General features: G+C 42.4%; 2 protein-coding genes, 4 long non-coding RNA genes and 1 pseudogene across 14 annotated transcripts; 3 read left to right on the plus strand and 4 right to left on the minus strand.

The window, feature by feature from the left end:
- The first annotated feature begins 250,157 nt into the window (after positions 1–250,157).
- On the plus strand, positions 250,158–777,959 carry CELF2 (CUGBP Elav-like family member 2). 7 transcript variants are annotated; one of them, XM_060160102.1, is made up of 14 exons: positions 250,158–250,234; positions 378,949–378,984; positions 610,511–610,707; positions 661,516–661,598; positions 694,572–694,620; positions 702,858–702,992; positions 711,662–711,741; positions 715,817–715,975; positions 720,207–720,270; positions 731,598–731,732; positions 758,289–758,408; positions 764,296–764,475; positions 769,310–769,453; positions 772,564–772,920. In XM_060160102.1, exons 1-14 carry the CDS (start codon positions 250,182–250,184, stop codon positions 772,689–772,691), a joined length of 1,563 nt encoding a protein of 520 aa, XP_060016085.1. In that variant the 5' UTR covers positions 250,158–250,181; the 3' UTR covers positions 772,692–772,920. The 7 variants fall into 7 exon arrangements, with proteins under 7 accessions (XP_060016085.1, XP_060016100.1, XP_060016109.1 ...); XM_060160117.1 differs by lacking the exons at positions 250,158–250,234; positions 378,949–378,984 and adding an exon at positions 460,740–460,853; XM_060160126.1 differs by lacking the exons at positions 250,158–250,234; positions 378,949–378,984 and adding an exon at positions 468,573–468,679.
- Positions 777,960–794,058: 16,099 nt separating this feature from the next.
- LOC132505040 (U4 spliceosomal RNA) lies at positions 794,059–794,186 on the plus strand (annotated as a pseudogene).
- Positions 794,187–843,301: 49,115 nt separating this feature from the next.
- On the minus strand, positions 843,302–851,244 carry LOC132504052 (uncharacterized). Its single transcript, XR_009534711.1, has 3 exons — positions 850,975–851,244; positions 847,435–847,613; positions 843,302–843,673 (listed from the first exon to the last, which is right to left on the minus strand). It is a non-coding gene; the product is annotated as an uncharacterized LOC132504052 (long non-coding RNA).
- A 2,806-nt stretch (positions 851,245–854,050) lies between these two features.
- On the minus strand, positions 854,051–857,489 carry LOC132504057 (uncharacterized). The gene is made up of 3 exons (XR_009534714.1): positions 857,227–857,489; positions 855,022–855,094; positions 854,051–854,455 (listed from the first exon to the last, which is right to left on the minus strand). It is a non-coding gene; the product is annotated as an uncharacterized LOC132504057 (long non-coding RNA).
- A 10,129-nt stretch (positions 857,490–867,618) lies between these two features.
- On the minus strand, positions 867,619–872,546 carry LOC132504064 (uncharacterized). The gene is made up of 2 exons (XR_009534718.1): positions 871,823–872,546; positions 867,619–871,593 (listed from the first exon to the last, which is right to left on the minus strand). It is a non-coding gene; the product is annotated as an uncharacterized LOC132504064 (long non-coding RNA).
- Positions 872,547–879,172: 6,626 nt separating this feature from the next.
- Positions 879,173–1,022,947, minus strand: USP6NL (USP6 N-terminal like). 3 transcript variants are annotated; one of them, XM_060160149.1, is made up of 16 exons: positions 1,022,812–1,022,947; positions 1,006,074–1,006,160; positions 947,084–947,233; positions 941,948–942,015; positions 939,219–939,301; positions 930,736–930,775; positions 919,600–919,680; positions 911,544–911,651; positions 902,706–902,815; positions 900,500–900,548; positions 898,780–898,900; positions 895,764–895,858; positions 895,041–895,106; positions 894,849–894,948; positions 892,206–892,358; positions 879,173–882,665 (listed from the first exon to the last, which is right to left on the minus strand). In XM_060160149.1, the coding sequence occupies exons 3-16, from the start codon at positions 947,136–947,138 to the stop codon at positions 881,248–881,250; spliced, it is 2,547 nt and encodes an 848-aa protein (XP_060016132.1). In that variant the 5' UTR covers positions 947,139–947,233; positions 1,006,074–1,006,160; positions 1,022,812–1,022,947; the 3' UTR covers positions 879,173–881,247. The 3 variants fall into 3 exon arrangements, with proteins under 3 accessions (XP_060016132.1, XP_060016141.1, XP_060016152.1); XM_060160158.1 differs by lacking the exon at positions 1,022,812–1,022,947 and adding an exon at positions 1,022,127–1,022,162; XM_060160169.1 differs by lacking the exon at positions 947,084–947,233 and having other exon boundaries at positions 879,174–882,665.
- Positions 1,022,948–1,089,758: 66,811 nt separating this feature from the next.
- Positions 1,089,759–1,090,911, plus strand: LOC132504069 (uncharacterized). Its single transcript, XR_009534719.1, has 3 exons — positions 1,089,759–1,089,835; positions 1,090,408–1,090,560; positions 1,090,743–1,090,911. It is a non-coding gene; the product is annotated as an uncharacterized LOC132504069 (long non-coding RNA).
- Positions 1,090,912–1,116,179: the final 25,268 nt, after the last annotated feature.

Here is a 1,116,179-nt window from a genome sequence, read left to right on the forward strand (position 1 = left end):
TTACCTCTCCATTAATCTACCAGGCTGTCAACGTTTCCACCCTTTGACAGAACTCTTGATCTTATACACCACTCTCGCTCACGGTTTAATGCTAAAACGACTGGGAGAAATGCATGGACACATTCATGAATTAATTAAAGTGTGAATTAATTAATATCTTCCCATGAAACAAAGACCAACAACATAATATCTAACATTTATTGAAAGTTGCCGCTCTGCCCTCCAAGCCTCACAATCACTGGGTCACAGGTAGGCATTACTGGGAGTATTCTTAATTCAGTGGCTGAATTTTGGTACAGCTTGAGGAGAATCGCACTTAGATTCAGGCATCCCAGGCTGAGTGGTAAGTAACTAGCCTGGAGGAGTAGGACACGGAGCCAGTTTTATCCAAACACAGGCTGACTGATCCTTGAGCCCACGCTTTTAGCCAACTGACTCATTTTTGCATTCCTGGTATAAGAATTCTGGGCATGGAGGAGGGAAGGAGAGTCTCGTAAGAAAAACAGGAAGGCTGTCAAGGCTTCTCCATCCTGACCTCGGTCAGCTCAGCTTGTATACTAAGAAATATGAGATTGTGATATGTGACACTCTCCTGGAGTTCACGCTGACACTCTGAGTCTGTATTTTACGTCTGAAACCTGGGTCCCTTCCTCAGCTGCATTGAAGGCGTCAGCAAGTGTTCATGTCAGCTTGGTCTCATGAAATTAGCCCAGTTTTAGGAAGCAATTTGGATTGGCAGCATTAAAAAGAAAATAGGTGGAAAGAGAAGCGTTGAGGGCGTGGTCTCGCTGGGTGCTGAAACGCTCAACAAGAGCTTTGAGGCTTTTCCAAAAGCGACCCCACTATGGCAATTATGGGGGAGAGGTCTGCACTGTGCCCAGAGCTCGCGATCCTGCTGAGGAATTATGCAGTTAATGTGCTAGAAAATCCTTTATGAAACAGCATTTCCTTTACCAGCTTCCCAGCCACCCACACCTGGGGTGCGTCCGTTTCTTGTGTGAATGCAACGACCTCCCTGGCACTATTGTATTTCATTTCCATTGCAAAGGTAACAAACTGTGTCATAACCACCCACTATCTCCTTGAAACCCACCCAGCAATCCAGACACCCCATCACACCTAGCATCTCTTTCATGTCACTAATAGACTAGGTAGGCTCTCAGCGACAGCACCCAGACCAACTGCTACCTTCTGCCCAAAAATGATGCTTCACCTTGTTGTAGCTTCTTTATCTTTCTCTCTAATCTAATTGAAACTGTTGTGAGCAGTTGTGAGAATGTGATTCTTTCCCCTAGGCCCAGCTCTATAGCTAGAAATGGTCCTAAAACAAATATTGGGCTTTCTCCAGCCCAGGTTTCACATGGACATGTGTGCACATTATTTGTGTGTGACTTTACTATGATAAAAGGAAAATACAATAGAAGGCAGAATGGTACATTTCCATTTTTGGGGTCTGCCACTGTGTGACCTCAGAGAAGTTACTTAACCTCTCTGGGTTCTGGTCTCCTCCTGAATATTGAGAGAGAATCGTACTGGAGAATGTTTATGGGCTCTTTTAGTATAATGATTCTATAACTCCAAACATTACAAGAGTAGGAATTCTCTCTTATTATCTTGAGCTACAAAGTATTAACTGAGACTCAGTAAAACTATTAATTAAATACTAAGTGGTGATGCACAGAATCTAAAAGAAGCTGAATGCTTGCACCTGGTGTTTCATGGATGTTTATCTGGTGGACCTCAGAGTAGATAGAGCACGCCACAAAAAGGTAAGAGACAAACAGTGCTGTACTCAAAAGAGAAGAAGCCACTTTTAAGGACCATCCTATTAGTGACCCCAACTCCAAAGGTGCAGAAGAGGACAGTTTGGCTGAGAGGCTACCATCAAAGAAAATCAATTTCTCCATGTGGGTGGAGAAGCACCTTGCTGGCAGCCGGGCCCCAGAGATAAGCCCATCAGAGCTTTCCAAGTAAACAAAAATTTGTCAGGAGTTCAAACCAAAAAGAGTCAGGAAAGGGATGACTGAGAGCCAAGTTTTAGAAAAAATAAGCAGAATTCCAGGGGGCTTCCCTGGTGGCACAGTGGTTTAGAGTCCGCCTGCCGATGCAGGGGACACAGGTTCGTGCCCCGGTCCGGGAGGATCCCACATGCCACGGAGCGTTGGGCCCGTGATTCCAGGAAACCCATCAAGAAATAAAATAACATAAAATAGGGTGATCTGAGGCTTCATATGAATAGCCATCTGAGGGCAGCCTGGCGTGGATCTGGGGGAGTCAGGACAAGCAGCAAACAAGGAACGCAGTTTAGCAAAATGGGATTTGCTAGAGTGTCAGGAAAGGAGTTGGGAAAGTTATTTGGCTCTTTTGGGGCAGGTTTTATGTGTTCATGAAGCAGGGCCTCTACTGGTCTCTGAAGACAATTGCCTTTTAAAGGGTCAGGCTCAGGAAGTCCCATTCAAATAGGGACAAATGAATACTTTGAATAAATATTCTATAAAATTAAGATAGCCTAGTATTAGGCTAAATTTTTTTTTAAAAAAGAATTCAGACCATGAGTGAATAAGTTGGAATTTTAATAAATGAAATGGCCCACCGCATTACTTTTGACAGTCTTTGTTCTGGTGTGTGAGATGTGTCTGCATTATTACCATTTAGGATAACTGTAGAAGCTTTGAAACCTCACAAGTCAACACCTAATTTAAGTTCTTAGTCGTAGAAGAAAAAAAGAAGAATAATCCTGACAGACGTATCCCATGAAAGCCAAGTGCTGAAAATTAAAGAATGCCTGCAATGTTCCTGTCAGGTCCCATTCTCCTCAGGAAAGCCTTTTCATAGGTGAACAATTTCAGATTTTTCCATTGGTGAAAACCACTTCCCAGATGCTGAGCTAGGCCACACCACAAGGCCAGTCCCAGCTTGAAAGATAAGTGAGAATGGTGAGTTGGACCCAGTTGGGTTACTTTCACTTCTGCTTACAATTAAGCCAGCAAACACTCAGTTCAAGAGATGCACATGAGGTAGGTGAGGGGGTGAGGCTCTCCTGCCCTGGTGACTCCAGAGGGTTAGAGGTGGTCTCTACAGAGCAAGGGATATAAGGAGTCCTTCAGTGTAGATAAGCCCAGAACCTCTGGCTCCTTAATACAGGTAAGAAGGTAAAGCAGGAGAGGGCCCTTCTTATCACCAGCTGAGGAAGTCTGCACCCCAGTTACTGTTTTCCACTTTATAATTGGGTCATCGAAACGGTTTAGTGGACCAGGCCAGGCAACGGGCCACCAAAGTTTTGAGCCCACTTCACATTTTTAAAACAGCATGATAACATTGAACTGTCCCCGACTTGGTAAGCATTTGTTTAAAGACCTAGAGAGAAACCTGAAATTTCTGCCAATTTTCATAGGAGCAGGAAATGGCAAGAAGAACCAGTATCTAAGCCCCTTTCATGCCCGACGCCTGGTCCAACTTTCACTGAAGTCAACCAAGGCTACCACTGACTATCGTAGAATCCCCAGACCATGACATAACCTCATGGCAAGCTTTCCAGCCTGCTGGGTAGGGGTAGGTCGACTTTCCAGAACATACTGGGATATTTTAGATTTGGTGTTGAGCGCTAGCTACCATAGAGCCAAATATTCCTATTTTCCAGTGCTTAAGAGCTTGTCCTGAAGCTTTCACTCAGCCAGTGATTGTATGGAAGGCAAAACCCACGCTGGGTTTTAAGCTGCCGGGATAAAATGACATGCAGGGGAAAATGAAGGCACTCTGCTGAAGGCAAGGGGAAGGGAACAGGGTGTGTGTAATATGGGAACAGCAGCCGGAAAGCCAGAGCATGAGATGAGATGCAACCAGCAAGAGAAACAAAGGGCAGCCAGACAATATTTCACAAATACATTAGGAGCAAGACAAAGGAGAATGTAGACCCGCTAATTAGTTGGGAGGGAAAACAAATAGCAGATGCATCAGAAGGCCTGAGCTTTTAATACCTATTATGCTCTACTACGCTTCACAAAAATGGTTAGTTCTCACCAGAAGCTGAATATAAACCACAGTAATGAGCACGTGGCAGGGAAAGGGAAGTTTAAATGGAAACCAAACAGATTAGTAACTACTTAGTCAAGCTGGATGGTTTCAAATCAGACCCTGACAAGAGCCACAGTGCTAGGGTAACAAAACTAGCTTCTGAAATGCAAGTTCATATGAAAAAATTCTATCGAAGGAGTGAGGATATTTCAGGTGGCTGAGTCTGAGGCAAATGCAGGGTCAGCATTGAGCAAGAGGAAATAAGAAGTGGCTGGAAAGGAGGAGAGGAACACAGGTATCCCCACTGTGTGATGGTCAAGGTGAGTTAAAGAGATAGAGTCATCCTCCCAGATCAAGCGCAGAGGGAAAGGAAACTCAACCAGCAGGGGAGCTTGGGATGAGGCCCTGGAAGTTCATGTTCCAAAACAGACCTTCCATGTCTGCAGAAGATGGCAGGCACTTGATCAAAGAAAGCAAAAGTCGAAGCCTAGGATGGACCTGGGAAGCTGCAGACAGAGAGTATAACATGGAAGGCAAAGGCCTGGGAAGCCAAGTTAAGGTTCAGTGCCTTTAATTTTTGAACTCATAATAGGTAAAAGAGGTGGCATCCCTATCCTGTACTATGCACTGTGCTATGTAGTGTGTATGCGTTTTTAAAAATTTAATATTCTCAATAACCCGATAGGATATGTACTCTAATGATCTGTGTTTTATAAACTCTTAACTTCCCTGGGTCTCAGATCCTTCATGTAAATGACCTAAAGAGGTGGAGCTAGGATGGTGTGAGGAAGGGAAGTGGCCCCGTTTATCTGTGTATTTGCTCACCCTAAACTGCATAATCTATACAACCTCTTTGGTTCGTTAGCTAAAGCAAAGTACGTGAAATTTAGTTTATTAGATGATTTTGTTATCTATCTGTAACTCACAGTGTTCTGTCAGGATGTCTATGCTACTTTTTTTTTTTAAGCCATAAACAGATTTATTACTTTAATAAATAAAAAAATTTGAGACTCTCCATACTTACCACATCCTTCTCTAACTAACGAAGAAGAAATGAACAGGGTAACTGGGCAGCGATGGTTCACCCTTGGCGGCGGTTAATGGAAGAGAATGGCCACAGCCCAGCCAGGGTCTCACAAGGTGGCAGCATCTTAGTGAGGTCGCTTTTATCTGAAACAAGGATGACAGAAATGAGCAAGCCGCTCACAATTGCTGCACCATTGGTAAATACTGCTAAATCGTCTCAGCAATCTCTCTTCTCAGGCCTATCTTGGACCCTAAGAATTCTTCTCCACACACAATGCAAGATTCTGTTTGCCAGAATACTTACAAGTACTCTATGGAGTAATTCTTGGTATCATGTGTCTGGGACATCACATTAACTGTCAGTAGGATACTTGGTGAACACGGACCCAGGAAGTAGCACTTCCTGGCTTGTTTTTTTTTAAAATTCATTCATTCATTCATTCATTCAAGAAATATTGGAAATGTTGTACTCAAACAGGAAAAATAGATTTCTTTGCTGTATCACCTCTTAATCTTTGACATGCTGATTTGAATTATAAGCCTATATAAATTGGATATGGTACGCAGCATATCCCAAACTTAGGAATCATTGGAACCAGGATTGGAACCATCTTCCCACAAAACATGGAACATCCAGTAGGGCACTGCACGGTCCATATTTTTGGAAGGTCAATAGCATATTCCTGTTGGGGAACCAGAAGTAATATGTTTCTTCCTTGGATGACATTAGCACAATGGACAGAACTACATTAAATTTAGGACAGAGTCAGACAAACAGAAAAGATGCTGAATATTGAGGTCCAGACTAAAGGGTTGAAATTCTTTCAGTTTCCCCTGCTGAGAATAAGAATGGATTCTAGGCTCATGGAAGGTCAAACAAGTCCACCCCTGGGAGATGAGTCAGGGAGGAGCTGGCAGTCAACAATGATCTGGGAGATAAACCCTGATAGATCCCTACTGTCCAATTCCCCTTTTTATGTGTACCATCCATGTACCAGTTATTTTAGGCCACTGAGTTGTAATGCAGTTCAGTCAACAATGATCTGGGAGATAAACCCTGATAGATCCCTACTGTCCAATTCCCCTTTTTATATGTACCATCCATGTACCAGTTATTTTAGGCCACTGAGTTGTAATGCAATTTAGTAGGTTACAACATTCTTTAGTAACACTCAAGGCTTGACGATACATTTTTCAGTGGATATCTGGGAACATTTTTGATACTTTACTGCATTTAAACTATATCCAAGAGTGGGTTTGTTTGCAGATGGCCACTTACATCCATGGTACTTCAGCTTTTATTGATTTAATAGTCAGAAGCTGGCTTGTCCCCAGAATTTGGAGGCATCTTACTATAGTGCTGTATACAGTTAACTGTATATTGCCAGGGAGCTGGTGAAATATTGTTAACGTAGCATAAAACCAGCATAGGAGACCCCCTCAGCCTCTACCAGCAAAGCTGCCATTTCCTAGAGGCAAAATAAGAAGTTGTTCCTTGTGGTGGGGCTGGGGACATCATGCATCCCCCTTGACCTCCATCCAGCACTATTCACGTCACAAGTATTTCTTGAACACAATTCTTCATTGACACTAGGGATGCAATCAAAGGAGACATAGCACACCCTCTGCCTTCCACTGCTGGTGGTCCAGGTGCAATCTGGATGGTGGAGTGATGCAGACATGAGGTCAAAGCCTCCAACACAGCAGCTCAGGAATTACCCATAGTTTCCGTTTAGCAAGTGAAAGACTTAATATTTCAATCTGGTTGGACACTCAAAACAACGAGAGCGTCTTACACCTATGAATGGCACCATGCAGCATCCAGTGCACGTCCTTCAGCCAGAAAAGCTGCTACAGCCCCAGAATTCTGTAGATAAACTGTATGCGATAATGACTAAGGCAGAGTTAGTTTCAGTTTTGCACAGACAAATAGAAGTTGTACACAAAGGTAGGTAATCTCTGTGTTCCTATTTAGTCCCAAAAGGCTTTCAAAGAATGAACTTGTCTACAGACAGCTAGTACTTAAAATAGTAAGAAATGTGGAAAGATCAAAGTGAAATAAAATGGAAGGAATAAGAAAGAACTAGAGTGCCAAGAATATGGGGACTCTTGAGAGACATTTTGCTTTTGAGCTAAATAGGTTTTTCAGAGGGCAAAGTTCATCATAGACGTTTGAAAGAGTATGTTCCTTCTGGGTGTATGTGCGTGTGTACATAAATCTAAAAGAAAAATAATCTTCTCCTAGGAGATTCAGAGATCTTGAGGCTGCCATCAGTCCCTGATTAGTATGAGCACAGGGTGGACAGACTCTTGAATAGATGTGCAATTATTATTAACACAGGATTGAGATACGGGGACTGTGGCCATTGCTATACTTTGACCACACAAAACTGCCAAGTACATTGAAGGCAATCCATGACCTTAATTTTAAGTTGCTTCACAGAAGATTTTTGCGTTCAGAAATAACGATTTAGGAGACAGTCTTTAGAAGTGATAGGATTTCTCTCCCTGAAAGCTTCAGGAATGGGTAAGTGGCTTTTTAAAGAGATTTCAAACACTCCTTTCTATTTTCTACCACAGCAGTTTTCAAATGATGCCTCACACTCTGAGAATGTGAGCATATTCCTTGGAGCTAATAAATTACTAGGATAGTTTTGAAACTTTGGATGAAACTTCAGAGTTTTTGTTTAGAAGTATAGGCTGCGCATTTCTCAAGGAGAGGGGCAATGCCTACCACTTATTTAGTGCCTAGAGGCCTAAAAGTCTCATATGGACAACAAATGTTCAGTCCTTGTGTGTGTATGTATATTTGTGTGAATATGTGTGTATTGTCTCTGTAATGTCATTGTCCTGCCCCTAATAATGATGTGTTAGGAAATGGTACTATATTTCTTTGTTGCTCGTCTCTTTAAAAAAAATTTTTTTACAAAAGCTTTTAAAGATTTGCTTAATGGACTTATTAGGTTTTTAATCTTGTTATTAACCAAGTATACACCCCTTTCTCCTCCAACTATCACTGCAAAGACATTATAGACTCAAAAATAATAGGCTGTCACATGCAAAACAATATTCTAATCAAACATCACTGTGATTCAATATACAAAAATTTCCCTAAAGATCTCTTTTCTGGAATTAAAACTTCAGATAGAGTTATATGGAGAAACATCACAAGCAATGTTACAAAAGAGCAAGTGGGACTGGTCCTCTTACCTTTCTGATGATTCCTTGGTAAGCTCCTCTGTACACCTCTAATTATTGCTGTTTGATAGGCTCCTCTCTGTCATCTTTATTTGTCTCTCCCCCATAATCTTTTGGGGTGACATCATACAAAGCAGATACTGATGGCTTCTAAGCCAGCCCTTGGATCCAAACAGGTATGTCCAGATGCCTGCTGGACATGTCCATTTGGATGAGCAACACACCTCTCACACCACAGGTGCATTCGGAGCTCATCACCCAACAGCCCTACTCTTTGCCACTTGCTATTTTTCTTTTTACTCAATAAATGTTTGCTGAATAATTGAATGGATGATCTTCATTAATTGCTAAATGAATGTCGTATAGAAGAGAAGTACTTATTTCTACATATAATGACATAAAGAGGATGGATCCTTTCTAAATAGAGTTGGTTCTTCTACTCTTTCTGGAAATCACAGGCTAGACAAGCACTTGGGAGGCAGAATTCTGGTCCCCCAGGCAAAGAAGCAAGTCCTAAGCTCGGACCAGAGGAGGCTGTGTTAAACTTGCACCACAGTTTATAAATCATCTGTGGCATTTTGTTTTGAACCCTCCAAGCAAAATGTTATGGTTTCATCACAAACTAAAAGAGATCCAGATGTGTTTCTTTGCACACACACTTACATCAAAGGAAAACAAATTGGTTAATATTTGCCTGATCATCTTCTACCACTGTGATACTCAGTGATGTCACAGTCCAGTGATGTTTGAGGCTGTGACTCTGGCCTACTCTTAATTAACCAAGCTACAGGGTAGAATAATGTGTTAATGCATGATGCTCCTTTTAAAGAGAATATACACCATAGAGTATGTGGAATTTATTTGATTTTTCCAAGTGAGTCCAATACTTGAGTTCTTCTAAAATGATGCTTGTATTTCTTTTATGAGTCTTGAACTTCTTACATGGCTGGGGCCACAGAGGGTATTCTGGTGAACATCCGGGGAATCTCAAGCAAGTGATTGAGGGCCCAATTATTGCTTCCAATGCATGACAACAGTTCTTTACAGACAGAAAAATACTGTTGCTTACATAGCTGTCCTTCTCAGGGGTTTAGACACCCTTGGGAGTAAGTACATGGGTGAAACTGTCATGAAGGAGTCACTAGGAAGAGTCCTAAATGGCTGACCCTTCTGTGACTTGTCTCTGTAATCTTCGCTCAGGAAAAGCTTTCATATCAGGGAAAGTAGCAAATTGAATCTATGACAGGTATGCGGAGCTTTTCCACTAAGTTTTGATGGGATTTTTCATGCATTATGTTATTCAGTCTCCAGAGAAGTTAAATGACTTGCCCAAGATCACACAGTTAGTTAGTGGATGCTCTCCAATTAGAGCCTAGGCCTTCACACGTCTATTTCATTGTGCAACCTCCCTAAACAAACCACCACATTGGGTTTTGGGTTTTTTTTTTCCCCACGTACGCTATTCACTTTTTTTTTTTAACATCTTTATTGGAGTATAATTGCTTTACAATGGTGTGTTAGTTTCTGCTTTATAACAAAGTGAACCAGCTATACATATACATATATCGCCATATCTCCTCCCTCTTGCGTCTTCCTCCCACCCTCCCTATCCCACCCCTCTAGGTGGTCACAGAGCACTGAGCTGATCTCCCTGTGCTATGCGGCTGCTTCCCACTAGCTATCTATTTTACATTTGGTAGTATATATAAGTCCATGCCACTCTCTAACTTCGTCCCAGCTTACCCTTCCCCCTCCCTGTGTCCTCAAGTCCATTCTCTACAACTGCGTCTTTATTCCTGTCCTGCCCCTAGGTTCTTCATATCCTTTTTTTTAAGATTCCATATATATATGTGTTAGCAAACGGTATTTGTTTTTATCTTTCTGACTTACTTCACTCTGTATGATAGTCTCTAGGTCCATCCACCTCACTACAAATAACTCAATTTCGTTTCGTTTTATGGCTGAGTAATATTCCATTGTATATATGTGCCACATCTTCTTTACCCATTCATCTGTCGATGGACACTTCGGTTGCTTCCCTGTCCTGGCTATTGTAAATAGAGCTGCAGCGAACACTGTGGTACATGACTTTTTGAATTATGATTTTCTCAGGGTATATGCCCAGTAGTGGGATTGCTGGGTCCTATGGTAGTTCTATTTTTAGTTTTTTAAGGAACCTCCATACTGTTCTCCAGAATGGCTGTATCAATTTACATTCCCACCAACAGTGCAAGAGGATTCCCTTTTCTCCACACCCTCTCCAGCATTTATTGTTTGTAGATTTTTTGGTGATGGCCATTCTGACTGGTGTGAGGTGATACCTCACTGTAGTTTTGATTTGCATTTCTCTAATGATTAGTGATGTTGTGCATCCTTTCATATGTTTGTTGGCAATCTGTTTATCTTCTTTGGAGAAATATCTGTTTAGGTCTTCTGCCCATTTTTGGATGGGGTTGTTTGATTCTTTGATATTGAGCTGCATGAGCTGCTTGTAAATTTTGGAGATTAACCCTTTGTCAGTTGCTTCATTTGCAAATATTTTCTGCCATTCTGAGGGCTGTCTTTTCGACTTGCTTATGGTTTCCTTTGCTGTGCAAAAGCTTTGAAGTTTCATTAGATCCCATTTGTTTATTTTTGTTTTTATTTCCATTCTCTAGGAGATGGGTCAAAAAGGATCTTGCTGTGATTTATTTCATAGAGTGTTCTGCCTGTGTTTTCCTCTAAGGTTTTTATAGTGTCTGGCCTTACATTTAGGTCTTTAATCCATTTTGAGTTTATTTGTGTGTATGGTGTTAGGGAGTGTTCTAATTTCATTCTTTTACACTTCACTGGGTTTGATTTCAACTCACAGGTGCTTGAATTTTCACAATTTGAGACATTTCCCCTTTTTTTCATGGTCACAAAGCAAATACACCAGGAAGGGGTAAGTAAATTCAGGGTCTCTGAGAGTAGATGATGATAAGACGGAAGATGTAAAAATAAAAGGCACACATTGTCTGGAGGGCAAAAAGAAGGCCGGAGTGAAGACTTCATAAGGTGCTCCTGGGATAGTAGACACCTTAGCCTTCCTTGCTATTGTGTGGGCAGCTAGTGGACATTGACATCTAATCTTAACACGCAAGGTTTCCTGTGAAGCAAACAATATTTACATAACAAGAGCGAAGTCTCAAGCTTAGAGAACTGACTCTTGAGCTGAAGAAATTAATATGCTAATCTACCCCTCTTAAATAGCAGGAGACCTTGGGGATGAGGAGTTCCATAGCACACACCCCGTGCAGGAGGCTTCAGTGCTGGCCTGTGTCAGTGCTGAATTGATGTTCAGGGCACGCTGGTTGTGATTCATTCCCTTTATGTACTGAGTGATGATCATTACTATGTCATCACACTCCTAAAAAGACTTTTGTGCTATTGCACTTGGCAGCATTTGTTTAAGATCCTTTATCACCAAACAAGGGAAGCAAGAACACAGTACTTCACTTTTGACTCATTGGCGTGGGGGGTACTTAATGAGAGGAGTATATTTTGATCTTAAAAGAAGATTTTATCCTCAAAAACTTTATCGTAATTATTATTAGTTTTATTTTGATACAAGTATTTACCCAGGAGTGTCTGTCATAGTTCAGCCAAGAACGGTAATTGAATGAAGAATTGATTTTTATTGCAGCTAATAAAAAGCAAGTCATTATCATTACAAATTGCCTATAATTACAATTATCTGGGGACTGTCTTATCAGCCTGAGTGGGATAGAAAGAAGCTAAGATGTACAATAACACATCCTCATCTATGAGTTAAACTTGTGTGCTCGTTAATGGCATGTAAATTAGCATTATAGCAAATTTAGTTCATTTCACCCTCCTGGACAGAGCCTGACACTGGTAATGAGTGATATTTAGTAGACATGTCGTTCATTAGTACATTGTAACATTCAGAGGTGCGTATAGAGTACGCCTGGTGTTGTGTTCTTTCTAGTGAGTGGAGATTCTGTCAGTCTTTCACATCAGGGCTTGTTTCATAAAATTTTAAGCAGCTGTCATGCTTATTTTGTAGATCAGTCTTGAAGATTAGTAAACTATTTGCTAGCCATATTTTGGAGGCCCTATATTTTGAAGAGCCTGTCTTCCAACCACCGTTCTCATCTGGTTCCTCGGTGGACAGCTAATGTGAATGAAATCTACCCCTGTCCCTGCTGGAACACTAAAGAATTGCAATGCAAGGATAATAAAGGCTCTTTATCCCAGAGTCGTCCTCACTGGCTCTGAACCAGACACCAAGGCTATGCCAACATCTCCAAGCTGTGGCATAGCTCATATCTCAGGACTAATTTCCATTCTCAACACAATGTCGAAGGCCTGTAGAAGCTGAACAGTTTCTAGAGCTGCTTATCTGCCTTGATGGGTGAAGAGAGGGATGTTTCTTTTCTTTCCCTACTCACCACCCTCCCCTCCATACACACACACACACACACAAAGGCATATAATCCAGGGCAACTCTTTCTTTGAGTGTCGAGGGGCCTTCTCTGCCAAGTAGGTTGAGAATGCAGGGAAGGTTAAAACAGATGGGGAGGGGACCATTCTCAGTTACTGTACAACCGTCACATTTTGATACCTGGTTACTTACAAAGTTGTTTGGAAACAGTGAGTGCTGAGATGGGCTAGGTGTATTGGATGAGGAAATTTTTCTGAAACAGCAAATACAGCATACTATTCACTAATTCTTATTAAAAGCTATTTTCAGTGCTGAATTGGTACTGTTCTTTTATCCCAGATGCAGACTAGAATGGTCTCTTTAACGTAATGTCTTCAAATTACATAGGAGTGAACCAGAGGGTGGACCTACACCTGCAGCTGATGACTGCTCTTGGTATTTATAATGCAAAATAGCTAATTAAGATGATGGTCAAGTGGTAGTTTTCTGCTGATATTAGCACAGAAAATCATGGTTGTGTCTCTATGTGCTTTTACCCTGTACAGTATCATCAAGCTAAAAACTAATGGTCAATTTCAACACCAGATCTTTCAAAAATAAGCTAGCCTTATCTTCTAAAAAAACAAATCTATAAATCTACAGGGACAGAAAATAAATTAGTAGTTGCTTTGGGATGGGAGTGGGATTGAGGGTAGGGGAGTGGAGGGAACAATAAGTGACAGCTAATGAATATGGGGTTTCTCTTAGTGGATGATGGTTAAACTGCGATGATGGTTCTACAATACTGCAAATATACTACAAATCATTGAATTGTACACTTTAAGTTAGTAAATTATATGATATGTGAATTATATCTCAATAAAGCTATTAAAAATGTTTTATCAAAAGCAAACAGAAAATGCATTTGACTTGACATCACCTACAATCATAAATCATCTCGTAAACTGGTACTCCTTTAAGCCACAGTCTCTCAAAGTAGGACATCAGGATTATATACATCAAAATCAACTGGGGAGGCTCCCCTGGTGGCACAGTGGTTGAGAGTCCGCCTGCCAATGCAGGGGCCACGGGTTCGTGCCTCGGTCTAGGAAGATCCCACATGCCGCGGAGCGGCTGGGCCTGTGAGCCATGGCCGCTGAGCCTGCGCGTCCAGAGCCTGTGCACCTCAACGGGAGAGGCCACAAGAGTGAGAGGCCCGCATACCGCAAAAAAAAAAAAAAAAAAAAAAAAAAAAAATCAACTGGGGACACCTTTTTAATATACAGATTCCTTGACATTACCCTGGACCTACTGGGCTTAATTCCAGGAATCTGCATTTTACCAATGATCCCCAGGTGATTTTTGATCAACACTGCGATTAAGAATCACTCTCTAAAACAAAATGGAGCAATTGACCAAAGTCTTTTAATGTTTTTATGATGATGAAATAACCAACACACACAACATTGTAAAGCAACTATACTCCAATAAAAATTAATTTAAAAAAAAGAAAAAAATTTTGTATCTATATGAGATAATGGCTGTTCACTAAACGCATGGTAACCATTTCATGATGCATGTAAGTCAGATCATTATGCTGTACACCTTAAACATATACAGTGCTGTGTCAATTATATCTCAATAAAATTGGAAGAAAAAAATCTAAAAAAATTAAATTAAATTTTAAAAAAATAACCAACACAAATAGTCCTATGAAAGCAACATGCTGTTTACCAGGCTCTGATATCTGACCTCATATCCTGTTCTGAACCACTCTTTCTGGCACCTCTTTAGGCAGCTCTGGACTCTGACATGAGCCACTCCTGAATCTCCCACACTTGGCCAGCTCTTCCCAGTCCATAGGGCACTAGGCAGGGCTGGCTCCTCACGTAGGGTTGAAGTATCCTTATCTGTGAATTCTGCAAGAATTATGTTCCTTGAGTTCAATTTCTTTCTCAGTTTTTGTAATAAATTTTGAATCAAAGAATTTTAATCACCTATACTGAGGTTTCCTGTTACACATTGTTTAATTGGAAATTAATCATTTTTAGAAAGAAAATAAGGTATCAACTGTGAAAATAGTTAGCACCCTTTGGTCCCATAGCAAGCCAGAAACAACTGGTGGTCACAGGAGGCCCCCAGCATGTCACGATGCCCCAACCCCTCTCATGGCATTGCAGTTGCATGGATGGCTCCACCTGCCCTTCCTCTGGAGGAAAGCAGGCAAGCAGAGAGTTGACTGTTTGGAGATCCATGCATAAAGATGGCTAAGAGTGTAGAAAGGGCACAACATTCTAAGTCTTAAGTATTCTGAATTTGCCTAATACCCAATGCAGTAAAGGGTACTCAAGTTCCTTAAAAGACAGGCAGCATCTTTTCAACCCTCACTGTCACAACCATGATTGAGAAGTACTGGAATGGGTAAGGTCTTCTCAATAAAGTCCAGTTGATGCTACTCTGTAACTCTCTGGCCGTACATTTGGAAAGTTTTTAGAAATCATTTGTTCCAATCATTTAATTAAAATTAAGCCACATATCTGTTTGAAAAAAATATAGGCAGATGTCAAAAAAGTTACTCCCTATCTTTTCTTCTAGGAGTTCTATGGTTTCAGGCCATACAATTAAGTCTTTAATCCATTTCAAGTTTATTTTGGGGTATGGTATAAGAAAAGTGTCCAGTTTCATTCTTTTGCATGTATCTATTCAGTTTTCCCAAAATCATTTATTGAAGAGACTGTCTTTTCCCCATTGCATAATCTTGCCTCCTTATCATAGATTAATTGACCATATGCGCATGGGTTTATTTCTTGATTCTCTATTCTGTTCCATTGATGCATATATCTGTTTTTGTTCCAGTACCATACTGTTTTGATTAATATAGCTTTATAGTATAGTTTTAAGTATGGGACCATACCTCCAGCTTTGTTCTTCTTTCTCAAGATAGCTTTGGCTATTTGGGGTCTTTGGCACTTCCATACAAATTTTAGGATTATTTGTTCTATTTCTGTGAAAAATGCCATTAGTATTCTGATAGGGATTGCACTGAACCTGTAGATTGCTCTGGGTAATCTGGACATTTTAACAATATTAATTCTTCCCATTCATGAGTATGGTATATCTTTCCATTTATTTGTATCATCTTCAGTTTCTTTCCTCAATGCATTATAGTTTTCAGAGTACAGATCTTTCACCTCCTTAGTTAATTTTTTTCCTAGGTATTTTATCCTTTTTGATGCAGTTACAAGTGGGATTGTTTTCTTCTTTTCTCTTTATGATAGTTCATTATTAGTGTAGAGAAATGCAACAGGTTTCTGTGTATTAATTTTGTATCCTACAACTTTACTGAATTCATTTTTAAGTTCTAATAGTACTTTTATGGAATTTGGGGGGTTTTCTATATATAGTAGCATGTCATCTGCAAACAGTTTTACTTGTTCCTTTCCAGCTTGGATACCTTTTGTTTCTTTTTCTTGCCTAACTGCTATGGCTAGGACTTCAAATACAATGTTGAATAAAAGTAGTGAGAGTGGGCATCCTTGTCTTGTTTCTCATCTTAGAGGAAAAGCTTTCAGCTTTTCACCATTGAGAATGATGTCAGCTCTGTATTTATCATATATGGCTTTTATTATGCGGAGGTATGTTCCTTCATACCTGAGGCAAAGACAACAAAACCAAAAATAAACAAATGGGACTACAGAAAGCTTTTGCACAGTGAAGGAAAGCACTAACAAAACTAAAATGCAGCCTACTGAATGGGAGAAGATATTTGCATTGGTATATTCAGTAAGGAGTTGATATCCAAAATAAAAAGAACTCATACAACTCAATATCAAAAAAAAACAATGTAATTAAAAAATGAGCAGAGGCCCTGAATAGACATTTTTCCAAAGAAGACACACAGATGGCCAAAAGGCACATGAAAGGGTGCTCAACATCACTAATAATTAAAGGAATGCAAGTCAATACCACAATGAGATATCACCTCACACCTGTCAGACTGGCTGTTATCCAAAAGACAAGAAACAGCGAGAGTTAGCAAGGATGTGAAGTAAAGGGAACCATTGTGCACTCTTGATGGGACTATAAATTGGTGCCGCCACTATGGAAAATAGTATGAAAGTTGCTCAAAAAACTAAAAATAGAACCACCATACTATCCAGCAATTCCACTTCTGGATATTTATCCAAAGAAAATGAAAACACTATTCTGGAAAGATATATGTACCCCTGTGTTCATTGCAGCACTATTTACAGTAGCCAAGATATGGAAGCAACTTAAGTGTACATCAATAGATGAATGGATAAAGAAGATGTGGTATATACTTATATATACAATGGACTATTACTCAGCCATAAAAAAGAATGAAATCTTGCCATTTCTGGCAACTTGGATCAATATTATACTAAGGGAAATAAGTCAAACAGAGAAAAAAATACCATATGATTTCACTTATGTGTGGCATCTAAAAAATAAACAAAAAACAGAAATAGACTCATAGATACAGAGAACTAACTGGCAGTTGCCAAAGGGAAGGGAGTGGAGGGAAAAATGAAATAAGTGAACAGGATTAAGAAGTACAAACTTCCAGCTGTAAGATAATAAGTCATGAGGATGTAAAGTAGACATAGGAAATATAGTCAATACTATTATAACAACGTTATATGGTGATGGATGGTAGTTGGTCTTATTTCAGTGATCATTTCATAATGTATAAAAGTATCAAATCACTATATTGTACACCTGAAACTAATATAATATTGTATGTTAATTATAACTCAATTAAACACAAAAGAAAAGTAAACACATCAGCAAAGATAGAGAGCCTTGTTCTTGGGATGGTGATTGACAGGGAGGAACAGATTGATTTGGCATATATGTAGAACTCATTAATCTTCTTCAAGTACATTCTGGGGAAACATGGAGTTCTCTCAACAAGCTGTTACCAAACAGCACTTTTATTTACACAGTTGGAATCCTAACAGTTTAAGGGGAAATCACAAGTTAAGGGAGAGAGGCATACTCTCCTGTGATAAAATTTTCTGTGATTATACAACCTGATATTATAAGCAGCACAACAAGGTTTAAACAATTTAACTCTGTTGTTCCAGTTGCTGCAGTCTTAATATCTAAATAGATGCTTAATAACTAAATAAGGTCAGTCTTAGCTATCACTTGTTAGATGTTGATCCTTGTCTGTTAGTAAATTTCGTATCTCCTTTAGGTATCACATGTTTGTATTTCAGAAAGAGATCATTTACTTGCTAGAGATCTGGGAGCTTTCTGAGCTATCTTGGTACATCACTGCGAGATTAGATGCTACAATAATACAAAAGGTAAAATGGAGGTTTCATTTTCTTGAAGAAAGAAAGAAATCAGTCAAAATAAAACATAAATTTAGAGCAGCCACCCTCAAGTAGACACCCTCCAAATATTGACGGGAGATTCGGGCTGATGGGAATTTTCATGAACTTAGCATTTCTGGCTTTGTTCTTTCTCTGAATGCTGTCTCTGCAGATTTAAATCCATCTCATTTCAGAATGCTGGATTTGTAACTGAGAAGAAATAGTGCAGATGGCTAAATTATCCTTACTTGTTTGAAACCATGACAACTTACCATAACATAGCTTTAAACACCTGAAATTAATTAGAGAGGTTACATTTGAATGTGGAGAGTATGATTTACAGTATGGGCTTAAATACAAAGACATGTTTTGATTTTAGGTTGTCATTTATTATTTTAGCTATAAATGTTGATCAGATACACTTTGTTTTATCTTTTGATGAAGACTATTTTAAGGGGCAGTGGAAAGGGCAGACTGTCCAGTATTTAGAGCATATAAATTTTTGAAGAACCAGAAAATTTTTCTTATAATCATTATATAAGCCTTTACTGATTATTATGGGGAGATAGGAAAGTACACTAATAATTGTTAAGTGCCTTCTAAGGATCATTATTTTATTTACAATAATACTCTCTGAACTTTATTATAGGTCCTTCAAGAGCTGAGGCTAGGTTTTGTTAACTCTTCACCTCAGAGTAACTTATAAAGAAAAGCAGAGTCTTGTGGAGTCAGCTTGAATCCTAAATTCACAGCTGACTAGCTGTGTGACCTTGGGAAAATGGCTTAACCACTCTGATACAGAGGGCGGATCCACAAATGAGGGAGAAATAGAATCAGAAATAATGGGACACAGACTATGCCCAGAGAGGGATAGCTCTTGGAGGAAATAAATAATTGGTTAGGGTTTAGGTGTTTTGAATCTGAGATGCTGGTGGGCCATCCAGTAAAAGATGTATGGCAGGTGGTGGGAAATTGAGGTCCAGGAAAGAACTAGAGTATATAGATACATACTTGGATGTTACTGACATATAATACTTGGATTTTTGAAGGTGAATGAGATCATCAAATTTCATTCCCCTTCTTTCAAGTATAAAGAAACAGAATAACTCTAAGGATATCATTGGAGAGTTGAAAGATCAGTGGCAATGAAAGAAACCAAGAAAAGACAATCTGAAAATAGAAGGAAAATCAAGATACTACCATTTCACAGAGTGTTTGAATAGGAGAAAGTAGACCAGAAGATCAAATGCTTTAGAGTGATCAAAAAAGATCAGGACGGGAAAAATAAAAGGTAAGAGGTTAGGAGTAAACGTAATAAGAAAAAGCAGACACTAAGTATAGACACACTTCTAAGAAGTTTAGGGGAAAAGGAGAGGTAAAAAAATAGCACAGTGATTTGAGGCAATCTAGAGAACTTCTTTTAAAGTTGGGAAACCAGAATATGTTTGTTGATGGGGCAAAGAGCTCAGTGAGTAAAAAGAAATTGATTGAGAGAGTTTCTAACAAACTCAGTAGGAAATAAGGTGAGGGATACAGAGTTAGGTTAACCTTGGAAAGGAGAGAATCTTCATCTGAGCCAGAAGGAGAAAGGATAAAGAGAAATACAGATAAATTTTATGACATTCACTAAATTGAAAATATGGACCTTATGCTTCAACTCAATTTCTCTTTCCTCACATATCTGTTGTTCTGTGCCTGTCTCCCACCCCCCCACCCCCACCCCCCCACACACACACTTACCAGATATCAAGTAAAATTCTATCTTTGGAAAAAAAAATGTGTTCATTTTTAAAGAAATGGTTAACTTCAGGACACTGACGTGTCTCTTAGAAAGAATCCAGAGGTTATCCTGATACATAATTATGGTCTGAAAGAGCTGATGCACTCAGAAATAGGGGCAACTTTATTCTTCCTGTAGTAGGATTAGGCATCATATAGAATACTTAAAACTTGAAAGGACCTTTAAAGGTCTTCTTTATAAACAGTACAGTGTTAAACAAATCTATAACTATATATGCACATGTTATAAATGAATTAGTTTAATACCACAGAACTCCTTACTAAGAAAAGTTTTAGGAGAAGGGAAAAAAAAAGTCTATTTTCTGTAAACCAAATCTGTGATATCAGCCCTAGCGTATGTTTGGAGAGATCCATTTTACCCACTTTTTTTTTTTTTTGGCCACACCTCACAGCTTGCAGGATTTTAGTTCCCCAATTGGGGATTGAACCCAGGCCACAGCAGTGAAAGCACCAAGTCCTAACCACTGGACCACCAGGGAATTCCCCCAATTTACCCATTTTTTAATCACTTCCTGTTCACTTCATTGGTGAGCTAAGGACTTCTGCCCTAGGGTTACAATGGTGGCTCTGAACACAGGATGCCTAATACTGGACAGAGGAAATCACCTGCAGTTTGTTAGTCACATATACTCACAGGCTGGAGGAAGAAGACACTGCATGCCACACAGGGCCACATGGCAGTTACATTTGGGAAGAGAACAATTAGGGTCTGTGGGAGCCAGGCTTTGTAGTATCAAAAGGATGAGGTGCCCCTGGTTCCCATGCGAGGACCTGATTGGCTTGTTTGAATAATTCTGTGGACTGGCAGGGAACTGAAATGCACTAGTACTCAAGGATGAGCAGGAATTGCCCCTGGTCCCTTTGATAAGGAGGGTTGTTTGGCTAGGGGACCCCATCCATAGAAGCAGGGTAGGGAGGGGAACTTGTGGCTAGGCCATTTGAGGCCCTCCTGATTTTACCAAATGTCAAGGCAGCACATAATTTTGAGCCTTACTTTTATGCCTTATGCCACACCTACAACATAAGCAAATCCATGGAATAGTCATGTTATAATGGGATTTTGTTGGAATTTGTGGTAGCTTAATCGTTATGCTGGAGGAGGGAGGGGGGACATCAGTGATGCTTTTGGAGTCTTACTGGAGTGATTCCTATGAATGATACTTCATGTACTTTTGACATACACGATTTGAGAGAACCTCCAAAGAGAACTGGCCGTATAAATACCTACTAATGCTTTTGGTCTATTTTGAAACGGCATCTTCTCTGTAAGCATATCTTTTTTCTCTAAATGAAGTCTTCCTTGCTGAGGAGAATTTAATGAATCTCAAGCCACTGATTAGATATCAAGTCGGTTTTGTGGCTGGTAACACTCATTATTTGCTCTAATTGTGACTCCAGAAACAGGATTCCTGGTTTAACTCATGGCTAAGAGTATCATTCAGGGTCCCAGCAGGTAACACATGCCACAGTCCACAGGACCATTGAGAAGTGTTTGATGGTGGCTGCCATCAGAGACAGAAACCGCGCCAGTTATTTTACAGGAAGAATTTAATATAAGGATGTGTTTACTGGGTAGCTAAAAGAGTAAAAAGGGAACACAAATAATCACAGAGGACAAATCAGCTGCATGAAGCAGCTTGGGAAGAGGGACTATGGGAAGAATTGAAATTATTAGAACATAGAAAATTAGAGAAGGGACCTCATGGGGCAGGAACCAGACCTCCGAGGAGGGGGCTTCCCTGGTTGGTGCTGATGGCTCTTCAGGGGGTGTGATGATGATGGATCTGGAAGTTTTGAAAAACAAACTGGATTCTATTTTTGCTGCTACTGAAACAAAATGCCGCTGCCATAGTGCAAGAGTGAAGGTGCCATGATGCTGGTAGGAACAAGAGGCAAAAACGAGAGAAAATTCCTTCTTCTTCCTCCAGGCTCACATCTCCCTCAGCACAGAAGAACTTAACAAAGAGCTGTGGCTCTCTCAGGGATGCAAATCAGGCCCTGTGTCACAAAGCAGGATAGGGGGGTGGGGGTGGGGGTGAGTTTTGACACTGAGAGTCAAGAGCCTTACAAGCAGCACGGGAGTATTCAGAAAGGTTGGACAGCATTAAGGGAAACTAATGCGGTGTTTGAAGAATCTCAGGGATGGCAACAACTGGGGGAGTCATCAGGCCAATCCCAACATTTGAGAGGCTCATGGAGACCCACCTACCATATGTCTATACATATTTCAGAGTTATACATTAAGCAAACAAACTGTGAAAAAATATATCCTCTTACCTTAAAAATATCATTTCATGATAATCTGGATGCTGGCTTTGAATTTATAATCTTGGAGTTCTGTTGGAAATTTGTGGCATAGGGAGAGCCAGCAATCCTTGCCCCTCAGCCATCAGCCTGTCCCCTCACTTTTCTTCCCACCCCCAGCTCTGTAGTGACTCATGAAGGTGTCCCACATGCATGAGTCTGGACAACCCCACCCACATAACCTAGCTCACTTCACTCCCCCATAAGCAACTGAGCCTTAACCACTCCTTGAACCTATGGGTGAAAACATTGAGTGCATGATCGACCCAGAAATGAGGCCAGCAGAACCTGCAGCTAGGCTTGGAGCCATTTGTGCAGAAGTAATTGGAGTCCCTCGTACTCGGATCTTGATTGAGAAGGGAGCAGTGCATGCACTCCAGGTGGCATGGTGCCTTGTCCCTAAGGGGCAAGGAGAGGGGATGAGGAGGGTTATGACCAAGAGGGGCAAAGCAACACCCTCTAAACCCTAATGACAATGCCCACAAGCCCTAATGACAGAACAGGAAGCCTTATCATCAGTAGGCAAGAAGGGGCAAGGAAAGAGAGTGGTCACCAGAAAATAAGAGAGTCATCTCAGGAAGGGGTCATCTGACAGAGGCTGTGGCCTTCAGAGAGGACCGCTGCCAGGGCCAACCAACCCTTTGCCTAATAGGGAGGTAAGCAGAATATAAATAACCCCATCTTCACCTCCTCCTTCCCTCTGCTCTCCTGCCATCATCTCCTATTGGCTGAACTCAACTGGAAGCCAAAGGGCAAGAGTCCAGACAACGCAGCTCATAGAGCTCAACGTCCTGGGAAAAAAGGGAGATGGAGAAAGGCAGAGAGTGGATCTGGAGGGGCTAGCGGAAGCGATGCAGTACATCTGGTGCACCAGTCTCTCCAATATTAGTTTCTTCCTATGCCCAGTCCCAACTGTGTATGGTTGAACCCCCTACATCTCCCTCTCGCTCTGCCCTCCTGGCTTTCATCCATCATCTGTCACCAGAGTCTCCTGATGTCAATCTTGTGTGCCCCCCAAAGAGCCCAGCCTAGGCATGATGTAGTCAGGGGTCAAATTTCTAGCCCTGAACATTCTGAAGAAAAGAAGAGAGATGAGTAACCGTTTGGTTTTGAGACCAGATAACCCTGAAAGAGTGATGCGTGCTGAGCACAGGGGAATTACTCAAGGAAATAAAAAATGTCCAGGGAAGGAAGTTGATCATGATGACAATATACCACTGCCCTTTGTCCTACTAACTAGAAAAAAAGCACATTTTTCTCTTGGTCTCTTCATCTCCGTATTAGTTCTGATTTCCATTTGTATTTTGTTTTAACCTTTTTGTTTATGTGACATCCTTTTTTCAAGCTTTCCCAAATCTTTTAAAAACAGAAGTAGCATTTAAATGTATATAATAAGTAGTAGCAGGACAGTGAATGGTAATTTTGTGCAGTGCTTCTCAGAAGTCTCATGGCCACTGATTCATAGCAGAATCATCCTTATAAAAAGATGCGGATTTCTGGTGCAGATTCCAGGTTTCTGGGATTTGGCCCAAAGTTGATTCTCAAAAATCACTGATGACGTGGTTAAGAGTAGAGATCCCAGGGTTATAGAGTAGCTATGAGATCTAGGGAAGGTTTCTTTACCTCTATGAGCCTTATTTTCTTACTTAGAAAAAGAAATAATAACAGCGGCTCTTCTGTACGGTTTCAGTAAATATCAAAAGAGATAGTACATGTAAAGGGCCTTAGTACCATCTTCATCTATCACCATTAGGGACCAGGGTTTAGTCTTTGCCCTGGATTTCTGTGGAGTTGGCCGCTGTGGAAGGTAGCCCTTTGCTTGACTAAATATAGAGGGAATCTCAATGGCTCTGTCAACTGAAAAAATAAATGCACAACCTAAAAGTTGAGAATTATGTTTTATTTGGCAGACAAAACTGAGGACTTAAGTCCAGGACACAGCATCTCAGATAACTCTGAGGGACTGCTCCAAAGAGGGAAGGGAGGAGCCAGGATATACAGGAGATTTTACAACCAAGACCAGGTGTCTGAACATCAAAAGATTACAGTTAAAGGAAACAAGATATCTCAAGTTAAGGACTTTAGCACTTTTCTATGTGTGGGAAGACACAAGAGTCTGGGCCCACTGAAATCATTCCTTTGATATGCACCTCAGCTATCTGGGGCCAGTGTCCTGTGCTTTCTCATCCTGAGTCTTCTCAGGGTGAACCATCAGGGGTGGCTGTAATGTAATGGCTCAATGGCTGCAGCATCCTTTGTTTACTGATACGGCAGGCAACATTTTTTTCATTGAGAGGTTTCAAAAACATAGGATCCTCCCATACTGTGCTAATTTGGGAATGGACTCACCAATTAGGGTTTCACTCACCATAATTGCAACAAAAAAAGTTGGGACAGGCATTTCAGCCCCACTCTGCAGATGGCAAAGGCAAGGCATGGAAGGGCACACTGCCTATCCAGGGCTGTGTGATGCTTGGCTACTGTAGCCATACAGAAAACTCTGGAACTGCAAGTCTTGAGAGATTATTTTTATTATTGCATTGTGCCACTGCTTTTACTCAGCTTGCATTGAGAATGCCTCCTAGTTAGAAACTGTACCACCAGGCATTAGAACTCTGTGCAAAGTCCATCACTGAAAAAAGCTGAGGCATAATAGAACACATTTGAAATAGCTCAGCAAATACACATGTTCAGTTACAGAGCATTCAAAGTAAATGACTTGGCTACTTGAAGCAGAAAGTAAGAAAATAAGCCTGGCTAAATAAGGGAATCTTTTCTAGATTTTTCTTTCTTTTCCCTGAGGTACTCAGGGAAGACTGCCAGCTGTAGTTCTAGCAAATTTTAGGAAACAGATTATTTCAAGAGGTAAAGGGAGAACTTGTCTGGCTCCCTTGTGTTTTGGGGTTTTTTTTTTTTTTTTTGGTTTGGTTTAGTTTGGTTTTTAAGTAATATTGATACTCTATCTCTTTCCAAAAATTATTGAAACAGCAATCATTCCTCCTGCTCCAGTGTCTCAATTTTTAACAGAGTTGGTTTAAGAACCCTGCAGCTTCTCTTGCTGAAGGGTGAAGAAAGACTTTGAGGTGAGGTTTTAATTCTATGTCACAGCCTAAATTGTTTCCTTGCAAAGTCTGGGAGCGTGCGTGTCAGCACACACAGCATGATACATTGCTCCCAAACCGAAAACCCAGGGAATGGGTTCAATCTAATGTGAGACAAGGATGGCAGCCTTCTGGCTCTTAACACCCACATTATCCTTATCTCCTGCACGCAGTTCCAGGCTCAGGGCTCAGAAACTGAGATCCTCTCAGGAACTGCTTGCTTCGGGGGATGTTCACAATAGCCATCAAGAGAAATCTCACGGCTTGCCTATTTTCCAGCAAAACATCTAAGCCAGGTTTGCCTTTTGACAGAGAAAAAGGGCTTTTTAACATTCCTAAAATCTAGGAGATCTGCCTCCCCGCACAGTGATTCATGACTAAAGAGGACGTTGTGGAACAGCAGGGAAGGAAAGGTTGATCCTCTCCATCCAAATTGGTGAATGTTACAAGTGATAAACTCTTCAGATAACTTCCTGATGAACAGAAAAAGAAAGTCTGCATGGCGAGTGCTGGGTTCCTTCTGGGGAAGGAGGAAAGTGTCTGTCTACTTCCACCCATAATTAAAACAGATGAGACTACCAAGACTGCGGCCACTGTGAGAATCCTGGCCTCAGTTAAGTGGATGGAAATTCGTGGTACTGATGTCCATTTTCATGAAACCTCCCCCAACAATCACATACACATCCTGAGGAATTCAGTGTCTGACTGTTCTAGCCCCTTTGTGTTTATCCAATGCCCGCTGAAGTTCCCTGTTGCCCACTTAATTACCTATCCACTTCACTACCCCAAAAGACCCACACATGTGAGGCCTTCCTCAGGGCTTGCTGATGCCAGATTTATTTCCAAGACTCTTCCCAGGTTCATAAATCTTACATGCTAATTTGGGTTAATTTGTGAATAAATGTCAGTGGTTTCAAGTGCTGTCTCTGCAGACCGGATTTACATCTTACTAGGATGTATACCTGCTGATACAGGTTAAAGGAAGGAGTAATGGGACAATGAACTTCACTGGAACAGGGATGTTAAAAGTAGCCACCACTAGCACTTTGAATAGATAATACTCTGGGTGCTTTAATGTGTATCAAGTCATCAAACTCACATCTACCCTATGAGGCAAATCCAGTTATCATTCCCATCTTACAGATGAGGAAACTGAAGCAGAGTGTTAAGTGGCTTACCAAAAACCACACAGCCAGCAAGTGTTGACACCTGAGTTCACTACAAAGCTACAGTCATCAAAACGTATGGCAGCAGTCCCCAACCTTTTTGGCACCAGGGACGGGTTTCATGGAAGACAACTTTTCCACGGCGGGTGGGGGGGCATGGTTCGATGGTTCGGGCGGTAACGCGAGTGATAGGTCAGGTGGTAATGCAAGTGATGGTTCAGGCGGTAATGCAAGTGATGGGAAGCGATGGGGAGCTGCAGATGAAGCTTCACTCACTCACCCACCACTCACCTCCTGCTGTGCGGCCCAGTTCCTAACAGGCCACGGCCCAGGTGTTGGGGACCCCTATGACACAAAAACAGACACAGAGATCAATGGAACAGGATAGAAAGCCCAGAAATAAATCCAGGCACTTATGGTCAATTAACCTATGACAAAGGAGGCAAGAATATACAATGGAGAAAAGACAGTCTCTTCAACAAGTGGTGCTGGGAAAACTGGACAGCTACATATAGAAGAATGAAATTAGAACATTCTCTAACACCATACACAAAAGTAAACTCCAAATGGATTAAAGACCTAAATGTAAGACTGGATACTATCAAATGCCTAGGGGAAAACATAGGCAGAACACACTTTGATGTAAATAACAGCAACGTTCTTTGGATCCAACTCCTAGAGTGATGGAAATAAAAACCAAAATAACTAAACACAGGTAAGCATGGTTCCAGGGCCCCATGCTTAACTGCTCTGCAACACGATGGAAAAAGAAATTGAGGGGCATGTGGCAACAAATGAAGATCAGGCAAATGAGAACAAAGGCTATATATTCAGAGTTTTCTATAGTAAAAGAGTCAGCCATCATTTCTCATGGTTTTGCTGAAACTCAAGGGCAGGGAGAGGAGTGGAAAAGCTTTATAGAGGACCAAAAAAAAGGGCTTCAGGGATGGAGGCTGCTTGGGAGCTGCTGTCAAGGAGAAGCTGTAGGTAACTGGAAGTATCCTATGTGATTGTTTAGAGGTTCATACTTGGCTTTCCCTGGTTGGTCCCAAGTTGGAAGCAGAGACAAAAATTAGAAAAGCTGTCAACTGTTGATCAAGTCCTGGTCATTTTAGGCTAAGTGTTATCAGGGCTTTTTGTTTATTTGTTTCCTGGACCATTTACTAGAAATAGTGGTCTTTTTTTTTTTAACAAGACTGACATGAATAGCTGGTCACTCAAGAGAGTGAGTTGGATTCCTGGACCGGTTGCTGCAGATAGGGGGTCAGAGTTCTGTTTTTCACATGGTCTGGCCATTGTCGGTTTATATATTCAGTCTCTCAGGCAGAAGAATGTTCTGGAATCATTCTTTTGTCCCCAGCATGGAAGGAGGCCTCCTTCTGGAAAGGAGCCCTCCGGCTGACAGCAGATTCTTTCACCAAGGCAAATTTGTGAATTAGGTTGAAGTCTTGATTTCTGGCAACAAGATGTCTGTTGAGTTCCCTGGTGCTGGTCTTCCCTCTACTACTTAGTATTTGCCTGGTGGTGAGGAGCCAAGGGTCAGAGAAACTGTTGGTCTCATCCCTAATAAACTTCAGAGGTTCAAGGTCATAGCTGGTGAAGAAGGAGGGGACAATATTCCCTTTCCACTTCCTCTAAGTTAAGACACAGATCTTAAAAGTACCACACAAGGAAACCAGAGGTATACCAACCTGGTCAACTTGCTTGGAGGACTGAGGCCCTTGTCAATCGCTGGTCACCTGCACAGCAGCCTACAGCCTTTCATGATGTTGATAGATGGCTCTGTTTTCAAGAGGACCAGGCATGTCCCAGAGAAACTCAAGTGTAAACAGCACAAGTATAAACAGCACAGCCAGCCAGTAAATATTTCTTAAGAAACAAGTCTCTGTTCATGGTGATAAAGGAAGTAGAACAGAATGATCCTCCCTTCAGAAGGCCCTCCAGTCTTTTGTGTGAGATGCCATTTTCCATTGACTAGAGCAGATGACAAACAAGTTCAACACCAAGCATTCAGTGAGTTTTGCCTTGAGAAATACACAAGCCCCTAACGAGGTATGACTCTAGCTGTGATTTTATTGCCCCTTTCTAACATGAAGTGAATATGAAAGTGTTTGCACTGGGGGACCTGAATCGATTATGTACCCACACTGGATGAAAGGGCTGCCAGCATTCCACCTGGGAAAGTTCCGATGTAACGAATGCCAGTAAGCAGTGTTAAAACTGGAATCCTAACACAGAATAAAACACAGGCTCCTCCTAGCCACCGAGTGAGCACAAACCCAGAAGCACATTGGCCACTAGCAACGTAAGTGAAATGCTGATGAAGGCATGGAGTGTTTGGCCAAGACTGTGATCTTACTTCTCCTCCCAGCAGGGAGCAATTTGGGACCAGGGAAAAGGTCACAGGAGAGCAGATGTGAGGACTCTTCTGTTACAGAGGGCACAGCAAGGACAGAGTCAGTTTGATGAACCTGGTTCTAACCTGATTCAGTTACTACTTAGAGGAGTGGCTGGGCAATTACTTCCCTCTCTGGGCTTCAATGGACCTTGAACCTGACAGAGCTACATCGGTAATACAGCTGTGATATTTTTGTATAGATTTGTGTATAGACATAAAAATTGTTTTAAAATAAATTAAAAATATTTCATGTAAAAAACTATCAGCATAACATGACTAGCATACACTAAAATGATAGCTACATAGCAGAAATATGAGCAGATTATTAAACAAATAAGAAAAGAAAAAAAGCCTAAAATTTTGCAAACCCTTCTCACCATTAACTATGGAGATAGAGATAAAAGAGCATTTTCCTTTAGGAAGATGCACACGGAACAGAAAAGGAAGTGTAGGAGATTGCCCACCAACCAGGACTGACCTAATCTGAATATCCCTTCCAATAGCATATGTAAAATAATTCTCTAATTTGAAATTCTATTGGCAAAAAAGTGGCACAATGAACTTAGTAGTCTTTCCAGGACCCTTTAATGAGTGTCTAGCCTTCTACATCTGAAGGAAAATATTTTGTTCCAAGTCATCTTTAAGATTCTTAAGCCTGAAGTGCCTGGATTCCTAATCACTGTAATACACGCACTTCTGTGGGTTTTCAGTTTCTCTTTGATACACACACTGGAACTAAGCAATCAGCCCACGCAATTCCTCAGCTCTTCTCCAATACTTGATGAAGAGAATGAGAGACCGCAAGAAAACCTGTAAGATTATGCTTTCTATTTTTAACGTAAGGATGCCCATTTCTACCTTAAACTATTCCTTTGTGATTTCTTTTGAAAACCAGACATGATCTCTGGAGATGCGTATAGGCAAGTCGTGCACGTGTGTGTACATGTGTGTGTGTGTGTGTATAAAGAAATGCAATTACACATCCCCACTCAGGTTACAGCGATTATTCTTAGATATAAACATTCCACTTAATCTAGTATGGCTAGTAATCCTATAACTGGATTAAGTGGATTTCTGCCTACAATCCAAAGAAACCCAAACAAGGCTCACTTCAAAGAAATGACACCAAGTACTCTTCTCTCAACAAGAAAAAGGATGTTTTAATTAATGAAAAAGATGTCCTATCATATTAAAAATTAGGCGATCACCCCCTGCATTCTTCTCAACAGTGAGCCAGGAAACACACATACACACACACACACGCACACACACAAAAGGCCACAAATAAAATGATGCTTTTGTTACATTTCTTAACTTCTAATTTTCTATCATAATTTTTTATTGGGTTCCTATTATCCTCAGAATAGAAAAAAAAAATATGTATGTATGTGTGTGTGTGTGTGTGTGTTTTGCGGTACGCGGGCCTCTCACTGTTGTGGCCTCTCCCGTTGCGGAGCATAGGCTCCGGACGCGCAGGCTCAGCGGCCATGGCTCACGGACCTAGCCACTCCGCGGCATGTGGGATCTTCCCGGACCGGGGCATGAACCCGTGTCCCTGCATCGGCAGGCGGACTCTCAACCACTGCGCCACCAGGGAAGCCCTATATATATCTTTTTATGTTAAGGAAAGGTAAACCTTGAAATAGAAGACAGTGTTTTAAAAAAAAAAAAATGAAGTTCAGTACTTTTAGGATGAGAAAAGTAACAAAGCCGCTTGAAGAGATGTCTTGCAGTGCACTGAGCAATATTAGCAGCAGATGCCTGAGTTCTGGCAGAAGCAGCCTTTCAGTGAAGCGCATATCAAAATAAGGCCATGTCTATGGTTAAAAGCATGGAGCCAAGTGGGAATACATCCGAGGAGGAGGTGTGTAATTTTGGATCCGTTCCTGGAGGAAAGTAACAATCCCGTGAGAGGTTCAGAGAACCGACCTTGTGCTGAAAACCCCTCAGGATATAGGACAACACTGATAACAATCAGGGAAAGAAATTTGACAAGCACTTTTAAAAACTTATTCCTGTCTAAAGTACCTGACACCAATAATCCATTCAAAATAGCTTTAGAAGCACTGGGGTTCTGTATCCAATGGTGGTTATCTATGAAATTGCCACTAAACACTAAAACCATCCCTACAGATTGTCATGCATGGGTGTTACGCAAATTCGTACATTACAGGATAATGTGGCAGTCATCCCCAAATAATCTCTATACTGCTAATTATACCCACCGAAATTTGACAAAATACAAATAGCGTAAGTGATGCTTTTGTTGGCAGAGTTCAGGTAAATATCTTTTTCAAGAGTTCATTCTGATTTTAGTACATACGGACTGGTTGGTGCAGGTTTCAGGGAGGGAGTTTTCATGGTCATTGGTGAGTTTAAGTCTAGGACACTTAGGTAGATGAACCCTGTATTTTTTAAAAAATTTTAAATTGCAGTATAGTTCATTTCTAATGTTATATTAGTTTCAGGTGTATAACAAAGTGATTCAGCTATGTATATATTATATATAGTTCTTTGTCAGATTCTTTTCCATTATAAGTTATTACAAGATATTGAATATAGTTCCCTATGCTATATAGTAGGTCCTTGTTGTTTAACTATTTTATATATAGTAGGTTGTATCTGTTCATCCCAAACTCCTAATTTATTCCTAATGAGCCCTGTATTTTTTAATGGCAAACTGACCACATTATAAATAAACTGGCTGTCAGTGTTTGCACAAGTCAGAGTGCCTGCCCCTCTACCCCACCTGGCTCCATCCTACAGGGTAATGAACCAGCTCATCTGGGCAGTTACACACCATGATTACTCTCTAGTCAAAAACACTGTACATTAGCGTGGATTTATATGTTGTAAGTAGATTATTTTCCTGACTTCTGTCATAAAAGAACACTTGACACAATCCTCCCCACAAAAGTAAGAAATAAGAAACAAGTACCTGATAGACATTTTTTTTTTCTTAATGGTTTCTTGAGACTTGATTTTCAAGGAGGCACTTATGAATAAAAATGATTTTGCATGTACACGGGTCGGGGCGGGGAGAGAGAATCTCGGAGACACAAGGTTTTTGAATCGTGACTCGACTCAAACACTTGCCTATCAAGAAGTATCCATTACAAGCTTACCACTGTTTTACCAAAGGTGCAGCCCCACCTGAGGCTGTGTGACCAGGTGAGCTGTGCACAGGGCAACCACAACACACAGTAATTACCTTAATTGGTTCGACAACTGTCAGAAATATGTTTGGGACAGCAGGGGATTTTATTTCTACCGACTTTCCCAGCAGAAAGTTAACAGGAGATAAATGCTGGCTTTGTAGATTTCTCACAAATAGTTTCCACAGGATACACAGAAGCAAAGCACAGAAATAGGAGGTGCTACGCCTTGTATCTCAGTGTCTTTTTATTATGCATTTTATTCTTTAAGTGTATAGGGCAGTTGCCTCTCTTGTCACCAGGAGTCACTTACCCACGTGTGAGTCATATTTCTCTGCGGAAATCTCACCACTGTTGAGATTTCTCCCAGGAAATATCACTGTCTTTGTTCTTAAAACACCAAAGAGTGCAAGTAAGCTTCTAATGCAATGATTTTTTTTTAACCCCAGCAGAAAGTTCTTGCCATGTCCATTTTTCTGAATACCTGATTCACCAAAGTGGTGAAATTATCAGGCCTGTGGTTCTCTAACCTTTATTGTTGAATAAGTTTTGTTCTGTCCTCTGTAAAGCATCTGTCATCCCGCCCTCCAAGAGATAATATTATATTATGTGGCATAGAATACAAGCATAGTGCTTAGATTAATCCCATTTACAACATATGGTGATGAAAACCATTCACAAAAGGTGTGGCTCTATTTTAAATATTACTTTTGGATTTCATTTAACTTGATTACATTTGTATTTGAAGTTCAGCTTCTGTAGAAAGAAAGGCAGCAAGTCATAGGGCAAAGAACCCCTGACCAGTAGCTGGGGGCCATTGGTTCCAGGCCTGGCTCCAGCAATAATGAGCCTATGACTGTGGACACATCATTTAATCTTTCTGGCCCCAGTTCCCTCATCTGTTAAACGGACTACAGCATCTCTAAGATCCCTCCCAGCCTAACATACAACCCCAAATCAATTCACTGTCCACCTCCTTGTTCATAATTCCAAATGCAAGCATGTATTTGCTGTTGTTTCTTCCTGAAGAGGATTTGTCATAACTTCATCTTTATATTTCGACTTTCCTCTTCCTAAACCCCAAGATAACCATTCAGTTTTTCCCAGTACAGAGAGTAATGCTAGTTGGAGAGATGAACTTTTCAGCCACTCTAATAAGGTTTTATTTTAAATTATGAATATATAGTCTAATAAAACCCTGATAGTAGAAATAATCTGGTATGTTTGACATATTAAACTTTAAAGACTCAAACTGCAGTTATTATTATTTTATGGTTATGGGAATCACAATATTTTACAAAATCAAATATAAATAGTTTTTACCTTCCCGGGTAGATCAATAATTTTCCCTTAGCTAAAATTAGGTTATGTTTTCTCATTTCTTAGAAAAGTCATAGAAGTTTAGAAACCTAGAAAGTTTTCTTAATCTCACTTTTGAGATTGGTTTGAAGTTAGTATAGTTTTCATAAGTAACTTATATATTCCATAAGTATTGCTCATGCCGTATATTGCCTTGAATTTTATAAGTATGTTTGGGGTGGGAGGGAACATGCGATTTGTGATGATTAGTAAAGCAAATAAACAGAAATTTGTAGCTTGTACCTCTTGATTAACCTCATTAGAAGGTGCCGCCATTCTGGACAGGGGTGAAATGCCATTGTATATTAATCTTTAGTATTTGTAGTAAGGGTTAATAGTGTTTACAAAGGGATAAGCAGGTAGCAGTAGCAAGCTTAGATTTCATCTCATGTAGTAGAAAGACATGGACTGCATGAGGGCTCCTGCTTTCTGGCTCTGTGACGTTAGGCTAATTCTATAACCTCTCTGACCCTCAGGTTCTCATTTCTAAAATGGAGAGCTAGAGACAGTTAGAGAAGATGTCTTTTTTTGTTGTTTTCTATTTGTTTGTTTTTCCCATGCCTGTGGGTCCTCTCTTGTTCTTTTGTTGTTTAATTTTTATTGAAGTATAGTTTATTTACAATGTTGTGTTAGTTTCAGATGTAAAGCAAAGTGAATCAGTTATACATATACATATATCCACTCTTTTTTAGACTCTTTTCCCGTATAGGCCATTACAGAGAATTGAGTAGCGTTCCCTGTGCTACACAGTAGGTCCTTATTAGTTATCTATTTTATATATAGCAGTGCATATATGTAGAGAAGATGTCTTAGGTTGTATATTGATTGCCTAGGGCTGCCATAACAAAATACCACAGACTGGGTGGCTTAAACAACAGAGATTTATTTTCTCAAGGTTCTGGAGGCTGGAAGTCCAAGATCAAGGTGTGGGCAGAGTTGATTTTCTCTGAGACCTCTCTTCTTGGCTTGCAGAAGGTTTCCTTCTCTCTGTGTCTTCATGGTCATCCCTCTGTGTGCACATATGTGTCTGGTGTCTCTAAAGACACAATTCATATTGGATTAGGGTCACCCCAAAGACCTCATTTTAACTTCATCATCTCTTATCTCCAAATACAGTCACATTTTGGGGGTGAGGACTTCAACATATGAATTTGAGGGGAGCACAACTCGTAACAGGTAGGAAACAGATTCTGAGATGGCTCTCTGCATGCAGCACACTTACAGGGGGGAAAGGGAAGGTCTCAGGGACAAACCCATAAAGAAGTGAGGAAGCAGGATTGGGGGATGGGAGAAACTAAACCATGACAGGGTCATAACAGAGACCTCTACTGACCTACAGAGAGCCCTGGAGTTAGGGTGCCCTTCAGAGGTGCCCCAACTTGAGGCAAGGGGGCTGGTTCTTTGTACTCTGATACTGACTAGGTACCCCAGGGAAGGGAAGGAGGTGTTTCTTGAACCGTGAGCCTTCAGCTTGGCAGCTAGGGGTTGAATGCCTTGGTCCTGAAAGGCAGGTAGGTAGCTAGGGTGCTGCCACCAGCTCCCACTGGAGAAGTAAATGCCAATTTCACCATCTTACAGGATTTTGATAAGGACTGACTGGGATGAGATATGCACTAATACTTAGTCCCTGGAATGTAGGAGGAGCTCTGTTGGTTTTCATTCCCTCCCATGGCCTCAGTCTATGCATGTCCACATGCCCTTCCTTAACAACTAGATCCTGAAGCGGGGGGGGGGGGGTCCTGGCCTCCCACACAACTCGACTGACTTTTTCTTTTTTCTTTATTATTTTTAAATACCCTGCATTTAAAGTTTCACATCTGCAGAGCCACAGAGAAGAGTGTGGAGGACATAATACACAGTGAGCACTGGAGGAAAACAAAGGAGGAGTGGGTGGTTTCAGACAAAGAGGTTGCCTTGTATCTCTGACAGCAGGCTTTTCTTATTGGTTGATCAGTGCAAATGAAAGGCCATTGGGGAGAGCCATGTGCCTCTCCACACTGTAAAATAATACTTCATGGCAGTGAGTCCTTGGCTTGAGGACCAGTTAGGCTTAGGGAGAGAAACTAAATGGCAGCCCATTGTTACAGAAAATGTAACCTAGAAATGAATGGATGGGAAGAAATAAAGAATTTTAAGTAAAGAAAGGCCACAGTGTGGAAGCAAAAGAAATACACAGTATCCTTCTGGCCTGCAGCTTTTCCTAATGGAGACCAGGAGAAAATAAATGGGGGTTTGCCCAAATATAGTTTTTCTGCCAAGGACAAAACCTCCTGTGGCCTGTCCTTCCATAGCGTCTGGAGGTGGATGCTATTTCCAGGTGTAAACTCACACACATCATGGAAGGAAGGATAGAGTCACAAAATGTTTCAGGCCGTGAAATGAAACAGTTCCTTCTGACCTGAAATGAGCCTTTGGAGTGTGGTGGGCGCAAAACAGAGTCACACCCTACGTAATGGCTGGAGAGGATAAAAGGTCACCTTAAGCGGGACCAGAGACGGATCCCAATGGGAGCATTTGGCTTATTGAGCTGCCATTTCCTGTCTGACAGTCTTCATTCATTCATTCTTCATTTACTCTGTACCTCCCGTTTTTAGTCAGCTCAGGCAGCGATAACAAAATACCACAGACTGAATGGCTTAAAAAACAGTTTCAGAGGCTGGGGGTTCAAGATCAAGGTACCAGCAGATTCGAGTCCCTGGTGCAGCTTCAATTCCTGGCTGACAGACAGCCACCTTTTCCTCACATGGTAGAGAGAGAGAAAGCAAGGTGCCCTGTGTCTTTTCTTCTAAGGGCACTGATCCCATCCTGAGGGCTCCATCCTCATGACCTCCTCTAAACCTCATTACTTCCGAAAGGCCCCGCCTCCTAATACCATCACAGTGGGGCTGAGGGCTTCAACATATGCATTTTGAGGGAACATAATCCAGTTCATAGCATCACACCCCTTGCCCTCCAAAATTCAAGTTCTTCTCACATGCAAAATACATCCATTCCACTCAGACAACCCCAAAAGTCTTAAGTCATTCTAGCATCAACTCTAAAGCCCAGAATGTCATCTAGATATCACCTAAAATCAGTTATGGGTGAGACTTGAGGTACAACTCATCCTGAGGCAAAATTCCTCTCAAGCTAAGACCCTGTGAAACTCAACAAGTTATGTGCTTCCCAAACGTATTGGTGGGACAGGCATAGCATAGACATCCCCTTTCCAAATGGGAGAAATAGGAAAGAAAGAAGGGGTGATGGGTCCCAAATAAGTCAAAACCCAGAAAGGCAAATTCCATCGTACCTTAAAGCCCCAGAAAAATCCTCTTTGGTTCAATATCCCACCTTCCAGGTCCACTGGAGTGGCAGCATCACCACCACAGCTATGAGGGAAGACCCTGTCCCTTCAGCATCACCCTTGAAGCTCTCTGTGAGGGCAGCCCCATCCTGAAGTCCTGGGCAGGGGCATCTTGACCCGCCCAAACCAGAAAGACAGCGTTACCCTTTGAAATTGAGGAGGAACTAGCGCTGCTCCCAGGGGCTGTGGTGGGAGTAGTAATTCTGATGATCTCTGAATCCTTCTTACCTTTTCCTGAAGAACACAACATGTGCTATACTTTACAGTCCCATCTTACAGAATCCAAGAAGTTCCACAGCTCTCCTTCATGACATCCTGCTTTCTTTGCCCTTTAAGTTCACACTGGCAGTGTCTTTGCTGGTATAATCTCATCTTCTCTTTATTGAGTGATGGTCTGGGTCACTTCTGAACATGCTTTCTCATCTCTTGCTGTATGGACAGAAGGAGAATATTCCAAATCTTCAAGTTCTGATTCTTCTTTGCTTAACAATCCCTTCTTCAATTCATCTCTTTCCTTTCACTTTTTACTATAAGGACAGGAGGAACCAAGCCACTCCATCAATGCTTTCCTTAAGAAATCTCTTCAATTAAATATCCAGTTTCATCAGTCACAAGTTCTACCTTTCACAAAACACTGAGAACACAGCCAAGTTCTTTGTCATGTTATAATAAGGATCTCCTTTCCCCCAGTTCCTGATAACATGTTTCTCATTTCCATCTGAGGTTACTCCATAATCAGCCTCAATGTCCATATTTGTAGCAAGCACCTCAAAACTTTCCCAGTCTCTACCCAGTTCCCAGTTTCAAAGAACCTTCCATGTGTTGTCATTTATTACAGCACCACCCTACTTCTTGGTACCAAAATCTGTCTTAGTCAGCTCAGGCTGCTATAACAAAATACCATACACTAGGGGGCTTAAGCAGACATTTATTTCTCACAGTTCTGGAGGCTGGGAAGTCCAAAATCAAGCTGTCAGAAGATTCATTTCCACATTTCAGCCATTCTTCCTAGCTCTCAGATGGCCACCTCCTCATTGTGTCCTTTCATGATGGAGAGAAGTAGAAGAAGCAAGGTCTTTGCTGTCTCTTCTCCTAAGGGCACAAATCACATCATGAGGGCACCATCCTCATGACCTCATCTAAACCTAATCACCCCCCCCAGCTCCAAATACCATCACATGGGATGGGGGATGGTTACAGCTTCAGTGTATGAATTTGGTGGGGGACAAACTTTATCCATAGTACCTTCTATGCCATAGAAAGAAGCAGTGGGGGAGATATGATCCCTGCTTTCAAAGATCAGAATGGCTGAGAGATAACCTATTTAGGGAAGTCAAAGAGGACTTCCCCAAAGAAATGATGACTGAGCCAGGATCTGAGAGATGAACAGAGGTCAACTAAAAAGAGCATTTGAGGCAGTCGGGCAGTGTTCGCAGATGCCCTACAGCAGGAGGCAAACATGACAAATTCAAAGCCTGAAGAAGGCCATTGTAGCTGGAGGAGAAAGAGCTCAGGGAAGCATAATGAGCAGGGTGAGTTTGAAGAGACTGATGGGGGCCAGACCAGTCCCGGCTTTGCTAATCCTGTTAAGAAGCTGTCCTTACACCCAACACAAAGTGAAACCTCTGAAGGAATTTACACAGGGTGGCAGCATGATCGTATTTACAGTTTGAGAAGATTGTCCTGCCTCCTGTGCAAAGAATAGACACGACAGTGGCCTGAATCTGAACAGATGCTGGTAGGTGGGTGGGAATAATGGCAGTAATCGAAGCAGGGGATGGTGAAAGCTTGGACTAGAATGATAATGGTGGGAAAAGAATGTGTGAACTGACTCAGCAAATATCGAGGAGGTAAAGGCAACAGGATTTGGCAATAGATTAGCTCCTGGGCACAAAGGAGAGGAAATTCATGAATCTCATTATCCTTGACAGCTCACAGAAGACTGTGGCCCAGATGTGTGTGCCCAGCTTATTTCAGATCTCATGCCCCTCAGTCTTCACCTGGAGCACCCAGGGTCTGTCGCCAACCTTCACAGAGAGCACACACTTCCCATGAACTTGGCTGGTCCTCAGCCTGTTTGCTCTCCGACCTCCTCCTTGCCTTCTCCTGCGCTGCTCTAATTACACAGAGGTTAATCCCTGCAGTGTTTTCCAGGCCTGCTTCCCTCTGTTTGGCCATTGGGAGGCACTGCTAAAGAGTGAGGGCAGGAAGAAGAGGGAAGCCAGGGTGCTTCTCTTCATCTCAGACAGTGTGCTCTGGGGTTCCAGTTTCTGCAGAACACATCTGCCTTGCTTCCAGCTGCCCTCTGATGGCCCCAACCCTTGGCTCCAAGAAAATTACTTCTCTCTACTGTCCTTCCAGACTAAGTGTGGTAGTGGTTATCTAACAGCTTCCAATCTCTGGGTTATCTCACCATCCCCTATTTGGCTTCTTAGCCCTTCCATTGTCTGTATAAGTATTGCCCTGAATTAAGTTCCCTCTGATTACCTGGTTTGACCTTGACTCATGGCATCCTCAAAGTCACTGGGTCCAGAAATGCATCCCTGCCAACCACATATCAATGTCTGAAACTCATTTGTTACCCTCCAACGTGAAATAGAAGGCTTAAATGCAAGTCCTACAAGGAGACCTTACAAATTAAATTATACGTATGACATGCCCCCCAGCTCCCCCAGAGAACAGAATGTAGGTATATGGCACAAGAATAAAACAAGATGCAGTAGAGTGGGGGCAGAGGAGCACTGAAAAGAATCACAAGGAAAAGGTCAAGGAATGAAGGGGTTAGAAAAAGAAAGTGAGACATACTAAAGATTGACTTGCTTCAAAATGTGTCAACGGCAAACTGTAGGGTGACACCACTGTTGTACAGATGTATGAAGCAATATGGCCCAAAGGTTAGGTAAGCTATATCAAAGGGTTGTAACAATTAGACAACTAAAAGTAGAATCTCAAGAGGAACAATTATAAATCTGCATTAGCAAAGAGAAGCCTGGGAGACCAAATAGTCTGCCCTGCTTTTTGCTTTATCTATGGGGAAATTAAAATATTTTCCACCTGAAGTCTGCAGTAAGCTATGATAGCCATCCCGTCTCCATTCTGTACTGAATGCTATTTACAAAAAAAAAAAAATTGCATTTTATAGCCTACATATCACTGCTAAGGACATGCCTAATGTACTGGGCCAGGAAGCAAAAGCATGAAGTTTTTAAACTCATGAGGGTAATTCTAACGTAATACAAAATTGGATTTGCTCGGTTGTAAATATAACCTACATATTAGCAATCTGTGCTGTGAATGACCCTGATTATGGCTTTTATAAATAGCCCTTACTGTTTGATATAGAGTATACCCTGCACCGTTTAGTACATTGAACAAGTTGAATTCTGCAACCTTTCCACCTCCCCATGTGGGTACACACATGTGCGCGCACACACTCTCACACACACACACACACACACACACACACAAGTTCTTAAATCCATCTTGAAATGCTCTTAAATGAAGATTTGCAAGTAAAGTTCAGGAAACTACAACAGTATCTTACACAGTGAAATGAGAGCCTCACCTGGCTCTCCATCATTGCTCAGACCCTAGTTTTTCCATTTCCAGACCTTCCGAGATTTACGTGATTGTGTACAGTTTCTTCTGTCTCAGTAGAGATAGAGTGATAGAAGTTAGCAGACGGCTGGAGGTAGAGCCGTGGAGATATACATATAAGCATTTTACTACATATGTATATTTTTTACTACATGTATATAATATAAGCATTTTACTACATATATATACATGTTGTAAATATGTGTATATATGTACATATAGACACACATACATATATAGTAGTTGACTACAGTTCGGTAGTAGTCTGTACTTAAATGTGCCAAGTAAAAGACCTGAATAAATAATCTTCAAACTATGCAGATTTTTCATGGGTCACGTCATTAATAATGTAAATTTCTATATGTTCATTTTATGTCAGTTTTTATTTTCATTTATTGATTCATTCATTCATAAAGTATTCACATGCCCAGTATGGATTGGATACCTACTGGATGGCTGCACTTGGAGCTGGTCCTCACCTTTGTGGCATTTACAGTCTGCATCTGGGCTGTCAGGTGGTATCACAGGCCACATGTGGTTACTGAGCACTTTAAATGTGAATAGTCCAAATTGAGATGTGCTGTATGTGTAAAATACACCCTGGATTTCCAAGACTTGGGACAAAAATAATATAAAATATCTCATTAATTTTTGTGTTGAATTGATGTTGAAGCAATACTATTTTAGATAAATTCAATTACATAGACTTCTAAAATTAATCTTAACTGTTTCCTTTTACTCTTTTAATGTGGCAACTAGAAAAGTTAAAAATACACGTGGTGCTGATGTTTAAATAATCACCCATCTAATGGCAAATTGTAATAAGTACCATGAAATTCAAATCCCCTTCCAACCGCCCTCATTAAGCACGTCCAACCCCTGTCATTGGTGATTTGGGGAAGTCACTGTCTCCTCCAGGAGATATGAAGTATAGCGAAATAAAATGAAATTGCTAGCCAGAGAAATCTGGCTTTAAATCTAGTACTCACTTGTCATGTGGACAAATTTTTAAACTCTCTGAGTCTTGATTTCCTCATTAGTTACACCCCCCCCAGGATGTTAGAAGGATTAAAGATAAGGAATGAATGAGTACCTAGCTCAGAATTTGATATATACTAACTGCTCGAATATAATCCCAATTATTTCGTGTGTGTGTGTGTTTCATCAAGTATGCTTGGGAACAGGTGGGTAGCACAGGGCTGACTTTGTATCAGTATCACCACTGTCAACTCAGGTGGCATCGGTGGTGATAATAAGCAGTGGAAATAGTACACTGATGTAGATTAAAGGAAGGCTCACACCAGCAAAGTTTTTTTTGCTAAGGACTCTCTTTACCCTTCCTTGATTACACACCATATAAATCTCCAACCCATTTAAATGGTCTACCTGGGAATTCCAAGGTAGCAGGTATGCCAATGGCATAAGAGAGATGAGAAAGGCATGAGTCCCTTGCTGTCTACTGCCTGCCACATTCTCCCCATGTGACCAAGGCTTCCACAACCTTAGCCATGATCTTTGGTAAGCAGTTCTAGGAGTATAAAAATGTGCACTGAGGGCTTCCCTGGTGGTGCAGTGGTTGAGAGTCCGCCTGCCGATGCAGGGGACACAGGTTCATGCCCCGGTCCGGGAAGATCCCACATGCCGCGGAGCGGCTGGGCCTGTGAGCCATGGCTGCTGAGCCTGCGTGTCCGGAGCCTGCGCATCCGCAGCCTGTGCACCGCAACGGGAGAGGCCACAACAGTGAGAGGCCCGCGTACCGCAAAAAAAAAAAAAAAAAAAAAAAAAGTGCACTGAAGTAGTTATTGAATGCAAATTTGCCATTTGATGACGCATTAGAAGTCTCTGATAGAGCTCTGTACTTGTAAAAAGTATACTACAAAGCCAACTTCACACTGCTTAAGGTTGACTTACCAACCAACTAATCAAGTGAAAGAGGAAATCTTGAACGAAGGCTCAATGTCATGAAATCCTCAATCTGATTTATACTTCTAATGACCCTGGACAGGCTTCCCAAAATTCAGGTTAACTTACCAAGAATAGCTTCCCCTTCATAGCAGCCTACAGCCTATCCAAAAGGGAATTTTATTCTGAATCCATTCTTTCTCAGGTGTGAGACTCTCCTCTTCCTCCCTACCTTCCTCCCCTCCAAAAAGAATGATAGGTAGGCATGAATCAAATATATGCATAAAAATATACATGCATATTATTATTTGAAACACAATTATTTTCCACAATATTTCCACAATATTGTATGTGCCTCTGAAACACAGTAAACTATTAATAGCAGAGAGACTAACCACCTAATGTTCTCATGGGAAAATGAGTCCAGAGCTGAACTTTCCTCCAGTGTAGACTTCTTTCTGCCCTCATGGAACTGGGGATAATGTTCTCTCAGTCAGCAGGCCCTTCTTTGATTCTCTCAATTGTTCCCTCCACTTGTGAAGAAATGGTCAGCCTCCTCTCTCTCCACAGCCCCACATCTCCTTGTTCTCTCCCCTTCCCTGCTACCCTGGGACCCAATCCTGTGGCAGACTTGCAGATCCTGTTGGTGAGCATCCCAGGACATTTACCAGGCGAGGCTTTACTGGTTGCATGGGCTACCATCTGTTAAGAGGTACACAGGACACGTTGACGTTCCTTCTTCCATTTTATTCATTCAACAAATACGTGTTGAATGCCTTCTTTAACCCAAGTACTGTTTCCGTTGCTGAGATAAAGCAGACCCAAATCCCTTTCTTCATGGAATTTACATTTTCCCTGGGAGTGACCCTCATCTACACGGTAAATAATGAAAACACTGAGAATCTCAGATGATAAGCACTAAAGAAAAAAATAGAGCAGGAAATGGGGGCGTTGTAGGTGTTGCATTTTAAGACAGGACAGATAAGGTCAGTGTCACTGAGAGGTGGCATGAAGACCTGGACCTGGATGCAAAGGCAACCATCTTGCTCCCTCCTTCTCCTTGATTTTATTCCTTCATGAGACTGGCTAGAGAGTGATGCAATCTCAAGATTAAATCCTGCAGAGAACATCTAAGCTGCATGCTCCAGTTCCAGCATTTACCAGAGGGTTCCAAACCTACCAACATGACAAATTCAGTTCTGCTACTCATTGCCTACAATTCCCTTGGGAATTTCCCCAATGTAGAGGTCATTAGCAGGGCAGGATTTGAGAATTGCTGGATTTCCAGCTCTAATAGTTCTAAAATAGCATGAAAACAACACTCTCACCCTCAGGCATCACTTTTCTCACCATCTCCCCTAAACCCCTTTGGAGGTAGGGAGAGAGAGCAGATTCCTAATATAGAACTGTGAATTGTGACTTCTGCAGCCGGGCCTGGGTTTCTAATTCAGTAAAGCATAAAAAGGAGCAGTTCTGTGCAATTAGAGATGAACAATAATAATAATCACTTACTTTCATTGATCACTAATTTTTTACTGAAAGTGCTATGCTTTAGCGCTTTTCTGAAAATCTACATAGATCATCTTATTTAATCTTTACAATACTTTTGTTGGGTCTCTGCATAATTGTCTACTTCTTACTTTTGAGGAAGGAAGCATAAAGAAGTGAAGTAACTTGCAGCTGGTCATGGCAGATCTAAGACCCACACCAGGCAGTATTTTGCCTGGAATACTGGAAAGTGGTGACTTAAAAGGAAAGGTTCTCATTGGTTAAGTTACCCACACAAGCCTTGATCCCTCAAAGTTCCCGTGGCATTGTTCCTTTCCCTTCTTTCTCTTCCCTTCCCTTCCCACTTATCTCTTTTCCCTTCTTTTCTGGGTCAGATGTTGACTTCACATCCTTGCCCTCTGCTGCCATGTTCCTTCCAGCCCAGGACCCTCTCCTTCTCAGACCCTCCAGAGAACAATAGCTACTTCTCTAAGCAGCACGGAACCTTTGGGAAGTCTTTCTCATGCTTTTTCTAAACACTAGTAACAAAGATAAAGAGACAGAATATAGAGACCTCTTCCTAGGGCCCTTCCTCCTCATCAGCTTCTCTTTTCTCTCTTAAATCCTGCTGAGAAAAAGTTACCCCTATAGATAGGTGTAGGGGAGGAATGGAAAATTATTTTTCCTTCTACCTTCCTAGGTTCTCCGGGTGAGGCCCTGGGAATTGGACTGACAACAGACAGGTTAACAAGAGAAAAACAACCAGAGAAATTTTAACACGTGCATCCTGCATTCACGTGGTATCTGGTGATCAGTCACTCAAAGGGAGAGTTAGCTTGGGGTCTCTCCATCCAACTTAGTCAAGGCAGGGTGAGGGTGGTAAGGGGGAGAAAGGGCATTTATGGAAAAGCAGATGACTTTCTGGAAAATAAATGGGCCTTAAGAGAGCAGGTGGGAGACATGATTGTCTGTGACGGGGTCTGGTGGGGCGCCAGAAGAGGAGGTTATAGCGTTGCCCCAGGAGGGGATTTAGGAGAGTTGTGTTCTTTGGGGGGGCGGGGGCGGGGGTGGTGCTCTGCTTTTAGGCAGATAAGGGATTTCAGGAACTCAGATGCCTTCGGCTCAAAAATCATTTTTATGCCAAATGGCGTATTTTGGGGTGACAAGTCCTGATCCCCTTCACCATGTAAATATTCATGAAGAAGCTTCTATCCAATAACCCAGGTGTGTGCCGCAGTGTCACTGGATGAGGGAGAGTGCTGGTGGGGAGTCCCTCGGCCACTGGGAGAGAGAAGGGCTTACCTACTGGCCTTTTATCTCTCATTTTTAGTCTCCTCAGAGGCTACTGTCCACCAATCCTGCCTGGAGGGCACCCAGCCTGAAAAGGTCTTGGTTGAGAAATGAGGTGTCAGGATTTGTGAAAAGGAAAGAGAAGAGAGATGCTAGCAAATTGCTGATGGCCGGGTGCGCTCCCTCAGTTACTGGTCCTTCCTAGATCTGTAGGTACCTTCTGTAAAGGTACATTCTCAGCCCTCTCCTTCAAGGATCTCACAATCCAGATAAACCTAATCAATTGCCTTGAAAATATTTAACCTTCTCACTTATTGAGGTTTGTGAGAGGTGAACTGAAATTGTTGATTTCAGCGGAAACGTATCACAATTACACTTTGTTCTCTGGACAAGAGTTGCTCAAGGCTTGGGGCTCGATGCTATACATCTTTGGTGTTTTTACATTAAAAAGTGCTAGTAGAGGCCTTCCCTGGTGGTGCAGTGGTTCAGAATTCACCTGCTAGTGCAGGGGACATGGGTTTGAGCCCTGGTCTGTGAAGATCCCACGTGCTGCGGAGCAGCTAAGCCTGTGTGCCACAACTACTGAGCCTGCACTCTGGAGTCTGCGAGCCACAACTGCTGAGCCCACGCACCACAACTACTGAAACCCACGCACCTAGAGCCAGTGCTCCGCAACAAGAGAAGCCACCGCAATGAGAAGCCCGCACACCGCAAAGAAGACTAGCCACCCCTTCGCCGCAACTAGGGAAAGCCCGCACGCAGTAATGAAGACCCAATGCAGCCAAAAATAAATAAAATAAAAAATAAATAAATTTACCAAAAAAAGTGCCAGTAGAAGTGTAATGTGATATAAGGCCAGTTTATCTGAATTTTTGTTTTAAAAAAGAAACTTTCTCTCTGCCATCCTTTGTCCGCTACATTTTGCCTCCAGTATCTCAGTGTGAGATGTGAACAACTTCCAAACAAGTTAAACTTGAAGGCCTACTTAGTTTCTCAGGCTCATTACCAAGGATTTAAAACCTCTCTATTCATTTGACAACAATGGTTTCCATGGCAATTACTGCAACACATGACATTCCCTGCAGCTCTGCTTAAAATGCACCAGCAGAAATGGCTACACATCAACACAGTCCTCAGGAAAAGCTAGACTAGGCGGATTTTCTTCTCACCAATGCTGGCCTTAAGGAATTAATAATAAAGGCAATCGAGCATTTTGATTTCTTTGTACAATACTGATCTTCTCCTCCTTTTATTTCAACCCATCACACCTGTGAACACATAATTTCTTGTAGCAAATCATTTGAAGTGCATTTATTTGAAAGTGGCCAGGGGTGAAGACAAAGTACTGACCATAATTTCCATCACCCCATTACCCTTTTCATCTGTTTCTGACTCTTTTGTCATTTCCCCTAGCCCTTTCCCCTTCTAAGGGTGACATAAATTCTGAAAGAATAAGTAGAGTGCCAAAGTAGAAACCCAGACGGAGCAGAGAATCACCCTCTACACAATCTGTCCTTCCTACCTTCCACAAGGAAGCAAGCAGAAGGTGCACTTAAAATACACTCAAAAAATAACTAGTCAGGGCTTCCCTGGTGGCGCAGTGGTTGAGAGTCTGCCTGCTAATGCAGGGGACACGGGTTCGAGCCCTGGTCTGGGAGGATCCCACATGCCACGGAGCAACTAGGCCCGTGAGCCACAACTACTGACCCTGCGCGTCTGGAGCCTGTGCTCCGCAACAAGAGAGGCCGCGATAGTGAGAGGCCCATGCACCGCGATGAAGAGTGGTCCCCGCTTGCCACAACTAGAGAAAGCCCTCGCACAGAAACGAAGGCACAACACAGCAAAAATAAATAAATTAATTAATAAACTCCTACCCCCAACATGTTCTAAAAAAAAAAACAAAAAAAACCCTTGGTCCTGCTAATTAAAAAAAAGAAATAACTAGTCAAATGAATACACAAATCAGTGAGGGTCCCTTTTGTTGAGCACAGGTGATGTGCAAGTACCATGGTAAGAGCTTTGCATTAATCATTCCATCACGATCCTATGAGATCAGTATTTTCACGTCTGTACCAATTCAGAAATGCATGCTCAGAGAGAGAAAGAAATTTGCTTGAGATCATGCAGCCAGATGAGTCAGAATTGGGATTTTTAATCCAAATTGGCCTGGCTCCAGAGCCCACGATCTTGAATTAATTGATAAAGAGACTTATTTTCTCAGGTTTGAGAGAAGGTAGAGTGGGGAGAGGAGGACAATCAAGAGGTCCAGGCTATTATCTGAGTTCGGGCACAGGTCCCTGTATACTGGCTGGGACAATTCTAAGCTTGTCTCTGCAGCCTTATTCCCTCATTTTCTTGGGAAATGTTAATAGCAATGTTGACCTGCCTCCCTGGGTTATGTAACAAGAGGCTGTGAAATAAACAATAAGTGAGAGTTTTGAAATGCTAAGTGGTAGTGATGGTGATCATAAACCCACAGGGAGAGACTTATGCAAGGGGAAGACAGAGGGGAAACATACATAACAAGAATGCTTTAAAATAAATGAGAAATGCAGCTCCTGAGTCTAGCTTCTGCAAGACCTGGCTCTAGAAGAGACTATGTAGGTCATTCCTGGCTGTTTCTAGTCTGGGAATATATAAGACCCTGGAAGATTTTATGCATGTGTGTTCATTTCACTGCAAGGAAGAACTGCAGACGTTGAGGTTTCCTTTTAACAAGCATGGTAGTGATGCAAATATCAGTATCTTCAGCTTGGGAGCCCATTTGTGTAATCATTAAATAAGGAGGCACATTAGCTTCATATTAAGGTAATAGATATGCTTATCTAATTTTGCATTTACTTTACTTAGGCTAAGTCCTTAATGATGGATGATACCTTTAATTAAGGGTCGGAAATTAATGAGGCAGTTGAGGTTACCATGCTTGACTTTATGTTTAGTTAGCAGAAATTAAACATGGTTGTACCTTTGCTTTGTCTTCTCCTTTTCCTACACTTTAGAAGCTATCTAAAAGAGAACTTTGGAAATAATACAGAACTGTGTCCCAGCACGTACTCACCCATGTATTTATCTGAAAAGCACTTATTCAGTACTAAGGATATAAAACAGAACCCTGCATGTTTGCTGCCCTCAAGGAGCTCAGAGTCTAGGCATAACCATGTAAGACTTCAACAGACATCATTTACAAGAAGGGCCCCGGGAAAATGTGAACTGTAATCTATAGAGATGTGATCAAGCTGAGACCCAAGGACTGGGGGAGTTTTCAGGGCGTCCCATTCATTTATACAGAAAATAGGAAGGAAAAATGTTTCTCAGTTTCCAATGACTGTGCCAAACTCTTCTAAGGACCTTCTGTGACAGTATAAAATACAGGCACTTGGGAATTTTAGCCTTCAGAAAAAAAGAAGATTAAGCAACCACATTTGTAAACTTTCAGGTTGATCATTTTTGTCCCTAACTTACATAAATGGATTATAGCTGAACTCTATGTTGTCTCCAAAAGACTTTAGATTTTCCAGGGCTATTATTTTGGGATATTTTAAAAAATGCTCCTGAAAATTGATTTAGCTTCTTGGAAATAAATAACTCTTCTAGAATGTATCTCTTCCACATATCCCTACTTCAATCTTTAGTTTTTCTCAGATTATACAAGCTATAACTGAAGAACATATATGGTATTTTGGCTTTCAGAGACATATCTATTTAAATATACATATTTAAATATTGGTCACATCTACTACTAAAGTAAGGAGAGAAGGACGGTGAAGAGAGACAGGAGAGAAGGACTACAAAGAGAAGGACAGTGGTCATTTAAGAGAAGATAATCTGAATGATATATGAAGGAGTACAATCTCTAGATAGATTTATTCTAAACTAAATAATAGATGCAAATAGATTTGATGAGTAAAATAAACATTCCCTCTACTGCTCTAAGGCAGTTTTAATGGAAAAGACAACTCAAGAAAAAAGAAAGCGGGGGAAGGGAATTTATTTTAAAACTAGAGAAGCATGTAATACTTCCAACAAACAGATGAAGAAAAGTGCATTGACTTTAAAATTCGATAAAATTGTTTGAATCCCGAGTTGCCATTTACAGATCAATTAAACTTTGGCAAATGTCGCTGTTTGGGTTCGCTGGGGACGCCGACTCTAAAATAGAGATTGGCATACAGATTTATCTGGGGATGCACTTGGGATGTACACCCAAGGAAAGGAAGGGAAGGGAAGAGACAGAAGCAGGATTGGGCGGCAGAGAGAGAAGTTGAGATTTTCTGCAATCTCAGCAGGGGCTTCAGCTGGATCTCCAAGGAGCGCTGAATCTGGGATGACCGTTCACAATGGTCCTGAGTTTAGGTGAGGGGACCAGGCCCTTGTCATTCCCACATTGATTATCATTGATTATTCATTGGATGGGGCCTCCCCAGAAGGGAGCCATGACTTTGGGCAGTGGGATTCCTTTCAGCAGAGGCACTAGCAGTGATCCACCAGCCAGAAGCACTTTCAGCACCTGGGGAGGTAAATTGTGGGAAAGGGGACCTGGACAGCACATCACAGTGTCTGAAACAATGCACTGTATCCATTCATTCATTTATCCAACAGATAGCTATGGACCTTCTACAGTCTGGAATTAGGGTGCCCTGTGATTAAGTGACAAACAAACCAGACCAGGTTTCTACCCTCATGGAACTTTCACTGTAGAGGGTGCGGAAAGGGTTTTACAAAAAGAAAACAAACAAATGAAATAATTACAGAGTGTTAGTACTATAAAGAAAATAGAGTGATACGTTAGGGATTAATGAGAGATGAGACCACTTTAAATAGAGCCCCTTCAAAAAGAAAAGATTGAAGAATACATAGAAGATAAGGGAGTAGAGAGAATGAGAGCAAGCAGTTCATTTGAAACTATTGACCATGAGGTAAGGGAGAGAAATGGAACCATAGCTGCAGGACATGGTGTCAAAAAAAGTCACTGATATTTTCTTGAGATGTTTGAAAGGCCAATGAGTAGAGAGGAAGGAAAAAATGGGTCAGGAGAGAAAAGATAACTGAAGAAGCAAGGTCCCAGAGCAGGAATTAGTGAACTAGGGCCTGAAATCCAAACCGGCATCTTTCTGTAAATAAAGTTTTACAAGCCATACCCACTTGGCTACTTCCTGTTTACCACTGCTTTCATGCTACAACATCAACCTTGAGAAGCTGTGACAAGGAACTCATGGCCCACACAGTCTAGAATTTTTGCTCTCTGGATCTTTACCAAAAAAGTCTGCTGACTTCTGGTTTAGGGGAAGCAAGACAGAAGGGGATCCAGTGCAGATCTGAAGAGGCTCGCCTTTGGGCAGAGCAGGTGCCTTTCTTCGGATGTGTTGGGAGGAAACACAAAGAAAATCCACACACAGGAGGTTAGGTTGTGGGTTCAGTGATGGAGAAGAGAAAGGAGTTGCATTTTGATGGCCCCTGTTTTCTCAGTGCAGATTAAATAAGAATCTGAGAAGTTGGGAGTATTTGTAAAGAAAAGAGAGGTTTTGAAGTTCTTGATTTGGTGAATGAAAAAGCTAATTTACTACAGAAGTGTAGTAGAATTAAAAGAGATAGTGTTGATTGCCCACTGGATTTTCTGGCCATAAATTTTATTTTATTTATTTTTTAAATAAATTTAATTAATGAATTATTTATTTATTTATGGCTGCGTTGGGTCTTCGTTGCTGCCTGCAGGCTTTCTCTAGTTGCAGCGAGCGGGGGCTACTCTTCATTGCGGTGCACGGGCTTCTCATTGCAGTGGCTTCTCTTATTGCGGATCACAGGCTCTAGGCACACAGGCTTCAGTAGTTGCGACACTCAGGCTCAGTAGTTGTGGCTCGCGGGCTCCAGAGCACAGGCCCAGTAGTTGTGGCGCATGGGCTTAATTGCTCCGTGGTATGTGAGATCTTCCCAGTCCAGGACTCGAACCTGTGTCCCCTGCAGTGGCAGGTGGATTCTTAACCACTGCGCCACCAGGGAAGCCCCTGGCCATAAATTTTAAGTAAACCCAATTTAAAGAAGGGACAACCAGTTAAGATGTTATAAGTTTATGCTTTGACATCACTTCCTCTCTTCCAACCCATAGCAGTGATAAATAAAATTTGAAAAGAAAAAAGACTTGGTTGAGCTTAGAAAGAAAATAATCCTCTCCATGTACTCAAAACAGAGCAGAAATGTAAGACAGTAAGTGCAGTTGAAGCTATGAGGCTACTGGTAACTGGTCTAGAATCAGGCATTGATGGTTATGAATGTGTATTTCTCAGGTTAGGGGATAAAATATGTTTCATTTCAGCCTCTCTTAAAGCTGAGGTCTGGGTGTGTGCATCAGTCAGGTTTAGCAGAAGAAACAAAAAGCACTCTAGAAATTTGAAGCATAGAGGAATTTAATACAAAGAAAATACAAAGTCATTGGGTAGGTTGAAGAAACAAGGTTCGTAGGCTGGATATCTTGGAATGACTTCCAGAACACCATGGAACCAGCCGCTAGAGGGCTACAACTTCAGCAGTTTGGCGAGATGTCCTAGGTCAGCAGCTGCACCAAACCCTGGACATCAGGAGAATGTTAACCAGAAACTGCTTCAGGAAAACACTGCCCTTGCTACCCAGCAGAGACAAACAGAAGCTTCAGGAAGATTGCTTCTACGTCACTTGCACTTTCCAAATCTAGCATGGGTGTACTTAATTGGCAGAATCTAAATCACATCTGAAAAAGAGTTTATAGCTTTCCAACCTCTCCAGATAAAAGGACAAAGGAATGGCAGGTGAGAAACCAATCTAGTAGTAACCACAGTGAGGTATCATAACATGAAGGGTTGCTGACCTGAGGCCTGGGGTCTTGCATTATAGAGAATTATGAATCTGTTGAGGTAACCAGGGGGAGGACAAAATCCTCAGGGCCAGAAACTGAGTCAGATCACTTTCTGGGTCCGTGAATGACCTGGTGAGATCTGAAACACCATTGTAAGACTTGGTTCTAAATTTTGCATCCAGGGAGCAAGGTAGAGGCAACTGTTAGCTTGGACTAGTGAAGAAAAAGTGAAAAAGAAGAAAAAGAGAAAACAGAAAACCTTAACTCAAAATGAACTTAACCTAAATTTCTTCTAAGAAAGTTAGCAACAAAATTATCAATTAGAATGCAAATTCACTCCAGGTAAATTAATTTTTAATAAGTGTTTAAAATATTCAAAGAGATGAATGAAAGAATTATATCAATTTTAAAAGAATAATAACTTGTGAAGGAAAAACTGGCCCAAAATAGGTAGATGTGAAAGAGATCCACTTAAAATCTAGAATATAAAAATATGGTAACTAATTTTTAAATTAATGCCCTAAATTCAAGGTTAGCACTAGTTAAGGAGAGAATTGGTAGATTGGAAGATAGTACTGAGAAATTCACCTGGAACACTGATAGAGATTTTTTAAATGTAAACAAGAAATTAGGAAATGTAGAAGATAGCTTGAGATGCTTGGATATACAAAGGGAGTTCCAGAAAAATAGAAGGCAAGAAATAATGGAAAATTAATATTTGGAGACTTCTGAGATTTTTGCAAGAGGAAAACAGATAAGTAGTTTTTCACAGATTGGAAGTGCACTGTGAGTATTAAGTAGCTCAAATAAAAAATAAACTCACACTGAGATGAGTAGTAATTAAACTAAAGCACATCAAGGATAATGTTAAAATCTTAAGAGGTTCTAGAGAGAAAAGTAAGATGACTTAAAAGAAACAGACAGGGCTTCCCTGGTGGCACAGTGGTTGAGAGTCCACCTGCCGATGCAGGGGACACGGGTTCATGCCCCGGTCTGGGAAGATCCCACATGCCGCGGAGCGGCTAGGCCCGTGAGCCATGGCCGCTGAGCCTGCGCGTCCGGAGCCTGTGCTCCGCAACGGGAGACGCCACTACAGTGAGAGGCCCGCGTACCGCAAAAAAAAAAAAAGAAAAACAGACAAGTACACTACCATCAGAATTCTCAATAGCAATAATATAATGTAGCAATAATATAATGTTTTCAGAAGTAAATGTCATGCTAGTTTCAGAGGATTGGAAAAAATAAATGGCATCAAGAATTATATGCCTAGATTGACTAGAGTTTTTTAAAAGTAACAGCAAAACAATATTCAGACACATACACATAGAGTGTTTACCACCCACAGACCTATACCAAAACTATTATTAAAGGATGTACTTCAGCAAGAATAAAAAGTGAAGATATTCAGTTGGTGTGGGACCAAAAAAAATTCAAGTAACACATTGATGAAAATCTTGGTAAATATCATTTAGTGTTGACAGTAATAAAATAATAATAAATTAAATCCAGTCACCCAAATAATGTCTGTTTTCTCCAAAACCTAGGCATATTAAGCAGCTCAAGTGTTGGCATAAAAAAATGCAAGTAGCTGGGCTTTTACCACATGAATTCAAGAGCAGGCAAGGTTGGTAAGAGCATATACCAACGAGTAATAATAATAATAGATCATGAGTGGAGTTATAAAGAGTTATTTTTAAAAATGAAGACATCTGAGCAATGGTAAATAGTGTAAAAATGGTGGGATCATTAGGAGGTCTCAACGAGGTCAAGGAAATGTTGCGGTCAGGATGCTGGTCTGGTAGGATATTAGGCTGTATCAAAGAGTGGGTCCTTGCAATAGATTTCAGAGGCATTGTTCTGATGGGGTGATCATGGGTATGCGTCATGAGGTGAGGCGGAGGAAAATAGATTAGAAGCAAGATGTAGGAAGTGAGAGAATTCTACCATTCCTCAGAATGAGATAGGAGTGAGAATGCAGGAAAACCCAGAGGGTCAAGAATCCATCTTCAGTGAATGAAGAGAGTGACAATGTGATCTGTAAATGAGAGGAATAAGGGGGAGAAGGAGGTGGAGTAGCCTGATGGAGTGGGGTGTCTTGAAAGAACTTGAGTGTGGCCATGAGGAGCAGCTCCTAAAAATAATATGTTCTATTTTACACCTAAATAGTGACAACATGTACAGAGTGTTGCTGAGAAAAGCGTCTGAGCCAATGAACCACACTACTGAATGAGTCTTTTAAGAGTTCCTACTTGTAAGGCTTAAGTTATATATAAAGGGAATCCAGAAATTTATTTTTTTATTATCAAGGGCAGGTTAGTGTTTATTGAGGTCCCCTGGTTTTTTTGGGTTTTTTTTTGTTTTTCTGGATGTCACTAGATTAAATCTTATGACTAAATTTTGGGATTCTTGGAAGGGATTTTATGCCTTATCTGCATTGCCTTACAATTCCATGAATGTCCAAGGGTTTTATGTAACTATATATTATTCTTTAAGGAAGTAATCTGTACCAAAGAGATCCGGGATTCTCTTTATCAAGGAATCTACACTCCAGTGAAATAATAGCAGGAAATAGATCATTATGAGTACATACACTTGCATTTTTCATTGCTTATATTGATTATATATTGATTGTAAATAAATATGCAAACATCCTGCAGTATACAGATAAAATCTATCTGTAATATAAATTTAAATCTCTAAATAAGCCTCAGATTAAACAAGGAATAGAATATCCTGATTAATAAGGTATTTTAGATTTCACATGCTTAAAAAGTAAAGCCCTGTCTCATTCCTATAGGGAGATAGAGACCAAATCAGGGGCTTCAAGCTGTAAGAGAAGTTAAAGGACTTAGAAGGGTCAGATGACAGATGACATATAGCTAACTGAAAATTTCCTGCCCATTGCCCCTTTCTTTAAAGTTTGTGGTTAACATGGTGGGAGAGACTACCCAGATTGATTTTTAGGTTCTTTTCTTTAGCAAGATGTGTGATAAACACAAGTATTTGCTTTTTCAGGCTGTTTTTTGACATTGTATACACTCGTGAAAGAAGAAATCAACCCCAGAAAAGGCTTCGATGCTCTTAATTAACTAGTCAATGTCTTAGTAACTATGAATTCACGTGGATAGGTAAGGGAGGCTGTGCATCTTCAAAACAAGCCTGTGGTCTCCCCTGAGTCAAACTATCTGAGTTTGCATCCTGGGTCTGCTACTTATGAACATGTGACCTTGAGCAAATTGTTTGAACACCATAGGTCTGGGTTCCTCATCTGTACAATGTAAATAAGAAAAGGGCCTACTCCTCAGGGTTCTGAAAGTGAAATGAGCTAATACATATAAAGCATTTAGCCCAGTGGTTCCCTCCTGCTTGGTGCTCCATAGGCGTCAACTATTGGGATGTGGTTGCTTGGAGAGCCTACTTTGACTCATGATGAAAACTTGATAGCACCACAGTAGTACTCTCCTTTTGTTAAATTGCCTAGTTTTCCTGGGATGCCTTGTATATTCCACCATTGTGCCCTTACCACACTATTTCCCTTATCTGGATTAACCATTGACCCTCCCTCCACTGAACTATAAAACTTGACACAAAATTCAGGGCACTTTCTCTGTCTCACCCAGTTCTATCCACTCTGATCCTTTCTCTCATTCCTCTTCCTCCTAACAGTTTCTTATGCGACATGTACTACATTATCCTGAATAACCTACATAAAGTAAATAAACCAACACTGGAGTTGCTCTTGCTGGTGGAATGTTTGTGTTGTACAGAAAACATAGTGTTGCTTAAGCATATCTGGATGAGAGATATGTTTTCATTTTAGAAACCAAACAGGAAGAGGCTATTCTATCCCCAGAGGGGTTTACAAACCCACTCCCATTACCGTAGCAACAAGGAAAACACTAATCACACCAGGAGAAGGCAACCATCAAAGCAAAGGTCTCCAATCACAGCAGAGAGAAACTCAGAGGCAGAATACTGTACTTGGAGCAAGTGCATAAGCAAAGACTAAAACAGGGGCCCTGAAACAAGAAGAAAACTGCCTTGGGCCAAAAGTGAATGATGACAATATCATAGGACACACAGAAGAATATCTAGACTGAACTAGTTCTATTTACTGAGCCTCCATGGCTATGGGTTATTTTTTTCTTAGTTGAAAGGAACTGGAGGTGGAAAAATCACTTGGTCAACTCTTCAGGTGTTTCCAGTAGGAATAAAAATCTGTATGTTGTTCTTATCATGAAATTTGTGTTCAACTGTTCTCAACAAATCAATTTATCAACTTTCATGAGGTCTTCGACTTTCATACAAGAGAAATAATCCAATGTGAGCATGTATCTGGGGTTTGCTCTACAAGACTATTTCCAGTGGAATATTGATTTACAAAATGGGCAAAGTACCATCGAGCATACTCTAACCACAGAATACAATTGTCTTAACCAGATATTTCTCTCTGGATGTTCTTTCATTGCCTCTGCGCTTTTCACTAAAATAACTTAGGTGGCTCATGATTTGTGCATATATTTGGTCCTTCCATGTGTCCAGACACTCTTTAGGCATTCAAATCTTTATATTAATTCTTCCTATCAAAACTGAGAATAATTTCATTCTACACTGATCATTCCAGTACTCGGTAGTTTATATGTAGTTAAGGTTAATAACTTTTATATTCATTAGCTATTTATCTTATATATGTCTTGCTTCTTCAGCTACTTTATAATCTCCAGGTCTAGGATATAGGAATTATTTTTCCTCCTTTTGAAAACTTCAAAATGCCTGCTGGTTCTCTGTACATCGTAGGATATACATTTTAGTTTACTAAACGACTGAAGAAACAAATATATGAAAGAACAAACGAGTGTTGTAAGGGGATAACAAGTTTCCTCTAGGTTCTTGGAATTCCAAACTGGGCAACTAGCAGAATTCAAATCCCAGCAAAATGCTTCAGGAGAGTGTCATGGATTTTGGGTTTGGGGTTCAAGAAGGCTGAAAATATGTAATCTAAATTTGTGAAGAAACATACATGTAAGAGCTGTTTTACTTATTGTCTTTCAATGCTCTTCATATCATTGCTTTTCTCCATGGGATGGAGGCTCTGTGGTAAAGAGGGAACGGAAGCCTCATTTTGGCTTGGTCTGCATAGAGGCTCAAAGATCAATATAGGTTGTTAAATGGTTACTTAAAATAAATGTTTCATTGTGTCACATTTGTTAATGGCCTTAGAACCTCTGGCTGTTGCATAGCTTTGGGATTAGGATAAAAAGAAAACCTATAACCTAGAATAATCTTTTCCCCCCACCTTGAAGAGGCAGCATCTTTAAGAGAGGGTAAACATAAGTAGTCTCTTAACAGAGGCAGTGCTACCCCAGAATAATAAGAATAGTCATCTTTTGGTGCCATATTATTCCCTTCAGTACTATTTTTTATCTCCTCTGGGAAACATTAACTAGCTGATACTACAGAATACTTAAAAGTTCCAAATATCTGAGGAAGAAACAAAATTGTTTTTGAGTGGGAGCTTCAGAGTAAAAAAGATATGCCCAAAACACAATGAGGTATCGATGGAATGGCTTATAAATAGAATGCTGGTGGAAGAAAAAAAAAAGAGAGATTTGAATTACAGGAACAGATAACAAAGAATGTGAGATACGGATTGACATCTGGGGATTCAAGAATGTGTTGGAAAAGGTTACCATAAATTATGTTTTCCTGCTACACAGCAATAATAGTTGCCACACAAGAAAAGTGTATTTAAACTAGAATTTTCCCTTAAAACACTGCATCACAAAATATGTTTTCCTATGAACTTTAAAATGAGAGAATGAGTTGGCAAGTTTGAGCCATTTGAGAAGCTTATAATCATTCTTGGGTTCATCAATATGCGGACAACCTTATGCGGATGAAAAGAGAGAGGAGGGGTCTATTCCTTTCCCAGATTCATCCTTGTACTTTGCAAAGGTTGGTTTATTTAGTTTTACTGTTAATCTCTTAATCATGTTGGTATCTGGAGCTACTCATTGAAAAGAAGACTCCAGGTCCTATTCGTTCCATGGATTCACTCAGGAAAGACTCTAGGAAATCCTTTTTCTAATCTTCAGAGCTCATAACCTGCTCTCCAGTGAAAACAATTTGCATTTTGTCCGCTTTACCAAGAAGACCACTAGGCTGAGCATTCTGGCCCCATCACTAACAAACTGTGTGACCTTGGGCAAGCTTCTTAACTTCTCTGGGCTTCAGTTTCTAAATATTTAAAATAGAGTGATTGAACCTAACAATTTTCAAAGTCCCTGGCCATTCTGCAACTCTGATGTTAATGGATTAATATGTGGCACAGATCATAATACACGTAAGAAAATAGAATCTAGACCCTTTTCTTTCCCAGTTTCAAGCTTTCTCCTGTTCACAATTCTGTCTCCTGAGGGTCAGAGACAAGGCAGTGGAGATGGCTTAACAGACTGTATTCCATTTACTGTAAATATTTACTGTATGGTCGACTCAACGGTGAATTGAGCTCATAGTGACTACATAAATGCTATAGAAGTCAATAGAATTATCTGAAAATATATTGCAATTAGTAGGGAATGATTTCCATTTATCAATTTCTCTTCCTTGTGCTAACATTCATGGAAAGGTTCTAATTCTAGAGAAATGGATTTTTTTCAGGTCGCAATTACACTTCCGCAGTTACAGCTCTGTGTTCGGCCTCTCAGCCTGGTGTGGTCATTCCTGCCTCTATGTCAGAAGTAGTGTGTTTTTATTGTTTAAATGTTGGTGAATTACACATATTTTGAATTTCCTGACAAAGATGTCAGTACTTGCACATAATGATTGCCGTGGAAGATAGGTGATATTTACAAGCTAACAAATGGGTAATCTTCACAAACAGAACCAAGGATGAGGATGTATTCATTCAATTTGCTAATCCTTGCTCCCCAGATATTAAAGTATAATCTTTAGCTGTAATTTGTATATTTAAAATAGTTTTAGAAGTAGCCAGTTGTTTGAATCAAGAAGCAATCTATGAAAGCTGAGTTGGAGAGAGTGCCAATTTTGATCCATTTACTGTCAAGAGGGTACCTTGAAGGAAAAGCCCGAAGCACTGGAACTTGGATTGACCGTTGTAAATAGGAGATGACAGTCAAGATGAGAGGTGATGAGAAGACTTTGGCAGGGGTGAAAATTGCGTCAGTAGTACTCAGAAAAGCTGACACACTGACACAAAGAACAGAAAGAGACCACTCTGTCTCCCTCCCACACTTAGGCAAACCAGTCTTTTAGTCACACAAGGTTTCAACAAGAACCTAGGGGCAGGACAGGAATAAAGACGCAGACAGAGAGAATGGTCTTGAGGACACGGAGAGGGGGAAGGGTAAGCTGGGATGAAGTGAGAGCGTGGCATGGACTTATATGCACTACCAAATGTAAAACAGATAGCTAGTGGGAAGCAGCCGTGTAGCACAGGGAGATCAGCTCAGTGCTTTGTGACCACCTAGAGGGGTGGGATAGGGAGGGTGGGAGGGAGATGCAAGAGGGAGGAGATATGGGGATATGTATAGCTGATTCACTTTGTTATAAAGCAGAAACTAACACCATTGTAAAGTAATTATACTCCAATAAAGATGTTAAAAAAAAAAAGCATTGCAATGGAGACAGAAAGTTGGCAATATCAGCCATGAGCATTTCAGAGACTAACGCTGCAAAGCCATGTCCAAATTCTTTTGAAAATCAAGAAACTCTCTAGCCTGAAGGTTTGGTAATTATAAGATACCCTCACATCCTTTCATGAAGGAGGAAAGAGTCATGTATTCCAATCAACAGAGATCCACTTATCCCTGTGAACATTTCCTTAATTCTCTATAGAACCCCATGAAGGTCCTTTACCAATCAAATTTCATTTCTACTTGACCCAGTTTTTTTGCACACTACCCTGTGCTTGTGAATCCCAGCTCAGGTACTAAAGATATTTTAACTAGTTGGGGTAACTGTTTCTACAGCAAATTCCCGGTAAGACTTTAAATGTTTTATCAAAATGTAAGTATATGGATGAAATCCATTGTTAGATACCATTTGGTTATGTGTCTTTAGTGAGGCTCTTAGTCATTCTTAGATAACCTAGGTATTAGAAAAACTGGGGGTATTTTTTTTTTTTTTTTTTTTTTTTGCGGTACGCGGGCCTCTCACTGTTGCGGCCTCTCCCTTTGCGGAGCACAGGCTCCGGATGCGCAGGCTCAGCGGCCATGGTTCATGGGCCCAGCTGCTCCGCTGCATGTGGGATCTTCCCGGACCGGGGCACGAACCTGTGTCCCCTGCATCGGCAGGCGGACTCTCAACCACTGCACCACCAGGGAAGCCCGTAATCAGTAAGCATTTTGTTGAGTACTCCTCATCCTCTCTGATCTATACTAGCTGACCTAGGAGATGGAGTAGAACGATTTATATCATGGTATTTCCTAAAAATCATTAAAAACAGAAAACAATGTAAAGTAAATGAAAGAACGGGGACCACCTGATCCTGAGCTGTATTCAGCCAGTCTTTGCCTTCAACATAGAAGTGTAGGATTTGGAAAGAAAAGTGATGGTTTCTGTTTAAGGGTGATCAAATCACATCTGGAATAAAAGGTTCCCTCCTGGACTCTTCAGTTTAAGAGGAGTTAGACAAGCTATGTGCTCAGAGGATAATGAAAAAATCCAAGACCTTGTAACATAAAGACAGACTGAAGAATAATATAGACTTTAAAGAAGAAGAGATATAGGGGGATAGTGAAAGCTGTCCTCAAATATTGGAAGGTCTTGCAGTGCAATTGTGTGAAAGAGGATCATGCTTCTATAGAAATATATAAAACCTCAGTGTCTCTAAAAGCAGCAACCTGAGGGTATAAAGGAGGTCCCATCAATGCCTGGATTTTATTTCACTGCCCCTCCCTACTTGGATAACTTCAGGGTTTGGTTCCACCCTGTTTATGTCTGTGTGTCCTCAGAGTACTTTCTTAGTACTCCCCTCCTTTTTGTTTCTGCTGTTACCTCCATTGCCCACAAGCCCCATGAGGGAAGGACTTCACGTCTACCAATGCTGCTGGTGGAAACCCTATTTCTCTGCGAAGCTTGTGGTCTCTCCGTGCCCCAAAGCTTCAAAACCATGGAAATGCAAACATCTATGTGTCCTTTAGGCTTAACTGATGTTGGTTCTGTGTTATTTTCAGTGAGGAGACCATCTCCTCTCCCAGTAAAGCCCAAGACCTGGTTACTGGGGTAAAACTGGAGACCCGATTCCTTTCCATCACACCCAAGGCAGCTCACCCCAAATTTCTCTTTTCCAAAAGCCCTTTCCATCCATAAAACAAATATTCCTAGAGCCTAACACCTGGATCAGAGGGGCTGAGGCCAACATCACTTTCACACACTCAGAGTCAGGATTGCACTCTGACCAGAGCAAGCTGGGACAGATGAAGGAGGCTTCTGATGCTTCAATATAAGGGAAGACTAGTTAATAATTAGGGCTTTCATCAGCTCAGATGTGCTTCCTGGAGAATTGTTCCCCTGTAACGGTTCCTGTTCAAGTGTATATTTTGTGAGCATTTGTTGGAAAGAGGCCTGGAGAAGATACAAGCAGCAAATGAGTGTTTGGACTAAATAACCTTAAAGATTCCTTCCAAGTCCAAGCTGTAGGAGTCTAACCTTATCTACTCACCTTGGACAGTGAACTGGGATGTTGGTGATGGAGACTGAGCAACAGGGCAGTAACAACACGGGCATTACAACAAATACCATAGGATATCGCTTATATGTGGAATCTAAAATATGACACAAGTGAACTTGTCTATGAAACAGAAACAGACTCACAGACATAGACAATAGACTTGTGGTTGCCAGGGGCAGAGGAGAGGGGTTGGATTGTGAGTTTGGGATTAGCGGATGCAAACTATTGTATATAGAATGGATAAACAACAGGGTCCTACTGTATAGCACAGGGAACTATATTCAGCATACTGTAATAAACCATAATAGAAAAGAATATGAAAAAGAATATATGTATATATACCTGAGTCTCTTTGCTGTACAGCAGAAATTAGCACATTATAAATCAAGTATACGTCAATAAAATAAATTTTTAAAAAAGTAATACAGGGGCTTCCCTGGTGGTGCAGTGGTTAAGAATCCTTCTGCCAATGCAAGGGACATGGGTTCGAGCCCTGGTCTGGGAAGATTGCACCTGCCGCAGAGCAACTAAGCCCGTGAGCCACAACTACTGAGACCACATTGCCACAACTACTGAAGCCTGTGTGTCTAGAGCCAGTGCTCCACAGCAAAAGAAGCCACCTCAATGAGAAGCCCACGCACCACAACGAAGAGTAGCCCCCACTCGCCACAACTAGAGAAAGCCCACAAGCATCAATGAAGAACCAAAAGCAGCCAAAAATAAATAAATTTATTTTTTAAAAAAAGTAACACAGGCATTACCCTTTAAAAAAAGTGGAAAACAAGGGGTCAGGATGTCTGTAGGTCCTCTTAGTGCTGTTTCTCCAAGTGTAATGTGTAGACACTCTGCATTAGAATCACCTGGGGAGCATATTAAAATTTTAGATTTGGGGGATGAGAGCTTAGAAACCACTCTTTCTTTTGGAAAGCAATGCTCTCCAATAGAACTTTCTGCAGTGATGGCAATGTTCTGTTATCTGTGCTGTCTGACAGTAACCACAAGCCACATGAGCCTATGGAGTATTTCAAATGTGGCTGGTGTGACTAAGGAACTGAAATTTTAAGTTTAGTTAATTTTAATCAATTTAAACAGCCATGCATGGCTGGAGGCTGTCCTGTGGAACAGCACAGTTCTGAAGCCTTAGAAGAAGGAAGCTTAGAGAAAAGTAAGTTTGAGTTGCAAAGGAGTAACGGTGGGCAATTGAAGCAAAAACGTGAGATCAGAGCCAGGATGCAGCAAAAGTTAAAGAGAATTATAACAGGAAGCGACCTAAAAGGTCCTCTAGTACAATAGCTCATAACCTTTCTGAGGTTCGGGAACCCTTTGAGAATTGCTGAAACCAATGGATATCCAGAGTCAGTAATATACACATATTAATTCATAGATAAATTTATATGAGTTTTCAGGGCAAGAGAGTTAGTAATCCCTAAAGCTCATCCATTGTCCCCTTTCCAAACCACAAATCCCTGTTTGGGAATTCCTGATATAGTAAAACACCCCTCCATCTATAGACAAGAAAACTAAAACACAGAGCCTCAGGACTGGCTCAAAGCCATTCATTTATCATCAAACTTGGCTTCTATTGTCTCCCTGTCTGGTCCCCTGTACATCTTTCTTTACCCGGAGTCACGTAAACTTGTGTTTTATATGTATAGTAGAACTAGCTAAGATTTATACACAAAAGTCAGGAGTTGGAGTAAGCCCACTTGGATTTAGTTGGAAGTGCAGTGTTTTTTGCAGCACTTAAACATGTTCTCCTGTTTTGGGAAATGAAGGAACCATTAGTTCAATATTCGAAATGCAGGAAGAACAAGGTGCATTTGATTATTTTTCCTTTCTCTTATAAGAATAAAATGTGGTTAAAATGCATCGATAAAGAGATGTCTTGTTCCTCGGTGATTGATTAGGAGAGCGTTTTTGCAATTGATTTTCCAAGCTCTTAGTCATATAGCAGAAAGGTCCCCATACATTTCAGGAGTATTAACTGTTAAAAATAGTTTTTGGTTACTGGGTAAATACCAATTTGCCGCAATTGGAACGAAAAATTTCACAAGACTGTTTACATACGTTGTGGAGAGAATATTAACATCATCTTGAGCTGTCTGTTGTTTGCTTGTATGTGCAAGGGGAGAAAAGCCAATGCTTAATACAACACTTAGAACTCACATCTGCTATTGTATGTTCATAAATATTAATCTAGAGAGATAATTCGCTCCATAAATTTTACAGTTAGCCTTCCATAAAAGAAGTGGATGCTAATAAAAGTAAGGCATGCTTTTAAGCGTCTCCACTGCAAGTGTTTTCACTCTAACAGCTCTGAGTCAGGTCAGTCTTTGTTTAATCTTTTCCTGAAATAGACATGCTTTACACTTATTCCATCTTCCCCCTTGGGACCATAGCCTTGCAACAGGGAAAATAGGTTTCTATTCTTAAAATCTAGTTACCACCTACTTTAAAAACTTTTTTTTTTCTTTCTTTCTCTAAAATACCCGGGGATGACAAGAAAGCCATGCTTCACCCCCTTGGAGATGGCCCCAATTCAGGCCAACAGAAATCTACATAAGCATGTTGCCCAGGTGAAACCAACATGTTTATGTTTGCGTGCTCGTCTGCATGTATTGATTTGAAGCAATGCTCTAGTCCTTAAATCTAAGAGTTAAATCACTACCATTTGTCAGTCGCAAATTAGGGAAACTTTGGTCTGGAAGACTTGGACAATGCCCTCTTCTAGGAGCTATGCAGTGTTGCAGGGAAACTATTCCATTGGAAGTCAGCAGTTGTAAGTCCTAGTCTAATTGATATTAACTAGCTGTGTAAACTTGGGCAAGTCACATAATTTCTTTTTCTTTGAAATTAACAGTTCAGCTGGATCAGTGGATTCTTCATCTGTCTCTATATTAGAGTCTGTTAAAATGAAGATTCCTGGGCCTCTCTCCAGCAATATTAAGTCAGAATTTCCAAGGACTAGGGCCCATGCATCTATTTTTTTTAAACAAGCTCCTCTAGTGATTTTCATATACCCAAAGGAACCAAGTGAATTTTCTATGGCAGCTGGTGAATTCAGTGGTCTTTTCTATTCCTTCATTTTCTCAATGTCTGTGATTGAAATGTTCCCATGGATTCATGCAGGGGACAGGAAGGAGATCTCTGGAAGAAAGGGGTTGCTTGTCTGGATCATGCAAATAAAATACAAAAATATGAGCAGAACCAGAGGTGGGCTGTGATCTTTCCTATTCACTCAAGCCTAATTCTTCACTGTGCAATGAAAATGGCTATAAGACCGGTCAGAATTTTCTCCTGAGGCAGCCTGGAATATTCCCAGGATAGGAAATAATTTCCCTCTCTCATGCCAGCCATAATTAATTGGTGGTGGAGCCTGGATCCCTCTGTTGTGAAGAACAGCAAGGTCAAGTCCAGGGCCAGCTAAGAAAGAGTGCCAGGATGAATGGTTGATGCATAATCAACCCCTGCTCTGCCCTTAGACCCTGTAAGAAGTCTGACACCTGCCAACTTCAGAGACCTGGATTCACAGCCATGTCACCCTGAGATGGCCTCCACCTCTGTCTCCACATTCATTAAAAAACAGGGATAATAAAACTTATCTCCTAAAGGAGTCCGAAGACTAAATCAATGATGTTTGAAAAGCTCATAACTTAAAAGGGAAAAAATATTAGTTCTTTATTCCCCTACTTCCCTGGAGCAAAGGATTCATATCTGATCTATTGACAGAGTTTCCAATTAAGCCAGTGCCATACCTGGAAGATGAGAGGTGCTAAATAGTTACAAATGGATAATGAGTGAAGAATAAAAGAAAACACACACATAATGCTTTGTGTGTCCCTGGCACTGATGTAAGCCCTTGAAAAACTCATTTATTCACATTTGCCCTTTTATAGATGAATCAACCTAGGGCACAAAGAGGTGAAATACCTGACCCAGAGTGACACGGTCAATAATTGGTGTTCGAGCATCCATGCTCTTAAACACTTTACCGGAAAGCTACTGTTGGAACGGAGTGGGGGAGGGAAAGAGGAAGGAGAGGGAGTTCACATCAGCACCAGCGAGTAGAATGAGAAGGCCACAGACCCCACCATGGGCAAAATGCACATTTTATGTGGCCTGCGTGGGATTTAGTAAAAATTCACGGTGACAGCTGTAGGTAGGACATGCACACACCAGTTGCTTTAATCTCCCCACTCTGTTCTTTTGTAACCAACCAGCTTTACCCATTTCATTCATACGTGTCCCTCCCTGATCCCAAAAGTGTCTGAGCTCCAGACCACTCTTAATGCAAGTAGACAGGGCCCATGGAACCCTTGCCTAACAAGTGCCTGTAGACGGTGGGGGGGAGTTCCTGTTACTCAACCCAAGGGTTCAAAAACCTCCCAAATTATTTTGACTCCTGTTACTTGTGATCCTCTTCTTAAAATTTCAAGATAAAATAAAAACAAACAAAGAAAGCAAATGCTAGGGATTTATTTCCTTGTCTTGTTTCAGGTTAAGTTTCTAGGAGCTCGAAATACCCATGTATCATTTGAGTCCCACTCTTGCATCCTGAGATTTCCAGCTCAATTCTTTTCTTGTTCTTTTTGTTGGTGGTAGTGGTTTTCCCCTTCATTATTTTTCCTGCTGAAGAGCCTGACTTAGCTAAATTCAAGAGGAGAAATGAGGGCTCGGCTGATAAGGAAAAGTAGCTTCTGCCTCTCTGTGCTTTGTGGGGAAGATCCCAGGGCATGTTAGGAAGAGACATTCTCAGCCCTGAGAAAGTTTACAAGACATTGCAGCCCAGGCTCACGTTAACGGGCCCCCACTCACCCTGAGGAGGAGGAACTGGCAAGAAAGATACAGATTTCATTTTTTGTTTTGACCCAACATAAAATTTTAACTGTTGAAGATAAAGCTGTGACCCCCTTCTAACAGATTACATGTTAAAGAAGCACACAGTATTTCCACCAGCTGAACCAGCAGGTCTGCAATTGTACATGTTTTGCAGCTGGCAGTCTCTTCATGGGCTGGTGGCCCTGTGACCCATTCATCCCCCCAAATCTCAGGGGAGGCTTGAAACCCACCCCTTCACCCTGGGTCCTCTGAGTATTGCTACTGGAACTTGGAGCCACTGGAGGAAATTTGCTTCAACCTTGAAAGCTTTTCACTAAAAGGAAAAAGCCCGTCAATGAGACAAATGACCTTGGTCTGATCTTGTATTGTACCCGACTGCTGTGGCAGGCATAGGGACTCCAGCCCCGTCATTCACTCCCCCAAACCTCAGAGGAACCTCGCAGCTCTGCAGTTCTGTGATTGCGAGGTTGGTCCAGAGGCACCACTGCTCCGTCCTGGGATACCCAAAAGCATCTGGGGGAACCGGGGCCTGTCATCTTAGGATTTCCCCCGGAGCAGTGAGGGCCAGTACAGTGGTGGGGTGAGGGGGACAAGCAAGGGGAAGCTCTTTGAGGGGTTGTAGATGACTTAAGTTTGGTCTTGATAATTAATTTTGACATTTCAAACAGCATTAAAGAAGTACATCAGACACATTTTAATCGAAAGAAGTCATGGATTGTAAAGGCAGAGCAGTATCACCTGTAAACCATTAATGGAACCAGGAACCCTCTGGCTATTCTTAGGGTACTCCAGGCTTTATCACATGGTTCCGAAACAGACCGCCCGCCCCATTCTGGTGGGGATGCGCTCCTCCTTACCAGTTTAAACTCTTCCTGATGCTTTCAAGTTCATCAATTTACACCGCCCCTAGTGCTTTCATCCACAGTAACTTACTAGATCACTACAGCGTTCCACCACTCGTGTTAGGTAGCTGTGGCTCGTGCCTTTCACCCCCACTTGATGGGACATGAAACTAAGGCTCATGAATGCTTAGTGAGGACTCCAGGGCCTGGCCCAGCTGGGGAAGGGAAAGTGTCCTTTCCACCACACCAGAGGACATGAGTCACTGTTCTCACTGTTCACGTAAGGAAAGTTAAGACCCAGAGAAATTAGGTGAGTTATCAAGTCACTTAGCCTTCGATGGCAGAGAGCAGCAGGACTGCAATCCAGGTTTCCTGACTCAGAGTTTTATATTGTTTTCTCCACATCTTACTGCTTCTATAACATTGGCTGAAGTCTTAGACCTCCCTCAGACACTAGGGAAAATGTCCTTAAGACCCTAAGAGTAGTGGGTTCGAGATGCCCCACCTCTGGCTAGGCGGCTTTTCAGTGTGGCAGGAAATTATAGGCAGCTGAGTGGAAGCCTTCGTGGGCAGTTCAGGAACCCTTCCACACCCCCATGGAGATGAGCTTGTGTGAGGCCACTGTACCGGGTGTTTGGTTACCTCCAGGGCTATAAAAATGCTCTTGGACCCAAAGTGTGACACACAAGGGAGACATGCAAACACACACACACACACACACACACATCACATACACACATACCCTTCTAGAAACTCTATCTGGGGTGAAGGAACAGGGAGAAAAAGCTTCTGAAGGTTAATTTGCTTTTTTGTGTGTGTGTGGCAACAAGGGTCAAGAAAAGATTGGCTATTTGGAATCCACAGATAATCGCCAACCCTCCCTTTTAGCCATTATTTGTTAACATTTCACAGAGGGGCTTAGGAGCGAGGCAGTGCCTAAAACCCACCCAGGAGCAAGAAAAACCAGGAACCAGAACAATTTACAAGCTGGATTATCAACCCCAGTTGGAGAGTAAGCTAAGTAATAAAAGGCAGAATTACCAGCCCCAAATGGAGCTGATGAGTGGTATAATGCAAGGCAGAGTTGTGCTGAGCTCTCTCATCTCTGATTCTGTCTTGATAACTTCCTTGCACTGTTACCACCACCAGCCCTGCAGGACCCTAATGCCTTCATCCTGCTCCACTTTCACCATTTCTTGGAATCCCAGCATAGCAGCCTAGACTCTTCTTGCAAAGATCCAGCCCACCCCTAATTCCACTGTGTGCTCACAGCTTTTAGAAAACACCAAGGCATGGCCTCTCCATAATCAGTTAATTCAAAATCTTCATAAATTCCTCAGGTAGTCCTTTAATGCACCTATATCTAAGCTCTGCACATTTCTGTTTTTTCTTGCCTTTTTCTGTCGAAACATTCATCTGCAACCCATTCTTTCATACCCCACTCCCTTCTAGGGCAAAATGCATAAGTTAAATTGTTACCATAGACAAATAAAATTGTTTAGCCCTACTAGGAGCAAAAGAAATGCAAATTAAAACAATGAGGTAGATAAACCTTTTCATTTATCACAGGGATGATATCTTAGAATATTTTAATTCCTACTGTTCACAGGTATACGGTAAAACAAGTAGTCTCATATACCTTCAAGTGGGTATAAACTGGTGCGTTTCTAAAAAATCAGTTTCGTCATCTGTATTAAGACCTACAAGAGTTCAAACCTCTTGACCCATATATTTTATTTCTTTGAATTTACCCAAAGGGACTAGTGAAAACTGCAGAAATGATGAATTATGGGAATGTTCAATATTGTGTTATTTATAATATCAGAAATGATAAATAAATGAAATGAGACATGAAATAATAATAATGGGATGGTTCTAAAGATACCACAATCTACCCACGCTATGGAATAATAGCTAATCATTAAAAGTTATATTCATTACTTTAAAGGTGCATAACATGGGGATATTCTTTCGCTATATTAACAGGAATAAAGAAACAAGATAGAGGTGCATATGAGCATATATATATGCATAAATACACATATATGGAGATTTTTTTAAATATATGAAATGTTTAGTGGTTATTTCTGGGTGGTGGAATTATAGATAATTTTCGTGATTCTTCTCCCTTGCATTCTTCATTTTCTAAATGTTCTGACCAAAAAAAAAAAAAAAAAATTCATTACTATGATAACCAGAAAAGCAAAAAATGCATATTTTATGAAATATTGCTATGGAATTGGCAGTTTGATCTCTTGCCTTTCCCAGATAACATATTTGCACTTTCTCAGGAAGCTGCCTTTCATGAGGACAGAGGGTTTCCATGAGTAGAAATCCCTCTGTTCAGAGGGAAAATTTCCCAGCCTCTGGACTCCCACGGCCAGGAGTGGCTGCTTTCGCCAGCAGCTCCAACATGCCTAACCCAGCATCACAACAAAAGTCTCTTCTGCACTCACTGTCAGACATAGGATTCTGACTTATTGTGTGTTTGCTACCTGTGGTCCTGTGTGTGTCCTCACGCTTGCACACACACACACACACACACACACACACACATACACACACACTCGTAATTGGACATGCATTTGTTTCATTAAATTCACTCTGTCAGCAGTTTCTGCTCTAAACAGTCCCTGAGGCCAAGAGAAAAAAAAGAAAGTCAGTAATCAACAGACTACTTTGAAGTATAGACTACCGACCTATTTATAAAAGGAAATTAAGTAAAACCGGTAATTATAACTAGCCTACAACCTTTCAACATAGTCGATGAGAAATTCAATTTGCTTAAAATAATGAGATACTCTGGCAGGAACAATCTGTTCGTGTGCTGTTCCCAAGAGCCTGGGGATGGAAACAAACCCTGCCTGACATTTGATACTATCTGTCAGTTTATCAACTCGTCTGGGGTGAGTTTTACCATGGCGCTAGGAGGTTTGGCATGGAGAAAGGAAAGAAAAAAGCTCTTTTCTCTTTTCTACCCAGTGATAGGAAACCTGTTAGAAACTGGATTCAGATTTCTATTTTGAACCCTTGAACAGGTTAAATAATCTACCTCAGACCTACTTTCGGTGGGTTTAATTTAGCTCCTTTCCACCCTTCTGTACCATCACCCAAACCAAATGATTAGAGTTTCTGAAGTCTCTGCTCTACTGGCTACTCACATGTTCTTTGTCTAAAGTTTATCTCTTTGTTTTGTTTTGTTTTTGTTTTTCTGCTAAGTTCCTATCTTATTGAGGTAAGACAAAGATATATAAAAGTTGAATTAAACAGTGTCAACACAAACCAATATCTACTGATTTGGGGGCCTTTCCCCAGCTAGCTTAAGACTGCCTTCTGGATTTCCCACCCTCCTTCATTCCTTCATTGGCTCCACAAGTTTTATTGGCTACTACTAAGTGTCAGCCCCTCTGCTAGATATTGGCAGGAAAAAAGAAAGAATAAAACACAGACTGTGTCTTCATAAATCCCAACAGCTAGCAGGGAAGTAGACTCATAAGCAGGCCATTGTAAAAGCATTTGGAAACGTGGTGATAGGGATTTTTGAGAAAGTTTAGAAGAGGTGCCTACCTATCCTAGCCTGAAGGGCCGTAGGAAATTAGGATAGAATTGTCAAGGAAAGAATAAGAAGATAAAATCCAAACTAAGTAGGAAAGAGTGAGTCAAAGTTAACCAGGCTGAGAAGAAGCACATTCCCAGCAGAAGGCTGAGCATGAGTGAAGGCAGAGAGGCAAGAATCCCAGGCCAGCAAACTTGATGGCTTAAAATAACCACCATTATATTTACTCATGACTCTGTGGATCACCTGGGCAGTTCTTTGGGTCTGGGTCAGCTCAGCTAGGGATGGATGGTCTAGGATGACCTGACTCTCACATCTGAGATGTCCGCTAGGCTGCTTGGGATGTTGCCTCTCTTCCTGAAGGGAGTTCACTTTGTATTCTTCATGTAATGCCAAGGTGTTCCCAGAGGGCCACAAGAGTGCAAGCCCCAGTGTGCAAGCATTTTCCAAGCCTTCACTTGGAATGCACTTGCTAAAATCCAACTGGCCAAGCCCACAGTCAATGTGGGAGAGGACCATCAAGGGCATGAGAGGTGTGATATATTGCAGACTGATATGTTAACAATCTCCCACAAAAAGGAGGACGATAATGGGTCTTGAGTGATATGACATGCTAAAGAATTAGAAGACCATTTAAGGCTTTGCAACAGAGAAAATTTATATATATATATATATATATATATATGCTTATAAAATTTATATTAATTATATTTATTGAGGTATAATTGACATATGAGATTATATTTGTGAGATTAGTTTGTTTCAAGAGTACTACATAATGATTTGATAGTTGTAAATATTGTGAAATGATCACCACAATAAGTCTAGTTAACATATGTCACCAAATATAGTTACAGTTTTTTCCAGTGATGAGAGCTTTTAAGACCTCTTCTCTTAGAAACTTTCAAGTATACTATACAGTATTATTAACTATAGTCACCATGCCATACATTTCATCCTCATGACTTACTTATCTTATATCTGAAAGTTTGTACCTTTTGAATCTCTTCACCCATTTTGCCCATCCCCCACTGCCCTACCTCTGGCAAATTCTCTGTTATCGCTGAGCTCAGTTTATTATTTATTAATGTTTTTAGGTTCCACACATAAGTGAGATCACACGATATTTGTCTTTCTCTGTCTGACTTATTTCACTTAGCATAATGCCCTCATGTTCCATCCATGTTGTCACAAATGGCAAGATTTCTTTCTTTTTTATGGCTGAATAATATTCCATTGTGTAGATATACCACATTTTCTTTATTCATTCATCCTTCAATGAACAATGAGGTTGTTTCCGTATCTTGACTTTTGCGATAAATAATGCTGCAATGATCATAGGGGTGCATAAATATTTCTAAGTTAATATTTTCATCCTTTTTTGGATAAATACCCAGACGTGGAATTGCTGGATCTGCTTGGTATTTGGTAGTTCCATTTTTAACTTTTTTAGGAAACTCCATACTGTTTTCCATAGTGACTGCATCAATTTATATTTCCACCAACAGTGCACAAGGATTCCCTTTTCTCCATATCCTCACCAATATTGCTATTTCTTGTTTTTTTGATAATAGCCATTCTGACAGGTGTGAGGTGGAATTTCATTGTGGTTTTGATTTGCATTTCCCTGATGATTAGAGATGTCGAGTATCTTTTCATATGCCTGTTGGCCATCTGTATGTCTTCTTTGAAAAAATGTCTATTCAGATCCTCTGCCTATTTTTTAATTTCATTGTTTGTTTTTGTTTCCTGATGTTGAGTTAAATGATTTCTTTATATATTTTGGATATTGACTCCTTATCAGACATATGAGTTACAAATTTTTTCTCCCACTCTGTAGGTTGCTTTTTCATTTTTGTTGATGTTTTCCTTCACTGTGCAGAGCTTTTTTGTTTGACATAATCCCACTTGTTAATTTTTGCTTTTGTTGCCTTTGCTTTTGGTGTCAAATCCAAAAATCATCAAGAGACCAATGTCAAGGAGTTTACTGCCTATGTTTTCTTCTAGGAGTTTTACAGTTTCAGGCCTTACGTTGAAGTATTTAATCCATTTTGAGTCAGTTTTTGTGTATGGTATGAGATAGTGGTCCAGCTTCACTATTTTGCATGTGGCTGTCCAGTTTTCCCAGCACCATTTATTGAAAATACTGTCTTTTCTCCCATTGTTTAGCCTTGCCTCCTTTATTATAAATTAATTGACCATATATACTTGGGCTTATTTCTGGATTCTCTATTCTGTTCCATTGATCTAAATGTCAGTTTTTATTGTAGTACCAGACTGTTTTGATTACTGTAGCTTTGTAATATAGCTTGAAATCAGGGAGAACCATGCCTCTAGCTTTGTTCTTTCTCAAGATTGCTTTGGCAATTCAGGGTCTTTCATGGTTCTTAGGATTCTTTGTTCAATTTCTGTGAAAAATGCCATTGATATCTTGATAGGACTGCATTGAATCTGTATATTGCTTTGGATAGTATGGACATTTGAACAATATTGATTCTTGGAATCCATGGGCAGAGAATATCTTTCCATTTATTTGTGTCTTCTACAGTTACTTTCATCAATGTCTTATAGTTTTCAGTGTATAGGCATTTCACCTCCTTGGTTAATTTTTTCCTAGATATTTTATTATTTTTAATGCAATTGTAAATGGGATTCTGATAGTTCACTATTAGTATAGAAATGCAACAGATTTTTGCATATTGATTTTGTATCCTGCAACTTAACTTAATTCACTTATTAGTTCTAACAGTCTTTAGGGTTTTCTATAAATAATATCATGTCATCTGAATATAGTGACAGTTTTACTTACTCCTTTCTGATTTGGATGCCTTTTATTTCTTTTTCTTGTCTGATTGCTCTGGCTAGGACTTCCAATACTATGTTGAATGAGAGTGTCAAGAGTAGGCATCCTCCTCTTGTTCCTGATCTTAGAGGAAAAGCTTTCAGCTTTTCACCACTGAATACAATATTAGCTATGACTGTTAATATTAGCAGTAGACTGCTTCTGACTGGTACAGCTAATATAGGAGGAAAAGCTCATTTAGAAGGAAAATTAATGAATTGTATGTGAGGCGAATTTGAGACACCTGTGGGAGTTAGGCTGATGGGCACCCATTGGGCAGATATGGTGAGTTTAGTTTCAAGCCTATTTATAGCCAGCCTTGAGATTTCATAATGTGAAAAGTAACTACCTGTATACTCTAATTATGTTTGCAGGCAAATGGTCTTATTTTTAGAAGTGAAAAGAGCCTTATTCCTCCATAAAATCCAAGCCCAAACAAGCAAATGTAAGTGGCTGGAATTCCTTGTCTTGTTCACTGTTGTTCACTGTTATGACTGCAGCTTCCCTGAAAGGTAATGCAGTGCTTACTTTGTCATCCCATCAGGAGTCTCCATTGGGAGGGAGGGGCTAAGCTAGGGAAAATGCCCAGAAGCAGAGAAGACCAAAACAAGGGAAGGGGAACTTCCCTGGTGGCACAGTGGTTAAGAATCTGCCTGCCAATGCAGGGGACACGGGTTCGATACCTGGTCCAGGAAGATCCCACATGCCACAGAGCAACTAAGTCTGTGAGCTACAACTACTGAGCCTGCGCTCTAGAGCCTGTGAGCCACAGCTACTGAGCCCACGTGCCCCAACTGCTGAAGCCCACGCGCCTAGAGCCCATGCTTCACAAAAAGAGAAGCCACTGCAACGAGGGTAGCCTGTGTGCAGCAATGAAGACCCAATGCAGCAAAAGAAATTTTTTAATTAAAAATAAAAGAAAAACAAGGGAAGGGAAGCAGAAATCTGGGGAGAAAGGGAGAGAATTTTCCTCCTCTAAGAGGAAAGAGCAGTTCAAGACTGATCCAAACAAGGGCACTGCAAATTCCCAATCAAATGATGAACATCAAGTGTCACTAGGTGGGAAGAAAAGAAAGGTGCAGCTTCGTTTAAGAACCATAGAACTTTTACTGGAAGAGTATTGGACCAAGTCAATTCTCTTAGGAATTCTCTCAACCCTTTATCCTTAGAACTCTGGTACAACTAGAAAAACTCTATCTCTTCCCCTGAAGGAGGCTATAAAGTCTTCCAAGGCAGAAGAGATTTCAGAGGGTGAGCTGGTTGTGCTTCTTTGATATCTGGAGGGCTGTCCCCAGACAGCATGTACTTCTTCCATTGGACTTAGAACAGAGAGAAACCAGTTTCTAAGCATGCTAGTGTACACGGCAAAGGATCTGGAAATATTGACCTACTAGGTCATTAGCTCTTAAACTGATGAAAACCATGGACATCTTACCATAAAAATTCACATTCACACACAGTTATTCATAGGATTTGAGGACTTGTTCGAGCCTCTCAAAGGTTATCCATGGAAAAGCGAAGATCTGAGGACCCAAAGCTAACAACCTGACTCTTTTGGAAGAGTTGTTCAGGGACTGCGTCAGGGCAAGGACGGGCAAGGAATGCACAGTTTCACCAAGATGTTAGCGGGAATGACTGAGAGATTTGATAATGGCATGTTGAAAGTAGTTCCTGGAAACCATCATTCCTGCTCCATTCTGGTGTCCTGGGTGCTGAGGCTAAAAGGACTGAGCTTGGTGATAAAGCAAGGAGTTTTGGAACTTGAGAAAGGATCATAACTTCTACCTATAAAAAAAGAAAAACAAACAAAAAAAACTAGCAATGCCAAATTCACATATTCATTATAATGTTTGCTTTGAAAGAGGCATTTAAGAAACTTAATTTTCACTTTTTTTTGGTGGGGGGTAGATTATTGTTCCAGGGCCATCCGCCCACTCTGCCTTTGTCTCAGATTTGCACACATGGCTTGGTGTCCTTTCAGGGAACACAGCATGCCTGGGTCTTGGGCCTGCTTTGCTGTCGTGGGTGGACAGCAATCTGTGCATGAGGAGCCCCAGTTGCTACTGCAAAAAGCGTGGGTGTCCCAGAATATCAGACAGTTCTGTGTTACAAAACAAATAGGAGCAGAGAGGATGGAGCTTATGTCCTCTCCAGCCGCATCACCGCTTCCTGTTTGAAAGAGCTTGAAGTTCTCTGGTGTGGGCTCCTGGTCAGCCTCTCCACGTATGTACATTTGTCAGCTTATCGTTTACCCAGTTCTCAGAGGAGAGGAAAGCCGTAGTCGTAGAAGAAGTTGTGTGACTTCTTCCTCTTGTGCATTTCCCATCTTTTCTCTCTTCTGGTTGAAGTAGAACATTAAAAGGTGTGGTAATGGCAAAGGATTCGGGGATGAGGGTTTCAGCCTCTCTTGTGAGTGTAGATTTCCTCTTCCTGTGCTTCCTAACTTCTCTCAAATCCCTTCCACTAGTATTTCTTCCTCCTCAGCCCACTGAAACGCAGTGGTTCCTTGACGTTCATGCAAGAGACCAACTCTTTTCAAACATCAATTATTACTAAACATCAAAGCTGTGCCCCAACCCTTCCCGTGTTGCAGTCACCTGTTTTGTTACCCCAGAACGTCTTCTATTCAGATCAGGAGAGTATAAAGCTTAATCTCCCTCAAATCATATCTGAGTGTCTTGAATGTGTTAATTAAGTATAGAAAGATACATGTCTCCAGTATCTTAAATGTTGGAGATAGATGATTTCATCTAAGGGAATGAGGGGCCCAATGACAGAGAATTTGCATGCAGAAATTCAGTGAACTGTAATCATTCACACTGAACTCTGAATGATGGTATCTTTGGCAATTCCATTCTGAACAACGGGAATATGTTTAAATAAGCCGTGAGAATAGAATTTCTTTTTGTCTTCAATACCAAAAGCTCCTAGAAAGTAAACTCAAACATCACACTTTAGCATACTATGGCAAGAGTACCCAGAACTTTGGGTTTATTGAGTAATAATGATAAAGTACGCTTCCATATCCTTTCCAGGCAGGCATAAACGTGACAGAGACAAAATCAACACTAAGAGCCAAGCGAACATTTTGTCTAATAACCTTTTAATATTACATGGTGATTATAATTAACTTTAAAGGACTAGTGTGTGATACACAGTCCTCTAAAGAATCCTCGCAGTTGATTCCAAGTTAATGGTAAGACTGGACAAATGGATGCAGTGAGGTGCAGCAACATTAACGGAAATGACACTTCAAGTGGCCTGATCCCTGGGCCTCTTCTACCACAATGCTCAGTGTTTTCCAATCTTTCTCAAGTGCCTGTTCTAATGACCCTGACACTTGACTGTAGATAAAGCAACAAGTTTTGCCCAATTAAATATTTTCTCTTAAATATTCCGCAGTGCACTCAAAAGAAAATGGTGTCCAGGATTAACACAAATATTCTTTTTTAATAAAACCCAGGGATGAGTTTTTATTTTAATGAATCTAGTCTAAGAAGACTACCTTTTTGTGCAAGGTGAATATCATTTACCAATAGAGTGCTTTCTAGTTAAAAAGGAACTCCCGTGTGCATGGGCGGAAAAGCATTTCAAATAATACTTTCTCCTAAACTGATGAAAACTTTGTGTCCAGAGAGAGTAGGGGTCCGAACGAATGGAGCTCTCCTAGAGCATTTCACTTCAAATCTTATACTTAGTATGAGACCCTGATATGGCCAGACTGTGTTCTAGAACCTCAGATAGGCACGAATGAAATATGAACATATTTATTACATGGCGTCTCAGTTCCTTCTTAGGAAAGGTCCTTTATAGGTTTATGTCAGTCATCATTCTTTCAGAGGAGATTTTTGCCACAATTCTTCAGGGACATGGCAATGGGTTCTGTACAATGGCCGTGACTCATGTTGGACAGTCGTAATAATCAATATCGAAACACAAAACTGCGACACGGCAGCTAATGCCTTGCCGCATGCAGTTGGGGTGTGGTGAGCAGCCCAAGTCCCTGACCTGACAGCACATTGGTCAGGGGCCACCTGGTTCCAGTTACGGAGTCATAATGCATATGGTTATGAGGGTATCCATATCTGTGTCAATGATCATGAATGTCTATCGATATTCAGAGCACACTATTTAGATGAAACTAAACTGAAACTAAAGAATTTAGGCATGCTGAATAATTTGTGGGATTTTGTCAATTTTTGACAACTTTTGAAAATCAAGGGCTGATTTTCTAAATTGTGCATCATTCAGCATTTTGCTTCTCTTCCTTCCCTGTGCCCACGTTTGGCGTGGATTTTTAAGCTGATGGATGTGTTGATGAAAATCATTAACTAATATAATTTGGAAGAACAGTTGCTGTGATCTGAATATTTGTGTACCCACCCCTCCCCCACCCACAGAGTTCATATGTTGAAATCCTAACCACGAAGGTGATGGTTTTGGGAGGTGGGGCCTTTGGGAGATTAGGTCTTTAGGTCATGAAGGTGGAGACTTCATGAATGGGATTTGTGCCCTTATAAAGGAGACCCCAGAGAGCTCCCTCACTCCTTCCACCCCTTCCATTGCAAATTGAGGCTGCAATGAGAAGTTGACAGTCTGCAGTACAGAAGAGAGCTCTCACCAGGGTCCGATCATGTTGATACCCTAATCTGACTTCCAGCCTCCCGAAATGCGAGCAATAAATTCCTTCTGTTTATGAGACACCCCGTCTCTGTGGTATTTTGTCATAGTGGCCCCAATGAATAAGACAACAGCACAGAGGAGTCATGAAGAACAATGGCTTTTGATGAGATTTGAATTGAAATCTTGGCTTCACCTCTTGTTCACTGTAACATGTCATAGGCTCTTAACTTCTCTGAGATTCAAGTTCCTTACCTGTAAAATGGAGATAAGAGTAGAATACCCCTCTAGAGTTATTGAGAAGACTAAATGAAATAAAGTGAAAGCACTTAGCTCAGAATATGAACTCAATACAGATTAGCAGTTTTTATGTTTACTAGCAGTAGACAGTGTCATATCACAAAGAATTTATTCTGTTTCTAAATTCCAGTTGACATCCTTAAGTGTGTCCATCAAGAATGTAAAACCATGGGGAGGAGACAGTAGGAGAAACATGAGCTTTGAAGCTGGTAGGCGTGCAAAGGAGCAAATAAAAGCCATGCCTTAAAAGGGTGAAAAGATTGTCACTATCCTCTTGGCTGCCAAACCATCTGTGACATGTCTTATTATTTTTTTCTGTTGTCTTTATTGTAGAGTCTCTGCCCGTTTTCTTTGTATGCCTTAATGCTGACCTCCTGCATAAAATGTACTATTAAATCCTTAACAGTTGTGATCGGCTAATGTGATGTGGGCTAGTGGACACTGGCAACTTTGTCATAAGGAAAATGTAGAGTAATTCATGCCTACCAGGAGGGGGATGTGAGGAAAGAGGAAGGTGTTTCATGGTTTGAAGATACAGGATTTTGAATAGTAAGTGTTCATTTAAAAGTTATTTTCTCAGTCGGCATTCACAGAGAGTCAATTACCAAAACCTATTTTTTTTTTTTTTTGCGGTACGCGGACCTCTCACTGTTGTGGCCTCTCCCGTTGCGGAGCACAGGCTCCAGATGCGCAGGCTCAGTGGCCATGGCTCACGGGCCCAGCCGCTCCGCGGCACGTGGGATCCTCCCGGACCGGGGCACGAACCCGTGTCCCCTGCATCGGCAGGCGGACTCTCAACCACTGCGCCACCAGGGAAGCCCTCCAAAATCTATTTTTGAAACTTCTTCATAGGAGGCTCGTCTATCTCCAAAGTCATTTTGAAGACCACAGTGTTGTTCACAATGTATACAGTTGCCATTCTGCTTTATATTCTTTTAATTGGGAGCATTAAAAGGATATTTGCTTATAGTATTTTTAAAAGAAATATTTGGATAAAAGCAGAAATGTGGAAGTTGCCTGCATGGTGATGATATTTGTAGCCATGGAAACAAATAAAATCCCAAAGTGGAAGAGGAAGCATGAAATCTGGGTGCAGACCTTTGGGAAAAGCCTTCATTCAGATGATGGATAGAGAAAGAGGAGACAAAGCCTTCATTCAGATTATGGATAGAGAAAGAGGAGACAAAACAAATAGTCTGAGAGGGAGAAGAACCAGTATATTTATTTGACACATTATGCAAGGGATGGGGCAAAATTTGAGCAGGAGTTTTCAAACTTTTTTTAGACCCAGGTCCTTATTCTCAAAGGATTCTACTTCAAGTTCAATAAATAAACTAACAAGAGCAAACTGGAAGGACTTACTATGTGGCATTTGTAAGTCCTCAAAATCACTCATTTAAATCTTATACAAGCCTAGAAAATAGGTACTATGATTACTCCCTTATATTTGCTTATTTTACAGATAAGCAAACTGAAGCACAGAGAGGTTAAGCAACCTGCCCAAGGTCACACAGCCAGTACGGGGTAGATCCAGCATTTGGATCCAGAAAGAATGACTTCAGGGTTAGAAAGTTCTCGTGAAGGAGGAGGAATGGGCCTTAAACAGGACAGAGTAGCAGCTAGACTAAGAGAAATGAGAAAGGAACAGTACAGAAAGTGATCTCCCAGCTCCAAAAAGTTCAGCCAACATCCTAGTTTTTAGAACTCCCTTTCCTCTTCATTCTTCACAACTAAATGGAGTTTTAATTTCCCTGCTGAAACCCTATGAAAAATAATCCCACCCTTTTCATAGTGCTTCGACCCAAATTTCAAAAAAAAAAAAGTTCCAAGGGGGAACAGAGGGAAATGAAGAGGAAGTCACTTCAAGTTATTGCTGCCTTGGCAGAGGGTGTAGGGATGGAGAGTGACAGCAAAGGAGATGAGAGAAAGACTTTAATGATGCTGTAAACATTGTAGTGCATTTCCAGTTGGGGTGATAGGATTTAATCAGGAAGCATAAAGAACTTTTGATAGCCCAAGACTCTGCTGCACAAAATGTATATATTTAAGTGGAAAACAGACACTACTCCTTAAACTTTGGGCCAGGAAAGCCCATACTGAAATGAGGCACATTTAAACTGCAGTTCATTCCTCTTCAAACCATTTTGTCTACAAGCTTCTCAATGTCTAATGTATTGCATTGTAAATCTAAGGAACGGCCCATCTGTGCTCTTTTCCCTCTTACAAACAAAAAACAAACTGAGCTCCTATATTTGCTTTCTCTTAATAGCAATTTGGCTTAAGCCTTGGGTTTCTTGATTCTTGAGAGGGGCGGCTCCACCCACTGTGAGAGGCTGTGGACATGGATTTTCTCTGAACTTCTTAAGGCATGGCTCACCTTGTACAGTTTCACAAAGTCGCTGGCCCCTGGCTTCAAGTCTGGACTCCTTAAATACAGGCATTCACTCTTACTCAGGTCTGTTTACCCCCGACCCCCTCCAAAAAAGATAATACATTTATGCACCCAGGTGGTTTTCAATCATTCTAAAAACAGAATAGGACTGAATTGCTTTGAGGAGTGTTATGACCCCAGTTAACCAAAAGCAGCAGGTGCTATGACTTGAAAATCCTTTATATTTAGGTCAATTTATTTCCATTTCACAAATATTTACTGAGTGTCTACTGTGTACCAAATTTGAGATTTGGTGATGAGATTTCAAAAATTAATAAAGATATTATAATTTGGGCAATGAGTCCCCTACCAAAGCTGGAGAGAGATAAGAGAACTTTATTTCCTAACCTGATTTTCAGCTATTTTTTGATGGGTTGACACTTGGTGAACACATCCATTTAAGGAAAAAATAGGCAGGCATCACAAAAGTATCCATGATGGCAATAAGGAGCTGGTCTTCTGTTTTCAACAGCTTGTCACAAATGTGCCACAAAGTAGATAACCCATAGACAGATAATTCACAGATAAGTTTTCCTTTCTTTTTGTGACGAATATTGTTTGGGGGATTTGGAATTGTCTCTAAACCACCAGACTGTACACATCAAAGAGGTTCACAAAGAAGACATGTACATTTATATTTGAAAATAGTTTGGATCTCATTTGTGTCTTTGCCAAGTAGTCATCATGCTGCTCTTAGATCAGTGGTTTCATCAAATCACACTGTAACCATGAATCTTCAATTTCACTTTCTATTATTTCTAACCAAAAGGAGCATGAGACAAATGTGTGCATATTGAAACACCTGGTAGATCTTTAATAGTGCACTGCTCGTTGGATGGAGAGTTGGAGATTGTCTTGTAGGGGGACTTAAATCTGCTTTAAAGCAATGTTAAGTGTACTGGGAAGGCCCAGAATAGTTCCATGCATCTTCTAAATGAGAAAAATAGCCAAGAGGACAATGAACGGGAGGTAGAATTATTTTCCATGTATTTTGCAAATCTAGGTAATGCATTCTTCATTCAAGCCACAAAATGACTGAACAGCTAAAGGAGTAAGACTCAGATGAAGGTGCAAATGGGTTTTCCCTTGGGGCCACTGTCATCTGTCTCTTGGGATGCATTTCAATCTAAACTCTTCGTATTTTGGGAGAAAGGGGAAGAAAGAAGGCCAATTATCACAAAAGCAGACCTCATCGCTAATCTTATTACCAGGAATGAACTACTAACTTCAAAAAAAACTTGGAATATGTTACTGTAAAAAAAAAAAAATCCATTCTCTGAATAAAATAAGCGTAAATGGCTTTTTTCTAGTAGTCTGCTAATAAATCTTTAAGTCTTTAGTGTTACTACAGAAAGTGGTCAGATCTCTTATTGCCTAAAGATACACAAAGTGAGAAAGCCATGTTTGGGGTATTTTCACGCCACTCCCCCCAAAAAAACATCGTGAAAAAAACTTTAACTTATAAAATTAATTTTTTTCATGATATAAATGATAAACTTTGGAATGCTTCAGAGAGGGATAAAATTAAAATGTTGTTTAGAAGATTCACAAATACTAGCTAACTCTCATATGGTAAAACAAATTAGCTTAAGTTTCTATAGATTTAGTACTTTTGCTAGGAAATGATGAGTCAAATGTTCCGGTCAAAAAGAAGTTTAATGGTTATGAAGCCTTGACCAAAAGGATAAAAACTGCTGAAATTATTAGATTCAGTGGATTTACCTCCTATAGACAGAGTAAAATGACCTTTAAGAATTTTATAATAGTAATAATAATAATTCAGTGAATCATAGAAGTTATGGTGAGTAAACTGAGGAGCAAACATAAGACTTATTGAATTTATTCAACTGTTCTTTCTACAAAAAGCTACTCTAGTCAGTTTGGCTAGAATTACTTGTTATAGTGAGCGTCCGATCAGCAGCACAGAAGTCTTGATCAGATAATAGAAAAAAAAGGTCAGTTAAGTACATCTAACTTCATTATTAATACAAATGTTTTGTTCAACTTAATAACTACTGAAGAGGATACCTTTACCCTTGTATTAAAAAAAGAAAATACTCTTGGTGTCTATCCTTTGAATATGTATATTTTATATCACCATTCCATTACTATCTTCCTAAAAATATTGTCACAAATAAAAACACATAATTCCAACTATAGAACAAAGTTTTGGATTTTCCATATGATCAAGAAAACAGCTGTCTTAACAGCTGAATCACCCCTAATATGATTACTCTTTTGGCTGGCTTATTGATCAAATCTGAGTGCATGGTTGACCCTGTGGTTTACCACATCATCAAACACAAAATCAGCTTAAAGCATTGACTGGACCACACCCTAGCCAATTTGAGCGCATTGTACAAGCATGTTTACTCTGAGAAGTGTCCAGGAAATGGAGGTCATGTGTGTTCGCACAAATGTTCTGTAAAACTCTGTGCAAGAACACAGGGTCACATCAGCCACAGGAGAAACAACAAAGCCATACAGCAAGTGGAAGATAAGCTTTGGGAAGGTTTCCTTCAATCAGTCTAAAGGGCTTAGTGCAGAAAGCAAATACAATGAATTATTTGGAAGTGAACTCAGGAATTGCCTGTAATCGAGAGCCAAAAGGCATTTACATCATATGCTTGAAATGCATGATCTATGCTGAGTGTTCTGCCAACGTTTTCAGGGCTATAAGTCATTTTACAATGCTGCATGTGACTCAGAACTGGAAAGCACGGGTGTTTTGTTGTGCTCATGGCTCCTTCCCCGTTCCCCTCCCGTCTCTTTCTGTCCCAACCCTTCTCTTCCCTTTAAAGGAAGTAGACATGGCCTTGGTTTTCACAAGTAAACAAAGGGGCTACTAGGATTCACTGCCTGCGTTCGGTCCTGCAAGTTAAGACACATTTAATGGACTCCCGGCTGTACTGAGATATCTGTGTTTCAGTCAGAAAAATATGCCTAGGGAGGCTTGGCCGGTTTCACTAGTCTAGGAGACCTTGGGAGGATTCAGACTGTGATGGAAAATCCACTGGACAGAGAATAAAAGACCTGAGTTTAAGTCCCCGTCCTGAAACTAAAGGCAACTGCATTAAGTTTTTGAGCATGAATACCCTTTGTAAATCAACACAGTGATACTGACACGTGGTTAGTTGAGAATGAGCTTTGAATTGGACTGATTTACTAATGATAAATTGAGTAGAAGCAAACACCACGACCACTTTTCAGCCATGTGCATGAACTTTCACAAGATGCAATATCTGTATGGCCATGAAATAGTAACCAGCATCGTATGGGGTTCCAATCAACAAGCTGGGTTCCTTGTAACATGTTCTAACCAACTTGTAACATAAATTCTTGAGAATCTTGTACAATAAATTCCATGGGTCCCTTTTGAGCCTTTTATCATTTATTTGATAAAATGAGGTTGGGCCAACAACAACAAAGGCTGGAAAAGTCTGGTTCTTCATTTACCTACAGATGCGTGCCTTTGTGGAAGGATGTTCAGACTGGAAGATAACCGATTAGGGGTTTAGACTAGGTCTGTTAAGGATCAACTGTGTAAACTAGGGAAAGGGTTATCTCCACTTGATTTTGAAGTTCTTTCTAGACCTGAAATTCCATAGTTATTTTCATCAGAGGAGAAACCAAGGAGAAATATTACTGAGAACGTCTTTAAACACCACTCTGGTATTACATGCTCCCCATAAATATTCAGAAGCGATTTAATGCTGGAAGATGTTCCTTGACCAAGAGCAATTTTATTTCCTTACTCAGTTTATAACCCTAGTAATACTCCTAACACTGAAATATGCAGTGAAGATCACACATGAACCCACTGCTTGAGATGAGTAATGTATGTGCTCTTGGGGGCACCTCATCATGCGTTTTTGTTCAGGTGTTTCATTTTTCACAGTGTTACATTTTATTTATGTAAAGAGAATGTTAAAAACAGGAAATGGCAGCAAAATGAGCTACCTGACAGCCTAAAAAAATGCCTGCCACAGGAATTGTGACTTTCATTTGTAACTTGTAGGTTCAAACTGCAAGTATTGAAATTACAGGTTTATTCTTTGATAGATCTCAAAGCCAAGCATGGGAAGAAGCCCCGTTCTGAAAGGCAGCAGGTGTTTTTCATTCATCCCGGTTTGGAGCCCCCAAAACACAAAGGTGTGGAAAGAAAACCATCGTAAAGAAAGGCAGGGGGGATGCCTTAGTGACTGTTTCTCTGTTAATTTTAGAACAAGACCATCAGGTAACTTTTCTTCCTGATGTCTGCAAGACATTAGGGCAGAAGTATAAAAGGTAGGATACTTTAAACGTAGTGAGTGACTCATTTTCAATCAGGTTCAACTACTTGCCCAAGATCATTGAAAATGAGAGTGCAGGCATTTTAAAGTGACATAAGATTCCGTTTTCTTGGATACCAACAAGGGAAAGTTCTAGATGTCAGTCAGATAAGGAAAAGGATTTCTTATAACTCTGGTTACATCCTGGAAATCCGAGGAATTCCACAAAAGATATTTAGTTGGGGGATTTCCAAGTTAAAGTAGCTGTTTGATTTAGAAGAAAGAGAGCATTTTTTGAACACCAGATGTGTTTACCCTAAGACAACCAGATTAATACTGGCCTGGGAACCTAAAATCATTCATCCTTAGTGATTGTCCATTACTTCAGGCAAAATAACATCCTGGACCCAGTGTCTCCCACAGGATACTTCATTAGCCCCAAAGACAAAATTAGACACTGTGGATGCCTCTGTTATTTCATCTCCAAGCTGGAGGGGTTGAATGGATCTGGAAGCCAGACTACTTCCTCATCTTTAATGGGTGTCTGTGAAGGAAAGATTTAAATCTCTATCCAGGTTGAATTGGAGGCAAGAGAAAAAGATCTGGGTGAAAGGAGAGAAAATGAGGCCCAGTCTCACAGACAAAACTAACTTATGTCCTACAGTGTTTTTCCAGCTCTTCCAAACTCTCCCTAGCCCAACCACTTGCCTAGTGGGTAGGTCTAGACTCACACCTAAACCAAAGAGATAGTATGAGTTAAGGAGTCTTGGGAAAGCCTTGATTCTCTTCCAAATATCTTCCCCTATTTTCTGGAATTCCTCAGAATCTAGCAGTGATTCCTAACTAGAACTGTGTATGTATAAGTGCCTATCAGAAACACCTCAGTGTCTTTTTAAAAACTTAGGTACAGGTACCCAGGGGGCCTCCTGAATCAACAAGCTCAGTATTAGAAATTTCAAATGCTCTGGGGATGAGGGATGGCTATGATTTATGGCCAATATTGAGAACACTATCTGAAATGAACCAGGATTGAAAGGCATCATTCTTGCAAATGTGATCTCCCCTGAGAGAACCATTGATCTTTCTCACCTTAATTGAACCATTTCAATCACATTCCCCTATAATTTTAGAATTGGCGCAGACTGAGTGTTCATCTAGTCCACTGTGCCCTGCCTATATCCCTGGCGAAAGAATGAAGTCCAGAGAGGGAAAATATGTATTAACCAAAGTCACACAGGTTATGTGGCAACAGCTAAAGCCAGAATCCAGGTATTTAGTTCTGATTCAGTAAACATTCTACTTTGCCACCACCAGTACCATCATCATCAGCGTGTTTCTGTAGCATCTATCATATGCATTATGAAATACAGTCCCTCTCCAATAAGTTCTGGTGAGGCTGGACTGAGAAAATGGTGCCAATTCCCAGAGCTGTGTTTGGGACATAGAAAATGATTCATAAACGTTTCCTTTATCAAAGACCACCGTTTGCCACCTGTGTACAGAGGCCCTCTCCAGGAGCATCACAGCAGAAGGCTCTGAAGAGCTGATGAGAAGTCTGTGGTTGGAAGCCAAGAGGGCAGCCAAGAGGGGTGGGGACACAGAAGAAGAAGACGTGCAGCAGTGGGGAAGTCTAGGCAAACTCTGCCAGGGCCAGCTCTATCCCTACTGACAGAATCAGTAGATTCTTCTTACAAAAGGACAGATAGTTGGCTCCCAAAGTCTCTTTAAAGAACAGATGGGAAGTGGGAGTCGAGAACTCTATTCTAGGATGGCAGTAATCACTGTAGATGCTATGGTTTTAGCCAAATCACCCAACTGGCTTGTGACTCAGTTCTCTCCATCTGCTAATGTGCTAAAATAATGGGCCACACCATCTTCTGCACCTACTTGCCTCACAGATACGCTTTGAGGAACAACATTACAAAGTCAGAGATTTCAGATTAATTCATAACAACTCAAGGTACAAGGAACCCAACTAATTGCTACTGTTAAGGGGAAATTCATTTTAACCTTTGTATTCATTAAGTTTCTGAGGTCCTTTCTAAATGTAAATATTGCTTTCAAAAGTACAATTGATCTGGGACCAATTCCTGTGGATCAGTACATTTTGCTGTGCATCGTATCAATTAAGATAACTATTTCAGGCTGAAATACCCTTTGATATTTCGATCAAAACCAAAAGGCAGAAACCTTGCTTTTCTTCGGGCAGTTAGATAAGATCTATCAAAATGAATGTGCTATGCACTTGACTGAGTATGCCACAACACCCAGCACTACTAATCAGAGCTGTATCTTTAAGATATTCATGGTTTAAAAAAATGAAAATATTCTTCCCAAACAAGCAAAGATACATCTTCACATTTCCTCTCGCTCAGTGCTTCCTTAAAGTGGTGCCAAACAAAATCTCTCTAACTTTCAGAACGTGTGTGGATATGATTCTATTATGTGAGTGGCTGGTAATTTTTTTTTCAGAGTTGACATCTTTTGACAGTTCATTTCAAATGATTATTGCTCCAAGTTGTTTTCACTAATGTGAAATAACTTTAAAATCTTAAATTTATCTTTAGACCGACTTACACATTCTTTGAGATGGAAGTTAGAAGTTTGAAGAAAGGAATTTTTCTTTGATTCAACTCCACTTAACTTTTAAGAAACTGCTCTTTCCTGGCAATAAAGACTTTTGTCTATATGACGCCAAAAGAGCCAACAATGGATTCAGAAAGGTCCATAAAAAATAGTCAAAGTTGGGCTTCCCTGGTGGCGCAGTGGTTGAGAGTCCGCCTGCCGATGCAGGGGACACCGGTTCGTGCCCCGGTCCGGGAAGATCCCACATGCCGCGGAGCGGCTGGGCCCGTGAGCCATGGCCACTGAGCCTGCGCGTCCGGAGCCTGTGCTCTGCAACGGGAGAGGCCACAACAGTGAGAGGCCCACGTACCGTAAAAACAACAAACAAAAAAAATAGTCAAAGTCATAATTTAGTAGGTACAAAGAGAACAAGTTAACTGGCTTACTTTTAGACCAGTTATAGTGCTTGAGAGAAATAAATTGTAGAATTCTGGGTTGAGAAAAGAGAGATGAAATTGACAACAAAACCAACATAGAGATTTTTGCAAGTCACTCTTGGTCCAAATAAGGCAAGCTGGAAGTAAACTGACCACCCAGCACCTTAGGACTGTATTGCTTTCTTTTTTTTTTTAATTTTAATTTTTTTTTTTTTTTTTTTGCTGCACTCGTGGCTTGAGAGATATTAGTTCCCCAACCAAGGATCGAACCTAGGCCCAGCTGTGAAAGCGCAGAGTCCTAACCACTGGACCACCAGGGAATTTCCAGGACTGCATTACTTTCTATCTCTCAGGAATGGGAGAGTGGCAGTGAGGGTGATGGGTTCGGAAGAGGCACTCTGAATGCTCCGCCATGTTCGACTATGATCCAACTATGATGGGAGTTAGAAGGGAGAGTTTGGAAATACCCTCTAGTGGGGCTGAGTCCAGGTGTGTTTCTCTGTACCCCCCCAAGTTATGGTGTGCAACAGGAGGGCACTGCACTGGCCTCGTGTTGACATGGTCAGAGCCAAGAAGTGCTCCCTACCCTACTGCACGATTTCCAGTGCAGCAGGAGTCCTTCTAGGGGCTGATCCAATAGTTGGCAATGGACGTCCTTTGAGAGTCCCGAGCACATTGACTTATCCTAACTTCCTGCACTGAGGGACTTCAAGGAAACGCTGTGTCATCTCATTTGACATTTCCTATTTGAACTGCGAGGATGCCACCTCCAATAAACTTACCTTGGCAAAACGCTTGAAAGACGTGTGCCATGATTGCATTAGTAATGCCTTCTAGAATCCATAAGTCACAGACACCTGAAATGATGACGCAGATGTCATAAACGAAATTTGTAACAAAATGTCACTGAGATCACCTCAAATGACTGCCCCTAAGAATCCAACATGATTGTAAGGCCCTTTGCCTGAAAGAAGGATACTGAAAATCAGCATCATCTCTGTCCACATCTAATTTGATTTCCTGGCTTGGTTAGAGATTAATGACAATAGGGCCGGAGACACATGAGGCCCTTAAATTATATAGAAACACTCAAGCACGCACACACATACACCTCTTTCCATATATGTGTGTATGTATATATATGTGTGTATATGTATATGCATATATATTATAATATATACATATATAGTATAATAATATACATATTAATATAATCTCAATATAACATATTATATGCATATATACATATATAATACAATAACATATCTTTATATTTCTATTTTATGATTAGCTGACTATTTTGTAAAGGCAAGCTATTTGTCAGAAGGCAGACCAGGCACAAATTTAGTGCAACCCATCATAACTGGAGGGAGGGAAGAAGTAGGGGCTCTGTATTCATCTGTAGCATCATCTAAACATGACTCCAAGGAGATCTGTTATTTCAGTCTAAAGTGAAGTTAATTTGAGGAAAAAAGAATCACCCTATTTACTTGTTATGATATTGTGTAGCAGGAACAATCTGTTGGAAAAATGAAACTTTCCCTTCAAGCCTAGTTATTGCCATATTAGGTAAACCCACCCATAAAAATGTGGCCGTGGCTTTTACCCAAAGCACCATCAGTGGTGTTTCCACAAAAGAAATATCTGCAAGAACGACCCATTATACATACTGTATTATCCAATGATATGACATTCTAAAAAAGGCAAAACTGGGCTTCCCTGGTGGGGCAGTGGTTGAGAGTCCGCCTGCCGATGCAGGGGACACGGGTTCGTGCCCCAGTCCGGGAAGATCCCACATGCCGCAGAGCGGCTGGGCCCGTGAGCCATGGCTGCTGAGCCTGCGCGTCCGGAGCCTGTGCTCCGCAACGGGATAGGCCACAACAGTGAGAGGCCCGCGTACCGCAAAAAAAAAAAAAAAAAAAAAAAAAAGGCAAAACTGTGGAGACAGTAAAAAAAAAAAACATCAGTGGTTGCCAGGGGTTAAGGGGAAGGGACTGATGAATAGGTGGAACACAGAGGATTTTTAGGGCAGTGAAGCTACCCTGTATGATACTATAATGATGGATACATGTCATTATGCGTTTGTCCGAACCCATAGAATGTACACCACCAAGAGTGAACTCTGATATAAATTATGGACTCTGGGTGATTATGATAGGTTCAGTAATTGTACCACTCTGGTGGGGGAAGCTGTCTGGGGGAGTGGGGGACAGGGGGTAAATGGGAAACCTCTGTACCTTCTGCTCAATTTTGCTGTAAACCTAAAACTGCTCTAAAAATATAGTCTTTTTTTAAGGCCCCATTGGCTAAAAAAAAAAAGCCCCAATTTGCTTTATGGGTAAATCAAATCCAACCATACATTTCATCTTTCACTTCTTGTACATTCCCCAGAAAACAGTGAAATGGTAAGCTTTTCTATAGATTGTGTGCAGAGAAGAAAGCACAAAGTAATAGGGAAAAAACACACTCATAAATAAATGTGAGTTCTAATCTCAGATCTGTCACTAATTAGCTGTGTGACCTTAAGCATCCTATCTCCAAACAATTATTAAGAATTTTATGTACCAAGAACTCTGTTAGATAATAGGACATACAAGCCAGAGAGAGAAAAGGGCAAATAAATCATTCTGATTAACAGAGACAAATCTCTGATAGAAGCAAGTGACTTATTCTTCCTGGATGGAGGGGACAACGTGTGGAAAGATATAGAAGTTCTGCAACAGAAGATACTAGCAGGGGGATAGAAGGAGCTTGAGTTATGATGAGCCAACATCTCAATTCCTCAGACCTCAATTACAACATCTTCAAAGTAATTGATTTGTATCGGATGCCCTTCTTCCATGAACCCTATGATACCCTTGGTTGCTCTCATCTGGGGCCACTACATCTGACCAGTTTCCATGTACTTTCAGAGCCAGATTCTTGTATTGGGTCCTCTTGACTTAGCACTTCATCCTGATGAAAAGCCTTGTTTTCTGCAAATAGAAAGGTCTTGTTGATGTCTGAGTTTCAAGGACAGAGTCCTAGCTGGACATTTCAGTCAGATGAGTGCAATTGTTTTAATTATCTCATTAACATGAAGTGACACATTTAGGGGAAAATAACATTAAAATGAGGAGAAGTAAAGCAGTGTAATGAAACCTATGGCAGATAGCCATTCAAGGCATCAACATCAGAAATCAAACTTTCTTAGTTGTTAAACTCTTAGCTCTGTAACTTTTAAAAGCAGATATTGGCGGGGGGGTATTTTCTTTCCCACAAATCATGAAACAAATGTCAAGTGGAATTACAAATGGTGTCCCCTCTCTCAGTACTGGAAGTAAGGGTGGGCTGCGTGGGGGTGAAGAATATTACTGTTCCTTGACAACATTATGCTCAGAAAATATCAAAAAGCAAAGAGTTTAAAGTGGGTATTTACACATAATATCCGTGCATATTTACATTTAATATCATATTGGATTTAATTTTATTACTTTCTGGAAGGCAATTGGGAGAAAAATAAGCACAGTGGAATGCTATCTCTTTGGCATGCAGGATCAATGTGATAATCACATGACTGATATAAACTCATAAGAAAATACTTCTGACATTTCATCGGAGCTTCTTAATTTAGTACTTACAATGTCTGTGTGAAATGATATAGTAGTTTATTGTTTAATTATGGAGATGGCAGAATGTAGCAGATTCCTGACTTTCCCCCCTTAATTACTATTAGCCTGCTTTCAAACTGTTGAATGTGGTATATAAGTTGGTCTACTGTTAGGTTTCCTATTGCTTGGATTTCATATAATTTCTAATCCTCCCTGAAAATGCTTTTAAAAAAAACCTTTTCCTCTCCATTATGTGGACTTTTATTATGAGCAATAATGTAACACAGGGGTATGATTATGGTGAGATAATCACAATGCAAAATAGAAATGATCCTTTGGAGTACAATAACCTGCCCAAAATGATTACTCATCTTGCTGCTGTCCCTTAGATTTATTGCTCCTTCCTGTAAGGTGATCAGCTCTTTTGGAAATGAGGACTGGATTTTTTTTTTTTATTACACTCGATGTGCATAATTTTTAAATGTCATTATTTCCACCAGCAAATGTGTAATAAAGGGTAAGTCAGAATGAGGGAATAAACAAATGTCTTGGCCCTCTCCCCAGCTAATATAGAATTCATGAGCATGAGCTATAACCCAGAGTAATATTTGTAGAAAGGAGACTGAGTTTGTTTCTAGAGTAATTTGGATTTGAGGATGTGAGTTAACTGATCTCTAGGGTTGATGAGGTTGACCAGATGTCTCCTTTCTCCTCCATTGTCCCTTAGGCAATTTTAACAATTCTTATTATGCCTTTGGATTTAACACCAGTTAGATGTCTGTTAGCATTCCTGCTCTGCTGTAGAACGACCACCCCCCAACTCACCATTTTCCTCCAAATAAGCTGTTTCCCCATTCTTGGGACACAGGACCCCACAGTGAAGCCAATGTGAAATATGTCTGTCCCCCAGCAGCAACTTCCATAAGGCCATCTCCCCAGAAGTTGTTTTTCTGATTTTAAAGGCAGATTTATCTTATGGGAAATTGCTCCATTTAAACAAAAGGAAACAAAAGTTATAAAATCCCACTCTCTCCAGAACTGATAGTGAGCGATTAACATTCCCCACAACTTCACAGAGGCTGCCACAAGGGACTCAGCAAGGGAGAATGGATTGAGTCACTTATTCAAGAATAAAAATGAACAGGGTGCCAGGCCTGTTGACAGGGAGAGATATGAATCCAGCCTTATCTTCATGTGCCAGTTGCTATCGCACTATTAAGATAAAGCAGGTGACCCAGGTTTATAAGCCACTGACTGGAAGTTGGATAGTGAATTCAGGATTTTTTCACTCTGCGAGTGTTGGCCAGAGCCCAGACAAAGGTGAATTGGTAAATGAAAAATCCACTCTCTAGGAAACAGACATAAGTCACAAATCACAGCACTTACATAGCCAGACAGATCTTTTACTGTAAAGTAGTGGGTAGCCATCAAGTGATGGGAACAGATGAAGAGGGAAGCTCTGAGAGCTTGAAGGTATCTATAGGCTCAATTAGATAAGGGTTCAACTTGATCATCCTGGCTCAACCCCTGGGAGCCATCTTCCCATCAATAAATGAGGTCTACTAAGCTCTAGTCCCTGTTATATGAGTGTGGCCTATTCACTATTCTCTGTTGTAAGTTTTAAAACCAATGAAGTAGAGATATAAAAGTATTTAATGCAGTTATTGGAGACATAAGATATGGATCAAAGTACCGTTGATCTCATTAACCATCGATTCCATATTTGCCAATTGGCCTGATCGCTAAAATGTACTTGTAATTCCAAAATCAATGCAGCACTTTTGCAATCATTTGTGGACATGTATAGAGCAGCAAAAAAACTTGAATCATCAGATGCATGTGTTCCCAGCTGAGGTTGAACAAGTCCCATGCCATAAACAAGTGTCCTCCTCCCAGTCTGTTTTGTGCCACATTTTTATGCTTTTCATTTAAAATGTGTCTAAAATGGCCTTCAAGCACAGTGCTGAAGTGCTATCTAGGGTTCCTAAGGGCAAGAAGGCTGTAATATGTCTATGCATGTGTTAGATAAACATCATTTAAGAATGAGTTATGGTGTTCTTGGCCATGAGTGCAATGTTAATGAATCAACGGTATACAGTAAGTCCCCTACATTCGAACCTTCAAGTTGCGTAGTTTCAAAGATGCAAACATGGGCTTCCCTGGTGGCGCAGTGGTTGAGAGTCCGCCTGCCGATGCAGGGGACGCGGATTCGTGCCCCGGTCCGGGAAGATCCCACGTGCCGCGGAGCGGCTGTGCCCGTGAGCCATGGCCGCTGAGCCTGCGCGTCCGGAGCCTGTGCTCCGCAACGGGAGAGGCTACAACAGTGAGAGGCCCGCGAACCGCAAAAAAAAAAAAAAAAAAAAAAGATGCAAACGTGTGTTCACATGTCCATTCACTTAAGTTAGTTCACGTGTCTGGCGTACATTGTCATGTGCGTGCATCCTCTACAAGTGGTTGCGCTTTTGTGTACTTTACAGTACTGTATAGAGTACTGTAGTACAGTATCTTTGTTTCAAGCCCAGGATGTCCAGAAGCAAGCATAAAAGCAGCAGCAATGTAGCGAGTTTTACTGTACTTCTCAAGGTACTGTACGTAAGATTAAAAATGTTTTCTTTATTTTTTGTGTCTGTTTGTTTTTTATGTATTATTTGTGTGAAAAGTATTATAAACCTATTACAGTACAGTACTAAACAGACTGTGTTCGTTGGGTACCTAGGCTAACTTTGTTGGACTTACAAACAAATTGGACTTAGGAAGGTGCTCTCGGAATTGAACTCGTTCATATGCAGGGAACTTACTGTATATTATAGAAGGTGTCTTTAAACTTTAAACACATAACACAAGGTTATGTACTGACTGGTTGATGGAAATGTTCTGCCAAGAGTCTCCCGAGAACCTAACCTTGTATTTCCCTTAGGAACTGTGGCTTGGTGTTTGCTAATTCAATGTTTGCAGTGACTTTTATAGAACATAACTACCACAAATAAGCATCAACTGTATTTTGAAAAGTAAAAAATACTAGGTAGATTCAAAGCATTTTTTTTCATTACCTGTAAGTTTTGGAGAGCAAATTCAGAACCTATTACTCAGAGGAAATGGGAGGATTCTAAGGCCACCTGTCCTAGAAATGACTCTGCCATTAAATAGTGTTGATCTTTAGAAAGTCTCTCAATCTTTCTGGGCTCAGCTTGGTATATAAAATAAAGGGGTTACATAAAGGTTGCTTCCAAGTGTCAGGTTCTGCAGAAAGGCTTAATAAATGTTTGTTGAATGAATGAATGGGATTCTATAGTAATCCTAACATGGGAAATTATTCTATGTTGGTAGTGTCATAATGCAGCCAAGTCACACTCTCTTTCGGCAGAAAGAGGCTCTTATCTACCCAATGCCCTCCAAGAGAATGAGAGAAAAAATACTGCTTCTTCTCCAAACTTCTCTTTTAAATTGGAAGAATCCTGGATGGGCCAATATCAATTCATATCCATCAAATAGTTTCTCAGATCTCTGGCAGCTATATCTGCTAAAAGAATGAGGTTTGGAGATGATAGGATGAAATCATAACTTTGGGAGTATGGGTTTACAAAAATGTGGAGGAGAGAAAGTTATGCTTACACAGAATGCCAAAATAATAGCTAACATATATTGGTCACTCACTCTGTACCAGGCACCCTTGCAGGTTTTAACTCACTGAATACTCCCAACAATACTATATGGGAGAAACTGTTACCCAGCCAAAACTTGGGTCTTGAGTCTGCTTGCCTGTGTGCAGTAAAGCCAATCTACTGACACCAGGTTGTGGTGAAGGAAAGTGCAGCACTTATTGTAAGGCACCAGACGAGGGGTCCAGGACAACTAGTGCTCAAAAAGCCCAAGCTCCCGGATGGATTTCAGGGAAGCATTTTAAAGGCAAGGTGAGGGAGTAGAGTCCCAGGGTATGTGATCAGTGCACAATTCTCTGATTGGTTGATGGTGAGGTAACAGGGCGGTGTCACAGGGGTTAACATAATCAATCCTCAGGCTCCAGTATATCTTGGGGCTCATGATCACCAAGTAGTTAATTTCTTCCACTTGGTGAGGATTTTAGCATCTGTAAAACAACTCAGGAAATGTGCATCAGATACTGTTATCTAGGAGCTTCAGAGAGGAGCTAAAGCAGAGGATATGGGGGGAGGAGTCTGTCCCAGGAAAGCCCCATAGGCTCCTGCTCGGTTACAAAACTATTGTTAATGCTATTTTATTTATTTATTTTTCTTAAGCCCTTGACTTTAATTACCTGTTAATAAAGGATAATTTTTAAGTATTTTAGAAAATTATTATCATATCAGCAATTACCATATTGGTGTGCTTTGGGCTTAGTTCTGGGCCCTATCTTATTCCCACCCCACAGTGTTTCTTTTTTTAACATTTTTGGAGTATAGTTGATTTACAACGTGTTAGTTTCAGGTGCACAGCAAAGTGACTCAGCTATATATCTCCATTCTTTTTCAGATTCTTTTCTCATATAGGTTATTACAGAATGTTGAGTAGTTCCCTGTGCTGTACAGTACGTCCTTGTTAGTTATCTGTTTTATATATAGTAGTGTGTACATGTATATCCCAGTCTCCTAATTTATCACTTCCCCCAGCATTTCCCCTTTGGTAACCATAAGTGTGATTTTGAGATCTGTGAGTCTGCTTCTGTTTTGTAAATAAGTCATTTGTGTTATTTTTTATTAGATTCCACATATAAGTGATACCATATATTTGTCTTTCTCTGACTTACATTATTTAGTATGATAATCTCTAGGTCCATCCATGTTACTGCAAATGGTATTATTTCATTCTTTTTTATGGCTGAGTAATATTCCATTGTATATATGTACCACATCTTCTTTAACCATTCCTCCAACAGTGGACATTTAGTTTGCTTCCATGTTTTGGCTATTGTAAATAAGTGCTGCAGTGAGCATTGGGGTGCATGTATCTTTTCGAATTATAGTTTTCTCTGGATGTATGCCCAGGAGTGGGATTGTTGGATTATATGGCGGTTCTATATTTCATTTTTTAAGGAACCTCCATACTGTTCTCCATAGTGGCTGTACCAATTTACATTCCCAAGAACAGTGTAGAAGGGTTCCCTTTTCTCCACATCCTCTCCAGCATTTTTTTTTTTTGGTAGACTTTTTAATGATGGTCATTCTGACTGGTGTGAGGTGACACCTCATTGTTGTTTTGATTTGCATTTCTTTAATAATTAGTGATGTTGGGTATCTTTTCATGTGCTTTTTGGCCATCTATATGTCTTCTTTGGAGAAATGTCTATTTAGATCTTCCACCCATTTTTTGATTGGGTTACTTGTTTTTTTCATATTGAGCTGCATGAGCTATTTGTACATTTTGTAGATTAATCCCTTGTTGGTTGCTTCATTTGCAAATATTTTCTCCCATTCTGTGGGTTGACTTTTCATTTTATTTATGGTTTCTGATAATGCTATTTTAAAGTGAGGCAGGTGAAGCAGAAAGAGGTTAAGTAACTTTCTGCTGAAGGTTACACAGACATTAAGTGGTTACACTGGGTTTTGAACCTCAGTCTTCTGATCGCAGATTCTTGAGGAAGCTTAATGCTTTGTTGGGACTAAGTAACCATGAGCCAGAGTGCAGTAGCATCACCAAAAAGGGTACATATCTAATTTACATTAATATTCCAATTCTATAGCAGGCCGTTCTTTCCTAACTGGTACTCAATTTTTGTGTTGGAACCAGAAAGCATGAGGTGTAGAAAGGACCCTGGTCATTACTCTTGACTTCCATTCCCTGACTCCTTCTATAAATCAAAGCAATCTTGAACTCTGACCAACTTACTGTCTTAATATTTCTTGATTCTGACCAGCCCTCTCAACACTCCCACCTTCATTTAACCCCCCACCATCTCATGCTTGGGTTTCTGCCACAGCCCATGCTGGCTTCCAGGCTTGCATCTTTCCAACCCATTATCTGTAATCCAGCTTGAGGAGTCTTTTCAAAATGTAAATTTGGTACTTACAACCTTTTGATGACTCTCCAGTGTCCCTAGGCATAAACCCATTTCAAGATGCAGGACAATCTGGGCCTGTCTTTCCACCCACCCTCTTCACCTACAGCTTTGGTTCAGTGTCCCATGTTTTTCCTGGAAAGAGACTCCTTTGCACCTCAGGGCCTTTGCATTTGCTGGACCCTTGGCCTCCTGGCTCAATAGGAAATTTGCCTCATGAGATCCCACTTGCCTTTGCATATCAAGTGAGCTATTGCTCACCCAGGGAGCCACCCGCACATATGATTCAGTTCAATGACCCTACCATATAAATGCAAAGTCCCCAACCGATCCCCATCAATATAATAATTACTATTATTATGATGATGATTTAACCCATTTTCACCCTTCACTTTGTAGTTGAAAAAAAATGAAGAACAGAAACAAAGAGCAACTCCTCTAAGAATCTGAAGAAACTCGCAATGAAATAGATAACAAATATATTTATGAGAGGATAGAAAAACTGATTCAAAAAAGAGGAGATCAAATATCCTTGCCATGAGAGCTAAGATGACTTTTGTCATTGAATCTTAAATTTACTCTAAGCTTCCTGACATCAGGTATAATAAGAAATAAAGTGTATTATACAAGTCTCTCTATGTAGGAGAAGAAAGAAAATTGAGTCATTATTACAAAAAACCAAAACAAAGCAAAAAACACATTTTCTCAGCCCTAAATTCTAAAAGGCATTTCTCACATTAGACCTGGAGGGTACTCGGAGCGGCAAAGTGAAAAGCAGAGTGCTTCCCAGACTGACTGCATGTTGTAAGCCCTGTGGTGGTTTCCAGAAGTGCCCATTCTTAGACCTTGCCCCCACTATTGACAGTCTCTGGGACTGAGGCCCGGGGGTCCCCATAAAATCACCGCAGGCCAGTGCATTCTCTGATTTAGGTCACTCTTACAGCAGATTTCAAATGAATGTATTTTTGGTTTTGAGACTTACCATACTAACCTTTTAGTGTAACTCAGTGAAGGATTAAGCGCCTGAAAGGTGGAGTGATTCTTGAAAGACGCCAAGGTTATGGCCATGGATTGGGAAAAGAATTGAGCATTTTCAAGTTGACATAAAGATTGGTAATAGGGCAAAGGAGTGGACTCCTGGCAGGATGTGTGTTTGTGTACCTGGTTTCGAAGTAGGTGGTTGGAGCCCTCCGTATGGCCATAAGCAACCTTGGTCTAAACAGTACGACAGTGTGATGAAATGCCTTCCTTCACTCACACGGGCAATGTAGCCTGTGGAATCCCTGTGAATTATAGCACAGTTGTCTCTATGCGCCGGAATTCAAAACCCATCTGCAGAGAGCATCCAGAGAAGCCCCTTCTTATTCTCCAGAAGGCAGCAAATGTGGCAATCTCTGCCGTAAACACACATCAGAAAAGAGCTCCATATTTTGCTAAAAGTAAAAGGGCAGTTTGCAAGTTGTTACAGAGTAATCATCTAATTTACTCTGAGTTATTCCTACTAATACTGTATTCTGATTCTGCAAAGAGGCTAATCTTAGCAGTGGGGAATTATGTCATGCTGGCAGTATTTCGATGGCATCGAGCCTCTTTCCCTTAGGCAGAGTTGGCTCTCACTCCACTTTCCCTGGCCACAACTTAACCTAAAACCACTGCAACAGGAAGTTCCCCTTGGAAACAGCACACCAGCCCCAGTGGCTTCTGGATCTGGGAAGAAGCTTACCTGAGCCTAGGTATTAAGAAGCTGGGGGAGTCAAGACCAACCAGATATGGTGAAGGGGAAAGACATCTTGGAAAAAGAATGATGAGGAGGATAAAATAGAGCTTAACTATAAGGATTTATAATGTGTCAGACACTGTACTAAGTGCTTTACATAATTTTATCTCATCGAACGCTTAACACAACTCTATGGGATAGGGTCTGTTCTACCCAATTTACTGATCAGGAAGTTGACATGCAGAGAAGTTCAGGGAACTAACTGCCCTATGTCAGCCAAGGAGTGAAATTGACGAGCTTGGCCCAGAATCCAGGGAGGTTGACCGCAGGGTGATGTACTTAACCCCACAGCGGAGAAGGTGGAGTGCCCATCTGATAAGACTCTGATAAAACTGGACTCAGCAAGCCTTTCTGGGTTGTACTCTTATCTCTGCATTTCCACTGACTCTTTATCCAGTGCTTTGTGTTGTTGTTGTTTTTTTTAACTTAACTCTGTGACTTGGAATGAGAATGAGCAGTATGTACTAGGCAGCAGCACTGGAAGAATATCCCACGGGCGACACACAGGGCCCTTCTTCGTGGCCTTTGCTTCATTTTTACCAGCTCTTCTGCTTTAGAGACAACGGACATGGATCACAGCCGAGCTTGTGCACAGATTTCTACAATCCATACCAGAAATCTGCTCCCTATCACTTTCTAAATCAGAAAGGCCTTTCAGCACCTTTAATCTTTCACCTTTGTTCCAGTACGTGTGAGCCACAGAAAGTCACCGCAGGTACTTAATAGCTCTGTAATGCATTGCATTTTTCCAGTCACCTAAAGCTTGGGTCTGCATCTACACGGTCAAAACAGTTTTTGTTTCAGAACAGTCAATTAGTAAATCTGGCTACCTTAATCAATTCACATCACATTCAGCTAATTTGGTCAATCGATGCATAATGGCTTGTAAAAATGACCCAAATTAGTGCTGCATCATGTTTTCAGCATATAAACCTAGTCCTGATGCTATTATATATGTTGATTGCAGAAAACCCTGGGGGATAGTCTCAAATCCCAATAGGTCTAGAAATCTGTGAATAACGTGCTGCACTCAGATATTTTCCTGGAATTTGACAAATTAAGACAATCATTCTGGGCCGGGAGACTTTTGAGAGAAACTCCGCACCACTGAAATCACTAGTGGATAATCGTTTCCCTCCAGGGAATGAGGGGAGAAAGAGCTAATTCAGGGACACAAGGAGGCAGATGGCAGGAGAAAAGGTCCTGGTTCTGCTACTTTTGTTGTTAATAATAAAATAAGACGTCACAAGTAGCCCCATTGCCAAGTCTAAGTGGGTGACAATATTTCTCCAAGTTTATCAAAAAAATAAAACAAAATAAAATAAAATAATTTTTTTAAAAGTCTTTGAACTGCCCTTTTGTTACTTTTTCCCCCCTTAAAGTTTTCCATGATTGGTTTTCAGTTTAATCAGATAGCCACTGAATAAAAATGTAAGGAAGGTGGAAGGTTTTCCCTAACCCTGTAGGCACAGTATTAATAGAAGTGACAAATTAAAAATTTCCTCCATTTGGTCTTTCATCCACTTGCTGTGTTATTATTTGCCTGCCTTCTATGTATCATGGCTGAGGGCAATTCTTACTATGGAAATATGGTCATAGTATCCACAAGAATAGCAATTAACAGCCGCTAAAGTTCATTGACCTTGTCCTATGTGAGGCTGCCATTATGAATTAACTCATTTAATGCTCATGGCAACCTTTCATAAGGTACTTTAGTGGGTACTAATATTAATCCCATTTTACACATGAGGCAACATTGCATATGTTAGAAGCACAGTAATAATGTCCTATAACTTCGTAGAACAAAGCGCATCATGCTTTGCTGGATCAGCTGGGAAGGTAGAGAAGTTTCAAAACTTCAAATCTTGAAGCTCTGAAAAGCAAGGTTTTCTCCATAATGAAATAGCCTCAGGGAAACACCTTACTTCATCGTGTATGACTCAGGCTGGGTTTAGAGAGCATCCTTGTAGGGCCAGAATCCTTGAGCTTCCCTTTCTTCACTGCATCCTTCCCTTCAGTCCTTAGACCGAGCTCTCTGTTTGAACTTCTTATCCACTCTGTATTGAAGAAGTGCAAAGGGCACAAGGCACACACAGCACCATCCTAAGCCCCAAAGGGGACGGGAGGGTGGATCCAAGTGTATGGGTGTCACTGACCCAGCACGATTTTCTTCATTCGCTTCATTCATTTGTTTGAAGTTTCTAGCCGTGGCATCGATTTTATATGATTTTTTCTTTTCTCTAAAAATATCAAGTTGTCTGCTAACATGATTCAAGCCTGGGACGGTGCAGTTACATGTGGTTTCACCTGCCACTGGAGAAATGCTTTCACCTAGAAAGAGGAGAACATTTTGGTCCTTGCTCCCAACTTGAACCACAATAAAAAGCTAATGTAGACTTTTTCTCACCTTGAACTTCTTTTCCTTAAGCTGATCGTCTTGCGTGCCTGCACCCAATTGTGAAGCGTGTTAGTTGCTTTATTGATTTACTGCATATTCCTAGGTTGGAGCTGCAGAATCACACCTTCTCCTAACAGCTCGGGAATTGCATCTGGGCTGTCATTCACACGAAAGGAAAGGGTTATTGTCAAGTCTAGCCTCACATATTCATGTTAGGTTGAATTTGTATTAGTGATGAGTATAGAGTAAATGAAATAAGACTGATCTGGGGTAGTAAATCTCCCGGATTTAAGTGAGTTTCATATGCAGTTAACAGCATGTAAATTTCCTAAATGTTATTAACAACTTCATGCATGTAAGACCCATCAGCTACTGACAAAGCTTTCATAAGGGAATGAAAAAATAAGATCACATATAAACAGATTTTCTCGAATTCTCCCTCTAGGGTTTTGTCTTTTTGCTATAGATTTTTATTCTTTCTACTTTTTCCCCCTTATTTTAGAACTTGATATTTAATGCTGTTAAGGATTCCTATATTATTGAGTTGAAGCAGAATAATTCTTCAGCTGGCTAGCTCTGATAGCAGACGGCAGTATATTTTCTATTTGGTTTACTTCATTGACAGCTTATTAAAATGTGCTCTCTCTTGTATATTAATTTTGGAGTCCTCAAATCCTGAAAAATCAATCCTTCATCACATGTTTACAATAGAATTGTTGAGTATTTTCCTCCATCAACATCACTGATACACTGATGCCATATCAAGTGTTACAGGGCTCAGGGGGGTTGGGTTTTTGTTTTGTTTTTTGCAGTACGCGGGCCTCTCACCATTGTGGCCTCTCCCGTTGCGGAGCACAGGCTCCGGACGCGCAGGCTCAGTGGCCATGGCTCACGGCCTAGCCGCTCCGCGACATGTGGGATCTTCCCGGACTGGGGCACGAACCTGTGTCCCCTGCATCAGCAGGCGGACTCTCAACCACTGTGCCACCAGGGAAGCCCTGGGGGTTTTTGATTTTTTGTTTTTTAGCATTCCCCAAACCGTAGCATGGGACTCTGAAATAAGCATGAGTTTATTAGAATCCCTCTAAGTCCAAACTCTAGGTCTCTGGCATTTCAGAAACTACTGCTAAGTGGCTGTTATAACTTAACGAAGAACTGATCAGAGGAATACAAGGGCCCAGTAAAACTGTGTAGCTTTCCTGTACAGCCCCCCAAAAGAGCCTTATTTTATGTCTAAAAGGAGGTAAACAAATTTGCTTTCATAGGAAAATTGGTAGAGTTAGGTCTATAGGACTTCACATCTCTGGACCTTAACACTTTCCAATAAAACCTAGGAATAAATGCATATACCTTTGAAGGGAAAGGGTAGAGTGCAGATTTTGAAGGGCTCTTTAAGGATGGTTAGAGACGGTAGCTATGTTTCAACCTCACTGCTGTTTTTAGCTGCTGCTGTTCGGCTAATATTCCGTAAGTGAGTGGTCTCAGAATGGCCTCTCGGAGCCTCACTATGCCCAGGGACTTTACATCCAAGAGCAGAGCAGGGGGAGAGACTGCAGGAGGTCCCTAGGGTACGGGCCTGCGGAGAGCAGACAACTAAAGAGCCCGTTTCGGTCTGGCACCTCACAGAGCCTCAAACCCTTTCACAGATGCCTTCTCATTTGGCCTTCACCACCTACCTGCAGGCAATCAGTGATTTCAGTGGACAGTGACACTGGGTTAGGTGCCACATGTGCAAGTAGACTGGGTAGCATGAGAAGAGCGTGTATAATGCAACTCAGATCTGCCCTGAACCCAGCAGACTCAGTCCTCTCCCTGCCTCCTTGGGTCTTTTGAGGTCTTGGAACCCTTTAGCTTCTACCCTTAGAAGGAACCTTGCCTCATAACCTCCTCAAAATGGGATTCTCTTCTACTTTCTACAAGAATATAAGCTCCAGAATGATAGAACCTCGGGCATGGAATTTCTTTATCACTATATTCCCAGTGTCTAACATATTATGTGGGACATCGTGGAGGCCTAATTCTTTGTCTAACCCTCTCAAAATCAGCAAGTGCGACTTGGCACAGTCAGAAACTTTTATCACGATTCTTGTGTCTACAGAACCAAATATTTTATTATCATGTAGACTGAGCTGCTCCCATTCCAGAAAAGGAAACAGACGGAAGGCAGAGAGAGAATCTCATTTACAGAGCACCTACCATATGCCAAGCACTCTGCTGGGTCCTCTCTGTGTGTTTCACCATCCTTCCAAAAAAATGTATGAAGCAGGGCGCATAATCTCCACTGTGGAGATGAATAAGTCAAGTCTTGGAGATGTTAGGTAGCTTATCCAAGTCACTGGGCTAAAAATGGCAGATACTCATACTTACGTGTCTGACTATGAAACTTTCCCCTTTACCAGGCAGCCTTCCCATAAATTTGGGGCTGTAGAGAAGAAGATCCCCAGAAAAGGATTATGACTATAAGTAAGAGAATCACCTTCTAATTTTAAAGCTTCAAGAGAGTAGAGAAGACCCACATTTTTAATCCAATGGCATTAATAGGTTGTGATATGAAGATAGGATATCCCTTTTTCCCAAGAGAGTTGGTTAATGCCGAATCTCCCAATTCCTGGATCCTGGTAGGTAATTGCCCCAAACTATTGCCCCAAACTACTTCACTACCTTAGACCTCTACCCCAAACATTCCCTGTTGACGACCTTTCTTGTCCTCTTACCCTGGTTCATCTTCCCATCCGCTGAAAGTAGCCTCAAGTCATTAATTCCCCACCCCTTCCCCATGGTTTTAGAAGGAAACTGTGCTCACAAAAGGCACTCTTATTCCTCAGTTTACAATGTATTGGGCTAATGGGTGCATTTGCTTTTCAACGTTGAAGTCCTCATATCCCCTAGAAAATCTGCAAACTGTTGTTTACCCTCCTTTTAAAAATTTGATTTCCTTAAGTTTAATTAAGACTCCCTTCATATCATCCTAGATAAATGTCTCACTAGCATGCTTTCTTCAACATAAACTTCAAAATCATTATTACTTGAGCTGCATTCTTTTTGGATGACATAGACCAAGATACTTTGGGAATAAAAATCTCTCCAACAAAAGAACTAGTGTTTTTAAAGATAGAAGAACTCTTCCAGTGAAATGTTTTCTAGAGGGAATGTTGGAGTGCCCAGCTTACTCCATTTCGAAATGCTAATTGGAGGCATTTGTTCTAAGAACTTGGATGCACTGTGAACAATGTCACGTATGCAGTAGCTCTTTGCATAAGTGAATCATTGCAAAGCACAAATGAAGACAAAAGAATCACGCTTTTGTAAAGCTATTAAACAATAGCCTGTTAGTTGTCTTGGCACTGAAGGGGTTTTACCTGATGTTTTATTACTGACAGATCTGTACCGGTTATTATTCTGTGTTCTCCCATTTCAAAAGTTAGATAATAAAAGAATAATGAAATAATATCTTGCCAAGAAAGATACTCCATCTGCTTTTGTTTGTTTTTTTTTTTTTCCCAACCCATTGCCCACTTTCCCCAAATGCTTCCTCTAATGCAATAATTTTCCTTTAACACAGACCTGTGATTTTGATCAGCCCATCTGTGTGGCTCCATCTGGGGGAAGGGATTGAGGATTTAACGTTCACGTTCAATTCACATTTTGAATGTAAGGACAGTCGCAAGCACACAGTCACCTTCTGGAACTCAGAGCCAGCAATCGTAAAGACCAACAGTCCGCAATTCTCACCAACATTTTTTTTTTTTTTTTTGATCAGTAGGGGTTGTGCTAAATACTAAGCAAGCAATTGTGTATCATCTGGGAAGAAAGTGAATCCATGCACCCAGTGTCTGGATCAGAGGTCACTCGGATCTCTGTTCTACACTGACTGGTCCCCTAGCTGTAGAAAGACGGAAGCCAAGATCATGAGTGAATGTGACAGGACTCTAGTGACGAGTTGAAATCAGATCCCCTCGGTAGAGACGTCATGAGATGCTATAAAACATTTTGTAGCCATTAAACTAACAGCTCATAAAATGAGTGAGATTTGGACAAGCGTAAATGTAGAATCTGTTAATTGCTCCAGAAGATCGTATGGATTAGAAGGGAAATTAATGAGAGTGGGATAAATGGAACTGGAAAAGGAATTGACTGAATATCTCTATAACACTTAAAGCATATGCAATGCGTTAGAATTACTGAATTGTAAGAAATGCAGGAAATATAGCTGCAAATAAAGAAACTGCAGAGATGAAGCATTGTAGCTAAGGTTTCAAAGAGACGGCTCTCACTCTCCCCTTAACCCTTATTCCCCTGCACGTGGATTTGCTCTGGACTACACAAAGTGTACATTTTTATGCCTCATTAGATAAACTGTGTTGTCACAGAGTGACAGTTGCCGGGGAGCTCTAATTTGGAATTGCCAGTGTTATACAGCTTAAAATTCTCAACTATAACGCAGCACTAAAACTCTTCTCACTGAATTTCTTTAATAAAAAACACAGCTGTGAGCATTCATTTCAAATACGTACTTATCATGTTTTATTCCTACAAGTAATGACTTCCAGATCCAGCCCGACATTTGGAACTCTGTTTCTAAATGGAAGACAGAATTTAAAAAGGTACCTTTCCTCATTAGAAGCAAAGCCAAACTCATGGCGAAGTCTGAACAAACTAAACTAGGCTAAAGAAAAAAATAATTTCAGAAGCACGTACGCATATTTGGAAATTGTCATTTGGACCTGATACTCTTCTGTTTGTGCACAGAAGTGACCGGAAGTGCTCGGGACAAACCTACCACAAATATATTTCATATCTGTCTCTAGAGGTCATGGCAGTCTGAAGAATGTTAGCTTTAGAAAGTTCCAGAAGCTCTCAAAAACCGAGGATACCAAACAGTCATCCCAGCACCAACCATTCCATTGAGAAATGGCTTACAACTTAACAACAAACTTAGTTAATTTGCTTCAAAATGAAAAACATAAAATCATACTTTCTTTGAGGCAAAGATGAGGGAAGCTGTAAATTCCCAGAATGTAAATGAGTTGAGATTTTAGTGAATCACCAGACTTCTTCTTTCTTGGAAGAACAACCACATTTGCCATTCAGCTCCTCTTCTAAGTTCTTAGGATCAAAATTTTCCCTCACATAGGTGAAATTCTATTAGTGAAGGAAAAATGGTGTTCTACAAAATGTGAGATAAGGAACTGGGAAAGTACCGAACAAAGATACTCAATAATGGCCAACGCTCTGGTGCAGTGCAAGTTGTGGGAAGTGGGTAGGGAACCTGGTTTGCCTCTTATCAGCTGCAAAATGCACAAAATGATATTAATGATACATACCTCTTCGTGTTCTTGTGAGGCATAAATGAAATACCTGTGTGAAACACTTACCACGATGCCCACCACCCAGCAGGTGTTCCTATTAGTTCTGTTTGTTCCCACGTACCAACCCATACTTGTTCTCTTCTCCCCTTCTGCTGTATTTTCCAAAGCCAAATGTTTTAGGCTATATTCTCCTAACTAAAAACAAAGCAAGAGCAGTTATTATTTCTGAATTTATTTCAAGACAGAAATCTGATCCATGCCTTCCACGTGCTGGAACAGGGCAGATGGCACACTCTTCCTTCTGGGAGATGTAGATACACAGGGTGCGGTTACAGCGGGGGATGAAATGGGTTTTATTTTCATCATCTGACCTTGTAAGTCATCACCTGGCTCATCCTGTGATTTCTTTGATAGTCACAACTAATTCTTAGGAGGCTCACATTGTACACTCTGCAAACAGAACTCCATTTCCAAATATTCCAATTTTTTTTTTTAAGTGTAAGTTTCCTACTACATGGAAGAATAGATAATCTAGACGTGCTAGGAAAGGTGAGAGTAAAGGGGAGGTGATCTGCCATCGGGCAATTAGATCATTGTGAACAACGAAGCCTCGAGTGCAATTTGTCTTTTCTATCAATAGTTCTGTTAGAATTGGTAACACTTAATGAGGCTGCACTTACCATAAAATCTCTAAACCTTCTTTTTGTTTACCTTTGTTTGTTGATCTTTCTTTATTATTTATTTATTTATATGGCTGCTCTGGGTCTTAGTTGCGGCACATGAGATCTTTGTTGCGGCATGTGGGATTTTTTTTGATCTTTCTTTTAAAAATTATTTCAGTTAAAATGAAAAAGGTATGTAGTTTGAAATTCACAAGGTGGAAAGGAGGTCTTCTTCCTGCCTCTGAACCTAGTGTACCAAGACTGGCTTCTACAGACAACCATTATTGCCAAAGCTCTAGGATATTTTTCCAGAATTATGCTCTGTGCACACAAAGGTACAAATACATACACCAATAAGAGCACAAGATACACACCATTCTGCACCTGAACCGTGCATTTCTCACTTAACAATATACCTTGTAGCTTACTCCGTATTAGCCATACAGAGATGCCTCATTCTTTATAAAGGCTGCATAATAAATATTCCATTGTATGAATATACCATGCTTTCCCCTAAACTATTTCTCTCTATGAGCACTGAAGTCATTCTTCAATCTTTATTATCATCATCATTATTATTATTCTTTACTATAGGTACTGTTTGGGAGACTATACTTGGGCCTAACTCATTTCACACTAGTGTGAGTATATCTGTAAGATAAATTTACAAAAGTTAAACTAATGGTTCAAAGACTATGGGAAATTCTTCTTGAAGGGTAGATAGACATTACCAAGTTAATCCTATAGAGGGTTTATCAGTTACACCATCAGAAATGCAGGTGAGTTCCTATTTCCCTACATCCTTATCAACACTGTCTGTAGGCTGTTTTGGTATTTGCCAATCTATGAAAATAATGTCTCAGTATAGTGTTTGCTTGCATTTCTCTGGCTTGGTATCTTTTTGTATGTTTCTAATCCTTTGTATGTACTTTATTTCATATCTATTGCTCATGTTTCTCTTGGATTGTTGGTGTTTATGATGATTTATGTCTTTTTATATTAAGAGTAATAATTCTTCATCATATGGGTTGCAAATTTTTTAATGTTTGTCATTTACTTTTTGTATTTGATTTTTTAGTCACATAGAAAATCTTTTTATTTTTAATGTAACTAAATTTTTCATTTTCATCTCTTATATCTTCTGAGGTTTGTGTCACATTATAAAAACCTTCCTTACCCTGAGGTTATTGTTTTTTCTAGTATTTTAATTTTAGTTTTTTTGTTTTTGTTTTTGTTTTTGTTTTGCGGTACGCGGGCCTCGCACTGTTGTGGCCTCTCCCGTTGCGGGGCACAGGGTCCGGACGCGCAGGCTCAGTGGCCATGGCTCACGTGCCCAGCCGCTCCATGGCGTGTGGGATCTTCCCGGACCGGGGCATGAACCCGTGTCGCCTGCATTGTCAGGCGGACTCTCAACCACTGCGCCACCAGGGAAGCCCCTAATTTTAGTTTTTTTAACCTTCAAAAATTTGACTGTTGTACTGTGTATATTTGTGCAAGGAGTGAGATAGAGATGTGATATTTTCGTGATACCTATCCACTTGTTATTTAATGAACACTGTTATTTAATTTCCCACTGACTTAAAATACCATTTTATCATATATTAAGTCCTTACATCATTTGGGCTTATTTCTACTCTGTTCCAGTTATCTGTCTGCCTATTTAACTGTCTGCCAGAAACAACAGTTTTTAATTATTATAGCTTTATAATACATTAGTAAGTGCTAAGTCTAACGTACTCCCCATTTCCCTGCTTTTCTAGAACTTTCTTGGCATTCTTATATTTACTCTACTGTAAGTACTCTGTAATAAGCTTGTCTTGATATTTAATTAGATCACATGGAATTTACAAATTAACATCAGATTCTTAAATCTCTTTGATACCATCTCTTCTTATCTAAGACCATGACATGCTTTTATATTCATTCAAGTTTTCTTCTGAGTTCTTTAGTAATGTCTTAAAATTTTCTTTATATATATTATACATGTCTCATTAATTTCATTCCTAAGTATGTTCTGAATTTTGGGATGTGACTGTAAATAACAAGTGTTCTTCTACCATACATTTGTATTTATTGTTCATTGTATATTTGGTTATTCATTTTGTATATTGAATTATCTTATTGAATTATCATACTGTTTGTAGTACTTTGTCAGCTGATTCCCTGCGTTTTACGAGTAAATAACGTACCAACTGCAAATATTCCTTCTTAATGTTAGCTCCTATTAGTCACGATAAGATAGCTTTTGCTGCAATACTGAACATCCTCAAATTCTTAGAGGTTTAGCACAATCAAACTATATTTCTGGCCCAGCCAAAGTCTGCTGTGGATCCAGGTCATTCTACAGGACAGCAGTCCTCCATGTGTAGCTCGGCATTCCAGGTGGTATGACCCTTATAGCACTTTGACATTAGCACATGTTTCCATGGAGATCATGCAGCAGAAGAGAGAGACAAAGAGTGGGGTATTGGCAATTAAACCCAGTAGGCACATGTATCACTTCTGCTTACATTTCATTGTTCAAAGCAAGTTCAAATCCAAGGGGCAGGGAAGGTTAATCCTGTTGCACCCCAGGAAGTAGAGGCGATTCGAATACAATGCAATGTGCCTTCTCCCTTAATTCCCTTGGCTGAGTTAGCAAATTGTTTTTCCAGTTGCCCCCAGCAGAATTAGCTCTTCATTTATTTATCACCCTGAATGTTAAACAAATTACATGTGAATGATTCAAAAAATCATTTTAAGTCTTACTAAAAGAATCATTATTGAAGAGGAGTTCTCAAACATATTTGAGGAAAGTTCCCAAATATGTTTGAGAACATATTCCCTTTTTCTGTGCAAGGTCCCCTGTATCAGTTTATCAGTGTTTCTTCCAGGAGGTTATGACACATTCTAATCTTATCCACTGTAGGGTTTATGTCCTTGAACGTTCCTTCCATGGTTTATCCCTTTAATTCTAGATTAATTCTATACCTCTGGGAGGAGGAGAGAGACTTCCTTCCTTTAAGTACCATGTGTTATATAAAATCTTTGTTTGTAAAAGATGTGTGTAGAAGGGGAATAAATGTATGTGTATAAATATATGTATCTTTACCTTCTCCATCTGCTGGCCTCAAAAGCCACAACATCAAAAGTAAACATATTCAAGTTGTCTCTAATCAGCAAAATAAAAAATGTTGGCATAAGAGAGTAGCGATACTGCATGCCTATGAAAAGATTTTTAGCCATTTTTTTCTTCAAAGTCTATCCCAAAACTAGGTAATTACTTGATTGGTAAAGAAGAATACCATCCCTGTGACTTGCAAATCCTTCCTACTGGTTGGAGTGGTGACTAAGATAATATAATTTCTAATAACTCATGTTTTCTTAAAAAGCCTATTATCTTTTTGGAAAAAGCTTTCCATCTTCCCCAGACCCATTTGGGTCCACCTAAACAGAAAGATATTGTGACAAATATCCTGAAGAAAAGATTATTGGGCAGAAATCTTTTTCACATAAGAAATATATCAAAGAACCTAAAGGAATGAATTTTTAACACTTCCAAAGTATCATTTTTTTTTAATTTTATTATTTTTTTATACAGCAGGTTCTTATTAGTTATCTATTTTATACATATTACTGTATATTTGTCAATCCCAATCTCCCAATTCATCCCACTGCCACCATGACCACCGCTCCCCCGCTTTCCCCCCTTGGTGTCCATACGTTTGTTTTCTACAACTGTGTCTCCATTTCTGCCTTGCAAGCTGGTTCATCTGTACCATTTTTCTACGTTCCATATATAGGCATTAATATTCGATATTTGTTTTTCTCTTTCTGACTTACTTCATTCTGTATGACAGTCTCTAGGTCCATCCACATCTCTACAAATGATCCAGTTTCATTCCTTTTTAAGGCTGAGTAATATTCCATTGTATATATTTACCACATCTCCTTTATCCATTTGTCTGTCTATGGGCATTTAGGTTGCCTCCATGACCTGGCTATTGTAAATAGTGCTGCAATGGACATTTGGGTGCATGTGTCTTTTTGAATTATAGTTTTCTCTGGGAATATGCTCAGTAGTGGGATTGTTGGGTCATATGGTAATTCTATTTTTAGCTTTTTAAGGACCCTCCATACTGTTCTCCATAGTGGCTATATCAATTTACATTCCCACCAACAGTGCAAGAGGGTTCCCTTTTCTCCACACCCTCTCCAGCATTTGTGGTTTGTAGATTTTCTGATGATGCCCATTCTAACTGGTGTGAGGTGACACCTCACTGTGGTTTTGATTTGCATTTCTCTAATAATAGTGATGTTGAGCAGCTTTTTATATTCCTCTTGGCCATCTGTATGTCTTCTTCAGAGAAATGTCTATTTAGGTCTTCTGTCAATTTTTTGATTGGGTTTTTTAAATTTTTTTTCATATTGAGCTGTTTGTATATTTTGGAGATTAATCCTTTGTCCGTTGATTCATTGGGAAATATTTTCTCCCATTCTGAGGGTTGTCTTTTTGTCTTTTTGTTTATAGCTTCCTTTGCTGTGCAAAAGCTTTTAAGTTTCATTAGGTCTCATTTGTTTATTTTTGGTTTTATTTCCATTACTCTAGGAGGTGAGTCAAAAAAGATGTTGCTGTGATTTATGTCAAAGAGTGTTCTGCCTATGTTTTCCTCTAAGAGTTTTATAGTGTCCAGTCTTACATTTAGGTCCTTAATCCATTTTGAGTTTATTTTTGTGTATGGTGTTAGGGAGTGTTCTAATTTCATTCTTTTATATGTGGCTGTCCAGTTTTCCTAGCACCACTTATTGAAGAGACTGTCTTTTCTCCATTGTATATCCTTGCCTCCTTTGTCATAGATTATTGACCATAGGTACTTGGCTTGATCTCTGGGTTTTCTATCCTGTTCCATTGATCTATATTTCTGTTTCTGTGCCAGTACCATATTGTCTTGATTACTGTAGCTTTGTAGTATAGTCTGAAGTCAGGGAGCCTGATTCCTCCAGCTCCATTTTTTCCCCTCAAGTTTGCTTTGGCTATTTGGGGTCTTTTTTGTCTCCATACAAATTTTAAGATTTTTTTGTTCTAGTTCTGTAAAAAATGCCATTGGTAATTTGATAGGGATTGCATTAAATCTGTAGATTGCTTTGGGTAGTATAGTCATTTTCACAATATTGATTCTTCTGATACAAGAACATGGTTTATACCTCCATCTGTTTATATCATCTTTGATTTCTTTCAGCAGTGTCTTATAGTTTTCTGAGTACAGGTCTTTTACCTCCTTAGGTAGGTTTATTCCTAGGTATTTTTTTGTTGCAATGGTGAATGGTATTGTGTCCTTAATTACTCTTTCTGATCTTTCATTGTTAGTGTATAGAAATGCAAGAGATTTCTATGCATTAATTTTGTATCCTGCAACTTTACCAAATACATTGATTAGCTCTAGTAGTTTTCTGGTGGCATCTTTAGGATTATCTGTGTATAGTATCATGTCATCTGCAAACAATGACAGTTTTACTTCCTCTTTTCCAATTTGTATCCTTTTATTTCTTTTTCTTATCTGATTGCCATGGCTAGCACTTCAAGAACCATGCTGAATAATAATGGCAAGAGTGGACATCCTTATCCTGTTCTTGATCTTAGAGGAAATGCTTTCAGTTTTTCACCATTGAGAATGATGTTTGCTGTGGGTTTGTTGTACATGGCCTTTATTATGTTGAGTTAGGGTCTCTCTGTTCTCACTTTCTGGAGAGTTTTTATCATGAATGGGTGTTGAATTTTGTCAAAAGCTTTTTCTGCACCTATTGAGATGATCTTATGGTTTTTATTCTTCGATTTGTTAATATGGTGTATCACATTGATTGATTTGCATATCTTGAAGAATCCTTGCATCCCTGGGATGAATCTCACTTGATCATGGTGTCTGATCCTTTTAATGTGCTGTTAGATTCTGTTTGATAGTATTTTGTTGAGGAATTTTGCATCTATATTCATCAGAGATATTGGTCTGTAATTTTCTTTTTTTGTAGTATCTTTGTTGGTTTTGGTATCAGGGTGATGGTGCCCATGTAGAATGAGTTTAGGAATGTTCCTTCCTCTACAATTTTCTGGAAGAGTTTGAAAAGGATGGGTGCTAGCTCTTCTCTAAATGTTTGATAGAATTCACCTGTGAAGCCATCTGGTCCTGGGCTTTTGTTTGTTGGAAGATTTTTAATCACAGTTTCAATTTCATTACTTGTGATTGGTCTGTTCATATTTTCTATTTCTTCCTGGTTCAGTCTCAGAAGGTTGTGCCTTTCTAAGAATTTGTGCATTTCTTCCAGGTTGTCCATTTTATTGGCATAGAGTTGCTTGTAGTAGTCTCTTATGCTGCTTTGTATTTCTGTGGTGTCCATTGTAACTTCTCCTTTTTCATTTCTGATTTTATTGATTTGTGGCCTCTCCCTCTTTTTCTTGATGAGTCTGGCTGAAGTTTTATCAATTTTGTTTATTTTCTTAAAGAACCAGCTTTTAGTTTTATTGATCTTTGCTATTGTTTTCTTTGTTTCTATTTCATTTATTTCTGCTCTGATCGTTATGATTTCTTTACTTCTACTAACTTTGGGTTTTGTTTGTTCTTTCTCTAGTTCTTTTAGGTGTAAGGTTAGATTGTTTATTTTAGATTTTTTTTGCTTCTTGAGGTAGGCTTGTACAGCTATAAACTTCCCTCTTAGAATTGCTTTTGCTGCATCCCATAGGTTTTGGATCATTGTGTTTTCATTGTCATTTGTCTCTAGGTATTTTTTGATTTCCTCTTTGATTTCTTCAGTGATCTCTTGGTTATTTAGCAATGTGTTGTTTAGCCTCCATGTGTTTGTGTTTTTTATGTTTTTTCCCCTTTAATTTATTTCTAATCTCATAGGTTGGAAAAGATGCTTGATATGATTTCAGTTTTCTTAAATTTACTGGGGCTTGATTTGTGACCCAGGATGTGATCTATCCTGGAGAATGTTCCATGTGCACTTGAGAAGAAAGTGTAATCTGCTGTTTTTGGATAGAATATCCTATAAATATCAATTGAATCTATCAGGTCTATGGTGTCATTTAAAGCTTGTGTTTCCTTATTAATTTTCTGTCTGGATGATCTGTCCATTGGTGAAAGTAGGGTGTTAAAGTTCCCACTATTATTGTGTTACTGTCGATTTCCTCTTTTATGGCTGTTAGCTTTTGTCTTATGTATTGAGGTGCTTCTATGTTGAGTGCATATATATTTATAATTGTTTTATCTTCTTCTTGGATTGATCCCTTGATCATTATGTAGTGTCCTTCTCTGTCTCTTGTAACGTTCTTTATTTTAAAGTCTATTTTATCTGATATGAGTATTGCTACTCCAGCTTTCTTTTGATTTCCATTTGCATGGAATATATTTTTCCATCCCCTCACTTTCAGTATGCATGTGTCCCTACTAACACATACATACTGAATGTGTTATGAATGTGTGGGTCTCTTGTAGACAGCATATATATGGCTCTTGTTTTTGTGTCCATTCAGCGAGCCTGTGTCTTTTGGTTGGAGCATTTAATCCATTCACATTTAAGGTAATTATCGATATGTATGTTCCTGTGACCATTTTCTTAATTGTTTTGGGTTTGTTTTTGTAGGTCCTTTTCTACTCTTGTGTTTCCCAGTTAGAGAAGTTCCTTTAGCATTTGTTGTAGAGCTGGTTTGGTGGTGCTGAATTTTCTTAGCTTTTGCTTATTTGTAAAGCTTTTGATTTCTCCATTGAATCTGAATGAAATCCTTGCCAGGTAGAGTAATCTTGGTTGTAGGTTCTTCCCCTTCATCACTTTAAATATATCATGCCACTCCCTTCTGGCTTGTAGAATTTCTGCTGAGAAATCAGCTGTTAACCTTATGGGAGTTCTCTTCTATGTTATTTGTCATTTTTCCCTTGTTGCTTTTAATAATTTTTCTTTGTCTTTAATTTTTGTCAGTTTGATTACTATGTGTCTTGACATGTTTCTCCTTGGGTTTATCCTGCCTGGGACTCTCTGTGCTTCGTGGACTTGGGTGGCTATTTCCTTTCCCATATTAGGGCAGTTTTCAACTATAATCTCTTCAAATATTTTCTTGGGTCCTTTCTCTCTCTCTTCTCCTTCTGAGACCCCTATAATGTGAATGTTGGTGCATTTAATGTTGTCCCAGAGGTCTCTTAGACTGTCTTCATTTCTTTTCATTCTTTTTTCTTTGTGTGTTCTGAGGCAGTGAATTCCCCATTCTGTCTTCCAGGTCACTTATCCATTCTTCTGCCTCAGTTATTCTGCTATTGATTCCTTCTAGTGTATTTTTCATTTCAGTTATTGTATTGTTCATCTCTGTTTGTTTGTTCTTTAATTCTTCTAGGTCTTTGTTCTTTAGTTCTTCTAGGTCTTTGTTAAACATTTCTTGCGTCTTCTCGATCTTTGCCTCCATTCTTTTTCCAAGGTCCTGGATCCTCTACACTATCATTATTCTGAATTCTTTTTCTGGAAGGTTGCCTATCTCCACTTCATTTAGTTGTTTTTCTAGGGTTTCATCTTTTCCTTCATCTGGTACATAGTCCTCTGCCTTTTCATTTTGTCTGTCTTTCTGTGAATGTGGTTTTGCTTCCACAGGCTGCAGGATTGTAGTTCTTCTTGCTTCTGCCCTCTGCCCTCTGGTGGATGAGGCTATCTAAGAGGCTTGTGCAGCTTCCTGATGGGAGGGACTGGTCGTGGGTAGAGCTGGGTGTTGTTCTGGTGGGCAGAGCTCAGTAAAACTTTAATCCTCTTGTCTGCTGATGGGTGAGGCTGAGTTCCCTCCCTGTTGGTTATTTGGCCTGAGGCAACCCAGCACTAGAAGCTACAGGCTCTTTGGTCGGGCGAATGGTGGACTCCAGGAGGGCTCATGCCAAGGAGTACTTCCCAGAGCTTCTGCTGCCAGTGTCCTTGTCCCCGCAGTGAGCCACAGCCACCCCCACCTCTGCAGCAGACCCTGAAACACTACTTGATGTCTGGTTCAGTCTCCTATGGGGTCACTGCTCCTTCCTCCTGGGTCGTGATGCACACACTACTTTGTATGTGCCCTCTAAGAGTGGAGTCTCTGTTTCCCCCAGTCCTGTCAAAGTCCTGCAATCAAATCCTGCTAGCCTTCAAAGTCTGATTCTCTGAGAATTCCTCCTCCTGTTGCCTGACCCCCAGACTGGGAAGCCTGACGTGGGGCTCAGAACCTTCACTCCAGTGCGTGGACTTCCGTAGTATAAATGTTCTCTAGTCTGTGAGTCACCCACCCAGCTGTTATGGGATTTGATTTTATTGTGATTGCACCCCTCCTACCATCTCATTGCGGCTTCTCCTTTGTCTTTGGATGTGGGGTATCTTTTTTGGTGAGTTCCAGTGTCTTCCTGTCGATGATTGTTCAGCAGTTAGTTGTGATTCTGGTGCTCTCACAAGAGGGAGTGAGCACACATCCGTCTACTCTGCCATCTTGAACCAATTTCCCAACATATCATCTTAATGGCCAATTAGTCAGAGTTTTTATTCGAGTTATTCCCTTCTGATCAAGAATATATACACAAGAAAATATCTGTTTTTAGAAATTCCGTGCATGATCAAAACAACATGTAATTGCTACTTCACTTGACTTACATTGTAATAGAGCTAATATTTGGCTTTTCAACCTGCAATAAATACCTTCCTCTCTCTTCTCTTCTGGTTGTGCCATAATTAACACCAGGGAAGCACACATTTAACTATATATGACAGATATTTATTTAAAATACCTCCTGCTGCATATATTAACATCTTTCTTTCTACTTTTAAAAGTAGTCTTGAGTTCAGCAATAAAATCAGATTACATTTCTATTATGTTAATAGCTTCATGCTAGTGCAGAATATATCAGTTCAGAGGAAGTCAGTGAGTTACGTTACAATAATTGTGTTTACCACATGGGGCAATTTAAATAGAAAAAAGTGCTATGGAAACATGGCATCCTCAGTCTCCCCTACCATCACTAAGCATCAACATAGAAGTCATATCCAAGCCCACTAGCAATGATCCATTAGATGCATGCCCAACAGTCAGTTTCTTTCTGATTTTTGAGAAAATGGAAATTGCCATTGCTTGAGTCTTAACCCTGACATCATGGGGTGAATAATTTAAGCAAGTCTATGGTTAAAAAGACCTCCCAGGTGAAGACAGTCTGTAAGAGAGATTATGAGGGTGAGTGGTTCGCCAAATCCTGAAAACCTAGACTAATGATACATTTGCATGTGTGGCAATGAAATCATTAGAATAAAGAGAAATAAGGGCTATTTTCATATTAGTCTATAAGTTTGAAAATATATCTTTTCCTAGGGATTATATAGGTGGAATGCATAAATAAAATATACAAATCAAAACATTTTTCAAGGTAGGAAGTATGTCAGATATGATAATTGCATAGATGAGCCCCTGTGGGGCTCAGAGAGGTCCAATAGTCACACAGCTCGTAGACGATTGCACTTGCATTAGACCCCAGTGTCCTGGCCCACCTAGATCCCCACCCCTGGTAAATTACTAAGGGAAAGCTATGACTGTTGAAGTAAAGTCTGCATCCTATAGGGATTTACTATGTTCTCTCAAAATATAGTTTCCCAGAATCCCAGGCACAGAGACATTCAGGTGAAGGTCACGTATCTGTCCAGTGAGGACTGGGACTGGAACCCCATCCGGGCTTTTCTAGATCCCAGAACAGTGCAGTTTCCCCAGGACTGTACTGTCCCCCTTCGTGGGGATAAGTGACCTTATGGGGGGATGAGTGACATTATGGGGTCGTGGCTTCTTCCCCCTGGGTCCTGATGTGCACACTACCTTGTGTGTGCCCCCCAAGAGTGGAGTCTCTGTTTCCCTCAGTCCCGTCAAAGTCCTGCAGTCAAATCCCATTCCGCCTCCCATTGCAGCAGTGTTTCTCAGAGCAGGAGGAAACACTGGCTGTGGTAACAGGTGGCAGAGAAGAACCTGGTAGCCATCACCCCCCAAATCAAAGAACATATTACTTTCAGAACCCTGATACATCATCACTTCAATGCGCCAAACGCCCAGCAAATATAACTGGTAAAGCTATCCTATTCCTTAGTGGGCATGTGATCACAATGGTTATCTGAAACTTTCCGAATTCCCCTTTCAACTGAACGCTGAGTCTCAAATGATTTGAACTTGTCGTGGGATCTCTGCTCTCCTCATATTAACCCGAGTAGAACATTCCTTGTCTTTCTTAGTCTTTTGCATCAGAAGCTTCTTCGTTGCAGCTGCATTAAATTCCACAGTCTGAATAGGGGTAAGTAGAATTTCTGAGGTCCTGAAAATAAGCATCATATTTATAAGGTTTAATAATACTTAAAAATCATACTTCTTTAAAAAGAAAAGAAAACTCATACGATTATTATGTATGGTTTCCCCTTTAGTCCAATTGATGAACAGTTCATCATACACAGAATCTTGAGAAATATTCAGTTTAATTAAGGGCACTGATATGGATAGACTGGAGTATCTTTAAATATTGTCAGCAATGTTGCCAGTGACTTTTGGTACCCAGAATAAAACACCACCATCATGCTGTTTCTTTTATTTATATAAATTAATGGAAGCAGATGAATATCATTGACACCTGATTACTAAAGGGCCCAGGCTTCTATAAATCCATGGATCCTCTTGGTTTCTGTATCTGAAGTTATGCTGTTAGTATCCTCTGCTCCAACCTATAGTTAATCTGACCACCAAAGGCTTCATTCATTAGCAGGTTCCTACATGAACCCATTCATTCACTCATCCATCTGTCTATTCATTTATACATGAGGGGAAATGGTAATATTGTGGTGTAATAAGAGCTTGGAACTGTGAAATAATCTGTACAGTATCTACTGGAAGTTCATGCATATCATGAGTAAGATTAGTTCTAGATTCTCTGAGTCATTATTGGAAAAACATTTTATGGAAATGCCTGTTTGGGCATGAATGGTCATTGCATTCACCTCATTTGGGAGGGCATCCATTGCTATTATGACACATAGTGTTCTGGAAGTAGGTACTCACTAAAGAAGTTGTAGTAGAAGTGTATGATGAAGAGCACAGGTGCCTAATTATAGCATCTGCCCCAGAGCAAGTCAAGACCTACTGGCAAAGGAGCAAATTCTCCACTCTTTCTGGACCAAATTGTTTCTCCAAACGCAGAACTTACCTCAAGACCATGAAGAGTTGATTCCTCTGCCGACTGAATTTCTTCTCGAACTTTTCAACCTCACTCTGACTAGCAAAGCAGAAATCCCATCATGACACTCAGCGAAAACAGAGCTTTGCTAGTCCCACAATCAGGGAGGCGCTGAACTGTCCAGACCCTGTTTCCTCACCTCAGAGTTTGAACTATTGCATACATTTAATTGACATTTCTTCCTCCAGGATTCTATTTGTTTCTTGGTTTTGTTCTTTCTTTTGAAAAAAAATCCAAAAGAAAGCTTTTAATATCCAACTGTAGCTACAACTTTATGATCATAAGAAAACAAACTAAGACATATCCTAGAAAACTGTGCGGTGGTTCTGGATTGTGTGATTAGCATGGACATTATGAAATTCTTTCTAAGTAATTGAATACCCTAAGTGTCTTGAGTATTTTTCATAGCTAATATTACCATCAGCTTATGGCATATGGTCCTGTTAATTATGACAAAAATATTTTCCAATCTGGACCATACCACAAATTGCGCTATACCTCTTGTGATTTCCCTCTTTGGGTACTGAAATAGTGGTTGCAATTTACAGGGCTTGTGCCTTTTTGCAAACATTCCTATTTTTAAAAAAATTAAATATAAAACGTAAAACATACAAGGGCTTTTATAAATGTCGGAGGAGACATCTATTTTCACAAAGCATTGATGCAAATCATAAGTTCACTCTTTTTTATCTTTACCATTTCCACTTGGGCCTTGTTCAAACGATATGTTACAAAAGTCTTTAGCATAGATGAATTTTAATTGCTGTGATACATAACCTTTAAAATCCTTCGGAAACATTATTGAAGTGATGAAAGAGCTCTGGGCAGTCTCCAGCCTACATGTCACAATGTTTTCTGTTAGTATAGTTACTTGTTGGGGCAGATAGTGACCAAATTTTAAAATAAATCTATTTTGTTGGGGCAACTAATTTTCCAGGAGTTAACTTCCAAATATGAGGACATTCCTGTTGCCTAGACCAAGCCAGTAAGATTCACTACAGGCAGTTATTGAAAGTGAGACTGTGGGAGGAGATGGGGTTAACGTGATCAGACTCATCTCTTATTACTCCTCCTGTGGATGCCACACTCCCACAGGAACAGCTTCCATCCCTGGAATAGGACACACCTGTCTTTGCTCACCTTCTTCTTGCTACCTGTGATGCCTTCTGCCTCCTTTTTGTCCATTGGCCAAAGCTTGCTCGTTGTTGAAGCCCCAATTTAAATGTCACCTCATCCAAAAAGCCTTTCCCAATCCCTTAATTAATTGCCCCTTCTTCTGGACTCTCAGTGTGCCATTTCCACCCCAATTTCACACTGTTTTCATTATGCCTTTATTTATTTTATTTATGCCATTATTTGTATATCTTTCTCTCCAGTGAGATACAAAACATACTGAGAAGGAGGACCTTGTCATATCTTTGTATCTCTGTGCCCCTAACAACGTTTTGACCATATCAGGTGTTCAGTCAATGCTTGGCTTCAATTGTTTTTGCAATTATGTGAAGATATTTTTCTCTTTCTCATCTATCTGCCTTTGTCCATATTGCTGTTCCCTCTGCCTGGGATACCTTCTCCCAAGTCCTACCTCCTTCTCGACCCAAATCTCTTACTCAAGCATCAAGCCTTCTCCAGTTGTCAGGTCCCTGTAGTAAGCTTTCTCGGATTATCATCACCCTCCCCTGTACCAACAATCAAGAGAGATCTGGGTCTCTCCTCTGCACTTCTATAGGAATCTCTATTTCCTCAATCATGGCAGGGGTTGCGTGATTCTGTAATGACTTGTTTATAGGATGGTCTTACTCAGTAGTCTTGTAAGTTTCTTGAGGACAGGAATCATTTCTTGTATCTCTGAATTTCCAAGATCAGCTTAGTAGGCACTCAGTAAATATTTGCAGAATGAATTTGGCAGATAAATCAAAGCATCTTACTGTCATTCTTGTGTTATTTTCTAAAAATGAAAGGAAGGAAGGAATGGAGGGAGGGAGGGAGAGAGAGAAAAAGAAAGAAAAAGGAAGGAAGGAAGGAAGAAAAATATATATTTAATTGACTTAGGCATACTACAAAATCCTTTGTTTTCCTTCTACCGCTGCTATTCATTACATAAGTATATTGACTCAGTTATGGCAATAGACAGCCCACCTAGGAGTCATCTTTGTTTTCTTCCACACTTTGCCTGCCATCCAGTCCATCTACTTGGCTTTGAGGAGCAAAGAGATTCCAACTGGCTAGAAGTCAACTGCATGAATATGATATACCTTCTTTAAGGAGAAAGAAAAGTTTAAAAATCTCTAAATAGAATGTAAACTATACTGTGGAGAACTTGTGATACATTAGTCATAGTCATATCTTACTGGATATTCTGGATAAATATAAAATTTCACCAGCTTCCCATAGTCTGAGCTCATCAACAACACTAATAATATTTTTATTGGGAAAGAAGCTTGGAGTAGTGGGAACAAGCATATGTTTTGTAAACAGACAGACCAACGTTTAGATTGTATAACTCCATTTCCTGGTATGGCCTTAGGCAAGTTACTTAGCCTCAGTTTCTCCATCTGTAAAATGGAAATAATATACTACTTGGTCACATTGTTCCTAAGAAGTAAACTTCAAAATATATGTCTATACTTGGCACAGTGTCTAGATTATACTAAGTATTCTTTTCCTTCTCCCCATTGGTAGAGTGCTAAAGAATTTTTAAAACATATTTCTCATTATCTAAGTTTTCTCTCTCACATCCCTCACCTCAACCCCCTGTTATCATTTTTAGATAAAAGTGGGCAAAAATATATCAAAGTTCAGCTTGGTAACCCTCAGGCTGCATTAGGTAGGTCTCTCTCCTTGTTCTCCCAAAGCATCCTGTGTTTTTTGCTGTCATGTCATTTTTCACACTGTTTAAGCTTTCAAACTAGATCATAAACCCCTTGAGAGGAAGGACCCTGCTTTTGTTTCTGATTTTGAGTGCCTTGTAAAGACGTGACAGGATATGGTCAGTAAATAATTGAGTCCTTCCTTTATTCAATAGTCAATCAAGACCATCCTGGAATGAAAAAGGAAACAGGAAGTCAGCTGCACACAGACTGAGAAGCAGAAAGGGGTGACTCCCTTTGCCATGGCAGGGATATTGGTGAGAGTCCCAGGATCATTGGTCTTTCTATTTATTACCTAAGCCAAGTTTTTCTCCCTTTCACACAATTATTGCCCCGTCTCTTGTCACTCTAGCGGTAGAGTGAAAAGGGCTTCGGACAGGTCACACCAACCATCCTACTCAGACTCATTTCTCCCACAAAGGTCCAAAGCCAAACTCAGATGACCTTACAATTCACATTACCCAACAGACAGTGTTCTGTGGTCGCCTGCATTAAATCATGATGTCACAACCAGACTGAGGATGTCTTTCTAGCAAGGAGCAATAGGAAAAATGAAACAAGGGAGAGAAACTGTTTATTGAAATGCAAATGAATCCTTTGTGCCTGTACTTTAGCTCTTTTGAAAAAGAAAATCTGTTAGAAGATAGCAGTATTGCCTCCCCTCATCCCCCACTTGCTTATCTCTACAATGTTATAGGGCACAAATACTATGAAAATATGTAAGAATTTTGGAGAGGAAATACTTATCTTGAAAATGCATACTTTCTTTAAAAATAGCAAATGGAACAGTAAAAGGGCCCAGAAGAGTAAATTAAGATTGGCTCAAAAATCAGTCTTTTTCCCAATGGGTCCATGGACGGCAGGGGTGCAGGTGGAGCCCTGCCCTGTCCTGGATTCCACAGGAAGCCAGTGGCAGGGGTGCAAGATATGGTCCCCAGGCGTGGCAGGCCATCTGACCCTGCTGCTGTCACTCCACATGGATTGCCTCTCAGCCAGCCTGGCGGCTGCTGGCCTTCTTAAAGAACAAGGACATTCCTCATCTGCATCCCTGGTAAACAGCAGTTGTGAGAAGTGGAGCCGGCACAGCCCTTTGAGTTCTGCAGATAAGAAAGTTCTCTTGAAATGTAAACTATCAGAAAATGTTTTAACCGTCACAAGGCTACATCCACTGCAGTGCTGAAGAGGGCGAGCAGAGGACATACGTGCGTTTCAACATCCCACTGGAGCACTTTGCACAGTCAGATTTCTGACACTTACATAATCCTGTAAATGTAAATTTTTGGAAAATTGAACCACAGAGTTTTAAAAATATTTTCATGGTTTATACCTGACCCCTCTGTCTAATGCTCTCTTTTATTAATCCTGGATCTTAAGCAAAAAAATGTAAGTATTGATCCCTGTGGAGTCCCTTCCTTTAGAAAAGTGAGCACTGGGAGTTTCCTGTAAACCTACCCAAGCTTCTCCTGGACCTGAAATTGAATATCACTATTTTACTTTATGACTTTATGTTGTCTCTGAAAACTCTAAATTACATCAGTCTTAAGTGGCAATTTTTCCATTTGCATTTTGAACATTTGACACAGTTACAATTTAATGGGTAAACTCATGTAGTCCGTAGTCAGAAATAATCTCTCTCCCCTGTCTTCCAAAAGATCATTGCATGGACATTGTCTTAGCCTGGAGGTAAAAATTTAGGATTATGGACATCCTCCCCTCACTGCCCCCCAAGCCCAGGCCTTGCTTTGTTTTCTACCAGGTGACAGAAGAGGTTTACCTATGGCTGAAAACACGATGCTGCAATTTAGGCTTTATTTACAAAATCATGTCTCCTCTCTACCACCCCATGATAAATAGAACCTCTACTGCCTGACACTTGTGAACAATGGGTGAAATGGATATTAGAAAAATCTCATTTATCTTCTGCTTTATTTCTTGATAGGGGTCCTTGTTACTAGGGCTATTGTGTGACCAGCCCTGGAAAGGGCATCTCATTAGTTTTTCTTATCAAGATAGCAAGGTCCTTTTAAACTGCAAAGCACTTACATTTTAGATTCAATTAGGAAACTGCAAAGTGTGTGTGTGTGTGTGTGTGCGCGTGTGTGCACTTTAGAGCTTCTGCTTTGAGACACAGCAGTGTCGGATTTATTCTTATGGACTAATGTGCACCACGCTTGAAGCCAGCAGCCTGGCACAGTGAACCATGCACTGAAACTCCAGGCCCACCTCCACAAAGGCAGGCTGATCAACTTATCTTCATCTGGTCCCACAGTTTTGCATGAGACAGGATCCATCTGAGCCAGGTACGGGGAGCAGAGAAGCCATCTGGTTATGGAGGGATGCTCGTGGATTTCTGTTCTGAGATGATTTGTTTCAAAAATCAAACAAAAGACCTTTTTCAGCTCCGTAAGCTTCCAAAGGGTTCACCTTGGTTGTCCCAGCCCCTCTCACACCGCAGCCTCTTCTGACAAGTGCATTTTGGAAAGTCTCACAGTTACCACCCGGACAACTGGGAGAATGTCAGCAAATCAGCCATGATTTCGAATATGTCACATGGAATTCAACTTTTTCACATCATTTCAAAAATCCTAGTGACAGGCAGATGAAGTGGGACAACTGGACATCAGGGCACTGTTGGGTAAATTTAGCTGACAGACTAAGAGAGCACTCCTCCCCACCAGCAGCTGTGAAAACAAACCGAAAATGAAAAATCCCGGCAGGGTTGTGAACGGTCTCCTGGGGATATTGGCCTCTTTTGAAAGCACAGTGATCCTTTTGGGACAGTAGGATGCCATGTAGCTCACTTGTTATGTGCATATGGAAAGCTATTGGCTGGCAAGATTGAATCCCACCCCCCTGGTCGAGTGCTGTTGAATCCCCTCTTGTTGAATTGATGTTTCGGGGAGAAGGTCCATTCACCTGCCTTGGAATAGACGGTCACCATGCATGATTTAGGCTCGTCACAATTGTGACAAAGAAATGATTTGCATATATAATATCACTTCTATGTGGAATCTAAAAAATAGTACAAATGAACTTATTTACAAAACAGAAACAGACTCACAGACATAGAAAACAAATTTATGATTACCAAAGGGGAAGGGGGGAAAGGGATAAATTGGGAGTATAGGATTAACAGATGTACACTCCCCTATATAAAACAGATAAACAACAAGGATTTATCATGTAGCACAGGGAACTATATTCAATATCTTGTAATAAACTATAATGGAAAATAATTTTTAAAAAAGAATTTGGATATATATATGTACAACTGAATCACTTTGCTATACACCTGAAACTAACACAATATTGTAAGTCAACTCTACTTCAATTAAAACAGAACCATATTAAGAAATTACTATCAGTTACTCAGATGCATATTAGTACATGTTTAATTTTCTGATTTGTTTAAGCTGGGGAAGGACAGAATATTAAGTGATAGCCTGGAAGAGAAATTAATAATATTAATAAAATTAATGATATTAAAGTCCTCTGAAAATTTAAAAAAAAAAAAGAAATGATTTGCTTGATGGTGGATAAGTTTCTGGAGCAGCCTGTTCACTGTGGATCTCCTGACAAAGAACAGGCACTCCATACATTTCTTTTTGAATGGATGAGTGACTACTGAATGGACACCTTCTTTCCCTGATTGAGGCAACTCCAGTCTGAGATTCCAGGAGTGTGCCATGTAGGTTACAAAGTCCTGGTCCTGGCTTTGTGCCCTGCTGGCTGGGATGGGTGGTGGGATGCTGGCGGGGCCTTAGTTCATTCTCCTGTGATGAAGGGTGTGAACCAAAATCTCCCTATGAGATGCTCCCATCCTAGTCCCCTGGTTAAGGATCCTAAGAGTGTGACCTCTTACTCCCCTCTCAGTGTGCAAATTCTAAGATAAGAGCTAATACATGCCATTGCTAACAATTTATTAGGCTTGTGTTGGTCCACTTTTCCCTGCTAGATAGGGCATCTGAGGCCACCTAAGTGTTCTGAGCACCCACAGATAAAGGACCACAAAAAGTGGGAGTCTTGAGTGAAGACAGAAAGGGAAGTAGAAAACCACTGAAACCAAAATTCACCTACTTCATTAGCCCAATGGCCAATCAGTAAACACCCACAAGTAAAGGCAAAGTATGTTCCTGGGAACAATGAAAACCACAAACCCAAAGGAAAGCCACATGAAATTGATGCAAATTCCACAATTTTCCCATAAAACATGGGTCTCTCACTTGTCACCCCTCCTGAAGAGTACTGGGTCTCCTGCACATCGACACTGGGCCCCTTACCTTACTCCTACACTATTTAACCAAGTCTGTTTCGATTGCTACAACACTTGATAGTGTTAAATATTATAGCAGTCACATCCATCTTCATGCATAATTAAGACATGGATTAGATGCTTTGAAAATGAAAATCGCTGCTACTTCCGAGGCTAGAAAAAAAAATTATCCAAATCCAGTATTACTTCCTGAGTTTTTTTTCATGGAATATTTATGACAAGCTGTGATAAAATATTGAACCAGGATGTTCTGACTAGAAACAGGTGCCATGGAGGGGCCACATCATTATGTGGGACTTGGCTAGCGTGTGTTTGCCAAGAGCCTGTCTCTAATACTTTAGATTTGCTTTGCATTTGTTTTGGCAGCTCTGCTCTTTGAGTGCTAAGAGCGAAGATGCAGAGCCCAGAAAGGTGAGCTATGTGCCCCACGTCAATGATTTCTCCCTGTCCTTCAGGGAGCTACACGCATCCATCCTGGCCGGTCCACTTAAAACTCCACGTTGGTGGGAGCAATGATGAACTGAAGAACCTATCAAGTTTCCTGCCGTTTAATATCTCTGGGACTTTACAAATAGGGCCATGGGGATATGACTGATTCTCCTCTCCCTCCTGGATTCAACTGTCATTTCTGAGTTTGATGACCTGGCTGCTCCTTCTGTATCTCACAGCTCAGCCCCTACCCCTTCCCACCTGTCATGGCCAACTCCTCTGGCCCCATTTCCCCTTCAATCTAAACCCTAAACTTCCTTCAGGGCATGGCTCAAGCTTCAGCCGCTGTGACAACTTTCTTGCTAACTAACGCTGGTCTCTGAGGGTCCCTGTCCTTTGAACCCACTCTTGACCCCACCCCATGTGTGGGTAAGCACGTTATCACTGCCTTTACCTAAAGGCTGCCTTTTGATTGGAATGCTTCTGTATATTTTTAACAAGTTGAGAACTGTTTGTCAATGCAAACATAAATGTGGGTAGGCGTACATATGCTGTCTACAAGAGACCCACTTCAGACCTCGGGACACATAGAGACTGAAAGTGAGGGGATGGAAAAAGATATTCCATGCAAATGGACATCATAAGAAAGCTAGAGTAGCAATTCTCATATCAGGCAAAATAGACTTTAAAATAAAGACTATTACAAGAGACAAAGAAGGACACTACATAACGATCAAAGGATCAATCCAAGAAGAAGATATAAGAATTGTAAATATTTATACACGCAACATAGGAGCACCTCAATACTAAGGCAAAGGCTAACAGCCATAAAAGGGGAAATCGACAGTAACACAATCATAGTAGGGGACTTTAACACCCCACTTTCACCAATGGACAGATCATCCAAAATGAAAATAAATAAGGAAACACAAGCTTTAAATGATACATTAAACAAGATGGACTTAATTGATATTTATAGGACATTCCATCCAAAAACAACAGAATACACTTTCTTCTCAAGTGCTCATGGAACATTCTCCAGGATAGATCATACTTTGGGTCACACATCAAGCCTTGGTAAATTTAAGAAAATTGAAATCATATCAAGTATCTTTTCTGACAACAGTGCTATGAGACTAGATATAAATTACAGGGAAAAAGCTGTAAAAAATACAAACATATGGAGGCTAAACAATACACTACTAAATAACCAAGAGATCACTGAAGAAATCAAAGAGGAAATTAAAAAATACGTAGCAACAGGGCTTCCCTGGTGGCTCAGTGGTTGAGAGTCTGCCTGCCTATGCAGGGGACATGGGTTTGTGCCCCGGTCCGGGAAGATCCCACATGCCATGGGGCGGCTGAGCCCATGAGCCGTGGCCACTGAGCCTGCGCGTTTGGAGCCTGTGCTCCGCAATGGGAGAGGCCACAAAAGTGAGAGACCTGTGTACTGAAAAAAAAAACATAGAAACAAATGACAATGAAAACACAATGAACCAAAACCTATGGGATGCAGCAAAAGAAGTTCTAAGAGGGAAGATTATAGCAATACAATCCTACCTCAAGAAACAAGAAACAACTCAAATAAGCAACCTAACCTTACACCTAAAGCAATTAGAGAAAGAAGAAGAACAACAACAAACAACCCCCGAAGTTAGCAGAAGGAAAGAAATCATACAGATCAGATCAGAAATAAATGAAAAAGAAATGAAGGAAACGATAGCAAAGATCAATAAAACTAAAAGCTGGTTCTTTGAGAAAATAAACAAAATTGATAAACCATTAGCCAGACTCATCAAGAAAAGAAGGGAGGGCTTCCCTGGTGGCGCAGTGGTTGAGAGTCTGCCTGCCAATGCAGGGGACATGGGTTTGTGCCCTGGTCCGGGAGGATCCCACATGCCATGGAGCGGCTGGGCCCGTGAGCCATGGCCACTGAGCCTGTGCGTCCGGAGCCTGTGCTCCACAACGGGAGAGGTCACAACAGTGAGAGGCCCATGTACCGCAAAAAAAAAAAAAAAAAAAAAAAAAAAAAAAAAAAAAAAAAAAAAAGAAAAGAAGGGAGAAGACTCAAATCAATAGAATTAAAAATGAAAAAGGAGAAGTAAAAACTGACACTGCAAAATACAAATGATCATGAGAGATTACTAAAAGCAACTATATGCCAATAAAATGGACAACCTGGAAGAAATGGGCAAATTCTTAGAAAAGCACAACTTTCTGAGACTGAACCAGGAAGAAATAGAAAATATAAACAGACCAATCACAAGCACTGAAATTAAAACTGTAATTTAAAATCTTCTGACAAACAAAAGCCCAGGACCAGATGGCTTCACAGGCAAATTCTATCAAGGATTTAAAGAAGAGCTAACACCTATCCTTCTCAAACTCTTCCGAAGTATAGCAGAGGGAGGAACACTCCCAAACTCATTCTACGAGGCCACCATCCCCGTGATACCAAAACCAGACAAAAATGTCACAAAAAAATAAAACTATAGGCCAATATCACTGATGAACGTACATGCAAAAATCCTCAAAAAAATACTAGCAAACAGAATCCGACAGCACATTAAAAAGGATCATACACCATGATCAATTGGGATTTATCCCAGGAATACAAGGATTCTTCAATATATGCAAATCAATCAATGTGATAAACCATATTAACAAACTGAAGGAGAAAAATCATATGATCATCTCAATAGATGCAGAAAAAGCTTTCGACAAAATTCAATACCCATTTATTATAAAAAAAAAAAAAAAAAACCCAGAAAGTAGGCATAGACGTAACTTACCTCAACATAATAAAGGCCATATATGACAAACCCACAGCCAACCTCATTCTCATTGGTGAAAAACTGAAACCATTTCCACTAAGATCAGGAACAAGACAAGGTTGCCCACTCTCACCACTGAGTTTAGCCACAGCAATCAGAGAAGAAAAAGAAATAAAAGGAATCCAAATCAGAAAAGAAGAAGTAAAACTGTCACTGTTTGCAGGTGACATGGTACTATACATAGAGAATCCTAAAGATGCTACCAGAAAACTACTAGAGCTAATCAATGAATTTGGTAAAGTAGCAGGGTACAAAATTAATGCCCAGAAGTCTCTTGCATTCCTATATGCTAATGATGAAAAATCTGAAAGAGACATTAAGGAAACACACCCATTTACTGCTGCAACAAAAAGAATAAAATACCTAGGAATAAACCTACCTAAGGAGACAAAAGACCTGTATGCAGAAAACTATAAGACACCGATGAAAGAAATTAAAGATGATACAAAAAGATGGAGAGATATACCATGTTCTTGGATTGGAAGAATCAACATTGTGAAAATGACTGTACTACCCAAAGCAATCTACAGATTCAATGCAATCCCTATCAAACTACCACTGGCATTTTTCACAGAACTAGAACAAAAACTTGCACAATTTGTATGGAAACACGAAAGACCCCAAATAGCCAAAGCAATCTTGAGAAAGATAAATGGAGGTGGAGGAATCAGGCTTCCTGAATTCAAACTATACTGCAAAGCTACAGTAATCAAGACAGTATGGTACTAGCACAAAAACAGAAATATAGATCAATGGAACAGGATAGAAAGCCCAGAGATAAACCCACGCACCTATGGTCACCTTATCTTTGATAAAGGAGGCGAGAATATACAATGGAGAAAAGACAGCCTCTTCAATAAGTGGTGCTGGGAAAACTGGACAGCTACACGTAAAAGAATGAAATTAGAACACTCCCTAACACCATACACACAAAAAAAACCTCAAAATGAATTTACAACCTAAATGTAAGACCAGACAATCTTAGAGGAAAACATAGGCAGAACACTCTGTGACATAAATCACAGAAAGATCCTTTTTGACCCACCTCCTAGAGTAATGGAAATAAAACAAAAAATAAACAAATGGGACCTAATAAAACTTAAAAGCTTTTGCACAGCAAAGGAAAACATAAACAAGATGGAAAATACAACCCTCAGAATGGGAGACAATAATTGCAAATGAAACAACTGACAAAGGATTAATCTCCAAAATTTACAAGCAGCTCATGCAGCTCAATATCAAAAAAACAAACAGCCCACTCCAAAAATGGGCAGAAGACCTAAATAAACATTTCTCCAAAGAAGATTTACAGATTGCCAACAAACACATGAAAGGATGCTCAACATCAGTAATCATTAGAGATTTGCACATCAAAACTGCAATGAGGTATCACCCACACCAGTCAGAATGGCCATCATCAAAAAATCTGCAAATGATAAATGCTGGAGAGGGTGGGGAGAAAAGGGAACCCTCTTGCACTGTTGGATGAAATGTAAATTGATACAGCCACTATGGAGAACAGTATGGAGGTTCCTTAATACTAAAAATAGAACTACCATAGGACCCAGCAATCCCACTACTGAGCATATATCCTGAGAAAACCATAATTCAAAAAGAGTCATGTACCAAAATGTTCATTGCAGCTCTATTTACAATAGCCCAGACATGGAAGCAACCTAAGTGTCCATTGACAGATGAATGGATAAAGAAGATGGGGCACATATATACAATTGAATATTACTCAACCATGAAAAGAAACGAAATTGAATTATTTGTAGTGAGGTGGATGGACCTAGAGTCTGTCATACAGAGTGAAGTAAGTCAGAAAGAGAAAAACAAATACCATATGCTAACACATAAATATGGAATCTAAAAAAAAAAAACAATGGTTCTGAAGACCCTAGGGGCAGGACAGGAATAAAGACACAGACGTAGAGAATGGACTTGAGGACACAGGGAGTGGGAAAGGTACGCTGGGACGAAGTGAGAGAGTGGCATGGACATATATACACTACCAAATGTAAGGTAGATAGCTAGTGGGAAGCAGCCGCATAGCACAGGGAGATCAGCTCAGTGCTTTGTGTCCACCTAGAGGGGTGGGATAGGGTGGGTGGAAGGGAGACGCAAGAGGGAGGGGATATGGGGATATATGTATACTTGTAGCTGATTCACTCTGTTATAAAGCAGAAACTAACACACCATCGTAAAGCAATTATACTCCAATAAAGATGTTAAGTGAATGAATGAATGAATGAATGAATGTGGGTAGGATTTAACCACCACATTCCAAAGCCTTATTTCTATAGCTGGCGTGAGCTCTTGCTTATGAGAAGTTAGATGACCTATCAATAAACAACAATAACACATCATTACGACCAGCATTTGGACAGTGCCCTGCATTCACTCAGTGCCTCCCTCAATAACGGTTCTCACACTTCTCCCCCAACAAGACGGATGGCTGTCTCAAGGGCATGGGAGTACATCCACAAAGGGGAGGCAAGCATAAAATATTTTAAGTCTTCTGCTTTGCTTTAAGACTTCATATGAATTTTTTGTCTTCTATGATAAAGTTTCTTGTTTTCTATTTTATTTTTTTAACCATTTTTTAATTGAAGAATAGTTAATTCACAATGTTGTATTAGTTTCAGGTGTACAGCAAAGTGATTTAGTTATTGAATATACTTCCCTGTTCTATACTGGAGGTCCTTGTTTTTTATTTATTTTATATATGGTAACGTGTATCTGTTAATCCAAAACTCTAAATTAGGAGTTTGTTTTCTATTTTAAAACGTTTTAAATCACTCACCATTTAGTAAAGGTGCCATGGGTCTGCAATACCAGTTTGAAAAAAACTAGAATGCCATTGAACTCGATCCCCGTCGTTATTCTGTAAAGAGGTGACATATTTGTTATTAATTCATTGTTAGAGGAGAGAAAATTGATCCTCAGCTTGATTCACTTCCCTGGGTCACAAATTAGTGACAGACAAGGATTTAAGTCCAGATGTATTAACCCCAAACCTCATGTAAAAATGTCTTTGCCCCTGAAGAAGCTTGCAGTTTCACTGCCCTAATGATATGTGAAAGTGTGATTTATCCATCCCCAGCTACCTAGAAGCAATGAAGGAAACCACCCGCTGCCCAGGCACTGCTCCCCCAGGCCCATGTCGAGTTTCTCTGCTGGAAACCTTGCACCCAGCTCTGACTCTTCTGCAGCCGCATCCAGCGTCCAATGTAGAAACCAAGGCGAAGCTCAACCTTCTCCCTGTATGCTCATGTATCATAGCTCCCTGGAGCACTTTATTGTTCTCCTTATTATCATACATCTGCCCTTTTTTTAACTAAACTATGAAGTCCTTGGACATAGGGGACTCCTTTGCTGCATCTTGGTGCATTTCCTCACTCTGCTCAGTGTCCGGCCTCTCGTAAGCTCTCTTCTGTCCGTATTTACCAAATGAATGGACTTGCTTCCTAGTTTCCTGAAGCTGGATGGGGAGAGTTGGAGTGGGTGAAAAATGTACCATTTCCCCAAAAGCCAAAGCCCAAGAATAACTGTGACAAGATGCCAGTCTACAGCCTTCCCTCTCTCCTGTATGTAGTGGTAGATCGCGTTCTGGGAGTAGCGTTCTGTAGCTTAAATGGGTCAGGTGTGTATTTTGATTTACTGCTTACTGAAAATTATTTTATGCTTTTGTAATTTGTTTCTTAATATCCAAGATGATTGACCATGCTACCCAGCAGCCTGAAGGAAAACATTCTTAAGTGTCATGATTATTTATCCCGAAATACTTGAACAATAGTATTTGAAATTTGATGTTCTCAAACATATTACTATAACTGCTTTCCATTTTGATTCACTGAGTGAAATAAGGGGAGGGAATCGAACTGCTTACAGGCTATTCTCTTTCGTATTACTCCTCTTTTCTCCCCCAAGAGCCCTGGAATTGAAATGTTGTTATGTGTTCCTCTCATTGTCTTATGATATATGGAGACTTCTCAAGGCTTGAGATTTCAATCCTGGATTTTCTGCTGGTAAGCTAAGACTGATTTCCCATCTATTCCTCTTTGAAAGAGGTACTGTGTCTAAAGAAACCATTATCCTCTGACATTTTCACTCTGGTGAAACCATGGATCATTGTAGATAGTCCCACACATACTTACACACTCTTCATAGCCATGTGTTTCGTTTTCTAAATGACCTAATAAATAAAAGGTAACTACATATTCTGAATACACTCACCTTCACAATCTTAGAATAAAAAAGCAGGTCCATTTTTCTATTGGAAAGGTTGGAAACTGCTCTTAGATGGCAAGGTGTGTCTTCTCTTTTATATTGACTCAAGTCAATATTACCAACTATTTTCTCTGGAAAAAAAAAATTAGCTGGACCATCCCCAAGATTGTTTTTACATGTTTATATGTTTCATATACAGATATATCCTATAGAGAGGGATATATCACCAGATACCACACAGCTTGTCTTAGACAACAGTTTACATTCTCAAGGATCACCTCTGTGTAATAACAGACTTGCAAAGCAGATCCTAAATTTAATCTACAGGGGTAATGAGTCACGCTTCCAAAAGACGTGAGCAGATTCCCATAACCTCAGGTATCTCTGGTGTTCCCAAAACACTGGGTCCTGACTGCACACCTCCCAGCACTGTAAAAGCCCCAGCATATAGTGTAGATAAACCCAAAATCTGAGATCGTGCACACTTCCTTTCAGAGATCCTCTGACACCTGAGAACGTGCCTTCAAATTCCCCCACACTGTGGCAGTCCATCAGCTCACTTCTACCACCTCCACATCGATCTCTGCAGGGGAATGATTTTAAGGGGCCATTTAGATCAATGCCTCAGACAGCCCAACAAAGATATCCGCCCAGCCATAATCTGCTCATTCTGTACGGAAAGACTTGGGCTTAGCTCCAAGAACTCCAATTGCATTGCAAGCTGCCGAAAACTTTCAGGCTGTTTAATGCTCAGCAAATGCTGTTCCCGAATCCAAGGAATAATAAAGAACAATGCAAAGTACAGCCTTCTCCCTTCATAGCATCTTATTAAAGCCTCAATTTGAGGCAATAAAAAGAAACTGAAAACAAAAATATAACAAACAAAGCAAAACAAAAGCCCCCCATTGAAAGCATTGTGAGTGTTCAAAGCATTCCCTTGTTTAGAAAGAGCATGCAAAGAGCAAGGCATCTCAGTAAGAGAATCAAAATTATTTTCATTGAGCACTTTCACACTTTTGCTATCCACCTTACTTCCAGATTAGTAAATCTACTCATTTTGCTCAAACTCATAGTTAAAAAATAATTACCATAATTTTTCATAATGTTGGATATATGCACATCCTATGCCCCAGAAATTCCAATCCTGGATATAGTCCTAAAAGTACACACAGCAGCCCATGTAAAAGTATACATGCAGCATTACTGATAAGAGAAAAAAAGAACATCAGTATCCACTAACAGGAGAATGAATTTTTTAACAAAATGGAATATGATACAACATTTAAAAATGAAATAGCCCCTCACACTCTCTAGGATTGCTGTAATCAAAAAGACAGAAAATAATTAATGTTGGCAAAGATGTAGAAAAATGGGAATCCTTATACATTGTTGATAGGAATGTAAAAAGGTACAGGCACTTTGGAAAACAGTCTGGGAGTTTCTCGAAATGTTTAACATAGAATTACCATCTGACCCAGAAATTCCACTCCTAGGTAAATACCCAAGAGAAATAAAAACATATGTCCACACAAATAGCTTATACATGAAGGTTCATAGCATTATTTGTAATAGCCCAAAAGTGGAAACCATCCAAATGTCCATCAACTGATGAATGGATGAATAAAATGTGGTATATCCATACAACAGAATTATTATTCAGACAGACAAGGAATAAAATAATTGATATTGATACATGCTACAACATGGGTGAAACTTGAAAATGTTAAATGAAAGAAGTCAGACACGAAAGGCCAATTAATATGTAAGTCCATTTATTTGAAATGTCCTGAATAGGCAAATCTATACAGACAAAAGTTAGGTTTGTGGTTGCCTATGGCTTGGTGATGAGGAAGACTGATTGCTAATGGGTACGGGGTTTCCTTCCGGGAGGAATGAAAGAGTTCTAAATTTAGACTGTGGCTGTACAACACTGTGAATATAGTATTAAAAAATGGAACTGGGGCTTCCCTGGTGGCGCAGTGGTTGAGAGTCCGCCTGCCGATGCAGGGGACACGGGTTTGTGCCCCGGTCCGGGAGGATCCCACATGCCGCGGAGCGGCTGGGCCCGTGAGCCATGGCCGCTGAGCCTGCGTGTCCGGAGCCTGTGCTCCGCAACGGGAGAGGCCACAACAGTGAGAGGCCCGTGTACCGCAAAAAAAAAAAAAAAAGGAATTGTATACTTTAAATGGGTGAATTGTATGGTATGTTAATTATATCTCAATAAAGCTATTTTTAATTACAAAGGAAAATATGAAATAGAGGTGAAGTTATCACCATAATTAATTCCCACAGCATAATGTTGAGTAAGAAAAACAAAAAGATGCATGTAATATGATTCTAATTACATAAGGTTTAAATATAGGCCAAACAATCCTACGTTAATATTAAGGACAGATCTACATAAGTAATAAAGGAAGGGCAGGAGAAGGAAAGTAGAGTATGATACAAGATATTCATTATAATATCCTTTTGTCTTTTTAATTTTTTTGTGCAATTTTGTAACAAAGATATTGATAATTAGCAATGAGCACATTCATCCACAAGCGTCAGCTAAATTGTTTTAGGCTATGCTTTGCCCTATTATAACCTTCTGCTCCCATCAGGTTTACATTGAGTTGTAAAATCATAGAAAAGTTAAATCTCCCATGATTTTTTGGTTGCAACCTTGACATCCCACTTTGGGAGGAAATTAGCAATGTATTCCCACACTTGCCCCATAAGATGTCCAGACTTCAAATTATTAGCAATATTCCCCTGTTGAGAAAGGTTACTTAACAATTGCTATCTGATGATGTCTTTTCTAAATTCCAAATATTGGGTCTTTAAAAAAACCCTAATACATGGTTAGTTTGTGGGCCACTGGGATCATTGTGGCCTCTTTCTTGCTCATTTATTTATCCCAATCTTCTGCTGCTTAGAGCCTTAGGAGTGTTGAAATATATGTTCCATTATAGTTTGTCAAACAATCGCCTAATCTTTTATCTTTTGACCATACCTTCACTCTGAGATTATCTTACGTTTCAAATCTGGAATCAAAGATAACATTGACATTTTTATAAGTACTGTCATCCATTAAGCTATTTAACGAACATGCTTTCTTTTTATTAAGAAAATCAGTGTAAATATGGACATTCTAGATCTAGGACCAGATCTCCTATAGACTATCTAAGCAACTTTGTGCATCCAGCCAATAGAAAACCAAAGTCTTGGCCTGCTGGCCAATTTTTATAAATGTTTTTTCATCCAAGTATTTTTGACCTATTTTCTGCATTTTCTCAAATATTCTGCATAGAGAAAGACAAATTCAGGGAGTTTGACCTTCTAAAAGATATTCTCTATTGTTACAGCTTCTGAATATATGAGTATATTACGTACAGATCTTTTTGCTTCTTTTTCAAGTATTTAACCTTTTAACTGGCCTGATAGAATTTGCTCTTCACAAAGTCTAGATAGTTATTATCCAGATTGTGTCATGTTCTAGGACTTTGTACATCTTGCCAAGATAATACAGAGAAAAGGCCAAGGTCTTTTTGAGAATGGTAGGATCTTCAAGGGAGATGAGGGAGCACTTTCTGAGGTTTGAGGAGCATCACCCCTAGCATCTTCCCTAGGGGAGATGTTGAACTCATATATCAATCTGCATTACTGTTTGAGGTGCTCAAAGTAATGAAAGTTCACCAGAATCATGCTTGAAAATGAAGTTTGTCTTCTGATTATTAGGAAAACCAAGCGTAAGCTACCTTGTCTCTTGTTGCAAAATGCTGTTCAAATTATTTTTATTGAATATAAAATGACCTCAAGTGCTTGATAATAAGGGGTTTTGTTCTTTAAGATCTTCTTGACCTGTCTAATCCCTCAATTCATGAAGAAAACAGGAGCATATTAAGGAGATCGTAGCCTGTTTACAAATAATCTGTCACTGTTTTCATAATGAGGGAACCTTTCTCCCAGCCAGGTTAGTCAGTGAATTGTTTGCTCTTTAATAAAATATTTATGTTTCCAAGTCTAAACTGCCCTCAGTGTTGCAATATTTAAAGGAATTTCAAAGTGAGTAATTACAAGTAAGTCCCATGAAAGTAATTTTCCTTTAGCGATTACCTATTCTGTCAAAACTCTGAAAATAAGAAATCCATGCTCTCCCTCCCCCTCTCCTTCCCTTCTTTATCTTCTCTCCAAATCCCCTCTCTTGTTATGGTGATTAAGGATAGAATCCATCTTGGGCAAGATTAAGAAACTGGTGAACTTCCTAGTTCAGACCTCGCTGGGACCCTTGCGATGACTTCAAGGTTATGGCCTCACCTCCAGTTCTCAATCCTTCCAGCCATCCTCCCCACTAACCAGAGCTCGTTCCTTGAAGCTCAGACCTAAGCCTGTCAGTGTGAGGCTTCTTGTGCCTTCAGCTCCAGATCTCTCTCAGTGCAAGACTTTTCCCTCCTCACAACCAGCCTCTCATCAGCTCAGTCCCAGCAGCCTGGCCTTTCAACTACACTCAGATTCACCAGAATGGTCTCTAGGTAGCTCACATACCATCTGAGGTAGGCTGAATACTGCCCCCTCCCCAAAGAAATCCACAGGCAACTCCTCAGAACCTGGAATATATTACTTGACGTGTTAAAGGGCAATTTGCGGGAATAATGAAGTTAAGGATCTTGAGATGGGGAGATTTTCCTGGATTATCTGAGTGTACTCAATGTTATCACTAGAATCCTTATAAGAGGGAGTCAGGAAGGCCAGAGGGACAGAAGGCGGTGTGATGACAAAAGCAGAGAGAAACTAGGAGATGTGACAATGGAAGCTGAGGTCAGAAACTGAGAGATTTGAAGATGCTACCCTGCTGGTTTTGAAAATGGAGGAAGGGGCTATGAGTCAAGGAATGTAGGCGGCCTCTAGAAGCTGGAAAAGACAAGGAAATGAATTTGATCTTTGACTCACAAAATCAGATTTCACTGGTAATTGTTGTATCCTATTATACTGGGTTGCTAATCTGATAAAGCAAAGTGGTAATGGATGATCCTGACTTAAATGTATCACCTTTCCCAGATAATAATAACAGTAGCAAAGTATGATGTTATAGCAACACTGCAAAGTAAGTATTGTTATCCCAAATTAGAAATAATGACGTGGAGGCTCCAGAAAGATGAGCAAATTGCCCAAAGCGATAGAACGCGTCTGAGGTTTGCGTAAACCCAGAGTCCTCATACTGTCTCTTGTCCTCATCCTGCAGGACCACACTGTCTCTTGTGGTTTTCTAAAGACTTGATGTCTTATTTCAGGCATCACCTCTTTTGGGAAGCTGCTCTTAGTACCCCAAATGGATTTCCCCATCCCCTCCATTCAGCATCCCCTGTGCCTGGTACGGTACTTAGTTCTACCACTGTCCATCCATCTATCACTGCAATAGCTACAATCAATTCCTTTAACATATTCCTCGAGGCTGAGAAAATGCCTTATTTTTCTTTATATTCCTAGCATCTAATTCAGTGCCTGCAATGCTGCAAACTACAGATGTTTGATAGAATAAAATGAATGAACGATGGAACTTCTTATAGATTTGCAAATAAAATATCATCAAAGTATTACCCATTTACATTCATTTTTAAAAAGCAATCTAGTGAGGCAATTCTCCCCCACCCCACCCCAATCCCAAATACACCTAAAGTACATTGAACCCAAATGCAACACTGTAGAAAAGCAATTCCTTCCTGCTCCTTGTCAGTCACTCTCCTGTTCTCCTCCAAAGTAACCACTGCTCTGATTTCTATCCTTCTGGATTAGTTTTGTCTACTCTAGACTTTCACTTAAATTGAATCATATAGTGTATACTTTCTGAACCTGGAATCTTTCACTCAGCTTAGTAGTATTTTTGAGATTCACCTGTGTTGTTGCATGTAGCAGTAGTTTATACTCTTTATTGCCGGGTTGGATTTCATTTTAGGAACACACCCCAGTTTATGTTTCTACTCTTCTCTTGATGGACATCTGGGTTGTTTCCAGGTTTGGGCTTTTATGAATAACTTTGCTATGAATGTTCTTGTCCAAGGCTTTTTGTGGGCATATGTTTTCATTTCTTTTGGATAAATACCTAGAAGTGGAATAGCGGGTTCACACTGTAAATGCATATCTGTGTTTTACCTGATGGATTATATATATATAAATATTACAGTGTTCAAGATATGTATAAATTGTTGTAATTGTCCTGTGAATGTTAGTGTGTGGCAATAGCAGACTTAGTTACCATGTGTCTTGGGTCACATTCTCTGGCGGTAGAGGCCGAGACAGAGATTCTTGTGGATGTGATCTGTTGAGATAATGCTTGTGGGAGAAGCATGTTAGGGAGTGAGGGAAGCAGGGTGTCACAGGGAAGACGGTAAGCAAAGAGGTGGTTTCAGTGAAGCCCAGCGTCATCTTTATCCCACAGAAAGCTCTGGAGCATCTCATGTTAAGGTAGGAGAGTTGGGCTTTTGTATCCACACTTCAGTCTTTAGCTGAAGACAGCCCTCTTCCAGGGGGCAGAGTTTATCTCCCAGGCACCTCTTAGCTATAGTGGCTCCTGTGGGGGCCAAAAGCAATTCAGTGGAGGAGCCATGAAAGGCCAGCACTCACAGCAGCTGGGTGGATGGGAGCACCAGCCCGGTGAAGGGGACCTGGTCGGGGCTCCAAGCCTCCTTTCTCCCAGGCCAGCCACTAGAATACATGAATTCTCTCCATCCCACAACTTACTCGCCACTTGTTTAGGATGGGGCAATCCATACAAAGAAATGCATTCAGACATTACTCCAAAAGACTCACCTCTGTGGCCCAGATCAGATGATTCTAGATGAGGGCTATCGGCCCAGGCTTAGAAGACTTGAGTGACTCCTCAAGGGGTAAAATGTCAGCAGTGGCTGCCACTGTTAACCTTGTAACCTTGCACTGCAGGGGTGGTGCGGCTGCTCTCTGAGGTCTTCCAGCCCTGGCCTCGCTCTTAGTGGTAGCTGCCCACCCTGCATCCTGGGCTTCGGTCACCACTTGACATCATAGATTTGTAGACTCGGCAGGCTGGGCAGGAGTATGAGGAAAGACAGGTTCCTCTGTGACCTGAAGGAAATTTCTGTGACTAAGAAGTCTCATTCCACACTAAAAACTGACCCCTCCTCCATACACCTGGTCTTTTGAACAAGTGGTATCTCTTTTTGAGGGATATTTTAATCCTAAGTTGACAGAATGAGTATAAAAATGAAGGACCTACTGTATAGCACAGGGAACTCTGCTCAATATTATGTAACAACCTAAATGGGAAAAGAATTTGAAAAAGAATAGATACATGTATATGTATAACTGAATCACTTTGCTGTACACCTGAAACTAACACAACATTGTTAACCAACTACACTCCAATATAAAATAAAAAGTTTTAAAAAAATGAAACAGAATAGGTCACAAAATGGCCAAAAAAATAATTTCTCTTCTTTCTGGCCAAACCAGCAATGGTGGGGGAATTGATGGGTAAAGGGGACTCAGGAACCACAGAACCACAGGTGATCTTTTGACAGAGTAGCCTTGCTTTCCGATGTGTTAATTGGAGTATTAACCACTTGTCAGCGTATTAACCACTTGCTGACAGAGAGGAGCATCACTACAACATCAGAATGCATCCATGGCAACTTGATGTCAAGATGTCTTTCCGTGACCCTCGTGGCACTTTGTGTGAAGAAAGCCCCAATTCAGCTTCTCAGTCTGCAACAGTGCTGTTCTGGAGGGGCTCATTCTCAGCAATGTAAGGAGCTATTGTTCCACTTTTTGGAAATAAGATGGTGGTGGGAACAAGAGCTGTTATTGCAAACTCATTGTAGTTTATTATTTCCATCAAAGAGAGAAAGCAAGGAAGTCCTCAGGCAGGCTTAGCTGAAATATTACAGGGGCTAAGAGGTGAACTTGAAAAACCTTTCATTTTAAGCTTGCAGCTGCTGTGTGCACTGAAAGTCCAGCGAGGAAGAACTTCCCCAAAAACAACCACCATGAAATTGAGCAATGTTTATTAATCTTTGGTTATTTCCCTCTGTTTGTTTGATAGCAAGCAGCCATAAGTTCATATTTAAGGGAAGAGTCTTGTAGGTTACAACTCCTCCCCAGCCAAAAGGTCATAAAATTCTAAGAAAAGAGGGGAAAAAAAAAAGGTTCTACAAAAATAAAAACACAAGAAAAATCTAGAGGATTCGTATGGTGATGAAGAAAAAGCCATCTTCAAGAACCCACCCACAACTCCTTAAATGTTGGTCCTTCTTGGAGTCCTATGATGCCGATTTTGGCTACTAAAGCCATTCACTTCATTTGATAACTGTGGCCCAAAGAATATCTATGTCAGCAGCTGACCCAAGGGGAAAACAGACAGGAAAAATACCTAAAGTTCATGATTTCTCATGTGATGCGCAGTTTTCAGAAAAGAGAGTACTACAGTTTGTGGATACAGGAAATTACATGGTAAGATGATAAGAAAAGTGTGCGTTGGCTAGCCCATTGAAAAGCTGACTTTATGTTTGAAATTACTTATTACTGCTATCAGGGACTCATGTGCCTGGCCCTGGGTATCTATCCTTTCCCTCAGAGATGAATCCCCAACATGCGGCAGAAATATGATTACATTTCCAACTCTACAGTAGCGACCTGTTATGGAATTAGAGCACAAAAAGATTCTTCAACATGTCGTCTTCAGTTGACTACCACTAGTTAACCTATTGGAACAAAAGAAATCCATTTTGTTAGAAGTGACATTTTGAAAGCAATATTGACTTCGAAAACTTACATTTATTGAGCCTTCTGGAGCTGATGTCAAAGAACGTTGAACGCTTAAAACAAATTAGGTTAAGGATAAAAAGCCATTGAAGATAGATGCCTATTAACATCCTTGAAGTTTATGAATTCACTCAAAATCTGGGTAAAAGAGAGGTAGGCAAAAGCACGAAAACAGGTTTGGTGGTCCTAGCCAACCGCAAGCTGAAGATAAATTTTCAGCAACTCAAAGAGGTACACACGATATAATGAGGGTAACAACAACAGTTACCTCTTGAGAATGAGTTGAGGCCAGAAGTGAAACGATGACTCAGTTTCAATATTCATCGTAACACATTTTATTACAACCAGTTTGGGGCTCAAGTTTTAAAAAATTGAGTGCAGAAATGTAAACACAATATGATATGAAACAAGTTCTGTGATGAAAGGGGAAAGATAATAGAGGTGATTTACCCTGGGGAAGTGAAGCTAAAAAATTACCCTCAGAGCAATGCTTGGGTGTCTGAAGCAATAGTACAAAGAAGATACAAAGGAGATTTTCTCTATGTTTGCAAAAGATCTAGCAAAGTGAATGTGCAGAAGTAGAGTCTGGCTAGAAATTGCTGCGGGTCCTTTTTACTTTAGCACTGGGATGGGCTATCAAGGAAAAGCTTGGAATCTTAGACATCTTTGAGAAGAGCTAGAGAGAAAACAAACCAGGATAGAAAATCATCTGAACCATCTGCCTTCAATTCCGGTAAACACAAGAAAATGATGACAGTTCTTTTCTTTTAACTTTTTATTTTATATCAGAGTATAGTTGACTAACAATGTTGTGTTAGTTTCAGGTATACAGCAGTGATTCAGTTATACATATACATGTACCTATTCTTTTTCAAATTCTTTTCCCATTTAGGTTGTTATATAATACTGAGTAGAGTTCCCTGTGCTATACAATAGGCCCTTGTTGGTTATCCATTTTAAATATAGCAGTGTGTACATGTCAATCCCAAACTCCCTAACTATCCCTCCTTCCCACACTTCCCCTCTGGTAACCATAAGTTCATTTTCTAAGTCTGTGAGTCTATTTGTTTTGTAAATAAGTTCATTTGTATCATTTTTTTTAGATTACTCATATAACGATATCATATATTTCTCTTTCTCTGTCTGACTTACTTCACTCAGTATGACAATCTCTAGGTCCATCCATGTTGCTGCAAATGGCATTATTTCATTCTTTTTAATGGCTGAGTAATATTCCATTATATACATGTACCACATCTTCTTTATCCATTCCTTCATCGATGGACATTTAGGTCACTTCCATGTCTTTGCTATTGTAAACAGTGCTGCATGTATCCTTTTGGACCATGTTTTTCTCCGGATGTATGCCCAGGAGTGGGATTTCAGGATCATATGGTAGCTCTATTTTTAGTTTTTTAAGGAACGCAATTCTTGCCTCGCCTTCATGGTAGCCGCCACATGTGTGTTGTTTAGGGGAATCTATCTCCATATGCATATCTTACACTTGCATTCTTTTCCTTCCAAAGTTGGATGTGAATAGTTTTAAAAATGATTGAAATAGTTAAGACATCTTTGCAATTGCAGAGAAGGGCCCACGTTAACTGCACAAACTAAAGTCATCATCATTCCAACAAATCTGATATAACCAAGGGAAATAACAATACCAACAAATGAAGCCAGTGTGAAGCCACTCAGCACTGTGGTACTGGATTAATCATGTTGCTCTTTGAGAATGTAAAGCTTTTAATCATGTAGGGCTGCAGTCTTTGGTGAAAATTCATGGGCACTTTATGGGTTTATTTTGGGCCCCAGGGCCCCTGTACATTTCTTTGTGCTAAGTACAATGAAAACCTGTTAAGGGCAAAGAATAAAAATTAATGTCAAAGTGAATAAAGGAACTGAAAAGGTCAAAACTTGTTCCTAGGGCCAAGGAATATGCCTGCCAGTGGAAAAGACCATGGAAATCAAAATTAAATAAAGAGCTTATGCCCATAAATTTGTGGAATTAGCAAAATTGCTGCAAATTGGCTTTCCAATGGCTCTGCATTACAAACACAGAATATGCATAAGAATATATTATGGCCATATGTAAACATATGTATAAGCAGGAGATAAATTTTTATTTTGTTCTTGTAATCCAAATACTTGAACTATCTAATTGTCTGGCCTGAAGGAGGCAACAGCAGTCCCTCTCAGAAGGCCCATGTCAACCCTGGATACATATAAATGCCTCCTGGTAAGTATATATATATATATATATATATATATATATATATATAGAGAGAGAGAGAGAGAGAGAGAGAGAGAGAGAGAGAGAGGAGGGAGGGAGAGAAGGAGAGAGAGAGAGAGAGAGAGAAAAGGAGAGAGAGAGAGAGAGCGCGCGCGCATGTAAGCTGAGTTACTGAATGCATTCCCCAAATTTCCAGGAGCCTTTTTATTTTTATCTGCAGGAGCCATATTATCCTTACGGATGAATGGTTTATATCTATGTGTATGTACGTGTGTGTGTGTGTGTATATATATAAGTATATATATAAGTATATACATATATATATAAACCTACTAGAAGACACTAAAATTTTGATATCAAATCAGCACCCATTTTGTAGTGGAAAATAAATGTAATACTGATACAAAAAATATATATATGATTCTATTTATTTGTTTAATCCCAACTTCAATGCATCACAAATTGGTTTTAAAAGAGGGGTGATGCTATAATTTCACACATCATTTATCATTGAACACTAGGATTTAGGATAGTTCGAGAGATAGGGTAGGATACATCAACATCTCGCAAACTATTCCTCAATATTAAGGTCCACAAATAGCTCATTTGATAGAAAAAGGTCATAAAGTTCTAAGAAAAGAGGAAAAAAAAAGGTTCTACAAAAACTGCTTGTGCAGGTTTGTCTCATACAATTCACCAGTAATCAGTGGTCCACGAATGCAGCCATTGTCTGTGAAACCTAGAATAGGGTTTTGCCCATCCTGTCAGGCCCGCATTATATTAATGCTGGGGCGGTTTTCTCAGCAGGCTCCCTCCTTCTCCCTGCTTGCACAGGGGAGAAAATCCTTCCATTGGCTCTGTTGCCTCCCTGGCTGGGCTTTCGGGCATCTTAGCTTTCGTTTCTTCCATAGTCATTACCTGCATTTCCAAATCTACTCGTCAACCTGACAGTACAAACCCATTCTCTCCAATGGGGCCCTCAGAGCATTTACCTTTCCCTGTTCCAGGTGAAAAGTACCAGCCAGGCACCAAGGACTGGGTGCTATCTGTAGATTCCAACAGTCAAGTCAGTTCTGGGTTGAAGGGCCTACATTGGCTCAGTGTCTCCCCGGCGGGGAATGAGTCAGGGGAGGACCGTTCAGTGGTCAGTGCCCAGCACAGCTCCAGGCAGCCAAACAGTGGTGGCAGCTCTGCCTGCAACCTGTACGTGACCTCTGGCCATCTTCACCACGTCTGCCCCTTGAGCATCATAGAAGAAACCAAGAAGGGTCTCGGGTCGTGATGGGAATACGGATGAGGAGGAAAGGAAAGCCTCGAAATGACTTACTTCAGAAACAGCCAAAATTCCCCCTTGAGGCGGGAGGGTCATGTGCCAGCAGCAGAGTCTGATTCACTCTGTAGCCTATTCTCGGGCTTTGGGGTGATTTTGTGTGTACACGTGTGCACATTACACCACAGCGTGCATTTACAAGCCAGCCACCGTCCAAACTAAAGCTGATGGAGGGGTGCATAGCAGGAGGGAAAATGAATACCCATTCTGAGCAATCAAAAAGGTCCCTGTTCCTTTGAAAATGTTTTAAGATGTCAGGTTGAAAGGCGCCAGGCTATTTGAATAAATGAATTGGTCCACAGGCATTATGGCTATGGCAGTTCCGGTTATCATTCCTCAAACAGGGATTTTGACTTTTTTTTAAAGTAATGCAATAGAATCAGGAAAAAATGTCTGGGAGTCAGCTCCCTATTTTAGTGACAGCCTGTATCAGGGCATGTTGTGAAAATAGACCAAGCATTTGTTTTAGAAAAAAATAACAACATTCAACATACGTTCCTGCATTTAGTTCCTTCCAAATAAATAAAAGCGTATGTGTGAGTGGCTGTAGGCTAGTGTGCTCAGGTGTTGACATATTGAAATGGAGATGTTTTTCAGCACCGAAGGCCACAGGAATAGTTGCCAACCTGGTCACAACTCTAAATGGGTGTTGAAATATTTCCTATAACTTAAAGAGCAGATAAGCTGAGTTATTGAATGCGTTCTCCAAATTTCCAGGCGCGTTTTTGGTTTTGCCTGCAGGAGGCATATTATACTTATGGATGGATGTTTTAAACACTCTGCTGTGTGTGGGTTTATGCAAATTCGATTTTTTCAAAGGTGCCTCTGTTAGGTGCACACGCATTAGGCCCCCATCTGCTGGAACACCTGGGATCAGGGCGCAAGGTGGGCTCAGGTCAGACTGAAATAAAATTGAGCCTTTCTGCCCTCTAGGGGCATAGCTCTTACCATTTTCCAGTCGGAACTATTCCCGGCATCTCAGAATGGCAGTTCATTTTAGCTTTTTACTCTTAAACCAACCCCGTGATCCTCTGCACACCCTCACCCCTGAACAGACATTAACTGCTCAAATAATGTGCCCCAAAGAGACACAGATCAAAATGGCATCCATGCCAGTTCTTTACTTTTCTCTACCATATGAAAGGATGAATGGACAATTCAGGCAAAGCACCAGCTTAGAGGGAGAGGCTGAGATACCCAGAGATTTAGAAGGAGCATTTCTATAGTTCTGTGGATAGTTTCCACCATTAACATTTTTACCAGTTTTATTGTAGTATAGCTGACATCCCATAAACTGTACAATCTGGTAAGTTTCATCTTGTGTAATCATCTCTGAGATCATCCCCTCAATCAAAGAAGAACCCCAGATTCTCCTTGGCTCGCTTTTTAGTCCTTCCCTCTGACCCCTCCCTGCATTCCTCAACCCCATCCTACAACTTATAACCTTGATCTGTTAAGGAAGCCAAGCCAGTTGTCCTATCAGGATGGTTTTGATTGGTTTCTTCTTCCTGGTATCGTTTAGCTTATTCCTCTCTCTCTCATGTTTCCTATAAAGTGGAAGGTGTATATAGAGGCTTCATGGATGCCTGTTAAGCATTTTTGGCTAAAAATAACATATGTATTTCATGAGGCATCATATCAAAGGCACTTAATATCTGATTGACCCAAATATTTCTATTTTACTCTCCTGATACCAGCTTTTATTTGTTGTTGTTTTGTTATTTTTTGCTTTGCTTTTAATGATATATTTTCTTCCTTAGAAGTTACATTTAAGAAAATTTAGGTTAGGTTTAAGATGAATCTTAGTTGAGTTATAGTTAAGGGAGTTTTAATGTTGCCTCTGTTACAAAATATGTTTATATCCACCCTTATTCACTCCTCACTGTGAAGAGAGGCAGCTTAGTGATTTGGCAGCAAGAGGTGTGGATTTGAATCGTGGCTCTCTCATTGAAAGCAGTGTGGCCTTAGACAATTTGCTTTTTTTTTTTTCTTTCTCTGAGCTTCAGTTTCCTCACCTGCAGAATAGAGATGAAAATGTCAGCACCAAATACATGAAAGGTACATTATATTAACCAAAAGAGATAAGATATGGGTTGATGTTCTGTGAAGAACAGAGTTCTAATCAAATAAAAGTTATTATTGGGCTTCCCTGGTGGCGCAGTGGTTGAGAGTCCACCTGCCGATGCAGGGGGCACGGGTTCGTGCCCCGGTCCGGGAAGATCCCACATGCCGCGGAGCGGCTGGGCCCGTGAGCCATGGCTGCTGAGCCTGCGCGTCCAGAGCCTGTGCTTCGCAACGGGAGAGGCCACGACAGTGAGGGGCCCGCGTACCACCAAAAAAAAAAAAAAAAAGTTATTATTATTCTGATGTTTCTTTGAGATAAGAAGAAATCCTAAGTAATATATTGCACAGCTAGAGAAATTGAGACACAGAGAGAGCAAATGACTTACAAAGCTAGGGAACGGAACATCATATTCTTGGCTCCTACCACTGCAGTGGATCCTGGATTTGAAATTAGCGATGCCTCACTGGAGCCAGGACCCCAAGACATAGAAGGATAATAGCCTACAGCCTATCACATGCTATCACTCTCAAAATGCAATCTGCTGGATGATGTATTTTCTCAAAAAGCCCCACCTAACTAACATTGCTAACGCCAACGCTTCCAAGACATCTTCACTCATCCTCACAGATATAATTTTCTTTCCCTCTCCACCCTAGACAATTTCACCTAAACTCCTCTTAGAGATTCTACAAATTTTTCACAGTATTATTGCTACTTAAGATTGCATGCCTCTTGCAGGCAAGGACTGAGTCATCTACATGCCTTAAACATAGCATATACTCAACATATATTTGTGAAACTAAATTAAACCTTCAAGAGTTTGAAGTTAAAGTAATAATGCCCGAACTGGTTGGTCAGCCCAGCTGTGACTATTAGACAAAACAGGTCACTTACCCGAAACCAAAATTCTGATTAAAAATTGATAAACATTAAAATAAGTTGTTTATAATTTAGCCCTTAGACTTTTAATAACTACAAATGCCAAATTTAAACTTGAGGAATAAAATTGAACCTGCCTTTATAATCTGTCATTATTCTAAGGGCTAGATGAGCTAAATATTTAACCTTTAATTGCCTTCATTTATTAACAATATAAAGGATTTTAATATAGTCCAAAAAGAAAAGAAAAAGCAGACTAGCTCAGCTGTTCATGGTTTTATTTGACAGCTGTAAGGTAATGATGACTATGACAGTGTATGGTCTGGGGGAAAAAATCTGCCAAAATTATTCTCTGGGGATATTAGAATATACATTTACACGATGTTAATCAAGTGCTTTGACGGGTCACATCATTTACATCCTCAAAATTAAATAGGAGCCAAGTAAGTACCATTTATACAATGGCCAAATAGGTCCTATGGCTTGTGGACAAGGTCACTGGGTGCAATCTTTTCTACTGGGTCATAGAATGTGTGCTGCTCAAGGGTCCTGGCATTAAGCACATGAATTACATGGAGACAGTGGAAACCACCTGCCCCTTTTGGAAGCTTAGAAGCAGTTCTGACTGATTAGGACTGGGCTACAGGACAAAGAGAAAATTAACGTTTCTCCAAGATTCTCCGAGACCATCAATCAGAATGACTTGGGTAGTTCTTGAAAATGCATATCGCTGGGGCCCCAACACAGAATACTGAATCAGTATCCCTGGAGAGGGACCTGCCTAGGAATCAGAGTTTCTAGACAAGTTCCACTGAATGGTTGTTACACATGATGAAATTTGAGAGCTGCCAATAGTGCGTCCAATGGATGTAACAGGAGGTGATGACAGCGCCCCCCCCCCCCCACAGTGGTTTCTTCCCTTCAATCACGATCTTTGCTTGGAAGCTACCTGGCATTTAGTGCTTTATTTAAATGGCCCAAATAAGGCTCACTCCTCCGGCTTTGGGGGAACCCTAACTGCTATCTGCTAAACAATGAAACTGGTTGCCACGAGGTCAATTTGATTGAGTTGTTCAGTTGGCCAGAACAAGCCACTAATCGATGAGACTGGCCTGATTATTTAGGGCCGTATGAACAATGGAATCAGATGAAGCCAAGTAATGCAATTACCAGGAATTGACTTGTGACAGTCGATCTGGGTGACTTTTAAAAGGCAGCTACTTTAGAAGACGACCCAATAAGTTCCTGTCTTCAGTCTCTACATATCCCTCTGTCTGAGCAGACCACTGATGGAGGAATGTGTCAATAGCAAGATTCTGCTGCTTTGGTGTACTTTGACTATTCTACTGAGCTAGTGGCCAGCCAGCTTTATAATTGTTTTCTCTTTGTGATCTATAACTATATTATTTTGGGAGAGATAGCCATGTTCCCAAGAGCTAGCAAAATTTTTTCCAAACTGTGTTGATTTTTAGGTTATTTTCAAAGGTCAGTAAATTATATCTGATACCTTAAGAAGTTAAGTGAATATTTAAAATCGTTTTACCTTGCTGTGACCACATTATATGTCTATTTTCAAGCTATAATCAGTGTTGTCAGACACTAGGCAGTGACGACTGCTAAAGGAGTTCAGTGGTCTGGCTCTAAGGGGGCACGAGCTTTGTTTGGTCTTTCTGTGTGGCGGTGATCCTTCTACCTGACAATGTTGCATCTATTGTGTCGGCAGGCAATGACTGCAAAAAGGACAGAAACTGGGGCTGAATGGATCTTGACGGGTGCAGGGTACTGACTGTTGATGGCTTTGAATCCGCCTTGTTATCAAAGAGTTTAGTTTTGTTTTGTTTTTTTTGCGGTACGCGGGCCTCTCACTGTTGTGGCCTCTCCCGTTGCGGAGCACAGGCTCCGGACATGCAGGCTCAGCGGCCATGGCTCACGGGCCCAGCCGCTCCGCGGCATGTGGGATCCTCCTGGACTGGGGCACGAACCCGTGTCCCTTGCATCGGCAGGCGGACTCCCAACCACCGCGCCACCAGGGAAGCCCAGAGTTTAGAATTTTTTACCTAGGCACACATGAATCCCAGAACTGGAGAGGTGCTGAAAAGGGGAAAAAATTCCAGTTCTCGTCTTTAAAGGAAGTTACAATTCACTGTTATGATCATATGTGGCTCTACTGAGTAGCTGAGATTTTAGTCCTTTGATCTAACCTATGCAGATGGGGTTTGTTCTAGTACAACTAAGTAGAACAAACAAGATAAATTACGTACTCCATTCCAAGATACACATGTAAGCAGTGGGACAGAATTTTTAAGACTCCAGAAAATGGCAACTAAAACAAATTAAGATCCATATTCTATCACATGACCACGAGAAGTGTGATTCTTGAACAACTAAGTGACTTATTTCTTCATGAAAAATAAATAATAGTCCTTGAGTAACAACACTGAGGACAAAATGGCAATCTTTTCTTTAGCTGAATGCTTTAGCTGTTAAGCTGGACCTGAGGATGGTTCTGTAATTTGCTGGAAGGAGTCACAGAACTTGTGAAAGCTGTTACGCTCACAATTATGGTTTATTACAGTGAAAGGACAGAGATTAAACTCAGCTTAGGGAAGAGGCACATGGGGCAGGATCCAGGACGGTTCCAAGTGCAGAGCTTTCAGCCGTGCTCTCCCAGTGGAGCTGTGTGGACAGTGCTTACTTCTCCCAGAAATAGTGTGCAGCAAAACGTACACAGTAAACAACTGTGAAAGCCCACCCAAGCCTTGGAGTCCAGAGGTTTAACCGGGGCTCAGTCACATAAGCAAAGTTGGTCACCTGCTGCGCTAACCTTTGTCCCCAGCCTCTCCAGAGGTTGAGTTTCTACTACATGGGCCAAGCTCCCCATGGGCTAGAAATCACATTGGCAGCATAGATTATCTGGAGCAAACCAAGGCCCCCAGGTAAATAATGACACTCTTATCAGGCAGGATATCTCAAGAGCTGAGGGCAAAGGCCAGACCTCTCTTTGGGCAAGGTTAATCCTTTACTGTACATATGTGAATATATATGTTATGTGTATATATCCTTTCATTAAAAATATAGTTTGGTTATGTCTGTTTTTGAACCTCATAGAAATGCTTCATATATATCATTATATGTATATACTTATATGTGTGTTTCATTTCTTTCAACATTTCTTTTTGATTTATTCCATATTGAGTTAATGTTCTAGACATTCTTATCAAATATTAAGGAGAGTCTTGAAATCTTACTGTAAAATAAAATGTGGATTTGATAGGTAACTAGAATCCAGCAATGAAGCCAGCCTAGAACTTGCTGCACAGACAGCTGACTCCATTTGTTTGTGAATTTCCCCCACATAGTCTGTGTCCTAGAGGACCCCAGAACGAAATACAGTTACTTTTATTTTAATGGTCTGATAAGCTATCACTTGCCTACCTGTAATAATGAGCCTCAGTTATTAGGATCTTATCATATCATCCTCCCATGTCCCCAGCAAAGATGAAATCAACCACAGGCTAAGGGGTCAATACATTTTTTCTTAAAGGGCCAGGTAGTAAATATCGTAAGGTTTGCAGGCCATATTCTCTGTGTTCCAACTACTTACCTCTTGTAACTATTTACCTACTTACCTCTACAATGCCGTTGTAGCGTGAAAGCAGCCACGGACATGTAAACAAATGTGTGTGGCTGTGTTCCAATAAAACTCTATTTATGGACACCAAGATTTGAGTTTTTATTATTTTCACAAACTGTGGAATATTATTCTTCTTTTGATTTTTTCCGAATCCCTTATAAAGGGAAAAATCATTCTTAGCTCATATAAAAATAGGTAGCAGGCTGGATTCGGCCCTTGAGCCATAGTTTGCCAACTGCTGGGTAGGCTAGTGGATTCAGAGGTTCTAGAATTGGGTTCAGGTTTTCCATTTATAATAGAATATTCCTCACGGCTCCTAATTCATCAGTCTTATACCACTGACGAGCATGAAAATGAATTGTAACTCATCTAAAACATTTTAGAACCCAGATTTTATTGCTTGGTCAATAAATGAAAATGTTACACGTAGTAAATGGATTTCAGTAAGCATTGGACCAGAACAACTGGCTAATGTTCTAGATTTTACAACCTAAATAAGTCAGACCAAACAGATTCCCGTAATAATTCTGTGACATTAAGTCCCTAGATAGAATTTCTGTGGCAAAGGAAGGGTATTAATTCTCTTCCTTCCCCACAGTTCAATCGATATGGATAAAATAGAAGGTAGCCATCAGCTACCAAAATCCCCAAGATAATGTAAACAAACCCTAATAAAAATCGTATCAGCACAGATGTAGCAGAAATCAGAAATCAGGTATTCAGCACCATCACTTTATTCTGATGAGGACTGCACAAGTCCCCCACAACTGAATTGTACTCCTGCCTTCACTTTAGGTCAATGAGCAAATAACAGAAAATTCATCTCACGTGTTTAATTGTTATGCATTGTTTTCATTCCATCTTTTTTTTAACAGAAAAAGAGCAAGTTTTTAAAATAATGTTTGCATAGAGTATCTTTCTCAAATTAAAGGACTGAAGCTAATTACCTGTGTTTTTTTCATCTTTAGATCTGCAGAGCTTGAGAAGGAGTGATCCAGCCACACAGGTAAGAGCTTGCCTCTTTTGCAGACTTAAGATAGACAGCTTCAAGATACCTGCTAAAAAGGTAGTGATGGTGGTTAACTCACGTGAATTTGATTTTCAGGTTTTCTGCTTTTTATGCTTTTTGGTGTGTGAACATTTCTGTTGTTTCTCTTTGGATTTTTCTCTTCTGGATTGTGTTTACTGTTGAGTGTGCTCCATCACCTCTTTGGAGCACATTTATTTCAAAGCTTAGTTGTTGAATATTGACATCCCTGTATGACTATTTGATTTCAGATTCCTATACCGCTATTACTTTTGGTTGTTTGCAATGTGTTTTATTTTGTTTATCCAAAACATCAGCTTCTTTTGAAAAAAATTATTTTGAACAAGGTTACTGGAAGCATATATAGAAAATTAGGGCTATGATGATAGTTTTGAGGTTGGAAGCAACCAACAATATGCCAACGCCATCACTCCTGAATTGACAAAATGGCATACCACACCCAATGACTCTCAGTGTCACATTACACCTGTTCATACCACTCGGCAAGAATTTGTGGAAAGAGATCATAATCATCTTTTTCTTATCTGTGATTTTAAGGATCAAAATAACAATACTCAAATTTAAAAGGGTAATTAATTCTCCTTCTTAAATAATTGAACACAGGGGCGCTGTCCCCACTGTAGCGTTTCTATATCCAGACCTCGTGAAGATTTATGCACTGCCCATTTTTCAAGACAGCCCGGGAGATGCACTGAATGAAACTAATCATTCTCAAGTCATCCTCATAGAAAGCCTATTCAGCATCCTTTTCCTTCTTCTCTTAGGTTTTTAAATATCATTGCAATTGAATATTGATAAACTCTGGAGCATTGTTACTGATAAATGATTTCTATTAATAGCAATTTCATTCATTAGAGCTTTTTAATTTGTTTTGGCTTTGTTGGTTTTCATGTTTGTGTCTTTCATTTTTTTAATACATTCCATTTTTCTGTTTCTTTTCGAAGTTTTAATCCAATTACCAGCCTGTAAACAAGCATTTGCTGCATCTCCAGTAGGTGCACTGAACTGTGAGTGGAAGTGATTTCTGATTAAAGACAGGCTAATTTTCAAGGGACAAGAGGAACAAAATGCAGTGAACTGAATAAAAGAATAATGGATGATACCTTGTTAGGAGACATATGGCACAGAGTTAGAGCACAGATGGAAAAGGGAAAACTTACTTCATCCTAGAGTACATATGCATTGCATGGATGTGGTTGTGATCTGGGTCACATATGATCTGCTTGGTTATGAGGGGGAAGTTATTTTGCACACTTTATTGCTCAGGAGTGTTCAATAACATTAGGTTAGCTTCTCTAATTGAGAGGGTGACAAAAAGCAATTTAGATCCTGTAAAGCCCTTGAGTTTTGTCAATGGGGCCAAAAGCATATGCCCTTAGGCAAGAGCATTTCCAGGATTTCTGGATTTTTGATTTCTTATCCTCCTCCTTTCTTGGTTCCCTTTCTCCACCCTTTTTTTTTTTTTTAGAACTTCTACCTTCATGGCCTTCTACTCCCACAAAATAATCTCACGAATTTCCTGCGCCTTGAAGTATGATTAATAACATCTTGGGAGTTATCTGTTACAACCTTCACGCTGTAACAGGCTGTCATGTCTGGGGATCAAAAGAGGCACCACTGATGATGGAGAATTATGTTTGTTTTAATATGAGACAAGTTGGGCAAACAAAGGGAGTCATTGGACCATCACAAAGCCCCTAAAAAGTGGGGGTCACACTACAGAGTGGCTTGATCCTCCATCAGTGTGAAGGCTGACCATGATTATTACCTATTCAAAGCAGAGGCAAGACAAAGTGAGTTTGGAAACTAGACGTCACTGTTTTCTGGCCCTATTCTTGCCAGGCATCTGAGTGATGGTGTGAGGGGTGGGGATAGTAAGCCCTTTGCATTGGCAGAGGGTTCAGTAGAATGAAGTTTAAAAATCACAGCTAATGAGTACTTTGTCATGTTAAGCCACCTTCCATCACAAGAAGAGAGCGTCCTGTTTTGAAGCTCCTAAATGGGAGAAACAAGATTTATAGGCTACAGAGTCTTCAAGAAAACCGGCAGGCACAATCACAGCACTGGAAGCTACTTCACTGAGAATTTAACCACTACAAGTTAAGATTCCTCCGTAGTAATGAATTCTCTTTAGTCAAAGCAAAGCTCGTAAAGGCAGGAGACTGAATACAAATGGCCACCAGAGACCAAAATATCAATTTTTCGAAGAAAAGAAGAGCTTGAAAGGGCTGTCAGAGCAAGTTAAACATAGTGGTGCGAAAATAGTAAACTCTTCATTTGCTCCATGTGTCGTGTGGATTTGAAGAGCCTCTGGAAATGGGGAGTCCAGAGGTAGATAGATCAGCTCAGACTTTGGCCCTGGCCTCCTCTTCTCAGAGGCCACAGGATACTGTATCAAGCATCTGCCTTCTGATGGTTTCATGAAGCGTAGTCTGCCTCTACTTAGTAATGCAGCTTAACATATTTCTTTCGGTGCTTTGGGCAAACATTAAATCATAAAACCTTGCACAGTACTTAAAAGACATTTAGCTGCCAAATGATGAATAAAATGGGTGATTTAGACACTGAAATCCAAAGTTTGATGTCATTTTTATCATCTCATTTCGTTATACTATAAAATACAAAGCTGTAATTGATGATGACAATGACAGTCATACACCATATATTCTGTAGATTCACTTCTAACACTAGCAGAATGCATTTCTGACAGACTGTATAACCCATATATAACTAACAAATAGGGCTTTTGTCTCAGGGGCCAAACCTAAAAAATCAGATGGTCGTTTAAATCCTGACTTAATATGAGGCTGACTTTGTAACTCAGGACCCCTATTGATAAAGCAGACTTCTGGAAAAAGTCTGTTTCCTAGTAGACCAAGGGCACTTGCAAGAGCTAGATAAAGAGAATAAACACAAATAAGACTTTAGTAAATAAAAACTGACTTTCAGAGGGTGAATAATCTAGTTTGGTTTTCTACATTGATCAAATTCACTGAACAATTGCTTAGTAGACCTCTTTCTTTACTTAAAGAGTCAGAGGAAAGAGACCACTTCAGAATGGAAATGTCAGGGCAAGGAGTGAATTGCCTTCTATGGTCTTTGTCACCCATAATTGTCACAGGATTCATTGTAAACCGCAGCTGAGTCATCAGGACCCTGACGTGACCGGGGAATTTTATTCGCATTTCCTCCGTCAACATGGTGACCATATTGTGAGAAGTTGGACTTCATTGTTGACAAATAGTATTTGATTCTTTCAATCTGTTGATAAGATTGGGGGAGTGTTTTACTTTGCATGGTCCTACGCTGTTTGCAGATTAGCTGGCAAGGAGTTTGAAGTTATCACCATGGAAGTCTAAGTCAGATAACTTAAAAAGGAAACTTAATTGCTGAAAAACTCTTAACTTTCTGGGGGTGTGTATACGTGCTTTGTAACCTCTTGTTAACTCATCCCTTCTCCAGTCAAGCAGGGCCAACTCCTCATCGTATCATCAGGGCTGGTCTATCCTCTGATGACTGGTCCTGTGATGTGACTTTCTCATCTTCCTGTATCTGCGGCTCTGAGTCCGCCCTCATTTCACATTCTTCATTAAAGCTTAAGTAATGGTTTTCCTGCCTAAATTCTTGACCTGTCATAATCGTATACTCCTTAATCCTTATTTCAGAACACTCACCCCTCATCTATTTTGGTTTTATTTTCCTAGATCTGATATGTGTCTGAGGACCACTGCTCCCTTCCTATCCTCAACCCATGAAAACACCCTGTGCTTAAACCCCGTGGCACCTCTTCCATATCAGTATTTCAAGAGTCTATTGTAAAGTCACTGCACAGATTGGCATAATTGCAAAGCACTGATGCTGTGGATCTGAGAGGTTTTTTTAATGGATACCATAGTCTATGCCCAAAAGGACTGCCATAGAAATACTAAAGGTTAACTTTCCTCCACCTCAGTTTTGCTACTGAAATTAGCTAGAGCTCATTTGAGAGATAAATTTGCTCTTTAAAAATTTATTTCCTCTGCATTCATTTTCTTTTCCTATAAATGGGAACCTGAGATCTCATAAAGCTGAATTAAAATTATCAAATACTATTGAACCAACCTAATGAAAATTTTAACCAAAAGTCATTGTAAATTACGTAGGTGCTATACTGGGAACACAAGCCTTTGTAAAGTAGATATTGTTCTTATGTAAACTCATGAATGGAGACTTTCCTGAGTAAATTGCTTCTTAATAACATCAGAGAGTCATTGGCTGGGTAAATATCTCCCTGAGGCATTCACTGAGATTCTTGAATTTAAATGTCCAATAGAACTTCCTATTTGTCACCTTTACTAACGAGTTTTTCTTTATGAAATCATTAGAATGAAAAAGTTAAATTTTGTGTCTAATTTCTAGAATTAATGCTCTTTAAAAGACCTCAAGGACTTGAAATTTGTCTTGCTGGAATGCACCATTTACATAATTTCTATTGCCCCAACATTTACACTCCCCAACCCACTGTCAATTTGCTACCTGAAGCAGGAGGGAAAAAATGGTCAGAACAGCCCGAGTATCTGGGAATTTCTGCTAAGAAGACCAGTGGACCTTCTCAAAGGACTGGATAGTACAATAATTTCTCCCATTCTAACTTGTGATCCAAGCATCTAAAATCTTTATAGTTGTTATTTCTAAGCCACACATTCCCAACAAGTCCTACTGTGGAATTGTTGAAATACTTCATTCTGCAGAGCCCTTTAACACAGAAAATGCAATGCTTGCTTATAAACCAACCTGAACTGTTCTTCCACATGTGGAGCAGCACAGCAATGCCAAGAGGTTTCAAAGATGCCACTCCCATGACCATACTCAGAAAGAAAGATGCAAATAGATTATAATAATTGTTTTCCTGCCCTGTCCAGATCCTGCCCAGGCTCCTCCTGTTTGTGCCTAAATACATTCCCAAATATACAGGTGATTTCCTACCACTAAGCCGATAGGATATTTGCTGCATGGCAATACAGAGAACATCCTGAGTGCAACACGGGGAATTCAGTGCATTGCTCCCCGACCACTAAGTGATCACGGCACCCCTGTAAGATTTATAGCATTTAGCGTCCCCCAAAATTAAACCAACACCGTAAGACTAATTGATGATGATACAATTGGTACCCTTCTGAGTGCCATAATTTTATATCACCTTTGAGATATATCCAGTCAAAAAAGTGTTTTTAACAAAATCATAACGTGAAAAATTAAAAAGAGTACTTGAATTAACTTCACATTACTGTGAAATGTTTTTAAACATAGAGGCTAAAGATATTAACAAAAGTTACTCAAGGATGGTTTTATGCCAGTGAATTTGCTCCTGAGCCAACACCCAAGAAGACATGCGAATCACCACGACACAAGACGGACTTGCCGAAGAACCCAGATTAGCAAGTAATTGAGCGTGTACCCTAACCTCTACAAAGAAAACCTTATGTTCAGCCACATATTTTAAACAGAAGTGAAAGTTGCTTCCACATTATGCTACAGTCATTGAAATACATGTATTCTAACAAAATTCTATATATATTTGTAACCTTTTTCTGCTGAATTTCAAATCAAATCAAATATGAATGAAATCAAATATGAAATCCCACAGAAAATAGTTCCCAGGTCAATTCACTCAACAAGTATAAGTTGAAAACAGATTCTAGTGGGAGGAGCCTGAGAAGACAAGATTGAGAATGAGGGTTAAAGAGTGACCAGTTCTGTGGAGCGGTAGGTGTGATGCACACACATAGGAACCATGGTCATATCATCTCTCCACTTTCTAAACTCTCTCTTCTTCTTCCAATAAGAAGAGACTGCAGGGACTTCCTCTAAGACCACAGGGATTTCCTCCAAGACCACAGGGATTTCCTCCATGCCAAAAGACTCTCTGACCTCACATGAAGTTTCCAGAACTTTGCAACTTTCCCTCTTTTGACTGGTTCATTACAGAGTCTGAGTTGCAGGTGTCACCTTCTAGGGTATCATGTACCCTTATGTCTGTAAATCCCCTTACAGGATTGAGGTTTAAATTATACAAAGCCAGTATGTTTCCTGCCTATTAATTCTGTATGACTAAAATTATCTATATATCTTATTTATTGAGTTATCCATATCTATGCTAAAGCAGTACACTACATATGATGTACTGAGTTGCCAAAATAAAGGTAGAAAAATGAGTCAAGAATGCCCACCTGTTCCCATCAAGCATCCCATCCGTACATTCTGGTTGGCAATCGTGCAGGCCTTAAAGAGAAAACACCTGGATGCAATATCCCAGCTCAACCTCCTTCAAGCTCTGTATCTTTGGAAAACTTTTCTTTTGTTTCAGTTTCCTTTTCAGAAAAATGGAGAATCACAATATTTCCTATCTTTCAGTGTGATTTTATGAATTAGATAATAAAATATATTTAAGATGCTTGATATCATGACTGGGACATGGTATCATGACATCCTGACAGAACAAGGTGAAAGAAGTAATTGTCCACCTGGAGCAAGCATCCAAGCTGAATCTGGGGGGAAGCTGAGTATAACACATGTTTGTAAAGCGTCCTAAATAACAGGACGGGAACACCAAGGACAAGGCCTGGGAATTGCCAACATGGTAGTGACTTTTTGAAGGATATTTCTGATGGGACAGAAGTGTGGAGAATCGGTGATAAATTACCAAAGCAGCTCTTGGATGACAGCTGTCCACTACAAATAAGGAGGACCATGGCAAACCCATCTTATTAAAAGTGCTCCCAAGCACTGCTTAGGGCAAGGTTTGAGAATAACGAGTTATATACAGACCGGCTCTGTAGGCATCCACAGAGGGTTGACATGGCAACCCCAAGCCCTTGCAGATCAGTCATTTCATTTCATAGATCCTAGAAACTCAACTAATAGGACAGTCAACTTACGGTGGAATATTCAGTTTAACTGGAAAATGGCTCCAGGAGAAGATCTTAAGCCCATGGAATTGATTCGTGGAGCTCAGAGTGGTAGAACAGATCTCCGAATCAGGATGCTCCTGTGACGTGATGCATTTAACTGACTTCTCTGCTATAACATGTCAATAATAATACCTCCATCTCTCAGGGTGTGGGGAGGATTAAATAAGAAAGACAAAACATTTGAAATGGCTGAGCAAAGTCTTTGTTGCAAAGTAAATGATACACACATGTAACTTTCCATTTTTTGTGCTTCCTAATTCCTTCTACTTTATAAAGCAGAAATACTACATTTTCCCCAAATTATATATCCGTTAGTTTTCAGGATAACCCATGCAAAATATGGAGCAGTCTTCTCAGTAAACTGCAGGTCTGGGGCTCTGGTCCAAGAACATGCTTGTCAACAAAACCATTTTGGGCACGACTGCTTCCCAACTTCTGTTTTATTCTCTCTCACTTAACAGAAAAGTCTGCAATGAAAGACTTCTCATAGCATCCATCTATTGATTATCATGAGCAAGCAGCAAAGGACGATACAAAAATTAAAGAGCCATTTGCACACACACCAACACGGAAGGAAGGGTTGTCTGGAGTCATTCTTTTCAACAATACTGACATAGAGTAATCATCATCTTAATCATCACTCTGGATTGTAAAATTCAGTAATGAATTCTGTCTTTGCAACTAGCTTGCAGGGTGGCTTTAGGTTAATATATGTAATATGCTGGTTAATTGGTTTATATAACATATGTAATAACTATTATGTATATATAATATACAATTACATACTAGTAAAGTAGTATATATGTTACATATATTATACATCTACCATGTAGTATATAAGATATAGTATATACATTATGTATTAGGGTATTATATACACTAGTATATTGTATATCTACTATATATTATAGTAGATATCTGCTATACTGTATTATATATCTACTATATACTATAGTAGATATTTACTATTACATAATATATATTATATAATATATATAGTATATATGTATATATGTAATATATATAGTATATATATGTGTGTATGTATATATATATATATATATATATCTCTTATTTTCTTCACAGTACAATGCCTCACTTTCCTCACAGAGATTTTTTGATGAGCAAATATGCTAGAAGATGCAAAAGGTCCTTTGAAAAATTAATATCCCAATTAATTATCCCAATTATGCTGCACATTTACTTACATATAAACATGTGCACATACACATCAAACTTACCAAAGAAGATAATACATGTTTTGACGACAACTCCATTTAAGTTTCTAATCACTAAATGAACTAACATGATCATAATTATTCAATCAGGATAAAAGAGAATTTCTATAAAACTTCAGGGTTTCAGTACAGTTTGTCAGTCCCATAGATAAGCTCAGTGATAGCATACTTCGTTCTGACCGAGGCCTGTGAGCCGGGCAGGGTGCTAGGGATGGGATGGAAGCAAGGGTGAGTGATTCACATGCAGCCCTGTCCTTGTGGAGATGGACAGTTAAACGTTTAGTAAATAATGGCACCAATAGATGTATAATTGCAAATTGGCTCAGTGCACTAATGGATAAGGATAGCGCAAATAACACGGGCATGGGACCTAATCATCAAAGTATTCCCTGAGGAGCAGACATGTCTCCAGTATCTGAAGGGTGATTTGCGATTATCTAGACAGACAGCATGGGGTGGAGGATGGAGAGAAAGGGAGAGGTGGGGCTGCCTTTTCCAGGAGAGGGGGTCTCCGATGTCCTGGCCGAGAGGACGGAGCATTCTCCTCAAGGCAGGAGGGCTTGCCTGGCTGAGGGACTGTGAGAAGGCCTGTGTGAGGGGCGCTCAGGAAGCAGGAGGGGCCAGGGCTGCCAGACAAGCCTGGTATCTGCTGGGGCCTTGCTGACTCTGTCAGGGATGTTGGTCTTTATTCTAAGAGCCATGATACACTGCTTCTGGCTTTCAATTGGAGTGACTGCTCTGGCGACCAATTGTGAAGAGAATGGGGTCTTCAGAATATCTTCTAGGCTTCATACCCCTACCTTCATCTTAGGGGAAACTGGTCTTATACAGAGAGAAATGGCATCTCTATACTTAAATGTTGACTTTTTCCTTTTTAAAAAATTTTTGTGGAAATATAGTTGATTTACAATGTTGTGTTAGTTTTAGACGTACAGCAGAGTGATTCAGTCATACATATACATCTTTCGTACATTCTCTTCCATTATAAGTTATTACAAGATGTTGAGAAGAGTTCCCTGTGCTACACAGTAGGTCCTTGCTGGTTATCTATTTTATATATAGTAGTGTGTATATTTTCATTCCAAACTCCTAATTTATTCCTCCTCTCCCTCCTTTCCCCTTTGGTAACCATAAGTTTATTTTCTATGTCTGTGAGTCAAATGTTGGCATTTTAATAATTCCAGAAAAAAAAAACTCCAGTCTTTACCTTAAGCTGGAAATATGGTCCCCACAGGAGATCTGAAATTCCCTCACAAAAGGTTTACTCCTTTGGCTTAAAGTCTTTATCCCTATTAAAATGCTAAAAAAAGAAAAAGAGAGAAAGAAAAAGAAAAAACAGCCTAAGAAGTAGCACATAAACCCCATCTGTATGAAAGTATGAATCAATCATTGAATCTTTTCAAGGGAAGAGGTTTTGTTTAGGAAGAGATAGAATAAAACCCAAATATAGGAAGATGGGTGGGATGAAATGAGTAACACCAGGGAGACAAAGAGAACCCCAAAAACCACATTCACAGACTTTACAATTTAATCTCATCACTCCCTTGTGTGAGAAAAGTTTGCATGAAACCCCCAAATCCCAAGTTCCAGCTTCATCATGGCTTCTGTTGTACCTCAGCTTGAGGATCCAATCCTGATGTCTCCCTTTTTGCTACTATGATGAATAGCAATTGTGAGGCCTAAACTTGGATTTATCAGTGGCACTCAGGTATAGCAACTCATAAAAGCTCAAAGTAGTATTTGCATTTTTCCTGGAATAGAAAACACCAGGCTTCCAGTTGGAAGCCCCAGCCAGAGAGGAAGAAGGCGGGCTGCAGCAAGCATGTGAGGAGGAGGGCGTCTGTGAGCCTCCTGCCAACGCAGAGACAGATGCTGCATCCCAGCCCGCTCAGAGGGATTAGACAGACAAAACCCAAACACAGAAAGAGATGCAAATATCCCCAAGAACTGGGATAGCTCGGAGCCTCAGCTCCAAATGGCAATTACTGGAAGTCTCCAGAGCCTGGTTAAAAATAGATATGCAGGTTTCTTTGTTCACATGTCAGAAAGGGTCATCCCATCAAATCAGATTCCCATCACCCTCTTTTCACCCAATAGCTGAGTTGTCAACCGTTTGCAACTGTAAATCTTGGTTACAGTACTGTCACAGGGTCTAAATTAGCATGCGCCCTTTCAATTATATTCAAATACCACGGTTTCCAGGTTTTCACAGGACGTGCATGATATGGGGATGCACATACACATAATAAGTGTAAACATTGCTATACCCAGGTTCCTCCCCCCCCCCCCCGCCCCGAATAGCCTCTTGGTGTGCAGAGAGAGAGAGAAAGAGAGAGAGAAGGGGCGGGGAGCAGTCTCATGTTGCCGGCAGGCAATTTAGGCAAACCAGGAGTTAGGGCTGGATGGAGGTGAGGACAGCCACATCTGATCTTCCTTTTGTGCTGCCACCTCACTTAGGGAGCTTCAGAAAGTCCCTCACACTGCAGCTTTCCTCGTCTCCACACTTAGGCAAATCCCTCGCTACCCACCTTTGCCCAAGAAACACTGTACAAATGAATTAGATTTAGTCTGAATGACTCATGAACTTCTGCTAAAAGTGCTTAAATTTGCAGTCAACTCCAAATTAGACTTGGTAATTGAAGGAGCCGTGGTACAGATCTGCCCAAGCAACAGACAGTCTAAAAGTCATTTTCACTTGATTCTGGTAGGCAGTGTTTGATTTTTGAGGGGAGCAGTGGATTTGCTTCCCTAATTAGTTTTCGCTTGAGCAGGTATCCAACTTGATTCTCTTCCTCAGCCCTGCCTGGCTTAACACAAAAGTATACAGAACAAAAAGGAAAAGACCAAAATGTAAATTTTGCCATTGAAAGAGGACATATGTCCATGCCACTCTCTCACTTTGTCACAGCTTACCCTTCCCCCTCCCCATATCCTCAAGTCCGTGCTCTAGTAGGTCTGTGTCTTTATTCCCGTCTTACCCCTAGGTTCTTCATGACATTTTTTTTTTCTTAGATTCCATATATATGTATTAGCATACGGTATTTGTTTTTCTCCTTCTGACTTCACTCTGTATGACAGACTCTAGGTCTATCCACCTCACTACAAATAACTCAATTAAAAAGCAAATATTAAAAAAAAAAGAGGACATAGCCACAAGATGAACAATTTGCAAATTCTTAGTTAAGTCTAGGTTTATCTCTACAGAGAGGGGTAGTGGTATGCTTAACTTTTTATGCTTGCCAGAAATTTCCTTTTCACTTGACTCACCCCTTTATGTGTCTCTCAGCTCTTGAGTCTTTAAAATTTAACCTGGCTGAGGAGCCTCCACACACCCCCCCCCCACCAACCCAAATGCACCCCTGTAATTATGTTCATGTTTGGGACATCTTAACCAAGCGTATTACATCTCTGCAGTAGTTCTTTCCACAGATAAGCGAGCATTTTAGGAACTAGCCCACCCTCTAAAGACTGGTCCAGATCTTTTTTTTTTGGCTGCGTTGGGTCTTTGTTGCTGAGTGCGGGCTTTCTCTAGTTGTGGCGAGCGGGAGGCTACTCTTCGTTGTGGTGCACGGGCTTCTCATTGCGGTGGCTTCTTTTGTTGCAGAGCACAGGCTCTAGGCACTCGGGCTTCAGTAGTTGTGGCTCGCGGGCTCTAGAGCACAGGCTCAGTAGTTGTGACGCACGGGCTTAGTTGCTCCACGGCACGTGGGATCTTCCCAGACCAGGGCTCAAACCCATGTTCCCTGCATTGGCAGGTGGATTCCTAACCACTGCACCACCAGGGAAGCCTCAGGTCTATTTTTGGTGACAGACAGAATTTCTTAGAGCTCAGGTAGACCTTTCTTTAAATGTAAGCAATTTTATTCCCCTGGCCCTTTTCTAGCATAAGTTTTCTTCCCTGAAATAGGTACAAAATAAAACCTCCTGTAAAACCGACTCTGCTGCAAACCATTTATGGTGTTTCCCCAAACAGGCCATTCTATCCTTTCTGATAGCTCTCAGCAACTCTTCTGTCCCTGGTGGGCCCCAGCCTAATCTCCTCGGAACCTACAGGCATATTGTAAAGCAATGTCTTTTGCTACCTCACTCTTTGCCCTCCAGATCCCTTTGAATAGCAACTCAAAATTTACATTTCTTGACATGTTTTGAAAACTGTTCTTAACCTTTCATGTATGTTAACTCATTTAATTACACGTCTGTGGATGGATACCTTTATTAAGCACATTTTACCTAGTAAGTGGTAGAGTGAGAATTCAAACCCAGCAGGCTGATTCCAAGACCCATGTTTCTACTCCACACCTCCATCTAACAGTGAGACGGTCCCCTATCCTGGAATCTACACTTATCCTAACTGCTGTGGCTCTACTAAGGATACAGTATAATACTTACAAGTCAACACAAAAACACAGCTGTACGTGGGTCCTTTCAACTCTCAGTGGTCTCCCAATGGCTCTCCATCATCAATTAAGACAGAATGTCTGCACATGGGGTTTGGTGTGTTCAAATAGCTCCCCAGGTGGCTCGGTGGACAGCCAAGGTTGAGAACCATTCATCAGGATTAATGGAAGAGGAGGAGGAGATGATGGGGAAATGATGGGTAATAAAAATCTAGGTGCGTTAGATTGTGAATCCCAACATTATCCCTGGCCTGCGTACCATTCCACACATAAAAATGTGTAGCCTTTTCTCAGACAAGGGAGACTTACATGTAATTAAGTTGGCCCTCCTTCTTTCTTGAAGGGAAAATCGTAAAATCCTAATCAATACAGCAGTAGGGTAAATGAGGAGGTTGGGTAAAAGAACATATATGAGCTCTTTTCTACCTTGAAAGATCTGTGATTGCAGAGAAGAACGTGAGAGTAACGCTAAATGGCAACCTTAAAATGTCTTTTTACCTCTGTTCCTCATTTTGCATGTACAGTAGACCTTCCGTCGTTCTCACTTCAGTACTCTGTAAGCCAGATAATTATTTGCAACCCCCTGCAGTCCCAAAGCTATCTCTGAGCAAAGATGTAATGTCTGCATTCTATAGTAAGATTTCTGATTACCAAGACTTCATTATTTTTGTGAAACAAGCGACGATACATTTATACCGAGGTACTGGAAAGTTTTATCATAGACTGTTAAGTCTGAACTACCACTGTCAAAACAAAGGGATGAAGCATATTGTGTGATTTTATTTTCCTTGACTCTTGTCTGTCTGTTTGCATACCCACTCATCTGAAAAACTTGGTAATTCACAATGGGGCTCTCTGCCATTAGTCTGAATTAGGAAGTTTCTACTGTGTTTTAGAAACCAAGTTGAAGTCCTCAGGAGGTGAAATGCTTGAATAAAATGATGTTCATTATTGTAACTCATATTTTTATTAAACATGTATTACTTTTCAGAAATAATGAACAATAATATAATAATTAATAACCAAACATACATCAAGGGGTACTTTATTTCAAAGTAGAAACTTAAAAGACTAACCATCAGCCTCTCTGGCAGTGGAGGATAGTGTCTGGTCTCTCTGAGACCATTTTTGCTGGAAAGTTTGGGCTGAGTTTACTCCCAGGGAGGCACACTGTTTTCTCCTTCATCTTGCCATCTGCATTGATGTCCTGCCGTATCATGTCTGTTGGGTCCCAATGTATGCTCTTAACCGTAGAAGTAGAAGTTTTAATGATGTTCTTAGTATTTAATAATATTTAAGGGTGAGAGAGTGCCAGCATTCCCGTTAAAATATCCCATCCCCCCTGACGATCCCAGCAGACATGAAGCAACTTGTATAAGAATTTTTTTTCTCCTCTCTTTCTCCTCCTGTGCATCCAACCCACTTCCCTTTAGACGCTTCCACAAATGAACATAAAGTCACAAGATACATTTGTGAAGCTCTCGAACTGTCTGAATGTGTGAGACCCATTTTCCTCTCCCTTCTCTGGCTCAGCATCCCTGAACTCACTGCAGTGCAGAAGTCTGGCTCCCTCTCGTAGGAAGCTGGAAGAGATCAGGGTGAGACATTTCTTTACCAACGGGATGACTCTCGGAAGCATTTGTATTTAAAACATTTGATTCCTATTTTGGAATGAAAGGCTGTGTTTGAACTTTAAGGTGAGACCAGGGGAGTAAGCGTCCTGCTGGGTAAAGAAACACCACCTGAAACTACACACCAAAACGTAAAGTGGAGCCTCAAAATCTCACTCACTTAGCACTTAGGAGGTCAGAAAAGAATATGAGTTTGGGCTCATTTCTTTCCCCCAAAAGCTTCTTGGATTTCTCTTGTCACCTCCCTCCCCGTGGAAATCAGGATGAACTACTTTTTTTTTTTTAAATAAATCTATTTATTTTTATTTTGGCTGTGTTAGGTCTTCGTTGCTGCACGTGGGCTTTCTCTAGTTGCGGCAAGCAGGGACTACTCTTCGTTGCGGTGCGCGGGCTTCTCATTGCAGTGGCTTATCTTGTGGAGCACGGGCTCTAGGAGCGTGGTCTTCAGTAGTTCCGGCGTGCAGGCTCAGTAATTGTGGCTTGCGGGCTCTAGAGTGCAGGCTCAGTAGTTGTGTCACATGGGCTTAGTTGCTCTGGGGCATGTGGGGTCTTCCCGGACCAGGGCTCGAACCCATGTACCCCGCATTAGCAAGCAGATTCTTAACCACTGCACCACCAGGGAAATCCCGAACTACTTTTTTTTAGTAACATTTTGTTGGAACAGAGTCATACCCATTCACTTATATATTACCTATGGCTGCTTTTGGACTGATATAGTAGAGTTAATTAATGGGTCAGAGACCATATGGTTCACAACACCAAAAATATTTGCTCTCTGGTCCTTTATAGAAAAAGTTTGCCCTCCCTTAGAGCTTTTTAAATTTTTTTTTTTAATTTTTGTACAATTTTTAAAAGTTACTTGCCATTTACAGTTATTACAAAATATTGGCTATATTCCCCGTGCTGTACAATACATCCCTGTAGCCTGTCTTACGCCCAGTAGTTTGTACCTCCCACTCCCCACCCCTGTCTTGCCCTAGTTTGTTCCCTATATCTGTGAGTCTGCTTCTTTTATGTTATATTCACTGATTTGTTGGGGTTTTTTTGTTTTGTTTTGTTTTGTTTTGTTGCGGTACGTGGGCCTCTCACTGTTGTGGCCTCTCCCATTGCGGAGCACAGGCTCCGGACGCGCAGGCTCAGCGGCCATGGCTCACGGGCCCAGCTGCTCTGCGGCATGTGGGATCCTCCCAGACCAGGGCACGAACCCGTGTCCCCTGCATCGGCAGGCGGACTCTCAACCACTGCGCCACCAGGGAAGCCCTGTTGTATTTTTTAAATGCCACATATAAGCAATATCACACAGTATTTATCTTTCTCTGTCTGACTTATTTCACCTAGCATGAAGGATGAACTACTTTTAACTATTCGAAATTTCCTTCATTTGCTAATCATTCTAGGTGTTCTCTCAGTCTGGAGCTGTCTTCTCTCCTCTGTCCCTCCCCACAGCATCCCTGACTCTTTCAGCCTCATCTTTCAGGTTTCAGGGCAGGTGACTCTTCCTCCTGGAAGCCAAGCCTGGGTTGGAGTCCCTTCTATGTGCACTTTTCCCAGTAGTACTTAACAAATCATGTTGCTTTGATGGAATCCTCCATGTAGACCATACACTCAATGAGGGCAGGAACGATGTTTGCTTATTCACCTTTGTTCCTAGTACCTAGCGTAGTACCTGGCACAGAACGTTTGTTTAATGAAAGAGTGGGTGAATGAATGAGCGGATGGATGTCAGTGATGCAGGCTATGTTTGCATCATTTTCTCTCCCTGTTCATATCACTACCCCTGGTCCAGACATCTCTCCAGCCCATCTCACCATCCTTGGATCCATCCATCAATGTCCACCTTTCACAGTATCTTAACTCAGAATGTCTGCTGTATGAAGGAAGGCCTCCAGCCTTCAGAACACTTGAGGATGAGAAGGAAAAGGGTGTGTAGAAATAAAAACGATTTGCCAAATAGGAGAATCTGGTAGGATGCATGGGCCCTCATATTGTAAAAGGGAAAGCAAGACCTGAGGGTTTCCAAAGAGCCAGATGTGAGTGTCAAATGGTAATAATGATGTTGGGGGAGGGGAAGGGGAAAGGAAAAGAAGGGGAACTAGCCCATGGAATTAGGGAATCAAGAGAAACTAGTGACATTGGCACTGATTAGAGATATAGGAAAACTGAGCCAGTGAAAAAATTATATATTAAAAACTTGGATTGGCTATGTGGATGTAACACAAATCGCATTGATCTATATAAATTGCTTATAAATTTTGCCTAAACATGATGCAGGACAAGCATAATTTTATTTATCAAAAGGTACAAGTCGGTGTTTATCCTTATGGTCAGTCTTCTCTTGTTAGAATGACAAACCCAACACGTACAGTTTTTTCTTCTTTAATTATCTGTGTGTTTAGCTTGGTCAACTCACAACTTTAAAATTCTTGGGAGAGCTCTGTGACTATCTATGCATATGTCAAATTCTATACATCATTAAATGTTTTAAATAACTGAAATTGGCCTTATCTAACTGGATTACCCCTTGAGGTATAAAGTAATAGTAACAACCAGCCAAACTTGTCTCTCAGGATTTACCTTTAATTCATCTGAATTCAGTTCAACCAAAACTGAATGAGTACCTTCCATGTAACCAATCGTGGAAATAGCAGAGAGAAAACTCTTTTCTCAAGTCTCCTTCTCCAACTAGATCTTTTAGGAAAACCGAGCCCAAACTTAGCTAGGGCCAATCACATAACCAAGATGTCAAAGAAATTATCAACCTATCATCAACCTCAACCCATCTATCTCACAGGACTGGACTCACAGGCTTTGGAACACTGCCCTATTTCTCAGCTTCTACTTTGACAGTAATAAAAGTCCTGGGCCTCAGTTTGGACCCAAAAGTGGAAAGAAGGTGCCTAAGTCATATTAGCAGGTTCTCAACCAAATGCAACCAACCTTTAGTGACTTCTGACAATAGGAAGCAACAGGGCACATGTGTTAAAATTCTCAAGTAGTTCAAAATCTTTTCTTAGGAAGATTACCGTTGAGCATGAAAACATCTTAAAGATACTCAATTAGATCCTGTCGGATTAGGTATTAGGAAACTAAGATCCAAAAAACTCAAGTGAATGGTCACAGTACTTAATGGTGGAGTCAAGAATAATACTCAAGTTTCCAGATATATAGTCCTGTGATCCTTCTTTATCTAGATTTTATAACTTTAAACTTTGTCTTAACCAAACTTTAGGCACATAGATTTGCCAGTCACCCAAAGAGTCCTTCTCTATATGTCTCCTACTGATTTGAAGGAGAGAAGATAAAGCAGAGGAAAACACCAAAGCTCAGAAAGTCTTTAATATTAAAAGTGGGAGAGCAACTATTCCACCGAGACTGGCCTACAACTCAGACTTTTATCTTCTAAAAACAAGCCAGTTTTTCAATAGAACTCAATCCTTGAAATAAACACTAAAATCATGAGCTCTGACTTTTGGGGTGGTTGGCTTTCCCCCAGTTTGTCAGTCTGGGTTAAATATTCAAATTCACTTGAAATGCTGGCTCTTTGAGTACAATTCTCTAGTGGAAATACAAATAATAACTCAATGTTAAGGGTGCTAATTACAGAACTCAGACTCTATAATCAGTGAACAATTTGGTCTAGAAATTCTCCAATGGAGTGTGTAACCTCAATCTCCAGACACTTTATTAAATGTCAGCAAACGCCTAGCCATCTGATAGTATTCGGGGCTTTTGATTCTATCGGGTGGGGTGAAAATAGATTTCTTTCCTTTATTTAAGGTAGGAAGCATTGGTCAGTCAAATGAAGTTAATATCAGATAATGGAGAAATGATAGTTATCATTAAATACTTCAATGGTGATAATGTTAGATGCATTCCTTATTAATCTAGAGGAAAAATTAGAAAAATTGGGTAAAGTACAGGAAGACAGAGTTTTGGTTCATGTAAAGAAAACAATCCCCATCAGAGCTGGTCAACAGTATAAATGACCAACTATAAGAATCTGTGAGCGATTGGTCACTGTTGAAGCAGAAGCAGACCAGTTAACCATCTGTCTGTGGTAGTGTACGTGAGATTCCTGCATTGTGTAGAGAGTTGAACAAGTGACCTCCTTTACAATAATTTCCTTCTATTAGCAGGCATGGTACAATTCAGACTTTATAGATTGATTTTAGTAAGTTTTAGATTATTAGTTTAAATCAACTATTACTAAGCCTCTAAATATGTATTTTGCTAGACCCTTTACAGAGAGAACTTCAGGAACAGGGATCTTATGAACTTAAATACACACACACAAACAGGGAAATAGGTAGGATTCCACATTTTATGCTTTTGGAGCTGATTTGTGGGAAAGAAGTCATGACAACACTGAGTATTTGAGGCAGGAAGCAAAATCAAAAGGCATAAAAGAGGAAACATCAATTGTTAAATAAAAATCTTCCTGTTGCACAATATTCCATAGCACTGCTTCAGTCCACAAGCTGAGAAACACAGGATCATGTTTAGGTACCATAATTGTAGACTGGAAAAAAAAAATGCACAACGTGAGAGTTGTGAGTTAAGTTGTATCTGGGGCAAAATGAGGACTATAGCCCGGGAGACAGCTTCTCAGACAGCTCTGAGGAATTGCTTGAAGAGGTGAGGGGGAAGTCAGTATATATGTGATTTTATGGAGGGGGTACAAGCAGTCAAGCACACATTGTGGCAGAAGGTTACTGCTAGTCACAGGAAGGTTGTTGCCAGTCACAAAGAGCAGATGTCTCCGTTAATGATCTTGGTGCTTTTCTAGATATAAGAAAATGCAAGAATTTGAGCTCCTAAAATCTTCTCCTGAAAATACCTGAAGGCTTGTTCTGCCAGTTTTCCCAGAGCACAGAGGGCCTGATTCCTGATTTCCACCCTGAACTCCTTTTAGGGTGTGTTGAAGGTCAGCGACTGCAGTGGCTTGTGACCTCATCCTTGTAGAGGCCGATGGCAAGCGCCAATTTGTGGTTGGCATATGTTTTAAATAACTGTATGAATAAAATCTCAGAACTAGAAGTCAGTCTAGAATCCCATCATCTTGTTTTACAGATGAGGAGATTGAGGCCCAGGAAAGTAAAGGACTTGCCCACAGCTCATGGGATGATCATGGTGCTGAGGGATTTGGGCACTGTTTCTAGCCAAACTAATTCATGTATGTAAGGGTTGATGTCTTGGGACACAAGACAATGACATTAAATGAACCTGTAGAAGGAAATGCAAACAAATGACTTGGCACATATAAAATACCTCCAAATGAAAAGAACAAAATCTATGTCAGTGTGTGTCTCTCCAATATTCTTGGAGAGACAAGAATATTTACTGTAGAGCCTCGTGATAAGAAAAGTCATTGACTCAAGAAAGAAAAGGAAATCATAGGAAAAGGGCTATAGATTATTCCATTTTAGAGCTATTTCTCTTGTTTTCCTCTCTTTTTATTAACTCTATCTCATTGTGAGATCTTGCCTTGGAGTCTGATATAAATGGCATTATTGAGGCAAGAATAATGTCAAACATATATGATTGAAATAATATACTGAGAATGGTTGAACATTATATTTAAGCTAAGAAATAATAGTCCTATTAGCTTATTGGTACTCACCTTGACCCTTACACACACACACACACACACACACACACACACACACACACACACACACACACAGGCTAAATTTTTCTCTAAAAAATGAAGTTATCATTACATAAACTCTATAAAGGCAAAGGCTAGTTCTGGCCTGTGGTCTTTAAGCTGCCTGCCCTTGCAAGGTATTATATATGCAATATATGCTTAATAAATACTCGTATGTGAAAAGGATGATGATGATAACAACCTTTGCCGAATGCCAATTACAGGACATCCAGTCAAAGCTTCATGGGTCAATACATCAGCAGAAAGGAAGCAGCAAATGGAATTAAAATAATGTATCTGTTTGTTCATTGTTAATGGCTGCTATGAATTTGAATTAGGCCAGTAATTGCTTCCCTGATATGAGAGCAAAATGCCAAGGTAAAGACTGTAATTAACATTCAGAAGGAATATAGGCCCAGAGTGTGGGGACTCTTTTGAAAAGAAATCTCTAGTTTCCTCTGCTCCTCTTCCAAATCTCCTCCTAATTTCTTAGCATTCTTTTCCCTCAATTCTGTTTTTGTTATTTTTGATCCCTCCTCGCTTTTAACTCTTGTCTCCAGTTTTGAAGCTAGAAAAATTCCTATGTTTAAAGACTGCTACTTCTTTTCCATGAAAAGTTAGGGAATAAGAAGTAACTGCCTCACCAACAATAACGGGGGGTCTTGATGAGGAGAACGTGGAAAGGCCTCTGAGATACTCAATTTTAAAAATAATGCTTATTATCCAAGCTCCCCTGTATCGAAGGGGAGGTGAGCTGTTTCCTTTTGTCCTATCTGATCATCATTTTATAGGGAAAGGGCAAGAATATGGCCAAACATCTTATGTCCAAAGAAAACCAATTGTCTCAGTTACATCCATCAAGAATCAAACAATAGCTATTATAATAAATTTTAAAAATCAAGCACTCAAGGTTTTTTGGTTTTTTTTTTAATTCCTATCAGTTGAGATCAATTAGTGATCTCGTACTCCTTGGAATGTGATTGCTTGATATGTCTTAGAATGTCCTCCATTTTCCCTACAAATCTCAGGGGTCTAAAAGGCAGATCAGCCTTTCCAAGGGAAGCTGATGGCTTGGTGCTTGGGTAACACAGCTCAGAATATTTGCTTTGTCCGTTCCCTCCCCTATGGCTCCTCATTTTGTGTTGGATTCCTCAACCCCATAACGATGTTTGGACTCAGGATTCCATAATACACTTAGGAAAACTCACAGAACCCCGCCTGCCACTTTGCAAGGACTCAAACTCCTGTGGCACTAAAAGAATGCTTTAAATAGCAAACCGAAACCAGTCTTCCTCTCTAGGATATGGAACATAGGAACAGTATTTTTGAAACAGAACAGTGGGAAGAAAAATGCATTTCTCAAAGTAAAATCTTCAGGCAGGTTGACATTGTTACAATCATAAAGTGGGGTAAAGAAATGGATTTGAAGCAAGAGACTTCATCGTCTGGGGATAATTAGTGTCCCAGGCACAAATTTGCTAAGGCCAGGATTTCATATCACTAAGTAGGAATAATTACAGGGAAGCAGGAAGCACAGCCTAATCATTGAGCATCTCTGATTCAAGATGCATACACTGAGTTTATACTGCACAGGTACCACTGTCTTATAAGCATCACAGAGTCCAGCAGAAGTATGGTATTGATCTGATAATATGGTTAAGGAAATAATTGTCTGGTTGAAAATCAATTACACTGGCTACCTACTAGCCAGTGAGCCTAAAATCTGAATTTTTTTTTTCCATTTTTGTCAAATTTTGTCTTAGGAGCAGTAGGGGTTTCATTTGCAATATCAGCACCATGAACACTTCACAAGAAATGCTAAAATGCATTAATGGAATCAGTAGAAAGCTATGGGCATTTTATGTACTTCTTCTAATGGAATACCTTTCTCATTTTCTTTTCACAAAAGTGAGACAAATGGCATAAAACCGAGACATTGATGTTGTTATATAATGGTAGGACAGTCAGGAAAAGGAACTCACAAGATGGTATACTCAATTCATTTGAAAATTAAGTCTAAGGCTGAGAATTAACTATGGTTTTTTAGAGTTTTCTTTATATGAGAGTTTCTCAACCTCGACAGTATTGACATTTTGGGTCAGATAATTCTTTGCTGCGGGGGACCGTCCTGTGGACTGTGAGATGGTTAGCAGCACCCCTGGCCTCTACCTACTAATTGCAGCAGTAGCCCTCAGTGTGACAACCCAAACTCCCTCTGTCTCCAGATGTTGCCAAAGGCCCCCTGCTTTATATTGAAACCTCCTCATTGAGAACCTCTGCTTTGTATTGACACCTAAGAAACAGCAAGTTGTGTGAGTTGCTACTGGCCATGAGAGCAAATTTTGGATTCATTGCAACACAGTTGCTCTAAGTTAAACCAAGAAATGACATAGTCCAGGAACTATAACATTATAGAATTTATATATATATTTGTTGCAGTCTAGATGATGTCCAATATTATGCAATTTCAGGTGTACAACAGTGATTTGCAATTTTTAAAGGTTATACTCCATTTATAGTTATTACAAAAGATTGGCCAAATTCCCTGTGCTGTATAATATATCCTTGTAGCTTATTTATTTTATACAGAGTAGCTTGTATTTCTTAATCTCCTACCCCCTATTCTGCCCCTCCCCACTAGAATTTATATTTTTATTGTGTGACTCATGAGTTTCTTTTCTTAAAAAAAAGATGCATGGTGTTGTGATATCCTGGTGCCAGGGTTGCCTTTCTGAGTCACAGTGTAGCCTCTGCCACCTGTATCCTGACTTCACACCTAAACTTCTCTGAGCAGAGACCACCTGGAGCTTTTGCTCCAACTTGTACTCCTGGGGGTTAGTTATAATGACAAACCGTGTGCACCGTGAGAATAGAGGGAAAGACGAATGTGTATATTCTACCACTGGTTTACCTCCTGGGAGGATGTTTACCTCTGGATTTTCAAGGAAGAGGCCACAAAGGGAGTATGGAGCCCAAGCAGTCCTCAGCTTTTCAAGACCTTTATTTCCCTATTCATAAAAAGTTTGGGCATCTTTTTCCCTTGGACTTCTCTTGTCTCAAAAGATTTGAGCATGTCTCTGTAGTTTGATGGAGTTCCTTGGAGATTGGTAGGATATAAACATGAAGAACTGGAATTTGTCAGAACAGGAAAAGTGCATCCGTCACCTTCAATAGCAGGTCAGCTCAGGCTTACGTTGTAGGTCATCACCCAAGTGAATCCATCAGGAAAGATTTGCATCCTCACAAGATACAGGAATTTTCAGAGTGAATCATTCTTCCCTAATGTTTCGGTAGCACTTGCCATGATGGACTAAATTCTTTTTCTCTAACTATTTATTGTCTTGACTTCCATAATATATATTTGCCTAATTTTCCTACTATATCATAGGCCCTTTTTTTCTAAGCTCCTTTACTGGATCCTTCTTTCTACAAAACCTATACATAGATCAGGGTTTACCAGACCCTGTCCTCAGCCCTCCTCTCGTTCTGCCCACTCCTCCTGTGTGATCTCATCCAATTGCACAGTTTCAAATGCAATTCATGTATCAATGATGTACCTCCACAGCCGAGATCACTCCACTGAGTTCTGTCTTCTTTCATCCAACTTGTACTTAGCAACTTCTTCTCGATACAAATGAGCATCTCAAAATTAACATGGCCAAGGGACAACCACTGGCTTCTATTTTCTCTCCCTCAAACCCCCAATCCTCTCCAAAATATTCTCCAATCCAACCACTGCTCACATTCTCCACTCTTATACCCTAGTGCAAACCACCGGCATCTCTCACCTGGATCAATGCAATCATCTTTGAGTTGTCGCTCTGTCAACAAAGTATTTCTAAAGCTTTCAATTCTTTGCTTCGCATTATACTTGGGGTGAAATACAACCCTTATTGAAACCCACAAGACCTCCAAATCCTGGCCATCACCTTCCACCACCCCTTGCCTCACCTACAGCACAATTGTCACACCGACCTCACTTCCGCCACACAACACTTCCGGTGTGTTTTGATGAAAAGGTCTTTTTGCCTGTTTTCCTTTGTGTTCATGACACTCGTTCCCCAAATCTTTGTATGGTGCCCCCCAGTTATCATTAAGGTCCCAACTCCAGTGATCCCGCCTCAAAAGGCCTCATAACCTGCTCAAACAGCCCCACCTCCTGTCAACCAAATAATACATTTACCTTTTTTTTATCTTATTCATACTGTCTATTCCTGAAATTAACTTGTTTGTTACATGCCTATTATCTGTTCTTAATGGCTAGAATATATGCCCCTTGCAGGCAATGACTCTGTTTTGTTCATCACTGTATCCCTGGAACCTAGAAACGTACCTGACACAGAGAAAAGCTAAATAAACACTTGTGGGCTGGCTAATCCAAACAGAAGGGAAAACCCATGAAAAGTTAAATGCTTTCTAATAAGCCATCTACTTGGCTCTGTCGTGTGCCTGCCGACCAACAGAGTATCTTTATCCATCTTGAGATCTGCAGAGAATCCCAAATTGCCCTTCAATGATTTTAAAGCCCATATATGAGCTAATCAGGTGAACTTCTGTTTCTGGGTAGCTTGCTTCAAATTCTGGCATGTCATGCAATTCTGCTTTCACATTTTTGGTTACCTCTTAGACTCAATGATGCCAGAATTCTTCTTTTTTTTTTTAACAGTAGGTCCTTGTTGGTTATCTGTTTTAAATATAGCAGTGTGTATAGGGATTGGGAGTTTGGGATGCCAGAATTCCTAAGCAACTTAATCAAGAACAGAATGAGTCATTGTGAATGAATCGAACTAGCACCAAAAGGAAATAAGGGCATAGATGCTTTCAGAGCAATGGGATCAATACAGGACTCTTCTTTCAGGCAGTGTTTAGATGGTGATTAAAAATGTAACCCCTCCCAAAATATTAAACATCTTTTGGCCACTAGAAAATATGAAATTTCCTTCAAGAGTAACCTTTAAAATTGAAGCAACTCTCTGAAGCTCATTTTTTTTTTTTGCATTTACACCACTATTATTTTGTCTATAATTACTTTGTTATTACCCACATCATCAGAATTATCACCGGTAAGAGAAATTTCCATCTGGAAAAACAAAGCAGGCATGCAATACAGTGACCAATATTGACCTGAAATATAAAACAAGATGGTAGCTGAATGATAACTAATTAGAGACAAGCCATCAGAATTAGGGAGCCCTGCTAGTTAGACATATTCAGCTTCAAAAGGAAAAAAAAGGTGTGAACTAAGAGGGAAAAAAATCTCAGAATCTACCTTGCATCTTTCTGCAGTTCCGCGATTAAATGAAATTCACACCAATTGAGATCAAGGATGCCTGTAGGCTGACACAATAAAAGAAGGTTATATGTGCCCCTACGACATGCTGACAGAATTACAATCATTTCACTGCTAGAAGGACAGGGAATTTTTGATGAGTTCTTATAAGCGATATCTTTTAATCATAGGGAAAATGACTTCTCCAAAATATAAAAGAGGGCATGTTAAAATGCTTTTTTTTTTTTTTGCATCGCCATGCTTATATTTTAATTGACAAATAATTATGTTGGCTTAGCCCTACAATGTGCTCATCCTTTTCTCATTCCCACACCATACAAACATAAACATATAAAAAGTCATATAAAACATAAGAAACTCTATCTTATTGAAAATATAGCTTATATTACAAAGGGGTTTTATGTCCACCATATAAAAGATTCATCACTGGGTGACTTTATAAATAGCTCTTCTGTGTTTTTAATTGTTTGCTTAGAGATTATTATTAGACCTAGATGATAAAAAGAAGGAAATTTAAAGTTCACATTCCAGAAGCCATAACCAATTGAAGAGCTATCAGAAATAAAAATAAAGCCTCTCTAAAATCATTATAGATGTTGATAGGAAAGTAAGTTAACATTTTAAGAATTTTATGAATCATTTTAAAGAACAAAAACATGATATAAAACGGGACATTGGTAGTTAACCAAAAGCCATGAAGGAAAGAAAATAGACCGTTTGCTTTTTCAGTAACTGGAACAAAATAATCCTTGTTAAACACCATCTCCATAGAATTTTCAACCCTCTAGCCTCCAACCCATAAGCTAGATGATCAAATTGCATATAAGAAATAAGTTTACATATATCAAAACTCTTTGGTCAGTATTCAGTAACCTCCTTTTACTTTCAAATTGCTAAATTATGTTCTTGGACAAAGATGATTTTCTATTCTTTTATGAAAGCAGCTTTTTCAATGTTTACTGCTTACTACATTTATAAGAAAAAGGCTTAAATCATCATTCCCTTTATTAATCTATGTTACGTAACATTGTGGGTTCAGATAGCGGGTATAAATCACCGTCATGTTGTTCTCTGAAACCAAACATAACTAATACATTAGCCAAAAAACTCTGGTAGAAAACTTGGGGCCTGGGACTATATTTTGGTTCCATTACAAAACCATCATTTTCCTTAGCAGTGAAATAATTCATCCATCTGCTTGTCTTAAGGAGTTGCTGTAAGGATAAGACAAGCTGAGTTGTCTGCAAACTCTCTGAGAAGTATAAATAGCTGTACACACAGCCAATAGAAGTAATGATACAACACTAGTATGTCATTTTCATTTATCAGCCACAGATATTAGAAAGTTACCCCATGGTGTCCCTGAAAGATTAAACCTTCTGGCAGGACCTTCTGAAATGTCCCCATCTGTGGTAAAGGGTTACTTCTCTTCCATGTGACCTGTTCTTTTGATACCAGCAAGAGTTGATACAGTTCAGATATAGTTTGCTCTGTACTTTAAAAAACAAACTTTTCCCCATTAGTTAGAAAAATTCTACTTGAACATCAACAGAAATCATGTGGAAGGAAACAAGAATATACCAAGCTGATTTTCCTAGCTGACCCACAGATATCATCATGGATAAAAATTCTATCACCCGCGGCACTCGAGAGCAATTTTGATCAATGATGTTCTACTACTATTCAAAAGGTCAAGTGGTTCGTGAAAGTTCCGTCATAGTATCCACGCTTACGCTTTGTAAAAGTTTTGAGACTGATCACTTAAAAACCAATTCCTTCTTGTTATGGTTACTGTTGTGTTAGTAACACTAACTAATTGGGTCAGTTAGTGTTACTTTCAGTTTATTGCCACGCTCTTGTCCCTGTCTTCATTTGAACGCCAGGTGGGCACCATATCTGAGTATCAGAGAGCAAAGTGGTCAGTGCCGACCAAAGCACGGGCAAAGATGACCTGTTGCTGGAGTAGTCCTATCCACGGCAACGTTTTTTACTTTTTTTGTTTTTATTACCACACCCAAAGTTTGTACCTAAATCTCATGACCCAGATGCTTTAATTACGCTGAACATAACTAATCAATACCAGCAAAATGCTCCCACAATTTAATAGAGCAGATAAAGCCTGGACGTCTAACAGATAAGGATAAATCATGCGGGCATGTGAATCACAGTTTTTATCAGAGACTCAGTGGGATCATAATGTATTCTTTCAATCTGCACCAAAGGTAGTAGCAGGAAGCTATTTTATAGATTTCTTGGTAATCTGGGCTGATGCTATACCTGTTACAGCACTCTTCCAATAAAATTGAAACACAGCAGGATAAAAAAAAGATACAAATGGTGATTTTATAACCGTCAATAAAAGCATGACTCTGTAGTAATGGAAAATTTGTTCACGAATTGTGAAGTATCAGTGGCTCAGTCGGTGTGGTAATAAAATCATTTGTGTCCTGCCATTGGAACTCTTTTTAGTGTGCCAGGATATACCTTTTTTTACTGGTTTTTTCCTTCCCTTTGAGAGAGGAGTCACCAAAGGCAATGAAACTTATTAAGAAAATAATGTATCTTAGTCAAATACAGGCACCTAATCAAAACAGCCTCTTGAATGCCTTTTTAAACCACTTTATAGGCCATTACTTTTATTCATGAAAGAAAATTTCAGGCCATTATGTGAAAAATAAATTTATATTTAGTTCTCTCCTCTCACGCACATGGGAATGAACCATTTTATGTATAAAATAGTTAAGCTCATGCCTCCCAAATTAAGAGCTTTCACTACTTGTTAAGTCATGTGTTGACCTACAGGAAGCAAAATGCAAAAAGAGCGAATCACCATTTTATGTGATAATTTAAGTGGGAAAAAAAAAGAAAAGCAGAGAAAAAGGAACCAGGGTCATTTGAGGGACGAGGGCAGAAATGATATGATACTCTGTTTGATCCATCAAAGTATCTTCTATCCACAAGATTCATCCCCAATCCTCTCCAAAGGGAATTCTATGCTATTTTATATGGTTCTGTTAGTGTCTTTGTGGATATTAATTGGCTTGGAAAACTTTCCTCACCCGCACCTCTCCTCAGGGTTCCTAAATTATTATAAATAATGAAAATAATGGCAGAATCCTGTTTCCTAGTGAAGCTATACTGTCAAATTTGTGAATTATGATTATTCTCCCCCAGTGACAAGGTGTGTTTGTTTAAATTATATGACTTCATAGTTGGTATTAAAGACAGGGAGATAAGATCTTTATTATCTCAAGAATATGGGAAATGAACCCTCAAAGGGAAAATAAGCCACTTATCAATGATTTCTTGCCTAACAAAACCAATCCAATTTTCTTTAAATTTCTCAGGTTTTAAATAAACACTCCTGAGAGCCATATTTGAGAAAGTAGGTTCTATGTTGTTCTTAACAGGAAGCAAAAGAACACTAGGAAATCTGAACCCAAGACACATCTATTCTGTCTTCTCTCTTGCCCTTTTGGTGACTTCCCATGAGTCTAGGATGGCTCACCCATCACTTTCATGAGATGGAAAAGCTTGGCGTACCCAGGGGCACAGATCACAACGATGTCCCTATCAAACCGCACTGCATTCTGTGGGGCTGGTCAGTGTCACATTCCCGTTAAGCTGTTTGCTTAGCTCTTATTCTTTCCTGTTGGCAATTCCCCCTCTTCTTTCGCTGGGCTGGTCTCAGAGTGAGGTTCGCCACTCAGGTCCAGCCCGGCCAAGGGCATAGGAACAAGATCAAAAGCCCTGCAGTGCAGCTGGTGGTGTTTGCAGGGCCCTCAGAAGTGGAGCGGGGGCAGCCCTGCCTTACTGCATCTGCACGATGCATATAGTGTTAAATGTGCAAACAGCACCAGAGTGCAGGCCCGGTGCTGCTGGCTGCTAACGTTGTCAGGCCAGAACTCACCGGTTCTTGCTCAAGGGAAACCCTTGGTTCGTTTTCCCTGCCTCAATTCATTGAGTGGAAAAACTGCTTTATGGGGGGCATGCCATACTCCTGCTGAAAAGTTGGGCTGAAACCTAGCTGTCACAGGAGGGTCTCTTCCAGGAAGCCAACCGAGGTTAGGCCACCAAACACCAGGCCCTGTGTACCTATTGCTGTGTCCTCCCCGCACTTGGGGAAAGAGCCAGGCCAGCAGGCTTCCCGGAAGCACATGGCAGTGAACTTGTCACCCCGTGGCAGTGAACCTGAGCACCTTCTGCACCAACTCCGCAGACTTCTTCAGCCCAAACATATTAAGAAGCAAAGATAAATAATTATTTAAACATTCTCAATGATTCTGAGGAAGCCCAACTTTGTTCCAGAATAATTAGTTACTGGAAACTTGATATTGCTTTTGTATGTTGTATGACAGTGGTCAAGGGCTTCCTTCAACGCTGTGAACTACGTGGTAGCACTAGATCCAAATTATCTGGGCTTCTTTCCTGACCTTATTATCTGGCTATGTGACCTACCCTCTCCGTACCTCATCTGATCTGTAAAGGAGGAATTATAGCAGTACCTATCCCATAGGGCGATTTGAAGGATTGTTAGAGGTAAAATAGTTACCATAGCTCCCAGCACGTAGTAAGTGCTCAATAAATGTTAGCTGTTGATTCTGCTTGGATGGTGGGAATTATAGCAATCCATAACCTAATTTGAAAAGGACAAAAGCGGTTGTTTTCAGTCCCACTATAGACATCAAATTACTCACCGGTTACAGACTTATTATTGGCCCTTTCACCTGCCTGAATTTCATCATTTCTTGGTATCTTGTTCAGTCCTAAAAGGATACAATTTAACACAGTCAAGTGGATTCAGTCAGGCTGCCTTTCATGAATGGGGGGAGGAAATGTCAGATGGGAAGTACTGGTTTATAGTCAGAGGCCCTTGGGACTCTGGTTTACCACTGAGTAGGACATGTGGCAAAAACGCATTAATAAACAGGAATCATCAAAATTCTATGAAGCTCATAGACTTCGTGTAATAAACAAAATTTTAAACATAATTATATTAACTATAGAATACCAGGCAAATATAAGGGACTGTTACCATCTTCACTAGCATGTTCCTTGCCCACAAGTAATTTGTCTGCTTCCCCCTTGCTTTTTTGAAGCTGCCGTCAACACCCAGTGTCTTGAGAGAGTCCCCATTGCCAACACCATCTCTCGGAAACCCCACAAAATGATACCAGAAATGATTACATGAGAGCACAGGTATAAAGCTGTTAATAAACAAGAGGACAGCTTCCTTAGCTACTAGATCCCTTCCCTAATTCTTGTCTCCACCTACACCTGTTCCCCTATGTAGGGAGAAGGAATGGCACAGAATCTGGAGTGCAAGGATTTTGAGAAGAAAGGGGCAATGCCAAGGATTAGATCATCCTAGCTGTAGTCGATGTTGAGTGGATGTTCTTGGTTCAAAAAATAGAGAATTCAGAGATACCATGAGAAGCTTAAGAGTACCACTGGGGTCTGTTTATCTAAACTTCTTTATCTAACGTAACCTTCGTTAATCATGAGTCCAGTCATGTGATCGGGACTCAAGTGGTCTTCCTTCTTTTTTTACTGGTTATAATTTATTGAGAGCCTCCCATGAGCCAGGCACCATACAAGACACTCTGTATATGCTATTTCTTATCCTCACACTTGCACTTGGGGTTACCTGTGGTCCTTGGCATAGAGATGAGGGAAGGGCCTTGGAGGGGTTCAACAGCCGCCCAAGCTCACACTGGTGGTGGGTAGCAGAGTCTGGGTTCGAACCTGGGGCACAGAAACCCAAGCTCTTCCCCCTTGCCACAGCGCCTCCACTGATGGACTGCTAGCTGTTGTTGGACCCAAATAGTCTTGGTGGGCAACCATTGCGGGTAACCTGATTGGGTTCCTGCCTGAGATCAGTTTGTGACCCCCTCCCGCAACTGAGTTCAGCATCAAATGCACGGTAAAGTAAGCCGAAATCATACCCAGGAAAGCCAGTTGGAGAAAAAAAAAATGAATGCAAATTCTAAAACTATCATTTAAAACCCTGCCGGATGTAAAACAAAAATATTCTGCCTGGTAACACAGATTAATATAATAATTAAGCCGTGTTAGACATGTAATGTTTTAGTCAGTTTAGTGTGGGTAAAGCACTCCTGCACAGATTGCAGCTTCTGCTCAGAGACTATAAACATTTGCCTTTTATGAGTTTTTAAAAGCATATCTTATTTTAAATTCAAGACCTTAGTGTCACATACAACTGCATTTGATGAAAAGTTATTTCTGCACCGTTTGCAAAGAGAAGCCTAACAATGGGTTTTGGCAGAGGTTTGGAAGTAGGGCGAGGTCAATCTTTCAAAGTAGCCAAGTAGATCGAGCTTGAAATATTAATCATCTGTTTACCCATACTTAATGCATTTTACTCCTGTTCATCTACACAGAAATCTCACTTGGAATTTAACAGCAGTCTATACCCAACCATCAAATATTTAGTGTCTGTTTAGGAAAAGTAATCGGTAGAACTCAAAGCTACTATTTGTTCTGTTTGATGAATGTTTACCAAGTGGAAGTTTTGGAACAAAATAATACATCAGCATTCCATACCTTCCTCCATTTATCAATACCATATCTCCTTCTGATCCTTCTTTGCATAGTCCTTTGAAAGTGGAACACAATGAATATTTTCTTGAATTAAATCTTAATTTCTGTAAAGAATTTGCATTTCCCCGCAGTGACAGATGTATCCTTCTCAAAATTCACTCTAGATAAACTAATAGTATATCCACTTCTCACTACATATTTGCTTTCTCTACAGAGTCACTAACCATCATCAGTTATGGCCAAGAGCAGCATTCCTCCTATTCCTAACACATGCTGTAGGTTCAGAGTTTGATGAATGAAATAATGAGCATCCTCATATGTATAGTGAGGATAATGGAATCCACCCCACCCATTAAACAGGCTGTTTCAATGATTAAACAAGTCATAGCCTAGGGAAACATTTAAAATAGTAAAATGACATATAAACATATATTCTTATTACTATTGCCAGCCTTTGAATAGTGGTGCATAGTAAGAAATATTTGAAAGAAGTTGAAGGGTAGGAAATACCTGTAGGCTCATAAAAATTTGCATAGCTTCAATAACCTTGTTCCGTAAAATAAATTAAACATTGGCATGGTTTTCTCAAAGCCTGAATTGACAAACTGAAAACAAAGAAATGCCCTTTATTTTCTCCTCTCAACTCTGACTCAGAGCCCAGCTCTCTTAACAGAAATGTTTTTCTAATTAAATGTTATTTTTTCAAGAATAGCATTTTGTAGCCTATTGCTTAAAAGGCATCAGTGTAACGAGTTTCAAAGGGGAAAAATTCTGCTATGTATGAACCATGAATGACGCCTGATTTACAACAAGCAGCCATCCAATGATGACCAGAAAAATTAAGAATAAGTTGTATGAGTGAATCGAAAGTGCTCACTCTATTTCCAGAAGCAAGCTTTAGCATATCTTTTTATAATAACTATCTTGATTATCTTGACTTGGGCAAGGTGAAGGCAGCAGTGAGAGTTTGGGACTGGACAAGCTAAGGGATAATGAAGCAAGGCACTTCCTGTTCTGACCGGGAAATGATCATTCTCTTCCTCGATGGTGGGTCCTGATATTAATGTGATTTCGATTCTTCTAAAAGGAAATGCTATAGTGTTAACTGCAAAATTGATTCCTTCCTCATAAATCTTTATGCACTATGATATTCATGGGTTTTGTCTTTTCTCTGAATTTTAATTCAGTGGTATCTATGAGGAACAGGACCTTAGATCCAGTTGTCGTCAACTGAAAGCACTAAACATTCCCTACATTTTTTTTTTTTTTATGCGACCATGGGCCTGTGTCTGTGCTTTCCTCAGGATGGCTGTTCTTAGAGTTGTTACAATGGAAAGCATTCCACGATGAGTATATAAAAATGAGTATCGCTGTCTCAAAAACAGGTCAAATATTTCTTGACTTTTGGTAAGCTGAAATAAGAGAGATTTTGGTCTAAAAGATTTTCTAAGCAATGTCCCCAGCATCCTGGAAAGGAAATTCTCAGTGGCTACTCAAACAGCTCCAGTAAAAGAGAGAGGATTGGTCTGAGACTGGTAAAGACAGCGTTTGTGCAAGTGTGTCTTCAGCTCTTAGTTAATTATTATTTGAATAATGTTTGAGCTGCTGGAAATTCTTCCAGAAATTCCAAACAACTCACCAATTAGCACTTACCTTGAAATGTGAGCCGTTTCTCTGAAGCTTACTTAAGCCATCTAAAGTACTGCTACATCTTATGTAGTCCCTCGTTTTTTAAAAGCAAAAAACCTGACTTCTAACCTGGGAAAGAAAATTAATGACATTAGGGAGGATACCAGAATCGAGCTTAGAGAACTCAGGGAAGCACCACCAGTGTGTCTTTCTGGGAGGAAGAGAGAGAGAATTCTAAAGGAGGAGAAAATTAAAAGCAGTAACACATGTTCCACCAACAGCCAATACATTTGAAAATGATTTATTATAATTACTTAAACTCACATCTCATTGGCAGTATTCTTCACATCTTGGTCGGATAGTTGCTCTAAATACCATTGGAAGGGTAGTGAGAAGACTAAGGGTTGTTTTTTTCTTTTTAAAGCAAACACGATATTTGATTTTTAAAGGACCAGTAACATCACCTATCGATCTGTTAAAGCAATGTAGAATCAATACATTGATATATTCAGTAAATGAAAATCTGCATTCCTTCCATTTGTGTCCCAAGCTCAGCCCCAGGATGGCTGACTTAGCACTGCAGAAAAATCAAGGCCCCATCCTTGAACTTTACAACCATGGTAAATCACCTCGTCTCTGTGTATTTTCACTATAAGTTCTATCCCTTTTATTTTGAGTGAAAACAAATGAAAAACAAAGATAAAAATGTCTGGATAGTAATGGTGACATGCTTTTAACCCCAGGGCCATCTCTTCTAGGATGTACAAATTTGCGGGAGTCATTTCACCTCTCCAGAGGCCTCAACTGCCCCAACTGAAAGTTGGATTTATAGTTTAATCATGGATTGTTTAACTCCTTTGTACTTTAAAAGTGCAAGGTTACACTACAACCTTAATTATGCGGATTTACACTCTTCAGCGTGATGTTCATACTGAAAAGGTATTAATTGTTCATATCTTTCTCTCAAATCCTTCCCTCCTGTAGATGTTTCTAGCCCATAAGTTTCTGTATAAATGGCTCCAAATGGCCCTATGGAGTTGATTTAATGGTTGATTCTGTCGGGATATTTATAAGTGACAATGATTTTGATGTAAATTCAGAAAGCTCTGAAGGGAGTATGATTTTTTTTTTTCTTTGTGGTACGCGGGCCTCTCACTGCCGTGGCCTCTCCCGTTGCGGAGCACAGGCTCCGGACACGCAGGCCCAGCGGCCATGGCCCACGGGCCCAGCCACTCCGCGGCACGTGGGATCCCCCCGGACCGGGGCACAAACCCGCGTCCCCCGCATCGGCAGGCAGACTCTCAACCACTGCACCACCAGGGAAGCCCCGGGAGTATGATTTTTAATTTGATCCTAAAATGTGCAAGACGGCAGTTCTACTTAAAACATATAATCCTGATTAGTACAGCTAGTTTTCAACTCCTGTTTTCTGCTGCTTTGGAAGCATGTTCAATTTCAGCACTAACTTCTCTGGATTATGCTTGGGTTTCTTTTTGCTTTTACCAGAATTTCAATTCTTAGCTCAGTTATTGACTGTAATTTCCCTAAGGGTGGATTTCTTTCTGTATTACTGAAAAATCAATTTTTTGCTTCTGGATATGAATTGAAAAGTGACTCTAATTAGCTGCCACTAGCAAGAATAATAATAATAACTACATTGGTAAGTGCTTACATTTATATAGGGCATTCTTTCTATCAAAGGAGGATAGAGTACTTGTCTTGTTTGATGGGGTGATAAACAAACTGAATCAAAGTGATCGATTCCATCACCTGGGGTGAAATGTAGTAGCTATTAAATAGTCTACAGCAGTACAGGATTGAAGGGTGAAACACAAAGAAAGATTTCCTTCTTTATCGTCTTATGGAATGTATCTCCGCTGTTAGTAGTCCATCTTAGACTGCCAGAGAAAATCCCAACTTGCTTGTAATAAATTTCATTTCCAGTCATTTGTGTTCCCACCCTGGATACACTATTAAGACAGAGTGTTGAAATGGGACAAGCGTGGGAATAGAGCCAGGTAGACCTGTTCTCTGATTCCATTTTTTCCACTTATGAGCTTCCCAACTTGGGCCAATCACACAACTTCTGTGAGCAGCATTTATCATCCCCATGTGGTAAATGCAGGATGTGATGATGACTCTCTTGGCGGAAGTTATAACCATTAAATGATATACAATATTCCGGTTGCCTAGTGTATACTTCAGTACTCCACACATGATAATTCCTCAGAGAGGAAAGTACAGAATTGGCATCCAAGACTGAGAGTGGGACTGTGGAGTTTTTTTCCACTTTGTTTGGCTGGTCATTGTCTATATATTTTCTGTCTTACTAGTTGGTGCCTTTCTTGGTCTCTTAGTTAGAGAAGAGACTTTTCTTCTGACAATTTTTGTCTACTCCCATTGTAGTTTTGGGGTTGTCACTTTCTACAGTTCCCAGTTGGGGATATTTGAGGCATGAAGAAAACCCAGGGGACTTGCTGCCATAGTGTCGATCAGGTTCCAAGGTGCCTAGCTGGGCTTTCTCCACCTGTCACTCTTCTTATGTCTGTTTCATAAACTTAATGGCCTAGTGTTTGGCTGTACTTAGCAGGAGAAATGGAGAGAAATGTGTCTACACCATCTTGGTCATGAACGTGGAACACAGATTTTCTGAATTAATATTTTTTTAAAAAGATTTTGTTGATGTGGACCACTTTTAAAGTCTTATTGAATTTGTTACAATATCCATTCCATTTTATATTCTTGTTTTTTTGGCCGTGAGGCATGTGGGATCTTAGCTCCCTGACCAGGGATTGAACCCCCAGCCCCTGCATTGGAAGGCGAAGTCTCAACCACTGGACTGCCAGGGAAGTCACCAATGTTTATTTTTGAAAATACATCTCTAAAGTATTTCCCTAGCTTCCTACCTTTTTAAGCATCGTGTATAAAACATAATGGAATCTTTTATCATTAAGAATAATGCTATGTTGACTATCATAACTGCATAGTATCGTACATGTAGATGCTGTAGGGGATTCTCCCCCCACTATAAGATAAATCCTAAAAGTTGCTTTCAGATCAAAATAAGGTCCCTATAATAGTTAACTCAGTTGCTTCCATTGTCCTAAGCTACTGTTTTAATGCAGCCACCTATCCTAACATTATTAGACTTTTGTACCTCCTTCCCAATATTCCCCACATGGTTTCCAAACCACTCCACCTTGTATTGATATTGAACTAAAGTCCTAGCTGGCTTTATAAATCCTCACCATCAACAACAGAGAACACCTGCCCTTGATGGCTTAATAAAGAAAAACAGGGTGGCATCTTAACGTTTCCTTTATGGTGTACAATAACCTGGTCAAATAGAAAGCATTTTCTGTTTAATCCAATTCATTTTTGTCGAGGACTATAATAAGCCAGGCACTGAGCTGCTAGGGACACAAAGATGAATCAGATCCTCCCTCCCCAGGTTGCTTATAGCAGAGGGAGGAGGAGGCGGTCCCACCCAGTAAGGACAGGTAGAGATGGCGTGAGTCACGCTGATGGGCTGGGAGAAGGGGGATGGGGAGGGCCGCTGACTAGAGGTGACCTTTGAGTTGGATTCTGAAGTATGAGAAGAATGTTTTTGTTTCAGTAAAGGGAGAGAGAAGAAAATACAAGCGGGAGCACAGAGAAGCCCAGTGCTTGGCACAGTGGCTGCTGCGCTGGGGACTCCCAGCAGATACTCACAGAGCGTTAGACTTAAGTTCGCATGGTGAATAGGAGAGATAGGAGAAAGTTAAAGGACTTTTGTGAAACATTTCTTCTATGTCATTTTCTGTTTTATTAAGTGCCTTTGCTGTTTGATTTCTTTTCGCCTGCCTCTGGTATGCAGTGATAATGTATGCACATTGCAAACTCCACAATGTGAGAATTGACTCTTTTAGGAAAGCATCCCATCAGTAGGCTTCTTTCTCTTTTTAAACAAAATAATCATAAGAACACGAACTGGTTAAATTACTTTGCCGCCTCTAAATGTGGAATCTAGTTGAGTTCTGGAGGGGAAAAATAATTGATTGCCATAACAAGGTCTACTGCTAAAATGAACATATGTTGTTCATAATGTCACTTTCTAAATCAATGAAATTATCATTATAGAACATGTCGACAAATTAGACATGTAAAGTGCCGGCTGTATGTGGGAGAGATGTAATTTGGCTCCATAAAAAGAAAATTAAACAATAAAATATCAATGACAGATGTAGTTAGCTAAAGGTTTTGAGGTTTAAATACCAATTTGTGGGGAAAAAATTGTGCAGACAAACTGAGGGTACCAGATAAAAATACCAGTCTTCACGGGAGAGGAAAATTCAGTCTTTTGATCAGATGTTCTAAGACCTTAGCTGTGCCCTTTATTTAACAGATGAGTCTACAGACAAATTCCTAACTTTTCCAAATTCAAATAAGGTAGGTTAGTAGTGATAAAAGAAACAAAGCTAATCAAAGAATTAATTCATGTCTCTGATTTGAAAGATGTAGTAGATTAGGTTAGATTGGTGAAGCCATGTTCTCCAAACCAGGGCTTCTTCAAGTGGAATTTGTCTTATGTTTCATTCCTTAGAAAGCAACATGTCAAAAAAACCCCACAGGTTCCAACGTATTTCTAGTTGTGGTTAATTATTCCTAACAATAACAGCATCATGGAAGTATATGAGTCTTAAAGATAAGTATGAAAAATAATCAACATAATTATTGATGATAAGCTTATTGTTATTACTATGTTATTACTATTACAGTAGTAATAATAGTAAAATAAGTGAAAATTAATCATCTTTTGTACTCCAGTTAATCATCTTTTATACATTGGTTATTCCTAGTGGGTCTCAGACTTTCAATGTTTGTAGCTGGAAAAGTAGATAGACCCAAACTTTTCTCAACATTGAAACCTCGGACAGAGTAATGGCATATAAACAGTAGAAAACACTTGATGATGGGCTTTACAAATCTTCAGCATCCTGTATAGATTAAGACAGGAAACATGACATATACCAAGAGTATAGAAATATTTAAAAATTTCAACATCAGTGAAATTTACTAAGGGACTTCTCCAATCTCCTGTGAATCCTCTACTTTTTCCCTCCTCTATGTCCCCAATCTTAGGAATCAAGAATGGGTTCATTATTCTGTCTCCTAGTGTTTAGCACAGTACTCTGCACATAGTAGTAATTAAATAAATACACGTTGAAACAATGTACAGATGGTCAGATGCAGAAATGAAAGAAGAAAGTTTAAAATATTTGCCACGTGAAAGCCATTCATCCTGTCCATAAAATAATTCTGCCTCTGCATGTGTGAAGGTTGTAATCCTGGCCCGCATACAACTGAGAGAGGCCACTTGTATGGTAATTCCACCAATCAGTTGTAAGGGGACGTGGCCTTCATCACTACCAGGCTGGCCCAACTGGTTGCTATTGTGAGACACAGCAGAGCGTTCTTTCGCTCTCTCAGCCGCTCTATCAGCCTGAATCCCAAGTTAATTATAATAAGCAGAGTCCCCAGCTAACCTGCAGACATAACACATGAGTGAGAAACAAGCTTTTCTTATTCCAAGTCCCTGAGATGATCCTGGTTGGTACAACAGGTAAAGATATAATATTAGGCTACTAATATTTCCCAGGAAATGTTGCTGCTCCTATTAAAATGCCACATGGTATACATCTTTGCAATCATCTCAACTTCACTCCCAATCTCCATCACATTCCCAAACTTGTTCCCAAAGGGACAAGTTTGATTAAACTTTAAATATTGCAGTAATCCATACCTGAAGATTTTCCTCCAGAGGAAAAACTCTTTTCAGAATGGGCTGCTACTAAGGAGACAAGGATGACTCCACAGAAAATTATACACACACACACACACACACACACACGCACGCACGCACGCACACACATCTAAGCAACTTTGTTCACTATCTTCTTAGCCAAAATAGAAAAGTAAGATGATATACGTAGCTGGATTACCATGGTCATTCAGGTAGATATGATTTTCTGGAATTTTCATGTCTAATGTTATTGAATGGATGGTTCCATTATATTGCACACAATATAATTAATAGAAAAAATGGCAGTTATATAAAGTAGGAAGAAATGAGGATCTAACATAAATGACATTCCCTTCTGAAAGTTGTGGATAGAAAACTTCCCCAGCATCTGTTATGGAAATATGGGAACTGATATTTTTAAATGCAGTGTGAAATGTAAAATAAGAGATAAAATGTGGTGAGTCCATATTTGAGGATCCATGCTTGTCAAAATAACACTTCCAAAAAGAAAATCATTTAGAAAGGTTACCCCTCGGAATACGGCCACCAACAGTGCTACTTTCAATAACTGGTGTATTTAGTATATCCACACAACATTCAACCCTACCAACCTACAACCCCAAGAGGAAAAGAAGAAGAAATGTACCAGTACAAATAGGTAACCTTCAGACTGAGTGAAAGGAGGCATATTTCTGCAGGCAGTTTGGTATTGGGGAGCCCACCCCTAAACTCACCATAGAGAGAAAGAATTTATGATGGGGATCAATTAGCTGGCAATGGAAATTAAGAAGGAGACATAAGCAATAAGAAATGTGATGTTGCGTAGAGTAGCTGTCTCCTGGAAGTTAACTCTAGGACCGTTTTCTTTATTTTAAAGAGTAGTGGGAGTTCCCTGGTGGTCTAATGGTTAGGATTCGGTGCTTTCACCCGGGTTCAATCCCTGATCGGGGAACTGAGATCCCGCAAGCCATGGGACGGGCCAAAATTTTGTAAAAATAGCATTAGAATACAATCCACTAACAGTTCATCAAGCGATGAAGACCGCACTCTTCAGGGAGAAGGAGTGGGCCTAAAGGATGCTTCAGAACCTGCATTCTACTCGCTCACAAGTACAGTCCAAGCCTAGGCTTATTCCACCTGCCAATTTCTCTTAAGAGATTTACTATTCTTGTTTAGATCTGCCTATAGCACGGCCATAATCACATCCATAATTTATATTTTTTTCTTCAAACTTTCCCTCCTTCTACCTGACAGAGATAAATCTTCCGTCTGCAGTCATCAAAGAAACAAACTTTAAACATGTAAAGAGAGTGTGCCCAGAAGAGGCAGCAGAAAGGGGACGGCCTGTGGAATCCTTCACACCTGAGACCTTAAGTCCATCCAGGGATGGCCCCAGATTTTATGGGACCTAAAATTTAAATTGGTAGACACTTTTTAAGAATGATACAAAAAACAAAAGTAAGTCTCTCTTGAGAACAAGAAATCACAGGAAATTAGAAATTTTATAAAACCTTAAAAATCCAGAAAAATAACATGCATATATTTATTAATAGCTGTTTAACATATCTCAATGATACCCTTTCTCCTGTATGTTTTTTGGCTGCATAGGCTTTAATCACCTTTGATGTGATAAATAATCTTGTGTTCTTTTTAATGAAAAAAATGGAAGAGTAATTCCATCTTCCAGAATGACTGACCAGACACCGATGGTGATTGTTATTATTACTGTGAGATCTTCCAACTTCACAACTTGTCATTGGTAATAGCATACACACGTTTAGGATTGTTGTTAAATTTGGGAGAAACTCTTCAAGCTTCTTTCCTATATGAACTGTGAGATTTGGAAGAATTTTCTATAGCAGGGCTTCACAACTGTACATGTCACATTTTGTTTTTCTCCCCACCTCCCACACAATTCCGGTACAGGGTGCTATCAGGACATATTTATGTCACAGCTGGACCTCTGCGCCAGCATCATCATGTCACAGTGCTAGCTGGGTTGGCCAGGTGGGCATAGGAGCAGCCCCGGAAGCCACTCCTAATCCAGAGCTGGCAAACTTTTAACCCAAAACGGAAGTAACCATCCATATAAATATATAAACCGCAACGTAACATCCCCTTAGCTAGAACCCAAAAATCTGTGGGGAAATATAATGGAATACCATTATCAGGAGGGGAGGTATAACAAATGAGAAGGGAATATGAGTGGGGAAAATCCAGCTATCTTAATCCATTGGGATCATAACATCTCACTTTTTAAAGTTTTTACAAATTTAGGACACTTCATAATAGGGTGACCAACCATCCCAGCTTGCCCAGGACAGTCCCAGTTTTAGCCCTGAAAGTCCTGCATCCCAATAAACTCATTAGTCTCAGGGCAACCAGAACAGTCTGTCACCCTATCTTATAAACACATTTCTGGGGCACCTACCAGGGCCTTGGAGGGGCCGCGTGAGGGAGGGCCGTGGAGCTCAGCCTCGTGGTCCACCAGCCTCGTGGTCAATCTAACTCTAGTTCTAGACCTTATCCTGGGAGTTATTAGGGTATGACATTCGGCCATTCATTATCTTCCGAGTTTCTTTCTCTTTTAACAGTTGTAAATTACGGTTGCTTGAGAGGATTGTATGAAATTATAAACATCCTGCACAAAGTGGGAAATCAACCCTTGGGCATTATTGTTACAGACTATTTTTAACATCGGGACCCAGATGATTTCCATGGTTACTTGTCTTCAATATTTTAATGTAAAATCAGTGATGAAAAATTAAAAGTTAAATTCTGAATTTAACTTTAAGCCAACTTTTCAGAATCTCATCCATGTCATATTTTATGAACTATTTCTATGCAGCCGTATGTTATGAAAAAAAAGTCACAATTAATTTTCTATGAATTAGCAACTCAGAGAGAGGAACAGTGATATGCATTATACCAAAAACAACTTTGCAAGTAAAACCTATGGAATTAGTAGTTTGAAACGGGACCTCATGAGAAACAGAAAGAATTATCTGGAAGAAAACTAGAGTTGAAGACAGAAGAATATCTATTTCATTTTACACTATCAGCATATTCCCTTGATAATTTCAGTGTTTAATCACCATGGCATCCAATAAGTTTTTTCTTATTTTTAACAAATTCTGCCCTAACATGAACCCACTTGTCTTATTTGCATCCTTGTGGTGATAAAAATAAAAAGGTCATCATTTTCCTCAGAATATTTCACATTGTTGTGGACAATTTTGTCCCTTAGCCTTTCCTAGTCAACGTTAAACAACATTGTGTCTTTACAGCATTTATGAGAGAGAAGCAGTATGTCAGCTGCAGAATAGCTTACTTGACACTATCTTTTCTGTGCCTAATATTCAATAATACTCAATACATGCTCAACCGATAGCCAATAAACACCTTCTAAATGAATACGCCAATAGCTCAATGTGTGAATTAAAGAGGTCACCAACTTCAGTGGACTTCATCATTCTCCTCTTGAAAATAAGGAAATTAGATTGTCTTGAGCACTCAGTCCAGCCCTGAAATTCTGCCATCTTAGAATCTATTTTTTATTCTTCATCCTGGATTCTTTCTGAGCAGCCAAAACAAGATACGGTTTGTATATTTGTATAAAATAGGATCTGGCCCAATATACCGGCAAGGCTTTATCCTTGCCTCTTTTGTTATTTTCCTGTAAATGTTCAACAGACCTGCTTGCTTTTGAAATAAAAGTGCTAGGAATGTAGTCCACCCGAGCTCAGAATTATTTGCTGCTGAGATCACTTCTATTCATTTTTACCCATCTCCTGTTTTTTGCATACCTGGTTACAGAGATGTATCAAGAATGTCAAATTGGCAACATTTGAATATCTGTAGATCAGCCCCTGATAACAGTTTCAGATAATGCAACTTAAGAGAAATATATTGGGGGTTTTGTTTGCTTGCTTGCTTGTTTGTTTTGGTTCACAAAGCCATACCTATATGGTGAGATGATGGAGTTGGCAGCCGCGGGAGATGCTGGGGGCGGGGGTGGGGGGGTAGAAGAAAAGAAAAAGAAAACCTTCAGGCCCAGTCTTGTCAGCCCTCTTAGTGGCCAAAGTATGCTGACCATCAATTTTGCAGGATTCAGTTAGTAAGGTGATTTAATCATTTTTCAATAGGAGATCACCAAGACTAATCTGTTCAGTAGTTTCATGTGAGTGTTGACTGATAATTTCAATCATGATGATGTGGTACCCTGACATACCAGTTTCTAATACGCTTAGGAATTGAAACAATCACTGTGCCTTCCAAATGGCACAACTTAATCCCGCAGAGAAAATGACTCAAGTGGGATGAGCGACCCCTATCTGTGTAATTATAAATTATAAATAAGTAATTAAAGATTAATTCTAAATCTCAGTAGGCCCTAAGATGGATGGGTCATCTGGTTATTCCTGAGATGCTTAAAAAGCATTGGTGCTCATATGTCCCAATCAATGATAAGACCTTGTAGAGAGAAAAAATGCAAGAAATCTCAGGGCTTGTCCTTTGATATATTTATTTATTGGTCCCATCTAACTATTCCCTAAACGTTTAAAAAGTTTTCTGATGGGTCTGTTTAATGGCTTATATACTGTTCCTATAATTCTTTTTAATGCTCATTTTTGAAAAGCTATGAAGATTTAAGAGATTCTACTACTTTATATCAGCCCTTTGTCATCCCAAGTGTGATAAACATCTTTGTATGAAGAATTACTAAGTCACACACCAAAAGATAGATCTAGTCTCTCCCAGAGAGTGATCTCTGAACAGCTCTATCCGATGTTCCCTTATTTTCTCCTTATCCTGGGTAACGTATTTGCTGCCAGGATTCAAAACCAGCAGAAAGCTGTCAGCTGTCTGGGAGCTGTTACTTTCATCTCCCCACTGTCCTTCATTTCAATGCAGTCCATTGTGTACAGCAGACAAGTCTGGGTTCATTAGCAGAGTCATTCAGAAAGCCTTCAGCAGCGGGGAGGTTCTTCCCGTCCTCTGCCCCTTCCATCTGCCACCAAGCACCCACCTCCCCACCCCCCAAATAAATCATCCTGGCACTCCCTCTTCTCCCTCCAGTCCCCAATTCTGCATTTCCCCACCTGACAGCAAGTCAGATTAGCATAAGAAAGAATGGTAGATCATCTGTCAAATCACCTTTTTATGTGGATGACCTCAAGCCAAGGTCAATAGAGAGTCAGCTATAATCTAATGGACCATTTTCAGAAATGAAATATGGCACCCATCACATGAAGCAGATCAGGCCTCTCCCCTGCAAACCAGTTTCCAGGGCCTCCCATGACACTGGGAAGAAAAAGTGAGCTCTTCACACCCTGCACAGTTGGTCCTCTGCCCACCCCACCAGCATCCTCTTAGACCGCACTCCCTCACCCCGGCTACGCACAAGTGGTATGAAGAAACGGCACGCTCTCGCTGATACAGGCTGGTGGCACTAGGAGTTGCCACAGATATTCTGGAGATCTATTTTGCACTATGTGTCAAAAGCCTTGCTCTACCTATTCTTTGACCCAGCAATTTCACTTCTTGCTTTTTATCCTAAAGAAACAATCAGTACACATGAACAGATCAATGTTCTAGGTTAGAATGCATTGCAAGGTTCTTTACAGTGATTAAAAGTTGAAAACCCTCTCTACATCTACCAAAAAAGAAGTTGGTTAAATATACAGAAATTCATTCATATTTCTGAACCCATTAAAATCTGTCTCCTTAAATGTGGAATGTGCATTGTGACTTCCTTCTAAAGAGTATAGTATGGAAAAATGGGGAAAAGAATACTTTTACAGTGGAGAATCCTGATAAACAACACCCTAGCTAGGTGATAAATGTCGGTATCAACATGTTGATTTAATCATGTTGTTGTTGGTGGTGGTGGTGTGTGTGTGTGTGTGTATGTATATATATATATATATATATATATATATATATATATATATATATACCCTTGACATGATGGTATGAGGATGGCTCTTTACCACTACAACCTTCCTCCATTACCCCAATCTTATCTTGAGAACAATATCAAATTCCAATTGAGGGGCATCCTACAACGTACCTGAATAGTACTTCTCCAAATTGTCAAGGTCATCCAAAATAAGGAAAGTCTGAGAAACTGTCAGTGTAGAGGAGCCTGAGACATGACAAGTAAACATAATGTGTCCTGAATGGCATCTTGGAACAGAAAAAGGAAATTGGGTAAAATCTTTAAAAATCTGAATAAAGTATGGACTTTAATAATAATGTATCAATATTGGTTCATTAATTTTGGCACAGGTATCGTACTAATGTTAATAGTAGGAGATGTTAATAGTGAGAGAAACTGGGTGTAGAGTATATGAGAAATTCTCTGTATTCTTTTCTCAATTTTCCATAAATCTAAAACCCTTCCAAAAATTAAAGTCTATTTAAAAGGGGAAGAAAAATGAGGCTGTAGGTGTATATGTAGTTACACAAAGTGTGTTACTAATTTAATTTTAAGTGAAAAAAGTAGATCATCAAACAGAATCTAGTGATTATGACAAAAATTTTATATACATGCACATGTATCCATAGTTTATATATCTATAGAAAAATCTGAACAAATGAACATTAACAGTGGGGTGACAGGTGATTTTTTTTATTTTTTGCTTATTTTCCAATTTTTGACAATGAATACTTAAGTATTAAAGTATTAAAATTTTTGACAATGAATACTTAAGTATTAAAGTATTAAGTATTGAAATTTTTTTTAGGTTGGTTTTTGTTTATTGCTTTATTCGAATCTTCTGAATGTTTAGATATGCCAATGTTAGCCAATGATCAATGCAACTTCCTGAAAATTGCACCACCATATTGGGGACGTGGAAATAGGAATAAATTTTGTTGTAACTTGTATTGCTTTTTAAACATCTTTTTAATTTTAAATAATTGTAGACTTACAGAAAAGTTGCAAAAATAGAATTCCCATATACCCATCATTCAGCTTCCCCTAAAGTTGACATGTTTCATAATCATAGTAAAATGATCAAAACTGGGAAATTAACATTGATACAGTACTGTTAACAAAACTCTAGAACATACTCAAATTTCACCAATTTTTTCACTATTTCCCTTTTTCTCTTCTGGGAATCAATCTGGGACCTCAGGCTGCATTTCGCTGTTAAATCTCCTTAGTTCACTCCAGTCTGTAAACGTTTCTTAATCTTTCCTTGTCGCCTCTGAAGTTGACATTTTTGAAGAGAACTCTAGTTATTTTGTAGTATGTCCCTCATTTAGGGTTTGTCTGATGCGCTTTGGAGGTTATGCACTTTGGCAAGAACATCACAGAAATGACCTTGCCCTTCTCAGTGCTTCATGTCAGAGTGTCCATGAGGCTGATATGCCTTATTACTGGGGAGGTTAACTTTGACCACTTGGTTAAGGTGTGTCTGCTAGATATTTCCACTTGTAAAGTTACTGTTTTCCTCTTGAAATTCCTTATCTTAGGGAAGACACTTTGATATATTCAAATATCCAGATTCCTCCTTAAGCTTTTGCCCCCTAATTTTAACATCCCTTTTGTGTCTCTTGTCTGCAACAACTATTACTGTGTCATCTGATGGTGATTTTTCTTTCATTCTTTCTATATTTATTAATTGGAATTCTTAAGGAAAAGACATTTCTTCTTCTTTATATATGTATTTATATCAGTATGAACTCATGCCATTCTTTGGGTTATTATCCAATACTATCATTATTTATTTTAAAATAAAATATAAAAAATATAAACATATCAAATTGTTTGAAACTTTGCCATTAGGAACTTCTTTGGGTTGACTTGTCTGTCCTTTAAATATGCCCTCCTCTCTTTTGGAGCCATTGCTACTTTATGGCATCACAAGATGTTCCAGGCTCCTCTTGTATTTCTCTGTGCCAACTCTGGGATCAACCATGTCTCCAAGGAGCCCTGGTCCCTTTTGTTGGAAAATGATGTTTAGAAAAAAATCTAGACCCAAGGTATCCTATTAATACTGGAAAACCATTGCTTCTAGGATCTCTGAGCAGACAGAGCTAGGAAATACATGTGTGTATACCAACCCACACATATACACAAACACCTACTTTTCTATTAATATAGCCATCTATCTGCATAGATAGGTAGGTAGATAGAGAGATAGATTCCAATCCAACACCACAGATTCATTTTTGCCTTCCTTGTTTATAACTTTTCTCTAACAATGTAAAACCTAGTCCTCATTATCTACAATGTACGTACTTATTTATTCAGTCCTAATATACACATAAAGCAGTTTCAGAATTGCTAACGCATACCCCTGTAACAAATTTAATAACTGAATTAAACTCTAAACACATTAATGTTTTCTCATATGTTTAAGAGCCTTTTTATATATATTTTACAAATGTTCTTTTTGAATCTTTTCCCATTTTTCTATTGTGTTTTTGATCCTTTGTCTCTAAGTTTTGGGGTTTTTTTAACATCTTTATTGGCGTCTCTAACTTTTTGAGAGTTCCATGTATAGTAGGGATATTCGCCCTTTGTCTGTGATATATGTTTAAATATCGTCTCCCAGTTCATTCGTTGTCTTTTGATATTGTTTATGAAATGTTTTTGCCATGTGAAATATTTTAATTACATCATCAAATTTATCAATCTTTTCTTACGTCTGGATTTTAAGACAGTTAAATAGCCTTTTCCTACCCCAAGGTTAAGGAGGAATTCACCCATATTTTCTTCCAATGCTTGTACGATTTCATTCTTAGATTTATAACCCTAATCAAGTTAAGGTTTATTCCTGTGTATGGCCACACACCCCTTTCCCCATCATCTCTTTACAAGAATATGTTCGCTCGGGTGAAATCAAATTGGAAGAAATCAAGTTAACAGAAAGGTGTAGCATTAAGTTAGCTGTGGAGAAAGAGCAAAGCTTTAACTTGAAATGGTTAGAGCCAAAGCCAGTGCTTGTTGTGGCTCACAGGATGGCTCGGTCTCTACCTGCCTCCCTAGCTTCATCTCTCCACGACCGGGACAATGTCTTCCACCGCAGCCAAGCTCTTGTTCCTCCCTGGAAATGTACATAAAGGCAAGATCTATGATCTCTATTAGCAAAAACTAAGAGTGGCCGCTTCCATCAAAGGAGGGATTGAAGTTTGTAGTCTTTGAGGTTGGAACCTTAACTTTGGGGTGAAACATTCTGAGTTACATAATACGCGTTTCTGCCTTTGCTCTCGTGGTATCCATTGCTACGTTCGACTTCACAAATAATTTTTTGTGCCCGAAACTGTTTCCATTTCTGGGTAAATGGTGAAGAAATTGATCTTGCCTCCCAGGAATTTTACCTCCTTGTTTAGAAGATATTTCCACAGTTCACAGGTTCTTCTGATCCCAAAGTAGTGTTGACAGTCTTTACCAAAAAAAAAGTCCCTCCAAACCTAGAGAGTTCCTAAGGATACCCCTGTGATTTAGTGTGTGAATGCAGCTAGAAGTCTCCATTGGAATGAGAGATGGCCTTTAGAGGCAAAGCAAGCTTCCTTTGATTGGAAGAAATGGGAGCATTTTTGATGAAAACCAAAAAAGGCAAGTTACAGGTACACACAATAATATAGTTTTTCTGCAAAGTGTTTCATGTTCTGCAGCCAGCTCAAGGACTGCCCTTTGAGAAACTGAGAATAGCTCTAATCTCTAAACGGCTACATAGCGTTGGGCCATTTTCTCCCCTGATGAGAAGACACCATCTGCCCAAACTCACATTTGAGGATTCCCTCTGACAGGCAACTTAGAAGTGCAATGAATTTTTAATTGGAAAATACTGCTGTTCTATTTTGTCTATTTCCCACTCATTTATTTAGTGCCCAAGCAGTATCTTTGTCTTAGTGATGTTTCATTCCTGTTGTTTATTCCACACCTGAAGTCATAATCTTCTTTGTGACATCTTAAACCATAAATGGTTGCTATGGAAATGATTAGAATGTCACACACTAAAGGATTATTACCTTTGGTTGGGTACTATCCAGACCATATAAACTCTTAAAGACATTATTTAAGGCAAATGTTCCAGCGAGAAATTTGGGAGAAAATAGATTTCTGGAAGCATAAACCTAGCGATACAAGTAAAGTGATTCCAGTTCAGCAAACTTGGTCCTCTCTAGTAATTCCAGAACGTGGAATATCGAGGGGAAGTTTTTCTTAGTTACCCATTTTCCTTCTTCACATTAATTGTTTTCGACACAGTTTTTTAATGTATTTGTTTGTCAGTGGATCTTTTCTCCAGATTATTCAGATAAGACTATATCACAAATATCTGAAAGAACAAAACTGAGCCAACGCTGCTCAAAGAAACGCTAAAATCTCAAGCGCAGATAAACAAGTACAGAATATCAGCTCTCTCCACCAACTGTATACTGGGAGCGGCATTAGAAGCCACAATCTCTTGTAAACACGTAGTTTTTACACTATGTGTAAAAGAAGGCCCGTAGTTTTCTTCTCTTTGAGTTTAAAAAATATCAATGCTATTTTGCATCCGAAATCATTCAAATGCATGTAATTTCAGTGCCTAGAGATGTTAGGTGTAATTATTCACATTTGCAAGAAACAAGACATCTTTTGATTATAAATTAGCAATAATAGTACATGCAATTTAGTACTTATTTATACTAGTGCATTTCCAAAGTGTTTAAAGAGTACTTTTCAAAGCATTTCCCTAGGATATATACTTGTTCCCAATTAAGGAAAATTTGGCATAAGTGATTATATTGACCCTATGGTACAATAGCCATCTCTAGCCATGGACCACCTCTGTGGGTGGCACACATACCCTGTCCCATCCAACCACGTATGTCCTATGCTCCATGTTAATTCCCAAAAGCCTATGTAATGAGAAGACATTGCATTATTTACTTCAAAATATGCGTTTATATCTATTATGCTAGTAAAAATGATTCCACTATTTTTATTTAGCAATCATTTGTTGAGTGGAGGTGTACCCTTTCTAGTTTGACATTTAATTGGCCAACACTGCCATTGATTTTCTTTTTCCCTTGTACTCTGACTATAAGATCAAGATTTGTAAGTCACAGGCTTTCTACCAAGAGGAGGGATCTTTTCCTACCTGAGTGAATTCTCTACCTAAATTGGAAGCCAATTAGCGGCCTTTCCTAGTTCCATTTTACCAACCTTTCCTGGTATACAGGGTTCATACATTGCGGCTCCCAAAACAGCCCACTAATAGCCAGACTTCCAGGAAGATAAACAGAGCAGCAAGGCTCAGAAAAGCTGACTCAGAGACATGAATGAGTTTATGAGTTTATTCCTGTGGGAAAAGCTTCTTCCATAAAAGATAGGCAGAATGTGCTTGCTGTCAAATCCGTCAAAACCATGACACGTAAAACTATAGAAAAAAAAAAAACTCTGGTGAAAACTGAAGAGACATTTGCAAAGAGACCTGTTTTACAGGCATGGCCTACTTGTGATTTTTTTTTTTTTCCATCATCACTCAGCAAGCACAGAAAATTTACAGAATGGGGGTTAGAACTGGTGCCAGATAACACTCTAGTGGTCAAAGCTGCTCCGTCATCACCTAAATTTCTTACTAATTTATTTTCCTGTTTTTGACTCACATCTCTTTTTATAGTATTCAAGGCAATTTTCTAGTCCATGTGAATTTGTTCAATCTTTTCTCCTACGTAACCATTTTACATAGGAGAAACATTACATATCCATGTAAACATTTTTACATGTTCATCCAAATTTTTCCCTTCGCCTGCACCCCTACAGAGCTCTCTTTGAAGTGGAGAACTTGGCAGGTCCTTGCTAGCAAAGCAGCATGCCTCCTCCTGGGGTTGGAGATGTGTGTTGTGTTTAACCTCCTCCTAACTGGCCTGTCTGCCAATAGTATCATTTTATACCAGTTCCATTTCCCTCCAGTGGGTATATTTATCTCCACAAAGACCACCCATCTTTGTTCTGCTTCACTATTTATGGTTTATTTTCTGCTGGCCTCTGTCTGATGGAGGATGATCCCTCTAAAAGGACCATGGAACTAGCCAGCTGTCAATATTCCCTGTCTTTGACATTGACATAGGGATCTTTAGGTGAGTCGTGTAACCCTTGGTAATTTCTCACTGCTTCTGTACTCAAACAGGGATGATCGCCTGGTCTGCCCACCTATTTTGTGCTATCGGAGGGCAAAACATTTTTTTAATGTTGTCTGCATCGTGTTATTATTTCCTGCCTGTTGTTTGGATTGGATGACATAGAGATGGAAATGAACACTCTAAAAAACAGTGTCCTTATTTTGCATCTGTGCCTGATTATTAATTCCCCCAACTGCTTAACTTTTACCTGTGCCATTTCTCATTTTAACTTGATGGCCCGTCCAGGGCATGAATCCTGCTTCACCTAAATCTTACCCATTCAGCTAAGGCAAATCAGCTGCCTTACCTTTCATGCTTTCTTTCACTCCCTTACTTTTAAATCTTGCAGCAGGATTTGTTATTAGGAAAACTTAATATTCTGTGTTCTTTGAGGGCAACGGGCAAATCTGCAGAAAACTTAGATAACAGATAACAGTATTGAGCACTGTGTATCCAGACTTTAAAAATCAGATGCTTATTATTAAATTATGCATTTATTTAGCAAAATGTGCTCTCATCATTCTTTTGGTGGATGGAGAATATAAGAATTTGACTAATGCTGGCAGCCTCTTGGAAACATGCTGCGTCAAATAAGCCAAAAACGAGACCTAACCTAGATTGGGGATCGATTAGCTACAGGATACAGAGTTCTAATTCAAAATTTGAGAAGTTTAAGTGAATCACTTTAACTTTAACTTCTGAATGAGGCCAAACCCAAAAAATAAGTTCCAATGCGTGTTGTTAAAGAGGGAATTCTCATTATCCTTCAGCTATCTCTCTCCCTAAAACTGAACAGAAGCCAACAATCACGGTGAAGCAGTTTCTTGATGTTTTTAAACCTGTTACTAAATCTTTTAGACCTCAGAATTGAAAATGTGGATGATATTGGTTTTAGAGTTGCTATTCTTAATAAGAATTAATAAAATAAAATTATTATTTTATGAAATTATTCAAATAATTATTTAAATATCTCAAACGTACCCAAAATGGATAACTGCTATATCACCACTGAATCATAATTCTTAGCGGTCTTACAAAGCATCGCCATGTGTGAAACAGAAGTGCGAGAGAAGTAAATGCTTGTGTTAATTTCCAAGTGAGAGTTGGGTAGCATCAGAGTGTCGCACCTCCAGAGGCTATGGTTACCTCGAAGTAGACCTGCTTAGAAACCATTTGAATTTATCAAACAGTAATCAAGATTTTTTCAGAAGTAGAATTATTTCAGGAAGCTTTGAAAAAAAAATACTGAAACAGTTCCTGATGTTGCCCAACTAGGAAGAGATCCATCCTTTGGGAGTCCATAAGCTGGTGGACCTATAGATGGAGACTATTCTAAGTTATCCCTACACCACCCTGTAGGTCGTGTCTCTTTCAACAAATATTCCTGAAGGGTTCACTATGTGCCATGCACTGTACTGGGCATTGAGTAAACACTGTAAGTAAAATAGATAGGGTGGTCCTTGCTTTCTTATAGTTTTCTGTCTAGTGAGGGAGACAAAGAATAAACAAATAAGCCAATTAATAAATGTATTTGCAAATCATGGTAAGTGCAGTGAAGAAAATGAAAAAGGCACATTGGGAGAGAGTGATGCGTGTCATAAAAGGTAGCAGATGATTAGACCTGAAGTCCGAGAGAGATCCAGCCTTGTGAAGGGCAACAGAGGAGGGGGGAGGGATACAGAACAAAAAAAGAAAGCCTAGGTGGGTGCTTGGAGAACAAGAAATATTGGTATAGTCACAGAACTTACAGGAGGACCTGTGGCAGGAGACAAATCAAGTAGTGCCTTGTAAGCCACAATACGAAGTCTGAGTTTGTATTTACAAAAAAGTGCTAAGTGCAAAAGGCAATGTTGTTTTCAAAAGAGAAGTAGCAGGATCCTTAAATGCATTTTAAAAGTCTGTCTGAAAGTAGTCGATAGTAGAGGTAAGAAGACCAGAAAGAAGGACTCAAGGTGAGCTGACGGAGGGTTGGACCACGGTGGCTGTGGCAATGGAGGGAAGTGGATGGATTGGAAGTGGTTCTGTGAAGGAAGCATCAGGACTTGCTTAGTAGGGTGAGGGAGATGAGTGTCAAGGGTGATTCCCAGCTTTCTGGTTTGACAGAACATGTGAATTATGGCCCAATTTGCTGAGATGGGAAGGAGGGAGAGAAACAGGGGATTTTTTTATCTGTTCTATGAGAGATTCATGACAGTTATTAAGAGTTCAGCATGCCGGCGTGTTAAGTTTGAAATGCCCGTAAGACAGTTGAGTGAAATGTTAAGTAGATACTTGGATATTCCGTTAGCAAATTTTTATTTAATACCTACTATGTGTCATACAGTATTCTATTTTGATAGAAGATAAGTGATTCTGGATCTAGAGGAAGTTTGGGCTGGGTATAAAATCAACTTAGAGCTGCTATGAGCACTGGCTTCATTACAGAAGGCATGTTCTGTAATGAAGCCAGAACATGCCTTCCTTTCTCTGCCTCCCTAATAGACCATCTCCTGAGACACATCAGGATAAGCTGAGAGTTACCAAGTGCTCCTAAAGAAGGAACTTTATATACCATCCAACAAATTGTGGATTAAATGGCACCTGAGTGACTGGAATCAGTTGACTTTTTTTTATTTTAATAATCAATGTGCAAAGAATATTACCATGTATTTATAATAGCGAAATATTGATACAATCTAAATGACTAACACAGAAGGAGAGATTAAATAGCATACATTTGTAAAAAGGAATGTTAAGCAGCCATTGTAAATAATAGTTTTGAAACATATTAAATGGCATGAAATAATATTTCAAATGTATAAGTGAAAAGTAGGCTACTGGAACACACTTAGAGCATATCTCAGCTTTCTTTAAAGATTGAAAGTAATATATGCATAGAAGAAATATAAAGGAAATGAGTCAAAATGTCAATTAGACTTATCAATATATGGTAAGATTTAAAGCAGCTTTCATGTTTTCTCTATGCTTTTAAGTATTTTTTAAATGTTTTTATAATGAACCTACCCTCAATTATTGGTAAGAAAGAGGACCATGATGGGAGGCACTTTGGGGAAATAGGTGGAATAAGTAGATACGACCCCTACCCTTAAGTTAAATGTATGGAATAGGTATATGAAAAACAGGCTTGTTACTTCCCCTTAAGTCACTGAAAGGATCAGTGCTTCCGTTATTTATAACCAGTGTTTCATATGGAGAGAATTCATGGGGAAAACGAGCCAGAGATCTGGGATATTCTCAACAAGGGAAGACAAATAAGAGAACATGAGAAATTGTCACTGTTAATTAACATCTATGGCGCACTAAATGTGTGTCAGGCACTCTTTTAAGTATTTTACGTTCTAAAGAAAGACAATTGGAGAATGTTAAATGTATGCTGGATTAATTTGGATTAAACACTATCCCTTTCTCTTTAAATGTTCTGATGTAAAATAAGAAATTAGAAAAATTTAATTACTAAACAAACAAATACATACATGCAAATATAAGTGTATGTGTGTTCCATCTTCATATAAAGTTAATTGAGATAAAGTTAAAATATAATTAAAACTTTTGTCACTAATTCTAGCCCCAGTGATAAGGTGGAAGAATATAATGGCTGTCACCTGTCTGTCTGTTGATTTATCATTAATTAAAGCCCAGCTGGCAAGGCGTCCTTGAAGCTGAAGTGGTGAGACTGCAGTTGCCATGGGTGCAGAGAGTAAGATCCCTAGAGTCACTAAATCCATTCCATTCTTATTCCAACCTATATACGAACAGCTATACAATCCAAATCCCTTTGTTAAAGCAGATAGAAAGACCTACAGAAGTAACAAATATCACTCCTCAAAATAATTGTTTCAGGATTTCAAAGACATTTCAGAACTATCTAGAAATTCCTGAATATTCTTTGTGCTCTTTATTAGAATTCAGCAGCCTTAAGATCTCATTGTGCTAACCAAATCTCCTTCTCTGAGAAATATTGGAGTATTGAGCTTATGGTTGGGGGGCTACATCGATAAATCACATTTTCTGGTAGCACCGCCCCCCACCCCATCCTTTTACTTAAAAATTAGTGTCACTGCCCTACAAGCAATTGCACCAAATGGAGAGACTGTCCATCCACTGTGTTGTATGAGGATGTTTGCTTTAAAGCAAGGTCAGCTGACTCTAGTCTGGAGGTGGAGGAGTGAATGTTCTAGAATGTATCGATAAAAGAACATAATTCCAATTCAGATATATCCATGAGATAGAATCCAGTCTGCATCTGAGAGGAACAGAATTATAAGACAACTCTTTAGGGGCAAGTGGGGCAAAGTAGACACCACAGAAGAGCCATTATCTGTGTCAGCTACTTTGTAACTCCATCCTGAGGGTGCCGTTTGCCTTATTCTCTACTTCCCTGAAATAGTTCTTCATGCTGACAAAGCATTCAGTCTCTATAGTGACCTGTCAAACGACCTCCATTTTAGGACTGTAAATTTTGTGAGTACTAAGCTTTATTAATTATTACCCTCCTCTTCACAAAGGAGTAAGGCAAAAACAGAGGTAGATTTGCACAAATCTTGTGCTGGTTTTGGACAAATAAGCTTAACATTATGTTTTAATGAGTTTAGGTATATTTGTAAAATATATTTCCAGTTTGGAAGTGGAAAGTTTTTTTTAAATTGGGTGAGAAATTAAATACTCATGTGTGGTTTCTGGTACTAATATATTCTTTTGTTGCCCAGCTCTCCCGACCTCATCTTCTTTGATTAAAGTTTAAAATGCACACATTTCCAAATAAAATAGATCAATATCGTTGCTGAGAAATGGGCCATTGAATTGACAGATGTGCGGTTTTACCTCATCCCCTGATGTTGTAACTGAAAACATTCAAGGGGATGCTGAGAAGTGTTGCTTCTCAGCATTTACAGCAACAGAGCCTGTGCCAAATCCAAATCCTGTTTCTCCTTGACTTGTGCTCCTCCTGGAAGAGAAGCTGGCCTGTAATCCAGGCCAGGGATACTTCTGGGATGTTTTCTGTCACTATCAACGTTTGCTAATCTATCCATCACGTTGTGGATATCCTCCTCATGCTCAAAGATGCGACTAAGAGCACGTAGATAGCTGAAGCTTTTAAATAAAGTTGGTTCTAGAAATATGACATGGAAGGAGTGAGCTGCTTTGGTGTTTCTTTATGCCTCGAGATATTTCTGGAGATCTGAAAGAACTCAGGTTAAATTAATTTACTGATATTACCTGAGGGAAAGAGCTGATATTAAAAATATTTCCACTGTAATAGACATTAAAAATGAAATACTGAGTCTCAGGATTTTTCTATTGGCAATCCCTGGTTCAAGAGAACCCTAGTTCACATACTCACAAATAAATATGTAAATATGTGCATATTTACATATGTATGTATACATATTATAGTTGTCTACAAACATTACCTAACCTAACTTACTTAAAGACAGTGTTTTTCAACTGATGTGACCCATTAGTGAGTTGTGAAATCAATGCTGTGGGTTGCAACTTTCTCTTTTATTTTTTTTTATTTATTTATTTTTTTGCGGTACGCAGGCCTCTCACTGCTGTGGCCTCTCCCGTTGCGGAGCACAGGCTCCGGACGCGCATGCTCAGCAGCCATGGCTCACGGGCCCAGCCGCTCCGCGGCATGTGGGATCCTCCGGGTCCGGGACACGAACCCGTGTCCCCTAAATCGGCAGGTGGACTCTCAACCACTGCGCCACCAGGGAAGCCCTCTTTTATTTTTAAATGAAAGATACCATAGGATAAAATTGCTCTTAGCCTGTCATATTAAAAGGCAAGTATGGCTTAGTGATACGTTTGTTTCAGTTTGTGTGTATTTGGTCGGTTGTATATTATGTCACAATGTGAAATAAAATTTAAAGCCAATATCATAGGAAGTTTATGTCCTCTTGATAATAAAGGGTCATGCTTTTTAAAATTCCTCTCTAAATATGAATTCTAATCTCCAAAGCTCTGTGTGGGTGCATGCACGCACATGTGCAAAACAAGAGATTGTGTGGGCTTTTACTTGTGTGTATGTGTGTTTGTGTGTGATTCCACAACAGGAACAATAATTGATTAAAAAATTAATATTTTACCACAGAGTTCCAATAGTCCTCACCATGACTTCCAATCTTATCCACTTAGAAGCAGTAGAACATTCTCTTCTCTTGCTCAGTGGTAACATTATGGAAATTTGTTAATGAACAGTGTGTTATGAAAAGTGAACTCACTCCCAGAAAAGAAATGTAGTCAAGGATTGAGAAAAAAAGGACCGTGTTTATTGATTGATTATAGTTTTTATTCCTGGGCAACTAAACAAGAGTAGTGTTTCTGTTTCTTATATAAAGAAATTCACAAGTCTCTTGGTAGAACTCCTAGGATGAACAGCTGACTTTTGAAACTATAAAATTCCTTGTGTTGTCCTTACCTAGGGGATATAGTCACATGTCTCTGACTTTCCAAATTAAAACTAGAGTTTACAAAAAGAACATAGGCCCTTCCTGAGGCTATACAGATAATTCCAGAACAAAATTTACGATATCTAGAAAACAGGCCACATTGCTTAACATGGATGCTTAATTCGTACTTTCAACATATATTTATAGGTAAAGCTTTATTGTGAACAGTATGTTCATCAGATCAGATGCATGGATGTAATTAAATTTCTGCTTGTTGAGATTTGTTTTATAGCTCTTATTAAAAGTAAATGTAAATAAAGCTTGTTTGGAGATATATGCCTTTTTTAACATTTAACTAGAAAAGCATAAGAAGTTACCTATTTCAGTGATGAGGCAGAAGCACTCTTTTTCTGTTCTTTAAGATACTAGAGGAGAAATGAAGCCACTAGACCGGATTCAAGTGATAAATACAAGTAAGCATGATCATTAAAAAAATGGCTGTAGAACAAACTCTGCTGTCTTAGAATTTGATGATTTAAGAGTGCTTAGCCCCAGGTCTGTTTTCATTGTTCATGGGTTTACATCCAGATTCTTTAGATCTCTTTTCTTAGGCTTCAACTATTTTTGCCAAACTTAATCTCTTACTACTTTGCAGCCCTAGCTCTCTTTGCAGATCTGAGTCCTACTGGTTCTTTGAAGGCCCAAACCAGTCTCCCTGTGACTCCAAAGCCTCTCCCGGTTACCAAAGCCTTAAATAACACTCTCTTGAATTCCTAAGCCACAAGCTATCTGCTTCAATCAACTGACAATAAGGATATACTTTGTGTATTGTTAGTTACTATTGCTTTTTAAAATTTAGAGGCTTTTAAAAATAGATTATTTGCTTCCTGTGAGCAGAGACCATCTTCACTGGATTCAGAGATGTTACTAATCAATAACTTTAAATATATTCCAAAGTTATGTCTACAAAAGACCAGTAATGAGATGAAAACTTAAAAGAGAACAAGGAAAAAATGAGTGATAAACTATAGGCTTATAATCTCAAAATATCTTAAAAATCCTCATATTAAGATCTATGACTGATTAACATAATTAATTAATATAGCATTTTATCATTTTACACCAGATATTTGGAGTTAGAACATGAGAGGTTTTTTTTCCCTTCTCATATTTGTCTTCTATTTCCTCTTCTACATAGTATACCAATATTCCAATTATTTAGGTATTTTTTAGGATGACTCTGGCTGCAAGTAACAGAAAACCCAGCTGAAATTGGCATCAATGATAAGGGCATTTATTGGCTTAAAACATTGGAAATCTAGGGGTTGGACAGGTTTTATATTTTCCTTAATGTGCTGGCTCTGCTCCATTTGCCTGTAATTCATTTGGCTCTGCCCTCTCGTGTGTGCTGGCTTCCTCCCTGGATTAGTCTTGATAGAGCAACAATAGCTTCATGACCAATGTTTGCACAGGACAGATTGTCCAAAGGGAAAAGAGAAAGGGGCATTTTCACAACCTTTCCCAAAACATCAAGAAAGCCCTCTCCTAAGATGATTCTGCAGTGATGTCTATGCACCATTTTGCCAAGTTAGGTTAGGTGACCCTTCCTGCAAACACAACTGAACCAATCACTCTTGGAGCTGTGGGTGTGTTCAAATTCACCTGAGACACCTGAGCTGAGTGGGAAATAAGAAGGGACCTCAGCAAAACTGGAGTTCTCTTGGGAAGAAGAAATGAGAGAAAAGATGCTAAATAGACAATCAACAACCTTCACTCCAACTTTCAAAAAAGTAAATCTCTTCTTCCCAAGTAGATCTAAAGCACACCTTTCTAATGACCAACTCTGTTGTTTAGTATGAATATATATTGACTTTGTTAAATATAAATTTCTCCCTGGGCAGAGTCTATGTTTCCCACAAGTTCATAGGTATATTAATGGGGGAAACTAACTAGTAAATAGTTAATGATTTTGGAAGAATCCATTTCATATGACATCAAAAATAATTTTTCCTCTGTATTCTGCAAACCTGAAATAGTTCCAGGAACATGGTGATTCACCAAGAATACTGATGCTGCTTCTCTCCATTTCTATATATTTTCTTTTAGAAAAAGGCTATACTTTGCAGGTCATTTAATATTCTGATGCAGAAGACCTTTCAAAGGTACTCTATATTTAAAAGTGTTAAAGAAAATTTAGCTCACTGATTACTAATGGTGATGTTATCTCTCACTATTGCCATGATGGCTTTTGGTAGTAAGGAAATTTCATTTTTATCATTTTATTCATAAGGAATACAATAAGAAAATACCTCTGCTTGTAAGCATTGGCTTAAAATATCTAATATTCCCATTATTAGATATTTGAGTTAGAATTATTATGTTTGGGGTAGAGTTTATTTTTTTCTCCTGGTAATAAAAGCACTCTCATAGTTTTCAGCTAGAGATTTTATCTTCACTTCTCCTAAAATAATACTACAGTATATTAAATCTTGATTTATAAAGTCTATCCTATGTCACATAGATTTATTCCATATTTGTTTAGTAATTTTTCCCTGAACATCAGAGGCACCTCAAAGGAAGTAGATTCCTATTGAATATTCTCTCTGATATGTTGACTTTTAATGGCTTAGTTATATTGATTCAATTAAATTAACTGGTGACAATAATGATATTTCTATTGATTCCTTCATTTTTCTTTTCTTGAATTACCACTTTATTAAAATTCATTTGTGATCAGTAATTTTCTAAGAATCATTGTCCTAGAATAGTGTGAATATCAAGACCCCATAAATCAGATTGACTTAAAGAATCAGTAGTTTTTGTTAATCACTAGACAAAAAGTCAATACACATAATTTAAAAAAAAAAACTTCTATGAGGGCTTCCCTGGTGGCGCAGTGGTTGGGAGTCCGCCTGCCGATGCCGGGGACGCAGGTTAGTGCCCCGGTCCAGGAAGATCCCGCATGCCGCTGAGCGGCTGGGCCCGTGAGCCATGGCAGCTGAGCCTGCGCGTCCGGAGCCTGTGCTCCGCAACAGGAGAGGCCACAACAGTGAGAGGCCCGCATACGGCAAAAAAAAAAACTTCTATGAATTCACTGAATTCAACAATGGCAATAACAAATACACATACATACATGCAAACATGCATGTGTGTGTATATGTAAACCAAATAGACAAATGTATGGAAAAGAGAAAGGAATGATTAAGAAACATATGAAAAGATATTAAACAGCCTAACAATAAAAAGTAATAGCAATGAAATCAACTATGAGCTATTTTCTAAAAGTGTAAGAATAATCTGTCCTTAAACATATAGTTTGAAGAGATTGACTTTATACCTGTGATATGAAACAGTAATACACTATGGCAAATACTCCTCCCTTTTTAAATTTTATTTTATTTATTTATTTTAATACGTCTTTATTGGAGTATAATTGCTTCACAGTACTGTGTTAGTTTCTGTTGTACACCAAAGTGAATCAGTCATATGCATGCATATGTCTCCATGTCCCCTCCCTCTTGAGCATCTCTTCCATCCTCCCTATCCCACCCCTCTTGGTTGTTGCAAAGCACTGAGCTGATGTCCCTGTGCTATGCTGCCACTTCCCACTAGCTATCTGTTTCACATTCGGTAGTGTATATATGTCGATGCTACTCTCCGTTCACCCTAGCTTCCCCCTCCCACCCCATGGCCTCAAGTCCATTCTCTATGTCTACATCTTTATTCCTGCCCTGCAACTATGTTCTTCAGTACCTTTTTTTTTTTTTTTTTAGATTCCATGTTTGCGTTAACATACACCATACACAAAAATAAACTCCAAATGGATTAGAGACCTAAATATAAGACCAGATACTATAAAGCTCTTAGAGGAAAACATAGGAAAAACACTCTTTGACATAAACCACAGCAAGATCTTTTTTGACCCACCTCCTAGAGTAATGGAAATAAAAATAAACAAATGGGACTTAATTAAACATAAAAGCTTTTGTACAGCAAAGGAAACCATAAACAAGATGAAAAGACAACCCTCAGAGTGGGAGAAAATATTTGCAAATGAAACAACGGATAAAGGATTAATACTTCTCCTTTTTTAAGCATAAAATGAAAGCAATACAGAGCGAAATAGAAGGTAGGGTTCTTGTCCTTATTTTCCCGCCATTGAATCTGTTACAAGATGGTTACATTTTATATAGTTGAAAACTTGTAAATAATTCCTCCATAATGAAGAAGCGAAGTTTGTAAACTTGGCCCCTTGTAGAATGGAATTGTTGGAGACCCAGGACTTTCTCTCCATTTATTGATGAATTCAGGTGCCTACACTCTACCTGTAAGCACCTCCAATAAAGTGTCATTAGCCACTGAATGATATTGACAGAGCCATTAGCAATCTGAAGATTTTCATTTTGAACTGTGGCATCCTGAAATAAGTTGAAGCAGCAATAATATCTCTGTGTTGAAAGATTTCAAATTCCTTTTATTGATAGGTGAAGTACAGGACTAGAGATGAGTGACTGAAGGATGATTTGAGAGGGCAGAAATAACCAGTGGACCGCTGCCTGCAATTGTGGAAGGGAAAAACAAGAGGAGGGAAGAGAAACCAGCCGTGCTGTATGCTTTTTTGGTGTATTAAGCTTCAATTCACCTTAGGCTCTTTATCTACTTTTCATCAGGTTTGCCTTTCTGCTTTATTCTCTTCAGAGCTCTAGGAGGAATTATCAGCAGCACAGCCCTTTGGCAACACTTACTGGGAAACCCTGGGAGGTCGGCATTCTGAGCCAGCGATTACAGTGACATCTTCCTGCCTGGACCAAAGATAGCATTCATCATCATTTAAGTAGACACACGATGCTGCTAGACAAAACCTCAGCCATGGATTACATCAGTGTCCCATAGGGAGCCAGCCTTTGTCCCAATGTCTACATGGAGTAGGAATCTCAAAGCTGGATCGTAAGACTCTTGCTAGAACTTCCAGGAAAATTAATGCACTAAATCAATTGGTTAATTATCTGTATCATTGGTGCCTTAATGAGAAAACAGAACTCATATACTGCATGTCTGTAAACAATTATAACATGGCGTCCATTGTGTAATTGACAAACTTTGGTACATCTAAATAGTGTGGAATGAAATAAGCCACCCCATTCAGAACAAGTGCTCCCCTTTTTCTTCCTTTACTTCATACATTTCTTGTTCCCCTGACATTTGCCTCACTCAGTTTCCCTAAGATCAGTACCATGTGTCTTCTAACTTTGTCTTTTGATTAAAATTGACTTCGTTGAACAAAGCTACTCAGATATCGTTCTCTGTCTCCTGATTGGCAGACAGTCCTCTGAATGTTTATAAACTTCCTAAAAGCTGAAGTTCTCTTTGGTTGGCACGGATCTTTGCTTCACAGTGATACGAGCTAGCTAATTTCTGATTGCTTTGTAACATGGTTCCTGCCATCCTTTGTCTCAGTCTGAGCATAACATACAAATTCATCACTGAAGCCAAATCCCAAAGGCATAATACTCCATGAAACCAGGTGAAATAAGAGCATATAGATGATGATGCCACGCCCAACACACCCAGTCTACAATAAAGCAGGTGGTTGGCTGCCCAGTAAGTGTTGGCTGAACTCAGGGACCTTACTGGGCAGCCAACCACGGCTCAGGGACCTTACTGGGCAGCCAGCCACGGCTCACCCTGGGCCTCACCCCCAGCTCAGCCACAGGGCCCACCAACATACAGGAGAACTGCCATTGTCATAGAAGTTACTTCCAGTGGTTACATAAATCTCCATGTTTATCTTCCCCTCCTCACCAAAAATAAGATTATCAATACCAGATGCCAGGTGTTTTCCTAGCTATAAATGTCCATTGGACAACCACACAGAGAGGACAGATTATATTCTTGAAAAGAAAGTACTATTTTTATTAGGAATAGCCAGGTTTGTATCATCTTAACCATTGCTCTCCTAATTCTTAGCCTTTTTGCCCTGGTACATCCAGACCTCCTCTTTATCCCTTCAAACATGGCATTCTAGGAGTCATCTGCTACTGTCCTTCGGATTCTCCACAGGGTACAGACTGACACTTGGGGAAGAGATTCTGCTACTCTTACTTGGTTTGGTATCTGATTGTGTAGGAAGAGCCAGCCATTTCATTTGTTCCTTCATTGCATCCATCCATTTGTTTGATAGATCATTATTTATGTATTCACTAAATAGCCCATACCTTGTATGAGCAATGCTTAACTTACAAGATGCAAGGAATTCAGATGGATAAAATTTGCAGTCTGATATGGGAGATGGTCATTAAATATAATTGCAAAAACAGAGAATTAATGATGCCTATGATTCGAGCTGCAGTGGAGAAGCACAGGGTGCTGTGAGCACACAGCCACCTCATCGCAGGACTCAGGAAGATTTCCCAGGGGAACTGACATGTAAGCTGAGTCCTGAGGCTCTATAGAGCTTGTCCAGGCAAAGGCAGTAAAAGGCCAAGAGTGTTTGTAGCAGAAAGAACAGTGTCTGTAACAGTGTTGAGGAGGGAAAGGGCTCTATGTGTGGGAGGAACAGAAAAAAAAATTCCGGCAAGGCATCTTGAATAAGAAAGATCGACAAGATAAGGCTAATGATGTTGGCAAAGGTCACATCATGCATGACTTTGTAGGGCTTGTTAAGGAGTTTGGATTTATCGTGACAGCCATGGGAAGTCATAGAGGAATTTTAAGCTGGGTGTAACACAATATAATGAGCATTGTAAAAGGTCGCTCAGTGCTTTATGGAGTATGAGTTGGGGTGGTGGGAATTAGAAGGCTGCAGACCAGTTCTGTCAATAGTGTTAGTATTGTGATGACCTGAATTAAATAACAATAGAAATGAAAAGAAGTAGAGAGCTTCCACAAATATCTACAGGAATTGGAATTGATTGGCTGAAATTGATGATTTGGGGATATGGGCGGGGAGGTGTAAAAGATGGCTCTCAGGTTCTGACATAAGCAGTTGAAGGGGTGGTGGTGTCATTTTCTAGTTTCAGGAATACATGAGAAGGAATGAATCTGAAGAAAAAGATTATACATTAATTTTTTGATAGAATAAATTTGAAGGACTTATGTGAATTCAAAGTGGACTTGACAACTAGGTAGTCAGAGGTATATGTTGCAATGGTTAATTTTACGTGTCCATTTCTCTGGGCCACAGGATGCCCAGATATTTGGTCAAACGTTATTCTGGGTGTGTCTGTGAGGATGTTTTTGGATGAGGTTAACACTTGAATTGGTAAACTGAGCAAAGCAGATTCCCCTCTTGAATATGAGTGGGCCTCATCCAATCAGTTGAAAGTCTGAATAGAACAAAAAGGCTGACTCTCCCACAAGTAAGAGGGAACTCCTCCTGACTGTTGAGCTGGAAATGGTTCTTTTCCTGCCTTTAGACTCAAACTAAAACATCAGATCTTCTTGGGTCTGGAAACTGTTGGCTTTCAAACTAGACCATTGGCTCTTCTGGTTCTTAGGCCTTCAGACTTGGACTGGAACAGAAAGAACAGGAGAACCATCTCATCAGTTCTCCTGGGTCTCCAGTATCAGCTGCAGATTGTGGGACTCCTCAGACTCTATAATTGCATGAGTCAATTCCTTATTTAAAAAAAATCTCTGTCTTCAATGTAAATATAGATATAGATATAGATGGCTGTATTTCTCTGGAGAACCCTAATACAAAAAATATCTGATTGGTGATGTGAATTTGAAAAGTCTGGGTATGTAAGTAAAAAATGAAGCCGTTGAAACTGATGAGATGACCTAAAATTGGGAGAGAGAAAAGAGATTGTGAAACTGAGCTCTGAGATCCAAACTTAGAGGTTGGGTAGTGAAAAATGGTCCAACAAAGGAGACAGAGAAGGAATGACTAGAGAGATAGGAGGCAAACTTGGAGACTAGGGCATCATGGGAAGTAGGAGGATGCTGCAAGAAAGGGGTGAACAGGTGTATTCAGTGAATTTAAGGAGGTGACTGGGCAATACTCCCTGGGTTGAGTACTCTGAAAGTCAGTGCTTGTAATGGTATCTACTCATGAGTTGTGCTAGCAGTGGCCAAATGGAAGCTCAAGGCATGGCTTAGAGGTGACGAAGGAGAGACATTGAGCAGGAAATTCATCTGAGAATTTGGTGTAAGAGAGAGAAGAATTTTAAAAAAGAGGAAGAGGACGGTAGAGGAGGAAAAATAATTTCCCCTCTACCCTTCTAGGTTCTTGGCTGGGACCTTTGTAACCAAAAGACAGATTAACAGGAGGAAATCAAATTTAGTGACATGTATACCTCCTGTATGCCTGGGAGAGGCCCAGGAAAACTGAGTAACTCCCCAAGATAGTCCAAGCCATCATCTTAAATACTATCTTTAGGTAACGACAAAGGAAAGATGATGTGGGGTGGAGGAGGCCTATTAATGGGTGGTGACCGGGAAAAGCACAGCAACAAGTTTCTAGAGATTTGTTCATCTTTCTCTTCCCACTACAGAGAGGAAGACACGCTTACAAACTGAGATTTCCCTTATCAATGTAGATGTTTCCCACAAAAGAATAACTTCTACTCACTTTTCAAAGCCTTCCCTGTTTCTGCTGTTTCTTAAAATAATCACCCTAAAATAATCCTTATGCCAAAAAAGGCATTTTCTAGGGTGATGAATTCTGTTCCCCTTCAAAGAAAGGCATCTAATAGCAGGAGAAAGTGACACGTAGAAACCATTTCCCTTCTGCGCATGGTTCCTGCAATTGTATGGTTAGTCAAACTGTGTAACTATATATATATATATATATATTTTTTTTTTTTTTTTTTTTTTTTTGCGGTACGCGGGCCTCTCACTGCTGTGGCCTCTCCCGTTGCGGAGCACAGGCTCCGGACGCGCAGGCTCAGCGGCCATGGCTCACGGGCCCAGCCGCTCCACGGCATGTGGGATCTTCCCGGACCGGGGCACGAACCCGTGTCCCCTGCATCGGCAGGCGGACTCTCAACCACTGCGCCACCAGGGAAGCCCTGTGTAACTATTTTAAATAGAAATAGGCATGAGCCTCCCAACAGAGGGTCAGTGTGTCTTCACTAGGCAAAAATATAAGACCCAGCTGGAAGGGAGAAGGAGGAGGATGATTAAAAATGTCAAACAGGAGACTGTCTCGTATAATATTTATTTGTGACAGGTAAGTCAGTCTTTCATATCACCTGAACCATGGAGAATTGTGCTATTGTATTAATCACTCTCTTTAGTGCCTCTCTGAGCTTTGGACTATTTAAATTCCAGCATGAGAGGCACTGATCGATCTGGTATTGTGGATGTAATGAATTAGTATTTCACACTGTGAGGCCGCCTGAAAGAGTTCTAAATGGTAAACCACAGACGAGCAGCACCCCATGCTTTTAGAGTTCATTCAGCCATTCTTTCCTATTAGTAATGCAGCAACTCTGGGGTCATATAAAAATTCAGAAAGGAAGAAAAGGAAAGTGGGTGTCAGTGGGACACCTCGGGAAGATGAATGTGTTTTGCTGTAAGACGGTTTGTGATATACTTTTTTTGTGCACATTGACAATACAACCCCACTAGTTCACATCTGAAAGGGAAATCATGTGTCCTTTAAAAATTTCAAATCAAAGCTGCTTTGAATGGAATTTTTTTAAAGCCATAGTTTCCACAGAAACTCTGTTTGGCAAATTGACGGGGATCTCATCAGGTACCTTCATACTTGGTCACATCTGCCCGCCTGACCCGGGGTCCCACATACATAAGAGGTATAAACCAACACGCTCATGGCAAAACATTTCAAAGCTCCAACACAATTGTTCATGAAAACCTAATCGAAGAACAGAAGGGCACTGTATGCTGCACGATGTATCCTCCTAGAAGAGGCAAAGCCAAGTTCTCCAGCAAGAGGAATGAGCCTGGAGATCAGTCTCTGAAGGGGAAGGCACCAGACCAGGAGTTGATGTCAGAAAAAAACACATAACAAAGGGCCCCCTTTTCTACATGTCTCAAAACCTTACTTTTCCAATCCTTCTAATTTCTTTTTAATAATATTATAAATCATCATGCCAATACTTTACTTGAAAATTTCTTGAGTTGGATAACACAGTCAAGAAGAAAGAGTGTCTCTGGGCACATCTACCCCAACCCCACTGCATCCTAAACATCTGTTTCCAGATCTCTGTACAAACTAACCCTACCTCAAATCTCTGCATTCTTACTTAAATTCTGCCTTGGCTAGCCTTCCAAGAAAACAAGACCTGAGGCAAAAACTTCTGTGTAATATTTTATTAGGGAGTACGATTCCAGGAAAGCAGGATTAAGGGGAAAAAAGGAGTGACAAGGGAGAGAAGTGAGACCCCATCCAAGGGAAGCTTATCATTACCAAGCTGGCCACTCCTGGGGATCCAGTGTCACTGATGGCTTGATCTCCTGGGACTGACATCCAGGGAGCTTATACGAACCTCAGACCATGTGTCTGGGGAAGGAGGGAGGTAGAATTTATCTACCAGCTCCCACTTCCCATTGATGAAAACTCCCTTTATGGGATAACTGCCCTACACTTCTGAGCTGCACAAACATGGCACTGGGCAGGTCTCAAGGCCTCTCTTGATTCCATTCTTAGAAAAATAGAAGGCCAAGGGCACCAGGCGAGAGTGCCGGTGCAGTGGCAGAAGGTGAAGCTGGGTTGTGCCTGTGTGAAAATGGCCAGAACCCAGGCAGGGCTGGTTACACAGCAGTGGGTAGGTCAGAGCCAGTGGCCCAGTTCCCAGAAACAGTGACTGTCAGACTCATCATCAAGCCCTTGTATTGTGTTGAATTCTGCATTACAACTGGGGCTTCATTGCTGTAAAACAGGATGCCCTGAGAGGGGATATAAAACCAATCAGTCTAAGAGTTCCCTTCAAGGTAGTTGCCAGACTCAATCACTGAGGACTTAAAGTTAAAATGGTGGATAAAACACAGTACCATCCCCTCTCCTGTGGTTGGTTTTGAAGCTATGGCTGCTACTCATCCTCCACCACCCCTTCTAGATTGCCCTTCTGCTTGGCCAGCCCTGGGGCTCCCCTGTGTTGCTTACCGGAAGGGCTGACCAGACCTGCATCCCCGAGGGGCTGGTTGTCTTCTCCTTGTTGTCCATTTCTCATTGTCATCACTCAACACCAAAGCACCAAGAGACTCCAGAAAATGCCCTGGATCCCAGACACGTTCTCCCTGCCTCTTCAGGCAGCAGCCTCCACCTCCTGATGACAGGATCGAGCTGCCAGTTGACAATAACTGCTTTATTGGCCTCTGGCCCATGGACCTGAGAGACCAAGTGCCCCTGCAGAGGTGTCCCACCCCCCAGTCCTGGAAACCAGAACTTCTAATCTGGTAGAAACTAAGAGTGCAGGGACAGGAAACACAAATTCCATAACTTGGTCATTGAGTGATGGTGCGAGGGGCCAATCCCATTTCGTCCCTTTGGTTCCCAGGCTCATGTATTTTAGCTATTGAGAATTTATCAGACTCTTAGTGTGAAAGGCACGTATACTAACATATAGGATCACACACTGACTCGTAGGATGTCCTCCATGAGCTGGTGCCTTAGCTGAGCCTCTACCAGGCCTATCTGTTGCTCCATAGGACCAGCTCTTTCAGGGTGATGAGTCGCGTGGAAAAATGAGAGGGCTCTCTTGCCATGGGCCCATTACTGCACTTCCTTTGTTGTAAAATGTGTCTGAGATGATTGTATGGGATAGATCGACGGGTTGAGGCCTTGAGAAGAGGGAAGGTGGACCATAGATGGAGAACGTCTGGGTTCCGAGGAGGACAACCTGCAGTCTCCATCAGGATGGACAGGGTCTGGTGTAAGTGACCTGCACAGGTGTCCGATGGGGCTCCTTGGGGAACAGTGCATGTGAGGGCTCAGCCTCGGTCTCTGCTGCTGGGGGCTGGGTATTCAGCAGTAGCCATGGGTCAGTCTGTTCCTCCTGCCCGTCTGGTGTTTGAGAGCCTCCGCTTCAAAGATCTTCATGCTTTGTGCCCACTCATGTGCCCGTCCACATGTGCCTTCACCAGACCGTCTTGTCCTTTCTTCCAGTCTTTTTCCTTCTAAACCCCAGACCAGCCAACTAATTCACTTGTCACTACCAAGAGTCCATAGATATCTGTATCTCAGGCCACTTCTTCACCAGTACAACAGGAACAACTAAGTGTACTGCCGGAAGTTCTGTCTTTTGGGGTTACGCTTGATTGGGGCTGAAACTAGCCCAATTTTGGCCAGCACCAATATATAGTACTCACCTATCGATGAACTATAAACAAGTCCCAACACATTCAGCAGATCACAAGCAATCCCCTCCCCACCCACCATGATGATACCTGATGTTATAGGTGTACAGTGAAGGACAGGCATCAGTCCTTCAGAAGCAGATGACAAGGTAGACTGGGCCACCTGTTCATGTAATTTATTCATGTCTTCTGGATCTGCTTAGGCCTGATTCCAAATGAAGAGGCTTCCAAAATGCCATCATGAGGGTGTGTTTTCAAGGGTCGCTACCAACTGTCTCATCCTGGGTCCTCCAGAAAGCAGAACCTCGAATTGAAACAGTAATAATAAAATAAAAACATATATGTTACTACTTTATTTGAGAGTACAGTGAAAAGGAAGCAAGATGAGGGAAAGAGGGGGGAAGCAGAGAAAAAGAGAGCACCTCTCCAGAATGTGTTAGCAAGCAGACCACTGTTCGGTATTCAGCATGATTGATTACTCAGTCTCCTGGGAGTGTTTTTCAAAGGGCTGCATGAATAGTTTCATCTTTGGACAATCCATCCGTTTGGAGTAGGGGGTAAGAATTTATCTGCCAGCTCCCATACCCAGTTGACCAAGGATTTTCCCCATAAGGCAGTTTCTCCCAGTCTTCTGGGGTTGCACGTGCTGATCCTTGAATGGATGTCGTGGGCATCTCTCACCTCAGCATCAAAATCAAAGCCCCAGGATGGGCGATAAAAGGTGATGTGGTAGGGACATGGGGTTGAAGCTCCATGAATTTGGTTGGAGCTCATGGAGAGTTGTTTGTTGAAGCACCTGCTGGGGAGCAACAGGTGACCAAAGACCCTGGACACCAGCGAGGTCAAGAAGATCCCAAGAAGGGGCCTCTTTCCACCTGTCATTTCCCTTCTCCAGATCTTGCTTTTTCTTTCCTGATTTTTGTTTTCTACTAGAGTCTATATTCTTACCAATAGCCATCATCTGTAGTGATAGCAAAGCACTCTTTCCTCCATCCTTCCTTCCACCCACCAAATATATGCTCTACCATAGACAAAATATAAAATAAACAAAGGGAATTTTTTTGTTGTTGTTGGCTGTGTCGGGTCTTAATTGCGGCACACGGGCTCTTCGTTGTGGTGTGCGGGCCCTCTAGCTGTGATGCGCAGGCTCCAGAGTGTGCAGGCTTAGTTGCCCCGCGGCATGTGGGATCCCAGCTCCCCAACCAGGGCTCAAACCCGCATCCCCTGCATTGGAAGGTGGATCCCTGTTTTTTTTTTCTTTTTGCAGTACGCGGGCCTCTCACTGTCGTGGCCTCTCCCGTTGCGGAGCACAGGCTCCAGACGTGCAGGCTCAGCGGCCATGGCTCACGGGCCCAGCTGCTCCATGGCATGTGGGATCTTCCCGGACCGGGGCACGAACCCGTGTCCCCTGCATCGTCAGGCGGACTCTCAACCACTGAGCCACCAGGGAAGCCCTGGAAGGTGGATTCTTAACCACTGGACCACCAGGGAAGTCCCAGCAGAGGGAATTTTGGCCTTCTTCTCACTTCCCGATTTTTCTGTATTTTCCCTTTTCCTTTTGAGATTGTCTCCCCAAGGTATCATTCAGTTCAGTAAAACAGGTATTTATTTTAAGCTTAAGAGTTTGGCACTGTGCTATGGAAAAAGAATATAGGGACTAAAGATGTGGTGCTGGTCCTGATAAGCTTACCTTCTATCAGCAGAGACAATACACAAAAGTGGGACACTTCTCCTAACCTGGAGGACCAACCAAAGTTTCCTGGAAAAGGTGACTCCTGAGCTGGGTTGTAAAGGATGGGTAGGAGGTCAGTTCAGCAAAGAACAATAGGAGAGAGAATCGACTGATCAAGGCACAGAGTGTGAAACGAACTGCAATCTGTTCTGTCTCACTTTCCCATGAAATGTGATGCAGTGACTGGCTGGTGGGTAGTAGATCGTGGGAGAGCTTTCACATCATAACAAGGGAACAGGCGTTTATTCAGTAAGTGACGTCAATCCATAGTAATTTTTTTAATCAGCTTTAAATTGTTAAATATAAATTATATAAACATTAAATAATTTTTAAATGTTTAAAGTTGCATAATAGTTTGGTCCCCATGCGAATGCTATCTCTTTTATCTTTTTATATTTTTTTAATTTGCTAAGCAAACCTTTGTGATACACATGCCATACACTTCAGCCTGGTTCCAGTCTGAATGTTCACAAACTAGGGTCTGAATCAGTGAGCTTGGGATGGACCCAAGTGAACAGGTGGGATTAGCACTGTCACAGGGGGAACTGGGAGAAATCTCTATCAACGGCCAAAAGCTGTAAACTCACCATTGCTTCTTATTCTTCCTTAGGGCAGAGCTATAGAGGGGCCGCTCTGGATTTCCCTTTAAATTGTCCCTGTGAGATAATTAAACACAGATCCTTTATTTCCTAGGAAGTCTCCCATATGGGTAAAAGATGTGAAAGATCAAGGCAACATATGTGAAAATGTGTCAAGTAAAAAAGAAAACTCGCATATTTGAACATCTTAAAAAATCAAGATAAAAAAGAGAGTGCCAAGGGAGTCATGAAAAGTTAGCTCTAGGCCAGAGACATGTAGCTTTTAATTTCCATACAGTAGAAGAAATTTGAGCGCATGAATCACATTTCATTAAAAGGTATACCTTTAAAGATTTATATTATCAAATTTGAATGGGGGAGACAACAGAAGGTAGTTTAAACTGTCTGAGACATGCTGATTTAGCATTTATTCAGTAAACAGGATCGACTACTGGCTGCAAAATATATATAGAACATCTCTTTAAGCACAAATATGATGCAGATTTCAAAGGAATATGAAACAAAGGAGAGAAAAATAACACCCCATTTTTTTATAGTCGCTCACCTTTTAAGACTATTCTCAATCAAGCCTTATTTTGTGGCGTCTGCCTAAGCAAATGTCTCTAAGCAGGTCACTTGAGGCATTAATACGTATGCAAGTAAAGGCATAAAACCTGAAAGTGAGAAATTCTCCTGTAACTTTTCTTTTTTATTTTTAAGTTACTCTATATTTAAAAAAAATTTTTGTTGAAGTATAGCTGATTTACAATATTGTGTTAGTTTCAGGTGTACAGCACAGTGATTCAGATATATATATATGCTCTTTTTCCGATTCTTTTCCATTGTACCCCATTTTTGGGAAAGAGCCCAGCACAGTAGCAGCAAAACTAGAGAAGGGTCAAGAAGTTTGGGGCATGCAGGATGTACCCCACTTGCTTGGGCACAGTGATAGTTGGGGTCAAATTCACAGGGAAGATTTGAAAGGAATCTTAGGTAAATACACTGACCTGAGAGAGGAAACCATCCCACCTGGAAGGGCCAGGGAGGTGAGAATGAGAGGTGTCTCAGTGCCTCTCTGCACGATGTCCAAGCACACACATGCATGGACAGACAGCTCAAGCGTCAGGGGACTGTCCTGCTTCCAAAACCTTAGTCAATTGTAAGCTTCCAGAACTTAAACCAAGCCTTAGAAAAGGGAGAGAAATTATGAGTTAATTGAGATTTAAATGAGAGCTGCCCTGACAAAATGGGAGCTTAAAAAAAAGCAAGTTAAAGAACAATAAAGACATATTTCTTGCACACTTGAGTTATGAACTGAAATTTATATTGTCCCACTTATTCCTCTGAATATTAATCACCTATTTCCTTGTTTGTCTGTCTAACTAGATTATAAGTGCCTTGACTAGAGTGTAGGATTTGGCTAATAATGAGTGATTGATAAATTTATGGGAAAAGAATAAATAAATGAATACATGTTTCTGAACCAAAAATGAGTCATCATTAAGAATCCTGAGAATTTCAGTCAGCTGGGGAGAGAGACAAGGATACAAGTCACTATGGAGCAGGGCAATGGGAACACCAGAGGGAACAAGTAAAATTCTTGCTAGGAATCCAGGAAGGCTTAATGGAGGAGGTGACATTTGAGCTTAGATGTGAAGGTAGAAAACAGGTCTTGACAACCAATAGGATCTCACACCTGGCTTAGTTAATGAAATCGCCCAATTGTAATTTGGATAGACACCATCTCTGCTGAGGGTCAACGAGAAAAAAAACAAAGATGGATGAAGGAGGGCACTGAGTGTGGATCCCAGGAAGAGGCATTTGGAAACTGCCTTACAAGATAGTGTGCATTTGACCGAGTATGAGTTGTTCTGTCTTCTTTCACCTTTTTATCACTACCTCCACTGGGTCATCTCTTTAAAACCTACATTTGTATCTGGGTGACAGTTCACAAACTGTGTTCCTGTGACCCTCCCATGTCATAAAACGTTGTAAAGTTAAAGGAGTAGGTTAGATATTCAGTTGCCAGAAGTATTTAGACTAGTTTTGTCCTATTTTCTCTGCCATTGTCTTTTCCTACATAGTCAATTAAGCAACTACTGCATATGATTAGTGTGGAGTGAAGAATAAAAATTCTTACTCTACTCAGGGTCTGTCTGTCTGTCCTTTGGATTCGCTCTTTCCTTTCTCTCTTTCGTGTCCTTCCTCCTGCCTCTGTCCCCCTTGCTTTGTGTGGCACCATGAAGCTTTCTACTAGCAAGCGTGACTCCCAGCTCTGCTGGTCCAAAGAGAATGATCAGGACCACCCAGCCCAGTGGTTCTCACGCTTCAGTGTTCATCACATTCATCTGAGATTTTTTTTTTTTTAAGTAGATACTAATGGCTTCGTCTCAAGGCTTCATTGAATTCAAATACTCGGGGGTGGGACCCAGGCATTGGTATTTTTAAATGCTTCCCTAAGAGATTCTAAAGTACAATCAAGCTGAGAATCACTGATCTAAACTTTGTCTTCATACCTTAATTCCTTCTGTAAAATGCAGTCATTGGTCTGAATGATATTTAAGAAAACTGTCAACTTCCCAGTGTATGACATCCCTTCCAAAGGCCCATATTGGTGGATCCCTGGTGGAAGATCTGGTCAGGACTGTGAGTTACAGAGGACGAGAGGGTGAAGCTGGTTGCCAGTAAGATGGGAAGGGAGGGAGAGGTGGATTCTGACAACTTTTCCATCCACCTTTAGGCCTGATATTTCTGATAGCAGAGAATTTTGTGTTTCTGTTCTGCTGTGTCTTCTGGTTTTTTGTTTTTTTTTAATGGTTCCAACATATGCATTTTATTTTTTTAATTTTTATTTTATATTGGAGTATAGTTGATTTACAATGTGTTAGTTTCAGATGTACAGCAAAGTGATTTAGTTATACATATACATATATCTATTCTTTTTCAGATTCTTTTCCCATATAGGTTATTACAGACTGTTGAGTAGAGTTCCCTGTGCTTTTGTTTTATTTTGTTTTTCTCAAGAAGGATAACCCACACTTCCTTCTATGAAAGTGCCTTTTAAGTCATATATTGGGACATCTGATATGACAAATACTCTGGACCTTTCGCTTATTGTTTTTTTGGTCTTAATATAGTCTAGAACCAAACAGCCATTCCATAGCGCTTCCTGATCCCACCCCAATTCTGTGCATGTGAATATCTGGCAAGGATAAGATAGAAGATTCTTGAAGGCACTTATTCTGGACATTTTTAATAAGAGGATAAAGCCGCAGTGCTTCTCGATGTTGCCAGATCAGCAGTACAGCTCGGTGACTCTACAGATCTATTCCCTTCCTGACCTAAGAGCGTGTTTTTTTGAAAACGGAGGGAAACACTTCAAAAGCCAAGGAGCTCAAACATCTGTGGCCTCCACTATTTGCAAGGGTTTCTGTGCCTGACACCCTTATCTAGAACCTACACATCAACACAAGTTGGGGTTATCACAAACTCCGAGTAACTGTTCCACGTGGGGCTTTGCAGTTCTCAAGAAGCAACACGTCTTCTTAATCCAAATCTACTCTTCTTGAGTCAAAGCAGAAACACTAAGAAATCAAGTGAATCCATCGAAGAAAGAATTTTGAAAAATTTACCCACTTACCAAAAAAGCCAGTCTTCTGTGTTCTTCTCCCTTTGCCAATAAACAGTACGAATTATTGGCAAATAAACGGGAAGCCCACATAGTGGTAGTGTTATGTTTTACTCAGCATCTCATGTTGAATGCTCTACTTTCTGGGGGAGAATGTATTCACCTTTCTTTGCCTTCTTGTGGCCACAGCATTCAGGTTCTTCATGACGTCAGCTCAGTAAATCTGAGGTTTCCCAGTCATCACGCCTCATCATCTGTGATGAATTGGGCCGGACCCCTAATTTATTTGGGGAGAGAGCAGCAGTCATGGGTGGAGATGGATGACAGAACTCCAACCACGACTCCGCCTAAGTTGTGTGGCCCCAAAGTGTGTCATTAAACACTCTGATTTTAAATTTATTTAGTAAATCTGAAGGGCCACTGTGAGGATCGTGAGTGAGAGTCTCTGGATATGTTTTATCAACTTTAATATCCTACACATGTTTAAGGTACAGTTCTTATCTTTTTTCAGAAAAACTAAGAAATCTCCTTTTATGAGGAGTTTTCACAATTTCTGATTAGTAAGAACTTCTTTCAGTTAGCAAAAAGTACATGTTATGGGCTAAATTGTGTCCCTCTAAAAGATATTGAAGTGGTAACCCGCCATGTCTGTGGAAAGAGGGTTTTTGTAGGTGTTCATGTTAAGAGGAGGACATTAGGGTGAACCCTCATCCAAAAGGACTGTGTTCTTATAAAAGAGGGAAACTTAAACACAGAGACACGGCATAAAGAGAGAAGACAACATGAAGACACAGGGAGATGACAGTCGCCTACAAGCCAAGAAATGCCTGAGGCCACCAGAAGCTGGGGGGACACCAGGTGTTCCCTCTCAGTCCTCAGGAGAAACCAACCTCGCCGACACTTAGATCTCAGACTTCCAGCCTCCAGAACTGCGAGACAATAAATTTCTGTTGTTTAAGCTACTCTGTTTGTGGTATTTTGTTACAGCAGCCCCAGGAAACTAATACGTTATTATTTCCGGAAGACTTGAAGTGCCCTGCAGCTGAAGTTCTAAGCGAGAATCTTTTCAGTCTCTGGCAGGGGTTGTATCTCAAGCAAAATAAGAACTGGAGGTCATGATCTCAAACTTGCTGCCTTTGGATCAATGTTTCTGGGGTTTGAAAGCTCCCAGCTAAGCTTGAGAACCATTGGGAAAGTGTAGGTTCTGAAGTCAGCCATAAGTGAGCTGAAACCACTGTTCCACCATTTAATGGTCGTGCTACTTTGGGCTTGAGTTTATTTCCTCATTTGTAAAACAAGATCAATAATACTACGTACTTCATAGTGTTTTCTGTGAACATTAAAAGAGATAAATGCATGTAAAATGTTTGTACCATGTTGTTATCAAGAATAAAAATGTCCTTTGAACAGGGATCTACTGTATAGCACAGGGAACTATATTCAATATCTTGTAATAACCTATAATGGAAAAGAATATGAAAAAGTATATATGTATACAAACATATATACACATGTATATGTGTGTGTGTGTATATATTTTTATATATACATAAAACTGAATAACTTTGCTGTACACCTGAAACTAACACAACATTATAAATAAACTATACTTCAATTAAAAAAAATTCCCTTCAGACTGTCTACTTAGGGATTTCTGGTCATGTTGGGTGTTTAGAAGGGGCAATATAAAGGACCCTAAGCTATCACATGACAAAAGCACACAGTTGGCCGATATAAAACTTCGGTCTTTACGATGAGAAGTCTTCAGTCACACCTTGTGACTCATCTGGGAGGGAAAAAAAAATCCCTATAAAGGGTTGCTTCTTCTAAAAAGAAGTTATAGAGCAGAAACCCTTGAAATATTTCTGCATTTTTCAGTCTGCTATGACAAGTTTTCTACACTCTGTGGTTCAACTCAAGAATGGAAATCAAGTTAGCAGAAAACAAATGGCCTAACCTTATTTTCAAGAGGTCACAGGGAAGTAAGGGGAGGATTGGGGAAATACATTTCCGTACTGATCAGGGAGTCTGCCAGCTCACTTGAAAGGTGCTACAGGAATAAGAAGCATTCTACAATTAAGCAAAGTGAAATCATAAACATAGTGAATTTAACCCATCTACACCCTCTGCCCCTACAGGAAATATTTTCTACTACTTTTGGTCTTTATTTGCCTATAAGGATTATGTTATTAAAACACACACACACACACACACACACACACACACACACATTAAAAGAAAGTCTGTAGAGTAATCTACCCCCATTTTCATAGCAAACTCGTCATCTCAGAAAACTATTTTTGAGTTTTCAAGTGAGTGATTTGTGACACCTATTTTGTAGAGAGAAAGCACGGACAAAACGGGGCAAGAAATACATTATGTGGATTGTGTTATAACTTTAACATGTGTTAAATATTCAGTTATAAAAAGTTCCCCCTTGCATTTGTAATTATAAACTGACATATTCATTTAAACACTGTCAACAAGAAGTCAGAATTCTCACTTTTTAATGCTTCAGTGGGAAGAAAGCCCTTAAGGTTTGATATCACACATTTAAAAAAAATTCTCATTTTAAAGGTTATAGCAAGCCTTTCTTTGAAAATGAATTACACTATTACACTATTTCCTGGTCCAATAATGTCAGCCTAATAGCTAGGATACACTTGTTTTTATGCTATACTAATTTGAACAATTTTCATGTTCTCTTTTTATTTAATACTTTACAAAACACAACATGCTTCCAATAAAATAGAGGAATTAGAAAAAAACAATAGCTGGTTAAAAATGAAATCCAGATCTTTCTGTTTTCCCAATTTTCATAAAATTCAAGCTTTATAAACAAGACAAATGGTCAAACAAGCTTGTTTCCAAGAAGCCTCACCCTTTAAACATAAGATACCCAGACAGGGAGGTGTATAAAGATTACTGTGTGTGTGCAGCAGTGATTCTGTAATTAATTTGTTTTGAGCTTTGTGAAAAGCATTCTTTGTCCGTATAAAGAGAGGGCTTTGTAGTTGTTGCCAGTTATTTTATCATAACCCTCAATTGGCTGAGCCTGTTATATTTTTTTTTCCTAGATTGAGTACTGTACTTAGTGCTGCATTCTTTTTGCTTTTTTTAACCCTCTTTTGTAAGGTGACTATCCAGAGAAGCATGTGCTAAGAGATGGCTCCGCAGTGCTAACAAACCTTAGAGCTTTCTTTTCTGTTTTAAAAGCCGTGCCTTTCCAAACAGTTATGGACTGTCCTAATATTTGAAATAATAAGACACTTTGGCCAGGGAACTGCCAAAATTGGACCATCAATGGTCTCTACCACTAGATTGCTTAACATTGCCTAACTGTAATTGAAAAGGATGGATATGATTTAAAGGAGAAGAGAAGAACACAGTTGAAATTATGCCAAAACTGATTAGGGTAAGCTGCAAGAGAGTGAAAACTGAGACAAATTTTTAGACGCCTGTTTTTGAAAGAAGTTTCCAGCAGCTTACAAATAATGATTTAAAAAAAAAAGAAAGGAAAGAAATAATGATTTCATAAATAAGGGCATTATCTATAACCGTGTAGATAGGTGGACATATTTAGACATACAAGATCAGAGACAAACTTCAAAATAGGACCTTTCATTTGTTTTTTTTTAACTATATCTCCTAAAAAGATTACTAAAGGGATAAAATAATATGAGGAGGTCATAGTTTACTGATTATATAAAAAAACAAAAATACATGGAGAGAACTTAGAAAATAGAAAAAGTATGAAGAAAATAAAATGATTGAAATTATGCTAATAACTGTATTTTTGTGTATTTCTTTCCAGCTTTTGCATTCCTATACATAAGTGTGATTGTTGGTAGTCACTAACCTGAAGCTTCTCAATGTGTTTTGTCTGGTCCTCACAGTGTGTTATGAAACATACATGAAACTTATACACTGTGTGTGTGTGTATAATCTTAAGTCAAATGAAGTGCAAGAACTGACGTTTGGGCTCCACTCTGCCATGGCAAGAATAGATTGGGTGGGACTCCTGCCCTCAGAGGGCTCCTCTCTCTTGCTAGCCACACTCCCCACTCTGAGTGCTCTTCCTTAATGTGATGCTGAATTTCCATCGCCAGTAATTACACATCCTTACAGTAGAGATATATTTTTCTGTGTCTAGTCTTCAATAAGAGTGGGAAAAAAGAAGATGGGCAATGGAGGAAGGAAAGATAATTGCAAAAGAAAAAGCTAGACCAAGTAGGCTGAATGTTTTTGGAAAATCTGGAGAAAGAAAGATTGTTGCATTTTCGTAGGGGTCTTCTTTGCTAGCTTTACTCACTGTGATACCTCTGTGAACTTTTGGCAATTAAGTTTACAATCCCTGGTAGCAAAACAAAATATTGATAATACATGATAGACAACATGTTATGCCCTGCCTTTTTCTCTTATTTTATATTGAAAGTCTTTCAAAGTTATTCCACCAAAACATGGTTTTAATGGCTTCATAATATACCATCTTGTAGTTATAACATTATATGCATATATATTTTAATGTACCTTAAATTGCTGGACATTTAGGTTGCCTCTAATAGTTTATTAATATAAATAGTACTGCAATAAATATCCTTCTCTGTAAATCTTAAAAACAAAAACTTTTAGAAGTAAAATTTCTGAGTCAAATAGTAGGAATATTTTTAAAATTTTGGACACGTAATTCCAAATTGCCTTCTGGACAACAATTTAAACATTCACCAGCCATATAGCTATATATAAGTGGGCCCTTCTAATTGTACGTCATTTGGCCATTACATGTAGTCATTTAAAGATATTTACCGGTTTGATGGGTAAAGCACTGTATTTTATTTTAACTTACATTTCTTTGATTCTTTCAGAAATTTTATATGCATATTTTCAGTTGAATTTCTTCTTTGGTACATTTTCTGTTTGGGCATTTGCCCACATTTTTTTCTATCATTGTATCTACAGAGTTTTGCTCTGTTATAAATGCATATATGTTTCTTAACACATTTTTGACTGGAGATATATTACAGCCACAGGCCTTAGTTTCTGCAGAAACCCCCAGTCAATAATGTGTTAATTTCTTTCATATTCTAATGTTACGTATGATGTTTTTGATAAACGGATTTTTATGGACTCAAATGTAAAACTTTTCTTCATATTTTTTATAACTGCTTTTACTTAAAAATTTTCCTTTATAATTACTTAAAAACAGAGAAATTATCTAGACAAAGATTTGTCTCCCCTGTATTTTCCTCTAATTTTCTATGGTTTCACTTTTTATATCTAGTTCTTCAATCTGTCTGGTATTTATTTTGGTTTATGATACAAATTGAGGGTCTAATATTTTCACCTCCATAGAGGTCCCACAGTTTTTTCAAAAGACATTAGTTCAGTAATTATTCCAGTCTCTCTGTTACGTTTTCACCATCATCTCTTAGTTTTTCTGTTCAAGGAATAATATAATACTGAGGGTCAAATTCTGTTCCAGTGATGCCTTTGTTAAATTTTGCGCCATTGTTTGTGCCATTCTATCGTTGTTGTCTAGATATGTTTTCTTTCCTTCCTACATTTTCCCCTTTGGGAATATCTCCTTCATAATTATACTTACATGCATGTAGGTTTTGATTTATACACAGCAAACAGTAATTCCCCTCTGGACTCTGGAAAAGCTTGTATGGTTTTGGTTGCCTACACACTCAGAGACTTTTGATCTTGTAAGCTCTTGTAGAGTATGTATAAATGATCCATGGAGGAGGGTTAGAGCTGGGTTGTCTTCTCCTATAAAGGAGCAATTCAGGGAGGATGTTTACAAAGGAAAGTACAAAGGCAACTGAGTGGTCATTAGTTATATTACTATAGAGTTATTTAGAAAGGACACTGAAAGGAGTGGTTTCTAAAGGGAGGTGAACGGATATTCAGTGAATCTTCAGTGATCTAAGAATGAAATGATGGTTTCCGCCTTCTGCCTTGATCTATAAATTAAATATGTTCATGGGAAAGTTTTATTTAAATCACAATGCTCATTAATTGTCCAGTTGAATTACATTTATGATTTGAAAAATGCTTTGCCCTTCTTTCTGATGGTCCATTAGAAGATGCCCCTTAGGTTTGGAATGAGAGGGTGACTGGAAAACCAGACCACTTGGTTTCAAATCTTGCCTCTGCGGGCTACTCACTACAGTCATCATTTACCCTCTCTGAGCGTTAGCTTCCTCATCTGTAAAACGAAGATAAAAATAGAGTTTGCCTCATAGGTTGTTATGAGGATTGAGTGACTTAATTTTTGTACATCCTTTAGAACAGTGGCTGGGACATAGTAAGTGCTATGGGTTTATTAAATCAATATTCTTTTCCATTTTCACTTCTAGGCTCTTCTACTTATAGCTATGCCAACTGTTTAGTGATTTAAAACACTGCTCAAGCACACTAGGGGAAATTAACTACATTAGGAACCCTTCAAAATATTTTATAATCTAAATGATCTTTTGGGGAATACATTTGGATTTTCATATATTGAGATATCTTAAATTGTAGCAGATTGACAGCGGTGTTTTGTTTTCCTTTGGCTATTGTAGAATAAAATAGGAACTAGAGGAAGCAATTAGAGAGGTGTCACAGGCAAGGACTAATTTCCAAACTTGCCAGTCAACAAAGAATTATTTTCAGTGAACTCAGGTCCCACTTTTTAAAGCATGAGTGTAATTATAAACGATTTTTTAAATTTCTCATTAAATGGTGACTCTAAGAATGTTTGGCATCCGGTGGCTAAGTTAACTGATTTTAATTTTTTATGTTTTACTAGAATAGCTTATTTTTTTTTATTAATTAATTAATTATTTTTTGGCTGTATTGGGTCTTCGTTGCTGTGCGCGGGCTTTCTCTAGTTGTGGCGAGCAGGGGCTACTCTTTGTTGCGGTGCACAGGCTTGTCGTTGCAGTGGCTTCTCTTGTTGTGGAGCACGGGCTCTAGGCATGTGGGCTCCAGCAGTAGTGGCACGCAGGCTCAGTAGTTATGGCTCGTGGGCTTAGTTGCTCCGCGGCATGTGGGATCTTCCTGGACCAGGGCTCGAACCTGTATCCCCTGCATTGGCAGGTGGATTCTTAACCACTGTGCCACCAGGGAAACCCCGAATAGCTTATTTTGTATCTTTTCATCAACAGTATAAATGGACATAATTTCTATTTGCCTTAGATCATATATGGCTTGGTTCAATACAGGTCCTAAAACTATTCTTTGAAAGTCTGTAGAATTTGTTTTTTATTGTTGTTGAATACTTTTCACCAGTATTCCTCAGACTGTGAAAAGCAGACCAACGCAGGTCTGTGGCTTGTTTGTTTTTTAACAATTAGGAGTAAGAGTTTGGATATGCATAGCAATTTTACAGAGTAATTTTATATCTATCAATCCAATAATTTTTAAAATTGGGGTTTATACTTTGTATGATTTTGCTTTATTTTTTCTAGTAGTTCAATTTTATTGTATTTTACAAAAATACTGGTCTACAACATATTGGAAATTAAAAAAGAAAAAGAAAGAAACATGATGCTTCAGCATGGTGAAAAGCCTTACCTAGTAGACAAATGGGAAAATGCTTTGGCATGCTAATGGATCATTTGATTGCCAAATAAACACTTTATACAATCAATCAATTATCAATCAGTATTTTTTGTAGTTACTACTTTGAATTAAATTAACAAGTTATTAAGTATTTAGATCTGTGTCTTCAAGTAAATTTGTTGCACACTTAATTCCACTTAGGTCTGCTGTTTTTAAGTTGGGATAATACCGGGCAGCTTATCTTTTTCTCTGATCCCTAGGCAGAATTCCTGGTTAGGCAGTCCTGCATAAGCAGAAATTGACATTGTTTCATTGACTGGAAACTTGCCACTTGTGTTTGACTTTCCTCTAAAACTCAGTTTTCCCTCTTAAAAAGCAGTGAGGAGTCCTGTCTTGAAGAACACAAACACCAGAGTAATCTGAAATTGCCATTGAAAGAAAAAACAAAACCGAAAAATAGATAATAGGATCAACGTTGCAGGTTTTATTTCCTGGCCTGAGCTACAGGGACTGTCTGAACAATACATCTTTTTTCTGGGAATCCCTTTATCCCGCTTGCTGGGAGCTGTGAGTGCTAACAAAGCAGACTGGAAATTAAAAGAAGAACATTACACAGCTTTAAAAATCACATCTTCTGTGGCAGTACAGGAGTTAAAGCTTGAATTTTTTTTCCCCACTGTATGGACAAATTTGGCCTGTGATGCCTTTGAATGGCATGAAAAGCTGCTGGCTGGGTGTGAGTCTTCTCCCCTCTCTTCCTTTCTCACTTTTAAAATATGCCTGGCAGAGAGTCAGCCCTCCCCTCCCCCTGCTTTAATCCATTTTGCCCTCCTGTTCAGCTGACTAAGAAAGACTCCAAATGAGAAAAAGCATTACTTCCCAATTGTTAAGAGGGCTTTTACACCACTAGAAAATATTCAGTACATATGTACACCCTGAATAACACATTTGGTCTTTCCCTCTACTTAGCAGGTTTTGTAGCTCTCTCTTCAGAGACCCTTTAGAATTTTTTTAGTGTCCCATAATAGCAATTCTCCAATCATTGATGAGGCACCAAAACACATATCTTTGTTCATAGACTTTTCATTGTATCAGGTGTTGGGAGCTAAACACAAAAGCACTTGAAATTCCATTAAAGTTACATTCATTTCTTAAAAAAAGAGAAAACCCCACCATCTTTGGAAGTTGGTCTCTGTAGACCTTGCTAATGTAAGGATATGTACAAAACACATTTTACGTAACTGAAGATTAATGGTTAACTGTTTCAGGTGCACATTTTGTACAGTAGGAGCTGAGGCTTGCTGGGTGCAAAAACAAGAGGACACAGCAACTGTGTTATCTGCCAAGTCACTCTGTATGAAATAAATATAATATAGAGATGCTCCCAAATTTTACAAAATGTCAGCTTTGGTGCTTCTGAACATATCAATGTTACCAACACTTAAAAATGCAGTCAACTTGCCAGTCATGAGACAAGAAGGGTGCCTGGCACTTTCTAATTTCCAACATTGGAAGATACAGGCATTCTTGCATCATATCACTGCTTTGTTGAGAAAGCAACCTCAAATGGGGCTTTTTATGTTTGACTTATTACACATAAGACAGTAAAGATGCTTTAAGAACATTTCAGTAAATGCATTTTGATGCCTGGTTGTCAGGGAGGAAGAAAACTTTCCTCTACTCTTCTAGGTTTTTCTGGCTGGTCCAAGAATTAAATTCACGTGAAATAGATTAACAGGAGAAAATAGAATTTAATTCTGCATGTATGGGAATTACATGTACATGAGAGGGTCAGAGACAGAAAGGTAAAATGAGGCTTACATGCCATCCTGAGCCAGGGAATGGGATGGGGCCTGGGGCCTCCAAGGACAGGAGGGCCATTCACAGGATGATAAGAAGAGCACATGTCTGGTAATTAGATGTTTGCCCTGCCATATAGATGAGGCCACTTAGATAAAATGTATCTCTGGTAATAATTATTTTTCTAGGAAAAATCCCCAATTTACATTCTTCTAGGTAGTTGAAGGATGGGCAGTAGTGTCTCCTTAGCTTGTGGGGTCTTGATTGCCTTTAACTCAAAATAATCCACATCCTAGGGGGGCCTGTTCTGAACCCCGACATAGTCAATGACATCAGGGTGCCTTTACAGACCTCCATAAATGAAAAATAATCATCACAGTGATGTTGCTCTTTTTATTTAAAAGTCAAATCAATAGCTAGTGGGAAGCAGCCGCATAGCACAGGGAGATCAGCTCAGTGCTTTGTGACCACCTAGAGGGGTGGGATAGGGAGGATGGGAGGGAGGGAGGCACAAGAGGGAAAAGATATGGGGATATATGTGTGTGTATACCTGATTCACTTTGTTATAAAGCAGAAACTAACACCATTGTAAAGCAATTATACTCCAATAAAGATGTTAAAAAAGAAACTCAATCTAGCATACGGTTGCCAGATATAGCAAGTAAAAAGGACTTATTTGCTAAATAAGTCATGAACTGACACAGGACTTAAAATGTCAGCTCAGATTAAAAGCAAATAATTTTTTTAGTATATGTATGTCCCATGCGGTATTAGGAGGGGGCATACTTATACTAAAAATTTCATCCTTGTGTCTCAAATCCAAATTTAACAAAGAGTACGGCATTTATCTGGTGACCCCTGTCTATCATCATTGCTATGAAAACAGTGCAAAGCTGGATCCAGTTTCCAAGGTCAAGAACAAGAGATAGAGTCTCTGAGTTCATTCCATCCGCCAACTTGAAAACTCTGGCACATCACCAAGACCATGGAAGCTTCTTCTGCAGAAGTAGAATGTATTTCCAATCAGTCACTTCAGTTTCCTAAAGGGAGAGAGAGCACCAACATCCGAATTATAGGGGTCCCAGAAGAAGAAGAGAAAAAGAAAGGGACTGAGAAAATATTTGAAGAGATTATAGTTGAAAACTTCCCTAATATGGGAAAGGAGATAGTTAATCAAGTCCAGGAAGCACAGAGAGTCCCATACAGGATAAATCAAAGGAGAAACATATTACTCAAACTATCAAAAATTAAATACAAAGAAAAAATATTAAAAGCAGCAAGGGAAAAACAACAAATAACATACAAGGGAATCCCCATAAGGTTAACAGCTGATCTTTCAGCAGAAACTCTGCAAGCCAGAAGGGACTGGCAGGACATATTTAAAGTGATGAAAGGGAAAAACGTACAACCAAGATTACCCACCAAGGATCTCATTCAGATCTCATTCAGATTTCAGGGAAAATTAAAAACTTTACAGATGAGCAAAAGCTAAGAGAATTCAGCACCACCAAACCAGCTTTAGAAAAAATGCTAAAGGATCTTCTCTAGGCAGGAAACACAAGAGAAGGAACAGACCTACAATAACAAACCCAAAACAATTACGAAAATGGTAATAGGAACATACATATCAATAATTACCTTAAATGTAAATGGATTAAATGCTCCCACCAAAAGACGTAGACTGGCTGAATGGATACAAAAACAAGATCCGTACATATGCTGTCTACAAGAGACCCACTTCAGACCTAGGGACACATACAGACTGAAAGTGAGGGGATGGAAAAAGATATTCCATGCAAATGGAAATCAAAAGAAAGCTGGAGTAGCAATTCTCATATCAGACAAAATAGACTTTAAAATAAAGACTATTACGAGAGACAAAGAAGGACACTACATAATGATCAAGGGATAAATCCAAGAAGAAAATATAAAAATTATAAATATATATGCACCCAACATAGGAGCACCTCAATACATAAGGCAAATGCTAACAGCTATAAAAGGGGATATCGACAGTAACACAATCATAGTAGGGGACTTTAACACCCCACTTTCACCAATGGACAGATCATCCAAAATGAAAATAAATAAGGAAACACAAGCTTTAAATGATACATTAAACAAGATGGACTTAATTGATATTTATAGGACATTCCATCCAAAAACAACAGAATAAACTTTCTTCTCAAGTGCTCATGGAACATTCTCCAGGATAGACCATATCTTGGGTCACAAATCAAGCCTTGGTAAATTTAAGAAAATTGAAATCGTATTAAGTACTTTTTCCGACCACAACGCTATGAGACTAGATATCAATTACAGGAAAAAAATCTGTACAAACAACAAACACACGGAGGCTAAACAATACACTACTTAATAACCAAGAGATCACTGAAGAAATCAAAGAGGAAATTAAAAATACCTAGAAACAAATGACAATGAAAACATGACGACCCAAAACCTATGGGATGCAGCAAAAGCAGTTCTAAGAGGGAAGTTTATAGCAATACAATCCTACCTCAAGAAACAAGAAACATCTCAAATAAACAACCCAACCGTACACCTAAAGCAATCAGAGAAAGAAGAACAAAAAAACCCCAAAGTTAGCAGAAGGAAAGAAATCATAAAGATCAGCTCAGAAATAAATGAAAAAGAAATGAAGAAAACAATAGCAAAGATCAATAAAACTAAAAGCTGGTTCTTTTTTTTTTTTTTTTTTTTTTTTTTTTTGTGGTACACAGGCCTCTCACTGTTGTGGTCTCTCCCGTTGTGGAGCAAAGGCTCTGGATGTGCAGGCTCAGTGGCCATGGCTCACGGGCCCAGCCACTCCCCAGCATGTGGGATCTTCCCAGACCGGGGCACGAACCCGCGTCCCCTGCATCGGCAGGCAGACTGTCAACCACTGCGCAACAAGGGAAGCCCAAAGCTGGTTCTTTGAGAAGATAAACAAAATTGATAAACCACTAGCCAGACTCATCAAGAAAAAAAAGGGAGAAGACTCAAATCAATAGAATTAGAAATGAAAAAGGAGAAGTAACAACTGACACTGAAGAAGTACAAAGGATCATGAGAAATTACTACAAACAGCTATATGACAATAAAATGGACAACCTGGAAGAAATGGACAAATTCTTAGGAAAGCACAACCTTCTGAGACTGAACCAGGAAAAAATAAAAAATATAAACTGACCAATCACAAGCACTGAAATTGAAACTGTGATTAAAAATCTTCCAACAAACAAAAGTCCAGGAACAGATGGCTTCACAGGCAAATTCTATCAAATATTTAGAGAAGAGTTAACACCTATCCTTCTCAAACTCTTCCGAAATACAGCAGAGGGAGGAACACTCCCAAACTCATTCTACGAGGCCACCATCACCCTGATACCAAAACCAGACAAAGATGTCACAAAGGAGAACTACAGGCCAATATCACTGATGAACATAGATGCAAAAATCCTCAACAAAATACTAGCAAACAGAATCAAGCAGCACATTAAAAGGATCAAACACCACGAGCAAGTGGATTTTATCCTAGAAATGCAAGGATTCTTCAATATATGCAAGTAAATGAATGTAATACACCCTATTAACAAACTGAAGAATAAAAACCACTTGATCATCTCAATAGATGCAGAAAAAGCTTTTGACAAAATTCAATACCTATTTATGATTAAAAACCCTACAGAAAGTAGGCACAGAGGGAACTTTTCTCAACATAATAAAGGCCACATATGACAATCCCATAGCCCACATCATCCTCAATGGTGAAAATCTGAAAGCAATTCCACTAAGATCAGGAACAAGACAAGGTTGCCCACTCTCACCACTCTTATTCAACATAGTTTTGGAAGTTTTAGCCACAGCAATCAGAGAAGAAAAGGAAATAAAAGGAATCCAAATCGGAAAAGAAGAAGTAAAGCTGTCACTGTTTGCAGATGACATGATACTATACATAGAGAATCCTAAAAATGCTACCAGAAAACTACTAGAGCTAATCAATGAATTTGGTAAAGTTGCAGTATACAAAATTAATGCACAGAAATCTCTGGCATTCCTATACACTAATGATGAAAAATCTGAAAGTGAAATCAAGAAAACACTCCCATTTACCATTGCAACAAAAAGAATAAAATATCTAGGAATAAACCTACCTAAGGAGACAAAAGACCTGTTTGCAGAAAGTTATAAGACACTGATGAAAGAAATTAAAGATGATACAAATAGATGGAGAGATATACCATGTTCTTGGATTGGAAGAATCAACATTGTGAAAACGACTCTACTACCCAAAGCCATCTACAGATTCAATGCAATCCCTATCAAACTACCACTGGCATTTTTCACAGAACTAGAACAAAAAATTTCACAATTTGTTTGGAAACACAAAAGACCCCGAATAGCCAAAGCAATCTTGAGAACGAAAAACGGAGCTGGAGGAATCAGGCTCCCTGACTTCAGACTATACTACAAAGCTACAGTAATCAAGACAGTATGGTACTGGCACAAAAACAGAAAGATAGATCAATGGAACAGGATAGAAAGCCAAGAGATAAACCCACGCACATATGGTCAGCTTATTTTTGATAAAGGAGGCAAGAATATACAATGGAGAAAAGACAGCCTCTTCAATAAGTGGTGCTGGGAAAACTGGACAGGTACATGTAAAAGAATGAAGTTAGAACACTCCCTAACACCATACACAAAAATAAACTCAAAATGGATTAAAGACCTAAATGTAAGGCCAGACACTCTAAAACTCTTAGAAGAAAACATAGGCAGAACACTCTATGATATAAATCACAGCAAGATCCTTTTTGACCCACCTCCTAGAGAAATGGAAATAAAAACAAAAATAAACAAATGGGACCTAATGAAACTTCAAAGCTTTTGCACAGCAAAGGAAACCATAAACAAGAACAAGACAACCCTCAGAATGGGAGAAAATATTTGCAAATGAAACAACTGACAAAGGATTAATCTCCAAAATTTACAAGCAGCTCATGCAGCTCAATAACAAAAAAACAAACAACCCAATCCAAAAATGGGCAGAAAACCTAAACAGACATTTCTCCAAAGAAGATATACAGGTTGCCAACAAACACATGAAAGGGTGCTCAACATCACTAATCATTAGAGAAATGCAAATCAATACTACAATGAGATTATCATCTCACACCAGTCAGAATGGCCATCATCAAAAAATCTACAAACAATAAATACTGGAGAGGGTGTGGAGAAAAGGGAACCCTCTTGCACTGTTGGTGGGAATTTAAATTGATACAGCCACTATGGAGAACAGTATGGAGGTTCCTTAAAAAACTAAAAATAGAACTACCATAGGACCCAGCAATCCCACTCCTGGGCATATACCCTGAGAAAACCATAATTCAAAAAGAGTCATGTACCACAGTGTTCATTGCAGCTCTATTTACAATAGCCAGGACATGGAAGCAAACTAAGTGTTCATCGACAAATGAATGGATAAAGAAGATGTGGCACGTATATACAATGGAATATTACTTAGCCATAAAAAGAAACGAAATTGCATTATTTGTAGTGAGGTGGATGGACCTAGAGTCTGTCATAGAGTGAAGTAAGTCAGAAAGTGAAAAACAAATACCGTATGCTAACACATATATATGGAATCTAAAAATAAACACCAAAAAAATGGTTCTGAAGAACCTAGGGGCAGGATGGGAATAAAGGTGCAGACCTACTAGAGAATGGACTTGAGGACATGGGGAGGGGGAACGGTAAGCTGGGACAAAGTGAGAGAGTGGTGTGCACATATATACACTACTAAACGTAAAATCGATAGCTAGTGGGAAGCAGCCTCATAGCACAGGGAGATCAGCTCGGTGCTTTGTGACCACCTAGAAGGGTGGGATAGGGAGGGTGGGAGGGAGGGAGGGAGATGCAAGAGGGAAGAGATATGGGGATATATGTATAGCTGATTCACTTTGTTATAAAGCAGAAACTAACCCACCTTTGTAAAGCAATTATACTCCAATAAAGATGTTAAAAAAAAAAAAAAAGGGAGAGAGAGACCTTACCTGCTTGAGAAGGAAAGAGCTGGCAAATAAGAAAAAGAAAAATCTGGAACAAGCAGAAGGGGAAAGAATCTTTATCAGGAAGTAACAGAATTAGGACTGAGTAAGCTTGAAACAAGATTTTCTAAAATAAAAAATAAAAAAAACAGGATAATTGGATTCCTAGGAATCAGAAACTAGAGACAAACATAGAATGAAAAAAGGACATAAAATGTTATTTTTTTCCTTAGCAAGGTTGTGTTATTTCTGTTTGTTTGTTTTTTTGTTTTTTTTTTTTAATTCCTGACTATCAGGAAGTTAGACATTTTCTTGGGAGATGAATTTCCTGAAACATCATATGTGTCTTTCTGAAGCTCTGTTCAGTAGTTGGTCTAACTTGTGACTGATGGAGAATGCTTGTTTTCATTCTTTGGCTACTTCACACCCAGGTGCTTCTTGTTTCTCTATAACATAAGATCTTCACCTTTGGCTTCAAGGTCATGGCCCTCAACCCATGAAAAGTCACCCGGGATGCTATATGACTGGGGTAAATTTTACACTTGCTGACTGTCAGCATTTCCTGCCTCGGTCTGGTGTGAAATGCAGATTCTTTGTCTCCTGCTCTTGTCTGTTCACTGGGATTCTGTGGTGCAGTTTCTTCGCAGGTGACTCTAATCACCATACTCGTGGAAACCACAGTCTCATAAGGTTTGGGGCTGGAGGTTTTATTTGTTTGGATGGAAGAGGTCCAAAGGGGGGGTTGCTTTTTGTTTGGATTTGGATTTTGGTTTTAGTTTCTGTATCTGGGAAGAGGGAAGGATATTGCAGAAATTTTAGTTATATGAAAAGGAAAACTACGAGTCTTGTCCCTGGTAATAGTGGGACCATTTAAGAATGTTGCTTTATATGGACGACATTCTGTTTTAACACACAGGGACCATTCAGAAGAGCCAACCATTGAAGAGTCATTATAAGCAATAATAAAATAATTTCATTTTTTAAAGGCATCAGTTTATCAAAATATGAGGAAAAGAACCCAAAATTAAATCTTGTAATTCATACAGTGACATGGAGGAAAATTATATTTGGGGGCAAAGCTTCTCAATACTAAATTTAACCTTTGAGTTTTACAATTAGAAAGTGTATTGCTGCTTTTCCTGAGCTAAAGATGAATAGTTGCCCAAGTTTTGAACAGGACAGTATCTTGTTTGTTCGTTTTTACTGGTCTCCCTCATAGCTGAAGGTGAATGAATTTTTCTGATGGCCTTTTTCTTAGTAGGCAATGGATCCATTTGATGTGAAGCTGTTCAGAATCAGGAACAGAATGCTTAGGGGAGAGAGGAAAAGAACATTTGCACTATATACAGCATGGAATTAATCTCCAGTGTATGTAAGGAAACACTTGTTCCTCACAATTAAGAAAGATAAGAGCAAAATCTTCAGCCTGTATTGGACTCAACACAGCCTTTCAAAGATTATCTATCACCAAATACTTTCAGGAAGTGTATTTCAAAGCGTGTCCTCCTGAACGCTAGGGTTTCCTAGGGGTGCCTTAGAAGAGGAAGCAGGAGCCTCATGCAAACAGTCTTATCCACCCCTAACCTGATCTCAACCCTAGTCCCACCCCAATACAGATGCCCCCTACTTGTGTATTCCTCTCTGCTGGAGGAAAGGAGTGCCCTGTGTGGTTGATCACGTGGGGTCCAGTGGGCGTGGCTTCTGGGTACCACACCTCCCCCTGCTGAGGACTAGCCCTGTGATCCCAAATTTGCATGCCCAAATGTCCTCACCTGCATTGACAAAACAGTGGTGCTTCTGGTAACTTACTTTGTAAACAACTTAGTCACAAGGGCTGAACAAGCTAACGCCTAAAGAAATTAGTCCCAGTAATAAACTTTCACTAGTATCTGTTTCTGCACTTGGACAAGGTTTCATCCAAAGGAAAGTTTCTACTGCCTTTAAAAAGTTTTTGGAAGGACTACTGCTTTAAAACATGATTTAATAATTGAGGAGCTTGCTTTCGTCCTTTGGCCAAAAGCCAAGTCCCTCCCCCCTTTCACCCATTAACCCTGAACTCCAAGGGTTAAGGATCCATTCCCCCTTCTTCTCCAGATCTGAATCTCAGCAGCAGACGGGTGGGTTAATATATAAAAATGATGTCATTGTGGTCACAGATACTATTTCATTATCATCTTTTGTTTTTTCCTGCTAACTTTCTAAAGGGAGAAACAGCTTATTAATTATCTAAGCATTTGGAACCCTTTGCAGGTACACGTCCCACAAATGCTATTATTATCACCCACATTTGGTGAAGTACTTGGGGATTACAAGTGTCATGTAAATGTTTACACATTATTATACTGTGGCCCAGGATCCACAGTGGGACAGCAAAGACAGCCCAGGAAGGAGCATGAAACCTCAGAGAGGCAATGTCTTTTGTAAAAGGTATGAAATTCTTCTCTTTGTTTAGCATAAGGAGAGTTGTACTTCTGCGGAGTCATTTACAGCCATTAGGGAAAGTATGTATGCCTGTAAAAAAGACAGCTGAGGGTTTGCTGCGTATTTTCAGATAGAAGGGGGTCCTTCAAGAAAAGGGTAACAGGGAAAGGATTTAAAATGCTGTGAGGGGCATTTCGAGTTGACTGGAAGAACTTCCTGACAGTAAAAGCAGCATGCTTCCAACAGCTGTCACCACATCTTTCCCTCTGGAGACTCTCAGGAAAGAAGAGATTCTTTTTCTTGGTAAGCTCAGCCTAAAGGCAAGAAATTGGAACCCATCCTCCTGGCTGACCATTTTAGGTAGTAAGGTCACTGCAGAACATTGAATGGCACTATGTTCTCTTTAAATCTGGACTCGGCTTGTGGGGAATGTCTTGGTTGGTGCCGGTGTGTCCTTAACATCCCCTAACACTCACTCTCTACACTCTTTTCAAACGAGACAAAAAGATCTAGAAACAGCCATGTGTCCAGGCACAACAATCATGTTTTGTTAGGCCAGGGAGGCTGATCTTCCATTTATGGTGATGGTCTTAAAATTACCTTCTAAAGTAAGTGTAGGAAAAAGAGGAATGGGTATAAAGCGAGTAAAAGTCCTATCGAGTAAAGGTCCTGTCATGTAAAGCTCATGTGGCATGCAGGTGTCAGGAAAATCTGAATGACCTGGGAGGTCATGGAGACCCCTATGCCAGGTGATTTCAAGGTCTTCTAATGCCAGGATCCTGGGAGGACAGAGTGGGGAGGGGCCTCAGTAGTGGAGTCTTACCTAGAACCTCGGAAAGCAGGAAAGCATATACTATGAGGCAGTGCTTACAAAAATAAACCCGTACAGTCACAAAAAACCTACATCAGCACACAGACCAGTCTAGAGGAAAACAATTCTGCCCTGGATATTGTTTTCAATATCTGCCGTGCACGGTTTCAGACGATTGTTGAAAGGATGTTCAGTTTTAAATAAAGGATGTTCAGTTTTGAGGGAGAAAAGCCCACGCCCTTTTCTCTTAATGCCTGGAGAGATTCTACATTTTCCCCCCTCTTCACGTTCTTTTAAAACACGAGAAAGAAAGAAAGGGGGGGGGAAGCAGTGTAACAAATTCCCTGCCAGAAAGCACACAGTAAATTCTAGCTTGTTAGCAGGCCGGTTCCAGATGATTTCTAAAAAACAAATCCTAACAGTCATGTAGTTACAGCCTCTGAGGGAAGCTGTAAGCCCGACGCTGGTGTCCCAGACCCAAGCCACCAAAAAAAAAAAAAAAAAAAAAAAGGGAAAAAAGAAACCTAACCGGTCTTCTGACAGGAATATGAAAGCAAAATCTCACGAGGATGCCCCAGAGGAGGAGAGAGCTGCAGCTTGCAGTAATCTGTAAATGATTGCTGTTAAAGTCTGGAAGCTTCAGGCTTGATCTGTTTGTTCCAAAAGCAAGCCAAGGAGGACGGTGTTAATAAAGAGAGATTTAACTGAGAGCTGTGCTTGGAATAAAGTGGGCTACAAAAAGGTCAAATGTGATCAGTTGGCGCAGATTACAAGGGCTTTAAAAGGTGGTGTGGAGAAATGAGCCGGGGCTGGGGAGTAATCTAGCGCAAGATTGATTAGGCCGTGGGCGTGGAGAAAAGCCAGGACAAGTGCTTATCAATCCTAGAAGGAGGAAGAGCCGCGCGCGTGCAGGCGCCCGGTCACTCCGGGCCTGAGCCGAGCAGCCGGCGGCCGCTTCCTTCCCCCGCATCCCCTCCCCGCGCCCCCTCCTCTCGGGACTGGATCTGCCTTCGGCCGCCCTTTAGACAATGGTCTCCTTAATCTCTGACTTGGATCCACTCAAAGACTGGAAAGTTTTAAGGTAGGCCTGTGCTTTTCTTTCTCTCTCGTCGCTGTTACCGTTCACGGCCAAGTGCTTCCCCCGCCCGCACCCGGATTACGGCGCGTGGGATGCTGCGTGCAGTGCCAGGGGTGGGTGGCAGGGACCGCCGGGTCTGCTTAGCGGGATGCTCCGTGGTGACGCGGAAACAACTTCCAGCGGATGTGGAAAGAGGGGCGGGAGAAGTCCTCAGTTTCACTCCCTCAGGGGGAGGCGGTGCATTTTAATGAGAGTTTGTCTTACTGGAATGATTCCTGACATTGGCTGACTCAGGGAGCCAGTTATACTTATTATTGCGTTCCATGGGGCGCTGAATCCGTCAGAGGGGATGTGGGAAACTTTCTGGGACTTCAGATAAAAGAGCGAACTTTCCAGAAGACTATTCCTTCCCCTCTTTTAAGAGGGTCTGTGGAAATGCTGTTTCCTCCTGTGACCTCTCCTCCCCACCCCCAGGCCTAATTTGGAAAAGCCGGTCGTATAAAAACTCAGCTGACGTCGGAATGGAATGAGTAGAGTAGAGTTTCTGAAACAAGGTCGTTCTCTGAATGCTCCTGAAAAGGTGAACTCAGACCTCTTCATGATTCAGAGACCCAGAAAAATGAGAACCCAAGGACCTCACAGTGGCGAAAGTTCATACATTTCCTCCACTTGGGTCTAAGCTGACTCCTTCCGAGTTCACAATGCCTTCCTAGGTCTAAGTTAACACTGAAGGGTATTTCCCAGCCAAAAGCACTTTGGGCAATTTTTAAAATACAAAAATGTTAAATGGAGGAGTTTTTATGAAAAGTGGTTTAACACAATGGCATGTTGTCCCGAATACCTACTCCCAAACATGATTCCATTGGAACTAAACCAAGACCCAGAACGTCACCTCGTTTTCCTGACATCTTGTATTAATTGGCTATTACTTATTTCCCTGAGCTCTGCCTTAGTTTTTTTTCAAATTGTATTTTTTAAATTTATTTTATTGAAATATAGTTGATTTACAATGTGTTAATTTCTATGGTACAGCAAAGTGATTCAGTTATACATACCTATATATACATATATATTCACATTCTTTTTCATATTCTTTTCCATTATGGTTTAACACAGATACTGAATATAGTTCCCTGTGCTAGGCAATAGGACCTTGTAGTTTATCCAACCTATATATAGTAGTTTGCATCTACTAATCCCAAACTCCCAATCCCTCCCTCTCCCACTCCCCCTCGGCAACCACAAGTCTATTCTCTATGTCTGTGAGTCTGTTTCTGTTTTGTAGATCAGTTCATTTGTGTCATATTTTAGATTCCACATATAAGTGATATCATATGGTATTTGTCTTTCTCTTTCTGACTTCACAGTAAGATAATCTCTAGGCCCATCCATGTTGCTGCAAATGGCATTATTTTATTCCTTTTTAGGGCTGAGTAGTATTTCATTGTGTATATGTACTTTATCTTTTTTATCCATTTATCTGTTGATGGGCATTTAGGTTGTTTCCATGTCTTGGCTATTGAAAATAGTGCTGCAGTGAACTAATTTGATTATTTTTAAAAGCAACCACATGATACAAAAGAGCAAATAAAAGAAAAATTGGCCACTATCCATCTTATTTTCTTTTTAAAAATTCTTGCATCTTGCTTTCTAGAACCTCATGTGTGTACATGTCGTATAGTATGTGTCATTTTATAATCTCTTTTTCCAGTTAAATATCAAACACATTTCCATGTTTCTGCCTCCCCTTCATAACCATAATTTTAATGACTAAAACAGCATCATGATGTTGATGTACATTGTTTTACTAAATTACCCTGTTGATTGAAAATTTAGATTGTTTCCAGTCCTTGATTTATATGAACGACGACTCAGAGAGCTATACCTTCCTGCTCTCATTAAATAATTCCCAGGATTTCTAGATGAAAAGGCACGAATGTTTTATGGGCCTGTCAGTGATACTTTCTTCTATTTGTAGGTTTAAATTTTATTTTTAATTGAGAGATGCTAAAGTACTTCTGTACATGTCCTTATGATGCAGCTATTATAATAAATTTCATTCTTTAACTGGATTACTAACCTATTTCTAAAATTGAAATATTTCTTAAGGGTGCTTTTTAAAAAATTGTTTTGGGTGATTAACTTATTATTGCACAAGTGGATAAGGTGGGCCCCAGCTCTAAGAACATGTGTAAGATGACAAATCTTTAAAAATGTTGCCCTTCAAAGGCCTTTTCAGATAATGACCCCTAGTCTTAACACACTTAGAAGCCAGTGGTAATGTTGCCTTTCCCCTAAATGTGTCTCTAACATAAGTGAAGGTTATTTTATGTCTGGAGTAAAGCTTCACAAACTTGGACTGGGAAGACCTGGGAAAAGAGAAACATCTTCCCATTGACCTCTGGGTACACTAAGTTCGTTCGGTCCACACCTCTTCTCGGCAAGTGCTATTCCATCATCATTTTAACTGTGTGTAATTCTTTCCTGCGATAAGCAATTATGAAGTGTGTAGTGTTTAGGTGTCGCATTTTAAATTCCTTAATTGTTTATATTCGGGCATCAGCTTGGCTAATTCTGATTCATGGAACCATTCACTCACCAACACTAACGCTCTGTCCGTTACAGACACACCTTGTTTTAATGCTTTGCTTTATTGTACTTGGAAGATATTGCCTTTTTTTTTTTTTAAACAGACTGAAGGTTTGGGGCAACCCCGTGTTGAGCAAGCCTTTTGGTGCCATTTTTCCAACAGCATTTGCTCACTTCGTGTCTCTGTGTCCCGTTTTGGTAATTCTTAGAATATCTCAATTTTTTCATCATTATTATACTTATTCTGGTGATCTGTGATCAGTGATCTTTGATGCTACCATTGCATAAAGATGATGACTGGCTGAAGGCTCAGATGATGGTTAGCATTTTTTTTTTTTTTTTTTTTTTTTGCGGTACGCGGACCTCTCACTGTTGTGGCCTCTCCTGTTGCGGAGCACAGGCTCTGGACGCACAGGCTCAGCGGCCATGGCTCACGGGCCCAGCCGCTCTGCAGCATGTGGGATCTTCCCGTACCGAGGCACGAACCCGTGTCCACTGCATCGGCAGGCGGACTCTCAACCACTGCGCCACCAGGGAAGCCCGATGGTTAGCATTTTTTAGCAATTAAATATATATATATTTTTAACATCTTTATTGGAGTATAATTGCTTTACAATGGGTGTTTCTGCCTTATAACAAAGTGAATCAGCTATACATATACATATGTCTCCATATCTCTTCCCCCTTGCCTCTCCCTCCCACCCTCCCTATCCCACCCCTCTAGGTGGTCACAGAGCACGGAGCTGATCTCCTTGTGCTATGTGGCTGCTTCCCACTAGTAGCAATAAAATATTTTTAATTAGGTATGTACCTTGTATTTTTTTTTATAAATTTATTTTTTTATTTTTGGCTGTGTTTGGTCTTAGTTGCTGTGCGCGGCTTTCTCTAGCTGCGGCGAGCGGGAGCTACTCTTTGTTGCGGTGCGCGGGCCTCTCATCACAGTGGCCTCTCCCATCATGGTGGTCTCTCCCGTTGCAGAGCACAGGCTCCAGGCACGCGGGCTTCAGTAGTTGTGGCACGCAGGCCCAGCAGCTGTGGCTTGCAGGCTCTAGAGCGCAGGCTCATTAGTTGTGGCGCACGGGGCCAGTTGCTCCACGGCATGTGGGATCCTTCCGGACCAGGGATCGAACCTGTGTCCCCTGAATTGGCAGGCGGATTCTTAACCACTGCGCCACCAGGGAAGTCCCTGTACATTGTTTTTTTTTAAGACATAATGCTATTGCACACTTAATAGACGACAGTATAGTGTAAACATAACTTATATGCACTGGGAAACCAAAAAATGTGACTCTATTGCGACTTTCACTTTATTGCAGCGGTCTGGAATCAAAGCCGTAATATCTCTGAGGTGAGCCTGTGTATGTGGGAGAAGGAAAGATATAACATGACCTTCTAAGTGGGATAATCTAGCAGGAGACTGAAGATGTGTATGCTGATGGCATACAGGGTTGTACGTGATATGATTTACGTCAATAAAATGCTTTTCAAATCCAGAGGTGGGAGATCCTATTATAATACTGCTACTGCCTTTGTCTGATAACAGGTGAGCAGAATGCTTGGTATATAACACGGAAAGGCTTTCAAACCTGCCTACCCTGGAATATTTTCAGATGTTTGCTCCAGTTATGCAGCCTGGAGTTCTGCCAAATCTGCTGCTCTTGAAAAGTGATTGCAAGGCACATTTTTTGAATCTGCTTACACCCTAATTTAGTGTTTTAGGATATGATCTGAGGGTGGGATACAAGTTCCGGTCCTAAACCTTTGTCAGGCACTGTATATTTAGCATCACTCCCTCCTAGGTCCACTTTGTCAAATGGAAAAAAAATCCAGCTTGGGAATCCTACTGTTGGCTGTATTAATTCCTGTCTACCTCAAGGGGCATAAAAGAAACAACTTCCACCAAAAGACATGCCAACAACTTTGCAACTGTAAGACTCCCCTCTTGACCATTGGGAAAGCACAAACACAAAAGCTTCACTCAAGAGAATCAAAATCAGCTAAATCAAGAAAAAATAGTACATAGAAGACGAAAAAGGAAATGACAAGGTAGTAGATGTATGATTAAAAGAATAAAACAAACCTGCCAGTCTGATTCATATAAGATTTCATGTTCATCGATACCACTTGAGGGAAAGCAAGTCATAAAGATGACTCAAGTTCAACAGGTTGAAAATGGTACCTATTATCTCCCCTAAGACCTGCTTCTTTTCTGGTGTTCACAGGCTTATGAATCACACCACGTAGGTATCTGGCCAGGTACTCAAATTGGAAAGTTGGCATCCTCCCTCATCCCTCATTTTCCCTCCTAATTACATCTAAACTATCACCAGCTCCTGATGATTTCAACTCCTAAACATCTCCTGCCTCCCCACTTTTCTCCACCATTCCTTGCTGTGTAGTCTTGTTTTGCTCAGAACTCCGTCCTACCTCCTCAGTCTCCCTGCTTCAGTTCTTGCTATCATAGTCTACTTCTCACAGAAGAGGAATGAAAACACTTAAAAGCCATAAATCGGATCATGCGATGTTCCTTTTTAAAAGCCCTCCCATTACTCTTCAAGTATAAGCCAAGATCCTTATCCTAACCCACAAGACCCCATCTGACCTTGCCCTTGACTACCTCTTCAACCTTATTTCCTCCCTCTTTCCCCAGAGCCCACATTGCTTCAGCCCCTCTGGTCTTCTTTCTCTTCCTCCAACGATCCAAGCTTACTTTGGCCATAGAGTATTTGCAAGGGGCTCTCCCTCTCCCTGCCTGGAAATCTCCCTTGATGTTTGCAGGGCAAGATGCTGCTGTCATTCAAGTCTTAGCTCAGGTGTCACCTCCTCAGTGAAGCCTTCCTTGATCCCTCAATTTATTAAAAAAATTTTTTGTTGTTGATGTATATTTAATTTACAATTAGTGTTTCAAGGGTACAGAAGTGATTCAGTTATACATATATATTCTTTTTCAGATTCTTCTCCATTATAGGTTTTTACAAGATATTGAGTACAGTTCCTTGTGCTATATAGTAGGACCTTATTGTTTATCTATTTTATATACAGTAGTGTGTATATGTTAATCCCAACCTCCTAATTTATCTCTCCCTCCCAGATCCCTTAATTTAAGGCCATCCAAAAATCACTCTTCAGCATTTCTCACTGATAGGTTGAATCATATAAAATTGTCAATATTCAACTACTGTAGACCTATAAAAATTTCAGTTTCATATGGTTGAACTAATATTCTCATTATAGCACTTATCAGTACCTGCTATTTTCACATGTGCTTATTATTTCTCTTCTCTTCACCATTAGAATGTATAATTGGTGTGGTTAACTGGTATGGTTAACTGGTGCCTAAAATATTTCCTGGCACATTACAGAGAATGAATGAATGAAGGATGAATGAATGACGTGGTCACTGTTTGTCTCCCTCATTGACTTTATACTCTGAGGCCAGATTGTTCATACTCTAATGCCAGTATTTACCACAGGAATGGTGGTGGTGTCTTATGTGGAATGAATAAATGGATGAATGAATGAGTGACTTCTAACTCCCAGTTTAGTAATTCTCTGTTCACTTCCTCCTTTCTGTTCCAGTCAGCAAAGTGTCTGGATTTGATAACATGGGAAATTTTTAAATTCTCTGGGAATCTGATAGATGACTGTTATTCAACCAGAGTTCTTTCTACCCAAGACAGCGATCTAGATCAGGGGCTGGCAAACTTCTATAAAGGGCCAGATAGTACATAGGTCAGTTTTTGCTGCCCACACAGTCTCTGTTGCAGCTACTTAGGTCTGCCATCCTAGCATGAAAGTAGCCACAGGTAATATGTAAATGACTAAGGTTGAGTGTGAACCAATGAAACTTTATTTACAAAAACAGGAAGTGGGTGGGATTTGGTCCAAGGGCCATAGCCTACCTTTCATCTGTTACCTAGGCTAATGATTTGACCAACAAGAAAATGGAAGTAGTTTTGACAGATAGCTGGAAGGATGTTTTCAAATCTCATGACAAAGTACATATCATGAACTTACCTACTTATTGGGAAAAAATATTTTAAAGAGCCTTGATCATATTTCACAGATCAGAGATGTTTTCGGTCATGAGCACTTGATCTCACAAAGATGATTATAGTCTGGAGGAAATTTATGGCTCCCCAAATTCTTTAAATGTTTGGGTGAGCCTTCAGGCTATAACAAAATACACTTTTGCCTGTTCCCTTACTGAGTGTGTGAGAAACTCCCATTAATGAGAACAGCACATGTTGATGGAAAAAAATAGACCAAATCCTGACATGTTTTAAGTCAGTGCTTGGCCTCGTTTCTTTCTGTTTCGTTGCTTTCTCCAGCTCATTTAGGAGATGTTTCCCTTTCACATGCCTGATACATCTCCCAAGATGAATTCCAAACTCACGGAGGAAAGCATGCTGTGTGATTTTGAATGAATGCCATGTATAGATACTCTTCAGCTCACGTTACATGACATCTTGGAGGCGCTTGGAGTGAGGAGAGTTTACGTGGAACTCTCTTGGTGTCCAGTGAGAGCAGGCTGGCCATCTGAAGATCAGAGATTAGTCTTCTTAGAGGATGATAGAAGAATTATTAATGCTTTCTGTGTGCCAGGCATTATGCTAAGAGCTCTGTATTTAATATCTCATTTAATCTTTGCGACAACCTTATGAGGTAGGTACTGTCTGGTCATGGCACCTTTCCTTGGTATGTTGGTAACTTAATGAAGCATCTTGCCTTAACTATGCCTCAGTTGGGAAAAATTTGCACCGTATCATTTTTTTTCCCCACTGGAAAGTTTGAAGAATCATGACCTAGTTACTACTGGGTTCTTTAGAAAACCTTTGCAGAGCAGGGGGGAAGTAGGCTATGAAAACAGAGTTATATCCAGTAGTAATTCTTTAGGTAGAGAATTATATGTTTATAAAAATGAATACAAGATCTGGGCCTTTTAAATAATGTATTGTATCAGAATAATCTACTATTTTTCACAAAGCGTGACTAATGTAGCACATTACATAACTAATAATAACAGAGTATTATAAGATCACATTAAAATGTAAAGTAGAGAAATCCTGTTATCTATAGGTTGGAATGCTACTGCCAAGGCTTTTACATCTCCTTCCAGCACTCCAAAAAAACCAGAACACTAAAACACCCTCAGGACTTGTTTCCACTCCACTGACTCCAATAATCAGCAGAAAAATATTCACTTGACAATTACTTTGTTCCCCCTCCTGAACGGGTCTGTTTCCCTAGTGGGCTGGACCAGCAAGGACAAACCCAGCACATCCAGATCCTGTGAAATCTCTGTTAGGAGAAACACAAGAGGAAATCCTTGTAATTGGGGAACGTCTCCCAGGGGTCAGAGAGCACAGGGAAGTTATTTTCCCAAAATAGAGGAGAATCACCTGGCACTTTTATTCCACTCTTTGGGAAGAGAATCTGACACTTACCTCTCTACACTCCCCAAGTATGTGTTCAGACTCAGAGTTCCCGAATACCAGCATCATATGCTATAGATTATAGTATAAGGAGCGGACTCAGTGTGTAGGTTTCACGTCTGTTCCCACATGGAGTCCCTGTGTTTACCTCCCCTTTCTGTTTTAGTGCAACAGGAGAAGGTACCTCAACAGATCAACTAATCACTCTCCTTTCTGCATCTCTGTGTTAAAAAAATCTCCACTCCCCAAACACTATATTATTCACGAGGACATGGTTTGTCTCTCTTGGTTACCACTGTGTCTCCAACAGTGCCCAGCCCTGATGCAGGTTTGATACTTATTTCCTGCAAGGATACTTATTTCCCTCTCTCCCACCAGGAAGGAAGGTTTTCTTCCCCTAAATGCTCATAGCCCTGAATCTAAACCTTGGATGCTCCAGTGCAAGTGCAGATGTCCTACTTTGTAATATTTATGTATATCTTAGTTCCATTCCTAGACTGTGAACTCTCAAAAGATAAAGTCCACGCCCCATTCATCTTTGCATCCACTTGCATCCTTACTATTACCCAACACCGCATTTTGCCCAGCCAGGATTTGAACAGACATCCACACATTCCTCATTTGTAAGATGAGAGATTGAGCCAGATTGTATCTAAGGATCCCCTTCTATAAAATTATGTGATCAATGTGAGATAGAACAAAGAAGCACTCTCCCCCAGGACCCTGAGTCCCACCTCTGAGCCATACCGTGCATCCTTTCCCTATATTGTTGAGTTTTTCTCCCAGCAGAACAATTCTCTTTCTATTGATCCACATATTCTTTCAAGGCTCTTTTACTCCCAGTCCTTCTGTAGAGTTGATGGACTAAAGTACAAACCTGTTTTCAGATGTTCTGTCTCGAACTAGGGCAATAATGTAAATCAGCTGTTCCCGGGATGAGTTTTGCTGACATGTACTGACATTAGCAATCATAGGACCAGTCCTGTGGGGCTGAGTATTGCAATTAATCTGGGTTGCAGGTGTTTCAGTTACCCATGGCTTTGGCACGCCCTTTGTTTTTCATTGCACTAGTTTTTCATTCTTATAGAGACACAAATGTCTAAGCCAGAAAGAATTGTAAGAGGCCCCTGGAAACAGCAGTTTTCTCTGTTTTGTCATGTTTCCTGGTGAGTAAGTGAAAGATTTTGTAAACTGGAAAAATGTTGCCCTCATTTAAGTTTGGTATTTACAGATGGAACTTAATGCTTCTTCTGAGGCCTGGCACCGTGATATTTTTTCCCACCATCATTATCATGATCGTTATCGACCCTAACAACCATTACTGAGTACCCAAAAGCTGGACTGTTCTTTCCTTCTCCGTGAAAACACATGTGCTTCAAAGGTTTGTTAACCTAAGCTCCTGAAGGTAACTTTGCCTGATAACCCTATTCACATCGACCGACCACTTACTTCATTAGAACTTCCTTAACATTTAGTTATCACTATACAGAGATGTAGTTTAAATGACTATTTGGAATGTGGGTTTTTTGGTCAGGTATCACTGACATATAACATTATATTAGTTTCTGGTGTACAACATAATGATTCCCTGTTTGCATAGATTGCAAAATGATCACCACAATAAATCTAGTTAACATCGATCACCAAACATAGTTACAAATTTTTTTTCTTTTTTTTTTTTTTTTGCGGTATGCGGGCCTCTCACTGCTGTGGCCTCTCCCATTGTGGAGCACAGGCTCAGGACGCGCAGGCTCAGCGGCCATGGCTCACGGGCCCAGCCGCTCCGCGGCATGTGGGATCTTCCCAGACCGGGGCACGAACCCGTGTCCCCTGCATCGGCAGGCGGACTCTCAACCACTGCGCCACCAGGGAAGTCCCCAATTTTTTTCTTATGATGAGAATTTTTAAGATCTCCTCTCTTAGCAGTTTTCAAATATGCAATACAGTATTATTAGCTATAGTCACCATGCTGTAATTTCATCCTCGTGACTTACACATTTTATAGCTGGAAGTTTGTACCTTTTGACTCACTTCATCTAATTGGCCACCAACCCCCCACCTCTGGCAACCACCAATCTGTTCTCTGCATCTATAAGCAGTTTGAGTTGTGGGCTGAGGTATTTGTTTTTTTAAGATTCTACATATGAGATAATAGAGTATTTGTCTTTCTCTGTCTCATTCCACTGAGCATAATGCCCTCAGGGTCCATCCATGCTGTTGCAAATGGCAGGATTTTATTCTTCTTTCTGGCTGAGAATATTCCATTGTGTTTATATATCACATCTTCTTATCCATTCATCTACTGATGGATGCTTAGGTAGTTACCATGTCTTGGCTGTTGTAAATAAGGCTGTCATGACATGGGGGTGCATATATCTTTTCCAGTTAGTGTTTTCATTTTCTTCAGATAAATACCCAGGAGTGGAATTGCTGGATCATGTGGTAGTTCTACTTTTTATTTTTTGAAGAACCTCCATACCGTTCTCCATAGTGGCTGCACCAATTTACATTCCCACCCACCGTGCACAACGATTCCCTTTTCTGCACACCCTCGCCAACACTTGTTATTTCTTGCCTTTTTGAAAATAGCCATTCTAACAGGTGTGGGATGATACTGCATTGTGGGTTTGATTGGCATTTCCCTGATGATTAGTGATGTTGAGCACCTTTTTATGTACCTGCTGGCCATCTGTATGTCTTCTTTGGAAAACCGTCTTTTCAGATTCTCTGCCCACTTTTAAATTAGGTGAACTTCCTCAACATCGAGGCCCACTATGGTGGGTATTTAGGTATTTATGAAATCTACACATTTGAATGACATAACAAGTATAGTTCTTTTACACAAAGATGGAAAGTGAGATTGGGTACTATTAAATGGAAGTATGCCCAGGGAACCCAAGAATATTTGGATCCTGATGTAGATGACAGCCACCTCTCATGTACAAGTTTCCAGAGGGCCTGAGTATAGAGGGACCAAGATGGGGCCCATCAGTTTCTCAACCAAGGATTTCAAAAACCATTTGTTTGGGAATCCTGGGGTTGAGAGAGGGGAGCTGGAACATTCTATGTTACTTAGAGAGCCTCCCCTACTGCCAATTCTGCCAAACCCAAACCCTCATGGCCTGAGAGAAACAATGACAAACTGAAGCAAAAGCAATAGTTTATAATTAAATGTAGCATTGGCTCAAAACCCCTATGTATATATTTACATAAATCTAATGAGTTGGGTTGGACTATGTAGAACACCCATTTTTTTTCCCTGATGTAATCTAGCTTCTTCCAAGTAACTTCTACTCTGTTTCTCATTGAAACCGCAGCTTTAGTTAGGAATGTTTCTGCTGCAGGTTAATCAAACACTGAATATTTTGTCTCCATTTTACAGGGGTCTAAACCAAGGGTTGGCAAACTTCTTTTGCAAAGGGCCAGTTAGTAAATACTTCCGGCTTTGCCGACAAACCATATGGTATCTGTTACAACTATTCAGCTTTACCATGTTGGCACAAAAACAGCCAGAGACAATATAGAATTGAATGGGCATGGCAGTATTCTGATAAAACTCTATTTACAGAAACGGGCGGTGGGTTGGATTTGGCCCACAGGCCATAGTTTGCCAGTGGCCCATGTATGCTACACTGAGTTTCGGACCTCTCAGAGCCAAGGCAGCCTGCACAACAGTAGGGAAATTAAACCAGAGAAAGCAGCAAGAGAGACTATGTTTCCTCAAATGCTATGTGCTGAGCTGGCTTAAGCTGTGCTTGTCTTTCATCCCCGGGAAGAAGAGAAAGTATCTGAGGAGTGAGGGAAGGGTGGCTGAACTGTCTCAGACCTGGGGTCACCTCTTACTTTTGCTACATTGAGGCAAGAAGCAAGGCATCCTTTACCTTTAAAGGAAGGTCCAGCACTCTTACCCACCTGTCCTTTATGATGACCCGGAATCTCATCATCCGTAGCAGGAACTCATCCCTTTGGGAAAGGGGGCCAGATGATGAAATGACACCAAGGAAGAGAAGAAAAGAAAAGAGGATCTTGAGAAACCTGCCCTACAAGGGTTATAGGAATCTGGGGAAAGAAGGCAGCTGGGATAATTGATCGCCCAAAGCCCAAGAGAGTCAGTCAGAAAGTGACTTCTGGAGAAATCTAACATGACTCCCGGTGCCTTTGGTCTCTATCCACTGTTGCTGTCTTCATCACCACAGAATTGCCCTCTTCTTTAGGATGTGGCTATGCATTTGATTATTAAACAAAAGTAAAACTCCCTTACGGGCTGAAGGCAGGTTGAATACATGCGTGATCATAGCAAGCAGAGAGATTTAGCATCTCATAGAAGCCCACGTTTCCTGCTTATGATAGGTACCTCTTTGCCCCCACCATGATGGGCCATTCATCACAATCACTACAGAACACAAATAGCATTTTTCAAGAGATTTAGGATTAAGAACTGGCCCCAGGCCAAATGAAGTACCGCAGCTTTCCTAGCTTCCTCTAGCGTGGGAAGGCTCTTCAGAGAGATCAATCAGTTATCGCCTACTCTGAATTTAGATTAACATGATATGACATCCAGGAATTTATGTTTTAAGACTTACTTCCAGTTACGCAGCATGGGGGAGTGGGGTGGGAGTGGGGACAGAAGTATTCAGGAATTAGAAGTTTGGTGAGGATTTCTGTGCCCCAGAGGTTCTGTCTAGAAGACCTGAGTCGGGAGCACTTGAGGGTGAATTGAGTCCCTTCCTGGTTCTGAGAGCTCTCTCCACTCTTGAATCTCACTTAATAAATTACCACTTCACAATAAATTGCCCTTACATGACTAGATCGAAAGTGTCAGTTCCTCTGGGCAAAGAGCTAGAATTACACAAGAGAAGACCACTGGAAAGGGACATGGTTTGAGGCAGAATTTCTTTCTTAAAGACTTTAATTACATTTATAACTTCACCTCAATAGGCAGGAAACCCTCTCTTGAGTGCCGGCCCTGCCCGGGATGGAATCAAGCTCCCTCCCAGCACGTTGGCTTTGTCTTCCTCCTCCCCACCTCCCAACTGTCCCCTCCTAGAGCAGGAGGCAGATTTCACCTGTGGGCACCTGGCATTGGTGATGACAGACAGAAAGTGGCAGGAAGGAACAAGCGCTACGCAAGGCATCATTTGCTCAATTAATATTTCCAAAGGAAAGGAAGGGAGGGTCGTTATTTTCATTTTTGAAAGAGGGGAGAGTGTGTTTGAGGAAAACAGTGCCTGAGAACTTGGATTTTTATCTAACATTTAAAAACCAGTAACTGAGTTGGAGAGTAAAGCCCTTTTCCCTGCTTCCCAAACTAGTTTTTGCCTTTCTGTCTTCTCTCGTGACAAAAGGCAGGTGGTAAAGGTGGTTTTCCATTTATTGAACATATCTTGAGCAGAGCTCTCAAAACAGAACTAGCGTGTTTGTGCTTTTGAATCCTGTTCTTAAGCTCTGTCTGCAATCAGGCAAAGCTCTCTGGAGGATAAAGCTATATTAAGCTTTAAATCTCTAGTTAATTTTTTTGTTGGTTTCCATAAAATTGGTTTCCTTGTCTTTTGCTTTTTCTCTGCAGGTCACTGTTCAGTAAATCAGCAGAATCACCAGTCCTCTCAACGAGCCCATTAGTTAGATGGGGATCAGAGAGAAATATTTTGCATATAAACTTCAAACACCATCAAGTAGAGAAAGAGAGAGTAAGAAGATTTGGAGTCTTTGACTCCAAATTTCATAGCATGGGTATTTCGTCCTGGTAATTAGTTGAAGTCCCTTTTGATCATCATTTCTAATTTTTTGGCAATGTTTCTTTCTTTATAAAGACTGTGAATGTTTTTTTAACTTGTCCTAACACCCTTCTCCCACGTAGATCTTTTACTTGCATTGACCCCTGCAACTGAATTTGCTCTGAACTTTAATCTCCAAACTGTAAAATAAAAGTTTGAACCAAATCTTGAGGCGATAAATTTCTGCATTTGCCATTGGTAGGCACAGTGGCTTTTGTTAATGAGAGTTCAGATGAGGAATAAATAAACCCGTTCTAGAAGGTCACGGAAAATGCCCTCATGTTTCACAAATCCATTGATTTACATTTTGATTTCTCTTTATATCTGATTTTTTAAAAAAAATGATTGGAGGCAAATGGTAGTTAATTTTGTGTTACAAGGTGATTCTGAGAGCTTCCTCTCTGTTTCTGACTTTAGATAAACCTCTGTTTTAAAAAGTATTTACTGAAAACCTAATCTACCTGATTATAGGAATCAAGATGTTTCGGGTATATGGAGTGTATTTTGCAAATGCACAGTTTAATTATGACATTCTTTGTGTCCCTTTCCTATAATTATTTTTCTCTGTATTATGCACATACTGAATAGCCATCGAGCTGTCTGTAAGCAGGAAAATGAATAAGTGGAAAATTAAATGTCCAGTTAAGTAGCAACAAGCCTCCATGCAGATATGGAAAACAAGTCATATCTTAAAAATACGGTGCATTCTTCTGAAAAACCTTGGATAAACAAACTTAGTATTACGCTAATCATATGGTACTAATTTGCTGCCTTGCTTTTCCATTAAACTCTCCCCAGGTGACTCCATGTAACAATTGGGTTTAGTAGGTTCCAGATTCAGGTAATGGATTAAAGTTAAGCAGATATTCTTTTAAAAAGACAGCATGTAACCAAAGTCTGTACTAGAGTCTTCAATGTGAAAACCTCTAGTAGAGGAAAGATAAACTATGATAATTGGCACTCTTCTGCCCCTTCCTTAAGAAAGAAGATTGGGAGTTGGAAAAGGAAATTGGAAGTCTGTAGGTCAGAGTTATGTGGCATCAGGAAATCAAACAGGCAACTTGGAAACTGGTTCCCAAAGTTTCCGGATGGTACACAACAAACATGGCAGGTGGTCGAGGAGGAGAGGTTGCATGAAGTGAACGGATGCTTGTCGTGAGTCAGAGCTGTAGAGAAGGAATAGACACATCTGTCTATATTAGGTTTTCTTTGTCCTGAATTATGGGCATGAACACTGTTACGGAGTAAGATAATGAGGTTGCTGAGCTTCCTCCATTCCTCAGCATTTCTTGTTCTAATTTGTTCCTGGGGCCTAACATGTAGGGGGAGAGAGGGCTTCAAAGCAAAATAGACCCGAGTTCAGATCCAGTCTGCCACTTAATAGCTGTGTGAACTTAGGTAGGTACTGACTCTCTGAGGTAGTATTACCCAAGCAAAGTTCATGTGCCCCACGCACAGTGAGTCCAAAGAAACCGAAATGTCAGAGTTTGGGGCAGAGAAATGTTTATTGCAGGGCCAAGCAAGGCAAACAGGTGGCTCATGTTCAAACACCCCGAACTCCCCAATGGTGTTGTGGGAATAGTTTTTATACACAAAATTTGGGGTGAGGGCTACAGGGTATGTGACTTTCTTCTGATTGGTTGGTGGTGAGGTAGCAGGGTGGTGCTCCAGGAATCTTGTGCTCAGCTGGAAGTTGCCATCCTCCACCTGGGTGGAGGTTTTAGTTCTGCAGAAGAACTCAAAGATATTGTTATATATATTCCTTGAGGAGGAACCAAGACCCTGCCCCAAGGCTGCACTATTGTTTCTTGACTGCTCCTCTCTTGTTTCTGCATTCCCTCCCTTCCCTGATTAGCAACTGTTTGAATCTGCCCTTTGGAACTCAGGGAAGGTCAAGGAGGCCGAATGAAACCTATTTCCTACAAACAAGAAGCAGGGGACACAGGAAGAAAGGCTTTTGTGCCAGGAGGGCCCCACAGGGTCCTGCTCCATTTCATAGAGATGAGGTTCAGCTTCCATTGAAGACATGATCATAGAAGATACTTATTTACAGAGGTAGCCTATTTCCTGGGGTCTGCAGAAGGTCCCAGCCTTCATGGAAGGCTTCTTCCATGTGGAGAGTTGAACTTCTTCTGAACCAGGGTCAGCTTGGCCTGCTGGGTAACTGTTTCCTGTGGTAGAGGTGTGCTTGGCTGATACCGTTAATAGCGTATCACCAGACAGACAAAACAGGAAGCATCCAGCACAGTCACATGGGAGGAGCCCAGATTTGGGGTGCTTGTGATTGGGTTGTTTAAGTGGCTGCATAATCCCTGCTAAATCTTTGACCTCCCTAAGCTTCTGTATTCTCATCTATGAAATGGAGATAAGACCCCTCCTATATACCTCTTCAGGCTGTTGGGTATTCACTTTATAATAGTACAAAGTATATTCAGAATTACTCCTGCTTTGACTTACTTTTGGTTCTATTTTAAATTTTATTTGGATTTAAAAAATTACTTTAAAAGGAGAATGTGAGATACTTAAGTTTAGCAAAAGAGAACCTTTTGTTTTGATCTGATTTGGTGCAGAGCGTGCATTCTCCAGTTCACACCCACTGTCCTTGGTCTCTTACTTGACCAGTTGACGCCACCTTTTCTGGGTCATTCCTGGACATATTTGAACTTGCACTTCTTCTTTATACCCACCCCCTTAACACTGCAAATTTCCAAGTACCTATGCGTGGTGACTCCCAGTGTCAACTTCTCTCTTGAAAGTATTTTGTATATTCCACAACCCACCGGGGTATGCTATGGAAATCTAAAAAAGGAAAGTCTATACCTTGTCCCTAACTGGATTCATTTGTCCAACTCTAGTCTCAACTTTAATCAACGACTTTATCCGTCTCACTGTTCTTTCACATTAGGAACGACGGGCTTATTTTTTATTCACTTAGTCTGTTGTTATTCAAATGTTTATTACCTAACACATCAGGTTTTCTGCTGGAGGAAGAGAATTCAGTGGTGAGAAGAAACAGATCTGGCCCCTGCCTCATGGAGTTTAATGTCTAGTCGGAGAGGAAAACATGAATGAGATAACATGAAAATAAACACAAAATGGCGCTTGTGTGGTACAGAGATATGGAGAGCTATGAGAATTATATATGGGTCTCTGACCTGGTTAGGGATATCAGGAAAGGCACTCCCATGGAGTACTTAAGGTGAGATCAGAACATGCTGTAGGACTTAACTAGCAGGAAAAGGTGCTAAGATACATTCTAGGCCACGTTGAGGGTTTTGTTCTTTCAACCTCAGAGCAGTGGAAACCACTGAGATTTTTCAACAGAGACAGTGCCAGGAAGAGATTTACATTTCCAAAAGTTCAAAAGGAGGACAAGTATGGATGTGGGAAGAGCATTTTGGAGGCTGTTGGAGATGCTCAGGGCAGAGATGACAGTAGCTAGAGCTAAGACAATAGCAGTGGGAATGGAGATGAGTGGGCAGATTCAAATGAGATTTAGGAAGTAAAATCTAAGGATTTGGAGTGATCTTGCATATGAGGGTGAGGGAAGAAAAATACCAAGGATGACTTGTAGATTTGTGGCATGGTGGGGGTGTGTTACTGAAGTTGAATCTTGCAAGAGAACCAGATTTGGGGTTGGTTTTGGACAGCTTTGGTCCAACATTGCCTCTAAGATACCTCAAGCAACTCAAGCAGTGAGTTGACCCTATGCATCTGGAATTCCAAGGAGACTAGTGGAGAGATCTATATTTAGTGCATTTGTGTAGAGGGGGTAATTGGATACATCTGTGGTGGTTGAATGCCTGTATGTGACATTGGCATGGAAGGAAAGAGGACCTAGGACTGAGGCTTGAAAAATGCCAGTCGTCAATGGCTTAGCTCCTGACCCTACCACACATCTTTAATTGTCATTAAATTATTTCACTTTCTCCTCGGAAGCACCTCCTGAGTTAAGGTCCTTCTCAACTTCCTTAGTGCTTTGGCCATAAGTGAGGTCTTCAATCTTCCTTTCTAATGCTTTAGATTCTAGCAGGGCTCACTGCCACTTTCCTTCCTGACTCTGGAGCTTCTCATGGAGCTACTGCGGTTATCTTCTTAGACAAGTGTGATCCTGTTTCTCCCCTACTCAGAAGCCTCAGGGGCTTCCAGTTCTCTCCCAGCACCCTGTTTTTATGTCTGCTGAGCAAGAATCACATTGTATTGTCACTACTTATTCCAAAATCTGTTTCCTTGCTGGCTGGGATGCAATAGACTTTCTGGTAGAGGGGACCAGACTTCACCCACATTTGTATCTCCAAAGCCTGGGAAGGCATTTGGCATCTAGGAAGTGTGCAGTGATGTGAACCCTGCTGCCATCAGACCTTCATTTCCTTCTGTACAAATGTAGATACAGCTCTTTGCCGCTTACCTGCCTCGGAGGCACGTTTTTCTACAAGGGAAGGAACCCCCTCACTTTAAGGAGAGGAGTTATATAAACAATGCTTAAAAGAAGTGCTAGGTTCCATATATATGTGTTAGCATATGGTATTAGGATAGGGAGGGTGGGAGGGAGGGAGACGCAAGAGGGAAGAGATATGGGGATATATGTATATGTATAACTGATTCACTTTGTTATAAAGCAGAAACTAACACACCATTGTAAAGCAATTATACTCCAATGAAGATGTTAAAAAAAATTTAAAAGGAGTGCTAGGAACACATATGCAATCATGTGTTTTGAAGTCAACAGGCAAAGTTGCTTTACTGGTTTAGGCATGACATTATTTTTACTCAAAATAAAATGCTCTCAAAACCCCATTGGATTACATTCCATAGATTAGTTATGTGTGTTCAGTGAGAAAAAGTTCAAACGTCCATTTGAAGAACCTCAGGGGAAAAAATGTCTCTTTAAGGAATTAACTACTTATACTTGTATGTAGACCTGATTTACTATTATACTGTTTTTCTGCAATGCAGGTTCTTTTCCTACTCCCTTTTCATATGAGAGAGAGAGAGAGGGAAAGAGAAAGAGAGAACATGTTTTTGAAATAAGTTTGGAAACCTAGTCATCTGGAGTTAAGAAAATTAGATATTTATTTATTACAGATTTTTATTTTTCATCTTGATTGGAAAGCAACTGGCTGACCCTAACAGCCTGCCTAGGATTGATGCATTCCAAAGAATCTACTTCTAATGAAAATTTCTGTACATTTCAAAGATTTTCACTTGTAAGGCAATGATGGATGCAGATAAATCCAAAATGAAATTTTTAGTAATTATTTACTTATTCTGATAAGAGCCTAGATACACTGGGCTCTTTAAAATAGGATGTTTTCTTGAGATGAGCAAAAAGGTCATTAAAAATAACATACGTAATTCTATTCTTCTGTTGTTTCCTTGGGGAAAAAAAATACCACAATCCAGAAAGCACTTTTAAAAGCTTTTTTTTTTTTTTGGCATAGAAACATAGAGAAAAAAACATATAGGTATGACCTGTACCCTCCAGAGTTCTAGTTAAAAATAAATGTAGAATGAGCCTGTAGTTTAAATTACATATTATTAAGTCAAAATCCAATATCTGAGCCCTGTCTCCAAGCATTTTAGTTGCGCTAATTCTGCATTTACAGACTTTCCCAGCACAGTCTTATGGGATGAGTGGGGAAGAGTAAGGATCAGAGCTATTGCAGGGATGGAAATTGGTTATAGGACTATAATCCCACCTGGGTAATAGGAATGGGGAGTCGTGATCTATCTTATGCTTTGACTGTTCAGATTTAGATCTCTCTTCTCTGCGCCTAATGCTGTTTAGTCTATAAGCAAAAGAAATAAAGTGAGGGACTTAGTTAACTGAGCTGTGTATATATATGTATGTGTGCGTGCATGCATGCGTGTGTGTGTGTTTTCCTACAAACAAAAGAGTGGAGTGGCTGAGTTATGTTAAATGTATGTGAAAACCATCAAACAGTTTTATTCATTTGAAAATACTGAATTAAATGTGGTGGAGATCATAGAATTAATAAGAAATCTTTTTCTAAGTATAGTGTCAGCTGCCATTCGAATAATCGTATACCAAGCCCTATCCTAAACATTTCACATTTGTTCTCTCGTTTCATCCTTGCAACAACCCTATGAATCCTAGGAAGCAGATATCATTACCATCCCCATTTTATTAATGAGAAAAACAAGGCACAAAACTTCCCCAAGCTTATACCATTAGCATGCACCCTTATTTCAGATCTTTTGACAAATGACGATAATTACATTAAAAAAACCATATTTTGGTGTAAATTAAATTATATATATTTATATATACTTTATGTATTAAATTACATATAATTATGTATAATTAGATAGCTAGATAGATATAGATACAGAGTATTACTAGAGGGATCTAGATATAGATATATTAGGTATTATACAGAGAGAGGCGGATAGCATTGAGGTTCACCACAGCTAAGAGATAAAAGTTAATTTTCCCTTCAAATACTATTTTGAATTTGTTCCTCTTATACAAATAATCTCAGTTATTAAAGTTTAAAAGTAGAAAGCTAGCATATTAAAACCCATGTAAAAACTTTATGAAAACACTCTTACCACCTAAATAACGAGCTGTGTTATACAGGTCAAGCACACTCGGGAATGCTATTAATAGCATGCAATGGTTATTATTTATTTATGTATGTATTTGGCCAGACAAGACAGAGTTTTCTAGAATTTTCCATCTGCCTCATCTCACAGTATTTGTGACCTCTCAGTCATATCCACAGCCCCCTCCCTCGAAGTTCAAATGCATATCTGGAACCTGAGATACTCCCCCAAAACTCTGAAAAAGAATAAAAGTGAACTGAACTGGAGGAGTATTTGAAATCCCCGTCAAACCAGCTTGAGCACACACCCCAGATATTCCCATTTCCTTAACCCCACGTGCCTTTGGGATCATAATTACGCACAGTCACTAATTGGAGCATTAACGCTCTTAATGTTAAGCCTTACTTTTAATAACAATGCCAGTGTAAACCCACTTAAAATAACTCCTTTTTTAAGCCGTGTCAGAAATATTTAGTCTCTGTTGCCCAACAGACAGGGAGGGAACCTCAGCCATAGGAGGTCAGCTCAGATCTGTGCCTGTATGGTCAGGCTGCCAAAATCCATAAGAAAATGTTGAGAACAATGAATTGTAAGTTGAAAGTTTTAAGGTCATGGAAAGTTGTCTCCAGCACTCACCCACACCTCTTTTAGCCTCTGATTACGAGGGAAGAATCAGGGGAAGGGCCTGGGCTGGGCCACCTAATGGAAACATTTCATCAGGCGGTGACCTTTGCATGTGTTATTGTTTGTCCTCTCTGCTTTCTTGGGCATACTGTTTTAATAAGTGTTTGTAATTTTAATCTGCACAAGCATCTTAATCGTTTCCAAAGAGACTCGGATACTCATTTGAGCTGTTTTACAATTGGAAATTGGCATTTATTTGGAGATGGCTCTAATAGGATCATTTGCTTCAACCTCCCTGGGGTTCCCCCTGTATGATTTCAGTGGGTCTCTTTCGGGAAAGATGCCAACGTTTGAAGCTTCCAACAGTGATAGGAAGATTTCTGTGTTCCTACAAAGTTTCATAGTGGTACAGTTACTATTTGCACATGTGTTTAAATATGCCTGGTATTTTTGCTTTGTGGCAGTAAATCCTTTATGAATTATGTCACCTATTTAGATATCGAGAGCATTTGTGTACCTCTCCACTAAGTCAGTTGTCATAACAACAAAGAGCACAGAGGACATCTACCTAGCTAGAGATTTCATGTAAGTCACTCAATCTATCTAAGCTCCAGTTTCCTTATCTGTAAAATGGTAAACTTAGACCAGATCATCTCTGATATCTGAAGCTCTGATTATATGATGCTTGTAAGCCCATCTTCAGGTTATGGAGTAGGTTATTCATACAAAGATATTTTAGTAACGATAATATTATCTACCTCAATTGAGCCATACTCGGCACCAGGAGCCACACTCAGAACTTGAGGTACAGCCTCTAATATTAATCCTTACAGATTCAGACTAAGGGGCTGTATAGGCAAACAGCTGCCAGGGTCATCACACCATAAAAGGTTTGGTTTCTAATAAATTAAAACCTCTCATTTGAACACTCATTTATTATTAAAATAAAACAGCTTACTCCTGTTTTCACTGAATAAATTTCATGCAAATGTTTCACTAATACTAATTGGATGGGGAAAAAAATCAGTAGTCTTTCCAGGGTACCCATTTATTTTGAGCTGGTCCTCCTTTGAGGAAGATGATTATTATTGACACTCGACAGGTAAGGAAACCAAAGAGCCTGGAGGCTGTGTAACCTGCTCAGTTATTCATCTACCTGGGGCCAAGGTGGACTTCACACTGAAAGGACTCATGTTCTCAGTGTTGTGAAATTTAGCAAATAAGAATATAGGACATCCAGTTACATTTGAATTCCAGAGAGCATCAAATAATTTTTTAGTATTAGTATGTCACAAATGTTGCATGGGACACACATATACAGAAAAAATTATTAGTCATTTATCTGAATTTCCATTTTAACTGGGTGTCCTGTATTTTGATTAGGCAGCCCTGCCTAAGGACAGAATTCCGTGACAGAATCTGGGTCTCTGTGCTTTGGTAGATGTACTGGGGATGAGCAGAAGACCCCATTGCTGAGAAGTTTGAAATCCAGATGATGAAACTGATAAAAGAAATAGAGTGAAAATCCACAAGGGCACCCGAGTAGCCTTAGGAGATAAAGGACTCTCGTGTTTCTCCTTTTGGGTTTTTAGCTTTGAGATCTAGAATTTGCCCTGCTGTTGGCACAAGGGCAATTTGTGTGATCAAGAGAAGCAGAATTACAGAATTTCAGTCTTGGGAAGTGGATGGCTTTAGAATCCGTAGATTCAGATCTCTTGTTTTATGGGTGAGGACAAACTCTGCACAGTCACAGCTAGTGTGGACTAAAATAAAATGACCTAACACCCTTCCCGAGGACCTTCCAGGGAATGGCGAGTGAAGGAACATTCCAGGTGACATAGAACTAATCAGACAGGACTAAATAATCCTCTGGCTTCCCAGAAATTTTAGTGTGATCAAACTATTTTTGTAGATAATTAAGTAGGGAATCCTACTATCCTGACCCATATCCCTGGACCACCATGTGGCATTTTCTTCTCTATTTTACAAACATTTTTATATTCTCATGAATAGGTGCTACTGTCCACCCATGAGTGTTCAGAAGCTAAATACCTAAATGATGGCTTATCCAGGGATTTTTGCCCTTCTTCCCTCATTTTACTAACCTGCTAAGAATTATTTCATAACTAACACTCTAATCTCTCATTAATGCCTTTTTCTGCAGATAGGGAAAAAAGAAAAAAATAAATAGAATGTAAATCATTTATCTTTGCAATCTGACAACAGACCACTTTGGAAAAGCAGTACAGAATAAAAAATGTTTGAAGAAATAGCTTAACAGGGTTTATCCATTATTTTACTAATTTATCGTGTCCTTGACCCTAGTACCAAGGATGATCTAGAATAGATGTGGATATGCTAGGCCTTCCTTTAGGCATGGAAGTTATTCATGTAATTACAGTAATTATTTACTTATTAAAACAAAATTGTTTAAAAGTACTTTTAATTGCAAGTCAGTCTCTATTCCAGGAAATCTGCATCTTTGTTCCTACCTAATCATTGACAAGCCATAGACATTGATTGGATATATCACATTCTCTCTGAGACTCATTTTAAGATCTATAACATCCTTAGACTTCTAGAGAAGGTTCTTTCCAGAGATGACTTTCTATGAGTTAATGATTTTGAAATTTTGAGTGATTGTAATCAACTTGTGTACCAGAAGGATGGATAGATAGGTAGGTAAGTAGATAGATAGATATAATTTTTAATCCTTAATCATTTTATAGAATCTGGATTTAAATATCTTCCAGATTAATTTACTAGAAGTTAATCCAAGGGAATTGTTTTGTCAGACTTGTAGGTACAGCAGGCTTTGGGGTGTAAAGTATGAGGACTTGGTCAGGTACCTTTCCAAGGAAAGCTTTCAAAATGTACTTCTGCATCTCAGCCTTCACCAGCCAGCATCCCCAGAGATAAGAAGCAAAAGGGAGACACCGAGGGGACTGGGACACAGGTGAAGGGCCCACGGTGACCCTGGCAGAGCTGAGCTGGTTGACTCTTGGCCCTGCAGAGGTTGATTTCTGTGTATGTGATACATCTGTTCTCGTGGAGTCCCCCAACATTTTCAGTAGTTGGTTAATCATTGGAACTGATGTAATAGCATTTTTAACATACAACTGCATTTTCTAAAATCCAACAGGAACCACCTGTATCCATTGGCCAAGTTCTATTTGTTTCTCTCCAGCAACACTTGTGTGGTGTTCTATCATATTTACTTCTTTGTCTGCCTCGCTTCAGTGTAGAAAGTTTATTGAACTAAAGTCAGTTGAGGGTCAAAATACAGAAATTTCTGTTGAGAAGTTTTGTAAGACCCCTTTCTTAACAATGCATGGGTGATGTACAATAATGAAAGTCTCTGCACTTGGATACATAAAAGCAATTGTTTAGCCTAGGCTGTGAAAAGATTTCCAAAGGGCAATACAAATTGTGGACTATTAAAGCCATGGATTAAAAAAAAAAATCAACAGGAAGTTATTGTAGAATTACAGTAATAATACAAACAGTATGTATAGCAGATTGTTGGAATCTGCGTTACAATGTTATCATAGCTATGTTATAGCAATAGTCTTTACTTCAATGCCAGTCTGTTTCCTGAAAGCTTAAAAGATATATATAACATAGTTCATGTAATATGTCATTCCATAATGAAGCCAAGATTGACTCCTCGTTTTAAGGTATTCTTCCTTGGGTCCTTGAAGAACTTTTTTAGTTTAATAGCTTACAATCCACTCCCTCCTTTCCTTTTTACAGAACTTCCCACTCCTGACGCCCTGTGGGAAAAACTAAGGAAAGAAAATAAAAGGACTGTGGGAGAACATCAGTGGAAAACAAGCCCTCTAAACCCAAGAGGCTTTCTTTTCATTTTTTTTTCTTTTACATAGAGAATATTCACATAAAGAAAAGAAGAGATTTACAATTCCCATAATTTGGCTAGAAGAAGCACACAAGTACATATTTCCTGTGTGTTAGTCATTTGGGGTTGCCTAGCTGCAAAACACAAATATATTGCAAAACTGTATTTTCATCGCTATCATCCACATCTGTCAGGGAATCCACTCCCTTAATTTGTTTCTCAGTGTGTTAAAAACAATAGACGTCACCATATCGAATTCCAAATTTCTGAGGACTCCAACCTTGTTTAACTCTACGTTTGATCCCCTATCTAGCTTCAATGTTGGGCTTGTCTGAGGCTGCATGAGAGAAAATGGCCTAAAATAAACTAAAAGTACTAGAAATGGGCAGTGGTGATATACAGGAAAAAAGAAACAAGTTCTTCCAGAAGCCAATAGAACAAAGAAAGAAATGTTGTTCTATGCAGAGATGAATTAAATTCCCAATTGCAAATTTTAAGTATGTTAGCATTATTCTAGAACAAACTGCTCCAGTGTTGACTTCTGATGGTATAATGAGTATTCTGAGATACTTGAATATGATCCCAGATTCCCTGGTGTTTACATCCTCAGGGTTGGCTAAGGGTCATGGCTAACACAAAGGGTATCAAAGGCACTTCTGGAATGGGGTTCACAGAGCCACTTCTGTCTTCCTGTGCCATGTGGTTGGCACAGGCCGATGTGCACAGCTCTCTGCAAAGGCCCTCAGCCCAAAGAGGTGATGCTGTACATCCTAAAGGGAGGTGTTGAAAGAGAATGAGAATGTGATAAACTTAGTTTTCTTGGACGTTTCCTGTCCACAGGATAGGGATATGGAGAAGCTCTTCATTCCACCATGTATAAGGGCACCCCTGATGTTGCACTTGAAGTCTGACATCTATCTGGGCAACCTGTCCTGTATCAGTCACCCCAAGAAAAGTTAGCACAGTGCCTGGCACATGGTGGGTATTTAATGAATATTTGCTGAGCGAGCAGCACTTGGGGGTGATTTGTACAAATGGGTTCAGCACAGGGATTCTAGAGCTACTGACACATAGATGCGAATGTGCTTGGGGCCTCTTGTAAGATCCCCAGACAGGGGGATCACCCCTAGCACAAGAATCTTTGCAGAAACGAGGAAATTGTCAAGGTTCTTCTTTTGCAGTTTCTCCTTGGACCTCAACTACTTCTTCTTCCTTTTATTTATTTTTTTAAAAATATTTATTCATTTGGCTGCATTGGGTCTTAGTTGCGGCACGTGGGATCTTGCGGCGCGCAGACTCTTCCTTGCAGCGTGCGGGCTTCTCTCTAGTTGTGGCTCACAGGCTCCAGAGCGTGCGGGCTTAGTTGCCTTGCGGCATGTGGGATCTTACTTCCCTGACCAGGGATCAAACCCGCGTCCCCTGCATTGGAAGGTGGAGTCTTAACCGCTGGACCACCATGGAAGTCCTGGACCTCAACTTCTTGATGAATGCCATTTTAAGAGTAGAACAAAGCAGAGGGTAACCCTTTCTAGGAGTAATTACAGCTTTGTGATGGGCGTGTGGGTGAATCAGTTCAATAAAACATTTATGACCAATGAGTTGACTAAACATAGTATGATTCAGGATCAAGGACCCCACCTGATTTCAGTATCTTCTCCCTAGTTTCCTTGATTATAGTCTTAACGTTACTTCTCTCCTCCCCAATGCCTTGTTTCTAAAGTGGAAATACCATAAATAAACAATCTCTGAAAACCTGCATTCAATGCCCCAGGATTGGAGGGAAAAGAAGACGCAATTCAAATTTACCCTGTCACTAAAAACAGTAAAAACTGAGGTGCCTCGGTTATAAAAACTAGGTTTCTCAACTCTCTAGGAATCACCCCAGGACACCATTCTGCAGTTCTGCATGTCAGGTGTATCAACTGGGAATTTTTGAAGTTTTTGAGCCTAATACACACACAGAAGGGTATAAATAGATATTTTAAAATGTGAGTTCTATGAGGCAAAAGTTTTAGCAGACAGAAAAAAATGGAGCCCCTTCGTGCTTTGAGGGTCTGTCCTCATGCATAAAACTTTTGTGTGATGCTTTGTGTTTACGGTTTGTCTTTTCTCCAAAGAGCATTATGTCTTTTCAGAATTATGGCATGTAGCCTATTCTAATCAACCCGTTAATGTAAATGAAGCAATAGCAGACATGATTCAAAACCACTAATAATTTCAAAGGGCATTTGTGCTTGATTTTGGAATGTACATGGTATTTTCCCTTACCAGTTGTGTTCATTTGACTGACGTTCAATTTGAACTCCTTTTCCAGAGCACACAGCAACCGACAGTATAAAGAGACTGCCAGGATATCTCCTAGGCCAGGATGAGGCCAAACCAAGAGAAGGAACTCTCTGTAAATAAGCTACGAAGTGGGTAATTAGAAGCAGGAAGCAGTATCTCATTTATTTTCATACTGTCCCTTGAAACTAGGTAGGAATGTAATCAAGGATTTTGAATCATGAAGATCAAGGGACACGTAGGAACAGAGCTGTATTAGAAAGGCTGAGGGGTAGGTTGGGATGTACAGGACCACCTGGCAGGTGCCATGCCCAGGCCATGCAACGTGTGTTACCTGATTTTAATTCTTACAACAACGTGAAGTTATTATCCTCATTTTACAGAGGATTCCAAGAACTGGAGAGGTTGATCAACATGCCAAGCACACACACCTAGGGAGTGGCAGGGCTAGGAGTTATACCCAGTTTTTTACTTGACCCCCCCCAAGCCTTTCCTCTTTCCATAGGAACCAAGAAGCTCACTGGACATCTTAAACATCACATGGAAGACAAAGATTTAGTTTTATGTGGATTCAAATAAAATTATAGCATTCATTAGCAGCACAAAAGGAAACCTAATATATTTATGGTGCAGATTCCTCATAGGCAGACTGTCCAGGATGCTTTTTATCCTGCTTCCTCTCCAGAGTCCTTGTCTCCATGATGAGCCAATGTGTCTGCCCAGACTTGACGCCTTAGAATCACCTTTGTTCCTTCTCCTCTCTCGTCTCCAACTACATCAAATCAGTAACAAAATAGTGTCTCTCTTACCTTCTTAATGTCTCTCACATTTGCATTTCCCCACCCTTTGTTTCCCTTATATAGGAGGCTGGAGTATAAGTCAATGATGAGATGCCTGGTCTATGGCATCATCCTCCTGACTTTGCTTTGTATCTTGAAACTACATATACCTTGTGACAAGGTTCATTTTTAAATGCTTGAGTCCTTACCAGGCATCAGACCCTGAGATTGTATGCCAGGGTAGGCAAAACAGGTGTAACCCCATCCTTTTGGAACTTATGATCTAGTGGGGGAGATAGACAAAGACATGCAAACAAATTCATAATTATAAGACCATAGAGCTTTAAAGGATATAAATAGGATGCTGAGATAGAGAACAGTGAGGAACCTACTTAAATAAGGTGGCCTGGGAAGACCTCTCTTAAGAGGTGATATTTAAGCTGAGATGGAGCTGATCTTGTAAAAGGTCAATGGTGAGGTTGCCAGGAAAGTCAGCAACAGGTGAAAAGTCCCAAGATGTAAATGAACTTGTCTGGCTGCAGAATGACATGAGGTAGAAAAAGTGAGCATGCATCCAGTCCTGCAAGGCCTTCTAGTTCATGTCAGAGAGTTTGTGTTTTTCTTCCATGTGAGATGGAGGCCATTGCCAATAAAGGTGGTTGTATGATGAGATTTATATTTTAGGTTCTGAAAGAAAATCAGGTGTGATTGAAGTGTAAAGAGCAAGGAAAAATGTGAAGCAAGGTGAGGCCAGAGGTGGAGATGGGGCAAGACCGTGCAGGGTGCATTAAATTGTTGGACTTTTATCCTCAGAGCCACAGGAAGCCACAGAAGTATTTTAAATAGAAGGTGACTTGAAAAGATTTGCTATGACAGAGAAAAAGGATAGAGGTAGACAAGAGAGGAAGTATAGACAGACCAGTTAGGAGGCTGCTTCGGGGGTTCGTGCAAGAGATAACAATGGCTTAGACTAAGGCAGTGGAGAAAAGGGGACAGATTTAAGGCAATTAAACTTTAAAATTTGTATTTATTTTTAATATTTTTTTCTTTTGTAATCAGAGAACTTAAAGTAATATCTACCCTCTTAGCAAAATTTTTCCAACTTTATTGAGATTTAATTGTCATATAATATAGTGTAAGTTTAAGGTGTACCATGTGTTAATTTGATACAGTTTTATACTACAAAATGATTACCACTCTCGCTAGCTAACACCTGCATCATGTCACATAATTACCATTTCTTTTTTGTGGTGAGAACATTTAAGATCTACTCTATAGCAACTTTCAAGCATATAATACAATATTATCAATTGTAATCACCGTGCTGTACATTAGATCCCCAGAACTTACTCATCTTATAACCAGATAGTATTGTTAACTATGGGCTCTATATTGTGCAGTTAATCTCCGTCATCTTGCATAACTGAAACTTTGTACCTTTTGACTGATACCTCCCCACCCCCAGCCCCTGGTAACCATCATTCTACTCTCCTGTTCTATTATTTTAACTATTTTAGATTCCACATGTCAGTGGGATCATGCAGCATTTGTCTTTCTGTATCTGGTTTATTTCACTTAACATAATACCTTCTGGGTCCCTTACGATTGTGCAACAAATGGCAGGATTTCCTTACTTTTTTTTTTTTTTTTTGCGGTACGCGGGCCTCTCACTGTTGCGGCCTCTCCCGTTGCGGAGCACAGGCTCTGGACGTGCAGGCTCAGCGGCCATGGCTCACAGGCCCAGCCGTTCCGCGGCATGTGGGATCTTCCCGGTCTGGGGCACGAACCCGTGTCCCCTGCATCAACAGGCGGACTCTCAACCACTGCGCCACCAGGGAAGCCCTCCTTACTTTTAAAATTGAAGTATAGTTGACTTACAATGTTGTGTCAGTTTCAGGTGTACAGCAAAGTGATTAGGTTCTTTTTTTTTCAGATTTTTTTTCCGTTATAGATTATTATGAGATATTGAATATAGTTCCCTGTGCTATATAGCAGGACCTTGTTGTTTATCTATTTTTATATATATACAGTAGTGTGTATGTGTTAATCCCAAACTCCTAATTTATCCCTCCCCACCTTTCCCCTTTGGTAACCATAAGTTTGTTTTCTATGTCTGTGAGTCTATTTCTGTTTTGTAAATAAGTTCACTTGTATCATTCTTTTAGATTCCATGTATAAGTGATATCATATGATATTTGTCTTTCTCTGTCTGACTTACTTCACTTAGTAGGATAATATCTAGGTCCATCAATGTTGCTGCAAATGGCATTATTGCATTCTTCTCCATGGCTGAGCAGTACTACACCTTCTGTATCCATTCATCTGTCGATGGACATTTAAGTTGCTTCCATGTTATGGCTATTGTAAATAGTGCTGCTGTGAACATTTGGGTGCATGTATCTTTTCAAATTAATTTTTTTGTCTTTTCTGGTTATATGTCCAAGAGTGGGATTGCTGGATCAAATGGCAACTCTAGGGCTTCCCTGGTGGCGCAGTGGTTGAGAGTCCGCCTGCCAATGCAGGGGACACGGGTTCGTGCCCCGGTCCGGGAAGATCCCACATGCCGTGGAGCGGCTGGGCCCGTGAGTCATGGCCGCTGAGCCTGCGCATCCGGAGCCTGTGCTCCGCAACGGGAGAGGCCACAACAGTGAGAGGCCCGCACGCACCGCAAAAAAAAAAAAAAAAAAAAAAAGGCAACTCTATTTTAAATTTTTTCAGGAAGCGCTGTACTGTGCTTCACAGTGGCTGTATCAATTTACATTCCCACCAGCAGTGTGGGAGGGTTCCCTTTTCTCCACACCCTATTATTATTAGACTTATTTCTCCACACCCTATTATTGTAGACTTCTGACCGGTGTGAGGTAGTACCTCATCATCATTTTGATTTGCCTTTCTCAGTTAGTGATGTTGAGCATCTTTTAATGTGCCTGTTGGCCATCTGTATCTCTTCTTTGAAGAAATGTCTCTTAGGACTTCCTTCTTTTTTAAGGCTTAATAATATTCCATTGTATGCATATACCACATTTTCTTTAAGGTCATTTTAAAAAGTAAAACGGACAGAACCAGCTAATAGGTTGGATGGGGCAGGGAGTGGAGGAGGTGAGGCAAAGCGTAGAATCAAGGATGACCTCTGGGTTTCTGTACAGAATTAGGAAGAGGGTAGTGTTGTTTATGAAGATGTGAAAAATTGGGGCATGATTTGAGGAGGATGCACGGAAGATCAAGAGAACAACTTTGGACATGTTAAATCTGAGGTAGCTCTCGCATAACTCAGGCATCCACACAGACGTGTCATCTATACAGCGGTATCCGTAAGAGTGGAACTCAAAGAAGAATTCTGGGCTAGAGATATAGATTGTGAAAGAAAAATCAAGCAGAAGGGAATAAACCAAGCCATGGGAATGCATGGGGTCAAGTAAGGTGAGCCTACAGAGAAAGAAGAAAAGGGAGAGAGAGGTAACTGGAAGAGCCCCATCACTTAGAGGTGGGATAGAGAACGACGAACCAGCAGAGGAAAGTAGCCAGAGAGACAAGGAGAAAATCAGGAAAGGGTGGAGTTCCAGAAACTGATAGAAAACATTGTTTCAAGGGGGAGTAATCAATACCAGAGTTAAATGCTGCTGAGAAACTAGAGCTGAAACTAGCAGTGTGACCATTAGATGTGACAGCACTGAGGCAGATAACGCCCTGGGGAGTGGTGGCTGGGAGAAGCCGTTCGGGAGTGGACTGAAATGCGGGGAGAGGACAGAAACACAATGTGTGCAGGCAAAGCGCTGCTTAAAATCCTTATTTCATTCTGTTACTTCTTTAGTGAGAAACTTTGCATGGCTCCCTACGTACTGCCTGTAACATAAACCCCAAATTTTCTAGCCTCATTGCCAACTTGTCTTCCATCTGAATACTCCATTCTGGTCAAACTGAACTAATCCTATTACTTTCTTTCCTCTCCACCTCTGCCCACAAGAATTCCTTCGCCAGGAATTCCCTGCTCACTTCTTTGTGTCCCAGCTCCTACATGGAGGTTTTCACGATTGCCCTGATCTTTCCATCCTCTGAATTCTCATAGCACATTCTGTCTGTAACCCCTGGTGTGACATTTATCAAATACTGCTTTTATTCATTTTATCTTTCATGTCTTCTCTTACCGAAGGGTCGGGACTGCAATGGACGTTGCTTTTAGCATTTTCCCAACACAAAATCTTACATGTACCGGTACACGGTATTAATTGTCTGAGTGGTGGTGACATTTTCCACTCACTTCTTCCTAACTTTGGAGTTGGCATCAAGGAGAACAGACTTACCCACACACCTCCCTAGATGCCTTCTGGAGGAAAATTACTGACAGTGTAGTTTTCCTACACTGAAGTGTAATGACAAGACCCTGATCCAGTGACTACGTTTTGTTTTGCTGTTAATAACTTTTTTTTTTTACTTTAAAATAGTTTTAGATGTATAGAAAAATTGCAAAGATAGTACAGGACAGAGTTTCCGTATACCCCACATCTAGTTTCCACTATTATTAACATTTTTTATTAGTAAGGCACATTTGTTACAATTCATGAACCAATATTGATACATATTATTATTATTGCCTAATGTTCATACTTTATTCAGATTTCCTTAGTTTTTACCTAATGTCTTTTCTCTGGTCCAGGGCCCAATCCAGGATGTCATATTACATTCAATCATCATGTCTAAGGAGACTAAGGAGTCTTTTCTTGGCTCTGAAAGTTTCTCAGATGTTCTTGTTTTTGTTGACCTTGATAGTGTTGGGGGGTACTGGTCAGGTATTCTGTAGAATGTCCCTCAATTTGGATTTGTCTGATATTTTTCTCATGACTGGGCTTGTGGGTTTTGGGAGGACGAACAGAGAGATAAAGTGTCAACATTCTCATCATATCATATGAAGGGTGCATACTGTCCACATGGCTTGTCACTGTTGATGCTGACCTTGATCTCTTGGTGTCTGTCATGTTTCTCCACTGAAAAGTTTTTTATTTTCCCCCGTTTCCATACTTGTGCTCTTTGAAAAGAAGTCACAATGTGCAGCCCGCACTTAAGGAGTGGAGGAGATCTCTGCTCCACCTACTTGAGGGCGGAGTAGCTACAAAAATTGTCTGAAATAGCAGATTTGTCTCTTGTTCCCATTTAATTAGCTCTTAAACCATTTTTTTCTATCAGGATGGACTCATGGATATTTATTTTATGCTTTAGATTATAATCCAATACTAACTTCTTTATTTTGTTGCTCAAATCGTTTCCACTTTCACCATTGGGAGCGCTTTCAGTTGTCTCCTGTATCTCTTTGACATACCCCATCCTTGCAGGCTTTTTGGTTTGTTTGTTATCTTTTGAGTACTTTCTTGCTCAAAAACAAGATGCTCCATGTGCATCTTGTATATTTTCTACCCGAGTCCTAGAAACACCCTTTTCTCTAAGGAGCCCCAGTTCCATTTGTTGGAGAATGGTATTAGAAACCAAGATCAGTGTACTAGGTATGCTCAATACTGTTGTGTTGTCATTGCATTTAGACCCTCTCAGGTGACAGAGCAAGGAAGTATGTGCATATATATTAACCTCTAATATTTATATACAAACTATTGATATCAATAGTGAGCTAAGCATAAATTCATACTGATATCTCCACCTCTAATCCATTACCTCCTCCCCTTGTTTATCTGCAAATTCTCACTCTAAACAGTGAGATACCTGGCTCTCAGCTTATGCCATCCATTTACTAAGGTGTTCAATTTCACATGTATAGTGATTTCAGAATGTTAACCCATACTCATATCCCATTGGGAAACAACTCTATCAACTAGAGAACAGTGCTTATGGATACTTTCTTTTGTCTCTAGTCTTACAGACTCCACTCATTTCCAGAGTTACTTGGATCAAAATCTTTTCCCCCCATCCCCTTTCGTGAAGCTGTTTCATATGTTTGAACTCTGAACTCCATCCTGGGATCCTAAATGAGCTTCTTTGAACTTTGCATAAATTTTGGTTCACTCTTTGTGCTGTAAAGTTCTAAGGGTTGTGACAAATCCAGCATCATGTATCCACAATCACAGTATCGTACAGAATAGTTTCACCACCCTAACATTTCCCTGTGCTTCATCTATTCAACCTATCCATTCCAGTCCCTGGGCAACTACTGATATGTTTAATATCTCTAGTTTTGGCTTTTCCAGAATTTCATATACATAGAATCATATGTATGTATGTAGCCTTTCTAGAATGGCTTCTTTCACTTCCAAATAGGCAGTTAAGATTCATCCATGTATTTCTGTTACCAACTCGATAGCTCATTCCTCCCTATCACTGAATAGTATTCCAGTATATAGATGCACAACAGTTAGTCTATCCATTCACCTACTGAAGGACAGCTTGGTTGCTTCCAGTTTGAGGCAATTACAAATAAAGCTGCTGTAAACATTCATGTGCAGGTTTTTGTGTGGGTGTAAATTTTCATGTCAGTTGTATAAATACCTAGGAGCGTGATTGTTAGGTCATAAGCTAATTAGCTTTGTAAGGAACTGCCAAACAATCTTTCAAAGTTACTGCAGCATTTTGTATTCCCATCAGCAATGAATGAGAGTTTCTGTTGCTTCACATCCCACCAGGAATCGGAATCGTCAGTTCTTTAGATTTTAGTCATTCTAAAATATGTGTGGTGGTATCTCATATTTTTTCAATTGGTATTTCCCAAATGACAGATGATATTGGGCATCTTTTCATATACTTATTTGCCATATGTATGTCTCCTTCGATAAGGTGTCTATTCAGATCTTTTGCCTGTTTTCTAATAGTGTTGCTTGTTTTGTTGCTGAATTGTAAGAGTTCTTTGTGTATTTTGCTTACAAGCTCTTTATCAGATATATGTTCTGCAAATATTTTTTTCCCAACCAGTGGCTTGCCTGTTCATTCTCTTAATAATATCTTTCTCAAACCAGAAGTTTTTTAATTCTAATAAAGTCAAAATTATCCACTTTTTATCTCAGATTGTGATTTTCATGTTGTATCAAAAAAAAAAATCCTCATCAACAAACCTAAAGTTGTATAGATTTTCTTCTGTTTTCTTTTAGAAGTTTCATAGTTTTGTATTTGAGTTAATTTTTAATGGAAGGTATAGGTTTGTGTCTAGATTCATTTTTGTGTATATGAATATCCAAATTTTCCAGCACCATTTGTTGAAAAAGCTATTCTTTCTCCATTGAATTGCCTTTGCATCTTAAAAAAAAAAAGAACAGTCTGTTAACTATATTTGCATGGATCTATGTCTGGGCTTTCTATTCTGTTTCATTGATCTGTATGTCTGTTTTTTCACCAGTGCTGTACTATCTTGATTATTGTAGCTTAATTATAAGTCTTGACATTGGGTAGTATGAATCTTCCAACTTTGTTTTTCTTCAATATTATTTTGGCTATTAAAGAACTTTTGCCTTTCATTATAAATTTTGGAATCAGTTTGTTGATATTCACAAAATAACTTGCTGGGATTCTGACTGAATTTGCATTAAATCTGTAGATCAATTTGGTAGCAATTTATGTCATAACAATATTGAGACTTTCAAACCATGGATACAGACTGTCTATTGATTTAAAACTTTGATTTCTTTCATCAGTGTTTTGTATACAGGCCTATATTTGTTTTGTTCAGTCTATACTGAAGTATTTCATTTTGTTTGGTGTTATTGCAAATAATTTTTCTTTAATTTCGAATGTTCATCATTCATTGCTGGTATAGAGGGGAAAATGACTTTTGTGTACTGATCTTGTGTCCTGCAATCTTCCATACTTTTTGTTTGGCTCCAGGAAATTTTTGTAGATGCTTTTTGATCTTCCTACATGGACAATCATGTCATCTGTGAATAGGGATGTTTTTATTTCTTCCCTTCTATTCTGTATACCTTTTATTTCTTTTTATTGTCTTTTTCCATTAGCTGATACTTGTAGTATTATGTTGAATTGGAATGGTGAGAGACGGTATCCTTGCCTTGTTTCTAATCTTAGGGGAAAGATGTCCAGCATTTCACAATTAAGAGTAATGTTAACTGTAGGGGGTTTTTTTGGTAGATGTTCTTTATCGAGTTGAGGAAGTCTTCCTGCATTCATATTTTTTGAGAGTTTTTTTTTTAATCATGAATGGGTGTTAGAATTTTGAAATGCTTTTTCTGCATCAGTTGATATGATCATATGATTTTCCTGCTTTAGCTTGTTGAAATGGTGGAATACATTGATTATTTATTTATTTTTAAAATGTCGAACCAGCCTTGCATGACTGGAATGAGTCCACTTAGTCATGGTGTATAGTACTTTTATACACTGTTGGATTCAGTTTACTCATAATTTTGTTAAGGATTTTTGCCTTTTTATTCATGAGAAATACTGATCTACAGTATTCCTTTCTTATACTGTGTTTATCTGGCTTAGATATTAGGATACTGCTGACCTGGAATGAGTTAGGAAGTGTTTCCTCTGTTTCTATTCTCTGGAAGATCATTGAAGAATTGGCATTATTTCTTTCATAAATACTGGGTAGAATTCACCTATGGAGTTGCCTGGACCTAATTTTTTTTTAAAGATTTTAAATTATTGATTAAATTTCACAAATGATGACCCATCTTTAACTTCTGATATTGGCAATTTGTGTCCTCTCTTTTAATTCTTACCTGGCTAGAGGTTTATGAATTTTATTGATCTTTTCAAAGAACCAGCTTTGGTTTCATTGATTTTCTTAATTGTTTTTCCTATTTTCAATCATTGATTTCTGCCCTATTTTTTTTTATTATTTCTTTTCTTCTCCTTGCTTAAATTGTTCTTTATTTAGTATCATAAGGTATAAACCAGTTATTGATTTTTAGATCTTTCCTCTTTCCTATTATATGCATTTACTGCTATAACTCTCCCTCTCAGCACTGCTTTTGCTGCATACCACAAATTTTGTTAAATTGTATGTTTATTTTCATTTAGATCAGATTATTTTATATTTTTATACATATGTTTTTTAAGTTTATGTATTTATTTCTTTTTGGCTGCATTGGGTCTTCATTGCTGCGCATGGGTTTTCTCTAGTTGTGGCCAGTGGGGGCTAGGCTTCATTGTAGTGCGTGGGCTTCTCATTGCGGTGGCTTCTTTTGTTGTGGAGCACGGGCTCTAGGCACACAGGCTTCAGTAGTTGTGCCACACAAGCTCAGTAGTTGTGGCTTGTGAGCTCTAGAGTGCAGGCTCAGTAGTTGTGGTGCAGAAGCCTAGCTGCTCCACAGCATTTGGGATCTTCCCAGACCAGGGCTCAAACCTGTGTCCCCTGCATTGTCAGGTGGATTCTTAACCACTGCACCACCAGGGAAATCCGAGATCAGATTATTTTAAAGTACTCTTGAGACTTCTATTCAGCCCATGGCTTGTTTAGAAGTGTGTTGTTTAATTTCCAAATATTTGAGGATTTTATGGCTATCTTTTGATTACTGATTTAGTTTAATTCTGTTGTGGTCTGAGAACATACTTTGTATGAATTCTGTTCATCTAAATTTGTGATGGTGTATTTTATGGCCCAGAATATGGTCTATTTTGATGACTGTTCCATTCAAACTTGGCAAGAAATTGTCTTCTGCTCTTGTTGGATGAAGTAGTCCATAAATGTCAATTAGATCAAGTTGATTGATAGTGCTGTTCAAATCATCTCTATCCTTACTGGTTTTCTGTCTTCTTCATCTATCAGTTATTGACAGAGGGGTATGAGGCATTGACCATGTCTTGATCTTTGAAACAAAATCACTCCCCAGCACTGAAGATCCAAGTTCTCTCTGGTCTACCCCAGTCGTCTTTCCATGAATGATGAAAATGAGTATCCTTGGCATTAGATTTATGAGAAAAATAGGCTAATAACAACTTGTGGAGGATATTGTAGAAGGGAATCATGAATCAGGACAAAATTGAATTAGAAGATTTCTAAGATCCTTCCTACTCTGGGATTCTGGATTCTCTTAGTGATATTTTTACTTGAGTTTTCTACCTCTTTGTTCCCATTCTTATACCTGCCTCACAGTCCTGGTATTTTTGTCCTCAGTAATGGAAGTTCTCTGTTAAATGAAACCTCATCTGTGACTCCTGACCAATATATAAAAGTATATTCATTGAGGGACCTAGTGGGTCAAATATCTTTCTAATTTTTTCCCTGAGATCATTCTTTAATAAGAAGTGTTTGTCTTAAAACATTCAAACCAAGGGTAAAACAGTCTATACCACCCTGTGAACCAGATAAAGTGATAAGTCTGAAAAAGCTGAAGAAAAATAAGGAGTCTTTATCAATGCTTCTAGCCAAAACAGTGATCCTCTTGCTACCTTCCCCTGATATAAAATCATTAAAAAAAAAAAATAGAACTCTCTACAACACCTGAACTTGGAGACACCTGAACTTGGAGACACCTGAAATTGGATAGTAAAGAAGATTTTGCTAAGTGGGGAAAAGTAGTGCAGGGAGGACTTGCTCTACTGCTATTTGCACTTTTATCCCCAGAAAAATGATAAGCCTGAGGAAACTTTGACAAATGACGCTTCTATGATGTTTGTAAATCAGTTGTGCAAATTAGCATGCATCTTACACCTAATATTAGAGAAGTTTCCCAAGCTTCTCCTCTCTAGGTACTCTTTGTTGGGTTTTCTTGGGATTCTCTGACTTGAGGAAATTTTAAGTATGTTTTAGGTCCACGAGGAAGGGGGGTTTTATTACGTTTAGTGGAAAAATCTGGCACAGAGCCTGATCTGTGTCCTGACAAAGGGACAGAAAATTTGCAATCAGAATTGTCTTGGAAACTCAGGAAAGTACAGCTGCTATTTATTGCTCACCTCTCCCACAAGGACTTCCCTTTGAGAAAGAGCCTTGTAACTATTCATTAGTTCTCAGAGCTTCGTGTTAGATGGATGAATGACCAGAATTTTCATTCCATTTTTGTAGACAAGAGTGAGAAACAGCAAGGTTTTAATTATTTGCTCAAGGACAGGATTGGGTCTTCTAATTCCAGTTCCTTTTCACTGCCTATGCAGTTTCATAGCCTGTAATATTTAAATTACTGCTTAAATGTTTTATTTAATGATGAGTGGCTTTTGCCATCATAGATGGGAGACAGCTTTGGCCACTTTCTTGCCTGACTAACTGGAGTCTCTGAGAGGGTAGGCTTATTCTTAGAGGGCCTCAAATGAGAAATCTGTTTTAAACATGTTTCCAAGTGTAAATGAGCTTCCGTAAAAGGAGAAAGAAGGAAAACACAGCCCCCGTTTCCTGTCCATTAGCCTTCAGCTCATTGCTCCAAAGAAAATGGGAGCTATTTTTGTAAATAACCCTATGTTATTGTGATAATATCTGTGGAAACTCCCTAAAATTTTTAAATAAAATAAAATAACAAAACACAACACACACACACAGAGTTGTAGCTAAAAGTCGGCCGTGCATCTCTGAGCTATTTCTTCCAAAAGAAAGGCAGTGCCTTGGGAAGAGGTATCAAAGAGTGATTCTAAAAGCAGAAGATAAAACTGGATACCATCTACGCATTTGGTTCAGAGATGAGCAAATCATTATTTCAATAGAGCAAGTCAAGATGTCAGTGCATCCATGTGTCTCAATTTCCCCATCTGTAAAATGGTTCATTGACCTGTGAGTCCCCTTTTATTGTAGACATTTGTGATTTGAACTATCCTTCCATGATTCCTGAGTTCAAACAAGAGCAGACATTTCCTCTGACAATATTTGGGACCATTTACAGCAAGGACTTTGTCCCTCCTCCTCTTCTGTGCAGACCTGGCATTTTCATGATTAATTATATGGAGCATGGCCCTTTCCTTTCCCAATGTTTCAGTGTTGTTTGCCAGCTTCTTCATGCTTTCCAGGACCTGGTTGTTCCTGGAGCTTTTTTGCTGACAGTGAGATTTTTCCATTCGCTGCCCAGACTCTTTCACAGATGTTCCCTGTATCAACAGAGCAGCAGCTGATGCCTGGTCAGTGAGAGTCTAAGGAATTTGCTGGTGTCTTTTCATCTTGGCAAATACCGTTCAGATAAGCAAATAACTTTCCAAAAAAATCCCAGAAGAATTTGTGTATGTGATAGTTTCCCTGTCACCTTCTTTTCAAGTACTTGTCTTCCCTTTGATGTTTTTATCACTGGGGATAAAGATTTAGAAGGGATCCGTAAATTGCAAGAGAAAGCAGTAATTGCCTACTGAGTTGAGTGTAACATGTGAAGCCAGTGTGAAACCCTGAATGGTCCAGATCTGTAATGGATGCTTTAGACCTTGAGTTTACACTTAACGCAAAGCAGAGAGACCCCCTTGTAGGTATGCCTGCAAGCAGAGTGCAGTATCTTATGAATCTCAAGATCAAGCTCTGTTTTGCTGAAATGAGTTTTGAAAACAATCTAAAGAAAAGTTATGTTTTCCTAAAATAAAAATTGAGTTTGGGCACCAAACTGTTGTACATGCTGTTTAAATGAGATTTGAGCACTTCCAGGTGATTGCAGGTTTTGTTTTTCTCTTTGTAATTCCCTCTTGCAATTTCCCATACCTGCTCGCCTAAGGTTAAGAAAGATATATCTGATGTGATTTCTTTTATTACCTACGTATTGGATGTACAATTTTGATAGCTAAGTCCATTATTAACCTTGAAGAAGGTGGTCTAAAAAAACTAAGCAGTACCTTAATATTTTTATTTGCATGAGAGGTATATATATTATATATAAACAAATATATGTATAAACAAAAGTGGAAGATATAGTAATATGTAATAATCTGTTACATATAAAAATATAGTTATATAGAAGTATATATTGTATAAATTTACTTACATATAAATTTATATATCTATGTATAAATATACCTATATATAGATATATAAATACATATGTAATGCATATAGATATGCATAACTTATTTAAATAAATGTGTATATAAGTAAATTTATATGGCATATACTCCTATATAATAATATATAATTATATTTATATATAGCATTTTATTCCATATATCTTCTACATATAGATAAATTCATCTATAATATATTGTATCTTCTATTACCTATATCTATATTTATATATAGATAAGGATATAAAAGTGGAAGAAGCAAAGCATTGCATGATATGCAAAGAAAACTGTATGCCAGTCCTGTCACAAGGATAATTTTAAAATGTCATTTCAATTCTCCCTGATTTCTCATCAGTCTGTAAAATAGCAATGATACCACCTGACCTACTTACTTTTTAAGCTCAAATGAGAAACTGTTCTAGGAAAAAGATACAAATGTGCAGTCCGGGTGTGTCCCTGTGATGCATGTGTGTGAAGAAATGCACCTTTGTTCTACTACAATCACCTTTCTCTGTAAACATTCACATGATTCGAAGCAAATAGAATGTAAAAAAAAAAAAATCGATTCACATTTCTAAAAGGGAGGATGGCTTTCATGTTGGAAAGCATCATTATAGAATGACTTTCAATATCACGTTCAAGTGAATGCAAAAAGGTTTCCATTTTCAGGAGCGTGTTGACTGTAGAAAGCTGAGTGTGTAGTTTAAAGCAGTGGCCCGCCCCCTCATTGTGCAGCAGAATCACCTGGACCCCACCCCCGGAGATTCTGACTTACTGGGTCTCAGCTGAGACCCAGGTATGGTGTAGTTTTATACATCTTTGGAATTCTAATGGGCAGCCAGATATTATAGTGTGACTTCTGAATTTGAAGATACAATATTTAACATACATCCAGGAAAAAGTGACTCCATTAAAATGAATACAGTCAAGTAAATGTTATAAGCATTGAATTTTAACCAGAAGGTAACTATCATAGAACATATATAGGACAGTCTCTTGCCCTCCCACCTCCTTTATCTCTCTCGCTCTCTCTCATTTCTCTTACCCTCAAGGTATATGAGTCCATCAGATAACTGGAGATTACAATTTCCTGCTATATTGTGCATATCAGTTCAGATTAAATCCTTTGGAGGAAATTTCATTTCCCTTTCCTATATGAAATTGCCCTTTTAAACAAGTGCGTTTTAGGTAAAAGCTTTTCTATTTGATCTGTTGAGTACCTCTTTATTGCAATAAAACTAGCGTGGTCCTGAATACGTTTGAATGCTCCTGAGTTATAGGGAGTGAAACAATTTTGTGCATCTCATGTTCGTGCTGATACGCCTTTCCCCTTTCTATACCGCAAGCTTTAAAATTAGCAACAATGCCTTGAATATTGAGGCGGGATTGTTTTTGTAGCACTCTCTTTAAAAGCATGACATGTGAAACTGAAAAACTGCTAAAGATTAAGAATGTTGCTTTTCACCAGAAGATGCTTCATGGAAAATTAAAGTTTGGCTTCAGTTTATGAATGGGATTAAGACAGAAGTCTTTAATTAAAGCAGTTCAGAGCCACGCATAACAGAAGGCAGGCTGTGGCAGGAGTTCTGTTTTTTTGCTCCCGGGGAGGCTCCCATGGTGTTGCAGGATTTTGCTGGTCTCTTCCCTGTAGAGTAGAAGGGGAAGTGTTTGTTTTGGCTTTCGTGTGCTCTGGGTCATCCTCCCAAGCCAGCTGGGGAGACCGAGAAGGGACGTCAAAAGATTCCCTATTCCTATTCTTGCCACTATCAACCAAGTAAACTGAAAAAGCCACTTCGTTTGTCTCTGTCCAGTTTCTTCATCTAGAAAATGGTGATTATAGCCCGGGTTTGAGGGTGAGCTGGAAAGGGGATGTTGCCATGTTTTCGGTGGTGTCTGAGTCCCATGTCTAAGGAGTACCCCCCTTCTGCAAGTCCATGCCTGTGGCCTGCTCTCATGTAGTCTCAAAGAGTGATTGCCCAGGGATTGGGGGGAAGGGGAAAAATCATGTAAATAACCTATCTGTCTGCTATAGACTGAATGTTTGTGTCCCCCACCCAAGTCATATGTTGAAGCCCTAATCTCCAGTGTGATGATATTTAGAGGCAGGGCCTTTGAGAGGTGAGTAGGCTTCAGTGTGGTCATGAGGGTGGACCCCCATGATGGGGTTAGTGCCTTTATAAGAAAGGGAAGAGACCAGAGCTTGCTCTCTTTCCACTAAGTGAGGGCACAGCAAGAAAGGAGCTATGAGAGGCTCTCACCAGACCCTGAATCTGCTGGTGCCTCGATCTTGGACTTCCAGCCTCCAGAACCGTGAGAAGTAAATTGCTGTTGTTTGTAAGCCACCCAGTCTCTTTACAGCAGCCTGAGCTGCCTGAGACAGTCTCTATCCTTGACTCCCCATTATTCTTCTGTATTACTACAGTCCTTTATTACAAAAACAAAATCTGCTTTGGCTAATTTTTTTTACCCTGTATTTTTTTTTTAATAATTTCAAACTTGCAGAAAAATCCTAAGACTAGTTCAAATAATATCATATATCCTTCTGCCAGATTTCCTCTCTCTTAACATTTTGCCATATTTGTTTTATTCTTCTTTCCATACATATTTCTTTCCTGAATCATCTGAGAATAAATTACAAATCTGATGTCCTTTACTCCTGAGTTCTTCAGTATATATTTCCTAAAGATAAGAATATTCTGATACAAAACAAATCCAAGAATATTCTGTTACTTAATCATAGTACAGTTATCAAAATCAGGAAATTAGGGCTTCCCTGGTGGTGCAGGGGTTGAGAGTCCGCCTGCCGATGCAGGGGACACGGGTTCGTGCCCTGGTCCGGGAAGATCCCACATGCCGCGGAGCGGCTGGGCCCGTGAGCCATGGCCGCTGAGCCTGCGCGTCCGGAGCCTGTGCTCCACAACGGGAGAGACCACAACAGTGAGAGGCCCACGCGTACCGCAAAAAAAAAAAAAAAAAAAAATCAGGAAATTATTGTGAAACAGTACTGTAATACAGTCCACCCCATCCAAGGTTGTCTAATTCCTCAAATTGTCCACTCTAATATAAATATATATATTATATATATATTATTAAATTTATATTTATACATGTTTATATACACGTCTAAAGAAATTGATCTATTTAAGCTATACACACACACGTGCGTGCACGCACACACACACGGCTTTTTATTTATTGTCTTTTAAAAATGTTTTTTGTATTTTATTTTACTTAATTTTTTTATACACCAGGTTCTTATTAGTTATCCATTTTATACATATTAGTGTATATATGTCAATCCCAATCTCCCAATTCATCCCACCCCCACCCCAACCCACCACTTTCCCCCCTTGGTGTCGATACGTTTGTTCTCTACATCTGTGTCTCTATTTCTGCCCTGCAAACCGGTTCATCTGTACCATTTTTCTAGGTTCCACATATATGCGTTAGTATACGATATTTGTTTTTCTCGTTCTGACTTACTTCACTCTGTATGACAGTCTCTAGATCCATCCACGTCTCTACAAATAATCCAATTTCCTTCCTTTTTAAGGCTGAGTAATATTCCATTGTATATATGTACCACACCTTCTGTATCCATTCGTCTGTCGATGGGCATTTAGGATGCTTCCATGGCCTGGCTATTGTAAGTAGTGCTGCAATGAACATTGGGGTGCATGTGTCTTTTTGAATTATGGTTTTCTCTGGGTATATGCCCAGTAGTGGGATTGCTGGATCATATGATAATTCTATTTTTAGTTTTTTAAGGAAGCTCCATCCTGTTCTCCATAGTGGCTGTATCAATTTACATTCCCACCAACAGTGCAAGAGGGTTCCCTTTTCTCCACACCCTCTCCAGCATTTGTTGTTTGTAGATTTTCTGATGATGCCCATTCTAACTGGTGTGAGGTGATACCTCATTGTAGTTTTGATTTGCATTTCTCTAATAATTAGTGATGCTGAGCAACTTTTCATGTGCTTCTTGGCCATCTGTATCTCTTCTTTGGAGAAATGTCTACTTAGGTCTTCTGCCCATTTTCAGATTGGGTTGTTTGTTTTTTTAATATTGAGCTGCAAGAGCTGTTTATATATTTTGGAGATTAATCCTTTGTCCACTGATTCTTTTGCAAATATTTTCTCCCATTCTGAGGGTTGTCTTTTCGTCTTGTTTATGGATTCCTTTGCTGTGCAAAAGCTTTTCAGTTTCATTAGATCCCATTTGTTTATTTTTGTTTTTAGTTCCATTACTCTAGGAGGTGAATCATAAAAGATCTTGCTGTGATTTATGTCAAAGAGTGTTCTGCCTATGTTTTTCTCTAAGAGTTTTATAGCATCTGGCCTTACATTTAGGTCTCTGATCCATTTTGAGTTTATTTTTGTGTATGGTGTTAGGGAGTGTTCTGGTTTCATTCTTTTACATGTAGCTGTCCAGTTTTCCCAGCTCCACTTATTGAACAGGTTGTCTTTTCTCCATTGTATATTTTTATCTCCTTTGTCAAAGATAAGGTGAGCATAGGTTCATGGGTTTATCTCTGGGTTTTCTATCCTGTTCCATTGATCTATATGTCTGTTTTTGTACCAGTACCATACTGTCTTGATGACTGTAGCTTTGTAGTATATTCTGAAGTCAGGGAGCCTGATTCCTCCAGCTCTGTTTTTTTTCCCTCAAGACTGCTTTGGCTATTCGGGGCCTTTTGTGTCTCCATACAAATTTTAATTTTTTTGTTCTAGTTCTGTAAAAAATGTCATTGCTAAGTTGATAGGAATTGCATTGAATCTTTAGATAGCTTTGGGTAGTATAGTCATTTTCACAATATTGATTCTTCCAATTCAAGACAAGAACATTGTATATCTCTTTATCTGTTTGTATCACCTTTAATTTCTTTCAGCAGTGTCTTATAGTTTTCTGCATACAGGTCTTTTGTCTCCCTAGGTACGTTTATTCCTAGGTATTTTATTCTTTTTGTTACAGTGGTAAATGGGAATGTATCCTTAATTTCTCTTTCAGATTTTTCATCATTTGTGTATAGGAATGCAAGAGATTTCTGTGCATTAACTTTGTATCCTGCAACTTTACCAAATTTATCGATTAGCTCTACTAATTTTCTGGTGGCATCTTTAGGATTGTCTACGTATAGTATCATGTCATCTGCAAACAGTGACAGTTTTACTTCTCCTTTTCCAGTTTGGATTCCTTTTGTTTCTTTTTCTTCTCTGATTGCTGTGGCTAGGACTTCCAAACCTATGTTGAGTAATAGTGGCAAGAGTGGACATCCTTGTCTTGTTTCTGATCTTAGAGAAAATGCTTTCAGTTTTTTACCACTGAGAATGATGTCTGCTGTGGGTTTGTCATATATGGCCTTTATTATGTTGAGGTAAGTTCCCTCTCTGCCCACTTTCTGGAGAGTTTTTTATCATAAATGGGTGTTGAATTTTGTCAAAAGCTTTTCTGCATCTATTGAGATGATCATATGGTTTTTATTCTTCAGTTTGTTAATATGGTGTATCATATTGATGGATTTGCTTATATTGAAGAATCCTTGCGTCGCTGGGATAAACCCCACTTGATCATGGTGTATGATCCTTTTAATGTGTTGTTGGATTCTGTTTGCTAGTATTTTGTTGAGGATTTTTGCATCTATTTTCATCAGTGATATTGGTCTGTAATTTTCTTTTTTTGTTGTATCTTTGTCTGGTTTTGGTATCAGGGTGATGGTGGCCTCATAGAATGAGTTTGGGAGTGTTCCTTCCTCTGCAATTTTTTGGAAGAGTTTGAGAAGAATGGGTGTTATCTCTTCTCTAAATGTTTAGTAGAATTCACCTGTGAAGCCATCTGGTCCCTCTTCTCTAAATGTTTGATAGAATTCACCTGTGAAGCCATCTGGTCCTGGACTTCTATTTGTTGGAAGATTTTTAGTCACAGTTTCAATTTCCTTACTTGTGATTGGTCTGTTCATATTTTCTGTTTCTTCCTGGTTCAGTCTTGGAAGGTTATACCTTTCTAAGAGTTTCTCCATTTCTTCCAGGTTGTCCATTTTATTGCCATAGAGTTGCTTGTAGTAGTCTCTTAGGATGGTTTGTATTTGTGTGGTGTCTGTTGTAACTTCTTCTTTTTCATTTCTAATTTTATTGATTTGAGTCCTCTCTCTCTTTTTCTTTTTTTTTTTTTTTTTTTTTTGCGGTACACCGGCCTCTCACTGTTGTGGCCTCTCCCGTTGTGGAGCACAGGCTCCAGACGCGCAGGCTCAGTGGCCATGGCTCACGGGCCCAGCCACTCGGCGGCATGTGGGATCTTCCCGGACCCGGGCACGAGCCCATGTCCCCTGCATTGGCAGGCAGACTCTCAACCACTGCACCACCAGGGAAGCCCTCCCTCTTTTTCTTGATAAGTCTGGCTAATTGTTTATCAACTTTGTTTATCGTCTCAAAGAACCAGCTTTTAGTTTTATTGATCTTTGCTATTGCCTTCTTTGTTTCTATTTCATTTATTTCTGCTCTATCTTTATGATTTCTTTCCTTGTACTAACTTTGGGTTTTGTTTGTTCTTCTTTCTCTAGTTCCTTTAGGTGTAAGGTTAGATTGTTTATTGAGATTTTTCTTGTTTCTTGAGGTAGGCTTGTATTGCTATAAACTTCCCTCCTAGAACTGCTTTTGCTGCATCCCACACGTTTTTGATAGTCGTGTTTTCATTGTAATTTTTCTCTAGATATTTTTTGATTTCTTCAGTGATCTCTTGGTTATTTAGTAATGTATTGTTTAGCCTCCATGTGTCTGTGATTTTTACATTTTTTTTCTCTGTAATTGTTTTCTAATCTCATAGCATTGTGGTCAGAAAAGATGCTTGATATGATTTCAGTTTTCTTAAATATACCAAGGCTTGATTTGTGACCCAAAATGTGATCTCTCCTGGAGAATGTTCTGTGCGCACTTGAGAAGAAAGTGTAATCTGCTGTTTTTGGATGGAATGTCCTATAAATATCAGTTAAATCTATCTGGTCTATTGTGTCATTTAAAATTTGTGTTTCCTTATTAATTTTCTGTTTGGATGATCTGTCCTTTGGTGTAACTGAGGTGTTAAAGTCTCCCACTATGATTCTGCTACTGTCAATTTCCTCTTTTATAGCTGTTAGCAGTTGACTTATGTATTGAGGTGCTCCTATGTTGGGTGCACATATATTTATAATTGTTATATCTTCTTCTTGGATTGATCCCTTGATCATTATGTAGTGTCCTACCTTGTCTCTTGTAACATCATTTATTTTAAAGTCTATTTTATCTGATATGAGTATTGCTACTCCAGCTTTCTTTTGATTTCCATTTGCATGGAATATCTTTTTCCATCCCCTCACTTTTCAGTCTGTATGTGTCCCTAGGTCTGAAGTGGGTCTCTTGTAGACAGCATATATATGGGTCCTGTTTTTGTATCCATTCAGCAAGCCTGTGTCTTTTGGTTGGAGCATTTAATCCATTCATGTTTAAGGTAATTATCAATATTTATGTTCCTGCTACCATTTTTTAATTGTTATTCATTTGTATTTGTAGGTTCTTTTCTTCTCTTGTGTTTCCCACTTAGAGAAGTTCCTTTAGCATTTGTTGTAGAGCTGGTTTGGTGGTGCTGAATTCTCTTAGCTTTTGCTTGTCTGTAAAGCTTTTGATTTCTCCATCAAATCTGAATGAGATCCTTGGTGGGTAGAGTAATATTGGTTGTGGGTTCTTCCCTTTCATCACTTTAAATATGTCATGTCACTCCCTTCTGGCTTGTAGAGTTTCTGCTGAGAAATCAGCTGTTAACCTTATGGGAGTTCTCTTCTATGTTGTCATTTTTCCCTTGTTGCTTTTAATAATTTTTCTTTGTCTTTAATTTTTGTCAGTTTGATTACTGTGTGTCTCAGCGTGTTTCTCCTTGGGTTTATCCTGCCTGGGACTCTCTGCACTTCCTGGACTTGAGTGGCTGTTTCCTTTCCCATGTTAGGGAAGTTTTCAACTATAATCTTTTCAGATATTTTCTTGGGTCCTTTCTCCCTCTCTTCTTCTTGTGGGACCCCAATAATGTGAATGTTGTTGCGTTTAATGTTGTCCCAGAGGTCTCTTAGGCTGTCTTCATTTCTCTTCATTCTTTTTCTTTATTCTGTTCGTGGCAGTGGATTCCCCCATTCTGTCTTCCTGGTCACTTATCCGTTCTTCTACCTCAGTTATTCTGCTATTGATTCCTTCTAGTGTATTTTTCATTTCAGTTATTGTATTGTTCATCTCTGTTTGTTTGTTCTTTAATTCTTCTAGGTGTTTGTTCTTTAATTCTTCTAGGTCTTTGTTAAACATTCCTTGCATCTTCTCGATCTTTGCCTCCATTCTTTTTCCAAGGTCCTGGATCATCTTCACTATCATTATTCTGTATTCTTTTTCTGGAAGGTTGCCTATCTGCACTTCATTTAGTTGTTTTTCTGGGGTTTTATTTTGTTCCTTCACCTGGTACATAGCCCTCTGCCTTTTCATCTTGTCTGTCTTTCTCTGAATGTGGTTTTTGTTCCACAGGCTGCAGGATTGTAGTTCTTGCTTCTGCTGTCTGCCCTCTGGTGGATGATGCTGTCTAAGAGGCTTGTGCAAGTTTCCTGATGGGACAAACTGGTGATACGTATAGCTGGGTGTTGCTCTGGTGGGCAGAGCTCAGTAAAACTTTAATCCGATTGTCTGCTGATGGGTCCCGCTAGATTCCCTCCCTGCTGGTTGTTTGGCCTGTGGTGAACCAACACTGGAACCTACCCAGCTCTTTGGTGGGGCTAATGGTGGACTCTAGGAGGGCTCACACCAAGGAGTACTTCCCAGAACTTCTGCTGCCAGTGTCCTTGTCCCTTGGTGAGCCACAGCTGCCCCCCACCTCTGCAGGAGACCCTCCTACACTAACAGGTAGGTCTGGCTCAATCTCCTATGGGGTCACAGCTCCTTCCTCTGGGTCCCAGTGCATGTACTACTTTGTGTGTGCCCGCTAAGAGTGGAGTCTCTGTTTCCCCCAGTCCTGTTGAAGTCCTGCAATCAAATCCTGCTAGCCTACCTGATTCTCTAGGTACTCCTGTTGCCGGAACCCCAGGTTGGGAAGCCTGATGTGGGCCTCAGAACCTTCACTCCAGCGGGTGAATTTCTGTGGTATAAGTGTTCTCCAGTTTGTGAGTCACCCACCCAGCAGTTATGGGATTTGATTTTATTGTGATTGCGTCCATCCTACCATCTCATTGTGGCTTCTCCTTTGTCTTTGGATGTGGGGTATCTTTTTTGGTGAGTTCCAATGTCTTCCTGTCACTGATTGTTCAGCAGTTAGTTGTGATTCTGGTGCTCTCGCAAGAGGGAGTGTGCACATGTCCTTCTACTCCACCATCTTGAACCATGATTCTTTTTAAAATTATTTGCAGTTTTTATTTTATTTTTTTATATCTTTATTGGAGTATAACTGCTTTACAGTGTTGTTATTTTCTGTTGTACAACAAAGTGAATCAGCTATAAGTATACATATATCCCCATATCCCCTCTCTCTTGAGCCTCCCTCCCACCCTCTGTATCCACCCCTCTAGGTCATTACAAAGCATCAAGCTGGTCTTCCTGTGCTATGCAGCAGCTTCCCACTAGCCATCCGTTTTACATTTGGTAGTGTATATATGTCAGTGCTACTTTCTCACTTCATCCCAGCTTCCCCTTCCCCCTCTGTGTCCTCAAGTCCATTCTCTACATCTGTGTCTTTATTCCTGCCCTGCCACTAGGTTTATCAGTACCGTTTTTTTAGATTTCATATATGTGCGTTAGCATACAGTATTTGTTTTTGTCTTTCTGACTTACTTTACTCTGTATGACAGACTGGAGGTCTATCCACCTCGCTACAAATAACTCAATTTTGTTCCTTTTTATGGCCGAGTAATAGCCCATTTTATATATGTGCCACATCTTCTTTATCCACTCATCTGTTGGACATTTAGGTTGCTTCCACAGCATGACAATTGTAAATAGTGCTGCAGTGAACATTGTGATGCATGTATATATTTGAATTATGGTTTTCTCGGGGTATATGCCCAGCAGTGGGATTGCTGGGTCATATGTTAGTTCTATTTTTAGTTTTTTAAGGAACCTCCATACTGTTCTGCATAGTGGCTATATCAGTTACATTCCCACCAACAGTGCGGGAGGGTTCCTTTTTCTCCACACCCTCTCAGGCATTTATTGTTTGTAGATTTTTTTGATGATAGCCATTCTGACCAGTGTGCGGTGATGCCTCATTGTGGTTTTGATTTGCATTTCTCTAATGATTAGTGATGTTGACCATCTTTCCGTGTGTTTGTTGGCAATCTGTATGTCTTCTTTGGAGAAATGTCTGTTTAGGTCTTCTGCTTATTTTTGGATTGGGTTTTTTGTTTTTTTGATATCGAGCTGCATGAGCTGCTTGTATCATTTGGAGACTAATCCTTTGTCAGTTGCTTCATTTGCAAATATTTTCTCCCATTCTGAGGGTTGTCTTTTCATCTTGTTCATGGTTTCCTTTGCTCTGCAAAAGCATTTAAGTTTCATTCAATACCATTTGTTTATTTTTCATTTTATTTCCATTACTCTAGGAAGTGGATCAAAAAAGATCTTGCTGTGATTTATGTCAAAGAGTGTTCTGCCTATGTTTTCCTCTAAGAGTTTTATAGTGTCTTGCCTTACATTTAGGACTTTAATCCATTTTGAGTTTATTTTTGTGTATGGTGTTAGGGAGTGTTCTGATTTCATTCTTTTACATGTAGCTGTCCAGTTTTCCCAGCACCACTGATTGAAGAGGTTGTCTTTTCTCCATTGTATATTCTTGCCTCCTTTGTCAAAAATAAGGTGACCATATGTGTGTGGGTTTATCTCTTGGCTTTCTATCCTGTTCCATTGATCTATATGTCTGTTTTTGTGCCAGTTGTGCCAGTACCATACTGTCTTGATTACTGTAGCTTTGTATTATAGTCTGAAGTCAGGGAACCTGATTCCTCCAGCTCCGTTTTTCTTTCTCAAGATTACATTGGCCATTCGGGGTCATTTGTATTTCCATATAATTTGTAAAATATTTTGTCCTAATTCTGTGAAAAATGCCATTGGTAATTTGATAGGGATTGCACTGAATCTGTAGATTGCTTTGGGTAGTATAGTTATTTTCAATGTTGATTGAAATGTTGATTCTTCCAATCCAAGAACATGGTATATCTTTCCATCTGTTTGTATCATCTTTGATTGCTGTCATCAGTGTCTTATAGTTTTTTGCATACAGATATTTTGCCTCCTTAGGTAGGTTATTCCTAGGCATTTTATTCTTTTTGTCTCAGTGGTAAATGGGAGTGTTTCCTTGATTTCTTTTAAAGATTTTTCATCATTAGTGTATAGGAATGCAAGAGATTTCTGTGCATTAATTTTGTATCCTGCTACTTTACCAAATTCATTGATTAGTTGTGTAGTTTTCTGGTGCCATCTTTAGGATTGTCTATGTATAGTATCATGTCATTTGCAAACAGTGACAGTTTTACTTCTTCTTTTCAATCTGGATTCCTTTTCTTCTCTGATTGCCATGGCTAAAACTTCCAAAACTATGTTGAACAATAGTGGTGAGAGTGGGCAATCTTGTCTTGTTACTGATCTTAGAGGAAATGCTTTCAAGTTTTCACCATTGAGAATGATGTTGGCTGTGGGTTTGTCATATATGGCTTTTATTATTGTTGAGGTTGGTTCCCTCTAGGCCCACTTTCTGGAGAGTTTTTATCATAAATGTGTATTGAATTTTGTCAAAAGCTTTTTCTGCATCTATTGAAATTATCATATGGTTGTTATCCTTCAGTTTGTTAATATGGTGTATCAGATTGATTGAGTTGCATATATTGAAGAATCCTTGTATTTCTGGGATAAACCCCACTTGATCATGATGTATGATTCTTTTAATGTGCTCTTAGATTCTGTTTGGTAGTATTTTGTTGAGGATTTTTGCATCTATGTTCATCAGTGATATTTGCCTGTAAATTTCTTTTTTTTGGTGACATCTTTGTCTGGTTTTGGTATCAGGGTGATGGTGGCCTCATAGAATGAGTTTGGAGGGTTTCTCTCTCTCCTATATTTTGGAAGAGTTTGAAAGGGATAGGTGTTAGCTCTTCTCTAAATGTTTGATAGAATTTGCCTGGGAAGCCACCTGGCCCTGGGCTTTTGTTTGTTGGAAGATTTTTAATCACAGTTTCAATTTCAGTTCTTGTCATTGGTCTGCTCATGTTTTCTCTTCTTCCTGATTCAGTCTTGGAAGGTTGTACTTTTTGAAGAATTTGTCCATTTCTTCCAGTTTGTCCGTTTTATTGGCATATAGTTGCTTATAGTAGTCTGTCATGATCCTTTGCATTTGTGCGGTGTCAGTTGTTACTTCTTTTTCGTTTGTAATTTTGTTGATTTGAGTCTTCTCCCTTCTTTTCCTGATGAGTCTGGCTAATGGTTTATCAATTTGGTTTATCTTCTCAACGAACCAGCTTTTAGTTTTATTGATCTTTGCTATTGTTTCCTTCATTTCTTTTTCATTTATTTCTCATCTGATCTTCATGATTTCTTTCCTTCTGCTAACTTTGTGGGGTTTTTTTGTTCTTCTTTCTCTAATTGCTTTAGCTGTAAGGTTAGGTTGTTTATTTGACATTTCTCTTGTTTCTTCAGGTAGGATTTTCTTGCTATAAACTTCCCTCTTAGAATGCCTTTTTTAAAAAAAAAAGTTTTTATTGGGGTATAGTTTATTTACAATGTTGTGTTAGTTTCAGGTGTACAGCAAAGTGAATCTTTTATACATATACATGTATCCACTCTTTTTTAGATTCTTTTCCCATATAGGCTATTACAGAGTATTGAGTAGAGTTCCCTGTGCTATATAGTAGGTCCTTATTAGTTTTCTACTTTATATACAGTAATGTGTGTATATCAATCCCAATCTCCTAATTTATCTCTCATCCCCTACCCCATTACCCCCTGGTAACCATAAGTTTATTTTCTACATCTGTTACTCTATTTCTGTTTTGTACATAAGTTCATTTGTAGCCTTTTTGTAGATTCCTCATGTAAGTGATATCATATGATATTTGTCTTTCTCTGTCTGAGTTACCTCACTCAGTAAGACAATCTCTAGGTTCATCCATGTTGCTGCAAATGGCATTATTTTGTTCTTTTTCATAGCTGAGTAATATTTCATTGTATATATGTACCACATCTTCTTTATCCATTCCTCTGTTGATGGACATTTAGGTTGCTTTCATATCCTGGCTATTATAAATAGTGCTACAGTGAACATTGGGGTGCATGTATCTTTTCAAATTATGGTTTTCTATGGATATATGGCTTTTAAAAATTGGATAACTTAAGTAGCAAGGGAAATTATTAAATAATATTAGGTAGTATGATCATCTCCAAAAAAGGCTAGACAGTCACACTCTGAAGCTACATAACTAGGAAAAAAAAGCCCAAGCAAAACACAGGGCCAAAAGAGAAGCCAACAGTGCAGCACTGCTCAGTACCTGTACTACTTGGGGCTGAGTTCTAGAATGCTGCTGTGGCTGCCCATAGTATTTCTTTGAAAAGTGAATTGCTGATACATGACCATCTGCTTTGATTGTTCACCTCTGAAACCGAGACCTTCAGAGCCTTGTCTGATTGGTAGAATCTGAGTCACATGCCTTTACCCCAGCTACAAGGAAGGATGGGAATACAAGTTTTCTGGCTCTTCCTGGGGATTTCATAATGTGGAAAATTATCGAAATGTAGGCAGGGTATTCGAGGGTGTTGGACAGCCACAAAAGGTGATAGTAGCGACACCACTTACAAACAGTAACAGTTAACATTACTGATCATGCTTTATGTGCTAGGCATTCTTTAATTTTTTAAGTTTTTTGTAAAGAATGTGGCATGCATACCTTAGCATCAGAGAATTCACACTGGGGAGAAAGCATACAAATACGCAGAATGTGGCAAAGCCTTTACTCCATGTTCACGTCTTAAGCAGCGTCAGATAATTCATACTACACAGAAACCTTACAAATGTGCAGAATGTGGCAAAGCTTTTAAATGGCACAAAAGGTTTACTCGACACCATAGAATTTATACTTGTGAGAAAACATACAAATGTAAAAAATGTGGCAAAGCCTTTTAGGCATTCTTTTAAATACTTTGCTTTTTAATGCACAGAATCCTCACAGCAACCCAGTGAGGAGGGCAGTAGTATTGTCCCTAGCTTATAAATAGGGAAACTAAGGCACGGAGATATTTAGTAAGTTGCGCAGGATTACTAACAGGGAAGAAGCAGGAGCCAAATTCATTCCATTCTTAACCTTTATGTCTTCCTTTTTCAAATACATACTGGAAAATAGTTTGGCAGATTTTAATAAAATTCAGCAATCGCATTCTTGGGCATCTATCCCAGAGAAATGAAAACTTAAGTTCACACAACACATGTTCAGAGCAGCTTTTGGGTACCAGACTTTCCCTCCCACCATAAACAACAAATGATGATGGAACAATTAGATGTGTGTATGCAAAAAATGCACTTTGATCCTCATGCTATATTTTTAAAAATTAACTCAAAATATCACAGGTCTAAATATAAAACTTAAAACTACAAAACTTCCAGAGAAGGCATCAGAATAAGTCTTTGTGGCCCTGTGTAGGCGAAGGTGTCTTTTCTTTTTCTTTTTTTTTTTTTGTGGTACGCGGGCCTCTCACTGTTGTGGCCTCTCCCGTTGCGGAGCACAGGCTCCGGACGCGCAGGCTCAGCGGCCATGGTTCACGGGCCCAGCTGCTCCGTGGCATGTGGGATCTTCCCGGACCAGGGCACGAACCCATGTCCCCTGCATTGGCAGGCGGACTCTCAACCCCTGCGCCACCAGGGAAGCCCGGCAAAGGTGTCTTAGATATGACTCTCAAACACTGATCCAAAAGTTGATAAATTGGACTTCACTAAAACAAAACATAACAAAACAAAACAAAATTCTTCTCTTTGAAAGATATCATTAAGAGAAAGAAAAGACAAGCCACAAACTGGGAGAAAATACTTACAAATCATATCTTTGGTAAATGAATTATATCCAGAATATGTAAAGAACTCTCAAAATTCAACAATAAGAAAACAACCCAATTTTTGAAAATAAGCAAAAGATTTGAACAGGCACATCCCCAAGGAAGATATGTGGATGACTAAGAAGCACAGAAAAGATGCTCAACATCATTAGTCATTAGAGAAATTAAAACCAGAATGAGCTACCCCTGTACATAGATTAGAATAGCTACAGTTAGACAACTGACAATATCAAGTGTGGGTGAGGATGTGGAGGAACTGGTATGCTCATATACCACCAGTGGGAATGCAAAATAATACAGTCATTTTAGAAAACAGTTTGGTAGTCTCTTAAAAAATTAAATGTATAGCTACCATCTGATGCAACAGTTCTACTCCCAGGTGTTTACTCAAAAGAAGGGAATTCGCATTTCTGTGCAAAAATGTGTACATTAATGTTCATGGCAGCTTTATCTGTAATACCCCAAACTGGAAACATCCTGGTTGTCTTTCAACAGGTGAATGTTTAAACCAGCTGAGGTACATCCATACCATGGAATACTCCTCAGTAACAAAAAGAAACTAACTGTTGATTTACACAACTTGGATGGATCTCAAGGAAATTATGCTGAGTGAAAAAAATCAGTTCCAAGAAGTTACAAGCTATATGATTCCATGAATATAAAATTCTTGAGTTGACAAAATTATAGAAATGGAGAACAGATTATTGGTTGCCAGAGCTAGGGACCAGAAGGGGGAACAAGAGAGGTTTGTGATTATAAAAGGACACCACGATGAACCCTTGTAGCGATGGAACTCTTGGTATCTTGACTGTGGTGATGGACACACAACCCTGGACACATGTGATAAAATTGCATAAAACTAAATATACATATATAACAAGTGCATAAAAAGTTGGTGAAATCTGAATAAGATCCATGGATTGTATCAGGATCTATGTCATGATTGTGATATCATACTATAAGTTTTGCAAGATGTTAATGTTGGGGGAAAATAGTTAAAGGGTAAAGGATCTCTGTATTAGTTCTTTATTTATTTATTTATTTTTATTTTTGGCTGCATTGGGTCTTCGTTGCTGCATGCAGGCTTTATCTAGTTGCAGCGAGTGGGGGCTACTCTTTGTTGCAGTGCGTGGGCTTCTCATTGCGGTGCCTTTTCTTGTTGCGGAGCAGGGGCTCTAGGCACTCAGGCTTCAGTAGTTGTGGCACACGGGCCCTAGAGTGTGCGGGCTTCAGTAGTAGTGGTGCGTGGGCTCAGTAGTTGTGGCTCTTGAGCTCTAGAGTGCAGATTTAGTAGTTGTGGCACACGGGCTCAGCTGCTCCGCGGCATGCGGGATCCTCCTGGGCCAGGGATCGAACCCGTGTCCCTTGGATTGGCAGGTGGATTCTTAACCACTGCGCCACCAGGGAAGTCCCTCTGTATTAGTTCTTATAACTAAATATATCTACAATTATTTCAAAATGAAAAGTTTAATTAAATTAAAACATACACATGTATCTCAAGACAACAGCACAAGATGAAATCACCTTACTCAGGTCTTCAATTTCCAAGAGCTGACATTGGAGGCAGGACAGGAGACGTATAATTTATTTTTATGGATCCTTTTTTAGGACACGGGATTAACATTTCCATTCTACTTGGGCACAGGAGGGTTTGTGCACATATGTTACAACTGTTCATCATTATTTTAACTTTGTCTTTTCTCTGTTTATCACTCCTGGATTCTTAGTCACAATAATAAGAACAGACTTAAATTATCAGGCTATTGTAAGCTGAAAAAAAAAAGAAAAAGAAAGATATTTAGTGAAAGGATCTGGGGAGCTCAGAGAATCTACTAGAAGGCTACAGAGCAAGTTTTGGAAATGAGCAGAAACAGAAGCAGCTCTGGAGGTCTAGGAAAGGGAACCACATAAATAGAGTGGTCTCATGGTAGGAACAGGTGGTTGGAGGCCTGGTGGCTGGGAAGAATGCACGCCAACCTTTTTTTTAATAAGAAATGATGAGAGATTACATCTATTTATTTATTTATTTTTGGCTGCATTGGGTCTTCGCCGTGCTGCACAGGCATCCCATTGTGGGAGGCCTTTCCCATTGCGGAGCCTGGGTTCCAGGCACGTGGGCTCAGTAGTTGTAGCACGCGGGCTCTAGAGTGCAGGCTCAGCAGCTGTGGAGCACGGACTTAGTTGCTCCGCGGCATGTGGCATCTTCCCAGAACAGGGCTCGAACCCGTGTCCCACCACACTGGCAGGTGGATTCCCAACCACTGCACCACAAGGAAAGCCCACGCCAAGCATTTTTCAGTCATAAGATCACTTGCTTATGGGCCAAAGTCCAGCCTACAAGGTCTCTCACTGAAGGACTTACATCGCTTCCTCCTGGCCATACAGAGACAATGAGAGCAAGGATCTGGCCTTCTTGGTCTCCTCAGTGAGGGGCAGACACCTGAATTTAACATTACAGTCAATTTCCCACAGTGTAGGAGGGGCAGCTCCCCTAGAGGAAATCAGGAAGCCATTGGGGAGGAGCAATGAATGATGGGTGACCAGTTGGTGATAAACATCAGTCTCAACAAGGATGTTACAAGGGAGAACAAGACTTACACATGTGCAGAAGTCAAGGGGGAGTGGTGTTTCAGAAGGCCTGGGAAGGCAGCTTTTCTACCTTCGCAATTCCTTCTTTGTGTAGTTTCTAAAATCCCATCATTTGGGAATATGTTCATGTTAATCATTAACCCTTATTTGGTAGCTCTTTTAAAATGTGCTTTCTCCTGGTAGAGCCAAAATGCCAAATCACTGAAATATTAGTATCAGATTTGTCTGGGGACACTTAGAAGGGCTCTGTGTCAACAAAAGGGGAGAACCTGGAATGGGGAAGTTAAAAAAGAAGCTTATGTCTGCTCTGATTTTGTCCAGAGCTGTCCCCACCTGAGGAATGATATGGGGCAGCGTACCTGTTTTAGGTGTTGTCAGACCCAGGATGTGAAAAACTACAAAGCAAGGCAGAATCAGGAGTCAAGTTATGTACATGCTATGACTACTAACAAAATGTTCAGGCAAACCTGCAAAGGGCTCCACCTGCATGACCACTTTCTCTAGAAATAGTGTACAGGGACCAGTCAGCTAAAAGGCCCCAGGTAAATGGATTCAGTTCAAACATAACCCAAATAAACCCCAGGGTCCATGTGGCCTGTTTCTAGCACAATAGCTCATTCAGAAAAACAGTCCAGGAACCAAAGATATTTCCTGGCAAAAATAATTCTAGTTCTATTTCATTTCCCTCAAAAATATTAAATGAAATGTGTTTGGTTCATAACCCACATCTCCCCAAACCTCTTTCCACGTTGCTCTGTCTTTTCATTCTTTACTACACACCAAACCTGAGGACACTGTCTTCCTCTTTCAACTCTCAATCAAAAACCCACTCTCACGCTTTTATATATAAATATAAAAACATCTGAATGCAAGTCAGATATCACCACCCCTCTCCTCACGCCCACCCTAATCTCCTACCTGATTGCCTTGATCTGCTGAAGGTACTTGGAGGGCAAGAAGAATAAAGTGCTTTTTCACCCATAATAATGTTTGGTCCTGTTACAGAAGGATTTAATCACACGTGAGTAGGCAGGAAGTGGATTCCAGGTGAAGAATTATAGACAAAGTCCAACTGTTAAGCATTGGTGAGTAAGTTCATGTCCCCAACACAACGAGCATGTAACTCGGCCAAGCAGACAAAAGTCCATCTTCACCTGCCTGGAAACTTCACCTTTGGGTCCTAAGTGTAGGTCCACCTGCCTCTCTCTGGTTTCTGAATTGTTCCCACTTTGTGCCCCTGGATTCCAGTCCCAGTGAGAGTCTGTGCGTGACGTGCAAGCTTTCTGTCTTTCCCCAGCACTCACAGGGAGGGTCTTTGGGCCCCCTCCGCACATCAAAATGTCCATTAGGCATCTAGTCTCCCAGTCACCTCCTCCAGCCTTGTAATTCCAAGGTGCTTTTGGCATCCCCATCTGCAAGTGTGATCAGGTGTAAAAGAGGATGTGATACCAAAGTGACACTGCTGTCACCCAGGATGGACTTCCTGCAGCTGACATGAGTACACACAACAGCAATGCACAGCCTGCTCATCTAAGTCCATTGGCACTTGGGGGAAGAGCAGAGGCTAAGGGCTCTGGTAACAGCAAATACAGTGCCCTGTCACCAAAGACTAGCAGAGCATAGAGAGATTTAATCCTTTCAATATCCCTGGCACATAAATCCTACACAGATTGTGACTTTAAAAGGTTTAGCTGCCAGACTTAGGTTACAGCCTAAGTTTCTGACACATACAAAGAAAGCAAGCTTCCCATTCATTGTGCTCCAGAAGGTCTCAACAGAAACGAATCAGGGTGATTAACTTAGACTGAATTATTCTCCATGACAGCAGTTCCCAAAATTTGTTCCACAGAATACTGGGATCACTGGAGGTATTCACAGGCACTAATATTCAGCATGAATTCCAACTTTATATTTACTGAGTTCCTACTATGTGCTAGGCATGGTTCTAGCCTAGGAGATCCATTAATGAACAAGAGAGACAAAAATCAGGAAAAGTGGTAAGGAGATCTCAGTTTGGGAACCCTAAATCTAAGAGTAATTCTAGGAAGAGAATTCGGAGGAAAAAGGAACTAAATTATTAGACTTCTTTGGTGGGTGGTATCTAATGTTGTCTTCCTAGTTAGTTAATCTTTCCAGAGAACTTAAAATTTCTAAGTTCAAGACAGAGCTATATGAGCCAGGATTCCCACTACCTAGAAGGAGAAAAGGATAAATTTAGTATTTCAGTGACAACTAAGGTTAGCGTATTAATTATATTTTATTTTAATCCTCACATTAACCCTATCAGCTCTATTATGTGGGTATTAATCCCATTTTATATACAAAAATTGCATTGGATTTTCTAACTAGAAAAAAAAAGAGACAGAATAGAAATGTTTTCTTTTTAAAAGCAACCATCTGACCGGCACCAAAACCCAGAATTCATCCACAAGTCATGCACACGTATTTTTAAAAAATCTTTTATTTGGTTCCTCTGGATACAGAGATCCTCAGAAGAAAGTATCTGCTTAGCGGAACAGAGAGTTTAAATGTTTAAAGGCTTGTAATTTAGGAGGAAAAAAATGACTCCCTTTTGACCAAAGATAAAGAACAAATGCTTTATCATATTTACTGTTCTGCTCATTCAAAGCATTTGATCAGACAATAAATAATGAAAATAGTCATTCCACTACATACTAATTTTTACTTTATTATTCTGACTTTATTAGCATTCTTTAACTCTGAATTAATAGATAAAATTCCCCTTCTCCTTATTAAGGCTAACCCCTCTACTTATGCACTGAGTATGAGTTTACATCTATTCTCACTTTCTCAAAGAATTTGCCTCTGAAATATCATTCTCTGAAGCATCACCAGGTTCCCCTTCTTAACTGGATCATTCCTGTTGGCATATAACATTGCGATACTATCTTCTATCTTCATACAAATGAACAAATAAATAACAGTCTTCTGGACTTCTATTTTCACACATGATTGGGAAATTAGTATTGGACTTGCCCTCCCATCATAAACAATTAGAATATTGGGGAAAAATCTATAAATAAAATTTGTATGGATATTGGACAACAGGCATCACAGGATTCTAGTCCCTTAGAGAAGGAAAACAAGTGAGGTAAGTCCCATGATTACCCCAGATTTCTACCTGGTGGCACTTTCTGAACTACAACACAGGAAGGGATACCCAAGCAGAGAAGAGCAGTATCAATGAATGGAGCACAAAAAGATTTGAGTTTGAAGAGGCTTAGGAAGCCGGAATTGAGCTCCAGAAATCCATGAAGTTGCCTTGAGTCTTTGGCTGAATTCTAAGCTTCTCATGCGCTGGGTGAATCTCCACAAGGCTGGAATAAGAACAACCAGGGATTCCACAAACTAAAAAATTTAGAGTTCTCAGAGGATGGGAGATGTTTGAACTCTAACCAGATAGAACGGAGAGAGTTTGTCAAACACCCAAACCATTTGAAAGAGATCCCAAAAGGGTTATTTCTTAGTAGCAGGTCTAAACTGGCCCTGAAGTAAAAAGCTACTATACATTCCCCCTATTAAAGCTAAAAAACAAATCTCAGAAGGATTAAGCTGCCTCACAAGTAACTTAGCTGCCTGCCAAAACACACTTAATGGAAGACAACAGTGTAATATTAAAAATGTCCAACATCCCATCAAAAATTACTAGGTGTACTAAGAGGCAGAAAAATGTAGCCAAAAGAAAAATCAGTCAATAAAAAAAGACTCAGAAATAACAGTGATGATGAAATTATCAGGGAAGGACTTTAAAACAGCTATTGTAAATATTCTCAGGGATTTAAAGGGAAACATGAATGTAATGAGCAGAGAAATAGAATATATAAAATACAACAAAAGGGAATTTCTAGAATTGAAAAATACTCTTTCTAAGTTTTTTTTAAAAATCACTAAATGGGCTTATCAACAGATTAGAAACAATAAAAGAAATATTAATGAACTTAAAGACATAGCAACAGAAATTATCCAATCAGAAAGGAACTCAGAATAAATGCTGAAAAAAAAATGAACAGAGCCCCATTGAGCCATGGACAGATTTCAAGTGGCCTTAAATGTAATTTGGAGTTCCAGAAGGGAATGAGGGCAGAATAAGTAATTGGTGAAATAATGACTGAAATTGTTCAAAACATGATGAAAACTGCAAACCCACAGATTCAAGAAAATCACAAACACTAAGCAGGGTTGGGAGGGATGTGTGAGGTCTCTCATCATCCAGTAGGGTAGCCCTGGCTTGTTTAAATGATAGAAGGATTTACAAGAGAAGGAAAACCCCAGTGTGCAACTACTTCTCAAGATTCTACTTATGTCCCATTTTCTAATGGCCCATTGGCACATCAAGTCACATGACCTGGGCCAGATTCAAAGGCTAGAGAAATATACCCTATTTTTCAATAGAGTCATTTCAAACAGACAGGCATAGTGAGATGGAAAGAATGTGTGGCCATTTGCAATCTACCCATCACTCCATCAGAGAAGCCTTCCTGACCATCCTGTTTAAATATGTTTCCTTCCATATCCTATCACACTCTATATTCTTGTTTTATTTTTCTGCCTAGCACTTATAAGTAATCAAAATTATATTAAATATTAATTTATCCATTCCATTATAATGGAGTACTCTGACATTTTTCTTTTCCAGTGCATAGTACTTGGTCAATAAATAGTTGTTGAATTAATGGGAAAATGCAGGAATATATGTATTTTCTGAAAAGTACATAGGATATACCATCTCTGCTTTTCAGCAAGTCATTTAAATAACATCTTTTAAATTCAATTAAAAGATTCAGAAAGCCAGAGAGTTTATAAACTAAGAAGGAATGTACTTTTGTCTCACAACTCTTGATAAAGCACTATGTGTATAGGTATAATTTAATATTAGGTTTGGAAAACAGCTTTCTTTATCTTTTGCGCAATTTTTATATACCTGAAAGGTGCTCAGTAACTAACAGATAATAAGTAAATATTTATTTCTCTTTGAAGGACTGACTTTCACAGAGCAAATTCAAAATCATGAGCAGATACTGTAAGAACTGGACCTTCCAAGGAGTTGTGAAAATTATGTGGCTTTTTTTCTTTTTTTCCTTTTTTATTAGGGAGGGACACAGCTATTCATTTATTCACTTGGTTTTGTTTTGTTTTTTAAGATGTTGTGGGTAGGAGTTTATTAATTATTTTTGCTGTGTTGGGTCTTAGTTTCTGTGCGAGGGCTTTCTCTAGTTGTGGCAAGCGGGGACCACTCTTAATCGCGGTGCGCGAGCCTCTCACTATCGTGGCGTCTCTTGTTGCGGAGCACAGGCTCCAGACGCACAGGCTCGGTAGTTGTGGCTCACGGGCCTAGTTGCTCCGCAGCATGTGGGATCCTCCCAGACTAGGGCTCAAACCCGTGTCCCCTGCGTTAGCAGGCAGATTCTCAACCACTGTGCCACCAGGGAAGCCCTGTTCACTTGGTTTTGACTGCAAATGTGACTATAAAGACCTGAAAGCAAGTCATTAAACAATAAAAAACAAATTGCACATTCCCTTAAAACGTAATCCTCAGACCAAGGCTTGGTTGAAGGCTCAGGTTGGTCAGGGTGGTTGATTTTTATTATCCTAATTAGAATCTAATTTTCGGATTTATTGAAAGTGATTCAATATTCTTATTCTGTTGGTCAAGAGGCTAAATGGAGGGAGTGTTAAGAATCCTTCAGAACAGAAGGATCTGACCATTTCTCATATTACCTACTTTGCTAAGCAAACACGGGAATGATGAGTAGCCTCCATGGTATGACCTGTTATCTGGTCTGACAAGAGAAGAGGAGAGAGATTTAGAGAGAAGATAACCCAATTCTTCAATTTATAGTATTTCACACAGAACATTTTTTCTGGTTAATCCACCATTCTGTCAAATAATCACACACATACACCTTTTTGTACTAGCCAGAATCTTTGATTCAGAGAGCTCTAAATACCTGCCTGGCCTACCTAGGTCTAGTAGTTAGACCATATATTACACTCTGATATTTCTGATTCTTACAAGAATTTTTGAGATTTTCGGCATAACATAGAGGTTTAAGGTTTCGATTTACCTAGAAGTATAAATGTTATTTCTGTTGTCAGTAAAATAATGTTTGTTTCCTCAGATAAATTCCTCAGTAGTTCTCAAACATTTTGGTTCCCATCCTTTTATACCTTTTTAAAAATATTTGATGATCTCAGAGAGTATTTTTTTATGTGTGTCGTGTCTATCAATATTTACATTAGAGATTAAAACTGAGAAATTTTTAAATTATTAATTCATTCAATATAATAAATCCATTACATATTAATACTTTTAAAGGAAAATGTATTATTCTTTGTTAATTTTGTAAAATAATTTTACTTTCAAAAAAGTTATAAAATGGCATTATTTTACGTTTTTGCAAATCTCTTTAATATCTTATATAATAAGACAACTGAGTTCTCATGTATAGCCCTGCATTCAGTCTGTTGCAATATCACACACCATGCAGCCTCCAGAAAATGCCACAGTGTACTCATGGGAGAATTAGATGAAAAATAGCAAATAAAGTCTCAACATCATTATGAAAACAGTTTGATTTCACAGACCTCCTCATAAGGTCTCTGGGACCCACAGCCATCCCCAGGCCATACTTTGAGAATGTGTGTCCTAACCAGTTCAAAGAACTTCTGTCTCTGACCAGAGTCTCCTGATGGCAACTGTATGACTCATAAAAAAGAAATGAAAAGTTATCAAAAGTATAAGAGAAAGAAGTAAATTTTATTCCTGTGGTATCTTTGGCAACCATTCCTTTGGCAAAACTTGATTTTAATTCAGTTGATAAATTTTATATGATGAGACTTCTACATTTTGTAAAAGAAAAATATATTTGCATGGTCTTGTAAAAATAAATGATCCCTAGAATGTTTCTCAGCTTCGAAAGGCGCTGTAGGTAAATCCATCAAAAGAGTTAGCCTCTATAGCCGCTTTAACCAACAACCAACAACTCTGCTCTCCCAGTCTCTCTTCTTACCTATAATCCTGATATCTTGCAAGAATTGGAACAGTTTGCTTTCAAAATTATTTTCTAAAATATTTTAAAGTGAAAAGTGTTCACTGGAAGACATGATCAAGGCAGATAAAAATTACTTACATCCTTGAGTTTGTGAAACTAAGACGGAAGATAATTAACATGCTCAAAGGTAGACAAAGGCCCTTGACTCCATAACCATTGAATAATTAGAAATAAGATTTAAAACACAAGAGGCCTAATAAAAGGAATTAGCAGCTTGAACCTATTTTCTTTTTTATCCTCATTGTGGCAAGCTCTCCAAAATGATTACAGTCAGAGTTCTTGAGACCTGTTAATAAAAATAAAACTAGCCCTTTGTATTAACATATGACTTCTATCTGCGAAAGTATACTTCTTTGGAAATATTAATATATAGCTTGCAAGGCTGTAAGACCAGATGGCAGTGAATAGGGGACATTTAAGCATGTAATGGCTCTAATATCTGTGTGTTCTGGTTACTAGCTGTGAACAAATTATCACCAAGCTTAGCAGCTTAAAACAGTCATTTTATTTTTCTCACAGTTTTGTAGGTCAGGAATTCAAGAAGGACTTGTCATTGCAGTTTTCACTTAGGGTCTCTTGTGTTGGCTGGGCTGTAACATGATCTGAAGGCTCCACTGGGTTGTATTTCCAATTTGGTTCCCTCATTTGCCGGGGACTTGTTGCAGGTGGTTAACTGGAACTCAGCTGGGCTGTCAATCAGAATGCCTGTATATGGACTTTCTACCACGACAGTTTCAAACTTCTCATGTGGCACCTGGCTGGTTTACCCCAGAACAAGCATCTTAAGAGAATTAGGCTGAAGCTTCTCACTCAGCCTTTACTGACACAGTCCAAGAAGTCACTCAGCATCACTTCCATTGTAGTCTGATGGTTACAAGAGAGTCATTATGGTCAACCCAGATTCAAGAGAAGGGCATGTGGACCCTACCTTTCAATGGGCGATGTGGTCAACAGTTTACAGACATGCTTTAAAAATCAACACACCATGTAAGGTTGAGAGTGCCTGCTTTAATATTTTCGAATGAAGAAAAATATTTCCCATGGAGACTATGTAATATTGGTAAAATTCATTATATCTTTACTGTAATTTAAAATATTCATGATCACATGAAAACAACTTATGTTCAGAATTCTTATTTTAACTCTGTTAAAATTGCTGTAGTCTGTGTAAAGGAAGCAACCTTTTTCAGAAAACAAATTCTAAGTAATTCTTTTATTCCAAAGTTAATTTGTTAAAAGCTGCAGATTGCTAAGCTGTTGATAGAGTTACTGTTAAATTAAATATTGTTGTATTAAAAATTGTTCAGATAAGCTCTGAGTCTGGAAACTATTGAGAGAGGGATGGTTTCACTCTTTTGATTGGTGAAAATGTGAACATAAAGGAAAGATTTGTATATTCTCAACAAAGCATTGACAAATAGAACTGCACTTTCTATATGAAAGTAAAAAGGGCCAGAGAAGAAAACTAAAAAGAAATCTATACAGAATCACAAGCATTTCAATAGTGGGCAAAGCCCAGCTCTGATGTTATTAGCTATGTGACCTTGGGCAAGTACTAACTTTACTAAAGGCAAGTACTTGACTAAAATCTCTCTCAACCTCAGTTTTCTCATCTGTCAAATGGGGCTTGTGAGTGAGAATTAGATATTTGCGTAAACATGTATTATGGTGGTTAGCACACAATAAAAATTCACTGAGTGAACGGGTAAAAAAATGTATTTATTAATCTAAATATACATGCATGTGCATGCGTGCACACACACACACACACACACACACACACAATCTCAGTATTCTGGCTCTGCCACCAACCATTTTTTGACCCTGGGCAAGTCACCTTAAATCTGGGCAATTTCTTTACCTTGTCACCTATTAGATCTCAGAGGAGAACTAAGTCGTTTCTCCGTGTAGTGCCTCAGCACATAATGCATACTGCCGCCACAGTACTTATTACAATCATTTTTGTACTTCTTGTCTCCTCTAGACTGAGTTCTTTGGGAGCACAGACTATATATTAGTTAGCTCAAGCTGCCATAACAAAATACCATAGACTGAGGGGCTTAACAGAAACCTGGTTCCCAAAACTAAAAACGTCCATCCTGTAAGGACTTTGGACACTGGTTTGGCCTAACAGCAAGAGTTGAACCAGATTCAGGGCAGTTTAACTGCTGAGACAGAATTTAGGGTGAGTTAAAATGGAACATTCTAATTTAAGACGGAGAATTAGAACAAAGTTAAATTAAGTTGAAATTCATAGTAATTTATAGAGACAATATGATACTTCTCTTTTATTGTAGATGCAAAAATTTTATGTCATAAGGAAAAGCTAGAAAACAAAACCCTATATGAACTTTAGATTAAAAGTTCCCTTTTACCTTTTGCCTGGGTTAGGGCTGTCACCTCCTGTCTACTCTCCATGCGTTTATCCTTGGTAGCAAAACTATTCTTTTAAAGCCTAAATCAGTCTCAAAAATTTCCAGGTAGAAAGCAAAGGCCTTATGATGACCTCTGAGGCTGTAAGAGGTCCACGTGTTCTGCTGCCCCTCCCACCACCTGCCTCCTTGACATGTTCACCCACCTGCTCAGCCCCTCCCTGCAAAGTCCTCCTGGGACACTCTTTCCCTCCCTTCCTTCAGAGAATGCCATAACAAGTTTGTCCGACAGACGGTTGAACACTTAGGTCTAGAAATCAAAAGAGAGTTCTCGTACGGAGATCCAGACCTGGAAGTTGTGAGAACTGGTTTCATAAAAGTAGAGACCCATGGAGAGAGGGCATCATTAGAAGAGAAAAATTTATAAAGATAGAACCTTGAGGAGGAGCTCTGGTTTAAGGGGTCAGTAGAAAAGAAAGAAATAATATATGAAGAGATCTGAAGAAATGAGAGAATCATGGCAGTCAAAGAAATATAAAATTCTAAGAAATAGTAGTGACTGGGCCACAGTGTCAAGTTTTTCTCTGCTTAAACTGGGGAAGACGAAGAATAAATAGGACATTGACTTGGTAGATGAGCACCTGGAAAGTTATCCATGGAGTTTGAGATCATTTCAGTAGAGCCAGTTACTGAGACCACCCAGTTGGGATGTTCGTTATATGTATTATAATGATAATAATATCTGAGTTAGTGTTATTTTTCTCAGGTATTATTCAGCTATTCCTATCAAGACCTAAAGGAGAGAGACTAAACCAATCTAAAGTTGGGATTTTCTTGTCAAAGAACAAAACATATAACACCAAGGCTTTAAAAAGATACAAGGCCAACTTTATTTCTTCCAGGCAAGAAAACATACACCAGTGGAGAATACTGAGTAGTTATCTAGGAAAAAAGAGGTCATTAAATATTGGTAGTGGGATGATTCGTAGTTATTATGCTAATTAAAGGATTAAAAACTAGCACTCTAGATAGCATGGAATAAGCCCATAGGTCTGTACAGGGTTAATTTTTTAAACTTTCATTGCGTTATTAGTCAGGAAAGAGATTTCAAATAGGTCCAGTAAAACTCTGGTATTCCAGGCCACTCAAAGTTGTTATCAGCCTCTGATGTTAGAACCAGTTGTGATAAAACACAGCATTCCATTTTGATACCTCTTAGGCAAGGGCTTCTGTAAGTAGAAAATTTTCCCTTTGTGCCATGGAGATGAGAAGGAAGGAGGGAAAGACAAAAAAAATGACACCGGTGGGGGACCATGGAATCTAAGCAGAGTAAACAGGGAAGTGAAGACTAGCTGAAAGAGAATGCATCCCATGTGTTGGGAATTAGTTCTTCATCCACTTGAAGGGCAATTTCAATGGGGCTTTTTGAAGCAAGCAAGCTGGAGGGAGAGGAGGCTGTGATAAGAGAGTACGGTGCATGAACTTGTGATTTCAGATGTGATGGCAAAGTCAAGGATGTGATGGCAGGGTGAGTGCGGGTCACTAAAGGAGATGGTCAGAACAGGCCTGAGAGCCAGAGTGCTGGATGTGTCATCTGCATAGACTTTAGAGGTCCTTATGATGATGGCAACAGTTAGGGCAATAAGGAGTGTTGGCACCAGCTATGGTGAGAGGCTGGTGTAGCCAGATGCCCTGAGCCTCAAAATCGCAGTGGTTTTGCAATGGTCTGGAGAGAGCATGGGTGAGCAAGGAGGACTCCATACCCCCTCCCAGCTAGGGAGAGAGAAACATTTTCATTAGAGTCGCATTAACACTCACTAGCCTTCCGAGGAAGGCTTTATGCCAATTTTACTGATGAGAAGGTGATACAATTTGTGTTACTTTCATGTATGTTAATAGCATGTGAGAAAGTGCTAGGCATCTACTAATCGGCATCAGTTTACGATTTAATTTCTTCCAAGTCATTTTACATTTCTTACCTTCCAAAACCCTTGATGTTTCAAGTGTCCTGGTTCAAAGCCCAGCTCTGATGTTATTAGCTATGTGACCTTGGGCAAGTACTAACTTTACTAAAGGCAAGTACTTGACTAAAATCTCTCTCAACCTCAGTTTTCTCATCTGTCAAATTGGGCTTGTGAGTGAGAATTAGATATCTGTGTAAACATGTATTATGGTAGTTAGCACACAATAAAAATTCACTGAGTGAACGGGTAAAAAAATGTATTTATTAATCTAAATATACGTGCATGTGCACGCGTGCACACACACACACACACACACACACACACACAATCTCAGTATTCTGGCTCTGCCACCAACCATTTTTTGACCCTGGGCAAGTCACCTTAAATCTGGGCAATTTCTTTACCTTGTCACCTATTAGATCTCAGAGGAGAACTAAGTCGTTTCTCCGTGTAGTGCCTCAGCACATAATGCATACTGCCGCCACAGTACTTATTACAATCATTTTTGTACTTCTTGTCTCCTCTAGACTGAGTTCTTTGGGAGCACAGACTATATATTAGTTAGCTCAAGCTGCCATAACAAAATACCATAGACTGAGGGGCTTAACAGAAATTCATTTTCTCATAGTCTTGGAAGCTGGGAAGTACAAGATCAAGGTTCTGGCCAATTCAGTTCCTGGTAAGAGCTTTCCTCCTGATTTGCAGATGGCTGTCTTCTCACTGTGTCCTTGCATGGTGGAGAGAAAGACAGTGAGCAAACTCTCTGCTGTCTCTTCTTATAAGGATGCTAATCCCATCATGAGGGTCCCATCCTCATGACCTCATCTAAACCTAATCACCCCCCTCAAAGGCCCCATTGCAAAATACCATCACTTTGGGGGCTAGAACTTCAACATATGGATTTGGGGAAGAAACAAGCATTCAGTTCATCACAGACTAGCTTTCATCTCCACGTCCACAGTACTCCACATGTCATTTTTCCCTTGGGGAATGCTTGTTGAAATTTTAAAGCCTCTTTTTCTCTGCAAATTCTATCATCTAGAAGTAATGGAAAAAAATATGTATCCACAATAAAGTAGTTTCCCCTTATATAAAAATTTTAAAACTTGCATATTTTCAAAATCTCATAGTGTGTTGTTGTTTTGATATAGCAAGCTTCAATTGCTGTGTCATGGCATATTCATTTTTAAAATCCATTTTAATAAGTGCCCTTGGAGGGAAAAATGAGGAAAATTATTTTTCCCTGTTAGATAATTCTCATTCACTCAACAGAGTAACTGTTAAACAGAATTCACCACGTGCCTCACTTTTCATCTGGTCTGTTTCCTACTGAAATATGGTCTGTTTCCTACTGTATTCAAGGGAAAGTATGGAAGGAAGCTGTCTAGTGACTAACATAACACCTGCAAATGCCTGATGGGATTATCATTGAAGCCACCCGGATAAAGAATGTCACCAACCAGAGTTCAAGTAGAATGGAGGTTTTGTTAGTGCTCTTCTTCTGTCTCAAAAATATCACTCTGCATTTTAACACTAGTTATGACATATTCATCTCTTCTAATTCTCCCCCAACTAAAATACGTTTAATAGAAACAGAATAATCTAACATGCTTCTAATTTTAATGAAACCTTTCAAGTCTATATAGCAATTCTGAAAGCAAGTCACGAAGAGCTTTATTACCCTTACAGTCACATCTTAGTCATTCTCAATAAGTTTTTATTGCATGAATGGAAAAAAATATTTATCTAGTTTAGCATACTAAGTAACAGCTCGAAATTTCCAGGTTTGCTTTGCCTAGCAGATTTTTGTGTCTTATTCCAAACTTACTAGGCTGAAATCCTTTGAGGATTGTGTCTTCATTCATATTCCCAGTAACCTTTTCTTTCTTATTGTGCTAATTTATTAATTTTGTTACTATAAAGCAAAATGAGCGAGAAAGAAAAGTGCAGGCAGTATTTGAAAACTGAACTGAAAAAAATCACAGATAAAGTAGGAGGCTAACCCTATTTTGGCCCTAGATTGTAATATATCAGCTTTATCATTGGGCAAATTGGGGTGGTTAATAACTTTTTTTTGAGTGATTAGTTTATTTAGCATTCCTTTCAGTGCCACGATTATAGTGTTTGCAAACTGAGGGCAGAAGGAACATGTACATTTGGGGGTGGATTTCTGGCGAGTAGCATGGGTAGCTGGGCATATTTTCAGGGACAATGGGGAATTCTTATCCTGACTTCAATCCCTCTTCACCACAAGCTCACTGAGAAGGAAGATTAAACTATGCCAGTTTTCCCCTTCTGAAAATAATCTTTTCACAGTTAATCCTTTTTCCAATTCCATAGCTGTTATAGGACCTACATCTTCACATGGCTGAACTTTGCTTACTTCAGCTTGTTTTGTTGCCTTTTCCCTTCAGTCTTGGAATGTTCTGGCATCGGAAAGAGGGAGACGTGTGTCTTCACATGTAATAAATTACTTATCTTGACTCCAACAGTTGTGCTTCGTGCATATAATAAAAGTAGGATGAAATAATCTTCCACTCATGTCCTTTGCAGGATAAGGCATAACTTAGGAGACATTTACAAGAAATGCACAAAATTAAATTCTCTTTGTCGTGGAAACTGTGTGTAGGGACAGCATGGGTGGGTAGTTATGTGCTGGTAAATATTTAATACCCACTTTCTGGGGAACAAAGTCTGCAAGTTTCTATACTGTAAATATTCCACCATGGCCAATGTCAAGATACAATGTGATGTCACTGAGCAAAAATATAGGAAGATGTGCACGGTCAGCTCTCATGAGTGGGTGTAAGTACGCTCCCCACACCTGGATATGGGCAAATCAACCTCAGTCTAACCCTCCCCTGTGAATCAGCTTCCCATCCAGGGATACTTACAAATGACTGACAACTGGAAATATTAATTGGTTTGGATTTTTAAATGTATTAGTCTTTAAATATTTCATGAATAAAAGCTTTCAATACTAGTGAGGTTATAAAAAAAGTACAAGCACAGCAAAGAATCCAATAATATTCTATTTTTGGATCAGAACTTACCTCTCCAGCTTCCTTAATCCCTTCTCTTTCATAGTAATCTTTTAGACCTCAAATGTCTGCATCTTCTTTCACTCCTATTATCAGCTCTCTCCCCATTTCACGTCTTTTCCCTATACAGGCTAAAATCCATGGTCCATTGGTTCAAATAATACCTACCAAAACGCACAGCTATCTTGCTCTGTCTTCCTTCCTCACTTGCTGTTTAAAATTGCAATCCAAGATCAATCCGGTCAGAGGATTTTTCTTCTCTTAACTGGACAGCTGAGTACAGATGGGGAAAATCCCAGCCCCTGGCAAATGGTATTCTTCAAATTTATAGCTTACAACATCCGCATGGCCTTCAGACATATCCGTGAACTTTCGTTGGATTCTGTCTCCAGTTACACGTATCTGATATTCCAAGTATGTATCCCTTTCTTAAACCTGCTACCTCATCTTTTTCTCTTTCTTATCAAACGATATTGCTTCCAAACTCTCACCTCTCATTTCTTACCCATTCAATCTGGAAACGTATCTATTATCTCGCTTATTTTTTGGTCTCTTTTCTGCCTTCTTCCTGTCAAAGCCAAATTCCTGTATCTGTGTTTTGGTACCTGTTCCAGTTATCTGTTCCTAGTTAGCATACCACCCCCAAAAGTAGTGGCTTTAAGACCATGCATTGTTATTTCTCGTGGTTCTGTGGGTTGACTGGGCTCAGCTGGGCATTTCTCGCTGGACCGTCTCATGTAACTAAAGTCAGGTGTTGGCTGGAGTGACCGTCATCTGAGGTCCTGATGGTGTGAGGTATCCAAGACGGCACACTTGTGTGTCTGGGAGCTCAGCTGGGGTGTGACTAAGGCACCCACGTGTGGCCACTCCATGGGGCTTGGGCTTCTTACAGCCCAACCTTGGGTTCTGAGAGAGAACATACCAGGGGCAGGTATTCCGGAAGGCACGAAGTTAAATCTACCAAAGCAGTTAAAGGTCGTGCCCAGAAATGACACAGTGTCCTGTCTGCTGTGTTCTGTGGGTCAGAGCAGTCACAGAGCCGACCAGATGCAAGTGGCCTCTCCCGTTGCGGAGCACAGGCTCCGGACGCGCAGGCCCAGTGGCCATGGCTCACGGGCCCAGCCGCTCCGCGGCATGTGGGATCCTCCCGGACCGGGGCACGAACCCGTGTCCCCTGCATTGGCAGGCGGACTCTCAACCACTGTGCCACCAGGGAAGCCCAAGCTCTACGTCTTGATGGAGGAGTAGAAGGGTCACATTGCAGGAGAGCTTAAGGGATGGGAGGTATTACTGCGGCCATCTTTGGAACCTACAATCTGCCATAATACTAAAGCTCCTAGTTTTCATTTTCTTCCTTCCCGCTAGCGCCTCTACTGCCTTGACCTGTAAGCAATCTCATATCTCTATATTGTAAAGAAAAAAAGTATACAGATCAATGAATTCATCACTTACGATATGTGTACTTTGTGTACATTATGCTTCAATAAAACATTTAGAAAATGGTAAGAATTTGTGGCTCACTGCTGGCAAAGACATCATAGGCATTTTTGGTACTAAATTCATTATATGTATTTTGAGTACTACATCCAGTGCTTGGTATTGCCCCAAGCTTAGCACCTTTCTTTCTAGACTAGAGAACTAATTAATGTTTACCACACATACCAAAGTCAGAATGGAATAATAACACGTTAATATCAGAATAAATAAAACTACCACATATATCTCTACCTGTATCTCTATATCTTTAACCCATCTACCTAGCAAGGAAGGCAAAAATGTTCCATTTTTCCATGCCTTAACTTTCTTTAAGAGTAAAATGAGATAATAAAATGGTCTCTTAACTTGGATGTGGAGAGATTAGATAAGGTGTAGAAAAGGTTTTATGGTCTACGAAGAGAGAAAGTTCATGTAAATGTAAGATATTCAATTTCTGTTTTACTTCCAATGAAGTTAGCTAAAATAATATCCCTTACAAGTTGACATAAAGATGGTCCTGAATATACATTTTAGGATAGAATTTCTCTTTGGCCAGACGAGTAGGAAAAATCACTTTCTAAGCCCTGGTTTTAGGAAAATGACAGACCATGCAGTCCTTGGCACCCTCCATCTTTCCTTCTGTGTGGTGTTCATTCTCTCTGACCCCTCCTCCACACTGCATTCTTTCACCATGCCTTATTACATAATGTATCCCTTAAAAAATCAGCTCTTAGTTATCGAGGTAATTTTACCTTGATGCCTAAATGTATTAGTTGTCCCAGGATATGTGAATTTAAATTTTCTCTATAATTATAAGGTAGGTTTTTAAAATTCATGTTAAAGAAGTTAGAACATCAGGGCACAAGGAATAAGGGTCCACAGGAAAGGCTCATCTAATGGAAACACCACTGAAGCCCTCCGTGTGACTCTGCTTCTGTGACTTCCAAACTACCAGTAAATCACTGAGAAGCTTTAAGGAACTCATCCGAACCATCCTTATAGGAACTGGTCAGGTGTACTGATTCTCAAGGTAAACCCACTTCAACAGTGAGTGTGTATAGATATATACCATATATATATCAAAGCTCGGAGGCCGAAGTCAAATTAGCAAAATCCCTTTTACAAATTCTTGAGTTTCTTCTTATTTCCATTTTGAAAACTTCAACCCTGACTCCATGGGGTCCCTTAGCCCATTACCTGCCCAGCCTTCCCCAGCCAGGCATCAGCAGACATCGGCCGTATCCCAGGTAAGAACCGTAGTGAAGTGGCAGCCATGCCAGCCCGAAAGCAGTCTCCAAACTGAAAAGTGATTTACTGCCTCTTTTTTGTTAATATATCTTGGTTTCCTCCAGCCCAGTTATTTTTCTGTAGACATTACTGAACCTAGGAGCACAGTGGCCTGCAGTCGACAAAAGGCAGCGTACACTCTACCCCACCCCCAACTTGCAGGGAAGAGCAACTCCCTGCTATTGTGCCATAAATAATTTAAAAATCTCTTCCAGGCAACACAGTCAAGATGCAGATTTAATTTATTCCCTGGGAGGACTAAAAGTGGCTCTATAAACCTAGTTCACAGTCAAGCTGAGTTGGGGACACTAGTTCCTTTCAAGATGTGTCACACTTACAGAGCACATGCCCTTGGGTCTCGCACTGGACTCCTTGCAAAGAATGGTTGTGTTGTTTGGTTGATTTCTTTTTTTTTTTTTTTTTGCTTTGTTTTGTTTTTCCTGGGTACTCACCACTAAAGAAAGAAACTTCATTCCACAACAGAAAGGGAAATAATACTGATGGAAATGCATGGCATTCTGCAGATCTCTCAGTTCACAGGAAAATGTAGGCACAAATTCTAATGTTGTTGATTGGTGATTGTTTCGTCTTTAGACTTTCTTTAGAAGGTTTCTTTTTGGAAACCTACCTGTGACCTGACTTCTGGAGTTGTTGTTTTACATTACACAACCTGTGAAGGACACCTAGTAGGAGCTACAACTTTTTGGCTTTTATTAGTCTTAATCCTAGCAGGAAAAGAAAGACAGACAGAAAGAAAGAAATCCAAACTCAGATGGTTCAAAGGATTTCTCATGAAGGACTTTTGGGTGTGCAGCCAGCAAGGGATGTGGAGAAACCCAAAGACCAGAAGCAGAAGGAGGCGCCAGGAGCAAGGAGAGGAAAGAGGTTCCAGAGAGGCAAACATGCCAGAAACTTGATAACGGCCGAAAGCTGGGAGCAGCAGGAAGCAATCCCTCCATCTCTCTCTCCTTCCATCCTTAGATCTGCTGTCTCATTGGCCCAGCCCAACAGGGAGCAGCTGCCAGGGGCCCCTGGGTGGGGTGCAGTCTTGGGATTCAACCTCCCAGAGCCCAGAGGGACATTTGGGTTGGGGGGATGGAGAAGAGGGACATACACAGCTGAAACATACTGGGGTCACTAGTAACCACAAAATTGAATATATAAAATATATATAATATTTAATAGATATATAAATAAAATTTAAAATTTTATTGACATATAGTTGATTTACAACGCTGTGTTAGTTTCAGGTGTACAGCAAAGTGATTCAGTTATACATATACATATATCCATTCTTTTTCAGATTCTTTTCTCATATAGGTTATCCCAGAATATTGAGTAGAGTTCACTGTGCTATACAGTAGGTCCTTATTGGATACCTATCTTGTATATAGTAGTGTGTATATGTTAATCCCAAGCTCCTGGCATATCCCCTCTTCCCCCACTTCCCCTTTGGTAACCATAAATTTGTTTTCTATATCTGTAAGTCTGTTTCTGTTTTGTAAATAAGTTCATTTGTAACATTTTTTTAAATCAGTTTCCACATATGAGTGATATCATATGATAGTGTATATTTTAAAGATCTTTTGGCCTGCCTTTTAATTCCACATTTTAGAAAACGCTTCATGTTTTTCGTGTGAAGTATTTCCTTTTGGGAAGCATTTTTCTGCTCTTCCTCCCTCCCTCACCTTTCAGGATCAGGGTATTTGCAAACTATGCAGAGTATGGCTGGAACTTTTTTGACAGGTACTTAGTAATATTCAAGCTTTGTTTCTCAAACCTGGGTTGCTGTGATTGTATTCCTGAGGAAGTTTGTGAAGTTTTGCTAAGACTGTATAATTCAGAGTCCTGGCCTGTCCCTCTGACTTCTGAGGTGATTTGAGGAAGTAACTTAACTTCTTAATTGTTTCTAAATGTCTGAAACACTGAGAGAAGACAGTCACTGCAGAAGTTCAAAGTCATAGTGATGTTCTGCTAAACGCTTTGCAAAATTTTAAGTAAAAATTTCCAAATACTGAAAAAAACATTCCAAATAATGTGTCATCTGATTTACTTCCCACAGCTGTCAGCTGACTCCAAACATGTATGGTTCCCATTAAGAGCTTAGAGGAACAAGATAAGGGTTACTTCTGGTCCATCTAGACTGATAAAGGCCTGAGGCTATACTGACTCTGCCATAAACATGAGAAATAAACCCACAGAAACAACAGCAAAAAAATGCTAACAACGTTTTAAAGGCTTTTCCTTAGCCTGGTGGACTTTTTTGGCTTTAGACGCACATGGGATGAGAAAAGGAGAATTTCGTCCTTTTGGTGAAACCTCTTGCTTGCTATGGCGGATTTGTAACATGTAAAATTATGTCATTTCTGGAGTGATGTTTTGTGCTTGGTATTACACACACAGAATCTGGGGAGACAGCACCCTCAGTTATAAGGATTCTGAGGTCCCATCTCACAGAGTGCCTGTTCCACGAGTTTCTGGGTGACCCTTCTTGGTGGTTAAGATAAAACACACACTTAAACCTTTCAGGTTTCTCCCTTGCTCATGTTAAGTCAGCTCTCCTAACTCAGTGGGTATTTGGGTAAATGTGCTCACATTGACTCGTTGGCTTATGTACACACAGATTGTACCAAGCTGGCCAATGTAATATTTATGTTTGTACTTTGAGCTGCCTAAGATTTTGTCATAAAACCTAAGGCTGCTGTAGGGGAGAGAGCAAATAAAACTTTCATGACTCGTATACAAAATACAAAATGTTATCATGAATATTTAATAAAATTTGCAGCAGTCAATGAGCAAAATCAATGTTTTTTAATTAAGTTATTCATCTGTAATACAACCTGTACCTTGTTGGGTATTAGCATGGAATTTAGCAGGTTGAACTTAAAATAAATAAATAAAACTTCATTTGAGCCCTCGGAGGCAATGGTATTAGTAATAAAACTATTAATTCATTGCCTTTTCTTTGATAAGCAAACAGGGTTTCTTTGGGGACAGAATCTTGTATTCCACTGTGTTTTATGAGCCTCAAGCTGGATGCTGTCCAAGATGTTTCGGAAGATGAATTGCGGTTCAGAGTGTTTACAGCAGGTACCTACCTGCTTCTAGCCTATTGTCTGTTCTCACTAGGTCTCTTTTATTAGGAATTGGGTCAGCTGAGGGGTGGAAGTGTATACAACCTGAGTGGGTTTTTAACCAAGGTTTGAAGAGTCATCAGATGTTAAAGAAATTAGCAGTAAACCAAAGGCTTGGGAATCCGGCCTCCTCCGCCTTGCTCTGGATTATTTATTCTTCTAATCTGTCATCTCTGTCCTGGTCTCCTTTCCCTGAGCCCTCATTGTTGATTGTCAGAACCTCCCTCCTTTGTCCAGCCTTCCTCTGAGAGTGTAGAAGAAACAGTTTGCTAGAAGCCAAGTTCCATGCACGTGCTATGCTGTTTTTCCTTATGGCCATTCAAAGTACAGCTTGGTTGGCTTGATGTTAACCTAGCCTCTGTAAATCCCCTACACCTAGTTGGCATCAATAACACATTGAAATTGCATATTAAAAACTATCTGCTGTGTTTACAATACCTTTTACCCAAACTACAGAGAAAATACGTTGCCTGTATTGTACAACTGTGTCCTTACTTGTTAACCATGAGTTGAAAAATACACCGACCTCTGAGGACTTGTGACACCAGCTTTTTGCAGTTCAGAGCAGAAAGGGGCATTTTTTTTCACTTACCATAATCATTAAATAAATACAAATTATTGGTGTAATTTCTAAATGCAAAAGAAAATTAAGTACATATTATTACTCATTACTATTGGTTAAATTTGCCTGATAGGGACATCATAAAATCCCTAAAATAAATAAAATAACTGAAAATGAATAAAAAGTAGTATATATTGGTAAGCTTTAGTGTATAGAATTTGAGATTAATTTAGTAACTTCTAAGGAATAAGCCAAATGAGATATGCATCTTGACATATGTTCAGATTCATTAATAATAATAAATTGAAGGTGCGAGGGACAGAGTAGATTTAGCAAGGCAGCCACAGGAAAAGGATTTAATTTTGATTTGTTTTAAGAATGTTGAGAAGTAAATATCAGATATAAACTGGATTTAATTAGAATAGATCTAAGATGATTTCCTTATTAGAATTATCAAGAAAAGTTGATATAGACCCTTTGGGGGTAAGGAAAGTATGGAAAGAAAGTGTGCTAGCTTATATTATGCTCAACTTTTTTAGTTGTTTATTGAAATTGTCAACTTTATTGCTAATATTTCACTGATGGTTGATTCTTTATTTCTTCAATAGAGAATTCAATTTAAAATAAAACCCGATATTTCATCTGAAAATTTCAATTCCTGCCACAAGTATAATTCAATTAAGCTCCAAATATTTCTCTTAAAAACACAAAATAAAATCATTCTTTCTACATATGCTATTTCTGCTCGGTTCCAAAAGGATAAAAAACTGCATTTGCTTAGTTTTGGTTCATCTATCACTTTGTACATTTTTATGGATTTTTATGTGTAATCACATTTTCAGAGGGGATTTTTATATAGTCTGCTCCATTTCTGCAGAGTTATTATCTTTCAGCCTTAAAATTATAAAAATTGATACACAATCTGGTTTCTCTCTCCTTGGGAAAGTGATGGGGAGACATTCATCATTCCCTGTGACAAGCTAAACTCACTTTGTTTACTGTAGTGAAAGATGACTTTTATTCTTCTTTCTGTTTTTTTCCCCTTCATACTAACAATGGTGGTGGTGATCAGAGTGGCTCTGATGTGTATGCTGAATGGGAGTTTGGGGACAGGCACCGTATTTCTAAGCCTGGGAAAGAATCAGCATTTTTTTTCCCTAAAAGCTCAATAAAATATGTGACTTAAAAGGAATTTATAAAAGAATTCAGACTTCCATCTGCCTTTCCTGTTGAAGCCACTCTCCATATATCTCTTCCCCCTGCCTCTCTCTACCAATTTGCTCTTTACAAGATGACTGCTCTATCCGACATAAAATGCTGCCTTTTTCACTTAACTATGCAATAGCCGCTCTCTGTACTTCTGGGGCAGATTTAATGGTGCATTTATATTCCATCCATACTTGAACACAGCAAGAGCAAACCTACACACAGGAATCATAAGTACTGGTGGCATTTGTGAGGATCTGAAAGCTTTGCATACGGCATTATATTTACCTGAGCCATTTCAAAGTGTTATCATTAAAACACAGTTGTGCTTCACAGTATCAGCTGGCCATCAGTGAGGTTTAGAATCTTTTTATGCCTCTTCCCTATGGTTTATGTTGAGGCTCGTTTTAATCTCTAGGATGGAGCAAAGGGCCGTACAAAAAAGCCTCACTTACATCAATCTCTTAGAAGAGAACAAATGTCAGTTTCCATTTGATTACCAACTGGAGAAACGCCTTCTCCTAAATTGCGGCAGGGGAAATGCCAAGTGGTAAGAAGCAGGGTGATGCTTTGGAAGAGAACCCTCACAATGGGCCAGTCTGGTGAGATTTCATCCAACCTTACAGTTAAATGCTTGGAGACAGGGTCCCCAACTTACCCAAAAGAGTCCTGCTCCTGATCAGAGCATAGGTGCATAGTAAGAGGCTGACTCTTTCCTCTCGCACAGAGCAGACTCTCACGTGCGTGGACAAGTACGCCCACCACTAATGAGGTGTGGCGAAAGGTGCTGCGTCTGTTGAGGCTGATCAGTTTTTTTTTTTTTTAGATTTTTTATTTATTTATTATTTATTTTTGGCTGCATCGGGTCTTAGTTGTAGCACGTGGGCTCTTTGTTGCAGCGCGGGCTTCTTTCTAGTTGTGGCGGTGCTCAGGCTCCTCTCTTGTTTTGGTGTGCAAGTTTTCTCTCTCTACTTGTGGCATGGGCTCCAGAGCACATGGGCTCTGTAGTTTGTAGCTCGAGGGCTCTCTAGTTGAGGCGCGTGAGCTCAGAAGTTGTGGCACGTGGGTGTAGCTGCCCCACAGCGTGTGAGATCTTAGTTCCCTGACCAGGGATTGAACCTGGGTCCTCTGCATTGTAAGGCAGATTCCTTACCACTGGACCACCAGGGAAGTCCCAAGGCTGATCAGTTTTAACGCAGTTTGACCACTCTGATTTTCTGATGGTGGCAAGACGAACTTGTGAAATACGCATATGGCTCTTCACAGACCCCCGCCCTCCATGTGTGTGTTGGGTTTCCTGCTCTATGGAATGCACCTCCACTCAAAGGATTCATTCTCTTACATGCTCCTCTGTTTCCTTCCTCCTGCTGAAACTTGCTGCCAGGAAAGAATCACCATCCTACAGTTCTTTATACGAAGATGAAATTTCAGATGTAAATTAAGAAACACTTTTAAAGCATAGCAATGTTTGGTCACTGTGCGTACGTGTGTGTGTTTGTGTGTGCCTGTGTGGTAGTCCTTACCTAAAATTCCTGAACTCACATTTCCTCTGCTGAATGGCCTCTGGAACGTTTCTTTCCACTACTCTTATCTAGAGCAGTTTTACATTCCTTTTAGAAGAGTCCTAATCTAGTATGTGTCTAAAAAGTCTCAGATATGGCTCCGTGAAGGTGAGCAACTAAATGTAGACTATGGATAGGTGAAGAAGAGGCCACTTGGGTGATCTGGGCAGGCAGTAATTCAACGTGCCTTCATCCCAATCTTCAAGACAGTGACTAAAAATTTTTTGAATGGATGGAAGAAACTCTCAGCTACCAGGAATTTGGGGAAGGAGAGTGGTAAGGCTGGGAGATAATGAGGGAAATGGAAGGGTTAGATAGGAGGGAGCCAGCTTACTTCTATCCTTAGTGGCAGTTGGATAGGTCCTTCATTCATTCACTCATTCATTCATTCACCAATTCTGCTTCATTCATTCATTTACCAATTCTGCCTGTTACATTCAACAGGCCTGGCATAACCTCTGGCCTCTTGTAGTTGACAGCACGCATCTCTTTTATTCCTTCAACTAGAAAAGACCTAATTTTCTTGCAGGCTGAGCCAAAACATGCCAATGAAGAAGCACTCTTCCAAGATAGAAAATTCATAGACCAGAGGGGATGGCTATGGAGAAATAAGACCAACAGCGGGTCACTGGGCTGCCCTCCCTTCACAGGAAGCTGAGGCCATCCAGAAGCTTGCGATGGCTGCCATGCCAGTGGGAGTTTGCCCACTGTACACAGAAATGACTACCACCCCCTCCACCTTCCCATGGGAGGAGCGCAGAAGCCTCCCCCCACACCCAGGGTGACTATACTGGGATCCTTTATCCCTAAACTAGAGGGAAGAATATTAATTCCGATGTTAACTTCAATCATCGTGGACCCAAGTGTCGCCCTTTCCTCTGACTTTGAGGGTTCATTCTCCTGGGCTAATTTGGTGGCCAGCCAGAGATGGGATATAAACCACAGAGCTTTCTGTGGGTCTCTGAGCCCTGAGAGTCACTGTCCTGAAAGGGGAAGACGTGGACCAACACGCCCTGTGTGAACCAGTTCCCTTTACTGAAACGTCACATCTAACCTGTACTTTTGTGCTACAGGTCTGTCTGCTCACTTCTGCAAGGCTGAGATTTGGGGCTTTTGTGCCCTCTTTGAGTAAAATGGTACTTAAAGATCTTGTAGTCAAATGTCCAACAGACAGAGCTAGACAGGCAGCTCTGCCCTTGAAAGCACCTCCCACAGTGTGCGGATGCCCTCAGCTCTGCCTGAATTCTCTCAAGACAGTGTCGCGTGCTGCCAGACCCTCCGCATCTCGGGAGAGGGGCGGGCTTCCTGAGTAACAGTATGTAACTGCTCCTGGAGACGAGAGCGTTTGTTTCCAATTAGGATTCAGATCGCACAATTGTTTATGATAGAAACACGATTTTCTTTTCCATAAATACACAGATGAAAGGCATTGTACTGACTACAGTTTTATCCTAGCATCTCCTGGTCTCTGTCATGCTCTGGGTGAAGGTCAAGGTTGAGGGAGGTGAAGAGCTCTGACCGCCCTTGAATGCATGGCCTGGAAAAACCAATGAAGATTTTACCTTTACTTTTCACATGCCTAACTCTCAGGGCTTTCCCACATTCCTTTTTGTTTTGGCAAGGATGCACACAGGGCTGTTAATTATTTCTCTCTTTATATCTAGGGGAATAACTGGGAAGATTGTACCCACAGGTAGTTATCCTTTAGATAATCAAATGGAAAGAGTTAATTCCAAGCCTGTGCAGCAATGGACTTCCTCATCATGGAAAGTAAACAGTGTGTCACTTTTCTAAACAGCTGAACATCTGAAGAAGAGGCCTGGGGAATCCAAGTCCATGCATCTAGCAAGGAGAGAAAGATGATGCTGGGAGCTCCTGTTTCTCTCCAAGCACCCACCCTTCAACACTTCTCCAGTGTGTAGAAGGAGCCGTGCCACACTCTGGCTAATGTTTCTAAATGCAACCTGCTTAAAACCAGACTAGGAACTAGATTTAGAACTTCACTTTGGCCCATGCATTTAAAAAGGAAGTTTAATTGTTTAGATCTGGGTTGTCGCAAAATTCATTCTTGACCTTGTTCGGTATTGTAGATTCTCAGGATTGTAAATAAAATATGGTGCTTAATTGACCAGTACCCTCCAAGGAAGTCCTGCATTTAAAGTGTTCTGAATGGGTAGGTGGCAGTTCTATTTGAAAAGCTTTCTAGGAAAAGTCTACAGGGTGACTGTCTAAATCTTGATACGGAGTTCAGGAATCTCTCCTTCTGCCTGATCTGAACTCTTCGCAATCAAATGTTATCCCATTACTTGGTGTCCTTACTGCCTTCTACGTGGGAGTAAATGCTGTCTCTGGCCAATTCTCCTTCATAATCGTAATCCTGTTCCTAAGCCTCCTCTTCACCAGAAGAATAGTTCTGATGTTTTCAAATAGCTGTGCTCCCCCTGGCCCCTGCCTGCCACCTCGCCACACTCTCATTTTGTAGACTTTCTTGTCTAGTCTGACAGCAATGGTACCACAGAGATGACCATCTCCCTAATTAGAAAACCTGACATCTAACCTCCTGAGAAATCTGACACAGGGTGAACGTGAGCAGTTCAATCTTCCTTTTTAAATCCATTTAGCAAATATTTATTCAGCCTGCTAAGTAGAAAAAAAAATGTGCTCGATCTAATGGGAGTCAGGAAGGGTAAGATAAGGTTCCTATCTTCAAGGACCGTAAATCTGAAGCCTGTGAACAGCCGACTAAAAGAACATAGCGATGAGTGAAGGGGTGGCCCAAGGCAAGGCAGTTCCTTGGATTGGTTCCTACATGTTCTGTGGAAACTGTCAGGGGCTGGGCAGATCAGGGAGGATCAACATGGAATTTAGGTTTGGAAAAAGTCAGATTTTCTTCCATAGCTCCTGTTAATGGGGCATACGTTGTGGTTTGTTCTATCTTTACAAGCAGCTGGAAAGATAAATGCACTTAGATTCTAGGCCTGAATATTTAGAGCAGAGAGACAGTAGGGGTAAGAAATGTAGTCTAGAAATTCTCTGGCTTCATTGCTTCGGATGGTCAAATAAAGAAGGATACTGGGGAGCACATCTCCTGTCCACATCCTTTTAGGAAACTATGGCACTAACCTGAGAGGTCCTTCAAATGGGATTTGGGGTTATGAAGGCACTGGTTGTAACTCTCTACTACTGAAATATGTGGGGCATCTGGATATAGAGGGGTGCAATTTCTGAAGCGTAAAGAGCAGACGGAGGGAGAAATAAAGGAAGACCTATAATGTTATACAGTGACGTTATCATTCAGAGAAGCTGCAAGCAGGCTGAAGCCGACAGAAGTAGAAATAAGTGTCTCTGTTTCATGAAGGTGGTGAGGAAACAGATGCCTTGGAAAAGGATGAAGTGACATTTGCTCCCTACCTGCCTCACACAGACTTGAATAACACCTCCTGTCCAAAGGGTGACCAGTCAGGGAATAAACTGGAGCAAAACAATGTGTCTTTGGGGCCCGAGACGGTTGTGTGGCTTTTCAGGACTGAGAGAGAATTCTCACACAATACTAATTTCAATCACAGTACTTCTGGTGTTTTTAACCTAGTTTATCCAGTATTAGATCAACCGGGTGATGATCGTTGGTTTAAGATATACAGCTAGGTATTTTTCATCATCACTTTGATCCCATTTTACCTAAAGCTTTTTTTTACACCTGTTTATATAATCTATGAATTAATAGATTATGAAATATATAAGCATCCTTACCTCTTGGTGGCAAACCCTGTGAATTCTTGATTTAGGATTCCTTTCATGTATAGTCATTGTGATTTCCCGGGATTTTACTTAGAATATTTTCATGTCTCTCCTCATAAGGGAAATGTCTTTAAATTTTTGTCCTTCTCTTTCAGATTCTGATAGTAGAGTTTTGCTACTTTCACCAAGTATACTAGTTATATTTTGCATTTTTCTGTATTGTGGAACAAATCATAACAAGAATCTGATCTGTTCCTAAAAGCGTTTTTGTTTTTTTTTTTTAAGGAGGAGGGTACAAGGAAAAAAAACCAACAAAAACCTTACCAGTAAAACTGATATGAGAGCCCAAGGTCGTTTTTTCCTACTTGTTTTTAGTTTTCATTCCCTTTTTTTTTTTTCAGCTTTATTGAGGTATAATTAATAAATAAAATTGTAAGATATTTAAAGTGCACAGCCTGATGATTTGATACATGTCTACACTGTGAAAGGATTCCCCACACTGAGTTAATTAACACATTCATCACCTCACATATTTACCTTTTGTTTGTTTTTTGGTGAGGACATTTAAGTTCTACTCTCTTAGCAAATTTCTGTTATACAGTACAGTGTTATCAACTATAGTCCCCATGTTATATATTAGAGCCTTAGACCTTATTCATCTTATAATTGAAAGTTTATACCGTTTTACCAATCTCTCCCTATTCTCCCCACCCACCCCAGCCCCTGGCAACTACTTTTCTACTTTCTGTTTCAAAGAGTTCAACTTCTTTTCTTTTTTCTTTTTATTTTATAAAGGGAGTATTTTATTTATTTATTATTATTTTTTTGGTTGTGTTGAGTCTTCGTTGCTGCACGCGGGCTTTCTCTAGTTGTGGTGAGTGGGGGCTACTCTTTGCTGTGGTGCGCGGGCTTCTCATTGTGGTGGCTTCTCGTTGTGGAGCACAGGCGCATGGGCTCAGTAGTTGTGGCACGCAGGCTCAGTAGTTGTGGTTCGTGGGCTCTAGAGCGCAGGCTCAGTAGTTGTGGCGCACAGGCTTAGTTGCTCCCCGGTATGTGGGACCTTACTGGACCAGGGCTCGAACCCATGTCCCCTGCATTGGCAGGCAGATTCTTAACCACTGTGCCACCAGGGAAGTCCCTAACTTCTTTTTTTAGATTCCTCATATAAGTGATACCATGCAGTATTTGTCTTTCTCTGTCTGGCTTATTTCACTTTGCATAATGCTCTCAAGTTTCATCTATATTGTTGCAAATGATCGCATTTCCCTCTTTTTATTTTATTAAAAAAAATTTTTTTTTACATCTTTATCCCTCTTTTTAAAGGCTGAATAATACTCCTGTGTGTGTGCACACGCGTGTGTGTAATATCATCATTATCCATTCATCCATCAAGGGACACTACTTAGGCTGCTTATAAATCTTGGCTATTGTAAATATGCTGCAGTGAACGTAGTGGTACATATACCTTTTCAAATTAGTGTTTTCATTTTCTTCAGATAAATACCCAGAAGTAGAATTCCTGGATCATATGGTACTTCTATTTTTAGTTTTTTGAGGAACTTCCGTAGTGTTTCTCATAGTGGCTACATGAATTTACGTCCCACCAACAGTGTGCTAGGGTTCCCTTTTCTCCACATCGTCACCAGCATTTGTCATCTCTTGTCTTTTTGATAATAGACAACCTGACAGGTATGAGGTGGTATCTCATTGTGGTTTTGATTTGCATTTCTCTGATGAACAGTGATATTGAGCAACTTTTCATATACCTTTTGGCCATTTGTATGTCTTCTTTGGGAAAATATCTATTTAGGTACTTTGCCCATTTTTAAAAATTGGGTTATTTGTTTGTTGATAATTGAATTGTATATATTCCTTATATATTTTGGATATTAACCCTTATCAGATATGTGGTTTGCAAATATACTTTCTCTCATTCAGTAGATTCCCTTTTTATTTTGTTGATTGTTTCCGTTACTGTGCAAGAAGCTTTTTAGTTTGGTGTAGTCCCACTTCTTTATTTTTGCTTTTGCTGCATTTGCTTTTGGTGTCAAATCCAAAATATCACTGCCAAGACCAAGTTCAAGGATCTTACCCCTGTGTTTCCCTCTGGGAGTTTTACGGTATCAGGTCTTCAGTTTAAGTATTAATCTATTTTTGAGTTAATTTTTGTGTATGGTATAAGATAGGAGTCCAGTTTCATTCCCCTACATGGGACTGTTGATGGTTTCTTTTGCTCTGCAGGTGCTTTTTAGTTAGATACAGCCCCACTTGTTTATTTTTGCTTTTGTTGCCTTTGTGGTTTTCATTTCCTCCATTTACTTTTCTCCCCCAAACAATCAGTTCATTAATTGATTTCTGAATTTGTTTTTGTTTCTGCTTTGCTATAACTTCTGCTGCTCTCTTTTCTATCCTTCTCCTGTTTTCTCATCTTTTTCTTACTCTCATAATTTATTTTCATTCATTGTTTAATAAATCTACCCCGTTTGTAAAATTTTATATCTTGTATTTTAAAATTTTTATTCTCTAATAGTTTGTAAAGTTTAAAAAATTTTTCTCTTTAATCTAATGTTACTTAGCAGACTTTTTTGTTTTGTTTTATTTTGTTTTAGATTTCCAAGCGATCTGGTATGTTTGCTTAAATTTTCTTATTTCTGATTTTATTGTATTATGGTCAGAATCTAGGGAATTTACAATTCCTTTTTTTTTTTTAAGGAATTTTTTAAACGTTTTGATAGCCCTTTATTGGATCACGATTTTTGCAACATTTCCTGATGGCTGCTTTGTGCAATATAAAGCTGGAAAGAGATATATTTATTCAATTTTATGATATTGAAATCTTTTATCTTCTTGATTTTAATTTTTTTACCTTTAAAAGACTGAGAGAGATATAATTTTCACAGAATTTTGTTTTTGTCCATTTCTCTTATTTCTAAGTTTTTAATTTATTGAAATGCTGTATGAATTGTCACCTACGTGTTTGATAATTTCTTTAAGGACTTTAACTTTTAGTAATGAAAATGATGCTCTTTTTCATTTAAAGTTTTTTGTACTGAATTCAGATTTACCTTCAATTATTACTGCCACCACTGCTTTCTTTTGATTTGATATGTATCAGCTCTTTTTTTTTTTTCTTGTTAGCATTTACCTGTCGTTTTGTTTCCCTTTCAAACAGCTTATAGTTGGATTTTGCTTTTAACACATTCTTACAGGGGATTTTAAACTTTGTTTAAACATTGATTTTCTGTCTTAACCAAAATGTTTAAACAAACTTCTGTCATATTATTTTAAACACTCCATGTTTATATACCTTACTGTTTCCATAATTATATTTCTTTTTTGCTTTTATTTTTTTTCTAGTGGTGAGAAAGGCCCATTTCTGAAAGGTAGAAAAGCTTTACTTACTGATTCAAGAACCATTATTTTAATTCCTCCTTATGTATAGTGAGAAATTTAGAGTGATTTTACTTCTCCCCATCGCCTTCTGGCTAATTTTATATGATACAGGATTCCAGATCCTGATTATTACTACTTTATAATTTTCATTACTCAATTGTTAATTGTTACCGTAAATAGATTTTTCTTTCAAAAATTATTTTCAACATTCATGTTTAATTCTGCAGCTTTATTTATAACTATCATTTGAGTATAATTCTGTGGGTTTCACTTTTTTAATTGCTCACCACAGTCCTTTTACACCTTGACTTTCTCATGCTTAAGTTCTTGCCTTTGATTCCTCTCACTTATAACTGGAATAGATTTGCATAAATTTTTAGAACTGGTACATGGATTATATATTTTCAGAGACATTGCATATCCAAGCAAGACTTACTGTTGCCTTAAAATCTGAAAACCATCTGGCTGTGTACAGAATTCATGAGTAATCACTTATTTCCTTCAGAAAAGAAGTTCAACTTAATTTTTTTTTCTAGAATTTGCAGTTTAGAAAGAGAAGTTTGAGCAAGGGAGGCCCTCTTTTATTAAAATATCAAATATTTTAAACCACTGTCCAAAGATTAGTAAATTAGACAAAGGTAAATCTGCCATCCAGATTTAATATAATGAAATATTGTTTCATATATACTTCAGATCTATTTCCTTTTGTTAAAGAAAAAAATGTTAAGTTAGCTAAATTCCCAATCTAATTTTTGATTAGAATATTTTTCTTTAGTCTTTACTTTTTAAAAGTCTTGGTATATGTATAGGTATGTGTCTCTTTACATTTAATATTCTTTTCTGGAACACAGATGATTTTTTCCTATTGACTCATTTTTCTTAGTTCAAGAAAGTATTTAGTGAATTTTTGGTCTATTTTTAGATGCTACCAATTATAATACACATTGTTGATTTAATTATATGTATAGGTATATACATGTATGTGTATGCCCATATATACATTTATGTTTATATACATATGTTTGTATAAATATTACACATCAATAAAATGATAACCTCCTGCTTTCACAACTATTAAAAAGTCTATGTGGAAGAGGGGAAACTGTCTTGGCATCTTGGAGATGTGGCATTATGTATCTTTTTTTTTTCCTTTCAGGTTTATTTCTTGGGAATGTGAATTTGCTGTATACAGCATTATCAGGTTTTTTTATTTGATCTTTTTACTTATTTGATCTTTTTTACTTATCATATATAGGATCATTTTCCTATATATGATCTGGTATTCTTTTCTCAACATCAGTGTGCTTTTCTACATACTGTTAATTCTCTTTGTTCATTGCCTTGAATACACATTTTCATTTATTCTGGCATTTGTGTTTCTTACGTGAATGTCTTCTCTGTCGGTTGCCTTGTCACATCTTGCCCAGATCCCCTCCCCTCTAATATTTTAATCTCTTATTACATAAAATCCAGGCTTCCTTGATATTTTAAGAAAACACAGAGGTCCATAGTCTCTAGTTTCACATAGTGATAAGGCTGATGGTGATGATGACAGTGACAGCAAACAATGGACATCTACTTCGTCAAGGGCGTCATGTGTATAAATTCATCTAATCTTCATACCACTTGGTGCTGTTATCCTCATTTCATAGTTGAGGAATCTGAGTCCCAAGAGACTAAATACTAATAGATGGGAAAGCTAGGATTTTAGGCCAGAAATTTGGCTTCCAAACCCCTACTCTTAGCCATGAAATGGTCCCATGGGCACATACTGTATTAAGGTATACGTCCATTGCATCTACAGGACAATGGATCCTTTCTTCTATGCTAGCGCGTCTTTCCACAGACCCCCCCCACCCCCATTACATATTTGTTTTGGTTTATTGTACTGATTTTCGAACAAAGAAAATATTTTCTACACCCAGTGCTTGCCTGCTGACAGATTCATCTCTCAGAGTCCACCTGGTGCTGCTACAGTTCCCTTCTCAGATCAGAAGCTTGGAAGTGAGTTGTTAGGTATATGCCTCGTAACATTTCTGCCGCCTAACAGTCATTTATCCAGCATGATTCTACTTTATTGAGCTTCAGAAGTCTAGGCACGGCTGGATATTATTCCTTCTTCAATATGACCCGCCTGTTTTGCAGTTGGGGCCAGTTTCTCCCAAAGCTTAGTGATGTTTCAATTGGTAGCTTTCTTTGCTAGTCCTGCTGCACTTTTGCCTCTTTCAATGTGTCTTGAAGAACACTGCAGAAGAAACATGTAAAGTGAATCAGGCACAGCTGGCAGATCACCATCGTACCTTTGAAGAATACAATCACTGTTACCGTATCCATTCATTTGGCTGGATTTCCCATTTCCTCCAGAATGTTCATCAATATGGAGGACTATCTATAGCCCTTAGAGGATAGTCAGTAGAGGACTATCTATAGATCGGCTTGCATCTTCTAATTCACACCTTCAGTCTTGTCTCTTAAAACGAAACCATGAGCAAGAAAAGGAGAGTTGAAAAACTCAATGAAGAGAAGAGAGAGAAGGAGGAAAGAAAGCACAGAAACTGTGAAGTGACCCCACTGCTGCTTAAATTGCTGTAGAAGAGCAGAGTTGAAATGTGGTTTCCTTCAGAGTTTGTTTTCTTAAATCCATCCCCACTCTCATTACTTGACCACAAAGGGAAAGTGTTTTGTTGTCACTCAATTACTTGCCTGAAGAAGGAAGAAAGTTTATATTGGCTTAATCCTCATTTATCGCTAGGAAAATGTGGCCTCTCTTTCTCATGAAATTCAATTCATTATTGGAAAATCCCACTGCTGACATGAACAAATTGAATTATTCCATTGGGTTTTATTGCTCTAAAAAGCAATTCATTCATTGATGAGAGAAACTGTATTACTAAAAGGGACAAAAATAATACTTAATGACGAGGATGCCCCATGTGAATTCTCTCCCCAAAGATTTTCTTGTGATTTGGGCTCTTGATGAACAAATAAAATGCATTTTATTATGCTGCTGTTATTATTTATTATTCCAAAATTTGAAACAGTGGATAATACCCATCATGTTCTGGATGTAAGATTAAGCTTTGGACCCTTTGCTTGCCCCTTCAATGCAAGCACAGGCTAAGCATACTCTGATACATGATCTTGTCATGACTTTAGTATAAAGCTCATTTCCCCCCCTAGTTTATAAGCTCTGGTTATTGGAGGATGGCAAAAGTGCCTATTGTCATTCTCCCTGACTCTTGAATTGTTAGTTTTACACTTTTTAATTAAGATAAGATAGCACTGGGAGTAAAAGATAGTTTACTTTCATTTTTATGATATTTTAATAGGCCATTGTAAGATACCCACCAATATGCTGTCATTTTGCTAACCTAGTAACAGACACATTCAGCCTTCCAGGGATAGCAGGCATGTCTGTCACTTTCCGGAGGAATGCCTTCAGAAAGCTTTGCAAACCTAAATACTGACTAGAGGAGCAAAGGTATATTAAAAACAAACAAACAAACAAACAAGAAACTACTAACAATAAATGAGACTATGTTAACTGAACTTCATTCTGTTTATTTCTGGCTTTAAAATTTCCCCTAGAAATTGGGCATTTAAGAAATAAAATTTGAGAAGTACAGCATTTTTCATGATCCAAAATTTCATGTCCTCCATTCTAAGAAAAAGAAAAAATGTTTCTTCAAGCGGTAATGTTGAGAGTCCCTGGCATCTCTGAGGGGGTTTCTGTTTTAAATGTGTGTTCTGTATACAAACTGGCCTTCTTTGTTCTTTCCTCTCTGTAACCATTAGTCACCATGGACGCTGCTGCCAAGAGTAGCATTTTGAGGTGCCGCTGAGATGAACTGTATGCCCCTTGTCTTGCATCATTCACAGGGGTCCCTGGTAGGCTAGCGACGCTGTGACTGGAGGCCATGGAGCGCCTGCCTCCACGGAGCCGGTACCATTTCTGGCCCCGCTGCTGTGGTCGAGGTGACATAAGCCCAGAGGCATCTAGAGAAGACGCATGGGGGTTAGGGGGAGTGGAGGAGATGGATAGGTTAAACCGTATCAAATTGTTTATATTTGACCATTTTTTACCTATGAAAATGGCTATTTCATATGGTTTAACCTAATACATTCCGCTCCTACTGCTGATGTTAAAGAGATGACAGGGGCTAGGCGCTCTCATGATTTCCCTCCCCCTCCCCCTCCCCCTCCCCCTCCTCTTCCTCCTTTCCTTCCTGTCCGGAGTCATTTGGGATTGTGATTTAGGAATTGGCAAGGAACTCCAATCTTTCTCTTCTTTTTCTTTCCATTATATATTTTTAAACAAACAAGCCTGGAAAAAACGGCCTAAACAATCATCTTAAAGGTCCTCTCCAAACTTTAAAACTCTGTAACAGTGACTCCACAGAGAATAACTGTAACTAAGTTGGATTTTACTGAGAGCTGGAGCTGTGTATTTCCCAGCGGCTGGCTTTGGGTGGGACCCGTGCATGCCTGCCATGGGCGGAAGGAAATGTGGCCACCCAGAAGGTGACGAGCGAAGTTTTCCACCCCAGTTCTGTACGTAACCCCTGCCCATTGCTAACGCCACCTTCTCTGACTCTGAATCTCCTGTCTCCCTCTTTCTCTTATAATGACCCTTGTGATGACACTGGACCCACCTGGATAATCCAGGATATTGTCCCACCTAAAAACTCTTAATTAAGGTTTTAATTGGCAAGGTCCCTTTGCCATATAAAGTAACATGTTCACAGGGATCAGGGCATGGAGATCTTTGGAGGGTTATCATTCTACCTACCCTATCTTATGATACCAGAAAGAACTCAGTCTTCCCAGATATTCTAATGATCTGGACAGATGGTCTTTTTTTTATATATATATATATATATATATTTTTTTTTTTTTTTTTTTCCCCGGTACGCGGGCCTCTCACTGTTGTGGCCTCTCCTGTTGCGGAGCACAGGCTCCGGACGCACAGGCTCAGCAGCCATGGCTCATGGGCCCAGCCGCTCCGCGGCATGTGGGATCTTCCCAGACCGGGGCACGAACCTGTGTCCCCTGCACCGGCAGGCGGACTCTCAACCACTGCGCCACCAGGGAAGCCCCTCTTATATTTTTAATCAGCATTCTGTCCAGGATCATTTACCTGCCTTCCTTTCTTTCTTTAGGTGTTTACTGAGTCCCTGCTAAGTGTCAGGCACCCGTTTTAGCCCAGGTTAGTGATACCAAGGGAAGTCAGGCAACCATCCATCTCCCCTGTGACTGGTCCTTCAAGACAGAGCTGTTAGAATGTGGTCGTCACCCCACTTGGTATTCCGTGGACGAGCCTTCCATCAACAAGTTGGAGCATCGTTATGATAGAACACTTATTGAACATTTCAAAATCCCGAATCTGGCATCGTGCTGACAGAGGGGCTGCCCTCCTGACACTTACACTTTCTGGCAGATGAGACTGTTGCAAAGAGATGCTCAAGTTAGGGTCTGACAACCAAACTAGTGTGGATCATTTCTGTGCATTAAAAAAAGGAATGAGTAATGTGTTGACATTATTTATAAGTTGTTTGTGGCATGCCAAGCAAGGAGCTGTCATAGGAGTTGCATTTCTAGACAGGGTGGGATTTGGGGGGTGGGGTGGGGAGGGCACAGATTTTTGTCTGGGTGTCACAGCTTCCTGAATTTTCAGTTGAGAACGGATGCCTCAGCAACCTCTCTTAAGCCTTCAAGCTCCCTCTCGCCAGGTCTAAAATAACCAGGGACTGGCAGAAGCCTAGAGCTATTCCTTTCCAGATTTGTAGCATTGTTATTTTTTCTAAACTCCACTTGTGGAATGTTTAATGCCAATCCAACTTGCAAAGCCATCTGATATGAGCACATCATCCTGTAAGCATTTCTGACAGCCAGTGTTACCGCATCTTTTTTATCACCCTCCTTTTTACAAGGTATCGCAGATAGCACGCTAGGTTCAGCTGTGATTAATAGGGCTCTCTCACCATTGACTTCCCTGGGCTCCAGGAAAATTGTGGCTGCTGATAAACCTCATGTGATAAGAGCTGTGTTATGTAAGGCAGGCAGTTCACTGCATATTATTATGATGGCCCGGTAGTTTGCAAAGTTTAATTGAATTGATGAGGCCTCTTGTCCCATTGATTTTGCTAGGCTTCTGTAGAGTGAGCAAAACAAATACTTATGGGACTGAAAGCCATGTGCACACGATAGAGATTAAACTGTCTGGCTGCTCATATATATTTGGAGCAACTTCCAGAGTATTATACACACTTTGAAAAGGTTTTTCTAGGTGACTTATTTTTTTTCTTAGAAATTAATACATCTAAGTTTCTGGTGGAACGTGAAGTTGAAAAATTAAAAATTGTCTAGGAACAGTCTTGGAGCAAAGACAAAAGTGCAGTACTTCTATTGCAACTTGTGATGCCCCAGTATGTACATGGGAGACTGTTGTCAAGTTGTATATGTGCGTGAGACTTATGGATGAAATGGCAAATAATTTGGGTTACTCAGTTTCTAAATGGCAAGAGAGTTAAGTGGTAAAAAACGAAAAAACACCGTGGGTTTGATGGGAGCCTAAACAACATTCCTTCAAGGCATGAGTTGCTTACTGGAAACATTCCAAAGGAAATTTAATTGTGCACACAGGGTATTAAGGGGCATGGAGAAGGCTTTCCTTTGAATTGAAGTCTGTTGGGGAAAAATTGGGGGGGAGCAGTTTCAATTCAAAGCATAACTTCCAGCAAAGCTAAAAATTATCTTTTGTTTATAGAGCAGCATGCAATCTTAAGGACCAGTTAGATAAATGAATTCTGATGTTTATGAGGGTAACAAGTGAAGAGCAGAGCCTTTTATTTTAAAGACAATTTTTTTCCAGGTAAAGAGGGAAACAAAGCTCTCCTTGACCGCCCTCCTTCAGCAGCTTTTATCTGTGTTCCTTGAATGCGTGACTTAAACCACACTGCAAAGCCTACAGCCCTCACGCTTGACCTTTTTCATGCTTCCATGTCTTTGCTTGAGCTGTTCCCTCCACCTGAAATACGCTCTTACCTAAACGTTAAGACCTAGAACAGAGAGTCATCACCACCTCCCGTCAAAATCGGTACCTCTTTTCTGAAGTCCACGAGCACGTTGCACATACTTCTTTTATAACCAATTCATTGTTATTTATCTACCACATGGTCGGTCTCCCAGCACCCCCATAGATTGTGAACTGTGACCATGTGACATTGACCTTTGTATTCCTGCCCTGTCCAAGCAGATCAGAGCCTCTCAGTGAGTGCTGATTCTGTGATTGAATGTATTTGTGCCCAGGGCAGAAACACTAGCTAGGCAAGGGGACAGCCCATCACCCTCCTCTACTTCTTATCTACTCCAAGAATGTAAAACTCTTGAAGTAAAGTCTCTCTGATGAAGAAAGCAGAAGAAGGTTGTGGAACTTAAAATCCTCTAATATAAAATGTTCCTGTGGGAAGATCCAACAGAGAAGAAACTAAACCTAGGGGATTTTCACTGTGAAATCCATGGATTTGCTTTTTTGTTCTCGCCTCTCCCCAGTAATTCCATGTGATGGCGGCACTTTGCAAGGGTTAATCTACACGTAATGAAGTCTCAGAGAAATCATATACTATACTCTCCTTACAGGGCCCTGGGGTCTTCCTTTTCTAGGTAGCATGGTACAAAACAGTGATAAATAAGCTGATGCTTATCACTGTAGGTAATTCTTTTTTTTTTCCTTTCCTTACTTTTCCCTCCCTCCCTCTCTCACTCCCTTCCTTCCTTCTTTTTCTTTACTTTCTGGCCATCCCCAAAGCAAGGGTGCGTTATTGTGAGTGGTTTCTTCATGAAAATCAGGTTTAGAACATACTCTGACATAACTGGAGAATCTCTGGAAACCAGACACATGCAAGATCCAGGTGATAAGTTTTATTTCAAAAGACCTCCAGTGGTCTCTGGCCCGTGTCCATCTGACCTTGGCTTTCTAATAAAAGTAATGGGCAGATGTCCAGATCTAGTCTGCACTTGAGCCCTGATATTAGGAACTCAGTTTTGCTACCTCCAACCATCTAACTGCTGGGCAAGAAAGCATAAAGCACCACCTGGATTTGCAGCGCAATAGAATAACAGATTTCCAAAGCGACTGGTTCTGATTCTGAGAGAAATAGCCCATCCTCAATAATGGCTTGAAGAGACTAGAGTCTTTCTTGTGTGTGATAAATTTGGGACAGTGACAGCTAGGAGAGTCCTACATAAATGTTGATCAACCTTGAACTTCATCTTCTAGCCTGAACTCAAAAGTATGCAGATTAGTGAGATGTGAAGAATAGGGTCAAAGTAATGAAAAGGAGGGTTTATTTTTTTTCTAAATCTCAGCTTAGAGAATTTGAGTGACTTACGGATGTGCTTAATTCTCATGACTTTTTCTTCTCCTGTTTCAAGATGAGAGTAAAATTAATAGCCAAAGAGAATGAGAATGACATACCAAGATGGAAGAGGATCCAATCCACTGTTGTCCAAATTTCTGGAAATCAGTGGTATTTCCGGGAGCTTTATTGCTAGGTCTGGAGTGCTGAAGGGTACATTGTCCCCATCACAGAGTGTGAGGTAGGGAGGAAGGATTACAGATTCAGAGTCTGAGGCCATGGAACTGCCCATCCCCTCTGCCGCTCATCAGCCGCGTTCTACGAGGTCAACTCACAAGACTGGTGGAGCTCCGCGGCATGGCACGGAGAAAGTGCTTTGAAAACTGAACACAGTAGTATGACATTCAGTTGCTCGTTATCACAACTAATCCTTGAAAATGTTGCTTTATAATTTATGGACGTTTCCACCCGCGCTGATTCCCAGTGATGCGATTTTGTTTACTCTCTGTCCATTGGTGGAAAGAAAATGCCTTCTGAAGCCCTAAGTACCTCTCTGCCTGGGAAGGTAGGATGTTTACGGAGAGCAGTGCGCTTGGGTTTTGGATGCTTTGCCTGTCAGTGTGCAAGGTGGTATTTTCTGTTTCCACAATGGAAATGAGAGAGGAAAGCGACGCAAGGAAAGAGCGTTGTGGGGAAGCTCAAGGCTCAGAGTGATTTTCTCTTTTGTTTAGTTATTTCCAGAAGATTAGACCTACATGCTTTAAGTCCGAAGAAATGTAAATAATTGGGGGATGATCTGTTTGGAATTATTCATACTGCTTTTCCTACACATTAGTGTGAACAGCTGGGAGTTAATTTTGTTCTTAGCCCTCTTCTGATATAAATCCTTGGCCAAAGCAGGTCACTGGGGTGAGAAGCAAACAGCCCTTAACTAACCCTGAGTGTCAGACTCCATGGAAGAATTTCTATTCCTTCCTCTAAAAGAGGATTGTAAGAATAGCTGATAGTGGTAAGTTTAAAGTAGAGTTAAACTTTTGTTCTTAATAAATCTGTTTTGGTTGCAAAAAAAAAAAAAAAAGAGTAGCTGGTAGTGTTGGAAATTGAAAACTGGAAATAGCAAAATCCAAAAATTCATCATCAGTCATAATAATAATAGGCAACTTTTTTTGAATTTCTTCTACATGCCAGGTGCAGTACTAGGTACTCACGTGTATCAGCTCATGTAACTTCACACTTACAACAACCCTGAAAGGTATCTATCATACTTCCCATTTTTCAAATAAATCAACATCAGCTCAGATCGTTGACATAACTTGGACAGCTTTTAAGAGGCAGAGCTGGGACTCCAACCCAGATCCGACTTCAGGCCTTAGTTCCCTCCACTCCTCTGTGTGCTGCTTCGCTGTTTATTAGCTAGATGAGACGGATGGATGGATTTACAGAGCTCCAGGCCTCGAGGTCAAATAACCTCTGGCTTCATGTCTCCACTCTGTCACTTATTACTCCAGAGCTCTTAGAAGAGTCTGTTAATCATACTAAGCCTGTTGTTTCATCTGTAAAGTATTGTTAATATTGGGCCTTCAATCCTCATAGGATCGTTGGGGAGACCAAATGACATCGTGCATTCTGAGTGCCACACAGATATCTGGGCTTCTTACGGCTCTTGACTGTTGAGTGCTATCGTTTGCAAGGCTTGTTCTTAAAGATGTGTTTTTGTTGAAGGTTTTATATTATTCGAAGACATGGACATTTATCAAGTGGTCCAAGCCATGACAGGCAATAAAAGCTTTATTTAATTAGAGCCCAAGTACTTATAAACTCTGTGATCTATGTTGCTTTTTACTGTTTTCTTGAACTCCACTTGTGAGAGCAAGACACATCAGTAAGAAAGTAAGTGAATAGCTGGGATTTGCTAAAAATCCAAACAGCTTCTAAGGTATTTCTAGGGTGGCAATCAGAGGCTGTTAGAGCAGAAAGTCTCCCTGGGGACCACAGACGTCAAATCGGACCCTGACCACAGACGTCAGGTCGCTTCCCCTATGAGAAGCCTTGAACCCAGGTTCCTGGAGCTCAGCCCTTTCTGTCGCGTCCCCCCATGTTTCTGTGTAGACCTTATCATCTCCTTGATGTCATATTGAGTGCACGCTGGCTTTCAGAGTAAGAGCTCTTCACATCTCCATCCACACGGAAAGGCACACTTCTTTGTTCCTCTGGGTGGTGTTTACTTACAGTAAATGGATTCATTTTTAAAAGACTTCCAGCCATTGGACTTCCCTGGTGGCACAGTGGTTGAGAGTCCGCCTGCCAGTGCAAGAGACATGGGTTCGAGCCCTGGTCTGGGAGGATCTCACGTGCCGTGGAGCCACTAAGCCTGTGTGCCACAAGTACTGAGCCTGCGCTCTAGAGCCCACAAGCCACAACTACAGAGCCCACGTGCCGCAACTACTGAAGCCCACACGCCTAGAGCCGGTGCGCCGCAACAAGAGAAGCCACCGCAATGAGAAGCCCGCGCACCGCAACGAAGAGTAGCCCCCGCTCGCTGCAGCTGGAGAAAGGCCCGCGCAGCAACAGAGACCCAACACAGCCAAAAATCAATCAATTAATTAATTAATTTAAAAAATAAAATAAATAAATAAATAAATAAAAGGCTTCCAGCCACAAAGGCTGGAAATAGAAATTTCAGGTTGTTTCAAAATGTTCCCCAAACAACCTCATTCATGGGTTTTTCTTTCTTTCTTTCTTTTTCTTTTTTTTTTAACTGTTGTTATTTGCCTTCTCGCGTAACGGCAACGTAAGTTCACAGGGAGACCTGAACCATCTAGGACACATAGTGAACTTGAATTAGCCATTCCCTTGAGCCACCTTCAGGCTCTGCAGATTGCCCCAATTCGCCCGAAAACTGCCAATCTCACTGCTAAGTTTTGTCTGCCCGCCAGGGAGGAAGGCACTGTGTAGCAACATGGAGGATTGAAAGCACAGAAAGGGGACTTTTATAGTTACCGTTGAAGGCAAACACAGGAAAATGTTGTGTTTGTGGAGGGTTAGGACTGATCCTAATCTAGTTCCTTACTCTCAGGAGGAGGTAATCGTACTTGGAAGGGGAACAGAGGACATGCCAGGAAGTAAGATGGAGATATCATTTTTCGTGGTCTTTCTTTTCTTAGGATTGTTTCCTCTTGATTGTTTCCTTTCTAGCAGTGGTTCCTTCGGGGGCATCGTGGATACACGAGAACAGAACATTCTAAAGTCCTCCTTTGAAGCGAGGATTAGAATGAACTGCCCTTTAAACACAGCAACAAATTAATCCAGCCCAAATCCCGATGAGAGGGGTCAGTCAAATTCTTCTTACTTCCCAGATGTGGGGCATTTCACACAGAGACACAAGAAAGGGTAAATTACTTGGTCAAGGCCACACAGCAAGTTACTGAGCGGCTTGGGAGCAATTACACACAGAGAAAAATCTTAATTATTGGAGACCTAAGATGATAGAAGTGCCATGATATCTGAGGCATCCAGCAGTTCCTCTGCAGTCCGACTGGTTGTCATGAGGTGGGGAGCAACCAGCTTAAAGCCCGGAGTTAGGCAGGAGCAGAATGTAAGATTTATGAGCGCAGAGCCGTGTCTACCTTCCTGTAAACGGCTGCAGTTCCTAAAATGGTGGCCTGGGTCTACTACGCAGGGTTCCCAGAGCAAACCGAGTCTGCGAAGGTAAGCACCAGACGTGCTTTATGATTTCTAGAACCAAAGTTCTTGGACCAGAATGGCTGTGTTAACTGTAACAGTCATGAATGTGGGTCAGAACCTTCAAGATAATTCGAACAAAAAAAATGTTTTTAACCTGATTCACACAGGGCAGAGAAAGTCCAAGTGATAGATTTTTCATTTGGGGCCAGGAAGAATTGGAGGTAATCTCAGAAGTATACCTCTTTGGGCCCGGAGGCCAAAGAGCTCAAAGAAGAGGTATAATGTGAGCTTTAAAATGGATTATAAAGAGCCAAATAGAATACAATTGGGGTCTGAGTAGAAGAGTTGATAACATGTTACTGGATTTCCTGAGATGAGTCATCTGCCCAGTTCAATAGCACCAACATGATGGTTTTAATGTAACGTCTGAAGTTGCTAAGCTTTGATATTGTAAGTAGCCCGACCACGTAGTGAGATGCTAAGAGTAACTTGATTTTGCTGCTATCGTTCTAAAGTGGATCCTCTTTATCAAAGTCACAGATACATGGGGCAGTTTCAAAGATAATGTGAAAATTCCGCTTTGCAGTTACTGCTTTATATCATCAACTTTCAATCATTCCAATAGGTCTGGTTATAAGCAGTTGGTTATAAAAGCTTGTCTGAACTTAAGCAACAGATGATTAACTAGAAAGCGTAATCTACTGTGATCACCTATAAAATGCACCACCTGAAAAAAAAAATCTGTGTTAAAAGCAGGCAGTCTGTCAGGCTTAATGTTTTTAAATGACACTAAGTCAATTCCCAAACTTATTCTACATGCTCCCCTACAGTGAGTCCCCTTATCCTACCATGTGATGAATCCACTCGGAGGATGGATCCACTGGAAATAGACTATGATTTCATACTCTCTCAAGTTAGAAGCTGGAAAATGTCTGTCCATTGAGAAACACAAAGCTCCATTTTTAAAGAATGTCTCCCTTATAGTCCCCAGGCAATATCGTGAAATAGAAGTAAAAACACTAGCTAACATTTATTGAGAAATGAATGCTAGTTGCTATGTGCCTGGCACTGTGCTGAATGTACTGACATCTGATACCGAATTGAATCCTCACAAGAGTCCAGGTTTATCTACATGTTTCAGATGAGGACACTGAGGTGACAAGGTGAGGTAACTTGCCAAGGTCACATGCGGATGGGGACAGAACCAAGATTTGAACCCAGGTGGTCTAACTTTTGACCCACATTCTTTTTTTAAAATTTATTTATTGAAGTATAGTTGATTTACAATGTTGTGTCCATTTCTACTGTACAGCGAAGTGATTTAGTTATACATATATATACATTCTTTTCATATTCTTTTCCATTATGGTTTATCACAGGATATTGAATATAGTTCCCTGTGCTATACAGTAGGACCTTGTTGTTTATCCATTTTATATATAATAGGGTTTTTTAATTAATTATTTTTACTTTTGGCTGCATTGGGTCTTCGTTGCTGCACGCGGGCTTTCTCTAGTTGCGGTCAGTGGGGGCTACTCTTCGTTGCAGTGCGTGGGCTTCTCTTTGCGGTGGCTTCTCTTGTTGTGGAGCACGGGCTCTAGGTGCACAGGCTTCAGTAGTTGTGGCTCACCAGCTCTAGAGCACAGGCTCAGTAGTCGTGGTGCACGGGCTTAGTTGCTGTGTGGCATGTGGGATCCTCCCAGACGGGGGCACGAACCCGTGTCCCCTGCATTGACAGGCGGATTCTTAACCACTGCGCCACCAGGGAAGTCCCTATATGTAATAGTTGGCATCTACTAACCCCAAACTCCCAATCCATCCCTCTGCCACCCCCCACTTTGGCAACTGCAAGTCTGTTCTCTATGTCTGTGAGTCTGTTTCTGTTTTGTAGATAAGTTCATTTGTGTCATATTTTATATTCCACATATAAATGATATCGTATAATATTTGTCTTTCTCTTTCTGACTTACTTCACTTAGTATGATAATCTCTAGGTCCATCCATGTTGCTGCAATTGGCATTATTGCATTCTTTTGTTTTTTTTATTTTTTGCGGTACGCGGGCCTCTCACTGTTGTGGCCTCTCCCGCTGCGGAGCACAGGCTCCGGACGCGCAGGCTCAGCGGCCATGGCTCACGGGCCCAGCCGCTCCGCGGCATGTGGGATCTTCCCAGACCGGGGCATGAACCCGTGTCCCCTGCATCGGCAGGTGGACTCTCAACCACTGCGCCACCAGGGAAGCCCTTCATTCTTTTTTTATGGCTGAGTAGAATTCCATTGTGTATATAAACCATATCTTCTTTATCCATTCATCTGTGGACATTTAGGTTGTTTCCGTGTCTTGGATGTTGTAAATAGTGCTGCAGTGAACATTGGGGTGCATTTATCTTTTCAAATTATAGCTTTGTCCGGATATATTCCCAGGAGTGGGATTGCAGGCAACTCTATTTTTAGTTTTTTAAGGAACCTTCATACTGTTTTCCATAGTGGCTGCACCAGTTTACATTCCCACCAACAGTGTAGAGGGTTCCCTTTTCTCCACACCCTCTCCAGCATTTGTTATTTGTAGACTTTTTTTTTTTTTTTTTTTTTTTTTTGCGGTACGCAGGCCTCTCGCTGTTGTGGCCTCTCCCGTTGCGGAGCACAGGCTCTGGACGCGCAGGCTCAGCAGCCATGGCTCACGGGCCCAGCCACTCTGCGGCATGTGGGATCCTCCTGGACCGGGGCACGAACCCGTGTCCTCTGCATTGGCAGGTGGACTCTCAACCACTGCGCCACCAGGGAAGCCTTGTAGACTTTTTAATGATGGCCATTCTGACTGGTGTGAGGTGATACCTCGTTGTAGTTTTGATTTGCATTTCTCTAATAATTGGTGACATTGAGCATTTTTTTCATGTGCCTGTTGGCCTTCTGTATGCCTTTGGAGAAATGTCTACTTAGGTTTTCTGCCCATTTTTTGATTGGGTTGTTTTTTTTGTTGTCATTGAGTTATGTGTTGACCCACATTCTTGTGCTGCCTCCTAACATCTTTCATACACTTCCTCTGTAAAGCTGTTTTCTTAAGAAAGAGATACTAGTCATTTCGCTGTGAATTTGACAATATTACCCACCCTACAGATTTTAATCTTAACTGTAATTGTGAAATTGAAAGTTTAGTCTCCAATTCAAGAAAAGTCAGCTGGAGGATTTCAGCTTCTGACTAAGATGGAGTAATAGGGTGGGTTTACCTTCCTCTCTGATGAAACTATTTTTTAAAAGGCAAAACATTTTTATAAATAGAGTAAAAAATTAATTGTATTTGGGGGGAAAAAATCTGTCTGCAAAGCACTGGACACCAGACAATGAAAGACAGTGATCCTTAAGAAATGGGAAGCAAATAAGGTAAACTCTGAATTGTCCTGGCTTACTATGTGGAGAGATTTTTCAAGCCATGGCTCAGGGTATGGGGCTAGAGGAGCCTGGTGGACTCTCTGTGTTGAGGAGACAAAGCTGAGAGCCTAGGCAAACCAAGGTGGCTAGAATTCACATGAGTACTGGAAAGCAGAGAGTCATGTAGAGAAAAAAGTACAGACATCACCAGAAGGTCTCTCTTGAGTATCAGCTGAGTACTGATCAGCTTATGTATATGAGAAAACTACTGGAGGCTGGGGAAAGAACCACCTAAGTGGTTTAGAAATAATAGTGCCTGGCATTCACTCTTGGCTGAAAATAGTGCCTTTTCCCATCAGCCAGGCAGAAACCCTCAAGATTCACAGGGCAATGGGTACAGTACCTAAAAAGGTCTTAATGGGGAAAATAAGCTGTAAGCATAGGGAATATGGCCAATATTCTACAATAACATTAAATGGAATATAATCTATAAAAATATGGAATCACTGTGTTGTACACCTGACATTAATATTTTAAATAAACTATGCTTCAATAAAAAATAAAATAAAAAACTGTGGATTGAGCAAGACCCAACTATATGCTGCCTGCAGACATGCACTGCCTCTATAAAGATATAAATAGGTTAAAAGTAAAAGGGTGAAAAAAGATACACTATGTGTACTGGGTTGAATAGTGTCCTTCCCTCCCCAAATTCATATCCACCCAGAATCTCACAATGAGATCTTACTTGGAAAGAGGATCTTTGCAGATAAAATTAGTAAGATGAGAGCATCCTGGATTAGGGTGGGCCTAATAAGAAGAGGGAAGGAGACACAGAAACACAGACACACACACAGGGAAGAAGGACATGTGACAGCAGAGACAGAGACTGGGATGATGTCGGTGCAAGCCACAGAGTACCAAACATTGTCCACAGCCACCAGAAGCTGGGAAGAGGCAAGAGGTTCTTCCCTAGAGACTGCAGAGGGAACACAGTCCTGCCAACCCCTTGATCTCAGACTTCTGGCCTCCAGAACTGTGAGAGGATAAAATTCTATTGTTTTAAGTCACCTAGTTTCTGGTAATTAGTTATGAAAGCCCTAGGAAATGAATACAGATTTGGGTACTGGGAAAATGGGGTATTATTGTAACAAATACCTAATAATCTGGAAGTAGCTTTGGAATTGGGTCATGAGTAGAGGGTGGAAGAATTTTGAGGTGCATGACAGAAAAGGCCTAGACTGTCTTGAAGAGATTGTTAGTAGGAATATGGACATTAAAGGTGATTTTGGTAAAGGCTCAGAAGGAAGTGAAGGCATGTAGAGAAAGCTTCTGTCATCTTAGATAATCCATATATCATCATGAACAGATATGGGTAGAAATACAAAAACTCAGGTTCTTCTGGTGAAGTCTCAGAATAAACATGTTATTGGACACTGGACGAGAGACAGTCCTTGTTATGAAGTGGCAGAAAACTTAGCTGAATTGTACTCTAGTGTTTGGTAGAAAGTAGAATTTGTAAGCAATGAAGTTGGTTATTTAGCTGAAGAGACTTCCAACCAAAGTGGAAAGTGCGGCCCGATTTCTTCTGTTGCTTATGGTAAAATGAGAGAGGAAAAAGATACATTGAAGAAGGAACTGTTAAGCAAAAAAGAACCAGCATTTGATGATTAGAAAGTTCTCAGCTTGTCTAGAGTGTGCTCTGGAAACAAGGCTAAGGCTGTGGTTGGACACACCTTCATTGACTATGCTAAGTGTGTGACTCACGGATCCAACCAACCATCCCAGCAGAAGCCAGGAATAGAGATGGGGTTATCTAGGAAGGACCTGTAGAGAATCCTCTTGTGTAATGGTTTAGATCCCCATGGCATACTTAGGAGACCAACCAGGTTTTAAAGAATGTTATATTAGCAGAAACACTGACAGCTTGGACTGAAAGGAACAAAGACAGAATGAAATGGAAGAAGGCTGTCAGATGTCTTGGATTCTATAATAGAAAACAGGCTGATAGAGCTGCTCAACTAGAAACGTGCTCTGCTCCTCAAGAGTATGGACGAATTCCTCAGACTCCGAGGATGGAACTGCAGACACAGAGGTCAGAGAGGCAGACCCAGAGGAGGGGCCAGTGGGGCCTCCATGGGCTCAGAGACAGAGGTTGATGAGATCTCTGCCAGCTCAGAGGCAGGAGCTGGCTCAGTCTTCATGGGCCCAGAAGGTAGATTATTTTCAGGCCCTGAAACCTAATGGAACTTGCCCTGCTGGAATCCAAACTTGTTTAGACCAATAATGACCCTTTATTCCTTTTTTTTTTTTAAATGGAAATGTCTATCTTATGCCTGACCCACAATTGTACTTTAAAAGCAGATAACTTATGTTCTAGTATCATAGACCTACATATAGATAGGAATTTTCCCAGGATGGATCACGCACAGAATCTCACCCATACCTAATTTAGATGATTTATATGATATTTGGAACTTTTTTGAAACGATGATATTTAGATGGGATTTTGGATTTAAAGTTAATGTTGGCATGGGTTAAGAATTTGGGGTATGTTGAGATGAGATGAATGTATTTTGCATTCATGGAAGTGTATGGATGTGAATTGGGGGGGTCCAGAGAGCAAACTGTGATGGGTTGAATAGTGTCCCCCCGCCGAAAGCATGTCTACCCAGAACCTCAGAATGTGACTTATTTGGAAATAGGATCTTTGCAGGTATAAGTAGTTGAGATGAGAGCATACTGGATTAAGGTAGACCCTAAATCCAATATGACTGGTGTCCTTGTAAGAAGAGAGGAGACACAGACACAGACACAAATGGGAAAGATGGACATGTGACAGTAGAGGCAGAGACTGGAGGGATGCGGCTATAAGCCAGGGTCACCAAGGATTGTTGGCAACTACTAGAAGCTAGGAAGAGGCAAGGAGGGTTCTTTGCTAGAGAGTTCAGAGACTGCATGGCCCTGCTGACATCTTTATTGTGGACTTCCAGCTTCCAGAATTGTGAGAGAATAAATTTCTGGTTTTTTAAGCCCCCCATTTTCTGGTATTTTGTTACAACACCCCTAAGAAACGAATACACCATGGTAACACTAATCAAAAGAAAGTTGGAGTGGCTCTATTAATAATGAGGATATTACCAGAGAAAAATAGGGTCATTTGATGATAAAGGGGTCAATTATCAGTTTTTCAAGAGGATATAGAAATCCTAAACTTTTATGCATCTAATAACAGAGATTCAAAATACATGAAGCAAAAACATAGAAGAAATAGATAAATCCACAATAGTCAGAGATTTCAGCACTCCTCTCTTAAGAAATGATAAAAACAAGTAAACAAGAAATCAGCAAGAGTTTAAAAGATTTGAACAACACTTGAACCAACTTGGCTTAATTGACATTTATAGAACATTACACCCAACAACAACATTCATATTCTTTTCAAGTGCATATGGAACATTTATAAAATAGACCACACTCTGGGCCAGAAAACAAGTCTCAATGAGTTTAAAAGCATTCAAGTGGTACAAAGTACACACTTTGACAAAATAGAATTGAATTAGAAATCAATAACAGAAAATCTCTAAATATTTGAAATGAAAATAACATACTTATAAATAATCCATTGGTCAAGTAAATCAAATGGAAAATCAGAAAGTATTTTGAACTGGATAAAAATAGAAACACAGCCTATCAATATTTGTGGAATGCCATTAAAGTGGTATTATGAAGACTTTTCAGCACTAAATTCTTATATTAGAAACAAAGCCTCAAATCCATGAATTCAATTTCCACATTAAGAAACTACAAAAAGAAGAGCTAATTAAGCACAAACTATGTAGGATAAAAGAAATAATAAAGATGAGAATGGAATAGAAAATAGAAAAACAACAGAAAAAATTAATGAAACCAAATGCTGGTTCTTTCAGAAGTTAATAAAATTGCTAAGCCTTTAGACAGATGGATTAGGGGAAAAAAGGAAACAATTTACTAATACCAAAAATGAAAGATGTGACATGATTTGAGATTCTACAAATATTTAAAGGAAGAATAATGAATACTATGTGCAAAATGATGCCAATAAATTCAAAACTTAGATTAGGGATCTACAAACTTTCTCTGGAAAGTGCCAATGAGTAAAAACTTTAGGCTTTGAGGACCTCATATGGTCTCGGTTACATTTTTTTCAATCTTTAAAAATGTGAAAAAAAAAATTAGCTTGCAGGCTATGGGCCAACTGCTGACTTAGATGAAATAGACATATTCCTTGAAACACACAAATTATTAAATCTTACTCGAGGAGAAATAAATACAGTGGGCCCCCCATCTCCAGAGATGTGGAACCTGTGGATATGGAGAGCCAGCTGTTCTGTGCCATTTTATATAAGGAACTTGAGCACCCACACATTTTGGCATCTGAAGTGGGGGGTCCTGGAACCAATGCCTCATGGATACTGAGGGACGACTATAGCCTGAATAGCCCTATATCTAATAAGAAATTGAATTTGTAGTTAAAAACTTTCTCACAAAGAAAACTCCAAATCCAGAAGGGCTTACTGGTAAATTCTACCAAATATTTAAGGAAGAAATAGTAAAATCCTACCCAAACTCTCCTAGAAAATTATAAAGGAGGGAATACTTCCCAACACATTCTACAGACTAGCATCACCCTATTGCCAAAAACAGACAAAGACACTACAAGAAAACTACAGATCAGTACCCATTGTGAACATAGATGTATACATTCTAAACAAACTAGTAGCGTATTGAATCCAACCATGTATAAAAAGGAAAATTCATGATAACCACGTGGCTTTTATGTCGGGAATGCAAACTTGTTGCATCATTTGAAAATCAATTGATGTAATTTTCCGTATTAAACTGAAACCATCTAATGCATAAAAGGATTTGACAGAATTCAACATCTATTCCTGGGTAAAAACGTCTCAGCAAACTAGGACTACACAGGAACTGCCTCAATCTGATATGAAAAATTAACTGCTATTATCATACTTCATGGGGAAAGACTTAATGATTTTCGTCTAAGCTCAGGATCAAGACAATGATGTCTGCCTCTCCACTTTTATTCAACATTATACTGGAGATTCTAGCCAGTGCCATCAAAACTGATATAAAAGTGCAATATAAAGGACATCTGTATTGAAAAGGAAGAAGTAAAGCTGTCTATTTAGAAATGATATGGTTGTCTATGTAGAAAATTCTATGGCATTTACATAAACCTACTAGAACTAATGAATAAGCTTAGCAAATTGACAGGATATAAGATCTGTATATGGGACTTCCTTGGTGGCCCAGTGGTTAAGAGTCTGCCTTCCAATGCAGGGGACATGGGTTCAATCCCTGGTTGGGGAACTAAGATCCTACATGCTGCAGCGCAACTAAGTCCCCGTGCTGCAACTACTGAGCCCGCATGCCTCAACTAAGACCCGAGGCAGCCAAATAAATAAATAAAAAATAAGATCTGTATATGAAAGTAAGTCATATTTCTGTATACTACCATTTATTTTTTATTGAAGTATAGTTGATTTACAATACTGTGTTTCAGATGTACAGCAAAGTGATTCAGTTATATATATATATATGTATTTTTTCCAGATTATTTTCCATTATAGGTTATTATAAGATATTGAGTATTGTTCTCTGTGTTATGTAGTAAATCTTTGTTGCTTATCTGTTTTATATATAGTAGTGTGTATTGTTAATCCCATACTTCTAATTTATCCCCCCCCACCACCGCTTTCTCCCTTGGTAACCATCAGCTTGTTTTCTATGTCTGTGAATCTATTTCTGTTTTATAAATAGATTCATTTGTATTATTTTTCAGATTCCACATATAAGTAATGTCATATAATATTTGTCTTTTTCTGTTGGACTTTCTTCACTTAGTATGATATTCTCTAGATCCATCCTGTTGCTGCAGATAGCAATATTTCATTCTTTTTAATGGCTGAGTAGTATTCTATTGTGTATATATACCACATCTTCTGTATTCATTCATCTTTGATGGACACTTATGTTGCTTCCATGTCTTGGCTACTGTAAATAGTGCTGTTATGAACATTGGAGTGCATATATCTTTTCAAATTAGAGTTTTTGTCTTTTCTGGATATGTTCCCAGGAGTGGGATTCCTGGATCATATGGTAGTTCTATTTTTAGTTTTGTAAAGAACCTCCATACTGTTTTCCATAGTGGCTGCACCAATTTACATTCCCACCAACACTGTAGGAGGGTTCCCTTTTCTCCACACCCTCTCCAGCATTTGTTATTTGTAGACTTTTTTTTTTTTTTTTTTGCGGTACGCAGGCCTCTCACCGTTGTGGCCTCTCCCGTTGCGGAGCACAGGCTCCGGACGCGCAGGCTCAGCGGCCATGGCTCACGGGCCCGGGCACTCCACGGTATGTGGGATCCTCCTGGACCGGGGCACGAACCCGTGTCCTCTGCATCGGCAGGCAGACTCTCAACCACTGCGCCACCAGGGAAGCCCTGTAGACTTTTTAATGATGGCCATTCTGACTGGTGTGAGGTGATACCTCATTGTAGTTTTGATTTGCATTTCTCTAATAATTGGTGACATTGAGCATTTTTTTCATGTGCCTGTTGGCCATCTGTATGCCTTTAGAGAAATGTCTACTTAGGTCTTCTGCACATTTTTTGATTGAGTTTCATGAGCTGTTTGTATATACTACCATTTATGATACCATCAAAAATATCAAGTGCTTTGGAGTAAATCTGACAGAAGAGGTGAAAATCTATACAGTGAAAACCACCAGACATGCAGAGAGAAATTGGAGAAGACCTAACTAAGTGGAGAGAAGTAATACCAATTCATGTGTCAGAAGACTCAATATTGTTAAGATGTCAGTTCTCTCCAAATGGATCTATAGTTTTAATGCAATACCAATCAAAATGCCAGCAGGCTTTTAAAAATAGAAATTGACTAAAATTCATGTGGAAATGTGAAGGGCCTACAATAACCGAAATAACTGTGAAAAATAAAGAACAAAGTTGGAAGGCTAATACTGCATGGTTTCAAGACTTATTATCAAGCTGCAGTAATCAAAACAGTGTGATATTGACAAAAAGATAGACACATAAAGGCAACAAAATACACAGCCCAGAAGGAGATCTATACATATATGGACAACTGGTTTTCAACGAAGATGCAAAGACAATTCAGTAAGAAAATGATAGGTTTCTCAATACATGGTACTGGATCAATTAAATATTCACATGCAAAACATTAATAAATAAACTTTAATCCTTGCGTCGTACAAAAGGAATTAACTCAAAATTATCATAGGACTAAATACAAAATTTAAAACTATAAGTCTTCTAGAAGAAAACATTAGAGAAAAATCTTTGTGACTTTGGATAGGCAAAGATTTCTTAGATACAACTCTAAAAAGAGTGATCTAAAAGTTAGTGATTGCATATATACAATGGAATATTACTCAGCCATAAAAAGAAATGAAATTGAGTTATTTGTAGTGAGGTGGATGGACCTAGAGACCGTCATACAGAGTGAAGTAAGTCAGAAAGAGAAAAACAAATACCGTGTGCTAACACATATACATGGAATCAAAAAAAAAATGTTCTATGAACCTAGGGTCAGGACAGGAATAAAAACACAGACACAGAGAATGGACTTGGGGACACGGGGAAGGGGAAGGGGAAGCTGGGATGAAGTGAGAGAGCGGCATGGACATATATACACTACCAAATGTAAAATAGATAGCTAGTGGGAAGCAGCTGCATAGCACAGGGAGATAAGCTCGGTGCTTTGTGACCACCTAGAGGGGTGGGATAGGGAGGGTGGGAGGGAGACGCAAGAGGGAGGAGATATGGGGATATATGTATATGTATAGCTGATTCACTTTGCTATAAAGCAGAAACTAACACACCATTGTAAAAGTCCAATAAAGATGTTAAAAAAATAGAATTTAGTGATTGGACTTTAAAAAAATCCTTCTCTTTGAGAGAAACCATGAAGAGAAAGAAAAGATAAGTCACAGACTAGGAAAAGACATTTGTAAATTATGGATCTGATAAAGCACCCTGAAAATGCAACAGGAAAACAAATAACTACATTTAAAAAAAATTGGACAGAAGCTTTGAACAGGTACTTCTCCCAAGAAGGTACAAAGATGTCAAATAAGTACAAGAAAAGATGATCAGCAGCATTAGTTTTTAGGGAAAGCCAGATTAAACCTACAATGAACTACCACTATACACCTATTAGAATTTCTAGGCTAAAATTAAAAAGACTAATCATACCAAATCATGGTAGAGGGAACTTCTGGGACTGTCATATACTCTCCTATGCTCCTGGTTGGGTATTTAAAATGAGACAAGTCACCCTAGAAAACCGTATGTCAGTTTCCTAAAAAAATTAGATATACACCTACCATATGATACAGCCATTCCACTGCTAGATATTTACCCGGAGAAAGGAAATCATACAATGTCCATATTAAGATGTGTACATGAATGTTTTTAGCAGCTTTATCTGTGATAGTCAAAAGATGGAAACAACCCACGTGTCCATCAAGAAAAGAATGGATAAACAAACCGTGGCACATTCAGGGTATTGTGCTCAGCAATAAAGAAGGAGTTATTGATACAGGTTACAACACGTCTGAATCGCAAAATGATCACGCTGAGTAAAAGAAGCCAGACTAAAAAAAGTAATACTGTATGATTCTATTTATAGAAACTTCTAGGAAATGCAGACTAATGTGGAGTGATAGAGAGCAGATCAGCGTTTACTTGGAGATGGAGGGAGGGACAGGAGGAAGGAATTACAGTGGGGCAGAAGGAAACTCCTGGGGTGGATGGGTATGCTCACTGTCTTGATTGTGGGAACAGTTTCATGGGTATGTACCTATGTCTACTGTTAACCAAATCCCACACTTTAAGTATACTCAATTTATTGTGCATAATTATATGTTAGTAAAGCAGAGATGAACTCTTCCTAAAGAAAGGAAAGGAAAGGGAAGGAAGGTGGGGAGGGAGGGAGGAAGGAAGGAAGGAAGGAGAGAGGGAAGGAGGGAAATTTCAGCTCTCAGGGAAGCAGTCTGGGAGGCCAGGTTATTGAGAGGAAAGAATTTCCTTGAAGCTCCCCAGTGTTTCCCAATCTGAGTAAGACTGGCCCTGATTTGGCACATGAGCTACCAGACATGTTCCACTGGGATGTTTGTTCAGATGGTTCCAATAACATTTACTTTCTGCAACTTGTCTGTGATATCTGTGGAACATCAGGGTCGCACCTGTCCAGCCTCTTAGAAATAGCTAAAAATTTTCTTCTCCCAGATGTTAGATGAAAAAGTGAAGGACTCCACGTAGAACCCAGGCCACAGCTGTCATCTCGGACTTATTTTTTCTATTAACAGAAATATCTCCTGACTTTCTACTTAACCCTTACCGCAGAGAATTCTGTTCATTACAGAACTTTCCAATAAGCAAGCCCGATTTAGGAAGATGCCAAGTTATAAGGCAAGCGAGAGACGGATCATATTCTTTACCCAGCGTCCCCAAAGGGCTCCTTTAAATAGGAAAGCTTTCGGAGGACTTATAAAATTGATTTAATACATGCAAAATTGGCTTTGCATGCATTTCACGAATCTCTCTACGTGCTCTTAAGCCAGGCTGACCGAGCGAAAGTAGTTTTTGCATAAGCAGCCTTTTCTGTGGATGTGCCCCTCTGGTCCTACGTGTCCCCACCGCATCACCCCAGGCACCCCCTGGCGGCCGGTGATGAGGGCGACCTGGACCCGAGGCGCCGAATTGCGCCTGCGTGCTGCCGAGCCGCGCGCATGGGGGCCTTGGGGACCTTCCTGGTGCCCCTAGCGGACCGGAGTCCCGCAGTTGGTAGGCGACCTGGGCTCCTTGTCTCCCTTCTCCGGGCGGGTAGATCGCCAGGCCCGTGCACGCCCGACGCCATGAGCGACCCGCTGGCGCTGAGGCAGGACCTGGCCCAGAGGCAAGCGGGTAAGTGTTCCCTGTTGGCCCGGCGGGCGGGCGTCGCGAGTGGGATCACGTGCAGAGCCTGGTGTGCGCCCGCTCTCCCATCTCAGACCCACCCTGCACCCTCGCTCGCACGAGAGCTGCTGCCCAGGAAAGGACCCTCCACCCTCGAGACCCTCGGGTTGGCTGCACGGCCCTTAAAAAGAAAAAAGAAAAAAGTTCTGTGTGTAGAAGTTCTATGCCCACCTCTCCTTTTTCTGCAGAGGTCGCCACTTTTCCGCCTCCTGTGCGTCCTCCCAGGGCTATTTCTAGGCCTTTCCGTTCTCAAACGGACCCATGGAACATCTTGTTCTGTTTGTTTTTAAAATCAGCAGCGTTAAAACCCAACGTATTTTTCTGCAGCTTATTCTTTTTATCCTTCAATATACATTGGAATTCTATGCATTTTAGAACTTACACGGCTTCCTGGTTCTTTCTAAAGGCTCCATAGTCGGTCCACAGTGTGGATATAGCAGTTATTCCATTGCCTTATTTGTGGACGTTTGCATTATTTGGGTAGCACACAGCGCTATGATGAATTTCCAAGGCCTTATTGTGCATTGGGCGGGGGGCGGTGGATGCCCAGAAGTAGTTTAACCTTCAGCCCTAGACCTGACCCTGAGAAGTACCGCTTGACCCTCTTATTTACTCTCAAAACCTCCAGTGCATTCAGATCTTTTCCACAGAAAGTATCTGTGTCTAGAACCAGTAAGATAAAAGTTGATCTATTAGTAAAGTTGGGGAGTGAAACTTTTTTTCCTAGATCCCCGTTTCTCTCACTTTGGCCATTAGATTGCTATAGAGATCCACTCAGATTATCATCCTATTTTTGGTGTCTTTTGACCATGATTAGCCATGTGTTGTTTTGTGTTCTTGTCTTAAGTCATTTATTATAGGGTTGGACAGGCCTGGGTTCAAATTTACTTGACTTCTCTGAGCCTCAGTTTCCTTCTGAAAAATGGATATAATGATAACTAACAGTTGTGGAGAATAGAAGGGGGAATTTATGTAAAGTGCTAAGTGTTCAAACTATAGTAAAAACGCGGTCATTGCTGGCTGTTGTGGAATAAATGATAAACTCTGAAGTGTTAGTTGCATCTAAATCTATCTCAGTATTTTGAATACTGAGGGGATTTTTAACAAGAGCCATGTCTCAGTGTATTAGCATCTTTGATACTAATAGTGTGTCTCAGGGATGTGATTGCTATCTATTTACCTCCACACAACTACACATGCCCTATTTAGGCTTATGTTAATTGCCTTTAAGTTGGTCTAAGTTTGGTAAGCTGTTAAGATAATCTCAAGGTTGTAAAGGACCTTAAAAGATCTGTTCCAACTCTCCGCTCCTGATTCCCAGGGACACAGACTTTGTCTAACAGTTTATTTCCCAGGACATCTAATTCAACCAGATAAGTGGTGAAAATATCCTTAATTTCCAGCATGGTATTACCTGATTTTCTTCTAGCGTCAAAGTCATTCAGGTGATTAATTTTCCATTATTCCCTACATAAATGGGAAGGAACTGCATCCTCATTGATTCAACGTATTCAGTTTATTGAGCACTTTATAAGAGCTGCTCTCCATTCTGGGTGCTGGTGATAGAGATGGACAGGAGCCTGTCAGACTTTACAGTCTAGCGGGGGAGGCAGTGATAAAGTGTGTTTGAGTTGGAGTCTAGATTTATGAAAAGGTAGCATTTCACTGATAGTAATTAGTCACTGATTCTGTTTGGCTAATATTGACCTTGTGCCTCATGATTTACTAAACCAAGAGACACATTTGTCACAATCCAGGGACTTCTTAGTTTTGGCACTGCATAGTTGAGGCACTGTGTAAATATGCCATAAATAAAGAGACAGTGTTCTGTCATATAGAACTAGTGAACGTATCTTTCTAACATAAGCAAATTTTTTTTTCCAAAAATCCTGAGCAAGAAAACAGACTCTACAAAGCTAGCATTTCTTTTTTTTTTTTTAATTAAAAGACACACACACACACACACAACTAGAAGGGAAAATTGTTTTCTAGCTTGGAACAGGCCCTAGAGCTTTAAATCCTAAAACCTTCCATTTATACCAATAATACATATACAGCTATATGGGGTGAAAAAGGTTAATGATGGAATTTTTTAAAAAGTATGTTCCATTGACTATAAATGGCAGCTCTGACAGTTAAAATGAAAATTGTTCCAGAAGAAACTTTAGTCAGACTAATTATTTGAGACGTTATAAGGATGTATAATTATATTCTTCACCTTGTAAAAAAAAGTTTTATTACACATGTACTTTTAAAGAACAAGTAGAGAAATAAAAGCTGTAATTGTTCTTAATTATAGCTAACTGTAATTGCACTCGATTGCAATATGCTGAATATCACCAATGGCTAAAGAAATCCTGGCATACAGACAGTGCACCCACATTCATGAGATGAGGTATAGATTTATGAATATTCTCTTATCTATAATTTAGCTCTTTTACTGTTGATTCCTTTTCTGTTGGTTTTATTTTATTTTATTAGTGATTGTAGAGATATAATTGTCATCTGTGAATGTGTTGAAGGTTGGAGATTTCACATCTGTGAATGTGTTGAAGGTTGGAGATTTCAAAATCCCCATCGCCACAAAAAGCATATTGGCAATTGTTAAAGGAGAGATTTGGACATGACCCACCATGATTGAATACACAGATTTGAATTTCCAGAGGTAGTGATGAATACCACATTTAATTGACCCAGCAGGGTCCTCGAAGCGACCTGGAAGATGTGAGGGATCTAAAACAGCCTTAACTACACCCCTCTGTGGATAGCTCTCAGAGTCGTGTTATTTCAAACGGGTACATTTAAGAAGGGAGAACACGTCCTGTGAATGGGAGAATTTTCCTCTCACTCCTCCCTTTGTGCTCAGAACTCAGATGGAGTTCTGTGCTTCTGCCCAGACCTCCCTGCTTGCCTTTATAGTCAGAAGGGCCGGGCAGGAGTCCCTGAGTTGACTGTTTGATCACAAACTCTTGAACCTCTTAGAGCCTCACTTTACTTGTCTGCAAAATGAGGAGTAGTAGCACCAACCTGTTCCTCATCCAAGACTGTATCAGGGCAGGTTGAAAAACAAAATGAATACACCCTTGGACACTAATGGAGAGAAAAGTGAGTTCTTTAGCTTCAGGAGAGAGAGGCATTTTATTATGTACTTACTATGGCCACTGTTCTGAAAAGTAAAAAAATAGAAAACCAACAAAAAGCCAAGATTCCCCCAAATCACATCAAAACAACCCTTAGTACTTTTCAGTGTCCATGGATGGCTGCTGTGAGCCTTCCACCCTATAACCAGAGTAAGCTTTGACAGAATTTCTGGTATATTTTTTTAATTAAAAAATTACTTATTCTAATTTAATTAAAAACTTTAAAATTACTAATTAAAAAAATTTTTTAATGCCTTGGCCTTAGACCCATTCCTGACAGCAGGTTGGAGGCCAGGTCCACATAGAAGCACCCTCTGAGGTGCTGGCCTTTTGGACACTCTGAACCCCAAACAGAAGCGTATCTATCTGGTCCTTACTCGGGCTGTTGGGTGGAAACAAACAAGGCCAAGAGGCCTGAGCTCCAGCCTGTGTTCCTCAAAGCCCGATAGCCCCCAGTGCCTGGCAGGGCTTGCGGGGCCTGTCTGTAAGGGGGAGGAGGAAGTAATTGGACTCCTCGCCAGTATCCAGCCAGGGGTCCGAGAGCTGGTGTAACCCATCTCTCCACCTGTTTTCAGTACGTTGCTCCATCCGCCATGGAGTTTGACTATGGCGCCTTCCTTCTCCTCCTTCTCCCTCCCTCCCCCCATCCTTCCTGTGTCTTTGGTCCTCTGCTGCCCTCCCCCAGCCCAGAACCCATTCCGGGCAAGCCCACAGTGTCCTCCTGCAATCTCTCACATCTGCCTCTGACTGGGCAGTGGCTTTTGTATTTTAGATTCTTGGAAAGGACAGCATCTGTGAGACAAAATATCCTTCCTCTTGCTAAGGTCTGTTTCATCAGGCAGGACTTTGGTGTCATTATACCTATGAAGTCGCTCTGGATTTGTTTTCCCAAAAACCTCCGCAGAAGGGAATCATCGTGGAATAGGGGCGGATACAATCTCATCCTGCTCTTGACACGTCGGCACGCCTGTTCGTGAGAGTTCGTTGCGATGGCTTCCTCACTGGGCGGTCAGCCTTGTGAGGGAGGGGTCCACGTTTATTCATTTCACACGTCATCCCCAGCACATAGAAACTGGCACATAGTAGGAACTGTGGAAGTATTTGTTGAACAAATTAATAAATAAATGCTCATGATAAACGCTAACGAACTCAATGCCCATACACGTCAATTGTTGGATTAGGCCATTAGTCAAACATTACAGTGCAGGCTGGTATTTGCAAATCCCTCTTTGATCCAGAAATTGTCAGGAGTGGGGATGATTTTCTCTCATTAATAGGACTTATTGGTGATATTATGTCTCTGGGAGCTAAGAGAGAAAAATTAGGCTTTTTGTGCACAGTGGGCCTCCTTTTAAACTGATTTATCAAAGGAAAAAACTTATTTTCAATTAATAATGTGGGGGGCATATTTTCCCTTAAGAAGCTCACTTACGAACTCCAGTACAGCTTCGGGCCCAATGATGAAGCAATATTAAATGCAGAGGTCTTGTGGTAACCTGACACCCTCTTCCCCTGGGAGAAGCTGAATGTTTGAAGTATGGCTGATTCAGGTTCTCACTGGATCATAACATTTAACCGTGGTGGATTCACAGAGCAGAAAGAGTCTGATGATTAAGAGGTAAACCTGTGAGTGTGGAGACATAGTTCTCCTTCTCCTAATTCCACCAGCAAAGTCCAGGACAGGCCTCTTCTTCTCAGGTGCATTCCTGAGCTAAGTGTCAAGATGACATTTTTGAAAGAAGAGAAGACGAAAGCGCTTTACACCATCTCCCAATGACAGAAGGGATGGCGGTGCTGTTTGAACAGTGGCCCGACTCACGGGTGACAGTTGGAGCGCCACGGTATCTGTGGCAGATTTGATTAAGAGAAACATTGGGTGATTGCGTTCTCTAGGCCCCGTGAGCACAAGAACACAGCCAGAGGCACACATTTGTGGCTGTTTTATATGAAGAGTACTAAGATAATCTGAGGAAATCTGGAGCCAAATCCAATCTTAGCAAGGATTCTGCATAGGACTGGCCTATTCAGAAAGAGGCTGGATATATCGGTGATTAGATGAAGTCAGTCTTCGTGCGGCAAGTCTTCTGACGACCCACATGGCATGCGTGCCTGCTGCCAGGTGCTAGTTCCCCATAACCCCCCCGTATGACCCTGTTTCCTAAGGATTCGGTGGGCAGAAGTCCCATCTCCCCATAGTGCGTGCCCTCAGCCCGAGCTAAATACCAAAGTGATATAAAGAGAAACTCTACCTGGTGGACTTAATTTTTTAAAACTCAGGCATGGGAGGTTTAACCCCTGGGAGCGCAGGCTCGGCAGAAGGAGCTTGGAGTGGTACCTCTCATGAAGTCGGTCTGCAGGCGGGACCACTTCTGTGGATGCTGCCGGCTGACATTTCATTCATTTCCACGCCGGAGTGGATTTGAGAGGCTGGCCGGCCTCTCTAGTGATGTGAAGTGTCTCTTGTCGAAACCTGCAGTTTTCTAAGTGACTGGCTGAGTTTCCGTAAGGGTCTCGTCTCCCCTTTTAGTTTCTCAGTATTTGGAATGTACAGGTCCATACTGTCTATCATTTTTTTAAAACCACAGCATCGGGCTTCCCTGGTGGCGCAGTGGTTGAGAGTCCGCCTGCCGATGCAGGGGACACGGGTTTGTGCCCTGGTCCGGGAAGATCCCACATGCTGCGGAGCAGCTGGGCCCTTGAGCCATGGCCGCTGAGCCTGTGCGTCCGGAGCCTGTCCTCCACAACGGGAGAGGCCACAACAGTGAGAGGCCCGCATACCGCAAAAAAAAAAAAAAAAAAACCGCAGCATCATCTTGTATTGCCTGCTCCATGCACTGGGTACCAGTGAATATTCGTCGAAAAGAAGAATGAAATGCAGTAGTGCAAAGGAAAGAAAGGGACTTAAGAAGGGAAGGCGGGGATAGAAGTGGTTGTGTTTCATGCCTTCACATATTCCTCAGAGAGCCCTCTCTATAGAAATAGCCCCCACTATAGAAATAATAGCCCCCCTACAACTCCTACCTTGTTAGGTACCACCTCCTACCTTGACTCATTAGGTACCGCCTCCTACCTTGACTCATTCTTCTTCATGACATATGCTATGTAAGATAGTGATAAATATTCATTTGCTCATTTGTTTTTTGTCTGTCTCCCCCTTCCAGATTGTAAAGTTTCCAACAGTGGGGCCATTTTTTGTGGCTGTTCTCTGTTCCAGTGCAGAATCCAGAACAAATGAACGGATGTAGAATATAGATATATCAGATCTGGCAGATACTGAGCAGCCGTGTAGCGTAGGGACCACAAGCATGGGCTTTGGGGCCAGAATGCCTGGTTCAGATCCTGGCTCCGTCTGTCACTAGCTGTGTGGCCTTGGGAAGCTGTTTAACATTTTTCTGTCTCATTTTCCTCATCTCTGTTGTAGTTGAATCATAGTAATGACTTCATTAGGCTTTTAGAAGCGTTAAGTGAGTGAATGCATGTAAATGGCCTAGAATAGGGGCTGGTATTAAATAAGTGACCAATTAATGTGAGCTGTGGGGTGTGTGTGTGTGTGTGTGTGTGTGTGTAGATTTCACCATGTGAGAGTAATTGCTTGGGTTTACACACACACACACACACACACACACACACACACACACACAGAGATATTTTTAATCATGGGAGTGAAAATTGAGGAAGGATAAAAATGGAAGAGAAGAAACGAAGGACCAAACAAAAGAGAAATTCAGAGAAGGGATTGGAAAGAAAGAAGCTGGGGCAGGGGGAAGGAGCAGTGTCTTTGGGCTTTCTTTACCCAAAGAAACGAGAGAAGTAACGTTAATCTCTAAGGTGTTTTAAATTTCCCAGACCTAAGGTTTACCATATAGGAAAAAAGTTAACTGTTCTAAAATGATATATGAATATTTAATGATGCCTTGAAGCTAATCTTTTTATCTATGTATTATTTGGAAATAGATGCAACTTTAAAGACCCACAATTTGGCCCAAGCACCAGGTGACCAAAAAAAAAAAAAAGAAAGAAAGAAAAAAGAAAAAAATGAAAAGAGAAGAAAAAGAACAAAACTTGCTTGATTGTGATACTTTCACCCTTAATTGAAGTAAAGAAAACCTCACTCCTCCTACAATCAGAACGTTAAATCATTTATTTGTAGGACAGGCAATAAAAAAAAGGTATTTTAACATTTTTTTAGAAGTCTGTACTTTTAGAAGAATTGGAGGTACCATTGGAGACAGACATTCCAGGTCTTAAAAATATTTATCATGCTGACACACAATTAACAGGGGGGGCTCTCATGTCCTGTTTTATAGTTGTCAGCTAATTTTGGAAACTGGCAAGCTGCACAGAAATAGATAGCTCTTGCTTCAACACATCCTAAAAAAAGAACTATTTGCATAGCTCAGGAGTGGGATGGGATAGGAGAGCATGAGGAAGAGCGCTTTCAGACAGCTAAGAAAAGTTGGCATCATTCTGTGTGCCCTGGCAAATGTTCTACACATTCAAAATTAAAGTTTTTAAGGAATGCTAAATAATCTACGAAAACTGTGTAATACATGCGGGACACTTGTCTGCTTTTGAAAAGTACTTGTCTCTTCTGGTGTTTGTTTTTTCCTTTGATAAAATGGACTGTATAGCCCAGCTTCAAATTTGCAGAAAGCTTTCCTGTTTGTTCACATCGATGATTGATCCAGCAACTCTAGATCAAAGGGAAGCATTATTATTCCATTCTGGGACTTAGAGACCCCAGGAGGCAGAAGGAATTGCCCAAGGATATGCAACCTATCAGAAACTCATGCCCTCCATCATTTTGGTCTATTTCTTAGCCCCTAGGTCAATTCTGTTTCTCGAAACATATGACTTTGCTTTGTCATCTTTTTCATCATTGTTTTCATTCAGTTTTTAGCATTCGGCTCTCTTCTTGAAATCAGATTATTTTGGTAATGACAACTAAGGAAAGAAAATTAGTGCAATTAAACTCCAAATATTGCTATAACAAAACAGGCATTTTAGAAAATTAAGAGACTGGAATTACCTGCCAGTAGACAATGTTTTGGGTTTTTTTAACTTTCTATTTATTTATTTATTTATTTTAAAACATCTTTATTGGAGTATAATTGCTTTACAATGGTGTGTTAGTTTCTGCTTTATAGCAAAGTGAATCAGCTATACATATACATATGTTCCCATATCTTCTCCCTCTTGCGTCTCCTTCCCACCCTCCCTATCCCACCCCTCTAGGTGGTCACAAAGCACCAAGCTGATCTCCCTGTGCTATGTGGCTGCTTCCCACTAGCTATCTATTTACGTTTGGTAGTGTATATATGTCCATGCCACTCTCTCACTTCGTCCCAGCTTACCCTTCCCCCTCCCTGTGTCCTCAAGTCCATTCTCTATGTCTGTGTCTTTATTCCTGTCCTGCCTCTAGGTTCTTCAGAACCTTTTTTTTAGATTCCATATATATGTGTTAGCATACAGTATTTGTTTTTCTCTTACTTCACTCTGTATGACAGACGCTAGGTCCATCCACCTCACTACAAATAACTCAATTTCATTTCTTTTTATGGCTGAGTAATATTCCATTGTGTATATCTTTGTGCCACATCTTCTTTATCCATTCATCTGGCAATGGACACTTAGGTTGCTTCCATGAGACAATGTTTTATGGTTCTCTTGCACTTGTATTTATTGAGCGTCTAGTATGTGCCAGGCACTGAGTATTCAAAATTTTTAGTAAGACGTGACCTTTGACTTTCACCAGTGGAGGAGCTTTCACCAGTGGAAAATTCGAAAGTATTCAGCACTTTACACTTTACATGATATCATTTATTGAGGTGTAAACGCTTGGAAAGAAGGATCAGGATTTAATTTTTCTTGGTGCCTCTGAAAGAACCCGGCACAGTGCGTGTTGAATGTATTGTAAGTGTTCAGTGAATATGTTGGATAAATAAATATTAGTGATGCAGATGATTTATGCTTAGAAAGTAATGTTATTAATGGACATTGCAATCTATATAAGTTCATTGGAAAAAACATGGTCTTTATAGCATCTTTTTTTCAGTGCACTTTATTTTTTAGAGCAGTTTTAGGTTTATAGTAAAATTGAGGGGAAGGTAGAGCAATCTCCCATATGCCCCCTGCCCCCCACCCCACGCATGGCCCCCTACCTTATCAACGCCCACCAGATGGTGCATTTGTTACGACTGATGAACCTACACTGACATGTTCTCATCACCCAGAGTCCATAGTTTACATTAGGGTTCACTGTTGGTGCTGTACATTCTTTGGGCTTGGATAAATGTTTAATAACATGTGTCTACCAGTATGGTATCATAGGAGTAGTTTTACTGCCCTAAAAGTTTTTCGTACGGTGTCTTTAAGTCCTCTCAATGGGGTTATGAAGGAACATTATCTGGATGAAGCATAGCATATTATGCTACGTTTATTTACCTCAAGGGTTTCTTTACAAAAGGTGTAAATTCATGAAGATGTGAATAATTCAGATGATTTGTTAGCAGTAATAAAGAGGTAAAAGTGATCAAGTTATTATTTTAAAAGCTCTGTGTTCTGATGATCTCACAAATGGCAGTTGGTTGGTGAGTCCTTGCCACATTGCTGCTGCCAAATACAGTGGTTCTTTCTTTGTATTTTTTTTAAATCGTGCAGCTACGTGGTCTAATGGAATCATCAGGGTTTTTTGGTAACATCTTGTAATTTAAACTGTATTCACTCATTCATTCACGTTCACCAAAAATTACTTTTCCTATGAAGTAATGCCTGTCATTATAATGTAAATTTTTCAGAACGTGGTTGTATAAAATATAAATTTCCCCTTGCTGGTACTAAATATGTGGAGAGCATAACTTTTTTTCTAGTATTTGTCTTTTACCGTAAAGGCAAGGCTGATTGATGCCTTGAGTCTATGGATGAGAGGAATTCTGCATTGTCTTTTGTGTATAAATCCCACCTGTAATTCACCATCTAGTAATTTCTAGTTTACTTTTTTTTTGAATAAACTTATTTCTTTATTTTTGGCTGCATTGGATCTTCGTTACTGCACGCGGGCTTTCTCCAGTTGCAGTGAGCAGGGGCTACTCTTTATTGCAGTGCGCGGGCTTCTCATTGCGGTGGCTTCTCTTGTTGTGGAGCATGGGCTCTAGGTGCGCGGGCTTCAGTAGTTGTGGCACACGGGCTCAGTAGTTGTGGCTCGCGAGCTCTAGAGCGCAGGCTCAGTAGTTGTGGCGCACGGGCTTAGTTAGCTCCACGGCATGTGGGATCTTCCCGGACCAGGGATCAAACCTGTGTCCCCTGCATTGGCAGGTGGATTCTTAATCACTGCGCCACCAGGGAAGTCCCTCTAGTTTACTTTTTAAGAGGAACAAGAACTTGGAGAAACTTGTAACAACCACGTCTTTTTTCTCCCCAATATTTATAGTTGTCTTGTGCCTAGACCTAATCTACCATCAGTTTTTCTTTAGCTTGTCGACTGAAAAAAAAATGCACAACCTAAAAGTTGAGAATTATGTTTTATTTGGTGGACAAAACTGAGGACTTAAGCCCAGGACACAACCTCTCAAATAGCTCTGAGGGACTGCTCCAAAGAGGGGTAAAGGAGGAGCCAGGGTATATAGGAGTTTTTACAACAAAGACCAGGTGTCAGAACATCGAAAGATTCCTGTTAATTAAAGAAAACCAGATATCTCAAGTTAAGAAATTTAGCGTTTTACTATGTGTGGGAAGACGCAAGAGTCTGGACTCACTGAATTCCTTTGATAGGCACCTCAGCTATCCGGGGCCCGTGTCCTGTGCTTTCTCATCCTGAGTCTCCTCTGGGTATATCACCAGGGGTGGCGGCAGCTGGCTGACTACTGGATGGTGGACATTCTGTTTCTATCCTGAGTTCCGTGAGGGCGGCTGTAACGTGATGGCTTGGTGGCTGCAACATCCTTTGTTCACTGATAAGGCAGGCAACATTTTTTCATTGATAAGCTACTTGTCCTTTTTAGTTTTTCCAAAGAACCCAACTTAGTTTTCATAGAAACAAGAACTTTGAATGAGTCCTAACGTAAACAGGTGGGGGAACAAACACAACATACTCCTGGTGAGTGTGCAAACTTAGGTGATGGGAGCAAAGTGAAACAGACGCTTTTGAGGGGGCTCAGCCACTGTGTTTTTCCAAGAGAATGGAGGTTGTTGGTTAATCCAGGAAGGTTTTAAAACGGAGGTCAGTTGCAGACCCTTGGACTCTGTTGCTCTGGTGCAGTGGTTCCCCACCGAGGGCAGTTTAGCCCCCAGAGGACATTTGGCAATGTCTGGAGATATTTTGATTGTCACAGTCTGGGAGGGGGGATACCACTGGCATCTAGTGGGTAGAGGCCAGGGATGCTGCTAAACATCTGCAAAGCACAGGACAGTTCCTCACTAGAAAGGATTATTTGGCCTAAAATGTCATGATAGTGCCCAGATTGAGAAGTACTGCCCTACTGTGGTTTAATTGGATTTATGATAATATAAGTCCAACGTAGTTTTAAAAGATACCAGGGGAACCCATAATATTTAAATATGTACGGTCTGGGGACAAAAATCAAGAGTTAGAAGATAAGAAAGAAGAAAAGGTCATTGTACTATAACTCTGGAATGCTCCTGTTACTGTGATCAAGCTCTAAATATAGATCTAACCCTCAAGGTCAACGGGAAGGTCAGAAAAGTTCTTTAATTCATTCCTTACAAACTGAACAAATACTGATTGAGTCCTCATGTGTGTTGGTCTCAAGTGATGGAGTGATAAATAATAATATAGAATTCAAAAGGTATTTCTGTTGTGATCCATGTTATAAAGGAAGACTAGAGGGAGGGGTGCTTCTTATCTGGGGGGTACCCACAATTCCATATTCTGTTTTAAAGAGAAATTTCTTAGGCAGGTACTAAATTCTTAGAAGAGTTGAATACATGTGAGGCCTTCAGCTGTGTAGTGGACAGTGCTTTCAACTACGGTTTTGTTGAAGGCATGGAAACATTCTCTCGAAAGTCAATAGCAATGAAGGCTGAAGGTTTAATACCATGTGGTTATTTAGGAAAGAACATTTCTATGGGAACTGAAATTATAATCACTCATATTTTTTTTTTTTTTTTTTTTTTTTTGCGGTACGCGGGCCTCTCACTGTTGTGGCCTCTTCCATTGCGGAGCACAGTCTCCGGACGCGCAGGCTCAGCGGCCATGGCTCACAGGCCTAGCCACTCCGCGGCATGTGGGATCTTCCCAGACCGGGGCACAAACCCGTGTCCCCTGCATCGGCAGGCGGACTCTCAACCACTGCGCCACCAGGGAAGCCCAATCACTCATATTTTTAAGGCAGCATGGCTCCAGGGGAACCAGCATGTCCCTAAAGTGCCCAGGTGCTGTCACAGACAATAGGTGAGGGGGGGAGTTGTAGAAACCGGGAGGAAGTCCTCTATTTGGATCGACAAGATGAGTATGTAAAGACAACGTGAGTTTCAAGGTGAGATTCTTAACCCAGGGTTGACATATGAGCTTTCAGAGGTCCACGACAATTATAATTGTACACCACATTTTGTGTATATTGTATGTGTGTATCATTTTTTTCTATGTAAGATGTTTGTATTTTATGAGATTCTTGTTTTTCTTTTCTATTATAGTTTATTACAAGATTTTGAATATAGCTCCCTGTGCTATATATGGGACCTTGTTGTATATCTATTTTATATATAGTAGTGTGTATCTGCTAATCCCAAACTCCTAATTTATCTCTCCCCACCCCTTTCCCCTTTGGTAATCATAAGTTTGTTTTCTATATCTGTGAGTCTGTTTCTGTTTTGTAAATAAGTTCATTTGTGTCATATTTTAGATTCCACATATAAGTGATATCATATGGTATTTGTCTTTGTCTGACTTACTCAGTATGACAATCTCTAGGTCCATCCATGTTGCTGCAAATGGCATTATTTCATTCTTTTTTACAGCTGAGTAGTATTCCTTTGTATATGTATATATCACCTCTTCTTATGAGATTCTTAAAGCGATTACATGACATGAAGAATATTATGCACCACTGTTCCTAAGAATTATAGCTTGCGTCCCTCAGTCTCAAGTTAAGCCCTCCTCCACTTTTAGGATATCTCAGCAGTAAGGCTGCATCTCCTCCTCCTTGCTTCCCATTCCTTCCAAGAACACATCTGTAATCGAAAGATAAGATACTGCAATTAGGAAAAAGTAAGCTCTGCAATGTATCTCTGGTCGCTCTTACTCACGTGCTGCAGAGCTTCCCTCAGTGACATATCATTTGTGCCGTTTGAATTGTCATAGCATCTGCCATCAACCATCCCAACTGGTCTGACATTACAACAAAGAAATGAAAAACAGCAATTTGCTACAAAAATAATTGGATTTTGTGTTGTACGTGTTCCTTCATAAACCTCAGGTGACAGAGATCAACACGAAGACACACCCTCCAATGAATTCGTTCCTAAGTGATTCTTGGAAAGAGTACAGTGTGCTTTGTTTCAGTGGAAAACATCCAGATGCAGTTTGGGACTCTCTTCCCTCCTATTTTCCTTCTGTATGTCGTACATTTTAAAATTTGAATGTTTTAAACTCAGTTGAGCTCTACCACCAGAAAGCAGAGGCAGATATTTTGCATGTGTATAAAATGTCCTTGGGAAGTAACCATTGAAACATTTATGGGAATTAATCAGAAATGTGCTGAGTCGATTTTAGATTTCTAAACAGCTGCATATACAGTATCCTCTGCACCCATATGATTCCAGAATGCCCTGGCGCATTGGATTATGGTTTTATTAAACACATTTTTATAATTTACCAAAATAAGCTAATCATGCTTATCTTCTTTTTCTTCCAGAGAGACAACCACAGAATTAGCTGGAAGTCTACCAAGGTAAGCAGCACACTTTGCTTATTCTGTACGTGAGCTCTGATGCACCCCCTGACAGAAGACCTGTGTCGCCTTGGAGAGGTCTTCTTCACTTTCTCTTCCTCATGTTAGATTTTAAGACCTCATGCTTCACCATGTAAATGCCAGAAACGGTGTATGAGTCGCATATAAATGATGTAACCAAGAGGTCATGAGGGTGATGTCCATATATGACTTAGAAATCATTCTCATCCCTTGGAAGTTATATCACATGTACCCATAAGTATATTGGAGCTATTTTCTCCACAGAGTTCATAAACATGCCACTTCCTTTATTATATTCATGGTTATTGGTAATCTAAAGGCGCATTGAATTGTTTTTTTCTTCAGTATATTCATTAGTAGTATTGCGTTCAAGTATTTATAGATTTGTGAAAATTTTGAGCTTCCTCTAGAGAACTTACATCATAGTTTTGATGATATATAAATGCATTTGTAATTCATATCATCATTTAAATACCTAGTTACTGTCTCACCAGGGAAAGAAATCAATATATAAATTGATCGATGTCTTTAACATATTTTGGATATCTTATGTCACTATATGAAATAAGAGATGATTGCGGGATGCCAATTATAGACAACTAGCCATCAGAAATGATTACCACTATTTATTAGAAGAAAGGAAAAAAAGTAAGAAAGGGAGTGGAAATGTTTTAAGAGATATTTTCCTGGGCATCACATACAGCACCTAGTATTGCGCCTGAGTCCTCGAAGGTGCTTGGTAACTGTCTGTGAATGAATTAATAGGGCATAGGGTTTTGCCTGGGAAGTGTTGGAAACAGAAGTCAAGAGAATCTCAAGAACCAGAAAAAGAAGAGTTTACAGAATGTGATGATGAACAGCACTAGGGAATCGGGGGAGGGTACATATTGTCACCATCTGTTCCAGGAGATAAGCACATTTGGTTGCTTTTTTTTTTTTTTAATGTAAAGAAAATCTTTGCTTATAGGATCATGATTAACATGGCTAAAAAACTGTTTACTGTGACCCAAATGTTTAAATTACTGTATGTCTTAATTCTTTGGATAACATCCCAAAGAAGCATTTCAACCGCGTGCTAGTTTACAGGGTTAAAAGTGTGCCTGTGTTCTGGTGTCCCAGCTGAGTTTGTTTGTCGCGGTGCTTTCACTCTGGAGAGAGTCCAGTGTGAAGACCGAGGCACCTTGTCATTTTCTGGAAGAGAGAGAGTTGTGTATCTGCCCATGTTTGTGGTGAAGAAGTTAATCCCCAAATAATGGAATGAAGGATGACTTTTAAACTTTTCTAGAACGGCTAAGGAGTGGGCCACCCGCGTGTTGTCAGATGAGACCCACACGGAGCTGTAATCATGCAGATTAAGAATTACTGAGATGTCTGCGAAATCTGGTGTGCACCCTGCATTCTATTAAGTACTGTTCTGTTGTGAATACCAAGTGGCAATTCCCACATTCGCCTCGAATGATCTGTTGTAGCTGGTTTATTACTGGAGGGAGTCTACTCTCTTCTTGAGTTTTGTGGGAGGTATTTTAGTAATGAGCCTACTTATTGTTTTTTTCCATGAATTTTTGTTACTCTAATATTGCATTGTGTTGAGAATAAACACGACACCAATCCCATTCTAACTTCGGTGTGCATTCATTGAAATATATGGTGGTAAGGGTGTGAATATGTCAGTTACTTCTCAATTATTCTTCTAATGTAGCTTCAGGTATTCTTTTGACTTTCTCTGGGGGCAGTTTGGGACATTATTCATTGACAGTTCTTTCCCTTCTTCACATTACCATGAATGTGATTATCTGATGATGAAAACTTCTCTTGCCGTCCAGACTATTTCTTCTGTTAGCGTTTGTTTGTTTTACAGTCTTGTAGAATTCAATCAGTTGTTCAACTTTCAGCCTTTTTTTTTTTTTTTTCCTAATTTCTTCAGCCTGTCACTGGGAAAGTGTAAATGAACCCTGGAAAACCTTGGTGCGTTTAGAACAAGGCACCTGTCGTTAACTCGGTTTGTTTGTTGGCTAATGATTAGTGGAACGTGACACGTTGGGGTTTTTATCCTTTTAGTCATAAAAGTGTGCTTACGCGGCGACATCTAGGAAAAGTGGAAAATTGCAATTCAGGCAACTGCCGACTTGTGATATGTGGCTGCAAAGGAAGACAGTGGTGTTTTATAGCAAGTTTATGCTTTGGTTTTCTTTGGCTTTGACTGGCTTGAAATTTTCTGAAAGGCCATTTATAAATATTGCACAGAGACGGGGTATTTCAACTTCAGTTGCTTTCCATAACTGGCCACCGGTTGATACTATTCTGTGAATATGTACAAATCATACAGCAGTGGATTATGTATTGGTTGTTAAAAATGCATCGAGGTTGAGATGAGATATGTGTACAAGGTACTTGAACAGGTACCTGGTTTGTCTTTCATTACGATTGGTAACCTAAATGTGTCTATGAATTCTTGCCATTGCTGAAATTAAAGTCTGGTCATAATATGTCACCAGAAAAAAATTAGATTATATGAGCAATGTGTAAAGCATTGTAATTATATTATAAATATTAAAACCGATGATCTTGTCGGGATTAAAACAAATATTTAAGCGGACTACATGTTCCGCTCATGCTGTCCTCTTAATCTTGAAGTGTTCTGGCAAAGGGATGTATGGGTCCATTTTCTTGAGCTGTGACGAGGATCATTTTTAATCTTACACATGACTCCGTGCTTTATTTTGCTGTAGCAAAGGACAATTGTTTTTCTCCATTGCAAGCATGCCTTTCAAGACCTTTTTCAATGGTGCAAAGTTTTTAGTTTAGGTAGATGTGTTTTAATTAAATCATGGTAAAATCCCAATTGTTCAAATGGAATGGAGGCACTAAAATAGTTATGATAAGCTGGGGTTTTAATATAAAGGATGACTATACAGAGGAGAACTTTATTTTGGATAGCAGAGTAAAGGTGTAAACAAGGTGTATATTAACAGAGGTTTTACTGTTATCCTGCAATATGAGTGGCTGTTTTTGAAAAAGAGCATTTTAATTCCTTAAACATAGTCTCCTGTTTCTCAGCATAAACGAAACAATATAGAAAATACAGCTATTTAACAGAAACTATAGGAGCATCTTACAGACTACAGTGGAGATTCATGAGCAGTTTTTATTTTATTTATTTTTTTCCCACGGTACGTGGGCCTCTCACTGTTGTGGCCTCTCCTTTTGCGGAGCACAGGCTCCGGACGCGCAGGCTCAGCGGCCATGGCTCACGGGCCCAGCCGCTCCGCGGCATGTGGGATCCTCCCGGACCGGGGCACGAACCCGCGTCCCCTGCATCGGCAGGTGGACTCTCAACCACTGTGCCACCAAGGAAGCCCCATGAGCAGTTTTTAAAGCTCAACACCCAGAAGTCAGGATGCTCTTTGAAAAACATTAAGTATTGGTAAATGAAGCTTACAATAATTAAATATGTAAATAAGATGCGATTTTTTACTGGATTTTAGCAGAAACCAGTGGAGGCAGGGGCCAGAGATTAACGTTATAAAAGAAACACTTAACCCTTTTTCTTCTATTTTAATCCAATAACTTGATCTTTTTTCTATGCCTCCTCAGAGGGGGTTAGGAAACAAGTACTCATTGGAAGCAGTGGAATACCCAACGACTAGAAATCACTGTACACCATCAGATTATTATTTGCGCTTCTCTACCAAGAAGTTAGAGCTACTTGGTTGGTGTGACTCTCAGAGAGAAAAGTCATGATGTGGCAGTTTCACTTATGGAGTTTTGGTCTTCAGTTATGGGTCTTTGTTATCTGAAATTTGAACTCCACAGAGTCCATGCAGTGGGAGGGCAAGACTGAACTCTCTGATTGACCAGATTTCTCAGTCATGGTTATCACTGGTCAGGTAGCAGCAAGGGGCAAACGTGGAGACGAAGAGAGTCAAAGCAATCGGCCAGCTCAGCTTTCCACTTGTGCTCTGTGGGCTCAGTTAGGTGTTCACTCCGCTGTGGGGGGCTTTCGTAGGTGACAGAATCTCGTATTTCTCATTGTCCTCAATTAAGGTGCTATCTTCTGAAAGAACTTGAAAAATTAGAAGATGAGAATGTTGGTGACACCAAAAGCAAAGGCAACAAAAGCAAAAATGAACAAGTGGGACTACATCAAACTAAAGAGCTTCTGCACAGCAAAGGAAACCATCAACAAAATGAAAAGGCAACCTATGGAATGGGAGAAAATATTTGCAAATTATATGTCTAATAAGGGCCTAATATCCAAAAATATGTAAAGAACTCACACAACTCAATAGCAAAAAAATCCAACAATGTGATTTTTTAAATGGACAGAGGACCTGAATAGACATTTTTCTAAAGAAGACATACAGATGGCCAACAGGTACATGAAAAGATGCTCAGCTTCACAGATCACTGGGGAAATGTAAACCAAGACCACAATGAGCTATCACCTCATATCTCTTAGAATGGCTCTCATCAGAAAGACAAGAGATAACGAGTGTTGATGAGGGTGTGGAGAAGGGGAATCCTCATGCCCTGTTGGTGGGAATGTGAATTGGTGCAGCCACTATGGAGAACAGGATGGAGGTTCCTCAAAAAATTAAAAATAGAACTACCATATAATCCAGTGTTACCACTTCTGAGTATCCAAAGGAAGTGAAAACAGGATCTCAAAAAATGTCTGCACTCCCGTGTTCATTGAAACAGTATTCACAATAGTCAAGACATGGAAACAACCTAAGTGTCTGTCAGTGGATGAATGGATAAAGAAGTTGTGGTGTATACGTACACTGGAATATTATTCGACCGTGGGAAAGAAGGAATTCTGCCATTTGTGACACCATGGAGAGAGCTTGAGGGCATTGTGCTAACTGAAATAAGTCAGACAGAGAAAGACAAATACCACATGGTATCACTTATGTGCAGAATCTAAAAAAAAGTCAGACTCATAGAAGTAGAGAGTGGAAAAGTGGTTGCCAGGGCCTGGGGCTGGAGGAAATAGGAAAAAAGAATGTTGGTATATCCAGGCCAACCTTTTACTAAGTAATCTAGAACTGATGAGCATTTCCTATCTTCTTTATAATCCCTAAGAAAGAACAATTTTCTCAAATTCCCGGGACCCAGGTCTGGTGCAGTTTGATATTTACAACATCTGTCATTTATTCATTAATTCAACAAAGGTGCATCGAACGCTAGCTGTCTGCCAAAAATGGTTATAGGCTCTGTGGTGGAAAACAAACTGAGCATCATCTCTTAAGTAGTGTAGTCTAGTGTAGCAGGTACAGATACTCACAGTGCTAGGCGAACAGTGTTTAATGCCATAAGAGAGGTTGAAAGTCATATAAATAAACAAAAGGCGCCAAGGGATTTCAGCAGCAAGATGGGATACCGCTGATCGGAGGAAGCGAGGACAGCATCGTGAGTCAACCTCCTGAGCAGGACTTGGACAGGCAGGTCAGGTTTGAGCACGTGGCAGTGGAGGGGGCTGTGCGCTCCACACAGAGAGAACATCATCACCCAGGGGAGGTGTGCAGGGACTGTGCGCAGGGAACAGGAAGTGGTACCATCTTGTTGGATGGAATGCAGAGGCATGAAGAGCTGCTTGGAGGATCACTAGTTGATGTGAAGGGTTTGGACGCCAGTTTGAGGAGCTGTTATTCTCTTTGATACTGTTCATCCAGGGAGTGTTCTAAGCTGTTGCTTACAAAGAGTCATCTGGGCAAATTGATGGAATGGATTTGGGGAAAGAAAAAACAGTTGACATCCTCCACATGGGACCCCATGGTACTCCCAGACCTTATCATTCCTAGAGCTCCCCTGTCTCAGATTCACTATTTGGCTAACAGTAGAAAACAAGCCTTCTGGTTTAAGTGATTGTTTTCCAAACCTTACACTGCCCAGTTTCCTGCTTCCAGCACCCACCGTCATACTGCACACCGACTCTGAGGCCACACTTGCAGTTGGTAAGAAGTATTCTTCCCTGCTCCAACCCGCACCTCCTAATCTTTTACAGTGTATCCCCCACTCATAGTCTATGACTAAATTCTTTCCTGCATGAATCTTTCTCTTACAGTATCTTTATTATTTTTCCCAGGTTGAATCCATTTCATAAAAGGCACTGTAGCAGTATCAGGGTGGAAACTGCATATTGAGTTTGTAGCTATAGTTCAAGAGGTCTGAGAAGACCCAAGGTTAATGTGGTGCCCTGGTGTATTCTCTTCCTCCTCTGCCATCCTCAGCATCTTGGGTATGATGTGCCTCATGCTCACAATATGACTGCCACAGCTCCAGCCATCACATGGAGACACAGCTCCAGCCATCACATGGAGACATGACCACATCTAGTGAAGAAGGGCATGTTTTTTTATCATGTATTTCTATTTTAGGAAAGAATTTCTTGCCTATGCCTAAGCTCGTATGGAGGGGAAATTGGGTTTCTGGTATTGGCAGCCTTTATAATGGGAGTCATGTTCTGCCATCAAGAAGAAAGGAAGGAGTCAGGGTAGGGGGAAGATGGCTTTATGTATGTAAGGAGTGGTATCTGCCACAAGAACTCTTCTCTCACTTAACCCTCAGCCTATTCCAGCTGGGCTTCTGACCCTTTCATACAGTCCTGGTCAAGGTCAACAGCAACCTCCACCTAACAAAATCCATTGGCCGGTTATCTGTTTTCTTATTTGGTCTCTCAGCTGCACTCAAAGTAGGGACTTCTTCCTTCTCCATGAAACACCTTCCTAGTCTCTGACGCCAAATTCTTCCAGTTTTCTCCCTCTCCCACTGGCCAGCCTTTCCCAGTCTGCCTGCCTGTTCTTCCTCCTCTGCTGGACTCCACGTGCTGAGCTTCCCAGGGCTTCCTTTGGCCATTTCTCTCTTCACTTGTAGAGAGGGTGTGGAGAGAGATGTCATCAAGTTCATCTTTATGAGGATAGTTCCCATTTTCACCTCTCCAGCCTCAGCTGCTCCCTTGAGCTTCAAATCTGAATACCCAGCTGTCAGTTCAATATCTCTTCTTGGATATATAATCTTCAATTTGATGTGACCAAAGAGAACTCTTGAATCCTACCCCCACCCACCTTACCACCATGCACCCAACTGTCCAGACAAGAACTCCTGAGTCATTTATATTGCCTCTTTTTCTCATACCTAGCAGACCATCCATCAGTAAAGCCTATTGGCTCAACCTCCGAAATTCATCTTTAATTTGGCCACTTTCTCCATCTCTTCCTAAGCCATCATAGACACCCACCTGCGCTATTAAAATGGCCCCTGACTGGTCTCCCCCTTCCTCTTTCGCAAACCATGCTCCACATGGTAGCCCAAGAGATCTTTGAAAAATCAATCAAACCACATTGTTTTTGGCTTCAAACTGGGTAGTAGTTTCCTCTTGCTGGGAATAAAGTCAAAACAGCATACTTCGGCTTCCAGGGGCCTCCGCAGGCTGCCTCTGTCTACCTCTGCAACCTCATTGCCTCCTGCCCACCCTCTCCTTTACTTTGTTCTTGACATACTGGCCTTTCTTTCCTCTTACTTGCTCAGAGCTCCCGCCTCTGACCACCCTGTTCTATGTAGTCCTCTCCACAGCACAGTTACTCACGGTCACATCACCATATTGTATTGTTCACACAGCACTTGTCGTTGTGTGTTCATTTATTTGTCCATTTATCTGTTTTCTGTTCCCCTCCCTTCATCCCCAGAACAGAGTCTCCTTTGGCTTTCTTGTTTATTCCTCCATTCACAGGACTCCCTACAGAGCTGGCAGCCAATAGATGTTTGAATGACTGTGTGAGCCCCCATTTTAGAAGAAACTTGAGGACCAGTCTCTCAGTCTTTGCATTTCTTCCTCTGTCTACTTGGAAGTCTCTTGTCATCTCCCAGTTCTTTTTCTCCCTCCCCAAACTATCTCTCACTCATTCTTCTAGACCAGGGTTGGCAAATTATAGCCCACAGACCACATCCAGCCTGTGGCCTGTTCTTATAAATGTTTTTATTGGAACACAGCCAAACCCCTCTATTTACACATTGCCAGTGTCTGGTTTTGTGCTACAAAGGCAGAGTTGAGTAGTTATGGCAAAGACTGTATGACCCGGCAAGCCAAAACTATTCATTATTTACTATCTGGACACATCTTAGATGCCATTTCTCCTCTGAAGGCTTCTCTGTCCTGAAGGGCTTCATGACTCTTCTATTAGTGTCCCAAGTCTCCAGTGCTAACTCCTATCCTAGTATCTGTATCGTTGATAACAGAGTTCAGTGGAGGACTTTTAGACCTTCTCCACTAAGTAGGACATGCATTGAGATCTTACCAGTATTCATAGTTTTCCCTCAATGTCTAGCAGTGCCTGGAACATAGTAAGCCCTTAGTAAATATTTACGTAAGTCTTTGAGTGAATGGATGTTTGGTTGCGTGAATAAACGTTTGAATTGGGAAGTGCCCTAGTCTGCTGGGGCTGCTATAACAAAATACCATAGACTGGGTGACTTAAACATTTATTTCTCACAGTTCTGGAAACTGGGATGTCCAAGATTAAGGTGCTGGCAGATTCAGTGTCTGGGTGAGGTCCAGCTTCCTGCTTTACTGTCTGCTGCCTTCCTTCTGTATCTTCACCAGGTTGGGGGTGGGAGGAGGGGAGAAGGGGAGAGAGAGCCAGCTCGCTGGTCTCTTCTTGTATGGACTCATAAGGGATCCCCATCACGAGGACCCTAATGACCTCATCCAAACCTAATCACCTCCTAAAGGCTTCACCTCCTGATTCCATCACACTGGGCATTAGGGCTTCAACATATGAATTTTGGGGGGACACATTCAGTCCCTAAGAGGAAAGGAAGGAAGGAAGGAAGCATTGAAGAAACCTCCCAAAGTAACAGTCTTATACCAGATATATGATTTCGGCCTTCCATCACCCTTCTCACTCTGCTCACTGCATTATACGCTTGGCACTCAGAAAAACGCATCTTATTGGCTGGAAAGTTATTAACCTAAGTTTGACTGTTACCAGGCTGTTCAGAGCTGTTGCTGTTGAGTCTCTGTTAGCACAAAGGTTAAGAGATTGGGCTTTGGGCTCAGACATGCTTCCATCTTTTGTCTGCCATTTCTTTTTGTTTGTTTGTTTGTTTGTTTTTGTGGTACGCGGGCCTCTCACTGTTGTGGCCTCTCCCGTTGCGGAGCGCAGGCTCTGGACGCGCAGGCCCAGCGGCCATGGTTCACGGGCCCAGCCGCTCCGCGGCATGTGGGATCTTCCCGGACCGGGGCACGAACCCGCGTCCCCTGCATCGGCAGGCGGACTCTCAACCACTGCGCCACCAGGGAAGCCCTGTCTGCCATTTCTTAATCGTGTGACCTTGAGTGAGTGAATTAATATCTGTCTCAGTTTTTCACTTGAAAATTTGGGAAAATTACGATACCCATCATAGCGTCACTGGGAAAAGATAATCTATATAAAGTATTTAGCCTGACACCCAGGGAGTCATCAGTACATGGTAGCTCTTAGAGTGGTGTGTTCGAAGGTAGCTTTGTGCCCGGTATTTGGGTAGTGCCCCTGTCAAGACAAGATGCCTTGTTGCACTATAAGAATCGGCCTAGTGAAGGGGTTCAGCACGTATGCTCTGGAGACAAACTCCAGAGCGTATTCAAGTCTCTGTTCAGCTCCTTACTAGGTCTGCGATCTTGGGTAAATTTCTGCACCTCTCTGTGCCTCATTTTCTTTATCTGTAAATTGGGAGTCATAATAGGACCAGCTGTTCTGAGAAGGAACTGAAGTGATAGGTGTAAAGTGCTCAAAACAATGCTTATTTTATTTTATTGTAAGGAAATTAGAGTGGCATGCTAGTCGAAATCTGTGATGGGGAATATGAAGGAATATTAAGCCGTAGGCCATAGAAACCTCTAATTCAGATATTAATTATTCAGTGGCTAGATTTTTGCTATGCTGTGGATGATTATTGATTTAAAGCAAAATGTCCCAAGTATTAAATATAAATTAATTAAATTAAATAGAAAGTTCCCTTGACCTTGCTATAATGTATGAAAATAACACTTACCCAATGAAGTATATATGCAGATATTGCCCATGTGTCTTGGGCGGCTCTATCAGGAACATGGTTTCCATTAATTCTCCAAATAACCTAAATCAAAACATTTCATTCTTTATGGATGTAAATAAGAGTCTATAGTGAGTGAATTAAATTACACTTGTTTTATAATACAGTGTTCTGATGTGTAACAGACTATCGAAGGAACGATCTTTACAAGGAAAACTTTAGAATATTGTTAAGTTACTCACTGCATGACCTATTTAAATGGCTCAGATTCTTCTTGTTGTAGACTGCATAATTAAATTTTAAATGGAACATGATAAAGAAGTTATACTGGTGATCTCCAGAGACTTCGATACCCTATTTGGCTCTTTATAAGAGTATAGCAAAGGCATACTTTAAAATTTAATAAAGGCCTGCCCTAATTTTTTTCCCTTTTAGATTTTCTTGATCTGCTCAGGAATCCAAAGCTGTGTTATATTATCCACAAGTGTTACCTGAAATAAATGATGAAAATAAAAATTCTTTAAAGCACATTTATCCCAATTTGAGAATTCCATTATTTGTGCATGAGAGCTTTTGTGTAGCCATTGAACTCCTTGAAGATAAAACCTGCCATTTCCCGAATGTGTCACCATAGAGAATTGGGGCTTTATTCATACCGTTTGTGGAAGCATTCATATCTTCAGAGCTTCCAGAGCAAAGGGGTACAAAATGGATTCTGTGGAAGATATAATTTTGCAATTAGAACTCCTTATTTGCTATGTAGAAGTTGCACTTCTTGAGAGGGTTGAAGGACACACACACACACACACACACACACACACAGACAAACACACACACACACACAGCCTGTTGGAAGAAGGGCTAATGCGGAGTAAAGGAGAATTCCTGGGTTGAGCATCCTAAGAGCTATTGGAGCCTCTTGGGTAAAGAATTTTGTTTCATAACCTTCCATCGTTCATTTTCTTTTGTATTAGAAGGGATGCTGCCAAGATAAAATTATATGTTAAATAAATTTTTCTCATATTTACTTAATACTGCTTTGTCATATACAGCATGTTAGGAGAAACGCTTCTCTGTCTTCCCTAAAGGATTTCAGATTTTGCTGTCCGCTGAGCTTTGACCAAACACCAGGTGCGAGCTTTTCTCTTCCCACCTGAAGAAGGTATAAGGTTTTTATTATACCTTCTTGAACATTTGCCTCCATCAGTGTTTGGAATGTTCAAGCTCCTAAGGTCACGTAAATTAATAAAATTTATTCTCATTTATACATACTTTTTTTTTTTTTTTTTTTCTGTACATGGACCTCTCACTGTTGTGGCCTCTCCCGTTGTGGAGCACAGGCTCCGGACGCACAGGCTCAGCAGCCATGGCTCACAGGCCCAGCCGCTCCGCGGCACGTGGGATCTTCCTGGACCGGGGCATGAACCTGTGTCCCCTGCATTGGCAGGTGGACTCTCAACCACTGCGCCACCAGGGAAGCCCCTATACATACATATCTTTAAACCTTGTAAACCTTTCTTTTCAGATTAGGTTTTGTAAATGTTTCTATTATGTATTTCCCTTTGCCTTCTTTCTGACAAATATACAGATTTCCTTTTGGGCCCAAACTACTCAAGCATCTGATGTTGGTTTCATTTTTCAAATAAGCAACATTGAACTCACATACCGCTATATAAAACCAAACTGAGGCAGTGACACAAGCCATCCTTAACCCTCTGCTTCTCATGCTTTTTTGGTGGGGGAGGAAGGATGGATCGTCAAGGAATAACGCTGAGCTACATAAAGGATGCTAAAGAGAAATCCTTATCAGGAGCATGATTATCCAGTGAATAAGTGGAAATTCTGCTTTACCAACACAGTACAACATTTGAGACCCTCTCTCAGTCAGGTTCAGACCTATGAAAGTCAGGTGAGCATCTCCAAGAGTAACACCTGGTGGCCTGTAACTCATTATAATGCACCGAGTTCCCTTTCCAAAGCAGAGGGAAATCATTCCCAAAATAGGCTTTCAGTGAAATAGGGTTCTGTGAATAGTTCACAATTTTAAAAATATATGTAATGAACAATGAAGATGCTTATGGACATAATAAATTATGAAACTTTAAAATCTGCCGATATTTAACCATATTGTTATTACTAGTTGCATCACCGAGCACCCATATGAACAAGGAACAGAGTCCCGTGGAGGATGCAAGGTGCGACGCATCCTGCTTTTAAGGGGTCGTACAATGACCCCTGCTTTTAAGAACCAAAAAATTCTAAAAGTGGAAATTTGATTTATAGTAGGAGCAAGTATGTTCTTCACTAACTCTCCATGCCTAGGACAAAGTCTGTCACGTGATAAGATGAAAACTTTTCTATTGAATGCATTAAGTATCATATCAGTTGACCAAATATTTAAATTTGGAGAAGAGCGAGAACATTTTTTGGTAAGGCAATTAGAAAAATCTCACCATGAAGGAGGAAGATCTGAGAAAAGACACAGCAGTAACAAAGCAAAGAGCGAGGAATATGGAGTTTTGAAATAGGGATTCAGCCAGCTGGTTTCACCTGGGTGGTTTGTTGAGAGAGTAATGAAATGTGAGAGAAGTAGGTAGAAGCCAGCTTGCACACTTTAAAGGGATAGAAGAGTTTTCCTTTTGCTTTGTTTTGTTTTCAGTGAGCCATTGGAGGTGTTTGAGCAAGAATGAGCAGGTGTTTGAGCATGAATATATGATTCAAAGAGTATGTGAGCGAGGTGACTCTGATGGTGTCCTGCAAAATGTATTATTCTGGAAAGAGCAACACCAACCCATAAACTCCATGACGACTAGGACCAAGTCCATTTTGTTCCTCTCTTTTATCCTCAGCACCTAGAACAGTGCCTACAGGTGCTCAGATATCTGCCGAATGAATTAATGGTAAATGGGAGATGAGGATTTTTCCAGGTAGTTCAAATGAGGATAATAAATACATGAACTAGATTGGTCTTTGTAGAAAGAAAAAAAGCAGTGATTGATTACAGAAAATATTGGGAAAAACAAATCAGTATTACTTGCTGAAACTCAGGCAATGAAGGAGAAGTTTCCGGTTTGTCTTGCTTCCGGTTTGGGCATGTCATTGGTGTCACCCATCAGACCCAGCGAGAGAGGTCTGGAGAAGCCTTGTTGGGAAATGCAGGGCTAGAAAAAGGGTTGCTACACCATTGAGTTTGAGATAAAAGCCAAATATTTAGATGAGCATTTCTGGTAGAGGGTGAGGGACACTTGTGGATGTGGAGCCGCAGGTCTGAGCGTTGAGTAATAAAGCGTCTAGGGAGTTGCTTGCATAGAAGTTTAGTTGAAGTCATTTTGTGCACACACGGGTTTTGTGGTTGTCTGTCACAGTGACATCCTTTGCCATATTAGGCAAGATGCAAATTTGATTCGGAGTCCTTGAGGGTAAATGATGTTGAAGCAGAGATGAGTGTAGTACTCAAATTGTTTCTAATTCATTCTGGAAATTTCTCAAGAGAATGAGAAGGAAGTTCTCTGGGGGGGTGACTTACATATAGACTATGCTTTCCCTTTAAATGCCTACCTCAATTGCCATCTTGGTCCTGACGCTCACTATGAAAATTTGGTACCTGGCACTCCTGGAGGGGTTGTGTTGGCGGCAGAATCCTATATGCTGCCCGCTCCCATTTGGCCTTTCTCATCTTGGCCTGGTGTTTCTGGACTAATTCCATGGTGTCTGGAGTTTGATCTTCTCTGGGTTCTTGCCTGAAGCCCTGGCAGTTGACCGTGTTCCGTTGAGAAAGTCCCATCCAAGTTCAACTTCTGTGACGGGGGATTCGTTTAGGGATGCTTTGGGACAACTTTAGGGAAAACTGTTAAGGGAAAATAGGTCATAAAGGCAACCTGGGAGCTGGTACAGCAGATCAGCCCAGGGGTTGTTGAATCTTGTAGATTTTAAATTTTGTCTGTGAATGTGCGTGGCCATTCAAGCGTCCTACAGAGATGCTTGTAAAGGTGAAAAAGTTGTTTCTGTTTCGAACTAGAGTAAAGGACAGTAGTACTTTAGAAAATTGGGAAATGAAACCCTGAGAGGAACTAAGGATGGGAGAGCAAGATAAAGTCAGAGTAGCTGTGAATTTTCAACCCAGTGACTGCAAAGGTTTATGTATTTTATGCTTCTCTCTTCCTCTTCCAAGCTCTCAGTGGATCCTTTCCCTTCTCTGACGTATGTGTGCATTGTAGTTGACTTTGGTGAAGTAGAAAGCGCCAATAAGACCTTTAGAAGGAACAAAGGTAAAGAAATCGTTGCTCTCACTCAAGCAAAAACAATTAGTTTTCCAAAAACCTTTTTAAAATAAATGTCTTTCCTAAAAAAGAAGAAGAAGAAGAAATTACTCTCAGTGGAGCAATAATCACATTTTAACATAAAAATTGTCCAAGGTCCCAAAGTAATATCTGCATAAGAATTGTGCAGATATTCCTATGTGAATGTTCTCCCCCACCCACCACCAGCCCTGTTAGTTTTTATTTTTGTTTTTGTTTTTTTTTTGTGGTACGCGGGCCTCTCACTGTTGTGGCCTCTCCCGTTGCGGAGCACAGGCTCCGGACGCGCAGGCTCAGCGGCCGTGGCTCACGGGCCCAGCCGCTCCGCAGCATGTGGGATCTTCCTGGACCGGGGCACGAACCCGTGTCCCCTGCATCAGCAGGCGAACTCTCAACCACTGCGCCACCAGGGGAGCCCCCTGTTAGTTTTTGTACATCCAACGGGAGGACTTTTGAGTAGATGGAACTTATCTTGTGTCACCTCCTGGCTTTACAGATGAATAGACTTGAGCATCAGAAAGTTGGAAGCTAGCTCTCATGACACGCTGTCTGGGCTTGCTGGACAAGTCGATATTCGCTTGGTATGGGTGGAGTCCATGTTCATTTCAGGGTCTGTTCTTGGGACCATAGACCTGGAACCCCTCTAACTACTTTCTGAGACCTTTTTCCTCTCACTTCTCTAGTAAGTTCTCTCTGCCTCCACTGTCTGCCCCTGGGGACAAAATCTTCATTTCCAGTATCTTCATCATAGTTCTAACTAAGTGAAAGCCAAGTGCTGAGACCTGGTTGATGCTGGTTATATAGGGTGAACAATAGTGCTTCTCAGATTTTCATGTGCATGTAAATTACCAGGGGATTTTTTTTTTTTTTTTTTTTTTTGGTACGCGGGCCTCTCGCTGTTGTGGCCTCTCACGTTGCGGAGCACAGGCTCCGGACGCGCAGGCTCAGCGGCCATGGCTCACAGGCCCAGCCGCTTCGCGGCATGTGGGATCTTCTCGGACCGGGGCACGAACCCGTGTCCCCTGCATCGGCAGGCGGCCTCTCAACCACTGCGCCACCAGGGAAGCCCAGGGGATTTTTATTTAAATGCATATTCTGATTTAGTTAGCCTGAGATAAGACCTGAAATTCTGCATTTCAAATAAGCTCTCATAGGAGATCTGCTAATTCTGGTCTTCAGACCAACCTGTGAGTAGCAAGGGACTACAGACCCACTGGCCACATCTTGTTTGAAAGATGGTACTCCAGTCACTTTTCAAGTTCTACATCCGTATCTTTAGGAATATGATGCTTTTATTTATATTATTCTCCCTTATCTCTGGTTGGTTTGTTTCCTTTTTGAGAAGATGCTACAGAGCATTTTGCAAACTGCCACTGCAGGAGTAATTTCTTTTCAAACTCTGAGATACTATAAAACCACTGTAGAAGCCTGTGGATTGAACTATATAAAGGTAATCTTATGTTATCGAGCCCATGTGAGTTTAGGATACAATATCAATCAAGATTTGACTTTCAGTTCTGGGTTTACGACAAGCAGCTCTCGTTGAAGGAGAAACCAGAAGTTTGACTATTAGAAAGTTTTTATTTTACAAACATGAAGTCTTATTTATGTCAAGTAATTGAGTTCCCAGATGTTCTCATTCCGTATCAGTGACTGTATAGAGTGTCAGCCTAGGTAATATGAGAGAATGAATATATACATATTCATATTCAGGCGTCAGCCTCAAAACTACAGTCAATTCACAGGTTATCAAGCTTGTTCCTGGAAACTGACATTTATTGACTGTGCCAGTGTTAAAATTGTCTTTGTTTTATTTATTCCATGTGAAACTGTGAAGTATTCTAGAAGCAATATTACTTCTCTTCTTTCCCCTCTATCCCCATTCATCCTATCCCCTTTACTAAAGTAAACTGAGGTGTCTGGATATAGCAATCTAATGTGGGATGACTCAAGAGAGATACAGAGAGAGAGATAGGTAACATTGAATATTCAGAATTCAATAATGAAAAATAATCCCTTCAGTGAAAAGCCAGCTGTTCTTTCTTTGCTAATACGCATGTGATGTTGATGCATTCATGTAAAGTTTACCAAGTAGGATTGGTTTGATTCAGGCAGGGTATTATATGATTTTGCAGAATAGGAAATGTTATTTAGGTTGAGCAAAAAGATGAACAGTCCAGCCAGTCCAAAAGACCCAAATACCAAAGGATTATCTTTAGAGAATGAAAAATGCTAGTGCATTATATGTACGGCAGCACACGATAATTCATTCAGAGAATATGCCTATGTTTTCTATGTCCTTCAAATTTCATTTGAATGAATGCTTTATGGATTTCTGTGACGTTTGGGGACATGTTAAAATACTACTGCAAACGTACCAGGCAACTTAGGCTTAGATCATTCTCGATTTGAATTATTATAGCATGCTGCTGTTTTCCTACTTGGAAAAAGATAGGAGTGTCGTGACAATTTGGAGTTACCTTTCTGTGTCTCCCCTATGAGTTGGTACAAAGCAGACCCTTGAGACATGGATTGGAGTCCAAGGACAGGAGGGAGTGAGGAGGGGAGGAGGGAGGGGAGACAGGAGGGGAGGACAGCCAGTGGACATATGTTCAGGCGTGTGTTGCTGCCTGGGCAGCGGGGACTCAGGCCCACTGGGGCCCTGTGGAGCAGTATCCCACTGAGGGGCAAGCAGCCTGCTGTATGTTCCATAATGCCTTGTCCTTCATTGCTTGTCCTTCAATGGTTGATGCCCCTCAGGGAGAATTTATTCGTGGGCACTTCTCTCCTCCCCCCTCTCAGGCCAAGCACTCCTAAGGCCAGAGAAGACACACTCTGAAAGGCAGAAATAGGAGGAATCCACATGCTTCTACACAGGATCTGCAGGTGACCCTCAGGGCAAATTAAAAGCAGGGCATTGACAGTATCTATCTTATCAGTGTGGTCGCTGTTGTATGCCCAGCACCTTTTCCAGTGTGAGGTACCTAGCAGATGCTTACTAAATATTTATTCAGTGAAGGAAGGAAGGAAGATAGGGAGGAAAATGCTTGACTCAAATAGAATGGGAAGTATCTCCCTTCTGACTTAGGTCCCCAAGCGAATATCAAAACTTTATGCTTGCCAGATTTATCGTGCACGAGGAGGTGGGATAAGAAAAGGTAAGCATGAGAGAGCAGACAGCTCTGTGTATCAACTACTTCAATTCCAAAGGCTGGCACTTGGGGACTTCGACTTTTGACATCAATGGTTATGTTATATCCACTTAACTTTTTAAAAGATTAACAGTGTGTTTATCTTTGATTGTTCAGTATATATGCATTCCTAGTTATGGGTGAATCATTGAAGAGCTGCGTGGATTATAAGGGCTACGTCCTAGATGAATAAACAGGGGAAATGACTTACTTCTTGGTTGTGGGGTGACCGGGGGACCCCAGTTTTGAGGTAGGACAGCATATGCCCAACATCCAAACAAAAATGGAAAACTTAACTCAGTCACCTGGATGTTTGCAGATAGCCAGTGGCTTTGTTTACATTCTGCTAACATATTTGAACGAAGAGTACAGCATTCAGTCAATCACACAGATATTTCAAATACATGGCACTGAGCACAGGAATATCTAGAAATAGCATGTGATTACTTGCATGTATTATTCTAATCATTTTCATTATGCAAATAGATAGTTATCACCTGAGAGTGTTTCTCTTGAGCTAAGCATGGACCTGAATGTGTTTATATGTGAATGTAGTGTGTACACGTTGGGAGGAAAGTTAGAGGGAGGGACTCCTCCCAAAAATAAGTGGAGCGGTTTTGGGGGTTTTCTTGTTTGTTTTTTGTTTGTTTGTTTGTTTGTTTTAGCTTATTTGGTAGTTTGGATCATCTGTAACTTTTGTAACACTCATGATTGTTCCTTGATTCGGTGAGTGTAAAAACCTCGAAAGGCCATATTCTCTACCAAACAGCCCTCTCTAACTATGACAAGTGTGTGAACTTGATAACTTAGAGTCAGAGTCCTCTTTTTTCCCTTTTTCTGGGCCCTGGGTGATGTTGTTCTAGATAAATCACGTTAGAGGAAAAAGGGACCCATGGGAGAGTGGCATCAAGCGTGCACAGCTTCACTGTCAGCAAAGGGTTAATAAGTTAGAAATACTGAATTCCTTGCCAGAAACATGAGCAGAAAGCGCTTGGCAATGATTCCTTTCTTTTTTTCCTGGAGTCATGGAAAAACGGGCTACAGAGACACTGGGGCCAGCGTGGACCCAGAGTACTGAAGCGTTTTCCTGCCCCCGGGAGCTCGATGCTGCCTCTCTCTCCGGGCCTCCCATGGCCCTGGAACTGGGTGGCAGGCCAGTTACCGAGTGGTGCGGGAATTCAACCCATAAACACTTGCTTTCTTCTAGCAGGACGCCTCGCTCCTCCTGACAATTTTCCTCCTACTGATTAATTGATTTAATTTTTGGTTGGCAATGGTGGTAGTTACAAAGTAAATTCACCCCAGAATAAAAGGGTATTTTGGGAATTCATTAATGCTAACACTGCACTTGGATGCTACATTCACTTTCCATCTGCCCAAAACAGCCAAATAAAACAAGGAAGTGACACCAAGCAAATGACAACTAATTATCTCCTCCAATTATTCTGCTGGGATGGTGGGAATTGAAGGATACTGAAGGTTGTTTTCCTCTTACAGTTAACCTCAGAAGTCAAAAGTCAAGTGACCATCACTAACACGACATGTGTCATTGTGTTTGAATTTCAGCAATGTGTTTCTCTATCTTCATTTTGATTTAGGAATCAGAAAAAGAAATTGTCTTGGATGTGTTTCTTTCCTACTCTTGAGCCTGTTTTTTGTTTTTTTTGTTTGTTTTTGCGGTACGCGGGCTTCTCACTGTTGTGGCCTTTCCCGTTGCGGAGCACAGGCTCCGGACGCGCAGGCTCAGTGGCCACGGCTCACGGGCCCAGCCGCTCCGCGGCACGTGGGATCTTCCCGGACCGGGGTATGAACCCGTGTCCCCTGCATCGGCAGGCGGACTCTCAACCACTGCGCCACCAGGGAAGCCCGAGCCTGTTTTGATGTAACAAATTTCCCTACAATTTAGCAGCTTAAAGCGACAGACATTTATTATCTCAATTTCTCGGGGCAGGAATCTGGGCCTGGCTTAGCCGAGGGCTCACATTTCAAGATTTTCTCACAAAGCTGTAATCAAGGTTTTGACTGGGGCTGCAATCTCATACAAAAACCCGACTGGGGAAGGACCCACTTTCTAGCTTTCTTACGTGGTTGTGGGAAGGATTCAGTTCTTCCAGCCCTTTGGACTGAGGGCTTAGTGCCTGGTTTGCTGTTGACAGGGCCTCCCCCTGCTTTCTTGCCATGTGGGTCTCTTCGTAGGGGAGCTGACTTCCATGGCAGTGAACAAGAGCGAGAGTAAGATACGGCCAGCAAGATGGAAGTTGCAGTCTTTTTATAACCTAGTATCATAAGTGACCTCCTACCACTGTTCCTGTGTTCTCTTCATTGTAAATGAGCCGTAAGACCCAGCCTGTGCTCAAAAGAGGGATTATACAGGGGCAGAAATAGCAAGAGGTGGGGATCATCGGGGGCCGTGATAGAAGCTGCTTACACAGATATGAGTCCAAATTGCAGTTTGATGGAGAGTTACGTTTGCTGCAGTTACATGCTGTTGACAGACTCAGTTATTTGTGGTGGTGTGGATTGATGCCTTCAGGGTAAAGAAGAAAGGAATCATAGGGCTAAGAAAAATGTGATAGTTATTTCTTTGGTAACTGAAAATTGTCCCACTATGGCTAAGAAGGAACCAGAGTTCAAGCCCAGGTGAACTCAGGGTAGGACCCTATGTCTGCTCTAGTGCATTATGAGACAGGTATCACTGTCGAATGACTACCTGTGAGGGCAGAACTCCCACATGGGCTGAAGGAGAAGTTGTTTGAGCTCTGATAGGAGAAGGGCCCTTGGATCTGAGACCTAGAGAGATGGTGGGAGCAGAACCCTAAATGTGCACTTCCTACTAGAATAAGCAGATTGTGATAGGGAGAAAGCGTCACTCATTTAGGACTGGATGTGGAAAGATTGGGGTGCTCTGGAAGGACTTTAGAGACCTGGAAAAACAGTTCTCAAAACACTAGTCTGTCACCTACCCAGGATGGCTCCTGAATGGGTTGACCCTGCAGCCCGACCACCTGAGGGTGATTTGGCCATGGCCTGAAGGGTAGTGTTCTGTCCACACAGGAGAAGGGGAGCTTGGTCTCTACTCACCATAGAATAACACATCAGCATGTCTTGGGCACACACTGAACTAGATGTCAGGTGTCCCTGCTCTAGTATTGGATCTATATAGGTGTTACTGGATCTGTCTAGGTGTTAATGGATCGTGTAGGTGTTAGTGGATCTGTCTGGGTGTTCCTGGGTCGGTCCAGGTGTTAGTGGATCTGTCTGGGTGTTCCTGGGTCGGTCCAGGTGTTACTGGATCTGGGTAGGTGTTACTGGATCCATCTAGGTGTGTGATTTTGAGTGTCTTTAGTCACTTTGCCTCTTTGGGTTTAGGAAGCTGATCTGCAGAATCAGGTAGAGATTTGCCCTCCCCCACCCCGCCCTGACCTACCAAACCTTAAATGGGTTGCCAGAGACCCATGAGTAGCTCAATCCAATTCCATGTGACGACACTCCCATGCACGTAGCGCTTAGTCTCTCCACAGTATTTGATACCACTGACCACTTCCTTCTTGAAAAACTTCTTCCCTCGGTGTAGATATAATTTCGGAAGTCATTACCAAACAGTTTATCTTTGAAGCATGGGGAGGCGTGTTGCAAGCAGAGAGTGGAGGGCTGCATTAGCACCTCAGTAATTACATGCACCAGGGAACAGGTGAAGAAGGTGTATCCAGCAGAAGTACTGACCTAAGAGGTAAGAAGGTGGCCAGATTGGAGTGGATTTAGCAGTGAGTTGCAAATGACAAGTCCAGAAGATTCATTCAAGAAGCTCAGCTTCAGAGGGGACCAGAGAGAGGTGGTGGTAGCTGGTGGGAAATAATGAACTTGAGGTAGGATGTTTCTTAAAGATAGAAGAGACTTACACATGTTTAAACGCATAGAAGGCGTCAGTAGAGAGGGTGGGGGAAAGGGGTGCAGTCCCTGGGGAAGTAAGAGGGCATGGGACCCAAAGCACAGGTGGAGGGTTAGCCTAAGAGAAGACAGCCAACGCCTCCATTTAAACAGGATGGAAGGAAGAAAATGTGTGTGTGGATTCAGATCAACCTGTGGGACTGGTGGCATCACTGGGTCTCCTAGACATTCAACCCAAGAGCAGACAGGAGCAGTAGGGACATGGCCAGTGGCCCAGGAGCAGGCGATGCTGTTAATGAGCCTGCCAAGGAGCAGGAAGAATAAGGTTGGAGGGTGGTGGATGGAGACAGCTGACGGCATTTCCCTCCACCCGCCCTGCCACCTGTACTTCGGCAGAGGGAGGAGGAGTTGTGTGTGGCCGTACAGACAAGAGAAGAGGGAGGGGACGAGGGGAAGGAGTTCCTCGGGTGGCCAGGAAGGGAGCAGTGCAGGCAGGCAAGTCAGGGAGGGCTTCCTGGAGGAGGTGGGACTCGGAGCCTGCCCCTTGGAGGATGGTCAGGACTCGGGTGTTCAGGGGAGGGAGGAAGGCAGGTAGCCACGTGTGCTGAGAACCTGCTCCCTGTCTGATGCTGTCACCTGTCACCTGTGTTCCCGCAACCTTCTGTCAGAGAAGTGCCAGGACTTTCCCGAGGTCTTCGGGCTGGAGGAGCAGCCAGGCCCTGACTTGAGGATGTGTGTCTCTGGTTTATACCACACGCTGCGTCCCAAGGGTTGTGTGGGCAAGGAGAGAGCGTGGCCGGGCTGGCCAGAGCAGCTCTGACGCTGGAGAAATCCCAGCCCGGGTGACAAAGCACCGCTGGTGAGCCTGGGAAGCTACTGATCTGTGCATCTGAGTGGCAAACAGTGTTGGTGGTGGTCACTGGCACTCAACCCCACAGGGCCGTGGGCACCGCACACCTGACATCCGCGAGGAGGCGACGCAAGGACCTGTCAGCAGCCTCAGCAGCTGCTCCAGGATGCGAGCCCAGGAAGGTGGCAGTTAGCTCTGCCGACACATTTCTGACGGGGCTGTTACAGTATGTTAATGTGCTTCTCCAACAATGTATTTCCAGCACCACTTTTTCCCCCTGCTGGTTTGATTGAGAAAAATCATAGCAACAGAAAGTACAAGATTTATCCAGAGAGCATAGCAGGGGGTTGGGGCGTGAGCAGGGAGCCCCCCTTGGGAGGAATTTACCTTTTAAAACTAGAGGGGGAACAGGTGCTCTGGAAATGGCTCGTAACTGCATGAGGGTGGGCACGGCCTTCCTGGAGGGGAAGGTGACTCAGATTAACAACACTGGGCTGAAAATGATGGCATCCTGGCTGTCATCAGAACAGGTGGCTGTCATTATGGCTTCATGCTCCTAGTGGGAAGATAATACAGGGGGAGAAAGATTTATACCGGCCCCAGAAAGATGAAATTGCACATAAAGGAGGGAAAGGGCAAAAAGAGGGCCGACTGGGGGAATTTCTCACCCCACAAGACAGCACGTGATTCTCATTAATGGTGTAGCATTTCTGTCGCTCTATCCAGAGGGTTGTATTAACTACAGCGCTTTCATTTCTTTGGGCTTATTCAAGTTTCATTTGGGAAAGATTTTTTTTTTTCTCTTTGGATGTTTTTCTTCATTTAAGAGAGTAGTGAGTATAAAAATGTACTGTATACGACAAAATGTACCCCTTTCCTTTTCTGACAAATAACGTTGGCTGCCCGGTAGACAGTGGGAAATCCAGAGTAATGATGAGGCCATACAGGGGTGCTGTGTGAGGTTACTGATGGACCCACGAGTCCTATTTTCTTCTTAAAAAGATGAAGTTTGTTTTTTTTTTTTAAATGATGAAGTCTAAAAAATTGTTTTAATGTAATAAACACTTACATGGTGCTGATTATTGCCTGGTACTGTCCTAAGCATCTTATAAATATTCACTCCTTTAATATTCATAGTAACACTTTTAAGGAGTGTTATTATCTCCATTGAGAGGTGAAGCATGAGGAGGCTAAGTGACTCATCCAAGGTCACACAATTAGCAAGTGGTGGAGTTGGGGTTCCTGCCCGAGCAGACTTACTCCAAAGGCTCCTGACCACTGCTGTACCTGACTACCCTTCACACATTTTTTGTTCATTTTCAGTTTCAAGGGGCATTTAAACTACTCGTGTGTCCCATCTTTCTGGGTAAGAATACATTTTAGAATCTCAGCGTGTTAGACATCGATGGTCTAACATAACTACATTGACGGTGGGAAAGATATCAGAATGGCACTCGAACTTGAGCAGACAGTGGTGTTTTCCATTTCATGAGGCATCTTTAAAATGTGCAGTACGTGTCCCAGGCAGACCGTCAGAGCCCTGCTCTGCTAGCTGTGCACAGTCAGGACAGGTAAGGTACCCATTGAAATCCACGAGAAGTGCAAAAGCTCTTTCTCAAAAACAAAAGATCAGCACAGAGTTTCAGATATGCATCCACACTTATCATAGCCAGCCCCTTAGGTATGGCTTAAAACCCTACTTTCGGAGGCACAGTTGGAAGGATCTTTCTTTGGAGATCCTGAGCACATCCTTCCTGGAGATTTAGAGCTGATTGGGCACAGATGGGAGGCAGGGTAATTCACCCTTTTCCTCCCCCCTCCCTGTCCACCATTTGACACAAGACATGAACAGCTCTTTTGCCTTACAAGGCTTAGCCAGATTGCCAGGCAATTACCTTGATTTATGAGGGCAGGAGTAGAAGGAAGCGGGAAACATAATTGTTAAGTGAGGATAGGCAGATTACCATGCCTGTAATTTGTAAGTTATTTCATGTTGCGTGGCATACCTAACAAGCATATTGTTAAGTATCTTATTGCCTTTGTGTCCTTGGTGCCTTTCTTAGAACAGTGCCTGGCTTTCAGTGTTTAAGGAATAAAGAAAGGAATGAATGAATGAGCAGTTAGCACCTAGGTACCTAACACTTAGCACTTAGAATATTCCCTTTAGATACCTGAAGTCATTCAAGAACGTCTTCAACTTTCTGCTTTCAAGGTCATAAGTAATAAAATGGGACAAATATATGCATCTGTAGCACAGATGCATAAGAGAAATATGGCATTTAGAGGAGAGGGAAAATGATTGGGGGAATAAGAAAATCTTTGTGAAGAGGGTATTGGAGGAAGCTGGGAGGGGCTTGGTGGGGCTCTAAGGGCAGGAGGCAGGGGTGAGCAGGATCTGGTAGAAAGTTCACAAGTCCCCTGCCTTCGAGCGTTAGGTGTATACAGGTTATACAGGGAATAATAAAGCTAAGATAGGTATGACATGCAGTGGGGCGTGTGACTGCCAAGCTGCAGCGTTTGTGTCCGGTACACCAGGCAGTGAGGGACGGTTGAAGATTTTGAAGCAGAGCTCACAGCTTGCCTTTGGCAGGGTTGAGCTCTAAGAGTCCGTAGCGAGGGGCGAACCTGGGAACAGAGTGAGCTGTTGTCCAGAATTGTCCAGAGGAAGGGAGCTGAACAAAGGTGGCGGCAGTGGGACTACAAAGAAAAGATGTCTCAGGGGCGTAATTTAGAGGAATCAGAATTATGTGGAGGAGAGCAAAAAACAAAGGAAGACTGAGTTACAACTAAAAATCTGGGGGTCAGGAGAACTGGGGGTCAGGAGGAAGAGTGGGTGTGGGAGGGGAGCTGCCCAGTTGAGTCTGCTGGGATAGGACATGGGGGATTGTAAGTTGCACGCTTGGGAGTTGGGGAGGTGTGGGTGGGAGGGACCGAGCTCAGGGTCGCCTCCATGGAAGTGACGGTGGAAGAAACGACAATGAAACAGAACCCTGAGGGAAAGTAAGTGAGATGAGGTATTCGGGGATGGCTTGGACACAGGTCAGCAAGAACGTCAGTCATTAATGTTTTGTGAGCACAAGACGGCCAAGAACGGAAACTCGTATTTCCTCATTGGTGACCAGGATTGATCGCCACCCTCTCCAGCCCCTGCAGCCCCGGGGCCACGTCCAGGCAGGGTTCAGAATGACTTCTGGTGGGACAGTGACGCCTGCCGACCCCTACTGCTCAGTACCAGTAGAGTCAGTTTTGGAGTTGTTGGAATTCAACGATCCTCTAGCTGGTTTCCCTGCTTCCAGCCCAGAACTCCTTAGTCTCTTTCCAACACAGCAACAAGAATGACGTTTTAAATATAAAATGCATATCATGCCACTCCACCCCTCAGACTCGCCAGACTAAAAGCCACAGCCCTTCTGAGCATCTCCAGCCCTCTGCCAGGAAGCTCTGCCTCAATGCAGCTCCGTCTCTGGGGTCTTCTAGTCACCGGACCGCCTCCCATTTCTCAGAACAGGATTCTGTGTGTGATGCAAAAGGCCCTTTGGTTTAAGTTCTGGCCCTTTGACTTTCTGGTTCATGAATTTCCCAAATGCCATGTCTCCGTTCCCAGTGCTTCCCAGTGCCTCAGGGAAGCAGTGGACCTGTCTGTTCACTTGTCCATTCATGGGGCCGCACAGGCTGCTGGGTGGCTTAGGGATCGTCTTGGACAACACCCACGGAGCCCTCAGAGCTCGGTCAGTTCCCCAGGGTCAGTGGGATGGGCCTGTATTCAGGGCAGAAGTAGATTTTGGATCCACGATTCCCTTCGTGAGTATACACTGTGTCCTGCGTCATTCACTAAGGGCCACAAAAGTGACACGCATCAAAAGGCAGCATCAAACATACCCCCGAGGGGCAGTTCAGTACCTGGTTAAGGAACTGATGATAATGATTCATGCTCCGCTAAAATCCTTCTAAACACAACGCTTTGCCAGAGACGCTGGTGCCTCCCAATAGTTCATTTTCCCGACTGCCTTCTTCGTTAGATGCTGATGTGTGATGGGACATGGGGTCCATGGAGTCCTCCTCTCCAACTGGAGAAACTTCACATGAAGAGAGCTCATCTCTTTTCCTTATTCTTCCCTGCCCTCCCCACCCCTTAACACAGCACAAAAGACCACTGACTGCACAGTCTAAGTGCCTGGTGCACGAGGCCCGTTGTGGCCAGCCTCCGCCGGGCTGTAGGTGAAGGCGCATGGGATACGCAGTGGAAATTAGCCAGATGCGTGACTCTGACTTGATTCTGCTCGCACCAGGCTGATGCTCAGGAGGGACGAGAGTCAGTATGGAGCCAGGATTCTGGCTGCTGCAGTGCCCACTTCTCTCAAGTCTACCTGGGGTTGGACCTCTGCTTTTTACCAGAAACCTAGACCCATCAGACCGTGTAAAGAGAAAATGGGCCAGTTAACACACACAGAAGCACTTTTGGGAACCAGTTCCAGAGCATAGTCTGTCTGTGCCTTCTTTGGTCCCCTGGTCCTATAATTCCACGCTCTAGAGCAGGCCTGCAACAGACCTTCCCCCCAGCTAAGGCTGTGTGCTCTCAGCTTCTCCACCACCAGGAAGTGAGCTTCTGGGCGTTTACATCTGGCCCTTAAATGTATCCAGAGCAGAAGCAGGAAATGGAGTAGCCTCGGGGAGGATGCTCTGTGAAGTGGGCCCGGAGCTCCTTGCCCTTGAAGGGAAGGTTTGAAGGTCCCTGGACTTTGGGGCTGCTGCCAGGACCTCACGCTGTCTTGTGCTGACACAGAACTTGATGTTCTGTTTTATCAAATTTCTTATACACTGTGGGCTCCGATCTTTTCTTCCTCCCACTGAAATAGCTGTTTTCAGAGGACCTTGAGGATGTTCGGGAAACCAAGGCTAAGTGCGGCTACTAAGTCTTCAGTGGGAGAACCTCATTCTCTGTACCAGACTCCACAGTTTCCTTTCTGCCCTTCAATCTCTTCCTGCCACCATCCCTAAGACAAGCAAACTCCCTTGCACAGAGGCCATCCGTGTTTTCCCTTCTAAATCATGGACTCTTGCAAACTCTCCGTGGTCCTTCTTACTGAGGTCAAACCCCTGTTCAAACTCACTTCCGCCTCCGGCACTGGCTGGCTCTGGCTTCCAGCAAATATCCCTAGTTGCCTCTATACTCATCTTAAAGATGCAGGGCCTGCTTAGGGACAGAGCAAAGAAGGAGCACGTCCTTTGTGTGTCCCAGGTACTACATTGGCCTGAGTGCCCCAGAATGAACACGCGCACACGTAGTAGGTGGAGCTGGTATCTATTCAGAGAATGAGGGGGAGGGGGGGCAATCTTGGGGGAGGAGAAGGAAATCCAGGTTGAGAAGTATTTGGCATGTGCTGTATGGTCTGAATGCCTGTGTCCCCCCAATTTTTTTTTTTTTTTTTTTTTTTTTGCGGTACAAGGGCCTCTCACTGTTGTGGCCTCTCCCGCTGCGGAGCACAGGCTCCGGATGCGCAGACTCAGCGGCCATGGCCCACGGGCCCAGCCGCTCCGCAGCATGTGGGATCCTCCCGGACCGGGACACGAACCCGCGTCCCCTGCATGAGCAGGTGGACTCTCAACCACTGTGCCACCAGGGAAGCCCCCCCAAATTTTATATATTGAAATCGCAACCCCCAAAGGTGACGGTATTGGAGGTGGGGCCTTTGGGAGCTGCTTTGAGTCGTGAAGGCGCAGCCCTCATGAATGGGATTAGTTAGTGCTCTTATAAAAGAGGCTCCAGAGAGCACCCGGCCCCCTCCAGCACGTGAGGACAGAGGGACAAGGTGCCAGCTATGAGCCAGGGAGAGGCCCTTCATGAGAACGTGATCTTGGACTTACAGCCTCCGGAACTGTGAGATACAAGTTCCTATTGCTTGTGAGCCACCCCGTCTGTGGCTTTTGGTTACAACAGCCCAAGCAGACTAAGACAGCATGAGAAGCTCCCCCCCAGAACTTGAGGGTCCCCCCAGGGTGTCCCCTCCTTCTAGAAGCCTGCCCTGTCCAGCCTTCTCCAGCTTCACCTCCTCCCATGTTTTCGCTCGCTCTCCGTTAAGCTCTGTCCCACTCCCAAAGCCCCTGCATTTTCTTCAACAGTCTACCAGTCCCCAAACCCTGCCTGTGTCACGTTGACTACACAGCTTCCCAAGCAGGCTGCGACTCCACAGGGTCTCTCCCAAGCCTTGTTTCACCGTGTGGACAGAGGCGGGATGCTGGGGGGCAAAGTGGAGGACAGGACAGTGTGATTGGGGGGATGGCAGGAGGGCCCTCCCTCAGAGTTGCAGACAGTTGTGTGTGTGTGTGTGTGTGTGTGTGTGTGTGTGTGTGTGTGTGTGTGTAAGTCCCATATAGAAATTCAGACTCAGTTCATGCTACAAGGATCCGTTTCTAGCTGAAAACCCTTGCCTAGTCTGTAGAAGAGAAACACATTCTTTAGGTTGACAGATCTTTGAGTTATTTTTAATGCCCAAAGAGCATTTGTCCCCTTTCTGACCCTGGCTTGCTTGAGGGTCTTCTCTGATTGCCTCCCTGCCCTCACCCCTGAGTTCATCCCGCGGCTGTAGGAGGGGGTTGGGTCTCTGGCCACACTTGTGCCACTTAATTGGTTTGCAGGCTGTGTGCCTCTGCCTGGCTTTTGTGTTCTTGAGCAGGGAGGGAAGCTTGAGCTGGGAAGGGCCATGATTTGCATGTTACTAGGCGGGAACAGGTCACGAGTGGGAGAATGGTGACTTTAGCCCTTTAGGACCGGCTGTTCTGTCTGGGGTCCCAGTAAACACTGGATCTGAGCCAGTGGGGCGAATGCCTTAAACTAGTCAGGATTTCAGATAGCGGCCTGGACAAAGGGCCAAAGGAACCGTGCGATGTTCCCTTTAACAGCAGCGGCTACAAGAGGAGATGGGGATGGTCTTTAATATTCTCTTCATTTTATGGGGGCGGGGAGGGGTAGATGTATGATTCCTTTAATAATAGGATGCTACCAGAGGCTGCCCTGCTCGGGGAAGAATGGAAGAATTACAGGGGTCTCAGAGGGAGATATGAAGAGTGACTATTTCTGTGATTTTTCTACTGCTGCCCCCCTCTTTTGGAAATCGGAGACCATTTATTTATTTATCGTTGTTGCGTATAAAATCGTAATTCTTGTGATTACATTGCCTCAGGGCACAAGTACAAAACATAAAAGTTCTGTTAAAGTCCGTAAGACAGAACAGCAGCAGCTATCAGCACGTATTAAAATATCTACTGTTGAATGTATCGTATGAAGGTAGGTCACACGTGGCGTCCTACCATCCAGGCCTGTCCCAAACAAAAGCAGAGTTTCCTTGAAAAACACCTTGTAAGTCAAATTTGAGAGTAGTTAGGTTTTAGCTTGGGAGAGTGTGTACGTTGCAGTGGTTACTTTTGCAGTAGTATCATGGTAACTCGTGAACATAGGTCTTGTCCCATTGGCGACCCTCTCTGTTTCCTGATCTACCATTTAGTGAGATACTTGGTGTCTATAAAAGCCAGTTACCAGAGCCATCAGAACAAGCCGACTGGAACTCATCTTCAGTACCAACCTCCTGTCTCATAGTTCGAAATAGTCAAGCCTGACGTTAATAAGTTTCTGTTCAGTGAATAGCCATCAGCTAAAGAGAAGGGTGATTGGGTGGGTGAGCACGGCTCCACGCTGTTTTATTCCTCCGAGGACACTAGCTTTGAAGGGTGAAGACCACAGCCCTCTCCAGTCCCATGCCTTCTGTTCAGTGTTTCTAGCTCAGCTAATGTCCCCTGTTCAACACCAGCCCTTTCATTTTACCTCCTGGACAAAGAGGAATGAAGGCAGCTCCCGCTTTTCCATTTCAATCACACTCCAGTCACCTAAAGAGAAGGGGGGGTGGATGAAGAGATCATCTCCCATTCTATCACACCCCCCCCAAAATCCCGTACCTTTTCCCAGCAGCCCAGATGTGATAAAGCCATGGTCAAGCCAACAGACTAGCACCAGAGAGGAAGGGTGTTCTGCATGAAGAGGTATCTAGGGCCAGTCTCCAAAATGCCGCGGGCTTCTTCCAGTGACAGTCTTCCCCTTGCTGTTCCGCGCTTTGGGCTTCTGGAGTTGTCCCACCGGCCACAGGAAGCCTTCAGCCCTACCGTCCAAGGAAAGGAGCAAAAGCGGAGGGCAAATAGAGCCAGGTGGCCCCAAGCCAGAGCGGTATCGTGGTCACGCAGGGAGTGTGGCTGCCCTCAGCCATGGGAGTGGAGGCCCCAGAGCTGCTCTGCGGGCATCTAAGGAGAATGTCTGTGGACCTATTCAAATGTCAGGAGATAGCAACAGGGAATTACCATGCCAGAATTACTGTCTTGGTTGTACGTTCTGAGGGAAGAGCTGTGTCGTAACCAACTTTTAATCCTCACCCGTTGAAGTTCTGCAGCTATTAGGTACTTTTCCCATCACAGTTGTGTGCTCGGGACCAACTTGGAAAAGAGCCAAACTCCCGTCCCTTTGAAAAATTAGGTGTTGGACCAATACCCCTGTTGGGAAGGAAGAAATTTTCCTCTACCCTTCTAGGTTCTTCCGGCTGGTCTAAAAATTAAACTGACATGAGACAAATTAACAGGAGAAAGTCAAACAAAAGTTTAATAACATGTATACATGGGAGAGACCCAGGGAAACTGAGTCAGTCACCAAAATGGCTGAAACCCTCACCTTAAATATCATCTTCAGCTAAAGACAAAAGAGGATGTTGGGGGTAGGGGCTTGGGACTTCAGACAGGAGGAAGGCAAATCACACAGAGATGGAAAAGCAAATGCTTGGTAAACAGATGTTTGCTGGGCCCTGCAGAGACCATGGGACACAGAGTGGAATTTTAGCGGACTTTGCTAGATCCTTCCCTGTCTGCACACCTGGTTCATACTATAGTGATCTATGGTGATGCTCCATGCCTGGACCAGGTCCTCTGTCTACATTGTTTTAGGTGGTTAGAGGGGAGGTTGAAGGCTCTTCCTGAGTCTTTTGAGCCTTGACTGTTTTCAGCTTGAAATAATCCACACGCCAAAGAGACATTTAGGTGTGGCACATTTTGCTTCCGTACACTCTCCAAGAAGGAGCTACCATCGCACACAGCTTTGTGGAGAAGGAAATCATTAACAGAGAAAGAAGACAGAGGGAAGGAAAAGATAGGAGTTGGACTCAGGGGGATAAAGGTGGCAGGGCATGAACCCCTGGGAAGAGGCCTTCCCAGAGGAGTCCCGGAGTCTCTGCATACTGTTCCTTTTTCTCCATAAATATTTGAACACTTATCTATATATCTATATCTAGCTACCTCTATTTATAAAGAATTAATGAGTATGAGGTGGTCCAGAAAAAAAAAGGAGTACAGTTATTTAAGTGGCTACTTTAAAGTTAGTTTTAATCAGACAATTATGTAACGTAATTATGGCCCATGGCTTTATGGGAGAAAAGTATAGTTTAAAAAATTAAGCCAAGATAGAGTGGAAAAGGGATGCTCTGATGCTTGTTCCCCATTTGGTCCATGTGTAATTAAGTTTGCTCATTCTTCCTGTAATCAGGCATCCAGAATGATCTTTAGATTTTTAAAGGGCTCAGGTTTGGTGGTCGTAAAAGATGATGCTGGAGAAAAACAGATGGGCGAGTGGGTTTAGATTGTCTACGTAATAGAAAAACAGTAATAAAAACGCCATCACCTACATATTGTGGGAAGATAAATGCAATGCTCATCACAGATGAGTGGTTAGCCTCATTCTGTCCTCCAGCCATAATCAATTACACATCCTTAACAAGACACAAAATCTTTACTAATTAGCCTTTATGATTGTACTGTTATTGCATGGAGGCATTTAAAGCATTGGCGATAAAGGAGATGTGATGCCCCCAAAGAAGAATCCTCTGAAAGGAGGGGAAAATATGACCCCATGGCTCGTGCATCTTCAGAGATTTTCACCCACTGTTACCATCTGTAATTTTTAACTCAATTCACTGTGAAGATTAATATTTTTAGTGAGTGAGTGACAACTGTTGAAAAGAAGGAGAAGAATATTGAACTTTCACACCAGGAAAACTGGAAGAAAGTCAGCTGTTGAAGTTATCGAACAAGAATAATTGTTCATTTTCTCTTTGCTTGAAATCTTCAAGGCTGTTTTTTCCTTACCCTACATATCATGTCTTAGAAATTGTTCTCTCAATGTTAGAAATAGAATTCAGCCAATTAAAAAAAGAATTAGGGGCTTCCCTGGTGGCGCAGTGGTTGAGAGTCTGCCTGCCGATGCAGGGGACACGGGTTCGTGCCCCAGTCTGGGAGGATCCCACATGCCGCGGAGCGGCTGGGCCCGTGAGCCATGGCCACTGAGCCTGCGCGTCCGGAGCCTGTGCTCCGCAGCGGGAGAGGCCACAACAGTGAGAGGCCTGTGTACCGCAAAAAAAAAAAAAAAGAGTTAGATCCATACCTTACACCGGGATACATTTCAAAGGGATCCAAGATTTAAATGCAAAATATAAAATAATAAATATATCATAAGAAATCATGGGGGAATTCTTTGATAACATCAGTGTGGGGAAGCCTTTTTAAAACCATGATACAAAACCCAGGAACTATCAAAGAAATGTTAGATAAATTCAACTCTGAAAAAAAAATTCTGCATGGCAAACTGACAAAAACAGACCAAAACAGCAATAAGCAAAGTCAAAAAATAAATGACAAACTAGAAAAAAAAAAATTTGCAATTCATATCACAGACCAAGGCCTGCTATCTCAAATATGTAAAGAGCTGCTATAAATCAAAATGACAAAGTCCAACAAACCAATGGAGAAATAGACAAGGATATGAATAATCATTTCCCAGAAAAGGGTATTCACATTTTCCTAAAATGTATAAAAATACGTCCAACTCTACTCATAAGGTAAATGCCAGTTAAACTACAATGAGATAATACTTTTTGATTATCAGGTTGGCAAGATCAGAAAGTTTGACAGGAGGTTTTGTTGATGAGGGCATGAGAAACAGGCTCTCTCCCATTGCCAGTGAGAGTATAAATTGGTACTGGCAATTTCTAACAAAATGACAAATGTACAGACCTTCTGATCCAGCAGTTCCACTGCTAGGAATTTATCCTACAGCTACATTTGCGTGAGGAGATTTATTTAAGTTACTCATTCCTGCATTGTTTGTAAAAGAAAATGCAAGAAAACCTAAATGCCCCTCAGTGGGGAACAGGTTGAATTATGAGACATCAATCCAGTGGAACGCTGTGTTTCTGTAGAATAAAAATGAGGATGTTCTTTACGTGCTGATTTGGAAAAATCCCCAAGTTATATTGTTAAGTCGTTTTTTTTTAAAAAAAAAAGCGGTAATATGTAGCAAAAATACATAAATATGTTTTGTTCAGAAGGGAAAAAAAACAGATGTATTCATTGTTTTAAAAAGATAAATCATCATTCTCAGTTCTTAGAAGATTAACTGCTGTTCCAAAGGCTCCAAATATTCTTCTCCTCCTTCTCCCATTTCTATTATATTTCCTTCTGGTTTGACCAGTCTCCGTAAGGGTAAGTCTACATTTTTTAAAGCATCATTTATCAATTGCCTGCTGGAGCTTCCATAGATTCTCTTTAAACCTCAGAGCAACAGTTTCATAAAGATGGTATTGTCTCTATTTTACAGATGAGAAAACTGAGACTCAATAAAGGTCAGTAACTCGCTCAAGGTCACGTGGCTAGGAAATTGCAAAGCCAGGGTTTGAACCTAAGTCTGTCTGGGCCTACAGCTTGTGTGCTTCTCGCTCAGCCCGGCTGAGCAAGCGTGCCTTGCCTTTTGCATTTCACGTGAAACGATGAAATTCTGGCTGTGCATGAGGGTCCCCCACGGACTCTGCAGCTTCCTAGGCCCCAACCTAAATCTATTGATCCAACCCTCTGGAATGGAGCCTTTACACGTGGGCTTTTCACAGCTCCTTGGATGAGCCTGGTAACACAGAGCTTCAGAACCACTGCCCGCATTCACTCATTTCATCCCCAGATGACCATAGGAAGTAGGTACTGTCAGTTTCCCCATTTCACAGATACGGAAGCTCAGGCTTAGAGCAAGAGGTTAAATAATCTGCCCTGGTCACAGGGCTAGTGATGGGGTGGGGGCTGAGATTTAAGGCCAAGAAGTCTGGCGCCTGGACTCTGATCCATTACACTACATTCTCAGCCACACACCGTGCTCGTATCCGGTAACTGCCATCATAAGACAAGACATTGGGATATTGTTATGGGGCCGTGCTGGTGTATGTGTGGGCTGAGGTGAACCGGACCACGGGGCTTCCTTCCTGTTACTCCTCAGGAAACCGGAAGTCAGAGAGGCAAAGAATCATGATAGTTTAAAGGCTCAACAGAAGTCCCTGCTTCCTTCTGTGTCCATCACTGCAAATCAAGTCATCATTTGGAATTTCCCAGACCTAAGTTAGGAAAGATTACACTTGTTAGAAAGAGATGGGGAAGAAAGGGCAACTGATAATCCGTTTGCCCTGGCTTTTAAAGTTGTCTTCTGTGGATGAATCAGTTTACAGATATTTTTATAGCAACATCCTTCTTCTTTTTTTTTTTCCCCTCTGTGTTTGATGGGGAGCTTACCAAACATCAATACTGAGTTATTTTACTTTATTGCTGCCACAAAACTGCCCTTAATAAAAAGTGAAGGAAAGAAGAATGAAAGCTTATGGTCTTTCCACTCTATTTCTTCAAGAGAAGCCTATCATCAAAGTTTTAGGGTTTAAAATTCTTTCTGGAGAAAATGGTTTACTGTCATGAGCAGAAAATGGTTCCGGTGCTCTTTTTACTTGTATTTCTCTCCCTTTTTAGCAGTTCCCCCCCGACCCCGGATGGTGGCCATCAAATGGACACAACCTTGGGAGTAGCCCACACTTGGATCATATCCTATTTCTGCCTCTTCTACGCAGTGTGACTGGAAGCCAGTGTCTTAATCTCTCTGAACCGTGGTTGTTAAACTTCTGTACCACAGTGTTAAATAATACCTACCGGACAGAACTGCGAGGCAGGTGGTTCAGTGAACCACCATTGTGAAAGCGCTCACCAGAGTGGCCCACACGTACTAGATGCCTCTTACACCTCAGATCCTCTTATAATGAGAAACTGCTTCCTTATATCTCAACGACCAGCCCCAGCTCTGTTCTCTGAGCACTCAGGATCAAGTGCAGAGCCCTCCACAGGGCAGCTCCCAAAACATTTAAAAGCAGCCACCTTCTCCCCCGAATCCTCCCCTTGCTTCAGTACTCTGGAGTTTTGACTTCTCCCCATATGATAATTCTTGGTCTCTTTATCATTTAACCAATTTTTCCACCCATTCACTCAAACTGGTTTATTATGTATTTGCTATGATCTAAGGTCCTGGTTAATTTATTGAAAGAAGGGTACTACTAGTGATGGTACATTAGCGCTGGGATAGAATTAGCATTCTTTTTGCGTGTATGTATCCTCAGGGACTCACTCACTCACTGAAATATCCCAGAATGCCTTTTGTTTGAATGTAAAAGGATGGATTGATTCACCTGTGCAGCGATGTGAGCTAAAGCCAGAAGAAACCCACTGGAATTAACCAGGTCGTGCTTTCAACAACTGCTCAGGCCTAGTGGATTGTAGAATAGTCCTTGTTGTGTGTGTCTTTTACCAGAAAGGAACGAGACAGATCACAGGTCAAAGTCAGTGAGTGACCTCTTACCTGAGGAATACTTTACGTGATGATTTCTGCTCTCCCTGCCTCAGTAAAATGACTGATGATTGCCTGAGTTGTCCAGCTTTTCACTATTCTAAATATGATTCAGCAAAAGAGCTGGTGAATAGAAACTGGTTTGGAGGTCCAGAGCAGACAAAAATAAGCTCTTTACTCACAAATGGACTGCATTATCCTTTAGCCTTCCACATGTTTCTCAATGGAATCATGTTCGTCACACCATGCTGGGGTGATGTTACATGAAGCTAATAAACACTAGAATCACTTCAGATTGTTCAGAAGAAAATCATTTCATCACAGTCCTCCCTCAATGTCCTTGGGGGACTGGTTCCAGGACTGCCCCCCACCCCTTGCGGGTACCAAAATCCACAAATGCTCAAGTTCCTTATAGAAAACGTATTTGCGTATAACCTATGCAACCCTCCTGTATACTTTAAATCATCTCTAGGTTGCTTATAATACCTAATACAACGTAAATGCTATGTAAATAGTTGCTAGCGTGTGACAAATTCAAGTTTTATTTTATGGAATGTTCTGGAAATTTCTTTTTCCTAGTATTTTCCATCCATGTTCGGTCAGATCTGCAGATGAGGAACCTGAGAATACAGAGGATACAGTTGGAGGGCCCACTGTATTGTTAGTGTTGCTGTTTTGGTTTTCTGTTTCAGAGGAGTGTTAGGACTTCAGGAATGTTTATGAAGTGTTCGGTAGGCTGGAATGAAGTAGACAGATGAAATGTGAATGATTCTTTAGGAGTCAGTAATTGAGCCTGGCTGAAAGCTCTCCTTCATCAAAGAAATGTGTAGACCAGAGAAGCATGTGTCTGTCTCTTTGTCCATCTGTCTAGAGAGGAGGGTGTATAGAGGGAATTGAACCAGTTCAGCAAGAAAGGAAAACTTGTTCAAGCATGAGGGAAGTGTTTCACTGAAATCTGTGCTTGGCTTCTTCCCAGAGATAGTGCTTCTCTTGGGCTTTGCAGCTGAATTCTCAGGGATTTATCCTCAGAAGTGCCGTGCGTACCAGTTCATCTGCTTCTAGAAGGAACCACATTTTAAAGGGGGAAAATAGAACAGACAGTGGAGGCAGGGTGACAGAAGTGAGAAACCCCGCCATCTGCCTGAGATATTTTACACCCTAACCCGAGGCTCTCTGGAGCAAGCACGTGGAACGTGGACCATCCTGGCAAAACTGGGTGAGAGAGCCTCTGTTTCGGAACTGCCCTGCCCGCCATTTTGAAGAGTCATTTCACTGCGCTGCCTTTCAAATCTGTTAGAAGGCAAACAAAGAAGAGGGCCACAGTATCACCACTGTGTATGTATGTACTGTGCTTGGTTGGCCTACCAAAGACTAAGCCAACACATCTTTCCAGTACCAAGAAGTCCCAAATCCAGTTTAATATTGCCCTGGACTGAATGTTTGTGTTCCCCTCCAAAATTTGTATGTTGAAGCCCTAACCCCCAATGTGATAGTACATGGAGGTAGGGCCTTTGGGAAGAGATTAGGTCATGAGGGTGGAGCCCTCATGAATGAGATTAGTGCCCTTATAAGAAGAGACCGGAGAGAGAGGATCTCACTCAGCCATGTGAGGACACAGTAAGAAGACAGCCCTCTGCAAACCAGGAAGAGGGCCCTCACCATGAACCGGGCCCCATGGGCACCCTGATCTCAGACTCCCAGCCTCCAGAACTGTGAGAAATAAATGCTTGCTTAAGCCACTCAGTCTATGGTATCTTTGTAATAGCAGCCCAAGCTGCCTAAGACAGATGGACTTCACAACTATGACCTTTTGTATATCAGTCATCCAAGTCATCCATTTCATCATGGCCCACTAGTTTCTATACGACATGGTACTTTTCATCGGAGTTGGGAGTCTGTGTTCACCTTCCAAAAATATTTACCAGGCATTTAAAATACTTTGAATTCTGCTCAGAAGAAAACAGATGTTTAAAAAAAATTATTACATGCATTTTACAAAGGGAGACAGATAAGGCCCAAGCAGGTAGTTTGTCCAACATGGAGAACCAAGCTGGGATGATAGGAATCTCCTTGAATTTCCAGCATGTGTTATTTCAGGGCAGTTCTACCATCTTCCTAAGATGGTCCATCTGCAGAAAGTGCTGTCATCACATAGGTATTGTCTGGCCTTTTCAGAGACATAGAATGACCCCAAGCCCCAGGGGAAGTTACCTTAGATTATTTTCCTCTGTAAAAAAATGTTTCCTGGATGAAAAAGCATGAGGTAGGGGCAAACTGTTGTAGCGCTGAATTACCGTTTTCCTTTTCAGTTAGCACCAGGAGCTGTCACCTTGTGTGACCCAAACTGAAAAAGGCTTAGCATCAACACACTTTTATTCCAACGCAGTGGTCATCAGTGTGCTCATGAAGCTGGTCAGGATTCCGGCTACAGGCTCCAAAACTCTCCAGCCACTCAGGATGGCTTTAAACTGCAGTTGGATTTCATAGCCAGATACTGAACTTCTTAGCAGACTTTTCAGCTGGTGGCGTGCTCCTCCTTGAGGATCCTGGGGCTCTGGAAACATGAGAATTTTACAACTGGAAAGCTTTCTGGTAAGAGGGCTGCAAGAACAGTGGTGGAAGAACGAACTTGTCCTTCTCTCTCCATTTCTCCCCATGTGTAACGTCTGAGTCTTCTTTCCCCAAACCTTTATCATTCAAACCAGTGGAAGCCAGTACCTCTTGAGGCATTGAACCAATGGACCACCATGCAATGCAAAAAATCCAGCTGATTGGAATTCATGTTTTGCTTAGTACCTACCCAGTAGAAACAATATATAGGCAGACCTTGTTTTTTGCACGTCGCTTTATTCTGCAGTCTTTTATAGAACGAAGGTTTGTGGCAACTTGTCAGGTGATGGTTAGTGTTTTTTAGCAATAAAGTATTTTTAAATTAAGGTATGTGTATTTTTTTAGACATAATGCCATTATACACTTAATAGACCACTGTAGTGTAAACATAACTTTTACATGCCCTGGGAAACCAAAAAATTTGTGGGACTTACATTATTGCAGTATTCGCTTTATTGCAGTGGTCTGGAACCGAACCCTCAATATCTCCAAGATATGCCTGTATTGTTAAAGCTAGTTGTTAGAACATCGTGTCAGGTGGAAACCTCTATTAATTGATATAACCATGCTTCACTGGGCATAGTGGAAATTGAGGTTCAGAATGGTGACCTAGAGGCAATGAAATATTCCGAAACACCTTGAACAGTGTTGTTTTAGTGTTAAGTGTATTTTATTGTGTTCCGTATCTTGCAAATTGGTAATGCATACCTAGTATTTTTGGTAGTACTCTATTAAACTGAGTGCTTGACACAATCCCATTTCCTAGCAGAGATTTCTTGTTACATGTGGCTGGTTGTTTTGCTCAAGGCAGAGTTAGGTGATTGTTATTTTTTATAGGGAACCTAATAGGCATGAGTTAGAAGCTGCCTCCTTTTTCTTTTTAATTGGGCATTAGCTTTATAGATTTAAGCACAGTAGGCACGTTTTAGAGGGAGGTATTGTAACTAGTTGTGCCCTCGGCCAGACAACTAGCTGCTCCTAATTTCTGAAAGTTTGGCATCCTCTTTGGCTAATGGGATTAAAGGAATCTCTTTCATTGCTCTAACATCTCTACCTATTTCTTGAGCAGCTGCTCAATGGAATTTGAATTCCAAAATGATCCTTCTTACAAGCAATTTTTTAAGGCCTGAGGAAGGCCAGAGAGTTAATTTGGAATTGAAAGGGCTCTGTTCTTTTCCCTAAAAAAAAAAGAGAGAGAGAGAGAGAAGAGGTAAGTTCTTTAAGTAGGTGAGGGGATTTGGAGTAGGGAGATAATGATCTCCAGGTTTAAAGGAGACCCAAAGGAAAGCTGACCTCATTTTATTGGCAGAAGATTACACTGTATATTTATAGTTTGTGATATTGACTTCTCGAAGAGAAAAACTAAAAATATATTGGGGGATGTTACTGTATTGAAGAAGGAATGTGTGACATTCCCATCCAGGTAAGTTTCTTCATGTGGCTTATTAAACAATGGTGCCAGTAACACCAAAGATTTAGTTTTAGTTTTGGGTTTTGTTTGTTTTTTTTTTTAAAGATGTTTGAAGTTTTTTCCACATTATTCAACTTGGGCCTTTTAAGTTAATGTTTCACTGCCTTCCTGCGTATACTTTTTCTCTTTTTTCTCCCTCAGATCGTTTGTTTTTCAAACAGATATGGATGAAAAACAAAAATTTAATCTAAAATTAGAAAAGCCTCTTTCTTCTCCCCCATTCTTAACCCACAAGCCCCATGGAACCACATGACGGAGGTTTCAGAAGAAACAAGATGGGGTGCTGGGTACCACTCCCACCGGCCCGCTCTGCCTCTTCTTTTTATTGTCACACACATAAGGCTTTGAAGAGCTCTCGGAACCACTGATTGCTGTAGGATAGGCCCATCATTCTGCCCAAAGAGGCTGCCGTGCTTGAAGTAGCAGAGAAAATATACCTTGACAGGAAGTCTCTTTTTCAACAACTAGAAAATGAGGAGGTGGAGGGAGGAGGGAGATGATAGGGGAAGAGGAGGAGACAACATTTACTACTTCTTCCAAGCCCTCCAGAGGTCATGCAAAGCCTGGGCTCGTGCCAAGGGCAGCTCCACGCTGTTGCCTGGCCTTCTGATCCCTGCGTTCCAAGTGTCACGTCTAAATCAAATGTGAAACACCATCTTTGTCAGTCAAGTGGATGAAACTTCCCAATAAGTAAATTCTGTTTTAGTCTGCACTGAAAAACAGTGTCCTTTCTTTTCCACACTTGAAGTTGTCATGTTTTACTCTGTCCCCTTTATGGGGTCTTTAACATTTTCTTGCCATTGAGGGTTAGAGCTTTTCCTTGAAATTTGTCAGACGTGTACGTACAAGCAGTCCACGAAGCTGAAAACTGGAGAAACTGATGTGAAGGATTGGAGAAGGGCCCACCCTGGTGAGCTTTTGCCTGACAGTGTGAGTGAGGTCTCCGCATAGTTTCCTCTAGGTGTGGATCTCTAATTACAAGTCCATTATGTCCTATGTGTGTTTTTAGTGATGAATTAATTACTCTTGGGAAAGCGTTTAGTCACTGGTTTTTTGCAAAATGATAAGGTAGCTCGTGACCTGGGCTTAAGTTATGACTTTTGGGTAAGAGTGCTAAATTGAAGTCAGAGTGAAGTTTGTCTGAAGAGGTAAAGGTGCCCATTGAAGGTGAAGAAAGGAGTTTATCCTCCTGATGTTGTCACCCTGACCACGGTGAGCGCAACCTCAATGCAGCAGCGAATTCTCAACCTTTCTCGTTCTAGTACACACACCCACCCCCTGCAGACTCCTCATGAACAAGGCTGTTGACTTCCCACCATGTTGACAGTTGTCAAAAAAAATTCAGCAAGATTCTCTCCTAGACCAAAATCTAAACTCTAATACCATATGCTCCCACTCAGCCTGAAAGCATAAATTAGAATCAAGGGGATATTAGACTAGACATCTTCCTTAGCGTCCTAAAGCACAGTCAATAAAAAAGAAATAGCAACATTTGGATAATATGACTTGGCAGTTATTGGACAAATATATAATTAAAAAGTTCGAAAACTGTAACATTCCTTTACCTTACTAGGGAAATTCTAAAATCTTTCTTTGGGGCTTCTCTTCCCCCACCCTAACTATGGATATAAGGGTGAATTTAATAATGTCTGTAAAAGTAATTTATGTTTATCAGACTCTAGCACTAAAGAAATTGAAGCTATTTGGACTGATGTTATCAGTGATTGGGGGCAAAGTGACCACTTTTTGAAGGTGATTTAACATTTCAAACCTTTATGATGTCATTTGGTGTCCTGGAAAAGGTAATTTACTAAATGGTACTTTTGTAACTTATAAAAATTAATGATCAACAAAAGTGAGAAAATTATTCCTTTTTCAGTTTTAGGATCAGGTCTATAGCATTATATGTGAGGCCATCCACCTTTCAAAGGGATTTGATTTTATGTCATTTCAGTGACTTAAAAAAAATATCTGAAGAGCAAAAGAAAGCCTGGGGCTTTTGATTTGTCTGTTGTACATTTTCAGACACGTCTACAGAAGGAATAAGAAAATAGATTTTTTTAAATTTTAAACTGAATTTGAACCTTCCCTTCTCATATTGTCATTTGAGAATCAACAAAACCATTAAGCCTCTCATGCAGAAGCTGATGCAGCTCTTTACATCAAACAATAATTACAATAATAACAGATGTCTGCCTTTCGAATAACATTTCAGACTTTACAGAATACTTTGCCGTCCCACTATCTCGCGGTGTCAATTGTGAATTAGCTATGAAGAGCTTTTTTATCTTTCCGGTCAATAAGGAAAGATTTTTAGCTGGGCACGAAAAAACTCTCAGCTTTCACAGAGGTAGGATGCTGGCATGGTTTACTGAGAAAGGCTGTGGAGTCATCATTATCTCTGATGATGAAAGCAAAGCACGTTTAGAGACATGATTAAATTTGCCTCTAACCCAATTCTTGGGGTCGAGGAAAAAAGGCGTTCACTACTTTTTTCTCTTTACTCAAAGAACAGTCCACCTTTCCATCAATATTAATTATATATTCATAAGGCAAATATTGAATCATATCCAAAATAAAGTACAATAAATATGGTCCCCCTCTCTTTTTTTAGATTTATTTTATTGAAGTATAGTTGATTTACAATGTTGTGTTAATTTCTGCTGTACAGCAGTGATTCAGTTATACGTATAATATATACACACTCTTTTTCATATTCTTTTCCATTATGGTTTATTACAGGATATTGAATATAGTTCCCTGCGCTATACAGTAGGACCTCGTTGTTTATCCATTCTGTATACACTAGTTTGCATCTGCTAATCCCAAACTCCCAGTCAGTCCCTCTCCCACCCCACCTCCCCCTTGGCAACCACAAGTCTGTTTGTTTTTTAATTTATTTTATTGAAGTATAGTTTATTTACAATGTTGTGTTAATTTCCGGTCCCCCGTCTTGATAGCCTTTTGTACCATTTGATTTGCACACATTTAATTATTTATTGTCCTATGAGTTTTCTGTTAATTTCATGTTTGTAAATTTCCCCTACTTGACTGAAAACTCTTAAAAGACAAGACTCATTCTTGGAGCTATTTTTGTACTCTCCACAGAGATTGTTACCTACAGGACACTTAAAACAGTATAATTGACCCATGGTTGATATAATCCCAGCATAAAGATAGTAGATAGAGAAGATCAGTGGTTTCTAAACTTGAACATGGATCAGAATCACCTGGAGGGCTGTTAAAACACAATTCTGGGCCCACTCCCGGAGATTCTGATTTAGGAGGCATGGAGTCAGGCTGATAATTTGCATTTCTAATCATTCCTAGATGATGCTGTTGCTACAGGTCCTGAGACCACACTTTGAGGATCGTTGCACTAGATTCATGTTTAGTCTCCTCCAAATTGTATTTGATGATATTTAAGATCTCTACCAATGTCTAACTGGGATTTAAGAGCACAAAGCAACATTATTCATAGAAACAAATGTAGTCAAGGAACTCAATGCTAAACCCATAAGTTAAAAGACCTAAAAGAAATCAAGCTGAGCTCCCAATATATCAGGCTATGAATGAATAACTCTAACTGATTAATGATAATTTTCTAAATGAGGATGTATCCCACATCATTAGCACAGCTATTACCCAACTTATGAGTGGATCATATTCCACAGTTTATTTGGAGTCTGTTGTTTGGAACTCAGAATGTGTTCTGCCATAGAAGAATTGTGAGAAGCAATGGTAACAAATGTCTAACTCATAATTCACCCAAAGATAGTTGTAAGAGTACCACGGGTCCTAATCCTGGGTTTCTAAAGGGACAAGTTTAGGATGTACAGCTTTCTATTGCCACCAACTGAATAGGGTACCCGGATAGAAGAGCGAGGAAGGAGGTGGACATTCCATGTTGGACATGTTGAGTTTTCTTTGGCCCATCCAGGTGATGGCCACTATGCACAGCATTATGGGTATATCCCCACCTCTGCTGCAGGCACTCACAGATTCCATCTGCCCTCCTCCTTTTGTCAGCCAGACAGTGATTGTTGCAGGGACACGGGGGACTGATGGTGCCTTTCTTCCCCAGCTGGGTCAATGAGCACAGCACAGTGGGGCTGAAGAGTCCAGGGAGAGCTCCACGTCCATCTGTGGTATAAACCACTGAGGATACTTCCCGGCCTTTTTTTCATAATCCCTATCTTTGCTTCTGGAGGTTCAGCAGTGGACAGGTCTGCTTAGATATTTCAGCACCTTCCTCTATAGCTCTGCCCCCTCTCTCCCCTTCTCCTGTAGGCTTCCTGCTCTACCCCCAATGCTTCCCTTTCCCTTTTCTTATTCAGATTTACAAAGGATGTACAGCTGATAAAGATGTTTGGGGGGACGCCTAGTCACCGACATTGCAGGGGAAAACCCACATCACCTGGAACTGGGCAGGTGTTCTACGTAAAGAAAGCAAAAAGTCTGGGATTAGGGAATTGAGGAAGTGGGCAGAAGACAGGACCAGGTAACCAGAGGCCCAGATAGTGCGTCCGTGAGTTACCATCAGTGATGTAGCCCCGTATCACTGCGTGAATTGCCTCAAAACCTGCGTGGGACCCCAGGGGACAGCGGGTTCTCTGTTATCTGGGGGGTAATGGAAAGGAGCAGAAGAAAGTCATCATTACTGGCAAATCAGAAAGAAAGCGTATTTCCTCTAGCCACCTGACTGGCATTGTTTGGGGTGAAGCAGAACAGGTATTCCAATTGGCCATTTGTGAACCAGGGAATTCCCGAGTAAACACACACACACACAGTGTAATGTCTGAATGGATTTCATTGATGACCAATTCATACTTTCTTACACCTGATTTTGCATAGAAGTATAGACTGTAGGAGAGTCGGGCTACTTTGAGAAGGAGGCACCAAGAGGGAAATAAACGTGCCAGGATTTCACTAGGAGAAAATGGGACGGAGCCAGAAAAGGCTGAGAGAGTGGCTAAACTGCAATGCATGTCTGACCCGGAGGGGAGGCAAGGTTGGTGGAAGCGTCCCAGACCTAAGTGGAAACGCTGGGGAGTCCTTGAGTGAACCTGACCTCCAGAGCCGTCCCGTGTCTCCCAGGAACAGACCTGCCTTAACATCCCTCCTGTGCTCAGTCCGTGGCTGGGAGCAGTCAGTGGGACACGTGATCTGGAGCACACGTGCTGATGGATTTCAGAGCCTGGCGGCTGGAGACCCATGGTCACGTGTGGCCCCTGTCGTGGGCGTTCTGCCAGGTGGGTTTCCTCCACACAAACCAATAGAGCGTCCAGGGTCAATGAAAATTGTGCTTTGCGATGGAAATGGTGTTATACTGGTTATTTAACACCCCCTCCCAAAAAAAAAGGAAAGGAAAGAAAAGAAAAATGCTTCATTATCTTCAGTACTTCGAAAGTAGAGAGTAGAGACCATTAAAATCTGCCGTGGTCTGAAACTTTTGCTTGAAGCCTACAGCTTCAGCCTGTCTGTCCCTCTGGACTGGTCTTAAGAGCTGGTAACAGGAGCAAAATGATCTGCCTTGGCCTCATTTTTCTCTCAGTGCTTAATGAAAGGGCAACAAAATGCCATAGAGCTGGCAGCTGGAGGGGTGGCGGCAGGGGGTGGGGGCGGGGAGGGCTGGAAAAAGCACCAACTGAATAATTGCTGCTTCATAGTTAAGAATTGCAATGCATTCTTTTTTTGATTGCTAAAATTTTCATTCTTTTGACCTAGAAAAAAAATCTTAGCCTTTAAATTTGGAGCACCTAATTTTTCATTTTATAAATAATCTGTGTTCCATTCCACTGGGTGGAATGCATGATGATGTTTAGAATACCAGCTGCCACCTAGCAATGTTCCCAACGTTAAATATACACGTATCGCGCTGTATTTAAAATTATGTAAATAATTTGCTTTCTGTGTCCTGTGATGTCGAATTGGAGAAATAAGGAGCCACTATTTTTAAAACCCGACAGGTATCGTATTTTTTTGTCTTTTATTTATTATTTATTTATTTTTAAAACATCTTTATTGAAGTATAACTGCTTTACAATGTTGTGTTAGTTTCTGCTGTATAACAAAGTGAGTCAGCTATATGCATACGTATATCCCCATGGGTATTGTATTTTTGATGCTGTTTGTGAGAGGTGTGGGTGCAGAGAGAGCACGATTTCTTTTTAGATGACTTTTGAAAAGCTTAACTAAGGCAAAGCTTCCCGTGGTGGTGCAGCCGCATTGTATTCTAACTGTAGCGCACTTCGCTCCCTGTTCTTTTAGGCTGAAAATAATGTGTCACAAAATGACAACCTATCCATGGATTTTGCTTAAAAAGTGATTAAAAACCATTCCGGCATCAGAATGGGGCAGTTGCTTACTGTTCAATATTACTTTTCTTGGTAAAGAATACATAGACTAAAAGTCAGACCCTTGTGGTTACTGATGAAGTTGCTAATTGTATGGTTAAGGAGATACAGTTCTAATGACTGGAGTTCGAATTAATAGCAAGATAATGATTCTAAGAGTAAAAGACCTTTTTTTTTTCTTGTTCAGAGTGAAAACACATTAGCCAGCTCTAGTAATAGACAAAGGAGATGGACAAAAAGCTTGGTTTCTCTGAGAGGAAGAACAGCTAAGATTATGATTATGATGACAGATGGATTCAGGGACAGCTTCAAAATGTGGGACTCGGGTGAACCCCAAAAGGCATGAAGTGAATTCCAGTAAGTTGTAGGCTAGGGGTGGGCATTCAAGGGAACAGAAACAGTGAGGTGTTTCTAAGAACTGTGACTCGGAGGGGCTTCCGGTATTTTAGGAAGGTGCATTATTTTATGTGAAATGGAGATTTAGCCATTAAGATGAGCAAATGATGGCCTGTAGATCAACCAGTCTGTACTCTTGGTTTACGTAATAATAATGAACAAACTACAAACATTCCTATTTTGCTACACACACAAAAACACTTGCAGTATTTCATGCTGTGTCTGTCTCTCACACACGCATACACACGTGCACACACACGCTTATAGGCACGTTCTTTCCTTCACTTTGTACAAAAAGGAAGGAATGGGCTCTAGTTCTGTGCTTCAGAATACATATCAAACAGAGATGCATTTCCTACAGTTATACATCTGAAGTAATGTGTAGTTACTTGAAGTCTGTTTATATAAGCTTTTCCCACATAAATGGAGACATTTATCCTTAGATGAGCTTAATTGTGGCAATGAAAGATATATACATTTAATGGTCCTGTTTTCAATAGGGTGTTGGCTAATGTTCGTGTCATGGGTTACCAATTTGTCGCCTAATAATTGTCATTTAAATACTTGTTTGGGGACTTCCCTGGTGGTCCAGTGGTTAAGAATCCATCTTGCAATGCAGAGGACGCAGGGTTCGATGCAGGGTTCGATACTCCATCTGGGAACTAAGATCCCACGTGCTGCGGGGCAACTAAGTCCTCACCACAATAGAGAGCCCTTGTGCTGCAACTGATGAGCCTGTGCGCCACAACTAGAGAGGAGCCCATGCACTGCAACGAAGAGCCCACGCGCTGCAATGAAAGATCCCGTGTGCTGCAACTAAGACCCAATGCAGCCAAAAATAAATAAATAAATAGATAGATATTTAAATACATGTTTGGGGCCGGGAACAACTTTCCTCAGCTGCTGACACAGACTAACAATGAGATTTCATCAGGCAACTGAGTGGGGCAACCTTCTAATTAAAGCAACATCTCTAGAACAGAATAATTTCTATTTCTGTTATTATTTTTAATATAACTTTAGCTAAAGAATTGAAATGTAATGTTTAGAGGAAAAGAGCTGAGAAGTTTCTGTTTATGCCATCTGCTTAGAACAAAAATGTTTTGCCGAAGTGTCTTCTGAATACATCCAAACCCTAGTATCCATGCCTTCTCTAAAAACAGCAGATAGCTAGCGAGTTCTTGGTTCGAACTGCACAGAAAAGAAAACCTCTTAAAATACATAATTGTTTTTCAAACTATGACCCCAAATGCTGATTATTTCATACTTTTACATGGTAAACAGTAATCACCAAGAACACGCCCACTTTCTTATCTAGAAAAAGATGTCATTCCAACAAGATGGAAACTATAATCTTGTTCAGGTCTATGACACACTCCTCATTCCAGATTCTGTTTTTTTTTCCCCCAATAAATTTATTTATTTATGGCTGCGTTTCGTCTTCATTGCTATGTGCGGGCTTTCTCTAGTTGCGACAAGTGGGGGCTACTCTTCGTTGTGGTGTGGGGGCTTCTCATTGTAGTAGCTTCTCTTTTTATGGAGCACGGGCTCTAGGAGCGCAGGCTTCAGTAGTTGTGGCACGTGTGCTCAGTAGTTGTGGTTCGCAGGCTCCAGAGCGCAGGCTCAGTAGTTGTGGCACACGGGCTTAGTTGCTCTGCGGCAGGTGGGATCTTTCCAGACCAGGGCTAGAACCCGCATCCCCCGCCTTGGCAGGCAGATTCTTAACCACTGTGCCACCAGGGAAGTCCCCCAGATTCTGTTTTTGCATCAGTCATTTGACTCAACTCTTAGTTCCAGATTAGCAAAATGAACCACATGCAGTTTTTCCACTCACGAGATTTTGGTTGGTTTTGTCTACTTACACTCTTCAGTCCACCGAAAGTCAACTGTGTGTTTCTTCACTCTCCTTTTCTTTTTAATAGAACATTTGAGGTATGTGACTTTAGAGCTCTGGAATCAAATAATAAAATGGGCCCCAAATTACAGGTGAACAGATGGACGGAGCAGGTAGTCATTAAGGATCCTGTAGTCAATTAGACATCCCATTACATGGAACCACTGACATCCGATGAGAAGAGAATTAGCTGAAAACGAGGAGTGCTAGAATTCCAATCCCAAATGACCTTCCTTGGGCACACTCTGTCCTTTAGTGCCTCCACACCTTTTATTCTGGCTCCTTGGAATGGCTTTCATTTCCTGCTGCCTCTCTTCTCTGCTCCTCGCCTGCTCCTTCCAGCCCCAAGTCAAAGGCTACCTCTTGTAAGGAGTCTTGCCCAGTCTTTGCTCTCCCAGTTAGTACTGAGCCCTTCCTCCTCTGTCTTCCCTGAGATGGTTACTTTTATGTGAACCCTTCCCATATTCCATCTTACATCTGGTTCCTTTCCAGATCTTCAGTCCCATGCTCCAGCTCATCCCTTCTACCTCATTCTCACACCCCATGTATTTTTGGCTTCTCTTTCCCTCTGGTTTTGTTTCCTTTCAGCCTATAAATTTGTACAAAGCTCTCTCATCCTGAAATGTCCTATTGATGCTACATTGCTATTCTATGTGTCTTTCCTTTCAAACCCAAGTCTCTTGAAAGAGTCATCAACATGCACTGTTTTTACGTCCTCACATCTTATTTATTAGTTAATCCTTGCCCTGCCCCTGTCCTTACTGCTCCACTAAAATTGCTCTGATAAAGGTAATCAGTGACTTGCTACTTGCTAAAATGTAGCCTTTATTGAGTCCTCATATATTGGATCTCTCTGTGGTACTGATATCACAGGCAATTTCTTGTTTGGGGAAACTTACTCCAGGTTTCCTCAAAGTATGCCCCAAGGAACATTAGTTTTGGGGAATATGAATAGGTTTTATGTAAAATGAAGAGTTCCATGGTCAAATAATTTTAGGAAGCTCTACATACTATTATCTTCTTTAAAGACTCCCACTGAAAATTAGCAAGCCAGTGTTAATCTGAAAAACTCATCTTGGTATAATACCAGGAATACCCTTTGGGAAATGCTGCCCCTCAAACTTGACTCCCCCCATTACTGTTCTTTCCTGGTTATCTGAGTCTCTAGGACTATCCTCTTAGTTCTCTCTCTCTTTCTGTCTCTCTCTCTTTTTTGCATTTCCTAGCATTCTACTTGGACCCTCTACTCTTCTTTCTAAATGTTCTCTCCTTGGTGAGCTCGTCCTCTCTGTGGTTTTAAGTATCTCCTACATATGGATGAGTCCTGGTCTAGGTCTCCAGTTCTGAACTTCCTATGTACTTCAGACCCACATATCCAGATTTCTACCCTGCATTTCCCCCTGGGTGTTCCTAGATACTTTCTTCACCTTCATGCTACTCAGGCAATTCAAACTCAACATGTCTCCAACTGATATGATTATTCCCACTCCTACTCCTGATTTTTGACCTGTTTCTGTCCCCAAATATATGATATCAGAGAATGGCACCAGTAGAGTCCCCCTCACTGGAAAACATGGGAGCAGAGCTGATTTGGTCTGTGGCTTTCTCCCAATTCAGTCTGCGCTACAAGACTGTCCCAGCAGGATGATCATGTGATGGAAAGCTGTGAACAGAGGATGGAGAGTTCCTTTAATGGCAAAGAATATAGGAACCTAGGGAGATGGCTGGACAAAGAAGAAGACAACAGACTTCTGCCAACCAGCAGATGGGGATATGACTTCTGGGTCCCAGCACCCCAGGCCATGCATCTCAGCATGGTGTCCTTCCACGAAGTGGAAGAACTTTGCCTGTGACATTTTTAAAGGGTATTAAATCCTGGCACCCACTCACGCTGGGCTCTTCTGGAGACCATGCCTATAAGCCTGCCTACTCACCATGTGGAAGAGGCCCAGCATGAGTGGGAAGATCCATCGCCAGCTCTTTAAGGACAATCTTGATATAAAATTAGGACAGTTTGACCCAAGTTTTCTTCTTGAGCCCCTGGGTCCTGCTGCCTTCCCGATTTGGGCTTTCACTTTTCAACTCCATTTTTAGTGCCTTCCACACGTGTCATTCTTATTTTCTAATGAGGCATACAGGGATTATAGGGCAGGCTAGATAAATACAACTTCACGGACTTGGGATCAGACACACCTGTGTTTAAATCCCAGCTCTCCTATTTCAGCTCATGAGACTTTGGATAGGGCACTGAGAATTCTCTGTCAACTGTGTATCAAAATAACCTACCTTAAAAAAAATAAAATAAAATAACCTACCTTGTAGGGGAGCCATGAGGACTGAATGAGATAATACACGTTAAGTGCCAATCACATGGCGGTCATTCACTAAATGGTGGACACTCTCACTTCATAGGTTGAATTCGCCTTTGTTTTTCCGACTGGATTTCTTCTGCATGCATTCCTTCACCAGTACTGGCAGATCACTTATATAAATAACATAGCTCATGACTCCACTAAAATATTTCTCATCTTCATTAAAAGTTTTCACATAATTTCCTAAGTGCTGGGAAGGTGTTAAGAGAGAGTAAGCCTGAAATTCAATACTTAGATAAATAAAAAGTACAAGGTATTTAGAGTCTCCCTAAGATAAGCCAGATTTGGGTTATACAGCCTTATTGGAGTCTCTCAGATGATAAAAATCTATGAAATGTAATTGATCAAACTCAAGGAGATGAAGAGTCATATAGACTCCCCTGGGATTTGAACCTCATGCTTCAAGCAGCCTAGGCGTAGCAGACCTGAGGCTTAGTATACTAAGCTCTGCCCTCTGGCTATGTGATTATATGTAGCAATTTTCTATCAGTGAAAGGAGAAGAAATGCTTTCTGAATTGCTGTTTTCCCTGGTCCCACCTCTCAACTATGGTCACTAAGTTGAGTTAGTTATACCGTCTTAAAGGAACAGTGGGCCCTGCCTAGTCAAATGCTCATTAACCGAGACTGAAATGAATTTCCAGATCACAGTGTAATCGAACTTCTGTTTTTACCCGAAAGGCAGAGTGGGTAGTGATTTTACAGTGCTCTGGCTGAAAAATTTATCTTCCCCTATTGGCAGAACTCTGTTTAGATATTTATTTGAAAATGAATAATAGTCACTTGTCATCAACAGTGGATAGAGGGTGAAGAAGAAAGCCAGCCATGTTTAGTTTAAATGGGTACTGAAAGCACGATGGTGTCTCTCACCTCCTTTCTAGCTGTGTGACATGGGACACATTGTTTTTTATTTTCCCCAAGGAAAAGATTGAGGGATCAGAAGTTCAAAGACCTATTCTCTAATGGCAGGTCCACAAACTGAGCAATCGGTTTCAGTTTTCCTTACCTGTAGAGTGGAAACAAGTATCTAACTCATGGAGGTCTTAGACATGAATTTGTCGTGAGGAGAAACATTCATAGGTGATTGACTAAGAGGAATCTGATGTCATTTTAAGCTAACATTTTTGCATGCTTCCTAAATGCCAAGCAATACCATACATGCATTTGAGTATATGGCAGAAGGCAGATCCCATATACTCTGTTTTGCAGATAAGGAAACATGGGCTCCTGGTGGTAAATGACATGCCCAAAGGTACCCAGTTGCCTACTGATTGAGCCAAGTCTAGAATGTGGGTCTTCTGCCTACCGTCTAATGCTTCTTCTGAACATTGCAAGGTGATGTGGAAGATGGAGTTTGCGTCTGCATTTGTCTTCATGGTGTCTTATCTCATGTCAGGCTTGGGGGTTCTTTTTACTTTAAGCTGTTTTACCCTTCTCCTTTCCCACGCCTTTAGTTTCAGGGAGGAGGACTTGAAATCACCTTTCATTTTGTTCCCTTTTCCTTCTTTTCTCTTTTCTGGGTTCAAGACCTGGGTCCACTTTCTAGTCCCAAGTTCCTAATCGGTCACATGACATAATGCCTTTAGTGAAGCTGTGGAAATTGCAAAGCGCTTGTAGACATAAGGTATTGAATGTCATCAGCACGATGACTAAGCTTGCAATTCAAGCCACAGTTCCATGTTCATTTATATGGAATGTCGTTTTCCCTTGCCTTGTAGGATCTGGCTTCTGGAAATGTCCCCTCTCTTCCCTTGAGGGAATTCAAAATGCAGCCCTGGGTCTCTCTCTGGACCCCCATCATGTATGTGTCAATTCTTATCATTTGCTGTGCATTTTCTAGAAAACTGTTCTTCTGCCTGCTCTGCTCAGTCATAGTCTTTTCTGCAGTCCCCATCATTGAGTGATTTTTGAGTGCAGATCCCACCTACATATCTGTGTCCCGGAAAGGTATGCCAGTTAATTGCCTTCTGTCAGAGCATTGCCCCGATTTGGACCAACTCTTGACAGCTTCCGAGGGCAAACACCTGCAGAAACCTGCCGGGAGCCAGAGATGGATTCCAGAACCCGCACAGTGTCTAATGCTCCTTTTGGAAGTTGAAGTAAGAAGGAAAACTCATCGATCCTTCCGGAAACTGTTGTGAAAAAGTGAGGGGAACCGCAGCTCCCCACAAGTGATTTTGTTATTCAACAGGGACAGCAAGAGCCTAGGACATCTGTTGTTTCAGATGCATTGACACAGATACTTAGGGATGTGACAGGTCCGATGGTGTTTGTGTGGTATTTCCAAATGCTCTATCAGCAAGGACTACTTTTAGTCTCCAGGGAATATTGTATGTGGTAGACTCATCGCTGACATCTGGCTGGTTCATATGTAACCACTGAAATCTTTCAAAACAAAACTGTTGCAAAGGATATTTAAACCCTGAATGTCACTTGGGAAAAGAATGTTTCCTTCTCTAACGATCTTTCCTAGTGTGAAAATGTACAAATTTTAAAGATTAGGAGTCGATTTGGATATTCTGAAGCCCCAAAATGGAAAGAAAGCCTTATACTGAATGTCATCCCCTTCCGAAATTACTGGGGGGAAACTTTGCAGTTTTTTTTTCAAGGAAATGTAAGAATTTTGTCCACTCTCTTTGCTGAGCTTATTTGGGTACCTCGTTGCCTACTTGACAGTTCATTGTCATGCGCCCTGGAATTAGATTGGGTTCAAATTCTGTCCCCTCTGCTTCATAGCTGTATGACCTTGAACATGGTATCTGACTTCTCAGGGCTCACAGTCCTCCTCTGTAAAATGGAGGTATCAGTAGTTCCTCATCTGCTAGGATTTTTGTAGGAATAAATGTCTTGCCTATAAAGAGTTAAAACCAGTGCCTGTGCAGTAAATGCTTGATAAATGTTCTCTGCTATTTTGTTATTACATGGAAGTAGATGTACCAAAAGAAGGTATAAGTGTTTTTTGTGGGGGGTTTTTTCCAGAGGAAGGTGGTTAACATCAAATGAGTCTTTTCTGAAGTTGATAGTAGATTTACAAAAACGTTTCTATGAAATCACCGTACTTGACTCCTATTGAAATTATGTGACTCAAAAATCAAAACAGAAGAACAGCTCTCGAAATATTTCCAAGCTTCCTAAGATACCGGTTTTACACCACTGTTCAGTTATTCAGAAAACGAATATCCAGTTGGAACCTAATGCTTTGCAAAAATCCATCTGTGTCATACTGTAACCATTTCACCTCCTTCTTGCAGTTCTGATAATGTAAGTCTTGGGGGGGAAATGGTCAAATGCTAATCAGACATGATTTGCTTCTTTTCAAAAAGCTGTGTTTAAAAAGTAGACTAGCTCAGGATTTTTTTATTTATATGTATGCTTTTTTTTGATGACCTCGATTAGTGGCAAATTAGGAAGGCAAGCACTGAAGCATTCTTGGTAGCTTTTCTCATAGGTCTCTGAGATAGTTTGTGTATTTTCAAGACATAAAGGTGATAGGTGATTGGCAACTACAAGTTAATCAGCGTCCAGAATGACTGACTGAATTCGAGCTCAAAAGTTGTACCCTGCATGCCCAGAATGCAGTCAAAACAATTGGGACTATTATAGCAGCTTGTGAATGGAATACCAGAGGCATATCTAGCAATTGTCTAAGAAGAGGGGGACAGGAAGAAATTGGCAAGACTCAACAGCTACCAGTGATGTTGGAGACTGTTACCCTAAGCCTGGAAGCTGAATATGAAGAGAGGAGAAAAAGAGCGATGAAAAGAGAAAGGGACTGTTTGAAAAGCCCAGTGTCCAAACAGTGTCATTCTTGCTGATGCATACGAGGAAAATTGACAAAGATATTCATGAGCAAAGAGAGCCTCATGTAAGCATATTTCATGCCTTTCGAGAAGTCAGGAACCAAACAGTTCCGGCTCCTTGGCAGGATGCAGTTCCTGATAACCGTGTAGCCTGCATCCAGGAGTCCAGGCTTCTTGTTTTCCAAACCTGGAAACTGTCCTTCAGCGTGCAAGTTGTAGCCAGTTCTCTGCCTTTGAAGCTTTTCTGTTCACTTTCTGGCCCCAGGTTTGGCCACCATTTTCCAGGAGAAAAAGTGGCTGAAACACAGCAGCCTGAGAGCAAGGAGAGACCGGGATGGAGCATATTTGGGGTCCCGCTTCCACACCCATGTTTTGCTACAGTGATCGTTTCTCTTCTCTTGGCTCCAGGCAGGCACCTTCCAACTGTCCAGATAAGATGAGGCCCAGAGAGTCACTGATCAGCAAACTGCAAATTGTAAATCCAAGCAGGCACTTTAGGGGAGAACCATTGGAATTGCTTAACTAATCGTTGATGATAATAACAATGATCATAAAAGTCATGTTGGATTGTAACTTTACAGTTTGCCAAGTTGTCAGCTAAAGAGCAAGTGAAACGTTGTGATGCCTGGAAATGCACAAGTACATCAGAATGTATTTGGTAAAGCTGCTGAAATGGGGCAAAATGTAGGATTGATAATAATAAACAGAAAGAGGAAAAGTGTGCAAATGCAAAGACTTTAGTAACTATGTTTTGATCCCTTTTTGATAAAAATAGATTATTTTTTGGTGGCATGGTTGTTTTAAGAAAGTGAAAGAGCATTGTCTTTAGGGAGAACATTGAAAGCATTTGTAGAGGCAAAGCAAAAGGTGATAAATAAGTAAGCACTTGGCAAACCAGGACCCTGGTTCCATAATTCACCAAAAAGCCATCTGACTTTTTTTTCTGATAAGTTGCTAAAAACAGAGGAAAGACAGAAGACTACAAGGAGAGAGAGAGAGAGAGAGGGAAATTGTTATAGCTTCAAATGTCAAAGAACAGTAAAGTAGTGGAGCAATCCAGATTGCACTTCACAGATTTTTAGGTGTGCATACAGTATTGATAACTCCAGGCAACATGATGGACAGCAGATTTTTAGAAGTTATTCATCTTGCACGACTGAAACTACACCCTTTGGGCAACTCTCCTCCCCTGAGTCCCTGGCAACCACCATTCTGCTGTCTCCTTCCATGAGTTTGAATCTTAGCCACCTCTGCCTATAAGTGGAATCACACAGTATTTGCCCTTCTATGACTGACTTCTTTCACTTAGCATAATGTCCTCAAGATTCATCTGTGTTGTCACATATTGCAGGATTCTTTTTAGGCTGAATTGTGTGTGTGTGTATACTCACACATTTTCTTTACCCATTCATCTGTCCATGGACATTTAGGGTGTTTCCGCATCTTGGCTGTTGTGAATAATGCTGCAGTGAACCTGGGAGTGCAGGTATTTCATTGAAGTCCTGATTTCAGTTCTTTTGGATACATACCCGGAAGTGGGCTTGTTGGATCATATAGTAGTTCTATTTCTAATTTCTTTAGGAACTCCTGTTTTTCATAGCTGCTGTGCCTTTTTCCATTCCCAGCTCTAGTGTACAAGGATCCCAGTTTCTCCACATCCTTACCATTCCCTGTCTTTTGTTTCTTGATAATAGCCTCCTAAAAGGTGTGAGGTGATACCTCATTTTTTGATTTGCATTGTCCTGATGATTAGTGACGCTGAGCACTTCCCGCTCCCCCCCCCGCCCCCCGCCCCCCGCCCCCCGCCCCCGGTACGCGGGCCTCTCACCGCTGCGGCCCCTCCCACCGTGGAGCACAGGCTCCGGACACGCAGGCCCAGCAGCCATGGCTCACGGGCCCAGCCGCTCCGCAGCATGCGGGATCTTCGCGGACCGGGGCACGAACCTGTGTCCCCCGCCTCGGCAGGCGGACTCCCAACCACTGCGCCACCAGGGAAGCCCTGACGCTGAGCACTTTTTATGTGCCTGTTGACCATTTGTTCTATGTCTTCTTTGGAGAAACGGCTATTCAGCTCTTTAGCCCATGTTTTAATCCAGTTATTCGTTTTTGGTTTGCTATTGAGTTATAGGACTTCCTTCTGTATTTTGGAAACTAACTCCTTATCAGATATATGGTTTGCAAATATTTTCTCCCATTGTGTAGGTTGCTTTTTCATTCTGTTGACTGTGTCCTTGGCCGTGCAGAAGCTCGGGGGCTTTTATCTTACACCACACACAAAAGCCAACTCAGAATGGCTTGCAGACTTAAACATGGGGCCTGAAATTGTAAAACTCCTGGAAGTAAACATAGGGGAAACACTTCATGACATTGGTCTTGGCGATGATTTCATGGACATGACACAGGCAAAAGCACAGGCAACGAAAGCAAAAATAGACACAGGGGACTACATCAAGCCTGGTTTCCATTTTATTTTCTACTTTTTCCAGTGTCTCTGCTGGTGGCCCTATTGTGTTGCACTTTCCAGTTTCTCTTCCCAAATCATTGAGTTTTATCTTTACAGGTGTGCCTGTTTATTTAAAAGAAGCTGTGTTGTTTTTTTTTTCTTTTGCTCCCAAGACAGTATCCATCTTGTTTTACAAGGAATGTTATCTTCAAAGACCTTCTTGGATCTTTGACTCTGGCGTGCCTCTATGTGGACTCTGTCCTATGAAGTCCACGTTCTCTGTGGCCTCACTCTCTTACTTATTACTTAGCTTCCTCTGCTCAGCTGCACTGGCCATTTGGATGGTTCTCAAAAGCCACCAACTAGACTCAGGAACCTGCATTTGCTCTTCTAATGGCTCATATTCTCTCTCTCCCTCCCTCTGTTTTTACAACAAAGATGGTCACAAAACCCTGAACTGCTAGTGCATGGGGACTGTGGGTTAGTGGCACACCAGGGCCCTCATGATACGTCAACGGAATTCCCAGAGCTGATATATATCAGGTGTCCAGTAAGTATTGTTGAACGAATGAATGCTTCCCACGTGTTTTATTTCCTTCTTCTCATGGGGTTTCCAACTTTATGATATAGACTTCTATAAAATATCTCTCATCAATGGTCTTTCCTCTGTAGTCGGTGTAGCTGTTGGAACAGTGGAGTATGTTGGAAGGCTGAACAGAGAATGAGCTCCCTAAACTTCACCCACCTGTCAAAATATTTACTGGCTTTTACCAGACCCTTACCAATCCTCTATTGATGCTGCATTTTGAGAGCACTGAAAAGTAATAGCTGGAGGAAGTAGGATGCATATAGTCTAATATATTCAGGGTTGGAGAATTGGCACCTACAGTAATTTGCACAAGTTCATGAGTACTTCAGAGGTCGGCGTCTGTATTTTTTAAATACCAAGTTTCTCTACCTATTTTATAAATAACAAAGATATATGCATAGTGGTCGATTGTTCATGCCTGCATTATTGTCACAGAGACTTTTAGAAAAAGTAGGTATTTTGAACAGTGCTGGCCATAGCTGCTTTCTAAGTCATCACTGATTTTATTATATTTTACACTAACCCTTTCCCACTGAGATATTATAGAAATAATAAGAATAGCTAACGTTTTTGTGCATGTTCTCTGCGCCAGGCATTGTGCCAAGGCCTTTTGCATGAATTTCCTCATTTAACGCTCTCTGTTAGGCAGGTAAAATTATATTCTTCTCATTTTAGAAATGAGAAAACTGAGATCTAGAGGGACCACTCAGGATTTAAACTGTGGTCTGTCACACCTCCAAGCCTCTGCTCCTAACTGCTTTATAGGCGACCTCCTCTACTTCCTGGTACCCTGGCCACCCAAAATTCTCTGGCACCTGGGGTCACATAGAAATCATAGGTAAAGGTGTAGGAGGTCTTACAGTGACCCAAATCCCCCCCTTCTCATGCATGTGCCGATGTTACATTTCTAGACTGACAAAGGAAAACCAGCGTCCAAGCTCACTTGGGAAATGAGTCATTAGCTGCTACAGAAATATATGAACCTGGCCATCTTGGGGGCACAGCTGAGGTTAATCAGGCACATGTGGGTCCCCTGGAGAAGAGGTGGGCAGACAGAACCCAACCCTGCCAGGTTAGAGGCCCAAGAGGAGGGGGGTGAGGCCAGAGCAAGAAGGAATGAAGGCCAGGCAAGAGCTTCTCATCAAATCAGCAGATAAGTAAAGCTTATCTAACACTTTTTTACTGCCCTGTGCTTTCAGCTTTGATCGGAAGGGAAGAAGTCAGTTTTGTGTCCTGACCAGATTCATTTTATGACTTCAGGCATATTTATCCAGGCAACTTGAGGATTACATTTTCCCACAGCTATTTGAAAGCTAATTAATTCATCAAGCCCTTGCCACTTTTCCCATTCTTGTTGGGAACTACCCCAAAGCTTCAATTTCTAAAATGCTTTTGGTTTTGAAGTGACTTTCATTTCTCTTGGTCCACTAGAGCTTTCCTCAATTTTTTTCATATTTGAAATTTATGGGAATACTGTGCTTCTAGATTTATTCATTTAAACTGTCAGAAAAGTATGTTGTCATATGCTGAAGAAGTCCCTTACCCCAGCAGTTTGGCTGTATTGATGGGGTTATTAACCCTTTACTGACTTGAGGGCTGCATCATAACCCTGCAGGTTAGCTCAGGGATTAATTTTTGAAGTGAGTTAAGCCCTTTTTTAAATTACTTTTTTCCGGTTTTTCAGAAGGCATATTCAGACACATGGGCGGCTTGTACAAGATGAATTTATTAAATAAAATTAGTGATACCTTTGAATAATGTTCTTTTTACTTAAATATCATGCATTCCCACATAGCATTATGTATACACATCATAGCAAAATAAACTATGGTGTGGTTTATTAATAAACTATGGGTGTGGTATTCAGTAGGTATTTAACCTGTACCTAAGTTGACACATCCTCCCTAACCTAATGGTTTACGTGGTTGACTTGATTAGGGACTATGAAAAAATGAAGTTAGCCTTGAGAACCAAAGAACAAACACATGGTTCTTCTACTGGACTCAACAATTCGGTCTCCAATTTTTGCTGAGTTTCTGTGGAAGCCTTGTGCTGTGGTAGGTATTATTGAAGACACATATGTTTTAATGCAGGTTTTGAATCTTGCCCTCAATGATTTAAAAACCAGCATTTCAGTTTCCATGTAACCGCTGAGCTCAATTACTGAACTCAGGCGGAAAATGGAATACTCGCTTATGGGAGTTTGATTCTTTTTTGAGACCTCAGGGTGGAAGAGATCATGATAAGGAACAATAACACTTACAGAGTATATTATGTGATAGGTTCTTAACGTAATTGTTAAGAACAATTATTTTATCTTTGCAAACGTTCTTTATCCCCAATTTACAGATGAGGAAATAGGTTCAGATAAGAAATTTGTTCAAGGAAACAGATGGTCATTGAGAAAGAATTTGACTCCAAGCGGTGTCTTACTCTAAAACCTGTCTTCAGGGCTTCCCTGGTGGCGCAGTGGTTAAGAATCCGCCTGCCAGTGCAGGGGACACAGGTTCGAGCCCAGGTCCAGGAAGATCCCACATGGCGCGGAGCAGCTAAGCCCGTGTGCCACAACTACTGAGCCTGCACTCTAGAGCCCACAAGCTACAACCACTGAGCCCACATGCCACAACTACTGAGCCTGCACGCCACAACTACTGAAGCCTGCACACCTAAAGCCCGTGCTCGGCAACGAGAGAAGCTACTGCAGAGAAGCCCACGCACCGCAACGAAGAGTAGCCCCCAGTTGCGCAACTACAGAAAGCCCGCATGCAGCAATGAAGACCCAACGCAGCCAAAAATTTAATAATTAATTATAAAAAATAAAATAAAACCTGTCTTCTTACTGGTACATTTCGTATCCAATCATAAAATATCAAATTAGATAAAGTTTTGATAGCTTTTTAATATGATCAATGCAGGCAGCCAAATAGAATAATTAAGAGTCTAAAATAGCTATTTTGCATTGACTATTTGGCTTCTTTAATTGTCTACAGTTACAAGTTAAGTGGATCATTGTAAAATCTCTAACTTACTTTAGGTTATTTGGACATAAGCCTGACATAGTTTTATTCTGACTCTAATTATATTTAATTTCATATCTCTGATAGCTCCTGTCTGATGGGTATCCTGGAGAAGAGGGAAAAGTACATTTTGAGGATGTCTTAGGTTGTGTGTATTTAGTAGTCCTTAGAGCAGGACAGGTGTGTCACCCTTTAAAGAAATTTTGTTCAGAAAAGTCAGGCTTATGAACAAGTACACTGGGAAGTAATTATTTGCTTATAAAACAACTCTTCTCAAAGATATTAACCATAAATTTCATCTAATTAGTAAGTATATTTAAAATATTATTTTATAAACAAAAAGGTGCTACTGTATAGCACAGGGAACTATATTCAATATCCTGTGATAAACCGTAATGGAAAAGAATACAAAAAAGAATGTATGTGTATATGTGTGTATATATATAAATATAAAACTGAATCACTTTGCTGTACAAGCAGAAACTAACACAACATTGTAAATCAACTATACTTCAATTTTTAAAAATCTAAAAAATATTACTTTAATATATGAGTGTGAATTGCACTTCTTTTTGGAAATGTATCTTTTCTCCTAAGGGAGGCACATCTGTATCTTGAATTGATCGAATGTTTATCCTTCCATAAAGCACAAGACACTGTGATCTTGTGTATCCTTTTAATAATTTTAAAAGCAAATGGGGGACTTCCCTGGTGGCGCAATGGTTAAGAATCCGCCTGCCAATGCAGGGGACACGGGTTCGATCCCTGGTCCAGGAGGATCCCCCATGCTGTGGCGCAACTAAGCCCATAACTACTGAGCCTGAGCTCTAGAGCCCGCGAGCCACAACTACTGAGCCCACGCACTGCAACTACTGAAGTCCACGTGCCTTAGAGCCCATGCTCCGCAGCAAGAGACGCCCCCGCAGTGAGAAGCCCACTCACTGCAAGGAAGAGTAGACCCTGCTCGCCGCAACTAGAGAAAGCCTGCGCGCAGCAACGAAAACCCAACGCAGCCTAAATAAATAAATAAATAGCTTAAAAAAAAAAAGGCAAGTAGGGACCAGTACAGAGATGAAGAAAAATATGGGTGTAAGTTCACCGAGGTTTATCCTAATGGTTGATGTTTCAAATCTTCTATCACTTCTGGAGGAAATATGATAATATGTTGCCCCCACTCCTTTCCCAACTTCTGAAGAAGCATTTTGACTGGGAATTAGGTAAAATTTATTCTCCATATAAGTGAAGATGTTTAAACTGCAATTGTGTGCAAGTAGAAAGAAATATTCTTTCAGTGGCAAGAAGACTGACCTACTCAGGAACATTAAAATGTACAGAGGTTCACACTTTCGTGATAATATTTTATCATTTTGAAAACTTATTCTTAATAGACCCTCACATTGCATTTCAGTAAAGTGGTTTCATTTTCTTTAACAACCATTAATAGCTATTAGAGATAAAAAAATAAGGCTTTATATAGATCATTAAAGTACATGTAAGTAATTTGTAATTGACAATTAAATCAGCATGGCAATGCATTATCATAAGTTTGATAGATCTGCCTTTTTTAATGTACTAAGAAGAAAGGGCTCCTTTGTAAGACATCCCATTACAGACTATTCTTGCGTTTTAATTGATCACAAAGAACACATTGTCTCCATATATGTGCTTGGTAATCATCTTTTTGTGAGGATTTGGAGGCTGTGTGTGGGAGTTTGGTTCATGCTAGAGGCATTGTCCTTGGTGAAATTTGGAATTAGCAGTGACCTTTAAACCTTTCTCTTTGCCATTGTCATAGTAAGTAAGATAAAAGAGTTAGAGCTTTCCACTTGGAAAGTCCAAATTCCTCATTTTCTCTTTCCTTCTCCTTTTCCTTCATCTCCCGAAAGACAGATGAATGAATGTCTCATGAGGCTGGATCTCAATGTTACCATGACGATGGCCACAAAATGTTGGGGGGGACCCCCGTTCCTGGGCAGCCAATGGGCATTGACCTTATCCTGTCAAACCATAGAGGAAGCATGTGGGCTATGTTTGTGTGTAAAATTGGACTCTTCTCCCCTTCCCCCCCCCCAGGAAATTTGTGGACTTATTCCTAGGAAATTTGTGGACCATCCAGAAATTCCAGTTAAACGAGTTTCTATGTTTAGATTAAAATACAGAAACATAACTACATTTGAGAGGGAATTCTAATCATTGATTTTTTTTTCTCAGATGGAACTTATAAAAATTTCATAGATAATTGATTAATTCCCGCTTTTCTTTATTGCCTTATACCATACAATAACAATGAAATTTATCCATTTAGTGTAAACCTTAAAAAACAGAGCGCGTTCTCTATATTTTAAACTATGAGAGAAGTAAACAATCAAAAGATTCCTCTCTATATAATTTGCTAGATTCTGAGATAGGTCAAAATACCAATAGGAAGAAAAAAAAATGTCATGAAAAACCTAGGGGTAAGACAGGAATAAAGACACAGACCTACTAGAGAATGGACTTGAGGATATGGGGAGGGGGAAGGGTAAGCTGTGACAAAGCGAGAGAGAGGCATGGACATATATACACTACCAAAGGTAAGGTAGATAGCTAGTGGGAAGCAGCTGCATAGCACAGGGAGATCAGCTCGGTGCTTTGTGACCGCCTGGAGGGTTGGGATAGGGAGGGTGGGAGGGAGGGAGACGCAGGAGGGAAGAGATATGGGAACATATGTATATGTATAACTGATTCACTTTGTTATAAAGCAGAAACTAACACACCACTGTAAAGCAATTATACTCCAATAAAGATGAAAAAAAATACCAATAGGGTTTTTTCCCTGTAATGTCTAAGAAAGGTATCTTATAATATGCATGTAGTCAAGTTTTATGTGAGTCTGATTAATCTCGTAAAGATTTATCTGCTTCCTACTATTAATTCATAAATATTGTAGGATTTCATGTGAGATAAGTGCATCACATCAGAAGTGAAAGAGAACGATGGGTGCTTTTAAAGTAATTTCAAAATTATTGAAATTAGTTAGATATTGGTACCCAAATGGTAGAAATTAAAATTTTAATTTAACTAGGAAGGAGAAAACTGTCTTGTATAATCAGATTGAGTATCTTTACACTATAGAATAGCTCCATGCACACAACAGATAGTGTTTTTTAAAAATTAAATTGAATCAATGAATTAGAGGAATTCAAACCACAGCTGAAGTGACCATGGCACAACTGTAAGTCAACCAATCTCTCCAACTTCCCTGCAGACTCTCTGGGAGGAATGTGGGAAGTGTCAGCATCAGAATCACAATGGTTGTGCTCTCCTATTGCCAAATATAATGGGTCTATATGAGTGTATTGAAGAGGGAACATTGCACTCAGAGAAGGCCCCCTGCCCTGTGGACTCTCCGCAGTAGTAGGAAGGCACAAACCCAAAGCGTAATTGATGAAGATGTTAAGAGAATGCTTTAGAAGTGTATAAATTGTTTATTTTACGGGAAGAAGCTAAAAGTCACGGAGAGATTTTCTGAAGGTCAGCCATGGACGGCCTTCTTGGCAGCGGTGATCTTTAATTTTCAGATCCCGCCACCTCAATTTGATTCTGCTGTTTGAAACATGTTTCAAGGTATTAATGAAAGAATTAAGATTGGCAAAGCCATAGAGACTCCTGATTGCAGAAAGCAGGCAGCAAAATGGCTGATAACTTTAACATGTGTGGTCAGTCAGTAGTGAAAACGTAACCGATCTTCAGAGATACTTTTTTCCATTTCTGGTAGTGTGCTGAAACCTCACTAATTCAAAACAGTCTTTCCTAAAATTGGAGGATTTCCCAAATAAACTATATTTGTAAATATTATACTTAAACTAAGGCATACATATACTACTTAGTTGAATTAAGTATGTTAAATGAAAACAAATACGTCACAACAGGGCTAGAGTACATGTATTTTCTAAACTTTAACATATCAAGTTACGTCATTTACTTTTTTAAATGGTATACAAAAGAATTACGTATTCTTTGGGATTTCTAGTTAAGATGGCGTTTTGACTTAACGGCCCTTGACGTAATTCAAAGATAGAGTACACGAAAAACAAAAATTCATCCTCCACAAGCAATTATGGTTTTATGCCAAGAATAAAAAGATGTTTTCATTTGAGAAAAATCTGTTAATATAATACAAGATCTCAGTAGGTCAGTAAGAAAAAAATGACCTCAGAAGATAGTCAGTAAAATTAAACCTTTATTCCTGAGGTGGGGGTGGGGGGTGGGGTGGGGGGGTAGTCTGAGAAAACCAGGAACGCAGAGGAACTTTTAAAACTTAATAAAAGACAACTATCTTAAAGCAGCCCTTGAATGAGAGATGAGCAAGTGGGCAAATTATCATCACTCTTTAAATAATGTTTTGGAAGGTTGGATCATAGCAATAAGACATGGAACTGAAATACTGATATGCCAATTCCAGTTAGGAACACAAAGATAAAAAATGTGTCATTTGCTCATGAAATGCATGTTTACGACTCTGATCATGAAACAACAAGATAATCAACTAAAAATCTCTGAGAATTTAAGGGAACGTAGTAACAAGTGTTTTAACTCAATAACTTTATCAAAATTCAGTAGTAACACATGTGGAAACTATTTGAAGAAAACATTAATTCTCCCTGAGAGACAAAGAAATTAAGATTTTAGTAAATTTCGAGTTTACCCGTGTTTCCAAGTGGAAGGAGCAAGTTCTGTAAAGATGTTAGGTTTTCCCAAGAAATCTAAGGTTTCAATTGAAATACCCATCAAAATCTCAGTAAAAAAATTTTTTGAATGGACAAGATTATTCTAAAGTTCAACTTGAATTTCCCTTTGCAAGAAAAGAGTACTAATTAGGGTAATTGGCATTCCAGCTGTTATAAAACACATCTACCGAGTGTTCCAACTTAAAACAATGAGGTACCAATGTAAGAAATGAGAGATTCAGTAGCACTTAATCTAATACATCAACACATGCATCATACCCCAAAAACCACTAGGAAAAAAATGAATCACATAATAAATGATAGAGGTAAAACTGCCTATTTGTAAAAGAGGGAAAACTCAGGTTGAAGTTTATTCTTCAAAATAATTCTGGATGAATAAAAGAGTAAAAATTAAAACCAACAGAATACAAAGGTAAAAAGCTTAACCTACTTTCAGGGCAAGGAAGACTTTTTATGTAAAAAGTAAAAGTGTAAGGGAAATTATTGAAATAATTATGTAAAATATTTTAATTCAGTACCCCCAATTTTTTTTAATTGAAAGCAAGGTAAATGATGATCTGGGACAAATTTTATAAATCCTTTTTTAAAAGAATTAAAATAGAGAAATAGAGAGAGAAGTGCTACAGCTCTGTTCAGAAATCACCAGTTTATGACGGAGGCACAGAAACTGATCTTTTAGAAAAGAAGACAAATGACAATAAACTTTGGGGAAAATATTTATCTTCATTAGAAAGAAACACAAATCAAACAGTGACATCATCTGCTTCACTCATCATGTTTACCGACTTAAATGAGAGTCAGTGTGTTTGAGATTCGCAAACCAAGAACTCTGGTCTTGTGGGCAAGTATCAACTGTTGCAAATCTTCTGCAAAACAATTTGGTAATTTGTGTTAAGACTTAGTTTTCGTCTCTCGGAAGAAAATCAGAAGTGCCCACAAACATTCATGTTTCAGAATTTTCATCTCAATGTTATGTATAAAAGTGAAAACTTAGAAACACTGCTAATATCTAATCTTACGGAAGTGGTTAAATAAGTTGTGAGACATCAGTAAAATGAAATAACATGCAATCCTTGGAAAACATTTTTTCAGATATTGTTGGGGAATTCCCTGGCAGTCCGGTGGTTAGGACTCAGTGCTCTCACTGCCAGGGACCCAGGTTCGATCGCTGGTCGGGGAACTAGGATCCCACAGGCCACATGGCGTACCAAAAAAAAAAAAAAAAAATTACTTATGGGAGAAAAATAGCTCATGTTTTAAAAAAGGATTAAAAATTTTATGATCAGGGCTTCCCTGGTGGCACAGTGGTTGAGAGTCCGCCTGCCGATGTGGGGGACACGGGTTCGTGCCCCGGTCTGGGAGGATCCCACGTGCCGCGGAGAGGCTGGGCCTGTGAGCCATGGCTGCTGGGCCTGCACGTCCGGAGCCTGTGCTCCGCAACGGGAGAAGCCACAACAGTGAGAGGCCCACGTACCGCAAAAAAAAAAAAAAAAAAATTATATGATCAATACACCCCCATTTGTATATAAAGAGATGAAGTATATGTATTGAAAATAACTAAAAGGAAATGTACCAAAAGTTAAACAATTATTTTTTTCTAGTCAGATTTAGGTGACAATTTTTCTTTTTTATACTTTTCTATATTTCTGGGCAATATTGTGAACATGAATTGCTTTTATAATCATTAAAAATAATAAACATTATTTTTAGAAGAATCACGTTCGATGTCCAAGTTATCCCTAAATCTGAGTTAATGGCATCTAAATTAAGAACATTTTAATAGTAAAGTTTTAATGGTATAATGTTACGCGCTCAGTGGGAATTCAGTATGTTCATAAGTATCATTTGTAGCAACTTGCTAAATATAGGCTCAAAAAAAGGCAATTATTTCCCAGAGATAGTTAGATAAATAATTGTTATAAAACAAGTTTGGTTTCAGCCTGAAATAGCCTGGAAGTAGGATTCAATAAGTTGCTCACAAATGACACGACTGACAGGCTTCTCTCTGTATGTCAACGTGGTTTGGGTATCATTTGGGGCAGCTTGTGTTACCAGTGGCTTTGTACAACCCTAATGGGCTTGCAGATGTTCTGGCATTGAGCCTTCATTTATAGAAACGGGGGTGAAGTGCATTCAGGTGCTTACGGCAACTTTTTGAGGTTCGTATGTGTTGTCTGGTTGTGCGTGTATGTTATTTTGGTGTGTGTGCGTGTTTTCCTATGAAATATTCCTTTTGAAGTTCAGAGCTTAGGCAGAGAAGCATGAGTTTAGCAGGTGTAACTTTCGAATGCATAAAATAGCAGCTTTAATCTCACGTTCTGATTGACACCAAACAAAATGCAGACTAGCTCTTTGTTCTCCAAAACACAGTGGAATGTATGCATGTGTGTCTGTGTTGGATGTGCATGAGTGCACACGTGTGCACACATGCACATGTGTATATGTGTGTGCACATCTGTGGGTGTGGTTTGTTCAAAGGAAGAAGAAGATTTGAAAAGTGCAACTGCAGACTAATGCATTTGGCATCCTTCAGACTGTGTCTTGCAAGGAGCAATTCTGATGGCAGGCCCATGCCACACACGCTAAGGGAATGTGACAGTGGTCTCTGTTGGGAGGACTGCTGCTGTGCAGACCTGCTTACATCTCCCAGGTGTGCTGGCCCAGGCTGCATAGACCTCTGGTGACCAGCCTGAGAGCTTCAGATATGGTATCACACCAGCCTTTCAACAATAACAAAAACCAAAACTGATCAATGGGCCAGGGGTCTGTAAACTGACCGCATCAGGTTAGATGATTACACAGAGACAAGTTTACCTGAAGGAAGAATAAGAAAGTTTTACTTCCCAGTAATTTTGTTTCCTTGATTTTTTTTTTTTTTGGAGGTGGTTCAGGCTTTCATCGTTTGTCAATTTCCCTACTATACATGGCTACAGACAGACACTGTGGCTTTTATTGCCAGCTGCCCCCAGAGAGTCATGAGAGTTCAGAGTAGGAAAAAATGCTCCTTAAAGATACTGGAGTCACATGGAACCTTTGATCATCTGAAAATTAAAGGCAGCTAACTTTGTATCGCATGATTGTGCATGGACCACATTAGGCTGACGCTTGCTTCCACACTTACTCCCTCCTTTCCATCCTGTCCACCTCTGTTAGTTTCTCCTTCCACGGCACACCCCTTGTGCCGTGCGTCTCCCCATTCTGGTTCTTTGATCATTTGGTCATTTATTTATTCTAGGATGCAGAGAACATTTATTGAACACCTACTATCTATCAGGCGTCTTAGTAGGCACCGGAGAAATGGAAATTATCATAATGGTCCCTAGTCTCAAGGAACCAATTAAAAGTAATTTACTAGTCTGTTGCTGCAATAAGGCTGCATACAGATGATTCTGCAGTACAGTGGTTTGCAACAATACACATTTACTCTCACACCATGGGTCTGCAGGTCAACTGGAGCTTGGCAGATGTCGGTTGGGTGGCTCTCTTTCAGGCTGTGATTCAGCTATGCTTGGCTCCAGACTGTGGGTTGGGTTCAGATCTTCTCCATGTATATTCGTTCTGAGGCCCAGTTGGAAAGGGCAGCAGATTCCCTGGGGCATGCTTTTCTCATGGCAGGCCACAGAGCGTCAACACCCAAACTACACCACACAAGCACATTTAATATAATGCCGGCTAGCGTTTCAATAGCTGAGGCAAGTCACATTGTCAAGCCGAATGTCAGTGGAGTGGGGAAATATATTTTACCCACTGTAGTGCACTACGAGGTCACATGATGGAGGGCGTGAAGAATTTGCAACATAATCTTATCTACCGCACAGATTGTGACATTAAAGTAATGTCTTAAATAGTACAAGGTGTAGAGGAAGTATAGAGAAGTATCTCAGAGGAGGGGCACGCATCAGTCAGGGTTCAACCAGAGAAGGAGAGCCAGTAGGATGGATAGTTAGAAGATAGCTAGATAGACAGGTAGGTGGATGATGGATGGATGGATGGAAAGATGGATGGATAGATAGATGATGGGTGGAAAGATAGATAGATAGTTAGATAGGAGATAGATAAATAGACTATAGATAGAGTTTAGATGATAGAAGACACATGATAGATAGAAGGTGGATAATAAATGGATGGATAGATAGATGATAAATGGTGGAAGGATGGATGGATGGATGGGTGGATGGAAGGAAGGGAAGCAAGAAAAGGAAAGAAAGGAAAAAGAAAGATGGATAGATTGATTGATAAGTACATAAATAGACGATACATAGACGGCAGATAGATACATAGTTGTTACAAAGATTTGACTTTAGTAGTTGTGGCAGTAGGGTAAGCTGTCTCTATAAGGCTTTTCTGCATCGGGTGCTGGAACTTGACATCCACAGCCAAAGAGTCAAGAAGGAAAAATGGGTGTAAAGTTGGAGCGACCAAGGGCAGGCTAGAATGCACAAACACTACATAGTACATGTTTGTATTCAAGGATGGACTAAAACACATCAGTTCTTGTTGCCTCTGCCTTGGGGACCTTGGGGACAGAGGTAAACACACACACCTGGCGCAGAGGTCAGGGACACTCAGGAGGATCGGGAAGGCAGAGCTGCTGCTTCTCACCAAGGAGGCGAGTCAGTACATCAGCAGCCATGTGTGCAAGCCACAAAATGACTGCCGCTTCCCTTCTGGCCTTCACATCTCCCAAGACGCTTCCTTGTGGCTCACTCCAACTAGAAACATTTTATTAAAAAAAGAAAGAAGTGAATTCTGGGAAATGTAGTTCAGCCTAGCCGAGTCAACACATTGTAGAGCCATCACAAGGGAAATCTAATTCCACTGCTGGACACAGTGAATTAGGAAATGCTTTCAGGGAAGGTGATGTTTGAACTCAATCTTAAAGGATGAACAGGAGTTACCCAGGAAGGAGGAACGGCAATTGAGGCAGACACAAAGTATGAGAGAGGTAAGACTCCAGAATATGGAAGGTCCTGGTGTGGAAGCCAGAGCCACCAGGAACACACCCACAGTCCAGATTGGGTTTATTTAACTTGCAACAACAAAGGAGAATACACACCAAGGGTATGATGGAGCATCTTAGGAAGAGGAGGTCGGAAGGAGTTTATTATAGAAATAGGGCTTATGCACATACTGAGGAGGTATAAAGGCAGTGGAAGCCAGTTCCGGATTGGGTGTTTTCAGGAGTTATTGGGTATTGTTATGGACCGACTTGTGTGCCACCCCCCGCACCCGCCACATTCATGTATTGAAGTCTTAACCCCCATTCATGAGGTCTTAAGGGTTGGATCCAATAGCACTGGTGTCTTTATAAGAAGAGGAAGAGACAGCAGGGATGCACAGAGGAAAGGCTGTGTGAGGACACAGTGAGAAGGCGGCTGTCTGCAAGCCAAGCAAAGAGCCCTCAGGAGAGGCCAAACCTGCTCACACTTTGATCTTGGATAGCCAGCCTCCAGAACTGTGAGAAAATTGATTTCTGTTATCTAAGCCCCCCAGTCTGTGGTATTGTTGTGGCAGCCCAAGCAGACTGATACAGGCATCTTGGCATCTCACCTAGAGAGCAGGAGGATTAAAGCAGAGCTCAGTCGTCACTGGTACATAAGCAGTCGGAAGATGGGGATATTTTGTTAGTTTTGTACCTGCAATGTCTTTGTCTTTCTCTTGTTCCACCATGATCTCAAAGTTTGATTATTTTTATATTCTGTAAGAGTTGTTTATGTTTAGTTGGAAGCATCATGGCATACCTGTCAGCTACCAGCTGCCGGAGTTGTTTTTGACTTTCTCATTGGCATATTCGAAAAAGGATGCTCATTTACTGACCCAGAAGTTACACTGAATCTTCATTTCTTATGATGTGGAATCCAGATTCTTTTGCTCCATTGACAAGATTCACAGGCTGGCCTCCCTCTTCCTTGTTTCTTTTATTTCCCCACATTTGTCAATATTCATGCTCTTCTAGTCAGACTTTCTCTCCACTGTCTCCTACGTAATCTCTTCTCACGCTGGTTCCCTCTGCTTGGGGCGAGCATCGTCACCCTTTGTCTCCACGTCCTCCCCAAATGCAAGCGTATTCTTCAAGATGCCCTCAGGTCTTATTCCTCTCATATCACTCCAGCCAACTCTTACCTCCCTTCCTTGGAACTCTTACGGCTCACGGAACATCACAGCAGTAGACCTGATATTGTTCTCTGTGTCATGTAAGTTCTGCCTTCTAACATGATTATACAGTCGCTGAGTACAGTGGCCATGACTGGTACCCCTTTCGAATTCAGCTTTAGACAGCTAACATGTCAGTCCCTAAAAAAAATTTTTAAAACAACTGGGACCATATTATGACATCTGGGTATCTCCTTTGCTGCTGAGATGATGTTCTTTCCTTATTCGTGGGTTCAGCCGAGCAGGCAACACATATTTTTTGAGTCCCTATTTTTCTGCTGAGCACTTCATAAAGCCAAGTCCTGAAGGAGATGCAGAAATAAACCTGGTGAGAGGATGGGGATAACCGGGAGAGTTTTGCACATGTAGGAAACAGCATGAAAAATAGCACAGAGGCAGGAGAAATCACATATGTGAGGACTTGAAAAAAGTTAATGGTGCAAAGAATGTTGTGTGTTGGCTGAGACAACCCGGGAGAGGAAGTTGGAGATGTGCAGGTGCCTTGTGAACCGTATTATGCGACTTCGACTTCATCATGGGGCAGGGGGAAAGCTCTGATGGGTTCTAAGCTGGGGGCAACTAAGGAGCATCTTTTGGTGTCAGAGACTGCTGAAATGTATAGCGTGGGTCAGAGATTCCTTAAGAACTGGGAGAGCCTGAATTAGAGCATACGTGGTGACAAGTAGGTGGGTTCTAGAGAAAGTCTTGTTCAATTGACTCACTGTCTCCCTGGCAACTTTTACTCACAAGCACTCTAATTCCTGTATATTTATATTCATCCAGTCATGCTTTGGTTATGGAATTAAAAACGGGCACAAGGTTTAGTTGAAACTGGGTTTGATTGCATTGGATCTGTTCGCTCTGTGAATATTCAGGGAGCACTTGTGGGTCCTCTCCTCTAAGTGTGTGATACTTCACTCAAAAGTTTAAAACCATTGACCCCGGAATATGCTCTCCAGGTCTAGAGCTTATAGTTCCTTATAACTTTTGGAATCCTGATCTGGCCAAATGCACAGTTCATAAACGACTTCTGCTGTTGCCTTTTTGAGCTGGTGGATCCAGCCAGCCTGTGGAAGCACACAAGTCTGTTCTGCATGGTTGCTTTCCTATTCTGCAAGCTGGATGCAGTCCCTCTACCCCCTCCCCTCCCTTCCTGGTTTTTTAGTTATGCCTTCAAGGAGATGGTGACGAACAGCAGGGCACTTTTCACGGCCATCTCAAAGTCAGGGCAAGTAGATGAATGTTCAGCTCGAGTCAGCCTGGAGCAAGCAGAATTTGCTCCAGGACCTCTTGGATCTCCCCCTCCCCATTCCGCCCCAGCGAGTATGCAGGTGTGGAAGTAGCCTGCTTCCTTAATTTAAAATCAGGCTGCCTTTTAAAGTTATTGCCCCAGTTCCCAACTGATTCCTGAAACTTTTTGAATGTTCCTGCTTCTGATTTGCACCGCCCTGCTTTTTCATTTGGCATCTAAACAAGTAATTCATGATCTCATATATGGCAAGGTAACTTAAATCCTCAAATGCATATGTTTTTTCTCTCCAGCTGGGTTTAAGCTCCTTGGTGATGTGTTCAGTCCTCTCTTTCACTGGAGCATCTTTCTTTGCCTCCTCCTCAAATTTTGGTTTGCCAGGGGTTCTGGTCTTGGTCAGAAGCCCTCAATACTCCTCCCGGCCAACCTCATCCACTGCAGTGGTTCTAACTCCTCTGCTGGGAAGACCTGCCTGCAGATGTCTCCAGCTCAGATTATCCCCAGTGTAATCGGTTATCTTCCCCATCTACCCTGTTTGCTTTTTTGGGTTTCCATTCGCTTAGCAATGTCATCATTTGCCGAAATGTCCAGGTTAGAGAACATCAGAATTATCTTTAACTCGGCTGTTTTCTCCATTCCACCCATTCAGTTGTCCCTATAGTGATTCTACCACTAAAATATCTTTTTACCCCTTCTCCTCTCTAGATACGTACTGCCTGGACCACGTAGGACAGCGAAAAGAGCTGAGCTCGCCCCCATCTCTGCCAGGATCGCTGCCCTTGTTGGCTTGGGCCTCTCTTGACCTCCCAGGCCCCAGTATCCTCATTTGTGTGATGTGGATGATAATAGCAATTTACTGAATTGCTCTGGTAATTGAGTGATTTCATCTTATGTGGAGGATCTCAAGCCCAACTAATAGGCAGTGGTCACGAATAGAAGACCCGTCTCACAGGCCACATGGCCTCTTAGCTGTACAGCAGCTCTCCTGCTGTCCCCCTGACTCCATGCTCTTCTTTGTTTTCGGGTCACGCTCCACACTGAAACCAGAGTCATCTTTCTAGATCCAGAGCTGTTTAAAATCTTTCATAGCTTTCGACGGCCAGGTTTTAGTCTGGGATGCAGTGTCCTTCCTCCCTCAGCTTGGGGCCACTCTGTGCCTCATCCCCAGTCCTCTTTGGCCTCTAGGAACTTTCCCTTGACGATCGTGACTTAGTCATGTTCTTCATGCATTTCTGATACCCACCATAATGATATTTAACTGACGTAACAGGAATAGAGAGGTCAACGTCGCGTTTCGTGTCAATCCCTGCAACGTAAAACAAAATCGAATTAATACATTTTTGAAATTGAGGAGGCGTCTCATTACGAACTGCCTTGAGAATGTGTGGGTGGCCTTTAATGGCATTTACTGTTTTGTTTTTAATAGCAGGCGGAGGAGGAAACTTAACAAGGGGATCACTTGCTGTAAATCCCTGGGGAATCTCAATGAGCTGAGAGGGAAGTAGGGCAGGACTACACTGGGCGAAGGGGATAACTTACCAACATATATAAAGAGTTAAATACAGCAAATAGGTCGACTGAAAATGAATGAAGCAAAAATTAGACTGATTTCTGATGCTTGCTTCCTGCCCATAAAGACACTTGTATTTTCCAAGATACCCCGCAAATCACCCTCCAGCTCCCGCTGCTCTTAATTTTGAAAGTTTTGTCTACTCATCGTTCCTCAGTGCCTGGTCCTACCTGCCTGCAATTTGTCAACTCCCAAACTTCAGAGTTGATGGAAAGTAATGAGCGAAATGTATCACTTTTCATTTTATTTTCTGTGTACCCATATAAATGATGCCTTAAAGTTTAAAAAAATATTAAGACAACAAGCTGATCATTCCATCTCAACGAATCTATCAACTTCTTAAAGTCAGAAACACAGCCTTCTGCATCTTTTCTGTCCCTCTCAGGGTCTAGCCCAGTGACTGTCACGGTTGACTGTGGTATCAGTATTTCATAAGTCATGTCATGTAGTGACACTGAGATTGGGTCACTCAATAAGAAGAATGCTTCACAAAGAAATTCAGCTGTTGAACAGAAGTTTATAAAGTGTCTGCCATATGCCACACATTGGCCTAAAGTGGTGATAAAAATGGAGTTCTTGCTTTAATGCAACTTGGGTTCAGATGGAGGAGAGAGATAATAAACAGGTAAATAAGTAGATAATTTCATTTCAGAGAGTGATATATAAAGAAATGTAACATTTAAAGCATCTGCATATTGTATGAGAGCTGTCGTGGTAGTTTCAAAACCATCTTTCCCAGACCATCTGGGTTTCTGTTTCATTTCTGTTTCACTTCATCTTGGTCTCACCCTCCCATCAGGAAGGCTGCCTGCTCTACCCCGGTCTTCATTACGCTTGTGCTGTTCACTCCTTATGATTCCCTAGGATCAAAACCACTAAGAAAGACGGATCCCCAAGTGCACCAAATTCTACAAGGCCATCGAGGAGACTCATGGATAATAGTCAAGTTACAGAATCTCTGGGACGTGGCAGCCTGAGCAGACAGGCAGTTGCGTGCACGTGTCTGTCTTTAAAAATAGAAATAATAAATGTGGCCCATTTCCCATACAAATGTTAACGCCTAACTTACATGTATTCACCTGTAGCCTTCTCAAGATTTCCCGTATGCCCAGGGGTGGCCCTCGGCAAAACATTAGGCCAAAAATGACCACTCTGTTGTGTACATGTTGTTTATGAAGTCATATGAGTTCACAAGCCAAAGTTAGTTATTTTATCAACGGGACTACTTATAGTAGTCCATTTTCATGGGAGATCCTTGACTTTCTTCTCTTTGTCTTCAACAGACCTTTCAAGCCTACCTACACGGAAGTAGATCTCCAAACCCACTTTGTGGTGTCTGTTTTCATAGCCCCTCGTGTCTATAGTAGGCAAGTTATTATTACTCTTTATAATAGTAAAACCTCTTAGATTTATCTAGGGCCTATTTTCAAGTGGCTTCTTGGAGCTCTAAGTACTTTATGGTTTATTATTTATACCTACTTATTGGTAAATATGTTGCTTGATCATTTTAAGGGGCTTTACAATTACTCTTGCTGATTACTCATCCCCTTGCCCCAGTTCTAGAAAAACATCTCCATTTTGCAAACAAGTGCATCATTCCATGGCTTGGAGAAGGAATGTCCATGTGGAACGTGGGACCCTTGGGTTGGTTACAGGAATAGCTGCCTTCTGCTTGACTTGGTGGTAACTTTGTGAGCCCTCAAGTGAGAGGAACTCCAGTTACATAGACCCTCAGATTACCATCAAATCCTTTCTTTGCTAAGGCTGCTACGGTTTTACGTTAAACCAACCGTCAGTTTTATGTTTCAGGTAGTGATTTGTGATACTTATATCCTTGGGGCTTTGGAGGTCTTTCCCCTCAAAGTAGGAGGGAGCACAGGGTCTGGAAGCACAGGATTGTTCCATGTTCTATTCATTCTGGCTCCTGTGTGCAGATTTCACTGCTTTGCCTAATTCTGCCTGTAGAGACCCGTCCTCCAAGGCTGACAAAGCTGGTCAGCGGAACTTTGTGTCTTCTGCTTGACATCAGCCCTGGATGGAAATCCACCCCCTCACACACAGACTTACCACTTTACTGTGCACCTCCTGCATGTCATGTGCTGAGTTTGCTGCAAACCCATTTCTTGTAGACCTTGGTCATTTCTTCATATTCACTTCACAGACTTTGTGTGCTCTTTCCATCTTTCTTAACAATGTGGTATATTTCTTAGTTAAACCTGGCAACTCTTGGTATCTGCTATGGTCTGAATGTTTATGACCCCCCCAACCAAATTCATATGTTGAAATCCTAATGACCAATGCTATGGTAGTAGGCGGTGGGGTCTCTGGATTAGGTCATGAGGGTGTCATGCATGGGATTAGTGGTCTTAAAAAAGAGACTCCCAGGGGCCTCCCTGGTGGCGCAGTGGTTGAGAGTCCGCCTGCCAATGCAGGGGACACGGGTTCGTGCCCCGGTCAGGGAGGATCCCACATGCTGCGGAGAGGCTGAGCCCGTGAGCCATGGCCGCTGAGCCTGCGCGTCCGGAGCCTGTGCTCCGCAACGGGAGAGGCCACAGCAGTGAGAGGCCCGCGTACCGGAAAAAAAAAAAAAAAAAAAAGAGACTCCCAGAGATGCCTTGTCCCTTCTACCATGTGAGAACACAGCAAGGAGGCACCAGCTATGGACCAGGATGAGGGCCCTCACCAGAACTTGACTGGGCTGGTGCCTTGATCTAGGACTTCCCAGCCTGCAGAACTGTGAGAAATAAATGTTTGTTGCTTATAAGGCCCCCACCTCTGTGGTATTTTGCTTTAGCACCCTGAGTGCACTCAGGCAGTATGTGAAACCAGCAATTAAATAAATTTAATATCCTCGGTGCCTCCACGTTTCAAGATGGTTCTTTTACGATGGGAATCTGAAAGGCAGACTAGATTTTTTGAGTGCCCCATCCTTTTTATCGAAGGATTCTGTACTGCCAGGCCCTAATCTCTAACATACTTCATATCATACACTTCCACTGAAATGGCATTTTCCACTACTTTTGCAATGTAAATATCCCAAGGCAAAGACCAGGCATCGAAGGCAGAAAAAAGTTGGAGCAGTTATGGTTGCATTTGGAAATTTAGCTTTTTATTCGAGAAATTATCTACAACATAAAGAAATGCACATATCATATACCTTTAAAAAATTTTTTTAGGAATCTCATATTTAGGAAGGTCATGAGATCTGCTGATTTTCAGCTCACCCCCATACTTCCACATTGCTGTACCTCTCCACTTTTTCCCTCACCAAATTTGCATTATTAGCTAAACATTTAATTTCTACAGTTAAAAAAAATCTCTTTGGATATAGAGGGCATTGAAATAAACTAAGTTTTCATCGTTCTTCTTTGCTAATTACTACTATAATCCTCATCCTCTTAAAAAACTTTCCCCTACAAAACAAATTTAATAATAATCAGGATTATTAAAAATTAATTCCTACTCTAGATGACCTCAGAAAGAAATTGGTCTCCAAAAGTGCTTAGCCTGTCTAGTTTCAACTCAAACTGTATTTGAAATAAAGTTTTGAAGGAATTGATAAATGCTAGTAGCCCAGACATAACCTTTCCATCAATTTTTTAATCATTTACTATCTATCCTCTAAGGTAATTAACATCACTTTAGGAAGGTGTACAATAAACACTACTTCAAAGCCATGCCTTCCCCGGTGTGTGTCTGTCACCCCTAGGCACAGTGGGGTCGCTGGGTTGCATCACCATGCAGTGGAAAGAACATGGGCCCAGGGTTGGTAGACTGAGTTCCCAAGCTCTGTCATTATCTACCTTCTGTAGGCAAGTTGCTCGATGTTTCTGCACTTGAACTTTTAAAGGTGAGCAGGTAACAGAACCAGCTGTGCCCACCCCAGAGTGTTGTAGGGATTCATCAGCGTAAACGTGAAAAGGTCTTGAAATGTGAAACACGATGGCAGGGAAGGACTTCCCAGTGTTGTGAGCTGTGCCAGTGGAATGCCTGAATTAGAGTAAGAAGCGTTCCCCACCCCCGATATTTGTTAAGGAAGCTACATAAAGGAATATTGAAAATAAAAGTCCTCTCCCCGAAGTCCCAAGAGTTAAAAACAAATTCATTCCTTTATTTAACAAATAGTTATTAAGGATCAGCTAAGGGAAGGTTATTCGATTGAGTGGATTAAGAATACAAAGATTGGGGCTTCCCTGGTGGCGCAGTGGTTGAGAGTCCGCCTGCCAATGCAGGGGACACGGGTTCGTGCCCCGGTCCGGGAAGATCCCACATGCCGTGGAGCGGCTGGGCCCGTGAGCCATGGCCGCTGGGCCTGCGTGTCCGGAGCCTGTGCTCCGCAACGGGAGAGGCCACAACGGTGAGAGGCCCACGTACCGCAAAAACAAAACAAAAACAAAAACAAAGATTGATCCAATGTGGATTTGGAGTCAGAGAATTCCTATGCAGTGTGACACGCCTGCCTTATATTCGCTCATCTTTCTATCCCCATGTTCAGCACAGGCAACTGGTGGATGTAAGACCCCCATTCTGTCATCCTACTGGCGTTTGGACAAGTACTAAACTCTTAACCTCAACAGCTTTCTCATTACTTAGGTCCCTAGACTCAAAAGGAAGTAGAAGGAATATAAAATATATAATGGTTTGATTCCATCCCGGTCCTTACTGCTAGGGCTCCATAATTCATTTCACTAGAGGAACAGCCCCATATACTGCAGCCCTGGCTTCCAGGGTTAAGAATCTATTTATGGATTAGCAAATGCATTAGAGCTACGTGTTAGTACTTGCCTCATAGTTTAGCCCTGTTAGAAATTGGATGGAAGTATTAAAAAAGGGCTTTGTGTTGGAACAGTGTATTTTTACCTTTCTCTGATGGACAAAACCGTGGCCTGTGTCAGGCCACTCATTCCACTTTTTATTAATATTTGCACTGGTGGAACACACACAGTTTCATGACACGTGCTTCTGGTGCTTTAAAATATATGAGCATTTGTCGCCCCCATGTAACTACTTGGCAAAGAGAGCTCCTGAGAGGTAAGGTGACTCCTGCCTCAGCACAAGTCGCTAGGGAAATGGCTCCAACTCTTTCTCTCTCTGCAGTGTCTGGGGTTCCAAACTCATTTACAAGAACACCTTAGGGACTTCCCTGATGGTCCAGTGGTTAAGACCCTGCGCTTCCAGTGCAGGGGATGTGGGTTCGATCCCTATTCAGGAAACTAAGATCCCACAGGCCTCGTGGCCAAAAAAAAAGATGAAAAGAGAAATAAACGGATACTTTTAAAAAATAAAAGAACACCTTAGATTGTATATAGTATCTTTCCCTGGCAAGGTCATTCATTTTTATATATTCACTCTCTTTTAGTTGCTATCATGAAGGAAGGCAATGTAAAAATGTGCTTGTTTTAAGGACAGAGCTCTTGCTTCATTATTGTACCCCAGTCAAGTTATTCATCATGTGGTCTTCTTTCCATCTAGAAATGGGGATGGGGACTGCTTTCAGTCACCTTTGGTTGTTGTCATAAACTAAGCGTGATTACTGTGCAGTAACCTTGAAAGCACCTTCTTCGCCCTCCAGGACATCTCCATTTCCTTAGCTGTGGGCCAAGGCTAAGTTCAGAGGTCATAGGTCAGAGATCTAGCAAGATATTGGGGTATATTCAAGATCTCCAAATGGGAGGGTAATGGGGCATGCCATTATCTTCCCTGCCCCACTATTATTCCCACAAGTATTTTAACTCCAGATTATTACTGAGTTGCACGGTAGTGCTGATGAGGACAGGTGAAGTGTTTTTGTGTGTGTGTGTGTTTTTTTTTTTTTTTTTTTTTTTGCGGTACACGGGCCTCTCACTGTTGTGGCCTCTCCCATTGCGGAGCACAGGCTCCGGACACGCAGGCTCAGCGGCCATAGCTCACGGGCGCAGCCGCTCCGCGGCATGTGGGATCCTCCCGGACCGGGGCACGAACCCGTGTCCCCCGCATCGGCAGGCGGACTGTCAACCACTGCGCCACCAGGGAAGCCCCCGGGTGAAGTGTTTTGAACCTGGGAGTGAGAAAACCAGTGTTCAGTGATCCAGATCTGTTTCGGGCTGTGTTCTGCATTGTTCCCATCCAAGCTGAGCGCACTCTTGGCTTTCCGGTCAGCACACACCTCCAGGAGCAATGCCTTAATTTGCAGTTTTGGACAACTGACTATTCCGTCCATAGCATCTCATCTTTGTGTGTTTAACTTGCTCTTTTACTTGGCTAATCTGCATGGAATTCTTCTAATTCCAATAAGCAGAAGGACAGTATGTATTTCCTTGGCTAACTGTATATGCTATGCCCGGTGTGAATAATGAAGTAGGGAAGCAGATTTTTTTCTTATTTTGGAAAAGAGCATCTAATTGGTCTTTTGAGGCTGATGCTCCAGTGTTCATTACGATTTCAATATGACCAAACAGTCTTTGCATCGCCCACCTCCTTTAGAAGTCCTGCTTCAGGTGGATTATGCCCTGAACCTCCAAGAACTCTGGGGCTCACAGAGTTAAAATCTTTCCAAGTCCCCCAGTCTCTATCCTCTGCATCCTCAACCCCCTCAGTGGGGCTAAGGGTCTTGACCTTGTCACTCTGCCTGAGGACAAGGGGAGAGGAAGAGATGAATCCAACTGTGAATTCAGTGTCCCAGAAAAGAGAAGCAGAAATCCTTTTTAGCACCCTGACATACCCACATCTTCTGTGAGTCATCTGCGTTGCTTGCTGACAGTGGATGGCAAAGAGAAAACGTGAACTTGGTTTTGCTAGGAAATGTGTAAGACAAAGAGGGAAATGAGTTACTTATTTTTCTTTCCAATTTCTAAAGATGGTAATTAGGAGAACTCACACCAGCCAGGCTCAAGTGAATGGAAGCAAGACCCCTATAGGCAGTGCAGTGTATTAATGTAAAAATATGCTTAGACAACATAACTTGTCAGAGAGGATTATTTCTACTTAGTGGATCTGCAGGAGCCCCTTTGCTCTCCCATTCAGAATTTGACTAGAGAAGAGAGTGGGGAGAGAAGGAGAGGGAGAGAGAGGGAGGGAGAGAGACGGGGAGCGCACATTAGTGAACAGCTACTGTGGCATTGATGTTGGAGCGCACTTCTGAACTGGCTTTTGTTGAGACTATCAGTGTATCTGTGCAGAAAGCATGCGCTGTCCCAAATCCGCTGTTACTATGAGAAATGAAGAGCTGCTTTTAAGGTATGTTACTGTGTTCTTTGTTTTAACGTATGCCGTGCTAGTTTCCAGAGCTGACTGAGACAATCACCATGCCCTGAATCAAGTAGCTTCCTTGTCTTAGAAGGAAAGAAAAAAAGAAGCTAGAGAGAGAGAGAGAGAGAGGGGAGAGGGAAACGATATCGAGACCAAGAGATTGGGAGAAAGAGAGAGCAAGCAAGAGAAAGGAAAAGGACTCCTGTGGACGAGTTATATTTGCAGGAGTTGCCTTTTGCAAGCATATCATGTATTTGCTCTCTGCTATTTGTGCACGGCCAGTGGATAATTTTAAAGGCTCCGAATCTAGCTCTGGGTTTGTCTTTTCCTTTGCAATGTCTAAGCCTCTTTCATTATTATGCACTCTGCATGGAATACTCAGCGAGAAAGGAGCTAAGGAGACTCCATATTAGACTTGCGTTCCAGATACCGCTCTAATCTGGACTTAGCCTACCTAAATAGTCCTTCTGTATTACCAGGTTTGGATCACTTTATCCTGTTTGCCAAAATGTGTACCTGTTTAAAGACTTCTATTCATGCATGGCGTCCTGGGTCCCTCTGTATTGAAAGCAAATATTTGTTTCCTGCATCTGTGTTAGGGTCCTACCGCTTACCAAGAATGAGCCACCTTTTGGGAAGCAGAGAAGGAATTATGATACAATTGGCATCCTGCTTTGAAAAATGTAGTCTTTTGTTTATTTCCTAGCAGACATTGTAGCACTGAATACATCTATGGGTCTGACAATGGGACCCATTGAACAATGGAGCTGTCAAACTAGCTTAATGCATGTCTGGGGCTCTTTTTTTTTTTCTTTCTCAACACCCTTTTATCTGCTTTAATCTTGTTTGTATAGACTATACAGATTGAAGAGCTTTTAGGACTGCTTGTTTGTGGTTTTGTGCTTTTAAAAGATTTAATATCTGCCGTTCATAGGGCTTTTTGCATTTTGCAGCTATGTTGGTTGGATTAAGTTAGAGATTTATTGCTTACCTCTCTGTTAACTACAGAAAGAAACTCACTGATTGAGACTGCTTGTAACACTATTATCATTCTGGCAGATACCTTGTTATCAGACATGCCTCTACAGTATTTAATGCTTGGGGATTTTAAATTTGCCTATTTAGTGGACTTACGGAACATAGCACACAAGAGAGGTTAAGAGGTATATTTCTAATGTTTAAGTAAATTATAATTTCTAGTGTCTGCCTCCTCTTTTGGCCCCTAGGTAGATAAACAGTTTAGAAATTCAAGGACAAGTGAGAACTGCCGCCCTTCTAATTTTGGTCACAAACTGTGATTATCTAGCCTGTTCAATTGTTAAGTTAAAGGTGTCTATGTATGTAGACATACATTGATAAAAATTGATACATATGTATCAATTTTTGATATATGATTATGTGCTCATAAAATGCATTTCTATGCAAGGTAAACACTTCTCACATCTTCAAGAATCCTTCCTTTTATAACATAAGCATTGGTTTCTCATGTGAAAACAGTGAGACTGCAAGAAGAGAAAATGGAAAAATCTGTTGCAAACTTCTCAAATATTAAAAACATTTTTATTCTCACACTAGATATAAGAGAACTGATCCTAGAATATTAACTGGTAATTGATCTACATGAAAATCATGTCACTAAGGTTCGTTTCCATAAAGAATATACCTTTTCTAATGTGTCAGTGTTCTGCTTTAATTAGCTGTTCGTACCAGAGCAGCACCTTGAAACATGTTAGTAAATTTATAGAGATTAAGGGCCTGACTTTTAAAAACAGAAGGGAAATCATTTTAAAGGGTAAATTTTAAAAACTAGATGTATTTAGTTACAAATATTTCTTCTTGGATTATATCGTGTTCCAATTAGTGATGTTCTCAGTAAACAAGGAACAAAATGTATTCCTTATAAAAACAGTTACGAAACATTAACTATTTTTTAGAGTTTGGACATACATTTCAATTTTTTAAACTTAAGTCGGAATGTTGTATTGAATTCAGAATTATGAAAATTAATGTTGCAAAAGCTCAGTAATTTGCCTTCTGGAACATAGATTTTCTATTGACAATATTTTCAGAGTCTGGCTGGACCCAAAACATATCAGTAGGATAATAATATTTTTAAAGTCATCCATTGTGAGTAAAGTGGATTTTATGATTATGTTCTCCTGCTTCCAAAGGGATCTGAACTGCTCATTCCATTGGGTATGCCAGTAATTGCTTTTAGGATGAGCTCATAGAAGGTAATTGGTGAAGCTTTATATCTGAAACTGGCCCACTGTTACCAGCACACCTAGATTCTGCATTCATGGGAAATTTTTATTCCAAAACAAAGGTCACAAAGCAATTTTTTGTGGTTTGGGGAAAAAAGCAGTGTCCTGTGTTCCCCAGCTGCCTGTCAGAAGCACGCTGAAATAAAGAAATATCTTGGAAACCTACACGTTAAATTTTTGACTAAATTATAATCATTTACCTGTGATCTATTCACTTTAATTCCTGGGTGATCATATTAGGTCCAAGAACAAGGGAACTCCCTTCCCACTTGTGCTTTAACCCATTACCAGCTTCTAGAATTCCAAGACCCCCGTTCAAGTGTCTGACACGCAGCTATCTTTTCCTTTAGCCTGATGGGGAAGTAGGAGATGGCCGAAGTTGGCAAACTTGTCTACATCTATTTCCGCAACAGTAACAAGATATGTAATCTGTATCCTGCCATCAGCCTCTATGTGGGATGATTCCCTTCCAGGGTGACCTAAACAAATGTCAAAGTGAATTTTAATTCTAAGCCCAGACTTGCAGAAAAGGAATAGCAAAAGAGTCAAACTGGGAAAATGGCTTCTTTCAGTAGAGTTGCCGTTGCACCCCGAGGAGTCCCTTCACACAGGAGACTCAGGAATACATAGCTGTGTTCAGCAGACCACAGGCTGAGACCACAGGCTGTAACCTCGACATATCAATAGTCCTTTATTTGTGAAAATGAAACCTCACAGTTTTTCTTTTTCAAAATATGAGTGTGTACAGTTGCAAAATATCCCTTTGGGGCTGAAAAACAAAGAAAGGCGTTTGATTAATATTCATATCTAGAACTTTAGAGCAAGTGCAGAGTGTGCTGGGACACCCAGGAAGTCATTCGGAGAGTGAATCAATACTAATTATTGTAATCAGGGCGGTTAATTAGGTGAAAATGTGGCTGATGGAAATTTCATTGCTCGCAGCCCTGGAAACACCTAGGTTGATGAAAAGAAGGTAATATACAAAAGCAAGAGTGTTAGGTGGGAATGATCGTTCTGTATTTAAGGGGTCAGACAGAATCTGTCGATGAAAAACATAGCTTGATTTGGTATAATCGTGGCAGTGAGGAAACTCGAAATATCCAACTTAGTTTCTGGTGTAGAGATTTCAGTAAAAGTCATTAACAGAATGCAGTTTGTTAAAAAGCATCTCCTGTGGCTCCACAGCCTTTATCTGCCCTTCCTCCAGCGGTAACAAGTATATTTCACCCAGTTGCAATAACGCCTTAGATCATCTTGATTAGCCTTCCTTGAATTTCTTTCTACATTCAGTAATTCCTGGGGAATTTGTTGGCGGGGATGGCGGGGGGCGGGTTCTCCTTTCATCAAACTACTATTGCTTCTCTCTTGGTTATTACTGGCTTTGGGAATTTTTCTGAACTCGCAGTGACTTTCATTCTGTAGGAAAGAAGAGGTAGTGGTTTGGGGAGAAGATTAAGACCCGTGGCATTTCACTTAACTGACATGGGGAAGAGGGTGTCAGAGGAAGGAAAGCTTTATGTGAGGTTTCAATGTTGTAGCCCATTAAGAATTGAAATGAAGTGTCCTAGAGCTGAAGCACCTTTCTGATCCCATGGTATCCATCTCCAGAGGTCGGACTGAGATGGAAGCTAGATGTACATGTAAGAGAGAGAGAGCGAGAACCTCTACTCAACTCAGAAATGTGCTGGTTAACCCTGATCTGGGATGAGGAACCCTTTGTTCCCAGACGCAGCCTTCTGCTTCATGCGATATCATTAGGGGTTGTTCCGTGCAGGTATGTTTATCTGATCCCTAGCTTTCTTCTGACTGTGACAGATCCCAGCACATTCTCTTTTATGTCAAGACCGTCACAGTTAACGGGGAATGGCATCTGTGGGGGGAGGGTGACATGTGTTCCCAGGGCAGCTCAGCTGTTCCCTCACCTCTTTCCACGTTGACCCGCCCGTGATTGGCTGCCTAGGGTTGTGATGAATCACTGCAGTTCAGGAAGCAGGACGTGCCAGCGTGCCCTAGGAGAAAAACAAAACCCAGAATTTTCCTGCATAATCATTCAGTTCAACCAACTTTGTTGTCATGGACAAGAAGAGCGTGAGGTTTGAAGTTATCAGGTTGATACACCTTCAGTATCCATGGCTTTTTGAATCCCTGGGTTGAGAAAGGTTGCAGCTGCAATCGGTAAAAACTCTGTGTTGAAACTTAAGGATGGCATTGCTGGCTTCCAGCTGGTGTGTGAACTGGCGCGAAGGGGCACTGTGGTACCTGGTGCAGGAATGAATCAGACTCTTGTCATGGCTCCTGTAAAGCTGCCCATCTCAGTGATTCAGGGGCTGCAGGTCCTCCTGTGGTGTTGTCGTCTTTGTCATGCCTTGCTTTTTGAACATCTTGGTTTGGGACCCCAGCTCTCTTTCGGGTTCTGTGAGATGGCTTCCCCGTTCATTCAGAAATGATTTAGGAAGCGTCTCTGTGAATGAAAGTGCACTGAGTTGGTGATGGGTGGCGTGAGTTCCTGGTGGTGGCAGTTAGGGTTCATTTTGACTTTCGCTTTGGAAACTGACTTGATCAAAAGGGATGGAGCCCTCACCCGCAGCCCCAGGATGCTCAGTGCCTGCCTTGCATAAACCGTACCCTTCCTCTCCCCTGTGGGTTAGGTTGCTGGCCTTAGAATCAGTGAAAACTTTAATGCTACGAGAACAATAGGATTAGGACTGGCTTCCTCTTTTCCTTCCCATCTGCCAGTTCCAGATTTAAACAAAGATCAGGGAGTGGGAGTATTATGATTAAAGTAAGGAATAAATCCAAAATTTATTGACAGTCTACTCTCTACCAGGCACTAGGTGATCTCTTTTCATCTTGTATAATTTAATCCTCACAGATACCCTAGAGTTAGTGGTAGTTATGTTATTCCCATTTCAAAGATGAGAAAAACAGACCAAAAGAGGGAAACTGGACACACAGCTCATGGTGGAAGGGATTCTAAGTCACGACTCAGGCCAACTCCTTCCCTGGCCAACTGAAGAGTACAAATATTGGATATTTGACATTTGAAAGTCATATTTTCCTCCAGTGCCACATTTCCGCGGTGCACTGATTTGTGCCTGCCTTCTAGTTTTGTACGGAGTAAGCTGTACAGTAAGAAAGGGAAAATCACAGTCGTTTTTGCTTCTGAGTTTTTACGGCTCCCCTGCGTATGCTCACTGGTTCCCCTTATAGCTCACGAGGTCTTTGAATTAAAGCACCCATGGCTCACTTTTCTCAGGCTTTAATCTGTATAATGGGAACACATGTTGGAGGGAATAATAGAGAAATCTGAAGCATGATGAAATTGAAATGTGACTTCTAATCTGCAGAAGGGGCCAAAACGTATCATCTTGTAATCAGGACCAACCAAGCAGCAGATATACTATGTGACATGATCTTTTCTCGTTAAGAAGCTCAAGACAGTCATGAAACAGAGAGGGAACAGTGGGTAAGAAGGTATCAAGTGGTGTATAATGAGGGGAGGGGGTCTTGAAGGATGGAAGAGGGAGCAGGAAAGGGAAGTTATCCTTAGAACACCCCGGATTTGTCTTTGTTATTAAAACAAAGCCAAATAAAATCCTTAATTTCATCACCTTTCTTCCTCAGACCTCAAAGTCATTCACATCTCTCCTCCTCTCTCACGTTGCCATATTCCTATGAAATAGTACAAATGTAGCTGTTAGCCGCCACCAGAGAGTATGAGAGACTAAGAGATTGGGCAACATAAAGGCTTACACTCAGCCATAGTGATAAGATAAGATAACACATTTCCACTTAGCTTGGGTAGATTGCTACATCACTTTTCCATGAAGATTTTTGGGTAGTTCTTTTAAGAGAAAGAAAAAAAGAATTTTTTTCCCCTAACGGACTTTATGGGAATGAGCATCAAAAGCAAACTTAAAGAAAAAGTCATTTGGGATTTTCAAAAACCTCTATCATAAGCTAAAAATAGTTAGAGATTTGAACCATATTATAGGGAAAAAAAAATTTCCTGTGCTCAAAACCTTAATGTATTTTCAACCTACATGTCACTTTAATAGCTTGGTTATGTAATTGCTGTAGTAATAATTAGGTTAACACCTCGTACCTCTCATCAGAGGATCGTGGTAGATTTTGATTTTTCAGCCATCCATCCCTAAAAGGAAATGATGGCCACGCACATGCAAAGGTCTAGATGATGAATCAGAAAATTAAATGACGTGTTCCCAGTGTCAGTCCACTCTGACAGAATCAGGTGCAGAATCTAACAGGTTTGATCCTTAAATCTTATCATCTTTTTCACTCCGCTTGCAAGTAGCATTTGTCTTAAAGCGTCTGATCTGCATCCACTGTGTCAGATGACTTCCGATCCTTGGAAGGAAAAGCTCTTTGACGGGGATCCATCATCATTGTGGGTAAAGCAGATTCGTGTGTTCTCTTTTACACACAATCCAAGCATTTGGTCTCTTTAATCCTTCCTCTTCTTCAAGATGTATTTGCTTAGAAGAAGGGGGGACATTGAGGCCAGTGGGGCTTTCATGCCTCTGGAGAGTCCCTCTCAAGTCCTGATTTTGCTTCTCGCCCAGATCAGTCTCAGAAAACACCCTCCCCCTGCCCCCCGCCCCCCTCCCCCGCCCCCCACCCACTAAGTCTTAAAACTTCCTTTCTGCCCCCACCTGTTGCTGCTTTCTCTCTAGACCTAATGTTATGCCTACTGCTATATCCACCCAGCTGTCCCCACTCAGCTGCTGTGTTTCATCAAACAGTAGTTTCTCTTTTTGAAATTTACAGCATGTGACAGTAAGATGAGAACTTCTGACCATTTGGGGAAAACATTTCTTGGGGGTGGTGGGTGTTCAAGGGCAGATTGCCAGGGAACTCAAAACCCCACTCTGATAGGTATAAATTTTGTTCCCACCGCCAGGCTGGCACCAGATAAAGCTACCTGATACAGTTTGAAAAATCTAGCATCTTCAAGCGGCTGCTGGGACATTCCTTCAGAGGTTGTTTTTTCTGAGTGCCTTTGTGTACATATCACCAGGCCAGCCTTTTTCTCCTCCCCGCCCTTTCTCCAATCTTCTCTTTCCCAGTTTTCATATATTTACTCACTTCATGGGACGTGATCTTCCATCCTCCCCCTCCACCCTGTGATGATGTCTGGAAAGGAAGCACCCCAGAGACAGCTGTTCCGAGTTGAGAACTCAGCCTTGGTCGAGGCAAACTTGATTTCCCTGACAGATGAGCCACCAAGACTTTTCACTTTTGTGGTCACCTGCCTCCTCAGACCCACAGCTGTGGAGGAGACCGTCTGGCATTGTCTGGCTTCCGTTTGAGAGAGAAAGAGGGAGAAAGAAAGAGAAAGCTGAAGGGGGAGGGAAATAAGGCAGCAGGGGGAATAATGGAGAAAGGAGGAAAAGGGAAAGGCAAGTCCGAGAGGGAAGTGATAGGCTGGTTGGGCTCAGGGTCTGACAGGTCCACAGTATTAGCATTTCATCCCCTTGGAATGGAAACTTCTGGAAACCCTAAAGGGGCATCTCATTTCCGAGCGCGAAGGTATGTATACAAAGAACCCATCTTCCGTTGGAGGGTCTCTTCAGAAGGGAGAGAGATTCACCATTATGTCTTTTGGCTCTATTGAAAACAGATTCAGAAAAACACAAGATTGCAAAAAGCCAGTAGCAGCTGTTGTCAAGGGAGAGCGACGGCTTAAAATTCCCGTACAAATGTAAAATCAGGGTTTAATAACAATGTCATCTTTATTGGCGTGTGATTTTACTGAAGTCGTTTTAGGAATGTGATAAAGTCGCCATTCCAGAAACTTTCAAAATGGGGGTGGGGGTAATAAGATCATTTTAAACTTGATTGGTGATATAAGTATTTTTTAAGGGATACCTTTATGGAGCTAAGAAAATATAGATTTATAATGTATCACTTAGGGATCTATTTGGGGATTTTTTAAGCGCATAAAGACACTTGTTTATTTTTACAAGTTGCTGATGAAACTGGGGTAAGCCAAGAACAAACACATGACCGCAAAGTCAGATACTTTCCCAGGTACTTCAAATTCATGTGGATTTCAAACTTATTGGCTGGAAAACGCCCAGTGATGGGAACCCCCCCCCCCTTCTAGGTCCTGTCTTTCTTGCTCCAAACAGCTCTCAGTACACTTGGCTTTAAAAAAAAAAAAATGGAACAGCTATTTAATAAAATTTGAATTTAAAAATGTGATGGGGAAAGATGTTTTGGATTCTAGTTTTTAATAAAGAGCCAGGAGTGAGGGGAGAAAAACCCTTTTGTGAAGGTGGCTGTTTGAGGAGATGGAACAGTATTAGTACATCTGTAGTTGCATGGCCGACTGTCTACTGCTTTTAAAGAGATTGCAACCCGTGACGTTATGCATAGGAATAATTAAAAAATGGAAATTTGTCACAAAATATATAGGGCTGTCTGCAGGAGAAGAAAATTAACTGTTGGGTTATAAACGTGCATCACTATCTATCAGACTCCAGTCTCTAAGTTATGGTATAAACTTTGTGCAAAAATGTTGAAAGATCTATAGTCAGGGGGCTCTATCCTGGTTCACTGATGAAGATGGGTGATAGGAGTCGGATACCTTCCATTCGAGCAGTGTGACTCCATTTACAAACACATTTATTAGCATTCTGTTTCTATGGAGAGGTTTTTGGGTTTTTTTTAAAAGAATGCCAGTGATAATTCAGTGCTCAAACAATGACCACTGGAGAAACCTCAGTTTGAGATGAGGCATGGGGAGGGGGCGGTGTGCTGAAACAGCACAGTGCACCCAATTGCCTCAGAAGGCCTCATATAAAATGAGGTCATTCAGAAACTTTCCCTTGAAGTGCTTCCAATTATTGAATTGCCTTTTGTTTGGGAAATGAATAGCAAGTTGATTAAAAAGAAAAAAAAATAGACAATTAGGGATGGTAGGGGGATGGGCTTCGGGAAGAGCTTAAGGTTTTTCTACAGTGAAGCTAAAATGGTGAGGAAACTGCATTGTTCCCCACAGCCCCGTCCCTAGGGATGTCAGCACACAGAGGTGTCACCTACCAAGTCAGGTCTAGGAGGGGGGCTCGCTCATGGCCTCACCCCCTTTCACTGCTGTTGATAAGATCCTTGGCTATAAAATAGCCTCACTGAACCCCACGTGTTTAGCAGCGGCCCAGACGAGCTGTCTGCAAAATAATTCCGACTGCCAAAACATGATACCTGATGGCTCGTTACGGCGTGAAAATTAAAAAAGGGGGCCCTGTCGAGTTGTTTGAGATTTTTTTTTCCTTCTGGCAAAGCAGTCAGATGAGAAATTGAAGCTTTTCATCAGGTGGTATTTGGTTGGGTGTTTTTGTTTTTAAGCTCAAGAGCTTTTAAAATTTGTATTTTTAAAAACAGCTCTCGTGTAGGTGCTGTGATCATGGAAACAAAACCCTATAGGGTGTGTGTGTGTGTTTGTATATTTTGTTTCTCTCTGGCACCTAAATTAAGTGCCTATGCAATCACTCTATTATTTATGTATTTGGCAGCCAAACTATTTCAGCTCAGCTACATCCAGAAGCTTTCCTTGGTTCCCCTCGTCACTGTATTTCATGTTAGAGTTTTCTTTTATATCTGACCCTGGTTTTGCTTCTAACTTTAAATGGCAAAAGCAAATGTGCTTTGAAAACTCTGGGACTCACTGTAGTTGTTAAATAAGGCAGTAACCTATGCACTAGTAATTCTTTCTCTATGACCTACTTACATACTTCTTCACCCTCCTTATAGTATGATTAAAAGCTGCTTTGAATCCACTATTGCCTCAAGGGATTTGAGCCTAGAATTTAACAAACTGCTGAGAAGGCTTAAGTCAGTAAGAGGCCTTCCCTACAGTGTCTCCCAAATAATTCACATGCAATTAAAGAGAGAATAAATATTTCAGAAGTCTATGTGTTAATGATTCTTTTTCTACCTTATAGAATGTAGATGTACATGGAGCTTCAGTCCATAGCGGATTTGAAAATATTTTCCTTTCTGATTAACGCAGTTGTGTTTTGCTTCTGTTCTGGAGGCCGGTTCTGTTAGTGCGTTCTTCAAATAGTTTTATTATAGAGTCAGCTGCTTATATACATTTGGGAGTTATGTAAATAATGTCTAGAAAATCAGGAACTGTCAAGGTTTGTCTCATTTATCTGGCTAATTACTTTATTAAGGTTATTGAAAGACCAACAAAATTCTTATAATTTCAAAGGCAGCCTGCAGAAGCTAGGGTCGGGAAAAAATGTAGCTTAGTATTATTAGGAAGAGTTGGGGCATTTGGGGTATAAGAATTGATTTTACCCCATCTGTTTTTCAGTTCTTTATGAACCTAGCCCTGATTCCTCAGAAAGGCAAGATTTTCAACTGAAGGTTAGTCCTAGCCCTATGTCTTGGAATTAGAACCATCTTGGTCAAAAGCCAGATATGTTGTTCAGCTGAAGAAGGAAATCAAGTCAATTAAGTATGGACTTAATTGAATACACCAGGCCTGTTATTCCAAATTGCTCAATGCAGCAAGTCTAGATCTACGGTTGATATGTGGATTTAATATTGGTATATAAATATCCATTTTTCTTCATAATCTCTAAAGATGATCAGTTCTCATTATAACACAAGAAACTGGTGAGAAAAGATGAAAACAATTTTTTCTCCATGTTGTCTGATACATTTAACACCACGTGATACAGTTAACTCCACGTGACTTAGTTGTTTAACCCTCTGACTACTGTGAATACACCCCCAAGTGTGATGTCATTTCAAAATAAAATTTAAAGTGATGGTTAATAAAAGGCAAACTATAAGACTTCTGGTTTGCAATTTATGAGGTTTCTTTAGAATGTGAAATAGGCCACAAAGAAGTTTTACAGACTGGTGACATTGTGAAAATTTCAGTTTCATCTAAATAACTGAGCAACAAAACAATGATGAGAGCGCCAGATTAGAACATCACCATATAAAAATACTTTTAAGAATTTTCACAAGTCACTTGGGAAAATTAAACTCCCTTCTTTGTGAGAATTCTGCCCTATTTCTCAATTCCTATTAGTAAATCGGTCACAGATCTTAAATGAGTATTTAAGCTTCATGGCCATTACAGACCTAACACTCTTTTCATGAAGCCCCACTGTTGGTTTTTAATCACTGTATTTAAATACTTCGAGATGACCAACTTGTGATGTATCGTTTTAAAAGAAAACGTGATTTATCACCATTTTAGTCCCGTGTACTTCTTAATGTTTTCAAGATGATACAAAAGGAAATATAATCGTGCAGAGACTGATGAATCTTTCTCCTTGTAAAGCACGGAAAAGTCCGCAAATGTCACTTGGGCCGTTTATCTGATATTTACTTTGGCTCAACCACGAATGCTATTTCAGTTGAGTTCATACACTGGCGAGCACAGCCCACCGAGGAGCATTTAAACAAACCCCCGTGATGACTGTCTCTCGTGGCTTCAGTTGGGGAGTTTGGGTGCGCTCGTGGAGTGCACCGGCCTTGGGCAATACGGTGGTACTACACCCACGACAAGCGGTGGGTGAGTCGGGCCTCATGCCAGGCTCCTGGAAATAGGGGACCGGACAGAGTCACCGCTGGGGACGAGTGTGCGTGTCTGGCTGCCGGGGAACCTAGGCCGGGGGCGGGGGGGGGGTGGGGCGGCGATTTGTCCAGGGGGCGGTCCCTCCGCCTCCTCCTCCCCCCGGGGGCCGGGCGTGCGGGCCCGCAGGGGTTAAGCGGCGGCGCGGCGGGCACGGAGCTCCGCCCCCGGTCGCCGCACCTGGCGCTGGGCAGCCCGCGGCCCGGGCGCTGGCTGTCGGCGGGGATTGGCGGAGAGCCGCGGAGAGAGAATGTGACAAGTGCCGGCTCGGGCGGCCGCCGCGGGGAGGCCGCGCGCACCTGTCCCTGCCCGTCTGCGCCGCCCGCCGCCACTCGGCCGCGCGCACCGCCGCCCCCCGCACCCGAGCGCAGAGCGCGCGCCGCGAACATGACTTCTGCTTTCAAGCTGGATTTCCTCCCGGACATGATGGTTGAGGGCCGCCTGCTAGTTCCCGACCGAATGTGAGTTTGGCCGCCCGGCCGCCTCCGGGTCACCGGCCCGGAGCCCCGCGGAGGGAGAGGGTTGGCTGTGGCGCTTCTGCGCCCCGGGGACGCGGGGGGTGGCTCCGGTTCGGCCGCGCCCTGTGGTTCGGAGCCGGCGCTGGACGCGGGGTGGTGGGAGCGTGTCTGGAGGAGCGGCGGGGACCAGCGAGCGGGGCGCGGTGCCCGGGGTGGGGTGGAGAGCGTGGACCGGCGAGCCGGACGCGGGTTCCCGGGGTCTGGGCTTGGGGTCCGGCCCGCGAGGACAGGAGAGCGTGGCGCGGCGTCCCAGGGTGGGGTGCGCGCGTGCACGCTCGTGTCATTTGAAATTCGGGGCTGCTGGAGCTCTCGTGGCCCATTTAAATATCCCTTCTTACCAAATTGCTCGCTTTTCTGACTTACCCTTTGCAAAAATTGCTTTCTTAGGATGGGAGAGTAGAAGGAGGGGAGGAAAAAAAAAAGGGTGGGGGGAGATAATTATAAAGCATGAAAATAGCCAGGTGTACTCTGTTGCAGAAATTAGAGGTAATTTTTAGGTAATCACGGTGATTTGTCTGATATGCAGTCTATAATTTAATAATTAATGTGATTCTGGTTGTTTTACACGTCGGCAAAGTAGAGTAGAGAGTTTATTGGGAGAAGTCAAGAGCTGGGATTCCTGAGGAAGGGAAAATATGCCTAATTTTTCTTGGGCTCGTTAGTCTTGATAGGAAAGTTTCTCTTATCAGCTGGGTCACTCTGAAGGCAATGGGATCTGCTTGTATTTCAGGAGTGTTTGAAAAGACGAACTAGAAGGTTGTCAGGAGTGGGTCTGAAAGGTCTGTGTCAATTTCAGACTTGGACTATATACAGTTGTTTCTTGTCAGGCAAGAAATGTGATAGTGAATCTAGGCTACAATAAATCGAGTGAAAAAGGGACTGCTATCCTTGGTAAGAGTAGGTATAAAATGTTTCCTATTGTACACACCCTGAGAGAAACATGCATATTCTTGCACTTCGCTCTATCCTGTGCAATTTTCAGGCCGTTCTGAGCTTTATGATCCATTTCCCTGGCAACTTACTTTCCCCTACGGTGCAAGATTCTTTTTCTAGGATGTTAAATGTTACGAGCTGAGAGATTCTTGAGAAACTCCGCAGTGGCCAATTATTTGAGCTCCTAGGATTTGGGAGAGAGAAAAAAAAAAGCTGGGGAGAGGGATGAAAGTCTGTTAAATGCGAATTGTCCTTCTAGTCGATATTAAGAATGTTAACTTGCTTTTACACATGATCAGGTTCATTGTCCCAACTAAGATAATCAGATAATGTAAATTAAAATATTGAATTTCCCTTTGGCAGTTTTCTCTGTGAAAGTAATCTTGATTAGTACTGTTCCCATGATATTTGTTTTGAGAGATCTCTGTCCTCTCCCTCCTCTTAAAAGGGCTATCTGTATAGGCGTTTATTACATGTTTGCACATTAGCTAGTTTGAAAGTTCTGTGTTTTCTCCTCTGTAAGAGAGTTGGGGCCGAACCAAAGAATTGGCTTGATCGTGGTTTTAAATCGATGGTCACCTGCTAAGAATACTCTCTGAATGTAAAGTGTTAATGGCCTCTGAAAGATGCTATCTCTTGTCAGTTAAATTATTAATTATGGAAGTTTAATTTGTCCTTTTCATTTGGTGGATGAATGTGGCTCATTCAAACTGTTTGCTCTGAATAGAGCCTTTTTGTCTTAGTGATGGAGTCGGCTAGACAAATCCTAATATAACTTCTACCTACTTCTCTTCCATGTGTTAGTTATTTTGGAATCAAACTCAAATTGTTTTCAGTGTTTGTCAACTCTTGCTTAATTGAACCTAGAAAAAAAGAAAAACAGGATTTGTAAATGATAACTTTATTATTTGTTTCCAAGATAATGATTTTATGTTTCCTTAGCTCTGAGAATACTGTAGCATGTTTTCCAAAAGAGTTTGTAATTAACTCACGTTAGAGACTGTCTTTGGGGAATAGGGGTGCGTGAGAAGGAATGTGATAAGTTGAAAATGCTTGAAACCCACTTGAAGTATATCTTATCACCAAGATAGCTTTGTGGGTTTGTTTTCTGGACCCGTGGTTGTTTATGGTATATTGCCATTCGGACTAAATTGCCGTCAGCTAGATTGTTGGCCTGTTCCTAAAAGGAACTTACATAAAGCACAGGGCTTTTCTGGTGTTGATTTTCTAAAGCGGTAGAACATATTTTCAATGACGTTTTCCCCCAAGAATATATTAGATAAGTTTGCAAGATGTAATATGTTTGAGTCCTCAAGGCAGATGAACAAATAGCTTTTGAGGTAAATGATTACGCTTCATGGCCCCATGAGCCATCAAGTGTTTAAAGAGCCCAGATCGTTTAAGGCTCTGTAGTGGGTATAGAATTGTTATGACATAGACTTCAAAGTCTTGGGGTTTTAAATGTTCAACATCAAAACTGTACATGGAAATGGACCTTTTAAATAATCTTAACTATCAAAGTTTTGTTGTCTTTGTGTTTAGAATGTCATTTGCAAAAAAGCGTAATGAAATAGAATGTCATTTGCAAAAAAGCATAATGAAAATAAAAACAACTGATATTTTAAAAATTCTGTTCTAAACTGGGGCACTTGGTTTTGTATTGGAGTCGGGGATGAGTGTCTTTCTTTGTTTCACCTTTTGAATGATCGTATGTATGCATTGGGCTTCCTTTTTTTTTAATGTTTTTGAATTTTTACACAAATTTTAAACAAAATCTAAGACATGCTATCTTGGAATGGGGAAATTACAGGTGGAAAAATCTATGAATGCACCTTTAAACATGTGAGTTCAGATTTGTGATGTTAGAATAAGATGCTGAGGAGAAGCTACCAGTAAATTAATACGAAATCTTATTTTTTTCACATTCGGTGAGTAACCTTACTGACAAGGAGAAAAAGTTATCCTGAGTCAACTTGGTGCATTAACCTTTTTGTTGATTCCTCCCAAGTTGGGATAACCGGAAAGATGTCTATCAGGGTCTAATTAAACTGGACGGCAGTTCTAGGGACATAATTGTTAATGTTGGAAGAGGCTTTGGAGACCATCTCACCAGACCGCCTTGTTTTATAGATGAAGAACCTAGTAGAGGGGCAATGGGACCAGTCCAAGAAGGCAGTGTAATTACCGTTTCCCTCTCCCCACTAAAATGAGAAGAACATGAGTCATTCATTGAATACCTGCTATGTACCAGGACACTTTACATACGCTGTCATAGTAGATATGCAAGGTGGGTATTGCACCCATTTTACAGGTGATACTTGAGATTACATTCTTGCACATGCCACGTAGGCAGTAAATGGCAAAGCTGTGGTTTGCTTGTGTGTGTGTGTGTGTGTGTGTGTGTGCGTGCGCACGTGTGTTATATAAATGCATGTTTATGTGTTGACGACAGAAGAGAGGACTGTTTTTGTTGGGAAACCATAATTGTCGCTTGAGAATGATGGAGCATTATAGGAAATACATATCACCGATTCAGGATTGACTCTCTAATTTGATTCAAATTAGTGAATTGATCACTCTCTTGTTTGATTCAAATTCACACTTATTCCATATGCTAATGAGCTAAAGAGAATATACTTTAATTAAAAACTTTTTTTTGTTTACTGAGTACCAGCAAGATGAAGGTCAAAGACATTGAGTTCCCTTTTTTTTTCCATATGGCATTTAAAGTATATTTAGGAAATGCCATTACCAATAATAAAATAGAGCACTGAGATTTGTCACCCGATTCCTTGATAGACATGAGAGGAAATTAAAATGCAAAGACTCTAAAAGAAGAGCTGTGTGTATGGTTCTTTAAGGAAATTTTTAAAGAAGTATTTTCAGGTGGGATTTCTCAGTGCCTATTTCAGTATCAGCTGCTTCCTGAAACCGAAAACTCCTCCCACAGTGGCATTTTAGAACACTGATGTTATCTTTGATCTGGGTTAGAGATATTATTGTAATTGTTGAGTATTGCTATTTAATTGTAATTTGCTGGATTGAGATGACTCTGGCATCTTTTGATGAGATGCGGTGAGCTGGGAGGAATAAGAACCTTGCGAGACAAGATGAAAAGAAGATAAGATTTTCAGGTATGAACCTAGTGGTTCATGGGGTCATTAAGAATGTTTTCCATCTCCGAGCGGTTACGTACTCCCCCCACCCCTGCTCTCACCACTATAATAATAGTATATTTGGTCTCTGATAAAAGGCTGCAGTTTCCTTCCTTTTTTTACATATATCCCCAGACTTTTCATTTCTCCTTACTCTTACCTTGTGGTTTTCTTACAGGTTCAACACATTCCCTTCTCCTGAAAAGACGGGTAATAATCTGATAAACGTGATCATGGTTGAGGCTTATACGTAGACATGGATGATGGGGGGGGTCTGATGTCACGGTAGCAACCAACCCCACAGCTGTTTATACTACCAGTATCTCTTATTTGCATTTCGGTGGAAAACCTGGGTATTTTCAACACATTACAAGGAGCCCAATGATAAATCAGTAAAGTCATTGATGTCTTTCACTTCCTATGCTGAACCTCACCCAAACTTAAAAAGTCTTTATTTCCAATTTAGAGTGTTAGTACTGGAGGGTTTTATTTATTCAGGGGAAGCTTGGATTTTTGCTTTGTGTTGGTGAATTAGGCCATCACGAAGAGTTAGCTATTTCTCAGTGTCATATTTGTTCTACAAAACTGCAGAAGGGGGAGGCTTTGGAAAGTACGAATGATTTCCTGTTCTTTAGCACCTCCCCGTTCTCGTGCCCTTGTGTGTGTTTCCACTATCAGGGAGCTGGTGGGGAATATAAGGAAGCCAGCGACGGTGCTGTGCTACTTATGTAGCAGTGCAGAAAATGCATTTTTATTTTTCCTTAAGAAAAAGCTCTTGCTGACCTTCAGGGGAAACGGAGCTGCACATTCCTGGAAAAACCTTGGTGGGAAACAAAAACTATTTAGCGCGGTAAATGTGATGCTCGCAGGTAATTGTAAAATAATTATCCCCCTTTAGCATCATCACTGTTTAATTGTGCCATCCAGTATTCTCATGCTCTGAATCTAGATGTGAAGGGATGGACCCCCCCCCATCTCCTCCTGGGACTGTCTTTTTCATTTACTGTGAGCTTTAGACTCTTCCGGAAGGACTTGAAAAAGAAAGGGGGAAACATACAGGGGATTTTCAGCAGTTTCACTCTGCCCATTTGTTCTAAATCACGACAGAAAGTGATTACTCCAACTGGTTTTATAGAAATACAATTCCACTTATGTGGTTGAAATGCCTTGTGAGCATGTTTGAGATTTACGCTTTCACAGTGCTACCCCCGGAGTTTTATGAACAGTCGGCTTTATGAACTGCAGATTGTATATTATGTTCAGATACTGAGAGTGACGCTTTAAAACCAGCTGATGATTTAAAATGGAATGCTAATAAATATGTAATCATATGGCTCTCAAAATGACAGATGAGTACAAATTCGGTTTTTGGTTAAATTTTAATTACTCCATTTGAATGAATGCCTCAGAGCCAACTTGCTGGCAAATTACTAGACCCATTTTTTTTTCCAGTTTTCCCTCCTAAATAGGTATGTAAATTAAGTTTAGGCTGCATTTAGACTAAAATACCATTTTGGTTTATTATTCTCAGCTTTTCTGCCGGACTTGTATGGCCATTTACTTAAGGTCAGATTTTAAATAAAGAAACCTGTTTGAAAGAGACCTCAGTTTAAATGATCTGTGCTCCCTTTCCAGCAGCAGAAGGGTAAGAGACAGATAGATACAGGATTCCTTTAATAGGGATAGTGCTTCAAAAATGGGGTACGTGAAGTGTTTGGATTTTAAGCCTTAATAATGAAAAGTCAGAGGTTTGCTTTCTCAGGGAGATTGTTTATGGCTCTGTCATGACCATGGAAATCAAGTTCCCCCAACCCAGCAGCTGCTTTGTCTGACATTTATAGGCTCAAACAGGACTGAAGATTTCCGAGGTTCACAGATGATGGTGCTGACTCACTCCTCAGAGAGAAGGCAATTAATTTCAGCTGATTTCTTTGACATTTGACATCATTTTTGCACAGCTTTAAAAATTTTTTTTGAGTGTCATGGGAGTGAATAGTTCTTCAGCTTCCATACTAGGATCGAAAATTCTATGTTTTTATGCCGGAAGGCGTAATTTTCATGTCTTTTCAGAAGGGAGTTCATAGCTGGACTTGGGCTCATTAAATTTTTTTTTAATTTAAATTTGTTTATTTTTGGCTGCATTGGGTCTTCATCGCTGCGTGCGGGCTTTCTCTAGTTGCGGCGAGGGAGGGCTACTCTCCGTTGTGGTACGTGGGCTTCTAATTGCGGTGGCTTCTCTTGTTGCGGAGCATGGGCTCTAGGCGCGCGGGCTTCAGTAGTTGTGGCACATGGGCTCAGTAGTTGTGGCACACAGGCTTAGTTGCTCCGTGCATGTGGGAACTTCCTGGACCAGGGCTCGAACCCGTGACCCCTGCATTGGCAGACGGATTCTTAACCAATGCGCCACCAGGGAAGTCCCGGCCTCATTAAATTTTAAGGTGGTATTTTAGATCCTTTTCCTTGAATGATGTCTTCCTATCTCCTGGTCTCCCCCAATAACAGGAAAGTTGTATCACATTTATGTGACACAAAATCAGTTGGTCCTTTAGGCTAAAAGAGGAGAATAATTTGTTACTCACCTGGCTGTAAACGTGTATATAAAATGTGTGCACACACATGTATATATACATACGTATGTAAACATAGGTGAAATATATATATGGAAAACTAGCTTGGGCATAATTCCTCACTTTCTTAAAATATCTTCCATTTAATGGCCTTTGGCTCTAAAAGTTAGGAAATACGTGTACAACGTAACATGTGTTTAATGGATTCTTACGTTCATAACTGGAACGTTTAAGATTCAAGAAGGTTTAACATCTTCACCAAAGATGTACCTCATATTAGTGACACTGCTAGAAGTAGTTCTTAGGTCTTTGTTTTGACTCTTTGGCCCAGAACCTCAGAGTAGCTTTTGTTAAAGGACAGAAAAGAGGGTCACTGTGATGGTTCTGTCATAATTTCTGGGTGAAAAGCTGAGACTCTTCCCACCCAGTTGAGTGGCTTTTCTCTCCTTGCCACAAAGTCCCCAGACTTGGGGACGTTTCTCAGTTGCAGTTGAGTTGTTGCTACTGTCAAGACCCTATAGGCTTCAAGTAGGAAGAAAGAAAGACTTCACAGAAGCCTGACGGTAGACCCTCCACTGATATTTTTTCGTGCAGACACGCTGGTGCCCACCAGACCCAATTCCTCACCGTGTGCTTCTTGCCTGCTGCCGCCATCTTGTATGGTCCATGCCATTATCCCATAGCTTCCTATCGCTGTTGAAAGGAGAACTCAAAATTTTGATTGTGTCTAGTGGGACTCCAACACATCAACTGAACATCTTAAAAAGGCTAAAGCTATGGGAGATCTGTGCAGCTGTAAGGAGGTAAATTGGTGTAAACCTTCTTCAACGTGCATGCACACCTCTCACCCAGTTGTTTCTCTGTGCATCTCCAGAGTAGACCTTGGGTGTCACACAGGTGAAGCAAATGCAGGCTGAAATCTGACATTTCATTTTCTCCTTGGAAAAAAAATCTTTGGGGAATAACAAAAGTGAAAGATAATAGGAAAAAGCGTAAGGAAGGAAAAAAAGCTTTTGGTAGCGGACTAACGGTATTCATTTTGTTATGCTTTGACTCAGCGCTCCTGATTCTTTGTACCCTAACTCAGGCTTCTTTAGGTCATCAACAGAACAGCTCTTCCTGAAGTTTTCTTTCTGCCTTTCCTAGGTTTTCCTGATGTATATCTTTTCTGTTTTTTTATTTGAATCTTCTCTAAGATTCAGTGGGCTTCTCTAAGCCCCATTAATTATCCCTCTTCTGAGCAGTTTCCTAAATTTCAAGAGAAGGGGCCACATCCGTCTACAGCACAGCTCTCAGAACCACAGCCTTGAGAGGGAGGACAGCGTCCAAACACCTTGGTCATCACTTGCAGTAAATTCCACTGGCACAGCTGTGTGTTTCTGTGCATAAAACTACATTTTGACTTCCTAGGCTATAGAGGGGTGTTGAGTTTTCTGGCTGGGCAGAAGGGCAGCATATTTCGAATGATTAACTTTATGGATGTCATTGTCTTGGCCCGCTATATTTGGCTGTGCTGCAGCTGTGTTTGCCTTCTCAAAATTGTCACCAGGAGGCCTCCAACTGCAATTATTCCCTTCAGTTCGTGCTTGTAGCAAACTTCCTTGTGACTCCCGGGGTCCACCCCGCCATCTTGCCTGGGCATCAGGATTCAAAGGCAACACGCAAGCCCTGCTGGCTGGTTAACACGACTGGCAGCTCCATCTCGAGACAATAATATTAAGTCACCTGCATTTTACATTCTAATGCGACCTGTCAGAGTACTTCTTTCTTTTCACAAAAAGCCCATATTTTCCTCTTTTTTCCTACTTCTGTCTTCCTCTTCGACGGCAAAAAGTTGCTGCCAGCATCTCCTGATGGGCAATGATATTTCTTCCGTTTCTGTATTACTAGAGCACTTCCGAGCAGGTTTCTACTTACTTCCGGTGTTTCCAGGTCCCTCACAGAGCACCGTGTTGAAGAGGAGACTTAAAAGCAGAGCTTTTTTTTTTTTCCCCTGTTAGTTGAGCCCCTACCACAGAATCTTCTTTTCTCTCAGGAAGATTTTAGGAAAGATTGTTCTTTGTATAGAAACCATTTAAATTCTGTTGGCTATGTCTGAGTTTTAACCTTGAGTTAGAACTTCCTCGTGGGTCATTTCTGCTTGTCGGGGACGCTTGCCCTGCGTCGAGATCTGCTGTGTGTAACAGAATGGCATCACCAGCGACATGGCTTTATGGTCTCTCCAGCAATGCGTTAGAAGGTCATCCTTGAAGGCTAAGGGTCCTTTACTCAACAGGAGTCTCCTGCCTTCTCCTGGCTTGTCTTCTGACTTGTTCCATGCCCCTTTCAAGTCTCAGGTGACCTGTCAAGATTCCTCATCTAGAAAATAAGGATAATAAGATACGCTTCTTACCTGTGCCCCAGAATTATTGTGAAGCTAATGTCGGGAGAGGAGTTATAACCTAAGTGTTTTACAGCTTTGTGGTACTTAAGATCGACTGCAAGTTCACCTGCCTTTCCTGGGAGAATGAAACTCAGGGAAACTTCATTACAGCTGACCAGTTAATGTTTTCTCCCTCAGAACATTCATGCTTTAAAGTCTCAGCCAAAGACCCATAAAGCAGTATGGCTTCCATATAGACGTGCAGAAAATGCTCCGTCCCCAGGACCACATTAAGAAGACTGATTTTTTTTTTTTTCCTCTCTCTCTCTCCTCTTTCTGCTTGATGATTGAGAAATAAAATACAGTTTGTGTTCCAACTGTGAACTCGTGGTCAGACCTTGCATTCTGGGATGGGGTGAAGCAAAAAGCAATATCTCCATCCCGGTACCTCCGTAAATGCATTTGGAAAAAGCCCATCTCTACATCAGCTGAAATAGATCTTGATTTTCTTATGGGAGGAGACTCAGCTGCACCATAGGAAGGCTGCTTCTCACGTGATGGGACTCCTAACCCCCGCAGAAACCCAACTCTTAAGAAAACAATTTCAATGATGTGAACGTGGTGGCGAGTATTGTAGACCCTGCCACCTGCTGGCCTCATTAGGTGCTCAGGCCACAACATGCCAGGAGAGTCTCTGAAGGAGGAAAGGACTTGGAAAAGGAATCAGTGATTTTAGGAGTTGGCACGATGGGTGGAGGTGTGCATCCCGCCACAGAATTCATCACAGTTATTGTTTTGCTGCTGTACTATACAGGCCCTTCTCCTGACATAGCCGGTAAGGTCCTTGAAGTCCTGAGAAGCCAGAGCTGCTACAGCTGGTGTGAAGGTTTGCTCCTAACGTTTTAAGTCGCTTGCTTAAGATCAGACATGATCAGATTCAGTTGGGAAGCTCAGAGCCTCCTCTGAGTCCATTTAGCTGAGGAATGTCCTCCATGGTGGGCCAGAGGCCACGCAGCACCCACTCTGGCCAAGAGAGTGATGTTGCCTGTGAGACACCGCCCCCCCCAGGCCATGAACGTGACCTCCCGAACCAAGAATCCCTTGCCCCCGTAGCAAACCACTTTGCGCTAGGCTGAACTGGGGCACTCTCCCAGATGACGGCTGTTTCTGACATGGTTGGGAGAGGAACATGAGGTCTGTGGATGAAATGTGGCAGAATCTTTCGAGAAGGGTCTGCCTTGCAGATACTACAGATGTTTCTCTACAAATTGATGAGTTCTTTGTAACTGGCACATTTTATCTTAGCGTCAAGGACGTCTAATTGACTTTATAGGCAGCCTTTGAATTGCGCCAAGACTTTGTGCCCAGCTATCATAAAAAGTGACCAAAATTAGACTCTTGTCAGCCTCAGAAGCCACGGGATGGCCTTGATCTCGCCTCTGACTGTCTTGTTTTTTTCAGGTCTACTCAGAACGTGATACTTCTGATCCAAATTGATTGAGTTGTCTGTTCAATAAAATAATGATGTCTACCTAGAAGCCAAAGTATGTTTTCTGGTGTCAACAAAACTGTAATTCTTTGACAGTGAAATACTTCCTTTTAGTATGTTTCTCCTAATTCTGATTCCTAACGCTTTAAAGGATGTTGCCTTCCTGTGGGTACGCTTTCTGAAATGTTTTATGACATTTGCTGTTCTTGATTTAGGATATACTGTGGGTTAGCCATTAAGCTAAGAGATTTGTATAAATTATCAGTAATCTTCAGAAAACTTTTGTAAGATAAGTTGTATTGTTCCAATTTTGCAAATGAGAGAAGGGAGGTTCTAGAAGGTAAAGGCACGTATCTGTATCCATTTCCAAAGCCTGAGCTCTTTCAACTGTGCCACCTTCCGTTCTGGCCCAGAAGGTTGCTTTGTCTTTCGAGGGGTCCTTAGAACCTTGTATGACCATAAACAGGTTGAACTTCTAGATGTGTTGGCAAATTTGCAGCTGAGTTTGTGGATCCTGAGTATATGAAATAGTTTCTTAGCTATGACCTAATAATAATAACCTGCTTTTTATATGCTCTTTCACATAAATTTCTTGGTTTTGTTTCATAGCCAGACCAGTTTCTGAGTTTAGAAGGCAAGAGTGTTGTAAAAGTTGTCAGAAGAAAGGGGCACCATAGCAAAGCCAAGATATCTTAATGCTAGAGGCAGGGTCTTACAGCTGAGATAAGGAAGCAATTAACACTGAATGTTAAGGTGCCTCCTTATTCTTCATTTAAAAAGATCACTGCCTGAAAGAGAAAAACAAATATCTATGCTAACACATATATATGGAATCTAAAAAAAAAAAGGTTCTGAAAAACCTAGGGGCAGGACAGGAGTAAAGACAGAGATGTAGAGGATGGACTTGAGGGCATGGGGAGGGAGAAGGGTAAGCTGGGACGAAGTGAGAGAGTAGCAATGACATGTATACACTATCTAATGTAATGTAGATAGCTAGTGGGAAGCAGCCACATAGCACAGGGAGATCAGCTTCATGCTTTGTGACCACCTAGAGGGGTGGGTTAGAGACGGTGGGAGGGAGATGCAAGAGGGAGGAGATGTGGGGACATATGTATACGTATAGCTGATTCACTTCGATATACAGCAGTAACTAACACACCAGTGTAGAGCAATTATACTCCAATAAAGACATTAAAAATAAATAAATAAACTTTAAAAAGAGAGAATGAACTGCCTCTTCCAGGAAGAAGTTTCTTTGGGGGATTTCATTAGACACCTGGCATCCCACCCTGCATTTACTTCCACCTTCCTGATTTTTGCATTGATTTAGAGGAACACCTTTCTCAGGGTGCCTCCAGCCCATAGTGTGCCTTCTTGTGAATTAGAATAAAGCTCTTGGGTGGCATTCGGTCCCCATTGTCCCCCTCATGTGGTGACTTGCTGCTGTGTCCTTTCTGCAGTTACTTGGAGTTTTACGTCCTCCTTCATAAATGAGCCAGAGGGGTCGGCAGTAGAATAAGTGTCTCTGAACATGATAACACATGGATTTTAGATGATTGACAGTGGTGACCAACTCAGCTGTGGCCCCTGGTCCCTTTCAAGTGTCAGTACACCTTTGACCTTTCCATAGCATTTTGCTCAAGTGCATAAACATTTGATGGGACTCTGGGTTTTCAGCAAATCAGAGATGTGTGTTTCCTGCGTAGCTATCCAGAGTAAAGGAATGGACAATATAGAAAAGTTAGCGTAGAATTCATGCCTGGGTTGGTCTAACCCACACCACCATTTCATACCGGATATTAGCCTGTCGAAATGCCTTTACTCTTAGCAGGCGCCGTGTGTTGTAACCTAAGAGGATGTGATTGGAGTGGAGTTTTCGTGTCCCATGTGCTTATTGTATTCTTGCTACTGATGCAAACATTATCTGTAATTACATTTTCAAGTGACTGAAAATTGCAGGCTTTGTTGAACAAAAATACAGCCAAAGAATGGAATGTATATCCACTCCACACTCATTATAAGGCTTTCAGAAATCAAACTATAAGCCCCAATGCCGTGGCTCTCAACAACATGATACCAACTCCATTCTCTGATGTTTGAACACTTCGTCAAAATTCTGGGTTCCCAATGATGATCATAAAATTGGAGGAAAATGTTGTTACTCTTTTAGTACTTTGCTGGCTCCATTGTCAACGCTGTCACAGTGACAGCGCCTCTCCCAAATCCTCTCTTTCCAGGATATAAAACCAGAAACCACGATTTGATTTAGATCCAGGCATGGTGGGCCAAGTTGAGGGAGTTGGTTGAGGTGAAGACGTTGTTGCCTTCCTGGGACAGATACTGTTATATCTGTACAACATTGTATTGTCTTCAAGCAGCCTCACCTCCCACCTAGGGTGCAATTAAAGAAAAAAAAAAAAAAAGATTGTCTCCATGGGGACCTACCGCAAGGTAAACTCTTACCTTGGTCTTAGAGCCTGGCCATGGGATGAAGAAAACATTCTGGCCAACCTTGCTCTTCTAGACACAGGATAAGACCCCATGTCTAATTTCAGTGAGAGCTTAAGCCACGTGGAATTTAAAAAAAGAGAATCTGACGTGTCTGACCTTAGTATTTTGCTCATCGTTGATTAGCATCTGAAAATCCAGGGAACCCATGAAATAGAAAACGTTCCCTGGTTTTGGGGTGGAAAGCAAACGGGAGGAAGAAATTACGGTGACGTTGTTACTGTTAATTTGTTTATAAGATATTAAACTTGTCATTTTCATGATGGTTCATAAAATCACAACTCACTCTCTAGGCCCTAGTAGAGTTCAAACTCTTAGCAAAACTAAAGAAAAAAATCATTGTGATGCTTCAATCCAGAAAAGGAGCAGAGTCAGGCCGCTCAGAAAACCCACCAGCTTTTCCTGATTCTGTCGAGTGCTGCCCTTTCAGGTGGGACCCCCATGTCATCAAAGAAATGTTTATCAGGTCATAATTAAAGTGTGGACAGTTGAAATCCATTTAGTTCTGGTGTATACCTGGTGAATTGGATGCTCCCGTGTGTGTGTGTGTACATATACACACATATATATGTATGTTACCTTTTCTAACATAAATTATACACTTAAACGTGTACAGTTGGATTTTGGACAGACCACTTTATACTGTAATAATAAAGTTACGTTCGGTATTTTTAACATTCATGGAGCTGAAATGAGATAATTTGGAGGTCCAAGTAAAGGGCTTTCTATGTAATACAATGCATCAACAAGGGTTGTGTGTGTGTGTTTCATTTTTAAAAATGTAAAGGGATTGTTTTAGCTGTTGACGCTTCTTTTGCAGCGGAAACTGTGAGACCTAGCCAGTCTCCATAATATAATTGCCCGATTGTGAGGTACAAATGAGGGCAGCTTAATTTGTGTATTTCATCAGTTCTCTCTGTGGATTACAAACACCCCTTCATGTTCAGCAGCACACTTTTTTTTGACAGGTTATGTGTTTATGTCTGTAAGTGCCTGGGCTTCCAATAGCTTGGGTTCTTAACCAATCAGCACAACTTACTTTAAGAAATGTAATTAGCCTAGAACCAAAGTTAATTAGCTTTTAAAGTTGTCTGCTTCTCGGGGTTTCTTGTTTGCTGCTACAATAGCAAATTGATTCCACTGTGGTGTAGTAGATAGAGCGGGAGCCAGGAAGTGTGTAGTCCTTTTACAGTTTGTCCTGCAGTTTGAATAGTTAAAATCAAGTTGGACAGCTGAGGAGTTGAGGATTTATGAGTCACAGCTGACCTATTATTTGGCTGAATCGATCAGTTGTTCTGTGGAAACCACCTAAACATTTTCTGTACTGAAATCTGTTTCTTTTTTTTCTTTTTATAACTCTGAAATTCCTGCTAGTGAACAAGAGTCGCAGCGTGTATTGTCAACCTCAACACAAACATTTGAAGTCTCATAATGTACTGAATGGTTACTGCCTGTTCTTGGTGTTACAAAAATCTTCTAGAGTGTTAACAGTGGTTCATATTTTAAGTTAAACATTTGGTTACTCTGAGCTTTTGTCTATCACTGTTTCTTTTTCTGGGATATACTGGTTTAAGATGAAGAAGGCTTTGCACTATTTGCTTTGGGTTCTGTTAAATTAGTAAAGGATTTTCTTGTTGGGAAATAAAAATTTAACTGTTACATCTTTCTGAAGACCTTTGTATATTTTGGAGATTAATCCTTTGTCCGTTGTTTCATTTGCAAATATTTTCTTCCATTCTGAGGGTTGTCTTTTCATCTTATGGTTTCCTTTGCTGTGCAAAAGCTTTTAAGTTTCATGGTGAGTGGGAAGCTGCTGCCTAGCACAAGGAGATCAACTCGATGCTTTGTGATGACCTAGAGGGGTGGGATAGGGAGGGAGGGAGAGAGGCTCAAGAGGTAGGGGATATGGGGATAGATGTATACATGTAGCTGATTCACTTTATTGTACAGCAGAAACTAACACTGTGAAGCATTTCTACTCCAATAAAGATGTGGGAAAAACAAAAAAGACCTTCGTTCAGCATCCTGTAGATCAGATGAGGGAAATATGATATTGCCTCATCAATTTTTTTTTTTTTTGGCTATACCTAGATCCTTCCTAGAAACCTTACAAATATTACTAAGAACACTAAGTGGAAGAAACATGGTCTCTTGGTGGTGATGTGCATGTACATTTATGATCTTGGCCATTTGGATTGTAGAATCCAGGCAGCCTGAGAGATGGGGGAAAACAACATTAACCAAAATCTGTAATATTGCAGTTCTTTCCCATCTAAAAAAGCTGCAAGAGTAATAGTGCCTTACCTACTCCATTAGGTCTGACTGGATCAGGTATGATCCACAGAAATAACTGTGCAAGCAAAGAAATCTGGCTTTTTATCCTGTCGAACCTTTTGCTCCCTCAGCTTCCTTTAGACAAACTCTTGATTTTACTCTAGATCTAGAATCTCGAGAGCAAGTAGGCGTGGAGAGTGAAAATAAGCTGATGGCGTAGCAGCCACTTAACTGGTGCTCCAGTTATGACCCCCAGGTTGGAACTCAAAACACAGTGCGTATGTGTCCTGGTTTGCTGGGATACTCCCAGTTTGTACCTATCATCCTGGTGTCATCACTAATAGCATCCGCCTTTCACTCTAAAAAGTGTCCCAGTTTGGATGATAAATTACGTGGCCCCCCTTCTCATGTCTGATCCTGTATCACTAGCTTTCTTAAATATAAACATGTTTGCCAGCTTTCAAAAGTCTATACCTAGGACTAACCCAAACCTTTGCACAAAAAGGATTATCCATGCTTTGAAACGTTCAGAAAAAGCAATTTCTAGCCTCTCTTTCTCTGACCCATTCCCTTACCTAAAGTTATTCAAAATTGAACAGAAGTTTCCTCGCTGTTTTTAATGTGTTAGTACCCTGCTGGGCACCTTTGGGACAGGCTAGCTCATTAACTTATGTTTCTTTCTAACCAGAATCTCTTGTCCTGGGAAATTCCCGTGGACGGCTTTGTCCGATCACCCTTCCCCCAGCACATGGGTTCAGTGTTTGAGGACCCTGAGACCAGATTTACAAAGCTGCGTTTCCCTTCAGTTCCGTTAAATTCATGAAATAACTTTGCCCCATTCTGTAAAGCTCAACTAGGTGGCTCAGTTCTGTTAAGATTCAGCTAGAGCGTGACGAGGGCCAGAAAATGATCTGATGGCGCAGGCTTTGTTTGTCCTCACACTGCCCGTGGTGAGACAGTAGCAGCCGGAGCCCCGACAAGGTATTAATGATGACCCCAGGGTGCCCACCTATATTTTTGAGTTTTAATCTCTGGTATGCTTTTTTGTCCTCTTCCACACTAATTGGTCTTTCTCCTTTGGTGCTGGAACTTCAGAGGATTTGTGCAATCTGTGTTTAAAATCGATTTCCTGATTTTTAACATTTATACCCAGCTGTTTGTTATTCAGTGCAGACATCAGCAGCCGAGTCTCAATGGACCATGTAATGTGCAGCTGTAGTCAGATGTAATGCTTCTGCTCCCTAAATGTTTCCATTAGAAGCTTAGAGAGGCAGGCTAAAGACTGCTGATAACCAGGTTGCCGGCATTAATTTACCTCTGGAGCTACACACATTCTGCCTGGCAATTGTATTTCACGACCAACAAGCAGAGCAGTGTTTGCAAGCTCCATCCCTGGTAGTAATGTTGACACTGTATATATCAAGTACATCCACACTGATATGAAAGGTACTTGTACCGCTAATTCAGGCGGCAGGAAGCTGTCTGATCTGCATGCATAAATACCCTGGAAGTAAGGTTGCTCTCAAGAAACATCAGCCAGGATTCATATCAAACCTTGGCCCAGATTAAAATAGGTTCCCAAACTAGTCTCTCGAAGAGAACATTTCTTAGGAAAAATCATTTTAGGATCATTTCTCTGCCGTCTGTAGTCAGACCTTGTTTCTAATTTGCATTTATTCAAATCTGTGTTTCCTTTTGTATTTGTATGATGTATCTTTGTTTAGAGGCTACAGCTTCTACCAAATTTCATTACTTCCCTCGGAGGCTTTAAATTGAGGGCAGCGTCTATTAATTGTTAATTACATTCCCCTGCCATTTACACAGCAAAGGTGCAGTTACTAATTGAGGGTCTGTTCTGTACAGTGAGAAGCGACTTCTTCAGCCTCAATATTTATGTTTCTCTGGGGACCGATTTTTATTTCTCTAATCTTATCTTTTATTAAACATAAAAGTAGACATTCCAGTGATATATTGGCCATTCCTATGATCCAGCGTTGTTGTGTATCCCAGAGAAATAACATGGGAATCATACTTGGCTCTGTGTTGCCATCTGGTGGTGTCTTGATCTTTTTTAGCCTTCTTAGACCAGTTTCTGATGAGAAGATGGTACCCCAGGGTCTGTTCCTTTCTTAGTTTTACCCCACAGCCTCTCTGGGGATTTAAAATTAGCCTCATTCCCCGCTGGTGGCCGAGGGAAGCATCAGCATGGCTCAGTGTCTTTTGTGTCATGAAGTACGCATTGCATGTCTTCTAGATATTAGGCATCTTGCATTACTCAGTCTTTGATTCTCAGCTTGTCGTTCTCAACCTTCCTTTTCTAGACGGCTTATATCCTCAACTAACCTGTCCAGCCTGACTGGGGTGGGGGGAAACTGTCTCAGCGTTTGATCTGGGTTTCTATCTGGGTGTCCTTTGGTGAGCTGTGTTTCTGCCTCAGTGGCTGGGCTTTGAGTCAATCGTGGGAGCTGGTGGATGGAGTCCGTCTGCTCGGTGTTGACTACTTCCTGAGTGAGAACCCTTGAGTTGGCCGTAGTTCCATTTCAAGAATTTATTAAGAGCATTATGAATCTCAGGAAGGGTTTGGTAATTTACTGAAAAAACAGTGAGAGTTGTTTGTTCATTTATTTATTAGACATGATATTTCACAAGATGAGGTTACCTCCCAGCCCAGGCTGGGCTGTTTCATTTTTTGCTGACATTTCCATCTCCTCTTTGAAATGGATCTCCCGTAATAGTTGGTTTTCGTGTCATGATGTGCTTCTGTTCCATAGCCCCAAAAGTTTTTTTAAAAATCATAAAGGTAGAAGCAAGAAAGAACCAAGCTATAGGTTGAATTAATGAACAGGGCAAAGTGAAAAGCATTAAATCCTTCGTTACTGAGTTTAGGTTTATAGGAAAACCAAAGTGATGTTAGTTCATGGTTTTTAGTGGATTTTGTCAAAATGCTTGACAGTGGGGAGGGCGAAGGGTAAACTGGGACGAAGTGAGAGAGGGGCATGGTGATATATACACTACCAAATATAAAATAGCTAGTGGGAAGCAGCCACATAGCACAGGGAGTTCAGCTCAGTGCTTTGTGACCACCTAGTGGGGTGGGATAGGGAGGGTGGGAGGGAGATGCAAGAGGGAGGAGATACGGAGATACATGTATATCTATAACTGATTCACTTTGTTATAAAGCAGAAACTAACACACCGTTCCATTGTAAAGCAATTATACCCCAATAAAGATGTTTAAAAAAAAAATGCTTGACAGTGCCTAGACCTCCAGTAGATAGCCGTGCAAAGTTAGAAATCTACCATCTCTGATAGCAAGAGATGCCAAAGGCAGGCATGCGCAGTGCTGTGTGTCCCTCAGCTGCTAGAGGTGGCTGCCTCTGGAGGGACCAAGCCACACTGGGCAAGGAGGAGCCCGGCTCAGATTGGGGCATGGGCGGGGAACGACCCACTTCAGCCTCATTGGAGAAATGAGTTCCCTCTACCCCACCTGCATTCCGGCTTCTGTTTTTGACATCCTCTTGCATCTGGCCTATATTCTTAAGGGGAAAAAAAAAAAAGCTTCTAATTCTTAGAAAGAATGTGTGGAAGGTGATTTGCACTGTGTTAGTTGCCAGGTTGTGCTGGTGGAGGTATGTGGTGTGTGAAACTGTGGGGCTTATTAAGTTATTGATACAGGAGGGTTGTCGACTTAGGCAAGGTGTGAAGATAATCCTATTAGAAAGTGATTACTCTCCTACCGGAAATGCATTAAAAGAGTTATGGTGCTGGGACAGAAGGGATCCTGACAGAATTTATGGGATCAATTCAATATTATGCGGTACACAGCCATCAAAATGAATTCTGGAGTGAAACTTAGAATATCCATTGCAGCACTGATTTCGTACGTAATATACCCATCCATGTAGAAATCAGACATAAATTACAAATGGAGGTGGGGTTCAATGCTCTTTCTTAAGGATTTTTTTTTAAATTGAAGTGGAGTTTATTTATAATGTGTTAATTTCTGCTGTACAGCAAAGTAATTCAGTTATACGTATATATATATTCTTTTTCATATTCTTTTCCATTATGGTTTATCACAGGATATTGAATATAGTTCCCTGTGCTATACAGTAGGACCTTGCTGTTTATCCATTTTATATATAATAGTTTGCGTCTGCTCATCCCAGACTCCCAAGGATTATGGTTTTAAAATGTGCTATATAACCTTTTGTATAAATGTCCCACATAAAACTCTCTTAATATTTGGAACCCCCAGGTATGGGCTTGAAATCAGATAATTAGGCTAAATTATACAGGTTGGGTTCATTTTTATTAAAGCATTTCTGGCAGGGATGAAACTCCATTATTAAACGTGATTTTGGAATTAAAACTGGGAAGCTTTACAGAATCTTGGAAATGGAGGGGGGGGTAGCACCTTCGGTGGGAAGCCGACTGCCTTGTCCTCTCGTTCCATCCCCCCCCACCGCTGCCCCCCACAGCCGAGCACCCCATACTCCCTTGGCCTTCTGTACCTGTGTGCCCGCAGCAGCATCCTGAGTCCTGTCCCATCTCTCCCATTAGACTATGGTACCCTGAAATCAGAAACCAAGACTCAGTGAGCTGATGCCCCCAGCACCTAGAACTTCATACACCTCAGAGGTGAGGGCGCATCACATTACGTGAAAAAGGAAGAAGAGTCGAGAACTAACATTGCTAGGATTGAAATGAACTGAGCAAATTCTCCCGGAGCTCCTGCCAGAGGCCAGGGTGTGGGACACACAGGCAAAAGCATGTCATCGGAGCTGACATCGGCACTTCCTGAAATCCTTGAGTTCAGACTCTTAGGGCACCAAGCTGAGTGCCCTAAAACTGGACTTCAGGGCTCATTGGCTGTGGACTTAGTCATTGGCCTCTAGAGGCACCACTTTGCCGTATTTGTCCAGGTGTACGTTTGAGTCCTTACGTAAGTGTTATGAATGTCTAAATGCACGTTATTGAAGAAAAAAAATTAAGAATCACAAGTTTGTTTTTAAAGCTTTATTGAAAGCCACTCAGTGGAAAACAGGTGTTAAGTGTCCTTCATAACTCTGGTCATTGAAGTAGGAACTTGCATACCAGTTTTTCAGGCTAGTTTCATTACAGAATAAGGGATAATTATATATTTCCTATATTTTACACTTTTATATATTTCCTACATTTTACACTTCTATATATTTCCTACGTTTTATACTTTTATGCCAGTGCCCTGGAGGAGACCACAGGCCCAAGCAATTCAAATATGCAGATAGAGAATTTTTTAAATCGCTTATGACTTCAGAACATAATATACATTGAGGGGCTGGGGCAGGGAAGACAGTGGTATTTTTTTCTCTATTATGATTTTATGAAGCTAATATTATGATGTCACCTCTACAGAAGGGAATCTCAAAGACATTCTAGGGATCGAGAAGAACAAAATGTGTTGATCTGGGCTATTAGAAACCAGTTTTTAATTGAAGATTTCCCATTTTCTGGGAGTTCAGTGTCTCTTAGGAAAATGTAAATTTTGAAAAAATGTATCATTTCAATGTCATTGGCAAGGGGACCAGGTGATTCTAAGGGAAATGGGCAGGAGGAAGTGAAAGAAATCCCATGCCAGTGCAAAGCAGAAGGAAAGAGTGGCATCCCTGCGTTTAACCGCGTCTTCATGATGTTCTCCGTGCAAATTGTCTCCAACAATGTGGAGATAATTCAAAACAAGCATTCACAAGACTCAGACACAGTGTTTTGGAGAAGAAATAAAATAGGTTCTGTTCTATAAACACACCAACTGATGGTTAGTGCGCGATAAGATCTTAATCTGCTATAATAACATTTTCACATCTGATAAATCGCATCATATAATCGAAGTAACAGTAGTTTATAGGAACTTTAAGGTATAATTTGTATGGAATTTTAATTACGGAGCAACAGAACAGTGAGCCACCAGGAAAAACCTATTTTATGCTGTATTTCCCGTGTAGTAGCTTACTGTGTTGCAGCTTTTTGTCGTTCTGGTCTGGTTGGTCACTCCCTTTTCCCTATACGATGATTTTAATTGTTGTTTCTTGGCTCAGGCAGGCATTTAATAAATATTTGCTATGTGCCAGTGACCGCTTTAGGTGCTGGGAGAACCCTGCATCCTCAAGTTGTAGCCTCATTCGTAGAAACAATGCTTTTTTACTTGCCTCCTATTTTGTGAGTTCCCTTCTTCCATCCATTTCACCTTCTACTGTGTAGAGTTTTCCATGATCCAGCTGTGTTGCACCTGCTGTTTACCTCCATCTCTGTGATAGGTTATTTTAGTTGCTCTTCTAGCCTCCTGCCCTTAGTAGTGTCTTCGTTCTGGCTGCTATAGCAAAATACCACATACTGGGTGTGTAAACAACAGACATTATTTCCCACAATTCTGGGAACTGGGAAGTCCAAGATCAAGGCACTGGCAAGATTTGGTTCTTGATGAGGGCTCTCTTCCTGGTCTGCACATAACTGCCTTTTTGCTGCACCCTTACATGGCAGAGAGAAGTTCTGATGTCTCTTCCTCTTCTTGTAAGGGCACTAATTCTATCATGGGGACCCATCCTCTAATCTTATCTAAACTTAATTAGCCCCCTAAAGCTCCACCTCCAAATACTTTGGGTGTTAGGCCTTCAACATATGTATTTGGTGGGGGATACAAACATTCCATCCATAACAGATAGTGATACTACCAAGACATAGAAGCAGACCTGAAAAGAGGTGGAGCGACCACAGTCTATACTGCTAATAAGTGGGATAGAGTTAGGAAGGTGATAGTATAATACCAAGGCCCATTAGCTATGAATAGTGGTTCACTATTAGCACACATTTTGGGGGATTTCCCTTTCACACTTGGAGCCAGAGCACTTGGAAAGCCATATCAGAGGAAGTTCCTAAACACTCTTGTTCCACAAGGCTGAGAAAATAACATGAACATTGCAGGTGTCGATGGTACTGAAATTGTAAGGCCTCGTGTTAAAAATATGACTCGTACTTCTTAGTTTTCTTAACACGTGTTTAATTTCTGTTCAGTCAAGTTACAGGAACTTTTCTCATCCAGTTTTCCAGATCATTTTCTTGACAAAATTATCTTATGTAAAGAGATCTCTCTGGACCCTTTTCCATGATGTTTACCGAGTGTGATCTCTGTAATCCAGGACATAACAGTAATCCTTTAAAATTGAATGCATCCCAGAGATTTTGCAGTATTTAAGCTGATATATTTGGATGTTCACAGCCCTGTTACTATATATAAAAAGAATTCTGTCGGGGTTTTTTGGACTTTCATATATTTGGTGCATACCTAGCTATACCTTTCTGAGAGTAGTTCCATTATCCTCTATCTGGTTTTCACTAAAATTATGTTATGATCTCCTTGGGGACACAGTTATGGGTACATGGTTAGCAGCATAGACTAGAACGTTTGTGGTGAACTGTTTTCATCAGAAATATCAGAATCTCATTAGTAAAATGAAATGAAAAGGAAAGCTGGGGGCTTAGCGTGGGGTTGATATTTCAGGAAATTACCAAGAGGTTGGTTTTCTCTTGGGGGAAAAAGGGAAATTTTATATTTATGACCTGACCTTTCATATTTCTGTTATTATTCCACAGATACTATATTTAATTCAGAGCTTTTGAGAGCATGAAAACATTGCTGTAAGTTGACTAACTTTTAACTGGGAAATCAAAGGTCCAGGTTCTTTGGAAGCCAGGGTCATAGTCAAGGTGGAAATGAGGACACAGTTGGCAGGCATCGTGGCCATCCCAGTGTACAAATGATCTGACAGTCCCCCTGGACTTCAAAGAGTCACACTGAGTTTCTCCTAACAATAGATTTCAACCTGGTTTTCTTTTTATATGAGAAACTGTGATTGGCTGTCACCCCCGCCCCACCTGGCATCCCTCAGTATCGTTTGTTTGGTTTGGTTTGGTTTTACTGAGATAGTCACCCTTCTGAAGTGTGTAATTCAGTGGTTCTTAGTATATTCACAAAGTTGTGCAACCATCATCACTGTCTATTTTCAGAATTTTCATCACCTCCAAAAAGAAACCCTACCTTACCCGTCGTGATCACCTCCCAGCACCCCCTCCCAGTCTGTGAGCCTGTGCAACCGTTCATCTGCTTTCTGTGTCTGTGGCTTTGCCTGTTCTGTACATTTCACATAAATGCAGTCATGCAATATGTGGACTCCTGTGTCTGGCTTCTTAGCATAATGTTTTCAGGGTTCACCATGTTATAGCCTTTATCGGTATTTTATTCCTTTTATGGCTGGGTAGTATTCCATTGTATGGATAGACCACAGTTTATTTGTTCATCAGTTGATGGACATTTAAGTTGTTTTGGTTGGTATGAATAAGGCTGCTATGAACATTCTGTACAGGTGTTTGTGTGAACATATATTTTTAGTTCTCTTGGAGATACGAATAGGAGTGGAATTGCTGGGTCATAGGGTAATTCTGTGTTTAACTTTTTGAGGAATTGCCAGACAGTTTTCCGGAGTGAATGCACCATTTTGCCTTGCCACCAGTAGCGTATGAGGTTCTAATTTCTCTACATTCTCACCGACTTTTGTTACTGTCTATTGCAGTATTGTTCTTAGTTATGTTTATTTTGTAGATGAGAAGTGTAGGATATAGAAGGTAAGAGTCAAACCCTCAGAGGGTCATAGGTAGGGCCAGGGATGGGATTTGTGTTTCCCGATCATAGTCACTATTTTTCTGCCACACTGTGTTTTAGGAAAACCAGATGTGGAAAAACAATGATTCTGGAATCAATCTATTTCTATATCCCCACCACAGGAACAGAGCGTTTTGTTTCTTCATTATCCAGTCGTGTGTCTCCAACCTCAACCTTTTCTCTGAACACTAACCTTGAATAGCCAGTTGCTTCCTTGCCTGTCTCCACCTGGGTGTGTGCTTGGCATCTCAAACTCGGCCCAAACCAAACTCTTGCTCCCCTCCCCATTCCGTTCCCCATCTCACTGAATGGTACCCAGCTGCTCAGGGCCAAACCCTGAAATGCTTCTGAACTTCTCATCCTCTCATCCTCCACGTCCAGCCCATCACCAAATCCTGCCGGTTCATCCCCTCGTCACTTCTGTTCAGGCCCCTTCGTTGTCACTCCCTTGACCAAACCACTGTCATCTCACCCAGACATCCTCTCTCACTGGACTAAAGATCTTGCAGATCCCCTGGTCAAACCGCACCCCCCCCCTCCGCCCATGGCTTCTTTTCCAACCTAGAAAAGAAGAAATCGAACATCCTTACACTGTCCTGTAGCCCTTGACTGCCCCCCACCTCTCAGTTCCTGCTGTTTTCTCCTTGGTCTACTCCAGCCATCCAGCTTCTAGCTCTTAGCTGTCCTCCGAAGATGCCAGTATATGTTTATTTGCTTATTTGTTTATTTTCTGTCTACCTATTGGGATGTAAGCTCTGAGATAGCAGACACTTCGTATCTTGGGTTTGTTTACTGCTCTACCCTCATAGCCTGAGATCGGACTTAGCACGTGCTGGGCACTCAATAAATCACTTTTGAATGAGCAGGTTATTTTATTCTTCCTGGCATCATTCAGAATCGTTTTGCTGTCAGCCTGTATTGGGTGAGCTTTTAATCTTTCCTACATTTTGCAAAAAGACTTCCCTATAGTCGTGTATAAATTTGTGCAAGCCTTTCCATAGCACAGTTCCTTCGTATATAAATTTGCAAGCATGCTAGGCAGGTGCTTTGAGACCTTATCTGAAAAATGTTTTCCGCCCCAAGTACCGAAGATTATGATTATGTTGTCACTTTTATTAGTCAGGCTGGTTTTAATAAACAGTATGGACCCTATTAGCCAAGTATGTGATAATCTCCTTGCATTATAATACCCTAGGATATAATATTGTAATGTAATAATATCTTATTACAGTGCTCCTGCCGATAAAGATCTCACTAATATACGCATAGAGTTCTAGTAGTTTTTTAATAAACATCCAGGGGTGAGAATCTGCTGTTGAGAATCTTGTGTAAAACATAAGATACCAAACAGGATATCGACAAAATATATCCATGTATGTAAGCCGAACATGCAGAGTTTAATTCATTCATCTTGCTGTGTTGCACATCATTCCTTAAAATTCCACATTGTTCAGGTGCCTTCCAACCTTCCTTTCGTCTGTTTATTCCATGTCATGTAATTGCCAAAAATAAGTGAGGCTGATATTAACTTTGGTGAAGATAATGTTCCAGTGCCTTCCAGTAGACTAAATAATTCAAGAGAATATGATGCAGCGGGGAAGAACTTGCTTTTACAGTCAGGTTTACCTAAGTTTGAGTCTCGACTTCAGTCCTGAACGCACTATGTACTGATGAGACCGTCTCTTTCTAATCTGCCATTTCCTCATCTGTAGGAATGGAATGAGTAGCAGTAGCCACTTGCTGAGGTTGTGTGAGAGTTAAGAGAGATGATTCATTTCAAGTACCCGGCTGGTAATAAGATGGGCAATAAATGTTAACTGCACTTATTAGTACTATTACTATCTTAAAACATTTGCGCACTCTGGCTGAAGAAATAGTCATTCTAGCATCGCTTTGCTGAAGGATATCAGGTAGAGTAGTAAAAAGGGCTTTAAATAGGGCAATAAAATGCAGATATATTCCCTTTGCTTCCCCCCTCCCCCGCACCAACTGTGTCTCATTCAGCTCCTGGAAAAAGAGAGCTGGGCTGCTGCTAAACACAATGTAACAAAATAATACAGAAAGAGACCCCCTTAAGGTAACATATATGCTTATAGCCTATTTAGGGAACAAAAATGGATCTTTCTGTAGCAGCGACTCTGGCCAGGACACTCAGAATAACCATTAGCTTCCGTGCTCATTTAGCTGTTATAATGGGAGTTCACATTTTCTCCCTCTTCTTAATCTAAGCCTCTGGGGGTGGCAGTGAGAGAGCAAACGCAGAATTGAAAATGCCCCGGGTTTGTTTTTAAAGGCAACGACCTGGTCACGAAGAGTCTGCACGTGCAGGGAGCCTGCCCGAGCTTTCCAGACTTTCCACTCGGTTCTCATGTCCAGCTGCTGCTTAATGATTTCATGCCTCCTCAGCTAGACTGTCTGCCGAGGTTCTCAGACAGAACCGTGCCCCAGCAGCGCCGCAGGGCTTGATGGAAACCCCCGAAAGCCCAGCCCAGCCCCAGACCTTCTGATTCAGTGGTCCAGGGTGGGGCTGAGAATTTGCATTTCTAACGAGCTCCCAGGTGTTGCTGTTGCTTCTGGTCAGGAGATCAGATGTGAAGCCCTGCTGCAGGCAGTTGGAGATCTCCCCAGGCTGCTGGCCTGGAGCTGGGTACAGGGTATAAACTCAGTAAATATACTTGTTGGTTTGCTTCGTCTGAGGCCACTGAGGTGAAATATAAAAGGAAGATAAAGTATATTAAGGTTCTCATTAGGTGCCCTGCCTGATTCTCATTAAGACTGTCCTGATTTCTTTTATGTCCTGGGCGTGTGGGCTCAGTGCTCATTTTCATGGCTTCTGGATCCCTGATGTGCTGTTATTTTCAACTAGTCCAAGCTTCTCCTCATTTCCTTTCTTGAGTCTCTCTAGACAGAACAGTAATCATAGACATCGGAAGGAATCCTCAGAACCAGTACGTGCATGAGAATTCTTTTACCTCCCAGAGAGCTTCTCTAAGTCCCTTGTCATCCATCTCATTTCACTGGTCCCTCCACCCCCTTAATCGAAAGCCAGAGCCCTGGGCTTGTAACTTCATTTTCTAAGATTTTAAATTTGATTGAAAGTGCCTTCACTAAGCTAACATTTGTTGGAGTCCCTGGGGAGAGGAAAATGATTTATAGGGAAGTGGTGTAAAACCAACTGGACTTGTAGAAGAAGGATAGTTTGGAATTATATTGCCAAATTCATTGTTTATTTCTATCTCATTTTTCTGAGTGCGAGCACTTGGGTATTCCTTCACCAGAAAAGAATTTTAGGGGGTGGTTTTTCACATCCTTTAAAGTTCTATTTGAACATCAACAAATTTTAGAGGAAAGTGATGTTTTCCTTCGATAAAATAGAAAAAAAAATCTGTTTCAGTTTCCACGGACCCATTACCACTTACAAGGGAGTCTCCTACGCAAAGATATTAAAGACCTTTGAATATCTTTTCCACTGAGTTTCTGAGTATAATTTTCATTCTTTGCTTTCAGCCAACACATGAGTTCGGGTTTTAGATTAGTGTTTTGCAAAGTAGGTTCCGTGGAACACTAGAAGGATGTTATATGGATGAAAAGTGTTCAGTGGCAGAAGTAAAGCTTAGCGATCACAGGTTTAAATAAAGGTAAACAAGTACCTTTAATTCTTCATTCAAGACTAATCTTTAATATGGGTTTTAGGCCTTGTAGATATGGGAGAGGGGTGTTTCTAGACTCTTCGACATGGGAGTCTTTTGGTAGAGCGTCTTATGGTATTAGTGTTATTCACAACAGACTTTGGGGAGTACTGTGTGAACATTCTGTGTACTATCATCATCTTGGATTCCTAAAGAAGCCTCAGAGGTATAAGATATAGAAAGCTGGTCTTCTGTGCAGATACCAGCGACACAATTTTGGTTCCTTTTGGAAGCAGAAAAAAAATTTAATTCTTTTTTAGAAAATGTACAGTACTAGAGATCCTGTTTGTCAGTAATTCTGTCACTACTGACTGCCACAGTGGCTACACTGAATGCTGATTTCTGGTTAAATTTTCCTAGAATGTAGAAATTTTCATTTCACATTGTTGATATTTAGACAAAATCCCACTGCCCAGTACATCCGGCATTCTATTGCTAAATGTAATTCTAGGGTGAAATCATGCAGAAAGGTCATGGTTTTTTCCTCTCCTCCCAGAGGTCGGCTTTCAAAATCATGGAAAAATCAAGTTAATAGTCATTTGAAACTCAGTCATTCATAATTTAAACAAGCCCACGAAGCCGTAAGTTCATGTGTAAGAATTGTTTCTTGCTGGTTTGTACACTTCCAAGTTAATTGTTCTCCCTGTATCCCTCCCCCCAACACCCCCAAGGCTGTATTGCAGTTAGCAATATGCTGTGTGTCACCCCATTTTTTCAGTCACTAGGAAATGCCAAGGAAGTATATTTTGGGCTTCAGAGGCTATTAATCTCTGAGACACCGTCAAAGGGAAGTTTTATAGCTGGAGGACCCACAAGAGAAAAGTTGCCTTTTTGTTTCCTTTGCATTTGGGCTGTTGCCACTGTTTAAAAATTGGCAATGAACAGGATGTGCATTTTTAGTTGTTGCAAGATCCCATATAGACAAGTGGTGAGAGATGAAACCACACATAGACTTGATAAAGAGATGGCTGGCTTTCTGAAGGTAGGGCAGTCTCAGTTATTTTGTGCCATTCAGCTTTTCATTTCAGGGTGGCCGCTGGTGAGTGAGTGTTCTAGTGCCACCCATCCTAGTTGCTGTCTTATCCCCGCCTCCGACCACCCACACATGTGAGGGATATTGGCACCTGGGAAGAGTTAGATCACCCCCATTTGACGGCAATATTGTGCTTGTTAACATCCACCGAGCTGTGAAAACACATGCGTAAAACATGGAAGGTAGAATTTTAAAACGTTGTCTTCTTCCTCTCTTCTCCAGGGGCCACCCAAACTTTTTAACGTGATCTACCACAGAGCTCTGGCATTTTCTGTTGCAGCCAATCTGATTCTTATTCACCGAGTGTAATTACGAGTGTAGGTGTTATGAATTTGTTGGTTAAAAACCCCCAAACGCACATAAACGTGTTGATGTAAATGTTCTAAGTACAGGATGCCTAATTTAAATGAATGACAGGGAGCACAACGTTGTGGAATTGTCAGGAAACCAGAAATTAGCTATTTTACAGCCCTTTCTTTGTCTCTGCTGCTGTTCCTGTATTGGAAGCCAGAGGAGCTACAAAATATGGACAGGATTGAGTGGGATCTTGGGTGTAACCTATTACCATGAAAAATTGGCAGGGAGGAAATCACTTCTTGTTTTCTGCGTGTGCTTATGTAACCTTGAACACACTGTTCTGTTAAAAAGTCTTTACTTTTCCCCTGTTAGGGGAAAAAAATCAAACTTCAGCCTTATTTTTGAGAGCTGTACTTGTTTGTGTGCCTGTTTAATTGTTTTTGAGACTGCATCTGTGCGTGCTCCCTCCCCCAGCCCCCAGCTTCCCAAATGTTGGGTTGCAGATGTGAGCCTGGCCGGCAAGTGCCAGCAGCTTGATTCTTTGGAAGATGACGGTGTTTTAATTCTTTGGAAGATGACGGTGTTTTGATTCTTTGGAAGATGACGGTGTTTTGATTCTTTGGAAGATGACGGTGTTTTGATTCTTTGGAAGATGACGGTGTTTTGATTCTTTGGAAGATGACGGTGTTTTAATTCTTTGGAAGATGACGGTGTTTTAATTCTTTGGAAGATGACGGTGTTTTAATTCTTTGGAAGATGACGGTGTTTTAATTCTTTGGAAGATGACGGTGTTTTAATTCTTTGGAAGATGACGGTGTTTTGATTCTTTGGAAGATGACGGTGTTTTGATTCTTTGGAAGATGACGGTGTTTTGATTCTTTGGAAGATGACGGTGTTTTAATTCTTTGGAAGATGACGGTGTTTTAATTCTTTGGAAGATGACGGTGTTTTAATTCTTTGGAAGATGACGGTGTTTTAATTCTTTGGAAGATGACGGTGTTTTAATTCTTTGGAAGATGACGGTGTTTTAATTCTTTGGAAGATGACGGTGTGCTCCAGTGTGCTGGATCCCATCACCTCTTCACTACCAAATTCTGATGTCAACGGGGTTGTGCTCGGCTGCATGCCTTGCTTATATCTAATCATTTTATGGCAAACAGGATGGGGAGAGGTTAAGGACGCAGCTATGAGCCTGGACCTCTGGTTTTCCCCAGCCTGGGTCACTCAATAATCCGCCTTTATTTGGTGCTTCTCATTATTTCCTTTCCTTTTTCTCTTCCAACTGGATATTTTTCGGGTCTCTGCTGTCCTTTGGTTTCGTTCCCATCTCCTCCTTTTTCGTTTCCAAAACAATAAAACTTGCTGGATCATCTTCTTTCTGCATCTCTCCTTTCCTCGTACCATGCCATGCTTCCAGTACATCCTTGGACTCAGAATTTAGCATAGAAAAAGGTCCTTAGGGAACTGGTTCATTATGAGGTCTTGCCTGCCTCCTTCAGGTGGTGGGTTTTTGTTTGTTTGTTTTGCTTTGTTTTTTGTGTGCACTTGGGTGTCAGGGGGAGGGAGGTGATCAATGTGACAGCCTTCACAGACTGTCTCCCCGCAGTTTGGAGGAGAAGAGGATATGGTAAATGGAACTTGGGAAGGATGTGAGATGCCCTCTCGGATGTCCGCAGCCCTGCGTCCCCACAGAGGTGTGATGACCTTGGCCGGACCCCCTGCCACCAGTGGCTCAGGAGCCCGGAGGGCCTACAGAGGCAGCTGGTACTTCAGCGGCGGCCTCAGGGCCTGGGGCTCAGCCAGGCTGCTGCACCTGCGGCTCCCCCGGGATTCCCGACTAATGGGCCTCCTGCTAAGGGCAGGGAGCCGAATGGGAGAAGTTCATGAGCCACAGATGATGTATTTCTCTGAGAACAGAATGTTGTCTGTGTCTCGAACTCCTTGTCCCTGCAGTTTTCAGAGAGAAATCCAGTGGAATGGGCTTAAAAACATCCTGCCTGCGTTGATCTCATCGGAATGGTGAAAGAAAACGCAACGTTTTATTTTTTTCTTTTCCATTCTGGTTTATCATAGGATACTGACTATAGTTCCCTCTGCTGTACAGTAGGACCTTGTTGTTCCCCATCCTGTAGATAATAGCTTACACCTGCTAGCCCCAACCTCCCAGTCCATCCCTCCCCTGTTCCCCACATCCCACCCCCCCACCCTTGACAACCACAAGTCTGTTCTCTATGTGAGTTTGTTTCTGTTTTGTAGATAGATTCATTTATATCCTATTATAGGTTCCACATGTAAGTGATATATGTTTGTCTTTCTCTGTCTGACTTACTTCACTTAGTAGGATCATCCCTAGGTCCCATGTTGCTGCAAATGGCATTATTTCATTCTTTTTTATAGCTGAGTAGTATTCCATTGTATATGGGTACCACATCTTATCCATTCATCTGTCAGTGGACCACTTAGGTTGCTCCCATGTCTTGGTTATTGTGAATAGTGCAGCAGTGAACAGCAGGGTGCATATATCTTTGTGAATTAGAGTTTTGTCTGGGTATATGCCCAGGAGTGGGATTGCAGGATCATATGGTAACTCTATTTTTAGTTTTTTCAGAAACCTCCATACTGTTCTCTGTAGTGGTTGCACCAATTTACATTCCCACCAACAGTGTAGGAGGGTTCCCTAAAATGCAACATTTAGAGACCACCACGATCCATTGTTTGGATATCACGTGGGTCTTGGGGTTCAGGCACTTCTGGGACATACACGAGATGGTTGACAGGACAAAGAGGAAGAAACTGGGGCGTAGGAGACTTTTTGTGTTATCAGAACCTGGCCTTTCTGGAGCGAGGATGCTGGGTCTAGTTCGGTTCTGCTGGGCTGGATCGGCTGCTGGGGGCGCTCTCGCTGCCTCACAGCTGTTTGCAGATGCTTCGTCTACATCGTAGTCCACTGTTGGTTTTCTCTTTCGTATTGGGTTGAGCATGTTGTTCTTTAGAGCGCATGTCCCATCAGTCCTCATCTCTCTGTCCCTGGACCCTTTTGCAGGGTGCTTTCCTCCCAGCGTGGCTGGATCAGTCATCTTAAGGCCGTCTGCTTCTTCCCAGCACCCCTGTGCTTGCCCTCAGCTCTCCCGCGGCACTCAGAGCTCTGCAGACTGCTGTCTCTCTCTTATCCATCACCCCTCTGCACCCACTAAACCACTTGCCAGCCTCCCTGCCCTGTCCTGACTCCTTCTGCGGAAAGCTCCTAATAGCGTGGGCAGGACAGCCCAACAAACCGCCCCCCACACACACACACACACTCACACACTCACACACTCACACACTCACAGAGCCTCACCTACTTCCCAGGACTGTGTCTGCTTTCAGCGGCGAGACCTGGACACGTGAAAGCAGGATAAATACGCTGTGATCCGCTGTCCCCTTCTTTAAAGCACAGGGACCCTCTTAAATGCAAGAGATGGGGTGTCTGGGAGTGGTAAGGAATCAGAGCTAAAATGTCCATAGGCTTTGGTTTCTGGTTTTTCTTAAGTGAACTGCTCTTGAGGGCTTCCCTGGTGGCGTAGTGGTTGAGAATCCACCTGCCGATGCAGGGGACACAGGTTCGAGCCCTGGTCTGGGAAGATCCCACATGCCGCGGAGCAGCTAGGCCCGTGAGCCACAACTACTGAGCCTGCGCGTTTGGAGCCTGTGCTCCGCAACGAGAGGCCGCGACAGTGAGAGGCCCGCGCACCACGATGAAGAGGGGCCCCCGCTCGCCACAACTAGAGGAAGCCCTCGCACAGAAACGAAGACCCAATACAGCCAAAAATAAATAAATAAATTTATTTAAAAAAAAAACTATAAAAAAGAACTGCTCTTGAAAAGGTTAGCCTTTTAGAGCCTTCTGAAAAGAAAACTTGTGATGGATTGCATAGGGGCCACGTGATGATGGGGATGCTGTCTTGAAAACATCCTTTCTGCTTCATTTCACACAAAATGACTACGTACATTTTGAACATTGCAAACAACTGATACGTATTCAGTTCTTTCAATTATCCATTTATATATTATTTATGGAAAATACTTAAATCCAGCAGGGTCCTAGCTTGTATTCTTTTGGGGTTGCCTCTTCAATTCATCTGGCTGAGATAAAACATAATAATAACCTTAGCAGTACATGTTTATGAAAGTCAGTCGGGACTTCCCTGGTGGCGCAGTAGTTAAGAATCTGCCTGCCAATGCGGGGGACACGGGTCTGAGCCCTGGTCCGGGAAGATCCCACATGCCCCGGAGCAACTAAGCCCGTGTGTCACAACTACTGAGCCTGCGCTCTAGAGCCCGCGTGCCACAACTACTGAAGCCTGTGCACCTAGAGCCCGTGCTCCACAGCAAGAGAAGCCACTGCAATGAGAAGCCCACGCACTGCAACAAAGAGTAGCCCCCGCTCGTCACAACTAGAGAAAGCCCACACGCAGCAATGAAGACCTGATGCAGCCAAAAATAAAATTAGTTAATTAATTAATTTTAAAAAAAAGAATATATGTGCCTCTGGACCCAGCAGTTCTATTTCTTGGAATTTATCTGAAGATAATAAATAAACTTAAAAAACAAAAATCAGATGGTGCCTTCCCAATCAGATACTGCATTTGAATTAGTTATTTAGTGTATATTAAGTACCTGCTAAGTGACAGGCACCAGCCTGTGGGCTAGGGGTTCAGGATAGCTATGGTGACTGCTTTCCTGGAGCTTACACTTGAGAGGAAGGCAGATATTAATCAAATAATTACACAAATATATAATTCCAAGCTAGTGTAAGGTGGACAGACAAGGGATCCAGCTGAATTGTGGGTGGAGCTGGTCCAGGTTTCACTCGGATGAAATGTTTAAGCTTCAGGTAAAAGATCTTCATGTTGTCTTCTGTACAGGATTACCCTACGGTTTCATGACCTTAACTGCTTCCTAGACTTTGAAGATTTCTTTTCTCATGTGTGTTGCGTCTATGTATTTGTTGTTGCTGTCAATACTTTTTGCTTTGCCAGATTGGGCCTGTAGACCATTTAGGGGAAGTCGGAGAAGATGTAGCAGTAGAGATCATTACTTTTTTTTTTTTTTTTTTTTTTGCCGGTACGCGAGCCTCTCACTGTTGCAGCCTCTCCTGTCGCGGAGCACAGGCTCCGGACGCGCAGGCTCAGCGGCCACGGCTCACGGGCCCAGCCGCCCCACAGCATGTGGGATCTTCCCGGACCGGGGCATGAACCCATGTCCCCTGCATCGGCAGGCGGACTCCCAACCACTGCGCCACCAGGGAAGCCCAAGAGATCATTACCTTTTTTCAAAGGCATTGCAAAACTAGTTCAGATAATCTAGTTTTTAGTTACTGTGATCCCACCTTTCTTGATCCAGACACCTAAGAGAGACTTTTCTTTATACTGTTAGCAAACTCTACGTTGTTTGACCTGAGAAATCGCCAGATTGCCAAGTACTGAGGCACCTTCCTCAGGAGCTGATCGTTGTTGCAGGGGTCTTGGGTTCTGCCCCGTGGCTTTATTGAATGGGACTTTTACCCTGTCCAGGACCAAGTAGTGCCATCATAAAAAATGAAAAGCTAACAGCAGATAGAGTATAATTCACTTACCGTAACTGACTGGTCTTGTTGATGGTTGGTGTTTCTCTGGATCCTTGTGTCTCTGGTGGTTAACCTCTTGCGTCCTTTAAAAAGAAAGCTCTTTCACAGCCAGTATCTTGCTTGATCCAAGCAACACCTCCATGAATTAGATAGTCCTGTTAATATAGTGAGAGTTACAGGGAGAACTTGTAGCCCAGGAAGATGCAGTAAGTGGATCCAGGTGGTCCGGCTAGTAAAGTCACAGAGCTGAAGTCTTCTAATGTCAAAATCTAGTATTTTCCGCACGGGGACACACAGCCGCTCCATACTAACTCTTTAGAGCTGGTTACTGTCCTTAGAGTGAAATCCCACATGATCTTATTTCACTTCTCTCCTGACTGGAGCCTGAGTTATTATTATTTTTTTTTAAATATTTTCTTCTTTGGGACTTCCCTGGTGGTCCAGTGGTTAAGACTCTGTGCTTCCACTGCAGGGGGAGTGTGGGTTCGGTCCCTGGTCAAGGAACTAAGATCCTGCATGCCTCGTGGTGTGGCCAAGAAAAATGTTTCCTTCTTCTTCAATATAATCTTGTAGTATTGGGTTTATTGCTTCAGAGATTTTTATTTTATGGAAAACCAAGGTCACATAGCACAGTAAGTTGTATTCTCACAGGTTGGAGGAGTCCTTCAGAAGAGTCCACTTCATCTGTACCTTTAAATTATCAGCCACAAACCCTGTAATTATGTGACACATTCTCCAGAAATTTGTATTATTATTATTATTACAGTCACTTTCCCAACAAAATGTCACACAAGAGCAATTCTTTTGTTCCTTGGATCACCTGTCAATTAGTTTTTCCTCACTAGACCATCTCTTCGGTTACGTAGATGGCTTCTCTGGTCTTGTTCAGATCCTTTCCCTACAATCACTGCTGGTCTTTTCTTTCACCTGAGACACATCCAAGGAGATAACATACATTTAAACACATTCAAAATCCATCTCAACTACGTGTGGTGGCTGGATTAGGAGGAAGTATCTCATGGTGTTATCTTTTTCTTGTCCCTAGGCTAACGTAATTGTTTTTCTTTGGCATCAACAAATTTCCATCATTTTTGTTCCAAGAAACACATGTTTGGAAAAGACTGAACCAGTTTCTTTGCACATCCGGACTCTGCTCTATCAGCTCATCTTGAATTTACTTTTGGCAATTTTGTTTATAGTTTTTGATAGTGATAGTATTATAAATAATGGAACTATTGGATAATTTGGAAAATAAAGACAAGCAAACACCCATTTTGATATAGCCTAAGCATAGCCGCTATGAATTTTGATGCATAATGCCAATTTTGATGCTGATATCTTTAGAAAGCAGCAAATTCTTGGACTTGACTCCTCCACTTGTGAGGCGTGATGAGATAATGTACGTACAACTGTTAATGCAGAGCCTGGTACACAGACCTTGTACAAAAGATGCTTCTTAGGGTGATTCTTGTAAAGCTGGTTCATGTTTATACAGCTGTGGTCCCAGGGCGCACAGCCATGCCTTTCCTTCCGTTATGCCTTTCTTCACCAAAGCTTTGATCTTTTGTCTTTCCTTTTCTTATTTTACTGTCCCATAGTTACTGAGATATCGTGAGGAAGAGGTTGATATTTAGGGCTGTGGTTCTTAGACAGGGAGGGCCACGCATAAGGTTGCTAAGATTTTATTTAAAAAATACCATTGCCTTTCATCATAATTTTTAAAAGAAGTAGACAGTCTCAGTGGGTATTAATAAGACTAGCTTTTAAAGTATTTTCAATTTATGAAAAATCTGTACAGTGTCCTAATTGCTCTCATTTCACCGTGGACTGGAGGGAATTCTGTGAGCTAACACTGCCTGGGTGAACCATGAAAGTCAAATGAAGGTCAGGATAAGAGAGTAAAGATGCTGTTAAGGGAGGATTGTAAAGTCCCTTTTCTAGTGTAATCTATGAGATCTAAATCCATGGTCTAGCTGTAATAGATAGTAAAATTGATTGAATTGTTGCTATTACCATAATGGTCATAACCTGTATTCCATGTGTTCATGTATCATTTATGCAAATTGCCAGTTGCCCAGGTTAACTGAAAAAAGTATTGATGGGAAAGGTGTTAAGTCTTGTTTCATCTGTCTTTTCTCCCTGGATACTGTATTAACACAGAGTGAATATAGCTGAAAGATACACATTCACACAAAAGAAGTAGGTCGACTCTACATGTGTAGAATGCCTTTAAAAGTCCAAGTTGGTCCGTTATTATCCTGTACTTAGTACTACAATTTCATCATAATCAGAGCACGTTATAAATAGGACAAATTCCTGTTTCTACCAAGTTTCTGAATTGGAATAACTGAAAGAAAGAACAATAAAGGGAGTGACTTGGCTAACAAAACATAATCATTTTATACAGCATAGTTTTAGCAGAGATGCAGATACGGCCAGCTCGCTCCAGTGCGTTTGTCCTTTCAAACTGTTCCTTGTCCTCCGTGAGCCCTGAGTAGGCGAGCGGGATAGATGTACTGGTCTTAGAAGGTCGTTAAGATTTGGCCTAACCCTGACGCTCTGTGTAATGGGTTCTGGAGAGGAAAAACAAAGCGTTTTTGATAAACCTGACCTAGTTTTGATCCCGGTTGCTTCCCCAAACTCTTGATAGCACTAGAAAGCATGGCAGACTCCACAAATCCAGGCAGATGCCAGCTGCCCTCTTGAAAGCTCTGGCCTGTGAATTTTTGCTTTCGTTCCTTTTCCCCATCTGATGTATCACCTGTCCAGCCACTTCTAAAGGTTCTTTTTCAGTCCCAACTGCTGTATTATTTAAATCCCATCTTCCGCACTCACTACAAGCAAGGCTGAAATCTGCTTCTGTATTTGAAAGTGAAGCTTTAAAAGCAACCAGGGGAGTCACACGAAAGGGTAGTGATTTTGTGACAATGGCCTAAATCCAAGAAATGCGTTTACAAGGAGTTTTTGTTTATTTTAGGCAGAATTGGTTTTGTTTGTCCAATGAAAATGGAGAATGCTGAACTCCTGTATAGATTAAAAAAAAAATCTCGGTAGGAAACTGGAGATTTTTGTTATAGGCAGAAATATATGTGCACCATAGTACTTGATATTCCACAGTTCTATAAAACTATTTAAAACATATTTTATAATCACAGGAACAAATTATTCTGCATATAGAGTATGTCCTTTCACACTCCATATTATTTTATGGTTATTCTATAAATGGGGCCTTCTTGTTCCTATAGGATATGAATGGTTAGAATTAATGGTTAGATCTTCCTTTTCTAAAATGCAGAGCTGGGGATGGGTGGCTAGTATCATGCTCTGTAGTTTGTAATCCATCAGGTTATAATGCTTTATTACACGTGTTCAGACTTCTCAGTACTGTGACAGTCTCTGTACGAGAAAAAGAGAAGTGTAAGGTGAGAATAAAGCAAAAATTCCATAAAATGAACTCATGATGCAACATGAGAGCGAGAAGGGGAGAGAGGGGATGCAGTTGGATCTCTGAGGCACCTTCATGCAGGGAGGGAAGGTATTTGAATTGTACCGGAAGGGAGTCAAGGGTTATACGTGGTATGAGTAAGAATGAAATGTTTGCCAAGTATGCTGATTGATTTCTTGATAGAGGCATCACAAAATGTCTAAGAGGAACCAGGGTTGGAGGATTCAGTTTCATTAACATCGTAGACCACTAATCTCCAAAGAGGTGATGAAGACTCTAAGAGCCAGTACTAGAAGAAAATCATGCGAGCAGGACACTCCAATCAAAGAAGGAGGATGAGGGGTCTGAAAGGCCACAGACATTAAAAATGATCGTAGGCCGAAACAAAGAAGAAACCCAGAAGTCCTAAGACTAGGGGAATTTTACATACATGGAAGGGTGGGGGCCCTTCGGAGTAAATCCGGCTGCTAACCACACCCTTCTGGAGGCGGCCTCCCCTGGGAGGAGGAGAGGGGGTCCTCACTAGCTGGGCGAGGTATCAGTCTCCTGCTGTCAGCTGAATCCCGAAGGTGGGCCCCGGGGGGGCCATACCAGGACGGTTAGCACGCAGCCACACCAGCAGAGCCTGGTGCCAGCCGTGTAACAGGGAGGCGGGCTGCCCTGGTGAAACGGGGATCTCCAGAGGCAGCACATCCAGCCCTGGAAAGAACACGAGGTCCCAGAACTGACTTTCAGGGAGATGCCAGCAGGGCCAGTGGGGCTGGGCTCTGAGAGGCGGCGGGAGCGGGCTGCCTGCCCAGGAAGGGGATGCAGGGTGAGCTCTCCCCACTGCCCCAGTTCTGGTGCTCTGGGAGTGGAATTCTGCGCCAGGGGGAGCAGCGGTTTCTGTGAATGCCTTAAAATACAGCCAGGTAACTCCTGGAGGAAATTTTCACTTTGCTGCATGTTAATCTAGAGAGAACAGGAGAAAAAGGAGAAACAAGTTCATGGCATGATAAACAACTACTCACCATGGCCACTCCTAGAAGGAATTCCCTGGGCAGGGCCTTGTGGGGGAGGATTTCATTTAAATGTGTTAATCATTAAAGGCCAGCGCTTGGCCTTTATGGATACAAACGCTAGTTTTGTGCTCAAAGCCATTGAAATATTATTCCTTTTTTTTTTTTTTTTCCCTAATAAAGTTCTTGAAGCTTGCTTACAAGCGTGAGGCCCTAACTGGGGAAGATGATTGTCAGGGTGTTACTTGGGGACACAGGAGCCTGTATTCTTTTTTTTTAATATTGGAGTACAGTTGACTAACAATGTTGTGTTATTTCAGGTGCACAGCAAAGCGATTCAGTTATACATATACATGTATCTATTCTTTTTCAAATTCTTTTCCCACTTAGGTTATTACAGAATATTGAGCAGAGCTCTCTGTGCTATTCAGTAGGTCCTTGTTGGTTATCCATTTTAAATATAGCAGTGTGTACATGTCAATCCCAAACTCCCTAACTGTCCCTCCCCCTGATCCTTTCCCCCTGGTAACCATAAGTTCATTCTCTAAGTCTGTGAGTCTGTTTTTGTTTTATAAATGAGTTCATTTGTATCATTTTTTTAGATTCCACATATAAGTGATATCAATATCATATGATATTTGTCTTTCCCTGACTTACTTCACTTAGTATGATAATCTCTAAGTCCATCCATGTTGCTGCAAATGGCATTATTTCATTCTTTTTTATGGCTGAGTAGTATTCCATTGTATAGATGTACTACATCTTCTTTATCCATTCATCTTTCGATGGACATTTAGGTTGCTTCCATGTCTTGGCTATTGTAAACAGCGCTGCAGTGAACATTGGGGTGCGTGTATCCTTTCGAACCATGTTTTTCTCCAGATATATGCCCAGGAGTGGGATTGCTGGGTCATATGGTAGCTCTGTTTTTAGTTTTTTAAGGAACCTCCATACTGTTACAGGAACCTGCATTCTTGCCTATTTCTCCAAGGCCCAGCCTCATTCCTCTAACCCCTGTTATCAAAAAGATGCATTTTAAAATACGGCATCCAGTGAGATCCTGTCATTTGCTAGCACTCCATCACAAGAAACAATTACATTTAGCAAGACTAATTCTGCTTTTGACTGTTAGCAAGAGGCAAGTTAAATTAAATGGAATTTTTCTTTCCTTCTCTCTTTCTTGGGTGTTGGTCTTAGATTGCCTGGGAATCAAAAGGAGACTGCACAAAAGGAAAATCCTTTATTCTCAACCAAATGGGAATATATTATTTGAAGGAAAAAAAAATATCTAGATCTAATGATAAAACCCTCTCAACCTGGAACCCCCGGAGAATTCAGCATGCCCTGGTTAGATCTTAGTATTTCAGCGCCGTGCAAAAGAGCATAAATAAAACACAAGACCAGGTTAGCCTGAGCTCAGCCGTTCAGTAGCATTTTAAGTACTGTCTGCAAATTGTCTTACAGGTAGAATCTACCCAGATCTCCTGTGTGTTTGTTTGATGGAAAGTTTTAAAGGCCTCATTGCAGTGAGTTACATCATGTTTGCTTCCCATTGTACTCCTGTTGGTTTTAAGAGCTCTGTTTTAATGCGTTGTATTAAAGGATAGAGCATTATTTTTCAACCATCCATGTAAGCCAGTGGGTGAGGCATTGCTTCCTGTATTTCACATGTGAGAAAATAAAGCTACGGGCAGGTGAAATGATGCCTCAGGGCCCGACACCAAGGAATAGAACGGCCCCTAGAATACAGGCACACCTCAGAGATATCGCAGGTTCAGTTCCAGACCCCCGCAATAAAGCAAGTCACATGAATTTTTTGGTTTCCCAGTGTATATAAAAGTCTGATAAGTGTGCAATAGGTCTAAAAAAGCAATGTACATACCTTAATTTAAAAATACTTCCTTGCTAAAAAAATGCTGACCATCTTCTCAGCCTTCAGCGAGTCGATCTTTTTGCAATGGTGACATCAAAAATCACTGATCACAGATCACCAGAACAGACAGAATAATAATGCAAAAGTTTGAAATATTGCAAGAATTAGAAAAATGTGACACGGAGACATGACGTGAGCAAATGCTGTTGGAAAAATGGCAGCGAAAGACTTGCTCGATGCAGGGTTGCCATAAACCTTCAATGTGTTAAAAACCAAAACACGGTATCTGCGAAGCACAGTAAGTTCAGGTCCGCCTGTCTAGGTGTTCTGACCCTCATCCACTGCTTTTTCCTTTCTATTACAGGGCTTTGCCACACAATAACGCTGTTTTAATGAATCAGCTAAAATAATTATGTATTCTGATCCTTAATCCGTGATGATTTGATTTGAATCTAATGTCTATTTCAGGATGGCCATCCTGTGCTTGAATTTCTTAGTCTTTCCAGTGGGCTTAATAATGGGGCCTGCCTCCTAAGGATGGGGCGGGGTTGGACCCATTTTACTAAAGTGAAAGCAAATTGTTAAGAGCCCACACTAAGCTGGTGCTCGGGAAAGTGGGGCCTTTCCCCACCACGAGGGCAAGTGTTTTGCTTCTGTGGCTGAGCCTGTTGGAGGGAGAGCTGGGGTGAGAGGGTGAGAACATCCCAGGTGACCGCTTTCATTTCTCTGCATCAAGGATTTGCAACCTTGAAAAAAAGGTAAGAAGCCCAGAGAAAAGATCTGAGCCATGGCAGTAAGCACATGGCCTTATAGGTAAGCTATCGGGACAGAGGAAGGGAAGCTCAGTGAATTCCATCGGCCCAGGGAAGCATGGCCCCGGGCACCGCAAGAACCTCCGAGTGGTACTTGCACTTAAGGAAGCTGAAGTCCTCAAGGCCTCCCCAGCCCATTTTATTGAATATGTGATGTCCCTCCAACGTGCGACCTTTCTGTCTCCTGACAGCTTGCCTAAAGCAGGGCAGAGAACCTTTGCGTTACCTGCAAATAAACCATTTGCGTTTATCTGATCAAGTGCAAGTTTCAGCCTTCAGAGGCTCGGTACAGGTACTCAAAACCAGTGGACATGGCCGTGGATCTCTCTCTCAGATTCTCTTCCTTTAACAGCTTATCTGAAATGCTCGCCTTTGAAATGAGATGTTTGTGCTCAAAATGGAAGAGGAAGAGAAGAGCGATCTAGCCCATTTCAGGAGAGGGCTGTTGACTCCCTGCGAAGGGGCGAGCGCAAGAATTGGAAGACTCACGTTTCACTTTGTCTTAAGTCTCTGAACAACAATCGTGGTGGTTTTCCTTTCTTCTGATACTTTAGGTAAGATGGAATCCACCTGGTAACTGAATTCCGCCCCCCCCCCCCGCGTCCAGAGGGAACCTCCCTCACAAGGCCCCCAGGATAGACGGCCCACCGGACCCAGGGACCCGTGGACAAGTGATGCCTTCGTGATCGAAAGGGCGTTTTGCACCACCGCCCCAGTGCCAGATGTGGTCATTACAATTGGATCATTTCAGGAAAAGCATAATTTGGATGTATTTTATACGGTGGGGTTTCTTCACATCCTAATGTTCTCTGGTTTCATAGCCTCGGATCTGCTGCTTTGAGCTCTCTCCTTTGCCTGGAGTTGGAGTGTCCTTCTTGGATGTACCTGGACATAGAATAATTAGGGACGTGCTCCATGTAAGGGGCGGCGGGAGGGGCTGCCTTTTCCATGTTTACTCCCGTTGGATATCTGTGAAGTGATTGGAAATCGTTCAGTGAGAAATGCTGATTTGAGATGGCCTGGCAGCCACCATAACACTTGTGGCTTATCTATAAAATCTAGGCACAGAAACATGTAAACCTCAATATTTAAACTGTAGGATTTTATTTATCCATTTTTATTTATGAGTTTTCATTTGAAAGCATCACTGTGTGCCAGGCACTGTGCTGAACATTTCTATTTGGAAGTCACTTGGGATCACACTTTAAGTTAAAGCCTCATAGACCTAAGGTTTACTTTTTTTCTTTTTCCTTTGGCTGCATTGGGTCTTTGCTGCGCACGGGCTTTCTCTAGTTGTGGCGAGCAGGGGCTACTCTTCATTGCGGTGCTTCTCATTGCAGTGGCTTCTCGTTGTGGAGCACGGGCTCTAGGTGCGCGGGCTTCAGTAGTTGTGGTACGCGGGCTCAGTAGTTGTGGCTCTCGGGCTCTAGAGCGCAGGCTCAGTAGTTGTGGCGCACGGGCTTAGTTGCTCCGTGACATGTGGGATCTTCCCGGACCAGGGCTCAAACCCGTGTCCCCTGCATTGGCAGGCGGATTCCTAACTACTGTGCCACCAGGGAAGCCCTAAGGTTTACTTTTTGACTTGATAGTAAATAAAATGTTTTAGAATATACTTAGCGATTTTAAATTTGAATATTCCAGTTCTTTTGGTGTGTTACACAAGTATGGCAGATGTCCTTTAAAAGGGCCACTACTTTTTTCTTTTTTGCTTGTCAATATAGATAAAACATTATTATATAAAAAGGTTTAGATTTAAGAATTCAGTGTTGTGTAGGTAAGTGGTTTTCATTTTTGGCTACACATTAGAATCACCTGGGTCATGCTTTAAAAACAGTGATACTAGACCATCTGTATGTCTTCTTTGGAGAGATGTCTATTTAGGTCTTCCGCCCATTTTTTGATTGGGTTGTTTGTTTTTCTGATACTGAGCAGTGCGAGCTGTTTGTATATTTTGGAGATTAATCCTTTGTCCGTTGATTCGTCTGCAAATATTTTCTCCCATTCTGAGGGTGGTCTTTTCATCTTGTTTCTTGTTTCCTTTGCTGTGCAAAAGCTTTTAAGTTTCATTAGGTCCCATTTGTTGATTTTTGTTTTTATTTCCGTTACTCTAGGAGGTGGGTCAAAAAAGATCTTGCTGTGATTTATGTCAAAGAGTGTTCTGCCTGTGTTTTCCTCTAAGAGTTTTATAGTGGTATGGACATGAAGGGGGGAAAGGTGGGGTGGGATGAACTGGGAGATTGGGGTTGACATATATACACTAGTATGTATAAAATAGATAACTAATGAGAACCTGCTGTACAGCACAGGGAACTCCACTTTGCTGCACAGTAGAAACTAACACAACATTGTAAAACAACTATACCCCAGTTAACAAAGTAAAAAACACTGATACTAGGGTCCCACTCCGACCAGTTAAGTCATCCTTTCTGAAAGGAAGAGCCTGAATATTTGGGTTTTTTTAAGTGTGTGTGTGTGTGTGTGTGCGCGCGCGCGCATGCACGTTGTGGGGGGTGGGATTTGTGACTTTTGCATTCTGTGTAGGTAATCTACTACAGCTCCCAAGGAGGTGTCCATCCCATGGAGTTGTATTCACTGAGTTGAAGTACAGGGAACCATCCACTGAGTGTGTTCAGCACATCCTTTGAGGGTCTCCTCTGTACCAGGCTCTATTCCAGCACCTGCTGGAGAGGGTCTTACTCCCTTCCTCCTGGAGTTTATATTTCTTGGTTCTTGCCAAAGGTGATTTATTCAGTCTTGTCACTGTCTGAACATACCACTAACAGGGTTCTTTGATGTCACTGATCAGTTTAACCGAATTCTTGGGTCTGGGCTGGGTGGTCAGAAGCAGTTCATAGGGCTTGACTCTTTTTCTGACTTGTGGATTTTGTTTCTCCTCCCCCATATGCAGTATTTTGGATTAATTCACCATTTTCAGCAAGTTACTCTCTACCTGCACTCCCCTCAGGACTGGCCATGTAACCAAGGAATGGCATTTGCTTGCCTGGTATAAAAAGACAGAGAGGACATTGCTTTTATTTTTCAAGAACCCTAAGCTTTAACGTTAAAATCAAACAACATTTTTTGGTTAAAAAATAAATAAGCGTTTAATACTGTGGAAGAAGTAGTAGGTAAGCAAGTGATATCAATTAAATGATAATGATTCAGTTTAAAAGTAAACCCATCATTCAAGAGTGAAAGAGTTTGAATTATTCAGGATTTTGAATTGTTCTGCTTCAAACCGAGTATAATGAACACAGTCCCTTGTGTATCCTGATACCAATATTTTATCTCTTCCCCACCCCCCAATAACTATCTAAAATCTTGATATATAGAGCATGAGCACCAGAGATAAAATGCACATTCAATTAGGCAGAGACTCCTAACTGACCCAAATAGCAGTTCATTCATGAGGTAATGTGACCTGCAGCCATGGAGATGGAAGTGTGTTGCTTGAGCCAGGGTAAGCCTGGCATAGTACAGACTCTCCAGTGATCAGAGAATCAACAGAAATTAGCCCAGGCAGAAAAATATGGCAAAAGCTATGCAGAACTGGTCTCAAGTCCAGGAGTATTCCTTTCTCGAGGCGTGTGTATCATTTGTCGCCTGGGCTATTCCTGGTAATGCTTTAAAGCTCTTCTTTTTTTTTTTTTTTTTTTTTGCGGTACGCGGGTCTCTCACTGTCACGGCCTCCCCCATCGCGGAGCGCAGGCTCCGGACGCGCAGGCTCAGCGGCCATGGCTCACGGGCCCAGCCGCCCCACGGCATGTGGGATCTTCCCGGACCGGGGCACGAACCCGTGTCCCGTGCATCGGCAGGCGGACTCTCAACCACTGCACCACCAGGGAAGCCCAAAGCTCATCTTTTATTAGCGTGAAGTGCCTTGGTATCAAAGGACTTGAGCATTTAAGCGATTTACATATTTTAAGGTTGGTTTCTGTTCACAATTTGGGAATCACAGTTTCCGTTAAAGAAGGTTTCCCGGGGCTTCCCTGGTGGTGCAGTGATTAAGAATCCGCCTGCCGATGCAGGAGACACAAGTTCAAGCCCTGGTCCGGGAAGACCCCACATGCTGCAGAGCAACTAAACCCGTGCGCCACAACTACTGAGCCTGCGCTCTAGAGCCTGTGAGCCACAGCTGCTGAAGCCCGCGTACCACAACTACTGAAGCCCGCGCACCTAGAGCCCTGCTCCACAACAAGAGAAGCCACCACAATGAGAAACCTGTGCATCGCAACGAAGAGTAGCACCCACCCTCCGCAACTAGAGAAGGCCCACGCACAGCAACAAAGACCCAACACAGCCAATTAATTAATTAATTAAATCTATTTAAAAAAAGAAGGTGGTTTCCCCTTTGGAGACAGTCGATGTATGCTGGGATTTTGGGGTAGTCACACGTGGGACAAGCCATTGCCGTCACCAGCACATCTATGCCTCTCCTGGAAAGTAATACTCTGCATGGTGTATCCAAGGGTACATTTCTTAATCACAGTGATTCCTTTTGTAAAAACGTGAGATTATCTTTTTTTTCCCTTCAGCTTTCTTCTAGTAGATTTGACAGTAAGTTCCTACATTGCTGAAGTGGCATTCCTTACCACTGAAGCTATTTCCGATGCTTTTTGGAAAGAGATGGGAAGAAATAAATTCAGTATACCGGTTAGTTTACTACCTGGTAAACAACTCATGTGATGGTTTCTGGGATCATTTGATTTATAAGGGACTTCTCCGGTAGTTGTTTTTGATAAATTCATGTCACAGTGGAAGAAGGGCAAGGATGAGCTTTTCCTCTTCAAACCTTAGGGAAAAACTTAGAGGAAATCTAAAATATTAAGGTCAGGACTTATTCACTCAGTAAATGTTTATGGAGCAGCAGTGAACAGGACAGACAAATCTCCCCACCCTGTCAGAGCATACAGTCCAGTGACAGAAAGAGAAAATAGATGCTAAATGTAACAAGTAACTTACATGAGAAGGTCTTAAGTGCCATGGAGGGAAAATAAAGCAGAGCAGGGAGACTTGGGAGCGACAGATCGGGTGGGGGAAGGCTCGTAGTTTTAAATTTATTTATTTGTTTGTTTTTGGCCGAGTTGGGTCTTCGTTGCTACGCCTGGGCTTTCTCTAGTTGGCGGCGAGCAGGGGCTACTCTTCGTTGCCGTGTGCGGGCTTCTCATTGCGGTAGCTTCTCTTGTTGCGAATCACGGGCTCTAGGTGTGCAGGCTTCAGCAGTTGTGGCACGCGGGCTTCAGTAGTTGTGGCTCGCGGGCTCTAGAGCACAGGCTCAGTAGTTGTGACACACAGGCTTAGTTGCTCCGTGGCATATAGGATCTTCCCGGACCAGGGCTCGTACCCGTGTTTCCTGCACCGGCAGGTGGATTCCTAACCACTGTGCTGCGAGGGAAGCCCAGGGCTCGTAGTTTTAAATCAGATGTCAGAGTGGGTTTCATCAAGGTGGAGTTAACTCGAACGAAAATAGGAGGGAGGTATGAGGGGTTCACCCAGGTGGTCACATGCGGTGAACCATCTGGACAGAAGGTACATCCAAAGGAAGCGACAGGAGTGTGCCTGGTGGGTTAGAGGAAGACCCACAGGCTGGTATGGCTGGAGCCGAGGGGGTAAGGGTGGTCGCAGGTCTAGATCACATAGGGCCTGGCGGGTCTGTACGGACCAGGGTTGATTTGAGTTCCATGGAAAGCCTTTGGAGGTGTTTGAGCTGAGGAGTGATTGGTCCAGCTTCACTGTGTGTCTTAGCACCCATCTGAGGTTTGGCAATGACTTCTTTTTTCCCTCAAATTTCATATCTTTTTCTGGAACCAGAAGTTCCTTCCTTCATTTCTGAAAATTATAATGACGACAGCTACCATTTACCGTGTTGGCTAAGCTGCCAGTGACTGTATGTGGATTAATCCCTGTGACGCTCACAAGATGAAACAGTAGATGGTTTCATCTCCCTTTTCTAGGTAAGGGAACTGAGACTCAGCATAAGGGACTTGCCCAGGGACCCTGGGACGCACAAGTGACAGAGTCAGTATTCAAGCCTGGGCAGTTTTCTCCTGGCTCTTAACCACAGTGGTGAACACCCATGCCCCCCCCTTCCTACCTCATGCCCAGACCAGCTGTTCCACAGCCCACCTAGTCATCACCCTCAGGCCCCCTCACCCTTCTGCTCCCCAGACCTGGTTGGCTGAGGGACCATCCAAGGCACCCTTGGTACACACCTGGGTAGCACTACATGTGTCTCTGCTGGAGGTTGTGAGAGGAGACATAGTTGCTTTTGTCAGAGTCATCAAATTACACTGGGATTTAATCAAATTACAATCTCCCAATATAGTATCGTTTCCCATGTGCCAGGTGGTGGGGGGGGGGGGACAGAGACCCGTCTGTGTATAGTGGACATGGGACCCATAAAACACACACACACACACACACACACACACACACACACACACACACGAGACCACTGGTGTAGATGTTGCTGAGCTGTAAGCACAATTACGGTGACACTCTTGATAGCTACTTTTGCCAATAGGTGGAAATTACAACTCGGGAGTTGAATTTGTGAGGTTCACTCCTATTTCTCTCCTACATCCTGCTGTTAGTCACTTAATGTCATGCTGACCTTTTTATGGCTGTTAACGATGTCGTCTCATGAATTCTGTTTTGCATTTTGCAAGGCAGAGCCCAAGCATCTAATAGAAATGTATGAGACCAAGAAAGTTCTAAGGAGGAAGCCATTGTAACCTCTTTTCAAGAGCACGTACATGTGTGCACACTTGACAGATTTAAAAACACGGGACCTACTTGAAGCCATTAGATTTTATGGGAACAAGCATTTATGATAGCCAGTGGAAATACACTTTTCAGGTGCTGGTAAAAGGCAAATCTCTCATTGGGGAGCTAGCTTTCTGAATTTTCCGGGGATGTGAGATGTGTGAAATCCATAGCCCATTGCTGGTATTAATATATTGGAGCTGACTTTTTGTTTTTTAACAAAAACGAAAGTGCTGCTTAGTCATATGTGGCATATATTCCATTTTTAAATAAGATTCTACACACAAGGTAGGGAGAGTACCCGCTTTACAGAAAAAAATTTTTTTTAATCTATTGATTTAAATTGAGTCATTGCTCTTCGGACTATACCACCTAGTAAGTATTGTTTCTAAGGCAAGAAACTTGATGTTCTCTGTGGTTGTAAAGGAAAGAGAACATGGTTCCCTAGTGTATGTTTCAGGGGGTGAAATAGATCATGGGTTTAGAGTCAGATCAGGCATGAATTTGAATCTCTTTTTTCCTGTTTATTGGTTCTGTGATCTTGGGCAAGCTAGTTCACCTTCTGAATCCCAGTTTCCTGTCTATAAAATGAGAACACTCATATTCACTTTGCAAGATGTTGAGAATTTCAAAACCAACAGAGCAATACATGTAAACCACCTGCCCCCAGTAGGTACTTAGTAAATCTTGCCCTTCACTGTTGTCAAGGATCATGCAGTCAGGGGTGTGGGGCGAAGGGGAGAATGAAAATACATAATAATCTTAAAGGGAAAAATTATGAAGCAGTTCAGAAATTATGGGCAATTACAGTTATTTCACAGAGTGTGGGGAGAAAAACAGAACTGAGTTGGGATCTATTTCCCTAATATCCCTCTTGAGAACCTACTGTGTGCCCTGCTTGATTCCAGGTGCTGGAGATCGAAATCAGACATAGGCTCTGCCCTCCTAATCTTCACAGTTTTGTGGGCGAGCAGACATTGATTAAATACTCATACTAATCAGACCCATCAGTGGCACATTGGGACTGAGCCAGATGGAAAGGCAGATTATTTTAACTGAGATGATACTCAGCATAGAAGGCAAATCAGGGAATGTGAAGTGTGAGGCAGCTGGGCTGGAAGGTTTGAATCCCGCTCTTCCTCTTCCCAGATGTTTGACCGTGGCCTTCTCTGAACCTCAGTTTTGTCATCTGTAACATGGAGGGAATAGACCAACCTCATAGGGCTGTGTTGAGGAATAAAATTGAGGTAGAGCATGTTGGGCCCCTGGTCCAACAAAACCTCATGCCCTTCACAGCTCGATGACAAGAATCAGTGCATGTCCCAGCGGGGGGCTTGTACAAAACAAATGTAGACAAAGTGAGAATATTTTTATATATTTGAGTCATAGAACTTGGAAGCTTGTAATTTGAAAGACTGTTTTAGAGGAATAATTTCCAGCCTCTGTGCCCCAAGCCCCTGAGGGGACTGCAGAGTAATTAGCAGAAGTCCTAAAATCCTTGAGCACACCAAGCATTATCTATAGAGGTATATGTGTGTATGTGTGTGTTATAATATTTGTCCGATCCATTTTGTTGCTACTTTGAGCAGTAAAATAATTTTGAAACATATTACTAAATTGAAAATACATCCTTCTGTATATTCTCAGTCATCAGGTACCAAAAGATTCAACTATTATCACATGAGGGAGCAAAAAACTTCTTAAAATATGTTCAAAAAGGGTAGGAAGTACTGTGCAAGGGAGTATGAAAAAAACAGCCAAAGATTGGAAATTACTTAGTGACATTGGCTGCTAGCCTGGTTCTCCGTTCTTGGAAAGTATGTCAGCTCCATTCTGAAGTCAAATCTCATCATTGAAAGGAACACCTCCATTCTCAAAATATATTGGCACTGCCTTAGGAGCAACATGGAATTAAGGGGAAAGATTTCCAGCCGAGTTCTGGTTGGTGTTCTTTAGTTTCCATAACTAATATTTGGCGTGGAAGTATGACTTGCTATTCTTTGAAACAGGCGAAAAGATGCCCTCCATTTTCTGCAGTCACTCTGTGACCGGATGTTATGGCAACACGAGTGTAAGAGACAAAGCATGCAGTACCAAAATATATCCAATGCAACTGAGAGAGAAGTGGCCGTTCTGTGCCCCCAAAAGGCATGAATCATGCATCACAAATCAGGGTGATCGCACGGGCACCGCTTTGTTTGAACCTCTGTGTAGGAAGACACCCATTTCTTTAGTAAAGACTCACTGGTGACCTTGCCCAGCCATAGGTACTACGGGTCATCCTTATGTTCAGATATCTAAAGCAAAGCAATCTGATGGTCTCTAAGTGGCATTAGCCAAGTAGTTCATTTTAAGTCCCATATTTGAATTTTGGAGCTTATTTTCTCCTAGAAAATGGTTTACAAGTAGGGTCCCCATTGGGCTACAAAAAAAAAAAAAACCCTCTTGGACTCAGAAGGGAACCAACTGAAAGCTGTTTTTGATAATATTCTAGTTTGCTGCTGTTACTGTGGGAAGATGTTCCTCTGTCCTGATCCCTTGGCCTGAGAAGTGAACCACCTTTCCCCTTGCCACGTGGTTGTCCCCTCCTTCTTTGGCAAGTACATCGGAGTGGCAGAGGTGTTGGGGGAGCCCCCAAGGTGTACTGCGTTTGTAAGGGGTGCTCATAAGTCATCTGAAGACATGCTTTTATTCCTGTACGGAATAGTGAAAGAAAGCATAATGCCACTCCACCGTATTCCTTCAGCGTTCAGCTCATCTCTCTCTCCCTCCCTCCCTCCCTCCCTCCCTCCCTCCCTCCCTCCCTCCCTCCCTCCCTCCCTCCCTCTCTCTCTCCCTCTCTCCCTCTCTCCCTCTCTCCCTCTCTCCCTCTCTCCCTCTCTCCCTCTCTCCCTCTCTCCCTCTCTCCCTCTCTCCCTCTCTCCCTCTCTCCCTCTCTCCCAAGATTATGCTCTATGATACAGCACCTCATTAAGGAGTAACCACTGACTAGGTGTGGAGTCCCCGTGTATAAGAAATACGTGGTCAGGAAAGTTGGAGGGAGATGGTAATTTGAGCCTCAGGAGCAGTCTGTTGGAATGTTTAATTCTATCTGTCAAGACCTTTAAGAAGCTCAGAAGAAGGCTGTTGTGTAAATAAAGGGGGTTATTGCTGTGAGTCTAGGTATTGATTCAAATGTCCAGACTCTAAAAAGTGAATATATTCTCTCCTTTGTTTCCGTTTGGTTTACATTTAAGAGACCTGTCTTTGGGGGATAAAATATTTGCAGCAAAGCAGGTGACACCAACGGCAAGGATGAAATGGAGTAAGAAGCCGTAAGAATTCTTAGGAGTAAAGAGTGATATTGATAAAGAAACCAGGCAAGCAGATACTACGAAATGATGGCTAGAAACTTTCTAGGCAAGAAAAAAGTACTAGCATGAGAGCAAAATCTCAATTGACCGAAATCTTTAATTTACTGCTAACATTAACATCTCAGAAGGAGCAAAGCAAAAAAATCTTTTCTTTTTTCTCCCTATTTTTGTTAAAAGCTTTCTTTAAAATGATGCACCAGCATATTTTTTTAGTGTGGGGCAACCCTGATTATTTCAGAACATAGGTTTTTTAAAAAACTCTTGAGTTATTCAGTAAGAAAAGTCATGATCCCTTGTTTTTTTTTTTAAAAAAAAGGCTAGTTAGATTGCTAATAGACATAAAAAAAACAGAAGTTTATTTTCTTGAGTAGATGGAATATTTATTGTCATAGATGGAGCAAGCTTGTTAACAGTATGGGCTGAGCTGAACTAAAGCAGGCTGACTCCTGCTTGAGGTAGAATATTCGAGCATACAGAGAATGCTGTATGGGGCCTTTATCGTAGAATCTGAAGAGAATAGTCAAAGAGTGCAGATTTAGCAACAAGCAGAAAGGGCCGGAATTTTATGTTTGGACGGTAAAGAGAAAAGGCAGATGCTGTGAGAGTCCATTTGTCCTGCAGGGAGGTAGCCTTGATATACAGCTGGAGCTGGATAAATGTGGCCTGGGGGTTATAAATGTGTTGTGCTGGTTTCATATCTGCAGACACATCTGGATCCCCGGCTACTTTTCAGTGCTTGGGTGTTTTCTCAGGTGAGAGCCTTATAACAATGTTTTACAACCCAGCATTAAGTAGTGATTGATAACCGGGAAAGCTTGAGTTAACGATGTAACACGTAGCACCTAGCATTCTCTCTCATGGGAACCCTGCTCTAGCTGAAACTGTGTTTTAGCCTCTCTCTCAGTGTTTGCTAAAATGACGTGGATTCATTAAGTAAGAGCAGATGAGACAGGAAGCATTGCTTGGATGTAGGCATTATCTGTTTTCAGCTTCCTTAAGCCTGAGGACATTTTTAATTACCTGGTTTGAGCCCCACAAATCAGGGCATTGGGTGTCAGTAGTAGAATGTCAGGCTTACAGGGGATTGACCGGAGGAGAGCTTGTCTTGCAAATCTGACTTGGTTATCGGTAGCATGGAGCTTTCCAGAAAGCAGGTTGTAGTAAACGAGAGAGTCTGGGCAAGAGGTCTTGGGCTTGGAGATCAGATCCGCCTTGGAGTTCTTGCTCTGTCATTCGTGGCTCTGTGACCTTACGTGAGTTGCTGTAATTTTTCTGGGCCTCAGTTTTCTCACCTATAAAATGGTAATTTCCCAAGTCCTTTGCAGTTTTAAAAAACCATTAACTCTGAGACAAGTTAATGTCTCCTGGGTGAAGGCGGTTCAGACAAAATGGCTAGGGTTAGCATTAGAAATACCAGATTGGTTGTAGAAACAGTCCGTGAAAAGATGGGCGTGATATGTGAACATAGAACAGCAAAAGGCTTCTCCTTGGCTAGTTTTGTTTTAATCGAAGTTTTTAATCATAATGACGATTGTTAGTATTTTCTCCTTTCTTTTTAAAGCCAAATTCAGGTTAAGTGAACAAATACTACACTGGAAAAAAAAAAATCCTAAATCATCCCAAGTGGGTCAGTTCTGATTAGTCCAGTTTTTAAGGTGTTCTTTAAGGCTTTTATAACTAGAGACTTGACACCATAAATGAGAACAAAATATCAAAAGTAATTAGGTCAACCTGTCAGCATTAGAAGCTTCTGTCTTCCAAGTATGCAGTCGTTAGTGTGTGTTCTTCTGCCTCCTGGAAAATGATGCAAGTCCTCTCTGCCCTATAAAAATATGTATTATTCTATTAGCAAAATTTGAAGTTGAAACTGGAAAATCATTAGTTTCAAAGTGAGCTATTTATTGCTGAGTGTGTTAAACATTCTGATGCTCTCAGAATTGAAAGACCAGGTGGGCCTCTGGACAGATGAATTATGAACTATTCCCCCATAATCTTTACCATCCAGTACACAAACATAAAACTGATTTCACTTTTATGGACTCCAGTCCCATAGCTCTAGAAGTTATTGTGTGAGTAGAAGAAAAATTTGGAAGGCAGTAGTCTGATTTGCAAACTGCTACATCAGGATTGAGACATAAATCATACTTATAAAAGCATGTGAGGAGTTTTGCAACCAAAGCCCAAAATAGTCCTTGAGAATAATGTACCAAAGGGAATGGAAAATACAAGTTAGTTTGGGAAATGACCTGCTTAGGTTGACTAGAGCAGGCCGTTTTCTGCTAGTTCAAGGTCATTCCCTCTTGCAGGCCTTGATGTCTCATCCGTGTGAGTTTTGAACGCTTTCCCTTGGAGGGCACTTCCACAGTCTAATAGCTCGAGGTATTTGAAAGCTTCTCTAAGACAGTCTGCCTAAATTTTCTTTGAATTTCCTCTTCCAGTGTCTCTGTAATTGCTCTTTCTTGTATTATCCTAAAAGGAGTTTGCGGGGAGTGCGTGCAGTGGGAAACAAGAGTTCAGCGTTTTCATCTCGGGTGCTACAAGTTTCACCTTTCATAACCTTATGCTTTGCTCAGAGAGAATGACTACAAAGAGAATGACTTTATTACTGCTTTTCCAGGGCTGAACAAGTTCTGCCCATAATAAAGGTACCCATAGAGACCAGCTTGAGCCTGAGTCCTGGATGACAGAGGTTGCCTGAATATATTTTTTCGCTGGCCTCACTTGAGTGCTTGGCCCTATTCCTAGAGCCGCCAGCTTCATTTGATCTGGAACCTTCTTCCTCCCTGAAATCTCCATCTTCCAAAATCAATCCATACCCCCTACACATTTACTACTCAGAAAGGCTCTGTAGAAATGTAACAGGACAGTGTTATGTACCCATCAGAAGCTTGCTGAACGCATAATGATACCAGATCACCAAAGTGGGTGGTCCTGTCTCTTCATGCACTGCCTACAAAAATTACAAAAATAACGCAAACCATTCTGTGTTCTCTTCTGTATTATGTGTTCTTGACCTCCGTGGGAAAGACTGTAGACCGTGGGATGCTCAGTAGATAGGATCTGGGGGTGATGGTGCTCTTGGGCATGTCCACGTCTTTCAGAATCATACTCCTCCCATCTTTGGTGTAAATGTGATGTGATTAAAGAATTAAATAAGCAAACACTTTTGGACCAGAAGAGAGTTGTTTTACAGTTGATTAATTCACTTGAGCAGATCACCACCCCCTTTCGGCTGTTATTTGCATAACCGTGTGTACAGCTGAGATGCAAGAGCCTTGCAGTCCTTCATGAGCTGAATGTATAAAACTACTCTTCCTCCCGTATTTTACCTCCCCGCCCTCTCTGTGGTTTTCAGGATACTCTTTGTACTTATTGGCCTAGAAGTAAAAACAAAAACATTCTTAAACTTGTTCAGAATGGGTGGAGAAGGAGGCATCCGGAAAAAAGATGTAAATTTTATTGATGTTTTAGGATCATCTTAAAGTCCTATCACCTAAGTGATCTCTTATTCCATAATTTCTTTATATTCTGTCTGCAGACTTTGATTTTAGCATATTACCCGCTTTGAGGGTTGATGTATATAGCTATCCCCTCAAAAATGTGGGGAGACTGCAGATCCATGGAGTTCAGCTATTCAAAATAGAATGAGAAGTGGTCACTTAGCCCTCGAGTCAGCTTTTGCTGTCACCTGGCTGCGTCATTGTGTGTGGTCAGAATTATCATGATACAGTACAAACAGCAACAGCATTTAGTAAGAAAAACCAGATCACTGTGGGATCAATTAGTTGCTCATCATTTGTACACCTTATAACATGAAGAAAAATGAATCTGGCTGAATAATCAAGAGTATAAACCACTGTTAATTGCTCCCAGGTTGTAAATGTCTTGGCTGTATTTGTGAGAGCTGGTAAGGTAGAATGAAAAGGGTTTGCACTTGTCAGACACGACTTCAGATGCTGGCTTTGCCACTAAGTGTCACCTTAACAAGTTCTTTAACCGCTGAAGTTATTTAACCATCTAAACAAATAGAAATAACATAGGCTCATTGTGAGAATTAAGTGGGGTAATGTATAAACAGTCCCAGTAGGGACCCAATTCATGTTAGTTTCCTTTGCTTTTTCTGTCTTTGTTTGAATAAATCTGTATACTTACAAGTCTTTCTACTAACATCATTAATGGATTATTTCCTAATCAGTGCCCAGTTTCTGACCCATAATGATTGCTCAGTAAATGTTCATGGAACGAGTGAGTGGATGATGATGTATATATTTAGTGAGGTGTGGCCATTATTACTTCTTCTATTAGACAAGAAACATGGAATTTGCAGTTTCCCCAAGATTACCCAGAAAATGGATTCACTGCCTACACAGGCATCTAGAAATGTACAGCCCTTGTAAATTTCAGGCAAAGCCAGTATTAGACTTGAACGTTCCTGTATGTATTAACCATTACCTTCTTCTCCATCAAACACTCATTTTGTGAAAATACAATTTGTGCATGGCACTGAGTCTGATATTGGAGGACCTCTTCATTGTGTCTTACAGAGGGAACCTCATCTATGTGTTTAATTTAAATCACGCGATAAGGAGAAGGCAGTGCTCCAGAGGTGGAGGAGAATGGTGACCAGCCTTTGCTGGGATAGCCTTTCATTGGAATCAAAGTCCTAATATTCACTTATGAAAAGAAGATTGTTTGCACTGCGATTTGATCCATGTCTGTTGTCATTAGAATTAAGTCTAGCCAGCTGTCAGTTCCTGGAGGCAGGCGGCTATAGCTGTCTATTTCAGCATTCTCCTGTTTTCAGTTTCTAAGTTGGCTTTGTTAGATGAGTTAGTGTGGTATTTATTTGAAAAAAAAGATAGGTGTGTGTTTGTTGAACTTCTCACATGTTGCTTGAGAATCCATTTCATAGGAATCAAACTTTTAAAAAAGAAAATTATTCTTTAAATTTACGGGGGCTGATTTTAGAGGAGGGGCAAGCCCAATCTTGTAATCAGTTCTTTAGCACAGTGAAGAGTTACTAATTTACTTCTTGTTCCTATAGATGTGAGTTTCCATATAGAGGGGCCTGGTCTCATGTTAATAGCATCAGCTAGACAGTAAGATGCTTTGAAGAAGATAACTTTTACTGAGTGATTTGCTAGGTTGGCAGAAAGGCCCAAGGGGGAAAGGGAGAAGAAAGCTTGCTGGTCAAGATATCTCAATCTCAGTATCATAATTGAAAGAGTACCACTTGAAAATTCAAGTTGAACTAGCATCCAGTTTCACTGTCTGGATTTATATCAGTCTAGGTCACACCTGGGACAATTCGAGTTTAAACACCTGGCTAAAAAAATGTTAGGATAAGAGCATTTCCATTCCCAATAGAATTTGTTCCCAGGAACGATGGAAATTCTACATCAGGACCCCACTTCACTATTTCGGCACCACTGGTTCAAATACTAGCCAGAACCTGGAAAGGCTGAGGTAGAAAAAAATAAATAAGATAATTCATTAAACTGACACGTTGGAACCTCTAAAAAGGTACTCATGGAGGATTCATTTAGAAATAGATGAAAATTTGAACAAGGGTATTTTGATTGATTGATTTTTTTTTTTCTCTCTCTAAAGTGCTTGACGGATTATCTTGCCCAGCCTGATAAATGTGTTGCTAAAGGGTTTCCCGTGTGCATCTCTTAGGAAAGAAAGGCTTTCAGGGCATGTTGGTCATTTACTGACATATTTTCTCTAGATTCTAATTTCCCCATAATATTCGTGCTTTCTTCCGTACGTTTTTAACTCATGGAAAAGAAAAAACAAGCTTTATTCTGGGGCCAGTAGCATACCACCCTGCCCTACTTTTCCTTCCCTGAGGGACTTTCAGATTTGCCTGTAACTTCGGCCAGTTTATCACAGAATGGTCAATATTCCAGTGAACTGGGGCCTGGGACTCTGGATTCCTTGTTTCTGGTTGGAGCCGGGGTTCTGTGGAGGAAAGGAATAAGGAGGGGAACACAAATTTCAGACTCCAGTCCTGTCCACCCCTTTACCCACCCTCCCCTCACTTAACGCCCATTGCTTTCTCAGAGTTCAGAACTCTAATTACTCCCCAAAAGGCACACCCCAAAATGATATCCAGCCTTTAGCTCCTCCCAACAGAGGACCCTAAAGAAAAGCTGTCCTGTTGCAACCAGTGGGCCTATGGCCTATCTTTTGTTGAAATAAAGGGAGAGATGAACTCATGACCTGGCCCAGATGGTGACATTCCTCTCCAAACTCTCTTCCCTCCAGTTTTGCTAGATTTCCAGGTCATTCAGCTATTTATTCAACTACAGGGTATTGCTGGCTGCTGTGGGTAAGGCGATGTGCTAGGTTTCCCTGCAGAGTAGAAAACGTGGCAGCCTAGGAGTCACAAAACGTGAGTTCCAGGTTTCACTTTGCTATGAGTGGCTGAGTAACTGTGTAAATCACCCTTCCTGCCTGGCTGTCTCTCCTCTCATCTGTAAAATGAAGGGGTTACTTCAGTGAGCTCTGAAATCCCTTTCAGTTCTAGAACTGCTATGATTTTCTGATTACAGGTCTCTCAAGCCAGTTATTCACATTTCCAAGTTTAAGCTGAAAACTAAATTCTTTCCACTCTTGGCCTGAAGCACGTGGCGGCCTGTGAAAAGTTCCACGGTTTGAGACTTGGATGTCTCACCCATGATACAGTAAACCTACTGACTCTAAGATGCTTATTGTAGGGCAGAATCAAGGGTAGGGTTGGGAGAGAGAAATGAAGAAATCATCCTCTTGAATTTATAAGTGGTACAGTTCACAAGCAGTAATTTCGGCTTTTAAACTGAAAGTCAATATATTGCTTAAAAAACTAGCCAATTCTCTGTTGGTGTAGAAATCTCTGACCCTACCTGATAATCAATTAACAGGTCTCTAGGAAAAGGATATAAGGAAAAAAAATATTTTCTAAGTTCTGCCAAGAGAATATGGAAATTACGGTCTAGAGAGTGTAAACCCCTTCAACGAACGGTCATTATCGTCTGCCTGCGAAGGTTATCAGTACATATGCTTTTAAATAAACCCAGTGATCCTCTTAATATCATTATGGAAATGCAAGCTCCAGCACATTAAAAGTATTCTATTGGGATGCTTTGCTATTCCTGTATTTTGCAAAGTGTGTTTTTAGAGGCTTTGACTTCTTAAAATTTCTACAAATATATACCCTGTGGAAATATTCAAAGGTACCTTTGTTAGGGTTTCCTTCTACTCGTATAAAATTTCAGGTATATTGCATTGAATTTTACATTTACTCCTGGGGGTGTTTCTCCCCCTGAGTAACAAAAAGACCAAGTGTGGGACCTAAAGGCTTATGTGATACCATCACTGAAGACATTTGAGGTCATTTTCCAATTCTATATTTTATCGATAGGAAAACTAGACCCAAAGATATAAAGTGCCCAGACCAATATCATACTGTTGGTTAGTGACTGACCTAGGTCTGGAAGCTAGGCTTTTTAACTCCTGAATTGGGGCTCACCCCTTACACCCTCATTCTGCCCGTTGGAAAAAAATCTGGGAATGTGCAGTTTTGAAGCAGTGTATCAGAATGCCATGAATCTCTAGCCCAGGAGATCTCAAGTACATTTCGACTGACAAATTGTTATTTAAAAATAGTAACAACAGCTAACATTTATGAAGTTCTCCTAAGCACTGGTATGTGTATTAATTCATTTAATCCATCAAAACCGCTCCGTGATATTGGGGCTGTTATTTTCCCCAGTTTACAGATGGGCCGTTGAGGCACAGAGAGTATACATATGGGCAGGGGTGCGCATTGCAGAGAAGGAGTCTGATGCTGGCAGGCAAAGGCTCCTTTGCCCTTAGCAGGTCAGTCTGCTGCCCCTAAATGGGATCTGGTCATTGGGAGCCTTTTGTCCCTGCCTCCCATCTGCCTTGTGTCAGGAAGCAGTCTTCGTAATTTCTTATTAACTATGAAGTTGGGACCATACAGAAGCTATACCGCCGGAGTTTCATTTGGATCCTGGATCACTGTTCCATTTCCAGAGAGGCATAGGGCCCAGAACTGTCCTGCATCAGTCCAGACATTCAGAACACCGCAGCCATGGTTTTGCCATCTGCAGCAGCCCTGTAGCTTGTAGGGCAGGTCCACGGAGGAGAAAGTATTGAAATAGCATCTCTCTGCTTGAGCAAGTGATTGAAACTCCCTGAGCATTTGCAGCCGTAGCACCCATATCTTTCCCTCCACCTAGGCTAAATCTTGACTTTGGGACAGGACTCTTAGTGGACAGTCCATGCACCCTGGAGGGTATGAGCTAAACACTCCCTACTTGGGTCTAAAGCAGGATGGGAACTAGAGTGCAGCATCATTATGTATAACAAAAGGGGATCATTGGAAGAGGCGGGGCTGAACTGTCCCCAGTATTTGGTAACATTGAAAGAGCTTTTCTCCTCTTCCACGATTAATCCATGTCTCCCTTTGCACGTGTGAGAAGAACTCCTGACAGCACCAACAGCACAACAGGAGAATCGCCCAGCTTGAGCAATAAATCTTCCTAGGCATTCAGCAGGTGCCACAGGGCTCATTAATCTTGATTATTTCCCATAATAGACAACTTCACAAATCAGCTATTATTCCTAATCATGCACGTAAAGATAACAACTGACGGGTAATAGCTTCCTGCAAGGCGAGACCAAAATAGAATTTCATCTACAAATGTGTTTCTGCACATTCCAGGGGAAGGTGTTTTCCGCCTTCTTAAAGGGGCAGCAGGAGATGGGGGAGCAGCCACTGAAAGAGAAACTGATTGTCGCGGGCTGGATTTTTAAAAAGAATTAGGTGTGTTTGATTTTCTTGGAGACGCTGGCTGGCTTGTGTGTCACTGTATCACTGGGAGGTGGGTTTGAGAGACATTGGGCCACAGGAGAAGAGAGAGTTGTGCAGTTCCAGCCTCTAGAAGGAGCTGGAGGAGAATACCCAGGAAAAAATAGAAAGCACTGGGATGATATCTTGTATCTGTGAAGTTCACATTGGGATTTCAGGATTTTTGCTGAGTTGGGTGAATTGCTTTACATTCCCAGACTGCGTTTATCACCACAGGAACGCTCCTCAGATGCCAGCTACCAAGCAGAATGAATAGTATAATGGAAGGGTGTATGTGTGATGAGAGATGGGTTTCCTACATGTTGGGAGAGTGTACAGATGGTAAAGTGTTTTGAACACGTGACACTAGGTTATCTTAAACCTAAAAACTCCCGGGTCTTTGGCAAGGGGCAAAAACACGTATCTAATTGTGCTGGAAAGAGAGCTCACTAAAGTCACCCAGGTGAAGGACATTAGCAACCAGCTCCCCCTCATAAATGATGCGTTTCTGTTGACATGGGAAATGACTTTATTAGCCTATAATGACAAGCTGCACCTGTCCATCATTTTGTTATCAAAGTGCAAGTGCATTTCAGCAGGGCCCGGAATGAGACTCATCACGTTTATGATGGGATTTGACTCCACATTATTCAGTCAGTAGGAATAATTGACCTATCACAACAACACATGCCCACAGAAACAGGGCCTTATAGCCTTTTAACCCAACCAGATGCTGGATAGCACTGGCTAAAGTCTGTTCTTCTCCAGGTACCTAAACTTAACGTTTCACTCTCACTCTCAGCATCTCTTTTTACCTGAAGGGAAGTTGTTCTGCTGTCCCAGAACTTGCCAAGGAGGATCTGGAGTTGGTCATTCCCATGGCCTTGTACTTTATTCTTATTTATTAAATGCTAAGGAAGAAGCATTTCCAGACCCAGTGGTTCAACGTTTTCCTGCCAGCAAAGTCTGTCTTTCTGATACAGTCACAGAAATGACAGAGAAACGGAATGCCCTTTATGTGCAAGGCCAAGTGTTAGGCACTGGGACAGAGAGATGTCCCAGACGTGATCTCTGCTCTTGATGAATGAGGTGGTCCCATAGAGGAGACAGGATGTGAAAACAGACATTTGTACAAGACAAAAGGTGTGCCAAGGTGAAGGTGGTAACTAGGTGCTGAGGACATTCAGCGGAGGCAGAGCTGTGCCTTAAAGGAGGCATCAACTTACACCCACGCCTATGAGAGGAGGAGATACCGAGGCAGAGTGAGCCGCATGAGCAGGGCAAAGCCAGGGGAGAGTGGTGGGCATCTCCCTGGTGAAAGCAGTGAAAAATGGGAGGTACCACAGGGTGTCAATTGAGGCCAAATTAGAGAGGACTTTGAACGCAGGGCTGAAGAGTTTGGATTTTTCTCCGTACACATTGGAGCTCTATTAAAGGGTGTGTAGCAGCAGGGTAATGACATGGTTAAACCTGCGGTTAAAAAGATTGGTATTAATTCAGCAATAGAATCAATTAGAGAAGGAAGAGCATAGGAGTGGAGCCCTTGTGTTATTGCTGCTCAGCTCAACTCAAAATGATCACGTGTCTCAGCTGTGTGGATGGATAAGCTGAGAAGACAAACGCCCTGGGCAGCAGGGGGAGCCAGGCAGACCTGGTGGTTTTGTTGGGTATATCAGTCACCTGTTGCTGCATAACAAGTCATCCCAAACTGCGTGGCGTCAAACAACCACATCACGCTGGAATCTGTGGGGTGGGAATTCGGACAGGGTAGAGTGATGATGGCTTGTTTCTGCTCCATGGTGTCTGGGGCCTCAGCTGGAAAGATTCAAATGGCTGGCAGTGATACCCTGGGCTGAGGATGGAAATCATTCCCAGTTTCTTCAGTCACGTGACTGTGTCAAGATAACTCTGGACACTGGTTACAGTGGTCAGGACAGCATTTAATTAGCGTTACACTGTTGCAGTAGGAAAGAGAGTTCAGCATGGACGGAACTTCACTTGGATTTGTACAGAGCTCATTGAGTGTTAGTGACGGAGAGTGTGGGAATGGAGAGGGGGTGGGTAGGGGCGTCGGGAGAGTTAGGGATATGAAAGTTACAGAGAGCAGGAAGGGGGGTTTTGGTCCATGTGAAACGCATGTGGGTTTGCTAAGTGGCACTAAGGAAGTTAGGCTGCTACCCTCCCACAGAGGCTGGGTGTCCACAGAGACCCTATCTTCAGGTGTTGGCTGGCTGGAACAAACAGCAAATTCTTTTGGCCGCGCTGACCTTTCTCTGATGGGCACTTTAAGTGGTAGGGGGAGGGGAGGGTCATCCTAGGAACACAGTCTTGAGCTGTTAGAAACACTCCACAGAGTTTGTTCAAGCCTTTATCGGCCAGGGTAAGGCCTAGTCGAGGGAAGGCCTCAGAGGAGCCTGGCCCGAGTATGGGCAAGGAGAGATTCTTTGTCATCTGACGCGTAGGATTCGGTTACTCAGAAACCAGGCTGAGCTGGAGACGAAGCACATACCTGGCCTCTCCACGCATGTTGACGTGGCTGCCAGGTGTTCAGAGAGGGAAGGAGAGCTCCTGTCAAGGGGAATGTTCCAGTACAGCCAGGCCAGAGCTGCACAGTCTTCTCCAGCCTCACCTCGAAAGTCAAACATTCCCTTGGCTGCAAGAAGGTCATTAAGGCGAATCCTGATTCAAGGGGAGAGAACTGGGCTCCCAGTCTCGGTGGATGGAGGTGGCGAGGTCACACTTCAGAAGAGCAGCTGGGGCGGGGATGCTGACTGCAGTCACCTTTGGGAAACGCAGTCTGCGGCAGCGGAGGGTGGCAGTTGACAGCAGCAAAGGAGACTTAAGTCCGTTTTGCACTTGATGGGTGGGAAGTGCCCATCGGACTTTGGAGGAGAAAAGGACAGAATGACTGCAAGTATAGGAATGATACTCCAGACTGGAGAAGGTGAAAAATGTCAAGGAAGAGGGTCTGTGTGGAGAAGGTCGGGCGCCCCGAGCTGAGAAGGAAGCCACGCAGGGGCGCCATAGACTCAGGAGAATATAGTCCTGGAAGCTGAATGAAGAGTTGTAACAAGAAGTGGTAATTTGTGATCTTGCAAAGAGTAGTTTCAGTGGCTGGTGGAGATAGACGCCAGGTGGCCAAAGCTTGGGTTGTAAGTGGATGGTGAGAAGGTAGAAGCAGGAGAAGTAGCCTGTGGAGCATTAAGCTCTGCTGGAGGGAGAAAAGGGGCAGAGCGCTTAGTTCAGAGACTTAGCAAGAGAAAGAGAACATTTATATATACACACACATATTTGAAAGAATAAATCGTGTTTTCTTTCCAGATTAAGAAAATTATCATTCGTGACTTTTGGAGAATACAGAGTAATACAGAGTAGATCACGTCTGACCCTCAGTATTCCTCTTTTTTAATTTGTCTTCCTCCTCCCAATTCAAAAAATCAGAAGAATTTCTGTGTTTCTTCTAGTATTTAATAGTTAAAGAAGAGATACGTAGGTTACATATTCGGGTATTTTGACAGTCATCAGAGAGAACACCGAAAAGATGGATTTGTAATGTAGACATGTAGGTAATGAAGGGATCACATTCTATGATAGTGAAAAATTAGGAGCCACCAAGTATCCAGCAGTGATAGAATAGCTAAAGGGATTATGGCGTCTCGACTTAATCGAATGTTTTGTAGCCATCTAAAGTTAGAATATAATTAGAATGGCTCATATTTATTGACTGTTTTCTATTTGCCAGAACTTGGAGAGGACGTAAGTGATCAAGTACGATTTCACAACAGAGCTTATGAGCCTTAGGCCTTATTCGCCTATTCATCTACTTGTAGATGAGAAATTGATACAGTCTGAGTGAAAAACTCAGATGCATGTGCAAGCGTATGTAAAAAAACTTAAAAAATAATACAAGCTGGAAATAGATCAAAACACCAGTGGTTGTTTTGTTAGAATGAGGTCCTATGTTTTCTTCTGTTCCCTGAATTTCCTATGATTCGATCATGTTTTTTAAAAAGATGTGATTGTCACCTTCATCATCCTTCCTTTTTTAGCCCTTAGGGCATGTGTGCAAGGTCACATGTAGTCTTGTAAGTATCAGGGATCTCCCTTACCTTCTGAAACCTGAAACCTTTCAAAGAGGATGACTTCAAGGAAAAAGGTATCAAGCGGTAAGCCCACAGCATGAGCGTTTGGTGCTACATTTTGTCCCACTGGCTTCCCCAAGTAACATGACTCTAGGACAACCTCAAATTCAGGCTGTGCTTTGAACAAGGTGCTGTATGGTCGAGGCACTGAGGGCGTTGAGGGAAATCACTTGTCTCTCGGGAGACGGTGGGTAAGGCCGCTGTCCCTGGGGAGCTCTTCCGCAAAGGAATGAAGACTTTGGTGAGACACTCGGCCTCCTTTACAGAAGTTCATCATCCCCTTTCGGCCTTGAGAGAACACTGACCCACAGGCCCAGCGCCTAGAAAAAACGAGGCTGCCGACATGTGAGACCGCCTCTCCAAGAAAATGAATGTGCGCTGCCTTTCCTCTTAATGCCTCACCCAGCTTTTTTTTTTTTTTTTAAATATGCAAACCGTACTTGCTGGGAAATGTTAAAATGCAGCTCTCTGCAGTCAGATGAACGCATTCTCTGCTGATTTGGGGGCAATTCGAGGAAAGGCTATACCAAACATGGAGGCAACACCCCCGCCCCCCCACCCCCGCTAAAGGTTTTGTCCCCCCTGCACTGGCCTAGTAGCTTCTGAACTCATTTTGTAAAATTTAACCTGTAGGAAAAACCCATAGAAAAATGGAGAAGGGTCAGCAGTAGAATTCTCCTGAATGACCAAAAGTGAGCTTACCACTGTCAGGACTTTCTCAATGAAATTCTCCATCAGGCAACGAATGAATGCGGGTCAAAGATTGATCTCATCAGTGAGGACACTTGTAAGGTGGTCATGGAGGTTTAAAGAGCATTTGAGGAACTCTGTGTTTATAAGGCATTTAGAAAAGAATATTAGATTAAAATGTCTTGATTATATATTGAACTGATTGATTTCCTAGACAACAGTACAACCACAAGCTTTGGGCTACTCCTTTCAACTGGAGGTAAATCTAGGAATTAACCTGTAACTTCCAGTCAAATACTAAACAGCAAAAAAAAGGCACACATATTTTCTAGAGAATTGACTAATCCTTGGCCTGTTAAACAGTGCCCCACTGTGACAATTTAAGGACATGCTGTACTCCCTCCCACCTTATCTTATTTGTAAGTTTTAGGTCATTTTTCTTAACCATACAGTTTTCAAGTTTTTCCCCTCAACTTTTTTCAAAAAGTTTAAAAAAATTAACACAGCTTTCAGCTCCCTTCATCAGAGCGGTCACGATGACCAAAACAGAGTCAGGCTCTTGCCAGGGGTCTCGTGGATACTGCTCCAGCCTTTTGCACCCTAATTTCAGGCCATGTCGTCTTGGATTGATAAATACTTCCGCCTCACAGCTGAATGAATGTCCCTCGGCACGCACGCGCATGCGTGTGGGACCCACAGATCTTATTTTGCAGTCATCACTGAACTTGCGACCTCACTTTGCACCTCTCCGTTAAAAAAGGAGATGCATTTCCTGGCATTTTGGATGTTGCCCAGCGTGATTGTGTGTCTTTCAGTGTGTGTGACAGGAGGCCATGCTTCCTGATTGGCATCAGTCTTACTTTTCTGTTCTGTCATGGAATTAGCATGCCAGCGGATGCAGAATGATGCGGTCGCTTGTGATTGTCTCCTAGCTTTTTTTTTTTTTTTTTTTTGCGTCCGTTGGTGTGTTCATTTCCTTGACAGAAGGAGGAGTTAATGCTGCTGTCAGTCATTTCGTGGGACACTTGGCCTGTTCCGTCTTCAGAGGGTGCTTCTCAGATGACAAGAGTTTGGTGTTTGGTAATTAGTCAATGTGCAGATTCCAAGGGACTGGTCCCGGGATTGGAGCTTAGTCTTCAAAGTCCTGACAACCAACATTTGTTTGAACCTCCGGGTTCCTCTGCCCTCAAAAAAGGTACTGCGAAATTCACACGGGAATCGATTGTAATTTATTTCAATATTTAAATAAACACATGCCGCACAAACCAGGCATGTGGAGGAAGGAGGGGGTGGGGGGAGGAGGAGGAAGAACAGTAGCAGAGATGTTACAAAATCAAACCACCAGCCATAATGCACATCCCAGCTTTATAATTTTAACAGATCGCTACCTTCATGTCATCAAATTGGGGTATCACAGTGAAACTGTTCTAATGTGTCAGGCAAACTTTTAAACAAACCTAATGCTAATAATAATCTCCATATACAAAACGATTGAGCAACTTTGAATTTACTAGGGAACAACTTTTTTACTTACATTATCCGGGCCCTTTTTCTTCCCCCAGCCGAATCAGCCAGTCAGTTCAGTTCACTTGGCCCAAACTGTCAGCGTGGTCACAGCTTACCACTCATTTCTTGATCGCTGTTTTACAGCTAGAACCCCAGAACGGCGTATTAATAAGGTCATCCTGTGATAGAATTGTGGTAGGCTCAGACTCCATCTCTACCGCTCAGACTAAATGAACTCTTCTGAGGTCGAGTCCGTATTTTCCGTCACTGTCATGGGCAATTAGTAGCCACTTACAATTGGTTACAGTTCATTTCTGCTAATGGTATTAGGATGAGAGCCTGCTGACCACATGCTAGTCCGACGGTTCTCAGGCTGGACGTCCAAATGGTAGATTGGAGGCCATTTCTTTTTTTTCAGGTCAGTTTGGAGAACTCTCTGCGCATTCCAGTGCTTTATTTGTACTCCTGTTTATGCAAACGTGTCTTTATGGCAGATTAACTTGCTGGAGACCCAGCAGCCGGACTGAATCGCATTCCAGAGCATTCACTTTATGCTAAGTACAAAACAATGACAAAAACCGCCTGTTATCCTAGAAATCTACGGTTCAGTGTTATTCTTCTAAAATGCCGTCGTTTCTAAGAGTAGCTTAGGAAGAAAAGTGTGTCAGGGTCAGCGTGGTTACGGAGAGTCTGGTTACTAAGCTGCCCGTTTGTGGGCAAAGAGCCACATTGTTTTTCGAAACCACCTTGTCTGTCTCCTCCTGATTCTTATTATAATGAACTTGGGGATGTTTAGCAGATCAGGTGACTGAATGTTTTCCAACCTTCTAAATACTGAAGTGGGAGACAATAAAGCTTCCATAGCAACCAGGCTTTTCCTGAAAACATGTTCTCTGGAAGGGGAAAAAGCACCAGGAAAGCAAGAGCCACGTCTTTGTATTAAATACATTCTGCTGATTGATTTAAGGGAGGTAAAAAAGGGAGCGTCTCAAGCACTGTGAGATAGGGCTGCCTACCGTGTGTTCATGCCAGGGTGTCTGTCATTTGGTTTCTGAATCTTCACTAGGCAGCCTCTGTCCCTGGCAGATAAAACTTAACCATCAGATAAACATATGTGAGACTTGCTGGTCTAAACTCCTAGAGTAGGGACACTGGCAAGCATCCTAGTGCCAGACCTTGAAGGATACACTGCACTTGTTTTAATTGAATATCATTTTGGACATTAATTAATGTGTCCATTCTCATTTCCCCAAATGGCAAATAATGATGTGTGAAAACAGTATAATTACATTTTGATATTTTGGGGTAGAGTCATCACTGGATTCGATTTGCTGTTGATCTCGGCGGTAATTTATTCCTATCAAGCATTTAGCCTTTTCAATGGTACTCACGTTCATTTTCTGTTTCTCTTCTTAATGCTGCACCGAGATCGGCACTGGCCCCGACACGTTGCCCGGTCATTCTTGGTACAGGGCATTTGCAAAATGGAGTTTCTCCCTGTGCCAGTGGGCCAGAAACTTTGAGAATCTCGACCCTAAGAGAAGCTCACGCATGCACACAGGGACACTCACCCATGCAGACTTACTGACCAGAGTTTGGGACTTAATTCAAATGAGAATCCTTGCTTCTGGCGGGGCGGGGGGCGGCGGTGGGGAAGCAGCAGACTGTCTGGTTGTCTGCAGCATGATTCCAGAATATGTCATGTGGACTGAGGTCTCCCAGCACCGTCAGAGTTGCCATCTGTGATGGCTCTTGCCCACATTTCAGCTCCCCAGTGTCCACTTGTTTTCTCCATTCGCTTGTGATGGTTTACCTGCAGCCAGGATGCAGCCCAGGGACGTTTTAATCCATGCCTTGCAGAGGGTCAGGGCCACTGGGGTTTACCAGAGGCACGTAAGCCTCCGTCCTTTGCTCACATTTTAACTGTGACAAGGCATTGTCACTTGGAAACAGCCTCCCTGCTGGGGGAAGGGCCTCACTGCCTTTCAACTTGAAAGAGGTAGTGCTGGAATTTTTGTTTGGAGACCAGAAAAGGAGATTGAGAGGCAGACACGTGATCCTCCCCAGCAGGAGAAGGAGGGCTGTCAGCGTTCATCATCACTCATCACGACAGGAGACACTTTGAAATGAAATTCGTACAAAACAGGAGACCAACACTTAGAATCCGGAGGAAAGTGACGAAACCCCTTGTGAAATTCCCTGGTGAAAAAGGATGCATATCTTTTAACTGATCTGCGGAGTAAAACTATTAAAAAAAAAATGTCCTTGGTAGCCACAATGTGCTTTCACGATTTGCCATATTTAGTCTATACTGTCGTGAAAGTATGTCTGGGCATCTCCCTCACACTCTTGGATATTAACAGCCCCTTTTATCTCCTCTTGCCTTTGTGCTGATATCAGATCTGATTTTACAGACACATAAGTAGCCTCGCGGTGACCTGCATTTATGCGAAAGGCATTAATGCACCAGATGCGGAGGAGATGCATTTCCTCCTAGCTCTCAACAGCCAAGGCTTAAATGATGCATTCCAGCAAGGTGATTTAATAGAATAGCTTTCTTCAGAAGTGCTGTGTTATGAATGGGTGCTGCATTTAAAATATCCATTTTGTTGCCTCCCTCCTCCTAATTACATCTTCCTTTGTCTTCCCTCTCATTTGCATCCCTGAAGTGCCAGAGAGGGAATCTGGTGGGTGGTTTTCCCTGTCGCAAATCCCCGTGTTTAGGAGCCGCCCCTGTGCCCTTGGCTTAAGCCCATTTCTGTTCAAGGAACACTACCTTGCCAAGGAAAAGATGCTCCTTAATCGCTACATCTAATTACAGCGAGGAATAAATCACTAAAAACAAATTAAGCGTCTTAAATAAAATGGAAAATAAAAGCAGTTAACAATCAAAGAGGGTTCCTGGGCTAATTGAAGGCTCCGTGGAACCCCTTTGCAAAGAATTAGGCCGAAATGATTCAGAAGCAACTTCAGATCCAAGCAGTTCTAACCAAGGATCTGTCGGAAATGAGGGAGCCACAGGTATGTAGCCCTTTCCCTTGGGTCCTGTAGGACCTACTCACCCTCTTTTCCTTCTTAGCCCAGGATGATGGAGGTGACTTTCAAATCACTGCAGCCCTATTCTACATAAACTGGAAACTAATGAGAATTTTATACTTGACCTTAATCTGAAGAGGTCTGAAATAAGCTTATTACTAACCAAATCCTTCCTCTCCTGCTTGAATTTCTTTAGTCCTAGTAGCTTGTGTCTTCAGATGCATGCCAGTCTACTGGAGTTTAAAGCCAACAGTGACATGAAGTTTTTAATCACTGGTTCCAGAACACGTGGTCTGAGGAGTATTTGTTGTTCCACGCACAGTTCTCCTGATCCAGTTTGAACTTGGCAATTTCCGTATTTCTCTATCCAGTGCAATTTAGTGATTTAGAATATCTCCTATAAATATCCCAATAAAAGCAGGGCTGGTATTTCCATGCATTTTCATGATGTGCCTATGGGTATTGTATAAAAATCAGAAGCATAAAGAGAATTATTTCACTGAACTGTTAACATAGGAAACTTGCCTTTAAAAATGTTTATATGTCATCTTTTTGACTGGATATCCATAAAGAAGTTCCTTTTGCTTTTCAAGTGCTTTGTCTAATCTTGATAGAGATGAAGAAAGGCCAGAAGGTTTTAATTTCTGGTTGGGAAGGTTTAGGAGAAGAGTGGTAGGTAGGAGATGGAAATCTGGGAAAATGAAAATACCCAACAGAACGACCTACTTCATTCTTGTCCTTTACCTGGAAACTCTTGACTCCCACTGTAACAAGTTCCACTGAACTCTGAACCCTGGGACCAGGAGGTTGGAAAGAGTCCAGCGTTCCGATTCAGTGGCTAGGTCTCAAGTCATCTGACTGGCCGTCTGGACCTTCAGCCTGAGTTCTGAAATCTGTCCCTACCTCTCTTCTTTGTGACCAGGTGCCCACGTGAAGCGTGTCCTGTTCTTCCATTCCTGCTTTGAGGATCCTGCTGGGTACCTGGGTTTCTCTGGGGTTTCTGATACTATGTTCCCCTGCTAGGGCCACCCCCTCACCGTGGTCGCTCTCTGATCAACTGATAAACTCTGCTACCGTAATCACCTGTGATGGGCCTTCCCAAATTGACCACAAGTGGGTCTCTTTTCCAGCCTCTGGCCTTCTGGGGTATCACCCCTCCTGCCAGCAACCATGAGATTCGAACACACCAAGTCACATAAAGCTGGGTGTTGTCCTTCAGTGATTGGGCTTCAGTTGTTCAAGTGAACACTCTCCAGAGGTGATGAGGTCTTGACAGTGAACGTGGAGCTTTCGAGTTTTGTCTTCTGGAAGGGCGAAGCGTATTTTACATGCGTAGATTTTAGGTTGAATGGACCACCAGGTAGGACTGTGATAAAGAAGCTGGTGAGTAAAGCGGCCTTTGCTGTGGACGGAGACAGGCCCTTGGAAGCATTGCCTTTTCTGAATGTGAAGCGTCAGGATCCAGGGTGCTCTTGCCTCTGGCTCCACTTAGCAAGTAGAGGGACGTGTCTGATTATTCCTTCTGCTCTGCCCCCTTCACCCCCGGGGTCAGCAGGAGTTGGACTTAAGCTCAGGCCCTAGTGTCCTGGAGAGAAATGAAGAAGCAAGCCTTGAAAAAAAGAATTACAGAGGAAGGGTGGGAGGTGGGCTCAGGAGAGAAGAGAGAAAAAAACAGATAAGGAAGAGAGTGAATAAGGAGATGACAAACACTGAAAGCCCCCACTAGCCCTTTAGAAAGGAGCCTGTTATAATGGCTCTCTCTCATCCATTTTTTTTCTATTTAAGACAATTCATTATAGGTACAAATATGTATAACGGGTATATTGTTTTCTCTGTGAAAATAGGAAAGGCCCTGCTTAGAACTGTCTGTTGGATCTTTCTCTTCTGCGGTTGGGGGCCTCTGTCTACTCATCAGTGGTTAATCCCTTTGAACTGATGGGCAGCTCATTTGTCTGAGGCTGGACTCTGCCTGGCCAGGGGTGAGAGCAGACAGGTTGCCCACACCTGTTTTCATCCCCCTGGTTAGAGAACAGTCCAGGAAGGGAATATGTGAGGTTGGTTTCTGTTTAGAATGCAGATAACTGACAGAATTGTAAATAGGGTTGTGCTAGGTGAAACGCCAGGATGACTTTAGGTGAAAGTTTGGCTAGAGAATTCGGACCGTCCTCCTGCCGACAATGTGACAGCTCTTTACCGCCAGCCATCCCATCTCATAGGACCTGCAGGTGTGTGTTAGTCGGAAGGAACTGTGCGAAAAACCGAGGGCTATGCGAGGTGTGCCCTGATGAGGAAATGAATACCCTCGCCTTTCCAAACAGCAGGATGGAGCCCAGGCAGCTCTGCTGTTCAGTGGAAACGATGAAGAGCCCCCATGCATCACACTGGACAGTGTGGTATATCTGAGGAGCAGAGAGCTTACACAGCATTCTTGGCAATAAGTCCCCCAAACATTCATATTTTTTAATAATATTTTTGAAGGAGAAAAATCTGCTTTTCAATAAATTCTGCCATGGCTTTCCTCCAGATTTTATTACTCATTTAAAATTATCTTAGGGTCAATTTTTTTTTCTTCTCTTCGTTGGCTCTTTACTAGGTTTCTGCCGAAGACAAATACATTTCGGAGACAAAATTTAAAAAGAGGACTAGCTTATGGGCGTAGGATTCCAGATTTCCTTCTCTTTCTGCTTTTGGGTAGTAGTGAGAGAGTTAACACCAATGTATTCAATTAAATTTTACTGAAATTTTGTAGTCGTTGTTACTCATGATTAGGGAAAATTATTCTCAACACAGTCCTGTGTTATTACCCCTATATATTTGGCTTTTCTTCGTGGAATATCTTATTTCTCTTCACTGACAGTCTTTCTTATAAATGGTAGGTTGATACCATTTTCAGTGGTAGAATTCTGAGTTTATTATGAATTACACAGCCTGTTCTGCGAACTCTGTGTTCCTACTTTTTTCAGTACACAATGTATATTTACAACGCAAAATGGCCCAGGGTCAAAAAGTTGGTGCTAGGGACTCTCATATGAGGGTGATGCTAATTGTAGTAACTCTTCTCTCTTCTTCTCCATTCGTAAGGCGTCGACACGTTATTCCTAAGTGACATGGGGCTTTCTTTGTGCGGGGCTAGATAGGAGTTGCTAGTGAATCAAGGTGGATTATACTGCCTAGAAGAAGGGGACTTTCCAAAGTCTGTGAAATGCATCCTTATACTGGCAAGGAAAGATGACACTCAACCCCACCTTCCATTCTTCACATGCCACCATCAGTTAAACATTAAATCTAAATCCACACATGGAACAATGTACAGGGTTTTCCTGCCCAGAAAGAGGTTCCGTAGCATTTTGGAGCATGAGACCTTTTTGGAGCAGAGAAGAGTTGGCAGCGTGCAGAGCCATTCAAACCCGGTGACCAGCACCCTCGAGGGGCCAGAAAAAGCCAACTTTCTTTCTGTGTTGGTTGAAATGGGAGGTGTCAGATACCAGCTGTCTGGTTTTCTTCTCTTCCTTCTGGGAAACGGGAGGTTTCGTTCAGTGGAACAAAATCCACATTAGGATGTAGATGGCGAAGTGTTGGAAAACCTGGCAAAGAGAAGGCACTTGCGCCACTGAATACCTTTGGTGCTGTCTAGTTTGATTGTGAGACTGTTACTGTTTCTACACTATTTTATTTCTGAATCTTGCATTTCTTTTAATTGGACACTTGAGAGATATTTAGAAGGGGAAATCGATACAGCACTGTGCTGGATTCTGGGTGGAGGGTGAGAGAGGGAGGCATGATGTTGGCCCCGGGGTGTCTTGTGTACTTGAATGAAAGATGGTGGTAGCCGGTTGGAGAGCTAGTCGCTTTGGGGGAAAGATCAGGAGGGTTAGGTTTTAGGTACACGGAGAAAGTAGCAGTACTTGGAGACATCCAAGTGGAGATGGCGCATCAAAGACTGGATGTCCAGACCTGAATGTCACGGGAAAGGCCTGGGTGAAGTTGCAGATTGTGGCTGTGTGTGCACAGGAATCATTTCAGACGTGCATGTGATGAGGTTGCCAGAGGACTGGTGAGACGAAGATGAGCCTGCACGGGAGACAGAGAAGGAGGAGCCCAGGAGGTCGGGGGAAGGGGTGGGGTTCCAGGACAGCGTGTGTCACAGACCCCAAAACAGGAGAGCATTTCCAGGTCAGAGAAAGTGACAGCCTCGGGAATGAAATGCGTGGCTTTCTCTGCTAGTTTCAGGCCTAGTCAGATGTTGGCAACATCATAATGTAAACTGCTTTGTCGAAAATCAGCTGTGCTGTCTACACAGCAAGGATTCACCCTTTCCGGCTGGCTGACTGTTATATTTTTACCACTGTGACACACGAGAAAAACTTCCAGCCTCTGCGTACCAAGCATCATGTCTCCCCGGCCTGGAATAATTTTGCTTTAATATCATCCTGTGGGAAATGGATCTAGTTTATTGCTCCATTCTTTCTGTCTTATATGGGGTCATAATGATCTTTCCTTTCGTTGACAGTTTGGATAATGACAGGAAAATAATCATGATTGCTGAGGTGTCCTGATTTTATAGCATATATATATATATATGTATGTATCTCCTTTTTCTTGGGAGAAAGCATCAAACGCTCCTAATAAAGTGATAGTCCAGATTTAATAAGCATATTTTTGAAAAAGTGTTCTTGCTTCCACATAGAAGCAGCGGGGCCCTTTATTGAACTAATTATAATGGTAGGACTATTGATAGCGCTACTCTGGTTTTGAGTGGAGGAGTCGAAAGAACTGGGCCTCCTTCGATTTTATTTACCGCACTGAAGTTTCTGACTTTGAAGGTTTGACGCTCGCTCTTAGATCAGACTATAATCCAGGGACTCCACTGCAGAAGCAGAAATAAATTCATAAAAATAGCCATGGTTGTTTACTAAAGCTTTTCCAGTCCATGACAAAAATAGACCCTCGTAAATTTCAAGATATTTCCCCAATATGCCAGTTTTAAAATCATTGATTGGAAGAAAAAGGCATTAACTGGTTCTTTTTGGGGGTATGAGGTAAGTAAGAATTTTTAAATATCTCAGCAAACCTCGGTTCCTGAAGTAACTTTACTTTCCCTGTATAAACAAGTTCTGCTGTCACGGAAGATAAAACAGAGGCACGTGCTATTGATTTTTTTGGCAAGTTAAACTTTCTGTTACTCCTTCCGTGTGCCTTGTTTTTAACTGAAGAGTCTTAAGATTTTGAAATATATAGATTTTCCTCCTAGCATCAGAAGCAGTTGCCCTTAAGTTCTGTGGGGGATGTTTGCTACTTGTCTCTGAAACTCTGGGCCCGCTTTCCCGTCCAGTCCCGACTTCAGCCACGCTTGTGGCTTTAGACATCGTCCATACTGTGGGTATTTCCCAATCTTTTTCACAAGCCCCACTTTTTTCTTGAATTTCAGTAATTTTCTATGGGAAATCTCTACCTATTTGTTCCACAGACAGCCAAAGCCCATGTAAAGTAGAACTCCCCTCTGAATTTATTTCTCCCCAGAGGTCTTATGAAAATCACCCAAGCAATGCATCAGAATCATGCTTAACACCTTTTTCTCCCTCACTCCCCACAGCTCATAAAACCCTCAGTTCTATCAGTTTTTTCTTCCTAATAAACACATGTTAAAAAGTCAGTCCCCTCCTCTCTATCATGCGTGGACAGGCCAACTCTCCCTTGCACGATTGCAGAAATCTCTTCAACCACCCTCCCTGCCTCTAAACTAAAACCCGGTGCCAGCATGTCACTCCCTACTCAAAATTCTCCATTGCCTCCCCTTTGCCGACTGGATGAAGTTTCACCTTCTTAGCATGTCCGAAGGGCACTTCACAATGAAGCTCCAACCTACCTTTTTCCAACGGCTTAGTTGGCAACTTGCATACACTCTTCACCTGGCTACACAAAACCGTTTATCAGAATTTGAAAAACTCCACATCTTGTCGCAGCCAACCCCACATCATGCTTCCGTCTTTGAGCTTCTGCTTGTCATTCAAGATTCAGTTCAGATATAATGTTCCCCTGATGGCTTCCTGTACTTCCAGAGCTAAATTTTTCCTTTTTTCTGTTCCCGTGACATTGTATAAGCTTCTACTGAATACATTTTTTTGGTCTATTTTTATTAAAACTTTACAAGAGGCTTTAGAGCCTAGTGCTTTTTAAAAGCACAAGCTTGTAGTGAGGTGGATGGACCTAGAGTCTGTCATACAGAGTGAAGTGAGTCAGAAAGAGAAAAATACCGTATGCTAACACATATATATGGAATCTAAAAAAAAAAAAATGGTCATGAAGAACCTAGGGGCAGGACGGGAATAAAGACGCAGACCTCCTAGTGAATGGACTTGAGGACACGGGAGGGGGAAGGGTAAGCTAGGACGAAGTGAGAGAGTGGCATGGACATATATACACTACCAAATGTAAAACCGATAGATAGTGGGAAGGAGCCGCATAGCACAAGGGAGATCAGCTTGGTGCTTTGTGACCACCTAGAGGGGTGGGATAGGGGAGGGTGGGAGGGAGGGAGATGCAAGAGTGAAGAGATATGGAGATATATGTATATGTATAGCTGATTCACTTTGTTATAAAGCAGAAACTAACCCACCATTGTAAAGCAATTATACTCCAATAAAGATGTTAAAAAAAAAAAAGTAAAACACACTTCTGAGACATATCAACCAATTGCAATTTATGGACTTTATTATTTGGACCTTATTCAAACAAACCGTTAAAATCTTTTATAAGCCAATTGGGGGAATTTGAACAGTGACTGAATATTTCATGATGATAAGAAGTTACTATTAATTTTTAGGTGAGATAATGACACTGTGGGTATGTATTTAATGATAAGCCCTTATCTTTTAGAGATCCAGGCTCATGTATTGATAAAAGACATATTGATGGTTAAGAGGTCCTTCAGAATACCGCCATGGCAGGTGAATCGAAAGTGTTGAACCTGGGGAACTGTACGTGAAGGTTTATAACAGTGGTGTGTTTCTTGTCGTATCTGTTTGAAATTTTCCAGCCTCAAAAACTTTTTTAAAAGTTTGAAAATAATCATTCAGATTGTTAAAAAAAAATTTTTTTAAAAACACAGGTTTTTGGATCAGATAAACCTGAGCTTGAAACCTCATTTCACCTTGAACTAAGTATGACGCTCGAGTTACGTGACCTCTGTGAACTTCACTTGGCTCATCTGTAAAATGGGAATCATAGCGGTACTTTTCTCAAAGGGTCATCATAATTACCCGAGATAAATGATGTAAAACACTCAGCACGTTAAAAACTGCCCCTGGTATATGTTTATGTGTTGTGGTGGTGGATGGTGCTTCCAGATCGTGGGCTCCAGTAACTGGTCCTTAGTAGAAGTCCAACAAATAGTCAATGAATAGAGAACAAGTGGTAGATTCACATATGAGTGTAGTTTGGTTGTCCCAAAGATAAAAAAAAAAACCGGGGCTTCCCTGGTGGCGCAGTGGTTGAGAGTCCGCCTGCCGATGCAGGGGACACGGGTTCGTGCCCCGGTCCGGGAAGATCCCACATGCCGCGGAGCTGCTGGGCCCGTGAGCCATGGCCGCTGAGCCTGCGCGTCCAGAGCCTGTGCTCCGCAACGGGAGAGGCCACAACAGTGAAAGGCCCGCGTACCGCAAAAAAAACAAACAAACAAAAAAAAAAACCTCTTCTAGGACGTGATATGGGATTAGAAGGCTAACACATTATCAAGTATTTTAAAATTTGGATGAGTGAAATTTAATAACCCCTGAATTTATCCTCTCCTGAAATGTGAGAAATTCGGGTTGTGCTGTTCATGGTTGTTCAGCATGCTTTTACTCAGCAAAGCGTGAGAAATATTTAGATAGAGAAATATGGACAATATCACCCTTTCCCTCTTAGCATCTGGCCTGCAGCATTGGTCCAATTATTACTGATCTTGACTACTGTTCGTATCATAACGTGTTTAACGTTCCATAAATTATGTCAAGTTGGAGAAAAGTAAATTTTTAAAGGGTTTATTCTAGTATTTCTAGCTTATTTGCTCGTCTTTTGCCACGTGCTGTAAACTACTATAATCCTTTGAATGATGAAATTTTAGAATCTTCGGATAAATTTTTAAAAATCTGCGTTTCAGCTTCCAGGAAGCTCCATACAACATATTTTGATGAGGTTGACCTCATGAACTTAACATATTTACCAGGAATATGAGCGATAAGAAATTACCTTGAGCTAAGACAAAAATTCACCAAATGTACTAAGGGAAGAAAATCATTAAACGCAAGTGACAGTGCATTTTCCAGTAGTGCTCTTTGGGATCGATAAGTATGCGAGTCTCATGGGGAAACGATAGGATATTCAGAACCTTAGCATCAGTGTGCGTCTTTGTGTCTAGACTGGCTGTGTGGCGTGCGGCAGACACAGGTAACTTAGGACTGTGGACCCTGAGACGCTACAGCAGATTCCTGGTGACAGTTTTGTAATCTCCTTCTCTGAGGGTCCACAATCAAAGAATGAAAACCCAGGTTCAGCTGAAATGTAGTTGGGGCCAACCAAGCCTTTTCTTTCCAACCCTAGGATTTCATGATGAGCAAAATTAAAACAGTGATGCAAATCCACATCCGGATGGGTTATGTGATGGGGAGTAAAAACTTTAAGTCCAGACGAATCAAGTTATCTCCTAATTTCCAGTGGGTGGAAAATAAAAATAGTCCTTCTTACCGTCAACAGTGGTGACTCGGGGCACAGAATCTGGAGCCGCGCCATCTGGGTTTGAATCGGGCTTTGCAGCTTCCTTCATTGGTGAGCTTGAATTAGCTCACTGCTTGGGGCTCGGTGTCTTCATCAGTAAAACGGAATAATTAAGTGCCCATGTCAAAGAGCCATCGTGGAGATTAAGAGACATCATGTGTTTGTAAAACTAGCGCATTTCCTGGCACAGAGGAAGAAGTGGGAGCTGCCGTTGCTGTTGCCTTTCAGGATGAGTCAGCCCGGATTTCGTTTACTTCTAAACGCCAGTGACCTCTGATGCCACCTTCAGCCCCTGCCTTTTCGGACGCCCGGTTGTATTTTTCAACTGCCCACTGAAGGTCGACTCTTGGTTGGCTTTTGGGCTCTGCCTACCCGTGTGTGTCCATAACCTAATGCATTTTCTCGCTCCCCACTCTAAATGCTCTCTTCTTCCCGTAGGACTTTATCAGTAAGTCGCTCTCGGCTCTTCCTGCTCTGGCACACTAGCCGCCTGGCTGTTCTGCAGACACCTAAAAGCATGTCTCTGCCCCAGGGCCTTTGCACAGGCTCTTCCCTTGGCCTGCAGCGTTCTTCCCCAGATACCGTCTCGCCTGGGGGCTCCCTCACTTGATTTGGATTTCCTCTCCAAGTTTAGGTCTTTATTGACTCCTCTTTACACTGTTACATCTGAGTCACACTCTAGCCGCTACCCTTTTATGGACTTCTTCCTTACCATTGCCTGACTGATAGTATGTTGTTCGTGTACAGATCCTTTCTGATGGGAAAAAAATATATCGAAACAAAGCATATCTAAGTAGTGTCTGAATTCTTTGAATAGAACATTGTCACTGGGTACCAGGGCTTTCTATTTCAAAGAATTGACCTAGGTCCTAGTCAGTCCCACATGTGTACGTTAGCAGATGTGTCCTGATAATTTTGAGAAGGCCACTTTGTAGACAGACGTTAAGTGAGAAAGAAGGTTTAAACTCAGAGCTTAGTCGTCCTGGCACTTCTAATATTAGTCCTAAAACATAAGCACTACCTTCATTTCTGTGGAACTGTGGGAAGGGGACAAGAACCCAGCATCCTCAGAGCACTTGAAGTTAAGCTTTTAAGCAAAGATGAGAAAATGAATAAACGACACAATGAAGGGATGCTAGGTGGAGCAAAACGGTTCCTCGATGGGAGAAGATGATACCTGGGAGGGAACTAGGATTGGCACGGACAGTTGTATCTACTTTGAAGGGGGCACTGGCCCTTGGGGACCGTGGCCATCCAGCATGCAGGCTTCTCCTCAACTCAGGCTGACTCCGAAACGTGGTTCTGGAACCTCGTCAGCTTGAATGTCTCCCAAACACAGAAGGACTGGGCGCCTTTCCTGTCCCTGCCCCTGCCCCATTGCCTCTGCTGGTTCTGGTCCATTCCATGGGGCACACAGCTCCTCCAGAAGTGCCCCTTGAAGTGGGCTCATGCTTCTTTTAAGCTCAGACTGACACTGTTTTCATGAGTCCTGTGATAACCAGTTTCCCATGTGGCTGCACAGCAGACCATCCTGCCTGGAAGCGAGTGAGCAGCAGCAGCAGTCTGGGTGCACAGCAGGGTTGGGTGAGGCCTGCGGCAAAGCTGAGGGCTCGCAGCTGCTGCTTTGGGAAGGCGGCCCAGGCGGTTCAGGCAAAAGTGGTGTGCGGGGCCTCTGTCTCATATTTTTCCAGTTTCCCAGGAGAACCAGGAATCCAGACTGGATGCAAAACCTAAACATTGGCAGCTAATTCAGTAACGTTGTGTACGCTGGATTTGACTTGTGGTCCACCAGCTTGTGACCTTCGTTCTCGAAAACAGACTTTTCAATTTATCCATGGTTTACTCCCAGGGAAAGTATTCCAGGTCATCAAGCTACTCCCAGACAAGAAAAACAAAGACAGACAGACAGACAGACACACACACACACACACACACACACACACTCACTCTCTCTCTCTCTCTCTCTCTCTCTCTCTCTCTCTCTCTCTCTCTCTGTGTCTCTCTCTCTCTCTCTCTCTGTCTCTCTCTCTCTCTCTCTCTTCTGAGCTTCTAGGCATCTCTCCCACCCACCGATAGCCACCTCACTGTTCTGAGTGTGAGCTTGTGAGTCTAGGCAGCCAGCCTGTCAGAGGCTGTAGGAACCTCAGCAAATCCAGAGAAGAGCTGATTTCTGCAACTTCCTACAATCTCAAGCATTTCCTAAATACTTACTGATTGAATGTCACACTCTATTTTAAGCAGACACATGTTTCTAGAAGTTACGATATCTCACTCCTTTCATGTGTCCTCTTTGGAAAGTCTTATAGCCTGGTGTTTTGGCTTTTTCGCCCTTGATCATGTCCACCTTCCACTTTTCACAAGACGCAAGAGACCCCTCCCCCCCTCAGCTGGCTTCCTGCCCCCCGCCGCCCCCCGCCCCGTCCTTCCCATTCAGGTGCCCAGAGGTGGTTCATAGCGTCATTCCCCACGTTCATGGTGCATCACCGTCATATCAGGCCATTCAAGAACCCTTTTGTTTCATTCTGTTTGCCCCCTTCGCCCCCGTCCCCATCCCCTTCAGAGGTTACCACTGTAATGCATTCAACATTTCTTTAGATGTATGTGTGTCCTTGAAAAATATCTACCTGCATGAATGACTCATAATGTATACATCCGTGGGAGTATAGATTGCGGTTCCTCTTTTCCTTTCAGTCAGTGCTGCTTTTAGAGCTGCTTAGGTTGTGGGTTTGCATCGTATTCCTCGCTTCTGGCTGCCACGTGGTATATACCATCCTGTAAACTTCCCATGGTTTTGTTTATTCATTGTCCTAGTACTAGTCACCCGTAGCTGCCTCCAATTCCCAGACATTCCAAATCCTGCTCCGATGAACGTACATGTCCTCGTATGGTGCTTTATGGGCGCGTGGCTGGTGGGTTATTTTTCTCAGGATTGCGGGGCAGGAGCCCGCTTCATTTCTCCACACGCAGGAGATTGTTCGCCAGAAGGACGGATCCAGTTGCTTCTCCCAAAGCTGTGAACAAGGCTTGCCGTCACCCTGCATCTCCATGTGGCACTGTGTTGCTTTCTGGCTCTAATCTGGTAGCTGTATCATTGTCCTTTTAACTTGCATTTCTCTGATTACTGGTGAGATCAAGCGTCTCTTTATATACCTCTGAGCCGTTTGGATTTTTCCTTCTATGAATTTCCTGTTCATATTTTACACACATTTTTCTATTGTATTTCTTATCTTTTTTTTCTTGTTGATCTCTTGTGTGGTCTGGATATTAATCTTCTGTTCACCTTTAGAGATGGAAGATATCTCCTGTCAATTTGTCTGTGGTATCCTTTGTAGTAGGCAGATCCATCCTTTCCCTTTATGAGTTTTTAAAAAATCATATTTAAGAAATCTTTCCTCGTCTCGAGCGATCACGAATATTTTCTAGTAGCTATTTCGGTTTGCTTCGTGGCTGCACTTTATATCTAGACCTTGACAGCATTTGGAGGGGAGGTTTGGGGGATTTGTTTTGTTTTTATGGTGACGAGGTATTGATCCAACAGTTTCTCCCTGTGGTAAATTAGTTTCTATATAATACCATCCCCTAAATAATCCATCTATTTCCCCCTAATTTGTGTTGCTCCCTGTATCATGTAACAAGCTACCACATATACACGGGAACTGTTTGAGGACCCTGATTCTCTTTCTAGAACAGCAAACAGACTTGGGTATCTTATGTACCAGGAACCCCAGTGCCCCATGCGCCTGGGGGTTGGACTTGGAGTTTCCATCTAGAATTACAAAGCTGAAAGGGCCTTTACATGTAATCTACTGCATGCTCTCATTTTCACGTGAAGAGTCTGAAATTTCGGCAGACGGGGGGCTGTGACCAGGTGTCCTCCAGCGCTGCCCTAGTGTTCTCTGAATTAGCCCGGGCTGCCTCCTGCCTCTCCAGGGGCAAAGCACGTTGGTTTTCGGCCTCACTTTCTACTCCTCCCTGTCACAGTTTCGTGGGTTTCGAGTGACCTCGTTAGATGACCAACAGTTTTGCTATGTAGGCTGGTTATTACCCTTAACTACTGGGTGCAGATACTTTATATTTTTCTCTTGTTTTCTCCCTCCCTCCCTCCCTCCCTCCCTCCCTCCCTCCCTTCCTTCCTCCCTTCCTTCCCTCCTCCCTTCCTTCCCAGTCTAGGAGGCAAGGCAGGCTGGAGAGCAAAGATGACAGGAATGGCATTTTGGTGCTTTGCAATTTTAACATGTGTCTCAGAAAAATTAATCTGACCGTCATTCCTTCCGAGATGCACTATGTCTTTAGATGCATTACAAAGATAAGCTTCTCTGTGAAAATCGCTCTTTTTCTTTCTCTCTCTCTCATTGAGTGGAACAGAAAAAAAATGCTATGGAACAGAAAGAATTGTCAGAAGCCATTCAGCCTCTTGCGTGTTTCCCCATCATCTCCCTAAGTCTGGGGCAAACCCTGCTCAGGCTCCTGCGTTATCCTGTTTCTCCTCTCAACGAGGGGAGGGGTATAAAAATGTTACTTCGTGAAATAGAAACAGAAGCACTTGAAGGGGAGGTAACATCCCGAGGCAGAGAATCGGGGGGGGGGGTGGGGTGGGGGAGAGGCTTGGGTGAGGCAGGAAGCAGCGAGTATGATCTTGACCATGATCTCTGAGGTCACAGCCATTCTCAGCAGTGCACCAATGAAGGGCCACGTCTTGCAGAATACCAGAGGCAAACGTGCCAAAGGGAGAGCGCCATCGAGTGCTGTTTCTACTCATGTCCAGGATCCGTAAGCCTGATCATGTAACCCCTGAGCACTTGGACACCTTGACCCCTGCGAACAAGGCAGAGAGACCCTTGGAAATGCAGCACAGCCCCATGGATGCGCAGCCAGGTGTGTTGGGAGCTGGGCTGGCAGATTGGAAGATAACGTGCCCAGCCTCTCCCCAGGCTCCTAATCATTTCCATGATATTGTCTGCTTCTGAACCTAGAGCTGTCATCTGGAAGTGATTTGCAATCCTTTGATGAAATAATAATATGTAGCATTTATTAACGGAATGATTTTTTCCCCTCAGAAATCTTCTGGGCCTCCTAAGGGTAATCTCCATCTTTCGGCTGGGTGTTTTATTGACTTCCTAAATGTCCGTGTTAAAGATGGGCAAAATGACCTAACAGAACTATTGCACAGCTTACCTATCTGCTAGCTAGGTTGTCTTGCGATAGCTAAAAAGATAGTAGCCACAGACTCTTCTGATGCTTTTGTAAATGATGAACGTTCATCAGTGTAGTTAAGGCTGATTCCTAAGAAGCAGCCGCTTAGTTTTCCTTTGCTCCACATTCAATGAAAGCTGCCTCATAAACTAAGACATTTTTTTTCTTCCCAGCAAAGCCAAACAGAGTTGTAAAGGAAAGCCATTTTCAATTATAAAGACGATTTATTTTTCTTTAAATGGGAAACTGTTCCTGGTTTATGGCTTGAAGAGGATTCTAAATGCTCGTCTGTCTGATGTGAAAGCATCCTCTCTTTCACTAAACTTATGTCATAGAAGTTATAGATGAACAAGGATCAGCATCATAGGAATGAATCTTACTGGGCTGTGTCTGTAATACAGTCAAAATGCCCTGAGTTTATGGTGGAGACATTGGAATTCAGAGTGTTTTCCTTAGGCAATTTGAGAACAAGTCAATACCTCAGATGGTAATACATTTTAGAAAGCCACCTCTCATATAAAGCAGTAGAGTTTGCATCTTATGAATTTGGTGGAGTTACAGTAATCAAACATTTGGGGTAGGAGAGACCTGTTCTCTGACAAGAAGGGTCAGTGCAACCTGTGTGGTAAGCTTGGCTTTTGTAAAGCAAACACGCTAAGAAGTGGGGGGATACCCCAGAGTAGCTTTGTTAAAAGTCTACTTACCTGTTGATTTCTTGTATCCATTTTTGGTTTTCAAAGGGGCCTCCTCCATATTTGCACCTTGAAATATACATGAAACACCTTGGCAAAATTTTAGAAATGTCCCGTATCCATGCAGATTCTGAGCTGACCCTCTTCTCCAAACCACATTTTTTATTAGATGCTAATGTCCTTTCAAGAAAACCTCACTTTGTAGGCTCTTCCGTATTCTTCTTTATCTCACCGATGGGGATAGTAAGCTTTTTCGTTTCTTTAAGATGTATAGCAGGAAGTGGAAAGCGTCCAATCATGAACCAGGGATGCATACAGAATAGGTTATGGGTTGAGCTGATGGGTTATTTGATACAAGAAAGAGAATCAGAGACTACAGGAGTTGAAGAAAGATGAATACAGATTGATGATATCCCTTTTGAAGTATTGTGTGTGTATCCCTAACTCTGACTTTATCCACATACACATTTGAATTAGAAGGACTAGAGCTGTTAGTTGAATCGACTGTTGGTTCATCACTTTTCCAACTGGTAATGGAAGTGAAGGTTTCGAAATGGGCTATATTTACTGCTTTTTGTTAGTTTATTATTTTTTAAGAAGCGAAGGAAGAAGTAGATGTGGTGGATAGCCAGAGAGATGCCTTTATGTTCATTTAAGGAGAAGGAATTCAAGTGGCAGTAAACTACAGACAGCAGTATTTATTGGGGGGAAAGCAATAGTAATATCCAGTTCTTCTGTCAGCATCTGGGAGGCAAGCAAAGTTTGGGCAACAGAAGTGATTTATAGACAAAAATAAGGCTAGTGAAAATGAAATCATGATGGAAGGTAGTTTTGAAACGGAGTCACAATAAGTAAAAGCATTGCATTTCCACACGTGTGGCCCATATCTGAAGCCTCTGCTGCAACTGCGGAAATACTTTATTTTCTTACCCCCCTTATTTGGAAAGCCAATGAACAGGGAAATGCAATTTTCAGTTGCTCAGTAAATCAGTGCCTTCCTATTTCAAAGTATAGGCGGTTTTAACTTGCATTCTAACCTAAATTTAGGCCCTGGTGAGTCTTGTCAAGGTAATAGGAGCACTTTATGTGTCTTGGGAAGTGTTTCCAAAAGGAAAACTAAGGTTCTGTTACACTCAGTGTTACAATGGCCTTTTCAGGTGTTTTAAATTCAGTGAGAATAGCGTCATCGGCATCATCATGACTTTTAATATAATTATCACCACTAGGTGGTGTGTGGGGAATTGGGGGCATGGACCACGATGGGATCCGTTCTCCTGGATGCGGTCACTAATTGGCTGTTAAGGGAATATAGAAACGTATCAGACAGTGGAGGAAAGGGGATGGTAACGTCCAATGGACTTCTCATTAATTAAATTTATGCTGGGTATAGAGGGGTGGAGGTAACCACGGCAGGAGACATGGCCTTCCATATGTGGGGCTGTAAATAAATGTGGAATACTGAAGCAGGGAAGTGATGTTTACATGGTATAAATGTCCTGTACCAGAAGCAGGGATTTTTTAATTTTATTTTATTGAAGTAGTTGATTTACAATGTTATTATGTTGATTTTTTTTCCTGTACAGCAAAGTGACTCAGTTATACGTATATATACACATATGTATTCTTTTTCATATTCTTTTCCATTGTGGTTTGTCACAGGATATTGAATATAGTTCCATGTGCTATACAATAAGACCTTGTTTATTCATCTTATATATATAACAGTTAGAAGCACGAATTCTTTAAACCAGAGACAGAAAGGGTGGAGCTGGATTCTTAAGAATCACTTTTTAAACGTGATGGTCTGTCTTGACCTGGGTCGCCAGCCAGGTCCCTTTGTGCCCAATTCAGGGTCCTGGTTTGTCCCCTCCATGCAGCCATCCCAGGAACATTAGAAATGAAATCAAGGTTATGGATTTGACAGGCGTCGTTTTCCAGGAGCATCACTTCTTGATTTCTTCTTTCTTATAGTGATCTGGATGGACATTAGGGAATCTCTGCTGTCAGAAAACGCGCTGGCTTCAGGCTCTGTGTGTAACATCTTGTGTCTGACTTCCTCTAGACTAAAAATAGAAGTGGAAGGAATTATAGATGGCTCAGTTACAATAGTAATTGGGCAAAAACAGCTCATAGCAAATCCAATTCTGGGAAGCACATCTATGCTCTGATTATCACATTCCTCCCTGTTTCTCCCGCTTAATTTTTAAAAATGTGATGTAAGAGCTCAATTAAGGATTCCCCATTCATTTCTCATTTGTCTTTCTAGTCCTAGCGCTTAGTGAGGGGCCCAGTGCACAGAAAATATTGAGAGTAAAAACAATAAATCAAAAGAGAGTGAATAATGATCAAAATGACCTTTAAGAAATATGTATACGAAAATCCTAGTCTCTTAGTGTCCACAAGAATCGTAGGCCAATGATATTTATGTAAAATACCAGGATAAAACAGATGGGAAGGGAAGTTCATGAGAAAAACCAGCAGTATCAGTAGATCTGTAGCATGTTGAAGGCAATTTGACAGTTCCTGATGTTGTACCAAATCTTTTGATAATACCAGATTCGGATTCGTCACAAGTCACTTCGTGGCTATTGGAAACTAGCTGACACTCTTACTTAGCTTACACCCTCATTGACTCATAATCAGAGGAGAACTTGCAGTTAAGACACATGGATGGAATGTCATTGCAGCCAAGCCCTGCTCTGTGTGTGGAGCTGAGCTAGTGGATGGTGGCAGTGGGTTTTGAAAAAGCAAAGGTTCTTAATAAGTGACTGTCTAGTTATCGTGGGTGGGCAACGGCCCTTTCCTTCTTTTGGCTTGAGAAATTTAAATGCATCCTAAGGTCTTAGACCTCACAAAGATGTTTATACTCTCAAAATACCATTTCCCAGTCTGAACACCCACAGCAGAAAATGCAGTAATCTTGGCAGAAGGCATATACTTTTAAGCTCTGATTAGCCAGAACATATAACCAACGCATCAAAATTATATCTGCTTTTTCTTTAAGGTCATCAGTTCAATGGGTAAATGACTTTATATGTTGCTCTCCGTTTTGTATCACCAGTGGGTTCCCAACAGGTAGCCTGTAGCTTCTGGCACGTAGTAGAGACTTAAGAAACATTTTGGAGTGGTTGAATCCAGTTACACACCTAGAGAGTAAAAGTGGCCCTACGTCAACGGGTGGAGACCTGCGGGTTGCCAATTACCTAATATGCAGATGAACCACGTGACTTTCTGGAGGTCAGTGAACTGGAGCAGGAAGATGTATCTAGTGCATACAAACGCAGTTTTTTCTGCTTTGTTTTGATGAGTAACATTAATTCAGACAAAGTCAGAAGCCTCATACTAACGGATTTTTAATGGGTTAAAAGGACGTGTGTCTTACTCAGCTTTTTATATCCAGCCCAGCAGCTGCGGAGAACCAGACACTGCAGGCGTTGAACAGATATTTGTTGGGTTGTTGAAAAGCGGGAGGGGGAGGACCGTATTGGATCATTAAGGATCCTTGCCCTTTCTCACATGGAAGAGAAAGGACTTGCTTGCCCTAGGAGGGAGCTGGGTTTGTGAGTCGCAGGGACCCATTCTCTGTATCTGCTGAAGGGCTGTCAGATCCGAAGTACATTCAGAGACCTACTTGTCCCTGTAGCTGTTCATCACTGTTGATTGGCTCCGGTGGCAGGCAGCAGTATTTTTAGAGAAGCGAAATGGTACGGAATTGCTTCATGTACAGAACATGAGCTGATCCCATTACTCAAAGCTACTCAAAAAGTCAGAGCTGACACTCAACTGAGCTCCAGAGAAAAAACAATCGACTTAAGAAACAGAACCCCAAAATACGTGATGAAAATATAGGTAGATTTGAGTTAACTCCTCACCACTGTTAATCCAGTTTGGTGCTGTCAGTGGGATTAAAAATAGAACTGTCATAGGAAGCGATGTTATGTGTCTCGTCACCGTATCGTGGAGTGAAAAACAGGTTGATTTTCCACATCTTACACCACCCTCCTTTGAAATATACCTGACATTTGTGCTCTGAGAGTTAGTGTGTGGAGACAAAGCAGGAAGGACCTTTTTCCCCTATAGCAGCCGGCGCTGTGCTAGTATATCCTAGTCTCCAAAAGATAAACACAGGAAAAAGCAAGTAATTTTTTTTTAACATCTTTATTGGAGTATAATTGCTTTACAATGGTGTGTTAGTTTCTGCTTTATAACAAAGTGAATCAGCTATACATATACATATATCCCCATATCTCCTCCCTCTTGCGTCTCCCTCCCGCCTTCCCTATCCCACCCCTCTAGGTGGTCACAAAGCACCGAGCTGATCTCCCTGTGCTATGCAGCTGCTTCCCACTAGCTATCTATTTTACATTTGGTAGTGTATGTGTGCCCATTCCACTCTCTCACTTCATCCCAGCTTACCTTTCCCCCTCCCCGTGTCCTCAAGTCCATTCTCCATGTCTGCGTCTTTGTTCCTGTCCTGCCCCTAGGTTCTTCAGAACCTTTTTTTTTCTTTTACATTCCATATATATGTGTTAGCATACGGTATTTGCTTTTCTCTTTCTGACTTACTTCACTCTGTATGACAGATTCTAGGTCCATCCACCTCACTACAAATAACTCAATTTTGTTTCTTCTTATGGTTTAGTAATATTCCATTGTATATATGTGCCACATCTTCTTTATCCATTCATCTGTCAGTGGACACTTAGCTTGCTTCCATGTCCTGGCGATTGTAAATAGTGCTGCAGTGAACGTTGTGGTACATGACTCCTTTTGAATTATGGTTTTCTCAGGGTATATGCCCAGTAGTAGGATTGCTGGGTCGTATAGTAGTTCTATTTTTAGTTTTCTAAGGAACTGCCATACTGTTCTCCATAGTGGCTGTATCAATTTACATTCCCACCAACAGTGCAAGACGGTTCCCTTTTCTCCACACCTTCTCCAGCATTTATTGTTTGTAGATTTTTTGATGATGGCCATTCTGACCAGAGTGAGATGATATCTCATTGTAGTTTTGATTTGCATTTCTCTAATGATTAGTGATGTTGAGCATCCTTTCATGTGTTTGTTGGCAGTCTGTATATCTTCTTTGGAGAAATGTCTATTTAGGTCTTCTGCCCATTTTTGGATTGGGTTGTTTGTTTTTTTGATATTGAGCTGAGCGAACTGCTTGTAAAGTTTGGAGATTAATCCTTTGTCATTTGTTTCATTTGCAAATATTTTCTCCCATTCTGAGGGTTGTCTTTTGGTCTTGTTTATGGTTTCCTTTGCTGTGCAAAAGCTTTGCAGTTTCATGAGGTCCCATTTGTTTATTTTTGGTTTTATTCCCATGTCTCTAGGAGGTGGGATCTTGCTGTGATTTATGTCATAGGGTGTTCTGCCTATGTTTTTCTCTAAGAGTTTTAGAGTGTCTGGCCTTACATTTAGGTCTTTAATCCATTTTGAGTTTATTTTGTGTATGGTGTTAGGGAGTGTTCTAATTTCATTCTTTTACATGTAGCTGTCCAGTTTTCCCAGCACCACTTAATGAAGAGGCTGTCTTTTCTCCATTGTATGTTCTTGCCTCCTTTGTCATAGATTAGTTGACCATATGTGCGTGGGTTTATCTCTGAGCTTTCTATCCTGTTCCATTGATCTATATTTCTGTTTTTGTGCCAGTACCATACTGTCTTGATTACTGCAGCTTTGTAGTATAGTCTGAAGTCAGGGAGCCTGATTCCTCCAGCTCTGTTTTTCTTTCTCAAGATTGAAAAGCAAGTAATTTTTTTAAATGGCCATAATCCTATGGGATGGCATTAGTCATTTCTCAGATAAAATCCTTTTAATTGAAGGCTCTACAGTAATGTATTTGAATTGCTTCTCTGCAAGAACTGGAGACCACAGAAATTTATAGATCATCCTTCAGAAGATCAAAGGACCAGGCCGTATGCAAATTAACTGGCAGTAAACGGCCAGGTCTCCTCCAAAGCAGATCCTTTTCAGCACTCTGTTCTTTGAATTACTCTTTGAAGCTTGATGATTTTTAAGATGCAACAGTTCCTCTGATGAGTCTGTTAGGCTTGTCAATGTCTATGTTTGTTCACCTACATACCATATATATAAGGCCTCCAAGGCTTGGGGGTCTATAACCAAAGACTGACCAGCAGGGTTGCAGGTTTCAAGCCAGATGCACTAGCACAGCAGGTGGTGGGGTGCCCACTTTGGCGGAACAAGTGTCTTTCTTGGATCAATCCATGTAATTATTTGATAAAATTTGTCAGTGGTTTTCCAAGCTTTGTGGGGAGAAGAGTGATCCTGGTGAGTCTGGGGAACACATTGGATGCTGAGTCGTGATGGCTTTGCTTTTGAAAATCGATGAGGAGAGAGGTTCTGTGTTCCTGTCAGTCATGTGGTCAAGAAGGGTATCGGGATGAGTTCAAGGAAACTTTTAACAAGGTAATAGGGAGGCGATGTCTCTTTATTAAAAATGCATCAGAAAGTTGTTTATGCCTGTTGGAGAAGAACCTGCAACATCCTGGTAGAATAATTGATTGATTTAACCGACACATATACAGCATTAATTATATAGTAGATGTTATTCTGAATGCTTTACAAAAATTAACTTACTTGATCTGCATAATAATTACGTGAGGTAGGTTCTGTTATCACCTTCATTTTAAAGATAAGGAAGCTCGGGGCCCAGAGCATTGAGTACTACTGCAGCATCACACAGTTGGTAATGGCAGAACTTGGGCTTGAATCTGGGTGGTCTGGCTCAAGACTCCAGGCTCAACCCACTAAGCTATGCTTCCTCCAAGACATACGAGGCGCGACTTGTGAATCACATTGACAACCAGCCATAGAGTCCCTCTAACCCAACATATTTTACTCCTTTATATCATCTCTCTCTACTCACATCTTAAGACCATTAAGAGATTTTGCTGAACACCAAGCGTGCTGGTTTCGAAGACCTGTCTTTGAATGCTGACATCTAGTAACCATATGGCTTGGGAAGAGTCACCTGAGTGACTCTCATTTGCCAAATGGGTACAGTGATGTCACAAAAGTCGAAATGTTCTGTGCATGCAAAGCCTTGTAGAAATGGGCCAGGCGTCATTCCCAAAGACACGCGGTTCTCCAATGACGGCAGTGCTCAAGGGGGTCTCGTTCTTTCCCTGGATTTCCAGCTTTCCTGTTACTCCCTGCCAGTTCTCTGGAGGCCACCTGGAGACCTGGGTGTCAGTTGAGGTCATGCTGTACAACCTGTTTCTGTTTAACTCTTTTTTAATAGTCGTGATCACAACAATGACTGCGGATGTGATAGTATCATGAAATGAACATGATCCCTGTTCACGTTAAAATGGGGGACAGAGTCTCCATTCCAGGTGATAACACGTTGGCCCAAATATTTTTACACTGGATGACTCTCCAGAGAGCGTGCCTTGGAGCGGCCCCGCCACTGACCCCAGGCGATGCCATGCTGGACCTCCCAGCCTCGGGCTCTGGTTGAGTGGCGTTCATCTCTGCTTCTGGTTCTGATCTTGTACCGGCTAACTCAGGCATGCATAGCATGATGGGGCCGTGTCACGCCTCACAGCACTTTTCTGTGCTATCCTTTTATACATTTTTTATAAGGCAGAATGTATTCAGAGCATTCTGCCTCAAAAGGCATTTTGCTCTGATGGCTGTACAGAAATGTTTATTCTCTGATTCTGTGTTTTTAAAAAACAAAAGGGTAATCACAAGCATTTAATTGTCTTCGATGCTCTACAAATAGTAATTAAAAGCTATTTTTTTTTTGCAGTTTTGCAGAAGTATAAGCATGTCTGTGAATGAAACAAGGTCTTGTGTCAAGCCCCATGTGCCCAGCAAAGGGGATGTATTTTAGCAACGTCCAAACCCAGGGCTTGTGGCCCAGTTGCATGATAAGTGAGCCCCATTTAAATGTGTGCTTCTTCCTTATTCCTGTTCAGGTGCAGTGTAGTGTTTTCACAATGTTGCCTTCTCTTATTTCTTGTTTTCACTGCAAGGGTCATGCCACCCCCCCCCCAAACCATATTCATCTCTTCCATTCCCGAAGCTTTGAGTCACAGCACTCCTAAGATAAGGTACTTCTGTTAGAAGATTAGTATATTCAAGAAATAGTTTGCTGTGTCCCCATTTCATAGAGAGAAAAACTGAGGCACAGTAGCCCCTGATTTTTTGCATAACATTAGAGCTAGCCAGTGGGAAAGCTGAAGTTACTCACTTTTGGGTTCTTGGCCTTGGATTTTCCCCACCAATTCAGCAGCCTCTCATTTGTATGTCCAAGAACAACGTTAAACCAGCTCCATGCCTTAGCTCATCCTGTCCGAGGATGAGAAGATCAGAAGCTTGTCATGTTATTTTACGGCTCAGGAATCAACTGCTCTTGTCCTTGAATCACTTGAGCAGGAGACAAGGAGGTCAGCAAACCCCGATTCTATTTTTGTCCTGACCAGCAACTGGTTGTTTGACCTTTTGCAAGTCACTTAACTGCTCTGTCACTCTCTGTGAAATGAGGATGGAGGAGCTCTGGTCCCCTACCTGTCTCCGAGGGTGACTTTATCAGGAAAGGTGAGTGGAGATGCTCAGAACAGGCTGCTCAAGGCACTTGCCTGGGGTGCCCTCCGGTTGACCAGATACATAAACGAGGCTGAAGCTAGATGGGAACCCATGATTTTTCAATAAGATGTGCCGGAACAGCAGGGTCGTGACCTTGACACCTTCCGTCTCCCTGAGTTAATGAAGGTGTGATGGTCCAGAGGTGTGGTTGTTTTCCCCTGAAACTTACGATATCTCGAGTAAACTTGAACAGGTAAATTTAGGAGGGTCTGATACAATAGGGCAATAAATCAAGCTGGGGAAATTCAGTGGACCTGCTTCCTAAAAGTCAGGTTTTCCTTTACCTCCACCTGTCTTCCTTGAGGGACAGTTGCTGTCAACCAGCTACCAAGCACTTTCTTCATGGACCCTTTCATAGCACTTTAAAAAAATTGTTTAAGAGAAAAAAAATTCTATTAAAACACCAATCAGATGTATGGTTCCCTCTCACATAATCTAACCATTAATAACTTATCAATTTTAGGAGAAATGTCGTGTTCAGAAATGTCATGTTTGTACTGTAAATCTTTAGTTTCTTTTTATTGACAAAGTTAAACTATTTTAACATTTAAAATTTTCTCCATAAATTATATTTTAAAAATCCAAAACCCCAATAAAGAAATGGGCAAGGGATACAAATAGGCCTTTCACAGAAGAAGAAATGCCAATGGCTAATAGATGCATGAAGCTGCCTTCCGCATCCGTAAAGATCAAACAGGATGGGTGTATCTGGGTTCACATCCTGACCAAGCTACTTACTTGACCGTTGGATTATTTTTCCTCCTCTTTTTTGTTTATTAAGGTATTATTTACATGCAGTTCGGTTTAATGAATTGTGATCATTGTATACAGTCATGTAACACTGCCCCAATCCATTTTATTCCTTTTTTATGCTGCAGTTCACCAGCAGCTAATTTTCCCGACCATGCAGAGTTTGGTTGGAGCCAGGTACGCTGCTGATTCTACAGGCCAAGGGAGAGGTTCGCTCAGGTCAGCAAACACCCTTTGAGCCCTTGTGTGTCAGGCACTTTTGCCGGGTGCAAGGGATACTGAGTTCATGGAGTTTCTGTACCTGTAAGTGTAAGCCATTGCAGAAAGAACTTGTGTGTATTCAGTCGTTAATTTACACCTTGATGAAGGAAAGGATATCTGCTTACTAGTGCCGGGGAGCAAGATTTCTCAAGGGGCCAGGCTTTCCACACTCCCTGTGCTTCTCCCTGCAAGAAGAAAAACTTTGCTGGGTTTTCCTCTAGGTTCTCCATGCTCTAGCAGGATTTCATTTCCGCGATTTCATCATTTTGAATAAGGAAATTTACCAAGAGAAAATCAGACTTCAAATGTCCTTCATCCGGTTTAAAGACACTCTCACTGCCACGTTTTTGAAATTGACATTCCTGTAAATATCAAGCATCTCCAAAGACGCACCTCCAAGTACCAGATTCCACTCTTGGAAAAGCAGAAGGCAAATGGAAAAGCTCCATTCCGCCAGGAGAGTGGAAGAGGCTGTGCTTTCACCCTTCCTGCATCTGGAGCCTCTTGATTCATCCTCCAGCCTCCCCACCCCGTCCAACGCCTCCATCCACTCTGGTGGGTGGGCTCTTGATTTTCTGGATGACTGTCTGGGAAAGGAAAAGGGCCATAGCTAGCCCTGCAGCAGCACTAGAGAGAGCGCCGAGGCTCTTACAGATCCTTCACTGGCGCTCCAGTCTGAAGCCTGCAGTCCTCGAAGTGCAAAATTACGGCAGGTGCGGTTCAAACGGTGCACAGATTGGCCGACCAGTGCCTCTCGAATCAACAGCTTTTAAGCATGTCCATCTGCAGAGGCACCAAGAGCCTGCAGGTAGCTGTGCCGCCTGTAAATGAGCTCAGAGTCTATACGGCTTCTGTGACTTAGCTGCCAAGGCATGTTGCTGTCGGGGACAGAAATCGCCGACGTGACCCAGATCTGGTACGAGAAGTTGTGAAGTCGGCACAGTTGGACTTTTCAACTCAATGCTGTTTTTGCAAATTCAGAAATAATAAAATTCCCACCAATTTCCAGGCATAGAAAACCAATTTCTCCCTTGATGGGTCCAATTACATGGTTGAAATAAAATTTTAAGACCTATCTTAGCGTTTTCTGATGCTGGCCCCTCTCTGCGGGCTTGTGAATATATACACATGTCAGATGTTGGCGTATTTGTAGGTCTGGGCCATTCGTGTGAAAGGAATCAGGCAAATTCTAGTAGAACGCAAGCCATGAAGCAGCATTTTGTCCCTTGGGGCCCCCATCATTCCTTCCTCCGCCTCCCCCTCCTAGTCCTTCCCTTCCTCCCTCGACAAATATTTGAGGCCCTACTAAGTGCCAGACTCCGTATTTTGCCAGGGATGCAAGAATCAAAGAAAACAAAGCTGGCTTGTGCTCTCAAGGAGCTGATGGTCAAATTGAGGCAGCCATTAGTCAAATAACCACAAAAATCCACAAAGATTACAAATTCCAGTGAGCACGATGAAGAAAACGTGCCCAGCGCTGAGAGGTTCACCTTTCCTTGCTGCCTTTGACTTTTCACTTGGGAGAAAAATGCTTGTGCTGTTTGTTTCTGAAGGAAGGGCTTTTCTAACACCATCTTTTGGGAGGTCTTATGCTGAGTACGTAGAATCCAGCAGGCAAAGAAAAATGCTTTCATGACAGGGATGCATGCCTTTCATGGCAATTATTATGCCTTTTACTGAGGAAATTGGCTTCTCAAGGAAGGGCTCGTGCAGACTGATTGGGGTGGGGGTGGGGGTGAGCGGTGTTTTGTCCAAATTTGCCAGATCACGATATGGCCGAGCATGATGGCAGAATGTGGGCCCAGTTTAAAAGGTCTGGTGCATTTCACATCCAGGCGAGATAGTCCAGGCAATTACAGCATCTCTGGGAACTGCTTTTGGTTTCCACTCTGCCTTCCATCATCTTTTTTAAGAAAGCCACTGAATGGAATGTTCTTTTTTTTTTTTAAAGCATAGCATTGTTGAGCATTTAGTGCAGGGTCTTTGGAAGATGGATCTCTGCAGCAAGGCCTGGGCTTGTAGACCTGGCTCCTTTCTGAATGCGACAGCCTGTCATCCCAGTACTGGGCATAACAGTCTTGTTTTGCAGCTTTACTCACTCAACTATCTTTTTTTTTTTTCCTTGCAATAACGATGGCAACCATTAGAATAATATAAACCACTTACTAATCAGTTTAGTAACCAAGGACAGCTTGCTTTACACAATACAGAACCAAATGAAGGCGGCTTTTATGATGTTCAGAAATTGCCTCTTAGACAAAGTCAAAAAAACAAGCGGTAGAATCAGTTGACTCTTTGTGCAGTTTGCAACCAGCGGTCCCCTCCAAACAGTGACTGCCGAACGCCACCGAGATGTGGTGTTGCCAGACGTCTTCAGAAAGTAGTACTGTTCCAGGGCTTCCCTGGTGGCGCAGTGGTTGAGAGTCCACCTGCCAATGCAGGGGACACGGGTTCGTGTCCCGGTCCAGGAGGATCCCACATGCCACGGAGTGGCTGGGCCCGTGAGCCATGGCCGCTGAGCCTGCGCGTCCGGAGCCTGTGCTCCGCAACGGGAGAGGCCACAACAGTGAGAGGCCCGTGTACCGCAAAAAAAAAAAAAAAAAGAAAATAGTACTGTTCCAGAACCTTCCTAACTTGACAACTTGTGGGAGAAGTCAGAGCCCTCTTTTTCCCTCCTCTTAGATTTGCTCCTTTGAAACCATGAGGAATGGTTTCAAGTGGTTGAAATCAAGCAGTTGTGGGGAATAAATTGTCTCATGCAGATGTGTTAAAGCTTTATTTGTATATATCAAGTAGGGAGGATGGCCAAACTCAGTAAGCTCGCAAAATGTAATTTTCTGTCCCCAGGAAACTTAGTCTTGGACACAAATACAAGAAGATATTTTAGAGTCAGAAATTGCTGGCGTGGAAGTTAATAACTGATCTATGGGCGCTGGGAGCAGTGCTCCTCAGCCAGTAGAAGGTGGACATTGGAGCATCTGTCCTAAGATCTAGTAGCATTAGGTGCTACTGTAAGTTCTGGGGCTGAAAGGTACAACTTTGAATGTCAGTATCCCTTGAGTGGCCAAGAAAAAGAAGAAAAACAAGGGCAGATCAATTTGATGTCTGGAGTTTCCCATTTTCCCCTGCTCCCTGAGTGTCCGGTTCCAGATGGTGGAGTGAAAGTCACAGATGTTAAGGGTGGAGGCATCTTCCACAACCAGGAAGATCCTCGGTCCCCACAGTGTCCTTGTCCATAAGGACATTCTACAGGGCCACCTTCAGGTACATGAAATGAGTAGTTTCAAGGCCACACACCTCCATACACGTTGCCAAAGCTTTGTAGACCGTGCTTTCCATCTTCAAGCATTTTCGATCAGCCCTTCACGGTTATCGTTCCAGACACTGTTTCTGTTCCCCTCATGCAGCGACTATAAAATCCATACTCCACCAGATGTAAACATGGAGTTGAGAGTAATAGTCCAGAGGAAACAGAGCTGTGACTCCAAGGCAGACCTGGCAGGTTGGGGAGCCCAGCCCGGGAGGCTGGCTTTTGACTGGTGGTGAAGGATAAGACTTCGGCACTGACGCTCGGTGATGTCGCTGGTGCTGAAAACCATATTGGGGCAATTCCTTAATGTTGTGGGGGATCCTTGCTCTTTGTGGAGAAGAACCAGCTACTTCTGTCGTGTGAGACAGCGGCCCGCCTTCTCTAGTGAGAAGGCTGTGGACAGTGATAGATCTCAATCTGGGTGTACTTCTGCCAGGCCTTAGTCTCTGGTGAAGCGCTTCTAACGAAGCTGAAAGACATGGAAAAAATTTGGAAGCTAATATATACAGAAACCTGAAGATGTGTCTTCTCTCCCTTCCCGCCCTCCTTCCCTCCCCCTCTCTCTCTCCAAATGCTGAAAGATTAAAGATTTCTGTGTATTCACACACCTCATGTGGTCATGCTTGTTATTCTTGATGACTTTCCTGTGAAATGCGATTGGTTCCAACTGTTTTCATGCCTGTTTAAGAAAAGGATAGTATCACTTAGCTTCTTTATTCCTAATAAAGGTGGAAATGGGTTGGAATAAAAGTTGCTCCCTTGAAAAGAAATTGCAGTACAAATATGCATGTAATTCACTTCAGGTGTTTCATATCTAGAACAGAAACTGATTCAGCATTTTAAAATGTGACATTAAAAGGCAGTGTTTAAAGTTTTCCAAAATTTAGTGATCATTTATGTCAGGCGGATAGGAAATGTGATAAAGTATTGTCACTCCTTTATTCATTCATTTATTCAACACAGCTTTGTGGATGCCTGCTCTGGGCCAGACACTGTGGTAGGTTCTGGGTATATCAAGGTTCCTATGATACTCTTGGTCCCTGCTCTCAAGGAGCTTACAGCCTGTCATCGTATATGAAGTTTCAAAAGATATTCAACAGCTTGAAAATCCCTTTGATACATCTTCGTAAATTCCTCTTCTAGTTGCTTTCTCTAGCTTTGGACAACATCATGTTTCCTTCGGATTCACATATGTGCATTTTAAGGAAAAGCATGCGGTGGTTTCTTATAGACTAGGATGGAGGAGGAAAATGCTGACGGAACTTCTCATTCTTGGGAAAACAGGTAGAGGCCAGAGAAGCATGGGGTGGAATTTCCCCACGTGTTGCATGAGATTGTTTTACAAGTTACTTCCATGTAAATGGCTTCCTTTCTAATAGGAACCACTTAGCTGGACCGTTAAGGATGATGGTTTCAGGTTCCACAGGCTGGCTCTTGAAATTGACCTGATCAGTGGTGGAAATGACCAAGAACATACACAAATGTGGGGTGAGGACCTCCGGGCCCCAGCCGAGTGCAGACCATGAAACTGCAGGTTCTGCGCAAACCGACCACTGAGCAGAGAGGCTTGGGGAGGGGAAGGAGAGTCCTATCTCTTGTTGGCTGTAAAGTTAATTTGCTCAGACATACATCTGGACTTCTGTAAGCCAGGTATTGGGATGATTTAATGACCTTTGTTATTTATAATGTGGCCGTAGGGGGAAGCCCCTGAGTAGGAGACATGGATACAGAGAGGCAGGTTTAGGATGGATAATTTGGTGAAGAAAATGAGAGTTTCACGTGAGGAACCGAATGGCTGAGAGGATAACTCAGCATTCACAACTCAATTTTGAAGACTCCTCCGGTGAGGGAGTGAGTTCTTCCGTTCACTCCCTTTTTTAAAAAAATATTTATTTATTAATTTTTGGCTGCACTGGGTCTTCGTTGCTGTGCACAGGCCTTCTCTAGTTGTGGGAATAGGGGGCTACTCTTCACTGTGGTGTGCAGGCTTCTCATTGCGGTGGCTTCTCTTGTTGCAGAGCACGGGCTCTAGGCACGCGGGCTTCAGTAGTTGTGGCACGTGGACTCAGTAGTTGTGGCTCGCGGGCTCTAGAGCGCAGGCTCAGTAGTTGTGGCGCACGGGCTTAGTGGCTCTGCGGCATGTGGAATCTTCCCGGACCAGGGCTCGAACCCGTGCCCCCTGCATTGGCAGGCGGATTCTTAACCACTGCGCCACCAGGGAAGCCCACTCTCCCTTTTTTTTAATAAACCGATAATCTATTATTGAATAATGTGCTGCCTTTGTTTCGGGTTGCTCTAAAACGGCACAGTGGTCCAGAGTGGATGCTGTTCGGATAGCGACGGCAGCGTATTGTCACCCTGCCTGTCACCTCTCGGTTTTGCTGCACCGCCTCCTCACTTCGTCACTATAGCCTTAAATCCCTGCCGCCCCCATTCAAGTGCCGACTTGTTTCCTAAAACTTACCTGTACGGTTTGTTTCTGATGTCTTCCTTGGCAACTTAATTTATATGTCTGCTCTTTTTCAAACGGAGTCGTGCTCGGCGCCACCTCTAATTTCCCGTTTTTAAAATCGCAGCCTTCGCTGGGTTCGTGCAGCTTCTACCAATGCAGACCGTTCATCTCAGTCCTCCATCAACACCCACTTATAATTTTCATTATATTGCCTCAAATTTTCTTTCCATCTCTCAGAATAAGATCTTTCTGTCCATTGGACAGAATATGGGAACTCCTAGGGCTCTGGTGGCTTGTGCTAGTTTACACCGCCTCTGAGTAAACAGAATGTTCTGTCGAGAAAACAGTGGACGGAAGGTCCACTCAGTGATGGAGACCCATAGCTCAGAAGAAAGGAATACCTGCACCTAAATTTCCAGTTCTCCATTCTTTGTTTATATCCATCATCCTTCACAGCTTTTTCTCTCATAACCAAGGAATCTTTCCAGAGCCCCGTGCCTCCCCACATCTGTGAAGCACCTGCTTTTTCTCTCTCACATGACTCCTCTTACGTTTCAAGATTTCAGCAGTTGACCAATAGTATATTTAGCCAAATATCGTCAGCCCTTGCAGAGTGGGTTATAATAGTAAGCAAACTAGGAGTCCAAGAGGAGTTTGGCATATCTCCAGAAATTTCCAGGATAACTTGATACACACAAGTAGATATGCAAACGTGTATATGTATTTGTAGTTATATACAGGGATCATCTTTTCAACTGTTTTCTGAAAAAGAAAAAGGAAACGCTGGGGATGTGTATTAAAAAATTGTCTTTCCCTTGGTTAATTTTGCCTCCAGCTAATTAATATTCTTTGTACAGAGTTGTGTGAAAATCGGTGATGTTGATACGCAAAATGGAATGTGTTAGTAAGAGAATGGAAGAAAATGGTCCTGTCTCGGCACGCACAGTGTCTTTGAGGTTTGACGAATTTCGTGATGTGCCCATTGTTGGCAGTTAGCATGTTGCATTTCCCACGGCCTTCTAACCATCTGAGCGTTCACCTCCGCCATTTATTTCATACCCCAGGGAACGTTCTCTTCAGTATCAGTGCTCATTCATACTTTCAGCCATCTTTCCACAAACACATACTTTATGCCAGCGTTGCTACACCTCAGAGTTTTCCTAATGCTTAAACCATTAGGGGAACAAAACCGTCTCGTGAGGTAAGGAGGAGATAGGAGCCGGAACCGTCACATCCCTCTTCCCTCCTCACTCACCTGGAAGGTGTGTTTTCTTACACTGCTGCCCCTCTGCACTTTATTCTTCTAAGGCACTGATCTCTACTTTGTATTAAAAGTTGAGAGATCTGAAGTGTATTCAATATACACATATATATATATCTTCATATATATATATATATGAAGATATGTAACATATGTATTTGTATGAATGGCCTTGAGTTCTGAAGTGTAAATAATTTTCATATTTCTAACTAGATTACATACTTTGAGAGTGCAGTGTATTTTTTATTCTTTATTCCCCACAGCATTACTAGAATAATCTTACATGTTTATATATATATGCACTGCCTATGTGTGTTTGTATACATGTATGCACTTGTATATGTGTATTTGTGTATGTGTATGTACTTGCACATGGGCATTTGTATTTGTAAATGCTGAACAAGCAGTTGCTGGGTGAATGAGTATTACTGCAACCTAGTCTGTTTTTAATCCACTAAATGTCAGAGTTCCTTTTTTTCTGCTCTACCCTTTCGCTACTGGTTTACACAAACTAGAACTTGAAACTCAGAGCAAGGTGATCCATCCAACGTTAGAAATGTGACAAACCCATAAAACTGCATTTTAGCACATTGGCTTATTAACAGAGAGATAGTCAACAAACACCCAAGACGAACTCGGCCATCGTTACCTGTGTGTTGTGGTATTAAACCGAAAAATAATGTCAAATAAATGAAAATAACTTGCAATCAGATTGCAGTTCCACTGAAAACAATAAAACAGCTTGAAAGTTTGGATGTTTGACTTCTTTGAAAACTTGGCAAGACAGTCACTGAGTAATCAAGTTGGGTATAATGTTGACATGATACCTTAGAAGCCCAAGGAAAAGAAGACAGTTTTGAAGATCATGGTGCCCTTTAAGCATGTTCTGAAGGAAGCCAGCTCTCATTTGTTGAGTTTCATGGAGGATACGCTGTACCAAGAAGCATGGGAACCCCTGGGGCTCATTACGGACATTGTATACTTGGTCACTGAAGAAAGAGTATCGTGACATTTTTGTGGAACTTCTGCCCAATTTTAAGTTCTCAGATTCATCATCCCAGCTGAAAAGAGGTTCCTCTTAGCTGCCAGGGGTTATCATGCACCTAACAGACCTGTTCTGAAAGCTGACTTTGATGCCCAGTCTTCATAACTGGTTTGTAAAGTCCAAAAATATCAAATAACAACCAGCACAAATTTTGTGGATCAAGAATCTTTCGCCATTCTCGAGGCTCAGGCCCCCTCCCCTGCGTCATCTTCGTCCTGGGTTAATATGGACTCATGACATAGGATGAGATACTCTCAGCTATGTTGAGGTTGCATAAAATGTTATAGATGGGCTACACTTTGCAGCTAGTTGTAGCTCGGTAGTCGGCCTTGGTGATCTTTTTTCAGGGAAAAAGGAGTCTGCAGGCTGAAAGCAAGAAGACGATTTAAAGGATTGGTCCAACAATCTAGTTTTGTAGCTGGTTAGTTGAAAGAGCTGGCACTCTCAAAGCGCTGGCTTTCTGTTAATTCATAGATAAAACTTGGAGCAGATTTTGAGTAATATTTTGGATGGATATTGAATTTTGTGTCTTGTATTCGTGGACAAAACTCTAATTTTTTAAAAAAGTAGACAACCTGTGGTTTTTCAGACTTTTTTTTTTAACAGAAGGTACGGTTTATGTCCATGTGCAGACCTGTGTCCAGTTTAGTTATCCTCAGGTTATCCTGTTTTATCCAGGTCCCTTGCCTCTCTCCTTCCTGCTTTGTTTTTAAGAATTCACTGCCAGTTGGGCTTTCCTGGTGGCACAATGGTTGCGAGTCCGCCTGCCGATGCAGGGGACACGGGTTCGTGCGCCGGTCCGGAAAGATCCCACGTGCCGCGGAGCGGCTGGGCCCGTGAGCCATGGCCGCTGAGCCTGCGCGTCCGGAGCCTGTGCTCCGCAGCGGGAGAGGCCACAACAGTGAGAGGCCCGCGTACCACAAAAAACAAAAAAAAACAAAAAAAAAAGAATTTACTGCCAGTTAAATATGTCCATCATTGTGTGGTCAAGAACAAGGAAGAAAAAGGAAAGATGATCTACGTTACTTCTTGCAAAAGAGGTAATTGTTTCTGAAGATCTAATATTTAAAATAAGCTCCTAGGTAGAGTTTAATTATGGTTATCTTCTCTATTTGTACCAGTTTTTATAAGCAGGTTAAGCTTTTAAGAGGGCAAAGGAGTTATGCAAGAGGGTAGACTATCAAGAGAAGGAAATCCGGACATACTTGCATCGCAGTGAGGCTGAATTGGCTCAAGAGCACGGCCAAGGAAGGAAAACAAACCACCTTCATAATTCAGCAAATGTGGGCCATCCAGGTGGTATCTCAGAAACCCACTTGATCCTGAAGACGCACGGGAGTGTGTATTAAAACAGTGACAGGGCCCTATGAAATTGTCTTTGTGTTATAAATTTTCAATTGCAGGAAGTTACAGCTCATTCAAGTTCTAATATCCATAATCCAGGCTGACAGCAGCAAAGTCACTCCACCGGCAAAAGACCGAAATAGGAAGCGGTGCTAACTGCGCGCCTCGGAGGAAACGTGACACGGTCTCAGCTAGTCCCGTGTCCAGGGGGTGTCATAGGACACAGGAGAACAGGGCCACCAAGGGGACCTTTAGGTCTTTGTGAGTCACGCATCCAAAATATTGGTCATCTGTACAGTGACGTGTGCTTTGTTGAGGCACCAGCAGACTTTCTCAGCCTCACAACAAGACAGATGAGGATTCTGAATAGTCTCAGAGGTGGTACTGGTGATTCCTTGTATCAAACGCTCAGTATAACAAAGGTGGTGGCAGAAATGTTGGGCTCAATGTGAGTGATGAAAATACCGTTAATTAAGAAATGCTGTTATGTTTGAAAGTCTAAAACTGGAAGAAGCTTAAAGAAGACAGCTGGGCTACATGTGTGCTCTCTCCTAGAATTCCAGTGAGCTTTTCATCGTCAAGTAGGAAAGAAGGAAATGTAGAAGTCTAAGGAAGAAGGCGAGCACATCTCATTTCCCCTAAAGAGATCCTTGAGTGCACAAGGAACTGCGGAAGAAGAGGGCAGCCGGATAAAATAACAGGTTTTTGGAGCCTTGAAATTGACAGAGGTCAAGAATTTAGATTTTTTTTTTGACTATCAGAATCTGAAAAGCTAGAGCCATCAAGTGCCCTTCATTCAAATATTGATCCCCTCATTCAAATACTGACCCACGATTCAAATGTTGACCTTTCTCATCATTGAAATACTGATTCTTTGATCCAGCAGCTTCTACTTTGGGACTAAGAAGAACAATAAAAATACAAGGTTCTTCGCGTTTCACAATTTAGAGGGCTGTCCAATGATGCTGTAATCAAAGGTGACAGTACTGATCACTGTGAAAGGGAAGTCTTGTTCATATATGTACAAGATATAGAATATGTAATAAATGTCTGAACAAAAGAGCAAACGTTATATTCCTTAAAAAACAAAAGGGAAATAAGTGTGTTAGGCTACCCTAAGAGACATTTATATCACTACCATCCAGTATCATTAGCCCTGCTTTGTAGAGGAAATCTGAATCTCAAAAGGGCCAGGCAACTTCTGTGCTGATTATTTCCCACCCTGTAGCACCTCCTCACCTGTAGCACCTGCCCCACTTGTAACATCTGCCCCTCACTTCGCTTTTGTCTTCACACGCCCAGTGTCTTTTCCCCAAGGGTCCAGTAAAAGACACAGCCTCCTTACAGAAGAGGAGTAATTCCTTAGGGCTGAACCTGCAAAGAACTTTGAAATCTTTAAAGAACGCCCCCTCCCCAGGTTAGCAGGTGTTGAACAGAGGCTGAAAAATTCAATGTTTGCACAACAAATCTTGTATTTTCACAGTTGCCTGTCACAATTAGTTTCTCTGTGTATTTTCTGGTTACAGCTGTATGTTATTGGATATTTTCCGAAGTGCACAGAATTACTAGCATAGCAACACTTGCATATGTTTGGCTAAGGATGTCAGTTAGCCGTCTAAAGAGAGCTGAATGCCACTGTCCTCCCCTCTCTCCTGCCTGAATGAAGGGCATGTTGCAGTCAAGCCCAGCGTTGAAACCAAATGAAAAGGTGCTGCCCTGCCGGAGGGCTTTGCCTCTGCCCTTTCCCAGTGAGTGTACACGTACTGTTCAGAGAGCTGTGTGTACACCCCACAGATCTGCTTATTCATAGTAAAACGGTGTGGTGGGTTTGCTCTTGGGCGCTCGGGAAGCACCAGTGCCAAAGGAGCAGGTAGTCAAGTGTTGCCTCAAAAAACTGTGTCCCCTTGGGAACTGGAGATCACCACAGGGAAGGCTTTCAGTAGAACCGGTTCTTACCTGACCGAAGTTGTGGGGCATTGGTTTGATTGGGCATCAGTGTGGGTCTCCCAAGTTCCCTTTCAGCATCTCTCATTCGCAGAGTCACCCACGGGTGAGCTGGTCCTCCATGCTAGGGGCTGTATGTCTGCTTTGTTTAGACTTTCTAGATACCTGCTGAGGATTGACCAAGTGAACACTTGTTTCTAAGTTTCTGTGCTTCTGTTGGCAGTGGGATCTGAAAAGTAGAGCAGGAGGAGAGAATCAGGAACACATGGCTAACGTGTCCTTCCTCGGTGCCTCCACCCACGCAGAGAGGGTCCCCCTGGTGGGAGGAGGTGGGGAGATCTGGCCGCTTCCTTTTAAGTAATTGAAATAACTTTGGCCAGTGACTCCAGAGGATAGAACCCAAATCACAGTGTCTAGCGTCAGTGCTGTTGGAAATCTCACATTTTCACGTGATTCTCAAATGCCAATTCTTGCAGCTTCACAGACTTCTAATAGGTTAGGCGTTTATATAGACTGATGCTCTGAGGGGTGGGTGACACCATGGGAAGACTGGAATCCCTGGTCCTGACTCACATGCACTTTCCTACACCAACCAGTTGTGGTATAATGTGCTGTAATATTATTTTAAACATTCTCTTAACTTGAAATACTGCCTAATTTTTTTTCCCACAGTGCCCTTGCTGTCTCTGTGCTTGTTTCAAAATAATTTCTATACAGCTTCTATATTAACCTGTACACCTTTTTTTTAAAAGCAATTTCTCCCTTCCCTGACATGTCTTTTTTGGGTACATGACATGAGGTAGTTTGGGTCAGGAGCTGGGACCAAGTGCACGGCTTGTACGTTATGTTTCTTTTGGTTTGTCAAAAAGAAAAAAAAACAAGGACTCATGTTGTAAAAAGGCATTGCTTCTAATTTGACTCCACAATAGCTCACAACTTAGCAAACAGATTTTCTAAAATGAGAATTAATTTTATCAGTGCCCAAGAAAAACCCTGGCCTTTCCAAGAAGTGTTAAAACATCCAGTCATTTTCTCCTCCATCTCAAGGGAAAATAGAACCTTAGGTCACAGAGCAAGGGGTGCTCTAAGCTGCTGTGTACTTCTAAATGTTCTCGTTTATCTTTCCTTTGTAAACTTCATCATTATACTGCTCCCCTGAATTTTGGTAAAATAGCATGGGTTCCCCTGACCAAAGACCTTGTGCAGAAGTCCTGGCAGAAGCTGGATAATATTGGTGCTTGTCTAAATTTGGTCTCAGGTTTCTAAGTACCAGCATCCCTTGGGGCGGGGGTATGTAGATTCCGGGATCTCTCTCCAAGTCTGTGGAATCAGACTCTCTGGGCATGGCGCCTGGTATTTTGCACTTTTACCAAGCTCTCGGGTGATTCTTAGCCCTTTGACAACAACTAGATCCATTCAGCAAATATTCATTATGGTCTGTAACGTACCAGGCACCTCCTTAGATCCTGGGAATAGAAAGACGCTCAAAAACAGATGCGGAGCCTGAATGTGCTGCTTTATACTTGCTTAGAAATGTGACGCGGCCTTGGATGGTGAGGTTCAGAAAGATGCCTGAAAACCTGGAGCTGACATGTTCAGTCAATCAGCCAATTAGCCAGTATTTATCCAGTTCCTAAGGGAGAGGCACTGTGCTAAGCACTTCAGGTGATGAAGAGTGTAACATGGTTTCCAGGCTTCCAGGAGCTTCCAGTCAGGTTGGGAGAACAGCATCTGCAAAGTTAAATAATAGGAGAGGAGTCGATTAATTCACTACTACAAGGAAACCATCATCTAATGCGTGATTAATCTCTAAGTGAGTGATACTGACAGTAACTATTAATGTCTTAAGTGTCACTCTTTCTTTGCTCCAAGTTTCCTTCCATCTGGATTTTTCTCCATCGTGAGTCCATCCTACATCTAGAATTCCTTTTAGAAAAATCTAATGTATAATTAGCCACTAAAAAACATTTCATACTGCACTGTAGAATGTTTGGGATTTTTGAAACAGACTACCTCTGCTCAGATCATCCTGCTGATTTAAGATTTATCCAGCTGTAAAGCAGAGGTTAATTACCTAATTATGTAGAGGTATACTCAGATAAAACAGACACTTTGTGATTCTCAAAATGCTACCTAGTTTGAATATGTGTATATATGTGTATATACATAGGCATGGCCTATTTGTACGAGTATGTATATATTTACTTATGTATATATTACACATAAACACATACGAAAAATCCAAGGAGGCGGAAGACAGGCTTGGAAAACGTGTGATTCCAGAATACATTAACTCAACTGAAAGTTATGATATAGGAACTTCTTGATCATTTGAGATATTAGAGATTGCTACGGGTTGGCTTTGCAGAGGAAACTGGAATATCCTCTCGAGAATTTTGAAAAGGCCAGTAGATTAGAGTGAGTTAGAAATGTTCTGTGTACTACTCTCCAATTAGCTCTCCTGGGATGGCCTTGCTGTGATTTAAGTACCCTGAATTTAAGGCACATCTGGGGGAGTTGGATGCTTATAAACCCCAGAGGGCAGAGGCTGTATCAATGCAGCGGTTTAATACTTTTAGAGTCAAGATGGTTCTTGCCGGGCTCTCTCTCTTTTCTGTGTGGCCATGGGACTTAATTCTTAGACTCAGTTTTCTCGTCTATACTTATCTAAGAGGGATATAGAAAATATTAAATAAGTTAATAGACGTTAAGCCCTCACCCAAAGGTCTGGCAAAAAATTAAGCTCTCAAGAAATATGAGCTCTGATTATTGTCATCATCGTTTATTGTTTGATAGAAGGATCCACTGTATATTTATTTATTTGCCTTTCTCTAAAAAAGTAAGACAAATTAGGTTCTACAAAATAACACACTGGCCTTTTTCAACAACCAGTTCTACATGTATTTCAGCAGGTGGGAAAACTTTTTAAAATAAAATTATCCATGTTCTCTCAGTTATCCAGAATCTTGGAATTGTGGAGGCAAGCTTCAAATGTGTTTCCTTGTGATCTGTACCCAAAGGAGGGTATGGCTTTCCAAATGCGTTACTTAGTAAAGCATAGTGCGTATACCCACCAGTATACCGTCCTCAATTTAGGATGATAAAAATAATTGGAACAAAGTTAGCAGAATGTGAAGCTGTCCTGAAGCAGAATGTAAGAATTCCCATAAAAGAGGCCTGGCATTATCGACAGTAACGATGTTGGGATTTTCACTTCCCAGCAGCTGGGGTTTCTTGGAGCTGTTTACATGTGCAATATTAGAACATTGCTAAAAGATAAACTGAGACACAGGATGGAATCACCTTTGCCCTGAGGCTCAGGCCTAGGACCCAGAGGGGACCTGGCCATTCTGGATGACATTTCCCAGGTGGACCACCTGGAGCTGTCAACGAGCCAGGCCCAACTTTGAGCTGAAGCACAGGGAACTTCTGAGAAGTCGGGCGGTTAAAAGCCACGTGACTCTCACATGCTTGTCCTGTGTTTCTTCCTGGAGAGACTTTATTCACTCCACAGACACATGTTCCGAAAGCATAGAATGTTCAGGATTGTGCCAGGTGCGTGGTGGTTACCAAAACGAGCCTGACCCTCAGAGAATTTATAATCTAACAGAAAGCAGTAGCCTGAAGACATGCTCCCGGATTTCTGTTTTAAAAAGGTGTGGGCAGGTGTCGTCAACTGCCTGTGAATGTGTATCGAAACCTTGTCGTTTTTCTTTGGGGCATCAAGATACTAAAATGTGTTCAGACCATCTCTTGAGAAACAGAGCTGTGTTCTCCCTCCTAAACAGTCTATAATGATTTAAGACGGAACCTTGGGTGCTGTGGTCAAGAAAGGCCATAAATTATCAAGTCTAAGTGAAAGGTAGTGCTTATCGTGTAACTCGAGCCTGGAACGTATTGAAGGCATTAAGTGCAATGGTATGTGACTGAACTGATGGGAATTAATGTGTAATTACTGTTTTTTACAGTATGGTTATAGTGATTATGGTCTATTTATTCTATTTTCCTTTGGAAATACAGTATAATGTAATTATAATTAATAACTCTAAAGATAGGCTCAATTACTTAAGTCATGAAAATGAATTACCGTCATCACATCGAGAATTTTTCAACCACCCCGTATAGAGTATCTACAGAAACAGTAATGCTTCTGAGAATATTACATGTAAAGAAACTGAAATGAATAAATGCTGAGTTTACTCTGAAATCAGCACAGTTTTAAACAATGAAAAAAATTATCAGAATTTTGTAGTTTGCTGTTACCTTTAAATCCTTTTAGATGTTTTGTGAATCTTCACCTTTTAGTTTTAACTATAAATTTTTAAATTATAGAAATTACATTTCCAGAAAGCTTGTCTTGGCAAAATGTAATTTAAAATAGTTTTAAAACCATGAGACAAGAAATCCAGGATTATTTTTGAACCATTAATCTACTTTCTGAGAAATATTTTTAAATGACTAAAAAACCTTTCATTAATATTAATGGCATTATGTTCTAAAAGGGGCCATATTAATGTTTCCTTATAAATATTTCAGTTACTTTTTAAGGGTGAAACTTCCATGCAGATTATGTGATTTTTATGTAAAAAGGAAGCCTACAGGGAAGAACTTCCGATCACCAAAGTTTGTAAGTTATTTCATTGCAGTTCATATGTATGTTTTCCCGTTATTATTCGGGTAGCTTCTTTAGGGTGCAGTGACTCCATGGGAGAGCTCAGAGGAATCCTGAGTCTTCTAGGTTATATAACCTATCAGATCTTTACCTTTTTCCTCTTTCCTCTTCTCTTTCCTCCCACCCCCCGTATCTAGTTCCTTATCCTGGAAATTTCATTCAAGTGCCTATCCTTTATCCCCCTTTTCCATCCCCAGCCCCCCAAATTAGGCCTCATGGTTCAATTATGTTTTATTCAACAAACCCCCTTTCAAGTCATACACACCAGTCACTCAATGAATCCTTCCATTCTGCCTAATTACATCGCTTCCTCACCACCTTCAATTTCTCATCAGTGTTCTTTTTTAGGAGGTTAAAGTCAGACATGGCTTCTTGGGATTTTACTTAAAGTAGAAATAAAAACAGACATTTCCAGTTTTTATAGGGCGGTGAGCCTAACATACTGATATTTTGGAAAACAGCCTCACAGCTTAATCAATTAATCAAAAATGCTGAACAGTAACTAAACTTGGCTTAAAAGAAATCTAGTCGGTAGGTTTTCACTCTTCCCCAGTTGTAGGAACCCGAAAGGTCAGGAATCACATTTTTATGTTTTAGAGTTCTTCTGATGAGGGTCCGCTTTCTGCTACCAAGTACGCGTCTCCATGAAATACTGCAGACGTGGAATAGTCTTCCCTTCTACCCCTGTCTACCGTTTAGCCTCAGACAGGTCTCTTCAGTGGTTATATTCACTTTGACGAGATGCATTTCATTGTATGAGAACATATTTTTAATCCTTTTTTATTATTATTTTTGGCTTCATTGGGTCTTCGTTGCTGCGTGTGGGCTTTCTCCAGTTGCGGTGAGCGGGGGTTACTCTTTGTTGCGGTGTGCGGGCTTCTCATTGCGGTGGCTTCTCTTGTTGCAGAGCACGGGCTCTAGGCATGTGGGCTCAGTAGCTGTGGCACGTGGGCTCAGTAGCTGTGGCTTGCGGGCTCTAGAGCGCAGGCTCGGTAGTTGTGGCACACAGGCTTAGTTGCTCCGCGGCATGTGGGATCTTCCCGGACCAGGGATTGAACCCGTTTCCCCTGCATTGGTGGGCAGATTCTCAACCACTGTACTACCAAGGAAGTCCCATATTTTTAATCTTAAGCAATATTTTGACATGTTGCAAAAACATACAAAATACTCAGTTCTTCTGTCACGTAGATGTAGCTCTTTGACAGCTAATGTCTTTGCATGTGTTAAACTATAATAATTTTCTGGAATAATACCCATCGCTTATTTCCATTAAAAACAGAGTTACTAACTTTATGTTTTTTAAATTCATCCACAGTCATTCATTCAGTACAAAACCGTCTGCCCTCGCCCTGTGCCAGGCACTGTGCTGAGCTCTGGGAATGCAAATCTGAGGGCCTGATCCCTTTGTCAGGCAGCTACCTACCCTCGGGGCCGGGTATGTGGTGTGTGTCACTGCAACACTGCTTCCTAACCTGTTCAGGAGCTAGGGACTGGAGTAGGAGAGAGGAGTTCTCTGAGGAGTGTGTCAAAGGCAAATAGGATTTGGCCGAATGAATGGAGCTGGAGGACAGTGGAAGAGTGAGTTTGGTCTGTATGGGACCAGCACGTCTGGAGCAGACTTTGAGGGGCAGAGTGGTGAAAGAAAGGCTCTGGAATTAGCCACAGACTAGCTCCTGAAAAGCCTTGATCTTCCCCAGAAGTTTGGAGATTATCTAAAAGACCTGGAGCAACAGAGGCAGATTCACATCCTTCAAAGATCCCTTTGGGAACCAAGTGGTGAATGAATGACTGTGTCCAGACTAGACAGCCCTGGAGTGGGAGGGCGTACAGAGCAATGGGCCTTGGTTCCTCAGGCCCTTTGCTGTTGCCTTTGAAGTGCAAAATAGTTAATAATTGCATATTTATTTAGATCCCGATGTGCCTCCATAGATGAAGTTGAGAATCCAAAGATCTCTTGGACCTGGATCCTGCCCTCAAGACACTTAGAGTCAAATCAGAAAGATGATCACATAATGTATGGTATAGAGTGTTTTAATCGTTTGCAGAGGACTGTCCCATTCAGTATGTCTTTTGAGACTTGAAACGACTGTGATCTGTCACATGCTTACAGACATTTCATTAGTGAAAGACTGTACCCTAGATTTCTCCATGTCTTGTGGGCCTACTTAGAAGCAGTGGAGCTCCAACTCCAACCAGTACCTTTGGCCCCATAGCTTGTGGTCTTGCCACTATACTGGACTGTATAAATAATAAATATCCAATAATTAGGTAACTATATAAGATGAAAATATATGGGATACATAAATTGTGATTATTCATCAGATGGCTTACATAGACAAAAACTATGTGGTGAGTTTGGAGAAGAATTAATTATTGTGTGTCTTTTTTTTTTTTTTTTTTGTGGTACGCGGTTCTCTCACTGTTGTGGCCTCTCCCGTTGCGGAGCACAGGCTCCGGACGTGTAGGCTCAGCGGCCATGGCTCACGGGCCCAGCCGCTCCGCGGCATGTGGGATCCTCCCGGACCGGGGCACGAACCCACGTCCCCTGCATCGGCAGGCGGACTCTCAACCACTGCGCCAGCAGGGAAGCCCTATTGTGTGTCTTGAATGGTAATTTGCTTCTTGATGGAGTAGGAAGCTAATTCTGGGCTACAGAAGTGAATGATGAAAGGAGCAGAGGCAGACGATGGGATAGAAAAGTTTGTGCCTGAGGGTTCTTGTAGGGAAAATAGGGAAAGAACTGGAATTTTCAGTTGGATCCAATGGTGAAGAATTTGAATGTCAAGATTAAAAGTATATGGGCTCTCCCTGAGAGAGTGGTGACCTCAGGGGCTTATAAACACATAAGTAGGAAAAAAGACCTTGGCAGTGGTGCGTGGAATGAATGGGCAGGTGAGATGGAAGGTCAGGTCGTTTAGGAAGACATTACAGTAAAGCCAAGGCATGTCCTCCCTCCCCTGGGAGAACTTCCTTCCACCTGCTTCTTTATTTCTTCTGTTCTGTCTCGTGTTTCTTCTATTCTGTCTCATGTGCCTCTAATTGTCACACATGCATTCCACGTTTCTTCCGTATTTAAGTTGATAAAGATATTTCCCTTAGCCTGCCGATTCCTAAGGTGGTTCTGTCTGTCACTTTTTTGTAATCCTAACATCGAGTTCAATAAACTATTTTGATGCTTTTTAGTAATTATGATTCCAGTATAGGGTTACATTTTATTGCATTTCACTTTATTGCACTTTGCAGATAATGCATTCTTTTTTAAAAATTGAAGATTTGTGGCAACCCTGTGTTGTCAGACGACAGTTAGCATTTTTTTAGCAATACATTATTTTTAATTAAGGTATGAACATTGTTTTTTTTAATAAATTTATTTATTTATTTATGGCTGTGTTAGGTCTTCGTTGCTGTGCACGGTCCTTCTCTAGTTGCGGTGAGTGGGGGCTACTCTTCGCTGCTGTGTGCGGGCTTCTCATTGTCGTGGCTTCTCTTGTTGCAGAGCACAGGCTCTAGGCACGCAGGCTTCAGTATTTGTGGCACTTGGGCTCAGTAGTTGTGGCTTGCGGGCTCTAGAGTGCAGGCTCAGTAGTTGTGGTACACGGGCTTAGTTGCTCCGCGTCATGTGGGATCTTCCTGGACCAGGGCTCGAACACGTGTCTCCTGCATTGGCAGGCAGATTCTTAACCACTGCGCCACCAGGGAAGCCCTGAACATTGTTTTTTAGGACATAATTGCACACTCAATAGACTAACAGATGTATTGTGAACATAACTTTTATATGCACTGGGAAACCAAAAAATTTGTGCCACTCGCTTTACTGCAATATTCACTTTATTGCAGGGGTCTGGAACCCAACTGCAGTTATCTCTGAGGTGAGCCTGTGTCCTGAAATTTTCAAACCCCTGAAATGCTAGGTTTTTGGAAAGAAACACATTCACATCTCTCCAGGTCCTGGGGACCCTACCACTGCAGCTTGAGGTCTCAATTCTTTTTCCTTTCTCTTCACGTTACCTGTTGGCCTGGCTGACTTACCCCTCCAGCCAGGTAATTCTTGCCCTTACTGTGTTGCTACCTCCATCAGCATGTAGGATATCTGCGTTTGGAATGATTTTCACCCCAGATGAATCAGTTGGAAGTTTTCTAATACGCATGCCGCTTTTTTTTCTCTTCTTCCCTTATTTCTCATCCGTTGCATCCCTCACATTGGTTACCTTAGCCCCGTGAATACCCGGCAGTATTTCATGCTGTTTATTCCCGAGTTCAAAACCCTCATCTAAGACACCAGTCTAGGTCTTCCCTTAACCTTTTCAGTGCTTTGCCGAACATCCCTTTATATTTGGAAATCTCTAGAAATAGCTTTGCATATATGGTCATCTTTTTTTTTTTTTTTTTTTTTTTGCGGTACGCGTGCCTCTCACTGTTGTGGCCTCTCCCATTGCGGAGCACAGGCTCCGGACGCGCAGGCTCAGCGGCCATGTCTCACGGGCCCAGCCGCTCCGCGGCATGTGGGATCTTCCCGGACCAGGGCACGAACCCGTGTCCCCTGCATCGGCAGGCGGACTCTCAACCACTGCGCCACCAGGGAGGCTCTATGGTCATCTTTTATTCAACTATATTTCTCTTTGAAGGCTACCTCTGACTTAAAAACAAAATCAGAGTGGGGGTGGAATGTCTTTACATTATTCCTCAAAAAAGGGAAACTATTCAACAAAATGCACAGACATGCAGGAGTCAGCTCTTTGAATACTACAGTATAGTCACGGCACCGCCATATGCCAGTGGCATCCCTGTATGGACCAGGAGAGCTACTTACAGCATTTCCAGTGTTAATGCCCAGCTACGTGTAACATTTTCATTTTCAGGTTCACTCTCTAGGCGTCTAGTTGGTGTGCTTCATATGGGCATTATCTCGTGAAAATGCCACATTTCCTGACATTGGAACAAAGTTTCAGTGTAATTGCCTCTAAAAGACAGTCTCAGCTCTGCGTTTACAGCTCAGTACCTTGCTTGTCTGTGTCAGGGTCGGAAAGGCTGCAGGCATGTAAGAGAGGAAGAAAAAACATCTGTCCCCCAGGCTCATAGTGATTTGTGTATTTGGGCAAGGAGGCAAAATGTCCAACTTATAGTTTGTTGTTGCTTTAATAGATTTAGCTGTGGGATGTCATCTGCTCAGGACAGAGCAGAGTGCTGCGTGCAGTGTTTACTCTCTGGCTCCACAGATGGGCAGTATGTAGCTTCCGGTAGAATCATCCTGCTTGTTTTACTTTGTTCTCCAGACTCCTTTGTTAGTTTCATCTTGAGCAAGCAATTTACAAAGGAAAGAAACTTGAGGAACAAATTGACAGGATCCTTGATTGATTTTCTTTTTTTTTTTTTCTTAGAGCATCTTCTCAACCCTCTCTAACTGTGAGGCCTTCATAGGGATGTGCTGATTGCGGGGCCGGGGAGTTGAAAATACACTACACACCAAGGCTCCCTTGTTGATTTCTGTGTTGAAGCCAAGGCAGCTTGATAGAACTTGAATTTGACTAAATCCAGCCACTTAGCGTAACTGTCTGCATCCCCATCCCCACAGTGCAGTAGCCCAAGGTAATCTGCTTGTCAGGCACTTTCCTTTATGATCCCAGCAAGTCCCACATTCTGGAAGCAAATGTTGTATTTACCATAATCCACGAAAGGAAAAAAGCCCAGGCTAAAAATACGAAACAGAACAAATGTAAAACATTGCTGCCACTCCAGTCCTGTAATTGGTCCATAAATGAGTCTCCGGCATCTGTGTGGCAGAGATACTTTTATGTGTCATTGAAAGAGCTGGCTGTGCTTCAGATAGGTTTGCGAGGGCATCAGGATGCATAAGCGGCTCTGCAACACACTTTGTGCTGACCAAGCAAAGAGTGGCAAGCTGTACGTAGGACTCCCGTGTTTGCAAACGCTGTTGCCTAGTGAGTGATTACATTTAATATGAGAATCAGGTAGAATTGTTCACCCAGAACCAATTGGTGGGGTGGAGATATTAAAGGCTTGAATTGCTTGGGGAAATCTGTATTCTCAAATCGGTTACTGAGGAAGGGTGGGGATGCTGAGGCAGGAAGTAGAGAGAGGAAGTGAGCTATGGAGAGATGCATGGTGACTGCAGAGAGAGGGTAGTAAACAGCGATCTCCCTTTAACCTAAAAGTGGAACAGCCACAGCTACGCCAAGTAGAAAGTCCAGGCAGGCCTCTATATAGTAAAAAGAAGTTGTTATTTTTCTTTCTTTAGCATCTTTGTCGATATTAGTTAAGTTATACTTAGCGTTCTGGGTGCTTGCGGTGTCATGGTTCTTACATACTGCTATTTACCTTGTATGAGAAACACTTATTCTTTATTTATGCATTTTTACATTTTCCAGATATTACTTTAAAAAATCAAAGAACAATGAGAAGGCACCTACACTCTTTCCACGCGTGGTTTAACATTTAAAACAGCTCACTTAATCCTCACGACAGCACACGGGCCTCGTTGCATTCATTCTCTAGCTGAAGGACTTGGGTAACTTGCCCAGCTAGAAGGCTGCAGAGCTGGGATTTGAACTTGAGTCTGGCTATCATCAAACCCTCCCTCTTTTCCATTGATTACACTTCCTAGAAATGTTTTGTAGTATTTTGTAGGCACTCAGGAAAACAATCAATTATGAATGAATGAATCATTCAGATAATGGTACCTCAGTAAGTAGTGTTTTACATGCATTCATAGGGAGGAAACATTTTTGTTACAGTCTAAACACGGAACTTGGTTTGTTTTCCCTTTCCAATTTATTATTATCCCTGTGTGGCCTGTGCATCCGTCAGGCCACGAATGCATCCTTAGCTGGCCGAGAGAAATGACACACAGAGTGGATGGGAGAAGAGTGTCTGGCTCTGTGCACCACATTCCGTCAGTCCTCGCCGGCCAAGTATTCATGTGCTCTGTCTCTGGGTGGTTGCTCTTCACGTTCCTGAAGGAGGGAATCTTTTCTATCATTGACTAGGTCTTTTTAGGATTCTTTTCCTTCTGAGGTCAGAGGCACCTGATTCTCCATGTCAATAGATAACTCATCTCCCTTTCACAGTCCACAGCCGCAACCCAGAGTGTGTTGATCCGTATAGTATTATCTTTTCCTGGTCTCCCTGACATCGCTTAGGTGAAAAAAGTAAAGCAGTTAACAGCCAGCCCAGGGCCATGGCAATGAAGTCAGACCTAGACTGGATGTGTTTATTTAAAAGAAAAAGGTGGACCCACAATGGTAAATGTAGCTTTACAATTAGTATTCAGTTTTACAAAATGGTATTTCAGATTTATTAATGCCTTAATAAATGTTACTAGAAGTCATTAGAGTTTAAGGTCAGTACCTGAACTAAGAGACAGATTACTGTATTCTAGTTGTTTATCCCCTCCATCCATCCCTTCATCCATCCCTCCATCCATCCCTCCATCCATCCCTCCATCCATCCTTCCATCCATCCCATCCATCCATCCCTCCATCCATCCCTCCATCCATCCCTCCATCCATCCTTCCATCCATCCCATCCATCCATCCCATCCATCCATCCCTCCATCCATCCCTCCATCCATGCCTCCATCCATGCCTCCATCCATCCCTCCATCCATCCCTCCATCCATCCCTCCATCCATGCATCCACTGCCGATTCCTTGTATGCGCCAGGCTCATTGCTTAAGCACAGAGATGCTCTAGGGTGATGACCATAGGAATGAACAGGAGGTGATGGATTCAAGTGAAACTAGTACTTGAGACCTTCAGGTTTTTGCTTTTGTGAAGGAATGATACCTTGGGGAGAGGAATTGCAACTTTTCATTTGCTCTTGGTGAGGAATCATCACGATGCCAGCAGTAGTGGTACCGACAGAAAACTGTTGGCTGGCCAAGTCAGAAAGGTCACAGTTTAGTTGACTGCTGAATGTTTAAAGAGCTCTCGTTTTGAGATTGTTAGCTTCAGAGGCAGAAGTAATGAAAAACCAATGCTACTTCCCTCCTTTTTTGTTTCTTTTAATATGATGGGCCCCAAGAGCTTCTGTAGTCATTAAAAAATAAAAGGCTCATGCAAAGCTTGTCCCCATAAGCCTTTTTTGAGTGTGGCCCCTGTGCATACAAATCAGGATGCCTGTTAATTAAGTAGGGTAAGCCTGTTAGAACGATCGAGCTCGGTGCTTCGTAATCACATGGCAAGAAACGTGAGGAAGTGCATTTCTCTTGCGTGGAATGTGACTCTTAAGTTACAGAAACATATATAATCACTGTTTGCTGATTTTATTAGGAGGAAATTGCTCTGATTGTCCTTATCTCCATGGCATAGCTGGAGAGTTCAAGTGACTGCGTCACTTGAAAATTTATTTTTATGAACACCTGACCACAGTGTGTAAAACTGCCATGTAGAGTCATGCCCGGTGTCACACGTGGGGAGATGTCCTTCCTCCCAGCCGGAGAGTGGTCACGGTGGCAACCTAGTGCCTTCTTTTCCTGTCGAGAGCCACACATCAGAAGGACAATTGGCCTGACAGTGTCAGAAATAGTGTACAGGTGTTAGGTTCAAATAAATTTTACATTAAAGGAGGACTAGAGCTTAGCACCATGGGAGCTGCCAAAAAACACCTGTTCTTGTTTATTTGCATAAGTTAAGCAGCAGTGAGACTGGACCTGGTATGGCAAGGACTTGGTTTATTGAGAGACTCCAGTGCTTTTCCTAAATGTTCATTGAGATCCCTTGTATTAAAACTAACAGAGGGAAAGGTATTCCCACCATCCCCAAGTCGATATTTTTAGCATCAAAGAGAACCCTATACCGTGATGCGTTGTGCTGCATTCAGATTTTGCCAAAGGTGGTCCTGGAACTCATTTACACAGCATAGAACAGATGGAGTTGCTTTTGCTGACTGGTTAGAATAGGCAACGTACAAATATTAGAAGAGAATTTTGCCCAGTCTGCTTCTTTCTCCTGTCTTTAACCAACAGAAATATAGGGCTGTAAATAATTGAAGCTGAGACTCATGTAGCAGAAGAGACATACATGAATTTTAATAAGAGTCTAGGACAATTGATACTTTGGCTGGGTGGCAAAATGGTACACTGTTGATGTCTTGGGTCAGAATAACATTGTGTCCTTTCTGATTCCTGAGATGCTTGGCTTCCTAAAATGGCCATCTTTATTTAGATTAAGGACCCATTTAGAGTAGTTTTAATAACGTATGGTTTCACACATAAGTGATTCCATAATTTATTTCACCCTTATTCTCTGTCAGGGTTTTGAATGTTGGTGTTAATTAAGAAAAGGGAAAAAAAGGCAATATCTCCCTCCAGTCAGTGAAGCCAGTTGCCCTTGCTGTTAGCGATTGTTGTCTTAAAAACAACCCCCAAAACAGCCCTAGTAACCTGTCAGTAATGACCAGTTAGTAAGTCAAAAACTGGCTTAGTAAATCTTACCATTCCAGGTTCACAGGTGAACTGACTCCTAGCTAGAACCCATTTATCACGAGTGACCCATTGACCAGAGGGAACCTTCTGCTGATTTCCAGTCCCTCCCACCCACAGCTAGATTATTAACCTGCATATTAAGGAGATTGCCTGTGTCTTCATCAGCTGGTGCAACTTGACTTTCCCACACAGCTGAACCCACAGATCTTGAAGTTTTAAGGGCACCTAGATGAAAATGCCCCAAGAACAAATTCTTTCTAAGTACAGTACACATGAAGATGAGCCCCGTGGCCATACGAGGTGGGATTTCCAGATGCAGTGTCTGAAATGAACACCAAGGGTTTGAACTTCCTCAGTGTGGCTTCAGGACGCCTCTGGCGTTCCTGTTATTTCTGGATCTTTCCATGCTCTGCACTCACAGTCCCTGTGTGAGGGGGTGGAACGTTGCCAAGCTGTCCACTGACGTCACGATGCTTTGGGTTGCTAATGAAACCTCTGTGTGGAAGCCTCAAAAACAAGCTGCTGTCACAGCATGTGTGGGGTCGTAGGTACGTAATTAGGAAGTTTCCTCATCATCTTGCCCCCCCCCCGCCATGTGAATAGCCTCCGTCCTAAGGTGTCCATTCACTCAGGTGTATACTGTCTAGTCAGCGGATTTCCAAACAATTGCCTTTCTCCTGTTCAGCGTATTCACAATACTGTGCACACACGAAACCTCACACAGTTCTGTTTCCCAGGAGAAATGTGATTTCCAGAATTGGTATCATGTGACCCAGGGAGGGGAGCTAAAATTGTTTTCAGAGCCATTTGGGTGGTGGTTTTTAATATTTTTGTATCTTCCTGCCCTTGATGCATTTTTGGGTTTCAGTATAGGTAGTGTTTCTATTTTGTTGTCAGTTTCAGTAAGATAAGACATAAATCGTTCCAAGTAGTCTTGCTTTCCCTCATTCTAGAAACAAACCAACCAACAGATCGTGATTTTCAAAGCAAGCATGGAGCTAAAAGCAAGATCCCAGGTATCACACCTTCCATGGTTGTCATCTTTATTGCTGGGCACAGTTACTAACTCCGTGCATGTTTCCAGCATAATAAAGTGTGTCCATTTTCATATGCACATGAACCGTGTCATTCCAGGTCCTAGAGGAACTTACTGTCCATTCTGCATTGTTGGAAAGGCTTCTTTCATGGTCATATTTTAATGATTCCATTGATACAGGAATTCCTTTTCAATTTAATTGGATTTGATTGCCTTATGCCCTTGTCTAACAAGCATACAACCCTAGAATCTAAAAGATACTTTTAATACTTTTCAAATCATGGTTGCCTTGCAGATCAGCCAGAGCTGAGCCGCCTGTATGTAGTCAAATCTCGCAACATTCAACAACAACAAGAAAAACCTAGGTAGCAATTTGTTTCCGGCTTTCAGTTCTGAACTCCCTTTTAAAGCCGTGCTACACTCGAATTATCATCTCCTATTTATTTCCCACGTATATAACGTCCTTCTCCTCAAGGAGTCTCTTTAGCAAATGTTGTCAGTTCTGGAAAATTATGATTGTAGTTTTGGTTGCCCCAGTTTAGAGCTGTCATTTTAAAATTGAAGAACTATTGTAATATGCTTCGTGTTGTTGTTATTAAAGATAAGAGTGATTATTTCAACAATTTAAAAATACCCACAGTAATCATTGTAGGTGACTTTTCAGCTTCTCTCTTTGACTCCCCAAGACCTTACAAGAGTGATGTGAAGTTGTGAAAAGTTTTTCCAGGGGGAAAAGTAAATGAGGAGTCCTAATCATGAACCCTGACAGGGTAAGGATATTTAACTAATGAGACAAAGGCATGCTGTTTATAATCTCTGTCTCCATGACCATGGATGTTTCCTCACCCGGTTTTTAGTAACATAGTATTAGGATTTGATTTACAACTGAAAAGTTTTCGATCTCAAGTCCCACAGTCCAAGTTGAGTTATAAAATCTAAACCTCATGACTTTTCCTGTATATCCCCTGGATTCAGAGGACCACTTTGGCCCTATTAAAGAATTATATTGCTAGTGTTTTGGGTTTTGGGTGCTCTTGAATTGTTTCTCCTTTCATATCTTTTCATATCATGGGTGGGATAACAGGAAGAGAAACCAGGGAGTATGAGAGTACGTCACAATATTATAGAGGTCTGTTGTTGTGGTTGATAGTTTTTGGCTTGTTTTGCATTATTTTGCCTTGAGGTAAGGACACATTAATTCCTTGCAGTGGAGTGAGGTAGAGAGGCTTCTGAGCTCTGGAATCCTCTATCAGCTTTACCACTCCTGCAGATGTACCATGACGGATGCCCGGGGGACACTGTGTATGGGACCCCTGATGCTCAGAGAACCAGCTTGGCCACAAGAGAGCTGAAAGATCTTAGTGCCTTGTGAGCTAAGCCTTAACCTAGAAGGAGGCCGGAGGCTGTTTCTTCTGGACCAAACCCTGACTTGAATCCCTGGGTCTTCACATCTTCATGGTGAATTCAGTTAGGGAGGAAAGAATGTCGGGAAGCTCTTAGGAAACTCAGGATTGCCTTTCTTCTCAAAACCAGAGCATCTGGCTTAAGCGATTCCTGGATCTGCCATGCTAGATCTTGCAAAGCTGGGAGTGAGGGGCAGCCCTAGGGCCATCGGCACCAGCCATGTGGAGTTAAGGGAACATTCCAAAGAGAAAAGCAACCCTCTCTGGGGAAACAAGCACCTGTAGCTTCTTCAAAAGCTGCACCAAAAGTTCCTACCCTAGCACCATGGTCCAGTTATATCCTAGACCTTGGGTTTGATGCCATTAATTTTCCTCCTGAAGAGAGGAGCTGGGAGAAGGGAGGAGTTACGAGTGGTTAAGGAGCGTGATATGGAGTGAATGTTTCTCCCCCAAAATTCATACGTTGAAACCTATCGCCCAAGGTGGTGGTATTAAGTAGATGGGGTCTTTGGGAGGTGATGAGGTTATGAGGGTGGATCACCCATGATGAAATTAGTGCCCTTATAGAAGAGACCCCAGAGAGCTCCCTCGCCCCTTCCACTGTGTGAGGCCAGAGGGAGAAGCAGCCATCTAGGAACTAGGAAGCAGGCTCTCATCACACTCGGAATCTGCCAGTACTTTTATCTTGGACTACCAGCCTCCAGAACCGTGAAAAATAAATGTCTGGTGTTGATAAACCACCCACTATGTTGTATTTTTGTTATAGTGATCCAGACAAAGACAGGATTTCAGCAGCCAGCTGTTCCCAATGCAGAGGTGTAGCAAAAAGCGTTGCCTTACCCCAGAAAAGCATAGTTGTGTAGTCACTTCCATAAGGACCAAACTTTGGACAGAAGAGAACATTGTGACACCTTATTCAAGATCTTGGATATTCAGTTGTACGAGCTACTAAACAATGAGAAATGTGAGGGCAGGGACAGTGTCTTACTCATCATTGTGTTCTGAGCACAGTGCCTGGCACTCGATGAACAGTGGTTAAATAAATGAACAAAACTATGGTGGAATGAATCAAATAATAATGGGCACTATGGCAGGGATTGTTCAGAGAGCATGAACTGTGAAGGAGAAGTTTATATGTACAGGTCTTCCTTGTGTCTTCCTGGAAAGACTTTGATTTGCAGAATTGTTACCCTTTTAACTTTTCAAGGTCCTTGAGGATGTTCATGAAGAAAACATACAACTTTTGTTCCATTCTTAAATCATCTTTTCCAAATAAAAGGAAACTTATTTTTCCTTCCATTTCTTTTTATGGAATCTTACCTTGAACTGTGCTGTTGTTCACCGTCTCACTGTATTAATCTGTGTACTCAGAATGCATCCAACTTACATAAATCCATAGTTGTCCTTTTTTTTTTTTTTTGTGATCTGACAGATACTTCTTGGTAAAGTTTCAGTGGCACATGTTTGGCTGTAGACTAGTCAAGGATAGTTCTGGATTCTGAATTCTAGCAATCCAATTATAGTTATCCAGCAACCTAGGGAGGGGAGCAGGAGAGGGGAATGCATCCATCCAGTTACCATAAGGTTGGTTGTAGCATATGTCTCTGAAGCTCAGTCTGTCACCGTCAGACTTAGTGAGTTGAGCTCTTAGCTTCCAGAAACAAAAGGGATTACTTTAACCACATTTTAAGAAAAAATTCTCTCCACTGCTGGATGAAGTAAGGCATTTCTGGATGTCAGCTAAAGCATCATTGAGAGCCATGACTGGTGCCTCATTTTCCCAAGAAAGCAGTGGTTACTTTCTTTTTTCTTGTTCAAGTTGACCCACCAAACTTAAGCCACTCCAGAGGGGCCTCTCCCCGCTCTCTCTTAAATGTAGATAGATTGATATTTAATTTTTAATATTCTCTCCCAGGTTTTTTGACAGGTTATACATATGCTAATAGAAATAAGCTTATTATTTGAAGCGCGGAGCTGCTTGTCACCGAAGCTTCATTAACACTGTTATCACTGCCTGACATTTATCTTATAATTTTCTAGAGCTGACTGTTGTGTCTCCATGGAAACCCAAATTGCAATTGAAACAAGTATGATAATAAAGGCATCCGCCGAGATTGACAGCAAGCAGAGCCTGGTTACGTTTTGTGATGGTTCCTTCAGTAGCTACAGCTCGAGATAGAGATTCTGCACTTGGGGCGTTGAGAATTCACTCTCCCGAGTCCAGTGGCCCACCTGGCTCCGCGGAGACGGGCAAGTTTACCGTGACCTCCCTGGTTCTCGTGTTAGTAATTAGGTCGCTCGTTTTGACTGTCATCCTCTCAAGGCGTTATGAATATTAGATGTAGTATTAACCGTGATCCTCTTTGGATCCAGGAGGAAATTCTTGCTTGACGCTTTTGACACTGTGCAGTGTTGACCAGGCCTTAGGCTGGCATCTTGTGGTGCCCGAATGGATCACTTTCTGGACACGGAGGCAACGCCAGCTTTGTGTCATGTTTTCCCCCTTGATATCGAGGAACCTGTGCTCTTTTCAGTTCATGACTTCCCATCAGTTTGGTTGGTGCTTCAAAGCAAGGAGTCATGGAACTGGAGTGGGTCCAGAGTGAATTAATCTGAAATTAATTTGATTCTGAAAGACTCCATCTGGCTGTGTTTGGGAGAGGCAGTTAGACAGATATATAAACAAATGATCATCTGTATTCATTGTGCCAGATGTAGTGTCAAAAAATGAAGAAATGGCTTTTAAAAAAAATCAGCTATGGGGAATTTTGATATGATGATATTCAGCCTTGTGGAATAACAGCCTTTATAATTTTGCACATAATCCTATTTCTATTCTTATTTGTTTAGGGGGTTAGAGCTGATGGTGTGTTTTTTTAGGGAGTAAGCAAATTAAATGTCAAAGCCTATTTTAATTGGTGATTTAAGATGCTAAATGGAATTTGTGACATGCAGAGAGAGAGAGAGAAGGCCTATAGATTTCCGAATCAGAATGTGGTCTTTGGTATTGATTTCATCTTAAGAAGTGATTTAGAGATTTAAAAACTAGCAAAGTGGAATGTCATTTGGACTTTGTCTTTTGAAATGGAGTTTTGTAGCATGACAAGCCAGCATGTTTGCTCATAGGGAAACACACAAAGAGCTGACATGCATACAATTCTGGAGGTCATCTTCAAGTAATTACACAAACTTGGCAAAGTTCTTTTTCCATTGCTTTAAGCAGACTATCAGAGAGGCACATGTTTTGGACTGCTATCTAGGAATTTAGTGCAATTCCTCTAAAACCTGTCAGCACCTTTTCTTATGTTGGGACAGAAAGATCTAAAAAATTCATGGTTAGTCCCGTGAATGATAACACAATCATCTATTATATGGGCCCTTTATTTCTCATTTTCAAACCTCAAGCGTCATGTTTTGTGATGTCTTGAAGAGAAAGAATTAAAGTTGGCTGCTTGATCAGGGAACAAACATAATTTACTTTGGAAAAACCAACTCCCACAAGAGAAACGACTCATCTCTGCCCCAGTCCTCACCCACCTCTCTCACTTCTCCCAGCCAAAAAACAGGCAGATAAAAATCGAGCAGAGGGCTTCCCTGGTGGCGCAGTGGTTGAGAGTCCGCCTGCCGATGCAGGGGACACGGGTTCGTGCCCCGGCCCGGGAAGATCCCACATGCCGCGGAGCGGCTGGGCCCGTGAGCCATGGCCGCTGAGCCTGCGCATCCGGAGCCTGTGCTCCGCGACGGGAGAGGCCGCAACAGTGAGAGGCCCGCGTACCGCAAAAAAAAAAAAAAAAAAAAAAAAGATCGAGCAGAATACTTAATAAAAATGAATACCCCCCCCCAAAGTCGAAGCATCTCAGCACAATCGGTTTCTGCATGTGACGACAGCAAATTAGATGGTCCACGGATTTTGAGTTTTGATGCTCACAGCCGTGTTAGAATGAGAAAGTAAAATCTCAGCTACCTGGAGCCCCCCAGGTAGGGGAGTCAGTCTGATTAGCTGAGTTTGTAGTAGAGTTGAAAGCTTATCCTGAAGGGCAGTGATTCTCTTTGTTCTTATTTGGAAGGAATTCTTCCTAACGATACATTATATACTTCCTTGCGTTCTTAAACAGAATTTGTTGAGCATAATGTGACCCTGTAGATGAGACTTGATAGTCGTTACACAAATTAATTATTCTGCTGGGCGGCTGTCCTTGGGAACTCCCGGAGAATGTAAGTCAGCCCCAGCTACCTACCAACATAAAACAAGAAATCTTTGAGTAAAGGATTGGGAAGCTCCCCCAAAGGGCTTAAGGGGCATAAACATCAGGCCAGAAACTTTGTGAAATACGTTTTGACTGCTCTGGTGTCCTTTTTAAAAAAAAAAAAAAAAAAAAACTTTTATTATTATTATTTTTTCTTTGTGGCCACACCGCGCAGCATGCAGGATCTTAGACCCACGCCCCATGCATTGCAAGCACGGAGTCTTAACCACTGGACCACCAGGGAAGTCCTAATGTCCTTTTTTTTGGTATTTGTTTTTGGCATTTCACAATCATGAGTTGAAGGCATTAGCAGAAAAAAAGAAGTACATCTGAACCTCATAAATGGCAACTGTACAGAAATACACACCTTTGTTCACAAATGGATTCTGTTTTCTGATCTAAACTATGGTCATTAATATGACATAGTTAGTTCTTATTAACTGTCAGCTTTTGATTTTCCAGGTGAGTGGAAGGAAACAGCCACATTACTGATCTCCTCTGCATTTATCTTCCACCCTTCTACTGCTGGCTGCATCCCTGAGGCTGGCATTCAGTTTAAGTTGTATTCCTTGATTACACATCATTTATGACTGAGGAAGGTAGGCCAGAGGCAGGTTGAGGAAAGAGCAGCCTGAGGTTAAATTTTGCCATTGATAAATGATGAAATGAATAATGAATGGACAGATGATCAATATTTAACGGAAGGATAGATAGAGTTGTGAATCCGAGGGCAGCACAAAGGTCAGTGAAATCTTGGTCCTTTGGTCCAAAGTAGGAGAGCCCCCTGAACGGTTTTGCAATGATGTTAACATCAGAGTAGTCAGAGTTAGGACAGTGCCTGCACCAGGACAAGTGGACCCAGTGGGCATTTCAGGGAAAACAGGCCTGACTCAGTAACTCGTTGGTTATAGGTGTATTGACCCCCAGATTCAATACAACAGTTCCAGGTGGGATAACGTGGTTCTTTATGATCGTAGTGACGGATTGTGTAGTGTGTGATTGAATGTTGACAACTTTTAAGACTTCTCGCTGTATTAAATCTCTTCTTTCAGAAAATATGCATTGAGGTTATACTGAGACTGAATTCAAGGCACCGTGCTGGCCTTCTCTGAATGCCTTATTTAGAATTGTGCCGTGGCATCCAACCCTTCCCATCTCCCTTTCCTGCTTTATTTTTTCTCCATTGAAATGATCTCTTTCCAGTCTCTTAGAAGATTTACTTAGTTTGCTCGTTTTATGCCTTGCTCTAGAATAGCAGCTCCATAAAGGCAGTTTTACCTGATTTGATTCAGTGTTTTATCCCCAGCACCTTGAATAATGCCTGAATGGTGGGGTCACCTCCGAAATGCGCATTGAGGGAATGATTAAGACATCCCTGTCCTCAGGAATTTCACAGTCTCACCATGTGCCGAATTGGGGGCTCAGTTAATGACAGTTTCCATAGGTTCAACAGTCAGAGAAGGGGTGGGGTGCAGGCCAGCAATCACTCTGTCGTGTGCGTGTTCTGTGTAAGACATTATTCCTGGTCTTGGATCCGGGGTGGAGCAGGGGGCAGTTTGAGGCAGTAAGAAAAACAGGGAAGTTGAACGTGAAACCCAGCTGGAGGAAAGGGAGACGGGAAGAGGTTATTTGTAAAGGTGCTGAGATCCAGGTGATGCCAGAGCCTTCTGCCAGCTGTCGCTGGAGAGGGTCAGGTGGGAGGGTTGATCAGACCAGACCAAGGAGAGTAATAGTGAGTGACAGGAATGCTGGAGGGGGGTGACAGCAGAGGAGATAGTCCAGAGGCCAGGGTGAAAAGCGGACCTGGAAGGGCTTCATGGACGGAATGGGCTTCCAGTTGATGGCCTTGGGAGCAGAGGTGGGACCCTGGGCTGTCCCCCGAGCTCAAGGGTCAGCAGTGCGGGTGACGGCCGTCCAGCCATGGGTCCGCGTGGCACTCTTCTCCAGGTGGCTCAGGTCCCCTGTCTCGAATGTATGCTCCACGGGATGGGAGACACCTGTGGCCGCTTTCTCTCCAGGCCCAGCTCCCTTGCTGCAGTGGTTTTCATTCAGTCTCACTGCCAACTCAGGGATAGCTTATCATCCTGTGGCTCTGATGATTGCAGATTCCATTGGCAAGTTGGACCACGAGGATGTAGCGTGGTTCACGATGCTGAATGCCAGTCCCCATGGCCAGATGTATCCCTTCTGGCTGGCTGACGGCAGGCCCGTGTATACTGCTCTCTTCTGGGCCTTAGCGTTCTGTGGTTTGATTCTATATTGTACATACGGCTGACTCTGATCAGTGGCTACTAGTGGCTTAAGGGCATAAATTACATATGTTTCAACTCTCTCTCCTTCAAACCCAAAACCATGGGACTTCCCTGGTGGCACAGTGGTTAAGAATCCACCTGCCAATTCAGGGGACACGGGTTCGAACCCTGGTCCGGGAAGATCCCACATGCCCCGGAGCAACTAAGCCCGTGTGTCACAACTACCGAGCCTGTGCTCTAGAGCCCATGAGCCACAACTACTGAGCCCACGTGCTGCAACTACTGAAACCCACGTGCCTAGAGCCTGTGCTCCGCAACAAGAGAAGCCACCGCGATGAGAAGCCCGTGCACCGCAATGAAGAGTAGCCCCTGCTCGCCGCAGCTAGAGAAAGCCACGCGTAGCAATGAAGACCCAACGCAGCTCCCCCCCCCAAAAAAATAATAAATTAAATTTTAAAATGTTTAAAAAAAAACAGCACCGTGCCTGACAAAACACAGGTCCTCAATACCTGAGTCAGAAAAGGGCTTTGTGTGCAAATAACCTTTGGGGGCGGGGCGGGGGCAGGAGTAGGGGTTGAAATCCCACAAAGGTGAACCACCCACTTTCACTACCAGTATTTCTTCAGTGGATGGAGAGTGTTGTGAATCCGCCCTGATTGCTTTCTTTTTCTTGCATAAGTAACTCGAGGCAAAATATTGTAGCCAGCGGTAGAAGCAGGAGTTATCTGCCTTGAAAAGCACAGTTGCTAAAGCCCAGGTGCAGGGTACCAGGAGCTGTGTCGTCACTCTCAATATACATCCCTCGTTTTCATCACTCGCTGCCGGAACGTGAATAGGGGAGAGACATTTTAGGTAAAAGTGTTCGGTTTGGGAAGTTTGGGCCAGTACTGAGTTGTCCCTCACACCCGTCCTCATTTCACAATGATTCACGGGTTCAGTTACTTAACGGAGGCCAAGCCAGTGTCTTCTCCATCATCCAGAAGGGCCAGTTGCAAGTGCTTGCCCAAGCAAACAGGTGAATTCTGCAGCGTTTAGCGGTGGGCAGGTGAAACAGCCTGGGGGCACCTAGAAGGGGTGTGCGCCCCGAGCGAGTGCACCCCCCACCCCGGCCACCGCTGGCTCATCTGTGCAGTGGGGGCAGAAGCGCTGACCTCGGCCCTTGGAGTGGGAGGATTAATTAACGTGTGCTCCAGCAGCACTTGGAAAAGGTGAAGGCTGATATAAATCTTCTGCGTGATGATTATTTCCCTGTTGCCATTTCTAAAAGTTCATCTAAAGAACTCTCCCATACAAATACCTTCTGCTCTGCAGTCCACGGAACTATTTCTGATAAATCACAGAAGGAAATGAGTTCCCTGGGCGGGGGCTGTCCGGAGCTGATGCCTCACTGCCTTCCCAGCGCGGGCTGTGTGTGTTCATCCTTCAGGTACCCCCTGGATGCCTCCACATTTACTGCTTTGGGGGGGTTTTCTAGCTTGTTGCTTTTTACTCGCAGTCAGGTTGAGATAAGCTAATGTTTCCCCTTGGTGAGTCCAGACACCCGTGTTGTGAGGCCTTTTCTGAAGGAATGATTTCCTACGAACCAGGGTTACATTTTACCCCGGTAATCGAATGGATAACTTTTAGACCTGCATCCAAATGCAATCCTGCGTTAACTCCAGCCGTCCAGTGGAAGGCCCATCACAAATGCGTGCTTTCCTAGTCATCTGCGAATGAAATCGATGTGCTGTCCATTCTTAATAAATTTTATTTCATTTCAAGTTTTGTCAAAGGCCAGGGATGAAGATGTTACATGTGTGTGTACTTACAGGAAACCTGAACTTTTCTTCAGAGGAGCACAAACTAATTTATTTACAATTTGACCATTTGGAGAAAGGCTTTGCCTCCTTCAGCGACTTAGGGTATTATTTGATCTATTTAATCTTCTGTGAATTCACCAGCTGATCTGCAGAAGTCTCACCTCCAAGTTTGAGGGCCCCGTCCTGTTACCATTCTATAACTGGTGGAGACATGACTCACAAAACTTTGGCTGCATGTGAGAAATTATATCCATACCTTCCAGGTAAATACAGGAATGGCCTTGGTTTCATCATCTGATTGCTGAGTAAACTGATATCCGGAGAGTTTCGTTAGGTCCCCCAGAATCTAACACCAGGATCCCGCTGATGGAGATGCACCTGTATCGGTGCAGTGCAGAGGTGCCGTGTTGAAAGGCAGGCACAGGAGATAGAGGTGTTCTTCATGGTGACCCCGAAGTGGTGTGTTTTCAAAGGGAGCTGCAGTTCCCAGAGCTCGAGGTTGGATGACAGCCAATGCCTCTTCTTAAATGGAGAGGGTTAGGTTTAGAGTAGAAGGTTGCAACTCTGGAGCGGGGCCCCTCTCTGATCCCCAGCGAGTAGTGGAGTGACAGAGAGCTGATGCTGTACCCCTCGCACCACGTTGCCAATCCATCGAGGAGAGAATTCTGTTCTTAAATAGTGAGCAACAGCGACAGGGACAGTGTAGAAGGCTGTTAACGTTACTGAATTTCACACCATCCCGTTGCCCGCCACCAGGCCCATCGCCAGGTTCTTCCTGCTTGTGCCTCACGCAGCTCAGCCTTGGAGAGTTTCCTGCGATCGCCACCCAAAACCTGTTTCTTCATGGGCTATTACTTAAGTACAAGGGATATTAAAAAATGGTCCCCAGGCCCTTTGAAAGAGTGGCCTGTCTGCTGACTGCAGTTGAGATACTAGGAAGAATTGGCGCAAACTGAGAGAGAGGATTCTCTCTGGCAGAAGCCCCGAGCGACCAGCCACTCGCAGAATTAGAGAAACTAACAACCAGATGGGAACTGTTGTGTCTCTGTTTTACAAGTGAGGAAACTGAGGTACAGCGTGATTACAGGATTAGCCTGGGATCCCACAGTTAATTTAATGCTGAGCCAAGACGAGAGCCCAGGCCCGCCCACTGCCCACTGACTAGCTCTCGGGTGACTCAAGCATTGGTGTCATTTTCCTGGCCCTTCATTTCTACTTTCCCAGCACAACTATCTGATGAAATGTTTTGGTGAATCTCAACTCCTATTTGTCTTTAAAACAAGCAAACAAAAAACCTACTTATATTTGCATTTAGAGCTATTTAAGTTTAAATTAATTCAAGTAAAATAAAACTTAAAATTCCGTTTCTCAGTTGCCCTAACTTCATTTCGAGTGTGTAGTAGCCACATGTAACTTGTGGCTCCCTTGTTGGATTGTGCAGGTTATAGAACATTCCCATCATTGCACACAGGTGGCAGTGCTGATGCAGGATATTCCAAGGACCAAAGTAAGATGGATTAAAAAAGTATGGGAGTAATAAGATTATTTGTAATTACCAAGGAGATTAGCTATCTTTTATTCAAAATTTCTCCAAGACAAGGCATCTTTTTGTGATGTTTTCAGGTTTGTATACCTTCTGAAGGTGGCATTTTATGTCCTTTTTTTCAACTTTTATAAAATTACTTACAGCCACTTGGCATTTCTCATACCCATTTTGTAAGTTTGTTTTTCTTCCTTTTGTATAGATAAGGGAGATGGAGATGTAATGCAGAAGGTTGCTGTCCAATGAGAGCAAGATAAAAGAATAGAAATATCACTTCTTTTGTTTGCATTCTCCAAAAAGAAACCTGCATTCACTGGACCTCATAAAAGCTTGTGTCCTGGAAATAATAACAATAATAAGAATACATTGAATCAATTATTGTAATTTCTGTAATATTTTGCTGCTTAGAGGAACCTCAGAAGATTTTGCATATTCTCTGTTGGTCTAGTTCTCTTTACTCGAAAATAGAGTAGGGAAGTAGGTCAGTGCCAGTGCTGAAAGCAAAGAGTAAGCACCAGCATTTTCTCCCCGAACATCGTTATATTTTCGTCTTGGCTCTGAGACTAATACCACCAGTGCCCGCTGGCTTAGTGCTCTCTAACTCGTGGTCCAATTCCATATGGCATCTGTCCTGGAGGAGCCTGATGGTTGGCACTTGGCCGAGAGCAAAAGCGGAATTGGCGTCCAGGATGGTATTGTAGTTTGTAGGTGGGGCGCCAGCAGAGAGGTATGGCTTGTGTCTCGGGCCTGCCAGTGGCCACCGAGTCCAAGGGAAACATCACCCTAGAGAAACCCAGTTCATGGGATATTAAGCAGTAACCATTGGCCGTTATTTCATACTGTGTCCGGATTCTGCAGACGCCTCTTCTTAGGGGTGTGACATTGAAAAAGACACTTTACCTCTGTGACTCTCGATTGCTTCATTTCCAGAACAGGGATAATAATTCCATCTTCTTGGAGCTGTTGTGATGCTGTGTGTCCTGTACCTGGCAGAGTTTTCTGGCAAAGAGTAGGCTCTCAATAAATATTTGAATTTGAACCTAATTCCTGCACTGTCCTGGAGGCTGAGGATGGCTAGGGAGTGTGGGGAAGGAAACTAGTCTAATTTTCTAAGCCCGAGATCAGATTCCAGTAAATAGAAGATCTTGCTGAGAGTTTTACTGAGAGTTAGGGTATCTGTTCCCATAATTACGCCTCTGTGTAGATCGAATTGGTTTGCTGTGGCCTCTGGCAAGTACCTCCAAAAGGTTTAAGTGTTAGACACATGATTTCTGGCTTCCTTAGAAGTGTCAGCACTTGCAGCCCCATGAGGACAAAAGAAGTCAGTAAGTCTCTGGTAGAAATGAGTATCAGCTGGGAAGAAAGTTGGGAGTCCAAAGAAGGAGGAGCTCTCACACAGGAGAACAGAGTTACCCAGGCTGCTGCAATACCGTCAGCATCCAGGGCATGGGATTCAGCAGCACAGGGGTCATCAGTGGGGTAGGACCACTGATGCTTTGATCTGGAAGATGTGCTGCTGCTGCTGTTGATTTGGCTGTACCGGGTCTCTGTTGTGCCATGCAGGCTCTTTTAGTTGCAGCATGTGGGATGATCTAGTTCCCTGACCAGGGATCAAACCCGGGCCCCCTGCATTGGGAGCATGGAATCTTAACCCTTGGACCACCAGGGAAGTCCCAGATGTGTTATTTTGAATTTGTGTAACAGCTAGACATAGTTGGATTTACTTAAGGGAAGGGACTGCATGCTCTTAGCATTTGATGCAAATCTTTGGAACATTTGTTTGCAAAATGGGCAGGTAGTTGGGAAAGGATGCAGATATGGGTGAGAGGTGCTCATCGATGTGATCCGGTGGGAATAGAGAGGGAGGCAGTCAGTGGAGATGGAGACACGTTATACGATTATGGAGAAAATGTGGATTGTAAGGTAGCCTTCATGGACTCTTAAGTTCAGTACTTTGCACCCTAATTCCAACACAGAAAGAGGAAAGATGCGTATATGTGTTCCTAATAGTGCCGCCTGTTACTTGGCAGTGTGATTCCAGGGAACCAGTAGGTCTTGCTCTTGGCCTTGACTTCTCACAGATTTACCATAAGCTGTTCACTCTCAGCCCAAAGCAGACCTGATACAATATGTGGCCACATGATGGTTTAGAAATGTTCCGTGCTCTGGAGCCCATTGGGCCCAGGTTCGAATTCTACTTCTACAATGTATAAGCCGGTAATCTTAGAAAAGGAATTTATTTCTTAGACGTTTGCATCTGGAAAATAATACTTTCTCATAGAGACGTTATAAGGATTAGAAATAATGTATTTAAAGCACCTAGCATGGTATCTGGCATATAAGTGCTCGCTGAAAGATGCCTGTTATTATTATTATTACTTAGGATATGAATTGTGTTTGAGTCCATATTATGAAAAAAATTGGATTGAAAAGTAGACTTGTGATGTTCATTCATTTCTAGTGCATCACAAGTGCACAGAAAAGATGAACAGCGGAAACAGCTAACACTTATTAGACACTTACCCGCGGCCACGTCCTGTACTAAGCACATGACTATATGAGGTGGAGTTTGTTACCATTTTACAGATGCAGAGTCTGAGGCCCAGGGCAGCACAGTTAGGAAGTGGTAGTGCCAGGATTCAGACCCTGAGCCCCAACACTCCTCTGCCTCAGGGTACAAGAGATCTAAAGGCACCTGTGAAGGATGGCTGGCGGGGGGACGGGGATTATAAACACATACCAACATAAAGACCAAAGGGCGTAAACCCTCTTTGCAGCGTCCCTTCCTTTATGCACCTCGGTGAGTGTGTATTTTTTGAGAAAGTAAAAACGGCCCCTCATTTGGAGACCCATGAATGCTTGCTCTAGATAGCCGGACCAGTGTGCTGCTGCCTGACCCCTCAGTTGTCTTAACGGCGCTTTGTGCAGACGCGATGCGGCAGCCCCATTTCTTGAACTTCCGTTCTCTGTTAGCTGGGACCTGTGGCAACGCCTTCCTCTTTTCGTTCTAGCTGCTTGTCAACAGCGGTAACCACAAGCCTTTCCTGTCCCAGAAATAAGTCTTGCCACACTGTCAGCGAGCTGTGAATGCTACATTCTGTTCTGCGTGGGCCTTTGCCACCTCCGCCCTGCCCGAGCCGGGCTCCACGGGTTAAAGTGTTTATTGAATTCCCAGAGGGCGATTTGAAAAGCAGTAGAGGTGCACAGGAACGAGATTAAATGCTCCGCACTCTAATCTAAGCAGGCATTGCATTACACCTGAGTTGTTGAAGGAAGATTTTGTGCTCAACACTGTATTCGGCAGAACATTTTTTATGACAATAAGGTTGATGAGAGAAAGCTCTGAAAGTGCTTCAAGTTAGTCTGATTGTTTATCTCAAGGATTAAAAAACAGAGTGGTAAATTGGGGGATAAGAAGTAGGAATTGAAGCCAGGACCTAGTGGAGAGTATTTGGCATCATTTTCCCCTCGGGATTAAATTGAATTCAGGACTTCTCCTTTCCATAGGTTTTATTGTTTGTTTGTTTGTTAGCCATCAGTGTCTTCCCCCCCACCACCACCAAGGGCTCAGGACTAGCCTAGTTTCACAGCAAATTTAAGGTGCTCTGATGGGTTTTGATTGAAATAAGGAAGCCTACTTAAGATCTTTGAAAACCTTCTTACTGTTACCCTGAGACTACAGTGAAGTGACCATTTGCAGTGAAGTTTTAGTCCATGTGGCCCTTTCTTTCTGCCTTCTGGGCTGGAGGCTGGGGGTTGAGGGACAGTCGTGGACAAGGCTCTGTAGGTTCTACGTCTGCCGAGTTTAAGTGCATTTTACCGTATTTTCACAGGCTGGGAGTCAAGAGCACAGTACTGCAGACGAATGCTGCTTAGGGCATTCAGCCTTTCGCTGGGCAGAGTAGGTGGGTTTAGGGTGCATGGGGGGGGTATGCGGGGGAGACAGAGGGTATGTGGTTTTGCTTTACTATATACTGCAGCTCAAATGGGGTGGGGGCGGAATCCAAGTAAAACATAAACACTTTCATCATCCTTTTACATGGTGGTGACTGGAATTGCACCTTCTAAACAAGCATTGTCTCTTTCAAAGAAGGGTTTTGGGAAACAGCATTAAGGAGGATTGATATGTAAAAGCTTATGGTCTTGCCCTTTGTATCGGCCCCAAATATTTACTGAAGCTAGGAGAGGAAAAGGCAGACTTTCCTCTTTTCTCTCCCGAACGTATGGTTGTTTAGAGCTCAAGTGCAACATCTGGATGTCAGATATACAGAGAGCAATTTACGGAGTGTGAAAGATTTGAAATATTCAGTGTCCTTTAGCGGGAACTCAACTTTCTGGGACTGCTTTTTTTCTTTTTTCCTCCCGGCACAAAGCAGGCAATTCTGAGATCGCCTTTGCCTCTCTGAATTAAACCCTTTGTGCCCGGGTCCCATAAACAACGTGCTTTTTAAATGGGAGCCCCCCTCCCCGCCCGGGCCCTTTTCTCCAGCGTGGGCAGCCAATCGGCTGCACCCAGCCGCATTGCTGGAGCACTTTCCCTTCCGAGCAGCAACAACATACTAATTTGATGCACACATGGATGCCTCGCGCGCTCTGCAAATTCATCACCAGCATCTTGCATTAGTCATCTGACGGACTGCCGAGTGTTTCATTTTCTTTTCATGTGACTTTATTATTACCACCTCTCTCCTCTCTTCCAAAAACCTCCCCAAAGGGGTGGAAGGGTGGGAAAGCCAGCAGAAATCCAGCCCCGCCTTTCTTTCCACGCGAGAGCCAGTGTGGGGGCTGATAACGCTGTGGATGCTTTGATGGCAGCCTAGCCAAGCGAGACCTGCTCTTAACTTGCAGCTGCCTCCCGAGCCGGGTTTCAAGATGTCCACGCCCCGGGTGACAGCCGGCAGGGCGCCGCCCGGGGTCGGGCGGCGATACTGAACAGCAGCCTGCAGTGAGAGCTCTCGCCGCTGCCGCTGAGGAGCAACCTAATGGTGCCTGTGCTTTGTTTTAGTTCATCACGTTTCCACGACTCATTAGGCACTTTGCCCCGTGCTCCTCTTCCGCCTCCCCGCCCCCACCCCCGATTTTCTGTCTTCCTGTCCCTCACCCTGCAGCCCTAACTCTGGCTCCCGCTTCCCTTTTTGACAGTAACGGCACAGCCAACAAGATGAACGGCGCTTTGGATCACTCAGACCAACCAGACCCAGATGCCATTAAGATGTTTGTCGGACAGATCCCCCGGTCCTGGTCGGAAAAGGAGCTGAAAGAACTTTTTGAGCCTTACGGAGCTGTCTACCAGATCAACGTCCTCCGGGACCGGAGTCAGAACCCTCCCCAGAGTAAAGGTACAGATAGTGGGGCGCGCGCGCGCGCGGTCAGGGGCGCGCAGGGCGCCTGGGCGTCCCGGGAATCGCGGGAGGGAGGAGGGCGAGGGAGAGCCGCCCGCTACCCCTGTGCCCCGCGGCCAGCCGGCCCCCTCCCCGCGACCCCCCGCCCGCCTGCTTCCCGGACAGGTGGACCAGATGGCCTGGGATGCGGGGAGGTAGAAGCGGAGCGGGGGCGGCGCGGCCGTGCCTCCGTCCGGGCGCGTGATTCCTCCCTGAGGTCACTTTCTAGGCAGTGGCTTGCCTCTCTGAGGAACCGAGCTCTTTCTACCCCTACCTTTCTGTTACTGCCCATGTAATTACAGCTGCATTTCACTTTTCCATAGGCTGTGGGGGTCTTGAAGTACCTTATAAACAGTGATAATCACTGGTGTAAGGAATAAAGGGTACACTTTTAGGAGGGACATTAATTCTTGGGGTCTAAATGGAGATCATTAAGTGAAGTGTGCCTTTGGGGGCGGGAAGTAGCACCCTAGTGGCCTGAAATAGTTAGCACACCTTCAAAAATGCCTCTGGTTTACGCCCTTAGCAGTGGTAAGATTCACGTGTACAATCTGGTGGCTGTGACTGCCTCCATTTTAAGAGGAGAGTGATTCTGCAGGGGTGGGTACAGTTAATAAAATAGAGGCCGGAAACCTCAGTCCAGGTTGAAGCTTCTGGGTATTGGAGTCACCCTTTGTCAGCCCTTTGTAGACTTCAGTTAAGATATCTCCTCTGCTGCTACCATTTGGTCTCTGTCCATGTTTTAACCTCGCTTTAGTAATTTTGTTCTTTCTCTGGTCTTGGTCTCTTGGATTTCGTACCCGGGGCTCCTCCATCTCTTTGTGGGTCTCACAGTTGCTGTTTCTCTGCCCCTTGGTATTTCTGTCTGGCCTGTTATTTTATTTCTCTGTCGCCTCTCACAGGAGCTCCTGCAAGCTCATTGTTCGGCTTGCACACACACTTCAGTTGAGCGTATGAACGTCAGCGCGTACTACTGTCTGAGCCTCTTCTTTACTGTCAAGGTGAAGGGCTAGGACTAGGTCATTGTTAAAACTCTGATGTTCTCTGACTCTGAGAAACGTTGGTCCATTTCTTGTTCCCTGTAGTTACTGAGGTCTGAGAGGACTTTTTGGAACCTCTTAAGACATTTTAAAACCCCTAGATCATATCTATATGTAAAGGTGAACAGACGTGCCTGTGTTTATAGGACTCTCCTTTTCTATCTCAAAACCTATCATGTAACACCAAGAGTGTTTTCAAAAGAATATATTTAAGAATTTTGTCATCACATACTTGATGGTCCCATAGTTTGAAAAATGGAAAATTAGATATTTAAAAATCAAGAGGATTAAAAACATCACAAATGAGGGCAATGCTGGGACTCTTTATTGATCCTATTCCTTAACTCTTTACCTACGTGGTTCCCAGGTGGAGAAGACTAGAATTGGCTTTAATACTTTCACCGGATCCAAAGGCAGGATAATGAATGGGCTGAAGCTCAGGACTTAGCAAGGAAGGGCCTTCCCACCATCTAGCATGGCACCCACAGAACACTAGGCCGGAGGCAGTAAACCAGTGCTTGAGAGCAGTAACCACAGTTCATCCTTGACTAGGAAAACGTGCCTGTAGATTTCAGTTTATTCAGCATTTTTCAAAATGACTTCCGACATAATGATCAAAGCTCATTTATTGTTCCGATGCCTTGTTACGTGCATTTTAGCTTTTGGTCACACGTGTCCTACTTCAGCCAAAAAGACCTCTCTCTAAGTCAAGTAAATGCTTATGCCTGGCCTAGTTCTTCTACCATTTGCTCTCTTTTCCCCGGTGTTCCCTCTGATCAGTATCTTTACCAGGCCGTATTTGTGACTCTGTATTTTAACTCCGTTCACTAGGTCTTATATCTAACTTCATTTAAACAGTCTGCATCCCCTCAGAGTCTTGGAGGGAAAGGGAGGCCTTGGGAGGGAATTTACTTTTTTGGAGCCCGTGCTGCATACCAGGCTCTATGTTAGGAGCATTGCATAGTTATCTCATTTAATTCTTGCTGGAATTCTAAAAGTAGATGGTATTAGTATCGTTTTGCAGATGAGAAAACTGAGGATCACAGAAAGTTAAGACAGATAGCTCAGTTCACCCAGCTAGTAAGCGGCAGAGTAGAAATTTGAGCCCAGTTCATCTGTCTTCATGGGCTACTCCATCTCGCCTCTCAGGGAGATGAGGCCAAAACCTGCCTTGGTCTGCTTTATTTCAGGGTTGGGTCAGAGGCCTTCTCCTTTCCCTAAGGGTTCCCCAAGTGAAAGGAAGGAAATTCACCCTTCAAGAACAGGGTTGATTTTGCTTCTGTCTTTGTCCTTAGTTTTTATACCCCTGGCTCAAGATTGTACATCACTCTAACTCATGGTATCATGGGATGGAAGTTACAGATGAAATCATTCAAATCTTACCTTTGGAAATATAGGTCAATTCCCATTACTGTGAACTCCAAGTCTCACATCAAATATTGCTTGAAGTACATGGGCTGTCAGCCAAAGCTTGAAAGGGTTTTTGTTATACAGACATCTCTGTTGTAACGGTGTTTGTTGTCATGGGATTTGAGCTGTATAATGACATTCCTCTCGGAGGATTACAGCCCTTAGATGCTTACGTGTAGAGATCAAACACCACCACTTTTCTTTACACCGAGACCTATGTGTACCATACGTTATTCGCCTGTTCATAGATAAGATACGACCCCACGTTTACATTGGTTCTGACTATCAACAGAGTAAAATGATCCTGTTTTCCCAGGGCTGATGTCAGAGCCTCAGAAATTAGAAATTTGGAGACTCTCTCTAAACATGGTTTAAATTATCTAAGGCTTTTAGGATGGCCTTGACTCGTTGCCTTACTGACATCAGCAGTTCCAAGGAAAGAGACAAAATCAGGCTGTTACCTAATCCAGGTGAATTAGGTTTTTCCTGTCACTTTGCATTTGATGTTCTGTTTAACCTTGAGGCATAAAAACTTTGTTCTGTTTTTGAAAGTATCCTTTAAGAGTTAGAGTCTAAGCTATCTGTTTCTTCTCTCACATAAATATATGTGTTGATCGAGCAGCCTCAGCAGCTCTGGGGAACCTGGCTCAGTAAACCATCCCACCTCCGAGGACCTAGGGAAAGCGTGTTTTAGTTAGTGGTTATTGGTCAAGTCTAGATAGGAATATATACTAGTTAAGAGCATGGCTTTTGAAGTCAGCAAGCCTTGATTTAATTTCTAGCTGTACCACTTGCTACATGTCGGCCTTGGGCACATTACTGAATCTCCCCTGAAAATGGAGACAGTCCTCATAGGGTTGCTGAGATCGTGAGAACACATGCTTTGCACAGAACTGGACTGTGGTAGGAGCTCGCTGTGGTGGTGGTTATTACAGTTATTTTATCACTGCTCCCAGGAACTTGAAATCTAATAGGGATAATGAGGTGAATATATACACAGGTAACTATAATATAAAAGAACATGAGATAAGAGTAAGCAAGAAAGAGATGAGCATATTTGAACTCTGGAGGTTCAGGGGAGGAATGAATAACTTGCAACTCTGCAGATAGGAAAAAAATGGCATCTTTTCCAAGTCTTGAACAAAAAAAATGATACGATTTCAGTAAGTAAAGACAAGTAGACACACTGGCCTGTTTTCTGGTGTGGAGGTGAGAACATGCAGGGCGGGTCCTGGGAGCTCTGAGTTCTCCCAGAGTTCAGAGGAAATGTGAAATACAGGAAATGAAGGAAGTGGGGAAGATTAGGAGGCTTAGAAGTGAAGACTGGGGCCGGTTCCTAGAAGACTTACTTCTCAGGCTAAAATATTCGAATTTTATTTCTTAGACAGCAGAGGGTCTGTGAAGGTATTTCAGCAACAGGGAAGGTGGCCAGGAGCCTAGTGTCACATGTCAGGGAATCTGTGGAGCCTGGACAGGATGCTGTCATGGCAACGGAGAGGGAGGAACCAGGTGACACAGACATGACCATGGTGAGAGGAAGGGGACTTAATAACTCCATTGGGGCAGTGACAACTGGGAGCTTTGGGCCTAACCGGGAGGACTGGGGAAGCAGTTAGCAGGTGGGAGTGGACAGGGAGAGGGGGGTGGTCAGTTCAGTTTTGATCGCTCTGAGTCTGAGGTGCCTCAGAAGAGTCAAGCAGGCTGCAGGCCAAGAAAAGCCATCAGATTTGATGACTGGAGGACCTGGGAGCATTTCAGAAGGATGGGGAAGGTCGGGAGAGGGATCGCGTAGGTTTCTGTGTGGGGCTATGCGTGGATACTGCCCTTTCTGGGAAGTCACAGCATGAAAGGAAAGAGATCTTAGATGCAGCGCTTTTTTTTTGAGACAAAGGTAAGAAGATGGAGCGAAAAAAGATAGTGCAAGTGCAAGGACGGTGAAGCTCAGGATCCTTGAAGGGACGAAAGGAGTGGCTGAGGAGCACATGTCAACGGATGGAAAGATGCTTCATTCGAGACAGTGGGGCCTTTAGCAGGAAGTAACACCAGAGTGAGTCTCGGTCTAATGAGGAAGGTAGACACTCGGTCACAGATGCCCTTGGACTTCTCAGGAGGCAGTGTGTTTCTGAGAAGTCTGGGTGAAATCAAAGACGTAAGAAAAACGGTGTAAAATGACTGTTTTGGAAAATCCAGTAGTGGGGAGAACAAGGGGATTATTGAACAGGAGGCTGCAGGTACCCCCAGGTTGTGTCGATTTTCAGCGGGCCCTGGCGGTTGTGGTTCTCTGTCCGTCCGCGAGTGAGCAGGGAGTGTCGGGCTGGAGATGCGCAAGAGAAATGTGGCTGAAGATCAGGAAGGGTATTCAGTGTGTCAGAATGTTCAGTGAAGCTGGTGAAGACGGAGGGTAGCTCGGGTCTTCTGGAGAAGGAAGGGTTGGGGGGCTGGAGGTGGTGAACGAGGTACAGTGGAAGGGGTGGCGGGGACGGGGATGGGGTCCAGTGACACCAAACTCAGAACCTCTAGGCAGTAGATAAATTGTGTACCTTGGATCATCACTCTTGAGGTTTCCATTTTAATCAGAATTATACCTCAGGATCCCAGCACCCTGAAGAAACCTACCCTTTCATGAATGCTAGTTATGCTTTTCTGAGTTTGAACACTCAGGTATTATTATTCTGATTTTCCCGGAAGGAACTCTGCGGAGCCTGTGCTGAGTGACCAGCATAGTCATTTGACATTTGAGATGGGAGGTAGAAGCAGACCCTCGACCCTAACCAGTGCCTTGCCCACCCCATTTTTACTGTCTCCCTTGGGTGACTTCTCAGTCAAAAGAGAACTAGGAAGGGGAAGTGGCTTGCGTCGACCAGCGCTCCGCGCCACAGGCCTGAAGAACAGAACTTCCTTTTTTCTTGAAATGTGCTTGGGGGCTGTGGCCTAACTGCCGTGCAGCTGAAGCCCTTCCAGCACCTCGAGTCCAGAGTGGGTGGAACAAAAATCACATTCACAGCTCCTCGGGGAAGGGTGATTACCTTTAAGTTTCAAAAGAGCAGCTTTTGCCCTTTCAGCTCCCGGTGGGGTAACGCCAGGGACAGCCCTAGACAGCGGTTTGCCTTCAGGTGATTTCATCCTTCCCTCCTCCCTCCACCGATCTTAGGTGATGACAGAATGTGAGTCGCTTCTTTCCTTCTCGGTGCCCTCACTTCAGTCTTCAGGAATTCATTCACAGAAAGCTGAGCTCAACCTCCTCTATTCCCAGTTCAGCACGATGGCAAAGTTGTCCTGGAGGATGAGATGCGACGGCCAGGGGACGAACAGGGGAGGCAAAGAGGAGGAAACGAAGGGCAAAAAGCACCAAAGCTAATTGTCCTTATTTCAGAATCTGACAGGACAGCCCTCTGGGCTCTGGCAGCCTGAGAGCAGGCCCTGGAGTCAGGGGACCGATAGCTGGTGTTTATTATCACAGATGAGTCTAGAGAACCAGCCTCGATCTCTGTGTCTTTGCAGTATCGATAATACCTACCTCCGAACTGTTGTACATGTTCAGTGAAAGGACAAAGCTGGATGCTGCTGGTAGAGTCCAAGGAGAGCTGATAATCTTACAACCTTGATGATTCTTCATAATGTGAAAGGCTTGTAAGAGCACCTTCGACCCTTTTTATTCAAGGAAGGATATCGGGGGCGGGTGTGGGGCTGGGGTGGGTGTGGAGAGAATCTCATTTTTGTGTTTCCTGCCTTTGCTTTCTTCCCTTGAGTAGCAGAAATGTACTTGGAGCCAGTTTATTTCAGCGCTGTCCTCTTGAAATCAGTAATTGAGAAAGAGTTCGGAACGCAGGAAGATGAACCAATTTTACATTTTTAACGCACACAAGTCGGGGATAGGATTTCTGCCCTAAATTTCTTGCAAACTAGGGTGACTGCCCTAGATTGTCTGGGACAGCCCGAGTTATGTTCGTGCTGCCTCAGGGGCCCACAGGAAGGATGCTTTCACCCTGAATTAATTTTTTTTAATTTTTATTTATTTTATTTGTTTATTTTTGGCTGCATTGGGTCTTCATTGCTGCATGCGGGCTTTCTCTAGTTGCGGCGAGTGGGGGCCACTCTTCAGTGCGTGGCGAGGGCTTCTCATCGCGGTGGCTTCTCTTGTTGCGGAACACGGGCTCCAGGCGTGTGGGCTTCAGAAGTTGTGGCTCGCAGGCTCCAGAGCACAGGCTCAGCAGTTGGTGGCACACAGCCTTAGTTGCTCCATGGCATGTGGGTTCTTCCCAGACCAGGGCTCAAACCCGTGTCCTCCGCACCGGCAGGCGGACTCCCAACCACTGCACCACCGGGGAAGCCCCTGAATTAATTTTATGTTAACAGAAACCGCTGTGTAACGTACTGTGACATCCTTTTCTCCTTTCATTGTTGGCTGACCGAGATCTCGCAGGATAAACCTAAAATGCCGTCAGAGGCTTTATGCTCATGCAAGCAGGGATCCTTGTCACATCCTTGGGAGAGGTGGGTTCGTCAGTTATCTCATAGGGCTATATTTTTTAAAATTAACAATTCAAGTTTTTGAAATGGAGTTTTAAATTATTTTGGCTTACGCAGGCCACACCCATGGAAATGATTGAGATGAATGAGAGAGAAATGTCAAGTGAGCCTTGATTAAGTTATAGTGAGAAGGAATCCCTTTAAACACCCCATACTCTGTGCTGAGAGATCGGGCTGTGCTTGTCTGGCTCAGCCTGAATTTCTGTTAAAGGGCGGCATCTACCCTAGCAGGTGGTATCTGTCCTGGGTACATTCTGGTCCTTACATCTCTGGAGGGAAAAAAGAAGAAGAAAGGGCAGGAGAGCGATCCAGAGGACACAGAGCAAGCCGGTATCAAAGAAGAAATGAAATTAACCTAAGGTTGCTTCTAGCCATTTTGTTTTCTTCTCCTCTGTCTGGGACGTCAGCTGGTCCCCAATCCTCTTGTCCCCAGTAGATTTGCATTTCTGGAATTAAAGTGGCAAAAGAATAAAGAAAAAAACAGGGTCTGGACAAAAGGAGAATGGGCTTTTGGGGTAGAAACTCGCCATGAACAGTAAATCCAGGGTTTCATGCCTTCTGTCTGTTTGAATCCCTCCAACACATATTAGAGGTTGACTGAAAAAGCCAAGTCTAGGTGATATCACAACTCACATTTCCCACGGACGCATTGATAGTTTGCCTGCCTGGAGGTCTTACTTGCCTTTTTATTTGCACCCAATGAGATTTCTCCACATTAGAGATGCTCCTCCATCTGTTACGCGGTTGTACCGTTCTGCGTCACCATACTGTGGGTCATTATGAAATGTCTTTGGAAATGAGAAGTCCCGTTTCCTAACCAGAAAGGGAAGTGCTCCCTCTGGGGTAATGCTGCTACTTACTCTGCAGTACGTATGCATTGCCTGGGAGTGGCCTTAGCACGACTCTCTTCTCACTTTCGCTCCAAGGACACCAGATAGTCGGGCCATCAGGTTGAAAGGGTGACTTTCTTCCTTCTTCAACCTTGGCTTCTAATTAAAATTTACAATCAACTATAGTTATGTTATATTTTAGAAGTGTTCAGAAGTGCTAACATTAAAAATATAAATAAAATCATTACATACCTTATGAGCCATTAGCTTCATAGATGATCCATTATCTGTAATAATTCCAACCATGGTAAAACGTGCCATGCGGTTAGCTCAATTAGCTCCCTTTTTTTTAATCTTGTGTTCGTAGATTCTTAAAAGACTGAATTTTCACCTTGGACCTATGGCGCCAAATGCTACCAAGATTTAGGCATGAGATTTTTATTCCTTGTCCAGTTTCACTGGTCCTGAAACAGTCCATGCTCATGTTTTCCTGTCTGATATTGGCTAGCGCAAACCTCTTATTGGAACAGCTCTCCCTCCCTTTGGACCTAAGTGCGTGTGATGGAAAAAGGAACACGGGGGAAAAAAGGCCTGTGTGGAATGATGGATTACGATCGTGTGGATTTCACAAACTCCCTCTTCACTGAGTCACACAGACAAACACATAGGTAGCAAGCAAAAAAGTAGGTTTGCTGTTAATGGAAAAAGGAGTTACTTGGCTGGACAGGGGCAGGTTATAATGGTAAAAACTAATGGGTCCAGGAGAATCGGCACGGCAATTTAAAAGCCACAGAAATTGATATTAGGATCAATATTTTTTCACTCTGTATGTAAATGACTGAGAACGATGTCCCCGATATGGTATCCACGTCCTGCCATTAATTCAGATTAGAGAAACCCAACTGGAGAAATAGACTTCGGGCAGTGATCAGTTGGAAGAATAAAGGAATATAATTTCCCCCTTTCTATTAGAGGATCATAAATTGGAATTAGAGAAGGGAATCGAAGAGAGTGAAAGAATAGCCACCCATCACCCTCTTGAAGTGACCCAGAATCTGATCGTTATAAAACGTTGTGGGGTGTGTTAGACGTTTGTAGGACAAGTTCACAACCTACATGTGGATGGAGACCTGTCTTCAAAATCGTCTTCAGCATCCTCTGTGCTGTTTCATGGTCTCTTGCCAGCCAGGTCTTGTTGCCTTCTTTTCAGTTTTAGGTGAAAAAAAATGCCCCCCAAACTCCCTTTAGTTTAATGGAAACCACATCACAGATGTAGAGAGAGACCTGATCGTGGGGAGAGGGAGGGGTGTAAGAAGCAAGGCTTCCGACAAGGTAATGGTCAAAAAATGGCCCCCAAATGCTAAACATTCCAAACGCAGGTGCCAGATACCAAGTGTTAAGGAACAGGTAATTCACCACTTTTCACAGAGAACTTTTTCGCTCCTATGTAGGCCACAGTGCCTCATGTGAGGAAATGTTATTGAAGTTCCATCGAGAAGGTGGACGCCTTCCAGAGGCAGAGCAGCACGAATCACAAAGGTCCTGGAAGGGGCGCCCATCTGGAAAGGTCCTGGAGGTTAACTTGAAAGACCTGAGAGCGCGGAGTCACAAGAATGGGAAGAGAGAAAGGCTGGAGCCAAACATAAAAAGAGAGATTGTGCTCTCCAAAAGAAAAAAAGTTCGAAGAGAATATGATTGAAGCTTGGAAGATGCTGAAGTGCAGAGTGAGGCTATATATAGATAAGCCCTTTCAATTAATGCTAAACCCAGGATTCTGGGGCTTAGACTTAAAATGTTGGCACGGCAGAGGCCAAGTGCAGAGTCGGAGCCAAACTTTTACACAGAAGAGGTGGTGAACTTAGAGAAAAGGATGGAAGTTATGGAGAGGGTGGGGGGCAGCTGCGTACAGCACTCCCCCCCCAGGAGTGGCCCTCAGGCTGGCGCTCCCCTGGGGCTTCATGCCTCCCTCTTTTGTAAGGGGGATATTTGGACCTTAGGGTCACCTTGAAAGCCCCAGGTTCCATTTAAAGTGGAATTTAACCTCGAATAGAAAAGATGAAAGACGTGGCCCAGAAAACTAGTCACGTGTTTACCAAAGGACCTGCTACATGGCAGTAAATGTTCATCGGCGCCTACTGTGTGCAAGGCCTTGTGTTTAGTGCTGAGAACATAGAGATGAACAGGCCATGTTCTGGGCACCACAAGGAGAGAAAGCATTGAACGTCGTTAAAGGGAGGACTGCCCAAGTCGTTTAGAAACGTCCAGCCGGCCTGGGGTCGTCGGTGTCCACGTGGTGTGCATGCGCGGTGTCTCTTTCGGAGCAGACGCCCAGGAGGCCTCATGAGCAGAGGATCCTGTGCCGTTCGTATAACAAAAATGAAGTGAGGGCTTCCCTGGTGGCGCAGTGGTTGAGAGTCCGCCTGCCGATGCAGGGGACGCCGGTTCGTGCTCCGGTCCGGGAAGATCCCACATGCCGCGAAGCAGCTGGGCCCGTGAGCCATGGCCGCTGAGCCTGTGCATCCGGAGCCTGTGCTCCGCAAAGGGAGAGGCCATAACAGTGAGAGGCCCACGTACCGAGAAAAAAAAAAAAAAGTGAAGTGAGAGTTTTGGGGCACCCCAAGGTCGTGCGAAGGTGGGAGTCTGAGGGTTTTCCTTTCAGCAGTGCAAGTCCCCAATAGGCCCTTTCCCCTTTCTCTTCAGTTTTAGTCTTCCTTCCTCTTTCTCCCTATAGGGAGTTGAGGGCGAGATTAGCCTAAGTTTTACTCGGTCAGCTTTTCTGAGGGTTCTCTGTTAAATCCAAGGGCACGCAGTTTGCAGCTTCCTGTTGGCATAACTGAGGCAGTGGTCATGCAGCCGCTGGTCCTTACTGTCCCCCTCAGTGTCACACTGGTGCCAGGTCCTGAAGACACAGCCGGCCCCTACCTGATGGAACTGTTCAATCCATCTAGATGACACGAATGAGCGACTGATAGCCTGACCCCTCATGGGAGGTGTGTGTGTACATGTGTCCTGTGTACAACACACACACACACGTATATTTTGAACTTTGTGGTAACTCGAAGTTTGTTTATTTCTTTGAACACCATTTCTTCAGCTGTACGTGTTATTGCCTGTGAGGTAGACTTCTGAGGAATAAATTATTTATAAAATATTGGCTGTAAATCGCCTCGTACAGTGCCTGGTGTGGGGTGGGGACTGAGTGAAGCATGTAGGTAGTGTATAGTAGGTGTGGGAGAAGACGAAGATGAGAAAAGAGCACAGTAATGGGCTCTTGATTTTGTAAAACCTGTGTCTAATAGGAAGGGCTGTTTTAAACCTTCTGATGCTTCTTTCTCAGTGAGTTAGCTAGAAAATATTATACACAATTTACACCTGCATTATGTGGGGGAAAAGAAGGACATGACAGCATGAGACAGGGGATGGGTAGTCAGTAAAAACCAGTGATCTCTGACAAAAGAGGGTAAAATTCGGTAAAACAAATATTTGCAACTCAATCCGATTTTAGAGGGTCTCCTGTCGATTCTAAACCTATGTAGTTATTCAGAATTCTGGATCCTAACATGCCCGGTCTTGAGGACAGCAGACCCTTTCAGAATAATTCCATGTGTGATTATCTTGCTTTGGCCCCGATTCCCACAGACGTTCTACAGTAACTGCAGGCCTCACGTCATAACTGCTCAGTACATTGGACTGTGTTTAATATTGTACTAGGCTTTCTGTTTGGGGGTTTTCAGGTTTGGTTCGGTTTTGTCTTTGGCACTCAGACCTTTCCATATGATTGGTTCAAATTTGACGTTGCATCTAAACTACCATCAATAGGATGTTACTTTTGAGTTATTTTCAAACATTTATCCCAGTGCCTTCACTCTTTTTTACGCAGCCTTGTTTCCAGCTGCACTCAGTTTTGAAGATGGTTGATTGGCAGTAGAGGGGCATTTTGTGACCAAAAGTGGAATAAAGTTGCCTGATTTTCATGGCAGGAATCTCTAGGCATCCTGGACTAACCATCCTCCAGGAGGTCATTTTCACACAGAGGCTAGTTCTTAACCCACCCCCACCCACTACCCAGAATCACCACTTGTTTCGGAAGCCTGTATAGGGTAGCTCATTTGCACATGATCCTTAATTACCATTAAGGTGATTATTAGAAGAGTCACCACTTTGAGAAGGAAATAGGTGTATTAGCTAATGTGAGCTTCCATGCACATTAACACCTCTCTCTAAAAAAATTATGTTTCTGGGGCTTCCCTGGTTGCGCAGTGGTTAGAGTCCACCTGCCGATGCAGGACACACGGGTTCGTGCTCCGGTCCAGGAAGATCCCACATGCCGCGGAGAGGCTAGGCCTGTGAGCCATGGCCGCTGAGCCTGCGCGTCCGGAGCCTGTGCTCCACAACGGGAGAGGCCACAACAGTGAAAGGCCCACGTACCGCAAAGAAAAAAAAAAATTATATTCCTAAGGCATCCCTTATGTGGGACCTACATTCTGTTGAGTAGAGAAGTATTGTAGTAATGGGTACCAATGCTGAACTGGTTTTCCTAGCATGTTATATAGTTCGTGCAACCTAATCCAAGATGTTAGGCTCTTATTTTTCACTTTCTGTGTTGCTGCTTCAAGGTTCTCTACATCAGGTCGGTTGATGTTTGTTTAGTTGCGTGTTTGGTTTTTGCCGGTTGATGTTTGTGTGTATGAATTTTTTGAAAAGAATTCCAGGTTATTAAAGAGAGGATGAGAGCAGAACTGTTCGCATGAGTTATGAAAAAGCATTGCTTAATTTATTCACTCTGCTGCTGTGCCGGGGAAGCACTTCCGTTAGGCTGGGAGGAAACAGACCAACTTCGTTTCGCTCTTGAGACAGAATCAAGTCCCTGAGCGGCAGAACTGCAAGTAGGGCTTTTGTTGCCTTAATCCTCTGACACGTCCATGCGTTGTCCAGGTAGACGGGACCTTTGGAGGGTAAAGGACCATTGATCTCGCCCTTTCTTTTAGCATCAGCCACAACTTGTTCGTTTGGGGCGAGAATGCTAGTCAGCCCCAGGAAGGTTGAGGAGGCCCGTTCTCAGCATCCTCTGCCCCAGACATAGTCCCTAATTCACACTGTAACCAAAGCTGAGGAGAGAGTATGGCGGGGACTGTCATCTCTGCCAGCCCCTGACTGAAGTCAGCATGTCCTGGGGCTGGTCTTAGAAGACAGCCACCATGTGGCTGCATAAGACAAAACCCAGTTTGGAAAAACGTTGCTTCCCAGTCGGGTAAATGAGACGGCATCTGAGGCATGGGTCGAGGTGTGTTGTGAGGGGCTCGACGGAGCCATAAACACGAATACACCTCTCAGAGCCGCTGCCATCCTCCCTGTCCCCTGTGCCACCCAGGAAGCAACCTGGTTCAGCAGAACGGGAAGATGCAATTCCCATGCCCCGTCCACTCTCCTCTTGGCCGAGAGGCTGCTGAGTGCGATGCTCTCTTTGTGGAGGGACCACCTGTCTAATGGGAACTGGATTGTGACCACCAGTTCATTTGACAGAGGCCGCCACACAGCTGCCAGATGGTGACAGTCCTTAGCTGTTTTGCAAGTCCAATGTGGGTCACGTTCCCCTCTGGAGGTAGACAACGGATGGTTCCCTCCACCCAGCCCACGTGCTTGCAAAAGGCCAGGCTTCCAAGAGCCAAGGCTTTGCATCTCCTTGAAGGTAGAAAAAGACTTAAGGAAATGTAATGAATAAAGACACATTTTTTTAATCGGCTTGCTGGGTTTTCCTCTCTTCCTAATTGTTCTCTGATCTGTACTTACGAGCACAGTGTTGAAGTGGGACATGTCAGGCTTTTACGCCACAGATTCAAACTCCCAGGCAAATAAAATTGTGACAGCTTGAGAGGCAGGGAAGAGTCTCCGGCCACTGGCAGAGTTTGATTATCCGACCTGGACTCGGGAGTAGTCGGGGGGCCTGCATGTAGCTTCAGGATGCCCTGCCGGGACGGCTCAGCAGCTAGGAGGGGGACCTGCCTCTCTGTGGCCTTGTCTTCACCTGCTGCATCAGCTGAAGAGCCGCACGAGGACCTGTACAACTACTGGTCAGACGGCCCTAGCAACACAAAATTCTGTGTCGACACATAGCCCATCACGTGTTTGCGATGAAAACGCTATATTTTTAGAACACTTCAAAGTGAGGAAACCGTTAAAGCCCTATCACATCCTCCCCTTGCCCTCCGGCCACTTCCTCTGCACCCCCCAGGAAAATCACCCCCATTTTCTAGAAGAGGAGCCAGAGACAGAGATTAAGTGCTACTTTGAGCAAAGCTGATGATGCCAGGGAAAACTGCTGATCTCGTCTTAAAAATCTAACACACGCTTTGGGGTTGTTTTTCTAAGGCTTCTTACTCCTTTTACCTACGCCATGTGGGTTCCATATGACCTTGAATCTAAGCCTTAATATTGCATGTGGAGTTCAAAAGACAACTCGGTCTCGCATTTTCTTTCGTGGCATTTATTCAAATAATAATAGGCACATAATACTGTCTTGTAAAAATCAAAGCTCCAGGCACACTTTGAAAGCCTTTTAGAATTTCTAACACTTATTTTCATAAGTGTCTTTCATGCAACTCGCTGAAACTGCTTGTTAGCAGACTATATCTTTTGTATCTCTGCAATTCCCGTGCCTAGCTCAGTGCCTGGCATGGACTAGGCGATCAAAATTAGCTGTGGATTGGGTAAGTGAAGTATTACCTCCTTGGGGCCCCACGCTGACTTACCCATTTTTACAGAGTTACTGCTGAAAAGCAGAGAGAGGTCTTCATCCATCCCTAGAACATGTTTTGAGAGCCTTATGTGCTAGGCAGTGTGCAGTGTACCAGGGATACAAACACAAAAGGCATGGCACATGTCCATGGGGTACTCAGAGTCTACAGAGGGGTGGGGTGGGTGCACAAGGGCTGTGAGTGTATGTGTGTAGTGGGGAGAGAGTCTATAATATTCTTCCTTTTTTCCCCTGAAAGCTCTCTGACCAATTAAAGTTAAGAATGACAGCAGCGTACAAATAGGGGGAGGGACTTCTGAGTTGTCCGACTCGTATGGCATCCTGCCAGGTATGTGCTCAAGACCAAGCCTTCGGCTAGGAAGGCCTGTCAGGTGTTGGGAAGAGCTGTGCCCACCATCAGCTCTCAGCACTGTTCCAGAACAAGAAGCATCCACTCTGTCCCCACTCATTCCCCAGGTCATCTCTGTCCACACCCCCAAGTTCACAGGGCTTGGGTGTTTCTTAGATGAGGCTATGTTTATTAGTCCATTTATGGTCCTCAGTCATTTGGGGCCGGAAGGAAAGAAAAGTAGATCGAGTAAGTGAGAGCGTTTTATAAATTGTCCAACTCCACATGAACGTGAGGTGTGATGCTTAGGTGTGTGTATTAGGTGTGCTTTTCCTGGTTTAGGCTGATCGCCATGGAGTGTTTAGCTGTTGTGTACTCTTTGCCTGCAAAATAAAATGCCACCTTGCAGTCAAACGCTGTGGAATTGGATGGTGGTAGAACAAAAAGACAGCGAGGTGCAGGGGTGAAGAACAGGCCTTGGCCATTAAGTGCCTACATTCTGACCCCCCCCACACACCTTTTTTCTTTGTGTCACCTGATGCCTCCATGCCTCAGTTTCCTTGTCTGCGAGATGAATAGGGCTGTTAGGCAGATGCAATGAGATCATACAGATAGAACACTAAGAACAACATCCAGCACGTAGTAAGCTGTTGTTCTTCCCAGTCTGCTCTGGATGAGAAAACTGAAGCACAGAGAGGTTAGGTGAGCATCGCAGTTCAACATGGTCTCCCAGCAGCACCTGTGCATGCAGCCCACATTCCAAACAAACTGGCCTTTCAGTAAAAGCAGGATCAGTTCTCAGTAGTATTGACCATAATAGCAACGACAACTAGTATTTATGCAGAGTACTTGATATGTACCAGCTCCTACACTAAGGGCTTAATATACAGTATCTTGTTTTAACATATATTCTCCCAACAGTCTCTTGAGGCAAGTACTATTTATCGAGCCCATTTTATAGCAAAGAAACCTAAACTTACAAAACACACACATATAAATAAGTGGCGGACAGGGAATTGAAACCTAAGTAGTTTGTCTGTAGAGTCCATGCTCCTAACCATTACACTGCCCCGCTTCCTGGGTTCCTCCAGCACTCTGGATGTGCGTCTATTCTTGGTACTTACAATTACTAATTATAAATTGTAATTGAAATTGTGTTTTTTCCCCCAAAATGTGTGCCCCTCTGGAGTGTGAGTTGACTGACAGCTCTGCATGCCTACCATTTGGCAAAGTGTGTCGTATCCAGTGGGTGCTTAATAATGTTTGTTGAATGGTATTGAATTACTTCCTGAACACTCCTTGGATATCGGCTCCCATGCCTTGAGTCCTTCCCATTTCCTCTAACTAGAAGTATTATTTTTTCTTTTCCCAATTCCGATTGTTCCTATTCTGACCTTTCAAAGTCTAGTGCAAATACCATTCCATCCATAAAGGCTCCTTCTGGACACCCCATCAAAGAGTAATGTCCACTCCACTGAAATTCGTATGGCATTGTGGCCCCCTCTCCCCATGTGCATTGCTTTCTGTGTCATGCTGCAGTAGGGTTTGCACTGGTCTTAACAGAACTTGAAGCTTCTGGAAGTCAGGAGTTATTCAAGTCAACTGGTATACCTCATAGAACCTCATAGAACTTAATACGGTGCCTTAAAACCGTAATGAACCCTGGTTGAGTGAGTGAGTGAGTGCAAAACGTTCAAGAGAAAGGGATATTTTCCCCACCAGGTGATTCTACCTTTTTTGCTTCTTTCTCTTTTCATGGCACATTGAAATAGAGTGCCCCATCACATTCCCAGTTTTGAATCAGCTGGTGGGCACTCTTTGGAGCATGAAAAAATATTGTTTCAACTGGAGCAATGGAAGGAAGAGAATCATTTTGGGTGTCACTGTAGTGTGAAAGGCTTTGCCATTTGAAATAAAACAAGGAAGGAGAAAAACAGTTCACTGTGTAGTTGGGGTCTCTTGCCAGCAAAGACTTGGGCACGCTCTCCAGGCACGGCAGCGTGCTCACCTGAAACCCCGCCAGACTTACAGATGTTTCCTTTGGCTCTGGTGTGACGAGCCACAGCGCAGTTCTCAGGAACGGTTCCATTCTGGCAGGGATGGATGTAACAGGGAGTGGGGCAGCAAGCAGAGGAATGACTTCATAGGTCTCCTCCGTTCCGAGTCCCTTAGATCCTGTGGTGTGCGTTGCCATTTCCCTTTGAGTGTTCAGACCTCACTTTATTCACTTAGTGCCAACACACACACAACCTTTTTATGAGGCTATGAAAGCTCCTTAGCTGAGCACATGTTTGGAACTCTGATAAGTTTTACCTCTGGTTGTGATCCTAGAAATTCCCCAAAGGTCACGCATAGGTGAATGGAACTCTTCCAGACTTGGGTTTTCTTCCTTCAAGATTATGACACAGAAGAAAATGTATCCACCCAGGGGGAATGAGGGAGGAGTACGAAGTGGAAGAAAGGGTGGAGAGTCCAAAGGCTGTGTCTCTTGCCTCATCTCTACTCCCGGGTTTTAAACTGCCCCTTGGAATGAGATGGTCTGGCAGCACACGGCACGTGCAGAATGTGAATTCACCCACTCTTCTTTGGTAATCCGATGCCTATTAATGGTGCCATCTTCCTTCCTCTCAACCGGCTTCACCTTCACACCCAAATCTTGTGAATTTGAGACTTTTGTGTTCGCAGAGCTATCCTCTCCATTCCTACTACCACTGCTACTTGTACTGCTTTCTTGGGATATCGCAAGTAACCCCTCAATGGTCTTTTCTTCTTAACAGCTTTGTTGAGGCACAATTAATATACAATAAACTTCACATACCGGAAGTGTAACATTTGATCAGTTTTAACGTAGGTGTACACCTGTGAAACCATCACCACAATCAAAATAACAAACATATCCATCACCCCCAAAAGTGTACGCATCTTCCTTAGAAATCCCATCCTCCCTGCCCTGCCCTCCACCACTGATCTGCCTTCTGTCACTGTAACTTTCCATTTCCTACAATCTTATGTAATTGCAGTCATACAGCGTGTGCCTTTTTTGGGGGGGGGTGGGGGGGGCGGGGCTGGCTTCTTTCACTCTGCATAATGATATCAAGATTTAATATCAGCAGTTCACTTACATCAGTAATGCACTCCTGTTAATTGCTAAGTAGCATTCCTTTGAACGAATATACTGCAGTGTTTCAGTTCTCCTGTTCATGGGCGTTTGGGTGGTTTCCAGTTTTTGATGATTAACAAATGAAGCTGTTACGAACATGCATGTTACAAGTGTTTGTATGCTTTTGTTTCTCCTGGCTAAACATCTAGGAGTGGAGTGGCTGAAGCTAATGGTAGGAGTATATTTAACTTTTTAAGAAACTGCCGAAGTGTTTTCTACAGCAGTTGTACCATTTTACAATCCCACCAGCAGTGTAGGAGTTTCAGTTCCTCCACATCCTCGCCAACACTTGGTATAATCACTGTATCTAATTTTAACCATTCTAATAGGTGTAATGATGTATGTCATTGTGGTTTTAATTTTCATATAACTAAAGATGCTAAGCATATTTTTATGAGCTTATTTGACACCTGTATATCTTCTTTGAACTGTTTGAATCTTTTCCCAATCTTGAATTGGGCTGTTTCCTTACTGTTGAGTTTTGAGACTACAAGTCCTTTTATCAGATCAATGTTTTGTGTGTATTTGCTGCCAGTGTGTGTCATGTCTTTTCATTCTCTTAATAGTATCTTTTTAAGAGCCAAAGTTTTTCATTTTGGTGAAGTGTTATTAATTTGTTCTTTTACTGATTGTGCTCTTGGTTTTGTATCAAGGAAAACCTAACTCACAGTCACAAAAAGTGATAGTTTACTTCCTTTCTAATGTAGGCACTTTTTTTTTTCCTTGCCTGCTTGCTCTGGCTAAAATCTCCAGGTCAGAGTTGAATAGAAGTAGTGAGAGTGGACATCACCATCGTGTTGTTGATCTTAGAAGAAAATCATTCTATCTTTTACCGTTAAGTATGGTGTAAGCTGTAGGTGTTTCATAGATGCCCTTTATCAAGTTGAGAACATTCCCTTCTCTTCCTGTTTTGCTGAAAATGATTATGGAGAATGGATGTTGGGCTTTGTCAGTTGCTTTTTCCACATCTGTTGAGGTGATCATATGATTTTCTTTTTTAGTTTGTAAGTATTGTGAATCACATTGGTTGATTTTCAGTGTTAAACCAGCCTTGCATTGCTAGGAGATAAACTCAACTTTACCATAAGGTACAATCCTTGTGTTCACTGGATTCTGTTTGCTCAAATTTTATTCAGAATGTGTACAACTGTATTCAGAAGGAAGATAGTTTCGTAGTTTTCTTCTAATTTCTTTAGCTGATTTTGGTTTAATGTAATCCTGACCTCATGAGTGAGTTAGAAAGTATTCCCCCCTCTTCAATTTCCTGGAAATGTTTGTTAAGTTGTGTTATTATTTTCTTAAGTGTTTGGTAGAATCCATCACCTAAGTCATCTGGAGCTCAAGTTTTTTTGGTGAGAAAAAGAAGGTTTTTAAGCACAAATTCATTTTCCTTAGTATGTATAAACCTGTATGTACTAAGTATATATATATATATATTATATATAAATGTATCTACAGGTCTATTTAGGTTGTATATTCTTGAGTTTCTCTCCTTTAGAGAATGTCTGTTTCATCTAAGTTGTCAAATTTATTTGCACAAAGCTGTGTATAATATTACTTTATCCTTTTACTGTCTGTAGACTATAGTGATGTCATCGCTCTCATTTCTGATATTAATAATTTGTGCTTTCTCTCTCTTTTTTCTTCATATGCCTTGAAAGTGTCTCAGTTTTATTTGTCTGCTCCAAGAAGTAGCTTTGGTTTTATTGATTTTCTTCGTTGCTTTTGTTTTCTCTATCTTATTGATTTTCACTGATTTTTATTTTCTTCTATTACCTACTTTGGGTTTAATTTGCTCTCATTTTTCTAGTTTTTAAAGGTGGAAGCTGAGGTCATTGATTTGAAATCTTTCTTTTCTAATGAGCATATTTACTGGTATACAGTTAACCTAAGCACTGCCTTACCTACATCCCACAAGTTTTGATATGCTGTGGTTTCATTTTCATTCCATTCAAAATACTTTCTGATTTCTTTAGATTTCTTCTTTGACCCGTTGTTATTCAAAGTGTGTTATATGGTTTCTAAATATCCGAGAATTTTACAGAGATTATTCTATTATTGATTTCTAATTTAATTTTATTTTGGTTAAGGAACATAACATACCTTGAATGGCTTGCAGACTTACAAATTTATTGAGACTTGTTTGCCCCATAATATGGCCTATCTTGGTGAATATTCCATGTGCACTTGAAAAGAATATGTCTAACGTTGTTCTTGGACTGAGTGTTCTACAAATGTCAGTTTGGTTGATGGTGTTGTGCAGAAGTACCCTTACTGATTTTCTGTGTATACTGTCAGTCAGGCTATTGAAATCTCCAAATATTATGGTGGAGTTTTCTACTTCTCCTTGCAATTCTGTCAGTTTTTGCTTCATGAATTTTGCAATTCTGTTATTTGGTGCATAAATGTTTTGAATTTTTATGTCCTCTGGATGAATTGACTTATTATTTTGAAATGATCTTTATTTCTGGTATTATCCTTTGCTCTGAATCTATGTTGACTGATGTTAATAAAGCCAGTCAAGTTTTCTTTTAGCTAGTGTTATAAAGTGTATCTTTTTCCATTCTTTCACTTTTAACCTATCTGTGTTTGTATAATCTAAAGTGCATTTCTTATAGATAGCAGACAGTTGGGTCTTACTTCTTTTTTAATTACTGTGACAAGTTCTACCTTTTAATAGAAGTGTTTACGTAATTAATATTTAATATGATTGTTGATAAAGTTGAGTGTAAATCTGTCATTTCACTGTTTACTTTTTATTTCTCTCATCTGTTCTTTATTCTCTTTTTCTGCCTCTTCTTAAGATTATTTTTATTCTGTTTTATCTCTTTTATTGGCTTATTAACTATCAAACTCTGTTTTGGTATTTTAGGGGTTGTCTTAGGGTTTATAGTATATATCTTTACCTTATTACAATTTACCTTCAAATGATAGTGTAAAACTTCACATATAATTTGAGAATCTTACGGTAGTATACATCCATTTTTTTCCCCTCCCACACTTTATGCTATCGTTGTCATAATTTTGGTTTTACATATGTGGTAAAGCCCACAATACATACTTATAATTTTTGTTTAGGTGGTCCAATTTCTTTTAAAGAGATTTAAGTAATAATAAAAAAATCATACATATTTACCCATGTAGTTACTGTTTCTGGTGTTTTCCATTCCTTTGTGTAGACCCCTGTTTTCTTCTGGTAACATTTTCCTTCTGATGAAAGACTTCATTAACATTTCTTATGAGGTAGGTCATCTGTTGTATGTCTAAAAGCATTTATTTTGCCCTTGTTCTTGAAACATATTATCACGGGATATAGAATTCCATGTAGACAGATATTTTTGTCTTTCAGTATTTTTTTTAATTATGTTTTCCAGCTCTATTGAGATTTAATTGACATATAACGTTGTATTAGTTTTAGGTGTAGTACATGGTGATTTGAAATATGTATACATTACAAAATGATTACCACAATAAGTTTAATTAACACACATCATTTTGTATAGTTATTATAGTTTTTTTTCTTGTAATGAGAGCTTTTAAGATTTGCTTTTAGAAACTTTCAAGTATGCAGTACAGTATTAACTAAGTATAGCCACCATGCTCTACATTACGTCCCCAGAACTTACGACTGGAAGTTTACCTTTGACCCCCTTCACCAGTTTCACCCACCCTCCAGCCCCCATCTCTATCAACCACCAATCTGTTCTCTGTAGCTATGAGTTCATTTCTTTCATTATTTTAAAGATCCACTGTCTTCTCAACTTGTATTTTTCCTGATAAGAAATTTGACATCATCTTTACTACCTTTGTTTCTCCATATGTGAGTCTTTTTCCCTCAGTCTGCTTTTAAGATCGTCTCTTTGTTACTGGTTTTGAGCAACTTGATCAAAAAGTGTCTTGGTTTCGTTTCCTTCATATGTCTTGCACTTGGGCTTCATTGAGCTTCTTGGATTTGTGAACTATAAGTTTTCATTGAAATTGGAACTTTTCCAGCTCTTCCTTTGTTCAGATATTTCTCTGTCCCCTTTTTCTCTCCTCTCCTTTGGGGACTTCAGTTACTCACGTATTTGGCCACGTGAAGTTGTCCAGTAGCACACTAATGTGCTTTTCTTCTTCTTTTAAAATTCTTCTTGCCATGTTTCACTTTGATACACAGTTCACTCACTAATCTTTTCTTCTACAGTGTTTAATCAGCCATTAATCCCATCCAGTCTCTCTCATCTCAGACATTATAGTTTTTTAATCTCTGTAAGTCCATTTTGGGTCTTCTTTATACCTTTCAAATCTTTACTTACCTTTTGGAACATACCAAATACAGGGATAATAACTATTTTTAATGTCTTTTTTATTGACCTTGTCTGCTAAACCTAACATCTGTAGTAGTTCTAGGTTGGTTTATTATTTTTTTATATATTTATTTATTTATTTGGTTGTACCGGGTCTTAGTTGCGGCAGGCAGGCCCCTTAGTTGTAGCATGCAAACTCTTAGTTGCAGCATGCAAACTCTTAGTTGCAGCATGCATGTGGGATCTAGTTCCCTGACCAGGGATTGAACCCTGGCTCCCTGCGTTGGGAGCATGGAGTCTTATCCACTGTACCACCAGAGAAGTCCCTAGGTTGGTTTAAATGAGTTGATTTTTCTCACTACAGACTGTGTTTTCCTTATTCTTTGCATGTCTGGAAATCTTTAAGTACCAAGATACTCAAACGTTATGAAATTCATCTTGTTGGATGCTAGATATTTTTGCATTCCTTTAACATTTTTGAGCTTTGTTCTGCAGTGCAGTTAAGTTAGTTGAAAGCAATGTGATCCTTTTGAGTTTTGCTCTTTTGATGTATTAGGCAGGTCTGAGACAACACCCAGCCTAGAGCTAATTATTTCCTACTTCGAAGGTAAGGCTTTCCTGATTTCTCTACCCAGTGTGCCACGAATTAGGAGTTTTTCTAGTCTGGCTGTTGGGTACAGCACTGTTCTTAGCTTTTAATCATTTTGGATGGTTTTTCCATTTCTGGTCTTTGCTGGTTTCTTTTCCCACGTAGACTGATCAGTACTATACTGAATACTCCAGGGACCCTCTGCAGCTATTGGGGGTTCTCTCTGTGTAGCTCCTTCCTCTCCATTACACTTCCTTGTGAGTTCTAACTGACTTGCCTCCCCCGGACTCTCAGCTTAAATCAGTTCAGGATGTCTGCCACGTTCTACCTGGCTTTCCTCTCCCTGTAACATAGCCTGGAAACTCTTTAGGGACGTCAGCTCTTTTCAGCCTGGAAAGTCACCATCTAGACCAGAAGCAGAGGTCTTCTCCTCTGGATTATATTTTTTATCCCTGATTCTTTTCTCAAAATGCCTTCCTTTGTATCCAGAGAAGTCCCGATACTGATTATGGTACATGAACATTTAATAGCACCATGTAGCCCAGTAAATAAAGCCCAGATTCCTTGGCCATATTTTTCATGTCTTATGTAAACCATTCTGTGTTTTTTCTATTTCCTTTCATAATTTCCATTCCTACAGATCTGTTCTTTATAGGGTGGAATCCCTGTACTCCCTGTCTTTCTCACAGCAGCCCACCTGCCTTCCAGACCTGCCATTTCCTACAAAGTTTTATCAAATTTCCAGGTTGAAAATAATCTCTTCTTTCTCCAAACTCCTATAAAGACTTATTTGTGCCTCTTTTATTCAACCTATCACCTTCTAATATGTAGTAGCTTATTTACATACATGTCTTATCTCCTCTGTCTATAAATCCCTTGAGGAAAAGATTCCTGTCTCCTACAGATGCTCTTAGAAATAATACAATGTGTGCATTTTAAAGCGATCTGTAAATGTCCGTTAAACACACGTTTATGGGGAATCTTGGGAATGAACACTGAACAGAGGTTGATGAAATTTTAACCCAATGATAAAGAATATCTTAGGTAAAAATAACTGGGGAGATTGAATGTCTACCGAATGCTTCAATCCACTCTTAACTTAGCTGATATAACCTCTTCCTTCTCTGTGCGTCGGCCTACAAACAAGAGGTGCCCTTGTCCCTTTGAAAGAAGGACTCTGAAGCCAGGGATTTTTATATCACTATCTTTGTCTTCCCACAAGCCAGTACTGTACCTGGTTCAAGAAATAGCTGTTTAATCACAGCAGTAACTCCCAATGGGAGGTCCTCCCCAGAGAATTAGTCTTTTAAAAAAAAATTCCACAAAGTAGACTGGACCCTGGCTGTGGTACAGAGAGCTTTTGTCTTCCAGAATCTGTCTGAAATACTGTAAGCATTCAAGGAAAGAGAAAGCACAAAATTAAATTCTGACGCCCTGGGTTTTCTCTTTTTATAAAAATCCACTGAAATGATTTTACTTTTACGAGGCACTTAAGAGTAGTCAGATTCATAGAGACAGAAAGTGGGGTGGAAGTTGCCAAAAGCTGGGGGAAGGGAGAATGGGGAGTTGTTTTGTGGGTGCAGAGTCTCATTTTGGAAGGATGGAAAAATTCTGGAGGTGGATGGTGGTGATGTTTACACAGCATTGTGAATGTACTTAATGCCACAACCATATACTTAAAAATGGTTAAAATGGTAAAGTTTCAGTTACATATATTTTGCCACAATCTAAAAGAAAAAAAATATCCATTGGAGGTCCTGGTCATGTTTATGGAAGGATCATAGGTAAATCTGGGTTTAAATTCCAGTTCTAATACTTACTAGCTGTGTGAGGTTAGGTAAGCGGCTTGCCCTCTCTGAACCTGTTTTCTTATCTATAAATGGGGCCTAAAGTATTTAGAAAGTGCCTGGCCCAGCCTGTAACATAATGGGCACTCACAAATGTTTGTCTTGTTCTTCCCTTTTCAGCATTCTAATGAATGTCTTCTTACTTTGAAATTCCTGCCCTGGTACAGGCTTGGAGAGTGAAGGGGGCAAGGGTAGTGGCTTTGGAAAAGGCAAAGGCCTCTGGACCAGGACTCTCCATGGGAACAGCTCCCAGCTGGCGGTCTCTGACCCGTCAGGGGGCACAGAACAGGGACAGCGCCTCACAATCTCAAGTCACCAAACGTCTGGAGGAAATAAGAGCTCGGGGTAACCCTCTGCCTGCCCTTGTTTTTCATTTCAGTGTGGACTCCCCTGGGTATATACCCCCAAGCACCCTCATTTTCAAAGCTTAGATCGTTCCCAAATCATCAGACTTGGCTTCTTTTGTAAATAAAAAATAGTTATCTGATGTTTCGTTAGTGTTTAGACGTCTGATCAAAGCAATTATCCAAAGTCTGAATGTAGAGAAATAAATCTCCAGTAAAAGAGGAAGGGGGCTCTCTTTCTATTTCTCTGGTTTATGTTATTCTCCCGCCCTCCCCTCACATGCAGATGTCCTGGCTCTGTGTCTCTTCAATCGCTCGCAAAACCGACAATCCGGGGAATTTTCCTGGGGAGGAGCAGAGTCATCGTCACTTTACGGGTTGTACTGTTTGCCCAGAAGAGCCAATTAGTAGTGAGGGATTGTCGTCGGCTCCTCTCCGGCCCCACGTGCCTTTGTGTAAGCTCGTCCATCGCCTGTAAGGACCTGCTGTCCCGAGTGTACAGCTGTGCCCCCTTGGGCTGTGATCTTGTCAGAAACTCACTCACACTGAGTAGGGCGCTGATCGTGGTTTACGTGGGGCTCCAGCACAACCCCCAAATGCCCAGCTCCAGGCACTGAGGAAGAGCCACCCCCTGAATGAGGACCCCTTAGTCCCGGCAGGGTTGGAGGTGAGATGCAGGTAGTTAGGAAGACCAGCCACACGGCTGGGTTATTCTAGCAGTGATGTAGGGCCCCAGCTGGTGTCGCTGCCCAGTGAGCCACTTCTCCCACGCTGAGGAGCCCAGGGGCGGAAGGTGTCGTCCCCATCCCCGCGGTCCTGCCCGGCCCTGCCACCTTCTGCGGCGGGCTGACCGTTGGAGGGGCGGCTGTGTCACCTGCTGATGCCCACAGACTAGATGTTGGGGGAGCCGGGATTCCACGGAAACCAACCACTCTGCTCTTGAACCTCTCTACCCCCGTCACAACACCCCCGTGACAGTCTCCTATACCCTGACAGGTGAGCCCTGTTATTTTGGAAAGGTGACTAAGAATTTTGACCCAACCGGTGTAAAGATACTGTGATCATTCATCAACGTTTCTTAACGTTGCTTCCAGCACCCAGTGCAGACCATTTTTGAGTGAGAATTAGGTGTTTCACTGCCCTAAACACAAACACCCCCAAATTTTGAGCCTCTCACCGCGCTTGCAGTGACTTTTCTGTGGAATATCATAATAGCCCTTCCCTGGGAGACCGTGGTCTTACAGTGGACTGGGAAAGGCGTCTCCACGCTTGGGATTCCAGGAAGCACTCAGTGCTTCCCAGTTGGAACCCCCTGAGGCTCCTTCAGGGAGACAGGTGTCAAACATAAGGGTATAACATAAGGGGTAAGGGAAAAAATGGTTTTGACGGACATGGCAGTTAACTTCAGCCTCGAAATCTTTCAAGGAAGGGTCTGCAGGAAGTCACAGGTTTCTGTGAATGTGAAAAGAACAACTGGAAGGTTGTTCACAGTGGCAAGATAAGTGCCGTAATTATATTTAAATGAGTGCAGAAGAAAATTTCACCACAAACTGCATTAACTAAAGAAGGTTTTCGACACTGGGGTATAATTGAATTAACATTAGGGTCTGTGTTCGGGCTAGTGCCTCACTGGTTCTGCTTGGGCCTGGTGCCCCCTTCAGCAAAGCATTCCTGTTTGTTCCACTCCAGGACCGGGGTGGGCGTGTGGATCAAACCCCCTAATGGTGAATTTTTAGCAGAAAAGATAACACCTTCTGAGGGTCTAATACGGTTTGTGCCGTGAGGAAAAAAAATGCAGGTTTAACAAAGAATATGATCTTTTGAGGCACTGTTTGATTTCACGCGTGTTTGTATTACTTCGTTGAGGGAATCACTTTTCCAAAAAAATGCTGTAACGCATGTGCTTCTGTGGGGCTTTACCGTTGCAGATTTATAAAGTATTAATTCCCAGTATGATCCTGGGAAGGAGGCTGTGAGGTATCTAGTCATCCTCATTTTGCAGATGAGGAAACTGAGATTTACTGTTGAAATAACGGTCACATAGCTAGAAATGTGGACCTTCGGGGACTGGACTCATCTTAAGACTCTCATTTTGGTGCTTTTCCTGTCTTAGAAATTTTCACGTGGTTTTACTCTGAGCTTTAAAAAGTAAGGATTTTTAAATGGAGTTTTCATTTTGAAGTGAAAGCATGAGAAAATTGAAAAAAATCTTTTAGCATCTTTATTGGAGTATAATTGCTTTACAATGGTGTGTTAGTTTCTGCTTTATAACGGAGTGAATCAGTTATACATATGTTCCCATATCTCTTTCCTCTTGCATCTCAAAATTGAAAATTTTGAAATAAGAAAATCAGCCTTCCTTTGCCCAGTAACCCAAATACGTCTCCACCTTTGCATTCATCTAGCTCTTGAGAATCGTCAAGGTCTTTTCCTGCAAAGGGCATCCTGAGACATTCAGGATCTAAAAAACTGATCGTGGACAGGTAGGAAGGAAAGTAAAGCAAGCTGTGTTCAGAGAAACTGCCTGGATCCTTGAAATTAAACTCTTCCTAACCGCCCCCCCCCCCGCCTTTTGTAATTATTAGCAAAGATCAACGACACCGTAATATATTATGCTGTTTTACTAGGGATATATTGTTGAATCTTAATAGATAACTCACTGAGTCAGACAGCAGTTTCTGAACCCCGAAGAAAGTGACATTGGTTGCAGACACCCATAGGTATTATTTACCATGGAGGAGTTCAACTCAGTTTTTATTTGCTGTCTGTTTCACAGCAAACAATATACCATCATTTCTTATGGTGCCATACGGGTTACAAAAATACTGATGGCTCTTTGCTGGATGAGTCATAATCTCAAGAAGGAATGGAGGGGAGCTTTGATCTCAGTGGCCTCTGCCCTGAGTTATCATTTTCAGTGGGTCACCTTTAGGCGTGCTGTGCCATGTGTCTCATCTGGATATAAGGGGGACAATAGTGCCTTTCCCTGCACAGTTCAGAAGGAGCTTTTGAAGTGCCCTTTTGGAAGCCATAGAAATCTATGATATTTATTGTCAGTGTTCCAGTCTGAACTTAAAGTCACCTCCTATCACACCTCTAGGTGTAATAATATCTCTCTCTCTATTACAACCGAGTAATGTCACACTTGGCACTTTGACTGTCCTTTTCCTAGAATATCCCCATAGTGCTCGCTAAGAGTGTTAACTGCTATTTGCCTCCTTTTTTCTGCACCGGGGAGAGCAGAAACACACCGGGCACCGAGAGATTTCGTGTGCAGTAAATAGGCAATTCTGCACAGCGACCAGTGAAATTCCGGCATTGCCTGACCCCCGCTTCTGTGCTTTTTCTGCATCGGGTCACAAGGCTTGATAGCCATGCTTAAGTGTCATTTCTTTTTATCCCTTCCTTTTTCCTGATCATCAGACTTGGTTCTGCTTCTGCCACACCCATCCAGGCCAATAGCAAAGCACACGGAAAGCAGTGTCATCGGGGAAAACAGGATGGGAGCTGAAGCCTGTTTAAAGTTTTGGCTGGCGTCAGCTTGGAATTAGGACACAAGTTAACTCACCATTACCTAGGTACTCCAAACCAAGCTCAGCTGGCAGGCCTTAGCAATCGCGGCTCCTTTTTTCTCCGCTTTTTAGCAAATGCAGAGTTGGGGTGCTAAGGCGATAAACAGCATGTTTCCAATCCAGTGGTATTTTACATGAACTGGCACTGGTAACCGTATATCACTTATCTTCTGAATCCGTGTTTCACATCGCCTCCGACTTGAGGCCAAGAACAGTACAGCTGTGCCAAAGAGTGGGTGGAAAAATAGCCTTATTGTTAACCTGCGTTGAAAACATGATGGCTTCTCGAATGTCTTCATTCGCAGACGTTGTCCACGGCTATTAATGCCCTTCCTTCAATGCGACAGTTTAGAGTTTTCGTGTAAACCTGCTCTGTCCACGTCTGTGGGGCACCCGCACCTTGGGGAAAAGCATTAGCCCCTCGAAAATGGCTTTATCCTTTCCGTTTCCATATGGTTCGAATCCATAAGTGGGCTGTTTCTCTTGGTTAGCAGTGTGTGATCATATACACCCATAAAGGTGTCATTTGGACCCGTCATCCCATGGCGACCCTACAGAGCCCGCGGGTGTGGTTGGCCTCCTTGTCGAGGACAAGAAGGGATGGAGAGCGATTTCCCAAGAGCTGCTCAGCTTCTGCAGCCGCCAATCCAGGTTTATAAACAAGCAAGTTTAGACACCCTGTTTGATAATAACTTCCATCTGCAGAGGCCCCGTTTCCACATCATCGTCGCATTTGTCCCCCCGTCACGGCCCTGAGAGTACACACGGTGGGGCTGGCGTCTTGATGGTACACCAAACGGGAATCTGTGGTTGGAGGTGGTCAGGGACTTGCCCAGCTGGGAGACGGGGGACGAAGGCCACCGCCTTGGACTCAGGCCAGTGGTCCTGCTGTTCGACCAGGCAGACGGCTTCATCCAGGGGCCTCCCATCGCCACGTGGGACACCTCTTTTCTCCTGCGTCAAAAAGGCTTTGTGGTTTCGGAGGCATCCATTGTCATCTCAAGTCCTGGTTCCCATGAAATGAACAGATACTGGGGTAGCAAAGCGGCCCTTATCAGGTGTCAACAGGGAAAAGAGAAAACAAAAATCACTCTCTGTATTCTCCAGAATCCAGCTTGGCGTCCAGGTTGCATGATACCTCCAAGGAAGGCAGTAGTAGCATTGATCGGCCGTCTCTCAAAGAGCCACTTTTCTTTTAAACAATGCAAGGTGGAAGGAACACAGACTGGCCTTTGGACTGTCATGCTCAATGTGCTGAATAGAATCTTGCTTCTGTTTGACTGACATGGTCAGTGGCACGGTGGCGGGGGGCAACTCTTAAAGCTTTATTCCCAAGTGGGAGTCTGATACTTAGGTGCATGTGCACAAAATCTGTTCCTGCCTGCTTTACGGGTAGATATTTTACTGCGGATTTTAATTCATGCCTTTACGAGGAATCTTCTGTATCTTTTTGATGCTGACAGTTTTATTAAGGCTATTTCTTTAGGTTTTGTTGTTATTACTCCATTAAAAATGTATTGTTGTGGCAGCTTTGAGGCGGTTGCAAAATACTCCTTTTTTTTTTTTTTTATACACAAGCTGGATTAAAATGTACAGTAACTGTCACCTGGTAACCAGACCCCATAGAACTATGTCACCACTCGCCAGTGATTTAGCGCTTTAAATTGGAGTCAGCTGTTATTTGATTCCACAGTTTTGAACTCTGCAGGGTTAATCTGGAGCCCGCTGGTACACATGAAATAGTTTTATCTGCTGTTCTAAGACTGATGAGACGTTTAAAAGATGGTTGTGTAATCTGTCAGTTATCTCTCAGTGTTACAGCTTATTCCGCTCAGCAGTGTACAATCTCCAAAATAATTATTCTGCTGTAGTTAAAACATGGGAGCCGAATGCAGCCACTGATAAAAACTGCATTCACCAAGTCCTTTTCCAAATTGGATGGTTCTATTTTGTTATCTTCTTAGAGGGAAAACATGGGTTGTGATGGTCAGACCTCCTGGGAGCTTGAAAGCTTAGGGCAAGGCCTGGGAGACAGAACACTTAATCTATTGTCAGTGGCTTTTTCTACCTTTGACCTTTTGTTTTCAGATAAACTTGATTAGACTAGACTTTCATTCACTCATCTGGATGTAGGTAGGCTCCTTGGAAATAAGGATACTGATTCTTAGAGTTTTCTTTTGTCCTAAAAGCAGTCAAAAGATATCTAAAGTCAGGAGGATTTGAAAAAAAAAAAAAAATTTCCAGAGCGGTGTCCCCTTTTTAGCATTCTCCTTTCATCACCATGTATTGAAGAAGACCTGAAAGGGAAAGGTTATTTGGTCAGCTTCAGACCTAGCATTTTCTGCAAAGCTCACCTGAAGGAAAAGCATCATAGATTTTTTTTTTCATAAGCTATGTAGTCTGTAGGGATAATAACTCTGTTTACAAAGACGTTTGCAAAAATCCATGGACAACTTATTGATGTTTCGAGGAAGACTCAAAACTCGGAATAAAATCTTTTATGTAACTGTCTGCCGATGAGATTACACAACCTGTCTTTGAACTGAAAGTAGAATGTAAGTTTTTCAGTTCATGAGAAAAAAGAATACAATGAATTAATTGTATTTGGGGCGCTTCTCATCTCGTGGCCCAAGAACAGTTTCTCTGTTGGGTAAGGAGGGGTGCCTCATGGATAGGGGTTTGTAGAGGTGGGTGAGGTATCATGTATGGTTGTATGGTTGTTGTTTTTTTTTAAAGGTGAGAGATTATCAAGGAAGAAATGTTAGTTTTCTTAGAACCCGAGAATATTGTCTCTCTGGCTCCAACCTCTTGAACTGGGGACAGTGAGAAGCCATTTGGTTAAGAAGACAGTGCAAGATGCTTCCTGTTTGCTTCTGTGACGATTTACTCTTCCTGATTCAGTTGCTCATCACCTCTTGGCTTCTTCTTTCCCTCTTGAATATATAGTTAAATCACTCCCAAACAGACTCCTGTCCCTCCAGACAAACACTCTTCTGTTGTTACTTGAACATGGGCCCCACATTGTATTGCTTCCCGGCTAGATGCGTCAGAAGTAGACGTCAGGCTTGCACGTAGCACAAGCCCGTGTATTACTGCACTGTCCAGAGTCTGCACTAGACAGATCGGGCCTGGAGAGGTGGATCGATGGGTGTGGCTCCCCTCCGGTGTGAGTACGCCTTCTTTTGAAAAATATATTTAATTACGCAGAGTCTATTTCTAGTCACAGTTAAGTGCAGGCTCTCCAGACTCCACTCAGCTTGTCTGTTAGGAGGGGGAAAACGCCATCAATATTTCAAAAGCTGCTGACAGGCAAGAAGTTAGGCTTGACGGCTGGAAATTTAGAATTTTTTTTTTTTTTTAACTCTCCCTACCATCTCTGCATAGCTTCCCTAAAGCAGTACTGAGGAAGGCTTAACATAGAGCAAGGGGTATGATGAAGTCTAATGAAATGAAACCAGTCAGAGTCTTCAGGCTCCACATAACCTAGATGTGCCCTGATTGAATGGCCTGCATTTCCCACCTGGGAGCTTTCCAGCACAGTCAGCGCCCAGAGACACCCTGACATCCATGTCGCGAAACTGGGTCACGGAAGGTGCATTCCAGAGAATATATTTTAGGGCAGATCTTCCAGGGACAGCTTTTGAGGGACCTTCCAGATTTCTAGTTGTGGTTGGAGACAGTGAATGATGTTCAAACGCACCCAGACTTTCCAGCTATTGCCTTGGCGGTCCTGTGAGAGGTTTGGGGGGTGGGTGGAGTAAATGAATTCTTTGAGGCCACGCTAGAAGCTTTAGAAGTAGTTTGCAAGAACCCGTTAGCCTATATGATTTCCATGCTGCCTACAAACTGATCAGGAATCGTGTTTCCGTGTAGGTATCTCTCATGTCCAACCTCACCTTCACCTCCGTTCGAAGTACTAATTTTTCTTTGTCCCTCTGTCACAATGCTAAAAAACTCAAAGCATCTTCTTAGCACAAAGATACTTAGTATTCTGTATACCTCTTTAGATTCACATGAACTCTCAACCAACAGGGATAAAGAAAAGAGGTGAATTTATTAAATTTTTAAAATACCTGTTCCCTAGATTTTCGTAGGCTACACCTTGATATCGCATATGTTCGGTTTCATGTGGGCATGTGCTTATTTTTGTGAATTTTTTTGGAGGGATTTAAAACAATTGCAGATCTACCTAGGCACCAAAAGGACTTGGAGACACCCATAACTCAACCCAGGAAAATGGTACAGCAGATGGCCTCCTTCCTCTGCCAACTTGGTCCAAACCCCTTGAGACCTCTCCAGGTCAGATTTCTGTACCCACCTGCACAGCAGGCCCTGCCTGGTCCCCAGACCCACTTGAGATGCTAATAGGTTGGAGAAGCAGTAGAGGGAAGGGGTGGGGGGGGGGGATAAACCTGAATTGCTGAATCAGCACTTTGAGAAGTGGTAACAAAAAGAAGAGAGAAAAGATTGAAAGAGGAGACAAAAAATCAACTTGTGTTCGTGGACTAAATCTCACCAACAAGCAGATGAAATTAGGAATCATTTAGCGATGTGGATTGAAATGCGTTAGACTCTCCTATCAAGATTACGTCCTCCTGTGAATCTAGTCAATTTTGCCGAGTGGTTTGTTTAAAAAAAAAAAAAAAGTATTCTCACCACAAAACCATTAAATACAGTTTAATCGCACCACTCGCTTTATCCACCTGATTTTTCTATAGCTGTCCACCAACTTCTGATTTTCTGAAACCAAATTCTAAAGCACACTCGCTTCGATCCTTCTGGTGTGTTTTTAGCACAGCTACGTTGGGCAGGACGCCAACAATGTGCTAAAGGTGTGGGTCGAAGAGCACTCATAACATTGTCCTTGTTTCAACTATATTTTTATATATATATATATATATTTTTTTTTTTTTACCGTTTGACGTTGTAGTAATCAGGAGAGGCCCAACTCCTATAACAGATAGGCCTAAAAATGTGTTAGGACTCCAACACAGAAGTTTCCTCCTTGCTCATGTCAAGAATCCCTTCTGGGTGTTCTGGGTTGGTGGCCGCTTTCCTCCACGTGGCAACACAGGGAACCAGCCTTCTTCACCTTGTGGCTCGGCCTTCCCCTGGGTTGGTTGCTGCCGCTGCTGTGGTCGTTTGCCATGTGCATCCATCCGGAAGGAAAGGAAGGAAAATGTGGCCTGGCCCTGAAGCAGCAAGTGTCACTCCACTCACGTCCCCTTAGACTGTATGTGGTCACGTGGCAAGAAGCCAGCCCACGTGGCCTCACCCTGCCCTCTGCTGCGTTCCTGGCCCTGTGGGAGGAATGGATTTGGGTGGGCAGCTGGTGGGCTTTGCCACAGGTGGTGTTTCCCAGGCTCCCCAGAGGATAAGAATCGTGGGGGACACTTGTACAGATGACCAGGCCTTGGCCCTGAAAATCCTGATCCCATGGGAGGCCCCTGGGTTGGTTCCAAGGAATTTATAAACAAGCAACGATGATCTTCAGGCAAGTTTGAGAAACACTGTTTTAAGATGTAATTGGATGTGGAAAGGTATTTTGTGCATGTGTTGCAGTCTTAGGCTGAGAATGCCCTGTTGTAAGGAGACCCAACTCCTGACACCCTCTAGTCTTTGGATTTAGCTACAGGCCTCGCTGTATAGACAAGGTTATACAGTGACGCTCGCGTGTAATGCTTATACACCTGTCCAAACCTGAATTTTTCTTCGAATTAGCCGATTGCGTCACTTAGTTGATCAAGTTCACCAGTCATTTTGACACATAGTTATTTTTATGGTTTATATCAGCTATTGGAATATATCCATTTACGACAGCTCTTTAGCATATAGTTCACTGTCTAAGACTGACAAGGAAAGAACTCATCGGAGTTTTTTCCCCCTCCTGTCACAATGTTGAATCCTGTAGAAACCTACCATCATGGAAATTAAAAGCATAAATATATTTGGTGAATAGTGGTTGAATTATTTATCAGTGACCTAGGTCCAAAAATGAAGGCTGGAAGGCTGCTGCACCCAGCCTTCCAAATGTTCCAGAAGGGTGACACGAGATGTGGGGAATTCCATTGGTGCTTTCCAGGGTGCATTTGAATCCTGCACTGCCTTCTCCACGCTACCCAGCAGTGATGTGGACCACATCCCTTTCGACAAAAGTGGACGTGCTCGGGGAATTGAAACCGACTTTAGGATTAGTCTAACACAGTTATATCCAGGAAGGGAGCTCTTCCTCTCACTAACGTAAAAAGTATTCCAGGACAGTACAGTCAATGAAAAGATATTTGCAGTGGCCACTGTTTTAATTGCTTTAATTACTGATCTGCTCATGATAGAATAAAATTGAGAACTAACTACGAGACCCTTAGTGGTGGGAGAACATCTCTTGTAACTACAAAGCAGTATTATTATCATTTGTTATCTGCACAATTAGGGAGCGATCGAGTACAGCAGAGGCTTCACCCATACCAATGATCTTTGTTGCCTAGGGCCTTTTAGCTCTTTGCACAGTGTTTTACAACATGCCTCTCTTCCTGCCCCTACCTTAATCATCGTGTGTGTTTGTCTGAAATCCAGACGAGCAGTAGCCCTTCCGTTCAAAAGGGGCTAAAGACTTGGAAATCCATCTTCATCCAGTCATCAGAGGATGGAATGGGAACCTGCGGGGTATTATTTCCTTTCTCCTTTCTTCTAAAAGGTTTAGCAGAAGAGTAAGCGTCACTGGCAGAGACTGAGGAAAACGAAAGCTCGTAGATCAAATACTACTTCAGCGTCTGTGCAGGGTGAGGAAGGCTGGTAGACAGCACGTTATTCTTGAGCGAAGCCCAGTGGCTGCTGGTCAGCCAGTGTGTAGAGTTTTCCATAACCTTGAAAGCAAGCAGATACTTCACCTTTTCCCTCTGAAGTTTTCGAGGGAGAGAGTGTCTGGCGAAGAAGATGAGTCTTCTGTCTACCTGCTAACGAATGAGCAGTTGACTCTGCTGCTAAATATCAAACACATCAAGTGCAGGGACCGTGTATTATATTTTTCTTGTATCCGTCATCAGTTAATACTTACTTAATTTCCTGAGAGATGGAAAGCCACCCTTGCTATTTATCTGGGTTGACATTTAGAGCAATGAGGAAGCACAGTGTTCTTTTTTTTTAAAGTATAGTTGATTTACACTGTTGTGTTATTTTCAGGTGTACAGCAAGGTGATGCAGTTATACACACACACACACACACACACACACACACACACTCTTTCAGATTCTTTTCCATTATAGGTTACTACAAGATATTGAATATAGTTCCCCGTGCCATGCAGTAGCTACTTGCTGTTTATTATATATGCAGTAGTGTGTATCTGTATCTGTTAATCCCAAACTCCTAATTTATCCCTCCTCCCCCCCCTTTCCCCTTTGGTAACTATAAGTTTGTGAGTCTATGCCTGGGAGTCTGTTTCCATTTTGTAAATAAGTTCATTTGTATCATATGTTAGATTCCACATGTAAGTGATATATGACATTTGTCTTTCTCTGTCTGTCTTACTTCACTTGGTATGATCATCTCTAGGTCTTTGTCAAGAGTGAGATTGGGGTTCAGGTTTTGCAAATCCAAATACTTCCTCTCTGTGCCTTAGTTTCTTTTGCTGGAAATAGGGACTTAAACTAGATGATTACTAAGGCCCCTTTCCGTTCCGCTCTCCAGTCCAAGATTTAAATTGGATCACAGTCAGATCTGGACCAGCCCTTGTCGAAATTACAGTGCAAGTGAAGTTGTTTTTGGTTTGTTTTTGGTTATTTATTTATTTTTGTCTGTGTTGGGTCTTTGCAGTGCGAGGGCTTCTCATTGCGGTGGCTTCTCTTGTTGTGGAGCACAGGCTCTAGGCACGCAGGCTTCAGTAGTTGTGACACATGGGCTCAGTAGTTGTGGCTCGGGGGCTCTAGAGCACAGGCTCAGTAGCTGTGGCGCACGGACTTAGTTGCTCCGCGGCATGTGGGATCTTCCCGGACCAGGGCTTGAACCCGTGTCCCCTGTATCGGCAGGTGGATTCCTAACCACTGCGCCACCAGGGAAGCCCATGAGTGAAGTTTCTTTTTCCCCAGCCACAAGAGTTTTTCCATGGCACTACCTCATGCCCCAACCCTGACATTCACACTGTGTATACTCTTATCAAAGCCTGTAGTCAGAGATTGATTTATACTCTAGTATAAATCACTGGAAAATAGATCACAGTGTTGTTTTTTCCAAGGAATTTTTGTTTTAATATAAATCTGACCTTCAAGCCATAAGGATGAAGCCCAAAGGAGGAGAGTCAGGACTTGGAGAGATCTCGGTGGAGAAGAGGCACGTAGGGTTTACCTGCGACAGCCCGGTTTTCATCTGTTGTCCCAGAATAATGACTCATATTCCCCCTCCCACTCTCCAAATTCTGGATCACTCTAGATATAGAAGAAACCTTTACAGTACCCCCAAAACGATATCAGACAAGAGAAGGAAGAAAACAAGCTGACCGTTCCTTCGTGTTTTCCGTGTGCCCAATTCTGAGCTTGGTACTGTGTATACATTAACTTACTAAATGGATGGATCAAAATCTATTTCACCTAACCATCAAACCACAGCTACCTCAGGTCAGAAGTTGACTGGCTCTACCAGGATCATTTCTCAGAAAATGGATTCAAGAGTATTGCACGGACCGTCTTCATCACCAGTAGCCCAAATCAGAAAGACTCATGACACATGAAGTCTAGAAGAAAACCGTATTGCTGTGAGGCGAGCAGATGGGAAAAGGCCCTGAGGACAGTCAATCCATAAGTATTTCAAAAGCACCTACAAGCCCAGCTTCATGTTGTGCCTTGTGAAGGGGACCGAGGAACCTTCAGAAGCGGCTCCCCGCCTTCACAGCTGGTCCTTAGGTGGCATGATAACGAAGTAACAACTGAACCGCTATAGCAGGTTCACTGTAGGGGACAGCAGTTCATCATCAGGCAGTTAATTTTTTTTTTTTCTTGTGTCTTGTCATTGTGTGATGGCAACTCTCAAAATGAAATCCAGCTGCTGGGAACCCCTTTTTTCAGGGGATGCCTGAATCTGTCCACAGCCTTCCTCCCCACATGTCCCTTCCTCTCCTCTCCTGATCCTGACGTTTAGAACCCCACCTCTTCATGCAGAGCCCAGGATCACTGCTCTTTTTTCTTTTCCCCCTCCCCGGTTGCTGTAAAATACAGGAAAACGACAGGTCCGTGGTTAAAGTTTTATAGTAATGAAACCCAGGTATGCTCATTAGACAGCCACAGGGTTTATTTCAAATAACTCACTGTTTTAGGGAATTTTGGCCTCTTGGGGGAGTACCATCAAGTGTACAGTTGGGGGTAATTCTGTTGTACTCTGAAAAGGAAAGTCCTCAAAACGATTCCATTAAAATGGATTGACTGTTCAGAGGCCACGTAAATGGATGTCCAGGGTCCTCAAGGGCCATGCAAATGGGCGGACTTGGCCAGTTCCAAGTAATTACTTCAGAAAGCAAGACAACAAAATCAATTCCAAACCCTGTTACCGGGTGTATGGTCATCACTTACAAAAGAGGCTCGCTTGCCTCCCTTCCATCCAGAGGCCAGCAGGGAGCAGCGTGAAGTTGTGGCTGGCATGTGAATGCTGTCTTTCTGTACCTCGGGGGCTTTTTTTGTGTGAAATCATCAGAATAATGCTGACTGTCTCTCGCCTGCCTTGTAGGGAACCTGCACAGGGTCTGTGTGGGCCAGGGGCTTTATGGAGGAACGTAACCGATTTACGGTGGGCAATAACCTCTAACATTTATTAAGCACGTCAGTGTATACACCAGGATCTGTGGTCTATATACATTTTCATAAATTACCTTGTTTAATAACCCTGGGATAGAGCTGCTGTTACCCCATTTTAAAAGTAAGGAAAAGCAGCTCAGAGAGTTTCAGAAATGTGTCCAACACCCAGTCCGTCTGAAGTGCTAGTAAAGGACGACTGCTTTACTCAGCAGAGCTCTATGAACAGAGCAGGGAGGAAGTATCCAGGGCCACTTTGAAACCTGTCATAGTCTCTGCCCTGAGAACTCTGGGACCAAGGATGCTTGCCTTTTATCACTAGAACATCAATTTATACTTGGCTACAAAAGTGCATTTCTGATAGATTTCTGCTGTTCCAGGCAATTTGTAAAAATATCTCCGTCCCCGATCTACATGCACATGAAAGACGCCTTAGTTTTCATGGGAGTGGACGAGGCAGTTATAACGCCCATAAATATCAGCTCTCTGGAGCCATCTGCTACAGGAAAAGTCTAAAATAAGGGCAGAACTTTACTTGAGCCAACACACAGTTTCTATAGCCAATGAGTTTGCCTCCATTTCATTTTGACCCGTAAAGATCAGAATGAGGAAGTAGATATGACTTTGCTCAGCCCCATAACAGGAAAAATACCTTGGCTCTAGTCTGGATTGAAAGCCTCTTATAAAGGAGTCCAGTCCCACCTAGAACGGGCCCATAAGAAGTTGGAATACCGGTGATACCACTGGTAGGTGCTAAAGTGCTGAGCTGTATTTTATTCAAGCCGACATAAGGGGTCTGAATGTGTAGACTTGGCAAATACAAGTTGCCCGACCATCAAAGCAGGACAGTGAAGTTGAGACTTCAGAGAGTGGTCTGGCCAGGAAGCATCTCATGGCCCAGTGTGCTGAATTGAGAATCACAGGAAAATGACTCTCATTGCCACCAGGCTCCTAATTATAATGCCATCCTGTCCCCAAGAGAACGCATACTACACAATAACCTTATATTAGAAACTTCTTTTTAATGAGGTCCCTCGGTGCTTTTGAAACTAAATCCTTTTTAATTGGAACTGTCTTCTACCACATTTAACCCTGGGACACCTTCCTTAATCTATGTCAAGGTATCTTGATTAACTCAGCCTGAGGCCTTGCTCAATCCTCTGGACCCTTGGAGAAGAAGCCTTTGCTGCCATGCCCCCTAGAACCCTCTCTGCCACCAAGACTCGTGGGGGACTGACCAGCCCAGGAATTGGGGCCAGACACACTGACTTGAGGGAGACCACCCAGTATGGCCTTCTTGTTGACTTGTCATGTTCAACCTATTTTCTTCTTACCTTGAAAGAAAAAATATAGCCCTCCCTCCTACCCTAGAATTAATATTTTAAAAATACAAATTAATCAAATCCACAGTTTGCTTATTCCCTTGCATTTCTTAACAAAGGAGACTGCTTGCCCTCTACATTCTGTCCCCATGACTCCTTGGCAAACACGCACGGCACCGTAAACTCACCTTCCAATGCTTAGAGCAGAGTGGGAGCCTTTAAGAAACAACCAAGTGCAGTGATTGTCTCATCAGGGGAAAGGGGTGACTTTAAAATTCTTCAGATACTTTTACAGCTATTACACTGAAATGGTTTAACCTAAATGGCTTATTTCAGAGGCCCAGGGAAAAGGGAAAAAGCAGATCCCAGCAATTTTGCCCTTGATATCTTTTCGATCTGTGTCCTGCAGTTGCTGGGATTTACATAATAATTGGTGAGGAAGTATTGCAGTACACACAGATCGTGCACATCCCTCCTGGTTGCTTTCCCGAAAGGCTTAAAAATGCGGTAGATTTAATCTAGGTCAAAAAAAGAAAGAAACTCCGTTTGCCTGGCAGAGAATTTGGGGAGCGTGCCTCACTTCACGGGGCCATGGGAGTATCAGGAGATGGTTCCTTCAAGAAAAGTCACCAGGGCAGACTGATCTTGTGGCCAATTCACCGACTGTGGTCCCAGCATGTCAGGTGTGGCGTCTCAGGAAAGGGTGCGGGGTTGCACGGAGCCCCGTGAGATCAGCGCTCTCTCCCTGGTTGAAAAGTTGGCACTGATTTACTGCCTAGGGGTCCTCCTGCTGGGGACACGAGTCGGGGTTCTTGGAGGAGCGTAGGATCTGTGCCCCAGGCAACCAGAAGTCATAAGCACAGCTCCTGCTTTGTCAGTGAAAGTCCCTGGGGATTCCCTTGGGATTGCAGTGGGTGGGCCAAGCAGTGGTGTCCACATAATTCAGGTACTGAAAGCAGAATGACGGCTCCGTCTGCTTCCTAGGTAATGGCCAGATGGTATTACTTTTTACATCAGGGTGCCCATTATATGAAACTCTATAAAAGTAAGCTAATTGGATACGGTTTCATTAAAAGTTGATTTCTACAGGATGTGGCATTTGTATTGGGTAGCTGTTATATTCTCGCTCTGGAAGTCCCACTTTTACATAGAGAGGGGAAAAAGTGCTTTGTCTTAGAGAAGACTGTTAGAAGTTTAGAACAGGAGAGGTTTGGGGCGTAAAAAGGCATTTTCAGTGACATGAGAGGAGGTTGAAGCATTCTTGAGGATCCTTCAGAGGAAAGCAGAAGCTATCAGGGGTGGTTCATGGCAAACTCTCTTATGATAGGCATTAACTTTGAAGGTGGCTGTGAGCCATTAGTGACGTGGCTGGTTTTGCCTTTGCTCTGAGCTACTTGTGTGATTGTGGGCTTTTGGCTAACGTGCTATGAGAGGGGGATGGAGAGTTGGGTGACGCGAGTTAATTAATTGTAAAATTCTTTGATTCTATGGAATAGGCATAGAAGCCAAGAGAAAGATGACACATTAACTTCCTCTAATTTTATTTTTCTTACTTTTGAGTTTAAAGCAAAAAAAAGAAAAAAAAAAGGATGCAAAACAAAACCCTTTCATCTTCTTGCAGGTTCTTACCATTTAAGGAATTTCTGCTTCGCTGCTTTTTAAAATTCTTTTCCTTGATATCTCAGTTGATATCATTACAACCACCTTGGGGCAGCATCCAGGTTCAGAGGGGCCACGATAAGGAAATCACACTAGGGAACTCATAAATGTGTTTAGCAGCCAGGGGACTGAATGTTATTATTTTCTTTATTGAAGTATAGTTGATTTACAGTATTGTATTAGTTTCAGGTGTACAGCAAAGTGATTCAGATAGATAGAAAGATAGATAGGTAGATAGATAGTGATGGACAGATGGGATGGATAGATAGAGTTCATAGGCAGATAGATAGATTGATTCTTTTTCAGATTCTTTTCCCTTACGGGTTATTACAAGATACTGAATAGAGTTCCCTGTGCTATACAGTAGGTCCTTGTTGTTTATCTTTGTTATATATAGTAGTGTGTATATGTTAGTCCCATACTCCTAATTTATATCTCCCCACACCTTTCTCCTCTCGTAACCATCAGTTTGTTTTCTATGTCTGTGAATCTGTGTCTGTTTTGTAAATAAATTCACTTCTATTATTTTGTAGATTTCACATATAAATGGTATCATGTAATATTTGTCTTCCTCTGTTTGACTTCACCCAGTATGGTAATCTCTAGGTCCATCCATGTTGCTTCAAATGGCAAAATTTCATTCTTTCTTATGGCTGAATAGTATTCCATTGCATGTATATGTACCACATCTTCTTTATCCTTTCATCTTTGATGGACACTTAGGTTGCTTCCATGTCTTGGCTATTGTAACCAGTGCTGCTGTGAACATCGGGGTGCGTGTATCTTTTCAAATTAGAGATTCCATCTTTTCCAGATGTATGCTCAGGATCATATGGTAGCTCTAACCTCAGTTTTCTAAGGACCCTCCATACTGTTTTCCATAGTGGCTGCACCGATCTACATTCCCACCAGCAGTGTAGGAGGGTTCCAGGGGACTGAATTTTAAATGCAGCTTGTGACATCAGTAGCATTACATGTTAAGTCCCATCTTACATTCCTCTAAAGCAAGCCATGTTTTGAGGACAAAGTAGAAAGAATAAAGAATGACCTAGGACTGTGGAGGCCCCAAGTTAATAACGGTGCATTGGATGTGGTTTTTAACCGACATCCAATTTTTAACCGAGTTCTTTTGGGGGGTGGACTTTAGGCTGAGGAAGGGGATCCATCCGTGCTTCTCCAGGGGACCAGTTTGCCTCCTGGATGGCATTTTGCCATTGTCCTTTTCCTCAAGACTCTAGAGGGTCATCTTCTAGACCCCTGGAAGGCTACTTCTTTTTTTTAAGGTCAGTGCTAAGTTTACTTTAACAATTTAATTCAGGGGATTTTTGGATGGGGTTTTTGAACCTTGAACTGCCTCGTAGAAACTGAAAGTCAAGGGTCTTGGCAGTGGGTAAGCCCATGGTTGATAGTCAAAACCTTACTTAGCATGTGGGAGATTCACTTGAGCGCAGAGTGCACCACTGAGATCAACAACCTTCAAAGAAGCATGAAATTCTCTACATAGTGGCTGAGTTTGGGGGAGAAAACAGATGATAAGGGGAAGCAACGGTGAGAAGTCCGTCCTCTTTTGACTTAAACTGTGCAACCGACTAGACACGAAGCCAAGATCCCAACTGCAGGTGGACTTGTGTAAAGGAGGCACTTGCTTTGCTTGCAAATGTGTAGACAAAAGAGAGCTTCATTCACAAAGAAAAAAACCGTAGCAGGTTCAGTCATTTAGCCTCGCAGGGCCTTGGTCTCTTGATCTGACGGCCCCTTAGAATTCAAAGGCAGCCTTTAAAGGAATTTTCAGTTTACACCATGGTGACCCTGTTGCTGTCTTGAATTCAAATACAGCTTGAACTGAATCTCTCTGCCGGGGCTATTTTTTTTTTAAAGAAGTACGTACAGGGTTCAACCAGCACATGATTTTTCTGTGATTGTTGTCAAATGTTTATTTGTGTAGGTTTTGACAGTGATGCAGATTTCTTGTACAAGATGTTGAGTGACCTTGAGGACGTGGATGGACCCCTCTTTATACCCCAGGGACAGAGTTGACCTGGGGAGACAGGTGTCCACGTACACAACACCAGAAGCGCTGAACCTGAAGTACTGTTTATTTTACCAGCTTGGCCACAGCATTGTGGGAAATCATTTTTTCACCTTCTCTATCCTCAAGTTGTCTAGTTGTTTGTATTTCAGAAAACGTTCCACAATTTCCCATATTAAGATATTACTGAAGAGTTTCATCAGAAAAAGTATTAGCAGTCAGGACGAGAACATTCCCCAAAAGGCCCTTTCTCCCATTTATGAGAGCAGCCTTTCAAGGAGAGGGAGCTGGTGGCTCCAGGAGAATAGTGAGGAATGTTCCACTAGACCAGCCATACGTAGGGCTGGCTTCCTGTGCCATTGAGAGTGTAATTGTTGGCATGTGATCTGAAATTTCTACCCCACAGTGGACAAGTGACTATTTCAATAATTGCAAACCTTTCAAGTCACTGACCTACCATCTTCATACCTGGATTCTTTAAAACAAACACACAGATAGAGTAAAAAACTACCATGCTGTCCATATTTTAGAGCCAAAGACTTAAAAGTGTCTTTTTATAAAATGGTGTCTTCAGAGCATCAAACCTTAGTTTCCTTCCTCCCCAATTTGGTAACCTCAGAGAAGTTTCTTGAACAAGTATGGTGTCAGTTTTCTTCAGGGAAGAACTAATTTTAAAATGTGATCTCGGTACCATTCTCTCGGGCTGTGTCTACACCACCCTCCACACGGAAGAATGCAAATTAAGTGCTGTTTGACTCAGGACAGGCCATGATATAAACTGGTTGTCTCTGCATAAGTAGTGCATTTTTTTCCCCTGTGAGTATTATTACCAAGAGTTTCCAAGTTAGGCTTTTCCAAGAGAAACAGCTGTGGTTTGAAAAGATTGGTGATAATCCAGATGGTTTCTTTTAGGATAAGTCTACTTGATCATTTAAAATTAAAGTCTTTCAGTAAAGTTGAGTGTCTTCTTGATGGCTTTAAATCCCCTCCGTGTGTGTGTGTGTGTGTGTGTGTGTGTGTGTGTGTGTGTGTGTGTGTGTGTGTGTGTGTGTGTGTGTGTGTGTGTGTGTGTGTGTGTGTGTGTGTGTGTGTGTGTGTGTGTGTGTGTGTGTGTGTGTGTGTGGAGAGACCATTGGCCTGTCTTCTTTGAGGCTTTATCTTTGGAAACAGCAGAAGCCTCATCCCAGTGTCTCAGATGATTCAGCAGTGAAGCCAGCAGAATACCTGAGGGAACTTTTTATGGCCGCAGAAAATATTTGTGAGGAAATACAGTCAGACACCAACTACCCTGTTTGGAGTAGGTAGCTCTTGGCGTCTCTGAGAATTACCATTCTCAACTTACGGTACAAGATGGTCTAATCATATCACATGATTATGATCCTGATGACACATTGCTTTACAAGCTGAACATGGGCAACCAGATTGCTGAACTTGCCAGCTTGTGGGAATCGGGGCCGTCAAAAGCTGCCAGGCCCCCTGACTCGTTCCCTTGGGACCCAGCGTCCCCTGGGTGCCTCCTGACCATCCAGAGATGCCCATAGTGAGGCCTCACACCGGTGGCCTTCACAGTGGGCACTCCGCACCCCAGGACCTTTCTCCCTAGACCTTCTTTCCCATCCAAACAGATCTGTCTTAAGTGGCCTTCCCAGGGGTCAGCCGCAAAATGAATTCACAGGGAGATGGTAATGGCCCGTGGCTTTCACGTGATACCCCCCGCAGCATCTCTTGGGGTTCAGTACAGGAGTCATCACTGGTGGGCATGTTAGGCTCCGTATGGGCCCGAAACACTGATACTTGGTTCTGGAATCACCTCTCTAGTTCTACCCCCTAACCTGTTCTGCCTGTGAATTTAGAGAGCCGTGGTGGGGAGTAAGGGGATGGGCCTGATAAATAGACATGCAACACATGGATTTTTTTATTTTTGGCTCTGAAATCCAGAGCTCTTATTAACACAGTGAATTGTTGAAACTCTTGGAAAGTGAGATGCCACGAAGTCACCTGGGCGTGGGCCATCATGTTTATCTTTCCTAAGCTGGCTGCTGCCGTTGGCAGAAACTCCAGAGCCAGGGGATAAAGGTGGCAAGAATTATAAGGTGCGAGTGCTTATGAGACTCCGTCAGACGGGTAGCGCAGAAAAATGTGGAGCCGCACAGAGCAGAAAGCAGGAGGGCTGAGCCTGGCTGAAGCATTCGGCTCTGCGCATCCCCGGAGTCCCCCGGCAGGTGGCTTCCCGTCTGTGACGTGCGTCAGGCCTTGCTCTGCACTCCACAGGCAGCAGGGAAAGCGGATTCTGGGAGCGATGCTGACACCGGAGGGGTGGTCACCTCGGGTGCACGGCGCAGCCGCTGACCATTGAAGAGTGCCCGGGGCTGTTGTCGGCGTTTAACCACCCACCTTACCATGATGTTGGAAGCAGAGCCTGGTTGGAGGAGGGAGGTCTGTCCCCCGAATCAGACTACTGGGCCATCTGGTGTTGCAGCTGACCTGCAAAACGAATCTGGTAAATTTCAGACCTGAGTTACAGCTGGTGCAGGGAAATCTAAAAGCCAGGTGGTTCCCTTAACAGCTGTCCATCCAGCTAGGGTAGGCAGGAAAGAAAATTCCTGTTGCACCTCCACGGGTTTTCTAGGATCCAGAGTCGCTCCCTGGCCTTTTGCCATGATGAGCACCATCTCAGGGCAAACGTTAGTGATATTTCTCCCTTCCTGTGTTGAAATGATCTCCGCAAGTCAATGAGTCTAAGATTTTATTTTATTTATTTTTTATTTTTATTTTTATTTTTTTTCACTCCTGCCTGGTTCCCATCCCCTTTGTGATGTGGGCCCTCTGGTGTGAGGTCTAAGATTTTAAGTGAGTATATCAAGTGATTGACTACTAAAAAAGCCTGTGGTTGTTTAGCTGGGAGAGTACTCATAGAAGCAAGGGTCTGTGAAACACATTCTTACTCTGGAAGTGTCCAGACTCATGTCCCATCGGGGGAAAAACACAAATGGCTGACTCTAAGATGAATGTTGAAATTGGGAGTATTTCTACCGCAGATTTTCTGATAACTTAATGAAACATTACTTTTATTAAGTCAATCAGTATGCATGCTGAATGAAGTACAAGACATTTTTAGCCAAGAAAGGGAAGGAATTTTTTTTTTTTTTTTTTTTTGTGGTACGCGGGCCTCTCACTGTTGTGGCCTCTCCCGTTGCGGAGCACAGGCTCCAGATGCACAGGCCCAGCGGCCATGGCTCATGGGCCCAGATGCTCTGCGGCATGTGGGATCTTCCCAGACCGGGGCATGAACCCGTGTCCCCTGCATCGGCAGGTGGACTCTCAACCACTGTGCCACCAGGGAAGCCCAGGAATAATTTTGACTGTTTAAAAGAAAAATTTATTCTGAATGAAACCCTTTGGTTATATATCCATGTAGGTTTTTTTTTTTTTTTCAGGGGGAGGGAGTGGTAGGCAGACCTGGGGGGTTTTTTGTGTGTGTTTTTTTAAATAAATTTATTTTATTTATTTATTTTTGGCTGCATTGCGTCTTTGTTGCTGCACACAGGCTTTCTCTAGTTGAGGCAAGTAGGAGCGGGGGCTACTCTTCATTGCAGTGCGTGTGCTTCTCATTGTGGTGGCTTCTCGTTGCAGAGCACGGGCTCTAGGCACGCGGGCTTCAGTAGTTGTGGCACGAGGGCTCAGTAGTTGTGGCTCGTGGGCTCTAGAGAGCAGGCTCAGTAGTTGTGGCACATGGGCTTAGTTGCTCCACGGCATGTGGGATCTTCCTGGACCAGGGCTCCAACCCGTGTCCCCTGCATTGGCAGGCGGATTCTTAACCAGTGCGCCACCAGGGAAGTCCCCAGACCTGGTTTTTATTCACTGCTTTAGGGGTGATGCAGCTAAAGTAACTCAGGTCTAGAGGAAGTAAGGTAGTTTCCACTGAGTCATTCAGGAACCGAATGTGTGAAACCAAAAGAAGTCTTGGGGTGAGATTCCCCCAGATCCCCCATGTTGGTGCGAGTGGTTCATTGCATGAGGGTGCCCAGCTGAGGCTACAAGTCGGGGCCGAAATTCAGCCCGAGCTCTACTCACTGAGCCTTGGGTCTCTGCCCACCTGGAGGTGGGATACCTCCTTCAAAGTTCCCAAGTTCGCTCGCCAAGCATGGAGCTGAGCTTTTGGGTTGGGGGTCGGTGAGCAGTGAGGGCTTAGGCGTATCACCAGTGGTGTCCAGGATGCTCTTCTGTGTATTACAACTAGAACTGGAGCTTCGAGGGACATGTTCTTCCAAGGTCTTTGTTTAGATGGGACTAGAGTAAAAGAGTTCAAAGCTATGCACAGTTCAAAGAGGATCTGTAGTGACAAATCCCTGATTTCACCTCGTCGGTTACATAGGCAGAGTGGACCCTGGATGAAATTGGAAAGAGTTGGAGATTTGGAATATCTTTCCATCTCCCTTCTGTCCATTAAGACTCCTCGCTGCATTCTTGCTCCTCTTCACCCCCATCCCACGCTGCTCAGACATCAGCTTCAAACTTGCCCTTTCTCAAAGCAAAACAAAACAAGCACAGAAACCACCTTCTGTTCACTAGGAACCTTGTTCAAGAGGGAAACACTTGAAGTTGCCAAATGCAAGGTGTAAATAGCTAGGAACAGTTACCTATTACCTTCCTCAAGGGTAGCATTTTAATACTTAAATAGCAAATGAACTGCACCTTCCCAGTGGAATTTCAGGCCGTGGGAAGTGGTAGGGATTTTGTTTGGGTGTTTAAGGCAGGAAGGGATTCTTTATTCCTGAGACCGCTATGTGTTGGGTCCACAGTGGCCCAACAACAAGATTCCTTCAGTTTACATCATCTTTATTCTTCGTTGCTTTTATCTTATCATGTGTCATTCACAGTTTCCGTTCCCCTTGTCATTACACTGTTCTTTTAGGCCGACCTCAACTTTTCCTTCTTAGCTCTGAGCGTGGCCAGACTGGCATTTGTTTTCCTTCTGCTGAGATCATTCTTCCTTAATTGCCTTCTTTCCAGGCATGCAAACTGCCTTGTGACTTCTACTGCATCCGAAATCTTCTATTTTTTAAGTATCACACCCTCAAAATCTACCTGCTTGAAAACATCAGATTTTGTAGCTTCGATATTGAAGTGGAAGTTCGGAGCGTCCTCATTGCTTTCTTACCCAGAAGCCAACCCCATAAGCCCAGGAGAGAGAAAGGAGAACTTACTCAAAGTCTGGTTGTTAGAAGCTTTTGGAAGACAGAGATGATGTCTTTCCCTGTTTCTCTTTTCTTTTCTTTTTAAGTTTACTGAAGTAGCGTTGATTTACAATGTTGTATTAATTTCTGCTGTACAGCAGTGATTCAGTTATACATTCTCTTTTTAAATATTCTTTTGCGTCATGGTTTTCTTTCCCTGTTCTTTCTGTATCAAGCCTAGGGGAATATAATTTTTCTTCCTCTTAAAGTGATTACGATGGATACTGGAAGCTGGGACTTGACTCTGCTGTTTAAAATCATTCCTTGATTTGAAGCAATTCCTATAGCTTTTCTGGGCTTAGGTTATGCCATTGAAGCTGGAAATCACACATTAATTTGATCAGTTCAGGAAAAAAATCTACCACCTGGCAGTATGGCCAAATGAACTCTGGTCAAAGAACTCAAATAGCTGAAGTGGGAAGCTCATATAAAAAGGAACACTCTGTCTATCTGTGATTCTTTAAAGATACTTCATAATTTTCGTATCCCTCCATCATGCAAATGATAGACTTCAAGAGTTTCTGATCCTTGGAGGCATGGAGTTTTTTAAATGCCGAGGAGCTATGATCATACTCTCCTTTGTCCAGGAGGTGGAGGTCTTACATATTTAATCTCAGTAGACTCCAGTGAAACCAAGTATTTGACAACAAGGGTCCAAGTTTCCTTTTTCCAGATAAGGAGGAAGCGTATGCATTTTGGAATGTTGTATGGATGGTACTGTACTTTATTTTCTTCCTTTGAATGAGTTTCGTTTTGAAAAGTAGATGCCCGTGTGTGATTTTGAACCTTTGACGGTTTGTGGTGCCAACTTCCTGCTCTCCAGCTGTGCCACGTTTCTTCTGTTCTTGGCCTCACTTACGTCATTCCCCTGAATAGAGCCAATGTTGATGCCTTAGTGCTGTGAATTTCTCTCATGCCACTTGCTGTACTTGGCGTTTGAGGACCTCTCAAGGCTCTCTCCACCTCTCCAAGCATTAGGATAAGGACCAGGGTGAAATATGTACAATCTGGGTGACTGCATCTCTCTGCTATTTTTTTCAACCCAACTCATCCAAGGCAGCCCAGGTCAGAGGCAGCATCTTTTTTTTTTTTTAATTTCCAAAGTTTTTTTCCCTTTTTTCTAAGCCTGATTGTGCTAAGAAACTATATGCTAATTAATAGATAATTAACCGGTATCTTCCTCTGGTCTAACCACGTATGTTAACCAGTGTATTTAGATACAGGTTGAAGAAGGGGTCAGCCATCCTTTAGAATGCAGAAGGAATGTAAACAGTTTTCAAGACCATTTTCTTTGGTGGAGGGAGTTGGGTGGGAAGAGGGTACATGCCGGTCTCTCTTGGAGGGGCCTTCAGCCTGGACTCCCATCAGCTCTGAGAAACGAGGAGTCAAGAGGTTACCAGTTGACATACCACAGCCGTATTTAGTATACGGGACAGAGTCTGCAAACGTGTTTCAGCATATGCCCACTGCATCATAGCGTACTTTCTCAACTGGTTAAAATAGAGTCTTTCATTTCAGCGAACAAACACTGCGTGTTTCATGTATGGAATTTTGCATTATGTACTGTGGTGGAAGTTAAAAAGAATAAAGCACAATCCCAGCTCCTGGGGAGCTTATCATCCAGCTGTCTAAACCTCGGAGTTGAGAAAGTGTTTTCAAAGGGTGATGTTCTGGAGATATTCTTTAAGAAAATGATAGTCGATGTAAGTTTTTGCCATTTTGCTTGTGATTAAGCACTTCGCTGGGTGCCGTGGGTGCACCGCCAGTCCCCCATCAACCCACCCGCCACCTCCCGCCCTCGTTCCCGAGCAGCTGGATTCCCCGTAGCTGGTGCACAGTTCGGAATTGACTCCCCAGAGTGGGGAGAAGCTAATAAATATGATTTAGGATGAAAGGCGCTGTGTAAACGCTTGAGCTGTTATTACTGTTCCCGTGCACTTTATTTTTAAATTGTGCATCCTTTTAAGTAGATGACTCGTTCGCCCCAGTCTCCATTATATCGAAGCAAAGCATTCACAGAAATTTCTAAAACCTTTTCATTTCTCTCTGTAGGTTGTTGTTTCGTAACATTTTATACAAGAAAAGCTGCACTTGAGGCCCAGAATGCACTGCACAATATTAAAACTTTACCTGGGGTGAGTCGGTTTACTTTTGTACCAAAATCACTTTATTGCTTGAAAATGGTCCTTTCAACTGAAGGTTCTAGTGATGGGCTCTTAGTGCCAAAAATGACTTTGGGCTTTTGAGGAGGGTGTGCTGACCCCACCTCCCGTCCCCCCTGCAGCAGCCAGAGCAGCTGGCCAGCCCCTCAAGAAACGCTGGCATTACCGCTGACAGAAAGACCTCTCAGAGCGTATGTCCCCTGGTTAGAAAATCAGAGTGACCCCACTGGCTCGCAGTGGCTGAAAAGAGGACTGGGTGGGCTGCAATTTCAAAACGGGGGGAAACTCCACACACACACACGCACGAGAGGAGCAAATGGAAAAGGAAAAGCTTTTACTCACCAGGAGCCTCTTTTCAAATTTAGTCCTTAGATTTTTCTTTTGAAAGGACAAAAATGTACCCTGCACAGCCGTAATATTCAACCTCCTAATGGTTTCTAAACAGTCAATGGTGGTTAACAAAGTCAATGTTTTAATGCCCAATTTGCGGCTTCATGTTGATAGAGAACAGAAAATACAAAGCTTACAATTTTTTTCCATTTCCTTCCCAGTACTTTTGGATGCTTGGTACCATTCACTAGAAGTGAACTGATGTGGGCTATAGCTACTTCATCAGAATACATGATTTCTGGGGGGCTGGGACAGTTTTATCTAGTGTATGCTGGTATAAATTTCTCTGTGCTGTCGGGATATCTTCCCTGTTGACTCAAATGTCAGGGATGAGTTAGTTTAATAGCATAATGATTTGTGTAGGTGATAGTGAAGAACCTCTGGTAATCAGTGCTATGTTAATGATTTTATTGAAACCTGGTTTGATAATAGTAAAAGAAAGATAACTTGATGTCCCTAATGTTTTCAGCGTATAATTCTAACTTTTTATCATTCATCTGTCGTGCTAACCTATGTACACAAGTCATTTGATACCCTGTCACCCCCAGAAAAGATAGCATTTGTTTAATTCACCACCTTAGCGCAATTGAAAATTGTATAATGTTTTAGTGACAAGGCAGTCAGTAGAAGGTTTTCAAAACATTAGCTTCGTAATAACCAAAAAGTAATAAGTTATGAACCTTGGTCTCAAATCACACCACTTTGGTTTTCCCCTTTTTGTGCGAGCAAATCAGAGAGACAGTGGTTCAGAAAAGCAAGTGTGATACCAGAATTCTCCCTCCCAATTCAATTTAACTACTTCTCCCTGAAACTTCTAAGGTGGTTTTTAGTAACGGAGATTTTACTGGGTCTAAGTGCTTTGCCTAATGATTTTTTAAGTATCATTTCAGCTTCATTCTCTGTATAAATGGAATTTTTCCAACGTAAATTCTAGGAGGTTGCAGCGTTAGATTACATTATTGAACGAAGCAACCAAGTTAAATATTTACTGGCAATGGTAGAAAAAAATTTTTTTTATTTCCCAGGCTCCTAATCCACCCCAAAACCCACTTGGTATTCCTTCTTTTAGAAAGAAATACTTTACAGTAATTAGTGCACAAAATCCCTTCTAGGTATGTTTAAAAATATTACTTGATGATAAATTGTTACTTAGTATTTAGGGTATATAGAGGCACATCACATCCTATTTTTAAATTAATGCAGAGCTTGGTTAATTTGAGTTCATCACCTCCACTAGGAGAGGGACATAGCTCTTAACATGCAATTTTCATACGTGAAGATGCTCCCTAGAAACGCAGAAGTAATCTGATGAATGGGCCGTGTTGGAAAACCTACAAATGACTGATGAGTTTGCCCCCGTTTGGGACATCTTACTCTGACCCTTTTCTCAGCAAACAAATAGCATCTTCTGTATTAAAAAAAAAATGTTGCCCATGTCTCTTTTTCGCCTTAAAAATTCTGCATGCAGAAGTCAGGGCTGGTGATTTTGGAAACCCATTATTAAGGACAAGAAATCTGGGGTTGGAAAAGATGGTTTGTGGATTGTTTTCAGCTTTCTTTTTATCCAGTTCAATTTCCGATGCCCAATTACTTGAGGTGGGTTAAATGAAAATTTTGAGAAGTCAGGTCTGATTTGTAAGCTCCTAGCCTTCACAGTGCACACAGTATTGCTACATCTGCCATTTCAAATTAGGCGCATGGGAACAGAGTTCCACATCTTGCATTTATGTATTGCTTTATCTGATCAGCGTCACCCTTAACAGCTCCAGGAAGAACATGAAAGTGGTTTCCTATCAGCTGGGAGCTTTGGTGGGCAGGAAGAAAAGGGACCAGTTAAAAGATTAATGCATATTCTTGGGGAAAAAAATATTACAGGGTGCCTTTCTGTTTGATTACAAGCCTTGGAATTAGTCAACATTTCCATAATTCTAAACCAATATACACCTGTTTTCCCACTGTGATGTGAAGGAACAACTTAATTTAACAGAATCCCTGCTGTGCTAAATCTCTCATTAAATACCAAGTGAGTTCGGTAATTTAAAGTTGTAACACTACTATTTTAACTGGTTGCCTTCATATTATGAAATTAATAAGAAATTAATGATGCACTTTGCCATATGCCTTCAATTTCTTTCTGAATAAAAATAAAAGGGATAAAGAAAAATGCATCACCAGCTGACACTTTAAAGCTTTTCTGGTTGTAATCATTTCTCCTGTGGATAAAATCCATTAAAAATGCACTTGCTGCCTTTCTTTCTAAAGTGTCCACAACTTTCTGTTTAAAACAAGATCAAATAGTGCTGGGTGTTTGGTTGGAGGTTTTTTTCCCTATTTAATTTTCTTTTGCAGTTGATATGTTTTGTCATAATGGAACTTTTCATCACGCAACCAAACTTGGTGAATGTTGAGAGACTATCGTTCTTGAGAGAAACAAAGAACTTGGTTAGTGTGGGAGAGGAAGAACACCTGATGGGATGTTCATTTATGCAGTTGGATGCGTCTGCTCTCAGATTTTTGTATAAAGGCACCCTTCCTCCCATGTCATGTTTGGATTATAGAGACCCTTTCTGTGGTGAGGTATAGGGCAAAGCATCTGGGCCTTACTTAGCAGTGCAAAGCATTAAGGACACATTTCTCAAGCCTGTCTCTTACCACGTGACTGAGAAAGACGCTGGGTCTTACATCCTCTGAAGTGCTCAACATAAATCCTAGAAATACACTATTAGAAATTAAGGGAGAAGATTCAGGAGCTCAACACAGGGAGCAAGAAATGAGCTTCGGAGGGTGCGGAGGTCCTTCCCCTGGCTTGATCGTGCTCTGCTCTACAGGTAGTGGTTTGACACATATGCAACAGATCAAACCTTAGGCACGGCGCCTAATTTATTACTGACATTTCATTAGGTTAACAAATCACTCATGATAATCGGTGCCTGCTGTGTGCCAGGCGGCAAAGCTAGACGGTCACACGCGCGCCCTTGAGATCCCTAGGGAGTCCGTGACCGTGTCTGCACAGAAAGCAGAGCCTGATGAACCATTGGCCTTGCTACCAACTGGGTAGACTTGCTCCACAGCTGAGCCATTTGCGTTCTTGGACAAATCTTGATTGCCCGTCCTTTGACCACGTAGCCCATCAGGCTAAGAGATAGCTTCCTTTGTTTAGGGTTTCAGGCAGGCACAACCTCGCTGGTAGAACTAGTCAGTAGAAACATCATCGTCTGCCACTGTGTTTCCGAGAGAGAAAACCCTTGTGAAGGCAACTTGCAAGATTCATTTTGTCCTCACTGACCTAATTTAGCTTAATTAAAAAAGAAAATAACGACCTCAGCGGAGGCACGGGAAAACTACCACGATCTCTTCAGTAATCAGATGTCAGGGCCAAAGAGCCTTGTACCAGTGACAGCACTAGGCCTTATGCCATTCTTTTTTTCAAGGTCTTCACACACATTGTCTCTAGCAATAAGGCTTTTTGATTGAAAGTCTCCAGCAGTATCGTTAGAGCATTCACCGTATAAATTAATTTAATTAAGGATGTAGTAACAGAGAGGAATACAGGTTTGAAAAAGCTCTTAAATTTTAACAGCAAGGAAGAATCAGAATCCAAATGTCTTGTAAAATATTAACTGCAAATTTCTTCCAGCCATTTTCTCCGAGGCTGCCTTCCTCCTTTCTTTTTAGAGTCACTACCAGTTTTATTAAATGCACTTTATATTAAGGAGTTACAGCCCGAAGAGCACATTTGTTTAGAGCGCTCCGTGTTAGCAGTGGCAGATGGGAACGACACATAGACTTGAGAGATAAAGACAAATGGGCCTGATCCAGCAGGAAGAAGCTGTAAATAAAATGGCCTCTTGGGCCACGTGTGTTCACCCACATGACGTGAATGACCCCCTTCCTGGCTGGCCCTGTGTGGGTCGGCAGTCCTCCCCGGCAGCCTTTAACACAACTCTCCATGGAATGGTTCCCCTGTGTCCTCTAAGAGAGGAATGCTAGAGCTTAATTTCTTTCAGCAGAACAGCAAAGGCTCTCACTGGGACCAAATTCAGTTTGCCCATTGTTATGCTTTTTGAGGTACTCACTTACTCTGAACCACCTCTTCTGATTATTAATATGTATTTAATGCCTTTGTTCTCAGAGCCATGATGATTATTTTATCATTATCATCATCATTATTATTTCTGTCATAAAAATCTCTCAAACCCCATCTCTTCATGGCATGGAAATTTCCCCCGAACCATCCCATTTGAATCAAAAAGAAGTGTTTTTCCTCAGGCTCTTTTTATTTAAAATTGTTAGTTGATTTACAGTGTTGTGCCCATCTCTACTGTACAACAGAGTGACTCAGTTATACCCATATAGACATTCTTCATTTTTTTTTTTTTTTTTTTTTTTGCGGTACGCGGGCCTCTCACTGTTGTGGCCTTTCCCGTTGCAGAGCACAGGCTCTGGACGCGCAGGCTCAGCGGCCATGGCTCACGAGCCCAGCCGCTCCGCGGCATGTGGGATCTTCCCCGACCGGGGCACGAACCCGCATCCCCTGCATCGGCAGGCGGACTCTCAACCACTGCGCCACCAGGGAAGCCCGACATTCTTCTTTTTATATTCTTTTCCATTATGGTTTATCATAGGATATTGAATATAGTTCCCTGTGCTATACAGTAGGACCTTGTTGTTTATCCATCCTGTATATAATAGTTTACCTCTGCTAATCCCAAACTCCCAGTCCTTCCCTCCCTTAACATTGTAAATCAACTATACTTCAGTTTTTTTTAATCAAACGAAAATTTTTTTTTTAAAATCATTAAAAAATTTTTAAAGATTGTTAGGAAAAATAAAAGTCAAAACATCGTTCCGAACAGATTTGAGTCCTCAAACTCACGTGCCGCGTAGGACATACAGATATTCATACCTTCATTCGGCAAATATTTACTGCATTTTTGTGCTTTGCCAGGCGCCATCCTACGTGCTGGGGACTACAGTAGCTACCGTGATATTTATAACTAAACCTTCAAAAAACAAAGCCAGCAGTGTGCTTATGGATGTTTGATGTTTAATAAATAACTCTTGGTTATTTAATGCCTGAGGGAGTTAGTTGAATAAAATACTTGTAGAGGAGTCAAGTTTTATTCCAAAAATGATCATTTTGCCCGAACGCTCCAAAATGTAAGATACATGTAGATTTGTGATTCCATGTGTATATAATGATCGTTTGTTTCACGTATAGAGATCTATATATTACGTATATCTCTGTATACCTACAGGATAGGTAAACATTCACACACGTCCACATGTGGATATCAATTCAGTCAAATAAATCCAGGAAGACATAGCAGAAAATCTCATTTTGTGTTTGGCCTGCCCATATACTTTTCATTGCGGTGTAGTCACCTTTCTGACCTTTGACTTCATGAACTGTATAATTCTTCACGTTGGCAGGTTGGTTGGTTTTTGCTTCGATTCAGGATCATGGCTGATTAATAGCGCATGTGTGAGGACACTTGACAACTGTCATTTAATGGTGGTAATCCCTGCCTTTCTATTTACTTACCTATCCATCCTGGGCCTTACTTAGCAGTGCAAAGGCATTCTTAAGAGACGAGTAGGTACTGAATGAGATAATGTATGTAAAGCTTTCTGAGCCCCTGAAAAAAATGGGCTTGTAAGACGTTGTTTCCACTTGACAGTTTCTGTAGGCATGAAGTCTTCTTAGGTTGCAGCCCAACAGATAAAGTGTATTTGCTGGGGAAGGAATCAGGACACCTTGATTTGGGTGTACATTCTTCAGATTTACCTTTGCAGAATTTGGCCACGGCTGAAATATTTGGCCTCATAGGACTGCCCCGAAGCAGCTATTTCCCTGCTGTGCCTGTGTTCTTTTACCCTAATACTCAGTCCTGCAGAAATACAAGCTAAACAAACGTAAACTTACTTTGCTGTTAAGATGACTTTTTAAAGGCCTGTGGTGGAGAGCGCCACCGTGCGGCCGTGGAGGAGCTCCTGGGAGGGGTGGGCGCAGAAGCCCCTACCCACCTGCGGAGCCAGGCCAGTGTGAAGAAGGGCTTAGGGTGTAGAACCGGCCCCAAATAGGTCTCAGCCAGGTGTGGCAGGATTGCTGGTCAGCTCGTTGGTTTAGACCCGAGAAAGTTGGAGGGAGGAAGAAATCCGTGGCCTGGTGCTTCCCAGTCTGCTGGCCAATCCCAGGGCATCTGAAAAAGTATATTTTAGTACTTCATAAGAGGCCGTTGGCATATATAAAATAGATCACTAATAAGGACCTACTGTAGAGCACAGGAAACTCTAATCAGTACTCTGTAATGACCTGTATGGGAAAAGAATTTTACAAAGAGTGGACATATGTATATATATAACTGATTCACTTTGCTGTACCGCAGAAACTAACACAACACTGTAAATCAACTTTACTCCAATAAATTTTTTTTTTTAAAAGGCAGTTGGAAACTGTCCATTTCACCCACCGTAAAGTTTCACGATGCCACCCGAATAGTGGGCACCTCTGCTTTGGACTGGCAGACAGTTCAGTAACTTTGATTGGCACTTACTGATGTATGGCTTTGATATAAAAGGTATACAATGAAAAACCAGTTTTAGGTATAAAATGAAAAAAAAAAGTTACTTTAAAAATATGGCCCTCTCAAGACAAGGAAGCCTAAGGGAGAAGACTCATGCGGGGTCCTTAGTGGTGGTGAGTTGAAAATGGCTGAGGTGGGCAGCCCAGGGTTAAACTAGGAGCAGCTGCACCCCTTTCTGGTAACAGAACTGAGTGGAAGGCCTTCCAGTTTTGTTTTGCAAGCAACATAGTCTCAAATACCAACTTAATTAATAGGACGGTTCTGAGGGCTTATCAGAGCCAGCCCGCGTGTGACCTAGCACGGGCGCCTGGCCAGATGCGCATTGTCACCTGTGTCATGGCTTAAGGAATGTTGGTCTCTCACAGTCACAAGTGAAGGCACGAGGGGATGGATGGCACAACGGCAAAATTAAGTCATAGTTAGAGTTCAGAGTTTACCATCCCTCTGTGGTATGTCAAGATTCGGTTGGGAATATTTGGTTCACTTACACAGATCTCATTTCCCACCAGGTTGATAAGATTTCATTCAAGAGAAGAATGTGGGGAAAAGCCATGAATTTGACTAAAGGTCTGGATGGAATCGCAGAGGAAAGGATTATGACAGTCAGATGAAAGGGGGAATTTTTAAAAAAATAAAGTTGGAAAAGGGTCCAAATTCTGTCTTTAGAGTATGCAGTCTCCGTGAGAATGCATCACCCAAAGTATGACTAGCGTGCAGACAGAGCTTGACTCTTTCACGTGTGAGCTGAGCCCAGCTCAGGAGACTGTCCAGTGGAAGTGGGCTGGCCAGTTCAGAGCCTCCAACTCTGGGCCACCAAAAAGTGTATGACGTGGGGAGGTGTGGAGAGAGTTCGGCCAGGAGCCCCAAGGTCCTTCCCCAGCCACCAAGAAAGAGAGAGTGGCTGAGCTGGAGCCAGGGAGGCCGGCATAAGAGGGAGCCTTGGAGCTCCACTGCTGGGCCGGATCCGGTCTGTTTGGGCGCAAGGGAAGCAGACCAGCCACTGGGAGGGAGGGGGGCAGGGACAGAAGCTTCATGTGTCCTCTGCTTGTTGTAACCATGGACCGTCACAGTACACAGGTGCTCAGGAAGCATCATTAGGATTCAGACATAAGCTATTAAAGTTCTTCTGATAGTAAAGCAGTATTTCAGGACCCTATCATTCCTGCTCTCACTACCCACAAGTCACCGAGATGAAAGGATGAAGAGTCAGCACCTGTGGGAGGCTGCAGAAAGGGGCACTGTGACCGCTGTTCTCTTTTGTCCTCTTTATTGCTCCTGGCCGTCGATACCTCCCATCAGTACTCAGAACGCATATTCGCGCTGCCACTCCTTCCTCCACCAGCACTTTAGAACACTCAAGAGTCCGTCCTTTCTTCATTCAAAGAAAGGAAGTGGTTGGACTGGAATGATTCTTAGAGTCCTTTCCAGTTTTGAGAAAGTGTTCTTGGCCTTCTATCCATTGGCTACATTGGTGGCCTATTGAATTGAAGAAAACCTATCTAGATGGATAGGTAAGTAAATAGATAGGCGGGAGGTAGATAGATGTCTCTGACTTGACTGGCTTCAGGTACGGCTTAGTGACTGTAGAGGACTTGGTACGGACACATCTGGACCGACCGTCACACCGTGTGACGCTGCCCTTTGAGATTCTCGGCACGTCTGCTTCCCTCTGCCCTCTGGTTGAGAACCAGCAGGGAGCTCAGCAGTCATGATTCTTCCGCCAGGGAACGGAGAAAGGAAAGGGGAGGCAGTGAATGCCATCAAGTCGGTCTGATTCCTTGCTTCCGGCCTTGGTTTCACAAGGTTGTTCAGCCTAACGAGGCTCCAGGGTTGCCGGTGGATTTCCTTTATCTGTTTGGCCACTGTCGCCCGTCCACATGGATAAGTGAGCCTGTGTTTGTAGATGGCTTTCTGTTGTTTATTTGTTTTCCCTCCTAAAAGCATTTTGGGTGATGTATCGATAGCATTCACCTTGTTATACGGAGGACACAGACGCTCCAGAAGATTAAATTAACTTCTCTGCCCTCCCCTGGCACAGCAGTGACAAAACTAGAATGAGAGGTCGCAGTCGGTCAGCCTCCCCAAAAGCTCGGCCTCCTGACAGGGGACTTTGGCCTGATGCTCCGCGCCTCGGAGGGAGCAGGGTGCGCGACTCAAGGGGCCAACACAGCGTAACAGGGAAAATCAGCACAAGGTGACGACGCTTTGTCAGCGGCCCAGGTCTCAGGCCCCCGAGGGAGGCTCTCGGGATGTATACTTTGCGTTGTCACCGCCGCTCCACGAGGCGTGTGTCATCCAGCCCCTTTGCTGGTGAGGAAGCTGAAACTCAGAGAAAGGGAGTGACTTGTCCAGGGTTGTACAGCTGGTAACCGGGAGCTGACAGTCAGATTCAGACCAACATCTCTGGCACCTGTAGACTTTGCCCCCCCACTGGTCGGGGCAGAGGCGTACAGGTCCTAAGCCCCGTTTCAGGGGACCTCCAGCGGGAAGTGTGTTCCCGTCCATGGCTTCACTGATAAGCTCCGGATGACCACCGTGGCTCCCCGTGCAACCGTCCTGGAAACAGATCTGAAGCCTCAGCTCTCCTGCTAGCCGTGCCGCACGGCGATCTCACCTAAGGGCCAGAGTGCCTGGGCCCGGGCTTTCCGTCCCCAGCAGCCGGCCAGGCGCCCTATCTGCAAGTCGGTCCTGTTGCCGCGAGTTGGGGCTCCAAGGTCCCCTGAAACAGTGGGCAGGCGAGGCAGGGTTTGCTGGTAACCCGGGTACCAGGTGACTGGCACCAGGCCCTCTAAGAGGGAGCCGCAGATCAGAGGCAGTCGTTATGGTAAGAGCAACCACTTTGCAAAATGATTATAAATGCAACACTTTTCTTCAGAGGAGTGTAGCTTTACCAACATCAGCTCATTAACATTCAGGTTATTAGGGTTCTCTTCTTTATCTGCATCCCCAGGCTCTTGGTCCCAATCCGTAATCTGCATTCTAATGTCCTGTCTCCATCCAGCTGGCCTTTCTGCCCTCCCCCCATCTCCGGGCTCCACGTCCAAGCGGGGAGAGAAGGTGGGGGCCTGGGCTCATCTCCGAAGATTAAGCATAAACCCTATTACGTGCCGCCCAAAGCATGAGGCAGCAGGCTGTAGCCGTGGGAAGCAACTCGGAGGGGTTCCAGCCCAGCCTCCCTCCCCCCACCCTGCGGCCCCGAGGAGACCTGGGGGCCTTTATGGAGTAATCAGACTTACCCTCTTACTTTATGCATGAGGAGCCAGGGTCTGGGGTGGGGGGTGAAGTCTACAGAACCATCCAGGCATCTGAATCCTCTGCTTCTGAAAACGAGGGACCAGACTCCCCCACACACACAAGGGCACTTAAATATGCAGCAAACGCCACGGATGGGGTTGTACCTCCTCCCTGAGCAGCCTCACCAAACAGTCACTGCTGTCTTCTTGGCCACGGCAAGTTGAGGGCAGGGAGCCTAGGTCAGCGGGTGCTTTGCCATGGGTCCGGGGGGCTCAGATGTCCTTCTCTCTCTGTCCCCATCCAGTCATCTGCTCTGTGCTCATCCTTTGTCAAGAGGCAAGTTAGGATCAAAGGCTGAAGGATCGTTGAAGATACTAGGGCAGTTTGTGTGGTTAATTCTGTCCAGTCATCACGCTGTGATTTCTGTGTTGGTAAGAGTGTGGCTAAGTGGATGACTGAAGAGTGTGGCTAAGTAGATGATTGTACAGGCTTAGACTCCTGTCACCTCTGCTGCTGTCTTGGTCATGGGAGCGTGTGACCCTGGACACGTGGTGTTCTGAGACCAGGAGTTCTATGCTCTCTAGGCCACCGATATTTCTACGTTACTGTCCTCCATCAGGGACAGGAAGGACCATGTAAGAGCAAAGAACAGGTTCCCTGGAAACTCACCTCCATCCCTGGAAGGTCCATGGGGTATGTTTCAGGCTGTCCAGTTCCACGTGTTATGCACTTGCCCATACATAGACTGTCTCGTCATTTCTTCAGAAGAGCGTATGTTGATATTTAAATACATGCCAGGAAACTGCGCCAGATGTTTCACGTTAAGTGGCGTATGGGGTCCAGGGTACATCTGATGAACGGTCAACAAGTTGTGTGGATTAGGAAAGAGAAAATTCATTGGTGTCCTTGCCTATGTCCTACATCTTAGGTGTAAAGTCAGACCCGTAGTTGTTAGAACCCCAGGAGGAGTAGGTTTCTAGCAAATTTTGGTTGAGTAAACCTTTTGTCTATGTGCCTGATGTTTTTCATTGGCTTTCAGAATTCAGATAATTTTAACCAAATAATCAATGTTCAATTAATAAAAAGCAGAGTAATAGTGAACATTTATTGACCACTCCGTCTTGGGCACAGTGCCAAGGGCTTTTATATATGGCTGAGCTCATGTTAATGATATGTTAATGATATCATGTTAATGATACAATACTAGGTAAATAATTGGACAGTGAGTTTTGTTTTCTCACTCTGGTTGCCTTTTCAACTCGAAGTCCGTCACTCTCAACCCAAGGAAGTTTAAGTAGCTGTGGCTATTCGAGAAAATCTCTGTGACAAATCAGTGAATATCTCTTATGGCTAATAATTTCCCTCTTCCACCTGAGCTAGAGCAGGTTAGGTGGGAAAGACAGCTCGCAGCTAATCTCAGGTGAGCTTCTCCTTGTCATCTTCATCCATTGCTAATACCTGGTTTATGGTTTACTAATATTCATCAGCTATCATTTAAAGAGGAAGAGGAATGTTAGCCCAGATTTCGGTGAGTTCTAGCTTACATTTCTTCGGCTCATGGAGGCATTAACTATAATCACAGCCCCTAAAAATATCTCACAGATACTGTTGAGTCATTTAGCAGAGAATCTCGATCACCAAGTTACTTAAATCTCTCCTGAGTCAGAGTTGCCACATAAAACCCCTGGAGGTCATTGACAAAAGCTATCATTAGTAAGGAAAATAAAAGTAAGAGCCACAAACCTAGGAAATCCATGGCGAATTTCAGTCGGTTTCTGTTTATTTGACTGTTGTTCTCTGGGTCAGCAGAGGAACACAGGGCATGTGGAGGAAAATAGACCAGATCTGATCATAAGTGTTTTTAGAAACAACACCGTCCAACCCCCTCACTTTATGGTCGAGGAAACTGAAGCCCAGAGAGGTTAGGAAGGTCACACAGACGCTTGGCGGTGGACGTGGGACAGCTCATGTCTCCCAGCTCTGCCCCCGTTGTTCTTTTCAGCACCTCGTGTCCCCAGAACTCCTCTCCAAGATGATGCTAAAAACATTTTAAAGAGTCAGAAATTCAGAACCCAGATTACCAGTCTGTCCGTGGATTACAGTCTGTGATGTGAGGTGACTGAACAGGCAATTCCTTTTCTCCTTTCCATTCTCTGAGAAAGACCCAGACAGATTAGATAATATTCTTCCTGGCCATTTACCTAAAATGATAGATGAATGAGATGAATTTATAAAGAATGGAAGAAGAAAAAGGAAAGTCCTTAACCTTTAAGTCCATTTGCATCTACAGCTGGGGCAGTGATTTGTAACCCTGGCTGCACAGCACATCCTCCCGGGGAGCTTTTGAAACTACGCATGCCCAGGCCACACCTCAGGCAAATTGAGTAAGAATCTCTCGAAGCGGGGAGCCCAGCATCAGTGTTTTTAAAGTTCTCCCAGCGACGGGCAGATCTGAGAACCGAAGCTGGGAGAATGAATCATCTTCAGCCCCCAGGGACGGGTGGTGGCGATTAACTGTTTCCTCCTTCCACTGTCCAGCCGGATGCCTGGGAGCACCCTTACAGGCTGGTTATCCTCCCACAAGTACAGCATAGCCTTGCTACTCAAAGTGTGGTCCATCAACCAGTGGCATGGCCATCATCTGGGAACGTGTCAGAAATGCGCTCTAGCCCCGCCCCAGAACTGCGTCTAAACTAGATTCCCGGATGATGCATTTGCATAGTATGTAAAGTTTGATGCTTACTCACTGGTAGGAGCAAGCGTCACCCGTGCTGCTCTGGGAATCTATCGCAGTTCTCTTTAAGATGCTCTGGATGTGTGTGCACACACGCCTCTGGTCTGTGCTGAATTGATCTGTTTGCTCATCTGAGTCCTGGGTGCCTCAGGATGACATGACTGTCCAGGACAGGTGAAGAAGGAGATCGAGAGGTCACTGGCCAGAGGAGGGGATCCTTTGTTCTCCAGCATCCATGTTTCCAGGCACCTGTATTTTTCTATCCCATCAACACTCGAAGACCTGCCGGAAAATCTCCCATGAATGAGACTTACACAGAATTCATGCATCCCAGACTGGAAGGGGACGAGCGGAGTGGGTGCTGTCTTAAGCCTAGTTCTATTCTGAAGCAAGAAGAGCGATTTCTGCCACAAAGAGTTAATCTGTAATACTCGGCAGCCCGGCCCCACCTCACAGGAACCATAGTCTCGTAGAATCCCTGCTGCTTCATCATTCGTGGACTTGAAATGCCTTCCCAGGAAAGCAGAGTGCTTGCTCTGCTGTTTCTCTTGATAAGCCTGAGAGACAAAGTGTAACCACCACCCGAACGCTAGGGTAGAGTAGACTGTCTCCTAATAAGAGGTGCTGTGTGTACCTTGGTGTACCTGTACGTTTCCACAGTTTGGGAGGCTTAAAAGGAAGGTCATCTGCCCTACAGAGTCATTGTGAGATTTCCTCTTGAGTGAGTTCTTGTTTTCCATCCATACTTCTTACAAATCTGGAGACATCTTTCACATTTGGGCTTATTCCTAATCCTCAAACATCCTAGGTAGCAGTCTGTACGCACAGGGTCACTTGTGTCTACATAAAATGAAACCCATGGCCAGCCTTTCCCGAAGTTGGCCAAAGAAGCAGTCGAGAGTGGAGAGAGGAGCCAGGCAGGAAGGGAAGCAGGTGGGACAGGACGGGAGGTGCCCAGAGGAAGAAGAGTTTGGTGCAACACCAGCTGACGGTGTATTAGACCCGAACAGAAAAGGCGACCCAGAAGGAGAACATGCGATGCGAGAGGAAAACCACCAGGCTTCCTCTGGGCCTGCCACACACACCTTGTGCTGTTTGTGTTTAGCACAGGCAACTGACTAGCTCTTGAAGAAGAACTCCCATCAGCTGGGTTTGTATACAGTTGATACATGCTCTTTCGTGCTCATCTTCCTCTACCCAACTTGATATTTCAGTCTGATTAGAGCTGGATTAATAGATTTGAGCTAAAAAAAACAACAAACCCAGCTTCTGCTTCTTCGTTAGGCAGTTTGGAGGTTCATAACCCTTACTGTTTTCTCACCGGTGCTCACTGCTCCCTGAGTCCCATGAGTTGAGCCCCCTCACCCTTGGTCTTGGAAAGAAGCCAGTAACCCAGTTGACTAACCGTGAACTTCTGTTACCCTTTGGGAAGGAGAGGAAAACAATGCTGAGGAGGTTTCAATCCTTGAGACAATCTGGTCACACCTCCTGAGAGGTGCCCCGATGAGGTAGGTCAAGGAGAAGTTCTCTGTGTTGATTTTAAGGACACACCCTTGTATTCTTCATCATTTGCATCACAGGTGAAAGCCACTCACAGTCACGGATGGGAAAAGGAAAACAGAGAACACACTGCATACAAGTCAGGGCTCCAGTAGGACGCAGGTCTTTCAAAGGCGTCTGTGCCAGGTGCCCGGCTCCCAGAATAGCATCCCAAGGTCTCGTATGAACGGTGACCTTCAGTCTCTTTGGCAGCGTTTGGTGGGACAGATGTTACAGTTTGGATTCTTGGGGCGCACTCGCCAGCATTTTATCTTGACTCTCTCCTCTAAACATGATAGGCTCTTTGAGTTTTATGGAAATGCAGATACTTCAGTATTTCCAGTTAGGTAACTTTTAAAAGCTTTACTGGGAACGAGGAAATTGAGCTGCGACTTTAACAAAATTCTAAATAATGAAAGAAAAAAAATAACACCAGCTGGCTAGGCCCAATACTGATTTCTGAAAGGAGAGGCTGCATCTGGCCTAAAGCTTGGAACATTGAAGAAGCTGGATCGGAGCAGAGCTGCGTGTAAACGAGAATGGAAAGGCATCTCAAGCCGCGTGCCTTCCCAGTTCCTCATCACACAATGAAGAGAAATTATTAACAACACACTTATGAAAGCATACGTTCTTCCTAAAGATGGCAAGCAAGGGACTACGCCTTAGACATCACCACACCCTAGGGTCGTTTTCTCCCACTGTCACACGTTCTCATGGCTTTCCTCTACCTCCTGTAGGCTACTGGATCCCAAATCTTGACCTTGACATAAGACTTTTCTGCCTGGCCCCAAACCTGGACATTCGAAGTCTGTAATTGGAAAGTCCCATCCAACTGACCCACAGGAAATTCCAAAACTGAAATCCTCTCCCCTCCACAAGCCAGGCCCTCTTCGTGTGTCACCTGCGTGGATGGGCGGTCCAACCAAGACAAGTAGCTGAAATCATTCTCAAGTTCTCTCCTTCCTGTCCCTCCCCTTTCCTGGACCCCATTTCTAATTAGTGAGGAAATCTGTGTTCTACCTGAGAAGCAGCTCTGGAATTTTGCTCTCTTCATCAACTGGGCCTTATCCGTTGTCATCACAGCTAATAAAAGCACAGAAGAGCTTAGGGGAATTTTTGAAGTTATCCCTCTAAGAACTACACTCGTTAGTCTTCCAAGTGCTTTCCTGAAGGCGAGCGGATGGGTGGAATTACCTTCAGGACGCTGGGGGCTACAGGTTTCCCTCAGCCGCTCTGCGAGTGTGTGAACATCGTTGTGTTGTGTCTTCTGGCAGAAAAAAAATGGACACACATAACTGCTGAGTCTTGAGGGTGAGATGGGAACTCCGAACCGTGTCCCTTCCTCTGTCTTGGGCTTCTGTTTACACACTGTGTTCCCACTGTAAGAACACAGTCTCAGGCTTCCCGGAAGGTAGAAGTAAATACTCCTGCCTTGTGATCCACTGTGGTCTGTGCTGAAATTCACCCTCCCACCTGCAGTATTCTGTTCCCCTGACGGCTTCCGTATCAGTCTCTCCTACACACACCTCCAGATTCCTGGAGAAGGAATGTTCTCAGAGGCCGCTGTGATGCCTCGTGCCATGGGCGCCAGCTCCACAAATGTTTGTTGGATAAATGAATTCCCAAGGAGGTAGCTTTTATTCGTAGACACTCACAATATCAAACAATCTCAGTTCTTTAAAGACTAGTGGCGTGCAAGTAGGACAGGGGTACGTAGTCTCAGCTCTTTGGTTGTCTGTCGCAATCCTTTGGGTCACGTAGACCCCTGCCCTGCAAACTAGAAGCACAGGGTGAGACATGGACTCAACCACGCAGAGTTTTCTGATACGATCCTTGCTTCGAATATGAGTTCCCTGGGGCTTGAAGAGGCCAAGCGGTTTGACTGTAGGTACTTAGCATTGGCAAAGCCAGGGTTCAAACCCAGACCTTATGATTCTGAGGTGTTCTTTCCACTCGAAAACAAACAGAAAGCAGCCTGGGTTTCCCAGACCCTCATTCAGTACAGCACATCCGGAGAAGTAAGAAACCATCAAAGTAGATTTGCCATTTCAGATCGAGTGTCAGTGAAGGGTTCTTATTTTATTCTCTTAGGATAAATTTCTCCCATATTCTTGTCTCATGGATCCCCTTTCTAAGTTTACCTTTGCCATTTAAACTTTGGTCACATGCCGTATATTGAAAGGCCCAAGCCTTGAATTTGATCTCTAGAGACTGAGCTTCAGGATAAGGTATTTATAGAACAATCGAACTGTCATAATTTCCCTAAGCTCTGCCAACAAGTAACTTCCAAAGTTGGTAAATGACCTCGCACATTAGAATAGAAGATGGAAATCAAAACGAGACAGTGATATTAAGCTCAAACTCATAAAGAATTAGCAGCGCTGGAGGATAGATCTTCATTTGGCAAAATATCAACCAAAGTTTAGTTACCACGGCAGAAGATGAGATGAATAAATATAGCTGCTGAAAACAATAGCAAATGTCTTGCTCGGAGGTTTAATGGATTTGCATTTTAAACATGGGTAATATGAAATAGCCCTTAAGGCGTTTTTTTCCAAACTTGCCATCTATTTTTAGTAGGGAATTTTTTTTTAGCCAGTTCTCGTTTGTTTAAAAAAAGAGAGAGAGATTTAATCATTTTTGCTTAAACATCATTAAGAAAGGAAAATTACACTAGTTATCTCCTTTCCTTCACTTAGTACAAATCCCAAAGGCCATGGAGGTAGTTAAATAAATAAATGGGAAGAGGCTGCTGAGTGAGGTATGGTATTTGTCTGTTGTAAATGAAGTTGTCATTCCTAAGCCAACCAAATCATGCATTTTTTATGAGAGGTTGCAACTTGCAGGAGATGGAAATGTTAGACACTAATTAATAAACGTGGCTGGTAAAGCAACTCAGACAACTCAGAACTCGGAGACTAAGCTGCAGCGGCAGCATTAGAATACAGAGTTCAGTGGTGCTTTTCTGTTGATTGGATGAAACGCCTCTACCCTGTCAGAAGGTTCAAGGTAAAATACAGTTGGCTTAAATATTCCAAGTTAATTTTGAACCAGAGGTTTTAAAGGTTTGCTTGTTAGAGGGGCGTTGTGGTGGTGGTTTTGGTTTGCCTTAGAGTTGAAAGGAAACTGGAGATTACTGGATAAAGCATCGCTGATCTTAACAAGCTACTAAGAGTAGATAAACAGTGTCTTGGGTTGCACACGAACTGCCCATCAACTCCACGGTTGGTTTAGAGGGTAGTGTTATTTTACATCATCAAGTTGATGTTTAGTTGAACTCATACAGTTGGTACATATTGCAGATGAATTACTGGAAAGCTCTCCAGGCCTGACAAAGGAGGTAGCCCACATAAACTGAATGTGTAGGGCTTCTTATGAGACATCTGAAATGAAGATAATATAGTTCCTTGCTATGCAATATAGGAGGTTGCGCTGTATGAAATTGTCACCATTCAACCATTGTCAGTCTACAAAAACGGCAGTTTCACATGATCAACCTAATAACTTGACATATCGGTGTTTCTGTGTAACAGATATAAAGCGGTTATATTGTCAAGGAAAATACTCTGTGTAGATGCAGGGGAAGGGTCATGATGCCTTTTTGTGGGTGAGCCTATGGCAGAAGTACCGGGAAGAGGGAGTTCTCCAATTTGACTGGAAGAGAAGGGAAATATGTAGAGCAATGATGAGAAGTAAGCCTGAAAAGGTAATCTGGGGGCAAAGCATGGAGTTCCTTGAAAGACAGGCCAAGGAGCTGGAATTTAATTTGGCAGATAATTGAAAGTTTTTGAACAGGACAGAGACACGATTACACCTGCTTTTTCGTCAGATCAAATAAGGCAGCGGTGTGTATGATGGTCTGGGAGACAAGGACCAGAGTGCATGGAGACCACTGCAGGAATCTGAGTGAGCCGGAGTGAAAAAGAAATTTGGTGGAGACAGATCCAAAGTGAGAATTCCAAGAGGCAGAAAAGTAAGCCAGTTTAGCCAGGGTATTGGTTCTGTGAGGGGTCTGGAAACGCAGACCCGGCAGCTGCTCCCATCCCTGAGATGATGCTTCTTCAGCACCAAGTTCAGCCCAGCACCGATGTTTCCAGTGAATGACCGAAACCCAAGTGCAATGTGGGCAGTTTTCACTGTCCAAAGGATATTTCCTATGGGGACGAGGCAGGGGTGTGGCTGGAATTGAGCAGAGATAATCCTAGGAAGCAGTACCAGGAATTGTCAGGAACTGAGTTGAGTCCTGGGAAGGGGGTGGAGAGATCGGGGGAGGAAACAGCTTGGCTAAGATTGGCTAAAACAGTTTGGCTGAGATTCCGAACCGGGTACTAGGAGTCTGCAGGCCCTGTGGGCCCAGGCAGAAGGGCCGGTTAAACAAAACGGGCATCTGCACCCAGAGTGCAGGTCAGCGAGGGAGGGGCGATGCCGTCCGCTCTCCAGTCTGCAGGCCTTGCTTCCCCCCAGTTCACAGGGTGTTGAGAACTGGGTAATGGTGACCATCTGGAAACAGCCAGGGTTGGGGAGGGGGAGACACCACGAGCCCAGCGGGCTGGGCTCTGGTTTAGGCCAAGGCCATGTGCGAGCTGAGCCCAAAGGTGGTCATGATGGGTCGAGGCTATTGTCAAAAGGACCGTTTATGTTTAAACCAGACTCATTTGTCTTAAAATACGAGGTTATACTAAGTTTGTGGCCTGAAGAACCATTGTATGGGAAATGTAAGGGAAATACCAGATCATTAAATCACTCCTCCGTGGCCAGGTCAGGCACTGTTATTTCAGCGTGTATTTTCCTGACTCAATTAGAGAGCGTGTCTAATGTAACATCTGGGTAACATCTGGAAGAATAACTTGGAGCATCCATCGTTGATTTTGGAAGACAGTTCCACAATCAGAATGAAATCATGGTTAGAAAGGATATCTGTATATTGTAAATTTTGGCTTATTAATCGGGAGTGGTTATACTCTAAGCGTCACCCAAAATCCTTGTGTGGTCTTTGCTGCACTCGTGATTGTCATAGTATTGCCTGAGCAGCGCTGTAATCCTACACACCTCTTCTTACATTAAGTCTTTCCACTTATCTCCATTTTCAAAGTAGTTCTAGGTCCTCCCGTCTTCTGTCGTTAAAACAGGTAGATCTAAACAGAGGATTCCAGAAAAGCTAAATACTGTCGTTCAGTTTTAACTAGTTTCGCTTTGCTTTTCACCATATCTATTTGGGAGCTCAACTAATTGGATCATTTGTTTATTCTGTCCCAAAGATGCAGTGACAGACGGGAGAACCAAAATCTTATCAAAGAAATTGCTTTCTGTTTACAATAATACTGCTAAACACAGTAATAATACCTTCTACTGAAATCACAGCTAATGAGGCACCAACTCTGACAAGAGGTTTAAAAAGTGTCGTAGATTTACCTCTCTGAGTAATAGAATAGTTCCAAGAAAAATTAAACTAATAAAGCATTAACATTCTTCTTAAACAGCAATGCTTCGAAAAGCCTTCCGCTTGCTTTTTGTTATGACAGCGATTTTTCATGCACGTTCCATGCCTCCTATTTTGAACCTATTCATTTTTCTTCTCATTTTAAGAATAAATAAAGCAAAATGGAAGCTCGTGTTATTATTTAGTATGAAAACACAGAACCGAATTATAGCTAATGAGCGTGGTAAATGCCGGGCCCTACCTCCTCTTGTTTGTATGTGTTCTATATACAGAAGGTAACATAGGCTGAGTAGCGAGGACACCAAGTTACAGATGGGGTTGGGGAATGCTATTTGACAGCCGATTAGAGTAATCTGTCAGAAATGATGACTTAATCACCATAACAGACTCCAACTCCCCTCATAGAATTCCACCCAGAGTAATCTAATTTTCCTGCAGTATTTTATTTTATTTTTTTTTTTGCCAGGACTAAATGGTTTCACTGCTTGACTTCTCCCCTCTAGTGTACCACCCGATTGTAACAGAAATGTAAATAGCTAGTGTCATTACAGCAAAAAAAAAAAAAAAAAAAAAGGCTGCCTTCGAGCCTGAGAAGCCAAAGCAGACATATAATTCTGGGTTCTGTAGGTTGTTTTCCCTCGCTGGGTTGTTAGTATATATGGAGAAAGCCGGCAGCAGTATTATCTGTATACTTCCCATGTGACCAAGAAAGGCTGTTCCTTCTAGTATGTTCTCTCAGCTTTTGAATGGGACCTTTTCCTTTTTCCCTCGGGGAAATCCTTTTGCTTTGTAAAATAATAATGACAATGATAATGATAACGTCACTGGGCACATACTATGCAGGCAGTGCTTTGAGCACGTCACATGTATCAATGGCTATTAGGAAGAAATAGTCATTTATTTCCACTCTAGGCTTTTTCCCCCTGGTTGTGATTTGCCATGGGAAGATAAAGGATCACTTACGTTTCTTCGTTATTGTCACATTCAAATCCCCTTTTATTCTTTGCTTTGGTCACTTTTATAAAAATATACGTCAGCAAATATTGGTTGAAAGTTTTCTGTGCATGTACTCTGTTAACTTAATTAATAGAGATGCACAGAGGAGCAATTTGGAATAGTACCCTGACTCAAGGCATAGAGGAATCCCATACACTGCTTCCACCAAGGAATCTGCATCTTCAGAAGGCGACTGTCTACTCAGTGTCATGCAGAATTTCCAAAGCAGTATTCAGATAAACAGGCATTGTACAATCCAGTTAGCATAAAGCCAAATACCGATGCCTATTGTTGTAAATGCTGACTTATCCAATAAGTGGTCTACACTTTGATTGATTTTATAGATTCCAGTGTACTTTTTTGCACTAACACTTTTTTTGTGAAGAAACCACAAAATGTAGGATCAGTTAATGTCAGTGATTCAAAACTCTTATTCTCCTCTCGTAGAATAACTGACAGCTAATTTTGCTTGTTATCAATTTGTTTCTCATCAACATAGGTATAGAACATTTTGGATAACTTGGCCCATGAAACGAACCTCAGAGTCTAATTCCATTTTGCACGTCTATTTTAAGTGGCCTAAAGGGATTGTAGAAAAACTAGCATTTAATCTCTCTGGATTAGCTCATATAGTTCCCTTGTGGTCAAATGGCACATAGATTGGAGCTATACTTTCCTAATACAGCTATACGGCTGTTTTTTTCTTTGAATCGTGGCAGGCTTGTAAGTTTTCTTTCCTTCCTTTTTCAGAGAGAAAATCTAGACAATCTTTTTTGTTCTGAGGCTAATTTAAAATATTTTACTTCCTCTTTTCCAATCTGGATGTCATTTATTTCTTTTTCCTGCCTCATTTTTCTTGCCAGGACTTCCAGTACTGTGTTGAATGGAAGTGGCAGGAGTGAGCATCCTTGTCTTGTTCCTGACCTTAGAGGAAAGGCTTTCTGTTTTTCGCTGTTCAGTATGATGTTACCTGTGGGCTTGTCATGTATGTCCTTTATTATATTGAGGTGCAGTCCCTCTGTACCCACTTTATTGAGAGTTTTTTAATCATAAATGGATGTTGAATTTTGTCAGATACTTTTTCTGCATCTACTGAGGTGATCATACGATTTCTACCCTTCATTTTGTTAATACGGTGTATCACATTGACTGATTTGCAGATGTCGAACCATCCTTGCATCCCTGGAATAAATCCCATTTGATCATGGTGTATGACCTTTTTAATGTATTGTTGAATTCAGTTGGTTTCTGCTTGTCTGGAAAATTCTTTATCTCTGTTTCAATTCTGAATGATAACTTTGCTGGGTTGAGTAGTCTTGGTTGGAAGTTTTTTTGTTTTTGTTTTTCCTGTCATCACTTTGAATATATTGTGCCACTCACTTATGGCCTGCAATGTTTCTGCTGAACAATCTGCTGATAGTCTTACGGGGGCTCCCTTGTACATAGCAAGTTGTTCTTCTCTTGCTGCTTTTAATAGCCTCTCCTTGTCTTTAACTTTTGACATTTTAATTACAGTGTGCCTTTGTGTGGCTCTCTTTGAGTTAAGCTCATTTGCAACTCTCCGGGCTTCCTGGATCTGGATGTCTATTTCCATCCCCAGGTTAGGGAAGCTTTTAGCCATTATTTCTTTAAATAATAATTCTGCCCCTTTGTCTCTCTGTACTCCTTCTGGGATCACCTAGAATGTGAATGTTAGTCCTTTTGTTATCCTGTAAGTCCCTTAAGTTATCTTCATTTTTTTCATAAAAACTCTTACTATTTGCAGATGATATGATATTATATAGAGAAAACCCTGGATTCCATCAAAAAACTGTTAGGTCTAATGAGCAAAATCAGTAAAGTTGCAAGATTTAAAATGAATACACAATAATCTGTGGTGTTTCTCTTCCCTAGTAATGAAATATCAGAAAGAGAAATTAAGAAAACAGTCCCATCAAAAATAATAAAATACCTAGTAATAAATTTAACCAAGGAGGTGAAAGACCTGTATATAGAAAACTACAGGACATCAATTAAAGAAATGGAAGAAGACACAAATAATTAGAAAGGTATTCTGTGCTCATGGATTGGAAGAATTAATATTGTTAAAATGTCCATACTACCCAAGGCAATGTACAGATTCAGTACAATCCCTATCAAAATTCCAATGATAATTTTCACAGAAACAGAACAAACAGTCTTAAAATCTGTATGGAACCACAAAAGACCCCAAATAGGCAAAGCAATCTTGAGAAAGAACAAAGCTGGAGGCAACATGCCCCTTATTTCAAAGTATATTACAAAGCTGAGGTAATCAAAAGAGTATGGGATTGGCATAAAGATAGACACATAGATCAATGGAACAGAATAGAGACTCCAGAAATAAACCCACACATATATGGTCAGTTAATTTACAGCAGAGGAGCCAAGAATGTACAATGGGGAAAGGACAATCTTTTCAATAAATGGTATTGGGAAAACTGGAGAGCCACATGCCAAAACTGAAACTAGACCACCGTCTTACACCATACACAGAGATTAACAAAATGGATGAAAGATTTTAACATAAGGCCTGAAACTATAAAACTCCTAGAAGAAAACATAGGTAGCAAGCTCCTTGACATAGCTCTTGATGATGATTTTTTGGATACTGACACCAAAAGCAAAGGCAAGAAAAGCAGAAATAAATGAGTGAGCCTACGTCACGCTGAAAATCAGCTCCTGCACAGCAAAAGAAACCATCAACAAAACAAAAAGGCAACCTGCTGAATGGGAGAAAATATTTGCAAATCATATATCCCAGGGATTAATATTCAGAATATACAAAGAACTCATAAACTCAGTAGCAAAAAAAAAAGTCTGATTAAAAAATGGGCAGAAGATCTGAATAGACATTTTTCCTAAGAAGACATACAGATGGCCAACAGGCACATGAAAAGATACCCAGCATCACTATTCTTCAGGGAACTGCAAATCAAAACCACAGTGAGCTATCACCTCACCTGTTAGAATGGCTCTTACCAAAAAAACAAGAAATAACAAGTGTTGGTGAGGATGTGGATAAAAGGGAACCTTTGTCCACCGTTGGTGGGAATGTGAATTGATGCAGCCACTGTGAAAAATAATGTGGAGGTTCCTCAAAAAATTAAAAATAGAACTACCATATGATACGTCAATTCTACTTCTAGGTATTTATCTGAAAGAAACAAAAACATTAACTCGAAAAAGATACCTGCACCCCCATGTTCACTGCAGCATTAGTTACAGTAGCCAAGATATGGAAGCAACCTAAGGGTTGGGTGAATGAATGGATAAAGAAGTTGTTTCATATATAAATATGTATGTATATATATGTGTATATATATATGTGTGTGTGTGTATATACACACACACACACACACACACACACACATATATATATATACACACACACACATATATACCATATAATGAAATATTATTCAGCCATTAAAAAAATGAAATCTTGCCTTTGGGCAACATGATGGACCCTGAAGATATTATGCTAAGTGAAATAAGTCAGACAAATACTGTATGATCTCCCTTATATGTGAAATCTAAAGATTAAAAAAAAAAAAGCTCATAGATACAGAGAATAGATAGGTGGTTTCCAGAGGCAGGGGGTGAGGGGCGGGAAAAATAGGTGAACTGGGGTTTTTTTATTGTTTTTTTCATTTAAATAAGCTTTTAAAATATGTATTTCATATGTGCAAGTGAAATACATAAAAACATATATATACACGTACACATGTATGCTACACACATTCATATATAAGTTTTTATTGGAAAGTACCCTATAGATTGAGATGGCCTATTATGGAAAAGGAATTTTGGTAATGCTGTCGGTTCTTAGAAACCACCATTTCACAGCACAGCTAGGTTATGCTAGGGGTAGGGCCGGTGTGGAGGAGTGGCTGGGGGTTTATGCTCCAGCCCGAGACAGTCCCACGAATCCCAGCTCCACTGCTGACTTCCTGTATGCCTTAGCCAAGTTCTTTAATCTCTCTCTGTCTCCCTCCTCCTTTCCCTCTCCCCCCACCTTCCCCCACCCCTTAAGTTCCTCATTCACATCTATCTCAGGGCTGTTGTGAGAATTAAATTAGTTAGCATACATAAAGAGCCTACAGCAGTGCTTAGTTATTAGCACAGAAAAATTGAGAGCACAGGGAAGATTTCCTCAGTTTTCACCAAAATTGCCTAAATTGTCCACTTCACTTAACAAGTGTGGCAGTGAGCTCCAAAACCAGCTTCGTCCTGATGATAAAAGCTGGTTTAGACCCATCCAACACATGACTTTTGTCATCTCTGTTCGTTCAGAGGCGTCACTCTATTAAAGATGCTTTTGCAAGTTTAGCGATGTCACCATTTTCAACAATCAGAGAAATTCAAAAGTCCTTATTCAATATGATAAGTCAACATTCCTAAAACTCCCTTTGTTTCTTCCCAGTCTCCTTTACGCAGAGCATAAGAGACAGTGACGGAAACGGCAGAATTTCCTACCTAGAGAGGTAGGGGAGCCTCTGTAGCTCTGGGAGTACCTTATGGTCATAGAAGACCCCTTGACAAGACACACACTTTCCTTTTGGGGGATGGCATGCATCCAGTTGGTGACAGTTCTTTTGAAACTTATTTTTGCCCATTTACAAAACTTTTTTGAGAAAAATTCAGGAAGCATGGGTGCCTTTGGTATCTCACAGTCCACTCTCCAACAAGATACCAAGTATCTTCTGCATGGGTCACATCTGCATTGTCAGGGAGCAAAAGGAAAATCCCAGTTCGTCTCTCCTGGCTGGAGTCCGTTCATTTTCTCATTTGGTTGGCGGGTGGCTCTTCCGTGCATCCACTTCTTCCCTCTCCCTCTGTTTCTCCCTTGAAATATTTCATGGGCAGTAAGCCTAGAGCATGTGCCATCACGGCTGCTCGTCCTAGGCGTCAGGATGGGTTTAGTAATGATGTGCGTAACAGTGACGCTGTAAAACCCATTTCCGGTTAAAAATGGCTTGTTTTATTGAGTCTCATGTTTAAAGGTGGTTAACTCATCCATCAGTGATGGCTGGAGTTAAACAAGTTTCAACATGCGGTCTCCTGTGTGTGAGGAACCGGCCAACTCACCTTCACCCGGGTCTTCTATCTTCCGGCCTCCACCTGGCTTAACTTAACACTGGCTATTTCAACTCAGAATCGCCCCCGCAGCCATCACAGGATTAAGGCAGAGAGATCTGGAGAAATCTCGCTGACCTGGTAGACTGTGCGACTCCAGAGAACTTGATTCGTGGATGCTGGTGCTTGTGGCCCAGCAGCGTCTCTGTCTCTGGGATGTGATGGGACTCGTAACGGGGCCTCTGCAGCTCCCTCCACGTGCTGTCGCCCCCGCAGGCTTTGGGGGATGCCTGTGCCCCACAGCCGTGTCCTCACCTTCATTTCCTTAAGCCGCAGCTGGGCCCCCGGGTCACGCATCCGAGGTAAACGCGTTCAGGAGTGAGAAGCAGCAGGTCCTATCAACAATAAGGGAACTCAATTCTGGGACCCCATGTGTATGTGGCGGAGAAGCAGAAAGAGGACCAGAGGCCACTCACTCATCATTAGGAGGCAGGATGAAGGGTGAGGCTTGGTGCTGTAGGCTGGCGCCCTCCGACACCCACAGCTTCCCACGAGAGAGGAGGTGTGGGATGAAAACCAGCCCGAGCCAGAGAGGAGTGGCCTGCATATGGTGAGACCCTAATCAGACCCCCGAGAAACGGCAGCTCAGGGGACTGTAGTCACAGTGCCCTGAGCATGTGATCGAAACTGAATACAGATGTAAGGGGAAGTAAACCAGCGATTTCTCCAGAAGCTACTTGACTCCAGTACCCGCCCCAGAGGGAGGGAGGGAGCTCTTGCAATTCCCCCTTTCATTAGATTTCCTTTGCTTTTTGTTTGTTTAACTGAAGTGTAGTTGATTTACAATATTACGTTAGTTTCAGGTGTATAGCAAAGTGATTTGGTTATACATATATATGTATGTATTTATATTCCTTTTTTATTCTTTTCCATTATAATTTATTGCAAAATATTGAATATAGTTCCCTGTGCTATACAGTAAATCCTTGTTGTTTATATATTTTATAGATTTCACTTGCCTTTAAATAAGTAGGGCTAAATGGAAACCAACAAGTTACCCAGTACCCTACTGTTGAACATGAGGCAAGATGTCATTGTTCTGTAATAAAGTGCAAAAGAAATTCACGTACAAAGAAATCTTCAAGGAAATGGGTTTGGAAGGCTTTCTTCATTGAAACGTAAACTTGATGAACTCTGTTAAGTCAAATGTACTGCCAGGAACCAGGATCTGTTTCCAAAACACTTGAATTTGCCTCCCTGGGACAGGCCCTCTGCCATAGGGGAGCCTGGTGTGAGACAACCACAGCCCTGTTGTGGTCAAAGTTCGCTCCAAGGGCAGCTGAGTTGAACTCAAGTCTTAGACTCACTGCTGCTGTTTCTCCAGCCCTCAGGGAAGCTACCCTGTCAGTGTCACAGGCTGGAGGTTACAAAATGCCTAGACTCCTCTGACCAAGTAGACAAATCTTGACAATACAGACCAGTGAAGGTTTTTTCAGACGCAGCTGATCCAGTGTGATGATGGAGTCTCACGTTAAAGGTGGTTAACTCATCCATTGGTGATGGCTGGAGTTAAACAGTATCAGTATAATTAACTGCATTAATAATGCAGCCTCAGTATAATTAACATGCCTCTTAACATATATACAACGGAATATTACTCAGCCATAAAAAAGGATGAAATACTGCCATTTGCAGTGACATGGATGGGCATAGAGATTGTCATACTGAGTGAAGTAAGTCAGAGAAAGACAAATATCATGTGATATCACTTATATGTGGAATCTAAAAAACAAAAGTTCAAATTAACTTACCTACAAAACAGTTATAGATGTAGAAAACAAACTGATGGTTACCAAGGGGGAAAGCGGGGGGAGGGATAAATTGGGAGATTGGGATTGACATACATACACTTACTATATATAAAATAGATCACTAATAAGGACCTACTGTATAGGGAACTCGACTCAGTACTCTGTAATGACCTATATGGGAAAATAATCTGAAAAAGAGTGGATATACGTATATGTATAACTGATTCACTTTGCTGTACACCTGAAACTAACAACATTGTAAATCAACTATACTCCAATAAAAATTAATTTAAAAAATAACATGCCTCTTAGGAGACTCCTTGGGAGAATTCTTGAAGAGGATGTGCTCACTCGCCATAGACAGAAGGAGGAGGGATCCAGCCCCAACCCTCAACTCTGAGGGTCCCTTGCATCTGGTGGGACGTTAGGAGATGGGAAGGGTGATGGCCAAGTTCTCGGGCCCTTCCTCCTGTTGCTGCCATCGCGCCCCCCCCCCATCCAGTGCAGAGCACGGTGCAGACCTCTGACCTCCGGCCCCTCCAGCTCTGGGATTGGAGGCGCCAGTTCCCCGTCATGACAGAAGCACTGTTGTCAGGCTTCAGTTCTTGACACCATGGGGGTCACCTTCAGTCCTTGAGGAAGGCCATGAGCCTCTGGCTGCCAATCCAGGGCAGTTCTGATTCAGGGCTGAGATGTGCATTGATTTCCCTGTACTTGAACTTCTCCGATCCAGGAATGTATCCCTCACTGTTGGTCTTGTCACGCTTCATTTACGTTGTGTTTGGTGAGTGATCTCTGGTGACATCGATTGCTTCCTCTGTTGGTTAGAATGTCCCATCATCATTCTTCAGGAACAACATGACTTAGTTTCTCTTACTCTGTTCCTTCAAATTTGTTGTTCCTTCCCTGAAATGCCCTTCACTCAAGTCCTGGTTAGCGCCCTTCAAGATCTAACTTGACCATGGTTTCAGCTGAGATGCCTTCTTGCCGTTCCTTTGACTGTGTGGGGTGTGTCTCTTCTGAGTTCCCACACTGCATGTGAGAAACGGCTGGTCTGTCTGTCTCATCCTTGCGTTACATACTCCACCATGACCAGAACTCTTTTTCACCCATCATTCCCACCACGTAACAGATCATCTGGTCAAAGCAGAAATAAGCGAATGCGTGAGTGGTCTTAGCATCCTACTGGGTCAAATCTTTGACATCATTTCCTGTTACAGGGAAAGAATCCCTGTATTATAATTTGAACATTTAAACTAGAATACCCCTTCCTTTACAATAACTTCCCTACTCCGCTCAACAAATCTCCCAAAGTTCTTGGAATCATGAGACTTTGAAGAAGTGACACACGTTATGAGAACGACTCCTCCAAACCATGTGGGGTTTTTTTTGTCTTCCTTGACATTTACGTCCTGTGTCTGATCAGGAATGTGTAACTCAGATGAACTGTTCGCGGTAATGAGCCATTCTTAATACAGTCCTGATTGAATACCTCTCTCCAAGAAGGTCACGGCGCTTTACATATGTTATCTAAATTGTCTTCAGAACATCGCTGGAGTAGGGTGACCACCATTCAGAATTCACCTTGGTCTGACAATCCAGATCTCTGTGAGGTTGACTTTTTTTCCCTTCAGAGCCCCAGAAAGACCGAAACCAAGTTCAAGTCTGCAGTGGCTGTAGCTACCACTGCTACATTCCTGAGCCTGGATAGTCTTGGGTCAGAATCAAAGCTAATTCTCTCAGCAGCAGCAGGAAAACCCAGAGTCAAGCCTCCGTTTAATACCCGTCTTAAAGCTCCAGAGATAAAGCATGATGCGAGGGCAGAGGAAGGTTACTTTCACCCAAGGGGATACTGCTGGCGCCTTCAACTGAGCGTCTGTCTGGCGCCTGCAGTGAGTGAGGCCTGCAGTTCTTCATCATAGGCTCATAAGTCCAAATCCCGTGTTGGGCATTTTGGGGGGAAGCAGTGTGGTTTGGGGGAATCGGCACTGGATTAAGAGTAGGGAGCTTAGATTTCTGATCCCAACTCTGTCATTAACCATCTGTGTGTCCTTAGTGAAGTCACTTATTCCCTTCAGACCTGTACATTGAGAGCATTGGATGAAATGATTCCCAGGGCCCTTTGCAGCTTTAGAGTCGAATGATTCTGTCCTTACTGCTCCCAGATTTCCTCCTCCAGACCTCGGTGCGCGTCACAGATGGATCTGAATGCTCACGGCACTCTCTCTGTGCTGCTTTTCTGATGCTGGTCACCAACTTTTCCCCTTTACATATGTGCCTATCAACGACCATGTTGGGTCGGCATCTTCCCAAGGGCAAGAGTCCTTCACTTCATTTTTGTGTCCTATACATAACGTTGGTACACTTATCTCTTGTCTCCTATCCCTTGAACCTGTGAATCTCATTGGAGTCTTTTCAGCTCATTGACCTGTTACAAGTCTTTCCTATCTGGAAAGGAGAGACCCCGGCCCCATCCTCCTCCCCCATCCTCCACCGAGCCTCCTGTCTTCCCCACTTAGAGCTAATCTTCTTGAAATAGTTGTCTGCATTTCTCATATCAGCTGTTCCCTTTCCTGTTACTCTCCCGCTGCCTACAAGCTGGCATTTTGGCCCCTGCCACCCAACAGAAACTGTGTTGATAAATTCCCTTAAAAAAAAAATTTTTTTTTGTATTGCCAAACCCGGAAGGATACTGGGGCGTTTTCATCGTAGCGTCTAAGAGCACTTGCTCTGACCATCGCCTTATTCTTGAAACTCCCTGCATGGCTCCAGTGGGGCCAGCTCTTCTGCTCCTGCCTCTCTGGATGGCCCTGTGCTCTGTCCCCCTTAGACTCCCCTTCCTGGCTGTTCTCCACAGTTCTGCCCCTGGCTCTTGTCTCTCTTCACTCTGCATTTCCCTCTCTGGACGGTTTCAGCCACGCCTGGGGCTTCCGCCACCTCCCAGAGCTGTCGCAACAGCTCAAAACCCACATTTCCAACTTCACCCCAAATGCAGCGTGTCCTGACCTGTGCCCATCAGTCTCTACACCCCCTCCCCGAGCTGCTCTCTCGTGTTTTCCCGATTTAGGCAGTTATATACAGGACACAACGTTATATATAGGACACAAAAGTGAAATGAATAGGCAGTGATCCCACTACACATTCTGTTGTCCAGGCCTGGGGTCCCGCTGCCCCCTCATCCCTACAACCAGCCAGTAACCTCTGAGGTTTAGACCTTCCCTGCTGTACGTGGGCTGTTGCAGTAGCCTCTTAACAGTTCTCCCTGCCTCCTGTGTCTCTCTTCTACCATCCATCCTCCACACTGCAGCCAAAAATAACTTTTCAAGGACGCAGATGGGATCTCGTTGCCTTGCTCCTTAAATATTCTATGCCTGATCGTTGACTTTTAGAGGAAATTTCAGCTCCTTAGCACGTGGGATCCTCTAAGGCCTGGATGCTGGCCGCCCTGGCAGCCCCTTCTCGTGCCTTCCGCCCTCACACTGTGGACTCCCTCCAGGAGGACTGAGGGCTTTCTCACCACGGTGTCCTTGTGTGGGGTTGTCCGTTCGTTTCAAGGGCCACCCCCTTCCTCTGCTGGCAAGTCCAACCAGCCTTTAGGACTCGAAGCAGATAGGCCCTTTGCCAAAATCCCCCCACCTCCCTCACCAGGCAGAATGAGGTATCTGCTCCCCTGGGCTCCCACAGCACCTTTTCTTAAAAGGCAGGTCGACTTACTGACTCCTAAGCATTCCATTCTCATGCTAGTCTCTTCTCTACAGATTGAGCATGTTAATGAGTGGAGTGAGAATACAGGTAGACCCCACAACTCCAGGCCTGTGTTCTGTGCATAAGAGCATCTTGCCGTTGAGAATAAACGAAGCAGCTCTGAATTATTTAGCCTCTTGTCCCCTGATGCCGCTCCCTCTTACCTCTTCCTCTTGTGTTTTGAAGACCCTGGCAGGCATTAGGTGCACGTGGTCTCGACCGCCTGATAATCATTTCCCATCATTTCAGTGCCAGAGCCCAGTACCAGTCCCCGTTCATTTCAATTAGATAAAGCCCAGAGCTGTGGCTGGCAAGTAAGGGAAGTCCACTGGGGAAATTAAAGGTTCAGAGCGAATAGGGCCCATTATAATAAAAGCATTTGCACAGCCACTGATTCCATCTACCCTGTGGCTGCGACGTTCCTTGGGGTAGGATGAAATATGAAGCAAGAGAACCCATGAAAGTCATTTGAGGAATGTATTTTAATTGGAAATGGTGGCAGCTTTCTGTGCTCTGCAGATCTTCAGATCACGCACAGTGATGTGACTGGCATCGTTTAAAGAACCGTAGAGCATCTTGTTCTGCCACGATGCAGGATCTTGGTTCCCCTTTGTCTCAGGCGCTTCCTCCTCCTACGTATGTACTGAATGTGATCGTAAGCCCCTCACTCCCGCTTTTCCTCCTCCCCCCCTTTCTCCTTCCTTCCGTTCTTTCGGTGCCTCTGCATTTCCTGTTTCACACTTCGTGTTTAATAAAAATGGGATAATGGCACCTCAAATCAATCAACTGGTCGACCTTCAGATTACTCAGAACTCAAAACACAGCCATGCAGCAGACATAGAACGGCCAGAAGAAAAACAGATCGTCTGTGTTTAAATTTGTAATAATACAAAATAACAGTAACTATTTTTTTTCCTATGCCCCGTTCATTAAGCACGTCACATGCATTTTCTCAGGTAATTCTCACGGCCCTACTATGCAGGGGTCACCTGCAGCTCGCAGATGAGGAGACTGAAGCTCAGAGGAGTTAAGACGCTTGCCGGAGGTCACGTAGTTGTAATGAATGGCAGAACCAGAATTACCTGTAAGATCCAGGCAGAAACCATATTGACTGGCAGGACCAGGTTTTGAACTTGAGTCTGACTGCAAAGCCCACGTGTTAAGATACCATGTCACAGCGCCCCGGGACTTAAAAGTACCCTGTTGCTGAACATCAAACACATGCTTGCATTTTAAGGTAGCTCGTTTTAACTGTGAGAGGTCTCGTTATTATTTACGTGCCCTTATAACAATGTCAGTAGTCGTGTTGAATAGCGTGGGATTTCTGAGACTGTTTGTTCAATCTGCCTTACTTTCTCACTTTTCTATTTTTAGATGCATCATCCCATTCAGATGAAACCTGCAGATAGTGAAAAATCAAACGGTAGGTGGTGACTGACTGTCTTCCTTTAATGTCTGTTCCTTTAAGTGAAGACGTGAGGTGGGGGGCGGGAAGAGCTGGCCCCGTTGCTGTTTCTCTGGGGAAGGCAGAGAGATGTGCTCCCGGAAACCTCCATCGCGGTGGGTACCTCGCCCTCCTGCCTCCTGTGTCTCTGGGGTAAAGACCTGTGAAGATGCTACAAGGAACGGCTTTCTGTGTCCCTGTTTGGGGCTTGCTCTGTGTGGCCACCCTGTGGCTGTTGTTTACCTCCTCTGACAGCAGCTTGGGCACCCGATGGGGAGGGGTGACCTTATACTATGCAGAGAAGGTGAGTGAGAAGGGCATCGCCCACCAAGAATGAGGCTGTCTTTTTTCCCCCCTCCCTTTGGTCCTCTGGCTTTGCGACTGTCTCACTGCACTTTTCTCTAGGTTGTATCCATTGCATTTGCATCCACATTCATTGAGAATTCCGTCGGCTGATTAAATAAACATACAGTCAGTGCAAAAACAAAACAAAACAAAAATATGCATTTGATGAGGTCGGTGAAATAATTGGGACTTGCCTCTCCAAGACACCAAAGGGTTGCTAACCCCATTTCTCTCTGAAGTTTTTGCTCCCACCTCTGCAAACCTTCTGTCCCTGTTTTGTTCTTTGGACTGGCTGCATTGTATGTTAAAGGAATCGTCTACCTTCCTAGACCTCAGCCCTCTCCTGCCCCACAAGACTGACATGGTCAGCATGGCCGCCTTCCTCCGGGCAGCTCTGCACCTCATTAATTAGTCATGGAGCAGAAGCCGTACACTTAGAGATCTGCATTGTCTGCCAATGTAAATTATGACGGGGCTCTGCATCTCTCCACGAGGTATTTTCTTTTGCTAATTGTAGTGCATCCCATTTTCCGGCCCCATACACTAGACAGTTTTGAAAGAAATTCCACATCGTCCGGTGGTGTCTGTCGGAGAATAGATGTTGGTGCTTTCCCCACCGTCTCCTCACCAGCCACACACTTCTCTGCAAGTCTAACTCCCTTTTTCCTCCAGTACTTTATCGCAGGCGTGGCGTTGAATGTCAGAGGGTCTAAAATCCACCCCTGCTTTGTTGTGGGATCTTGGTCCAGTCACCTCACTCCTTGACTTGACAGTTATTCATCGATTACTTACTATGTACCAGGCATGTTGCCAGAGGCTGGGACTGCAGCAGTGAATTTTTAAAAGAAGAAAAGGACACAAAAGACACTGTCCCTTACCTGCTGGAACTCACATTCGTCGTCACTGGTTTCAGTATCTAATAATCGCTTGAAGACCAGACTTTAATCTCCTCATTCATAAAATGGGATTAATGCTAATTGCCTCTCGTAGATGAGGTTTTTTTTAAGACTCATAGAAGGTGTTTGTGACAGTGCCTTGTAAATGTTCAAGCACTTCTGTAAGATGTTGGTCAGTGTTCCCTGGCCTTTAGGGGCCTTCGCCGAGTGTGTCTGCCCAGGCAGAAGGCCATCTCCTCGTGCCGATTTGTTCCAGGAGCGTGTGTTACAATCTGTTCTCTTCCTCCTGGGAGAGAGGCGGGATGGATCTAGTATTTGTGGGATGAATGCCATCAGTGAAGGTCATCCTGGCACATCCAGCCACCAGGAGATGCTCTCTGTCCTTTGGCCCCATAATTCTCCAAACCGTGTCAGGACACGGGCCTTGGGATCAAAGTCTGCAGGAGGGGGTTCGTCTCAACCTTAGGCCATAGTGATAAAAACGTGACAGAAGAGAGAACCGAGTTGGAAATGTCTGACTTAAAATACCCAAAGAGTTGAACCGAGAAAGGGTTTCTTCTTCTGCATTTTCTCCTGTGCAGGTGCGAACCCTGACTGTCCACAGGGTAGCTGCCGGGAGGGCTCAGAATGGTCTAGCTGCCCTTGCTGTCCTCTGTCTCCTGTGGGCACTGAGGGTAGTGTTTGCTTTGGATCTAAAACCACAGCAACAGAATCAAACTGCCGTGGGCACACCCCATGTTGCACGATCTCAAAAGCCAAGCAGGATTGGGCTCTGTGTTACTAAGATGAGCAAATACCTAAAAATGCCATTTTTCAGGAAGCGCCCCAGGGTAGCAGGTGAAATCTATTTTGAGGAGCCCGGACTTGACCCGGACCCTGCACTTATTGGCTGTGACCTTGAGCAAGTTCTTTACTAACCTCACCCAGCCTCCGTCTCTCCCGCTGTAAGAGGGGCTCCGGAAGCCTAGTCTGTGCTCTTCCTGTAAGGCCCGCCTTACAGAGTCATCATGCAGTTAACACCCACAGAGCTTGGCGTAACACCCGGCACGTAGCGTGCGTGCAGTCTGCTACATTGGTGGCCTAGCTCCAGCCAGTTGAGGTAGTTGTTTTGGTGTATCCTGAGAGCAGAGGCCAGCCCTTCCAGCCTTGGGCTCTTCCTACCAAAGCTTAGATCTGTGCACCTGAAGGAAAACCCCCAAACCTTCTTGCTGGGCCAGTTGTCCCTTTGCTTGCAGATCTACCTTCATTTTCTGAATTTCCAGGAAAAAGAAAAAGTCGAATAGTGTAAATGGACCAAAAGCTGCTTTGAAAGAGCTCTTCTTCACGGAGGCTCAGAGGGACCCCCACCTTGCATAGCCATGAGCAGACTTCAGGGTTGTCCTTGGAAGAATCAGGAGAAAGGTATCATTTCCCAAAGCCAGGGATAAAAGCTGCAAGCCTTTTCTGATTTCACATGACATTTTTAACAGGTAAGCATAGTTTCTGCAGCTCAGAGAGCACCAAGATTTCTTTGGCTCAGATGCTCGAAATAGCTCCTGTGGTTGTGAAAGAAGTATAACGAGCTCTAATTGCACTTTTTTTTTTGAGTTTGCTGACATTTATGGATGACACAAAGGGCTCATCACAGTGAAACAGTTACTCTCTTCATTATCATTGTGTTCAGATTTCCCGAACTTCGTATTTGCTGAGCAAGGCTCATCACAGATTCATTAGTGATGGACAAACGAATTCCGGAAAAGCAATCACTCTTTTAAGCTTTTGTCCATGCAGGGATTCTGACAAAGCCCAGAAATGTTAGTCTGCTGTATCTGCCCTGCACTTTACTCTCTTAACCGAACGGGCTTCTGGAATCTCCACAGCTTCCTAGAACCTGCCCTTCCAATGGCTCTGATTTCAGCTGCATTCTCCAGCACATTTATGTAAACTCCTAGCATCTTCCATTTCTTATGCTTCTACTGCGCCAGGTATCCAAACAACGGATCCTCCTCTGGGTTGGCAATACGATGTCAGGGACTTTGAGAAGAACACACTGAGTATATACCCAGATTTCAACAGCACCCACCTTTTTTGGTGATTTTTCCCTTACACCTAGTTGAGTGGATGGTACAGGAAGGGCATTGGAGGAGGCCTGGATTACTTCAGGGACCAGCCACACTCACACACACGTAGTCACTCTTTATCATTCTCTCTCCCATTCGAGGGCCTGTTTTCCTGCTTTTAACCTTCCATCACTATGCAGAAAAGGCAACCAGCCGTGCGAGATCGAAAGTGAAACGCAGTTGCTGGATCTGAAGTCGGTCCAGCAGTGGGTGACAAGGGAGTCGTGGCGGTTGCCTTTGGTTCTGTTTTTGGAGTCTCGGGAGCTGGAGCCAGTGTTCACTGTGAGGTCGCACTTCTGACTTGAAGGATTATTTTTGACTCTGTAGGCAGAGTATCAGAGCTTTAACCTCCAACCTCACAGCTTGTCAGGGTCCTTAGAGCCTCGAATCCAGAAATGCCATTTAAACGCCCGCCCACACACCGCCAATCTCTTTCCTCGAGGCCTCTGAAACCCCCCGTGGCTGTGCTTCAAGTTCCGAGCTCACAAGAGTCAGGATGACCCGACGTTGTCACCCTGGGGAGGGCGAGGCCTGTGGAGACAGGAATCCAGGGTGTTCCCGTGCAGTCACTTGCTGATGTACTAGAAGATGAAGAAACCATTTTGAAATTCAAAGTAGAGAGACCCGTGGATTCGGAGGCCGTAATTAAATGCCATATGTTAGCACTCACACATTGAAAAGTTGTTAATTAATTCAGGCCGCCCCGAATCCAGGTGTGACTTTGACAGATTGTACACCGGTGTGTTAGCACAGACTTACAATTAGGGGGGTTTTAAAAAATGAAGTTTCTAGTCCCTGAACCTAAAAAAGTCCCCACTTGTATTTAATATCAACCCCTTCTCATTTATACCACGGAAGGGGAGCTGGCAAGGGTCACTGGTATGAATCCACTTTCAGTTCTGCTACTGTTATTGACGGCAGCACCCCCACCTGTGCAGCACGTGGTAGATGAAGTATTTCCCCTCATTCATTCATTGGTTATCCTAAAGGAAAACATACTTTTTCTTTAGAAGCCAAACACCTTATCTTTTCTTTTCTTTCTTTTCTTTTTTTTTTAGTTCCCCTAAAGCATTTAGCAGAATACTGTGAACATGGTAGGTTTATCTAAGCAGTTGGCATTCTTGTGGATTGAAAAAACTGGTGAGATACTTAACTGCCCGTGAATACTTAGGAAAAGCCCACCAGGAAATTCATCAAACATTGATGAAAAAGTTCAGTGATTTCAAGATAATTAAGTTTGTTTAAAATGTTGACAAAGCTGTTTAGCGATCCTTAGAATGGGGATCCTAGGAATAAGAACTTTCACTGGAAGCGCGGGAAAACTCACTGAGAGGAAAGCTAGATCCTTGTAGCTATTCCCATTTTTGCCATTAAAGCAAACAAGGCCCAACTGTGAAAACCACAGAGCTACTTCGGCTTGCAGAAGGTTGCCAACATCCAGGTTCCTTTATACATGCACACACGTGCTGACACACACACACAGGAAAGGAAGTTAGCGCTTTCAATAGCATATGGAGGGTGCAGATTTCCTTTTCTTTTTAGCTAATACTTGTTACTGAAAAAAGTGACAGTTATCTTTCATTTCCCTGCCTGAGTTTACCGCCTCATTGTGCCTAGGAAGTCAGGATTTCTTCGTAAATGGTTTCCATTTTTTGTAAATTCATCTTAGGAAAAAAGTCATACTTGAGCTTCTCGGGAGCTGCGCGTTTAGTTGACTATAGCATCCTGCACCCTAAAGCTCAGACCCTGAAAATGGCCTTCGCTAAATACCGTCATTATAGGTTTATCGGGGAAACCAAGGACCAACTGGGACTTTATCCTTTGCTTTTGTTTGAAAACCTGATTCTTCGGGATAAGAAGAAATACAACAGAAATTTTTTTCTACTCGTCAAGGTATCAGCCACAGCTTCCTCGGGGTAGGAGTCCCAGAGATGAGGGCAGGAAGGGATCAGGGCGGGGGGCAAGAACTACAGCTGCAAGTTTTCCCTCCCTCCCCAGCCCCATTTCCGCCAGTCCCATCCGTTCCCCTTCTGCTTCAGGGGAATGCCACGTGCCCTCAGGGCCACTGGAGTCCTCGCATGCTGAGGAGTCTGGCATCGCACTGGAGGTCAAAGGCTCCCATTGGAAAGAAAGCACCTCTTCTGGGGCATCTGATGCTTCTAATTCTTAGACCCCAGTGACAACACAGCCCTCAACTTACTGTGCTTTCACCAGTTCCTAGTAGATCATTGGTAGTCCACTTACTCTGACAGGAGAAAGAAGGACTTCTTAGATTTAAAACTCTTCATCTACATAAAGCAAGTGGAGTCCTCAGCAGCCTCTGCTGAGGAATCAGAGCCAGTGACACCCCCTTTCTCCCTGAGGAAGCTCAGCACAGGCGGTGGCCCTGGACCACCTGTGACCTTCCTTCTGCATCCAGCCCCTCTCTGCAGATGAAGCAGAAAATGGTCCATATTGTGCTTCAGTCAGGCTGCCTTCCTCCGTCCACCACAAAGACAGTCCTTATTCATTCCTGACTCTGCGCCTTGTTCGGTTAGTACGTGATGCGCCCAGCACACTACCAGTCCATCCAGACCCTGCCCGTGCTTCTTAAAGTCCGGTTTCAATTCCACATCTAACATCAAGCCTTTCTCAAACTCTGGTACCCGCTCCGTAGTTCACAAGGATTGTGTAATTGTGGTTTTCAACCTGTATTCTTTGGAGCGCTCGTTTCTCTGCGTTGTCTTGGGAGCCGCCACCAGCGTGGAGAGAGAGGCTGGGTAGAAAGCGTTGCTGAAGTCCATGTTCAAGTGCTTCATTCAGCCAAAGCGTGTAACCAGGCTGCCTTCTCTCCACCACTTGAGAGAGAGAGAAAGGAAAGAGAAGAGACAAAAGAATCAAGTGGAAACCTGCATTCTATGGATGACAAGACTCAGGTCCACAGAGGTCAGCTCGTCCTCCAAGGTCACCCGTCACCTTCATGGCAGCACTGGAACGAGGACCAGGGTCTCCCAGTCACAGCACTGCCCTACCCTCCCAGCCTCATCTGCCTCCTCTGGACTTGTCAGAAACACAGAAGAGTGAGCAGAACCCTGGGCCGAAGAAGGTACCAGATCCTGGTGCAGGTTGGGCCACCTCCTTGTAGAACGATCCTTGGCCAGATCCTTCCCCCTGCTGGGCCTTGGCCTATCTTTAGAGTCAGACAAAACGTCTTCCACGTCTGTTGCTTCCGGCCTGGGAGTCTACAACTAGGCGCTCTTAGCCCCTCAGCGCCACCCTTGTCCAATATAGTAGTCACGTGCAGCTTTTAAATTTTAAATGAGTTAAAATTACATCACATGAAAAATTCACTTTCTCGATCACACTAGCCACCTTTCAAGTGCCCAGTGGCCACACATGGTTTTCGCTACTGGGGTGGACGTCACAGACCAAACTTTCCCCTTCTCCCCGAGTTCTACCGGATGGAGCTGCTTCAGAGTAAGTGAGTCTCTGTTCCATTATAGATCTTCCGTCCCGGCTCCTGGGAGACACAGACCAGGGATTCTGACTTACGTACCCGAAGCAACTGGCCCTGGCAAGTCTAGAATACACTCTTGCCAGTTAAATGATAATGAGACACTTACTGTCCAGAAAAAAGAGTAAGAAAAACAGAAATAAAAGCCAATTAAATAGCAATGGCAAGGTTATAATACAGATATAAAATGATCCCGTAAGCTAGGACTTTCTGAAGTGCTGGTGTAGCCGGCTATCTTTCTTTCTTTCTTTCTTTTTTTAATTTTAATTCTAAGAAATGGATTGAAAGGAAACATGGGAAATAAGCAAGACTTCTCCCTGAGGGCTTCTAGGACGATCTTTTGCTCTGTCTCCTACAAACGGCTCCAAACACTGTCTTGAAATCCATAATAATCGTGCCTTTGAGGCTGAGTGTAGGCCAGTTATCCTGAGCACAAGCACGTCAGTTTAGGGAAACAAATCTCCCCGGTCATCAGAGGTAAACCTTCCCTAGTCTTTACCCGCTGACAGCTTCCAAGGTTAGAATTTGCACGTTGTTGCCCTGACGCCCAAAAGGCATTTCTGTTCATCAAGAATCCTACCTCCAAGTGGGCAGAATAGCATTATTCCTTCCTTGTTCCTTTTTTGGTGACAGGTTTCACCCCGAGATTGGGACCACCCTGACATGATTCTCAAATAACCGCAGCCCCACTCACTTGGCCACAGTTGCCTTCAGCTTTAGTTGTAAGGTGCAGACCACATGTGCTGACCTGGGTAGGGCTGTGTAGCCAGTGCTATGGACAGAAGGCCCCTTAACCAGCTCTCTGGAGAAATTCACATCTCTCCTGTCTCCTGTTCTCATCTGGACCAGTGGGGACAAAGCTATTTGAAATCAGGGAAGGAGAATGTTTTCTTCCACTGAATCCTTTGTGAAAAGTTTTGTTTATCAATTTTCCACTATATCTGCTTCTGTTATTTTTCCTCTCCCGATCTTTCTCTTTCGCTGTCACTCAAGTTAAAAGAACATCTACCCAAAAAAAAAAAAAAAAAAAAAATTAAAATCTGTATCCCAGAATATCTCTATGGGACAGCAGCATTTAGCAGTTACTTAGAACTTTAACATTTTAGTAAACATATTACTGCTTCCAAATGGGGGGAAAGGACTTAAAAACAGTGTTTCGTGTCCTTTGAAGATGTTTTATTAGTAAACAAGCTCCCAGTGTTGGAATAGGAGCCGAGATGCCGAGCAGGGGTGGGGAGAGCAGAGACGGCACGTGTGGGGGAGGAAGGTGGCCTGGGTGTCTGAAGAGTTAGCCTCGGGACCCAGTCGGAGGTGGTGATGACGCATTGATGACGAGGAAGAAGGTGAAGTGGCCTTGGCTCATTCATTATTTCTCTCTCCTAGCCGTGGAAGACAGAAAATTGTTCATAGGAATGGTTTCGAAGAAATGTAATGAGAACGATATCCGGGTGATGTTCTCTCCATTTGGCCAGATAGAAGAATGCCGGATCCTCCGGGGACCCGACGGGCTGAGTCGAGGTGAGTGTGCTCTCTGCAGAGTCTCTGCCCTAAGTGCTAATTGGAGCTCTGTGTCCCAGTCAAGGTAGACATAACTCCCACACGCAGCAAGAGGTCACCCTGAGATACGTCCTGCGGGACGAAGTTATCCAACCCAAACTTTTCACCATAGCTGGAATGATCACCTTTTATTTCTCAAGTCAAGAAGGTCCTAGTGGCAGCATATTAGCCCAGGTTATCACTGTCAGACGGGAGGCCCACAGGCTGCCCTGCCGTTACACATCCCTCTTCAATCTCAGATTGAAGGAGCTTTGGGAGGTATGAGGGAGAGATGCGGAGAGCGAGAGAGAATGTTTGCTGCTCGCATCTTAGTCTTCTGGCTTTCTGCCTGTGCCTGGGAGAATGCTGAGCGTGTGGGCCTCTTGACTGAGAAATAAACCAAGAAAAAAGGCCCCTGTCCCCGCATAGTGCAGATACAGACTCAGGGTAACCAGGCCTGTCTCAGGGCGTTAGGGTTTTATGGCAAAGAGCAAAGCTCCTGGAGTCCTAAACACAGGGACCCTTTAAGTGACAGAGAAGTGACTTCGTCCAGGAGAAGATTGTAGGTTCTTCTCTGTCACCGTGATAGAGGCAAAGGCTGGGGCTCCGAGTGCGGACGAAAACCAGTGTTTCCGCGAGCAGCCGCACGAGGTAGCTGGAGATGACTCTCTTCTGTCCACGTTTACCTCCCCCTTTGACGGACCCGCACGCCTCCCTCCTTAAACCGCTTATAAGGCTTGTCACCGTGTTCCCAGCCATCTGACTAGTTTCCTGAGTCAGCCCAGGAGGCCCAGGGGAAGACGCACATGGAAAACGCATTTCTCCATTCTCGTAAGAAATCCGTCTTTTTGCAACGCAGAGAGGATTTCATTCAATTAATGGGGTTTCCAGGGCAACTTCCACAGGGCTAATTAGAAATGTCTTTACATTCCCCATCTCTGGTTCTGGGACTGCACTGCCCGCGCCCCATGTTGAAAGAAAAGGTTAAACCTCAAGTATCCAGGGACTAGTTTTCATTCATCTCCCTGGTCTTACGTAAACTCAGCGCCCTGGGAGGAAGAACATTTGTTCTTTTGACTTTTAGACATAAAGCTTCGTGATGCCAACTTCTAGAATCGAAGGCACAGGGAACAAAAGTTTTCCACCTACCTCCACCTCCAAAGCCCTGAAACAGAGGTGATCTCGGGGAAAACTAGGAGGGGGAGGAATGACTCCAAGCTTGTGATCCCTGTATTTTCTTCTGAAGGTGGTTTTAAAAAAAAAAAAAGGAGGAAGAGGCCTGGAAATGACACTTAACACTCGCTGAAAGATGGGAGTCTAAAAGCTGAGCAAGACATGATGTTGAGTGGGGCCCCCAAACAGCAGACCCAGTGCCTCAAGCTAATCTGTCACTACCACGTGTGCCTTTACCAGTGTCACCCAAAATAGTTCCTTGTCCTGGGCACCCGCATCGCCTCTGGTTCCCATCCAGCCTCGCAGGCAGAAGGATACCAGGATTTCGATGCTGGGTCCCTCTGTGCCATCCTGGAGATACGCACCAGGAGAGCTTATCATCACATCTGATCCAGGAGAGGTAGATAGGCAGACAGACCAGGAGAGTGAATACCACGGGAAAAAGCAGTGGGGCTGAGGAAGAATTAAGTAGGCAAGAAAGACAAAAGAATATTTTTGCGATCCCTCTTCTGCTGCCAATTTAGTAATAAGAACCACTGTTGTCTCCCTGTGACTATTCTCAGTCACAACTTGCGTGTTCCTGCACTTTTGCATTTGCCAAGGTGTATGGCATGGAGAAAGAACCGATAGGCATAGGGAAATGTATAGTGCCTTAGAGGTCAGTGACCCTGGGGCCCATCCCAGAACTTCTCCTGACATGACTCATGGGCGTGGTCCATTCATTTTCCTGTCTCTGTCCTCAGTTTCCACACTCGAAAATGGCAGCAGTCTAGATATCTGCCCTGCTTGTCTGATAGGGCGTGATTAGCTACTGCCATGGTAGGTTTTTTGTAGAGCCAGGCCATCCACAGTGTTTCATAGAGACCTTGACTGTGAAGTAGGAATGCTGGACTCCTGTTTTCCCTCTGCTGATTTACGAACTGACTCTCTGCCTCAATTTCTCCATCTGTCCAGTGGGGACAGTGATGAAGAGCATTGGTGCCTAGAGATCCTTGAGCATATGTTAGCTATTTTTGCAGATGAGATTTTTTTTAAATGGTCAAAACTTTCACAGGAAAGGGTGTCAAGACACTGTGCTCGATGGGAGAACCTGACCAATTCCATCTGCCATTTGGTTGATGAACCAGCACTTGACACCAGAAGCAGCCTATTTCTGAACTGCTGGTTCGAAGTAAAGAGTAGAATCCTCCTCCCTGCCCCCCGCTTTTTTTTTTAACAGAAAAATAATTTCTGATTTTCTGGCAAACGGATGAGAATTCCCTGTGGCAAAAAAAGAAAATACTCATTTATTCTCATTTGTTCTGAGATATAAGGACAGACAGTGTTGCATTTTTCAATTAGCAGGACCCAGGGACTCCTGGGTACTGGGGACTGCTCCTAAATCAGTGATTTGTTGAAAGAACAGTTCTCTCTCATGCTACTCTTTTGCTTTCATTAAAGAATTGGCGTTTTCAATCAAATATTAATAAGTGCGGCGCTGCAGATCAGGGGCGCTCAGCATTTCTGGTCTCCATGCCTGTTGCTGGCTCAGCTGTTTACAAAATAAGTAAAAATGAAGTGAAATGAAAGCTTGGCTGCTCTGAAAAGTACTTTGTAATACTAAACCAGGGTGTAAATTAGTCAGTAGGAAAGGATTTAAATCGAACCATTTGATTATAATGAGGGAGAGGTGCCCTTGAGTGGTTCACTTTTCTTGTTTTTGCTTTTGCCCAGTTCAGCTACAAGAAGGAAGGCAGAGGAGGCAGTTAGTAGCCCTGGGTCCCCAACAGGCGTCACGTGTCGTTCATTCTCCGCCACATCAGTAGTTGACATTCCTACCTGGCAGGTGTTAACCTGAGGTTCCTCCAGGCTGTTGATTCAGTACCCCTGCCCCAGATCAGAGTAGTGGGCTGCCAGGACCCACATCTTTGTACCTATTTAGCCCTGCTATACTTTCAGTTAGAATCACTGTCTTTAAAAAAAAAAAAAAAAATCATGATCTACACATTGGCAAGAAAGACTATTTTAAAAGTCCCATAGTTATTCACCATCACCCAGATCTGTGTCATGTTTTAAGATGGGACCTCTCTGCCCCATCCCGCTGGGAAATTGTCATGCCTATACATGGACAGCACCTGCCAAGCCTGTTGAAACCACTCAACAAACGTTAGGACTCTGCCTCGCTTTACGCGGTATGCCCACATCTGAACGTGCATTTTTTTCCCTTTTGGGGGCAGTAACCCATTCTGCCGTTTTTTTCTGATTTGGAAAACCTGGTTTGAGATGCTTTCACGCCCCTTATGATCCTCAGATCCTTCTGCAGTGGCAGATCTACCGCTCAGGCCCGCTGTGTGAGCCTTCATTGAGAAAGCAAGCCAGGGGAGCACAAGCCCACACATGGCCAGTGAAATGAGATGTTTGCTCTCAGAATCTAAGCTTGAGGCTTCTGAGCCAACATATTTACTGGACAGTGTCACCTTAGCATGTTGATTTCCTAAAATACACATGTTCTCACTTATCCACAGTCCCACAGTCCGATTGGACTATTTGGTTACAGTCTGCCAGGTTTGCTGCACCATAGCAACAAAATATCTGTAACTCAGAGACAGTGAAGGGGTTGATTTCATTTTTCTTTCCCATAAACTGCAGTCAAATCTTCACTGCCATTTAAGGTAACCTTCTGCTGGTTTAAGAATATTCCAGCTGTGTTTATGGTGTTCCAGCATTCTCCTGCCAAAACCTTTGACAAATGAATTGGCGGTATCTTCAGGGATGTTAGCGACCACAGACTGGATTTAGCCATTAAATCCTCATTTATTTTCGTTATATCTGATCAGGATATTGGGAGAGGGCTTTTGACTTTTAAAACGTACATGGAGAGGACTCCGTTCTGATCGTGACATTTTAGTCTTGCCCACGTGGTACCCAAATGTTCAGAGATGTGGAAACCTTTATCAGATGCCCCCTGGGTTATTAAATGCATCTTGTCATGCTGCTCTGGGTACAATCTTCCAGCCTCATCTCAGGGATGAGATTTTTGCCAACTATTAAGTCCTAGTCCACACTCAGCCTCAGGTGCCGTGAATGAAAGATCTCTCCATGCCAATTTTAAATAAACTAACCCAGCGTTGGGGATCGCACATTAGAGTATTATTTTTGATGCTCCAATGTTATACTCATAGCATATGTTTAAACCCTGCCATTGCTCAAAAGATACTGCGAGGAAAAACTGGCTGCATTAAGATCTTTCTACAGCTGAAGAGGAATTTATAAACAAGTTTCCATAGGCTGAAATCTTCTCAGCCACACAAGTTATTTTAAATTATGCTTCCTTCAGTTAAAATATAGCAGCTGTTGCTCCTCTTTCAAAGAAGCAGCAGAAAAGCAAGAGACCCTGGCATCGTTGTATGTGCTTTTAAAAGTGCCTCTACTTTTTTCATTACTTTCTCTCTCTCTCTCTCTCTCTCTCTCTCTCTCTCTCTCTCTCTCTCTCTCTCTCTCTCTCTCTCTCTCTCTCTCTCTCTCTCTCTCTCTCTCTCTCTCCCCCTCTCTCCCTCTCTCCCTCTCTCCCTCTCCCCCTCTCCCCCTCTCCCCTTCTTTTTGATGCAGAGCAAGAATTCATCTAGTTCTCTCAAAATTCTCATGTAGCCTAGAGAAAAGGTAGAACACCTGAGTTTAAGATATCCTTTCAACTGAAATGACAAGTGTAATAGCTGGGTTCCAAAATCTGCTCTGTGCTTTCCTTAGATCCTGTCTGTAGGAGGAAATGACTTTGAGAAACCTTTCCCCAGTCAATCATTTATCTATTTTAGCAGCAAGAAGACAACCTCACTGAAATAGGAGGAGTTCAGCTCCTTTCATTTCTATGAGCAATCTCTGACACTCTGAAAGTGGAGACAATAAATAGTGGCAGGTAAATTACAGGTTGGACACGTTTACAGAGGGAGTTTTTGCCTTTTTTTTTTTTTTTTGCCATTATGTATTTGGAAGCTTTGAGACAGTAATATATGGGCTCTCTTACCCCACCCCCCAAAAATGGCTTTATTGTCTTGGTACCTGTATTTTTTTTCTCCCAATCTAAGTTCTCCAGCATTTTGGTCAGTCACCAGCACGCGCAACAGTCTAGAACAGTTGAGGGCTGACCCTATAAGGTCGGAGCAGTTGTCCGTCAGGACCCAGTAGACTCTGCTGTACCCAGAAGCTCATCTTACAGAAGAGGACAACTGACCTAAGTCATTTCTGTCCAGCGGGAAGTCATCTGGCTGGTTTGTAGAAGAAGCCAGCAGCCCATTTTGACTGTAGGAGCTTGTGTGACCCTACGTTAGTGAAAAGTGCAGATTTGAGGGCCCACCCCAAAGCCAGTGTGTTCAGTGGTGCTGAAAAGAAAATGAAAATCTAGCCAGGACCTCCTGTTTGAGAGATGTTACGAAGGTTAACTGGCTACCAACCCGTGGAACATTCGGTTCTGAAGTTGCTTAGCTTCATCCAGAGCGGCAGAGAGAGTGAATCTTTCAGCACGTGCTCCCATGTAATAAATGACAGTCATTTTCTCCCTTAAGTAATTGAACACAGCACCCAGTAGGGAACTTGACAGAGCCCCTAGGAGGCCAGTTCTCTCTTACTGCACCACTGCCGGTAGAATAAGAAAGTTAAAGGAGTCATCAGATTTGCCAGATCATTTTTGGGATGGGATGAGGATTGTATAATTAGAAGCATCAGTCAACCTTTTAATTGCAGGTTTCACAGAGGGGAAGGGGCAATGGTTCGAGTTTATAGAGAGATCAAGTCTTGCTAAGACTTTGCTTTTGAGACCCGTTAATTGCTTGATCTTTCTCCCGAAGTTACTTACAAAAGCTCTGCCTGCTCTGAAATCGTGGTAGATGCATAAACTCTGCCTTATTGATTTTTGTTGACATTTTACATTTTTTTATGCATTCTTAACCTCCGTTTAGAAGCTGTTGGTTTGGCACATGCTCCCAGATAATAAGGGCAAGCAAAGTGAATGAAACAGGCTTCTTGACTCCTAAAAGCAGAGTTAGTGGGGCTTCCCTGGTGGCGCAGTGGTTGAGGGTCCGCCTGCCGATGCAGGGGACGCGGGTTTGTGCCCTGGTCCAGGAGGATCCCACATGCCGCGGAGCGGCTGAGCCTGCGCGTCCGGAGCCTGTGCTCCGCGGCAGGAGGGGCCGCGGTGGTGAGGGGCCTGCGTACCGCAAAAAAAAAAAAAAAAAAAGCAGAGTTAGTCTGGGCTTCCTATGGCCTCAAATATGCCTCCATTAGATGATTTGCTTGTGCCTCTACTGTAGCCTCCAGACAGGAAATGAAGGGACTTCCCCGGCGGTCCAGTGGTTAGGAGCCTGCACTTTCACTGCCAGGGGCAGAGGATTGATCCCTGGTCTGGGAACCAAGATCCCGCAAGCCACGCAGCACCAAATTTTTAAAATAAAAAAATGAAAAAAATCTCTTAGCGTTATTTCCTCTGTTAATAGTACCACTGATCATCACAATCTTCAAGAGATACTACTTTGAAACAGATGGTAAACTGGGGACTCTGTCATTTTAGAGCTGAGTCTATTTCAGTATGGAGCCTGCAGAGGTCCTGTTGTAGATCTCACACACATCATCTAGATGCCTTAGAGAAGGCTGCCCAGCTGCTTCTGTTGTTGACAGAAGCCACAGCCACTGTAGGTACAGGCAGCATGTTGAAACAGCTTCACCAGCTGCTGTAACGTCAGAAAAACCATAGGAGATAGCTTGGCATTCTTCGTGAGCTAGACGTCGGGCTTCAGTGAGGACAGCTTAACGGAGGTGAATGAGAGGAACCTCCCATGTACAGAGAGTTTTTGTGTATTAAAAATTACAGCGTGATGCCAAAAAAAAATGCATTGACTTATTTTCATGACTGGTGGTTGTTGTGCTTTGGGGGTAGTGGGCAGGCATTGCTTTCTCTTACTGCTGTTTGATTGAAAGGTGCTAATACAGTATTGACTTGATAATCTCACCAGGTACCCATGCAGAGCAAACAAAGAAAATGTGTTTAATGGCTCCCACAGTGACTCCCATACACCAAGCCACCCGCTGGTTGTTTGGATGTAGAATGTTCTGTTTGGCTTCCCGGCCACAGAGGCAACCATCTCACGTGATTGGTGCCAAAATTCCACTTCTGTGCACTCGCTCTGAGATGACAAGCTTAGGCCCCTCGGTGTTTAGATCTGCTTCATTGGGAAATCTTTTAAGTAGTAATAATAATAATAATGTTTTCAGGCAATTGAGTAGAACACTAAATTATTCTCTGATACCTAAGTTCAAACTGTGCAAGGCTAAAGAAGCTGAAAATCAATGCACTTTTAAAGTCATTAGAGATCATAAGTGAAATAGTCAGCGTTGCTTTAGCTAAGCTTTTAGTGTGCGGTGGTATTATTATAAAATCAGCCTGAATCTGCATTAATTTCACAGTCTTTTTCTCTGAGAAGCCCAAGGGTGCATGATGAATAAAATGTAAATTTCAGAAGGCAGTGCTTTTATTAGTGGAAAGGGCAGTGAGCCATGTAGCTGGAGCAGTGACCTGCATGGTAGCCAGCACTGCTACAAGAAGCAGGAACAAGCACTGTAGAGTGTAGTTATTTTACAGCTGGGGAGAAAAATAGCCACGGAGAGTTCTGCGGGTCTCAGGGGAGACATTCACAGAAATATACATTGTCTTCTGTATGTTACACTTGAGGTGGAATCTCTGATAAGAATCCACAAGTCACAACTTAAAGTCTCGAAGGTTTGATACAAATAAGAAATCCAATGCAAGTGTTTAAATTTTACTTCATACACACAGTTGAATATTCCGAGTAACAGCATTTGTTTTTGTTCATCATTAACAGTTACTAAGTAGTTTGTACAGGATTTGGGTATATTTGTTTGCATTTGAATAGCATGAGTGTATATTTATACATACATCTATTTTTTAACTACCCAGAAGAGATGAGGTATATTTACTTGCTGACATTTCGAGCTGTTGGAATCTAGTTGCTAATTTGCCCTGGGTGTGAGGATTTTACTATTTGCTGCTTAGAAAGCAAGGCTCATGTTTGAAATACAGAGCCGGAATGGGTAGATGCCCTAAGTCAAGGCAGACAAGGAGAAAATGTAAAATCGCAACTTTTTATTTTAGAAAATGCAAACTAGGTCTTGCGCATTTCAACCCCCCCTCCCCCCCCACGTGGCTTAAAAAAAGAAAGTACCCAGCCTCCTTCCCCTGGACTCCATTTTAAAAATAAATAAACTAATCCATCAGTAAATCTTTCTGCTGTGGTCAGATTAGCAGGTCAGCACTGTAAGTAAAAAGCAACACGAGATAAAAACCAAAGAGAGAAGTTGTTGATTTCATGTACTACTGAGAACAGTGTCGTCCTGTGGCAGTTCTCGTAGACTGTGTTGGTTTAACAAGCGTCCAAACCTTTTGTCTTGTTGTTTTTTGTCTTTCCTGCTCCCTGTCCCCTTGTTTCCCACAGGCTGTGCGTTTGTCACATTTTCTACAAGGGCAATGGCACAGAATGCAATCAAAGCCATGCATCAGTCTCAGACCATGGAGGTACTGTATCATCTGCCCTTTCTTTGTTTTCTTTGTGCAAATGGTGGGGAATGGAAAGCAATTCTCTCCTGTGTGGATTGTTCACATGACAATCACAGATGTAAACTTTCACCATCTCTCTCTCTCCATTCATTCATATTCCTTCTTCCTTAATCTCTCTCCTCCTCCCTCTCTCTCTCTCCCTCTCTCTCTGAATTTTTCCCCTGATGACTGGAAATGCACTTAGTGTAAAACCTTCCACTTGCTCTACGTTCCTTTTTGAGCCTTTTATTGCAGCGGCCCAGGTCCTGCTGTGTAAAGTTCATGATGCAATTTAAACCGAGCATCCTTCCATACCCCAAGAATCAAGTACGTTCCCCAGCCCCAGGGGTGGGATGGGTAGAACATTAACAGACCCCATTCCAAATTGCAGCTGGCCCTGTGCAAAATCACAGGGTTCTTTCATTTCTTTTTTATTTTCTTTTTAATGCGGGGTCAAGTTATCTTTAATCGAGACAAACAAATTGTTTTTGCATCAAGAATGTTGGAGAAAGTTAAGACTTCTCCCACCTCATTGAACCAGTGCAAATGTTCATGTATGAGAGTCCCCCGAGAAATTAGATTTTCACCCTTACTAAAAAATGAACAATAACCAAGAAACTCAAAGGCTCAAATGTGATCTCCTAATGAGAGTTAGTGGCTTTCGGGGAAGAGAAATAGGCTGGCGTGGGTCCACAAATGTAGACAATGGCTCTGTACTTTGAGTCTGTGATTCGGGTCATGGCCTTTCAGAATTTTGCACAAAAACACTCCAAGAGTGATATGCTGTTACTTATTCTGTATTGTCTGATAGAATCCTTTGGGAGTGCATGTTCTGCTGTATTATGTAAACTGTATCTTTGTGTATGGGTGATCTTTTCTGGAGGTGGCTTTGTAGTGTTACCTGAAGTTAACGTTTTTCATCTTTTGAAAAAAAAATTGTTTTCAGTTTTATTTAATGTGCCAAAAAGTTCTTTATTGATCGTTTGAGCTTCTTTTTTGCCTCCACTCTTGGGGGGTTTTAATTTTTTTTTTTTTTTTGTTCATTTGTTTGTTTTTTGCAATGCTGCATCTCCCGAAGCATGCCGGGAGCTTAGTGATCTTTATGGGTCTTGTTTTGTGGGCAACCTTTCTCTAGGGAGCCAAAGGGTGGGTGGAAGCGGGGGGTAAAGAGTGTGCATGGCATTGTCATTAAGTGTTTACTGTACTTTTCTGAGTTTTGATATCAGCATTGCAAAGCCTATTGTCTTTTTCGAACTTCCTTTTGACTTCAATATTCCTAACATATCTTATATAATCACTGTGTTTTCCTTTCAGTGCAATGCATTTTTAAGACACTCACACCCCCCTACGTGAAGGCAAGCTCAGGTGAAAATCGGCCACAATAAGAGAGAATTAGCAGGATTTGAAATGTCTAGGAATCCAATCTTGAACAACATGCAGTCACACACGTGATCATGTTTTTGTCCCCTCCCCCTACCCTTTCCCTTACCTTGGGGAGCTCCATTATCGGGGATCAGCCTGGTTTCCAGCTTCGTATCAGTCTGGAGATGAAATGAAAGTACTGTTAAGAAAAAGGAAGTCTTGACCTGTATTTATTATCTTCCATATATATGTGTTTCATTCTTAAAGATTTTTATTTCCTGTAATTGAGTGATTTGTATCTAAATTGGTCTCACCTTAGATGATTTTGTAACCTCAATTCTTTCAGCTCTGTTGGAAACATTGCCACCCCAGTTCCTTCACCCAGGGCCCCCCGCCCGAGTGGGAGGTCTGTGTTCTCCTGGGTCCCTACGGAAGGAGAGCACGAGAAAATACAGCAGAACTGGGTATGAACCCGAACCAAGAAAATAACAGGCTCTCAGAGTGAAAAGAATTTGCTGTAGAGAATGGGGCATATTTATTCTTCAGAAATCCTTGATCCTTTGTTAATACTGCTATCATCAGAAATCAGATCTGATGCACTTGTTTTTAAATCTGGACATCCATGCTTAATCAGAGGAGCCCTCAGACACTTAAATTTCTTGTTTAATTCAAAAATATTGACATTTAAACAGAAGATTACATATTATGCAGTCTCATTACACTTGTACCACTGCAGTTTGTTTTCTTGTTTTGAATTAATTACATTATTTTCAGGACTCTGGCTTACATCTTCCACCAAGATGTATGATCTAAGAGATGTGAATTCAAAACGATGTCACTGTTAAAGTTTAAAAGAACATGTTATTTTAAAAATCATTAATCTTTACATGGTACCTTGATTTTCCCACTTTCCTCCAATCTCTCCCCACCCTGTTTTCCCCTTTCATGGTTTATACAAGTCATTTTTGAACTATAATCATTGGCCTGATTTTCTGCTTTTATATCATTTTTTGGTATTTAAGGAAGAAAAAAGCCAACCGTAAATGAACTGTTAGGAAGAGATGCTATAATTTGTTATGCGACAAATTTGATACAATAACAACCCTTTCCGTGCAAAACCCTTGCTGTCTGTAATTTCCATCTTCAGAGTGGTTTTGCTGTCTTTAAAGTGATGAAACGCTGAAACACGGAGCAGATGAAGAACAATGAAGTGTAGATTTTTTAAACGGTGGAAACATTACTTTTATGCAGTTTACTGACTCTTAACATCTGTGCCATGACTGTGACTCCCAGAGCTGAAGACCAGTCTGCTGGAGGTTCAACACGCAGTCACCTCACTTTTCTCACATGTTGGGGGGTAACAGCAGGCATGATAGCTTCACGTATGCATAGTTCCATCCCCAGTAGCTACCCAACGTGATAAGAAAAAAATGCAACTCTGTTTTCTAGGAGAAAGAAAAATAACCCAAAAGGAAGGGAAAAGGTCATTTAAATAGGAATATTAAATTTCTGGGAGGAGAAGAGAGAGGTCTGTTATCATGCTGAGTTTCAATAAAAAGTGGGGTTTTTTTTGATCACTTGGGTAGAATTAACTTCTTTTTATCTCAGCAAAATTTCACAGCTTTAATTGTGATGGGATGTTTAGCAAGCTAAACAGAGAGGGAAGAGAGTTGGTTTCTGCTGAGTCTTTGCCAAGTGGCGAATGTCGAAAAGCTGCTTTCGAAAGGAAGTCCTCCTGCCTGAGGTGTCAGGCCCTTACTTTCCCTAACGATTTTCTCCGTATCAGACATGAATTGGTCCTGTTATATAACCCTTGGCCATTTCTCACTCACTACCTCTGCTCCTGCCTTTTAAAGGAAACGAACACAGAAGCTCCTAGAACAGCGAGACTGATTAGGAAAAGAAGCTAAGTAGACATCGCCTCCTGCCATTTGAGATGCGTCTCCTTGGACTAGACTGCTTCTGATATTTTCTTTTTGATTTGTTGTAGCTCCTGGGATTACAGCTAGAGTAGATGTGATACAGAAGGAGGAGAACCCCTTCTGAAAACACGGGGACAGTGACATTGGTCCACGCCCGTGTCCCCTGAAAATCTCCTTCCTTCATCCATGTTCCTAAAATGAAACCCACTTCTCCCGATTATATTACTGGGTCGGTATGATTCCTACAGTTCCAAAGTTCAAAAATACTTAACATTGGAAAGAGTGGGAAAAAAAGACGTGAGCGACAGGCATGTTCATTCCCATTACAACATTTCGTTCCCCTCCTTTGTCCCCTGCTCACACGCGGAAACAGGCAGACACACCAGGACAAGTCCATCTTTCAGACAAGCGAACCGTGAAGCTTAATTAAAGGACAATGATAAGGTCTCTTGTCTCTGAGGAGGCCCTGGGATGGTGGAAGGAAGACCCATGAAGAGAGAAGGAGAGGCAGTGTAATAATCAGAGCACGAGCACAGATGGCTTCATCGACCACCAGAGCCCCAAAGACACCAGTGACAGGATCTGGAATTTTCTGTTGATGGTACTATTCAGAGAAGAAGAAGGACCATCAAACCATTTAAAAACGAGGCCAGACCATCCCCTGTGCTGCAGAATAGTTCAGAAAGCTAGGCCCCGAGCTGACTGAGTGTCCTGAGCGGAGTGGGCCAGGCTGTAACCCCCTCTCCACTTTCCGCTGTGTCTGACCACAGGGCTGCTCTTCACCGATTGTGGTGAAGTTCGCTGACACTCAGAAGGACAAGGAGCAAAGGCGTCTCCAGCAGCAGCTGGCGCAGCAGATGCAGCAGCTCAACACTGCCACCTGGGGGAACCTGACGGGTCTGGGCGGCCTCACCCCGCAGTACCTGGCGGTAAGTTCTTGGGGGGGCGTGGGGGGAGCATGTGGTCCCCAGGAGAGAGGAGCACACCCAGTGGAGCTCTTACAGGCTCCTTGGCCCCTAAGTGCACCAAAAGCTCGTCTTCGACATTATGAATGCCGGGAAATTCCTGAAATCAGCATCGATGAAGAATATTTTTCCAGGTGAAGCTGATGAGCCATAGGAACAGGACTCTTCATTCTAGCCGCATGGAGGCTGAGCGGGGTCCCACAGGGCTGAGTGTCTAACCAGTGTTTCCGCACAAACTCCAGCCTTGGCAGGGGTGCGGCATGCGTGATAGGTGATGACTTAACGGCGCTGAGGCAGCCGTGGTTGGCTCTCTCACCACCTCCCTGCTCGGTCCATTCCACATCAGGACCTCAGATGGAACTTTCCTTCACTGGGTCCTCCCCGTGGAGCGATGTCAACTAAATTCAGATGTTTCTTCATCTATTTGACACCCAAAACTCAGATCCCGTTTCAGGCCAAATAGACCCAATTCTTTAACTAGCCCTTACATTTCATTGTTTCTAAACTTTCCACCTCCTTGTTTTTTTCTGTTGTGCTGCCTGTTTTACTTTGCCAGTGTCTTTATTAAAATGCCATAATCAGAATGCGAGACAGTTCCTCCCAGGAAGATCCACACAGCATGAGCAGTGACCCCTATTGTGGACTTTAAAATATCTTAATGTAGCTTGAGAGCAGTGGAAGGCAGCTCGTACTCCTCTAAGGTTTTATTTTTACTTGAACTACTGCTAAAGCATGCTACTCTACCCCTTTTCTGCTTTGGAACCTAAATGCTGGACTACCCATTATTAATATAATTTCATAGTGTGCCTTTGGACCTTTTGTTCTAGCCTGTGTGTGTGTGTGTGTGTGTGTGTGTGTGTGTGTGTGTGTGTGTGTGTGTGTGTGTGTGTGTCTGTCTGTCTGTCCGTCCGTCCGTCCGTCCGTCCGTCCGTCCGTCCTAATTCTCTCCTGACATTTGAACTGTCCCTCTCAGGATTGTATGACCCATTCCGTACTTTGTAGCAGAACCAATACTGTTCTGTAAAAGAGTCCTTCCTGTGACCTTGAAAGGTAAGATCACCGTGTTTCTACAAGTGAGGAAAGGGAGAGGCTTAAGGGAGAAAGGGGCAGGGGATAAACTGGGAGACTGGGATTGACATACACACGCTACTATATATAAAACAGATAATTAATAAGGACCTACTGTATAGCACAGGGAACTCTACTCGATACACTCACTGTATTGGCCTATATGGGGAAAATATCTAAAAAAGAGTGGATATATGTATATGTATAACTTAATCACTTTACACCTGAAGCCAACACAACGTTGTAAATCAACTGTACTCCAATAAAAATTTTTAAAAGGTTATGTAACTTTACCCAAGGTCATGACACTGGTGGTCAAGCAGGATTTCAGCCCTCCATGGGTTCTCTCCATCCGGCGGGGCTGCTTCTCCAAGGACAGATGTGACTCACATTCCTCTTTTACCCACCCTACCGCCTGTTGGTGTCTGCCATGTAATTGCTACTCAAGACATGTCTGGATGTCTTGCTGGAGAAGCGTGCCTCTCCTGTCTTCCCCTGAGTTATTAATACAAACAGTGACCAAGTTTGCTGCCACCTTCTAGCCATTTCTCCATCTTATCCACAAAGAGATAAGAGATGAGAGATTTCATCACATGTCTTGCTGAAATCTATATGTGCTTGCCATATCTTTTTCTTGGTCTATCGGTCTAGAAACTTCATGAGAAAAAAAAATGAGTCTAGCTGAACAATCATTTGTTTTTCACAAACGTGTGTTTCTCAGTTGTTCACAGATCATCGCCTTAAGTACAAGAATTTCTATCAGAGATTGACGTCAGGCTCACCTTTTCGTAGTTTCTAAGAATCCAGCTTCCTGCTCCACCATGTCTGAAAACCAAGACACACGTGCCTAGCCCTGGTCTTCTCGACCATCTCCCATGCCCCAGGGCTCACAGAAATCTCTGGCACATGTTTCTTTGATCACATCTGAAAATTCTTTCTGAATCCTGAAAGAGAATTCATCCCCACCTCATTGATAAGAACGTGTTCTTACACGCTCTGAACTACGTTTTCCCCTACCGAGGGCTTCCATTCTTTCTCTGCCAAGTTTGCTCTGCCCCTTTCGATCGGAAGCCCATTTCTCTGAAAAGACCCTTGGCCTTTAAGGCATCTCCTGCCTCTGTGTTGAGGGTAGATTCTGACTGTGGCTCACCAAAGAGTGGTTGTCAGTGGGAAGAATCCCCGGAAGTAGTTTAATGACACTCCAGGTATTGCCACTTACTAATCAGTAAAGATTATTAATTCCTCAGAGTATCTTCAAAACTAGTTGAACTTGACTAAACTTTAATTTTTTTTTAATGTCTAATATAGGAGAGAGTAAGGGCTTGCAACCACAAGAGAATGGGAAACCCAAGAAATCAAACCAAGATAAGGGATTTCTCTCTGTCAAAACAGATAATTCCTAGCTTCTTCCTCTTTCTCATTCTGTGTGTCTGTGTGTATGTGTGTGTCTGTGTGTAATGTCTAGGTAGTATACTACCCTGAGTCGAGAAGGATGAATGAAAGTTGCAGACGTATGTCTGGGAACTGTTCATGTTTGTTTTTGTCTTTTTTTTTATTTTATTTATTTTTTGGTTGCATTGGGTCCTCGTTGCTGCGTGCGGGTTTTCTCTAGTTGCAGTGAGCGGGCTTCTCATTTGCGGTGGCTTGTTGTGGAGCACAGGCTCGAGGCGTGCGGGTTTCAGTAGTTGCAGCACATGGGCTTCAGCAGTTGTGGCACATGGGCTCAGTAGTTGTGGCCACGGGCTTAGTTGCTCTGCAGCATGTGGGATCTTCCTGGACCAGGGATCAAACCTGTGCCCACTGCATTGGCAGGTGGGTTCTTAACTATTGTGCCACCAGGGAAGGCCCACAGCTGTTCATGTTAATCCCCATAGGGATTACGTTAATCATCGTAACTAAGACACGTTGAATCAGCCACCGACATTCCACTCTACTTGGTGCTTTTAAGTCAATTGCTAGATGCCCATTTCTGAGTCACATCCAGTTGTAGAGTTTCCTTCTTCTTAAGCTGAGGAGACCTACCATTACCTGGAGGAGTGGCAGTGCTCTCCGTTAGGTTTCGCAGCACTCCAAACAAATTCTGAGAGCTTATTTTTTAAATAGTGAATTCATCTGGTTCCTCCTAAGCTCATAGTACCATAGCAGTTTTTTAATAATAAATTTGGTGAATCTATGCTTTTAGCATCCATGGACTTTTGAGTATAGGAGATAACTCCACACTTGCCCCCAGGTACAAACCGCGGCTGTATTGATCAACCAAAAGGAGAATATCAATAAGCCTAGTCAAACAGTATAGCACCTAAGTTAACCTATAATTCAATTGACGTGGACGAATAAAGGAGTGCTTTCGAACAGTAACCACATGCCTTTACCTTGTGGTACCCACCGTTTCTATATGGGGGATTAAATGTATTTTTGGAAGCTCTAGGAACAAAATACAGAGGCCTTTTCACAGCTGTCTTCATTTCTTTTTTAAAAGATGCTGATATATTTATAATGCGTAGCATCAACATACATAGCACCAGATACTTGTGAGTTCCGACAAGTAGTATGTTGCTCTCTGCCAACGAAGACCGTCTTAAAATGGGTGACCGTTGTCTTGGTCGTGAAGTCATGACAGTGACTCTGGCTGCAGATACATACACTTACGTCTGTAGGTATTACAGTGACTTCTCTGTTAGCCCAAGAGTCAGTGAATCTGTACCTCTCTAATGAAGGTTGTAGGACACTGAGCTGTGAAGGAAAGCGGAGGAGACCTAGGGATGGACCGCGATTGACAGAGATGAGTTACGGGAACTACTAGGCTCCAGAGAGAGAGCATTAGTCACGCCATGTTGGTTCCCACAGATTTAACACCTGGTTGTTAAAAAGTAAATTGATGAATTGTTTTAAGGCAGCTACGTTATTGAGTTTCCCCAGTGTCTGTGTTTTTTAATAGAGATTAGACATTGACATGGATTTATAGCCCCAACTCTCGGAACCTTCAGCCCGTTAACAGGCAGCAGCAACCAACTATGTAAATGTAAAGGGAACGGGACGTGCCCTCAGTGGACTTGGGAAGTTCCCTTGACAGTACATTTCCAAGCTCCACTTCATTTTGACAGTACCTTTCTCTTTTCTTTTGCAGCTTCTGCAGCAGGCCACCTCCTCCAGCAACCTGGGTGCATTCAGTGGCATTCAGCAAATGGCTGGTAAGTCGTGAAGCGAGCCTTGCCTTTTGACCGTGCTGTCGTCTGAATTTGGGATGGGTTCAGAAGCTGGGGAAAAGACAAACAAAGAGTAACTACCGGTCCTAGTTGCTTTCTGGCTTAGGTGTTAAAATTAGAGTCAGCTGCTCAGAAGTTGATCTTCTAACTCTGGCATCTCCAACAGTTATGAGAAAATTTAGGGGGCTGAGAATTCCTGCACAGTACCCTCCACAGTTGTGTTTATTATTTTTTTTTAATGGGTTTGCCGGCTGGGGGATTTCCAACAAGATTCCTATATCCAGGGCAGCTGCCATGATTGACATCCCTCTAGAATTTTAATAATAGGCAGTCAATAAGAATGTTTTGACCTTCGTAATGAAAGTCAGGCTTGCAGGCCTATCTCTGATACCGTTTGCAGTCCCTTGATAACCACAGACAATTAACAGGGTGCCTTTTTTTTTTTTTTTAACTTCAGAACCCCAGTTGACAGAATTGCGCATCAGAATCTTTTATGGGAAAGTAGAATCTTTGTTCTTGAGCAAAATCAAAGTGGGACTGGATTTGAAAGCCGGCTCATGAAGGATTTCTTTTTATTATGAGCTGTGTCAGTAGTAACTGAGGGGCAGTGATTAGTGAAAGGTCAGTCCTGCTGTGTCACCTTCCAGGCTCACATCCTAACCCGCACCACGGGGCCAGGGAAGGCAGCCCGCACGATGAATCAGAGCACAGGTGCCAGGAACCTGCCGCGAGGAGCAGTGAGGAAGCTTCTTCCTTGCTTGATTCCGAAAAGATAGGAGAGCGCAGGCAAGGAGAACAGATTTTGGGCGTATTAGAATCGAGCACAGTTTGTTTTCACCAAGGACACCCTGAGTTAATGAAATGAACCCAGGATGTACAGAATAAAAGGCTGATTTCCTTATTTGTCACTATGAAAACTCCTTTTTTCTTTTTTCTTTTTTCCCCTCCCACATGCATATCCTTGTGGGGTTTTTTTTTCCTTGTTTCGTTTTGAATGGATCTGGAGACACTGGAACGAGCACACGCAGGTTTCTGTTCCTGTATGTCCAGTTGTTGTCAGCCCAGCCTTTTGTGGTGGCCTCCAGGGTTAATATAACTTGTCTGATGGGACATACTCGCCTACAGCAAAAACAATGCTCAGTTACCCGTGGGGCTTTAAATCTGGTACCCCCAGCTTGTTCTATTGTAATAACACTTTTAGATTATTATGGGAAAAGAATACATGTTAAAATAATAAGTAGTGAAACCATTCAGCAGAATGTTGACGAACACATTTGGGGAAGCTGGCCTCGGAGCTGAGCGTCGCCTTGAACAGTTGATTTATTTTTAGTTCTGTGAAGGGGATTGGAGAGACAGCACTAAAATATTCAGAGAGTTTTCTACGTTTTAAAAAGAGAAAACCTTCCAGATTGCAAGCTCTGAAAGAAATGCTGAGATGTGTTGCATTTTCTGCCAGTGCAAGATTTGGTTTTCTTCTAATCGAAGGGACCCACCCAGATCCAGAATTAGAGTCTTTCCTTAGAGGAAGCCTCAGGCTCTCCCGTTCCCACAGTTGAATTATGCAAAGAAGGTCACTGGGTCCTGAGGCTATTGCCAGGCATGTTTTCTCGGGTGGACGGTGCGCCTTGTCACTCTTCATTAGGCCACAGGCGCCCATGGCTCGCCAGGTCAGGTCAGGATGGTAGCATCTGCACGCCGTGTGCTCATTTAAAAATGGAGGGTATCTGGGAATCACCTGAGAAGGTGCATGGGGCAGATGGCTAATTTAAAGGTGGTCTGTGAATGCGCTTGGCTCTCCAAAATACCCCTTTCTCGAACCTTTGGCATTAAATTCAGCACCGAGGCTGCCCAAGCTGTGCATTGGAAGGCCGAGTGGCCCATTTTCCACTGTCACCTCGAGTAGTGAGGACCAAGGACATGGATGTCAGGGTTCTGTCTGCTTGGCCGTTTCTATAACAAGTATCCTTCATTCCTGTGGAGAATCAGGTCTCATCTTCCCAAGTGTTGGAAGCATCGTGGTTTGGGGTATTTTTTTCAACCAAGTGCTCTTGGCCCCCTGCTCTTTATCTTCTCCCAAGAGTAGGGCTTAACTTTTGTCAGCGCCAGTCACCTAAGCCAGTCTCAGAAAGTGGGTGGGTCATAGAGGCCCCTTCTTGGAGGACGTTTCCCCAGAGCACCGACTTGTGGGACGGAGGGCCCCTCTTCCGCATTCCCCTAAAAACCCTCTCTTCCTTCCCCCCCTCCCTCACCTCTGAATCACTGATGCTCTGAGAGGGCGTGGCCTCAGCCCTCACTCCTCTAAGTGGCACTTGTGACTGCTTTTGCGTGGATGAGTGAGTAAATTTATGTGTTGGATACAGTCCCAATGAAGCTTAAGTGAAATACCTGGTTTTTTAATTAAGAAATTTGACTTTAGCCTGATGTCTAAGCCACAGACCATTACACAACCTAACGACTGTATCTTCATGAATGAGTTGTCAAAGACTTGGGATCAGCGAGTTGGTACAGCGTCATACGTGTCACACAGCCCATGGTATTGACATACACGGTGGAAGCAACACGAAGGAGCCCAAGAGGTGGCTCATCCCAAAGCACCCCTGGGTGTACGATGCTGGTAAATTGAGTGAGATTGTGGCAGAGAGAGCGGGCATCTCCACAATGCAGGTGCCACGTTCATGTCCTCCAGGGCCAGAGAATAAACTCCACGTGGAAACTTCGAGTACTGCAGCTGAGAGCACCATCACCAAAGAGTGAGATATCATTTCGGAAAACGAGCACTGTGCTGTGAACAGCTCTCAGAACAGAGTGGTCTGTCCTTCAGGAAATTGAGGTGTCTCACTAGAGTCTAAAATGTCTCATTTGAATGAGTAAACATTTTCCGTTTGAGGAGAAAATAAAAGAAAGCTGGAAAAAAACAGAAAAAAAAAATTAGGAGGAGACAAGTTCCTAAGTACTTACATCAATAAAATTGAATGAGACATCAACTATACTTCTTTTTTCAAAAAAAACAACACCATTTTCCTTTCAAACTGAAAATAACTTCAGGCATGTTTTATGATTTTATAAAAGGGAACCTTTACTAAATCTGAAATTTAAAAAGCAGAAAATAGATTAGTAAGGATAAAATTTTTATAAGCTGACTGCATTTATGTGCATTCTTCAAGTCGATTGATTTCACTTTCCCTCTCATAACTTCTGATAAAAATGTGTCCATTTCTCACTCAACTGTGGTATTCCATGAATTTCTGAAACCTCAAAAACGTGGGGTCTGTGTTCAGGCCAAGGGTCTGGATTTTTCCTGAAGAAGAAGGAATTAAGGGGAAAGTGGCTTTCCGGTTTTTCACTTATTTATGACAACTGTCATCTCAAAAAAGCATCGTGTTAGCAAAACAAGGGCAGTATTGCACAAGTTTGTTTCTCACAGAGGTTCTTGAAATAATCATGGGGTTTATCCTCACAGCACAGCCAAGGACAAAACCACTACTTGTTACTACGTAACAGTTGGGAAAACTGAAGTACAAAAAGTTCGAATAAGTTCTGTGAGCCCAAGGACCAGGAAATGGTATTATGCGGATTAGGATACAGAATTCCCAAATATCATAACGCTTTATGAGATAGGGACCATTAGCATCCCGTCTTACAGGTGGGGCAACTGAGGCAGAGAGAAGTTAATTAACAAACTTGCCCAGAGTCACTAAGCTAATCAATGGCAGATCCACATTACAAACCGATCCAAACGCCGAGCTCCCTCTGGCCCCCGAGATGGTCACACAGCGTCTCCACAAATCCAGGTATGTTCTGTCAGCATGAGCCTCCGTGACTGCTCTGCACAAAGGGCTGAAGAGGCCAAATAACAAACGACTCTGAGCCATCGATAAACAATGCAGGAGGACCCCCAAACTGCTCAAAAAGCAGCAATTGTGAGTCAGCCCCAGGAACACCTCCTCCCTTCGCTCTGGACAACATTCCAAATTTATTAAGAGGGGGTTGTTTTTTGTCAGGGGAAGTATTTTTCAAGGGTGAGGGGTTGTTAGTAAGAGATTACAGAGATTAAGAAGCGATGGTCAAAGAAGAGCATCTTGAGATAAACAAGGGAAAACTGCTTCCCTTAGACGTCTGATATTCAGGAAAGCTGGTAGTGATTCGCTTCCAGAATATCTGGCCTAAGTTTCCAAAGTCACAGTGAAATCATAGAGGGCAAATATTTTCCCAGAACAACAACATCGCAACTACTTTACCTGTTGGAGATCCCCTCCCAGCAAAGGCGGGCTTGGAATGTCTGTGATGAGCGGAGAAGAGGGAAGAAGACCAGCAAAAACTGTGCATTGGAGGCTGAGAACCTCACGTCAGGGACACACTTGGGAGGTGTGCAAACTGGACCCACGAAGACCCCGAGTTCTTCCCACAGCCAAGCAGCCTCCTCAACCCACACTTCCTGCGAAAAGTGCTAACAGGCCTTCTGAGAATGTGCCATTACCACCCCCATCTGTCACTTTTTAACAGACCTGATTGGCAAGCGCTTGTAACAACTGACATCTGTTCTCGCTCATTGAAATGCAGATTTATGGTAATTGCTCCGAACAATAAGACAGAATTACCTAAGGTGAACATTAAATTAAATTTTCATGCTCTTCTCCTTATAAATAATTTTTTTTTAATCTTAAGTTTCAAGTAGGCATAATGTGCATCTGTTTGGTACATAATTTCTTCGTTTGGAGAAGGGTTTTCTTTCCCCGAGTAATGAGTGAAAAGTTGAAGCCCTGTATTCCCCCAATTTTGTTTTTTTTTTTTTTAGCCCTCTCGATCTCGGCACACTGTCGGATTTCCTAAAACTCGTTTAAGTGTTTTGCATTTCTCGTCACCCAGATTGTTGCCCCTGGTTTGACGGGTGCCCATCCGAGCAGCGTGCTTTGTGAGGTTAAATGGGGGTGGTTTTCTTCTCAGAGAAGAGCTATTTGCCAAACCAGAATCAGCATCACACACCCACACACACCCCACGCCTCCCGTCCGGTGCCCTTTCAGGATCCTCGTGTGGGAGGAGCCGCGATGAGATGGGCTGGTGGGTGGAAAAGCAGAGGCGCTGTGGAAGGAACGGAGGAGGACGACAGGACAGGGTGTGCTCGCAACAGAAACAGACGGAGAAACAACCAGAAATGTGAATTCAAAGTCAGCAGAGGCAGACACCCCCTTTCAGACAGCCTGGGGGGCCCAGAACTGGCCGGGCCCTGGTGGGTAACTCTGCCCGTCCAGGGGCTGAGTCTGCAGCAGCTGGAGGTCTGGAGAGACAGTGTTGTGGGTACCCGGAGAGCCTGGTACAGTTGAGGAGGTAGCGGATGAAGCTCGGGGTGTGTCCCCACGAAGCTTCCGAGCCGCTTTCGCAGCGTGGGACAGACGCCTTTCCCAGCAGCAGCGTGGCCCCCAAGCCCCTTCCCTAAATGAGAGGGGAGGGGAGGGGAGGGGAGATGTCCACACTACAGGTGAGGAGCCTCTGGCTCTGGGAACATCCGGGGCGGGAAGAGACAAAGCATCCGTCACGGAGGACGTGCACTGCTGTCGGTGAAGAGTCCAGAGATTCTGCCCCACGAAAGTTGCCCAGGCTCTCACGGAACCCCAGATGTACCCCGTGATGTGCCGATGTTAGCAGTGCTTAGAAGGCCTGGGAGTGGTGCAGAGGTGTCCTCCCTGGGGGGATGGACTAGAGAATGGGCCTCGGGCCTCCACCTGGCCGGACAGAAGGACACCGTGCAGGGAACAGGTGCCTCTGTGGCCCCATGACCCACGTCCAGGCGCAGCGAGACCCACAGGAGGTGGGCAGGCGCACCTGTCGAGTCCCCACGTGCGTGCTGCCCCCCAGTTTCCTAGCTCCAGCCTTGGCATGGGACCTGCCCTGGTGTCAGCCACCAGCTGACATGTTCTTGGAGAATCTCTAGTTGGTTTTGTTTTCTTTCGTTGGCTTGACTGTGTATACATCTTGGTTCTGAGGGGGAGAAAGAGCCATCTTCTTTCATCCTTTTCCTGCATTCTCTGCGCCATCGCTCCCGAGCTCTGATCTCTTCTCGATTCCCCTTGTCGCCACCACCGGCCCCAGGCCTCTTTGTTCGATGGTTTTCTACCAGGACTCACGTGCATCACTTTTAGGCTATCTAGAGGCGTTGGAAGTCCTCCAGCTTCTTAGGATCTGCTGCCAAGAAAGTGCATGCATCATACACACGCTTTTTCATAAAACTTCAGGGAGCTCAGAGACACCCCCCCCCCATATCTCATCAGGGGAGAGCTCCAGGGAAGAGCCCCTGAGTTAAGTGACAGGCAGGAGGGAAGCTGCCAAGTGACCCGCTCAGTGTTCGGAAGAGGGTGCGGCCCACCGTTCCCCGAGGATGCGTGGACCGGGGTCTGTAATGTCTCGATTCTGAGCATGGAGGGGAGAGGAAATGAGGGTAAGAAACTGAAGGGTTGATTGAGTTCAAGACAAGATCTAGTGCCTGGTTAGCTGGGTTCTTAGCTGCTGACGCAGATCACAGGTTCAGTTCCGGGCCCTCTGGGGCTCAGGTGCCCAGAAGCCAAGCAGGGGCACCATTGTACACGCATCCTTGCACCCTGGGCTCCTGCTAACCAGGACCCACGCGTGCTCATGCCAGGCAGCATCCCTCGGCCGTTCTCTGCTGAGATTTCATCAGAAGGAGCAAGGCCATGATGGACAGGTGTCAGGAGCTGGTGGACGTTTACATCTGATGTCCCAGACCCTTTCCTGTGAAGCCCTGTGTGTGTCACCCCTTCCCTCCTCTCACTGCCTCCCCATGGCCCCCCCACACTTCCCAGGTGGGAACCAAGAGGGACAGAGGCACAGGCGTGGGGAGGCTCGGGGGGCAGGGCGGGACCGAGAACCAGCCTCCTGTCCCCAGGGCTCTGACCTCCCCTGTTCTCTGTGGCACGTGGGACTGCGAGAGTTGTTACAAATACTAACTAAGCGTGGTTAGTGTGTCCGGCACGTGCTTTGTCTTTGGTGCCATTATCCTCATTACTGGGGGGTGATACTGTTGTGATTATTATCCAGCTGATAAGAGTCTGCTCTGCCCTGGGAGTTGTTCTTTAGCTTCAAGTGTACGAAGCATTTACTCTCTTTACCCTCGAGGTCCGAGGTCCGTTCAGTTTTACACCTACTTCACAGCCAAGAAATCCAAGAGGCAGACAGTTAATGGGCTCAAGGCCAGGGAGGCTGGCAGAGGGGAGGCCGAGCCCGATTGGAGCCCAGATGTCCTGGAGGCGGAGCCCGTGCTGCCTCCAGTAAACGGGGTCCTTGTCACTGTTGTCACCAGCAGGGAGAGCTGTGCCTTCCAGGCCCGAGGAACACAGGACAGGTCGAAGGGAGGAATGTCGGGGTCGGGGCTGGGAACAGGACTGCACCCAGAAAAGTGAGGGGGAGAGGAGGGGGTCCTCCCGGAGCCCGCACGGAGGGCCACGAAGGGACAGGCTAGGAGGACGGCCCGGCCTCTTCAGCTCCGCAGCCGCCCGGCCCTCCCCTGTCCTCTTCTCATCCCTGTCAGACCAGAGACACAAGAGGGAGGGGATGTGGGGATATATGTATATGTACAGCTGACTCACTTGCTTATAAGGCAGAAACTAACACACCATTGTAAAGCGATTATACCCCAATAAGATGTTAAAAATAAAAAACAAACACCAAAGACGCATGAGAATGAGCTTCTGGATCCAGGCCTGTTTCCAGAAACGGACTGGATTGTCCCCAGTCCCTGGTTCCCCTCCGTTCTGATCTCCAGCAGCCTCCTGGGGCGGGGAATGTCTTGTTTTCCCCACTTAATTCTGGGTGCGGGCCCCGGCTCTGGCCTGTCGCGGCCATGTGGTAACGGTTGGCTGGCCGGGCGGCACCTGTGGGTCCTCCTGCTGCTTCTCTCCATCTAACGCTCCCCCTCCCTCCCGTGCCCCCCCATTCCTTCAGATGCTGGGGTCACCACGGCCTCTCCTTCCCAGCTTCATCTCTGCTTCCTTTGGTCTGTTTTCTCCCCCTCAGTGCAGTGCGGTGGTTGGACAGAGTTGGCCCTGCCCGGTGTGGCACCCCAGAGCCCGGCCTTGGCAGCGGAGGCGGGGAGGGGCTGAGCGGGGCAGCCCCTCAGGGGTGAGGGGTGGAAGGGGGCACACAGGGAGAGGACGGCGGGACAGAGAGCCCGAGTGTGGTCGGCGGGACTCTGGGACAGCACTGAGTGTCGTGGGTGAGATGAGGAAAACACACGGTCCTAATAAGTATTTGTAGAAGGGATTAATTAACGGTTGAGGGAAACAGTCAATATCTGAAGCTGTTGTAGATACTAAAGAACTAAGAACAGAGAAAAACCTTGTTAGGGTCTGAGGACAGCGCTCTTTTTTTTTATAAATTTATTTATTTTATTTTTGGCTGTGTTGGGTCTTCATTGCTGCGTGCAGGCTTTCTCTAGTTGCTGGTAGTGGGGGCTACTCTTCATTGCGGTGCACGGGCTTCTTAGTGCGGTGGCTTCTCTTGTTGTGGAGCACGGGCTCTAGGCACGCAGGCTTCAGTAGTTGTGGCACACGGGCTTTGTCGCTCCGCAGCATGTGGAATCTTCCCAGACCAGGGCTCAAACCCACGTCCCCTGCATTGGCGGGCGGATTCTTAACCACTGCGCCACCAGGGAAGTCCCAACAGTGCTCTTTATAGCAGCGCGGGAACATTTCATGCTGTGTTGCCCTGTTCATTCATCTTCCATGGATCCACCCATCACCTACTATGAGTGAAGGTAGCCGTGTGTGTGCGTGTGTGTGTGTGTGTGTGTGTGGACTTGAAAGCGAATAAGGCATCTCTGTCCTCAGGGAACTTAGTATCTAGTGGTGAAGGTCAGCAGTACGTACAAACGATGTGAAAGGAGGAGGTGGGGAACGCAGCAGGAGTTCGGAACAGCAATGGGGGAGTTTACAGGTAACATGCAGAAAGTGCGCGTTAGACACAGACTGTCAGTCACCCTCCGCGGGAACGTGCCTCAGCCTCTGGAGGGTCTGTGAGGCTCTGACCCAGCTGAGCGGGCTGAGCTCCTTCCAGCCCCAGAATCGGGCCGTGGCTCCGCCAGGCAGGCCAGAGCAGGTGCCCGGGGGACCCTCCGGCCCAGGCCGAGGAGGATGCTCGGCTGATCATTACCCGTTGCCAGATGTGCAGACTTCAATGTCGGTGCTAAACCCTCCTCTCGTCTGCACAGCCGTCTGTTGGTGACGGTGTCTGGTCGACTGCGTTACGTACGTCCTTAGACACACACACACACACACACACACACACACACACACACACACACACACACACACACACACACACACACACACACACACACACAGACACACACACACACACACACACACACACACACACACACACACACACACACACACACACACACACACACACACACACACACACACACACACACACACACCCGCCCAGCAGCAGCACCCCAAGCACGGCCCCTGGTCATGCCAGCATGAGTGTGTTCAGCTGCTTTCAGGGGCTGCCCCCTGGGTAGGGGCGGGAGGGGGAGTGTCCAATGGGGTCTGCACTCAAGCCCTGTTCCCCCAGCTCCGTTTTCCTCAAGCAGACCTGAAAAATAGGCCCTGGGCTTTTTCCACTCCCAAGGTCTCATCAGAACCACCGTGTCTGACCCCTGATCTGAGGGGAGGAGAGAGCTTTGTTCCCAGCGTCCCCTGCTCGATGGAGCGGGGTCACGTTCACAGGATGCCCCCAATGCTTTGTCCTGCTTCTCAAGCATCCCCAGGAACTACGTGGGTTTGAGAAACAGGTGCTGGCTTTTACCGTAAGCCACAGGACTGGGTACCTCCTGCAAGAAGGCAGAGTATCATTTTGAGCAAAATGAGGACCCGTTTTGCAGCATGGACTTGGGGAACTCTTTTCTGAGTAGAAATAAGTCCTGACTGAAGCAGCCAGGACGGAGGAGCAGGGTAAGTGAGCCTGGCAGCCGGGCTCGGAGCCAAGCTGAGACAGGGCTCCACATGGAGGCCGGGGGCTTCGCAGCTGTGTTGCTAGAACATTCTCTTGCCCCTCCATCCACCCCCCCGTCCCCACCCAGCACTGTTGTCAGACCACTGTCTCCGGTTATAGAGGTTATATTTGCTCAGCAGCCGTGTGTTGAGTACCCGGATTTGAGACATAAGAAGAAGGTAGAATTAAGCCGATGACTTCACTCCCGTATCTTTCTGTGTAAAATTCCTCTGGATGAGGAGAGGACCATGGTTTCCTGCTTCTCGAATGTACGTGGGGGTAAAGGGAATCACGGCAGAAGACTTTGTGCAGAGAACCTGTGTATCGAGAAACAGAAGGAGGGGGAGAAGAGATACTAAAAGTGTACACGGCCCAGGCTCCAGGCCCGAGCCCCCCAGGGCCTGCCAGCACCCCCGTGACGGATCAGCCCCAGACCTCTCAGCTGAGTTTCCTTTCTCTCTGCCATTCACTTCTTAATTTTCGTTAGCCCTCGATTCATTCTAGCTAAAAAGTAGCTCTCTTTCAGATACAAACACGTTTAAGATGCAGACACAAACATTTTACAAATAAAGATATCACGGCACCGCCACCTTTTTTCATTCTTTGATTCAGCAAATATTATTTGAGTTCCTGCCATGGACGCGATTTCAAGTTCACATTCAAAATAAACCTGGAGAGAGAAGTTCAGGGTCGGTAATAATAGTAACAGCAACAATAGTTGCTAACATTTATTGGGGGCTTACATCATGCCAGTTATTATGCTGAGTAATTTTCATTCATCGAGTTATTTAATCTGCACAACCACCATGTGAGGGAAGGTACAGTAACTGTCACCACTGACTCAGGAAACAGAGAGGTTAAGAAATTTGTGCAGAGTCACACAGCTAATAGAGCCAGGAAACTGAATCAGTGCAGCTTCAGAGCAATAAAACATCATTTCTTCTGTAATACCTCATACGTGTACCTGTCGAGTTTAGGGATGGAGAGTTTCCCCTGAAACTCCAGCTGTCCAAGCCCGGATCTCACAGTTTCTTGACAGCCACGAGGTGGAAGGCCCTGCTGTCCATGGTCCACCCAGAAACCTGTTGCTTATCTTGTAGGATGACCTGTGCAGCCTGGAAGGAGGCGTTAGGAAGAGGGTGCTGGGTTGGCACAGGCTGCGTTGTGACACACGAGTCCCCAGGGCAGCTGGGGCGAGTGTGCCATCCCGGAGCTCTCTGCCCATGTCCCCTGCCTTCTCTTTTTGGAAACGGGTGAAGTGGGCCTATTGCTGACGTTGCCTCTCTCTTCCCCCACCCCGCAGGCATGAATGCTTTACAGTTACAGAACCTGGCAACGCTGGCGGCGGCTGCAGCCGCAGCCCAGACCTCAGCCACTACCACCAATGCAAATCCTCTCTCCACCACGAGCAGCGCCCTAGGAGCCCTCACCAGTCCCGGTAAGGGGTCATCCTGCCTCTGGGAGACAGGACACAGGGGTCAGTGCCAAGTGCAGGGTGGACGCGTTCAGACCGAGCCGGACACCAGACTTAATTACCTCTTTAATTTCCTTTTTTGTTTGCCTGTTCTTAATTTATTTTTTTGTTGTTGAAGTATAGTTAATTTACAGTGTTAATGTCTGCTGTACAGCAAAGTGACTCAGTTATACACATATATACATTCTTTTTTATATTCTTTTCCATTATGGTTTATCCCAGGCTATTGAATGTAGTTGCCTGTGCTGTCCAGTAGGAGGACCTTGTTGCTTATCCATTCTGTATATAATAGTTTGCATTTGCTAATCCCAAACTCCCAGTCCATTCCTCCCCAGCTCCCCCATTGGCAACCACAAGTCTGTTCTCTATATCTGTGAGTCTGTTTCATAGATAGGTTCATTTGTGTCATATTTTAGATTCTACATATAGGTGATATCATGCATATTTGTCTCTTTCTGACTTACTTCACTTAGTATGATAGATAATGTCTAGGTCCATCCATGTTGCTGCAAATGGCATTATTTCGTTCTTTTTTATGGCTGAGTAGTGTTCACCACCTCTTTATCCATTCCTCTGTTGATGGACATTTAGGTTGTTTCCATGTCTTGGCTATTGTAAATAGTGCTGCTGTGAACATAGGGGTGCATGTATCTTTTAAAGAAACAAAGTTTGAGCTTGTGTGTTTTTATCCTCCAAGGATAAAATGAGAAAAAAGGTTTTGCGAGGGAGTCTACCCTGGTATTGATTCTCGCACGTTCATTTTGTTTGAAAAATGTGCTGTCGCTTCAGTCCTCATGAGGTTTCCCCAAGATGAGGAAGTCTCTCAGGAATGCTCTTTTCTCCTGTTTTTTTTTGTTGTTGTGTTTTTGGTTTTGGTTTAGCAATTTAAGAATTCTCTGTTAAATCTCAAAATCCCGAATCATCTTCGTCATGATATTTCACACCAGCTCCATCCTTTACATTTGATTTTCAACACCGTGGCCTAGAGGGGACCATCTTTGTTGTTCCTTTGTGGTCCCATTCTGGGCCGTGTCATTTAAAGTGTTTTTTTTCTCCCCCCCCCCACCTTAGAAATCCTGTTGCGTTATTCAAAGGCAGATGCCGTTTTCTTTTTCATAGGAGCCAGACCTAATGTGGTTGCTTAGACACCGGGATTTGTTTTTTGAGAAGCGTTTTGCTGGCTTGCCTTCCTCTCTGTGTTTTCTGGGCCTTGGTGGAGATCTCACCTTCTCCTCTGGTACGTGGAGGAGCTGGCCTGAACAACGTACAAGCCCCCTCCTAACTGGAATCCCCAGGGCCCTCTATCGGCTGCTCCCAAAAGATGAGCTAACTGTCCAACACACTCTTTTGTCATAGTGTGGAGATTTCTTTCCGAAAAATGGAGAAGGAAAGCTACAGCACCTGGCGGACCAGCTTTGTTAAGGCTTCCAAGTTCAGGGAGCAGTGAAGCTGCCATAGCCCTTGATGTGTTTACAAAACATTGTGTTTCTAACACATTTCCTTCTGAGTACAGTTTTGAGGGAGGAACCTAAGAGATGTTTAGGAGAGGCTGGAAGTTGTATCCTCCACCTCATCTCAAAGCAACAGCACATGGGACGTTGCCTTCATTCTTGAAATGTCTTCAAAAACGTACCGTGACTACATGTGGGCCTCATTTCATGCAACAGATAATATTCCTGAGACATCAGCTTTGTCGTTTTTTTCAAGATTAAGTTATAACTCTAATGCAAAACATAAACTGGTTATTTAAATCCTTTTTAAGACATACACATTTTTGACATGGTATATTCCCGCTTATGAAAATAATAGTGATTTTTTTCCTTAAAAACAAATTAAATATTTGATCTCGCTAATGTCTCTGTTTTAGAAATCAGCTTGAAAAGTTTTTTAAATGAGAATTATCCTCTCCCTGTGAGGACTGTGAAAAGATGACATTAAACCAGCACAGACTCCGTACACCTGAAACTAACACAACATTGTAAATCAACTCTACTCCAATAAAAATTTAAAAACAGCACAGAGCATTGTACATGCATTTTATACATTTATACATGGATCTTCAGTCAGCAGCTGGTATTTTTAACTATATTTTGTTTGGAGTGAAACAACTAAACATCCCTCAAAATATGAATGCTTTCTTAATTGTTCATATGAAAAGGAAGAAGATTGGCTTTGTTTTTTTTTTTAAAAGAGAACGCAATATTGACTTTATTTTGGCAAAAGTCAATGATTGTAATGTTTCCAACCTTGGCTTTCAGCCTTGACTCCCTTGCATTTAGAGTAATCAGCAGAAACTCACCACATGGTTGGTAACAAGGTGGAGAAAAAAGAAAACTCTTTTTTCTGTGAAGACTTTCCCTTATATGGCGAGGAGCCAGAGTCCACCGTTTGGCCCATCAGCCCTTAAAGAGTTTACTATTGTAGTTAACACTGAAATTATTCTGCTGTTCCAGAAGTGACCATTCTCGTGATGGACATTTGGGTTAAGGATATGTGGCCTGTTGTTTGCTTGGCAAGGTTCATTCAACTTTACGAAAATATATTCTTCCTTTGTGATATCTGGGCATATATATGTGCCCAGGACATTCCGGAGAATCAGAATTGATAACCCGAACGTCTTGTTCTCCTTTAAGAAGGCTCGTGGGTTTAAGAGCCAAGTGCAAAAGTGTCTGCCAGCTGATCAGTGTCGATATTATAATTGACAGTTAGTGCTTTGAGCGTCTGGATAGCCTTAGGTGCTGGCCTGGGACACTCCCCACCCCCGGGCGTCTCCCCGTCTGTTAGGGGGACTCGGACAATGCACAGTCGTGTGTGCCAGGCAAGCGCTGTGAGCAGAGAGACCGGGCAGAATAGGATGGAGGGAGTGCAAAGGGTTGAAGAAGCCTTGCCCCCTCTGGAAAGGTGGCGTTTGAGCAGAAACCTGAGGAAAGTGAAGGAAGCACGTAGATAATCCAGAGAAAGGGTGTCCAGGCAGAGGACAGAGCAAGCACGGGCTGTGAGGCAGGAGGAGGCCTGGCACGATCACAGCCTCACGTGGAAGGCGTGGTGCTGAGCGGGGGCGGAGGGAGAGGTGAGAGGTGAAGGGTGAGGGGTAAGAGAGAAGGTCCATGTACATGGATCCCTTCATCCAGTATGGTCAGGAGCACAAATATGTAGTGACCTTCTTAAAGTGCAGGGCACTCAGAAGCCTAAGAAGAGAGCCAGAATATTTAAGGAACTTGAAACATGTCTGACCATTTTCAGCTTCTTCCTGAGACCTGAATGAAAGGGAAAATGTGTCCTGAGATGCATTTTCTTTCTTCCCACCTCGGCCAAGCGTCCTTCCCTCTGCCCTTAACATGGTGTCCAGCCCTTCTGGAAATTCTGCCAACGGAGGTGTCAGGGAGAGTGGTTTTTCTCTTCTCTGTTGAGGAATGCTTTGCATAAGAGCTGAGAGTATTTGATTAGAATGCTGAAGTGTAGCAGCAGAAATGATTTAAATCTACGTTTCAATTATTTTTCTTAAGTGTAACTAAAAAAAATCTGGCGTTTAAGTGCAAGTAAATTATTTGTGTAATTTCCACCAGGGACTCTTTCAAAGTCACAGGAAAGGTGGTTAGTAAGAATTCATGGCTCTCCACTTCATCAGAGCAATTTCCCAGGAAATAAAAGGGAAAGAAAGCTGGTCCCAAGGCCAGTATGATTTTTTATTTTCTAAATAATGAAAAACAGGGCTTCCAGTTGAACCGTGAACCAGTCCATTCAAACTGTAATGTGAATCAAAGCTTCAGCCCACCCTCCTGCACAGGCCTTGTTTTTACCCTGTTTTTAAAGATAGATGTCTCTTATGCTTCAGACAAATCCATCTAGAAAGTAAAGGGACAACTCAGTCCTCAAAACTATTAATTTTTTTAATAATTGTAAATTTATCATTTCTGTTTTGCATACCCAGGAACAAGCTCCCTACAGCATCATTATAAATGATTTTAAATGGTCTGTGCTTTAAGACATAAAAAATTAAGCATTAATTAAAAAAAAAATCCCCTTCAGCAATAAATAGGTTTCTTTGTCTCCTGGCCTTGAAATAAACATTAAAATCATCTCGGTTATTTTGGTGATGAAATGATTCAACCTTTGAGAACATTTCTCAAAGAAAGCAGAGTTAAAATTAAAACATAAAAAAAGAAAAATCATCTCAGTTGCCCACGATTAGAATAAGTGTTTCTTCCAATTATCAGATGGTAGGGAATAAAGTTAGAAATTAAATCATGAAAAAAAAAAACCAGGTAAAGGCATATTATGCCTTTAATGAGTTTCTCTGAGGTCTTTTGAAGCCTAATTTAATCGTGTTTCTTGTCTTTCATTTTGATATGATAATTTTTCCTTTGTTTACTTCAGTCTCCTATTTAGTTAATTAATTCTTGGGTCATTTCTTCTTACCCGATTTTCAACCTGTTTTTGAGGCATGAGTCTCGATATTGGTATAAAGAGGCAAATTGTCTGTAAGGCATGTGGCTAGGTCTTAAAGAAAGATAATATCTGTCTTCTACCCAGCTTGTAGATTTGTTGCCTTTGCCTGGTAATTTTGAGAACTTGCGCAAGAGGGTTATCATTACCACAGGCGAACATTTCTCTGGCATTTCCTGTCTGAAACATAATGTTGCATTCATGTACCACATTATTCCACTGACCTTCTTCTATTTTCTTTTTTCTTTTTTTTTTTATAAAAGGATGTTTTAAAATTCTCCAAATGCTTCTGTAAGTGCACTCAGTCAAGTGAACACTTCAGGATAATAGATAATTTCTGTCGACAGTGGAAGGCATTTTAAAATGCTAGGGAGCATTTTTCCCTTCCTACCGTTGGCTTTTCACATAGTTTTCACTCTGAAGTCTAGGCAGTATTTTTTCCCATCTTCAAGACACGGCCCGCCTCCTTGCAGGCTGTGAAGCTTCCTGTGGACTCTTTGAGGGGAACAGAGACCGGGGGTGTTTCCGTGGGATTCAGACCTTTCCCGGGCTCCTCACAGAAGGAGGGCCAGCAAGTGGGCCCCTCCAGTGTCACCCACCGCTATCACCAGGCTGGCTGAGCTTTGGGGACCCGGAAGTTATCCTCCGAGTCATCCCAGAGCCCTTCAGTGTTACGAGAGGCTTTTGTCCCCCCACTAAGTGTCTCTGCACGTGTGTCGCACGAGAACTCGCGTCGTGGGAAGAGATGGATTCACAGGCAGACCTAGCCCACATTCTGGAGCCTTCTGCTAGGCAGGGCAAGTCCATGAAAATGAGTTGGGCCTGCACTGCCCTGTCCAAGCCGTCACATGCGGGGGCAGTAGTATCACGGTGGAGTCTGATGGGGCCAGGAGAGAGGCACAGACAGAGGGCGCTGGGGGAGGCCATCTCCCCAGGCTGCCGAGTGATGCCACGACCTCGGGGAGTCTGAAGCCAACCTTCTTCCAGAAGCCTGTTGTTCCCACCGCCTCTCATCCCCGTGGAGACACCCTCCGCCTCTCACTGACCCAGGCTCAAGCCGGTGAAGTGACCTTTGCAGCCAGCCTCTGGTTCACTGTCATCCCATCAGTCACCGTGTCCAGTCGGTTCTCTCTCTGAAACATCTTTTTTCCTCTCCCATTGACACCCCCCCGGGTGAAGCTCCTTTTGTCCCATTAGTGCCGCCACCAGCTCCATCTTGCACACTGTTAACAAAGCCAACAGCTCGGTTCAGACACTTTCACACGGTTCACTGTGGTCTCAGCTAGAGCAGGACAAACTCCTTAGCATGGCCTTCAGGGAGCTCCCTGACCTGCCTCCATCCTTTCTCCCCAGAACTGCCGCGGCCCCCCAGCCCCCAGCAGCCTACCCTCCAGCAACATCGGGATTCTTCCTCCCCGAAACACACTGTCGGCCTTCTTGCCTTTGTTAAACCTACTGGCTGCTCTGCCTTGAATATCTTCTCTCCAATTTCCTCCTGTGAAAACCTCCTACATCACTCCTTTATTACAGTGTCAATGGTTGGGAAGATTCATGAGTAGGTCTAAAATCGGTGTTTTTAACGCACATTATAAAAGGTATAGTTTATACTGCTTTCCATAGATTAAGCAGCAGTAAAAAAAAAAAAAAAGGTTTCTAGTAATTAATAAAAATTGCTTTTAGTAGTCTCATACTTATCTCTTAAGAATCAGTGCAAATGTCATCTCCACCATGAAGCCTTCCGGAAAGAATTAATTGCTTCCACAATGTATTTCTAATATAAATACGTACCTCATTCTAAACCTGGGTCACACGCAGGCTCCTTGGTAAGGAGCTGTATGAGAAGCTCCCTGAGGGCGGATTGGAGGGAAAGAGGAACCGTTGAGCCGGGAGGCAATGGTCCATCAATGCCTCAAGTCTGCCCTCCTGTACCGTCAAAGTACGTTCCTTCTTCTAAAACACTTATTTCCTTCGCAGGCTGGTTGTTGGGGCGCTTGTCTCTCTACCTTCTAGATAGTAAGTCCTGTAAAGTAGGAACAGTTTCTTTACTCGTAACCCCTCTTGCATTTGGAACAGTGTGTCATGCACAGTGTCACGCATACTTCAAGTGTTACTTCAGCTGAACAGCAAGTAGAAATGCTCAAAGAGAAAGGTTTGAAAGCCGCGTGTTCCGTCTAGCTCAGCGCACGCGTCCCTAAGGACCCTGAGTCTGTTGTGGTGACGTGTGGCAGGGTCCGTGCCCCTTCCAGGTGGATGTTCAGGTCTGACAGGTTTCTGAAGAATGAATCAATACCAGTGCACATTAGAACAAGGTCATAGAAAGCAGGGGTTTTATTCCAATAATTTTACGAAGATTGGCTTTCAAAACATTCTGATGTCGTGATATAGAATAAGTAAGAGTCTCAGGTCAGATAAAGGGATTTCACTTGAAAAGAACCATCTCCTCTGATGTGGGCTTTTGAAAGACCAACCTCAAACGCACTCTTAATTCCGTGTGCTTCGCCAACCGCCCTCAGGTTGGCCTCCACAGGGTCCATGAAGCAGGGTCCCATTTAACTTTGGGGGTATTTTTTTCCTATGCTGCTCTTCAGCGTGTTATTAATTCAGGGATCCATTCTTCATTCGGAAATTACCTGGGTCTCTTACCTGCCCACATTTCCCCTTAGGCCTGTCTTTCCTCATTGCTTATTATCAAGCAAGTGAATCTCAGGCAGTCGAGTTTCCCCCTTCGTTCGCTACACGTTAAAGTGTCGTCATCAAGCAGAAGCAAGTTGGTTTTTAAAATCCGCTCTTTACTTGTGGGGTTGAATCCGTCAAACAGCCTTACATCCTCATTGCTACAGAAAGAGAATGGACATTCCAGGTTTTGCTTGTTTTTTGTAGGTTTCACCCTTTTGTACTTTTTTTTTTCTAGAAGGTTTCCACATGTTAACTTGTTCTCGACATTATGGGGCTCGCTTTATTTTCAGCATTGCTAATGGGATTGAACATCATGTAAAATGTTCCATAAATAAAATGTCACTAGAGTGACTATAATTTCCTGATATATTCTTTTCATTCAGTCAAGAAATATGTATTGAGCATCTACTATGTACCTGGGACGATTGCAGGCATTTGAAACACCAGTGGACAAAGCTGACCAAACCCCTGCCCTCATGTCGTTTATATTTTAGCATTAGCTTTTTAAAAGACATATTGACTAAATTCCCACAAACTATAGCTTCTACACCCTTTAAAAAAAAAACTTTTCATGACCAACTTTTTCGTATACCTTATGCTAAAATTTTGTGAATTAGACCAAGGTGGGGAAAGGAGAGATCTTTCTCTACTTTCTCCCTCTTCTGTAACCTGTACCATTTTTCTATACACTTAATGCAACAAAGAGCTCTGAGAATAGTATTCACCATTAGATTAGATTTGGTCAGTGGCAAAACCAGAAAAAAGAGGAATGTGTCCTTGGCACTTCTGCTCCCTGGCTTCTCAACAGAGGCATTTCATGAAAAGCAAATATTTAAAAAGTCCTTAGGCATTTAAAACATAATCACTGAAAAAAAAAAACAAAACAAAAAAAAGCAAACAATCACTGGGAGTGGTCCATCTTTCCAGTAAATGCCTCTTTATTTGGCATTGATCATTCTGCTTCTAGGGTTTAAAAAAGAAAAAGCATGCAAAACCTCCCAGCTGGAGTTTTGACGGCCCCTGCATGTGCTGGGCATTTTGATGTGGAATTACCTTTAAATTTCCCTTACCGTCAAGGAAATGAGAAGTCTCTTGGTCCAGATAGCAGAACCGCAGCTCATTGTCTCATTCATTCGTTTCCTGAGCTGCCAGAGTCATCTCAGCGCCTGCCATCAGAACAGCTTCGCATGGTGGCCGGGCTGCCCTGTGCAGTCGATGAGATGCCCCTGCCCTGGCGCAGTCTCTTAATAGTCCTGAGCTAATTTAAAGCTTAACTAAAGCTGCCCCGCCAAGTGGGTGACGATAACGTATGGTCCTCCCCTTTGCCGCAGAGCTTGGATTTCTGCAAGCTTGGCCCCGGGGGTGGACACATCCCATCCTTCATTCGTAGGACTGTCAGTCACTCAGGACTTTGGTCCTGCTTTGTTCGGGGTGCACTTTTTCAATATTTTTAGACAGGGGCTCTTGTTCTCCACATGTTTGCTTCAGTGGCTCTGGAGGCTGTGCTGTGTCCGTGATTCAGTGTAAACATTGCCCTGCACAGTCTCCTGCATCGTGTGCAGGTCCACGTCATGGCCCCTTGTGAAGTGTGTGTGAGCTCAGAGGCGTGTCTTCTCTACAACGCAGCCACTCAGTGAGATTCCCCCGCCTTCCAAATTATCTATGTTGCTGTCTGATATAACCATGTTATCATTGCTGGCACTAGTAAAAGCATGTATGGAGTGCTTGTGTTTTATATTAGATGGAAAAAGCAACAAAACTTGACTCTAGTCACAACTTCCCAGAGGCTTATAATCTAAGGTCCACGCTTTTAAGACTTAAAAGCAGCAAAATATAAATGCTTCATTGGTATGTGGCTTAATCCCTTAAACTGGATGCAGTGGTCACATGCAAAAAAAAAAAAAAAATAAGCAAAATGCCCCAACCTGGACTCTTCTGGTTGAAGAGCAGGAATCAGATAAGGCACAAGGTGTCAGTGACAGCAGAGATTCTGTCTTGAGGAAGTGAGGGTAACTTTTAACAGGAGAGTTGGCGTTGGAGCCAAAATTATAAGACGGATAGGATTTTGGGAGGTAGAAATGGGAGATTTATCAGATGTGTCAAGCGTGAGAAAACACAGAAAAAGCATTCAGTCAGCAAATGGAAATGCATCTCACTTTTCACCAGCAGAAGATGGATGGGAAATAGGAACCAGGGAGGGAGGGCCCTGAAAGCCGTGGCTGAGGAGCTAGAACTTCCTCTTGCAGGCAGTGAAGAGCCATGTAAGGACTTTGAGCGCAAGAGTGTCAGTGGTGGCACTTGGGTACCAATTGGATGTGAGCGAGACAGAAGGAGTTGAAGACGGAAGTGTATTGAGCCTGGGGACCAGTAGGACAGCGCTTTCATTAGTAGAGAGAGGGCAGCCGGGAGCAGGAAAAGTTTATAGTGGAAGATGGTTTGGTTTTATACACGTTGAGCTGAGGCACATGCGAACTGGCCTTTCATTTAAATACATCCCCAAAGCAGATGGGTTCCCTGATCCTCAACCTTGCCCTGGGTCAGCTGCAGAGGTGGGGAGGTGGGCAGCTGTCAGCCAGGTGGGATCACTGAGCTAGAATCACCAGACACAGCAGAGCAGAGCAGGGGCCTGGGGGGTGAAGCCTTGGCTGAGGACCGTGTTTGGGGACAGTCGGGAGGAGCCAGGTGGGGGGAAGGGAGCTCCGGGGAAGCCTGGTATCCGGGGAACCAAGCAGGAAGGAGATGAAGGTGAGTGCAGAGAAGAGGCATTTGAGTTTCGCCACTGGGCAGGCGGTTCACCCCCAAGTGACCAATCACTGCAGCGGTGGCGGGGATGTCACGGTTCCGGAGGCCGTGAGAGGAGGGCGGATGTGAGCCTGGAGGCGGGAATTATGTATTGACATATGACACTTTCATAAAATGTAGTGGTTTCTTTTACAAAGTCTAGCAGGGTCAATAGGAGGAAAAACTTTAAGATGGAGAAACGTAAACATACTTCTAGATTCAGGAGGAGGCGGAAAAGGGCAGGAAAGGAAGAGGCCAGCGAGGTGAAAACTGATGGACTGAAGGGGATGGAGGTTGGACGGATGGAATCAAACCCTCTTCTAAGCCTCTTATATGGCGCCTGGAGTAGCATGTGTGAGGATCTGTCCTGCGTGTCCCCAGCCCCAGGGCAGCAGCCCCCATGCCTGCCTTCCCAGCTATCCCAGGATTAGGTTATGCACTAATGTACGGGACAAGGCACAAAGCCGTAAAATTGTTCAGTAAGTGGATGGTGTAGCCTTAAAAGAGGGAATGCCTTTGCTGCTGAGACGTGAACAGGAGGAGGTCAGGATTGGGGAGGCTGTACAGGATTTGAGACAGAAAGGTATTCACATCACGCATAAGGCAAGAATTTAAGTGTCTAGGGCTAGAAACCGAAAGAAGTTCATGCCCTGGGCAGAGGTTTAAAAACCAGTTAATCTAAAGGATGTGATAGAGGAAGTACAGTTTCATTTTCTTTCTAAAGTGTGTGGACATCTTGACCAAGAGCTGAAGGACTGTGATCTAGAGCAAGTCATTTCATCTTTCTTTGTTTAGTTTTCTCCATTGTGAAATGGAATTGTCCACTTTTACCTTTGTTGAACTATTGAGGGAATATGTATATATAATGCATGCTATTGCTTTTATATATATAAATTTATTTATTTTATTTTTGGCTGTGTTGGGTCTTCGTTGCTGTATGCGGGCTTTTCTCTAGTTGCAGCACGCAGGGGCTACTCTTTGTTGCAGTGCGCAGGCTTCTCATTGTGGTGGCTTCTCTTGTTGCAGAGCACAGGCTCTAGGCGTGAGGGCTTCAGTAGTTGTGGCACACGGGCTCAGTAGTTGTGGCACGCGGGCCCTAGAGCGCAGGCTCAGTAGTTGTGCCTCACGGGCTTAGTTGCTCCGTGGCATGTGGGATCTTCCCAGGACCAGGGCTTGAACCCGTGTCCCCTGCATTGGCAGGCGGATTCTTAACCACTGCGCCACCAGGGAAGCCCTATTGCTTTTTTTTTTTTTTTTTTAAGACATTAAAGTATCATCTGGGAAAGATTATTTGGGAGTGACACTAAATTCTGCTCCTCTGGACAATAAGAAACTAGGTTTAAACTGGAATAAGATCCAGTGATATTTTTTCTCTGAACCTTTGCCTTCAGAAAACAAATATCTCCCCGCCCTTCCTAAAAATATTAGAATATAAATGCAGGGAGTAGACCCTTTCCTTACTTCTTTCTGCTTTGGGGCTTAGCTAAAGAAGATGGCAGTGAACTTCAAATTTGACTTGATGTTATAGAACCAACACACCTGCTTATCGAAGACAAAATGCTCTATTGGGTTAAATAAAGCACGATAACCATGGTCGGACCCGTTTCCTTGTAGCTGTCCCCACTGAGAGTGAAGCCCTCGGAGAGTGGTTTGTTTTTATTTCAGGCAGTATACTTAGAGTGTGCTCCTCTGCGGTCTGGTCATTTGCAAAGGAAACCACCCAAGTAGCTGAAGTGCAGCTCATTAGCATCGCAGACCTTGAACTCTGTCAGGTGACCTCTTGCCAACCTTGGGGTCCTGTTACCGAAAGGAAGATCTGCCCCCTCTCTGGGACAGACCAGGATCCAGCAGGTCTTCATTAACCTCCCAGTGACATGGTGCTTGCTTTCCACAGAAATCCGTGGTCCTCACTTTTTCTCTCCAGAGTCCAGAGCTTGGTCAAATCATCCCATTTTGTAATCACAAGGAATCTTCAAGATCATCTATCCAGGTGCCTCACTCATGATCCAGATGAGGAAACAGAAGGCTGCAGGGTTAAATGATGTGCCCAAGGGGCCACAGGCTGTTAGCCGCAGCTGAGCGGGCCACCACTTCTGCCACCCCAGGAAATATTCAAAAGCAGGAGCTCCTGAGGACCTGGAATTGTATTTCTTAGTTTCTTCATCCTTATAAGGAAATCACCACGATTTTTCAATTTGTGTCCATGACCATCTATTTTAAAAAAAAAGCAAATACCAGGGCCCAGCTATGGGGAGGCGTGTACTTTTATTCTGGTAATTCGTAAGCGAAATATCATTAGAACCAAGTTTCCCTTTCCTTTGCTCCATTCCTGTTTGATCCATACAGGCTGAGTTGATATCAATATAAACCGACTGTTTCAAGCTCATGCCCCCAAATTACACCTTCATTCTTGTGTCCCTCTTCATGGGACTGGGGAGGGTACTGAACATAGGCAAGTTGAGGAGGTACCTAGGTTGTTGACAACTAATGAAGTAGATTCTTTCTTAGAAACATCACCCAGTGACGGCTCCAACGAGCACTTGTTAAGTGACAATTAAAGTGAAGAAAACAGTGAGACTGCAGTAGATGTTAAGAGGTTGATGCTGCCCACATCCGTTTCCATACCACTTTCTCACCTCCAAAAACATTTACTGTCATAGAATAATGCTCAAAAAGGACTCAGAGCCCAACAAGGGACTTTCTTCCTCTGGTCCTTCAGACTCAGAGTGTTCCTCTGGCCCATCTAGAGAACCAGTAATGATTTGTCTGGCCCAGCGTCACACACACCAAATTGTCGACTGGTCTCCTGGTGAGTTGGAAGTAGGTTAGTGAAGGAAGAAAGTGACGCAGGTGTTTATGGGGTCACGGACGTGCCCGTTACAGATCGTCGGGTAGTGAGATCAGAACACCTTGGAAGCTTTCAACGCCATTTTCTAACCCAAACAGCCACCTCCCGCCCTGTCATCCCTCCTCTCCTCACCCCTCTCTGCCCCCCCAAAAAAACCTTTTAGGGAATAAATTTAAAATAAGAGATGTGGTTATTGTGGGATAATTAGAGCCCTTAGAAGAGGAGACACTGTTTGGCGAATCCCCACGGGTGCCTGTGTCACCGCTTCATGACTCTGCCCCCTTCTAAGCATCCAAGCTTGTGTGACGCAGGGCGGTGACCGCAGGCTCCGCCGTCCTGAGTGTGTCTGGTCGAGGCAGGCAGTTTTCTCTGTTTGCAGGTATTTTATTTATTTCCTAAACTACAAAGCCACTGTGCTTACACCGTCTCATTGATCTGTGCAGAGTATTTTGTGGATGCACTAAAGGCAGATTCTTGGCGTCCTCTATTAATGTTGTCTCGTTGTAGCTTTTTAAAAATCTTGCAGTCCAGGAAAAGTGGGGAGGGGGTTAGTAGGAGGAAATTGAGGCACTGGGTTCCTAGAAAGCGTGGTCCTTTCAGGGGCAGACATATCCGAGACAGGACCTGCCAGTGCACCGATAAAAGAACGGAGGGAAAGATCACCTTCGTGTAGGGAGGATGACAGAGGCGTGGTCAGTGTCAGAGGTTGATCGTCCCCAACGACCACCTTTCTACTTTTCTCGGTGGATCTGGAATCTGGAAAAAGAGGAAGAGCCAGGACTTCCCTGGCGGTCCAGCAGTTAGGACTCCGCGCCTCCCTGCAGGGGGCGCGGGTTCAATCCCTGGTCGGGGAGCTAAGATCCCGCAAGGCACGCGGCTACACAACAAAGGGGGAAGAGCCACGTTCCCTACATTCAGCAGTCAGCCTCCCCGCAAACTGCCGGCCATCCCACCTCGTGCAAAGAATGAGAAGGAAGCCGGTATTTCCTCCATGTCCCTGATCACAGTTCGAGGAGAGGGAGGATGAGGTCTCTGCCTCTCCAGGGGCCAGGCCAGTGTGGAGCCTCGCGGACCTCAGAGGGGCCTCTGGTTCCTTCTGTGGCAGCCACGCAAGGGGAACGAGGGGCATCTCTGCTCCTGTGCCGGTGACGAGGCAGCAGCTGGCTTGGCTACTTCTGTTTGTAATGGCATCCCCACCCTTCCTCCAGTGTTAAAGAAACAGTTAATGAGAGCCCTTCACCCCGCTCCGGGCTCACCTGGCCGTGGGGGGCCCTCTGGGCAGCCACAGCATCGGCGGGTGGATGCCCTCCCTCCAGCTCATGGAGGCCTGTGCGGGGCCTCGTCCTGGGAGCGGCCAGACGCGGAGTCCGGTGTACCTGCCGCGGCCGCGGTGGGCTTTCCACCCCTTCCTTCACTCAGCAAGTCCCTGTGTGGCGCCTACGATGTGTCAGTCCCTCTCGTAGGTTCTAGGAAATAAGACCAGTGACCTCCTGCCCTGTAACCAGGGGGACTTCTTTATATGCAAGATAGAACCAGAACTTTTTACTCTTCCATAGTTTTTTAACCCCTGTTCCTACCTCCCAGCATCTGTTCCCCTGTCTTATCACAAACCCAACCTCACCTCCTCTTAGCCTCTCACCTTCTCACACCCCAAACTAAATTCTGCACCCAGCCTGGAGGGAATCTGCTGATGCTACGCGCAGACACCCCGAGATCAGTGGGTCCCAATCTTTAACGAGCAGAAGACGCACCAAGAGGGTGTGTTAATTCACAGTCCTGAGCCGCACAACCGGCAGGTCTCAGGGAACGTCCAGGTGACCGCGATGCAGGAGACCCTTGGCTATACCTTCTTCCCATCCGGTGTGTGCTTCCTGCGCCGTCTAAGGGCATTGTGGTCCCTGCCTCCAGAGACAGGATGGTTGTGACGCAGTGGCCCGCGGAGCAGCCCAGCAGCCCTGCAGCCCAACCTGGCCCTGGGCCGCAGGTCAGAGGGAGTATCCACCACGCAAGGCTGGCCTTTCCCTAGTGATCGTTTCCACCACGATCCGGCCATTTGGGATTTGAGTTGCTGCCTCTCTGCTCAGAAGAGAAGGTAGAAGCCTGTGATGTCTGCAGCTCGATGGGGCTGTTTGTGTGGGTCCCTTTGGTCTGCAGCCTCCAAACAGACCTGGGGTCTCAGGCCCTTCAGTGATGCTGTGGGAAAAGGGGCTGGTCCCCTTCACTGAGGGTTGAGTCCTGCCTTCTCGGAGTCCTCGTTTGCCCCGCCGGGAGATGCTGCGGTGTGTGTTCAGTCCTAGGGGGAAAGTAAGAGCTTTTCAGACGTTGGTTTATTGGACTCGGAGGCCCCCAAGCCTAGCCGCGGGCTCTGCCGAAACCCCCGATACGCGACCACGCGGAGACTCTGCTTTCCTGTTCCCACAAACGGGGAGGCTGGGCCCGCCGTGCAGGCCAGTTCTTGCCCACCCTGACTCTGCCCCTCTTGGCCGCCACCGACTGGCCCCCACTTGGGTCTCTGGAGCTACAACGACTCTCTGTATCAAGACCTCACACTGTTTCTTCCCTTAGCCTTCTCCTCTCTAGGCTAAGTTTTACCTTTCTGTCCCCTGTCTGTCTCTCAGCTTGGCTTTCAGGCCAGCTCACCCTCTTCTGGACCCTCTCAAAGCTGTACCCCCAGATGGAGTCTCCTGAGGACCAGCCTGATGATAAAGGCTGGAGAACCGGTCATTAGCTGTGCAGTCGCCTCCCCAGGGGAGAAGATGTTGAATCTTCAGGTGTTGCAAATTGATGTGAAAAGAATGTCATCCCTCCTTGTGAGAACAAAATCCTCCTAGAGGCCACTGACTCCCCTTGGCTCCCGGCCCTTTCCATCTTCAGAGCTGCTATGTCTTTGTGCTGCTGTCTCTCTGATTCTCCTTCCAGCCCCCGATAAGAACCCTTGTGTTTACATGGGGCCCATGCAGATAATCGAGGAACATCTCCCCATCTCAAGGTCAGCTGAATCACAACTTTTAATTTCTCTGGGTCATGTAACCTGACATGTTCACAGGTTCCTGAAATTAGGACATGGACCTCTTCAGGGCGACAGTAAATTCTGCCTACCTTAGAGAACAAGAGTAGTGATTCTTACCTCCCTCTCTAAACATTGCCCTGGAGACCTAAATAAACTTAGTTTACCTACCCAGTCATGCAGAAGTTAGCACAAAAAGAGAAGAGAGAGCGGGAAGGCCTTTCTCAGGCACCCGTTGGTGTCTCGTATTTCAATTCAGGGGCCCCGACTCTGGCCCGGAGGACATCAGGGCCTCCTGAGTCTGTGCAGGCAGATGAGTCACCCTTGTCCCCAGAAGGGAAATCAAGGCCGCTGGGGGCTGCGAGAAGCAGAGACCAGGGGACTGTCTCCTGGGAAGTGAAGCAAAGGTCCTTTCTCTCTGGAAAGCTGAGAATAAGCTTTTATCTCTGGCACAAATAAACGTAAAAAGAAAACAAATGGAACGTCTTTTTTAAATTCAGGTAAGATTAGGCTTGCTTGTTATACTGGTTTAAGAAAGTTTTCCAAACAGCCCTTCTCGCACAGCTGTGTGTGTCTTGCTGTTTGGCCCCCCGATTGGCCACACAGCTGGAGAGGGTCCCGTCCTGTACCTCCGTACCGTGTGCACCACGCACACCCCTCTGCTGCCGCCTCCTTTCCCCAGCCAGTGCGTGCGTGTCCTGGGCGGACCAACCGGAAATGAGAGAGTATGTGTGAAGGACTTACTGATGTAAGAGAAACAAATCCTTGGGCTGAGGGTATGAGTGAGTCTAGTTCTCAGCTCTGTGCTGAACAGAAGTTCTTCTGGGGGCTCTTCTAGCACTGTTTCCTCCTTCCCTTCCTTCCTTCTCCTTCCTTCCTTCCTGCCTTCTCTCTCTCTCCCCCTCTCCCTCCCCCCTCCCCCCTCTCCCCCTCTGCCCCCTCTATCTCCCAGCATAGCAAGGGACCAGATGACCTGGGCCCTCCATCTGTGACCTGCAGTTTTGACCTGAGTCAAGAAGCTCTTCTAGACACATCATTCAGCAAGGCACCCCCTGGCTCTGAGAAGAAAGCACCCATCTTATCACTTAGATTAGGATGGGTATTTGGGGATCCCTGAGCTTGGAGTCTTTCCGTCAATGAACTGACCTGGTCACATGAACAAAGTGATTCCGTAACAGGCAGAGATGTACTTCCTCACTGCCAGTCTCCCCCTCCCCCGGCCCTCCTCCCTCTCCAGCACCCCAGTCTCCCCGTCCTGCAGTTTGTTTGTTTGTTTGTTTGTTTGTTTATGACTGCATTGGGTCTTTGTTGCTGTCCACGGGCTTTCTCTAGTTGCGGCGAGCGGGGGCTACTCTTCATTGTGGTGTGCGGGCTTCTCAGTGCAGTGGCTTCTCCTGCTGCAGAGCACGGGCTCTAGGCGCACGGGCTTCAGTAGTTATAGCTCGCGGGCTTAGTTGCTCTGCGGCATGTGGGATCTGCCTGGACCAGGGCTTGAACCCGTGTCCCCTGCACTGGCAGGCGGATTCTTAACCACTGTGCCACCAGGGAAGCCCCTCCTCCTGCAGTTTTTTCATCCAAAGGCACAGAACTGCATTTCCATGTGAGGTCATAGACACATGGCTCTGGTGTGTTGCTTGGCCATTTCACTTCCTGGCTGGCTAGCTGCTCAGAACCTCTTTGGGCTGCTCGGTGGTCTTGAGCTGGTGGTACAGCAGGCGTGAAACGTGGCGTGTGACAGCGTCTGTCCTCGCTGCCCGGGAGCTGAGGTGGCTCTGCTCCCCACCCGCCTTCCTCTCGGCTTTGTTGTGCGGCTTCTCCTTTGCGTGGGGCAGCCTCCGACTGAAGGAGGTGCTGTGGGCAAAGCTGAGCCAACATTTATTTACCAGTGTTCCTTTGGCGTCTTGTAAACAGTTTAACTGAGAAAGCGAAGGATACAGTTCTCAGTGGAGACGGAAGGGAATTTTGGGTGGGCAGAATGCAGTTACCCAAGGCAGCGTCCTGCCGGTCTGCCAGCACAGAAATAGAAAGATATGCGTGTTGCTGGTATTTAATCTGTCTCTGTCTTTTGTGTCTAGGGGCTTTTCTCTATCGTGTCTCTCTTGAATATTTGGTTTTGAGGCATTTGATTGAGATTGGCTGTATGACAAATTTGAGTTTTCCTTTTGCTTTAAACAGATTGTTTGCTAGAACTCAGAAGGTTCTTAAAGGCAGCTAGATACACAGTCGAGATATCTTTTCCAATTTAGACTCAAACCGGGCTGAATTTTCATTGTATTGTCCAAAGCACTGGAGCACGTGGAGTCTTCTCATTTTAAGGCAAGTTACTTAGTTCAGTTAATCTCATGTTTGATTCCTCCCCCTCCTATTTTTCACCCTCTCCCCATCAGTCTACTGGGACCATCCAAGAACAGCACAACAAGAGGTCAGAAAACTACAGTGCACTCTAGCCACTCTTCCTGGGTTTTAAATAAATAGAAAAGCAAGATATAAAGAGACCTCTCACTTGCATATTGTTTCTTTTTTTTTTTTTTTTTTTTGGAGTATAGTTGATTTACAGTGTTGTTAGTTTCAGGTGTACAACAAAGTGATTCAGTTATACATATACATGTATCCATTCTTTTTGAGATTCTTATATAGGTTACTACAGAATATCGAGTAAAGTTGCCTGTGCTATGTAGTAGGTCCTTATCGATTATCTATTTTATGTATAGTAGTGTGTATATGTTAATCCCAAACTCTTAATTTATCTCCCCTGCCTCACTATCCCCTTTGGTAACCATAAGTTTGTGTGCTGTGTCTGTGAGTCTGTTTCTGTTTTGTAAATAAGTTCATTTGTATCATTTTTTTACATTCCACATATAAGTGATATCATATGATATTTGTCTTTCTCTGTGTAACTTACTTCACTTAGTAGGATAATCTCTAGGTCCACCCATGTTGCTGCAAATGGCATCATTTTGTTCTTTTTTATGGCTGAGTAATATTCCGTTATATCTATATACCACCTCTTCTTTATCTGTTCATCTGTCGATGGACAGGTAGGTTGCTTTCATGTCTTGGCTGTTGTAAACAGTGCTGCAAAAGCACTCAGTCTTAACTGTAGCCCCACTTTGCCTCCAGTTTTCTGTTTTGAAAAGAGAACAATGAAATTGTGACAGTGTGTTGTTTCCAGCCGTAGCCTCATTTTTCAGTACCTGCCGGGCCAAGCTAATACACTTTATCTGTTCTTCCTCAGGATGCCCATGCTAACCTTCGTGATCCCTCTCCTGCCACCTCCGTTTAGATACAGGGCGACCCCCGCCAAGGGGTGGTGCAGAGGATTAGAGACTCATGAGGTCTGTGCGGTAAATGAGCCTGATAAGTTCACGTTACAGAGACTGAGGCGATAAGGCCCCGTCGTAGGTGTCGGGTCTCCAGCAGCTATGAGGAATACCCCACATCAGCATGGTGACAGGTCACGTGAGGCTTCTAGGGACGTGGTGGCGTCCCTACTGATAAATGACCTTCTCCAGATTAGCGACCTGAGGGCGCGGGTACCCAACCTTCTCCATCGTTGCTGCGAATGGCACCCGGGTCTGGGGGCCTTTCTGATGATAACAGTAGCTTGTATGTGTTTCTCAGATGAGTGCCAGAGAGCATCCTGACCCAGGTACTCAGTTTACTCCCCTCCATGCCTCCTCCCAGGTTGCTTCACGTTCATTTCCTGTGCTGTTGGAGGAATATGTCATCTCCTCATCCTGGTCCTTTCCGTTCCTTTCCCTTTTCTTTGATCTGAATGAAGAGTCTGAGGGAGGTAAAGAAAAACAGAGCCCTGAATAAAATAAGGGTTTTCTGCTGGTCACCGCACACTGGCCCTGGAATTCTTTCATGAGCTACCAAAGACACAGATTTTTAGGAAAGTGTATTAAGGTCCTTTGCAGTGCAAGCAGTTGACCCAGTTTTCTTTCTCTCTCAAATGATTGTCAAGTCTCTGCTGTCTCATTCTAGTCTAGCCAGTCCAGCTCTACGGTTGCTGTTTGCCTGGTATATACTTTTCCACCCTTTTACTTTCAACCTGTTTGTGGCTTTGAATCTAAAACGTGTCTCCTGTAGACAGTGTAGGCAGATCTGGTTTCCTTTCATTCTTTGAACATATTTATAATGGCTGCTTTGATGTCTCTGTCTGCTGAGAACAGTGTCTGGGCCGTCTCAAACTGTTTCTGTTGCCTGCTTTCTTCCCTGTGTGGATCACACTTTCTCATTTCTTTGCACATCTCATAATTTATGAACAACTAGACATTTTATTCTGGACGCTGATCCTCCCTACTCTCCCCCACCAAACCCAGCTGCTTCTTGTTTGCTCATCTGCTTAGTGACTTAGCAAGTGGAGTTTATTCCCTACAGGGTGCTTCTGATGGCACTCCTTAGAGAACACAGCCTCGGGCTGTGAGTGACATTCTTATATTTCCTTTTTTAAATGACATAATTCTTCCAAATAGCTCTCTTTGAATGCCTTTCTGCCGGATTGCCTGTTCAGTTTCTGGCTGGTCTGTTTCTATTGCTATCCCACCCAGCCTCCATTAATTTCTAGTTGTTTAATCTGTTGTTTTTGACCCTGAGCATGAACGGCCATCACAGTCTGATTCTGTTAAAGTCAGGCCCCTCCATAGGGAAAGTCTTCAAGGCCATTCCTTGAAGCTTGCTGTGACCCCGGGAACACTCTTCCTATCTCTCTGTTTCTCTGGTTTTCTCTGTTAAACTTCTGGATGGCCTACCATTCTGTTCCTCTTAATGGCCCACCACCAAAATATCTATTGTTTTCCATGGTGCCTTAGGCTTGAACTTCCCTGCACTGTGTTCCAAATAAATGCATTCCTCTTAGGGAAAGTTATGGAGCTCTCTGTTCTTGTGATCTCTCTCTCTCTCTCTCTCTCTCTCTCTCTCTCTCTCTCTCTCTCTCTCTCTCTCTCTCTCTCTCTCTCTCTCTCTCTCTGTGGGCAGACCCTCTTTGCCACTGCCCTGGAGCTGAGGGCAGGGACAGCAACCTGCTTTGCTTCAAGCAACCCCTGGCCTACAAGAGGGGTGATGCAGCAGGGCAGTAGCACCTGCTTGTCTCAGCTGGCTTCTCTGGGCATAGAACCTCCGCCCAGAAGCAAGATGGGATGAGGGTAATTGGGCCCAGTATTCTCCGAGTGCTGTGCCTGGGGTTGAGCTTCCACCCTCTGAGTACAGGCTGGTTCGAGGAAAGGACTCAACACTTCTTGACCTGCAGTAGAGTTTCTGCAAAACAGGGCCAGGGAAGAAGGATGGTTAGAAAGGCCAGTGGTCTACCCCTCCCTAGGAGAAACCATCGCTATAGTTTGGGAGCTGAAAAGAGCCCCCATCTTCTTGACCACAATCTCCTGGGGTAGAGCTTCCATTACGCTGAGCTTGGGGGAGAGGAGGACAGGGGATAGCACAACCTGCTGGTTGTGGCTCAAATGTCACAAACTCCTGCTCTTCCTACTGAGATTTAGTCAGTTTTCTTGAGAAAGAAATTTCTTGGGACTTCCCTGGTGGTCCGGTGGTTAAGAACCCACCTTCCAATGCAGGGGATGCGGGTTCGATCCCTGGTCGGGGAATTAAGGTCCCACAGGCGCGGGGCAGCTAAGCCCGTACACGGCAACTACGGAGCCCGTGCACCACAACGAGAGAGAAGCCCACGCCGCAGTGAAAGATCCCGTGTGCCGCAACTAAGACCTGACGCAGCCAAATAAAAAGCAAGAAATTTCTTTTTCTTTCAAGGATCTTATGATACTTTAACTCAAAAAAGCTCCCCCCTGCAGCCCATGGGTGGTGTATTCGTGTTGTCATGTGTTTTAGCTCTAAGTTGGTTTGGTTTGGTTTGAATTTCTGTCCATTGCTATTTTCTATAGCATTTATTTAGGTATGCCCATATATTTATCACATCCTTATTATTCCTCCTCTTTTCATCTGGGATCATTTCTCCTTTAGTTTGAAGTATCCAGTAGCACTTCAGTTAGTGAGGGTCTAATGGTGAAAAAGTCTCTTAGCTTTTGTGTGAAAAGTACTTCTTTATTTTGTCCTAGTTTATGAAATACATTTTTGCTGGATATTCTAGCTTGACGGTTAGTTTATCTCAGCACCTTTTACTAACTTGCTTACATTATTACTGTTTAGATATCAGGTACTGAGATGTCTAATTGTGGTCTTTTGAGGTTTTTTTTTTTCTTCTCTGGTTGTTTTTTAAATCTTCTTTGGTGTTCTGCATTTTTTGCTGTGGTGCATCTAATTTATATTTATTTTCATTTTTCCTGATTGAAATTCACTGGGACCTTTGAACATGTGGATGTGGGAGAGGATCTTGTATCAGTTCTGGAAAATTCTCAGTCATTAACTCTTTACATATTGCCTTTTCCCTGTTCTCCCTTTTCCTTCAGGAACTTCAGCTAGACGTATGTTAGACTAGTCCATGTCCCTTAATCTGTTATCATTTCTTTCTCAGTTATGTATAATCTCCTCAGGTCTGTCTTCCAGCTCACGAAATTCTTTCTGTGACTGTATCTAATATCCTGTTAAACCTGTATATCCATTGAATTTTATATTTTGATTATGTTTTTTCACTTCTAAGATTTTATTATTTAATAATTTTATCAGTATACTTGGTCATTTCTTATAATCTTTTTTTTTTTCATTTTCCACCCTTTTTTTTTTTTGCGGTACGCGGGCCTCTCACTGTTGTGGCCTCTCCTATTGCGGAGCACAGGCTCCGGACGCGCAGGCTCAGTGGCCATGGCTCACGGGCCTAGCCGCTCCGCGGCATGTGGGATCTTCCCGGACCAGGGCACAAACCCGTGTCCCCTGCATCGGCAGGTGGACTTTCAACCACTGAGCCACCAGGGAAGCCCCCCACCCTTTTTAAATTGTGCAGACATGTTAAATGTACCTCCATTCTATTGTGTGCTAATAATTCCAATATCTGAAGTTTTGGTGGATCTAAATATGGTGTCTAACTCTGTCTCTGCTGCTTCTTACTCTTGGTACTTGTGATTTTTTTGTCTTGTGAGCTTAACTATCTTGGAACCTTATTTCTGAGAATTCTTTGCTGAAAATGGGCCTTTTCAAGGTTGACTTATAGTTGATTCTGCAGGGTGCTGGAAGACAGTACAAGCTAGGGACCACTTTAAATTGCTGGCTTGAGCAGTTTTGACCAGTCAGATAAAGTTGGTTTGAAAACTGATGTGAGGGCTCATTGGTTATATACTATCAGAGGGAAATTCCCCTTGCCATACTCCACACTAAGTTTTGAGACAGGCAGTTTTCCTTACCGTTTCTGAAGTGAGAGTATATCTTGTTCACTGACTGCTTAGCCTTTTATAGTGTTCCAGACTTATTGGTGGGGAAGTCTCTTCTTAGATGCTTTACCTCAGGCAGGCCCTAGGCTTTCTTGTATTTCTTACGTACTGAGAAGCTTTGAGAACTGAAGCTCAAATTTATCTGGTCCACCTTAAGGGGAAAGCTACCTTCAATGCTCCACTTACTTCTCTGGGTGCCATCTTTCACTTACATCATTGATTGCTGAGTATTTCTTACTAAATGGTCAGTTATTGATGCAATTTAAAAATATTTTAAAAAACATCTTATTAAGCATTTTAGTTTTTTTTCAGTGGGAGAGTCTCTCTAGTAACCTAGACCACCTAACTGCCAGAAATTGAAGTCCCCCCACCCCGCTTTCCCACAGAAAAATACACTTCTGTTTGACGTCAGTCTACATGTGATAAGGGGTAAAAACTATCCCTAAAGCATGTTCTGATTCTAAGCCAGTAATAAAGGCCTGAAGAGTTTTCACACAATTTTAGGTGACACCAGGGAAGAACTTCTAGAATGGTAGTATGAGAATATCTGTGGACTTTTTGCCAGTGAAAGACCCATAACTGGTGAAAATTATTTAAAAAATCAACCACTTAAAGTCTCTAGAAATTGTCCTAAGCATATACACAAATGGAGAAACATTCTAGAAAATGTTCTGGCAAAGAATAAAGATAATGTTAACTTTGATTCTTTTAAGTTATGTGTGACTTAAAATTTTTATGGTAATACATAAAAGAATAGAAATATTAAATATTACCTCCAAAAAAAGATATTACCTCCAAATATTAAATATTACCTCCAGTAATAGAGGGGGGAAAATGGAATGTGGAAAAAACCAACAAGTAATCCTAAAAGGTAGGCAAGAAAGAAGAGAAAAAATGTAATATAGGCAGGACGTATACCACAAAATTTAAATAGTTCCGCTGAAAGACTATCAAATTATTAGGCTGTATTCTGTTTTTGAAAACCTGTTTATATACTGATTATAAGAAATAGAGCTAAAATATAAACAGACAAAAATAAAAAGATGGCAGAAGATATACCATGCAAATAACAAAAGAAGGGCTGGTGCTTTTTTTTAACATCATATAAAACAGATGTCAAGGTAAAACTAGAAATGAAGAGGTCACCACAAAAAGTTTATTTCAACAGAAGATACAATGATCTACAAACATCTGTGGAAGTTGTAAAGTAGCTTCAAGAGGTATTCCCCCAAATTTACATATTTGCATGGAGTAATTGGCATCACCATAGTGGAGGATTTTCACGTGCTTCCCTCAGTAACGGACAGATCAAGCAGACAAAGAAATGGGACTTAAATGTAAATGCTCCTGATTTTTAAAATTTATTAAGAAGAAATTATGAGTAATTTTATACCAATATAAATTCAAAAACTTCAGTGAAACATACAAATTCCTAGAAAGCTATAACCTTAATAAAACTGATTCAAGAGGAAAGAGAAAAGTGGTTTGGGGTTTTAAAAGAAAATGTCCTCAATTTTCAGAGTTACATACTGAAGGGATAAGGGATAAGATGTAGGGATAAGATGGAAGTAGGAAGTAGAGTGGTAGGGATAAGATGGGAAGTGGAAGGGATAAGGGATAAGATGGAAGTAGGAAGTAGAGTGGTTCTCAAATATTCTAGAATCTGGATATGAGTTTGAAGGAATTTGTCACTATCGTCTCCTTTTGTGTGTACTTGAAAAGTTTCATAACACAAAAGGACTATAGAAACATTGACTTGATTATGTATAATTTTACTTTTAAAAGAGAAAGAAAATACGTACACATCATGAGGAGTCAGAAGCTAATGCCATATACATGGGCAGAAATGTGGCAAGGTGGGGAATTCATTTTTCAGGCATTTGATCTATAGGCTCACCCAGAAGGAATCCCAAGCAAGGTGCATTGCAAGCAATACTGTGTGGTTTCTGAAGGCACAGCAGGAATGAGCTCCATCTGGGCAGGAACATGCCAGCAGGATGGACTGAAGTTCCCGGCCATCCTAGAAGGAAGGAAGTTCACATGCTCACAATGATTCCACAGCTAGAAGTGGCTCAAGCGCCACTTTTATCAGTGGTCAGAGTTTCGCTTAGCTTTTACGTCTATCACTGGGATAAAGTGAGATAATACATGTGAAAAAAGTCAGCAGACTATCAAGCTATACAAATGTAAGATAACCTGAAATGTTATTTACATTGTAAGTGTAAAAGGGATTAGGGAGGACGGCAACTTTGGAGAACATTTTAGTATTTCCTCAAAATGGTAAACATAGATTTATCATATGACCCAGCAGTCCCACTCCTAAGTATGTCCTCAAGAGAACTGAAGACATATGTCTGCCCAGAAACTTGTGTACAGATGTTCACAGCAGCATTATCCATAATAGCCCCAAAGTGGAAACAATCAAAATGTCCACAACTGATGAATGAATAAACAAAGTGGAGTGTTTCCACAGAATGGAATATTATTCAGCAATAAAAAGGGATAAAGTACTGACACGTGCTACAGCGTGGATGAACCTTGAACACATTTTGCTGAGTGAAAGAAGCCAGGTGCAAAAGATGACATATTTTATGATTCCATTTATATGACATATCCAGACTAAGCAAATCCACAGAGACGGAAAGTAGGTCAGTGGTTGGCAGTGTCGAGGGAGAGGAGAGAAGGTAGAATGAGTGCTAACGAGTATGGGTTTCTTTAGAGGGTCATAAAAATGTTATAACCTTAGTGGTGCTGGTTGTACAACTCTGTGACTATACTGAAATCAGTAGATTGTATACTTTCAAGGAGTCAATTTATAACATGAATTATATCCCAATAAAGCGGTTATTTAAAGGGGGAGGGGGGGAGGGGAAGAAGAGTTCGGACCAAAATGGTTTTATCTCCTATCACTCTCCGCTACTATAAGCACCACTACCTGGGTCCTGAAGTCGTCTGTCAAACCCAGGAATTTTTTTTTTTTTTTGAGCTTCATTGAGAAAATGCCAAGTCTGAAGCATAAGCAATATGAAAGCCAAGAACCGCCATTTTACTCCTCCTTCCCTCCCCCTTTTTTTGTGCGGGTCATTTGTTCAGAGGCTTCCAAGGTGCAGCTGGTGAAAGACCCACCACCCAGGAGGACGGGCTTCCTATCGTGGACTGTCCCCTACTAACCAGCAATGCACATGTTCGCTGGCTGGCACAACAGATCTGTGATGCTTTTTTTTCACCAGATCTCATTGTCACAGTTGCCACAAGGACAACCCCATGTCTTTCACACCAAAACCTAAGCGCAACTCCCAGACTGCCCGTGGTTGAAGGCTCCCCGGCTGTGTCTGCTGTGATGGGGACAGACTACTTCCCGGGCCATCTGGCTTTCACTCATCCTGTGCTTTCTCTCCCGGGTTCCCTGTCTGTCTTTTGTTTTGCAGTGGCTGCTTCAACCCCCAACTCCACTGCTGGTGCGGCCATGAATTCTCTGACCTCTCTCGGGACTCTGCAAGGACTGGCAGGGGCCACTGTCGGACTGAACAACATTAATGCACTAGCAGGTACCATCGCAGTGAGCATCTGCTGCTCTGGTGGACAGCCTCCCCCCAGATTCCCCACAGACAGTGGTCAGCCAGAGACGACCTAAAAGGTTACGTCACGGGGAGAGCTAAAGCTTGGGATGGAGGAGCAGAAGCACGTGTTTTGACAGGCGTACGCTGCCTACCCCTGTTTTGTCTCCAGAAATACCCCACCCGAAGTCTTTTGTAATGTGTAGACTGTGTATTTAGCCATAGGTCTCTGTGGTTGACAGGTATCTGCAGGTTTCGAGGGCTTTGGTTTGATTCTACTTTGGTTCCCTTCATCTGAGGGGAGGAAGTGTGTTATAAAAGAACAATCAATGGGCTAGAAATCAGGATGCATGGGGCCAGCTCCCAGTCACCTGCAGGAATCTGAGGCCAATCACTGCCCACAACTGGACTTCAGGGTCCCATCTGAAAATTGAAAGTTCTGGATCAGATGATCTTAAGGGTCCCCTCCAGCTCTAAAACCCAAAGGTTCATGGCGATTATACAGGAGGAGAAATGAGGCCTTGGGAAGCAGAACAAGGCTGAGTGGCGAGGAGCCGCCCCCGGAGTCAGGGGTCACCCTACAGCAGTGCATCTCCTAAGGGCCCCGTTCCAGCTAACGCAGGTTGAAGCAGAATGAGGCAAATTGCTTACCGAATTACTTAGCTCTGAAACATACAGACCCACCAAAGCACTCTAAGTCGTTTACACAGCCTGCCCGTTTCCGGCATTCTAGATCTATGGGGAGAAGAGTGCCCGGCCAGAGGCCGAGTCATATCTGAGGCTCGAGCTTAGCCTTGGCCCCTCCAATTGGGGAAGGTCCTCGGTCCACAGAAGGGACACCTCAGTTGCCTTTCCCTCAGCTTGGGCCCGCGCCCCTACCCCGTGCCTGAGAATAGCCACGTCCAGAAGGACCATGACAGCCTGACTCGGGGACCTAATTACCTACTGGGCAACCCAGCCTCTGCCCATTTTAAGCATTAAGAAAAGGGTCCTTGACAAGTTGCCTTATTTTAAACCATGATTGACTAAGTGTACAGTTTTTAAAGGGTGATCAAGCAGTAGTGTTTTTTTTTTTTTTTTTGTATTTTTTTATTTTTTATTTATTTATTTTCTTTGCAGTACGCAGGCCTCTCACTGTCGTGGCCTCTCCCGCTGCGGAGCACAGGCTCCGGACGCGCAGGCCCAGCGGCCATGGCCCACGGGCCCAGCCGCTCCGCGGCATGTAGGGATCTTCCCGGACCGGGGCACGAACCCGCGCCCCCTGCATCGGCAGGCGGACTCTCAACCACTGCGCCACCAGGGAAGCCCCAAGCAGTAGTGTTTTTAAAAGCAAAAAAAACAACACCCCAATAATTCTATATCTTCAAATCCCAAAAGAATACCTTGCAATTTGTTTGGTAAAGAAGCACCTAGAACTCATCCAAATGAAGACTAACTTTTATAATCCAGATAAGAGGATAAGTCGTACATTTAGAGGTAGGAAATGTGTTGAGGTTTTATTAAATCCTTTTATTCCTACGTTTTGGGGAAAGCAGTCATAACCTTGGACTGAGTTTTATCTGACCAAAGGCCAAAAAGAGCAGACAAGAAAAAGATTTCTTTCCTTCCCGACCAGATAGCTGTTGATTAGCAAGCACGTGTTGAATGAAGTGGTGGCCGCGTGACAGCAGAATGTTTTACTCCAGTGAAGCTGCCTCCAGCTGCCCTCCTGCCAGCAGCCCTCATGGCCCTGCCTCCTGTTTCTGACCTTGTTCTGCAGACGCTCCAACTCACTTGTCCTTCCCCTCGGTTGCAGACGTGTGTTTGCACACATCCCTTCATGCTGCTTCTCTTGCCCCAGGACCTAGTTCCCCTAAAACAAGGAATTTGATTTGATCGCCTGCCTGTCCTTGGTCTGCACAGTAACAGGCCAGTGGGAATGGCTGTCCTCCTCAGCACGTGCTCATGACTGCTGTGTGTTGTCTGTGTGGTCCCGCCTCTCTCCATCCTGTTCTGTTGTCCTTTGCGGGGATTTTCCCATCGTTATCATGAGCGACTGGAGAGGGACTGTGTTGAATGGCAGAGAGACCATGAGTAGTTCCTGTGTGGGACCTGTGTTATTCCAGTTTTGCTCCTGGCAAGAAAAACAGCCTTAAATTGTTTTGTTTTTTAAATTCTTTGCCATTGGGTTAATGTAAGTACATATAGGTCATGGGAAATTAAGACTGTTTCTAGTTTCAAATAACCCCTACTAGACACTATGAACCAGAAAAATGTTTAATCAAACCAAAAGTCATGCACAAAGTAAAATACATTCCTTCTGACTGGGTAAATTACTATCAGAGCTATTTAACAATCGGCACCGGCTTGGAGCTAAGATTTGCTTTCTCAAATACCAAGAGAAAACCTTCTAATATAGAGTGTCCTCTTTCAAACCGTTCTTCCTTAACAGACGTGATGATGCTACCTGTCCTACTGGATAAGAAGGTACTCAACAAACGGTTACCTGGACAGAGGCAGCTTGACAAATAGTTGGCCACAGCTTCCATATCATCACTGTTTCCTCCCCCACTCCACCCAGGAGCCATTACTTGCTACCGTAAGGAGAGTTTTCTGGTTTTCTGAGTAAAGCCACCTCTTTTCCATGGACGAAGGAGCCATGGAGAAAAGTAGGTAGATGGAATCTAGTTAATTCCCAAACTCATCCTGGGAGAATCTGACTGCCTTCCCTGCCAGAGGGCCTCTCAGCTCCCCACAAGGTAAAGCTTCGGATGGTAGACAAGTAGCTGAACCAGACTGTTTGAGCTTCATACCCTTGTTCTTCCTTATATGCTCATAGAAGGAGGGACTAAAAAAAGGACAGCGCTCTAAAGCTTAAAAGCGGAAAACAGCAAAATCAGAAGGAAGGAATGTGGGCAATTCACTAACAGAGCTTTCCCTTCTGGATTAGTTGAGGGTTCTCCAGGCAGGTTTCAACACTAATAGCTGAATGAAGACGAAGAAAATATTTTTTGCAGTTATATCCACCCAGGAATCTGTATCTGATTTTGTGCTTAAATGTATGTCAAGTGACATCCTTATTTTTCCTTTTTTAAATGAGCTAATTCTTCCAAATGGTTTACCATATAGTGTTTAAAGTTATGATTATCTGCATATCACCAGCCACAAATGCCTGGTGAGTAATGTTTACGGAAATACTTTATGTAAAGGAGAGAAAAGATGCGATGCTTTGGGCATAGTGTTGCGGTGGCTTGTCACCCTTGGTATGCCTTGTGAAATTAGTTTTAATCTGTAGTATTGGAATATATAAAGATACATGTAGTTAGGTACATACACAAGCACATACAACATCACATACACTTGTGACCATATTATTAACACAGGCATGAGCACAAGTGCCACTAATTGTATATATTCATATTCATCTACCCTGATTTTATACATTTCTTAGACCTAAGTCCTCATTATCAGCTTGCAGCTTAGAAGAATATATCCCATTTATACCAAAGAAAATTTATCCCAGCAAATACATACAAATCTATGAGAATATATTAATACATTCCTCACTTTTGCCCTTTCTTTATTGGGTATAAAGCCTGGCCGAGGGGTGTGCAGATAACTGTAGCTGGCTCGTGGCACTCCGCCTCCCACTCTTTTTTTCAGCATCATCTTCATGCTGGCCACGCCGGATGTACATGCTCATCTTTACGGGTGGGTCCTTCTAGGTCATTTTCACAGGTTTACTCGATAGTCTCACAGCTCCCCGGGACTCCATCGGGGGGGACCTGGGAGAGCGGTTCAGTTAAAGCACGCGGTAGTCTGGCTGCGCACTAACTTCACTGCTAGACTATTTGCAAAGACCTTTCCTCCCTCGTTGAGGTCTGCCAATCCATTTGGCCTTTTCAAAGAAAGCCCTGTTCTTTTAAGGGGAAGCATTTTATTCAACCAACCTTCTTCAAACCTCTGTTTTGACTGTCCAAAGTGTTTAGATGGAATCAAGTACCAGCAGCTGAATTGACAAATGTTATCTTCAGTATAATGACTATTTAATACAGAATGACATTAGATCATTGATAGGAATAACTCTCAAAAGTTGAAAACTTCCTTTGATGGTTTTTAAGATTCTACCTGGTAATCAATCACCTGTTCTACCTTGGCCGTGGTAAACACACACCTCAGAAAAAATTAGAATAGACTCCTTCATAATAAGAAACTTCAAGCAACGTCAGCAGGACCTCTGCTGGCCACCACCTTTTGAGCTTAGTTGGTATCGGCTAGAACTGCTTGAAATCACTTTCCTTTTCAGGAAGCTGGCTTTTCCACGTTCATGGCCCCCAGGTTTTCCTTGACACTCCAACCCCACCCCAAACGTCACCCAAGGCCCATTTCTGTCCCCTCAAGCCCCCCAGGGAGAACACCAGACCTGAGGCTCCATGAGATCCCTCTATCCTATCTTGTTACGTGTAGTCCTTTTAATCTAAGAGATGAAGGTGTCAGAAGAACAGAAGCATGATGGAGTAAGTAGCTCACTGCCCCCTCCCCTCTGTCCTGCGGAAGGCAAGCAAAAACATGGATGGGAGTGTTGAGGTGATTCTGGTATTTGATTCCTCTGTATAATTTCTAAGCACCCTTCTCTTAGTTGTCCTCTATTCTCATTAGACTTACAATTTTTTTCAATTAACCACCTTTGCTATTTTAACATCCTTAATCAATAGCCCTAATTCTTTCAAGATTTTCATTAATGTTTTCACTAAGTTCTTCCCATAAACATCTTTAAAAAAAAAAGTCTTCATCATAAAGGGAACTCAAGGCAATTATGATGTCACCTCTTCCATTTCCTGAGTTTATAGAAAAGTTCACACTCTATAAAGTATTACTTGTTTTGACTCATATTCAGGGAAAAAGTGACACAGTCAACAACCATAATAGAGCAAAAGGGCAGCCAGGAGACAAGGAAAAAAGTCAAAAAAGTGTGCTGGCCGTCATCCAGTTCACATGGGTTAATAGCCAAGATCCAGCTTTTCAGACATGGGGTCACTTCAGTTGACTGAAAAACATGGCATGGGGTGCTCTCATTGGCAGAAACCCCAGTTCCACTGGCACTGATTAATATTCAGGCGTGTGTGTCTGTGTGTGCGTCTGTTTGCTGCTGAGAACAGCCCCATCCCGTTTCTAGCCTTTCATACTGAACAAGCAGCTTCAGTTAGCTACACCGAGGGGAGGGAGCCACATTTTTCCTGCGCCTTTAATTCTTCATCGTCAGAGAGGCTCTCCCTAAGGTCCTCGTCCCTGACAGCATCCTTCAGCTGTTGAGGAAGCCGGTCAGCGGAACTGGTGATTCACTGGTTTATTGAGTACAGAGCTCGTGCTGCCATTTCCTCATCAGATAGCTTAAGGGAGAGCAGTTTCAATCCTGTCCTTCCCCCTCGAACCCTGGGGCCATCCCACGGCTCCTCAGAGAGCCCAGTAAGTGGCTTAAGTGTACAGATGTCGCAGGCCTCTGCCACTAGTGGTTTTTTACATGCTCTCAAGCTCTAAGCGGCAGAAGCCTTCTACTTCAGAAAGAGAACCCCAGCCCTTGCCAGCAGCGCACTGCTGGAGCTCAGATGCACTGGCTCTCTGTAGTGCCTTGGTGAATTCCGTCACTGGCCTAGGGAGTGAGGCTTACCGTTGCTCAGGGGCTTGCGGTGGTCGTCTGTGTGTCTGCCGTTATTACAATTTGTCACTTCATAGTTTTGTCTGTAAGTTCTTGTTGGTGTAATTGGTGTGCTCGCTGCATGCACTTGCTGTCGTACTTGTGTCAAATGATTCTCTAACTTCCTTTGGAAAGCACTAATGAAAAGTGCTGTTTCTCTTCTCTATTGTTGGGTTTTTTGTAAAGTTGCTCAAATGCTCTCAGGTATGGCGGCTCTGAATGGAGGACTTGGCGCCACGGGCTTGACGAATGGCACGGCGGGCACCATGGACGCCCTCACCCAGGCCTACTCAGGGATCCAGCAGTACGCGGCCGCGGCGCTGCCCACGCTGTACAGCCAGAGCCTGCTGCAGCAGCAGAGCGCGGCCGGCAGCCAGAAGGAAGGTACGTGCCTGGGGCCCGGGCCGGAGGGCAGCGTTCGCCCCCAGAGCAGAGCTCCAAGGAACTTCCACCGAGCCACTGCCCTGAGAGAAAGCGGTTGTTTTATTTCTCCTACTCATGTTCGTTTAGTTTTTCGTAAAGAAATCTGACAGGCCCTTTCAGTCTTCTTTCCTGTCATACTTAGCTTTACTGTTCCTCTCCCTGTTCAGGTGGAGTCCTCACCCTCTGTGCGCCATACGCAATTACCTAGTGATTGCTGCCATTAAAAAATTGCGGGGAGCACCCTCTCCCGAATCAGCAGGGCCACCTCTCATTTCTCCCCTTCCATACAAACTCCTCGTTAGAGGAAGGGGTGGGTCGATGCAGCCCCCTGTGGGCTCGGCCCAGCTTTCCCGCAGTCCATGTCCCCCGTGATGGTGGAGCTCACCTCTTAGTCCGCGATGGTTTCCAGGTTAATGAAAAAATCCACTCTTAGGTTTGACTCAGTCTCCGTTTAATCAGGGGTCTTCCGGGGAAGCAAATAAGTGATTGATTGCCTTGCTTCTCTGCCGGTAAGGCAAAATAAACATCAGGAAGTGAATGCTAAGAATAAATGAAGGCTAATTATAAAGCAGTTAATGAGCTGGCCCGAGTAGGGAGGGCTTGTCTCTTTCTTTCCTCCTTTTGGCTCCTTCCTCCTTGATTGAAATTGCTTTTAAAGCAGAATCTGCACTGTGATATTTACTCTCTTTCTGACTTGTTTTGAACACAAGAAAAGAAGTTAGAAAAGGGAAGTACTTGCTGAAGATGTTTTTAAAATTTCTTTCCCTTCTCCTATATCCTCACCCCATAGTTCCAGACTGGTTTTTGTCTGCATATTTTGACTTTAAACATGGTGTCCTATAAGAAATAGAAGGGTTTTTCTTTTTAAGTTGGGAAAATAGTAAAAGGGACACAGCTTTAAAGATACTCATGCGTTTTGGGGTTTTTTTGGGTTTTTTTGTTTTGCGGTACTCGGGCCTCTCACTGTTGTGGCCTCTCCCGCTGTGGAGCACAGGCTCCGGACGCGCAGGCTCAGCGGCCATGGCTCACGGGCCCAGCCGCTCTGCAGCATGTGGGATCTTCCCGGAGCCCGTGTCCCCTGCATCGGCAGGCGGACTCCCAACCACTGTGCCACCAGGGAAGCCCTATCTTCCATTTTTAATGCTGTTACATATAAACAGAAAAATATCTTTCTTTAAAAAAACAAAAACATGGGCTTCCCTGGTGGCGTAGTGGTTGAGAGTCCGCCTGCCGATGCAGGGGACGTGGGTTCGTGCCCGGGTCCGGGAGGATCCCACATGCCACAGAGCGGCTGGGCCCGTGAGCCATGGCCGCTGAGCCTGCGCGTCCAGAGCCTGTGCTCTGCAACGGGAGAGGCCACAACAGTGAGAGGCCCGCGTACCACAAAACAAAAAAAGGAAGATAGTTGAAAATCTGAGTTTCATTCTTTCAACTTTCTCTTTCCTCTCAGCTGTGACTGTTGTTGTTGATTTTTTTAAAACTTGCACAACTGTTCAGACAACTGCGTTTTCCCCAGGCGTGTGGAGATCCCATGTCATAAACACCTCGGCTTCCCAAAGGAAAGCCTGTATTGAGGTCCCTGTGTCTGAGGTCTGACTACCATGGTGACAAATGAGGGTGGTAGGAGGGATCCTGTCAGATAACCGTATCCTCAGGAGAGACCGTAAAAGCCAGTTCCCCCACGTGCGTCTTAGAGAGTGTTGGTCACTTCTCCCTCACCCAGCAGGGCCTCACAGCAAACCATATAACCCGGGTCACTGAGAAAACATCTGTCACCAGCAGACTCGAAAGTCAGTAGCTTAAGGAGAAAGTCCGGGCCCGGAAGTTGCTTCACACCAGCTCACTGCCCTAAATTTCTATCCCTTAAGTTTTAGGCGCTGCTTGTGCAATAATTAATCCTCTGGGATTAATGTAAAATAGTTCAAGATAAATACTGCCCGTTCCAGATCATCTACATTTAGGTGTGTGAGCTACCAGCAGCATGGGTTAGTGCTTGATGGTGTTTTAGGTTGTTCAGGTCTTTTTAAATCATCTTCCATCTTCTCGTATGTCTCCTCTGATCACCTTCTTCTCACCCTGTTAACCTGTGCTAAGAAATTTAAACCATCTTAACATTAGCTTAACTAAAACATAACTTAAAAGGCAGGTCATACTGAGAAGCAAAGGAACGACCCCATGAGGTATTCCACTACTAAATAGTTTTAGATTTTCTACTCCTTAGTTCTGTTCTTTAATCAAGAAAGTTGAGTTAATTTGATGTATTTAGTCGTGTACCCTGGTATATATTTTCCGACTGGAAAGTGAACCAGTCTGGCCTTGTAAAGAAATGGTTTTAATATTCTCCTCAGCTAATCTTCTGAAGGGTTATGGCATCCCTACAGATCTAAATTCAGGCAAGCTCACCACGTTTCCTGCCATTCCTAAATATCCTCTGAGCTCTTTCACACCCTTCCCATCTCCCTGTGTTTGCAAGAGGCATGTCACACACACAGCATTAGGTAGAGCCTCCAGATCCCAACTGGCGGTCTGATACAGACACCCCCAGTGCTTTCTGCTACATCAGGTGCCCCATGAGAAATATGAACGTGAACACCCAGCCAGCTGGGACCAATGATACAACTGAACGAGCTCTAGCAAGTTAGTCGCGTATACTAGAGGCCTGAGGAATGTGTGGTTAGTCAGCAGGTTTTTACTGAAGGGAGACAAAAGGAAGATACCTAGGTTGAACCCCCAAAAAACTGTTTCTTTACCCTTGGTGTTGTCTATGGCAGTAGCCTCCTTCACTGAATATTGAGGTTTTCCATACCAAGTCACCTTTTTCTCATTTTAGTGTTAATGACTTCGGCAGTTTGCAAAATCCAAGTATTTCTTGGTGATGAGGAAAAAGACAGCCTCCTTGGGTTTACCTTCTTCCTGTTTTCTTAGTCCCCTGTCTGGTCTGGGTACGTTCAGAATGCACTGCATTCGAGAAGGCCAGGACTACCCAGGCATGGCCAGTAATCTGTCACAGTGCATTAAAATTGCATTTTCTCCCCAGGCTTCAGGAGGTGAGCTGACTTCACAATTCCCATTGGGCCCCATTAATCCTCATTTGTGCATTTGGACCTTCTATTCAGAAGGCATATCCAGTATGGGCAGTACCAGCTCTGCCTGATAGACAAACTGCAGGAGACGTACACGCATAGTGGCCCTCAGAACACCCACCTCCAGCGTTTTGGTTTTGCATCTATTCATATTAAGCTTTGACTGTTTAAGAGTTGTCTTTTTTTTTTTTTTAAACAAAGAAACATCTGGGGACCTAACCCTGTAATTGTGCCCCTTTAAATACAAACTGTGTCTCTTGCACTGGAACATGGCTATGCCCCTGGAAATTGTGAGCAATACGGAAAATTAAAGTGGCCACGTTAACACTTAAATAAGAAAGAAATGCTTCATCTCTGTGGCTTCAGAAATTTGCCTCAAGAAGATTTCCTTGTGAAAAGTCCCATTCATTAGAATACTTTTTTCTTTTATGATTGTGTGTTTGTGTGTGTGGAAAGAAACTTGGTTTGACTTTTCTTTGCAAAGATGTTTATCCCTTTTATTTTTACAAATACCCCAGTTCTCTCTACCCCAGTTCTCCTTCTCTTCGGCCCATACAAACAGACACCCCCCAGCCCCTGGGGCTTCCCAGTGGAGCAGGCAGTCCTGGTTCCTCTCCTGCGAGAGTCAGTCAAGGCCCCGTGAACCAGGTGCTTGGCTACTTCACCAGTTTTATGAGCTCCCTTCCCTCCCAGACACCATGCCCAGAACATCCTAGAGGAATCCAGCCCTGGGGCCTCCCCAGAACCATCTGGGGAAGGACCTACAACTCCCCCAAGCACCCTCTGACCTGGAAAGCATTCTCGCCTGTGACATATTAGAAGGTGATGACCTGCTGTAATCATTGGGATTCCCTCCTTTCTGCTTCCTTTAAGCTGCAGCTAGTTCTTCTGCAGGTGGCTAGAGAGATGGGAGAATGAAATGGAAGGGAACTTAAGAGTGCTGTCCTGTCTGGTGTAGCTAAGATCGCCCCTACTCTGTCCTCGTTCCTTGTATTTCTGGAAGTTATGGTGGAGAGCCAAGAACCAGGCTTCGCTTAGTCTCTGACCAGCTTGTGCACCTCATGCGCTCAGTTTGCAAGGCTAATTCCCAGTGGTGTCATTCCGATCACAGTTGTGAAACTCTAGCACCTACTTTTTCCTGCCTTGACTCATTGCCAGTCATTTCTAAGAAAGATGATTATTAGACTGTGTGTTAAGAGATCTGCCAAATCAGAACTGGATGGATAATTAGGTAAATGATTGAGAAATCCAAGCAGCATTACTGCTATATTCATTACTTCTAAATTGCTGCAATTTGCTTAGAGTACACAGGACACTGTATCCAAGAGAGAATATATACTACGTACTATAAAACATGGCCACGTGGGAAAAACCCACGCCTTTATTCTCCTCCCCGACTCTACCCCTCGTCTGCCACCTTCACGCCCAGGAAGACTGAAAATACGTGCTCACGCGCAGTAAGCAAATGTGACCCACAGCTTATAGATGAAAAGGAAGCCATTCTTAACCGGTGTCTCTTTGGAAGTCAGGAAAATGTGCAGGACGACTCCTGTCCTAAAAGACATACCAGCACTGGACTTGTATCCATCTCTGTATGAGGGAAAGCCACGTGCTTAGCCCATCTGTTGTTAAAGCATTCCTGAGAAGGGGCTTTGGGAACTGAGAAGTGCAGAATACCTTACACTGATGGTTTTTTTTTTCCCCCTCTTTAGGTCCAGAGGGTGCAAACCTCTTTATTTACCACCTTCCACAGGAGTTTGGAGACCAGGACATCCTGCAGATGTTCATGCCTTTTGGAAATGTTATCTCTGCTAAAGTCTTCATTGACAAACAGACCAATCTGAGCAAGTGCTTTGGTATGCGAGAGAAGCCAGCTAGAATGCACAGTGCGCGGCCAGCAAGGGGTCATGGGAAGGCAAATGTAATGGCCAGCATTTAGATGCCGGGACAGGGCCTTCCGTGTGTGTGGTGGTTCCAGGTTGTCTGGATCCATGTAAGCAGACTGGGTCAAGTCATCTCATCAAAAAGGCAGAAAAGACCTGGGAGAAAGGAAAGATCTGGGAAATTAAATGCCCATATAGTAGGTAGTGCTCTATGCTGTACTCAAGGGCCTTACTGCCTATAACTAATCACCTTCCATAGTTGACCAGCAACAGTCTCTTTGGGCCCCCAGTTTGAACCACAGGCTTCACCGGATGGAAGGAGTTTACTGACTGTAGTGTAGTTGAGACTCCTGATACAGAATGGCACTGCAGACACTTTGCCACAAACCCTTCCAGGTCCACCAGGACTCAGACCCTGTGGGTGTAGGCAGCACATTGTACTGGGGGCTTATTGTTCAGCATCTGGATGTACATAAAAACACACTCATTGATGCACACACCTTCACAGTAGGGGTGTGCTCAGGCCACGCCCAACATAGCAGTTCCGGGAGCCCAGGGACGGTGGCTGGTTTAGCTCATGGTGACATGAAGTGCTGCGGTGTGCTGGGATGCTGGGATCTGCAGTGGCTGCCTGAGTGGGTGGAGAGCGCAGGAGATGCAGGTGTTCTCAGAACACTGGACATCCCAGCTCCTCGGTGGCCCGAGCTGTCACGGTCTCCTTCCTCAAGCAGCCTGGACTCTGGCTCCCTGGGGCATTTTCGCTCCCTGAGAGAGTATGGCAGGCTCACTGCATGCCCTAATGTTTTACAGAGGAGGAGAACATTCATTAAATCTAGTTCTTGTTTTATTTTTTGAACCCTTGTGTTCCCCAAAGTAGTTTAGAGGCTAGAATGTTCAGAGCATATACTTCTAACTTGGCAAGTTCTGGCCCAGTTTGAGATGTCACATTTGCTTTAATCACTCCTCCGATTTAACGACTCACATTGGTCATAGGTGCTAACAGTAGCACAAAACAAAATAAAGTAGAACAGATGTGGGCAGAGGAGAATAGAAGTGGGCACGGTGAAAAGGAAAGGTGGGGACGGCTCCTGCAGAGGCACAAACTCAGACTTGGCGCCCGGCTCACTGGCGACGGGCGGCCAGTCTGAAGAGAGTGCTCTGGCTTCTGAAACTCCACTCGCGTAACGTCCTTCTGATTTCTGTGCTGTCACCCAGGAAAGCCTGAAGCCTCTGTTGTTGGGGGAATTAGCGTGTCAGCCATTTCAAGTCACTGTTTCTATCCAAGTGGAAAGGCTGTTAGCCTGAACCCATTACAGGTATATAAACGCCCTTGTAATGGTTCACGAGAGAGTGAAATGGAAAGTAAGTTGTTACATAGGCTGTGTGCATGTCTCAGTAAGGGCTCCCCATTGGGAGCTTCCCTGAACAAGGCTTGCGAGCTAGACGTTTATAGTCTTCATCGCTAAACAATGTCCTGAGCTTATTTGGAGATTAGAAAAAGGATTGTAGTTCATGGTTTGATTTTGAGAAAATATTTACCGTCTTGAAAAGAGATTATATCAGCCCCCAAACTACTTAACCACTGTGTTCATAATAATGCATCAGACAGTTGTATTTAGTGTTATGCACTATGTTTTCAGTTTTTATTAAAAAGCTGTAACATCCCATATGTAGGTGTGTCGGTGAGACAGCCTAACTTCTTGGGGTCCCAGGTTTGCTGGTTATAACGTGGTACCCCATTCTTCATCCTAAGCTCTTGGCCAGGTTTTGTTATCCACTTTGCCCTTGACCCATTTCCATTCTTCAATCATCTTGCTACCTCTGGATAAGACGTAGGAGGAAAGGAGAAAATCAGCAAAAATCTTAGATTCAAGATCACATTTATTGGGAATTTAAATTTAATAAAAATTTAAACCACCATTTTGCATACAGGCAGCCTATGAGAAGCTATTCTGCTTATACTGTATGCCTATTTTTATCAGCTGAGAACTCTGCTAAAGGTATATTTATGTCCCTTTCTTCCTCCTCTAATTTGTAAAGGAATGTTCTCCTTAGCTTTATACTTTAATAGTAGATAGATAGATGGAGAACTTGGTATAAAACCTTCTGAACAGTGGATGGTCAGAGCTGAAATCCAATCAGTATAACTTCCTTTCAACAACAAAAGTAAGTAGGGACAACACTTAAGAAACTTTTGCATGTAACCCCGCCCCCCAGCGCTGAAACAAAACTATGTGGTCAGAATTCTGTTTCTGGGTTTTGGCAGAGCCTGGGTGGTCGTCAGAAGCGTCTGAGTGTTGGTACAGAGAAAGGTGGTGGGAAGTATGTCAGGATGGCTGTGAAGCCCTGAGCTGTTTAGACTGTTTATTCTCCAGGACAGCTGGGGATACAAGGTAGCAATTTCCATTCTGCTGAATTCACCGGAGCTTTGAAAATGGAGGTTGAGATAAGGAGAACGGGCACAGCATTTCCCCTGGGCCCCTAGGTTCCTCTCAGTAACAGCTCCAAGTGGTAAAAATGAAGTACAAATTATGCTAGAGTTAATTCACCAACTGACCCCGTCCTGTATACATGGAGAATTGGAATGGAAACAGTCAGGGTCTTGGGCGGCATACCGGTTATGCAGCCCTTCCCTCAATTATCCTGCTTTTAAACCTCACCTGGTTGGGGCATGTGAGCCTCTGGGGGCCCTTGGAGACCTAGAATATTTGTACCACTGCTTCTAGGAGCAGCACTTACTGATGTATTGGAGGCTGGTTCGGGATTCTAAGGGACTTTAAACCCAAACAGGTTTGACTGAAATCAGTAAACAGACTAAATTGACTCAATGTTTGAGATTTTAGCCTTCTGCAGAGGGGTTTTGTTCTCATGATAGCAAGTTAGCGGTCCAGCCAGCTTCTCCACTGCTTCTTAGTGGATGTTTCCAGTGTTGCCCCTAAAACATGACCTGTAGTCCGTGAATTGAGTAGAGCTGACCCGAGACCGCAGGCTGGGCACGTGTCACTTAGCATCTGCAGCCACCCTCCTTTGCTCCCCTGCCTCTCCATCTTGATTCCCGCCCTCCCTCCGCTTGTGTCTTCCAGGTTTTGTTAGCTACGACAATCCCGTGTCTGCGCAAGCTGCTATCCAGGCTATGAATGGCTTTCAGATTGGCATGAAACGCTTGAAGGTCCAGCTGAAGCGCTCCAAAAACGACAGCAAACCTTACTGATCCTAACCCCAGAGGCTCCCTGCTCTTATTTTAGCTTTCTTAGGGTAAGTCCCACGAGCCAGCCTGGGCTCAACAGGAAAGGCAGAGGAGGACCACATTGCCAACTTTTACCAAGAGAGACGGTTATTTTTACAATAAGGCCTCCATTACCCCCTCCCGGGCCCCCTACCCAGTTCGCCATAAACTCGGCTACCTTGTTTCTATCGAGTAAACTCCTCCTCCACTTGTACCACTGTATTCTCCTTTGTTTTGCGATTTGAATCTCCTTTTACCTTTTTTGTTTTTTGTTTTTTGCTTTTTTTAAAGAAAAACACATACACAATAAATGACATCTTAACAACTTAAAAGGCAAACAAAGGCTAACGTGCAATTCTAACTCTGAGACCCACCCCCCTCCCCCTCCCCCTCCCTGTGCCCCAGAGCACTGCCTGGAGAATTCGCCCCTCCTGCCCGCGCCCACCCCGCAGAGGGGCGCCAGCTGTTCATAGAGGGTAAGGCGGTGGCCTAGCGCGAGAGAAAAGCCAGGAGAAGCACTTAAAAACAATACAAAATGTCTTTCCACTACATTTGGTTTGTTTTAATAAGTAGGATTTTATTTTAGTGTTCAAAGAAACATGACATTTATTGGTCAGATTATTTACACTGGTTGTCTATTTTGTTATTGTTTTATTTTAGTTTTTAGAAAGGATTAATGTAAAAAAAGATTTAGAGATCTGTTTCTTAAAGCTACAGGGTTTAAAAATTAAAAATGAGTGAAAATACTTGATGTTTCTTGAAAGATAAATTTAATAATAAATAAGTAATACATAAATACTACATAAAAAGAAAGCCACAGGCCTGTAAATTTTATTTGTAAAAAAAGCATTTCTATTTTTGTACAAAATTTTTACTGCCTCAGAAATAATGGAAGTTATTTATTGCCTATTGTTAACTTATTGGGTACCTAAAGAGCAGCTCTCTGTGCTAGCCAGATCCTTCTGAAGTAGTCTCTAGAGGAATCGTTCTAGGAATGGGCTTTTTTTCACCGTTGAACCCTAGGCCTCAAGTCCATGCTTTATCCTCTCGGTGTCTGTATCTGTCTGATGATTTTGTTCGTAACTGCCATTATCTAGTTTACAGTTCAGTCGTCTGACTTTCCCCATCTGTTACATTCGTTGAAACTGGACCCTCTCCCCATCCTTTGCCAGCCCCTCACCCCAAAACGCCCAGAATCCATCCCCTCTCCCTCTCCGGATGGATTCTCTTGGGTTCCTTTGTGCTGTGGATAAAGAGTGTAAGAAATGCAAATTACGTGGATGGCTCGTAGACTCCCTAATGACCTAAAATTTGCATTAGTTTTTCTCCTGCACCCTGAAGAGTGATTTTGTTGCTGCTGCGTAGATTCTGTGTAACTTTTTACTCTCCCTGTTTTCTCCCTAGACATCTTCATGCCCGTTAGTTCACCGTTTGCCTAGCATGTCCCTGTGGCGTCTCAAAAAAAAAGTTTCATCGTCCCGTCATTGTTTCTGATGTCTTTCTGACCTCACATCATATTTGGTTCTCCTACTGACCTTTGATCTAGTTTGACCTTTGAAATTTGCATGTGACCTCATCTAGCTATGAATTCTGGGAAGTCAATGTGAAAAACATTGCTGCATTCATGCAAGACTGAAATTTATTATTACACAAATTAATAATAGGAAAAAACCTGTGGCAAAAATGTTTCTTTTTTTTTCTTTTCTTTTCATAAAACAGACTTGAAAGTATTATACAGGGATTGGCATTCTTCCCGGTCACTGGTAACAATAGCAATATGTGTCCAGGGACACAGAATGTTGGTTTCTAACAGACTACTTCCAAAAACAGTTTGAGAAAAAAACTGTCTGATTTTAAGTCTCTAGAGGTCTGTAATAGTTTTTACATTTTTCAGGCAGTGTAAAGTTTTTTGATAAGGCCATTTTAGGTGGCTCACTTTCTCATTAAGATATATATATAGAACCACTTTTTGTAGATTAGTATAAGAAAAATATTTACCCTGTTTTGGGGCAAATGCTACCTATTTGTGTCACCTTTTGCTGAACTGACTCACAGTTAGACAATCCATGGTTTAATGCACATGAAATTACCTATATTTTATACTGTTTCAATGTACAGGAGAAAGGTTACTGTAAACTGTGTTAACGTTGGTGCTTCTGTGAATTAAGTTGTGGTTTCATCATGAGTCTTATGGTCTTAATGTTCTTTGTTGATAAGACAAGTTTAGAATTGGTTTACTTAAAACAAAAAAGAATTTCAAAAAAAAGTTGTTTGCTTACAAAAAATTTCATGTGAGGGAAAAAAGAAAACCTATTCCAGAGTAAGTTTTGTGTTGGCTTGTAAAGCATTGATGTCATTTTTTTTTTTTTTGTGGACTATTTAGATGTGTTTGTGTTCAGCAAAATGTGATTTTTTTTTCTTTTAAAGAAAAAAAGTGAAAATATATAGTGCCAAATTCCAAAGGTACTTCCTTCCTAGAGCTTCAGTGTGTTTCTTGTGAGAAGTAATTTGATAACATGGGTATTTTATTATGTGTTTTGTATAAATCCCTAATATTTAAAAAACAAAAAACAACAAAAAAAGAGGTTAAAAAGTTTGTTAACTTGCTATCCTGTGGTCTTGTTGCCTGAAATTGTTATTGTTTGTTATTTCTCTATGATGTTTTTTGTAAGACATTGTATAAGTGCCCATGTCTCACTTTTTTAACCACTCTGAACATCAATGCTGTGACAGCAACCTCACAATGTATTTTCTTCATGATATATGGAAACCTCTAAGGTGAGAAAGTTTTGAACTTTTAACCCTTTCTACCCAGCGCTATCTGGAATGTTAACTTTTTATGCTGTCATCATTTTCATTTGTTTTGGGGTGTTTCTAATTTGGATTTTTTTTCCTGCATATATCTTTGAGTTGTTTCTGTCTTTACTACTACTTTATCCTTTGGTTGAGAGCCAAAAGAAAGGAAAAAAATAACACTTTAAAAAGAGTTACTGGATAAACCTTCTGAGGGGAACAGTAGCTAGTCAAGCACCTAAATAAACCTTAAATTCAATATGCTTTTGAGATCAGGTTAGTGGTATGTTCCAGTTTAGAATAATTTCATATACCTTCCAGTTAAATGGCTTTGTGATGATGGGGTAGTCTTTTGAGGGATTTTTGGTTTTCTTACATATTCCCAAATTAATGTTTCTTATCAGCCATTGTGCAGTGGATACCTCTGAATAAGCCAGGTGTCTGGAGTTAGAAGTTGACAATCCTTTTCCCTGCCTTTTTGTTTCTTTTGAATTGAATGCATCTAAAGGGGACTGACCATCAAAGGCAAACTCAGTTCATCACAGTTACTGACCAAATACCTAGCACCCGTTCCTGCTGCCACTTTCTAAAGCGCCATATTTCTTTGACTTTCACTTCATGTGAGCAGGTCTCTTGCTGTCCTGACAAACCCCAAAGTCATCCCCACAGTCCCAAAACACACCCCTGCCTTTCTGGAAGCTTCTTTGTCTCTCTAATGGAGTTCAGAAACTGCTGGCTCCATTTCCTTCCTCCTTTTCCCGCTCACCACCCTGTTTGGTTTAATATGTGTGTGGATGTGATAGCCCTGGGATGGAAAGGACTAGCCTCTAATAATGATGCAAAAAAAAAAAAAAGTTTCCTTCTTATAGCACATGCACTTACAATGAAATGATCTGTATTATCCTCACACGTGTTTACTACTGCTGGGGCCTTCCTTCATCCTTCGAGGGCTATTTTGTACTTCCTGCAGCAAACAGCTGAATAACAGAGGTTATCGCACTTGTCTCTCTCGTGTAGATGATAATATGGTGGTACACAGATACATCCATAAGAACACAAGACAACACCATTTGAATTTCCTAGACTGTCTCATTTAGAACCTCTTAGCAAGTATACAGAAATCTTAAACCATTTTTTCCCATTTCTTCACTGAAGCCAGAAGCGCTCCGGTGCCCTCCTCCCACTGCCTGCATCTCCCCCAGGGGAGCTGAGTGCACTGACAAGAGGCTCAGGGTGGGCACTTAGAGCTGAGTGTTTATTCTGCAGGCAACCAAGACAGACTGTCTGTTACAGGGAAAGTCTTTTTTTGGGGGGGAGGGGGGCATGTTTCATTGCTAAAAAGGTAACCCTCCTCAAAGACAAGTTGTCCTTTTCTTCACTTTCTCTCTTAATATCAAAAGGAAAAAGCTGCAAGGGTGCGAAGGGCCTGTGCCAGAAGAAAAAACAAACACACAGGGAAACTGCTTTTTTAAAAATCAAGTGTAGACAATAGTCATTTTTAAACTAAATTAGAGAATTGCGATCAAATGGCAGTCCTCAAAGGCGTAACAAGTTCATCTTTCTTTCACCATAGGGGTTATAGTTCTTTGGCTTGTGCTACTCTGGACTCATTTTACTGTTTCTGTTTTTATTATCTTAAGTGCTAATTAACAAGAAGAAATAAAATTTTAAAAAAACCTGTAGTTTCATTACCTTTTTGAATAATGTCATACAAAAAAATGTATTTGTGTTTTTTTGTGCTGTGAGAATTGTTGTTTGTAGATTAATAATATCATTTTGTTTAGAATTACAAAATAGTTTTTAAATATTGTCTGAGAAAAGCCAAAGTTAATGCAACCTAGTGGAAAACTGTAAGACCATTTGAGTATTGTTTCTGTTTTATTGATGCATTTGGATTTTGTTGTTTGATGGAATTTGAGCCAAAAAAAAATACGCAGGCTTTCCTATTTCTACAACTGATTGTACTTATGCATTTTGTACCAGTGGAACTTTTTATACTGGAGATTAAAAAAAAAAATGGAAATTTTTGTGGCTTACTCTAGTGGGCCCCCTGACAATGACTGATTTCAAGTTTGATTTCTGGTTGATAGAAAGAAAGTTGCTTTTCTTTTGAGAATTAAAAACTTTGGCTTGATTTCTTTTTTCCCTTTGCTTATATCTAGCATTAGAATTTTGTCTTAAAATACAGCGGTAAGTTTCACTTTTTATTCTGTATTGTGCAGTTACACAATAAGGTAATTAGATTTAGAAGTACTCAGTCACTTTAAGTGGATAAATGTATTAGTTAAAACTTTAGGGGTTTGCTTTTTTGCTGTTTAGATCAAAGTTTTTTCTGATTCTTCTGTCCTCATTGTGAACATAACCGTGTAGTTGAAACAGTCAAACTTATTTTTGTAACGTATGTTATTGTGTGATGCAGTTTTTTGCTTCTGTCTCCAATATTAAACCATTTTCCTAATACTTGTTTCTCTCTCTGAGTGTTGTATTGTTGGTAGTCATTATATGTTGGTGATACATCTACACACCTCACTGTTCCACGTATGTTTTTTTTTCTATATGTTGTGTAATAAGATACAGTCGATTCCACCTAAGTGAATATCTGATTTGGGGAAGGGGGAAACTACACACCAGCCACCTCTAATTTATGTACAACAGCCTATTTTAACCACTGCTTCCAAGATTTATACTTATTTCTATGGTCCACCTACAGAGTTGGATTTGCCAAGACCTTATCTGGTCTTCTCACCACACTGGTATATTTCACTTACTCTCTCCCCTTCCCTTGGGTATATGTATGCAGTTCTTAACACTCATTAAAAATGGCTCTGCTTTGCTGCATAACCTTCAGAAGGGAAGCAGCAGAGCTGGGGTTTCTTCTGCCTACCCCTGAGTCCAAAGGCATATCATTACCATCAAACTCTTCTCAGAAACCAGTCACATTTTTTAAAAGAAAGAGGTGAGCTCTCAAGGGAAGAAAAAATAAACTTAACTTACCTGGTGAATAGATGTGAAAGGTGTTAAATTTAAATCTATGCGTTGCCATCAATCAATAGATATGTATAGAAAAGTAATTTAAATTATTTATTTTTAGAGCTAACTGAATCCAGGAGCAGCTTTAATTATTAAAACTAGTGGAAGAGAAAAGAAATACTTGCAAGGGCTCAAATGGAAGCTCTACTCAGTCTGGTGGGATGGGAGGGGGAAGAGGTAAAGTTTCTCATGCCCAAGTCTTCATACTATATCATCCGTTTCCAAATGAAAGCCAAGAAGGCCATATGCATCCACACACTCCTTCTGGAATGAGTGTATATTTTGTAAAAAGTCTTGTCCCCCACGATCGCCCCAACCCCAGCTAGCAAAAAGAGAACTAGAGAAGAAAACCATTCCTTGTATGCCCTCGAAAGCTGAAGCCACAGGCCCTCCTCCCTCTTCTGCCCATCTCTTCTGCTCAGGAATCTGACCGCTCTCCAAGTGCTCTTACAAGATTCCATTGACGTCTGCTCTGATCTCTCCCTCCAACTCTTCAGACGCACAAGCTCTGTCCAACTCAGGCCACCCAGCACCGGCAGCCTTCCTCTGGCCGCCAAGGAGATTTTCCCTGCAGGTGCTCAGGCTCCCCACCCTCCGGTTTCGGCAGCCCCTCTGACCCCTAGACTGTCTTTTCCAGTCGGCTCAACAACAGAGGGGCCAGGTGAGGCGGAGGGAAGGAGGCTCTTTCCCCCATAGGCCGAACACCTCAGTGAAGTAACTTCCACCAGCTCTAAACCTGCACAGATGAGAGCTGACTTCCTGCCAATATTTCTGCTTTAAATCTCATCAGAGCCTTCATCAGTTTGCCTCTGAAAACCCACTGCTTACATTAGTGGGAAAAGACGGCTATGGGCGTGATTTTTCTTTCTTGTATGTTATTATCGGGGGGGGGGTGGAGGGTGTGAGGGAGGGGAGAAGGGGGGTAAAGAGGGTGATCGATTCTTTCCAAGATGCAAGTGTTTACTTTTTAAATATTTAAGTCATATAAGTATATAGGTCTACCATTTGGCACAAGGCAAAATACTCAGCATGAGTAAAAGAAGGGAAAGACAAAGCCAGATTTTTTTGTTGTTTTGCAAAAACAACAGTTCTCCAAAGAAGGGGACAAAAATGCTAGTTCCCTTAAGCACTTAAGACTGTAAAGTTTGTCCCTGCCTAAATTCACACTTACCCTTTTGATTCTTTAAAACACCACTGCAGTGTCAGCAAGGTGTATCTGCTTGCCATACATGGACCACCTTGGGAAATGACAGACCTGTCAACGTTTACCTTGCTGATGGGAGCCACATATCTGCACAGCCCACAGCAGTTACGAGCAATTTCGGGCTGGCACTCTTAGCTGGCAGGCTAGGAAACACAGTGAACATTAATGTACTGTGAATCGTTCCTGATAAGTGAATAAAAACATTGTGACCAAACAATCAGCTTATTCACTTATCAGGAATCGACTGTTCTGCTAATTCGCTGTTTTTGTTTTTCATCTCTGTTGTAGTTCACTATTTCTGCTGTGTTCTGTTTTCTCCTCTCATGCTTGGGCAAAATCACTGGGAATATTATCTTCATGTGACCATGAAACGTTTATATCAAGTGAAAATGATATCTTAACAAAATCTATGCACTTGCTATCAGGAACACAATACTGGATGTGTCTTATATATATTGAACTATATAGTACTCGATTTCTTAAATAAAGCTTAAGAAAGGATTCTTGTGTGTAAAGTTAATGTGATTATTTTTCAAAGCAGTGTTTCTAAGGGGCATTTTTGTTCTTTTCTGTCTTGAGTGATACAGGTTATTTTTCATTAAAATTATAATCACTGGCTTTATGACTTAATATTCAATAAATTGACTTTGGAAACAAAATGGAGTGGGGGGAAGTTCTTCCTGGTGCATTTTAGCGAGAGTCATCTGGAAAATCATGCCCTTACTGGTGGCCCTGGCAAATCTCTACCCAGGCGCTGAGGGCAGCAGAAGAGAGCAGTCCCTTCGCCACCAAAAGACACCTGGAAAGCGTCCAGAATCTGCCCTAACCTAGAAAACCCAACTGCCTTTCTAAATGCGATCGATCTCTTTAGGCTCAGAAGAAAGGGGACGAAAAAGAAAGGCAGATCGAAGAATAATGCTGGTCTGCACCAAAGTTTTTCCAAAATGAGATGACACTAGAACCATACCCTGCTGGAGAGCGATGGCGGGTCTATTCAGGACTGCAAAACGAGCGAAAGCAAGAGAAGGGGTTTGATCACTCAGGATGAGAAGGGTAAAATTTCAAAGCTATATGTGAGAGACATCCTATAACAGCTGCAAAGCTTATATGGGAGGCCTGCTGCTTGGTCCTTTGAAGGAATATTTTTGAAATTTTTCCTACAGGCCATAAGTCTGAACAGAATGGCATTTCCTGTTAGATTTTTTTTGCTTTGAGGTTTTATGTTAGATTAGTTTTTCTTGCTTGATGTTTGATTTGAAGAAAAAGTCGTAAACTTCTACTTGCAAAACGGCACAGGCATCCTAATCCTTTATAAAACAAATCTTAGTCATCCCTGATAGCGAGGGACAGGGAGATACAGTTAATGAAAATCCCCAGATAATCCAAAATTCTTGGTCCAGTCTCTGCCTCCTCCCACCCCAAACCTCCTACTCATATATTTGTCATCAAACCAAAAACTTCTAGTGAGAGATCAGAGAAATAGCCAAGGGTAGCAAAACGAAAGGGTCGAGATAGACGTGCTTACTGGAGCCCATGCAGTTTGAGGTTGGAGTAGAGGTTCTGTTGTAAAAAAGGTTAAAACCACTGGTCTACATGAACTGGGCTCGGGTGTTGAAGAGCTGGTGGGCTTACCTTGAGCATCAGTCACATTGCTAGAAAGAATCCTCTATGAAAAAGGACACATTTGAGGCAATAATGGGAAGAAGAGCTCTGAGCCTCAGGGAAGAAAGGATGAACACTGACATACTCCGCTCTCAGGTCTGCAGCCCCGATTCCATCGTCCCCCACTCCGGAACTCACCAGCCGGGGGCTGCGTGCTGGGAGACCAGCTCAGAGCCACAGCTTGAGGGTCTGAGGGTCTGTCAGGCGGGAGCTGCTTTAGGGGGAATGCACCGTTTCTTTGAACCTTTCGCTACTGGCAGTGAAGCTGCCTGGCACCAACTTCTGCCTGCCCACATCTGAAGGATATTTTTAAAAATAAAAAATATATAAATATGTATATTGCATACAAAAATATAAAAGACATAGTATGTGTTCTGCAACTGATCAAAGCCCCAAGTAAAAGTGCCCAGCTTTGAGACGCTAGATGACCCCTCAAGCGCGAAGCTGGTGTTAAAGGTAGGGAAAGTATTCAATACTTAGGCATACTCTCTGGAGCCACGCCCCCTCAGTTGGAATGCCAGCTCTAGCACTCATCACCCGTGCAACCTCTCAGTGCCTTAATTTCCTCGTTGGCAAAACGGGCATAAGAATAATACCTACTGCAAGGGGTTGTTATGAGGATTAACTAAGCCAATACTTAAAAAACGCCGAGATGAGGATCCATCACATTGTAAGTATTCAGTAAGGTCAACCAGTTAGTAGCAGTGTTCGTATCTACCGACATGGTGGGCTAAGCTCCCCTCCACTGGCCTGGTCTATTACTTTTTCCTGCTAGGTATGCACTCAGCCATCCCCAGAGAGCCCCACGGTTCTCCCTGGGTTCCTTGGGCAACTATGGACAAGGTCTGACCAGAAACCGCAGGTCCTCCAGCAGATATCTCTGCACCAACAAGCTCCAGGACAGGCTTCTCCCCTCGTGAGAAACTGTACACTAGAGGCATACCCACCCTTAGGCTGCCCTAAGCCTTGGGGAACAACAACTAACTCCATCCTCAGAAAAGGAAACTGATTCCTCACTCGAATCCACCCCTCCCTACCTTTAAGTATTATATTTAGGTATCTCTTACCCAAAAGAAAAGCCCAGCCATCCAGTTTAGGTCCTATGTGGGAATGACAAAATCACCTGGAGGTTCGCCTGTAACAAGCCTGTAGGTTCTATGCCCTTCCAAGGCAAAGCTGTGTCCTCAGTAGCAACCAGAACGTATAGGTCTTTGACCACCTTGGGAAGAGCAGGGGTCAGAGCTCAGAAGCCTAGATAGAGCCAAGCAGAGAGCTCGCTAGACCACGTCACCACACGCCCAGTTTAACCGAAGGTGCTCTGCTTTTGCTTGTTTTATTTATTGGTGGTCCATGCAGAATTTTATTTAGAAATACAATTTTGTTACTAAAAGCACAAAAGGTTAAAAACCACTGCTTTAGAAGAATGGAACTCAGACAGGGCCACCATTACCTAAGCCCTGTGACATACATTTATTGTCTTTGGAATCATTCTCTCCTTCCTTCTCCTTTCCTCATCTCTCTACCACTTCTGTGTTCCCGTAGTTCACCGTCTGCGACGCATCATGACATTCACTATTTGCTGTGTGTTTACACGTTGCTTACGTCTGTCTCCCAAGCTAGACTGTGAGCTCTTTGAAGGAAGTGACTGTGTCTCATTCATTGCTGTATCCCCAGTGCCTCAACACAGTGCCTGCCATATAGTCAGTGTTCAGAACTGTTGGATGGACGGATGGGTGGGTGGATGGATGTAGCAGGTGACATTGCTAGGGAGGGAAAAGCATTCCTTATGAAATGGACAACTCAGGAAATATTTGTGGAGAGAAGTGTGACTATGGGATGGGATGAGGATGGTGGAAACTGGTGGCAGAAGTCAGGAGCCACTATGGGAGGCCTGGGGCACAGATGGGGGTGAGGAAGAACACTCAACTGCTCGTGCACCCCAAATATGCAGGCTCTGCTTTGTTGCCACAGAGCTAATCAGCTACTGGGTCCTGAGTGGAAAAACATTCCTGCAATTAAGTGAAACTACCTTGAGTCCTACTGTCATCTTTTCTTAAGCTAAATTTTGTACCCTCTCAGGAGTATTTTATACCTAGGGACTGTCCCTAGATATATTCTTCATATCTAAGAGACCAGACCACTGACCTGAGTACAAATCAATAGAAAACTATGACTAGAGGCACTGGATGCTAAGGCACTCCTGAGAAGCAGGTCAATTCACGTCCTCTCAGCTGCAGCTACTGTTGAGCCTAACAAGTTAGTGCCTGGAGCAGGATGGGGGCTGGGCCAGCCCACAAGCAATACAGTACAACTAAGTCATCAGAACAGCCTTGAAGGCAAACAGTCCATGCTGCTGCCAGGATGCCATGTAGCTCCAAGCATCCAGGAAATGCACTTGAATACAAGTAATGTATCCCAACTTGTCAACAGCTACCACAAGGATAATGCATAATCCACTAATCATTCATTTGTTCAAAAGTCATGTACTAAGCAGCCACTCCACACAAGGCACGCAGGTAGGGGCTGGCAGTGCAAAGAAAAGTAATACATGGCCCTGCCTCCAGGACTGCCTTGATTAGCATATCTGCCAAGTAAGGAGAAACCCTTCCAACCAGCAAGAGCAGATGGTCCAAACAAAACACTCTCTCCCCACAGTGGACACTATATCACCACAGCACCCACACAGGATTATGTACTGAAGAGCCACAAACAGATGGCAGCTGTTTCAGACTTTCTAGTCCTTCACGGAGCTCAGTGCTACTCAGACACAATGTCTCCCTGGCTAAAGCTTAAAGGTCTGTCCTAGAGAAGAATGAAATACACTGGGTGATGGGGGTGGAAGAGCTGGGAAAGTCTTCTCAACACCAACGTCTCTACCCAGGGCAGAGCTGAGCAAAGTGCCGTATGTGCTCAAGAGTCGTGTTTCCCAACTGACCGTCTATGGCACATTCTTAGCAGTCTACAGAATGTGTTCCATCCAATAACTTCACCACTTAAAAAACTATGACCTGAAACAAATGGGAGCCTTCCCATCAAGGAGTGCAATGCGGCAGGGAGGGGACTGGTAAGGGGAGACAGAGTCTCGGCGGGAATGAAGGATGGGGCTATGGCATGAGAAAATGTCCTGCAGAGCTGATGGTGCAGTCACCATCCACCTGGAGCTCCAGGGTCCCAAGCCCAGAAGCTTGCTCTTCACCCAGCTCCCACCTTCCCATCTCACTGTGAGTGTGTATTCCACATTCCAGGTTCATCTTCCCCTAAAGGGCTAGACATACTCCTACTCCTAGTATCCCCTTCAGCCCAGTCACGTATTGGCTAGAACAAACCAAAAAGGAAACACTGAGGACTCTGTCACTAAATATGATAGGAGTGACGTGACCAAGAAGGTGACATAGGTCATTCCCGACTTCACTCCCCTTTACAAGAAGAACAGCTAACAACTATCATGGGCAAGACACCACTGAGAGAATCCTGGGAACAAAGTGAGGCTGCAGCACCCCACTCTCCACCACCACAGAGATAAGACAAACTGCAACAGAAGGGTAGAAGCAGCCACATGTGGACCACATGCCCCTCCCCCAGACCAGAGCAGCACAGCACCATGCCAAGAGCTCTTCCCAGAGCCTCCGGTTCCTCCAGTGAGAAAAGAGAGCCCAGGGGTGACATCCAGCCTCCCTAGCACAATAGGTCACTTTGTGGGAGCCCCAACTCTAGCTTCACCCCATAGGAATCATGGGAATCCGTGAGGCTCAATCATGGGGAGTCTGATCATGATGAAGAAGTGGGGAGGGGGTTCCAGCAACCAGCCCTTGGACCTTGGCAGACCAAGTTCCTACCTGCAGAACCTAGGTAGTAGTCCCTACCTGTGGCTTTGCTCACCTGCAAAACCAAGGTGGTGGTGCAGCGTGACCAGAGAACTCAGCAAGGTGCAGGTCTGCCTGATTCAGGTCCTCATGTGAGCTTTGCTGGCCCTGGAGGCTGGTCTGCTCACACCCAGGCAGAAGAGCTGAGTCAGCCCCACCTGCTGTGGAGGATGGCTCCTGCCCCCTGCATCCCCTCACCAGAAAGCTTGTTTGGGAAAATTTGGGAATTGCCTGAAGTGGGCCCACCCAGTCCCACCCAGGCAGGAGAGCTGAGTCATAACTCACATGCTGCAGAGTACGGCCCCCAGCCCCATGTGAAAGAAAGAGCTGCAAGAACACCTGGAACCTGCTGCATAACCCAGGAATGCTTGAGCCAAGAGGCAGGTAGGCAGAGCTGATCACCCCCAAAGCAAAGCCAGTGGCCCGGGACTTCCCTAGTGTCACAGTGGTTAAGAATCTGCCTGCCATTACAGGGAACACGAGTTCAAGCCCTGGTGTGGGAAGATCCCACATGCCAAGGCACAACTAAGCCTGTGCACCACAACTACTGAGCCCACATGCTGCAACCACTGATGCCCGCATACCTAGAGCCCTTGCTCCACAACAAGAGAAGCCACCGTAATGAGAAGCACACGCACCGCAATAAAGAGTAGACCCTGCTCGCCACGAGAGAAAGCCCACGCGCAGCAACAAAGACCCAACGCAGCCAAAAATAAATAAATTTAAAAAACAAAACAAAAAAACAAAACCAGTGGCCCTGTTCAGCCAGGGGACCACCTGGGGCATGGGTTAGCTTGCACCAAGACCACAGAGAACCTTAGCAGCCTTGGAGCTGCTTCTGTTGTGCCCAGACAGAGAAACTAATTCATAACCCCACTCATTACTGGATACAGCCTTCAGCCTGCCAGACCAGACAGTCTTACCAGAGCACGCAGCAAGCTGCGTAGCCCACCCAACAGCCCTTCTTACAGTGACACCTGAACAAAGAGCACAGCCCATGGCTTTCCCTCTATGCAGAGCAAAGCCTTGGAATCACCTGACCAGAAATATTCAGTGTACACTCTTGCCTGATTCAGGTCCTCAAACTGCAGGGAAGCTAACTCTTAGCCCCACCTACTGCTGAGCATAGTACCCAGTCCTGGCCATCTAGTAAGCCTGACCAGAGAATCCAGACAACCACAAAGCCCATCCTACAGCCTCACTTGGACAGGGAACAAGCTAGCAGTTCTATCCAGCTGTTCTCAGCCAGTGGCACACACCCCTCACCCCAACCTCACAGTTCAAACAGTTGCCTCACCAAAATCAGACCTTACAGCAGGCCCCACCTGTCCAAGGACATTACCAGCAGACATGCGTAAAAACCCAAACTGAGCTAATGATAAAAACTATCTCTACCAAAGCAAACCTGCAAAGTCTGGAAAAGGAGACACCAATGTAAGGAATCAAAGATTATTAAAAAATCAGGAAAATATGACACCACCAAAAGAAATTAATAAAGCTCAAATAACTGACCTTAAAGAAATAAAGACCTATGAATTGTCAAAGAATTCAGAATAATCCCCCTAAAGAAGTTTAGTGAAATACAAGAAAATAAAAACAACTGAATGAAATTAGGAAAACAATGTATTAACAAAACAAGAAGTTAACAAAATGAGAAGTTCAACAAAGAAAGAGAAACCATCAAAAAAGAACAAACAAATAGAAATTCTTGAGCTGAAAAATACAAAAAGTGTCTGAGGAATTCCACAGAGAGCTTCAAAAGCAGGCTCAACCATGCAGAAGAAAGAATCAATGACCTGGAAGATAAGACATTTAAATTATCCAGTCAGAGCAAAAAAAAAAAAAAGAATGAAAACTAGTGAAAAAAGCCTACAGACTTATGGGACACAATGAAAAGAAAATATTCACATCATGGGAATTCCAGAAGAGAAAGAGACAGAAAGTATATTTAAAGCAATAATGGCTAAAAACTTCCAAACTAAACATCCAGATACAACAGGCCCAAATGATCCCAAACAGGGTGAACCCAAAGAAAGCTACACCAATACACATTATGATTAAATTGTCAAAAGTCAAAGACAAAAAAGATTTTTTAAAGCAGTAAGAAAAAAGAAAGACGTTACATACAAGAGAACCCCATAGGACTACCAACAGATTATCTTAGCAGAAACTTTTCAGGCCAGAAGAGAATGGGATGACATATTCAAAATTTTGAAAGAAAAAAACTGTCAACCAAGAATACTGTCCTTCATAAATGAAGGATAAAGACTTTCCCAAACAAACAAAAGCTGAGGGAATTCATCACCACTAGAACTGCCTTACAAGAAATGCTAATGGAATTATCTGAGTGGAAATAAAAGAACACTAGTTAACATCATAAAGACATAAGGCAGTGTAAAACTCACTGGTAATAGTAAATATATAGTCAAAGATAGATTTTATAATAAGGCAATAGTGGTACATAATTCACTTACAACTCTAAAAGTTAAAAAAAATAGTAAAAATAACCAAAACTACAATGATCTGTTCTTAGTTACACAATATAAAATATATGTAAACTGTAACATCAATAATCTAATATGTGAGGGGGAGAAATAAAAGTGTAAAGCATAGGAATTCTATTGAAGCTATGTTACTAGTTTAAATTTGGGTGTTATAATTTTAGGATATTTTATGTAAGCATCATGGTAACCATAAGTGAAAAAACCTGTAGTAATTACACAAAAGAACGTGACAAAGAAGTCAAAGCATAGTGATACCAGAAGACATCAAAACGCAAAAAAAGACAGCAGGATAAGAAACAAGGAACAATGGACTTACAAAACAACCAGAAAACAATTAATAAAATGGCAATAGTGAGACCTTACTTATCAATAATTATTTTAAATGTAAATGGATTAAATTCTCCACTCAAAAGACAAAGGATGGCTGAATGGATTTTGAAAAGAAAAAACAAGATCCAATGATATGCTGCCACAAGAGACTCACTTTAGCCTTAAAGACACACAGAGACTGAGAGTGATTGGATAGAAAAAGATATTTCAAGCAAAGCATAACCAAACCAAACCAAAAAAGGGTAACTACAGTTATATCAGACAAACTAGACTTTAAACTGAAAATGGTAAAAAGAGACAAAGAAGGCCATTATATAATGATAAAGGGGTCAATACATCAAGAAGATATAACAACTAAATATTTATGCACCCAACACCAGAGCACTTAAATATATAAAGCAAAAATTGTAGAAGAGCTAAAAGAAAATGTATGGCAATACAATAATAGTTGGGGACTTTAAATAACCTACTCTTAAAAATGAATAGATTATCCAGACAGAGAATCAATAAGGAACCAGTGAATTTGAACACTATAGACCAAATGGACCTAACAGACCTATATAGAACATTCCATCCTACAAAGCAGAATACACATTCTTCTCAAGTGCACACAGGAACATATTCTAGGATAAACTACATGTTAGGCCACAAAACAAGCCTCAGCAAATTGAAGAACACTGAAATCATACCAAGTATCTTCTCTGACCACAATGGTATGAAACTAGAAATCAATAACAAGAGGAAAACTGAAAGTTTCATAAAAACATGGAAATTAAATAACACTCTTCTAAACAACCAATAGATCAAAGGTGAAATTAAAAAGTATCTTGAGGTAAACAAAAACGGAGACACAACGTATCAAAACTTATGGGATACAGCAAAAGCAGTTCTAAAACGGAATTTCATAGCAATAAATGTCTATATTAAGAAGGAAGAAGGATTCCAAATACACAACCTAACTCTACACCTTAAGGAACTAGAAGAAGAACAAACCGAGCCAAAAGTTAGCAAAAGGAAGGAAATAATCAAGACTAGAGCAGAAATAAATGAAGTAACAGGAAAACAATCAAAAAGATTAACCAAACTAAGAATTGGTTCTTTGAAAAGATAAACAAAGTCGACAAACTTTTAACTAGACTAATCAAGGAAAGAAGAGAGGACCCATGCAAGAAAATTAGAAATGAGAAAGGACAAGACTTCCCTGGTGGTCCAGCAGTTAAAAATCCACCTTCCAATGCAAGGGATGGGGGTTCGATCCCTGGTTGGGTAACTAAGATCCCACACGCTGTGGGGGCAACTAAGCCCACGTGCCACAACTACAGAACCCATGCACTCTGGAGCCCACCTGCCACAACTAGAGAGCCCACACGCTGCAACTAGAGAGAAGCCCGCATGCTGCAACAGCCCGTGCGCCACAACGAAAGATCCCACATGCCGCAACTAAGACCTGACACAGCCAAAAATAAATAAATATTTTTTTTAAAAAAAAGGAAATGAAAAAGGAGACATTACAACTGATGCCACAAAAATACAAAGGATCATAAGAGGTTACTATGAACAACTATATGCTAGCAAACTGGCCAACCTAGAAGAAATAGAAAAATTCTTAGAAACATACAAACTATGAGTTTGATTCAGGAAGAAATAGAAAGTCTGAATAGACCAACTACTAATAAGGAGATTGAATCAGTAATCAAAAATACCCCAGTGAAGAAAGTCCAGAACCAGATGGCTTCACTGGTGAATTTTACCAGACATTTAAAGAAGGCTTCAGCCAATCCTTCTCAAACTCTTCCAAAAAACCAAAGAGGAGGGAACACTCCCAAACTCATTTTACAAGGGCAGCATTACCCTCATACCAAAGCTAGAAAGGACACTACCAGAAAACAACACACCAATATCCTTCATGAATATAGATGCAAAATTTCTCAATAAAATAATATCAAATCAAAAAGCACATAAAAAGTATCATTCATCATGATCAAGAGGCTTTTATACCTGAGATGAAAGGATGGTTCAACACACACAAATCAATGTGATACCACATTACTAGAATGAAAGAAAAAATCATATGATCATCTCAATAAATGTAGAAAAAGCATTTGACAAAATTCAACATCCATTAATGATAAAAATTCTTAACAAATTAGGAATAGAAGGAATGTACCTCAACATAATAAAGGCCATATATGATAATCCCACAGCTAAATCATATTCAATGGTGAAAGACTGAAAGTTTTACCTCTAAGAACAGAAACAAGACAAGGATTCCCACTCTCACCACTCCTACTCAACATAGTACTAGAAGTTCTTGCCAGAGTAATCAGGCAAGAAAAAGAAATATGAGGCATCAAAATTGGAAAGGAAGAAGTAAAACTGTGTCTATTTTCAGACATGATTTTATATCTAGAAAATCCTAAAGACTCCACCAAAAAAACCTGTTATATCTAATCAACAAATGTGGTAAAGTTGCAGAATACAAAATCAGCATGCAAAAGTCATGTAGCATTTCTATAACATCAAATTATCCGAAAAAGAAATAAAACAATTCCATTTACAATAGGATTGGAGACAACAAAATACTTAGGAATAAATTTAACCAAGGAGGTGAAAGATCTAAAATCCAAAAACTACAAGACACTGATGAAAGACATCAAAGATAACACAAATAAATGGATATAGATCCCATGTTCACGGATTGGAAAAATTAATATTGTTAAAGTGTCAATACCACCAAGAGCCATCAACAGAGTCAATGCAATCCCTATCAATATTCCAATGGCATTTTTTAGAGAAGTAGAAAAAACAATCCTAAAATTTATATGGAACTAAAAAGACCCTGAATGGCCAAAGCCATCCTAAGAAAGAAAAACAAAACAGGAGGCATCACACTTTCTGATTCCAAGCTATCCTATAAAGCTATAGTAATCAAAGCAGTATGGTACTGGCATAGAAACAGACAAATAGATAAATGGAACAGAATCAAGAGCCCAGAAATAAACCCAAGCATATACAGTCAACTAATATTTGACAAGGGAGCCAAGAATACCCAATGGAGAAAACACAGTCTTGTCAATAAATGGTGCTGGGAAAATTGGATAGTCACATGTAAAAGCGTGAAACTAGACTCCTATCTTATACCATACACCAAAATTAACTCAAAATGGATTAAAGACTTACATGTAAGACGTGAAACGACGAAACACCTAGAAGAAAACATAGAGAAAAAGCTCCTTGACATGGATCCAAGGATCATGATTTTTTAGATATGACACATAAAGCAAAAGGAACAAAATCAAAAATAAGTAAATGGGATTACATCAAACTGAAAAGCTTCTGCACAGTGAAAGAAATCATCCACAAAATTAAAAGACAATCTACAGAATGGGGAAAAACATTTGTGAACCATACATCTGATAAGGGGTTAATATCCAAAATATATAACCAACTTATACAACTCAATGCACAAAAACCAATAATCCAATTTTTAAAATGAGCAAGAGGCCTGAACAGACATTTTTCCAAATACAGTATATGAATGGCTAACAGGTACATGAAAAAACATCATTAGTCATTAGGGAAACACAAATCAAAACCACAAATATCAACTCCTGCCTGTTCGAATGGCAATTATAAAAAGACAAGAAATAATAAATGCTTGATGAGGATGTGGAGAAAAGGGAAACCTTGTGCACTATAAACTGGTACATGTGGAAAACAGTATGGAGGATCCTCAAAAATAGAACTACCATATGATGCAGCAATTTCACTTCAAGGAATATATCCAAAAGAAATGAAAACACTAACTCAAAATGATATCTGGGGACTTCCCTGGTGGCACAGTGGTTAACAATCCGCCTGCCAATGCAGGGGACACGGGTTCGAGCCCTGGTCCGGAAAGATCCCACATGCTGTGGAGCAACTAAGCCCGTGCCCCACAGCTGCTGAGCCTGCACTCTAGAGCCCGCAAGCCACAACTGCTGAGCCCGCGTGCCACAACTACTGAAGCCTGTGCACCTGGGGCCTGTGCTCTGCAACTAGAGAAGCCAACGCAGTGAGAGGCCTGCGCACCGCAACGAAGAGTAGCCCCTGCTTGCCGCAACTAGAGAAAGCCTGCGCACAGCAACGAAGACCCAACGCAGCCAAAAATAAATAAATAAATTTATTTTTTAAATGATATCAGGGCTTCCCTGGTGGCGCAGTGGTTGAGAGTCCGCCTGCCGATGCAGGGCACATGGGTTCGCGCCCCGGTCCGGGAAGATCCCACATGCCGCGGAGCACCTAGGCCCGTGAGCCATGGCCACTGAGCCTGCACGTCCGGAGCCTGTGCTCTGCAATGGGAGAGGCCACAGCAGTGAGAGGCCTGCGTACCGCAAAAAAAAAAATAAAATAAAATAAAATAAATAAATAAATAAATAAAAAATGATATCTGCACCCCTATGTTCATAGCAGCATTATTTACAATAACAAGACATGGAAACATCAATGGCTGAATGGATAAAGAAGTTGTGATATACATACACATACACACATACACACACACACACACACACACACACACACATACATACCATGGAATATTATTCAGCTATAAAAAAATGAAAAAATCCTCCCATTTGCAATAACATGGATGGACCTTGAGGGCATTATGCTAAGTGAAATAAGTCAGACAGAGAAAGACAAATACTGTATGATCTCACTTTTGGAATTAAAAAAAACCAACATTCATAAAAGAGATCAGATTTGTGGTTACCAGAGGCGGGAGCAGGGAGGGGGAGATGATAGTCAAAAGGTATAAACTTCCAGTTATAAGAAAAATAAGTATGAGGGATGTAACATACACATGATGACCATCATAGTTAACACAGCTGTATGGAATAAATGAAAATTGTTGAGAATAAATCCTAACAGTTCCCATAATAACGAGAAAAAAAGGGTTTTTTTGCTGCCTCTTTTTATTGTACCTATATGACATGATGGATGCTAACTAATCTTACTATAGTAAGCAATTCACAATGTATAGAAGTTGAACAATTATGCTATACACCTTGAACTTATACAGTGATGTATGTCAATTATATCTCAGTAAAACTGAAGGTAAAAAAAGAATGTGATAAATATATAATATTCACATATATTATTACAATAGTCCAGTTTAAAATTTGGATAATTTATTAAGTTACAATGTGGTATGAATGTGGAAAAACTGATCTAAAGCAATATTTTCCAAATTATACTGCACAGACATTAACCTGCAAGATAAGTAATCTATGGGAAACAATAGGGTTTGGTAGCTGAGATGGTGTGAGAAATGCTGTTAACTACAGCCTCCTCTTGGAAATTCACAATGTGTATTAACATATGAAAAGCTCCAAGAAGCAAAGATCCACCTATTTAAACTTGCTTAACCCAGTGTTTATTAAATAGGGCATTCATTCTTAAAACTCTTGGGGCTTCCCTGGTGGCGCAGTGGTTGAGAGTCCACCTGCCAATGCAGGGGACTCGGGTTCGTGCCCCGGTCCGGGTAGATTCCACATGACGCGGAGCGGCTGGTCCCGTGAGCCATGGCCGCTGAGCCTGCGTGTCTGGAGCCTGTGCTCCGCAACGGGAGAGGCCACTACAGTGAGAAACCCGTGTACAGAAAAAAAAAAAAACAAATCCCTGTATCATATAATACCTATTAAACTGAGGAACAATATAGTGTGATGTCATAGGTTCAAATCATGTCAGGTTACGCGCATGGCCTTTGGAACAATACTGCCTGCATTTGAATCCTAGCTAGTGCTCCCACTTATTAGCTATTAGTTTCTTCATCTATAAAATGGATAATAATAATACCTACCTACATGCAAAGTATTTATAGCAGCACTGACAACACTATAAGCACTATATAATGTTGATTAACATCCAGCAGAATGAGTGTTCTAAGACACACTTTGAGAAACACTGGTAGAGAATCGAGCCCTAGCTTTGCGCAGTGGCAGTATCGTAGCCAATGAGGTTTATCTGAGGCGCAATTATTGCTAATTGAGAATCGAGCCCTTTAGAATTCTGGGGCTCGGGTCTCTCCATGGGAAGATTACCAACTCGTTGGAGACAGGGGTATATAATTATGACACAGTATGTTAAGTACTGAACAAGGAGCAAGTGAGGACTCTGGAACCGAGAGTAGGGACGGAGTAATATTTCTAATGGTGAGGGACGTTTCAGGAGAGAATCCACAGCCAAATGGACAGAAATCCTAAAATGCGTGTAGGATTTCACCAAGCAGAGAAGTGGGGAATGATGGCAGCCAAGACCGGGCCTGGTTGGCAAACAGTAAGTAGCCTGATTTGACTAGAGTGCAGTCTAAGTTGGAAGACGGGGAATGCACTGGAAATGAGGTTGCCATTAGATTGTTAACGGTCCTGTATCCCAAACTAAGGACCTTGAGGTTTCTTCCACAGGAATTAAGGAGCACAAATGTTAAAAACAACCAATCAACCAGGGAAGGATCAGAGGATCAGTGTGGGAAGTGAGCTGAAGAGGAAAAGACTAGGCACAAGGACAGATAATAGTTCAGGTACGCAGAGAAGAAAAGAGCAGTCAGACTAGAGGACAGGAAAACAGGTTTAAAGGTACTTCAAACATAGCAAAATACTGGGTGTGACATTTAGAGAAAGTTTAGACATGGCAAAAAAAAAAAAAAAAAGAAGAAGAAAGAAAATAATTAGGTGTGAGGGATGAAAAGGCCAAAGGTGGTGGCAATATCCCTGAGATGGATACAGGAGGAGTAGAAGCATACCCTGGGAGGGGTTGTGGGTTATCAAGTAGGTTCATGTCATGCTCAAATCTCTCCTGGTCTGGATCTCAGGAGGCAGGGCCAGAGACAGATGTGGGAGACATGAATCTGGGTGGTCATTAGTTAAGGGGATGGTTGGGCTCACCCTACAAGAGCATCAAAAGGAGGGAAAGGGGCCTGTCCTGTGTCAACTGAAAAATAATACACAACCTAAAAGTTGAGAGTTATGTTTTATTCGGCAGACAAAACTGAGGACTTAAGCCCGGGACACAACCTCTCAGATAGCTGAGGGACTGCTCCAAAGAGGTAAAGGAGGACCCAGGGTATACAGGAATTTTCACAACAAAGACCAGGTGTAGGAACATCAAAAGATTACTGTTAATTAAAGAAAACCAGATATCTCAAGTTAAGGAAGTTAGCGCTTTTCTGTGTACGGGAAGACGCAAGAGTCTGGGCTCACTGAAATTATTCCTTTGATAGGCACCTCAGCTATCCGGGGCCAGTGTCCTGTGCTTTCTCATCCTGAGTCTCCTCAGGGTGCACAGCTGCGGGTGGCTGCAGTGTGATGGCTTGATGGCTGTAGCATCCTTTGTTTACTAATATAGCAGGCAACATTTTTTCACTGACACCTGAATAAGATGCAGGGATTTTATTTCTCCTGTCCCCAAGAGGAGATCACCGTGGGGACTCCAGGAAAGCTGGGATGTAACGTCTTGAGGCTATATTCCATTCAAAGCCCATTTGCCTCGGCCGCCTTCCTCCTCTCCCCAATTGACGACAGAAGCCTGGAATTTCTAACAATCCCCAATTGACGACAGAAGCCTGGGATTTCTAACAAGTGGAGCTAGTTCCCTCCTCCTTGTTCCACGCGGGCCAGGGGACTGTCGAGCTCCACACTCAACCATTGAACTCTACGCTTGAAATGGCTACCTGACACAGGAAAATAGTGACATAGCTAAATGTATAAGCCTAGACATTTTCAACATTTATTTCATTACCAGCTATCATGCTCAAAACCCTCACCTTACCCCTGACACCCTTCAACACCCTTATCCCATGCTTGGCTTAAGTGTACACCCGAGCTTCACTTGGGGGTAAGGAAGAAGTTCAGGATGGGTTAAGGGTCAGCAGTGTCTGATATGCACATTACCTGGTAACTTAAAAAAAAAGAAAAAAACTTCATTTTTTCCTTTTTGCCATGCCTATGTCAAAATGGCTGCCTCAAAACCAGCACAAGAAAATGTCCTACCTGGAGCTATGATTCTACCCACACCTGGTCCAGCCGAGATCTCTAGTAGGATGAGCTCATCTGACTAGCTGCCTTCCCTCTCTGGCACCTGAAAACTATACCAAATGCACATCAATCACTTCCCTCACTGTGTGAAGGACCCATTCTCTTCCTGCTAACTTTCCACTTTGAGGCTAATCACCCCAGCCAAGAACAGACATCTGCGGCAGCGTGACCCTGAAAGTCCACAGGATCACGGCTTGTCGTTTTGCCCGCAGGCTCCTAGAACCCAGACATCTGCCTGCCAACTGCTGGAGACACTAGAGCATCACCCTGTACCAGGAGCAGGGCCCAGACCAGCGCCCAGCGCAGCGCCACCACACTCCTCTCGGGCTGCACCTACCATCTGCTCTGATCCCCCCCCGGCGGGGAAGGGCTCCCTGCTCCAAAAACCTGCTCCCTAACAAGCTCCACTTAGAACCTGAAGCCTTGCATTCCACAATTCGATACAAGGTGAAAAGGCAACGATCCTGGAAGCGGTCACACAACAACGCACGGTTCCACCTGGAAGTGTGAATGGCCCTTCTGTGAGGTGATGTCATCGAATAGGATGGAGAGCCCGAGCGCAGGAGGACCGAGGATGTGGCCGGGGGGCGCCGAAGACAAATCGCTTCTGCCCAAAATGGGACCTTGGGCGCCTCAGCTATGTGCCAGGCATTGCACTATATTGGTTCTATACACATTACCTCATCTCATCCTCAGAGGGACCCAACGACGGGGGCATTACTGTTTCCATTTTAGAGAGAAGCAAACAGTTTCAGGTGTTATGTGTTCGTTTAAGGCCAAACAGCCAGCAAACGGTGCAATAGTTCGGTTCCGTGGTTTCCCTGATGACCATCTTGGCGCACAGGTGATAGAAGCGCAGATCAGGAGGGCGAGTACGCTTCATCCCCTGGTGGCTACAGGGGCACAGGTCACTGTCGAGTGCTCTGCTATATGCAGGGGGCGGGAGGAGATGCTCCCGCCTGCTCGTGTATCTGCCAGCCCAGGCCTAAGGGTCACTAGACCGCAGCCTCGAACACCACACGCGACAACGTGGAGACGGAGACACCCTCCCGGCGTCCCGGCCTCCGCAGGCCAGCATGGTTCCCACAGCAACCCCAGACAGGCAGGGCAAACGTCCCGGACCATGAATTCGGGTGCGCAATACCCGTTATTGGTCTTCCCCCTCCCAACCTCTCATTTGGCCCTTGTTTTCACCTTGAATCTCATCAGTTTCAGGTTTTCTAGGTAAACGCGTATATTAGGTTGTGTTTGCCCCGCTTTGCTCAGGCTCTACAGGCCGGGTCGGCTTACCTTGTGGTAGGCCAGGAGTGAACTCCGCGCAGGCTGCCTCTTCCCGTGTCCGCAGGAGCCGGTCCTTGACCTCGCCCTTCAACCTTCACCCCGGCTCGGGTAGTGTAGGTCCCACCGCGGCTGGGGCCAGCCCTGGAGACAGCACTCACCTCCTACCAGGCCGGCCGACCCGCAGGGCCGCGAGGAACCCTGGGATATCGCGTCTCTGGCGCATGGCACTCTGGGAGGGGACGGGGGCGGGGTGGGTGAGTGGGCGGGGCTGCCACAGGCCGTGCCTTTGTGCCGGTTTCCAAGCCCTGGCTGCTCCTGGGTACCCCAGGGTATCTGAAGGCGCTGTAGCTCTGTGTGGAACGCAGGGAGGCGCAGGCAACAGCTACAGGCACTATTGTCTCCTTCCTCCCTGGCTCCAGCCCTCTGTCCTTTCCCCAGGACAGAGTTTTCATCTTCCTGGTGTTTCTGTTTTATACTAAACCACAGTTTTTAAACTTAAAAGCCAAGCATGTTACTTTCATTCTTTGATTTCACTCTCATTTGGGATAGGGTTGCCAGAGAAAATACAAAACACCTATTACATCTGAATTTCAGATAAATGTCAAATAAATTTTTAGTGCAAGTATATCCCAAATATTGCATAGAATATACTTTTACTAAAAAGTATTTGTCATTTATCTGATTCAGATTGAACTGGGTATCCTGTATATTTACTTGCTAAGTCTGGCAACCCTATTTTGGGAAAGGCCTGCTTTCTGTTACCCTCCATCAGGGTAGTGCCATGGGGTACCAGGTGCACGTGTGTCTTTGTGAGGAGCAAGATTATGTTAATATTTCACAATATCATCTTCCCACACAAATAGAAATGCACACAATAGGGACGCGTTTTATCTGCAGGATACTGTGAAGAGTTTATTTGGAACAAACAAAACCATCATGTCCTATATAAGTTAGGAAGTGCAAGTACAGTTACTGCACCCTGCTCTCTTGTAAATGCGTTTCAGTCACTGACATTCAGACCATGCAGACACAAGGGAATTCAACCAAATAAAAGTCAGCAAAGCTCCAATGCTCCCTGGTCACACACATACACACTGTGCTTGTTGAAGCAAGCAGAATCGCAGTGCTCTGAAGTCAGGTGTTTCCTCTTTGTGTGAACCTGGACAAGCTACTTCTCCCTACACCTGAGTCAAGGGCGTGGCATGAAAATAAACACAATACAATATTAACCCTTATGGTCAGAATTGCTGACTGAACTGAAGTAGTGGATGTGACACTTTATAAGCAATTTAAATCCACTGAGAGAAGAATTTACTGTGCTTACTCACCCTTCTCAGAAATGTCTGAGTGAGAGAAGGTGACTAAGTTGGGACATTTCTAACAGGTCATTCATAAACACAAAGAGTTGGTGTTTGAGGATGACTGGGCTCAGCCTCCTGTCTTTTGCACACCACACCCCTAGTTCTAGAGGAGCTTCTGCCCTAGGACTTAGGATGGGCATCCAGGAAGAAAAGAGGGGCTCTGAAGGAAGAGACAGGAAACCTACAAGACATGATGTGCTTTTTCCAAAGACGCACCCAGAGCCAACCTTACCCAACCATCTCAGACCCTCCTGTCACTCCTGCATCTTCCCCCCACCAGCGTGATTAATATTCCTTCCATTTCACACTCCTCCCTCGGGGTCCAAGTTGCCATAGTCACAAGCAGCTGTCTCCTGTGTGATAACACTGTGACGGCTCACAGGCTAACCTGGACTCCAAAGCCATCTTCACCCTCTTTCTCCTTTCTTTTTAAGTGTGTGTGTGTATGTGTGTGTGTATACTCGCGTGTACGCCCATGTGCAAGAATTTTTTTTAAAATATATTTATTTTTGGCTGTGTTGGGTCTTCGTTGCTGCACACAGGCTTTCTCTAGTTGCGTCGAGCGGGGGCTACTCTTTGTTGCGGTGTGCGAGTTTCTCATTGCAGTGGCTTCTCTTGTTGTGGAGCGTGGGCTCTAGGCACGTGGGCTTCAGTAGTTGTGGCACGCGGGCTCAGTAGTTATGGCTCACGGGCTTAGTTGCTCCATGGCATGTGGGATCTTCCTGGACCAGGGATCAAACCTGTATCCCCTGCATTCGCAGGTGGATTCTTAACCACTGTGCCACCAGGGAAGTCCCTGTGCAAGAATTTGAGGAAGAAAAAAACTTTGGCCTTGAGACAAAGGTTGATTTTTCTTGGGCTTTCTTTGCCTGTATTGCTGACATAACCAGGGACCATCCTAGGTTTGAGTCTATCGTGCTCCAGAAGAGACTGGCACAAGAAATGGCCTTCACATCCCACCCTGGGCTTTAGACCTGACTTAAGGTCCCCTGGGCAGTAAAGGACAACAACAGTATATTTTAAAACTCTGTCATCACCTAGGGCCTCTTTGGCTCTTTGGGCACAGAGAGTCACCGGGTGAAGGTGCCCCATGTCCCCCCTCTGCCCACGTTCTTCCCCACAGAAGAAGAAAATAGACACAGGTCACCTGGAGGACTCTTCAGGGTCAGAAATATCCCTTTTCATTCCATTGTCTCTGCAGCAACAGATGCTCTAAAATGGGCATAACTAATGAACATCTTTACACATCTTCCCTCATTACCAGAATATTCTTTAGTGGTGTTACCACGATGACCCAAACAATCCGTGAATGAAGCTCTTCTTGAGTTTCTCGTGTGTGCCCAGCCTTATTCTAGGAACTTTAGGCTGATACATGTAGCAGGAATAGCGCCTGCCTTCAAGGAGCTTACAACACTGGACGGTCCCACGCAGGCATCCACGTGCGGAAATTGATCTAGTTAGTGGGGGGAGGGGCTTCCACCACCTCAGCCCCACCATTTCAGCCACCTTGTGTCCCAGCAGATTGCAGCTTGTGATGGCGGGGGCAGTAAGGTCATCAAAGAGGGCTCTGGGCAGTGGAGCACTTGACCTTGGGAATAGAGTGGAATGGAGGGAGATCTTAGGGGACCCGCACCATGAGCCTCCACGTGCCATATTGATTTCCACTGCACTTCTTCTGAGGCATAAATTGCTCTAATTCTCCTTTCTTCCACCCCTGAGCTTCTCTTCATTTCTCCCAGAGGATGCTGAACTTCCAGTTCAGGTTTAGAAGGCAGGAATGGGGCAAACAAAGGAGGAAAACTTATTTCAAGTCTTGTTTTGTTTCTAACAGGACTCTTGACTTGAAAGAGCCCCAAGTATTGGGGTGGGGGGCGGTGAAGGGGAGGAATGAATAGAAGGAGTCCCAAGGTGGTGGAGCATCCTTCTTGCTCAGAACTATAGGAAACGTCAAGGTCAAAAGCAAAGCCATCCCTGGTGGCGCAGTGGTTGAGAATCCGCCTGCCAATGCAGGGGACACGGGTTCGAGCCCTGATCCGGGAAGATCCCACATGCCGCGGAGCAACTAAGCCCGTGCGCCACAACTACTGAGCCTGCGCGTCTGGAGCCTGTGCTCCGCAACGGGAGAGGCCGTGACAGTGAGAAGTCCACACACCGCGATGAAGAGTAGCCCCTGCTCTCCGCAACTGGAGAAAGCCCTCGCACAGAAACGAAGACCCAACACAGCCAAAAATAAATAAATAAATTTATTTTTTTTAAAAAAAAAAGCAAAGCCAGGTTGGAAGGATGAGCAGAAAAACCACAAGACAAAAAGCAGTAGCAGTCAACCTTCCTTAAGCAAATGTTAAATACACTTATTATAGCAATAAATAATAATGCAGTATGGAGCGTACATGGTGTAAACACCTTTAATACAATTCTAATTTTCTCTTTGCTTCAAGAGCCACAGATTGTTATGGCAACAAGACAGAAAAACAGATCACAGTATTAATTTGATATCTCAGCTTCATTTGTTCCACATTTGCAATACAACACATGCATGATAAACAAGCCGGGGCTGAGCCAAAGCAGAGGAAACACTAAAACCACAGAAGGGCACCGTGGAGCACCCTCTCAGCCTTGACTTTTGTTAAATAAAAAATAAATAATAATTTTCTACAAAGAACAGCAGTTCGGTTGCCCACATAATTTGCTATTTGATTGAGAAGCAGATAGTTCTGTTCTTGCCAGCCTGATGATAAAAGGGAAAATGGGAACAGGCAGCAGAGGGTCATTCAGGAAGTCCTCCACCACCAGTCTGGAGCTGAGGAAGCTTGGCTGGCCTGCCTCTTAGCTCTCCACGTGCCGGGACCCCCCTTGCACACCTCCCTACCCCCACCCAGCTCACTTTTAACTTTGCAGCCAGAGTGATCTTCTCAGAACAAAAATCGGATTCTTTGATGTGGAGAAAAAGGAAGTCTCATAAATTGCTGGTGGGAGTATAAACTGGTAGCATCTTCCTTGGATAGAACCTTGGCAATATCTAGTAAAGTTGAATATTCTCATGACCTATGCCCCTTCTTGAGTATAGAACTTTCGATATTAGATGCTTTTGCCCATGTCTCCAAGGACACATGCCCAAGACTGGTCATTCCAGTATTGTCTATAGCAGAAAAAAATTAGAAACAACTGAAATGTCCACCAACAAGAGAGTAGGTAAATTATGGATATGTAGTCATAAAATGGATAACTCTTCAGTTATTTCAAACAAATGACCTACAACCATATCTTCAATGTGTATGTATGATATCATTTACACAAAGCTTAAAAACTTGTAAAAAAAAAATACCATAGAAAGTATATGGATCTACAAATATGTGATGTAAAAAAAGAAATACGGCAATATGAGAGATCATGCTGATTTAGATTTGACAGTTGGAGAAGGTTTTCTGAGGAAATATGCTTGAGTGACAGGAAAGGGTCCAGTGCTGAGATAGGGGTGGGAGCCCAGGGTTCTACATAGCCTGGGGTGTAACAGGCTTCCTGGAATCAAATCCTGCTTTGCCTGCCAGTTAATCACTGTGTGACCCTGGGCAAGTCATATAATCTCTCTGTGCCTCAGTTTCCTCATATGTAAAACTGTAATAATAATAGTACTTACCCCATAGGGCTGAGGTGAGAATTAAATATGTTGATGTGTAAAGTCAGAACAATGCCTGGCACATGCTAACAGCTATATGACGGGGTGCAACTACTTCTTTTCCAGGTAGAAGAAACAGTAAATTCAAAGGCAGGGGGAGGGGGAGAAAGGATGGGCAGAAAAGCGTTGAGTATTCATATAAGAGCAAGAAACTCATGTGAACAGAGCAAAGTGAGCAAGGGAAGGTGGATGGTGGACGGCTCTGAGGTTGGAGATCAAATCCCAACAGGCCTTAGAGGATATGGCAGGAAGCTTAGATGTTGCTGCATATGCTACTGCAGAGATGTAAACCATGGAACGATGTGATCCAGTGCGTATACTTGAAAAATATGACTCTCACTCAGCAATAAAAACAAACAGTCAATACTCACAAGCATTGGATGAATCTCCAGGGAATTCTTCAAAGTGAAAAAGCCAATCCCAAAACGTTATACATTGTATGACTGCATTTCTACAACACTGTTGAAATGATAACAGATTAGGGGTTGCCAGTGGTTAATGAGGGGGTGGGGGAGGGAGGTGGGTGTGGCTGTAATGGGGCAACACAGGAAGAGTATCTGTACACACATGTTCACAGCAGCATTACTCACAACAGGCAAAAAACGGAAGCAACCCGAGTCCATCGATAGAGGAATGGAGAAATAAAATGTGTATATGCATACAATGGAATATTATTTAGCTTTGAGAAGGGAGGAAATTCTGAAACACGCTACTACAAGTAGCATGAAGACGTTACACTAAGTAAAATAAGCCAGACACAAAAAAAGACAAATACTGTAGACTCCACTTATGTGGGGGTATCTAGAGCACTCAAATTCATAGAGACAGAAAGTACAATGGTGGTTACCATGAGAGTGGGGAATGAAGAGTTATTGTTTAATAGGTACAGAGTTTCGGTTTTGCAAAATGCGAAGAATTCTATGGATGGAGGGTTGTGATGGTATCACAACAATTTGAAGGTACCTGATGTTGACTACATCAATTTATCTAGACCACACTTGCCTCATCTATAAAAGGAAAAGATTAAATTAGACCAATAGTAAGAAATGACCAAATCTGTGACTAAAGAGGGCATACATCAAACAATACAAAATTGGGAATATTTCTGCATTCATTCATTTCTATTATCAATTTTCTACTTACTTATTTCAATAACTCTATGGTACAAAAAAGAGTTAAAGCTATTGGCAACCCACATATAAAACAGAGCAACACGACAAGAATTAGGAGTGGGTGAGAGGGAAGAAAAAACAAAGGCAATGGTAAACAAGAGGAGGAGATAAAATACTAACAAAAATGAGACTAGAACACAAAACTAAGTTCTATATCCTTGCTAAAAGCAAGCCCAAAATTGTGCTCTGAGCTGCCTAGAAGCCAATGGGAAAAGGGAAACATACACACCAAAGAGTAAAAGCAAACCAATCACTCAATTAAAAATAATAATAATAATAATAAACTGGACAGTATACAAAGATAGGACAAGTAAATTCTCTTGAGGATCCTTTTGAGAGAACAATGTTTATTTCAATGATCAATGTCCTTCAAAGCTTCCTTACTGGACACACAGCAATGAGCTCCTTGGGACTTACAAGCTGGTGGCATCACATTAATGTGCAACTCAGTAACTCAGGAAGCCAGTGCAATAGCCTTCAGGTATACAGCTCTCTGTGGCTCAGGCTAAATTCAAAGAATTTTTTTAGATGATCTAGATGTATGGAAGGACTACATGTCTTTCAGTGATCTTCACTTAATACTGTTTCCAATGAGTTTCTAGATATCAGATAAAGACATTCCTGTCAATTTTTTCTTCTTAAATTCATCCCAAATAGTAAAAGGAAAAAAGTCAGAAATATGGATGCATTTTTGATGAAACTAAAGAAGCTTTGTAACTTAGAACAAAATGAAGGCAAAAAGCAGATGAAAATGACCAAGCTGGGAGCAGGAATGTCATACCTAAGAGCCTACAGTGGTGAGTTGGGTCCAGAGAAAGCAGATTGGCCGTGAAGCCCAGGAAGCCTCTGGATCTGGAGGCACAGGTGGTGGAGGGGGCGCAGTTTCAGGGAAAGGGAAGAAGTGGAAGCAGGAAGGTCGTTTGAAAGTCAGGAGGAGGAGAGCTTAGATTCCCAGCTCCTGACCCCACCTAGTCCCACAACCAATTCACCCATCCCCCAGCAGTGCTAAGAGCTTGAACCAATTCACAGGTGCCAGGCATGAGGAGGGTGGCCATGGGTGGTCCCGCGACCAGACTTAGGGGAATTCATTTAAGGTTTGCACACAGACCGCTGAGACAATTAGCTCCCTGCTCCTTCCCAGTCCCAGAACGCCAGCAAACAGGGTTACACTTCCGGTCAGGAAACTGGAGGAGTCTTCGCTAAAGAAATGGAAACACCCCCAAGAACAGTAAGACCCAAAGATAGGAAAAAGCCTGCGGACCACCCCTTCCTCTTCCAGTACAGTTCCCAAAACAATTAACAGGCCCCACCTGTGCACAAAGGGCTCCAATCCATTTCTTGTATCCACCTCTTAACGTGAATGAATTTTCAAGGACCACCAGGCCTGGGAGGAATGTCTTCCACGTGAAGGGGGGACACCAAAACAAACAGAAAAACGAAAGTTGGAGAAAACAATTTCAAGCAATAGAAAGGAAAAAAAGCTGCCTATAAATAATATTCTCAGCTGGATAAGGAAAAATCTAAACAGATGACAAAATAATGCAGTTTTTAACTCCAGGAAAAATAAAAGTTGAACAAGAAATGAAATACTCTCCCGGTACGTTAGTTGACACGGCACTGAACAACACTCTCGGGGTCACAATACAAAATATGGAAGAACAAGGACAACAAAAAATGTAATTTAACCATAGAGAGGAAAGGAGAAGATAGGTGTCAGAAAGTAAATTCCCCACCTTCCACAAAGCTGACGAATCACCATACAGGATGCTTATGTGATTTAGGAATGGGGCATTAAATGCTAAGAAAACACAGTAAAAGGAATGAAAAGTATGCTTTCAGGAAGAGGACAGGATGGAAGCAGGGACCAGAGGATGCTGGATTTAACTCTTTAGCACCATTAGGTTGTTTGACTATGTGCATCAGAGAAAATAAAAGTTGATTTTAAAATTTAATCTCTCAGCCGAAGGTGAAATGTGTTAAGCGATGGTCAGATCACATTACATTTCTGAGGAGTCACCTATTTGATGCGCCCAGTGAAGCAGGAGTTTTGTGTTATCACAATCAGCCGTGGTCGTGGGCTAAGCACCTGCCTTGTGGCACTAGGCTATGAGCTCCATGAAGACAGGAACCGTGCCAATTATGTCCACTTAGCACTGACCACCATACCTGCCAGGCTCAGTAATAATAGCTACTTTGTTGTTGTTTACCTCTTACCATGTGCCAGTCACCAATTCTAAGCCCTTCACCTGTAGGAAGCCACTTAATCCTGCCAACGCCGAACAAGATAGACACGACTGTTATCTCCCACTTCATAGGTGAGCCAACCAAGGACGGCAAAGGCAAGTAATTCATCCAACGTTGCCGCCTAGTAAATGGTGAAGCCAGGATTTCATTCCAGTCTGAGACCCTCCCCCTCAATGACTGTGAGCTCAATAAATACCTGTGGAGGGAAGACAGCTCAGCCGAAGGCAGGAAGGAAGAAAAATTAACAGGAAGAAAAATTAAGAAGAAAGGTCCCCTCTCCTGAGAAGATAATATGGAATCTGATACAACACGGAAACATTAAACTTCCACTGGAGAGAGCAGGAATACAGCAATGTTAGCCTGGAGAAACTTGGAGGCACCTCTACTCAAAAGTTGCTTCTAGGGGCTTCCCTGGTGGCGCAGTGGTTGAGGGTCCGCCTGCCGATGCAGGGGACACGGGTTGGTGCCCCGGTCCGGGAAGATCCCACATGCCGCGGAGCAGCTAGGCCCGTGAGCCATGGCCGCTGAGCCTGCGCGTCCGGAGCCTGTGCTCCGCAATGGGAGAGGCCACAACAGTGAGAGGCCCGCGTACCGCAAAAAAAAAAAAAAAAAAAAAAAAAAAAAATTGCTTCTAGACTATGAAAACCCAGCACCCACAGACTGGCTGGCTTTGTGCGATGCTGCTTCCTGGTGTTCTCTCTAAAATCACCTCGCAGCAAAATGTAGCTGCAGGAAAGAAGGCGACTCACTGCATGAACAGGCAGCTGGTATGAGCAGGCGCAGGACAGAGAGCCTGACCTTGTGGGACTTGCCGTCCAGACCTGAAGACAACCTCTGCATGTGCCGTCCAAGGCTTCCCACTTGAAGGAAGGCATCAACCCACCAGTTATAAAGCGCCACGTCTCTGCCCCGCCCCACCCGCTACCCTAAGGCCTTCACAAGCCCAATCACCCCCCCCACCTCACCCCCGCCCCCAGGACCCCTCTCGGGCGTTCATACGCGCCATCTTCCAGCCACCGCGGCCATTTTCCACCTCTCCTGCTCCAGCGCCAGCTGCCGCCAAAGGTTGCGACGCTTGTGTCAAGGTCACTGCTGCTCACAAACTCCCACTTGTCACTCCACGGGTGCCGGGCGCTGAGGGACTGTGGCAGGCGATATTCGGTGCTGCTTCTCTCCCGCCCGCAGCTCCCAGGTCCTCCAGCACAGACTCCTCCTGGAATCCATCTCTCACCAGCCGCAGCGCGCCCACCTTGTCCCAGGCGGCCACCCAGACTCGGCGAAATCACTTCCTCACTTTCTACTGGCAGCCCCCATTCTCGGGATTTCGGCCCCAATCCATGCGGCCTTATTTGAATATAGATCCCACGTGTGTCCCCGTGGCAGGCCTCGTCTCTGAATCTAGCCTGGGATCACGGCCCTCTCTTTGCTGATTTTTTTCCTCCTTAGTTCCTGGGGCAAAAGACCACTGGGAATAATTCTAGGAAAGATCGGGAGGAAGGGGGAACTGAAAGCAAAAACAGACTCTCCATTTGGAGGGAAAGGGGCTTTTGCCCAGCTGCACCTGCCAGAGAACACTTCAGGGGAAATGTCAGACATAACCTCAGAAGAGGATGGGATCTGGAAGGCAGCAGCCCAGGGCCTTCCAGGAAGGTGGGGTCCAAGGCGGGGGTGTGACAGAGCATGTGGTACCCCAGTGCTCAGAAGTGGGGAAACTGAGCCAGAGGGACGTGTGGGAAAGAATGAGACCAGGCTCCAGATCTTAGACCTTGAATGGCAGGTCAAACAGCCTGAAGTTAAACAAAACACCAATCCTAGGAACCTCTCCTACAGCTCTGTTCACACATACCCTGTGGCAGAGGGACTCCAAGGATGCTCACATGCCTTTCCAACCACCTTCTCCTTTGCCTTCCTCTGCAATTGAGCCTATAAAACAAATCCATTTCCAGCCTCCTTGAAGGCTCGGATCTGTTGCGTGACACAGTCTGACCATTTACATGGAGATGGGTTCCTGTAGAAGGGTTGCCTTCCATAACCCCTCCAACACACACACACACACACACACACACACACACACACACACACACGAATTCACAAGAGCAGAAAGCCCTTGGCTTTCGCCCTTCACCTTCACTCTTCCTCCTTCCTTGCTGAAATATAGAAGATCCTGGAGTTGCAGCAGCCATCTTTTCACAAGGAGAACCAAAGCCATACACTAGGATGGCAGAACAGGAAGAGACAAGAACATCCTTGAGCAGCCCTGGAATGCCTACCTCCAGACTTCCTGTTACATTTAAGAGGAGGAAAGAAGGGGACTTCCCTGGTGCTGCAGTGGATAAGACTCCACTCGCCCCATGCAGGGGGCCCAGGTTCAACTCCTGGTCAGGGAACTAAATCCCACATGCATGCCACAACTAAGGAGCCCATGTGTTGCAACTAAGGAGCCCTCCGGCCGCAACTAAGACCCAGTGCAACCAAATAAATAAATATCAATTTAAAAAAAAGAAGAGGAAGGAAGGAAGAAGTGAGATAGGAGGGAAGAATCTTGTTTAAGCTATTATAATTATATTTAATTCATAGTTATAATCTATAACTTACAGGAAAATGCATTCCCAGACACTGGAGGATCATTTGTAATATCATAAAATGGGAACCGTTACATAAATTATGAGCCATCTCACTATGGAAAACTACATAGTGGTTAACAAGGATGACGTGAACACACACATAGAGAGACATGGAAAGATCTCTACAATATATTGCCAAGTAAAACAAACAAATCAACAGAACAAAATGCAGTTTTGACCCATGTATGTGATTTTAAAAATTATATGTGTGCATGTACCTATGTATCTATAAGTGTATAGATAAAAGAAGAACATACACCACCTGTTAACAATGACTATTCCTGGGCTTGTGGGAAAGCAGGGTTGGGCCGGGGGTGAAAAAGGGCTTTTGCTCTTCACTCTGTGCTACTGTGGGGAAAGTAGTTGAAAAGTACAGTGTTAGTTTGTGCCTTTCCCTTGGGGTAATTAAGTTCTAGACTCGCTAAACATGAACAGGTGAGTGAAACACCTTGGAAGACCATCCTCTGGATGTCTTTGACTCTAGAATTCCAAATGTCCTGTGTGACCTCCCATCACAGAGAGAGACAGATGGTTGTGTGGAAGGGGGCCCACCGGGACTGCCATGTTGGTGGCATTACTGCTGGGCTTCTGCCCCCTGGAGACCTAGAAATGGAATTCTTGCACCCCAATCAAATAAGCAACTGGGCCACCCAAAGAGCAAATTGTGTGACACCCCGAATCTGCCAAAATGCCCTTGGCCCACTTCAGGTGGGGGACTCTCCACAGCCTGAGCGGGTCTGGCCCACATAGCCAGCTGCCCATGCTCCCCGGGCACCCCAGCCCTACCCCCCTCCATAGACCTGGGGTCTGAAGCAAGAGCACCCCATCACTTCCCCATGGCACCAGGGGTCCTGGTTCAAGGGCACTGGCCTACTTCGGCCTTCTGGGCTCTGCTAAGTGTGGGTCTGCCGAACGCCACCAGCAAGGTGAACGGATGCCACCTGTGAATTACACAGCTGCTGGTCGGGAGAACTGCTCTGTAATCTAAACCATAATGGGTGTGAAGGAGAGAGCGTTTTCAACAGTGGCTGCGCTGCATGTCTGAGGACGCTCACAAGACGCAGCGCCTTGTGGACAGAGCACCAGCTGGGCACGTGGCGCCCCATGCTGGCGCGAGCACCGCGGGGTCCAGTGGGGGAGAAAGGATCCATGCACACACACGTGCAGGGAGCTGACCAAACCGTTCCAAGGCATTAGGTCAGGTGAGTGCAAATTAATAACAGCGCACACAGGGGATGAGAGGCGGGGGGCAGACGATGTCATCTCAAAGATGGCACAAGGGTCTGCTGGAGAAACACAGGACTCGTAGGATGGGTCCCTGCACAGCGCCTCGGAGGCTGGCCTGCCTCCAGGTAACCACTGGCAGCCTGGCACTCACTGGAGAACAAGGGGGACCACACAGTCCTCCCCTACCAGGGTTCCCACCTCTAGAGCCAAGTCCCACTTCAGTCCAATCCGCCGGGCACATGCAGATGGCAGCTTGGGGTTGAGCCCAGCGGGGGCCACAGTGGGGCTGTCACTGGTTGAGCAGCTGCCGGGGCTGGGGAGCAGGGGAGGGACGACTACAGCACGAACAACTGGGCACCTGTGGACGGTGAGCTGGGTGGGGAAGGCTGCACACAGACGCATCCCTCCCCACCTTCCAGTCCACCGGGGTGGTGCTCAGAGCCAGGACTGCAATCCTCCCATCTGTCGCTGGGGCTTGGTACCAAGACCAAGGTCCCCCCTCTGATGGCAACCTTTGGCTTTTGCAGAGGCTGAAGGGTCCACGGGGAGCATGTTATGGAGTAGGACAGAGGCGCTGGGGGCACTAGTTGAGGACATAAGCATAGGGGACCATTGCACCTCTTCATGATGGTTCCAGAGCCCCCCAGGAATAACCACCCACCCCCTCTTCCTCCCCAACTCCTACCCCATCTCACTGACCTGTCTACCCCTGGCACCACCAGCCCCTCTCGGCTCTCCCCTCCCCTTCTCCAGGAGGGTGGGGTGATGCCATTGGAGAGGGGCCCTTGGGGGAGCAGCGGATAGAACTCCCTCACCATTCTCTCTCACCCTCTGGCCCATCTGCCACCTGCTTTCCCCGCCCACCCACCAAAAGGGTGCTTTTAAAAGGAATCAGCTTAAAAAGGGGGAAAAAACCCCAAACCCTCCCAGCAACAAAGAATCATATAATTACTTTGCAGCTACTTGTCCTTGGTAATTTGACGCTTGTGTTGCTATAATTACACATTCCGTAGAGTTAGAGAGTCACAAGTCTGGGTTGGCCCATCGGTGACATCTGCAGTATTTTCAACTGGAAAAAAAAAAAGTCGGGGGGGGGGGAGCCTGGCTGATGGAGCTGCAGACCCAGGCATGGAGGGGGAGGGGTGGGAAATGTAGGACGTGGTGCAGGTGAGGCTCTGGGTGGGCGCTAGGGGGAAGGACCGAGCAAGTTTTTCTCTCATGCCTGCTGTGTGCTTGGTCTGATTTATCCAGGAGCGCGCAGGGTCTGTGCGTGAAAACTCACCCCCTTGCCGCACGTGCAGTCCGCTGACTCAGGTCCGAGTTCACCTCTGAACTGGCTCTCACCTTCGTCTTCATCGAGGCTGCTCTCTGCTTCGCCCTCACCTGCACCCCTGCCTCCACTGTCCCCCATGTTCATCTGTTCTCTCAAACCCACAGATGTTCTTTTTTTTTTTTTTTTCCTGGCCATGCCACTCGGCTTACAGGATCTTAGTTCCCCGACCAGGGATGGAACCCGGGCCCCCTCCAGTGGAAGCGCAGAGTCCTAACCACTGCACAACCAGGGAAGTCCCAAGACGAACTTTTTAAAAAGGTGAATCTGATAGCATTCCTTCCTGCCTGGCATTCCCTGCCTCACCGTTGCCTTTGAGAGAGCTCCCGCATGAACCACCGGGAGGTCTGGCTGCCCCGGGGCTCCAGCCCTGTGTGAGGCTGTGCTGGGGGTGCTCTCCCAGGGAGCAAGGCTGAGGTCAGAGCAGGCCGCCCCCGACAGGGAAGGCCCGGGTCCAACCTCTCATGGCTGCACCCTAGTCTCTCTCCCCGGCGGGCGCGGGAGCTGCGGCACGTAGCCCTCTGGTGGGACTGGAGATTTAGTCCTTCCAGCCTTGTCTCTTCAAAGCTGGTCCAGTGTTTGAGAACCAAACTCTTGAAGATGGAGACAGTAACAAGGATGAGGGAGAGAATGGACTGCCCTTGGCTTCTGAGACCCGTAAAAGTGACACAAGTGAGCTGCATGTAACTGACCCCGTGGTGTGGGAAGCGGGGGTCACACCTCCCCTCCTGATGGAACCAAGTCAGGCTCGGGAGCCCAGGCTACACCATGTGAAACAATCTGGAGACAGCAGGCTTTGCCTCCCGGGCACCGCAGAGACGTGCCGGGTAAGTGCTGCTGCGTGTCCCTTGCCAGAAGCTTGCAAAGGTTAAACACACCCCAAATACCAGGGGTCCCCGCAGTTTGGTCCCTTGTAACTTAGCAAACTGCACTGGGGCCTCTGTCAACTTCTGCTACGTTGGCACCTGTGCCCCAGGGCAGCCGAGCGGGTCATGGCCAGGTGGGCACCCCCACCCAGCTGCTCAGCCTTCACCTGCGGGGACTGCGGGTCCAGACTCAGTTAAGACACCTCTGAACATCGTCCAGTCTTGGCTCAGGAGGCCAGGGGCTCTGGGGTGTCCATGACTTTCTGAACCTATGGAATGCACTGTGTCCCCACCCCTACTCCCCGGGGAGTGTGTCGGTGTGGGTGGGAGCAGGAAACATAGGAAGGGGCAGGTCAACTCCTCAAAGCGTTAATTCCCAGCACCTCCGCCCTCGCACACCCTGCCCTGCCCTGCCCTGCCCTGCCCTGCAAAGCCTTCCCCCTCGGGCCCCTCTGTCCCCAGCTGGATCCTCCCTCCAACTGCCCTCCCCTCCTCCTTTCCCAGCAAGTCTCTAAACAGTCCAGTCTTCTCCTAAAAAGAAAGAAGGTAATAGCTGTCCCTTAAGAACATCCTGTATTAGTCTCCTGTTGCTGCTGTAACACGTCACCACGAACTCGGTGGCTTAAAAACAACAGAAGTGTCTCTCTCACAGTCTGGAGGCCAGAGGCCCAAAGGCAAGGTGTCAGCAGGGCCACCCTCTCTAGGGAAGAACCCTCTGTGGCCTCTTTCACCTTCTGGCAGCTCCTGGCATTCCTTGGCTTGTGGCTGCAACACTCCCATTTCTGCCTCTAGTCCTCACACGGCCGCCTTCTCTGTGTCCCTGTGTCCTTTTCTGTCTCTTATACGGACACTCTCATTGGACTCAGGACCCACCCTAATCCAGGCCGATCTCATCTCCATCCTTACCTTAACTGCATCTGCAGAGACCCTATTTCCAAATGAGGTCACATTCTGAGGTTCCAGATGGACATGAATTTGGGGGTCTCACTATTCAACCCATTCCACCTACCACGTATGCACATCATGCTGGATTTTTACCTCGTTACCTGGTCGACTTCATGGGCCATGCTTCTCAACCTCACATTCAATAAAGAAATTGAGGCTTGAAGAAATGGATTGAATGGTGGCCACCAGTGTCCTTGCTTGTCCCCCTCTGCTGTGTTGTAGCTAAAACGGGGGCCTTCTCTGGGATGGTGTCCACAGCTGGGGAAACGGCTGGGCCCTGCCCACCTCTCTCGGCCACAATCCCAGGTCTGAGACTGAAGGGGGACAGCTAGCTAACAGCCCAAACTCTGAATATTACATAAACCAGGACAGCCGAGAGGCAGAGACCGTGGAGAAGCTGACTCAGAGTCGGCCGTCCTCGGGCTAGCTAAGTAGGGCAAACTCCGTGGAGAGGCTGTGGTCAGAAAGGTCCGTTTCTTTGTAGAGGCCGGTGGTGAGGAGAGGGCATCTTCAAAGGTTCTCCTTGGTTCCAACAACCATTGAGCTCGACTATGGGCAGGGCGCTGTTTTTCAGAGAAAGCTTTAAGCAACGGCCCTTTGAGCTTTAAAGAGGGGTCAGTCACCTGGTTGCCATGCAGAGAGCACAGAATTATAGAAGCCACGGACCCGCCCTCCAAGCAGCGACGCAGAGGCACGGGGGAAGGGGGAACAGGGATGCTAATGAGGAAATGGATGGAGAACAGCCCACAGAGACCATGCAGAAGAAAAATAAAATTGGGCCCAAACCTTCCCCCATGAATGAGCTCTCAAGGATAAAAGGGATGGGCAGAGTTGGTGAATAAAAAAACAAACCTGGTACCTGGCGGGAGGCATCAGCCCACGTTAGCATTCTACTCTTCATCTGCATTCCTGGGGTTCCCTTTGGGAACTCAGGCAGGCTGCGTCTGATGTTCCTGCGGGGGAAGAATTAAAAGTGCTGCAGCCTGGAGAACACCTCTGTGAATGGCTGAGCTCCAGGATGGGTGAGGATGGGTGAGGATGGGTGTGGCTGGGATGCCTGCAAGGGTGTGAGGGCAGCCTGAGCAGCATAGAGAACAGCTAGCAGGAAGCCCCCGCCAGAAGCCAGGTCCGGTTGCTAAGAAGCATCTTTCTTTGAGTAATGGTTCTAAAGGGCTGAGCATCTCGAGGTGGCCAGACACCACTTCCTGCATTTTCCGAGGGAGGAAAAGGGGTTCCTAGAGTTCCATGATTTTATCCTGGAAATTCCACCATTTCATTTTATTCCTATTTTAGAGAGAGTAAGTGGAGATTTTGAAAGTTTAAGTAATGTCCTCAAAGTCACATGGCTGAGAAGCGGCAGTCTGTGAGACCCCAAAGCCCTGGTCCCACTTCTGCCAACGTGTGAAATACTGGCCTCACTGGGGGCATGTGACCAAGGGCCCAGCCTTCTTGGATGGAAACAAAGGGACCAGCTTAGTGACAGTCCAGAGGGACTTTAGTTTCTTCATGAGGCGTCATGAATTGATTTTTTAAAAAATCTCATGCAGCATTTAAATTCATTTCAACCCCAAATAACAGTACCATGAGGGGCTAAAGAAACTGAGAGTGCAGGAAACTTCTGTGGAGGGAGACAGCTCCCAACCTGCGGGCTGAATTCATCAGAGGCTGATGCACGGCTGCATGTTCTACCCGGGTTTTGCATTCGTGAAAATTTTGCTGAGGTGGCAACACACTATCTGACACATGAGGAAACGGATTGAGAAAGGGAAACTGATGTCTCTGTTTCCACAGAGAGTGACAGGCCCCGGGACAAGATGAGAACTAGGAACCCCTGGTCCCAAGCCCCGGCCTCCACAAGCCGGTTCCTCCACGCCCGTGATCCCCCTCTCGGTGCTGGTTTTAATTCAATTCAAGGGCAGATCGTATATCAAATTAACTTGACCCTGGAATGATAGTAGACACTCAATAAATTATAAAAACACAGACGTTCGGAGCTGGATGGGACCCTGGGGGTCATGGGCCCGGTGGTTCTCAGCCATTGTGCACATTTGAATCAGACACAGGAATGTGAAAACGGGGCAAGTGGATTGGCCTGGGTTGGGCCTGGGCATCCGTCTACTCTAAAGGCTCCTGATTTTATAGATGAGGAATCCGACTGCCACCCAGTGCCCCCACCAACCCCTAAAGGATTTGAGGACAAGAACATCACATCCCCTTGGGAAATGTCTGTCCCTTTGGAAGCTGGACTTATTTTGTCCTGGAAGAGTGAAAAACCACCATGGAGGACTTTGGATGCCAGGGCTGGGGCATTTGGAGTCTACCCTAAGGGGAACTCAGGGCTCTTCGGGATTTTTAAGAGCAGTGAGACCATGCAGCCTCTGTTGAAGGCTGACTGTATCAGGGAGGCCAGGGGACAGAGGGTGTGGGCTCAGCGCTTTCCAAAGGCAAGGGATGGGGCTGGGCACTTCTTGGAGCTCTTTGTTCAGCCCTGTGCATTCCTATCAAATTTGAAAATTGGGGCCTACCGAAAGGCTTATTATTATTATTCTTTTCAGTCTTTTTCAAAGACTTAAAGGCACGAAAAGCAAGGGAGCGAGAGAGCACAAAAATGTGCATCTAGCCAGAGGGAGCCCCGTTTGGCAACCTGAAATCTCTGCTTCTCGTTAATTAGCAAAGCTGAGAAATCACCCTTCAAAGCTGGCTTTTCAACCAGAAACGCCAACTGCTCAACCTTTTGTGGGAACCGTGCCACTGGCCCCCTGGATGGCCCAGTGCCCTGGCCACACAACTGAAGCGTCCACTCTCGTCACCCCAGCCTGTTAACTGCCGAGGAGAGGGGCCCCCGCTCGCCCTCTTTATCTGTCACCTCCAGGAGCAGAGCTGTCCTCGCGCTTCTCCCAGAGCCAGGCTGGCGGAGTTGCCGTCCCCCGTGCCAGGCGCTGGCCGCCGCTCCTCTCCTGCTTCCAGGATCTGGATCCCCGTCCGGCTCAGGGCTCACACCCTGGCTGGCTCGGCTCCGGCCACACTGCCGAGCACAGGAACAGCTGGGGAAGTGGCGCTGGCAGGTGGTGGCGGCTCCCGGAGCTGGACCCGCAAGCACGGTGGCCTCCTCTCCTGCTCAGCTGCGCTGGGGTGGTCGGAAAGTACAGGGCAGCCGCACGGACGGGGAAGGGGACCCTTGGACGCCAGGCTTCCCACGATGAAGGACTGTGATGCTGTGATTTATAACAGGAAATATAAATTTGGTCTGAGTCCCTGCTCCTGGCACAGAGCTCCCAAAACCCTTGGGATTACCTACTGGAGGAGAGCCATAAAGGTGTCTCTGTTATGTGAATAGGGTGCCTGGAGGGTTGGAAATTCCAGTCCCTCCCCCAGCCTCTGGGGAGCGGGGCGGAGCTGGAGTTTGAGTCAATCACCAATGGCCAACGATTTAATCAGTCGCAATGAAACCTCCAGAAAAACCCCAAAGGACATGGTTTGGGGAGCTTCTGGGTTGGTGAACACATACAGATTTGGGGGAGCGGCCCCCAGAGAGAGCATGGAAGCTCTGTGCCCCTTTCCCCATGCTTGCCCTATGCATCCCTTCCATCTGACTCCTGAGTTAATCCTTTTATAATAAACCAGTGATCTAGTAAGTAAAATGCTTGTCTGACTTCTGAGCTGCTCTAGCAAATTAATCGAACCCAAGGAGGTGGTTGTGAGAATGCCCACTAGACAGCTGGTGGGTCACCGGTGACAACCTGGACTTGCAATTGGCATCTGAAGGTTGGGGGGGCAGTCTTGTGGGGCTGAGCCCTTCATCTGTGGGATCTGACGCTGTCTCCAAGTAGTGTCAGAACTGAGTTAATTGCTTGGTGGTGTAAAAAAAAATTGCTTGGTGGGAGAAAAAAATCACACCCACGGGAATTGGTGTCAGAATCATAGGCAGGAAGCAGGGTTACTTCACCTGGAGAAGAGACAACAGAAGGACAGACCTCTGGGTTCCCGTGAGGACTGTCGTCACTGTAGGAGGACCAGAATGACGGTACTGACCCCAGAGGTGGAACCAGGCCCTCCGGGTGGAAGCAACAGAAAGACAAATCTCCTGGGACAAGGGTGTGTGGCTGCCTCTGGACAAGGCAGGTTCCCAGAGGACGGGGAGGGGAGGAGGCCAGGTACGAAGACAGGGGTGTCGGAAGGCTGGACTCCACCCGCCCCAGAGGTCTCGGGGGCTGCCCCAGCCAAGGGAGTGCATCTGTCTACTCCGTGGAGGGGAGGGAAGGCGTCAGAAGGGACGGATTCCACTCCCAATTCTGCAGCGAATTTGTCGACAGTGGGATCTGGCAAATCACTTAACCTCTCCGAGTCACAGGCTTCGCGTCTGTAAAATGACAGGTCTCGGAGAAGACCCTCTCCAAGTCATTTCCAATCCTCAGTGCGGCAGTGCCGCCCTGCCCCCACCCTCCCCCCTGCCCTGTGGCCAGAGAGGGGTTTTTGCAAGTCAGGAAGTGTGTGTGCATTCTGGGGCTGGAGGGGAGGGCACGGAGAACTGTTTATATCATAATAAGGTCAGTGTTATGCTAGCACAGGGGCTCTGAATCTCAAATGTGATACTGATGAGGACTTTGGGGAGAAATCACCCCCTTGCAATTTGCAATGGTTCCGATTGGTTTTAGGAACTTAAAGAAAATAAGAGGAAAAGACAAGTCTCCCCGAGAGCAGAGCATCACCACCGCCCCCCTTCATTCCACCAAGCAGCGGAGTGGACGGGTGTGGCTGGCTCACGACTATATCCAGAGGCAGCGAAAGCTCACAAGATGCCGGAGGAAACTTCTCAAATCCTGGTGGAGGCTGGGGGTGGGGGTGGAGAAGAAGGGGAGGGGTCTTGAGGAAAGAAGGAGTTAAAAGGGCAGAAAAATTGTGTGGGAAGGCAAGAAATAGCTACTAAGGCAGAGAGGGTGCCGCACGCTGGCCTAGGGGGTGTCCACTTGGCGCCATCCCAACGGTCTGAGCCAAGATCGCCAACTCCCGGAAGAGGCGAGGATGCACAGTTGCTAGCCCAGGACTGCGGGTCGGAGGGAGCATCTGATGCCTGAGTTTCCTTCTAGTCCCACCTCTGAAGTTTAGATTTCTCACAAACACCTTAAGATGAATCTGAACATCCTTGGTATCTCCTGTGCTCACGTGTGTTCGCTTTAAGGGGATGGTGGCCAAGTTGGCCACAGCTAAGGGTGTAGAGTAAGTCCCAACCCCCAGCTGCAGTCAACCCAGGCAAGAGAGTCATTTTTACGACGGGCCATGAGTCACTTTCAATGGCTGAAAAAATAACAAGGTGGGTCCTTTGGGCTCTCTCCTACCCACTCTGCTTCATATCCTGGCTGAAAAGATACGGAGAGAAGTGGGAGAGGCTACCACCTTGGATCTCCAAACTTTGCTGCAAGGTCCCTCTGTGCCTCAACCCCATTTAGGGTCCCACAGAGCCAGAGGTGGAAGCTGCCAAGCTGCAGAGCTGTTCTGGTGTCCAGGGGTGTGGCAATGGGGTCATGGCAATGGGAATAGCCTCTTGGAGTGAGAGGGACTTGGAATGGGTAGCTGGAACCTTGGTTCTGGAATCAGCTTGGGAGGTAGGTGTGAGCACTCTTCTCTCGGCCCCAAATTTTCAAGCAAAGATGTCTTCCCAGAAAGGGGAGGCAGGTCTGTTGGAGGAAAGAGTTCTGGGAAAATCCAAGCTAAATTTCTTACCTCCTGGCAGAAAGGGGGTGAAAAGACCCCTAAGTGGGAGGTGAGTTTGCAGAGCTCCATGGACAGCAGTGGAAGGGGCAGAGAAGCTGGGAACGTTTATCCAGAGCCTCTGTGTGCCTCAGCCAAGCGTTTGCTAGAGAGATTCATGGTGTCAGCAAAAACCTCAGGCTTCGTGAAGTGCCCACGGGCCTTCCAGAACCTTCACGATTAGTCTGGGTGGGGGAAGAGGAAGGAGAGGCCACAGGAATTTTGAAGAAAGAGAATAACACTGCCAGCTCAAGTCTTAGAGACTAAAAGAGAAAATGTCACAGGGAGAGAGGTTAGCAGCTGCTCCAAACCCACCCCCAGGACCTGGGGCCAGGCCCCGCTCATGGCTCCACCCTCCCACTTCTGGTTCCCATATGAATAGGGTGGTATTAAAGGTGAGCTGTTTAGAGCCTCTGAAATATCTCTGGTGTTGGAGGAGATGTTAGTGACAGGTCAGAACAAGTCGGACCAGGCCTCGGGGAGGCTAGAGCTCCCCACAGCTCCCATTCCCAGCTCCCTGCCTGGCAGGGCTGGAGGTGAGACAGGTGCGTATCAGAGAGAGGGGGACATACCTGGCAGTGCCAGAGGTTAGGTCCCAAGATGATTCTCCTCTGGTCCTTCCCCAGCAGCATCTAACCCAGGCTTCACTGCAGGACGCAACAGAGTGCGGCCTCTGACGCAGGTCCAGGACAGACACCCCTGCAAGGTACGTGGTGACAGGCCAGGAATTCGGGGGATGGCCTGAGGGTAAGAGAACTCATGCTGCACCTCAAAGGCCTGACAACGTGGCCCAGGTTACTGGGACAAATTCTCATCCAGTCCAGTGTTAACCCATTATTTCCACAACCTGGTTGAATCAATATGCAATGACACTACGGCTTCTGACCCTGCTACTCACGCCCACCTCCGAGGGTGTGGGGGGCAGGGTTGCACGGTTTCCAAGGCAACCGTGCTGGTGGGGAAGCCTCAGGGATCCGGGCCCAGGAGACTAGCCTGCCGCAGCTTAAAGGGTTTGCCCTCCATGGATGGGATGGGGCTGCAGGAGCAGGGCGTGCCCTCAGTTGTTACAAGACCCTAGACCGCTCAGTAGTGTAAGGGACCACATTAAGAACACCCAATAAATAGCATTACACGGGAATACTCAGCTTGGTTAAGGTGCAGAGAAATGGTAGGAGGTGAGGTCTGAAATTCCAATTGATGCTCAACTGTGGGCGGGGGCCTTGCACACCTAGCTAAGAGGTGTGGGCTTTTCCTTGGAAGCAACGGGAAGGCCCTGAAGGGAGGCAGGAGGGAAGTGGAATCAGCATCCAGATGTGTGCTGGTAGCACCTCTTCCTCCCTCCAAAGGGCCCCTCTTCCACGCTTCCTCTACATACCAGTTCCTGCCCCAGCCAGCTTTCCAGGTCAGTGCTTGGCATCCAAACAGGATCTCCTGAGCACATTAACAGACAGTGTGATGTTTACTGGAATCCAAATGGAGGGAGTCTAATGAGCGTTAAATATGACATGACGTTTACAACCTCCAATTAAAAACTCAGTAGTGAAATAAAAATTATTATTTTTCTTAGGCAGAGACATCTCTTTGAAAAAAATATTTTGATAAGTCACTTATGGTGAATGACATGATTATGAGAAATGATCATAAAGCGGCCTTTTAAAATGAAAGTAGGTCTAGTTAACCCCGTCACTCTTTGTTTCACTATGGTCTGTACAGAGTTTTCTGCAAGTTTGGGAGTGGAGGCTGGGCAGGGCTGCTCCGCTTGTAATGAAGGAGGAGAGGACCGCCACCCAGGTCGGGCACTTCCTGGGGACAGGGAGATAGAAAAAGCTTTTCGAGAAGCGAAACACCTGAAATGGACTTTAAGCAGTTTGCTGTGATGTAAACGCCCACACCGCCTCCCTTGGGAGAGCTTCTGGAAATCCTACTACGCAGACTTCTGCTCTTGCGTGAGGGGATGCTTTCTGAGTTCTGCTCCCAAGTTCATGCAGGATAGACATAGAGGCCGTTCCCACAAATGCTGGCGCCAGAGGACGAGGGACAGCTGACATCTGGCACCAGTGGAGGGACCATGAGTCACCTGTGCTGGACGTGCCCTGAAGACAGTCTTTAGGAGGAGACAGGGCTGCGGAGAGGCAGGCGGTGGATGTGAGGATAGGATGAGTCCGTAGGGAACGGGGGATAGAATCCACTGGCCCTGTGACCGGTCAACCACCAGCACCAGCACCTGCTCGCATCCCTGTTTTCTCCGTCTGTGTGATGATCTTTGATTCTCACAACTCAGCAGGCAAAAAGCAAGAGCACGGGGAGGGCAGGAGACCGAGATGACAAAGACTCAAAGGAAGTTCTGTCAGGGGAGAAAAATAAATAATTATAGGCTTTCACACCAAGCACTGCTCTGGGGATCCAACTGTTCGCCCTGTATTCGAAGTGTACATTTACTAAGAAAGCAAAAATAAGCCAGATAAAGGCGATTGAAACCCTCCCAGAAAGAAGGCTTCCCCTGCTCGTGCCCCGCCGTCACATCGCCCTGTGGCTCTCCTGAGTGCGGTGCAGCTAGCCACAGAAACGGAAGGCTGTAATTAAAGGGAGACGGGCTGCTGCTAGATGCTCAAATTAAACTCCTTTAAATGACAACAACATTTTTAATAAAGAGAGGCCAAACTCAGCACGCTTTGGTCATTACTGTAGCACTTTTCTTCCAGGAGGGTTAGCAAATAAGAAGTATGGGGCCTTGAAATTTTGATCAAGCAAAGTGTTTTAAAGGGTTTTATTTCCTCCCTGTTCATTAAAATTGCACTACTGTGATTCTATTCTGTATATAAACTAGATACACACACGCCTGCTGTGTCACTTCTACCAAATGAGGACAATAGGACCCTCCGTAGGAGCTAATATCTCTTTGAGGATCTGTTGGGGAAAAGCCATACATATAAAAATATAAATGAAAATGTCCCCATATATATTTATATATATAAAGATACAAAAAAGTGCTTATTTCCATCACTAGGGTATGGTTTTAACTTGAGAACGCATGAGAAAAATACGTTTATTAGGTCAGAGAAACAGATCTAGACTTGGGAATGTGACTAAAAGGAGACTGGAGGCCTCTCACCTGATGGCTGAACCTGGGAGGAACTGAACCCCAGAGCCTCAGACGAGAGAAGGACCCTGATTGCTGCAGCCTGGAGCCTTCTGCTCCCAACACTGCCCCTCCATTTAGCCCCAATGACTAGAAAGGAAGGGGAAAAAAAGAGAGAAGCAAGAGGAGAGGAAGAGAGAAGTGGGCAGGAGAGAGAAAAGAAGGATGAAGAGACAGAGGGAACGATTTCAAGGTGCCTTTGGTCACAGTAAGGTAAACCATCTCAAGCCACTTAAGAGTAAAAGACGGATGTACTATAAAGACAGAGAGGTGATTCATGGGAATCCACTCAAGTGGGCCTTGGGAAAGTTCTAGAACAAGGACCTAGAAAATCTTCAAGCACCCATGTCACCCCCAGGCTCTTCCAGCTCCCCACCCTGCTCCTCCCTCTGCCTCATTCCATCTCTCCAGCCCAGCACCCTCCACTTCTCAGCCCTCAAAGCTGCACACGAAGACCTGCCAGTTCTTAGGATCGTACATGTATGTCCCCCACACCCAGCTGCGTGCAGAAGCCAGCTGGCCATCTCTGAATCCCAAGTCCAACCTCCCTGGGGTGAGAATTTGATTGGCTCACACACGCCCACCTCAGTTCAATACTGCAGAGAGGGGTCACATGATGCAAATGTGGGCAAGAGCCCAGCCCTGGGGCAGAAGCATGGGGGTTCCTAGGATAGAGGGATCACCCTAAAGGTTAGGTGAGGGAAGGCTCCAGAAAGTGGGAAAGGAGGGACAGAGAAACCTGTTTATCCTCCTGTTCTCAGGAAGCGTGATGCCTCCCTCCTCAGTTGTCAGGGCAAGAAGAAACCGGGTCTAGACACAGGCACACTGAGTTATGTGTCATGGAACCTTCTGGAATCCTTCCCCCTACGTCTTTGCCTCACTCAATAGCTAGCAAACAGGAGCAGCCTGTTGGATCCCTTCTTATTCCAGGAAGACCCTGTGGAAAATGAGTCAAAGGTGAAGACCGTCTTCCTTGCCTCCCTTCCCGGAATTATCTTCCCTGTTCCCATCTTACCCTAGTGCCCTCTCATTATTTCCCCAAATGCTACACCATTTCTTGTAATAATATTTTTAAATTAAAATTTAATAATATTTTAAAAATTTGCTTTCATTTCACTTTACACCTAAACAAGAAGCCATGCAAAGGATGTAAACAAGACCAAGGAATCAAGATTCCCCATCACCTTCCTCACACCCAACAGGTACATTCCAAATCTGTGGTCAATGTAGCTTCCATGAAGTGGGCAGTCTTCCAGCTCAGAGGATCATCCTATTAATACTTTAAAATCTGTTCACTTGTCACTATTCAGTTGGTCATGCAACCAATACTTACTGGTATGTCCTCTAGATACCAGATAATGTGCTAAACACTGGATACAGCCATACAGGACAAACACAAGTTTCTGCTCTCATAGAAGCTTAATGACTTGCCAGGAACACAGTCACTGAAGAGTAATTCCACACATTAGAAGCGTTGCAAAGGGAAATCGAGGGTATGGGAAGAATTTATGAGGGTGAGTCAAGGAACGCCGCCTTGACTAGGTGAAATTACATAGGCTTGCAGCGTATGTGTTAGTTTACTAGGGCTGCCATAACAAAGTGCCACAGGATGGGTGGCTTAAACGATAAAACTTACTTTCTCACAGTTCTGGAGACCGGAAGTTCAAGATTATCGTGCTGGTGGGGCTGGCCTCTCTCTTTGGCTTACAGGCACCCATCTTCTCCTTGTGTCTTCCACATGGTCTTCCTTCTGTGCCTGTGTCCTAACCTCCTCTTTAAAGGCCACGGTCATACTGGATTAGGGCCCATCCTAACCACCTCATTTCAACTTAACTATCTCTTTAAAGACCCTATGGCCAGGACTTCCCTGGTGGTCCAGTGGTAAAAAAATCTGCCTTACAATGCAGGGGACGCAGGTTCGATCCCTGGTCAGGGAGCTAAGATCCCACATGCTGGGGAGGGCGGGGGCAACTAAGCATGCGTGCCTCAACTAGAGAGCCTGTGTGCCACAAAGTACAGAGCCCACGCGCCACAACTAGAGAGAAAAAACAACCCACACGCCACAACTAGAGAGAAGCCCGTGCATTGCAACGAAGAGCCTGGCCATGCACGGCCAGGAAAGATCCCACATGCCACAATGAAGATCCTGTGAGCCGCAGCTAAGACCCGATGCAGCCAAAAATTAAATAAATAAATAAATAAAATATATTTTTAAGAAGATCCTATGGCCAAATACAGTCTCATTCTGAGGTCCTGGGGTTTGACGGGCGGGGGGGACACAATTCAGTCCGTCACTGCCTGATCATTGCTAGCCAGGTGCCCAATCTTGGAAAGAGCCTTCTAGAAAGAAAACACAGCTGGAGAAGAGCAAGGATGATCATGAAACGTCTAGTAAATCAGGTTAAATACTTTCGACTTTAGATCTTAAAGGTGACCTTGAGATCCTTGAAGGAAGAGGGACGTGACAAACCGCAGGTTAGAAAGATCATTCTGGTTTCACTGTGGAACATGAATTGGAGGAACGAGATGCGTACGCGGAGAACAGGCGCTGCCGACAGTCCAGGTGGCAGGTGGAGGGGACTCGGCCTGGAGGAGAGCCCTAGGTCTGGGGAGTAGCTGGGATGTGACTATAAGCCGGGATGCAGGCAAATGCTGAACAGAGCCCCGGGAAGCACCGATGTTTGAGGATGAAGAGAAGGCAGTAAAGAGTAACCAGAAAGGTGCCAGGAAACCACAAGAACGTGTGGTCACCAGAGCCGGGGACCGGAGTGCCCCTAGCAGGGAGGGGTCGGAGGGCAGAACCGTCCAACAAGGGAGGACGGGGAGTGGCCACTGGATGTATTTATCTGGAGGCCAGCGGTGCCCCGAGTGAGGGCAGTTTCAGGGGTGTGGAGGGCTGATAAAGGTCCATGGGAAGGGGAGGTTGGGGGACAACCCTGGAATATTTGGGCTGGGGATGCGAGGAGAGGGAAGAAATCACAGCCGGGAGGTTAGGGATCCCAAAGGAACATTTTTAGAGGGAAAAGGTTGAAACACACTTGAACGATGTTGGAAAAGAGCCAGTAGAGGAAGAACATCAGATCCTGAGGAGGCAGGTGGGAACGCCGGCCCTGGGAAAGAAAAGAGGCGATTCTTCCACCTCAGTGCAAATGGAGCAAGAAACAAAGAGCAATCAGAGCCTGCAGTCACAGCGATGGCATCCCAGCCGAGGTGTGTGCAGGGGAAACGCGCAGTAGAGGGACTCTGCGTGGATTCTGGATGTAGACAGAATGGATGCATTAATGAAGAATGGAGTGACGAGTGAATACCCAACGCATTTGGCGACAGCTGTATGAATCAGGCCTGCTCTTTTTTTTTTTAAAATAAGATTTGTCCTCAAATTGCCACCTGTGCCCCTTGGCGGTTCGGTATCTAGACTAGCAGACAGGAACCATCCCATTACCCCCTGGAAGTAGGCCATCGAGCTACCCACAGACAAGCCAAATTTTTTCTCCAGAATATTTTGAATTAACTATAAAAGCTGGAAGAGTGTGATTAATCCCCTAAAGCTGCAAACCACAGAGTGTGCAAGAACGGTCATCTGGGCCCGGATCATTCTAAGGGCCATTGTTCTGAGCAAAACCAACGGGCAGACCTCCAGCGAGCTGGGTCTTTCCTCCTCCATCCTTGCCTGGGGCCCCTTCCACAACCCTGCAGGTCCTAGATGTGCCTGTGACCGGACACCCCGCTCTGCGGGCCCCGAGGTCAGGAATAAAGCCCCTTGGAATAACCGGGCCATTGAATCTCAAACTGAATCACCCCCAAAGGCCCATCTTCTCCAGTTACGGGGCTCATCAGAGCTCAGGTAATGTAACAGCTCCTCCTGCTAATGGCGCATGAGTGAGTGGAGGAGACAAACCAGCCCCTCTGCTACTTCGCTGAAGAGAAACGGGGAGGAAACGGTCATTGACTGTAGCCCCGAAGTTTTCAGTGTTTTGGAAGAACTTCCTACCATGAGTGATCTGCAGCATGAAGAATGGATTCACCGGGAGGTAGTGGTGGTTATAAGCACAACAGACATTCATCCGTGCGTCCTAGTGACCGATGTCCAGCGTTCTGGAATTTGTCATTCTAGAAGTTTCCATGGCTAGTCTCACTGGTAGGAAGGAGGCATGAGAGATCCCTGGAGCCAGAAGAGGTCTTCAGAAGCTGTGGGGGCCGCATGCCAGGAAAAGTGACACCTCTAGGAGGTGCCTGGTTTGCGCTAACTTGTCCCGCTTGAACCTCAGGGTCTGGACAAGGACGTGCTCTCCAGGGACACTGAAGAATTTGACAGTGACTGGACAACTGGAAATACAGTGGACATCGACCAAGATGTTCGTAGCATTCAGCGTGTGGCATTTCCTGGGCCAGGACTCCACTGGTACCTCTGCCGGGGGCCACGAGAAAAGGGAGTGCCCCTTACCGCCCTGCGGTCTGACCCTGAGCCCCAGCCGGCCTCCAATCACGTTCACTTGCTTAGAAATCAGCTGACCTTCAGAAAGTGATACCTAATAAGGAAAAGGACTTGAAGCTGGGGGTTCCAGGCACAAGAAAGCTAAGAGTAGCCCCCTAATTCTGTGGGGACCAACCAGAGCTCCTTAAAGGATGACAGCAGATCGGTTATCACCACAAATGAAATGTGTTGTCAAGTGTCTGGTGCACGGAAAGTGAACGGTTTCTACCTGGTCCTGTTAAAATCACTCCCACTAAATTGAACGGAAACAAAGGGATCATGGTTCCAGGGCCTTCCTAGCCCACCAGGCTGGGAATCATTTCCCACAGGCGAATGGCATCAGGAAAGAAAATTGGGATTCCTCAGCCAGATTCCACTGTAGTCCCAGATCTGTGCTTCTTGCTGTCAATCTTAACTGGGAGGAAGCTTTGGGGCCAGTTGAAGACCCCAAACAATGCAGTGGCCCATCTGAGTCCCCTCTCAGCTTCCCATCCATCATGAAACCTGCAAAGGGACTGCCAAGAATCCCAAGAACCTGCCATTTTGAGTGTCCCAGACAACTGCAGAAGAGGAAAGGGATGGGGGACACCAAAGTTTCACAACCCAATGGCCTTGGCCAGCCCAGGCAAGTCACACGATGCGGGAGCAAGAGCGAGCCATCACCATGGCAACCAGAAGGACCACAGCTGGGGTCCAGGAGGGCCCTGTGACTCAGCCATCTCTCCTCCTGGGCCAACCCCAGCAGATTCTTACAGGTTTGCCAGGCAGGGAAAAAGGGGGCGTGGTCACTGAGAAGAAACTCGACTAAGGCCTTCCTCCTCCTGGTCCCTGGTCCCACCCACTCCCACACTTTCTGCGTCCTTGCCTGCCAGGGAGCGAGGGGCAGTCTGTTTCATAACCAATACACAGGTTTTGAATGCCTCCTGTGGGGAGGGCTCTGGGCTCTGCCCCACTGGGACATGGGGCACTGGGAACAACAGACTGAACACAACCTATGGAATGCAAGGCAGAAGCCCATCAGGGTAGAGGAGCGGGGGAACCCGAGGAGGGCATGACTGATTCTGCCCCGGAAGATGCCAGAGACTTCACAGAGGAGGTGACCTCAGAGCTGGGAACACTGAGCAGCTCATTAAGAATGGGCAGATGGGGCTTCCCTGGTGGCGCAGTGGTTGAGAGTCCATCTGCCGGTGCGGGGGCCGTGGGTTCGTGCCCCAGCCCGGGAGGATCCCACATGCCGCAGAGCGGCTGGGCCCATGGGCCATGGCTGCTGGGCCTGCGCGTCCAGAGCCTGTGCTCCGCGACGGGAGAGGCCGCGGCAGTGGGGGGCACGCGTACCGCAAAAAAAAAAAAAAAAAAAGAACTGGCAGATGATACAAACGAACTCATTTACAAAACAGAAACAGACTCACAGACTTAGAGAATGAACTAATGGCTACCGGGGGGGGGGGGGGGTGGCGGGGGGGGGTAGCGAGGAGGGATAGGGAGTTTGGGATTGGCATGTATACACTGTTCTATTTAAAACAGATAACCAACAAGGACCTACTGTATAGCACAGGGAACTCTGCTCAGTATTATGTAACAACCTAAATGGGAAAAGAACTTGAAACAGAATAGATACATGTTTATGTATAACTGAATCACTTTGCTGTACACCTAAAACTAACACAATGGTGTTAATCAACTGTACTCCAATATAAAATTAAAAGTTTAAAAAAAGGACTTCCCTGGTGGTGCAGTGGTTGAGAGTCCGCCTGCCGATGCAGGGGACACGGGTTCGTGCCCCGCTCCAGGAAGATCCCACATGCCGCGGAGTGGCTGGGCCCGTGAGCCATGGCTGCTGAGCCTGCGTGTCCGGAGCCTGTGCTCTGCAACGGGAGAGGCCACAGCAGTGAGAGGCCCGCGTACCGCAAAAAAAAAAAAAAGAACTGACAGATAGTCCTCCTAGCTGGGCTGGGAACACTTCTCAGCTCCCCAAGGCAGAGGAGCTTGTCTGCGGTCAGGGCCTGGCTCCCGGGAGCCTGGGTCACGCCAGGCCACGTTCCCGGCTGCGCGCTGATGGGGTGTCAGAGGCTTAGCTTCCACACGTGCCTCCCACTCCTTCCTGCCCCAATCCAGCTCCAATTCACCCATCTTTCCCTTCCAAAAATGCTTTGTTCCTGCACCACTTTTACACCCTCACTGCACCAAAATTACCATCCTACTTGAAGCACATTTTTAAACATATACAAAAGTAGAGAAGATAAATTAATGCACCTGTCACCTAAATTCAACAGTTTTCACCTTATGGCCAGTCATGTTTCATCCATAATCCTGCTCCATTTCCCCAACCTGCACCCCAGACAACATACCATTTCATCTGTAATTATTACAGAAATTATCCCCCCAAAATCAGAGTTTTCTCAGCACATCCGCAAGACCATTCTCGTTCCTTTAAAAAATATCAATTTTCGAATATTATCCAATATCCAGTCAGCAATCCCACAGTCAGGATTTTTCAGACTGCATCCCCAAGATTTCATTTGCTATGTTCCTCTGTCCCTTGACTTTTCTGTAAATGGATATTTAGACCTAAAGACTCAGTGATTATTTTTGGCGAAAACTTCAAAGGCAGTGGTGTTCCTTCCATCAGCAGGTGCACAGAGTCTGGTCAGTTCTTTCTTGATGTTAACAGACACTGATGCCAATCCATTCACTACTTAGAGGTGGTCACGTGGTGATGCTCTAATTCTGTAACTCCTGCATTTATTGGCTAGAATGCTTCTAAAAAGGAGAAACTTCATGGAAAAACAGAATGAATGCTTGATTTTTCCCTTCTTATACCAGTTTCCCAAAGATTGAATTGCTTCCCTAACCTTCTCCAAAAGTGACCAAGGAGCGCTTGATTTTTAGCATTGCTATAAAGGCTTCGACTTCAACATATCTGATGTATTTTAATCCATTGCAATCAATCCCTTGCAGTTATCACTGTAACTGATGTCTGAATTGCCTCATCTTTGGCTACTAGGACTTTCGCTCCTGCGTGCACTCTGATAGTTTCCATGCTTTCTGGGCTGACAGGATGGTCCAGGCTCATCTTGTACATTCATCTCACTCTTGTTTATTTCAATAGCAGGTCCCCTGACCCCCACCTCCAATCTGTCTGTGTCTTCACTGCAGCTAGATTAATCTTTCCTCAAATTAATTTTAGCCCTGTTTCTCTTCTTGGGAGACAGTGTGATACAGGCAACAAACAGGACCTTTGGAACTCGGGAGAACTGGGTTTGAAAGTTGGCCACATCAATTACAAGATAGGCAGCCCTGGTTGGTTACATCATCTTCTGAGCCTCAACTGCCTCAATTGTAAAAATAGGAATAATAATACCTTACCTTACAGGATTATGGTAAGGACTAAATAAATGTAAAGCACCTGGTTTAGAATTCTGCGAAGAGTAAGTACGTGTCAACATTCCTTCCTTTTCTTCTTGTTCTTCCTGAGAAACGTTAGTGGTTCCTAGTGCCCCTCCCATCATGCAGACTTCCAAGCTCCCTTTCCTCTGACCCTCGATGCCTGTTCTCTCCACCCACCTCCACTCCAGTCCCGCCAGCGTGCTCTCACCCAAGCTACTAGCTCCCACACCAATCTTTATTTACACAGACTCCCCAGTCTTAAATGCCCCACGTGCTTCTGCTTATTCAAACCCTACCTGTCTGTGAAGACCCAACTCAGGTCCTTCTGTTTCCCCAAACCCTTCAGACCTCATACTCTTCTCATCCCACAAAAGCTTGTCTGCCTGCCCACAAAAGCAAGTTGGGAGGCTACAGTCTTCCGTAGCCATTTTCACCTGCCACCTACAAGTTAGGACAGAATACACTTCAAGAACAGCTGTTTCTGAAGCTGGACTGGTGTGTACACAGGTCCCTGGGCACCCCAACTAGATGTGGGACCGTAAGCGTGCAGGACCATTTAAGGGTGTGCTTGTGCGTGAATACATGGGTGTGCACGTGTGCGTGCTTGCATGCATTTGTTAGCACATTCATGTGTGTGCACATATGTACGTGCATGTGTGCACACATGCGTGTGCATGTGTATACGTGTGCGTGTGATCAACACCCTGCAGGAAGCCAGGCTCCCTGTTGTCCTCTCTGACTCAGAATCACTGGGAGTCCCTGAGGCTCTGCCCTGCCCTCAGATTTCAGCTGGAACATGGGAGGGCCCTGATTTTAACAGAGACCCAGTAATGGTCTCCTTGGGGGCCTCACTTTTCCAAACCAGCTATGACTCCATCCGGAGCAAGGAGAAGAGCCATAAATGACCAGAGAAAGCTGCCCTGTCCAAATCTGGCAGCCAGATCTGAAACCAAAGATGAACTCAGCACAGAATTTTTCAGTGGAAGAACCAGCCTCTGGAGAAGCAGCGAGTAAGAACACTTAGCAAGATGGCCTCTCATCCCCAAGACAGGATGACCCCACCCATCGACTTGGCCAATCGTGCCAAGGCATCACAAAACCCGGAGAGGTAGCTGTGACACGCGGTATCCACCTACAGGCCCTTCCTGGACCCCAGAGTCTGTCCCAGGACGGAGTCGCTGCTGTGAAGAATGAAAGAAAAAAGTGTGTTCCAGGTGAGAGACAAAATGGAGCTCCAGGGTGGGTGCAGAAGCCCTAAGTGGGCTTTCCTGGGTCTTTTGGGTTTAAAAGAAACGCCTGCCCCTTCCCTCAAAAGGTGTTGCCCAGATAAAAGGGGTTTAGCCAAAGCAGGGTTCAAACCTCAGCATAAAAAAGCAACAGTAATTTAAGCAATAAAACCAGAATTTCCCTGGAGGGCTGGAGGGGCAGGGGGAGCCCTGTGATGAAGGGAGGGGCTGGCCAGCACCCCAAGAAGAAAGTGGCCAGTGAGGAGGTTCCTGGAAGGCCTGGCTGTGCTGGGGGGGGGTCCCTTGGGACAGAAAGGGCCACATGTTCAGTGGTCGCCTGTCAGCTGTCATGAACCCACCCCTGCTGTCCCGAACTGTCAGGAAGACGCCTGGGTTGATGTTCCCCAGGGGATGAGGGAAGTGGGCAGAATCCCCAGGCTGGCAGTTCTGTGTCCAGGGCTGTCAGAAAACAGGCTGGCATGTGGCCATCTCTGGGGCAGAAGTCAGACAACCCCCAATTATTCCAGAGGAAAGTGGCCTTTGGACTGAGCGGGGAGAGGCTGGGCTCTTTCCACAGGGGAGTGAAAATGGAATCTCAGGTTGTTTAATGGGGTGTTAAAGGTGTGGTGTCACTTCCCCCCAAAGGGGTGGGGCGCTTGGGGACATCCCAGCAGAGGCAGGCTTCTGGGTCTGCAGATGCTCACTGGTTAAAGGCAGCCGTGCTGGGGGAAAGGCTCTTCAGGACCAGAGGATGTGTGGCCCTGCCCTGCCCTGCCCTCAACCCACTTCCAGTGCTCATGGGCGTGGAGAGCAGGAAGGCGGGCTTCCAGAGAGTGAAGCAGCTTGGTAACCACCAAGGGCCATCACACAGTAACATTTCATAGCGCTGCACAAAGCTCCAGGCTGTGTTCCAGCAGAGGCTTGAAAATTCCAGGCCCACTTCCTTCGCAGGCCTGCCACAGGAGCGGCATCTGGGGGTGTGACAACGTGGGCTCTGCCCCAGGCCTGCAGGACATTCATTAAGGGAGGTCTGCCCTGGCCCACCCTCTGCCCACCCTCCACGGGTCAGCCTGATTGAGACGGACACTGATGCACGAGCCTTTACAAAACACCCTATGAGCTACTCTCTATTCCTAACATATGAATAGACTGTGTTCTCGTGCATCTTTCTGGAACAGGTCATGTGTGCAGGCTCTCCTTCCATGGCTTGCCTTAAGTGGGTTTCTCAACCCAGGCACCCGACCTACCTACAAGAGGCAGGTGCCCCGGGCCAGGCCTCCTGGAGGCTCTGACCACAGAATTCTTAGAGCGCCTCTCTCTCCACTGGAAGCTGGAAATCCAAGCTCAGAATGGTGAGCACAGGGCACTCCCGCTGGGGTCCCAGGAAACTCTTTATTGCCAGCTTGCTTTTTTATTTCAATTGGTTTTTTTAAGATTTTTTTTTTTGATGTGGACCATTTTTGGTCCAAAGACCATTTTCAAAGTTTTTATTGAATCTGTTACAACATTGCTTCTGTTTTATGTTTTTGGCCACGAGGCATGTGGGATCTTAGCTCCCCGACCAGGGATCGAACCGGCACCCCCTGCACTGGAAGGAAAAGTCTTAACCACTGGACCGCCAGGGAAGTCCCTCAATTGTTTTTAGATGAGCCAAAGGCCAGGTCCCTTATCTGTCTACTCGAGAAAGCTGCCCTTATCCTGGGGAATGGACCTCACAAATGATCACACCCGTTCCCTGCTTCCAGCCCGGGGTGGGCTCAGAGAGCCCCAGAAAGAGCCACCTGCCTCCTCAAACATCCCCCGACGAGGACAGGCCACACTGACCCCTGGAAGAAGCGCAGTGAGGCATCCCGGGGGCCCAATTCACGGGGCAAAACCCCCAGGTGGGCAGCTTGGGTGACTACCTAGCCTGCCGCACCCTGGTCGCTGCTCTGCTTGCAAATAATCCTGTCTTGTGTAGGATAATTTGTAGGTTCTAGAAGTCTCCCCAGACATCCATCTCAAATTCTTCTGCTTCAAATTGAATAAGGCTTGCAGCTCTTGTGGAGAAAGAAAGGGACAGAGACTGGAGGGACAGAGATAGACAGAGACTTACAGAGACAGGGAGACAGAGAGATGCCCCTGGTCCTGCCAGATGTCCTTTGCATTATCCTCAGGCAGTTTTCTCCTCAACCTCACTTTCCTTATTTTTTTTCCAGCCTGATCTCTCCACATCTTTCAAGCTCTGCCAGTGGGATGAGTTCCATGGAATGTCCCACGAGCATCCATCCCCCTCGTAATGCATTTCATTTTCCTTGTAGCTGTTTAATCCTTTGAGTCTCCTCCCTCATTCACTCAGCGCCCACTGGGTTCAAAGCTCTGGACAGGGCCCTGGGGCTGCCAAGAGCAAAGCGGACATTGGGGCAGCACCATGACTTTCGTGGGCTCTTCCTCAACAACAAAAAAATCTTAAAAATTCCATTTTATGGCTCTGTTGGTACAAAGGTGAATATATTAATAATATATATGACAACATTTTCTTCAACCTAAAAGTTCATCTTTTTGCTTCTGATTTTAAAAGAAATGAAAACTAAAAGTCGCGGGCCCCTGAGAGTGTCACGGGTCCCAGGCACAGTGCTTCATGGGGGCTTTGGCCATGGCAGACGGTTGCCAGACTCAGAGCTGCCAGTCTGGCTCACAGTCAAGGACGTAAAGTAGACCACCCTGGGAGCTTTCAGAAGCGCTGTAGCCCAAAGGCACTCAAACAACGACATCAGAACCTCAGGATGGGACCCAGGCACCAGTATTTTTTTAAAGCTCCCGGTTGATTAAATGTGCACTCAAGGCTGTGAATTAGTGATTCTCAGCCCCAGCTGCCCGAGACAATTACCTGAGGAACTTTTTTTAAAAGCCCAGGAAAGAGGGGTTGTGCATCCACATTCTTAAAACCCCAGGCAATCCCCCCTGTAAAAGGGTTCTCCTTCCCTTGCCGGGCGGGGACTTGTATGTGTTCACCATTGTCACAGACTCCGAATTGCAGTTCTCTGCTGATTCTGAATAAACCCTCTTTGCTGGAGAAATATCTGGCTGTCTATTTGTTTCAGGTCAACACCATTAAACAACAACTCCCCATTCTCCCCACTCCCACCAGCCCCTGGCAGCCACCATTCTGCTTCCTATCCCCATGCACTTGACTACTCCAGGTACCTCATGTAAGTGGAATCCTGCAGTATCTGTCCTTTTGTATCTGGCTTATTTCCTTCACAACGTCCTCAAGGTTCATCTATGTTGTAGCACGTGGCTGAATTCCCTTCCTCTAAGGTTGAATACTGTCCCGTCGTGTGTACGGACCACATGTTGTTCATCCGTGGGATTTTGTCTCTTTCATCCACTGCTGCACTGCAGTGCCTAGAACCTTGCCGGCACACAGGATACGTGTTGAAAGACTGCTTTAAGTGAAATAATCCATTACAAGCACTTCTTTCCCGCACACGGTAAGCCTTCCAAAAGTATTAGCCATTGTTGTGATTAGCCATCTTCATTCTAGATTCATCCATGTAAACAGAGGACAGCTCTCAGCACTGCCAGGAAGCAGTGGCATTTCCTCAGGCCACCCCCATGGGCACACACAGAGAGAGGCAGGAGAAGTCACAAGTTAGAGCTACATGTCGCTGGTGCCATTGAACTTGGGAGTCAGAACCCGAAGTTCCACCAGCTTCTGCCTGAGGAGGTGCTCCCTGGACCCAGGCTGGTCCCTGCCATCTTGTGACCTTCTTCTGGGAAACACAGAGGTAGGAGGCCCTGGTGGCCGCCCTCCATCGCCCTTCATCATTCTCAGGGACCCCTACTTTCCTCCCAGATGAATGACCCCTTCCAGGAAGGCCCAGAGCAGCATGCAGCCTGGGTTGGCACTTTGTAAACAAGAGCCGGTGAGAGATGATGGAGGCTGTGAACACGGGCCTCGCTCCCTCCTGCGTTACGCCTGCAGGAAACCTGGGGATTGAAGTGGGTCGTTATTACAGGGAGAGAGAAGCCCTCTCCACTTTCTCTTGGAACAAATTCCAGGAGACTCAGATCATCCATCCTGAAGATGGTCAGCCAGCAGCCCAGGGCCATCCTTCTTGTCACTTTCTCACAGCACAGACCTGGCCCCGTGATGGTGCCACTGCCTAAGGTCTCTGCTCCAGCTTGGAGGGAAGCTGAAGGCTGGTGAGGGGTTACTAGGGAGGGCAGGGGTGGGGGGGCACAGGAGCGGGGCCAAGGTGTCTTTCCACAGAAAACTCCAGAACCTTTCACCCTCCGCCTGAGCCTCGCAGCCCAGAGTTTGATGGGGGCAGCTCCGTCTCTCCTGGCAGATCCAGACAGCTTGCCCGGAAGTCTTTTGACATGAAGTAATAATTGTCAGAGAGGGTCAGGCTCCAGCAGCTGAGAAAACAACAGAGTGACCCTTGCAAGGCAAGCAAGCCCTGCAGAATCGGACACAGCCCATTAGCGGGTCAGAGGACCTGCCCCCACTGACATCTGCAACGTCGCTGCTGCATCGGGAAATGTGATGGGAGAGACACCCTCTGTGCAGTCACCTTGATGGGGTGTGTGCCAAGCTCTCCTTCCGAGTGGTTGTAACACCAGAGTAAAAACACAATAGAAGGCTGTTCACGGGTGTTTCTGCCTTAATACAAGAGGAACAACTAACCACAGGAATTTTGGAGATGACAGAAAAGCACACTGATGAAATAAATTGCCCATAATTTCATCCTTAAGAGATGAGAGCTGCTGCCTCTATGTCATAGAGTCCTTGGACCTCTGTCAATGTGTATATGTGTGTATGCATGTGTACGCATGTATATGTGTATGTATATGCACATACATTGTGTGTATATGTATGTATGCACGTACATTATGTATGTATATTATATGCATGTATATGTATATATATTGTGTGTAGTGTAGGCATATGCATGTACATGTGTGTGTCTATAAATGTGTTATGCGCATGTATATATGTTAAGTGTGTGTATATTATGCACATATGTGTGTATTATTTGTATATGTGTATGCATGTGTCTACATATATGTGTGGGTATATGTATGTGTATGCATAGTATGTGTGTACACATTATGCATATATCTATGTGTATGTCTACATGTATATGCATGTGCATGTATATTATGTGCATGTATGTGTGTTTTATGTGTATGTATGTGCATATCATGTGTAAGTGCACATGTATGTGTGTATGTGAGTGTATACTGTATGCATGTATATGTACGTATACACATGTGCATTATATGTATACATATTGTGTGCATTTATGTGTGTACATTATGTGCATGTATATGTAGGCAGTTATATTTTTATGAGGACACACTTTTATTTGTAACAAAATCAATCACCAGGATAAGAAAAGATGCTGTGAGATCCTGGGCATTTTGGTATTTAAAGCTTTAAAAATGTTTGTAGACATCTTAAATATATTTCTATAGCAGCATTTTCCAAACTGTGTTCCACAAAACACACACACGAATTAAAATAAAAGCTGGGACCTGCTGCTGACCAGCTAGAGATTCTAGGGCACACACAGACCCTGAGAAACCCTGTAGCAAAATACGTTAAGCATGGTTTACCCAGCACCGTCAGCCATGGACCACCTTTCTTCATGAGACCACTGATCCTTGCTGGTCTGCGGGATAAAGGGAACCATCTTTTCTCACACCCTTTCCTGAAGCCGGGGTCCAATCCTTTCCAGTTCTCCTGGGCCTGAGGAGGGGCCAGTCCAATATCACTGGGGGAATTCTGAAAGCAAAAAGAAGAGGGAAAGTGGCTGAGAGTCTGTGTAACATAATACTCTCCCTGCACATTTCCCCAGCTCCTCCTGGGCAAGGGGTGAGGCAGATGACCGGAAGGGAATTAAAATCATTGGTTCTCTAATACACTGCCTGACCTTTGACTCACTTTCTCACTCTCACCAAAACATGGGGAAGGATGGGAGGGGGTTGACAGGCAGTGGGAAAAGGAGAAGACATTCAGGAATCTTTTTTTAAATGAAGATCTTCACTCTTTTTCTTGCTCCTTTTTTAAAAATTAGGATTACACTGTACTGATTGCTTTTGTAATCTGCTTTTTCACTTAAGTGTATCATGAGAATTTTCTCAGGGCATTAAATAGTCTTCTAAAACATCATTTTTAATTACTTCGTATAATCCTATCTTGCAGATAAATACCATGATTTTTACCCGGTGTGCCAGATAGCGATTGTCGGCCTATTGGATCCAACTTCACCCTCCGGTACCTGCTCTGGGATAAGGGGCTGTGTGTACTCTCAGCGTTTCTCCTTTACTGTGACAGCAATGCCAAACTTTGTCAGAAGACAGCGTGAGAGGGACACGGCAGGAAAAGGCCAGGTTCTCTTCCCACATTTCAGGGTGAGGGGTTTGCTCTTTTTCATTTCTATTGCACTGTCAGTTGTGTGTATGCACGCACACGTGCATGAGTGCCCGGTGGTGCTCTGCCCTAGCACACAGGCAGCCTTGGCCCAGGCTGGTGACCACCCAGCTGCAGTGGGGACACTGCTGTTCTCCCCCAGCCTCACGTGGGCAGCAGTGCCTTGAACCCTCTGTGCACCCACCTACAAGCCCCCCTCGCCTGTGCTCTAGACACAGGTTCCTGCTGCCCAGGGACATGGGCCAGCTCTGGCCAAGGCCACCAGTGGACTTCTGTCCCAGCCAGTGACCCCCAATCACACCTGCTTCGACCATGGTGAACCCCCTTCCAAGTCTGCCCTTTCTTGGCTGTCTCCCTGCCCTAGGGCACCCCTTAGAGTTCTCTTTCCATCTTTATAGCCACTTTCCTATCACTGTGGACTAATCCCTTAGAGTTAACTTCCCTTGTTCAAATTATTGTGTGGTTTCTGCCTCCTAACCAGACCCAGATGGAAACATCCGGCGAGGATAGTGCTTTAGGCCTTGTTTTTGAAGTGTTTTCATTAGAAGTTGGGCAGCAGGAAAGGATGGAGTGAAGGATGTATTTACTCAAATGGCAAACGTTTACCCAGGAGCCCTAAGAGGGCTACCAGGTCCCAGAACAGGCAGCCAGAGAATAGTGACGGTGACATTACTAAAAGCCCGTCATGAGAACCAAGTCATTAATCTTCACGACAGCCCCATGGGTGGCACTACAATGAGCCCAGCAAAGGAGTTTGCTGGTGTTTTCATCAGGAGAATCCGAGGTCCAGGCACATGGGACTCACTGGCTAGTCTACAAAAGTAGCAGGAGGCCAGGGCTGGAACTTCCAGGAGATGGACGGAAGGATCGAGAAGGATTCTGGGGAGGCACGTTTTGCACACAGGAGAGGAGGCCCCAGGAGAGCCCGGAGAAATGGTTTCCGTCTTCTCTGAGCTCTGCGTGGGTTCATCATTGGTTGTGAGACAGCCTGGCCACCTGGAAGAGTCAAGCAGCATGCCCTCCCCGCTACTGCTGCATGTCAGGCAGACTCTCCCCCTGCTCCTGTGAAGAAAGTGCTGTTTCCACTGAATGTCCACATCCCTTGAGTCCTCCCTCTGCTGTGGGTGTAGGGGGCTGTGAGGGCTGTGGGAGCAGCAGTGGTCCCCAAGCTTTGCACCTCATCATATTCCAATGTCTCATAAGCACTTCATGTTGCGTATTTATTTATCAATTAAATATATTTACTACTGTTCCAATCACAGTGTGCACGTCATAAAGCATACACCCAGTAGAAATGTTTAGAGAATAAGACAAAAATAAGTACAGAGCAAAGTTCTAAAATTGTCCTCCTGCATTCCAGTGAGTCATCCTGACGCCATACCCCACCCGAGGTGCATGGTCCCCACTTTGGAGATCTCTAGTTTCCAAGACATGCTGACCCTACAGCAAAGTCCAAGTTAATTAATGTTACTTAAGCCCCTGTGATCTCTGCTTTCTGCTTCTTCTCCTCCCCCATGAGACCCTCCCATCCCAACAGTCCACATTAACAGCCCAATTTTCCCATATTTAAAAATGAGATTACATCATCTCTTACATATTTCTTACATGTTGCTTTTGCTACTCTTTTTACAAAAATATTTATTTGTTTGTTTATTTATTTACTTTGGCTGTGCCAGGTCTTAGTTGCGGCATGTGGGATCTTTAGTTGTGGCATGCAAACTCTTAGTTGCGGCATGCATGCGGGATCTATTTCCCTGACCAGGGATCGAACCCGGTCCCCTGCATTGGGAGCATGGAATCTTACCCACTGGACTACTAGGGAAGTCCCTCTGCTACTTTTGAAGAGTCCTCCAAATTCATACTGCTCTATGAGTTCTATATATTTAATGGCTATATCACATTTAGTAGTGTGTGGGGGGGGGTAATTTATTCAACCATTCATGAACGTTCACTTTGCTTCTCATTTTTTGTCACTATGAACAATGCCATAATAAACATTCTTGTATGAATACAAAAAAAAATAAAAATAAAGACTTACTTAGCCTGCTCCTGGGTGTCCTTGTTGCATCAGGACCAGCCAGCTCTTCCTCTCCTTCAAGGAGACCAGGCTGCACACCTAGCAGGGGTGAGAAGGTTGGTGAGAAGTTCTCCCAGTCACAGTCCTGGGCGCAGTCTCCTAACACAGGACACAGGCATTTTAATACCTGTCTCGTAGGGTTTGGTGAAGATGAAATGAGGTAATGCACGTGAATCACTTAAAAGAATAACCATTGCAAAATGGCTATTCAGTAAGTAGTAGTTGTCTGCTATTATCTCATGTCAGGGCAGTTGAGGGTCTGCATCAGATCAGCCACCCAGAAGAAGGGTCATCACTCCAACCAACACCTCACAAATGGTCTGACCTAAATCACGAGCTGCGTGTTGGGATTCTGAGGGACAGAAAATGGCTATTTCCTAGACAGCAGAGATTTAAGGAAAAGTACCCTGGGGTGAGCTCTACTCCCAAGGACAGGCTGGGTGTGGCAGAGACAGTTAATTGTACCCCAGTATCTATTTCCCCCTTCTTGCTTGTAGTCATAGAACCCCTTGAATTCCAGCCAGGCACGTGGCATCCTAGTTAGAAATTACATTTCCCAGACTCTTTTGCACTCAAGGGTGACTATATGGCTAAATTTTGTTCAATGAACTGTGGGCAGGAGTGATTTGTGCAAGTTACAGGTTGCTTTTATAAGGAAATTCTTTGCACTCCATTTCCTCTTATTCTGCCTTGAATGGACTAAAATGCAGATACGATGGAATGATTCAAATTCAACGCCACAGTCAGAGGAAACAACCTCAGGGATGAGATGCGCAAAAACAGGTGAGGAACCGCTATCCCTGGTGACCTTGAAGAGCAGAGCTGCAGTATCCCTGGACCACTTCCCAGCTTCTACGGAGAAGGAGATATGATTTCAGCTCCTTTGAGCACCTGTCTTCTGGGATCTTCTGCTACAGCGGCTGTCCTGTATCCTAATTAGTCCTGAAATTGGTGTTGGAAGGGAGGTGCTACCATAATGAAAACTAAATTATACAGCATTGTCTTAGCAGTGGGGTGGCAGACAGTAAGAAAGTCACACGGCAGGCTGGAAAGCAGGTGATCCGTGTTATGTGGCAAGATATTTGGCAAATCAGTTGCCTTCAGTAACTTGGAAGCAGATCAGGTACATAAAGAGCCTGTGTCTCTAGCAAAAATAATTTTAGAACATTCACAACATGGATCGTCTGGCTGTTCCTTGATACCTTTAACAAGGGACCACAAGAGAGACGTAAAGTCAGGTGTGTTTGCAAGCAAAGATGGAGGGATGCAGCTCTGCGACAGAAAGGCCACTCTGCCTGTGGCCTGCAATCGAAACTGACCAAGTGGCTGGAAAAGCCAGCTGCTTCTGTCACCAACAGCAGAGTCTCCTGGCACAAGCTCAGAGCCTTTCTCAAAGGCCTCCTGTGGAGGCTTTGCAACCGGACAACAGGATCCAGGCTAGAAGCAACAGTCAGATTAGGGATGTTGCTTTCCACTCAAACATTTCAGGTGGCTTCAAGAAAGCCACTGTTAAAATGAGGAAGAGGAGGTTGGCAGTGTAAACCCTTAAATAGAAAAAGACCTAGGGGCAGGCTTAAGGTCTACATCCCAAAGAGATTTTTTGAGTAGATTATTTTGTCCATGGAATGAACCAGAAGCAAATAGACTGAAAGCTTACTAAGTCTGGGGCAATTTATTATGGTTCGTCCCCTGAAGTAGCCCTCAGATCCCCAACCTGCAGCAGTGGGGGCCTTCAGCTCCTTTGGCATGATGTCAGCATCTTTGATATAACCTCCTTACTTTCCGGTAAATGAGATAGTCTGAGCTCATCTTGGAATAAGTCTCCCAAACTTGGAATCAGCTCTGGTTCCTTTCGGCAGGAAATGGTTTTAGATATTCAGATACTCTGATTTGTGTTCTGGGGGTGTTCACTGCTTTCAAACATCTTTATTGGACAAAACCATGAAATACTTTGAATTTCGTGTTCATGATATATGAGTTCATACTAAAATTTTCAATTCAGATTCAGGACTATGGGATTTTTACTTAACTCATTGATGGTACATCTGTACTTCTTCCTTTATGCCGCGTATTCCGGCCCTCAAAAATGCCAACCAAAGAACTGCTGTGCTTTATTCCACAACGTGCACACAACCGCTCCAGAATAAAAATGCCTAACACCACCACAAACAGGAGTCACTGAATACAGTGGGGTTTTTTTAAATAAATTTATTTATTTTATTTATTTTTGGCCGCGTTGGGTCTGTTGCTGCGCGTGGGCTTTCTCTAGTTGCGGTGAGCGGGGACTACTCTTTCTTGTGAAACGTGGGCTTCTCATTGCGGTGGCTTCTCTCGTTGCAGAGTGTGGGCTCTAGGCATGCGGGCTTCAGTAGTTGTGGCACGCGGGCTCAGTAGTTGTGGCTCGCGGGCTCTAGAGCGCAGGCTCAGTAGTTGTGGCACACGGGCTTAGTTGCTCTATAGCATGTGGGATCTTCCTGGACCAGGGCTCGAACCCGTGTCCCCTGAATTGGCAGGTGGATTCTCAACCACTACGCCACCAGGGTAGCCTTAGTTTTTAAAAATGTTTTACAGTTCTTTTTTCCTCAGAATACGGCCCACCAGGGACGTAGAGTCAAATGATTGCATTTTCTAGTCACCTGAAATAGTTCCTTTCTAGATAGTTATGCCAGTGGTTCAAGACCAGTTCTGCTCAGTTGTTTCATTTTGCTCTCAACACTTAGGAAGCACACCTTGAAATTTAATTTTTTGCCATCGGTATGTAAAATATTTTCATGATTCCCAAGGTAAATATACAAAACAAGGTGAATTTATTAGTAGACTGACCTTAACATGTGTGGGTCCTGGGACAAGGTTACAGACAGAGGCCCACTTTCTATGTGGACATGTATTTTAAAGTAATAAATCAAGCCAACAAATTCTTTTTTTTTTTTTTTTTTTTTTTCGGTATGTGGGCCTCTCACTGTTGTGGCCTCTCCCGTTGCGGAGCACAGACTCCGTACGCACAGGCTCAGTGGCCATGGCTCACGGGCCCAGCCGCTCCGCGGCATGTGGGATCTTCCCGGATCGGGGCACGAACCCGTGTCCCCTGCATTGGCAGGTGGACTCTCAACCACCGTGCCACCAGGGAAGCCCGAGCCAACAAATTCTTAAATAGAATATGTCCCATCCTCTTCTCAGAGAAGCACTTCCTCACAGACGTGGAGGCCAATTTCCAGGTAGAATTCCTGGCTACTTAGAGCTCCACACTGGAACGTGGCGGCACAGGACAGCCTGCCGCTCACTGCCCCTCCTGGTCCCATTCCCCCCACCCCCGCTTCCCCATAGCTCAGGGGGCCTTGCACACACACATGTGGACACACCAGCCCTAGTCAGCCTTCAGGAGGATGAACCCTGAGACAGGGCCCTCGAAGTGGGCTTGGGGCCACGTGGGTAGCGAGTTCCAGAGTCCTGTGATCTAGAAAGGAGGGTGTTGGCTCCCCGTAACTCAGCCCACGGGGTCCTCACCCCCCAGGCCTGGGCAGGGACTCCTCTCACCCAGGCCCACAGGCAGCCCTGACGGACGAGCCCAGCATCTCTCCCTGTCCTGCAGCCCTGCAGTCTTCGGTTTATCGTTCCAGTTTATAAATAGAAGCACATTTTATATGTAAATAGACTATATCTTCACACACACATATTTACACACAGACGTCCTACCCTGTGGCTGGGGATGGCAGGGAGTGGACAGGAACCCGTGATCACAGATCTCCTCCCCGCAGATAAGGGCCCTGCTGAGCCCAAGCAGCAGTGAGGCCACCAGCGGGCAGCGAGCACGGGGAGACCGCTTCCCATCACTTTGGGATGATTCCGTCAAAGGAAGCAAATACGACTTTAATTCACATTAACCAGTAGGAAAATACAGTCTTCTCCGTGTACCAACATAAGGCAAATTCGACATAAGAGACACAGATTCAGTTCAGCTCCACTGCCTTGAACAGATCGCTGGCCTGACCAGCCTCTCTTTCCTTTGCGAACGCCTCACGTGATTACGCCCCCCCCACCCCCTGCCTCTCCAGGGAGCGGGACCACGAGAAGGAACCCGGGTCGTTTGCCCCACGGCCGTCTCGCAAGCTGCCAGCTCAGCACCACCCTTTCCGTGTTGGTCCATAAGCCCCATGTTGGGAAACCGCTTTACCTTCTTCAGCTCCATTCCCCACCCCCGCTCTCATCCGAGGTGAAGAGGGTGCTTCACAGGCGACAAGCTGCCAGCTTTCCACTGAAGCCCCGGGTCCTCAGCCGTCGGGTTGGCGACAGAGGCTTAAACTCTCCCTGCTGAAAGATGATGAGGGAGGAAATCAGAGAGAGTGGAAGCTTAATGGGTATACAGTGTCAGTTCTACAAGGTGAAAAGTTTTGGAGATCTGTTTCACAGTAATGGGAATACACTCAGTATTACTATAAATGGTACTGTTGAAAATGGTAAAGATGGTAAATTTTATGTTATATGTTTTTTACCATAATAAAAATCATAATAGCATAAGACACACACACGCACGTATGCACACACACACCCAAAGACAGGAGGATGCAATCCGAAAAAACAAAAATCAGCATCTGAGATGCGAATCAGTCCATGTGTCTTTTCTATCACTAAAAAGGAACTGGATTTGGCATGGACACCCCTAGGGGACAAACGAGTCCCCTCTGGACACTGAGGTACCCATCGTGGCCACCAGGTCGCCTGGGGGGTCGGAGGGAACGCTCCTCTCCAGCCAGGAAAGCTGAGAGAATTAGGAAACCTATGAGCCAGACCAGAGGTGTTTTTGTAAATATAAATAAATAAACATATATATTATTTAAAACAGTGTAAATTTTGGGCTTCCCTGGTGGCGCAGCAGTTTAGAATCCGCCTGCCAAGGCAGGGGACACGGGTCCAAGCCCTGGCCCAGGAAGATCCCACATGCCGTGGAGCAACTAAGCCCGTGCACCACAACTACTGAGCCTGTGCTCTAGAGCCCGCGAGCCACAACTACTGAGCTCACGTGCCACAACTACTGAAGCCCACACACCTAGAGCCCATGCTCCACAACAAGAGAAGCCACCACAATGAGAAGCCCGCACACCGCCACGAAGAGAAGCCCCCGCTTGCCACTAGTAGAGAAAGCCCACGTGCAGCAACAAAGACCCAATGCAGCCAAAAATAAATAAACAAAATAAATAAATGTATAAAAAGAAAACACAGGGTAAGTTTCACTTATAAGAACAACGTGGTGTCAACTCACTAAGAACTCAACCTCTCGTAAACTACCACCTAACCTTGTCTTGGGTTGAAAAACTCTCTGATTTTGTGCAGAATTAGGAATCTCAGGAGCAACACTCACTTTGTATCAGATCTCTCATTAGCCTTACGGGAGAGAGGCTTCCCTTTGGCCGCCTAAGTAATAATTAGCAAAGCTTTGCTGGAGGTTTTTGAAGTCTCTTTCCTGAGAGAAAACCAACAGTCCCTCTGTTATGGGCTTTTATCCTCTATCCTTTGTTTTCTCTCCATTTACGTAATTAAAAAAAGAAAATCTCCATGAAAGCATGGCAGCCAGAACAAGGCCCTACTGTATAGCACAGGGAACTATATTCAATATCTTGTAATAAGCCATAATGGAAAAGAATATGAAAAAATATATACAGGTATAGCTGAATCACTTTGCTGTATGCCAGAAACTAACACAACACTGTAAATCAACTATATTTCAATAAAAAAGAATTAAAAAAAAAAAAAAGCATGGCAGCCAGGCCAGGCTGCCATAACCCTCTTCATGACCAGCTACCCAATCAGGAAGAAAGTTCGCTTGGTTTCCAAGGGCAACCGCCACTCGGCCTTGGCTCTGTAAGGTCTTCTCACAAACCACTGCTTCACTAGGATTGAAGAGATTTTCTTTGTTCAAGAAGGACGTCCCTCCTTCATACCTTTTTTTTTTTTTTTGCGGTACGCGGGCCTCTCACTGTTGTGGCCTCTCCCGTTGCGGAGCACAGGCTCCGGACGCGCAGGCTCAGCGGCCACGGCTCACGGGCCCAGCCGCTCCGCGGCATGTGGGATCTTCCCGGACCGGGACACAAACCCACGTCCCCTGCATCGGCAGGCGGACTCTCAACCACTGCGCCACCAGGGAAGTCCCCTCCTTCATACTTTTAACTTCATCCTGAAACCTCGGACCAATCTGCTTCATTTCCTTTCCAAATATGCAACCGTTTTCAACGGAACAGCTGGTAAATATGCAGGACTCAGCAGTCTCCTCTCAACCGGCAAGTGAAGGTCAACCCACAGGGCTGCTCGGCCGGGATGTTAATAATATCACTTGTAGAAACAGCTTTTCTACATAAGACAGCTGGTAAAAAGACCCTGTTTGCTCAAGATGGCATCGTAAATGAATCTCAATTGGAGGTCCTCTGCATGGAGATGTGACTGCACAACAAGTCAGACAAAGCAACTGTTGTAGCCTCCACACCCTCCATCCTCCCTTCTTCCTCTTTTCTGTGGTGGCCACATGCGCAGCACCAGATAACCGTGACAATCCTGTTCCCCAACTTCGCAACTTCTCTTGCAACTAGGGGTGGCCCTATGATCCACTCTGGCCAGTGGATCCAAATGGAAGTAGGTTGAGAACATTTCCGGGAAAACTTTACTTTTCCTATTAAAGGGACAGACATGGCTTGTTTGACTCCTCGCCTCCCTTCTTTCTGCCTTGAATTCAGACATGATGTCTGGAGCTACAGCGTCTGTCTTGCAACCAGGAGGCAAAGGAAAGGCTTGGGTGAGCATCACAGATTAAGGGAACCAGGGGCAGCAAGCCCTACCTCTGAACACCTGCTTACATGAGAAAAGTATACGCATACGTGTTCAAGCCGCTTACGCTGGCTTTCTGTTCCTTGCAACTTCACACGATTCTGAGTGAGACACACCATGCCTGGCATACTTTCCACTAACTCTGCTGTCTCTGAAGGAATCTAGAGCTGAAGGAGCAGCATTTCTGCTCACCTCCTCTCTCCACCTTCTCTCCTTTGTAGGGCAAGCTCATACAAACCCAAGCTGGGTAGATGAGACTGTGAAATTCTCCAATTTGACCCAGGGATTTTTGTCACTGCCAGGTTAAACGGGTGACGACTGATATCCAAAGAAAATCATGGGACTTTATGTCAAAGACGTTAAAGGACCTGCCCATTCCAAAGCCAGAACATCTGCCCCCTGGGTGGGAGGAACCCTCCCCGGAGCCAAAAACTCAACCCCGACCAGGTGTCCTCGTCAGAGGGACAGGAGGGTCCGTCCAGCCACCCCTGATGCATCCACTTGGCGGTGCCACAGGCCAGAGGAGCTCTGTGTACGCAGAACACATCTGAACGGGGCCTGAGTGGATTCTTTTGAAGAAATCCTCAATACTGCCTGGTTCCGGCAGCCTATTCAGCACAGATTCCTGAGCTTTAAGAAAATCGGTGGGAAAAGGACCTGGAATGGATGTGGCATAATCATAGACACGAATGATGGTTTTCATAATAATAACCTCCGAAGGCGTCAGGGCAGCATTATCATTAATCCCATTTAACTGACTTTTGACGCTGAAGCTGACGGGGTATCTTGCCTTGGAGTCCCCGCTTCCATGCCGCTCCTCTATATCACAGGACATTCACCCGGACTCCCTTCCGCCACCACAGCAGGGTGCTCACCAGGCAGCCAGGCTCCAGGGCGCCGACGGGGCAGGTTTACCAGCAGCAGGATGGCCGTTCTAAGCGGGGCGGCATCCTCTCCCTTCACGCTGCCCAGTGGGCGAGCTGGGCCAGGATGCCCCAGCCTGCTGGTTCCCTCTGTCTTCCTTTCGCCTGCGGCCATGGGCACCCCCATCACTGCCACTTCCTCTGGCGGCCACGTCTAGACGTGGGGCACTGGGTCTCTGTTGGAGACGCTTCAGCAGGCAGAGGAGGGGGTGCCCCGGCACGAGCATTTGGGATGAATGTCGTATGGACGGTGTGGACTGCGGCCGGGCCCTGTGTTCAGACCTCCAGCTGCCAGCACGACCACCAAGGGGCGTAGCAGAAGAGCAGACCCACCTTAGTGAGGTCCAACTGAGCTGGGGGCCTCTATCCTTGGTGGGAAGAGAGATCTCTCCTGGGACCAGCAAAGGTGCTTTTGATTCTGGTGGGTGACGCACATGAGGAGAAGACCTGACTCATGAAGTTCCATCTGTGGGCCTTGGCAATGTCGATTCGAGTCCTTTGTTTCTTTTCATCTTTAAAATTGAAAACAAAATTAAAAAGGGAACCACAGGTGTATTAGACTGCTAGGGCTGCTATACCAAAGTCCCAGTATAAGCCTGGGGGCCTTAAACAACAGACACTTGTCTCCCCGTCCTGGAGGCTGGAAGTCCCAGATCAAAGTGTGGGCAAGGTGTTTCTCCTGAGGCTTCTCTCTCCTTGGCTTGTGGATGGCCGCCTTCTCCTGTGGGCTCACATGGTCATCCCTGTGTCTGTCTTCTTCTCATAAGGACCCCAGTCATATGTAATAGGGCCCACCATGCTGACCAAGTTAACCTCAGTTGCCTCTTTAAAGACCCTCTTTCCAAAAACAATCACATTCTGGGGACTTCAACATATGAATTTGGCGGGGGGTGGGGGGACACAGTTCAGCCCATAACACGACTCATGTGATTACACTGGCCCCACCCAGATAATCCAGGACAATCTTCCGATCTTAGGGTCTATAACCTTAATTATACCTGCAAAGCCTCTTCTGCCATAGAACACAACCCAGTTACAGGTTCCAGGGATTAGGACGTGGGCATCTTTGTGGGGAGGCCCTTCTGCCTTCTCCATCGTGCCAAGTACTTTACATACATTACCTCACTTGTATATGGCCAGATTTTCCTACTCTCCCCGATTCCTAGCTGCAAAAACTGAGGCACAGAGAAGCTAGGAAGGACCCCAGGTCTCACAGTTGATAAATGGTGGAGAATGTGGTCCAGCCACAGCCTGACTATAAGGCCTGCCCGTTCTAACTGCCGCCCAGTAAGGAGTCTTCAGCCATAAGGGTGGCTGCAGTTCTGGAATCTGAGGGCTACTCTCCCCCGGCACAGAAATGGGGTAAAGGGACACGCCCCTCCTCTCTCGCCCACCAGCCTCCCCGAGGCTGCAAGGTCTGAACCCCTCCCCTCAACGCCGGTCTCCCTGAGTCTGTGCTTCTTCCCTAGAATCCACCCACCACAGCGTAGCCAGAGCCATGGTTTAAGTCACAGATCTGATTTTGTCACCTCTCTGCTTAAAAACCTTCCACAGACCCCCAGTGCTCCCAGACTGCTATAGACTGAGTGTGTCCCCCCGAGAGCCACATGTTGAAATCCTAACCCCCAAGCTGATGGTATTAGGAGGTGGGGCCTCTGGGGTGATGAGGCCATGAGGGTGGAGCCTGCAGGGATGGGATTAGTGCCCTTATAAAAGGGACCCCACAGAGCTCCCTCGTGCCTTACACCACGTGAGGATGCAGGGAGAAGATGCTGACCCAGGAGAGGACCCTCACCCGACCATGCTGCCACTTGGACTTCCAGCCTCCAGACTATGAGAAATCAATTTCTGCTGTTTATAAGCCACGCTGCCTGTAGTATAGACCTGTTTGCTATGACAGCTTGAATAGACTAAGACAAGATAAAGACCAAAAGCCACAATATGTTTTTTTTGCTGGGACTCTTGATGTAAAGGTATGAAAACCCAATGCCACGTCAGAAAACAGTTTGGTAATTCCTCAAAAAGTTAAACACAGAGTTTCCATATGACCCTAGGATTCCATTCCCAGGCATATACCCAAGAGAATTATAAACATGTTCACACAAATACATGTACACACATGTTCACAGCAGCATTAGTCACACTAGCCAAAAGGTGGACACAACCCAAGTGTCCATCAACGGATGAATGAATGAGCAAAATGTGACATATACATACAGTGGACGTCATTCAGCCACAAAAAGGATCAGGTACTGATACATGCTACGACATGGATGAACCTTGAAAACACTGAGTTTTCAAGTGATGAGAATACAGACACAAAAGGTCACATACTGTATGATTCCATTCACATGAAGTACCCAGAACAGGCAAATCCAGAGACACAGAAAGCTGATCGATTGTCAGCGGCTGGGTGGGGAGGGGAAGGGAATAACTGCTTCACGGGTATGAGGTTTCCTTCTGGGGCGATGAAAATGTTTTGGAACTAGATAGAGGTGGTGGTTGTACAACATGGTGAAGGCACTAAATGCCCCTGGATGGCTCACTTTAAAGTGGCTAATTTTATTTTATGTGAATATCAGTTAAAAAAACCATGGAAGGAAGGAAGGAAGAGAGGGAGGGAGGGAGGGAGGGAGGGAGGAATTTATTGGCTCACGTAAATGTGAAGTTGAAGAAAGAGCCTCAGCTAAATGATGGACTGAAATGGTACGATGGGGGGTTTCCATCATTGTGTCACCTGGTCTCTGATGTGCCTCAGCCTCCACTAGACAGGCAGGGTGACAAACCTTCAGCCCCAGACACCAATGCTCCCAGCCCAGAACCCCAGCAGAAGGACACAGCCCAGTTCTGTCTTCATATCCCTGTGGTCTAAATAATCAGCTAACTCCACATACACCCAATATGCAATAAGGGAGAAGTTTGGGGGCTGTGATTTCTTTGAGGGTTCAATTTCTTTAAAGGAGGGGAGTTTATTTTGGACTTTCATTTCTCAGCAAAAACGGGAGGGGTAATATTGGTCAAGATCTAGTCGGAAGAAATCGACCACCATGATTATCTGAATGGGGAAATTTAATATTAAGAACTGTTAACCAAAACTATTAAAAGGGGTATAAGAGGACTGGAGAGGGTCCAGCAGTAGCAGGTGCAAAAGGGCCTGACATTGTCTGGTGGAGGGAGAGTGGACATAGGGGACAAGGGTTGGGAAGGGGTCACCCCCAACCAGGGCTAGGACTCCCACCTATTCAGGAGACCCCGCCCGACAGGGAGCATGCAGCCAGCTGGAGAAGCAGCTCGCTGGGGCGGGGGGTGGGGCAGCTGTCTAGGCTCTTCACTGAGGAACAACAGCAATGCAGGGCCGGCACCCGGAAGGGAAGGGTCTTCCTGGCCCCGTGGTCTATCTGTTGCCCTCTGTTGAGGAACCCTAACATTCCTCCAGCCTGCAAAAAAGAATATTCCTCCAGCCAGCTGGGGTCCAGCTCCAGTGTCACAGGCAGAGCAAAGAAGGATGGATTTGGGGCTGAGAGATGATAAACTAATAACTGAAACGGGGATTTCATTGGTTGGGGCTTTCGTTTCTCTGGTGAAACACAAATGGGAGCGGGTCCCTGTTCTGGGCCTTGTGTCTGCACAACTGATCACAGGGTCTCTCCCTGGTTAGGAAGGTGGGCATGGAACTGGGCGTGGGGACTTGCGGTCTGATGTGCAGTGTGCTCTTGGCTTTAACTGATGTCCATTCTGACCTATTCTGGGGACACGAGCTGAACTTCCCACTGCACTGATCCTGCAGGAATACGAGGGGTTCGCAGAGTAACACAGAGGAGGGAGTTGTCGCTCTCCACCTCCCTCTAGAGGGTGGGGGAGAGGGGTTCTCACCTGGCTTTGTGCAGCTCAGGCTGGGCTGTGGTTGCGGGAGGAGAGGTCACTGCTCATCTGGACACCCCGGGGCCCTTCTCTTCAGGCTCCGGTGGGACAGGGTCGATGGCCGAGCCCGGCCACCATGCTCGTCTCTCCTCCCTGCTGCTGTACCTGGTGCGCTTTGCTTTGCTCTCCTGCATGAGGCACCAGGGTAGAAGGGGATAAAATCCCCTCTCAAGGTTGTGGCTGCAGGGGAGAGAGGCTCCTGCTGAGTCCACGCCAGCTTGGTGGGACAGGCCTGCACAGTGAGACCTGTGCTCGCCCAGCCGCTGTTACAGTGGCACCTGCCTCCCCGTGTGCTCCGTACGAGGGCCGCCCCCTCGATACAGGGCAGGCAGAACAGGCTAAGACAGGTCTGCGCAGTCCTGAGCTCTCTTCACCTGATAATACTGATGATGGTCACCCCAGCTATTCAGTAGACCCGCTGTCGACAGACCCAGCCTTGAGTCTAACACGCCTTGCGAAGGCCAGGCTAGAGAGGCTTGCACCGCACTTAGAGGATGCACGCTTTGCATCCAAATCCCAGCAGCGCTGCAGCAGACCTCGGAGGAAGCTGACCCACCGGATTCAGTATGGCAGACCACACAAACTTAGCGCACGCCGAGCACTGAGTCTGGCACAGAGGAGATTCCACGGGCGTACGCACGAATTAACGGACATTCGGGAAAACTCGCGGCGCTGGACAGCATATGCTCAGGTTGTGTTCAAGTGCTAAAGAAAAGGAAAATCTAATCCGTCATCCACCATCCAGTCGGATGGTAAACCGACCACTTCCCCAAACAGCGCTTCCCTTCAACAAACAGTGGCCATAAAAGCAAAGGCTCTGAAACTTTAAGAGGCCATAAAGCCTTCGGCAGTGGTGCAGGGCTCTGAGAACACACACATGAATAAATTAAAACCCACAGCTGCCGCGGAGACACAGCCACGTCCAGAAGGACACCGATGAACAGACTTAGTGGAAAGAAACATGGGCCACGGCATATAACGTGAGGCAGGGGCAGCTGCCTGCCAGGCACCCCGGGGCCCCCAGCCCTGCGCCAAGTCGGCAGCTCCCGTCCAGCTGAACAGGGGGCTTACACAGCAACACAAAATCGATGCCACTGGTTGGTCAACCGAACAGTGATCTCACCGAACGACTCTCAGGCCACAGATGTGCTCCTCTGAGAGGGGAGAGGACAGATCAGTCTGGGGATGCAGACCCACACTCCCCGAGTTACCAAGTTTACAGTCAGCCACCAAACAGAGTGCTCCGGGGCGGAGAGAACCACTAGTGCAGGCTCCTCATTCAGTGACGGACGTGGGGAGGGCCCTTCACGTGGAGAGCCTGACTCTGGACGCTGGATTTCTCTATTGAGAGCTGGCCACCAAGACCAGGCAGGCCGCCTGCACCAAGGTTTCGTCCTGGATTTAAAAACATTCTTTTCCCTGCAGACCTCTGAGCGGGGACTGAAAAGAATTGCAACGAGGCCCTTGGTGTCAGACAGAATTAATACGACTCATCCCTCCTGCTGGGTCTCGGCAGGACACTTGACACCCAGACCACAACCACTCAACTCCTTTCCCGGGACTGGGTGTCAAGGCTGCGAGCTTGGTTAAGCTCCGAGGAGGATTGGCAATAGAATTCGAGTTGAGGGGTTTTTTTTTTGGGGGGGGCAGTTCTTTTTCTACTTTCTTTTCACCTGTAAGTAGAGTCCAATCAACTGCTCAAACACGCATTTTTTCCAGGGCTAAAAAAGTACATACAAACCAGGACTCGGGGGAGACTGGACACACAGAGGCTCCATTAAAGCCACTGAAGGAGACAGAGCTTGGCAAACAGGAATTTCTACTTCAGTTCCAGCAGCCTCGGGTGGTGGAGGCATGTAACAAAGATCAGGCAGAGTGAGGAATGGTCTTATCAGACAGTCATCGTAGGTTGCCTGAGCATTTATTATGTGCCGACGCCATGTTGGGCAATGAAAAACAATTCAGGGCAAAGAAAAGACTGAGAGGCTGTTTGAAGGCAGTCAGGCCCTTGGAATGATGGACCGTTATTCTCCGAGCCTGTCTGAGGGCCCGGTCAAATCTTTCACCTTCCAAATAAAGAAAACGAGGTACAGAGACAATGAATTAAATGTAGCCTTTCCAAAAAATAGTAAGTCTGTGCCTGTTTCTACACCACAGGAGTATTGTGTCTGGAAACCCCTGATTTCATCTGGGTTCAAATCAGCCATGGGACTGTCTTGGTCAGCTCGGGCTGCTGTAACAAATATATCAGAGGCTGGGTGTCCTAAACAACAAACACTCATTTCTCACAGCTGTGGAGGCTGTTGATTCTGTGACTGGTGAGGGCTGCTTCCTGGTTTGCAGATGGTGCCTTCCTGCTGTGTCCTCACATTACAGAAGGGGCTAGAAAGTGCTCTGGGGTCTCTTTATAAGGACACTAATTCCATCATGAGGGCTCCACCCTCATGACCTCATCACCTCCCAAAGGCCCCACCTCCTGATACCATCACACTGTGGGGTTAGGATCTCAACAGATGGATTTTGGGAGGACACAAACATTCAATCTATAACATGGACCAAGCAACATGGCCTGAGCACCCCTGATGGTAGACAGAAGGGGCTCTCCTCATTCTTCGTGGGTGTAGGATAGAAGTCTGGGGTCCTACAGTATCTTTTTCTACATCAAGCTAATAGAGACCTGCTATCTAATTTTTTTCACACTTATACACTTTTCCCCAAATGAAAACCTCTTTCCTTACTACTAAATAATAAAACACATTCTTAAATGTCTCCCCTTTGTCCAACACTGTACCAAATGTTTTATACTTAACTCTCACAACACCTCTAAGAGGTTGGCATCCCATCTTGTGGATGAGGACACGGAGGCTCAGAGAGATTAAATCACCTGCCAAAAGCCACACAGCTGGCCACGATCCAGTCACCTCCCACCCCCATGTATGCCCCTTCCAGTATTGGCAAAACTGTTACAGATTTACTGGCTGCACACAAGTGGGCCGTCGTGACCTCTTCCACGGTGGTGGGAGCAGATGGAACAGATGAACAAACTCGACTCCGCCAACCTTTCTCTGGCCAAGGCTGCTCTCAGAGACAGTGCCGGGGAGCAAATGCTGCTCCCTCCCAACGACAGGAGGGCGGGCAGCTGTTTCCAGCAGGGGTTGTGATGGGGTGGTGCCCGGCCCCTCTGGCTGCCATGCACAAAGGTGGCTCAGGCCATGGGGCTCTAAGGGACCCTGAGATGGAGGGATGATGGCTGTGGTAGCAGCAGCCGCTGCCCCTGGCATGTCACAGGCTCCTTGCAAATGCCTGGATTCAGCTTCAGATGGGAACAGAAATGAGACACCTGAGTTGATCCCTGCATGCCTCCACCAGGGTCCATCTGGTCAATCAGTGAGCTTACTTCATAAGGTTCTGAAGGAATGAAATGGAGCAGCACCTAGAATGACACAAGGCTCTAAATGACAGTGTGACGTGTTCATTAGTGTGAATACAACTGCACTCCCACTAGTCAGGGTCCCCATCAGACACAGACCTCCGGGGGCTTCAATTCTTGGCCAAAAGTTTACGAGCTGTGATCTCTCTGTAAGACATGACTAAAGTATATCCAACAAACTAATCACACACCATCCTTACTGAGAGAGAGAGAGGATTAAAAGAATAGAGTTGGAGGCGTGGGGGAATTCCTGGGAAAGAGTGAGAGGGGGTTTTCTGAGGATGGGCCCCTGTCTCTTGGTGTGGGAATTCCCAGATAAGTTTAGGGATATTAGAGGAAAGTTTCCTTGTGGCTTTGGAACCTCATAGTAAAAGCTGGAAGGACTTTGACGAAAGTGTCCATGAAAACTTGAAGAGCCTTGAAAAACTGTTTATAGAAGCATGACTGTCTTTGAGGTGGCCTCAGGTAAGGGATTAAAGAAAAGGGAAAAATTTTACTGGAAATTGTTATGTAGTAGAGACAGAAACTTTACCAGCACTGTTGCCTTATAAGGAAGATAGAAAACGTACCTTAGGCATGGGGTGGTCTAGCAAAGGAGATGGTCCAAGCAGAGTACTGAAGAGTGATTTCTTCTTGCTGCTTCTGGTAAAAAGTGAGACAAGAGAAATGAGCTAAAGGCAGGACTGTTAAACAAAAGAGAGGCAGCACTTCCTGGTTTTGAAAATTCTCACCTTCTCCAGATGGCAAATGATGTTAAATTTAAAGGGCTCTTAGGTAAAAATCAAGTACAGGCACCATCAGGAAAATCTGGTCTAAAGATGAACCCAAGAGTGTGACTGTGCCTTAGTCGGCTCGGGCTGCCATACAAATAACAAATGCCACAGACGGAGCACTTCAACAACCCTGTCCTTTCAGGGCATATATTGGAGCTATTTGTAGGTGAAGCTTTTTTTTTTCTCTAATGGAGTGAGCCCGCCCCCCGCAGTGAGATTCACAGGTCATCCACAAGGTTTTTAAGAGAATTATATTGGAAGAAGCATTGACAGCTTGAGCTGAAAGGGACAGACAGCACAAACTGAAAAGATGTCTTTGGACCCTGAAACTTGTACAAGGCAGAAGCAGGCTGAGAAAACTACACAAATACAGGAAAAGGAAGGATGACCCAGAGGGTAAAACCAAAAGCCTGCAGAGTAAATCCAAGAGCTGTGGAAAATTATTCCCAGGAAATGTCAATTTGTACCCTACTGGATTTCAGAATTGCTATGAACCAGTGACTTCCGTGCATCCCCAATTTCCAACTCTGTTGAACAGGAGGGTCTTCAGTAATTATACTATGCTTGTCCTATTATTGCAGATAACTTGTCTCTCTAGTTCACAAATTTCAGACCTGGCTTTGAGGATTCAAGGAACTACACCTAAGGAGCCTCAAGAACATCTGGATCTAATTTGGATAATGAAATTCTGGACTTCAAACTGATACTCTACTGCACTGGGGGCCCTGGGAGAGGCTAAGCACATTTTGTGTGTGGGTAGGACGTGAATCACTGGGGCACAGAGGGAGGATGTTGGTAGCCAGCCTCTAAGACTTCCCCCAATGATCCCCATCCTCCAGTACTCTTGCCCTTGTGTCACCTCTTCCCACAATGAATAGGACTGACTAATGTGACCAACAGGATGTAACTTCTAGGTCTTAGCAGACGCTGTGACTTTCCCCTATTCTCTCCTGGATCACTTGCTCTGGGGGAAGCCAGTTGCCATGTCATGAGGAAACTCACGCAGGTGTGTGGCGAGGTCCCCATGGTGAGGACTGAGGCCTCCTGCCAACAGTGACCATTGGCTTGTCACCCACATAAGTGAGTCATCTTGGGGAGCAGATCCGCCCAGGCTCCTACAGTTGGCTGCGGTCCTGGCTGATCGCAATCTCATGAAAGAACCCAAGCTAGATCATTCTACTAAAATGCTCTTGAATTCCCAACCCACAGAAGCTGTGTAACATAACAAATGTTTATTATTTGTTTAAGCCACTAAGATTTGGGATAATTTGTTACCCAGCAATAGATAACTATTACAGGATTGAAATGAGCACATCAAATACTTCATTCAATTCATTAATGAATGATGGAAATAGTAATATAATTCCAGGAACACTTGGGGAACTTGATATTTATAGCAATTTCATAAAGGACTGTTAGAATTTGAGTGCTAGGTTAATACAAAATAGTACAAAACTGGTTAATGCCCTAGGGAATAATAAACTGAAACCTTTGGGGTTATCCTTTTGAGTTAACACTGAAATGACATGCCATCACCTTTTGCCTCATTTTCAAGTCTTAAATACTTTTTCTTAATAAGCAGATGTGATCCAGGAACTGAGAAAGGGAACTCCCACTTGACTGACTGCTTCTAAGGAAAGGGGGTCCCGGTAGCTGCTGCCACCCCAGCTGAGACTGCATGTGTGACGTGGCCTCCCTCACCTCTGCTCAGAGGGGACAGAAATGAATGGGTAAAGAGGGCGGATATGGCCGGGGTGGAGCATGGGCTGAGAGCTCCCAAGGGTAAACAGCATGGGACTATATACAGACTTGTCTCAGAGCAGCTTTGGCAGGGTAGGTAGGAAGGACAGGTAGAGAGGGAAGGGGAGAAACAGAATGCCCAAATAGAATCCCAGTCCCTAACTAAGGTTTGGGGGGTTTTGTTTGTTTCGTTACCTTTTAAAAATCATCTTAAACATGTAAGCAGTATTTACCTAGTAAAAAGAAGAAATTTGAATTCACCTTTGGGACAGACTGATCGTCTTTGTTTTGGGAAGAACTGTTAAGTGGACATTTGATTATGAAATATAAAGCAGACATCATGCTTCTTGTTGAGTCTGTTGGCCTGAATGCGCGTGTTTGAGGCTGAGAAGCTCCATATTCTATGCGCAGTAAACGGCAGAAACAGAATTGTTCCTGAAAAAGAAGCAATTGGTGGGCTAGGGGCTAAGGAATGGGCTTGCAGTAGCTGTACCTGCAGCCTGCAGGTGGCACACCTGCAGGAGGCCAGGCTGGGTTGGAGAATTCTATCATAAAGGAGAGAAGAAAGTCCAGAGCAGGCACCTGGGTAGCTTGCTGTCTCTGTCAGCCTTTGGGAACGCTGTTGGACACACTTGTTTTTTAAGGCTCACGTTGGAAAATCATGTTCTAATGGACCTTCTTGTCAGGTACCAGAAGGCAAGGGAGCATTCCTGAGGCTAAGGGTGGGGGCGGGTTTATCTCTCAAACACAAGGGCCATTTCTGTTGTCAGTCATCCTGGGGAGAGGCTGCTCTTGAGACAGGAAGTGAGGATTAGGGAGGCTGGCCTCTGAATGCAGAGACGGGACAAGCACAAAGCCCTCCCAGGGAGGAAGTGGCTCCTCCTCCCCATGAGGGTCACCTGGCAGCAGGTGTGGGGGGAGCTCTGTAAAGGACCCCCAGGACAGACCCACCTAGAGGCTCTAAGGGAAGTCCCATCCAGTAGGGTTATCTGTTACCTGTGCTGTATCTCCTTCCCCTTCTCTCACTCACACTCGTCAACACAGTCTGGTTCCTGTTGTGGTGTCAGAATTTAAGGGAAAAGCCTGTTCTGTATCTGAAACGCAGGGCTGAGTGCCAAGGCTAGCGTGTTGGTGAGGGCAGCAGCCTGAAAGGGAGGGACGGTGGCCCAGCTCAGTGACAGAGCATGAATAAGACACCACAATGCCAAATTTGGACGCTGGAGAGATCTCAGGATTGAGAGGCTGGACAGGGAAGGGACCCAGATTAACAATCCACAAATTGACAGGTAGCTGTGAAATTCACAGCAAGATGAAGTGTGGCTTAATTGGTGATCACCTGGCCATGCGGGCTATTGATGAATGAGACAGAGGATGGATGATGGTAGACAGGCAGGCAGGTAGAGGGACAGGTATAGGATGGATGGATGGATGGATGGACGGATGGATGGGTGGGTGGATGGATGGACGGACGGACGGATGGATGGACAGACGGATGGATGGATAGGCAGGCAGCTGATGTATAGATAGATGGAGATATAGGTATAGAATGGATGGTGAAGGAGTTCAGAGGATGTCCCCCCAAAATATGCCACTCAGGCATACTGATTCTTTTGAATTAAAGGCACTTGAGAAATAGCAGGTATAACAAGGGCTCTCTAACTTTCCTTTTTCTTCCTGAAAGCAGGAGATAAACTCCCCTGTGAAAGGTGTCCTCCCTGTACCGGGAGAAAGGAAGATACTCTTATCACCAGAGATGGGGAGTCTGAGGCCGAGAGATCTGTACAAGCAAACCCTGTTCAGCCAACCCTTATCCTACTTCACCATTTACCACCTCTGGCCCAAAGCCCTGTGTCTTGTCCATTCTTCACAAATGTATTGTTTCTTTGTCTAAAAGGTATAAAAGCTTTCTGCTCTGGTTGCTTCTTCAGGTCTTCATTCTCTTATGAAGGCTCCCACGTACATGTAACAGTTTACTAAAACGTGTATGCCTTTCTCCTGTTCATCTGTCTTTGTCCATTTAATTCTTAGACCCAACTGGAGACCTAAAGAGTAGAGGAGAATTTGTCCTTCCTTACAGACAGATAATGACGTATAGATAAATAGATAAACAGATATAAGTACAGGGTGGATGGATGGATGGATGGATAGATGACAGATAGAAAGAAAACTGCAGAGGAAACATTTATTTTTATTATCTTCCTAAAATGTGGACAAGCACAAAGAAAGGACATGAAAGTATAAGTGAACAGGAACTCCAGAATACAAGTTACTTACTTTTGCTTGTCACACTCCAAGAGGAGTTTTAGAAGCAAAATTCAATGGTTTCCAATTTCCCCTTTTCTAGATTATCTGTGATGGATACTTTTCTCAGCAATTTCACCCAACACCAACCAGGAGATTGAAACTCAACAGAAAATAGAACTCCAAGAGCCAGAGCTGCCCGTTTCTGTCCCCTCCGACATACGGAAGAGCGGAGCGGAGGAGGTTATCCGGATGGGCCGAGGGGGAGGTTGGTCCCTGCAAGCTTCTCCTGAGCCCCCCACCCAGCCGTGTGGGGCCTTCTGGGTGGCTTCTTTGTCACCACGCTTCTCATACCCGAAGGGAAGGGCATGATATTCTGCCAGCTTCCCTAGTGTGTGTCAAGCAGCTCAAACAGCCATTTAAAAGAATGCGGCTATTTGGGGATAAAAAACTCTATGCAGGGCCAACTACTGTCGCTTCATAACAGGACTGGGTCCCCGGAAACACGAGAGGCAAGTCAGTTCTGCTGGGGAGCCAGAGAAGGCTTTTGTGATCCAAATGGAACCCAGTGGGCAGTTAAGAGCTCTAGTCCCCATGAAAGGCCCCCGTGGAAAGTGCAGTCATATGCAACGTGCATATTTTTCTCTACAGAAAGCTGATAATCTACCATTTCCTGGAAACAAAGAAAAATTACTTGTAATTATTCTAGACTGAAAAAATAGCGACTTCTGGAAGTTTTCCACCTCCTCTCCTACAATGCCCGTTAACAGGTATGAGGAGGAAATAATACCGCGTGGATTCAGGGTAACGCGATAGATCAGAGCATGAGTCACGTCTTAAGAGAAGGTGGGCGAGAAGGATCTACCTTTAAAGAACTCTAATTAAAGCAATTACCACTTTACCAAAATTACTGTTTTTAAAAGACTGAAGTCCTCTATTGGAGAACGATCACGTCAGAAAGCTGTGGGGAAGAAAAACCCACATGACCAGCACTATTAGGGAGAACAAAAGGCAAGCATTATTTAAACCCAGGTACTTAAATCCTCCCATGCCTCCATTCCTTGGTGGGAAGTCACCATTCCTGAAAGCCTGTCATACTTTTTAAGTTTTCAAAGAGCTGTCAGCAATATTCCAAGGGTGGGAGGTAAGCACTGCTGAGTGTGGCGGGCGGGTCAGGCAGAGTGATGGCTGTTGCCTTTCTCCTCCTGACAAGGTAGCATCCTGGGGCTTCTCGTTCCGGAGCAAGGAGTGGATGGACCGCTGCGGGGGTCTGAGATTCCGCACTCAGAATACAAAATTACAGGTGCACAAAGGAATGGTAACAGGCAGGGCTGACTGCCCTACAGGGGTAGGGGATGCTGGAAGGTAGTCTGGAGTCCATCTGGGTAACCTTTGTGCTCGTGGCCTGATGCTAGAAAAATCTGATCGGGGGTTTGATGTTGGTGGGGACGCTCTCAAATGATGAGGGGAAGGACTGTGATTTTTTTTTTTTATTTTCAGTGTGCTGCAGATGGGTATTTTTTGTAAAGTACCCTAAAAATTAATGACTCGAACATGAAATACCAAGCAAAGAAATACAAAATATAAGCCCCACTACTTTGGTATTAGGTTCAACAGACATAAAAATTAATCTGTCCAACTGCCAGAAAACTTTCTAAAAGCTTACTCTCAATTTCCGTACTTACCCCACTGGGGACCATCAGGCCAAAGGCTGCCCTCCAAGTAGCTCTGATCTAGGACAGTGTATCCCAAAGTTGTTGCTGGAAAACGAAGTCACCCAACGTGATCATGGGAACATGGTTCCGATGGTCACATAAGAGGTGAAAATGCTACCTGTCATTCTGGACATTCACAAGGCGTGGTGGCGTATTAAAGGCTCCGAGAAATCCTGTTTCAAAAAAGGGAAAAAACTACTTTTATTGAGCCTAGTTTTCCAAGTTTATTTGCTCACTTTCTCTTTGTCTCCTTTTTAAGTTTGTTTACTTACGGATTTATTTTTGCATCATACGTACAACATTTGCCAAATTACATTCCACCATCACACGCTAAGAGATGCGGGTCTGGGGTTTGCCCCTATGGGAATCTGCCCAGCCTGAGACACTGAGAAGTTAGTCATAATGCTGGACCCCAAAGTGGAAAGTACCCCAGCCTCGGCGAACCTTTGCCAGCCAGTCGGCCCCGTGGTGGTAATGCCTGGACCCAGTTGTAGACGGCGCCAAATGGTCCAAGGAATTGCTTCCGGTGAAACTCAGGTTCCTCTTTAATTGTTTAGCTGCAGCAACAGACAAGAGCTCCAGCTATTGGCACTACTCCATTTTGGCAACTGCCTCACACGTTGGGACACGGTGGCCTTTAGCGAAAGTCTGTGCGTGGAATAAACTCAATCAAGTGTAAGGAGACTACAGGTTATCCTGGGAACTCCAGGGTACCAGCTATAGTAACACTGTTTATCCTTCCCCGGGCTCACTCAAGCTAGGCCCAGAATGGGTTTTCCTAATTAGCTGGCATCAGGCAACCATCCCATAGTGCAATCAATGTCCTTGCAGGAGGCTTTCAAACACCTCTTGGAAGTACATTTGAATTCACTAAGACTCCCAATTCCCCTCTAACAAAACAATTATCTATAGTTCGATTTCCGCACATAGAACCCCAAGTGCCTTCACACTGGGGTCAGTAGCACGAGAGGTCTGGTTTTGCCAGAACTGGTGTCACTACTGGCTTTAATAGCCATGGAGGCAGCTGGCCGATCTAGCTGGTCCAGAATATTGCTGTCTCTCAAAGACTTGGAAGTTTCTGCTGCTGCATCAAATCAAAAGCACAGCAAAGTCAAGGTCACTTTCTTACCTACCACTCAGTCTCCTTACTGTTTCCTTGCCTTATGGCTCCTAGCTCTATTTTGTATCCCTGTGACATGAACTGCTTTACAATCTACTCTGATATATACCATCCTGAGTCACAGAAAAAAAGTATTTCCAGGCCTGGGGGTTTTCCTGGTAATGACATCGACACAATATTTAGTCTCAGAAAACGTAGCCACTTGCCTGCACGTCACGTCATCCCTCACACGTCCGACATTAATCGCCAACCACCGCAGGCACCGAGAAACTTTCCACTGAACGCCTCTTGTATAATAGGAGGGTATAATTATGAGGTCCCCAGACCATGTCACAGGCTTCTGTGTGGTTATAAATCACGCCAGCAAATCCTTGGATTTACCTCCCAGAAAAAGGTGGAGTCTACTTCATGTCCCGTGAACAAGGGCCAACTGTGGGCACTAGCTTCTGACAATCAGACTGCAGCAAAGAGGAGGCTGTCTGTCCCCCGAGCTTCCTCCTGGTTGTTTCTCTCTCTGGGGACACGTGGCTTTGGAACCCTGAGGTGTCACATAGGAAGTATCACTGTCGTGAAGACACCATGCTGGAAAGACCCTGAGTGGAGACCCCAGAGAGAGAAATGCCGGAGGACAGGGAACTCCACCTACTCCAGCTCAGGCGCCACACGTGGGAGGGAAGAGCCTCTGAGACGTCGCTGGCTGCTCCTGAATCGTGAGAGATCACAAATCACCACGGCTGTTATAAGTCACTTAGTTTGGGGTGATCTGTTACTCAGCAAGGAGGTAGCTAACATCTTAAATGGCTTACAGTTAGAGCTCTTCCCACTTCTCTTTTTTTCAGCACACACTACTGACCTCCTTAGGACTGACTCTCCCAGCTGGCAAGACTCTCCCAGCTTGTAAGGCTCCCAGCTAGTAAGACTCTCCCAGCTAGTAAGACTCTCCTAGCTAGTAAGACTCTCCCGCTAGTAAGACTCTCCTAGCTAGTAAGACTCTCCCAGCTGGTAAGACTCTCCCAGCTGGTAAGACTCTCCCAGCTAGAAAGACTGTCCCAGCTAGTAAGGCTCTCTCAGCAGGTAAGACTTTCCCAGCTGGCAAGACTCTCCCAGCTGGTAAGGCTCTCCCAGCTAGTAAGACTGAACCAGGTAGTAGGACTCTCCCAGCTAGTAGGACTCTCCCAGCTGGTAAGACTCTCCCAGCTGGTAAGGAACAACAAAGCACACCTGGTCTCACAGATTAGGCTTGAACTGTCCCCCGCCCCACTCACCCCGCCGTCACTCACACCTTGCTTTACGCTGCTCACCTCAGATGCTGACTCATGTTTTCACGTTTCTATTTTTGATGCTTCTAGTTATGAAGTTGCTCACCTTGAACACTCCGTGCCCCTGGTTTTCAAGCTCACTCTCCCACGCACCCACCATGTGCCCGGCAGATGGATGTACCCCATCCCTGGGTCCCGTTCCTTGGCTTCTCCCCTCACAGGCGAGGAACATGGTCAGTCCAGCCTGTGGCCGGCGCCTACAGGTTCCACAAGCTCACTCACTCGCTCACTCACTCTGTGTTTACACGGCATCCATGAGGCTCCAGGAGCAGAACAAAGCTGATAATCTCGCCGTGCAGTGGGACCAAGGAGAAGACTCACGTCTTCATTAACAGTGTGGCGAGCCAATACCAACCATGGCTGTGCAGTTAAGACAGAACAATCAGACAGGAAAGATCTATGTTGCTGCTGCTGCTGCTGCAGGAGGTCTTGTCAGGCTGTGAATGGGCACAGCTACCCACTGTCTTATCTCTACGGTAAGAGTGCTGTTGTAAGGATGAAATGGGACCATATCTGTAAGATGCTTTGCCCAGTGCCTGACACATAGGAAGAGCTCAGCAAACGTAGGCTCTTCTTAGTCTCATTCCATATTATCTCAAGTTTAATATGCCCAATGCAGAGGCCCTCACATTCTCCCTGTTCTTCTCACATGTTCCCCATCCCAGTTCATGGTACATTATCCTTTGAGCTACTCAGCCGAAAAGAAACCCCAAACACCTGCCGTCATTCCGTCTCCTTTCCTTCAGTCACGTCCCACATGCAACCCAATGGCAAGGATTTTTGGTTTTGTCTTTAAAATGCATTCAGAATCGACCACTTCTCACCCCTCACTGCTCTGCCCCTGTCCAAGTTCTCATCGCCACCCGCCTTTGTTCACAGCTGAGAGGTGCTAACTCCTCCGCCTGCTGCCACCCACCCTCCGCACGCCCTGACCCATTCCTTAACCAGCAGCCAGGAGAAATCCTACAGTAATTTCCCATCTTTCTAACGACCTTGTGATCTCATGATCTGGCCCCCGATCTTCTCTCTCATCGACTTCTTGGCCCCTCACACACTCTTGGCTTCAGCTTCGCCAGCCCTCCTGTTCTTCCTCAAGTACACCGGCCACTCCTGCCTCAGGACATTTGCACTCGCTATTCCTTCTGTCTGAAAGACTCTCCTCCAAAGACCTAAATGTCTGGCTCCCTCAGCTCCTTTCAGTCTATTCTCAAAGGTCAACTTTCCCAGGGGGGGGTCTTCGTTGACCCTCCTGATTAATATCACAACCCCTCGCAGCACTCTCCTCCTCTCCATGCTTTGTTTCCCCACCAGCTACCTCGCTTACGTGTTGGCTTTGCCTTGCTGTTTCCCCCACTGGAATGTGAGCCCCACGAGGGTGTGGGTTGTTGTTCACTGCTCTATTCCCAGTGCCCAGAAACAGTGCCCAATACACAGCAAACAGGCAGTAATTGTTCCCCGAAGGGAGGGAGGGAAGGAAAAAGGGAAGGGGATACAGTGCACTACTTCTTTGCCTCCAACGACCTAGAAAAAAAAATCCAGGCTGATCAAGTGTGGAGCCTTGCTTGGGTTCTAAACTGGAATGGAGAGTCCTTTGCACTTCCTCGGCAGGGAAGGGAAGAGCGGCAGCCCCTTGGATACCTGTCCCTTCATCTTTCATTTAGCGCCGGTACAGACGAGGCACCGTTAGTTCGTGGCCCCCACTGCTGCTGACCTTAGGCATCCTCCCCACTGTATATGGGGGAAGAGGTAACTTCTTTGGGTAAAAGTGTTTGCCCAAGGTGAAGAACAGAGCAGGGCTCGAGGTCAAGTCTTCTGGGATGCTAGTTCTTAGGGAGGCCCCTTGGCCTTATGGAGGTCAGTGACAGGTCCCCAAGTTAATTCGCTCCCATGCTCGCTCACAGAGGGGTAAACATGGATAGCGCACATTTCCTGGCTGGGTCAACAGCTTGACAGAATAGAAAGCGTGTTGAGCTGGGGGTCACGGGATATGGGCTTTAGTCCAGGCTCTGCTATCAACCAGGTCCAGAAGCTCCATGACCTGAAGGAGACCAGCCACAGCTGCCACAACCCCATGAAATGAGTCACTGCTCACCTTCTCAGGAGGACACCGTCCAGATGTCTCCACGAGGCCCCCAGCATGCTTGGGACAAGAGCCTTACAAGTGATTGGTGGGAGGGAAGCAGAACAGGACATCTGGTGGTGACACCCGTGCTTCATATTCAATAGCTTTTTCCTTCTTGGCTTGTTTTCACTCATTCATTCAACAAATGCTTACTGAACATCCATCCAGGTAACAAAGGCACGTTTACAAAGGCTCTTACCTTCCGCGGGGACCTCATTTCCTGGGTCTCTGACTCCACTTTTTTCTTTCTCTCTGAGCTCTAACCCTCATGCCACTCCCTGGAGTGAAGCCTAGGACCTCTTGGGCAAGAAAGGTGTTCGCCCCCGTGCCAGATGGTCAACAAGAGTGTTCTCTTTGGGGAAGTGACAGGCCTCCAAAGGCCCAGCTGACGTCTGCTGCAGACTCCACAGTCTGTAACCCCATCACATGACAAATGGGTTGGGTGACCTGTCTCAGTGTGGACTTCAAAACATGCTTTAGAAGGAAGCGGGGGGTGAGGAGGCAGGAGAGCAGACACTAAAGACTTGCTGGAAACAAACGTGGCAGGAGCTCTGGGTTCTGCAGGGACGGGGCTGTCAGAGTTGCCATCAACCACATGGCAGGAGGCCCAGGCACAGCAGGTGGCAGAGACACAGCCTTAATCAATAGCTTCTGTAAGGAATTAGGTGGGTTATAACTTCCAACCTACAGCTTGGCTTAGCTAAACTGCATTATCTTCCCTCTCCAGAGTAACATACACAGAAGTGAACGAGAGTGGGTGTCATCCACCCAAGACCTGCGGCTAAGCGGCCTGTCTGTAAACACAGTAGGAAGAAAAACGATGTGCTAAGGAGAACAAGTCCACAGGCACCTCCTCTGCTTGCTGGAAGCTGCTCCGGGAGATCCCCGAAGGCAGCATTTACCCTTTTCCCTCGAGAACTTGCTGAACTGCCTTCTGGAGATGAGAAGGACCACCTCCAACAGTCGGATGAGAGCCTTCTGACGGTCTAGACCTGTGAGATAACTGAGGTCTGCGAAGACGTGGAAAAGCAGACACCCCACTACCTCATGTATGCCCGTGAGCTCCCGAGGCAAACGGCTTGTGCTTACGCCAGGCGGCAGCCTCTGGCCCCCTGGCGTGGGAGTGACGGAGCCTGGGAACCTGAGCTTCTCCCGGACGGCTCTCCAGGGGCATCTGGTCTTTATCCTCGTCACTCACAGCGTGCTCCCCAGTCTAGCAGCATTGGCATCGCCCAGGAGCTTAAAAGGAATAGAGATCCTGGAACCCACGGAACCAAATCTGCATTTTAACAAGCTCCCCAGGCGATTTCCACACACATGGAAGTTTAGGAACCGGTGACCGTGGTAATGGATGGTACAGCCCAACCTCCAGTTGAAACTCACCCTTTCCTCAAAAGTTCTACGTAACTTAGGACTGTAAGAAGAGTGAGGCCTCTGAAAACTCTAGGCCACTGGGTAGACTCATAACTGGGATCTGACACCTTTATTTAAATAGAAATGTGATGTTGAGGATCTCAAGAGAAGTGATACCAGGTGGGAAGAGTCCTAGGTACGGGAAGGGGACAAAGCAACAGGAAGGGTGTGAGGGACATAAAGGCAAACCAGGCTTTGTAATTCTGCCGACAGACCGGTGGGCAACTTCCTTCGTGGACTCCGTGGAAGATGGTGCCCCCACTGCAGGGCCGGGCACCATGGAGCCTGGAACACTGACTAAGCTACTGAAACCTGCCACCAGCGAAGCTGAGTCCTGCTGTACCTCTTTAGCGAGCCTCAGCCAGCAAAGCCCCTTCCTGACTTCTACGCCGACATCCAACTTCATGACTTCCAAACCCACCACGGCCTGAGTCAATTCTAGAGGCCCTGGGGCCCCAGAAAGCACATACGGGAAAACCCTGCTGAAAGGAAGTTCACAGTGTGTGTCACAGGCAGCCTTGAAAGCGGGGCTGAATGATGGATGTTTCATCTGATGGCCTTTGGGAGCCACCGAAGGTTTTTAAAGCAGGAAAAGGACATAGTCCAAGCTGGGCTTTAATGGTATGATTTGAGATTGTGTCTTTGAGTAGAATGTTACTGCAGGAATCCAGCAAGTGTTACTGAAGACTTCAACTAGGAAGTTTTGTTTTTTAATTGGATGTGTAGTGAACAAAGTATGACTTTATTCTGATAAACACTTACGGGCACACAGCAGACATTCGGTAACGCTGTGGGATTCAGGGGCCTCATTACACAGGCCAGTCTACACGGTGATGCAGGGAAGACTTCAGATTTGTTGGACTCTTTCACCCATATTGCCATTTCTTGAATATTTGCACCAGGGTTGGTTGGTTGGTTGTTCAGGTAACTAGGCTTTATCCTCCTCTCGCTCTCAGGCTGAGTGAGGGCTGTCCGGCTGACGGCAGGGGTCACCGCAGTGCCCACCTTCCTCCTCTGGATTTGTGTCTTCAATCTGCTTTGGGGTGGATCAGCAGCAGGGACAGGTGAGGTCTGGTTCCTGCCCAGTCGTGAGACCTTGGGCAAGTTGTCCCCGGACAACTCTGGGCTTGTCTCTCCATCTGGAAACTGTTCATCACACGATGCGGGGAGCTTCAGGAATTGCCTGGCCTGAGTCCAATGGGTGTGGTCTGTCATCCGGAGAGTTTCCCCAAGAGCACAGCGCTCCAGCTCTACCACTCTACGTGTAGGACATTAGTTGGTTAGTCAGCCCGGTTCCTTCGGGCCTCCTGTCCTCGGGTGAAGCTGCCAGGTGACTGGATTCTGGGTGGGTTAAGTTGTCCCTGCTTCCCTCCAACGCACTTCATCATAAAAGAACATCTGGTTTTCTTTGCATGGCTCTTAATTTCTTGTATCAGTTTCAATTAGGTTCTAGTTTTCCCTGCTTCTCTCAGCTTATCTCAGGCCTAACTCAGATCCCAGTGTTTTTTTTTTTGTTTTTGTTTTTGTTTTTTTTAGGCACTGTACAGATATCCCTTCTCGGGACTCGATTAAACTCACACACTCCATCTGGTGTTACAAGAGCTGTTTCAAGCCTGGATTCCTTCTCTGAAGTTATCTGCCAACAACCCATCCATAAATTAATAGTTACGGTATGTTTATTAGTTTCCAGACTTCTAACAGTATACTGATTCTGGGCAGAAGCTTAGCATCTGGTTTAGCTAAAGAACTTAATTTTCTACAAACGACGCAATCTAATTTTATCATCTGGTACTCAAACACGAAGTCAGTGGCCTTTAAATGCTGATGTGTGCACCATGGCCGAGCCACTTATCGAGTTTCCACCAGTCTGCCATGACAATGTGGGTGTTTAAAAAAAAGAAAGAAAATAAAGGTCAATATAGTGGATTTTTTTTATAGTGGATTTTTAAAAAGGCTAACTACATTCAGTTTAATGGACTGTCCATTTTTCTGATTTATGCTCTTACTTTCTTCTTTTTCACCTGTGTAACAATATTCTTTAAAATATTTTCCTTTTGGGACTTCCCTGGTGGCGCAGTGATGAGACTTCTTGCTCCCAACACAGGAACTAGATTCCACATGCATGCCGCAACTAAGAGCTCACATGCCACAACTAAGGAACCCACCTGCCACAACTAAGACCCAGCAAAACCAAAACAAATATTTTTTAAAATGTTTAAGATATTTTCCTTTTAATAAACACATTTGATAAAATAAAAATGGACAATTCTATGTACCTCAAACTTTGTAGAATATTTTCCTGATCCATGAACTCCAAAAGATAGGCTATCCCAGGCGAATGGAACATCCAGTGATTTTAAAAAGATGGGCCAAGTCCAGGTTTAAAACCTCCTCACCTCTTTCTGCAATCAGTAAACACCCACCATTGTTTCTGATGGGGCCAGCGGGGAAGAGAAGACAGCTTCCCACACAGGCTTTGAAACAGAAGCAAATCCAACAGCGACTTACTCAGCCGGAAGAGACTAGCAGGGATTGGACTCCCCCTTGTTTCAAGGCCTTCATATTTCTGAATTACCTGCCTTTCAAAAAAACTATTATTGCTTTTCAAACTGTCACTCGCCGGGCATCACTTGACCTTTAGCTTCGATGTGAAAATAAACAAGTGCCCTTTCACCCCAGGCCACACCAGCCTCAGACAATCAGGGTGTGGCTTCCAGTAGTGCTCTGGGCTTGGGGCTCCTGGCCTGTGACCACCTGCTGCTTTTCAGGGCTGCCCCAGGGACCTCTCTGATTTCCTGCCCCTTCTTCTTCTGCCAACTCCCCAGCTGAAAGAACAGGAAGGGAAGGAGCAGGACTGTTTAAGGGGAGGGCTTGGCAGTTTGAGGGCCTCTCCATGGAGGATGGGCACTTGCTGAATTCCATTGCAAGCCCTGTCAGTCTCATTCTTGGCTAAAGCCTTTAAACGGTGACCCAAGCGGGAGGTATCTGCCCGGCCTCCCTCTCACCTCTTATCCCTACCGACCTGGGACATGCCCCCATCTTTAGGGGTCTTTACCCCTCTTCATCACCCTGTCTTACTTCAACGTGTCTCATTCTTACGTCCCAGGTGCCTGCCCATCAGTTCTAAAACCTTCTTCAGAGTCTGTCTGTCCTTAAGGCTTCGAAGCTCGTGTACATAGAACTTCCCTGGCCCTCCCAAACCTACGGTGAGTGACCCCCGACCCCACCCGATGCATGACCTTCAACACCACAATGCTGTCTGCTTCAAGGCTGGCCTGATGGGGAGGCAGAAGCTGGAAAGTCAACCAAGGGCTATGTGAATACTGTTTGTAGCTTTGTTCACTGAGCAATAAATCAGACATCTTCCCATGTCAGTACATATCAGGCCATCTCCGTATTTTTAAAGGGTGAAGTGTTAGCATCCTTTTATATGGTTACACTCTAATTTAACCTATCCTCTGTTGACGGACACTCAGGCTATCTCCAGTTCTTCTTTATTACAAACAATGGTGAAACAAACATCCCTTTACATCCACATGCATTTCTGCTCTTGGAAGTGGTGTTGCTGTATGGATAACACAGCATGGGAAGTGGCACATTTGGGATGCATTTTCCTCCCACCAGCAGGGCACAGACATCCTTTTGGCCAACTGTTTGTCAATCATTGCTTCAATTTCAGTTTCTCTAGTTAGTGGAGATGGAGGATATGTTTAATCGCTTTGTACTTACCTGTACATTTTCTTTTACTATGCTTTGCCCATATTCCAGTTGGGGGTACTTCACAAGTCTCAAGGCGAACAACAAGCCCTTTAAATATAAATGATATTAGCCCTTTCCCTATACAAACATTTCTATTCATCATTTAACATTTATGGAGCAGCTCTGTCCCAGGCACTGTATTACACGTACATTACCTCAGTACATCTTCAGAGCGACCCTGCAGGGAAGGTCTCATTTTCTCTATTTTACTCAAGAGGCTGAGGTCCAGCAGGGTTAGTGGAAAAGCTAAGACTCATCTCCAAGTTTGCTGCAAGCCTGAGTTCTTTCCACACACCATTCAAACCCTCTAGATAGACATGCCCTCACATGATTTTAAGGTGTCTCCGGATAGTAACAGAAGAATGACATGGGAGCTAGAACAATAAAGACGTAGAGGTGGAAAGGGAAGGACGTCTCCTTTCTTCATGGTCAAAACACTTTGCTTGTTAAGAGAGGCAGGTCACTCATGGCTTCTCAACCAAGAGTTCAAGCCCAAGGCTCTGGCTTCTTGCAGTTTATTCCGATACAATTGCATCACATGGTTCAGTTCTGAGGCACAGGTTATAGAATCATGAAATATTGGACTGTGTGTTTAATTTTTTTAAAAAATCCTAATTCCTAGGCCCCAGCCAGGGAGATTCTGACTTATTGGTCTGGGGGGGACTGAGCATCAGTATTTCTGGCAGCTTCTCGAGTGACTCTCGTTCACAGCGCTGGTTGAGACCCGCTGTCTGAGGTCATCTCCACCACCCTGTCTAGCTCGAACACTCACGTTTTAGAGCTGAGAAAGTGAAGCCCAGAAAGGGAACGTGACTTGCCCAAGCTCACCTGCTGACAAGTGGCAAGCTCAGACTGCAGCGCAGGTGTGAGGGCCTCCAGTCTACTCCAGCAAAGTGCAGACGGCCAGGGCCGTCGTCATCCGCCTTTCCAAAGGTGGTCCTGCGAATGTATTATTCGTGGGTACAGACACGGTTGATAATGTACGACTGCCTTCACGTTAGCAACTTGAACCGTCTGTGCCATATTTGCTACTCTGCGTCCTCTGCTCCCAGGCTGTCCTGCGAGGGCCCCTCATCTCCCACGGCCATGAGTCGGTTTCCTCGGCCCATTACCGCACCGACTTTGCTGCCTGTACAATTCAAGCCGCATCATTTCTCACGAGCATCACCTTCGTGCTTGTCGTTATCACAGGGGCCCGAGCGCACTGGGTCCTCCTCCCTCCTGGTGCCTGCCACAGATGTGGGTCTTCATTTATGCTGGTAACAAAGAATGCCAGCCTTCCCCACACGACCGTCCACTCCGTAATGCCAGGGACCATCTGGTCTTTGCTCACCACTGTTTTCCTAGCACCCGACATGGTACCTGCACAAAGCAGACAAAGAGACCTGGGGTCGGGGCACCCTCCCCTTAGAGTCTGAGGCAGAGCCCTTTTCAAACTCTCCTCCGACCCCCAGAGTTTGCAGATCAGAGAACCCAGGCCTGGGGAGGCCCAGTGCCCTGCCTGGAGCCACACCAGGGATCTTGGCAGAGCTGACAGCCACATTCAAGCCTGGGCTTTCTGCGAGCCACGGTTCATCGCTGATTTGTGCTTAGCTTTCAGAGCAGTGAGCCTCCCCACCATCCGCGCACGGCGACTTCTAGATCACACCTCCTTAGTGCGCTGCACATGGCAGCAAAACTCAGAGAACTGCTCTCCAGAGTCAAGGATGTCCCTGGCGGGATATGAGAGCTTTCTTGACGCAGCCTGCTTTATCTTCAGATTATGCTGATTTTCCTCCAAATTAAAGTGGAGAGTCTGAACTACAGAAAGGTCAATCATTGGTGCTTTAACCCCCATGAATACAGAACGTAACAAACTGGAATAAAACCACAGGCTGGCTGGTAGAGGTCCTTGAGTGGTTGAATGGTCAGAACTACCCTCTAACTGGCATTATTTCCCCATGTAAATCCACCCCTCCCAGCCCCTCCCTCCACCCACCCTTCTCTGGAGAGACCGGCATCGCCGCCCATGGGTGCCAACCTGGCCCTGGCTCTAGGAGAGACAGCAGATGACGGCACCGACCCCCAAACTGTCAAACCCCAATTGTTTCTTCAGTCAAGGCAATGGGCCTTTGTGCTGCACTGAGGCCGCCGACCATTTCCTCCTTCCTGGGACCCCTGCCCCCCTAGCCAGGGCCCCTCCTCTCCCATCGCCCTGTGCCGTCCCTCCCCCCACGTGTCGTGTCGTGTCGTGTCGTGTGTGCCTCTGCGCTGCTCACGAGACTCTCAGCTCCATGAAGTCAGGGTCCACACCCTCCTAGTCTCTAACGCCCAGCTCCGTGGGGTCGTGTGACAACAGGTAACGTTCCACGTTACTACCGCGTGATGACGCTACACTGGATACTTTGCACAAGTGAACTCATTTAATCCTCACAACTCCATGAAATAAGCGCTACAATCTCCATGCTACAGAGGAGGAAATGGATCACATCAGGTCCCCGAGGACACGGATGCTGTCGTCCTGCTACTTCACGATTTCCCAGAATCGACAATAGTGGCCTCCGTGGATGTCGACTTCAAACTCGAGTCAGTCTGACTCCGAAGCTCCGTCTTCAATCACTGGGCACGTGGGTACTGCGGAACCAGTCCAGGACTGCCTGTCTGAGTGCTTCACACCTTCTTCCCTGGGGCACCTCTTAACTGTCAGTGACCCCCCAGGCTCTCCCATCCTCAGCTCATCTTTTCCCGAGGCAGGTGCTCTCCTATGACTTGATCCTTACATGCCAGCAAGTCCAAATCACCCTGGAATTCCCGGCTGCCCATCAGACAGCACAATCTGTCCGTCCCCTATTCCTCAGATTCTACACGTCAAAACAGAAGCCATTTCCTCACCAAGCCTCCACCTACTCCGTCTCCTGAATTCTTTTCATCAGATTGTGACCCCACTATCCACACCACCGCCCAACCTGGGAACTGAAGAAATCAACCTTGAGCCTCCTCTCCCCTCAACAGTACAGAATGATGTGTAAGCACACAGGCTCTCAAGAACACAATTCTATTCACAAGAGCAAGGAAAATAAAACACTTAGGAATACTTTAACAAAATAAGTGTTAAGGCTAAAGCTACAAAACCTTGCTGAAATTAAAGATCAAAATGAATGAAAAATAAAAACCAAATGAAAAATAAATTAAAAGTCAAAATTAAAGGGTTTCCCTGGTGGCGCAGTGGTTGAGAGTCCGCCTGCCGATGCAGGGGACACGGGTTCGTGCCCCGATCTGGGAAGATCCCACATGCCGTGGAGCCGCTGGGCCCGTGAGCCATGGCCGCTGAGCCTGCACGTCCGGAGCCTGTGCTCCACAACGGGAGAGGCCACAACAGTGAGAGGCCCGCGTACCGCAAAAAAAAATAAAATAAAAATCAAAATTAAAGATCAAAATAAATAGTCAAACATATCAAAATAAATATGTTTATGGATCAAAAGACCCAACATTTTAAGATTCCCAAGTTGATCTATAGATTCAACAGGTTGTTGTTTTGGTCTGGTTTGGTTTTTGAAGAAACTAACGAGTTGATCCTAAAATTTATATAGAAATGCAAAGGACCCCAAATAGCCAAAACAACTTGAAAAAGAACAAAGTTGGAGGATGTACACTTCCTGATTTCAAAACTTAAAATAAATACTTATATATATGGTCAACTGATTTCTGTTAGAGGTGCCAAGGCAATTCAGCTGGGGAAAGCAGGCTTTTAAACACATGGTGCTGAGACCACTGAATACCCACGTAAACTTAGATCCTTACCTCACACCTTACACGGTAATAATTCAACACAGCTCACAGACCTAAGTGTAAGAGCTAAAACTATAACACTTCTGAAATCAAACATAGGAGAAAATCATTTGTGACCCTGGGTTAGGCAGAGAGATACAATACTAAAAGCATGATCCATAAAGAAGAAACCAATAAACTGAACTTCATTAAAATTAGAAACACTCACACTTCAAAAGACACCATTAAGAAACTGAAAAGACATGTCACAGACTGGGAGAAAATATTTGCAAATATGTCTTATAAAGGACTTGTATCCAGAGTATTTTAAGAACACTTACTTTTCAAAAATAAAACCCAATTAAACAAGTGAGCAAAAGATCTGAATAGACATTTCACCAAAGAATATACATGAATGATTCATAAAAAGATGAAAAGACGCTCAACATCATTTAGCCATTCGAGAAATGCAAATCAAAGCCACAATGAGATATCACTTCACACCCACTAGAACGGCTATAACCAAAAAATATAAAACAACAAGTATTGGTGAGGATGTGGAGAAATCAGAACCCTCAAACATTGCTGGTGGGAACGTAAATGGTACAGACACTTTGGAAGAGTGTGGGAGTTTCTTAAAAAGTTAAACACAAGCTTATCATAAAAACCAGCAATAGCACTGCTAAATACATATGCAAGGGAAGTGAAAACAAGGCCACACAAATACCTGTACACAAATGGTCACAGCACCATGTGAAAACAATCCAAATGTCTATCAACTGGTGACTGGATAAACAAAATGTGATATAGCCATACAACAAAATACTGTTCAGCAATAAAAAAGTAGTTACTAATACATGGACGAACCTCAAAAACATTAGGCTAAGTACAAAAGAAGCCAGATGCAAAAATCCCACATATTATCTGATTCCATTTATACGAAATGTCCAGAAATGGGAAATCAAAGAGATATAAGGTGGATTAGTGGTTGCCTGAGGCTGGGGGTGGGAATGGATATTGCAAATGGGGACAAGAGATCTTTTTGAGGTGATGGAAAGGTTCTAAAATTGGTCTGTTGTGATGGTTGCACAAGTCTGTAAATTTACCAAAAAATCACTGACGTGTACACTAAAATGGGTGAATTTTATGGTAGGTAAGTTATACCTCCTTAAAACTGTCGGTGAGGGGGAGCGAAGCACAGGCCCTAGATTCAGATTCAAGTCCGGGGTCTCTTACCTACCGTGTCACCTGGGGTAAGTTACTTCAACTCTTCGTGCCTTAGTTTTCTCATCTGTAAACTGGGAATTAGGGTCGTACACACTTCAGAGAGTTATTCTGAGAATTAAGTGAGTTAATACAGGTAAAATGCTTAGCACAGTGCCAGATGCACAGCAGGCATTCAGTAATGTCAGCTACTTTTCTTAATTACTGTGGTTACACTCAACCAATTATCAAGTTTTGCCAATTTTACTTAGTAAATAGTTCTCAAGTTCATCACCTTTTCTTCGTAACTTCTTCCCTGGCATTGAGCTCTGGACCACCTACCTTGTAGACAGAACACCTGCTGCAATTGTCCTAACTTCCCCCAGGCCTGCGCCCCTGCATCCGCCTCCACAGGCCACAAAAGGCCCTCCAGGACCCGGTCTCTGCAGACCCTCCCACCCCATCCCACACGCACACCAAAGCGAGAAACTTCCCCACACGCACCACGCAGTTGCTCGTTCCATCCCCTCTGTACAAACGCCCCCTTCCCCTCCCTTTAGTCCATCTACTCTGAGAATCCTCCACACAGGCCCTCCCTCACCCTCTTGAGTTGGGCCCTTCTGTGCGCATAATAGTCACCTGTGCACGTCCCGCCCCCAACACTGAATTGAGACACAGATTACAAAATGTGCCTCTTATCTTGACGTGTGAACCTAGCACAATCCCAAGGCAACTAGTACACTGTAGGTGCTCAATAAAATGCTGACCGGTCAAGTGGACGACCAGGATATGCAGCATCTTCTCAGCTTCTCACATGGGGAAAACGCACTTGGGCTTCCTGACAGCTTAAGCCTCTTTTTAGCCTGTCACTTACGGAAAGTGACAGAGGTTGTCCAGGAAAATGGAAATCCTCGTAAGGCTCTACCTATTTGGAAGAACTACTGTAAGACGTAATGAGAGAAAGTACCGGGTCAGGCCACCTTCAGCTGAAGCCACTGCTACTTTCCACAACTGCTAGTAGTTCATAAGCATTTACAGAGATGGCTGGTAATGTTAGTCTTTCCAGTGGAAATTTTCTTAACTTACCTGAAATCAGTTTCTAATCTCTGAAACTGACCTGTTAAGAATTTTTGAGACAGCTCACAGTGGTAATACACAATCAATTTTTTTAAAAAATTTCCCCAGTTCTAACTAGCAGCAGGGGTCAAGATCCAGTCCTATGAAATCTAACATTTGTTCCTCTATTTTTCAGGGTTCTTATTGATAAAATGGTGGCAATTATGCTTAGAGTTATGGAAACTGAAAATCCTTCTGAAAGTACAATTCATACATAAATGTTAAATGGAATCCTTTCTTCCTATTCTCAATACCTTAGGTCATTATAAAAGTAAAGTCTGACTTATTAAAACCATCTGGTCAGTAAGTGTTAATATCAATATTAGAAATGAAATTTAGGGCTTCCCTGGTGGTGCAGTGGTTGAGAGTCTGCCTGCCGATGCAGGGGACACGGGTTCGTGCCCCGGTCCAGGAAGATTCCACATGCCGCGGAGCGGCTAGGCCCGTGAGCTACGGCCACGGAGCCTGTGCCCCGCAATGGGAGAGGCCACAACAGTGAGAAGCCCGCGTACCGCAAAAAAAAAAAAGAAAAAAAAGAAATGAAATTTAAAATCCATTAAAGGACAATTAAAACAAAGAAACAGACTGCTAAAACCATAGTCTCAATTAACCCACAATCAAGAGCATACTAAAACAAAGGTGTGAATCTAAAAGATAACTGAGCGGGGATGAAGTGAGAGAGAGTGGCATGGACTTATATACACTACCAAATGTAAAATGGATAGCTGGTGGGAAACAGCCTCATAGCACAGGGAGATCAGCTGGTGCTTTGTGACCACCTAGAGGGGTGGGATAGGGAGGGTGGGAGGGAGATGCAAGAGGGAGAGGATATGGGGATGTATACGTATAGCTGATTCACTTTGTTATACAGCAGAAACTAACACACCACTGTAAAGCAATTATACTCCAATAAAGATGCTAATAAATAAATAAATAAAGATAACTGAGAATAGTATTTCCAGAAGATTAAGCTGTAGATCCTCTGTGAATAAATCCCTATTTGTGGAGATGGAATGCTTTTCTCTAATCATGAAAATGAAAAGAAAACGGATCTTAGCAAAGTATTGACTAGGCGTCATTTTTGTGCTTATAGTATAACGAGCCCTGAGGGAGAGATCTGAAATGACAACAAATATAAAACTCCATGTTAAAGTGACACTGAGTATGACATAAATTTAGTATAAGAATCTTCTTAAAATGAAAAAAAGTTCAAACAATCACATCACATCTTGTAAACAACCATTTTTCTTCTCCGGAAATGCCCCATTACCTGAATCTCTCTTCCTTCTTTTGAGAAACATTCTGTCATTGACAGTGAAGGGTATCGGGATCTGTTACCCTAAAATATGCCACTGGGCAATAAAAACGATTTTTGAGCTGAAGGCATTTGAGTTTCTGAAATCCCTTATCTGCCTAAAAGCAGAGCGCCACCCCCCCGCACCCCCAAAGAACACAACTCTCCTAAATCCCCTCCTGGGGCAACTCTATAACCTCCTCTTCTGGCGCCCCACCAGACCCCGTCACAGACGATCATGTCTCCCACCTGCTCTCTTAAGGCCCATTTATTTTCCAGAAAGTCACTTGCTTTTCCGTAAGTGCCCTTTCTCCCCCTTACCACCCTCACCCCTGCCTTGACTAGGTTGGGTGGAGAGACCCCAAGCTAACCCTCCCTTTGACTGATAACCGGATACCACGTGAATGCAGGACGCACGTGTTAATGACCTTCCAGTTGCTTTTCTCCCGTTGGTCTGTCCTTTGTCAGTCCAATCTACAGGGCCTGGGTGGAGAACCTAGAGGGCAGAAGGAAGAAGAATTTTTTTTCCTCCCCTGCAATACCAGGGTGTCTGATTTGACAGCTATGGCTATCTCCCAGCTCTCAAAGCTATTTTAAAAATCCTGTAAGCAACATAAGCACCTGAAAGAGTCGAAGTTTTAAAACCCTTTGAGACACTGGGTCTAAGTTTCTTTAACTTTTCAAACTAAATATTAAAATATAAAAACGATATCAAAGTGCTTACTGTGTTAGGCAAAACTGCTATGAAGAAAAGACTTAATAGTGGCAAAATAGTTACTCGTGTACATGTAGTTAAAGCAAAATCAGTCTCCGCACCATGAAGATCCTCACCAAATGTTTTTTATAAATATACTTCGCCTATGTTATTTCATATTTTATCCTTATTCCACTATTTATCTTTTATTAAAAGATAAATTTGAAAGAGTAAAATTGTACGGTGGCAAAATGACTCTGAGTTATATTTTCCTACTTGAAAAACTAACAGATCTACATTTTCTAACGGGGGAAGACTGAAAATAATACCTTATCACTATTAACAATGGCTGATTAAATCAAATAAAGGGCAGGTGATGCGGTTCTAAATACAGAACTACTGGAAATTAGTAAAACATATACAACTGTGATACATATAAAGTCATGTAGGCAAACGCTACACAGTATCTGCTCAGTTAGAAAGGAACTAGCTTTAGAAAAATCAGAGATGCCATCTGAAAAAAGCACATAAAAGACACAAAACAAAATATACTTATTTAGCATGTTAAAAACAATCACATCAAAAGAAGTATACAGATAAAAAAGTCATAGGTGACATAAGAAAATAGTGTGTGTGCATATATTTTTTGCATATATATATATATATATATATATAAATCTACAGTATTTACCACTGTTGATATATATATATATTTTGGAACAGCTCTGATGCTGCTATCATAAACTAAATTGTACAGCTTGGTTTATTACAAGTCACAGAATCATGGTTTAAAATTGGAATTCACATCCCCAGCTACAATTTTATATACATTTATTTCTAAGCTTCCACATGATCTGAACCAGGAGCCTGGTGGATCGGAGTTTCCGTGCAGTGTTTGGCTGCTAATACACTGCATTTGTTTTGCCATTTAATAACATCACTACCAAGTTGATTAAAATTATATTAGGCTCATTATATACATAAAAACATTGTCATATTCACTAGCTAAACAAATGTTACTCTCATTTTAAAAGACATACTTCTGTACCTTGAAAGCTTAAAGCCCCAACTTGCAACAAGAAGAACCATCAATGTTAGGTTTTCTATTCCCTATTGTTCAAATAGGATCAAAGTAATGTTGAAAACAAGCTCTCCAGTGAAACCCAAAGGCATACTTTCTTAGAGTGCCCAAAACTTGGTCAGTGTTTTGGTCATTGTAGTGTAACAGATGATTTTGAAAGACATTGCTGATTTGTTACCATGAACCTGAATTTTTCACTGAAACAAACAACCAAAAAAAAAGATTTTTGAAAGTATGAAAGTCACGCTATTTAAAAAAAAACAACAAAAAACCCACCAAAATCTGAAGTTCCTAGTAATAATTAGGATCAGTTTTTACAATTTTACACAGCGATAATTTAACGGCCTACGAGCAGCAATATTCACTGACTACATTCTTTAAAGAAGAGGGCCAGGAAAAGATCATGTAAATGCCACCCCGGGGCCCTTTGCGGGGAGACTCCACAGTAATTTAAGGGGCAGAAGTAAGAAGTAACCATATTGTTAATCTTGCTTTCAAATGAATGTAAAGGAATTTGTTCTGCTGCCCCGTGTGAGTGCTTGATGATCAGTAACTTGCAGCTTCTCCTGCTGGCATCCGCCGGAGGGCTGTGTGTACTTCCTGGGCATCTGGCAAGGAACACTCTGCTCTGAGCTTTGCGAGGGTCAGACCAGAAAAAAGGGCACAGACGCACGAAAGCTGATCTCTTGGTGAACACGAATACATTGCGCACTGCACCTTTGGTCATAAAATTAAACTGCCCCGATTTTAAGCACCATTAAGTGGTTAGCCTTTCTCTCCAATGTCTTTAATCTTCAGATTGAAAACTGAATGAGCAATTGAACGAGAAAGCTGAGCATTCCGTGAGATGCTGAATTAAGCCAGGGCAAACCCTCAAGTCAGTTTAGGACCTGCGTTAAAAATATAAGGGGGGAAAAAAAACATGACCAAAAGACAAGGTAGGGAAAAGAAGTAGAATAAATTATTCCATGGATCTAGATGAAAAGTAGTTGTTGTTTTTTTTAACATTTCTTTAGTTCTGTGTTCAAACGTGTATGCGTAGATGCATATAGTATCTATTAAAAGACACGTACACTACACATAGCCTTAAAATATCTATTCTACAGTTTTTCAGTGCTTTGTATCATTACTCAAAATAGAATGGACTAACAGAGTACAAATATTCAGATTTTGGAGAAAGATATAAATGAAACTGTGCGTGCATCCCTAAATACTATTGCTATGTTTCCAGGTTAAATTCTTTTTAACAGGTTCAGTGATGATGCAAGTTAAAAGCTCATCTTAAGCAGCATCTAGGTGGGGATGAAATCACTTCCATATATTCTTATTACTGACATACACGAGAACTGTGCGAGTTGTTCACAACTGTATAAAATACTGCTTTGGCAATTATCAACATAGCAATGTAGGTTTCATATGGTTTCTATTCTCTCGTCTGCAGCAAGTACAGATCAATTCTCACAGCAATACTGATTCCTGGATAGAGAGTCCATCCCGATTCCTGTAGTGATATACTGGAGGTGAGGGCCCTGAATACTGATACCCAGATGAACTGGCATCTTCCAGAGCTGGGGAAGTTCGATACCGCACCGGACTATCTACTGAAACTGCAGGGAGGGTGTGGTCCTGATAGGGGACGTGTTGAAAGGTGGGGTATTTGGGTAAACTGCTTAAGTGGCTACGGTTGGCATCACGAGTCCACGACTGTCCGTGCATCTCCGGTCTCAATGTGTAACCAACTTCCGACCATTTTCCGTTATTATCTGGCAAACATTCCACTGGAGGAAGGAGGAATTTCCCATTCTTTGGTGACCCTGAATTGCCCGAATATCCCGCAGCACCAATATCAACAGGGAGAACTTCTATTCGACTGGACGGCTGGACCAGAGGAGTTGCGCGGCTGTAAGATTTCTCTGGAGAAACATCAGTCGAAAGAGTAGAACCGTAAGGTCTCCGGGAAGGATTCACTGGTGTCCCGTGGGGAAACGGTGGAGACACAAAGCTGCTGTTAGCAGCAGGGATGCGCTTTGGAGAACTGCCCTGGTAAGTGGGGGGGTCACTGTAAGATGGGGGGTGTGCTGCCCCTCGATCCTCCCCGTCTAACTGGGATGGATATTTTGCATAATTCGGAGGCTGTAATTTAAATGTAAACGTGTTCGGGGTTCTGGATGGACTGGAGCTGGGCTCAGCGTGCCTCCTTGGGCTGTGAGGGTAGGCCGCACCCCTGGGGCTCTGGGAGCGCGCCCTCTCCAGCGCCTGCTCCAGGGCCGCGCTGGCTCCATCCCCGGGTACGTTGTCATACTGTGAGGCTGTGGAGCCACGCTTCCCTTCGTCCGCATCCAGCACCTTCACCTTCTGCCTGACGCTGGGGGCCCACGGATCAGTGGAACCGGGGACGGTGACTCTCGGCGTGGGGTGTGCAGCCCGACTTCGGCCTTCAATGGCATACTTGGCGGTTTTCTCAATAGCTGAGATATCTGACGGCTTATTCCATTTGGGCACAAACTCCTTCCTGATGTGTGAAGTGGCGTTGCTATTCTGGTTAGCGGCTGCGTGGTTATACTGCCTGGAATTGTCCTGTGGACCCGATGGAAGTCTCCTTTGAAAATCCACCTCATCTTTAAGCTTTTTACTCTCCTCGTCCACCGACTTCCGCCGCAGCTGCCGTGCCCTCTCGGGGGTACCTGTTCTACTTTGATGGGGAGGGGAATGTTCGTGGGCTTTGTAAGGTGACGAGCCGCTCTCTCTCCTGCCGTCCAGATGCGGACTTGACCTGCCCACACTTCTCTGTCCGTTGCTCAGGTGACTGACGCCAGCTGATTGAGATTCAGGGGGAAGTTGTCCCAAAGGTTTCTTTGGAAATTCATCCTCTTTACCTAAAGGGAAAGATCAATTCATAAGTGACATAAGTGCATGAATAAATGGTATCAAATATAAGAACTATATCATGAATAACTGCTTACTTTTCATGTGTGCACTCAAGCACATGCACATACATACACAGACACACAGAATTTTAGTGGCTTAGGAGAAGCATTTTTTAGAGAGATTCATACTAAGGCATACCAAAACTCAAAGTCTTATTATGCAATGTGCAGATGGGAAAATTTTATAACCTTATGAGTAAGGATCATACAATCGTGTAACATATGATTCTTATATTTTGTTAAGATAGTTACCTGCTTTACCGTGAATGAGAAGCTGATATTCTCATTTCTTTTCCTAAAACAATCCTGCAGGTCAGTAGTTCAGTGTCTCACCGTTACATTCCTTCCACTTAAGCATACCTCAACTAAAACAGTTTTGGAATCTCAGTAAAATGGTTCCTAACAACCTCAAGCAGGTCTGCCAAGTTTAAAAGTTAACTGATGACCAACTGTGGTCTCCAAGTTATCCCCAGATAGCTTATTATTATTCTCTCAAGTACCTTCCACCATATACAAAGAGACGGCATTCTCTATTTCCAAATTACTACTCTAAGAGGGTCCTACTTTAAATGCAAAAAAAAGGGAAAAAGAATAAAAAAGAAAGAGAAAATCGTATTAGATACTTTTGGTTTTACATTTTAAATAACTAACATGGGAAAATTAATGAGGACTTAAAGGAACATGCAATAACTTGGGCATTTTGTAAACAGTGTTTAAAATGATCCACAATATGGACTCCACTAAATACCATCCTGAAAAAAACAACAGACTCCACTTGTAAAAATTCCAAGGCTTAAGACGTATGTTTTTTATGTCTTCTATTACTACAAAACCGTATATTCTCACTTAAAAATAAGTCATTGCACTCTTCAAATGCTCCGCCACCCACCCACCTAACAAATGTTTCCTGAGGAAAGCCATGAGTCCACCAGCTGTGAGCAGGCGGACGCCGCCTCATTTTTATGTAGCTTACGGTCTAGGTGATGATAATTGTATTATTTACCCACATACTATAATTTTCTTTAAGATGTTAAAATAATTCAATGAGCTTTTCTTTGGGAGGGGAGGGAGTAGAGAATGATGGCAATGCGATATCCTTTAAATAGTTAAGCTACCAGAATAAGAATTATTGAGCTAAAGATACTTTATGCTTTTCTGATTCAGTGGTCTTGGCATAATCAACATGGTTCTTGCATCTTTCTATAATAAAGACATTTTATGATATATGGACAGACTATTTTAAGCGATAACCCAAACTTGAAAATGCTTGTCATTGAGAAAAGCTTTGTTTATGAATGTTGCATGTAAAATAGTCTGGAGCATTCCAGTTCAGCCTGACTAGCCTCATATGAAATATCTGGAATTGAGGTGAGAAAGTTGACTCAAATGCAGCCCTAGTCCAGAATATTCACAAGTAGTCATTCAGCCTATCAGGTTAAAAACGAACAATAAGGGGCTCCCCTGGTGGCGCAGTGGTTGAGAGTCCGCCTGCCGGTGCGGGGGACGCGGGTTCGTGCCCCTGTCCGGGAGGATCCCGCATGCCACGGAGCGGCTGGGCCCGTGGGCCATGGCCACTGGGCCTGCGCGTCCAGAGCCTGTGCTCCACAGCGGGGGAGGCCACGGCAGTGAGAGGCCTGCGTACCGCAAAAAAACAAAAAAACGAACAATAAAAATAAAATTAAAATCTATCTGGTGTCCCCCAAGTTTTTATCAGCTCTACAAGTAGCTATCCATTTAGTCCCAAGGAAACATATGAATTCCTTCTTTCCTGTAAGAAAATAACCACAACAAACACAAATTATCTGGAAGATATGATAGAAAAACCGAATGCAGGAATTTTCTCTTCGCCTCCACTCTGACAACTCTCTAAGCGCACAACAGAGTAATTGGACTGGCCGATTGATATTTCATCAGATAATAACATCAGCCTTTTCAGGTTGGTGTGTAGAAAACCTGATGGAAAACATAACCATTAAAAAGAAAAGGAAAACAGTGGCTCCTGGAGAGAGTGCTAATTCATGCCTGCAAGATGCACGTTACAGGGACAGACAGATCAGCTGTGGAGATCCTCACGCTGAGCCCTCCAAGCCGTCCCACGTCCCCACCACTCGATGGCTCCCGGCAGCCTGCAGAGAGCCGCCAACACTCTACTTCCCATGAACTCATTCTAAATGTTTCTAAAAATTCTCCACAGCGGTATTAAAAAAACAAAAAAAAGAAGAACAGATTTCAAGCTGCCCGGCTGCTGCAGGTTGCACGCCTTCTCCCTAGAACACTGTCGATCAGCGGAAGCCTCACCTGCTTCTCTCAGCCCAGACCCTGCGTTGGGGTTTCAGTCTTTATCAATTCACAAGTCACGAAAACAGTTGCTTGAAATTAGGTTTTTCGAGGGTTAGCTATCTGCTATGGTTTGAATGTCTGTGTCCCCCTAAAACCCATGTTGAAACTCCCCAGCATCACCTCCATGTAATGGTGTTTGGAGATGGGGTTTGGGAGGTAATCAGGTCACAGGGTGCAGTCTCGTGATGGGATTAGTGCTCACACCCTTTCCACAGTGGAGTAACGGACGGGGCCACCAAGAGAGGTGGGGCCTCCTGGGTTTTTCCTCCCCCCCCACCTCGGGGACTGCAGCCACGGGTCCCTCTGAGTTGTGGTCAACAGTGGGGTGAGGAGTGGCCCTGGCAGAGCAGGAGGAATGCCCAGCTGGAGAGGCAGTGGTCAGACAGGGGGCTCTGGACCCCGCGCAGGCAACCCACCTCCTTCTGCTGTCACGCCTGCCGAAATACACCAGAGGGGGTGACATTGAAGAGGGAAGGAAAGGCCGGTACCTGATTAATGTGAGTGACGTGCTGGGCAGGGCCTGGCAAGTGTAGCCCTGGGACAGAGCCACATGCCCTGTGTCCTCTGAGGTGGACGGGGCACCAGAGCAGGGGGCGAGTCACCAGAGAATAAACGTTTGCTTTTTCTCTTCCTCAGCAATGTCTGTGTCTAAAAACCACCTCCTTGTTATGAGCTGAATTGTGCCCCCTCAGAATACCTATGTTGAAGCCCTAACACCCCGAACCTCAGAAGGTGACTGCATTTGGAGATAAGGCCTTTACAGAGGGGACTAAGGCTAAATGAGGTCAGCGGAGTGGGCCTCTCATCCAACATGACAGGTGACCGTATAAGAAGAGGCGATGTGGACAGAGACACACACAGAGGGAGGACCACGTGAAGACACAGTGAGAAGGTAGCACCTAAAGCCAAGTGGAGAAGAAACCAACCCTGCCCTCACCTTGATCTTGGACTTCCAGCCTCCAGAATCATGAGAAAATCAATTCTGTTGTTTGAGCCACTGTCTGTGGCGCTTTTGTTGTAGCAGCACGCACGGACTAAGACACTACCCTTCGGTCTACATCCTAAACCTCAAAACTGATTTGCTTTTACTAAACACAAATTTTATGGATTGCTTTTCCTGTTAGTGAAAAGTCACATATTTCATTATTTATGATCATCTGCTTTTATGGTTCTAGGACATTTTCAATGTCAACAATGTAATGAAATCAACTACAGTAATTAAAACTTATTTTAGGGGATTCCCTGGTGGCACAGTGGTTGGGAGTCCGCCTGCTGATGCAGGGGACATGAGTTCGTGCCCCGGTCCGGGAAGATCCCATGTGCCGCGGAGCGGCTGGGCCTGTGAGCCATGGCCGCTGAGCCTGTGCGTCCGGAGCCTGTGCTCCACAACGGGAGAGGCCACAACAGTGAGAGGCCTGCGTACCGAAAAAAAAAAAATTATTTTACAAAACCAGGTCAAAAAGACAACTGAACACAATAAGTGTGGAGGGTGGACACAGGCAGTAACAGACCCACAGGGGTAACTCGAGTTCCGTTACTTCACAGATTCTTGTGATTTCCTATGGAAACGCAGACATTCAGCTGTAGCTACTTACTGATGCTGATAAAGATAAAGGGCATCTTTGTAAGTGTGGTACCCAGAATTTAAGCAATATTCTAGGTTTGGAGTAACTGAAATGAAGTACAGTGGGGTTTAATAAGGGACTGATGCAATGGAAGAAACTTTTTAAGAACACTTTACAGTGGTGGTGGGAGAGAGAACGTGAGGGGGAAGAGGTACTAGGGGAGAAAACTGAACATCACGTCCTGTTCCTGTATTCTATTGTCCATAGACTTCCATCCTGAAATCCTTTGGATACATAAAAGGCCCATATCAGTAAAGACTAATAGGACACAGGGTAAAAAGCAGGATTACAAAAATAAGGCACATATTTCTCAGGAGAAGGAATAAAAAAGTAAGAAGGAAGTAATGGACTGAGGTGGTAATTTCATGCCTGAAACAAAATGGAAAGGTACGTGTCATCCATACAAGGGAGTTTTAATTTTTCAATATAATGGGTAAGAAAAGTACTCACCTTACACTTAACACTACTTTATATTCAAGTCAATACACGAATTTCTCTAAGGAAGAGACATTAATATTCTATGCATCTACACATTATATTAGAATTAAAAGAAAATTTTAGCATGTTCCATTTACTTAATGGTCAAGAGGCCAAAATCCACACCGGGAAAAAAAAAATCTGTGACTGTTCTAAAATATCAAAAAAGCAGCTTCTTAAAGTTCTTTCATGGTAGCCCATAATACATTTCCCTTTCACCTTAGCAGAAGATAACCTACTTAAAGTGCAGTCCTACTTATTTTGCAGACCTTCCTATAGCATCTAAAATATTAACAGAATTACAGGTAAGGTAAGGTTTTGACAAAATGTCCACTCATTCAAATGTAATTAATCTGAATTAGAGTAACGATATACCATTCAAATAGTACCAAAACATAACGGTTATAAATACCCAAGATCTACGTAGCTATGAAACTAGATATAGCAGGGTTTGGAGAGAAAAAAAAAATCCAGTGCAGACAAAAGGACATTGCATCTAATTAATTTCTGAATGTCAATCTCTCACTAGGAACTAGGATTCTGTAAGAGGTGCATGGTGAATACCTCGACTGTACAAAGACATTTAGAGGATATGGCCTCCTTGCCCCCATAAAGATTATCAATAAGCATGGAAGAAAGGAAAGTAATTTGAAAAAGGCAGTAGACAAGGATATAAGAAGGAGCTTTCTAAAATGGAAGTGCTTAAGAAACCTAATTCCTCCCAATTTTAAGGACAGTAATGCAAGTTAGGCAAGGAGGCCTTGCTTGGTAAGGGTAAGCTTATTCCCCGGTGCCAGGGCCGGGCCGCAGTGCTGGGAACAGTGCCAGGCTACACCTACTGTCCATAGTGACCTGGGACAGGGGAGCAGGGTAGGGCCACCAGCAGTTGCTGACTGATGACACACGGACTCTGCCATGTCCAGTTTATTCCTGTAAGTGACCCAACCCCTCTGAACAGCGCAGCTCCTCAGTGATTCAAGAGCGAGCAAATGTGCACTTGCTGTTGGCATCTCTAAGGGTCCTCAGGGCCACCGTGACCATGGGAAGGGCTGTCTCTCAAGAGGAGTGAGAAGAGGGTGGGAAGGAGGGACCAGAGGGGAAAAGAGAGAAAGAGGGGGGAGGAGGAGGGGAGGGAGAGGACGGGAGACAGAAGGGAGGAGTGTGGAGGGCAGCAGGGCGGGGGGGGGGGGGGGGGGGAGGTGGAGCATCGCCCCACCCCCACCCCCCGAGGCCGCTGGGGCCCATGAGTCTGAGCAGGGACCTGCTCCTGTTTCTCAAAAACTGAGCAAGGCTGAGTCTCGGCAACCACAGCACCAAAACCCAAGAGCCCTGCGCCTGGGGGAGCTGACCTCTGTGTGTAAGTACAAAATCAAGAAAAAAATCTACCCAACCTCGTTGCAAGGCGATTCTTCCGTGAAGATTAGTTATTCAACTTTCCCTGAGCTGAAGCCGTACTAGGCAGACCCTCCAAGAAGTACATATGCCATCGTCATATTTTCATATGCTAATAAATATCCCTTGCCCTTTCCCACAAAAGTAGGTCCAAATAAGCATTAACCATTCTTGTACAATCTCTTCATAGATTCACCTTAACCTCCTCGAACTACCTGTCCCCCAAAACACACACCGCTATACTTGGCCTTTGTTTGGTTTAAGTATCTCCTTTCACCCCTCAGCAACTGAGTGTAACTAAAAGATTCAAGCATAACTGATGTCAAAAGAGATAGCTATAAACAGGCAATAAGTACTAATATTTATTATGCACATTTTCCCCTGAAAACCAGGAGTTTAAATGATATTTTTCACTAGCATTCCATTATGTGAATGGTATTTTTATGCCAGTGCCAACAATTAGACTACTCTGCTCAAAAAAAAAAAAAAAAAGGAACTACAGCTTGATATATTTCAGGATAAACGCAAAAATGCTTATTATTTTTTCTTCCTTGAAAAAAAAAAAAAGAAAGAAAAGCCACCGAAAAGAATACTCCTAAGCATCCCTAAAGAAATACGGGAGAGTCTCAAGCCCCTTTGGGCTGGTCCGTCTCTGATCTTACTCAGGTCTCTGTCACCACCCAGTGGACACCACATGCAACTACAAGTCTCACAGACTGCCTCTGAAGACCTGAGCAGCTTTCTTCGCCCAAGGATACGTAATTACAGGAAAGTGCTCTCAATGCTCTTCCCTGTGAGCAACTTTCTACTTTTAAACTTCAGCAACAGAATACATGTACTCTGACTGTTCTAACAGTTTTCAGTGATAAATGGTGGGGACCACTGTCAGGAAAATTCTTCTGGGACAGAATCATCTTATTCCTTTTTCCAGATTAAATATTAAGTCCATTTAAGGTTTCAAATATTGTCACAAAATTACTGATTTCAAATTTATATCTGAAAAACAGAGCAGTTCCATTTCTGTTTAATGTACTATAAGCCAGAAGAATATACAATTCAAACACTATTACAGCTTTCAACAAGGTGATCAAAAGAAATACAGTATGCTTTCAAAATTATAGCTATGATAGTTTCAAAAAATCCAAAAAATTTATTGTAGTTAGGCTCATAGGCTGGACTTCCTTTCTAGCAGATTAAACTTGAAAGATAAGGGAAGCTGAAAGGACATAATTATTTAACACATTTATTTTTATAAACCTATTTTAATGCCACATAAATTAAACAGATCTTTGTGAAATAATTTTTAAAACCTGTACTGTGTGTTTCCTAGGGTTTCAAGTCACAAACACAGTACAAACTGCTGTGCATGTGTAACATCAGTTTCCAGTATACAAACAAATAGAAGTGAAAACGCACTCAAACCCTCAAAAATTGAGACAGAACACATAACTAAACTGACTTGTCTGTGTGTGCAATCGAGATACAGAAAGATTCCATCACCTCCAAAAACTGCCTCCCACTAACCTTTTGTAGACGATAGGTTTTTATATCCTAAAAAATACATTATAGCTTCATTTGTTCATTAAAAAATATCGATTGAATGCCTACTCTATGCCAGGCACTGCCCTAGGTGCTGGAGACACGAAGACACGGTCACGGTCCTCCAGGAACTTACTGTCTAGTGCAGACATCAAACTAACTGGCACGGGGGTGACGCCCAGCGAGTGTGGGGACAGATGCACACACGGGGCACGCACGTTTCCAGCACAAAATACCGGTGACCAAACTCTGCGGCTTTGGGGAGGTGGGGGACTGGCCGAGTCTTCAGGAAGGAGACAAGGCTTAAGCCAAGCCGTGTGCACTCAGCAGGGTGGACCGGGTCAGAGGCCCGGGTGGTGCGGAGCCCCCTCACCACGTTCCCCCTTAACTGCCAGCATGAGCAGAGCAACATCAACCAGTGTTCCCGTTGTTATTTATCCACCCCTCTCCTTTTATCCCCACACTACCCTCCATCCCCTTTCTACCATTTCCTAGTAAAAGATCTTACGAACGACTGCTACCAGGTTTCCTCGTGTAAAATGAGGACGAGTACTTTTTCTTAGAGTTATTTTAAGGATTAAATGAGACAGTGCGTGTGGTATGTGGCAGACAGCAAGCATTCAATACATACTAGCTGCTAGTTAGATGCTAAATCATCCCATTCCATTACACAGGTTTTGAGATTTTATTCTCGTGTTCAAATAGTTCTATTACATACATATATTTTTTTCTTTATGTGTCTTTTACTAAAACTTGTCTTAAACTCTTTTTAAAAGTAGGCAAGACATTTAAAAATAAATGTTGAAATAGCAAGAATATAGTTAATAACTGCTGTTCCAAATGCATTCCCTGCTACAGGAAAGAATTAGTAGAAAAGGGACATCATCACACTGCACCAGGGAGGGGTGACCTTCCAGAGCACAGGTGATGGTCTCACAGGGCCCAGGCCCACACTCCATTATTGCTGTGACGGCTTGTTTTCTAGTGAATCCTGAACAAACCTCGGAGAACACGGATTAGACCCCTTGCAATTAAATAACTAAAAGCAGAGCATCTCGGTTTTTAGCAAAGGTGTGCTCTTAAAATTTCTTTCTACTGTGCTCTCTCCACATTTTCTTTTTTTCTCTTCCACTCACCCGGTATCACCCTCCAACCATCTTCCCCCATTTATCCTGTTTCTAGCTCTATTATGACCCTATTCACACTCTATTATTGTGTAAATTCTGTCTCTCCTCTGTGCACCCTGAGAGCAAGAAGCACGTCATTCTTTTCAGTTAAATCCCCAACAGAGCACCTAGCAGAAAACCTAACAGGTGGTCCTGGAAGATGTTTTGAAGTAAATGAATAAAATATATTATTTAGGGCTTCCCTGGTGGCACAGTGGTTGGGACTCCGCCTGCCAATGCAGGGGACACGGGCTCGTGCCCAGTCCGGGGGGATCCCGCGTGCCGCGGAGCAGCTGGGCCCGTGAGTCATGGCCGCTGGGCCTGTGCATCCGGAGCCTGTGCTCCGCGACGGGAGAGGCCACGGCAGTGAGAGGCCCGCGTACCGCAAAAAAAAAAAAAAAAAAAAAAAAAAAAAAAAAAATATATATATATATATATATATATATATATACACACACACACACACATACTGCAACTTACTGCCAAGAGCCCTGGATCAGCAGTCAGGAAACTCTGACTCTAGTGGCAGCAGTAATGCTGTGTCTGCAGGTTCTGCAGCTTCGGAGTTAGCATTTTAGTATCAGTTTCCTCTTCTAGAAAATGGGACTTTTACTTGCTCTGTTACTGCGTATGGTTCCACAAAACGAGATGACGAAAGTAAAAAGCGCTTACTGTTATGGTAGCTTAAAGCACCATGGTCACTTCTGTTGAAATAACATTATTTGTATATCAAACTTCCTAAATTTAAGTAGGGACTCTATTAGGAGAGGCAGATTTAATTAATATGTTTATTCAATTTTTCTTAAAATCGAAGATTTTAAGAAATCTGATTTACGTGATGTCATCACAAGTATGCTGCTGTTTTCAAACAGAAATGGCCCACGTTAACTGCACCGTGTCTTCCAATCTTAATTGTAAGTTACACATAAAGAGTCTGGCTATTTCCTTACCAGGTTCTGGAAGGTCTAACTTTGCCCGCTTTAGTTCTACCATAGAAATCTGGAGCTGCTCTATTACAAAGTCGTCTTCGAAGAAAAAATCCTTTGCCAAGGTCTCCTGAAGAAATTCCACAAGTTCTTCCATAGACAATTTCATAAGATGTTCTGAGAAAGGAGGAAAAGGTAAACAAAGCTACTTTAGGTTGAGAATATAATGTATTCTATTGTGATGTATGTTTTTAAAAGGGCACAGCATACAATTTATACATGGCCTTGTGAATTTCACCGAAACTGAGTAAGACGAACATCTTTTCTGATATTAAAGCAGTCACAGAGAAAAGCAGGTACCCCTGGGGGCTCGGGGAGAGGCGAATGCTGCTAAATACATTCTCGTTGGTGTAAGAATAACTGGACCTGGGTATTAATATTCCCCCAAAGCCACCCAGGATGACATGTGCGCTTTCTGTTTCACTGATACGGAGCTCCAACTGTTATAGGCACATCCACTTTTAGGTCTGTATTTTAACTGTCTCAGAATTTCTCAAAAATCTGGATTATTAATTTTATTTCTACTTATGAAAAAATTCAAATTACAGATACAAAGCAGAAAGTAAAAATCAGCTAAGATCCACTAGCCAATGACCTACAAGCAGATGTATGTACATGTGTATCAATTTACAAAAATAAATGATACTCTCCATGTTATTCACCTCCTTGTTTTTCCCCCACTCGATGGCGTACATCACTGATACCTCTTACTTCAACAAACATTTTATACCACCATCATTAACTATATAAGAGTCTATTGTATTGTACGCTCTATACTTTACTTAATTGGTCTTCTAATATTGGGCATTTAGGTTGCTTCTAATTTTTTTTTACTGTTTAAAATCACTGTGTGATTTTATTTTATTTTTTTAGTAACAATGTCTCTAAATATTGGTAAGGCCATCAGGGAAAAAAACAAGAAAAAAATCTTACGAGCTTCAGCTAACTATTGGTCCAGTTTTTGAAGGTTTATATGGTGAAGGAACTTCATGTAAGTCCTTGAGCTGTGTCTTCCTAACAAGAAAAAATACACAGCAGCAGACAAAGGTTTTCCACAGCTTATTTAATCTAATGACATGGTAGGATATAAACTAACTGTTATGCTTAAAGTTTATTTACAAAAGGTACAGAAACTTTTTACTTGTCAAAGTTAAGTAAGAGTCTGAAGTAAAACATAATTTAAGAGGAGGAAGAGAGCTACAGGGAAATATAACATCATGTTTTTACTTTCTCACTGCTTAGGGAACATTAAACTAATAATGTTTAAACTAACTAATGTAAACTAATGATGTTTAGTATACTAAGAGTATACTTTTGCTCTACATTTTTGTCAGTTCATAATCCAGAAAGAGAGAAAAGAAGTAAAGGGGGTGAGAGGAGAGAATTGATTGATTTCCTGTGGTTATGATAGACCCCGAGTCTTGGGAGATAATTCATTGCCAAATTGTTTCATCTTGGTGTTGTGGTTTGCGTGTTGCGGGAGGGAGGGAAATGGACCACAACACTTCTGAATCCTCTTCTTTCAGAGTAAACTATACAGTCGTGATTTCAAAGTTTCATTCCAACCTAGAATTTGGATAATCTGGTGCTCCTGAAGGCCACGCTTTTCAAGTAAGCAATCTCTTATCAAAGTACCTAACACATTCTTAGAACAAAGCCAAGCACAGCAGGGAGAAAAACTATAAAACATGACCCCAAGCCCTCAATTAGCTTATAAGTTATGGGGGCAACTGAAGAGATGATCATTCAAGAACAAGATAGGATGCAGAGTATACAATGAACGTGAACCTAGGCTGTGCCCTAGGCTGGAAGTGTTGTGTGAGGTTCCAAAGCTTCCAGTGACTCTCTTCTCTGCATTGTTACAAGATGAGTCACCAAAGTTTTAAGGTTGGGTTGAGACTTTAAGACGAAAAACGTTCTTCATATTCATAAAGAGAAACTCTCATTCCTTGACTTAAGGAATTCCTTGACTTAAGGCACAGCATATCAAATATACAGAGCCCTTGAAATATTGCAACTGAAGGCTTTTAAAAGCCTTGCGTTACATTTGGGCAACTGTGGACATGGACTGTACTTGCTTCAGAGGCCGCAAAGCAGCCAAACAGGGAGATGAGCTGGAGGTTCCCCAACTCTGGTCTACGGCGTGGGGCTGGATGCTTTTTTCCTGGGTGAAGGACACAGTAAAGGAAAACGTCCTCACTAGCCCTTTTAGCTAAGGGGCCTGGCTTCTTTAGTCTCTCCCTTTTCCTACTACAAACCTGAGATTCAGACCAATGAAAAGAAATAAGGGATCCCCCCTGGAAACAAATAACTAACAGGAATATTATTATTAGTGAAACATATACACTGCATTCTACTGAAGTGTGAAGATGAAAATGACATAGAGAAAAAAATCAAAGACGTTTTCCAATGTAGTAAGCTTCTGGTCATGAGGAAGAACCAATGAAAGTATAAAGTGCCAACTGAAGATAATTTCACTGATTCCCAAGAATTTTTTAAACTCATTACTGAAAGAAAATGAATTTGAATTTGGGTGGGTAATGAGAAATCAAAGTTAAAACAAGGCTAGGTTTTTGTGAAATCTTTATAATTAAAACATTTTCTTACTTCTGTGTAATTTTAAGATTGTGTAAGACATAGCAGTAAGAATTCGTTCTCCTTCAAAGATATAGATGTCCCATATTCTGAGGTTTAGTGTAAAGGGAGTCTACAATTAAAACAAAACAGAAATAAGATTAACAGTTTGCCCTTGGCTGGAATTTGTAATTTTATGATTTGGCTTTGTAAATAAATACTCACCCGATCAAGGAAACATTGAAAAAACCATTTCATTGTGTAAAAACTTGTGTAGATTTCTTGAGAATCCTGGAAAAAACAAAGACTTCACAACTTCTGGATTGCAGCACACAAAATATGACAATATAATACTAAAAGTTAGGCAGGTTTTTGGAGGTAGCTGTCACAGCTAAACAAAACCATTCATTACAAATCTCTTTCGTGCTGGAGTAGTTCCACTTATTCTCTCCTGACTCCCTCTTCTCCCTCAATTTTACTTTTGAAAATCACCCTGAAAATAAACCCTTCATAAGATAGGACTGTAATACAACACTTTGCTTCTCTTTAATATATTCTAAAGGGATGTAACCTTGCTTTACTAAATTACTGTGTTTTACAGGACAGCATGTATATGGTTCACTGAGGATGAGTTTGTATGACTCTTAAAATACTTTAGTGTGATTAAAAAACCTCCCAAATCACTGAGAAATCACACATCCTTAAAAACTATATTGTTCGTATATATCAGCTTCAAAGTTTGATTCTATGAGTTAGGGCTGTGATAGTTCATCCATACTAAATTTCACAAATCTAACGTCCTTTGAACAACTGGGAATTACAACTGCTCAGTAAATGACATGGACAAGACTATAAATCAATAGGGTAATTGGGACCAATGGCTGCACTCAAGTCCTCTAGCTTTATTCTTGGTGTAGGTGGGTGTAAGTCAATGTCACATCTACCTACCAAGTGCTGCTTAAGCTTGGACAAAAATTTATTCAGTATTTTTTCATGATGTTCTTGAAACCTCAAGAGTTTGGGAAAACCATGGACAAAAAATCCTAGAATATAAACATAAAAACAATACTTCATAAACAATACCAACAGAAATCTCTATTTTAAAGTGCAACATACTTCTTTCATCTTTTAACTGTCAACAACAACAAGAACAACGAATCCAGTAATCACCCAAATATTTTTCCTCCCCTCCAAGGAAACAATTGTGTATAAGAATTGGTTAATGAAACTTACAGTCTAGTATGTGTTTGCTAAGGATCTTCTATATCCTTGTAAAAGTATAAAAGAGGACAGAATATTTCTGAATTAAAAGGGAAACTAAGAAAAAATGGAAACTGAGGCCATTTATCAAAATTATCTGTTCTCTTGAAGTACTGGGTCATGTCTTATATGTACACATTTTTATAAGTTATTCTAATCTTGATTACTTATTTTGTTTTACCATTAATACATTACATAACAAACATTTTATTACCCTTTTCAGGCTTACTCCAATACCATGCCAAGGTTATTATCACTTTTTAATCCTTTCTATAAGTGACACTTAACATCAGCTAAAACATACAGGCACTATATGATCGATGTTAATATATTCTATCCCAACTGATTATACAATATAATCTATAAGATTTCTAGGAAGTAACTGTAAATGGGAAGTTAGTATTCATTTTGTGTATTTAAGTCATGGAACTTTACATCTATTTTCATTAAAAAATTTCCTTTCAGATATTCTATATAATCTTTTAAGAAGGATGCACACACAATGAATTTATCATTTATCCACATTAGTGTTTTCCAACCTGGGTTCTACTTAACTTCGAAAGATGTTACTAAATGTTCTGTTTTTGAAAGAATCCAGGACAAATACTGTGTGTTATATGTACCCTTCTTGCCTATGTTCATGAGGCATATGAACTTCTGAATGTTTCTAAGTTGCTTTATGGACTAAAGAAACCTGGTTTTCTTCGTTTAGCTCATCTCCCAGCCTTACTGGCTCTTGGAGTCCATTTTTCCGCACAGCACACCTGTTTCCAAAAAGTGAAACTACGTCCCTCCAAGAACCCAAAGAACACACTGCTGGGAAACACAGCTTTATAATCTTCAGGGAAGGGCTACTTCTTAGGTAATTCTCCGCTTTCTAAGGCGCGTGTAAAACTTCCCAGACAGCAACTTCCTCCCTTCGTAACACTGTCCAGTGAAGTGAGTCCATAAAAAATCCATGTCTCTCTTTCTGTGCCACTTTCATGGTCAATTTGATAGGAATGGGAGTTGGAAGAATTTCAATAAAAAGTCTGATTTTGAAAAAGGCAATCCCTTCAGTAATACACAAGTGCCCAAGGGTGCTAAGATACCCAACTCTGCTTCACTTTTCAGTGGTGTCCCAGACTTGATATTTTAAATCTCATTTTCTTCAGCCCTCACTTTATTCTACACATTTGTAAGTGATACCACTTTCATACAGGAAATGCAAAGAACTGAGGTAACCTTCAGTTATATAATTTCACAGGCAGACCTTGAAACAAATATCTCTAAGTACAAACTTACCCATAATAATGACCTAAACTGCTTTGGTAATGTAAATGTTAGGATAGTAAAATTAATACTGCTTTATAGATTAGACTGGTGACAATAATTACTGAAAGCAAGCTATCAGGTTTGTTTAAAAGAATGAATTTTCTAAAATTGGGCGGTATTCCACATAATTACATACTACTTAAACCGTAACATTCCACTGTACTTCAAGATATATCAGCAACACCATCTCAGGGTAAAGCAAAATGAAGACTGATAAAGAAGAGTTATTCTTCTTCAAGATGTCTTTTGAAATGATACTGTCTATTGGATGGCAGCTCAATATAATGTGTCTTACTACTGGAGTCTCTTTATGGGATGCAAAGTGACCAGAAACAGTTATCATGCAGACAGTATTTATTTTTTAAAAGATTCACAGGGAACACTGAGGGAGAAACAGACAGACAGACAGACAGACACACACACACACACACACACAAAATGCCCCCACAATAACCACATGGTAAGAATGTGAGATTTAATAAACTATGGTCTATGGAAGGTCATACTTTTGAAAATTTAAAATATTACTTTAATATGTGGCAGGTTCCCTACCACATAAAGCTTTAACATTCAAAAACAGAACTAAGATGGTCCATTCTCAGAGTGATTAGTGTTAAAATTGTTTTTAATTTAGTATTATCACACGCAGTGGCACTGGGAAAATAATTTTGCATTATACGGACAAATGCCACTTTTATTTCCAAGAGAAGCTGCAATCCAAACTCTCGCAAGTAAAGTTTACTGCATATGCTTGGCAAATATAACGAAAACGTTATTAAAAACCTCCTTCTAACTTGAAAACCAAAAAATTATGCAAGTTTTGAAATATTAAAGTGGCCAGAATATGTTATCAGCCTTTTTACTGTAAAATGGAGTCAATTTTACAGCTGAAACAACTGAAACACACACATGAAATACAAAACTACTTAATTATGGTGTACCTTTCCTTTAAACACCTAAGTGTCATTTCTCAATTAATACTCTTTGACAAAGAAGCAGACATCACAACATCCAGTCAATAGGAGACATCTCACTGAATGCACGACTGTCCAAAAGTTCTGAACAAAAGCTCTCAATAATTCAGTTTTTCCTAAATTCTTCTAAACCTAAATTAGTTTCTCCTGACTGGGCCAAGTAAGGAAAGAGTTTTAAAATGTCAACAGTATACTTTGTAGTAAACACGAAGGAATATAAACGTGAACAGAAAAGTTTAGAAATAGAGAAGAATTAAATGAGAAACTAGTAACAAACACTAATGAATTAAAGAAGCCCCTAAACATTTTTTTGTACTTAACCCTACCGATCATCTTCCAAAGTCTGACTTTGTTTGAATTTGCCTTTTTCTCCCTCCCGTGTTTGTTGCTGATGATCAACTATGGGGTTTTCTTACCATGCATAGCATGTTTGGGGCCCGAGAACAGCTTGACCAGGGCCCAGAAGGCGTCTTCTTCATTCATATACATGAGGAGTAAGGCTGTGATCTGGCTCATCCCCTGACAGTATCCAACTTCCTAAAGAGAAAATGAGAACAGAGAAACTGGGGGTTTTCAGATCGAATTACATGTACATGCACATATAAAAAGCTGATGTAGAAAATAATCAGAAAATGCCTAAACACATTATTTAATGGCAACTCTATAGAGAAATATTACAATCTCAACAGCACTGAGCCACATACTATCAGAGAATGCACCTGGTATTGGAGAATAAACGAAGAAGTACAGGCAAGTCTAACCTACGTGGATTTTACTGAGCCCTGTTCAGTAAGTACCATTACACCTTCTGTAAAGGCTGTTTATTTTTCTGTTTTGTGTGTGATTCTCAGCTCAATAGTCCTCTTCTTTGCTCCCAAATTTAGTTCCCAAATTTGCTGTCTTTTCTCCTCTACACTTCCGGACCCTTATACAGACACATTGCGGGGTACTATCCAGCCTATGCTCCTTCCCTGAGAACTGCCCACTCTCCCCATAATCCCTGCTTATGACATGGCCTTAGAGATTCATGTCTGTGCCATGCGAACCAAAGCTGATGGAGCAGAGGACACCTGGCCCCAGGGAACCATTAACTGGCTGCAAGACTAATTTCCTAATTTCTCTAAGAAAACTGAATAAAGGCCACAGAGACTGCAATCCGATGGTGGTATGTACTTGAACAGAATGGTCATGGTGAGTCCATGGGTGCAATACTAGCCTTGGAAAAACAGATAAGCAGACAAAGAAAGCAATCTGGAGAGAGAATCAGTGGAACGAACAGTTCCCAGAGACAATCAGAGTTACCACATGGCCACAGAGTGGAAGAGAGAGAAAGGGAAGCTCTTCTCACTGGAGGCTTCTCACTCTCCAGCTCCAACCCCCCTGAGCTTCTTTTCTGTGAGAAGTCCCTTTAATCAATCCTTTTTAACTTGCCCTTGTTTGAGTGAATTTCTGTCCCTTGTAACTTAAAGGTTTTGACTATAACAGAAATGATATACCCCAAGGTTCAAGGTGTCCTTCCTGGAATCTAGTTGACAAGCATTTATTTGGCATCTACACTGGTTTCGACACTAGTTGATCTTTCCCCCCAAATCTTTCTCCCCCCAGAGTAATCAATGCCTTAAGAATAACATGTTCTAATACCTAAAAGCTTCGTTTTGGCCCACTCCAGGAGACAGCAAGTAGGTACATATGGTCTCCCACCTGGACCTCACTGAATAAACGAAATGTGATCCTGAAAGGCAACCTCCCAGGGCAACGAGGAGTCACCAAGAGTCAGGCGGAAATTAACCTAGCTACCACTTCCTGTCCTCCTAGCCTGCTCATTCCAGTCCTACCTGCTTAAAATAAAAACAAGACAAACAACAACACAAAACGTAACAAAACAGTCTGGAGAAAGAGGGGGAAAGTGAGCTTCGCTGTCATACTGTGGTTTTTCCACTTCCCAACCAGCTCTGCTCTAAGACGCCAGGGGGGCCACGGGAGCCTCAGGAAGATCCACAGAGACCTGGAGACCATCCAGTCCTGAGATGAAGCAATGCAGGCCAAAAGGGCCTTGTCAGGAGGGAGGCCCAAAGATCTCCTCCAGGTGCTCAGAGCACGACTCAAAAAGCTGTGGGCAGGCGTGCTCCAACTTACTGTATTGTAGATAGAATATGCAGCAAGAACGTGGAACAGGGATTGCTGCCTAGAAAAAGAAATTTACATTGAACACAATTTAGTTTTTTTCACATATTTTTAAAATTATAAACTTAAAAAAATAAACAACAGTTTGAAGATAAACAGATAATGCAGATAAAACTACTACTGTAATAAGGAAATGATCTCCGAGCTCAAATTTAAACAATACAGTCTAAACTTGAGGCTAAATTTGACAGAAAGGATTTACAGCAAAAAGCACGAAGGGCTTCACAGTTTCTTCAATTTGTTCCCCTCTTTCACTGAACTACTCTCACTATAGAATCATCCCCATAGAAGGAGCCGGCTGGACGGAGCTGCAGACCGGCCTTCTGAAGACTCACTCACACTGCCAGCTCCGAGAAGTACCTTGCGGGGGGCGGGGGACATGTCCCCCAGGAGGCGGTATACACCCGAAATCAGCCTCCAGCACCAGCGCTGCCTCTCCCAGGATCCAGGGGTGGGAACGGGAGTGGCTCCACACACCGTTACCTCTCGGGTCCACTAACAACATGCTTGGCTCTGCTGCTCTAGAGGTCCTGGCTCCAAAGAGAGGAATGTCCCCACCAGGAGACACAATGATTCCACTGAACTGGAAGCCAAGACGGCCACCCGGCCACTCTGGGCTCCTCATGCCCCCAAATCAACAGGCAAGGAAGGAGGTGACTGTACCGGCTGGAGAGACTGCTCCCGACCACTAGGGGAAGGGGGTGCTAGGACACAGTGGACGTAAGCAGGAGCATGTCTAGCACACAGGAGACACTTAAGGTGCCTCTGAGTATAACCAAACCCTGTGATTAAAGTCAACAGATAACCTCCACAAGCAAATTCAGGCAGGACTGCTGATGGTCCAGACTCTTCAGGAATAAAGGTTTAGGTCCCCCCACCAGGCAAAGAACCACAGCCAGCCGAGGCACTTGCTGAGGGCAAAGGGAATATGGGGTGGGTGGTGGGAAGGTAAGTAACCAACCAGCAGTGACCACATGCCCAGTCGCAGAACTGCTGATTATATCTGTTTTGAGCATTTCCTTATTTTGATATCAATATGTTTGTGTATATATTTTAATGTGTCTTCTTCCTTCTCTTTTCCTTATCATCTAACATAAGATGTTTAATAATAGTTGACTTTATATCACAGAATTTAGGTTACACATATCAACGCAAAAAGAGTAAACACTGTCCAAGGGCGCTGCATCTTTTCGTGCGGAGGGGGTTAGCATATTTTCAGTCGTAAGTAGAATAGCTGTACCATGTCAGGCAGAGCATGCCTTTACCGTCTTTATGCGGAAATTAAGTTGACGAGGGTGGACTGTGATGGTTAGCTTTACGTGTCCACTTGGCCGGGCTACAACCCCCAGTTATTCAAACCCTAATGTAGGTGCTTTGTAAATGTCATTAAAGTACACAGTCAATTGACTTGAAGTAGGGGAGAGTACCCTAGATAATCTGGGAAGCCCTGGGTCAAGTAGTCAAAAGGCTGGAAGAGCAGATCCGAGGGTTCCCTGAAGGAGGGACTCCTCCTGTGGACCGCGGCTTCACTCGCGCCCACCCGAGAGCTCCAGCTGCCCTTCCTGACGGCCCGCCCTACAGATCTTGAACTTGCCTAGTCAGTCCCTGCAACTGTGTAAGCCAATTCCCCACGATAAATCCCTTAGTTTACATCTCTTACTGGTTTCTTTTTCCCTGGTTGAACCTTAACTGATAGGAGGTCAGCAAAACTGTACCTTTCATTCCTAAACTGTCACAGTCATTTCATTTGCGTATTTCCCATTTTTTTTAGTTTCACCTTTGCATGGAGTCAAGGGTCTAAGAATATATTTATTGATGACACGGCTCTCAAAAAGTAACACAATCTCTCATTTCTTTGATAACACTTTTAATAAAAGTATCTACCATTTAAGAATACTTAAGAATATTTAAGAATTCCCAGATCATAAAATGATTTATAGCAATTTTATAGCACCTACTATGTCAAAGGTTAAAAATTTAAGTTAAATTAGCTCCTGAATTGTACACAATATGGAACAAATGATCCAGCAAAACTTAAACCCTTAGAATTGGAATCAAAATTATCGTCTATACAAGACATTCCAAACATTGACATTTCAAATTGATAAAGACTATTTGTACATGCTATTCATAGTTCATAATACTAAACTTTACTTACTTCACACCATATCTGTCTCTAAACATGATATGGTCCCTAAAGGTGCGGTTGACATCAAGGTCTATTTGTCTGATATCAGGTGAACAACCCCGTGCTCTGTGTTTTAATTTCTGAAGAGGAAAAAGAGGGGAAGAAAGCACATTTTTATGGAAATCGGTTGTCAAAAAGCCTATGACAAATGGTAAAATAATTCTCTTTAAAAAACTTTTGACTTAGGAAAGCCATTTCCATGGTTCAAAAATGAAAACAATATGAAAAGGTGCGCAATGAAAGGTTTCTCTCCATCCACACCCCCTCCTCTCCCTCCTCCCATCCCCTCCTCTCCCTCCCATCCTGCCAGTACAGTTAGACTTTCATTTTGGATGGAGAGCGTTTTGGAGTTTGTGTTCCTAAGACTCTTCACAGCTGAGCCATGCAGTTCACTATGCTCCCTTTCTTCTTTCTAGCACAATGTTCTTGTTTTCCTTGGGGCTTATCATTGCCTTGTTTCTTGATTTGCTTCATTTTCTACATATGTGTCACTAATTCAATCCAAACTCACTTTAAGTTGCATCAACCTCTCCTGGTGCTATTCTAACAGAACCGGCACCCTCCCTGCAGACCTGGCTTCCAGAGCTTTTGGACCCGCTACTCAGCGGCAGTCTCGGGGGTCTCCCTTCACCATCGGCTAGGCCTTCCTTTGCTTGGGTCCCCTCTCTCCTGCATCTCACATCTTTCTTGGCTTATTCCGTTGTTCTGGAGGAGCTTGTCTTCCAGTAGCTCCTGTGAAAGGGCGTGTGGGAGATAAATTTTGTGACACTTTGAATGTCTGATAAATCTATCTTCTTTCTTAGCTATTTGGCTATTTTAGAATTCTAAGTCAGAAAATATTTTTGCTCAAAAGGCACCGCCTTCACTGTATTCTAGCTTCCAGTGTTGCCATTCTAATTCTTTCTTCTTTATATGAAATCTATTTTTTCCTCTCTAGAAGCTTATAGGAGCTTCTATCTTCAAGTTTTGAAACTCGCAATTTCTGTGCTTGGCTTGGATCTATTTTTAGCCACAGGTTTGGGCACTTGATGGATATTTTCAATCGTAAAAACTCATTGATTTGAGTTCTGACTTCACAATCTATTTTCTGGGAAATTTCTTCACTTGTTATTTTCAAACCCTCCTCTAGTATTTTTCATTTCTATTATCATTTTTTATATTCATAAGCTCTACTGTTCTCTAATGTTCCTTTTATAGCATCCTATACTTGTTCTATGGACACAATATCTCTTTTTATCCCTCTGAAGACACCAGCAATAGCTCTTCCGTTTTCTTCTTGCTGTATAGTCTTGTTTCTCACAAATTGCTTTCTCTACTTGTTCTTATTTTCCATGTTATCTCCTAGCTCCTCTCCTCACTCATATTTGAAAGAAGACATGAGAAAGCTGATGGAAAGCGCTATGTGCAGACGTGGGGCTTCAAGCTCTGTCTTCACTGTAGAGTGATCTGGCTGGTTTCACTGGGCTTCCCTTGAAGTCAGGAGTTTGGGGGTATTTTCTTGGGCTGGTCAGATTCCTAGAGAAGACTCTTCTGAGCTCCTGTCAGGAGGACAAGCGTCTGGATGCCGGTGTTTTGTTCTGGGAGCCGAGCGGAGGAAAAGGCGGGGCTGCCCCAAATTCAGGACATTCACTCCCTCTGTGCTTTCCTCCGCAGGTCTGTGTCCACTCCAGCCCACCGGCCTTCTGTTTCATCCTCTCCAAACAGTAACCCATACCCTGCCCCAGTCTCGTGCAGGGGTGGGGAGCAGGTGGGGGAACTCAGGGACTCTAACTACTTCTGCAACAGACTTTCAAGCACTTCTACTGTTTTTAGTTTCACTTCCACTTCCAGAGGTACCTGGAGCTGGCAATTATGAAGCCTGCTGGGGATTCTGAGACATAAATCAGGTCCTCCTCCGGTTTTCTCAGGGTTGCTAAAATTACTAAATGTTTGTCTGAATTCTGGTCTCCAAACATTGGCAAGGGTCACCTCTTCTCCCATTTTCTTATTCCTTGCAGTTTTTGTCTTTTTAAAAAACCCTCTCTGCTGTCAATTAAGCAGCATTTCAGGGGGAAAAGAACAAAATGAGTATGTTTAACCAGGTGGGAGATTAAAATTTATATTAATTTATACTTAACCAGATTTAATTGTAATTAAACATCTATATACATGTGTTATATTGACCTATTTACCATGTACTGGAAATATATATTTCTGTTAAAACCAATTCTAGTAAATATATGTAACTGTTAATTCCTGACTTAAGCTAAAAGTGGAAAAAACAAGGCTTCCTGGAATATATGTTTGTATGTTAAATGTTTTGTGAGTATGTGGGTTTTGTGTCTTGAGGTAGGAACTCAGAGAAGGGCAGCTTCTGCAGCTTTTAAAAACATGAGCACTTCCACAGTGTTTTAAAACACTTCAGAGTTCTGAAGACCAAGGAAGATATTTATACTATTGTACTAGAGAACCGTACAACCACTAAAATAGTATTGTATGCTATTTCTGATAAAAGTTGGTCCAAGAGACATTACAAAAATTTAGCTTTAAAAATAATAATCTTTACATATTTGTTCTTTAAATATCTTAAAAAAAAAATAAGGTAGTCGGCAAGCAAAGAGGTTTCAATTATTGTTCCGCAGGCCCCCTGGTAAAAGATGAGGTATCAAAACACAGAAAGAAAATGTTTGACAAGACATGATAAAATATGCTTTAAAATAAAATTTAGCTGAAAGGAAGAAAAACACCCAAAGACATCTATAATGTCAATTACTCTAGAAAACTTCTCCTGAAGATGGCGGTGTGGGAAGACGCGGAGTTAGCACCTCCCCACTAAAGCACCTGCCGGCCGCTGGTGGGGGGCTCTGACACCCAAGGAGACGGGAGGAACCCCAAAGTGAACAAGTAGGACGTAGGGGGACTGAGGCGGGAGGAGAAGTGGAGGCCAGACAGGATCGGCGCCCCCGAGGCCGGGGAGATCAGGAGAGGCAGGCGGGAGGGACTCTCCAGGAAGAGCGGGAGGGGAGAGAAGCGGAGGGGAGAGAAGCGGAGGGCGATCGCCTGGCCCACACGGGCCGGGGAGCCTGCTGAGCTCCCAAGCCGGTATCCCCCACTCCAAAGCCCCCTCCAGGCCGCATGGGTGCTGGGGGTAATAGGAGGGAGGCCGGGGAGATCAGGAGAGGCAGGTGGGAGGGGCCCTCCGGGAGGAGCAGGAGAGGAGCGGAGGGTGATTGCTCCGCCCACTCAGGCACGGGGAGCCTGCTGGGCTCCCAGGTGAGGTCCCCTGACAGCTGAGACCAGGGGCGGGGGGCACGCCTGGGCCCCTTCTGTTCCTTGAGCCTAAGCCTCACCCCTCACAGCCTTTTCCAGCCCTGTGGGTCCTGAGCATTGGCCCCGCCCACTGCCCAAACCTCACCCTTGCTTAGGCCCCGCCCTCCACAGCCAAGGCCTTCCCAACCCCCTCTTTTATTGTTTTTTCTTTTCCCTCCTCCTCTTTTTTCTTTTACTATTGTGGTACTGACCTACCTTCTGGTTGTTGCTTTATCTATACTTTTATTTTTATATTCCTTCTAACATATCTGTTAGTTTCCTAGACTAATTTTATTTTTTTACTTTGTTATCGTTCTTTTTTTTTTTTTTTTGCAAGGATTCTTCAATATATACAAATCAATCAGGGTGATACACCATATTAACAAATTAAGTAATAAAAACCATATGATCACCTCAATAGATGCAGAAAAAGCTTTTGACAAAATTCAACACCCATTTATGATAAAAACTCTCCAGAAAAAGGGCACAGAGGGAACCTACCTCAACATAATAAAGGCCATAAATGACAAACCCACAGCAAGCATCATACTCAATGGTGAAAAACTGAAAGCATTTCCACTAAGATCAGGAACAAGACAAGGATGTCCACTCTCACCACTCTTATTCAACATAGTTTTGGAAGTCCTGGACACAGTAATCAGAGAAGAAAAAGAAATAAAAGGCATAAAAATTGGAAAAGAAGAAGTAAAACTGTTACTGTTTGCTGATGACATAATACTATACATAGAAAATCCTAAAGATGCCACCAGAAAACTACTAGAACTAATCAGTGAATCTGGTAAGGTTGCAGGATACAAAATTAATGCACAGAAATCTCTGGCATCCCTACACACCAACAACGAAAAACCAGAAAGAGAAATTAAGGAAACACTCCCATTTACCACTGCAACAAAAAGAATAAAACACCTAGGAATAAACCTGCCTAAGGAGGTGAAAGACTTGTACTCAGAAAACTATAAAACACTGATGAGAGAAATCAAAGATGACAAACAGATGGAGAAATATACCATGGTCTTGGATTGGAAGAATCAATACTGTGAAAATGACTATACTACCCAAAGCAATCTACAGATTCAATGCAATCTCTATCAAACTATCAATGGCAGTCTTCACAGAATTAGAACAAAAAAGTTTACAATTCATATGGAAACACAAAAGACCCCAAATAGACAAAGCAATCTTGAGAAAGAAAAACGGAGTTGGAGGAATCAGGCTCCCTGACTTCAAACTATACCACAAAGCTACCGTAATCAAGACAGTATGGTACTGGCACAAAAACAGAAATATGGATCAATGGTACAGGACAGAATGCCCAGAGATAAACCTACGCACATATGGGCACCTAATTTACGACAAAGGAGGCAAGAACATATAGTGGAGAAAAGACAGCCTCTTCGATAAGTGGTGCTGGGAAAACTTGATAGCTACATATAAAAGAATGAAGTTAGAACACTACCTAACACCATACACAAAAATAAACTCCAAATGGATTAAAGACCTAAATGTAAGGCCAGACACTATAAAACTCTTAGAGGAAAACACAGGAAAAATGCTCTTTGACATAAACCACAGCAGGATCTTTTTTGGCCCACCTCCTAGAGTAACGGAAATAAAAACAAAAATAAACAAATGGGACTTAATTAAACTTAAAAGCTTTTACACAGAAAAGGAAACCATAAACAAGACAAAAAGACAACCTCAGAACGGGAGAAAATATTTGCAAATGCAACAACAAAGGATTAATCTCCAAAATATATAAACTGCTCATGAAGCTCAATACCAAAAAATGAACAATCCAGTTAAAAAATGGGTGGAAGACCTAAATAGACATTTCACCAAGGAAGACATACAGATAGCCAAGAGGCACATGAAAAGATGCTCAACATCACTAATTATTAGAGAAATGCAAATCAAACCTACAATGAGGTATCACTTCACGCTGGTCAGAATGGCCATTATCAAAAAATCTAGAAACTATAAATGCTGGAAAGGGTGTGGTGAAAAGGGAACCCTCCTGCACTGTTCATGGGAATGTAAATTGATAAAACCACTATGGAAAACAGTATGGAGGTTCCTTAAACTAAAAACAGAACTACCATATGACCCAGCAATCCCACTACTGGGCATATACCCTGAGAAAACGATAATTCAAAGAGACATGTACCACACAATGTTCACTGCAGCACTATTTACAATAACCAAGACATGGAACCAACCTAAATGTCCACTGACAGATGAATGGATAAAGAAGATGTGGCACATATATACAATGGAATATTACTCAGCCATAAAAAGAAACAAAACTGAGTTACTTGTAGTGAGGTGGATGGACCTAGAGTCTGTCATACAGAGTGAAGTAAGTCAGAAAGAGAAAACTAATACCATATGCTAACGCATATATATAGAATCTAAAGAAAAAAAAATGGTACTGATGAACCTAGTTGCAGGGCAGGAATAAAGAGGTAGACATAGAGAATGGACTTGAGGACACGGGTGGGAGGGCGAAGCTGGGACGAAGTGAGAGTAGCATCGACATATATACACTACTGAATGTAAAACAGTTGGCTGGTGGGAAGCAGCAGCACAGCACAGGAATATCGGCTCAGTGCTTTGTGATGATGACCTAGAGGGATGGGATAGGGAGGATAGGAGGGAGGCTACCTAGAGGGAGGGGATATGGGGACATGTGTATGCATATGGCTGATTTGCTTGGTTGTGCAACAGAAACTAACACAGTACTGTGAAGCAATTATACTCCAATAAAGATCTATTAAAAAAAATTACTCTAGAGGACAAGAAAATTCAACATAAGAAAAGACCTCATAACAGAAACAAAGCCCAGTTAAGCAGGTAAAAAATAATAGAGCAGAAAGATTATTTATGTCCTAGAATGGTTACAAGCCAATGTGCAGAATATAGGAAATCAAGCATATTTCTTATCTTAATGAAAGGAGGTGTAAGCAACTTCTAAGGTTACTCTGAGATTGGGTGGGTTAAGATCCATGAGTGTCACAATAATAAAGAATAAACATTTTACTTAAAAGAAATAGGAATGTAATGAACCTATAAACCTGAGAGCAGAAGTACAGTGGAAAGTATCTGGATGAAAAACTAGCAATTTCACTGTGGGTTTGGCCAACAAGATTACTAAGTCTTGCTAAGGCTGCAGGTGAGGTTGTTATCCACTGTCACTGGACCTCTGCCACCTGTGAGAGAGAGCACTATACTCCAGAGAGACAGATAACAATGAGATACAATTAAAAGAACAGGAGAAATAGCAGATAAGAGCACTGGCTCGGGAATCAGGACAATTCCACCATTTGAGAAAAATCTTAGTATCAATAGATTAAGAAAAAGTAGTTTTATTACCATTGAATTTCCCATTTCAGGACAGCCATTTATATACTACTTTTGCAAAGAGAGGGTAAAAGAAAGTAACTGGGAAAGGAAGACTTGGTTAAATGCTAGAGGAATCTCAAGTAGTAAAAATAATGCTTATGATAGCGCTGAAAATTACAAGCTTGAAATGACTGGTGGGCAAGTCATTTCTTTTCTTGTTACTGTATACTGGATATACAGTAACTGGATAATTTTATTCTATGTAGGAAAAGCCTGAACCACAGTTCTAATATTAGCATGTGTACTGGGTTGAATAGCATCCACCCCAAATTCCTGTCTACCTAGAACCTGGGCCTATGACCTGATTTGGAAATAGGGTCTTTACAGATGTAGTCAAGTTAAGAGGAGGTCATACTAGATTAGGGTCGACCCTAAATCCAATGACTAGAGTCCTTAGAAGGTGAGACAGAGACACACACAAGGAAAGGCCACTTGAGGACAGAGGGAGAGACTGGAGTGACGCAGCCTCAAGCCAAAGAACACCCTGGATGCCGGCAACTCCAGGATCTAGGAAGAGTCAAGGAAAGGTTCTTCCCTAAAGCCTTGGGATGGAGCATGGCCCTGCTGACACCCTGATCTCAGACTTCTATCCTCCGGAACCGCAGGAGAATAAATGTTTGTTGTTTTCAGCCACTCAGTTTGCGGGACTTTGTCATGGCAGCCCCAGGAAACCAAAACAGCATGCTAAGTAAAATTTTCTTCTTTATTAATTAAATAAATTATTTACTGAGCACCCACCCTATGAGAGGCACACTATACTAGGGGCTGGGGTTAGATTTTAAATATTTCTCTCATATATCATTTTTCAATACTGGTTCTAAAACTATGACATTAAAGGCAAATATCTAATCAACCATCTAAAATAATTTGAAACTCTAAAATCCTGAGACAAAACTTATATTCTGTGCAGGGTCCAAACAACTAATTTAAAAACTCTTTACATCATAAAAAACAAGTAACTGTTTAAATTAATCAATATTTATTAAATCTTTTTAAAAATTTATTTACTTATTTATTTTTGGCTGCATTGGGTCTTTGTTGCTGCGCAGGCTTCCTCCAGTTGCGGTGAGCGGGGCCTACTCTTTGTTGCGGTGCGTGGGCTTCTCACTGCAGTGGCTTCTCTTGTTGCGGAGCACGGGCTCTAGGTGCACAGGCTTCAGTAGTTGCAGCACGCAGGCTCAGTAGTTGCGGCTCACGGGCTCTAGAGCACAGGCTCAGTAGTTGTGGTGCACGGGCTTAGTTGCTCCGTGGCACGTGGGATCTTCCCAGACCAGGCCTCGAACCTGTGTCCGCTGTACGGGCAGGCGGATTCTCAACCACTGTGCCACCAGGGAAGCCCTATTACCTTACATCTTGATGAAATTTTGCTTATTTATACATAAATATGAAAATATCAAAAGAGCATTCCAAAGCCCCTTTTATAATTGGTGTTGGGTTTAACTGACAAATAATTTGTCGTTATTTCAGTTATTCGGTCTTATTCTATTTATATACATTTTCTGAGGAACAGATTTCAAAGTTATTTTTATTATAATTTGTCTTTATTTCAGTTATTCTATCTTAATTTATTCTATTTATATACATTTTCTGAGATTTCAAAGTTATTTTTATTTTTAATTTTTTTAAATTTACATTTCCTTTTTTATTAGTGACATTGAACACTTTTTCTAAGGCACAAGGTTATTTTTAGATATATGTTTCTTATTCCTTTCAAAGGTTAATATGAAGTTTACGTTTAGAAAGGGTATAGCTGAGATGACAAGGAGGTAAATTTAATGCCCTGACTAATATACAGAAAGCATTACTGATCACTGAGTGAAACGTTTAACTTTTTATAAATAAAAAATAAAACCTAGAATACTGTAACAATCTTAGGGGAAAGAAGAAGAAAACAGTCAATCATACACAGGCAGCCGTTGGATAAACTGAATTCTGCTGTTATTTTCCCAAAAACTCTAAAAGTGACATTGTAAATCTCTTTATTATTAATACTACATTGCAAATGAGTAGCTACAACCAGGTGTTAGTCAATTTTCCTTACAAATATGCCCCAACATTGAATGCTCGTTTCAAAATAACAGGCTGGCTCTCGGTACTCACACTATATAGGTCTCTGGTTTCTTCCTTCATTTTCGGGATCTCCAGGAGGAGGGCCCAGACTTCCCCTCTGAGCTGGAGTGGGATTCCTTTGTAAATTCTCCTATGAAACTTATTAAAAGAAACATAAATTGAAAGTTACAAACTGACAAAGCTTAGACTAGTCCCTTAAATCAAACTAATGAATATTTGTTAGTCTTTTCTTTTCAAAGGATTCCTCATAATTGATACAATTTAACATGGCACATTTGGATCCTCTCATCTCTACTTTTCAGATCCAAACAGGAAGGCATATACAGAGAAAGCACAGAATAAACAAGAAAATGTTAAGTATGCCCAGTACATTAGTTATTTTCATACACTGCAAAGGTGTTCCTTCAGTGGCACGAGAGCACAATCAGTGTTCTTTAAGTTGTGAACATCTGACTTACACACTCCCCCTTGATATAACTAACTAGATACACATTTTCTTCTTTTTCCCTCCTACATCTAAAAGGTTCCAAATAGCAAAAGGGTTCTCTTGTGTCAAAGTGCCTTCAAGGAGGGTAGAGTCTCTCTAGAACCTTCTCATAACTCAATGTGACCTATAGTCTTCATTCAAGTCCACCTCCACCCCCCAAACACACACTCTCTCCCTCTTCCCTCTCCTCTTCCCAATTCTGGAGCATTTCTTCAGGAAAACCTCTGTCCTCTTCTTAATGACATTGATCCTATCTGACCAGACAAAAATAGTGATAAATTTCCATCAAGAAGGAGCATCATCACCTTTGAATGAAATTAGGTATAAATCATCAGCATCATTAACACTCTGGGTCCTTGAAAGTACACTGCCATCACTCTAAGAATCTTAAGACTCACCATACTTCTCCGTCTTCTTGTAATTATATCTTTTTTCTCAAGGCTAATTATGTATTCAAAATAACATATAAACCTATTATGTTCATTACAAAGTTGTGCATAAGGAAACTTTGAAACTTAAAAGTAGATGAAACTTAAAAGGAAATGATTAAAGAAATTACGGCAGAAACTTCAGGAGCGAGGTAAGAATAAGTACATAGTTACCTTTATGATCAAAATAATAGATTGAAGTAGTACGGCCAAGAAAATAAGATGCAAGTTCTAATAATTGAGATGTTGACGAGCTATGAACTAATAAGCAGAGCTTCAACTTCTACAATTATACTAGATTTTTAAAAATGAAACCTTTAGTAACTAAATTATGATGTAGCTTTAAGAAACTCTGATTTTAAATCAGTGACACTATAGAATAACTTTTCCTGTGAAACACTGAATACTGTGAAGTTGATTCAATCAGATAATTACATACATAATCTCAGTTTTGTTCTCTTGGTATAAACACAGTAAGTCTCAAATTTGAAATTCCAGCAGACAGTGACTAGAAACACTGAAGTTTTAACTTATGCGGTAGATGTAACTGGAAGAATATGTACAGAAAGGCTTTGTATAAACTAGACTCTGCTTCTTCAACATTTCCCACGTACTAAACATTTACCACCATTAATTGCAAACAGTGTGGTTTAAAAAAAAGTGAATTTAAGATTTACTTTCCAAAGAAAGTTTATCATCTATATTCATTTCAAAATTATGATAAACTTTTTTTTTTTTTGCGGTACGCGGGCCTCTCACTGTTGTGGCCTCTCCCATTGTGGAGCACAGGCTCCGGACCCGTAGGCTCAGCGGCCATGGCTCACAGGCCCAGCCGCTCCGCGGCATGTGGGATCTCCCCGAACCGGGGCACGAACCTGTGTCCCCTGCATCGGCAGGCAGACTCTCAACCACTGCGCCACCAGGGAAGCCCCTAAACTTAACTTTTTAAAGGAATATCATCCACTAAAAGTAACTTCAAATTATCTCCTGAATTTCTAGAGTAAGGATGTTAAACCGAAAGCAATTAATATGAATACCAGAATGTGGGAATTATTGCAAATGTGAAAAGTGAAATTTTGATAGTCAAGTAAAACATGATGGCAGGTAAACAGATAAACTTTGATGGACCTGAATGTCCATTAGATGGATGTTTTTCAATGAGTAAGATAGGAACCACATGCATTTCTTATACTGTATCACTTACAAAGGTTTTGGACATTATTTACTGCTTTCATTCAATTCTGTATTCACCAACTGTACATAAATTACCGTTCATTGTTTATCCTAAAGTTAAATATAGATTTAGAAAAACAAAACATTAAATTGCCATGATTCAATGAAGAAGAAATAATAGAAAGATTTCAGGTAGAAATAAAAAATTAATGGTCCTAGTGTTATTCCAGGGATAAAACGAAAAATGAGGCATGTCTAGAAAAGGCTCAAAAAGAAACTCTGATGCACTGTCATTATCATCATCAACAGTAACAGTTAAAATCAGCTTTTACTGAGCATTTACTATGTACAGGAAACTGTTTAAAACTATTTACATATGTTGTCTCATTCAATGATATTAATAATTCTATGAGATATTATTACCCCAATTTTACAAATGCTGACAGCGAATCACAAAAAGATTCAGTAACTTGCCCAAAGACACACAGAAGATGTTACCAGTTAGTAGAAGATACTGATTTTATATTTTATAAAAAGCAAAGACCATCTTTCTAAAACCATGGTGTTATGTAGTATATCTACTGTCCTGCTTAACTGGACTTACTAAAATACATGGAATGGAAAATATTAATGAAATTGAAGAGCAGAAAGCATTAAAAATAAAACTATAAAATTGTAAAATAAAATAAAATTATAATCAAAACCCAAAAGGAATATAAAAAGGGATGTATCTGGATTCAAGCTGTGCAAGGTAATGAGATGAAACATGTATACAAAGTAAGATACAGCAGAAAAAGAATCAAATTATGAGATCTTAAAATAAGCATTTTAAATTATAGTTACTATTTTTCAAATACTTCTACTGTTACATGACAGACTGACACTGTGGTTATAGAACTTTCCTCACAAATTTTCAACTATTGTACAAATTCTGGAAATTTTGTAAAACAAAGTAGGAATCGTATCAAAGCACAATTATAATAAAATCTGCTTATTCTCCAGAACAGTAGCACAGTTTTCATTTGTTGAGAATCTTTCAATTGACAAAGCAGTATCTCACACCTTCTAGAACAGCTCTGTAATGTCGGCAGGGCAGGTGCTACTCCAGTTTAAAAGGAAGGGAATCAAGGGACAAAGAAGTGGCCTGCCTAGGCCAAGAATTCCATCTTCCTGCTCCTGCTTCAGGATATTTCTGCCAAATCACACTGCCCCTTAGAGATCACAACTTTATTAAAGTAGTAGAATTTATCAGTAGAAGGGGACAGCTGGTCATCCCAACTCAAAAGTGAACAACATTCGTTCATTCACTGTAAACAGAAACTGTAATGACTTTCTGCTTTGTGGCCAATGCTTACTAGGTACTATGGATACAAACTTGAAAAAGTTCTGTGGCGTTCACAGTGTAGTGGGGAAGATAATCATAGAATCATATAATTATAAACATAATCCTTTGTAATAAGGTCACATATGTTAATTCCTATCAGAGCTGAGTATCACACCCTGAGGGGCAAGTCGTGATAGACATCACCCCCACCAGAGGTGGGCCTGGGTGGTAATGGGAGAATGGCAGGTGCCACGCTGCCTAATCTGGGGGAGTGATTTCAGGGGGCAGCTGGCCCTTACGGAACAGACACGAGATTCTAAGGGAAACCAGAAACAGTTTAGGGATAAAGGTGTTGGGGGCAGGGGCAGTGAATCTGCTGTGGTGGTCACTTCTTTATTGGTCCAACACCGGGGCTCTCATCCCGAGACTATACCAGAGATACTATAATGGAGGAAGGGGGGCGAGTTCTGCGGGAGAGAGTAAGGAAAGATTTCCTTTAGAGAGGACGACAACAAACTCAACATAAAGGATATGCAGGAATTTTCCAGGAAGGAGAAATGAGGATGGGGACGAGGGTACAGATAGTGATAAATCAAACAGTAATAGCAATGTTAGTAACACCAGTTACACTAACTAACATTTTATGATTATTTATTAGGAGCTGAGATATGTTTCTAGATCAAAGTATTCCTCGTAGTATTTTTACATTCCTAAAGAGGTAGGTACAGTGCTTATCATGTCCATTTTACAGATGAGAAAATCAGGTGTAGAAAGGTTTAGTAATAAGCTCAAAGTCACACAACTAATACACTGTGGAAGAACTGAAATTCAAGTAGTCAGATTTCATAGATCATAGTCTGAACAATCATGATATATATAGAATTTTTATATGTTGGATTTTAATATTTTAATATTCCAATTTGAAAAGTACTACCTTTAAAATTCTGTTACAATTTTATTTTATGGGTATGATCTCTGTTCACTTGCCAATAAAATCAAGCGGTCTATTTCAGTCACACAGATACATTTAAAAATCCATCAACTAAAAAAAAACAATTTTTTTTTTCCATCAACTGACCTAATGTTTTCAACACGTCTTTCTAACCTTACTGGTTTCAAAATAGTGATAAATGTGCAGTACGTGTCAGCATGGCTGCGAGTGAGTAAACTTTTCAGCCCAGCAAGTTTGGCTCAGTTTGGTGGGACTATCAAAACTGCAAGTGAACTCCAGGAGACAAAAGTTTACTCTCTGAGCTGCCTGTGCTCTTCATTGGCTTCATTTCCATCAGTCGTCCCTGCTCCGTTGGTCCCTTCGTCTCTGTCTCCAAATAGGCCCACGTCTCCTGAGTCTGGATCTGAAAGCTTTAGAATCCACAAGGCCCTAATGCCTCTTACAACCACCTTCTATTTCCTTCCGGCCTTTTACTGACAAACACCGAAAGGGAGAGCTAGCAAACAGATGGTATCTGGACGTAGCATCTCTTGCTTGTCACTAATAATGGCCTTGAGAAATTTATTTCTAAACATCGTGCCTCCATTTTCACATCAGTACAATCAAATGTTGGCTAATATGAGTCTGTTAGTTACCTGACGAACAAAGGTCCATTCAGTTATTTAACCAGAAAAAAAAATGTGTATCTGTAGTAGGAACTCTGCTGTGACAGAGCTTAGACACAATTAATAATGGCTAGTTAAATCAGAATGGCCTCTACTTAGCAGAGATAACTTCATCTCTTCATTTAATAGATTGTATTTTAAAAATACACTATGACTGTACATAGGGGGCAGTCACTGTGAAAACACAGGCAACCGTAATGGCAACTATTTTTCATTAAATCTTATATTCTAAAAATTCAAATATTCTTATCAGAGCTATATATTTTTATTTAAAGATATTTTTAGATACTTCTTTGTACCACTACTACATAAGTAAGGAGTCTGCTGAGAGAAAACTTATACCTCCCTTTGGAAGAGAAGAAAAATATATACTACTTTTTAACTTCAATGCAACTTAAAACTGGGTATGAACTGAGAGCAGCATTCTTTTAGAAGGTACATTCTACCTCATACCAGATTGGACCATATATATCATCAAATAACTCTAGCATTATAGCTGTGGGAAAATACTTTAAAATTATTCATGAAAGGAAGAGCTCTACTAAAATCCCTCTTACTGGGAAGTATGTTAGCCAGAGTTGCTGTGAGCCTAACAGCCCAGTAGAATGCTCATTTTTACAGAGGCTTATATACTTTCAGACATATGTATAAAGCCACACAATTCTACAAATATTTTATTGAACTGAAGCTGAGACGAAAGTGTAAGTGCAACACATCAAAACTGATCCTGTAATTAGCGCTTGAGAGACCTTTCCACAAAGATGTCAGGTGAAGTAGTTGTCAGTTTTAGGCCAGTCTGAGAAGCAGAGTGTTAAACAAGAGCACAGGGGTCATGACCAACATCCTACTCTGAACGGATTCTTCTTGAAGCACCTTAATGAAATCAGCAACCCAGAAATGAACTTACTCCTGATGAAATAAAATAGTAAGAGTCTAATGGAATTTAAATAGGGATATTTAGGATGCTCAAAAAGAAGAGTGACCTTATTCCTGTGAGATACCCCATGACAAAAAGATTTCCATGGCTGAATAAGTGTCATGCAATTTAAGGTCCCTCTTGAAAATTTCTACCACGTTATAATATTAAAGATGATGAGGCATCCTGTAGTAAAGAAACCTGCTTACCTCAGTCCAGCTTTATCCCAACTTTATTTAACCAGAGAGCCCCTTTCTCATGTAATAATAAACAACACTTACTGACTGCATATTAAGTATCAGACACTATTCTTTGTGCTTTACATGAATTAACTTATTTAATCCTCAGAACGACTCTGTGAAGGAGGTATTGTGATTACCCCCATTTTACAGACAAGTAAACTAAGGCAGAAAAAGGTTAAATACCTTCCTCCAGGTCATACTACTAGTAATGTGGCAGAGCTAGGGATTGAACCTAGGATAGTCTATTGCTTAACCATTAGGCAACAATGCTTTTGTGTAATACCCGTTAGACCCCAAGGAACTGCTGCTCCCTGGAATTCTTGTTGGTAAAGGCTGACACACAACAATTTGTATCTATGTAAAAAGGAAAAAAATATATAATGCATGGAAAAAAAGTGTGAGGAAACAGACAAAAATCCTAACAGCTCAGTGTTTTGCTGTAGGATTATGGAAGATTTCTTTTTTCCCTTTAAGTATTTTTTACTGCCCAACCTTTCAAAAAACTGATAGCAGTAGTCAACCCTATTGAATGCTTATTATATGCGAGGTGCAATGCCAAGTGCTTTATATGCATGAAATCATTAAATCTTCATCTCTTTGAAATGGGTATTGTTATCTCCACTTTATAGATGAGGAATCCGAGGCTTAGATGTCAGCTGTTCTCAAGGCATGGGCCATGAGGTCAAGACTATTTTTGTAATGATACTAAACCATTATTTGCCTCTTTCCCTATGTTGACTTTGGCACTGGGAGCACAAAAGCCATGGTGGTGAAGCCCCTGGCACCGCAACACAAACTGAGGCAGAGGAAGCACTGTGCTGGCAGTCATTGCATTCTTTCCTCACAGTTTAAAAAAGAGGTCAGTTCGCTTAGGAATGCCCTTGACGAAGCAGTAGAAACTATTAATTTCATTCAATCTCAATCCTGAATACACACACGTCTTATTAATATTCTGAGAGATGAGGTGGAACACACACAGAGCAGAGCGTCGGCCTCAAGAAAGAGCATTTATGAAATGCTCTTGTATGAATCGCGATCTGAACCAACTGCTTTGGTCACGGACACCGTCATTACTTGAAAGAACGACTGACCAGCCAATCGTGGTTGTTGACACTGGGTACTTAGCAGACATTCTTCTCAAAAATAAATGAAGTAAGCCACTTTAAGGAAAATACCTGACAGTATTTTTGCCCCTGATAACATCTGCCCTTTCAAGCAAAAGTTAGAATTTTGGAAAACTTATACCACTAGGAACTTCACAGCTTCCCAATATTTAAGGAAGAATAGTAGGAATTAGTAGGAATTCCTACTGATTAGATTAGTAGGAATATTAATAGATGTATGCATTTTTACAAATTGATTCAAAACAGCACAGAGTCAATGCGGGGTATAAAGATCTGGGGCGGGGTGCGAGGGTGGTCTGCTAGAAGCTTTAGGACAAGGAGACGCTCCTGCTTCACAGAAAGCTTTCAGAGGCCAGGCCTCTCTCCTTCTGAGCAGAGAGACAGGGGGGTACAAAGCCTGGAATGACGGCAATAATCCTGATCCCAAAGGGAAGCCAAGCTCAGCAGGAAGCCGACACTGAAGTAGGCAGAGAAGAGAGACAGAAAGAAACGAAATCACAGGCAACATAACCAAGTAGCGGAATTCAATCATCCCCGAAAGCCAGCTGGCCTCTGGACTGTCCGCCACATCCTCTCAATTCCTGCAACCCATCTGAACTGGCTATTCTGTGACAGCACAAAGACTCCTAATTTGAGGCATTCCACTCAATTAAATTACACTTAAAAATTTTTTAAGAATATGAACATAATACTCTTATAATTAAAGAGGAACTTTTACTGGGAAAATCCACATTGAATTTGTATAGTTTCATAAGGAAGTCACATTTTTAATTACCTTTTCAGTGTTCTTGTATTTTTCCCATCCTTTTAGCATTTTCAACCATTTAGTAGTTCTTTCAATTTCCAGGTGCTTTTGCTAAAAATAAAATTGAAATTCATTGTTACTGTTTGTTTCAGGCTTCTTTTACTTACAAATTACAAAAAACTGCCAAGGAAAATGCTGCTGAAAAAGGACTACTAAAAAAGTTATGCTATATTGGACAGCAAATATCCTAACTTTTTTTTAAAGTTGTATAATTGATGACATTTGTGTCAACAGTATCCCCCCGCCGACGTTAAGACACGTAGGAGATGCTCCATTGGGACAGGTAAAGAGAAAGGGATCACTTAAATTTTCTAACATTTTAATCACTGAAAACACTGGCTGCTCTACAAATTTAAGCCAAAAGGAAATTTTAAAACAGTCTGAAATATTTTTATGAAGCATCAAAAACACAACTTAAAAATTCCATTCTCTTCTTTCACATTTTACCGATTTCTGGCATCTTAATGCTTTCGGTGACAAAGGTGGTTTTGTAAAGGAGAATTGGGTATTACTGGGGAGAGATCATCATATAACTAGCACTACGTTAGTGAAAAACTGTACAAAAATAAGTAATAGTTGCTGTCCCAAGGCACGTTCACCGCCTGCTAAGGGTACCCGACATGGAATATGCAGTGTTGTGACCTAGAGGCAGAGACGGTGACTCAAGTTCTGTGGAGGGAGCAGTCGAACCCACCCAGGGGCGTCAGAGGAGGCGAGTATAAATGAAGGACTGGAAGAGGGTTAGGGTTTTTATCAAGTGCAACATGGGAAAGAACATTCCGAGAAGCATGGACAGATGTACTTCTTCGACAATGCGGCAGTGTAGGGGGTAAAAAAGGAACCATCCGGAGCTGAGGCTGAACACACTGGTGGGGGTCTTGGCTGTCACACTAAATTAAGATTTGGGGCAAAGCTGGAAACGGGGAAGGTGGCAGAGAAAAGGCTTCTTCCGCACTTCTTTGGTTTCAAGGAGAAGGGGCATTTTTCCTAAGTACTCGGGTGGGCTCTCCAATCTCTTATTCACTCCTATGGTGGTAGAGTAACTTACTTGATTCGTACATTTAGAAAAAACTGGGTGTGCACAGCCCTCTGTCCCTTTACTTTGGGAGCCCAGCTACCCTCAGAAAATCCATGTGTACTCTGCCCTTTCAGGCAGGAAAAAACACCCTCTTCAGCCAAGAAGTCTGGGTGACCCCTGTGCCCATGACCAGGTGAGCAAGTCCTCTCCTCTGGGGGCTCAGCCTAGGAGGCCCCTCGCTGCCGCACACCTAACCTCCTCCCCCCTGACTACTCCATCCACGAAGGCCGAGATATTCGCTGCTTCCCCACTGCCTGGAACAGAGCCCGGCAGGGTCCACTACTAATGATGACCTTTTCATGAGAACAAAACTCAACAGAATTCTTTCTTATGAGTGAGCTGAGATTCTGCTATTTTGTTAATTCTCCTCGATCCCAGCATTGTCTTTTCAGAAGGCCTAAGTGTATTAAGTGCATCTAAAAAGTAAATGAAATGGAAGACTACACAGGAAAGAAAATGGTTCTGAGGATACATTTTATGCTCAAAAATGTATGCTCGTGGGCTTCCCTGGTGGCACAGTGGTTGAGAGTCCGTCTGCCGATGCAGGGGACACGGGTTCGTGCCCTGGTCCGGGGGGATCCCACATGCCGTGGAACGGCTGGGCCCGTGGGCCGTGGCCGCTGGGCCTGCGCGTCCGGAGCCTGTGCTCCACAATGGGAGAGGCCACAGCAGTGAGAGGCCCGCATACCGCAAAAAAAAAAAAAAAAAAAGTATGCTCGTTACACCCTTATGAGGTAGGTATAATCACCCCCATTTTTTTTTTTTTTTTTTCTGGAACGTGGGCCTCTCACTGTTGTGGCCTCTCCTGTTGCGGAGCACAGGCTCCGGGCGCGCAGGCTCAGCGGCCATGGCTCACAGGCCCAGCTGCTCCACGGCGTGTGGGATCTTCCCGGACCGGGGCACGAACCCGTGTCCCCTGCAACAGCAGGCGGACTCCCAACCACTGCGCCACCAGGGAAGCCCAATCACCCCCATTTTACAAATAAGGAAACAGAGGCACAAAGGGTCTAATCAACTTCTCCAAGTTCCCGCAACTGGTGAGTTCAAGGCCAGGCAGCGTGGCCCCAGGACCTGCGCTCTAGGCCGCCATATCCTACGCTCTTGCCTCCATCATGTCCCTGCTCTCGTCGGGGATCACAGTTCCTGGATGGAAGCAATAGTTCCTCATCGACGGTCTTCAATCCAGCCTCAAACAGGCAGATGGCATGGGCCCACCATCGATATTTTTAGATTCAAAAGAAGCATAAAATCCCAAAGAAAGTCCTGAATTTAGGAAAAGATTCTCACCAATCAGAATAATTTTATGAAATTTTATTTTTAGGCATATCCTTAAAACTCTTTAATTACTTCTTTACTCTTAAAAATTTTGATGGTTTTTTCATAACCAAAGATGATCACTTGTGAGCAAAAGATACCCTGTTATGATTCTCATTTTTCAAAAGATTAAGCATATTCTTCATTATATTATTAGTAATAAAATCTTACAGATGGTTCCAGAAATATGTTTAATTTTAAAACTCAGTGGGGCTCTGAAATCTAATTAATGTTTCTGCTAAATGTTACTTTACAGAAAGCCAAGCTGTGAAAAATTAAGATTGATCTAAGATGCCATTTGGTACTTTCTTGTTCTTCTGCACTCCCCCCCCCCCCAGACTTCTTCAAAGCACAATCCCTTTCTCCACCAACAGGAAAACACCAAATAATTCAAGCCCATCCAAGAGTACAATAACATACACTTTGCCAGGAAAAACCCTGCTGAGATCTAGCAGGTCTTTTGCTATCTTTCATTCTTATGACTATTAAATTGTCAATAAATCACTTTAAGAAATAGCTATTCTTTTCTTTAAAGGCACATTTTTGTATTCTAATGCTCATCATATATAGAGAGAGATTATTTTAAATGCTACACATTCTCATATGCAAGGATAAAAAAGACGTACACAATTTTCAGAACCGTTAAGTATACATTTCTTTCCCCTACAGCAAAAAAAAAGGAAAAAAATACACTTCGGTAAAGCTCCCAGGCTGTAGGATTTTTAAATTATACATCAGTAGTTCAATCAGGTTTAAGTGTTAACTCCATAACTCTGCCCGATCAACTACACCAGACTTGCATGCACTCATGAATCTATAATAAATGGATACAATATACTTTATCAGCAAACATGCTATAGCTTAACAACTCCAAAATTTATTCTGAGGTAAGGAGTAACTGAAAACACATGTGACAAATGTAAACTTAAATGCTCTAGAAAAATAGGCTAAGGAACATCATCTTGCCATGGACTCAGTAACACCAAAACAGACTAGAATATAACAGCAAGTTAGAATCTCACCCAGAAGTTCAGCAGATACTTCAAACTCAGCACACCCAAAACGATTTCCCTAAACATGCTGCTAATTACCCCTCCCTTTCCTACTACGAATTAAGAGCATCACCACCCACTAAGTCAATCAACCTAGAAGCTTAGGTTGTCTTCAGTCTTCCTTGTATCTTCTTTCCACACCCAACCTACACTCTGCTGGTCCCATCCACTTCCGCTTCCATCACACCCTCTGCCCTTTTTCTGTCAATCCTCATCCCTAGATGAGGGCAGTAACTCCTCACAGGTAGCCCCGGATAGCTTCAAGCCAGCCTCCACGCTGCTATGACCTTTAAAAAGTGAGTCCCAGCTTAAAATCTTTCAGTAGCTACAAATAAAGTTCAAATCTCTACACGGTTGGCCCTTCACAATATGGCCCAAACTCACCTTCTAGTTTCACTTCCTGCTACTTTTTTTTTCCCCCCTACTACTTTTATGATCTGGCCACCTTGAACTATTTGTCATTCCCAACACACAATGTATTTTCATGCCTCTCTGACCAGTGTTTGCTTTTCATCTGCCTGTGATGCTCTTCCTCACCATCATCTGGCAAAACCCTATGCATCCTCTCAAGACCCAGTCAAATGTCCAAAACCTTTTCCAAATTCCTCCATCCTCCAGGCAAAATAAACTATTTCTTCAGCATTTCATGGCATGGACTAAGGACTCAGGTGGCCTGAGTTCTGCCCCTTCTTATCTGTTTCATTTGGGACGAGTTACGTAATCTTTCTGTATCTTAGTTTCCTTACCTATAAAATGAGGATTATTATGATTATTGTTATAGCACCTAACACCACTTGTGTTCTAGTTGGTCTAAATGCCCAAATTTATTATTATTATTATTAAAGGATGAACTCCTTTGAGTACAGGAACCATTTCATATACTCTTAATTTCATCACCTAAAACTGTGACTGGTGTATAAGAAAAGTTAAATAAACATTTTTAAACATAATTTACATCAGGAGAGACAAGCAAACAATACTATGAGGCAATTATGTAATAGCATTTTGTGGTCTTGGAAGCAGAGGGGTGGGAAGGAGAATGAATATGACTAGACCGACCAAAATCCTAAGTACTTTTGATAGCAGTTCGATCACTATAATACAGAAGTAAACATAAGTACAACAGTATCTCTAATGTAGCATAATAAAGATATGGATCATTCCATCATGTTGGCAATGCTTTTCAAAGTGCTGCTAAAATGTGAAACTACTGATGTTAGGAATCTATACAAAGCTGATATTAAATAACTCTGTTGCCTTTATACACTGACATCTTACTTCTCCCAATTTTTATTGAAATATTTCAAGCCTACAGAAAAGTGGAAGACCAATGCACCATATACTTATATATGCTTCACCAAAATCCATCAATTATTAACATTTTGCCAGATTTAATCTATTTATATTAGGGCTTTTTTTTGCAGGGGGGTGGGGGGCGCTGATCTATTAGAAAATCTCAGACGTCGTGAACACTCCAAATATTTCAAGTATGTAACACCTAAGAACAAGACACATTATCCTACATAATCACAGTAAAACTATTACACCCTTTCAAGAAATTTAAAATTGGTCCGTTACTTGGTAATAAACGGTCCATATACCGAACTCCCCACTTGTCCCAAAATCGTTCTTTAAAGCTGTTTTCCTTTCGGTGGGCTGGCGAGGGGAATTCAGAGTCCAACCCTGGAACATACATTGCCTTTACTGGCACATCTCTTAAGTTCCCTTTGCTCTAGAACAGTCCCCTGGCCTTTGCTTGTCTTTCATGATGTTGACTTTTGAAGAGTCTAGTCCACACTATCTGGCTTTGCTAACTGTTTCCCCTAGATTTTGGTGGGACTATTACACAGGTGATTTTGTGTTCTTCTTATGGCATCACATCCAGTGACAGATCATGCTGATTTGTACCATTATCAATGATACAACTTTTGATCCCTTGGTTAAGTGGTATTTGCCCAATTTTCCCACTAACTAATAGAGAAATTCCTTTGTGTAACTGATAAGTAATGTGGGTGGTGCACTTTGAGATAGTACGGACATCCTGTTCCTTAACAGCTCTACTCAGTGGTCTTCTCATCCACTATAATCTCTGTCTGAGTCAATTCTGATTCTGATGGTGGTAAAATGGTATGGTGGATTTTTTTTTCCTTATGATTCTGTCTATATTATTAACTGATATTTTTCTATTAAAAAGTTTTTCCTTTCAAGTCCCTCCCCATTTTTAATATCACTAAGGTATAAAGGACTATTTTATTCAATGTGTTAAAATCCATTATTATCATCATCATTATTCTTTTTGAAGCTCAAATTGCCCCCAACTTGGCTGGACTGCCTCTCACCTGCTTGGAGATTTCCCCTCTTCAGGCAGATCCTTTAGACATGACTGATCTGGTACAATGTAATTCAGGCTCACTTTATACTTTTTTCTATCCTAGACCTAGATCATCCATTTCTTTAAAGAAAGAGTGGTTCTTTTTAATGGGGAATGGTATTCCAAAACTAAGATCTGGGTACTAGACAGATCTGGGTACTAGATATGCTCATCACTGAAATTTTTTAAATCATATAGGAGACCCCAGTATAAGAAAATTCTACTCCCCTGAGAATGTCAGAACAACATATATCAAAAGGAAAATGATGCAGAGGTCTTAATCTCCATCCTATATTCCCTTTGTTATCTCTCCATTACCTCCACTGATTAGGAAATGGTACGGTGTTGTATACTCTTCCCCAGGAGCTGTTTTCAGGAAAGGACTAAACTTCCATTTGAAGTTTGCAACCTGATACCTGATCATCTTAAATTCACATCCCCTCTGAATCAGGACTGGCCCCTCCTATTGGGGTAAGGAGGGTATAACGATTAAAAATGGGACCAATATCTTCTTGGTTGAGATCATTCAACCTCTAGTGATCTGAGACTATACCTTAATCCTATACAGGACCAATTGAATAGGAAGTATTTAACAACTGCTGCATCACCCACATAGTATGAAGTTGCCTTGCATTGGGTCCAATGTTCCTCCCACTAGCAACAATGATTTATAAGATAGGTAGTAAAGGCTACCCATATACACAGTGCATGGATGGATATTAAATAGCCTTCTCTTCTAGAATAAGAAGGCTCAGAACTCTACTGAAGTTCGAGTCTTCAGATGTTTTTTTGAATATTAGGATGTGTGGCTGAGGATAAAGCTGACCCAAGGCACGCACAACTAGACCTCACCAGCAGGGGTCAGGAGAGGATAAGGAGTGTAAGAAGCAAAGAGTCGTGTTTTGATAGAATGATGATATTGAAAAGTCATGTATTTTGAGCAAGATTTCACACCTCATAAAATTAAAATATAATTTTTAAAGATCTGAAAAGGCTCCAATATTCTGTTAAGCCATGCAAAATACTGCACTGCAAAAAGGAGTAGCTGAATCCATGAAAATTCATAGCTTTACATATCCTTTCCTCCTTATTAAAAACATCAATAAGCTCAAAGAAACAATATAATCCATTATTAATAGTGTTCTCTGCAGAGTAAATATAATAAGTGTGTGTGTTTATTTGCTTCAGTGACTGTCAGGGGGAATCCAAAGCAGTCTGCAAACACCAACACCCCTCCTCTTACGAGGGACTGACTGCCTTCCACACCCTATTTTAAACAGAGAATTACCTTATGTAAAAGGAGTACACTGGCAAAGTTGGAACAAAAGCCCCGATGACCTGACTATGCATCAGTGTACAAGTCTTCCCGAACGGCAGGCAGGAAGTACACGTTGCAAGTGGATGCTTTGTGAAGACTGATGAACACTTGTACGCTTCCACAAGGCTATCCTTTCCACTGATTTTATTGCCGCATATGAATATGCAGAATTTTTTATTAGTTTCCTAGAAATGGCAGACCTTGGCCATTAGGACTAGGCAATCACTGAAGAACATATGAACTAAACTGAAACTAGAAAAATTGGGGGAAATCCTGATAAACTAAAAAGCTTCCAGCCTCAGACTGCTCTGCATGTGTCTAAAGTTCTCATTCCACTTTAAAGAAACCAACTGGGCCACACGATATGAGTGCAGTTTATAGACAAGGGGAGGACGGAGTCTCAGTCGGCAGCCTCAGAACCCCCACTCCCAGTAAAAGCCTGACAAGGGAATATAAAACTATGTCTTACGTTAAATTTTTAAGGTGTGCATATCATTTCATAGTGATTCCCTGTTATATTAAACTGTTTAGAGCAAACAATCCATTAATTATAACTTTAACTGCATTGGATAAGAGGTCTTTTACTGTACAGGCAAATCTCTTTAAAAACAAAATTAAAAACAACCTCCCTCAAGCACGCATTCACAACCAGGTTTTGTCTCATATTTCTTCTTTCCTTTACTGTCACATTTCTTGAATCATCTACGCTACTGGTTCCCACATGTCTGAATTTTCTGGACCAGGAATTCGTTTTGAAAGGGGAAGAGAGGTGGCATTGGAGAGAAAAGTCAACAGTGGGTTGCCAGATTTTTATTCTGCCAAATATGGATAAGGTACCTTCCAACTCTTTTCTCCCTCATTTCTCAAATAAAGCACACTGTCAACATTTGAAAGGACAAGCTCCGCCAACCTTTAAATTCACCTGTTTAATGACATAACACAGTCTTTATGTTCACCTGGTCGTTCACTCAGCCACCATTTATTAAGCACGTACTATGTGCCCTGCTCTAGGTTCTGGGGATACAAGTGAACAAAGCAGATGAAACCCCCCTCCTAGAGATTACATCCTAGTGAGGAAACAGACAAAATAAAGATATAAGTAAAATACTGAGTAAGTGAAACAGTGTGAGTACTAAAGAGAGAAACAAAGGACCGAGGGGGATAGTTGAAATGCAGGGGGGAGGGAGTTCCCAACGTAAGAGCTGAGATGCCAGGGAGGGCCTTATTCCGAAGGTGGCGTCATACAGTAAATACCTGGAGGAGATGAGGGACCATGCCCTGTAGCTCTTGGGGGTAGGAGGAGGGGCTCCCCAGGAGAGGAGGCAGCCAGGCAAAAGCCTGAAAGAGGGAACATGGCGGGCTGGTCGGGGAACACTGAGGAGGCCGGTGGGTGAGCAAGAGATGGGAGCAGGAGAGGAGAGACTCACGGAAACCAGTCACAAGGGGTTCTGAGATCATTCTAAGGACCTTCCCTTTTACTGTGGATAAGCTGGAGAGCAGGCAGGATGTTCCCATCAAGAGTGACATGCTCTCTCTTATTTTAACAGGATCACTCCGGCTCTTGTGGTGAACAGACAGCGGACACTAGCAGAAGAAAGGAGCTGGAAGCCCCAGAAGAGAGGTTCCAGCAGACCAGGCAGCAGAAGCGCGGATGCTGAGAAGTCATCAGACTGTGGACACACACTGAAGGCCGAGCTGACACATGAGGTGTGGGGATGGTCAAACACAACTCAGAAGTTTTTAGACTGAAACCTGGAAGGGTGGCGCTCCCACTGGTTGAGATGGGAAGCTTGTTCACAGATGGATTTGAAGAGAATAACAGAAACCCCAGTTTGGACATTTTTAAGACATCTGAGTGTATGGAGTAAGCCAGACACTAAGTCTAGACACTGAAATGCACACACAGTCTGGGGGCTGGCGTTTAAAGCCAAAAGACTAGATGAGATGACCGAGGAGGAGATCCAGACAGGAAAGAGAAGTTCCAGGCATGAGCCATGGGCTCAGGATAAAGTCATGAGACGAGAAGGAACAAGTGGAGGAAATGGAGAAAGAGCAGCCAGTGAGGAAAGAAGAATATGTGGAGAGTAGGGGGTTCTGAAGGCCAAGAAGTGGGAACGTGTGAGAGTGAGGCTAAGCAACCAATCACAGGCGTGGGTGGGTCACTGGGAACTGACTACTTGGTGTGACAGTGCAGAGATAAGAAATAGGAAACACGAAGCAAGCACATCGGCTGGGCAAGGCCAGAGAAGGAGGTACTGGAGGTTTGAGAGGGAGGGGAGCTGCACTAGTTAAAATGGGAGCAGAAATTCGCTAGGAGGAAGCGGTATGATGTCCAGGCAGCATAAACATCCAGCTGAGGTTTGTGATCATGGATGTAAAGTAAAACCAGTCATCCCAGTTGAGAGTCTTTTCCCAGTAGCACGGAGCCGCTCAGGTGCAGGCGCTGCAGAGGCACAAAGTTCAGCCCAGGAGAAGTGGGCAGGAGGGGGGAGGGGGCGGTCCCAGCCTGTGGCAGAGCTGAGCTGGGAAGAGAGGGGAATGAAGACATAACAGTTGTGGGATCCAGAGGGTCCACGGATTAGCCAAGTCAGGGCACTAACAGAGAGAGAATGGCCGGAACGTGGACACAAGCAAATCCCTGTGTGCCCACTTCCAAGTGGTCTGGTAGAAGTTCACCAGGGGCAGAATTGGTAGAAAGCGCCGTCACTTCCTTCTCCTGCATCCCTGGGCCGCAGGGGCCCGCCTTCTCCACCAGCACCACTGCCAGGGCACGCTGCACACACCATGCCCCTGAAAGCCACTATCACTTCCCACTACTGTCTCACCTGACCTGCCTCTAGTCACTGGATGAACAGCCAGCCGCTCAGAGCAGAAACTATGCCGTATTTGATCCTGATGTTCCAGGCTATGGCCTCGATTCTAGACCCGTGCTTGATATATAGTTGCTAAGCAGTAATAGAGCTTTATTAAGAGAAAGAAATTTCTTTGCCCAAACATCAAGGTTATGACACAGAATCAGGCAGTCACAAGAGAATTTAACCGCAGGAAGTACCCGTAGGGCTCTCTACACGGTATATGTAAAATGGCACTTTTTATCCAGAGTTATGCTACGGTTCTAATTTTCAGGAAATTTTTTATTTTAGAAAGCTTTTCTAAAATATTTTTCAAATTCAATTCCAATTTTACCTCCATTGTCTGAAACCCAGCCTCCTTCCCCCATCAAACATAAACAAACTGAGAATAATCCCCCCGATCAATAGCCTCCCTCTCAAATCATAAATTCTACAATTCATTTTTAGGTACATAAAACAATGGAGAGGGGGAGGGAGGCTCTGAGCAACCTTAGACATTCAGTAGCTGGTTCTCATGCACACCCAGCTATGGAGTCAGCTCCCCAGCCAAGTGCAATGAAGAAAGGGGAACCACTGAGTTACAAAAAAACTGATGAGTTTACTATATGTAAGTCTTCAAAATGCACATGTACTTATTTGACTACAGCAAACTCTTTTTGTTGTTGTCTGTGGAAAATGTGATTAAAAGCTCATGGCACAGTTATGTTCCAAAGAGCTGCTGGTCTGGACCACGGCTTTAGGAGCCACATGGTGCTTTAGAGGCACCCGTGAAACTTGTACACTTTAGGGGCCCAGGCTCTCGCTGCTCCCAAGCTCTGTGCTCTCACCAGGCCCGAGTCCTGAGGCATCCTCGATGGAGAACTACCCGCGCCCAATGCACTCTCTGCTAACGCCTACCTCTCCTTTTTTCCAAGTACCTATCAGAAGTTCCATAAAATCTAAAATTATTTCACCATTAATTTAATTACTTTCTTACAGTAAGAAACATGAGGGTCAAATTCTAACGATGACTACAGCACTGACATATAACACGGCACTCACAATCACAAAGGTGGCAGGTTTTATTCCTCTGATGAACGTAATTCCCCTGTAACTGTAAACAAACGCAGAGCTGGACTTACCCGTTCCACAGCTGCATTATGATATGGGAGCTCCTCTTCGCTGCAGAGGAAAAACAGTGGATGTGAAATAGTTGAAACCAGAGCAAACTTTTAAAACATTATAAACCTGTAGGTAAACATGATGTACAACCATTTATCATCTCAAGAGCTACGTAAGCGTCCACTCCACCGAATTGAACATAAAACAATGAGCTATTCTGTAACCACGTCCCCTGTCTTCAAATCTCTAGACACACTCTGTCCAATCCAGTCATCTCCTGTCACAGGTGGCTGTTTAATTTTAAATGTAAATTAAAATGAAATAAAATTAAACTTTCAGTTATGAGCCTCATTAGCCATGGTTCAGCTACCACACTGAACAATGCAGATACAGTGAGAACACTTGCACCACTGCAGGAAGTTCTACTGGACAACACTGCTCTAGTCCAGGAGTCAACAACCTTTTCCTGCAAAGGTAAATACTGAATTGTAAATATTTTAGGCTTTGTGGGCCCCACAGTGTTTTTCATAATACTCAACTTTGATGTCGTACTGTGAAAGCAGATACTGACAGCATGTAAATAGAGTGTGGTTTTGTTCCCATGAAACGTTTACAAAAATAGGTGGTGAGCTGGATTTGGCTTATAGGCCATAGTTTGCCAACCTCTACCCTAGACCATCACCTCCACTTTCTGTCTTCAACTACAGCCTGTAACAAATGATTGTTCAAAAAAATTAGTATAAGGAAATAAAACTGTCTCCCATGGATTTATGAATTAAAAAGAAAACTTCAATTTTTATTCTGTAAATAAGGAAAGCTTCATTTGTCAAAACTTCAATGGGAATAATTTTAAAAAATGTAAATATAATAAAAGATCAAATCCATTTCTCTGATACGGTAATTTTGTGATACCACCTGCAATATAAAACATTCTGAGACTCTTGAATTAATTGTCAGTAATATGAAAACCATGTACTATCTGTAAACAGTGCTATGTACTTTGAGTTGCTCTATAAGTAGTACTGATGTTTTGACAAGAACTATCCATATTCTTCCCTTAGTTTCTATTGACACCAGATAATAACACTTTTAAGAGTACAATATGTTAGTATTCAAGAGTCCAACGTTTTCAAAAGCACTCTTTTGCTACTCTGGAGAGTCCTTAGGTGAAGCGTGAAGCTACAGCAATGAAACTGACCAAAAGGTGTAAGAGCCAAAAGAGATCTCAGAGAGATAGTCCAACCCCCTCATTTCACAGATAAGAAAACTAACATTTTCACTCAGACACCATCACTCATCCTAGTACAGAGATGTTCAGCACTATCTAACCCAGTGGGTTCAAACTTAAATAAGTATCTATCTTCAGATTGTGCAAGAGTATATGAAAAACAGGCTAAGAAACCAATTCTCAAGAAAAAGAATATGAGGATTAAATATAAGTTGTTTTTTTTTTGAAGTGCCTACTCACCTTTTTTTTTTTTTTTAAATAGCTTTTGTTAGGCTCTTAGTCTAACTTTCCCTGCTGATTTGTAATCCTGATTACTAGTAATGCATGAATTACCAGTGATGCATGAATGGCACCCATCCATTCTTCATTTACTGGCAGAAGAAGGCCTGTCAACACTACTGGAATGTACTTGCTAGGTGATGAGGTCAGCAAGGACATCTTGAAAGAATAAGAACATCTGGCAACCTCTGTGTGCACCAACAATGGTATTTCTGGGGTGAGTGGGCTGGGCTGCCCTGGGCAAGAGCAACCTTCTGTGCAGCTGATTTGAGCAGATCCTGACCTAACGCTGAACACTGAACATTCCTAACTGCACATGAAGTGCCAACTCTGGCTGCCACCAGAGGACAAGCTCTTCAGTGTCCTCCTATTCACTAAACAAGACTAACAGACCTAACTGTGCCTGTTCTCAACACTGAATCAGAACCAAGTTCTGCACACATCTGTGGAATGGTGCGAATCATCTGCTCAGGCTACATGGTCTGTGCCAGGCAGGTCCTACCCCCGCCTCTGGCAACCACCAGTATGTTCCCTATATGTATGAGTTTGGGTTTTCCTTTTTTTACATTTCACACATAAGTGACATCACACAGCATTTGTCTTTCCCTGACTTATTTCACTTAGTATAATGCCTTTAAGGTCCACCCATATTGTTTCTAATGGCAGAATTTCCTTCTTTTTATGGCTGAATAATATTCCCCTGAATATATTCACCACACATCTGTTCATCCGTTGATGGATGCTCAGGCTGTTTCATGTCTTGGCTACTGAGAATAAAGCTGCAATGAACATGGTGGGTACAGATACCTTTTTGAGTTAGTATTTTCAGATACATACCCAGAAGTGAAATTGCTAGATCAGACAGTAGTTCTATTTTTGATTTTTTGAGGAACCTCCATACTATTTTCCATAGTGGCTATACCAATTTACGTTCCCACCAACAGTGTACAAGGGTCCCCTTTTCTCCACATCCTTGCAAAACTTGTTATTTCTTGTCTTTTTGATGATATTCATTCTAACGGGAACAAGGTGATATCTCACTGTGGTTTTGATTTGCATTTGCCTGATGATTAGTGATGTTGAACACATTTTCATGTACCTGTTGGCCATCTTCTTTAGAAAAATACCTATTCAGATCCTCTGCCCATTTTTTTATTGGATTGTTTGGCTAGAGTTGTATAAGTTCTTTGTATATTTTGGATATTAGTCCCTTATCACAGTGGTCCCCAACCTTTTTGGTACCAGGTACTGGTTTCGTCGAAGACAATTTTTCATGGACGGTGGTGGGGGGATTGGTTCAGGTGGTAATGCGAGCGATGGGGAGCAGCAGATGAAGCTTTGCTCACTCGCCTGTCACTCACCTCCTGCTGTGTGGCCTGGTTACTAACAGGCCACAGACCGGTACCGGTCCACAGACTGGGGGTTGGGGACCCCTGCCTTATCAGATATATGATTTGCAAATCTTTTCTCCCATTCAGTAGGCTGCCTTTTCATTTTCTTCATGGTTTCCTTTGCTATGCAGAAACTTTTTAGCTTGATGTAGTCCCACTTGTTGTTTGTTTGTGTTTGTTTTTACTTTTGTTGGCTTTGCTTTTGGTGTCAAATCCAAAAAATCATCACCAAGACCAATGACAAGGAGGTTACCACCTACTTTTTCTTCTAGGAGTTTCATGGTTTCAGGTCTTATGTTCAAGTCTTTAATCCATTTTGAGTTGATTTTTGGGTATCGTATAACATAGTGGTCCAATTTCATTCTTTTGCATGTAGCTGTCCAGTTTTCCCAACACCATTTACTGAAGAAACTGTCCTTTCCCCTTTGTATATTCTTGGTTCCTTTGTTATAAATTAATTGACCACATATGCACAGACTCTAACAGATCTACGTGTCTGTTTTCATGTCAGTACCATACTGTTTTGATTACTGTAACTTGTAATAGAGTTTGAAATCAGGAAGCATGATGTCTCCAACTTCGTTCTTCTTTCTCCAGATTGCTGTGGCTATTCTGGGGCTTCTGTGGTTCCACACAAATTTTATAATTGACTGTTCTATTTCTGGGAAACATGCCACTGGAATTTTGATGAAAACTGCATTAAATCTGTAGATTGCTTTGGGCAGTATGGACATTTTAACAATATTAATTCTTCCAATCCATAAGCATGGCATACCCTTCCATTTATTTGTGTCTACTTATATTTCATCAATGTCTTACAGTTTTCAGTGTACAGGTCTTTCATCTCCTTGGTTAACTTGAGATTCCTAGGTATTTTACTCTTTTGGATGCAATTGTAAATGAGACTGTTTTCTTAATTTCTTTCTGATAGTTTGTTACCAGGGTACAGACATACAACTGGTTTTTGTATGCTGATTGCATATCCTACAACTTTACTGAATCCGTTTATTAGTTCCAACATTTAGTGGAGTCTTCAGAGACTATATAGACAGACATATCATCTGCAAATGGAGCTGGTTTTACTTCTTTCCTTCCAATTTAGATGTGTTTTATTTCTTTTTCTTGCCTAATTGCTCTGGCTAGGACTTGCAATATTATGTTCAATAAAAGTGGTGAGAGTGGAGACCCTTGTCTTGTTCCTCATCTTAGAGGAAAAGCTTTCAGTTTTTCCTCACTGAATATGATGTTAGCTGCAAGCTTGTCATGTAGCCTGTATTATGTTGAGGTACATTCACTCCATACTCATTTTGTTATGAGTTTTTATCCTGAATGGATGTTGAATTTTATAAAGTCTTAAGACCTCATAGATAGAATGTGATCCATTCATGAATTTTCTTGCACTATTGCTCCACTTCTAAAATCTTTCATACAAAATCTGCTATGTGCTCAACACTGATCTCCAAAGAACTTTTCCTCTTCTAGTCTCTGTGTTGGCATACACTCTTTCACGGCCTTCCAAAGAGAAAACAGGGAACTATGCCTTATCAAGAGCTATACACAATGTATACATACACACGTGAAACACTGTGGCAGCCTCAGGCACCATGGCTGGCATGCTGCAGGAGTGTACTAATGTTGCTGAATGAATGTATGAAGGGAAGGATGAATGCATGCCTGCATTCATGTATGCATCCTTACCGTGACACCTAAATATCCTCCAAGTAGAAGAAAGGGAAGACCAAAATCTGGGTGACTGCAGTGTTCTTTTAGATCAGCAAACTACAGCCCCTGAATGAAATCTGGCCATCGGCCTGTTTCTGTAAATGAAGTTTTACTGGAACACCACCATGCTCATTTATATATTGTCTATGGTTGTTTTCAGGCTACCATGGTAGAGTTGAATAGCTGTAAGAAAAACCGTATGGTCCACAAAGCCAAAAAGTATTTAATATCTGCCTCTTTACAGAAAATGTTTTCCTACCCCTGCTTTAGAAAACGAAGGTTTGTCGTCTAATGGAAAGAGGCACCTAGAGACTGCTTAAAGAAAACACCAAGCTGATAGCAAGAAGCTACCCTTGTAGAAATACACAAAGTAAAAACAACAACATAGTCATCACTGGAAACACAGGGACCTTACCCGGATCTATTTTCTTTTATCTGCTATTAAGCTTAAAAGAATTACTAATTAGTGTGTATGTGCTTATAATTTCTCAATAGCTCAAATGGAGTATTTCTGTAACTATGAGATAAACTTTCATTTGGAAACATAAAAGTTAACTTGTGAAAATCAGTTATTCAATATACTGACTAAATTTTACTTCTGATTTTGTAGCAAATTTTGCCTAAGTTTAGATTTACTCTAGTCAAAATTATTGGATGGGTAGAAAGAGTTCTCAAGGCCTCGTCATTAAAACAGATATTCTTTAAAAACAAAAACACCATTATTCTGGCTTACAAATATTTATATAGTCACATTAAACTACAGACAATGTGCTAAATTTTATAAATATACACACTTTGATAAGTAGTTGAAAATCTGAAGCTTGGTATTAATTTTATCTTTATTTTTGAAACAATTTCCTTCTAATTCTTCTATTAATAACTTGTGGCCTAAAAGCATTATCTATGATTATCCAAATACCAAGCATTCTTTGTCGAGCAGACTGACAGTGACTATTTTTGAAAAAAGTGTTGAAAGTTCAAATACTGAAAGTTCTCTAAGTTTTTAAAGAAGCTCGATTTCTCCATTCTCCAGATACAAGTCCATCACAGGCATGCAGCTAGGGACAGCTCCCCATTTCTGCGTACTAAACAAAGACGACCCTGTTCCAGCATCACGCCAGGCTGGTTTGGCAACAGTTTTTATATTTATTGTGAAATCTGTTATAAAACCAAGTTAGTCCTATACTGTATTTGTAAATTACTGTCATCCTTCTCCACATATCATAACAAGTAATTTAAGTTACAAAAACTGTAATTAGATATGAAGTCAGCAGCCTTCAGAGAAGGCTGCAAAGTTACTTTGTACCATTTTATTGACCTTGACACTTAAAACGCATGTTTATCACAGAACCAATCAGAAATTACAAAGAACTAAGACAGCAGAAAGAAACGCGCTTGATCAAGGTGTGACAGGGAGCAACGTCTAAATGCCTACGCCAGGTGACTTTATTCAATAGCGCAAAAAAACCCAGCAGCAACCTTGGGAGAAAGTGTCTCACTGAAATGAAGCACTGTAACAAAAATCAATGCCTTTGGTGAAATTCAGTAAAGCCTAACATCACACTAAAATCCATTTCTATGCTTCATTATTTTTGTTTGTGCTGCCTGCTTTAGGATTGCACCATGGAGTTAATACAAAATTTAGGGGGGCAGTATGAGGACTGGTTGGGCTTCGTTTTCAAAGACCGGTGAGCTCACCAGTGGGATCATTTCAAACAGATCCCTCTCCTTAGGCACTCTTCTTTCCCCCTTTAATTTTCTTTCTAGGCATTTCGAAGAGCTTCTTCGATGTTTCTCTTATTAAAACTACAGAGGCAATAGAATGCAGAAGGTCAGAACTCAGGCTCTGCCCTGAGGCTGCCACGGTCAGTTCCCCAATCTTACTGCGAGCGCAACCTGGGCAAGTTGCTTGATCTCTTTGTGCTTCAGTTTCATCTAAAAAAAGACAAAAACAGTACCTATCCCAAAGAAGTTTTGAGAGAAATAATCCATGTTAAGAGCTTAGAACAGTGCCTGGCACACAGTAAGCGCTCAATAAATATTAGCTAATATTATTAAGGTAAATCACTGACTGGCTTTTTTTCCCACTAGAGCCAAATGGACCTCAGCACAGAGGTAAAAAGAAACATGGAATAACTGAGTGTGATTTTTAGACTGTAGGCACAGGCTAGGCTCTTGGGCCAGAACCTAGTTGTTTCAAGCAATGAGAAAAGAGAATTTAGCTAATTCCTAGACCCTTCTGGAATGCACGGATTTTTCATACGTATTTTGTCCTATATTAGACCATTTTATGATAACATCCTTTGGAGTGGTTCACGCCCATCACAAACACTTGGGGAGGTCAAAATCAGCTGAGTTGTATCCTACCTTCTGAATCAGAATCTGGGATACAACCCAGCTATCTATTTAAACAAACAAACAAACAAACATTTTCCAACTAATTCTAATGTGCAGGAGATTTTGGGACCCACTGATCTTGACAGTGCTAAATGCTCGAAGTGTCCTTCCAAACAGCATTCACATACCTCAGATCTGCACATTAACCCACACAAATGTAAAATCATTTCCTGTCACGTTTGTGGCCAAGTTTGATTTACTTAAAAAAAAAAAAGCCGAAGTGGGGGTTTCCCTTAGGGACAGTATTTTCATCACAGTTACACACTGCTCTGTTGGTCTGCTGAAATTCAGTCTTCTAATTAGAACTAGGCAGGAGAACATTTCGGATATGCTGATATCATTAGGTAGCATAATGACACCTTACGTTTGTCTAGACCTGTATGTAGTATTCTATCATTTTATTTCTTCAAAGTTTCAAGTACCCCTAAGTATGTAGAGCAATTAATGATTTCTGTTTCACAGATAAGGTGTGAAATAGTTAACTGAAACCAGCAAAGCCAGAAGAAGAACATACATTCTAACTCCCAGAACTGTTTCTGTTTGCTTGCGTCACCCTGAGAAAAACAAGATACAACAAAATACTTTCTAAATGCAAGAAAACTGAACAGAAAGGAAAAAGAAGGTCTGAGTACTATAAAGTTACTGCTATGAACTCCCTAAGAAATTGTATTCCTCCTTCAAAATTTAATCATGTATCATAACATAAAAATCCCTGGCTTCTTCCTCTTTATAATAAATGAGACTGGGAAAGGATAAATGTGAATAAGTAGTAGGTTAATCACTAAATTGTATGTAGTAGTAGGTAGTAGTAGGTTTTATAATCACTAAATCGTATGGAACCATACAAACTACAAAGATGCAGAAAAGTCTCCAGCCCATGGGAATCTTACTAAACAAAGCCAGAACCAAACAGGCAAATTCACATCATTTCAGGATGTTTTTAAGAGTCAAAACCACTTTAACTACTTTACTTTACAGTGCTCTAGACCTCTCTCGACTCCTTACATAACATACTCAGGATAAATGGAATTAATTTTCAGAAGCAATAACACGAATACATTTCCCACCATAAGGAAGATCAGTGGCATTTCTTTTCATTGCTCCTTTTCAGGCTGCACGATACTAAAGTTCTAACTGCTAATTATTTTTAAAATGCATTTACATAAAATAAAATGTTTTATAATTATTTTTGAAATACAAGTTGTTATTGATTTCCACTTAATTCTGCTAAATTATTAATATAACACATTCATTGCACTTAATGTTCTTACTAAAACACAATGAATATTAAAGACTGTATTCTTAACTATAGTTCAATTTCAATCACAGAGGTTAAAAATGCCAGGAATTTAATAAAAAAAGCATGTTGCAGGATCAATCCTGGAATCTTATTCAGAGCAATGCTATTAAAAATAAAGAAAATCAACGAAATAGGAGACCATAGAAACATAATTTTAAAAGTTAGCTTTCAAACTATGCAACTTACTGTAAGAAGCCAAATCTATCCGTGACTTTGTAAACAAGGTAATCAGCATCTTCCCAAGGTTCAATCTCTGCACCTTCTCGTCCCTATAATAGGGGACAAAGAAGGGTGTTATTGGGAATACATAAAACTGAATAATTTCTTAAAAAGAGCAAAAAACAAGACTTATTTTTTGCTAAAAATAAGAGCTGGAACTGAGGCATTATCGACCCTAATTAACTTAAAAAAATTTTTCTGGCAATAATCACTATTTCTTTGATACAAACTTTGGAAGACATTAAGCCGTGATCAGACCTGGGTTCCTGTGAGAAACAGACTGGGAAAGAGGGAGCAATGGAGGACAAGAAGCCACTCAAGAATGAACCGCCAGGGCTTCCCTGGTGGTGCAGTGGTTAAGAATCCGCCTGCCAATGCAGGAGACGTGGGTTCGGGCCCTTGTCCGGGAAGATCCCACATGCTGCGTGTGCCACAACTACTGAGCCTGCGCTCTAGAGCCCGCGAGACACAACTGCTAAGCCCACGTGCCACAACTACTTAAGCCCGCTCTCCTAGAGCCCGTGCTCCACAGCAAGAAAAGCCACCACAATGAGAAGCCCACGCACCGCAACGAAGAGTAGCCCCCGCTCGCCGCAACTAGAGAAAGCCCGCACGCAGCAATGAAGACCCAACATAGCCAAAAATAAATAAATAAATTTATTTTTTAAAAACAGAATGAACCGCCAAACTTGAAGGTTTTAGAGTGAAAACATCTTAGAAGAAAGTATGTCTTGCTTTTTCATCCTAACTTCTCAGAAGAGTAGGCTACCTACTTTGCCTCTCTTCCTCTTCACTCCCAGCTCTACTGGCCCTGATACTATCCTTGCCAAGGTCAAAACCGGCCTCCCACCATCAGATCCCGTGGACACTACTCTGGCTTCCTCACCGAATGGACTTTTCCACTGTGCTTGTCAGTGCTGCCCAGCCTCATGACACCATCGTCTCTTGGTTCTCCTGCCCCTCCCCTACTCTTCTGTGACAGCTTCCTCATGGGCAGCCCCCACCAAGTGTCCGTGTGCCCAGAGCTCCATCCTCAGCCCACTGCCCGTCACACTCCCCTCCTGAGCTGTGAAGCAGCACTGATTAGAGCAGGAGCCCCAGGGCAAGAGTCTACACTAATCCCTCACGTTTCACACTTAGTACCCGACTGTCTCGTGGATGTTTTATAACTGCCTGTTCATGTGTTTTCTGTGTAGGCCGTGAGCATCTTGCGGGCAGGGACCCCTTGTAACTCACGTTTATACAGTGAAACCCCAAGGCCTAGCATGACACTTGGCCTGGTCACTAAGTGTTAACTGCATGAAAAAAAAAAATGCACGTGAGCATGAACAAACGATGGTTCTATTGGTTTTAAATTAGTTAAGCAGTTAAATAAATTAATTGGGTTTTTCACGGACTACGTTAAAACCTAATCATAATAATGGGAAACGGTGTCTGATGTTCCAAACAACCAACTTAAAAAGAAACCTTGGGAACATGATTGTTCAGTTGAGCTCTGCCTGTATGCCTCCCTGGAAGCAGGGCACAGTCCAGATGGCCTTCTATAATTTCATGTTCCTGTTATTCTCATAAGTAATCAAAAATAACAGATACGAAATTACATCCAAGTGATATAAATATAAAACATGACATTTATAAATCATGGCTACAACTCATTGTAGATCTCAAGAGCTAAGGTAATAATAAGGATATATGTAAATCATCAACAACTGTGATTTTCTAGGGCATCAAAAATGAGATTCCAGGGCTTCCCTGGTGGCACAGTGGTTCAGAGTCCGCCTGCTGATGCAGGGTACACGGGTTCGTGCCCTGGTCCGGGAAGATCCCACATGCCACGGAGCGGCTGGGCCCGTGAGCCATGGCCGCTGAGTCTGGATGTCCAGAGCCTGTGCTCCGCAACGGGAGAGGCCACAACAGTGAGAGGCCCGCATACCGCAAAAAAAAAAAAAAAAAAAAAAGAGATTCCATAATTAACTTAAGGATAAAATGCTAATGGAGATTATACATCATGTATAAATTCAAATTTTCAGATCCATGTTCAATTTTTAACATCACGTATCCATTATAAATAAAATGGGTATCCAATTCCATATACTAATATATTAAAATATTTATTGAATACCTAGTATGAGCCAGAACTATTGTAGGTATTTAGGATACAAGAGCAAATCAAACAAAAGAAATTCTTACCCTCGGAGAGTTTACATTCTAGGAGGGAGAGCAAACAACAAAGTATAATATAAAGTATGCTGATACTTTAAATGCTATGGTGAAAAGTAAAGAAGAGAAAGGGAATATAGAGAGCCAGGGGGTGGAGGGGTGTATTTTTTAAACAGTGTGGTCAGAGAAGATTTCACTAAGAGGTAGCATCTGGGCAAAGAAAAAGAGGAGGCAATAGGGCATGAAGGTATCCAGGATACAAGTGTTCCAGGAAGAAGAAATAGCCAGTGCAAAGGCCCTGAGGCAGAAGCAAGCCTGGAAGAAGTGTTGGAAGAATAACAAGTAACCAGAGTGGCTAAAGAACAGGGAAGGAGGAAGAAAAAATACAGAGATGAAGTCAGAGAAATAAGATGACTTCAACAGTCATGGGAAGTAAACAAAATGCTGCTGTAATTTAAGCTCTCCAAAAAGGAACTCCATTTCTATTTATACTTCTGTAAATAAAAATTACTCAAAGAGTAAATATCAATACTTACTCTGTCATATTTAGCAACTATTTCAGCTCGCTCCTGGGCAAGTTTGATTGCTACATCCTGGTTTGAATCTGTGGAGAGATCAAATTTCAATGAACTGTTATTTAAAGATTTATAAAGTTAATTAATTATAAAACTAAAATAAAACAAATGAAAATAAAACAGTAAATCAATGCTGCCTAAAATGACAAACCAGCAAAATCGAATAAAGTATACGTAATTATAACTTTGAAATATCAACATATCTACCATTTCAATATTACAATACCATACTCAAAAGAAAGCAAATTTGTTAACACAGCATTAACTTAGGGGATATGGTAAATCTTATCCCTCAAGAGTTAATTTTGGATCTAGTTTCATAGAAATAAATATTAAAGTAGAAACTGGAACTGAGAGCTCTAAGTTTTCAGATGAAATCCACTTGGGTAGATGATGAGAAGAGCATTCAAGAAGGCTTTTAAAACTTTAGGTAGGGGCTTCCCTGGTGGCGCAGTGGTTGAGAGTCCGCCTGCCGATGTAGGGGACGCGGGTTCGTGCCCCGGTCCGGGAAGATTCCACATGCTGCGGAGCGGCTGGGCCCGTGAGCCACAGCCGCTGAGCCTGTGCGTCCGGAGCCTGTGCTCCGCAACAGGAGAGGCCACAACAGTGAGAGGCCCGCGTACCGCAAAAAAAAAAAAAAAAAAAAAAAAACTTTAGGTAATTTGCTCGCAAAATAAATCAGTGCAAGATAGACTTCAGGAGTTAAAAAAAATATTTCTCTGACATGATGAATATAATCATTTCTTCATTTAGCCTCTCAGGTCTCCCTTATCAACTGCCCCAACGACTATTATAATCTCCAGTTTTTTACCACAATACAACCACAAATAAAGTTTTCTTTCTTATTACCACCAGGTTATCTTTCAAAATCATTAAGTCTGATAACAAGTAAAGGTCAAAACATGAAATAGTGTGGATATGATTACACACCCCAACTACCATAAATAAAAATAAAAGATCAATGACAGACTGTATAAAAGGCACCTCTGATCAAGAAGAAAGACAAGCATTCCAGTGGAAACTGGGCAAAGGTCATATGCAAGAAATTTACAGGAGTAACAACAGCAGTGACAACTCTGTGTTCTGCACAGAGTGACCTGCAGATAATAAGATACTGTCAGCATCCAGATACTGCGGGAAAGCACTTTACATGCCTTATCACACTTAATTCTCACAACGGCACTTTACTGTATTAATTCTATTACACAGATGGAAAAAAAATGAGGTTTAGAGATTTTAACTAACTTGTCTAAGGTCACAAAGCTAGTAAACAGCAAAGATAGATTCAAATCCAGACAGTATTGACTCCACAGTCCATAATTTTAACCACTACTTTATAAAAAAGATCACTAAAGACACGAAAAAGGATGTCCAGTTAAAGATGGCAGATGGAACACACACTTTTATATCCATTCCTCCTAAAACCCCACTAAAACGACAATATAGGGATTCTTTAAATCCTTGCCCTCGGTGGCCCAGCAAATGGAGGTTCCAGAGAAGAGGTGAGGGTGGGGTTAAAAACAGGGAGTTGATTAAAGAAGTCAAGTCCCGAGAGTTGAAGGGATGCGTGTGGTATGTAAGAGGTTGAGTGAGTGCAGGGAAGAAAACCAAATCCTCACCCTCCAAAGCAGGAAACCATGAGATAATGACTAAATCTGCAGAACAGGAAGCGGCAATATAGGCATGGTATCTAGCGCTTTGCAAGTAAACGGATAATGAACCAGCTGGGAGTGGAGAGTGATTACTTCTTTGGGGTGGGCAGCCCGGAGGGAGGGGTGTGGAAGTCAGCTTATTTTTCAAAATAAGTTTTACAGGCTGCTGAATCTTTACACCAAGTACAGCTCTGATAAAAATAAAAGCTAATTTTAAAAGCCAAGACATGGGGGGAAAAAACTCAAGTCATCAGAAACTAAGGAAATACAAATTTTAAAATACCACTTTGGAGGGGGATGGACCTAGAGTCTGTCATACAGAGTGAAATAAGTCAGAAAGAGAAAAACAAATACCATACGTTAACTATGGAATCTAAAAAAAAAAAAAAAAAAAGTTTCTCATGAACCTAGAGGCAGGACAAGAATAAAGATGCAGACGTAGAGAATGGACTTGAGGACATGGGGAGGAGGAAGGGTAAGCTGGGACGAAGTGAGAGAGTGGCATGGACATAGATACACTACCAAATGTAAAATAGATAGCTAGTGGGAAGCAGCTGCATAGCACAGGGAGATCAGCTCGGTGCTTTGTGACCACCTAGACAGGTGGGATAGGGAGGGTGGGAGGGAGACGCAAGAGAGAGGGGATATGGGGATATATGTATGCATATAGCTGATTCACTTTGTTATACAGCAGAAACTAACAGAATATTGTAAAGCAATTATACTCCAATAAAGATGTAAAAAATAAATAAAATAAAATAAAGGGACTTCCCTGGTGGCACAGTGGTTAAGAATCCACCTGCCAATGCAGGGGACATGGTTTTGATCCCTGGTCCAGGAAGATCCCACATGCTGTGGAGCAACTAAGCCCATGCACCACAACTACTGAGCCCGTGTGCCACAACTAATGAAGCCCGTGTACCTAAAGTCCATGCTCCACAACAAGAGTAGCCACCGCAATGAGAAGCCCACGCACCACAACGAAGAGTAGCCCCCTCGCCCCAACTAGAGAAAGCCCGCACGCAGTGACAAAGACCCAACACAGCTAAAAATAAAAATAAATAAATAAAATACCACTTTGCACCTATCTCACACTGACCAAGAAATGCATTGATATTACTCAGTCTTGATATAGTGTGGGGAAATCTGCCATTACTTATGCTGTGGGTAGACTTACAAATGTATAAAATCTTTCTGGAAAGCAACTTGATAATATGTATCAAAAATCTTAAAAACAGGGCCTTCCCTGGTTGGCACAGTGGTTAAGTCTCTGCACTCCCAATGTAGGGGGCCCAGGTTCAATCTCTGGTCAGGGAACTAGATCCCACATGCATGCCGCAACTAGGAGTTTGCACGCCACAACTAAGGAGGCTGCCTGCCGCAACTAAGGAGCCAGCGAGCTGCGACTAAAGAGCCCACGAGCTGCAACTAAGGAGCCTGCCTGCCGCAACTTAAGACCCGGCACAACCAAATAAATAAATAAATATTAAAAAGAAAAAAACCTTAACAGGTAGAGACTATAGTCCAATAAATACCCACATAATAGCAAAGTGCTGTCTATATGTTAAATAGTATTAAGGACAAAAGACAAGAAAAGTTTTCTAAAGTAAAGAAAACAATAAAAGTTTTTAAAAATCTTAAAACAGGCATCTCCTTTACCCAATAATTCCACCTCTAGGAATTTATGATAATGAGATAATCAAATAAGCACAAGGTTGTTTATAATAGTAAAAATAGCAGAATGGAATTTGTGAATTTCTTAAAGCTTATTTGGGAAAAAAATGTTTCTGCCACTGCTTTTCTCAGACTACAAAGTGTCAATATACTATCCTTTGAGGGAAATGTGAATAAATAACAAATGGTTCAATAAAATAACAAAAATACAGGTTAGTTGTTCAGATTTTCACAGTTAACTTATACAATCAGAAGTCTGGGATACTCAACTCAATTATACACATATTTATTATCCTATTTTAGACGTATGAGCCTTCATCAATTCCTTTTTCCCTCTCCTGTTACCCAGCTTTAACACATTACATTTCTACAAAAGGGTAGGGAAAGCAAATTAACAGAAATTAAACTCAAACTAGGAAACTTGGCTACTTAGTAAATTCTATTTCCATTACCAGAACAGCTAAGCATGAATTTCTATGGTGATTAGGCCAAATCCAATAAATGAGTGCTTTCTTTGAAGTATTTTATACTAGTCCTTTATTCCTGCTACTAGTCCTAGGAGTCTCAACTATATTTCCAACTTAACAATGAAAAGTTTAAAAGTGTAAAGGCAAGAACTGGAAACAGTATAGAGTTCGGAAGTGAAGATGCAAAGTATCCCAAGAAAACATCATTGTGGCAAACTGTAAGCTACAACGCTTTACATGGGTCGTCTCCAATCTAGAGATTTCCAGAAAGGAGACCTAGCCAAGTAATAGGGGTTGTACTGGAATTGGATGAAACTGTACCTAATTTTATGGGAATAAAATGATTAACATGATTAGAATAGTTGACTCCAAATCAAGTCAGTACTAATCTTTACATTCCTTTAGAAAGTTCTTATCCTTGTATTTCCTGATGCGGAGAAAATTTTGTAATGTTAATGAATGTAAAAGAGAACAGAGTTAAGGTCAAACTAATTTTATAAAATATAGCCAAACCTGCTTCTTTGAAGAGACTAAATAGAAATGCCAATCTTTCCCAACACCAAGTTTAGAGACATTATTTACTAATCCGCGTTGTGAAGCAAGCATCTTTCCAGTAAGAAGCAGTGTCCTTATGCAGAATTCACTATAGTTAAATTATATTTCATACTGTCTGATCTACAGTTGAGAAGTTTATTAAGAATTATAGTAGAATACTCCCTTTGGTTTTGTTCTGATTGCTTATTTAGAAATTGCGCTGCAGAACAAAGAGTTTGCCCTATAAACACTGACCACAGAAGGTATCGGCAGCTGTCTGTGTCTATGCAAGTGTGCACTGACTTCCAGGCTGTGTTCCTGGGCACTTGTCATTATCAAACACAGTATTCAAATATCACAGTATTCAAGCCAAATTAAATCAAATTATCTTAATTGACTTTACATCTAATGTAACAATGTTTCAAAGTACAAGAGGCACATTTTAAGTAGTAAGGATAGAAAGGCATTTGGATTAAATACTCAAGTATACAGAAAACATCTCTGGGCACAAATGAACGGAAGAAAATGACAACTAGAGCATTTTAAGAAGACCTCTAATTCCATTTAAACATAAAAACTTTAAAGAATCAAGTATCCACCTGGATTGTAACTTAGTATCACTAAGTTAGCCCCAAATTGTAATGAACAATTCATTCAAAGTTACTAAATTTTAAATTCAATGAAACAAAATTGACAGACCATTTTTCCTAGTATACATTTTGACAGATGAATGTAAATAAATATATATTTCAATTTAAAAAGTACTTTACCCTTTGTTAGATAACCAGTCTGGCTTTGGGAATTAACAACAGCTTCAGTCCTCATAGAGTAAACTTATCTCTTCCAAGATTCCATTACTGCTTTATAGTTTGCAAGCACACCAAGAGTGTTAGGTGGTCCCTCACACATTCTGCAACAAACTGAAACAGAAAAGCGGAAGGCAGCTCTACTTTAAACTATTTGTGAAACAGGCACAAGAAAGAAAAGGTCTGAGATATATTCTAAGGGGGAAAAAAAGACCTTGCTGTGGTTACACGCACTACAGATATTCAAACAAAGATGATGTTTGTTGAGGGTAAAAACATGCCTTTCAGGCTAGATCCCAAGTATGAACCACACCAGCCTACACCCAGCATTCCATCTAGTAACAAACAGGGGCTTTGAATATGCCTTAATCTTGCACTTCAAAATTAGCCACATTCTTATTACTTTTAATAAAACTTGTCTTGGAGCAATAAAGAAAAGTTGTATTTAAAACATTATACTAAAGCTAAGTAGGAATACTCTTCTCGAGTACATTTTATAACTTAATTTTAATGATACTTTTTAATGTGAAAGCTTCAGCCCGTTTCAGACACTAAGCAAATGCATACTAAATTCTGGAGGGTTTTGGAAATATTTAACACACCACACATATACAAGTGAAATAAATGTTTCATGAAACAAAACGCATAGCTTACTGCAGGGTGGCACTGTGAAATGTCCTATTTATTCTTTCCTTCTTCCCTTCACTGTTTCCTTCTTTTTTTTTTTTTTTAAAGGGTTGGGACCTACAATATGGAAAGTACTTTGCAAAAGTGACAGCCACCTTAGAGGCATGATTATGAACATTAATTACACTTAACTGGACACTAGTGAATTACGTTTACACTCAGCTTAAGCCAGGTGTAACATTCAATACAGGTAAAAGATGTCAGAAGCTTAGAGAGGGAAAAAGTTCAAATCATAAACCAAGGAATGAGAATCAGACTGGCATCAAATTTCTTATCAACTAGAAGGTAATGAAGCACTTATTTTCAAAGTTCTGAGAAAAAAAAAATTATCATGAGCTTGGAATTCTATACCAAGCTAAACAACTGATTCGGTATGAGGAAAAAGTAAAAACGTTTACAGATATTACAAGGTGGGGTGAGCTGAAGAATGACTCCCCAAAATATGTCCACATCCTAATCTCTGGAACTTGCGGATGTACCTAATATGGCAAAAGGAATTTGCGGATGTAATTAAGTAAGGATCTTGAGGTGGGAAGGTGACCCTGTATCGTGAAGGTGGGCACAACGCAATCACAGGAATCTTATGAAAGGCAGTCAAGAAGGTCAGAGGAGGAAGTAGGTGTGAGGATGAAGGCAAGAGGCTGGAGTGATGTGAGGAAAGAAGGGGCCATGAGCCAAGCAAAGGAGGCAGCCTCCAGAAGCTCAGAAAGGCAAGGATGCCCATTCTCCCCTAGTGGCTCCAGAAGGAATCAGCCCTGCTGACTTCAGCCCAGTGGAACTGATTTCAGACTTCTGGCCTCCAGCACAGTAAGAGAATCAATCTTGTTGTTTTAAGCCACCAAGTTTGTCATAGTTTGTTACAGCAGCAAGAGGAAACTAATACAATGATTCAGAGTTTACTGCCTAAACAATGTTTCTTTGACAAAGACTCTCTCCTTGTCCAAACTTTTAACCATCTTCTTTACTAGGCCTTGAGTCCTGTTTTGGCCTGCCTAGCCCAGCTGTAGCAAAAATCCTGCTAAGTCAGTTCAGTGAGAGTCCCCCCACCCTTGACATCTCTTTGCTCTTGATATCTGGTCAGAATCCTCATCCCCCACCCTTGATATCTGGTAACACTGGCCTGCCTCTACCAAAAATCCTGTTAAGTTGGTTTAGCAAGAATCCCATCCTTGAAGTCTCCTCTTAGTAATTTTCTATCCACCAAGGCCCTCACTTGACTGACTGACTATAAATCTCTTATTTATAGGGATTTCTTTATTGTTTTAATAAGTGTCAGAAAAATTTTTTAACAGAATCAAAAAAAGGGGTAGACACAGGATCCATGCAATCTCAGGAAGCTAACTGTGTAGTTGCCTAGAGAGTGACCACCCTGCATTAGAATAGGGAATACAAGGTGTCTTCAAGAAGAAAGCGGATTCTAGGCAACATGTAGATCACAGATATTATTAGCGATACAGTGAAAGCTTACATATGAAAGACACCAAAAAGAGGATAAGAAGACTATTAGAAAATTCAGAACAAAGTAGAGAGTGATAAAAGTCATGGTCAAATATGAAGCAATGTACTAAGGGGCATGGCTATGAATTTGATACATATGGGAAAAGTGAATTCATCTGACCTTGACACTTTCAACATTAGGATTATATTTCCTTCCTACATACTTCATCATAATGTTTGAGACTGAAGTAAATTATATTGACTACTGACACTGTGATTATATAAGGATTTTATTGGCTTTTAATGTTCATAATCAACTATACACAAAGCATCTAAAATTGAACTCTGATCTGCACACTTCCACACACCCCACTCCAAACCTAAGTCCCCCCTTCCTAGAAGCAGCCACCGTTATCTCCCAAAACTATTTTCCACACTATACAAGAGTCTGCATGTATGTATGCACATACACATATATTTAAATGTCCCTTTTCTATTTAAAAACTAGAACCATTCTATAAATAATTCTAGATCTTACTCTTTTTTGCTTAACAGTACATCTTCGAGCTTATGCATATCAACACCAATAAAGCCTTAGCAACCAGTTCCTGCAGGGAAGAAGTTTAGGCTGTGAGCCCTGGTTTGTGGCATCTGCCAATTTCTATGCTGCGAATATTCCCACTGTGGCAGCCACTTACCAAGGTACCAGTGTGATGTCACCAGACGCATAGTTCAGGCTGGGTCCAATATACCAGTGGATCTACCTCAACCTTTTTCACAGCTGTAAAGTTTCCCAATGCATGAACGTAATTTATTCAACTAGTCCTTTCTTAGGAATTCAAACTAGGATAAACTAGAGAGTCAATTTGTAATGAGAGTTAAAGGTGAAACATTATGAGGTAAAGAGCTTAATAGGTTACTGTAACCAAAGGCAAGCTGAAACAAAAGAGGAAGCAGAAACTACCAGTAAGCTGAGAAAAAGATGCTTCAGAGAGGAAAACGGTACCCAATACGCAGAGCAAAGCAGAGTCACCATCAGAGAGACCTTTTAGCCTAAAAAAAGAAAGAGAGTCTAGCCCGCCTCTGAGCTGCTGCTGCGGTTGCTGGCTCTCCTCTCCTGCTCAATGCATGTACACAAAGCAAATGCCTTCTCCTGAAATGATCTGAGTGAATTACCCACGTCTATAATCTGAGTTCTTTAATTCCATCTCAGCTTTCAACCAAAAGAGGCCCTAAGTATCGATGGTGCCTAAACAATGTTTCAGTTATTTGTGATCGCTTTCGTAGAATACTCTGGACTAAGATACACCAATTATAAAGATTCTTCTAATGATAAAATCTTAAAAGGCACCATTGCTAAAAACGTCAGCATTTATTTTGCCATGCTCTAGATCCAAGGCTGAAGGGAACGCTCAGAGGAGAAATAAGCCGAGTTAAACAGATCAACATCAAAACACAACTAAAAACAAAATAAAGGAAGGCACACCAGTCACAAGAGAACCTGAAATACCACTTATTTTAACTAGTTATTCTGTGAGAGATGAAATTCAATACGGACACTTAAAAGTGACATATACCTACTCTCCCCACAACAAAGTTTATTACTGGGTAGCATCCTGGGAGAGCTTCACATCCTTAGCCAAAAGCTCCACCTGGTGGTCCTGTGAGCACTGATCCCAAATCTCCTGTCCCTTTTACCCTAATCCATGCTCCTGCGCCCTCCAGCACAGTCCCACCTCCACCTCTCACAGGCTCAGCTAACTCCACCTTAAACAAGTGTCGTATCAAAAATGTACAACCTCAAAAACCCATTTCTCTCCTTCCTTCCCCCACTCGAGTAGTAATCTCAGAAAAATCATTTGGCTTCCTTCCCTCTGTCCATGTTAACTTGGAAACAACACAACAACAAGACTCTGATCACAGCTGCAATTATAAAAATAGTGTAACTAATCATGATCAAGGAAGGGACAGCCAAAGGCTGAAAGTTAAATACAGGAAAGAACCAATGCCATAAACCCAAAAGTCCTCAGAAATGCCCCACTTTCCACTTCAAAAGAGCCACACAAGCTTCCATGTACATCTTCATACTCCTCTGGTAATAAGCACTGTGTGATACAATAAAAGTGTTCAAACAATAAGCCTAAGTGCTCTTCAATTTTAGCTTTTAACTGTCAGTGTAAATATGATTTATACCTTTCCATTCAAAATATTTCTATTATCTCACTAGTAGCATGATATCAGCATTTTCTATTATATCATGTTTTCATTTTTAAATTTTTCATTCAGTGTGCACAACACATTTCTTCAAACAAATTCTTATATAGAAGCCCAACTTGCAAGCAAGGAGAGTGATGGGGTTGAGGAGAGATAAAGCAAAGTCCTCGTGTTAGCACGTTTGTCATCTACTGCTCAAACGAGTTCTCTTCCAACAGTTTCCCAACTGCCATCGCCACCTCCCTTTCATAGAGTCCTCTCAATTCTCCAGGCCCTTCTCTTGCTTCTACAAATAAAAAGATTAACATTTTATAATTGGTAGGTTGTCTGTATGTTGTTTTGTTTGTAAGCATATATATTTTAAGACCTGTAAGAACAGGACACATCTCCAATATTTTAAACACGGAGCACCCAGCATGAGGTAGATATTTAATATTTCTAAAACTAATAAAATATTTTAAATCATAATTTTAACAACAATTCCAGGGAAGGCTTCTATTACTTGCTTCCTGAATTCTAGAAAGATGAGAAACAAAATAATTTTAAAGTCCTACAATTACTGACAAGGACTCATTATAACAGGATAATTTTTTTCCCTAAAATTTAATCATGACTACAGACCTACTAGAGGATCCACCTTACCAATGCCCATTGCCATAAAGGTAGAATTGGTTACTGGTAGAACTGGCCTTTAGATCTACTGTATTTACCATCTGTTACCCACAACAATTTACTGAATATACTTACTTCCATGTCACTTCTATTAAACTGTAATCTCCATGAACAAAAGACAGTATCTCATTCATCTTGGTATCTCTTATATCCATCACAGTGCCCAGCACACAGTAGTTGCTCACTAAGTATTTCTTTTGAAAAATTACTCAAAATTAGTTACTAATGTGAATTATTCAACCAGGTAAACACAATATATCAACTTATTTTAAAAATTAGATTTATAAGCTGTTTTCCAGATATAGCTTTACTGCAAAAAAAAAAAAAAGAAAATATATGCTTCTGCTAAAGACTCTTACCTTTTTCATACATTTTATTGTTTTTTTGTAAAGTCTATTTCAAGGTAGCATTTGAAATATTATTAGGACTCAGACATGAGAAGTCACAATCTATTTCTGATGAGCACTTCTGATTATTTGCAAGACCTTCATATTCATTAAGGAATGAATGAATACATTCATGAATAAGTGTATGTAGGTACTATGTGGCTACTGGAAGATGAAAGAAACCAGAGACTTGTTTGTTATGTCTGTGTTCCAACCTCACACTTCCCCTTTTTCCAGCTCCCCAACCTACTCACAGACCATCACTGTCTCACTTCCTTTACTGGAAGCTCCAGCTCACTCAGCTCCGTGTGCCCCCATCATGCTTCAAGCTCACATGGAGGGCCTTCAGCCAGAGAAACACTCCCAACTCCCTCCCACTCTTCCTTCACTCCTCTCTCGGGAGCAGAGGAGTTGGGGATGGGCTTGGCCGAGCTCCTCGCTTTCTCACCCAGCCACCCCATCAGAAGGGCACATCCCTTCTGATATCCTCTCTATGCAGGAAAGCACCTGCCCTGATGGGAGGCCTGGGGTTGCTTGGCTGTGCTAGTCACCCGGTGGGTAAATCTAAGTCAAGAGAGGCTAATAAGCCCTTTCCACTTCAGATCTAACGTGCCCTCCAATCAGCCAAAAGATTTTGCTCTCCATCTGTCAATGTCTCCTGTGTTACTTCTCAAAAAGAAAGAGCATTACTACTGGTTCCCTAGAACTCCCAAAATCAGACTAGTAACTCCAACGTTTATGTGTAAGATGATTCACAGAGAAAAAGGATATGAAGTGATGTAACAATGTTTAAATACCATTACTACTAATGAGAAACATAATTATTACTTGTTGAATGTGAGTTTAATTTCCACATTTGGCAGCAGGGTTGAATGACAAAATTGCCAACAACAGATACCTAGAACCAAGACAAGCATATGAGTCATTTTACTCACTTCAACCTGCCTACAATTGCTGGCAAACTCAAGACTACACCTTAGCAGTTTTTCTAGCAGCATGAGAGCATGATTGTAGTAACAGATGACACAAGACTGGTGTGTGACAACTCCTTGCTTGTGGATACTTTATATCCTGCTTAGTGCAGGTTTAATAAGTACCAGACATTTACCATGCATTTACTATGCATAAACTCACATAATCCTCACAGCAACCTACTCTGTCAGTTTTATGACCCTCCCTAGTTTACACACAGGGAGCGTGATGTTCGAAGAGGCGAAGTGATTCAGGTCCTACAGGAAGTAAGTGGCAGAGCAGAGTCTGGCTGTCTGACTTCAAAGCCCTGTTTCTAACCGCCACACTATTTGTTAAAGTATAAGTGAGTGATCTTTTTCTATTTCTTCTCACCTCTGCTAGTCCTTACATTTCTTTTCTTAGAAACAAATCTATTTGTGATTCCTATGAATTTTAACAGTTGTTTTCTGGGTTCCAGTAGCCTTCCAATCTTATCACACTAAATTGTCAATTATTTGTGCAAAATGGAGACCAATGGTGTTGTGTAGAATCCAAGAACCATTTATATAAAATATTCTTTGTGATCATAACCTCCTCTATTACATTTTAAGTGGTGTATCAATACTTTAGGATAGTAACAGGAAATGATCAAGAAACAGGCAAAAAAAATTGACAGGATAATCACCAAATTACTGAAGCTAACTTTACTAAAATACTTTATGGTTTTAGTAGATACTAAATCAAATGCCTTCACGATTAATTTCTATGATTACAGAAAGAATTCTGTTGAATCCACTTCATTTCCTTAACTTTCACAACTCTTTCAGCTCATTCGGAATTGTAAGCATGTAGAGTTTTATTAATTACAAAAAAACTTTGTGTTGAATTCAGCCCAATGGGTATTAATAACAAATGATGCAATTACAGCAAATTCTTGTAGACCAGATATAAGACAAAGAGAACTCACAGACTGCTCACCCTAATAGCAAATAACTAATTCCACAGATAGTTTGGCAAGCCTTATTCTAAACCCAAAGGTAACTTTTCTACTCTTTAAATCAAAAATGCAAATATGCAAAAACCAAATTGTGCCCAAAATGACACATGAAAACAAGAACTAAGTACTACCTATAACAACTGAGTAGTAAACAGGAAGAACTGCATTAATACATAAACAAAAGTATAAGCTATGCAAGTATTTGGTCCCCAAATGGCCCTTAGGTTCAAATTGGAACATAAGGCCATCAAAAGCCAGCAATGTGGGATACAATAAATGTAAGTGCTCATATCACACTGAAGCTGTCATTCATACAATCATTAAAAAGAGAGACAGGGCTTCCCTGGTGGCGCAGTGGTTGAGAATCCACCTGCCAACACAGGGGACACAGGTTCGAGCCTTGATACAGGAAGATCCCACATGCCTTGGAGCAACTAAGCCCGTGTGCCACAACTATTGAGCCTGTGCTCTAGAGCCCGCGAGCCACAGCTACTGAAGCCCGCATACCACAACTACTGAAGCCCACACGCCTAGAGCCTGTGCTCCACAAGAGAAACCACCGCAATGAGAAGCCCTCGCACTGCAACAAAGAGCAGCCCCCACTCGCCGCAACCACAGAAAGCCGCACACAGCAACGAAGACCCAACACAGCCAATAAATAAATAAATCTATTTTTTTTAAAAAAAGAGACAGAGCTCTAAACTCTGACACAACACCACGTAACTCTCACAACATACAACACACTTCACCTAACAAATCCTAGCAACGTGATCTATACATATTACACAACAAACATCAAAACTGCTATACATACAGGGGTAGTCATTGATCAGGAGTCTAGATGCATTAAGTACCAACAAAGAGCCAGGCTCATAAGTAATAGCTAGCACTTATTCTGCACAATCTAAAAGTCTTATGTATATTATTTCATTTAATGTCTTCACATCTAAACTACGAGGTAGGTATCATTATCATTCATTTAAGAGACAAGAAAATTGTTAGGTTAATGAACTTGCAAGGATCACACAGCTTTGAAGTTGGAGAATTGGCATTCAGACCAAGACAATAAGGCTTCAGAGCGCTCTTAATCACTCCACATGGTCTTTGAATAAATAAAATAGCAAGCAAATGAACAAAGGTTTATCAAGAGGATCTGTCAACAGGTATCATCAAAATAGCATTAAACAAGGGCAAGAGGCCAAGGAAATACCCTACAGTCAATAGGAAGCCAATGTGTTTCTGAAGAGAAAAGAGGCCAGAAAAGCTGTGGAGAAAATGAAGATCACTCAGGAAGGAAGAAGAGTTTATCCTGCCTGTTACCAATGCACACTTGTTTGCTGAGCTTTTAATACCTATTAAACCTGTGCTAGGTGTACAGAAAACCTCATTTAATATTCAAACAACCCTATTATCATTTACATTTTGCAGATGACAAAAATGAAACGTAGAGGTCAAGCAACTTGTCCAAGGCTAAATTATCATCAGAGCTCAACTCAAACCCACATCTGAAAGGCTCCAAAGTCTGTGTCCACCTGCCCATTATGCCAGAGAGAGAGAGAGAGAGAGAGAGAGAGAGAGAGAGAGAGAGAAAATGTGTGTGTGTGTGTGTGTGTGTGTGTGTGTGGTGTGTCTAAACTAATAAGGTCTACACTACCTAGAAACTGGTGCACAGTCACCAGGAAGTGGGTTAGTTGACTCCAGTGTGCTCGAAACTACTGTTCTTGTGTTTCCACAGTGAATATCCTACTCCAATAAAAAGAAAAGTCTTCCTAGATCTGAAAATGATTACTTTCCAAAGTTACTTATTCCTGTACACTTTTAGATACCCACGCTTCCAAGGTTTCACTTCACTGATTCCATAAAGCTGCCATAGAGTTTTAAGGATATAAAATGCATTTTCACAGTATCTGATTATTATAAACAAGGAAGCAAGTTTTTCTAAAGTTTAAATTGAGGCAGCTAACTATTGTTTTCATATACAACTAGATACAATTATACAATTAAGCTTTTTTTTTTTTTTTTTTTTTTTTTAATGCTTTACTAGTTACCAACTGCCAGACCCTGGGCAGGAAACAAGGAAGCAGGGGCTCCACACCAGTCGCATCTTACATGGTTTTTCATTCATACCGTCTACTCACTATAATCCAGTCCTACACTTTTTTCTTTTTTACAAACCCTTTCAACCACGTCTTTATTTTTTTCTATATACAACACATGATGTTCTTCAGAGTAAAGATTCATTAGCTCTAAAGTATACCAAACTTTAAAAAATAATATTCCCAACACATCTCCTACTGGCATTTGGTAGTATATAAACATTGTACAAAGATTTCAGTATTTCCCTGACAAAGACACCTTAATAAAACAAAATAGACATTGTTCACCAAAGCTAAAGGAATGGGCAGTGAAGTTCTCACATCGTTGTTTCAATGGTGGCACAGATGCTTCACAAAACATCCACTTACTAAAAGCATTCTATCAATCCAATCTGAATATCATCTTGGAACATAAATGTGCATAATTTAAAGAAAGATCAAACACCTTCACAAATTCTTAACTCTTGACTTATACAAGTACCAAAATATAAGTAAAAGCATTTTCAAGCTGAGTTAGAGAAACATCAGCACAGTAGTACACTAATATTACCCTATCTTCAATAAATAACCATCTAGGACCAAGAAACAAATCTTCTTCATTTTTGGCATTTTGTTGGCTACCAGCAGAGTAGGTAATAAAGTTTCCTTAGCTTTATCCTTGGACAAAATTTGAAAAATTGGGAAAGTAGGCACAGTGTATGTAGCCATGTGTTTATTCAGCAGCGTTGATGGAGGGCCAGCCAGGTGCCCAGGACCATGGCGCAGAGCGAGCCGCTCTGGGAGCCTGGCAAGCAGCGGGGGACTCATGCCACATGGCGACAAAGGCTGCAGGAGAAGGACACGCCATGCGCTGTGAGAGCAAAACAGAGAGAGCAATCGAGGCTGGCTGAGTGAGTCGAGGAAGGCCTGAAAGAGGAGGGGATCGTTCCTGTGACAGCTCAGCTGGACTGAACAATGCAAAATATTTCCCTGGTCTTGAAACTCTGCCTACATTGTACACCTTGCCCTCGGTTCTTCTTCTTCCTCCCTTGCTACTTTTTCTCAGTATTTTGTGTTAATTCCCTCCCTTCTGTCTACTCTTCGAAGACAAGGCTCCTCAGGATTTGCTGTCTAGGATTTGCCCCAGCTCATCCTTGGCATTCGTCAGTTTTTAACATTTCAGTTTCAATACTGGAGCAAGTTATCCTAAAGGCCACGGCATATAACCACCAGCAGGTCCCTGAGGTGTGAGTGTGAACCAGCCCGTGTGTGAGTGAGAGAGCTGGTCACCTGCCGCAGAGGGAGCCCCACTGCCTGGCCGGCGCCTGTCCCTATGCACTGTCACCAACGCACCAAATCAAATGGGGCGGGGGGAGGGGGGTGAAGAAAAACTGAGCAAAACAAAAAATTGAATGGGCTTCAAAAAGAAAACAACCTGGCAATATTTTGGAAGTACTTCTGAATTGAGGGGCCTGCTACAGTAACACAGCATGAGCCCCTCTAGAGGTGACCCACAGACGTCTTAACTGATGGATCTCACCAGAAGTGTGCCAGCGAAGGCCTACAGTTATCCCGCCACCAAGCACCAAATCATCAACAAACAAACACACACAACACCATGAACAGAAAAAGAGACTGAAATGAAATGCACCAAAATGGTAACATTTTAACCTCTGAAAGGAAGAAATATGAATAATTTTATTTTTTTCTTTGCACTTTTGTATTTTTTGAATGGTCAATAATAGGCATATACTACTTTTATTATAAAATATGCTTTTATAAAAAATATAATATTTATATATGTTAGAAAAAATTTTTTTTTAATTTTCCAAACACATTTTAAGTTTTTTAATAAAAGAGTATGCTGACTAGAAAAGACTTGCTCCTCAGTCTTTTTTATGAGGTTTTAGATGAAAAGCTATGAAACAGTTTTTGAAGAGAGTCATCTACAGTCATCAAAATGACTCTGCTGTGTATCTCTATGGATACCTAAAAATTCCATTTGAAATATCTAATAATCAGTCATGTAAGTGAATGAAGGTCAGATTAAGAATATAAATACCAGCTTTCCCTTGGAAAAATGAGGTGGATTAAGTCTTCCAATATGTATTAATTCAAAAATTACTGAGCATAATTTATTGCCATTGCACTGTGAATACATATGGATAAAACATAATTCTTCAAAAAGATCACAGTTTTCAGGACTTCCCTGGTGGCGCAGTGATTAAGAGTCCGCCTGCCAATGCAGGGGACACAGGTTCAAGCCCTGGTCCGGGAAGATCCCACATGCCGCGGAGCAACTAAGCCCGTGTGCCACAGCTACTTAGCCTGCGTTCTAGAGCCCGCGAGCCACAACTACTGAGCCCATGTGCCACAACTACTGAAGCCCGTGCACCTAGAGCCCGTGCTCTGCAACAAAAGAGGCCACCGCAATGAGAAGCCTGCGCACCACAACAAAGAGTAGCCCCCGCTCACCGCAACTTGAGAAAGCCCACGTGCAGCAACAAAGACCCAACGCAGCCATAAATAAATAAATTTATTTTTAAAAATCAGTTTTCTGAGTCAGAAAAATAATCAACTGTAAATAATGTGATAAATGCCCCTCAATAGATATCTTTTTTAAATGCTACAGAGAAGCCAACAGGAAAAAAGCAAAGTCAGAAAAAGACTTTACCTACAAGGCAACATGTGACCCAGGTCTTACAAGAATGGTGGAAACTCACCATTTGGACAAGTGGAGAAAGCCGTGACGTTCTAATAAAAAGCTGGAGTCCATGGTGACAGTACAGCTATTTCAATAGCACCTATGGCAACAGTCATGTTGGGCAGGGAAGACAGGTCTTTTAACTTTTATCATTTTTCCTTCCCCTTCTCTTTTCATAATATCCCACCCATCCACTGGAACAGAAGGTAATCTCTTGGTGCAAAAGTTAAGCGTACACAGGAAAATAAGCAAAGGAAAAGATTTGGGGATTAAAAATTAGTTTGAGGCCATAAATAAAATGAAATAAACTTACCAACAACTCATCTTTTGATACATTAACATATCATTATTACCGAGGTATTCATTCATTACTACCTGGGTCATTCAGAATTGAATGACTAAGAGAATGGTAATTGTAAGTCTTTTATTAATGATGTAAAATTCTGCTCAAAACACAAATTTTAAAAACAAGTCTAATCACATCCAAATATATTTTCCTTTAATATTATGAAGTGCCTATATAATGTATTCATTAATTTCCTAATAATGAATATAACATATTTGAGAAAAATAGCAGTAGTAGCGTATAGATTTCCAAAAGAAACTTGCACCATTACATTCAAGATTTAAAGACAAAAACAAAACAAGTCTTAAATGCAACTGACTGATGAGAGAAAAGGGGAAAGGGCTGCCATTAGGCTCCAGTTAACACCTTGTCTGGAGATCCTGAAAATTTACATTTAAGGTTTCTTGACAGTAACCTATAAATCCCATTCCCACTCCAATGCCTCACCCTCAATTTACCTCAAAAACTTATATACAGGTTCAAAGTCATTTTTTTTACACAGCAGCCAAAGAATAAAACTCTTTTAAGAGTCATTAAATGGGACAAAGCCTCTTCCAGAATACTGTACTTGATGAGTTATGCCAATTTCCACATACTCCAGGAGACTGACTATAAAAATACATTTTACATAAAAGACCTGCCATCCTTCTCATTGTGGAAAGTATTTCTTAGAAAGCACTATTACCTACTCATTGAGTAAACTATCTGAAATTACAGAATGCATTTAGAACAGTAAACCAAATTCCTCTTTTATGAGTAAATAAGCATGACCAACTTCACAATGCAGCAAAAAAGATTGGAAACGACATAAATGTTCATCAATTCAGCTGTTAAAAATCATGAAGCAATATTCTGTACTGATTTGATTTGGATTCATCTCCAAGGTATACTAGAGGGGAGAAAAAAGGCAAGGCTCAGAACAGTGTGTATAACACACTACTGGGGTCAGGGATGTACATAAATACACAAAGTTAACGGCGGTTGTCCTGGGGGAGATGAGTGGAAAGGACACTTATCTCTCACTGGATAACCTTCAGTACACCTTGAATTGTTTACCATGTACATGTGCCACCTTATCAAAACATAACACATAAAAGTTTTAAGAACTGTAAAGATAATTAATAGGAGAAAAATCCTTTCTCAGGAAAAGGTTGAAGATTTACTACTGCTCCAACATAGCTGCTTCTGCACAAGCAGATGGTCCCTTATTTTAGTCTCCAGAGACCTCTCAAGTGCAAGGCCACCTCAGCTTTTCCTGATGGAATGGATTCACCTTCCAGTTGTCTTTACTGCTCTAAAGGAAGGAAAGGAAGAACAGAAATTCAAAGAGATAGAAACTATTGTCAAATGCAAAACTTCTTCTTTCCTGTGACCAAATGAAAACCAATGAATACTTTCACCTCCAGCAGCCCATGCAGGCAGGGGGTCTGTGTCAGCGCAGGAAGAGGAGATTAAGGGTCTATATTCTATTTTCTCGGTATATGGCTAGAAGACTAGGCCCTCTACCACAATAATCTGTAAAAGGATCAGCGCTTTACTGAGAACTGCAAAAATTAAACAAAGGATAATACATTATATTTTATGCTATTTAGGGCTGGTTCACATACTTTAAAAATAAGCACAAGCCAAACAACAAAACTGACAGGAGAATCTGCCTCAGCAACTCACACTACAACTTTCCTATCAGTTACTTACCAGAGGGGATTTTTATTGCTGACAAATCTGGGTGGTTTTTTAATGGATGTCTTACACCAGGGGGTCTCCAACCCGCCCCGCCCCCGTGGACTGTCTGCGGCCAGTTAGGAGCCGGGCCGCTCAGCAGGAGGTGAGCAGCCGGCAAGCAAGGGAAGCTTCACCTGCTGCCCCCGTGGCTCGCATTACTGCCTGAACCATCCCCCTCCCCCCTCCCCCCGGCCGGGGAAAAATTCTCTTCTACAAAACATTATAAACTTGTGTTTATAATGTTTTTGAAATGCCCTTAAAGCCCTTTAGAGGGTATTTTTTTCATTTAAACTCATATCTTCCTTATGACACTGATCTTGCCAACTGCTTTTTTTGCCAACTGCAGTCCTTTTCAAGAACATAACTTTAATAAACTTGCTGACAAATAGATTACATTTATAATCTGTTGTGAATGGCAACAGATCACTGTGAATGGCAAGTTACTTTAACTGACCATTTTTAATACAACCAATTTAATGGGTTCTTTGGTTTCCAATAAAGCCATCAATGCTTTGACAACTTCACAGACTCACTATGTGCAAAGCTCTTTGCAAGTACTGAGGAGCATAGAATACTGCAACACAGTATCTGCCCTCAAGATGTTTACAACCCTGTAAATGAATAAAAGTATCCTTACCCTAAGAGATGTGTTACTACACAACTTAAACTGTTTCTAACTAGACCAGAAAACTACATAGCATTTAATGAACTAATTCTAAGAGGTGATTATCTAAAGATAGAACAGAGTTTTGGTGAGATCATTCTTCTGTTTACTTCAATATTATAAATGAGAGCCGATGTGGATTTTTCTTCTAGGAGATGCCTTCAGTTTGACTTATGTTCCTCGAGAAATCTAAGCACATCTAGAAATCAGAAGCTCAAGCTGCTTGGCACTAGGAAAGCCAACAGAAACCAAAGTTAACTGCCTACTTCCCTTCAAACCCTATCAAGCACCATAAATCTTGTGGGAAATGTGGTTATCTTTATTTATAATATGCTTTAGAAAAGGCCTTCCTACTGAATTATGTCTGGAATGTGTGTATATACGTAAACACCCACAAAAACCCTAGCTTTCCTAAAATCTACGGTCAATAATTTCACAAAAGTCTTAATAAATTAAAGTGAAATCAATATTGTTTCACAAATTTGTCCATATACCAGTAATTTTACCCCATTTTTTAAATCCAATTCAACAGAATTCTTAATAACTTCTCTACCACTTATTATTGATGTAAACTTGGGCCACAACCTGTGTGAGCTTCAGTCTCCTTACCTGTACAAGAGATACACGGTGATAAGAACAAGCGCTTAGCTAACATTTACTAAACGTCTACAACGTGTCAGGTACTGCTCTAAGCTAAGCATAATGTTCTAGGCGTATATTCTCAAGCAATGATCATATGTAAACTCAAACAACCCTACGGTGTAGTCACTATTATTATCACCAAATTACAGATGAGGAAAACAAAGGCATTCAGAAATTTCCAAAGGTCTCGCAGCCAGGTGCCAGGTGCCAGAGCCCAGACTGTCGAGAACCCAGAAGCCATATTCTAAATTAAGATACAGCTGCCTAAAAATTGTAAAAATCTCCTGTCCAACCTGTAGAATTCTTGCAAACATCCCATTTAATCAGGCTCATAAAAGTATTCCAGAACTTTTAAGTGCCATATAAACATAAGACACTAATTATGAATAAAGTCTTTAAGATTGATAAAATTGATTGTGTAGGTACCTAAGTAAAAATCAAAATTAAAAAGAAAAGTTAAAAGGAACCTCAAAATGTATCCAGCTCAACCTCCCCAAATGATGACCTTCCCTCTATAACATTCTTAATAAGTGGTCACTCTAAATGCAGTGACCTTCAATGCTTCCAGAGATGAACTCTCACAAGCTCACAAGTCATCCCCTTCCATCTTAAAACGTTCTAATTATTATTAGAAATGTTTTCCTTTTAGTTCTAAACAAAATTGGGCTTTTGCACATGACAACCCATAAATACAAATCACTGATATATTCACACTGCACACATGACATTTTATTAAAGTCCCCTTTGAAATGTGACACCTAAATCCAACATGACAGCCCAGAAAAAGTCTGAGGTGAGGAGAACAACAGCTCTATTACCGCCCTTGATCTGCAACCAAACCAGGCTGGCAAGTCAACGTAATGCGCTCCAATTTAGCATATATGTAACATCTCTCAACCTCCTCTTAGGAGCTGTCTCAATTGCTGTGTAGAGGTTGACATTTTATCTTTTTTAGTCAAGCTTTTTTTCATTTTGGTCCACTATTCTAGCCTGTAAGATCTTTGTAAATCTCCATTTCATAATCTTATAAGCTTTGTCAACTCTGTACCCTCCTCCTTCCATCATAAATCCAATGATTATAACTGAGTTTTTATTCTAGCCACCGAAAAGCTGTTGAATAAGCTAAGAACCTAGGACACACTGGCAAAGACCTTCACTCTGATATAAATAAATTACTTTAAACGTGATCCATCAATCATTATAAAATCCTTACATGACCAATTACTTCTAGTCTATGGTGGCATCTTAGAAGACTTTATCACATACCTTTCTAACACCCAAATAAAACCTATCTCTAACATTTCCTTAGGTGGTCTATTCAGTGACAACAACAAAGAAGGAGGTTGCATTAGTTTATTCTTATTATACCCAGAAAAGCTCCTAAAGATCGCTTCCTTTTAAATGCATTCATAAGCCATTATTTAATAAAATCAAGCTAGAATTCTGATTCAAATTATCATGAAACTCAATCATTTCTAATTACCAGAGTCTCCCCTTTCTCCTCTCTGAGTCCATTCTTCAGGTACTTTCTCCATGTTTTATTACCCTTACAAGACTATTCACAATTACTACAAAACCGTCCAAGACTATATTACTCGACTTAACCTAAAGTCCTGACTTAAAGGGTATTACCAGCTTCTAACCTACACTGGGCTTCAACTACGTCTCATTTCTGTCCATTCCCTTATCTGTTTGAAGATAACTTTGCTTTGACAAAACAGAAAAGCAGTTGGATGCAAAAGAGTCTGGGACTCAGATGCGCGCGCTCTCTCTCTCTCTCTCTCTCTCTCTCTCTCTCTCTCTCACTCTCACGTTTACACAACATGACCTGCCCTGAACAGCAGGCCTATCTGGTCATTAGTGACCTTCAGGTACCAAATTATGCTTCTTAAGATGTTTTTGACATGCTCCACACTATTCACAGATGTCAATTCATCTGCACTTGATCCTTCCTGACACTGGTTTTGTAAGTACCTACTACTCTTTTCATTCACTGGTTACAAATCTTTTCTTCTACCTTTCATTCAAGTCCTTGAACTCAAAGAGCACCTTTAAGCAGCTACTTCATTTTGTGTAAATTCCTTTATCTTTTCTTTCTCATTAAAATCAGTAGCCATTGTAGATTTTTCTTTTATTGATTCAGGTCTCCTTTTAGAGTCTGTGAATATAAGCAAGCCCACCTTCACACTAATATTTTTCTAAATCACTTTCCTATATATCATAACTGGTTACTGAACTTTCTTCCTTAGAACTTGACAGATTCTAAGAAGTTACCATCACTTCTACATTACCAACAAACACCCCCTCATTAGTTTGAATTAGCCCTGAAAAGCAGTTCCCTTCATTGTTCTTATAACATCCTAAAATATATACTTACCAGTAAGAATACAAGATGGATTTATTTATATTTGAATAAGCACTGTTGTCAAGCTTAAATTCTTGGTGAAAGAAGATGGTTACAAATGATAGCAAAGTCTCATAGTCTAAATGATTCAATGGGGAAAAGACAGTCTTTTCAATAAATGGTGCTGGAATAACTAGGTATCTATATGGGGAGAAATTAATAAACTTTGGCCCTTACCTCGAACAGTACACAAAAATTAACTTGAAATAAATCACAGATCTATACGTACAGCAAAAACTATGGGACTTCTAGAAGAAAACACAGGAGAAAATCTTTGTGACACTGGGTTAGACAAGATTTCTTTTAACTAAAATAAGCACAAACTATAAAAGAAATATTTATAAAATAGATCTTATTAAAATTAAAATAGAGCATCAAAGCTAAAATCTCAACTTCAAAAAATATAGTTAAGAAAACGAAATGCAAGCCACAGATAGCGAAAATACTTGTAAAGTATCTGCCAAAGAGCTTGTGCCCAGAATATAAAAAGAATTCTTACAACTAAATAAGAAGATAAACAGCACGTTTTTTAAATGGGCAAAAGATTTAACAGACTCTTAAAATACCAAGCAGATATCTTAACAAAAAAGATATTCGAAGGGCCAATAAGCATATAAAAAGATGCTCAACATCACTAGTTATCAGAGAAATGCAAATTAAAATCACACTGAGATCCACCACAGCTAAAGCTAAAAAGATGAACAATATCAAGCTCGCAGAGGGTGTGGAGCACCTAGAACCCTCACACAGGGCTGTGAGAATACAGAATGGTACAGCCCCATTAGGAAAGAGTAGAAGCAGCTTCTAAAAGTTAAACATTAACTTTACCATATGACCCAGTAATCCAATTCCTGGTTATTTACCCAAAAGGTATTTACCCAAAACGAAGCATACAGTCATAAAAACTTTTATGTGAATGGTCATACAAGTGTTATTCATAATAGCCAATAATGAGAAACAACCCAAATGTCCATAAGTTGGTGAATGGATAAACAAATTGTGGTTAATCTCTACTTTGGAATACTACTAAACTGTCAGCAAAGAATGTCCTGATTTATCAGTAAATGAAGGATGTTGCGGCCATCAAGCCATCAGCCACTGCAGCAGCCCCCAACTGTGTACCCTGAGGGAATTCAGGATGGAGAAAAACAGGACACTGGCCCTAGCTAGTTAAGGTGCATATCAAAGGAATGACTTCAAGAAGCCCAGACTGGCTAAATTCATTAACTTGAGGTGCTTGTTTTTTCTTTAATTAGCTGAAAGCTTTTGATGTCCAAATACCTGGTTTGCTTCAAAACTCCTACATATCCTGGCTCCTCACTTACCTCTTCGGAAGAGTCCCTCAGAGCGACCTGAGAGCCTGTCTTCCAGGCTGAAGTCCTCAGTATGTCCACTGAATAAAACATAGTTCTCCACTTTTAGGTTGTGCAATTTTTCTTCAGTCGACAAAATGATACAAAGGAACACATTGCTAATACATGCAATAACATGAACAAAAGGAAGTCAAACCAAAAGACTTCATAGTGTACAACTCCATTTACACGAAATTCTAGAAAACACAAAACTATAGTGACAGAAAGCAGATTAGTGGCTGCTTGAGGCTGGTGGCCACGGCAGAGAAACACAAGAAAATAAGAATTTTTAGGATTCTTGATGGAACTTTTCTATAGCAGGATATGGTTGGCTATGTGACTATATATAATTATGAAAATTCATCAAGCTATGCTGCAAGTGGATTCATTACACTGTATGGAAACAATACCTCAATAAATCTGAAAAAAAGATTTCATCATCTCACATTTTTAACCATCACTAATCACTTTAAATTTTATTTTTATTACACTGTAACTGCTTTCTGTCTTTTGGAGAACCTCTAAATTCATGCCCCAATTTGTTACTTCTAGGCTGTTATAAAACTCAAGTAACTAAATTTATGTGAACAGTATGAAAAATCATCACCAACAAGCTCTGAGTGAGGGCCTGAGCCCTCTCTAAACAGCATACACGAGTTTAATGCACTGACTTCACGGCATCTACTTGGGAAGTTATTAGCTTCCTTCAAGGCTTTAACTGACAGCCCATAACGTAACCTCTACATAAAGTAAAGGATCATTATAGTAAGAACAATGATAGCAGCTGACACTAATCACGCCCCCTGGGCCAGGCACCACACAGGTCAGCCACAGCTATCTATCCCACTCTTCACCATCTGCAAGCAATACTCCAACCCACGCAGGCCTTCTTTCAGTTCCTAGTAACACCGCCACCACCCCACCTCTGTTTTTTGCGTCAGGACCATGGAATATTCTGTTCGCTCCAGCCGGAGCTCTCCCCTCTATGCTGACTGGCTGGCTGACTCCTGCCACTCTTCCCTTGTCAACCTAGAAGCTGCCCCTTCAGTGGTCCTCTTACGGTGCCTTGATATCTTCCTGACAGAAATACCGCAACTGTAAATTATCTGTTTGTTTGCTTGCTTTCTGTCTTCTCCACTGGACCCAGAGGTCAGTCCATGTCATTTTATTTTCCACTGTAAACCAGTGGTGATACAGTGCCTGACACCAAACTGATGCTCACTAAACTTACTGAATGACTAAATGAACGAACGAGAACTTCCTAATTTAATCCTAATCAAAACCCTAGTGACATAGGAACCACTGCAGACTTAGCGAGGGTGGCACTGGCCATTACACAGCCGTAAGGTGGTGGTGCCACAAATCACACCCAGGCCTCTCAGTCTCCAAATCTTGGGCATCTAACTGTATGTTAACATCTGTAAGTAGTTCTATAATGGATTGTTTAGGTCTATTCATCTAGTCTTAAGCTACTGGTCAGCTCCTATCACAAACTCAAGGACTATTTACTTCCCTGGAATTTTGTTTGATCAAATATTCTTTGAAATAAATGGGCCAGCTCAATTGTTGAGCAGAAATATTTATGAGACTTGATGGTACTTCCTGGAACAGGCTTTAATTGGGTACAACTAAAGTTATAGTACATTCCCAAACAATAGGTGCATATTTTCACTGAAGTAAATGATACAGTATTTACACATTCACCCTATTAACCACAGACCTTGCTGTCTCACGGCTCTTACACACTACCAACTCTCACCCTACCGTACTTCCTGCTGAGACTAAACAACAAAATGCCTGCCATCGTAAGCAAAAGACTTGACTATGCCTAGAGGCGTGGCATATACACACCAATTAAGAGAAAACGAAGGTTATATTCAGCAATGTGAGACTTACTACAATAATTCTATTCATCAGGAAAAAAATAAAAGCCAGAAAAAGAACAGCAGAATAAAAGGGCTTCTGAATGACAGTGAACTTGAACAAGTGAGTCAGGATAGTGAGTCATTCTTAAGTGTATACCTCAGAACTGTCAACAGATACTACCGTAAGTCCTAAAATGCTAATTATAATCTCTGTCAAAATAAGGAAATAATGCTACTTTATGTTGAATTCCTGTTTTCAATGGGGTTAGAGTTTTGCCACCTACATTAGAATTGTACATGGTTTTAAGACTAGTTCCTGAAATACCATCTATGGAGAGGGGCAGGCAGGGAGTATAAAATGGAATATATGAGGATACAATAGCAACCACAGGTTTGGTAAAGTTTGGTAATATCCTTTAGGGTGGGAATACGATAAAGAAATTCTTTTATGTTGGTGTAATACAATTCACATTATGCAGAGAATTCATTCACACCAAGAGGAAGCATGCCGATTAAACATATTCTTAACCTTAAAGTAATGAAACATTTTTTTTCTTTCAAGAAACGCTTCCTAATTTACCTATTTCCACCAATAGCATCACCATGCCAGACCCTAAGTTCAAAAGCTTAGAGTCATTTTTCACATTTCTTTTTCTTTCACCCCTCTACATGTAATTTCTCACTAATTTCTGAATATTGTTTTTCAATCATTCCTTGCTTTTTTCATTTCCCCCGCTACCACATTAGTCTACAACCATATTTTGTTCGTGGAATTATATTTGTTGAATGGAAAGAATATGCTGTTACAAGACAATGTCCAGTAATTCCTGAGTATGGTCTATTGGGATCATTTGGTAGGTATGTCATAAGTAACTTGCCAAGCATAACAACACCTGAATTCAAATCTCTCCCTGTAGTAACATTCCTCTGGCTAACTTGGATTTCCATGTTTCCTTGTGCAGGAAATTAAGTGATGGCATTTGGGCAACTATGTCAGATATAACCAATAACCTGTCCACAAGACTACTCACTCAGGTGAATGTCTCTTATTATATATGTTACAATTATATAAAAGACTGAAAAACAACAACAAGTTGATCATATTCAATATTTTTGAGCAAACTAATCTGGCTCTCAGTTTCATAGGTATAACCAACTGAAGACCTAGATTTTTTATAATCCTTGCATGAAAGAAGGTGGCCTTGAGGGATCATAATTAGAGAATTTTAAAAGAATTCTAGTGCAACTCCATATCCTCAGAAGAACTTTTAACAGACAACTAAAGCTAAAGCATATAACTCATTATCAATTATGGATATCATTAATTATACATCACATTAACTTTGCTGAATAGTTTATTGTCCTTCTACATTAAACTTCCTGCATGCTAACTGTCTTCATGCTCACTCAGCTCAGTTATTCATTCACAACTTCATTCAACATATTAGAGAGAAACTTGAAACCATCTGCTTGGTCAAAACTAGACAACTTCTTAGTAGTAGGAAAGATTAAGGAACAGTCACCAAAAAAGACATATGGAGCCCAACAGTACAAAGCCAGCAAGTATGGTACCCAATATGATACAGCAGCAATTAAAATTTGTTACCATTTTAATACCTCTTTATGATATAACCATAGCAACTATGGATGGATGGTAAATCTACACATTTCTCTAAATATATTATACTTAGCAAAGGAAATTAAAGTGCTGTGAATAACACTCCGCTTCAAATAAAACTTATGATTTTAAAAGCAAATTTTAAATTGACTTTCTGCCAATGTTAAATTGAAGTCATGGGGCTGAAAGTCTGACTACAGTGAATTTAAAAGAAAAGTGGAAGAGGAGAAATTGAAGACAGTGAGTACAGACAACTCCTTGGAGGAGATTTACTGCAAAAGGGAAGAGAGAAATGGAACAGCTGCCGACAAGAGGAGCAGAGTCAAATGAAGTATTGTTTCATCTGATGAGAGAAATAACAGCACATGGTATAATGATGGGAATGATGCATTAGAGGAAGAAAACTGAGGACAAGGGAAAGAACAGAGAGCTGAGTGAGCAATGTTTATGAGCGTATGAGGAGAGAGAGCTTAGTGCACAAGGAGGGGGCTAGCTTTACATGGGAGCAGATAGCTCACGTGTGGCAGGAACAGGCAGAGGTCATGCGTTCAGCTGATGTGATGGAGGAGCTGACAGTGAGTCTGTTAGTCCGTGGAAGCAATATGCTTCAAGTTTCTCAGTTAAAAAAGGAGATGGTAATCAGCTGAGAACTGATATGGTAAACAGATGCTGAAGGTTTGAGAAAGGCAGGGGAACTGAGAGAGTCACCGATATGAATGAAGTAGGAATAATATGGTAGGACTGTCAGGCAGCATTAAAAGCCCACCTAAAGTTCATGATCAGGAATTTAAAGTACAACTATTCAGAGGTGGCGTATTCTCCAGCCACATCCAGCTGCCCGGGTATAAGCAAAGTGCGTGTAAAGCTGGCTAGAGCCTATTGGGAAGAGGTCAGATCAGCCACCAAAAACACTCTGAAGCCCTGGACTCTTCTTCCCCTCTTCCCCTGCCACCCCCTCACCCACCCCCCCGCCCCTGCCTAAATTCCTCTTCTACAGGGATAAGCACTAGAGCCCCTGTACAGAGGAACACCACCATCTCAGGGTCTCCTTTACCAACAGGGTTCCCTTGGGTCTCTCTCCTTGTCTTCGCTCCCTCTGTCATCAAGTTCTCCCATGAGTGATCACATCCTTTCCCAAAATGATGAATCCTCTGTCTATGTCGCTCTCCCCGGTACCACCTAGATGCTAAACTCCTATCCTGATGCTTTCCGGATGTCTACACTGGATACCTACAGGATAAATCCCAATGTATCTACAACAACCCTTGACAGTCTGGTCCTCATCTGTGATTGTGGAATTCCAAACACATCTCCTTAAACCACTGCCCATCCACGGACTCCATAATCAAGGCACACTGTATTTCTTCTCCAAACACATCCAGCTCTTTAACAACTCCACACCTCTAAGATTATCACATCTAATTCACCTCATTAACTTTATATAAACTATAGCCACTTAATCCTAAACAAGTTGAAAGTTACAGCATACTGAAGTTATATATAAATACCTAAAGAACTCAAAAAGATCTACGCCCCTCAGCTACAAATACAGAGCAAATACAGTGAATTTCTTCTGGAATTCTTTTTTAACAATGTCTAAATTCAAACAATGTCTAAATTCAAATTCTTTTTTAACAATGTCTAAATTCAAACAATATTTTGCTTAATATTGGTACATGTTTTGTAACTGTCTAGATGATATATTCAGGTCAACTACTAACATTATTTTTTTTAACCTACTTCGGAAAAAAATCATGAAAAAGCAATACAAAAAAACATGAAGTCAAGCTTCATTACATACTTATAATCATGACAGTACAATTTTCAAAATATCTGAAATAACAGGCTGCCAAATCCCCTAAGCTAAAGGTCCAAGTATGACAGTGTAACAAAGGATAAAGTCCCCCGAAGAAATAGATTTATGTGTGTGTGTACCTACAGGTACTGTATAGGCAGTATATATAGTACAATATACAAACTAGTTTTTCAGGGAGTTTCTAAAGATTATAAATAAATCTGTAAATGCTTTAGGATTTTTTTTTAATTAATTAATTTTTGGGGGCCATGTTGGGTCTTCATTGCTGCACATGGGCTTTCTCTAGTTGCGGCGAGCAGGGGCTACTCTTGATTGCAGTGCGCGGGCTTCTCATTGCGGTGGCTTCTCTTGTTGCTAAGCGCAGGTTCTAGGCACACGGGCTTCAGTAGTTGCAGCGCGTGGGCTCAGTAGTTGTAGCTCGCAGGCTCCAGAGTGTAGGCTCAGTAGTTGTGGCGCATGGGCTTAGTTGCTCCACAGCATGTGGGATCTTCCCGGACCAGGGCTCGAACCCGTGTCCCCTGCATTAGCAGGTGGATTCTTAACCATTGCACCATCAGGGAAGCTCCAGGATGTTTAAATTAAAGGCAACATTTACTGACCCAAATAATAACTTCTTATCTTAAAAACACATGATCGGAAATTACAATTTCAAAAATATCATAAAAATAAGGATATGGCTGATTTAGTCCTTTTCTGAGTACAATAAAACAGCAACTTTAAGATCATTTTCCACACCACTCAGGAATCCAACATCCAAAGTGAACACATAGTGTATTCCAAGCACCACAGTCAGATTTTCTACAGCTTAGAGAGTTAGGCTCACGCTGGAGAAATACAAAGTCTCATTTTGACCTCAAGTATTAGAGTTTAATGTTTACGGAGCTACAAACATGCATATCACCTAAGTAACGTTATACTACAATAATACACGGAAATACCATGCATTAAGCCCAAATCTACTTTGCAATCTTAATCAAACATCTTATAATCACAGATTATTGCAAACTGATTATGAAGAGAGATGACTGCTTCCAACTGGGTGGGGAGGGGAGCCCCTTCTCACTCCCGATCATGAACACCAGCTCCACCACTGACCAGCAATTCGATCTTAACCTCTCTCAGCCTCATTTCCAGTAAGGGAAGACTGAGACACCACCATGCCTGTAAGGTTGTTTGAAGGATTTAATACTGAGTCTATTGATATAAAGCAAGTAGTATTTGAACATGGCAAAAAGACTGAATGACAGACCTATAAAATATTAATAGAGACCTTTCCTGAGTAAGGAAATTATAGAGGATTTTTAAAAAAAATTTTCCCCTTGTGTGTTCTTCAAGTTTTCCGCATTAAGGATAATAATTCTATAAAAATAAAAGGAAAAAATAAAATGTTTTGTTATAAAAAAGTATAATACATTATACAAATCTCAAATTTCACATTATCCTCCATAATAAGTCACTATTTGAATACTGTGGGCCAGATATATTACACAAATTTTCTCCACTTAATCTATGAATGTGTCAACTAGGCATTTATATAAAATATGTACTAATATTAAGCAAAATAAGCCTTTAAATGTAAGAAAACTGAGGATCAGGAAGGTCACTTAGCTAAGTACATGACAGAACCAGGATTCAAACCCCAGCCTGATGTGTATGCACTGCACACTATGTTACATGGGGTTAATTATTAACTTGTCAACAAAGACAAGAATCATCTTACCATTAAGGAACAGAAAGAAAATGCAGATGCTCAGGGGCTTTTTTCCTATATAACCCTGTCCTAAAACACCCTATCTCCTTTCCTTACTGCTGTAATAAATTTCTCTAAAAGAGCGACACTGACGGGTTATCTGCTTTTTAAACATCCCTAGGTTTGGCAAACTTCATGTATCAAGCCATCTCAAACAACTAAAACACAGCTGAAAACAAAGGTAAACAAAGAAGAAAAAAAGAGCTCTAAACAGTAAAAAAAAAAAAAAGATGTTCAAATAGCAGTAAGCTAAAGTTCATGTACTTTACCCACAAAGTCTCTCAAAACCTTCATTCGGAACTAATTTATCTTGTTTTTATTCAGAACTATTTTTAGACACAATTAAACCAGGTTGCTAGTTGCTTCATTCCCAAGTCAAAGAAGATTACAGCAGAAATTAGAAATAGGAAGAACTGTTAGAGGCAGATACATTGATAATACACAAAAAGTACGGCCTGCCTAAGAAGTCAAAGTTTAAACATTTATAAGGAAGCGTTAAAACTCATTTAATCTAAATCTATTTTGAGTATATTTAAGCAGCCCTGACTATCTCATTAGGCCTTGAGTGACTAAGAAAAAATATTTAGTATACTATATGCATAAAATGGCAAAACAAGATGTTATGCAGTTTCATCCAGAATGGTTAAAATATAAAAGTATGTGCTTCAAGCATCCAAAAAAAATCACATTATACAATACTTCATTTCCTAATTGAACAGTTATTACAGGCTTGTAAACTATTCAAGCAATACAGATGTATATAAAGAAAAGTGAAACCTCCTCCTACATTCTCCCTTCCCAAACCCACTTCCCACTGTTAACTGTTTTCAGTGTTTTTCAATAAAGTCTTTCTCTTCTGCATAGGCCAAAACAGATATAATCATACCACACACATACACACATGCACAAGAACACATACAAAAACACATACATATGTATTGGAGGGCGGGCAGTAGAACCATATTATGCATAATGTTCTGCAGTTTTATATTTCATGGCTGTTTTCCAGGTCTGTTTACATAAATCAAGCTTATTATTTTTACTGGCTGCCTGTACTGTACTCCACTGTATGGATATATCATGATGTATGAGCCTTTCTCCCACTGACAGACAGATAATTTCTAGTGGTTTGATATTATGTAAACAACGCTACAGCGAAGATCTTTCTGCACATATGCAGGGACAGCATTTCTACAGAATAGAGTCATAGATTTGTACTGATGGGCCAGATAAAACACAACCTTTAATTTTGATAAAGAATATCACATTGCCCATCAAAAAAAGTAAACCAATTTGGTCTCTTACAAACAATGTGTTAGTACCTTTTACATAACACAGGGCATTATTCATATTTTTTAATTTCAGGGTCTTAGGCACACATGACACTTCATATCTGCACTCTCCAACAAACTTTGCTAGTTGCCTATGCAATATTTCCACATCTTCCTTACTAAGAGAACCCCATATCTTTTCAGCAAGAATGTTTCAAGTAAAAAACTACTTGCTTCCCAGGCCCCTTTGCAGCTGCTGGTAGCACGTGACATAATTGTAGCTGACGGTTTAAGGAAAAGTTTTTGCTTCCCTTCTGCAGGTGACACTCATTCTGGATTTCCCCCTTTCCTTTTTCTTCTGGCCTGGCTCTTGCACCCAAATATGGAGAAGCAGCAGTTATCTTGCCAATATGAGGACAAAGATTGTGTGTGACTGAGGAGAAAAATGAAAAGATCTGGGTTGCTCAAGGCATTTCTTGCCCACTGTACCTGCCATACTAGCCACCCTGGACTGTTCCAGCCATTCTGCCTGCTTTTAAATTACTTGCATCTAAACATAATTCTAACAATAGTTGTCTGAGTATCAGTGACATTCAAAATCCTTTCATATGTTAATAGCCATTTGTACTTCTTCCATAACTTGTCTGTTATATCTACTAAATGTCCATTTGGTTGTCTCTTGATCTGTAGACACAGAATTTTATAGAACACAACCATATGGGAACTAATTTCTCAGTGTCTCAGTTTTATTAGGCATTAGTAAGTAAGTTTTGGAGAAATAAAAGTATTGGTCTTTTGGTAGTTTCCTGAAAAACTAGACATCTAGTTATCATTCAATCCACCAATCATATTCTGGATATTTACCTCAGAGAAATGAAAACTTATGTCCACACACAAAAAAACTGTATATGAATGCCCATAGCAGCTTTACTTGTGTTGGTCAAAATCTTGAAAAAATCCAAATATCCTTCAATGGATAAATGGTTAAACAAACTCTGGTACATCCATACTATGGGATACTACTCAGCAATAAAAAGAAACAAATAATTGATATGAAACAGTTTACATGGATACTGGGAGGGGGTGGGGAGCCAATCCCCAAAAGTAACATAATATATTATTACATTTATATAATATTCTCAAAATGACCAAATTATAGAGACAAGAAACAAATTAGTGGTTGCAAGGGGTTAGAGAAGGGCAGGGAAGGTGAAGGGAGTAGGACTGACTATAAAGGGGTAGCTTTGTAAGTGACAGAACAATTCTGTATCTTAATGGTGATGGTGGTTACAAGGATCCTATATATGTGGTAAAACTGCATAAACTATACACCACACACACACACACACACACACACACACACACAAGTGCATATAAAACTTGTGAAATCGGAATAAAGTCTGTGGGTTGCATCAATGTCAATATTTTGGTTTTGATATTCGACTATCATTCTGTAACGTTTTACCATTGGAGGAAACTGGGTGAAAGGTACACGGGACCTCTCAGTACTCTGTTTTGCAACTTCCTGGGAATCTGTAGTTATTTCAATTTTAGTATACATGCTGCTGAAGCAAGCACTGTAATTGTTTCAAAACTTTAAAAGTATTTGGTCCTATTTTTGAAAACCCCATAATCAATAAACCCTTTCACACTTTTCAATGTTCTCCCAGCAGAGTCTGGGTAACATTTTTCCTTCCTTTCAATTCCACTCCAAGCCCCTCATTTTCAGTCAAGCTTTCACATGACAGTCAGAATGCACGAGAAAGTCACTGCTTCTCCCACCCAATTCTGTACACAGACAACTCCTAGATGCTGAGAATTCAGCCCATGGGACTCCAGGACTATCCAGTACAACCATTCCGAAAGTCTGTCCTTGATACTTTTTATTGCTCACTTTACAGAAAGATAAGGGCTTTCTCACAATTATTTAAAATGTAAAGGAATATTTAAATGTTCTAAAGTAGTAATTTATTAGATTAGCCTAAGTCACATTTTCAAAGCACAGCTTCTATATTGTATCACATGTTTTCTGGGTAACTGCAGTGATGAAAACAGCAGATGTTCAGGTAATAGTCATTAAAAGCTCTCCATAACTAAGCAACATAATGACCTTTATTAATCACTGCATCTGGTGTCTGCCAAATGGGAGAGAAACAATACTTAAGCAGCCAATTTTTAAAAGGTAACAAGTTATCTGAATGAAGATATTGCAGCACTTCTAAATTACATTTAAATTATATCAAGACAGTGTTACAAACAGTTAATTCCAAGTAGCATTCTAAGCATAATAAGTCACTGTAAACCTAATTGTTCTCTAGAGAATGTTTATAATATTTACTGGGGGCTTCCCTGGTGGCGCAGTGGTTGGGAATCCGCCTGCCAACACAGGGGACATGGGTTCAAGCCCTGGTACAGGAAGATCTCACAAGCCACGGAGCAACTAAGCCCATGTGCCACAACTGCTGAAGCCCGCGCTCTGCAACAAGAGAAGCCACCGCAGTGAGAAGCCCGCGCACTGCAACGAAGAGTGGTCCCCGCTCACTGCAAGTAAAGAAAGCCTGCGCGCAGCAATGAGGACCCAACGCAGCCAAAAATAAATAAATACATAAGTTTATTTTTTAAAAAATCTACTGGGCAGTCTGTTTCAGTAATAAAATAATATAAAGCGAGAATTGAGTCCTCTCAATAATTAGGTAACTGATTAAGTATACCAATTACCTATTACCCATAGGGGTATTCATCACTTTGATGGTAAGCTACAGAGAAACAAATACCAGACAAGCTCACAAACCACTGCATTCTTCAGAATTCACTTTTCTCCAAAATGATAAATGAACTGTGGTCCTTGTCCTCAAGAAGCTCACAGTGTAATGAAGCCACAGCACTTTGAAAAGTAACCAGAAGTACCATGTTATAGGGTAACAAGTAGTGATATATGCAGAGGGAGACTCTAAATCATTCCCAAGTAGAACCTGGGGCCTCTGTCCTACAGTTCCCAACTATCTCCCAGGCCACCTCCAAAAAACCCAAGACCACAACACAGGATAATAAATCAAAGTCTCAAAGATGTCTGAGTTATCTCCAGTTATAATGCAAGACCATTTATGTATGAATTTTATTCACATTACTGGCTTTATAATATCCACTCTTTTCTCCATCAACATAATACAAGGCAACTTGCACAACATAAATGCAATATATGCAATACCGTACATGCAGTCCAAAATGCAGCTATCCATAGATAATTATGGATTTGCCGCTGATGTTATATATTAAGCAACTTGTAGTAACAAATGGGAATTCTGTATGACCTTAGACCACAAGCACACACCACTCTATGGTAAGAGGTTTAGAGTTTTTACACTTTTTTCCTCATATGGAGAAAATAACCTGTTTAAAGTGAAAAAATACCTAATTGTACCTAAATGTCATTATTATAGAAACATAAAAACTAAGTTTTGCTTTTTATAATACATGGTACTTTTTTTCCTTTTGAGTGACTTTTTTTCCCATTGTTACATTCATGTGATAAGCATTTGCGTATAATCAGGAAAAACACAGAAAGAAGCAACGAACAGCAGACCAAAGAATATGGGAGATAACCCAAAGAAATGAGTAAACCAAGATAAAATCAGCATCCTTTTAGAAAACGTCATCCAGAAAATCACCAAATTCGTCACCAAATGGTGCTTTACACGGCACCACCATGCTGCAGGGTAGTGACTACCATGGTGAGAACCACTGTCCAGACCCCTCCCCACTGAGACAAGTACAGCCCAGTAGCAGAGTCTTAAGAGATGGAGCACCTTTCTGATGCTGACATCACAGATGGTGGAATGGGTTTTGAAGTCCCTTCACTTCAGAGATGACTTGAATAACTGTGTTTTGATATTAAAAGAAATACTGATTGCATTTCAAAAACAGAAGATTCTTTTACTCAACCTGAACATATCCTGAGCATTTACTAAATGCACGGATAATACTGCTACACGTTCTGGGAGAGCTTATATACCATTTGAAGAGATGAAACCACCACCATTAAATATTTTTAACAACAAAGGCAGTGATTAACTGAAAAATGGAACAAAGGGCTAGAATTGGATGGCAGTGAAAATGAGTTGGGAAGGGCAGGCTGGAATTCCCAAAATGCCTGACAAAGGAAACCGAGCTTCACCCTGAAAGCAGTGAGCAGCACTCCCAATGAATTTTTAAGCCAGAGTGCATGACAGAGACATTACTGTAAATTGCGGCTAAATATAAAAACTCAAATACAAAAACTTATCCAAGCAGGTTGGTATATATAAATTTTTTCTCAAAAGGGCAATAAAACATACATAAAAGACAAAAAGATAATCACTACACATTAATAAGCTATGAAGCGTAATAAATCTGAACACGATGAACATTTGTTTATTTGACAAACACATACTACGTGCCTGGTGCTGTTCTCAGCACTTTACAAATGTTGACTCACTTAATCCACATTAACAACCACAGGAGAACTTCTGTCCAAGTCTACATATGAGGAGACTGAGGCACAGGAAAATGAACTAACTTGCCCAAGGTCACATGGCTATTGAGGAAATGAACCCAGCAGCCTGGCTCTACAATCTCTCCAGCGCTGTCTAACAGGACTTTCTGTGATGTGGCTGTCGAGCACTCAGGATGTGGCTAGCGTGACTGAGGTACCGAATGTCTTATTTTACTTAATTTTAATTATTTAAGTTTAAAGAACCACATATTAGTGGCTAGTGTAGCACACTGGACGGAGTTCAGACTCTGCGCTTCATTACAGCAGAGCACTGCATTACTGACAAGCAAGAGAGGAATGCTAGTCAGGGAGTCCACTGCATTCAATTTTTAAAGTTTAAACAATTCAAAGAAAACCTTTCCAATAATTTAGTTTCAAGCAACAAGTGATTGCAAAATTCACTCTTTACTTTTTAAATTCTTCGCCAAAGTTAAGACAAAGATACACGGGGTCTATGAGCTAAATAAAATGGACCCATTTTTCTTTAAAATAATATTTAAAACAAGGTTATTAAGATCTGTACATACAAGTATATTTCCCTAAAACAAAGTTCTGATAAAACTTTTCTCAATTAACTTTGCCCACAAGACACGTACAACTTTGACCTCCGATATTACAGAGCTAAATGTAAAGAATAAATTCACTGCTTAAAGTTTTCCAAGTACAAATGAACCAACACTACAATATTAATAAACATCAGTATATTGAATCTGACCATTGTCCACAGAACCCTGTACACTGTCTCAGACATAAACACCTACAAACAAGCTATCAGCCATCTAAGTGATCAGGACTGCAGCATCAACAATAATAACAATAATAAAGATAACAAAACCAACAAAAATATTAACAGCAGCTTACATTTAGCCCTTACTAGGTGCCAGCCACTGTGCAGGGTCCTTCCTATGCCTTATCTCAATCCTCACAACACTCCTGTGAAGTACATACTATTATTATCCCTACTTTTCAGATAAAGAATCTGTTGCACAGGGAGGTTAAGTAACTTGCCAAAGGTCACACAGCTAATAAGTAAGTGAGTAGCAAATCCAGGGCTAAGACTCAATCAGCCCGACTGGGTATCCATGTTCTCAATCAGGCTTCCCGTGCTGCAGCTACTCACAGAGCAGTAAATTGTGGGAAATCTCTAAAAGCTCTTCACAATTAAGTCAATTACACAACCCAATTTACTCTGTGTATGTGTTTGTTCAGAAAGAGTAGATGTAGGCAGGCAGGCATTATGAATTTGATATTTTAATCTAAGAGGCTACCACGGAAAAACAAAAATGGCTTTAAGAAAACCAGTAGAATATGAATGTCAGGGCTATATGAGGTCTTAGGGAACAACTCATCATATAATAGATGGAAAACCCTGTGACACAAAGACACTCACTGACCTGCCCAAAGTTGCACGGTGGTATGACCAGATCACAGGTTTTCTGGCTCCCAAATCATCAATGTCCTGCCCACCATATTATTGTAATGGCCACATGTCTGTTTTAACTTGGGATATAGGCTGCTCCTCATTAAGACTGCCCAACCCCAGCACCGAACAAAGTACACTGTAATGGTGTCTGAGGTGCCTTTAAAAGACACTTTTTTTTTAACCACATTGGATACCATACTACTGAGGATTGCTTTGACCGTGAGTAATAAACCAAGAAGTCTAGCAGTAAGTCAAACAACTAAATAAAGTACACTAGATGCTACGACTTCAGTTTCTCAAGCTTAAACAGTCAACATGAAGCAAAATATGGGTATAGTTTAAACATAAGCTGAACACCATTTTCTATCAAACCATTACAAAATATCTTAAAGGGGAATCACACATTTCTCTGTCCATTGTTAGGTTATTAGCTATAATATTTCACTTATCTAACAATCAGTTTATGACAATCTCAACTATCTAAAACACAGCTAAAAAACAGAATGGAAACAAAAATGTTCAGTAAGCCAAAACATTATTTCAATTAACATTTACTGGTTAATTTAATAAATATAATCATAAGGTACAGTAGAATTTTAAACGTGTAGTAATAGAGGCAAAAGCAAAATACTAAGAGAATAAAAAGAAAGGAATGATTAATTCTGACCTAAAAGGGCAAGAGGAGAAAAAGATCAGGGAATGCTTTTTGGTGGGGGTGGCTTTTGAGCCTTGGAGGCTGATCTGTAAGGACTATAGTCACTGGAGAAGGAAGGGAAGGACTTGCCGTCCTGATGGAGCAGCACATCTGGGAAACAGCAAGCATTCTGGTGTCGCTGGCATAGAGGGTGCATGGGGAGATCTAGTTAGTGATCATCACAGCTAGAAATATAGGTGAAGTCCCAATTCCAGGTTTTATGGCAAATTATTTCACAAAATGATCTCAGACAGCAATGGAAGGATGGAATAGAGAGTTAAAGGACCACATACCACTGACCAGTCTTCTCATCTTCTCCCACTATCACCTTAAGAATATTTCCAAACTTCTTCACATGTTTGGCACCTGAGCTCTCCTCCACTATTTATTTTGCTTGAGATGCTTATACACTCTCTTCTTTTCCCCCTAGCTTTTATGCATCCTTTGATACTTAGCTCAAATGAGGGCATCTGTCAGTTCACCAAAGAGTTTAATCCCTTCACTCTCCTAATTACCAAATCAGGGCCAGTTCCCCCTTTGGGTTCCCACGACACCTCGTCTACTACAACACCTCTCATACTATTGTAATCATTGACTTTTGTCTCTTACCACCCCCATATGAGTTCCTTGAGGATACATCTCTGTACCCTTTCATCTAAGATGCAGTAAGTGTTCAATGCATGTTTATCAAATAAAATAAATGAGGAGGCTATTTTAATAATCTAGAGGAGAGGTGCTAAGGCATGAAAGTGGGAATGAAAAGGTTAGGACAGATGCCAAAGCTCATATGTTTTACTAACAGGACAGACTTTCAGGGCTTCATTCTTAATCTACTCTTATTTTTAAAATAATTTTGATAAACATGGTCATCAGGTTTTGTAACCTACAAAAAAATTGTTTCAATAAAGAACCTGAATCATTAAGAAACGATTAATTTATATTTAGCATACTTCTATTTAGCCAGATAGAAAAACATGTCATATTTTCAAAACATTTTTGTCCAAATAAACACGAGGCCTTTAAAGGAGAAAACCAGGCTTCTTACTAATACAAAGTTACGATGATTACATTTGTGCCTTATGTACATCTGAATAGACGGTAGGGTTTTACCTCTGGTCTACTCAGTGAGGTGGTTCCTTCCCAATCTAGTCAAACTTGGCCCTGGAGATGCAGGCTAACCAGGTCATTCAAGACGAAAACTGTTACAGTTTATTTTTCCATTTAGCACAGAATCACTTATCCCATTCCTTTCCCTAGTCCACAAGACTAAGTTGCTTCAACTCTGCACATGATGACCTCATGGCAAAACAAACAACTCACTATACTGCCCTGACTATACAAACACCTCTTAGACTAGACTGTATTAACAAATGTATATTCTTCCATTCATTCCTTCACTCAGTAAATAGCTGGGATCTACTATATCCCACGTATGGGCAGAGATCATATTTTATTTTGTATCCCCAGTGATTAGCAAAGTGTCTTCCAAATAGTGGACACCTGATAAAGGTGAACAAATGAGAATGATGAATGAACAAATGAATGAATACATATACATGCATATTTGACCCTCCATCCCATAACTTTTCCAAAGACCAGTTATCCTTTGCCTAGTCTTCCAAGGCTGTACTACAAAATATCTCTTCCTATCCACTTCAACTACTCACAAACATCAATCACTTCCAGCAGTTACCACAACATCAGCAGAATAGAGTGTGGATCCACAAAAATTATCCTTCAAATAGTGTTACTAGTTCTCTCCCTTTCTTACAGTGCTAACTGTTGCAAAATTCTAAGTTCTTTAAAGAGCATTAGCATGAACTCTTAGCACTGTATTTCACTAAGTTCTGGAAGGTTGGGATACTTGATTAATGTTTCTACTAAGTGACAAAGCAATGATTTGGCAAATATTTTGGAGAAAATATTCATGAGTATTCCATAATTTCTCTCTTTCCCCAAAATAATTCTTAGTCATACCCTTGCATCTTACTTAAAATATATTAAGTTTGTTTACTATCTCATACCAAGGAAAACTGATGAAAACTTCTCAAACCATTTATCATAATTATTTCATCCTCAGTTTTGATACTTCCCCTCACAAATCAATTTTTCCATACTATTTACTAATACTAATGTGAATACAATACTTTGAAATGTTGCTCTCTCTGCAGCCATCCAAATTCATACTATATTTTAAATAATTGAGTTAAAAACTCTCTTCCTATGGGCCATTGTTTTATACTTGTCTGTAGGACTTTACCTTTCTCAAGCAGTTTATCGATGTTAAAAATTGGTAAAATATAACATTATTTTGCAAGAAGACAAAACTAACAGTGAATATGTTTTTGCTAAATGATTAAAAACACCATGAGAATGGGTTTGAAAAAAACAAGCTTCTAAGAAAAATGTCTATGTATAAGCTGCCTCTGTTCTCCCTGGTCATGGAAAATTCTGTCTGAAATATAGGGGAAAAAACCTAAGAGCAAAAACCATTCTGCTACGTTAGTATCTTTTAGTACTATTTTTCCTATATTCATAAGGCATTTCCTGTCAATATGATTACATTATTTACTTGTGTGTGTGTGTGTGTGTAAGCATTATGAAAGGCAAGAAGAATATTATTATTCTTTCCCCAGGTATATTCCAAGTAACTATGATTATGACTGAAAACATACAAACTAGAAGAAACATTCCAATAAAAAAAAAATTCTGACTGTCTGTAAAGGTCAAACTGTATGAATCTGACATTTTCAAACAGATTGGGATTAAATTAACTGATTTATATTCTCTTGAAATAGTAAAAGCGAAAAGCTTTTTTAAAAATGCCTAATTGTTAGAATCCTGCTATTCAGAGATAGAAACAATCTTTTGCTTCAGAAGAAAGTGAAGGAGAAAACAGGAGGTAAATAATTGTAAAATATCCTAAATAAGACTAACACATTTTCAAAGGTAAATGACAAGTTTCTTTGCTTTGTGAGATGCATTTTTGTCCATTTAAATACCATGTTCTTCCATAAAATCAGAACAGACAAGAAGATTTCTAAGGTTTCTTTCAGCTGTAATGTTCCGTATACATGTTACAATATTATTTAATACCATTACCCTAAATCATTTTACATAGGACTTGAGGAATCTCATAAGCTTCACCTTAAACACAGATCATATCAAGTTTTTAAAAAAATCCAAAGTACTCTATATTTTATATCATCTGAGGTAATCATATTACGCTATCATATTACGCTAATCATATAAAGACAGAAAGCTATATCTTTCATATGAAAAAGCTGGTATATAAATTTATCAACTGACTGATTTTAAACCCTAGATTAAATTAGTGAAATTGCCAGTATTATAAACTTAGCTGATGGCCTACATTTCTTAAATTAATTCCTGTTATTTTGGAGATTTACTATTTCAAATGCTTAAAAAGAAAATATACAAGTATTTCTTCAAAGATGTATCTGCATTAGTTCGTTTTAAGATCTGTAAGTCAGGCATGCAATTAAAAAGATTTTGAAAATGTATTCCAGCATATCCCAAACTGTCACAGGCTATAAATATAGGACTATTTTAAATATAAACAGTGCTGATTAAGCATATATCATGGACAGAAAAAAGCAATTATTCACTGAAAAAGGCAATAAAATCTACCTTCTTTGACTAAATTCATATTTATTACTATTATTTATCACTTATTCACATAAATAAGAACCATCTAATTCTTTTGCTCTGCTATAGGCAGAATCCTAGCTTGTTCTCTTCTGATTTCTGCCATGAAAATTTATATTTTAAAGTTAAAAGAGAAGAGGATTATACAGATTATTCTTCTACATCCAAAATAAATAATGCGAGAGGATCCTTACAGCATGAAAAGTACTGCCGCAGCAGATATGTCATAACCTCTCCTCACTCTTCGTACCTTGTAATAAAATGAAATGCTTCTAATTTGTGGTTTAAAAACAGTAATAACGAGGCATGTTCACAATTATGTCATTACCTGATCCTCCTCTGATACCGTAATATATCAGAAGAGCAAAAGCACACAGGATAACTCAAACTCCTTTTTTATAGCTGCTCTTTAGGTCGATATTCGTAAAAATCTCTAAGTGCCTTAAAGTGCTCTGATTGTTCATCCTGATGCTGTTCCTACCTTCCTTCACTCTGGCTGCTTTTTGCCTGGATGGTGTCACCAGCTCCTTTACAATCTGCAAGACGTGAATCATTGCTAATTAACAAGCCAAAGGCTCCAGCTGCTTCCACCAGGAATCCAACAGGTTTCATCACCGCGAGCTCACTGCATCTCTGCTTTCAGGAAGCTCAGGCACAAGCACGGTTCAACTCCAGAGAAGTACATGCTCTGCTTAGCTCTCCCTGAAGGCTCTGAAGCAGTTAATAAGAAACAACAAAAGGATGGGCTGCATCTTCTTGAAATGATGGATTCAAAGTGATTTTTGCACATGTGAAAACCACCGTCCTCAAAGTCCAAAATGTATGACTTTGCAGAGCATTAACAAGTTATAAACAAAGCAAAACAAAACATGAGTAATCGTCTGTTAAAGCACTAAGCACAGCGAAAACATTTTCTGACAAAAGTCACGACAGGAAAAATAAAGTGCTACGCTATAAATTCTCATATAGTGGGTTGCAGATGCTGTGTGCAAGTTTTTAAAAACACACTCGGAAGCAGTCAACCAAAATACCCTGCACTGTCAAAGCCCTGATACTTTTTTCCAATTTCTCAAAAATCTCATATTTGAAATACAGAAAATAAAATGTGGATAAAAATACAACTTTATCTTGCTAACTCCAAGCTCCCAGATCTGCACAGAAGAAATGGTCCCTCAAAAAATATCCTAAGGATTCCCTGCCCTCCTCCTCACACATGCCCCTGAGGTTCTAGCCCCTGAAGAGAGGTCTCGGTCCTGCCGCACACTGGAAATCCCCAGAAGGGCTGTAAATGCATTGGTCTCACCATCAGAGGCGTGGGACAGAGACTTTCAAATCAAGTATAACCATATGATTTTTAACAGCCAAGCTGCAACCATGCTCAATTAATATTTAATACTTTTGTCATGTGTTCTAGTTAGCACATAGCAGCCCTTTTCAAAGTAAACCTACAGAGTTAATTAAAAGAGAAAAATGAGCTTCAGGTTCACATTGTCAAATGTTACATTTACTAAAGTGATTCTTCACCAGCAAATTGTTCCTCTTACTGTACTGCTGACTTTCCTAGTTTTCTTTCCTTCCCATTTACTGATATTCTTAATGTATCATAAAATAATAGATCCCAGAGCAAATCAAAGGCAGTTCCTTTGCCTCCACACAGTTAAAGGCTTGCTTGTTATTTTCCCATTTTTCAGTTGGACAACTGAGGTACATGGTGAATCAACTATGGTTGGAAGCAAAACACAGGATCCAAAACCCAAAGGCTTCTGCCTTCTATGACACCAAGTCTCTTCTGTAAAAATGTACAGTTTTGAAATTCAGGGTAAAGTTGTCAGCTCTTCAAAGAAGAGGTGCTGTAACATGCGCATATATATCTGCCCATAATGTATTCTCCATACGGGTGTTAATTGAAGACATAAGTGCTACAAATCCATGATGGTGAGAAAATATTTGCAAATGAAGACAAAACACAGCAATTATCCTAACTACCTATTATCTTTAAAGAGTTTGTACTTGCAAACCAAATCAAGAGTTCAGATGGGTCAAAGACCAAGTTTTAAACCTCAAATCAAAACTGTTTTTCAATGAATCCCTTTGAAGACCTGAAATAGACAAATCAACATTTAAGTCAAACCCTTCAAATCAAGTTCCCCTAATTCTTTCTAGCCCTTGCCCCATTTCCTAGGGCAGTTCTGAACATGAAACAGGTATTAAGTATCTACTGGCTTTATTTTCTAGTCCTTTGCATGTCCAGCTCCTGAGAAATTACTTCCACTTTTCTGGGAAAGAAATGATGTTTGTGAAAAGTACTTTCTGGTAGCTTTGCTTTCTCTCATAATTTTTCTCTTTCCATGCAAGGAAGGGGATATACAGGACACCATCCTCTCAGTCAACTCTATCTTCCATATCTGATCAGTGAAGAGAGGAATATCTGTATTCGTGTTTCCATAAATTTCAAGTATCATAACTCCCTATTCTCACTGATATCAGTATTGGTTTTGAAAATGAAAATCATATAATGATCAGTTTGAACACACTGGTTCACCACTTTTAGCCCTTAACTTCTGCTAACCTACCAATAGTTTCTTCTTGTTTCTCTCATTCGCTTCTCATGTTTTTATCACACATTACATCCGTAAAAATATGAGCATATATTCTAATATATGGAACTGAGCTGTACTCTAAAATGTCAAGATCACGAAATACAAAGGACTGAGGAACAGTTACAGACTAGAGGAGAGTAAAGAGTCAGGATAACTAAATGGAACACACAATTCCAGATTAGACACTGGACCAGAAAGGGATAAAGGAAAAAATATGACATTTTGAGACAACTGGCAAAATTTGAATACAATCTATAGATCATCACTATTAATTTCCTGACTATGACCATTCCATGGCAGTTATGTAACAGAATATCCTGGATGTTAGGAAATACACCCTGAAGTACTTAAGGGTAAATATCAATACATTAATTTACTCTCTGATGGGGCAAAAATAATATTTATTAGAATGAGAAAGCAAATGTGGTAAAATGTGAACATTTGGGAAATCCAGGTAAGAGAAGATGAGAATTGTTTACGTTACTCTTGCAACATTTTCCTAAGTCTGAAACTATTTCAAAATAAGTTAAATTCTGACTACATATCCCAATATATGCATTATTTTATTGTTTAAAAAAGATATGTATGTGTTCATATTTATATATGTTTAAATCATACAAAACAGTAATTTAAAATGATGAGGAGATAAGTAATATAAGAATTACACATTTGTATATAGGCTGTGTTTCAGTTAACTCTATGTATGTATGTACACATTTACCTAACTTGCACGTGCATTTTCATACTTGCTTCCTTCACCCCAGAGATCATTCTGAACCCTCCTGTAAGGCAAGTTTGGGCTTACTCTGGCATGGTTAGGCTTAAAAGAATTAACTTTGCCACTAAAACTGATCTGCTGGAGGAGATGCCTGAAGCAGTGGTCCTCCACTCCTACCCCTTTACACAATCTCCCTTCTCCCATTTTACGAGAAAAAGGCCAACCCTCACCCATCTTACTATGGTGCAGAGCTCCAAAGGGTAAAAACATGGCAGGTGGGGGACACAGAAAATTCAGCAGCTCCTTTGATCAAGGCACAAGAAGTAACATCAGCCCATGCAACTGATTAAGATACATGAGTTTCTAATAAAGTATTTGTTTATAGTGAATATCAAATTTTATCACGTTTGTTGTTTTTGACCAACTGCATTAGGATGAAACTCTGGGAGGAAAGTGGAATTAATGTATACTTTCAGAAAAAAAGGAAAGTATGTAAAATCTCTAGCTACTAAGGAATAGCCTGTTCGTTTTTATAGATGGATGACACTGGGTATCAAACCACTGAGATATTTAAACCCTACTGTATACACTTACAAGAGGGATGTAACAGTTTTCATCTACTTAATATTTTTCCTCATTAGGCCTCTGGCACAAAGAATTGGTTTAATCATAGTCCTTAGCGCTTATCATTGGTCCATGCATGGCCCAGTTTTACTTATCCACTTAATTATTTAATCATTTTCAATAATTTAATAAATGCCACAAAGCAACCACCCAGACAAAAACTAGGATGTTAACAATAATCTACATTTAACCTATGGTGCCCCCAAACACCAACTCAGCTCCCTGCTTTCACCCCAAAGTAAGAATCATCCTGAATCCAGTAGTTATCATTCCATTGATTTCCTTTATGTCTATCTATATTTTATTAAACACACACACACACAATCCTTGTGTTGCTGTTTGGTTGTTCTGAACTTTATAAAAAGGGCATCATATTTTATGTGATGTTTGGGGAATTATATTTTTTCTTAAAAGTAATTCTATTACATTCTAGACCAGTGGTTCTCAATCTTCAATACACACTGAAATTACCTGGGAAATATTTTAAAGTATGATGCCTGGGTCCATCCACAGAGATTTTGACTTCCCTGTCCTACGGTGTAGCCTGAACACCATAAATTTTAAAAGCTCCCCCAAATGATCCTAACATTCAGCCAAGGTTAAGAACCACTATTCTAGAAGAATGACACAGGAAAAGCTAACTATATGTGGATAAGTAAACATGAAAAGTACAAAATGTTAATGAATGCCCTATTGCCATTTATTTATACATACATGAGGGGAAAGAGAGAGATGGGTGTATGAAGGAAACTATCAAAACGTTACCAATGATTTTTCCTCTGAATGGTGGCATTATAAATATTTACTGTCTCCTTTTGCTATACTTTTCTAAGAGAACACATTATACTATCAGTACTTTTTTTTTAAAGGGAATTACATTTTGGTTCTTTTAAAAGTCTATATCACATCACCAAAAAAGATATATATAGAAAACAAGTATACGAACAGAGGCTCAATATCCTATGTCATTAGGGAATTTCAAACTAAGACAATCAGATACCACTGCACATCTCTCTGAATGGCTAAAATCCAATACACTGACAACATCAAATGCTGGCAAGGATGTGCAGCAACAGGAACTCTCATCTACTGCTGACGGGAATGCAAATGGTGCAGCCACTTTGGAACACAATTTGCTGGTTTCTTACAAAACTAAATATACTAATATAATATACTAATATGATCTACCAATTGTGCTCCCTGGTATTTACCCAAATGAGCTGAAAACTTATGTCCACACAAAAACCTTTATAATTGCCAAAACTTGGAAGCAACCAAGACGTTCTTCAGTAGGTGAATTCTGGATAAACAAACTGTGCTACATCCAGGCAATGGAATACTATTCAGCAATAAAAGGAAATGAGCTATCAAACACAAAAATACATGGAGGAATCTTAAATGCATATTGCTAAGTGAAAGAAGTCAATCTGAAATAAGCTGCATAGTATATGATTCCAACCACATGACATTCTGGAAAAGGCAAAACTATGGAGACAATAAAATGATCAGTAGTTGTCAGGAATTTGGGAAGAAGGAGAGAAGAATGAATATGTGGATTTTTTAGGGCAGTGAAAACTACTCTGTATGGTATCGTAATGACAGATACATGTCATTATACATTTGGCAAAACTCATATAACATATGACTCAATGAGTGAACCCTAATGTAAACTATGGACTTTAGTTAACAATAATGCTTCAATATTGGCTCATCAATTGCAGTAAATGTACCACACTGGTGTAAGATGTTAATAACAGGGCTATGAGGGAACTCTTGGTACTTGCCGCTCAATTTTTCTGTAAACCTAAAACTGTTCTGAAAATAATAGTCTTTATAAAAAATTATGAAGGAAATCTATATTTAACACATATTTAATCTACATCCCACTCTTCAGACTTTAATACAAAGATAAATCCAAAGAGTACAGAGTTTAACAAGAGAGAGCGTGCTTAAAACAAAAATCCTAATTGCCTACATACATGAGAGATCCATGTGGCCTGGAGGACAAGGAATATTATTATAGTTGCCCTTGCAATGGGCTGCCTGCAAACAGTTGTGAGCTACTTCTTTTTTTAACAGAAAAATTCTTACCTCAATCTTGTTTCCTACATTTGTATTTTTGTTATACATAGCCACCCCCCCAAACCACTAACTTTTGGCTAAGCCCCAAAACCGCTGATTTACTTTTCCTTCCCATCACTTCCAAATCCAGCATTCCCAGAGCAGACACAAGGGAGAAAACCCGTGAGAGAACAAGAAAGACATGACAAAGAGAGAAATACAGCACTCTCTACTCCTATTTGGATATTTCAATTTGTGCCATTTTCCTTTCTCCAGAGGAGAATACAAGGCAAAAATCAACTTGTTTCAGATGAAAAGGGATCAAGAACAGGAACTGTATGACAAATGATATAAAGATAAAACAGCTCAGCAGAGGAAAGAAATCTTTTCCCACCATTCCTCACTCACCGAAAAAAAAAAAGAAAAGAAAAGAAACAGGAAGAGAGAAAGAACAAGATTGAATTTGATCTCATTTGTATTCTTTCCCTCATTCATTTAATAAAACCATGAACAAGTTCACTGGAGCATCTTTCTTGGCCCTAAGTGAAAACAAGTACAAGAGAATCCATATATTCTAAAGCAGAATTATATTACTATCCATAAAAATAGTGTTATAGATACTTCAAAGCAACTCCCTAGAATCTTAAAGAACTGCAAATCAATTTAACAAGGCTTCTGCTTGCTTCTTTTTTTCAATTTACATCTTTAATAGTTTTTCTCTTTACAAAAAGAATGCATGTTCACTGTAGAAAAAAATATCCAAAAATAAGCCAAAAGAAAATAAAAATCTCTCTTAGGCCCATTATACAGAGATAAGCACTCCCAACAACCTTTCAGACTTTTCATGTACTTTTTGCTTGCTGATTTTACAAAAATGAGATAACAGTACGCATACTCTTTTAGAATTGATATGTGTTTTCACACTTCTGAATATTTCATCATCTCTTTCATAAAATAAACACAGACCAGGATATTTGCACTGTGCTCTGTCCACAAAATTTTTGGATCAAATGAATAACAACCCAGCATCTTTTCATTCTTGCCAATGATTTAGATTTTTTCTACCCAATTTTCAGAAAACTTCTTTGGTTTTCCTGGAAATATATTTCAGAATTAAACTACTGTCATTCTTTTTTCAGAACATGGAGATAAGTGAGAAGAAAAAATGTGAGAGGCCACACTTCTTGTGACAAAAATAATCTGTAAATATTCAAGATGTCAGTCGGCCTGCAGATAGAAAAACACTATTGAATATTAAGCTATAAACCACTTCCAACTGGTTTCCTCTTGGTTTAATATACCAGTTAATACACTTCACTTCTTTGTCATTCTACTTTAACTGTAAGGCTGAAATATAGTCACTTTGTTCTAGAATTCTGAAAATCAATCTCTACAAACTCGTCAATAGAAAATACAACATATACTGTTTATAAAAAATAAAAGTTTTACATTTTTTCTATACCTAAAAATCTATACTGTTTTCTGTCCAAATAGTGTTCCTAATAATTCACACTGGGTATTTAAAAATTAACATTATCAAAAGCTCATCAACTATCTTCACAGATTTTCATAGAAAAAAAGTAAAACAAAACAAAGAAGATATGAAGGTAAATGTCCTGAAATTGTAGGATGTGGAAAGAGCCACAGAATATGTTTATGGATGTTGATATTATCCTTCTTTTACATAATCTCCAAGTATATTAGATACAGTAACTGTTTATGAACAAAGTATCTGTATTAATGTAATTAAGTTAGCAATTCTTTCAAAACCAGTTTTGTTTTGTTTTGTTTTGTTTTTTGCGGTACGCGGGCCTCTCACTGCTGCGGCCTCTCCCGTTGCGGAGCACAGGCTCTGGACGCGCAGGCTCAGCGGTCATGGCTCACGGGCCTAGCCTCTCCGCGGCATGTGGGATCTTCCCGGACCGGGGCACGAACCTGTGTCCCCTGCATCGGCAGGCGGACTCTCAACCACTGCGTCACCAGGGAAGCCCTAAAACCAGTTTTTAAAAATATTTTACCAAAGGGCAATTCATTTTACTTATAAAAAGCAACCAAGAAACTGCTCAACTGTGTAGCTCAGTGGAAACTGTCATAAATGTGTACAAAATATGCTTTACAAGCAAGGGAAATACAAACATGTTATCCCAATATATCTTCACAAATTCTTAATGTACTGATTGTACACCGAAGTGCATGTTAAAGGCAATAAAATCTTGTTCATCCATACAAAATATATTACGCATCTAATATGTATGTACAATACCTAGCAGGTACCTAGTAGATACAATGCCAGTTGCTGGTTATTACAGGTGTGTGATCAACCTCCTTTCATTCTTCCAAGAGAAACTGGCATTAAACACATAATTACACAATTCATTACTGAATTACAACTGAGATGACTACTGCAAGTAAGCACTGGATGACTGGAGCATGTGCCGTTAAGTGGAAAAATGGTGTGAATTAAAGGCCATACATAGTACATTATAACTGAACATATTCCAATTTCTGAATTACCACATTTTTAATTTTTAAAGTAAGCTTTCCTTTGTGCAGAAATGACCTCTCTTTTGACTTTCCCAAGCTACATGCAGATGAATGCACAGATATGGAAGGAAAAGAGACTTTCTAGTCATAATAAGGAAATTTAAATATGACTTTATTTTCAAAATCAAGAATTCAAAGAAAACACAGTATCCAGGCAATCTGACCTACTCCAGATTTTAACAAAGCTATGAAATAACATAATTAGTTTTAAAAAATTCATTACCATTAAAAAACACATATTAAAAATATGTGGTCATGAAGAACCTAGGGGCAAGACGGGAATAAAGACACAGACCTACTAGAGAATGGACTTGAGGATATGGGGAGGGGGAAGGGTAAGCTGTGACAAAGCGAGAGAGAGGCATGGACATATATACACTACCAAACATAAGGTAGATAGCTAGTGGGAAGCAGCTGCATAGCACAGGGAGATCAGCTGTTGCTTTGTGACTGCCTGGAGGGGTGGGATAGGGAGGGTGGGAGGGAGGGAGACGCAAGAGGGAAGAGATATGGGAACATATGCATATGTATAACTGATGCACTTTGTTATAAAGGAGAAACCAACACACCATTATAAAGTAATTATACTCTAATAAAGATGTTTAAAAAAAAAGAAAAAAAAAGAACATCAGGATACAACTGAAATAAATTTAATGCTCTATTAAAAAAAACACACATATTAAAAATCATTTAAGTATATGTTTATCTCAAAATAAATCGTAACTCAATTTGGAATAAATCATAATTCATTATAACATCACATTTAAGATCAAATAGTCCTATGTGGGGAGATATATATACACACACACATAACATACAAACATAAAGACATAGGGATTTCTATAGAGTTCATAAAAGTGCTTGTGTACATAAACACAGCAGTCTCTTCAACATTCAGAAAGGTCTTTCCAGCGTTTCCTCAATATAAAATCTGTAACCACCATAACACATTAACCACAACAGGGAAGGAAGACCATTAAGAGAGTCCTTGACAGAACAATACATTGAGCAAAACTGATCCATGGTACCTATCATTCTCTGCTCTTCCTCCCTTTCTGAAACCTTTTTCCATCTCTGCCTTTTCTGTATACTGTGCATTCTCTCTCCTCCGACCATCACAAAATTACCTATGTTCCAATAAACATATAAAAACTATATTGTTGGGCTTCCCTAGTGGCGCAGTGGTTGAGAGTCCGCCTGCCAATGCAGGGGACACGGGTTCGTGCCCCGGTCCGGGAAGATCCCACATGCCACAGAGCGGCTGGGCCTGTGAGCCATGGCCGCTGAGCCTGCGCGTCCGGAGCCTGTGCTCCGCAACAGGAGAGGCCACAACAGTGAGAGGCCCGTGTACTGCAAAAAAAAAAAAAAAAAAAAAACTATATTGTTTCATAATAAATTTTTGGAGAGACAAAAAAGCATCATCCAAGGTTAAAAATCTGTGATTTTTCAATAAGCATTTTGGAAGAAAAGACTATTTTAGAAGGATATGATGCAACAGAAAATGTAAATAGTGAGCACATGAAAAAGATATCCTAACAATGCTATACCTCCTGAACACCCATTAGGATGGCTGCTATCCAAAAATAGAAAATAACAAGTGTTGACAAGGATGTGGAGAAATTGGAACTCTAGTACAATGCAAAATGGTGTGGCCACTGTGAAAAGCAGTATGGCAGTTCCTCAAAAAATTAAACATAGAATTGCCATATGATCCAGCAGTTCCATTTCTGAGTATATACTCAAAAGAACAGAAAGCAGAATCTCAAAGAGATATTTGTACACCTAGGTTCATAGCAGCATTATTCACAATAGCCAAAAGGTGGACGCAAACCAAGTGTCCATCAAAAGATGAATACACAAAATGTAATCCATATAGCAGAATATCATTCAGCCTTAAAAGGTAAGGAAATTCTGATATATGCTACAACATGTCTAAACTTTGAGGACATTATGCTAAATGAAATAAGCCAGTCACAAAAAGACAAATACTGTATGCTCCCCCTTACATGAGGTATCCAGAGTAGTCATATTCACAGAGACAGAAAGTAGAATGGTGGTTGCCAAAGGATGTGGGGAGGGGAATATGAAGTTGTTTAATGAATACGGAGTTTCAGTTTTGCAAGGTAAAAAGAGTTCCGGAGATTGGCTGCACAACAATGTCAATATACTTAATGCTACTGAACTGTACACTTAAAAGTGGTTAAGATGGCAAATTTTACATTATGGATATTTACCACAAATTTTTTGGAAAGTTATCCTGTCTAAAAATCAAATATGCAACTGAAAGCAACAGTATAATGTCATTTTGAGCCTACTGAGCTAGTCATGGTGAAACTGGTATCCTTGTACACCAATTACCAGAGTCACTGTAAATTGATGTAGTCTTTTAAGAAAGACAAGAACATTTCAATACTACAAATCTACAAAAACATTTTAATACTATAAATCTAGCCTAAAGAATTATAGTTGTTTTTTTTAAGAAACAGGGCAAAGTCATCAATGATATTCATTTTACAAACATTTTTTAAAAAATGAACCATCATAAATAAAAAAAATAATAGGGACGTAGTTAAATAAGTTACTATGCATCATTACCTTTAAGGAATATAATTATGAATTCTAAGTATAAAAACAATTATGGAAATATGATAACTATCTAAACACAATTCAATGTTAGAAATCCAAATATAAAATTGCATATACACCAAGAACCCAATTACATCAAAATATATACTATCTGGACAATACCAGAGGATCATATGCAAAAAAGCAAACAAGTGGGGTTACCAATGACTTTCCCCCCCATTCCCAAATGTATTTATTTTAATGTTACAGTTATACTTTAAAACAACAAAAGGGGATTAGAGAAAATGAAGAGAACAGATTAGTTTAGATGAGATTAGGTAAAATTAAGTATAAAATGGAGGCAACAGTAGGGTGTTTATCTAAACTGAAGTTACCAACTTAATCCCCTCCAAACACCTACTTCTACCAATGCAAAATTTTCCTTAATTTCTTAATCTTAATCTCAACCTCTTAACTCCAGATCTTCACACATGTTCCTTCTGTTTAGAACCCTCTCCCTCTTCCTCTTCACTTAGCCAGGCCTCATCTGGAATATGATTTCCTAAGGGTAGTCTTCCTGCCCTCCCAGAAGGAGGTTCCCTGGCTCCTGCAGACACCAGCTTCCCTTTTTGCATTAACAGCGCTGCGGTATCTGTCCTCCCCACTAGTTCTGTGCTCCATGAGGCCCAGGGCCATGTTAGTCTTGTCCTTGTCTATATCCCCAAAGACCAACATAGCAGCAGTGCATGGGGAGGTGCTCACTAAATATGTTAGTACTAAAAAGAAAACATTATTAATATTTATTCTAAATCATACATTCTCTTCCTTAAAATTTGTTTTAAAATCAGACTCATACACCACAACTCTTAAAACATTTTAAGAAATTAATTTATAGCATCACCTGTCTCAATGTTGTCTAAAAACAAGTTTTGAATCTCTCATACTTTGCAATATTCTGTCAATTTTCTAGCTTCCAATATACCTTTCAATTATTAAACTTTTAAGAATTATAACTACAGATAGTAAGTATCCTGACCATTTCACATTAAATTTAATATAACCCATAAAAACCCAATGAGAATCAAAGTGTTGATACGTTCACCTATTCTATTTTTAGCTAAAGAAAATTTATTAGGACAAAGACAAAGAAGCACCAAGTTATGGGAAGGGCTAACCTTTAGTGAAGCAAATTCAATTTATATATGAAGAGCTGCAGCTGCTTTATTGTTATTAAAAAAAACTAAATTCAATAGCGCTATACCTTACACCTTCATAGTACTTATTCAACAGCATCTTGAGATTTTCGTCAATGTAATTCAAAACAGGAATCATACGGAAAGGAATTTCTCTTGATAAAAGCCAAATGTCTCCATTCAAGGTCATCTCACATTCTAGAAAATATTTCATTACCATTTTTCTCAAGCCTTTGCAATAAAAGCAAAACAGAAACCAGTAGAATAATAAATCCTGTTCTTATATAAGAGATTTGAATCCTATTTCAATGAAAGAAGAAATGGGAAATTTTTCTGTGAAAGAACCAAATCGGAAGGAAATGGAGAGATCACCACGCAGTCCTCCTGTCCCTTCCAGACAGCTTCCTGAAGGAATGCCCCCAGACCAGTCACACATGCCAGGACGGATCCCGGGAGAGGAGCCTCAGACAGTCCTAACCTCAGGGACACTCGTGAAAGAATTGGTCTGTATTCTTCTAAAATACCACATCATGTGAGATAAAGAACATCTTAGGAGAGGGCTTCCCTGGTGGCGCAGTGGTTGAGAGTCCGCCTGCTGATGCAGGGGACACGGGTTTGTGCCCCGGTCCGGGAGGATCCCACATGCCGCGGAGCGGCTGGGCCCGTGAGCCATGGCCGCTGAGCCTGCGCGTCCGGAGCCTGTGCTCCGCAACGGGAGAGGCCACAACAGTGAGAGGCCCACGGACCGCAAAAGAAAAAAAAAAAAAAAGAACATCTGAGGAACCTTCCAGATTAGAGGAGACTAAAGAGACTTCACACTAAACGCAAGGCGTGAATGATACTCAGCTGGACCCGGCACTGGAAGGACAGAATTGTCATAAAGGACATTACTGGGGAAACTCAGCAATGAAATAAGGATTGTAGACCAGATAAACATAATTTATCTTTTTGATAGTTTTACTGCAGTCATGTAAGAGAGTATCCTTATTCTTCAGAACTACACACCGAAATACACGATATATGCAACCTATTCTCAAATGGTTCCAAAAATAAATAATGTGTATTTTTTAAATACACATTCAGATATTTAAAAATAAAATAAAGAATTGATCCCATGGAAAAAATTAAGTTGGACTGGGTGGGAAGGAAGGATAGAATTTCACGATATCAGAGGTAGAATTTCACCTGCTGAGAACAGATATGCACTAAACAGAAAAAAATAACTTAAGAAGGAAAATTCTGCAGACCTAGAAGTTATTATTGTCCATCAGAATGCAGCTCAGCGCTGAGCTAGGAAAGCATAGCTTTAAGGTTAGACTAAAACCTGATAGCTAAAAATTTTTTACATCACATTTTAGGGGAAAAGAGAATAATGACTCCACTTTTAAAACACAAGTCAACATTTTTAAGTATACCTTTCTTAAGTGGAGAGATACTTCTACTAAGTAATCATTTGAGATCCAAGTTCCTTTTAACAAAGTCAGTTTGGGTACCTAAAAAGTTGGGGCGGGGTTTTTCTCCGGTCCTGGGCAAAGTTCCCTGTACATATAGGTACATATACCCATAGGTACATATAGGTACAAAGTTCTATGAAAGGTCTAAGGCTGATTTTTTTTTTTTAATCACAATGGCCCTATGGCCTCCATGTGTGGTAATACGGATCAAGACCATGTGCATTCTTCATGGCAACAGAGAAGGATCTTTCCTAACCCAAAAGAGGGTACAAAAAAGAAGCTTTCTCTTTAGTTAGCAGTAAGGAAATCCCCTTTCATATAGCTTCTAGGTTACTTCTACCACCAGAAACAACATTTTTTATAATAAAGCATGCCAATGAAATATTAATATATCTTGGCAATCATATTCTAACAGTCTGAATCAATCATTTGGCATATAACCTTGTATTACTGCAGTTAAAACAATAAATTCAAGCAGGTTGAAAAATCAAATTCAAATTTTGTTGTGCCATAATTGTCACAAGGAAACAAGTTTGTAATATTCTTCCAACACTGGTAATACCTAGTTCCTCCTTTCCTGGTACATACACTTACTTGATCTATATCTACGTATCACAGAAGGAAAGAACAGAAAGTTATTACCTAAGGAAAATACAAAAGACCAACTACTGTAGGTTTACATAAAAACTTAATACATGTTTGCTTTTCAAATTTCTTTTAAGTTACAGTCAAGCATATTTTGCCTTACTTTGCATTTATTAGAATATAACAAGGTTAACCAGTGAGGAGATCACAGTACTTTACTATATAGTGTCGAAAGCTTTTATCAGTGCATCCAATAAATTCCAGTTCTGTTCCATTCTTCTAGAATCTGAAACAGGCCACTGTACTTTTAAAAAGACATTGCAATTCCAAATGCCCCACAATTTAATATAAGATGTATATGAGTGTATGTTAGTATCTGACCATAATCTTTTTACATCCCACTGTTTAAAGTTTAACACCTGAATGCTCCAAAGGTGTAAGCAGAAAGAAAACTGTTGCAATTCCAGGGCTACCTAGGTAATGCCAGCAGAAGTCAGCTTCTGAATTTAGGGGGGAAAATAGCACTCCACTACCATCTGCCTATACAATGACCACCATCTTTGAAGCTAAATAAGAGATAACTCATATAAAAAGTTTTCAGTTCCAGTTGCCCTCCTAACTTCTGGACCACAATCATGATAGAAACCTATACAACATTTCCTTTTTTAAAAAAAAATAACTATGGCTCAGTGCTGGAAGTGGGAGTGGGAGACTGGGGTAAGGGAAACTGGGAAGACGTTCTCGCTATATTCTTCATCCTTTCAGCCCAAGGATTTAAAGAGAGGCTAGAAAGAATTATTACATAATCACTTGTCTATCTCCAAAAAAGAAAAAAAAAGTAACACCAAAATATCATTTTAGATCAGTTTTAAGGGAGAAAGATCGAGGCTAGGAAATTTTTAACATCAATTTCACATATCTGGGAAATGAGAAGACAACTATACAATGATATCCATCATATACACTGACAGGCTCAAATTCTCTTAATAGAAAATGTCTATTTGACTAAATGCAAAAAGTGATAATATACAGCTGTCCAGACACTATTTTAAAAAAACAAACTGATGTTAATTATATGTAGATAAACTAGTTGTAGACCATATAACAAATATCACTTACAAGCTGTTTTCCATTATATGTCTTTTGATGAATGAGAAATACTAAAAGTCATACCTATAATATTTTCATATAGAATATATTAGAGAAGTTTTTGTTTTTAGAGAAGTTTTTGTTAAAGAGATAGGAAATTTTTCAAACCAGTACATCAGTTATAATAAAATGAATTCAAGAAAAAATTGTAAAACTCAAACTCTGTTTTCTGAAATTAATGTCATTTTCAAGGGGATTTCTCTCCAGATTTCATTAAATGCAGACACGCCAGTATTTAAAATGCAATTCAACTTAAATTTTCTTTTCTTTAACTTCTGCCCAACTTCTGAGGTACACAGCTATTCCATAAAACAGGATATACATCTAGATAGGCTATTGTTATAGAGAGAAGATGTAGCCAGTACTTAGGGAAAGTCCTATCTTACTTGTTGCATGATTTTTTCTATTTAATAAAAAGACTCAGAAGAATCCTTATCCCACCACTCAGGGATTTAGTAATCTCCTCAATTATTTGTAACATTATCTGCTCTAACAAATGTTAAAGTGTTCTTCACTTCAGCATCATCTCTTAGTCTACCGCTCCAACGAATGATGATATTTACTCCTACTCTTATTAGAAAGCCACAAATACACCACATCCCAAATTATTCGCTGCCATCACTTTTTCCTCAGATAAAAGAGAAATATTTCATATCCCGAAGTAACCTCAAAAAACTCACTCCACTATTTAGGCCAAAGGGCAGGATCAAACTCTCCCACACAACAGATTCACTCCTGGATTGCCCAGTTAACATCCAAAAAGACTCTCTTAGGAAACATTTCATATAATTACTTACAGAGCAAAACTTTTCCAAAGAAAGTGAAATAAATACAGAAGTAAAGATTAAAAATTTTAATAGATTAGATAAGCTTTATTTTTTTTAACTTAAAACTTAGGAAAAGGAAAATAATTAGTACCCTAAATTATCACTTTTGGTTTTTGGTGCTTTTTCGGCTTTTTTTTTTTAACATATTCCATCAAAATAATCATCTAGAAATTGTTAAGCACTGCTCTTCTTTTTTAAATAAATTTGTTTATTTATTTATTTTTGGCTGTGTTGGGTCTTTGTTGCTGCACGAGGTCTTTCTCTAGTTGCGGCGAGAGGGAGCTACTCTTCCTCGTGGTGTGTGGGCTTCTCACGTTGCAGAGCACGGGCTCTAGGCATGTGGGCTTCAGTAGTTGTGGCGCACGGCCTTAGTTAGCCCGTGGCATGTGGGATCTTCCCGGACGAGGGCTGGAACCTGTGTCCCCTGCATTGGCAGGTGGAGTCTTTTTTTTTTTTTTTTAAGAAGATGTTGGGGGTAGGAGTTCAGTAATTTATTTATTTATTTATTTTTGCTGTGTTGGGTCTTCGTTTCTGTGTGAGGGCTTTCTCTAATTGTGGCAAGCAGGGGCCACTCGTCATCGCGGTGCACAGGCCTCTCACTATTGCGGCCTCTCTTGTTGCGGAGCACAGGCTCCAGGGGCGCAGGCTCAGTAGTTGTGGTTCACGGGCCTAGCTGCTCCGCGGCATGTGCGATCCTCCCAGACCAGGGCTCGAACCTGTGTCCCCTGCATTAGCAGGCAGATCCTCAACCACTGCGCCATAAGGGAAGTCCCAAGCACTGCTCTTTACACAAACTACTCTTGCTTTTATAATCTCCATCAAAGATCTAAAAAATCCATTTTAAATGACAGCCAGACTTAAATATAACAACTGTATTGCATCTTTGGCACCATCTGATAAAAACAAAATCTTTAACAAATCTGATAAATGCTAAACATTGCTGAATATGCATTATAGAAAATTAAGACCAATTTAAGTACTGAAAAAGGCTTTTTGCAAATTGTAATAAAGTTAACAATTCACAATGAAATGCACAGCATAGCAGCATCATATAACACATATTCCACAAGACCAATATTCGGCCTCAGAACTTAACAGAATACATAAAAATTGAGACTAAAAACTGAAAAACATCTTAAAGCACCTAACAAATTCTCTAGGTCTTACAGTTGGAGCATCCCAATTTGTGTGTCAGGATGTGCAGAGAAACAGATCCCTCGGCCCGGCCTGAGGTGTCAGAGCTGGTAGCCTCCAAGCCCCAAACATCTCCATTAGTTTATCTCACATGCTGTACAACTACTACCATGTCTTACATGGTTCATGACATGGGAAGGGTTAGGAAATACTGCAGAGCTAAACGCATCCAGACATACAAGTATCCAACCTTTCTTGTAATCTCTAGAGAAATACTGAAAAAAATTTTAGTTGTCAATCTCACCCAAATCTAGGTTTGGAAATTCTATCTTTAATGACATGTCTTCCTATTTTTTAACCTGTACCATGCTTCTCCAGTAGTTTTTACAAAAACAGGAACTCTGATATACTCAGTTCCCTCCCACCTTTATGAAAACTTACAACCCCATAGAAACTGCAACACGGCACAGACCATGACAACACTCCCTAATCTATGGTTCCAGTTCTCTGCTCGAGAATGATTTCCATCACTACAGAAAATCAAGTTGGCAAGAAAGAAACTCAAAGTTTATTTCAAAGCGAGCAACGAAAGGGCTGAAAACTAAGAACAAAACTAGGCAAAGCAAATACTGCCTGTAACCCATATTTTTAATTTACATCTAACAAAAATGTCTCTTTGTCAGAGTAATTTTTCCAGAATAAAATCTTAAGTTGTTCCCCTAACTGAAGTCCCTCAATAGTTCCTAAGCCCTGAGATATGAAGTCCAAACCTTCAGAAATGTACATGCCCCCGGACCCTGATTTCATCTCCTCCCCAGCTCTATATTCCAGAATGCTCAACTACTCAGTAACATCCTTGTATGGTCAAACCTTCATGCCTTTCTCACAGTGCTCCCCTACTTGGAACGCTTTATCCTACACACACACTCTTTTCATGGGAGCAGCTCGAATTTCAACCTAAGAATAATAACACATGGAACAGCTACAGTTACCACATAGTAAGGATGTCACTTAGGAACCGTCAAATCCATGCACTATTTACTGAGCATTTACTGAGTGCCAGGAACTTACCACTAGGAATAAGTCTTTGCCCTTAAGGAGTTTACAGAATAGATGAAGATCAGAGTAAACAGGCCGCTGATTTTACTGGAGGACGACAGCTACTAGAGTGAGGCAGGCAGCATGCTCCGGAGGCACAGCCCCACGGGGCTCACCTAGCGAGTGAAGTGGTAATGGACGACGGGGAGGAACGCTAGGAACCAGGGAACTAAGCAGAAACTGATTTATTTTTAAATCTTAAATGTGAAGCAAGGATTGGGGACTTCACTGTATTCCCAGTGGTTAAATGCCCAATGGCATTGTTCATGCTTTGCAACTCCCTTTCTTCGCAACAAACACAGAGAAATTACAGATAAAATATGAAGACAAATGACCAAAAGGACATACCTATGCCCCCAAACATGTTAAACGTCTCCACAGATCAGAAATCTAACAGAGACACTAAGTGTGAGCCTTGCTGAAGCCAGGAGGTCTGCTGAGCTCTGGGCCGCAAAGCAGGAAAAGGCAGCAGGCAGCTGATCCTCGGGGATTAAGTAAGGGTTGATCGTGTGGTGTAACAAGGGCTCCACAAGGGCTACGAGGGTCAGTAGCCAGGCTCTTTGCTCAAAACCAGGGACTAGGCTGGCACTCTTCCTTGATAGGAAACTAGACTGAAAAAGATTTCTGCTAACTGCACTCAGGCTACAGCTTAGGAAGCGGCTGACCTAATGCCAGCTGCCTCAGTGACTGAATCTGTGATATCCCCAATGTCACCATGGGACTGGGGCTCTGGTCCACTAACACAGACCTGATTCTGATCTGGGAACTCCAAAGCCAGGCAGAGACAACGGCAAATCTGCTAGACCAACAGGGGAAATCACAAAGAGACAGAGAGACACACACACGCGCACACACACACACAGGAAAAAGAAAAAAGAAACTCCCATCAGAACTTGCCTGCAGAATTACAGAACATGATGAAAACACCAACAATATCAACAACCACACATAAACTCACTGCAGACAAGACAAAAATCATCAAATGATCTGAAAAAGACTTTAAAATAAGCATGTAAGAGATCTTCGAAGAGATAAATAACAAAAGAACCAAAAAAAATTAAATACAAACGAGCAGAAATGAGAAATGAACTAGTAGATATAAAACAAATTTTAAATCTTGCAAATAAAGTATAACCATTGTAATTTATAGATAAATTGTTGGTGGTTCCGATACATATCTTGGCTGCCTAGTAAGCCATCCCTCCCTCTGCTTTCACGCTCACAGGGCTCTGAGTTTTAGGAGGCATTCGTGTTAGACACCAAGATTCAAAAATCAAAGACACCCTGTATTTGTCCTCAAAGAACTTGCCAGCTGTAACAGTGATCTACCAGACCACTAAGGTTACAACGCAGAACAAAATTTAGTTACATTTCCAAAAAAGGTAAGCATTTTTTAAACTAAAATGCTCTTAGTGTTCATGAAGTCATATTACCATCTTTACTAGAGTTGGCATTCTATGATAGGTAAACATTCTCACAAAACTTCATATGAACGGAGCTGACATAACCAAAGGTGCTTCTTTCCGAATCTGTATTTGAACTCATCTGGCAACTATCCTTGTTTATTCAAAGCACACCACTGAAAAAGTAACCCACTGAAAAGTCTCCAAAACCAAAGACCACTACTTGCAATATTACTTTTAGCAGAAAGCACTCAAAGATTTCACAATAACAGCTTCATTTTCACTTATCAACTGCCTGATTATTCAAACTGATGAGAAAAGCGACTCTATTCCTATTAAGGTAAATATAATTAATATAAATAACATGTGAAAAATTTTAAACTCTCTAATATTATATTCCAATAAGAAAATGCTCACTTCATCCCAAGGTTTCCATAATCAAAAAGCTGTACTCTAAAAGTACATCAGAACTGTCACAGGATCCCAGTCAGGATTAAATCTTAATTCTTTCCTCACTCTCTAAAAGTAAACAACACAAAATAGTAAAATCCAGTTCTGTTCACAAACAGAAGTGGAAAGGAATGACAGAAAATATTACACATACCATCCCCTCACAACTGAGAAGATAAAATCGATATCAAGACAGGTCTATAGGATAGACTTGGTTCCTTGATCCATCAAAGACATTGATAAAGAGATTTCTTTTTTTTTTGCTTAAATATAATATTAACCTATGTTACCCAATGATTAAATTTCACACAATAAAACCTCTGCTAATTATGGTCAACTGCAATTTTTTCCCTCTTCATATTTCCAAAAAGTCACTTTCCAATGGCTAGTCAACAGAAAAGTTTAGATAGTAGAACTAAACCAGCCAAGAAGCTAATGACACAGATATCCTCACCACACCTAACTTCTTAGAATAAATCAAACATCAATCTCCTCGTTTAAATACAGGCAAGTGCACAGTATTGGGCTGAACCAGATTATCCAATCTCTGATGAAGTGACATAATTCCAATCTGCTCAGTAACAATTTTTTTCTTTAAGGACAACACTGCAGATGCTCCTGAGAGGACTGAAATGATACACAGGAGGAAGGGCACTTACCCATGACTGGAGATGTCTTTGTACGTGGTCCCGATCAGGCACTACACCCAAATCTGCTGTCCAACGTTTCTCAGAGGAATACATGTCCTGGTCAGAAAACAAAGAGAAAGAAATCATATTTTCTAAAGGTCAGTGTTTAAAGTTTTCTAAAAGGAAATAAAAATAATTTACTTATAAAAATTTTCTATTTCTAAAAGAACCCCATGACGTCATCTAAATGTAAAAAATTACCAATCTTCGGAATATCATGATTCTGCTCCTATTTTCCTTTTTCAGTAAGCCATTACCTCAAAAGCAAATAGTATGTCTAAAGGAGTTAACACACAGAAACTTATTAACATGTGCCCTTTGTCTTCAGTCCCTCCCCATCCCACCCCCACATAAATAAGTCATAGGAAGAAAGCACTCCATTTGGGGTAAATTAAGCATATCACGCGAGCTAAATGTATTCTGACTGCACACAGGTGATTTATATACACCATCAAATAAAGATTACCAAAGTGATTGCTATGCACTTTCCCTTATAATGGGCAGTTTCCTCACTATAAAAGTAATATGGTTTCATTGTTTTAAAAAGCTGGAAACAGCAGCAAAGTAGAAAGAAAAAAAATTCTCTCACAGTACAATGCCACTACATCTACCCAACCATGTGGGGCATATCTCCTTTCCAGGAACTTTCTGTACATATTTTAAAAATACACTTTATAAATACTACATACAAAATTTTGTATTTGGTTCTTTTGAGTATAACGTAAAGCACCACCCTGCATTATTATAAATACAAACTTAACCCTCTGCCAAGATTTCCATTATAAATCTTCTTCTCTTGATAATATATTAAACAAAATGAGGCATAAAGTAATACTAATGCTACATTTAAACATAACCACGGATGCACAAATGCCTCCCCAAACCTAATACATGAAATTCCACAAACAAGGTAACATCAGATTCGATACAAAATTTACATTTGTGCTAAGTCATGTGTAGCTGCCTTCATAAACTGATAAGCTACTTCTCGTAATCACCAGAAGCGGTGATTACTTTCTAGATCAATTAAGAAAATAGCATAATACTAAGGACCTCTGCTTCTGAAACAGATTTCAGTTCAGGAACCATTTTTTGAAGAAATAATGCTTGCCCCATCTATAAAACATCTCTACTCATACTGTGTAATATACAAAAGAAGGATAAATTCTCCGAACAGAAATTCTGGACGCCCAGCAGGGTCCACACGCTGTAGTTAGTAGTGGCCTATCTCCGACGGGCTACCGCATAATCACCTGGCCCCACCCCACACGCCCTCCTCTTCGTCTTGCAGTGGCTACTATTAAATGATTTCCATTTCCAGATAACCCAATTATCCCAAAGAAAATGAGAAGCTGTAGGGAAAATTCTAAAGCAACACATAATCCACGTGACGAAAGGTTCTCACAATGAATACACTTTCTTCCTGGTGCTTCGCCGAGTCTATTAGACTTGTTTCCCGGCCAGGAGACTAGGAGGTGGTGCACGCTGCCCAGAGGAGCGAACTGACAGGTGGCCGAGGACGAGGGCCCCATGTCACAGAGACACAGAGGAGACTACCCGCTCACAGGGGCCCCGGGAGCTCACGCACAGCTCGCTCACACCTGTGGGGTCTTCTCTCTGCCCAGGGACTTCTCTCTTTGTTCATGCTTATATCAAGTTTTTTATCTTAATTTAAAATTCCTACATGGCAACATCAAAGCACTTTGTACTAAGTCATGCACCCCTCCTACCCACAGTTATAAACTGCCAGATAAAAACTTATTCAAGGATTGAAGTTCCTCATATATTAGTTTTCTCAGCACTAAAAACAGTAACCTCAAAAAACCAGGATAATAAAACTTATAAACACTGGATTTATAACCTTACTATCTGAGGTGATAAATGTACTTGACAAATATGCAACAATGCATGAGTTGGAATTAATGTCATGGAGTAGTTCTTAGAAAACATATTTTTAAATTACTTATAACTGAAGTCCTATGTTCAAGATTCTTTATGCTAATCACAGCTTTGAAATGCAGACCCTCCATCCCCAAGTAGGTGGTCACCAATTCTTTTCAGCAATGAGGCAGTTCAGAAGCACAAATGATAAAACTTTCAGATTCCCTTCCTCCTCCTCAAAATGCTACCAACCTGGACATACGAAGAAGAAAGAAGAAAAATCTTACTTGTTGTTTTTCACACCGTCTAAGAGGGAAAGAGTCTGTCTTAAATCCAGAGTTTCACGTAAAAGGCATTATTGGGATATTTCTGCAAAATCTGGCCTTTCAACGCACTTTCCAGGAACTTGAGCCACTGCTGTTTATTTTCAGCAAAGAATTTATCCTCATGCTAACCTACTATTGGTTCTTTCAAGTGGCTCCTCCAACTTTTGTGATAATACTTGATATGCACAAGTGGTAAGGCTACAGCAGGCCTCCTTAGGCCCGCTGACACCCATCCTGACAGGGAACTCAAGGACCAGTTAAAGGAAAGAAACTCCACCATATCCTTTTCTTTACGGCAGGCACTAAACATGACCTAAAAATAATTCCTGTCACTTTTTTTATTGTTTTGTTTTGTTTTTGGGTTTTTTTTTTTTTGCGATACGCGGGCCTCTCACTGCTGTGGCCTCTCCCATTGCGGAGCACACAGGCCCCGGACGCACAGGCTCAGCGGCCATGGCCCATGGGCCCAGCCACTCCGCGGCATGTGGGATCCTCCCGGACCAGGGCACGAACCCTCGTTCCCTGCATCGGCAGGCGGACTCTCAACCACTGTGCCACCAGGGAAGCCCACTTTTTTAATATTTATTTTTATTTAGTTTATTTTATTTGGTTGTGCTGGGTCTTGATTGCAGCAGGTGTGCTCCTTAGTTGCGACTCACAGGCTCCTTAGTTGCAGCTTGCCGGCTCCTTAGTTGCAGCACGTGGCCTCCTTAGTTGTGGCATGCGAACTCGTAGTTGTGGCACGCATGTGGGATCTAGTTCCCCGACCAGGAATCAAACCCGGGCCCCCTGCATTGGGAGTGCAGAGTCTTATCCACTGTGCCACCAGAGAAGTCCCTCCTGTCACTTTTAGTCAGTTAAAACCTATGGAAGTATTTAAAAGGATTTCTGGTTTTATAACACCAGATCATCTATTCTAAAACTAGCTCAACAGTCCCACTTTTAAATTATTTTAAAACTTAAATTTAATAGAATTATAAACCACAACATACAGTAGCACATTCTGTTGTTTCTAATAATATTCTGTCTGGAGATCAAATTAACATTAATTTATTTCATTGTACAATAACTTCTACAAAGAAAATATACAAAGATTCCCAATCTCTACTAAAAGCTAATGTAATCTCCATTTTTAATCTCATCACAAATTATAATTTTAAAAAATCAAATTTAATCTTGAAGATATTATGCTAAGTGAAATAAGCAAGTCATAATAGGACAAGTACTCTATGATTTCACATGTATGAGGGACCTAGAGAAGTCAAATTCACACAGACAGAAAGTAGAATGGTGGCTGCCAGGGGCTGGAGGAACGGAATATGGGGAGTCAGTGTTTAATGGGTGAAGAGTTTCATTTTGGGAAGATGAAAAAAGTTCTGGAGACGAATGGTGATGGCTGTACATTAATGTGAATGTACTCAATGTACCTGAACTGTACACTTTAAAATAGTTAAAATGGTAAATCTTACGTGTATTTTACTACAATAAGAAATAGAAACGTAAAAAAAGAATCAGTTACCTATGGTTTCGAAAGGGTAAGCAAATCCTGAAGTAACAGAAATTACAAAGAATTTAGACTTTTTAATTCATAAATACTAAAAACCAACTGCATGTTTCTAATATTTGCCTATAAGAGAAAAAGAAGTGTCTACGTGAGAAATAGCTAGGACTCATTACTTAGATTTTTTAAAAAATCCCTACAACTAAATTACTAACACACGCTCCTGCTAAATCCAAGAGGATTTAGCTGTTCCCCCAATACCACCATTCACTATGATCTCTTAAACTCATTTGGTTTATTTCCATCCATTTTCAAAATATTTTTCCTTCTAAATACGTGTATACTTTTTCATTCATGCACTCTTGTATATATAAAACACTTACTGACACCAAGAAGCTGAAGATTATGTGTAAGACTTTAAAAACTTTACCCACAGTTCTATTTTTATCATCTTTAAAAATTTTGTAGCATAAGGACAAAGTAATTATTTAATTAATTCTTTCTCATAATTTTTAATTTCATGGTCAGTTTCTATTTAAAGAATTCCCACCACTCTGCTACGAACTTTCCAATGTTTATCATTCAAGATAAGTACTTCAGGGCTTCCCTGGTGGCGCAGTGGTTGAGAGTCTGCCTACTAATGCAGGGGACACGGGTTCGAGTCCTGGTCTGGGAGGATTCCGCGTGCCGAAGAGCGGCTCGGCTCGCGAGCCACAACTACTGAGCCTGCGCATCTGGAGCCTCTGCTCCACAGCGGGAGAGGCCGCAATAGTGAGAGGCCCACACACCGCGATGAAGAGTGGTCCCCGCTTGCCACAACTAGAGAAAGCCTTCGCACAGAAATGAAGACCCAACACAGCAAAAATAAATAAATAAATTAACTCCTACCCCCAACATCTTCTTTAAAAAAAAAAAAAAGATAAGTACTTCACTAACTAATAAAATAAAGCTGTAAGAGACTTCCCTTTCTGCAATTCTTGTGTCCAAACGGCTTGAGAACCCTTTTGCTACATGACACCTAAAAATGCTTGATAAAAATATAAGAATTATCCTTTTGAATGCATAGCAAAGCTCACAAGCAACTAAGGGATGTCCTCAGAGACCAAAAAAGTAAACAGGAGCACAAATAGAGAGTGGAAGGTGGGCAATGATGCCAGCAACTGCTCTAGAGGCACTGACAATCCCCCATAACCAAGCTATTCTGTCTAATACTGAGCCACTAGCCACATGTAGCTTTTTAATTTTAAATTAATTTAAAGCATCTAAAATTTAAAATTCAGTTCCTTTGTCACACTAGCCACATTTCAAAGGTGACTACTGGCTATCATATTAGCACAGATATATAATATTTCCATTATCATGGAAAATTCTATTGGATAATGCTGAAGAGCTTTCAGTGTTAACAGTCATGCATCGGACAAAGCAAAAGCTTCATACTACACGATATGGGAAGTCAGACTAAAGATAAGCACTTAAAGCCTGGTCCCTGAAGAACTAAATCTTCAATAAAAAAGAATAAACTATGAAAAAACAATCTACCGCAAACAGAGACTAGAGAAAAATTCTCCCCTGCGTCTAGGCTTATTGGTGTTTTGGAAGGAGAAGGGGAATATTCCCTGGAAGTTTGCAACCAAAACCAACCTTCACACGGGTATCAAGTTCAAATCCATACTACTTGTACATTGTGAAAATCTCAAGCCTAGAAATTAAGTGGCCCTGGGTTGACAGTGTCCTCAGTTGCAATTCTTCTCTGGGAGAAAGCACTCTCAACCCAGGTCTCGTAAGAATTTCCACAGATAAAGTTACCATAAAAACAAGTTCAAATTGTAAAACTAAGGATAATAAGCAAGATACAACAGAAATAAGTATATAATTCACGATTTTTTTAAAAAAAGAGGGTGGGGCTTCCCTGGTGGCGCAGTGGTTGAGAGTCTGCCTGCCGATGCAGGGGACACGGGTTCGTGCCCCGGTCCGGGAAGATCCCACATGCCGCAGAGTAGCTGGGCTCGTGAGCCATGGCCGCTGAGCCTGCGCGTCCGGAGCCTGTGCTCTGCAACGGGAGAGGCCACAGCAGTGAGGCCCATGTACCGCCAAAAAAAAAAAAAAAAAAAAAAAAAGAAGAAGAAAAGCAAGAGAATGCTGGATCCCAGAGTTTCTGGGGACAGGAGTAAGATAGAGGAGGAGTTGTAGGGAGGTGTGAGCCAAGACAGTAGTGCTAGCATTCTACCACTTAACCTGAGGGAGGGGACAGTACAAATATCATTCTATTAGACCTTACATAACATTACATATAGTCCTTTGTATGAATATATATTTTATTATGAAAAAGCAAAACTTTTCCAACAAAATTCAGAAATGAAATGATTATAAATAAAACTGACAACATATGTTAAGTAATCACATGTATAAAAGAGTTAAATGCATTTATAATCTTTAAGTCATAATTAAGACACGGAAAGAGTTGTAGTGACTCACATTCTTTTTTTTAAATTAATTAATTTATTTTTTATTTTATTTATTTTTGGCTGCGTTGGGTCTTCATTGCTGCGCATGGCCTTTCTCTAGTTGTGGCGAGTGGGCGCTACTCTTCGTTGCGGTGTGTGGGCTTCTCATTGCAGTGGCTTCTCTTGTTGCGGAGCACGGGCTCTGGGTGCGTGGGCTTCAGTAGTTGTGGCACGTGGGCTTCAGTAGTTGTGGCTTGCAGGCTCTAGAGCGCAGGCTCAGTAGTTACAGCACACGGGCTTAGTTGCTCCGCGGCATGTGGGAACTTCCCGGACCAGGGCTCAAACCCGTGTCCCCTGCCTTGGCAGGCGGATTCTTAACACTGCGCCACCAGGGAAGCCCTGACTCACTTATTCTTTAAGAGAAAGAGACAAATACAAGTGATAGCCAGGTCCACTATAAAATGCAAGAGGGAATTTACATGAAAAAACTGATGATTATACATTAACCAAACGTAGAAGCAGCTAGCCTTCCCAAAGAGCTGTGTCATTTGTGCATCTGCTCTTAGCTATCTGATCACTGAAGATTCTGATCTCACCTTCACAGCTCTATAATACAAGTTCATTTTCTAGTAGAAATTCCTAGATCCTGTTTTGCTGAATTGCCATGCATTGAACTACCATCCCAAGAAAAAGCTTAAGAAAATTGCCTTAATTGAAGCATTATTTGTAACAGAAAAAAAAAGTATAAACAACTTAAATGTGCAATAATAAGGGACTGACTAAATGAATTGTTAATTTATATGTAATGGAGTCTCATGCATCCATTTAAAAAACATCACAAAGAAATTTAATGACAGTGAGTGAATGAATGCTCTCCAATGTGCTTTGTGGCACTTTCTCACAATCAGCAAGAAGTATCAGAAATGATGCCTCAACCAACTTAAATGTATTTCCCCAAAGGCTTATAAACCAATACTTAAAGTGATTAATGTTCAATTTTTAAATTTAAAATGAACAGATAATATAAAAATTTACTATTCATTCAATAAATATTTACTGAGCAGCTATTATGAGCCAGACAGCGTTCTAGGCTCTACATACACAGCCACGAACAAAACAAATACCCCAACCTCGTGGAACTCACACCCTAGCAATTCTAGTACCTTCCCTTCTTAATTCAGATGTACAGTTCATTAGTTCAAATAAATATGTCAGGGCAGATTCCAGGGTACTGTCTTCTCATGCCAGATAAAGAAAACTTTAGTTAATATTTAAAGTCATTATTCATTGACATGGATGGTCTCACCACTGTACTTTCACAATTCTTGAGCTTTCTATAAAGAATGCTCTTTCTGCAGTTTACACCCCCTGAAACACAATGCTGAATTCCCATGGCTTTCAGTATTTTCCCTGCTCAAGAGAAGTAAAGCAAATCTTCTATCACAGCTAGAGTAGAAGGTTTATTTACCCCACTCAATCAATCAACAAAGTACTTCCTGCTAATAAGATCAGAGGAGGAGATGGGCAAAATGAGAAATCCTTCGGTTTCCTAGGCTTGTTTACACGTGTATGTTAATGAAGCATCAGATAAGAACCAGGTCTGATTTCCCCCTCTACAGGTAGAATTTAAGTTAGGTTTCCAGAAGGACTTATCGAATTCTAGTAGCTTTACACTGGTCAACGCGTCAATTTCTAGGTATTCAGGAAAACAAATGTCCTTTCCAAGGCTTCCTTTCCTATGTCAGTTACAGAGACGCAGGGCCTTTCAAAAGCAGCTTATAATTTGCTTACATGTCACATTTGCCTAACGTACTTGATACATCCTACCAGAACTAAGCATAATGCCTGAGGTCTACAGATAAAAGCTAGAATGAAGGGTACAGTATCTCTGATTTTCAGGGGCCTGGTTTCATTTAAAAAGTCAATTAAAAATTACATACAGCTAAGTATAATATAAGCACTGCTGCAGACACTATGAGGACTAAAAAATAGACAGGATTCCAGGCCCAACTTTAAGGAATTTACATCTAGTTGGATTCTAAACACAAGAATGTATCCATCCATCCGTTCAATAAATACTAATTCAGCTCTACAACATGTAAAAACTTCTCAAAGGGCTTGAGATACAGCAATAGAGACAAACCTGATCCCAGTCACCCTGCCGTTAACAGAACATAGTCAAGACAAAAGTCCTAAAGAAGATGGGAGTCAAGGGCTTCAGCTCATGCAAAGGCCCTATACTGAGTTAAAATGAGTAAATGTATGGGCAAAAAAATGTAAATGTATACAGGTAAAAAGAGGAAAATTCATGTAAGATGTCAATAAAATTGGAATTCAGCAAGCTGATGGCAGAATGTAAGAAAATCACTCAACATACAGCAAGTCCAAGATGAAAGTGGTCCAGCTCTGCCATTAACCAGCTCTAGGAATGCAGATCAAGTCACTTCACTTCTCTGAGCCTTGGTTCCTTTATCCATAAAATGAGAAGTTAGCTTTTTCAACCTGGCTACCACTCAAGACTGTCAAGGGATTATGCATGACAAAAAAAAAATGCTTTCATAAACTAAATATCTCATATATTTGACACATGCATGAGCATGGATCCATTTTTGGTCTTATTATAAAATAAAGGAATTGAAACATAATTTTTAAGTTCTCTTTCTAGCACTGTAAGGTTTGTGACCTAAAAACTAATTTTAGATCAATGGATAACTAAGAAAGGTTCTAACTTCCTCAGCATTAATAAGTAGACTCAATTAATAAATTATTGCAATAAACCAAGTATGAGCTGGAAAAAACTGGTCTAAAATGTTGGTTATGTTTTAAAAAGCCGGGGGGATGGCAGATTCAAAGGGCACTTGGAAGAAAGTCAAGATGACTACTAACAGTGAAGTAATCAAAGGTAATCCTAAATTCAAAGGGAGAATCCAGATGATATTCTTTTGGCAATCCTCAGTGATGGCAGATCATCAACTTTGTAGGAAAAAGTTTTTGTAAAAGAAAAATATTGGGCTTCCCTGGTGGCGCAGTGGTTAAGAGTCTGCCTGCCAATGCAGGGGACATGGGTTCAAGCCCTGGTCCGGGAAGATCCCACATGCCGTGGAGCAACTAAGCCTGTGCACCACAACTACTGAACCTGTGCTCTGGAGCCCGCAATCCACAACTGCTGAAGCCAGCGCGCCTAGAGACTGTGCCCTGCAACAAGAGATGCCACTGCAATGAGTATCCCGCACACCGCAATGAAAAGTAGCCCCCGCGCGCAGCAACGAAGACCCAACGCAGCCAAAAATTAAAACAAATAAATTAATTTTTTTTAAATAGTGAAATGTCTGGAAGGGCATATTTCTTAAAAAAAAAAAGAAAAGAAAAGAAAAGAAAAATATTTCCCAAGCAAGTCTGGTGAAGGAGCTTAGAATTCAAACTGATAATAAAATGTGATATAAATTGATGATGAATAGGGTTTCATATCTCTAAAAAGCAATTTCTAAAAAGAAATTTCTCTTCAGCAACTAATGTAGTCTACTAATGGTAACTAATTTGAATACATATTCTAAAATGCTGCTTTCAAAATGAGTCTATTACTTCACAACCACATTATCCTACTTAGCCTCTATTTTCTAATAACTAATCATCAGCTGGGAAAGTAAAACACAAACACATGAAAGTTACATAAAAGACAAAATAAGGGACCTGCATTTCCGACAAAACTAAACCACATATTACACACCAACCTTAAAGACAAAAACCTAGACCAAAATATATATATATAAATGTATATATAAAGTATATTTTTTAATTATTAAAAATATTAGAGGGTAAAAATTGGTACAACTTTGAAAAACTGGTAGTAACTCCAAGAGCTAAATATTTATCTACCTATTACTCAACAATTCCATTTCTAGGGATACTTCCAAAAGAAAGGAGTCCATATGTCCAACAAAATATATATATAAGAATGTTCATAGCAGCTTTATTATAACAGCCCAAAACTGGAAATAATGCAAATGCCTATTAAAAGTAGAATGGAGAAATAAATTGTGATACATTCGTATGTTAGGTTACTACTATGACAGACAGTATTTTCCAATAACAGTCACTGTAATATTTCTCAACTCACATGTTGTTCCAGAACCTTGCATCTCTCATCAACAGGTTTCTGCTCTCTCTAAACCTGGGTCGGTTCCTAACAGGTGATCTAGCGTCCATCTGGCTCTCCACATCCCCCCCTCCCTGGGCTGCCTGTGCAGGACGACCGCTCTGGCAACCGGCCACCACCCAGTGACAAACTCAGGCCACCTAAGATGCTCTATCATCAACCACCAGCTGTGGGAGCAAACGTTCAAATAACGTTAGGCCCAGCCTTTGAGCTGCCCTACTTGAAAGTAAATGAAGCAGAGACAAGCGTTGCCCAAACTGCAGTTTTGTGACAAACATAAATGTTGTCATTGTTTAAGTCACTGAGTTTTGAAGCAATTTTTTTTGAGGCCACAGTAAACTAGAAAAAGTGCAGAGCAATAAAAAAGAAACACTACTGCCACTTGCAACAACATACCTGAATCTCACTGATAAAATACAATGTTGAATGAAACAAGCCAGACAAGAGAGTACATATTGTATGATACCATTTTGACGAAAAACTAGAAAACTTCTATGGTGAGAGAAAACTGAGTAATTGTTACTTGAGGTAAGGGAGGAAGGTGGCATGGATTGGGAAGGAGTGTGACAGAGCCTACCGCGGTGGCAAAAATATTCTATACGTTAAACTGGGTGTGATTATATACTTAATCACATTTATAAAAATTCTTCAGGGTATACATTTAAGATTAGTGCATATTATTATATGTATATTACACCTTAATTTTTAAAAGGTGGGGAGAGGTGGGGCGATCAAAGAGCTAACAAGATAATGAGGAATTACCAGCCACAGTCTAAGAAGAGGAATCCAAAATGGGGACCATGGTACCCTGGGGCTTCTTTCCTTCCGGAAGTGTTTGCCCAATCAAGGGAGGTGCCTGAGAGGCTAAAATGCACTTAGGCAGCCTTGCAACCTAGGAAGACAACATGTCAGAGTACAAGAGCCACCAAGGGAGCCATCCCGTGCTTTGGAATAAGACTTCAAAAAGCTGAATTCCAGAAGAAAGAGTAACACAAAAGTAAACTAAACCAGCCTTTGCACAGACGCTAAAAAAAAATCTCAATTTGGATCAAGGTGATCCTAAGTGCCTGGCAAAAGCAACAGAAAAATCCTTATCTAAATCTATAATTACTTCTAGAAATAATTTTTCAAATACAATGAACAGTACACAATCAAAGATGAGCAGGCATACAAGGAGATGAGACTCCTTGAGAAATACCAGACGACAGAAAAAACCAGCAGGACTCTGGGACAGAGTTACATGCTTACTCTGTCCACAGAGATATATGCAAAGCTTGAACATTTTGATAGGGAATTAGTAACTATAAAAGCGGCATAGCAGATTTTAAAAAGAACCAAACTGATATTCTAGAATGAAAAACACAATAACCAAAATTAAGAACCCAGAGAATGAACACATTTAAGACCAAATTAGACAGAGATGAAGACTAACTTAGTAAACCGGAAGATAGGCCAGAAGAAAATGTCCAGAAAAAAAGAAAAAAATAGAAAACCTAGAAGACAGGTGAAATACACAGTGAAGTCAGTGAGACCTAACACTGGAACCGAAGTCCCAGAAAGATTAAGCATGAGAAATGGGGAGAAGCAATATTTTAAGAGATGACAGCTGAAAACCACCCAAGACTGATGAAAGACATCAGGTAACAGCATTAACACGTATACGCCCAAGCAAGAAAAGGAAGGGGGGGGGGGTGAGGGGCGGGGGAGAGAGAGGACATCATCTTAAATAAAATCTGAAAGACAAAAAGAAAATCTTAAAAATAGCCTGAGAAAGAAACAAATTACCAACAAAGTGATAAACTGCAGCTGCTTCTCAATAGAAATAAGGATTATAGAATAATCTCTTCTTCAAAGAACTAATATACAAATATATGTATGTATGTATCTCCAATCTATAATTCTATACCTAGCAAAATGTATCTTTCAAGAATGTAGGTGAAATAAAAACATTCTTAGACAAACTAAGAGACTGAAAATTTTTCAACACTAAATCCACTCTAAAGAAAATACTAAAGGGTATTCTGTAGGCAGATGGAAAATTGTTTCAGAAGGAAGGTCAGTATCACAAGAAGGAATAAAGGAAAAGAAAGACAGTTAAGTCTAACTGAATAATAATGGTACAAAACAACAGAAATAGGTCTTTGGGGTATAATACATATATGCATTTAAAAACATGATAACAATGAAATAGGTTTAAAAAATAGGAAAGAAATTGACTTACATGTTTTTAAAGGCCTTAACATTATCTGGAAAAAGGGTGAAAGTCTCAATTAATGCTACACTTTGATAAGTAGAGAAAAGATTAGAGTTTCTTAGGCAAATACTAAAGAGTAAAAGAATATATAATCCCAAGCTAATAAAAAAGGAGGAAATGCAATAATTATTTTTTAAAATCAATCCAAAACAAATCTAGAAAGAGAAAAGGAACATGGAACAGGTGAGATGCTTAATTTTTAACCATTAATATCAAGTTATCTGCCAATTCATTTTTATGAGCCATCAGCAAAATACACAGAAATATCTAGCCCCTACTCATACCTAAACTTTGTAAATTTTAACCTCCACATCTATTCCATTTTTTTCCATTGTCACTGACTTTTCAAAGTCTTATTTCACCTTATCTTTTCTTATGTAACTGCAGATATGCTAACAAGCATTAAAACATCCAAAAGCCAAACAAAAAGAAACAGGAACAAAAAATCCAGAGAACCAACTGGCTTATAAATGCTGCATTAATTCCGCAGTAAAATACTAATTTGCCATTACTGATCTATATAATAGTACTAACCAAAATTAATGTATTAAGAAGCTTAAAATGATATTCTTTCACTTATTTCATGAAAAACATTGCTTTAATATTTTTTAATTCACTTGTTAATTCAGTGAAGGGAAATCCCAGGATAAAATTAAAACTTTTTCTACACTAGTATCAATGTCAGCAAGACACAGGTGCAACATATACCTCTATCAGAGAATAACTAAATAATCTCTTTAGAGCCAAAGATACTTAACCAAACAAGCTATAAAACTCCAGAGTCACTCTTGAGCGTCCTATAAGCAAATGAAACTACCTGCCACTTACTAATTTTTTTTTTAATTTTACAGTGGATTGCTACTTGCATTTTGTGAGGAGGAGATATTTTAAATAAGGGGGGTCTAAGCTCTTCCAAGGGAAAATACTATCAAAATTAAATCAAAACACTACCCTCATATTATACAGCATCTCGCTAAAGAAATCAAAGAACCTTTTATTTACCACTTAACAGATATAAGAACTATCAAGTAACCGGTGCCAGAGTTATAAAAGTAGACACAAAGTGTGCAGACTCATCTCCAGTCTAGCGAGGTGAGAGTCATCTAGACTAACTCCCTTTCTACAAAGGCTGAGCCACCTCTGTTCTCACCTGGTTTAGATGATGCGAGCACGGGGCCAAGAGCCTACCTTCCCTCCACAACTAACAGTGGTGGCGTATGTGCCACAGAGGGAACTAACACACAAGCATTCTCTTCAGGGACCGTGTACGCGCTCTCTCTCATACTCAAAGTGTCCCACCCTCCCACTTGCCCTTTCCACCTGCCATCTTCTCCTCATCCTTCAGGTCTTACCAGCCACTTCCTCAGGACAGCTTGCCCTGCCACTCCCAATCAAGTTAGGTTCCCTGGTGACAGGTTTTATAGCTCCCTGTACTTTACTTCAAAGGACTGATCCCTCCTGTTGTTGAAAACAAGGTACCTAACACAAGGTCATGGGTACAATAAGGCACTCAAGAAATATTTGTTGAATAAACAAACAAGTGTGAATTTATGATCCCCCCCCCCCGATTTTACAAAGAAACAAGCTTTAAAAAATTAAGTTATCTGCATGAAATACCATAACCTGGAAATGGCAGAGACCAGACCAGCTGAGACTCCAAGTTTATGACTCTAATTCCCGTGCTCTAATGCCCATGTACTATAAGGAAGTGTGCTAGAAGTCAGATTTCTTTCAAATGTATATTATTTTTGTATTGACTTCCACTGTAAAAATTGAGACACTTTCTAAAGGAAAAAAAATGAGACACTAAATATAAGGAAATCATATCTAACAATGCAATATGCCTTTCAAAAATCACACTGAAGGGACAAACTATACCTTTCTGGGAATAAATGGTCTGAGTATTGTTGGTGTAACAATACCATTGTGCTAAAGCGAAACAAGGATGGTTGAAGTGAAATTGCAAACATAAACCAGAAAATGTAATCACTTGCCACTTTCTAACTGAAGCAGCAATTCCTAAAGTTTTGGTATTGTGGCTAAGTTTTTTTGCCAGCTTCAAACTGCCTTAACATTCCTAGCATTTACAAATCAAAGTAATTTTGTTTCATTACAACTTGCCACTAGCTTAAATTTACTGGCCTCTTTTTCACCCATCTTCACTAGCTACAAAAGGTAACAGTAACCTGAGAGAGATGCAACATGAAGGCAAAGCCTGACACACAACCTCTGCCTGGCACTGGAAGTCCAACTTGGATCTGCCATGCCAGGAAGTTGTCTTGGTTCCCAAGGATGACCAGCCAATTAACAGATGGTGCCAAGATATGGGGATATATGTATAGTTGATTCACTTTTTTATACAGTAGAAACTAACACACCACTGTAAAGCAATTATACTCCAATAAAGATGTTTAAAAAAAACAGATGGTGCCAAAGCCGACACTTCTACTTACTGGCTTGTTTAACCAATGGCAGCTGTCCTCCAGAGGAGCTATTTCATGTCAAAACAATGTTACAGCTGGTAATGAGCTATTCTCACCAGAAACAAGGATGCCAGAGAGTCAGACAGACTAGCTAAAAACAGTAAGTAGGCACCAACAGCAAGGCTCAGGGCCCAAGTTCTTAATGTTTGGGAAATGATGCTTCTTTGAATGCCCTTGTGACACCTCAGTGATTCTTTAAATAGGTAATCAGCAAAGGAATTTCTCTTAACTCAGAATACCTGTACTTGGAATTAAGTCTCTGGTTTTCCTTTTTAAATTAATTTATACCTTTATTGGTGTAGCTTTTTTCTCATATTTTGACGTATTTCAGTTACCTATGTGGAATATAACATAGGTCAACAACATGCACTTTAAGTAATAAACTAGACTATGTTTACAGACTTTACTATAAAAAAAACAGCAAGCTCAGAAACGTTTTTCTTAATTTTCGGGTCTGACAGAGTGAGAAATAAAAGCAAATAAACCACTGTCCATTTGATGCTGGCTAATTTGATTCTTGTTAAGATGACTGCACAAAAGAAAAAAGTACCCTGACTTCCCTGTAACAGAACTTCTCATAGATTCAACATGTGAGGGAGTTGGCCAGGGTGATATCTAAAGTTTTGTCCAACTTCTCTGTGCTACGAAACATTAAATATCTATCCCAAAGACTTACTTCTATTTATAAATGAATTAATACAGGCTTGAAATCACTTTCTTCCAACAAACAAAATATTTAAGACCATGTCCCCACTTTTTTTCTATGTGTCACCTTATTTCCAATGACTGGGTATTGCCCCAATTCAAAACTCCTTCCCAGTCCCGTAAGGGACTCATTTAACTCAGGTTGAAATCTACTGACTAAAAAGCATCCGTGGATTAAAATGAAGGGGGGCGCGGGCAGACTTTAATCTTCAATTTCTAGAAATGTCCACCCGTGGATTCATAGACTCTTCACATTTCTTGGCATTAAAATACCTGCGAGTAACCATTCTGCCGCATCACAACTGCCGCACCAACACCCGGCTGTGAGCTCCAAACTATTTTGCAAACTCTGCAAAGGCGCAGAGATTTCCAGCTTCTCCAAAGCCCTCATTCACCCCATCCTCCCCTTGCCTAGTCGAAACGAAGTCCCGCGGCAGGAAGGCAATAATTTAAAAGAACGAAGTTTGCCTCAGTCCTGCCCACTTGGACTCTGGAGGACGCAACTGAAACTTGCAAGGGAGACACGTCTCCCGGGGACCGAAACTTGCTCGCGGGGAGGGAGAGGCTGTGGGTCTCCCCTCCCCGCGGACCTGGCCGACCTCCGACCCTTCACCGGTCGGCAGGTCCCCTCCCGCGCCGGCCCCGCCAAACCCTCCCCGCACGCCCCCCTGCGCGCCTACCCCGCGCCCGCCAACCTGCCAATCGCGCCCGCCAACCTGCCAATCACACCCGCAGCACCCTGCCGTCCAGGTTCCAGGGGGTTCCAGGCCGCGCTCGTTTCCGGAGCCAGTCCCCCTGGAGGGCGGGGACGGGGAGCGCTGCTCCGTCCACCTCCCCCGGGGCCGGGAATGGCGGCGTCCGGCTCCCCGGGGCCAACTCCGAGTCCCTGCCTGGAGGAAACGCGCCGAGCCCCACCGCCGCCGGCCTCTGGCGGGGGGAGAGGAGAAAATGAACTTACCTCCGGACGGTCCCGTCGGCGGAGGCAGCGGGGGGAGTCCCGGGGGCCCAGGAGGTCCCGGCGCGGCGGCGGCTACCGCAGTGCCCTCCGCCCCATTGTTTCCCTTCCAAGAGGATCCCGGCGAAGCCGAGCCCTGGAACCAGGAAGTTGCCCGGCGCGACACCTCCTGCCGCCGCTATGGAAACGGCCCCCGCCTCCCAGGGCGGCTCGCCCGGGACCCCGCCTCCGCGCCACCGGCCCCGCCCGCCTCACGGGCCGCTGCCAACCGACGCCGCTGCGGCCGCGGCCGCCGCCATCTTGGGGCGGCCCGGTCGGCCTCTTCCCGGCGGCACGTGCGCGCAGCTCCCGCGTTCCCGCCGGCCGCGGGGGCGCGCTGCCAGGGCTGCCGGGTGCGGGCGCCGTTCCCCCGGATGCGCGGCCAGAAGCGTCGCCTGGAACCCAGAGGGAGGGCGGGCCGGCCCGGGCGGCACTGGAGAGCCAGGACCTGGAACGGGGCTTCGAGGCATTGCACGAAAACGACCGGCTTCAGCTGGTGTCAACTGGCAGGTCGAGGGATGGACGTGTTTCGTTCCTGGCTCAACTACTGACCAGCTGTCAGGACCTTGGACACTTTTTCCCTATGCCTCACTTTCTTCAGTTTCTTCATCTGTAAAGCGGCATAACAATAGTACCTGCCTCATAGGGTTGTTACCTGGAAGCAAGTGCATGGTACTTAGAAAGTGCAAAATTATCATTCATTCAATAAAATGGCACTGCTTCTGACAAAAGTCACATTTCTGTCTTTTTCCAGGAACTTAATCTAAGTGTTCAAATCAGCACCACTTTAAATAGGCTACTGTGTAAGATCCCATTGCTGCTTGAGACTTCTGAAATGCTGATCTTTTGTCCCATATTTCTCTAGGTCAGCTTTCCTTTTTTAGATCATGGAAATTGTCAAGAGTTTTAATCTCCAGAATCGTCCATCAAGAGGTTCCATAAAAAGATGAATGATGTAAACTTTCCAATACTGTAATTAGCTGGCAGTTAAATGATTTATTCACTAGAAGCTAGCAAAGTTAGGGTGTGCAAATAACTAAAAGGCTTCCTGTCCTTGATTCCAGGAACTAGAATTACTAAAGCTGGCAACTCTGCATGGTGGCTATTATCTCTCTTTTCCAGCTGCTGAAAACTGACACCAAGAAACTGGGAGCTGTGTGCACTATGGGAGAGGAGGGGAGGAAGGAGGCGGGGTCACGGCCTCTTCCAAAGGATGCAACCTTGAGAACCTTGCATAAGTTTAGGTCTCAAATGGTCTCTAAGGCTTCTCCTTCTAGCTCACAAATGTTGTGATCTTTGTACACTCTTTAAGAAAATACAATGTATATACTTCCCTTTGGGTCTTCCTACATACATTTAAGCCAGATTTGTGAAGACCAGTGTTTAATGATCCTGATCCAAAAATAGTGGGACTTCCATGGCGGTCCAGTGGTTAAGACTCCACGCTTCCACTGCAGGGAGCACGAGTTCGATCCCTGGTCAGGAAACTATTGATAAGATCCCGCATCCCGCACGGTGCAGGCAAAAACAAAAAGCAAACAAAACAAAGCCATAAATAGCTTGATATATGAAATGAACTGGGGTAAAAACAGATCAGGAGCTGGCGGGACAGCAGGACATTGGTAACTTTTTCAACACTCAAGACACTTCTCCAAAGGTTATGGAATGCTCTGATTAGCCATCCCCCAGCTTGGGAAATTTTGAATTTCTGAAAGGCAGGAGCCCCCTCTCATACAGCCTTTTAGCCCCCACTGGACCAGCAGATTGCTTTGCATATGGTAGGCCCTCAATAAACATTTATTGAATTAAATCACCATATTTGTGGCTGTGCTCTCATCATTTCAGGAGGCCTTGGGGACCACAGAGACACGCAAGAGATGTTCTTCAAGGGACATCCTCGCAAACATCATAAACAAGAACCCGGAGTTACTAGTTAATGAGTTAATGGGATTTTGGATGAACAACCTCAGCCCCAGGCTTATTTGGCAAAACGAAGTGGAAATTTCAGATATGTTTTTCCATAAATTTTATGGGTAATTTTTTGAAAACTTTACTTTGGACCTAATTATGAGCACCACTGACTCAATTTTATACTACAATAATAGCATGATTAAGGTTAAGAAAAACCCACATTTTCCCCAAGTCAAAGTGTCACCAATGAATTGTGTCACCTCAGTATAAAACCTGTATTTGTTCTTAGGTATACCTTTAGGGGCTTCCCAGAATTTTTTTTTATTAACCGTCTTGGAGCTATTGTTAAACAGTAAACACAAAGTTTTGTCTTTATATCCCCAGCATAGTGCTTGACACGCGGTAGGCACGCAAATTCACTTATCTATGGCATATGATAAATATATAGAATTTATGTCAATGATTAGCAAGGAAATAAAGATAGAATCATTTTTCCTCTAAATGAGGCATGGGCAAACTTTTTCTTAAAGGGGAAAGATAATGACATGAGAGCAGCCATAGACAATATGTAAAAGAATAAGTGTGCCTGTATTCCACTAGAAATTTATCACGGAAATAGGTGGCTTTGACCCACAGGGCATACTTTACCAACCCCCTAAAAATTATATTTAGATTATGCTCACTCCACTTTTATATTCATTCCAATAAAATTTCAGATATTAACTGAAGAAAGTGTAAAAGTTTGATATCCATAAAGCACCAAAAAGTTTTAAAAAAAAAGTATGGAGTGACAGTTTATGTTACCAATTAAAATATTTCAAAAATAACAAAGGTTTAGGGGCTTCCCTGGTGGCGCAGTAGTTGAGAGTCTGCCTGCCGATACAGGGGACACGGGTTCGTGCCCCGGTCCGGGAAGATCCCACATGCCGTGGAGCGGCTGGGCCCGTGAGCCATGGCCGCTGAGCCTGCGCGTCCGGAACCTGTGCTCTGCAACGGGAGAGGCCACAACAGTGAGAGGCCCGCATACCGCAAAAACAAAAAACAAAGGTTTAGAACTATGTCTCACACATTATGATGGAATAAGATAGATGGATATTTGCATTTCATTTTTGCAAAAGTTATGCATTATGCTAATGAAAAAAACTTAAAATGTTGCCAAAGGTAAAAGTATATGTTTAAATCCTCAGGATGCCATAGTAACTAAGGCCAGAAGTACAATTTGTGGTGAGAACAGAAGAACATAGGACATAGAGGGAAAAAAATCTCCAAAACAAATCATACGTCCTTCACTATCATCAGAATATAGATGAAAGGGTGCGTTCCTAGAGTCTCCTGTATATTGAGAATTTGAAATGTGAATCCATGGCTATTGGGTCCATTTAATTTTTTTAAAATAAGGGAGAGCAGATAGCTCCCTAGTGGGGGGAGTTTTTTCTTTTAGTAAACCTGTGGAAAGCCTTGCAGTGCACACTGTCATGCTCACCAGCAGTAGTACTTTCTGAAATCTCATAAGGAGCCAGTGCTCTCCCATTGGTTAGGAAAGTCAGCTCCAGTGACACTGTGTATAATTGTGCTTCATTGTTGAAAACAACTCAGGCCAGTCAACACCTGTGTACCCAGTATAAGTGAAAAAGCAACGACTAATCAACAACCACATCCACAATGCTCATACTGAAAAGTTATCCTTTGGTTTAAAAGAGAAGTTATTGATTGCACAGCAAGGAAGGAGAGTCCATGGCACGACTGTGAACCCCATAAAATTGTATGCAAGATGCTGTGTACACAGTTTGTTCCTTATAACTATCTGGGGTCGTCTTGTTTTTTTACTGGTATACTTGGGTTTTTTCTGTCTATCTTAAAAATGGACATGCCGTGAGACTGGGGAATGGATCTGTCTTCTTCCCTACTTTATCCCTTAGTCCAAATCAGTGTCTGATACAGAATGAGCTTTCTCTAAATAATTGTAGAAGGAATGAAGGAAGGGAAGGAGGAAAGGGGGAAGGGAGAGAGGGAGGAAAGAATGAAGGAAGGAACAAAGGTATACAAATATACATTTTTCCTATATAATATTGTACAGCACCTATACTTCAATTTTAAAAAATACATTTATTTTCTGGGCAAAATATTTCCTAACTTTTCCATGTGCTCCAAAGGGTCTGTGACTCAAAGGGGAAAAAATGTAGGAATGATTTGTTTTCAACTACAAAGGCTGCCTCTCATTATCTCCTCTGCTCTTTGGTTCACAAGCCAACCTGCTCCTGATTACACACCAGAATGGCTGTCATGGTTTGCCAGAGACCGATAATGATGTCATAGCATTTGAAAAGCATCTCCTTATGTTTTTATAGCTTTAGAGAATTTCTTCTGTCTGCTCAACTTAGAGTTTCCATACTTCAACTCTCTGTTTGACCACCTTTTAGATATCATTCATGACATTTATTTGTTTTTTATTTGTCTCATCAAGCAGAGTTGTGTTAAAAAGTATTCTAAGATATTGAAAAAAATTGAAGTACAATTTCAAGGCATTTTTGTCTCCGTTGCAGGGCGATAAAACTTTTGCCTCTGTGTACGTGATTTTTGAATTTACTTTTAAACTCTGTACACATAAATCTATATACATTGTCTGAGAGCTGGATTTCAAAGATGACCCCCCAATGAAAAATGCCTCCACTATCCACATCCTTTTATACTATCCTCCTCTTGAATCTGGGCTGGACCTGTGACTCACTGTTGACAAAAATAATCAGGTGGAAGTGATGTTAAGTGATTTCTAAGGCTAGATCATAAGATGTCTTACTGCTTCCACCTGGGTCTCTGGAATATTTATCTTTGATGGGCTCCCTCCTAGCTCAGCCATCATGCTGAAAGAAGCCCAAGCCACACGGAGAGGCCACACATAGGTGGTCTTAATGACAACTCTGGCTGAGCCCCCAGCATCGACTGCTAGTCACGTGGGTGCCCCATCTTGGACATCCAGCACAGTCAAGCCTTCAAGATGTCTTGAGCCCCAACTGTGCAACCCCATGAGAAACCCCAAATGAGGACATCTCAGTCAACCCACAGAACCCATAGAACCAGGAGAGCAATAATGAATTATTTTAAGCCATTGAGTTTAGGGTGGTTTTTTACCCACTTACAGATAACTGGAATAAATTGATTAAAAACAAAATGTGAAAGCTATACTTAGATATACTTTAGCTAAAATCTTAATAAGTAAATAACTTTATCAAGATTAGTAGAAATGCTGTATTAGAAGGTCCAGTTGTAGAAGAATGAGGGGAGCTGGAAGAGATCCTAACGTATTCCGAGCACGCTTTTCACTACTAAGTTGCTGATTTTGTCTGGTTCTTTCCTTTGAAGTGGGGTCATGTTGCTGGGTGCTGTGAAAGAACACAGTGACCTTAACCTTCTGGTGTCTGCAAAGTAAATATACTCACAATTACATTTGACTTAAATAGATATGCAATAGTCTTTGTCCACATGCTTTGGCTAAAAAAGGAAAGAAGGAGTGGTCACAAGGAGCCAGACCAAAGACTCATTTAAAATAAGACAATAGATGGAAAAAAAATTTTTTTATCTGCTCACTTTATGTTTTCTATTGGCTAATACTTTATTAAAAATGCAGGTCCAGGGGAATTCTCTAGCAGTCCAGTGGTTAGGATTCCACGCTTTCCCTGCTGAGGGCCCGGGTTCAATCCCTGGTCAGGGAACTGAGATCCCACAAGCCGCATGGGGCAGCCAAAAAAAAAAAATTCAGGTCCGTAATTCCTAATCTGTAATTTTGAAATCCACAAAGCTCTGAAAACCAAAAGTATTTTTCCTAAATAATTTGCCATCTAAACTCATTGGGTAGCAACTGAACTTTCCTTTGGCTATTTATGATGGTCTTTACCCTATTTCATATGAACACTCACTTCATCACAGAACAATTAGTGTGTTTGATTACAAGGTCCCGTCCCAGACCCCGCTTATGCTGCCCCCCTCAAGTAACATGCAGTATATGTGCTGTGTCACCCTTGAAATGGAAACTTCTTGTTTCAGACCTGAAGTTGACTTTACTGACGACATAAAGTAAACTTTTTTTGCAGGGGGAAGGGCAGTCTACCGCAGAGTCATTGAGGAATCTCTGGATTCAGACAGCCCAAGTTCAAACCCCAACTCCACCACTGGCCACCTCTGAGACCTGGGTTAGTGTGCAACCCTCTGCCTCAGTTTTCTCCCCTGCAGAATGAGGACAGCAATAGAAACTACCTCACAGGGTTGACTTAGAGGACTAAGTGAGATTATGCATGCAGAATGCTTAGCCCAATGACTAGTAGTAAACACTCAAAAAATGTTCACTCTTATTGTATTATTATTAAACGTAAGCTTTTCATAAATTCAATGAAATAAATAATATCTCAGTTAGGATTCAGTGAGGGAAAAAGAAACTACTCAAGGTATTACCAGCAGAAAGATATTGAATATTTAACCCATGAAATCAGATGTGTACAAAGGCTTTGGAAGGAGTGCATGGGTGAAAGTTGAGAGTGACCCTCCACTAACTTTCAGGTTATTCCACATCAGCTGTGGACCCAATGTCAAGAAGCTGCTGCACCCAGAGATCAGAACTTGCAGGAAATGACAGGAAACCATGGCCAATGTCACAGCTGCCCTGCAGCTTAGAAGCTGGTGACTGTCAGGGACACTCTTTGGTGCCTGGCTTCACTGCAAAAATTTATGTCTGTCAAACCCTCGTGTCAGCCACTCCTGGAGAGAGAATGGCACCATCCTTATGCTGTTCAAATCCCGAGTGCATCTCACTGGCAGAACCTAAACCTTATCAGAACTTGCTGGCAAAGGACTCTGGGAAATGCAGCCCTGAGATCAGGCAATACCCAACATAAACAGTAATTTAATAACAATAATTTACATTTGTAAAGCACTTGCCATAAAAGCTCTCCGAGGTAGGCAGAAACAGTAGCACAGGGGCTAAGTGATGTGTCTGGAGTTGCCTGGGTAGGGAGAGACTCAGGTCCTTAAATTCGAAATCTAGAGAATGTGTCTTTATGCTGGTGTGTCCTATTTAATCATCTGGGTTCTACTTTATCCCTTAAATCTTCATACCATTTATATTATTATTGACTCACATTTCTACTTAAATCAATCTAAAGAGGAAATTTTGCATCACTATGTAAAGTAGAATGAAAGTCACTAAAGTAGAAAACAGATGTCACATGACATAAACAGAAGATAAAAGTAAAAAAGAACACACTGCAAACAATGATATTAAAACCGCCAGAATAACATTGCCCAGAGGGCTCTGAGCCTGAAGCCTGCTCTCTCTTTGTTGTAAAGGGAGATTAGCTTGTATTAGAGACATTAAATGTACTAACAGCAAACATCCTAGCACCAAATTGAGACTGTCATTGATATATTCACATGGACTAAAAGGTGACTGAAATCTCAGTAAAGAAATTAAATTTCTCACTATGCAAGGCAATGTTATTTAAAGCCTTGTCCGTCTTACCTGCCATCAATAGAACACAACCCACACTTTGGGTAACACTGCCTTCTGCCATATCAATACTGAAAGTTTAGCTGAGAATCCAGGTATTTATTTATTCAATTTTGAAAACTACTTCATAGCTGAGTATTAAATGCATGTCAGTATGTTTTGCTCCTACTGACTCACTCATATAAGATTTTTGGATGTGGTTGAGATGAAATTCACATAACATAAAATTAACTATTTTAAAGTGAACAATTTAGTAACATTTAGTGCATTAACAATGTTGTACAATCACCACCTCTATGTAGTTCCAAAACGTTTCCATCACCCCAAAAAGAAACTCAGTACCCATTAAGCAGTTACACTCCATTTGTTGTCTTCCCAGCCCCCAGCAACCACTAATCTGCTTTCTCTATGGATTTACACCAGATATTTCCTATAAATGGAATGGAATCATACAATACATGAGCTTTGTCTCTGTCTTCTTTCCCTTAGTATGAGGTTCATAAATGTTATAGCATGTGTCACTACTTCATTCCTTTTTATGGCTGAATAACATTCCACTGTAGGGATATACCCCCATTCATCCACTGATAGACATTTGGGTGGTCTCTACTTTTTGACTTGTACATAGTGCTGCTATAAACATGTGTGTACATGTATTTGTTTCAGTACCTACTTTTCCATTATTTTAGATATATACTGAGGAGTGGAATTGCTGGGTCATGTGGTTGATCTGGGTTTAACTTTTTGAGGAACTGCCAGTCTTCCATAGCGGCTGAACCATTTTATACTCCCACAGCAATGCACAGGTATTCCAATTTCTCCATATCCCTGCCAACACCTGTTTTCTACTTTTGTGATTATAGCCATCCTGGTGAGTATGAAGTGGTGTCTCGTGGTTTTGACTTGCCTTTCCCTAACGACTAATGATTCTGAGCATCTCTTCATGTGCTCGTTGGCCATTTGTAAATCTTCTTTGGAGAAAAGCTTACTCAATCGCTTTGCCCATTTAAAAAATTGGGTTGTTTCTCTTTTTATCTTGGAACTGTAAGAGTTCTTTATGTACTCTGATCCTTCTCAGATATATGATTTGCAAATACTTTCTCCCATTCTGTAGATTGCCTTTTCACTTAATTGATAATATCCTTTGATGGACAAAAGTATTCAGTTTTGATGAAGTCCAATTTATCTATTTTTTTCTCTTACTGTTCTGCTTTTAGTGTCCTAGTGCCTAATTCAAGGTCATGGATATTTACCCTTATGTTTTCTTCTAAGAGTTTTATGTTTGAGTTTTTATATTTATAAAAGAATTTTAAACCACACTATAAATTTTTCGTAGAAATAAGGTAAATCCTTTGACCAAAATTAACTCTATAACCACTGAAATTTACTCAGCCTTAAAAGACTCATTTGTTTCTTTAATAAATGGGTTTGTTTAGCCATGACTATAGACAAGTCATTGTACAGATATTGTACAGATATCTATAGGAGAATATATATATATATATATATATATATATATATATATATATATATGGAGTTGGGCTTCTTCCCACATGGGGAAGGTATGGTTTTCACATGGAAAACTGGGCCAGTGAGAAAGAAAAGAGGAATGGCTTTGGGGGGTCATCACAACATTCATGTAATCATGTAAACGCTCAGGTAATCTTACAGGCGTCATAACAGAGGAGATGGGATTTGACCTGGTCAGAGGGAATCTAATAGCAGAAGAGTTTGGAGGTCCATTTTTTTTTTGGAGGTCCATTTTTAAAAATAAAGAATAATCATCCATTTTAGCTGGACCACTGGTGTTAGGTGAAAATTAGTAATCCTAGGAGCATAACTTGAGAGCATATCATAATGGAGGACTTCAAATGCCTGCCTAAAGAGTTTAGACTTAATTCATTAGGCAGCAAAAAGGGCGGTGGGGGGGGAAGGAGACCTATTCTCCCCCCAAAAAACTTCTCTAATTAAAACTGTATAGAGATGAAAGAATTTATCTTTAAAAAATTAAAAATTAAAAAAAAATGTTAAAGGGAATTCCCTGGCAGTCCAGTGTTTAGGACTCCTTACTTCCACTGCAGGGGCACAGGTTGGATCCCTGGTCAGGGAACTAAGATTCCGCATGCTGCCCAACACGGCCAAAAAATAGAAAAAAAAGAAAGAATTTAGAAAAATTCATTTTAATGCTAGGACTTGGTATTTGATAAGCTATTCATTTATGGAAAATCATTCATTCAATCAACAAATATTTGTTGAGTCCCTAATGTGTGCTGGGCACTGTGATGCCAAGAGCTGGTGATTCAATGATAGAAAAACAGAGCATCACCCTTGTGGCGGTCATAAGCCAATGGAGAATTTATACATGATATCATCATGTCATCAGATTCTAATGTCTCATCTGCCTTTGAAAAGCATTGGTTAAATTCTGTCATCAGATTCTAATGTCTCATCTGCCTTTGAAAAACATTGGTTAAACTCTCTTCTGGGCCAGAAGAGAGTTACAGTCACTGAATCACTCACAGCCAGTGGAAAGCAAGGTAAGAAAGCATTCAAATCATAGTTAACACACCTGACCGGGGGTAGCTCAGAGACCAACAATGTTCTCAAAATCTCCGTGTCCCTTGCCAAGTTAATCCACTCCTATTGTGAGTCTTCTGAGTCTGGTTAATACTTCACTACAGAGAGGTCACTCTTTAGCCCTAATTGGGTGAAAGGACAGGAGCTACGCCTAAAGGTCTTCTATACCTCAAGCCCAACAGACTCACTCAAAAAATAGGTGACTTTTGCTTTACCGCCTTGTAAACCTAAATATTGTCATGTTAAAATCAAAGCAGAGACTGGATAATTAAGTTAAATTACCCATAATGTACTTGGAAGTTTCCTTCTTTTCTCTCTCCCATCCTTCCTCCCTGTTTTCAACAGCACTTATTGAGCACTTACAAAGAGGCAGGACTTGAGAACAACAGTTACCAAAGTCCCTTACCTGCCCACTCCCCATCCTCTAGTATGTGTCACTCCTTTCTTCCCTATGTTACCTGAGCTGGGAAGGATGCATGTGAAATTAAAACAATTCTCTTTCCAACCCAGAAAATGTAGCTTGCCTTGGTCCAGAAGTGAAACTGCCCAACTTAAGTTTGCTATTAGAAGTCAAGTTTACATTTAAAGGAGAATGTATATAAAACATTGAAAGACCACGTACTGTATGATTGCAACTCTTAAGACATTCTGGAAAAGGCAAAACTATGGCAACAGTTAAATGATCAGTGGTTGCCAGCAGCTAGGAGTAGGGAGGCATGAATAGGTGGAACACAGAGGATTTTTAGGGCAGTGAAAATGCTGTATGATTCTTTAATAATGGATACGTGACATTATACATTTGTTCAAACCCACAGAATGTACAACACCAGGAGTGAACCTTAATGTAAACTATGGACTCTTAGTGAGGATGCCGTGTCCATGTAGGTTCACCAATTGTAACAAATGTACCATCCGGTGAGGGATGTTGATCTTGGGAGAGGCAGTGTGTCTGGGTAGGAGCAGGGGGCATATGGGAAATCTCTGCACCCTCCATTCAATTTTGCTGTGAACTTAAATCTGCTCTAAAAGATAAAATCTATTTTTTAAAAAGCAATGAAAAAAAGGGGAGTTTACTAATTCAACCCATACTTATTAAGCACCTAGATGTGCCAAGTACTGTACAACACATTATAGTATCAAAAATCAACAAGACACACATGGTTCCTCCCCTCACAGAACTTATATTAATGTGTTAATCAGATTCAGTGGTCAATTTTACTCTAAATAATGATGGTAATCATTGCTGTTATCCTGTCCTGTAGTAAGAGTCGATACGAAGTTGCCAATAGAAAACTGGGCAACCACCAAGGAACATGGCAAAGAAGTTTATGAGAAATAAACACAGATAATGAATAACCACCTGTTCTGCTTCACAAGTAATCAAACCTAAATTGAGGCCGGTAGAATGTAATTATTCATCTATCATATTGGCAAAGATTTTAAAACACCCAGAATATGTTGAGAATCTGGTGATATGGGTTGGCAGGAATGTAAACTGGTAGGATTTAACTAAAGGGCACTGTGGCAATATGTATTAGATTTTGTAATGTAAATACAGTGGTCCAGTAATTTACTTTCTAGGCATATTTTTTAAGGAAATAACTCACATACAAAAAGGACCCACAAAGATCCATGTATAAGGAGGTGGTTTATCACAGCCTTGTTTACAATATAAAAAAATTGGAAGCCACCTCCATGCCAATAAAGAATTGGTTAAAATAGAGCAACCCATCTAACGGAAGGCAATTCCATTAAAAACTATGTCCATCTACAGACTTGTGGTTGCCAGGGGGGAGGGGGAGTGGGGGAGGGATGGATTGGGAATTTGGGATTAGCAGATGCAAACTATTATATACAGAATGGATAAACAATAAGTTCCTACTGTATAGTACAGAGAACTATATTCAATACCCAGTAATAAACCATAATGGAAAAGATTATGAAAAAGAATATGTATGTATAACTGAGTCACTTTGCTATATACCAGAAATTAATACAATATTGTAAATCAACCATACTTCAATAAATTTTTAAAAAATTATGCCCATCTATATTTATTAACAATGGAAATATACCTTTCACTGACTTTTTTAAACTACATATATAGTATACTTTTATTTTTGGCCACACCGCACGGCACGTGGGATCTTAGTTCCCCAACCAGGGATCAAACCTGCACCCCCTGCATTGGAAGTGTGGAGTCTTCACCACTGGACTAATTTATTTTTGAGTAAAATGTGTGAGACACATAGACCAAAGTGGGAAGGAAATTGTTGAAAACGTTGAGTGGTAATTTCTGGGTAATAATTACTGGAAATTTTCTTGTGTTTATACATTTTTACATTTCCTGAATAATATCTACAGCGAGCTTGTATTACTTTCAAAATTCTTTCCCCTCTAAAACTCTGCATTTTGTGAAATAAACATCTGGACATGTTACACCTATTTGCATGGGAATTTTCACTGAAGGAACAGTGTCTAAGGCAGTTTGGGAATGGCTCTATGGGGAGAAGATGGGGGGCATGGAGAAGCTGGAGGAAGAGGACAGTCAAGGTCTAACCCACAGCTCATACCCCCAGATTAGGGCTGAGCTTAATGGCAAGAGAGGCTGTAAGCAAGGACTGAAAGGGATGTTTTCCCAGGGAACACTGTGAGACAGAGGCATACAGTGTTACTTCAATGCCCAGATAGGGTACATGGGCAGGTGACCCTGAGTAAGACAAAGAGTCATTCTCCTCCATTCAGAGCAGCCAGAGGAGCAGTTAGGGCCTATGGGAATATCCTAATATTGCGAGGCCAGAAAACTGGAGTGTTCCTTAGATGTGGCAACATGGAAAACCCGGATGCCTTAGCAAGAGTCAGCTCAGGAGAGGGCCAAAGCCAGGTCCGAAGGGAGGAGGGGTCCAGAGAGGATTTTCCAAGGTGGGAAACCTAAGAGCATGTTTCACTGCTGATAAAAGCATCCAGGAACAGGAGACGGGTTGATGATACAGGAGAGAAGGGGCTCTTCTTATTTTACTCACAGTCTAACGCGATCTCATCCACACTGTGGTTTTAACTACTACCTGTATGGGAATGATCCAATTGCCACACTTGTAGCTGGAGCCCAGGCACACAGTAATTTATTAAATAAATGAAACTTTCTGCTGACCGCCAGACCCACATAACTAACCCATCATATCCCTCGCAGCAACCCGTCTACTACTAACTTAATCACACACATACATGCACATACACAAACACACAGACACATACACCATTCTTCCTTTGTATTCATATTCAATAAATGGCTCCACCATCCACCTAATTGTCAAAGCCAACCACCTGGGCATCCTCCTTACTGCTCCTTCTCATCTGTCCCCATTTCCAACAAGTCAAATAGTGTAGATTCCATCTTTAGATAACTGCTGAATCTATTTCCTCCTCATCTATTCCCACCACCACCATTTTGATTCAATCTCTCATCAATTTGTGTTTGGATTAATACAAATCTCTTCTTTACCTTCCATCCATTCTTCACTCCGTCCCACATAGCTATGCCTCACACTGCTAACAGCATGATTTGCCTATAATTTAAATCTGACCATGTCACTTACCTGCCCGTTCAGAGCTCCAAAACAAAGCGCACGGTGAACACTCAGTAAATGATTGACAGACTGACTGAATAAAGGAATGACTCAGCTTAGATCAAGATGGTCAAGCTTTTCCTCCTCTGGGATAAATTTGCACTATTAATCCTTTATTATAATAACTAATCCCTGTTGGTATCCAGGCAAAGACTCAAAACAGGTATCTCTTGCCTGTTAATGTTCTTCCCAAGTTTTGTTACATGTTAGTTGTTCATTTTTTACTCTTCAGCAGGAAGTACAAGGGGAGCCCTGCAGTATATTATGTGGTCATGACAATTATTGTGTGGATATAATGGAAGGCCCATAGTACCTACAACTGAAAAAAAGTCCTTTTGAAAAGTGGAGGGCTTCCCTGGTGGCGCAGTGGTTAAGAATCCGCCTGCCAGTGCAGGGGACACGGGTTCGAGCCCTGGTCCTGGAAGATCCCACATGCCGTGGAGCAACTAAGCCTGTGCGCCACAACTACTAAGCCTGTGCTCTAGAGCCTGCGAGCCACAACTCCTGAACCCACGTGCCACAACTACTGAAGCCCATGCGCCTAGAGCCCACGCTCTGCAACAAGAGAAGCCACTGCAATGAGAAACCTGCGCACCACAACGAAGAGTAGCCCCCGCTTGCCGCAACTAGAGAAAGCTCGTGCTTACCAACAAAGACCCAGCACAGCCAAAAATAAATAAATTTTATTTTTTAAAAAAAGTGGAAAAATAAAAGACAGCTTTGGGAATTACATATCATGCATTTATATGTTTGCTACCTGGGAGATACTAAGATCAACTATGAAATAAAATGCATTTCCAAGTAAAAGGAGGAACATGAACCAGAAAAAGTACTGAGGAGCAGAGAAAAGTACAAAAGAAGAGAGCTTTGAACAGAGCAAACCATGCAAGGGCAATTTCATTTCCTTCTAGGATGAAGTGGAGTGTTCACTGATAAGGAGGAACCATGTCTATAATCTACAGCAGGGGTCCCCAACCCCTGGTAGTGGTCCGAGGCCTGTGGAACCGGGCAGCACAGCAGGAGGTGAGCGTCGAGCAAGCGAAGCTTCATCTGCTGCTCCCCATCGCTCCCTTTCACTCACATAACTGCTTGAACCATCCCCCCCATCCCCCGTCCATGGAAAAATTGTCTTCCATGTAACCAGTCCCTGATGCCAAAAAGGTTGGGGACCGCTGATCCACAGCATCTTTCTTCAATAAAGATTCCAACGTGGCATTATCCTCAAGAAGCTGGGAAGATGCAGCTCAGTCAAAGAATGGCTAATGACAGATGTATATATATTGTGATACCAGCATAAAGCCACTTCTCAAAGAATACCAAATATACTCTTTTTGACAAAGAAAATGTTAAGATCCACCTTTTCCAACATTGCAAGATCTAGGACCAAGAAGCAAATAGATACAGAAACCCTCTTTTCATTTTCATTACATCAGTGGCCAAAATATAACAAAATTTGCTCTGGTAGACAGACTCAGAATGGTAGCTGATGTTATAGATAATGACCAGTGATAATCCTTCTACACTGTATACGTATTTGGGTATAAACTGTGAGTGTCTTTGACTAAATAGAGGATATACAAATAAAACTATTAATAAGACATAATTATGTTGAGGTTAAAGAGAATGTCGTCCCTTGTTTCAGCAGCAGGGAAGCTTGTGTATTTAATATTGGAGTCTTTGCTATCCTTCCTCAAAAAAATAATAATAGTAAAAATAATCTAAAAAGGCATTTTAAGCCAAACACTTGGAATACAATTTTTAAAATATATATTTTTTAAAAAACACAAATGTAAGGGATTTCTGTCTCCCTAATCTCTGAGAGAAGATGCTCCTTATGAGGACAAGATGCTGACAATGGAGAACTTGCCTCTGCACCTGAGTTTCACTTCCACTTGGGGTTTGCTCAGTGGGTGTGACAGTCGTTAGTGATGCTTAACAAATATATCTGGCCCTCTGCCTCCCAGACATATGGTAGGATTGCTTCCTAGCCCCCTTGGGTTGAGTGGGGTCATTCTGGCTAATGAGTTGTGAACAGAATGTGACATATGTAACTTCTGTGTGAAACACGTGATTGCTGGTGTGAGACCCTCCACAGCACGTGTTCCCTCTGCCACAACAACCAGCAAAGCAATGTTCCAGATGCTGGCTGCCCCATCAGCCTGACTTACAACAAATGCAGAGTGGAACCCCCAGTTGTCCAGCAGTAGGAGTGTAGCATGAGCAAGAACTAAATCTTAGTTTTAGCCCTGGGAATTTTGGAGTTATTTGTTAGTGCAGCCAAGTCTAGCCTATCCTGACTAATCACAGTGAGCTTATTACTATCACTAACGCCCTTACTCTCATTATTAATTTTCCCTTAACCGGAGAACCCCACATTGACAAAAACTCTTTCTTAGGTTTCTGTTGACTTAGCTGATAAGACACTGGAACTTTTGAAACGGCATTAATAAATACAATGGGGGAAAAGAAGGGGCGCAACACAAAGGCTCAGAGCATGAGCCAAGAGACAAGCTAACTGGGTTCTGCCATTGCTATGCTGTAGGATCTTGGACAAGTTACATCACCTTCCCAAGCCTCAGGTTCCTCAACAATGAAATGAGAGATGATAATAACAGAACCTATCTCAATGGATTGTTTTAAATGCTCAATAAATTCCTATTAAAAAAAAGACACCTTTTCAGCGGGGCCGGGGTCGGGGGGCTTCCTCACCCATTGTCATAGCTTAAGTTCCCACAGAAAACAGAATCTGAGAAAGATGCTTTTGTATGCATACTTCGTTGGGGATTGTGACCCCAGGGATCAAAATAGGGAGGGAGGAAGGAGGCAAAGCAGGGCAGAGGGGAGAGCCAACACAAAGATGCAAGGTTGCATTATGAAGTTGGTGACTTGTTACTTGGTCCTATAGGACTTCTACAGCAATCTCGGGTGGAGGAGAAAGGAGGAAGCATGTAGCTATCAGCTCCTGTCCCACACTGGTCAAAGGTTAACTCCAGGAGGAGGTTTTCTTTCTTTCTTTCTTTCTTTCTTTTTTTATAGAATTATTGTTTTGGGGATGTTTTATTTTTTATACAGATCCTACTTTTTTTTTTTTTTTTTGGCCATACCATTCAGCATGCAGGAACTCAGTTCCCCTACCAGGGATCGAACCTGTGCCCCCTGCAATGGAAGCACAGAGTCCCAAACACTGGACCACCAAGGAAGTCCCCATGGGGAGATTTAGTGTCCATGGTCATGCATGCGTGGCCATGGGCACTGAGAGACGTGTCCCACACCTTGTCATCAATAGAGCAGCCCCACAATGGGAGACAAGGTGAAGGTGGTGCTACCAGGTTGCACCTGGGTTAGGATGGTCAGAGATCGCACACAAGAGATCTGAAGTGGCACAAAAGGAGATATCTAACCCACCACCTACTTAAAATCGCAAATACCTCACCCTGGAATTTATTATCCTTCTCCCCTGCTTATTTTCCTCCATTTCACTTACCACCATCCAAATGCAATATAGTATACTTATTTAGTTTATTCTGTCTCCCCATTTTGGATGGAAACTCCATGAAGACAAGAATTTTTCTTTTGATAACTGCTATATCTCAATGCTTAGAACAATGTCTGGCATAGAGTAGATCCTCTGTAAAGATTGTTTTTTAACTTTTTGTTTTGATAAAAATCTCAAATGTATAGCAAATTTGAAAAAAAAAGTACAAAGAACTCTTGTATATGCTTCACTCAAATTCACTGTTTTTAACATTTTACATTTATTTTCTCATTATCAGTCACATGCATACACACACACACACACACACACACACACCCATTTTGAACCATTTGAGAATAATGTATAAGTATCATGTTCCTTTACTTTCAAATACTTAAATGTGAATTTTCTAAGAATAAGAACATGCTTTAACATAATCACAGGACAATTATCAAAATCAAGAAACAATGTGCTATTGAATATACAGTTCATATTGAAATTTTATCAATGATCTCAATAATGTCTCATAGCAAAATTTTCCCTAACTCAGGATTCAGTCCATAACCACACCTTGCACTTAGCAGATCTGTCTCTTTAATCTGACGTAGTTCCTTAGTCTTTCTTTATCTTTTGTAACGTTAACATTTTTTTAAGACTACAGGCTTGTTATTTTGTAGACAGATCTCTCAATTCAGATGAGCTTGGTGTTTTGCCATGACTAAATTCAGATGATAAGAATACATAGATAAATTGTTATTATCAAAAAAGGTTGTTCTCAAAGTAGAGGGGTCTGACCCCACACAAGTAGCTCCTCCTGGGATTCACAGACCCTATTGCACCCCCTCTCTTACAATATCTAAACTCTAACCCTGAGGAGCTGACACATTCCCTGGTGGCCCCTAAGTTCCTTACTTTCCAGCTCCTGATCTAGTTCCATGTACAAGGCCAGAGCTCCCAATCCCATTGGCCAGCAGCTCCTGCCTATAGAACTTCACACTTTTATGGTGAAATCGAGAAAGAAATTCCCCCTCTGCAGCCCACTGGGTGTTAAGTCATAATACTGACAGGAGGCCTGGGAAACAGTCCCCATCTTGGGTGAAGACCAGAAAATTGTCACACAGAGATGAGCTATTGCCCTGAGATTCCCTTCAGTATAAGCATGTGGGTCACATGCCTATAGTCATATAACCAATGCAGAAACAGAGACAAAAGTCCCCAGGACAACTTCTGATTTCAAGAGAAAAGAAACCCTCAACGATGTATCCAATGAGAGTTTTCTGTTTTTCAAAAGAAAACATAAACTTTTTTTTCCCAGAGGCTAGAATGCTCCAACATAGGAAGTTAAAAAGTGTATGAAAAAGCATATGTGTACCCACATGCCATAAACACTGCTTATCTGGCAAAATGTCATTGATTAAATAGGTCCATTTGTTTTATATAACATTGAGACATCAATTAGCTGTTCATTAACAGGGAAAGTATTCTAAATTTTAGTTGGATGTTAGCTGAGAGCTCACTGAAAATGGTCTGAGTCAAAGACAGCTGGTCATCACATGCTGTTCATTCCCCACTTCCTCCTTCCATACACTGTTGGGGTAACACTATACCCAGTTGAAACAACACATTTTCCAACCCTCCTTACAATTGGAGTAGCCTGTGAAAAGCATGCAGAAATCATTGATTCAGGCTTCAGCTTACTCTGTTCTTTTCCCATCTCCTTCCTTCCTACCAGAAATCCAGATAGCAATACATTGATAAGTTCTACAGCAGCCATATTGTGTCTCCAAGGAGGACGTTTATGACACTGGCACCATACTTCCCTGGACCTGCCTACTTTGCTTTTTATAATATGTGAGAGAAAATAACATTTTATCTTGTCTAAGCAACGGTTACTTGAATTTTTAAACCTATACTTAATTTATAGAACAGCTGAGTATAGACCTTTAATGCACATTTCTCATGAATGTGAATGTTTATGTCATATTTGCTACCATAGGGAAGAACGTATTTTTGGAACCGAACAAATGTATGGGAGAAATTAAGGCGATGAAAACTACATTTTAAGAGTAACGCTCACGCTTCACATAGTTTGGTTGTAAATTTTATTGTATAACTACCAGAATGCCTTTGTGCAAAAGTTTTTCTCAGTGATTCTAATTTTTCTACAGATATTCACCTTTTTTCTAAAACTGTTTCCCCCTGAAAATACCTGTGGCTTTTCTTGGTTATAAAACAATGTACCGAACATGCTACAGTGGATGAAACTTGAGGCCATAATGCTAAGTGAAATAAGCCACTCACAAATACAGTATGATTCCACCTATATGAAGTACCTAGAGAAGTCAAATCCACAGAAGTGGAAAGTAGAATGGTGGCTGGCAGGGGCAGGGGGCTGGAGGTGCTGTTGTTTAACTGGTATGAAGTTTCAGTTTTGCAAGATGAAAATGTTCTGGAGATTGGTTGCACAACAATATAAATATACTTAACGCTACTGAAATGTATGTACACTCAGAAATAGTTAAGATGACAAATCTTATGTTTTTGACCACAATTAAATTTTTTAAATTTAAAAACCAATATGCCTCCCTCTCCTGATTTTTCTCCCCGCTCTTTATCTCCCCTCCATCTGCTTTGTAGACTATTTGTCCTCTGCCCATATATATATATATATATTTTTTTTTTTTTGCGGTACGTGGCCCTCTCACTGTTGTGGCCTCTCCCGTTGTGGAGCACTGGCTCCGGACGCGCAGGCTCAGCGGCCATGGCTCACGGGCCCAGCCGCTCCGCGGCACGTGGGATCTTCTCAGACCGGGGCATGAACCCGTGTGCCCTGCATCGGCAGGCGGACTCTCAACCACTGCGCCACCAGGGAAGGCCTCCTCTGCCCATATTTTAAACGCTGTGTTCCTCAGGGTTTCGTCCTAGGTATCAAGGATGACGGATCCAGGGACCCAAATGTGCCGGGACTCTTTCCTGCTTCCTCTGCTTATTCCTCTTTCTTCTCCCTTCCTCCTCCTCCCCTCCCTCCCTTTCCCCTTCCCCTCCTCTTCCTCCTCCATCTTCTTCCTCTCTTTGCTTTTCCTCATATGTTGAGTTTATGCTTTCAGACTAGTGTTCTCCATTAAACCATAACCTTAAGCCCAGATTCTTCTCTGCCCAACCTCACAATCCAAGAATACCTCCTTTTTCTATAGTTCCAAATAAAAACAAAAATTCTCAGAAAGGCCTCCGATTGGCTCAACTTAATTAACATCCTTACATCCCCGGTCAGAATTTGGGTTTTGTGACACGAAGCTTCACTAGAGCCAGAAGGGTAGAGTGGAGGGTAGAACAATTCCCCAAAAAAGAGGGAGTGCTATTTCTTGAACAAGGGAGGGACCGTAGACACAAAAAGCACACTGATAGTCCCAGCAGATCCTTTCACTGCCCTCAGAATATTATTATAAAGGTGAACTATGACTGGCCCTGGTTGTATTTCCAGCATATTATCTTTTCCCACCCACTCAGCATTTTAACCCTACTCAGCTAGGAGTTCAGTGCTAAAACTTCCCACATTCTCACGGTACCTCTGCCTGGAACGTCCTCCTCCCCATCATCACATGGCCAAACTGAGGTCATTCTTGCCATCTCATGTTAGATGTCATTTCTTCCATGATGAATTCTTTTTTTGTTTGTTTTTTTGCAGTACGCGGGCCTCTCACTGTTGTGGCCTCTCCCGTTGCGGAGCACAGGCTCCGGACGCGCAGGCTCAGCGGCCATGGCTCACGGGCCCAGCCGCTCCGCGGCATGTGGGATCCTCCCGGATCGGGGCACGAACCCGTGTCCCCTGCATCAGCAGGCGGACTCTCAACCACTGCGCCGCCAGGGAAGCCCATGACGAATTCTTTACCTTTCTCAGATTTCCCTGACAAGTTCAAGTTGGATGCCTCTCCCACAAGCCCCCCAACAGAACTCAGTACGTTCTTATCATAGCACTTACCACACTGTAGTCTTATTTTCTATTACACGTTTCTCACCCTATCCTCAACACCCCTCACCCTAGCACCGAATTTTTGCCCCTGCTGGAATATAAGCTCCATTGAGGCAGGAAGTAGGTCTGCCTTGTTCACTGTTGCATCGTCAATACCACACACAAAGCTTGAACAAATATTAGGAACCCGACAACTTTTTCTTAAAAGAATGAATGGATGATTGAATGAGGGAGTTGATATGCTAGACACAGGGTGTAACAGCTCCAAATAGGATTGAACTTTTCCATTCTAAGGATAGTGAGGCTAATAAGAATAAATACAGGGTGATGTCAGCAGAAATGGTGTGGGGTAAAGACCTATGAAAATGCTTCCTTCCAAAAAAGCAATGAGAGAATTGGCAAAAACTGACAGAATCAGCATTTTCAAAACTCTGGAAATTAATCCAAGGCTTACAGCAATCTGGGAAGTGTTTAATCAAGAAAAATTGCAGAATTCTGCTCAGAATGTTTTAACATTCTTGAGGTGTTTTAACTTTTCCTGTTTCAATCCCCTCTCTACAGCTCCATGGTAGCCTTAAAAAAAAAAAACAACCCAGCAGCCAGAGAGCCACTGAAAAGGGGAGAATAGGGTCGGAGCTCCTTCAACACCTCATTACCAGAGAATTGTCATTATTTGACCAGTCTGGCCGACCTAGAAGACTCCACTTGCAAGGCTGTCTTTGACATGACTCGGAGCTCACCCAGTGAGAACAGCCTTTTCCCTGGGCCATTTGTCAAAAACACTTAGAGGCAACTGTTTAATGTTGCAGCTCCCTGAGACTGAGGATAACAGCTGGAGGCAAAAGGTAGGCTAACGAGGATGCTCACGAGGAAGAGCTGGTGAAGCTTCGTTTATTTCCATTTGTCCTCTCTTAGAATGCAGTAAAGTCTCTTTGAAAATGCCATCTTGTCTCAACTTGGTGAAGACGGGGTTTTTTACATTGGGGGTAGGACGTTCATAGAGAAAGTATCTGTGGCCATGGTGGTGACAGTGGTCATCACAGTAGAGATTCTCAAGGGAAAGTGAAAGGCCCATGTTTCGAGGGAGGGTGTTTGGTCCTGCTGCCTCTTCCGCCCCCAGACACCTAAGCCTTCCCCTCTGATACTTCCCAAGTCAAGAATACGGGGTTTGTGACTTCACTTCTAAGCAGGGATGATTCCCTTACTGTCTCTACAAGAAACTCTGAGACTTAAATGTATCAGCCTGGAAATAGGTTAAGACAGGAATCTGAGCAGTACCCTAGTCGGGATACCAGGCTCACCTGAGGGTGGGGTCCTGAGAGGCTAAGATACAGCCTAAGTGGGTCATAGTAGTGAGTGGGTGAATAACGTGGTGGAGACTAGTGCACGTTCATCAGCCTTGCCTCTACATGGACTCACATTCCATTTCCAGCCACTCTGCAGTTACATGTGGTCACATAAATGCACTCTCCTATAAGTGTGCAGAGGTGATGCTCATCTCCTGCAGTCGCGGCCCACAGAAACCTCCCACAGGCAATTCTCTATTCTAGTTTCCCTTTCCAGAGCAACTCTGGAAGCCACGCATGGAAGATGACATGGATCGAATGAGCTTGGGTCCCAGTAGGAATACCCAATTGGGTTTTGACTTCATGAGAAACAAAACCTTATTGTGTTAAGCCACTGAGACTTGGGAGTTCATTTATTGAAGCAGCTCACTTGACTTTACAATAAATACCTTTTGTTATTATTATTATTGAATTTGGTCTGCCACTATTTTCCTTAGAATTTTTTAAAATTTATTTTGTTGAAGTATAGTTGATTTAAAATGTTGCATTAATTTCTACTGTACAGCAAAGTGATTCAGTTATACATATATATACATTCTTTTTCATTTTCTTTTCCATTATGGTTTATCACAGGATAGTGAATATAGTTCCCTGGGCTATGCAGTAGGACCTCATTGTTAAATACCTTTATTATGATAATACATTCCTTTATAAGGACCAAGGAGATAACAAAAAGATGCCTGAGGAAGCTGGACAGGAGGACCGCAGTCAGCTAGAATGATGTTCCGAAGCTGCTGTCGGGGCCTCACAGCAGAATCCTCTCCTCTGCATCCTCTCAAGCTTGCACCCTTCATCTCACTTTCTATTCATAGCCAAGTTTCTAGGAACAGCAGTCTGCATGTGTTTCCTCCACTTCCTCACCTCCCACTCATTCCTCCTTCCATAAAATCTAGATCTTGCCCCACACTCTGCTGAAACTGCACCTATGACCTACCTCCTAGCTGTCAGATGCAACCAAATACTTTTCAGTCCTTATGGAGTGGCTTTGAATATGCAATAACACACAGACTTAAAGAAATGTTCTATTTATATGTTTCCCCCTCTAAAAATTAATCTGTTTCTAAGCTCCCTTTCCCACTAGGTAGGGAAGAAATCCAATCTCTGCCATTATTGGGGTTCCCTTCCTGGGATCTGGGTCATGCAAGATTCCAAAGGGTTTTACACAGCACACAACACTGGGGGTGGGATCTTTGGTTCCCAAGAGTCTGGAGTGACCTGCTTCTTGTCCATCCCCTATGCTTCCATCGAGGATGAATAGCTCCCCTGCTTCTGTTCTAAGCCGGGCACAGGGGGTGCCGTCTAGACTAGATAACCTCGTTCCCCCCAGGTGGACACTGCCCCTGCCCCATGCCCCGGGTTCCTAAGGGGGAAGGCCTTGGGCCCCACTGCTCTGAGAGTCCACGGCCTTCAACTCATTCCCAATCCCTTAGGACACCGTCCTCACTAAACAGTCCATTCTCAATTTTGCAGTATCCTTGGAGCGCTTCCTCTGCTCTCAAACAATTCAACTCCTTGTGAGCCCCTCAGGGGACAAGGAAATCCTTGATCTCCAAACTCAAAATCCCCCTTGGGCAGAGGAAGTGTGAACTGTCTCCCAGGGATCTGTGTTCTCATGAACTGAAGCCTCAGTAGATTATCTCGTGGCACTTGCCTTGCTTCAGCTCTCTAAGGCCTAGAACAAACTCTCTCCTCCAAAGTCTCTCCTCCTTTGAATTTTGTGACCGTGCTCACTGAGTTTTTTTTCTTTCTCTCTGACTATTCTTTCTTAGTCCTCTTTGTTCTGCCCATCCCTAAATCAATGTGTTTTTTTCCTTTTTTCTTCCTAAAAGTATTTTGAAAGATTATACACTCTCCCTGTACCTTTTTAAGTTGGCATATTAAAAAATGTTATCTGAAGTCTAAATAGCTACAAGAATGAGTTTTCTAATACAGTGTAAATATGAATATTTTCAAATGAAACTGTTATATGATTCTTCTAAATAAATCTAATGGAATCTACGAAGCACGGTGATTTGTTATAACCCACTAGCGTCATATTTTAAAATATTTGAACAACCTCTTTTTTAACAGATGGCATTTTATATGGTTTCTTTCCCCCTGTAATATCACATTTCCTTTCCCACCGAATTTTTCCTTAATACAGTTTACACTTTACAGCCTTTTATTGACCACTTTCTTACTTGTACAGATGAGGAAACTAAGACTCTGTGAGGTGAAGTGAAAAGTCAAGTATATTCAGAAAAACATGAAGGAAATAAAAGATTTATTCTCTGCCTTGACTTGGTTGGAGAGAAGTTACTTAAATAAAGATATTAAAAATCAACACAAGCCTGTACATGCAAGTAACCAAACTATTACTCAGGCAGATGGTACAAAGGATAATTTTCCACTAGTTTTAATTTAAAAAGTAGTATAGATTTATAATCTACATTAAGGTACCATATCTCATTTCCTCATGGAAATACGAAAAAATCAAAATTGGTTGCTGGAAAATAAATTCATTAACCTACAGTATCTAAGACCCCAATTTGATTAAGAACTATCAATGATTAAATGGTTGTTTAGCCAGAAACAGAGGTGAGATGTGTCATTTCCTTGGCTTCCTTCCAACAATTTAATTCCATACAAAGGAAAAAAGTAAGGTTTTCCCATGCTTTTATTGTGTTTTTGACATAGTCATTCACTGAATGTACATTTCCTGTCCTGAGTAAGGGGTTTGTGGATTGTGGGAAAAAACAACATCTCTGACTCTACGGGTCTTGAACAAGTATTGTTTGTAACAAACCCCGGGGAAAAGGGCATCTGGGGAGTCCTTTGAGTTTTTGTTCAACCAGACTATGCGATTTTCTATTTTCCTATGATGGTGGTCAAGGGACTTCCCTGGTGGCACAGTGGTTAAGAATTCGCCTGCCAACACAGAGAACACGGGTTCAATCCCTGGTCGGGAAAGATCCCACATGCCGCGGAGCAACTAAGCCCATGTGCCACAACTACTGAGCCTGAGCTCTAGAGCCCACGAGCCACAACTACTGAGCCCGGGTGCCGTAACTACTGAAGCCCGTGCACCTAGAGCCCGTGCTCCAAAACAAGAAGCCACCACAATGAGAACCTGCGCACCGCAACGAATAGTAGCCCCCACTTGCCGCAGCTAGAGAAAGCCCGCATGCGGCAACGAAGACCCAATGCAGCCATAAATAAATAAATTGGTGGTGGTGGTGGTGGTGGTGGTCAAGCAATGATCAACCAAGTCTTTAAAACTGTACTTCTTTTCTCTCTCTCTTTTTTTTTTCTTTTGTTGTTTCCCTGTCTCTTGTCTTTGGATCTTATTTGTCATTGGCTAAGATGTCTGTACTGTTTATTTTTTTTTCCTTTACTTTTTGGCCACACCACACGGCATGCGGGCTCTTAGTTCCCTGACCAGGGATTGAACCTGCACCCGCTGCATTGGGAGCACAGAGTCTTTTTTTTTTTTTTTTTAACATCTTTATTGGAGTATAATTGCTTTACAATGGTATGTTAGCTTCAGCTTCACAACAAAATGAATCAGTTATATACATATATATATTCCCATATCTCTTCCCGCTTGCGCTTGCGTCTCCCTCCCTCCCACCCTCCCTATCCCACCCCTCCAGGCGGTCACAAAGCACCGAGCTGATCTCCCTGGGGAGCACAGAGTCTTAACTGCTGGACTGCCAGGGAAGTCCCTGTACTGTTTATCTTTACTGTTTTATCTTCACAGATAAATCAAACTTTCAGTTTCCTTAGTCATATTTATTACTCTCATTTTCATCTCATTGTTTGTACCTTTTTGGACTTTGGATACATAACACCAAGCTTTCGTTTGTTGATAATGAGTGAAGTCTACTCTATTAGCATGTGTTTTATCTGGCAAAGACCTACAGAGGTAAGAATGCAGCCAGTCAATGAATAAGGGAGGTGTACTGGGAGCAAAGGAGTAGATGCATTCCAGTCCAACCTACATAAAGTCATACTCCTTACTTGAGATCTTTGACTCCACTTTGAAATCGGAAATGATGGAGGAAGCACAGCTTCCATTTTATAGGAGCCAAAGGGAAACTGAGGGTTTCCAGGATGTTCTGAGTTTAAGTGTCCCCAATTCCATCTCTGGACTTGGAGCGGCTTCCAATGTTTCCAGACCAGCTGGTGATGGGTCCTTTGGGGACTGCGGAGTTCACAGGGCTGAGGGGGCTGAGATGTGAAATACGCTCCACGGCAATGTCCCCATTTCTGTTACACTGCCAACCTCAGTGGCACCCAGAGTACACAGGACATTACCAATATCACTGATAATTTAGAACATTCTATAATCACAAAACTAATGTTTTTTGTAAAAAATTCAAACAGAACAGTGTTTTGGAGAACAAAAGTCAAAGTTCCACTTCACACAGCTCCTTCCTGCATAGAAATTTACTGATAAGACTTTGAGGTGAATCAGTCCATATCTTATCTATTTACATGCATTTACATACGTGGGCACACACACACAGCATACTGTTTTTAAAACCTGAACAGTATACCATTTATATTATTCTGTGATTTAGATTTTCATTTAACAATACACTTTAGAGTTCATTTTATGCCATTATATATAGACTGACTTCATTTTTGTTAGGAGTTGTGTAATATTTCAGATGTACTACAACTTATTTGACTAATCTTCTATTGGTGGACATTTAGGTTATTGGCAGTGTCTGGGTATTGCAAACAAAGGGGCAAGAGACATCCTTGTACATAATTTTGTGCACATCTGCCAGGATTTCTGCAGGATAGATTCAAAGAAGAATCACTGGGCTATTGGATACCTGCATTTCAATGTGCGTAGAATTAGACAGCAATTTATGGACACCTTTTCTTTTTGACCTTACGCTTTTAACTTGCAAAAGACAATCATACATATTTCAAGCTGGGAGAGATCATGCCAATGTTGGGAGAGGTCTGATCTGCACAGTGGGGGTATGTCTAAGTCCATTAATGTTGCTTTAACAAAAATACCATAGACTGTGTGACTTAAACACTAAACAATTATTTCTCACAGCTATGGAGGCTGGGAAGTCCAAGATCAAGGCACTGGCAGATTCAGTGTCTGGTGAGAGCCAACTTCCTGGTTCATAGACAGCTGTCTTCTCCCTGTGTCCTCACATGGCAGGAGGAGTGAGGGAGCTCTCTGGGGTCCCTTTTTAAGGGCACTAATTCCACTTATGGAGGGCTCCACCCTCATGAGCTAATCACCTTCCAAAGGCCCCACCTCCAAATACCATCACGTTGGGGATTAGGTTCCAATACATGAATTTTGGGAGCAGGACTGTCCCACAGACTGCAGGATGTTTAGCATCCTGACTCTGCTAATTAAAAGCCAGTAGCATCCTGTATTAGTTATCAATTTGCTGCAAAACAAATTATTCCCAACTTAGCATCCTAAAACAATAAGCATTTATTATCTCACAGTTTCTGTAGGTCAAGAATCTGGGAGCAGCTTAGCTGGATGGTCCAGGCTCAGGGTCTCTCACGAGCCTGCCGTCAAGGTATGAGCTGGGGCTGCAGTCCTCTGAGACCTGACTGGGTCTGGAGGGCTGGCTTCCAACTTCACGCATCTGGCTGGTTTGCAGAAGGCTTCAGTTCCTCATCATGTGGCCTCTCCACAGGGCTGCTCACACCAGGGCTTTCCACAGAGCAAATGGTGAGAGAGAGAGAGACAGAGAAAAGGAGCAGGAGAGGGAGAGAGAGAGAAACAGAGAGAAAAGGCGGGGGAGGTGTGGGAGAAGGAGCCCAAGACGGAAGCTGCGGTGCCTCTTCTAACCTTATCTCGAATGGCTGGCCCTCACTTTTGAAGCCTTCTATGGGTCACACAGACCAACCTTGATGCAATACTGGGGAGGAGGGGTCTACAGTGGTGGGAACCGCAGAATTAGGGGTCATTGGGGGCCCTCTGGGAAGATGGCTACCATATATCTATCACCACTGTGAGAGCAGAAGCATCTCACACATCCCCTCAACCTCCCTCCCCTCCCCCGGTTAAGCACAATCACCCCATTTTATGGTGAGGAAACTGAGGCGAGAGAGAGGGGGTGACTTGCAGATACTGTAGAGCTCATTAGCAGAGTTCACTAGCACCACCTCTGCACCACACTGCCTCGCACTAAATGCATTTGCAGATAATCTTTGGAAATCATTTGTGTTTTAGCTGTACTTCTCAGTTAAAAAAAAAAAAGAAATTATGATAATAATTATGTATTTAAGTTAACAGCAGATTTTTCCCCCTTGATTTCAGTATTTCTTCATCCTGAATAAAGTAAGCTTCCAATTTAAAACTCCTCTCCAATTTTTCTCAAGTGTGGTTAAGACTCAGCCTGGTGCTATAGTTTTTAATATTTTCCAAACAGGAACTAAATACTTTTTTGTGTGTGCCAAAGAACTGTTAATCTTGCAAAGAGCTCTTTAACTGGGGTGGGAGAAGCTGGGAAGATGTGAACAGTGATGATATGTCCAGGGTTTCAGAGCCATTTCTCATTTAATCCTCCTAACAATCCAGGAGGTGAGCATTATTGTTCTTCATCTGCCAGCAGAGGAAACTCATGCTCAAAAAGATCAGGCAATAGCTAAGTGACAGCCAGGATGGAACCAGGTCTGCTTGAACTTAACCTCTGCTCCTGCAGTGATTAGGACTGAATTCTTCATACTAACAACAGCAATGAAAAAGAACAGAAATTAGTTCTTTAAGAAAGACTAAAAGGAGAAGCTCCAAAGAAAACCAAAAGAATTATCATCCTCAAAGATGAAAGAAATAATCATTTTAACCCCCAGGAATGGACTGTGTACCAAAGCCTTTCCCCAAATTGATGATGAAATTTACAAAAAGATGTGATGAGTAAGTGACACTGGGTTTTTGGACAGTTGGGGGACAGGTGCACTAACTTGACACAAACACAGCAGGACATCACATCGTAAACATTTAGAACCAGCAATAACCTGGGCACAGACTCTAAATAGTCCTAAGAGCCAACGCCCGCCCTTAGCTTGGTAGGTCCAGACCTATCAGACCTCTGAGCCTTACTTACCTAATCTACCAGCATTTTAAGTTCCACATTTATCCTAGGCCTGCTAAGTGTCAAAAACTGATAATAACTACTATCATTGAACACCAACTGTGGATCAGGCAGTTTTAGGCATTTTAGTTACATGACCTCATTTAATCATCATAACACTTCTCTACAGATGAGAAAACCAAGTGATTGAGTAACTTACCAATGTCAAAGCTGGTAAGACCATCACCAGATTCAGAGTTGTCTAACTCCTACTCCCATGCTTCTGGTACACTGACTCCCATAAAGGCTTTGACGTGGAAAGGTTGGTGTGAACATTCTTTTGACAGTATTAACACCTTATTTTGAGCAATGGCGAATTAGTATCTCTCTCCTTTCTCCCCCCTCCCTTGCTTCCCTCCACCACGCAATTTTAGTTGATTGTATATTTTTTAGTTCTTTTCTTTATATGGTGAAGTATTTGTAGGCCGTCGGAAGCCATGCTATAGAGATGAAAGTATTGTAGTAGTTTGATTGGGGAAAAATGGTGGGAGAATTAAGTCATCAAAATACACATGGTGGTGTAAGCATACAGAACTCAAAAGAGTGTGTCCCAGAGCTCAGCTAAATGCTCACATCGCAAGTGATTTAGAGTAAGAAGTCCATGATGAAAACACACACCAGCTTACAACAGATCATTAGCGGGTACAGTGAACAATCTGTGAATAAACTTTGTTAACTGATATTTTTGCCATCATATTTGAGATGCACCATTAGACGGTCTCTTCTAAATAATGGATAGGGGATATAAAATAAATTCTGTCCACAAGGAAAAATATCACCAGAGATCATGACAATTACTCAAATGATGGGAAATACACTCAAAATCAAAATAACCAAACCAGCAAGTGAAATCTCAACCACATAAATAGATTTTCTACTATTGACGTCAATAGCAGTGATTTTATTTCAGCAAAACAGTACCGTCTGTCAAACCGAATGTCAATTTCTAGTTTTATGAGTTTTGTAGTTTTGTTAGTACTTAATATGTTTTGATTTTATAATTGTATAAGAGCTATAAACATAGGTTTATAGCTGGTTTTAAATATTTAAATGTATGTATTATCAAAAATCTTTCTGTTATGAATGACAAAAACCCAGATCGACCTGATTGTGTTCATTCTTCATATCTGGGCTGTAATCAGTGTCTTGGTCTAAAATTTTATAGCCATCTCATTTTATAGCCATCTCCCCTACCTCACAATGAAATATAGGCATTACCCAAGATTCTGTCCTCTGTCCTCTTTTCTTTCATTTGGGGGGATTCATCCACTCATGCAGCTATGATTGTGAAATGACATCCCTAATCTCTACATTACCATCCATCATCTCTTCAAACCCACATTTCTGACTCCCCAGTGGACCTCTCCATTTCCTGTTTAACGTAACACTAAGAGATTCTCCCTGTCTGTCCCTCTCCCTGTCTCTGCCTCTCCTTTTCTCTCCTTTTTTTTTAAAGTAAGATTTTTTTTTCTTCTGTACGCGGGCCCCTTACTGTTGTGGCCTCTCCCGTTGCGGAGCACAGGCTCCAGACGCGCAGGCTCAGCAGCCATGGCTCACAGGCCCAGCTGCTCCGCAGCACGTGGGATCTTCCCGAACCGGGGCACGAACCCGTGTCCCCTGCATCGGCAGGCGGACCCTCAACTACTGCGCCACCAGGGAAGCCCTAAAGTAAGATATTTCAACTATAATCAATTAAAACCATTGTCTCTTTCCTCTTGGATTTTCTCTCCATCCTCCTTCCCCTTGCACAGATACCACCGGAATGGCTATGGCATTTTGGATTCTAGCCAAAGGGAAGTTGAGTTAGGGATGCATTTTATTGGGTTTGGCGGGATAGATCCATGTGGTTCACAGTCACTTGGGTGTACGCTTGTTGCTAGCCACCCTGGTGCAGGAATGGCTTTCAGGAATATTCCTTACTGTCCATTAGGCTGATTCACCTAGAAAGCACATCATGATGTGACATGTGTCCTACTGCACTCGGTCCTGAAAGGATACTGGTAGTGAAAGAAAAACAAGTTTGAAATTTGCAATCTGTTCTCAATGAACCCCAGTCAGAAAAGAAGTCCTCTGCTTCTGACTCCTGAATAGTTAGGAGGACTCAATAACGCAGCAGAGACCCTTCTAGATGCACTGCTTCTTTTTTTCTTTCTTTGGTGGGAATTGTATAAAATAGAAAGATCATAAATTCTGTACATATAGGACACAAACTGTAATAGAACTACCAACAGCAAGTACATCTGTAATGGCTCATATGTGACAAAAAGCTATCTATATTTCCAGAATTAAAATCTATAAAATAAAATGAGATAATCTACAAAATAAGATAATAAGAAAATCTATGAAGACTGTTTTGCCTCGTACAAGATCTTATTTGATCTCTGTTGCATAAGTAAGAGGGTATATTCTCCCCAGTTTTCCAATAAGTCCCAAAGAAGTTGTCCGAGCCTGAACTGGCACTAGACTTCCTGCTTTCTCACGGCACAGAAGGAACCTCAGCCCTTGACTAGCTGGTCTACCAGTCTGGTCCTGGCTCTTGTTAGCCCACACTGGGAACAGGTGCCCATCTCACACCACTGTCTGCTGTCAGCTCTGCTCTGCTCACCATGACTATGCTGGGCACACAGACTGGGAGGCACGTGAATGATGCTGAAGTACCAGGTGGCACGTCTGCTGCCTCAGGGTCCTGCCAACCAACCTAGAGAGTCTTTCTGCCCTTGATGTGCTACCGTGTTCCTCCTTGAGAGATGACTTTAGCTAGGAAAACTTTTTCCCCCAAGTTTTTATTTTAAAAATATCTCTCCTATAGCCAAGGGAAAGAATAGTATAAGAATAGCTGTATACTCATCACCCAGATTCAAACAGTCGTTAGCATTTTGTCACCTTTGCCCTCTCTCTCCCTCTTCCCCCTCCCACTCCCCCTTCCTCTTTCCCTTTCCCTTTCTCTCTCCCTTTTGTTTGCAAATAAGTTGCAGACACTGGGGCATTAAGTCTTTTGCATGTAGCTTCTAAAAATAAAAACATTCTCCTCCATAACCAACACCATCATCACACTCAAGAAATTTCACATTGATACAATAGTATTATCTACAGTCCCAAATCCCAATTTCCAGAGTTGTCCCCTAAATGTCTCCCGTAGCTCTTTTTCAATCTAGGACAATCACTGGTCATACAATTCACTTGGTTCTCACGTCTCTTTACCCTCCTTTTATCTACAACAGCTCCCCCTGACTTTTTTCTTTCATGACATTTTTTTTAAGGGCTTAGGCCAGTTGCCTTGTAGAATGTCCCACAGTCCATACTTGTTTGTTTCTTCATGCTTAGATTCAGGTTAAACATTTTGAGCAAAATACTATACATGTACTTTTCATTGCATCACATTGAGAGATGCATGATAACATTGTCTCATTATCACTCATGCTAAGCTGATCACTTGGGTAAGATGGTTTCTGTCAGATCTCTCTATCACAGAGGCATCTTTTCCCATTTGTAATTAATAAGTAATCTATTGGGTGATAGGGGAGACTTTATAAATTGTGTGAATATCCTGTTTCCCAACAATCTTTAACCCAATGTTTTAGTATCATTATTACATTGGTGGTGGTAAAAATGGTAAATTTTCTAATTATATTATTCTGTCTACATTTATTGGCTGGCATTCCTCATAAAGTTTTCCCTTCTGTGCAAGGGAGTATAGTGATACTCATTTTCAGTATCACTATAAATTCATGGTGCTTTTTAAAAATAAATTTCTTTCTTTCTTTCTTTCATTTATTTATCTGGCTTTGTTGTGTCTTCGTTGCTGCACGTGGGCTTTCTCTCGTTGCGGCGAGCGGGAGCTACTCTTCCTTGCAGTGCGCGGGCTTCTCATTGTGGTGGCTTCTCTTGTTGTGGAGCACGGGCTCTAGAGTGCAGGCTTCAGTAGTTGTGGCACATGGGCTTAGTTGCTCCGTGGCATGTGGGATCTTCCCGAACCGCGTCTTGAACCGGTGTCCCCTGCGTTGGCAGGTGGATTCTTAACCACTGCGCCACCAGGGAAGTCTCAATCGGTTCTTTTTTAATTCTGTGTTTTGTAATCCATTGTTATTACTATTCTTTTTTTGTGTGTGCTCAAATTGTCCCAAAATTCACCAGCAAGAGCCCCTTCAAGCTGGCTCTTCTGAACGTTTAACACATCTTCCATTAATAGGGCCGGCTTCGTGGGCCTGTGACCCTGCTCTTACAAAGCCTTCTATGTGGTTCTCTCTTGACATTCTTAGTAGTTTTTCAACAAGAGGCCCTGCATTTTCATTTTGCACTGGGCCCTGCAAATTATATAGCTGGTCCCACCCATTGATTTCTGGCACAAGAAGACATTCCAAACACATTATAGCTTCCCTGTCCCTGATTCACAGTCAGACAATTTATTCAAGGAGGCTTGTTCCTTTTAGAGGGAAATGGTATTTAGAAACCAAGATCTGAGTACTACTGTGTCTACTGGTCCTGGGGTGTCACTGCTTCAAGGCACGTTCAATGGTGAGAACTGCATGTAACAACTCCATTCAAACGTCTGCACCAAGAGACAACTAAACTCTAGCATGGCTTCAAACAGCATAAGGCCATGTCCGTAGGATGACCCCAGCCCCTCCCTTCAACACCTGCCTGGAAAACTCAACAGTGCCAGGAGAATTTACTGTTTGTTCCAGCCAACACCTGAGAACAGGCCCCTCACCAGCCTTTCTTAGTGCATTCACTAAAACTTGCCTACAGTTGTGAATCTTTACTCTGTCCCTTCGAGATGTGTATCTCCTACAACCCAAGAGTGTCATTTTCAAGGTCCTTTGAGATGTGTATCTCCTACAACCCAAGAGTGTCATTTTCAAGGTCCTAAAAGCCATTCCTCTGGAATGTAATCATCAAGAAGTATAGGTACCTCTGTTTCCTAATCTCTGTGGGGTGAAGAATTCTCACTTCCGTGATTGCCAGCTAACAGACACAGCTGACCTAATCACATCTACACTGACCGACCCAGGGTAATCACTTACTTGAGCCCTGCTCTGTCCCGCTCCTGACTCCTTCCTTCTCCCGTTAAAACACCCAGTCACTCTGTGCAAATCAGAACAGAGCTCAGTTCTTTTCCCTACCGTCACTAGTTACTGAATAAAATATGTTTTCGCAGCTTTAACTAATGTCCCACTTTGTCTTTAACAGTGGATAGAACTGGAACATCATGAATTCATTCTGATACCCCACTTCTCATTGCAGGATCATATTACCATTCCATATTTACCTCCATTCTATATTACCTCCCCCCTGCTACAGTGAGGGTCTTAGGTCACCCACACACAATTAATATATTGACTCATTTGCTGTATCCTACAACATACACAAGAGAGGTTTGCACGATGACCCTAATATTAGTCTCAATTACTAGCCTAATTCATAAGCCTCCTGCCGATTTTTTCCCCTTAGAATATATCCCACTAGTCAAAAGCACAGGGTTTAAAAGCTACATGTACGGCTTCCCTGGTGGTGCAGTGGTTGAGAGTCCGCCTGCCGGTGTAGGGGATGTGGGTTCGTGCCACGGTCCGGGAGGATCCCACGTGCCGCGGAGCGGCTGGGCCCGTGAGCCATGGCCGCTGAGCCTGCGTGTCCGGAGCCTGTGCTCCGCAACGGGAGAGGCCACAGCAGTGAGAGGCCCGCGTACCGCAAAAAAAAAAAACAAAAAAACCCAGAAAACTACATGTAGTTCTTATCTCTGTGTTGTTATGCCATCAATTTGCTAACCACGTACATTCCTTTGTTTCTGTTTGCATTCATCTTCAAGGTTTCTTTTTTTTTAACTCCTCTTAGATTTAATGTAATTTTTTAATACTTAAAACCTTTACATGATTCAGAATTCAAAACTGCCTAAAAGGAACACTCAGAGAAGTGAAAACTATCACTCTCATCTGTATTCCTTCCACTCCATTCACACCTACACCCTATAGGTAATCATTTTCATTTATTTCTGGTTTACCTTTCCTGTGATTCTTGTGAAAACAAGCATGCATGCACACACACACATTCTCATCCCCCTGCAACCTTTTTTTACACAAATGGTAATGTGCTTTATATATTCTTTTCCACATTGCTTTTTTCACTTAATAATATAGCTTGGAAATCCTCACACATCAGTTCGTAGTGATTCAGTCGTTCTTTTTTATGGCTGTATAATATTCCATGACTTGACTGTTCCTTGATGGATTCAACCAGTCTCTTATGGACAAGAACTTTGGTTGGGCTTTCAATGTTTTGCTATTATAAGAAATTCCACAATCAATAACCTTTTTCGTATGTTGTTTTTCATTTGGGGGGTTGTTTCTTCAGAATAAATTAATCTAAGCTGAATTGCTGGATCAAAGAGGATGCAGCCCTGCTGACACCCTGATTTCAATTCGGTGAGATCCATTGATGTTGGTTTATTAAATAGTGCTAAGTCCTCCTCCTTAGTCATTAAGCTGCTTTGAACTCTTGCCAGCAATGCCTGAAAGTACCTCTTTCAGCTGTGGAAATGCTGACATAGAGAAGCTTATCTGTTGCAGGTGCCTGAGAGTGGAGGGTTTATTCTGTGGGTACTGTCATCACCAGAAAGCTGGTCTTTTAAACCTTCCCACCACAAGTCTGCTGTGTTTGTGTGTCCAACAAGATTGAAGTGAAAGCTCATGCCAGCAACAAGGAGGCTACAAAGAAGAGCAAAACCTTTTCATGACGGATTGGACATTAAACCACCTGTATGGAGAACCCTAAAAACAGACTGTGGGGGCTCAGAAGTGGGCACAGCACTGGTCTCTCAAAGGAGACCAAGGAAGCCACAAACTGAGAATCCAGACACTCCACTGATCAAGGAATCAGGATGAGAGCAGCTACACAAGAACCAAGATTAAAAGAACCATGCAGCTACTACAGCACTGAAAGCAAGTATAAAGGACAAGTCCTACTTTAGCTAGCGTGTTTTCACCTAGTGTGAGGAAGTTAAGGAGCTTAATCAAAGCTCTGATCAGTAAAATTCATAGCTATAAATTTACATACAGTATTTACGGTAATTATAAGCAGCTTCACATTTTCAATCCAAAATTTAGCTACCTATACTCCACACCCATAAAACCCAAGTGTATTAGTTTCCTATTGCTGCTGTAACAAATTACCACAAACACAGTGGCTTAAATAGCACAGATATACTATCTTAAGTTCTGGAGGTCAGGTTGTTGGAAGGGCTTTTCCAGCTGCCAGAGGCTGCCACTTCCCTGGCTTGTGGCTTCCTTCTATCTTCAAAGCCAGTGATGGCCAATCAATTCTTTCTCACATCCTGTCACTCTGACACTGACTCCTCTGCCTCGCTCTTCCCCAGTTAAGATCTCATGATTACACTGGCCCCACCCAGGCTAATCTTCTTATTTCAAAGTCAGCTGATTAGCACCTTAATTCTATCTGCAAACAATTCCCATTTCCATGACCTAACATATTCATGGGCTCTGGGGATTGGGATGCAGACATTTTTGGGGCCCGTTATTCTGCCTTCCACGCCAAGTATAACTGGTCTTCCCTGTTCCTAACTCTGGTCCAACTTAGTGTCACATTCAAAATTCTACAAAAGCCTTGAAAATAAAGTGATCTTTACTAAAGGTCCCTTGAAACACTGAAAGGGGAGTTTTAGGTCTTCACACAGTAAATCCCCTTTGGACATCTCTTCTTCCTAAGGTTTCTTCCCAGTGTCTCTCATTGGAACTGTCAAATCTCTCTACTTTCTCTTCATTTTCTCTCTCTGGCTGTTTCTCTCTCCTTTCAGACTGTTTTCCCCTCTGAGTATCTCCCACACCCTTTCTCTTTTAGAGGAACTCAGCCCACTCGTGTTGCTAGCTTCTCATCTTGCCTCCCCTTTCACCCCACACTTAACTCCTTGTAGAAGGTGGTAGGCTGGATATACTGTTTGCTCCTCTAGGTCCAGTCTCCATCCTTGCCCCCCCACGCTCTGTGCCTGGGAAGGCCAGTCTTACCCTCTGGCTCCCGTTTGGGTTGGGTAGTGTAAAGCACAGGAAGAAGATTGGGGGGTGGGGGATGAGGGAAGTGGGGGTCTCTTCTCCTTTCTCCCCAAGTCTTCAGCTCCTGACTGGTGGCCCTGTCTCCAGCTACAATAGTCTCTCCAGGTTCTGGTAATCATTACCCCCATTGCCCTTCAGGCCTTGGAGTGGTAACAGCCCCCCTGACAACATAATGGGAATGGGGCATCAATAATACTTAGAATTAAACACACACACACACACTTCTGACACATGCTACAACATGGATGAACCTTGAAAACATTATGCTAAGTGAAATAAGCCAGACATGAAAAGACAAATACTATATGATTTCACTATATGAGGTTCTTAGCATAGTCAAATGCATAGAGACAGACAGTAGAATGGTGTTGCCAGAGGCTGGGGGAAAGGGAAGTATGGAGTTTTGTTTAATGGGCACAGAGTTTCCACTCAGAAAGATGGAAAAGTTCTGGAGATGGATGGTGGTGATAGTTGAACAACGATATGAAGGTACTTAATGCTACTGAACCTACATGTAAAAACGGTTAAGATGGTAACTTTCATGTCATGCATTTTTTTTTAACCACCATTTAAAAAAAAGAAACAGAAGACTTTTAAAGTTCACATACACAATAGGGACCTCAGCTTGAGTTCAGACTGTAACCATGTCCTGTGGTGGGATATACCTAGGCAAGTCTCGGAAAATGTTGGGGTGGCCTGAGAGAAGTTCATTTGCAAGAGGGCTGGGAACTCATTGTAAAGGAAGAAAGACCCAGGCAGCAGGAAGCTGACCCAGAAACACAGTCTGGCTCAGCACAGGGGAAAAGCAATTTTCCAATTCAGGGAGTGTCCCCTGCAATACACCCTCACTTTTAGCGTCTTCATAGCCCTTCCTGCAGTTATAGCTAAAGACATGTTTAATGCCTGTTGCTTCCACTCACTCAAAGCTGCATGAGTACACCTGTCTTAGTTCATGCGGGCTGCTGTAACAGACCTCCATAAACTGGGGGTCTTATAAACAACAGACATTTATTTCTCACAGTTCTGGAGGCTGGGAAATCCAAGATCAAGGCATTTTCAGATTCACACACTCCTTGACATCAGACTATACTATAAAGCTACAGTAATAAAAACAATATGGTGCTGGCACAAACACAGACACATAGATCAGGGCGACAGAGTAGAGAGGCCAGAGGTAAACTCACACACTTATGGTCAATTAATCTACAACAAAGGAAGCAAGAATATACAATGGAGAAAAGATAGTCTCTTCAATAAGTGGTGCTGGGAAAACTGGACAGCTACATCTAAAAGAATAAATTAGATCATTTTATAACACCATATACAAAAATAAACTCAGAGTGGATAAAAGACATAAGTGTAAGGCCAGATACTATCAAACTCCTAGAGGAAAACATAGGCAGAACACTCTTTGACATAAATCAAGGCAATGTTTTTTTGGATCTATCTCCTAAAGGAAATAAAAGCAAAAATAAACAAATGGGACCTAATTAGACTTTAAAGTTTCTACACAGCAAAGGAAACCATCAACAAAATGAAAAGACAACCTACTGAGTGGGAGAAAATATTTGCAAATGATATGATCAATAAGGAATTAATATCCAACATCTATAAACAGCTCATGCAACTCAACATCAAAAAACAAAAAACTTGATTAAAAAATGGGCAGAAGAACTGAACAGACATTTTTCCAAACAGGAAATACAGATGGCCAACAGGCACATGAAAAGATGCTCAACATCTCTAATCATCAGGGAAATGCAAATCAAAACCACAAGATATTACCTCACACCTGTCAGGATGGCTATCACCAAAAAGAACACAAATAACAAATGTTGGCGAGGATGTGGAGAAAAGGGAACCCTTGTACTCTGTTGGTGGGAAGGTAAATTGGAGCAGCCACTGTGGAAAACAGTATGGAAGTTTCTCAAAAAACTAAAAATAGAACTACCATATGACCCAGAAATGCCAATCCTGGGTATCTATCCAAAAAAACACAAAAACTCTAATTCAAAAAGATACATGCACCCCAATGTTCATAGCAGCATTATTTACAATTGCCAGGCAACCTAAGTGTCCATAAACAAATGAATGGATAAAGAAGATGTGATATGTATACAATAGAACACTACTCAGCCATAAAAGAAGAATGAAGTTTTGCCATTTGCAGTGACATGAATGGACTTGAAGGATATTATGCTAAGTGAAATGAGTCAGACAGAGAAAGACAAATGCTGTATGATATCACTTACATGTGGAATCTAAAAAATACAACAAACTAGTGAATATAACATAAAAGAAGCAGACTCACAGATAGAGAGCAAATTAGTGGTTACCAGTGGGGAGGGGGTGAGGGATTGGAAGGTACAAACTATTGGGTGTAAGGAAGGCACAAGGATGTGTTGTACAACATGGGGAATGTAACCAATATTTTGTAATAACTGTAAATGGAAAGTAACCTTTAAAACTGTATAAAATTTTTTTTAATTTAAAGGCACATGCAGATTCAGTGGCAAGTAAGGACCCACTTTCTTCTTCAAAGACAGTTGTCTTCTCGCTTCATAGACAGTTGTCCTCCCATGGTGGAAGGGGTGAGGGAGCTCTCTGGGGTCCCTTTGATAAGGGCACTAATCCTATCATGAGGGCTCCACCCTCATGACCTCATCACCTCCCAGAGACCCCACCACCACACTGAGGGTGAGCACATTCAGTTCATAACCAGGCCCATGATTATTTTATTCATGGCTCTGTCCCCAGCACCCAGCTTACTACGCTGGCAGTAGTACTAATACCTGTTTGTTCCCTACTTGAGTGAGGGAATGAATTCGGAATACTGTGTGGTGGTGGTTAGCACATCTGTTCCTGCCCAGCTCTGGGGAGGCACGTCTGGGTCCTGGGGTCACAGGAGATTATAAATAGAATAACTGTCTCTGTGAACTCTGTAAAACTCCAGGGGCATAAGCAGCACCACTTGGGCCCTTTAGAGAACATGGCAGATGGATGAAGGCTGTCTGGGATGGTCTTGAGTCTCAGAATTTCAGAGTGCACAGCAGCGTATCACCCGACAGTGGAACATGGTAAATCATACCCTGACTTCTCTGCTTTCTTTCCAACCCAGCCTCAAAATATCCTAATGCCAGCCATCCCAGAGCTTTAAAATGGTCTCTTTTTGTGCATTAATGTTTTGGAGCCACGTGAATCAAGTTCGTGATATTTACATTTAATGGATTTTGTAACTATTAATATAATTTTTGAGATATTTTTGCAAGGGGAGAGCTTTCCCGTCCTGCTCCTATATTCCTTTCTTAGCTTACGGTTCCTATTAACTCCTTGACTTTAAACGTGGCCAGCTGTTTCTGTGTATGAGAACAGCCTTCCTGCTGGAGGCTGCAGGAAGCTTTCCAACCTCTGCCAGGAGAATGAAGGAAATTCAAGACACCATTTCCTTGATTCCCTCCACCCACACCTACCAAAATTTACTCCCTGCTCCTGTGCTGCTGGCTCTCACGTGGTCTTGTTATGACATCAGACTTCAATGATAATTAGTCTCCAAGCTCTTGTCTATCAGTATCTTGGGCCATTTTTATCTCCTCCTTTAAAAAGCCAACTCAACCTATCTATTGATCTTTCTCATTTGAGCCCATCCAAATTCCCAAGAAAGAAATCATTTCCCTCCTTCCTGACCAAGACTGGAACTGAAATTCCCAGGTATGGGTACAACCTCATGGGCACACAATTCCAAGCGGGGGGGATGCTGCTCCTCTGAACAAAAAGACTAGAGGGAAAAAGGGAGAAAGGGACAAGAGGAGGGAGTTTGGGAGCATTGAGATGTACCTGGAAAGGATTTTCTAGACTGGACCCCTCCTGAATTCTGGAGGGTTTGTTGTATCTTCTGCCAGGGTTATTTGATGGTCCTTAATATAATTTCAGCACTATTTCTGGCAAAAGCTCCACACTGTATTTCAATAATCCATCACTTTGCATTCTTTTCCTCCCAACGCATGTTCGTATCATCACATCTGACTCTTGCCCCAGCCTTGTCCATGCCACATGGACACACGAAATCTCTGGGTATCAGCAATAAAGAAGAACAAGGAACTGACACATGCTATTACATGGATGAACCTTGGAAACACTGGGCTAAGTGCAAGAAGCCAGTCACAAAGGACAATACTCTATGGTGATTCTATTTATACGGCATGTCCAGAAGAGGCAAATTCACAGAGACAGAAAATAGAATACTGGTTGCCAGGGGCTGGGTGGGGAGGGGGGTGGGGAGTGACTGCTGGTGGGTGCAGGGTTTCTTTGGGGGAGTGATGGAAATGATCTGCAGTGGCTTGCGGTGATGTGTGCGCAATTCTGTGACTATGCTAAAAACCACTGAGTTGTACGTTTTAAGTGGGCGAATGGTAAGATGTGTGAATTGTATCTCAGTAAAGCTGTTATCAAAACACAACCCACAGTGAGGAGAAAGGAGGAAGAAGAAGAAGTCAGTGTAGGAGGAAATGAACTGTGAGCCTGAGAGAAATCAGAGGGGGATCAAGAGGGTTTTTAGAGGCATCCCTGGTGGTGCAGTGGTTAAGAATCTGCCTGCCAATACAGGGGACACGGGTTCAAGCCCTGGTCCGGGAAGATCCCACATGCCACGGAGCCACTAAGCCCATGCGCCACAACTACTGAGCCTGTGCTCTAGAGCCCGTGAGCCACAGCTACTGAGCCCCCGTGTCACAACTACTGAAGCCCGAGCACGTAGAGCCCATGCTCCGCAACAAGAGAAGCCACTACAATGAGAAGGCCACGCACCGCAACGAAGAGTAGCCCCCTGCTCGCCGCAACCAGAGAAAGCCTGCGTGTAGCAACAAAAAGCCAACGCAGCCAAAAAAAACAAAAAACTATATAAAAAAAAAAAGAGGGTTTTTAGGAGGAAGAAAAAAGTATGTTCTTATAAAAATAGAGTTTTTCACCCAATTCCTGAGAAGTGTGCTGTCTCTAAAGTGTGTTCTGGAAACTGTAGAAGGAAAAAAAGTGAAAAAATGCCTGGATCAAGTGGGAAACAAACAGAGGGCCAGGCTGACCGCAGATGAGACACAGCAAAGCTGAGAGTCAGAACATCAGGAAGCAGAGTGGACAAGACAGCCCAGAGCAGAGAGACAGGAAAAGAATTTTGAAATGAAAATTAAGTTGAATGAGACAAGAGAGCCTACTTTCTGTCTTCTGGCCTCTTTTTTCTCTTTTTCATCCCCTCTACTACGCACACACCTCTCCCTCTTGCTCTCCTTCTCTCTCTCCTTCTCTGCCAGTTGGATTTCCTATCCCAGCTCTGTTCACAACAGGCTCAAGCGGGGCCCTGTCGCTTCCCATCCCTCAAAGGGGTCCTTCCCAGCAAACCCTGTGCCTGGCTCTGATGGACAAGCCCAGGAAGTTGCAGGCCTCGGGGACACACACAGGGGTGTGAGCAGGGGGATGGCACGAGCTTCCACCAACATCCAACTTCTGAGCAGCAGTGTCCCTGGTCCTCACCAGAAGGTTATTCATGGATGGAGCCAGGTAGAAACCATCTTCACACAGTAGCCGGGAAAGTCCCTTGATGCCAGGCCAGCTGGGAGCTGGCGAAAGCAGACAGAGTTTTGGAGCTGGTCCCCTCTACTTCCTCTCTCACCAAACATCTGGCCCGGGCACTAGACCATGAGGCAGGAAGTCCAGAGCTCGTGTTTTTAGCCGTGACATGCAGTCTGGGGACACGTCCTTTCAACACGGGGGTCACTTTCTATTCTGCATCCACGTAGCAACTTTTGCTTCTTAGTAGCTCTGGGTGGCAGACAGTGGCAGACAGCATCCTAGCTGCTGTTAGGGCTCCCATCTCACTACTCTGAAACTTGTACAGGGAAACCGACCATCTCCCTATCACAAAGTGAGTCACTGGGTCCAGCCAGGATTAGAAGGCCTCAGTCCCCAGACCTAAGTCTTACCAAAGAGGCCCAGGACAATCGTTGGGGTGGTATTCCGATAATGCCTCATGAGGAAGAACTTAAAGCTATAAGAGATAGTATAATAGTCTACTTTTTAAAATGTTATTACACCTATCTTATTGTAAGAGATCTGAAGCTTAGAAAGGTCAAGTTGGCTAAACTAAAACAGACAACAAAAAATAAAAATTTGTAGCTTTTCTGATTCCAATCCTATATACCTCTTTTAATTTATCTAGTCTTCAAATAAAATGATACACCCACATCCCTCCCCAACAAGCAAGTTACACTTAAAATTTAAATTGGGTAAGTTTAAACAATTCTTTAAATTGTAGAAATGTTCTATTAAAAATGAAAAATCGGACATAAAGCAAGGTGCCCTGGCTGCATAGACTCTAGAGCATCTGGGGCGGGGCACGGCAACGGGGAAACACTCTTTGCCCTTCGTGTTTTATTTGGTTTGGGACAAGCCTCCAAAGCAGAACTGCAATAACTCGAGGCCAAGAATGGGATGATCTCACTCACGTTTGTTCAGATCTGCGTATGGCAGCTCATTTGGGGACCCAGCTTTGTAAATATGCTTTATATTTCCAGAATTATGCATCACATCAGACCCTCTAGGGAATCACACATATGCAAATTAGAAGTTCAACCCCTGGAAAGTTTTAAAAAATAATCACCACCATTCTAACCCCACTCCACCCACTTTCCACCTAGTTCAAGAGGTAAGTCCAAGAAAGTCTAAGAAATACATAATTAAAGAAATGATTTCCTGTAGTGTTCTACCACCAGGAAGTACTTATTAAGTACCTAATTGCTTGTGTTTCTGGGCTAAGCACTGTACAGAAGGAATTGCATAGAACTGCTCTCTTGTTTTCAAGATCTTACCTTCTAAGGTAGACAGCATTCACCTGGACAAACAGGTAGGACAAAATGACAGCAGGTGGGAACTTGAAACCATACCGGTGGCTGCCAGCCGAAGCATTCATCCGGTCCCTGTCAGCGCATTGCTTGGGTGGTGAGCCAGGACATGGCAGTGAGTAGCTGTTGAGTTTCCCAGGGACCTTAGGTTCAATTGCAGACACCGCTCACACCTCTTGGAAGAGGCCAAGTCCTCCTGGTAGTCAGAGAAGGCTGCAGGAGGGAAGAAGTTGGGGGTAAACAGCTGGGCTGGAGGAGGAGGGGCAGAGGGCAAGCAGCGAGGGTGTGGCCAGCCGAGAACAGTGAAGCAGAGACGGCTCTTCTGAGGGGACAGGCGAAGGGAGCACAACAGAACAGCAGCCGCTGGCAGCCCCACCCCTGCCTTCGGGTCCAAGGCGTTTCTCAAGACTTTCACTGGGCTCAGAAACCTCAGGTGGATTCTAGAATGCTTGTGATTGGTGGGAGTGGGAAAGAGGAGGGTCTAGATGAGGTTAAAAAGGTAGATTGGGGCTTCCCTGGTGGCGCAGTGGTTGAGAGTCCGCCTGCCGATGCAGGGGATGCGGGTTCGTGCCCCGGTCCGGGAAGATCCCACATGCCGCGGAGCAGCTGGGCCCGTGAGCCATGGCCGCTGAGCCTGCGCGTCCGGAGCCTGTGCTCCGCAACGGGAGAGGCCCCAGCAGTGAGAGGCCCGCGTACCGCAAAAAAAAAAGGTAGATTGGAGTCAAGGAGTGAAGGGCATGAAAATGTCCTGCTCAGAGGGACCCTGTCCTGATAAGTGACAAGATCGAACGTACTAGGAGAATGATGTCTTCAGATCTGCTCTTGGGGATGAGAAGACCCCAGAAAACCCTTGGTATTTCTGTGGATGAATGAAAACCACTCAGAAGGGGATGAACAGGGGCCAGAGCGTTTCAGTTGACCAGCTGACTGTAGTTTAGAATCAAGCCTCGTCAAAGGATATGGGTGAGCAGTAAAACCTGACTCGGCGTCACTGAGCCTCCAAAGTAAAAGAGAATTCTTTCTTTAAAAGCCGCCAGATTGGGCTTCCCTGGTGGCACAGTGGTTAAGAATCCGCCTGCCGATGCAGGGGGCACGGGTTCAAGCCCTGGTCCAGGAAGATCCCACATGCCGCGGAGCAACTAAGCCCGTGTGCCACAACTACTGAGTCTGCCCTCTAGGGCCCACGAGCCACAACTACTGAGCCCATGTGCTACAACTACTGAAGCCCGCACGCCTAGAGCCTGTGCTCCACAACAAGAGAAGCCGCTGCAATGAGAAGTCCGCACACTGCAACGAAGAGTAGCCCCCGCTCGCTGTAACTAGAGATAGTTAACTGTAAGCTAATAACTGTAAGCTTTCCAAGTCATTTTAGACAAGAGGCAGGACGCCTGGTCCCACCACAGTCCAGACCCCAAACACAGATATTGTACCCGGTGAGGGGGGCCAGGTCCTAGATCGAAGCATTTCCATTTCAACCCCCTCAAATAACGCACATCTTTCTGTCATTACGCACATTTGTTAAAAGAAACATCTAAGGCATCTTAATGAGGAAAAAAGAAGATGGAGGGCATGTAGCTAATAAATGTGCTCAATGGCCACTAATTCTCATAAAATACCATTTATAATTATGACAGTGAGATACTATGTTTTTGCAAAGCAGAGCGATAAAGATTCAAGATTGTCCATAGACAAGGTGGAGAAATAGATTGTCTTCTATTCACCGGCGGTACTCTGATAACACTTTTGCGGGGTGGGATTTTGTCAGGATCTATCTTTATGAAATGCCTGTGCCTTCCAGCTAGCAATCACTTCTGGATGTCTGTCCCGGTTTCCATCTGTCTTAGAGAATTACTCAAGTGTATGTACAAAGAAGCAAAGAATGTTTATTACAGCAGTGTTTAAAAAAAAAAAAAGGAAACAACTTAAAAACCATCATTAGAGAGCCTGGTTAAATTTTGGCACATCCATGGAATACAATGTAGCAGTAGAAGAAGGAATGAAGTAAATTCAGATGGAAAAGACCACATCAATGATCGATGGGAAGATTTCAAAGGCATATTGTTCACTGAAAGCTGAAGTTGCAGAAGGCTACAGAAAGCGTAACACTGTTCATGTAAATACACACACAAAACTATATATTTCTCTATGTTCATATGGCCACTCAAATGCAAACAAGAAAATCTGGACACATTTATACCAAAATGATACTAGCAATTACGTCTGGGGGAGGAAGTAGGTTGGGTATTGAGGAATTCAGGGAGCTTTTTGTCTTTATCTGTATTTTACAAAGAGAATGTATTCATGTGTTACTTGTGAAAGTCAAAATGGATTTTAAAAGAATGAGGGACACAAATGAACTTATTTACAACACAGAAATAGACTCAGATATAGAAAACAAACTTATGGTTACCAAAGGGGAAAGAGGGCAGGGAGGGATAAATTAGGAGTTTGGGATTAAAATATTCATACTACTATATATAAAATAGATAACCAATAAGCACCTACTGTATAGCACAGAGAACTATATATCTTGTAATAACCAAGAAGAGAAAAGAATCTTAAAAAAAGAATACATATACATATGTATATATATATGTGTGTATATATATATCTGAATCACTTTGCTGTACATCTGAAACTAACACAACATTGTAAAATCAAACTATATTTCAATAGAAAAAAATTTTTACACAAAAGCAAAAAAAGAATGAGGGGAAGGAACAAAAGCATCTGTCTTCATAAGCCAGGCAAATAAATAGAGTCGACCACTGAGAAGGGTGGAACTTCTTCCCAGGGAACGAAGCAAAAGTACCCACCTCCTTCTCTCCCTCCCCCATTCCCTCCAGAGTTGACTGGACGTTTGGCACACGGTCCCATCCATCTCTACTGGCTGGGTGGCCCCAGCACTCTATTCTGAAGCAGTGTGGTACCCAAACCACTACCTCATCCCCCACAGAATGAGGAAGACACAGGCCTGAGAACCATCGTTGTGGGAACTTAACAGTTAGGAACCTCGCTGGAACGCGATAACCTACAGTTCCAAAACTCACAGTCAGACCATTTCCCTTGACCCCCATCCAGGGGGGTTTTCTTTATTACACAGAGAATTCAAAGTCCCTCACTATCGCACTACTCAACCTCAGTGAGTCTGCAGTATCTGTGGTTTTAAAACAGATACTGCGGACCAGTTTGAAGGTACTGAACTGGCATTTTAACAAGTCACCCACGAAAGAACTGGCGAGTGACAACGGTGACCTATGAATTGATGGACACAGAAAGTAACGCTGAGTCAGACCAAAAAGGCTGAAGAAAACACACAGCAACGAAAACAACCTAAAACAGAAGACTGGGGAAAGGAAGAAACCTGGAAAAAGAAAAAAAAAAAAAAACAGTATATGTCAAGCTGCTAAGTCTTATTTTCGTCAGTATTTTCACCTTCAAACTTCACTTTTCTACTTTTTTTCCCCCCGCACGAGAGGTGAAGATGGTGAAGGATGAATGAGTTCTTTATCCTCAGAGAATGCTTGGCAAAACAGCAACAACAACAAAAAGTAACCGCACAAGCTTTTATTTTCTTTAGAGGGGAACAAAACAATATTTTCCATCTCAACCCAACTAACAGGAACATTTAAAAAATACTTTGCTGGCAGAGATTATAATCACAGATGCGCTCAGCCAAACAGCATCCCGTTGCCTTCCTCATTCATTTAATGAATTGTGACTTCACATGGAGGTTTGCGTTCGAGAACTAAGTATCCTAAAACTGGCATTACCGTCTTGACTCCATTGAAACTATAATGAGAAAACATGATCATATGGTGAATCTGAGGTCTTACTGCAATAACTGGAAAAATATTCTTCCGTGTATATAATGTCCATACTGTAACCCCTCTGTAGACTCTTGGTAAATGAAATAAAACCCACTTAAAATTCTGTTGTTTTGGTTGTTGGATCCAGGCAATGTGTGTGTGTGTGTGTGTGTGTGTGTGTGTGTGTGTGTACATATATACGTAGAGTAATATATTACAAATGTTTCTGTATGTTTGAAATTTTTCATAATAAAAATCAGAAGAACTTCAGTTGCTTCTTTCAAAATCTCTGAGATGACCCCTTACCACCTGTTCAGACCTTGGCTGGCTTGTGGGTAACAACATCAAGGCCGGTTGCTCTGACCTTCTCCGGCTCCACTTTGCAGGCCAGCCTGTGTAGAGCAGCTACAAGAGTCTGCTAAAACAAGCTCTCATCGGGCCACTTCCTATCTCCTCGTGGCTCATCACAAGACGTCAAAACTCCTCTGCCCAGCTTTTCTGGTTCTCAGCATCCGGCCCCTCCCTTCCTGTTTTACCTTAGTCCCCATCATCCCACAGGCTGGTCTTCTCACCAACGCTCTGTTTTCTCCTGCATCTGTGCCCCTGGGGCATCATGCCAGGAAGGTGCTTCCTACGACCTTCACTGATCTAAGTTCCAGCTATTCTAGTCCCAGCCTAAGTCTTGCTGCCCCCTCTCATTCCTTGTCTTTAGTGCCTGGAGTCTGAACCGTAAACATCCAGAAAGAGTACCCACCTGCACCTTGGATGCAAATTTAGCATCTCCATTCTCAATAAGATTACCACCTCCGTGATTCCCTCTCAGCTACTTAAAAACCAGGAAACAAAAGCAAGAAACATCAACTAACAGGTGTTGGAAGGTAAATTATTTATCAATTTCAATGCAGTGATGTTCTAGAGGAACACAAAAGCAAACTCGCTAAGAATATGTGACCCTGTCATTTGTTAAAAACATACCGATTGAGCATCTACCACATGCAGGCACTTTTCTAGGTACTTAAGATACACCAATGAATAAAACAGATAACCCCTCATGGAATGGATAGTCGGCGGGGGGCGGGGGGGGGCAGTGTGCAAACATAACTAATGTACAAAATAAATATGGGTGTTATATAGTATATCGGAAGATGGCAAATGCTACGAAAAGAAGAAAAAGTTGGAAAGGTTAAAGGGAATTTGAGAGTACAAGGCAGGGAATGTTGCAGAGGGAACAGGGTGTGCAATTTTAAATAGCACAGTGAGTGTCTTAGTCTCCTCAGGCTGCTAGAACAGAATACCACAGACTGGGGGAGCTTATAAACAGAAACGTATTTCTCATGGTTCTGGAGGCTGGAAGGCCAAGTTCAATGCACCAGCAGATTCAGTGTCTGGTGAGCACATACTTCCAAGTACATAGACAGATGGCTGTCTCCTTGCTGTGTCCTCACCTGGAGGAAGGGATGAGGGAGCACTGCAGGGTCTCTTTCATAAGGGCACTAATCCTACTCATGAGGGCCCCACCCTCATGACCTCATCATCTCCCAAAGGCCCCACCTCCTAATACCATCACATTACTGGTTAGGGATTCAACATATAAATTCTGGGGGAGACACCAAATACAAAAATCAGAACATAACAGATAAGGAAGTTTCATTGAGACAGTGACATTTGCAGAAACAGTTGAAGAAGGTGAGGGAGTTGGCCATGAAGATACTTAGAGAAACAGCATTCAGGGCAGCCATGCAGAGGGAACCAATCAGGTATGAGCCTCATGAGGCTTTATCACCTCTCAGGTGTGGGCACTCAACACCTCACACCAGAGGACACATTTCCTAACTGACTTCCTCCTTTCCTTTCCTCTGGACATGCCCCACTGTAGCACATGGGGCTTTCCAGCTCCAACACTATCTTCCAAGTTGCATAAGACAAATATTCAATAAATACTAATTAGGTAGGGAACAAATAGATAATGGTATACTTTTGTAGTTCTCCATCATTTACTACAGCACGGATCTCAAAGAAGACTCTCAAAACATGTCTGTTCATAGAGAACAGACTTGTGGTTACCAAGGGGGAGGAGGGTAGAGGAGGGAAGGATTGGGAGTTTGGGATTAGCGGATGCAAACTATTATATATAGGATGGATGAAAAACAAGGTCCTATTGCATAGCACAGGGAATTATATTCAATATCCTGGGATAAACCATAATGGAAAAGAATATGAAAAAGAATATATGTATATAACTGAATCACTTTGCTGTACAGCAGAAATTAATACAACCTTGTAAATCAACTCTACTTCAATAAAATTTTTTAAAAAATATCTCTGTCAACTGATTTGTTCATTGATGGCCTCCCACGTCTCAAAATCTTCACCATTATTTTGGAAACTTTTTCTTCCGTTGATTGCATGTTGTGTCCTTTGGAGAATTGTAAATAGAATTTAGCACACGATAGGGGAATAAAAGAAATACCCTACTCCAAACCTCTGATGGAAACTGGCCAAGTCTGTGTGGGGGAGGAAGAAGGGAAACAAGAGCCAGAAGAGATGGAAGAAGGGAATTGCAAGGTCTTTCAGAAGCAAAGGTGGGCCTGCCCGTGGGAAACCCAGCGTCAGGGAGTTCAGCTTCATTTTGCCCAGCGTCCAGGGAGGGCTCAGTGACCAAGGACAACCTGGCTTAATAGGAAGTCTCTGCAAAGTGAAAATAATGAGGCAGACCGGGGAGCTACAATTTATACATTTTTAACTTAAAAACACAAGTTATGAGTCATGTTTATCCCCATACGGAAGTCATTATGGAAAGTGGGAGAAGGATAAAAGTGAAGAAACAAAAATTAAAATTTCATCTGTCCTGACTCTTAGTCATTTATTACCATCCAGCTCTACACACACTTTAAAAACCACAACAAGCAAAATTACCCAACCAGAAAACACCTTGTTGCTTTAATTAGATTGATTTTTATCTTAGCTATGACAGAGCAATAGTGATATTACTAACTACAAGAAAAACAGTCTTTCTCTTTGGGATTTACACTTCTTGACACAGATGAAGGCAGGCAGGTTGTTTATTACTTTATCTTGCCCTAACACTTTTGTTGTCTTCTGCAGAACATAATCACTTCTGGTATAATACCAGCCACGGGCACAAGGGTCCACGCAATCATTCATCCATTCATGCATGGCCCTGTGCCACGTGCTGGGACCACAGTGTTGAACAAGACAGGTGTGGTCCCTGCCCTCAGGAAGCACCCTGTCCTGGGAGGAACACAGACATTAAACAAGTAAATTCACAAATAAACATTTAAATTACAGTTATGGTAAGTATTAGGAAAGAAGTTTAGAGGGAGTTGGCCTAGCCGTGGGGGTGGGGATGCAGAGGGGTCAGGCTTTCTTGAGGAAGTGATGCTTAAGCTGAGGCTTGAGGTGGATTTGGCTTTAGCCAGGACATGAAGGAGGGATGGAGGGTCCGCACAGAGAGAAGGGACTTAGTGCTTTCAAGGAACTGAAAGATCAGGTTGCTGCAGATAATTAGGGTGGGAAAGGATTGTATTAGTCATGGTTCTCCAGAGAAACAGAACCAATAGGATGCATTGATATATGCAGAGAGAGATTTAGTATAAGGGATAGGTCCCTGTCTTTATGGAACTGGGCCTGTCCTAGTATCTGCAGGGTGAGTCAGCAAGCTGAAGACCCAGGAGAGCCAAGAGGGTAATTCCAGTCCAAGACTGAAGGCCTGAGACCCAAGGGAGTGGATGGTGTCATCCAGTCTCAAGTCCATTAGACTCAAGACCAAGGAAGAGTCAAAGATTTAGTTTGAGGGGCTACCCTGGTGGTGCAGTGGTTGGGAGTCCGCCTGCTGATGCAGGGGACACGGGTTCGTGCCCTGGTCCAGGAAGATCCCACATGCCGTGGAGCAGCTGGGCCCGTGAGCCATGGCCGCTGAGCCTGCGCGTCCGGAGCCTGTGCTCGCAGCAGGAGAGGCCACAACAGTGAGAGGCCCGCGTACCGCAAAAAAAAAAAAAGATTTAGTTCAAGTCCAAAGGGAGGAAAAAACCCAATGTCCCAGTCCAAAAGTTGTCAGGCAGGAGGAAATCTCCATGCCCAGGGGAGATCATCTTTTTGTTCTCTTCAGGCCTTGAACTGATCAGACAAGGCTCACCACATTATGAAGGACAATCTGCTTTACTCAACCTACCCATTTAAATGTTAATCTCATCCAAAACACCCTCACAGAAACACCCAGAATAATGTTTGACCAAATATCTGGGCACCCCATGGCCCAGTCAAGTTGACACATAAAATTAACCACCACAGGGATGGTGAGGAATGAAGCTGGAATGCCAGATGTGGGGCAGATGTTCAGGGGCCTTGTCAGCAATGCTAAGAGTTTGATCTTTATCCTAAGAGCAATGGGTAGCTATTGAAGGGCTTCAAAAAAGGGAAAGAAATACTCTGATTAATATTGGGAAGAGGTTGCTTTGATTGAAGAGGTAGGGAAGAGATAGGCAGGAACAAAGACAAGGAAAAGCTGGGACTTCCCTGGTGGCACAGTGGTTAAGAATCCGCCTGCCAATGCAGGGGACCCAGGTTCGAGCCCCAGTCCGGGAAGATCCCACATGCCGTGGAGCAACTAGGCCCACGCACCACATCTACTAAGCCTGTGCTCTAGAGTCCATGAGCCACAACCACTGAAGCCTGTGTGCCTAGAGCCCGTGCTCCGCAACAAGAGAAGCCACCGCCATGAGAAGTCCACACACCGCAACGAAGAGTAGCCCCCACTCGCTACAACTAGAGAAAGTCCACGCACAGCAACCAAGACCCAACACAGCCAAAAATAAATAAATTAATTAGAAAAAGAAAAAGACAAGGAAAAGCTCCATAGAAAAAGTGACATTTTAGTTAGGTCTTGAAGATTGAGCAGGATTTAGTTATTTGGAGAAGAGTAAAGGGCATTCCAAATGGAAGGAATGCTATCAGCAAAGGAATAAAGATGGGAAGTCAAGTGGCTAAGTCATTTTGACCAGAGAATAGAAAATTTAAATAAATAAATACATTTATAAGGTAAATATATAATGAAGCTAGCAAGGTGGCTGCGGACAAATCAGTCTTGAGTAACAGCTGTAGGAAATCCAAGACTTTATTTTGTACCTAATAAGAAGAACTTGGTGGTTTCTTTGAGCAGGTGAATCACACAATCAGATCTGTTTTAGAAAGATGACTGTTAATGACAGTATTTTGGTAGCTGGAGAGAAGACTCATGGAGCAGGGGGCAATTGGTAGGAAACCAAGAAACCATTAAGGGCTGAAAGGGGAAGAGGCATTGGAGATGCTGGAGGGAACCAATTCAGGAGACTTATCTCAGGTGACATCAACAGAATTTAGCAACTGATCAGCCGTGGAGGGGGAGGAAGGGGGAGGAGTAAGATATAACTGCACATTTCTAACCTGAGTTATTAAGGGGAGAGTGATGCCCTGACCATGATAGAGGATTCAGGAAGAAGGAAAATCTGAGTTCATTTCAGGGAAGGGTGGTAAAGAGGGATGGAAGAAGGAGGAGAGGGAAGGTAAAACATTTCAAGTTAGACATGTTGAATTGGAGGTGCCTACAGCATTTCAAGGTAAGATGTCCAGTGAGCAGTTCGGATTTATGGGTCTGGAACCCAGGAGAGAGGCTGGGGTAGGAATCATATTTATATTTGTTGTCAATCTTTGAATTTCAAATTTTGGTAAAATTTCTCAGGAAAAAAAAAAGGGGGGCAGTTCACATAGCTAATTTTTTTGTTTGTTATATATTATCATCTACTGTACCACCACTTCAAAAAAGAACAGGCACTGTAATTCCAAAAAAAAGTATGAAAGCCATCAGAAGAAAGGAGACTCCTTTAAATCAAATCAATTTATATGAAAACCTCCCTCCATCATCCCCATTTGTCTCATTTGGCTGCACACCTGTGAAATTTGTGTCACAGGCCGTCTGTTTTGCATTTGCCCAGCATGGGCTTAAGACACAAGGGTAACACAAACTGTGAAATTTAATGAGAAAGTCCTGGAAGAGAATTGAGCACATAATGGAGAAGGGGGAATGGAAGAGAATGAAAGCTTAGGAGATCAACACTTAGGTGAAGAGGTGAGCAGAGAGAGCAGTGAGGGGAAAGTGAGTAAAAAAGAATTAAAACAATGAAAATAAGAAGGATCCTTTCACTTTTCAACTGCAATCTGATAGAAACTTTTACTCTCATCCTTGCTTTTGTAGAGAAAGAATTTTGATGTGTGGTCAAGAGGAAGTCATGTGCCCCTAGTGGCCAGGAGGAACATTAGCACAAAAGCAATAACCTAGAACAAGAGCTGCAAACTACAGCCCATGGGCCAAATCTGTCCTGCCCATGGCCTTTTTTTGAACAACACATGGGCCAAAAATGCCTTCTACATTTTTAAATGGTTTAAAAAAAAATCAAAAGAATACTATTTTATGACATGTGAAATTTATTTGAAATTCGAATTTCAATGTCCGTAAATAGTTTTGTTGGATCACAGCCACTCTTGTTGTTTACGTGTTGTCTGTGGCTGCTCCCATGCTATGTGACAGAACTGAGTCGTTGTGGAAGAGATGTGTGATCCACAAGGCCTAAAATATTTACCATCTGGCCTGCATTGGTCTAAATGTTTACATCTCTCCAAAATTCATATGTTGAAACCTAACACCCACTGTGATGGTATTAGGATGTGGAGCCTTCATGACTGGGATCAGTGCCCTTATGAAAGAGACCCCAGAGAGCTCTCACCCCTCTGTTACACTAAGTTACAGCTAGAAGGCACAGTCTGAGAAGTGGGCCTTCACCAGACACCTGATTTTGAATATCCCAGTATCCAGAACTGTAAGAAGCAAATTTCTGTTTACAAGACACCAGTCTGTGGTATTTTGTTATAGTTGCCTAAACCAGTAAGACATGGCCCTTTACAGAAAAGGTTTGCCGGCCCTCAAACTAGAAGCCACAGGGAATGGGATGGGCAGGTTGGAAACCCAGGAAAGGAAAAGTCAGGCAAAGCTGCAGAAGGTGGTCCCCTTCCACCTTCATCTGGGACTGAGATCACATCAGGGAAGGGTCTCTCAGTGTAGCACTTAGCACCATAAAATGCCTTGGTTGTTCAGAGGCCCAGGGAGGGGAAAAAAGATTAACATACCACGGAGCCTGTCAGCACATTACATATAGACTCACATTTGGATTATTATTGCTGTTGTCTGATTCCATGCTTGTGTATTTTTATACTGACTTTAAAAATGTTCCTTTAAGCAAAACTCCACTCTGCCTTTTAGAGCTTGACATCCCTCCCCAGACCTAGGTTCTGATTGTGTTGGGGCTGAGTGACATTTTCCTACAATGCTAGCTCATTATTTTTGCTCCCGGAATTGCAAATCCAAGGATCAAATGGCACTGGCTGAATGCAGCCAGGAGGGGAGGGAATCCCACCAGAGGTGCCCTGAAACAAAGCAAACAAATAACTTCAAAAACCACATCATGCAACCTGGACCTGTTACAGGACAGATGGAACTCTGAATTGTTTGATTCTATCAGCAGAACAGAGGAAGGAAATGTTTTAAAATGAGATTATGTTATTTTCCCCAGTTCTTATTATGAAACCTTCCTGATATGAACTTTAAATATCGGCAGCCCCTTTCATGGCGATGAATGCAATTCAGCCAGCAGGAGCATTACAGGAAAGTGGCTCCACTATGAAAAATGTGGAAAGGCAGAGGTTGAGATGAAGAGTGGATCCCTGCGGGGTCCTTTGGCTGGGTGAAAAAGCAGGCTCTCAAACACAGCTGTGTGTGTTAGGGAGGGTCGGATGTCTTTGAAAAAGCTATGTGCCCTGCATAAACATTAATTAAGGGGTCCTTTTGCAAAAGACATCAATTGTAATGAATGAAAAGTCTCTTGCATTCTTTGCCCTCAACAGGAAAATGATTGACAACTAGTTATTGTGTAGAGAAAAATATCCTGGAAGTTATGAAAATTTCCCCTAAATAAGATCATATGATAGTTCTTTATAAGGCTAGGTATTCTGTACGGGTTTTTCCAAAGGAAATTGTTGGTATCATTCAGCCCCAAACTTTGCTAAATAAAAATTTAAATTAAAAAAAAAAAGTGTTTTGCTAGTGTTCTCTAGTCAGTGACTGTCCAGGCAGGGTGATATGGACTGGCCAGGGATGTGTTCATTTGTCTCCTTTGCGTGGTCACTCACACACACACGCACACATACACACGCACATACACACCCCTCTAAAGGTTGGGATTCCTCCAGACCCTCTGAGTCCCAGAACCCATACCCAACTGCTTACCTAACATTGCCACTGGGAAGTCTTGGAGCATCTGAAATTCAATTACCTTCCCCATCCTCCTCCTGGTCTTCACCAACTCTGTAAATAGCCTTCCATCCACGCATCAAGCCAGATTTAGGATTCATCCCCAATTCTCCTATTGTCATCACCCAGTCCACAGACCATTCTCTACCAGGGTCAAAAGAATGACTTCTTGAAGCGTAAATGAGACCATATCACTGCCCTGTTAAGACCTTCACTGACTTACCATCACTCTTAAAATAAAATTCAAACTCTTCTTCCTTAGCCTGCAAAGCCTGCATGGTCTGGTCTGGTGATTTCTCGAGGCTTTTCTCAATCACTCCTTCCTCAGTCACAATGTTCCATCCACACTGGTGTGTTTCAGTCTTTGGACGCTAATCCTTCCCACTCTGGGCTCTGTGTTTTCTCTTCCCTGTGTCTGTACAGTTTACCTCCACATACTTCACAGGCAGCCACTTTGGAGATAGAGCATGTTCCCAACCTCCTTTTTCTTTAAATGATCAGGGTTTGGGGCTGAGCTGACTGTCACTGCTGGAATGCAGCATGGTCCCCCAAATGGCAGCCTTCTTCTCTATCCAAGTTCTGAGTCCTTGAGAGATAAGTGAAAGGAGCCAGGCAGTTGGAAACCAAAACATCATCTTCATGACTGACAAAATAGACATGGGAGAACGTGGCTTATGTTATCTGCAAACAAGGAGCTTCTGGACACTAACCCCAGCTTCAAATAAAGCTGCCCACCCAGCAACAGGCTGTGCTGTGTCAGAGCACACCTCCATGCCTTGCCCCTGGAATATTTACCGTGGGGCCGGGGGTGGGGTAGAGGGCAGAGCAGACCTGCACTCTCTGCAGGTAGGCTGGCTCGCCAAGAAAAGGAGAGGACATATCTGGACTCTGCAAACCCAGTTTCTCTTTCCAAATGTAAGGAATTCCTCTTCCTCTAGGAAGCAACATGGCAGAAGGAGACCAGAAGCATTACACTAACGAAGCTTCCTCTTCATGGAAGGAAACACCAGGAGTTGAAAAGAAGCATTCCCGACTGCGCCCCCCACCCCCAAAGTCACCTCCTTTAAATGCCCGCTCTGCTCCCCTCCCCTGGGCTGGGCTGAGGGCCTTCATCTGGCTCTCCTGGAACCCCAGCATCCCAGCATTCATCTCTCCCAATGCCACAACGATCTATTATGTGTCTGCAAACTTCCTGAGGGCAGAGACCAGGTAGAATAAAGAGTGGAGGGAAGAAACATTGTGGGAACAGTCGTTGTGTATAACTTGGAGGGGATTCTCTAGGCACATCCTACAGGTTGAGGGGTGACCCATGTTGGGAATGGAATCCCAGCTAGGATGGGACTTTCAACAAAATGAGAACAGGGCAAGGACCACAGCAGGGCTGGCGCACGCATGGAAGCCATTTTTGGAGAGCTCTCTCTGGTCCCTTCCCAGCCTCAGAGAGAGGGTAAAAATTGAAGGGAAGTTCTATCCTCCTCACACAGGGCTTTGTGTGACTTTTTTTTTTTTTTTTAACATCCCAAAGACAGGAATATATCCATCAGACACAGGCTGCTGCCACCACAACGTTCAGTGGTTCAACCCCTGTTGCAATGACTCCAAGGTTAAGTGGTTCAATCCATGTCGCAATGACTTTGGCTTCCTGGTGACAGAATGGGCTCTCACACATTAAACTGATGTTGTTTTAAAACCAGTGCGTCTGCATTTGAAGTCTGTCTCTACCAAGGAGATTTCAGCAGCCCCATATATAGGGTATAATACATACACGGTACTAATCACCGTGCAGGCATTACTGAGAAAGTGGTATAATCACTACTTATAACCTACAACCAGTTGAACTCTGTACTTTCTCGCCCTAGCATTTACATTTTCTGCAAAGGGTGATATTTAAGCCTGAACTATTGCAGAGAACAAGGAAGAATGTGCTTACATGTAGGGCAAGCATCCCATGGGGGAGGGCTAACCTACCAGATTGAGGACAGTAAGAAACGGAGTTATTAATATCTAAGTCACAACCTAGATGGAACAAGCAATGTTCCCAGGACAGAGCAAAGCTTAGCCCTGCTCTGGCTCCCCCACTCTAGGGGACCCCGGGGGCCAGGGGACAAATCAGAGAGGCAGTGGTCTTCATGGCTACTGACAAAGCGCTAAGACTCCTGTAGAGCTAGGTCTACACATCTAGACTCACACATAGATCTATGCATGTAAGTTTGTACAATGAATCCTTAAAGAGCCGCCATCACCCAGCTATGCTCCATGTACAACTTCCAATTATATCGTGTCCTTTAGCGGCTTCTTCCTTTCAAAGAGCCCTTGGTGTTTCTGTTAACCTTCAACTTTATAGAACTGTCCAACCAGGGAAGGGATGGAAGCCCAGTGGGACTTACTGGAGCCCACACCCTTTATAGGCGTGACCCCACCTCTAAAGCAAAAATTAAAAGGACGCTCGCATTTCACCTGGAGGGAGATCGCTGGGGATGCCATTCCCTCGTCAATTCATCAGACATTTCTGAATTCCTACTCTGCCAGGCCACACAAGGAAGGCCTTCTGGAAGAGCAAATCCTTGAGCTGAGTCTTCAAAGATAAATTGGATCAGGTAGATATTCGAAGGATGGGTTGGGCGTAATAGGTGGATGGCATTCAGAGGGGACCACACGAGCAAAGGCATAGAAGGTGCAAAACTATGAGCAACTATGGTATAAATTGCAAAAAGTGGGGAGGCATGGTCAGGGAAGACCTCACCTGTATCCTGCAGGCAGTGGAAGGTGTTAGGGTGAGATGTGCACAGCAAGTGGATGACACTAGGGCCAATGGAAAAGATGGACTTGCAGGATCAGGACAGGTGGGATGCTGTTGCTACGGCTCATGCTTCAGGGAGGACTTGTAAAGTGCAGGTTTTAGGCTGACCCATCAATGCTATAGACTGGAAGGGACAGTGGCCTAGAGAGATTAAAAGGCTCTTTGGGGGTGAGAGAGGACCCATACAGAGCCAGGAGCCAGTTGGGCTGATGGCCTCATCTCTGGGCCCCAAGACGAACACAGGGTGAGAAGTCATCTGACAGTGCTACAGACAACAGCTGGCCGACTCCAACCTCCATGATATCTATTCAAGTTTTTGAAAATCAAATTTGCTAAAGGTGTTTCAAAGGAGAAAGGATCCACCTCTGTGTGTGCCCAGAACAGCACTGAAATGGACTCAATGAACGGGACTCAAATGGACACACGTATACCATGTTCATAGCAGCATTAGTCACAATAGCCTAGGGTGGGAACCACCCAAGTGTCCACTGATGGGTGAAAGGATAAAAGCAATGTGGTACATATACATTCAATGGAATATTATTCAGCCTCAAAAAGGAAGGAAATCTGGACACTTGCTACAACATGGATGAACCTTGAGGACACTATGCTAAGTGAAATAAACCAGTCACAAAAGGACATATCAGGACTTCCCTGGTGGTGCAGTGGTTAAGAATCTGCCTGCCAATGCAAGGGACACAGGTTCATGTCCTGGTCTGGGAAGATCCCACATGCCGCGGAGCAACTAAGCCCGTGCTCCACAACTACTGAGCCTGCGCTCTAGAGCCTGCGAGCCACAACTATTGAAGCCCGCAAGACTAGAGCCTGTGCTCCGCAACAAGAGAAGCCACCACAGTGAGAAGACCGCGCACCGCAACGAAGAGTAGCCCCCGCTCGCCACAACTAGAGAAAGCCCACGCACAGCAACAAAGACCCAATGCAGCCAAAAATTAATTAATTAATTATTTTTTTTAAAAAAAAAGGTTAAAATGGTAAATTTCACATTATGCACATTTTTACCACATTTTTTGTAAAAGAGAGAAAGGAAAAGTGAATTTATATTCATGGAGCACCTAGTGTATATCAGCACCGGCCTAACTGATGTGCTTCAATTTATTTAATCCCACACAAAACCCCTCCAGGCTCTGTGCAAGGCAGCCAGCAGGTCAGGTGTCCAGAGACCGCCCTCTATTCTGGACTTCGGGCCTTTCTGGGAGGAGTGCACCCACCATGTGTAAGACCCTGTCCCCAGGGCAATGGTCAAAAAACTGCCCCAACCTGCCAGAGTTTCAGGAGAAGGGGTCCCTCATTCAGCTACCAGCTCTTTAGTCCACCGACCAGGAAGAGATCTGGGCTCAGCCTCCCAGGCCCTGGCCTGCCCCTGCCTCCCAGCCCAGATATGTCTGGCCTCATAAAGAAAGGGCTCCCACATCCCAGGAATCAGAGTTCTGTGTGACCTGGGTCACATGCACGTCAGAGATGAGGAAAGGTGCACAGCTCCACGAGCTGGGCAGTCTGCTGGTTAAGGACCTCCTGCGCCCCTGACAGCCTTGGTGGAACATGAAAGACCGTTGAGAGAGAGACTTAGGATCCTTCTCAACACAGCACCCTGGGGTCAGAGTTGGCCCACAAGGTGAAACGCCCGCCGTCCTGGCCTGGCCTGGCCTTGCCTTGTGCTTTGACTTCCCCCCAAACGGCTGCCGGCACTCCATGCCCTGTCCCATGCCCAACCCAGGCAACTGAGATGCTCTCCCCAGCCTGCTTCTTGGAGAACACACTGAGCAGTTATAGCACGACCTCCTAAAAAGGCACAAAGCTGCAAAAGCCCACCTGCCCTCGTCCTATCTCCACTTTACAGAGCCAGCTCCCGAGGGTGCATCTCCCCTCCTCTCTGTCCCACACCACTGAGCCAAGTGAAACAGCAACTTTCCCATCAGGCTCCTTTCAGAACCTCTGCCTCCCATCATGGAGGCCTGAGCTGGTCTGTTTCAAAGCTTCTGTCTTTGTTAGTGGAGTAACATCGACTTCAGCCTCTTGCTCTGCCCAGCTCCAACGTGAGGGGAACAGACGGGGCACCTGGCATGAGATATGCTGTTCTATGCCCTGCAGGCTCCCCCCTTCCCCTGCAATTTCACACACACACACACACACACACACACACACACACACACACACACACACACACACACACACACACACACACACACACACACACACACACACACACAGAGGTTTGGAACAAGAAGGGAAAGAGTCTGCCTTTTAGATCCCAGGCCTGCTCGATCACGGAGATAAGCGAAGCCTTGCTGGCCACTGGCCTCACCCCAGAACGCACGGCCACCTCAGGGCAGCCGGGAGGGCTGGGCTGACAGACACTGGGACAGCCCTGCCCTGGCCGCTTGCACAGCAGCTTTCAAACCAGATCAGCAGGCCGAGAGCTCTTTGTTCTTTCTGGCACCTGTTTAACTCGTGTTAAACCAGGGCCCTGGCGGCTCCCTCTCGGAAGGGAGAGGAGAAGGCTGCATTTCCTTTAAGTGAGCGGCGGCCTCACACCTTAGAATCGCAACTAGCCTGACGAGTCACGCTTCCTCCCTGCCAAGTCACCAGAACTCTGGGGCTCCCGCTGCCATCAGAGAACTCCAGGCTGAGGGGGACCCTGGGGCCAGGTCTGGAGGAGACCCCACTCTGCGCCCCCCTACTTCCAGGCAGGACCCGCCTATGAGCCTTCAAGGCAGCAAGGACTCATGTTCAAGGCTGACGTCTTGGGAATCCAGGGAAGGCGATTGCACCAACACCTAGGATGGGGCTGTGAACAGCAGGTGTTTCATTTGTTTGGGGCGCAAAGGGGCAGCCCAACCTGCTCTCACTCCACCAGCTGCTTTAACAAGCACCACAAACGGTAATTACCTTTTGCCAGGTGGACCAGTTGAGGAAACGGATGGCTTCCCCTGGAGCTGGGGTGCCTGCCAGCCCCAGGGTTCTTGGGACTATCCCTGAATGTCTTGCTCTGGCTTCTAATGCGCTAGACTTGTTATGTGAGTCACAGCCCAATTAAAGTAAAAGTGGAGGAGGAAAAACAAATGAAGGAAAAGACGGGATAACTACAGAGAGGATATAAGACAAGTAAGCATTTATATTACAGGATGCCTTCCTGTAAAAAACGCCAGCCCAGAATCTCAGCTTACGATACTTCAATTGTCTAGCACAGAGGCAACTGTAATCATTACAGAATGATAATTATTTTATTTTGCACCCCCCTCCAGATCCATCAGAAGTTTCCTTTTGGCCACTAGTGAATTTTCAACATTACTACATTGTCAGAAATCTGATTTACATACAACTGTTTCAGACCCCCTATATTGTATTAAAAGCAAGATATTCTTGGAATCTGAAGGTAGCTAAGCTTGGAAAACACCAAATGCTTTTGTAATTCTAGATAATAATAAGTGCCCATTTGGCATGAGAGAACATGAAATATAAACGTCAGCTCATCAAACGACTTCAAATGTCTTAAAAAGGAAAGAAAACAATGCATTCCAGGAGCGAAACGTGGTAACAAACCCGACTCAGAGAAGTCCTCAGTCGTTAGGCAGCTCCGTAGAGCATGAAGCCAATGGTGGCTGTGCTCCCAGGTTCCTCCTCGTTTGTAACTGGACAGGTTGGGGAGGCAAGGCTGGGTTCCTCCACAGTCCCCAGAGCTCACCACGGTTCACCAGTGCATTGATCTTATTTTTCAAGCAGGGTTAGCTTTGGCACAGGTCTGGGAAGAAGTACGTAGGGTCCTGGTGGACTTCCGTACCCCATGGCCCTCTCTCCCACACCTGACCCAAAGCTGGACCAGCCCACAGGCAAACTGTAAAAGTAGACAAAGGAATCTTCAGCTTCCTCCACCTGCCCACCCTAGTGTCTACCTCACTCCTTTCCTTCTTCTTGCAGGTCCCAGCCCAGCCCTATGTTCTCCTAAACCTTAGGTTTTAAGGGAAAATGTGACGGTCTTTCATCAAGATGTCAATGGCTGACCTCTGGCAGCTGAGCTATCGCCTCTCTGAGCAGCATCTGTGTTCTTGCTGGGTCATTTAATTGTTAATATATGACTCGGCCAAGGGATGCCCAAGTAGCTGGTAAAATATTATTTCTGGGCATGCCTACGAGGACGTTTTCGGAAGCATTTGAATTGGTAGAGTGAGTAGAGAGTTCCCTCTCTGATGTGTGTGGGCATCATCCAATCCACGGAGAGCCTGAATAGAACAAAAAGGCAGAGGAAAGAGGAACTCGCTCTGTCTGCTTGAGCTAGGATGTCCACCTTCTCCTGACTTTAGACATTAGCACTCCCTCAGACCTGGACCAGGACTTACCCACTAGCCCCCTGGTTCTCAGGCCTTCAGGTTTGGACTGGAACTACACTACTGGCTTTCCTGGGCCTCCAGCTTACAGAGGGCAGATTGTGGGACTTCTCCGGCTCCAGAATTGCATGAGCCAATCCCTCACAATAAATCTCCTTTGTATATCTGTCTATCTATATATACCCTATTTGTCCTGTTTCTCTGGAGAAGCCTGACTTAATACAAAGAGGAATATGGTCTAACTGGAATTTCAGGTGTCAGAAGGAACAGGAGGTATGGCGGAAGATGAGGGGTAGGGAGGAACATCACAGAGAAGCTCTGAAGTCACACTGAAGAGGTGTCACTGACGTGAGCCACACACAGGACGAGGCCAGGTACTACGGGGTAGACCAGTTGTTCAGGAGAAACCACCTTTGATAGGCTACTTAACCAGGGGACAAGGGTGACCCAGGTGCTGCCAGCTCTATCTGGTGTGGCCTCAGTAGTGCTCCATGCTGGGGGACAGGGGCTCTGTCTCCCAGAGGAGAAGATCTTCTCTACAAAGGGGCTTCATACACAGGGTTGAGGAAAGTATCTGGATACAGAAAATGGCATCAGCAGTCTGACTGGCCCCAGGTGTGTCCCTTCCTTTTCACCCCAGGAGAAACTCAGGTATTCTGGGCTTGTGCCATTTAAACACACAGGAGGGATGGCTCGTTGGTGACCTCATTACCGTCATTGCCCAGAGAACCAGTTACACCTGCTTACGGCCCACAGCCTGCTGACGCTGGGCTCGGATGCCAGGTCCAGGAAAAGCCTCAGTGAAACCCAGTTTCTGGGCACAAAATCCTCCCTTTACAGCTACATCAAGGGCTTAGAACTGTTTGTTCTTGGGTGGGGAAAGAATAAGGCTTTCTGTGCTCATTGAGAAATAGATGAGCCATGAGTCCAAATTGGTGTGAACTGTCTCCTTCACATGCTTCTCGAGCACCACCCACACAGTCGTGGGTAAAGCTGTGGGCCCCACGAGTCAGCACCCTGGAGCCTGAACACGGGGTTGGTCCACCTTAAGGCGAGGAGGCCAGCCTTTCCTCATCAGGCAGCCTTGGCTTCCAGCTGCCCTGGGGCTGGGGAGGCTGCATAGCATCCTGGGCAGAAGGGCAGCTAAGGGCTGGCTGTCAGCAGCCAATATGGCCTATTGGAGGCGGTCTGGGGATCCACCTGTGTCTATTACAGCCGGAAACACGGATTCCAATCTACTTGTGTTCCTTTGATGAGGTTTTTTTTCCAGACTGGTTTCTTCGTCCATCATCTTTACGGCTGTTTATTTATTCCTGCCTTTGCTTTCTTGATTATTTTTGCATGTCTGCTGTTCCAGGCTTCCGTTTCTCTCTCTTAGAGTGTGGTTGAATTCCCTGGGACATACTTCATTCCTTATCGGATCGCTTATGTCTCCCCTTCTGAGCTATAGTTTTGACGGGGGGTTTGCAGTCATAGCCACTTTCTGTATCTGGTCACTTGGCAGGGAAGAGACAGAGGAGGGTTTCTGTGGGGTTCCGAGCAGCCTTTGCTGGCAAGCTTTCTCTTCTGAGATGGTGTGAAATGTCCTAGGTTTCACACTACCTCATTATGAGTATTTCTAACTGCTGTGTGGATCCCTCAGGTCTTAGGGTCATTCCTCCAAATTCTGTGGAGTTCTGGAAAGGGGCTAAGATCCTGAGAGCCTGGGGGTGGAGGGGTGGGGTAAGAGCTTTTGTTCTCATGCAGTTTCCCTATCAATATTGTCAAACTGTTTCATTCACTAGAGAATGTTCCTGATTTTACTGATTAATCTTCCTTTTTATATTTTGCTTTCGGGGGATGTTTGCAGGGGGTGAAGCTGGAGTTAGGAGCTGCTTAGTATATCATGTTTCTTTCCTCAGGGACCACTTTTCAAAGTTTACAGTATGGGATTGTATTCTTTTCTGTGTCTGAGCACCGACAGTGGGGTTTGCGGCTGGACACGACCATGTTCTGTTGATCTCATTAAGCTCTGGGGAGTGAGAGAGTTGTGGTCTGACTTTATTCTTGGGAAATGCAGGTCCATGAAATTACAGACCAGCGTTCCACCGAGCAGGGTGTGGGCAGCAGAGAACAGAACAGGCCCCCAGGCTGTGGTGGCTCTGGGATGGTGGCCCCGGCGTCCTCCCCACAATACCTCTGACAGCCCTTAGTCCCCACCTGGAGACGGACGTCCTCTTGGCCACAACCAGAGCCAAGAAAACAGGGACCTGCTTTCAACTGAGCTGACATCTGAGAAAAAGAAAGCCTTTCGTTTCTGTTAGGAGCCTCTACCCTCAAAGCTAAGAGATGGTCTCTGTGGCCGGTACCTCAGCAGGACCTTGTCTAGGATCCACATTCTCCGATCCCTCTGCCTGGTCCTTCTCCAGGTGCACAGGAGTCCGTCTTCCTCCAAAGAGAATCTCTCCCCAAGTTTATAGCTCGCTCTAGTAGCCATTTTGGCAGTAGAAGATCAAAGTGTGAAAGGTGCCCTCAGGTCAATGGAACAACCATATGCCCGATGGCGAGGGGAGAGTGCTCCCTACATAGACAAAGCCTCCTCTCTGCACCCCCGTGTCCACCGTAGCTGACACAGGGACAGGGGTCACCTGGCCATCCCAGCCAGAGAGCTGCCCTCGGGTGGGGATGGGAGAGGCAAGGAGTATGGTAGGGCGCTTCCTCAAGAGTTACCAGCTTAAGAGACTTCCCTGGTGGTCCAGTGGTTAAGACTCCATGCTTCCCACGCAGGGGACACCGGTTCAATCCCTGGTAGGGGAACTAAGATCCCACTTGCCGCGGAGCCAAAAAAACTAAAAAATGTTTTTAAAAAGTCACCAGCTTTCAACTTTACAGTCTTTTAAAACCATTATTTCAAAAATCTGCTCCCTCTAACATTTGGCCTCCAGTGGCAAAGCCCAAACGCCCTGCCCTGATTTGGGCTTCACCTTATCCCAGGAAGGCTCCTGGTTGACTCCAAGCCCTTAGGTCAGTTCCAGCCTCTCCCGGCACCAGGTTCCCCCACCCCCATGGGCCGTGATCATGTATTTCCTTAACTTACACCCACACAGTGTGTGAAGTGGACCAGGGCACAGAGAAAACCAAGAAAGAATTTGCCAAACAGAGAGAAGATGAGGGTACCCAGAGCTAAGCGCTGCCAGCATCCTGCAGCCGGAGGACGCATCTGGCAAGAAGGAGAGCCACTATTTGGTAAACCCACCCACATGTCTGCCAGAGATGTTAGGAATTCCTCACCTGATTCCTGGCCACAGATGCTCCTGTAACAAGCGGTGATTCCCCTCCCTGGCAGTGCCATGGAGCTATCTGGCTCTGCCTGTGTGGTTTGTGGGGTCCAGGGTTTGGCACAGAGGGAGCAGGGGGAGGGGAAGGGTGCCCACTATTTTCCAGCACCCCGTCTCTGGCTTAACCAATAATAGTTGTTTTCTTTCAAACATCGAATTCCTGAATTGTAATTACATTTTTTGGAGAAGGGATCGCAGAAATAGAGATGTAAGGAATCTCCATGTTCAAAAGGACAGCCCAGAGCAGACCTACGGGGGCCAGTCCAGCCCTGGGTGACCAGTAAATAGCGCTCCAATCAGTGTGCACATACATATGGTCACATCCCTTCTACTTTTGCCATTAATACTCAGACTTTGTCTAACTGTCAGGAAACCCATTTATCTCCTTCATGGGGCTCTCCCTCTCCCTCCTCACCCCAAGAGGTCCACACCATCTGAGCAGAGAAAAACATCAAGTCTAAAATGTCTTTGCATCTGAAGGCCACCGAGCACCGCTGCTGGAAACCGTTCCTGCTTGATTCCACCAGCCATCTCCGTCCACCACCTGGCAAGAGCTGTGCACAAGAGGCTTGGCTCTTAGAGGTGGGGTCAGCCACTTCCTCGGGACTAAATCTAGCCCGGAGGGCCCCAAACGTGAGTCCCCCTGTGTATTGGTTTCCTAGCGCTGCCATAACAAATGACCACAAACTGGGTGGCTTAAAACAATGGAAATTACTCTCTCACAGTTTTGGAGGATGGAAGTGTGAAATCAAGGTGTTGGCAGATTGGTCTTTCTGGGGTTCTGAGGGTGAACCCTTTCCATGCCTCTCTCCTAGCTTCTGGGGGCCGCCAGCAATCCTTAGCTGACAGCTGCGTGATTCCGATCTCCACCTCCTTCACGCGGCCGTCTCTGTGTTTCGTCTCTGCTCTTCTGTCATTGGATTTATGGCCCACTTGGTTAATCTGGAATGTTTTCATCTCGAAATCCTTAACCTAATTACATCTGCAAAGATACTTTTTCTGAATAAGGTGATATTCACAGGTTCTGCTGGACATATCTTTTAGGGGAGCACCATTCAATCCAGGTGTATTAGTCAGCTCAGGTTGCCGTAACAAATACCAAGGACTTGGTGGCTGAAACAACAGACATTTATGTTCTCACAGTTCTGGAGGCTGGAAGTCCAAGATCAAGGTGTCAGCAAGGTTGGTTTCTCCAGAGGCCTCTCTCCTTGGCTTGCAGACAGCCGCCTTCTTACAGTGTCTTTGCGTGGTCCTTCCTCTGTGGGCATATCCCTGGTGTGTCTCTGTGTGTCCACATCACCTCTTCTTATACGGTCACCTGTCATGTTGGATGAGAGGCCCATCCGCTGACCTCATTTAACCTTAGTCCCCTCTGTAAAGGCCTTATCTCCAAATGCAGTCACCTTCTGAGTTTCGGGGTGTTAGGGCTTCAACATAGGAATTCTGAGGGGGCACAATTCAGCCCATAACAAGGAGGTGGTTTTTAGACACAGACATTGCTGAAGAAGAGAAAAAGCAAACATCTATTCTCTGGTGACTCGCCCCCTGCTCTGGTGCCCCATCCACCTCAGAGGACACAGGGCGTGTGGCTCTGTCCCAGGGCTACACTTGCCAGGCCCTGCCCAGCACGTCACTCACATTAATCAGGTACCGGCCTTTCCTTCCCTCTTCAGTGTCACCCCCTCTGATGCATTTGGGCAGGCGTGACAGCAGAAGGAGGTGGGTTGCCCGTGCGGGGTCCAGAGCCCCCTGTCTGACCACTGCCTCTCCAGCTGGGCATTCCTCCTGCTCTGCCAGGGCCACTCCTCACCCCACTGTCGACCACAACGCAGAGGAACCCGCGGCTGCAGTCCCTGCGGTGCGGTGGGGGGAGGAAAAACCCAGGAGACCCCACCTCTCTTGGTGGCCCCGTCCGTTACTCCAATCTGTAAAATCACCATATTGTTAAAAAAGTTCTGTCTGTTGGGGTACTTTTGGTGGCAAGTAAGAGCCAATCTAACTCAAAGTGGTTTTAACAGTAAGAACTTATTGGTTCGCATAAAAGAAAAGCCCAAATGTGGAGTGGGCCTCAGGCAGGGGTTGATCCAGCAGTTCAACAATGCCACCAAAAACCCATATTCCTTTCCATTTCTTGTCCCTGTTTGTCTTCCTGGTATTGGTTTCAACCAAGGGCTCTGTCCTCTTTGGTTACAAGATGGTCACGAGCAGCTCCTGGGATAAGCTGACTCCATCCCACAGAGCAAGAAGAGAATACCTTCCCCCAACTGGATCAGAGAGCCTAAGCATCCTTCTGATAGGGACCACATGCCCATCTCTGAACTAATCAGTGTGCCTGGGGGTAGGGTGGGACTACCTTAGAAAACAAGGACCCATTTCTGGAGCTGGAGCGGGGTGGTAGAACAGCCACTCCACCCAAACCACGCACTGCCTTGCAAGAACTGAGCCACAGAGGCAGGCTGACATAGATGATTCGGGGTCAGCTTCACCATCCACTGCATCCACAAGTCGGATGTGGATTGTGCTGAAGAGCAGAGAAAACAAAACATATTACAGCACGTGTTGCAGGTGAAATTGTATGTATGTAAAATACACCTTGACCTCCTTGTATGTATGTAAAATACACCTTGACCTCTGAAAGTCTTTAAGGAATACCCTTGTCGTAGGCAGAATCATGGCGCCCCAAGAGATTCCACGCACTAATTTCTGAGATTATGAGTATGCTATCTTGTCCATGAATGTGGTACCGTACATGACAAAGGGACTTTGCAGATGTGACCAGTTGACCTTAAAATAGATTCTCCTGGATGATCTGGGTGGACCCGACATAACCACATAAGCCCTTAAGATGAGGGGCAGAAGAGGAAGTCTCAGAATTGCAAAGCACAAGAATGAGTCAATGCACTCATTGACTCAACCCGCTCCAGAGAGGCCCTGGACTGACAGTAAACCCAGAACAGGGACTTCCGTCCTCCAGTTGCAGGGAACCAAATTCTGCCAACAATCTGAGTAAGCCTGGAAGTGGATTCACCCCCAGAGCCTCCAGATAACAGTCTTGATTCCAGCCTATGAGCCCCTAAGCAGAGGGTCCCACTGAGCCTGCCTGACTTCTGACCTGCAGAATTATGACTGGGTGTCACCACCTTTGTGGTCATTTGTCATACAGCAGGAAAACACAATGAATACAGTGAGGAAGGTAATCGTATTAGTCAGAGTTCTCCAGAGAAACACAACCAATAGGTGATAGATAGATAGACAGACAGATATGATGAGGGATTGGCTCACTTGATGATGGAGGCTGAGAAGTCCTACAACCTGTTCTCTGTACGCTGGAGACCCAGGAACGCCCGTGGTGTGGTTCCAGTTAAATCCTGAAGACCCGAGAATCAGGGGACAGACGGTGTAAGTCCTAGTCCAAGTCCAAAGGCCCAAGAACCAGGAGCCCCAATGTCCCAGGGCAGGAGCAGATGGACAGCCTAGCTCAAGGAGGGAGAGTGAACGCGCCCATCCTCTGCCTGCTTACTCCGTTCAGACCTCAGCAGCTTGAGTGAGGCCCCCCTGCGTGGGTGAAGGCGATCTTCTCTACTCAGTCTACCTATTCAAGTGCTAATCTTTTCCCCAAACACCTTTACAAACACACCAGAAACAAAGTGTTACCAGCTCTCTGGTCAACCGTTAGCCCAGTCAAATTGACACAGAAAATTAACCATCACAGAATTATTATTTCTCTGTTTTACAAATGAAGAAACCAAGGCACAGAGAAGTTAAGTGACTTGCAAAAGGTGGCACAACTAGGAGATGATGGTACTGGCCCCTTGAAACCAGGTAGGCTCCAGACCCTATGCTTGTAACCATTATGCCATCCTGGTGTAACCATTATACCTCCAGTTTGGAGATGAGGGGCAGGTTTTTTTCAGGCGAGAAGTCATCAGGCAGTGGATTTCTAAACCAGGTTTTCAGAGCACACCTTGCAGATCTCACGTGCCAACACTGGATGCTACATTCGAAGGAGAGGTTCCATCTTCATTTCCAGAACTGACAGCCTCTGAGGTCTCTGGGATAGACTTTCTCCTTGTTGCCTTATAGCACATGTGGCTTGCAGAAATGAGTTAAATCGGATTTTGCCATCTGAAGCAGGAAGAGGATTATAATAGTAACCAGTATCCACTCTGCCCTCTCTACATACCAGGTACCCCGCCTTTTGCAAACATTGTTTCCTTCGATCCAGTCAGGGGCCCTCTGGGATGGACAAGGAAGTTTCTCAATGCAGATGTGCGTAAACTCAGCCTCAGAGAGGCCCAGGGATCAACCAGTCAACAAGCAGGAGAGCTGGGCCCCAAAGTCCCAAACCCAAGTCACACCATCCACCCACCAGTAAGAAAGGATGACGGCCATCAAAGTGGGCTCGGCAGCCTCCAGATGTGACAAGGGTGGAAAATGAAAGAGGGTGTGTGGTGACATGTGAGTGGGACCTGGCCCTGCAGTAGAGACTTAGGAAAAGCTAGAGAGAAAAGAAAGTCATTTCTTTGCAGCTTGAGGTGGTGGGTACAACACCGTCATAAGCCCTCAGTAAGCGAAGGGCTGAGTTCATGGTATGAAATCTGGGAGGGGTTTATGGGAAGAGGGGGCACAACACACTTATCCCAGGGGGCTGTGAAAACACAGAGTCCAGAACTCCACCCTAGTTCTATCAAATTAGAATCTGTGGGGCTGTCACTAACACTTCCATTTTTTGTTTTTTTTCTTTTCTTTTCTTTTCTTTTTGGCCACACCACGCAGCATGCAGGATCTTAGTTCCCCGACCGAGGACCGAACCCACATCCCCCGCATTAGAAGCTGCATTGGAAGCACAGAATCTTAAACGCTGGACCACCAGGGAAGTCCTGGCAATCCAATTTTTAATAAGCCCCCAGGGAAGCCATAGGTACACTGAAGTTTAAGACTTCCTAGCTGTTGGGCTTCCCTGGTGGCGCAGTGGTTAAGAATCCGCCTGCCAATGCAGGGGACACAGGTTCGAGCCCCAGGTCCGGGAAGATCCCACATGCCGCGGAGCATCTAAGCCCATGTGCCACAACTACTGAGCCTGTGCTCTAGAGCGAGCCACAACTACTGAGCCCGCACGCCTACAGCCCATGCTCTGCAACAAGAGAAGCTACCACAGCGAGAAGCCCGCACACTGCAACGAAGAGTAGCCCCCGCTCGCCACAACTAGAGAAAGCCCACGCACAGCAACAAAGACCCAACGCAGCCAAAAATAAATAAATAAGTTAATTAATTAAAAAAAAAAAAGTACTGGCTGTTATGGGTTGAATTGTATCTCCTGCAAATTCATATGTTGGAGTCCCAACTCCCAGTACCTCAGAATGGGACCTTTCTTGGAGATAAGGTCCTCAAAGAGGTAATCAAGTCAAAACGAGGTCATTAGGGTGGGCCCTAGTCCTATGTGACTGGTGGCCTTATAAGAAAGGGAAATGTGGACACAGACACGCACATGGAAAATGATATGAAGAGACACAGAGAAGACGGCCGTGGACAAGCTAAGAAGAGAGCCTGGAAAAGACACTTCCTTCACCGCCCCCAGAAGGAACCAACCCTGCTGGTACCTTGAGCTCAGACTTGCAGGCTCCAGAACCGTGAAACCATAGCTGTCTGGTGTGTAAGCCACAGACTGTGTGGTACTTTGTGACAGAGGCCCTAGTAAATGAACACACCGGCCCCACGGAGAAAGGGACCTTTGCAGGAGGTGTATCTGCCATGGGCCTGGGGCAGGGTGGGTGTGGGCACCCAGAATGTTCCCAGCCACAGCTCAAAGAGAAGACTAGTGCTCTACTTCCCTCCAAGCAGGGAGAAAGCTTTTCACACCAAGTTCTTGCAGTGAAGAAATCTGAGAGCAGCAGCAAAGCCAGTGTCTGTTTTCTGGGACAGGGAGGAAGGATGGAACGAAGCATCTGACTCCGAGAAGCAGAAAAATGTGGAGGGGCGGGGTGGGGGAGGGGGGAGAGAGAGATTGAAAGTGGAAAAAGAGAGAAACGGGGATCCTGGGAGATCATGGTTTTCATTCCTTACTTGTTCTTAACTTCTAGGCTGGTGCTACAGAGGGCGTCTTCTTTTCTGACCTGCAGGAGCTCGAAAATAGGACTGGGTTGGCATTCGGAGCGCGTCTCTTACTTTGTAAAATAAATGCTCCTCTGAAAGTCTCCTGCTGGGTTCTCCCGGATTCTGGGTCACTGTTCCCACCCCAGGGTCTCCCAGAATGGGGGCTGGGCTGGCAGGAAAAGATGCCAGTCTCTCCTGGGCAGCCCTCTGGCCTGTTCAGTGTCCATCAGAGTCCTTTGTCCCCAGTAGAGCCCTTGAGGCTTCATGTCCCTGGCAATCCTGCCTTTGAAGGAAGAAAGCACGTGGGGTGAGGACACCTCTTCCAGGTTGCCCTCTGGACTCACAGCAAGGCCCCGCATGCCCCAGAGCACTTGGTAAATAGCAGCTCTTTGATGAATGATAAAAGCACAGTGAGGCCCCAGTGACTAGAGAACGTCCTGACTGGGTCACCTCAGGCCTTAGGACGGTCACCATGCTGCATTTTTCTATCTCACCCTCCACAGTATGAACGATTTCCCTCCTAGCCTCAAAGTTCCCCTGTTTAATATGAGCTCGACTGCCCTTCTCTCTCTACCCTAAGAAAATGAGGCACATTCCCAAGAAATCACAGCACACCGCAGCTGGAAGGGATCTTCAGAATCATGCTGTCCACCCCTGAATTTATTGGCAAGAAAGACAAGGCTCAGCGAAGTTAGGGCACCGTCTCTCTGCCAATTACTGACTGGCGGCAACCGCAGCCTGAGCCTCCCGAGCCCCTGCTAGGGATCCTTCTATAAAACCTAAGCCAAGTGCTGATCCCACAACACACGGGAGGGTGGAAAGTGGTGCAGAGGGAGGAGTTCCCTGATTTGAGATCTGATTTGTTTTCAAAACAAGGCCTAGACGCCCAGTCCTTTCCTACCCAAGACATTTGCATAAACCGCCCTCCTGTCTAAAAGTCTTTGCACCCAGACGGCTTCCTCCTGGTCCACAGCCTTTCCTTCTTCAGGTCTTATCTTGAACGTCATTTCCCCAGAAAAGGCGCTCCAGGATTCCCCAGACCGATTAGGACCTAGAGATAAGCACTCTCACAACAGCGGGCTTTTCTCCTTTATGGCGCTTATCGGTCATCACAACCGCATTCTCAGTGGAGAGGTAGTCATTTCCTGTCTAGCTGCTACTGGCATGTAAGCTTCATACCAACCTTCTCATCCCCAGGTTTCCAGCACCACCTACGACATCATACACACAGTGGGTGGTAGAGAGGTATGTACTGACTCAATGGCTGATTTAGCAAATTAAGGACTCTGAGAAGTTCTGCAATAAAGCAGCCTATATAACTTTGCTTTCACTTAGCATTTCCCAGACCTAGTGGAGCCTGGAACCCTCTTCTTGAGAGATGGCCCTCTGAGGAGCTAGACTGTCCAGATAACAAGGGCACACCCGGGGAGACAACTGTGCCATGCTGCGGCACACAGACTGCCCCAAGTTTAAAAGGTTCTGATGCCTCCTGCAGCCCTGTCCCAGAGAGAACAGAACATGGTTTCTTTATGAGAGATAAAAAGAAATTTGACTCACGGTCCCTTCTGCCATCAGAGAAATAAATATATTGCCATCATCCCCAAGCCTTCATTCTCAGGTCAGATAGATCTTCAGAATCCAGGACTCTTGGAAATCAGAAGCACCATCATTTGGCTTCTACAGTAGTGAAGGTGCCTCTTCCAAGGAAGCAGAAAATTTTTCCGAAGAAAGTGAAATCAGCATCCACTGTGAATTCTAGTCCAGGGCAGGGCCTGACTCTCAGTCAAGGTGGAGGAGAAAGGCAGATATTCCAGTCAGAAGATTACTTTTATGTATCAACTTGACTGGGCCAAGCGACGCTCAGATATCTGGTTATTTCTGGGTGTGTCTGTGAGGGCGTTTCCAGAAGAGATTAGCATTTGAATTGGTGGCCTGAGTAAAGAAGATCCCCCCTCCCCAATGCAGTGGGCTTCATCCAATCCATTGAAGTCCTGAATAGAACAAAAAGGCAAGGGAAAATTCACACTCTGCCCGACTGAATTGGGATAACAGTCTTCTCCTGCCCTTGGACATCAACACTCCTGGTTCTATCTCTGAGCCTTCAGACTTGGACAGGAACAACCATCGGCTTTCCTGGGTCTCCAGCTTTAAGAGAGCAAATTGTGGGACTTCTCGTCCTCTGTAATTGCATAAGCCAATCCCACATAATAAATCTTTTGATAGATAGATAGATAGATCCTATTGGTTCTGTTTCTCTGGAGAACCCTGACTAATACACCAAGTGGTAACTATTGCTTGAGGAATCCAAGTACCCATTAAGGGACAACATCAAGGGTAACAGACCATCTTGCCTGGGAAGATTCAGTTTTGCACAAGATCTAGAACACAGCAGAGGGAACAGGACTCAGTGGTGGGGCCAGCCCACATCCACGTGAAACCAGGAGCAAGAAGGGCAGACACCATGGGACTTCCCTGGTGGTCCAGTGCTTAAGAATCTGCCTTCCAATGCAGGGGACGCGGGTTTGATCCCTGGTCGGGGAACTAAGATCCCACATGCCGTGGGGCAACTAAGCTGCATACTTGAGAGCCTGTGTGCCGCAAATACTGAGCCCCGTGTGCTCTGGAGCCCATGCACTGCAACTAGTGAGCCCATGCGCCACAACTAGAGAGAAGCCCACACGCCACAACGAAAGATCCTGCATGCTGCTACTAAGATACCACGTGCCACAACTGAGACCCGACACAGCCAAATAAATAAATGAATAAATACATATATTTTTTTAAAAAAGGATATGCTCTTTAAAAAAAAAAAAGCAGGGCAGACACCAGGCGGAGGGAGAAGAATCAGAACAAATGAACATCTGCTGGCTGGAGGGCTGTGGGCGTGCAGGGCAACAGCGGCTGCACCCTGGCCCTCAAGGCAACGACTTCTCATGCAGAAAGAGCAGAAGGAAACTGAAAGGACCACAGCTGAGAGAGGAGAAAGCTCATCAGAAGAGAGAGGACAAGCTAGAGTAGGTCAAGGGTAATACAAAGCTCAGAGGGAGAGACATGGAGAGAGACCTTTGGCTCCTTAAATAAAGGTGGCGTCCGGGACCATCAGGAAGAGAAGCCTAGTGCCAGCGAGGGAGGGACATTGGAGGCCCTAGCAGGGGAGGATGGAGAGGAGAGCAACACGGCTGGTGTCAGCCGCTCCATCTAAGAGTTTGCAGGGAAATAAGACACGTGTGGAAGCCAGTGGGGCGGCAGGTCGAGTTCAGACTATTGTAATAGCAGAAGGAACATCAGTGCTCTCCAGCCACACGATCGTGGACCCATCAGATCTCCGTAGGCCCTGCTCTTCCAGCCAAATGCAGGACGGTGGGCGAGGGGGCCCAAAAATGACCGTAAGCTTTATTAACAATACTGCTTAAGTCATATTTAAAATCTGAAGTTGCCTAAAAGTGTTCTCTCTATAAAGGAGAAAATAAACGCTGGGAACTGACAATGCAGATAGGCCTGGCGCCTACCTGAGTATTCCACACCCAGTTCATTCAGCAAAGATTTCCTGCTGAAAGTTTACCAGGAACGAGTCGAGGCTCCTGGGATACAGCACAAAACTAGGTAAAAAACAGGCGCCCCCATGAAGTTCACATTCTAGTGGTTTGTGTTGCTTAGGGTTCCAAGAGGAGACAGCTGTCATGCGGCCCAGAAGGGCGATTAGGGTTTGATCGCTAAAGGATTAGCTCAAAGGTGTGATCGGGGGCCAGGGAGAAGAGTTACAGTGGCGACCAGACAGAGGAGGGAGGGACTTCATGCCGGACTCCAGGAAGAGAGGCTCGGAGGGGCAGTGACCTCGCGGGAGGAGAGCCAAGCAGGGGGATAAGCCTGCTGACCTCACCTGCCTCACCCCCACCTGGAAGCCAGGGGACAGGAGAGCCTGTGGATCAGTTCATACAGGTCAGCCCCCTGCAGCAGAGAGTAGGGTAGGGAAGGCCGGGGCTGCAGCAGAGCTGTGACCAGCCCCTCACTTACCTGGCCTTCTTCCCTGTGTTTCTGTTTTTGTGTATCTCAGTCCTCCTCTCCCTGCTCTTATAGGGACATCAGTCATTAGACTCAGGGCCCAACCCAAAATGCAAGATGATCTCAACCCGAGATCCATAACTTGATGACATCTGCAAAGACCCTACAAGGGTCTTTATGTCCAAGTAAGGTCACATTTGCAGGTTAGGGCTTGGACACAGCTTTTTGGGAGACATTATTCAGCCCACTACACTAGCTATGTGGCCCCAAGCAATCGCTTAATTGCTTTGAGGCTCCATTTTCTCACCTGTGAAGCATGGAACCCCAACTGGAAGGGTTGCTATAGAGGTTTAGAAAAGATCAGGGCACAGGCTACAACATGAACGACCCTGAGGACATTATGCAAAGTGAAACAAGCCAGACACAAAAGGACAAATACTGAGTGATTCCACTTATATGAGGAACCAAGAGTCATGGAATTCATAGGGACAGAAAGCAGACAGTTGATAGGGGCTGGAGGGAGGGGCAAAGGAGAGTTCTTGTTTAATGGGTAGAGTTTCAGTTTTGCAAAGTGAAAAAGTTCTGGAGATCAGTTTCACAACAACGTGAATATACTTCACACCTACGGAATTGTACCCTTAAAAATGGTGAAGATGGTAAATTGTGTTATGTGTCCTTTACCACAACGTTTAAAATGCATAAAGAAAAGAAAAGATCAGGTGATCTAATCTGAACTGAACGCACTCTGTAAACTGTAAAGCGCGATGCACCAGTCGGGTTCTATGACCGGCATCTCCCCAGAGAACAGTGCCCAGTATAATCAGGTGCTTGTAAACGTTCACTGATTGAGTGAATAATCTTAATGATCATTGTTGTTATTCATAGGGGGAGAAAAGGCCATTAGAGGGAGGAAAAGCAGCAGCAGAACCTTGCCCTGCTGAACAGATGTGGAGCTTCTAGAAATAGGACTCCTTGATCACCCAAAGCCATGCCAGCTGGGAGGAAAACTGTTCACTGTGTAAGAAAGTGTTGGGAGTATGGCTGATTCCTAACAGAGACCTCTGGAATTCTGCAGTCACACCCTCTCTCCCACCCGCTTTTCTGCGGGGATGAGGAATGGTAACGAGGGGGCATTCTGACCTCCAAAAAGGAAAGGCAGGTGCAGGGAGGGGGGGCCGCTGTGGAACCTCACACCCACTCTGGATCACCTGGCTGCATTTTGAACCACAGCTGGAGAGAGAACCTCGGGAACATCTTAGGGAGATCTCTGAACAGAAACAACTAGAATCCAGCCTCGACTGTCTTCTCTGCATTCGGCCCCTGTCCCTTTCCAGATACCCGGCGCTGCTCCAGCAGAATGAAAAGCACATGAGGGTCCTCCCTCCTCAAGGGAAAGCATTAACTCTCTTCAGTACCTGCTGGCCTTCCCTCAGCAGCCCATCACTTCCTCCCCACCTTGCATCCTTCCAAGGACGTGCGGGACCCGCCATGCCTGTATTTTTTCACTTTGCATGGAAGTATCTCTGTCACCGAATCAGTAGAAACATCAACTTATGTTTTCTTTCCTGATGAAAAGTCCCCTTTAAAACATCACTCCATCCTTGCTTTATTTGTTTGAGAAATAGCTGCTATTTGGGGCATCCACAGACACCCAGCTGCTCTGGGAAGCCTGCTGTGGTGTAGGTGTCTGTGTTTCCGGAACTCAGGGCATTATACAAAAGCCAGACGAGGCACCGCGCTGGCGTGACATCTCGAGGAGCAAACGAGACATCTGTATGAAGTCTCGGCCAGGAGTGAGTCTGTTTGTCCTCCTACCCAAACGCTAGCGGGAGGAGGGCCTGAGTGGGCCTGGCAACCCAGACAAAAGGCGGCCCACGCGTTCACAAACACCAACGTCCACTCACACGCCGAGAAGAATCCGCCAGACTACGATCGCGCCTGAGGAAAAGGAAGCCTAGGAAAGTTCAACCGAGAGGATGCTCTCCGGGCGGTTTGCCGCGGACCGAGGCTAGGGCACCCCACGCTGCTCCCTTACCTTCTGGATCTTCCACATACCCTCATTCAGCACTTGCATGAGGTCACAGAATCCATTACACATCGACTGCTGGATGCAGCGGAGGGAGAACTTATAGATGCTTTTGACAAACTTTAAGATCTTGGTTGGAAAAGATTCCTACTGGGGTTTGAACTTAGGAAGGAGGAGTTTTAGGAAGTAAAGAGGCAAAACCATTGCTACCAGTGGCCTGCGTCCCAGTACCTGAACGGCCTGGGACATTATGACGTATGGCCCGGAAAATCTGGGACGCCTTCTGGCATCTCTGTTTGGCCCCCAAAGAGAGGGCCCAAAAGGCTGGCCTTAGCCTGACACCCAGCTCCAGGTCCGAGTAGGGATGTCAACTGAAGGAACAAACGTAGCCAGAAACCCAGGCTCCATCCCCCCTCCCCCAGCAAACTTGCCTTAAAATTCACCCCAGACCACAGGGTGATTACCTGGTCCCACAGTCATGGCCTGGTCTGGGGAGCCAGGATGGGTGGAGCGGAGGCTACTTGGCCCCAAATGAAGAAGTCCTTTCATAAACGGAGCTGGCATGACCGGACGTGAGGGGACAGAGGCCCCACTGGCGCTGGGAACAAGGGGGGAACGTTTGTGCTCCAGGCACCCCCCGTCCAGCCGTCTGAGGGGCCACCTCTCTACCCGGCGTCCCCACCCCTGCCCCTCAGAGCAGCACTGGCCCAGCGCCAGGGACCGGTAGGGGCCAAAGGAAAAGGCTTCCCAGGGCCTTGACCTAAGCAACTCCACAGCAGACACGCCCGCTCTCCTTTTTGACACAAAAGAGGCGTCAAGGCCTCCGCCTGACGCAGCGAGCCCAACCTCAGAGAGAGCGCGCAAGGAGGTGGGAACGGATGGCCAGAAAAGGGAAAGAATGCTAAGGACTTTCATTTTCTCCCACTGACTGGGAAAGGGGTGGTTGGAACCAACAAATGGTGACTGGAGAGCAACGCTAATAGGTTGAGAGGTTGTTTTACAGGAACTACTGCTTATCCTTTGGTTGGAATGTGTGGTGTTTTTGTTGCTGTTGTATTTGTGAGTTGTTTATTCTTAGTGGGGTAGGATGTGGGGAAAGGAGAGGCTGTGAAAGCCACCAGGTTGTCCAAGATTGAAGACTCAGAAGGGGCTGGGTTTGGGCCACTGCATCCCCTTGGTGGCCAATGGGCAAAACTCTGGCCCCCCCATGAGTAAGGGGTGGGCACACTCACTGCCCATCACCCTGGAAGCAGCCCAGAAGGAGGGAGGGAGAGCTGGAGAAACAGCATCCTCCTTCGGGTCCCTTGAAGGAGAAAGCTGGGCCGAGACCAGGGGGTCGGGATTGGTTCAAGGGTAGGTTGGATTCTGCCTCACAGGCTGTGAGCATAATTCATTTATTCCACCGATATCTACTCCGCGCCCTGTGCCTGTCACCATCCCGATATTACTCTGTGTTATACTCTCTTAAAAATAGAGTCTTGCCAAAGTGACAACCTGACTCGAGCTGTCACTTTGGCGGAGGGGGGCAAGGGAAGAGTTCGTGCGCACCTTGGGTGGAAGGCGGAGGGAATTCCTTGTTCTAGAAACCCGCACAGGAAGAGGAGGCAACCGTGGTGGCAGTGGCTGGGACCCACCTCAGAGTCCTGCACGAGGCCCGGGGGAAGTGGGCCAGCCAGCACAGATCCTTGGAAAGGCCCAGAAATGCTCAGGGGGAAACCCTAGGAAAGAAGTTCTTCTAGAAAAGCAAGATAAAAGCACAGCCATACTGCAGTATAAGCATGAATGTGTATGAGGCTGACCCTTTGGTGACGTTTGGGGCATACCGGTTGTGATAAAACATTCAAACATAATTTTTAAAAAATTTGCTATGCTCTGACAAAAGTTCACAAAATCTAAAACTTTCTATCAGGATCGACCACACACAGCAACCACTCTTGGACCCTGTAAAATGGGAAAGGGTTCTGTACCCATGGGTGACTCAGATGATAACTCACATTGGGCCCCTTTTTACCAGTCACCTCTACGGAGGAAGTTCGTCTGGGTAAGACCACACGAAGGAAAGGATGTGACAGATACCATTACAGTCAAGGCCAGATGGCTGAGAGCTCCGGGGCAAATCCAGCCACGGTCCTATTTTTTCCTGGCATATGTTCTTCTGTTTTGTTCTGTGTGTTTTAGGATCATGACCTCGAATGTGGAAGGATGTGCTTTCTATATGTTTCTATAGCATCATTTCTGTCTTCATAGCGGAAACTGATCTAGTCAATTCCAGGCGACCTGAGTCAATTCAATGACTTCCCAGGCACTCTGGGTCAGTCACATCGGGGTTTTCCTGCTCCTGCTTCTCTCCACCGGGGAGGTCCTTAGGCCAGAAGATGTAGGGGGATAGAGAAGGGGCCACCTTCTGTCCTATGAGCCTCTGCAGAGATGTCACTTGCTTTAGTAAAGGTGACTTCTCTCCAAGGCTTGTAGCCTCCTTGGGCTTTTCTAGAAAATCAAGACACAAGCCCTTTCTGTCTGAGATCCTCCCAAACTTATCTTGGTTTTTTTTATCCCATATGTTGAATTTTTTCTCAAGTTGTGCTGAAATACATGTGACATAAAATTGACTGTCTTAAACCATTTCTAAGTGTGCAGTCCAGTGGCATTAAGTACAATCATATTGTTGTGACACCATCACCACCATCCATCTCCAGAACTCTTCTCATCTTGAAAAATTGAAACTTGACACCCTTTAAACAACAACTTTCCACTCACCCGCCTTCCCCCAGCCCTTGGCAGCCCTCATTCTACTTTCATTCTCTATGAATTTGACTACTCTCGGTACCTCATGTAAGTGGAATTGTGCAGTGTCTGTCTTCTAGGGACTGGCTTATTTCACTTTGCATAATGTCCTCAAAGTTCATCCATATTGTACCACGTGTCAGGATTTTTTTTCCTTTTTAAGTCTGAGTAATATTGCACCATGTGTATACATCCCACTTTGCTTATCCATTCATCTGTCAATGGACACTTGGTTTGTTACCACCTTTTGGCTATTGTGAATAATGCTGCTATGAACATGGTGTACAAATATCTCTTCAAGACTCTGCTTATAATTCTTTTGGCTGTATTCCCAGAAGTTCAATTGCTGAATCACAGGGTAGTTCTATTTTTAACTTTTTGAGGAGCCACCATACTGTTTTCCACACTGGCTGCACCATTTTACATTCCCACCAACAGTCCACAAGGGTTCCAATTTCTCCACATCCTTAGGAACACTTTTTTTTTTTTTTGCGGTACGCGGGCCTCTCACTGCTGTGGCCTCTCCCACTGTGGAGCATAGGCTCCGGACGCGCAGGCTCAGCGGCTGTGGCTCACGGGCCCAGCCGCTCCACGGCATGTGGGATCTTCCCGGACCGGGGCACGAACCCGTGTCCCCTGCATCGGCAGGCGGACTCTCAACCACTGCGCCACCAGGGAAGCCCAACACTTTTTATTTTATGTTTTTCTTTTTTAAGCAACCACCTTAATGGGTGTGAGGTGATGCCCCCCCTCCCCGCCTCCCCGTGGTCCTATCCTGAATTTTAAAAAATTTACTTCCAGTCCCCTCAAGACTCCCCCAGGGAAAGCCCTGTCCAGGGTATCCACATCAGAGTCTCAGTCTATTCTTTGCTGTCTAGATGTTATTTTTATGTCTTTTTTTTTAATGGGAAATGTCACGGTCACATCACTGCGATTGTCCCCAACTCCTGTTTATCTGGCAGAGCTTCCTGATGGTGGGCTGTTACCAGGATGGGTGTGTTGACTGAGAGAGAAATGCGCAATGTAAAAGTGGTGAGTTAAGTTTTGCCTGGGGACCTTAAACTGAGGACTATAGCCCTGGGGACAGCCTCTCAGACAGCTCTGAGGAACTGCTTTGAAGAGGTAGAGGAGGAGTCAGGATATGTACAAATTTTTTTGGCTGGAAATACATAGAGTCGAACACACATCTTGGTAAAAGATTCCTGCTAATCACACACAAAAAACCCCCAGATACCTCAAGTTAATGATTTTAGTGCTTTTCTATATTCAGGAAGACGCAACAATCCAAGGGCATCAAAAATTTTCCTTAGATATGCATCTTAACTATCTAGGGGCCGTGTCATCAAAGCACAGAATGCTTCCTGGGTTTCTACATCCTGAAATCCTCCCAGGGCGCACTGCAGTGGCTAATGGCTTGATCCTTGCAGAACTGGAATGGCAGGCAACATTCTTTTCTTTACAGGTGGGACAGGATGTTGATCCCTTCTGCCTCTCGGTGGCCAGGTGGAGCTCGAGGTGGACTGTCACCCTGAGTTGGTGGCCAGTTGCATTACCCAGTATACTCTACAAACACGGTATTATATAGTTTTCTATGTGTGCCACAAAATGGAAACATTTAGGAAGCTCTTATGGTATAACCCTTGTTCTTTGAGTTCTTTGGGCTTTGCCTCTTCATTAAAAGTTAAACTTTTGGAAGTCTAGAATCCTTTCCCTTTAAAAACAAAACAAAAACTCAGCTCTTGCAAATGAAATGGGCCTGGGCTTTCAAGTCATGAATGATGATGATGAGTTTAAATGTTATTTGAGACTCAGTCAACAGCTAGGTTGTCTCCAGGTTATTCCGTGATGTCCTTGTGTTGCAGCCCATGACTATCCCCATGGCACTGAAAGATGAGGTCAGGGTGGGGCAACGTGGCCAAACCTCACTGACCGTCTCCTCCTTTTACTCAGCCACACAGGAGAGGTGTCATCGCTCTCCCAGAGCTCTAGAAGGTGCGTCTTTCAGCTCTGAGTCCCGCCTTTCAAGCCCAGAGCCTGCCCCCTTGGCCACTGTGGCCAAACTGTGATTGGCTGGTTTCCCAGGGGAAGAAAATAAAATGAGAGAAGACTCCGGGTTCCATCAAGAGAAAAGAGAAATGCGTCTCTCCACAGCAGGGTGGCATTTAGCAGGAAGGGAACTGGTTTGGGGAAGCGCCCTCCACCCCGGGAAACAATCCGTGCTATTTGAGGTCAGTTGTTCATCCCTTCTGTGTCCCAGTTTCCTCTTCTGCAGAACAGGCGCTAAATCATACTACAGCATGTGCTGTGGAAATGCATGAATAATCAGGGCCTCCCGCAGAGGACGGATGCCCTAGAATGCAAGTCAGGAGCAGCGATGAACACTTATCCCTGGGAAGCGAGAGCGTTTCGGTGCTGGCTGTGTAAATGTGCTTCAGAAGGGTGTGTCCTTGATGCGTGTGACAGAAGGAAGGGGCAGGCTGAGCATCGTGGGTTTCTGTAATTCATAAAAAGCCTCTCTCCCTTTCATGCAAAGTTCCCTGGGATGTCCGTTAGGAAGAAAAGGAAGTACTTAGCTTGCTGGAGGCTGACTCCAAATCCTATGTGTCTGCAAGGGTCTTCACAGGTCTTCTAGATTAATGCTCTTCATCCTACTGACTTAATGAAGGAATTGTGGCTAGAGCCCAGTATATCACACTGGTACGAGTGGAACTGCGGGGCTGGGCGAGAGGCTAGGGCTGTCTGCTCTGGCCTTCAGCTCCACCCTCTTACAACCCACAGTCCCAAGGCCTCTCCTCAGAACCCCTGGGGCTTCTCAAGACAGTTTGAAAAAACATCCGGACAAAGATCCCTCCTTGCTTAAACTCTACCCAGGCTCCCCTGAGCTTTTCCAGGCTTCAACTTTAGGACTTCCATCTTCATCTTTGCATTGTCCAGTTTTAGCAAGAATCCTGCTGATTTGGTTTAGCTAGAATCCCCCGCCCTCCATATCTGATCACCCTCAATATCTGACCAGGATCCTCATCCTTCACCACCCCCCAGGCAATATCTGATCACCCCGGCCTGCCCTTGGCAAGAATCCTGTTAAGGTGGGTTAGCCAGAATCCCCCCACCAACCCCTGATGTTTTATCTTAGGAATCTTCCATCCACCAACCCACACCCACTCCTGGGCTGTAAATTCCCACTTGCTCACGCTGGACTTGGAATTGAGCCTGGTTCTGCACTCAGGTCTTCTCCCCCTGTTGCAATAGTCCTCAGTAAAATGTGGTTTTGCTCCTTCAACCACATTCAGTCTAGCTCTGGAGTTTCTCTAACAACCCCAATTAGCTTCACGGTCCTGTCTGATAGACGAATAGACAAGTATCACTAGAACCTGGATGTCTTGATTCCAGACTCAGTTCCGTTTTCTTTTATCAATACACCGGGCTGAGAATGGTGAGAGCCATTGCTAATGGGGTGATGGAAGTGGTGATGGCAGAGTCACCACGGGGAAGCGGGAAGGAGGACAGAATGCAACAGATGGGTATGAGCAACGTTTTTACAAAAAAGAAAAAAATCAAGGGGGCATATCTGACTGCAGGAGGTCAGAGGCATTTCCTTCGTATATAAAAGACAGTGCATGGGCTTCCCTGGTGGCGCAGTGGTTGAGAGTCCGCCTGCCGATGCACGGGACGCGGGTTCGTGCCCTGGTCCGGGAAGATCCCACATGCCGTGGAGCGGCTGGGCCCGTGAGCCATGGCCGCTGAGCCTGTGCGTCCGGAGCCTATGCTCCGCAACGGGAGAGGCCACAACAGTGAGAGGCCCGCGTACCACAAAAAAAAAAAACAAAGAAAGACAGTGCAGACAAAGGGAAAGAGAAAGGTCCCATGAGTTGAGGACAGAGGAGAGGATGCTATGTGGGCCAGGAGGACCACACGGCCTGTGTTCCAAAGGGGTGTAACTTACTGAGATTGCCTACTTACCGAAATAAGCATTTTGTAAACTTGTTTCTTAAATCAATGATAATCTAACCTCAAAGTTTTAACATTTGGGTCTTTCTCTGAAGTTTTTGCTAATCAGCCTGTGAACTGTCTGGAATCATTAAACGATATAGTAAAGTAACAATGATTCTAAGATCTCCCTGTGCACACTCTGCCTATCCCCATCTCGGCCACATTTCCCTTCGTTGTGATGAATGCAGAGGAGGTCTTTAAAATACCACGAGGCTGGATGTACATGTACAAGGTAGGGCATCCAGTGGGTGTTTTTATCTCTGCGGAGCAAATGAACTATATCAATAGGTGATTACCAAGTCTGATCCTATAGGTCAAATACATTTTCTCTTAAAAAAACTTGAGACCAGAAGAAGCATACTTCTGGAGGACAATTTTGCAACAAGTACCATCAAATACATTCTTATCCTTTGATCCAGCAACTCTGCTTCTAGGAATTCATCCTAGAGAAACACCAGAGATGTGCAGAGAGATTTATGCAAAAGTTTGCTCACTGTGGTATTACTTTCATACTAAAAATTAGGAAGAATTTAAATGTCTGTCAAGAGCGATTGGTTAAATAAGTTACAGTAAAGCGGTATTATAAATAGCACACTGCTATTCAAGTCACTTGTAGAATATTCAGTGTCATGGAAGTATTTATCATTTATTAGGGGAAAAAGCAGGTTTTAAAATATTACACTGTATTATTCTAAGTTTATATTACACGTTATAAAATACATACATTTAGAAAAGATCTGTGACTTAGCTATAAACTGGGCCCTCTTTACTTCTTAAGATCTAGTGATAATCCGTTCAGTACCCCCTCACCAACTCCTTGCGTGCGGAAGTTCAAAGCATTCCCTGAGGTTCCTGCCTTTTCCAAGGAGAAGGATGAGGAAGAAGACGCTTATGTTATCACAGCTACACTATGTTGACCCAGATGTGAAACTCAGCCCCATCTGTATGCAGAGTATGATTATACACAGACACCCACACATAGAGAGGCAGGACAGCTCATTTGGGAAGGTGGATGGAGCTGGAAGGAGGGCTGGAGGATGGAAAGGAGGAGTTTCTATTTCAGCTTGTAAACCACCTTATTTGTTTGTCTGTTTGTTTGTTGGCCGCACCTCGCAGCATGCAGAACTTCCCCAACCAGGGCTCGAACCCGTGTCCCCTTCATTAGAAGCGTGAAGTCTCACTTAAACACTGGACCACCAGGGAAGTCCATAAACCACCTTAATTTTAAATTGCACCTTTGAATTCTACCAATATATTCAGCTTATTCAAATTCAGTTTATCCAAATAAATAAACATGCAAATTAAAAAATGTAAAGGCCTTACAGTAGCACGGGATAGTGAGGAGGGATCGGGATAGTGAGGAGGGATCGGGAAAGCGATGGTTTGACACATGTAAATCCAGGCATGCCAAAGTGTCCCAGGTAGCAATTTCTATGGCTATTGGTGTCTAGACATCCCTGGATTAATTATAATTAATGCTTTGCACATTTAGACCAATAGTGAAAAAATAAATAAATTTAGCCCAGGTGACAGAGCTCTCGGAGCCCATTTCCCACATAATGTCTCAACATTAAGAATGGAAAGGATTACATTCAAAAATAGAGATAAAATTCTGGTCCAAACAAACTAATGAAAGAGATTTGCCACCAACACACCCATTATGAAAGCAAAAGCTAACGGTGCTCCTTGATTACGCGTATGATAGGTCTTTAAAACACCACGTATACTTGAAGAAAACAAAATCAGAAGATCTGATAGGGGATTGAAATCCCGTTGTTTATTTCTGATTTACGTTTCAGCATTTTCTTATCTAAATATCGATCTTTCCTTGACAGGAAAGAGGGTTTGAAAGGCAGCCCCTCCCATTCACACAGCCCATCTGAATCAGCTCGGGATGCCCAACAGAAGTCTAGAGACTGGGTGCTTTAAACAACAGAGGCTTATTTTCTTACAGTTCTTGAGGCTGGAAGTTGGAGGTCAGGGTGCCAGCATGGCCAGGGTTTGGGGGAGGGCCCTCTCCCTGGCTTGTAGACAGCCACCTTCTCACTGTGTCCAGACATGGCAGAGAGAGCGAGCTCTGATCTCTCTTCTTCTAAGAACACTAATCCCACCATGGGGCCCCTCCTTCATGACCTCAAGTAAACCTAAGCACCTCCAAAGTCCCCATTTCCAAATACCACCCCCATTGCGGGTTAGGGCTCCAACATATGAATTTTGAGAGGGCACAATTCGTTCCATGGCACAGCCCCCAGCCCTGCTTTATTTGGAGGCCCACAATATCAATATTATATCCATAGTCTGCGATCGCAGGGCCCCTCATTCAGAGAAAGCAGGCGCTGTGTTTCGCCTTGTCTCTCTGACCAGATGCAATCTTTGTTTTTAATTTATTAACTCTCTTGCGTTACCCGCTAAATCGTCTCTTACATTTCTTTCCTGTCATCCACAGCTGGTCAATAGGATGATCAGTGAGACAGAATTCAGAAGGGACCCCATCATCTTTAAAATAGTTTAGAAATGCAGGCTCATGGATATAGAGAACAGACTTGTTATCAAGAGGTAGGGGGTGGGGGAGGGGTGGATTGGGAGTTTGGGATTAGCAGATGCAAACTTATATACAGGATGGATAAACAAGGTCCTACTGTATAGCACAGGGAACTATATTCAAAATCCTGTGATAAACCATAATGGAAAAGAATATTTTAAAAAAAGAATGTATATACATATGTATAACTGAATCAATTTGCTCTACAGCAGAAATTAACACAACCTTGTAAATCAACAATACTTCAATTTCAAAATAAATGTTAAAGAATAAATATAAAATAGTTTAGAAACGAATCCACCTAGAGCAGTCCGTGTCGTTTCGCTTGGTTAGGGCGCCTCCATGTGTCTCTAGAGGGAACTACCATTTAAATGTTTTGAAAAATCATAATCACTTTGAATCAATAGCGCGTAATAATTTTTTTACCTCACTTACGCTGAAGCATCGCGTGGTGGCATTTACAGAGGTGATGAGAACATGGATCGTGCCCTCAAGAAACTCGTGGTTTCGTAGAGAAACTTAGACACGCAGAAAGAAACGTGAAAAAAAAGAGGTAAACCGTGACAAATGCCTTCAGTGGTTACAGAGAAAGCGCTATGAAAGCCAGAGAGCAGGCGAAATTAATTCCAGCTGGGGCTATTGTTTACGCTTCATGGCAGGTACGGCCCATTTGATACGGGCCTTGAAGACTGGGTATGATTTAGGACCAGTCCTTCATTCCTTCGTTTACGAAATATTTTAAGTAGTGGCATAATAAAACCATCAAGGCAGAAAAGTGCAGGAGCTGTGGGAAGAAGAGCGAGGAGTTTTGCATTCCTGGAGCACGGACGTGTGAAGAGTAAGGATGGGAATTAAGGTCCAACAAACCTGGACTTCCCTGGGTGATACAGTGGAGCCAGAGAATGGACGCTCGTTTATTCCTTGATCTACTCAACAGTCTTGTTCAACAGCTATCAGCGTGCCTGTCTGTGCCTGGTACACGGCGTTGGGAAAAACACACATGGGCCCAGCTCTTACAGAGCTTATAGAGGGGAGAGGTGATAAAGAAGAATTCATACATTATCAATACCTGATTAAGGTGATGATAAGGCAGATGAAGAACACGGTCCTATAAAGAATAATGAGGGGCTGGGGACTTCACTGAGTTTGGGGATCAGAGACGTGCCCTTTGAGACAATGACCTCAGAACTGAAGGAGAGGTGGGTGACGGCCAGGTGAAGCTTCGGGAAATGAACCTTCCATTCTTGTGTGACGGCTCTAAAGAAAAAATGATTTTGCTGAGCTCAAGAGGCTGGAAAAAAGGCTGATGTGGTTGAAAGATAGGGGCAAGGGAGGCAGGGGGCCAGAGATGGCATAGCGGGAATGGACACTCGTCCATGCTGGCCTTACAGGTCACGGCAGTGAGCCTGCACTTTAAGTGCCAAGGAGAGCTGGGGGGAATGTGACCACACATACAGCTGAAAAACATCACTTGGGTCCAGTGTGAAGAATGCACTAGGAGTGGGTATGGGCAGGTCAGAGACACCGGTTGCGAGGCTTCTGCAATTGCCAGGTGAAACAGTGGGGACTGCACTGAGGCAGGTGTCAATGGGGATGGAGAGAAGGGCTCCAGGAAGGCTAATCTGGCTCCGGGATGGATTTCAAGGGGAAAGGCTAGAGGCAGGGAGGCCAGATTCAGAGGCCATTGCAATTGTCTTAATGGGGGTATAGGAGTGAACCACGAGAGGGAAAGGTGGTCAGGATGTAGTTTGGGGTGGGGAACCCTCAGTCTAGGGAACAAGCAAGGAGACACTCCAGGCCTTCAAGGAGACACGAAAGCTTTGAGTCTGCGTAGGAACAAAAGGAAGAAGTGTGATCGAGTGAGGGCAGAGCATGAGTTTGGACTGGGGCCTATCAGCTTTGGGAAGCAAGGATGATACCCAGTTGGAGACGTCCAGGAAGGAGTGAGAAATGAGGCCAGAAGCTGTGGGTTCATGAGAGACTGTGATTCTCTAACCTCTGACCAAGCTGTCTCACTTGGGGAATGGGAGAGATGGAGATGATGCCCTTATTTGGGGGTGGGGGGCAAGTCAAATCCTGCCACTCACTCCCCTGCTTAAACCTCCTATGGGTCCCCACCCTGCTCAGCGTGAAAAAGCCAAGGGGTTGCTGACACCTAAATAAAAGGCCAGTATCAGCTGGCCCCGCCACCTCTCCTACCCACACTCTGCTCCCACAGCCACCACCTGGAAGCCCTCCTGCCCCCGCTGGGCTTTCCCCACACTTCCGGTTCTCTGCTCCAACACCATCTTATCAAAGAGGCCCTGACCCACCCCACCCTTACAACGGAATAACACCCCTCCCTCTGCTTTACCCTTCTCCAGGGTGTCCATCACCATCCGACACACTTCCCACGAATCTATTTGCCACTTCCCTCCCTAGAACCCAAGTCTTCTGTGAGTAAAGACATAGTTGTGAGCACTGCTGTCTCCCCAGTGCCTAGAGCAATACCTGGCACGTGACGTGCTCAAGGAATGGATTATGCAAATTATTTAAATTATTCCCCCCATTTTACAGATGAGGGAACAAGGCTCAGAGGTCACTGGCTGAGGTCATCAATTAGTAATCTAATAACTACAAGAGCTAAACCTTCCCCCTCCCTCCTTCCCAGCAACCAAGTAGAAAATCACCTCCCACTTCTGGTCAAGCAAACCCCCCTCGTTCCTTCCTCCCCTCCAACACTCCCTCAACTCCCTGCTGCTGAGGCTTTCTGGAATATTCCGGCAGTAGACCACACTGCATGGTGGAATGTTCCATTTGGCTGAAGGTTAACCTGTTCCATGCCAGGATGCCCATTGCTTTTCCTTTCTTTTTAAAGTACTGACCTCGTGACTTCCCTGGTGGCGCAGTGGTTAAGAATCCGCCTGCCAATGCAGGGGACATGGGTTCGAGCCCTGGTCTGGGAAGATCCCACATGCTGTGGAGCAACTAAGCCTGTGCACCACAACTACTGAGCCTGCACTCTAGAGCCTGTGAGCCACAACTACTGAAGGCTGTGTGCCACAACTACCGAAGCCCACGTGCCTAGACCCCGTGCTCTGCAACGAGAAGCCACCGCAATGAGAAGCCCGCGCACCGCAACAAAGAGTAGCCCCCGCTCTCCGCAGCTAGAGAAAGCCCGCGCGCAGCAACAAAGACCCAAAGCAGCCAAAAATAAATAAATAAATGAATTTTAAAATAAATAAGTAAATAAATAAAGTACTGACCTCCTCTTAACCTCCTCTGTTGTTGCAGGATTATAATCATGGTGAGGTGTGATGCAGCTGCAGGAGGTGGGAAAGACAGTAACCAGTGGGTTCCCGTCCCTGCGGTGCTCGTTCAGAGACCATGAACAGTGTTGAGCTGCATGGCTGTCTCTGTCTTGCACCATTTAATGGATCAAACATTCAATACGCCTCCTGAATGACCTCTTGCCCTCCAAAAGTCTATCAGCTCCACTAACAGGACCCTTTAACTTTGCAAACTCATTCAAAACGTTGTCCATACACACCCCTTGTCATCTGTTTGTACCACTTTTCCATATCCTTTACCTGATGTTACTGAATTCATTGGGTTTAAGGCATATGAGCAAACTCAAGAATTTGTGCTAAGTGGGGATAAAGGAAGTTCATTTCATCCATGCACCCTGCTCCCCACCCCATTTCGTTTCTAAATTAATTTTCACCCACCTTGAGGCATGGGTCTTTCTGAAGAAGTTTTAGGTTTGCAAAAGGCATTTGGATGACTGGTGGATTATAAATAAAACACAAAATAAAACTGGGGCATTGAACAGCATCTGCAGCTGTGTAAAACAATGAATGTGTGGGGCTTCCCTGGTGGCGCAGTGGTTGAGAGTCCGCCTGCCGATGCAGGGGACACGGGTTCGTGCCCTGGTCCGGGAAGATCCCACATGCCGCGGAGCGGTTGGGCCCGTGAGCCATGGCCACTGAGTCTGTGCTTCCGGAGCCTGTGCTCCGCAACGGGAGAGACCACAACAGTGAGAGGTCTGCGTACCGCAAAAAAAAAAAAAAAGCAATGAACGTCTGAAACGTTCTGGTGTGTAGGCGCTTGATCCTCCTATGACTTTTCTGGGGGTGGCGGTGGTGGGCAGAAGGGACAGACGTGGGGAGAATGAGGGTGGAAAGCTAGAACAGGAGAATCAGCCGGATGCCAGAGGAATCTCTGCTGAAACTAAGCCCCCAGATCTTTCACATTGTACTCTGAACCGTGTCATTACGTGCCTGTCTTCGAAGGGCCCGAAATCAATAAAAAGAAGTTCAAAAACTGCTCCATAAGCAGCTGAAAATCTGCCCTTCACTTTTCTTTCTCTGCACCCTGAGGAGTTCTAAATCTTCCTTCATTCCAACATCAAGCCTGAGATGCCAGGCTCCCTAGAACTGTCTTTTATTCTGCATTATTTCTGCAACGTCCTGCCAAGCATCGGTGGGTCTTTAAAGAAACTGAGAAAAGGTAGCGAAGACACATCCATATGGCAAAGACATGAGGCACAGGGAAGGCGCACATAAATCAAAGCCAGAGAGAAGCCTGCTAGCAACCTGGAAATCAAATTGTGTCGGGGCTTACGTGGAAAAATAGATTAGAAGGGCACTGAACAAGAGAGAAGAAAGACAAGCAGCCCCTACCAAAATTAATGAGAGGCAGAGGAGGCCTGGAGAAACAGCCCGAATGAAAAGACTCTCGCACTGCTTAAGGATGGATGAGCGTTTCAGCAAGCGATATCGACTCCCTCCTGGATAACGCGATGGCTGTCCATCTCCACTTCCGTGTTTGTGTGTT

Source organism: Lagenorhynchus albirostris, chromosome 1 (genome assembly GCF_949774975.1).
Source record: "Lagenorhynchus albirostris chromosome 1, mLagAlb1.1, whole genome shotgun sequence".
Classification (NCBI taxonomy): domain Eukaryota; kingdom Metazoa; phylum Chordata; class Mammalia; order Artiodactyla; family Delphinidae; genus Lagenorhynchus; species Lagenorhynchus albirostris.

Bases quoted from the DNA above. Each gene is read 5' to 3' on its own strand.
- CELF2 (XM_060160102.1), top strand. From the start codon at position 250,182: ATGGTCTCCTTAATCTCTGACTTGGATCCACTCAAAGACTGGAAAGTT. The intron at 711,742-715,816 runs GTACTGTATCAT...GTCTGACCACAG, and splicing joins ATCAGTCTCAGACCATGGAG to GGCTGCTCTTCACCGATTGT. The intron at 715,976-720,206 runs GTAAGTTCTTGG...TTTCTTTTGCAG, and splicing joins TCACCCCGCAGTACCTGGCG to CTTCTGCAGCAGGCCACCTC.
- USP6NL (XM_060160149.1), bottom strand. From the start codon at position 947,138: ATGAGGACTGAAGCTGTTGTTAATTCCCAAAGCCAGACTGGTTATCTA. The intron at 942,016-947,083 runs GTAAAGTACTTT...ATCTCTCCACAG, and splicing joins GACTGGTTATCTAACAAAGG to ATTCAAACCAGGATGTAGCA. The intron at 939,302-941,947 runs GTAAGTATTGAT...CCCCTATTATAG, and splicing joins TAGTTGCTAAATATGACAGA to GGACGAGAAGGTGCAGAGAT.